This window comes from Ooceraea biroi, chromosome 9 (assembly GCF_003672135.1).
Source record: "Ooceraea biroi isolate clonal line C1 chromosome 9, Obir_v5.4, whole genome shotgun sequence".
Classification (NCBI taxonomy): Eukaryota; Metazoa; Arthropoda; class Insecta; order Hymenoptera; family Formicidae; genus Ooceraea; species Ooceraea biroi.
In genome coordinates, this window is record NC_039514.1 from 13,712,953 (window position 1) to 14,791,204 (window position 1,078,252).

At 36.2% G+C, this 1,078,252-nt stretch overlaps 99 protein-coding genes, 15 long non-coding RNA genes and 1 pseudogene across 246 annotated transcripts; 50 read left to right on the forward strand and 65 right to left on the reverse strand.

The window, feature by feature from the left end:
- Window positions 1–14,295: 14,295 nt before the first annotated feature.
- On the reverse strand, window positions 14,296–15,948 carry LOC105277318 (cytochrome P450 6j1). The gene has a single exon (XM_011335586.3). It carries the CDS (start codon window positions 15,893–15,895, stop codon window positions 14,390–14,392), a length of 1,506 nt encoding a protein of 501 aa, XP_011333888.1. The 5' UTR covers window positions 15,896–15,948; the 3' UTR covers window positions 14,296–14,389.
- A 1,144-nt stretch (window positions 15,949–17,092) lies between these two features.
- Window positions 17,093–19,177, forward strand: LOC105277317 (cytochrome P450 9e2). Its single transcript, XM_011335585.3, has one exon. It carries the CDS (start codon window positions 17,642–17,644, stop codon window positions 19,142–19,144), a length of 1,503 nt encoding a protein of 500 aa, XP_011333887.2. The 5' UTR covers window positions 17,093–17,641; the 3' UTR covers window positions 19,145–19,177.
- An 826-nt stretch (window positions 19,178–20,003) lies between these two features.
- Window positions 20,004–22,594, reverse strand: LOC113562529. The gene is made up of 2 exons (XR_003406955.1): window positions 22,507–22,594; window positions 20,004–22,097 (listed from the first exon to the last, which is right to left on the reverse strand). It is a non-coding gene; the product is annotated as an uncharacterized LOC113562529 (long non-coding RNA).
- LOC113562528 lies at window positions 22,096–22,424 on the forward strand. Its single transcript, XR_003406954.1, has 2 exons — window positions 22,096–22,187; window positions 22,359–22,424. It is a non-coding gene; the product is annotated as an uncharacterized LOC113562528 (long non-coding RNA).
- Window positions 22,595–23,740: 1,146 nt separating the features above from the next.
- LOC105277315 lies at window positions 23,741–25,336 on the forward strand (annotated as a pseudogene).
- Window positions 25,337–26,292: 956 nt separating this feature from the next.
- LOC105277316 (cytochrome P450 9e2) lies at window positions 26,293–28,856 on the forward strand. The gene has a single exon (XM_011335583.3). It carries the CDS (start codon window positions 26,438–26,440, stop codon window positions 27,938–27,940), a length of 1,503 nt encoding a protein of 500 aa, XP_011333885.1. The 5' UTR covers window positions 26,293–26,437; the 3' UTR covers window positions 27,941–28,856.
- A 2,001-nt stretch (window positions 28,857–30,857) lies between these two features.
- On the forward strand, window positions 30,858–33,537 carry LOC105277384 (cytochrome P450 9e2). The gene has a single exon (XM_020031008.2). It carries the CDS (start codon window positions 31,895–31,897, stop codon window positions 33,398–33,400), a length of 1,506 nt encoding a protein of 501 aa, XP_019886567.2. The 5' UTR covers window positions 30,858–31,894; the 3' UTR covers window positions 33,401–33,537.
- A 1,530-nt stretch (window positions 33,538–35,067) lies between these two features.
- Window positions 35,068–37,012, forward strand: LOC109610843 (probable cytochrome P450 6a13). The gene has a single exon (XM_020031007.2). The coding sequence runs from the start codon at window positions 35,419–35,421 to the stop codon at window positions 36,940–36,942; it is 1,524 nt and encodes a 507-aa protein (XP_019886566.1). The 5' UTR covers window positions 35,068–35,418; the 3' UTR covers window positions 36,943–37,012.
- On the reverse strand, window positions 36,620–44,067 carry LOC105277313 (cholesterol 7-desaturase). 2 transcript variants are annotated; one of them, XM_011335581.3, is made up of 6 exons: window positions 42,476–44,067; window positions 41,598–41,782; window positions 40,817–40,980; window positions 40,086–40,264; window positions 38,567–39,302; window positions 36,620–36,706 (listed from the first exon to the last, which is right to left on the reverse strand). In XM_011335581.3, the coding sequence occupies exons 1-5, from the start codon at window positions 42,563–42,565 to the stop codon at window positions 38,577–38,579; spliced, it is 1,344 nt and encodes a 447-aa protein (XP_011333883.1). In that variant the 5' UTR covers window positions 42,566–44,067; the 3' UTR covers window positions 36,620–36,706; window positions 38,567–38,576. The 2 variants fall into 2 exon arrangements, with proteins under 2 accessions (XP_011333883.1, XP_011333882.1); XM_011335580.3 differs by lacking the exon at window positions 36,620–36,706 and having other exon boundaries at window positions 37,434–39,302; window positions 42,476–44,066.
- Window positions 44,068–46,088: 2,021 nt separating this feature from the next.
- On the forward strand, window positions 46,089–48,667 carry LOC109610844. Its single transcript, XM_020031009.2, has 2 exons — window positions 46,089–46,914; window positions 47,051–48,667. Exon 2 carries the CDS (start codon window positions 47,224–47,226, stop codon window positions 48,226–48,228), a length of 1,005 nt encoding a protein of 334 aa, XP_019886568.1. The 5' UTR covers window positions 46,089–46,914; window positions 47,051–47,223; the 3' UTR covers window positions 48,229–48,667.
- Window positions 48,668–49,571: 904 nt separating this feature from the next.
- On the forward strand, window positions 49,572–58,973 carry LOC105277307 (5'-3' exoribonuclease 1). The gene is made up of 18 exons (XM_011335573.3): window positions 49,572–49,849; window positions 50,097–50,537; window positions 50,639–51,083; window positions 51,159–51,406; window positions 51,479–51,630; window positions 51,827–52,209; window positions 52,604–52,896; window positions 52,975–53,261; window positions 53,612–53,888; window positions 54,136–54,405; window positions 54,743–54,900; window positions 55,077–55,456; window positions 55,613–56,055; window positions 56,123–56,221; window positions 56,302–56,481; window positions 56,597–56,830; window positions 56,928–57,377; window positions 57,668–58,973. The coding sequence occupies exons 1-18, from the start codon at window positions 49,775–49,777 to the stop codon at window positions 57,845–57,847; spliced, it is 4,995 nt and encodes a 1,664-aa protein (XP_011333875.1). The 5' UTR covers window positions 49,572–49,774; the 3' UTR covers window positions 57,848–58,973.
- Window positions 58,974–59,274: 301 nt separating this feature from the next.
- Window positions 59,275–64,463, reverse strand: LOC105277308 (importin-13). Its single transcript, XM_011335574.3, has 8 exons — window positions 63,924–64,463; window positions 63,445–63,609; window positions 63,189–63,335; window positions 62,848–63,101; window positions 61,827–62,589; window positions 60,616–61,525; window positions 60,158–60,304; window positions 59,275–60,044 (listed from the first exon to the last, which is right to left on the reverse strand). The coding sequence occupies exons 1-8, from the start codon at window positions 64,062–64,064 to the stop codon at window positions 59,800–59,802; spliced, it is 2,772 nt and encodes a 923-aa protein (XP_011333876.1). The 5' UTR covers window positions 64,065–64,463; the 3' UTR covers window positions 59,275–59,799.
- A 797-nt stretch (window positions 64,464–65,260) lies between these two features.
- On the reverse strand, window positions 65,261–68,759 carry LOC105277383 (condensin complex subunit 2). Of its 2 annotated transcripts, none has more exons than XM_020030994.2 (2): window positions 68,393–68,759; window positions 65,261–67,950 (listed from the first exon to the last, which is right to left on the reverse strand). In XM_020030994.2, exon 2 carries the CDS (start codon window positions 67,885–67,887, stop codon window positions 65,746–65,748), a length of 2,142 nt encoding a protein of 713 aa, XP_019886553.1. In that variant the 5' UTR covers window positions 67,888–67,950; window positions 68,393–68,759; the 3' UTR covers window positions 65,261–65,745. The 2 variants fall into 2 exon arrangements, with proteins under 2 accessions (XP_019886553.1, XP_019886554.1); XM_020030995.2 differs by having other exon boundaries at window positions 68,161–68,759.
- A 145-nt stretch (window positions 68,760–68,904) lies between these two features.
- LOC105277309 (uncharacterized protein C1orf50 homolog) lies at window positions 68,905–70,444 on the forward strand. Of its 2 annotated transcripts, none has more exons than XM_011335575.3 (4): window positions 68,905–69,077; window positions 69,156–69,271; window positions 69,628–69,846; window positions 69,973–70,444. In XM_011335575.3, exons 1-4 carry the CDS (start codon window positions 69,026–69,028, stop codon window positions 70,159–70,161), a joined length of 576 nt encoding a protein of 191 aa, XP_011333877.1. In that variant the 5' UTR covers window positions 68,905–69,025; the 3' UTR covers window positions 70,162–70,444. The 2 variants fall into 2 exon arrangements, with proteins under 2 accessions (XP_011333877.1, XP_011333878.1); XM_011335576.3 differs by having other exon boundaries at window positions 69,159–69,271.
- LOC105277311 (dnaJ homolog subfamily C member 11) lies at window positions 70,437–75,036 on the reverse strand. 3 transcript variants are annotated; one of them, XR_893588.3, is made up of 9 exons: window positions 74,862–74,933; window positions 74,271–74,400; window positions 73,849–74,092; window positions 73,298–73,611; window positions 72,709–72,916; window positions 72,072–72,630; window positions 71,560–71,689; window positions 71,159–71,297; window positions 70,437–70,731 (listed from the first exon to the last, which is right to left on the reverse strand). XR_893588.3 is itself a non-coding variant. In XM_011335578.3 (8 exons), exons 1-8 carry the CDS (start codon window positions 74,931–74,933, stop codon window positions 71,275–71,277), a joined length of 1,677 nt encoding a protein of 558 aa, XP_011333880.1. In that variant the 5' UTR covers window positions 74,934–75,036; the 3' UTR covers window positions 70,439–71,274. The 3 variants fall into 3 exon arrangements, 2 of the variants coding, with proteins under 2 accessions (XP_011333880.1, XP_011333879.1); XM_011335578.3 differs by having other exon boundaries at window positions 70,439–71,297; window positions 73,298–73,608; window positions 74,862–75,036; XM_011335577.3 differs by having other exon boundaries at window positions 70,439–71,297; window positions 74,862–75,036.
- A 5,213-nt stretch (window positions 75,037–80,249) lies between these two features.
- On the forward strand, window positions 80,250–106,718 carry LOC105277306 (forkhead box protein I2). Of its 4 annotated transcripts, none has more exons than XM_011335570.2 (9): window positions 80,250–80,440; window positions 85,010–85,575; window positions 89,028–89,157; window positions 102,678–103,334; window positions 103,530–103,731; window positions 103,927–103,975; window positions 104,167–104,245; window positions 104,315–104,473; window positions 105,221–106,718. In XM_011335570.2, exons 2-9 carry the CDS (start codon window positions 85,516–85,518, stop codon window positions 105,382–105,384), a joined length of 1,500 nt encoding a protein of 499 aa, XP_011333872.1. In that variant the 5' UTR covers window positions 80,250–80,440; window positions 85,010–85,515; the 3' UTR covers window positions 105,385–106,718. The 4 variants fall into 4 exon arrangements, with proteins under 4 accessions (XP_011333872.1, XP_011333873.1, XP_011333869.1 ...); XM_011335571.2 differs by having other exon boundaries at window positions 104,324–104,473; XM_011335567.2 differs by having other exon boundaries at window positions 104,167–104,473.
- Window positions 106,719–113,663: 6,945 nt separating this feature from the next.
- On the reverse strand, window positions 113,664–119,999 carry LOC105277305 (coatomer subunit beta'). The gene is made up of 8 exons (XM_011335566.2): window positions 119,852–119,999; window positions 118,873–119,224; window positions 117,718–118,656; window positions 117,242–117,477; window positions 116,789–117,127; window positions 115,867–116,469; window positions 115,276–115,590; window positions 113,664–113,958 (listed from the first exon to the last, which is right to left on the reverse strand). Exons 1-8 carry the CDS (start codon window positions 119,852–119,854, stop codon window positions 113,920–113,922), a joined length of 2,826 nt encoding a protein of 941 aa, XP_011333868.1. The 5' UTR covers window positions 119,855–119,999; the 3' UTR covers window positions 113,664–113,919.
- Window positions 120,000–121,660: 1,661 nt separating this feature from the next.
- On the forward strand, window positions 121,661–128,869 carry LOC105277299 (ionotropic receptor 25a). Its single transcript, XM_011335559.3, has 16 exons — window positions 121,661–121,966; window positions 122,182–122,334; window positions 122,931–123,134; window positions 123,243–123,409; window positions 123,527–123,721; window positions 123,883–124,056; window positions 124,202–124,399; window positions 124,588–124,809; window positions 124,889–124,988; window positions 125,492–125,669; window positions 125,883–126,066; window positions 126,248–126,369; window positions 126,505–126,652; window positions 126,892–127,061; window positions 127,392–127,513; window positions 127,701–128,869. The coding sequence occupies exons 1-16, from the start codon at window positions 121,894–121,896 to the stop codon at window positions 127,985–127,987; spliced, it is 2,697 nt and encodes an 898-aa protein (XP_011333861.1). The 5' UTR covers window positions 121,661–121,893; the 3' UTR covers window positions 127,988–128,869.
- Window positions 128,870–132,699: 3,830 nt separating this feature from the next.
- Window positions 132,700–133,119, reverse strand: LOC105277301. The gene is made up of 2 exons (XR_893587.3): window positions 132,945–133,119; window positions 132,700–132,881 (listed from the first exon to the last, which is right to left on the reverse strand). It is a non-coding gene; the product is annotated as an uncharacterized LOC105277301 (long non-coding RNA).
- Window positions 133,120–133,277: 158 nt separating this feature from the next.
- On the forward strand, window positions 133,278–146,105 carry LOC105277302. The gene is made up of 11 exons (XM_026972450.1): window positions 133,278–133,518; window positions 136,841–136,863; window positions 137,083–137,156; window positions 137,286–137,658; window positions 137,814–138,262; window positions 138,388–138,698; window positions 139,025–139,218; window positions 139,396–139,521; window positions 139,686–139,748; window positions 139,887–140,012; window positions 143,025–146,105. The coding sequence occupies exons 1-11, from the start codon at window positions 133,496–133,498 to the stop codon at window positions 145,943–145,945; spliced, it is 4,683 nt and encodes a 1,560-aa protein (XP_026828251.1). The 5' UTR covers window positions 133,278–133,495; the 3' UTR covers window positions 145,946–146,105.
- A 1,205-nt stretch (window positions 146,106–147,310) lies between these two features.
- On the reverse strand, window positions 147,311–153,525 carry LOC105277303 (heparan-alpha-glucosaminide N-acetyltransferase). 3 transcript variants are annotated; one of them, XM_011335563.3, is made up of 12 exons: window positions 152,308–153,525; window positions 152,040–152,176; window positions 151,655–151,788; window positions 151,325–151,440; window positions 150,721–150,886; window positions 150,387–150,591; window positions 150,049–150,216; window positions 149,638–149,771; window positions 149,326–149,495; window positions 148,846–149,020; window positions 148,617–148,729; window positions 147,311–148,160 (listed from the first exon to the last, which is right to left on the reverse strand). In XM_011335563.3, exons 2-12 carry the CDS (start codon window positions 152,157–152,159, stop codon window positions 147,979–147,981), a joined length of 1,683 nt encoding a protein of 560 aa, XP_011333865.1. In that variant the 5' UTR covers window positions 152,160–152,176; window positions 152,308–153,525; the 3' UTR covers window positions 147,311–147,978. The 3 variants fall into 3 exon arrangements, with proteins under 3 accessions (XP_011333865.1, XP_011333866.1, XP_026828248.1); XM_011335564.3 differs by lacking the exon at window positions 151,325–151,440 and having other exon boundaries at window positions 150,721–150,804; window positions 152,040–153,525; XM_026972447.1 differs by lacking the exons at window positions 151,325–151,440; window positions 152,308–153,525 and having other exon boundaries at window positions 152,040–152,173.
- On the reverse strand, window positions 153,523–159,479 carry LOC105277298 (protein transport protein Sec24C). Its single transcript, XM_011335558.3, has 15 exons — window positions 159,328–159,479; window positions 158,096–158,797; window positions 157,770–157,892; window positions 157,402–157,581; window positions 157,126–157,321; window positions 156,929–157,044; window positions 156,274–156,684; window positions 155,879–156,005; window positions 155,639–155,799; window positions 155,330–155,509; window positions 154,923–155,124; window positions 154,636–154,830; window positions 154,347–154,538; window positions 153,761–153,954; window positions 153,523–153,666 (listed from the first exon to the last, which is right to left on the reverse strand). The coding sequence occupies exons 2-15, from the start codon at window positions 158,795–158,797 to the stop codon at window positions 153,523–153,525; spliced, it is 3,123 nt and encodes a 1,040-aa protein (XP_011333860.1). The 5' UTR covers window positions 159,328–159,479.
- A 498-nt stretch (window positions 159,480–159,977) lies between these two features.
- LOC105277296 lies at window positions 159,978–161,605 on the forward strand. The gene is made up of 3 exons (XR_893585.3): window positions 159,978–160,262; window positions 160,336–160,791; window positions 160,888–161,605. It is a non-coding gene; the product is annotated as an uncharacterized LOC105277296 (long non-coding RNA).
- On the reverse strand, window positions 161,107–163,103 carry LOC105277297. The gene is made up of 2 exons (XR_893586.3): window positions 162,083–163,103; window positions 161,107–161,676 (listed from the first exon to the last, which is right to left on the reverse strand). It is a non-coding gene; the product is annotated as an uncharacterized LOC105277297 (long non-coding RNA).
- A 197-nt stretch (window positions 163,104–163,300) lies between these two features.
- On the forward strand, window positions 163,301–195,594 carry LOC105277294 (diuretic hormone receptor). 10 transcript variants are annotated; one of them, XM_020030989.2, is made up of 13 exons: window positions 165,487–165,830; window positions 165,935–165,963; window positions 169,836–170,198; window positions 186,469–186,652; window positions 188,475–188,571; window positions 189,436–189,520; window positions 189,922–190,002; window positions 191,758–191,834; window positions 192,514–192,636; window positions 193,414–193,599; window positions 193,785–193,939; window positions 194,155–194,197; window positions 194,387–195,593. In XM_020030989.2, the coding sequence occupies exons 3-13, from the start codon at window positions 169,922–169,924 to the stop codon at window positions 194,531–194,533; spliced, it is 1,455 nt and encodes a 484-aa protein (XP_019886548.1). In that variant the 5' UTR covers window positions 165,487–165,830; window positions 165,935–165,963; window positions 169,836–169,921; the 3' UTR covers window positions 194,534–195,593. The 10 variants fall into 10 exon arrangements, with proteins under 10 accessions (XP_011333855.1, XP_026828249.1, XP_019886548.1 ...); XM_011335553.3 differs by lacking the exons at window positions 165,487–165,830; window positions 165,935–165,963 and adding an exon at window positions 163,301–163,432; XM_026972448.1 differs by lacking the exons at window positions 165,487–165,830; window positions 165,935–165,963 and adding an exon at window positions 163,308–163,439.
- LOC105277292 lies at window positions 163,756–165,407 on the reverse strand. The gene is made up of 2 exons (XR_893583.3): window positions 164,956–165,407; window positions 163,756–164,753 (listed from the first exon to the last, which is right to left on the reverse strand). It is a non-coding gene; the product is annotated as an uncharacterized LOC105277292 (long non-coding RNA).
- A 1,713-nt stretch (window positions 195,595–197,307) lies between the features above and the next one.
- Window positions 197,308–201,851, reverse strand: LOC105277291 (protein RER1). 4 transcript variants are annotated; one of them, XR_003407011.1, is made up of 7 exons: window positions 201,694–201,851; window positions 200,647–200,730; window positions 200,373–200,477; window positions 200,192–200,288; window positions 199,732–199,949; window positions 197,870–199,325; window positions 197,308–197,788 (listed from the first exon to the last, which is right to left on the reverse strand). XR_003407011.1 is itself a non-coding variant. In XM_020030992.2 (7 exons), exons 3-7 carry the CDS (start codon window positions 200,719–200,721, stop codon window positions 199,239–199,241), a joined length of 582 nt encoding a protein of 193 aa, XP_019886551.1. In that variant the 5' UTR covers window positions 200,722–200,730; window positions 201,050–201,101; window positions 201,694–201,847; the 3' UTR covers window positions 199,188–199,238. The 4 variants fall into 4 exon arrangements, 3 of the variants coding, with proteins under 3 accessions (XP_019886550.1, XP_019886551.1, XP_019886552.1); XM_020030992.2 differs by lacking the exon at window positions 197,308–197,788 and adding an exon at window positions 201,050–201,101 and having other exon boundaries at window positions 199,188–199,325; window positions 201,694–201,847; XM_020030991.2 differs by having other exon boundaries at window positions 197,308–199,325.
- A 2,310-nt stretch (window positions 201,852–204,161) lies between these two features.
- LOC105287293 (soluble guanylate cyclase 88E) lies at window positions 204,162–215,340 on the reverse strand. 5 transcript variants are annotated; one of them, XM_011352850.3, is made up of 14 exons: window positions 213,425–215,340; window positions 211,596–211,987; window positions 209,063–209,257; window positions 208,586–208,799; window positions 208,150–208,423; window positions 207,677–207,800; window positions 207,373–207,514; window positions 207,053–207,179; window positions 206,639–206,843; window positions 206,127–206,273; window positions 205,878–206,010; window positions 205,390–205,617; window positions 204,958–205,296; window positions 204,162–204,769 (listed from the first exon to the last, which is right to left on the reverse strand). In XM_011352850.3, exons 3-14 carry the CDS (start codon window positions 209,228–209,230, stop codon window positions 204,357–204,359), a joined length of 2,514 nt encoding a protein of 837 aa, XP_011351152.1. In that variant the 5' UTR covers window positions 209,231–209,257; window positions 211,596–211,987; window positions 213,425–215,340; the 3' UTR covers window positions 204,162–204,356. The 5 variants fall into 5 exon arrangements, with proteins under 5 accessions (XP_011351152.1, XP_011351156.1, XP_011351155.1 ...); XM_011352854.3 differs by having other exon boundaries at window positions 204,357–204,769; window positions 215,015–215,340; XM_011352853.3 differs by having other exon boundaries at window positions 204,357–204,769; window positions 214,993–215,340.
- A 188-nt stretch (window positions 215,341–215,528) lies between these two features.
- On the forward strand, window positions 215,529–225,017 carry LOC105287294 (integrin alpha-PS1). 2 transcript variants are annotated; one of them, XM_011352855.3, is made up of 18 exons: window positions 215,529–215,994; window positions 216,560–216,687; window positions 217,055–217,105; window positions 217,932–218,035; window positions 218,144–218,271; window positions 218,398–218,606; window positions 218,854–219,058; window positions 219,301–219,450; window positions 219,522–219,663; window positions 219,812–220,080; window positions 220,226–220,454; window positions 220,632–220,863; window positions 221,058–221,454; window positions 221,645–221,874; window positions 222,159–222,394; window positions 222,504–222,598; window positions 222,778–222,907; window positions 223,178–225,017. In XM_011352855.3, the coding sequence occupies exons 1-18, from the start codon at window positions 215,786–215,788 to the stop codon at window positions 223,406–223,408; spliced, it is 3,375 nt and encodes a 1,124-aa protein (XP_011351157.1). In that variant the 5' UTR covers window positions 215,529–215,785; the 3' UTR covers window positions 223,409–225,017. The 2 variants fall into 2 exon arrangements, with proteins under 2 accessions (XP_011351157.1, XP_011351158.1); XM_011352856.3 differs by lacking the exon at window positions 217,055–217,105 and having other exon boundaries at window positions 215,530–215,994.
- LOC105275953 (DNA repair protein RAD51 homolog 4) lies at window positions 221,469–241,881 on the reverse strand. Of its 4 annotated transcripts, none has more exons than XR_003406985.1 (9): window positions 241,742–241,881; window positions 241,038–241,208; window positions 240,812–240,924; window positions 240,443–240,653; window positions 240,121–240,294; window positions 239,310–239,632; window positions 236,480–236,608; window positions 223,166–223,404; window positions 221,469–221,849 (listed from the first exon to the last, which is right to left on the reverse strand). XR_003406985.1 is itself a non-coding variant. In XM_011333184.2 (8 exons), exons 1-8 carry the CDS (start codon window positions 241,742–241,744, stop codon window positions 232,524–232,526), a joined length of 1,188 nt encoding a protein of 395 aa, XP_011331486.2. In that variant the 5' UTR covers window positions 241,745–241,881; the 3' UTR covers window positions 232,155–232,523. The 4 variants fall into 4 exon arrangements, 1 of the variants encoding a protein (XP_011331486.2); XR_893317.3 differs by lacking the exons at window positions 221,469–221,849; window positions 223,166–223,404 and adding exons at window positions 229,105–229,192; window positions 232,400–232,587; XM_011333184.2 differs by lacking the exons at window positions 221,469–221,849; window positions 223,166–223,404 and adding an exon at window positions 232,155–232,587.
- Window positions 224,421–227,310, reverse strand: LOC105287292 (post-GPI attachment to proteins factor 3). Of its 2 annotated transcripts, XM_011352848.3 has the most exons (8): window positions 227,159–227,309; window positions 226,761–226,903; window positions 226,394–226,546; window positions 226,188–226,312; window positions 225,814–225,947; window positions 225,509–225,713; window positions 225,138–225,264; window positions 224,421–224,816 (listed from the first exon to the last, which is right to left on the reverse strand). In XM_011352848.3, the coding sequence occupies exons 1-7, from the start codon at window positions 227,292–227,294 to the stop codon at window positions 225,186–225,188; spliced, it is 975 nt and encodes a 324-aa protein (XP_011351150.1). In that variant the 5' UTR covers window positions 227,295–227,309; the 3' UTR covers window positions 224,421–224,816; window positions 225,138–225,185. The 2 variants fall into 2 exon arrangements, with proteins under 2 accessions (XP_011351150.1, XP_011351151.1); XM_011352849.3 differs by lacking the exon at window positions 226,394–226,546 and having other exon boundaries at window positions 227,159–227,310.
- Window positions 227,670–231,239, forward strand: LOC105276300 (cytochrome P450 6A1-like). Of its 2 annotated transcripts, XM_026972341.1 has the most exons (6): window positions 227,670–228,443; window positions 228,617–228,950; window positions 229,100–229,646; window positions 230,087–230,305; window positions 230,421–230,672; window positions 230,868–231,239. In XM_026972341.1, the coding sequence occupies exons 2-6, from the start codon at window positions 228,618–228,620 to the stop codon at window positions 231,062–231,064; spliced, it is 1,548 nt and encodes a 515-aa protein (XP_026828142.1). In that variant the 5' UTR covers window positions 227,670–228,443; window position 228,617; the 3' UTR covers window positions 231,065–231,239. The 2 variants fall into 2 exon arrangements, with proteins under 2 accessions (XP_026828142.1, XP_011332126.2); XM_011333824.3 differs by having other exon boundaries at window positions 227,670–228,950.
- LOC105275954 (cytochrome P450 6B7-like) lies at window positions 232,594–236,385 on the forward strand. Its single transcript, XM_011333185.2, has 3 exons — window positions 232,594–234,814; window positions 234,987–235,527; window positions 235,993–236,385. The coding sequence occupies exons 1-3, from the start codon at window positions 234,482–234,484 to the stop codon at window positions 236,271–236,273; spliced, it is 1,155 nt and encodes a 384-aa protein (XP_011331487.1). The 5' UTR covers window positions 232,594–234,481; the 3' UTR covers window positions 236,274–236,385.
- A 107-nt stretch (window positions 241,882–241,988) lies between the features above and the next one.
- On the forward strand, window positions 241,989–271,585 carry LOC105275952 (helicase domino). 2 transcript variants are annotated; one of them, XM_020030645.2, is made up of 35 exons: window positions 241,989–242,102; window positions 244,293–244,501; window positions 244,962–245,826; window positions 245,956–246,084; window positions 246,748–246,995; window positions 247,298–247,624; window positions 248,170–248,380; window positions 248,564–248,784; window positions 248,954–249,091; window positions 249,375–249,462; window positions 250,065–250,255; window positions 250,698–250,799; window positions 251,141–251,456; window positions 251,999–252,173; window positions 252,363–252,549; window positions 252,824–252,960; window positions 253,397–253,583; window positions 253,668–254,013; window positions 254,806–254,886; window positions 255,465–255,722; window positions 255,916–256,223; window positions 256,491–256,783; window positions 257,085–257,457; window positions 257,772–257,968; window positions 258,188–258,302; window positions 258,487–258,846; window positions 259,321–262,354; window positions 265,122–265,129; window positions 265,255–265,290; window positions 265,482–265,647; window positions 266,226–266,725; window positions 266,994–267,275; window positions 267,656–268,483; window positions 268,633–268,995; window positions 269,250–271,585. In XM_020030645.2, the coding sequence occupies exons 1-35, from the start codon at window positions 242,009–242,011 to the stop codon at window positions 269,643–269,645; spliced, it is 11,769 nt and encodes a 3,922-aa protein (XP_019886204.2). In that variant the 5' UTR covers window positions 241,989–242,008; the 3' UTR covers window positions 269,646–271,585. The 2 variants fall into 2 exon arrangements, with proteins under 2 accessions (XP_019886204.2, XP_019886209.2); XM_020030650.2 differs by lacking the exon at window positions 265,122–265,129 and having other exon boundaries at window positions 255,904–256,223; window positions 259,321–259,542.
- A 730-nt stretch (window positions 271,586–272,315) lies between these two features.
- Window positions 272,316–281,513, reverse strand: LOC105275955 (DNA topoisomerase 2-binding protein 1-A). 3 transcript variants are annotated; one of them, XM_026972340.1, is made up of 26 exons: window positions 281,145–281,513; window positions 280,704–280,843; window positions 280,320–280,452; window positions 280,129–280,236; window positions 279,554–279,760; window positions 279,252–279,468; window positions 278,865–279,002; window positions 278,697–278,773; window positions 278,424–278,593; window positions 277,978–278,119; window positions 277,737–277,866; window positions 277,382–277,582; window positions 277,124–277,305; window positions 276,614–276,780; window positions 276,324–276,529; window positions 275,996–276,120; window positions 275,478–275,708; window positions 275,336–275,398; window positions 274,937–275,121; window positions 274,526–274,650; window positions 274,363–274,427; window positions 274,108–274,266; window positions 273,777–273,977; window positions 273,141–273,370; window positions 272,977–273,040; window positions 272,316–272,772 (listed from the first exon to the last, which is right to left on the reverse strand). In XM_026972340.1, exons 1-26 carry the CDS (start codon window positions 281,253–281,255, stop codon window positions 272,614–272,616), a joined length of 3,936 nt encoding a protein of 1,311 aa, XP_026828141.1. In that variant the 5' UTR covers window positions 281,256–281,513; the 3' UTR covers window positions 272,316–272,613. The 3 variants fall into 3 exon arrangements, with proteins under 3 accessions (XP_026828141.1, XP_026828140.1, XP_011331488.2); XM_026972339.1 differs by having other exon boundaries at window positions 280,320–280,455; XM_011333186.2 differs by lacking the exons at window positions 280,129–280,236; window positions 280,320–280,452; window positions 280,704–280,843; window positions 281,145–281,513 and having other exon boundaries at window positions 279,252–279,482; window positions 279,554–279,679.
- Window positions 281,514–282,622: 1,109 nt separating this feature from the next.
- LOC105275958 (protein sidekick) lies at window positions 282,623–311,974 on the forward strand. Its single transcript, XM_026972605.1, is given in 34 exon segments — window positions 282,623–284,123; window positions 293,887–293,982; window positions 294,676–294,855; window positions 294,974–295,187; window positions 295,279–295,452; window positions 295,581–295,789; window positions 296,026–296,176; window positions 296,450–296,577; window positions 297,961–298,080; window positions 298,309–298,464; window positions 298,794–298,920; window positions 299,238–299,539; window positions 299,783–299,971; window positions 300,295–300,600; window positions 301,564–301,890; window positions 302,167–302,363; window positions 302,546–302,755; window positions 302,849–303,103; window positions 303,273–303,501; window positions 303,609–303,911; window positions 304,151–304,331; window positions 304,505–304,720; window positions 304,816–305,012; window positions 305,286–305,459; window positions 305,462–305,481; window positions 305,615–305,854; window positions 306,024–306,221; window positions 306,411–306,552; window positions 306,876–307,154; window positions 307,551–307,571; window positions 308,357–308,514; window positions 309,162–309,324; window positions 309,448–309,767; window positions 309,949–311,974. Coding segments are annotated over 34 exon segments (6,522 nt in total). The 5' UTR covers window positions 282,623–284,026; the 3' UTR covers window positions 310,192–311,974.
- Window positions 286,874–288,491, reverse strand: LOC105275957. The gene is made up of 2 exons (XR_893319.1): window positions 287,924–288,491; window positions 286,874–287,808 (listed from the first exon to the last, which is right to left on the reverse strand). It is a non-coding gene; the product is annotated as an uncharacterized LOC105275957 (long non-coding RNA).
- Window positions 311,975–312,004: 30 nt separating the features above from the next.
- Window positions 312,005–315,199, reverse strand: LOC105275960 (probable aminoacyl tRNA synthase complex-interacting multifunctional protein 2). 2 transcript variants are annotated; one of them, XM_011333195.3, is made up of 4 exons: window positions 314,780–315,199; window positions 313,818–313,976; window positions 313,106–313,316; window positions 312,005–312,968 (listed from the first exon to the last, which is right to left on the reverse strand). In XM_011333195.3, exons 1-4 carry the CDS (start codon window positions 315,158–315,160, stop codon window positions 312,574–312,576), a joined length of 1,146 nt encoding a protein of 381 aa, XP_011331497.1. In that variant the 5' UTR covers window positions 315,161–315,199; the 3' UTR covers window positions 312,005–312,573. The 2 variants fall into 2 exon arrangements, with proteins under 2 accessions (XP_011331497.1, XP_011331496.1); XM_011333194.3 differs by having other exon boundaries at window positions 314,762–315,199.
- A 1,500-nt stretch (window positions 315,200–316,699) lies between these two features.
- Window positions 316,700–332,738, forward strand: LOC105275959 (nucleosome-remodeling factor subunit NURF301). 3 transcript variants are annotated; one of them, XM_026972602.1, is made up of 22 exons: window positions 316,700–317,812; window positions 318,130–318,412; window positions 318,653–318,861; window positions 319,071–319,430; window positions 319,602–322,409; window positions 322,553–322,688; window positions 322,979–323,283; window positions 323,398–323,526; window positions 323,609–323,722; window positions 323,862–324,070; window positions 324,203–324,436; window positions 324,651–324,870; window positions 324,956–325,288; window positions 325,380–325,559; window positions 325,769–325,996; window positions 326,432–326,756; window positions 328,562–328,766; window positions 329,047–329,315; window positions 329,670–329,837; window positions 330,081–330,276; window positions 330,396–330,480; window positions 330,710–332,738. In XM_026972602.1, exons 1-22 carry the CDS (start codon window positions 316,738–316,740, stop codon window positions 330,910–330,912), a joined length of 8,274 nt encoding a protein of 2,757 aa, XP_026828403.1. In that variant the 5' UTR covers window positions 316,700–316,737; the 3' UTR covers window positions 330,913–332,738. The 3 variants fall into 3 exon arrangements, with proteins under 3 accessions (XP_026828403.1, XP_026828404.1, XP_026828405.1); XM_026972603.1 differs by having other exon boundaries at window positions 329,050–329,315; XM_026972604.1 differs by having other exon boundaries at window positions 323,012–323,283.
- Window positions 332,739–335,678: 2,940 nt separating this feature from the next.
- LOC113561394 lies at window positions 335,679–344,368 on the forward strand. Of its 2 annotated transcripts, XM_026972528.1 has the most exons (11): window positions 335,679–336,299; window positions 337,128–337,362; window positions 337,798–338,028; window positions 338,189–338,283; window positions 338,355–338,592; window positions 338,704–339,104; window positions 339,249–339,410; window positions 339,566–339,900; window positions 340,025–340,569; window positions 341,187–341,413; window positions 341,675–344,368. In XM_026972528.1, the coding sequence occupies exons 1-11, from the start codon at window positions 336,292–336,294 to the stop codon at window positions 341,847–341,849; spliced, it is 2,652 nt and encodes an 883-aa protein (XP_026828329.1). In that variant the 5' UTR covers window positions 335,679–336,291; the 3' UTR covers window positions 341,850–344,368. The 2 variants fall into 2 exon arrangements, with proteins under 2 accessions (XP_026828329.1, XP_026828328.1); XM_026972527.1 differs by lacking the exon at window positions 335,679–336,299 and having other exon boundaries at window positions 336,306–337,362.
- Window positions 344,369–345,646: 1,278 nt separating this feature from the next.
- On the forward strand, window positions 345,647–349,120 carry LOC105275965 (4-hydroxyphenylpyruvate dioxygenase). Its single transcript, XM_011333206.3, has 12 exons — window positions 345,647–345,941; window positions 346,120–346,146; window positions 346,262–346,324; window positions 346,433–346,537; window positions 346,786–346,911; window positions 347,101–347,190; window positions 347,301–347,401; window positions 347,600–347,677; window positions 347,958–348,192; window positions 348,360–348,482; window positions 348,562–348,678; window positions 348,811–349,120. Exons 1-12 carry the CDS (start codon window positions 345,939–345,941, stop codon window positions 348,883–348,885), a joined length of 1,143 nt encoding a protein of 380 aa, XP_011331508.2. The 5' UTR covers window positions 345,647–345,938; the 3' UTR covers window positions 348,886–349,120.
- An 86-nt stretch (window positions 349,121–349,206) lies between these two features.
- LOC105275964 (probable nuclear transport factor 2) lies at window positions 349,207–352,251 on the reverse strand. Of its 4 annotated transcripts, none has more exons than XM_026972529.1 (5): window positions 352,017–352,251; window positions 351,828–351,899; window positions 351,197–351,295; window positions 350,606–350,713; window positions 349,207–349,859 (listed from the first exon to the last, which is right to left on the reverse strand). In XM_026972529.1, exons 1-5 carry the CDS (start codon window positions 352,122–352,124, stop codon window positions 349,746–349,748), a joined length of 501 nt encoding a protein of 166 aa, XP_026828330.1. In that variant the 5' UTR covers window positions 352,125–352,251; the 3' UTR covers window positions 349,207–349,745. The 4 variants fall into 4 exon arrangements, with proteins under 4 accessions (XP_026828330.1, XP_011331506.1, XP_011331505.1 ...); XM_011333204.2 differs by having other exon boundaries at window positions 350,593–350,713; XM_020030657.2 differs by lacking the exon at window positions 349,207–349,859 and adding an exon at window positions 349,919–350,147 and having other exon boundaries at window positions 350,593–350,713.
- An 8,902-nt stretch (window positions 352,252–361,153) lies between these two features.
- Window positions 361,154–367,099, forward strand: LOC105275962 (inositol-trisphosphate 3-kinase homolog). Of its 2 annotated transcripts, none has more exons than XM_011333201.3 (5): window positions 361,154–361,888; window positions 365,023–365,359; window positions 365,440–365,648; window positions 365,723–366,194; window positions 366,278–367,099. In XM_011333201.3, the coding sequence occupies exons 1-5, from the start codon at window positions 361,857–361,859 to the stop codon at window positions 366,479–366,481; spliced, it is 1,254 nt and encodes a 417-aa protein (XP_011331503.1). In that variant the 5' UTR covers window positions 361,154–361,856; the 3' UTR covers window positions 366,482–367,099. The 2 variants fall into 2 exon arrangements, with proteins under 2 accessions (XP_011331503.1, XP_011331502.1); XM_011333200.3 differs by having other exon boundaries at window positions 361,156–361,888; window positions 365,039–365,359.
- Window positions 367,099–373,405, reverse strand: LOC109610770. Its single transcript, XR_002193049.2, has 3 exons — window positions 373,135–373,405; window positions 370,332–370,456; window positions 367,099–368,424 (listed from the first exon to the last, which is right to left on the reverse strand). It is a non-coding gene; the product is annotated as an uncharacterized LOC109610770 (long non-coding RNA).
- On the forward strand, window positions 367,240–396,964 carry LOC105275961 (cerebellar degeneration-related protein 2). 3 transcript variants are annotated; one of them, XM_011333198.3, is made up of 7 exons: window positions 367,240–368,417; window positions 389,737–389,849; window positions 390,859–391,007; window positions 391,462–391,651; window positions 391,969–392,249; window positions 392,509–392,662; window positions 394,216–396,382. In XM_011333198.3, exons 1-7 carry the CDS (start codon window positions 368,345–368,347, stop codon window positions 395,434–395,436), a joined length of 2,181 nt encoding a protein of 726 aa, XP_011331500.1. In that variant the 5' UTR covers window positions 367,240–368,344; the 3' UTR covers window positions 395,437–396,382. The 3 variants fall into 3 exon arrangements, with proteins under 3 accessions (XP_011331500.1, XP_011331499.1, XP_011331498.1); XM_011333197.3 differs by lacking the exon at window positions 367,240–368,417 and adding an exon at window positions 373,553–374,145 and having other exon boundaries at window positions 394,216–396,964; XM_011333196.3 differs by lacking the exon at window positions 367,240–368,417 and adding an exon at window positions 385,527–388,860 and having other exon boundaries at window positions 394,216–396,964.
- Window positions 396,179–399,477, reverse strand: LOC105275966 (polymerase delta-interacting protein 3). The gene is made up of 7 exons (XM_011333207.3): window positions 399,294–399,477; window positions 398,256–398,677; window positions 397,814–398,034; window positions 397,679–397,734; window positions 397,376–397,595; window positions 397,060–397,268; window positions 396,179–396,829 (listed from the first exon to the last, which is right to left on the reverse strand). Exons 1-7 carry the CDS (start codon window positions 399,365–399,367, stop codon window positions 396,751–396,753), a joined length of 1,281 nt encoding a protein of 426 aa, XP_011331509.1. The 5' UTR covers window positions 399,368–399,477; the 3' UTR covers window positions 396,179–396,750.
- A 2,159-nt stretch (window positions 399,478–401,636) lies between these two features.
- LOC113562527 lies at window positions 401,637–403,210 on the reverse strand. Its single transcript, XR_003406953.1, has 3 exons — window positions 403,052–403,210; window positions 402,528–402,706; window positions 401,637–401,998 (listed from the first exon to the last, which is right to left on the reverse strand). It is a non-coding gene; the product is annotated as an uncharacterized LOC113562527 (long non-coding RNA).
- Window positions 403,211–409,645: 6,435 nt separating this feature from the next.
- LOC105275971 (39S ribosomal protein L43, mitochondrial) lies at window positions 409,646–410,767 on the forward strand. 2 transcript variants are annotated; one of them, XM_011333224.3, is made up of 5 exons: window positions 409,646–409,660; window positions 409,743–409,898; window positions 409,996–410,102; window positions 410,183–410,388; window positions 410,464–410,767. In XM_011333224.3, exons 2-5 carry the CDS (start codon window positions 409,762–409,764, stop codon window positions 410,605–410,607), a joined length of 594 nt encoding a protein of 197 aa, XP_011331526.1. In that variant the 5' UTR covers window positions 409,646–409,660; window positions 409,743–409,761; the 3' UTR covers window positions 410,608–410,767. The 2 variants fall into 2 exon arrangements, with proteins under 2 accessions (XP_011331526.1, XP_011331525.1); XM_011333223.3 differs by lacking the exon at window positions 409,646–409,660 and having other exon boundaries at window positions 409,672–409,898.
- Window positions 410,673–415,489, reverse strand: LOC105275970. 5 transcript variants are annotated; one of them, XM_011333219.2, is made up of 9 exons: window positions 415,471–415,489; window positions 415,275–415,404; window positions 413,005–413,365; window positions 412,507–412,920; window positions 412,348–412,401; window positions 411,908–411,973; window positions 411,613–411,772; window positions 411,203–411,519; window positions 410,673–411,110 (listed from the first exon to the last, which is right to left on the reverse strand). In XM_011333219.2, the coding sequence occupies exons 1-9, from the start codon at window positions 415,472–415,474 to the stop codon at window positions 410,961–410,963; spliced, it is 1,656 nt and encodes a 551-aa protein (XP_011331521.2). In that variant the 5' UTR covers window positions 415,475–415,489; the 3' UTR covers window positions 410,673–410,960. The 5 variants fall into 5 exon arrangements, with proteins under 5 accessions (XP_011331521.2, XP_011331523.2, XP_019886219.2 ...); XM_011333221.3 differs by lacking the exons at window positions 415,275–415,404; window positions 415,471–415,489 and adding exons at window positions 414,522–414,589; window positions 414,835–414,941; XM_020030660.2 differs by lacking the exon at window positions 411,908–411,973.
- A 90-nt stretch (window positions 415,490–415,579) lies between these two features.
- LOC105275969 (protein lap4) lies at window positions 415,580–442,683 on the forward strand. Of its 9 annotated transcripts, XR_893321.3 has the most exons (36): window positions 416,184–416,345; window positions 416,621–416,738; window positions 421,154–421,232; window positions 421,372–421,461; window positions 421,600–421,720; window positions 422,031–422,323; window positions 422,422–422,555; window positions 422,771–422,882; window positions 422,982–423,148; window positions 423,316–423,473; window positions 423,562–423,672; window positions 423,851–424,072; window positions 424,316–424,549; window positions 424,651–424,735; window positions 425,377–425,544; window positions 425,661–425,833; window positions 425,921–426,058; window positions 426,155–426,310; window positions 426,398–426,478; window positions 426,623–427,441; window positions 427,751–427,858; window positions 427,943–428,122; window positions 428,667–428,696; window positions 429,762–429,920; window positions 430,045–430,422; window positions 430,750–430,905; window positions 435,672–436,094; window positions 436,312–436,423; window positions 436,507–436,563; window positions 436,669–436,786; window positions 437,792–437,897; window positions 438,180–438,293; window positions 438,375–438,509; window positions 438,782–438,982; window positions 439,478–439,575; window positions 439,881–439,983. XR_893321.3 is itself a non-coding variant. In XM_011333208.3 (35 exons), exons 1-35 carry the CDS (start codon window positions 416,184–416,186, stop codon window positions 440,163–440,165), a joined length of 6,183 nt encoding a protein of 2,060 aa, XP_011331510.2. In that variant the 3' UTR covers window positions 440,166–442,683. The 9 variants fall into 9 exon arrangements, 7 of the variants coding, with proteins under 7 accessions (XP_011331516.2, XP_011331510.2, XP_011331515.2 ...); XM_011333208.3 differs by lacking the exon at window positions 439,478–439,575 and having other exon boundaries at window positions 439,881–442,683; XM_011333213.3 differs by lacking the exon at window positions 439,478–439,575 and having other exon boundaries at window positions 426,623–427,168; window positions 439,881–442,683.
- LOC105275968 lies at window positions 428,704–429,623 on the forward strand. Its single transcript, XR_893320.1, has 2 exons — window positions 428,704–429,392; window positions 429,483–429,623. It is a non-coding gene; the product is annotated as an uncharacterized LOC105275968 (long non-coding RNA).
- Window positions 442,684–442,756: 73 nt separating the features above from the next.
- LOC105275974 (axonemal dynein light intermediate polypeptide 1) lies at window positions 442,757–446,165 on the reverse strand. Its single transcript, XM_011333233.3, has 7 exons — window positions 446,080–446,165; window positions 444,119–444,214; window positions 443,878–444,036; window positions 443,633–443,765; window positions 443,395–443,540; window positions 443,095–443,292; window positions 442,757–442,947 (listed from the first exon to the last, which is right to left on the reverse strand). The coding sequence occupies exons 2-7, from the start codon at window positions 444,209–444,211 to the stop codon at window positions 442,912–442,914; spliced, it is 765 nt and encodes a 254-aa protein (XP_011331535.2). The 5' UTR covers window positions 444,212–444,214; window positions 446,080–446,165; the 3' UTR covers window positions 442,757–442,911.
- Window positions 446,166–446,178: 13 nt separating this feature from the next.
- Window positions 446,179–460,684, reverse strand: LOC105275973 (PH and SEC7 domain-containing protein 1). 4 transcript variants are annotated; one of them, XM_011333232.2, is made up of 14 exons: window positions 459,997–460,684; window positions 455,405–455,471; window positions 454,771–454,824; window positions 453,545–453,899; window positions 452,140–453,313; window positions 451,278–451,522; window positions 450,994–451,187; window positions 450,602–450,794; window positions 450,264–450,436; window positions 449,715–449,931; window positions 449,377–449,521; window positions 449,105–449,248; window positions 448,762–448,955; window positions 446,179–446,338 (listed from the first exon to the last, which is right to left on the reverse strand). In XM_011333232.2, the coding sequence occupies exons 1-14, from the start codon at window positions 460,156–460,158 to the stop codon at window positions 446,317–446,319; spliced, it is 3,339 nt and encodes a 1,112-aa protein (XP_011331534.1). In that variant the 5' UTR covers window positions 460,159–460,684; the 3' UTR covers window positions 446,179–446,316. The 4 variants fall into 4 exon arrangements, with proteins under 4 accessions (XP_011331534.1, XP_011331529.1, XP_011331528.1 ...); XM_011333227.2 differs by lacking the exon at window positions 446,179–446,338 and having other exon boundaries at window positions 447,671–448,955; window positions 452,152–453,313; XM_011333226.2 differs by lacking the exon at window positions 446,179–446,338 and having other exon boundaries at window positions 447,671–448,955.
- LOC105275972 (probable tubulin polyglutamylase TTLL9) lies at window positions 456,084–460,003 on the forward strand. Its single transcript, XM_026972559.1, has 5 exons — window positions 456,084–457,568; window positions 457,798–457,982; window positions 458,257–458,565; window positions 458,712–458,926; window positions 459,117–460,003. Exons 1-5 carry the CDS (start codon window positions 457,240–457,242, stop codon window positions 459,366–459,368), a joined length of 1,290 nt encoding a protein of 429 aa, XP_026828360.1. The 5' UTR covers window positions 456,084–457,239; the 3' UTR covers window positions 459,369–460,003.
- A 657-nt stretch (window positions 460,685–461,341) lies between the features above and the next one.
- Window positions 461,342–463,460, forward strand: LOC105275975 (CDGSH iron-sulfur domain-containing protein 2 homolog). Its single transcript, XM_011333234.3, has 4 exons — window positions 461,342–461,712; window positions 461,862–461,956; window positions 462,463–462,579; window positions 463,032–463,460. The coding sequence occupies exons 1-4, from the start codon at window positions 461,616–461,618 to the stop codon at window positions 463,119–463,121; spliced, it is 399 nt and encodes a 132-aa protein (XP_011331536.1). The 5' UTR covers window positions 461,342–461,615; the 3' UTR covers window positions 463,122–463,460.
- On the reverse strand, window positions 463,459–467,862 carry LOC105275977. Of its 2 annotated transcripts, XM_026972477.1 has the most exons (7): window positions 466,426–467,862; window positions 466,169–466,297; window positions 465,539–465,715; window positions 465,265–465,459; window positions 464,948–465,176; window positions 464,285–464,357; window positions 463,459–463,908 (listed from the first exon to the last, which is right to left on the reverse strand). In XM_026972477.1, the coding sequence occupies exons 1-7, from the start codon at window positions 466,478–466,480 to the stop codon at window positions 463,903–463,905; spliced, it is 864 nt and encodes a 287-aa protein (XP_026828278.1). In that variant the 5' UTR covers window positions 466,481–467,862; the 3' UTR covers window positions 463,459–463,902. The 2 variants fall into 2 exon arrangements, with proteins under 2 accessions (XP_026828278.1, XP_011331537.2); XM_011333235.2 differs by lacking the exon at window positions 463,459–463,908 and having other exon boundaries at window positions 463,949–464,357.
- A 316-nt stretch (window positions 467,863–468,178) lies between these two features.
- LOC105275978 (STAM-binding protein-like) lies at window positions 468,179–472,110 on the reverse strand. 2 transcript variants are annotated; one of them, XM_026972475.1, is made up of 8 exons: window positions 471,661–472,110; window positions 471,486–471,584; window positions 471,125–471,346; window positions 470,603–470,794; window positions 469,950–470,256; window positions 469,688–469,800; window positions 469,421–469,523; window positions 468,179–469,216 (listed from the first exon to the last, which is right to left on the reverse strand). In XM_026972475.1, exons 1-8 carry the CDS (start codon window positions 471,777–471,779, stop codon window positions 469,151–469,153), a joined length of 1,221 nt encoding a protein of 406 aa, XP_026828276.1. In that variant the 5' UTR covers window positions 471,780–472,110; the 3' UTR covers window positions 468,179–469,150. The 2 variants fall into 2 exon arrangements, with proteins under 2 accessions (XP_026828276.1, XP_026828277.1); XM_026972476.1 differs by lacking the exon at window positions 471,661–472,110 and having other exon boundaries at window positions 471,482–471,590.
- A 226-nt stretch (window positions 472,111–472,336) lies between these two features.
- On the forward strand, window positions 472,337–474,035 carry LOC113562617. Its single transcript, XR_003407012.1, has 2 exons — window positions 472,337–473,102; window positions 473,170–474,035. It is a non-coding gene; the product is annotated as an uncharacterized LOC113562617 (long non-coding RNA).
- An 85-nt stretch (window positions 474,036–474,120) lies between these two features.
- On the reverse strand, window positions 474,121–508,003 carry LOC105275979 (histone-lysine N-methyltransferase 2C). Of its 9 annotated transcripts, XM_026972466.1 has the most exons (38): window positions 506,994–508,003; window positions 506,572–506,635; window positions 506,241–506,450; window positions 505,856–506,033; window positions 505,543–505,728; window positions 505,168–505,398; window positions 504,493–504,739; window positions 504,210–504,327; window positions 503,785–503,978; window positions 501,145–503,581; window positions 500,906–501,067; window positions 500,486–500,621; window positions 500,181–500,395; window positions 499,871–499,995; window positions 497,525–498,190; window positions 494,547–494,682; window positions 494,271–494,371; window positions 493,527–494,151; window positions 493,262–493,441; window positions 492,793–493,002; window positions 492,299–492,586; window positions 491,684–492,166; window positions 491,212–491,384; window positions 489,810–489,950; window positions 487,982–488,342; window positions 487,488–487,675; window positions 482,724–487,332; window positions 479,818–482,640; window positions 479,032–479,472; window positions 478,632–478,902; window positions 478,333–478,556; window positions 477,967–478,184; window positions 477,402–477,758; window positions 476,697–477,047; window positions 475,955–476,520; window positions 475,247–475,712; window positions 474,907–475,089; window positions 474,121–474,752 (listed from the first exon to the last, which is right to left on the reverse strand). In XM_026972466.1, exons 3-38 carry the CDS (start codon window positions 506,389–506,391, stop codon window positions 474,660–474,662), a joined length of 18,534 nt encoding a protein of 6,177 aa, XP_026828267.1. In that variant the 5' UTR covers window positions 506,392–506,450; window positions 506,572–506,635; window positions 506,994–508,003; the 3' UTR covers window positions 474,121–474,659. The 9 variants fall into 9 exon arrangements, with proteins under 9 accessions (XP_026828267.1, XP_026828273.1, XP_026828272.1 ...); XM_026972472.1 differs by lacking the exon at window positions 506,572–506,635 and having other exon boundaries at window positions 492,793–492,978; window positions 497,942–498,190; XM_026972471.1 differs by lacking the exon at window positions 506,572–506,635 and having other exon boundaries at window positions 497,942–498,190.
- A 220-nt stretch (window positions 508,004–508,223) lies between these two features.
- On the reverse strand, window positions 508,224–510,525 carry LOC113562538. The gene is made up of 2 exons (XR_003406962.1): window positions 508,680–510,525; window positions 508,224–508,597 (listed from the first exon to the last, which is right to left on the reverse strand). It is a non-coding gene; the product is annotated as an uncharacterized LOC113562538 (long non-coding RNA).
- Window positions 510,526–516,371: 5,846 nt separating this feature from the next.
- Window positions 516,372–520,695, reverse strand: LOC105275982 (vacuolar protein sorting-associated protein 51 homolog). 2 transcript variants are annotated; one of them, XM_011333244.3, is made up of 11 exons: window positions 520,604–520,695; window positions 520,341–520,516; window positions 520,077–520,211; window positions 519,798–520,019; window positions 519,055–519,644; window positions 518,688–518,913; window positions 518,382–518,606; window positions 517,926–518,260; window positions 517,549–517,726; window positions 516,961–517,073; window positions 516,372–516,866 (listed from the first exon to the last, which is right to left on the reverse strand). In XM_011333244.3, exons 2-11 carry the CDS (start codon window positions 520,446–520,448, stop codon window positions 516,758–516,760), a joined length of 2,241 nt encoding a protein of 746 aa, XP_011331546.2. In that variant the 5' UTR covers window positions 520,449–520,516; window positions 520,604–520,695; the 3' UTR covers window positions 516,372–516,757. The 2 variants fall into 2 exon arrangements, with proteins under 2 accessions (XP_011331546.2, XP_026828023.1); XM_026972222.1 differs by having other exon boundaries at window positions 520,600–520,691.
- Window positions 520,696–520,797: 102 nt separating this feature from the next.
- LOC105275981 lies at window positions 520,798–524,420 on the forward strand. Its single transcript, XM_011333243.2, has 3 exons — window positions 520,798–520,930; window positions 521,190–523,345; window positions 523,465–524,420. The coding sequence occupies exons 2-3, from the start codon at window positions 521,687–521,689 to the stop codon at window positions 523,696–523,698; spliced, it is 1,893 nt and encodes a 630-aa protein (XP_011331545.1). The 5' UTR covers window positions 520,798–520,930; window positions 521,190–521,686; the 3' UTR covers window positions 523,699–524,420.
- Window positions 524,421–524,746: 326 nt separating this feature from the next.
- On the reverse strand, window positions 524,747–526,384 carry LOC105275983 (charged multivesicular body protein 3). Its single transcript, XM_011333245.3, has 4 exons — window positions 526,263–526,384; window positions 526,132–526,192; window positions 525,627–526,021; window positions 524,747–525,483 (listed from the first exon to the last, which is right to left on the reverse strand). Exons 1-4 carry the CDS (start codon window positions 526,305–526,307, stop codon window positions 525,319–525,321), a joined length of 666 nt encoding a protein of 221 aa, XP_011331547.1. The 5' UTR covers window positions 526,308–526,384; the 3' UTR covers window positions 524,747–525,318.
- Window positions 526,322–534,089, reverse strand: LOC105275984 (protein PFC0760c-like). 3 transcript variants are annotated; one of them, XR_003407027.1, is made up of 3 exons: window positions 533,061–534,089; window positions 526,663–532,507; window positions 526,322–526,404 (listed from the first exon to the last, which is right to left on the reverse strand). XR_003407027.1 is itself a non-coding variant. In XM_026972601.1 (3 exons), the coding sequence occupies exons 2-3, from the start codon at window positions 533,171–533,173 to the stop codon at window positions 527,134–527,136; spliced, it is 5,487 nt and encodes a 1,828-aa protein (XP_026828402.1). In that variant the 5' UTR covers window positions 533,174–533,232; window positions 533,327–534,089; the 3' UTR covers window positions 526,594–527,133. The 3 variants fall into 3 exon arrangements, 2 of the variants coding, with proteins under 2 accessions (XP_026828402.1, XP_026828401.1); XM_026972601.1 differs by lacking the exon at window positions 526,322–526,404 and having other exon boundaries at window positions 526,594–532,507; window positions 533,061–533,232; window positions 533,327–534,089; XM_026972600.1 differs by lacking the exon at window positions 526,322–526,404 and having other exon boundaries at window positions 526,594–532,507.
- A 36-nt stretch (window positions 534,090–534,125) lies between these two features.
- Window positions 534,126–554,377, reverse strand: LOC105276301. The gene is made up of 11 exons (XM_020030691.2): window positions 545,107–554,377; window positions 544,807–544,946; window positions 542,790–542,972; window positions 542,400–542,607; window positions 541,640–541,767; window positions 541,359–541,492; window positions 540,842–541,107; window positions 540,571–540,718; window positions 535,700–540,495; window positions 534,865–535,456; window positions 534,126–534,779 (listed from the first exon to the last, which is right to left on the reverse strand). The coding sequence occupies exons 1-11, from the start codon at window positions 545,286–545,288 to the stop codon at window positions 534,237–534,239; spliced, it is 7,320 nt and encodes a 2,439-aa protein (XP_019886250.2). The 5' UTR covers window positions 545,289–554,377; the 3' UTR covers window positions 534,126–534,236.
- Window positions 554,378–556,033: 1,656 nt separating this feature from the next.
- LOC105275986 (complexin) lies at window positions 556,034–653,428 on the reverse strand. 3 transcript variants are annotated; one of them, XM_011333248.3, is made up of 5 exons: window positions 653,095–653,428; window positions 626,094–626,194; window positions 566,674–566,837; window positions 560,586–560,715; window positions 556,034–560,154 (listed from the first exon to the last, which is right to left on the reverse strand). In XM_011333248.3, the coding sequence occupies exons 2-5, from the start codon at window positions 626,146–626,148 to the stop codon at window positions 560,081–560,083; spliced, it is 423 nt and encodes a 140-aa protein (XP_011331550.1). In that variant the 5' UTR covers window positions 626,149–626,194; window positions 653,095–653,428; the 3' UTR covers window positions 556,034–560,080. The 3 variants fall into 3 exon arrangements, with proteins under 3 accessions (XP_011331550.1, XP_011331551.1, XP_019886142.1); XM_011333249.3 differs by lacking the exons at window positions 626,094–626,194; window positions 653,095–653,428 and adding an exon at window positions 576,831–576,925; XM_020030583.2 differs by lacking the exons at window positions 626,094–626,194; window positions 653,095–653,428 and adding an exon at window positions 576,617–576,776.
- LOC113562659 lies at window positions 626,997–653,088 on the forward strand. The gene is made up of 4 exons (XM_026972652.1): window positions 626,997–627,000; window positions 628,851–629,029; window positions 640,583–640,744; window positions 648,579–653,088. Exons 1-4 carry the CDS (start codon window positions 626,997–626,999, stop codon window positions 649,008–649,010), a joined length of 777 nt encoding a protein of 258 aa, XP_026828453.1. The 3' UTR covers window positions 649,011–653,088.
- A 1,592-nt stretch (window positions 653,429–655,020) lies between the features above and the next one.
- Window positions 655,021–661,406, reverse strand: LOC105275988 (activin receptor type-2A). Of its 2 annotated transcripts, XM_011333252.2 has the most exons (11): window positions 661,277–661,406; window positions 660,266–660,456; window positions 659,979–660,153; window positions 659,737–659,873; window positions 659,280–659,659; window positions 658,893–659,079; window positions 658,671–658,808; window positions 658,157–658,288; window positions 657,844–658,021; window positions 656,522–656,620; window positions 655,021–656,289 (listed from the first exon to the last, which is right to left on the reverse strand). In XM_011333252.2, the coding sequence occupies exons 1-11, from the start codon at window positions 661,323–661,325 to the stop codon at window positions 656,282–656,284; spliced, it is 1,674 nt and encodes a 557-aa protein (XP_011331554.1). In that variant the 5' UTR covers window positions 661,326–661,406; the 3' UTR covers window positions 655,021–656,281. The 2 variants fall into 2 exon arrangements, with proteins under 2 accessions (XP_011331554.1, XP_011331553.1); XM_011333251.2 differs by having other exon boundaries at window positions 655,021–656,620.
- Window positions 661,407–662,101: 695 nt separating this feature from the next.
- LOC105275987 (pre-mRNA-splicing factor Slu7) lies at window positions 662,102–664,602 on the reverse strand. The gene is made up of 2 exons (XM_026972419.1): window positions 664,456–664,602; window positions 662,102–664,266 (listed from the first exon to the last, which is right to left on the reverse strand). Exon 2 carries the CDS (start codon window positions 664,256–664,258, stop codon window positions 662,516–662,518), a length of 1,743 nt encoding a protein of 580 aa, XP_026828220.1. The 5' UTR covers window positions 664,259–664,266; window positions 664,456–664,602; the 3' UTR covers window positions 662,102–662,515.
- An 85-nt stretch (window positions 664,603–664,687) lies between these two features.
- LOC105275989 lies at window positions 664,688–665,931 on the forward strand. Its single transcript, XR_893326.3, has 2 exons — window positions 664,688–665,076; window positions 665,513–665,931. It is a non-coding gene; the product is annotated as an uncharacterized LOC105275989 (long non-coding RNA).
- A 1,623-nt stretch (window positions 665,932–667,554) lies between these two features.
- On the reverse strand, window positions 667,555–685,564 carry LOC105275990 (serine/threonine-protein kinase WNK1). 8 transcript variants are annotated; one of them, XM_011333258.3, is made up of 21 exons: window positions 685,418–685,564; window positions 683,665–683,991; window positions 683,461–683,584; window positions 683,133–683,275; window positions 682,084–682,345; window positions 681,661–681,928; window positions 680,398–681,578; window positions 678,964–679,136; window positions 678,496–678,874; window positions 676,388–678,264; window positions 676,079–676,307; window positions 675,792–675,989; window positions 675,352–675,426; window positions 672,348–674,704; window positions 671,719–672,235; window positions 671,277–671,633; window positions 670,892–671,087; window positions 670,610–670,698; window positions 670,408–670,472; window positions 670,164–670,330; window positions 667,555–670,073 (listed from the first exon to the last, which is right to left on the reverse strand). In XM_011333258.3, the coding sequence occupies exons 2-21, from the start codon at window positions 683,676–683,678 to the stop codon at window positions 669,424–669,426; spliced, it is 9,321 nt and encodes a 3,106-aa protein (XP_011331560.2). In that variant the 5' UTR covers window positions 683,679–683,991; window positions 685,418–685,564; the 3' UTR covers window positions 667,555–669,423. The 8 variants fall into 8 exon arrangements, with proteins under 8 accessions (XP_011331560.2, XP_011331558.2, XP_011331556.2 ...); XM_011333256.3 differs by having other exon boundaries at window positions 675,352–675,423; window positions 683,461–683,991; XM_011333254.3 differs by having other exon boundaries at window positions 683,461–683,991.
- A 304-nt stretch (window positions 685,565–685,868) lies between these two features.
- On the reverse strand, window positions 685,869–687,373 carry LOC105275991 (39S ribosomal protein L21, mitochondrial). The gene is made up of 4 exons (XM_011333262.3): window positions 687,091–687,373; window positions 686,679–686,804; window positions 686,261–686,581; window positions 685,869–686,181 (listed from the first exon to the last, which is right to left on the reverse strand). The coding sequence occupies exons 1-4, from the start codon at window positions 687,188–687,190 to the stop codon at window positions 686,081–686,083; spliced, it is 648 nt and encodes a 215-aa protein (XP_011331564.1). The 5' UTR covers window positions 687,191–687,373; the 3' UTR covers window positions 685,869–686,080.
- A 729-nt stretch (window positions 687,374–688,102) lies between these two features.
- LOC105275992 (cholinephosphotransferase 1) lies at window positions 688,103–700,686 on the forward strand. Of its 8 annotated transcripts, none has more exons than XR_003406992.1 (11): window positions 688,185–688,530; window positions 689,179–689,326; window positions 689,409–689,531; window positions 689,673–689,776; window positions 690,764–690,898; window positions 692,075–692,209; window positions 693,605–693,736; window positions 695,014–695,172; window positions 695,250–695,375; window positions 695,457–695,714; window positions 699,255–700,686. XR_003406992.1 is itself a non-coding variant. In XM_011333264.3 (11 exons), exons 1-11 carry the CDS (start codon window positions 688,294–688,296, stop codon window positions 699,329–699,331), a joined length of 1,518 nt encoding a protein of 505 aa, XP_011331566.1. In that variant the 5' UTR covers window positions 688,185–688,293; the 3' UTR covers window positions 699,332–700,686. The 8 variants fall into 8 exon arrangements, 7 of the variants coding, with proteins under 7 accessions (XP_011331567.1, XP_011331571.1, XP_011331566.1 ...); XM_011333264.3 differs by having other exon boundaries at window positions 695,457–695,598; XM_011333265.3 differs by lacking the exon at window positions 693,605–693,736 and having other exon boundaries at window positions 688,103–688,530; window positions 695,457–695,598.
- A 1,555-nt stretch (window positions 700,687–702,241) lies between these two features.
- LOC105275993 (MAP kinase-activating death domain protein) lies at window positions 702,242–725,778 on the forward strand. Of its 16 annotated transcripts, XM_011333283.3 has the most exons (35): window positions 702,242–702,457; window positions 705,166–705,393; window positions 705,576–705,744; window positions 705,818–705,983; window positions 706,281–706,461; window positions 706,547–706,704; window positions 706,777–707,092; window positions 707,267–707,599; window positions 707,763–707,795; window positions 708,153–708,265; window positions 708,411–709,123; window positions 709,326–709,561; window positions 710,306–710,503; window positions 711,686–712,057; window positions 712,167–712,235; window positions 712,318–712,518; window positions 712,634–712,832; window positions 713,030–713,125; window positions 713,212–713,351; window positions 713,432–713,590; window positions 713,744–713,938; window positions 714,059–714,146; window positions 714,336–714,472; window positions 714,812–714,952; window positions 715,654–715,798; window positions 715,876–716,005; window positions 716,289–716,505; window positions 716,572–716,844; window positions 717,150–717,329; window positions 719,448–719,501; window positions 721,353–721,496; window positions 722,658–722,730; window positions 722,898–722,944; window positions 723,150–723,299; window positions 723,584–723,661. In XM_011333283.3, the coding sequence occupies exons 2-34, from the start codon at window positions 705,298–705,300 to the stop codon at window positions 723,258–723,260; spliced, it is 5,883 nt and encodes a 1,960-aa protein (XP_011331585.1). In that variant the 5' UTR covers window positions 702,242–702,457; window positions 705,166–705,297; the 3' UTR covers window positions 723,261–723,299; window positions 723,584–723,661. The 16 variants fall into 16 exon arrangements, with proteins under 16 accessions (XP_011331585.1, XP_011331573.2, XP_011331574.2 ...); XM_011333271.3 differs by lacking the exon at window positions 723,150–723,299 and having other exon boundaries at window positions 723,584–725,778; XM_011333272.3 differs by lacking the exon at window positions 723,150–723,299 and having other exon boundaries at window positions 706,290–706,461; window positions 723,584–725,778.
- A 521-nt stretch (window positions 725,779–726,299) lies between these two features.
- Window positions 726,300–728,181, forward strand: LOC105275997 (farnesol dehydrogenase). 4 transcript variants are annotated; one of them, XM_011333297.3, is made up of 5 exons: window positions 726,300–726,619; window positions 726,982–727,194; window positions 727,407–727,660; window positions 727,787–727,933; window positions 728,029–728,181. In XM_011333297.3, the coding sequence occupies exons 1-5, from the start codon at window positions 726,532–726,534 to the stop codon at window positions 728,068–728,070; spliced, it is 744 nt and encodes a 247-aa protein (XP_011331599.2). In that variant the 5' UTR covers window positions 726,300–726,531; the 3' UTR covers window positions 728,071–728,181. The 4 variants fall into 4 exon arrangements, with proteins under 4 accessions (XP_011331599.2, XP_026828222.1, XP_026828223.1 ...); XM_026972421.1 differs by having other exon boundaries at window positions 727,407–727,933; XM_026972422.1 differs by having other exon boundaries at window positions 727,787–728,181.
- Window positions 728,182–728,922: 741 nt separating this feature from the next.
- Window positions 728,923–731,640, forward strand: LOC105275995 (dehydrogenase/reductase SDR family member 11). Its single transcript, XM_026972423.1, has 4 exons — window positions 728,923–729,949; window positions 730,104–730,368; window positions 730,475–730,650; window positions 730,956–731,640. Exons 1-4 carry the CDS (start codon window positions 729,818–729,820, stop codon window positions 731,127–731,129), a joined length of 747 nt encoding a protein of 248 aa, XP_026828224.1. The 5' UTR covers window positions 728,923–729,817; the 3' UTR covers window positions 731,130–731,640.
- A 212-nt stretch (window positions 731,641–731,852) lies between these two features.
- Window positions 731,853–738,421, reverse strand: LOC105275994 (serine/arginine-rich splicing factor 1B). Its single transcript, XM_011333292.3, has 4 exons — window positions 738,075–738,421; window positions 737,112–737,499; window positions 736,399–736,593; window positions 731,853–733,918 (listed from the first exon to the last, which is right to left on the reverse strand). The coding sequence occupies exons 1-3, from the start codon at window positions 738,242–738,244 to the stop codon at window positions 736,402–736,404; spliced, it is 750 nt and encodes a 249-aa protein (XP_011331594.1). The 5' UTR covers window positions 738,245–738,421; the 3' UTR covers window positions 731,853–733,918; window positions 736,399–736,401.
- A 1,477-nt stretch (window positions 738,422–739,898) lies between these two features.
- LOC105275998 (serine/threonine-protein phosphatase 6 regulatory ankyrin repeat subunit B) lies at window positions 739,899–745,645 on the reverse strand. The gene has a single exon (XM_011333299.2). It carries the CDS (start codon window positions 745,554–745,556, stop codon window positions 740,415–740,417), a length of 5,142 nt encoding a protein of 1,713 aa, XP_011331601.2. The 5' UTR covers window positions 745,557–745,645; the 3' UTR covers window positions 739,899–740,414.
- On the reverse strand, window positions 745,563–749,735 carry LOC113562580. The gene is made up of 3 exons (XM_026972359.1): window positions 749,256–749,735; window positions 748,838–748,945; window positions 745,563–748,046 (listed from the first exon to the last, which is right to left on the reverse strand). Exons 2-3 carry the CDS (start codon window positions 748,903–748,905, stop codon window positions 745,649–745,651), a joined length of 2,466 nt encoding a protein of 821 aa, XP_026828160.1. The 5' UTR covers window positions 748,906–748,945; window positions 749,256–749,735; the 3' UTR covers window positions 745,563–745,648.
- An 878-nt stretch (window positions 749,736–750,613) lies between these two features.
- On the reverse strand, window positions 750,614–757,008 carry LOC105276304 (serine/threonine-protein phosphatase 6 regulatory ankyrin repeat subunit B-like). Its single transcript, XM_026972355.1, is given in 1 exon segment — window positions 750,614–757,008. A coding segment is annotated over 1 exon segment (5,118 nt). The 5' UTR covers window positions 756,353–757,008; the 3' UTR covers window positions 750,614–751,234.
- Window positions 756,739–760,358, reverse strand: LOC113561418. 2 transcript variants are annotated; one of them, XM_026972354.1, is made up of 3 exons: window positions 760,054–760,358; window positions 759,634–759,723; window positions 756,739–758,842 (listed from the first exon to the last, which is right to left on the reverse strand). In XM_026972354.1, the coding sequence occupies exons 2-3, from the start codon at window positions 759,699–759,701 to the stop codon at window positions 757,024–757,026; spliced, it is 1,887 nt and encodes a 628-aa protein (XP_026828155.1). In that variant the 5' UTR covers window positions 759,702–759,723; window positions 760,054–760,358; the 3' UTR covers window positions 756,739–757,023. The 2 variants fall into 2 exon arrangements, with proteins under 2 accessions (XP_026828155.1, XP_026828154.1); XM_026972353.1 differs by having other exon boundaries at window positions 759,634–759,741.
- A 316-nt stretch (window positions 760,359–760,674) lies between these two features.
- On the forward strand, window positions 760,675–768,463 carry LOC105276000 (catenin alpha). 5 transcript variants are annotated; one of them, XM_026972157.1, is made up of 9 exons: window positions 760,675–760,888; window positions 761,731–762,069; window positions 762,141–762,873; window positions 763,511–763,537; window positions 764,524–764,757; window positions 764,902–765,507; window positions 765,677–766,354; window positions 766,709–766,711; window positions 767,188–768,463. In XM_026972157.1, the coding sequence occupies exons 2-9, from the start codon at window positions 761,753–761,755 to the stop codon at window positions 767,350–767,352; spliced, it is 2,763 nt and encodes a 920-aa protein (XP_026827958.1). In that variant the 5' UTR covers window positions 760,675–760,888; window positions 761,731–761,752; the 3' UTR covers window positions 767,353–768,463. The 5 variants fall into 5 exon arrangements, with proteins under 5 accessions (XP_026827958.1, XP_011331604.1, XP_011331605.1 ...); XM_011333302.3 differs by lacking the exon at window positions 766,709–766,711; XM_011333303.3 differs by lacking the exon at window positions 766,709–766,711 and having other exon boundaries at window positions 765,677–766,348.
- An 858-nt stretch (window positions 768,464–769,321) lies between these two features.
- On the reverse strand, window positions 769,322–774,474 carry LOC105276001 (polyadenylate-binding protein-interacting protein 2B). 2 transcript variants are annotated; one of them, XM_011333306.3, is made up of 4 exons: window positions 774,306–774,474; window positions 773,278–773,486; window positions 772,988–773,179; window positions 769,322–772,880 (listed from the first exon to the last, which is right to left on the reverse strand). In XM_011333306.3, exons 2-4 carry the CDS (start codon window positions 773,452–773,454, stop codon window positions 772,773–772,775), a joined length of 477 nt encoding a protein of 158 aa, XP_011331608.1. In that variant the 5' UTR covers window positions 773,455–773,486; window positions 774,306–774,474; the 3' UTR covers window positions 769,322–772,772. The 2 variants fall into 2 exon arrangements, with proteins under 2 accessions (XP_011331608.1, XP_011331609.1); XM_011333307.3 differs by lacking the exon at window positions 774,306–774,474 and adding an exon at window positions 773,926–774,094.
- A 1,332-nt stretch (window positions 774,475–775,806) lies between these two features.
- Window positions 775,807–796,685, forward strand: LOC105276005 (BCL2/adenovirus E1B 19 kDa protein-interacting protein 3). Its single transcript, XM_026972163.1, has 6 exons — window positions 775,807–776,051; window positions 782,849–783,014; window positions 785,980–786,067; window positions 793,595–793,668; window positions 793,946–794,098; window positions 794,562–796,685. The coding sequence occupies exons 1-6, from the start codon at window positions 776,006–776,008 to the stop codon at window positions 794,611–794,613; spliced, it is 579 nt and encodes a 192-aa protein (XP_026827964.1). The 5' UTR covers window positions 775,807–776,005; the 3' UTR covers window positions 794,614–796,685.
- Window positions 796,686–796,809: 124 nt separating this feature from the next.
- On the forward strand, window positions 796,810–801,966 carry LOC105276006. The gene is made up of 5 exons (XM_026972165.1): window positions 796,810–797,076; window positions 798,095–798,263; window positions 799,135–799,234; window positions 800,390–800,615; window positions 801,153–801,966. The coding sequence occupies exons 2-5, from the start codon at window positions 798,243–798,245 to the stop codon at window positions 801,232–801,234; spliced, it is 429 nt and encodes a 142-aa protein (XP_026827966.1). The 5' UTR covers window positions 796,810–797,076; window positions 798,095–798,242; the 3' UTR covers window positions 801,235–801,966.
- Window positions 801,967–802,869: 903 nt separating this feature from the next.
- On the forward strand, window positions 802,870–806,284 carry LOC105276007 (ubiquitin-conjugating enzyme E2 variant 2). The gene is made up of 4 exons (XM_011333310.3): window positions 802,870–803,125; window positions 803,581–803,723; window positions 804,262–804,387; window positions 804,460–806,284. Exons 1-4 carry the CDS (start codon window positions 803,101–803,103, stop codon window positions 804,598–804,600), a joined length of 435 nt encoding a protein of 144 aa, XP_011331612.1. The 5' UTR covers window positions 802,870–803,100; the 3' UTR covers window positions 804,601–806,284.
- A 414-nt stretch (window positions 806,285–806,698) lies between these two features.
- LOC105276008 (cytochrome c1, heme protein, mitochondrial) lies at window positions 806,699–809,967 on the reverse strand. The gene is made up of 8 exons (XM_011333311.3): window positions 809,750–809,967; window positions 808,715–808,762; window positions 808,304–808,452; window positions 808,086–808,218; window positions 807,817–807,981; window positions 807,423–807,536; window positions 807,152–807,286; window positions 806,699–807,063 (listed from the first exon to the last, which is right to left on the reverse strand). Exons 1-8 carry the CDS (start codon window positions 809,819–809,821, stop codon window positions 806,947–806,949), a joined length of 933 nt encoding a protein of 310 aa, XP_011331613.1. The 5' UTR covers window positions 809,822–809,967; the 3' UTR covers window positions 806,699–806,946.
- Window positions 809,968–810,665: 698 nt separating this feature from the next.
- Window positions 810,666–818,465, forward strand: LOC105276305 (protein LSM14 homolog A). 2 transcript variants are annotated; one of them, XM_026972159.1, is made up of 7 exons: window positions 810,666–810,911; window positions 812,597–812,751; window positions 812,892–813,192; window positions 813,998–814,199; window positions 814,554–814,841; window positions 815,106–815,282; window positions 815,945–818,465. In XM_026972159.1, exons 1-7 carry the CDS (start codon window positions 810,791–810,793, stop codon window positions 816,231–816,233), a joined length of 1,533 nt encoding a protein of 510 aa, XP_026827960.1. In that variant the 5' UTR covers window positions 810,666–810,790; the 3' UTR covers window positions 816,234–818,465. The 2 variants fall into 2 exon arrangements, with proteins under 2 accessions (XP_026827960.1, XP_026827959.1); XM_026972158.1 differs by having other exon boundaries at window positions 810,692–810,911; window positions 812,892–813,087.
- Window positions 818,466–819,429: 964 nt separating this feature from the next.
- Window positions 819,430–829,648, reverse strand: LOC105276018 (peroxisomal hydratase-dehydrogenase-epimerase). Its single transcript, XM_020030572.2, has 13 exons — window positions 828,460–829,648; window positions 828,172–828,298; window positions 827,778–827,884; window positions 827,411–827,584; window positions 827,098–827,231; window positions 826,626–826,775; window positions 823,772–823,809; window positions 821,896–822,059; window positions 821,410–821,536; window positions 821,185–821,291; window positions 820,749–820,922; window positions 820,390–820,544; window positions 819,430–820,052 (listed from the first exon to the last, which is right to left on the reverse strand). The coding sequence occupies exons 1-13, from the start codon at window positions 828,550–828,552 to the stop codon at window positions 819,821–819,823; spliced, it is 1,782 nt and encodes a 593-aa protein (XP_019886131.1). The 5' UTR covers window positions 828,553–829,648; the 3' UTR covers window positions 819,430–819,820.
- A 183-nt stretch (window positions 829,649–829,831) lies between these two features.
- Window positions 829,832–836,071, forward strand: LOC105276016 (15-hydroxyprostaglandin dehydrogenase [NAD(+)]). Its single transcript, XM_011333323.3, has 7 exons — window positions 829,832–829,975; window positions 830,684–830,805; window positions 831,494–831,617; window positions 831,769–831,875; window positions 833,428–833,601; window positions 833,849–834,003; window positions 834,322–836,071. The coding sequence occupies exons 2-7, from the start codon at window positions 830,713–830,715 to the stop codon at window positions 834,434–834,436; spliced, it is 768 nt and encodes a 255-aa protein (XP_011331625.1). The 5' UTR covers window positions 829,832–829,975; window positions 830,684–830,712; the 3' UTR covers window positions 834,437–836,071.
- A 130-nt stretch (window positions 836,072–836,201) lies between these two features.
- On the forward strand, window positions 836,202–843,788 carry LOC105276013 (peroxisomal hydratase-dehydrogenase-epimerase). Its single transcript, XM_026972653.1, has 14 exons — window positions 836,202–836,617; window positions 836,710–836,836; window positions 837,115–837,221; window positions 837,303–837,476; window positions 837,662–837,819; window positions 838,134–838,266; window positions 838,780–838,787; window positions 839,394–839,445; window positions 839,956–840,081; window positions 840,423–840,546; window positions 842,041–842,147; window positions 842,462–842,638; window positions 843,068–843,207; window positions 843,358–843,788. The coding sequence occupies exons 1-14, from the start codon at window positions 836,525–836,527 to the stop codon at window positions 843,500–843,502; spliced, it is 1,671 nt and encodes a 556-aa protein (XP_026828454.1). The 5' UTR covers window positions 836,202–836,524; the 3' UTR covers window positions 843,503–843,788.
- A 1,292-nt stretch (window positions 843,789–845,080) lies between these two features.
- On the forward strand, window positions 845,081–848,809 carry LOC105276012 (15-hydroxyprostaglandin dehydrogenase [NAD(+)]-like). Its single transcript, XM_011333315.3, has 7 exons — window positions 845,081–845,187; window positions 846,276–846,401; window positions 846,735–846,858; window positions 847,079–847,185; window positions 847,477–847,653; window positions 848,109–848,248; window positions 848,408–848,809. Exons 2-7 carry the CDS (start codon window positions 846,306–846,308, stop codon window positions 848,535–848,537), a joined length of 774 nt encoding a protein of 257 aa, XP_011331617.1. The 5' UTR covers window positions 845,081–845,187; window positions 846,276–846,305; the 3' UTR covers window positions 848,538–848,809.
- A 1,561-nt stretch (window positions 848,810–850,370) lies between these two features.
- On the forward strand, window positions 850,371–854,081 carry LOC105276011 (15-hydroxyprostaglandin dehydrogenase [NAD(+)]-like). The gene is made up of 7 exons (XM_026972161.1): window positions 850,371–850,467; window positions 851,556–851,681; window positions 852,015–852,138; window positions 852,359–852,465; window positions 852,757–852,930; window positions 853,351–853,490; window positions 853,647–854,081. The coding sequence occupies exons 2-7, from the start codon at window positions 851,586–851,588 to the stop codon at window positions 853,774–853,776; spliced, it is 771 nt and encodes a 256-aa protein (XP_026827962.1). The 5' UTR covers window positions 850,371–850,467; window positions 851,556–851,585; the 3' UTR covers window positions 853,777–854,081.
- A 1,108-nt stretch (window positions 854,082–855,189) lies between these two features.
- Window positions 855,190–857,851, forward strand: LOC105276010 (HD domain-containing protein 2). The gene is made up of 4 exons (XM_011333313.3): window positions 855,190–855,371; window positions 856,162–856,286; window positions 856,369–856,537; window positions 856,731–857,851. The coding sequence occupies exons 1-4, from the start codon at window positions 855,288–855,290 to the stop codon at window positions 856,959–856,961; spliced, it is 609 nt and encodes a 202-aa protein (XP_011331615.1). The 5' UTR covers window positions 855,190–855,287; the 3' UTR covers window positions 856,962–857,851.
- A 740-nt stretch (window positions 857,852–858,591) lies between these two features.
- On the forward strand, window positions 858,592–862,252 carry LOC105276009 (nicotinamidase). The gene is made up of 4 exons (XM_011333312.3): window positions 858,592–859,478; window positions 860,510–860,771; window positions 861,067–861,213; window positions 861,309–862,252. The coding sequence occupies exons 1-4, from the start codon at window positions 859,240–859,242 to the stop codon at window positions 861,669–861,671; spliced, it is 1,011 nt and encodes a 336-aa protein (XP_011331614.1). The 5' UTR covers window positions 858,592–859,239; the 3' UTR covers window positions 861,672–862,252.
- LOC105276307 (dromaiocalcin-1) lies at window positions 861,846–864,065 on the reverse strand. Its single transcript, XM_026972162.1, has 4 exons — window positions 863,769–864,065; window positions 863,557–863,661; window positions 863,020–863,311; window positions 861,846–862,468 (listed from the first exon to the last, which is right to left on the reverse strand). Exons 1-4 carry the CDS (start codon window positions 863,854–863,856, stop codon window positions 862,309–862,311), a joined length of 645 nt encoding a protein of 214 aa, XP_026827963.1. The 5' UTR covers window positions 863,857–864,065; the 3' UTR covers window positions 861,846–862,308.
- A 2,195-nt stretch (window positions 864,066–866,260) lies between these two features.
- On the reverse strand, window positions 866,261–877,039 carry LOC105276019 (cadherin-23). The gene is made up of 18 exons (XM_011333330.3): window positions 875,994–877,039; window positions 874,511–874,621; window positions 871,901–872,187; window positions 871,426–871,518; window positions 871,212–871,319; window positions 870,939–871,040; window positions 870,298–870,423; window positions 869,853–870,047; window positions 869,680–869,767; window positions 869,167–869,276; window positions 868,939–869,085; window positions 868,637–868,751; window positions 868,491–868,560; window positions 868,246–868,356; window positions 867,987–868,160; window positions 867,647–867,900; window positions 867,095–867,366; window positions 866,261–866,976 (listed from the first exon to the last, which is right to left on the reverse strand). Exons 2-18 carry the CDS (start codon window positions 874,575–874,577, stop codon window positions 866,887–866,889), a joined length of 2,409 nt encoding a protein of 802 aa, XP_011331632.1. The 5' UTR covers window positions 874,578–874,621; window positions 875,994–877,039; the 3' UTR covers window positions 866,261–866,886.
- Window positions 877,040–878,472: 1,433 nt separating this feature from the next.
- Window positions 878,473–888,959, reverse strand: LOC105276020 (inactive ubiquitin carboxyl-terminal hydrolase MINDY-4B). 3 transcript variants are annotated; one of them, XM_011333334.3, is made up of 11 exons: window positions 888,381–888,959; window positions 887,738–887,844; window positions 882,248–882,333; window positions 881,849–882,066; window positions 881,316–881,523; window positions 880,718–880,783; window positions 880,362–880,432; window positions 880,064–880,214; window positions 879,612–879,811; window positions 879,223–879,369; window positions 878,473–878,834 (listed from the first exon to the last, which is right to left on the reverse strand). In XM_011333334.3, the coding sequence occupies exons 1-11, from the start codon at window positions 888,395–888,397 to the stop codon at window positions 878,789–878,791; spliced, it is 1,317 nt and encodes a 438-aa protein (XP_011331636.2). In that variant the 5' UTR covers window positions 888,398–888,959; the 3' UTR covers window positions 878,473–878,788. The 3 variants fall into 3 exon arrangements, with proteins under 3 accessions (XP_011331636.2, XP_011331635.2, XP_011331638.2); XM_011333333.3 differs by lacking the exons at window positions 887,738–887,844; window positions 888,381–888,959 and adding exons at window positions 885,147–885,889; window positions 886,447–886,533; XM_011333336.3 differs by lacking the exons at window positions 887,738–887,844; window positions 888,381–888,959 and adding exons at window positions 882,413–882,501; window positions 882,582–883,352.
- A 1,472-nt stretch (window positions 888,960–890,431) lies between these two features.
- LOC105276022 (DNA repair protein complementing XP-C cells homolog) lies at window positions 890,432–894,381 on the reverse strand. 4 transcript variants are annotated; one of them, XM_026972245.1, is made up of 6 exons: window positions 894,222–894,381; window positions 892,434–894,105; window positions 892,094–892,299; window positions 891,718–891,982; window positions 891,244–891,412; window positions 890,432–891,090 (listed from the first exon to the last, which is right to left on the reverse strand). In XM_026972245.1, exons 2-6 carry the CDS (start codon window positions 894,090–894,092, stop codon window positions 890,735–890,737), a joined length of 2,655 nt encoding a protein of 884 aa, XP_026828046.1. In that variant the 5' UTR covers window positions 894,093–894,105; window positions 894,222–894,381; the 3' UTR covers window positions 890,432–890,734. The 4 variants fall into 4 exon arrangements, with proteins under 4 accessions (XP_026828046.1, XP_026828044.1, XP_026828045.1 ...); XM_026972243.1 differs by having other exon boundaries at window positions 892,094–892,320; XM_026972244.1 differs by having other exon boundaries at window positions 892,094–892,320; window positions 892,434–894,140; window positions 894,222–894,378.
- An 836-nt stretch (window positions 894,382–895,217) lies between these two features.
- LOC105276028 lies at window positions 895,218–901,965 on the forward strand. Its single transcript, XR_893333.3, has 2 exons — window positions 895,218–896,767; window positions 896,881–901,965. It is a non-coding gene; the product is annotated as an uncharacterized LOC105276028 (long non-coding RNA).
- A 349-nt stretch (window positions 901,966–902,314) lies between these two features.
- On the reverse strand, window positions 902,315–919,445 carry LOC105276027 (sex peptide receptor). Its single transcript, XM_011333351.3, has 2 exons — window positions 916,529–919,445; window positions 902,315–904,131 (listed from the first exon to the last, which is right to left on the reverse strand). The coding sequence occupies exons 1-2, from the start codon at window positions 917,577–917,579 to the stop codon at window positions 903,920–903,922; spliced, it is 1,263 nt and encodes a 420-aa protein (XP_011331653.1). The 5' UTR covers window positions 917,580–919,445; the 3' UTR covers window positions 902,315–903,919.
- Window positions 919,446–988,454: 69,009 nt separating this feature from the next.
- Window positions 988,455–993,471, reverse strand: LOC105276026 (photosynthetic NDH subunit of lumenal location 5, chloroplastic). Its single transcript, XM_026972654.1, has 5 exons — window positions 991,246–993,471; window positions 990,929–991,161; window positions 990,589–990,843; window positions 990,040–990,316; window positions 988,455–989,108 (listed from the first exon to the last, which is right to left on the reverse strand). The coding sequence occupies exons 1-5, from the start codon at window positions 991,450–991,452 to the stop codon at window positions 988,998–989,000; spliced, it is 1,083 nt and encodes a 360-aa protein (XP_026828455.1). The 5' UTR covers window positions 991,453–993,471; the 3' UTR covers window positions 988,455–988,997.
- Window positions 993,472–993,632: 161 nt separating this feature from the next.
- LOC105276025 lies at window positions 993,633–997,299 on the reverse strand. Its single transcript, XM_020030622.2, has 6 exons — window positions 995,742–997,299; window positions 995,393–995,566; window positions 994,842–995,091; window positions 994,559–994,627; window positions 994,377–994,463; window positions 993,633–994,124 (listed from the first exon to the last, which is right to left on the reverse strand). The coding sequence occupies exons 1-6, from the start codon at window positions 995,873–995,875 to the stop codon at window positions 994,071–994,073; spliced, it is 768 nt and encodes a 255-aa protein (XP_019886181.2). The 5' UTR covers window positions 995,876–997,299; the 3' UTR covers window positions 993,633–994,070.
- A 2,999-nt stretch (window positions 997,300–1,000,298) lies between these two features.
- Window positions 1,000,299–1,003,447, reverse strand: LOC105276308. The gene is made up of 7 exons (XM_026972377.1): window positions 1,002,989–1,003,447; window positions 1,002,466–1,002,740; window positions 1,002,111–1,002,272; window positions 1,001,642–1,001,891; window positions 1,001,361–1,001,429; window positions 1,001,204–1,001,290; window positions 1,000,299–1,000,949 (listed from the first exon to the last, which is right to left on the reverse strand). Exons 1-7 carry the CDS (start codon window positions 1,003,247–1,003,249, stop codon window positions 1,000,896–1,000,898), a joined length of 1,158 nt encoding a protein of 385 aa, XP_026828178.1. The 5' UTR covers window positions 1,003,250–1,003,447; the 3' UTR covers window positions 1,000,299–1,000,895.
- Window positions 1,003,448–1,004,546: 1,099 nt separating this feature from the next.
- Window positions 1,004,547–1,012,707, reverse strand: LOC105276023. Of its 5 annotated transcripts, XM_026972371.1 has the most exons (11): window positions 1,012,581–1,012,707; window positions 1,010,743–1,010,889; window positions 1,010,314–1,010,563; window positions 1,010,181–1,010,249; window positions 1,010,020–1,010,109; window positions 1,008,494–1,008,768; window positions 1,007,944–1,008,099; window positions 1,005,459–1,005,708; window positions 1,005,192–1,005,260; window positions 1,004,992–1,005,099; window positions 1,004,547–1,004,754 (listed from the first exon to the last, which is right to left on the reverse strand). In XM_026972371.1, coding segments are annotated over exons 2-11 (1,374 nt in total). In that variant the 5' UTR covers window positions 1,010,745–1,010,889; window positions 1,012,581–1,012,707; the 3' UTR covers window positions 1,004,547–1,004,649. The 5 variants fall into 5 exon arrangements, with proteins under 5 accessions (XP_026828172.1, XP_026828173.1, XP_026828174.1 ...); XM_026972372.1 differs by lacking the exon at window positions 1,012,581–1,012,707 and having other exon boundaries at window positions 1,010,020–1,010,100; window positions 1,010,743–1,011,053; XM_026972373.1 differs by lacking the exon at window positions 1,012,581–1,012,707 and having other exon boundaries at window positions 1,005,010–1,005,099; window positions 1,010,743–1,011,053.
- Window positions 1,012,708–1,017,192: 4,485 nt separating this feature from the next.
- Window positions 1,017,193–1,020,949, reverse strand: LOC113562603. Of its 2 annotated transcripts, XM_026972414.1 has the most exons (3): window positions 1,019,167–1,020,949; window positions 1,018,546–1,018,692; window positions 1,017,193–1,018,407 (listed from the first exon to the last, which is right to left on the reverse strand). In XM_026972414.1, the coding sequence occupies exons 1-3, from the start codon at window positions 1,019,421–1,019,423 to the stop codon at window positions 1,018,140–1,018,142; spliced, it is 672 nt and encodes a 223-aa protein (XP_026828215.1). In that variant the 5' UTR covers window positions 1,019,424–1,020,949; the 3' UTR covers window positions 1,017,193–1,018,139. The 2 variants fall into 2 exon arrangements, with proteins under 2 accessions (XP_026828215.1, XP_026828216.1); XM_026972415.1 differs by having other exon boundaries at window positions 1,017,193–1,018,692.
- An 853-nt stretch (window positions 1,020,950–1,021,802) lies between these two features.
- On the reverse strand, window positions 1,021,803–1,027,749 carry LOC105276309. Of its 2 annotated transcripts, XM_026972443.1 has the most exons (8): window positions 1,026,828–1,027,749; window positions 1,025,641–1,026,169; window positions 1,024,922–1,025,187; window positions 1,023,954–1,024,103; window positions 1,023,563–1,023,815; window positions 1,023,436–1,023,504; window positions 1,023,268–1,023,357; window positions 1,021,803–1,022,059 (listed from the first exon to the last, which is right to left on the reverse strand). In XM_026972443.1, the coding sequence occupies exons 2-8, from the start codon at window positions 1,025,932–1,025,934 to the stop codon at window positions 1,021,988–1,021,990; spliced, it is 1,194 nt and encodes a 397-aa protein (XP_026828244.1). In that variant the 5' UTR covers window positions 1,025,935–1,026,169; window positions 1,026,828–1,027,749; the 3' UTR covers window positions 1,021,803–1,021,987. The 2 variants fall into 2 exon arrangements, with proteins under 2 accessions (XP_026828244.1, XP_026828243.1); XM_026972442.1 differs by lacking the exon at window positions 1,026,828–1,027,749 and having other exon boundaries at window positions 1,021,972–1,022,059; window positions 1,025,641–1,026,339.
- A 106-nt stretch (window positions 1,027,750–1,027,855) lies between these two features.
- On the reverse strand, window positions 1,027,856–1,030,679 carry LOC105276030. 2 transcript variants are annotated; one of them, XM_020030625.1, is made up of 5 exons: window positions 1,029,029–1,029,139; window positions 1,028,621–1,028,864; window positions 1,028,470–1,028,538; window positions 1,028,286–1,028,375; window positions 1,027,856–1,027,968 (listed from the first exon to the last, which is right to left on the reverse strand). In XM_020030625.1, the coding sequence occupies exons 1-5, from the start codon at window positions 1,029,046–1,029,048 to the stop codon at window positions 1,027,906–1,027,908; spliced, it is 486 nt and encodes a 161-aa protein (XP_019886184.1). In that variant the 5' UTR covers window positions 1,029,049–1,029,139; the 3' UTR covers window positions 1,027,856–1,027,905. The 2 variants fall into 2 exon arrangements, with proteins under 2 accessions (XP_019886184.1, XP_019886183.1); XM_020030624.1 differs by lacking the exons at window positions 1,027,856–1,027,968; window positions 1,028,286–1,028,375; window positions 1,028,470–1,028,538 and adding exons at window positions 1,029,584–1,029,849; window positions 1,029,979–1,030,679 and having other exon boundaries at window positions 1,028,775–1,028,864; window positions 1,029,029–1,029,192.
- A 3,871-nt stretch (window positions 1,030,680–1,034,550) lies between these two features.
- LOC105276031 lies at window positions 1,034,551–1,035,897 on the reverse strand. 2 transcript variants are annotated; one of them, XM_011333354.2, is made up of 4 exons: window positions 1,035,346–1,035,897; window positions 1,035,038–1,035,106; window positions 1,034,868–1,034,957; window positions 1,034,551–1,034,754 (listed from the first exon to the last, which is right to left on the reverse strand). In XM_011333354.2, exons 1-4 carry the CDS (start codon window positions 1,035,532–1,035,534, stop codon window positions 1,034,632–1,034,634), a joined length of 471 nt encoding a protein of 156 aa, XP_011331656.1. In that variant the 5' UTR covers window positions 1,035,535–1,035,897; the 3' UTR covers window positions 1,034,551–1,034,631. The 2 variants fall into 2 exon arrangements, with proteins under 2 accessions (XP_011331656.1, XP_019886185.1); XM_020030626.2 differs by having other exon boundaries at window positions 1,035,331–1,035,431.
- Window positions 1,035,898–1,038,818: 2,921 nt separating this feature from the next.
- LOC109611519 lies at window positions 1,038,819–1,040,471 on the reverse strand. The gene is made up of 3 exons (XM_026972241.1): window positions 1,040,110–1,040,471; window positions 1,039,348–1,039,613; window positions 1,038,819–1,039,153 (listed from the first exon to the last, which is right to left on the reverse strand). The coding sequence occupies exons 1-3, from the start codon at window positions 1,040,377–1,040,379 to the stop codon at window positions 1,038,997–1,038,999; spliced, it is 693 nt and encodes a 230-aa protein (XP_026828042.1). The 5' UTR covers window positions 1,040,380–1,040,471; the 3' UTR covers window positions 1,038,819–1,038,996.
- A 96-nt stretch (window positions 1,040,472–1,040,567) lies between these two features.
- LOC105276033 lies at window positions 1,040,568–1,045,764 on the reverse strand. Of its 3 annotated transcripts, XM_026972240.1 has the most exons (5): window positions 1,044,354–1,045,764; window positions 1,041,545–1,043,231; window positions 1,041,154–1,041,222; window positions 1,040,976–1,041,065; window positions 1,040,568–1,040,868 (listed from the first exon to the last, which is right to left on the reverse strand). In XM_026972240.1, the coding sequence occupies exons 2-5, from the start codon at window positions 1,041,740–1,041,742 to the stop codon at window positions 1,040,764–1,040,766; spliced, it is 462 nt and encodes a 153-aa protein (XP_026828041.1). In that variant the 5' UTR covers window positions 1,041,743–1,043,231; window positions 1,044,354–1,045,764; the 3' UTR covers window positions 1,040,568–1,040,763. The 3 variants fall into 3 exon arrangements, with proteins under 3 accessions (XP_026828041.1, XP_026828040.1, XP_026828039.1); XM_026972239.1 differs by lacking the exons at window positions 1,040,568–1,040,868; window positions 1,040,976–1,041,065; window positions 1,041,154–1,041,222 and having other exon boundaries at window positions 1,042,263–1,043,231; window positions 1,044,354–1,044,619; window positions 1,045,043–1,045,764; XM_026972238.1 differs by lacking the exons at window positions 1,040,568–1,040,868; window positions 1,040,976–1,041,065; window positions 1,041,154–1,041,222; window positions 1,041,545–1,043,231 and having other exon boundaries at window positions 1,043,909–1,044,619; window positions 1,045,043–1,045,764.
- Window positions 1,045,765–1,045,787: 23 nt separating this feature from the next.
- Window positions 1,045,788–1,049,033, reverse strand: LOC105276035 (gustatory and pheromone receptor 32a-like). 2 transcript variants are annotated; one of them, XM_026972236.1, is made up of 8 exons: window positions 1,048,586–1,049,033; window positions 1,048,218–1,048,511; window positions 1,047,481–1,047,746; window positions 1,047,102–1,047,278; window positions 1,046,780–1,047,032; window positions 1,046,457–1,046,525; window positions 1,046,284–1,046,373; window positions 1,045,788–1,046,198 (listed from the first exon to the last, which is right to left on the reverse strand). In XM_026972236.1, the coding sequence occupies exons 2-8, from the start codon at window positions 1,048,500–1,048,502 to the stop codon at window positions 1,046,139–1,046,141; spliced, it is 1,200 nt and encodes a 399-aa protein (XP_026828037.1). In that variant the 5' UTR covers window positions 1,048,503–1,048,511; window positions 1,048,586–1,049,033; the 3' UTR covers window positions 1,045,788–1,046,138. The 2 variants fall into 2 exon arrangements, with proteins under 2 accessions (XP_026828037.1, XP_026828038.1); XM_026972237.1 differs by lacking the exon at window positions 1,048,586–1,049,033 and having other exon boundaries at window positions 1,047,481–1,047,559; window positions 1,048,218–1,048,299.
- Window positions 1,049,034–1,049,140: 107 nt separating this feature from the next.
- LOC105276034 (putative glycerol kinase 5) lies at window positions 1,049,141–1,066,709 on the reverse strand. The gene is made up of 12 exons (XM_011333359.3): window positions 1,066,614–1,066,709; window positions 1,064,657–1,064,750; window positions 1,063,352–1,063,451; window positions 1,063,094–1,063,253; window positions 1,062,806–1,062,920; window positions 1,061,119–1,061,312; window positions 1,060,768–1,060,894; window positions 1,060,497–1,060,601; window positions 1,060,227–1,060,321; window positions 1,059,698–1,059,861; window positions 1,050,027–1,050,160; window positions 1,049,141–1,049,938 (listed from the first exon to the last, which is right to left on the reverse strand). The coding sequence occupies exons 1-12, from the start codon at window positions 1,066,707–1,066,709 to the stop codon at window positions 1,049,787–1,049,789; spliced, it is 1,536 nt and encodes a 511-aa protein (XP_011331661.1). The 3' UTR covers window positions 1,049,141–1,049,786.
- A 2,088-nt stretch (window positions 1,066,710–1,068,797) lies between these two features.
- On the forward strand, window positions 1,068,798–1,076,909 carry LOC113562537. Its single transcript, XR_003406961.1, has 3 exons — window positions 1,068,798–1,070,761; window positions 1,070,897–1,071,113; window positions 1,076,333–1,076,909. It is a non-coding gene; the product is annotated as an uncharacterized LOC113562537 (long non-coding RNA).
- On the reverse strand, window positions 1,073,021–1,076,388 carry LOC105276036. The gene is made up of 3 exons (XM_011333362.3): window positions 1,076,287–1,076,388; window positions 1,074,643–1,074,981; window positions 1,073,021–1,074,233 (listed from the first exon to the last, which is right to left on the reverse strand). Exons 1-3 carry the CDS (start codon window positions 1,076,302–1,076,304, stop codon window positions 1,073,892–1,073,894), a joined length of 699 nt encoding a protein of 232 aa, XP_011331664.1. The 5' UTR covers window positions 1,076,305–1,076,388; the 3' UTR covers window positions 1,073,021–1,073,891.
- Window positions 1,076,910–1,078,252: the final 1,343 nt, after the last annotated feature.

The window sequence follows — 1,078,252 nt, forward strand, 5'->3', positions numbered from 1 at the left end:
TGTGCGAGAAATGAAGCAAATAACAGGAAAACCTTCGCATAAAACGGGTAAACCATTAGACTTCCTTTTTCTTATTTTTATGATTGCAAGTGAAGAATATCTAAACGTGTGTGAAATATAATCATCATTTTTGCTACGAAAACATTACGACAATCTATATTAATAATAAAATTAATGCAAAGTTTTGATCGCCGATTTGTTATCATCTAAAAGTTAGACATGAATAATAACAATTTCAGAGCACAATTTCAGAGTACATATATATCTAAATCTATAGAAATTAAACGAAGCTATAAAACAGAAATTACCGCAATCTGAAACTTAGTCTATTTTTACGATAAATTGACTATCGGAATTTGATTAAATATCGATATTTAATAAATTAACAAATTGGTGGTACATTTTCAGCTAATAGCCATATAACAAATATTTATCACTAACTTTATAGATTAAAATAGCAGTGTGATGTGATATGGTACAATTTTCGTAATGAGCAATCGAGATACCCTTTAATCCATTGTACTCTTATCGACAAATTTATTTCGCGTGTAATATCACAAGTACAGTATTCTCATAATCAAAATTGTATTTTATAATAATTTATTCATTAAATTCACAATTGCAGAACGAGTAGGTTTCAAAATTGAGTAGATTAAGATACAATTCAGCAAAATTATATGAAATAAGAACATTTCCATTACAAAATTCTAATTTTTTAATGTCAATTCCAACATAATCTCAGGTGTATACTAGTTTCAATGTTTGAAAATAAAACGATACACTTTTTAGAAACCTGAAATTAATCTCGAAAATAAAGAATTAAGCAGTGAACTAATAAAAATTAGTAATTATAATAAACTATAAAATTACTGTATTTGAATGAATAATCAGCAAAAATGAATGAGATTCCAAATATTATGCTTCCGTATAATAAATTTATTATAAGTTCTTAAGATATAGAAATCAGCTGATATTCTATAATACTTGAAACTTGTAAGATTCAATTTTAACATAATTTGTAAATTAATAACATTTTGAAATAAACATATTCACCATTATTACATAAGGAAATACAAAATTTAATGAAATTAAAATAGAGAATCGGACAAAATTCGATAAAATTCTTCGTTCATAATGTGAGCAACATAGAAAATACAAAACTTCGCATATCTGGGAAATAAGAAGCACATGATTTCAGAAAGAAAATTGATCAAAATTTTATGTAGATTGTAATATCATGAAAGAATAGAATATCGCATAACAGTTTTTTTACTCCGAATTGATACCTACAAATTTTTATTATGTGTAACTCAAGATATATGTCATAATCTGACCATTGATATCAAAAAATGAAGATGTATAATTATTAATGAAACTTTTACGATCATATGATATTTTGTTACAACGGATGAAACAAATACCATTATTACAATACGGCTTACAAGAATTAAATTTTAAAGAAGTTTATTAATAGCAAATAGCCATCTAAATAATAAAGTCAGATATTATTTGGGACATAAAACATTACAATACACAAATAAATTGTATTGCTTCTGAACTAATCTGACATTTTATATAAATTAAGCAAATCATCAATTGCAATAAAATTGCACTGTTTTTTTATCAAACATTTGAATCAATATCGAAATTTATCTTTCCATCATAAATCACAAAATATATTACATAATATTTCCCTCACATTGATGCAACTACACTAAATTTCCGACGTATTTTAATATTGTTGAAAAATTATATTGCATAAGTGGCAATCCAGCTTTATCCAATTCAGCAAAAATAGAATTATAAAGCTTTCATTAAATACTTTAACGAAATTATCAGAAAAATTATAAATTCTATCTTTTAATGCTCTAGAGAAAAATATAGCCATTTCATTTTATATCATGCACGAAATACCCAAAGTGGCCAAATCAGCATCAGTTAATAAGGAAAATATTTTATTATAAAACATACAACATATAAAACTAATAACAATAGTTTTAGTACGAATCGATAATATCTACAAATTATCCTGCTTCAAATTGCAATAAATAAATGTCCTGTCGAGATTATGAAAAAAATTATCATCAACATTCCGACAGAATTGTTCCACCTGTTGCTAGTACTTGAGCGATCAATGTGAAGGGGAGTTAGTTTTCTATTCATCATATTTAAACCGGAAGTAGGGGTATGTCGATTGTATCAGTGCACACATAAATATACTGCATTAATTCGGTCCTTGAATATATTCATATACGCAGAATTCTAATTTCAAATATGACCACGTCTAAAGAAGTTAACTTATTTAATCTGTGTATATATATTTTATTTAAATGTAACTCGGTTTATGGACTGTCATATGAATAATGAAAACATAGATTTGTCTATCGAGCATCTGTTATACAACAATCAAACAATTTGTGCTCTGTTTTCGATCTTGTAAATTTACCACTACAGTGTTCTTAAACAACAAAATCACTACCGTATAACAATAACACACGTTTTCTAAACTTGCATTATGATATGTTTCTGAAATTGGTTACCTTTTCGCGCATAAAAAATGCGCCTAGAAAATTGCATTCTGAACCGCTTGATTACATAGCAGAACATTGAATAAATTCACCTGATTCGAAGAATACGTGAAAAAAGAAGATAGATAAATGGATATAAAAAGCGAAAGAAAATAGTATAAATTGAAGTGAAATCCAAAATTAACAGCACATGTTTGCAGAAAAGCATTTTCTAGAGATCTAAACATGAAAAACGCAGCTTATATTCATCAATAGAAAAGCAAGTTATAATTTTGCGTTATGAAACTTGATTTTCTTAATATTTAAAATTGACTTGAATAGTTTTGAAAACTGTTTTACAGAAGATGCAAATACAAGAATTGGTTACTTAGGTAAAACATCACATATCATATCGGGAAAAGATGTGTTCCACAAGATGCATTGTTGATCATACCGATCTCAAAATTCATTCGATTGTAAATTTATTCTTCTTGCCAAAATTTTGATTGCAAATAATAAGAGAGACATAATAAGAGAGACATCAATCGGAAGTATGGAAATATTGTGATCCATTGTGAAGACATCGTTCTTCAAGTCCAAAACTTTCTCAAAGAATGACACCCCATTTAAATTACTTCACCGGCAATTTCAATCAAGTTCAAAGGTTGTAAAGATCCAAAACAAAACAATCCAAAACATAAATCATCGTTGTTAGAATGAAATACAAGCTACAATTAAAGACGGTACTCAAGATTTCCTCACGTTGTCAATATAAGGAACCCATAAAAATAAAAATTTATCAACGATCGACTCTCACGAAGATAACATTAATGATTCAAACGAAAGCACCAACTGCAGAAAGCACGAAGCACAAGCCAACTCAACTACTTCGCTAACTTGATCGTTAGCGGAAGGAAGTTTCGCGGATATAAGACGCAAGCCGGACTCTGGTAACAAAGAGTCACGGTTTTGGCATTGTCGGGGTCTTCGAGAATTCAACAAGTCATAAAGAAATTCCACTTTAACCACCATGTGCTTCACGCTCCTACCCCTTCTGTTCGCGTAAAGGTGCTCACCTCCAGCTCTGTGCCCTTCCCGTTCGGTAATTTATTCGTGTGCCCAGAAGAGAGAAAAAGGGACTAACTGAACAACTTGCGTAGTACTTACACGAATCCCGAAGTTCGTCATCTTGCGTTAATGGCACAACAGCATTCACGATTTTCATTGTCTTCCTCCTTCTTGCGGCCATCGTTCTCCTCCACGATTCACGCTTCGCCCTCTCTTTTTGTGCTCTCTCTCCGGGTCTTTCCGGGGCCGGTTGTTCCGGTTGTATACAGAGAACCGCCGAAGCTTCGACTCTCTTGCTTGCTCTGTTTCTCTCAACTTGCTGTATACTTCCTCTGCCTCTCGCTCGTGTGCCTCTTGCTTCCTTCCACCCTCCGTACAGCGGGCATAATTGACATATTGTCGACGGATCACGTGAAACCGCGCGTTTTATTCAGAGACTACTATCGCGGACTACTACCAGCTGCTCCGCAGAATAGTTTATATTACAATACGTTTGTGAGATTGAACGGTGAGTGATTATAATGCCGCGAATGAAAACTTGGAAATTTCCCACGTATGAACCATTTGGGGCATCCAAAGGATTAGTTTCATAAAAAATGTATATTGCAAAAAATACAAATAGCTTATTCTCGTGGACTTTGTCGTGTCCTGTGTACGATGATTTTTAAAGCAGAAGAGCCGAGACAGAAATTTGGCATTTATGAAGAATTTCCCAGAATTATTCTCTGACTACATTAAAATTTCAGCTCATCTGATTCTGAAACATGTCTGAACGCGTGTTTTCACGGTAATTTTCAAATTCTCACAGAACTGTTTTATGAAATTACAAGAGCGTAATGTATGATAAATTTTCACTTCGTGAATGCAAGAACACGAGCAATGGGACAATACATTATTCATCTTGTAAAAATCCTTTTCTCGCAAAGCCGTACAGTATTTCAAAAAGCTGGTTTGGAAAATATTGAATTGAATAACTGTATCTTGTCCGATTACACAATTATCTGATTGCACCAAAACATAATATAAAATGGAAAATATTGTGCATTATGAAAGACTCACTTTTTTCGAAAAACAATGCTAAAAATATTCTTGAACAAGGGCATAAAAAGATATTATATATCTTTAATGAATTTTCAACTCTTAAGAACAGTTTGGGCAAAATCATGGACACTAGAAATGATAAATATTATCGTAATAAAATTATTACATTAAATCATAATTAATTAAAGGACAATGTATATACATTCCAAATATATGTATATTTAAAATAAAAAATGATCCATGATCTTGATTCAAAAATTATAGAAAGTTTGTATTAGAGAAATATTTGTAAAAGCAAACGCGTAATTTATAAAAAAAAAATAAAAACAGATCTATCACATAAAAATATAGACTCTAAAAAACAGAACAATTTTAACTGTTAAAATTTGGATAATTCTATCATAGGATTCTATCATAAGAATATTTATATCAGTATAACAGTTAATTAGTTAGACGAATAAAAATAAAAATCACAATATTACGAATCAGGATATATAAATATTTTGCTTATAAAGAAATCGAAATATTAAGTCAAGCATCATAATACGATACAAAAACTGAATGGAATTGCCGAAGTATCGACAATGTGATATTGATTAAACATATCTGTCATGCAAGAATTTCCAATCGCAATGTTGTAAATTTCACTAAAATTGTACATGTTGAATTCTCTTAAATATCACAGCAGAGTTTTCTCAAAGTACCGATTTAATCTCACAGTGAACTAACTGCAAAGTATTTTTCAAATTGAATGCAAAAATCTACTTGCTGCAAATAAAAAGATTTTCACGTTGACGGATGCCGATCAAAAGCAACTGTCAAATTATCGAATATTTGTTATCGATTAACGTCAGTGCACGCTTGTATCGATCGTTATTAAAACTCCTCGCCCGAAGAAACTGCTTGGAAGATGGAAGATAAGATACTTACAGATTCTGTATAGAAAATAAAAAAACATTTGTCTTTGCCATTCCTTATGATAATTCAGAAGCAATATTTGCAAATGATTGAATTTTCTTATTAACAATCGTGCATTTTTTGGGTCATCTCGTACTCGCATCCAAAAACTCAAAGGAATTATACGTTAACGTATTATTGAAGAGCACTTGGTAGAATCGTTAAATCGAAATTTCATCGTTAAAACATGAACAACCGGCCCTTAGTGTGTTTTTTCGTAGCTAACGCTCACACCCTTCCAGGTCTCATCACTTGGACGGCTCGGGACTCGAGGCAGCAGCCTCAATCAAGGGCAATCAGGGCATCGATCAATCGAAGGGACAGCATCGGGAAATCGACGGGTGCAGCCGGAAACCAATATCAAGCTGATCATCCAACAAGGAACTGAAACAGGCATCAAAATGGATAAAGAGGACGATAAGAAGTATCAGCGATCTCGCTCCTTGATGATCATGGGAGATTGTTAGGGATCAACAGCGATGATTGCACGACTTTTCAGTTTATTAAGCTACTGACAGAATTATGTTTATTGTACTGATCACATCAGTGCGATTTCTTGAACATATCGCATTGTCGCATTCATTGAAGTTACTGCATTTCTGAGAATTATCACGCTTACGTACTGCACAAGAGGCGAAAACTTACGCCTCCATCCGGCCAACCCGAGAACAAAGTTATACCACATCATGATTCATCGCATCTCTTCATGGTACATCTTGCACATTCGAAAGTATTCTCAAAGGATGTTTCCAAATCATACGAAGTTCCGCGAGCTCCAAAATATTGAGTGAATCTTCCGTCAACTCGAACTCTCATCAAGAAACAGTCTTGATCAAACTTACCGAATACTTACCAAATAACTTACCAAGTTACTTTCCGTCTCGTTTGATAACGTGAGACGGACATATCAATCGTCAGACATTCAATCACTGGATTTATTATTTCACACTCGGACATTCCTAAACAGAATTCGGAGACTCAGGAATTTTCTAGCTGGCGAAGGCTGCATCTGTTGTTCTCGCCAATCCAAAACTTGCGAAAGTTCCACAAGACAAACACGCTAAAACACTTTCAATATGCAACACGGAGATAGTCAGAAAACACGGCGATCCTTGGAAACGTACTTTTACTTTCCGTATACGCCTGATAATTGTTTGAAAAGTTCCTTTCTACACCAACATCGTTAATGAAGACTTTCCGAAGCAGTTACAAATTAATCGAAATATCACGTCGCGCATCACGCGATGTATCTCAGGATACCAATGAGTAACAACTACTTTGACAAAAGGAAGAAGCACACATGCTATTCTGCATTATACCGCATCGTTTTACAAGAGATTCTGAACTTTACTTCGCTTGAAATTGGATTAAAAAGGATGAAACGTCTCTCTTTGAAATAACATGAACACGACACATCAACGGAAGAATGATTTCTTTAATCTTCAACGAAATCCGGCAAGTTTTTGGTTTTTATATTGCCACAAGTGCAAACCTCCTACCAGGAATAATTTCACAGGATATTATCGAACGGCCATAGAAAGACGCGCCTTTGAATGATTTCATAAATAGATCGACATCAAAGAGATTCCGTAAGAAATCACATTTTTTATTACACTTCCTAACGTTACTTTAGGCACTGCAATATCACACTCGATGACCAAATATTCAGGTCTGTTCATGATTTATTTCACCGACTTCTCGACAATCGTTTGACTACATAGCAATTTTACATGGAATAAATTTCGCAAAAGTATTTTGCGTTCATGATTCAAAGAAAATATTCGTTTCGACATGCAATAAAAGAAGAAACCTCAGGAAATATCACGAACGCCAAACGGAAAGTTCTAGATCACGCCGCAAATTAACGTGCAACCAAATCCAATTTGCACGCATCCAAACTACAGCAAAGAAAATGGATTTTTTTAGCTGACCAAATTATTTTACTTGACAAAAGACAATTGAAGACTCTTGATCGAAATTTGTAAACCGTTTCGAATCGATGAGTTAATACACCGTCCACAATCTTGGAAATTCACTCTGGATTATTTTGATTAATAATTAGTTCGTAAGGATAATAACGTACAACGTAGCAATCTCAAAAGCAAATTGTACAAATTCACTGACAAAATCCAGAGAGGTTTGGAGATCGACATCTAAAACAGAAATGTCATCCTGACATCCTGACGTCAAATGACATCGACTAATCGCAATCAAATTCATATTGGAGCATCACAGCACAATTGAAGCAATTTATGGTGCCTCTTATACCATTATTTTATGAATTACTGGCTAGGATTAATGGCTAGGAAAATCATATGCAAAAATACACGCAGAGTCTTTTTTAATCCGATACAAGGATCTTTCAAAAATAGCCGACAAAATCGCCAACAAAACTTAACAAATCTCTGTCACATCAAAAGCAAGCAATATTTGCAAAATCATATTTGCACGCGGCTCTTCATACAAGTACAAGTTAATGTCCCATTCAATCTGAAATTACGAGCGATCCAAGAAGCAAAATCTGCCGAGAAACACGAAACGGCAGCGAAACAAAAACGCCAGGAAACAAAAACGATGAAAGTGAAAAATGAATTTGAAATGGAAAAAAACTCCATATGAATTAGAAATCGATCCTATTCGATGACTCAGCTCTAAAGAATATCCAAAAAACAGAGTTTACATCAAAAACATTTAATAATGCAATTAAAATCTTAAAATAAGAATCATTGTCCTAGATCTATTCGACTGTGCAAGAATTAATGCAAGAATTAATACAAAATATGTCAGCAGAAATGCAAAAGGCTCAGCAAGAAGAGGAGGCTTTATCTAATCAACGACAATTATTAATTTCTTTTCATTAGGCAAGAGGAGCTCTACAATAATCGGTTAAAAGATTAGGGATGAGCGGACAAGTCGCTTTTCTCAAATCCATCGTGGGAATTTTATCTGTCAAAGGCACACTTCTCGGACGAGAGCCACGAAAATCATCAATGCCAAATCATCGCGAGGCAACGTGGGACTCGGCCATCGAATCACAGACAACACGGACGTTATGGGACCATAAAAAAGTAATATTTTTTTCTAATTATATAATTTTCTGTAAGAGATATATTATACTTAAGAATAGCGAAAATATTGATCGATTTTTAGTATTTTTAACCGACAGCGCAAAACAGCTCAGTGTTATAGAACAGATGAAATGAATTCCTTAATCATTATCATCATTGAATCTCTTCAGGCGCTTAACACATAAACGTTATTAAATTCGTTTCTGGTTACTTATTAAGTTCCATTATAGATTTCTAACCAATTGTATTTATTTATTTATTTTTTATTTCTCCGTTATATCTTAATTTTGTTCAGTTTTGTTTGATAGCCTACGTAAAATCGTCGTCAATATTAAGAATGTACAAAGATTTATAATAAATCTTTCTGAAATGTTAACATAAATTATATATTCATGTTATTATTACATTCTTATGTTAATATGTTAATACAATGAAGAAATTGCATTACAAGAATTATAAAAGATTTACTAAACTTCGAATTTATCCACTTTGCGAATTTTAACAGATATGTAACATCTTTATATTATCCATATATTATCCGTTTTGTTAAATATCCGCATATTGTTATTCGCAATGTCGACGATTTTACGATTAATCAGCTATTCATTTTATTCTCAATTTTAGTATCTTTTATCATTATTTTTTTTATTAGTTTTGTTTCAAACTTTTTAGTTCATTTTTTTACCTATAAAAAAGAAATGAGAACAAAAATAAAAAAAAAGAGGGGAAAAAACCAGATATGTAAATATAAAGTATACGTTCTATGAAACATAATCGACTGACATGATCTGAAAATAATTTAATGTGATTTTCTAATCTGAAATCGAAATAGAAGAATTAAGTTATATATAAGATTTATTGTTGTCATGAAACATAGTAAGAGCAAAAGTCCAATTGTTTATAATTGTTTATAATTATATGGAGATGCTGGAAGGATGAAGAAGAGTTTGTTTCGCAAAACTACCAAGGGAAAACTACATATGTTTTATTGCACGGTGTTTTGCGGGACCGACCGTTTCTTTTAGTATCTGCGTATGTTGCGAAGTACAATTTAAATAACTCTCAAATATCATTTTCAACTATTCAGCGTTCCAAAAATCACACCAAAAATCAGCATATCCAAAAGCTAAAAGAAGCTTATTTGCAAAATTCGAGTTATCGAATATTTAACACAGAACGTGGCTTACTTATAATTACACATAGGAGTAACATTTAATTTTATTCAATAATAAGCATAAAATTTTAGATTTAAATATGATTTTTAATTATATTATGTATTAGTGATACTCTCAAATATTTATAAAAGATATAAGAATACAAAATGCTATCCTAGTGATTAGTATAAGAATAAGTCACGAACGCTATAACATTGCAATAATGTTATAACGTTATGAGGTATCATCTATCGACTGTGAATCTTGCTCTAATTTATGGAGAAAGAGAGAGAGAGAGACAAAGATTATTTTCTTCCATTTTTTTAGCGTCTTGTATCATGTTATCATCTAATCATTAATTTACTGATACATATTATCCATTAAAATTTATATACATAATATATACATAAATATCTGTATATAAATAAATTCATATGAAATATGATAGTTATTTATCTCACTTGTTACTAATTATTTTATAGATCCATTGCTAAACTTCACATGATTCGTCTTAAGCTACAAACCAAAAACTACAGAGTCACAGTCGATATTTTTATCTCGTAGTATATTTAAATATAATAGTTTAATTTGCGGTGAGACCAATTAATTAAACGTTCCAAGTAAAGTTTGATAGTAATTCATAAGAGCAGTTATCCAAATATAATAAAAAAGTAAAATTTCTCATTATTCATATTAGTTTTGTATGATAAGGATTTGTTAAACGTAAGGATAATTATGTATTACAATAATACGTGTATACGTATTTATATACATGCGAAGTAAGTAACAGTTTGACACTAACTGTTAATTTCGTAGAATTAGGCATTCTTCGCGATATTAGGTTTACAGACTAAGATGAATGCATATGTATTTTCATAGTAACAAAATCATTCATGTTAACTATCTGGACAGATATAAACGCGATATATTGATTTTCCAAATGAACATTTACAACATGGATGATTTGTACTTTGCCTTTGTAGTAACGAGAGTAAAATTAAATCTTAAGAACTTGAAACCGGAACGAGACACGATCTAAACAAAGGTGTTCAAGGTACATCTTAAAAAGGAAAAGAAAAATCCTTATGTCCATCCACGATTATGTAATTCACGAAAAACATTTATTCGGGTACAACATGAACGTACATCCTGCTTTTGAAAGCTTCTCGAATGTTGCTTATTTGTAAATGTTATTATTTCTGTTGTTTACGTTTATGTCAAATTTTACACTTTTGATCGATTAATCAAATACGCAACCCAAGATTCTCCCAATGTTCATGTTGAATTTCTGTTTGGAAGTTGTTGCTGTTGATGAGCTATCGGATGTTACGCAAAGCTGATTGTTGCATTTCGTTGTCCTTTAACACCTGTTAAAATATGTTACTTTGTCGCATGTTCCCCATTATACAAAATTCAGATGTCCTGCTTTGGCCAAAAGTTAGGTTTGATGCTGTTAATCCCTTGTTAATTATACTGTTATGATGTTTTTATTCGTGTTATAGATCATCGTAATCACACATTCGCAAAATTATCCTCCATCAAACATTCTGTACGTAAAACTTTATTTAACTTGCATCTTTGGAAACATCTAACATCTTGTTTCATTTACTGTGACAAAATTCAATTAATATTTTCCGATTTATTCATTACATCTGATTCTTACATTTGATTTTCTAACAATATTTTACGTTTTAAGTTAACCAACAGTTTTGATACTGTGATTGGACAGAATTAAGAAAAACAATAATTTTCAGTTTCCTCATTAAATTTGGTTTATAAGGTACAAGATATTTTTAATCCAATTTAAAAATTACATTTCTTCCTTTCTCATACAGAATTATGCATGAAATATTACAATTTGTAGATATTAAATTTCTCAGACCCAAGTTCTGATAATTCTGATAAATTCTAATAATACGTCTCGCATTATTGTTGTTAAAAAAATCATAAAAGTTGAAACGAGTTCTGTATTTTGTTAAACTTTGGTCAGTTGAAGTTATTAGTTTGTCCGCCTTGAACATATTATTGTAATTGTTACTCCCATCGTTATTAATGACATTTTTGTTTGCTCTTTGTTCAATCCTTATTACCATCCCTATTACTATTTATTATTAGATTTTATATACAAGGACATTGCACTTCCCAGTTATTTTATTGTTGTTGACAATGTGCGACGGCAGGGCGGTTAATCAAATAAATTCCAATTGGGCAATTAATTTATGTTTACGCTTATATTCTGTTTCTGGCATTTATGTAAAATTTATGTTTGCGCTCGATGTTTGTAGATACGGTTTTCACACATACAAATATGATAAAAAGTATGTATTCTAAAAATATATGTAAATCTCGAAAGTTAAAGTTTCATGTATAACATAATGCTTGAATTTATCCTTTTTGAATCTAAAGAAAAAAAGAAATTTAAAATCTAAAGAAAGAAGATTTGAAAACTGTAATGAAAAATGTAGAATTATACGATTAAGCAAAACAGATAACACATAACAAACATTAGATATGCTTTAGCTGTATAAAAATATTTTCATCTAATTTATATTAATATATATAAATTCTGTAGTATTGTGTGATTACTAATTAACGATCATCTTAGAGCTCATAAAATTGACCAATAATTAATTGTCAGAAATACTTGGCCAGCCATGTAAACCCACCATGACGTACGTATAATCGTTATTATTGTTATCTGATATTGTTATGTGTCTTTTTGGTTATTGTTATGCGAAAATGCATTATTGTTAAGTTACCATTGTTACCTCTAAAAGCCCGCACCGAGAAGTTGTCTGCTAATTAAATGCCCGTGTTTCCGGTTTTTGTTCTTAAACAACGATTTATCATAGAAGCTGTTTTGTAACCGTTCAATTAGCACCAAAAGCAAGCGTAATTCATTCTTTATCAATTGATATCAAGAAATAAAAAATGTAATCGGCGGAATACAAATCTATCATAAATATAACGTTAATTATTTCAAAGAAAAAAGATATGTAGGATAACACGCAAGAGATTAGATAATGCCTTTGTAAGCATTAATGTCATTCCGATAAAAATATGTTGCAGATCATTTAATCGAATTTTAAGTTATAACATGCTCATATAATAATCTCGTATAAATTGCGAAACTTATATATTAGAATTTGGTTTCTCACTGTAGTGCCTTTTTTATCTAATAGACTTTCATGCGTTTTATTTTATTATGTACTACTTTAACGTATTTACTTTAACGTATATACTTTAACGTATGTATTTTATTATCATAGAACAATGAAGACTTAGTTTTAGCAACTAGAAAGATATGTCAATCTTTATGAGAAGTATTTCATTAGCGTGCTATCTTACAATATACATGTACATAATATGTATAAGTATGTTTAATGAATAAACGCTATATGTATATCAAATGTAATAAAATGCGTTTTCTATTTTATCCTGATAAATATTGCTTACCGCTAATTTATAGAATAATAATAAATGTATGGAAACAAAACTTATGATCAACAGACATATGTACACATGTACAATTGTAGCTTTATTTGTCACGCTAAATTTGACGAAAGTAATATCTTAAATTATTGTATTTCTATTAAATTTACTATTTATTATAGAAAAGATTTTTTATTGTTTCTATATCTATATATTCCTGAAAATACTTAATAAAGTCATTCAAAATTGAATAAATATGATGCACATATAAATGTATCATTCAAAAAAAGCCATGCGTTTGAAGTATAGAGCAACATACAATCAATCAAGATATATTAATGATTCGGACATAACTATTTATATACAAATTTATACTTGTTTGCCGTTAGACCGTATGAATTACTATTTCTCATATATGTTCATTCTCATAACGTATTACGATGTGGTTACGTAAGATGATAACATACTCACTGCGTGCACAGTTGCTGTGAGTATTTTTATCAATGACACAGCACTTTCTTACAAACCTCATCATAGCTCCTCTACTGTAAGAATATAAACATATTACGTAAACATACTAAAACTATACGGACATAAAAAATTACATTATGCAAAATAAATAAAAGATATTATTATAAAATAAAATAATATATAATCTAAAAAGCCACTGCAACATTGCAATTTAAATAACAAAGAATATTAAAAAATGCGTATTCTTTCAATTATAGGCGTAATGGTGGCGATTACGCCAATACGGAAGAAGAAGAAAAACGTGATGTTACTAAATATAATACCTAAAGTAGAAGGTGAAAGATCAAAATAAAAGACCCTAAAAAATAAGCTTGAATGTATTATTCGGTAAAGACTGTACAGAACATATGTAACAGTACAGAATATATGTATATTGTTTTATTTAGAATGTTTTATATATATTAGAGTCTATTTTACATTTCTATAATAATATGTCATCTACAAATTGTGAATAAAATATTTTTGTACATTTTAATCTTAATTTTTATCTTTTTGAAAATGTTTCATTTGATCGATATATTGTACATATTCCATGATAACGTAAAAAAAAGATATCGAGCATAATTTTACAAAAATTCTTCAAAAAGATAATATTATAACAATATAATCCATATAAAAAGAAACAAAAATTTTAAATTGCTCGAATAAAAGCCCAAAGACCACCCTTTGGTGCGGCTAGAAAGGTCGGGCACAGTTTTAGGGGTAGTTGCGTCTTTGGTGAAAGCTCCAGACTAAACTTTCTCAGAAACGCAGCCAAGCACGCTTTCATCTGCAACTGAGCCATTCGCATCCCTACGCAAATTCGTGGTCCTTCGCCGAATGGAAGAAAGACAAATTTCTGGATGGTGTGTTTTCTTTCCGGGCTGAATCGTTCGGGATCGAATACCTTGGGATTCTCCCAGTATCGAGGGTCTTCATGTAGACCTTGTACGGGTATCACGATTTCAGTTCCGGGTTTCACACGACAGGCCAGTCCATCGGATCCTTTCAACTCGAATTCTTCAGTGCACATCTTCGACATGAATCCCAGCACATGCACGAGTCTCATTGACTCGTTGATGACTTGATCCATATACGTCATGTCTTTCACGGCTTCATAAGTGATGATACCATCGTATTTGTTGAGAACGGAGACTACTTCCTCGCGTAATTTTTCTTGCACTTTTGGATGACTGGCCAAATAAAAGCCCACGAAGCTCAAAGTGACGCTGGAGGTCTCGTAACCGTCGACAAAGAACGATACCGTATGGGACGTAAGAACATTCAGATCAATCTTTTCATCTTCCGTTCGTTCCAACTCAATCATCAATTGAAGAAAATCGTTGCTAGACGATCCGGTCTTTCTTCTTTGCTCTATAACATCTGCTACTACCCTCCTGAAGAACTGGTCGGCACTCTTCGGCAAGAAGCTCATTCTCAAGATTTTGCTTAACGAAGGCATAAAAAAAGTCACGGTAGAGATGATGTTATTTAAAGTAGTCGGTGCCAAAAAGGACTTGCCCATAGCGTAGAAGGACTCGTGGTCCTTCTCGTCGTCAAAGCACAATCCATCTACACCAAAGCCAGCACCGGCCACTACCTGTGCAGTAAACCTGCCGAACAGATCTTTCAACTCCATTTCTGCCTTTCCAGTCTTGCTCAACCTCCTGTCCAGAAACTTCTCAAATTTTTCGCATGCTTGCTTAACGCTCTCGAGTAATATTTTCAATCGCATACTGGAGAACGCATAGGTCAAACGCTTTCTTCCGGTCATCCACTTGTCACCATAGCTGAAGAAGGGATTATTCGCCAGAAGTGGGTCCAAATCGGGATCGACTTTCATGGTGTTATCGTGGAAGCTCGTAAAGTTAGTCTGCACTACCGTCTTCACCAGTTCAGGATCACGAACCATTAACGACGGCGATGTGAAGTTGTAGAACCCGACCATGCTGTGATTGCTATGGTCGTTGTAGAGTTTCTTGCAAATGTCGCCAAAAGAGGATTTCATGAGGAAAAATTGCCACATGTGGCCGATTCCGGGTATAGTGCCATTCGGGCATGGTATTCCGCGTTTCTGCCAGTACTTGAAATTTCTCGTTAAATAAAGATAGAAAACTACCAGCGTCACGAAAACTATCGACACAAGTGTGAATTCCATGTCTGCGCTCTATGGTGGACTGAGCGAGACTGAATAATCCAACGTTCAATCTAGCCGTTATCAATTACGACACTTCTGCCTTAAAAATAACTGACACTAGTGTGATAACGTTAAGTGGAGGAATGGGATGCACCATGTAGAGGGTGGCATACGTAAACTTGAACATTAGATAAATCACTTTAGTCACGTTATTTTTGTAATTATATACGTTTTATACATGTTTTGTATTACGTTTTATTTTTGTAACACAGCTAGTAATATTAATTATTATTTTTAGAAGTTGTGTTAAAAATAATCGTTAATAACACAAGACATAGTAAAAGTAACATGTGTTTTCCTTGTATGTTGATAAAACGTATCTGTACTAATATCTATATAATCTATATAATCTGTATTAATATTGATATGCTATTATTAACTTATTAACATTAATATTGCGGCATTCTCATCCGTCACCCTGTGCATGTAGCAAATCAAAACATGTAAATGGTGCGATTGCTGCTTATTATTCAATAGAAGAGCAACTCGCTCTACTATTCTATCTATATTGACTTACATAAGTCACACTCAAAGTACAGTATCATTACATGCAGCTAGCAATGTTAAGTTTTAGAAATTGTGTTGAAGACAATCGTCGATGACACAAGACACAGTAAAAGTAATACACATACACAATGTACATTTTGTATAATTTATTTATTTAGTAAGTTAAATGATGAAATAGGTTTTGTTATATAATTAATACTTTTTTAACAACTTAGTTTTGTAATAAATTGTTATACATTTTGTATTATTTAAATAGAAATTCATATAATTTATCTTTAATATGTCTCTAAACGTTCGTTAATAACTTTTTAATAATAAGAAATTAAAATTTATGTATAACTGAAATGTAACTGATCAAAATCTCTATACTCTTTTATTTACTTGAAAACATTTTACTTTCAAAATTTTATATAGGTACATTAACTTAAATATAAAATTCTGTAAAAAATATCATTAAAAATCATATATTTATATGTTATAATCTACAAAATCGAATAACGAAAAAGAAATGTAAGTTTTAATATTAAATTTTTAAATCTAATATTTAAATATTAAATGTAATTTAAAAATTAAATATTAAATAAAAAGAAAATAAAATGAAGAAATAATGAAATTTTTATTAAAATGAGTATAATTATTGTTTTTTTATGTTTTTACGACTATTTCCTGGACTTAATGTAGCAGATACTTATAGATTTATATACAATTCTCAATTTATCTATTAACGTACATTAACTAATAATTAAATAATTTTTTACATTAATTTTTTACTTACAATTGTATAATAGGAATACCTTCAATTTGTTTCTAAATATAACATAATTGATTAAATTTTCTATCTTTTATTTTGTTCTAGGAAGAGTACTTCGATCATATGATTACTTAGCATCATATAATCATGAAAAAGTGTAGAAATTATTTAACATCACAAGATACTTCATTGCACTTCGTTCTATCTGGTACTCGTACTGCGTATAAAACACTAAATGTAACTCAAGGTCAAGCTAAAGTTGATTACCATTTAACTACATAGTCCCGCTTGTCGATCTCGTATAGTCAACGTTTTTAATATGTATACGTTTTCAATATGCGCGTCAGAGATTCTGTTCTCTCGTCTCACGGCCTCACAGTCAGTCACTGCTGATACGTCGTTCAGACTACATCGGCCTACACGATATCAATTATAGTCTTAATGAAACAATGGATGTTGTACTAGTGTCTTTGCTTCTCGGAGCGTTAGTTCTATTCTATTTTTGCATAATACGAAACTACAACTACTGGCAGAAACGTGGAGTTCCGTGTGCAGATGGAGCCTATCCGGTAGTAGGTCACATGTGGATGCTTTTTACAAAGACGATGCCTGAACTCGTTGGCAAAATCTACAATGATAATAAGCACCGTAGCATGGTTGGCATCTATAATTTCACGGTACCATCATTAATGGTCCTCGAGCCGGAATTGATAAAGACAGTAATGCACACTAACTTCGCGAATTTCCACGAGAACACAATAAAAATTGATCCTAAGCTTGATCCTCTCGTATCGCACAATCCTTTCGTCACCTCCGGCGAAAAATGGGCAGCCGCTAGAAAGCGTTTCACTTACGCGTTTTCCACCATGCGACTGAAGATGCTCCTTGAAAGCGTTAAACCGGCGTGTGTGAAACTGGAGAACTACTTGAAAAACAAAGTGGACAAATCCGGAAAGATTGAGGTGGAGTTGAAGGACTTGTTTTCTAAATTCACTGCGCAAGTAGTGGCCGGTGCTGGCTTCGGTGTGGACGGGTACTGCTTCGATGACGAGAAAAAGGATATGTCCTTCCAGAAAATTGGCAAGACCGTTATGGAGCCGTCCGCTCGAAACAATCTTAGATTCTTCATTATATTTCTCATGCCTTCGATAAACAAGCTGTTCAAGTTCCGCTTCATACCAAAGAAGATCGATCAGTTCTTTAGAACATTAGTTACAGAGCTTATCGAGCAACGAAGGACAGATGGCATACCTAGAAACGATTTTCTTCATTTGATGGTTGAGCTGGAGCGGATAGAAGACGATAAATTCGATGTGGAACTAGTTACTTCTCAGGCGCTGTCGTTCTTCATCGATGGTTACGAGACCACCAGCATCACTTTGAGCTTCGTGGGCTTCCAATTGGCCACACATCCAGAAGTGCAGGACAAACTACGCGATGAGGTGTTGACCGTGCTGAACAAATATGATAATGAGATCACTTATGAAGCCTTAAGAGAGATGGTATATATGGATCAAGTCATCAACGAGTCAATGAGACTCATATCTGCAGCGGGACTCATGTCGAAGATGTGCACTGAAGAATTCGAGTTGAAAGGATCTGATGGACTCACGTGTCGTGTGCAACCTGGGACCGACATTCTGATACCAACCCACGGCCTACATAAAGATTCTCGATACTGGGAGAATCCCGATGTGTTTGACCCCGACAGATTCAGTCCGGACAGGAAACACAACATTCAGAAATATACCTTTCTTCCTTTCGGCGAGGGTCCACGGATGTGTGTAGGACAGAGAATTGCTCTGTTGCAAATAAAAGCATCTTTAGTTGCGGTTCTGAGAAAATACAGCTTAGAGTTATCCCCGAAAACACATGTGCCCTTAAAGATGATCGCCGGAGATACAATGCCTAGAGTAAAGGATGGCATGTGGGTAAAATTACAAAAGATTTAATTGTAAGAATTTTTTTATATTTTATATAAATTTAAAAGCGAAACAAATAGCTTTAAATAAAAATATTTTAAAAACTTCCTTATTAATTTCCGAGTAAAAAGTTTTATACTGTGTACATAATAATATCATAAATATAATAATAGTAATATAATAATATTAATAATATTAATAGATTAACAAGTGTTGGAAAAAGTCATTATAAAAATTGAATTATTATAAAAACTATTTATATAGTATTTGTTTATGTGTCGGTGCATACAAAATGTTATGAAAAATTATATTATAAATAATATTATAAAATTAAAAATATAAATAACATTTATATAATACTGTTTATGTAATACTGTTCCGAAAATATTTGCACTTTTTTATAATACATTCAATATAATAACATAATTTTAATAAATATGTTTTAATAATATTATGTTTATATGATATGGCAATACTCTTGTGGAAAAAGTCAAGGAGAAGGAAATAAGTAATTTAAAGCTGCAGAGTGATTGTTAGATGCAATTGCTTCTCTCTTTCAAATTGCTCAATCTAAAAATAGCTGCTTATTCATGGATGATAATCAAGCAAGAATCAAATAACAACTGATGAATCTGCGCAGTATTTATGTAGAGTGATATATGTGCGGAAAGTAATATAATTTTTCTATTATATGTGTATCTTTCTATTATATTTGTAAACTGAAATGCCACTTATTATGTTTAAAGCTTCTGCTAAAAATTATCTTCCCTAGAAAAATTGTAACATTTATTACTATATTTATTTTATTACTTTTATTTTATTACCAACAAAACTTATTATATTATTATTAAAAGTTCATTAATTTTGGTAAATATTCATATATGAGGTATTTTTGTAGATTACTTTTTTTGTAGAAAGTTGGAATACATAATTGGATAATACAATTGTCAATTATTACTTAGTAAGTAATTTACAAACAGCATGTATGACCGCACCTGCGCGCAATAAATTGCCTTAATATCATAAAAGAATTTTCATGGTAATGCAAATTTATATTAGAGTATTCTTTATTTAGGTATAAGAAAGAGCTGTATATGTGCTTTTTGAAAATTTCGGTTTGAATTAAATCCCAAATTGTTTAAAATTGATTTATACGCAGCACTAAATAGAATACAAAATATAAATATCCATATAATTTTTATTGAAGTAGATAGAGTATTGCCTTTTTATACTTAAGCTTAATAATAAGATTAAGAGTTAGTTTATGTTTGCGGTGGAGAATGTGAAAAATTGTAACCCTAAGGGGAGCCAACAAAATTATATATAAGATTAAGAGTTATCATATGTGTGTACGTATCTTACCTTGTTATCTGTGAAATGCATCTGTCGTAACAGTAAATAGCGATAAGAAAATGTAATAATCTATAATCTTCTATGTAAATTTATATACATTTATGTAAGATCTGTTTAGTAAGTAAGGAATTAAATAATCTTGATGAATTTTTTATAAGTTACATCTAACATTTAAATAAACAGAAATTTATATTTAATCAGATATTTTCCAAAATAATTTCCTTTAATTACGTCTTCATTAAAATATTTCATTATAGCTCTTTTATGACTCATTACTTAATCACATCTTTTTTATGACACATTAATTAATCAATCTAAAACTTTATTATTATAGCTTATAAAAATACAACGTTTTAGCTAAAATTTACAATTAATTTGATCATTATCTTGCAATTATGTGTGTATGTAAAACTGTTTACTTAAATCTTAGTGAAATATACTCTGTGAACTATATAACTTCATGGTCATAGTGCACGTTAGTCTGGTAATCGATGCTCCCGCACAATACTTCTATTCGCAGGCACGCATGATATATGGTCAAGGCTGTCGGCTTATATAATTCTGCTCCGTTGCTCACCAGAGAGAAACAAGATATTCATGCTGACGTTCCCGATCTTTGGAACGCTTATAACACTGTATCTATATTTAACGCATAATTACAAATACTGACAGAAACATGGAATTCCATGCGTTAATGGAGCTCTTTAGCAGTTGGTCACAGGTTGGGATTCTATACGCAAACGTCTTCCTCCGAATACTGTTGCAAAATCTATTACGACAACGGATTCACAGCATGGTAGGATTCTACAATTTGACGTCATATAAGAAACTAAATCACTGCAAAATTATTCGTATTAAGTATCTGGAATTTTATAATTTTACCTTATATAAATATAATAATAATTTCTATTTATAGTATAACATAATATTATTAATATTTATAATATATTTTTAGAATTTAATTATATTACGTTTAAAGATGGGGAATTTTTGCATAATATATTCCACATTTTGCAACTCTTAAAAAATTATTAGAACATATTCAAGTTGCACTTTAAAATACTTACAGATATTTTAAAGCTTGTTATTGGCGTTATTAACGTTTTTGAAAAAATGACCCAATGTGAAAAGTTTATCACAGTATCCATACCAAGGAAACATTATTTTGCAATATTGTTCTGCGCAATAAGTACGTAAATATACATTGATAGGAGATAACTTCTACAAGAGTAAAATCTTTTTTATCAGCCTAGCTGTCGGCGATAATTCAAGCACGAATCGTATTCTTGTTGTTTAATGTACCAATTTCTTACTGCCGACATCATGCTCAACATTATTCTTCTTTTCATGATCCTTAGGAGAATTATGGAGTGACATGGTGTTTTTACCTAACTAGAAACTACAAATACTGCCACGATCGGGGCATCGCGTGCACACAGGGCATTCTTCCGAGATTCGAGAATATGTGGTTGGTGATGTTCCACTTCTCACATTGAATCCTTTCTTCTCAATTGGCAACGTGTGGCACACGTCCAGGAAGCGTTTTACTCCTGCATTCTGCGGCATGAAGCTGAAGCTGTCATTTAGTTGCATCGAGCAGATGTGTGGCGAAAAGTACTTGGTTCAGCACCTGCAGAAGAAAAGGCTCACTAGAGTTAGAGCTGAAGAAGCTGTTCTTTAGATACACTAGCGAAGTAGTGGCAAATGCCGTTTAAAACTGGTATGTATGAGCGCGTTTCAGCGTGGAAGGTCTCTGCTTCGAGAAAGAGACATATAGTCCCACGCGGACATCTTTTCTCACGATCGATTAGTTAATATCCCAACCGAACTTCCTCATGCAGATCGTGCAGAGCCTTAATTCTTTCTGCTTGAGCCTAATCGCATTTTCCAGATGCTGTTCGTGCCTAGGCAGGTGGATCATTTCTTTCGCACTATTGAGCAGATTTTGCTCAGACAATAAGAAAATAAGCAGAGGAGCGATTTCCTTCAACTAATGATAGACCTCGCAGAGAAGGATGAGAATCGACGCTACAACATACAGGCACTTGCCGCACATGTTCTCGGCCTCTTCATAGATGGATACGAGACGACCAACATCACTCTGAGCTTTATCGGCTACCAACTGATTCGACATCCATCAGTTCTTCAGCGATTGCGCGATTAAGTCGAAACTGTGCTTGTTAAGTACGACAATTGGTTGACCTACGAGTCGTTAAAGGAAATGACGTATATTGACCAAGTGATCAGCGAGTCGCAGAGATTCTGCAGCGCATTGGCCATTATGGGTAAGATCTGTACTCAGGAGTTCGAACTCGAGGGTTCAGATGCACTGTCGCGTACAATCAGAAAAGCCATTTATGGTATCTATACAAGGTCTGTATCAAGATCCGAACTGTAATGGCTCGAACTTGTAATCGAGTAATTTATAAAATAAATAATATACTTTTAATTATTTTTTTAGATTACATTTTTACACACAGTATAGAGAATGTAGAAAATTAAATCCTCGATATTGCAAGTCCAATATTGCATCACAAACCTATGACAAGAAAATGGCAGGAACATGAAGGATTATTTTAATATTAGAAATACAGTATATCGAAAAATTGATACATAATTATATGATAAAATTATTTTTTAAACTTTCTTTTCACATGTATATTAATATTACATATAACTATAAAAGTTTAATCCAATATAAATTAATACTATTGTAAAACAAATAATGAGGTTAAATATATAGTTAGATATATGTATAGTATAGATAGAATTAGATATATAGAATTAGAGATGCAGAAGAAAAATATTATTATCTTTATGAATTGTAGTTAGAATCCTTTTAGTTTATCATAAAACTGTTCATCCATTGATGTATTAAATGATAAGTAAATAATTTTTTGACATTAGAATTTTATATATACTTATAATTTTATAAAAGGAACATCCCCAATTTTTTCTAAACATGCCTTAATTGATTACATTTCCTATCTTTCATTTTGTCCTAGGAACTGATTAATTAGCATCATATAATCATGAAAAAGTTGTAGAACTTATTTAACTATTTTATAATATATCACAAGATATTTCATACCATGTCATTAATCAATGTAACTTAAGATCAAAGTAACATTGATTACTATGTAACTGTATATTTATTGATCTTGTATCTCAACGTTTCTGATATGCGCATCACTGCTTCTCTGAGTCTCACGGTCAGTCACTGCTGATACGTTATCCGGACTACATCAGCCTACACGATACGTTCAACTGAAACAATGGATGTAGTACTAGTGTCTTTGATCCTCGGATCATTAGTTGTATTCTATTTTTACATAATACGAAACTACACATACTGGCAGAAACGTGGAGTTCCGTGTGCAGATGGAGCCTTTCCAGGAGTAGGCCACATGTGGATGCTTTTCACAAAGACAATGCCTGAACTCGTTGGCAAAATCTACAGCGATAACAAGCAACGTAGCATGGTTGGTATCTACAATTTCACGGTACCATCATTAATAGTCCTCGAGCCGGAACTGGTGAAGACAGTACTGCAGACTAACTTCGCGAATTTCCAAGAGAACACTATAAAAATTGATCCTAAGATAGATCCCCTCGTATCGCACAATCCTTTCACCACCTCCGGCGAAAAATGGGCAGCCGCTAGAAAGCGTTTCACTTACGCGTTTTCCAGCATGCGACTGAAGATTTTCCTCGAGAGCGTTAAACCGGCGTGTGTGAAACTGGAGAACTACTTGAAAAACAAAGTGGACAAATCCGGAAAGATTGAGGTGGAGTTGAATGACTTGTTTTCTAAATTCACTGCGCAAGTAGTGGCCGGTGCAGGCTTCGGCGTGGACGGATACTGCTTCGATGACGAGAAAAAGAATATATCCTTCCAGAAAATTGGCAAGATCATTATGGAGCCGTCCATTCGAAACAATCTCGTATTTTTCATTGCATTTCTCATTCCTTCGCTAAACAGACTGTTCAAGTTCCGCTTAATACCAAAGAAGATCGATCAGTTCTTTAGAACATTAGTTACAGAGCTTATCGAGCAACGAAGGGCAGATGGCATACCTAGAAACGATTTTCTTCATTTGATGGTTGAGCTGGAGCGGATAGAAAACGATAAATGTTTTGATGTGGAACTAGTCACTTCCCAGGCGCTGTCGTTCTTTCTCGATGGCTACAAGACCAGCATCACTTTGAGCTTCGTGGGCTTCCAATTGGCCACCCATCCAGAAGTGCAGAACAGACTACGTGATGAGATGTCGACCGTGCTGAACAAATACGATAATGAGATCACTTATGAAGCTTTAAAAGAGATGGTATATATGGATCAAGTCATCAACGAGTCAATGAGGCTCATACCTCCAGCGGGATTCCTGTCGAAGATGTGCACTGAAGAATTCGAGTTGAAAGGATCCGATGGACTCACTTGTCATATGCAACCTGGGACCGACGTTCTGATACCAATCCAAGGTCTACATAAAGATTCTCGATACTGAGAGAATCCCGATGTGTTTGACCCCGACAGATTCAGTCCGGACAGAAAGAACAACATTCAGAAATATACCTTTATTCCTTTCGGCGAGGGGCCACGGATGTGTGTTGGAATGAGAGGAGCTCTGTTGCAAATAAAAGCATCTTTAGTTGCACTTCTGAGAAAATACAGCATAGAGCTATCCCCGAAGACACATGTGCCCTTAAAGATGATCGCCGGAGCTGTAATGCCTAGGGTAAAGAGTGGCATATGGGCAAAATTACAAAAGATTTAATTGTAAGAATTTTTGATATGTTAAATTTAAAAGCAAAATATATAGCTATAACTAAATAGTTTAAAAACTTATTAATTTCCGATTAAGAATTTTTATATTGTGTATAAGAATAATATCGCAAATATAATTTTATTAATAGATAATATAGGAAAAATTCGTTTATAAAAATTAAAGTGTTATAAAAGCTCTCTGTCAGTGACTCTAGGCGCTGTTTATATTGCCTGGACGCTGAGTTGATAATTAGTTAAATCTCTGTAACACGAGCCCAATTTGTCTTTCCTGAGAGAAGAGGTAAAGTTTGGTAAACAGCAAGTGAAAATGATTCCTAAAGGGACAAAGTTTTGTAATACCTTGTATAATATTATAAATTATCTAATATTTAACTAGAAATTCATAAAATTTATTTTTACAAATATCTCAAAAAATTTCAATACTAAGAAATTGAGAATTTGTATATAAACGAAATTTATTATTTGCAGAAATCTATTTTTTTAACTTGAAAACTTTTTTCTATTTGAAAACAATATACCTTAAAAATGTTATATTTTAACTTAATCATATAATTCTGTAAAAATTTTGATAAAAAATATGTTACATTTATAAGTTATAATGTACAACATATCAAGTAACAACAAGAAAGATGTAATGACATTTTTATTAAAACGAGTATAATACTTGTTTTTTTATTTTTATGACTACTTATTGGACTTAATAGAATATACTTATATATTCATATACAATTATCAATTCATCTATTGAGATACATTAAATAAAAATTAAATAAGTTTTTGACATTGGAATTTTATACCAACTCATAACAGGAATATCTCCAAATGTTTTTAAATATACCTTAATTGATTACCTTTCCTATCTGTAATTTTGTCCTAGGAAATGATTAATTAGCATCATATAATCATGAAAAAGTTGTAGAAATTATTTACCTATTCTGTAATATATAAGAAGATATTTCATTCCATGTCATTAATACTCAGTGTAACTCAAGATCAAAGTAAAGTTGATTACTATTTAACTGTACAGTCCCACTTGTTGATCTTGTATCTCAACGTTAATGTGTGCACGTTTCTGATACGCGCGTCAATGATTCTGTTCTCTGAGTCTCACGGTCAGTCACTGCTGATACGTTGTCCGCACTACATCAGCCTCCACGATACCAATTCGTCCAACTGAAACAATGGCTGTCGTACTAGTGTCATTGATCCTCGGAGCAGTAGTTGTATTCTATTTTTACGTGACGCGAAACTATAACTACTGGCAGAAACGTGGAGTTCCGTGTGCAGATGGATTCTTTCCAGGAGTAGGCCACATGTGGATACTTTTCACAAAAACGATGACTGACCTTCTTGGCAAAATCTATAATGAGAATAAGCAACATAGCATGGTTGGTATCTACAATTTCACGTTACCATCATTAATGATCCTCGAGCCGGAACTGGTGAAGACAGTGCTGCAGAGTAATTTCGCGAGCTTCCATGAGAACAGTGTGAAGGTTGATCCTAAAGTAGATCCTCTCACAGCGCTCAATCCTTTCTTTAGCGACGGCGAAAAGTGGGCAGCCGGTAGGAAGCGTCTCACTTACGCGTTTTCCAGCATGCGACTGAAGATTCTCCTCGAGAGCGTTAAACCGGTATGTGTAAAATTAGAGAACTACTTGGACAACAAATTGAACAAATCCGGAAACGTTGAAGAAGAGTTGAAGGACTTGTTTTCTAAATTCACTGCGCAAGTAGTGGCCGGTGCTGGATTCGGTGTGGACGGGTACTGCTTCGATGACGAGAAAAAGGATATGTCCTTCCAGAAAATTGGCAAGGCCATTATGGAGCCGTCCACTCGAAACAAGATCGTATTTACCATTGCATTTCTCATCCCTTCGCTAAACAAACTGCTCAAGTTCCCCTTAATACCAAAGAAGATCGATCAGTTTTTTAGAACATTAGTCACAGAGCTTATCGAGCAACGAAGGGCAGATGGCATACCCAGAAACGATTTTCTTCATTTGATGGTTGAGCTGGAGCGGATAGAAGACGATAAATTTGATGTGGAAATGCTTGCTTCTCATGCGCTGTCGTTCTTCCTCGATGGTTACGAGACCTCCAGCATTACTTTGAGCTTCGTGGGCTTTCAATTGGCCACCCACCCAGAAGTGCAGAACAGACTACGTGATGAGGTGTTGACCGTGCTCAACAAATACGATAATGAGATCACTTATGAAGCTTTAAAAGAGATGGTATATATGGATCAAGTCATCAACGAGTCAATGAGACTCATACCTGCAGCGGGATTCATGTCGAAGATGTGTACTGAAAAATTCGAGTTGAAAGGATCTGATGGACTCACCTGTCGCGTGCAACCTGGAACCGACATTCTGATACCAGTCGAAGCCCTACATAAAGATTCTCGATACTGGGAGAATCCCGATGTGTTTGACCCCGACAGATTCAGTCCGGACAGGAAGCACAATATTCAGAAATATACCTTTCTTCCTTTCGGCGAGGGCCCACGGATGTGTGTAGGAATGAGAATGGCTCTGTTGCAAATGAAAGCATGTTTAGCTGCACTTCTAAGAAAATACAGCTTAGAGCTATCTCCGAAGACACATGTGCCGTTGGAAATGATTGTCGGAGCTATATTACCTACCGTAAAGGGTGGCCTGTGGGTAAAATTACAAACGATTTAATTACAGAATTTTTTCAGATTGTAGATTTTAGATACAAGCAAAATAAGTATAGCTTTAATAACTGGGTAATACAATTTCCTTATAGTAATTTCCGAGTGAATAAAAGTTATATATTATATACATATACATAGTGCTATCGTAAATGTACTAATAAACAATATTAACAAGTATAGGAAAATAGTTTTTACAAAATTTTTAAATTGTTTTAAAAATTATATCTACATATTACGTTTTATCGAGTCAGTACATACAAAAATTTCTTAAAACATTATGTAGAATTAGAAACATAAATAACATTTAAATAAAATTGTTCCTAAATTAGTTTTCAATTGTTATAATTTTTTATAATATTCAATAACATACTTTTAATAATGTTTGAATAATATTACATTTACTTGATACTCCTGTGCAAGGAATCAAAGAGAAACAACTAAATAATGTAACATAGAGTGATTGTTAGATGCAACAACTTTTCTCTTTCAAAGTGTTCAATCAAAAGATAGCGACTAATTGATGGATGATAACGCAAGTAATCACGCAATTGATTAGTTTGCGCAATATTTATATAGAGTGATATATGTGCAGAAAATAATACAATTTTTATATTATGTTTATATCTTTCTATTATATTTGTGAGGTAAATTGAAGTGTCATTTATTATTTTTAAAACTTAATAAAAAGTATCATATGTGTACGTTATGTCACCATGTTACCTCATGACATGCATCTGTTGTAATAGTAAATAGCGAGAAGAAAATGTGCTAATCTATTTTCTATGTAACTTTATGTACATTAATGTAAGGTCTGTTTAATAAGTAAAGAATTAAATAATCTTGATAAATGTTTTATAAGTTACATCTAGCAATTAAATAAACACTCTTTTAACATTCAAATAAACAGAAATTTATCTAATCTGACATTTTCCAAAATAATTTCCTTTAATATTACGTCTTCATTAAAATATTTTGTTAACTCTTTTAGAATACATTATTTAATCACTTTAAAACTTTATTATTATAAGTTATAATATAATAATACACTTTTTAGGAAAGGTTTACGATTACTTTGATTAGTATCCTGTAATTGTGTACAATTGTTTACTTAAATCTCAGTAAAATATAAACTTTTCGTGGACTATGTATAACTTCATGATCATATTGTATATCAGTTTGATAATCGACGCTTCCCTACAATGTACGCTTCAATCATTCTATTCGCTGGCACGCATAATACATGGTCAAGGCTTATTTAATTCTGTATAGTTTATCACCAGAGTGAAGCAAGATGTTCATGCTGCTGACGTTTCTGACCTTTGGAGCGCTAATAACACTCTATCTGTAGAGTAACGCACGATTACAAATATTGGTAGAGGAATTCCATGCATTAATAAAGCCCTTCGTGCAGTTAAACGTGTTTGGATTTTACGTACAAATATCTTTCTCTGAATGCTGTAGCAAAATCTACAACAGAATTCGTAGCATAGTGAGATTCTACAATTTGACATCACCATCTTACAAGAAACTAAAGTACTGCAAAATTATTCGTCTGGAATTATTAAATCTGAAATTTTGTAATTTATGTTATATTGTTATAATAATATTTTCTATTTATAGTATTTATAATTACACATTTTTCATACGTATTCTTACTATGTATGTTAATATAGTTTCGATATTTATCCATACAGCATAGAAGCTTGCACCAACATTGCAGCAACGTTGCAACGTTGCAAATTGCAATGCAACAGTACAAAGATATTGCAGAGATATATATCCGCAAAATACCAGCACACTTGTAGCAACATGACATTAATATTTCGGAAACATTGCACAATCAAAATTTGTAATTAATTAATATTAATAATTCATTTTATTAAAACATTGGAGTCTTCCTATCCTAACGAGATTCGTCCAAATCTATTCGACCAATGATGTGTGATGACCAGAATCTGAGCTCGGTAATATATACGTGCATGCGGTGTTTGTCTCTTTCGACTATCTAAAGAACATGGTGGTTGTACGACGCGAGCATCATTCTAAAAGAAAGTAGTTACGTAAAAGAAAAAGGTAAGTATTTTTTTATAATATTATGTCTAATTATAGCACTTGTGTGCTGTTAATCTTGTATCTATTAATTATAATAGAGAATCACTCTATTTGCCTATCTCACGGTTTATATCACTATAACCTCAAAATTATGGAAATTCATTAGAAAACTACATTTAATAGTTGTAATATTTTTAATAACTTTTTCTGTTATAGAAGCTGTTCGTGAAATACACAATCATGCCACTGATGCAGAAATTGCTGAATGCATTTCCAAGTGGCTTGCTCAAGCTCCGGTTAGGATTGAGAGATCAAAAAGTATGTCATTTTACATATAATTCTATACATACTTGCAGTATGTATATTTTTATGTAATTTTATGCTAATATATGAATTTTAATTCCTATTTTATTTCTACAGACAACATACAAACAAAAACGAAGAAGATTCAGTTATTTAATTAAAGGAAAAATATTTTAACATAATTAAAGGAAAAATAATATCTCAAGAAGAGGATTTTTAAGGTTTTTTTTATAAAGAACAGTTACTTTTTTATAACAAAAATAGAGAAAATGTTTATTTCATTTTTTATTACTATTGTTATATTACATATAATTGTCTATTTATGTTAATAAATAAAAATATTTAAAGTATATAATAATGAATAATTATAATTATTGCAAATTCATTACATTGCAATATTATTATGACGTTTCGTTGCAATGTTCCGAAAAGCGGACATTTTCACATTCCTGCAATCCCATAGCAATGCTACAGAAGCATTTCGCAGTGAATTTGCAATGTTGCTACGTTGCAGTGGAAGATTTCTGCAATATATATGCAATCTTTTCGTGCTGTATGGGTATTTATGTTACGTTTAAATATGAGAAAATTTTGTATAATATGTTCCATTCTACAATTCTGAAAACATTATTAGTAATATAATCAAGTTGCACTTTAAAATACTTAAAGATATTTTAGAGCTTATTGTTAGCGTAACGTTTGTGGAAGACAAATCGAATGTGATAAGTTTATCACAGTATACACGCCAAGAAAACATTATTTTGCAATACTGTTTTGCGCAATAAGTAGATATACATTGACGTGAGATAATTCCTACAAGAGCAAAATTTTGTTGTTCTAATCCTAGAAGTCGGTGACAAGCTCGAATCGTATTCTAGTCTTTCAGTGTACCGTTTTTATCTACTTGAATACATTATAGCTTCAAAATAGTATATATTTTAATTTAAATCATAAAATTCTCTATAAAAACTGTGATGAAAAATGTCTTACATTTATAAGTTATAATGTACAACATATCAAAAAGCGAAGAAGATGTAAGGACATTTTTATTAAAATGAGTATAATTATTGTTTTTTTCTATGTTTGACTACTTACTGAACTTGATATAAGATATACTTATATATTCATATACAATTATCAATTCATCTATTGATGTACATTACATAATTACATTTACATTTAATCATTAACCAATTTTTTGACATTAAACTTTTGAACTTATAATTTTATAACAGGAACATTTCCAATTTTTTCAGAACATAACTTTATTAATTACATTTCCTATCTTTCATTTTGTCCTAGGAAGCGATTAATTAGCATCATATAATCATGAAAAAGTTGTAGAAAGTATTTGCCTCTTCCATAATATATCACAAGATATTTCGTTCCATGTCATTAATACTCATTGTAACTCAAGATCAAAGTAAAGTTGATTACTATTTAACTGTACACTCCCACTTGTTGATATTGTATCTCAATGTTAATATGTGCACGTTTCTGATACGCGCGTCAATGATTCTGTTCTCTGAGTCTCACGGTCAGTCACTGCTGATACGTTGTCCGCACTACATCAGCCTACACGATACCAATTCGACCAAGTGAAACAATGGCTGTCGTACTAGTGTCATTGATCCTCGCAGCAGTAGTTGTATTCTATTTTTATTTGACGCGAAACTACAACTACTGGCAGAAATGTGGAGTTCCGTGTGCAGATGGATTCTTTCCAGGAGTAGGCCACATGTGGATGCTTTTCACACAAACGATGACTGACCTTTGTTGCAAAATCTACAACGATAACAAGCAACATAGCATGGTTGGTATCTACAATTACACGTTACCATCATTAATGATCCTCGAGCCGGAACTGGTGAAGACAGTGCTGCAGAGTAATTTCGCGAGCTTCCACGAGAACAGTGTGAAGATCGATCCTAAAATAGATCCTCTCACAGCGCTCAATCCTTTCTTTAGCTACGGCGAAAAGTGGGCAGCCGGTAGGAAGCGTCTCACTTACGCGTTTTCCAGCATGCGACTGAAAATTCTCCTCGAGAGTGTTAAACCGGTATGTGTAAAATTAGAGAACTACTTGGACAACAAATTGGACAAATCCGTAGAAGTTGAAGAAGAGTTGAAGAACTTGTTTTCTAAATTCACTGCGCAAGTAGTGGCCGGTGCTGGATTCGGTGTGGACGGGTACTGCTTCGATGACGAGAAAAAGGATATGTCCTTCCAGAAAATTGGCAAGGCCGTTTTGAAGCCGTCCATTCGAAAGAAGATCGTATTTACCATTGCATTTTTCATCCCTTCGCTAAACAAACTGTTCAAGTTCCCCTTATTACCAAAGCAGATCGATCAGTTTTTTAGAACATTAGTCACAGAGCTTATTGAACAACGAAGGGCAGATGGCATACCCAAAAACGATTTTCTTCAGTTGATGGTTGAGCTGGAGCGGATAGAAAACGATAAATTTGATGTGGAAATGCTTGCTTCTCATGCGCTGTCGTTCTTCCTCGATGGTTACGAGACCTCCAGCATCACTTTGAGCTTCGTGGGCTTTCAATTGGCCACCCACCCAGAAGTGCAGAACAGACTACGTGATGAGGTGTTGACCGTGCTCAACAAATACGATAATGAGATCACTTATGAAGCTTTAAAAGAGATGGTATATATGGATCAAGTCATCAACGAGTCAATGAGACTCATACCTACAGGAGGATTCATGTCGAAGACGTGCACTGAAGAATTCGTGTTGAAAGGATCTGATGGACTCACCTGTCGCGTGCAACCTGGAACTAACGTTTTGATACCAATCCAAGGTCTACATAAAGATTCTCGATACTGGGAGAATCCCGATGTGTTTGACCCCGACAGATTCAGTTCGGACAGGAAGCACAACATTCAGAAATATACCTTTCTTCCTTTCGGCGAGGGCCCACGGATGTGTGTAGGAATGAGAATGGCTCTGTTGCAAATGAAAGCATGTTTAGCTGCGCTTCTAAGAAAGTACAGCTTAGAGCTATCTCCGAAGACACATGTGCCCTTGAAGATGATCATGTATGGAATTATATTACCTGCCGTAAAGGGTGGCTTATGGGTAAAATTACGAAAGATTTAATTAATTGGAGAATTTTTTCAGATTTTAGATACAAGCGAAATAAGTAGTTTTAAATACCTAGGTAATAAAATTTCTTATAATAATTCCTGAGTGAATAAAAGTTATATATTATATACATATAGTGCTATCGTAAATGTAATAATATTAAAAAATATTAACAAATATAGGAAACATTTTTTCACAATTTTTAAATTGTTGTAAAAATTATTTACATATTACGTTTTATTGTGTCAGTACATACAAAAATTTCATAAAAAATTATGTAGAATTAGAATCATAAATAACATTTATATAAATTTGTCCCTAAATTATTTTTCAATTTTTTATAATTTTGTATAATATTCCATAACATATTCTTAATAATGTTTAAATAATTTTATATTTACTTGATATGTCGACACTCCTGTGCAAGGAATCAAAGAAAAACAAATAAATAATGTAACGTAGAGTGATTGTTAGATGCTACAACTTCTCTCTTTCAATGTTAAAAGATAGCGGCTTGATGGATGATAACGCAAGTAATCAGGCAATAAACAGTCGATCACTCTACCCAATAGGTAGAGTGATATATGTATATGCAGAAAATAATACAATTTTTCTTTTCTATTGTATCTTTCTATTATATTTATGAAGTAAATTGAAATGTCATTTATTATTTTTAAAACTTAATAAAAATTATCTTATGTGTACGTTATGTCACCATGTCATCTGGTGATGTGCATCTGTTGTAACAGTAAATAGCGAGAAGAAAATGTAATAATCTATTTTCTATGTAAATTTATGTACATTTATGTAAGGCCTGTTTAGTATAAATAAGGTATAATTAACTAATCTTTATAAATGTTTTATAAGTTACATCTAGCACTTAAATAAACACTCTTCTAACACTAAAATAAACAGAAATTTATGTCTAATCTGACAGTTTCCAAAATAATTTCCTTTAATATTACGTCTTCATTAAAATATTTTGTTAACTCTTTTAGAATTATATTATTTTATCAATTTAAAATTTATTATTATAAGGTATAATATAGTTATGATAATACAAATGTTTAGATAAGATTTACGATTCCTGTGATCGATATCCTGTTGTATAAAATTGTTTATTTAAATCTCAGTGAAATATACAAACTCTTCGTGAACTATATACATATAACTTTCATGATCATGTGCATCAGTCTGATAATCGACGTTTCCGTACAATGTACGCTTCAATAGTTTTATTTGCCGGCACGCATAATACATGGTCAATGCTTATTTAATTCTGTATAATTTGTTATTAAAGTGAAGCGAATGTTCATACTGCTGACGTTCCCAATCCTTTAAGCGCTTATAACTTTATCTGTATTTAATGCATAATTACAAATACTGGCAGGAACATGTAATTCCATACATTAATGGAGCTGTTCAGGAGTCACAGGTTGGGACTCTACATGCAAACATCTCCCCCGAATGCTGTTGCAAAATCTATTACAACACAGACTCACATGGTAATATTCTACAAGTTGACCTTCACCTTTATACCAAAAACTAAATTACTGCAAAATTATTCGTGTTAAGTCTGGAATTTTATAATTTTTTGTTATATTAATATAATAATAAAATTTTCTATTTATAGTATAATATAACATTTTTAATATTTATAATATATTTTTAGAATTTATTTATATATTACGTTTAAAGATAGGGGAGTTTTGCATAATATATTCGATATTCTGCAACTCTGAAAAAATTATTAGAACATGTTCAAGTTGCACTGTAAAATACTGAAAGATATTTTAAAGCTTATTGCTAGCGTAACGTTTGTGGGAGACAAATCGAATGTGATAAGTTTATCACAGTATTCACGCCAAGAAAACATTTATATTTTGTAATACTGTTTTACATAATAAGTACGTAGATATGCTTTGAGATAACTCCTACAAGAGTGAAATCTTTATTATAAGCTCAGCAGTCGGCGACAAACACGAATCGTATTCTTGTCGTTTAGTGTACCATTTTTCGTCTTACTGCCGAGAATGGTCAATATTATCCTTCTTTTCTTGATTCTTGGTGGAATCGTGACATGGTATTTTTATCTAACTAGAAATTACAATTACTGGCGCGATCGGGGCATTCCGTGCGCGAAGGGTATTCTTCCGGGATTCGGGAATACGTGGTTGGTGACGTCCCTGAAGATGAACCTTGCCGACTTTACTCGACGCATCTACGAGAGCCATTCGGATTGCAGTATGATCGGCTTCTACGATAAGACGGTACCCGCGTTGATGGTACGCGAGCCAGAACTAGTGAAGACAGTGGTGCAAACGGATTTTGCCAGCTTTTCCGAAAATCTGCTGAAACTCGATCCCCATTTAGACCCACTTCTCTCCCTGAATCCTTTCTTCTCAGCTGGCAAGGTGTGGCACACGTACAGGAAGCGTTTTATTCACGCATTCTCCGGCATGAAGCTGAAACTGTTGTTCAACTATATCGAGCAGGTATATGGCAAATTTGAGGATTACTTGGATCAGCAACTGCAGAAAGGAGGCACACTAGAGGTAGAACTGAAAGAGCTGTTCTCTAGATACACCGGCGAAGCAGTGGCAAACGCCGGTTTCAGCGTGGAAGGTTTCTGCTTCGAGAATGAGACACGTAGTCCCACGCGGACATCTTTTCACGCGATCGGTCAGTCAATATTCCAATCGAACTTCTTTACGCAGATCGTGCAGAGCCTCAATTTCTTTCTGCCTGAGCTCAATCGCATTTTCCGCATGCCATTCGTGCCTAGATGGGTGGATCAGTTCTTCCGCGACACTGTTGAGCAAATTCTGCAGCTCAGACAACAAGAGAATGAGCGCAGGAGCGATTTTCTCCAAGTAATGATAGACCTGGAGGAGAAGGATGAGGATGGACGCTATAACATACAGGCACTTGCCGCACATGTTCTCGGCCTCTTCATGGATGGATACGAGACGACCAGCATCACTCTGAGCTTTATCGGCTACCAACTGGCTCGACATCCATCAGTTCTTCAGCGATTGCGCGATGAAGTCGAAACTGTGCTCGTTAAGTACGACAATCGGTTGACCTACGAGTCGTTAAAGGAAATGACGTATATGGACCAAGTGATCAGCGAGTCGCAGAGATTCTACAGCGCACTGGCCACTATGGGTAAGATCTGTACTCAGGAATTCGAACTTGTGGGTTCAGATGGGTTGCGCTGTCGCGTACAACCAGGAATGCCAATTATGATCCCTGTCCATGAGCTGCATCGAGACTCGAAGTACTGGCCCGATCCGGATGCTTTTAATCCAGATCGATTCGCTGCGGATAAGAAAGAGCAGATTGAGAGGTATACTTTCTTACCATTCGGCGAGGGTCCAAGGATGTGCGCAGGTATGAGAATGGGAATGATGATGATGAAGTCTTGTCTGGCCACGTTAGTAAGGCGGTATACTCTGGAGCTGTCGCCGAAGACTCAGGAGCCTCTGAAGATGCAGCCTGGCAATTTTTTTACTATACCTATCGGCGGACTGTGGGTTCACATCAAACGTCTTTAGTCATTTACTTGTACATTAAAAATCGTTAAGCAAAAATTTCATATAAAGAGGTGGTTGTAAATGCAAAGAACAAAAATTTTATTGTAACAAGACAATAATTTACGAAATAAAAAAATTCCGTTCTAGTTTATAATCGAGTAATTTATGCAATGTATAATATAATTTTTTACATTACATTTTTACGTGTTGCATAGTGAATGTAGAGCAAAATTAAATCCTCAATAGTCCAGTACTGCGTGACAAGAAAATGATACATGGGACATGAAAGATTATTTTAATATTAGTAAAATACTAATACTAGTAAAATAAAAATATCAAAAAATTGATATATCAAATGATAATATTCTTTTTTAAATATTAATACTCTTTTTTTATATGTTAATATTACATGGCCATAAAAGTTTAATCCAATTTAAATTAATAATATACTGTAAATTGTAGAATAAATAATGAGTTTAGATATATAGAATTCGAGATGCAGGAGAAAAATATTATTGTCTTTATGAATTTTATTTAGAATCCTTATAGTTTACCGTAAATTTTATATGTACATAGACATAAGTCGAATACACTTTCCCGGCAAGTGTATAAATTGATAGTAATAATATATACCTGACAAAAGTCCAATTTTAAAGATTAGTTTATCGAAGTTTATTAAACTTATTAACCACTGCTTATATACTACAGCTAATATATTTCGAATGCATTTTCTTTTATTCGAATATTATGTATAAACTCTATCTATCTTAATAATAAAGATATATAGACACCAAAAAGCATATGACAGAAAATACAACAGAAAAATTGCATTCAAGGATAAGAGATATTTGATTATGTTGAATATAAAAGAGTTTTACGATTTTAATTTTATTACATTGTACGACAGATATTATTCTTGCGAATGCATGTTAATTAATTTACTAAACAACGTATTCATCTACATAATATCTAAACATATGTACGATAAGTTTCCGATATCGAAAACAACAGTACAACAACCACACAATTTTCATTTTTAAAAAATAAAATGTTCACCCATTTCAGGAATTCGTCAAATAAGCAATATGTACACGCCGGTGCAGTAAGCATATCGTTATGGAATATGCGTGTCAACAAACGAACATACATCAGCCGAATATATAGTATCATGCTAATGTAGAGAAATATGAACGACTAATATTCTGAACCATCGAAAAAAGAAATTCATCTTGACAAATGAAATTCCACGTTAGATTTATAATTTAGAACAGAACTTTCATTCGTATGCGTATAAAATACGGATGATATACGTGTAATGTTGTTCTTAAACATACGTATCCTTTTCAAATATACTTTCTGTGTTATATGTACAAATAAAATTCTCAATAGATGTCTCAAATTTTATCTCGACCTAATTAATTCATTGCATAAAGCGGGCTTTAAAACATAAAAACAATAATCCTGCCATGCAACGATACTGCAATTGTGAATAGACATAAAAGCAAGCTTTCATCTCTTCTCCATCGAGATTCGAATTGCATCACGTAAATGATTTACATCTGTTAGAAACGAATTCATCATGTTGAATTTCAAATCTCGATGTGTCGATCATCTAGCGAGGGACGACTGCAAAATTACAACGTACATAAGTATCGCTACCACAATAGGTTCTTCGTGGCCATCTGATACGTGGGACTATGGGCGGAGTAGAACTGCGAGTACCAGCGACGATACGCCAAGATAGCGCGGTCCTCGCGCACCAGAGTAGGCTGTCGCTCGAACTTCTTGTGGGTCCAGATTGCTATGTCGCGCTCGAACATCAAGCACTCACCCAGGAAGATCAGTTTCGCGTATGGCGCCAGCAAAGCCGGCGAGAAGATCTGATGGGTCACCCGTTGCAACAGCGGCTCTATTGGCGTGACCGTCTGCAAGATGTACATGGACCCAAACGATGTGTCAATCAGCAATTCGACGTAGCCTGGTCCAATCTGCTCGACGCTCACACGCATGCCGAGCAGGGTGAAACGTTCCAGCAGGACCAGGCTGTGACGCATCTGCATACTGGCCTTGTACTTTTCCCTCCGGCCGACAACGTTCTCCGTTGTGGCGGTTGCGTGGCCCTCAACATGATCCACGACGTGACCATTCGAAATCGGCTCGACTGACGACGCGCCGTTCAACTTCACGCGCACCTCCGTCGCTTCCGTGTTCGTCTTGTTCATCGTCTCGTCTTCTGTCTCGCTGGAATATGGGCAGTACGGCCGCCACACCGCGTTCGTCCACGAATGTCGGGCCAGCCAGGAAACATTGTCACTGAAGAACATGGCTGGACCATGAACTGCGCTGAGGTGTGCCAGGTCGGCACCGTTCTCCGCTACGTCCTACACATACATTGTCGCATTAAAATCATACGTTAACAATAAACTGAAACTACTAGTTTCGTTGAATTGGTTTAATAATATATAAGTTTAACATTAAAATAATTAAGAAAGTCATTAAACAAGTTGTTATTAAACAAGAAAATTTGAAAAATAACAAGAAAGGAAGGAAACCAAAATGACTTTCTTAATTATTTTAATGTTAAACTTATATATTATTAAACCAATTCAACGAAACTAGTAGTTTCAGTTTATTGTTAACGTTTATTATTATCCTTGTTTCTCACAATTCAGAAAGAAAATCTTTTATAATTCTAGATTTATTTTATTTTAGATTGAATATTAGGTTTAAAAAAACTCTCTTTCAATACAACCATTTTTTAAACTAATGGAATAAGTAGTTTTAGAACTAAAACTGATCACTTTTTGATAAAAAAATGTGTAATCATTTTTACGAAAAATATTGGTATTTTAGCAAGAGCAGATATTTTGGCACATGATTTCAATATTAAATTATTATTGCCGAACTTTCTACTCTTGAAATATTTTATAAAGCAAATTTTTCCAATAAATAATTAAAAAATTTTTTTAATTATATTATATATACGGAATTATCCAAAAAAATAAAATTATTTTTCATATTTCATAACTGCAACGAAGACTTGAGAGTTTACTCGCTTTAATTAGTCTTATAGACGACATCCTTAATTCTAGTTTCCATAATTACGTTGAAAGATTATAACTCAGCGTGATTGTAGCATTGAAAGAGTCAAATGAGCGACAAACCTGTATGTGGCAGCTAACGAGAAATTCATTGCGACCTTGGAAGCGCCATGCCCCGCTAGAGATGTACGTATGTGGCTGGGGTTGCCAGTCCGGCTCGGCGGATTCGGCGTGGTACCATACGAAGATCAGATGATTCACTTCACAGCATTTCCAGCTTTTCACACGCGCAATATGCGGTACTGCACATAAAAAACCGATTTATATTTGTCAATCATATTTAACTCTTTCAATCCCGAGTGCTTGTTCAAAAAAACATAAGAAAAAACTAAATAAAGAAATCTGAACATCATTATATGTATGATAATCGTATCATTATGTTGTTATTAACTATTTTGTGATTAAATTAAGTTGCATTTACAAATAAACTAGATTAAATAGTTTTGAACGTCGTAAAAAACAATTATTTTCAACTGGCAAGCCAATAACTATCTACACCGCAAGAGTCTTAAATTTCAAAGAAATTAGTTAGTATGTACAAATTTTGTTGTACATACTAATAATAAGTAAGCAAGAATTACAAAAATATATTGTTCAACAACTTTCACTACATCGCGCCATAATTAGCGAGAGATGTCCGATTGAACGTAAATATTTGCGTCTTGCGATCGATGTTCAGATCTTTAAAATACTCGAGCAGATATTTCAATGCAGGAATGTAACACCAAGATAGGTGAAAAAACAGTTGTTCCGAATACATTATACCAGAAAATAAGTAAAACATCAGTCAATACCCTTTTCGGTGTAAGGTATACTATCGCAGAAACCATCTCCACGAAACGTCCAGCTGTGAAAGGGACATTCCAGACATTCACCTCGGACGCGGCCACCCTCACCCATATTTGCCCCTAAATGCGGGCAATACGCGTCTAAAACGTTGACAACGCCTCTCTCGGTTCTTTAAAAAAAGTGATAAAATATTATGTAATAAACATGCACGCACACAAGGTACGTTATATTGCAAATACCGCGCTACACATCTTTAAAAGACGGAGAAACAAATTAACTACAGATTAAAGTAAAAGTTTTAAAAAGTGAAAGTCATCTTAAAAACGTATTCCTAGGGCTAATATATTTTGATTAAGCAACCAAATATATAATATTATCTACATATAATACTATGTAATAATATTACAATAATGCTCACAATAATAAAATATGACTACTAGATAGTATTATTTATAACTTATTATCACTTATTTTATAGTTTTAGAATTTTTTACGTTATAACATTTAATATCACAGAATGTAACAATATAAGAACGACATTTATGAACAAATCTTTCAAAACTAATCTTTTTGTAGAAGGAAAATATCGTCTGTACGAAATCTAAAGTATATTTCTATTTTGTGTTTTAATTTTACTATAATTATCTTCGTTTTTATTTTCTAAGAATACTTGTTATTTGACATTTTTTACTCGTTTTGCTCACATTGTTGCATTAGCAACGTTGTTAAAATGTCATTTTCAATTTAATTCGCCAAAGAAAACTATACTATAATTAATAGTCGTACCTGAATACTGCAAAATTCTCGCCAAGAGCGGACACGTGCTTTACTTGACCCCTTTTCAGCTGCGAACTTTCCAACAGGACAAACCATCCATTTGGATAAACCGGTGGTAGTTTGCCGATTTTTCGACTTTTCGATCCCACGTACACACCGTCGATCTTCTGCATTTTGCCCTCATTTCTCATATCCTTTATAATATCGAGTCAATTTTATAATATACAAAGAAAATACTTGAGACAAACTAAATAAAGTGTAATTTGTTGGTTATCAATGATATAATGACGGCCGCAATATAAAATACCAATAATTTTATGAAAGATTCCCTGAAATTTTCTGCTCCCATGAAAATCAATCAAATCAGACGTTAATAATACATTATTAATATAAAGAACGAGAAAATACTTCTGTCTTTATAAAGTAAAAAATATATATTTTCATTATTACGTACGTGTAATATATGATTCTTGTAAATAATATATAATCATTGTAAACATCAAACGAAATCGTTTAAAAAACTTTAGCACTTTGTCTTTTCATAGATTGTCTTTACTTTTCCCTTTGACTTTATTTCTTTTGAACATGTTTCCAATTTTATAACTTTATTTTTATTGAATTTCGAATTTTAAACTCCTTACATTACATTTAAAATACTTCATCAAAGCAGTGTGTGCCAATAAGCTCGATTTTGTAGCTTTTGAACGTGCAAACATAATCCACACAACATAGATAATTTATAGAAATTTGAGAAACATATGTACTTAATAGACAAATGTACTTAATAAACTAATCATGGCCAACCATATTCTCAAAAAACTATTTTCCTTAATTGATATTTGATAAGAGGACAACGCCGCGTATAGTCGCTCGAGATCTCTACTCACCTTGACCCAGTTGAACTTGAAGAAGTACGCGAGATAGATGAGGAGGGCCAGCAGGGTGGCCGCGATCCCAATGCACCATCCCAACATCATTATTCTCTTCTCCCGATGTCTCGCTCCCTCGGTGTCTCTCTCCCGACTCCCTTACCCCAACAGGTGGAAGTAGACTCGCACACCTCGCGAATCCTCACTCCGCTCCCTCCCTCTCCCGCTTGCTCCCTCTCTCTTGATCGCGTGTGCACAAGAGAGATCGCGCGCTCTTCTTGTAATAAACGAGAGTGCAAAACAAAACGGCCAGAAGCAGCGAAGAACCGAACGGAGACGTGGTTAGGAAGAGGGAAAGAAAAACAGAGAGAAAGAGAGAAAAAGAGGTAGAGAGAGAGAAAAAGAGAGGGAGACTTAGACAGGTCGGAAGGACGAAGGAAGGAAGAGAAGGAACTACCGGTCAGGAGGAGGCGCGCGCGTGCGTTTAAAGCCGGGAGCGGGACAAAAAAGAGCTAGGACTTGTGACGAGGCAAGACAGGGCGACAGATCAAGGACAAGAGGAACGGTGGTGACGAAGAAGAAGATAAGAAGAAGAGAAGGAGGAATGAGTGGAGAACGCTCGCCGTGCAGCTAGTTAGTAGTATGCAAGAGGTGCGTCACGACGACGCCTATAGCGGGACCCACAGCCGGAGGGATAGGTACGGCGGCGGGAGCGCGACGTAGAAGACTGGAGAACGCGCGCACGGAGGACCCGGAGCCCCCGGAGGGCACACGGGGAAGAAGGGACGCGCGACGGAGAACGCAAGTCGGACAGAGGGGGGCAAAGGAAAAGGACGCGGGACGCGGGCGCGTGCGAGAGGAAGCAGAAGGGTCGCGAGGATGTTCGAGGCGCGCGTGTGCCTCTTTGCACGCGCGGGGGAACCGCTACGAGTTACAAGGATTTTTGGCCGACTGAGGCGCGCGGGAGGTCCGTCCGCGATTTATATCATTTCTTCTCTCTTCGTTTTATCATCTACCGATCGAGATGCTGTCTTCGCCCAAAGCGCTACACCGCTAAGTTGACCGGTCCGATTCGCGTCAGCGATCGCGACTCTTCGGCTCCGGCATCATCGTGTCACGTAGACGGTCAACCCGATTATGTATGCCCGACCACGAGCGAGGACGCGCTGTCGAGCGGACGAGCGTTTTATATAACACGCGACGACCGGCGACGGCGGCTACCTATATCGCTGGATCTAAGTCGCTGCGACTCTTCTTTCTCTATTTCTTTCTCTCTCTCTCTCTCTCTCACACTGTTCTTCCTCCTCTTTCTTCTCTTGCTTCTCCAGCGCCCGCTTCTTCTTTCTCGTCCTCTTTAATCGACTGGCGCGTCTCCCCTTTATCGAAACTGTATATCGATCGATGTTCTACCGTGTCCGTCCACTTGCACGCTTCTACATACGTCTGTCCGTCCGTTCATCTGCCTAACATATCGATTCTAGCGCTGAGGACTTCGCATTTATTCATTCCGACATTCCCAGCCACGAACGTGTATTCTACTTACGGCAAAGAGTGCACATGCACTTTTCCACTATTAGGGCCGATTGTTCTAACTTCTTGGTAAGTTTTACCTGACAGGTACTATATCTTTATTTCTTTTTTAGGACTTATCTGAAAAGAGACAAAGATACGCTACCTGTCGGGTAAAACTTACCAAGAAGTTGGAACAATCGGCCCTTAGACTTGTCTGTCCCCTCGATATGCCTGATATTATCAGACCATGATGACGATCGACAGATCAGCGTCGCGAATTTTCTCTCTTGGTATCCCTCGTTTATTTCCCGTCTATCTTTAATATAATTGCGCAAAATCCTTACTTTGCGAAACATTAAACTTCAGTTTTGAACATCACTATTGGAGGAATCCTATGAACATATATGATACCACCCGCGTTCATCGAAGCGAAATACGAGTAAGGATTTTGGGTTGAGTAAAGTAAAAACAACGGGGACAATGCTCTACGCTGAAAAGTGGAAAGACAAAGGGAAAAAAGTGATCAAATCAGCGAAATCAAGCAGTAATTTCCGTTGGACAAATTATTGCAAAACCGAAGAAATTATGAATGAGCTGCAATTTGAGACGTTATATCTTCATATCCTCATAATTGCGATCATCGAACAAAGCAACGATTTTAACGCGTGTACTCCGCATTCACTTACACCCAAGGCCCATATTTTTCCGACGCACTAAAGAATACGTAAGTCTTTGCTTTGACAACAGATAATCTATTTGTTCGGAAAGAGTTTTATTTTATTTATTTAAGAAACGTTCGTATGAAGAGACATGCGCGTTTGGCACAAACCATCATCGATACACTCTTACATGGTCTGCTTACTTGTTTATTTCTGTTCTTAAATAAAATTCTGTAGGTTTTCCTCTCTCTCTCTCTCTCTCTCTCTCTCTGCGCACCATTAATTTAATTTTTTGAATGTCGTCCATTTGTTTCTTGTTTATCTACCAAACTCCGATGACGGACAACGGAAAGTTTTATATTTCATCAATCAGTTTTCGTAAATTCCTTTTCATCAGATCCATACATTTTCGTATCGAAATCTCAGTATACATATAAGAAAAAAGTGCGGCTGATGTCCGACAGAAACGGCTGTTAAACATAAAATATCATCAACAGGAGGATATAGAATATGTTAACGGAGATCTGTTGATGCTTTTATAATTTCAAATTTGGTCCGGGGCGACTGTGAGTGTACGTGTGTATGTGTGTGTGCCTATTCGTCCCTGACTACTTAGGCATACTGGATAGGCACATAAGTGCCGCATAATCTTGAGGCGGCAATGCGTCGCATTGGATATGGGAAACAGATTAATTATTCAACCGCGGAGAGAGAACGAAACGCGCAGCTCGATCTTCGGCGCAAGATCGGCGATGACGATAACGCAAACCTCCTCGTAAATCCACGGAAAACGTACCGGGGCGTGCGTCTTCCTATTTGTCGAATTCTTTCCCGACGCCCTTACCATCCCTTTCTGTCCCTCTGCCCCACCCGATACATACACGCACGCACGCACACGTGCACACTTCTCTCTTCGGCTGATTCCGAAATTCTAACAGCCGATTACTCGCCGTCGCAGCGTAATATTATTCGGCAAGTCTCCAGGTAAAACGAGATCGAGACACGCTTGCACGGTTTGCTCGCACGAAACCCGTGTCAGGCAAATTGAGCCGCGAAACGAACGACAAATGCGTGTCGCAGCCGTGGCAAGCAAAATATTTGGACGATGCCGTGAGCGCAAAAGTGCTTAATTGCGTTCCGCGAAGAATATATGTATATGGCAATATGATCGTTTATCAGCATACTACTTTGATAAAGATTGCTGTTATATAATTTAATATATAATTAATATATTGCTATTATATAATTTAATATAGATCCGAATTTAAAGTCTATTATTCTCTTCTGGGGAAAAAAGATTTTCCCTTTTTTCATAAAGAAAAAGTATAAGTCATGTAAAATGAATAAAAGTGTGTATAACTTTCACGTATTTTATATTATTAAATTATGCTATAAAATATATATATATATATATATATATATATATGCGCAAACATTACACACATACATATACATATTTGTATTTTATTCGTACTACATGTCCTCACCTTCCTTGCTGTTCTTTCAACATTACTAGGAACATTCAATCGTTCAATTGCACTACGCAAAAATAAAAAATTCCTAATCCACTGTTAAGTTGTGTCTCTTGAAAAGAAAAATATATTTAGATCACTATTTGCACATAAAAATTTACTTGACTATCAAGTTCCAATAGCTGAAAATTAAAATAAAATAAAAATAAAAATAAAATGATAAAACTAAACGGCTTCATTTAAGCCGCTTTTGTATCATACTGGAAAATGAGTATTTTTGATTGAACACTCTTGATTTGTATTACTTGGAAGTAAATTCTCGACTGATCCGATATTGAGTTACACTACTACCTCATTTTTCGGTCAAAATCCCGGTGGAGACTCGTAGTGGATTTTCGGGGAATTGAAAAAATGAGAATCCAGACCCATAGAACATCGAATTATTTACCAACGTTTTGTCGTTCCAAGGCTGGTCCTGTCTTCTAAATAAGAAATAAAATAGGTAAGAAAACTTGCGTTTTTCTGTAATACAAAAGTGAAAAGTAAACACAAAATTAACAGACGCTTTGTTGGGAAATCTATTATAAATAGATCTTACTATTTCTCATACACATTTTCATATATTTCGTGAAAGCGTATTATATCTTACATCGAACACACAACTTCTATATACAATATGACCTTTCTTTGTTTTGAATGTTGAAAGCATTCTTCTAATGCTGCCAGTGATAGCAGAGATACCACTGTTGTGAGAAGTAATTCAAGTAGTCCTTCAGAATCAAGAATATTGTGCGGAATTCTGCAAACGACTCAGGTAAAAATGTAGTTCTTGTCGTTCACGTAATTTTATAAAATTAATCATAAGTGTTCTGATAAATATAATAACATTGTTGTAACGAAATGCTTCGATCGCCGATTTTTCTTTAAACTTACGTATCGTTATTTTATAGAATCCAATCTCTGCACACAACTTGGCCTAATCTTTATACAGTATTAAAAGAAAAGGCGTAAAACTGTTGTTATAGAAAGCGGATTATTTGAAGAAACTAAACGCAATCAAATTGCAACTTCACAGAAAATTTGCATTTCCTACATTAACTTGATAATAATCATAAGGATAAGGATGCGTGACATTCACATTTTACTGACTGAACAAGAAGAAGTGGTACAGTTTATCGCATTGATGAAAATGCTAAACGCAGCACACCGATCATTAAACTTTGAAATTCCGGAGATAACCTATTTTAAATATTTCTCTCCTAGTTTTCCTTACCTTCCCCTAAAACAATTTCCTTACGAACCTTTCACTAGCAAAGATATTATTCTCAGTACAGTAAACAGGTACAAAGAACATAAGAAAATATATAAAAATTCACGTTTTTTCGACCAGAAGTTTGTTTTCGTATGTGAAGGGAATAGCGTAACCGTAGGATTCAATATGAGCTTCTACTTTGATGTGCTTTTTATATGCTGCTTGCATTGTATAGCATGTTGTAACAGTTACACCAAAGGAATAAAGATTTTAATAGATATAATGACAAGAAAATATAATTTAAAATGCGAATATGATAATACTATAACCGAAGATGAGCAGGCGCTCACTTTGTACAGAATATCACTTTGTTTTCCGAGCGTAACAATAAGTGCATGTACAGCGATACAACCTTCGTTCAGTACAAGTATACTTTCCAATTTTCCAAACTTGCCTGTAGAATTGCTCAATCCATATATTCTATATATTATGCCCCTTAAATGTTATGGTACACCTCACGAGCTACTTATTTGTATAAAGATTTTGTTAAGGGAATATTGGTCAGAATGCGAAAAACTTCCTCTACAGACATATAACAAAATTTTTGATGTAGCTTGTAGTAATTATGTGTTTCCTTTCAAGCTTAAATGGAAATTACTCAGAAAGTGGAAAATTGTAAAGAAAGATGGTACTTTTTCCTACAGATTTGTTGACAACGTTCAAATGTATAATCGAGATGCTAAACCATTGATTAGATACTTAAAGGAAAGAGATTCATCATTAAAGGAAAGAGAATTATCTGGTCAGAATGATCAGAAGAACTCAGTAAACTATCAATATATTTTTTCTCCGTTCTTACAAATGTATTCAGGGTAAAGTTTTTATTATTACGATATTAAAAATATTAGCAATCACATTTTATTATTAATGGTTCAGCAATTTATCTTCATGGCAATTGTTTTACACAAATAATTAATATGTAGGTTAATATTTCTCAAAGAGAACAAGATTCGAAAGATAATTAAAATTGTATTTTAAATTTGTATTTTATAATGGATTAGTATGAGATATACTCCAATGTTCTCAGAATTAAGCGTTATAAATCACAATATCTACCTCTTACTTTAATTTTTAAGAAATTCGTTATTAAATTGCATGTTGTATACCTTATATGAATTATTTTAAAACTTTATGTACATGTAAGTAGAATATACTTTCTACATTTTGAAAGATAATCATTGCGTGTGTACAACATATTTTTCACAAAATTGTAAAATTGGTATGAAATAAATCATCAACACAAATGTAAAATGTATATTATTCAATGTTTATTTAGTTTTGAAATATTATGAAATCGAATTATAGAATAATAAGCTATATTAATTATTATTGTATTAATTATTATTATTGTATAAATATTAATTAAATATTGTATTACAAAACTGGCAGATGAAGAAACATTTATAAAAGATGCACATTAAACTTTCATGCACATGAAATTTTATTATACATATTCGAAGTTTTTATTAATTATATTTTGAGCTATTTTTCAAAATATAATCTTAAATTATATCAATCTTGTGAGGAATATGGCAAAAGAATTTTCAGATAGAAAAACAAAATGTTCACGGTTATGTTCAAAGTGTTTCATACAAACGTTTTGTAAGCAATGTTTACATTATTTAGCTACAAGAACAATCCATTTATATAACATTCGAGAGTTTGTTCTCTGCGATTATAATAATAGCGATATAAAACTAAGTCCTTATCTCACCATTTTGTGCAATATCTCCATGATTTTTATGCAACTTCCTCAAAATAAATTTCGTTTTCCTCTTTTTCAGCGTGTAGCAAGTTCAAATCAGTCAATAACCTGTACGTTAATGACTGTAGTACAGTTAGCACTGCGAATGCTGTGAAACACTTTCTATGGTTGCGGTCCAGTTAATGCTGCAAATGCTTCAAACCTCTTTCCTTCTCATTTGGAAAAAGAAAAAGAATATATTTAGAACAATGTTCTAAAGTATTTGACGTCAACTGCATAGTTGACAAATGTAAACAAAGAAGATCTAGTATATCTCCACGGTGTTTCATTCTCTCTCTCTCTCTCTCTGCCTCTCAACCTAAATTTGCTGTTGCAGATCGAACATCCAATTTATGCATAGGTGTCTTCGGCGGAAGCAAGTTCGAAAAATTCAAACCCATCCCGCATCTACGTAAAATGCATGACCCGCGGTATCGTCGAGGCACAGTTGATCAGTTGGATACAGTGTTGCTTATATAGTCGCCTACGAGCGGGATCAAGTAGAGGACTTTTAATTAAGATAAGACGATTGTTACGCGCGAAGGGATCGAAGGGACGTGTGTCGTGATAAGGCATAGCAGATCGAGTCAGTGAACGTGAGAGATCGCAGATCTTACGATGGGTGTGCCGAAATTCTTCAGATACATAAGCGAGAGGTATCCCTGCCTCAGCGAGGTCATAAAGGAACATCAGGTACTTGATAGCGAACAGAAGAGAAAAATACGTCGCAAGCCTTGCGCACGATGAGTCCTTTCTTCACCATCTCCTCGGGTGACATACGCTCTCGTCATTTTCTTCATCCGTTCGTTTCGTTTTCCCCTTTTCTCTTTTATTTACAGCGCGCAAACTTGAATAAGATCCTTAGGCCGTTTTCTGATCAAAACGAGAGTCGCAGTGCAATCGCGTTCGAACGCAGTCAGTCATTATGCTTTTTTTCCAGATACCGGAATTCGATTATTTATATTTGGACATGAATGGCATCATACACACGTGTTCCCATCCAAACGACAACGACGTCTGCTTCCGCATCTCCGAGGAGACTATTTTCAAGAATATATTTCACTATGTAGAGGTGTTGTTCAACATGATACGTCCACAAAAGCTGTTCTTCATGGCGATAGACGGCGTGGCACCTCGAGCTAAGATTAATCAACAGAGAGGTCGGCGATTTCGGTCCGCCAAGGATGCCGAGCTGCAGGAGGCAAAGGCCCGCGATAAGGGTATCCCGATACCCAGCGAGAAGCGGTTTGATTCGAACTGCATAACTCCGGGAACGCTGTTCATGGCTAAATTAAGTGAGCAGCTAAAACGCTTCATTGAACATAAGATTTCTATGGATGAGGCTTGGAAAAAATGTAAAGTACTGTTCAGTGGATCTGAGGTATTTTTATCACGGTCACAATTTTTTGAATAATCTAATATAAAAAATAAAGAGCGCTCATTTCACTTGTTATACAATGGAGCTGATCAAACTTGTTGTAGGTTCCTGGAGAGGGAGAACACAAAATCATGGATTACATAAGATACATGAAAGTGAGCGATGATTATGACTGTGGCTCCAGGCACTGCTTATATGGCCTGGACGCTGATTTGATAATGTTAGGCCTCTGTTCGCACGAGCCCAATTTTTCCCTCCTGAGAGAAGAAGTGAAGTTTGGTAAACAGCAAGTGAAAATGACACCTGAAGAGACAAAGTTTTGTTTGCTTCATCTGTCACTCTTGCGAGAGTACATAGAGCATGAGTTCTCGCCACTTAAAGACAAGCTGTCCTTTCCATTTGACATTGAGAAAATAATCGACGATTGGGTATTAATGGGTTTCCTAGTGGGGAACGACTTTATTCCCCATTTGCCAAATTTACATATTGCCAATGGCGCGTTACCAATCCTGTATCACGCGTACATGGAGGTATTACCGACGCTAGAAGGTACATGATCATTTTGTCAAGATGAGGCCCTCCTTGTTAAATCGGATAAAGATAATGTTATACGTATCGCTTCAGGTTATATAAATGAGGCCGGAACGTTAAAACTGGACCGTTTCGAGAAGTTTATGGAGAAGCTGAGCCGTTTAGACGTAGAGCAGTTCAATGAATATTATACTGATTTAAAATTTTTTGAAAGTAAAACAGGTAGAAGACCCAACGAATCCGAGCGTCATGTATATAAGAAATCGGAAGAAGACGAGATTGCATCTCCGAAGAAGACACAAAATAAGGATTTAGACGCTCTAATTGAAATGACACAGATGGTATTTATTCAAACGCTTCTTCGAACGACGGATCTACTGAGAGGATAAATAATTTAACGCTTTGCAACGCAGTCCTTAGGTCTTTCCGATGAGGATGACGATGACATAATAGATACAATAGATATGATGGACGACGAATCGGATAGTGATATATATAACATGGAATTTGTACAACACAAGAAGGATTATTACATGAATAAGCTAGAGTACGAAAACGTCGATGCGTAAGTATTAATCTCGCAAATGCGTAATTTTGTGTACAAGACGATGAATAAAAACTGAAGTTATTGCATTCTCATTTTGTGCAAACAGAAAAATGCGAATATAACATTCCAGACTTTTATTCGAAAATATAAGTATTTTTTTAAATCTGCGTCCGTACGTTTAGATTATAATTTTGTTTCATGAATACGTTTCCAGAGAAGTTCTACGATCGCAAGCTGAGGGCTACGTAAGAGCGATACAGTGGAATCTGCATTATTATTATCATGGATGTTGCAGCTGGTCGTGGTATTATCCACATCATTACGCCCCATACATTTCGGATATAAGAGACTTCAAAGATTTGAAATTAGAATTCGATTTGGGAGAACCTTTCTTACCCTTTCAACAATTGTTGGCCGTGTTGCCAGCATATAGCAAGGACCTGTTACCGCCAGCATTTCAGCATTTATTGACGGAAGAATCTTCTCCTATCATCAATTATTATCCGCATAATTTTAAAACCGACTTAAACGGCAAACGACAGGAATGGGAAGCAGTTGTACTCATTCCGTTCATTGATGAAAAGCTGTTATTGGCTGGTGAGTGCTATCTTGTTTGCGACATTTATGCGAAACAAAATTTCACGGCATTCACGATCGATACTTTTGGCATCGATTGGGACTTTATCAATTCTTTCGCTGTTTGCTAAGATATTAGAAATTTATTCGTATTTTTGTCTCCAAAACAATTTTTGGAGATATGTAATGTTCGGTATTAAATAAACAAGTCGAAATATCGATCCCATGCTTACAATTAACTAACAATTTTGGAAATTGTGAGAATGTAACGCTATGTTAGTGGCCGCAAATCTGTTAAGTTGTTGCATATGTTTTAGTAGAATTCTTTTATATATAAAAGATTATACATAGTTATATTTTGAAAGTACATTTACAAAAAATATAAATCTGCCATTCACATATTTTTCTGCGACAGCTATGCAACCACACTTGTCGAAGTTGATAGATGAGGAGCACACAAGAAACAAGCAGGGACCGATGTGCTTGTACTCGTATACCGACGAGATACGAAGTATTTACAAGGATACAAAATATTTTCCTGAATTTATCAGTCATGCTCAAGTGACACAGATGAACCGCAATGATATTTTCGTACCGAAGGAACGATTGGTCCAAGGCTTGGCTCAGGATTTCGATCTCGACGTTTATTATCCAGGATTCCCCTTGTTACGGCACCTGCCTCATAAAGCATCCTTAGAAAAAGCAAAAGTGCGTGCGCCACGGGTATTTTGATCGTCACCTAGACTCTTAACAACAAATGCATTATACAAGTAAATGTCGTTACAGGTAAAAGTATTCCAGCAACCATCACTGGGAGAAAATATGATTCTATACATAATGTTAGAGGCACCGCCAAGTCTGCCGACTTTGGCAGCGGAGTTATTAGGGAAGAGCGTATATGTGGAGTGGCCCCATTTGAAAGAGGCCCTTGTATGTGCTGTGGCTAGCAGAAGCGCAAAATTCAGTTTGATTGACCCGTTAGCCGGTTACAATCATGACAATGTGACGAAGGAGGAGTTAAAAAATGCGTCGGTCGATGAATGGAATGGACAGAACAAGCTCGTCAAAGAAACGTAAGAGATAACATTTTACTACTCTCGATAATATTAATATGTTGTTACCGAAACATATTATCTTGTATTTTTACGAATGCACCTAAATTAATTCTCAAAACTCATTTCTTCATTCTGAAAATTGTTGGACTTATTATTTTTGCTTATTATCTCTTTCATTTCTTTTTATTGCAATTAGCATTTTTTGAAATTTAAAGCAACCAGTTATTATACAATTTATATTATATAATAGAATGTTATTAAGAGTATTACATATTAATAATTTCTAATATTATACATTTCTAATATTAATAATAAGATAATATCAGAAGAAATATAATAACGTAATAATAACGTATATTTATTTCTAGACACATGACACGTCTTGGGATTGCTATAGGTGATACAGAGGTGTTGGTTTACGCCCGCTTATTCACGGGCTACAAGTACGTTTTTGGTCCTCAAGGAAAAGTGGCAATCGAAAAACAGTGGCAGGATTTACTCACATTTCACGCTTATCAGACTGTAGTTAGAGATCTTTCTGTCTCCAACAAGAAAATACCAATTTACAAAACCATGCATGACATTTTTGTACCAGGGATCATTTGTTTCATGCTGGGACATCCATGTTACGGTGCAATGGGAGAGGTATAATTGCCTTGGTTTCTTTTACATTAAATTGTAACTATCGGAAATAATAGTTCAGTTTAATTGCATTTTAAATAAGTTCAATTTGTCGAGACAATAAATTTCTCCGATGAATTATAATTTATCAAACGATTTATCAGAGATACAATTATTTACTTTTAAAATAAAAATCAAAGTTTTTATGTAATCACATTAAGAAGGCCTGCACATTTGTGTGTATATTTAAGAAAATTTAATGAACGTTTAGGTTCTGCAAAACATCGACAATCCAAGGCCACGCAGAATCAAAATTTCTATACAAGTTACAAAGGAGCCAACGTTCGAGAGCATTAAAAAAGCGTACACACAACAAAAGACGCGATATATGTACGGCGGTATTGCTGCGCAACGTCTTGGAATAAGCAGTCATCTTTTGAGCAGAATTACTGGGACGATTTATGTAATAGAGGCATCACAGGAGGAACTTGCCAAGCATAACATTGGATTGAACTTGAAGTTTAATAAAAAGAACGAAGAGGTGAGAACTATTGGTCAAATTTGATTTATTACTAATCTGGATTCTTTGCGTTTCAAATTATTTTCAGATTTTTGACATAAATTTAGTCACTTCGAGACAGTATCGTGTGTACTCTGCTTTACCTTATTATTTTAATGCACATATAGCATCTATTTATGTTAATATTATCAGATACAATCTTGGTGAACTAATCTCGATATAAAACTAGCTAAAATAAAATTACGACTTATATCGCGTCTTATATGACATAGAATAGCGAAGGGATAAATTTATAAAAATTAAGAAATGAAACGATGTTGCCGCATTTATCTAACATTTTTTATCGAAATTCTTAAAGGTACCTGGTTATACTAGAAAGGAAAATGGTCAATGGCTGTATAGTACAAAAGCGGTCGATTTGATTCGCAATTACATGATGAAGTGTCCTGACTTGTTTGAACGTTTGGCTCAAAATGTAACGAATGATATCTTCCAAGAGCAGGACCTATTCAAAGGGTATATTGTTTTTTATTAAAATAAATATAACTATATAATTCACATATCATGTTATTTATTACATATATATATATATATATATATATATATATGGGAATTATATGTTTATAATAAATGTATATAATTTGTATAATTTTGTTCTATAATATAATACGGTAAAATGTGGCGTTGCATAGGTCGGACCAGCTCAAAGATACAGTTGCGTGGCTGAAGGCGGAACTACACGGTATAGGAAGCCGTGCTTGTGGCATGGACGTTATTGAGACAGAACTGGTGCAACAGATCGAACAAGAAGTAGAGGAATATCTGAAAACCGAGAATAACTCGAAAACGGTCTTTATACAAGTAAAGCCACATCTGCTTTTCAAGCCGGAATTGAACACGCGTCATGTGCCACCTGATCCATGTGTCCAGAATCGTTTGTTCGATCGAATCCGCACCATCAGAATCGGCTTTAGTGTGCCAATCGGTGCGAAAGGGACAATTGTAGGAATACGAAAGGCGAAAATTCCGACAGATGTCGTGTACGAGGTCCTCTTCGACAAGCCTTTCATAGGTGAGAAATGACTGTCTGATTTTTCTAACTAAACGTCGAATAATGCCAAGTACAAAAGTATTATTGTATTTAATATTTTTAATTTATAAATATTTATTAAATATTATAACCACGTTATTTACAATATCTTATTATATCAATACAAATCAATTGCAGGTGGCCTCACTTTACAAGGTTGCTCTCAATTCCGTGGCTATCACCTGGCGCCCACAGATTTCGTTAATATTAGTTTCGGCGAAAGAACGGAGCGAGGAAATCCAGCGAACGAATCGGTGGAACTCCGAAAGCAGACGGCGAACGCGAACACATCGCCAAGCAAGAAGAGCGATCAGTTGCCGAAGGCCGTCCTGGAGATGCAAGTCGCTAAGAAAGAACTTGAGAAATTGATGAGTCGAGACAGTCATCTGGCACAGCGCGGCATGATAGAAACAAATCCGAAAATGGTACCGCACAAAGCAATGGTGCCGCAGAGAGCGTTGCACCAACTCGAGTGCGCGCCGCCTAATAACGAAATACCTAATGAGAATGAAGTGTCATGTCAAGAGTTTCAGGATCTATGGAATGAATTGCACAAGCAAGTTGTGCTAGTACCGTACAAGGTTAGTATCACAGTGATGTAGACTAGTTGCGAATTTCGCGAATCACGTGGATTCTTGTGTGCAACAGAAACCGGACAGACCTCCGGCAAGAGTAACGCCAAGTCCAATGATGACACCGGACAAGCAGCCGATGAAGCCGACTGGCAACAGTCACAACGTACAATCGGTAAACGTTGTTAAATGTTTCCGATTAATTATTTTGAAACCGCTTATATTCTCAACGGAAGAAAATTCTTTTTGTTGTAGCCGCAAGATCCCAGCGCATTTTTGAAAGCTGTATTAAAAATCCCCGATGTAAACGCGCAGACAAGCAAGCAACCGAGCAAGCAGTCTACGTCGCAACCCCCGGCAGTGCACCAGAAGGTGATGGTCGCGAGAAAAGATCAACCGTCGGATGCTCCACCTTTGGTGCAACAGATGTTCGATGTATGTATCTACGCGCTTTTCACGCGTGTCTGCATCCGCATAATAATGAGTATTATCACGTTTAATAAATTGATGTTTAACGCCTTTAATATACATACGCGTTTACCTTTATTAGCATGCACGCCGACGAACAGAAGAAAAAAAGGAAAAGGGAAATCCAATCTGGTATAGCTCGCAGTTGATGAAACACTTTGCGTACAACAGCGTACCAAAGTATAATTATCTTGTTGACGAGAAAAACGGTCTAATCAGCGCTCAAATTATACTAGACAATGCGAGAGTTTTTAAGGGTGATCCCTGTACTAGTCACGAACAAGCTGCAGAAAGTGCTGCGAAAAAAGCATACAAGGTAACAGCAAGTGCATAAAAAAAATTACTTTTAAATATAATTAGTATATTATTATATTTTTCATATATTAGATAATATAATAATATCTTTATGATAGGCTTTAAATTTGGATAAGGCGCATAGTGCGAAGATGATGATGGTGCCTCGGCCGCAATGGTACAACAATCAGCAAAATAATTGGGTCCAAAATATAGGGCCTCCTATGATAGCGATATGTCCTCCAAAAATAACACCAATCCCACAAACTCCGCCTATGCAGCCTAACTTATTCTATCCAAAATGGAACCAGAAACTGCCACCAAATCCAGCGTTTGGGCAAGCCGCATCGTACAGCCAAGGCAGGCAACAGCAAGGGAGGCCAAGGAATCCGCAAAACGAACCGAAGATAGAGGTCAGGAATACCACTGCGTTCGTTCCATTGCAGGCTCAGAAAAAGAGTAGACACGCCAGCGCGAAGCAGGCATCGACAGAAGCGAATGTAAATGCTAAGAAGATTATTACCCCTAAAACACAACAGCAACAAAAAAGAGAAGAAACGCCACTCGAGGTTCGTTAATAAAAATTATCGGTTTTATATACATGTTGAAACATTGCATTCCAACATTGTTTTTATATTCCTTCACATGGATATTGCTTATAAGCTAACAGAAACTAACGTAATTTAATTGATGTTTGACTTTTCGAATATTATTCACAATATTTATTGAGATCATTTTTGTAATAATTAAATATTCTATTACTTTTATTATTATAATTCTTATTAAATTGCAAAATAAAAACTAATTACTAAATCAGTACACTTGTCGATCGTGTTTAAATTCTTAATTTTGTCTGTAGCATCAGAAGCCAGCGGTTGTAAATACGATGAGGGAAAAGGCAGTGAGCACGTCAGCACAGCAACAACTGTCGCAGCAACCCCAGCAGAATACGGGAAAAACGTCCAAGCCCAGGAAATCGCGCGTTGCCGCGAAATTCGGCGCGCCAGCTCTGTCGAATGGCAGCGAAACATCGCAGTGAGAACTTTCCTTTAACTTCAAAGGTGAAATAAACCTTTGCATATTGCACGTGTAAATATAATTATATCAATCCATCCTATATCTTCGCGTTCGTTTTTTACATTTTGTAATAAAACTAACTGAATGTCCCTGAAGATATTTGCGACAGGCCAGAACGTTTCGTCTTATTTCAGAAACTTTATATCAACGCACTAAACATTCGTACTTACGACTGTATATCTGTATGCACATCCGAATACTGAGTATCGATTTCATGAGTCCTTCGAACGAAATGTACATACACGCACCGCACTTATTATACGTAACGTAACACGTAAACGATGAAGAAGATGAAAGAAAAAATGAGAATGACTAATGAACTGCTTTTATTTTGTATCATTTATATTTCATGATTGGCATTCCATTTGTATTTCGATCTAGTAATTATTTTTTTTATTTTGCGATGTATCATTATGACTAGAGTTACTATAATATTAATTATAGTAACTCTAATTATAATAAATTGCCACTGGATTATTTCGTATTTATGGAAGAATCAGAGATTATTTATTAGAAACATATTTTTAGATGATTATCTCCATTACAAATTTATATATGTTCGATGATTTGCATAGAAGATTAATATGAGAATTATAAAAAGACTTTGATAATGATGTTTAAATTTTTTCTTGATTTAATGCTTTCTTTTTTTTTCTAAATTTGTAAATCGTGTGGACAAATGTCAGTTTTGTACTACTTTTAGCTAATCCTTTTCATGTGACATTTCATTCTTTATTGAAACATTGCAGAACTGTACAAGTACATTTATTTTATTGTTTAATGATGTGAATGCGTTTTCTTGGTAAAAAGAAAAGTAGCGATTTTTATTGTAGCATGCGGTTTACATATGCGTATCAATGCAGACCAATGTTAAGACTTGAAAAAGGTGATATATGGATTAAGTGTATAACTAGAGATATATAATCTATATTCAATGATCTTTTCTGTGTTTGTCTTTTCTGTAGTACAAGCAACAAAAAAAATCAAAATTAAACAGCATAAACTCCAACAGGATATTTCAGCTTTATTGTACAATGGAGGTAATGTACAATACTGTACAATAAAATAAAATATAATGATTGTATACTGAATGTATCACGACTTGATCTCACGCATTATTTTGTCTTTTGATTTCATAACGATCTTTTAATAAATAATTTCTCTTGTACATTACTAATGCTCTATCATTGATGTTTCAGTCGATTATATTTAACAGAACGAGATGTAACCATTCTCATCATTTCCTCCTTTCCATGTCCTCTAAGAAAACCTTTTATAAAACTTTGCATGTAAATAAAAATTTTTAAATAACTTCACAGTATTTTATAGCTATCGAAAACTTAGATTATTATACGAATTTAATTGGTTGTAACTGAATACTAGAGATAGTTGAATTCTCAGCTCCTTTTTATATTTAGCTTTACAATTTTATAAATGTACATCCTTTTTTTACATTTCCTATGGTAATAAAAATGACGGGTTTCTCTTCTACAGAACACTATTTAATTCACTTCATTCGGTCCGTTCGTTACAAAATAACAGCCATTTAATTTCGCTTCTCGATACTCACACATTTCTTGAGAATGCATGAATTTGTTTTCCCTCTACATGTTTTTACTACCATATATAATTCTTTTGTTTCTTTTCCTTTTTTTATCGCGCGCAATCTATCTATTTTACATTTCGCGAGACTAAATATCTTTGCACTAGGTACTTCTTTCATACGATCGAAAGAATACATTCTCACAATGCAAGCGAACGTACGAAACCGGTACGAAATACAATTTTATATATAATATGCAGCATTTATAATGAAGAAATAACTTCATAATACTTTTCCGCGTGTGTGTTACATCATCTTAAATCAATCACCTCGTATAGCAAAGTTTGTCATCCTTCTTTAAAAGTCTATTGTCACAGTCCTGTTTCTTGGCGGCATTGAATACTAAATTCCTTTAACACTTCACACAGTTTGCTCCTGTTCGTCCTCTCACGTAAAATCCGCGTGAGAATGTCTTTCTGTAGCACAACTGCGGCCAGGCCCTTTTGATTTTCCAAACCAGCACGTAGCCACTGCGCCGTCCATTCTGGGCACGTTTTGTTTAACGCCAGCAAAACTTCGGCGTGAGGATCAAAGTTACTGTGAGATGTTCCTCCACCTGTGATGCGAATAAAGCAGATAAATAATATACAATTAAACAAACAACAGCTTACAGTTACGATTTTGCGAACGCAATACGTCGAAAACTGTATTTCTCGCATTCTTGCTTACCAACACAGTGCAGAATTGCAGAGACTAGTTCCTGACCGATCGGTTGTACGAATGTTTGCAAGTGCGGACTTTGCATGATCGCGTGATGAAGAAAATTGCCTGCTGCTTTGGCTGTGGGTGTCTCCGGAAGCGTTAAACAAGCGATTCCTACGAAAAAGTTACGCCGTAAGGCAGATCTTACATTTTCAACATCTCAATGATGTGATTGACAAATATTACTGGCCAAGTAATTATCTCATGTGTTATAATACACACATACATTTAAATATACATTTTGCTAGTTAGCAAACCGTCTTAATTAACGCGTAATTATGACATATATAATATAAGAAGTACATTACACTAAATTCTGAGAACATGAGACTCGCTGGTTTCTTTTTTGTAATATTACTCGATTTACATACATAGTAATTAAAAATTGCCGATCAATGTATTAAATATATCACACATGTTCTTACCGCATTGCAGCATATCCGGTATCTGGTCTGGGATCTGCAGCAATATCCGCGCGTTCTTCTTGCAGATTTGAGCGAGCACGCTCAGATACGCTTCCATTAAATCTGACCAATCGGACAGATCACCCTGCACCAATCTACACGCCTTCACGCCGTTCAGCGTTATCAAGCTTATTTCCGCGAGTACCGGGCCTATGACGTTTTCCGGATCTCTACCGAACAGCACTATGAGTTGCTTCAGTAGATTCAGCGCGGCCGGGTGCGGCCAGATTTTATAAGAGGTCGACAGGATCAGCAGCAGAGGACGCGCCTCCGTTTCCGGGTACCGTAATGCTGAGAGGGATCGTTGCGCGCACATGTGCATCGCCTCGAGTGTTGCATTGTCCTGGCTCCATTCGGGATGCGTAATTATCTGATTGAACACCGGTAGCAAACCATCTAACACAGCCTTGCCGATCGCACCTTCGACAGTGGAGAAGAACATGGTGGCCATTTTCAGATAATTCGTCACCCCGACGCGTGCCGTGAACAACGGTTGCTCCAGCAGCTCCTTCATTTTTGTCACGCACAGTCCTAAAGTCGCCTCTAGATGCACCAGCTGTTGCTCCGCAAAGGGCAAGACGTTGAGCAGCTTGCCGGCTGCATACATTAGGCGTAAGCCTTCCCCGCCGCCGGGCGCAACATTCGGCAGCGTTTGGCTGATCGTGTGAAGGATGGACGGTGCGTAAGAAGCGAGATGTGGTCCACACTCCCTGGCCAGGTCTTTTAGTGCCATGCTCGCGAAAGGTACTGTCATAGTGCCTTTGGTCAGTCCCTGAGTAACGAGTTGTAACACTTTCGCCAGCCAGGGCTCGGGATGCTCTCCTATCCACTCGGCGTACGCACCCAGTGTCGAGCAGACGCATGCCAGTATCTGTTGATTCAAACAAACATTCTTACATTTGCACAGGCACACGCTACATTTCACCACTGATTTAATAATTAATAATTAATGGATCAAATAAACTGCGAAATAGAATGATGGAAATAGAACGTGAAACATTTCATTATTATAAAAATGATTAGAATGTACATTGTTAATAACTGTACTCATTGCATTGAACAAATTCAATTATCTCGATCATCGATACGACATATAATGCAAAAAGAAGACACTATGTTTATAAATTATAAAAATATTTTTTGACAGTTACTCGATCCGAGACCATACATACCTCCTCAGGATACAAATGGTAAGGTATATGGCCAAGAATCAGGTCTAACAGCGCAGGAATATAACAATACTCCTGAGTACCGACGCTCTCGGCTAGCGCTCTAAAAGCGTGTAACGTGGATTCTACGTAAGTCCATGGTACGTCCTCGAGTGTCTGGCTCAATCGCTGTCCGAGAAGCGCCAGTAGATCATCACCAAGCACGCTGTAACAGTAATCCAATGTATCCGCCGCATCCTGCCGGTAACATCTGAAGAGTTCGCGGTCCTCCGCGTCACCGCCTTCGCTCTGGGATGCGGGTAGCGCCGATTTTCGCAGCAACGCCTGGGCCAGTCGGAAATAAATCGGTTTCAACACTTGCAGCGCCCGGTTTTCAAGCGGTTGATCCAAAGTGGAGAGATCGTCCTGCAACGCGTACCAAAATCCGAATGGAATACAGCTGCGTGCTTCTTCCGTGGGGTAACGTCCCTCCTGCTCCGAACATTCTAAGAGCAGCTCAATCAAGCTGGAAGCAGTCCACACGTGCGTTTCATTCTCATTTTCCAGGGCTAAGGCGATCAGGAACGTGCGAGAGTGAGTTTCACCAATCGCTGTCAAGATCTCGCAAAAGTCCTTGCCACTATGTTCCCTCGCCATCGACACCAGGCTTTGAGCCCACTCCCAGAACGTCTGTGGCCGTTTGTAAAGTTCGCAGTGTGTGACAATCATAATCAAAGAATCCTGGACTATCTCCCAGTTCCTGACGTTCTCGTTGTCGACACCATCTCTTTAATGGAAAGAATTCATAACGTTTCATTAAATTAATCCAATAATTTGATGTTCTCTCTCTCATCTATCATTGTTATAAAAGATTTTATAATAATCTATTATATCCCCTTGTTATAATTAAAATTTTAAAGATAAAATAATATAATTCAATTTTTTTTCGAGGAATCGTTTACGAAAATTTCGTGAGACATCTAAAATGCTGCCATTACCGCTCATGCAAAAATTTCAAATTAATGTGTTTACATCCGAGATGTACCTGCTTGGCGCATAGTAGGCTGCAGCCACTAATAAGTGAGGATAGATTTGACCGGTAACGTCTAGAGGTAAGTGGCCGACTTTGAGCCACGATTGAGCACACTCCAGTCCCAAGGTGTACAACATAAGGCTGTCGTTCTGAGCATCCGGTTTGTACAACAAGAAAACTTGTTGCAGGAACCAAGCGGTTTGGCACCAGCTGTTGAATATCGCCTCCCGCAATTTGGCACGCTTTAGCTCGTTCCTCCTTTCGTACTGATCAAATAACAACAAAAAAGAATATAATAAATAATGATTAATAATCAATTAACAGTAATCTTGAGTTCATATGCACGTTTCTACCTCGACTGGCAAGGTCGACAGTACACGAAGCAACAGCTCCAATGCAGGTGGAGAATCGTAAGGTAAAATATCGAACAATTCATCGACTAGGCTCCCATCCTTCGTCCTGTTTCCCCTGCCGTACACGTTTGCCACATACGCAGCTAACTGAAATCAATACATATCTGCAAATTACTTATGATCGATGATGCTTATGCGGGTAATTTGCTCAGTAATATAATTCTTGCTTAAACGTGGCAAGAGATGTATATTTTACCGCTTGACACAGTTTCACGAGGATAAACGGAGGAGTGTTGGGTCTTCTCACACTGACGAGCAACCGTTCTTGCAACTGGGGATACTCGACCTCGGGCACTTCGTTCCATTGTTTCGATATTTTCAGGTGCAGAGTCGTAGCCGCAAAGAATTGCACTTCCAACGTCTGCAAGGAACAAAACGCAGTTAAAATCAAAGTCAACTGTTCAACTCCATGTCTTATCTGATGCGTCCAGCTAGTTTCTAACTTATTTTCTTACTGCAGCCTCTCGATTCTCTGTTACATGCTGAGATAATTACTGGATTCTAATCTCGACGCTCTGAGAAACGTCCAAGCAACAGTAATATAACTGCCAAGAGGCAGGAAAATTTTGCAGCAAGCTGTCAGAGGTAAACAAACGCAGTAAGAAAATAATTTAGAAGTTTTGCAACGAAATGAGGACTGAGAGATCTGAGAGTGACTGATGCAATCGGATGAACCTTGGTAGGCCCCAGGAGCTGCCAAACGAACTGCCATGCCTCGGTGGAGGCCTGCATCTGCAGAAGCCAGGAGTGAGCATCATTGTCGCCCCTTGAGTAAAACTGCTTAACCGCGACCTCGATGGCCGTTACATAATCCATTCCAAGCGTTTAAGCGTGCAACCGTTTTATTTTGCCAGCCCAGGAGTGTCCGCTCTATCTTTCTCGCTCTCCCTTTCCTATTAGCTCTCTCTCACTTGCTCATTCGCGTCTTATCACGGCAGTGCGTGCGTGAGATTCAACGCAGTGGCGATCGGATTCTCATTGACGTTTTTGCGCACTCAGCTTGTCTCACCGATCGTTCGTTCACCCAGTTCCTTATCATCTTAGTCCGCGAGATGCGATCGAGCTTGAACGTTTCTGTTTCAGCGATGTACACATAACCTAACTCAACTTAACCTAACGCACAACCCCCGCAGCCATTTTCACGCTAGCACAGCTGATGCGTGGCGGATACCGCGGACAAGTGCAATGAAGTGCAACACAAGTGTAACCGTGTTCCTCTCACCTCCCACTCCTCACTTCACTCCAAAACTCTTTTGACTTGCGTAGATTAGTAAATATCTTGTAGAAACTGTACTGCTTGTATTTTCCGTTCTTCTTGAACTTGAGATATTATTCTTTTATATATATTGTTATTGTTTAATATTGTTCTAGATTAATATCGTTTGGTGTTCCTTAGCACCGAACAAATTAATTTCAAATGTGATTATTAATTTCCTATCGACGATTCATTACATCTTCATTGTAACGAAGATGTAATTAACGATGCTGATATTTTCTACAGTATTTAATGTTTCTTATGAAAAACTGTATATTACATTATTGAAACGTAAATAGTATTTTTATATATCACTACAAGAATCGAAAATACTTATCGAATTGATAAAAAGAATTAACCAAGAGGAAAGATTGTGTAAACCAAATTTTGTTATAAATCTTATCCCTTTCTTTTTATTGTAACAAAATATCACAAAAAGATGTATTCGAAATAAGAGACATGAATCATAAAATATATTAGGCCATTCAAATTTATAACATCATTTTATACGCTTATAAATTATTCAAAATTTCTTCGAATTGTTACAAATTAAATTTTGTTTTATATGAACGAAACTAACCTACAAGTACATAGCCCACTATAGGAACAAGGCCCAGCAGCTGAAAACTTATCTCAAAAAGTTCTACAAGATAAATAATTAATTTTCTATTAATTTAACAACCGTCTAGAACATCAACAACTAAATAAATATTATTTATACATTTGTACATTTGTGGCATGCACACATAAGGTTCGACACCACTGTGCTAGACTTTTCTAAAATTGATGATTCGTTATCGTATTTTTGCTCGCATCCTCTCATTCTGTACTGCCGCGATCGCCGTGTCGTCTTCGAGCCGAACTGATATGATATGAAGTGATCGAGCGATACCTCGAGGATGATGCCGCTGCTTCTGCTAACGTGTTAAGTAGCCAGGGTTTAACTGGCGACAATATGGTAGCCGCCCCAGAACTGCCTAACAGGATACCCATTTCGTATTGTGTGAAGGCGAAAAAAATCGACATGGGACAGTTGAAGAAATCGACATGCAACAATTGAAGAAATCCATGTGGACATGCTTGAAATCCAGGGCTAATGCAGACTCATTGGACATCAGAGGCAGTAAAGGCTGCAACAAACAATATGCAGGAAAACAAGCACATGTGCTCACTGATAGAGAGGATGCGAGCAAAGACACATAACGAATCATCAATTTCAGAAAAGTCTAGCAGAGAATTAGATTATTGTCGGACATTATCGTCGACATTATTGTCGACGTTATCGTTCGATTCGGAACTGACACTCGGCTCGACGATAATATCAAACATATTTGGACTAGAATGAAGATTTAAATTCTTTTCACTTGCCAAATGTAACAATGATATAAACGATATCGGTACGCTTAACGCTTCGGCATTCGGTTTCGATAGTAATTTTGGCAGCGTTTTGTACACGTTGCTAAATTGCTTACTCTGCTGCATCGTGTTTGTTGCAGCATCCTTCACTGCCTCCCCGATGTCCGATGGTTCCGCATTATCCCTGGATTTCAAGGATGTCCATATCGATTTCTTCAACTGTTTCATGTCGATTTTTTTCGCCCTCACGCAATACGAAATGGGTATCCTGTTAGGCAGTTTGGGGGCGGCTACCATATTGTCGCCAGTGAAACCCTGGCTACTTAACACATCAGCAGAAGCAGCGGCAGCATCCTCGAAGTTGCATTCGTCATTACAATCATCCTTGTTCCCCGCATCATCGTTAATCACATTGGGACAATATTCTAATGTATCGTTTGGATTGTTGTAATCGTATCTCTCGCCATCGGACACATCTGCAACACTTACTGCGTCTTCCTCTCTTTCTTCGTTGTTTGTTGATTGTACAGCCAGTTCCGGGTGCAAATATAAATGCTTAGACACTTGAACAATATCGCAATGCATGTCTTCCGGTAACGTCAGGTTTCCAGCGCTCCATTCCGATTTTGCGGTCTTCACTTGTAATCTGTTAGCCTGACTCGCAGCGAGTTTCGCATTTATGTCACGATGATTCTTGTCATATGACAACAAGAGCTGTCTTTTCTTTCGTGACTGTGCTTGCATACAAGCTCCCATTACCTCCGCACCCGAAGTAGTGGCGGCAGTAGCGAAAGGTCTCACAAAATTCCGTAACTTCCAATGGGACGGTCCAGCCCAATGCAAGCTCATTTTCGGTTGGACGAAGGAGTACTCGGACGTGAGCGTTGTTCGTGGTGTCGTGGTTTTCACGTCGCGTACATCCACAATATTTTCGCCTCGATTTACCACCTCCTGAAATCCATGAACGTTAGCCTCGCAGTGGTCGTGCCTGATATCGAAGTAATTCATCGGCTCCGGCTCCAGCTCCGGCTCCGGCTCCAGGTTTTCATCGTTGTCGTGTCTCACGCTTGCATCGAGATCAAATTTATTACTATCCTCACTATTACGTTCATCTTCCGACATCTCTTCCGGCTCGTTCTCTACGGACCAACCGAGGAACTCGAAATTCGAGTATGACGGGCAGATTTCCAAGTCTGAGAAGTCCTCGATCGCCGGTACGTTGTACCTCGTTGACCTGCTTCCCAAGTTGGACTTGTTCTCTACGACCACGTCAACGATCACGTCATCGTATGGATGTTGATAGAAACCGGAACTCGCGTGATTCGGCAGCGTTGCCTGGTATAACATGTCGCTGGTCTGCAGATCGCCCTCGCCTATCATCATTGTCATGGGTTTCATAATCTCGACATTGCCCTTCAGAGCCTCCACAGTGTTAATGATCTTCTGTTTGGTCTTTTTCTTTCTCTTCTTCTTCTGTACCTCCACATTTCCTTCCGCGTCCTGCAGAGCTTCCTCCCTTGCCTCAGAAGTCTGCTCGTCAGTTACTTGCTTACCTAATCCGCTGGCTATTTTAAGTGTATCGGTATGCAAACTGTCCACGCGGAATCCATAGATTTTGGTACTTACATCCAACGATATGCTGGCCATTTGCAGATTTGACATGTTGGCATCCTTTTTCTTTATCATATACGTCATAAAATCAATCATCTCCAAACTAAACGCATTCTTGATATTGATTTTGTTTTCAGTGCTCAGTTGTATGCATTGATGTATCCTCTCGGTTATCTGTGATGCCGGTACGTTCGCCAAGAATCCGAGTCCCAGAGAGTGTCTCCTGCTGTTGTTACTACTACATGTAGACATTTCGACACGTCGACGCGCAACACGCTCCGCCTCATCGTCATTTTCACTGAGGGAACTTAACTTCTGGTTCTGGGCACTAATGGATCTTCGCAATGACGTTGAAGCAGCTGACGAATTATGTAACGAGGACTCCAGCCTCTCATATATCAGAGATTTACAATGCATCTTGTAAACCTCTAAAGGATGTATTAAAGAGCTGTATCTGTTTTCAATTCGACTTTTATACACCTGAAAGAAACAAAGAAACAATAATTTTAATTGTCATCAAAATTTCTAGAAATTGAGGACTGATTTTATTCTTAAAAAACTTATTATATATATACTTATAATTATGTACACCTAATTTTAGTTCAGCTATAAATAACTGTTTATGTTTCAAGGAAGAAAGAAAAAATGACTACAAATACTTTTAATATCCATAATAATGTATATAGTTACACAAGTGTACACATTGCATGAGTATGTCACATATACTTCAATTGAATCACATTTCCCGAAATTTGCAGACCAAAACTATAATCATTAAATAACATGCTTCTATTAACTGTTTGACAGAAGAACTGTTTGAAAGAACGCAAGAAAGAAAGATGCGAAGTGGAACGTTGTGAGAGTCGTACTGGATAAGTTTTACGTCAATTTATGCATCTAACTAGTGTTATTTAATGCCTACCGTTTACAGCGGTGAAATTGTTTATCTTCTCGAGATCAGCCCTGATCAGTCGCAGCAAGGTATAATAACGTTGGAATTCACTATAAACTTTCCGTACAATTTCGCGCGTACGTCCATTCTTTTGAGAAGACATTAGAAGACGGGCCTCGACCAGTCGACCTATTTCGCGACAAATACCCAGGACGACAAATATGTTTTTGTTTTTCACGAGTCGAGTGTAATGGTTTCGCGCACTGTTTGTCAGTGGTGATACGCGAAAGACAGAAAAACGTGTTGACATCGTTGACGACTAACAGACAAAAACTGGCAGACAATACGATACGTAATATGATACGTTACGTTCACTGAACAATCTTTCAATTTCAAATATCTTTCGACGCGCAACACCATCGCGCGTTCCTAAACTAGCAGTTCTGTTCCTCTCAGGCTCTCAGCTGTATATTATATGTTGTTCATTCATATACATATGTGGTGGCTTCTGGAACGCATGGAAATTGGACAAGTTTAATAGCACCAGCTACGCAATTGGAGTCCATATACAGTCCGACTATGAATACCATAGATAAAGTTTAATAGCTATTAGTAATAAACATTTTCTTATTGTTTAGTGATAGTCAATAATTTGTGCACACAATGGATAACGATACAATGGATACAAATAGTGTACATAATTCTTCAGATAAAGGTACAATCTTGTGATAATACTCTTAATTAAATTCTGATAACATAATATGTAATAATAATTATTTTTGGTTTATTAAAGCAGTGGCTCTAGTAGAACGAAATATTATGCCACAAGGTTTGTTGTTGGTCGATGCAGATGCCGTAGCTAAATCAAGCCAACAAGATTTGATGATATTAGCAGCAGAAATTCAAAAGGTAATAGAAAGTAATCGTACATATAATTATAGTTTCGCTTGCCTTCTGGATTAAAATTATGTTCTTTGATGTTTCGGTTCCAATGTTTCAGAAACGTTAACACTTCATCAGATATGTTCATGAAACATTAGTTCTAATCTAAAAGTCAAACCTACTTGTAATTATACATAGAAATCTCAAATGTATATGTATTAATAAACTTGTAGGATTGATTTCCTGAAATGAAAAAACTTCATGCAGGATTTCCAATTTGTTTTTTTTCATGCAGGACCTTTTGCTTGATTATATTAATTATTATGGGACGTCTTGTATGATTAATTATTTATTAATTATGCATTTCTCGTTTACTCATATAGGCTGACGGGTATATAAAAGCCAATACATGTAATAAGTTACAAGTGATCGCAGAACAGATAAGATTTCTGCAGAAACAAGCTGAAAGCATTTTATTAGAAGCAGAACGAAATGCGAAATTGCATCACGCAGCATGTAATTTCGTAAAGCAACCTGGTCACGTGTATCATTTATATCAACGAGAATCAGGGCAATTTTATTTTTCCATGCTTAGTCCACAGGTAAATAAACGCAACTAATTTTGATCATTTTGTTTTTTTTATATGGAGCACAAAAAATTAAATGTTTATTCTCAATTTTAGTGTTAATTATTACTGCTATATATAATCGTTACTTCTTTTATGCAGGAGTGGGGCGATTCCGTGCCATCGCAGTGTTATAAAGGTTCCTTCAGATTGGAGCACGACCGATCGTGGACCCCACTATCTCAATTGCAGGCAAAGGACAATGGACTTGATATATTTAAAAAATTTTTACCTCCTGATACGAGTGCAAATGCCTTATTGCAGTCCGTCATATTGAATACTAACACATAATAAATTTATCATTATAAGTATTACACAATTATGAAAAATGCAAATCAAGGATGTTGTTATTGAAGAATTTTGAAGAAAGATCGTAACAATTGGTCTAATCTAAGTCAAACGTCTTTGTTCTATAATTTAACAAGCTAATTTATTGCGCGACAATGTCAAGCTATTTAAAATTTTCAATTGATATACAGACTATCAATTCTTATTCACTTAAAGGATGTATCTACAAATGCACTTTGTATATAAATATAGAGTAGAGAGAAATACAACAGCCAATGTACTTGTTTGCTATTGTTATTAATTATATTCATGAGCCAAGTATTATGCATATAATTTAATACATGCATCTTACGAACCTTCACAACGGTGTCTATTTTGTACAAGTAAATTGTATTGTAATACACTAACACTTATCCCACTGGTAATCGGCTCTGTGCAATCGATTAACAAATGTTTGTCTCTATATTTAGTAACATATGTGTGCATATATGTATACATACACATTTATCAGTTCTATATATGTATAACTATAAAGCTGCTTGGTATCTTCATCCATGATGCATCCTTGCATGGCTGTGAAAAGAGATCAATACGATCTTTTAAAATTATATATCTACTTTATATTATCTATATTTCACATTAGATCCTATTTCATTACATTTCTATAGGCAGTAAGTAGATTTGTGTTTGAGTCAATTGCGGTTTACTCTTTCCGCTAAGGTATCTGGAATACGAATGTGGATTTTCAGGAAATTAATATTATCCCCATATATAATACTCGCATACGATGCAACGCCTTGGATTTTTTAACGTATCTAATATTTAACATATGTTCGTGCGAGAATTTTCCTTTTCTTCACAGAAAATGTGATCTTAACGTATCTTAACGTCGCGAATATATTATGCGCGATCATCATTTCCAAATGACAAAATAGCCTTTTACAGAAGATAGTATCACGTATCGAGAACGATAAAAGCGTAAGGATCAACAAACACTAACAATTTTTTGCCACCTATGTAAAATTAAACCTCTAGAAGTAATCTGCGCTGAGCCGATGTTGATCACTGACGAGGACCGCGACGACTGCGTTTTGACTTCGACGTCGAGCGCATCTGTCAGGTGGTGTTCACTTTATGTGCTGAAAAAATACAGTGCACGTTACCAATTTATCGAATAGAAAGTTTTAAACGTATAATCGGGCGATAATGATGTCCATTGTACTTGGATTCATGAAAATATTTCACGACATGCGATTCACTAATTTCTTAGTTTTTTTTTACGAGCATGAAGCAATTCATATGAAAAAATTCTTAAATAATACAGAAAAGTTTTTGGCGTTTAAATACGGACACACTGGACAGCATTAGTGCAAACAATTGTGTACACGTAGATATTCTTACAAGAGACGGGTATCCTGAGAGCTGCATCATCCTGTATAAGACATTCGTGCGTTTGGGTATGGAAGAGATACTGCACCAAGAGTTGTTTGTCTTCTCCCACGCATGGATCGTAAAATCCAGGTAGCTGACTCTGCAAGAACAATTTTATTGTAATGCAAATAATAAATAAAGTTGCCGGTGCTTTTAAATGACGATTGATGACATATTACAAATGCTACTAAATGGAAGCATTGATTCGTTATATATAAAAAAGATAAAAAAGATAATAATTATAAGCATTTAATTTAATCATAAATAACTATAAAATCATTTTGAATACAAATAAAGATATTGATTCATCTAACGCAAGATTATTACTTGCAATTTTTTCTAATTTAATTAATGGTATTAATGTTTCAATTTAAATAATTATGTATTACTTAGAACAGAAATTGGTCTGCTTTAATGCTAGATCGTCACAAGCTTAATACACATAATTAAAAAATTGAGACTTAAGATTTTCCTTAGAGTACCTTAGATGCCTTATGAAGAATCAATTTGGAATCCTTGACCAAACATTGCAAAGGAATCGTCACGTCTATCATCTCATCTCTGTGTCCGCTCTCCTCCGTGCCTCTGTCTTGCTGAGGATAAACGAATCGACCGTACAAAGCTTTGGTGATGATCAGTCCCTTCTTGGATTCTTCTTCCGCTCTTATCCTACTAACAGTCTCTTTCATCAGTTCGGTCGCGGCTTTGGCTTCTCTCTGTTTCTCCATTATTCTGGACTTGTTCAGTTCGCGTTGTTTCTCCTTCTCACGTTCTTTTCGTTCCCTCACGACAGGATCGATCACGAGCTTTTTAATGACCGCCCAAGTAATTATAGGAGCTACCGTGGCGTAAAAGACGGGAGCTGGAAGCACTTCATCGCACAAGTGGATCGGGAAGGAGTACGCTTGCGAAGCGCGATTCAACCTGATCTTTAGTGTCACGCCGGTCGGCGTGCCGATCCGCACGGCCGCCGAAACCGAACTGTGCTCGGAGACTTTCTTCTCCGCGCCATACTCGAGGAACGCGCCAAACGTGCCAGCTCTGTAAAAAAAACCACGGATTACGTGCAGATTTCATTTTTACTCCACGTTAACAACAAATACGTTTAGCGATACCGACTTGACGCTCCCGCGAAGTTTCAGTTGCTTCTCCTCCATCTTATAGGTATAATTAAGGCTGACGAACGAATGCAGCAACCCAAAGTGTACGGAGAGCGCCGTGTACGATCGAGACGTGTCTCTCACGATCATAGTGCTCATGGCACCTTGAATACCAGCTCTGTACGTAAGGTATCCCACTGTGTGCTTATCCAGTTGCATTGCCAGAGCTGTAAACGATAACGCTTTTATTCAAAATGATAAATACCTTTTTGAAATAGATCTGCAAATTATATGGAGAATTTCAAATTTAAATCGAGATTAAATTATAAACTACAAATTTCAGTTGAAATTCGATCTACTCTCTCAAAATTAACCTGAAGTGTATGTGTGTAAAATATTATATAATTATATAATTTATATATATATGTACAATTAATAATGATATTTAAATATCGAGGCTAAATAATTATAATATAAAATTAATTGGCCATCAATCTTAAGCTTCTATTTGCCTAATTTATATTATCACTTAAAAATCATAAAACTTTTATCTCTCTCTAAGAAAACTAGATAATTAAACTTAGGCATATATTACAAAATACACGTACTTCCTACATAACCAGCTTTCACCCCGCGCGGCGTAAATTGCAATATTGTTGCGCCGTCGCAGAACAGCCTCTTCGTCAACGTGCGAAAGCCCTTAAGAGAAAACGTTGGGCCATTGCCGGCACCGACCTCGACCTCGAACCAACCTTTCGACGATATCAATCGTTTCATCGAAACACTAACGGACCCGGAACCTGTGCCATTTTGGGTTCCGAGTTGTCCAGACATGGTCACGGTGTCCCTTAGAGTAAGAGGTGCTTCAATAGACTGCGCAAACGACATCCCGCTGACCTCGATGCATGAAAATAATCCACTGCTGAAACGTAATCCCCAGAACTTTGTATTGAACTGCTACAAATAATAATCTAATAATCAAACTAATAAATTAATAAATAGGGAAATAAATAATATATTAATTAATATTAAAATACTGCTTAACTATTAATACTATTTAATATATAATAGATTCAATTATATAGGGAATTTTATATATGTTCTGTTTTATCAGATATTATTTTATCTAATTGTATTGATTTAGATTAATCAATCTTACCTATCACTGTAATCTTCGTCATATTTACTGAAAATATCAGTGGCATTGATGTTTACCGTTACAGTGCCTTTGGGATTGGTTTGCTGCTGTAAACGTCTCTCCTCTCGCTCTCTTGCCAATCTTTCATATTCCTCACGAATTTCCTGAGGTGTCTTTGTACGATGTACGATTTCCCATCCCTCTGTCTCTAAACCACGGATCCCCAGCGAATCGTAAATTGCTCTTTGATGTGGATCGCTTAATACTGCAATGTCAAATGATTACTTTTAAATTTCTGCACAATTATATAACAAGTAAATTTCACGAACTAGCTTTCTAACACGAAATAATAAAAGGTATATGATACAGTGAAAAGATAATCTTACAGCACTAACGTTTGTGTAAAACAAACATAGATATAACTGATTAAATAATGTACAAACCTTCGTATGCTTTTTTTGTACGATTGAAAAGAATTTCCGCCTCTTTTTTAAGTACTGGATCCGTATGCTTGTCAGGATGATACAACCTACTTTGTCTGCGGTATGCATTGCTGATGTCTTCAGGACTGGCCTAGGATGCATCAATAAATTTTATGAATAAGCAAATTAAGAGAGAAACAAATTTAATACACATACATGTTAACAGTAACACAGATATTAAGATACCAGATAACGCAAATATTAAGGCAGATGTGGAAATTTGTCTTTGCAGAAACATTGTAAATACAAATTCTTACTGTATAAATCTAAAACAATTTCTTTAAAGATAAAAAGATAAATATATTTCGGAATATCTAAAAAAAACCGCAAAGCATGATTGACAATATTGCAATATCGAGCGTTCCACAGTCACGTAGACGAGTCAGTGGAAAGTTTCATCGGTCGCAGAAGCTCACCGCGACTATAAGGGCTGTGTTACATCAGCCTTAAAAAAGGTGTCACGTGGAGACTCCCTCGAGACCGATCTCTACCCTCCGAATCGGGTAACATTACGCGAATGATTCTAACAGATTATGTCAGAGTCTGCCTTACATTTCTCGCAATATTGAGGAAGGTGTAGTAATCGTCCTCGATCGTGTTCTCCTGATCACTCTCTTCGTCCATTTTTAAACCTGTGAATTTTTCTCGCGCTTCAACGAGCCACGGGGAATCGAGCGCCCGTGTTCACCCAGCGTTTTATAGGTTACGTACAGACAGGACACGAACGAAACCGGTAAACAATGATCTCTCTCCTTGGATAGATGTCGCCCCAATGCTAAAGCTGAAGAATTCGAAGATAAGGCTTGACAGTTTCGATGATTATCGACAGTCACGCAGTTGTTACTCTGCCTCTAAACTTTTTTTTAAATAGTTCTTGTCTATCTTTGCATAATTGTGTTAGATTCATTTTTTGATACAATATAAATTTTAAGCTTGCAAGCGTCACGGTGAGTTGATAAAAGAGAAGGTACGCCGCATCTGTTTTAACCTATTTTATACATTTTTATCAATTCTTATTTACTTTTTTATTAGATTTACATACAAATATTGTGCTTGTTCCGATAGAATCTAAACTTTACTTAATTAAAAGAGTGTGAAAACAAACTTAATCATTAAAATAATCTTTACTGATCTGTATTGTTCATATAGTGCAAGAGTCTGCAGCAACAATTGCTGCAAGCTGCGCTGCATAGTTTTGAGTAAATGTGTATATCCATTTTAGATGAATTTTCGACGTGTTTTCAGTCAATGCGATCTTTTCCCGATTGGCCTATTCGTAAAGAAAGCCTTATATTATTTGTTTGACCAACTTATCGTTCGGCTGTGTGGCTAAAAGGGAACAGGGCGGGGGGAAAAGGGGGAATTTTTACGAGCGAAGTATCGTAGTCCACCGAGGGCAGCGAAGGGCTCGCACGCGTGTGCGAGGAACGTCAGTCGTGGCTAAAGGGTAATATTGTGTGACGGTGGCTCGCGTTTAACGTAAACATTTACGGCTCGTGACAACGCTAAAGTATGAAGCCAACGCTCACGAGACGGGATTTTAAGCACATGCCTAGGTTGGGCCTCTTAATAATTTATATGAGATCCCTTTCATGTGCGAAGAATAACGTCCTGCTTTACATTTTCTCGCGAAAATTTAAAGTAGTAATAAACATGTTGGCGCTATGTTGCCTTGCTATAACAATAATAATAACAAAATATGTGACAAGTATAGCATGCGTTTTCTCTACAGTACAATGTTCGAAAGTTAATAATAATAACAATTAGAAAATTATATTATTGCTCATTGAGCGATTAAAATTAATCAGAACGGTTGAACGATTTGCTTCGAGAGGAAACGGAAGACCAAGGGGAGTAATCATCGTATACAAATATTTCGAATGCAGGACGAGACGAAGAGCTTCCAGTCACGACTATACCACGTTACAACGTCCTGCGCGGAACGTGACCGCGTGGTAATCGCTCCTGTCTCGCCTCGCCGCGACAAACAAACGACTATAAAACGGCAGTAAAACCGAAAGGTTCAGCTCAAGCACGAGAAAAGGGAGAAAGAGAAAGAAGTCAGTCTGGGCCGAAAGAGTTGGTTTGCTTTGACATTGCCTAATCAAAACAGAGGCTCCTTCTCCCGTTTCACTGCTCCGGCAGGGCGAAGAATAAAGCCCCTTGGTTGCCGCAATTTATCGTTTCCCGATAAGCATTCGCCCTCGCTGAGAGATCGATGCAAATATGTTTAATCTTGATATAACAAAGAGCTGTAAAGGGAGAATGCTGCTCTGTTATACGTTTGCGTATTATAAGAATCGAATAAAAAATCGTCTCTTTCATAGACGCGGAGTTTAAAGGGTTGTCCTGAGCGAGCCAACTTGTCAACGATAATCCAATAGTAACTGCGAGAATAGCGGGAACAATCGAACGCGATCGGCAAGTCTCGATGTTGCTAAACACGGTCATTGTGCCGGCTTAACAATACGCCGCTATATCAGCAACATCGGCGTCCATAAGTCCCAGCGTTCGGTCAACAATTCGCGTACCCGACCATCGCTACTGTTGAAAAATATCCGGCCGCGCTTAACCACCGTTATTGCCATTTGTTTCCCTTCCTGTCGCCAAACTTGCATGGCTCGTGATTTCCGTGGATCTCCGGTAAATCTCGATCTAGATAGTGAATATATCGAGCATAAATGTCTAAAATAAGATGCATAATTAAATTCTCTGTATGCACACATATGAGTAAATGTACTATAAAGTTTCATATTTTTAATTTTCTTTTGTAATATTTAATATATATCACGAACAATTTAACATAATATTAAAATAGTACAAAAATACGTGAAATACGTGTATGCAAATTTAAAGAAAGATACTAGATATATTTGTTAGAGAAGATAATTGTTTGATTTAGATATTACAATGTTCTTGTCTATCTTTTTCAATTTTTATTGCATATTAAGCATGTATCTGTCTCATATATAGATTCAAATTATTGTCTACTAAAATGTTAAACTAAAATCACTGTCAATGATAATATATGTGATATAAGTTAAACTTAGGAGAGCATATATTTACATTAATTTATGCTTTTTTGAGTTAGTGTTAAAATGAGTTAATCAAATCTTTCAAAAATTCCTGTATAGATTCGCAATATAGAGTTTCGCTGACGCCAGCTTATAAAAACATAAAATTACAACTTTCTCTCGTTATATTTATATAAATTGTATTTTTATTTGAAAAATGATACTTATTCTTTGCTTGCAAAAAATAAGCATCATTTGCAAAACTTTATAATAATAAAGTAATAAAATAAATTTCTGATTTTGGGACTTTATTAAAATTAAACCTTCTTAAGATGTTTTTGGTTCATATTCATAAAAAGGTGCATGACAAAGATTTCACGTTACGATACTCGTATTTCGGTTTCACTTTGATAACAATACAACCTCATTTGCATGACAAAAGATGGTTGACGCATTTGCCGAGTCGCAAGCTCGCCATTAAAAGGTCAATCTGTGTTTTTTCCTAACTTGCAAGCCAATGTGAATCAAACGTGATATATATTTCACGAGGAATTATCGGGGCCAAGTGCGAGTGCGCGTCGAGTCGAGTTCCGGAACGAGTTTTCGACCAATTGCGCGTGGCAAGCGGCTGCAGATACCGCCCCAACATGGCGTCCGACGCTCCTGTTCTTTCCCCACTTCCTCGCAAACGTTTGCGCATTTCGTTCACGTCACGTGACATTTTGAGTTATCGATAATTTCTTATTTTACCAATGCACTGCACTCTCTAGAGAATTTAACCTGTTTTTTTTTATTATCCTTCTTGCGTTAGAAATAAATGCGTTTATAAAAATATAAATAATCCTAAGTTGCTAATAATAATTGAATATCTTTATGTATCGAACCATAATGCACATGCATCCGTATCTTTAACAGCTGTCAGCAATTTCGACAGCGATCTCGTTCACTTGACCTTAATTCCTGACATCAATCCTAACCGGTGGTTATCGAGCAAAACAATAGTTGCTTAATGCACTTCGCGGAATGCGATGTAAGCGTAGTTACATAATATTCATCCTCCTAACCGATATTTTTATTTTTCGTAATGTTTCTTCGCGTATTGAGTCTCTATCGTTAAAAACAGTCTGGCGCACATTCATAAAAATAAAATTTATTATGAAAAGTAATAAATCATTCAGAAAGTTACGTGTAAATAATGTTCATGAATCATATGCTGTTATACAGATTAAGAAAAATAACAACTATTTTAAGCGTAGGCTTTTGAAAATTGGAAATTTAATCTTAAATGTTATATCTTATATTAAAGATATTCAGAGCATTTATTAGACATAGGCACAAATTCTAGCTTTTTTAAAAAAATATTACTTTACTTTCATAAAATATAACAAACAATTTAATCACATTAAAATATTTACCCTAGTATCTTATAGCTTCTGCCACCTTTGTATTCATTTTTATATTTCATGAGAAAAGAAGATGACGGTCTGAAGACGATGAAATTCATAATATATTTTCGAGTCTCAGCCACATCGCGAAAGTGCTGTCCAGCCAAAGCGTTCTGTATTGATCGGAGTAGGTGATAATCAGAAAACGCCAGATCGATGAATATGCCGTGTGCGGTAGAGAATCCTAGTCCAAGTTGAAGATTGCCTCCTATAAATTGCAAAAGCAACACATGGTCATCGTGCAGCAAAATGATTTTCCGGTTCCCCTATCGAAAAATGGCCTTTTGCATGCACAATTTTTCGGATAAACGATTTAGTTCACGAGAGTGACGTGCCGGAAAACCATTTCTTGTTAGGTTCTTTCTGGATCGGCCTCAAACATAGCTTAAACTGGATGCAGAAGAAAGAGAGAAACTTTCTAGGAATACAATAGAAATAATAAATAAAAAAATAAGAGATGAAATAAAATAAATATTTGATTAAAAAAGTATATTTTTTCAGATGTTACTTACTAAAAAATCGTAATAAACACCCAATAAGTTATGAATTAATGAGACTTGCTGTTAAATTTCTTGAGTAAGTTTGTCAACATCAGATGAGTATGCTGTAATTCTCATTTTTCAACATAACTTGCATTATTCTGAGACTTTCGTGGCTTATTTTTAATGTAACTCATGGTTCAAAATATATTTTTCAGACAAATATATCGAATCAAAAACTGAAGGAAACCCAAACACAAATATTTTAAAACTTGTATAACGTGTCCGAAATATACTACTGCATGCATGGAATACAATTTGGTCTTGCTTTTTCAACTTTTTGTCTATCACGGTCTATGTGTGTAGAATTGCAAGAGCAGTCTTTTTTTCTCTTTAAATCCCCTATTTCAATTTTAAGGCAACTCGATGCCACTCATGTCCACTATGTTTCTTGCACGTATCTAAAAATGGCATTGAGAAAGTTAAATTATTCGTTATGTAGATTATTGACTCGCATCTCAGTTCGATAATGTGAACTTGACTTTATGCGGTTATATGTTTTGTTGGACAACAAAGTTCTACGTGTTGTTGGACAGTGCAACGGATGTACCTCCGAGCAGAGCGAAAATATAAATAAATACGTGCAAGCAAAATATATTTTTCAACTATATTCGCGACGGCGCTGGACTTGCCGTGATAGAAAGTCGACCGCACTTTCATCAGGTAGCTTAATTCGGGATTCGGCTCGAGACTCGATTCGATAATGCAGATGCTGCTTGAAAATTAACGTATCGTACCGTGAGTGGAGCAAACGCGACGTGAAATCATCGAGGAGTCGGCAGGAGCGTACAACGCGCATGCGCCGCGCCGGAGAGGGCGGTCTGAAGTTGCAGCGGTAGTGAAACAAGAGAACCCAGGCCCCGCCTATGGCGCATGCCGTGGAGGCGCGCGCATGCGCGCACTAGCTCGCCGGCGCGGGCGTCGTTTCTTTTACAGCCTAGTGTCTCGAGTTTGCCTCCCGGCTTGGTCTCGTCTCTGCTCGCGCCCGTTTCTCGTGCACGCGGTCTTCATCCGTCTGTTTCGCTCGAGCGTATCGCATGAGTTTCGCAGAGGCTGCGTCGTTCGACAAGCGACGCGTTAAACGGAGTGATTGAGCGGATTCGATTCGCGGGGAGATGCGGCAGGTAACAATGGTAAGTAGCGTTTAGATGAAAGATCGAGCGGGACGCGGGAGCAAGTTATTCCAATTGTTTTGAAAGATAAACACGAGTTTTGAGTGAGTGTGAACGATTCGATGGAACCAGTGGAACGTAACTGAACTGTTGGAATTGATTACTAATCGTATATATTGGATGAAAAAGTTCGGTACGGTTTTTCAACATCAAATCGCCACGTACATGTGATACAGGCAATAATGTAGATAATGACGTCTAATCGTAAGCAATGATCGCGATTACTTTGTTAACAAATATTTGGTGCTACTAAATGCAATAAAGTAAAATTTGACGCAAAAAATCGAATCGAACTTTTTCACTGACCCAATATATCATTAACGAACGAAAGATTGGTCAGTAAGGTAAAGTTGTAAGTTATAGCTCGAATAGATGTTTGTCCTTCATGTCAAAAAGATTCAAATGATCTTCTTGAGGTTAAAGGATCTTTTTGAGATCAAAACTTAAATTGTTCGAATACCATAATAAAAGTAATGCAAAGAAGATTCTTCAATTCCTCTTTTTGCTAAATATTTTTCTGCTAAATTAAAAGTTCTCTTTGTGAAAGGCTTGTGAAGGAGAACTGATCAGTTTGCAAGTTCGATTGAACATACTGATCTTGATTTGATCTTGACAGCTGGAGACCGTGCATGAATCGACAAGAACATGATGAGAACTGTAGAAAATATCATTTGGCAGAATTTATTTTGCATATACCTCTGTCGCAAAAATAGATTGAAAAACTTACACGTACAGAAATATCTGCTCCGCATTTGAACTGTGAATAAGTCGCGCATCGTTTTCTTGCATGTATGACTTCTAACAATGAGACATGATTATCATTATCAATCATATATCCAATTTACGCGATTACGAAGAATTAGCGAAGGGTTCCCCGATTTTTCCCGCCCGCCTGGAGTTAGGCGCGAACACGCTGCGTCCCGACGGCAAAAGGGAAAAAGAGAGAGCCGCGGGGTAATCGATGAATGAAATCCCGCGTTATCGCGCGGAGCGCGCGTGCTTGGGAAAAAGAAGTAAATCATCCCGCGTGGAACGTGCCGCGATTTTGTATAACATTTGACTATCTTCCGAGGACTCGCGGGCGGCGCACGAGATCGCCGCGGAGTTTGTAAACTTCGTTACGCGATTTGTAGAGAGCAGAGGCGATGTTTACTAAACAGCGGGATAAATTCTCTTCTTGCTGCATCTCGCCGCCGAGATAAGCCGGAGATTTTTCCTCGTTTCGCGAAAAGAGTTGGCGGCGCGTCTGTCGCACCGACCGGCGCCGGCGCCGCCGCTCGCGCAGGCACTAGTGCGAACGCGTCAACGCCGATTACTCGATTACATCATTTCGGGCTTCGATCAAACTCCGATTAATTTAATCGTCGATTAACTTACAGGGCGACCAACGTAAAACTTATATTATTTATATACGAGAATTATATTATTGGAGATTTTATGTTAGTCGCCCTGCAAGTTAATCGACGATTAAATGAATCGGAGTTTGGTCGAAGTGGCCCTACGTTTGAGCTAGCGCCAAACTATGCGCGATTCGTAATTCGCGATTCCTAATTCATAACTTACGATAATTCGCTGCGCGTAAACGGGGAATTATTGGTTTACGCGCAGCGTAAACGCAGCAAGTTACGATGATTCGAGTAAATTATTACAGAAGTAACGCTCGCGTAAACGTAGTACATGTCTGGACATCGAAAAAAAACCGGACATAATCAAGCCGTTCGATTAACGGCACTTATCTCTCATCACCCGCGACCACTCGCAACAGATCTTTCGTTACCAGAATCACGGCGGATTACGAATTGACGAGGACAGAATCGTACTGTCGTCCGAAACAAACACGTAATCTAATCGACAATGCGACTGAGCGGTTTCCTGCCACTTCGATATAAATATATAAATACATAAGTATCTGCTCCGGTTACTAGTGCGGACAAGTGATTGATGATGCGCCTTCGTGCTAACACGCGATCAGTCCCGCGTCTAAAAGTTTTCAAGATATTTGGAAGCGCTTAGAACCAGCTATTATAAGAGGGGAACGACCGAAAAATCGTAAACAGAGGCCGCTGATCGAGTGCGGGATTTATCGTCGCGGTCGACGACGATGCGAGTTCGTCTGTCCTCGCGCACCGGCGGAAGTGCCGTGATGAGTCCCTCGGGGCTTCTTTCTAGCGAGCCTCATCGTCGCTAAGGGCGTTAAGTGCTCAGCTGTTGCACGCTCATCACCCCGCCGAAACCAGGTCGGTGGACGGCGCATTTTAAGCAGGATTCATATTATCGAACTGGTTGAATCTCGCGAGTTCAGCCTCCTCGTGAAAACGCATGAAAATTTCTATCGAAGTAAACCTTTCCGCTTTTACACAATCATACTTGTAATTCGCTTGTCGCTGTAGAAGAAAAGAATTCCCTGAAAGTCGCGAAGTTTTTTCTATACAAATTTGAAGAGCCGCGACAAAGTAGCTTCTCGAGTAATTGAAAGTACTGTTCGAAAGTAAGGTTAAATATTGTTTTGTTGGGACAATAAATATGTAATAAAAGTGAATACAATGTTTAATAAGTTGTATATTTTAAAAAATAATAGTCACTTTACCTTGCGGCGCAATGAGTTATTTCGCATGCAGGCCAGCGCCGTCGCCTTTCTCTATTGCGATCACGGGAATTAAAAGTATCAATTATAATATATAATATTGAACGTATCGATCCGTACAAATGTCTTAAATCTAAAGCTACTACAAACGGCATATTTTTTTGCATACTGACATACACAAACATACAACAAAGACGTACTAACAGTAACTAAAATATCCTACAGTTTCATAACAATAACTGTAGCAAATGTTTGTTATTTATTTTCGTTTTTGTTTGGTTCGAAGCGAGTTTGTAAGTTGTCCGATACAGCAAGTAATCTCGTGAAATTCGTATAACATTTCTTGATACAGTGGCAGAATACAGTCTCCATTTGATAGGAAGTTGAAGATTAAACAGTAGATGAGCATGTGAAAATGTTTAAGAATTGGCTTGTGCATGCGTGATTGATTCGTAACAAAATTGTATTGGAAAACTCAATTCAATAATAATGGATTTTAAATCCATGGGAATTGGCGTGTCGTTTGTTGGCTGGCGTTCCAATGAAAATAGTTTAATACGTCGGCTGACGGTCGAGCAATGTGTCACTGTCGTTTAGAACACATTAGAACTTGGATTTCGATGTCATCGAACACCGTTCGAACTGATCCCTACATTCGTGTTTCTCGGAGTTGGAAAACACCGATGCACCTTGTCGAGACTCAAAACTTGTGCTCATCGACGTTCAGTAATGATGAATCCATCTAAAGATACTAACAGCGGACATGATTTCATGATTGATCAGTAATTTTCTTGTTTCAAGTTTGTATATAAATTCTATAATTTGTCTATTTATTTGTTGAGAGAAGGAGGATATGTGCACATAAGTTGTGAAGTTATGGAACGTCTGTAGAATAAACTTCTTAATGTTTTCACTTTTTGTTTAAGATATGAGCTTAAAAATGGAAATATATAGGATGAACACTTCGATTAAATTTGTATATGTATCTTCTTTTCATTTTGATTTACTAATTTTCTGCCTGAAATCACAGCAAAATACGTAGTTATCGAACTCTTATCGATTGCCGCGTATACATTGGATTTTTATTTTGATGTTGGATAACATTACGTTAATGATTGCGTTAGCTGGTTTTATCGGCCTTATAGATAATTCACGTTAATTGAATTAATAATTACGGAAAGGTAACAAGTAAAGCTGCAGTTTATGTGTTACGGAAATAAATAAGTTATTATAAATATAATAATAATTTCTGATGACAATCACAAATAAAAATATATAAGAAAACGATTATTTATTTATATTATTATTTATATTAGTATAGTAGACAGTAGTAGTAATAGTTTTATGTAATTTTTTATGATATATTAATTATATAATAAATATTGTATTTATTATATATTCAGATATATCTCATCAAGATGTTACAAGTCTTTTCTTTCTAGAAAAAATTTTAGTAAAATTTTATATTCCAGTATAAATTTGGCTTTTAGAGTTTTTTCTATTTTTTGAAATTAAATGATACACAAATGTCTATTTTCGAATATTCTTTAATCTTAACGACAACATATATATCTATCTGAAACAGTTTATTTTTAATTTGCACCTGTAATTAAAACAAATTATCTTTTGTCGTAATTCTAAAATCATGAAAATAGTATATATATTATTTTATTACACATGTTATATGATATACGAATATGATACAATATATTTATTTTGTAGTACCGTAAAAATGTTTCCTATTGGCCTCGTTTTAAACGTATAAATTTGAAACTCGCTTGAATCGACATTTCTGAAATGTTGTATGATTTTATGTGGACAAAATATATTTCCAGTTAATATAGCATTTTCTCTAAACAAACAATTTAATTGTTTCTCCGTTTCCAATTAATCTACACTCTTGTATACTATAATTTCATGGAAGACACATGTTATGTCTGTTACAGATATCTCAACTGTGTGATTCGCTTGCGGTTCATGCTGCACTTCGAAACTTTTCGCACTCGACGAAATTATAAAACGCGGGACGTATCAAACTCGTTTTTGTGGTGTACTATTTCGTCGGAGAGGGAACAATACGAACTATTATTATTGTATGGACAATTTTATCTTCTTTTATATGCAGATTTACTGTTGTGCTTATTTATTGTTATAAACTTTACAGACTTGATATTGTGTGAAAATTGTGTCGCTATCGAAAACGAATGTTTCACTTATTTTGGACAGTTTTGAGAGCATGGAACAAAGACGGTCGTTCGATCGTCAAGTGTCAGTGAAATAAGATTTCGGATATTCCGACGATATCGATCACGAAGGGATTACTGGACTTTTTGTTAATGTGAGATCCGTCGCCGGTGCAGTTGTGGAGAATTGTGGAGAATCTAGTGATTGGCTGGAGTTGCAGCAGCAACAGCAGCAAAGTGTAGATGCAGCGGCGACTGCCGACGCCTTTATGAATTACATATCCGTGGACAGATCCAGGATGGTTTCGCACATCATTCCTGTCTCCGGGGTAAGTCAAATAAATCAATAATAGTATCATTTTTAAATTAATGAAAAATAAAAGCAGAGAGACGGATTTAACGAATTCAATCTGCAAGTCTAAAAAAGATTTCGCAGATTAAAAAACTGGTGCTGTATTGTGTGTCAATTATAATTACCTAATTTTATTATAGTTTTGCCTAATTATATTATTACTATCTCTTTTTGTTATTAACAGAAAAAGTTTACAATTAGCTTTTTGTATAAAATCAAAATATCATATCAAAGAGTACAAAGCATGTGTAAACGAATTTAACAAACTTATTTTCAGCTTCGTGAATGAATTTTTGTGAAACAAGTGACTGATACGACATGGGTTATCGGTCATGATTCCTGAATTTAATTATTACCACTTTTGTTTTTACTTTTCTTGAAATACATTATGTGTTTTCATATTTATAAAAGAGATATCAATTCTTACATATATCTGTAAGATAAAAAATATATATGTGCCACTTGTGGAAAATATTTTTGAGAAAATATAGAATTGACGATTGATTAAAGAATTCTGCGATATCGAATGAAGATAGCCAAAATTGAGTGCTTGGACATCTTAAAACAAAACACCGGATATTCGGGACGCGCTTTTGTAGCTACGCTTGCAGTAATAAACGAGTAATGTACGACTTGTGGATCCACTATTCTCTTTACATGTATTTGAAATATTTAGACAATTGTTTTTGCGGTTACTTGCTTGCTTTTCCGCAGAGTTTTCTGTTTCACGGAACGGCGCGAGTAGTGCTCGACTTAGCGTCGCTACATACGCTCTCGTTATCTTCCGACAGAGAAATAAAAAAAAAGAGTCGGAGGGGGGTCATGACCTCGAAAATTTCGCAACGACTCCACGCGATGCACGTCTTTGCCTCAAGATTTACCGCGCGGTAATTTTGCACATTATTCGAGAGCTTTTCTCGATTGTCGAAGATTCTTGTCAGAATTTTGTGGCAGCGATCTTACTAGATTTCCTTCTGTTTTATTTGTACCTAAGTTCCTACAGATTTGTTTTTATCTAAATTACAAAACTAGTCTCGCATTTTGAGTGTGAAAGTAACGAAGAGAACAAGTGTAAAAAGTGCGTGTTTAATAACTTTTATGACTTTAGAATTTTATGGAACTCGAGCCACTCTGACAAACGAATGTCGGTCAAGAGTTTCATCGTCAATGACGGATTTCAGCGTCGACATTATGCGTCGTCATTTGCGCGATTTGTCGGTATCACTGAATGGATTAAAAGTGGGTTATCGTGCGTCATTCCATCGATCCGCCAGCGCGGCGATCCACATCGCGAACATAAGCTAAAAATCGATGACAATTCTGATTACTGTTCACTTGTACTGCTCGCTGTTTGACCACTCTTCAAGGATTTTCAAGACAAGATTCTTCAACGTAATCTATTTGAGCTTTCAAAAGATTAATGATGAGAAATATTATCATTATCTTTTCTATTATAATTTTGAATTTTTATTAACAAAAAGAGAAATCTTTTAGTAGAATATAGTAATAAAATAGTAGAAATCTTTTAGTAAAAAAAGTAATATCAAAATTTTTTCTTGTAATATCTTGTAATATTTACTTATCTACTATAAAGATCTTTGCTTAAAAATTATTGACAAATGAGTCTCATATTTCTCTGTAAATTTTGGAATGATGTATCGTGAGCTAGTGCACATTGATAAGAAAAATTGAATTCTTGTATAATTGTGGGAGCATACATGGCGTTAAAAAGTTGCGGAGTTGCGTTCGAATTTAGTTTGATATCTTTTTTTTCAGTGGAGATAATTAACTGGCGATAACTTCTGCGTAATTTCTCTGTGATTAAGTAAGTGAATGACTGGAATATTTTCGAGATTTCTTGGTCCGATACGATCGTACGCACAAACGAACAAAAGAAGATTGCGGCATGCCAATTCTGGCCAGAAACGTGATAGCACTTTTGAATTTATTTTTGGTGCAATAAGATGTTGCGAACATTATCGCAATATAAACTGCAGGAGCGGTAGCATAAGACTATGCTCTTAAACCCTTTTTTTAGCAAGATTATGCTACACATATTTCATAATTTGTAAGCAATGAATATGTTTATTTATTTTCATAAGCTATAAATTGATTAATAAGAGCAATTTCCTCTCTAATCTGTAATTATTAAAGGTAATTGGTACTCCATAATAATTAATATTATTTATAAAGAATTAATAAAGAGAATTTAATGAATTTTCGAGATAATGTGTTGATTCACATGTTACATGCAGGAAATTATCAAAATGCTAAACTGTGTTTAGCTAAACGTGATTAGAGAATGATTATTTATAAATAGAGCTTCATATATTTATATGTTGCAATTAAAACTAGCATTATATAAACATTTTTTTAATTGAATGATATAGAAATTGCGCCTATAAGAAATTCTCTTGTAACTTTTTTCCGAATGTAACAGGTATATTCTGACTAGAATAGAACTAGTACGATACATCTCCAATTTGCGAATACTAAGATTCTTTCCAGAAAAGTTTCTTCCGAGTTTTCAGCGATTGAAGGATTTCGCAAACGGGTCGTTACTGGGAGGGTGCGCAGGGGTATCGTAAAACCGGATCGCAAATTAACGATCTAGCGAGACCGTAAGTTTGGCCCTGGCATAATACGATGTCACAACACTGAGTCCGTGTTTATAAGCTTTCGGCGACGGCACTTCAAACATCGCAAGCAGCAAGCCAAAAGTCTTTTAGGAACTACCCTATCTCGGGTTTTCTCTCTTGTTCTTCACAGGAAGAAAGTCTAGCTTCTTTGCTCTCGAGTCGGTAATTTCACGGTTCGTTTACCTCTTCGTCCAATTCTACTATGAGAGGCAATAATATTTTAGAGAGTATTTTAAACTGGATTTTAGACCGGAATATGGATTTATCTTGTTGATACGCCGTCTTTTATCCAAGATTTATGTCGTGTCAGCTTTTTGAATTGCAAACTGATGTACTACACTCGTAGCCAACGGTTCTGACGTGAGAGCCTTAGTGGACGCTGCCTACAATTTCCAAGCATCCATAGATGAATGCTTTTTTGTTAGATAGCTATAGATTTTGAAATGAAGTAGAACTATATTGCCGGCAACCAGCTTAAAAAACTTAAAAGACTTAAAAATGACGTAGAATTACGGCGCCGACAATGCCTTTAAAACCGCCTTTAAAAGTGACTGAAAAGCTTTTAAACCTCGTTGTAGGCCTGAATATGGGCCATCATATAAACTAAGGACTTTAATCTTAAATAATTCAAATGTAACGTTAAACGCTTTTACGACACAATCAAATAAATAGGGTGTTGAAAGAATTATTTCTAATATGTTTGCTCGCTTGTCGATTTACAAAACTGCACCATATTTATAAGAAAATGAGAGATTGAGTAGTGGTATTAATCTGACAACGATTTTTTCAGGAACTACAGCAAGGGAATGGCAATCTGAGCGCCACAGGTCTCGGTATGCAGGACTCTTCTCATTCCCTAAAGATCAAACAAGAGCCGTTTCAGCTGTCGCCGCCGTCACCGCTACCGTCTCTTCATCAAGGTACGTCCTACTTGTCATCATTTCCGTTACGCCGGGTCATTGCAAGCTGTTTCTAAACATCATAAATCTCTCCAATGAAAAAAGGAATCTTACACGCTGGATCGCATGAAATAGGCAATTTTCGAACAATAGTTCGCATTCATATCGACATCTCAGTATTTAATTCATACAACGCATTTATAGGAAATGACTAAAGAAATGAATTCTTATTAAATTATTAAAAATATATGATATGTACATGTAACTATCTTAACGTCCAATTCAGGATTACTCCCAACTTAATTCCAATGAATTCTAAGTTGATTAAATAGAATCTGGATCATCGGGGTGACAATTTTTCCGAACGAATCTCGAATCGAACGAACGGCTGCCTCGGTGAAAATGAGACAGAACGGGTTGTAGCTACGTTCTAATAATACAAAACTGTAATCTCGCGAGCTGAGAGTGTGTCATCGTCGTCGCCGTCGCGAGGGAGGGTCTGGAGCTCCTCGCGAAGGAACGACGGCGCAACGACGTTGACTTTCCCCGGGAGAGCGAGAAAGAAGAGAGAATGATATACCGCGGGAGGCTTGCGTGCCCGAAAAGAGCCCCGATCTTTCCGCGCGGCGTTTAGTCACACGTACATCTCTCTTTCTCTCCCTCCTCCTCTCTCCCTTTCTCTCGTTTCACGTGATTATAGTCTTGTTCAACACCGACAAAATCGTCGTCGACGGCGCTCCTAATTCCGCAGAGGCATGGAAATATCCTGCCATTTGTCTCGCGGTGACGAAACGCATATGATTTAACGTTCGACGACGTTAGCGTTGAAGATTTATTATCGGCCGATTTAGCGATGCGTACATGATGCAGTTTGAGTTTTTCGTTCGGTGAAACGGAGACAATCTACACTACTTATAATATGGTTCTCTCCGCATTTTCCTTCCATAATGCTTCTAAATCGTTTGTTTTCTTCTCTATCGGAGATCCGTTGAAACTCTAATGTGCCACCTGTCATTCGGGTTGAAATCATCATTTCTGAGTCATTTAACCTGTCTCCTGTATCTCAGCACGTGCAATATCATCACCATAAGTTTGATAAATTCATCTTTTCGTTTTGGTAGCATTTCCCTTAAATTAATACTCGCATGTAGCGACGAACATGAATTTTATCTGGTGTCATCTTGAATTATTATAATCCTTGATAGTTAAATAAATTTTACGTATACATACGTGTACACAGACTTTTTCTCTTTCATTCTCGGCAGTAGTCGATTATCTTTGGTATGCGATTGTCCGGGGCTCGTCTTTCTGTGCACCATCGCTCCTGGTCGTTCGGTTGGTCGGCAAGAAGAGCATTCAGGAGAAGATAATAACAAAGAGAGTAAGAGAACGATAAGCGCAGTCTCGTGTTACCGAACTTTATTATTCGCTAATCGCTGAATGTCCGGATGAATAGATAGGCCGAGATTACGACCTCGCCGACATGGCTCCTGCTCACCGATTAATCCCGCCGGCCTCTTACTTACAGGAGTGAAATCCTAGACGGGTATCGATGTCCTCTCGGTGTTACGAAGATATGCGCGAAGCGATGATAATCCTTAGTAGTTTCAAGTCTTGGTCGAGATAAGTCTATCAAATAGAGACGTGCGCAACAGTCGCGAGATATTTCTTTGAAAGACAGATCATAGTCGTGCAAAGCTCTTTCGTAATATATCGCATTGTAAATTGATGTTATTAATGTTTAGTATTTAATATTAGAGGTCCTATTTCTCACGCTGGTTGTATGTGAGAGGAATGTTCAAATACCTGATATAAAAGTATTAGAAACAACTTTAAGATGTTTCTACAAACATTCAATAACATAATAGACGCGGCATCAACTTAGAAATCAAATCCAATTGGAATTAAAATGATTTAAAAATGCAAATTAAGTTTGTATTTTTACAAAAACAATGTCGTGGTCCCATCTTTGTCCAGCATTTGGACAAAATTTAAACAAAAGGGACAGAACAATTTTAGCATCATCAGCAATGAATAATAAAACACACTTTGTGTGTAGATGAACGATCATACATAACGTGGCTGAACATGATGTGCGACGGCGGGGTCATGGCTCGTGTTCTACATCGTTATAGTTCACGCGCGCCTATTCGCCGCTTAATAATGATTATACGCAAGTTTATCGTGGCAATAAAGGCCGGACGATAAAGTCGTACGAAATAGCTAATACGTCTAATTATAGGGTAGCCGATTATCGCTTAAACGTTGATCTAATTACTGTTACGCTGCTGCTGTTACGAGCATCACGGCCTTTATATTACGGTTTATTTTGATTGCAATCTGGAAAAGATTTCTTCTCGCGATTAGTGAAAATGTCGTATACGAAGGATCGTTGCACAATATACTATTACATTATAAAAGTTCTTAAACAGGAAGATGTAGTTTTTCATTATTATTTAATTCACATTTCTGTTATTTATTATTTTTGCATGTGTCATCATCTATTGTACTTTATAGATTTTTCTTCTGTGACAAGTGTAGATTATTTTGAAAACAGGATCATATTGCGCATAAGCCAAATTGTGACTATGAGCCGTCTAAAAAAATATTTTATCAATACTTCATATTATAATGGAGAAAGTTTTAATAGAGACAATTGTGAGCATATTTATCTTGTACCTTAAATAATACTTAATGTAAAATCCAATGTTATTTCACTTCTCAAAAATTTCCCGAATTTTCTTACAGCTACTGCCACATTCTCTTTTATTCTCGTCTTTTTTTATTTCTCAATTTTTCACTTCTCATAATAATCCGAAATGGTTAATAATTATTTCCTTTCTTTTCGGATCCCTCCGACATCATGAAATCGCTCAGAGACAATCGCGTACGGTATAAAGATAGAGATCGAGGAAAATCCGGATCGGTGACCCTGTTTATTTACTTCAAAATCGGGCCGCGGGTGTAATCGTCGCGTAAAATTCACATAATAATAGAGATGCGTAGTAAACAAGGACAATCGGCATGGAGGCAATCGCTAATTTCATGATAAGAGGGGTATTGCGCGCGAGCGTTATCGCGAATGGTGGTTACGTCGTTCTCATTGCAGTAGAAATTGTCAGAGACTGCCAAAGTTCCGTGATAAGCCTTGCACTATCAGTTACGCCTTCGGCGATCAAAATGAACAACACTCGTTCTGGTCAACTCTATTGAGGATGATGAGTGTGTAGATATAAGGACCGATTGTTTCAACTTCTTGGTAAGTGTTATCCGACAGGTAGGCATATCTTTGTCTCTTTTAAGATAAGTTCTAAAAAAGAGATGAAGATATAATACTGTCGGGTAAAGCTTAGAAGTTGGAACAATCGATCCTAGTCAATTTAATTCGAATTTAAAATTATGCCGCATGATTATTGATGTGTTTACTAAAGTACAAAGTATTAAAAGTTTCAAATAAAACTTGCTCAACGTCATTCATGGGATTCCCAGACCGATAGTGCTCGAGCTCGTCTTCTCGATTAAGTCATCGGAACGTCATTCGGAATACTCTGAATGTGTCTGAACTAATTAGTAGTCGGACGTTACATCAATAACTGGAACAGTCAAATAAAAATTAAACTTCAACAAAAGGATTTCATCACAGCATTTCGTTGCAAACATGCGTTCTACATAAAAAAATAATTACTAATTGTAATTTATTCGTTACTAAATTGTATATCAAGATATTGTGTTGAATTGCCACACCAAATGTTTCGACAATTAATGTTTTAATGAAGAATGGACAAGTAGTTTTCCTTTTTTCTTTCCTTATGAGTTTTTTCAGGTTTTTCTCTTTTCAAACACAATATCACTTTTCTCCTTCTTATTTCTGATGTCATCTTTCTCGATATTTTAATTTCGGTATCTTCAAAGATTGTTGTAGCTAATGGCATCTTGCATTATCATAACTAAATCACCTATAATTACAGGTTGGCAAATATTAAAATATTGAAATTGGATATGATCTAGATACAAATTTTAGTGACCGAACTCGTGTATATCAAGTGATAATCGCATTTGTCGCAGGGAAGTGATAAAAAGAACAAAATGGTGCGAGAGATGCGAAAGAGCTGATTGATTCAAATCGACAAGACACGGTTGAGCCTTCCCGATGTTGTCGAAAATGTCTCGCCCATCAATCGTCCGTTAGGTAATCGACCCGACTTCGCTCTTTTCCGACTCTCGCTGGCGATGGACGATTGCGCGATCGTCGCCGGCTGTGCGCGAGGGTGCTCCTCGCGATTAATCAATGCCGAGCGACGGCGGCAGCGGATACGACGCCTGTGCAAAACAGCACTCGGTGCCGCGCGCGCGCTGCGTATTTACAATGGCAAAACACGATAGTGACTGAGATAACGACGGATCGTCGTCGTTCTCATCATCGTCACGAAGCGAAAAAGAAGTCTGAGAACGCGCGCACGGCATTATCGCATCGCGAGACCATTTCTCCGTCTCTTTCTCTCTCTCATTTGCCGCTCGTTGTCGAAATTCAGCCTTATCATGCTGGAGTATTAATGAACGGAGATTCTGAATGCTCATTACGTCGCGAATCATGCGAGTTGTGTACCCACGTGAACGCGAGTTCATAATGTCGATTTTGTAGTTGATATCGATACCAATAACAACATCTCGACAAAGTGATAAAAATACAAAAGAAAAAGAAGATCAGATAATGTGAATTCACGGCAATAAAGTCCGCACTAACAGCATTGTCTGCACGTGATCAACAACAACGCTGACAATTATAATATATCGAGTCATGTTGGTCATGACAGATAATAATGATACACATAATGGCAATAATGCCAAAATGGCAATTTCAGTGCTCCTTGTACTCCAATTTTCTATCAAGAACAGAATGTAACGTTTGTTCTTCAAAAGAAAAATTTTATCTTGTTTTGGAAAGTCGATTGTACATGTAGCTCTGTCATATCGTTTAGCTTTTAGCTTTCTTTTATTAAGTATATTTTTTGTTTATTTTTCAATTATTTCTTTTGCTGTTACTTTTCATATAATTAGCGATTTGAGCGATTGATTGTTGTGTAACTGCGCTGGGGGCACGGCGCAGAAAGGAAATGAAGAATCATCAATCAGAAATGTAAGCTCACGGATTGATGTTAATGCTTTCGATGACTGTGTAGTTTACGTGTTCTCATGCGGCTCGGACTGTGGAAAACGGACGTGACGTGAACTTGCACACGTCTGCGTGTGCTTTTCCTCTTACGTCACGACAACGACGACAGTGAGGTCGAGATACCGAGCAACGATTGGCTCATGCGGAAGATATCGCGAGATGAACTATCGTCGCCAAGATGACCCCCTGGCTCTCGGGATTCGTCTCTGTCTTTTATCGTGTAATATGCCCGTTCGATATGCCACTTTCGCGACGGCGATGTGGTCCCTCTTCGAGATTATTTTGTGTCGCTTGATATGTTTCGCGCGATTAACACTCGCGAACTTCTGTACTTGTACAATGCACTTTTTTTTCTTCCCATTTTCCTTTTGTTCGGACATTGTCTTGCTCAAGTGATGGTTCCGTGTTTACGAGGGCTTCAAGAAACCCCGCAAACAATATGATTTAATATGGTTAATCAATTGTCCATCTCGGGATGGTTGAAAAAATTAATGCTATGTAAGAGAAAAGATTTATGAATAATGATTTTGTTTTATTTAATTTTATTAATTTTTCTCATGATAAAGTGAAAGGATCTACTTACGGTCCGATGTTAACGAGCATATTACGTTCTCAGAATGTTTCTGCCCCTAATTGTACACCGATATGCGATCACGTGGCCTTCTCTTTCTTTCCCGGCGCCCTCGCCACTTGATCCTCTCAAATTAGCTGTACGAAATCCCATTAGCCATGATATCCCAAACGTGCACTTGCGCTATCTAATTGAGACTAGTTGGCGAGATTTAATTACATGCGTTGAATATTATATGAGACAAAAAGGATAATAAAACTAGAATCTATAAATATACATATATACAAATAGAGACAAGTGTTACATGCGGGAGGAATTTAAAATATCAAATAATATCTCAACATAAAATACAATCCTTATAATGAAGATTAAATTTTCAGAATAACAATACGAATTTCGAAGAAAACCTTAAAAATTTCTTAATCACTTGTAGGTGTTTACCATCTGCTCACGAACAGTTGACTCATTTCCTTTGATACCGTTGCTCAAAAAAGAATTAATTAATTAGCAGCAATTCGCAAAATCTATATTAAACAACGATAACAGTGATCCGTAGGAATAACACGCTATCAGTAGCGAGAAACGGACTATTACGTATTCATATATACATCCATACACGCACGTGCACATACGTGTAGAAACATAACGCGTGCTCCGTGTAGTACACGTCTCGGAGAGTTGTGCATGTATGCTCGGCAGAGAGAAAAGGAGAGAAAGGGAGAGAGAAAAAGAGTATGTATGTAAGGTGGATGAGCAAACGGGTACCAAGATTGCGATAACGTCATAATCCAACGTTCGCCAACACCTGACTGCAACTGGAGATTTGCTATGCGACACCGACCGACATACATCTGCTTCTCCCTCTTTCTTTCTTCCTTTCTCTCTCTTTTTCTCTCGCGAATAGTCCTGATCCGGTGAAATTACGCGCGATGATCTTAGGAAGGAAGACAAAACTGTCTTACATTTCACCCGATATTTAAATATAACGAGTCGCATAATATAACATAAAGAATTGTGTCTTGTTGTACGCGTTTTATTTTCATATCAATTTTGCACACAAATTGATTAAAGTTATTCTTTTGTAAACGGTCTAACTTTATATGAAATTGTCTTACACTTTGTTAATTACATATATTTCCTTAAAAGCTTTAAAATTTATAAAATTTGATATTTTTCATAAATTATCAGATTTTCTGGAAATTTTGTTAACGTCAGGTAATGAAAAGCTGACAATGAGATTTTGGATCTTTCATCGTATCTTAATACAAAAATGACATTTAAAAGAAACGAGCCGGGAGCACGAGAAATAAGTAAGTTCCAATTTCGCAATTTTCAGAGTGGAATGCAACAGTCAGCGTGACGTAAGAAACATTACGCAAATCGGCCTTCGTCAGAGTCGATTATTTGGAAAATACGAAAACGCAACCACCGCTTTCCTCGATATCCTTCGTCGGTGTTCTGCCGAGGTTGCAAATTCGCACAACGCGGAATCAGTTTACGGTTCGTGGAACTCGCGGATCAGTAAACGAGATCGACAAAAAAAAGAGCCTTCTGCTTTCAATTACTTCAAGATCATACGTTGACCAATTGCATCAACAATTGAACTCGAAGTTAGAAAAGAATAAACGAAGTATATGGGTGATTCTTCAAGTTTTTACATGATGGAATTCGCATCCGAAATTTCCTCCATCTTCATTCTCACTTTTCAACATAAAGGAATAGTACCCGATGATGACGAATACTCTTGAGAGCTCGAGGGTATCGTTCTCCTCGAAGACGAGATGACTGTATATCTCTTTGCCTCTCATTGTCGTTGTTCTGTCACCGTCGCGATTCACCGAGGAGCAGCAGCAGCGTGATGTCACGACGTATCAGATTTCGCTTATCGGCGCCGATTCCTCGCTCAACCCAGCAGCATTTCAGGAATGCGAATGCCATGGTTTTCTGCGACGGCCAACGAGACGAAGAGGGATAACCTTCGCCCTGGAGATCGACTTTGTCGTCCCGGTTAATCGATATACCGTCTACGCGTTACGCCTCGTCTGTCGTTTCCGTTCTGCTCCGCTCGTGTCGCATCACGTCGGGTTACTACGCACGAGTTTCTTCCTCTTTGCCGAGCTTCCGGTGGAAACGGTGATACGCTATTCGCGAATCGAAAAGACGCTGAAGCAAACATCGGATAGGCATCTTCCACATTTTGCCGAACTTTGTAAATATGTTACGTATTTATGTAACATATTTATCTACATATTCCATATTTTATTAACAAAATACATTATTTTTAACATATTATATATATTTTATCATGTGTTAAACAAAAATATGTATAATATAGGAACAAACATATTGAATAATACATAAACATATTAAATTATATTATGTAAACGCGTATTGAAAGCTTCCTAAAAAATTCCTATTTGGAAAGTAAGAGAAAAACATTTGTAATAACCATGTTGGAAATATGCACACACTCCCACACAATTTAATCAAACATGATTAATATTTTAACATATACAATAAATATGTTGAAGAGAAAAATCGATATGCGAAAACAATGGAAGAATAAACGAAACAAATTGAAGATAATCCATAATCTTAATTTATAACTTCAGGATAATAAATATTTAATAATATACAAATATATGTTGCATATCTGTATACCTGTACGCTGTAAAGTATCTATCTCTGGAATTACAATGTAGTCATAAATTTTACGTGAGGCACGTTCAGTTAAAGCCAATTAATTCGCCGGTTACCTCGAATCTTACTTCGTAATTATCAGTATGCACATTGAGTTTTCTCTGTGTTTGGTTTTTTCGTGCCGGCTACGCTTTTCCGGATTCGATCGGACGGGTCGTTATTATCCGTTCTCCTCTGATATTGGGACTTTCGTACATGTAATACAGTTTATCGCATGGCCATCAGATCATTGTGGATCGATGTTATGACAATAGCCGAGCACGGCAGCGTATCCTTGTTTTCAAAACACCGGCCTCTCTTCTTGTGTACCATGATCCTGGCTCTCGCTGCTCTGCAGGAAATCGTACACTCCACTGGCAGTAGCTACGTTTGAAAAGAGAAATCTAGTGTCGTTGCATTAAAATCCATCTATCTCTCTTTTTCTTCTTCTCTCTTGTTACTCTCTTTTTTTTCTGTTTTTTTTTTTCTTTTTTTTCCGAGTCAGACCTCCGAGCGATTTCTGAAATTTGTGTCCGCTCGCGGTGATAGAGAATACGCGCGTGTTTCGCGATGGAAAAATCGTATTTCCGGAAATATGAAGAAACCTGAGTCGACGTGGCCCGGAGATAAATCCGCGGAATATGATTTCGTACTTTGCTGTTAATACACGCGAGATTGAAAGATCCGAAAGGCTAGTTTACGAGTAGATTAATTGGCAATTCGACCAAAAGCAGGCTGTGAGAAATGAAAATCTTAGTCTATAGAAAGAATAGTTTCTTGTGTTTTACTTATTTCACTTTTACTATAAGAAACCATAATTCTCTTACCCTTAAATAATTTGAAAAATAATTCTATTATTTTAAGGTGATACTGTTTTTTTCTTTCTTATTATATAATAATAATCGTAAATATTTATGATATATTTATTAAATTTTGACAGATTTAATACATGAATATAATACTTGAAAGATCTCATCTTCAATATTATTCTTTCACAACTTCACAGAAGAAGAGTAAATTAAATAAACCGAAGAATTAAATTACACAAATTCAGAATCAACGATTGAACGAATGTAGTTAAACTTGAATAATTAATTCCGAAGTGTGCCATATTTGAAATGACATTCTCATGTACATGTTATCGTATTAATCAGCTCGATCGAGCGTGTTGTCTTCTGCTAAGCTCTTAAGCTCGCAAGAGAAGTCCGCGTCATGCGGGCCGCGCATGACGTTCGTGAGATCATCGCTGATCGATGTGTCGGCGATGCGTGAGCACGGCGAGGCACGGCCGTATCCTTGTTTCCACAACACGACTCTTCCCCAGGACGCGCGCGAGGCTTGGTGCTTTGCTCGTGATACGGGAAATTTTACACCCGTCGTCCGTGCGGTCATCTTGTTTGGCAGATCCGGCTCTGGCCCCGAAGCACGTGCCCTCGCGTTTTCGCGGATCGTAATCGCCATCGGTAATAGTATCGGCGAACCCGGCGATGTTATGATGGATACGTAATGCTCTCGTGTTCTCCGACGGATCGAAATACGCGGCGCCCGATCGTATCGCCGAGAAGTCGTCGAGCGCCATTTTCGCTGCGAAGCGGATGCCGGATCGATCTCGGACCGATTTCTTCTCCATCTGCTCCAGTATTGCAGACGATCGACGATTGATTCCTGTTAATCATTGGATACAAATGAGATTGCGTGAGTGGACAAGAAAGAATTTTCGGGGGGATTTATATTATATTTGTTTTGCAGATGGATTTGATTTATTATCGATTATTAATTTATTATTATTGTTTTATCTTCGAATAATATGTATAACTCGAGTTGCTGCGACAAAGTTTCGATCGAGATATATACGGCTCCATGCTGCCCTTATGTCGTCATTTTACACTGTGGTTTCTTCGTCGTGCTGTAGCGTTGGAGCGATTCGCGTGGCCGTTAACGTCCGCGGTTAACGACTCATAATACATAGTACGATGTCAATTATGTAGTGCTCTAAAGCCGCTAACGTGATCTTTAGTGTAATTTACATCCTGCTCCGTTCATACGTTGTCGTAGAACGCTCTCTACAAAGAGATTAATAGATTGTGGAAAGTTTTGTAATATTGTACACGGAAATGTATCTTATACTTGTGTATCTTATACTATTTATGCTTATACTTTTAGTGTACGTATGTAAGCAGGAATTCCAGCCAAATTTCTATGTTCCTAGTAATCTTTTAGTTTTTAAATAATCATTTATATTAATAAATCTTTAATTTCTCAAATTAAAGATAAACTGTTTCGATTCTTTTCTGTCAATAATTACGATCTTGTCATCAAACATTGTTTATTTAGTGAATTAATTATTAAGTAACATCGACGATCATGAGGAATTTTGTTTTCTGCCGCACCGATAATCGGATAGATTTAACATAATTAGATCAATTTCTACGTTCGTCCGTCCAATCGGCGCGCTGGACCTTCGTTCTTCCGCTTCTTCCAACATTTTGCCTCGCCTCGGGTTCGTTCGCTTTTATCTTGCTCTTTTTCTTCCACTCCCCTATTTCGCCCGCGGCGTGCACGTAAGTTATTGGTGTCCAGTTACATCCAGTTCCAGTTACACGTGCCGCGGGGCACCGATGCATTCGATGCGGCCCCGTCCCCGTACGCTCGCAGCACTCGCGCACTTCCGACTACGCGATTCGCCCCGCCGTTGCGTTCCGTTTTGCGATTTCATCGCAAAAAAAAAGAAAAGGGAACAAAAAACAGATTAGCGTACTTTTCCAAGTAACTCGCGTTAGCTTCGCGTATCGCGCAAGAAAACTCGATATTGCCGTAATGTCCGCGATATTCATCTGATTTTCACATAGCGTGGATATAAGTCATCAATTGAAACTGTATTCTGATATGTTTTTATTTTTACCACGTGCACGTAGCGAAATGATTACATCAATAAAATATGACGGTTCGTATTTGGCGAAATTACATTTTTCGATATTGCGAAATTGTGCAGCGAATTAGATGTTGTTGTCATCATTTTAATCTTGCGTTATAATATTATCGTGTCTTTTGACACATATGCATTTTTCTAAAACTTCGGTATAAGCGAAAGATTTCAAGAATTTTCGAAACCGATCAAACATCCCTTTGCGTTTTGTGGAGATCAGTATGTGGAATGCGTATCGCAGAATATCGCCGAGGTGCTCTCTACTTCGCTCGCTCGCTCTCTCTCTCTCTCTCTCTCTCTCTCTCTCTCTCTCTCTCGCTCATGGTATATCGCTCTGTATATCGACTCCTGGTACTAAACATAAAACCTCTTGTGGGCTTCGGGTGTCCCGGGGCACAAGTTCCTCTTAAATGGGTCAATTGTTTTGTCCGGACGAGATTTCTGAGAATTACGTTGCGCGTAGATCAAGCCGATCGATGATGAAAGGAGGTGGCGAGCACCATTCCATTGTCCAGGTTCTCGGAGCAACTGCCGCGTTCGATCGTCGTCTCGGAATACTCGATTGCGCGTCTCGGTTCTCCGATTGCCGCGATTCTCTTGCTGCATGAATCATGAATCGCTCCGACGAAATTATTTCAAGACTATGGTATCTGAAATTGAACGATATTTTTAAAAAAACTTGACTGGTAATTGAACGCATTGGCTGTGTTGTAACCGCTTTTGTTCTTAGCTCCGTAAGTCTAATTTGGAAACACGGAAATTGCAATCGAATCATTATATTGTCGTTAATAATATTTTACAAGGAAGTATTAGGGGTGTGATTTAGTTTTGAGGGTTTTTTTGCTCAAAAACGCATGTATTTAAATATGATAATGAATGAATACCTTAATCAAAATATTTTCCTTTGTTTTCTATAACTTTTTCCCATCTTTCTGGCAAGAGATGGATTCCACCACGATAAAATGACTCTTCTTTTCAGTTGATCCATTCGTCGATGAATTTTCGCACTTCTTCGAAATTATGAAAGTGTGTATCCTCTAAAGCGTGTTGCATCGACCGGAACAAATAATAATCGCATGGAGCAATGTTCGGAGAATACGCGGGGTGCGGTAAGACTTGCCATTCAAGCTCTAATAGTGTTTGTTTCACTGATAACGCAACGTCAGGTCGAGCGTTGTCACGAAGAAGAATCACTTTCCGTCGTTTACTCGCAATTGGTGGTCGTTTTTGGTCCAATGCTTGCTTCAACTTGTACAATTGGTGTCGATAACGATCAGCCGTGACAGTCTCATGCGGATTTAACAGCTCATAGTACACTATCCCACCAAATACAGAGCATTACTTTTGAACCGTGAATATTGCGTCTCGGAGTGGATGTTGATGGTTCGCCTGGATCCACCCATGATTTTCTGCGTTTCGGATTATCAAAATAGATGCACTTTTCATCCCCAGTAACAATCCGAGACAAAAGACTCTTCTTTTTTTGCCTGGCGATCAACGAAATGCAAATGTTCAACCGGTTCGCAATGGCACTTTCCGATAATTCATGTCGAACCCATTTCCCTTCTTTCTGAGTTTTTCCCATTTCATGCAAATGTTTGGTAACTGTTGTACGATCAACATTTAATGCTCTGGCAAGTTCTGAAGTGGATTCTGTTGGATTTTCGTGCAATAATGCTTGGAAATCTGCATTTTCAAGCTTTCTTGGTTGTCCCGAGCGTTCTTTGTCCTTCACATCAATATCACCACTTTTAAAGCGTCTAAACCAGCATTCACACGTCTTAATTGATGGGGCAGAGTCACCATAAGTTTCCACAAGAATTCTATAACCGTCAGCCGCAGTTTTCTTTTGATTAAAAAACAAAAGCAACGCATGTCGAAAATGCTGTTTCGGAAGTTGCATTTTTACGATGATATAAAAACGACTGTTATTGCATCTATTGCTATAATGCTACTAAATGTCATGGATAATGTCAACACTGTAAGAAACAACAGTTATCGGAAACAGCTATTGGAACAAACTAACACTACAGCCATCCGTTGCAAAACCCTCAAAACTAAATCACACTCCTAATACATACACGGTTCCATTTTAATTAAACAGTATTCACAGGATTATTATTCGCACGAATGATTCTACATATTCTTGCGATCTACAGATTGTTAGAAGTTGGAGTTTCTCGCTGTTCCAGTAACCAACTTCGTGTCTGAGCTGCCGAGCGGCTGCATCGGCGGCACATCAAAGGATCTCGATGCTTCGACGGTGACCGGCAGCCTGGGTCGCGGTCTGACCCCATCGCACCATGTTCCCCGGTCGCACCAACAACGTTATCATCCCTATAGTCTGCACAGTCCGAGCTCCGTGGTCACCATACACTCCACCAGCACAGCTAGCGTTGGTGGTGCGACGCACCTTCACCTGAACGACAAGGGCTCGTCGCCGGCAGGCGTCCTTCACAGTACCACCAATAGCAATCCCCCCACACCGTCTGCACCCTCCACGCCCACCGTCACCGTCACTACAGACAGCACCGCGGTCACCGTTGCTTCCGGTAATGCTACCAATGCTACCAGCGGAAACAGTGGCAGCGACGGTGGCACTGTCGCCGCGAACAGCAAGCCGCCCTTCAGTTACGTCGCCCTGATCGCTATGGCGATCCAGCATAGCGCGCAGAAGAGGGCCACCCTGAGCGAGATCTACTCTTACATCACCGCCAAGTTCCCATACTTTGAGAAAAACAAGAAGGGGTGGCAGAACTCCATTAGACATAATCTCTCCCTCAACGAGTGCTTCGTCAAGGTACCACGGGAGGGTGGCGGCGAAAGGAAGGGTAACTTTTGGACGCTCGGTGAGTCGCTGATACTCTGTGTTAGATGTATTTGTTCGTGTGCAGTTTCGTTTCTGCGGAAATAAGGGGAATCTTTAGTTTGTTCGATTCAGCAGGTTTTACGCGAATTTTCTATCATATTTCTACGAATATGAAATTGCCATGGAGCGTGAATGAATGTATCTGTAATCGTGTATTTCTTGTGCGTTATTTCAGATCCAGAGTACGATAATATGTTTGAGAACGGCAATTATCGGAGACGAAGACGGATGAAGCGCTACAGGAACGCTCCGTACCACCACAAACCACTCTTCGGCGATCCGTTCTCAACGACTCACATGCATTTGGGAGCTAGAAACATCTTTGGCCACTCACCACCCTCTTACGCGCCTACTGCTTACACGCGATATGATACGAGGTATTCAAATTGTCAAGTATCGCACGCATCATACGTGGAAGATATAATCATTAATTTTATATTTGTCGATATTTTCTCGGTTTGTTTTATTCTCCCCCAAAAATTCATATGTTAGTAATATCTCAATCTGCATTGTTAATAGAATGTCTACTTCAAATCTGAAATAATACGAGCTCCTTCTCTCTTTAATTATAGCGCATGGAGTCTCCAACAATCGCAGCTGTCGTACAGCCATTGTCAGTCGGTGAGTTTTCACAATTCAGAAATAACAAATCGCAATACGTTTTATCATGTCTTATCCTCAAAATTTTCTAACGATCGTCGTAATGATACGCTCAAATTCTGACTTTTCGTAACGGCGGACAATGGTATGCATTTAAAAGCGTGGTGACTCTCAGCTCTGGACCGAATCATGAGACGTTTTCTCGATTACAGCTGCAGCCACAGTTGCAGCCGATGCAGTCGATGCAAATACCGGCGATGAACGGTTACAGCCAATTGGGCAGCTCGTTAAGTGAGTCTCTGTTCTCGTACTATCTGCCCTCTTTTGCCGAGCGGGATGATGCTGAACGGCCAGACAAAGCGTTTCAAGGCAATTACCTGGATGTTCCAGGTGGAACGGCTGGATCGCCTGGCTCCATGGGCGGCGGCTCCTTCGGCAGCAGTTTTGCCACGTGCGGTAGGAGGCACGACTCCGCGATGCCCACGGACACGATGCCCGGGAGATGCTACTGGCCCGAGAGTAAGTAAAAGATTGCAGTGAAATATTTCTGACGATTAGAAAATAAAAAAATCAACGAAAGTTACAAAGGCTCATTGAACTTTTTTTAGCTGTTCTTCTTTTACTAATAGTAATGAAATAACGTGTGTCAATTATTTAATTGTTAAGCGTTTTTTAAGGGTTTTAATGAAATAAGGATTTTGCTGAGAATGGAAGAGCGCTCTTTCTTTACAATAAAATGGGATTATTATATCTGGAATTTCAATTTGCATAATTTTAATTTGAATTTAGGCTATTTTCAATCAATCAGTTTTATTGTAATATATAATTATGGCATGTTTCAAATTTAATTTGAAATATATTACAAATTTATATGTAGAATAAATCTCCAATGATAATTTATTACAAAAGTACCGTCTTGTGCAAAATTGCACGAGAGAAATTACAAAATGAATATTATTATCATGCATCCACTTCAGTATCTACAAACACGACCAAAATATTATTACTCATTTTTATGATGTAATCTTTTCCCATAAAATCTGCAATCAATCTAGATGTAACCTCTTTCCCATAATTCTAAATCGTATTTAAAAGCTTCTTTTGGAACACATTGCAATAAAATGGAAAAATGAAATCCATTGAAGGGATTATGAGAATATCGTATTATTGTAACGTTTACATTAAGTTTATCTTTTACAAGTTAACATGGGTGTTCCAGTGTTATGTTGTATCCCATCATAATAGATCGTCCGTATATTGTCGCAGTGGTGAACGTGAAGGAGGAGCCAGTGAGCAATACCGTGTCGACCAGTGGCGTCGGTGGCGTCGGCATGCCGTCCGGCATGATGGGCTCCGCGGCGTCGTCGGGCGTCTCTACGACGGGATTTGCGCCTATGGAGTTTCAGACACGTTCCAAATGCTTCATGTGAACGCGGAAACTGAAGAAGGAGGAAGAAGAGGAATGGCAGTGCGAGCAACGGGCTGCCGTCACGAAGATTCGAGGGGAGAACGAAGCAGCAGCGATTGCGGATGACGGATCTCGCGATTCTACAGACGGTGAGCGAATCGCGAACTTAATGTGCTCCACGATTTCAATTAACTTTGACGAATATCGCTGAATAACATTTCGATGATTGTTCTCAATAATATTCTTGAGATGCTCGCGACATTAATGGCGGCAGGAGGAAACAGCGAGTTTTTGTGAGACTCGCGTAACTGTTGTGTTAATTTCATGTCGAAGAAATAACACACGTGTCGTGTCGTATCTTCCTGTTATCATACGTAAGCGACGGGCGCAATGTGTGTCGCGTATATCGCGCAACGATTGAATCTTTCTGCATTTGTTACGATTCTACTTCGGTCGGCTAATAATAGGCGAAAAGAGAACAAGGCGATCGCCTTCGAAATGATCCTTTTTGATGATTTTGATGATGATTGATGGTTTGAAAATACTATCTTCGTACATCATTCTCGACTGTTAGACAGTATTTAATATCCTGGGAAGTAAAACAACAAAAAGTAACGGGCGGAGGAATTCATTCGATGCGGATACAAGAGATATCGCTTCGATCGGAAGAAAATTTATCGGAACTCTCTTGATTAAGATACGAAAATTAATCGTGGGAAGGGAAGAATTTCATGTGTTGAATGACTTCTTACGCTTTGGACTTGAAAATAATCATGATGTCTTCTTTCCCCCTAATTGCGATTTTTGCGAAACAAATGTTTTGCATACGCGAAAAATACATTTAAATAATACAGTCGTATGAGAAAAGATACAGAGTAGAAAGAAAAGTCGTCTTGTTGCAAAAACTTTTTTTTATATGTATATATATGTATAAAGTTTTATAATATATATAATATATATTTATAAACTTTATGTATATATATAAAGTTGCATGAATATAGAGACAATGAATATAGAGCTATATCTTTAATCGTACAATTATGTTTTATGTGTGGATTGTAGAGACTAGAGCGAAATTGTTCCCGCGACGTTCGTGATGTAAATACACATGATTAACGTAGATGTAATGACATTACGAGAATCACTCGTACTGTTAGTTAATTAGTTTTATGTATAAACCACTAAACTTAGTTTTTGCCGAATGTAATGTGGAGATATTTACACACGAAGATCGTGTGTAATTATCGTGGCAGCTGTATACAGTGGTATTCAACGCAAATACACGTGTAAAGAAAAACAGTGTAACAATGCTGTAAGACATGATAAGAAATAAATCTCAATTATTTATCATCGACAGCAGTGTAATTATTCTTGTCGGCTTTCTCAAAATCAATTTCGTTCAAAAGTGATTCATTTTATTATCAAATTACTGCAGAAATTCTTTTTTACCCAGGCCTTTGAACTTGAGAAGTTTTGTTTGAAAATACAAAATGAAAATATCGATATTTTTTGAGTGTATATCCTGAAAGAATTATCTCTCCCTCTTTATATGAACTTTATATGAACTATAAAATGTTTAATATACGAGAGAGAGATAAGATTAACATGTTATACAAAATATTAAAGATCATTATTACTATTAAACAGATATTAGTAAATATTACGGATTAATATTTTGTGTAACATTTATCTAACAATAATATAATTGAACAGCTGTGTATGGATTGATATCTGTTTAACAACATTAACAGTTACAATAATATTTACTGATAATAATGCTACTAAATTTTGCACTTTTCTGAATGAAATTTAATGTCACACATTGTGCAGAAAGTGATCGAAACAACTGACGTATTCAAAAATGAGAATATTCAAAAGAAATGGTTGATTGAAAATAGTTCCCGGGGCAGCATTGATTGCATCCTGGTGAAACTCTTCGGCAGAGTCGACAGAGTCGAGGATGGAAGGGAGGAGACTGAGGAGGTGTATATCAGGGGGCGGAGAACTGGACCAATGGCTGGCCATGTGTGTTTGCAAGCACGATGTTTTACAAACAATTCGTGCGCCGCGCCGTGGGCTTTAATATTCCCCCTGAAATGTGGAACGGTACGCGAGCGAAACGAGCCGAGCGCGGCTGGACTGGCGCGCGTCAACACCGCTCGCATGCATCGAAGCGGGAATAGCACGCAGATTTTATTTTCTGATCTGGAAAATCACGTAGTGTACGTCGATGACGTCGGTAATAGCTTTCTTCTGGAACACAAATAAATTTCAACGGATCGCCAGGAAGCACACAATCATGGAAGCTGTGTGACAAAGAGTACAGTAAATAATAAATATAAATAATAAAATGTAAAATTAAAATATCAAGTTCTTCTAGAATAAGCCGGCGCAAACATTTCAAAGGTGATCCTATTATGAGTCGCAAGATGATGTTTGTTGGCTGCTGGCAGTTTCTCATCTAATGGAGATGTGTATTAGTTTCCTCTTCATCGTCAGGACATCCCCGCTCTGCGATTGGTCCATGCAGGTCAGGTAGAACGAGTATTTCCATATCGAAGGTGGTGGAGAAGCAGCCGATTTGTGTGACAATGGAGAGGTGGAGCGTACGCTCGCCGAGATAAAACCGTATCTGTGCTGTGACTGGAACATATTTATTTGCTTCTCTGACGGATAACGGGAGGAAAAGACTTCTACACTTGGCGACTGGGTAACGGTAGACTGGAACGTGAATCAACCATATAGAGAGTTTATTCAAGCAAAAGCATGAGTGATGTCATTTTTATCATGGTGTAAGTATACAAGGTGAAGCATTGCGCATAATGGCGGACAGAACCAATCAGAAGTGGTCCAAAATGAAAGCGGGGATTCGAATGAAATGGTTTTAATAAAATGAAACAGTTATTTGCCAAATGAAAACAATTGTATTCATAAATGATGGATATCTCAAGGACAACATACAATTGAAAATAAACTGTTAAAATATAAAACAAAAACAAAACATCTTATAATAATATGTTAATAAAACTCTGTCATAAAACATAGAACCTTATATTAATATGTTGCAAATGTGTTTAGTCTGTCTAGTTTGGTGTGTTTTTTACTTGAGTTATTAATTTTTATATCTTTATTTAATTTTCGTAAGCGTATACGTTCGTGTACGCACCAAACATGCAACAACCTCTTTTGGAAAACTATTATTTGTTTTCATACATACAATTTGGGTCAATTTATCAAAAATTACACTAAAAATTTTAAATGCCGACCTGTGTTGTAAAGAATTGCAAAAATCGGACAGATGTTCTTTTTCAACAAAAAGTTAAAGTTTACTCTTTTCCGAAAGATCCAGATGTAAGAATAAAGTGGTTAAAGGCTTGTCAGAGAGATAAAGATTGTACGATAAAACATGGTATGTAATGAAAGTACAATTCTAACCTATACTATATCTCGTTACGTTACTATATATATATTGTAATAATATAATTACTTAATACCATATCATGTTTTATCGTACAATCTTTATCTCTCTGACAAGCCTCTAACCACTTTATTCTTACATCTGGATCTTTCGGAAAAGAGTAAAATTTAACTTTTTGTTGAAAAAGAACATCTGTCCGATTTTTGCAATTCTTTACAACACAGGTCGGCATTTTGACAGTTCGGCACAGTTTGGACCACTTCTGATTGGTTGACACTGCGCATCCACCAGATTGCTTCACCTTATATACTTACACCATGATTTTTATTAGATATTTTATTAGATAAGCTAATGTTTTAAGCTTTGTTTTGAATTAGATAAGCCAATTGTATGGGCCGAGATAATATATGGGTCTCTTAGAATAATTGCTTTGGTAAATTTTGTTCTATCTACATTTCATTTTTATTCTCTACTTATACATTTCTCTTGATTTTTGTAATCTCGTGTTTGTATCATGTTACTTGATCATATATTTGCATGGTTAAACAAATAAATAACGATGAAGCATCATACTCAACAGATACATACATTTATCATATAGAGTGTGTGTAGAGGAAAGAATGTAAATTTGAGAGGTGTCACTTCGTAGTCTTCTTCGAACTCCCATCTGGATTCCTCGAATTATCTTGGCCTCTTGGAAATGTACGTTATACATAACGCAGTTTGACGCATTCAACATAAACATCAGATCCATTTTATACAAACAGACACGATAGTGGACACAACTCGATCATCCGTAGAACGCATCCATGTACTACGCAGTTAAAACGAACAATAAGATAATAATTATTTATAGCGCAGCTCGAATTATATACACGTGTGTGCGCACATTATTATATTACAAAAATATTAGTAAATTAATAAAATGTTTAGATTGTGAATGATCCTATCAAATATGCTAAATTACAATAATCAATTTAATAATAATTCAAATCACTCCAAAAGTTTTCTCCCTCGATTACATTTGACCTGAATGTAGTTTATTCGTAATTAATAACGTTGTAATTAAAAATCATTATAATTAATAATTATAATTAATAGTTTGCAACATCAGATTTATTGTATGTAATTTAATATTCCGCGTGACCACGCAAGATCTATACTCTTCTTAATTCTTCAGCATGTTACACGGAATATCTTCAGGAAATTGAATTTTCTCTGGAAAATATACAATCTCTTCTCAATGGCCATGAGGTAACGGATTTAGGACGAATTTGAGACACCCCGAATCCGGATAGGCCATCATCGCATAGGAAGCACGCGCAGCGTTGAATGAATGACGCGCGGCAGCTGTAGGCAACTTTGAGTCACAATCCTGCTTGTAAAATGGATACATCGGAGCGACAAGCGGAGCCGCCTCTACGATAGCATCAAATTAAACAAGTAAACACTGAAACAATTGTAATTAAATATTTGATGGTCAGAACAGACAGAATTTATATATAACGATCTATTATTCTCTCCTTTTCCTCTCTCCTCAAGATTGTTTGATATCTATAAGATACGTTCACTCGCTAACGATCAATGTAATTTGTCTCATTTATCTAACAAATCTCTTATTGATTTTCGCGTTTGGATTTTTTATAAACGACGCATCTGACAGATATAATTCGCAAGCATAAAACTCTTTCATTTTAATTAAAACTCTCTTTCGATTTCATTTTTCGCTCAATATTCTTCGTGGGCTCTTCGCGCGAGTAGCTTCATTCCTCGTATACGCGTATTTCGTCGGTACGAACAAGAAGAAAAAGTATGCGACTCTTCGCGTGCCAGAAGGCGCTCGGAAGAGCGCGAAGAACGCGAGATTCACACGCACGTGCATCGTGCGTGGCGACGCGGGTAAGTAGAGGGTGGCGATGACATATAGCGACGATCGAGGACAACCCTGCCGACCGTTTAGGCGACTATTAGCAGCTTCACGGGATGTTTCACGCACGTGCGTCTGTTGCTACTGTTCTCTTTCTCCTTCTCGAGCTCTCTTTAGAGTAGAGGAAGAGGAGAGAAAAAGAAAGAAGAGATAGATTCCTCGCGTTTCGGGCGAGTCAATTTTACGCAGCTTGCTAATTGCGCGGGTGGAACTGCATACTATTGTAAAAAGGCATTTTGTTTGCTTATTTAACTCAACAAGACTGAGTAGTAACATGTTTTACAAAACGAGCATAATTATCAAACAGAAGAAAATATTATATAAGTACAAGTGTAAGCAACTCTATTCCACGTGCATAAATTTTTATACTCTGCGTAAAAACAGTTTTGTAACAAATTAAATTAACAAATTTGTCTTTTTAATTAAATAAATGAATTTTTATAAACTCTGATACATTGGGGTTATAATAATGATTAATTCTTCCTAAATCCAATTCTCAGATGCATCTATTAAATATTTCTCCAAAAATCTAATTTTTAGTTCATAGTTTTACATATATTTTTGTCAAATTTGTATCAAATGTTTATATAAAGCACCAACCTTATATTAGACAAATAAATTAAATAACTACATTTAACGTTAAACAACTGTTAAGAATACAAGTCGTTATTATTTCTTCTTTTTGCTTTCTCATTCTCAAGTTTCTTCCTCATTTTGATAGGCCGAGAGCTGGCCACGTCCGGAGCACGTCCAGAAAATGAGCCAGTTGAGCCTTATTGGTGCCAAGTGTTCTCCGAGGTACGCAAAGGAAAAATCGGAGATAATTTCCTGTTTTCCACGAGATGTGTTTCAGAAAAGAGTGGATAACGGAATCCATCTATTTTCGGCTGGGATTTCTCGTCTCTCCCAATTCGATTATAGCACAGAGGAGAAGTTAGACACTGCGCCATGACGTACGGTCGTTAAAAGTGGATTTAATTGAGCGTCGTGAAAAATCGGTTAAACCAAGAGAGTGTGTCAAGTATCGTTTGACCAATTTATGATAATCTGGCTGTGGAAACTAGCAGCTGTAAATTTCTGACGATTTCGAGGTCGAATGAAGCAGTCTCGAGACACGATTTCTTCATCGATTCATCTCGTACTATTGTCTTAGAATTAATTTCATATATTTATATATGAAATAAATGAAAGAAAGCAACAGTTGTTTGCTTTCTTTCTTTCTTTTTTAATCATATACTTTATTTATTTATTTTTTAATAACTGCGTTTTATTTTATTTTTCTTTTATTTATATAATTATACAATAATTATACAATTTTATATTTTATACTTTTATATTTTACGGAATAAATAGCATATGATATATCATATTATTGTATAATTATTGTATAATTATATAAATAAAAGAAAAATAAAATAAAACGCAGTTATTGAAAAATAAATAAAGTATATGATTAAAAAAGAAAGAAAGAAAGCAAACAACTGTTTAACGTTGATTTACGTTTCATGAATTATTATGTAATAAAAAGTAATAACAATGCAATAAAAAAATTATTATATTACCAGACGAGATGAATATGGAAGTACGAAAGAAAAAAAGTAATTTTATCTATTTTTTTGCTCAGTATTTTCGGTCAGTAGTATCTTCCTTTTTCGCCCGCGCTCAAGAGAGAGAGAGAGAGAGAAACGAGCGAACGTGGCTTTTAAAGGGAGGCGGTGTCATGACGCGGACAATTTGTAGCGGAGTGTCAACGCGGCTGTTTCTATTTCAGAGCACGGCACGGCTATCTTTTCTTCTCTTCTATCTCTTCATCCCCACGTTCTCTCTTCGTTGTCTACCTGTTCTCTTTTTCCTTTCCACTCACCGACAACGATAGCGGGAGTAAATCTGCGCGTGGGCAGTGAAGATAATCACGGATCTCTCTTCTTACTCCGTATCTCTTTATAACGAAAACTAGCATTTTCTATTTTCTAACATAAACGCAAACACAATTGTACATTTTCATTTCACGATTTATCAATAGAGATTTCGGTCGCAAATCTTGTCACGCCCATCATTCCATCGGTGATCACATCATTGCTACAAGATAATTGCAGGCACTGCTATCAGTCTCTTTTCTTAAAAAATAAAAAATTTGCTGAAGACATAATGCCCGCTAACTTTTTGGCTGACTCCATTGAGTTTAGGCTCCTTGTACCTTTTCTCCCTGCTGACGTTAACGCCGCAAGACGAGCGTACTTCGTCTCAACACGCGCGTCCATTCCCTCTTGAGCGAGAGAGCGCACGGCAGTTGAGCACGTATGGCTCGCGCTAACTACATCTCGTTGTTTTTCCTCGCCACCTTGCGACACGCACGCGTGTGTATTGATTCGGCTCCCGGCTTGTATGCACGCACTCTCAGCCGCCCGAAAATCCAGAGAGAAATGCAACGTGACGAGGCTCACGAGGCATTCCGGAATTAACGAAAGGCGGATACGTGACGCACTTCCTCGCGAAAATTCGTTTAAAGGATACTTTCTATCGTCTTCCAATCTCTTTATCTTCCATTTCTTAAATGAGGATTATTTCCATCATTTTCATCAACTTCCGGAACAATCAACCTTCCATTTGCGGTTTTCCAAATTTTGACATTCCAAATGAAGATTCTATTGAAATCAAGCGCGTCTTTTAAATTGATTGAAAATTAATTGATGTTTCGTCGCTTTGTTAATTTAATAAGTGTAATTTGCGAAAAATTATTTTTGTTGCAGCTTAAAGCTCGAAAATAAATAATAAAAATAAAGCAGTTTAAATATCGATATTAAGTTTCAGGAGCAACAAAACTAATTTTCTCTATTCGATTATCCTGTAATTTCATTTTGATAAATCAGAAATATGAGTGAAACACAGTATTTCTGTCGATGGTGTTTAGGAAGCAGGAAACGGAAACGTCTGCAATGAAACAGAGATGAAAGAGTATGACTCATGGGTATGTTATACTTCCTCTCTTATATTAACAATATATTTAATCTTTAATAATTTGCAGCAATCGGCAAATACGTGCTGATACTACTTTATTTAATCTATGCAGTGATATAAACACACTTGCGCATAGAAAAGTTTCGTAATTTTAATATTCTAAATGACTCTCGCCGGTTTTCTTCTTCGCTTCTGCGGGGAATGATTGACGAAAGAAGAATGAAAGATACTCGATCTGGTCTCCCGTTCGACGGTTAATCTTCTTCGAGGAGATCGTCATCAAGGTTGACATCCTGAAACAGATAATTTGATAATTCTATATAAATAGCTCTTAACAATCCTAATATCTAAATAAGCTGTAACAAGATTATATATATTTCTATGACATGTCATATTCGAAACATATATTTTTTTATACATACATGTATATTAACGTGTATTATAGTAAAAGTATTTATATTAAAATATTTATATTAAAATATTAAATACAATATGTCGTTAAGTTGATTTCAGTTTAAGATTATCTAAAACGTAACATCAAGTAAAACTCGACAAGTAAAGTCGCGAGTCAAAAACGAGATCAAAAACTGAATAACATAAACAATTGTAAAAGTGAGAAATATCGAAACGCAGAGTATCCGTAAATGCAAGCATCGCAGAGTGAATGAAACGAGAGCGGGAGGCAGAGCGTGACAAAACGTAGTAATGGTCGGAGGCTTACGATAGGAGCGGGTCCAGTTCGACTCCGGAGTCGAGTGTTATGGCAACAAGGCTGTAAACAAAATGCGGCGTGACTGCCCTGGAGCAAACAAGCTCTCCCTCTCCCGAAGGCCTTTTGCAAAAACTCGTGGAGAATGAGAGGGAGCAAGCGAGAAGGAGAATACCAACGTTCTCCCGTGTCCGTATCAGTTACACCGCCTTAATGATCTGTCGCCGATTTTCGCATTATGCACACGTACACGAATGCACAATTTAATACGGATTTGCACATAGAAATTTAACGAGATTCGTACATACTCTCGTAATTTACGCGCTGGAGAAAATTTATGTATATAAATCTTGCTAAAGCATGTGTCTCGTGAAATCCCTTTCTCCGTCTGTTTTGGTAATACTATATTGTACCCTTCTAAAGTTACGCCCATACTTAAGAACACTAAATCATCGACTAATTGTATGCCTCTAATCCTTATCCGTTCGCGTCATTTTTATTTTCCTCAATTTCAACATATTCGAGTGAACTTATATACAATAAAAGTTTCATAAACATAAATATAGAATTAAAAATATGAATATAACCATTACATAAAAATCAGTATAAAAGTCAATAATTATACTTATAAATATAAAAACAAAAATAATTATTACATGAATGCACATATTTATTTTAATGCATGTATAATTTGATAACATAGCACAACCAAGTAAGAAAACTACAAAGCAAAGAGAGTGATAATCTTTAATTGCAGTTGTAAAACAAGAATATCAACGTTAAAAAAGAAAAACGGGTAGTGCACGAATGATGAGTTCAGAAACTTATGAAGAACGTTTCTTTGCTATGAGAGAAGAAGAGTTTTTCATGAAAACATCGAAATAAGAATAGGAGAACTTACAGTTGTATCGATGTTGTCGTCGATTTCCAGATCGATATCCAAGTCATCGTCGTCAACTGTTAGAGGCCTGGTACTACTCGCGGGCTTTGTCATCGCTTTCTCAGGTACCACCGTTCTCGCAGCGGGAGCGGAAGCCGTAGCGGCAGCTTTACTGCTCTCCTTTTCTGATATCGCGAGATCTTGCAATCGATCGATCATCGTTTCAGTCGGTTTCGTTTCAATCTCGGAAGTGCTACTCACGTCACTCTTATATTGAAACGTGCCAGACTGTTCGGCCGCTAACATATCCTCCAGTGGTTTCCGTTCGATATTAGGCTGCAAAATAGAGATCAAAACCACAATTTCCTTTTACAATGCGTAAATGCTTTTTTGTAATAAGTGAACTCTATTTTTCAAATAAATTTCAATCAGTTCTTTGTCGAGGAAGTTTTAAAAACAGAATTACGAAGTTACGAAAAATCGCAAATTGATTATAAATAAAAAGGCATATATTATTCAATATAATTGTAACGACATAAAAATGCAATTATTTTTTTTACATCCGGAAGATCTGAAAGTACTGTGCGCTAGACACAAGTCACTCGCACATACCGTGACAGTGGGGAATGCGGCAGCCGGGATTTTTCTCTTACTCTCCTCCCGCAGGAACTTCTCCGCCTTCAAGGTTTCTCTGTAACCCGGGAAGAGATTCTCGTACTGCTCGGGATCCGCCAGGCTTTGCCCTGCCTTCTCGCTCACCGCTGACAACAGTTTCTCTTTCCACAGTTTAATGATAGCGGAGATTTTGCTAGGCGCGTACGTTCGGGCGAAGAACGCTGCCTCGGGGATTCTATCAGTTGTGATCAGGATATCGAGACATTTGTCCACGTCGCCGAGTATGAAGTTCGACAGGAAGGAGATGTTGTTTTTTCCGGTTTCATCCGCGATAGTGCCGAGTTTCTGTATCATGTTTGCGTTTCCTGTGCTGGTGGCCAGCAACAGCAGCCCGCCGAAGTCTTGCGCCTGGTGCAGGCACTCTTGTGCCAGACACAGTTTGCCTTTTTGCGTGGCGAGGGATGCCAGCTGCCGCCACTTCTGCTGGCTGTTCGCCTCCCGGGCAAGCGTGTGCGCGGTCGCTAGGTTTCCTAGTGCCAATGCCAGTTCGAATCTGTGCTCGGGATCCGTCGACACTGCTAGCGCCTGCTCCTTGAAGCCCTGCGAGACGAAAACGAATAACGATTCATGATAAATCATTTCTATCCTTCAGCGTTCCGTAAGTTTTCATTCACGTTATGTTCCAGCAGTTCAGAATACATGCCGAGTTCAGTTCGACACAAGAAAACTTGGAATTAGGTACAACGTTGAGGTTCTGATGCATCGATGTTTTTAGAAAATTTAATCAAGCTCAAAAATTAAGTTATAAAATTCCATATTAAGTTCGATGTAAAAGCTGCTGGAATAAAACTGTCAAATTCAGCTTGACATAGGAGTGCAAATGGTAAAAACTAAAAATATTCTGCGTTGCGTCGCGTACCTGTTTCTCCAGAAAATGAGCAACTCTCGTGCGGTGTTCTTTCGGAACGGTTGGCAGCACTCTGTTGGCGGTATCGAAATCTTTCCGCATAACTGCGGTTTGATACTCCAATACTGATAATAGCAAAGAGTACGAGACGACGGACAGTTCCTTGTCGCATAGATACAATCTGTTGTCCCGAGGCACGTACCCTAACAGGTACATTGGCCTATCCAGATGAGATACCGTGACCACCTCACCGCCAACGAAGTAATTCACACGATTCACGCTGTTGGTGTAGATGAAGCAGTCGCCGACCCACAAGCCGGTCTTCACCACTTCGCTCATCTCCGCTATCATCTGAGAAGATCATTCGTAAAAAGAATTAGAAATAAGACGTAAGTTATTAAGCGACATATTATACATTAAAGACATTTGAAGTACGTTGAGATAATCGACTATACAAATGCAGACCTCGAATGCGTTCTCAATGTCTTCGGCGTTTTCCGTGGCATTAGCAACAGCATCCGCGTGATATTTCAGTATAAAATATTGATCCGATGTAGCCAATGCCACCAGCGAGGCATTCTCCGCCCAATACACGTGTGTAGGTTGTATGTCTATGCGACGAATCAGCTTTAATGTGTCCCAGTCGAAGAAGGAAAGACCAGATCCGGAAGACACGCCAAGCAAAAATCCACCGAAAATACCTGTAGACATATAAAAAAACAGATTCAATCTTTCGCTACTAATAGCTGCAATCCTTTAATGTTCAGTGCTCAGTGCATAAGAAAATATCGACTACAGTCATCGAATTTTTTTCGCACAGCAACGATTCTCTTCCTACTTCTTACGAAGATAATCGAGTATCTTCTAAATTGCAAATAAAACTTTATAAAAAGACGACTCACTTGTGGAGGCAAAATTAAATAAATTAGATGTTTGCATACCATCCGCCCCGAAATCCGGCTTGAAGCTTTTCTTCTCCTTGAAGTTCTTGAAGACCTTCACCGTCGTATTGCTCTCCCTCACCGCGTACTGGCTCGAGTCCGCCGCCCACACAAACTCCGAGGCTTGGCCGAACGCCTTGTTCCGCAACGCCATGGACGTATATATTATGTACTCGCCGTCGCCGCAGACCACCAGGAATCGGCCGTTCGGATTGTGCTGGAGAGTCTGTGGATAGATCTCGCAGGCGCCCATGTCCTTGACGGCCAACGGCAGCCGTTCACCGTCCTGTGCCTCCTCGCCCAACGCCTTTAGATTCACCTGCTGGATCTCGCTATGGCGCGCCCACACGATCTTGCCGCCCAGCGAGTCCATCGAGACGGCTGGCTCCTCCCTGCCGACCTTCACCATCACGCTACCCTCGTCGTAACCGATGGCAACGTTGTTCGAGCCACGCATGCACGCGATCGTCCACACCCTCTCGAAGCCGTAATTCAGAGAAGATTCGAGTCTGTACGTGCCGGCGTGCCATATGCGAACGGTGCCGTCCTCCGAGGCTGTAAGGACGATCGGCAGTTCCGGATGGAAGCACACGGCTGAGATGTTCTGAGTGTGGCCCTCCAGGGTCTGCACGCAAGTCTTGTTCTGATAATCCCATATTTTGACGTATCTATCGTCGGCGCCCGAGATCAAGTACGGCTTGTCGCCGCCATGATAATAGTCCACGCAGTTGACACCTTTCTCGTGACCCTCCAGGGTGAAATTCGCTGTGGGTGAGCCGAGCTGCCACACCTTAACGGTCCTGTCCAGAGATGCGCTGGCGAATGTGTTGTTGTCTTTCGGATTGAACACGATTTGCATAACATAGTGTGTGTGACCCTCGAACACTTGCTGGCAGATCCACGACTTCTCCCAGTTCCACAGTTTGATCCACATATCATCTGTAAGAAGAAATGAAAGCTGCTAGAACTTTTCAGGTATGAATAAAATTTCTAAGATTTTTAAATTTTAAATTTCTAAGAAAATTATTATTTTATCAAAAATTGTATTACAACCGTACATTTTTTATCAATAGATTATTTTAAAAATATTTATTTAGTAAGACATCAAATTGTATAACATGATAAAAGAATGAGGATCGTTATCCTTCAGCATACCACTGCTGGTAAGTATAAACGGCTGTGTTGGATGTACTGCTATACATCTAACATAATCGCTGTGCGCCTCAAAGGAATGAACGCGTTCCAAAGTGTTATAATTGAACACTCTGATCTGCATATCATCGGAACCAGTGATGACCCAGTTTTTGCGCGGCACAAACTTGGCTGTTCGTACTGGCAAGTCACACACTTCGAAGGTCTTCACCAAAGTTTGTGTCTCATGATTCCAAATGTTGACATTGCCTTGATACAATGAGCATAGCATCCATGGCTCGGTCGGATGAAGGTCTACGCTCTTTACTCTGTCCGACCTTGCTGTTAGCTTCCGTTTGATGTCTAACCGCAGAGGCTGCAAAGGAAAAATCCATAATTTACGATTTTCGTGTAAAATGTCAATTCGATATTCATTTTTCAATTTGTCAATAACATTAAAACTCTGATCTTTTATTTTGAATGTATAAAATATTCCTTATTATTTCTTTGATTCATCAAAATATGAGATTTCTTTACACGTCATCAATTCATAATCTTTTTATGATATTTTATATATATATTATTACAAATAACATAAATTGTATACAAATATATTAAAATATTTTTATATATATTTGTTATAATTCTACACATTAAAATTTTCATTAATATTTCCTAAATCTATATTTATATCTCTCATTCTTTAAATTTACATCACTATACTTGCGATTTGATCTTTAAAGTGTGTTAACCTCTAGATAAAAACGTAGGTTACGTTTATTGGATTTACATCTGGTAGGAATTTTCATACTTCACGTTTGCATGTGAGGCTCACGTTAAATGAAGTTTCTCAATTGAGGAAGTCATTGGATTAGGCAAAACGATTTTATCGTCATTCCGAAAGGGAATAGATATTTTGACATTACAAGGTGTGGAACGATAAGCAGGCGAATATTTCTGTTGACAGAATATACGATTTAATTGATCCGCCTTGTCTACGTACCATTTTGTCACTGTTTGTGACTGTTCACTGTATCCAATATTACAAAGAACGCGATTATCGCCGCGACCGCATCAACAGATCGAAATAAGATGCTTTTGTCATGAAGTTAGGACGTGGCCAGTGCCGTGAACAAAAATGGCGCCCATGTGTCACAAATTACGTTACGCGTTAGTTTATCGACTGCAACTTCAATCGATCTTGCGCATTCGATACGAGTATCGACTTTATTATCGACAACACTTGATTCTTTTTAAATTAGAATGCGGGACGCATTCAACAAGGCACGATACGGAGGAAGCAATAGTGCGAAAAGGGTTTTACGAGAATTTCTTTAATTTAGAAAAATACGATATTAATCTTCTGTTGGTAACAATAATGTCAAAATAACATAGATGATAATTCTAAGAAAACAGTTTTATAAAAATATTAAATATTTCGTCTTATGTATATATAAAAAATATATGCAAGATATTAAAAAATAATTTTAAATGTAAAATTAATGTTACATTATACGGTATACATTCAAATATTTACAGAATTCGTTAGTCGGTAATGTCGATAATATCAATACTTTTCAATCATTTCCGTGACGTTAAATCTTTATAATCACAAAAATGTATATTTAGACTGTTTCAATAATCTTTTGTTGGTAATTTTATCAGCTATATTAACTGGAGTTAATACTGATAAATAATTGACAACAATGGTACTAATAAACTATATTGTTACCTGGATTTACCGACTAATGTTTGCGGACTATTCGAATATATATATTTTGTTTTATTCACATTATTTATTTATACATATTTGCAATAGAAATGTGTAATTTGAAAAAAGAATTTAAAACATATATGTAAAAAATGATAGGAATAGTATAATAATATCCATTACATTGTCACGTGTGTTTAAAAATTGAGAAACATGTAGAGAAAAAATTTAATTGTCGCGAATTTTATCGAATTTACATTTTATGCTCACAAAATTTCGGTAATTGGTATATTAGAACTTGCTTAAGGAAATTGTAGAAAATGGATGGCTTTTGCGTATGAACTTTCTATGAGAAAAAGAGCGAAAGAGAAAGTAGAGGATATCTGTACGGGACTACTATTGATTAGAAGCTCGGAGTTTTCAACGAGCAATTTACGATTACCTGCGGCAACGACTGCGTGACACATATGTATTATACAGCGAATCAATAATATGCGTATCGATCATTTTGTCATAGTCGTATGTTATGGAAGCTTAAATATCGTCGCTGCATTATTTATAAGCAGCCATTAAGGACTTGTCGAGTCATAGGCAGTTAATAACGAATGTGCGTCTCTCTGCGCGTCGCATGCTATCGTGATTCGATAATACGGAATTCGATAAGACGGGACACAAGCGACACGATTTCTAGCATTCTCGTATATCGTATTTCCTCCAGAAATATAAATTACGCACGTGAGAAGAACTACCCACCCAATTAACAGTCCCGTAGCAGCAAACATTTGTCTCGTCGGCTCGTCATCGCTCGTCATCGCTCTAGTAATAGTCCGCTATTTTTTACGACGCGCGCTATCGATTAACTATCGACCAATCAGTTTCAAATTTGAACAGTCGATATTTATAATGACGATTCTCGCATCGGTCGGTTGTCCATCATGTGGAGGATGAAGTCCCGCGAGTCTGTGCGTCGAAAGTAGCACGGCGGATTTTTGCGGAGGTTCGATCGTCCTCCGACACGGTGACGGCGAATTGTAGGCGCGCGACTTCGATAGCCACGTGATAAATCGATGCCCCGAGGGCCGATAGTCGCGGCGGGCAGCAAAATATAGGGATTCACGATTCGATAGGTACCGCTGTAGAATATTCATAAGTGACCGTTGTGCGCCTCCGTTGCGCCTTCGGCATCGGCGCAGGCGTAGCCATCCTCGTCGCTTCGTCGCGCCGTCCGCGTCGTATTGTCCTGCCGGACAAACCGACGGAAACGAGACGAAAGTTCGACGAGGGATCATTAGCTTAGCGCCAACAACCTTCAATTTTCGTCAGCGAGCACAGAAATGCTTCTCTTTCGCGCGTTGATTTTCGCATTTTTGCTGCCACCTGCGCTTTGTCAAACACCGATGAGTCTGTGTAAGTAAGACGTTTGCATTCGAACGATATATCGATCATGTTTCGCTTTTGTTTGTCTTTCGTATTGTTCAAATGCAGCAGGCGGCATCAGTATTCGATCACAGAGATATTCAATTATTCAGCGTTGCAGCGCGTATTTGGCGAGAATCTGCTTTATACTCTCAATGTATCGCGATTACTGCGAGTTTAGCCGTTTGCCGTTTTGTTTGTTAAAGTGGTCGTGACGGAGGAAGCCGACTCGTCTATCTTGGGATTATTAAACGACGCGGTTCCAGAAGCGGAACGAAATTTCGCCAACGACATGATCACCGTTGAACTTTCGGTCGTTACGGTGAACCGTGAGAATGTGGACGCGAGTTTCGATAAAGGTACTTTTTTTCCATCTGTACTTGATTATAAACTTTTACATTTTCTATAGTCATAACTTCATACGATTATTTATAGCACGAAACTTTTAATTTTATACGTGGAAGGTTAAAGTTTTAGTATCGGAATTATCTTTGAATGATCTCAAAGGAATATGCAGTTATTAACAAATAATGCTCGAGACCAGAAATATTCTGCATATTATTTCGATAACTCCTTTGGCACCACAAAATCCGTTGTTCTGATGTGATAATTACAAGCTAGAATAGTTGCGCGTAGCCACCAGAAATTAGTCGTTTCGGTACAACGATTATGCAAAGCGATTTCACGCACCGATTAAATATCAATTGTTTTGACGTAACGATTACTTGGGAGGCGATTATGCGTGACAATTACAGAATCGAATTTCATGCAATCGCAGTCTAGTGCACAGTATATACATGTATTGTTATTCGATTTTATGAAATTTATCTAAACATCTGAGTTTCTTATTTGTAAATATAGCTCTTAGGTGGTATTTAAAACCTAGAATTTTTCAAGCTCAGTTTGATAGCGAGATCTGTGTAAAGTTCGCAAAATCTTACGTTTGTCCCCGTAGTATGCGCTGTTCTCTATAAAGGCATAAGCATTATTTTGGACATGACGTGGACCGGTTGGGACAAACTGCGAAATATCGCGGATGAGACTGGGATAATATACAAACGCGGCGATTGCAGTGTAAATCCATACGTTCAGGCGATTGATGATCTTTTGGTTATGAAAAATGCGACGGACGTCGGCTTGATTTTCGAAGATGAAAAAGGTGCGCAAACAGAGTTTATAAGTATAGTATATTGATTTGCTCTTGAAATTTCCTTTTTACTTCCTAGTGTTGCGTATTTCATGCTATATCGCACAATAATGATTTTAGAGCTAAACCAGAGTCTTTATTACCTTATCGGAAATTCCATAATTAGATTAGTAGTAATCGACGAATTGACGGAGAGGACTGTGTCGAAAATACGGAATATGCGACCGTCGCCGTCGTATTATGCTATGTATGCTACTACAGCGAAAATGGAAGAATTCTTTAAAACGGTGAGCGATTATTTGTTACACCCGCTCTTGAAATTTGTAATAAATATTTGTACATATAACATATATATAATTTTGCATCTTTTGATCAATTTTATTCGAACGTGCGAACGATTCCAGGCTATCGGAGGTGGTTTAGTTAAACTCGAGGGTATTTGGAACTTGATATTCACGGACAATAACTATCAGGATTTTAAATACATGAACGGCGAACTTCGGTTGAATGTCTCGTTCATCGTTTTTACTATGAAAAGTGATATTTGTTGCCGTTTAATGGCCGGCGAAGTATCCTGCAATTGTCCCAGAAATTTTAAGGTCAGTCTTCATAAAGGAGCATTTCCTTCCTTCTTTTTTTTCAGGATTGCTACGCAAAATTTTATTAACGTTATATAGCGCATAACATCCGACAGGCATGAAAACCGTTTTAACTTTAATGTTATTTAAAGAATATTATATTAAAAAAGTCACGTCATTAGATATTCCCTTACTATTTCAAACGTCTGATCGGCTTGATCGTGAGTTTGATGAGCGACGTGCAAAGGACGGGTGTAAACGTGCAGCCGAGGACGGGTCAGTGCGATAAATCTGCCACTTCTATTCCATCAACGTCGAATGTTTTAGGGGAGACATTTAACAAGATTTTAATGACAGTAAGTATCTCACACACACAGCAACGTTTATTTTTTCCCTTTCTCTCACTATTTCTCTCTCGTCTGTTACAGTGAGACATAATTTCTTATTCAGTAAAAAAATTAAATGTGTAAAAATTTAAATGTAAATAACTTTACTTTCTAGAGAATGGATGGTAACGATACTTTCGAATATTGGTCGGAAAAGTCAATGATCACTTATAAGGCAGAGATTGTCTTGCAAACGGTTAGTCATGGATCCGTGGATGCACTCGGGACTTGGACAAGACGTGCAAAAATTAAAGAAGCAGATGGCAAGAGAATAGAACCAGCCAGGCGATTCTTCCGGATTGGTACGGCACCGGTAAGAACCACAAGTTTCACTGAAGCTTCGTTTCGTCTCGTTTCGTTTCATTTTGTTACGTACCATTAAGTGGGGAAGCAATGACACGTTACACGCGCCTGTGAATAACGATTATCATCACTTTTCTTAGTATTTTAGTGCAATTTCGCAGAAGCATCAAATTAATTTGATCATATTATTCGGAATAGGCAGTTCCTTGGTCAGTTAGTAAGAAGGACCCAACAACGGACCAAGAAATGCGCAACGGAGATGCGAAGGAAATCTGGGAAGGTTACTGTATCGATTTCGTGGAAAAACTCTCCGAAAAGATGCATTTTGATTACGATCTCGTTATACCCGAAGACAAAGAATTTGGCAGGAGACTACCGAATGGTGAATGGACTGGTCTGATAGGCGATTTGGTTAAAGGAGTAGGTTTTATTCCACAGAATTGTTCCTCACATACTTTATGTATTAAGTGTGTTTATTTATTAATGCGTATGCATATAGGAAACTGATATCGTTGTGGCAGCATTAACGATGACATCGGAGCGAGAAGAGGTCATCGATTTTGTTGCACCGTATTTCGAGCAGAGCGGCATACTTATCGGTATATGATCTATATGTTATTTGTGTATTAAATATTAGACATGCAAATTAATTTGATATCTTTAATATATCTATTTCCTCTAATAATGATACTAAATTTATAAATATTTGAACTTAAGTACTTCTTCTTTAATGTTGCCATGTTTATAAAATGAGGGAATATCTTAATTTGAATTTTTTAACAAAAAACGTCAAATTTTTAAATAACATCAATTTTTGGTAAAAAGACACCAAATTCATTTGCATTAATAAAACCTCTTAAGAAAGTAATGCAAGATATATGTTGCATAATACAGCATAGTAAAGAATGCTTCCTTTTTATTTAATAATGGCAGCATCGATTTTCCCTCAACTTTTTGTCCCACTTGCTGCTCTTGCATTTTGTATCATTGTACGCTGAGACCTATCCGAATTGAAGATTTAGTCGCAAATGCATGCATGCAGGTGATCGGGTATCTGATTCGGTCGGATCGACCGATTCACGCTAATCTTCTTATTTTCAAGTAATGCGGAAGCCGGTTCGCAAAACGTCCCTATTCAAGTTTATGACGGTGCTGAGACTCGAAGTTTGGCTCAGCATCGTGGGTGCTCTGACTCTGACCGGCATTATGATTTGGATACTGGACAAATATTCGCCGTACAGCGCGCGAAATAACAAACAACTCTATCCGTATCCTTGCAGGTACATGCATGTTTCTTATCGTGCAGTGGTATCTCGTTTGTACGCAATACTGCTCAGCGTTACTACCGCTTTATCGGTGCGATATCGTTCCACGTTATTGTCGCGTCGCGTGTTACGTTATATATCTGATTTTTTTAGTCCGATTTCCGACTCTTCCTCTCACATTTCGATCGTGATTTGAGTAATGGATATTTATTTTTCAATATTTTTCAGGGAGTTCACGTTGAAGGAAAGCTTCTGGTTTGCATTAACGTCTTTCACGCCGCAAGGTGGTGGCGAGGCGCCGAAGGCATTGTCAAGCAGGACTCTGGTAGCGGCTTACTGGCTGTTCGTTGTACTGATGCTCGCAACTTTCACCGCAAATTTAGCCGCTTTTCTTACCGTGGAAAGAATGCAGGTAAATATGTTACTTTTCTTTTTATCTGAATTTTTTAATTTTTCCGGTGATTATTGCAAATCACTCGAATTCTCACCGCAAAACAATTGCTCTGTTTCATCTCCCTCTCTCTTTCTCCCTCTCTCTCTTTTTTTTGTTAGCCTTATTTGTTAATATAATTGCGTGTATTTTATTATTACAGTCGCCCGTGCAATCGCTGGAGCAGCTTGCGAGACAATCACGCATAAATTATACCGTCTTGGCGAATTCTAGCGCTCATCAGTATTTCATAAACATGAAAAATGCCGAGGATAAACTTTACACGTGTGTGTGAAATCGTAATGACGTAATCAGTCGTTATATTCTCATTAGAATTTTGTTTTGTTTAAGATTACGTTAAGACATTGCTATGTAATGTTATCGTATTTTTTTTCTATTATTTATCTTTTCTATTCGCAGAGTATGGAAAGAAATTACGCTAAATAGTACCAGCGATCAAGTGGAATATCGTGTTTGGGATTATCCGATAAAGGAACAGTATGGCCATATTCTGCAAGCTCTCACTCAAGTCGGTCCAGTGAAGACCACCGAAGAAGGTTTCCAGAAGGTAAAACAAGATGAAATAGATATAAATAAACATAAGAAATATCATGTAAAAATGTTTTTTCTTTATTTTCCAATTGCTTTATTTTAATATCACACGTTTTAATTCTATAGTCATTTATTATTATTCTAATAATCGAAATAATACACTTCATACAACTTCTAATACAATTCTTACACTTTCGTAATTCTAATACAAACTTCATACAAATGCATAATTGTACGATACATGCACGATTTTAGGTAATAGAAAGCGAAAAGGCCGAGTTTGCGTTTATTCATGACTCGTCAGAGATCAAGTACGAAGTTACGAAGAATTGCAACTTGACAGAAGTAGGCGAGGTGTTCGCCGAGCAGCCGTACGCCATCGCCGTGCAACAAGGCAGTCATTTGCAAGAAGAAATAAGCAGAACGTCTGATCGATTTTGCCGCTCTTTCCAGTCGCCCTTAATCCATTCACTCCCGAATTAGTTTTATTATTTCCGAGCTATTAGAAATTTATTGTTGCGACAAGAGCTCTAAACTCGCGCGAATGTTTTTATCATAAATCTTGCAATTATCAAATAATAAAATAATAAAATACTTTCTCTACGAAGTATTAATGTATGGATAGTTGTTACTAAATATATCGAGAGAGAGAATGGATTAAGGATCGATAAAATCGATATATAAACTATTATTGTGGCGCGATTACCACAATACATGATACGTATTCGATCTACAAATAAAATCATCATTCGCAGGATTCTCGATTTACAGAAAGATAGATATTTCGAGACACTGGCGGCCAAGTACTGGAATCAATCGCTGAAAGCCCAATGTCCGAACTCCGACGACAACGAGGGAATCACGTTGGAGAGTTTGGGTGAGTTATTTCTTTTCCATGTTCTTTTTCCTAATTAAAATTTATTGTTAGAATTAAAATCTATTAACTATTATCAGCGGTGCGATTAGAACGTTAATAATATCAATATATAATTGGGTGTAAATTCTTTCGTAATTAATTCAAAGTTTGCGCGTCGACATATATCCGAGTCGAGTTCTTTCCACAGGAGGTGTATTTATCGCGACTTTGTTTGGGCTCGCTTTGGCAATGATTACTTTAGCTGGCGAGGTTCTTTATTATCGTAAACGCAACATCTCTCAGAAGGAAAAACCGAATGACAAGAAGATGCAGATCAAAGACATTGAGAATGAGAAGGTCATGTTGCAAAAAATCGCCTCAAAGCTTCAACTGAAAGCTGCGCCTACCGACGGGATTTTTAGCCAGCAACTTCGTCACACACCGCGAGTTTCTCACATTTCTGTTTATCCACGACATTTCCCGTTCAAAGATTAAGTTTTCTGATCTATTGTATCACATGTTTCATAGAGAGCTTTTTCTTTCGTTGAGGGATTAAAATAAAATTAAAACACTGAAATAAATAAAACACATTATAAACGCTATAATAAAATGGACGGCCATAAAGACGGAATAAACGATTAATTTGTTTAATTATATATTTAACTCTTTCTCTTTCTCGTGTTTCATTTTAACTTTCGAAATTTTATATGATAAAATTTCGAAAGTTTTTGATTTATTTAATCTGAAAAACTTTGTATCTATGAGAATATTGCACTTATACTGATAAATACATAGCATGCTCTACGATATTACGGTAATTAATTGCAGAATATTTTCGTACAAAAATCATATTTTTAATTAAATATTTAAATGTTTTTAATTAAACATAGCATAAGGTTTTATTAAATACAAATATGCGATATTATTACGAAAACGTTACTCGAAATATATATATGTACGTTTCAACAAACGATTACGTTCTCTCGTGAAGCGAAAATACAATGACACGCGCGGTCATTGATCCTCGAATACTTTCACATCGTATATTTTTGCTTCCTGGCCGTAAATAGGGTAGAAAACGATGGTACGTAGTTCCGACTCCCAGATGATTCTATAATTTGTCTTTGAGGTTTTTTACTATCATATTTTGCAAACGTCAATTTTTGCAACGTTTCCGAGATGCCACATTTATGCGAATGTGTAACGGATAATAAATTCGTGATGTTTGCATCGATTTTTTTCACGCATATGGCTTAATAATAGTCACGGATGAACTGATAGGCAGGATATAATCTACACATCGATTTTCATACGTCACGTTACGTAAATGCTATCAGAATCTAGAGTGATACAAGTGCTTTTACGTGTAATGCAAAATTGAAAAAAACATTCATTCGATTGTCATCGTCATAAGATGCATCGAGCTTTTCCCTTTTCCCTTTATCGAGATAATATATATTTTATTATCTTATTTTTTATTTATGTTTACACACACTAATACATACATATACATATGAAATCGAACGCGAGCGAGCACGCGCGCCGAGAGTTGCGTAAAGAAAAGCAAAAGTAGCAAAAAGAAGTTTAGGTAATCGACCAATTGTGTCGATCACACTCCGACTGGAGCACGTCACGGTTGATGATTCTTCGAACTTTTCTAACAAAAGAGAATAGAGATTTACGCCAGGTGGGGAATATCTGTCGTTTACCAAGTCAATATAAAGACATTCCGCGCATGAAGGCGTGATCACTTGGGGAGATAGTGTATATCTCGGAATCGAAATAAGAATTGTCTTTTTGCGAGAGCTCTATAGAAAACGATCGATGATCCTCGAGAATGGTTTGCTGCAAGGTCAGTGAGTGTATACTCAATCAAATGTCGCATTTATTCCGTAATCCATGTTGCACTCCCGCTGCATTTGTGACGCGTACACGCGGTTGTCACATATTAAAGTAAAAAAGTAACAACACACGCACACATAGTTTGCTTTCACTTAACTCACTTGTGAATTTTAAATAGCTTCTTTCCTCACTTCTTCTTATTAAATGAGAATTTTGCACGAATTTTCTCTGCATACTTCCTCGAGACGTGCCATCGAGGAAACATGATCAATAGATACGCGCAATGAACTAGATGACCAAAAATTTGGGAAGTGATTGAGAAAAATTAAAGTAGTACTTGTTTATATTTCACCGTAGTCTGAAATTAAATTTTTTCTAAATTTCTTTTATGTGCCATCCTCGAATTAACATTTCTTTGTACTTTTCCAGGTATATCTGATATTATCAACTCTAATTGCGTGTCACGTGAATGCGAATCACGAGAGTTTGAAGACTTTGAGTCAACAGATTGACGTATCGCAAGTTCCTTGGAATAGTCGCTATGACATTTACGAGGGTGCTTCCTCCAAAGTGTTGCCTCGTTTCTATGACTCTTATGGATCAAACCGGGACAGATCGGGAGATTATTTTGGAAGCTCGTCCGAACATTTACCGATTCCTAGTTTTAAAAAAGAACCAAGACAAGGAAATGAGAAAAAAATCTCGAAGAAACCGATAATCCCATTTTACGCCCTCGCTAACGGGGATTCCTTTAAGCATAAAGAGTTCGTTCCACTTTCGGCAATCGCGCATTGCCGAGAAGTCAAAGTAAAATCGATCGGGGAAGAACCACGGAAAAGCTTTACGACCTGTTACAAGTGTAAGGATCCCAAAACTAAGTCCACATACGAACGCTGCTCGTACAATGGTCCAAAAAGAAGTGCATCTGCTAGCACAAAAGTAGAACGTTTTCTGTCCGCACCTGTTAGCTTCAGATATCGAAGGTAATGATGTAATATTTATCTACTTTTTAAATTAAATTGTACTCACATAAAGTCAAATATCTATTGAAATAAATTTTGCAATATGCTTGGTGCAATGTTTTCTTATTAACAAGATGTTAGCAAAGACCTGCCATTATATTATTTATTGAATATAACATTACATAACACAATTTGATATAACATAAAATTGTTGCCTCATTTTCAGCGAATTTGTTGCTAAATCTATAATTTATAATCGTGTTACGAATAATTTGTATGAGTTACTTTGATCATCCATTTATTCTAGGTCCAGTTTGGGGGAGGGGGTTGCGGGGGATAGTTACGGTGATTATCATGGAAAACTGCGGCATCCGTATCGATTCGCCGAAGAGTATTTCATCGATGCCACGCACGACGTGCCGGCTGCATACGAAAACAAGGGGGAAGTATGTGATAAGGTTGTGAAGGATTCCATGGTCTGCATGGTGTGCAAGGATGCCAAGACCAACGGTAAGTACGAGCAGTGCTCGTACGTAAACCAACCGCGCGAGAAGGCATACTCGTACACGAAATCCAGCTCCTTCGGGAAGCCTCAGGAAGAAGACGATAGCGCCGACCAACCAGAAGAAACTTCTCCCAAATCCTTCAATTTCGAAGCGTCCGATCGACGAAAAGATCGGAATCCTACCGTCGTGGAGGAATCTCGTTCAGAATACCGTTACCCCAGCGAGGATCACTCTAACAGAGCCTCAACAAAGAAAGCGAAGGAGCAGGACGACGGAGTGCGGGATGACGCGACTTCAGCGGATTGCAAAAAAGTACAAAAAGATTCCAAAACCTGCGTGATATGCAAGGATCCGGCGAACGGCGGCACTTACGAAAAATGCACGTACAATTATCAGCCTAATGAAAAATTGTACAAATATAGCAGATCGAAAAACTTCGGATATCCAGATAAGACTTCGGATTCTAGCTTTAACCGTGAGACGGCCGAAACATCCGACAAGTCGACGGATTACCCGCAGAGTTCAGATGCTACGCATGATTATTTTGGTAAGATTTTCTCATCTTTTTTTCTCCGTCTCTTTCCTATTTTGTAAAATATTTTCTTTCACTATTCTCTTTGTTAAAGTACGTGAACATCAAAATGCGCACAACAATTTTATTTTAGTTTATAAAACATCGTTGAAATAATTAGATTATTCAAACGCAATGATTTTGTTGTGCGTGATTTGCACAGATTCAGGCAGATTGGAAGTTCCTACTTATCCACGAAGGTCTGACAGACTCGGCGAAGCTAAAGAGGCGACCGACGATTCCGACAGTACGTTACACGATTCGGCCGAACACGGCAACGCCAGTAATTATCCCGAAGGCTCGAGCAATACCGAGTATCCAATCTCATCGAGTAACACCAACTCTGAGTCCGATACCGATACTTACGAAGGGGTGACATCGCCTAAATCCGCTTCGGAGGATAACTCCGAAGACAATACGGATCATTGCGAAAAGTTTCAGAAAGACTCAATGACATGCACCGTCTGCAAGGATCCAAAAACGGGCGATGATTTCGAACGGTGTTCTTACTCCTATCAGCCTAGTGATAAACTCTTTTCTTACAGTAAATCCACCTCGTTCGGCAATTCACAGAGAGACAGATCCCGCGATGCACCGCATCAAGACGAGGAAAGCTCGGATAGCTCGGAGACTGCGAGGGAGGGATCTTACGGATACATTCCTAGACAAACTTACGAGGCTTCAACGGCGGACGGAACAACATCTAAGGATGATGACACGGAAGAGCAACAAAGCAAGAAAGAAGTGGACACCGGATACCTGAATACCGCGAGAAAGAAGGAGGAGATTGAGGAGTTTATGCAAAACTTTAAGAAGGAGGACCGGTCCAAGTGCAAGAAAATCATGCGCGACAAGATGACATGTTACCAGTGTGTCGACGAGGATGGTTTTCAGAAGGAGGAGTGCGTTTTTGTGACCGGAGAAGAATCCGACAAGGCTCAACTCGCATTTCCTCAGGTGAAGCAGTTTCAGATCGATCCCGCTGCATCGAGCGCTCGTCGTCTCGGTCTCTCGACCCCAACGAGGGCGAAAACGACGGCGGATCTTTTAGAGCCCAATGCATCCGCCAGCGGAAATTCCTACGTCAGAATGGAAAAACCGGACAACGAATACCCAGAGGAGGCGCCGCACACGGCGGAGGAAACCAAGGAGGCTGAACCGTACGATTACACGTCGGAAACGAGGCCCAGATACGACAAGGTCCTCGGATTCACTCTTCCCGCGTACATGTTCACCACGTCGGAACACGAGGCAGCATTTGACGAAATCGTAGCTTCCGGCCGCGATCAGCGCTAATTTAGGTATCTTTTATCGCTTTTCCCTTTCTTAAGCTCATACATCTCTTTATTAAGTTTATCGCGTTGGACATTTCTTTAGACCTTCTAACTGCGAGCGCTTGTATCGTACTGATGTATTAATGAAGAACACCCGCATTTGCGTATCTTTGTTATTTAGTTTGTAGCATTACGATACATGGGATCTTGAAGGCCTTGCTCGGGTACAGTGATCTGAAAATTCCCAATTAAACGAATTATTATTGACTCGTAGCGAAATCGTTCAATATGCCGTACCAGTCGTCGTAGAGCGCGTTAGAGAATCTTTCTGATGAACAGTTAGCAGTTCACAGTTTTCGTTTTTTCGCAAAGACCTCCCCGTCTCTGATTGATACGATCCGAAGGTACATTGGGGTCTTAAAATAAGCACGAGCTATTTTGGCGGGCAACCGCGGCGAGCGACAAGTGGCGAGCAATGAGCGGCCGGCGCGCTGACCAGCGAGCGAGCGGCGCGATGCGACGCGCGGCGCGACCAGGCGATCAAATCGGTAAAGATGTAAGACTGCGGAGCCGCATCGTCAGAGCTGCGCGGTGCTAAGCCCGTAAAGTCACGAACGCCAAGCGAATCGAGGCGACGGCTTGTAGTAGCAACGTGCGCGCGCTAGTGTCGGCATCGGTGCTGCTCTTGCGTGTCCCTTTTAATATCCGCCTCCTCTTCCAACTTTTCGAACAACCGGGGAACAACGTTCGTTGCTCGTGAAGAACCGGTTTCTATCGGTTAGTGGGTAGCGGCGTAAGCTAGCGTGCGGAATCATCAGCCCCAGCGAATTACGAATATTATAGCGAACATGAGCTCCTCGACGTTTGTCGGGTAAGACTTCAAACATTTCTTGCGAATCCGAATCGCGATTGGATCGAAATCGCGGATTCTCGGAGATCGTCAGAGCCCGCGGAGATGCGCGCGTGCGGACGACTCCGAGTGGCTTGTGTGCGTGTGTACGTACGTGTGACACCCTTTTACGCCTCTCTCGCATCCCCCGAAGTATATTTTCGCTAGAAATAGCGCAAATGCTTGCGACTACATTAGGAAAGCTTGATGAAGATTCCTGCGAATATTGTTTTATTAAAATTCAAGTATCATTCAATAACTATCATCCAATATTAACAATTAGATTCAGTTTTAGGCGTGACTTAGATTAAGCGCTAGGCCGAACTTTACTTTGATATACGTATTATGCATACGTTTTATTATTATTCTTATTACAACATATCGTCATCACGATGTCAAAATACCATATTACAAATTGCATATTATCTACATGAACTGTTTGATATGTACATATGCGCGCACGCGCACGTATATACACATACACACGCGCGTGCAGACACACCGGCGAATGAAGGGAGCAGGGAAGAGGTGGAACTCGTTTTTCGTGACCATCGCCGGTCATCGGGCGCCGCAAGGCCGAATTGGCCTCGCCGTCGTTCCAAGGAGGGCCCCGACACGTATAATTTCAGCGTTGAGGCGAGCGACACTCGCTCGATGAGACGATTCGATTTCAAGCGTTAGCTTTTTCGCGAGTCGGCGCATTTTTCTTGCCGAGACACCGACAAGTTGGAGCAACGCGAGGCGGGGGTTGATGCGCTTTAGCGCGCAGCAAGGCCCAGCATACGGCCCAAGGTGTCTCGCGGAGAGTCTCTCCGAGAGACATCTCCGTCTTTGCAAATTGAGAATATTGCATCGCATAGCGTTATCAATCAAGCACATGTGCTTATGGACCAAGCACGAGTGCTTGAGTGTGCTTTGCAGACTTGCATGCGCGAACACGTTATTTCTCGCAATTGCTAATGTTAAATTGTATAAGTAATTTTGGATTTTTTTGGATAAAACCAAGTTGTTTCATAATCAAGCTTCTCTAATTTTTCTATTATTTTATTATAGCTGATTCTGCTCTCTTTCGAGTAGTTGCACGTTAATTATGAATAGTTTAATTCGAACGATCGATTTGCTGGAAAATCCCAAATTACTGATTATACAACGCGATAGTAATTTCATCACGATCATCTATGTGCGTTAGTCTGATCTCGAGGTTGGTCTCGTTCTTGTGATTTCCGAAACTTTGAAAAGTTCTCTCCTCATAGCAGCGAATTCTCTTGATATCGCCCGGCGATCTAGCTGTACGTTCATTTATCGCGCATTTGCCGCGCTGTTGGAAATCCTAAAAATAAAATAATTGGAAGCGTTTTATATACGCGGGGCCTCCGATGCGCAGGTCAGCCCGTGCTAAAATTACTCCCGCTCGACGTGTCTACCTAAATACATTTCCACTTGCTGTGGTCCGTTGGCTGGGCTCCGAGCGTCGCACGGCGTGGCCGTCGCATCGGCATGACCGATTCGATTCGCCATGACCGAGCTTTTCCAAGAAACTTGGAGTTGTCCTCGCGGATGAGACATCGCACGCGTAGCTTCGCGATAACGCGACTCACGAATGAAGAATGAAGAAGATGCTCGCGACCTTCTCTCAGGAGAAAGTTGCAAGTGAAAGCTCGTTGAAGCAACGTTGAAGCAACATGTCCCAACGTTGAACAACTCGAGTTTCACGGATTTCATGGTGGCTAAAATAGAAGAATAAAAACGGAGGTTTATTCATAGCCGATCATTAGTCACCAGCGTCCAATAAGAGCGAGAGCAGCGCGGCGCACCGTAGGCAGTACGGACGGCATAGCTTATTTATGCTATGGAAATAACGTTTAAAAAGCTGGCAAATTTTCCACGAGAACGCGCTATCTCTTTCGACGAAGCACCTGTGAATCCGTTGAAATCGAGAGCCACGTGCCGCGCGCCGTAACGGTTGTGCCAAGATAAAAACGCCTGTGCTCCGCCGCCGCACTTGGACTTCTCTCCAAAACTCTATTATTAAGAATTATTTTCAGATTTTCCTCGCTTCTCTTTCCTTCCTTGCCAAAAAGTGGCTTCGCGAATGAATTGTTCTTATATGCTCAAGCGAATTTAACTTCCGTGCGTCTCATTGGGTTGCGGAAAACATGTAAAAACTTTATTTGCTATTACGTTGTTCTTATTCTTTCTCTTTATGAGAAATGAGAATAGATCTCCTTGAGAATCAACATAGTTTTATGCAATTCTATACAATTTTACGCTTTATTATACGATTTTACTGCTTGATTCCAAGAACTGCGCATTTTGCTTGCTCGCCCGAATCAAAAATAGATGGAAACACGTAATCTCGAGATCAAGTAAACTAATCCATTTAATTTGCAAGTATTTTTTGTTTCATGTATACTGGATATATGGAACTGTCAATGGCTTTTAATGATATTTTTATTGATTTTTATACTAATGATGTATTAACATTGCATTAAATGTGAATCGCAAGCTATATTTTGCGCGATTACTAGATATCTTTCGATCAATCTTTGCGGCCAATGTTGTCTGATCCTTTTAAGGAAATGACCCTATTATCTTAAAAGGAGAAAAAGATTCGAATCAGCCTTCATCGGATTGCACGTTAGTTTCTGAATGACAAAAAGGCAATCGATTGATTACCGATTAATAAATTAAATTTTTTACAAACATACTTTCAAGTCGGTTACATCATCACAATTGATTTTTATATTGCCAAAAGGAGCAATCAGTTTTATTTGAGTGGACAATGAATTTGTATCATAACGTATGATGTAATATAATGAAAGATTTTGTGCAAAACTTTTAATGATCATTTTATCACTTATTTGCATTCATTTGTATGCTTAGAAACGGTAGTAAATCACATTAAATTACATCATACATTAAATCATACATATGTACGAAATGTATATAATTGGAACGTGTATATAAATATACCGTGTGTTAACGTGAGCAAAGTACGAATACGCGCAAGCTGATTCATCCTTGAAGTAATTGCATACCACAGATAAGATAGCAACGTCTCATGCAAACGAAGATGTAGAATTCGTTTTCGTCTGCCAAATGTATTCTCGTGCAAAATCAATTTTTCTCCCATGCAAAGTAAATGTTTATTACACACATTGAGAGACGGTATAAGATCGCCTTAAGATAATAAGATCTTCCAAATTTATTCTGGGTGTATTAATCATATCCTTTATTTCTGCATTTGATTATTTAAAATGGAAAAATAGATAATTATTTAATTGAAATTGTTTAATTTTTACAGGAATCCGGACGTCATGGTTGCAGGTACGTTCTACGCATCATTATATGACAATATATCGATTTGAGAATTAAATCTGCTATAATTAATTATGACCTCAACTTTAATTAATTAGACATTTAATGATTTTAATCATTAAATTATTTAATTCTCAATTTACTTGATTAACACATAAAAAAGATATAATAATAAAATGAATCGTGTGCTCATCAATATTGTTTGTAATCCAGGAATAATGATTTCAGGTCCACCTCCTCCACCGCCTCCTCCACCTCCAGTATCTGGTCAACTGCCGACTATGAAGATAAGCACTGCTGGGGTAAGATGAAAAAATACAATTTATAATGTGTTATCAAGATTACCGATCTCGAGCTTTTATCTTCCTTTAATTAAAAGTTAACTAAAAATGATTTAATTTATTGATTTGAATTAATCGATATTTGCGTAGAATGCACCATCAAAGAGACCGCAGGTAGTTAGCAATGACGCTTACGAGCCGCCAGCAGCCATTCAGAACGCGATGTTAACGAAAGACAAGAAGCCGTTTACGTACACTCCGGGCATGGGTGGCAAATTGGATCTCTCGCAGATCCGTAGCCCGCGAATGGCGAGGAGAGTGGCAAAGAACGCCAACGACGAAGGCATAGAAGGACCGCCGAAATCCGCTGTCGAGACGAAGCCGTCGTCCGCAGCTACTACCGCATCGAATCCGTTTGTGCAACCACAAGTTGCGGTACCTGTCTTTCCTACCAATGTGCCGCCCCAGCCTTCCCTCAATAGGGTACCGCAATCACCTTCGGTTAATAGGACACCGTCGAATGGTAATCATTTATATTTATCCTTTATCTTTACTGAGAATCAATTATTATTTGTTGTTGTGCATCATCATATGTCATCCTATAAACAAACGAATGAATCGCATATGCTTATCAGATTGGAACGATCGGATGTTCCTGTAAATTCCTGTTTCTTCTAGCTATGGACAAGCAAGCTGAACCAACAAAGAAAGTTACGAAAGTGGACACGAAAGCAGCACCGATTATAGTAACATCGAATCCGAATACTCCGGAGAGTCCGAGTACCCCAAGTACCCCGACACAAGTCACTTTGGCAAAGGCCCCTACACCTTGGTTGCAAAATAAGAACAAGCCGCAAGAGGAACTGCCTGAATGGGCAAAACGCACGAGTGCGAACAAAGCAGCCAACAGCCCGACGGAAAACGCACCCGCTTCGACAGTTTTCGTTCAGGTGCAACAACCGCCCCCGCAGCAGATGAAACCTGTGCAAGCGAAGCAAAGAGCGGAACAGGAACAACAACCGATTCAGCAGCAACAGTATCAGCAACCGCGACAGCAACGGCAGAACACCGATTCCGCAATGCCTCGACAAACCAATCAACAACACGAACGTGTTATACCGATTCGAGTAATTTTTTTAACTAAACAATTTATAACAATAACTGCTATTTAACTAACGCCTACGTTTACAATATTAGGTGTCTTTACCCTGCAATCAGTGAAATCATGTTTTTGTGATTATTGTTCCTTCAGATCGAGGATAGACCATCGGTATTCGACGTAAAGCACGAATCTGGCCATCATCAGTTTAAGCAGCCAGCTTCAACTTTGCATCATCAACAGCGATGGGGTCAAGTACCCACGCAGCAGACTCAAGTGGGAAATCAGATGCAAAATCGTCCACAAGAGCAGGACCATTCTCCGATTCACGTTGCAGCTTCATCTCGTCCGACCCAACAACCGGTTGGAACAACCTATATCATCCCTCTCGTAGTAGAAGGTAGCGATAAGAAAACGACGCCGTCTAATACCGGAAACAGAATAATTGTACAGACTGCAAAGCCGTAAGTTTTTATTAAACAAATCAGATTCAGTTTATTAGAAATTTGCAAATTTTGTCAGTTGGCTAAAAAGAGAAGTTATTTTATAGACATCAAGAAAATAATTAATTATTTGAAAGATAGCAAAAAGATGGATAACGATGGCAAATAAATTATTGACATGATATGTATTATTTTGTTATTGTTAATAGAAGAAAAATAATTAAAAATCTGAAGGCGAGTCAACTTTAGCACAAGTCTATATCACAAATTAGTTAATAGTTTATTTTCTCTGAATTAGTTATTTATATGAAAGTTTCAATTCTACTGACTATTGAAATTAACAACAGTATGCAGCAACAGCAACAACAGCCGCATTGGGCTCCGGTTCACGAGCCTGGTCCAGTCCAATCGCGATCGTTCCGTGTACTTCAGAAAATTACAGACACGGATTCTGCATCCAACGATGTGGGAACAGAGCAAATACGTAAAATGGAGTTAAGTGAGGATGAGAAGATACTCATGAATAAGTTTAAAGAGCAAGGTAGGACAGTATTATTCAAATCTATCATTTTGACTGGTCTTACATTAGTATAAAATTGCAAAAAGTTGAAATTGCTTGATATACTTGTACAAATATGTGTCACAAATACCTGTCTCGTATGTATATGCAGATAATATTAATTATTTTTAATGAAATAATTTTGTTTTCTTCACTTAGTTGACCACGAAACTTATCTTCACCAAGAGGAAGATCCGAGATATCGTGGTGCGGCTATACCTTCTCGAGCTTTTCGATATTTACAAAATATGACGGACTCGAGTGACGCCTCAGTTAATTCCGTAGGTAAGTTTGCTTTGTAAGCACATGAGAAATATTTTTATATGTTGCTTATTATTCCCCTTGATATTTTTTATAAGTAACAATATTTTCAATCGATTAAACGCATGTGTGTAGGGCAATAAGAATCAAACGATAAACGCAGACAATATCGCATTCGTGTGTTGCAGCACCACGTAATGTTACACAAAACGTTGTGAATAAGAAACAAAATAGAAATTCCAAATCATTCGGTAAGTATGCGGTTCACAAAGAAATCTTGCCTCATATCGTTTTTAATTTAAATAATCATACTTAATTATGATTGAATTTAATGAAAATGATCGAACTGAATGATATTTGATAAATGTGCTTCATCGATTCTCATGCAGAAGAAACACAGGCGAACTTGCCGCCCAGTGAGCAACAGGTTCAAGAACCGAGGAAGTACATGGGTAGCGCAATTCCTTCTCGGTCCTTCAGGATATTACAAGCAATGACAGCACCGGAAAGTGTCGGTAAGTATATTCACTAGATGGAATCATTATTATCTGTAAAGCTATCATGCCAATTATAGGCATTTTTTTCTCTTTTTTTTGGAAACGCCACAAATGTCTCCAAAAAGTTTTCTATATACATATATATGTATATGCATTTTTATTTCTTTTCTTTTACGTTTACGATTTCAGTTTTTTGGAGCAGTTTTCATTATTTCGTAACTCTTATATATAAGGTGAGGCACCTAAAACAGGCCACTTGAATATCTCGGCTGTTACTGGTGATAGAAAAAAATGTGTCAGACCAAACTTGCATGGTTTCGAGGGACACATAATTTGTTTTAAATAGTTTTTTATTAGGTGGACGCGTAGAGGTCATATGAAGGTCAACTTCGTTTTTTTAAATGATATATGTTTTTTTACGTACCATCTAGTAGAGCGTTTGAAGATGCGCACATTGATCTACGGGTCAAAATCATTCAAGGTCACTGAAGGCTAAAATTTCTAAGTGCTAGAACTTTTTCATTTCTGAGTTTACGGTATTTTCAATAGCAGAGAACTCTAGGCAATATAAAAAATATAGATATCAACAATTCAGAACTTCTCGGAAAAGAAAAAATTTCTAAGGGCTAGAACTTTTTCATTTCTGAATTTACGATATTTTCAATAGCAGGGAACTCTAGGCAATATAAGAAATAATGATATGAACAACTCAGAACTTCTCGGAAAAGAAAAAATTTCTAAGGGCTAGAACTTTTTCATTTCTGAGTTTACGGTATTTTCAATAGCAGGGAACTCTAGGCAATATAAAAAATAATGATAACAACAACTCAGAACTTCGCGGAAAAAGAAAAAATTTCTAAGGACTTTCTAAGAAATTTTTCATTTCTGAGTTTACAGTATTTTTAATAGCAGAGAACTCTAGGCAATATAAAGTAAATTATTTTCCCTTGCAGTTGGCCTTCAGTGACCTTGAATGATTTTGACTCGTAGATCAATGTACGCATCTTCAAACGCTCTACTAGATGGTACGTTAAAAAACATATCATACCATTTAAAAAAACGAAGTTGACCTTCATATGACCTCTACGCGTCCACCTAATAAAAAACTATTTAGAACAAATTATATGTCCCTCGAAACCATACAAGTTTGGTCTAACACATTTTTTTCTATCACCAATAACAGCCGAGATATTCAGGTGGCCTGTTTTAAGTGCCTCACCCTGTATATATAATATTTAATACAAGTTTTATTAATTTTATCTTGTACAATACACACACCTACATACACCTTCTCCATTCACAAATTAATATCATAATAGCTTATTTATCTGTATACACATTAATGTTTCGTAACGAGCGCTTCACATCCCAATAAATATTTTATTCAAAGTAACAAGTACGTGATACCGCTCGAACATTCTTGAAACCTGTGTTCACAGGAATAACAAAAGTTTTCTTCGCTGCTACTTTATTTGTCGATAATTTTATGCAAACATACATACAAAAGGTGTGTGAAAAAAATATTATTTATTTGGCGTTTTTATTAACGTTTTCTACAGCCAGAGAAAAAAAAGAAAGAGAGAAAAAGAGAGATAAAACAACGTATGATATATAGTATAAACTATAAAAGGTGTATATTTTTAATTCGTTAACTTCTTATTTATCTTATATCTTTTATATGTATAAAGTTCTCTGTGATATAAATATAATTATATAGCTATTTTATAATACAGATATATAGGAATTAATGAGAATGTTGCATGATCTATATTAATGATTTCATGTTTACTATCGCTAGTATTCGCAACATAATGCAAAGTGGTTACTTGCATGTACTTAGTCACAAGTATCACGATTCTGGTGAAGAACGAGAACGTACGGAAATGTACACGAATGCGAGTTATATTCATATCAGAATGTATTCTCTTATACAATGTATTTAGTTAGCATGATATACTTGCAATTTTACAACAATTAGTATCACGATACATGTTGGCATTTGGACATAATAGATCAACACGTGACATTTACATTATAATAATATACACTACGTAAACCGCATATGCAAATAATAATTTCAAAACTTAAATATAGTATATAACAGTATTAATCTAGGCAAGGATCTAAAAACGTGGCTTGCAATATATATACATTAGTTAATAATTTAAAAAATTGAAAAAGTAAAAAATTATTAATTAAAAAATTAACATCATATAATATTAATTAAAAGTAATAAAATTCATGCATTCCAATCCTATTCTTCATCAAAAACAATTGTCACTTTTCTAATTCAATTGTTTTTAGACGCTTAGTTGTCCAGATGATATTGTTTCATAACATAAAATCTTTATAATATAATATTAGTAATGATATTAAGCTAAACGTACTTGTACCTTCGTTTGTATCTTTACGAATCTTATTTCTCAGGCGTTACCGTATTAAATACGTGTACGATAGATGTTCATATCTGCCGTATACAGTTGCTACTTTGTTGAAAATATTAAGACGCACAAAAGAATTTGTTGAAGTGTACTAGTTACTTTTGAAGTGCAATTGTAATTAAACATATAAATGTTGTTACAATTGCTCACAAAAATTGGCTGGTTCGCTGAAGTTCTTGTTGTTTTCCTTTGAACACAGGATGAATTGTTCTTCTCGTTTCCTTGAGCTGATAAATAATTCCGCTTATATTTCGTGCCATTATGCCAACTCTATCGCCTTTAAAATCGACCTAGCGTCACCGTACGCGTACGAAGAAAGGAATATAGGGAAAGAGAGAAAGCAAAATGCGAATTTGAGTCTCGTAAACTCACGCGTTTCCGGTCCAGGCAACTTTTCCCAAGCAGTTTTGCAAAGTCGCTCCGTGGATCATGCAACGCGCGAGACGACGCGATCGAACGCGCGATTTAAGGAAATCTCAGGCAAAAAACTGAAAAAACAAAAAGAAAAAAGCGATGTAAAGGCGCGCGGTTGTACGCCCGGTGTGACGAATCTAATTTTCTTCTGAATGCATTGTGCTGTTTGTTGTAGCCACGCAAGAAAATCGTCAAGCAGATTACACCTGCCGAACAGAGAATAACTTGCCGGGAAATCAGCAGGGTGTACTCTTCCCTCCTCCATCCGTTCCTATCTGGTATCCCGAGGGTTGGTGGGGCTATTATCCCGTGCAGTATAGCGCTCGACTTAACGAGCCCGCGAACGAAACGGATAAACGTTCCTACCTTCCTTACGCGTGTCCACGGTACCCGGATGGAAGTACGTACGTCGGTTACGAATCCTTTTTCCCGGTTTACAATCAAAATCCAGCGGACGTCGCGCAGGCAAATGTTGACTCTCCGAGCCAGTACGGCTACGTGACGATGTATCCTCAAATGAGCTACGACAATCCAGGTGTTCAACAGCCACCAGTCCATGCGAACAGCAGCAATCACTCTTATGATCACCTCACCGCCACTGCCACTTCACCATTCATTCAGAACGATATCTCATGCGAGCATCCTGTTCGAAATGACGCAGTTACTGGGGCAGGCAATACCGTCCTGCCCAATGAGATCAATCACTTGGACGTACTTGGATCGCAATGCAACGGGACATACAATTCTGCAAAGAACGTCTGTCGTGGCGAGAACTGCAGCAACGAGGCAAATGGCATTATTACAGCGATGAATATAATCGACGAGGAAGACGGCATGTCGAGTAATGCCAGGAGGCCTGATAAGGACAGGTCGGGAAAGAAACTCGACCTGCACATCAACGTACCTAACTACACATATGTAGACACGAGCGATTCCAGTGAATCCGGCGACTCCAGCGATTCTAGTAATGGTAACGATCCTAATGATTGTAGCGAGTCCAGCGATTCTATCTCTGACAACGAACACCTCTCAGATTCTTGCCGAAAGGGTCATCAGGCTGATGATACCACCTCCAATAACACATCGTCCGATAGTGACTCGGACTCCTATCTAGCCTATTCTACCGGCCTGAATCCTTACGAGAAGCTGGAGGACGATCCTGGTATTTCTTCCGGCAACAATCGCCAATCGTCGGTACTAATTGATGGCACCGACGTCACTAACACTTATCCGAGTGGCAATGCTGATGATCAGGAATGCGATTCGATGAACGATTCTGAAAGCAGTACTTGCAGCGAGAAGATATGTTTCGAAAATAATCGTTCTGATTACACGGATGATTATTTGAATCCTCGCGATACGTTTGAACAGGACGTCACGACGAAGATACGTGAACCAAACGCCGATCTGCAATCCGATGAAACAAGTCCTACTGGTCGCGAGTCGGAACGCCATCAGGATAATCCCGACAACGCTTCATCGATGATTCCTCATCAATTGAGTGTTATTTATGAGAACATGGAACGCTCAGATTCTGAGAGTCCCTATTGCGAAAGTAAAAGAAACATCGACGAACGGAACGAAGCTCCCTTCGAGGGAACCGACGAACCTCCCGACGACACCGAGACCATGATGGTCAGTGTGAGTTTGCCCTTGAGATTCAAGTTCTTTGTCTCCGAAGATAACGAGGACATCACCACGGTGATAGTCGGCGACAGTAAGATAAAAGAGGAGAAATCGTGTGGCACCACGAAAGAGTATTCGACAAGAGATACAGACGACAAGACGGACGATGTCCGTGTCAACTTCCACATCGGCAATGACACCAGCGTAGATTTCACGCTGGTGAAGAGACACGTGTCAACGGATGATGCCAGCACGAATGCAATACCACATGTAGATTTCACTTTGAGAAAAGATTTTAGTCCAACCTTCGATTCTCAGAAAGACAGTGAGATCGATGAAGAACATAACGCGGAGGAAAATCCGCGAGCAACGGAAGTCGACAAGGCGAATCAATATACAGAATCAACGTTGAAAGATAATGACGATCCTATTGTTTCCGAGTCGATGATGGCTACGCAAGATATGTCTGAATTGAACGACGAAAATCGCAAACTTGCTCAAGCTTCGCAGGAATTCTGTTACAACTTTGAGAATCTGGATCTCGAGGAAAAAAGAATGATTGCTGAACCGAAAGTGGCCGAGTGCTTCTGGATGCAAGAGGAGACACCTCGGCTCCAAGTTGTCGATACGAATTCAAACGCGTCCGATAGAAATGAAACGTCGGATCAGCAATACCCTATGGACGGCAAAGATGAGCAGCGTGTTGAATCGGAATTTTGCCAAATAAGTGGAAAGCGTCTGCTGAGCGTCCAGGATTCCCGCGAAGATACCGATGATGAGGACAGCGGAGTTACTTCAGACCTAAGCCGCATGATATCCGAGGTCGACACAGACTCGGAGTGCACCTCTTCGAAGAACTTGAAGAGGTACCAGCGAACGCAGACACACTCCCGACTCTTTCGGCTTCTGAACGATGATTCCATTCTCACCTGCTCTGACTACCCCAAGACGGACTCCTCCTGCAGGAAGGAATACCTCAACTTGCCGCTCAAGCCCAACGTCTTCAATTACGACGACAGTTATTGTTCCAACTATTCGAGTGGCTTAACATCTCCCGAGTACTCGCCCGTGCTAGAACAGTCCTGGCGAAAGTTTTACGAACCTTTGAGCGAGGGTAGCGCAAGTTTACCTAGTCTCGCGATTGATCACACAGCGGTATGTCAATCGGAGCAGCCGTCTTATAAAAACGATCCATACTTCCGTGCCTGGAAGAACTCGAAGTCGCATCCGGGCCCGCAGGATCACAATGTCGTGCCTTCTCTGGCCTACAAGATCCTCGATAGCAGGATGCCCTCCTGGGCGTACAAGGTGAACGTGCTATGCCCGAGAATCAAAAGTACGAAGAACGTGCCGCAGACCCTGCTGACCGCCTGCCCGACACGGCAACCTGGTGGGACTAACGATTCTGTACCGGCGGTGATTCCTCCTATCCCAACGTCCTGTACGAATGCTAACACCGACTATTGCTGATGGCCCAGGGCAGAATGAGGCCGTGTGTTTGCCGCCGCGAGCGACCGCACCACGATCCACGGACATACTTTTCTCTCGATTCTCTTCGCAAGACGGGGCTGAGTATGCCCGAGGCGCTACGGGCCACGTGATTTTTTTTCTATCGGTACATATCGTTTCCATATATTCGTGTATCAAACTCTTCATTTCTTCTCCGTCTTTCCCTCTTTCCCTCTCTTCGCTTCTATTGTCTATCTATTTTTTGTTTTTTTTTAATTTTTCTATCGTTAAATCAATTATATATGTATATATAATCCTTTTCTCTTTATCTCTCTTCTTTTCTTTCTATCTTTCTATATCTATTTGTTTTTGTCTTTCTTTTTTTCTTTTTAGTTCTCTTTTCTCTCTCTCCCTCTCTCTCTCGCCCTTTTCTCTTGCAATTACATCACGCGGAAAGCCTGATCGTTAGATATCGATGCTTGGTTGCTTTGTGCATGTTGTGCAACTAATACTGAAATTCAAGAACACGAATAGATTTATTAAGATGCGCAAAATATTTGAGTAAGCGATAGAAAAAATTGTTCAGTAAGACTGTTTGATAAGATTCAGACACGACGTACAATAATTTTTGTTCAATATTAAATTCAGTATAGATAATGTAATAAGAGATGAAAGAGATTAGATACAAGAATAATTAAAAAAAAGGAGAGAGTAGCAACGAAGATCGATAGTATAATTAAATGTAGATATGTATAAGTGGAACAGAGTGTTTTTGTGTTTTCAACAAACATTCATTTATCTCGTCAATTATATACAGCATTTCAGTCTGCATTCTTTTCAGAATTTTTTGAGAATTTCATCGATAGTATACAATCTACGTACTATACTTTTCGTTAATTTTATCTTTACGCTTTTGCAATAGAAACATTATTTGTGAAATATTGGATTTATTGTTTTTCAGGTCCCGATGCAACCGATTACTAGAGATTACCGAGAGAGGATAAGTGGAATCCTCCTCCTTGAACAAGATCAAATTGTTAGTGTGCTTTTTTTTCTATTTTGTTTACACAATAATCCATAATGCTCGCCCACGTCGTGTTTGCCGATGCTCCGCCGAAGAAATAAATTTCTGAATAGTTTCTTCAAAGGGAGCTACGAATTGTTAATGAATTATTTAAATAATATAAATTCACCATAAGTCTCGTAGAGGACACATTGTCGACAGACAATTTTTTAATCTGTCCATCGCTTTCGATTTGCATTTCCGAAACTTGTGTTAAGGATAACTCATTTTCTAGTTTTTAAAAAGTTGCACATTAAAAATGAATAGATGATTTTGAATTTTATTCGTGATTACAGAATGCTGAATATTTGCATCGCGTGCAATTTTTTTCGTTTGTAAATAATAAGGTTGTTTTCAATATCCTCCATTCAACTGCAGTAGTAGAGAAAGTACTTCCTAAGGAATTATTGGTATCCTAAGGAAGAACCCGAAAATTTGAACCGCTTCATGACAAGATCGTCCGTTTCAACACGTTGCAATTGCACATCATGCAGCACGCTACTTGAGCAGAGCCACGTGGTTTGTTTAAAATCAATAATTTATTATGAAAATTTATGATAACGCTCTTTTTAAGAATATTAATCATTGCTGAGAATATATGTATACGCATGCACACATCGTCGTGAATCTTGTTACCTGAATCTCACTGTATTACCCTTACTCAAGTTGTAAAATAAATTATTTGTAACGTTGACACTGTTAAGTATTATGTGATTACCTGTGATTGCTAAGAATGCAATGCAATCGCTCTTGTTCGAGAATCACAATGCGAAGTCGTATAATAACGATATGATTATGACATATTAATGACGTATTATTAGCTCGATTTAGATCGTAATTTACTGTATAAAGATCATCTTTATTTCTATATTATATCGGCGCACACAATACATACGTTTTTAATGTAACATTCTAAGTTGTTTGTGTTGCTATGCTTATATTAGAAATATAGTAATGAAACATGGCACGTAATTATACGTATAAGCATAATTCAGAGTGTGATATACGTTCGTTTATGATGCATGATGTACGCTATAACTGTCCAGAGGAACACAACCCAGATTGATTCGATAAAACACAATGCACGAGTATCCATTGCGCCGATCCTCCAATGGAACGGGAAGATTTGGTAGCATATACTATGGCCCACGTATAATACCAGCGCGTTCATTCCTAGATTTATATTTCCAGACAATGTTAAATATTAAAATAGACTAGTAGCTACATCGCGCGATTTCACTGCTACAAAAGAACAAAAATTCAAAAACGTTCTCATACTTTCTTTAATTAATTAATTTTTTTATCGCATTTAAATCCTACATGCGCTTGTTAATATAATGTAAAGCTTAATTTTATTTTATATTTTTAGCCAAAGAATATATTAAAAAGTCCTTGTTTTGATTAAAATTGTAACAAAATGTTGTAACAAAATTGTAACAAAAAATATATATCTATATATGTCTAATATAATTTTAGTCTCTTTTTTTCTCGTTTTAGGCGCGTAATGTATATGTATTATATTTACTATTAAGTTTATTTTTAATTTGACTACAATTAACTATTGCGATTTTGGTTGAAAAATGTTTAGAACTAGATTAAACAATATATTTTATATATATCGTTGCTTACCAGGTATTCTGAAAGGTCCTCCTCGCCAAACTCTAGTAACGTCCACCAGTAAGTAACATCCGGATAGAAAAGCCAGGGCAAAAGAAGTTGAAACAAACACGAATGACAAGGACCTGTATAATTACAATCATTTTAAGTGATTTATTTTAATTGTAACTTTTTATTAAAATAAAGTTACGAAAAATTCTAAAAGTAAGAATAAAAATAACAAATTTTGTTAGCATCTTACCACAAGTTTTTATTGACGGGTATAATGTCAGTGAAATGAAAGGCGCAGCCCAAACAGCCGTACAGTGCTGCCCATAGAAGCCATCGCATAACACGATCCTTCCAATCTTTATATATCATCAGAATTACACCAGCGTGCACACCTAGAAACACTTGAAATATCGTTGTGAGGCACCCTGAAAATAGAGAAAAGAAAAGCGTACGCCTGTTAAATACAATTTTAAAATATAATGATTACAGTAGGAATTTTAATAATAATCGTTGAATAATTTAAGCAAGCATGACGATTTCTTTATCAACGACCTAGTTATTATTTCTTATCAGTATTAGCACTATGGAATTAAAAAATGCGAAAAAATGTATTTATCTTTTCAACATATATGTTCTATGAGATCAAATCTAAAAAAAACCTATGCCCTTTAAAAACATTGGACATCTATGAAGCTTATAAAATTATATGTATGTAACGAGGAAAAATTACCCAAAATTCCTTCGGGATCGAAAGGACCGGTTCCATAAACGTACTTGATAGTTGGGTTTTGATAAACATGATTCAAAGTCAGTACGATCTTGTCTATATATCCAGTCGCGCCTCCGGTACAGTTAAAGTATGTACCATCCTCGTGTCTTCCACCTGGCCCGAGATACCCGCTGCGGTGTACGTAGATTCATCATTATTTATTTACATTATGCAACGGAGACGATTTTGTTATTATAACTACAGTACAGTTAAGTACGTCAACTACAATTTACAGTTGTAAATTGAATTACAGATCGATATCGATTTGCGTACGTGGGACATTCTGGAACCGGAAGGCCGAACGTTATGGCGCAATGCACGATTATTAGAATCAACATTACGCAGAAGTGTGGCAACAAGCTGGATATATCTTGCATCTCACGTGTTATCCATGTGCGTGATGAGTTCTATAAGTTACAAAGAGTTCATGTGTTATTGAGATACAATAATACACTAATTTGCAGGAGACGTCTATTACAATACGCATAGAAATATTTTCTATTGCGTTATTAATTGTGCTATGAATGTAATTTGTAAATTGTTTTTATATGACATTCTTGATCAACTTGATCTTACTATTGAACTTGATTTATAACTCTTTTTTTATTTATGAGATTTGTGTAAAATAATAATGTATAAATATGCCAAGACCATTTTGCATCTGTTACATTATCTTCAGCTTACCTGAACAGCTTTGGATTGTTCAGATGCAAAACAAAGGTACACTAGACCAACAATTAGAAAAGAAATTCCGAATCGTTGAAGAACACCGAATATGCGTATGTTTTCCAGTTGTGCGTTTGTTCCCAGCGTGTTTAGCGAAACGCCTATCAGAAATAGAAGGAAACTCCTCTGGAAATATCAATCAATATGTAAGATATAGTACATAAGGTTTATTTAACTAAATATAATATGCTTATCTATATCATACGATAATTAATTAAATCAGTATAAATAATTAATTAAATTAATAATACACTACTGTAGATATAGTCTTCGTTTGTTGTTTGTGCGATACTTACCTTTAAGATGGAACAGCTAATCTGAGACTTTGAAACTCCACGTCTTAATTGCGCCGATAAAGCTATAGGAATACAAACTCCCATAATCCAAATGAAGCAAGGAAATATCAAATCTCCTGGTAGCATACCGTTCCAAGTTGTATGCCCCAATATGGTATAACTACCGGAGCCATCATTAATAAATATCATACAAAGAATGCTAGCCCTATCGATTAAAACAATAAATTAAAATTAATCTAAATTGTCGTGAATAGTAAGTAATAATAGCAAGTAGTAGCAAAATGACATTCACAATTATGAGAGGTTTTCATGTAATTGTAACATGCAACCATACCCCCTAAATGTATCAATAGCTTTCACACGACGTTTCCTTGGTTCTTTGTTACTTGGTCCTTCCTTTGCGGCTTTTCCCCATCGCCTTTTAAACATATACCATAATAATCTTCCAGTGGATATGCCAAATAAGATAAATGTAATTATTCCCAAAATAATAAACAGTTCTGTAAACAACATAATGCGTTTGTCGCAGATTTACACAATGCATTTCAATATGCAAAGAAGCTATCAATATAACCATATAAATTATACATCTTTTCCTTTAAGAAGAAATAAAAATAAAAGCTGCAATAATTAAAATCATATCTTAATCGATTTCTCTCAATTGCGATTATGGTTCTGCAATAATCCTCTATTGATTATTATTTATGATTATTGGTATACCACGTTATCAGAATATCGCCAATTATCGTCAATTATCAGAATTAATAGATAGATGAAACGCTGAAATCGCTTACGAATGATAAGCTTATTGCTTTTATCACAAACTGATACTTTAATCATATAATTCTTATATAATAACGTATAATGATATTCTACGGTTCTATATATGTGTGATATTTATAATTATTAATTTTCGAATATTTTTTAAAAAAGCATACCTGTGTATGGATAAGTTGAATTCTTCAAAGTTTTAAAGTTACAAGTTTTATTTTGTACTGCCAATTCGTATAAACCGTATTGTCCTAGATTTGGTGACAATTCGCAGAAAATATCGCTAAAAAAGATAAAATTCTAGAAAGAAATTATTTAAAGATACAATAAGAAGAATATCCTGATAAAAAGTACAAATTAGATAAAATAAAATATTAATCTTGATAATAAATCGTTTGTCAAAGAAAAAGAATTATTGTATCACATGTTATAAATCAAGGAATTGCCATATAAAAAAAGAAAAGTCAAATGTAACAAACTATTTTCTTAAAATTTACCTTGTAATTTTGGCAGATATGTATTCATCACTGCCATCGTTTTTTAGAACTCTCCATTTTACTGCTTTCACCGTGCTGAATTTTAAGCTCGAATTGACCTCGTTCGAAATCCGCGCTATTCGCTTGTATGGACACTAAAAAAGTACATTTATATATTGTTACATTGAAATATATATATATATATAAATCGTGATGCGTTTTTGTAAAAATTTTTAATATAAACTGCAAATTTTCTCTTCTATTTTATTTTAACAAGTTTGTTATTTCCTTTTTAGTTAGTATAATAAATTTAATACATATCAGAAAGATCTCCATTAGTTATCTATTATTAGTAAAAATCTAAAAGATTAAAAATTATGCAGTACAAACTTATAATCGTATTTACCGATAAGCAATCTGTAGAGAGCGAATAAAGCCACGTATCAAAGTTGCTATTGTCAGACATCACATTTACGCAGGCTTCGTCGAATTTTAAGTGATCATAAACACAATTAAGTTCATCCATTGCTGAGATTTAAAGCTCTACAAAGTAATATTTTCATTTCGACTAATTTATATGTGTTATTTTTCAATATATAAAAACATAATATATATGTAATAAAGTACTTTTATAGCTATATATATATATATACATGTATGTGAAATATGTTTACCCGTTAATATGCTGCGTAGGACAAAATTTCAAATAACTGTATCTCGATTTCTCTCTTACGTAACAAGCTGAGACTTCAATTAAATATCATTGTTCCAAAAATCTCTCGAGCTCAGTTGCCGTCGACGGCATCGATAAACACCTGTACCAGTGCGAAGGCGACGCTGGACTGAAGTGGCAGAACAACATTTCTTAATATCTCGAATATCGGAATGCGATTACATCAAGTCAAACACATACGGGCGAAGAGTGAAAGTGAAGATTTGTGTCGATCGTTCGCGCCGTTCACGTTCAAACATGTTTTTTTGCAAGCAAGAGATTATGTTCTGAGTATAAATCGAGCATAATTTAATCGAACAATACGCTCCCCAAGTCCGCCCATTTATTTCAGAGACAATTCGTACAATATTGCTTGTACATGTAGTAGTAAAGTTTCGATATCAAGAAATTTGTTAAAGCTTAGTTAGTTTGTCGGCACGATTCAGGCGATTACAAGATTAAGTCCACTTTAAATTCATGTTTTGATGCGCGTATGTGTGCGTACAATGTAATCGTATTTATGCGAGTTCATATTGAAGTCCAGCAAAAATTTGTGCAAATATTACGCGTTGTCGCTTTACGAGAAATGAGTCAAGAAGAATAAAAAAGAGAAAGGTTCATTTTCGCAAATACAATTTCATCTTAATATTAACGCATGTTAATCCAGGCGCATTTCTGGTGTATTAGTAACAAAAATTAACACAAAAATATATTACCGATATACATATATATATATATATATATATATAATTAATATAATAAGTTTATATGATTTAATACACTTTATTAACTTAGTGCGATAATAACATTAATAATCTAATTAAAATATAAAGTGATAATACAATTTTTACGTTGATAGTTATCCATATGTGTTTGCTGTACGATCGAAAGATGCAAGCGCGTCCATTTCCGCATACGTATCCGGTATCCGTCGGAATGATTAGTCGTATTTCTTCAAATCCGCTGCCTGCGTATGTGTAGACATACGACACGCATCCATACAATGTTGAGTTACAATGTTTTCGTTTCTCCGGCGCGCATGTAGATGCACGCACGAGAGTTGCAATGATCGAATATCAAGCCTTGCTTGAATTCCTCCAAGACGACGCGTTAACAAAGTATTGACACGAAAGACTTCGGGAATTCGAGTACAAGGTAGCTAATTCTTAAAAAAAAATTATTGACTAAGTAGTGTTCGTATTTCTTTGTGCATGTGGCATAAGAAATCGACGTAACTGGGGCTCCCATCGTTTCCTCTATCCTCAACCAAGAAATGACGCAGTACCATCTCCAGCTTCTCGCGTTGCCTCATTATCGTCAACTGCAACAGGAGAAAACAAAAAGATTGCATCGCAATCGTTTCGAAAGTAATCCCTTCGTCGCGACGAAATGCGTCCAAAAATTTGCGAACTTACTCTCATGCAGTGATGTCTCTCAGCGCGTATCCGATCGATGATATTTCTGATTCTGTTGTTCAGAGGAGCGTCTAATACTGGCAGTGCAGTGCGATCTGTATCGACTTGGACTACTGAAGGTACACCGAATACACCCTGCACCCATTGAGGAGAAAGTGCCATACCCAGCCAAATGAACATATGAACGCTATTTTCTGCAAAATACAAAAAAGAAGGTATAATACCTAACATACATATATAAAGATATAACACATGGAATACTATTTTAATATTAAATATAATATTATTTAATGTGAGTGTATTATATAGATATTAAAAGCTTGCAAAATATGTCGAGTCTCACATGACTTCATGTGGTTCAAAATTTTATTTTTTACGAATGTGGGGCTCAATGATTACTTGAAAGATTGCGAAAGATAGTCGATAACGAATACGAATATTTTGATCGATAAGATTTTATGTATCGTTGCATTAATAGTAATATAAAAAAAAATAGCTAAAATTTGAAGAACTTTTTGCCCATATATTAATATCTAAAATCGACAATAAAAAAGATATATAGCAAGATAAGTAATTCTGTTATTACCAAGTAGGTACGCGCCATCATCTGTGAATTTGTCGATGGAACAGCGCAACATCATAGGCAATTCCGTATCCTGAGGATCAATGTCATGTAAAGGAAATAATCTGGGATACGTATACGCAACGGATATGGAAATAGGCATCGTTGCGACCGCTTGCATAACGTAAGATCTATCATCGATCGTCATATCGGCTCCTGAGGAAAGAGAGTAGATAAATGATAACTTAATCTTGCAAATTAAAGGCGCGTTAAACGACGTTGATGCTACAAAAAATACAGAATACGCTTTTACCTCCTGCCAAGGCATCGCTTTTTAGTAAACAATTGATATAAAGCGGAAGTAACTTCATGCATTCTGGTAATATTAATTGCCCAGCGCTGGATGGTGTTGCACAATGTTTCCGATATATGGCCAACATGTTGGCGCATCTTGCGATAAGATTATCCTTTACCGCTTTCGGATTAGATTCCAGCAGCTTAAAGACACCTAAATGCATCATTCAATTAGGTATTATTATCTGAACAATAATATATAATTCGCGTGAATTCTTTTAATCCGCGTCTGTCAACATATCTTACTTTGCTTCGAGAAGAAATTTATGATAGCGTCCAAGTCACATGCGCGATACAGTTCGGCCATTTGCGACGAGGTTTTCAGGCTCAAGTTTATGATTCGTAATCTTCTTATGCCGCTGCAGGAAGTATACAGCAAAGCTACTTGGATGTAGACGCCTTCGTCCTCCGTCAGTTTGTCGTCGTGCTTAACCTCTACTCCGACAGCCTATTACGTTAAACAAAGTTCAGTATTGAATATTTGAATTTGATAGTTGGAACACATTAAATTCTAAATTCTGTCGTACTACGATGATGTAATCGTTGAATTAAATACTGATTACTATTATTACTATATTAATTGAAGATTAATTGATCTACTACTGAATAAATGAATTAACTAGAATTTTAGTATTAACCAGTTGTAATGATACCTTATCGCAATCTACACTGGCCAATTCCATATCAGTTGTATTGGACATAAAGTAGTGACCGTGGAAATCTGTCGCTCGGACGCCCGTAGACGTACGCACTCGCATAACGGCATCGAAAGCGATTGGTCTGCTAATGTTATCGATGACATCTGAAATTAATCTTTCGCCATCGATATCAGCCTGCAACAAAGATCCCACGATTATGTTCTTCGTTAATAATTTTGTCTTATAGAGGCAAACATTTATCTTGAAATGTCGAGTCCAAATATTTTTATTAGTTTATCATAATGTGAAATATGAAGAACTCACCTGGAAGTAAGTATACTTGTAAATCTCTCCTCCAGTGAGACGAGAAATCTGACCGACCGTTGCTACATCTACATAAGAATTATTAAAAATGAACAGATCCACGCTGCAACCCGCAGCAACGCATTCCTGACCCAAAGTGTTATAAAAATTGTTTTGTGGCACTGCGAAAAACAAGATAATTATAAGCACATGAAAATTAGAATTAGTACATGCATCTAGTACGAGTATAGTAACACACACCTAGCACTGTTTTCTCTTTATCTGTCCCAAGTACCTTACGGTCATCGCGATTTTTCAATTTTCCAGGTGCATCGGCAATTGGTAAAGACGAATGGAATACTAACAATTTGCCAGAGCATTCGTATGCCTGAAAGCATAATGAAAAATATATAAGATATAATAGATATACAATCTTGCATATAGCAACTGCACGCAAAACTATGAATTGAATCTGAAAAATGTGTACGTGCCATATTTAATCATTAAAAAAAAAAAAGAGTTGATCTATGTAATTTTTTATATTTAAATCTGGCTTCTTGGAATCGACTCACCCTTTATGTACACAACTACATGTACTATATGTAACAAAGTACTATACTACATTTATTGTGTGCATATACATTTAGTCTTTGTACCTTTAATGCTTCCAAGCCAGCTTGAATGGCAGGAGCAAGAATCGTTTCTGTTTCTCGAGTATCCGCAAACATCTTAGGGATTTGTAACATGAGACTGTCGATGACCGCGTCACTCTCCTCGATGTCGCACAGAAATCCATCCAAAAGCGGCATAAACATGTCGTGAACATCTCCGACGAGCAACATTTGCGGTTGAGCGAGACGCGGATTGACATTATAGAAATGTACAGTATTGTTGTACGTTATAAAGCCAACTTTCATGTTACTTTTCGTTTGTCCAGCATCAACAGGTAGGTTCTTGATTACAGATTTCATTTTTGTACACAGCAAATTCACTAATCCAGATTTCACTGTATTATATGATACGTCAATTACGAATACAATGGCCGGTGCTTTTGGAAAAATATTGTCCTGTGGACAGAATAAGAATTTTGTGTCTCATAATACGTACATGTGATAATATCTTTAACACAATCTTGGATAAAAAATTTCGAATAAATATTTTTTAAATAATTTTATATCTTTTATACCCTTTGTGTTTACTTATAATTTTCTAAAGCATATAATGCGATTGTAGTTACTCCATTAGACTTAACATACTAAAATTTTTTATTTTCCAAATTATACAAATTATTATCAATTGATTGGTAATTACCCTGCAATAATCCTTCGTGGCTATATATTCAAATGTACCCAACATCAGTTCCGGTCTTTCGTAACGATCTAAGCGTTGTCCCGTATGATCCAAATGTTGAAAGTACTCGTTTGGAACTAAGTGCAAAGAACAACATAAAAATATAATATAATATATAGAGTAAGAACATATTCAACTTTAAAATTGTCAGTTCTTACCTTCCGTCGTTGCTTTACAAAACATACATTGGAATCTTCGGCCAGCATCGACAAATTGCATGAATGGACACATGTACGCTTTACAACGTATGCAACGTACCGGCCCGATCTCACCCATATCTACAATCGGCGGTTCGCATTCTCCCGGTACAGTACGAGCCATTGGACTAATCACAAGTCCGAACGGAACATTGGTCTATGAAAAATGCGAATGCTGTGTTGTGAAAAAATGTATGTAATCAGACAGAATCATCAACATATGTTAACGACAGGTACCTGCTTTATGATATCAGCGGTAATAGGGACAGTATACATGGTAGATCTGATGTATCTAGGAGAGGCGTTTCCTTGATCTTGAGTTACAAAATTTGTCGTCACCAGGGGTGGTACTAGGCCTCTCTGATTCGTAGTGAATACTCCACCTCTCGTGCTTTGATCGTCCTGCATCACTTGAATCTGCGAAGAATCAAGCATAAATAAATGAGCTGATTTTTTGTCGATTTGATTTACTTTGGAATAACGAATATATATTCACAAATATTAAATATATATATATATATATATTTAATTATTTCAAATTTTGCAATAGATTTAATAGTTAACACAATAATATTAAATTAAATTAGTAAGAATTGAATTCATACCGGGCTGGGCATTTGTTCTGGATCGAGCCGTCTAGCTTGCTGCGGCTGTAGTCCCGATTGATATCCTGTAGGACTGGCTGTAGCGCCACCCTGATACGGACTTCTCTGATTGTTATACATATCCTATGAAACAGAGAACAGAGAAAAAATAACTAAATACTAACTGTGTCCAACGTTTTCTCACATATAATAATATCATGTGAACGTGACTGTTCTATAGACTCTCTCTTCAAAATTATTACCAATGGTTTTGGGAAACTTTACAGACAAAACCAAGATTCTTAACAAATGTCGGAAAACTGATAAATTTGCGACATTAGTCATACCATCTGATTAGGATATCCTGGCTGTTGTTGATACGTTGGTTGTTGATAATTTGGAGGAAGTCCGGCTGGTCCACGGTTCAGTCCCGAAGGACTAGACAAAGGTTGCCCTGGTAATGGAGGCGCAGAACCGTATTGTCTTTGCCCAGCTTGCGGTAGATTCGGTCCAGCAGCATTCGGCATAGTCTGGCCTGGCATCGGTGGTGCCGTTTGTAGATACTTCTGTCGAACTTGAGCAAGGCTAGGTCCTGGAAGACTCGCTATAGGTTGTCCCGTTGTCGTGAGAGGAGGAGGAGGATATTGTCTTGGTTCATATTGTGGTAAACCTGGGCTAGCTATGGTCTGTGATGGCAATGGTGGTGCAGAATTGTAGTGTCCCACTCCAGACTGAGGTAGGCTAGTACTTGGAGGATTAATCACTTGAGTTTGATAACCTGCAGTAGGTTGCCCATGAGATTGTCCGTGAGGGTCTATGGGTAAACGTGGAGACATTTGGGAAGCAGGTACACCCTGAGACACTAGAGGACTCGTTATTTGAGAATGATCCATGGTTTGATTGGGCAATAAGGGAGAATGCATCTGTGTGCCCGGCAAGTTCTGTTGTCCCATGACCGGCGGCCTTGAGAAGCTTTGTTGGGTGTTCATTGGTTGAGGCACTGGTGCAGCATATGGATGCTGCCTCCCTATTTCCTGAATATGCTGCATCTGTTACAAAGAGCTTTATTACAAACTGAACGACTGTACAACTGAATAAGGTGGATATATATTAAGAAAAGATTAAGATTAAACAAATAACCAAAGTTGTTAGTGGGCATTGTCTAATTTATGTAATGTAAAAGTAGCACACAAAAAATAATAATGATCAAAGAAAATTTATACATGTCTCACTACAGACAAGTTTCATTATTACAATTCATTGATTATTAATGCATACATAGAAATAATGAGTAAATTGCTTAGAAACAAAAAAGAATATGCATGACAATTATGTCACAATAATTTGATACATAGATGCAAGTGGGAGGCAGGGCTGATGCCCTATACGTGTACGAATTAAGCTGCCATTTTAATGTAAAACGCATACATCAAAATATTAGAAATTACTAATAGAAAATTGTAAAAACAGGCGTGTGTGACATTTCAAGTTCTGGAGTCAGTAGTACAAAAATACCGATATGTACACACGTGGAAAACTTACGCACATACAGTTGCGATAAAATATATAATACACTTACGTTATGTCGTGAAATGTGTCTGAATCATAACAAAACTGAATATCCTGCCAAAAATGTTTACGCGAAAACGTTCCAGATAATGTACGTCGATGTAATCGTGACTGCTGCCGATGCCACGTAAGGCGGCATTGCGCATGCGTCGGATACACGCTGACAAGACACGTCATGCTACAATTTTGCCCATCATGACTGTAAGTACCACAAAGCATATTTCAATACATAAAGGAATCGGTAAACGGGATATTTAATGGATGATTGATAGAACGACATTTTCAGTGATATACTTGATAATTTACTCCTATATCTATCATTCTTTATCATCACCATCAAAATCATGGTGATAAAATGACTGCCTGGAGCACGAGTTTTCATAGAAAGTGGCGAAGGCGAATCGAAAGGGTAAATTGGCGAGTCTGATTGGCTACGCCATTCTGCGCGTTATCATTTCCATGTGACGAATGTGATGATTCCATGTGATGAAAACGCGGATTGGTTGATGTTAGTAATAATCTGACATATTTTCATACTTTGGGCGGTATTTATTCATAGTTCATTCTTTAGATTTGTTCTATTGCACTAGTTCAGAAGTGCAGCAATAAAGAACAAACTTATATCCAATGCGCATGCGCGAAAAAGTCGTTGCCAAGCCGTTACGGCAGCGTAGCGTCTCGTTCGATTCCACGTACTCGAATGGTAAATTCATGAACTGGTAATGGACTTCGTTGCGTAACGGACAAATTTTGTACAAGTATCGTAATTTATACCGCTTTTCTTGGATTTTTTTCGCAATGGTTGTGATGACAAATCTTCCCGAAGAAGTGACAGAAATTATTCTGTGTTCTAACAATATCAGCATCAAGACTTCGTAAATTTTTCCTCCACCTGCAAGCATTTTCATCAGATGATCAAAAACAAGGACGGAAATTTGATCAGAGGTATTTTCTGTTTCCTCGTAGACTTTATCACAAATTTTACTCAACATATTTAAGACATAAATTTTTACTTCAGATTCAAGTGATGCAAGACGATCAAAGCACGAGAGGTGGAGTATTCACTACGAATCGGAGAGGCCTAGTACCACCCCTGGTGACGACAAATTTTGTAACTCAAGATCAAGGAAACGCCTCTCCTAGATACATCAGATCTACCATGTATACTGTCCCTATTACCGCTGATATCATAAAGCAGGCACCTGTCGTTAACATATGTTGATGATTCTGTCTGATTACATACATCTTTTCACAACACAGCATTCGCATTTTTCATAGACCAATGTTCCGTTCGGACTTGTGATTAGTCCAACGGCTCGTACTGTACCGAGAGGATGCGAACCACCGATTGTAGATATTAGTGAAATCGGACTAGTACATTGGTTACGTTGTAAAGCATACATGTGTCTATTTATGCAATTTGTCGATGCTAGCTGAAGATTCCAATGTATGTTTTGTAAAGCAACGACGGAAGGTAAGAACTGACTATTTTCCTCTTGAATTTTTCTCTTGAAAATTGAATATGTTTTTATTCTCTATATTGTTATATTTTTCTGTTCTTTGCATTTAGTTCCAAATGAGTACTTTCAACATTTGGATCATAGAAATCACGTTTAAATCGTTATGAAGACTGGAACTGATGTTGGGGTACATTTGGACACATAGAAGGATTATTACAGGGTAATTATCGTGTCTTTTGATTCTAAAATTAGTACACGGATCAAAGAACCAGCGGTGTGCGAAATACGAAGTCTGTAAGGAAATAGAAGATACCATTAATCAAACTTCCGTCGCGAAAATGTGTCGTTTTTGATCATCTGATGAAAATGCTTGCACGTGGAGGAAAAGTTTACGAAATCTTGGGTGCTGATATTGTTAGAACACAGAATAATCTCTATCACTTCTTCGGGAAGATTTGTTATCACAGCCATTGCGAAGAAAATCCAAGAGGAGCGGTATAAATCTATTCCGATATATGTACAAAATTTGTTGTATATTGTCAGTTATACAACGAACTCCATTAGTTGATAAATCTACTATTCATTTACGTGGAATCGAGTCAAGTATATGAAATGGAGAAACTGCAATACGACACTCTTTCCGCACATGTGTATTGGATAAACATTCCCTGTAACCAGTGTCAAAATAAAAAACTCAGTATAAAATTTGTAAACCGAATTTGTAAACGTGTCTTTTAGTAAATACAGTTTACTCGTTTCACCAAAGATTTGGTTGTTGTCTATTCGATTATTCTTGTGTATTACAAAATAAATAAATTGTATCAATCTTCAAAGTTCAAAGTCACTATTATTTTCCCATAAATTTTTCTCCATCTATCAGGCACCTGACGAATCCTCTCCTGAAAAAAGGAAAATAAGTTTCAATTTCTTCAAAAGAAAAGCACCAAATTAATTTGTACACCTAGGGCATCGTGTGCAATGGTTTTGCATTTTACGCAGGCGTCGTAATACATGTATAGCGCGCGTAGTTTTGAAACATAACAAGTACAGTATTACTAGAGTAATATTCTCCATGGAATCCCATAGATATTTTCTGTTGACCAATCTAAACTATTGTCATCACTTGAAACGTTTTCAGATTATTTGTTTAAAATATGCTTAAATATTTATTGTGTTTATCGAGCCATGTAGAGAACACTGGTTGATTTAACTTAAGCTCAATCACTTATACTAGACTACTAAATAAGTAGGCTGTATGAAGAGCATGGAATATAAATGCCATACAGACAATTCATATATAGTTACCTGATTTCTATCTATATCCGATTTGGAGTTACAGTTTATGATCGGCTTTCAATTTGGTTTTGCATCACATAAAACTCCATTTCACTTCTCTTACGCTTCGTCGCACCATAGTCTGTTGGCGATGCAAGCCGATAGAACGAGCTATGGTTAAAGGTATATTTTATGCGGCTATTGCAGCTCGATTAAACTATTTATGTACTTGAAATAACGACAGAGAACGTAAGAAAAACGAGTTATAAATAAATAATATAAGAGTATTTAATAAAATGTATCCATAGTGCAAAATATTTGGTCCTGTGAACAAGTGTATTGTTAGTCGTGTTATATTTAATTTTAATTGCACGATTAGTATTTTATCACGTCATTTGTAATATTTATAGTCACGATAATCACGATAGGTGATAGGACAATGGACGCATTCGGCAGAGCGAATCGCCGAGTTGCAGCTTTATAACAATCAAAGTTTTTGAATTATGTCATTTTGATAAAAATAAGATAATTCAAAAACTAAAGATACATATCCGTGAAATGTGTGTATGCTAACTTCATTGATAAATAAAAAGGAGATATCAGTATTATGCGAGATACTGATGAGTGAGCTGAATCTGCGAGCTGGCCTTGATGAAAACCACATTCGCCACAAGATGAACACGTTAGGCTCACGTAAGACAGTGTACTTTATCGGTATGGTTAATATTTAACAGAGATAAAACCTCACGGCGCGTCCGTGATAAAGTATATCGTTCGTAAACGGCGAATAGTGTTTTAATGAAGTGTGCGCTACAAGATAACGCGCGGCAGCGTATTACGCCATCAAATTAATGATTTCTTAGGAAAGATCGAAACCCCGCCTCCCGACGTAATTCCGGCGGGTTCGACTTTTCACATTTGAGATGTGCGTGGGGAAAATTCATCTCTATTTACGATGAGAATAATTACGACAAAATACAAGCCGATTAGTCGTAACTTGATAAAATATTTAGCGCATGTGATATGCAGCACGCGCAGGGCCGGAGAGCCCTGATTGGTTGATTGAGCGTTAGAGTGCGTGCGAATTGCTGGCCAATCGACGAAGTCAATTTCCGTTTGAAATTTGCAGTACCCCGCAGTACGCGCCGCGTCGTATCGCGTGCGGGTTGGATCATTCTGTTTATCGGTTTTCGGTTCGACGACTTTCCTCGGCGCATTTGATTGCAATCGATGCATGCGGCGCGATTTATAATTACCGGAAACGGACGCGCGCTCGTCGCTCTCCGATAAATCGTCCGTGAATAGAGTTAGTGTTGAAGTGCGTCTCCGACAAGGAGCATCCAGGGAACGACGAGACTGCGGTGAAGAGCTGTCCGGGACGTAAGAGGCAAAGCACTTTTCAAAATTGCATTCTATAAATGTAGCTTTGATATCTGCCCATAAATGTGCAACGTAATATCGTCCACATTGCGCCGTATCGTGCACATTTTTTGTCGTTTTCTGCTACATTACGACGCGAACGTAGACGTTTCGCGTAATCATACTTCTTGATAACGTAAAAATGTAGCCTCCAGAAAAATTTGATCATCTAGCTACCGTTTTGCCGTGCAACGGGTTAAAGTAGATAACCAAGTACAACGGCAAACTCGAGTGTTACGCAAACGAGATAGACCGGTGAATAGGGCAATTTGCAGGTATCACAATGTATATACATATCATCGAAATTTCCTTATCTCGCAGTCGGTTGTCAACCATTTCTTCAAAATGTTATAAGTTTTTGTTTTATTAAACTGCAAGCAGATATAAAAGCACTATGCACGAATACAAATGATTCTGAATTGATGTATGTCATCGAAATTTGTCTTTTAGTCGGTTGTAAACCATTTTTTCAAAAATTTTTTTGTTAAACTGTAAACGAAAAAAACGCACTAGAAACAATTCTAAACGATTCTGAATCGATGTATATATGTATTATAGAGATTATTTGTAATTTGGCGTCAACTTAGGACCAGCTGTACTAGTCTTCATTACTATTTACACTGATTAAATTTCTGCTAAACTTTCCACTCCCTTCATTCTTTACAGAGTAGTTTCAATTTATTTTTAACATATTAGGCGTGCAAATTAATTCAATGCTTCTTTTTTTTTTAAATTGAGCTTTCGTTTACTTTCTTTTTTCGAGTGAGGATTCATCAGCTGTCCGATAGATAGGGAAAAGTGTTAGAAAATAATAGCAACTATTTCGAAGATTGACACGCTTATTATTGTTTTGTAAAAAAGGCTCAATTTCTGCAAAACAAATACCGAATTAATTTGCGCGCCTAATATTTTACAGTTTAGTCTTATCGGTATTTGTGATATAAACAGAGGGAGAATGAATAAGAGTGTAAGGAAATAGAGAACATGAAGCTTTTGAGCTTATAATATTTTAAAACGTTTTTATACGATTTTTGCACGTGAGGGGAACACAGGATCGATTTCGAACGATATTGCCAATTTCGATCAGTATATATCGGAATAATGTTTCCCTGCTATCGTGGATGCGTGAAAGAGCAGCGAAGAGGAATCATGAATGATGGCGCATGCTCGCCAGCTTCTCATCCTGTATCACCCTCGCTCCTGCAGTAGCCGCTCCGACATCTTCATCGACTCTACTGTACTGGCCTAGAAAATCCATATTGTAGTCATGGACCCAATGCGGCTGGAATCATACCAATTCTCAGATTTTGCATTGACTCGTGTTTCAGTATCTAACTAGATCAAGCAAGAGCTAAATAATAAGATTTTACAGTTGTACATTTGTCTTATGTTTATACATTTTGATGAAAAATACTATTGAAATATAAATTACATGTTGAAGATATAAGATAAATGTATACAAAGTAATTCTTCATTAAACTTACTTCCTTTGAACTGCCCATCCTTATAACTTTGACTCAACCTTTTTGTTTAAAAAAAATATCAAAGCATCAATAACTTTCGAGCGATTGAGAATAAAGCACTCCTTTTTTCTCTTTTTCTAAAAATCATGTTTAACAAAGTTCCAAAGACAATGAATGATAAGAAAATTACAGATTTTACAAACTGGATCAAATTCTCTTGATTAAATCAATTTCTCAAGTAAACTTGACTTTGACAGTCTTCATCCGCGAGACGTAGTTATCAGAAATATATTTGTGTAATGTTGCAAAGATAGGGAAGCTGCGATAAGCCATGACCTCTCTCGAAGATCGACGATATCTTCGCTTCGAGAAAATCAACTCAAGGTTGTGGCCAAAGAATTCGCGGTTCAAGGGGAGTGTACTTTCTGGAAGCGTGTATAGTTTAAGAATTGCAATTGCACCGTAGCAACTCACTGGCAATACTGCGCGGACGCGGCCGCCGCGTCCGCCGACGTCGCCGACGCCGTTGCCGTCGGCGTCGTTGCGCAGAACCGCGGAGGTGGTCGCAGATGGTCCTCCTACTGCGGCATGAGCACGTGCCGTTACGGCTAACAGTCGCGTGTCATCTTTGGCCGGCAGACGCGGTACGGCAGAAGCACCTGTTTTCGCGAACGATAAAGTAAAGTTTCACTCGCACATTAAACGATCGTGTCGTTTTGTTGCGCTTTATCATTTTATCGTGACATCATTGTGCGATTATATCGTGGATCGGTTACATTTAACAATTCGCGCTCCACAAAGAGAGACGCTTTGCATGAAGAAACTCTTCGCCGATCGCGATCACTGATGGCAAATGCAATGGAACAATCGTAGAGAAGCAGTTGATCGCAAAATTTGTAATGTAGTACACACATATATTGTATATAGTGTTGTGTTGCAACATTTTCTCGTTCATTGATTATTGTACAATTGTTGACATTTCACGACTACTCAACCAAAGGATCAGCGCTGATCGGGAAACATAACACGGTATAATATTGAAAACATTGAAATGTAAAATAAATTTTACTTGTGTGAGTTATAGTTAATATACAAAGTTGACATTTATAATTTAGTATATTGGAGTTTTTAGTAAAATTCAGATGTAAAACTTTATATTAATTCTTAATACAAAGTCCGCGCATTTTTTTAGCAAAATTTAAATGTAAAACTTTGTATTAATTCTTAATATAAAGTTTTGCATTTAAATTTGCTAAGGAGATCAGCACGAGTCTTCCAGTAACGCAAAACTTTATATTAAGAATTAATTTGAATTTTGCTAAAGTAAACGGACGGACATTCCGGTCAACTGAATATATTAATTATCTATTTATTGTATATTTATAACTAAAAATAGCATTTATTATATATTTTTTATATCTATAATTACTACTATATTATAATACTAAACTATTTGTTGTGCGTAACAAAGTTAAGTTTCGTGTTTATTGTTTGCATAAAATATCTTGCTTCTTGCACTCCTATGATAACCCAAATTGGCTCAACATCTTAATTTAGCATAATAATTCAGCGCGTAATTTGCAAACATTCGGTGAATAACTACTCGAGAAGTCATATCGTTCAAATTCTCATAAAGCTATAAGGAATAATTTTTACTGATAAATGTATAGCATTAAAATTAAAAAAGGTTCATTCAACGTTGATTAGTTTACTGAAATTAATTTTAACTGTATAAGGATTTCATTTCAATTGCAAGAATTAACGCTCTGGAATATGTTATTATTCGTATAAAGCTTAATCATTAAATCGCAGCGTTTGCAGCGGATTTGTCTGCGATAACATCATAATATTTCATTTACATTGTTCGTATAAATTAATCTTTCACGATTCTGTACTCCTCGAGGTGTACATATAAAGCTTTGTCAGAATTTCCTGCGCATTTCTCTAAATAGTAATGCGAAACTGAATACGACACATTAAATATTAAAATTAATTTACAATACAAACATCGAACGTGTATAGTACATAAAACGAATTAAAAATTTTGTTTAGTTTTTATTTCAGAACAATGCAACCATAACGTGACATAACAATCGTAATTATTGCATGTTACATCGCATGTGCGGACACTGATCTTGAGTAAAGGCTGATTTATATCATTTACTTTTTAAGACATTGCGCGCGTAATTTCTCCCTTCCTCTTTTAACCCTCGGGAAATAAGTTCACCGCCTCGCAGTCATAAACCCTCGAAGGCACTGTCGAAAAGGTTGAATAGCCGATAAATCCCTCACCGATTGCGCCGCACGGTAATTGCTTTTAAATTAACGATCCGGAACTTATTCCTAGAGTACGAAGTAACGCATCTCTCGCGAAGATTAAGAAAACTGGAAGGTCTGAGCCTTGCGAGGATCAAGAGGATGCACGTATCCGTGGGGTAAAACTGAGTAAAGATTAACGAAAAAAGTTTCGGATCTCTGAGAATCCTCTCGAAAAAAATTAATTTAGTTTCTGTGTATCAAATATACCGATATTACAAACCTTTAAGCTAGGGTTTACTATTAACAGATGATATTCTCGGAAGTTGAGGAGCGTTTTGTAACTCTTTTGAGACTGCGAGTTTCTGAATCCGAGCACAAATAAACGTTTCACCGATAAGACTGATCTTATCTCACCGCTTCCACGTTATAAATCTGCCGTTATAAATGTCGCGCTTTTTTTTCTCGTGCTTCTTGAAATAATGTTTTTTTGCGTATTTTTTAAGTGGTTGCGTTAGTTCTATTTGATGAATATATAAAATGATGATGATACTTTTTATCGAAATAGTTGTGTGCCTATTAAAATATTATTTCTTTTCAGAATATTATATTTCTTCACGATTTTTTTGAATGTCCTTCTAGTTATATCTAGACCCTAGATACTTCTGAGATTGAGTGTATCTTCCGTCTAAAGATATTGGTTGGTTTCTATCGAAAAGTACGTGTGCGGCACTTTAAAGTGAACGCTCGTGCGGTTCCCCAAGGAAGAGAGGAGGTTAAACGGTGAGGATCGTGAAAAAAGTGAGAAAGTGAAACTGCAAACGAGTTCGAGTTACCAAGTTACGATTCGTTCGGCAAACGAAATTCCCCCGATGCAACTCTCCCTTGTCGACAGAACTGAACTTTCGTAAATTAGAACTCGAGCGTCTGTCACGTTTTTGCGACATTGATCCGTCAGTTGGCGTTTAGCGTTATATCGCACGCATATCCACATATCCTCCATGGTAATCAAAATCGTTGATGCACTGTGACAGTTAATAGTTATAATCAATCGCTGTCGCAAATGGAGAAAAAATGGAAAACGATAATTGCATTTGAGCGATATTACAGTTACTCAATTATACTCAATTGTAAATAACATTTTGCGTTACGTATGTATGTATGTACGTATATACAATATATTACAATTTCTCATTAACTCATACTATATCGCTTCCACATATTTGTTACGTGATTTCTAACGTATTATTCTGAGATAAATACACTGAGCGCCCGTATGAGGTCAATTTCATAGTATTAATAGTTTATATTGCCTCTTGAGGCTTTTGGTTTACTTACATACATTGTAGGTGCTACCTTTGCCCTATGCCTCCAGAATCGCCATCCTGGAATACCATAAGAGGTACTTTCCGTATAATAGGAGAATGCGTTGCTGTAGCTTCCATCACAGTGAGCTACGTCTATGGTGACTATTGCCATTGACGGTTAATATTATTGATTTCGAGTATCCAGAGAGCTCCGCTTCCGGAGTGGCATCTTCGTGAATCGTGAGAGCTCCGTGGTGAATGATCGCAACCGTTTGACCAGGTATTTCGGAGCGGACGTTGAGCCGACTGATCGCGAATCGTCAGGAAAGCGAAGAAGAGCAAAAGAGCTTCCGCACTAGGTTGCGTTCTTGGAAACTACTCTCACAATTCTTAAGAATTCTCAAGTTGCCTCAGGAAATCCTCAGGGTAAATTTCACATGGGAATCTCATGTTGTAATACCATCCTCCTCTTTCTCGCTCTATTAAGCAGAGTATCTTCCATAGAAAGTCTATCCTTGTAGCGGGTACGAGAGAGATAATTAAGTGTCAGAAAGAAGAAAACGGTTTAGCCTTTGGCTTCGTCTTTCAGAAATTAAGCACGTACCTCGGTGGATGAAAGCATCAGAGATTAACGTATCTTCCACTAAATGAACACCGGAAATTCGCGGTTCATGATAAGTTAGGAGACATGATACTTCAAACATCAATATAATGTGCTAATGAGAAATGATGGTATAATTAAACAAAACATTAAGTATTAGATACGTATATGGCATGCTCTTGAAACATATATTTCCTCCAAGATACAGGAAAATAGTAAGGGAAATAAAATAAAGTAACATATCATATGCACATAGTATTCAGAATGTAATTTAATGTTACAGCATATTTGCAAAATCATAAATTCTTTTGATAGTGACATATATAAGGGAAGGTAATAATAAGTGACAAGAGAGACAATAATAAATAATCTCTCATAAGAAGCAAGGATATTGATCTTGAAGAACGAAATAAAGTTTAAGATTTGGAAAATGCTTTTTCCTATATATTACAAATTAATATCGTGAACATTAGAAAAGTTGTGTATAGTTCATACAAATGTGTTTGTTACTTCTTAACCAGAAAAAGCTTTGATATTTTACTTACATTTTTTAATATGGATGTTTCTTATTTTGTAATACAATACATTTTAACGGCATAAATGTAAAATATTTTTTAAGTAGAAATAAATAATATAGGCAGAAAAATACAGACAGAAGTACATCACGTTTCTTGTTTTACCTTTCTTGCCAAATCATGAAGAATCTGAAAAGAGTTGTCTCTCTTTCTGCCTTCTAGATCACTTTTCTAAATCAAGCAATCTTCGCAGAGAAAACAACAACGCTGGGATATCGACTTCCTGGGTGTTGATCGTGTCATCAGACATGGCCTGGTTTTCGGAGAACGACACAAAGCCGCTGGATGGCGGTAATTATGTTCTGAACATTTTGAACTACATTAACGAGCTGAACGAGTCGTTCAGCGCCGAGCAGCTCAAGTGTCTCGAACAGGAGCTGCATCAGGACGAAAACAAGAGACAGGAGGAACAGGAATGTGAAGTGAACTGGGACACTATACTGTGCTGGCCTCGGACGCTTGCTGGCACTCTGGCTACCATCCCCTGCTTCGACGAGCTCAACGGAATACCATACGACACCACTCGTGAGTTTGCATCTGTCATTTTCACAGCGTAATCGACATCGAATAGCTCGTGGAGCACTTTTCCAGCAGCAAAACATGCCACGTTAGCAGAGCGACTCAAATCAAAAGCTAAATCGCGGAGAGACGCCCCTCAAATGAGCGATCCATATTTCCTCCCAATCGAATCACGGGTTTCCAACGCTCGGATTTGCTCGAGTGAAAATAAAGTTAGCAATCCATTTGCCATGCGCCACACCGTGCATGGCAAAGATTTACACGTTTTTTTTCTTATAGTAGCACAGTTGTGAACGTGTTTTCATTTCTATTCAAAATATATATAATATTGAAGTAGAAACAAGTGTGTAATACATAATACATACAAATATCTTCCTTTTGCATTTCAACTTTTTATTATATCGCTTTCACAGAATCTCAATATATAGGAGATATGTAATAATAATAGATAAAAGCAGCTTAAAAGCAAAATGTTTAATTTAATTGGATTTTGTTGTGCATTACGAGTACCTCTTTTACTTACTTCTCTGTGATATTTATGTAGAAAGTTTTCTGCTTGAACTCGTGATTGCCGCTTAAACGGAATCCATTATGGATTATATATAATATGACAAATGCGCGCACGTTAAACTCTTCTGCTTCCTTATGCATCTCAAGTTTCAGATTTATTACGGAGAATCTAGTTACACAAATTGATTCCATGGGACGGGAAAGTGTTCTATGAGTAAAATCCGGTGATGGTATTGATCCTCGACTTAGCCCACGCATTGAGGTCTTGTTTCGATGCAGATCAGCTCCTTTAACCTGACTCAAGTTTGTCAGTTAGTTAGCTGATATTCGTCGTTCAAAGTAAGATCTGCAAACTAAGTTTCAACCTAAGAACAAGATTTGGTCAAAATCGGACCTTATTGATTTCAAGTTTCCTTATTGATTTTCAAGTTTCCGCTTGAAGATTATATTGCTTGGCTTAAATAGACTAGTTTCAGGTCTCGTATTGAAAGTTTTCAATCAAGCGATATGTATTCATAGTCATTTCATTTATAAAAATGTGCATTCTCTACAAATGTGCATTTCCCGATACTACGCTATAAATTCGAACGTTTTCCGCTATTGTCCTCCAGCTTTAAAGCTGATTGTTTCGGAACTCCCAGACATGCGTTTAATAGTCGTTTGGTTGTGATCGTGACGGCCGATCGTGATAGACGATGATGACCCGAGTGGAAATGGGATTGCCGGAGATAAGAGGACCGGGCGCGACGCTCGTAAAATACAAAAGCTTCTTCTTCGGTTTCCGCAAGTTCTGCTGTGTGAATACGGCGACTGAAAACGGAAAATTAAAGACGGTAGCAGTCTGCGAACAGTAGCTAAAACTCGATTCGAGAAGTAATACAAAGTTTTATTTTTGCTCCGACGTCGAGTAAAATTCTCTGAACTCCCACCTCATAGTTTGATTGATTCGATTTCAAAGAAAAGTGATTTAAAGCCTTTTTGTGTTTTTAAGCACAAACACGTGCCGCAAATTTCCTAAACAATTAACGCTTTAACAAGCGATGATGAGTCGACAACTCTTTTTTAATTGAGAAGATCAATTTCAAAATTCAGGAAAATTTTATTCAGAAAAATTATTTTATTATTTTATAAATAATTTTATACATTTTCTCATTCATTTTACGCACTCTTATGCGTAAAATTGTTTTCGACAGTTAACCGTCATCAAAAATCGCTTGCAACTAGATCAGATATGACAACAACCAATTTTAAATACAGATGTTTCAAGTCTCATTCTTTTCTTAGAGAGAAGAATGAACAGACTTTTTGACCATCGATCTCAATAAAATGCTAGGTTAAACAAATCGGAAGGATCGCGCGAAAGTGCAAGGGCTCTGGAAATATCGATTTTAATTAAAGAGCTAGCCCGCAAGCGCGCTGTTTATTTTCGCCTTGGGTGTGAGAACTTTGAGTGCTTTATCCAGCCAAATCGATCGACTTGCGAACGCAAATTCGCTCTGTGTGAACACGCAGTTCGTGCTAGTTCACTCGTTCCGCGCGAATTCGGTTTTTTCTTATTGTCATTCTCATAGAAGATTCAAAGAGATGCCACGAGAAACGACGCGAAACATCAAGAAAAATGCATTTCAATCTCGCTGAAATCCTGTACAAGGTGTAGCGTACAGGATTTCAGCGAGATTGTGTACTGTATATATACAGTACCTAAATGGATGCACACTTATTGCGATACTTATCATTTGAAAATTCGAAAGCATCTCCCGTCAACTCATGGAAATTGGATCATTTTTCTTTTCAATCCTCCAAAAGTGTCAGGTATCAAAATTAAATTATCAAAATCCAAGTTATCAAAATTAGAGTTTTCATATAAAGAACTAGTGAGCTGTCGAAATCAGAAGTGACAAAGAGTTTACGGAAACACGTAATTTATCGCAAAACTCGGCTATTTCATAAATCATGATAAAGTTTTGATTTAAAAAATGGATGATTGGCCACTAATGGGTTGGTATAAAGAGAAGCTGCCAGAGAGTATAATGACAAGGCGTTCACGATAAAGTGACTCTGACCAAACAACTTCGTTCCGGCTAATTGCAGGGCAAATAATCGCTTCTCTCGACTACGAAGGAACACAGCGAATACCGAAGGAATCCGATGGCGAGTAATATGTCTCGCGGCTCGTAAAGAAAGGCTTTAATAACGCGCGCGCGATATACAATACAATAACGGCGAAGCGAGGCGAGGAAATCCATAAAACGGGTCACGCTCGTGTGTTGCGGTTTCATAGGAATATCGAATGTCGATTCCTGCTGGATCGAGATGCTTGCAGCGATTCACAATCCGCGTCCGAAAATGCAGTATAATATGCATATTATGTCATGGATCAGCGTCGGCGCCAGATATATCGATCAGTTTGATAGTAATAGAGCATTTACAATTATCAAGGACCGATTATTGACAATGAGCGAATCCAATTTAATCCTGGATTTAATTCAAACATGAACGAAATCCTTTTATATGGGCTTTATCTCGATGTCGTTACGCATAACTTTTATATATCTTTGTTTCTGCCTTCGTCAACGTTCTTTCTGCGGAACAGTACAACTTTTTCACCGACGCATGTACAACTCTTTATAAAATTTAATTAGAGAATAAAAGGAACTTTTTCTGTCGTATTGCCCTATTGTATCTCTGGATTGTTTCAAAATCCGATTTTAAAAGCTGATACTGCATAAAATTCCGTAAAAGTACTTTTGCAATAATATTACGATTTCAGTACGATTAAAGCAAACGAGCTTCTTTCCTTTTTATGCTATAATCAGCGGCATTCGTTAAATTAGACGTACTAATGATGTTCCATGCGCTCTATAAAATTCTCGAGATGGAAAATGCCAATTATTTTCAGTACAAATTCCCCCAACACCGACATGACGTAACTTTACGTAATGTATGTCAATAATTATCTTTTCTCAAAGCGCTACTATTAGAACAAATGGGAAGGAAAAGAGAAAGAAAATAAAGAAATAGCAAGAATAAAGCAACGGGCGGAAGAAAGATAAAGGAAACATATAAACAAAGGTAGGAAGAGAAAACGAAAAAGTAAGAAAAAACAAAGAAGGGTGCAAAAGTAAACAAAAAATATGAATCAAAAAGGGAAGGAAAAGAAAATCGAAGGGGAGAAGAGAGGAAACAACGATTACAACTATTTACTATAAAAAACCGAACGAAAGAAAATACAGATAAGCTTTCAATGTAAATCGAAGGGGAGAAGAAAGGAAACAACGATTACAACGATTTACGATAAAAAACCGAACGAAAGAAAATACAGATAAGCTTTCAATGTAAATTATTCTGCCACCCTTCTAAAACACAGGTTCTGCTAATTCGTTTGATTATCGCTTCGTAAATAATGGCTGCGAGGCACGATAGCTGGAGATCGCGAAACGTCATAAATTTCAAAAAGCCGCGAGCAATTCGAATCTGCGCTGCGATGGATCGGCGAACGGAATCTCCATTCGTAATCTCTCGTGAATGCCAATTGATGCATTTGCTCGAATACCTGAGGTCAAATAGCCAACGAGCTAGGGAATTAGTGAGGGAAACGAGGAAGCTACTTTTTTTCATTCTTGGCCGACAAAAGCTATATTAAGAATATGCGTCTGCCTTGCTACTGCTCCGCGTGGAAACGGAATTAAAAAAACATACGCAAGCTCCATTAGCTTGTCGGAAGGACTCTTTCGTGACGTAATTAAATTCATAAATAAGGTATATCTCTTATTTATGTATCAAACATCCGGATCAAGAAACCAGACGCACGACGAGCGCCTAAGAAAATCGTTAACATACAGCGCCGGGGTGTGCGATAGTATTTTTGCCAAAATCGGGGGATGTTACGGTGGTAGGATCGTAACTAGGTTCGCGTCTTATCGCGAGTGAGCAGCCAATCGATTCGACGACGACGACAACGACGACGACGAGGAGGACGACGGCTGAAAATGGAGAACTTGTGCCTCAGGAGAGAAATTCGAAGTGAAAACGTGTGACACGTGGGATGTAACTCCGACAACTTAAAAATCGTAACCCAATTTGTTCTGACAAGTCGAGCAAGAGCAGAAGAGAAGGAACGAATTCAGAAGTTCGCGTTGATTTTCGCGACGTGTTCGATGGTGCGCAAATTCGCGAGGGCGTGAACGTAACAACGACGATTCCCGAAACAAAAAGGATGAAAGTTAAGTCTGAGCAATCATCGTGAACATCCGTCGAACTGCCAGGGATGTGATAATTGAGTTATCACTTATTGTCGTTGCAGAGGCTGAAGAAAAGACCGAGAGAAGCTGTGAGAGAACCGCTGGGGTTGTTCTACAGGTCCTAGTGCTGATGCAGAAAGAGAGATCGGCACCCCCGGCCTCGAGTTAAATTAATTAAGACGCTGCTCGCTTTCTCGCGGTTAACACAATCATCTGTAAGAGCAGAACCAGCAGCTACTCTGTTACCGAAGTTTGAAAATGGAGTATGAACCTTTAAGAACATTATGTTCATATGAATATACATGAAAGCCTAGAAATATGACTGATGTGTATTTATGACAGTTTTTCATTAATTATAATTCTACAAAATTCTATTCGAAACCTTTTGATTTACTCTCTGAGACTCTTACTTAGACTCTCTTTAACGGAGAAAACAAAGCACAAAGTTAGTTTAGTTTAACTCATGTATATGTCCATCGAAAACAGACCAAGAAGCAAGATCGAAATATTTAAATTTATTCAATTGCCAATCATGTGCTAACCGCATTCTTAAGCTGCTCTTACGTGTTCATATTAATATTAGATATTGATAGAACAAAGTAATTATAGAGCTAAAAAATGTCTAAGAATTCTTTTTTTAAGTTTCTATTTAAAAAATATATTTAAAGATGTTGGGAAAGGAAGGTATAGAGAAGTATTCGTTCATAAAAGATTCAATTCAGAGTATCAATATAGGCTCATGACATGCTTTACGATGTCTATCTGCTGACGTGGCTTTTTGCTTCTGTCAGGCAATTTGCGCTAGAAATCGAATCACGGACGAAAATACCCGGGAGCGTTTATTCAGAGATATTATATTTTTTAATTGTCGCGTTGAGAAGCAAGAATTGTTCTTCTGTAGCGTAATGAACTCCAATGTAATATACGCATTAATAATTACTTTTAATTGAAACTTTATTAGATATGCAAATTCAGCCTAATTTTATCCATTCTTAATTCCATTCTTAATACAACCATTTCACATTGAGATATAACACAGTTTTGAGGAGCTTCCCTTAAAATTTTATGAACGTTTATATAAGTATTTCTTCTATTAATACAACAATGAATTTTGTTAAAAGAAACGTCACAAATTAATTTTATTGGATTAATTTAATTACATTTAATTACATGTAAATTTAATACGGTTGGTACAATTAACTAAATTATTACTGTGATATTTTTGTATCCAGAGCAATAATCATGAAGTTTTTCTCGATTTACATCGATTGTTAAATGATTTGTTAACGTAATATTTCACATAATGGGTTTCTTTTGCTCAAAACTGTATTTCAAACTTTTCCATGTGAAACTCTAATTTTTCTCTTTTCGAGAAAAGTCATTTTGAGAGCTGAAAGCTTTATATTATATTTTCATGATCGGACAATTTTGAACGAATTGAACAGCTTGTACTTTAGACTTCCATATCAATTTCTCCCTCTATTTGTCACGATGACTCTGAAATGTCTCGAAGTCGCAGAACGCAATAGCAAGAGGAACTAGTGTAGCTGTCGTTCATCCGTTTGTATGTTTCCGGTTCATGTATCCCATTGTAATTCACCTACAATAAGCTCGTGGTCGATGGAACCAACGGTATCGCATCCCACAGCTCGTTCGCCACTAATTATTTAACAGCTCTTAATTGCCTATACCTAATGGTACAGCCGTGTATAATGTGTATTTATATTTGGGATCTGTGTACGTGTTGTGCGCTGTATATCATTACATTATCATGTGTTGGCGATCCGTTACGGATCTACAATTAATAATTCGCCGTGTTATTCTTGAACCAGAACTCGGCTTTCGCGAATTGAATTTGTAATAATGGCGCTGTTAGGGTCAAATTCGTAATGAGAAACAGGATTTGCGCACGGTAGTCTGCGCACGAACTGGTTAACAGAATAAAATAATTGGAATAGGTATTATTTTATTTCGAGTAAAATCCACGTCGTACAATCTGAGAAGCAGTTTATGGATTTACTAATAAACAAATCAATGTGCTTTTGCGAAACTGAAAATTGATTTATAAAATAATACAACTATTTTAATTATTATATTGTGTTATATAAACGTTTTATAAAGATTATTACCAAGCTGCAATATACGTAATGTCACTATCAGATCAATTAATCAATGGGAAAACGAATTAAAATTTGATACAATTCTCGGGTTCGAGTAAAAGCATCGAGTGAATTTGCAAACCTAACAGTTACTCTTATTTCACATAGATTTAAAACTTTCATTTTTATATAAAATATCTCACGTGATTTATATGATTTCATAAAATTTCAATTCATGCAGATTTTGTGAGAGCAGCTCACGCAAAAAATACAATTTAAACCCGTTGTGAAACTGAATCGCGTATAATAACTCGTTTCGTTTATTTATAATTATTTGAGCTTGTCGCGAGACGACGGCACCTAATCGCCGCCTTGAGAATCATCTCCATGCGCACAAGAAAGAGACCTGGCGAAAGAAGCGATGACCATTGCGAGATCTCTCGTCTTTTTAATCTTTCTCTTTTGTGTTCTTTGTCTCTCTGGGCAATCATTCGAGAAAGAGAGTAAGAAAGAAAAAAGAGAGAGCACGCTGGTGATCCAATATCAAGCGTTACGTAAAAAACTGAACCATTTATTCCCTTATTCCATAGAAAACCTGAAGTTTACGTAGATCGCTGATAACACCACCGAGAACACCGTGTACCAATTTAAACGTGGAAGCCTCACAAATGAAACCGAGTAGACGCATTAACCATCAATGGCGTCGTTCTCACCTTCGACGAGAATCGCCGATCGTTTAAGCACGTGCGAATGAAAAATGTTCGACACAGAAAAGTATGTTACCTATAAATCATAGTCAACCGAGCGATATTTACGAAATGATCGTGTGCATTAATGCAGTCCTACGACCAACCTCCGATAAACTGGAATAAATTGCAACTCCGGATATGGCGGATGTTTTATTGCGAACATAGAAAAGTTGAGAATTTGTGGAAAATACTTTTGACTGAAAAATTATGTGAAAATATGAATAAGAATATTATAGAAATCAGTATCTAAAGGTTTAAAGCAGTTTCAATCTTGAATCTTAGCACGTTACCGGTGAATGTGTTAGCATCAGGTGTCTGGAATGTTAGATCGACGGAGTATTACGTTCACTGAATAGCACACATGGCAAATCAGTAAGTGGTTTATGTCGAGATAAAGGATCAATTGTTTGTGTGCAATTCACTTGGCAAATTCACAAGAACATATTTAATCCTTGATTTCGTGTGAGATTAACATAAAGACTAAAATCATTAAATGCACACATTATTTCCAAATTTTATTTATATTCATTTAAAATTCTTTGTAATATGCATGTATCTTGAAATCACATCAACGCGAATATCAGATTTAGATAAATGCAATTTTTCATTCGCGCGCAAAAGCACAATGACTAACGAATCACATTAACAGGAAATTGTGTTGAGTTTAAGCTTGAAGTACATGAATGAAAAAGCATAGTCACCTTAGCGTGCAGTTTGCGGAACCTGATTTTATGTTATACAAAAAAGAACGGCGCAATTCACGAAAAATTTCGAATGTTGTACTACGACGAAACACATTGTGTTTGAAGTTCCAATTTAAAGAAAATTGGAGCTTTCTTCTCTTCTTTCTTTTCAAACAAAATGGATTTAAAAAAAAGTTAAAGTTGATATTTCGCTTTTGTTTTCGTCCCTTTCTCTCTCATATATACAACACGCACTCACGCACGCACACGCATACACCATTATTAAGATCTCATAAGTTGCCTCAATTATCCCTCCAGCAACTGTTAATATTGTAGTTCATCGCCAATTTTATCATTAGCGACAAAGCAAACTCAGCTCTGTGCAAACTGTGTATAAAACAGAATGCTGAATAGAAACACAAATACAATACTTAAACGAATAAGCGGTTTCTGGAAAGTAAACTTGTTAAGGTGTAATTTTCGATAAGCGGAGCAACAAAGTGTTCGTAGAAGCATTTGAAATTTTCACTTTCGGTCGACCTTTCATCTGTTTATTGAAAAACCGATTACGGATGACATTCGAGAGAGTTTCGGACGAGATGAAATAATTTGTCCGTCCCTGAAAAGGAAGGGACCGGAATAACTATTACATTTTCTTCTTCATCGAGCCTCGTGCACGTACCATATTTAAATATTATTTGCATGTATCCGCTGTAAAAAGCCGGCGATATTGAACGCATATATTTATTACGCTCGTGCCTGAAGTCACAAAAGAGCGAGATCGACCATGTACGCCCACGAAAGCGTTGGGAAGCGGCGAGATTAAAAACGGAAGTCTTTAATAATCCGTGATAAGTTGTACGAAACAAAATCTGCCACCGCGTTATCTTTAACTTTCGCTTTTCCTTTTCATTGGCTGCTCTTAATTCGATGTATTGACTTTTACCGAGCGGCTACGTGTAGCATATCCCTTTTAACAACCGCCTACTGGTAAATAACCGTATTTTTTTATGATTAATTGAATCTTTAGTGGATGGACAGTATTTACGATGCAGTTGGCACGATATGCAAGCGCGGATGCGAGCTGCAATATCGACCGACTGCGGCGCAGTACAATGGGCGTGGTAATTAATGTAACGTATTGTTCATGGATATTTATTATCCAATCAGTGAAAAAGCCGTCGCATGTGCGAGACAACTCTTTTATCTGTCACATTTACAGATCAAAGCCGCGGTAATATGACTTACAATACAGTCTGTTTTTTATTTCTACACTGTTGAACTGGTGCGATACGTTAAAGTGAGACAAGTATAGTTTTTCTTACTCTAACTTATTACACCAGTTCATAAGTGTAGGAATAAAAAAACAGACCTTAAATGATCCCTACGATTCGCCCATACAATATTCACATCATATGAACTTTTCAGAAAACGATGTTCATGTATAATTATATTGTGTACACTTATTATATATAATGCATACTTAATATAATGAAGAAATGGGATATAAATAATAAGTATAATGCAAAGCGGAAGCTTTCTTTTGTACACTCGTTAATTTTTACTCATTGTTGTTAACACACTGAGTTTCTCGGAAATTTCCTGAAAGCGCTACATATTTCGTTATGAAGATAAAATTTCAATAATTAAATTAAATGAAAGAAGATGCGTTTAGCATCGTCACTTTTGTAGAAATAAATCCTCGACATTACGAACTATGTATACATATGTATGTGTGTGCGTGTGTGTGTGTGTGTGTATGTGCATATATATGTATGTATGTATGTATTTATAGTAATTTGTAACGACGAAAATTTCTATGGAATTATTTCTATAGAAGTGACGATGATGAATATCTTCTTTCATATAATTTAATTAATAAAATTTTATCTTTTTTCATAATAAAATGTATAGCGATTTTTCTCAGGAAATTTTAATAAATCTGTTTCTAAAACTAAATCTTCCCTCCCTTTTCGCTTATCACGCAATAGAAATATTCTATTTCAAATTTCAAATTATGTACAATATATTGGATTGTAACAAAACTTTGTAACGTTGCTTAAGTTTTTTCATGAAAAAGAGAGATAATTTCCCCGAAGGACGGAATCATGAAGCTATTGTAAAGATAGTAAATAACAATGGATCGGAAACGGCGTATATGTGGTTGAATAAATATTTATACACATATATAATAATTGTCTTGCAATTTCAAAGAAACGCTATATGAGTGTTATAACCCAATATACATATATATGTAACTTGAAATTGGCAGTAGAATATTTTTATTACGTAATAAGCGAAAGAAGAGAAGGATCTTTCGTCGTAACAAATTTATTAAAAATGATCCCTTATTTGCAAATATAAAACTGTATCCCTCATTAGTTATCTATACCTCGCAAAATTGTGCCCGACTCCGCAAGGGAGGACATTATTACGATGTAATAACGTTACGCGTTCGCAGTCTAGGGGTTGTGCGCGCACGTGCGCCCCATAAATTTGTACGACACTCGCGAACATTTGCTAATGCGGAGAGTCGCGAGTAGAGGCAGTGAAGATCGATGCGTTACTGTTGTATGCGTCGGTTGTAACTCTATTATCGGTAGCTAGTTAAGTATCGATGAGGACCGGGAGGGGAACTTGATTGTCATACAAATAACATGGGACCACCATAATGACGTCAACGTGCCGCAGATGCAAAAATATTCGCACCCTTGCCGAACTTGGAGGGGCTTGAGAACAACTCGACTCATGAGGGAAAATTACAATTAAATCGCCAGTTTACGGCGCGTTTACAACCTGTTATAATATCATGAACAACGGGTGCGCGAAATCGCGCTTGTTATTTATTATCGCATACATTATTTATTGTCGCGTATATTATTAATTATTATCCAAGCGTAATAAAATATTCGATTGCAACAGGCAATTTCGGATTTTCCAACAGATGGATTTTTTCAAATGACAGCATTAATCCAAAATAATAACCAATGCGTAACAACTAGAGGGTAGAAGAGATCCTGAAGATATATCAATAATACCACTGCGTTTCATTAGAGAAGCCCATTTACGTAAATCGTCTCGGTTTTATTCGAACAATTCAGAATTGTTTGTTACCCAACGAGATAACTTCGCGTTGAAGAATTGGTCTTCCATTTAAAGGGATTGGCGAAGTTCTTCCGCTTTTTGGGAAAGTTTCTATCCCGTTCGCCGGCACTTTACGATCTACTTTCCTATGCAGTATGCTGTGCGTAAACACACTTTGCGCGCGATCTCTGCACTCACGGCAGCTTGTTTGCGTGAGTTGTTTTGCGGAAATTTATTAACGCATCGCTACAGCGCAGATTTACGCTAACGCACGTGGCGTTTAACGTGCGAAACGAAAGTAATTCTTGCGTGCGTCTCGTGCATCTCGTGTATCTCGATAAAGCAAAAAAAGAACAATGTTGTAGGGTGTGGTGTTGCATAAAGCGTTAGTGGCGAAGCTCGCACGACGCACGACGCGCTCACTCGAGTGAAGAGTTGGAAGAGAAAGACAAATAAACGGGACGAGGTAGAAATGACGGAAGAGCGTATCTGAAGAGTATTATTCGGGCAGCTGCATCCGTCACGTTACTCCAATGGAATGAATCATTTAATACCCGAATGTAACGAGCTTTACTTTGTCACTTAATTAATTGTGCTGAAGTTGAGAAAGAGAAAAGAGGCAACTGATGAATAATAAAAATATATGTCATTTTGTAAGCAAATTCGCGAAAAGTCATCGCTCTTGCGCGAAAGCAAAAAATTCGTTTGAAATCACTTAAGTAAGTAAACAAGTTACATGATCGTTCATTAACTTTTTCCCTAATTGCTTGTAAATCATAAATTAGTTTGTTAGCACACGTACACGTATGTTGACAAAATTATTTTTGTGAAGGCAAAAGCGTAATTTTAATTTATGCGGCGAATATGTCATTGTCATTGTGAAATTAAAAACACGGACACGTAGAAATTATATGTCGCACACCTTGTAAGATGAGTGCGTGGAAAGCAGCGTGGAAAGGACAGAACGGGTCGCTAATTAAAAGTTGAAACGACAGATGTTTAATCGAATTTCAGCGTTGCCCAAGTATCATGTTGCTACAGAAGTGCAGTCTGAAAGGAACGCATCGATATTTATTAGCGATGTGATAGCAAGAGAACCGCGCGCGCGCGCGTGAGAGAGAGAGAGAGAAAGAGAGATGCTGAAAGGGATATCAACTCTTGCGCTACTATTAATGAGATTATAATTAAATCGCGGACTTTGCTAATGACGCTGACCTGTATGACAAAGAACCACGCGAGAAAATCTCGTTCATATTACGTTTTTTACGTCGTTGGTGAATTCATTCGCAAACTCGATAATCGTGCGGATCGATGATCCATTAGTTCTATCGAATCCTGCAACGAAACTTGCTCAACTTTGTGGATGAGTGATGATCTAGGAAATAGTTAACGCATTAAATCGCTTTTCGAAAATAGTTCAGATAATAAAAACCTGTCATAAAAATATATTCTTCTTGATCTTCTCACGTGAGCTGATCTTCTATGTTGTTGTCATATCGTTTGCAATTTAATGTCAATATTATTGTCATTATCGTTCTTATCAAGCTTCAGTGACTTTGATGTAGCTCCGCGCATGATGAGAATAATATGACTTCATTGCTATGGTATTTACTTATTTGTATTTCTCTTCGAGCATTATTGCTACGTATTATATGTATATATATGTATGTATTATAATTAAAAATTGTATTATAATTACTAACGTACATCATAAAAGATGTACACAAGATATAATCTGCATTCAACATCTTTATATTACATATTTGATTTAGATACTTATTGACAATTTCAGAGATAAATTAGAATTTATAATAAAAGAATAAAGTCAAGTTGACGACCAATGACTTTATTCTTTTATTGATTTGATCTGGCGGCATTAACTATTTATTTTGAATAATTTATAATAGTTTTAACACATTATTATTCAACTTCTTACTAGATCTTCGAAAGCATGTTAAATACTAAATCCTTATGAGTGATATGAAAAACTATTATGCGATTCATGAAAACATGTGGAAACCAACAAATGAAAGAAACGATCGCGTGCACCTTGTCAATTCATCATTCTGATACTCGGAATAGTAACCTAATGCGCCTTATTTTTCAATATCTTTAATTAATTAGAAATAGTAATTTAGAATTATAAGTCCAGACATCAAGGAAAGATCGTTAGGCCAACTTATAATTTATGTTCAGCTGAAGTTTGTAGTCTCTGTCTTCTGCTTTGAAAGTCTGCCTATCACGCGATCGGGCAAACACCTTTGCGTCTTTCAGAGCGTTCGCTTCGATAAATACGAGCCACTGCGCGGCGTCTACTGTGGTTTATTCGTATGTTCCATTATTGATTATTGAATTGTGTCGATACATGGTAAGCGTCTCCCACAGGTGTATCCCGGCGACGGTACCTATGGAAATGTTAGAACAGATGCTGAGGATTAAATGAAGAGGTACCTCGCCAAGCCCGCGCATGCTCCAGGAAAATTAAAAAGGAAACTCTCGCTGAGAGAAAGCAAGTTGTTTAAAGATAATAATCCGCCGCGCCGGTAAATAGATGGATTTGCATTGCTACACAGTTTATCGTTAAATTAACAAGCTACCTCGAATCTCAGATTGTTGCGCGTGTCTTATTACGCGACTGAGGAGACAGTTACATTTTCTTGCAATTTTTCTCGCGCAATATGATGCAAATGTAATGAGTTTTATCATTTTCGTCAGCATTTTGAGATATGAACGCAGCTCTTGCACGTTTCTTTGCATATTTGTTGTGTATTTAATACATTTCTTTCCGAATTCGATCATATTTAATTAAATGTGCATCAATTTACTTTGTGTAAATGTTGTAAATTTATTCAGAATTTATTCCGCATCGCACTCCTTTATGCGCGTGGGTTTATATGAGCGATGGCATTTTTCAGTGCTAACGCTGGCATGTATATGCGAACACATATTCAATTACTACAAAACAATACGGTTGTTATTATCCCAACAGAGAGTGTTTCTGGTTTGCTGATATATCCTTAGGGATGCAATTGCATACGTGATTGCGACTATTACAGTTACAACGTCTAATTATTACGTTAGGTTTATTTACCTATGTTGCTGTATTTCTTGCTCTACTGAATTATCGCTTGTTTCCTTTAGAATTTGATTTAGTAAATATGAATTTAAATTTAATTGTACAAAGAACACAATAATTAAATTATATTATGTAAATAATAATATTTTAAAAAATACGATATGAATTGCATTAATTAAAACGTATAAAAAGAATATAATAATAATTAATTTTATCTTTATAATAATAATTAAATTGATTTAAACATATTAAAATTTGATATTTATGGAAAATAATGAAGAAAAACCGCAATATAACAAAGTTTGTTGAATATATAATATTTATATAAAAATATTTTCAACATCCGCTTTGTTGCACGACTGAGAAAATCTTATGGGGCGCGTTCCTGTATTTTTACGTTATGATCTAAATACAGAACATGACGGTGTGTGTACACAGAACCATCATAAAATTCAGATACGCAATGCAGGAGTTCAAATTGAAATAAAATCTCGGTGTTTATTTTATTCCGGTTGCGATGCAAATTTCGACAGGTTGAAGCACACCGATAATATCCAAAATATTTCTTCGTATCGTAAAGGATTTCATCGGAAACTCTAGAGATTGCGCTAATTTCACGCAATACGGCTAAAATGAAGCTGAGGCTACTTCTTGTCGCCCGGATCTCTCCTTTTTTAAAGTAAACGATATTATAAATTTCAATTAACATTATTATTTACGTATCCGTGCAAAGTTCTCTTGCCGTGAACTAATGGTTCGCATTACACGAGCTTCCGAGTGCGGAAGTGTATATCGTTAATTTCCAGAAATAATTACGAAACTTTATGACGAGCTCTATGACTTCATAACGCACCAGCCGTTGTGTGCGTATACGTATGTGTGAACGCTTCGCGGGATAAATAGAAGCATGCCAACAAGTTTTGCAAACTTGTTTGAAATAAAGCATCATTACGAATAGTCGATCATTATTTTGAGGCAAGAAATCTCGGAGCGCCGAGCCGCTATTAATAATAATGAAGAGACAAAAGGATCACAGGCAGCCCTGTCGGGCACAAGCCGTGCTTTCGATCAAAACTCTGTGACTTTAATCACCATTCCATTTACATCCGAACCAATTGATGGCCAATGTTCCGTGTTTTGTCCGCAAAGGGAATCCGCAGAGATTTCTGCTTACAATGCCTCTCATTATCTCTTATTATCTTCTTATTATCATCTCATTTGTTGACTTGACTAGCCGTATTGGTCCATTCAATAAATCAAGGAAACTATTTAAAAGGCGACACAATGAAATCACTGCTGTTGCTGTTATTTACAGGTGAAAATTAATTAGTGCAAATTAATTCGGTGAAATTCAGCCTTTATTTACAAAAGTAATAAACACGCCGATCTTCAAAATATTCGTCATCATCTTCTCTATTTATCGACAAATCCTTTCTCGGAAAGAAGAAAGTAAATAAAGGCTTAATTTCTTTAAAAAAGAGCACCTAATTAATTTGCACATCTACCATACTTCCACTCATGCTGCTATTGCAGTAGCTTACTTCTGGGTATGACCTCTTTCTCTGCGTATCGATTCGTCCAACGTTTTTCCTTGTGGTTGTGAATAATGCAACGCAGCCAATATCCGTCATGGTCCAGCGGCGCTGCAAGATGACACAAAATTACTGAAAAAAAGTGGAAACAATTGCTTGCAAGACAAATTTGAACGCGGTTTAGTAATATTAATAGCTTGCCGACATGCCCTCTTCTGCGAGGATTTTCCTGGCGAAAGAACAAAGGCATGTTGTAAATCTCGATGATAATGCATGTTAATTGAGATTATGTATGCTTTTAGAAAATGCTAGTCGATGGTGTTGGCCCAACGGGACGTGGTCTAGTTACTCTAATTACTCTCTGTGTCGCGACCTGCGACTGCTGACTGTCGAGCCCGAGGTGGAAACTACAACCACACTATATTTCATCGGCTACAGCCTTTCCTTATCTTTTCTGATAGTGGCAGTCTTCATATTTCATTTCACGTAAGTAAAACATTTCAACGATTTACATTAATGTAATATGAAACTTCTCCGGATTGTTTGCTATCATATCTGCTGAAGGGTGTCCAAAGACCGAAAAGTTCAAATTTTCTTCATTATATTAATAAATAATGAAAAGTTGAAATACGCATTATCATTGTGAACGCATCTCATTTGATTATACTAATGTTATTGATAGAATAGAGACTTAATTATATGTAGTATTGAAATGTCCTCGACTGTTGCATTATTTCAGAAAAAATCGCGAATTGAAACAAGCATCTCTACATTTGACTTTAACGTTCCATTTAAACATTCTCGTTTGTATCTTTTAATTTATTGCCATAATGAATTCTCACAGCTATAAATATTTTTTATACATTCTTTCTTGTATTTAGAATTCCGTTTGCAATAATAAGAGATAACAATGAGAGAAAACACACGAGTCACGAGAGATTGTAAATCGCGACGAACGTTGAAACCCCGACGAGAGATAGGTAGAGTCAGAACCGTTGAAACGGCTGAAATGAACGGCTAAAATGAATGGCTAAAATGAATAGCCGAAAACGGAGCATAGTAATGGCCATCGTAGCTTGTAATTCCGCGCTCGTTGAAAGAAGGCACGTTCAGTTGGTTTATTCGAAATTGAGATTGCTCCAGGTACCATCGCACTGTAGTCTATGAGTTTATTAACTTCGTAGCATGGAAGACTCGAAATTTTTAAGATTCTGCACTACCTTGCAGACTATTTTTCAAGTAGTGTTGCAAGCATCTTAGAGATAATTATTAGACATGGCATAATAATTCTATTTAAAAATTGAACGGGTGATATTAATGCTTAAATGGTGTGAGCATGTTGGCACACATACTAACATGTTGGTGTATGATGTACATGTGAGAATTTTTGTCTTCACTTTATTCAAGTGTAAGCGGAAGATCCTGTATATCTTAAGCATCACTGCGCCAAAACTGATATAAGCCTAAATAAGATAAAACTCAACTTCAGTCTCCCCAATAATCGACAAAGCTAAAAGCAATCTCAAGAAGAAACTTCTTATATTGAACTTGGATGGACGAAACTTGTTCAAACAAATATTAAATTGGTTTTGCGATATATTATACAGAATGTTTTAACCCTCCCCGTGACATATATACATAAGCGGCAAATTCCGTGAAACAGAGTTTACAGAGCAAACATTTGAAGATGAAACAACTGATAATATAAAATTATGTCGGAATGTAATAGTTTTTAACATGATGGTGAAGCAAGTATTTACATGCATTATACTTAACAAATTATCTATAGATACATAATTAGCGATTATGGTTACTCACATAGACTAATTATATCGGACATATTTATTGTTACATTTGTTTGTTTATTGTGCATTATTTATTTAATCAGCGCGATATTTGTTCAAACGATGCCAAACACGACAATCTTGTTTACTTAAAGACTTTATCTCTCAATAAATGAAGAAATAAAGAGACAAAGAAACGTAATTGGAAGCAGGTCTTTCTTTGAGTTTAAAGTTTAAACAGTTTTGAAGATTAATGAACGTTTAAGATTAAACATATCAAAAATCCTCATTTTTATTTATATAAATTTTACTTAAATTTAAATTAAATAATTTAACTTCACATTCGTCAAATATCTGTAAATTATACTCGCATTGTGTTGTATTTGGATTGTATCAGAACTATGAATTGAACTGTGTTATGTAATTTAGCGCTATTCCGTATATATTTTTACTGTATAATATTATCTATGCTTGAGATAATTGGTCCTTGAAAAATACCTCGATTTTTTCTCGTCTTCTTGCAGGGGTTTGCGGGGCCTTAGAAATCACATACACAAGAATTTAATGTTCACATATATTTTGACTGACCTGATGTGGATCTTGACCACTATGGTGCTTAAGGTAAACACTTTAATGAGCTTAACAGTCGATCGTGTTAATATTCAGAGTAGGAAATCCGACATGAGAGCGACATGTTGTTCTGAAACGAATACATGTTGCACAAAGTCCGTCATACATTTGTGGATATTACATGCTTTGTGAACTGCATTACAAAAACAGTTACATAGGCATATACATGTTGATGAATATTTTGTTATTCCGAATTTAAGAAAGAACATTGCCTTTTAAATAATGACGTCTTTCATAATAACATAATTTTAGAGAGATTCTGTACATTCTTCACTGTGTGTGTGTGTGTGTGTGTGTGTGTGTGCGCGCGCGTGCGTGCGTGCGTGGATGCGTGCGTGTGTGCGTGTCCGACACCCAATATCCTCTTCATTAAAACGTTTAAGCAGATTATAGGCGCATGCTTTCACACATTGGCAATTGTATTTTGTCGTTAAAGCCATACATCTATTGCGTCGTTTATTTATGATAAAATATTAAAAAAAATGCTTTTTTCCAAGTTCAAGAAACAAACAACTGAATGTTGCAATATTGAGTTCACTTTCAAAAACTCTTTCCTCCAATTTCAATGTATTAATAACAATTTTCGGTACTGTATGCACCATACGCGTTATACGTTGTACGAAATTATTTTAAATTTAATGAAGCACTGCTTCTGATCCATCACACTGTAATATTAATTCCATTACGCTTTGACTGCTAAAATTAAATTGCCATATAGAACAGCTAGAGAGAGGACAAGGGCGCGAATGCGAGAACGTGAGAGATACGAATAGAGAGATGCATATGGAGAATTATTGACTATCTGTCTGTTCAAGCATTTATCTAATTTTTATGTGATTTTTACACGTTTTCTAGGTGACAAACAAACCGATTTGCGTGACGTTTTTCTCTCTTCTTCACTATTTCCATTTAACGAATTTTTTTTGGATGTTTGTTGAGGGTAAGTAAGATATGTTACAACGCTTTAAATAAACATGAAGATATAATCATCTTTATATTAAAGCTGCAACTTTATCTTTCCAAAACGCAAGAAAAGGAAGCAAATTATTGGAATTTTAGTTTAGAAATTCTTTTAAAAAGAATTCTGAAATTCTAGATTGAATTTTGGAAGTTTGGAAACAATTATAATTTCTTTCTAAGTTTATATAAAAATATGATGTAAATTTGCAGCAGCACTATCTGGTTTTAAATTGCAAGCAATTTTCTTTAAAAATTATAATACTTAAAAAATATTTTTAAAAGATTATTTCGGAGAATGTAGAAAGGCTTTATAAAAAAGTATACCGTATTTGTAATATACTGTTATATTTGTTTACTCTATTTGTTCTGTTATGATCGTAGGTCTATATCTGTATTTGTTAGTTGTGAAAGCATTCAATGTCGAGAACATCAAGCTGAGATTTTTCATAATGATTGGCTGGGGTGAGTAATCGTAATTGGATACCTTTCTTTTCATATTAGCATTGTATCATCTTTAATCACATACGACAAGATTACACTAAATTTATTAAACAGAAAGTTTAAGTTTTACATTTTATTTAATTAATGTATGTATATTTCTTTATTTAACTATCTATCCCTTTTTATTGCTCTTTGTATAACACATAGTTATTTGTCCGTTATGTAATAAATATTAGACGTTATACGTCCAGCGCTAAATTGTATCGAACAGGTTGGACCATAAAGTTAATTAATTGCTAGAGTCTTGTACAAACTCCTACAAACAAGTAAACAAGAATTGATTGCGTAGCCGTATTTAGCCAAAGTCACTCTACCGTGGTTTGTTTGAATATACGAAAATAGCACTTTGACATTTGACATGCGTCACTCTTCCTAGTTTTAAGCCTCGTCTTTGTTGGAAACCAAGCATATCGTTTATGATTCTATTTTTACCTACAAAATACTTGTTATGAATTATTCAGTTTTAATCTAAAAAAGCTGGATTTTATTATTCTGTATCTGACAAAATCAGAGTAGCGCGAAATCAGTAATCAGATTAGCGATTGCGCGGTCGTTGGGCAACTAATAATTTATTAAAAGAACTACTTATTATCAGCTTTGATCAGAATAGAATAATAACGAGGTGGTAAAAAAAAAAGAAAAAAGATTGTACTATTAAAGGATAGCATTATCAGATCAAGTGCATCAACAAATCAATATATATATATATATATATATATATATATATATATATAGTATGCTTAAGGGGGGAGCCTGCTTTAGAACGTTGAAAATAAGGTATAATTTTACGAATTTTTTTGGAGAAACTATACAGCGGATCATTATAAAACTTTGATGCATTTATTAGTACATGTTTAAAGATAAAAAAAATTATTTTTTTATTTGAATATATCGCCTGTAGAGGTCGTCCTGGAGGCATCTTAGTGCAGCCGGCATTGTAAATTGGTGAGCATTCTCCTGCCTCCAAATTTCATCCAAACTGAAAAATTGAAATATTTTCTTGTTATTTATGAATTCCCATCGTCGATGAACCTTTAATATTCATAAAAACATTAAGTTAAACAATTATTTTTGCATGAAAAAGTTCAAAAACTTTGCCTAAAAATCGTACTTTTGTGTTCTAAGCTCCACCATTTTGGCACTTTTCAACTTTTTTCTTCTCTCTTTGGTTCATCGACGATGGGAATTCATAAATAACGAGAAGATATTTCAATTTTTCAGTTTAGACGAAATTTGGAGGCAGGAGAATGCTCACCAATTTGCAATGCCGGCGACGCGGCTGCACTAAGATTTCTCCAGGACGACCTCTACAAGCGATATATTCAAATCAAAAAATAATTTTTTTTATCTTTAAACATGTACTAATAAATGCATCAAAGTTTTATAATGATCCGCTGTATAGTTTCTCCAAAAACAATTCGTAAAATATACCTTATTTTCAGCGTTCTAAAGCAGGCTCCCCCCTTAATATGTCTCGAAAATATATATAAATATATATAAATACATATATGTATTATAAAGAAGCGTATACCTACTTTAGCGACAACAAAATTGAACAACAAAAACATAATTCAACGATTAACGATTAACAATCGCACGATAGTTGAATAGCTAGTAATTTCTTTAAAAAATTGCATAGAAAATACACGTTAAGATACGCACAAAACGGTTTCCTTTATAATAACTAAAATTATGTTAACTGAATCAAATTTCTAGGTATTCCGTTGCTTGTGATAGCTACGTGGGCAATCGCTAAGTCGTTGGATCAGGACGCCACGAGCCAGGCTAATCAGGTAGAAATGTAAACGAGAGTGTCTCGAGCGCGAACCCGACAGTAAATTTCCGTCTCGTTGCGCGTGAAATCTTTCATTTCCCGATAGCGACGTGTGGCAAACCGATAGCGGACTGATAACGTATGCCACCAAAAGTACCGATCAAAATTTCAGCCACGCTCGCCTATTAACGCCACGTCAAAGAACGTGACAAAGATGAGACACGCGGTGACAGGCGAAACGAAAGGGAAAAGTAACGCGCACGTGGAGAACGTGTTCGAGAAGGCTTATACATTGGGACGTTCCTATACATCATTCACACGTACGTCACGACGACGTTCGACGCGAACTCGTTTATTTTACTTTACAGCTTCGAAAGAAAAACTTCTTTATTAACAGCGCGCGCATAGTTTTCGGAGGTCGAGGAACGTGTCCACTTCGTGCTATCAAGAACTCGTTTAACTTATTGATGACTATTTTGATATAAACGAACAAACGAGCACTCCGTGTTCCGTGCCGAGATATCAAAGCCCGTGAAGCACCTTTGAAGTTAACTTGTAAGCGATTGAAACGACGAGTATACCTGACGAGCTCTCTGTCCCGATTCTGTCTGTTTAGTTGCAAAATCTAGTTACGATCCATCAATGATACAATTAACTGTTACTTAACGTTAATTACAAGCACGATTGCATATCGGCAGGAAGTGGCACTCTTCTGGAGACACTGTCCCTGGATGATACCGCATAGTTACGATTGGTTTTATAAGGCACCTGCGATAGCAGTTCTCGTAATAAACGTAATGATCCTCTGCACGATTATGTGGGTAAGTCAACACGTTGTTAAAATTAGTTTTGAAATTAGACCTTGTAGGCATTGTCACCGTTCAGAGAACATTACTCATTCCACTGTTTAGCCTTTATATGTTTATGTCGATTTCTATTATTTTTTAAAATCTTACTTTTTTCGCTTTTTATTCGAATTATTAAGTTAATCTTAACGCTGGCATATTTTTACAAATTGTCTTCAATGAATAACTAAAATAACGGCTCTAAAACAATTAAGTCGTGATAAAAATTTAAAAAAATATTGAAGATAATATAATACTTAAAACAAAAAAATTGAAATAATAGCGCTTCAGCATGATAATACTGGATACAGTTGGAAAATACAAGAAACAAAATTTAATCGAAAAGTTTGTTAAAAAAAACTCCGGACTTTCCGATCAACCCGATATTTGTCTCAATATTTTTAACCGCTCGCTCGTGCGAGTAAAATAGCGTGACGGATAATGTTCCAATTTAACGTAATCGGTGATCCCGCGCGGAGAAACGCGCTAAAGCAGTTGCCCGATTGGTACTCCGGTGTATATATCCGGCGATAAATTGTCTCTCCCGCGCGCTGAGACTTCTAATCGTAATTTACGGTGTAAAGAGAGAAAGAGAGAACGAGAGAAAAAGCGTCATAAGTCGACATGTGAAATAGCTTTCAGAAATAACTTCGGGAAATGTATTCCAGCGTCAGCGATGCGAATGAAAAGCTAATTTCGTTCGAGTAATGGCCGTACACTCTCTCCTAAATTGAGCCTTTATATATATTGCAGGTAATAATGACGAAATTGTGGTCCCCCCACAATGTAGAAACTCAACAATATCGGAAAGCCAGTAAAGCTCTCCTGGTGCTGATACCGCTTCTGGGAGTGACATATGTGCTAGTCATTGCGGGACCCACCGAAGGCCAAGCTGGAAATGCGTTCTCCTACGTACGCGCGTTGATGCTTTCTTTACAGGTAAATAATAGAGAAAAGAAAAGCACGGACGCTGAAATTTTTAATTTCAACAGTTTTTAAACTGTTTTGCTTTAGCACTCGGTCGATTGCATTAAAAATTCTCGTGTATCTTAATTCGGTTCTGATTGCTTTTGTTGAAAAAAATTAATTTTATCTTCATTTCGTACGATTCTTCCTCGTTGCAGGGATTCGTCGTGGCGGTTTTTTACTGCTTTCTTAATACCGAGGTGCAGAACGCGATCAAGCATCAGATCTCGCAATGGAGCGCCGCGCGAAATCTCGATTCCCGCCGAAGATACTACAACAATTGGTCCCCTCGTTCAAGAACGGAGAGCATAAGGTACATTTCGCAGTCGCGCGTAAATATTCACAAAAAAGGTAAATTACGAATGCAAGTGCGATGTGTCACAAAAGTAACTGTTTTCCTCCTGAATGCGGTCTGGCAATACCAAATATCAAAAGCGTAAAAAAATTGATTTAGGTATATGTGTATACGTACGTAAAATAATCCCCGCATTTTGTATTAAACTCTCAAACGATATCTTCATTTTGCAGGTTGAACCAACCGTCGAATCCATACCAGAAGCGAGAGTCCACGGTGAGTGATACTACTACTACAATAGTAATAGATCCAAATTCTACCACGACGTTCTTTGATAAATCTAAGAAAGTTATTTCGGAGAACTTGAACGAGTGAGGCGACTTCATGGGAAAAATTTCGCAATGGGGATAAGTCTCGTCGTTATCTGGTGTCGTTATCTGACTGCAACGTGGCACTTGATCACAGGCGACTCCGTTGATGAACCACGTTCTTCCTGAAGCATGCAACTATGCGAAAACTACTGGAATTCGGCGCTTTCCTCTGAATTTTCACATAGGCTTCTCAACGAAAAGAACTCAGCGAGAGAATGAAGCAATTACTCACGAGCAATGATATTCATTTATTCAATACACGTATCACGAATGATTATTTCTCATTCCCGACACCTCCATACACATGCGATATTATGATATTAAGAAAAATGTAACGTAATTTCAGAATCTCAATTACGTGTATAATTCGGAAAATATAGGTGCAATCGGAAGAATCGATGGGAACTTATTTTCTGAAATTTAGATCATGCAATTTTTGTATATAGATATAGATACGTGCATAGATCATCACGAACGATCACATTAAATTCATATCAACAGAGACCAATTAATGATATCTTTTACTGCGAATTTTCATTCATTAAGATTAAAATATTATTAAGGGAGACTAGAAATGACGAAAAACAGAATATTATAGACACAACTACCGGTAATGTACAAAGCTTTGGTATGCATAATTAATTTCGTAAATCGATTAAATTTTGATATAGTATATATATTTCCAAATTTTGAATTTAATAAATTTAAGTTTACAATAAGAAATATTTATGTATATAAAATTATATGTATATAAAAAAGATGTATTATATAATGTTAAGATAAAAGATATAACGCTAAAATGGATCGGTGCATGGCTCATATCAGAATGAATCGAAATATCTTCGACGTATAAAGACAGTCTCTATTTTTAATTTATTGTCGTTTTATAATAGTGTAACTGACGATTTTACTATAATATCTCAAATGAAGAGAGATTAGCGCATAATTATATACTTAAAATACTCATGAAGGTGTACCTGGTAGGGCATTACAGATTTATAACTCAGAAATATTTCTGATCCGAATAATTCTGTTTTACCTTACTTGTCTAATTACAAACACATTCCAATGGTATCTCAAAGGTCAAACAATTTCCGACACTTCGCAAGCTAGCGGAACAATTTACATTGGAGTGTGACTTTAACAGTTGAAATGAGAAATGTTTTCTTAGTTTAATTGGTGTTGAAAATTGGTGTTATTTATACAATATACGCGCGGAATTATCTGAAACTGTTTCGTAGATCTCATGAAATATGTATTATTTGTACGTCTATGTATATAATATATAAAATTTAAAATCTCTCTTTATATCTTTTACAAAAGCTCGAAAACATGGTTAAAACAATACAATTGTGTTTGTACATGTGTGTGTGTATGTATATATGTGTTTGATGTATGTGTGTATATGTGTATGTATAAATATTTTTATATACATTTTCGCCATTATTCAAGATCTAAGAATTATAATTTTAATTTATTTTTATGATATTTAAATTTATTATTAATACATTGAAATATTAGTATATTATAGCATATACACACATAGCAAAGTGATGCCAGACGACGATTTACTTGGGCAGTTAAGATTATTTTCTGTCGGGAAGCTTATCTCATAAGATATGCGCAATTTGCGTATACATTTACATATTATTTTAAGTCTTCCCATCTCTTTAAAAAGTTTGAAAACATGAAATAATGTTTTTGTAACATAATAAATAAAAAAATAAGATAACATAAAAAATAAGGTGTTTCTTTTTAGTCTCAATTTTATGCATCGCGTTAAGTTATATAAAGTTATATAAGTCTCAATTTTATGCATTGCGTTAAGTTATATAAAACATTTTTTGCTTTACATATTCTTGTAAAATCTTGAATTTAATTTAATCGAATTAATCATAAAATATCATAAGTGCGCAAAATATTTATATCTATTTTTACTATTAATATGATGCGCATGCAATTATAAGTAATACAAGAAAAAGTATATGGATTTAACACAGTTGAATGGTCAAAACTTTTCAAAAATTTATAAATCAGTACTCAGACAGCATATTTAAGATAATAATTAGAGATTTTTATTTAAATATTTATTTTCTCCTCCAATATTTCATCAATACGAGCGATTTTACTGACGATCGCTAACATATAGTTAATGTTAATTTATTGAACGATGCAGAAAATTTATTATTATGTATTAATCTTCTGTCGGTAACTATTGTGCCAAAATAGCCTCGAGAATAACCTTACAATTGTATTCTTTAATTTCCTTTAAATTCTTGCAGTTGCTATTTTTATAATTAGATTACCTTTATTGAGAGGTGACCATCTTTAAGAGTATCTTGTTCGTGGTGCCACCTGATTAATAGGAAGCGTGCTTTCCTGTTACCTCGAGATCCAGCTGTCAAAAGACGTTTAGAGAAAGTAGATATGATCGGTAACCTCTTCATCTCGCATTCTCTCCTGACATTAATTCATAGATTCTCATTTCATCGGTTCAGCAGAGCTAATGATATATGAACGTAACCTGTTTCGTTCCATTAAAATTATACGTAGTGACAACGAAAATAAATACAATGTTAAATTCACGTATTTTTATGGTATCCTGTAATTAACTCGGTTAAATATTTTTATGATTTTCAAATAAAGATTGCAAAATATTTGTGCACAGAGAAAATGTACAAAGTTATTGTAAACTGATGTGATTATATAACAGTTAAGATTTTAAAAGGCATTTATGAACACATGAATTTATTCTTTATAATGTTATTAACAAAAAGTATTATTTTCTAAACTTTTATACTCGTAATTTTTGAAGAAAATATAATATGAGAATTTAAGAGAAATCTGTGAATATATACAAATAGCATATACTTCTTAATTTCTCTAAATATATCAGAAAATGCACCGTACTGCATACCAGCTGTGCGTTTGCACTCGTATGTGTATGTATTGTATAAACAATGAATATTTTCATAAGTATAAATATAACTAAACATTTTAGTAGCTGTTCGAGTACTTTGTAATGACGTTTAATGCTGTATTAATATTAAAATTAAAATGGATTCTGCGAAAACAAGGTGTACAAGTTATTTACATGAATCAACATACGTAACTTTGAGAGTAAAAGACAGAATTCATTGAAGATTTTATTTTTTCGTTTGCACATATTTTAAATAAAACGATCTCTTTTACATAATAAAATGTAGAATAAGCCAGCATATAGAAATTTTGTCAAGTTCTGTGGAACACTTCTTTAAAAATGTATATGTATATGTATGTATACAGATAATCGCACATAAATAAAATTTGTGGAAACGAAAGAATTATCAAAGTTCATACAGCTACACGCTCCGCTAAACATCTTTGGACAATGTAATGTATTTAATATTAATATATAAAACTTTCCTTTTTCTTAAGAATGTGCTAGCTAATCCCCGCTCTTATACATTTTACACGTGCTTACGTAAGCAGTTGTAATGTGTTGTAATTGCCAACTCTGAAAAGATATTCCGCATATATACATACAGTAAAATAAATCCGATCGCTTTTTTGTATTTGTTTATAAAAAGTCTCGTACCAAAACTCTGCTAGTATAAACCTTAGTTTTTTCTGAACGTCGTTTCTCTCGCGGCATGTGAAGTGCATAATATTACGGCACAAATTCATTGCATTTATATATATGTATGTATAAAACACAGTTTTACATTCAATCCCTTATCTCTCATTCTGCAATATTAAGAAACAGAAACATGGGCTATTACATCATTGAAGCATAGAATTAAATTAGAAATACACGTGATTGCAATTTTTAATTTTCCATCAGTCAAACGCGACGTTTCCGTGGTAAAGTCTGAAATAATACAAACGCATTTTCTAAAATTTTCATCTTTGCAAAGATTCAATAATGTTTAAGTTATTGATAAAATATAATACATATATCTCCAACAAAGTTAAAAGATATTTCCCATTTATGTGTATACTTTCAATATATGCATCGATTTGACATCCAGTATCAATAATTGAAAGCTATTTTTAATATTCTGAATTAAGTTATCATGATGGACAAGAATTCCCGTGCAATATATTCACGTAATTATTTAATTTAGCAACGAGTGAATAAATAAATGTCACCTACGCCATGTTACTGTGCCATATGAATACCAAAGAATATATCGTTGCAACACACATGAAGCTCTTTACGATATCAAATTATAAAATAAGATTTTAAGAGACTAGAAGCAAAATGCGAAACGTCAATTCGGTTAATAAAACATTGCGACGCGACTAAACTTTTCTTTTTATTAATTCTTAATAATGCTAAATCTGATTTTTTTGTTCGCAGAGTATTTTGTGTTCTGATATTTCTCGTTAAAGACGAGGACAGACTATGGAAAAATCCAGGTAAAATTTGAAAAAATGGTGGCTTATCCTAAAGATACGAAGAAACGCACATGCGGAATGTACATGTTAAGAAACGATACTTCCTCTAAAAACAGAAACGAATTTGATTATATTAACGGATTCTCTTATGCGTATACGAATTTCTTACATTCATTCATAGTACTACATTGACAACTGCGTACTGCTCGAAATCGATACTGTGACCATATTACTCTTCTCTCTCTCTCTGTTTTCTCTTCTTTACTGAGATAAAAGCTAACAATACTTTGTACAAGTTTTATAATACAAACATATTACGATAAATTCAGTTTATATTTATATATATATATATATAGTATATTATATAATTTTTTTTAGAGTTACGTCTCACACGCAGATTCGCTTCTTGTACAAGGCAATGTCCTTCCTCTTTGATAACGTTAAAAAGAGTTCTTTCTTGGAATTGTTTTCCTTTTCTTACTAATGACTCCCGCGTTGGTCTAGGAGAAATTGAAATCTACGCGCTTATGCTTCCGTACAGATTTAAGCGTATCCTTTACTTCGATTCACTTTAACGATCGTGAAGTGTCCTCATGGTTCTGATATTTCGGCTTGCCATGAGTGAAAGGCAAGTATCTATACTTGATCATATGCTGCAACAAAAAGGAAAGGATACAAAACTATTAGAAATAAAAGGACGTAAAGAGAATTAGAAGACTGAAAGTCAGCGTATAAAATAAATTAACAAACAAATTTCTGATTTAAATGTAAGAAAAATTGCCTATGCGTCTCAAAGAAAAGATTAATTTTTTAAGAGATTATTTGCAACAGTTTTGAAATGATAATCGATTAAAAGTAGTGTTATTCTAAAATCCTAGATTTTTCAAAAACAGAAATTTATTTCTGTAATTTTTGAAACAATGGCATAAAGTTATTAATAATAATTTCTTAATGACAACCACAGATATATTAAAATACAGAATTAAGAATAGATGAAACTAAAGATAAGTAGTTTTTCAGGAATTTTTTTGTTAAAAGTCCTGTCACAAGATCCCTTACCTTTATTTGTCGCTTCATCGTTATACAGAACAATGTTATGAAATACATAACGAGTATCGGCCAGAATACTGGTATATTAAAGCAATCAAACAGCGTGCATATCATGGCGACAACCGTGGACTTTGTTACAGAGTACCAGAATTTGAATTCAGGCAATCTTCTGATGAATGGCCTGAATTCCTCGTTTGACCTTGTAGGTAACTCTGGACCGTCTCCATCTACAATTTCCAATCGTAGTAAATTAAATTATTAGAATTAAAGTAAAATGAAGTGTGTTTTGATTAAATTTTTATAATCAATAATCTGTAATATATTTGTAATCTGTAATCTCTAATCGAATCTTCCCTGCAATTTTTAATTCGTCAAGTCGCATTTAATTCTAATTAAGATTATTCTACATAACTTTCCATGTATAATTCGATTATATAAAAAGCTTCAAAATGTGAAATGGAATACTCACCATCGAAATCCATAGCAGGATCAATTTTTGGAGTAAGGAATGCTATGAATAAATTGAGATGATAAATTCCTAATGCATACGTGACAATGTACCATCCCTATAAACAAAATGTTTCTGTAATACTAGACAGCACGGCTATAAAGAGTTCAGCTTGTATTTAATAAAAAAGAAGATATCGTACTTGCGAGATAAATATGCGCAGAATAAAAAGGACTAATAGAAATAGAGCAAATACCCATCTTGATATTACATGCGGGGTCCATAGATCTAGATATCTTTGATATATCTGTAATGCAAGAGATTGTTTCGTATCAAGTCAAGAAATATTGAAAAGCGCTGTCCTAAATCGACGATAAGGTGTAACATTAAACTAAACTATTACAAGTAAACAATGGAGACCAAAAAATATAAATAAAAAGTACTTTAAATATCAAATATTGCACTAATTGTTTAACCTGTGATATTCTTGTTATTCCTTGGCTGATGACATTCCGCCTAGCTGGACCACTCAAATCTTCATCCTGCATCATTTTCTTTCACTGCAAACAAAAGATTTTTTATCACACTAATCAAAACAGTCTTTATATGATTTGACTTAAAGAAAGCAGTCGAGTTTGTTTCACATTCATGTATTGGTTATTGATTGAATGAAAGTGTCACGCATTAAGCTTTTTTGAAAAGTTATAAACAATATGTTTAATAAACTGCAAAATATTATATCTGAATACTAGCTATATATTACGCAAATTGACAATTATGCTGATTATATAAATAATACGTGTAAATCTGTTTTATATGAACGAGTACATCACATATACATCTCTGTATCTCTGTTAACATACACTCACATCCTTTTACCTTTAAGGTTAAGAAAGATTTAGTAGAGAGCTCCAACTTGCAATAATTCAACCTTTAAAGAAAAATCGAAAACTTTTTAATAAAATTATATGCAGCTACTTTTATCCGATGTAGCGCTCAAATATCATTTTATTAGCGCATACGTTAACGATTCTAATTTCAATAATTTGTTGTAAATGCAAAATATGTTTGTAATGCAACGTCATACATTCATGCGAGCGATGAATTTTCCGATTCATAACTGCTTAATACTTAATACGAATGAAGCGAAAAGTGATAATTAGCATTTTCCCAAAGAATTTAATTATTGCAATGTATGTTATATTATATTAATACAAATTCAAGGTTGCGACCGAGAAAGTCCGAGCAAATAATTGTAAATTCATCACAGATACGTACGCGTGAGTCGTACAATTCTAACTCACGTTACGACTTGCAAACAATTTCCGAGGAAACTCTTATTGCTGGCAGAGAATATATCAGAACTTTTTGTGATACGTGGAAAACGGCGATATCGTCGGCAATTTTCAGCAACATGGCACAGCAAGTGCTGTTGCTAACCTAACCTAACCTCGCTGAACTTACGCTGTTGAAAATTGTTAGAGATGACTTGACAAAAAAAAACCACATCGCGAGATATTTACCTGTATTATTCGCCGTTTTTCCTTCCGCACGCAATGCACGCTTCCCCAGATATTGCTTTTAAAAAAATATAACACGTCACAACATTAATGTAGGATACTCTGATTAGACCTTCTACAGAATATACAAAGAGGGCACACTATCTCTGCCATAGTTAGAGACTCTCTATATAAGAGACTGGCCATTAGGGGATGCAGTGTGATTGGTGTACATGACTTGTGCCCCGAAAATGGCAGAACCAATAGGGAACCCTACTCACCGAGCTGAAACTGGCGTACAATTTGAATTGAAATACCTTCGCACTTAACAATTGTGAACTTTTTCATTTCTGAGTTTACGGTATTTTCAATAGCAGAGAACTCTAGGCAATATAAAAAATAATGATATCAACAACTCAGAACTTCTCGGAAAAGAAAGAGTTTCTAACGGCTAGAACTTTTTCATTTCCGAATTTACGGTATTTTCAATAGCAGAGAACTCTAGGCAATATAAAAAATAATGATATCAACAACTCAGAACTTCTCGGAAAAGAAAGAGTTTCTAACGGCTAGAACTTTTTCATTTCCGAATTTACGGTATTTTCAATAGCAGAGAACTCTAGGCAATATAAAAAATAATGATATCAACAACTCAGAACTTCTCGGAAAAGAAAGAGTTTCTAACGGCTAGAACTTTTTCATTTCCGAATTTACGGTATTTTCAATAGCAGAGAACTCTAGGCAATATAAAAAATAATGATATCAACAACTCAGAACTTCTCGGAAAAGAAAGAGTTTCTAACGGCTAGAACTTTTTCATTTCCGAGTTTACGGTATTTTCAATAGTAGAGAACTCTAGGCAATATAAAAAATAATGATATCAACAACTCAGAACTTCTCGGAAAAGAAAAAATTTCTAACGGCTAGAACTTTTTCATTTCTAAATCTAAAAGATTTTTAATAAGCGAGAAATCTTGGCAATATGTCAAAGAACAATATAGGTTTCTCAGAACTCCTTGGAAAAAGAAAAAATTTCAAGAAATTAAGCTAAATCACCGACGAGATGAATGCCATTGAGTTGACTAAGTCCGTGCGGAAGTTTTTAGAAACATTTATGGTACGGTCCCATAGTGCGGAATATGCGCACTGTGGAATTGGCGGAACGCTCGTGATTGGTTACACAGTAAAATATATAACTCAAATATCATTTTAATTGTTATTATTCAGTAAATGTTGTTAAACAATTAAAATTAAAAATATAATTATCGTTGAAAGAGACGGATAATGTTGATCACTTTAATCATTCAATGATTATTTACAATTTACATATACAGGGTGTCCCAGAATTGTGTATGAAGCTCTCGTGAGCGGGTAGAACGCTTCGAACTGAGAAGAAAAGTCCTTTACCGTTTTGAAATTTTCGCAATAGTTAACGAGTTATTAATTATTAAAAATCGCTATATTAGTCCAGCCTACCGCCAAATGCAAGCGCGCGGCGAGATGCGACCGCCTAGAGATCGAGGTTGCTAGGCGCGCGGGGAATTGTTTATTACAAGTCGCTCCTGCCTAGCCATTGCCACTTGTAATAAACAATTCCCCGCGCGCCTAGCAACCTCGATCTTTAGGCGGTCGCATCTCGCCGCGCGCTTGCATTCGGCGGTAGGCCGGACTAATATAGCGATTTTTAATAATTAATAACTCGTTAACTATTGCGAAAATTTCAAAACAGTAAAGGACTTTTCTTCTCAGTTCGAAGCGTTCTACCCGCTCACGAGAGCTTCATACACAATTCTGGGACACCCTGTATATGTGAATACTCCTATATATATATATATATACAGGGTGTTTCCTAAGTAAGTAGACAAACTTAAGGAGGATATTCCTTGGCTTATTTTAAGAAGAAAAGGTCATATAAACATATGTCCTAAACTGCTTTGTTTTCCAAAAAAAGTACATCACTGTTTTCGTTCACTTTTCGGATAGCGTGCTTTAAATCCAGTAGATTTTTTTTTTATGGGGACAGCTTAAATCTTTAGTTTACGCTACACCTATTCAAAATGAAGATCTCAGAAATCGCATAATAGATGGATGTGAAAGAATACGTAACACTCCAGGTATTTTTGAGCGTGTACGTCAATCAATGGAAAGGAGAGTCGAGGCGTGTATCATGGCTGCAGGTGGACATTTTCAGCAGTTACTGTGGTGTTATTATTTTTCTTTTTAGTTACTATTTTCTTTTTCGTTATAATTTTTCTTTTTGGTTACTATTGTTTTTCATTTGTTTCATTTGCAATAACACAAACTGTTCTATAATAAACGAAAAGTGAACGAAAACAGTGATGTACTTTTTTTGGAAAACAAAGCAGTTTAGGACATATGTTTATATGACCTTTTCTTCTTAAAATAAGCCAAGGAATATCCTCCTTAAGTTTGTCTACTTACTTAGGAAACACCCTGTATAATTTTATCATTAAGAGTTTAAATGTTTTTGTGAAATAACTATTTTTTGTTATAAGTAGATTATTTTAATTCGACATTGACTGAAAAATCAATTCTAGATGAAATAGACATTCAAATTACAGACATTTTGAATATTTTTCATCATTATTTTAATTTTAAGAGGTTTTTGAAAGTGATATTATTTTTATATTACGCTGTGTTATACGATATGTGTCTGTAATTGTGCATTAGAAAATAGCACAATTGTTTCCTTGATGACGCATCTTGTTACTCTTTGGCATGGTGAATCCTGGACAGCACTGGTCCTGCTGTGTCAATAATTGTGAATTGCTGAGATCGCTGCTGATCGGCGGGCACTCGCTAATCTCACCAAGTGTTGCGTTCGCATTGTCTCTTTGCGGTTGCGACAGATCCAGAGACGGATTCGACTCGTCCTCGGAGCTCTGCGAAGACGATGAGGACGAGGTGGCATTAATTTTCACTTCCGGTTTGATGTATACACCGGCCGACTGATCCTCCGCACGTGGTGACAGACTATCGCGGTGCTGCCGGAAGTGTTCCTCCGTGTCGCTCAAGAGAGAGCTAAACATATCCGATGCGTTCCTCAAAGCAACGGCGCCCATAGAATTCGATCGACACTCTGTGACACGCAAAAAGATATTTTTTTATATATTTTTTACTTGTTTTTTTCCCTTCTGCAGAAAATCATTCACTTTTGTTTGTTGTGCAGTTGTCTTTTTACTTATTAAGTATAATTAAAATAAAAATAAATATTTTTCTTTATTGAGTGATTAGTGATTAAAATAGAATCTGCAGAGGAGATTCTACCTCGAGCTTCCACATTTTTGGTCGGCGAATTTGCGACCGATCGTCGCGCGACGTCCTGGAAGGTAATCGGAGAATATATCCGTCTCTCCTCGGAAAAGAATCCCGAGGATCCTGGTGGTGTCGGGGATGACATCTTTGACGAACTCCGTCTCGATAACGGGTCTGCCGAGACCGGTTTGTCAAACATGCCTGGACTTATTAAACCTATCACGCCTACTGAGGAGACTCTTTTCTCTATGGTTCTTATCGTGTGCCATTGATGAGGTTCTTGTATAGTGATTCCTTTAGTGGCGACGGAACGACGTTCTCGCTTTTCCAACCAGTAGGTCTTCATCGTGCCTGTTAAGGTGATCAACGTGCGATAAACTTTCGGTTATTCGACAGTTAACGGACAATCTCAAAGTGCAATTAAAATCCCAGGTAGCCTTTTACCTTTCCCCTTGACTTCGATCTCTCCGCGCTCCTTGACCTTGTACGAGGGCGATAGCAATTCCTGAGTGGATTGGGATATGTGTATCTGCATGGCCTGACTTGTCGCTTCCATACGTGCTGCCGTGTTAACAGAATCGCCAAAGAGGCAGTATCGCGGCATCTTCAGGCCAACGATGCCGGCCACGACTGCGCCGCTGTGGATGCCAACGCGTATCTGTAGATGATTGCCTGTAGAGATTGATGTTTTCTTTAGTCTATAGTATTAACATCATGATATCCTATGTATCAAATTACAAAGAACAATAAAGAAAAGCTGCGGATTAAATTGGCAAGATATTTCAAAATTTCAGCACAAGATAAATATAAGTGTGGAGATTCTAGAAAGATTAAAAAATTGCTGCAGAAGGATTCAAAAATTGAGAATGCAATAAAATGTAAAAAGAGAAAAGTATCGATCATCCCTTGCTCCTTTTACCTATACCTCCTACCTGTCGAGCGATCCTTAAGATCGGTTATTGCTTCGACCATATCGAGCGCCATATCGCATACGCGATCAGCGTGGTCGCTCTCTTTTACTGGCGCACCAGAAACTACCATATAAGCATCGCCGATAGTTTCAACCTTGAAATACGAATATTGAAATAAGAATTCAAGAATCAATTCACGTCGCGCAGAATTAAACCAAAGTTTTTGGCAGATTGGAATCGGTTTTCTATCCTAACGCTTGAAGAATATACCTTGTATACTCTGTTTCTTTCAGTCAAGGTATCGAACAGCGAGTACATGGCATTCAACATGGACACGACCTCCATCGGCGAGATTCTACTGCAGATCTCGGTGAAGGTAACCACGTCCGAGAATAAGATTGACACGCTGTCAAACATCTATCGGCAGATAAAAATGATGAAAACATTTTAAGAGAATTTATTGTTAATAAATTAAAGAATATTCCAGTTAAAGAAATACATGACTTAAAAGGAATTCTTATTTTGCTTATGATTTATAGCTTTAATAAAAATTATTGAATAAAATGAACGCATCGATTCCGTTTTATTAATATACTGAAATATTTTAATCATTTATGTGCTACTCGCCTAAAGAAGAAGAAAGTAAATTATCAACTTAAGATATTGAGATATAATACTTTTAGGAAATTTTTCTATGGAAAATTTTCTCACAAAAATAATCAACAAAGACAAATAAAAAGAACTGGAACTTCAATTTTCTTGCTCTGCCTTATCACCCGTACTTCGCAAGTATCAATCGGACTTTCGCCGTTCCTCAAACGGTCCGCAACTTGCTTGGGAATCATCTGGTACAATAATTCATCCGTGCGCTTCATCTCTTCATCCAATTTCCTCATGGATTCCTCCAACTTTTTACTTTTCAGCTGTTCTTGATCCAACGCCAATTTCAATTCTACAGATTGTTGAGTTCCAGCAAGCATGAGATCTCTGTGAAACCATTATCAAGTTTTACCGTTCGGTTATTTGTCGTTTAAGACTTAATTTACAATAATATTGAAACCATATAATATTAACAGAATTGACAAGTTTTTAAGGGTATTATGAGACATTACTTATAATCAAGACAGTTAATAATAACGGATTGATAGCAAAATTCCTTATATTTGTTTAAAAATCGTCAGCTGAAAAATTCTTACCGGCTAAAATCGTGCATCGAAAGATCGTTAATATAGAGGCCCGTCGCTATTAAAGCATTCAGATCGGGCATAACAGGTGTGCCAAGATACATCATCATTTTCCAATTGTCCATGTATATCATTTGACCTGAACAATAAGCAATATTGAATTATATTATACATATAATTTTCTTTTACGACATAAATTATCTATTCTATTTCCCATTTGATACCTATATGAAGTAATTTTAATTAACAGAAGTAACATTTAGCATAACAAGTCAGTTTTTATATTAACTGACAAATAAATTTCTAAAGTTGAAACAATAACGCAGATATACCTTTTAACCGTAAAGTTTTGTCTTCCACGGTTTCGAGTTCGTCACTCAAGAGAATCTCGTTTCTATGTCGATCGTTCAATCGTTCTGTAAGCACTGGCTCGACAGTGACCAATTCGAAAATATTGTTTGTTCGATTCAATATCTAAATTATGTAAATATAATTATAGATTTAATGAAAAATGACAAGGGATTATAAAAAGAAAGCGATGTGTTCGTCATAGGATTCAAAAATAAAAGAAAATATAAAGATTATAAGAGTGGATTATGAAACACTATGTTTTTAATTAGCATTCATCAAACTTACCGATTGGAATTTGAACGCGATAAGTGGTCGAACCAGATCGAAGAAATACGTGATCTTCTTGCCAACCAAATCTGGCAATATTACCATCAATGAATTGCCGATGCTTCTGACTACCATATCTGAGCTGAAATTCAATATATAAGATACACTTTCAATCGAACGTACACAGGCTACTAAGAAGAAAGGCGATTGAGAAAATTGATAAAATCATTCTGGTTCAAACAAATCAAATCAAAATATCATATCTATCGAATTATGCATTAGCGTAACAATAAATCGGATCAACTCGACTAATCGAAATCATTGAATTAATTAACAATTTTTTATTATAATTATATAATCTGCCTAAATAATTTAGTACTTATTTTAGACAATTTTCTGCTTTCAAGCTGAGTTTTGTCAATATCGCATTTTTTTCTCAGTATGTAACAATACAATATGATCGGAGGCGGGCAGTAATTATTAATACGTACCCGAAAACGATGCAAAAGGGAAATATCTCGAAGAGCACGCACGCCCCGATCGGCAGATGCTTCTCCTCACGGGTCATTGCGAGCGAAGCGAGCGTGAAAGCGCGATTGTCGAAAGTGAGCTGAAAGGTAACGTGCACAGTATCGAATAACACTTCTTCGCGCACCAGCTCAATCTGTAGTTCCTTGTGGTAAAAGTGTCGAGCCACCTCTCTTATCTGACCCATCGTGTAATAGACGAAACCCCGTCGTTTGCTCCGGTAGTGAAGGGTCAAACCTACGCATTCGCCAGTCTTCACAATTTCCGTCAGACTCCAAAGCATTGCGGTCAATTTTCTTAATTCTATTTTATCATGTTTTATTTTTTTTATTTTATTCTGAAGAAGTTCTTTCATCAACGTCGAACTGACGAGCCAATTCCCGACAGCCTTGTGCTCACCTTGTCGAGTCTCATTTTCGCAGATGAACGAAGGCGCTCGCATTCTCGGATAGGAAAACTTGAGGTATTCATGAAGATTGTCGAGACCGTTGAGGAAGTCTCTCACGTGCCGTCCGAGTACCGATAGTACGCGGTCGTAGCCGTATTGGCCAACGAATCCTACAAAGTGCACACCCATCTGGTCGAAGAATTCCTTTTCCGTCACACCGAGTACCTGAAGCGTGCATTGAAGAACTCGTATGGACAGCTTTCCACTTTAACAGCTACTTCTGACGCAACGCAAGCTCCACAACGCAAAGTTATGAAAAACTGAAGATCTTACGAGGTACGTCTTGTATTCTTCAAATGTGTATAGTATTCGACGTTTCGCATTAGGTATGTTAAATATGCTATCCAGTACAAAGATCGTGTGTCTCAGCTGAATATTAAACTATAGAACTGTACTATGTATGGGAAAACACAATATTGCGAAGATACCTGAATCGCTTTTTTCGCTAATCTCGGTATTAAGTTTTCCGGGTAGACCTGGTGGACGCTGAAGCTCGGTTGATCCACGGACGCCTGTCTACGGATCTCCTCCCATCTGTCCTCGCCGTAAACCTGCCTTATGTATTCGGCCAGGTTCTCCAGGATTAGCCCGTACATGCTTCTTCAGGTGGATCCTGTCGGCTACTGAAGACACATGATTTTTCACTAACACAGTCTGTCGCGCAAGAGCTTCGTCTGCATAACATTTGTCAGTAGCACAACAATATATTTGTGGTCCTCGCAGCGCGATGCACTCTGGTGCATGGAAATCCCCATGTGTGGTGTATGCCTGCCTTTTCAAAATAATAATTTCTCTCTCAAATATGCAGACGACGCACTTGCGTGTGACAGTATTTCGTTGGATTTTTGCAGACGTGATGTGTCCTTTCCAAAGGTACCTCCATAAAATCTGCATCTAGTGAATGTTAAAGCACTTTTAAGACGCCTATAGTATGCACATGTTCTGTCTTCTTGATTTTCGACGATGCTTCGCGATGCTCGTCGCGTGCCTCGATCATCATGATCACTGACCTCGTTCACTAAAAGGACGGGGCCCGTGCGCGGCGTTCGCGGCCCCCTGAATTAAAATCAACTTCCCATATGGATAAGAGCACGGTTATTATTAGACGGTTTATTATTTCGCTCACGTATATCGACTCACCGATGACCATGCGCCGCTGATTTATTTAAGATGCTTTAACATCATTGATAGATTCCGGCGTCAACTATTTGCGGGTTGAAAACCCATCCCCACTGCGAGGATCTTGAAAATCATTAGAATCTTCTTGGCACGACACCAACAATTCATTTATCATGATTATGAGCGATTTAACGATTATTTTTAACTATTTCCGTACATAATGAAGCGATACGAGAGCTGCGACGACTTTTATTCTCTGGATTAGGAATTTTTGTGCGTTTGGAGACTTGGACACTTTAATTGTTTTGATTGATGAGAGGAACGATACGATAAGATAATTTACGACAACAAAGGACGAACATGTGCTGTCTTTTAACGATCTGATCATTACAAGCGATATCGCACTAAAGGATCTGATGGATTCGATTCCTCACACGCAACGTACAAGTTTCCGTTGCTATGTTCATTTTAATTTACAGGTCGTTAACTGTGCTCTTATTTTTTATATTAAATCATTAAAAGAAGGGTCATCGGAAAATAAATAAAATTTACGTAGGTACATTCACGCGTTCATCTTGCTCTGATGTATATTCATGTATCTCAGTCAAATAAATAAATATTATATCATTTGAATTACGTGACGCAACAATATATCATATTAATGCGGTTATACGACTAATCACAATATTACAGAACAACTAAACAATTTATCACCGTAATTGTATAATTTATTCGAACGAGTTAATACTTCAAGAAATTATCTTTATTTTTTATTCTTTTTTAGTTCTTTACGTTGAAACGAGAAATGCAGTAAAATTAGCACAATTTAACTTGAATACAATTTTTTTATTTTTACAGTATCAAATTATATAATTACTGCAATAAATTGGTAAATACGCTTTATTTCTACTAAAACGCTGATTTGAGATATATCCAATTTGTCTACAAAGTGGAAACAAATTAATCTCGGAATTCAAAATAGAAATGGATTCAATCTTATAATCTTGTGAAGGTGAAGATAATCTTGTATCTTAAAATATTAAATATTCAATTTTCCATGGCACTTTGTATTTTCTGACGTTTCGAGCAAATCGGGTCATGCAAATCAAACTGGGATATTCCGCTGTATGAAACAGGCTTCGTGGCGCATCTGCACTTCTATATTTATATGAGGTACTTTCGGAAGAGCGTAGAGTCATTAGAAAAATATCCTGAAATAAGCATCGATGCGCTCGATTGCATCTTGTATCCCATTTAACGCTCTCAAACGCTTCTTGGAGTTATCTTGACGGTTTTGCGTCGATTAAGAACGAATCTCGCGGGATGCACTCTATATCGTCGCATATACACGAAATTGAAAAGTATGGAAAAGATCTATCACGATATATTATACTGCTGCAGCAAATCTCGTTTAGCAAATTTATTGTATAATACAGAAATAGCGGAAACACTTGTCAACAATAAAAGATAAATAATTCGAATGTAAAAAAATTTTAATCCCTCAACTGTTTGATAGTTTGACACAAATGGAAATGCGCTAAGTTGACTAAGTAATCTGCGATAATAAAAAATTGATTGTTATTCTGCCATCGAAGCATAGTAACGATTTCTTTTATTCAGATTTGCTTACTTAGTAAAATATTTTCAAACAGAAGCAATCAGTGTAAAATTTTATTAGAATATCGAAAAGTTGTTTACGAAACTCCGTTTCACAACAAATACGTGTCTTTTTTTTATTATCTTATATTATTCTTCCTTTATTCTGATTCATTATTCCTATTCATATACTTATTATTATTATTCCTATTTATCTACTTATTCAAGCACTTTACTCGGAATTACCTGTTTCAGTGGACGCGGCGATAAATCTTCCGTAATCACTTATTTAAAGTGGCAAATGCGCTTTTCCAGAATGCCCTCTGCGGAAATTGCGAGTTGCAACGGAACTTCAAGAATGCACTGGCGGGAGAAGTAGACTAAAGGTCACCGATAGCAGCACATCGCACATTTCGCAAAACGTGAAATCATGTGTCCCGCGGCACAGTGCCGTGTACAGAATAATCAGATGGATTCGATACGATCTCCCACCCCTCTCCGTGACTTTTCAGTCTTGTTTTCCTCCCCACTCGCTTCTGCCTTCTTCTTCCTTCGTTCCATCTCCTTTACTCGATCTATTTAGACTACTGTGGGTGATCTCCCTTCGTCCCCCATTTCTATCTCCCTCTTCCTCGTATCTGTATCAGGGTTGGATTATCCATTAGACATTCTTATCGAATCTACAAATTTCTCAAATGATAAAACAGAAGAATCTAAACAAAGAAAGAATGGAATTTCGAAGAAAAGATCAGTGAGGAACATCTCAGTTAGAAAAGATTTTTTTTATTATAATTTATACGATTAAAATTTGTGTTCTACGTAAAAAAATTCAAAACTCTGCCGAAGAAATTAATATAACGTTTCAATAAATACAATAATACTCCATCTTCAAAATATATTTGTATTTATTTTTTATTCTAATTAATTCTTAGTTTTTGGTAATAATTTTTTATACAGAGAGATTTTATGAAGAAATGTTGGTTAAAATCTACAAATTGGACCAAGAAGATGTCATTAGAAACTAGTATCTATTTAGTAGAAAATAGTTTAGTAAATAAATATTCATTTTCGATAACGTGCGAAGCATCGGATAAAAAGCAAGTAGGGCCTATTGATACTGAAATCCGACCCTGCGTGCAATCTACTCCGTCTTTTCGTAGCTGTTAGCTAATAAGATCCTTAAGGACATGCCGCCCCGTATCCATTACGGAGTATGATTATAATTGTCTTTTAGCGATTTTAGTTAATTAGGCTGAGTCTCATCGAGGAGTTGCTTTGTACTACAACAACGTAAATTGATATTGCGTGTAAGATTATTGCTAGGAGATATGATCTAAGCTCCCCTGTTTGTGGCATCAGCCACTTCCTCGCTCATGATCTAGTGTGTATATATATATATATATATATATACATGATTTTATAAATTTTGTTAAATCTTTCGATACCATGACATCTATTAATTCATTTAAAAGCATTTAGGAAGAAACAAGTTTATCGATTTTTTTATTTTTGCAATTGTATGCTTACAATTAAGCTTGAAATTTTATTAAAGCAATTTATTGTTTTAATTAAATGTCTAAATTAATTCAATGTGTTTAGTTTTATTCATTTCTAATAACTTTATGTTAAATGTAAATAAAATGCTGCCGACAATTATAAAACATGAATAAAGCGGTCACTCTAATTTTCTAAATAAAAATTAATCTTTATCGTTATATAAAAAAAGCACGAAATTATATATGTTGTATCCCTAATACTTAAAATTAATTGACACATAGAGATATCATCATCAATTTTCTTTTCTAGATTTTTCAGTCTTTTAGATTTCTTATTTTCAATAATATGATCGATAATACAGCGATACTTTAATCAAGCGCAGATCAAAGCCGTTTCCGATTGAACCTATCTCGAATCATCGATTGATATTGATAGGAATTGAAATTCCTATCGGTCGCTCTCGTCAGGGATGAACGTACTCAAAACTCGAATTCGAAACACACCAATTCTCGATTGTCACTGCGTCAATTTTTCTCTTTTGAATGCGTAGTGCTCAAAGCAAGGTATATATATGTTACCGTAATTAGTACTGTGTGATTAGCAGCTTGCGCGAGAGCGAAAGGGGTGGACCGTGAGCCCCTGAGAGGGATGCAGCAGGTGTTACAACAGGTGAATCGCGACCCACACGAAGGCACACACGTTCACACTGGCTCGAGACCGGGGCGGACTGTGTGTGCGAGAGACACAAACAGCATCGCACACTCAGGATCAATCTGCGAACGAAGGAGCACGTGCGCGAATATCAATTCCGCGTATGCGCGCGCCTTCTCTCCCTCTGGAACAAGAAGCGAGTGGCGAAACCGGACGAAGATGGCTCTCGCACACACGCGAACGCAATTATCCAGCGATTAAAGTCCGCTGTTGTTTGCACAGATTTTTATTTAATCTTTCATTATTTTAATAAGCTTTGCGTTTCCTTGTTTCTCCGATTGTCTCATCCCGCATTGTTGCTGCTGTTATCTTTATTTTTATTCTGTTATTACGTTATAGATTAAATTTTTTGTTTTTTTTTCCTTTTTATTATACTTATACGTTTTGTTGTGTTCTTGTTTGTGTATTGTAGGTAAACTACTTATGCTGTTATTTATACATATTAATTATTATATTTTTGTCATCTGTTACCTGTGCTTGAAGCAAAGTGATTAACAAAAACGATAGCAAATAACTGTAGCGAGTAATTACGAATGGTTTTGTATGTCACGACTTATTGTTGCGGTTTGTTCGAATAACGAGTAAACGTTTCATTGCGAGGAATATTCTTGAGTTTCTATATTGAACGAACTTTTCACGAAGAACGTTAATAAGGAACGTCGGGATATACGGAAAGTTTTACGATTTTATTACATATTTTGTGTCTCTCAACCACCTGTATATTTCTCAAATACTGGAAACAGATGTTTCCAACTGGAAAAACTGTATTTGAAAGTAACGACTAATAATTTTGTGACACTACAGGGATGCATTTTAATAAATATAAATAATAATTGTAAGTAAAATGACAAAATTATTTTGCATAAAATAAATAGCAATAAAATTTAATAAATAATTATTCTGAAAAATTATCTTTTGATCGAAGAGAGAAAGGGACACCATGCATAGTTTTTGCGTAAATTGGTGCAAATCATCACTAATTTGATTCTTAAAGATAAAATACACTAGGCTTACAGAAATTAAAATAATTAAAAATAAATAATAAAATTAATAATAAAAATAATTAATAATAAAAAAACTATGTAGAACATTATAGTTTTTCAGAATTGTGTTATATATTAAACATATAGTACAGGCATGTACAATTACTGTTTTGCCAAAGTAAATAATATCAGGATATGAGATATTCCATTTTTTAAGCGAAGCAACAGATAAACTTTTTTAACGGGTCATCGAGCAATCCTAATAAACTGTAATCGATATATTATATTGCTCAGGAAAGTAGATAACGTCAAAAGTATGAACATCCATCATATTGACCAAAAACGGACAGCTACGCAATGCTTTATGATTATATCCTATATATGTACATATATGTGAATGGAATCGTTTATCACTCCGTAAAGTAAAAGCACAACATATACAGGGTGTTTACCAACAGCGTTTAGGATAAAAACCTTTCGCCCACAAGTAGATCTCGTCAAATTGAAGTAAAAAGTCCTGTACTTGGAAATACTTTGCAAACAACCACGTAAAATTTCGAGTTACGGTAAGTCTCCACGATAGAAGAGAGACAAGGACAGTGTGATTCTTGGTCTTCCTTGATCTAACCTTCGTTATGCGCACTGATGTGCACATAGCAAGGAACAGAACCAAGAATCGTGGACATAGTGTATTACCATCCGGACAATTCGTAGACATAGCGTGTTACCACGCGGACTCGGCTACGTAGTTCAAGGTCCACGTTTTGTGGACATAGAGGCGCTCTCAGGCTTCTCCTGTCTAGAGTCTCTAGAGAATCCCTAACATATCCAGATAAATTACTAGATCACCAGCGTTATGCCGTGTTCACATTGCTTCGTTCGATATTCAATATATAGCAAACTTTATTTTTTCAGCACTCCGTCAAGTGATAGCTTTGCTTCTTAGAATCTCCAGTAAACAAAGCCTCTTATCGGACACTGAGAGTTATGTGTCAGACAACGTAGATCGTGTGAATCCGTCATACATTTTAATTACGTAACAGCGTATTGCCAACACTGCGGCGTAATCGCACCAAGTGCTCTCGTGAAAGTGCTCTCGGTCAACGCGTGGGTGGATCTGTTTTCAAAAATGTAGAAAGGGTGTGTGTAAAGGGCACCAGTGATAACCGATAGTGATGACAAAGGAGCAAAGTGTGTGACACAGCCGTGTGCAGAGGATCAATTTGAGGAAAAAACACGATATATATGCATACATACATATCGCCGGTGACAGCTAAAGCAGCGATGGAAGCGAACGCGATGCTCTTGTTAGCTTTATGTGCGTGCGTCACGCATGCTTTTAATCTCGAACCACGAATACCTGTTATCAAAAGAGGCCTGGAGGGCTCCTATTTTGGCTACTCGGTGGCTGAACACATAGAAGTCGAAAATTCATTGTCGAGGTCGATAAGTTGGTGTGTATTATCACGATCGCAACTATGTTCAACAGGTTTTCTTACTGTTTTACGTAATTCTTAATTCTTTGAACTTTCATGGCAGAAAACGTAATTATTTTAGTAATAAATTTATGTAATGAATTATTTAGCTATTAATAGTAACATATAAAGAGTCAAGTATCATGTACCTGACATAACCCAAGTTATTATAAATGTCTTTCATATCAATTTTAAAACAAATTTTATCAAAATTGAGATTATGTTAAAGAAGATATGTTTACTAATAATGATAGTAAATTGTCATTTGTAGAAACTAAAACAGTGCGTGTAATCTTATATTATTACAAGAGTTTCTTTGATAATTATTTATCGCCAACTCTTTCAAGATAGAACTACAGCGATTAATTTTTAAACTTCTATTAAAATTCTATTAAACTCAAATCACTACTTAAACAGACAAAGAAAATTTATATAACCATTTTTATGTTATTCTATTAATCTGTTAATTTCATTATAAATACTTACTCTCTCTCTTTTGCATAAGACTTTTAAGTCGATATTTTAATGACTTGAATTTGTACAGGATGCTAGTGGGTGCACCTTTAGATCAAAATCGGCAACCAGGAACGAATCGATCGGGAGCATTGTGGCAATGCCCACTGACGACGTTTGTACATGATTGTACTCAAGTTATTACGGACGGACGGCTGAGTATGTTTTGTACATTGCGTTATTCGTCAATATTTTTGTATCGTATTATCGTTATAACTCTGGAAATGTACTTATAATCTGGTTCATGAAAAAAATCTAATATAATATTTTTATATCACTGTAGCTCTCTGTTAAATTCTGTTTGGTATTTTAACATTGAAGCATTGAACTATTATGTACCTTTATGTTTTACAACGAATGGATCGAGATATTTGTAAGAGGACAAAGATGTATCGATGTATTCTAAGCCACCCTGTGATTATTTATTTAACGATTGTTATATATTCATTCCTACACTTAATTTTGTACAAGCTAATATTACATGTAATAAGATGTTTTTTTGTTAAATCATGTTTCGGTAAACCAGTGGGCGATGGTCTGTTAAACAGATCATATGAGTACGAATTATATGATTCAAGTAAGTGTACAAGCCTCAGCAGAGTTCTTGCAGAATGAATTGAATGAAGAGTTTGAAAGTTTTCATCAGCAGTTTGCGATCCAGATTGCATATATTCACGAATACAAAATACTACGAGTTAAAACGCCAGAGCATGCGATATGAAATATTTTTCCCCCCGACAGCTTGTTCCTGTGATTTTGCGATGAATGAAATATATAACGCGAGATAGGAGAATATTTTGTGACCACTTCGATAGCGATTAACAATTGTTATACGTTACTGTTTGCAGCACTCTTTTAACACAAACGTGGACTGTGATATTATCGCTTTTACTAACATTGTTTCTTGTTATTTGTTTTATTTTTTCATCATCTTATGATGATGCAGTGCCTCATTCATATTTATCTTATATATTGCATGGACCTTGCATAATATGCATAATGTGATTATAATGTAATGAACAAATGTAATATTTTTATTTACTCAAACTTAAATAATTAGATAACTATTTTGATAATATAATGTTTTGCAGCTACTATTTCAATATCATAATCTAATATCATAGGCAATTCTTATTTATTAAAAAATATATTTTTATATTATTTTTAATTAATTTTATTTTGCTTTATCTTATTATATTTATCACATGTTATTAAATATTCTTATTTAATCTTATCCTACTTCATTTAGTTTGGAAATTATTAAACTTTTAAAATATATAATAAAATACCAAAATATTAATTGTTAAGAACAAATAATATTTATATGAGGATAGCCAAGTTTTTGACACATCTATCTCGTTTTCGAAACTTCAGAAGTGTCATAACTGTGACATCTGTTGTAGATTTGGAATCAGACGATCTAGTACCGCCAGGTAATGACGAGATAAAGGATAATCAATGGTTAGGAGTTACAGTACGTAGTCAAGGAGCCGGTGGCAAAGTTTTGGTGAGTGATTTCATATCCGTAGATATCCAAGATGAGGAAATAAAATAGAAAATAAAAAAACCATCATATATTTATTTGGGATTCTCAATTCATAATACTTCGCTCCAGGTATGCGCGCACCGGCATATCGTTAAGACAGCCGATTCTCAATGGGGTCAGGGTCAATGTTATATATTGACTCAAGACTTGAAGTACGACGATTTGAAGAAACCATGCTCGGGGAAGCCTACAAACAAGTAATATAAACAAAATTAATTAATAACATAAACAAAATTAATTCTATTTTTTAATATCTTATGTAGCAGGAACGCTTGTTGAAATTTCAACTATCACTGTACATAAGAAGTTTTTGATCTTCTCAGGGCGCACGAACAATTTGGCTACTGCCAAGCCGGAACCAGTGGTTTGCTAACCGCAGAAGATCGCGTGGTCATCGGTACTCCGGGGCCGCACACTTGGAGGGGAACTCTTTATCTGTTCACCGTGTCCGACGAATTCCTAACTCGAGATAACACGGTGTACAATGCGCCAATGCAAGATTACTCGCCCGTAAATAAATATAGCTACCTTGGTATGTATTATATATTATGAATCTTATTTACATACCTCCTTAATTAAATCTGGTTTGAATGCTTTAATATGAAAGTGTTAAATTATGCATCTTTACCTTTTGCAATGGACGAATCAAGTCAAAAAATACAATTATAATAGGTCTATGGCAATTAATTATTTAATTTTTTATATCGTACATTTAAATGTCAAATGGAAAAAATATGTTGTGCCACGCGTTTGCTTTATTTTGATATTTGATACTGCAGGAATGTCCGTCGCTGTTGGAAATTTCTTCGGCAAGGGTTTGTCTTATGCGGCTGGCGCACCTCGGTCTAACGGAACGGGCCAGGTGATTCTGTTCACTAGAGTTGATTTCAAACCAGACATGGATGTCGCCCTCATTCTGGATGGCGAACAATTCGCCTCGAGCTACGGATATGAAATCACGACCGCGGATGTGAACGGAGACAAGTAAATAATAATAACATTATATATTAAGTAAAGCAAAGCGACAACAAGTGTCGCATTTAATATTGATACATAACATCTGAACATTTTATTTAGATTTTCTATTGCTGATTGTTTCGGAATAATCAATTTGTACATTTTGTATAGTCACATCTTTATTTTTTGCATCAATATAAGATTATTATGTGATTGTTTTTTTATAGATACACTTTTTATTTGTGATTCTAATATTTCTTATATTTTAGAATTACTGATCTGATCGTGGCAGCGCCGTTTTACTTCAACAAAGCAGAGGGCGGAGCCGTCTACGTCTATACTGCGTTAGATGTATGTAAAAGCCTCAGGAACAGTGAGAAATGTTCTCCCGTCAAGCTCGTCGGTCGTGAGGAATCGAGGTTTCATCAAGTTTATTATATTTTTACGTCGTATGATTGAATTGATATTAAACAGTTAAATGAATTAATAGGTTTGGTTTTGCGCTGACAAATTTGGGTGATTTAAACAAGGATGGGTACGAGGACATCGCAGTCGGTGCGCCATACGAAGGGAAAGGGACGGTCTATATCTATCTAGGTTCCAAGAATGGTATAATTAAAGTACCATCGCAGGTAATAAATTTTCTTGCGCTCTTTGTATCGCTTCATCTGTTTAATCCATCAATTAAATATTAATTTAATTAATTTTCTCTTCTGCTCATTTAATGACTCATTCGACTTTTAAACTATTTTGTTTCGTTACCTTTTTGTGGTTCAATAGATAATCCATGCGGAAGATATGCCTACACCGTTGAAAACATTTGGTTACTCGTTAAGTGGGGGAGTCGATATGGATTATAATGGTTACTCGGATCTCTTGATCGGAGCGTACGAGAACGACGCGGTGGTACTTCTCCGTTCTAAGAAAATCATCGATATCTCGACTTATATACGTTATATGAAAAAGGATGGAACATATCAGGATACGATAGAATCGATCGATCCTAATAAAATTGGCTGCTTGGCCGATCCAAATTCAAATCATACATGGTAAGTAACCACACTCGTAAATACGAATTTAACAAATATGCATTGAAGAAATCAAGCGTATTGACGTAAAAGTGAAGCTGCAAGTCCGCGAGTGCCATTTACGAATATTAATGATACAAAAATTAAGTTTCGTCAAATTTTGCAGTTTCTCATTCGAGGCTTGCTGTGAAACAAAGTCGCTAGTGAAGGAAGAATCTATGCAGAATCTCAGATTAAACTATTACATCGAAGCTGAGACTTATACCGGAGCTAAGAAATTCTCGAGGATTTGGTTTGACGCTGGTAGTGGTTCGCGTCCCCATTACATCAATCGAACAGTCACCCTTGATGCAACGAGCTTGAGACATTGCCAAAAGGAAATTGTCTATTTGAAGGTAAACTTTGACTCGGCTACTTTTTGCATATACATGTACACGCTAGTAACCTGAGAAAATCTCTTCTTAACGTAATGTATTCTATCCAAGGAATTTTACTTGAATTTAAGAATATCAAACGTAACGAATATTATTAGTTTTTAATTTTATCTCCATTTTTTATGATAAATCTAATAGGAGAATACGCGCGACATCCAATCTCCGATTAAATTCCGTCTGAATTATTCGCTAATACAAGAGGAACCGGTTATGCCTCCGGAGGGTGCTCCCCTACCGGATATACAAAATTATCCCATACTTAATCAGCAAGAGGCTGCGCGCATATTCGAAGCCGTATTCCAGAAGGATTGCGGAAACAATGACATTTGTGAAAGCGACTTACAAGTGACAGCTAAATTAAATTTGTCAGGTAAGATGCTCTTTAATCTGCAATTATATTTGGATAAAATTACACATATTGTCCTATAACTTTAATTATATTATATATAAAATGTGAAGAAAAATATATATATGTAAAATGAAGGAGAAAATAGAGAGCTAAATCGATCATAAATTACAAGAGAATGTATAATCTAAATAAATATATTTCTTTTATCGTATTAGCTTCCTCTGTAAAACCGGACTTTTACGAGCTACTTTTGGGAGAGAGAGAGGAAATAGTAGTCGAAGTGAACGTGGGGAATATCGGCGAGTCCGCGTATGAGGCTCAGCTGTTCATCGTTCACTCGCAGAGCTTGAACTATATTGCCAGCAAGAGCAACGACTCCGTGATCTGCAACTTACATAACGCCACTGTAGTATCGTGCTCCATCGGCAATCCTTTCAAGAAGGACAAAATGGTAGACATACAAGTGAGATTCGATCCCAAGGGTCTCGAAGACAGCGAATCGGAACTAGATTTCACGATATTCGCAAATTCCACATCGAAGGAAGTCACGGAGAAGCGAGCAACTGTGCTGCAAGCTACGGTGTTGAAACGCGCTGAACTCTCGATCAAAGGGTAATTATTATATGTGATTGTTTTAATTTTTATTATTTTACCAAATGACCATTCAACAATAACGTCTTTTCTTTTTTGAATTCTATTCTCTTTTTTCGATTGCATGCTGCTGGTTACAATATTTTAACATGGCACATTTTGTCTGCTTTACAAACTTTCTGTTGTTTATTTTGTGTTAATATGCATTTAGAAATGCGAAGACTCAGTGGGCGTTTTATGGTGGCCCGGTAGTCGGTGAGTCCGCGATAAAGCATTTGAACGAAGTAGGACCAAAAGTATCGCACATTTATGAGGTGTTCAATGAAGGCCCATGGAAAGTCAGTACTGTTGAGGTGCGCATTTCATGGCCTTACGAAGTCGCGAACGATAAACCGCACGGCAAGTGGTTACTGTATCTGGAAGAGATGCCAACTATACAAGGTAATATAACACGAGCACGGGGAAATATTAACAGAAATAACAATAACGGAAAGATATTCTAAAAGAGAGCGTGATATAATGTAATATAAAGAAGAAATCATATGCATATAATTATTTTATTATAAGCTGCAATAATATAATAAATTATATATATATAATAAATATAAAAATACAATAATATAAAACATAATGAACAAATAATAAATTATATATATAATATTTTATATGATATAATATTATGAATGGAACTTATAATACTCTATAATATACATTAAACAATTTAGCTTTGGGAGATGGTGAATGTATACTGCCACCAGGACATGTAGTCAATCCGTTAAGGCTACAGGATAGCATCAACTTGGACGACACTGATAGCATTTTGCATACACACTCTTCAACACCATCACCGATTCTATACAACCATACTAATCACGTAAGAGTAACGCGAGACACGGAGAAGGTTGTAAATACGCGAACAATTATCGACAAGGACGGACATCGGCATCGCGTGGTTGCAATGGTAAGACTTATTTTCTTATTGACTTGTTATTATTGATACGAACGAAAATAATGATTCTACGTATAAAATTTTTAATAAAGCGATTTACAAAGAAGTTCTTCCGTTTCAGAATTGTAAAGCTGGAACAGCAAAGTGTTTCGACATTACGTGCTATATATATAATTTGCAGAGAAAACAGGAAGCCATCATAACTGTCAAAGCCAGGTAACGTTACTTTATCTCTTCGTCATGTTAAGTTGCCCGTGATACTTATTAATCTTGATATTGTTTTTAATATTAATTTAATAATATATATTTTTAATATTACATGACACGATTACTAAATATCTTCCGTTATATTTCAAAACTGGAGCTGTCGCATTTAAAAGAGTGACTGATTTCAGACTTTGGAATTCTACGTTGGTCGAGGATTATCCGAAAGTGGACATGGTTAAAATAGGCTCCAACGCAAGAATAGTGATACCCCCGAATGTTGTAATACAGCAAGAAAACTTGAAAGACGATTATGCAACCGTAAGTCCACATTTTGTTGTGTAGTATGTATAATAGATATTTTAAAACACAAGTAGCTGTTGCGTATCGTATCAACTAACTAAGACTAGCGAGGAAGTTTCAGTTAGATGTATGTAAAGGAAGATATACATTAGATATGCATATACTTGGATCAAATAGGAAAGTAAAAAAAAAACCATATAGCACGCGTGCAACAAGCAACATATAAAGTAGTAGGAAAGTTTTATATATCGGAGAAATTGTATCTAAATAGCTCACATTATCATGCAGGCTGAGACGATCGCTTATCCAGATCTGTTGGACCAGCAGGAAGCCGAGCCCGTACCGATATGGATATACATAGTGGCAGCTGTAGCGGGTATGCTATTGTTCATCTTGCTTACATTAGTATTGAGGAAACTGGGCTTTTTCAAAAGGCGGCGGCCGGATCCAACTTTGTCCGGGAATCTTGAGAAGCACAGGGATGATAATCCGGAAAGCGAAGCGTTATTCAAGCACTAAGATCAAAAGCAAAAGTTCAAAGTGTTTGCAAGAAATTGTCATAATTACTTAAGTTTAAGTACTTATGATAGAGAAGGAGAAGCGCAGGCGCGCGCAACTCATTTCCAGTTTTATACTAAGTTTGGAATGCATATTTTGTATACACGTGCAGCTAAATACGCGAGAATTGATAAAGTAGATTGTGATATTGTTATATTAAATACATTTTATGCGCATGCGCAGACGAATCTTTCTCGAAGGCGCTCACGTAATTGTTGCGTGATACGCGCAGCAGCGTCGTAAACGCCTCACTGTTCGGACACTTGTTTTACGAATGTAATAACTTCGGGAGAGCATGATATTTAGATGATAGTCGTAAATTATGACTATTGTTTGTTTTCGAGCAGATAAACGATACACGAAAATACTTAATCAATGTACATTAAGGTACATGTACATATGATGTACGATGGTGCAATGAAATAACGATTTTATAATCGTATGGTAGCTGTTACAAGTTTATTCGTATTTCACTCGTGCCATTGCATACGTATACAAACAGCTTTAACATAGGATGAGGATGACGAGTCAAATTCACAATGGAAACTGTTCTCCGTTTATATTATTTCAGTATAAACGAATAGACTTTGTCATGGAAATAGTTTTCTATCTGCATTATTTTCAAAAAATAATGTATGTATTTGTTAAGATCTCTATTAAAAGCACATGGATCATCTAATTCGTGGCATGTGAAACGTCAAATGAGTCATGCAATCAAATGCATTTCTTGTCAATCCAAATGCGTTAATACACTGCCACTATATAATAGAAGCATTTTTAATATAATTTTTTCTTCTATAATCTTCGTTTAAAGACTATTTATCCTATAAACTATTCGTTTAGAGACTATTCAAATCTATTCAAATCAGTTTAAGACGAACCTTGAAGCTGTTATGAATGTTTTAAAGCGAGAGGAAAGGAAGATATTCAGCGAGCCTTAAATATAATGGGAGCAATTATTGAATATTAAATATGTAAAATATTTGTTCTTTATTATAATTGGACAAAATTTAGCAGAATTAATACTCTGTGACAATCGATGCAACTGTGTTTCTAATATTTCTGTATCATTATACAAGTTCAGGTACTTAAATATTTTTTATAAGTTTAATCATGTTTACACATGACCATAAATTTTTTCCCATCGCAACATGTGACAATGCAAAAGCAAGTAGGACGAACGTGTCTGGTATAAATATGAAATAAATTATATCATTTATAACATAATAAGAACAGACATAACAAGAATGAGAGAAAGATTTTGCACACAAGCAATATCCTATTCATATTTAATGGATTGCTAACTCTGCAAATCTTTCGCGAAGGCTGATGATGTTACAATCTTCCAACAAACGTTTGTTATACTGCCCTATGAGAAAAAGAAACATTTATATATTTAATTACGAATATTTAAAAAACTTTTGTTATATAATATTCTTATTACGTATAAGACTTTTTTTAGCAATGTTATAGGATAAACTATACTTATCCAGCAAATAGAATCAATGTATATCTCGATGCATTTTAATATTAATTATGAAATAAAATTTTATTATATTCTGACAATAAACACGAATATATTTATATCGCTTACATATTTAGCTTTCTATTTCAGAGTAAAGAGATACAACATAAAAATCTTTGATATGTATAAAGATTTTTATATTAAAATTGGTATTTTTAAGCTCACCTGTGGAACATCTTGGAAGATACACATGAATCTGCATTATGGAAAAATTTATTGCGTATGATGATTAAAAACTAAAAGCGATTTATTATAATACATTTCCAGGTAAGAGCAATCTGAGATTATAAACCTGCAAAACAAAGATTTTTTTGTACACTTACTTTTTAAATTACTTAAAAATTTTTACTTAAAAAGATTTTCTATTTAAAAAATAATTATTAAAAATCTTTTTACTGTAGTCTTTATAATCAATCTTATGCATAATTCAAAATTCAGTATATTTAAATAAAAATTATAAGAGTGATAATTATATTATGTGAGAGATGTATATAAAAAATAACTGGCTATTATTAATTGTATGTATGGGCAACTACCTGTATAATAATACTGTTAAGGGAACCGTGCTTGCATGCCACAGAGAATGAGCATCGAGTATCCAAAAGATTGGTGGAAAGTCTGCCAATTCGAGCAAAGTCACAAAAATAGTCGCTACGTTAAACCAAGCGATTAAGTACGCGTAAGGCAATTTGTTGCGATTGATGTACCACCATAGCGACGTTATCGCGAAAGTTGTTAAACCTATCATAATGGTTCTCAATTTTTAGATTTTCCATCTTTGTTAATATCATTGTCATATGAATATCATAAAAGCAAGAAAAAAGTACACTCTAGAGCTTACCTATCATTATGTTAAACGTCATGTTGTAACCATAATTTATTTTGCCTGACCATAAGTGTGATAAATGGCTACAAAGTATGCTAATGTATCCACAAGTTATTATAATGAATAATTTATTTTTGTTGCACGTTATTCTAAAAATAAAGACATGTATATTAGCTTCACCATTAATAGTAATGTTCCATTTAACATTAATTTAAATGAGATAAACATTTTAAATGAGGTAAATATTTATATATTAAAATTATTCAGTACTTAAAAATTTATCTTAAAGACATGGAAAGTTAAGTAACATGGGAAAAAATTATGATAGTACTTGAAATAGTGTAATGAATATATTAAAAAATTTGGATTTATTATTGATCGCGTATTACCTTAGAAGCATACAATATAAGAGCGTAAGTACCATACTAAATGCGCAAGAATAATCCATAGCTTCTGTAAATGGCCTGTCTCGTGAATGAAATATGGCAGACCAAAACCATCCGTTTAAGCATATCTACAAAAGAACACTTTTTATCAGAACAAGGCCTAGAAACGACCTAGAGATATCAGTCGCATGTAACGTAAATGCACTAACAATGCTAAAATATGCCCACGCATAAAACATAGGGTTTGCACGATTAACTCTTTTTCTAAATTTCAGTTGCATTGTCCAGTGTGCATAAAAATTTAGTATGGAGAATAAAACTGAGGCAGGTTCTTGACATCCAAACAGGCGAATGAACGGCCACTGCACACGCACAAACAAGAAAATAATATTTTGAATACTCATTAGAAAAGCATACTTTCAATGATAATTTTAAAGTTAATTATCAAATATGATCTAACTATATTAATAGTTTTATGGAGAAATTACACTCTCATATTATCATATTTTTCATGTAACATTAAATACTATTTTTATTAATTGAGCAAAATCTCCCATGTTTGTACGTTGCGCTTACTTTCCCATGGAATTGTGGTACTTTCAATCCATTAAATACAAAGGTGTCAACGGTTCTCCATGTGCAGATATAACTGCAATCCTCCTTGCAGGACCATTGGAGCAAAATTAACGACAAAGGGGGTCGTTGTTTAAAATCTGTTTCTATAATATCAATACATAACATGAGTAACTTCGATTGGTAAGAACAATTCGCATAACAAGAGAACAACTTTTAAACATTTCATTCCCATCTCGGACGAAAACATTCAGGAGTATAAGAATGCAACAAAGGAGACGATGTAGGGCACGTGAGAAAGGTATCGAGAGAATTACGAGTACTCCGAATATTCTGTACGTGGTGCATCATACGTCACTGATACCTTATCTGAAATTGTCGAAAAGTATCGCGGTCATTACCATCTTCGCAGTTGCTATTGCGACACAGCGCTAGACATTGATTGTACACCTGCGACCTGTCACCTGTCGAACCAATTACATTTTCGACGAGACCGACATGCAAACTCAAGAAAAGGATCCATAGAGACTTTGACATGCCGCCAACGCGCCACAAGAAGTTTGCCGACCAAGGATGTTGTGAAATCGAGAACGACTCAGAGACAGAAACATGGACTAACTTCAGGTTGATGACGCAGAGGCCTCATGCGGCGGAAACACAAAGTTTTCTACATAAGGCTGACTATCAACATGAAAAAATTTAAAACTTATTTATTATTTATTTACTTTAAACACAGCTTTCTTTTAATATGTGAAGAATTTCCATTTGAAAAAATGTGACATGGATGCCAATTATAAGGCTACAAATTTCAAAGAAACGCGCAAATGTACAATAATTACGGCCAGAGAGGAACCTGAGAGCGGCCAGGCTGCCGTTTTACGCCCATATTTTTGCATTGAGAAATACGACAATTACAACACCGAATGTGAACTTACATTCCATTTAACATGCACATGTTCTTTTTTCATTATGAAAAAAGGGTTCCTCTGTTACAGCGCATCCACTGAACCGCAGCCAATATGCGACACTCGATCATCTTGCACCAAAATTAGATGCGCAAGTTAACGCGCTGCTTGTTTTGATGAAATTGATTAATTTACTGTATTTACATTCTTCTTTCAATTTTTAGACAGAATGTGCCCAGAGTTGATCCCAGTGTTAATTTTTGGTACGATAAAAGACATTATACTAAAGAAAGAATTCTCTGGCACTCTTTGGAAAAGTATGTACATATTTCTGAGGACAATTCATCGAACTACTCAAAACACATTTTGTTTTTTTTCGCGTTTTGTATAAGTTGTTAAGTTAATATACCATAGTTGGCTTATTGTGCACTACTAAACTTTGTAATACAAACTATATTAAACTTTATCTGTGAACGTTATCTGCGTTATTTACATGGTGCATAGTTCTTTCTTAATTATCTTATACATATATTATAATAATAGCAAAAATAGTCATTCCAGTTCAGTTTGTTTCAGTGCGAAAACAGAATAGAAAAAGAGAAAAAAAACAGCGAGTATATTGCAATAATTTATTTATTTATCGATTTATAATAATAAAGCGATAACAAAGCGAAAATTTATGGAGTGAAGACAAATAATGAAATAATACATATTACTGAAGTTTTAAACAGCTTTTTCTTAATTCTCTCGATATATGTGAAACATCTTCATTTGAAAAAATGTAAGTGACATGGATTTCAATTTCAAACAAAAGCGCAAATGTTACAATATAGATCGCATATTACTTGTTTATATATATATAATAAAATTACTATAAGATATATGTAAGACATTATTTATTGTATTGTACACATGTAATATATTTCATACTCTGCATGCACTCGATTTATACAGAATGGCACTTTTGGAAGCACTATGTGGAGTTGTCATATTTCTATTTCTACTTTATCGCTATTTGACCGCTACCTTTGATTTTTGGAAAAAACGCGGTGTACCCGGGCCTGATCCTGTGCTATTTTTTGGCACGATGAAAGACATTATATTAGAGAAAGTATACGCTGGTATTCATTGGAAACGTATGTACGATACATATGAAGACTCTAAATTCGTAGGATTATTCAACATGCGGAAACCAGTATTATTACTAAAAGATCCGAAACATATAAGGGATGTTTGTATAACAGATGGTTCATTATTTTCCACCCGAGGATTGCCTTTCTATCCGAACGTACGTAATAGTATTTCTCGGCGTCCTTCTAGGCATTAATCCACTGTTCCTATAAGAAAAATTCTATAATCTTTTACTTAATTTTTATTTGAATATATGTGTTTATTTACTCAAATAATGAAAAGTTACATTTCTGATTACGTGCTCAGGCGGAACCACTAATACAGTTCCTTTTCTTCGTGGATGGATCAGTTGCATGTCCCTTGAGGGCAAAAATGTCACCGATGTTCACACCTAGCAAACTAAAAGAAATATTTTTTACGATGCAAGGAGCTTTTTCACGGTTAGAGATTTATATGGATTCATTATTATCAAAGAACGAATACATAAACTGTAGTGACGTGACATCCAGATTTACCGCTGACATAATCAGCAGTTCCCTCCTGGGTATCAACGCCAATACTTTATCAACAGACCCGAATGAACAGACTCGAAACAAATTTATAGATAATCTTCTCATCATACGAAGTGAAGGAATAGTTCACAAGTTGTTAGATATGACGAAGGCATTGTTACCGGAACTGTACAATTTAATTGGTTATCGGTTGTTTCGCATTGATAGAGTAACCGATTTCTATACGGATTACATTTTAGAACTGATGGAGTACAGAAAGAAACATGGTATCGTTAAATGCGATATTGTTGGTTTACTCATGGAAATAAGGGATAATCCTGAAGACGTGGCTGAAGTAATTGGTAAAAGATTTTTCATATTAATCTATCCCTATGTTCAATTGACGTTGTAATAGATTTGCTGGATATTATTATTAGCAAGTCAAGATAATAACATAAAATTTTTATTAATAAGTTAAGAGTAATAGTTTCTTTTTATATAAATATCGAAACAAAAACAGTTTTGCAACAATTATTTTTATATATTATTTATTTAATTAATTTATATTATTCTATGTATTACAAATGTTTGGAAATGGTAATTAAAAATGAATTGTTATAACGAACATGAGTAAAAAAGTCTAGCAATACGAAATCGTATTATTTATTGTGTAGAATTCGATTTTGATACAAATAGAAAAAGGCGTATTATTCGATAAACTTATGTACACATACCTTTATTTTAATTTATTCAACAAAGTTAAGAGAATCTGAAATATCTAATATGTACAATTATTTCGCAGATATAACGGATCATTTTTTTGGTGCGCAATTATTTGGATTTTTCACCGCTGCATTTGACACATCCGCTTTAACAATAGCTAACACGTTATACGAATTAGCATTGAATCAGAATATCCAAGATAAACTGCGGGACGAAATACGAAACATGTATATCGAAAAAGGAGAATTGACTTATGACAATATAAACTCGATGTCTTATTTAAACGCAGTCCTTAAAGGTAACTATACCGAAATATAGAATTATTCAAATGTTCATAGTATAATTTTATGCTATCTGTTCTTGCGCGTACCTAACAGATAAAAGAAAATATATTTATAGATATTTATTTTTAGAGAGTGGACGGAAATATCCACTACAAGATGCATTGACAAGGTCGTCAACGTCAAGCTATACTTTTAGGGACACCAATATAACTGTACCAAAAGATCAAGCAGTTATTATACCTGTGTATGCAATTCATCATGATCCAAAGATATATCCGAATCCTGAAGTTTTCGATCCAGAGAGATTTAATGAGGAAGCTATTCGATCACGAGATTCGGTGTTACATTTACCTTTTGGATGCGGCGTTAGGAAGTGCTTAGGTATACGATAAACAAATAAAAAATATGTGGAAATTAAAAAATTAATCAAATTGTCTAGTGTTATCATATTTCATTCTTATCATATTTATATTTGTTTCCAAGTACAGTGATCGCGTTACGATAGTTTATTTATTTATCATATATTAATTCTTCCAAATTTATCGACTGCTCATTGAAATCACAAATACTTTGCAGGTGAACGATTGGGTGCTCTTCAATCAAAAATGGGAGTTATTGCTTTCTTGCGAAAATACAAATTGGAAGTTTGTGAAAAGACAGTTACTTCATACAAATATAATAAGGTGTCATTAATATCAATTCCTGATGAACCACTATATTTTAAAGTAACGAAAATCGATCTATTCTGTGATGTGCGTGCAACTAACGAGTAGAATTTATTATCGAGTCCAAACTCGAAATAATATAATATAATAATAAAATAGTTGTTATAATCATTAGCAATGCGGTTTTATTTTTGCAGGGTTTTAGTTAGTTGCAGGGTTTTAGTTTGTAATGTATAATTAGCAAATAAAGAAGATATAAAGATATTTTTCTTTTCTAATTCCATTTGATTATTTAATATTTCTAAACTTCCCAACTTATGTACGATGTAATTTTATTGTTGCCTATGCTCACGATACATTATCACACTTACACGTAAGATAACTTCTTCTCGAATCTTGTACCCTTTCTTACGGTAAACTATAATTGCATTAAAGAAACAAAAAATGCATCGAATCACTCGTATGTCTCAGAACTTCATGTTCGGTTCTGCTGGATAGCATAGGTATTAGTATTTTACAGAGTATAAATTAATTATGTCGATAATATCTATTTGTTAATAATTTAGTTCCATCTAAATGATGGCTACATCACATTAGAATTCGAACGTCACAACGTAAGACAATTTCTACTTTTTCACATGTTCTGTTTCTAATTATCAATTATCAACTGTATTCTCTTCTACATGGTGATATACGTATGATACTCGATTTAGGAAAATATATCATTGCATCAGACACAGTCATTTTCAAATTAAAAATAACAGAACGCGGCTAGCAAAGAGAAATTCCTTCATCCTAACTGTCAACATAAAAACAATTTAGATCGTAAATTTTGATTTCAACTGAGAATAGCTGGTGAAATAGGCCATTGCCTGATGTATCGTGGTAAATAAAGCAACAATCAATTATTTTATTATTACATATTAACTATGAGAAAAGTAAGAAGTAATATAAGATTAATTGATTATCGTGTAAGATGTGAATTATTGTCAAGACTATGGTTCCAACTAACTTATAAAAAAATTAAGTTATATCTGTCGTTTGTTGTGCATTAAACAGTTATTAATGAAATAAGTTTAAAGGTCTCCAATTTTAACATTTACAAAAATGTCTTACTTAGTGGAAGACAGTGATGCTAGAAATAGGCGATAGTATGTAGGGATGTAGTGGGGATAGTTCGTGATGCACACAAGCTATATACGTTGTATCAATGTGTCCGTGTGCGCACAGACAGGAGAAATATATTTTACAAATCAATATTCTGCGATATAAAACCCCCAAGTTACACCTTCGGTTTGCGAACATAAATTTACAAAAACAACTAACGTACATAAACCTTCATTACTATGTATTAGATTTTATCTGTTCATTATTATGTATTACAAAATGTCATTTAAGATTGAAAACAGAAAGAAATTTAATATTGAATACATAATAAGTTACCTGAACTCGTACATCGTTATATATTGTTTAAGGACGTTCATCGGTTGTAATCGTAGCCAAAAGTTTTGCGCACGTTCGACTCTCTTTCCACGTATAGCGCGACCCCCTCCTTACTTCATGACGTTTAGCGTAGACTGTACACTTTTCCATGGCGACTCTCCTTCCACATAGCGACATGCTTCGAAATACTGTCAGATGAAGAACTTTGAATTATAATTACGCATAAAGGATACCGCTACGTATCTTCATCTTGTAATGTCATTCCTAACATCATTATGAATCATATATTAACTTTTTAGCAAAATACATAAACAATTTCTGCCGCAAGTAATTAAAATATCTCTCTAGAACACGCTTCGCCTATACCTTACGTCTTAAAATTCGTAACTTTGACATTGAATATCTCAACTTTGGTACCGGCACGGTTTTTACAACTGAGCAGGTGTATAAATAACACTATTAATAGCATATGGTCCAAATTTCAAGTAAATATATAGAAAATTAATTAGCCGATGAACGTCCTTAAGTTTGACAGAAAGAAGAAATTTAATATTGAATTACATTATAAAGTACGTGAAGTCATACAACATTATATGTCGTTTAAAATTAAAAGATGAAAGAAAGTTAATATTGACTTATTACATTGTACATTATGAGTTACGTGAACTCGTGTAACATGTATTATAATATATAATATGTATATAATTATATGTGCATACATATTCGAATACCATGAATTTGTCTGTCACTATTCTTCTTTTATAATATTATATTTTTTATAAGTCAATATTCATTGAAGACTTTGTCCAATGCTACAATTTGTAATACAAAGAAAATTTTATCTACGAATATTAACTGTGTTATTTACATAGTAAATACTTTATTTCCACTTATTTTGCATATATATATGTATATATATGTATATATGAGGAAAGAGCAAACATAGTTACGCCAGACAGTTTAATTTGTTTCGGTGCGAAAACAGAAAAGGAATACAGAGAAGAAGAACATAGAGAGTATACTGTGATCATTCCTTCTGTATTTGGTGATATAAAAAAGTGCATATAAGCAAAGTGTTAATGGTGATTTTATTAGTAACAAATTCACTTAAAACATTTGCAGGCTAATTCAGCATAATATTCATTTTCATTTTACTATTGTGTTTTTCTCGTAGTGTTCATTTTAATATTGTGATTTTCTCGAAAAGTCTCGATAAGTTAAATTAAGTTTAATAGGCATAATATATAACACAGGTAAAATCCTAGCTGACAAAATCCTAGTAAAATCTGTCGTATATTTAAATGTCTGGAAAAGGCACTCACATTATTTACGGTTTTAGTGCCAATCTATAGTCATACACAACTACTATTAATAGATTGTATTAGATTTCTGTTAACATTTTCGTAAGACATTTCTGATAGATATTCGGCAAAAGCTATTTCGATTAATGTGATTGCCTTAGATACAGTTTAGATGCTAAGCAGCTCTATAGAGTACGTATTTTCGATTTGCTTTCTTGAAACTCTACAAGATATACTAATTTCGCAAGATGATGTAATGTTCCAGCAACTGCAAAGTTAATCTCTTATGTTTGTATTCTGATAAAATTTGATGTAACGTTACCATAAGATATATGTGAGAAATTATGTATATATAGATATACAGAGTATTTCTTATCCACCGCCCATTATGCATATTGGAAATTTGTATCAAAAAGTCCTGAACTATTTTTTTCCCGCGATGTTTAATGAAAGATATCTCTTTCATTCTTAAGTGAATTCCAACTAATCAGCGCCGTATTTCAGAAGTATAAGCGTTTGTGAATCACGTGCTTGGTAATATGTGTGGTAATATGCGGTCACACCAGGCAATTAACTCACAAATGTATACATGTATTTCTGAAAGACAACGCTGAGTAGCTGGAATTTATTTAAGAATATTACTTTCAGAAAATATCGCAGAAAAAATATTATTCAGGTCATTTCGACACAACTTTCTATAAGGAAAAACGCTATACGTAGTATGAGCGGTGGTTAAGAAACATCCTGTATATTTCATATTCGTGCACTCGATTTATACAGAATGGGAGTCTTCGAAATACTATGTGGATTTGTCATATTCCTGTTTCTGCTTTATCGCTATTTGACCGCTACCTTTGATTTTTGGAAAAAACGCGGTGTACCCGGGCCTGATCCTGTGCTATATTTTGGCACGATGAAAGACATTATACTAAAGAAAGAATTTGCTGGCATTCATTGGAAACGTATGTACGATACATATGAAGACGCACAATTCGTAGGATTATTCAACATGAGAAAACCTGTATTATTAGTAAAAGATCCGAAATATATAAAGGATATCTTGATGAAAGATTCTTCGTTATTTCCCACTCGAGGATTTCCTTACAATATGCATGTACGTAATAGTAAATATTACAATGTTTTTCGAGTTCATATTAGTACTTTGTATTATTTCACAGTTCGGATAAAATAAATTATATATCTTTTAATATATATTTTTCTTTAAATATATGTTTTCATTTCTTCAAGTAATTAAAAATTACTTATATGAACGATTACGTACTCAGGCAGAACCGCTATTACCATTCCTTTTTTATACGGATGGAACAATTGCACGTTTCTTGAGAGCAAAAGTGTCACCGACTTTCACACCCAACAAACTGAAAGAAATGTCTTTTACAATGCATGAATCTTTCACGCGGTTATACAATTATGTGGATTCAGTAATATCGAAGGACGATTACATGAACTGTAATGATGTGGCAGTCAGATTGCTTTCCGACATAATTGGCAGATGTCTCATGGATATCGACGTGAAAACTTTATCTATGGAGACGAATGAATTAGACATAATTTCAAGTAATGATCAACTTCAAGTCATTAAAGAGACTAAAGGGATTCTTAAGAAAATATTCATGAAGATGTTACTGAGTCTATCCAATTTAGTTGGTTATAATTTGTTTCACAATGATAAATACATGGAGTTCTATAAGAATTTTGTCCACGACGTAGTGGAGCACAGAAAGAAACATAATATCATTAAACGTGATTTGATCAGTGTTCTCATGGCATTAAAGGAAAATCCTGGACAATTGGGTGATGTAATTGGTAAAAGTTTTTTCATATTGGCCTGCTTCATTATTCCCATGTTCAATTTGCTTCGCAATAGATTTGCTACTGGTATTATATTACCACATTAAAGCAATATAAACAACTCTATGAAATAAATTTAATTAATGTGAAAAAAAGACTGTTTATGCAAAGATGGAAATAATCCGAGATTTTTGTGATTTATATTTTTCTACATATTATAACTGCATGAAAATAGAAATCACAAATAAATTATTCCATCGAACATAAGTACAAGTATATGAAGTCGTATTTATTACTTTTGCATAGATTAATATGATTGAAATAATGATACTTTTAATAATAATGATTTTAATAATAAAATAATTACATAGAAGGTTACACACATATATATCTTCCGAACACTGTCCCAAAAATTTGTTTTAATTTATTGAACAAAGGTGAAAGAATCTTAAATATGCTAAATATGACATTATTTTGCAGATATGACGGATGAGTTTTTTTGTGCGGAAATATTTGCCATATTCACTGCTGGTTATGAATTATCCTCCTCAGTACTAATTAACGCGTTATATGAATTAGCATTGAATCAGAATGTCCAAGATAAATTACGGGACGAAATACGAAACTTATTTGCCGAAAATGGAGAACTTACTTACGACACCATAAAATCAATGTCATATTTACACGCAGTCTTTAAAGGTAAATATAGCAAAATTGAATTATTCGAATATCTATGTAGAATTTTACCTACTCTTGCGTAAGGAATAAGGAAAAACGTATTCTTATTTATTATAGCGTACACATTATTTTCGGATATATCATTGATTTGTAATGCTAAACTCTTTGTTTTAGAGACTACACGGAAATATCCGGTAATAGAATCAATGTTAAGATGTGCATCAACGAGTTATACTTTTAGAGACACTAACGTCACTATACCGAAAGGTCAAACAGTTCTTATACCCACCTATGCAATTCATCATGATCCAAAGGTTTATCCGAAACCAGAAGTTTTTGATCCAGAGAGATTTTGCAATGAAGCTGACCGATCCAGAGACCCGATGTATCATATGCCTTTTGGATATGGCACAAGAAGCTGCATTGGTATAAAATAAAGAAATGATAAAATACATGTTTGTCGTTACAATTGCCTATGATACAATTAAGAAATTAACTGAACTGCTTAATTATCATATTTCATGTGTATTGTACTGTTTTGTTCTTTGATTGATCCAATATATGTTGATACATGATCGTGTGAAGATAGTTTAGTCCTATATGTTATATTAATCCTTACGAAGTTATTAACTGCTGATTAAAATCACAAATAATATTTTGCAGGTGAACGAGTAGGAATTCTTGAAACAAAAATGAGCATCGCCGCTTTCATACGAAAATATAAAGTAGATGTTTGTGAAAAAACAATTACTTCATACGACTTTTATTGTAAACATGGACCACTACTAGGACTGTCTTCTAATCCAATATATCTTAAAGTGACAAAAATTGATTAATTTGGATGTGCGTGCAACTGACGAATAAAATATATTGCCCAGTCCAAAATGTAATTTAGGTGATATAACATAATTAAATTATTTATTATGTTAATCATTACAGTTGCAGATTCGTTTTTGCAATTTTTCACTTACAATTGTTTTTCTTACAATATATAAGTCGCAAATAAATAAAGAATATTTTCTTCCAAAGCATTGCTTAATATCTCTATATTTTTCATTTATTATACCTGATTTATTACGTGATGATTTTGGTGTTGCCTATATTCACTACATAAGATGAAGTATCCACGAATTATGTATCCTTCCTCACGGTAATTTTCCAAGTTTCGCTGAATTAGAAAGAATATAGAAAAAAAACTAAGCCATAAATCGAAAACATTCTATGACAAAGATTCTATGACTAGATTATTGTACTGAGAGTAGCTGTAAACAATTTCATGCAAATCGATTCCGAGATTCTTCAAGATATTTCTCCGAGATATTTCTTGTACCAATTTTTGAAACACTGTTTCGAGAAAAATGCATTTAAAATTTTGTATGACACTAGGCTGTGAATAAATATTGAATAAAAATTTTTGTTTTTCTTTACACAGTATCGTTAATGCCTGCGCCATGTAATTCTCCTTTGACGTAAAAGCTTCCTCATAATCTTTTCTTTGCTTTTTGCGCTTCGTCTGCTCGTATACGCGCGCGCCAGCTTCTACTAGACCGCGCTGGAGCGCTCAACCGAGCTTCTCCGTGCTATAACTTCGTTATTTTTGTGAAATTTTCGTTGAAATTTTCCGAGAATATCCTTCATAGATAATACTATCGAAAAAAATATAATTGCAAAATCGAGTTTTCAGACTTACAAACGTGTGTAACCCCGTAAGACCATTTCTGTTATGTCATTCTGTTTTTAAATATCAATTATTATTATTAGCTTTACTTTCTCTCGTAGTGTCTTTATCTACCTACATTATTTGCATTATCTTAAATCTGCATTATACATAAGACGTTCTTCATTTTCTGTTTTGCATATATGTACTATGAGAAATAAGAAGCAAAAATATGTATAAAAGCAAAAGTATGTCACTCCGAACAGTTCAGTTTGTTTCAGTGCACATTCTGCTTTTCTAATTCTTTGAATAAATCACCATTTCTTGAAGTGTGTTTATTGCACAATATTTGTACGAACAAATACAAAGTAATCTACAATCATTGCCTATGTTATCTACATGGTATGCACATATTTTATTTTTAATTAGTTTGCATATAATTAATATATTTGTAATATTAAGTTGGTGCATAAGTTCTTGTCGATTTTGCAAGTTTTCTTTACTAAAATAAAACACTCAATACAGCTAAATCAATCAAAATATTTTCGTTTTGTATGAGTTTCTTCGATTTTTCCAGCAACATGCGAATATCACGTCGAAAGAAGGAGTCATCTTTTGAGGCGGTTCATTTATCGGCAAGAACTTATGCACCGACCTAATATATACATATATTATTGTAAGAACTAATTGTAAAAAGGAAAGCAAAACAAAGCCATATAGTATATTACAATGGTTCATTTGCTATCGGGTAATAGATATAACAAAATATAAAGACCAAAAATGAAGTAACTTTAGTAATTATTGAGAAAAGGTTACACTCCGCGAATCTTTCTCATTTTGACATATGTTATGAAGTTCCAAGTAATTTTTACTTGACAACTATGTAAAAAAAATCTTCATTTGGAACAATATAAATCATGGATTTGTATTACAAAGAATAAATTTTAGACGAAGTTTATGAAATAACTTATTGCTCAATAAACTTATGTGAATAATAAAAGTAAACGATTAAGCATTATTTAAATAAAATTTCTAATCATTAATTTTTTGCGAAAATATAAAATAGTTGCGAAAAAACGAAAACTTCATAAAAATTTCATACTGTCTCAACAACATCAGCGCTAGAAGAACCAATACATTTTAAAATGACGAAAATCAATTTATTCGAATGCGTACGAGTGTATCACACGGTAAGTTTTACTTTTAAGTTCAAAATATGACTAAATATGTGTAACATATAAGAATATTATAAAGAATTCAGATAATAAAAATATATTATCAAGTTCGAGATGTAAGGGAAACAATATAACGTAATCCTAATCAGATTATGTTAATCATTATGTAGTTTTACTTTCAGTTTTTCACTTGCAACTTTGTAATGCGTAATTAATTAATTACGGAAGAAGCATATTTTTCTTACAAGATATTCCATTATTTAATATTTCTAAATTTCTCAACTTACAACATTGTGATTCCAGCGTCACCTACGCTTACGACGCACGATGGGTTCTCCTCGAATCTTGGATCCTTCCAAACGAAAATTCTCCTAGTTTCGCCATGTTCTCTCGTTAACAGTAATCTTGTAACGGGTATTCTTGCCCAGTGTTTTCCCAACGCCGGTGTCAGGATGCTGAGATCATCTTTTTTAGTAGAATCCCACCGAGTGACCGAGTTCACTGTAATCACTACTGCCTGGCATTCCCTTGTGAGGAATCGACACACTTCGGCCAAATCGTCGAGCTCGTAAGTCGTTTCCAGATCACTATGGCGTGTGTCCCGCGTTACCTTGTGAAGTAAAAAAAATATTAAATAAACAAGAAGTAAAAGTCAAATAATTAAAAAATAAAACTTTATATTATTTGAAATTAAAAACTAAATGACATTCTTAACTACAATTAATCATAGTAAAAAAAACTATCTTTAATTAATAAAATTTATAATATCCGTATATATGTACATTTCCTACAAGATTTACACACAAATAAGCAAAATAAATTTTACGAAAAATCTGTCACACGCTAATAATTTAGTAACAGCAAAACACTGATAATTTAAGTGAATCAAACAAGTAATTCGATATGGATGCTACTCATCTTTTGCAGCTAATATATCATATCGTGTTACATTTATCAGGAAAATGCAAGCTTAATGTAAATCCGTTACAATTTTCGTTCGAATTTGCTGCCAATTTATCGATAGCCTGCTAAATAGAATAAATCATACTTGGTAGCAAACTGAAAATACAGAAATGATTAGTAGAGATTGTTCCATACCTTGAAGATAACTGCCGGTAAAGAGTCAATGATTACAAGGAGAGGTCTTTTTCTTTCAAGCACGGAATTCCGTTCCGTTTTGTAGAAGCTTACCAGGTGTCGGAGAGCTTGTATCATTTGATGGGAAGAACGTACGTGATAGACCTTTGTACGTTGCAATGCATCCTCTATGGTCTGAAAGACAGGAAATGAGACTCAGCGTTAATTATAATTGTAATTTGCTTATATTTACGTTGTATATTTGTTATTTAAAGTCATCTGGCCAATAATCTACTCTACTGTTACATCGATATTATTATAGTTTATTATTTAGCTTTATTACTGTTTGCCTGAAGTTCCGTGCTCTCAAAATCTCCTCAAACCGTAATCTGGAGAAATCTCTTTTTGTATCTAAGTACCATGTAACGATGTCTGATTTCGCAACGGCATTGGCTGCTATCGTCAAGCATAATTGAGTCTTCCCAGAAGCTGACAGCCCACATATCTCACACGATTGACCAGGATACAAGCCACCCTTTAACAACTCGTCCAAGCTATTCAATCAAATATCAGACATCAATATTAAATATCCTAAACACAGACATTTCCTTTTAAAAAAATTTCCTTTTTAAAACAACAGCAATAAGTTTCAATATTTTTGCCTTCATATTGGTCATCTATTTAAATGAGAGCTGTTTTGTCTCGAACATACCATGCTATGCTAGTTGATATAATATTGTTATGCTCTATTGTAAGAAGCTCGCTTGCATTCTTCTTTGTGCCACCAAACTTTTCCAATATGTGCTGTTTCACTTGCAATATATCCTGCAAATGAAACTGACATCGTTATTTGCAAGTATCAAGGAAATATAAGCAGATATTATTTTACATATCTAATAAGCATATACTGAATTCTCTCCTTTTAACTAGATACACACCATATGCGAAAGACCAGTGAATGTCGCCAATTTAACTGGATCCGTCGCGATAAAATCGACGACCGTGGTCACGTTCCTCCGTCGCAAGTCATCCGTCACCATCTCGGAAAAACTTGAATGAATACTTGCACTCAGTTTAACCATTTCTTGAATCCTGACAATGCTGAATATCTGAAAAACAAAAGAATTAAATTCAGAGTGTTGTTCTCTTCCCGGAACAATTACAGATGCTTGTTTTATCGAATATCGAACTAAAATCAACGTTCAAATCAAATAATGTATAATATCCTCGTTGTTTATTTGACATATATTCGCAGGAAAATTTTATTTAAATTAATAAATTGTATATATATATATATAACATTAAAGTAACCAATAAAATACGTTCTCATGACTATATTCTTATTTGGAATAACAAATTATTAACCTAATTTCTTCCAAATTATGAAACACGAATCTATCTTCATTTCCCTCGCAATTTCATCAATAATCACGATCATACATCTAGACATAGATCACTAACGAGACATATTCGGATGCCGATCACTTGCAGCCTTCTGTACCTAACTTCAAGTGGGAAGGCATGCACGACGTAATATACTGTAAAAAGTTTCTAATTCCGTTTCAAATTTTTCGCACGTATCACGTGACTCGAAATCTTCCGGTGATATGGAGCCGTTGACGACAACTTGAAAGATACGCACCATTGCTGTCGGCAAGCAACTGCAGGCAACTTCAGTAGCGTGGATTCACGGTGACGAGCGTGCGTGATGTGCACGGCGTGCACCGTACGCGTTTCTCTGCTCGTCTGGTGCTTCTCGAGGAGGATCACGTCTCGCCGTTACTCCAAGGAGTAGTGCCGAGATGGCGACTATCGTTTCCATGGCTATTTTGGCGATACGTAAAAATGCCGCCCAAAAGAGGCGTGCGTCCTCTCGCGAGCGCACGTGCGCGCGCTCGATAACTCGGCGATGCTCCAGTACTCGCCGACAACGCGGGACCCTAACACCGGCAACGTCAACGACGATGGAGTGATCGAGGAAAAAAAATACGATGCACGTGCATGTAAGTTGAAATGCTGCTTTAATTGTCGCACGGGGTAGAAAATAAGACTGGGGAGCGGACCACGTGGCTAATATTTCAAGCTGCTTCTTCGATCCGCTCGCGAGTCATAAAAATCGCGAGGCATCCTTCCTTCACAATATGGTCTTCCGCTTTCTGTATTCTCTTTCACGTTTGCACAGTTTGTTTCTGTTTTTCGTAGTGTTCTTTTTGTAGTGTCGAAAAATGGTACGCTTGTAGAAAACTGTTCGCTTGATTCTGCCGCACGTGTGTAATGCGTATATGTCGAATTAATTTCTTTAATTTTAATTTATCATACAAGTTCGTGTTATAAAGCTAATATTTAGTGTATTTCTCCTGTGATTATTCTGTATTTGACGTCATAAAACACACTTTACACGTGAAATTGCACGAATTCCCGCGACACGTGCATCGTACCATTTTCTATTCACGTACTCTATTCATTTATCATGTTTCATTGTTGATAATTTGCTATTTCGTGAACCATTTGATGTATGAAAATTTAAAAGGAAAACTGATATTGATATATAATTAATGGAAATATAAGTTTTTTATTTTAATTACGCATAATTAAGCATACTTTAATAATAATAATAATGTATAAAAATGCATTAATATTTAAGTACGAATTAAACTGTTATATTCCATATATGGAAATACTAGAGTTTCTCATTTAGAAACATTGAATGAAAAACGGAATGTAGTATAAATATTTATTTTAGCTACACTTCTGTACCAATTCTCATGCTTTATATTTTATTTTTTTCACTATTGTTAAATTATGTCTATTCGATGTCTCGGATGTAGTGAACATATATACATACGGTCTAGATGAGAAGAGGATAAAACGAATAAACGAAAAGACCTAATTGCTAATTTTCGATCGAATCTCGCGTGAGCTTGGCTAGCCAGGCTCAAGAGCGATCGGTTGAGCTTGGGTGACGGATTTGAACTTACGAGCGGGTCAGCCAATCGCACGCGTTCGTGAATGCCACGTTGTCGCGCGCAGCGTTCGCGCTCGGCCAATGGGAGGGCGCACGGCGCCATCTATGCGCGACTTGTGCAAACGCAGGACTCGGCTAGCTCGTTTCGGCCGCGGCCAAAATTTGTCTGGGAGCCGTCGCCATGTTTAGAAGTGTGTGCGCGTCCTTGGGCGTGCGGTGCGACAATGTACCGTAAAATACTAGATATAGCTCATACCTTGTATGTTACGTGAGGTACCCAATTGCGAGTCGGTCCACGGGGATCACGGGCGTGAGGATCATTCTCGTGGATGGCACACCCACATCGCGGAAATTTGTGATTACATTATGGTAAGTCCAGGACCGTCCCGAAGCCAACGCCAATATGGCGGATCAAAGATTTCCTTTGTATCACGCCGCATTGCGCGGCTTCCCCACCCGTCAACGTTGAGCGTCTTCGTGGAAGCGAGGTTGCCTCCTCGTTGCCTCGTCGTCGCGTCGCCGACGCCTCGCGACTACCATCCGCCGTATGATATTCCGCGTTTCGTATATTTCGCCACCGATACCCATCTCGATGCAACGTAACGATTCTTCGATACGTGCTCGTCCGACGCTCTCGACTAGACCCCGACTTCGAATCATCGCCCGGTTTACCGGTCCGGAATGTCTCGACTCCACGATGACATCCCTCTTCTCTTAGCACTTGCCGACCGCCGACACCCCGTCGTCACGCACGACATCAAATTTCGCGTATATATACGTCGCGTCCTGCGCAATACCTACCTTTTTTTACGAATCGTCAACGAGGCTGTCTCCACCGAATTCGCCGCTTTCCTCTCGAAAATCACATTGTCGGTTGATGTAGTCGCTTGGAGCAAAATAAAATTCCCTATTAGATTAATTGTCCGTTAATCGCTACTAGCATGTTTGATGCATTCATAAAAATAAATACTTGGAAATTATTATAGTTAATACAGAATTGATGGAATTTATAATTAAATAACGATTACAAATGCTATACAGCTGAATACTTTTTGAAACGAAGTTTTATTTTTTTTTAATCCAAATGTATAATTGTTGAAAATTATTTAAATAGTGTAATATAAAGATATAATTCAGATTACGCATTAATTTATTTACTGAGCTATTGTTAACACTTTTCTGCTTATTATTATCTTTTTATTCCTATAATATGGCTACTTTGTTTTAGCAGAACGTGCAATGAGCGAAAAGCAAGGTACACCTATTTTATCACCCCTTAATCGGGGTGCGGCTAATAATGGCGAGAATAACGGCGGTACAGCTCAACAGACTGTCAGTCTGCAGCAGGTTCTCGCTTCAGCTCAAGGCCTCAATGTACTCGCTACCAGTAGCGGGCAACAATTTGTCATTACAACTCAAGTTCCTGGTCTCACACAGGTAAATCTTTCTAATCTATATATTTCAGGAATTTCGGCTCTGACATACACAATGTGCTTCCTAGATATATGCCTTTTCATTTCCGTTAAGGAAAGAAGACAGAAAAAACAGTCTATTAAGTACGCAGAATGTTTTGTTTATTATAATATGATTATTTGAAGCATCTTTGCCAATTAATAATTGACCATTTAATTGTAATTATCTTAATCCAATTATTATTTAATTACATATATTAATTATTATCATTATTTAATGCAATAATCCTAACAATCAATTTTAGTATATTTTAGTAATTCACAATAGATTCTTATTATTATTGACATTATTTAATCGGTAATTGCTTTCTGATTACATTTAATAATTAATAGTCACATTTCGCATTTGATCTTATACATGTAATTCTAATGCTGCGCTAATTTTTTTTCTGTATTTAGGCAATGTTTGCAATTTTTATCGACAGGTTATACCAAACAATGCCACAACTAACGCGGGCGGAGCGCAACAAGTCGGTGTCACGAGGATCGTCAATATTGCAAGTACTCCATCGCGCAATGCAACAGGAGTGGTAGCCGGTGGTGTCGGCATTACGGGTGCGTCATCACACCCGTCGCCCGGGTCGCGGCCACAGAACCCCACTAAGGTCGTGTTGGCGACGTCGCCGAAGCTCGTGCGCACCTCGATGGGTAACATGTTTGTGGCACCAATGTCGTCATCGTCGTCATCGTCATCGTCGTCGTCGCCGTCGCCGTCATCGTCACAGCCACAAGTGCAATCATCACCAGCGAGGAAGCGGCTGAAGCTGTCGGAAGCGTCGGAGAAGCCGGCCGTGGTCGACGCCGGCGGTTACCGTAGGCGCATAATGGAGCACAAAATGCGGCGGATGCGTGCAGTGCGGGAGAAATACGCCGAGAATGCATCGGAACTGTATTTCCTGCACGCTGGTGGTAACATGGTGGATTATCACAACTGGCGGAAGCGGCCGCCGACGCCGCAGTACATACACTTCCTGCGCCAGCACCGACTCGATCCGGACGACGACGACGAAGACCTGACGATGTCATTGGTGACGATGATCGAGCTCTCGCATCTGTCGGCCGTTACTACCGCCACTACCACTACCACTACCACCACTAGCGTCACTACGGCAGTCACCAGCACCACCGTAGCTGCTCTCTCTACCACTATCTCCACCGCTGCGTCCGCGTCCAGTTCCACGGTTCAGATTCCAAGCCAAAGTGCGGAGGTGAAAATCTCTGGCGTGGGCGTCACACCGGTGGCGGTGTCGACTACCTTGCCCGCCGCGGTAGCTCAGCTTAATCAGCAAGGTAAATTTCCGTCTGATATTTCGTGGATATTGAAGCGATATTAATTGCGATGAAAAAAAGAAGCAGTGTCTTTGAACGAAATCGAGTTCCGGTTATTGTACACCGAATAAATTGTCATTTGCGCACTAGGACAAGTACCAGGTAGGCCTCAAGGTGGCCGCCATGGCATGGTGTTTGCCTTTCGAGCGGCAATCCAGTCTTCATCAGTCACCGTTCACCCTTCATCCGCTTCTACTCTAGCACCCACGCTCATTATAGGTGATTACCGCAGGTCGCCTGCCGTTCGTTTCGTGTCTTTAAGCAGCTGCAATAATTTCGCTTTCGAGCAGTCTGTTCTGTCGTTGTTTCAAGTATCTCAGTTTTTTCAATCAGAATTATTTCAGCGCATTACATTATAATTTCTGCATTACATATGTGTTATTGTACTGTTGACTCTCGACTCATTTGGATTCATTTGGACAATGATCAGGAGATTAAATCTCTTTCTTCGTACAACAGTTATGATTGTTTCATTCAAATCTTTAAGTTCGATTTTTTCTCTTCTCTCTTTCTCACGCTGTAACGCTCCGTGTGGCCATTTGATATCAATTCTCAATAGATTGGGGCAGACAAGTGTAAATGGCATGTTACGTAATACATTAAAACAGTTTTGTAAGCGATCGATGTGATCTCTAGGAGCAAATCGAAAAGCGTGGGTGTCTAAAGGAAGATCATCGCCGCTCGCACAGAATCTTTCGAGAATAAAGACGTCAATCGTGAGCGACGTAAAATTATTTGCCTTCGAAAGAATCCTTCCTGCTCGGAACTGCACTTCTTCAATTGTAACGTTGCTATCACACCCGGCTCTTCGATTTGTGTTTGTGATTCATGTATTTCCATCTGTTTGTTATAACAATGTTCTAAGCGGCATTGTCATTTCAGGTGGAACACCACTGGTTACGGATTCATCGAAACCAGCAAGCACAGTTACCACCACTGTGAGCCCCGTGGTGGACAAACCATCGTCATCGGTCGCCACTGTCGCTACCCCGAAAACACACATAAGAACTACCACACTCAATAGCCCACAACCTGTCGTTAAGCTCATTAAGTTGTCCACACCTACTACAGTAGTTTCTTCCTGTGATATCGCGAATAATCAGGAGCAAATTGTGGAAAAGGCAAAACAGGTGATTGTCATATCGATCGTAACGTGGGACGATTAACGCTTTCAGTATCGTGTTTTCGTGATGCGGAGTAAACATGAAATAAGGATATTTAGTTAATATTTCGTTTTGAACATGTTCGTTGCGAAAATATTAAATTAGAAAATATTTTATATCGGGATGTTAGTAACGCGTGACTACATTGAAATATGTATTTTCTGAAAAGATTTATACGTGCCATATTCTTATATTTATTTTATATTTGTTTTTCTATTTGATGATATTTTATACATTTATGTGCTAATGCTACTTTTATTTTAATACAGGAGGCGTACGTGATGCAAAGGATCGCCGAGTTGCAACGTGAGGGATTATGGTCGGAACGACGATTGCCCAAAGTGCAGGAACCGACTCGAACCAAAGCCCATTGGGATTATCTATTGGAGGAGATGGTCTGGTTGGCCGCCGACTTCGCCCAGGAACGTAAATGGAAGAAGGCGGCGGCAAAGAAGTGTGCGCGCATGGTGCAAAAGTATTTCCAGGAAAAGGCAATTCAGGCGCAGAAGGCGGAGAAGTCGCAGGAGCTGCGATTAAAGAAAATAGCCAGCTTCGTTGCCAAGGAGATCAAAACATTTTGGACGAACGTCGAGAAGGTAAGCAGATAATCTGGAATGTGTAATCACAGATGTAACCGAAAAATTAATTGATTTAAATCAGTAGAAATCTTTTTGTCTTCGTATTATTATTATTATGCGGCATTTTCTCCGCAAAAGTAAATCTAGAATCATTATGCTCTTTTATAATTATTTGTTTTATGATTATACTCCACATTTATTATTAAGCGTTCTCGAGATATTATCGGAAACGTGTGCTTGTTTGTGGAAACAGCAAAGTCTGCGTATTGTGTATGGTTGTTTGGTTTTATTAAAATCAACCAAAGAATGAACGTAGGATACTTATGTTACACTCGTACGTCATGTGTGTAAATGCGAAACTTTACAAGTGGTAGATTATAAAGTCTTCGAATTTGAATAGACAGAAATTCTCATTAAAGATCAATATGTATATTTAGATAAAGTCAAAGAAAATGTACGAATAAAATGTTTATTTAAAAAATTTGTGTGTACCGTTACAAATATTGTTTTTACATCACACTATTATCGATCTTTGCAATATATTTATTGCTATTTATTTCTAGTTAGTAGAGTACAAACAGCAAACGAGATTGGAGGAAAAACGGAAAAAGGCACTAGATCAGCATTTGAATTTTATCGTGGGACAAACGGAAAAATATTCCACATGGCTCACGGAAGGTCTCAATAAGACTGACGGCCCACAGAGCATCCCAGCTTCCATAAATAGCTCGCGTATTTCTTCACCTGTTCCACCAGGAAAATACCATTCCGACGGTACGCTTAACTTACAGTATACACACAGTATAATTAAAACAAATTCTTTTATATATTATATATATATATATTTATAATATATATAATATAGTTATAATTTTACATATATATATTTATATATTAATTGATGTAGTCTGGCTATTGTTATTGACAAAATTGCATGACAATTACATTATATTATAGAGGAATTCCAGCCAAATCAGAGTTCAGATGACGACGAGGAGACCATAGCTAAGGCCGAGGAGGAAATGAAATTAACAATTAACCATAAAGAAGAAATAGAACTATTAAAGAAAGAATCGGAAATACCTTTGGAGGATCTCTTGAAGGAACTACCGCCGAATTATTTGGAGGACCGCAATAGGAGCCTATCGCCGCAGAACGTGAACGAAAGGGAGCAAAATGTGTGTTCATACATATATGATAGATAACTAGCATTTTGTTGCAATAAAGAACGCTCTAGTACCATTAGTATATACTAGTGCAAAAAGTTCAGTAGTAAAGAACAAACGCCTTTTTTTTTGTAAAAGAAATTTTGAATTTTGATAGACGAGATTGTAATTTTCGTTGCAGGAAAGTGAAGAAACAGCCGACGCTGACGTAGACTTTGTCGCGGCATCTGGTGAATCTTCGGACGAAGAAGATACTATTATGGAAGAGGAGAGACTTGAGGGAGAAATCGATCATAAACGGGAGCTTGATGAACTCAAGGTGTGTCTTTTTTTCTCTTTTTTTTATTTTTTATACCCCACACTTATTAAGCCGACCTTCTCGATGTATCATTATCAGAAGTGTGTGCTCGTTGTGGGAACAGCAAAGTCTGCGCATTGTGTATGGTTGTTTTGTTTTATAAAATTCATCCAAAGAATTGACGCAGGACACTTGTAATACATCTTCCTTCTCATTTTAATATTGAGATATAAATGGTCCGTTGTTATGAATTGTTCGAAACTTATTTTCAAGATTTAAATAAAAATGTATTTTGTTTGTTTAGGCTGATAATGAAATGTCCATCGACGAACTTACCGCCAAATACGCCAATATGTCCGACATGTTAATAGATATAGACGCCGAGGGTGAAGGTAAGTTTTTCTTATCTATATTATGAAGTTCTTATCATTAATTATATTTACGAATCATCCCAAATTAAGCGTGATACTTTTTTACCTGCATCTTGTTTTAATAATAATCCATCTGTTCTTTATAAAAATATCGGATATTTACGAAATTTAGTAATCGATTATTTTAAATAAAAGCAAAAATCTTTCTTTCTCAATCACAAAACATAAAAGTTAAAATTCATAGCTGAAGAAATATGTTGTACGTGCAAAAAACTTTATTTGTGAGTATCTTGGAAAATAGGAAAACATTAAAATTTATTTTTATTTATTCCTTTATTTTTAATTATAATGATAAATATCTTAATACTACATACTCTTTTTATTACATTTCTTCTGTTCTTCTTTGTTAATGTAAAATCCTTGTTTGCAAATATCAATGATGACACTATTACCGATTTCTGACGGTGCGAGATATTGGTTTTCTTTATCTCGATTACCATTCGTGCTGTGAAACGAGGCATTTGTCTGAGAAAAATTCGTAAATTTGTATTGCATCATATCTTATTGTATCAAAGAACAAAGCAGGTCAACGTGATTAAATGTCGTTTCTCATTTTTACTTAGGCACCGATAAGGAGAGCAGCGACAAGGAAGCAATGCAGGAAACTGAGGACCAAATAAGCACTAGTGAAAGCGAAAGCGAAGAGAGTGATGACGGAAATGACGAGAAAGAGTCTCAAACGCAAAGCGATATCGAGGCAGATGTAGGACTTCAATCTCTTCTCGAAGACCCGGAAAAACAATCGGACAGCAGGGTGAGGAAAAGCAACTAGATTTTTTATACTTCATACACATTTTTGATCTTAATCTTATGTAATGGTATGATAAATATCTTAATACTACCTTATAATATATTTCTTGTTTGCGAAAATCAATGATGACACTATTACCGATTTCTGACGGTGCGAGATATTGGTTTTCTTTATCTCGATTACTATTCGTGCTGTGAAACGAGGCATTTGTCTGAGAAAAAGTATTTATTTATATGAGCTTTATATGAAATCTTGATATGAATTAAATTACTTTTCCCCAATCACACATTTTTGTTTATAAATGGACGATTTTTAATTCTTCGGTTTAAATATCCTCCATATTAAATTATTCTTTATTCTATTCTTTTTGTTATACATTCGCATATATTGTTTCTGTAGAGATTCTTCTCGACTTGTAGTATGACATAATTTCGTTTTATTACAGATCTCGGAAGTTGATCATTCGGACGCTCATAACGAGATGGATAACGTCGCCGCGTTAGCCGAGAGTATCCAGCCTAAGGGAAATACATTGCTCACCACTAGTGTAAGTTTTCTTGTGTTTATCCTCTATTTTTCATTAAATTTTATTATGCCGAGTATAAAGAGATGTGTTACATGAGTAAACCTGGAAATAATTGAGATAATTTGAATGGCATTGGCGACTAATCCTTTCTATCCAAGATGATGCAGCAGTAATCTTGCTCGTCATTATTTCTGAAAGGAAAATTAAAAGTGATGATTTTCTCATGAATAAGCATGCACATATCTTTTCATTGTAGAAAATGATCACTACAGGATTCTTCAAGTTCAATTGATACATTATATGTAAGATATTTCTCCATCGCATTTTAATTTATCAGATACAATATTGCGTAACATTTGTAGGTCGTTACTAAGATACCCTTCCTACTGAAACACTCCCTTCGCGAGTATCAACACATAGGACTGGACTGGCTCGTTACCATGTATGAAAGAAAATTGAATGGCATTTTGGCAGACGAGATGGGTCTCGGTAAAACCATACAAACTATCGCATTATTGGCACATTTAGCTTGCGAAAAGGGCAACTGGGGTCCGCACCTCATAATTGTGCCAACCTCCGTAATGCTTAACTGGGAAATGGAATGCAAAAAATGGTGTCCCGGATTCAAGATACTCACGTACTACGGTACGCAAAAGGAGAGAAAACAAAAAAGAACAGGTAATAAATATTATACAAGTAGTGTTTCTTGAAGCGAAGTAATAATCACTTCTTTGAGAATTTGTGTGTAAACATATACATTTATTGTTAATTTATTGTAATTTAATAATCTCGCTTCCGACTACGGGCATCAGTCCAAAATGACGATGTCCGTATATTAAGTAGCGAAAGAACAATTCTCCTCTAAAACTCGTGTGTCAAAAATCGATCACCGTCTGACATACGAACCTGTCTGGGAGATACATAATCGATAGCATAATTTTATTTTATGTTAAAAATTACTTTAAATATTAATTCATATAAAACAAAATTCATATATATATAAGATTTTTTCATGTATACACTATTAAAATAAGTAATATATCAAAGCAGTTAATCATCATCATTTTGAAAAAAATCTAATTTTGTATTACAAAATCTTTTACTATTCTATACAGTAAAACTTGATGTAAAACTTGGTTTCTATAAATAGTGATAGTGGTAGTTTCTATAAATAGTTCTATTTTATAACTAATAATTTCTCATGAATTTCATGCTTGCAGGTTGGACAAAGCCAAACGCTTTCCATATATGCATTACATCCTACAAATTGGTAATACAAGATCACCAAAGTTTTCGGCGGAAAAAGTGGAAGTATCTTATCTTGGACGAAGCGCAAAATATTAAGAACTTCAAATCGCAGAGATGGCAGCTGCTCCTAAATTTCCAAACACAACGGTAATTAATTTATTACGATATTGTCTACATTTAATGTTCAATAAAGCATTGAATGTTTATATTTTAAAAGCTTATCTTTTTTAAAGAAAAAAGTATTAAAATTGAGCCGTTATTGTAAACTGTTGCATTAAAAGTACAAATTATTTTATCGGATTATAGCTTAATCTTTTTTGTCTCTTTCTGTTACAGGAGGCTACTACTTACTGGAACACCGCTTCAAAATAATTTGATGGAGTTATGGTCGCTTATGCACTTTCTCATGCCTAATGTATTTCAATCTCATCGCGAATTCAAAGAATGGTTCAGCAATCCTGTAACGGGAATGATCGAGGGGAATAGCGAGTACAATGAGAACATTATTCGTCGTCTACACAAGGTCTGTACGTAGTTTTTTACTTTTTCACATCTTTCTTTCTCTTTTTTTTTTCTTTAATATAATTTATTACTTTAATGGAAGAACGATTTTATTGAACTCAATAATAATTTAATTTTTTATACATTTCATCTCTTGCATGATATATTTAATATATAATCTTTTATGTAATATGTTTGATACTTTATTAAATAAAATATTTTTTATTTAATAAAAAATGTCATTTTATTTCATTATATTACATCAAAATTTGTTTAATAAAGGATGTTCTTCGTAGGTGTTGCGGCCATTTCTCTTAAGACGGTTAAAAACTGAGGTGGAAAAGCAATTACCGAAAAAATACGAGCACGTGCTCATGTGTCGTTTGTCAAAACGTCAAAGGTTTTTGTACGATGACTTCATGTCGAGAGCAAAGTAAATCCATTTATCGTTAATATTTTAACGCTATATTAAGAATTAAGAATAAAGCGAATTTTTTTAACTTGAACATATGGTTCGTTATTTTTTCTTAAATATTTTTCTTGTATTCCTATCGGGCATAGTTAAATATAATATAAGTAAACTGAAGATTTTACATATTTACAAATAGAAAGATTGAGATATTACATAGAAATAAAAGCAAAAATATGCTTCTTTAAAAAATAATATATATTATATAAAAATCGATATATGTATAAAATTTAATCTCTTTGTATAAAAAAAGAAACATTTTCTTATGTAAAGTTTACTACATTTGCATCACTAAAAAGCATCTATAATTTTGTAAATAACTCATTATTTAATTAGAACGTTAGTCTGCTATTGTTACGTGTTGTTTGTCGTCATTGATAAGCTTGTATTATCATTATAGGACGAAAGAAACGCTTGCCAGCGGAAATCTAATGAGCGTGATCAATGTCTTAATGCAGCTGAGAAAGGTATGCAATCATCCAAACCTATTCGAAGTCCGACCCACCGTCTCGCCGTTCCAAATGGAGGCACTCGAGTTCGTGACCGCCTCGTTGGTGTGGAGTGCGCTTGATTACGATCCTTTCAAGGTATATTATGTTGCCGATGCTTCCGCTCGATTATTAAAACTCCAATTGTCACTCGACTTTTCATTAATTGCTTTAATTTTGCAGCACGTCCAACTGTCTAGCCTGAACCTTTTGCTGCTACATCTTGAGTTGACACACAGCGCGTTTGTCGCGCACAGAGTACGACGATTGCGAACACCGAGAAAGTTGATAGAGGAAATTGACGTTCAGCCGGAACAGGCGCCGCGGTGTCCGCCCGGCCGAATTAAAATTAACGTCAGATTGTCGAATCAAGTGAAGCCGCAGTCGTCGAACGTGCAGCAACAGCCGCAGCAGCAACAACAAACGCAGACCAGGCTTAAGAATCTGGCCGGCGTATTACCCACGCCAAGAGTGGGTACGTCCCCATTGATAAAGTCATTAAATACCAGTCAGGCTGGTCCGGGACAAGGTAGGTCCAGAGGGACGTTTTATTACACTTTATCGCGTTGCTCGCAGACTTTTTCGTGGCTAAATTAATAACAAAAAAAAGATAAAAAGGAAGGACAAAATCACAAGGTTGCAAGTGCAAACGTCAAAGAGTATTTTTTAAAATAATAACGATAACTAGTAGCACATATATAAAATAACAAATGAAACTTTTCAAGACTTACACGAAATTTCTGATTGTACAATAAAAGAAAGAGGGACAAAAAGTTTCTGTTTATCAAGAAAGGATACGTGATCGGTTAGGTGGCATTCGTCAAAAGGAAGCCTTTCATTGACGAGAAACCTTATCCCGGATTAAGTGCCATTCTGCTCGTAGTTTCTAGAGATAGTATTACATATTTTTATTGAAGTAGTGTAATGAGAGTTAAGACTGTCTGCCAAAATCTAGATAATTTAAATCGGAAGTATGCACGAAATAAGGAAATTCATGTATTATATCTATTATATGAAGAAGAATTTTGCTTCTTTTAATTCCTAGCTTTAGTTACTTAATCACATTCTGTACCGCAAGTAACTAGTAACGCACACTGGATTTTACATTTTTGATATTTTTCCAATTAAAAGAAAGATTTTTATCAAATATTTCGTATTATTAATTTATATATATATGCATTTTTCATGTCATGAAATGATCAATGCTACACAAATAGATCATGTAAGATCACAAAGCGACACAGAACGTGTTAAGTACGCAAACAATGTTCGTATTGTTTAGCTGTCTTGAACATGAGATAACAGTGATCATTTTTCTCAGGTGTTACATTGAGAGTGGCAGGTGGACAACAATTGCAAGGATACTCTTTGCAGCTGGTACCACATCAGGGTAGTGTGAAAGGTAAAAGGATCTTTGTTTTTTCTTGTTGTGCTACTTTCATTGATTTAAAAACTAGCATACACATGATATTTTATAAATATCGTGTTAATATTATTGTCATACAAATTTTCTTTTCTTTGTCACATGTATATATAATAGAATTGGTCAGATGTTGCATTACAAATCAGTGGCTGCCGTGTGAATTTTCCTCTAGGCTGTCATTTTTGCAGTGATGCTAGAACAATTATTTAATTAAAACCTCAAGCCAGCTTGTTTATATTTTACCGTTTTATAAACATTCTAAAATTGAGGGAACATTGCTACAAAATGAAGCAAAACGCAAGATGTACCTATGAATTTCGTATTATATGTTATTACATATGTTCCTATTATATATGTAAGATTCATTCTGATAAAAAAAAGTAAGAGACTAATTCTGAAATGATTAATTTCTGTTATATTTTTACATTCTGATAAAGGTATATAATAAATAGAAATCCGCGAATGTGCTTGGAAAATTTTTATTACATAATTTTTTGATATAATTTTAGCGTAGATAATTGGAAAGTTTTACTAAAATTTATTTTATTTTGTGATAGCTATTCCTATGGCAACGTTGGGGCACAATCCACAAAGTACCACGGTAACGCCGACCACGGCAGTGACGAACGCGCAAAAGATCACAGTGGGTAATGCCAGCATCAGAGATGGTATCCAACGACTGACAACACAAACCCTTGCGGTCAAGCAAGGCGATTCCCTCCAAAGGATAGCAGTACCTAGTTTTGCACAGCTGGTGCAAACCTCCACTGGCAGACATATCATTCTGACGTCGAATCAGCAGAACACTAACACAGGTATATCTTTTTGAAACTTGCGTTCATATTCTCGCAGTTCTTTTACGATTACCTTCGTCTTCCCCAAATTATTACTAACTGCGACAATTAAAAATTAGAAAAAGAAATTAAAAAAGAAGAAAACAGAAAGTATAATGAGAGAAAACAAAAATAAAAAGAGTAACATATTTTGTACTGTCAGTTTCGTTTCCAGTCATGACGCCAAGCGGGCCGCGTCTTACGGTACTGTCAAAGTCGTTGATGGGTCTCTCCACCTCGGCAGCGACGACGGTGAACAAGGTCGTCAGCGGAGTGGTGACTACGCCAAGCGGTCGGCCTGTCATGAGAGTACCTCCCCTGAATGTCAGCGCCTCGCAAACACAGTCACCGTCGAGTGGAAACGGTAGTCAACAGGCCAGTCAGCAGCAATCACAATCGATACGCGGTATCGTCACGAGGCAGGCTAGTAAAGAAGCTAGCAAGAGACAAAGCAAGGAACCGCCCAAATCCGAGTTTCACTTGGTAATTAAACGCAATTATTCAATAATTAATTAATAATTTAATTCTTTCAAAAAACTATCGAGAAGTTCAGTGGAGTCTGAAAGTCTGATTTTGGCTCACTCGTGTAGAGTCAACTTTGATCAAGCATTCGCTCTTCTTTTTCTTCTATTTCTATCTTCTTTTTTTTTGTTACTAAAGTAGAAATCTTCCAAGTTTTTATTTAAAAAGTTTTCACTTGAATAGAGTTGATTTAACTAACATCTAATCTTTTCAACATTTGATGTATAGCCGCAGCTGGAGGAGGAGAGACGGCAAAGGAGACAAGACAAACTACATCTCATGGCGAATATCAATGAGCGAAGATGTGCAGCATGCCCGCTTTATGGAGAAGATGTGTTTACGGCGTTAAGAATTGGCAAGCCCGCGACAGCGTGTCGTTGGCATGATGGTTGGGTCCATTGCGCGACGGCCAGGGAGAGTGCTCGCAGTCGGAAGGAATTTTTCTCTCGTACAGAAGCGCTTGCGGAAGCCATCAAAAGCACAGAGCAAATCGTCGAAGAATTGAAGGAAGTTTTCGAAAGGTTTGTACGCAGCGCGCGCGCATCTATGTACATAATATATAAATTACATTTAAATAATCTAACAAATAATATCATAAAAAAGATAATTTTATATAATTTTTCCAAAACAGAAAAAAGATATTAAAATTCATGGATATGTGTAATAATATTGAAATATATGCATATCTAATAAAAAAGATATATTAACGGTATATTTCTACTAAATATTAAAAAATGTCATAAAATAGTTTTAAATATTAATTAACTAGATTTAAATTGAGATTTCGTTAAAATATTGTTTTTTTTATACACGTTTATACAGATTTGTGGTCCATGTGCCCGCCGTGCGTGCTCCGATGCCTCGATTCCACGTATCCCATCCGCCACCACACAGATTAGAGGCGGAACGTCGCTTGCGAACGGAACTGCAACGGCAGTTGTCGCCAAAAGTGGCTTCGCTTCATTCAATCTCAAGTCTCATGCTCACGCAGTTTCCTGATCCCAGACTTATTCAGTATGACTGCGGCAAGCTGCAATCACTAGATCATCTGCTGCGGAAACTCAAGTCCGAGAATCATCGGGTTCTTATATTTACGCAGATGACTAGAATGCTAGATGTATTGGAGGCCTTTCTCAATTTCCACGGGCACATATACCTACGATTGGATGGCACCACTAGAGTAGATCAACGTCAGGTAACGATTGTTCTATCTCATCGGCGAAATTGTATATATTATAAATTAATAATATTATATTGAGATTTCTTTTTCTTCTTCCTTGCTTAAAAATTTTAATTTTAGTTTATTTTTTAGTCTTTTCTTTTGAAGTTTTAGAGATATAACAATATTATTTTAATAATGCTGTATTGAAAGCCTCTCTTTTCTTTAATTTTCTGAAAAAATTTTAAATGTATGCATAATCTATTAATTTCTAAATATATCTGGTAATGAAAAGTATAAGAGATACGAATCATACAAAGAAGATAATGACATTAATTAATAACACACAGGTTTTAATGGAAAGATTCAACGCCGACAAGAGAATATTTTGTTTTATTCTGTCGACGAGATCTGGCGGTGTTGGTGTGAATCTGACAGGAGCCGATACGGTAATATTTTACGACAGTGATTGGAATCCTACCATGGATGCCCAAGCGCAAGATAGATGCCACAGAATAGGACAGACGCGAGACGTGCATATCTACAGGTAGACATCTAAATTAATGTCAATATAATGTATGAAGAAGTTACTTGATATAATTATTATAACAGAAAATTGATGATCTTGCGACTTTAATACAATAATAACACATTATATTTAAAAATATCTAAAAATAATGTTATAGTAATAATTAGAATGATTTTCATTACCACAAATATTATTACACTTACCTTATGATTTTAACGATATATACTTATGTTTCAGATTAGTTAGTGAGAAGACTGTGGAAGAGAACATTCTGAAGAAAGCAAATCAGAAGCGATTGCTGGGAGATCTTGCTATTGAAGGCGGCAACTTCACCACGGCGTACTTCAAAAGTGTAAGTGTTCTCGTGTTGTGAACAAAGACAAATTCAATTTTAAGCAATATTTATTTCTAAAAAGCGGAAGTATTAAATGTAACGTCTTTTACGTATTCAATGTTTTGACAAAAGCGATCTTGATTGAAGATTGAAATATTTAATCGAAATTATTTACCTTCTAAAATGGAATTATTTTTTATAGTCCACGATTCAAGATCTGTTCAATATCGATCAAACGGAAAATGACGCCTCTATGCGAATGGCTGAAGTCCTGGAACAGACTCGCGACCGAGAAAGAGCCTGGCAGAAAGATACAGGGTCGTTTCAGAGTCAGAGTACTCTTTCAACTCAGCACACGGAGGAGAAGGCAGCGATGGGTGCGCTCGAAAGTGCCCTCGCTGCCGCAGAGGAGGATCTTGATGTTCAAGCAGCGAAAACTGCAAAAGCGGAGGCTGTCGCTGATCTCGCTGAATTTGACGAGGATATTCCGCTGGAAGACGCTGACAAAGACGATGTACAAGTCAGCAAGGCGGAACAGGAAGTTCAGAATCTGGTTGCTCAGGTAAAATAAACATCTTTTAAAACCGGTTGGGGGTCTCTTTCTTTAGTTAATACACACACACACACACACGTGTGCGTGTTTGTAGACCTTTCGATCAGCTTTTGTTCTTTTTATGTTTTCCTTTATATAAAGAGAAAAACCGCAAGTCTCAAGATAAAATAAACATATTTATTCCATTAAGAGATAGAAATTGTTTTCATATACATTTATTTTATCTCGTAATTCTTAAAGAGAAATAAAATAAAAATACTTTATTGATATAAAATAAATTATTTAACAAATGTTTTATCTTAGAAGAAACATTTTATAAATTTATGTAAAGATTAAACAAGTAGATTTTTTTATTTTATCTGAAAACTTAATTTCTTTTACACGAAAAGAAAGAAGATAAAATAAATGCGATTATTTTACCTCATCCATCTTCGCACATCTTCGTTGAAACGAAGTTGTAATGCTAACATTCTATATATTTAGCTGACGCCGATCGAGCGGTATGCTATGAAGTTCGTTGAGGAATCCGAGGGCGCATTTTCAGCAGCGCAATTAGCCGCAGCTGAACGGGAACTCGAGGAACAAAAGAAGGAGTGGGAACTGGACCGGCTGCGGGCGTTGCACGAGGAGGAGGAGCGGCGTATGCGACTGGCCGACGACGACGAGAAGCCACTCACCTTTGGCCGCGAGGATGCGCAAAATCAGGTTAATAGTACTACCGCCAAGGGCGGTGCCAAGCGTTTAGTTAGTAAGAGGCTAGTGGTGCCGAATAGGAGAAACCTGCGTAGACGCGGTCGACGCGGTAGAAGGCGAGCGACCGCGCGCGAATGGTCGGAAAGTGAGAGCGAGAGTACCAGTACTGAATCAGATTCCGAGCCTGAGTCTCAGGAGGAGGATGTGGTCGAGGATAGTCTCGACGAGGAGTCGAGTCATACTGAAAGTCAAAGTCAGGGCGACGAGGGCGAGGAAGAGGAGGGTGAGGGCGGCGAGGAGAGTAGTAGGGAAAAGGGGGATGGTGACGAGGAGGAGGAGGAGGAGGAGAAGGCTGACGAGGGTAGTCGCGATCACGGTAGAACGAATAATTCGACAAGCGACGATTCGAAGCGAGGAGGGGGTTTTACGAGACGCAAGGGTCGTCTGGCAGGATTCGGATCTTGCAGCCGGAACCATTTTGATTTGAACAGCCCACGCACAAGATCACGAGGCAACGTACAGATCAATCTATGGACTTTGGATGTAAGCCCGATACTGCCCGGCGTAAAGCCGAATTTTCGCCGGCAACGTAAGAAGTTTCACCGCGCCAAGTTCGAGGAAACCCTCTCCTCATCGTCGTCGGTTGACGCGTGTCCCAAGCGAAGCGTGCGTGTTAACGAGAACACCAAAGAGTCGTCAGCTGGTATGTCTGATCGGAATGTGAAGTCTGAGGTGATCGATATGACAGAGATCGACCGAGACTCAAAATCGTGCTCGCTCGATCTGAACGGCGTGGAACAACGAGTCACTGATCCTAGCGTGGAGCGACTTGTGGATGATGACGCAGATTCGACGGCGACAGCTGATAAAATACAATCGGATCAAATGGCAGTCTGGGAAGTAGGCGCGAACAACGCAGAGGAAGACAAAGACAAAATTAAAGATGAGAAAGAGAAAACTAATGAAAAAATCACTAACTTGATTACAGTTTGTTCCGTTCAGGTGACGCGATGTTCACAAAAGGCACTGTCCGCGAATTACAAAAAGCTCGACTCTGAAATGAACCGCAATGAAGACGCGGAAAACCTTGACGTGAACATCAGCGCGCGGAATTCGCGATCTTCCCCGAGTGCGGCGCAGTCGGACACGCTCCTAAAACGTTCGAAAGAAGTGACGACCAAATCGAAGTCTGAATTCGGTGTGTCGGTCAACTCCTTGTATAACAACGCGCGAGCAAAATCAATTGCCACGGCGTCGAAAGAATCGGAAAAGAACGCCGAGTCAGCCTCGGGTCGTTCAGTTCCGCTTTTACGGTCGAAAAGGTTACGGAGCGAGAGTCCAGAGAGTCACGCGAGCGACGAAATCACGAAGTCGGTTGCAATGTCTCGCGTTATTTCCGTTGGGCAGAAAAGTTCTAAAACAAATGTAAACGATGACGATGCTCACGATAACGTCGAAGACGGTAGTTGCGACAAGAACGACGAAGATCCGGCTGAACCGGTAATTTCCGTCGCGACACGAAAATATGCTAGTCAAAAATTTAACTCAAAGAACGAAACGCGCGAGTGTTCAGATTCGGAGATCTCTTCGGGAAGGAGACCGGGTGATTCGATAGCGAAAGCATCGGATTCTTCAGCGTCCACAGTAAAAAACGAAGGCAACTTAAACGAGGCCAAGTGCAAGATGCGAAAATTGGACGTTGCGATTCCGCGAGGCGTGACGACTCGCAGCTCGAGGACTCCTTCGATCGTGAACAACCATTCCGAGGAAAGTAATGCGCGATTGACAGACGACAAGATCGATTCGGTATCTTTAGAAACGAAGAATAGTTCGCAAACGAAAACGAGCACGCGAAAGGTTGATAATTCGCAACATTCGATCGCCGAACAGAGCAGGGTAACACGATCTGGTCGTCCATTGACGCCTTCGTGTCCAGCTGATAGCGACGAGACGGCGCATCCGCCAAGACCGAGACAGCGACCTGACACTCCGCTTCCGCGACCGGTCACGAGATCCGCGACAACCATAAGCTCTCCCACGAGAATCGATGGGATGTCGTCCAGAAACGAGAAATACACGACACGAAACTCGAAGCAATATCAAGACAATGGCCTGTTCAGTCCTCCGGTGCTGTTCAGGCGTAGCAGATCGATACCGCTGATGAAGCCGGACGCTAAGGAAACGGTTTTGGTCTCGACGAAACGCCGTCCAGACACGCCGCGACCTAACGTTCCGTCTAACAACAATGAAATGGTGTCCAGGGTGACGCGTTCGGGGTTGAACTTGAATTCTTCCGCTTCCGCGGCGGTCAAGTCGGCATCGCTGTCGTCTTGTCCCACATCCACGATCAAGACCAGCGTCAGACAGTCGCGAGTTTCACCGACTAGCAGCGAAAACGAAAATAACGCGACCGCGTCTTACGAGAAACCTCAGAGAACGGCTAAGGTTGTAGCGATCCTCACTTTAGACACGAGGAACAATCACAACAGCAGCAGCAAGACTTTCTCATCTGTCCAGTCAAAATCAGCGACGAATTGTGAAGCAAAGATCCAGGACAAGGAAGGGTCCTTGGTGACCCAGTTGCCGGACTCGTTGAAGAGCCAAGAGACTGATCAGGAAGAGTGTAACTCGTCAGACTTTAAATCCAGACGGTTGCGTAGGGACACAAAGCGCAGCAGAGTGTCGTGTCCGCTGGATAATGAGAACGACGTCGACGACGATCACGATGATGAGGTACTACTCAAGAGGTACCGTTCCTCGCAGCTTCCCTCCTCACCTCCCGCTGCCGTAATCACCGCGACGACGCGCTCCGAGAAGCTGAGGAGCACGACGATATCTTGAGCCTTGTTCAAGTTACGTCGTCGCCGGCGATGTAAGTTTGTCCCCTCGGGGATGCCCCTGTTCTATCTCGACTGCTCAGTCAAGTATAATCAGCCTACTATGCACGTAATGTCGGGTTTATGCTAAATATTTGTCGCATGACGTGATTTTCCGTCTCAGGACTCTTCTTGTTAACGTTTTTTTTCAATGTGATGTGATATGTATGTTGATTGCATGCATTACGTGACGTAATGCGATGTAAATTTTCAAGAGAAATTCTTCAATTTTAATTAAGTTTATGATAATGTCTGAAAATAGTTAAGGGTAGTGAAAGGTAGTTGTCTTGAAATTTCAAGTAAAATTTCAAACTTGAATACATTGTTAATAGGGCGAATTTTTAAAATTATTCTTTGTTTAATTTCTTTATATTAAAATGATATATTATTTAATATAGGAATAAAAAAAGGATATATATTAGAATTGAAAGTAGAAAATAAGAATGAATAGTTTTACTGTTATGCTTATCGCATCACAAATGAGGGGAATTCAATGAAAAATTCGGGAGACGTAAGAATGTCATGAAACAAGTACCGAGTTTAAATCTGGCTTTTAGAGACGCTCTTGCAAGTGCGTTATACGCATTATTAACGCGCACGCATTGCTAACGTGTCTCCGGCTCGTACCCGTTTCACATTTAGCGCTCAACGTGACTGTTTCGGTTTCAGTTTCGAGATTCGTATTCTGAAATAACATCATGTGTGTCTCCATAAAGGAAAACAGTAGTAATTCTGTAAAGGGAACACGCGAGAGAAGTTGAGGTCAAATTTTATCTGAACGATTTTAAACGATGAAAATTTTGAACAACAAACAGAAAATTACGAGAGAAGCTCCATTTGTACAACAACAAAAAGTATATAATGAGTCATAAAAGACTCTACGTAAAAGGATGGAGCATGTTTGGCGTTATAACGTGAAACGCGAGTACGCACTTTTGTACATAATCATCGTATAATTACGATAAGTAATTATATACACGTTACCGCCGGGTTGTACCGGGTTGCGCGTGTAATATTTGTAGCGTTGTAAATTGCGCTCTGGCCCATCACCGTTTCATCTCATCTCATCTCATCTCATTTCCATTTTTGTTGTAAAGAATGCCAATAGACCCGTTCGTTTGGTTGCACTTTCTGCATTTTTAGGTCTGTCTTACTCTCCCCTTGCTTCCTTTTTGGACATCATTGAATTTTATCGCGATTAAATAAGAAAACGAAATGTAGGAAAGTGCAAGCAGCAAGGGCGTACTGTTAGGCCGTGCGTGAACAATTTATATAAGTAGTGTGAACGGAAGCGCGAAACGGATGAATGTATCATATTAGAAGAGAATGAAATGCAGAGCATAAAAATTTTTAATCCACCGGTTTTAGTACGCCACATCGAAACGATTTAGACACATGCAAATAATAAAGCGGCGTAAATCATGCTCAGGAAGCGAAAATGATGAAAAAAAGGAATAGGCAACGGATAATGCGAGACAAAGTGATTCGTAGCACGATTCTAATGGGTTTTGATGATTCAATAATGATTAGAGTGAGAGTGAGAGTGAGAGAGAAAGAGAGCGTGCTGCAATTTAATTAATTTAGCCGCAGAGAGGAAGAGTCGGCAGCCAAAACGAGAAGAGATTTTTCAGTAGTGTCGCCTTAAGCTACGTAACTCGGCAGAACAATGACCTCTTGATTATTATTATTATTATTATTATTATTATTATTATTATTATTATTATTATTACGTTATATATATTTACCATTACCACGTAAGAAAGTCCTCCCCTTCTCTGCTCTTTCCACTTGCCTCCTTCGCCCGCCACATAACATAGGTACACACAGACACACATACGTGTATACACATTAAGTAATACTTAAGTTGCGTGCCTGTATTTTGTATGATCGAGCGAGAGTTCGAAAAAGAGGAAGAAGAAGAAGAAATAAACGAGATATTCCTTGCTATATTGAAATGTGTTCTCTTATTTCTTGATGCGTTTTCCAAGTATGTGTCGATCAAAGGTTCAGTTCCGTTTTGGTGTCAAATCATATACTCAGCTCAGTGTGCTTGTTTATATTTACAACCTACGGTTTTCAACCGTAGAAAAAAAAAGAAAAAAAAACTATTTTCTCTCGATGTCGGTTTGGTGTGGCAAGGCTATCATGACCGCACATTTTTCGGAAAAAGATATGTACATAAAGTACGCGTAGAAAGAAAACAAAAAGAGCTCCAATGAAATTGTTCAGAAAATGGCACCAAAACACTGCCTTTGCCATTCCAAACTTGGAGTCCGCAGCAAGATATAAGCAGGCACAAGATATGTTACTGCATCTATCCGTCTACTCATACATGTACATGTAAGAATAGATGAATATGGACAGTAACGAGTAAAGGAATGTATTGTAAACGACTTCTTCTTTAGGATGTTTAAAATGTGAGGAACGAGAACCTTTGAGCGTCTATGCCCTTATCCTTGATTCACACGTGATGAATTCTTCGACCAAGTTTTTTTTTTCTTTAGAGCAATCTCGAGAGCATTTATATTTAACGTAGATTTTTCTAATATTTAAACTGCAGTGATTCTTTTCATTGCAGCCATAAATGAATTCTGATGTCAAACAGAAATTCTATTTATAGATCTCTTATTTGAATTGTACGTTAAAGTAACGATTTTTTTTTTAATTGTGATCTAAATTTGTAATAAGTACATTAAAGATTAATTATTAAGGAAGATGCATCAGTAGCATAAAGGGTATCGCAAGTTCAACAAGTACAAGAGCAGATTTTATACGGGATATATATGGAAGGATTCTTACTTATTTGTGTATTTCATGATGTCTCATATCTAACTTTAACATCTTGCAGATTTGGTTATCGGAACACACGATGGAGCAAATGCCGGTAAGTTAATAACGCATCCTTTAATTTATTGCATCCACTCACAATAAAGATTAAGCAAACATATGAATAATTATTAATTAATTCTATGATTTGTTACACAAAATACATCGCCTATTATTATAACCGTGATACATTTATGATATTATTCATGATATATTTCCGCGTGAGGAATTAAAATTGTTTTCTCTTAGATGTGGTGTCCACCAACGCCTCCCACAACGGATAACGATGTATATATCGATTACACTCTGGGATTTCTCTATGAGAACAGTCCCATGACAGAGGCTCAATTACCGCCGATCTACATAAAGAAGGAACGAGCCAGAAGCAGGATTGATGCCGGTATAACTGATGATGGTAAGTCGATCTTACTCGCGTGAAAAGTTGAAAATTCTTTCACGTAGAAGTAAAAAGCGAATCAATAACTTTTTATTATTTGTTTTTATTAACCCTTTCGCGACGGCCGTCAGTATGCCAGCAATGAATAGGTCGTCGTGTCATTAATGTACACTGTTAAAGAGTGTCTCGCATTTTCGGAGCTCCCCTACGTTCGTGCACTAAGTATGCCTAATAAAAAGAATCCATGACATACTTAAAATGAAATAATAATATTATTAACAATTTAAATCTAGGCATACATTCAGTCTCGAGAGCGGAAAAGAATCTTGAGATTATTTCGTTTGAACACCATAGGACTAGACGATGGATTAGATAAAGATTAGATTAGATAAAGATTAGATTAGATATTTTGTGGATGCTGGATATGACCGGCGCTAGCCACCGTGAATCATTTTGTGGATATAGCCGGCGCTAGGCGTGAAAGGGTTAATTACCTTGTATAATGAATACTGATTATGAACACTGTAAATCTTCGTAGTATAGCTTTAAGACAGGAATTAAAAATGCATCTCTAAAAGCACGAGATCTTTCCACAGGTTGTCGACCAGCCAAAATGATGCGACATGTGAAGGAAGAATCGGTGTACGCCCCAAGATCGCTTTTCGATCGGCCGTCACCGGCATTGATGAAGATGCGCCGCGACATGAAGGTGCACAAGTATCGCGCGATAATGCGCCCTCCAATGTCGGCGGGATTAAAGAGCTCCTCCTCACATATCACAAAAACTTCTCCTGAACCGGATCACGCGATAGATTGGTTGAGTTACGAGGACTGGTGCTTACTGCATTCTATCCAGAACTACCAGAGCCTACCGCTGAACGCAACGACCATCTCACCCGGACACACGCCCAATTGGGACATGGTAGCTGACTGCGTGAACAACGGTGCGCGATCACACCGAGCGCCCAAACATTGCAGAGGTAGATACGAGACCGTGATAATACCCAGAGAAGAGGGCAAGCATCTGTACGACACTACACCAAAGAAGCAGAAGAAACAAAAGACAAGCGTCTACAAAACGCCACAAGTCGCCGAGGTAGGTGTTCATTCCTAGCTGATTAAGGAGGGAGAACAGGGTAGAGGCTGGAAAAATTGGGGCTTTTCATTAATTTTGTTTTTAGAGAAAACCATGCGTGCTTTTATTTAAAACAGTAATATAAAATTTGATTTAACTATCTAAAATTGATACACAGAATATAAATATTTCATTTAAATATTTAATTATATTAAATAGAAATAAATATACAAAATAAATAAATACAAAAATTATACAATGTTTTTTTATAACGTTATGTTACTTGCAGCAACAGAGCAAAAACAACAGGTCGATGAGAACGTCACAATTGCATAATCAAGACAAGAACAACTCGTTCACGTTGACAGCCTGTCAGAAGTACGAAACGATCAAGGTCATGTCCAATAAACGAACGCCCACGGTGAAACCGTTGCTCGCGAATTCAATGATGAAGAACCCTAACGCGGCTCTCATAGCTGAGTGTGGTGTACAGCTTGACAATCCACTGGCGCCAATAGATGTTGCCGTATTACGCGCAGAAAGGATCGCTAAGGAGAAGATGAAACATGCAGTTAGTATAAGACAACAATTATTTATATAAACAATCTTTTCGCATAAATATACAATTTTTATATGAAATGCGCAAAATTCATCCCCATGCTTTTGCGCGAGATACAAAACTTATTTAGTAAAAGAAATAGGGAAAGAAGGGAATTATACTAAATTTGAAACGATTCTTCAGAATCAGGTAAAATTAAAAGCGCAGAATTAATTTACAGATTTAATGAGAGAATCTACGTGCATTATCAACATAACACAGCATAACATAGTATGATTTGCTTCAAATTTCACGTTCGTATTTGATTTATAAAATTAATGTAAGAAGTTTTACATGTGGTGTGTCCAAGAAAATATTCGCCAATTTTTACCGTCATACTAATACCATTGCAGGTTTTAACTGCTGAACAGCAGGTCACAGCACGACTCTTGCAACAGCAGCAGGCTGCCCAGCAGCAGCAACAGTTAAAGTTACAGCAGCAACAGACCCAGCAACAGCAGAGTGGGCAGCAGGTGGTTGCAAATTCCGTTGGATCTCAAATCCACCAATTGACTCAAGTAATTCCTGCCGCCACCACTGCTGGCTCTGTGACCAGTGCGAAAGTAGCAAGCAGCGTTGCGAGCTTGAGCAACGTAGCGACCACTACCGTGGTGACTACCGGGGTGAAAACTCGGCCTGGGGGACAGGTGGCAATGCAGGACACGAGAACGACATCAACCAATGTAGTGAGCGTGGCGAACTTGCAGGCCGTTCAACGCATTGCTACTGCCAGCTTGGTGTCCGCGGGACAAGCGTCCGTTAGCGCGACCGGTGGCCAGAAGAGTGGTCTAGTTGGTGTCACAGTGGCCACAGCTGCATCCGGTAACAAGACCCCGACAGCGGCGCAGCTGCAGTACTACAGGCACCAACAAGTGCTGTTGCGACAGCAACAACTGAAAGGCATACTACAGGCACAAGCTGCCAGTGGTCAAAAGGTGTCCGTAGCGGTGTCGGCCACGGCGGCGCAGCAACAACGAGCAGCGGCAGCGGCCACTTTAATGAAGCAGGGTATTGCTACAGCAGGCACTGCGGGTACAGTAGCGGCACAAACTGCTGCAGGAGTGAAGCAAACCGTGACTAGAACGGTGTCCGATACAGAGATGGCTGCGTTGATCAAGCGACAAGCGTTGCAGCAACAGGCAAAAGCGGCCGCCGCCGCAGCCGCGGTTGCCCAAGTTCAAGTAAGTCTTTTACACGATGATTTAAGTAGAGATATATATTTATAATGCTGTATTTTACGACGCGGCTTTACTGCGAGTTGTAAAAGTGGCAGAGTGCAACTATGAATTATCCCGACTAGCAAAAATAATTAATCACGATTTCATTGCAGGTACCTGCTCAAACAGGCCTCACGCCAGCGCAGATTTTCGCTCAAGCCGGCCTACAAGTGCAGCAAGCTGGAACTTCCGCGAGCGGCACTCCTGTGGCAACTCTCGTGAAGACAGCAAATGTAGCGGGTGTTCGCACTGCGACGCCTCAGCAGATTCGGCAGCTTGCGCTCCATCCGCAGATCATCGCCCAGAGAAAGTTGCCGGCGCAGAAGGTAGCACAACTAGCTCAAGTCGCGGGTAAAGCTGGTGTACAAACACAGCTGATTGTACAACAGAAATCGTTACCCGCAACTATGACGGTACAGCAGATCCAGCAAGTGATGAAGCATGTGCAGCCCTCAGCAATGCAACAATTCACTCATGTATGTAAAAGTATCTTTGTTTTTATCGACATAAAAGTTTTTTATTTTTTATTTCAATTGCACAAAAGGTTAGGTTGGTTAATTACATGATATCATATTATATAATTTTCTTTAAAAAAATATATAAGTATAGAGATAAAACAAATTATCTAATGTTATATAAAGAAACAATTTTTTGCACATTTGCAAATTCCCAAATTTCCAAATGCGATTGAAATGGGATAATGAATTAATAAATGGTTTTATGATCAAAGGTTTCTACGGGGCAGACAGTGTCGCAATCTGGACAAGTAGTGTTGGCTAAATCACCACTGCAGACACGTGTGATCCCGGTTGCATCTGGAGCTCTGAAACAAACTATTCAAGTAGTGACTGCTAGTAACGCCCAGCTGCGGCAAGCAACACCTATACAGGGAAAACCTGTTGCCAGTGCGGTCCGCCGAAGTCCCGGTCCCAGTCCAGGCCCAAGTCCTGGATCCACCACTTCAAGTTCCACTGCTAGCGCAGGTGCTAGTCCTAGCGTAGGTGTCACTGCCGCATCTGCCTCGAATTTAGCATCTCAACCTGGCATTAATCAAGTGAGATTACAAACAATAGCGCAGCAGGTGCAACAACAGCAGCAGGCCCAACAAGACACTCAACCGAAATAGCTCTATATTACGATCAAACGAGATCGCAGAAATTGAATTGGGAAATTCGAAGAAATATTATTATAATAATTTCATTAATAACAAGTTTTATGCCAAGCTTTCGTAACTTTACATAACATGTCTTTATACATAGCTTTAAAGATTTTTTTAGTTTTTTTTTTAGTTTTTTTATTTTGAATATCTCGTTTAGATGTATAGAAAATGATTAATAGCTATAAACGGTATTATGACTCGTAGCACGATGTATTAGCAGACGGGAAACATCAATTCGCTAAAAATAAAATTTTAATTTGAGCATTCGTTGAAGGAAAAGATGCTTAAAAAATGATAGTCTGGTAAAAATAAAAGTAATCAAGAAATAAGTATTACTTTAAATATCTTTGATTGTATTTTTAACACAAAGAACATTTTTCAGCAGAAATAAAAATAGTTTAAAACATTTCAAATATTAAATATTCTAGATTAATTCTCGACGAAGTAAAACAGGATCTATTCTGGATATAACACAGAAATATATGTTGTATTGCAGAAAATAGTTATTAGTGTATAGATATGTAAATTTCAGAGTTTCCCAATTTAATTAAACATTAAATACATGTATAACCTTAGTTAGCGAGAATAAAAATTGGCATAATACTAAGGAGTGTAATACATTAAAGATATAAAGCATTCCAAGGTACGCTGCAAGTGGCATTTTGATGCTATAATCTGCGTCTCATAAGAAACGGGATTTAATTATGGGAAAAGGAGAATGTAAAGCGACGGGTATTAATGTGTACCGAAAAATGTTACTGCTTTTATAGCCGTTTATTGCGAAGAACAATTCTTCATTTCGTACCTGTATATAAAAAGTTAAAATCACACTAAATCATTCTGATTTTATCACAATCGTATTTTTCAATCTACTAAAGAAGAATCCTTTCTCATTTTCCGTTCGTTGACGTATGTTCTATAATAAGTTAAAAAAGTAAAAGGTGTTCTATAATAAGTTTTCAAATTGGATAAACTCTCACTCCACGCACTAAATATCAGCATTTATGACGTGAAATTTTCTCAAACGTGTCTTTTTCTCATAATAAACCATAAATCATCATTATGATTTATGTTTGTGTGTGTGTGTGTGCATGTGTGTGTACGCGCGCGCGTGTATACATATATGTATTCATATACTATATAGTGTCCCTTTTTAGGCTGGGCGCATCATCTGTTGATAGCATGCTCCAGACATTATTTGGAAATAATTCTAATACTAAATAAAGGGTTATCGAATGGCACTTTCATAGTAATTTATTAAAATTAGTATTTTAATAAATTTTGAAATACCTCTAAAATTATTTTTATTGCTGTGTGATATAACATTTAAATACATAAATACATAAACTTTAGATGATCTAGTTAGACCAACTTTAAACTGTTATAGTTTCGACATTTTAGCATTAGGATGTTTTCACATCAACTAATCTTGAACAATATATTATGTATTATTAACAAATGATACGTACGGTCTGGGACACCCAGTTACGTATTATATATTGCATACATATATTTTTTTGCGATAGATTTTTCCAACAGAGAAAGAAAATGGAAACAAATCGATCCAGAGAAACATTCATTGGCGAAAGTAAAAGAATTAATGAAGCATTAAGAAACGATATTCAACAGACGTTTAACACACGTTTGGAGGATAATTGTAACAATTATAAATTATTGATCTTCTGCCTCTCTCTCCCTCCCTTTCACACACGTACACACATACACCTAAAATCATAAAAAAAGAGTATATTAGATTTAGATGTTTTTATGCTGTATTTACATCATTATTTTCCGATATTATCTCTTTCGGAACGCTCTATATGTATGTCTGTATGATAGTATGTATATACGTATGTATATAATTTGTGTATCATAAATGCTGAAATAAAGTCTTATGATAAACATCACGTATGTATGTTGTAATGTAATCTAAAATAGCCGAGGAATATATACTTCTCATGGAGATTATAAAATTATTGATATTAATTAAATCATTAATATATATGAAACTATGTGTTTGCATTTTCTCGTTAAACTTTAACAGAAATTACTAATTAAGCATGACATAAAAATATTCAGAGCAGATACTGCCGTCATTAATATAACAAATTGTAAAAACCAGGTTCTCTTAACGTGATTTGCTTACATAAAGCATCATTATTATTATATCATAATTTATGGATCATAAATTAAATTCTTTAATGTTGCAAGCAAAACTGCAAAAATTAAAAATATTTAAATCAGTATAGATTTGTTTAAAAATATTTCTAAATAGATTAGTCTAATCAGAGAAACTATTTAAAAATCTAATAGAGAAATCAAGAAATCTAATAGATTTCTAAATAGTTTCTCTAATTAGATGAATCTATTTAGAAATATTTTTACACAGATCTATATTGATTTCTCAGAAATGAAAGAGACATGACGCAACAAAGGATTTTATATCTGGATGTTATATCTGATTTTATGTCAAAGATTTCTAATAGACTCTTAAGTAGTTTTTTTGGATCACTAACTTTGAATCACCAGTTGTACACTCGATAGATAAAATGTTAAATCTACGTCTACGATATTGTTGCGTTATAATAAAAAATTATAATTAACATTGTCAAGCGCGCTTTGCAAACGCATATTTAAGCTATATTATGTACGTATATTTATTTAACACTCGTGACTTCTTTATCACAAGTCACATTACATAATGTACATATTATACAATAATACATTGCATGTTGTACATACTATACATGTTATAAATAAGTTGTAACAATAAATAAAAAAATGACAAACAAGAGTAAATTACGGTTTCAATCGTTTTATATGGCTTCCTAAATTTAATATGTACATTATTATATTTTACATAATTTACCACAGTTTACGTGTCACAGCTCATATTTATTTATTAAATTCACGCGTATTTATAATTGCAACTTGGTTACTTGGGTAGTAGCGACAGGTATTTTTTGAATTCTGGTAACACGGAATCTCGCAGATTGAGCGGTTTCACCGCTGTCAAATAATCACTAAGGTATTGCGGCAAAAAGCAGAGAATACCCTTACTGGCCAACATGGCCCAGTCTATAGGCTGGTTCACCTGTTCGTAATAAATCAGTAATTACATACATAAAAACATATAATTACAAATACGATAATAGTGCAATCATAATGTTATTAAATGAATACTACATCTAATATACAGAATATAAAAACATTTAATAATAAAATATATTTAATAATTTTCATCACATTTAGTTGAGATTATTAAAAACGAAAAAACAAAATAAAATATTCTGCTCACCTGTTTGACGTTGACAAAGCAGTGAGTGATCTTACGTCCGGACGGACTGGTATCGTAAGGAGGCCTACAATTAAATCGAACGTGCCACGAATAATTTTATTATGCCATGAATAAAAGAAAAACGAAAACTTGTTTTTAACAAGAATTACTTGACAGTTGCTCACCTTGCTTGTATAACCGAACCATTGCCAGCTTCAATCAGTCTCTTAAACTGATCATATTTTTCTTCAGAGACCATTAGCAGAGCAACCATGCCAGAAAAAGGACCGTTTGACTCACAGAGCAATTTATTCCTCCACCTATAAGCCGCGGTCGCGATCGCTTGCTCGATTTCACCATTCGGTTCCGGAATCTTACCCTTGCTCTTCGGATTGCCCCATTCGTACTCCTCTTCCTGTAAAATATTTATTTATGAATAAATGTATACATATATCGCACGTATTTAACTTTGTACGTAATATATACGTATAGCATCTCGTTAAATTGCCTGGGAAATCCAAGAAAACTGTAATTATATCATTAATTATGTAAATTCTACTTTGTTTTGATAGTCAAATAAAGTTTTATCTTATTAAAAAAATTATTATTGGATTATTAATCTAAATATATTTGATAGCAATCGTACAAATATATTTATCTGCAGAGAAAATGAAACCGGCATCAAAGTTTATTTTAGCTTTACCTTCATTAAATTTCGATGTTTTGCAATAACGAAAAAGCGGATCTTGTATCAACAGAAAAAAATATCAAAACTATTGAATGATCCGTAATAATTAAATATACTTAATAAACACACTAACGTTGAGAAATCTGCCTTCTCGTTCGGAGTCACGTAGGTACGAGCAGTGTAAGACCCATTTTCCGGATGCTATGCTGCCGAGCATCTTTTCGTTTCTGGCTAGTCTGACACATAGAAGATGCGTAGCACTGTTGTCAAAATTCGTATCTGTCGATACTTCTCCGTATAGCCCCATGATCACCCGTTCATACGTGGTTTTATCCTTAAAATATTTAATGTAACAATCACTGCAGCATTCGAATCCACAAAATGCACAATATCTTGACATTTCAGAATTTATATAACTGGAACATAATTTCCTTGGTTTCTTACGAAAAATATGAATGTGATACCTTTATACCCGAAAGCATGAACTTTCTTGGTTGGTTCCGTATCGATGGTCCATGTTCATATTTCTCAATGTTATCCTCGATATGTTCTTCGATATCTATATTACTGCTATCGTTATCCTTCTCTGTTATATTTGTTCGTCTGTTCGAAATGTTTGTTAACTAAAAAACACAGGTCTTACATGAGTAAAGATTGATTAATAAAGAGAAAAAAAGAAAATCGATGCGCAAAAGAATACGCCGGGAATTATCACGTACTCGCTTCGGATGATTCGGGTCCTCCCATACAATTGCGTCTATGGGTTGCGAATCCTTTATTACATCTATTAAGATTGTTAATAAATTAGTAAGAATTATGCAAAAGTTGAAAATACAGACTTCATAATCTACACGTATATGTGTATAATACATGAATACTTACACTTTTGTATGTGATCAGGAGCTTCAGCATCGTTGTACTTCTTCGCATTTTCTCCGGACAGTGAATATCTGTTTTCCGGGGTACTCGATGTTCGTTGAAGTACTTGATCCAATTGCGCTATCTGCCTATTTGTCAAATTGTGAAAATTCGATTTAAATTTTTATGGACAAAGAGAGTATTATAATTAGTAAGAAAATAGTAAATAATATTTAATTATAACACATATATATCCCGCTCTCCCAAACTCTATCAACTGAAATATTTGTTCCATCATATTAATTCATGTTATAGTTTTTTGCCTCGTTATACATTAATTATTTTATAGATGTAACACAATTATACGTCGATGTGTTTTATTGTCAAAGAAAATATTTTTAATTAACGCAAGACTAATTCGAAATAAAGACGTACATGTTTATTTCGTTGCTCGATATATTTGACGGCGGACTACCTTCTTCATCAAAGTGGAGCTTCCGATTACATTCGACAGTTGCTTGAATATTTTTTCTGGATTGATCATCGATCTCTTTCTCTATAGTTTTTTCCGTGGAGGAATCCTTATTTGGCTTTAATGTCGAGTGATCCAATTCATTTGTCTAATTAAAAATACAAAGTCAATAAAGAAAAACACAAATCTTGACATTCAGATAAAAAAATCACCTAATATTTCGTAAATACATTAATAATTATTAAATTATATTGTTGAATATAGTAACTATTTCAATATCATGAGAAAACGATAATGATAAGTTATTGTTGTGGAAAAATTAATTATGTTATTAACAATCATAAAATATATTTACGCTTTACCTTATCAGATTGATCTGGTTTCTTCAGTTTCTCCCATAGTTGCTTCTTTAATTCTGAGAGTGGCTGCAAATATCAACTCAATTATACCGAATAATTTAAACGCATTATATTATAGGGAAATTTACAAGAAAATGATGCTTACAGTGCTAGGCGCGCGACGTTTTAATGGTGGTTCCGCCACTTGCAAATCTGGAAAATTGTCTACCCACTTGATCCATCCTTTCCGCGTGTCTGGCGAAGGATTGGACTTGAAAACCTGTCCGTACGGAGTCTCCGGAGTAGATACGTGAAACGGCGACTGCGGTGTCTGATTCATTACGAGGCTGAGTCTTTTATTTACTAACGGGGTTTCGATAGAGCGCATTTCTTGATCCTGTAACAGTATCAAAATTGTTAAGAAATGCGAACTGAACGTTCAAACTAAATGTTCAAATGACAAGATATAAAATCAATAAATTAAATTATTTTCAATGAGATAATTAAAAATTGCGAACATTTAAATTAAATCATATCGATATAGATTAAATATATAAATTGCGGATTATTACTAAATATTAAAAATATCTATATGTAAAATAAAACATATTATATTGAAACAATGTATGTACATACATGTTACGTGTGTGTAACAAAAATATGCTGTGCAATATTTATAAATACCTTGTATTGAGATAAATAGCGTTTCGGTGTAAGAATATTCCTGTTATTAAGGGAAGACGTGGCCTCTTCTACCGCGACAGATTTTTCAGGAACATTTGTTTTCTTGGAATTCGATCTACTTGATGCTATTAATATATACATAAGATATATACAGGTATTATGTAATAACGACCAAAAGATAAATCAAGAAAAAATAAATCAAAAAGATTAGAAATTTGCAATTTGCAAATTAAAAATCGAATATATGATGAGTAAATCCAATATTTTAGATAAGATCAAAAAGATATAAAAACATATATAATATATTATTTAGTAAAGATTAACTTACCTATCGTCTCCCCGACGAGAAATGGTGTTTCGTCTATGAGCGCTAACTGATCCGCGCAAGTTTTCAACCAATCAGCAGTGACGGCTGGAAGTTTCCATCTCACGGCCGCGTTATACTTATTTCCTTCTGGGGTCGGACAAACCAGATGCGTACTGCCGTACGTATTTCTCTCCGTATTAGGTTTCCGCGCGAACATATCCTGGCATCTAATATATCAACGCATGCAGAAAAACTATATAAAGACGATCAACGCGCGATGATTCATAAAATATATAACGAATATACGTTACATAGCGCCAAGTTTCATGGCCAATGTTGAAAGGTAGAGTCGTTCCACTCCGGTATACATGCTCATCGTTATTACGCATCCCGATAGTGGACTACAAGTTTTCCTAATGAATAACGGCTTGTGGTAATACATAATGCTGACAATTTGCTCCTGATTTATGCAGTCTTCCTATTAACAAATCAAATAAACGATTATCAGCAATATTAATAAAAATTGTCAACTTCATTATTATAGATTAGATACAAAAGTACAAAATATAAATATAATACAGCGATATTTCTAACAGTAAAATTATAATTATTATATATTTTTGCATAATTGGAGAATTTATTTCTAAAGTATTCTGCAGCTACATTTTATCCAGCTACGTTTCATTTCTTTAATACATTTCATCTCTTGAAACATAATTTTCACGATTTTTTAAAGTTTTCTATGTATAATTTGTCCATTTTTAAGCAATATGGATTTAAGACTTGAGAAATAAAAAAGTAATAGTACAAAAAATACTTACGATGAATAAATCAGTCACGATTTCGTTGACGGTATGTTTCAAAGGCGCTCCGTGTAGGGGTACAACGCCATAGTCCGGGATACCACTGTACGCTTTCGAGACTACACGTCCACCCAACATCTCAATCGTTTCCGCCGGATGAATAGTTTCAGTGTCGAAACCGATCACGACAAACGTCAAGCCTACGCATATACGCATAGAAAAAAATTGTTCGAAAAAATGTGTTCTTTTAAAAATTATAATTGTATGATATCATACCTGTTAGTAGCTTTTCGTTCACCGTGCAGCTTTGACTGGCTGGCACGTTACTCTCATTTCCGAGATCCTTGGACTGCGTGGTTTCTGAGGAATTTTCATTGACACGCGCATCTTTTATATCGTTCAAATTGCTTCGATTTCTCTTATTCTCAGATTCGGAGGTAGAAGACTTCATAGATCTAGGCATTGTACTGTTAGATTCTGCAATCCAATTAGCCACAATTAAAATAAAGCATTGATATTAATAACAAAATATTATAATTAAAACATTATTACTATATTTAATTATAATATGAATAAAATATGCATGTAACATGCACAAATGTGTTATTAAAAGACAATCTGGTGTCATTACCGGTAGCTTCCTGCAGATATTGCTGTACAAGAGTGTTATTAGGTTGATGTTCTTCATTTGTAGGCGTGTTCTTTTGTTCCATGTTGAAAGGAGGTACAGGAGGCCTCTTTGGTTGCAACATTTGCAAATTCTAAAATAGCCCGCGTATACATTAGTAATTGTACTGCATTAATTTGCCAACACACATGTAGCAGTCATAAAAATTAATCGCAAATTTGTTACATATCGAATGTTCTCTTACCTTTTTACTGAGTGGGGAAGCAGGGGTCTCGATATTCTTCTTGGATGCTCCACTTTTAGATTCAAACAAAAAGTGCTCTTCTGGTGCAGGTCGTTTAAGTTTCATACTTTCTTCCAGCCATTCAATGCTCAGTACGTAAGGACTGTCCAAAATATATATGATATATAATATATATGTTAAAAAGATAAAAATGACAAAAAATTGTAAAATTTTTACATAACAATAGAACAACATTTACATTATATAATACCATAGAAGTAATACTTGAGATATAAAGTCAGATTCCTTACTTGGATTTGACACAGAAAATCTTTTGAAAGAATATTAATTTTTGTTCTATTTCTCCAATTATTTATATTTATCTTTTTTTTTAATGATGAACAATCATAAATAAAGACTCTTTTGCAAACTACGGTGTAGATAAAATTGTATTTCTCTATCGTTACCTTAAACCTCTTAATTTCATCGCTCTTAGTTCTGCAGCTGCTTTATTCTCGTCGTCAACGATCACGTGCGTCACAGCATCCGATATGTCATCCAGACGCGTCGCACCACCCACGTTTAATATTCTATTCAATTTATCTCTGATGCTCGTCACGAATCCAGCGAGATAGATCTGCAATAATGAGACTTAATTGCATTTCGCAAGAATTAGAAAATCAAAGCGGAGAACATAAAAGAAGATAATGTGACTTAAAGATGTTGAAAAACACATTTACATTACATCCATCCAGAAATGATCCAGCCGATTTCGCTTCACTGAAGGTGAGTCGACTCACAACGTTTAACGTAGCGGCTGCACAAAAGAGAGCATACACATAAGTTTGCCTGAAAGTGATGCAACAAAACAAATCATAAATGTAAAATATATATTAGTTGATACTCACTGCCGTAAAAATTATTAGTTGCCGCATTCACAGGAGACATATTCGACATCGTCGAAACAGAGCTCTCATTTATGTAGTTGTTGTGTTGTTTATCAAATGGTATGCAACTAATCTCGGAGCAACTGAGCGTTTCTCGAACTGCCAGATTTATAAAGAATATTATTTTCTCAAAAAAATTTAATTAAAAAATATTTTATATAAATAAGTTACTTAATGTAATTTTCTTTATTCAGTATATTACACTAATTATAACAAGATTGAAAAGAAAAGACAAAAATGCAATTGATGTATTTAATAAATAAAATGATGATTATTCATGCTGTTAACAAATGACAACAAGAGCTATTATTAACTTTTTGATATTATTGCGTTATTAACTAAACTAACTGTTTGGTTGTTCTGGTGTTGAGCAAGCCTTCGCAGATTTGATAACAAAATTGCTGAAAGGCAAAGCATATCCCACTTTGATGCTCTCGTACACCCAATTCGGTTTCAAACACGCAATATCGTTATCCATAGCGTATCTTAACTTTTCGCTCAACGGGCCATTTTCGGAAGCCACAACCACTCGAACCTTTGCTCCATCGAGAGGGCCCATAAATGTCTACAAAAAGCAAGCTTGATATTTAAATCGAGCATTAAACTTTCGGTACACAAAGTCTACATATATTCCATAAGATTTAACTCACTCCTCCGTGATCGTGTATCAAACGTTTAATCTCTTCCTTCTGACGTTTGGGAAGATTTGTCGAAGTAACTATCAAATTCATAAAAACTGGACATTTGTATTTATCGAACATTTTATCGTTCGCTTTAGTCACTTCCTTTAAATTTGCTTCCCAAACAGCATTTATCCACTCTTTCTTCATAATGGGTATTTTCATCTCTGTAGCACACTGAAGGAAAACACTTATGCTTAAAAATATAAAACTTGCCTAATGGTAGATGCAAATAAATAACTATTGCATCGCGTTATCTCACTACGAAGCAACATCTTAAATAGATATGTAAACAATACTAAAAGTAAAAAACACTTTAAAGATATTTATATATATTTCTGTGGATATATGTTTTGTATAATATTCCGTAATATCTTATTAAATAATATTGTAATATTTTGTGTAATAAAATTGTCTCTAAACATGTATATACTTCTTTATTAAATTCTTTATTAAATTTCTTTATTAAAATTTTTATTAATAAATTTATTTACTCTTTATTAAATTATTTTTAAAAAGCATGAATACTGCAAATATAAACATACCTCGTACTTTGCAGACATTATGGAATCTGCCACTAAATGTGTGACGGAGCTTCTTAATTGCTTCATAAAGAAACCTCCCATATATTCGACCCGTTGTTGTATCCAACTCTGTAATTTAATCAAAATTTTGAAAATTTAATAACCAACAATTTACTCATAAAAGAAAATTAATTGTCAATACACAAGTATACCTTGGTTTCTGAACTTAAGCCTGAAGCGCAAATATGCATTCCTCTCATAGCCGTTGTATATATTGGACTCCTTCCTTCTGGAATTGGTTCACCGTTTATAAAACAAATAAGTAGGCACTTTGGCGATACTATCCTGCTGAAATAATTCAACACTGTAAATGGCTCTCCTCGTTGTTAATCTATCTTAAATAACAGGAATAAATTTATTGCAAAATTGATATGTGTCTAATTTAGAAGAAACTTTGTACATAAAAACTTGTTAGAAAAATAGCATGCTGAAAGAAAGAATTCAGAATATTAAAAGATACAAAAACATACAAGTTGAAAAACCATACATTACATAAACTCCTCGAAATGAATAAAATTAATTACATGTATACTTACGAGCATTTAAACTGTTTCAGGTTTTCAAATAAATCACCCTTAAATTCTTCTATAACAAATACATCAGTTTTGGAAGGTTTTATCTTGTCGCAGACCTTTTTGGCAGCCCAGGTTGGTTGTAAACCGAGCTCTATGCATTTCTGATAAATAAAATTGAAGTATTTATTCAAGTAATTCAGTATATTATTTATTAAAATTATTTAAGATTATGCATCAAAATAATATAAACTTTATGCATAAAAAAACAATTTTTCTATTCAATATTCATAAGAAGAAAAAGAAATAAATTCAAAAAAGATTGACGGTTTGAAAAGTTAAAAAGACAATTCTCGAATCGGTAAACATTCAAGCATGTTTTGAGCATTGAAGCAACTATTGTTCCAATTCTCAAATTTGAAAAAACTAGACGCATAGAAGAGGATGCAATAATAATATACATACGTTAAACGCCAGCCACATTTCCTCGCTGCAATCATTTTCGGACTCTTGATGACTCAGGAGGACAAAGTAAATGTTTACGTCGCATTCGGCTTGACTCTTCTCGCTCGTCATTCTGGCAACGAGTCGGAACTCTGACTGAAATTATGCACAATTCGTGTAGGAACGAATACTCAAACAGGAGTTTTTGAGCACTTCGTGAGGTTATTCTACGCATAAAAATTCGCCGAAAAAGTAAAATTCGGAAACGAGATATTTATTATTGTGCTCGGTACTCGTGTAATCTGGTGCAACCTTACAGAAAACAGTAGGATACAAAACAATTCGGATCAACTGACATGGGCATGGCGGGACCATAGAGCAGGAAATAATTAGATATGTATACCATACAGGCCATATGTGATCTGTTCTTTATAGCTGCACTGCTAAACTGGTGCAATAAGTTAGAGTGAGAAAAAATAATATACTTGTCTTGTCAGATGGAATAACAAAAATAGAGAAATACGCGTTACTTCAACACTAATATATAAATATAAATATAATAAAAATAAATGTTGTAATGACATAAATATATGTCATTATAAAAATATCTTCATAGTACTTTAAACTATAAATTAATAAATATAAAAAACCTAATGTTGAAAATATTAGGTTGATTGGACAACTTCCATGCCGACCCCGTTAGCAAAATTCAAACGTAAAACTCTGCATTGAGAATCAATACAAAATTTTCGTCTGAATCCTGCCAAAAATCCGTAGAAATCTTCTGATAATGCAAAATTTTGTATTAATTTTTAATACAGAGCATTTGAATTTTGTTAAGGGATCGTCAACCCAATTTCCAGTTAACCCATATGAATAAGTAACTGTAATGTTAAAATATCACCGAAATATTAAATTATATTTACAGAATGAAATAGTTATCATAATGTTTATTATGTTAATATATAATGTTTCTATCAAAAAACAGGAAAAATATGGCCAATCTCAAATTGCGGCTGTTTTCGATAAATAAATAAGAAATTGATTACTGATTAAAACTTCTATTCTATCAAAATTAAATGGGCAAGCAGAAGATTTTAAGCTCCGATGTAGCGTCGATAATCCTCAACGTAATCGCACAAAATGCTAAGACGTATTACTGCAAAATATTAAATACAACTGAATAAATACGCGGCAGAGTTGTTTTTACAGTTATATTTAATTATACTTACAAATTTCCGTCACATTCAACAGGTGGTTCATCGCCATATCATTTTTCGAAAATCAACGACTTTCCGTTTCGATCTTCTGGACAATCTACTAAAACAGTGAAATATCCCTAGGCGTAGCCTCATCTCATTGGCCGCCATCGCGTTGCACATGCAAAGGTTCCTTGAATCGTACTCCGTTCGACGATGCGTTGACGAACACAGCCGAGCGAGCACGAGAGGCGCTTGGCGGCGATTGGCTGGTCAGTAACGCCTGCGACAGGCATGCGCGTCATAGGTGTTTCAAGTTGCTCACCGTCACCCAAATACGTTCGCCGATCGACGCGGTGCATCGCCGAGGAAATTCGACGGTTGCTTCGAGTGACACAGTCGGCGCGAGACGGACGAGAGCGAGTCTCGATCTCCGCGTGAAGATCGCGTGTGTTGCATCTCTAGCGTGAACTCGTGACACCACCACGGGCAGTTTAACGGTGTTTGTTTAATGTAAGTGTTCGCCGAGTGTTGCCAGGTGTTACCAGGTGAATGTGCGAGCGTCGCGTCGCGTCGCTTCGCGTCGTACCTTGGCTCTACCGCATGGTGAGGAAGTGCATTACCTCGCGGTAATTCTTCCCCGGAGAGGTTTATCGTGATTCTCGCGTGGACCTCGCGCGATTATCGCAAATATTTCGCGCGAGTTTAAATGCACCGGCGGGAGTATCCACGCAAAGCGAATCGTGTTGAATTGGATCCGATCGAAACCTGTTCCGATTGATCTCACGGTCAATCGACGATGCTGCGAGACCGCCCAGACGAGGACAAAGATCCAAGGGAAAGGGAGAGCGAGTAAAGGAAAAGGGAAGAACGAAGCCGATCGTCAACCGATCGATCTGGATCGATACAAGTTTCTGCGAATTCTGTTGGACAACGGTGTCTTCTCTCTCTTCCTCGCCGAGACGAGACTCGGACAGAAGACGGAGAAAGCGAGATAAAAGAGCGGCAATTACGCGCGCCGCATCACTCCGCGTGGAATGCGCTCGTCCCGATGCGAGCGGATCCGCGCGACGACGAGAAACATTCCTTCGTGCCTCGGGCTGGAACGCGATTCGTGGAACACGGGACGTCGCGGGACACCCTGTAAAAAAGGTGCGCGCGTGTTACTTCGCTCCTGTTTTTCTTACGTCATTCTTCGTAAGAAGAAGGACGAGAAGCGAGCACGAATGAATTCGTGCGGGCGCAGCGCGATTTTTGTACCCTCGGACGCGCTCTCTTAGGCGTGTCCGTCTTGGTCGCGCGTCTTTTTATTGTTTTCCTTCGCGAGTGGAGAGATTCAAGGCTCACGTGCTCCTTTTCTCTCGCAGGAATGCAGAAGACGCGAGGACGCAATCGGCGCACGGGACTGCACAACTCGTGACGGGACTGACGGGATCGGGTCGCAGGTTCCGCGAAAAAGGTGACGAGGGGAAGCAAAAGAGAAGTGAAGAGTGAAGTTAGTGTCGGAACACCGCGGCATGTGAGTCGGGAACGTGCACGAGATGAGGATGTGCCGCGGATCGCGACGATTGCTATAGTTGCGTTGCGTTTCCGGAGCTCCTTACGTTGCGCGGTAGCTACAAGTGGAAGGATCCGGCAGAGGCAGCGCTGAAGAAGGGCTAGGGGGAGGGAGAGGTCAACGTCGCGCAACGGCGAGACAAGAGGATGGAGCAGCGGCCGGCGGCGGCCTCCGCGAGGACGCGCAGCCTTCTCGCTGCTGTTTGTTTGCTCGCCTGGATCATTGGCGATGCCTGCGCTACCGGTAAATAAATCGAATACGATCTACAGTATAAACTATGACCTTTGGTCTCCTATTGCTATTTCGTAGAAATGATTGAGCTCGGAAGATAGATCTAGACTCTGCGACTCGATCGATTTGTTTCTCAAAGATTTTTTTTGAACGTTTTATGAATCTACACGATGCGATCATCGAGCGTGTAACGTTAAGTGCGAGATCATTTATTTAGCTACCGCTATTAATTTATTATGATATCCTAATATATGTAACGCATGTATACGTGAATAATAGTTTTTAATGTGTATTGTAGGATAATTAGGTAATAACGTTTAAATAATTTTTATCGTAGTAACTTTTGCAGTTCTTTTAACATTTTTATCTATTTGATATATTCGTTGATTTTATATATCCGTTTGATAATCTTAAACTCATGTTGATGCTCCTCAGACAAGTGAATTGATATTTTATTGAATTGAGATCGGTCAACGATCATACATCATGTAAGCTCATACACATTCATATGTATTCATACATATGTACACTGCAATGCTTGAATACCGTATAAATTCATCAAAATACGTAATAAATCGCATTTCACATGCGCTCATTAAGCACATTAAGCGCTCATTAAGCGAAGCGATTAATTTTTTAAGTAATTAATGGGAAGGATGATGTGTGAGAGAAACAGGTGCGATGTAAAATCGCGCTGAAGGAAAATCCGCGAAGTTTTAGAGGTGGTCGAATTTATGGCACCAAAGCGACCCTAATTGAGATTTATCGCAGCGTTAATCCGGATCAATTGTCCGAATGAAGTTAAACCATTGACCTCTCAATTGTGGAGAGGGGAGAATGGCTGTGCCAGCACGTGCCGCATACGAGCATAATACTGAATTAATCTTTTCCATTCATTTTCTGTTATATAAACCATTTCATACGAAGAGTTCGCAATAAGAATTAAATCTACAACTATAGAAGATATATATTTTCTTCCTTCGTAAAATTGGCTTTTCGTAGATCGCTCGCGCAATTCGGGTTCTTTAAGATGCTATAGACAGAAAAAAACCGATCTCGTGCTTCTAATTCCGCTTCTCGCGTGTTGCGTCGTAACGAGGACAGACCTAGTCATTGATTAAATTTCCCTTGGACAACACCGAGCATTGATATCACCAGATAAAGGGAGATAAGAGGTTTATTCTTTCCTGTCAAATCCCGATAAAGTCTCGTTCCATAAAACGAAAACCGTCTTGCTCGACGATGGTTTTGGTATATCTAAAAAGTCATTAAATATCTAATCTTTTTTTAGGATTTACGTTACTATAAATTCTTTGGCATTCTCCATCGCTCATTATGATTTGTTTAAGATGATTTCGTATTTTTTTCTTAAACATTGATACTTTAATAATCAATAACGATGCTACTTATATCTATTAATTGTTTATGTTGTGTTGTCAGTTATATACATTGTATCATTTTATTATTATGTTATCTGATAAACTATATATATACTAGAGAAAAGAATAAAGTAAAGTTAACAAAGTTTGGCTTGAATAAATCGTTTTAAGAAAACAAGTACCAAATATTATTAAATTGTTTAGACATATTTGTGTAATACTGTGTATATACTGTTTTATACTGTTTTGTACTGTAATTACTATAACAAATTTTTAATTGAGTCGATAATTAGTCAAATAACCGCATCAACACGTGATTTACTCAATGGATGATATTTAAAGGATGATTGCTGATTTTGTCGATTTAATCTCTTTTTTTCTCGTTGTAAACGCAGGCGGAAGTTAATTTGCCACGCCATATATTCATCTATCTATCTGGCGCGTAAAGAAAGAATGCACTTCCGGTGATCTATTTCGTACAAATAAAACCTGCCATAGTGATGCTATAGTATTAGTGCATACACGCACGAAACTAAAATGAAACGAACCAGAAAAGGTATATCACCGATGTCAGCCGACTGCGGTACACAATAGAGGACAAGGGCCTTTACCTGGTCCTCGATAAGTCCCCACTCTGTCTTTTTATCCATAGAATGGTCCCTCTTGTACTCCACCGTACTCCATAGACTGTTTTCTATAGTCTTCTACTCACTGTATCGAGGGCGTGTTTCTTTCTTCGGCTAGGTAAAACTGTCGAGCGCAGAATTTTATGAAGAATAAACTGTTGCCGGATCAGGCATTAAAAAATGTGAATTAGATTTTAAATAATATCAGAGTCGTGAATAAACAAAGGACAACAATTCTGCCCCTGTCTTTTCGATATTTTTATAAAACAAAATTGATTTAAAATTGATGAAAAAGTCTGCAGTTTATAGGAAATGCGCAAAGAACATGACACTTCCATTGCAGTAGAATTCAGCGCAACGACATCGCAATTCCGTCGATTCTATGCGAGTCGTGATGACAAAAACTGGACAAGTGGTAAAGATCGCTGCTGCGGCCTTTACGGGTTCCGAACATCTTGACCGTCGTTCCGTGCAGCCGGATATACCAGACTACCTTTTGCTTTTACTTCTCCGTGACCGCGTCATCTTTATTATCGTCATCTTCCTGTCTTCACCGCGAAATTCGCTTTGCTGCGCATTTTTTTTCACCAAAATCGATCGATCGATATATTTTTTATTTCTTCTTCTTGTGCTTTTTCTTCCTGTCTTTTTCTTATCAACTATATTTGAATGTATCATTACTAGAATATTATAGGTAACTATTCTGAAGAATATTATAAACAGAGAACGGGAGTGAAAACAAGCAGGTACATTTTCACAAATATATACATGATTTTAATCAATTTTTAATTTTTATTTATATCTTACGTTATACGTTTTCCTACGTTAAAAGAGATAAAATGAAAATTATACAAACTAATAAAATTTATAATTTTACAGTTTATATCACTTTTCTGCAGATATTCTATGGATAAGGAATTATTGAAATACGTAATAAGAAACTACTTATGGACGAATAAAAATAATTATTTATGGACTAAATATGTCCATAAAAGAAAAAGAAGAGGTAGTTCTGTGACGGGACTCTTTAACGAGACGTAAGGCGAAAGATTTTCGAATTTTGAGCTCACCGCTATGCCCTCCGGGTATTGTGTTGAAGAAACGGCGGTAGTTTCTTGAAGGAAATGTGGAACGTTTCGAACATCAAGGGAAAAAGAAGCCTCATACTGCGGTGGGACCGCTATTGTTTCGACCTCGTTATCGTCGTCGGGGACCTTATCTCCGACGATCCGATGGCGACAAAAAGCAGCGGGCCTTAAATCCGCTACTCGCGCGTGTGTCTCTCAGTAATTCCCATTATTATTCGCCGTGTAACTCGTCGACGCGAGGCGATGCCATGGGACGTGGTAGCCGCTGCACAGAGGCCACTGACCGCCCCCCGGCAAAGCTTTCTCGTCTTTCATGGTTTCTTCTTCTTCTTCTTCGCCTCCTCCTTCTTATCTTTCTTGTTGTTCTTGCTCTTCTGGAGCTTCTTCTCGGTTTTACTCCCTTCGTTCTCTCATGAGTGTACTTGGCGTCGTAAGGAGGAATTTCTATCGCGATACATATTCACAAATTTCGTATATTCGTGTATCTTAATACACGCAAATAGCTTATACAAATTCGTTCCATATTTACAATTGCGTTTTTTATATTGAAGGAGACTGTTTGTCTAGGAGACTGTTTGTCTCAATGTTAGCGAGTTGTCGAGTACTAAAATATAATTACAAAAACGAAAGTTATAAATTCATTTCTTTATATAATACTTTAATACTTGGTTATCTTCATCAAGTGCGCATAGTGGAAAGAATTGCGAAGCGCAGCTTACGCTTTTGTCACGCCTATGCTTTGGATGCCAGGGGAAGCAAATTACGGCTGTCTCCTCGTCATTATTCGCCCACGACGTTTCCCAACGTGCTTCAACGCGCATCGAAGCAAGTGCATCCGTTTCGCTCCGCGTCATCTTCACTTTACCTTTCACGTGCGTTTTCGTTGCGCATTCTCCCCGTTGTATATTATTTCTTCCGCACTCGTTTCGTTCCGCCGTTGACCGTGCACCAAGGGAGGAATACCGGCGAAAAGTGAAAATATCGGTGAACGGAGCGACGCGCACGTTGCACACGCCACTGTCTCAACAATTCCCTTGCCTTGCGCAATTTGCTCGCTCAAGGTTCCTATCGGTAACGACGGGGTAATCTCGCTCACCTGAGCAAGCGAGTGCGAAAGAGCGTTAAAGAGTTTTCCTCCCGCGGCAACAGACTCGCGAGGAAAAGAGAGTAAAAAGAAAGAAGGACGTCACGCGAAGCAAGACGTCGCGTCGCGAGGAATTGCTGTGCTGATTTTCACACGAAATTATTTTTCTCTCAAATTAGTTCCCATAAATTATTTTTTATTGTTTTATTATTACTTACTAGCTCTGAATTATTATTTTAAATTATTCAATAATTACTATTCGTTAAAAAGTGTTTCTAAATTAAATTAGTTTTAGAATATTCTCGCAGCGCTCCTTCGATCGTCGTTACATCGATGAATCTAAATGCTAATCGAAGTGGCATTACTCGCGGATGATGCTTACCGGGATACATCCTGTGAATCACCTTCGGCGAGTCTCTATTAGCAACTTCTTAATATTTCCGCGATTTACGTAAGCGAATGCTTTGCTAAAGCTAGCAACATTTCCACAACCGCATTTCTGCATGACTGCACACTTGCCGCCAGCAGGATCTTCGATGAAATACACGGGTGTCGTTATCTAATACGCGAGAAATCCCTTAAGGAGTGATAAGAAATTTAAAAGCGAGTGCAAGATATGTTTCGTACACACATGTTTAACTGGTCGTATCACAAGTGCTTTCTCTTCTCGACCTCTCTCTTCTACATCCGTTGTTACACCGCGCTATCCCTCTTGCCTGTCATTTTAACCGCCGTTTCCTGTTTCCTGCGAAAGGGATTAGCATCGATACGTTAAATCGTTTGCCTCTCACGATCGGTCTGCACTCTCTTCCCTTCATCCCTTCAGGCAATTTGCACATCCTTCGTACAACCGAGGGACGAGTTTTCTGTGAGAGGATCTGGAAGAAAAAGAGAGGAAAAGGAATGGAGGACGAAGGACGTCACGCGAAGGAAAGCACTGTGAGAAATACGCTTCGTAGCGCGACCTGGTCTCCGGCATAGTCTAGTATCTCTCTTTTCTTCTTAATTCACTTAATTATATCAAATTATACTTGATTGTTAATTACGAAGCAATCGCACGAACTATTTATGTAGCTCAGAAAACAGCGAAAACAATAAAAAGGAAGAACGAAAGTATAGAGAGACAGAAAATAGATTCAAAGTATTACATTATTATATAATATAAAGTATCAATATATAATAGCGTAAATTTTTAGTTTGAATAATATCGAATCGCGATACCGCGAGGATTTTTCTTGCTTGAACAAGTTCGAGCGAGTTCCTGCGATTTGAGCAAAGTTTAAACGAAAGAATAATATTTCCTGGAAAGAAAGATTTATTGACAATTGACTTCTTGATTGAAACTATGCGTTCTTGGTTTTAAGATGACTGATGGCAAGAAACGCGGAGGCTAAATCCAACTATTTATAACTATTTATAAACAGTATGCCTCAATATTCAAGGTTTACTGAAAGTCTGCGTTTTTCTTTTCCTTTTTACGTACACTGTTCAGGCGCGTACACGAACTGATTGCAGAAGACAACGGGATGCGTGGTAGAAACGAACGAACGGAATCCACCTATGGGAACGTATCTGTGGTGAGAATCTGCATGCGGCTGTGTGCTAATTCGAAGTTATGCCTCGTTGAACAAGCGGTTCTTAAACGGTGTGCTGCCAGCTTGGTGTACCAAGCACACCGTTGCGATAACAGAAGACGGCACGGCGCGGCGATATGAGGGTACGAGCGTCGCAATTTCGCGCAACGATGCGTTTTTAACTATCAATCACGACAGAGGGAATGCCGTAATCGCGCCCAGATGCGAGAACGATGAAAATGCGTGGGTGAAAGAACAGAACGTGTGTATATACTTATGGGAGAATAGAATATTAACCGTTTGAGTTGGCGAGAAACGCGCTCCTCCTGTCTCATGTCAAAAGTGCCGGGAGCGCAATCGCTTTTCTTTCATTTCGTATCTACGTCGTAGATAAGAATAAGGAAGACTAAAAATATAACATATGTCCCTAAAATACAATATATGAATTATAGTAATACATTAAAAAGTACAGTGATACATAATTTAATAATATTAGATAGCAATCAAGTAATTAGTAAATAATGATTAAAGTTACAGTATGGCAGCATACGATTTTTTATTTACTTTTAATAAGAATAAGAAAAGCACCGACTTAGAAATAATTAATCAAGCTCTGGTAATTGAAGTGTAAACTGAACGTATCTATAGCGAGTCTATTGCGGCGCTTACTCGGCACGTTTCACGTACATACATTCTTGTGATCGTCTGAGGCACTCAAACGATTAATATCGATTAATATGAGAGGGCTTGAAGGTGAGCGTACCCAGTTTGAAAAAGTCCGGAAAATCGCTTTGTTGGCTCGTTATATCCGCGTTCTAAACGCGGATTGTTTACGCTCAATGGAACGCAGCGTGCTCAAACTAACTCAATTCTCGCCCTTTTACGAGCCTTTTACGCTCTTCGAACGTGCGTCGACCCTAACGATACAACACGTGGCAACGATTTCGTGCAAGCGCAAGCTTACGTGCTCGAGCTTACGCCCGGTACCATATGCGCCTTCGGCTGCACTCCAGTAAGTGCACTCCATCGTCAGCGGGTGGTTATTTCCAGACAAATTCCTGAAAAAAGAACACCCCTTTCTCGCAGACTCTGACTCATTGACACGATGTAATCGCCGTTATCGAAGTCGATCCGTAAATTGTCTATTTTATTATGCTAATTATCTATTGAATTAATTTCTCATAATTTGATTGAATTTACACCGCATACAGCGATAAGATATTAATTCGGCGTTTGCAAAGTATAAGATTCATTTATAAAAAAAGTAGAGCAATTTAAAACAAATTATTTACTTAATAAATAATTTCTCTCTTTTAGTACAAGAAGTCGGTACAATTACAGTTTACTCGAACAATTTTTTCCCAGATAACGAAAATGTAAGCGATATTAGATTATGAGACAATACGTTTACGCTTTTGGACCACATAGAAATATACATATTATGATAAAAAGAATTTGCACGCGGTCACGGTCTCTCCTTTTACGAGAGCCAACGTATTTACAAATTCCAGTCTCGACCGTGAAACTCGCGTCTCGGTGAACAGTCTACTGGCGAACAGCCAAATGTCTCGGTAACGTGGCACAACTACCATCGACTTCTCGTATACGCCCTCGTACACATATCAGCTGTCTCACGATGCAATGTAATCACATTCGAGTGCGTTAAACCGGTGTCTCGCGAGCGACAGACAGACGCCACGCGGTTACAAGTTGTCTCGAAATCAAAAGAACACTCAAACATATCATTAATGCAAACACATGAATAATAATAATAATAAATACCTCTTTACACAATTATATATAATTTTTGATATCATACGCATATAATAAGCAAACACGTAAGAAACTTACATGAGTCTGTTATGTAAGATAGTCTGTGTGTTCCCATATTAATATTATTGACAGAAACTTTACTTATAATACTCACGTTAGTTTTTTTTTATTAATATTGAGTCGTGCTTAAAATACCGTCGAAATCGGATAGCGGTGAAACGATGGAATTTAATTTGATAGAGAAAATAAAGACGAAGGATTTGATTGTAAAAATAGGAGTTCAAAATTTCGGCGAAGTATCCTCTTGAGTGACAGAGAAGAATATCCGCAACGTGGCGTCGTGGAAACGGGGGTTGACCACCTGCAGACTGCAGTGAAGAAGAGGGAGTCGCACAACCCCATCGTGTGGTAGATGCAATATAGCTAGCTGCGTGCAGTAAGACGCAATGCGCAACGTTTTGCGGAGTTCACCCCCACCGACCAGCGTTATCGGCCACCGACCGTATCTCTGTCAGTAGACGCGAACAAAATGCACCTGCAAAATTACAGCAAACTTTTCTCCACGTAATGCATTCAGTTTCTAAACTCTTGTCCTTTCCATATTTCGTCGCGCTCTAATTGGGCACTGAAAAATCTCACTAAATCGTTCCTCGTGGCTTCATGGCTTCAATGAGAAATCTGTTTAAAAGAAAAAAATAGGTCAGGAATATAGCTTCAGTTTAAATGTTGATATCTTGTTCAATTATTTTATTCATAATTATTATTTTTTATTAACAATTATTTTATTCATAATTAATTATATTTTATTATAATATCTTGTTATACTGAAATTTGTATCTAATTATAATATATAGAATATGTCATTATATCTTATAACATTTCATCGTATCTTATATCTTATATAATTTTCAATTTTTATAACTCTAAAAATTTGTTACAGTTTATATATTTGTATTTTTGTATAATGTATTATATAATATATTATATAATGTAGTTTTGTACAGTTATATATAATATTTAACATAATTGTTCGCTTTATCTGAAATCTTGCGAAATTCCACTTTCCTGCTGAGCAAAATGGTTGAGGATCGATTCCTCTCGTGAGGGTATCGTTCATCATACGCGTTCTTCGCACCGTCAGCACACGACGAATCGGGTTGTATAACTGCGCCGCTTGAAAATGAATGGACCTATGGAGGATTCTGGGTCGCGCGCAAAAGAGGAATTTCTTTTCTTTATTTACCAAGCCCAAACGACCAAAGCCTTTCACGTTCCGTGCCCTTCTGTAAACTTCGCCACCCCATTTCACCCTCGATGACAGCTGCATCGCTTGGAAATAGGGGTTCCCTCAGCGGTTTTAATTTGCATTGGCATACGCAATATGTGCACGTGAACATGCATCCGTACATAGATATTAAATGGTGATTTTAAAATAATAAACATAGTATTATAATAAATAAAGTAATATAATGTGCTTAAAATAATGTTTAAATAAATATCAAATATCAATACGTTATCAATCGTTTAATTGTTTGCAAAGCTGGCAAGATGATTACTAAATTATTGAAAAATTCTCAGAGTTGTCTTTCTACTTTCTTGTGATTTTTGTGAAAGTAATTATTTAAAGTGACAAATAACAATATGCTTAAAGAAACAATGCTTAAATAGATGCTAAGATATATTTTTGATAATCAATCATTTACAAAGTTGGCAAGACAATTACAGAATCAAAAATTTTCTTAGACTTCTCCTGATACTCTCTTCCTCTTGATTTGAATCATTAGTTCAACTGTGTCCTCAATTAAACCATGGTTTCATGGGAAGGTTGCGCCACAGACTGCGGCACAGGCTGCGGTGTGTCGAGATCATCGGAGCGTGGAACGTCCGGTACGAGAGGGTGCACGTGTCGGTTTACGTGCATGTGACTCGACACCTCGGCATCCGCGGCCGTTCGTTCGCATTCTTTCCTCGCGTACGTCGGCCTTTTTGGAGCACAGACGTAAATGATTATGTCTCGCGCTCACGATGACTCAGTATCAATCTATCATATGGAATTTATCTTATCATATGGAATTTATCTTATCATATGGAATTTATCTTATCATATGGAATTACATGTAATAACATAAAATTATTAAAATGATTGATACGAATCCATAACAATTATATTTTACATGCGATTTTAAACGCAAAGTATACAGGACATTTTTCATTTTTTATTTATGAATTTAAAATGTTTTTTTGTTTACAGAACCGCTTCAGGAACCGCGCTTTACCACTCAACCGTCAAGCAGTGGCAATATACTTAGCGAAAATCGCACCAAATTTTTGGAATGCCGAGCAAGAGGTAAGAACATTTAGGTACTAGAAGTAAAATTAAGATTTTATTTATTCTATTTTTGATAATACAGATATACAGTGGTGATTTATATTTTGCGAGTGTGGTCATGAAAATTATTCCAGTATTGTTTGACTATAAATATTTCGATATTATTTAAAGCCATGAAATTAAAAAAAGGATCAGGACCTCTCAGCAACATTGAGGATAAGGTTCGTCCCATACCTATTGCATTGTCTTGTTGAAATATCGAGTAACAGGCAGATGAGACGGTGACCAAATGAAGCCTTACTAATGTTCAATACCATGTAATTTGATCATATGACCCTGTGCTAATGGTATTAGGTGTAGCAGCGTCCATGACTTTGCAGAGCGCAAATAACGTTAAACCATTCATGAGTTTATGTATTAGATCACGATGTTAAAAGATCAAATTATAATTATTTTATATAATTCATAAAATCCGCGATTAAAAAAGATGCACTGCAATGATTCAAGAGAAAAACATTTATCTTCCGGACATTCTTTATGTAAATTTAAATTTTGTATTAGTATTTGTAATATTTGTAACTGATAAAAGTAAAATTAAGTGATAAATAATAAAAACTGGGATAATAATACACAAATTATATAATTTTAAGGAAAAAACATTATTTATATACGGACGAGTTGCATGCAATTAATATACGATTGTTTCCACAGGCAATCCTCAACCAAAGTACAAATGGTTCAAAGATGGGGTGGCCCTCAACAATGAGCTCATTTCAGATCCTTATTTCCGTATTCAGGCTACCCGGCGAGAGGATGCCGGAGTATATCACTGTGTTGCGTCGAACGATGTGGGATCTATATTCAGCGATCACATCACCTTCGCCGTAGCCTGTGAGTATTCAAGTTTGAATCCATCTGAATTCGTACTCAGATTTACTCAGAAGAATTTGTCTAAATTGTCCAATTTAAATTACCAAATTGTGATCGATGTTCCGCATGATCTGCTCAGATATGGGAGTCTTCGAAGATCTTACGGAAAAGGTAGTAAATGTTGAGTCGGGTAACGCCGCGATTCTACAGTTGCCCCCGATCGAGAGTCATCCTGCTCCTAGAGTAGAATGGGTCTCCTCCGACGGGATACCTTTGTATGGTATAAAATATGCCACGACCCAACGCACGTTGCTTATACTGAACGCTTCGGAGGGCGACAATGGTATCTATAGGTTCGTATATCGTTGAGACCATGTACGATTGAGACGTTCAGCGCAATAGCGCTCCAGTTACTCTTCTTGATCTTCTTGATATTACGCACAGAGCGAGGGCTTTCAATACTCAATTAGGCAAAGAAGAGAACAGTCCATTTTTCAAGCTGCAAGTCACCGGTGATCCGAATGCGGAAATAGTTCCTACTATAATTGTCAAGCCGCAAGATACGCAGATAATCAAAGATCAAGACGTCACGTACATAAACTGCATTGCGAATGCCAGGTAAACCGAGAATTTTCCTTTAAGAGGTTTAGGGATAAGAGAAATAGAAGAGAGAAGAAAGACAAAGAATGAACCAGCGGAACTATAGCAGCGGCAAAATTCTAACCAACGAAATTGCATCGTTTCAGATCGCTTCACGAGCTAAGAACCTTGTGGATGAAAGATGGTATTCCGATTGAGAATTCACGAATATCGTACAGCTTCAACGATTCGTGGAACAGGACGCTCGCATTGGTCTCCGCCAACATAACTTATACGGGAGTTTATTCCTGCCATGTGGACTTGAGAAGCGGCGATTATCCGACTGTAAATGCGAGTGCCAAAATCGTTGTCTACGGTAAATATTATCTAACGATATTATATTTATTGTAGATATCTCTAATAAACATTTAAACGAGTAGTAAAATAGTGGCCACGTAAGATCACTCGCCTATAATTATTATTTGTAAAATAAAAATACGTCACTGTCAGCTTTTATTATGCAAAGTCGCAAATCAAAATATATGTTAATAACGAACTATTAGCATTAATTCGTATTATTAAAGCTGCTATTTTTCTCTTGCGTTTCTTTAGAAAAACCAACATTTATAACGGAGTTAAAAAGGGAGACTTTGAGCGACTATGGATCCACCGTAACGTTACCGTGTGATACTGTTGGCGTGCCGCCTCCCACAGTTGCTTGGTTCCGTAATGCCGAGCCTATCAACCATTTACTAGGGACCAGGTATGTCTTAGCAAAATTTGCTTTTATGTTCATTCAAATGAAAACGTAAGAGAGGCGTAAAGAGTTTCGTAACTCTTGCAGTTAAATTAGATTAATTAAATTAGATCAATTTTATCAAAAACTTTTAATCTACATCTGAAATTGCCATTGTTCTACGAGAAGATATTGTTTAACTACAAATTCTATTTTTATGTTATAAATGAAGATATATACACGAAATTAAATAAATTATGAAATAAATTTTATTGTTCGAAAATTCTGACTTTTATATAGATATGTGATGGAGGAAGATGGCTCACTGACAATCAAGAAATTAACTATGGATGACTCCGGGATGTTCCAGTGCCTCGCTTCCAATGAAGCTGGCGAGTCATCCAGTTATACGTGGGTAAAGGCAAAAAGTGAGTAATTTCGTGCAATTTCATGGTGCAGCTGCAGTATCTTGAAAGCAGTTTTATCGTCGAGTTTGTATGAAGTGTTCGCAAAACATATGATCAAAATATTCATTTTTTTATCTTTTATTATTATTATTATTTTATATTCACATTTTATATTAAGAATATGATACATAAATATTATATAAATTTATTATATATTATTAATAATAAGAAGCAGTAAAAATAATAAGGTAATAAAATCATTACAAATAGATAATAAAGATAAAGAGTAAAGAAATAGATTAATATAAGAGGATATATTGAAAAGATCCCTAATTATGTGTTTTGTGAACACTGATAATATTACTAACAAAGTTAATACAAATGAGGTATTTTTTGTATGGGAAATAGAAAAAGGATTAGGAAGCGGATTGAGAGACAGAGTTGCCCGCTGGGCGGCTGGCTACAATATAGTCAGACTTGGCCAATTTGACCGCCGGTTTATCTTGTCTAAATATCCAGCCAGTAAGAATATTGTTGCAAAATTTCTTTACTTTTTTCTTCCCATTATATTATCGGCACACAAGCTTGAAGATTGCATATAAATATCACTTCACGATTTTTTGCTTTTTTGGCGACAATCCTTGCATATAGCTCTAATAACAAGGCAAAACGCACCAAACCATGCCTAGTGTTATTATTAGTATTTCATAAAATTAATTATTGTTCCAATGTAGCTGATAGAATATTAGGCAAAAAGAATATTGTCTACAATATTCCACAATAGTGTTTTATATACTTAATAATTTTATTATTTCAGTTAGTCTAGTTTTGTGTTTTATTGTAGAAGATATTGACGATTTTAGAAAACGTCCAATGAAACAATCTCTTTATTTTAAAGCATCTTTGGAATAACCCTTAGCACGCGTCTTGCAGCATTAAAAGTACACTGACACGCACGTCTCGTTTTTTCATAGACCAAAGATACGTTCTCAATGAGACCTATTTAAAATTTTATAGGTGTTTCATGATAAATGTCACGTAATAAGATAATTAAATATTTCATTCTTGTATTTTCTATGATTGAGCGATTACTTCATGCGGCATTTCTCGTGAAACCTCTAGTACTTGGGCGTTAGTTTGTATTTTTGTGTAGTTTTGTGTTGTCGAACATGTGTTTGTGTCCAAGCTTGTTTTTCTGGAGTCAGCACATCAGAAAGCTAGAGAAAGAGTGAAAATTAGAGATGGGTTTGATATATATATATATATATATATATATATATATATATATACACACACACATATTGCAACCGACGATTCATCACCCTTTTCTTTATTTGCATGTTGTAAAAAAAGATTGGAAATAGATATGCGTTGTTGATGAGACAATTTACGTGCAATTTGTAGCGTCTGGGCCGGTAATGGAAAAGGGTCCGCAAAATTTAACGGTATTAGACGGCAAAGATGCAACTCTGAGCTGCAACGCGATAGCGGCACCTAAACCAAATACCACCTGGTATTATAACGGTAAGTAACTAAAAATCAAATCAGAGAGAGTTATCAATTTTTTATTAATTTTATATATATATTTTTTTGACATAAAAAAGTGATTTGGTTGCGGAAACTTGTTAATTATCATTTTGATAAAAGTATTAAATGTAAATTAGAATAGAGAAACGACTATGCGTCATTTATTTTAGTAATAGAAAACATATTTTCATATAATAATAAAACTTATTTATAACATTACAATAGATACGATACCTGTGGAGATAGCTGGACGAGTGCAAGTCCTGGACAATGGTGATCTTCTAATTGCAGCAGTAAAAACGAATGACGAAGGAAAATATACTTGTATCCGTGCGAATGAAGCCGGTTCCGTCAATGGATCAGCATACTTGACTGTTCTAAGTAATTATTAAAATAATTTTGAATATAAAAATCGAATACAATTATAGAAGCTTTTTAATTTATTTATTTATTTGATTTTACCTAAAAGAATATATATATTTTTTTTAAATTGAGAAGTCTATAGAAAAGATAGAATTTTTCTTTTTGTTTTCACTGTCTATTGCTAAAATAATGGTGAAATCTAGATTTAGTTTAACTTTTATAATCTTGCGTTAATTTAATTTAATTTAAAACGTTTGGGTATTTAAATAAATTAACTTTTACGAATACGTATTGCTCCGTTTATTATATTTATTATTCTCCGTTTATTATTCTCAATTATGTTACAGTTCGAACGCGAATCATTCATCCGCCTCTCGATACTTCTGTGCTCCTTGGACGCACCGCCGAATTACAGTGTAAAGTTTCAAACGATCCGAGCGTTATGTATGATATGGCATGGTTTCACAACTCACAGTACGTATAATGAAGAATATAATTCTACGTAAATTCGTAATTTTTAAATCATAAATTTCTTATGGAAATCAAATCTGTTTTTAAAATTTTAGCTATAGCTGTAGTAAGTTTTCTTCTAAGTATCAAATTTATAATTAATCAAACTTTTCTCCTCGTCATTTTCAAAAAATAATTTAAATTATTTTTGTATCATTGTGTGATTATTATTTATTTATAAGAAGGTGTAGATAAATAAAACTGTTTGAATATGGGAAAAAAGGAGTTCATCAATTGTTTGTCTGAGAATCTCGAATTGACAGGTTATTATTATGTTACAGAGTAATAAACACACAAGCAAGCCAGAGATTAAAGATGCGGTCGGATGGGACTCTGCAGATCATCGCTGTTCGAGCTTCCGATGTGGGCGAGTACACGTGTTCCGTGGTATCACCGGGTGGTAACGAGACGCGATCTGCACGTTTGAGCGTGATTGAGTTGCCGTTTGCGCCAATTAACGTCGTGGCTGTGCGGGTAGAACGAATCTCTGCGCGCACGATCAACGTCACGTGGGTGCCCGGCTTCGACGGCAATAGTCCCACGAAGAAATTCATAGTCGAGAGACGAGAAGTTTCTGATTTAGGTAAGTGCAATCTGAATATAATCTATTTTAATATTTAACTTTAATATGAAAATTAATACAATCATTATTTTAATATTAATTTTAATTTAAATATTAATATTAATTTTAATATTAATATTATTTTAATATTAAAATTAATATTAGTATGTATAATTAAATTACAATTAAATTACACGTTTGTAACGAACATAAAATGTATTATTAATTTAAGTTATTATTAATTTAATAGTAATAATTATTAAGTAGGACCTGTACCGGATTCATCGTTGATCTGGATCACCGAACGCGACAATATATCCGCGAGTAGCCGATGGGTATTATTAAATAATTTGAAAGCTGCGGCAGCTTATCAGTTTCGCGTTAAGGCTGAGAATAGCGTCGGCACCGGTCCTTCGTCGGCACCCAGCAACATCGTTGTTCTACCTCAAGAACGTAAGTTATATATTGTATCTTATCTTCTTTTTATTTATATTAACATATCAATGTGTGTGCGTGTAATTCAATCTTAGACTTATATTTATAGTCGTTATTTGAAACTTGTTTGAAGATTTTATTATGTGAAATATTCACAATAGAAGTTTACATTCTGAAACGCGATCAAATCACATTTTGAATAGAGCTCATCTAAGTCTGTACTCAATTGAGCAGCAAAGCGATTTACTTGTATAAAATTTAACTTAGAATTCGAATTATTTAATTATAGCAGTGTTACACGCTTGTTTGAAGTTTAAAATTGCTCGTTTTATCGTTATTAGCACCTAGTGGCCCACCGATTGGCTTCGTCGGCTCGGCACGATCATCGTCGGAGATAATAACGCAGTGGCAACCTCCGCTGGAGGAATACAGAAACGGTCAAATTTTGGGATACGTACTGATGTACAAACTGGACGGATACAACGACAGTCCATGGACGATCCAGAACATCACCAACGAAGCACAAAGAAATTATCTTATTACTGATCTGATTACATGGAAAGATTACATGGTGCAGATAGCGGCCTACAACGACAAGGGCGTAGGCGTATTTACTGACGGTCTCACAATAAAAACTAAGGAAGGAGGTAATTGCATGATTATTGTTCCCGAAACATTAAGTATTATATCATTAAATATTAATTTATTAACTTATAAATTATATCATTATAAATTAGAGGAATGTAAAAAATTTAAATAATTTTGTGATTATATTAATATATAATTTAATTGTATATACAGGGTGTCCCGGGTTTTAACCGACAAACTGCGGGAGCATATTCTACTAGTGGAAATAAGACAAAATTCTTATATCGAGTTTGCTTAGAAATGCTTTATTACAAAGTTATAAACCAATATTGAAAAGAAATATCAGATAAGTAACAACGGATTTTTTCACAAAAATAAAAATTATCTACGCAATGATTTAGTGACGCATTTCAAAATGTTGTCCTTGCACATCGATACGAGCTAGACATCGACGTAGTACAGAATTTGTTACAGTACGACATTCCTGAAAATTTGGTTGCATCTCAGTAACTGAATTAGTAATTCGTTGCTTTAAATCTATCTGGTACTCTCCTGTTAGGAAGTCTACGTTGATACTCTCGTACGGCAGCTCGTGCATGTCCGTCACAGAATCCGTACACGAAATGAATATCGGTGTATTCCTCATTTGAAAACACTTTTGGCATTCTGATAGTAATTGCTAGTTGACACGACGATTGAAATCTAACAGCTACTGTTGTGAAAGTAACAATCATACTGAATCGTTTCAACATAGTGAACATGAATACATGTGAATACGCATAACATAAACATCTTCGACCTTGCAAATTCTACACTATGTTCCGTTGTTACTTATCTCATATTTCTTTTCAATATTGGTTTATAACTTTGTAATGAAGCATTTCTAAGCAAACTCGATATAAGAATTTTGTCTTATTTCCACTAGTAGAATATGCTCCCGCAGTTTGTCGGTTAAAACCCGGGACACCCTGTATATATATATATATAAAATTTCATAAGTTTAAACGTTTTATATATTATAGTCCCGGAAGCACCACCCACGAATATAAAAGCGAAAGCCATTAATTCAACGGCGGTGAAAGTATGGTGGAAACCACCGAATCCGCAAAAAATTAATGGGATTAATCAGGGATACAAATTGCAAGCTTGGATCGGTAGCAATGTTACGGAAACGAATGAATACAAGTCAATAACCGTGCCGCCAAGTTTACTCGACCCACTCGCCGAACAAAGCGCAGTTATGGCAGGTTTGAGAAAGTACACCCTGTATAATATCACGGTGCTTTGCTTCACCGATCCTGGTGACGGCGAAAGGAGCTCACCTGTTAAAGTTCGCACGCTCGAAGATGGTACGTTTGCTTTTCTTTAAAACTAATGTTAATATTTATGTGCGTGTGCGTAGAGTTTATTAATCTCAATATATTAAATTAATTAAATTAGATTTTTTAGATAAAGATTACATTAGTTTAATATAAAGATAATTTGTACCAAAAAACCCTTTTTAACATATCTCCTATTGCTAGTTTTAGTTGCACATAAGAAGAGCATAAGAAAACAATTATTTTTGTATATGAACGCAATTGTTATTCGACATATTTCTTTTATATCTTCCTAATTCGTTACAGCACCTGAAGAGGTGGAAAATTTACAATTTGAGGATATTAGTGATCGTGCATTGACGATTAAGTGGGCACCTCCCAAAGAAATCAACGGAATATTGACGCATTATCAATTGAAATACATGATTAAAGACATTCTCGATTCTCAGCGTGTGGAAAATTTTACAGCTAATATATTATCGACTAAAGTGGAGCATCTACAGGTAAAAACCAATTCAAAACGAAAAACATAATTTAAAAAAAACATAATTTTAAAAATCTAAGAATCACACAAAATTTAAAAAAGAAAGTCTAGAGAAAAATCGAAATGATACGATAAATTGCAAAAAGGTATCAAAATATTGTAAATGACAATAACTTTTATATTTACTTTTGTTTCTTTCAGGCGTTGACTCATTATAAATTTGAAGTCACCGCTTGGACGTCGGTTGGTGCCGGCAAGCCGAGAATAGCGATCATACAGTCGGGAGTGGAGCCGGTGCTACCGGAACCACCCACGAAGCTGGCATTGTCCAACATAGACGCGTTCTCCGTAGTGTTGCAATTCACGCCGGGATTCGACGGCAACTCGTCCATCACGAAGTGGACTGTACAGGTTGGCTGATTGAACTTGAGAACTCTTATAGAATATAAATAACAGACACAAGAGAAAAGAAATCCGTGGAACTAATTTGTCTGTATTTTTCAGGCACTGACGGCACGGAACTCAACGTGGTACAACATCTACGAGGTGTCGGATCCCGATGCCAGCACGATCACCGTTGGTGGCCTGATTCCCTTCGTGCAGTATAAGCTTCGTTTGATTGCAAACAATGTCGTCGGTGCCTCGCAACCATCTGAGCCAACTAAGGAATTTCAGACGATTCAGGCACCACCCTCTCATCCGCCGAAGAACGTCACGGTTCGCGCGATGAGCGCTACTGAATTGCGTGTCAGATGGATCGTGAGTATCTCTTTCTCTCTCTTCCTCTCTCTTTTCTTGTCGAATCATTGCATCTAAAATGTGACCTGAAACATATTACGTTATAGATATATGAGAAAATAAAATAACATAATTACAAAATAAGTTATATAACTATAAGTAATCATAAAATAATTTCTCTTCCGCGCAGCCGTTGCAGCAAATAGAATGGTACGGGAATCCGCGTGGATACAATGTTACCTACACGGAAGTGCAATCGAACATCTCGCAAAGCATCATCATCGAGGATCCCACTGCAAACTCGTATATTCTGGAGAACATGGAAGAATACGCCGATTACGAGATAGTCATGCGAGCGTTCAACGACGTGGGATTCTCGGCGGCGAGTCCAAAGGCCATCGAGCGAACTCGTGAGTCGGGTAAGTCCTTGTATGCATAATGAACTAATATCCACTGTTTCGTAAATATTGAGATTTATAATGCAAAGCTATACAATATTATATGATACTAATCATAATTTTTTCAGTGCCCTCTCTGGGGCCAATCAACGTAGAAGCGAATGCGACGTCCTCAACAACCATTCTGGTACGATGGGGCGACGTGCCCGTGGAACACCAGAACGGTCAGATCGAGGGCTTTAAAGTCTACTACGGTGCAAATTCTAGATCGCCCTTCCAGTACAAAAACATTCCCAGTAACAGCACCTTTACGACCACTTTGACGGAGCTTCGCAAATTCGTTCAGTACCACGTGCAAGTCTTGGCGTATACGAGACTAGGCGATGGCGTACTGAGCACTCCACCCGTGAGAGTTCAGACCTTTGAAGACAGTAAGATTTTTCATTGTGATCGTTGAGGATTTTCGCTCCATCGAGAGAGAGAGAGAGAGAGAGAGAGCAATTGTGAATCATGCAAAATTATTTTTATTCTTTAATGTTTTACTTATTTTATATTTCCATTTATTTGATTATTTTCTAAAATAATTCGCAATAAATTAATGCAGTGTAGTTATAATATGAACGAGATTTCCATAATGATCACTATATTATGATAATAATTTGTATTACAGCTCCCGGTCCACCGTCTAATGTATCCTTCCCCGATGTGAGTTTGACGACAGCACGCATTATTTGGGACACACCAGAGGATCCTAACGGAGAAATTTTTGCATACAAAGTTATGTTCCATTTGAACAACAGTCTAGAACGTCAATTTTCTAAAGAATTTCCGGCATCGGATAGAACATTCAGGTATAAAAATAGACATTTCGAATTTAGATTCAAATATACAGATTTTTGACTTATATTTTATATTTTAAATACAAAGAGCATTATAATTTCGATACATAAAGTAAAGTTACTTTGACACCAAATTAAATATCAGCTGTCGAATATTATAAATATTGTGATATTTCTACTTGCAGAGCCACCGAACTCGAGCCAGAAAAATATTACATGTTCTCTGTGACAGCACAGACGAGATTAGGTTGGGGTAAGACAGCTTACGCGCTTGTATTCACCACGAACAACAGAGAACGTCCACAAGCACCGTCGGTGCCTCAAGTGAGCAAATCGCAGGTGCAGAGTCGTCAAATAACGTTTAGCTGGACACCAGGCAAAGATGGTTTTGCACCGCTGAGGTACGAACACTTTCTTCGCAACAATCGCGATTTTTCGAAATGCTTTTGCTCTTTCTTTTCTCTGTTATTTCATATCAATCTCTTTGCTCCGACAGATATTATACAGTGCAACAATCCGAGAATTCCGGACCGTTCCAAATTATTCCTGAAAGAGTGGAACCCACATTGACATCTTACACTGCTAACAATTTGAAGCCTTATACATTCTATCAGTTTCGCATCCAGGCTACCAATGATATTGGCCCTTCAGATTGGAGTACTGAATCCGCTCAAGTGCAGACTCTGCCTGCAGGTGCGTATCAAGGGGCAGACAAAATAACATGAAAAACTCGGCGCAATATCTATCCTGTCTTTCTCCACAAATTTGTCTTGAAAAAAAACATGTATTCTCTAAAAATTAATAAAATTATATAAAATAATCACACATAGAAACTAAAGAGGAATTTTGAGAGAAGCGTAAAGTCAAAATCTCCTTTGGCGATTCATTATTTGTGTCTTTTTCGCTTTCTTTCAAGTAAATTAATTTTTCTTTGATATTCACTTGACGATGCGTTTGCTCATACAGCACCATCAAAAGGTGTCACTGGTCTGAAAGTTGTACCGATAACGACATCCAGTGTCGAGGTTCATTGGAACATGATTGATGAGATATATTGGAGTGGCGATCACGAAACGGGTGGTTATCGTGTCGTTTACCAGCCGATATCAGATTTCCCGACGCCACTGCAAGCAACGCCAAAAAAGACGTTATAGGAATTAAGGTAATATGTTTCTAAAATGTAAAATTGTGTGTAAACATCATTATGATTTTTATTTATAATCCCTATAACTATAACACTTTTCAGAATTTTAATCTCATCTAAATAAAATGTAGAATTATTTGTTTCATCATAGGAGACCGAGATGGTTTTGAGCAATTTAACGGAGGATCGATATTACGAGATTATAGTGCTGCCATTTAATTCGGAAGGTGAAGGCCCACCAAGCCGACCGGTCACCGTATATGTGGGAGAAGCGGTACCTACGGGAGAGCCTCAACATCTGAAAGCGGAGCCCATTTCTTCTACTGAGGTTCACTTACGTTGGAAACCTCTCCAGGCTAATATGCAAAATGGCGATTTATTAGGATATAAAGTAATTATCTCTGTTTTATTTACTTTAATAATAATAAGTAAAGTGCGTATGTACATTACATTAATATTGTAAATTTCTAGATCAATCTATTATTGCATTACAAGAATTTTTATTTTGCATATTATCGTGTATCGATTGTAATAGATGTTTCCATCGATTTTCATTACAGGTTTTTTACTTGGTGACCAATTCTCCTCAAGATATAGAGAAGAAACAGGAAGAAGAGATCGAAGTTGTCCCGGCAACTTGTTTGGCACACAGCTTAGTCTTCCTCGACAAGTATACGGAGTACCGCATACAAGTTTTAGCGTTTAATCCAGCTGGAGATGGTCCACGATCTCCGCCGATTACTGTGAGAACAAAGCAGGTAATTCTTTGCAGATATTGGATATATACTTAACAGTTGTCTTCTTTTATCAATTAATTCTTAACAATTTAATTGCTGACTAAAACGTACAAACAACTTTAAATTTCTAAATGATCTTCTTTTCAATATTGTTACATTTCGATCACAATTATGTTATTACATATTGCATTATGTTATTAATTATTGCAGGACATACCAGGACCACCGCACAATTTGCAATTTAGTGAAATTACTATGACCAGTTTGCGCGTCTCTTGGGAGCCGCCAAAATTACGCAACGGCGAGATAGTCGGCTATATCGTCACGTACGAAACGGCGGAGCAAAACGACCGTAAGTAATTGCTTTTTAATTAATACTCCGAATACAGCGGAAAAACGCCGAAAGGGATTTGCAAAGAATTTATCTTATTTTATAAAAATTTATCTTATTTATAAAAAAAACTTATAATTTGTGAATTTTATAAATTTTTCTAACAATTACTATGTTGCTACTTTAATTTTTGTTTGCGTCACTAAGTAAAAGACCTATTTTGTATAATATTTAATAAATCACTCTAAAATCCATGCCCAAAGTGTAGCAATGACGGCAACGTTATTGTTTAACTACGAATCTATTATAATCCGTTTATTGATTGAATGTTTTGTCGCTTGAAGGTTTCAGCAAGCAAGTCAAACAAAAGGTGACAGAGACGAGTCTCCTCATTCAGCCATTGGAGGAAGAGGTGACATACACTTTTATGGTTCGCGCACAGACAATTGACTTCGGGCCACCAGTATCCGGAAATGTTACAACTGGTCCGCAAGAGGGTTCACCGATGGCGCCTAGCAACCTCGATGTGACCAAGACTGTTTCCAGCGTGGAGCTGGAATGGACTAACGGAGCTTCCGGCAAGGGTCCTATACTCGGCTATTACATCGAGACTCGTCGCAAAGGTAAATCTTTATTCTATTGTTCTGAATTATTATTTATTATTAATTACGTTAATAATATCGTTTATTTAAATATTTATTAATATTTTTTATTTACTTATTTTTTATAAATTATATTGTTTGAATCTATGAATAACATTGTTTAATTAAACTTGTTAATAATTATCATTAATTATTATCATTATTAATAATTAAGATAATAATAAGAAATTGTTAACAATATTATATTTCATTTTGGAGATACGATATAGCATAATCCTTTAAATCGATTTTTCAAAGAAGAAGAATATTTAACCATTCGATTTATTAGAATTTTTCTCGTACATTCGCGTTATGAACACGATTATTATAAAGTAATTGGCTGCTGACACTAATGATATCTTTTTTATAACTGTATAGCAATGGAAGAATGGCAGCATTGTAAGTGTCAACGCACGTAACTATCCTGAGCGTCGTTGCATTATATGGTTTATTAATAGTGAGACCCCTCCCCTATCAGCGTAACAAAATATCGCTTCTGACAATTTGTTCTGTACATTATTATACGTGTACATACATCACGCGTGTCGTCGTCGTTTGGTACTTGCATTAACGGCTTGCATGATAATGTCATAGCATGACATCGCAAAAATCCCATTCTAGACGTTTGAGAATTTTACCAACCAGTAACTTCATAAAATATTGTAACATATATCATTTTCAAATATGTCCCCGCAGATAAAACAAATCCAGTAACTGATGATTTGTTTGTTTAGTCATTGATAGTGCCGCAGTTTTCATTATTTCATCCTTGTATGTACAACTAATGTCGATTTTAACATTTTGCGTGCGAACATGGCAAGAGATATAATCCAAAGGATACGTATATAAGGAACAAGCTAGCACCCCAAGTGTTAAATTAGTTCTCGTGTCCGAATATAATACGAACTTCGTTTTGTACAGATAAATTATTCCTCCTTCAACAAAATTATTTTTTATTGGTATATTTTCCCAAGTCAACTTGACATTATTGAAAAAATTGATTCAAAATTAATTGAAAATCGAAAAATCGAGCAAATAGTGTCGTACGAGTGTAACATGCTCTATAAAGAGATTGGATTATATATATTGTGATATATGTCCCGCAAAAAACTTTCTCTCCCCTTTCTTTCCTGTTAATGTGTAAATTACTGTACATGTTTTTGTATATGTACGTGCAATTGTAGACGATTCCCGCTGGCAGACAATAGTCCGCAGCAGCAATGGACCATTGATGGAATATACTGTGTCTTATCAAAACTTACTGCCATCCACATCGTATTTATTCAGAGTGATATCATACAATCGTTACGGTATTAGTTATCCAGCATATTCTGCCGAGTCGGTAAGTTTTATTAAATGAAATTGATTTTTAATTATAGCGTAATTTATGTATATGTATATGTATATGAATAGATCGTATTTTTATGAATTGGCTTGTAACAAAAGTTCGTAGCATTATTTTAATAAAATTTCAAAACAAAATTATTATTATTGTTATATATATATGTAGAATGTGATTTAACTGATATTTATTATAATCGCGGCTCGATCCTAACTCTAATCCGAACTTGACTCTCTTCTCACGCGTTATATGTCTTATGATCATAATATTATTCGGTACGAACAGTCAAAATAAAATAGATACAAAATAGACACATACATATGTTCGACCAGTAATCGTCAATTCGAAAAATTTAAATTCCTACTTTCCTAAATGTATGTATATGCATTAATATTTATTCAACTACATATGTGCCATCTTAGTCTACATTTGCCATTTTTGTAGTAGGTTCCATCTTTGCACAATTTGTCATCCTTTTCTCATTTAAAAAAAAATTAAACAACGCTACGAACTTTTGTTACAACCTAATATATTTATTTATCTACTTATTATCTTTCTGGAGGAATATAATTAGTTACTATATTACGAACTAAAAGTTTTTACAAATTAAGATGTTTTTTTTGCTAATGACGTGTTTATTTCGCTAGATTTTAACGCCATCAAAACTCTATCTGGAATATGCATACCTGCAGCACAGACCGTTTTATAGACAAACCTGGTTCATGGTTACTTTAGCTGCTACGTCAATTATAATAATCATTATGATCATAGCAATATTATGTGTAAAAAGTAAAAGTTACAAGTACAAACGTAAGTTGAGTTTTATCTTATGTAATATTCTAAATTATAGAACATATAATTCTATAATAATAATACAATATCATACTAACTTTTATGAAGAACTTTGATTGAAAATTATTTCTATTTATATAGAAGAAGCACAGAAAACTCTTGAAGAATCAATGGCGATGGACGCAGACGATAGACAAGAATCGGACTTGGAATTATATAGATCGCGTCAAGGTGGAGGTAGTTCCAATACAGCGACCGGCACTCTAGGCAAGAGGAACACGCTGGCCCGCAAGGCCATGCATCCTCCACCACCCACGATGCTGGGCAAGTCACCTCCAAGACCGTCTCCAGCGTCGGTTGCTTACAACAGCGACGAGGAGAGTCTCAAGGGATATGATGAGAATCCTGACGACAGCAGCGTTACGGAGAAACCTTCCGAAATTAGTTCCACTGATTCTCAAGTAATTTCGCATAAAATACTAAGCAGATACATCGTTTTTCAAGCAATTTCTCATAAAATAAAAAGTAAATACGCTGATTTCCAAGTGGTTTTTTTGTAACTTTCTTCACAAGATATCGAATTTCACAACTTTTTTACATTCTTAACTTTTATCTCATATAGCTGTATGTTTGTTTTCGTAGGGCTCTGAGAGCGAGAACGAGAGCGTGCAGTCCGATCCACATTCCTTCGTGAATCATTACGCGAATGTGAACGACTCGCTAAGACAATCGTGGAAGCGACAGAAACCCGTGCGGAATTATTCGTCGTACACCGACTCCGAACCGGAAGGCAGCGCGGTCGTCAGCTTGAACGGCGGTCAGATCATCATGAACAACATGGCCAGATCACGAGCGCCGTTGCCCGGTTTCTCATCGTTCGTATAATTAAACGCATCACTAAGATTAGACTAATAAGGCAAAAGAGACTTTTCTTATTGATGTCAACAATGTCAGAATCGTTCCGACAGCTTTCAACGCGAAACGAAGGTTCGAATGAGGTTTATGTATACATACATAGAGCGAAAGACTTGCGTCACTTACACGTGTATTTTTACACGTGCCGACGTGCTATAAACTTATAGCAAACTCGTAGCAAATTAGGAAAGCTTAAAGTCTCTTCGTATTGTGATATATATCGATACACGTGTATATTATTCGCAATTTTCGATAAGCCATTTTGCATTTAATAGATACTTTTGTATTTTCTCCGATTAGCTTAAGAATTAGACGGCACGGATCTCGAATGCGTAAGTCTCATATCTAAGGAACAGGGTGTCCTAATTTTAAAATACTTCTCAGCAGGAATTTGACCTTTCTTCACACGACGCTTGAAGATATTTATCATATACTTATGTTAGGTACAAGCCGTGGAAGATAATCATTTGTAACATCACAGGAATGTTTCGATGTCAATTTAATTAATCGTTTCGATCGTCAGGCTTATCATATCAGTCCGTCAATTCGTCGTAGATGAAGTCGCGTGTTGTGGAACATCCTGTATAAATCCGTTCATATGTACTTGCACATTACACGGGTGCGGTCCTTAGCATTACAAATGCTTCGAAGCGCTTCAAGTATAGCATATTTAAATATGATCCAAGCTTCGAAGCATTTTAGTTACATCTATGACGTCTATGAGGCATCACAGATTTTTCGCTTCTACTCCCAACGCTTCAGCCAACGACGTAACATGGCTGAAGTAGTTAGATTTATGAATAAAAAAGAAAGTGAAAAAATTATACGAATGCTCCCGCTCTATGGAAGCATTACAAGTAGGAGGATTTGGGACATATAGGAATATTATGATGGCTGCGGACCGCAGCCTGCATCGGACGCGTGTAAATATGTTGTACATTTTCCATCGCGTAAAAGTGTAGATTTTGTATAATGCTGCTATTCGATGGGCTATATCTCGTATTTGCGTTTTTTTTGTGATATACAGCGGAAGTTCTACATTCGCGGAGCGTATGTTCTGCAAAACTGTCGCAAATATAAGCGCAGCCTGAAAGTGTCGGAGCGAAATATTAAAGACAATACGAATAAAAATGCATTAAAGTTAGGTAGAGAATAGAAGATACATTAGGAAGAAAAATATAAAGACGGCGAATACGGAACTTCTGCTGTACATATAAATATTATAGCCACTGAGACAGTATTTGTACTTTCCTAAACATTCTTATTATATTAATTTAACGTACGTCCAAAGTCACAATGTCGAATTGAATTGATACGACAATTGTACAATGTCGCATTTATTCCAGCTCATATGCGACTAATGAAATTTAGATAAGAGCGCAAAACTTAATCTAATTAGTGACTACGATGCTACTATCAATTCTTATTCGTTAAGATAAATCGTATATGCGATACTTGCTACAAGTATTTAGATAATAATTTTATTATTTTCTGAAAAAAGTTTTATAAATGTCATGCGCGATGCAGCAAATTCTTCCTCGTGAGAATTTCTAGAACTATTTAGCTGTTCCCGCGATACTGCCAGTGAATTTTCACACGATACAAAGTAATCTTATTTATATAATTAATCTTATTTCCATTCCGCATTCGTAAAAAAATAAGAACATACAAATCCGATATGATGTTTAACCATATAAGACATCGTGAAAACTTGTTAATTTTTTTAATAAAAATTTATGCCATTTTGGAAGAACTTTATAATAATAGACTGATTTATATTGAACTGTTATGTTTTAATTTCGAATCATATATCTGAAAAAACCCCTGATATATTACAACAAATCTGTACACATTATTTTAATAACACTACTAATATTTCTTTACTGTTTTAATTATCACAGTAACTTTATGTACATACAGGATATCAGAACAAAATTAACATTTATAAAGTTATTCAGGGAAAACTACTTTTTCGCTAACAAATAAAAAATCAAAAATGTCCTGTACTAGAAAACCTCAAAATTTTTATGTTCGATATTTCTACATGGAAAATGGATTGCATTATAAATAAATAAAAACAAATATTTTGTTTGAAAATATAGAGGTATATTTTATAAATATTTGGAAACATTAGTAGTTGCTTTTGAAAAACTATGAAGTCCTTACATCGAAAAGTAATTTCTTTGAATCCTCTACAACCGCACAAAATATGTAAATTTTTTTCCTCGGTACACTCTGTACGCATAATTAATAAAAAGTAGTGAAAATGAAATAAACAGAAAAAATTTGTTCGTTCAAATCGATTTAACATTTTAAATTTTATATATCGAAACTTTCAATAAAAAAAATAATTTACATAATATAATTAGATTGTGTAAAGAGAGGTACTTTAGTTTTTTTTCTTAGAAACATTTCATCGTACTTTTTGTCCATTTGTTGGAGAGGATCTGGCAGAGATATTATATTGAGCTCTTTTATCAAGCACCATACAGCGACATCCGCAATATTGGGTTTATCTTTGCCACTCCATTCATCAAACCTGCTGTTCAGTGTATATAAGATGTCGTGGACAGTCTTCCATTTCTGATAACATGCAACATAACACGTATCAAGCACATAGTCCATCAGATGCACCCGTGCTTGATCGTTCTCATACGGGTCTATCATTCTGTACAAATATCTAAGGAGATTCACTTGACCGAGTAAAGGTTCACTCTGCAGGTCTACATAAGCTTCCAACTGCTCAACTAAAAAATAAAAAAACAATTACACGTTAGAATACTCGAATCAATTATTTAAAAAATTTGATAGATTGAATAGATGCAAAAGCGATCGGAAGGTTCAGTTATAATGAAAAGATCTACGAGAATTAGTTTTGTCTTACCTTCTTTCCATATTAATATGACGTTTACAACATTCTTTGTAGTAGATATTATGCGGGGAGGAAAATAATCAGGTACTTCCTGCTTCACAGTGGAATGTGCGTATGTTTTTACTCTGAAGTCAGTATGTTTCCAGAGCTTATGCAAAGCATCTATCAAATATGGCCTACGTCTCGGATTCGCTTTAATTAATATATTGATATTGAGCACTTTCTGTAAAAATCAATCACAATAATTACTTAATTATAATAAATACAATAATGTCACATTTAGCAAAATAACTTAATCATATGATAAAAAAATATTAACGCATACATGATAAACATATTTCAAAGACGCAATTTTAACATGAGAGCTATAACAGTTAATGTATTAATATGGATTAATTTTCAATTACATTCTGCTCATATTACACACGCTCCACATTTTCCATATTCTAATAATTTCATTTATATCTTACAAGACTACAAAAATTATTATCATGAAAAAAGTGTAATGACTGTGAAGTGCTATACTACACACGATTTATATATGCATCAATTAATGATATCAATCAATCCGTTTATTCTTTCAGCTTCTCGATTAATGATATCATACGTTAATTAAGTTTAATAACGAAACTATCCTGAACAAAAAGTACAATATACAATATATATGTGATCTTGCTATCAAACACATTATTGAAAGGTGTTCCTTGCAACTTATATCTCTTACCCTAGGCGGCAGCCTACAAATTTTTTTGACTGGCTTTTGAGCTTTATTAGATTGTTTCAGGAAGTGGCACAGTGTCGAGACTTGTTTTTTAAGTTCGGCTAATTGATTGAGAATTTTTTCCTGTCTAATTTCCAGTGCACCGTACTCTGGTAAAGGTTTCTGAAAAAACCAAACAGTTTTACAATTGCATAATATGAATACGCAATAGTTATAATAATGTACATAATAAACTATAATACGACAAGATACGTCTCAGGTTTGTATTTATGGTTACTTATACATACAATATCATGACTTATTTTGTGGATTTAACAGACAATTTATTTACAGACCATACACAAATATTTACGTCAAGTTGGTAAATCGGTAGATTGGAGAAAAATTACTACAAGGTGAAAATAAGGTTAACAATGACAGTGTTAGAATATATTAGCCCCGTTGCTCATCGACAACTCGGTATTTCGAGCATTTCCAAGTCTCGCGTTTTTGACAGCTCGAGACCACGCGTCTCTCTCGCGTATTTTCACGTTAGTCACGTTCGCCACGATATATCGTTCGCTCGCGGACGCAAGTGCGTCCTCGCGATTTTAATCGGCGTGCTTCTTTCCTCGGGTCAATTTTCACACACTTTTCGTTCATGTACGAGTTACTCGAAAAAAGATCCTAGGAGGGGGACAGCAGGAACATCGATCAAGCCCCAAGGCAGACAAAGAGAGAGGAACCGCAGCACGTCGCTCCTCCGCTCCGCTGCTGGTCGATCGCGGATCAGTGTTCGCGGAAATTTTCGGGAGGAGTCATCATGTCTCGCTCGTTGGCAGAACCGCGATCGCGACCGTCGGCCGCTGCTTTTCGCGCTGGTCCGCACGCTCCGCGCGCGTACGGACGCGCGAGCGAGCGTTATATCGCTGTCGTGGCGAAGCCGCGCACAGAAACGAAACGGAAACCTGCAGAAGGCGGATAACCTGCTCTGTGATAACATCGTCGGGCATCTTGGCATCGGTGTTGGCATCCTGATGACTGCGCCGACCGTCACGTTCATCCTCGTGAATATTCCGCATTTCGTACATGGGCTTCGAGCACGGGCGTATCGTCGGTAACGTTACAATCGGCCGCAGCGCGTACATCGTCGTCGTGTAATCATTCATTTCTTCACGTAAATAGTCCTCACGGGCGCTGGGAAAATCGAAAAATCTTCGTCGCGGTCTCTCACTCGCTCCCCCCGCTGGTACTCGCGTGTTCGTATCTCCTCGGTGGTGGCCATATTTTCGTGCATTATCATGATTGACAACATCTATTGCTGTTCGCGTCGCGATTACACCATGCGCTGTCAGGTGGCAGCACATTACGGTAAAAAAAGGCAGATTAATTTCGTTATAAGTTAAATTTAAGGCTGAGAATGCACGGTAAATTTCGCTGTAACGTACAAGTAATGGACTTTCTTAATTTTCTTTATTTGTTTTCCTGATTGGCGAAAATCGCGTTTCCATGTGCGCGGAAACTTGGAACCGAAAACAAGTGACGCTGCGATCGCGAAATTCTTTTCTCAGGATACGTGCACTTGTTTCATTGCAACGAGGTTGTGTGATAATAACGCGTAAAAATATTGCGATTCATGTGAATCGGCGAGATCGATATCACATAATGCGTTTCTATGCACGTAAAAAGATCGATCGAGAAGAGCGCGCAACATCGCAGTACGTCCATAGGGTGGTCGACGATAACGCTCTCTGGCGCGGCTTTTAGAGTACTAGCCTCTGGTGCGAATATATATGTACATCTGTGATTCGCGGGTAACGGCCGGGCACACATTCGCATTTCGCATACGGCCAACGGGGCAATCGGGGAAGCGCGGCCTTCAGCGGGCTTGCTCGTTCACGTTAGGCGTGTATACTCGTTACTCGGCAGTAATTGACGCGTCAATTTCTCCCCCGTACCGGAGTTGAGTGCGATTTGCAACTGTACGGCGCTGCATGTCTCGGAAGTGCGGTTAGAATTGCGTTTTTTCGAACGTACGCGTGCCGCCACCTATCGTGCACGTCAATCTGACAGAGAAGACGAGCAGGAAGTTACAGTGAAAGCGATTGGAGCTCGCGAGTCTCTCGGCTGGATCGGGCGATCGGGCGTAGCTACCCGCCCGTATCCCGCAACCGGTGTTATCGGCGCGATCGTACGTCCCGCGGGTGTTTCCCGAGGCATCGCGATCAAGAGGTACGCGCTAGAGCGGCGATTCAGTTACACTTTATCAAGTGGCTGGCTCTGGAGCAGCTAACATGGCGGCGTACCAATGAGCCAATCGCAGAGCCGCTCTCTTATGCAGCCCGTGCAACAACGAGTCAGTTCACAGCGCAGCTAAAGATCCCCCTCCCCTCCGTTCGCATAGTTCGCGTCACTCGCTGTCGCCGATCTCGCTATCGAATTTGGCGAGTGTTTTTTTCGCAGTGCGTGCTGCGGTAAACGAGAAAGGAGCAGGCGAACGGAGTAACGTGTGGTAAGTGGGGCCGACGTGCGGCAACGTGCGTGCGACGGGCCTCTCATCACGCCGCGGCGGACTGTGTTTGGTCACGTGACCGCCGCCGAACCGATGTAGACCGTGAGAAATGGCGCAAAGATCAGAGTGCATCAGACATCATGGATGGATCCAGTTCGTTGCCGCGGCGATGTCACTTGTGTTTGTTTACAAGCGCGCGAGCACGCGCGCCACGTGCTGAGTGAGAAGACGTAGCCAGGTGCGGTGAGAAGGGAAGAGGTGGGAGAAGGAAGAGACTGCGAGAACGGAAGCAGGAGCAGAAGTACCGCAGAAACGAACGCAGGTAGATTTCGGCAGTGCGGTTTTTCCGCGCGGCGGAGCCCTGGTTTCCCGAAAGGAGATTGACGCTGCCGACGACGACGACGCGGACCACGGCGACGAAACACGATAATAATGACGGGCAGGGGCTCAAAGAGGCGGGGGCGCCCACCCAAATCCGTGGTGATGGAGCGACCGAAGAAGTTTCAGTACCACCTGATGAAGAAGCCCAAGTACCTGCAAAACAGAACAATTCCAGGAACTCCTGGTGGCACGGAGACACCGGGCTCACAACCGAGCACGCCGACGGCATCACGGCCGACGTCGCCGTCGGTCGAGAACGAGGAGAACGGTAAGCGCAGCACGAGGAACCAGCGCAACAAGTCGCGGGGTGCGCGCGACAGGCACTCGCGCAAGGGTGGCCACTCCGGATCCTCAGGGGCTTATCAGCGTCGCGGTTACAATCCCAATGTGGATTATCATGATTCCGAGTATCACTATGGTTCAGATTTCGGAGACGAATCTAGTGAGAAGAGCGAACCTGAGGAAGACCCACTCCCGAGTGATATAGAAACCTCTGAGAGCATGGAGGAACCTGATCCTTCGAGCGACAGTGATTTTTCACTGTCCAGTTACAGCACCACCAGTGGAACACCTAGAAAACCACTGCTAAGTCAGCAACGGGCACCTAGTCCAGAGCCGTTGTGGTTGCAAAACAGAGAACTGCCACCGTTGGTGTTACCCAAGTCCTCGGATGACTTGTTAGTCCCTAAGGAATTGGTCATGCCTTTGCTGTCCATCTATGAGACACTCAGGCACTTTCGCACCCTGGTACGTCTCTCTTGCTTCAGATTTGAGGATTTCTGTGCCGCCCTCATGTGTGAAGATCAGACCAATCTGCTAGCAGAAATTCACATTATGCTCATCAAGGCATTGTTGAGAGAAGAGGACTCGCAACAAACTCACTTTGGTCCATTGGACCAAAAAGATTCGGTGAACGTTAGCTTGTACTTTGTAGATGTCCTGACGTGGCCAGAGGTGCTGCGTTCGTACGTGGAGAGCGACAAGGGCTTTGATCAGAGTATCTTGCAAATATTAACCGTAACTGAATATCCTTTTACTGCCATTGAGGATAGAATCAAGATTCTACAGTTCATGACGGATCAGTTTTTAATCACAAATCCTGTGAGAGAGGATTTATTGCACGAAGGTATAATAAGTTGTAGCAATGTTACGTGTAAAATATTTTATCTGTAGTCTTCTTTTAAGCATGATTATATTCGAAATCAGCAGGAGAATGATTAGCTGTGTCTATGCTGATGTAGAAATAATCAAGATTAATTTGGATAAAACAACTAGCAGATTGATTCCTATTGAACACATGTAGTGTTCAAAACATAAACCTTTTGCCAAGCTATCTTTATTACTAAATTATTGTTAGACTTAGATGTTGACCAATAATTAGAGAGAAAGATCAAAATATATTTAATTAAGAAGAGTATTAAAGAGATAATTTATCTTTTATAGGAAGCATGCATTATGACGATCACTGCAGAGTGTGTCATCGACTGGGTGATTTGTTGTGTTGCGAAACTTGTCCAGCTGTGTTTCACTTGGAATGCGTGGAACCACCATTGGTCGATGTGCCTACCGAAGACTGGCAGTGTAGCACTTGTAAAGCACACAAAGTGACGGGAGTCGTGGACTGTATTCCCGACGTCGAAAAAAACGGATCTTTATGCAGACAAGAACATTTAGGCTTTGATAGACATGGCAGAAAGTATTGGTTTCTCGCGAGGAGAGTCTTTGTGTAAGATATAAATTTTATACAAGAATATTTATACATTGAATTCTATGCGTATCCTTGAGCTTTATTTTTTAGTAGAGGGTGTCGTTATATAACTTGAATATCTGCATATGTAAATATAAAAGTATAATACAATTTAAAAATATTAAAGCCATTTTTCTTTATGTGTTTGTGTACGTATAAGTAAAATACAGAAAGTTGTTTTCTACACACACTTATTCATAATGCTCTTTGATTTTCTAGCGAGAGCGAAGACGGCGAGGTGTGGTATTACAGTACGTCGTTACAGCTAGAAGAAGTGATGCTCGCATTAGATCAGAACGAATTGGAGGTAGCACTGTATCGCGAGTTGTCGGATTACAAGGACGAAATAGTTCGTCAAATGGAGCTTACCGAGTCCATTACGAATCAGTTCAAAGGAAACAAGAAATCGTATCTAGAAGTAGAGAACGGTAAGGATCATTTTCTTCTGAATCCATTTTGGCTAGCATCGAATATTTAAAAAAAGTTAATTAACACTGTCTCTCTTTTCTTTTATTCCGATTGTTTAATATCATATTTTTATATATAATTTCGTATGTAAATGATATATTTTACAACATATTAACATCGCATTCACAAAGAGACAATATCATTATTTATTTTTATAAAAACCTTCCAGCTCTTATACAAAAGATGCAAAAGGAACGACAAGAGAAACAAGTGAAAGAGGAAGACGAGAAGAAGGAGAAGCAAAGACAAGAAGCCGAAGAAATGATACGCAAGATGCACGAAGATACGGAGTCCACCGAGGAACGTGCAGCAGCTACGGCGGAGCAAAGGGAAGCCAAGGCATCTGGCAATGATTCAGTTGCTTCTGCACAGGTACCTGATATGGTAGGAGACACTGTTGAAGTGGATGTGGACGCATCAGCGGGATCAAATACCGACAAAACGATCACGAAAACCAGTACCAGTACCTCCTCGTCTGAAGAGGTAGATGAAGAAGCATTGGAAGGAGAAGAGAAAGTTGGAAAAGATGGTAAGTGATGAAGTTCGCGGTATTCTGAATTATTAACGACAGTTATTTATGATTTTTTTTCCATGTAACGATACAATGTAACCAAAATTATCAACGAAGCATATTATTATGATACGCAGAACATTTCAAATGAATTTCAATTAAATAAGAATTTGAAACAATTTTTGCCAGGTAAAAAGCACACGATTGTGACAAGATCGAAGACCGGGTCACTGCAGCCACGAACCTTTAATATGGACGACCTCAAAAGACGAAGTACGTCGTTGTCGAAGGAGGAGCTTGAGAAACTGGACAAAAGCCTAAAAGACACCGAGGGCGATGGCACTAGACTGACGCGTCAAAAAGCACATCAGATCGCGTCCGGTACTCACCTATTCAAATTGGGCATGGATAATAATTTTAAATCGTACGTCAATCAGTACAGTACGAATCTAGTGTCTTTGAATAAGACGCAGAGGAATGAAGAACGCGACAAGAAACGTCATCTGTCGCATAAGTTCTCGCTTACGCAGGCATCGGAGTTCAAGTGGGTGGGCAGCCTGACAGGCACCCGAGCCCTGCTGGTGAGTACTCTGCGCCAGACAGTTCTGCAGCTTGAGAGCAATATCCAAGCACCGTTCATGCACACCAACTGGCCGTTGCTACGTAAACCGTGGACTGCCGCCGTGGGAGCATGCGTGAATCCGCGTGACTTCGCGCGCACTCTCATTGTTCTGCAAGCGTGCATCAAGTCCGTGGTGTTCGCTAGTGTCTGGCATGATCAGCTTGGCCATGTGAAACTACAACGGGTGACCGCGCTCGAGCGCGAGGAGAAGAAGCGACAGGACAAGAAGGAGAAGAAGGAGAAAGAGGACGAGGAGGAGCGCAATCGAACATTCAGCTTCGTCAAGTATACTCTCGGCCTGAAGCATCAAGTGTGGAAGCAAAAGGGCGAGGAATATCGAATTCACGGCCTGGGCGGTTGGCTCTGGGTATCGGCTAGCCGCCGTTACCGATCCTCGGAGACGAAGATGGGTCTGCGCGCCGGCCCGCAGAAGATCATGGTGCAGATTAAAGATCAGAGTGGCCTGAGGATTCTCGCACTCGACCCGCCCACGTACGAGTGTCTTATGAGGGAGTACTGCGGTGGTAAGATTGAAAACGGCGTTGTAAAACAAGAGATCAAGCAAGAGGGCGCGGAAAATGTTGCGATTAAACAGGAGTGCAATGCGGAAACCGTAAAGAAGGAACCGGCGACTGACGATGAGACGAATGGGGTGCATGCTTCCCCTGGTCTTTCAGTGAAGTCGGAATCTCCCGCGATTAAACAAGAAATAAAGACAAATCTATCATTTCTAGCTGGCATAAAAATTGAGAAAGTTTTTACTCCAATTACCGAGTTTGAGGAAATTGATATTACTAAAGGACTTACCAGTCCTGGAAGATTGTATTATCCAAAAATCGCGAAAAAGACCAGGATCGACGATTTTCTGTCGCGTAGGACACACTTGAAGCTTTTGGAAGAGAGAAGATTCTTGCAATCTGAGAAGAGCAAAGAATTGGCGAATCAGATGACAAATCAGAAAGGCGGTGGCGACGGCGATTCTGCGGAGATGGAGATTGAGAACCACGAGGAGGGCGAAACAGACGAAGGCGTAAACGTTGGCGTCAGTGTTGATGGCGGCGGAGATGCCTCTCTACAGGCTTTACTATCACCGCTTGCCGGTAAACAGCAACAAGCGAACAAAGCGGCGACGGCGGTCCTGTCCGTGTCCACGAAAGAAATGATGATCCGCAAGCGTATCCAACAGGCGCGCATGCGGTACGCGGACGTGATGAGGCTCTGCAGAAACGGCAACTGTTACTCGTGCTACTGCAACGCTATGAATAAGAACAACGTACAGGCCAATGCAGCACAGAGCCTTGCCTACACTTGCTACTCACCCCTATGTATGCAAAAAGTCCATTTGAAGCGCGAGTTGATAACGTTGTGTCGTGAGGCGAATACACTGAACAATAATCAGCCTTTGCCGCAATCCTCATCACAGATTATTCTGAAATCGGGGGCGTCGGATGAGGCGAAGAACGCGATCAAACAGGATCTGGAATCGGCGATGCTTGGCAACGAGGAGGCATCAACGAAGGCGAAGGATGCCACTGCTTCCTCGCCTCCGGCGAAAAAGTTGAAGCTCGAGAACAGCTCAGACAACGTAGACGTGACGACGGTGACGACAACGAGCAACGTCACCACGACCACTACCACCACTACTACAACGGTAAAGAACACGGACGGCGTACAGGAGCACTCGACTGTTAATCGCAATTCCGTTACTGTCTCGTCGAACACCACGACCACATCGACGAACAAGAGCGGCGTGAAAACGGTGATAATCGTGAACCGCCGTGGCAGGACGGTGCAGCGAAGCGCGGTTACCAAGGAACTAAACGCCGACGGCAGCGAGCGGATTTATACGACCACGTCAACGGAAGGCAAGGTTTACCTGAAGAAGGTGGCAATCTCCTTGGCGGATCGTAGAAAGAAACGTACGCCGGTCAAGTATCCGCTGTGCTCGACTTTCTGTACGCGGAACAAGCACCGCAGCATTTTGGTATTGCCACAACACGAGCTCCGAAAATTATCTCGTCTCGGCGGCAAGATGCCCGTGCAAGGCTTTCATCATCTGGCCAAGGCGAACCTATCGGTGTGGCCGTATTCTTGTTCCCGACCGCTGTTCAAAACCTGCTGGCTGTACAGGACAGTCGGTCTGAGATCACTGGCCGCAGCCGCGATTCAACTGAGAATACTCTGGGCGTGTTTGAGGTGGGACGACATGGCAGCCAAGCCGATGTCTACCGACGGCAAGAACCAGATCACCACCGATACAGAGATTATGTCGTTAGAGATCCTGAAACATCGGCACGTCGGCCAGTTCCTCGACAGAACGCAATACCTGCGTAGAAAGGTCGTGATACCGCTCGAACTTCCGAAGCAAGTCAGAGGTGCGTATATACAGAAATCACTTAATATCATTATGGTGGAAATTTTGATTATTCGTCTACTAAAGATATTACAAAAGTATGTTGTAAGCGCGAATAGTCGTTTGATCGCATTTGTATTTACTCTACGTACATAAATCTTCCAGAGGTGACATCCATAAGAAGCGGCTTGAGAAAACGGAAGCGTCCAGAATCTCCTCAGAGTACCGAACCGCAAGTCACTGAAGAGTGGGTCGACGAAGACAAGCTGGAGCTGTGGGAAATCAAGCAGTACGGCGACAGGTACACGGACGACCGCGTGCAATTAATATCGCGCGTATCTAACGACGACAAAGTATTTTGCATGTTGTTTCTCGTTAAAATTTTTTATCGTTAACGTTTACGAAGTTCTCAAAAAGATATTCCTCTTATCTCGCAACACTGTGCCATTGCTTTCCAAGTTCACGCCGACGACAACATTGTCGAGCGTCGTCGAGCATGAAACCTGAGCTGAAACCGTGTTTAACCTTCGCTTGCTTTCTTTCTTTCATTGGATACTAACCCTTCGCTTGGTGTGTCTGTCCTGTCTCCAGGTTAGAGAAGGCTAATGCCCAGATTATTACTAGGAGCCGCTCGGGAGTGCCGCAATCGGTGGTCGTAAGTGGTGGTAACAGAACTGCCACGGTCACCACGACTGCCGGTGGCACGACCGGCTTGACCGGCGATCAGCTCGTGAGCGGCAAAGCAACGCCAGAAGAGATCAAGGAGAAAATGGAGCAGCAACTGCGCATGCAGCGAGCGGCTCATCAGCAGAAACGTGCCTTGGAGACTCTTAAAAGCCAACCAGTCAATTCGCCGACCGCCCAGCTCGTCAAAGTCACGGCTAATTCTTCTCACGGTAAGTTGACGATTGCACGTGATGAATATATAGGATGAATATAAAATTGATATAGAATATAAAATTTATGTCGATTAAAATTAAAACAGTAAGATCAATTCTGCTTTTTTTTAGATGGTACAGTTAAATTAGTTTCGAAAGTCGCAATCCCGGCGAATCCGAACAGCACGAAATCGCAGCTAACGTCTCTTCTAACAACACCTACTCAGAACAAAGTTATTGGACGCCGTTATTTGGTGAAAAGTGAGTATTTAGCTATTTATCATTATGTTCGAGTGTATTGTTCAACAAAGTCAATTTAATTCACTCTGTTGCTTCATTTCAGCGTCTGATGGGTCTACCAAAGTCGTGTCCGGTCCTACCAGTATTCTACCGAAGACATCGCCGACTCAGACATCGAACCAGTTACAACAATCTTTAATTAGAGTGTCGCAAGCAAGTAAGTTTATTCATTTCTATTGCTAGAAAGTTTGCTTTGAAAAATTAGCAAAAACAATAAACATTGTCTTTTTATAAGGAAAAGGTTTTGCTTTTTTTCATTTTTTTAAATAACTTTTTTTTATTCTTATCTGTTTTAGGTACCAATTCGCCTGTGCAGCTTCAGCAGAAAGTGCACATTGTTAGAACGCTGGATGGCAAGCTTCAAGTACGTGGCTTGCTACCCGGTCAGCAGCTGATCCAGATGCCCGATGGAAAGCTGCATGTACTAAACGTAAGCCAGGCGGTGGGCAGTACACTCGCGCAGGGCACTCAAACGAATTCGACGACAACTACGAGCACGCCACAGGTAATTTACTCAATAAGACGCTTGTTTTTTAAAAACAACATTCATAGGACGAACAATAAGGATTTAATTATACGTATAATGTAAAAATTAATGGGAAAAACTTCTGATATTATCTTAATTGTTATATTTCAGATAAAGACTGTAACAGCGACAAAAGTGACGGCTTCCGAGACTCCAACCAAAACGAGTCCTGGTGCAAAAATAACGGTGAATTCAACAGCACAACAGGCACAAACGTCTCAGCAAGCGCAAGTCGTGCAAACCGTTCAGCGCGTAAAAGCCACGGCTGTGAGTCTAGCTTCAGGCACACCAACTCAAGCGACGAAGAATACCATTGTGGTCGCCAACGCGGGACAGACCGCACAGGTAACGATCTTCAAAAAGAGACTAAACCATATGATCATTAGATAAAAGTTCACAAAGAGTCAAATAATAGAAAAGTATTAAATTTTGGCTTCGAGGAATTTAAATCGAACAACTAATAATTTTATAATTATAAAAAAATATCACGTGATAATATTAATGCTCTTTATATTTCCTTTTACGTTGTGTACATTATGTAAATGCGATATGATTTTAGGTGATATCCTCCGGTGCGCAGGTGATTAGCGGCAATCAAATCGTCGTGACGAACGCGAATCTGGCCCAGCAATTGGCAAGTGGCAAAGCCCAACTGGCAACGATTGGCGGCCATCAGGTGGTGATACGTAGCACGACCGGGAACCAGATCGTGCACCTGAATTCCACGAACAGTGGCATCATCGTGAAAGGTGCCGTTGCCGCGAATAAACAGCCGCAAGGTTAGTTGCTTACTCGATTCGTCATTCCGCGCATACATTTTTTCTCATGCACAGTTTACAACAAACATGCGTATAATTTTTCTAGTTTTACAAACCACGCAAACTGCAACTGTCGCGACACAGTCGGTCACCAGCACGAACGCGAACGCGACGATCGCTACGGCAACCTCGAGCGCAACTACCACTGCGTCAGTGACAACCAGCCAGCAAAACTCTGCCGTAGCACCAATTCCAAGGAACATCGAAGCCTCATTACTAGCTGGACAACCACCCGGCACGGTGATCAAATGCGTGACCGCTCAGGTCATCCAAACGACCGATGGTCCGCGAATCGTATTGCAGGGTCTGCAAGGCGCGGACTTCACGCAGCAGCAATTAAACTTGGTACAGCAGCAAGTAAAACAGCAGCTGCTCAAAGGTTGGTACTAAAGATCGAAAAATACGATCCGAGTTGATATTTTTATGTTATACATTATTATTATAAGCCGAGGATTTTACATTGATTTCAGCTCATGCATCAACTGGCAAGCAGGGCGTCTTGGGACCTACGAAGATTTACCTGGCCGTTCAGCCGGCTCAACCATCCAATCAGCAACAACAGTCCCAGACCGCACAGTCTTCATCAGCGACTACTTCTGTGACTTCAAGCCCGAAGCAGCAGTCTACGGTGTCCTCATCGTCCACCGTTGGTACGCGACTTTTATTTTTCCTTTTAATATTATAATAAAAGTACAAAAATAAGTAGAAATATTTATACAGCAATATTTAAATAAGTAATAAGCAATAAATATTTTTGTTGAAAAATATAATAAATTTTGCAAAAAGCTATCGATATTTGCAAGTTTATATATAATGCGTGATAATACTTGCAATAATATAAATATGTATTTTTCATTAGAATCACAAGGGACCACTGAAACCATTCCAGAAGGATCACAAGTAATAACACCAAAATCAGCTGACAAGCCGAAAGTGGTTGTTCAACAAGTAGGACGCGTGGCGAATGCGGCAGATGACGATTCGCAAAAAGCGAATATAGCTAACGGGCAACAACCGTCGCAATCTCAGAACGAAGAAGGCGACTCGTCGAATAAATTCATATTGACACCAGATTATATCCAACAAAGTTAGTATATAAAAAATATTAAAAGACACGCGTTTTGGGAATATAAAAATATTACATGTATATGTAATATTACGTATTCTTTTATCAGTACGGGCAAAAGATTGCTAAACTCACACGAAACTTTTTTTCATTACGTACGAATAAACTACATGCATTTTTTTACACTTTGCAACGTTAAAAATAATTAGAGAAATGTTTCTCATGTTTAGAAAAACTTTTATCTATTTTTTATACAAGAAAAATCAAAAACATCTTTTTTTAATTTTCAATGCTTTTTAATTTTTTTCTTAAATTGTTTCAAAACGATTTTCATACGTTTTTTTTTACAAAACTGCTTTCGTTGAAAATTCCTATTCTCGAGAAACACTTCTTAAATATACAGACTTTTTTGTATATATTATATATATTTTAATTTCTTCTCGTATTTCCTTTCAGCTATTAAAAATGCCTTGAAACAAGAGAATCTTAATCCGGAGATTGAAGAGAAGTTGCTACAGTTACAACGGTACCAGGAGAAGCAGATGAGAGTCGAAAACTCCGTGGCCAGCAACCAGACTCACCACAATTCACCTGCGGCGACAACACCGCGTCCGCCGTCCCGTAAACGGCCACTGTCAAACATTTCACCAGCGGTGGCGACGATACCAAGTAACGTGCAGTCGTCATCTAGCGGTGGCGACGACAAAGATGACAAAGACTGGATAGAGACACCTAGAAAGAGACCAGCGCTGAAGCAAGAAAGTCGCGAAACGACCGCAAAGTAAGAGTAACATAAAAAAAAACATAAAGACAGATAACATTAGCTAAAGCAAATAACATGTATTATTAACGATATAAAACAGTAACGCAGATCATCGGTGCCCTTCCATTTCTTTTTTCTTGTTATAAAGATACAATTTTCATCTATTTTATAGTAGATACAAAATAGATATAAAAATAGATACAAACTTTTATCTTTATTTTGTGTCTATTTTTAGGGAGGGAAGGGAATCAAGCGTATGATTCGGTTCGCAGTCTTTTTGTCACGAGCGATTTTGTCTCTCATTTTGACACGCGCGGGGCTAAACTAATTCGGCAAGAGATTAATATATATTTCGTCCTTTCATATATTTATCTTTTCATTAATTAGATATCTTTTCATCATAGAATTTATTTGCCGGTTTTCCTTTTTAATATTTTGTTTCTCTCCTTTCTCTCTCTCGTTCTCAAAATAAACCGAGTTACGTTACTGTGTTATATCCTAAGTAATATTAATCAATTTTAGCTTCCGCCTTTGCTTCTATATTTAAGATATGACAAACTTATAATGTTTCCTAACATTTTTAAATTTTCACACAATTTTTTTTATTTATTTTTATGTATATATCACACGCATTTGTATATATAATGAACTTTTAAAACTTTTGGATAAAATATACTTTTAGAAAAAAGAGAAAATAATGAAAATTTTTGCTTTGTCCTTTGGAAATTTTTCTGATCCGTTTAACACGTTTGATAAAGTATATAAAAGTTTTGGATTCGTGCTTAATGTGTACATAAATTCTTAGTAAAAAGGGATATTATGAGTTATTATGAGACATGTATTTAACTCGTTTTTTAGCGTTTTTCATAATATGGATTGTAACATACTTGTATATTTCTTATTAAAAACACTAAACAAACGAATACATGTTATAATCCAAGACATTAACAAATATTCTTTATATCTTTTTTCACTTTTATTAAGCGTGTTTATGTTGTAATCTTCTCGAAAATACAAGAACAGAGCATAATAAAGTTTTTAGTTTCATCCTAATTCATCAATAGTTAGATTCTGTTTCCTCGTTTTCTGTGTTAAATTTAATTTTTACATGTATGATGCAAAAGTATTAGACAATGTAGGAATATAATTGATTGATTACAATTGAATTAAATTAAAATTTAAAATTGAATTAAAATTGATCTATTAAAATTGAAAACATTAAACGGTCGTTTTACTTTTTTTTATACCCAATTTTTTGTCAGTAAAACCATCAAAAGATTTTTGATGATTTGACTGGCGCAAATCATTTTTACAATTTTTTAGTTTTTTATGTATTCTTTATTGTATCCTTCTGTGTAATTCTTTCTGTTCTTCATCATCTCTAGTATCACACAACATTCTCCTTATCCTTCTCGTTAACTCAATTTTTCATTGATCTTTTCACTCTATCTTTTTTTCTCTTCGAGAATTTTTAAACTGAGGAACAAAAATATTATCCATCTAACTTATATTTTTTTATAAACGTCTTGTTTTGTCTCTCTTTCGAAAAAAGATCAAATATTTCAAATATCATATGATTGATAAAACGAAGATTAATACAGATGAAACATGTTTTGAATAATGCAAAAAAATTTTTAAACCTAATAATCTAAATAATATTATACATATTTTATAATAAATAACAAATAATCATCTTGTTTGTCTAATAAATACATTTGTGTTTTTAGTGTAAACCATCATCATAATACATATCATCGTGCTTAGCTTATCTGTCAGATTTGTGGCACATTATTATGTATATATGATATTAAAATTCCTTGCAGAGTATCAAAAGTATCAGAGGCGATAGATAACGAAACATCGCCTAAAAACCGATCTGCAAAATTGAAAGACAGTCAGGAACAGCGAAGAAAGCAGCAAGTTCATTCCCGTATGCAAGTCTTATTATTCCGACATAAAGAACTCCTTAAAAAGGACATTCTTAAAAAAAGAGCGTTGTTAGAGAAGGAGTTGCAAATCGATATACAGGTACATATCGATATTGATATTGATATTGATGCATGTGCACAACAATATTACAAAATAATGTTATAAAATAGTGATGCGACACAGATATGTGGAGAAAAAATAAAAAATTTGCTTCGAAACCGTCTATAGTTAAATATTAAATTAACGAAACTACGTTTATGACAATTACATAATTTGTCTGAAATTAAGACGCTTTGGAAGTAAATTTCTTCGATCATATCAATATCTCGAAATTATGATCGTTGTTATTTCCGTAAAATCTCAACGAGTATCGTTGCAGAAGGATCTGTCAGCGGAACTTGCTACCAGAACAAAAGCAGAAAGACACAAGCAAGACGAGGTGAAGGTAGGTAGTGCGAAGCGAAAAGCAAACGCTCAAGCAGCACAACAGGTTAGCCCGGCGAATCGGAGCGGTGGTGGCAGTAGGCCCAAAAAGCACAAGGCCCAAGGGAACAATGCAACGCCACCCGGTGGCTCGACGACAGCCACGACTCGCATCAAGAAAGAAAAACTTTATTGCCTGTGCAGAACCCCGTATGACGAAACCAAGTAAGATTCATGTACCTTTCATTTTTGTTACTTTAATTTATTCTTTATTTGTTATTATTTTTCATTTATTTTTATTCTTACATTTATCTTCTTTTTTTGTTTTTATTATATATTAGGTTTTTATGGCTTTTATTGCATATTTTTTCTTAATTATATTTTATTTTTATTTTTATTATATTTTATTTTAGCTTATAAAAAAGAATGTTAAATGTATTTTAATTGTAAGATATATTGTTATTAAACTTTGATAAATCTCTGATAAATTCTAAAATTTGTTTTTACGGAACTTGAGAAATTATTTTGCACTGTAAAACGTATATATGGTTTCCTTCATTTTTATTTTCTTTATTAAAGATTTTACGTGGGGTGCGATTTGTGCAACAACTGGTTCCACGGCGACTGCGTAGGCATAACGGAAGAAATGAGTAAATCTCTTTCGGAGTTTGTTTGTACTGAGTGTAGACACGCCAGGGACACGCAGGAGCTTTATTGTCTATGTAAACAGCCCTACGACGAATCTCAGTAAGTATTTTGCGTTAACATAACAATATTAAAAATATGATATGAGTAAGATGCGTAATTTTACAATAGAGGCAAAATTAATATTTTAATATTATAACATAAAGATTAAGATTCCCTAGTATGACAATTAAATTTCATTAATTTTTCTTAATGTGAATTAATTCAGTTTAGTTGCATTATCTAAATTTTAACATTTATTAGTTAATTTGGAATGAAAATATTTATATTTCTCGTTTTTTAAAGATTTTACATATGCTGCGACAAGTGCCAGGATTGGTTTCATGGACGGTGTGTCGGTATTCTTCAATCAGAAGCTGACAACATTGACGAATACGTCTGTCCAAATTGTCAGCGGAACTCTTCTGTTAATTTTGCTAATATGAAGAACCTCAATACGAAGGATCTCGATCTATTAAAGAAATTGATCAAACAGATACAGGTAAATATTATCGATATATTATTACGTGAGTTAATTTTTTCTGAAGTAACATAATTAATATAATTGAATGTTAATTTCTCAACATAATAATTCAAATTATATAATTTTTTTTGTTTTAGGCTCATAAAAGCGCATGGCCATTTATGGAACCAGTAGACCCTAATGAAGCGCCAGATTATTACAAAGTCATAAAGGAGCCAATGGGTGAGAATTCAATTCAATTTAAATCAGAATTCAATAATTTATTTCTTTTGCGATCAATCGTTTTGGTAGTACCGCATTGCTTTTAATATGTATTTAATATGTATGTATTTTATACATACAGTAGCGTGTATGTTTTATTCTAAATAATATTTATATATATATATATATATGTATATAATATATATACAATTTCTTAATGTATATTTATACAAATTATTTATTATTTTAGATTTACAAACCATTGAACTCAGGATAAATGACCGGACTTACAAGAAGCTGAGCGAATTCATCGGTGATATGACGAAGATATTTGACAATTGCCGTTACTACAATCCAAAGGAATCGCCTTTCTTCAAGTGTGCCGAGTCCCTGGAGACATACTTCGTGCACAAAATCAAGAGCCTAAGAGAAAAGTTTTCCGAAGGAAAGTGAATCAATCAAAAACAAAAGGGACAAGAAGGTTTTTTTAAAACAGTGCAGTTATATCGAACTGATTTGAGCCGAAGTGGAAGTGAAAGTGCACGGCAACTAATTTAATGTGTTTTACGAAAAAACGAAAAAAAAAAGAAAAAAAACAGTATGAAGCAGAGTTTTGTGCCAGTACAGTACACGTAGAAAACAGCAAACTCTCTAATGGTACACTTGATTGTGTAAAAGTAGAGAACGCACCAATCTCAGCTATTTATTAGAGTCATGTGGACATTCTCTTCCCCTCCCTTCTCACTCGCAATTTCGCGAATTCTGAATTCCGTTCGTGTTGTACGAAGTATGAATTTTGGATCAGAACTTAGATTGTGTAATTTTACCTGCGAGGATTGTCTACGATGATCTTAGCTGTCGTCTATTTCCAACTGGAAAAAAAAATGGAAAGAAAGCTAGATATTTAGAGCATAATTGTAACGTTTATTTTTTTAAATTATGTTATAAGAATATGATCATGTAAGATATTTCTCTTCTTCATTTCGTTACCCTTTTCATTCGTTTTCATTCTGTTTTTGACACACGTAAAAATCAAAAACATAATAAAATTTCCATTTTGAATGTGAAGTGGATCTCATGAAATGCTGAGTTACCTCATTTTCTTCGTGTTTAAAAAAATGCGGAGTAAGATGAATGAGAAATAATAGAATGAATAAAAGTTTGTAACTTGTGATGCAATCAAAATGTAATATGATAGCAATGATTTAAAAGATATGAATGTATATAATTTCTGATGATTACATGAAGTTGTCTTGCTACAATTTTAAAATGAGGTAAAATTACAACACCCAAGATTCATTTTTAAGCAACATCTAAAAGTTGATCTTATTGGATTATTTTACTTTGGTATTCTACTCTCTTTTTTTATCGTTTATTGTTATTATAACGAATGTAACCTAGGACGTAAATGCGAACAGAAGATTTACATAATGTAATATAACAATAATCTTCTTATATCAGTCTATGAAATTTGAGATAAATGTAAATTTGAACTTGCAAAATCCACACCTACGAAAACTTGATCTGTACACATGATATTTTGTGTATAAAAAGCTGCAATAGACATATTTTGTTTCTTTTTTTTACATTGAAAATCATTTTCCTTACACGTACACACACGCGCGCGCGCGCGCGCACACAAAGCAGATAATAATTCCATATGTCACACATCTCGAATTCGCGCAGTAGTTATAAGTTGTGATTCAGAATTCATGCAGTATCCATCACGTTACACTTATTATTTATGTTTGTACATGTATATATGTATTATGCGACTTCACAAAAGTGGACCGACTTGCATGAGGGGAGACAAATAAGACAGGAAACGGTTGTCTCGTCCAATACGCGCGAGATGGTTCAAGAAACGATTACAAGACTACTGTTTCTTCGTAGCAAAAAAAGAAAATAATTCTGTGTCACACATTGCGTAGCCGTAAGATTAGTCTTTTAGGATAACACGCATAATAAATTGTACAAATTTGTTTATCGTCTCGTGCTCATGCATAAGCTAACGATTACAATTCTACTTACTCTTATGCGTTGTTTTAATCACATAAATAAATTTTCTATGAGATTGTTTATAATTGACAGTTCATATTTAGGTTGTAAGGCACGAGCAGAGGACTCTGCTTTGTAAATATGCATACACATAAACAAATTGCACACATACATGTATACAATACACAAAATGTGAAAAAAGAGGTTTATCTCGAAAAGAGGCAATTGTAGAATTCTTTGATTTACAAGTAAGGAGAAAATAAAAAAAACAATGAAAAGTATGGAATTCGTTTCAATGAAACAAAAAATATTGTTTATATTTCGTGTTGCATTAATAGTGTATAAGAGAGGGAAAAAAAGGGGAAAAAATAAGAGGAAAGACGTGTTGTTGTAAAGGTTTCTTCAGAAAGCACACTCTGATTCTGGGAAAATATAAAAGAGAGTATTAGAGAGCAATACTCGAATATTAGTATTGAGGCGTATTGAGGCGAGGAAATATAAATATATATGTATAATATATAGGTATAGAGAGAAACAGGCGTCCTCTCCGCGTATACATAAGTATGACAAACACATTAAAGAAATAAAAGATAAACTTACTTTTGAAACTTTAATAATATCTCAGCGGAAAAACAAAAGTAGATTTTACTTGCACAGAGATTGCCAGTATTTCCCATACAAACTATAAAATTTTACGAGTTCTGCTGCTAGAAATAAGAAAGATGATTTTTTTAATTGAAAGTGTAAACTTAATTTTAAAAAGTACGAAATGCAAATTTATAATGTTAAATAATATGAAATACATGAATATTTCATAATAGATATTATGTATTTTGTATAAAATAAATACATAAATATTTATATTATATAATAATATAACGAATATACTACGATAATTTTTATTAATGTTACATACGTTGTCAAATTCGTTTTGTAATTAAAAGAAAAATATTAGACTTGTATAATGCTCTCTGCTAATTTGTGCTCACAAATCTTACAAAGAAATGCTGCAAAGAAATCTTACAAAGTTTATAGGGGAAAAACTGAAATGCTCTCGATGTTAGATCTTGGTCTTAAAAAATGTGAATCTCTTTGGCATATTTTCGAATTGTGCAGACATTAAAAAATCTCTAGGAACAGCATACATTTGTTGTATCGTACATAATACTTCGCCGTGATTTTGGCAAATAAAAATGAGATTCGAGATTGAAATTCTTCGACATTTCGCCTCGTGTTAATCGTGGACGATTTATTTAAATGTCACGAAGATGTCAGACCGCTCAAGACAAAACGAAAGAAAGAGAAACAAGTTATAAATCGTTCGCCAGGGTACATGACGCTTGTACAGAGTATTTTTAATTCACGAGCCCTGGCACTGAGATCTGTTTCTTTTTTTCTTATTTAGTATCATTACTTATTGCCTATCTTATTTACCAATCTTTATCATTCGATTACGATAGTTATACTTTTTTAGAATATAGTACATAAGTCCTTCTGAAATTATTGTAATTGTCTTTTAATTAACGCTAAATTGTAACAATGCAGCCCATATTACTTAGTGAATTTTAATGAAGTTCTATCATGTGCAAATAACCGATAATATCGGTCGCTTGTACGTTCGATAATGCGAGTCAAAATAATGTGCTTTATATAATTGCGTGTACAGGCGAGTAAGAAAGATGCAACTGTATTTTTTTCACATATCAGCTAAACCATTTTGTTGCTCCTGCTATTTAATAATTAATCATATAATAAGAAATTCTCGTTAAAAAAAAGGATAACAACCACAAAGCGTAATTGCATAAATATATCTTCGGAGAACCTAATACTATTTGCTAGTTTATAATGAAATATATTTGTACTAATTTGGATCGACTTTGTTGTTTTTACTATACTATATTCAATTAGACTGAGAGAAAGAGAGAGAAGAAAGAATGTTAATTTACTTTTTATAATTTGTAAGCAATTGCTTCAGAAATAAAAATGAACAATAGTAACTTTAATGAAATATGTAGAAAACAAAATATTTTCCATAAAATTGTATATCCGTTATAGCTTGTATGGTATTCCATATTTGTTCGAAATGTTTTATCTAACATTCTTAATATCGATTTTTTTAATTATTAAATTCTTGGAATTAAAATTTCTCAAAATTTAGTTTTTATCTCTTCTTTTGTTTATAATAGCTATTAATAAATATTATTCATAAAAATAACTAAATTATTAATTATCGAAAAGTATATAAAGAATTAATCTACATTTTATTTTAAAGATTTCTCATGTATATGTATGTCTGCTGATGAACTGTACAGAAAGAAAAATTATGTTTAATTTTTTTTTGTATTTGTACTACTATTTTAATATAGAGATAAAGACATTAAATGCGTGTAACAGCTCTTCTTGGAAGTACTGAGAAACGTTAACATGTTTTTATTACAATACGTATTTATTACGAGTAACAATGTCAGATAGAAAGAACTGGTTTTTAGTAAACATACTTATACAACTGGTTATAATGTAATTTCTAAAAAATGAAGACGTTGCTATATAAGATAAAATTACAATATGATCCTATATGATATTTATTAAACTTTTTTGAAATCTATTTATATTATTTTCTATATTAGTTGTTACTATGTAATAATTTTGTAATAATTTAGCGAATGATTGCGCCTATTAAATGATAACCCGTTATTCAAAGTAGTTAAAATAAAGATATAATTACAGGCGCTTAATTTTTCCAATAGTATTCCAAAAAATTAGTTTTGGAAAATCTCGCTACGAGGCTCTACTATTTTTGTTTGAAAAGTGAGGTAAAAGTACGACAACTCAGCAACAAATCAGATGCAATTTTATATTTTTAAATAATATAACTCAGCAACAAATCAGATACAATTTTATATTTTTAAATAATATAATTACGAGTGCGGTCTGCTTAGCGCCATAAATATTTCAAAACATTTCCTTTTCTTTGAATTTGAAAGGAGGAAAAGGATAGAAAATATTCTGAAGCATTTGAAACGAATCGACTGGACCGCAACCTAATTGGTGAATTGGACCGATTCATGTTCTTATGCTTTTGAGATAAATGCCATATTTTACAATGGAATATTAAGTCATTTTAGTTTTAAACTGTATAATTATTTATTAAAATTAAAATCATTTTAAAAACTTTATTTTTTTGACATTTTTAGACAGTGAGAAAGAAAAGTTTCATATTATATTTCTAATTTTATATAATGCTTAGTAACTATAATTATTTATTTTTTACTTCAAAAATAATAATATTTATTAGTATAATTAAGAAGAAACGGAAACTATATAGTAACATCTGATAATTAATTTATTCACGCCATAATATCGAATATAAAAAAATGTAATATCTCTAATAAAATCATACGTCGTGACATAAAATATATACGAAATATATACGAAAAAATATACGAAGCATAAGAATGCGTGTAAGTATCTAGAATATATTCGACTCGTATGCAGGTATGTATGTTCACACGCGTACGCACACGACCGCCGAAGGATCAATATCGGCATGGCGGCGAAGGTAGAGCGGCTTCGCGCGGCGTGATCAGCTCGTACTAAGAGGAAAATGGCACATGGTATTTCTCGCCGGTCGACGACGCGACGACGACGGTGTACTCCGGCAAGGCGTTTCTATCAACAGTCGGCGGCGGCGGCGAAGTACTGAGGAGATCGTGCTAAAACGGGACGACTCTACGTCAGAGACGAGCAGAGGCGAGCGCTTTGACAGCCGAAGAGAGACGGCCAGTTGACAGACGGCACGCGCTGCTCGCCACGGCGGCGACACAAACAATCACCATGGCAAAGTACGGCCGCGTAATCGTCTTCTTATCTAACTGGAGTACGGCACTGCATTGACGGTGGAAAACGCACGCCGCGGCTTCGATAACGCCCCGTGTTTACTATTTCCCTGACCTCGTAATTGCGCGCAACTGCGCACGATGATTCCTCTCGTCAATTTTCTTTGGTTCCGCTTGGGGAATTCTCTGCGATTTTCAGCTATTCTGAGCAAATTTTGAGTGTACGCGCGAGCTCTAAAGGCGGATTATCTTGAAACGATCTTCGTTGACGCGTACACCTCCAGGAAACGAGCACTGTTTGAGCAAACACTGATGAGCACAAACGCAGCGGAGCTCCATGACGTGTATCGCTCGCAGCTTAATCTTATCGATGCCTTATCGGTTACTGGTACCGCCTCGGTATCGGTGATCACTCGTTCATGAATGATTTCCTCAGTCGTATGACAAAATTGGAACGTTCCGCAGAATATATCCGCGTTGCTTCCTCGTTGCCCGCGTTGCCGATTCCCTTACAATGAGAGGCAGCCAGATAAGAGACTCGCAGTTGCCGCCAAAGTATTTCAGTAGATTAGTTCGAAGTAAGTTGCGAAGTAAATCTTGCGATCGAGAACGGAAAGTACAAGTAGCCCTTTCATGATAGTTATATAATAGCAAATTTGCTCTTCTGTTTTAGCAAACCATTTTGCCTATATATATCATCTATATTTTATCTTATCATATCCATATCTCTCTCTCTTGTTACGTCCCTCACATTGTTTTATACAGCAATCTAATGTTTGACCAAATCTGTGACGGAATATTTGTTCTTGAATGCAAAGCAGAATGTATTTTCAGGGAGATGATGATAGTATTCGTCTACGATACTGCAAGATGTTGTAAAGAAGAAGATGATCCTGCGGAAGCAGTATTATACTTTCATCCAGCTTGGGTGTCCCTCACGCAGAGATTGGCTCTGGCGGGACAATTGATGGGCGTTCATCACTTCTTGACAACGTCGTTCTCAGCGCCAAGCTCCATCACGCTGCAGGGTGGAAAGTTTGTGCTGAAAAAATTCGGCCAATATGTGTTGGTGAGTGCATGTTGTTTATGAAGCTTTCTGAATATGAAACAACGTAATTCAAAAAGTATCGTTGTCAAAAAACCATTTTTGCCATTTATATTAATTATGTTCATTACGTTCGTATCAAATAATAACAAAAATAATGCTATTAATTATCATTAATATCATTAATATTAAATAGCAATCAAGAAATCAATAATAAGCTGTGAACTGTAAGGTGTTATTGTACCTAACTGTTCTCCGTAGTTTCTTTTCAAGACAAATCAAAGAAGTGTATATTCGACACACATAACAAATGTTCTTTACACACATGCTGTATTTGTATCAGTTGACTGATAAAAGCTATCTACGACAAACTAATTGTTTGTTGTACTTTACTTTCATTGTGCATGATAGTTGTTTGCAAGATTAATGATCGTAAATTGCACTGATTACTTTTGCTAGGCGGTGGGGACCGATAGAAACATACAGGACTGGATACTCGAGAGACGCGCCGACACCCTCGAGTCACTGTTGAAACTTTTTCACTGTGATCTTGCCAAGATACTGGAGTCCCTTAATAACGATCGTAACAGATTCACCGAGAAATTGTACCAGATGTTTGAGACTTATTTACCGATTCTTCAATACAGTGCCAATCTATTCTCCAACATTCCAGTTATTAAACTTCCAAAGGTTCGTGTACTGACGATACTGAGATTAAAATTAAAAGAAAATACAAGGAAATAGATATAAACATAAACACAAATATTGCACGCACTTTTTATGTATAAATAAATTTTTATTCTACGTTTCTATGTATTCCTTTTTGCAATAAAAATTACATTTGTCATAGAGTGCCAGCAACATATTTCTAGAAGCGATGCAGATACTACAACATTGCCAAGAAATAAACGGCGTTTTGGGCGGCGCATTGTTCTACAATAACAAGTAGGGAAGGAAATTATTGATAAGCGATCACCACATTTTTGAATTGTAAACGTAAATCTGTTCCCTTTCAGGATAGTCGCAACGCAGCTGGGTGCAGATTTGACGAAGCAGATCGTCATCATTGATCCTTATAGAATAAAGGCTCCCGCGGAAAGGATACCCACAGAATTTTCTCTGCCGGTTGGCGTTCAGTTGCTACAGGTGTACATAGAACGGAAGCAGTTTGCAAAGTTGTTGCAGGAGGCGAATAACGAACGGTATTACAACTCGTGTCTAGACACCGTGACCAAGAAGATGCTGCAGAAAAGGGTAAGTGTAGGAGAAAAGTATCGCGAGTGAGGTGCGCAAGATTTGCTCGAAAGGGCAAGGGAAAGTTGCGAAAGAACAGCGGATTGTCATGCAACTAAGCGATGTTTTTAGACCGTGCCGAAAAGCAGCGCGAAGGAGCCGCCGACGACGTCTGGCATGAAACGAGATACCTCGCGGATCTTCACCGTGCCAGAGGAAGGCGAGCTCGACTCCGCGAATTACCCGCCGACATCGCAGTACGTGTCGTCGTCGATGCCATTCGCGATCAACCACGAGTCGCCGATCAGACGCAAGCAGGAAACCGTCAAGCCGGAACGTTCCAAGAGTAGCGCCACTGTTAATCCACTCACACCCAGCGTATGCGCGACACCGCTGAAAGACGTGAATCGGGTGTTGCACGAAAATGCCATGCTGATCTGCTCGTCGGAAAATGACGGCGAAAATGAAGGGTCTAGTAGTGTGTCGAGAGACAATGATGACGACATCCCGGACGTTGTCAAGGAAGCGCTCAGGTACTCCTCCGAAATTTTCTGAAACGTTTAAAATTCAGTTTTTTTTTTTTTAAAATAGAGACTTCGTGCATTCACTTTAAAGCTATAAAACATTTTGTAGCGTAATCTCAATTTTTAAGTAATTCGATTCTGACTGTGCAACAGATGCAAACGCCTGAACAAACTAAGAAATGCCACTTCGAAGGAGAAGCTGATGAAGAAAAAGGACCCTGACAGGAAAAGCGTAAGCCTGCCGGACTTGACATCATCGATTACGCAGCACGTGAATGATATTCCTAAAACTTATCAACCGGAGCTGGAAAAAATGTAATCAAGTTAATAATTATCAAATATGATTATTGAAAGTGGATTAGAATCGACTAACTCGGTAGAAATAATCAAAATGAACATATTTACTATAAAACATTTACGATTAATATGCAATCCCTGCACTTTACTCAAATAATACTATAATATAACAGGTTGCATAAGTTCAACAAAGTCTCCCCAGACGACCACGATTCATCCCGGCGGAAGTCTTTTACTAGAAGCAGTAGACGATACTCGCGCACTATTACCGATCCTTGTTACCCCGTTTTTCGATTCGACGGTCTATCGGTTTCGCAATCGATGTACGAGCAGTATGTTGCTTCGCAGTGCGAGGAACTGCACAACGATCATGGCAACGACAGCGCCATCCGAAAGCACCACGATAATGATGGCAATTTGCGACCGAAGAATCTTCCGAATGACCTGACGAACGCAAAACTGCCAACAAATGACAGCTCGAGCTCGCTCACGAAAGACATTTGCGAAGGTACGTTTTTTATATAAATTGCATTAAAATAATTCCAATAAAATTATTATAAAAATAATTAAAATAAAATTTTTTAAAATCTATTATAAAAGATATAAATTTAACAAGATACGAACGCCCTTAGAACGCGTCAAACCCTACGACAAGAGCAAGCAGGAAACATACAAGAGATCGATGAGTTTGCCGCTGAAGCCGCTCAACATCGTTGCCGAGGTGCAGAACGGCGATGACCGGCGGAAATCGACATCGGAGTGTGGTGGGAGCTCGTGCGAGTTTCCGCAAAGACGGAAGCTGGACGGCCTGCAACTGACGCCGCTGATGTCGAAGCTGAGTTTACTAGCAGACGAACGAACCAGCGGTTTCTGCAGCCGCGAGACCACGCCGAGTGAATTCCGTGATCTGTCCGGATTTTCGGGCGGCGCAGCCACGGCCGCCGCTACAACGACGACGACGACGACGACGAATCAATTTATCAGACAGAAACTCGAGTCGGTCGAGAAGGAGGTGAGCGACGGCGAAGACGAATTGGACGAGGACTGGATCAACAAGGACGACTCTGCTGTCTGTCTCGAGAAGACGGAGCTGTTTCTTTGCGGATTCCAAAACATGGTGTTGGTGCTGCTGATGGAGAATGGCACCGCGAACAATCCGGAACTAATACTGTCTCTGGTACACGCAAAAATAATATGTATAAGATAGAATTATATATATATATAATTTATAGATGAATAATTTACATTAGCTTTCAGATTGATGTCGCGTTTTTTGGATTATTTTGATTACGTTTCGTGAGAATTTAGTTCGTTAAATTGAATGCATTAATGCATCGACGTTCGACGATGAAATTTTTTTATAACACAAGAAGCGTATTATAAAACCTACGTAAATGCTGACGGACGCTGGATTGCATTAATGCACTCGATTATATTTTATCGTTGCTATGCCAAGATACCACATTATCATATCAGGCTCAAAAGTTAAAAAAAGCTGCAGCGGTATAAATAACGTGTACATGACGGACTTGTATGTCATAAAAAAGTGCAATTATCGATTAAGATCAGGAGGAATTATTTTTAATAAATGTGATAAAATTAATTTTCAATACAAATTAATAGTATAATTAAAAGGTGATAAAAACTTCCAAGTATTCCTTGGTGTGCTGCTATTGTAAAAAATCGAAACACTTCTTTTTAAAATTTAATATTAAAAAAATATAAATTGTTATTCATTGTTATTACAATTAAAAATTAATTTTATTTAAAAAAATACATTTATTTGTGATATAGTGGAATACTTGCGTAAACACATTGGGTAAACTCGAGTCACGACTGCAGCAATGTCTGGAACCGATGCCATCAACGGAGAATAAGGAATTATACAGTATTTTAAGCGTGGATTCACAGTGGGACACAGTACAACGTTCTGGACTCTGGGGTGTCACCGAGTTGGACATCGTATCCTGTCTCCACGATAGATTTATGCGCGCCGGCAGTTTGATGGACATTATTGTCAGGTAATTGCGAAATACTGCTAATTTCTTTTATTACAGAACAGATTGAAACAAAATTTTTATTATATTTTAATATTTTATATTATTCACGATTTTTTAGTTCTATTTTTCTTTTTGATAAACGAATAAATTCAAGTAGCCTTTAAGAATAATATTTATATATTATGTATTATATAATATATAATGCAAAATATATAATTTTAAAAATATATTATACTATACCTGTGCATTTTTTAAAAATTAAAAAATATCTTAATTCAATAGAACGGAGGATACGGTGGTTTACGGTAATCAGTGTGGAGGAATAAAAGTGTTCTATCAGCAAGCAGTGACGCCAAGTGCTTTCGGGACGCTTCCGACTCCAGCGGATCTAATGGGAATTGTGGCTCTCAAAGCAAAACGTCGATTAGAGAGAGATCACGGGATCGTGTTGCTGTAAATCCAAGATTGTACGTTAATCTCCTCCGTTTTGCTTCTACTTTTTTTTCGAGAAAAAGCATAAGTAACACATGCGTTTGCAACACTTCGCTTCTTTTTCTCTACAAAAATCGACGAATTCAGACTTCCGTATATATATTCTACGCAAAAGGGAAAAATCCGATTCCATTACACTTTGACTCGGGATAAAACCGTTTTAAAAGAAACATTTTTCTATGCGTATTTTTGTAATCTGTGATTCTTCCAACCTGCCGAGCGTAATTACAAAACAGTTGGTTACGATCGAAGAGCTTCTTATATATCACTGCGATGTACTTATAATCTGTATTCTCACTATCGTACTATTGCGCACTGTCGCATCGGTGAATCTTTCAAAATAGCCGATTCTCGGCGACGATGCATTTTGTACTTCACCATTCCACCAATTGTGCGTATAAATATCACAACGAATGTTGTTTGTATTATACATATATATATATATATATATATATATATATATATATAAATACGTTGTTGTATATAAGGTGTCCTAGAATCGGTAGGAAGTAGATATACATAGCGTCATTGCTTTTGAAATTTTAAGGCCATTTTGTATCTAAAGAATTAAGCTATTATAGAGTATCGAATTTTAAAAGATTGAAAGTATGATCTCTCGCTCTTACACTGAGAAAGTATTGACGTAAAATTTTGCAAGGGGAATGACGCTGTGTTGTCCGACAATTCTCGGACATCCCATGCATCGTTGATTCTTTGTACATACGCGTACGCGTACGCATAACGCGCGCGAGCCATTATTAAGTTATTTAAAGTTTAATTGAGTTGGCGTGTAAACGTTCTCTGTTAGTTGCATTAGAGCGAAAATAGCGAAAATAGTAGAGAGCATATCCGCGAGAAGAAAGATAGAAATCAGTATTTTGCAAGCACGCTGCGTCCAGTATTTCTAGTCGTCCAAGCTTTTTTTATAGCGAACAAACGGTTACGATAATAATGTTGCAGAACATCAAAATCTGTCGGACGTGTTCTCAATTTTAATGTAAAGATATTTTACGCGCCATTTTTTGCACTTTTTGCAGCGTTAAGATATATTCGGTATAAAATCCATTGTTGTGTCTTGCAATATTTCTCTTGCAAGAATTATTCGCAAGACGAATTTTTAGCAATGAGATGGTTCATTTTAGCAAATACGGTTGCCCCACGTCCACATAATTCCGGAAAAGAAAAATCTGTAACATAATGTAATAACATAAATGTAATTCTAAAAAATAATAATTTATAGAATTATAATATATATGTATATTCCCTGTGTATTCTTTCTATTTAGAAGATTAATTTAAATAATTGTTAGCTAATTATTCAGAGATTTAAATAAAAAATTCAGATAATCTAGGTGATTTGTTCGTAGTCGATCAAGTACAATTAAGATCGATTCAGACATATTCGTACCGTATCCGGCCGACTGAAATGTAAGAATACTCTGATATAAAGTAATGGAGACGATATTTTCATCAGTATACGGACGTGCACGGAATGGAATGTCTGAATCGACCTTTATGGCACTTGTTATGAGCATGGATTTAACACAGACATATTTTTTTTATAGTCTAATTACTATTTTATATTTTATTATAAACAACCTAACGTAATACTCTAGCAGAGTGTTTAACATAAATTGTAGAAAATATGCTTTGATCTAATATTACGTAGTATAGATGCATAAATGCATTAGCGGGTGTGTACACGGAAAAACTACATTCTAAGGCCGGTCGGCATAAATATGTTTGCGACGAGAGAGAGAGAGATATTTACGTGAAAAATCATTTTAATACGCCAGAGGCGATAAATATGAATCATAGGACGTGAGTGTTTTCAAATTCTTCGAAGCAGTATCATAGAAAATTTGAAAGACATTTTATTCGATTATATATTATATTATAGCATAAATTATCACAGGCATATTATCACAAGACGTTTTTTGTCTTCTTGTGCTTTCTTATAATTGTTTATCTATCCGATTCAAAAACATCTATATCAAAGACTGAAACAGATTTTTATAATAAACTATTAATATGTCATTTTAATATGACATATATAATATTTGATCGTCAAAAGATTTCCCAACAAATATATATATATATATACAGATATATAACTATTATATTGCAACTAATGAAACAGATAATATAACGTATACAGTACACAGTAACTTAAATATTAATTATAATTTCCCACTCATGGATTATTACAGTTATTATATAAATATAACAGGTACTTAAAATGTTGTATAACAGATATATAGCAGAAATATAACTTGTTGCGTTGTTGCATTGTAATATACCTATAGTGTGATTGTTATCGTATATGTTACTGTACGTTAACTTATGTATGTATATAATTTACATTACTAATTCCAGAAAAGGATTTTTGCAGTAATTCTAAGCAAACTGTTTCATTTGCATTCGCTCGAAATTAATTCAAAGACTTCCTGATAATAGTATGTGCAATATGATTTTGCGTAGAAAAGGGAAAAATATAAATATTTAATCATTATGTTATATTGTGCACTCAAAATATATATACATATAAAATATATTTATGTACATAGCGTGTTGTTGCGTGTTAGCCCGGATCTACAATAGGTGTAGTAAGCCTCAAGCTGTAAGAAATTGACCAATCACAGTCGATTTTTCTCTTCATATTCCACTGAGATTAGTTAATTTCTTAAAGCTTACTACACCTATTGTAAATCCAGCCTTAGAAGTGCTCTCTTTATCCAAGGTAATTCTTAATTTCTAACAGCAACATTGATTAAAAACATTTAAAATAATAAATATTATAAAGAAAACTATAAATATTTGTCCATATATTTTTACCAGTATTCTTTAACTTATTGTTAATCTATGCATATGTAAAATGGTATAGGAAGTTATGTATACAAAAGTCGCAATTGCAAATATGCAACGCCGAGTCATTTCCACTTCTACTGAGCAGAAATATTTTAGAAATGCACTGATAAAACGTTTCGTTATCAATCGATTGATAATAAAAAAAGGTTTTCTAAAAACTCCGTAGAAATGGAAATGACTCGGCGTTGCATTCTTGCAATGCGACTTTTGCATACATAACTTCCTACACAATTTTACATATGCATAGATTAGCTGTAATAAGTTAAAGAATACTGGTAAAAATGGACAAATATTTTGTTTTCTTTATATATAATAATACTTATTTTTGAATGTTTTTAATCAATGTTGCTGTTAGAAATTAAGGATTACCTTAAAGAGAGCACTTCCATAACACTCAACAATACGCGGCTGGAAAGGAAAGAACCAGCAAGAACTGGAAAGAACGCGAGGACGCCAATGGCGACAAAAGAGGGAACACTTAAAATATATATGTTATATTCATGTTATAATATATATAATATAACATGAATGTAATATCTCTATATAACACGTTGTATAACAGCAAAGTAACGATAACATAATACTTATTATGTTATTTAAGTTATATTGCTGTTATAGTGATAATAACATAGCAATAAAACAGTTATAAAACATAATTACATTGCAGTTGTAAGAGGAAATTATATTATTTCAACGTTAATACCATGTAACAGCCGTTATATTACCTGTTACTTCTGTGTTACATAACAATTATATTCTGTGTTCCAAAAGCATTTCGTAAAGCTGAAATTCTCTTTGTACATAATACAACGGCGCAACGCTACCCTTACTATAAATACAAGGCCCTGCTTACGTTGTCCTACGATTACGCATAGAAATGTGTCCAACTGCGTGATCAGGTGATTATGAAGGCGAGCCTACCTCACTCGCCGTCCGCTCTGTTTTACATTTAATTAAGAAACCTGCTGTATCGTCACTAGTCTGATTTATGAGGCGACGGTGAATGTGGCATAAACAAGCCCCTGTCCATGGACCAATCGCGTGATAGTCCGCGCCCACCTCGTCTATCCTGGACACGATATTTAAAGCGGAACTCGATTCGCTGTTCGCGGTAATTGTGCGCTCGGAATCTGCTAAAGGAGATTCTTTTTATCGGTTTCTTCCTTCTTCGATTTCAACAAGACATCATGGTAAAATTTGTTCTTGTTCTGAACGTTTTCTCTATTAATTAGATGTTTAAAGAATTTTTAATATTAAAATTAATCAAATTTTATATTAAAAATATATGTAATAATTTTTTCTAAATAATTCTTTGCTTAATGTTCATATTTGTACACTTGAAGAATAAGTCTAATTTCTTGCTTTCAGACTACCTACAGTGATAAAGGACCTCGAGTAAGTATCATCGCTACTTAAAGGAATATAAATTTCTTATCTGGGATTATGTTTCTTCAGATTCTTGGGAGATTTTTGTTAAGATAGATCGTTAATTTAACGCTTGTATTTCCAGCCTGTTGGAGGAAAATTCCTCAGTTTCGATCACATAAAATTCTTGGTCGGAAATGCGAAACAGGTAAATTTCGTATATGAAATAACAAGTATAGAGAACAAATTATTTAAAGATCTCGTAGAAACTTACGTGAAATTACAGCAAAGTAAAATACAACTGTATTATTCGTAGGTCGCCAGTTTTTATCGGTGCAGAATGGGATTTGAGCCTCTGGGATATCGTGGTTTGGAAACTGGTTCCAGACGAACAGCTGCACATGTCGTCAGACAGAATAAAGTGAGTAGCTTTAAACTAAAATTAAATAAATAAAGTAAAATAAAAGAATAAAATTATTTCTCTAATAGTCTTCGGTGTATTTACTGTACTTGGTCTCGTGTAGATCTTTAATGCGTAGTCTTATTTATATGAAATTGTTATCATTTCTACGATTTTTTCGATGATGACAATATTCCACTCAAAATTTCAAATACGATCTTTTAATTTAGTCCTAATAAAATTTTTTAATAATTGAATCTGGCTCATAGATCACATTTGTATTCGAATCTGCGTACGAGCCTGACAATCAAGAAATGTCGAAGCATCTTGCCCAACACGGAGACGGTGTGCGAGATGTGGCGTTTAGCGTCGAAGATATAGACACAATTATGAAGGTAAAATAGATTAAAGAATAATTTTCTTAAAAATTTCTTCTTTCTATCAAAAAATATTCATATACTTTTTCTGGATTTGAGATTGATATGTAATTAATCAGTGTTTTAACAGACAAAAGTTACCATTTTTAACATAAAATAATTTTGAAATCTTATTGATTAATGTTTCCAATAATTATCAATATAAAGATTGCCAAGCAGAGGGGTGCTCAAGTCGTGCGCGATATATGGGAAGAAAGTGACGAGTATGGCACCGTGAAAATGGCCATTCTTAGAACTGTAAGTACAAAGAAATACAGACATGCTAAAATATTAGTTTCTTTTACGATCTATATTCGAAATATTAAACTTGTAAAATTATTTAATCAATTCAATGCTGTTTTTATCAGTATGGCGACACGCACCACACACTGATCGACAGAACAAAATACAAGGGTTTTTTCCTGCCAGGCTATGTGAGGGCTGAAGAGGACTGTCTTCTTAAACAATTGTACGTGTATATAATATTTTTATATAAAATATATTTTTAATATTTTTATATAAAATTTTATAAAAATATACTGAGAGGAATTCTTCCTTCATATTTCTAGTGGTATTAATAGTAAAGAATGTAACATCGTCAACGTCCGATAAATGGATGGAAATTTCCTCTCTCTGGTCGAATTAATACATCTTTTAATAATTATAGGCCGCAAACACATTTAAATTTCGTGGACCACGTAGTGGGTAACCAGCCTGATAAACAGATGGAACCCGTCGCGAAATGGTATGCTAATTTATTTACTAATAAGTCCCTTCTAAACACGTTTATGCTAACCAGAAGCCATAATTTTATTACGCAACTCATCATTAAAATGTATTTAAAAAGTTATTTAACTACTACGCCTAGATCAAATTTGAAAGAATGTGAATACAAAAATACAAGAAAAAGTATAAATTAATATAAATAAAATACAAAGTCTTCGCTGAAATTTCGAGTTTTGCGTCCTTCTGACGTTTTAAAGCCGAAAGTCGTCAAATTAAGCGTAACTGTTTTCACTTCTTAGGTACGAGGAATGCCTGCAGTTCCACAGATTTTGGTCGGTGGACGATACGCAGCTACACACGGAATATTCCGCGCTACGGTCTATCGTGATGACGAATTGGGAGGAGACGGTGAAGATGCCGATTAACGAACCCGCGCCTGGAAAGAAACGCTCCCAGATTCAGGAATACGTCGAATACTATGGCGGCGCCGGCGTGCAACACATCGCCCTCAACACCAGCAATATTATCACAGCGGTGAGATTCTAAAGTGTATTCGCGTACGATTCAACAAATGTTACGTACACTGAAAGCAATTTCTAAAATCATTTATTTCTATATTTCAGAATTTTGCGATTTGAATAATTAGCTTTATGGAACTAACATATTTTCCTTTAAAAAAAAAATGTGTTTTGTTTGTGCAGATAACGAATCTGAAAGCGAGAGGATTGGAGTTCCTCGATGTGCCCGATAGTTATTATGACACGCTCAGGCGGCGCCTGGCAGCCAGTAACATGAAAATCGTGGAAAACTTGGATGTGTTGCAGGTAGTTTTATCGATTGCGAATTAAATACTCTGGACTACAAAATTGCAATTGTGTATCTATCACCTCAATCACATTGCAGAAATTGAAGATACTAATAGATTACGACGAGAATGGCTATCTCCTTCAGATATTCACGAAAAATATGCAAGATCGGCCGACGCTGTTCATAGAAGTCATACAAAGGCGAAATCATAACGTGAGTATCGCCAAGAAAATTTCACATAAATTTAAATTTCTTTCTTACACTTGCAAAATTTATTGATAAAATTGCCTAAACTTCTGTTGATGCATTTAAAAACTTAATATGGATATTTGTATTCTTTATTAGGGTTTCGGCGCCGGCAATTTCCAAGCATTGTTCGAGGCTATCGAAGTGGAGCAAGCAAAGCGTGGCAATTTATAAAATATTAACATATCGCTGATATACGTGTGGCATTAATGTGAAAATCATTGCCAACGTAAGATAATCTGAAAAGGGTGAAAGATAAATATTTCTTAGTAATATCGCTTAATATTTTATGTAATAAAATATCACATTTTGAATTATTACGCTAAATCTACCTCGAAATTTAGCGCGCAGTTATCATGAAATGTGTAATATATGTTATTATGAATAATAATAATCCGTTTACACATAACAATGCAACTGTATCCTCTGTCGCAACCGATGAAAATGTCAAGGTTCGCAACCTCGTCTGTGGAATAGACGATCAACTTTGTCGGATTAATTTCGTATTCTTGTATTTAGTGGCCAACATTCTCGTATTACAAAAATACACAGCATTAAATGTAAAATATGTTACAATAGGTTTCAAAGCGTAGTAATACAAATATATTACCTGCCATCAAAAATCAAACTCTCTCTCGATTTATGAAACATCTAAGTGTGTGTTGTGCTACTCGTGTGGTATAAGAAACGTAATTTTTTTTCTTCGACGTAACGTATATACGCATATACGGAGGAAAGCGATGCAGTTAAAATGGTGTCCATGTACCTGTTTGTTACCTGGATGTTTCTAACTTTTCGTCCCTCTTTCTTATTGTGGCCAAGAGATATAAGCGGAACTATATTGTTATTTATATTGTTCATATAAAACATGTGATATTATCTAGAAAGAATGGAGGGTAGGTATGTGGATGTGACGAGAGGGTTATCGATGAGATTAGGGGGCTCACTTATAGTTCGCACTCTGGGGTGTCCGTCGCCCGGCAAACCGCCTAAATCTGGTCACACACACATTGCGAGAACCAGTTCTTCCTTGTTCATGCAGAGTCATGAATGCCAAGACGAAAGATGTCGTGCTGACAGAAGTATGAGTTTCCCATCGGTTTCAGCACAAAACACTGTGAAAAGGCGTGTGGTGGGTCCTCATCGGCCTGTAATTAAACAGTGTACGATTACGATGGGGGTAGAGTGCAAAACTCATGGCTTCAAACGTTAATCCAAAATTTATTATAGCCTAATCACTGTTCCAATTTGTTCAGCAATTTAATCTTATGCTATATTAAGGCAACAATTTGTCGTAGGTCAGTTGTTAGATCAGTCGTCTCAGATTCCGCACGATAGGAAGGCTGGCCATTTGCAGCTCGCAATATCTGAGATATCTTTGAGTTAAATGCATTTCATGCAAGTCTGTGCTTTTCAAGGCATATTTGTAAAAATGCCTAAAAATATTAATGAGTGTTATAACGTGTTGTTACTTTAAACCAAATGCAGTACGTTTTGTTTTTCAATTCAAAAATGCCATTAGCAAGGAGTAAAACTGGACAGAGAAATACAGCAATTAAAACTAGGAAAACAAAACATTGAGATACGTTCCGTGTAATTCCAACGAAGAATACGTTACGACGGTTGCATAGCTTCAGAGATTATGTGCGAAATCAAAATAAGGAGAAAGCGATACGCTACAAACACATATGATCCAACGACAAGAAAATTCGTGAAAACGTACGTACAACACTCGTACAGTACTCGTTCAACACAGTCAACTTATGTTGTGCGTAACTCAGAAAAGCGAATTCGGATGCTTGCGATTTGAAATATCGGATGAAGCTTTTGCCTGTAAACGCGATATTCAGAGCAACGGAGGGGGCGGGGATTTTGCGATACCTGATGCTTAAACCGTATCGTGTAATGCGAGTCTGAAGATGTCGTGCTGCACGTAAAAGCTGGTACCGATCGGCTTCAGGACAAATGTCTGGATGTACGCGTGAGGCTGATCCTCGTCAGTCTGCCCGATCATCAACAATGATCACTAAATATTTTTCGACTTGAGAGATACCGAAACTGTTGCTTACAGAGAATCGCTATAGAACTCATTCTCTATCTATAATTCCTACTTGCAGTTAAATCGCAAACTGTATAGATAGAAAAAAATTCTATAAATTTATGGTAGATACATCATACTTAGTACATTATTATTGCAATATAATTTCCTTTTTCTTAGTAGAGATACTATATAAAATTGAGTTTCTCTTAAGACATTAAAAGTTGAGAATTAAATTACTGAACCGATTGGTTAGAAAGTAGATACAGATCTTTTCGACTAAATTTATGCAAGATTTTAACGTTACACATTTTTATAGCAGTATTTAGTGTCACTTGTGTAAAATCAATATTAATCAAGATTATATATGTTTTATTTCTCATTTTTTGCATTCTAAATAAAAAGTATGAAATATTTGTCATTACTATAATATTGTTCTTTCCTTACCTGCAGCCTCCCCAATACATTAATGAGAACTCCTCCATCAAACATAGGTTGCGAATCGATCGCTGTTATTACCCGATTTATTTTTTGAAAGGATAGGCTCTGAAAAATAAAGAGAAAATTAATAGAACAACGTATATAACAATGTAACAATTTGTCTCTGAGCCAGACAGAGCAGAATCGAAAATAATCGGATTATAAATATCCTAAATATCTTGGAGTCTGTGCCCTAAGCTCAGTTATCTTTAGTTATACAAACTAATTTATAATACTTTTATTTAGAAAAGCTCTAATTATAATAACACACTGCATCTCATAGTCTGTTAGCGACGTTTGTCGATATCTTATGTCACTAAGAGATACATGATGTTGCGCCATGCGATATCTTTTGTTTGAACTGTAAGTAGATTTTCATATAATTTCATATATCTTCATATCAGATAATGAGAATCTATAATATGCTGTTAACTCGTTATTCTGTGCAAATTATTTCAAAATAAGAGAGCGATGAGAATATCAACGCAACATGGCACAATGTCCAGCGTCCAAAGGAGCGCAACATTCCCTACAGATACTTCAAGTCATAATTAAAGGCAAGTAATGCTCAGACTGGTGTGAATTGAATTTCACTCACAGTTAATTTCTCCATGATTTTGATGCCGCCCTGTATCTGCAGTCCCTCGAACGTCATAAAGGACGTCTCCGTCTGCAAGAGGTTATGTCAGTCAAAGCGGGACCGGGCGGAGGCACGGTAATGATCTTACGATAAAAATCATGACAGACCGATCGGCAACGACGAGTCGAAAGGATTGGCCATACTCACGTTGTACATATTTATAAGGTTCGGCCTTTGTGCCGGGTCGTCAAAAAGCGTGTAATACTGCTGGACGAAACCTTTGCCGATCGCCTCGTACGGCACGTTCATCGCCATAATGCCGAAAATTGGTGCTCGGGATCAATTAACAGCCGTCAATGATGCAACGAGGGTTACAACAGAGAGAAACCTGAGAGCCGCCACCAGCCTCCACGGGCACATTTCCTGACGTTTGACGCGCCGCCTGACAAAGTGGACGTGAACTAGTTCGTTACGCTCGGTAATGATACATGATTCGTGTCCAAACTATTCACAAGGAAGCTTTCCCATGTAAACTCTACTTTCGAATGAGTCATAGTGCGTTCGAAAGGGAAGGTAAAAATAGGGTTTGGGTGTATGAGCCTTGGTTTCGGAGAAATTTACATCTAAAAGTGAGCATTTTCCAGCGGTACGGAAAGTACCATGAATAGCTACGATTCGGCGTGAAGCGCGGTAGTCTAGTGGCTAAGCGCGAGACTCGTATTTTACCATTCGCGCAAGTTGGGTTCGAGACCGAGTTGTGATAATTTGTTTTCTTCGGATTTTTGTTTCTTTGTGTTTGCATTATATTTTTTTATTATGTAAATAATGATTTATTATGTTTTATTATATTTTGGAGGTATACGTATATGTATAATGAGACATAAACATATACATTTAACATTTGTAAACTTTTTATTTATTTATATAGTTTGTATACTGTCGAGTGTTTATTTATTATAAAATTCTGACATGACTGTACAGTGTTGCGGATGAAAATTTATATAAAAGCATAAAAAACATAAATGCTTTTACATATACATTTTTACATATACATTTAACAAATGTTAAATGTATATGTTTGTCTCATTATATACGTATACCTCTAAAATATAATAAAACATAATAAATCATTATTTACATAATAAAAAAATATAATGCAAACACAAAGAAACAAAAATCCGAAGAAAACAAATTATCACAACTCGGTCTCGAACCCAACTTGCGCGGATGGCAAAATAAGATTCTCGCGCTTAGCCACTAGACTACCGCGCTTCACGCCGAATTGTAGCTATTCATGGTATGTACTTTCCGTACCGCTGGAAAATGCTCACTTGTATCATTACCGAGCGTAACGAACTGACAACGGCCGCGCCACGTTGCAAAACATCAGTTCCCGTCGATCACTGAAGTCAAGCAACGTTGGGCACGGTGAACAGCTCGGATGGGTTGCCGCCGTGCGCTGTTGTCTGTGTGGGAAGGGTAAGCTTATTCGACATATCACTGATACAGAAACTTGTGTTATAACCTTAGCCGACTAGTGGTTCGACATGGTTATCGACTATTGGTTCGTCTTGGCCGTATTAGTCCACAGAGACTAGGCGCCATTGATAGACAAAGAAAGAAGACGAGCGTAACGAACTAGTTCACGTTCACTTTGTCAGGCGGCGCCAAACGTCAGGAGGCTGGTGGCCGCTCTCAGGTTTCTCTCTGGTTACAACGTCAAAATGTGACTCCTCTTCCTTCGCGTTCTCCACACACGTCCCTCCAACTTAAAACAGCGGACCTACGACCATGAAACAGCGCCATACGACATCCCTCGTGTCGTACAAGCAGGCAGTTAGTCGCGAAGATCGTCTCGCGATATATCGAAGACCAGGGCACGTATTGTGATACTGTTCGGAAACGATTCCGATCGGAATGATTCCACATTTGTCCCTTTTGTAAGATATCCACTTACACAAGGAATGTCAATTAATAACTCTCTTACGACTTCACAACTGAACAAAAGTTTATTATATAGAAAAACTATGACTGTACGCAGCTCGCTTGCTTGCTTGCTCGCGCGCTTAGCTTCTTCTAGCTATCTGAAAAAACCACCAACTCTGGTCTCGCCATCTAGCGGACTCTCTATACAACAACGCCATAACGCCATGAACTAAAAATACCAAGATCCTACACCTTTCTTCCCTGTTCTTCCCTTTCTTTTTTCTAGGGAAAAATGTGGGGAAAACGGAATCATTCCGATCGGAATCGTTTCCGAACAGGTATCACAATACGTGCCCAGAATCTCGCGGATGATTCTCGAATACTCGGAAATTATAACAGATCTCTATTCATTTTCAGCCGCACTTTCTGCACTTTTTTTCGTCTTCGCTCGCACCGAACTCGAAATATTCCATCTGCCCCGTCGCAACGGTAAAAAGTGCAGAGAAGTGCAATCCGTTAGCTTCCATATTCTGTACTGTGTAATGCGTATATGCTGAATACTCTACAATTCGATTCATGCGCATGCAACGTGCAATTGCATTTCCTTTCTTTTTTTTCTCTTTTACATCGCGTTAAGTTTTATAATATATAAATCGAATCTTCTCATTCGGTGATTACACCAGACATATTTGCATACGTATATTATAATTCCTAATAAAAATTTCGTGAAACTCGAGGTTAATCTTTGTGTTCTTGTTTGATGATGAGGGAACTGCACGTACGTCACGGAGTCACCGTTGAACATTTTCGTATCGCAATTGTACATAAGCACAAATAAATAAGATAATAGACCTCCCTCGCCACGCGCACTCCTCGGATTTCATTTGTAGGCGTTCGACGATTGAAGATAATGCGACTTAATTTCTGCGATGAGCGAAGCGCGCGCAAGTAACACGCTCGCGCTCTACTCTCTGTGACATGCGCGAGGATATTCCGAAGAGATTTACGGGTCGCATATCGTCCGATTGATTGATTCAATTAAAATTACACTTTGCAAAAAAAAGAGATTTATAAAAATTATTAAAAAATTTTTTTCGTTTTAACCACTTTGCGCAAAAGTGAAGTTTCTTTGGAAAAGTTTCTCTTAAACGACTGATCCACGCGCGTTCTCTTTATTGCACTTGACCTCTCGATTGCGATCATTTACACCGTAAATCGTCTCGCGGCATATTTGCTTCCACCCAGGTTTCAATGGTACAATGCGTCGGCATCCGCGTACAGTCACACGCACACAGCGTTAATCGTTGCATAATCCCACGGCATTGCAACACCATTGTGCCATCCGCTATTAACGCTAAAGGCATGCTTGCACCGCTCGGATCGAAAGCTTCTTTCCGTCTTAGTATTCTTCGCATGCTGCATATATATAAAAAGACTGAAACTTTAATAGACTCATAGCGCTGAGCGCAGACTGTTATTTAGCTAACAATCGCGCGATAGCGAACGAGTTAAAATGTAGAAAGCTCCATTCAGTTTGACTTTTTTGAGGTTGAAATTAAAAAATCTGAGCATGAACACAAGCTAGTTCGATCATAAATATATGTGAAAAATTGAATAATTTGAATAGCATGATGATATGTTCCTTGTTGGAATGATATATCGTAATTTTTATTGAATAATTTATAGATATCGGAATAATGCTTCCGAATCGAGCTACCCTGCTTGTTTATTATTATTATGCTTGCCGAATTGGCTGGTCGGGTCAGCATCAGGTATACCGACGTTACAAGGCTGGATAAAGAAAGCAACAGATTGTCGCGCACGGTGACATTGACCTAATTAAAAAATGATAAGAAGTAGAGGATATTCTCTCTCCTTTTCCATCCTCTCCCCTCTCTGTCTTTCTCTCTCTCTTTCTGCACGCTACTCTTCCATTAACACGGTGTTCTATATCGTACGGTGCTTTAATATTTTATCTATTACAGAAGCGACACTGGCGCAAGGTTTTTACCGAGATTTATTATTACACGATACGTATACACAAAGTACGTTGGATCCACAGAATATTTTCTTTTCTTCGTTTTTCTGAAAAGTGTCGAGTTACATCTGAAAACTATACGCAAACGGAGAGATGCATAGACGACGTTGCGGAGCGGTGGAAGGGATTGGAAGACAAAAGACGCATTAAAAAAATCTAATTGCCCGTATTAAAAAGGCTCAAGCACGCTTCACGAGTGTGACGTTCTAATTATAGCCAAGAGGCCTCTCGGCCGATTCGCGTTGCCATATGGAGCACATGTTCAGGCAGAGCGCAAAGGGTGAAACAACGGGCTTCGTCCAGCGTGGCGCTTCCCGTGACCGATTGACATTCAGCGAGGATCGGCCGGTCCACCGGCCATTAATTGCCCATTATATCGTAACGTGGGTGGGCCGCGGAGTGCACATCCACCGCTTCTTCCTCCCGTATACCTCCTCCTGCCCGACGTCCTCGTCGAATAGCGACGGGGACGACAATGCCGCCGATAACGCCGAACGAACGCCAATTTTAACTCCTTTCTGCTTTGAAAAAAAAGACCATATTATTCATGAAACAAAGACGATTCTATTCCGTTTTCGAATGAGTCTGCGAGCGTAAGTGGAAAAATGTATCGTTATCTGCGCACGATGCCCGTTCCGCGCTCCGTTTCGCGTTTTCGCGACGAGAAAACTCGTCTCGATTTGGCGATTGTTTCATCATCCTCGTTGACCATCGTTCTCAAGGTTTTTCTCGATGCACAACGCTCGCTCAGTCCCATCGCTAGTCGTATAAATATGTACGGATTTAATGGAACGGTGGAGCGGTCGTGCCGACGTCGTCCATCGCGTGTATATTGTGTTCCAGCGGCCGTACGCTCACGTGACACTCGGATAGATTTGCGTCAATGGTGACCTCCGCGGCCACGCATACCACGCTGCCTGGCCTGCCATGCCGTCGTGCACGTATGTACGCGCGCGTGGCGTGGGACCGCGAGCGAGCGAGAGAGGACCTTTTTTTCGACCGTCCCGAGTTTTCTTCGAATTTGAGTTCCCGAGGCAAGTTCGGGTCAACCGCATGTTTCCTTCTCTTTCGTTTTCGACGTCGACTGCGAAATGACCAGCCGAGAGACCAGCGTCCTCCAAGCGTTCCGCCGAGACCATATGTGTGCCCACGCTCTCGTGTGCCGACGACCCGAACGCAGTCATTCGAAAATTTCCACGTTCGCGAACGTCTATTTGCACGGCGGTTCGAGTGGCGATTCGTTAGCGACTTCTCTTCTCGCTTGGTTTTTTTGCGACCGCCGACGAACACGGATCTCTCTCAAGCAGGAGGATCTCACCGCCGCCGCGCTGAGAGAGCAGTCAGATCTCTTGATCCGGTTGCGAGAATCTAGAAAGGAAGAGGAGAAAGAGAGACAAAAAATCTTGTCGGCAAAACGAGGAAAAATAATAACTGTCGACGTCAGTGGACGTAATTACTGACGAACCTGCGGAATGCTGTCTTCTTTTTTTATTTTACAATCGCGCGATTCCTCCTCGCCCCGCTTCCCGATATACGTCTGTACCGAGCCGCGCGTATCAGAAGCGGCGAAATCAAAACTGTGATAACGACCATCAATTATATCATCGTTCATGCACATATCATTTGTCTAGAAATCATTTTCGGAAATTCACCGGATCGTTCGTGAAACGAAATAAAATCCTCATGATCTAACGCTTTGAAAGAGAGACCAAAATCTCTCTTGCTCTCCTAGCGAGCTTTGTCTCAAAACGTTAAATGTTCTCATTAAATTGCTAATTGCGCGTTAGCGCGTTTGCACGTAGAATAACTTTTCTATTTTTTCCAATTTTTACGTAAACCGCATAAATGCTGCATAAACTGAGTTTCCTCATTATTACGATAATGATGCCAAGTATATATTTAGACATGTAATCTCTAACTTGTAATCCCATGTAATTTGACTTTAATGTCGATGTTACTGTTTTCCGTTGATAAAAAAATGACATGTTTGTTACAATCTACCGTCACACATTTTTGCAAATGTACGATTTAAATGAATAAGATGTAATAATAATAATTGCAGTTGGAAGCAATGTGCTACGTCAATAACTTGACGAAATATTAATATATTAATATATAACTTATATCAATATTAACTTGATGAAAAAGGAAACTTGATATCAAAATGATCTCAATCCAAGGCTATTAAGCTCCATCACTGGAACAATAAACGGATTCATGCACGGAAATACGCATTGCTTTATCGTTGCACTAATTTTCCGTTCTGCACGGATTAGATAAAACAGGCAGGAAGGAAGATAAATGCATTGTGTGGTACACGATAAAAAGACTACGTCGAAACGGAAGAAGGTGGGCACTGCGTGCTTCCTAATTATTCAACTTTAGCTCAGATACCACCATCCATGATGTATTTACGGTAAACATACAAATTAATCTGCTGCCTTTTTCAATGAAAATCAAGAATTCGTTAATTAAAAAAAAAGTAAAAGAGTATAAGAGATATAAATATTTATTTACTGTTTGTAAGCGTGATGGCACCGCTTTCTGGAACCGCGATGTCCAAATGTAAATATTTAAATTTGAAACGATATTATCAAGAGGACAAAAATCATTGCGAACGAAAAATCGAATGAATTTGCACACTCGCACAAGCTACACCGTGCAAATTACGAATTTCTTCCTCGCCTCTGTTCGACGAGAACAAAGAAACACTGAAAACATTGGAATAACCTATAGGGCCATTAGGTCAGCGATATAATGGCGATTAATCGTGATTATCGTGCGTAATTATGAAACAGTCGTCATCGAATCGGCATTCAAGACCGGTGAGTATAGACTTCACCAGCAAGACATACCAGTTCCGGTCAGCACAATTAGTTCTTTTCTCTCTGAGACACCGAGCTAACACGGCCTCGTCAACCTTCAGTGTGGGAATCCTTAACCTCTCCAGGATCATCCAGATGTGCTCCAGTGGCGAATTGTGTGACTCGGTAACCTCGCGACACATAATGGGATAACGCGACGTCCATTCAGCCAACTGTGTAATTTCCAGACCATCTTTTGTCGCCGATCGTAATTTATGTTCGCAACGAGTAGATTTTCCTGCCTCGGCTGACGCCAGTGGACCTCGTAAACACCGATACGGACGTACGCGCTCGAGCGAGCTATCGCCGCCGTGCGCGATACCTTGGGCTTGGACGAACGAGCGGCGAAGCTTAGCGTCCGACGTGCGCTACGCGTCCAACGCTGAGATTCCTCCGTAAATATTCAACGAGCGTATCTCTTCGTTCACGCAATCGATCGTACGGTTCATCAGCTTCGCGCCTCCAGCGAGCGGAAGCAGCCGGTAGATCCTGCATCGTGGAACATTCCTGGCAAAGCCGGACGCGTCATGCTCGATATCGCGATACATTATTTGCGGTTTTAGCGCGCCGTGCCGCTCGAGATCTAGCGTAAATAGCCGAATCTGTTGAAAACAGATTTCGTCAGAGGCCACAAATTTTGTCAGGAGAAACGCCAGAAATTTGACGCAGCTTTTTGTCCGTCCTGAACACTGGTAGCAAAATAGTAAACAGAAATGCCAAGCAGCTCTGTGGACATAGCCTGATGACAGATTGGCGGCTAAAAAGCTAAACAGATTTGTTAGCCATATTGTGAGTCGCGGGCCTGGTAATGTGAACTCACGCACACTACCAGGCGCGCGCGGCTCAGCGCGTGTATGTCTTCTAAAGGACGGATGCTGCTAGTGCGACGTTCTGCTACGGTGTTGCACTCAAGTTGACGTTAGGACATGGTTTCAACTTTTGCTCGCAACTGGGGCGCACGCGAGGACGCAGTAGGCCCTGGATTTGGCAGCCTCGCTCGGCAGGGAATTGTTTTCCGGTTGCTAACAATACGCAAATGGTAAGAGTGAGATTCTCCGGATCTCTCGATGCGTCGTCGTTTCGTTTTCGAGACAGCGAGTTCCTCGCGGAGGAACAACGCGCGCGCGCGCGAGATCGCGCATCAGCGATCTTGTACCCCGTTCTCGCGCATCGTACCGTATTTCGCGGTCGATCACCCCTGCCTGCCGCTCGCTCGCGCCACCGACAAAAGCGATCGTCACGTTTTCGCGGCGCCAGGAATGAGAATTAGCTCATCTCCGCCGGAGACGAGAGACGCGGAGAAGATCCCCGGCGCGGAGCGGAACGGCCGTGACGTCTTGCAGGCGCCAGGCAGTTTCAGATTTTCCAAAACTTACGCGGCGTCCCGCGAAAATAGCGGGACAGCGGGGGCCCCGACTTTCTCTCCGATAATGCGACTTGCGTCAGCGAGCGAGCGCGTATCGAAAGCACCACCGATGACCGGAATCGCGCCGAGATAGCGACATCGATCGACGATGTTGAATGTACACGGACGGGCTCGAGTCGAGCAGCTCGTTCGGACAAACGGAAGAAATCGATGAAGAGTAATTAGAGAATCGAGCGTGCTGGAGCACAACGCGTGCGACCAACGGAACCATCCGGAGAACGGTGCTCGGGGATAGGAGCGGCCGCCGGGACGATTTTCTCGAAAAAATGTAGGACGGCGACCCGAATCGTTTCGTTTCACGCTTCACCGTGACACGCCTCGCGTTGCGAGGAACGCGAGATGCTCCATGGAATTTATCCTCGTTCGCCGTACCGCGGCTTACGTCGAGCAAGTGTGTAAGTTGCAACCGGAAATGAATCAGCGGCACGCGATCTCCGGTTGAAATTCTGGAAAGCTCCGGTTCTTGTATTTCTGTAAATGAGAATCGACTTACGTCAAGCTCGACAAAATGTGTTCGGTAGCAATTTCTCACGTCGCGTTCATCAAACATCCCGGCTGGGTGACTCATATAAATAAATGCGAATGGCTTTTCGCGAGTGAAAAAACAAACGAAGTGAGAGAACCATGGGAAAGAATCGATAGCTCGATCATTTTTCGTCCCGCGAATCTGTATTCCATGTGCGATTTAAGTTCGCAGACAACGATATATTAACGTAAATATTTTTAGTCGACGCTTGATAAACACGATCGAATCGTGCATATAATTATTCGAGAGATTACGAACGAGATTTATATCGTCGATCCGAGCCGAAAACACGTACGTACTTTCTCGGCGTGAGAGGAAGAGGCATTCGGCCCATTCGCGGTCGAATGCGAAAAAGGGGATCCGATTTATTTATCCCACAACCTCCTCCTAACCGCAAATTGCCGACGGCTTACGTTCCGTCGCGTACTGGACGGCCGGCGGTCGTTTAGGGGAGGGAGAACGCACCGATAAAACTACATTCGCGCTCTCTCGTCGCTCAGTGTTGCTCGCAGTTTACACGGACGCATCGCGCGGTGACGTCGGAGTTGGTGCGGCGTTCGCTTCGTTGTACGACACGAGCACAGCGGTCGAGTGTTGCACGCACGGCGGTGACGCAGGCGCGCGCGAGAGAGAAAGCTAGAGGGAACAAAGTCGGAGCGCGACAAGGCGAGAGAGACAGACACGGAACGAGAAGATGGGAAGGGAAACACGGGAAGCACAGTGGCGGCGAACGGAAGGATAAACGGACGCGAGAAAACGCGACAGAGCGCTAACGGACGCGTGGAGAAACGGAGGCCGCAGCGGGGAGACACGACGACGGAAGGCACGCGAGAAAGAGAGAGGCGGCGAGGAACGCGGCGAGTTTCGAGCGATCGACCAATCGGTCGGCGCGACTCGCGTCCACGGGCGTGAGCAAGGTGGTTCGAACTGCGCGGTGCCCCGCGTGCCGCTCGTTCGACACTTGGATCGGTTCGAGGGAGGTCCGTCGGCTCGATGGAGGTTAGGTTTGACGAGCCGCGGCAGTGAGACGAGCCGAGAGTGCGCGTCGTGCACCCTACGTCCCTGCGTGCGCGCGTGGGTGCACGCGTCGTGCATCCGAGAGGAGTGCCGGCGGTCAGCCGTTACGCGTCGGATCGTGCGTGCATGTGGCATCGACGGTGTGCCCGTTTGAACGGACGAATAATGTCAAGCAGTGTGTGCCACGCGCCCCTACCAGCACGAATGGAAGCGTTTACCACGAGGCTCTGCCTGCGTGCGGTCGATCAGTATGAGCGGCTTCTGCAAACTCACTTTAACAAGGTACGCGCCCGCCATCGCCGGACGGCGAATCTCCCGGACCCCGCGCCCTGGAAATCACCCCCCTTTTTCCCCCCTCATCCGCGAGAGGAATTCTCGTTCCTGTAAAGCCTTGCGCAGCCACGAGCCTAGAAATCGGTCCGATCCAGCTTTCCCGTAAAAGTGCCAGTTGATTGGCTATTCTTTCTCATTTCTCGGACCGATTTCCATAGCATCGTGGACACGAGGCTTAAGAGTCACCGCGTGTCTCGACGGTGATGCGAAGCCGACGCGGCGAGCACCGTTGGAATGCAAACTGCGGAATTGGTACGAGCGACGACGCACACGCGCAGCTGTGTCTACACGCTCGATGTATAGTAATCGGCGATAACCCGACGGCGAAGCCCGTCGTGACGTTTTGACGAAACGAGCCAGGCCGCGGCCGGCCGCGACGCGCCTGTGCAAATCGGCAATTAATCAGAGAACCCGGCGTTGCGTGCGTAAGACCGAATCGCGCCGCCTGATTCTCAACGGAAGATCGTTGACCTGTTGTACGCGCACCCTACTTGTTACCGATCCTCGTCCACGTCCACATTTCCACCTCGCTCGCTCGGCGAACGAGCGTGCACCGTGCAGACCGTCCCGAGACACGCGTTGCCATCGAGATCGTCATCGGAGCGACTCAATTTGCTTTTCCCGCTCAAGGGGTTCGTAATATTATATATGAAAGGTTTTTGAGGTAATTCTGCTCGACGCAAAGCAGACGTACGCGTTCTACGCGACTGGTGCAACAGGAGGTCGCCCGAGCAGTGGCGTACGTACGAGCTGGCTGTTCCCGCGAAACTCTCTCCGAAACTTTCTTTACTCCGGTTTAGAATTCCCTTACGGATGTCCTTCGTAACGTAATGTCATCCCGATTTACGACACCGCGAAAAACCGGACGCGGCAATTAATCGTGGTGGAGGGGGACCTTGAGACGGGATACGTGTGAGAAATAATGAGAGATTTTCCTATTGCGAAGCCACGCGCGGGTTTACCGGCTACGTACGTAGTCATCGTTGATGCGTTTGATGATTGATGACTGAAAAATGCGCCGGAGTCTTTAGCGCTCGGCGCAGCGTGGAAAACCGAGGAGGAACGACGTATTCGGTCATCGATAATCGAATAAAATTCTCATGTAAAATTCTTGCTCGATACTCTCGACGAGCGAATTCCGAGTGCGATTTACGCCGCAGTACGTCGGCGTAACCGAGAGAGAACCGAGAGAAAATCAACCCAGTTCCGTATCCGAATCGGAATCGCGTAACGAGACACGTCATACTCGACCTCAGCCCGGGGCTGAAAGGGTTAAGCATGCAACCTAGTTTGAACGAGAAACCGCTCGGCGATGCCTTGCGCCGATCTCGCGGCGCGATACGCGAGTGCGAGAGATCGCTCGAGGCGCACGGTGACACAGTTTTCAGCGCGGATACACTCGTTGCCCGCGCGCGGCTACGTGCGCGTGCAAGTCTCGTTTCGTTAGGAGTCGCTCGTAATTGCCGAGATAATTTACTATTTTAAATAACGGCGGTCTGTCGCCGAGATAACGCACGGCGTTCTCCGCACGCGCGCGCGACGAGAATCGCATCACTCGACGTCAGGCGGTTAATGGCCAACCGGCGATCGGCACCGTGAAAGACGATCGCGATTCATCCAACTGCGTGGATGAAAGGCCATCACGACGATTCGGGACGCCGAGGCGATGAATGAGCGAGCCGAATGCGCGTCCGGCCGAACTTAACGGACAAAACCGCTTAGCGCGCGCGCGGCGCCGCCGTTACGCGCAATTAACATTCATTAACACTTGTTTTTCTCTCGCTCAAACGTATTTATAGTATTTCGTAGTCGCGCGCGCGCGATGCGTCCGTGTTTTGTAACGAACTGTTCTTGTTTCCTTACGTCGTTTGTATTAATCTTCTCGCTACGCGATCATCCATAATTCATTAGTAAAAAATTTTCGTGATATATGCAAACCTGTCGCGTTTGCAATCACCTGCTGTTTTTCTGAGTAGGCTCTCTTGTTATTTTGTTATCCCGTTTAGTAATCTTCATTAGCAAAAAGCTATTTTTGCGATTTGCCGTGGAGATGCTTACGATGTTTACGATGTTTACAGTACGAGCGCTGTTTTTTTCTGTTTAACTAATTCTTCTTGTAATTTCACTGCACTGTTTTTCGGCACGCATAGCCGGTAGTTTATCAATTCTCGCAATTGCAGAGTTTTACGGAGATATCATAGTAATTTATCGTTACGTTAATAGGTATCACTAGTCCATGATAATTTGCAATAATTTGCTGAATAAATAATGCACATTACGTCCTCTCTCCCTCGTATCTCTCGTATCTCTCGTATCTCTAGTAGCGTCATTTAAGAGCCTCGACATTTCGATCGCCCCCGGAGCAATCGCGCGATTATAAATCGGCCCCGCGGCGACAAGCGCGGTGCAACTTGAATAAAAGTTACTGACGTCAATAGGTAGTCGCGTGAAACGTATTTGCGAAACGATCACACTTCAAGCTTTTTCCGCGTTCTCCCGAGGCACACCATTATCACCAGTTGCACGTTGCGGCTCCTATTATCATCGGCTTTTTGTTTGTTCTATATTTTCTCTGGATAATGAGGGATCTAAATAAATTCAAATGGCGTTTATCCAATTTATTGCGGCGCAATTATCGATACGATCGATGGTACGCTTACGCGACTTGCCGAATGTCCAGGTCTGCTCGCAACCGGAGAGAGAGACACGAATAACCGATATAACGGAGGCCGAAACCACGGCCGAGCAGCACGCAGTCAGTCCTTGCCGCGAAGATTAAAATGAATGGCGTATCGCGAAATCGAATATTCGCATCGAAAAGCGCGATAACGTGACTTAACGCGAATAATAATAAACAGCCTTCGCAACCCGCGCAACCGTCGACGAGTTGTGGAGATGGTAATGCGCGGACAATTTCGAGAAAAAAAGGAAAGAAAAAGAACAAGCTCGTCGCGGGTACTCGATGATTCCCCTTCAAAGACGAGTGATCTCGTCCTGTCGATTTCCCGGTTCCGGATGACTGAAATTTCTTCACCGGCCACCGATGATCGTACTCTGTGCCGATTGGATTAAATTCTTAGTAGGCTTCTCTGGTTGCAGCCCTCGAGCAAGGAACAGACGCGATTGAGCAATCATGACTCGACCTGCAGCAACAAGGATCATCGTCGGCAGAAGGATGGATCCAGCAGCGGGAGCAGCAGCAGCAACAGCAGCACTTACAGCGCCTTTCGTCAATGGCGACGAAGCACCTCGATGGGCTCGTACAACAGCCGCTCCAACAGCACCGGGTCCAGATCGTCCAATGCGTTCACGAAATTGCCCAATGATCCGGCTACCATCCGGAAGATGGAACAATTCCCTCTGGTCCTGTCCGACGCAACGATGCCGGACGAGGATCTCTCCCTGAAATTTCTCGCCCTGGTGTGTACATTTGCTCATGGTCGCGTCTGTTCCTTCGTAGAAGACAATCTGATTACAGCGAGAATGTTTCAATGTTGCAGAATGCTCTGGATCTGACGGCGCCGGCGAGCGATGTCCTCTTGAAGAACCGATTGAAATCCTGGTTCCAGTTGTCGGGTCATCCCGACGGCTTTGCGCCTGCCGGTCCCGGTACTGTCTGGAAGAGGAGGACCGGAGGCAGCGAGAACACGGAGCGTATCGTCTACGAAGCCTTGAGCAAGGACAAGGCGTTACGAGATTGCATTCCAAGGTAATTGAAATTCTGTCGATGACACGAACGAACGAGTCGCCAACTAACTTAACTATTCTCGCTGCTCCTCGCAGATATTACCGGGAGGTCGACTATAAGGGTGACACGTTCATCGAGCTGCAGGATCTATTATTCGGTTTCAACGATCCGCACGTGATGGACATCAAGATGGGCACGCGGACCTTCCTTGAATCCGAGGTGTCCAAGACCACCGCCAGGCCGGACCTCTATCAGAAAATGATAACCGTCGATCCGGACGCACCGACCCAGCTCGAGCACGAACAGCGCGCCGTGACGAAGTTACGGTACATGCAGTTCCGCGAGCAGCAGAGCTCGACCTGCAGCCACGGCTTTCGCATCGAGGCGATGAAGCTGCCGGGCGCGCCACCGATCACCGACCTCAAGAAGGTGAAATCGCACTCGGAGGTACTCGACACCGTGAAGCAGTTCCTCGCCAGGCGGGAGGACACTCGCCTAAAGATCCTCGCGCGTCTCAGGAGCCTGCGAATCAAAATCGAGGAGTCCAAGTATTTTGAAACTCACGAGGTACGATAATCCGCGTTGTAATCTGCGTTCTTCTCTATGCGCATTGATCGACATGCATGACGTCGTGTTATCTTATCTTTCAGGTAATCGGCAGTAGTATTTTCATGATTTACGACAACGAGAAGGTCGGCGTGTGGTTGATAGATTTCGCGAAGACGCGCGAGGTGCCAGACGGATGCAAACTGACGCACCGGCGTCCTTGGGAGGAGGGCAACCACGAGGAGGGCTTCCTCTTCGGATTGGATAATCTAATTTCGACCATTGAGGAAGTCCGCCTTGCTCCGTGAATAATTGTGCGACTTCTTTGCGCTGCGCAACATTTACTCATGTGTATATATATATATATAACGAGTGAAAAAGTATTCATAATTTCATCGATTCTTTTTGTATAATTCACCTCTATCAGCATCATCGCCAGTATCATCAGCATTGAAAAGAAAAGTACGTTGACAAATTGATTAACCAACCGTCACTGCACTCGTTTCGCTCATGTTCGCTCACCTTCTTCCGGCGTTCTTCTCGATGCTCGCAATATATATTTTCCGATATCTCCATTGTCATTATTTATGTCTGGTTACTACATCTGTATTTAACGTGGAAGACTGCTTTTTATTGCATTTCGCGCGCATTTTTATAAGAGACGCATCTCAAACGAAATCCGCAAGACACTGTTCTATGTACAAACGCGCGGTAAACGTGTAAATGTACAAAGATAATTTCTAAGATAGCGTAATCTAAGTAATCTAATGCGTAATTTAGGTAAAACTTATTTATGAAAAGTGCTTACGTCGAATATATAGATATATATGTATATGTATACAATAACGTTCTTACTTTTTTTAAAGAGTACTCGTTCTTGATTGCTTCGTGTTTGAATTTGTAGTGATTAATAAATAATCTTCAATGAAATTGTAGTATCCATTTATAATAAATTAAGCAAATCTTCTTACAGTCTCTATATTCTCAAGTATCATGTGGATATCTCACACACACACACACAGAGCCATCATTATAAAAAATATTTTTCTTAATTTAGCAACATAAATATGTAGCGATCCACATACATATCTTTAAAAGATTTTTGAATTGATATAAATAATTTTCTTCAATTATATGCGGTTTCATTACTGCTGTATTCAGTTCGCTGCGTTGCTTTAGTATAATATATATAATTGAATTTTTGTATCGGTTCAACAATCTCTCAACAAGGCAAAAAAATATGTTTTCCAAACAATTCAGTGGCTAGCAGATTGCATTAATTTTAATTTAACGTAAATTTACTTGAAATCTGTTGGCAGACGGACTAATAACAGAATAAGATCGAACAACAATAACTGATCGGAGCGGGCGCTTATCAGTCGCTCATTTATCAATAATCGCTAATCAGATTTTTTCGCATTCACTCTGAAATCGATAATTGTACAGAAGTCCAGAAATCAGCTTTAGCTCGAGCATCGTCGAATGCGAACGGCACAGCAGTCCGTAATAAGTTACGTCAGTAGAGGGTTTCGTGCCGACACGAGTGCGCGCATCGTAAACATTTCACAAAAGCGGTGAACTAAACAAACAGTCCGAAAATCCACGCACATGAAATTCCACAACGGTAACGGCAATACAATAACGGTAACACACATAAGAAGCGATAGGGCGGTGAACAAGTGCACGCACGACGAGTAGAGGTGGAACGAGCTTGTAAGCGACACGTATACGCGCGCGTGTGCGTACGTGTGGAATGTATAGAACCGGGTGTCGCGAGGTAGTGCCGGTTACTTTGACGCCCATGTGCCCCAGCTTCGGCTCGTGTCCTTTCACGCGTTGCTGTTAGCGGAACGATGTCCGTGGCGCGTTTCCACGCCGATTTCCGCGTGGTCGTGCCGACACCCTCGCGGCCGCGAAAATAATTTTCGCCCGTTTCCCCGCGACTTCTTCCTCGAAGTTTCTCGCGCGGTTTTGCGAAATTGATTCGGCGACTCTCCCGATTCACGCGGATTCACGCGTGGCGAAAGGACGCAAGGATTTCGCGCGGGCTCGCGGCGCGACAGGTAGATCGTGCGCGGTGCGCGTGCAGTGATCGACGGCGAGTTCCTTGCTGTCGGAGATAACCAACGTAACAGCGCGACGAGGACTGGATTCCTTCGTTGCGCCCGGCCATGGCGAGTTCCCGAGATTTGGAGAATGACTGGTCCACGCTCTGCCACGACACCGACTACTGGACACACAGCGGTGAGTCCTTGAAATAATAAATTGTAATAATAATAATTGAAATCAAATAAAAAGATATTACATAATTGCGATTGTAATACTACATACACGTATGTATTGGGTTGTAACATATTGTTTTGGCGTTTTTAGATATAATAATTACTATATTTAAAAATACTAAAAAACGGGAAGAATATACGTTATACAACTCAATATATATACATGAAATACCGGTTCTCTATTTATTTGTTATTCTATGAAATAACTAGTTATTATATAATATCGCCATTATACACTTTAAATCTACATATATGTAGCATATATGTTATATATATAATTATAATTGTATTAAGTTACATGCGCGCATATACTACATTTTATGAAATTAATCGCTTAAAGTGACTCGACATTTATAGAACGAGTTTTTCAATAGAACGGTGAAGTAAAACGTGAAGCTGCGACTGTCGCCTGTTTACAATATCCGTTACGAAAGTGAGACGCGACACGCGGCAATCGTGACATTTTGGGTCAACGAGAATATCGATGGATAAGTCGTTTCCGCTTATCTGTCACGTCGAAACGAAAACAAAAACGTTGCGATCCACTTGCTCAGACTCGCACTCGAGGATATTTCGAGGAAATCCTAATAAGTACAGGTCTGTCTCGCTTGCGCTTAGGCTTAAGAGCTCCTCTGAAAGTTGTAACAGCGTCGCCGCGGAACGCAGAAAAATAAAAGCCGCGTGCAGGAATTTATCAGATGGATCGACCGTTAATGCCCGCCGGGGATCCGCGACGGGACTTACTCCGGCTCGTAACTTTCTTTTCGATTGATAGAGGGAGACTATATTATCCGCGCGCGCGCGTTGAGAGATTTCACGCTGTAAACACAGGAAATGCGACACGAGACCGGTTGCCAGGAAAAAAGTTCCCTCTTCTGTGCACGCGCGGAAGGTCCGCACGAAAGTTCGCGCGGATGAGATTGCGGCCGAAATGTGTCGGTCGAAAATCTCGTTTGTAACGTAGGCGTGACCGAACGTAACGCCTTACATCGCGCGCGCTCGTTCGCTCGCTCGCACGTGGACATGCGCGAACTCGTCGCTTACTTTCCTCCCTCGTGAAAACTGCCGCTTACGCGCGATTACGTAAACGGCTTGTTATATTAGCGCCAACATCTTCCCGCATCGACAACTTCCCTTTACTATCGCACGTGAAAGTGGAAATTCTGAACGGCGTTCGATTTTGCGATTATGCCCCGCAACACGTTTCTCTTTTTGTCGCTAAACCTATTTTCTTCCCGCTTACGAACGCGCTATTTCGCTTCGATCCCACCTTCGCTCCGTCCAGTTTTCCTCAGTAATTTGAATCACCGTGGAATTGACGCGACCGGAATTTAAATGACGCACGATAAATACGCGAGTAGCGAGCGTAACGAGGCGACAATGTTGAGGCACGAATCGCAACGGGTCGGATCGTTAGACAGCGTCGATCGAAAAAAGTACGCAAAGACAGACATTCGCTGCAACTTCATCAGGTGCGTCGACCGATCGGTAGGATTGCGATAACGGTAAAGCGGAAATGCGATTTCCAACGAACAAATTGGAGACTTTCGAGAGCGCGATTTTCCTGCGGCTCGGCGAACAGACGAAAAAATCGCAGAGCGACGATATCTCAGTCACGAGAGGCCGCCGGGTGAGATGAGCGCGTTCGAGTAAAAGCTCGCGGACTCGCGTGGCCGAGGAGATAGATGGTATAGATTGGATTGGATCGACGGTGGCGGTGTGAAATCGCCGTGATCGTTTTCTAACCGCAGAAACGGAAGGCCGACTTTTCCGCGACTCTCGCCGCGGTGATAGCACGTCGATAATTCACTCATGACAACTGCCGCGATATCGGAACGGCTGCGCTAATCAAACCGAGACATCATTAACAACTCACCTGTCGCCTGCGGGTTGTTCCTCGGAAATCGGCGAAACGTAAGTACTTGTTTCACACTGAAAGGCTGAAACGATCATCGTTTGTCCGCAATGTATTCAAATTTTTCGAGTATTTGTATCTCGAATCTAATGAGAGAAATAACAATACAATTAAGAAGTCATTCTGGTAGTAGATTCGCTCAAAATATCAAGGTGAATTCAGCATCATTTGCGTCGACATTAAAATCGGCTCGTGAAGTCTTCAGACTTCACAACGAATTATGATCTAATAGCAGATTGACGGTAAAAATCAAGCAGAAACCACCGCAACATTTATGCAAATGATTGCGGAACGGTAGGTCTTGCGTGACCAACAGTCCACCATCATATTCTTACTATTAGATCTCGTTAGATTTCTGGTAGCATATCGCTAACGCTTGGCAAACTTTGTTTTATATCGATTAAACGCGAGCACAGTCTAACGGGAGAACCATGCGATATTTTAAGACAAACAAATCGAATCCCACGAGTGGAATTCCATTGCGCTCCTTTCGTTTGTCGTAATCTTAATCGCCCGCCAATCCCGGGAACGTGATGATCGGAAAGAGGAGACTCGGCTCGAGTCAGCTCCGTTCGCGCGCGACGGTATATTAGGCCAGAATGGTAATTTCTTCTAATAACAGGAAGCGCGTGGCGCTCTCTAGTATCTTCGCGAAGAGGAGAAGAACGTTCGTTCGTTCGTTCGTTCCCCGACAAGGGAGATGAGGAATTCCATGAGGAAGAACTGAAGAAAGTAGAGTACGTTCAAGTCGCCTCGAAGCGCTCCCCGTTGTCTACCCGCCTGATTATATGTCATTAATTCGGCGTATCGGCGCTCGCAACGAGTTTATAGATAATTATCCCGGCGATATCGAATTTTACGTCCCTCTAAAAAGACGGGACTCTTTTTCATTACGTTAGACATTGGACATGTACTTGCGAACGTGTAATCTCCCTGAAAGAATCGCGATCGAGTAAACATCGGTTACGGGCGCTCGATCTTTCCGCTTTGGCATTAAATAAAACGGATTCCCTGATGTGAGGTAGTCTTATCGACGACGATATTGGAAACTCGAATTACCGATCGGCCGATCGAAAGGAGGAGCGCCATAATATCTCGTACGCCATTAAATTAGGATGATACTTTCGACGATGGGAATCGACGTGTACACGGTGACGGGTGGGTGGCTATGCCAATTACCTCGGTCGGATCATCCTACCGAGGCTCACATTAGAAGGCTGTAATTAGAAGAATTCGCCTTTCTCTTCGGTCGATGCGCGAGGAAGATCATCTGGAAAATCTAAAGCCTCTTGTCCCAACGCCGCGTGTCAATGAACGTCGCACAGGCGAGACGACGAATAATTAGGAATCGCTAATTATTTATAAGCGGCATAAGTTGTACGTGCAGAAATCGCTTTAAAAATTCAAGAAACAGCATTCCATGAAGAATGTATTTTTGAATTTAGCTCTTTTAAAGACGAATGACTATTTTAAAGACGCTGGACTACAACGCGGCGATTTTTAATGGCGAAGCTATAAATATACGGAACGGTTGCTTTGACACAACGTCGGTTTCTGGAGGGGTTGTTGGAACCGGTTTTCATAGGAGAACAATTAATTACGATCCGTCGTGGATGGCGTTAAAGAATCGCGACGAGTTTCGTGCGTACATCCGTCGCGCACGTGAGACAACGATCGCTAATTATTTATAAGACGCGTACTTAATCATCGTGTAACTAGCAATAAACGGTCGCGCATAAAATTAAAATTTTACCATCACGACACTGTTTCCTAGAAATGAATTAGAAAATCAGGTCCGAATCACAAAAATCACAAATAACAAAAGTAACGGAAATCACGTAAGAAAAGCCGAATTCCGTTAATCGATCTCTACCTACTTGAACGAGAAATAAATTGTCGATTATGGTTCGGCGAAATCGTGAAGGCTCGCTCATTAATACGCTCATTCATTCCGATCGAGATGACAGGAAAAAAGAAGAAAAAAAAACAAACAGTGTATTCCTCAGAGTTGGACGCGCTCTGCGACGAAATGCAACGCCGGTTTGTATAATAAAATGCTTATCCCGTTTAGAACATAACGGGACAGATGAATTACTCCGAGTATTACCTGGTCGAAACGGACATACTCGCGCATGCATGCGCGCATGAATGCACGCGCAAAGTGCAGCGCGCCGATGTCAGCGCATAATGAATGCCGGCGACCGAACCGGCTGGAAAGGCGAACGATTGCGGATGTCACGATGAAAACTGTCGATTCGCCGAGTCATCCCGACGGCGCCGAATGAAAATCGCCAATTGAATATTCCCTTCCCGTTTCTCGCGCCACGAAGTGGCGATCCGAGAGGCTGATTGCTTCGAAATTCATTTACATATTATACATTTATAATCTCCTCCGCTCTCTAGCGGTAATGGTACTAGTGGCACACACCAGTAGCGACGGATTACGCAATGCGACACATGTAGCACATGAAGAGCGAGGAAACGAGGACTCTGCGTGAAACGAGTTACACGCGCATGATGTGTGGGGCATTCATTGTACATCGTGTGAAGCGTTTTCAGCAACGATAATCAGACTTTCTCCGATTTACGATTACGCCTTTCTCCCTCCCCCTCGATGCGTTATGAGAGCCAGAGCGTGACAGGGGAAGAATAATTCAGCAGGGGCATAGGAAACTCGAGCGAGTTACGTGTTACACGTATAGATAACGCACGAAATAAGGCATTACGCCGTTCATTATGTCGTAACGCTGCAGCATATACATACCGATGTAACGCACAACATTCACCTAGATTTTTATCTCACTCGTAGCGCCATGACGTATCTTTTCTTTGTATTTCGTCGATGCCGCAATTCCTTCGCGCGATCATCCTCCGTGAGGAGGAACGCGTATACTTAATCGGCTTCCCCGGATTTGGCTATTCGTAAAATTGCGATCTATTATATTATAGTATTCCATAGAAATTTCAACGAACGAGGCAAGGCAACCACCGGTCATCGATGGCCGCGTGAGTCCAACGTCCGTGCCCCGTTCTCCACCTTATATCGGCGAGGCGATACCGCGCGATAGCGCAGACGCCGCGGCGGTGGCGGCGGCGGCAGCAGTGGCGGCTCTTATTGATCGTTAGCCGTTGTGTTTCACGGTAAAACGGCGGTGCGGGACGCGCGCGCCGACGCTCGCGGCCTGCTCGAACAAAGTCGCGGGGCAGTGGCAGCGGTGCCAGTCAGCTGGAGTGACAACGTCAGAACGAGTGCGAGCGAGTGCGAGTTGTCAAATCACTCCGTACGTCAATCGTGGTGCGCGAAATCGCGAGGTCGACCCGGGAGATTGGAGATCGCTAAATCGTCGAGGTACCCGCGGTCGGTTGGCCCGGAAACACCGAATCAGATCGGACGATCCTAGAAGAACGACACGGCGCCGCAGGTGGCATCGGGAGCAGCCGCCGTCGCCGGGAGAAAGTGACGTTGCGGAGTCGCGGCTCATGGCCGGCGGCTTCTCGCGAGCTCTCCGACGCCCGTGAGGCCCATTCCGCGAGGCCCCGCTCACCGATTGGCTCGCCCGCGGCCGTGCAGCGAGCGTGCGCCAATAGCGCCTCGAGCACGCGGGCCAGGCGACCCCTCGCCGCCGGTTCACGGACCTGTCGCTGCCGCTCGGCTGTATCGAGGACGACGCTCGCACGGCACCGGCTAACATCGACGAGATGAGCCTGTTGTCCTCCTCCATCGGCGGCGTTCGCTTCCACGCGGACGAGGACGCTGATCAGAACATGCTCCAGGGTAAATTTCTATTCGATATCTATTGTCGAGATAAATTTTTATTCGAAAGAAAAAGAATGGCAAGTGCCGACTGATTCTTCGGTCGAGATCTGGTCACGTCGCAAGTCCGTTTGATGTCAAGGCCGCGGCTGCGAGCCGAGGATGCGCAGGTGCAACGAGCACCGAAATCACGAGAGTCGTTTTCGAGGTCGACCTCGAGACACTCTACGCGACAGAATCGATAAAACTGCGCGAGCTGCACCCGTTCATGTGCAACGCTCGGAAGCGATGTGCATAATACGCTTAAAGTATCGCCCGCTTAAACACGATCATGAATCGCGCTCATGCGGAGCAAAACTATATCAACGATTAGACGTCGAACTGTTTTAAAAATTCATCTGTCGATGTCAAATGTTTTTGTCTATCGCATCTTTTTCATCGCAAGAACCTCGAAAGTTATGCTCGCGACATTACATCAGGACGGATTGACCGTCGCAGCCGGGACAGGATGACTCATCGATTTGTCGCGCAATACGAATACCCGTTGTGTTTCATGGGCGCCGTGAGTGGAAAACATCCAAAGCACTTGGAAGTGCTCCTTCGTGGTCGCGTCTTCATCGGAGCGTCACGAATGATGCCTTCGACGAAAGAACAGTGTGACCGATCGCATATTCAGGATAAGCCTGATGTTCCAATATTTTTAAAATGCTATCAACATATTGCGCATGTAATGTCTTCATTGATATAAAAGTATTTTCAGTTATTCGGATTAAGATACGGACAATTTACAACATTTCAGACATTTTGCTGTTATCAGTTGCTCATTGACTCTTGAACCTTGTGATTAACTGCAAAATCAGCAGAAACGACAGGAAGAGAGAGAAGAGGGAGAGGAAGAAAGAGAGATATACGATAAATGATAGTGATTACATTTTATCACTATACGCGACCTTACTTTTATTTTCGTCAATCATTTTTACTTAAGTCGGCAGGAAATTCATCTGATAATTACGATAATTACACTATTTTCATTCGATGAAGTAATGCGATTTATTTCGCCTCGAAACTAAATTAGTTATTCAGACCTAAAGCTAAACTCGTTCGTGATTATTTTTCATTTTTACGATTATTATTTATAAACATATTGCAATTATACGTCTTTGTTTAATGTAAAAACTTGACGCAACGCGTGAGACAAGCTTTAGCTAGCCACTTTATTTAAAGAGATGTGCGACAAGAAAATTGCGCGTGACTGCCGCCTGAAGCGCGCGACAGTTTTATGCATATTGATCCGCGGAGATATTTAAATCGCGGAGTCTGCGCAAGTCCCTGCTCGGCAATCGTATCGCGACAGCATCAAACATCAAGTGCTCGCGTAGCACACCGTAAAAAAAATCCTCAATGCGCAATTATTAAAAGAGACTAACGACTGCCAAATTTTTAAATGATTTGCAGGAAGATACGGTACAGGATCCAAACGATTAATCTCACGATTATCGTCGCTCTCTTCGAGTAATCGCACAGGCTGCTCATCTCCGCGTACGCTATTAAGCTATTAAGGTAGTCGTGCGTGCATAATAGAGCGCGAGTAAAATAAATAAAGCATGATGATTTATGTAAACGACTCGCGCCGTCGCCGGTTACGTTCTGGTTGCCATCTACTTATAAAATATCGAGAATATAAATATAAGCTGTAAAATTAATGATGAGTGTTGACACGAATAACTTAAAATACTTTCTTTCTCTCTCTTTCATATATTACTCTCTCTCATGTATAAAGTTTATCAAATTTCTAAACAAATTCTTATTGTATACGTAGCATACTCGAAAACAATGTTGTTTTAAGAGAAATGAGGTTCACCGCGTTAAGTTTCTATTCTTTTATTGATCACAAACAATATATACTTTCTAAAATAAATGTCACTTTTCAAGAAAAATTACTTCTCGAAATCTCTCATAAATCGTCGGTTCATTGATATACGCGATGATAAAAGTGCCGATATAATTATCAAGTGGCATACCTAATATCGCTGGGAAGAAAATGACGGTTGCGCATATTTATGATTTACGCTTGGGGCATTCGCGCATGCAGCTCGAAGCTACATTCGCCATAAAAATGGAAGTATGTGGGGCACAAATATGCGGCTGACCGACTTGAGCGGTCGCGGTAGTGACAGACGATTAATCGATAATTACAGCGTGCTCCAGAAAAGTTTTATCAATTAAGAGCGGAAGTGTATTTCTTATCGAATTTGCAATCTGTCAAAAATCAATGTAACAAGTTGAATTTAAAAAGCACAGTAAAAGCGGATGTAAATGTATCATACGACGTAGCGCATGTTTCGAATTCAAGGGTTAATCACCCCTGCGAGCGAAACCCTGCTTAGTGGGTTGCCATGAAACACCCTCCCTATTTTTCATCGACATCGCCATGGTATCGATCGTCTTCATGCGAGGCCTAATACGAGGGTTCGATGAACAACAGTTTGCGATGTGCGATGAAAGATTAGAAAAGGAGCTAAAGGATACTGCCTTTAGTATAATAATACCCCTATTGTGCATATTGTAATGTAAATTTATTTTCAGTCTCTTCATATATTATATAGTTTATAATTAGATCAGAGAGATTGAACTCGGCAGATAACTCTTATGTACAACCAGGACAGATAATACGTACCATATCTGATTGCCGCAGTAGTACTTTGCCCGCCCGCAATTTGATGTATATCATCTTATCAGGAAATCGGTGCATACTGTGCAAATGTTCTTTGTATGTTAAGTAATATATTGCTCCAATTTTGTGGTGTAAAATTAATGTCACACATAATTGTGTCCGTTACATACGATTGTCTTTAATTTAGTGCACAATTGAATGAATCGGTACAATTCATCTCCCAACCGGTTTACTTGCATAGATCTCGAAGGATAGCACAGTTTGATACATTATTTATTCTAACATTAACACAACATACAAATGTTTCTTATTTGTTAAATAGTATCTATATATTCTTGCATTAATCCATTTTTATGGAATAAAAATAACATCGCAGATATTACACTCTCGTATCTCTGTATTTCAATTCTTTTCGATTAAAACGTGATCGAAATGGAAATGGATACAAGTTATTTCCCATAAGTGATCCGTTTCACCAGATACTCGATATCAAATACTCGATATAAATGACATGTAATAGATAAAGAACAATAACATCTGCACGTGCTTTCAAAGTAATGGGAATCCGCATGTCGCTCTGTCGCTTTCTTTCTGTCTATCAATAAATTGGCTATAAAGACAATCTCCATTGTTACCAGATTCGTAAAAGAAAGACTTCTCGAAGCACGAGAAAGGAAGTCAAGCTTTCTCGTTGCGCGCGCTTCTCCCATAATCAAAATATTATACACGCTTATTGCCGCTGGCTTTATACGTGATCTCTCATTAACTTTGCGCACGGATAAATAGATACCTTTCAAATCGTTGTAATTTGTCTCCAACAATCGCTGTAGAGCTGCTCTCAATTGAAAACAATGGAAACGGGCAAATCAAATCTCGGTCTTTGCTTGTCAGAGACGAGTACTTTTCCTAGTCATTGTCATCGATCATCCTATTTATTGATTCTGATCGTCAATGCATTTCCTGATTAGTGCCAACCTCTATAATTAAGTCCTTCACTTTGTTGTTTGATGTTTTAATTAAACCGGTTAAGCCGTTATCTGTTCCGTTGCCGTGGTGAAAGCCGCTCTGATAAGAATGTTTTCACCGTAATAAGGAGCTGCGAAAAGATTATCGAATCTCTTTTGATGTATTATTTGTCGGGTTCATTCAACGTGCAAACGTTATCGAACGTTGCGAATCCTTTCACCATAGAAAGTATTAAGATCGTACGTCACCTTCGGCTGAACGAATTTATATTAAAATTAATTGAGTAACATTGATATTCAAGCTGATAATAATTTATGGCTTTTATATTATCCACGGTGAAAGGAGGAGATGATCCAGTTCTGGAAATGGGCAGTTTTACGTCAAGCAAGATCGTGTATTTTCGTGAAGATAATTTTTAACGGAAACGGGATAATTGAGCGACGTCAATTGTGTAAATGAAAGCAACGATGCAAATTATATGTACGTGCAGTAAACTCGCAGGAAATATCAGTCGAGAGATACGCAAAGTAAATGCAACGTGTGTTACACTTTCAAGAAAATCGAAAAAGCGGTTTTGCATGTTAGCTTTCCACACGTAACTCCTGTTGGATCTATACGCTTCGACAACTCCTGAAATAAAAATCTCGGGAAAGATAGGCCCGCGCTTCAGAGACATTAAGTCGAGCCTCTCGCACTCGTTAAACCGGAATTCCGGTGCTTAGACGTGCGTTATTGAAATCGGAGAGAGTTCGAGCACCATGAAAAAAAGCGGCTACGTTAAGCGCACGTCGTACATCACATCGGTCCATGAACTTTCCAATGTCGCGCACCTTCCTTCACCTCGCGGTCGATTAGAGTGCCGCTCGAGCCGCGTCCGCTTTATGTGACGTTAATTTCATCGGTCAACGCGATTGCCTTATCAGCTTAGCGCCGATTATCGACCAATTGAGTTTTCTCGAGTAACAAATAAACAACGCGCCGAGCTCTATAGTATTTATCCAATCACGAGGAAAGTCGGGCCCGTTTGATGTGAACTTGATTCGATTATAATTACTCTCGCGGCGCTTTTCACCCGTGCAAGATGGAAACGACAGGAAGAGTATATTATGGATTTCCTGCCGTGCAGTTGTCATTTTCTCTGTTTTACACGCGGGAGGAAGAAACCGCGCATTTCACACTACTACTAAAGATTGATTTATACCTGCCTATTATTAAGCTCGCGAATTAATGGTTCTGTAAAATTTTGTTTTCATTTTTATAAAAGTTTTATAAAAAACAAATTTATTTGATAAAAAGCGGAAATAAAATTTAATTAAATTAATTTAATTACTTCGGTGAGCACATTTTAAAAATTTCTGCAAGATGTATATAAAAATGTAGAATTATTTTGATGATCAATGTCACATGTCATATTTTAACTTTACAGACACAATTATTTTATTGTTTCATATATTTGTAAGATCGTTTTAACATTGTTACTATAAAATCGTGAAAGAGAAAAATATTCAACTTTGATATACTTTTTCGGATCGGGTAAGCAAAAAGCATTGCATTAATTTGTAATCCTGATACATGTAGGTACCTGCATCATAGAATTATCCGAAATGTTTGTTAATCGTGACGTACGGTTATCCCTGGGAATTCCTAGTTCGTGTCCGCGGTAGATGCGCATCCGCATTGCCCGATAAACGCTTTCGAGCTGTTTGAGAAGAGTTTGCGAATCTGGCGCTTACCAAGGGTGTTGATATTGGCAGAAGAAAACCGGCGATTACTCACGTAACCGCTGGATCTAATCTGGCGATAATGCACGATCGGCTGTTCGGCACGATATCCGATTGTCGGACGTAGACTGTTTGCCGAGCGATTATATGCCCGGTAACGGTACAAGGTGCAACGCGCCGCACCGGTGGACGCGCGATGACCGAGAGAGGCCTTCGTAAAGATGCCTATCCTCGCATAGAGAGATACAGGCGTGAATCCCTGTGACCTGGAACGGGAAGGCTCCGCAGCCAGCATTCAAGTTCCTGCCTAGAATACCAAACGCTCGGTGAGCACATTTCGCGGCATTCGTCGCCGATTCATCGTTTTATTAAGTTTGACAATTTTACAATTAATTTTGACCGAATTTTTCGGACCTACATAAAAGCTCCCCCTTTCCATGAGGAAGGCTATTGAAATAACGTAACAACCGTTAGAGCGTCAATAAAATTTAACGTCGCCTCGATAACGCGGTTAAACTTGACGTTAGATAGGGAAAAAGAAAGAGATAGAGAGAAAGGTCAGACTTATACAAGTGGAGAGGAAGAGTGGGGGGAGGGGGAGGCAGATAGATCGTAAGGATAGAAAGTCAGGTTTGATGCAGGTGCGTTACGGGAATGGCGCCAGGTTGATTGGCGTATAAAGCTGACAGTATTCCGCGTAATTATTCGTCCCTCAAGCCGACAAGTACGACACGATGCCGGCGATATCATCGTAGATCCGCGAATGTTTCGTCGTTTCATTAACTATCCCTTGTGTAAGAATTATTACGGCAATAATTCCGGCGTCATGTCGGCGTTACGGCTGGCTCGTTACGTGCCACCTCGCGCCGATTGGTCTTTCCAGGGGAAATTTTTCCTCACCCCGACGACCTTATTAGGACCACTACTTTTCCGCGTCTCCCTCGATCGACGACGATAGCCACGAGGACGGCGGCAGCGATCGCGTCCTGCAACCCAAATCGACCTAAATGCACACCGACCGCGTTTCTCGTTGGCCGCGGGTTTCCTCCGACCCGTCGGCGATGTATCATTCTCACGAAGAGGTCCTGCCACGGAGAGGAACGCGCTCCTCTTATTCATCAGGGTCGTGGCACGGATCAGCTTCCTCGTTACCACCAGCTCGTCTGTTATTCGTTCTCCTCGAGCTCCTCCTTCGCGCTGTGTAGGCAGACATTTTTTCGCACGGCCCTTATTGAACGGGCCGCATACGCTGGGTGGTTCACTGGGTGAGCGTACGGTATGCGGCATGTGCTTATTGCATTCCCGTGGCGCGTTAGTTCGCACATACTTACATATCTGTTCCAGTTCCTGGGCGCGCGGCGCGCGAGTCCACGCCTCGCCACGTCGAGACCCCCCGGGGAACGGACGGACGGTCTTCGCCACGGCGATGGTGCTTGATAACGCGCGCGCAATTGGAAATTGCAAATTCAGAATCGCCCTCCCCTTCGCCGAGCAACAAACGAAACGTATAATTAAAACATAATATCAACATGAGCACGTAAGAGTTTAAAATGTGATTAGCGGTGCATATATCTCGCTTCCTAGTTAATTAAAATTAACAAGTTAAGGTTGGATCGAAAAATCGTAATACGAATAGAGGATCGTAATTAAATTCAGAGACTTTCTGACACAAAGAATGAGCACTGTGATTTAATTATCCAACGTTGAAACTCGTCCAGGTTGAATGGTCGACTTTCAGTTGATGTTACCCGAAAGCGTCTTCTCGTTGAGCGAAAAATCCAGGCTGATGATGTGTGCGCGCGGAATGGTAACGCTTTCTCGCCTCCTCGTGCGTGGAAAACCAAAGCAATTTTCGCGAGAGCAATTTACATTTCCGGACGGTGTTAATGCCGCGCGGTTTCTCAGCTCTTTCTCGTCACGCACGATAACGTCATAATTAAAGGCGGCCTTACTTAATTTTTACCGGCCCTTTTCCGGTTGCAGCGCAGATTCGATCAGCTATCAGAGTCACTGGCTCTGGATCGCGGTATTCGACCGTAGCCTATCACTCCGTTGCCTCTGGACACATTCTCATGTAGAGTATGCAAACGCGTGTGCATGATGGCGGTGATGGCCTCGATGCCGCGTGTCTGCAACAATTCGACATCCATAATTTGCTCTGGCATTGTTGCTCGTTTCCCTCGTTAGCGGGGACACGTGATACCTCGGCCGTGTGCGTCTTCGCACGCAATCCCTCGTTATTCGCCCCGCCGTGTTGAGTACACGTTCGTTCCTGCAAATACATGGAATACAGTCGAATTATGTAATTAATTATGTGACTACACAATTTTTACGTGCCTCACGTGTGTACGTTACGGAAGCGCGCATCCAGGCATACGACGCACCTTTTCAAGCCAGAAAATCTGAAATTGAAACTGAAACTGAGAAGTTACGATCACTGCAGTTATTGCTAAGAAGCTATATATAGGAGTCCTGATTTGCGCCTGACACGGTGCGCGACTACCGGCATGTCGTGTATGAGAGCGAGCGGCGATGCATCACGGACCGTCAGTGCACCGTCCCACGCAGATTTGCGCGAATTTTTGTGAAAGTAAAAGACCGAGCGAAGAATTCAGCTTGAACGCGCGGCAGGAGCGCGCGGCTGGAAAATCACGCTTGGCACACTGACTCGATTTTACGCGCCATCGCGCGAACGGCTCTCCGGCAGTGTCCAGGGATGACGTTACGTTGCACATTGCGTTAATAGAAATCATAGACATCGCCGAGAAAGACGTAGAAAAGAAAATAGAAAATAATCGCGAGATCCCGACAGCTCGCTATAGCTCGCGCATTATTATTCCTCGCAGTCGCAACACAGCGTCGTGGGAAGATGATTCGTGCGAAAAGGATTCGCGCCGCTAACGAGGCTCTTTCTCCTTATCGCCAGACATTTCGTTGACCTCCAACCGTAACAAAGTGCCGAATTATCCGCGGATCTCGCGCGCACTCGCACGCTCCGCTCCTATTTTGATTCTCTCTTTTCCAATTTTCTTATTTTCCCTTCCGAGATTCAATTCAATCTTGCCCGACTTATCACGTGAGACGACGTTTTCCGATGTATATCCGTCTCGCTAGTGCCGAGTATTTCGAGCACAATAATCTCGTTATTGTGTACTCGAGCTAAGCTGGTTATCTGTGAAAAGGCGGATTAATTAAATCGCGCGCTTAGATGTTGATGGATGTATCAGAACTACAGCCGCTTACCGAGCACAGTGAACTTTGCCATCTAATTGGTATATTCCTTTAGATCTAAAAATCTATGCCAATTAAATGGAAGAGCTTACCGAACGCTCCGAGAGCGGTTATACTACTGATGTCTCAGACGTTGAAATGGAATCAGCATATCGCACAGATATCCATCTCCCATCGCTGCGATACAGCGATTATATTCTATGGAGATCTAACAATTCACACGTGCATCTCGTTGCCCTCACGGGTAACCTTCTTTCTCATCCTTTATATCGCTGCAAAACTACAGCTATGCCGCTAGTTCCCGATATTATAGGTACGTGAATCGCGCTTTGACATCGATACACATTATCTACGATCAAACCGTGAACGTGCAAACGTTCTTCGAGAACCGTTTCCTGCTCTCCTTAGGTCTCTCCGTAGCGGAGAGTAATCGTGCAAGTCCGCTTGCGAGAATCTTTGCCTCGCATCCCAGGAAGCAAACTCCTCGAAAGAATTCATTTTGCGGAACGACAGCAATATAATTCTTCACATAATTTTTCTTTCCTTCCTTCCTTCCTTGCCGCGCGATAAAGCTCGCTTTACGAGAGCCGGAACATTCGCTGAATGCGCACATTAGCATGCGCTTCCTCTCCATATGGCGAGCCGCGCGCGGGGTTGATCTCCTCTCGTCGATCCTTCCCCTCGTGAGGGAATTTCAGAGGAAGTCCCATATGACGACAGATTCGCGCTTATCCTAGACGCCTTATTAGCGCCTCGCTTGTTCGCATTCTGAATGAAGCAGCCGGTCGTTCTCACAGTTTTAATTACCTCAGCCAGACATATCAGCCAGATATATCAGACTCTCTCGAGTCACACGTTAGGGGATATTACTTCCGTTTAATCTTCGGCAACGACAACGACGGCGACGATAAATTGATGGAAAAAGGCAATGTGAAATTGCCGTGAAAATCCGGACAAAAACCAGACGACAGTTCCGCTCGCTTTCGTCGCGTTCCCGTCCGTAATTGCATAGACGGCTTTTTCCTGATCGAGTCATTAGGAGAAGTAAAACAGATGGAACAAATAGAAGCGAGATGGCCTTGAGGTAGCGATGGCGTCGACTTGGCACGTTGATTAGAGAGATTTAACGCGTATTATGGTGACTCTTTTAATTTCGTTGTGAAATCAAATTAGAGAGAGACTCTGTACCTGCTGAACTATTAATGTCGATATTTACGTGTAAGACAACTTGATCGTTCGAAGATGAACGAACGAAGTTGCAGCGCCGTACAACAGTCTTATGTCTTAATGAATAAATACTCCATAAATAACTGATAATTACGTGTGAAATAGCCAAGGCCAGTGGCTCTTTTGGCAATCGAAAGTACTTTCACTCCGTTTCCTGTTAATAACGCTGTCAAGCTTATCTGCCGGTGCCTTTTCATCTTTGTTTAATGAACTTTCAAGGACTATTTATTAAGTGTATGTAAATGTTTTAGTCATTTCTTTGCACGTTTTCGCTTTAGGTCTATAATATGTTCAATACAATTCAGTTATCAAAATTGTTTTTTATGATTTTCTGTCATCTCTCGGGTAAATTCCAAATTCCTTTGCAGAAAAGTTTTTTCGTATCTCAGCCACATCTTGAAAGTACAAATTTCAATAATGCTCACTCTTCAAAACCGTAAAAGAGCGAGAATTTACTTGAAGTTTAAATAATAATATTAGAATAATATTAAATACTAATATTAGAACGCTGAAAAAAGACAAACTTTTGCATACACTTAATAGTTTGGACAGAACAATCGTTCTACGCTAGACTAAATGCTAGACTGTAACTTTGACACTCCTTGTTCTTATTAGGTCTTGTATCCTTTACTCATAGAAGGTTAAAACACTGGCTATCTCGCGACCGTTTTCCGGGGGCTGAAATTCAAGTCGGAGAGCTGGAAAGTGTGCGGTTAGACGGCAATACGCGAGGACGGATATACTCTCGCCTATATTAAGTTTCCTTTATGAATCTCGCGTAGCATCTATTTTGTGCAACGAAGTATGTTTCGCTTCGATACTTTTCGCATCCGAATATCTCGATCCTAAATTGTTTCGGATAATAAAAATACTAACGGTCACGAACAAATCAATGTTAACTCAATTCAATTTTTGTATCTTGTGTAATTTCCTGTATATAATTTACTTGTACTTGAGATATAAAAAATTGCTCAATAATCAAAATAAAATATAAAATAATATTTTGTTTCACATTTAATTAATTGCGAATTGTATACGTGAAAGCATATCGTATCTAAAATGTACTTTCGTGCGCATTCTCCCACTTTCAACAACGTTAATCTTGTATACTCTGTATACTCTGTAGATAGCTGTAGCTCGAATATCTTATGTTCGGTGCGAAACAATGATGGGAACACGGCCTACGAGATGTTTTAACGCCACGGGTATACTGGCCCCAGTTAAGCGTAAAAGAAGAGAGGGAGGATCCTGCGAGTCTGCCTACATGAATGGCATTGTGCTACCGTGATTCAACAGAGACAAGCATTCGAATCTCTCTCTTTCTCTACCTCTTTCTCTCTTATGTGTCGTGTTTGCCTTCTTTCCACCTACGCGCATGTACTCACGTGCGTACTACTACCGTGTCAACTTATATTATACTTTGATCATCGCGTTGGCGATCATCCAAGATATAAAAGTTATATGCAAAAGTTATAATCTTTATTTATAAATTTATCGGATAGATTTTATTTTCATGTTATTAGCATTTCACAACTGAATTAATTATATACACAAATAAAATATATAGATAAAAAAATGTAACATTTTCTTTAACAAGAAAACAGAATATTAGTTTCTTATTAATTTAATAATGAAATTTTAACTCGCACAGTTAATGAACACAGAAAATCAACATTCAGTGGCCAAAGGCACTTTTACTTATTGCCACAACCCTCGTGCGTTCCATGTGTAGGAGACGCGGTGCAGGAAACGATCGCCGTGATATTTCGACCGAAGTATGACCCGACGACCCCGACATGTTGGAATAGAATCTAAACCCTCTCTCAGATACTTTCTCTTGAGAATGTTCCGGCGAAACGTTATTAATCTCTTCATCGGCTGACGGCAACCGGAGAGGGGTGGGAGGAAAAATGCGACCTATTGTTAGCGGGATTTGAGCGGTGCGCAGGTGCATCGACTTGACCTTTCGAGCGCATAAGGAAATTACCATGCGCGAAACAGCCTGCCAAGTTATCCTAGTGTCTGACGTTATTTCGCGCGGAACGAGTTTTGCATATCGCTAATATGCTACTCGCTAAGCTCTGATCCGCTCTACTTCGATTGTAGACCTGTCGAGAGAACCATCGTTCTTTTTCATCGATAACGCCTTCCGTCGCGAACGTATAATTTACCCGCGCTCGCGGATAAATTGTGAGCGCGTAGACGACAGCGTCTAAGTACCGAATATTAGATGCCATTACGCAATCTCGTCATTATGCGGGCCGACATAAAAGTGACTTTCACCGCGAACGGTGTAACTAATCGGGGGCGTTATCGCGAGAGTTCCCAGTGATCCGCGCTCCTCGAGGGCCACGGGGATTAATCGTGACGGAGCCATTGACGACTGATATCTGTGCCGTCGCAAATCGAGTCCTTTAAATCACGCTGGATAATGAATGAAGTCCCGCGAGCGTAATGAGAATGACTTGTTTCTGCACAGAAATTTTCCAAGTACATTCCAAGTAGGGGAAGGTGTTGTACTTTTGACCAGTTTGAACTTTCTCTACCTTTCAATTTTGCTTAAAGAAGTTCGGAAAAGGGATCATATAAATTTTCACTAACATATATTTGTAACAAGTTTAAATACATTTTTTACTGTTATTTTACCCCAGTTGAAAAAAAGAAAAAGGTATAACAGTCCGTTGTTCCTTTGACTATACATAAAAAAATATTAACTTGTTTTATGAAGTTGTGTAAATTTTATTAGATTGTGTAAAAATGAAAGAATACTTACTTTTTTATGAAAGTGGATAATATGTTTTTGTGTTCACATGAACTAAGATGTCCTTACAATAAGTCATTCAGTTACCACTCTGATGACTAAAAAACACATTAAAATTTTTATTTTCCACATACAGTCAACAGACAGCTCTGTAACACAAGATCGTCAAAAGTACTTTGAAAGATCAACTGATCAAAGGTCAACACCTTCCCTTAAACTTTTCACACCATTTTCTCATAATCCGTTCATTCATTACCGTACCACCATATACCTGCTTTAAGTGACCATAAATATCGGCAGGTCACTTTTTGAGCATTCAAGAATCAAATAAAATTCTGTACTTCGCTGTTAACAGGATTTTATATATAGGATAATAATAAGGTTCATTTTAACGACGCATAATGTTACGTCACAAAAATACGTATTAAAACACGTGACTCTTGGAACACTAAGAAAACAAATTAGGAAGACGGACCAACCTTAAATTAGGGAGAGGAAATGACTTGTGCAGTAACTATGCGAAACGGTTTTTACTTTTCGGATTACCTTCGTATATATTTGTATAGTGTAAATGTAGGTTTGCGATTACGGTAAAATAGGTATAAGGGTAGATATTAGGATAAGGCAAGGACAGAGTTATAAAGGATACGATAGTAGGATAATAAGTTTAAAAAAAGAAGAAATCAAATCAGAAAGATAGGAAAGAGAGGATAGGTATGCAAGAAAATATTCAAAAGGCAAAGGAAATAGGTACAATTGTAGATATAAGTAAGAGTATAAACAAAAAGTAAGGAATGAGTGAGAGTATGGACGTATGAGTGTGGTTAAGGTTCAAATTGTAAACCAAGTCCCTTTCTTGGCTTAAGCTGAAAGTAATAAAGCTTATTATTATATTTGTATAGTGAAAATAAAATCAAAGGAAAACGAAGCTCTCACTGGCTTTTGCGTTTTCTATAGGCATGTTTGTTACAGTGCGGCGATAAACCTATTAGTCCTGCAAGGTTTTAGGGATAAAAGATATAATATATCTTATATATTTTATATATAAGATTTTATATATGTAAAGATATTTTTACAAAACATAAAATTGCAACTAATTTAAGGCAGAAATAACAAAATTTTTACTTGCTCGTATTCCGTATCGTCGACGATTGCATTCGCTATTACATCCAAGTGGATCAAGGCTTTGTGAACTATTAACGTAACATAACGTTGATACAGCAACAGCGCTACTTAATCACTGTTATGTGATCGGTTGCACTCTAATTAATTATTATTATAATTACAAATAATGGAACGACGACAACCGATCTCGACAAAACTTGCGCATCATCCTTCAAACCTTGGAATTATTTTTAGCAAGACAAATTTACGTTTCTACGACGTTATAATCATGAAAAAGGACTTGAATCGTGAAAAAGGTGAATATTATAATTCAGTTATATGATATTGAGTCATTGTTTGCTATATTCGCATTGTGTTAAATTAACACAAAAATTTGAATGGATCGACATACGAAATGTTGAATTTGACATAAATTTTTTTGCTCAGTATAAAAAGTATTTTCTGTTAAAGATGTGTTTTGTTCAAAAAATAATGTTATTTATCAGAGATTATTTCATTTTATTTATTAGAAATTATTTTATTTTAACAAGGAAATAAAAATAATTCTAATTATTTGGCTATTTTTCTGCTTTATCCTTACTATTAATCTTTGTCTTTTGTCCAAATTTTCGAAAATTGAAATCCTTTTCTTGGAACTTTGCTGTTGAAGGTCAAATTATAAAAATCAAATAACCAATAAGAATCGTTGGAAAAAGAGATTGACCAGTAATAGGGCCCAGAAATGTGGAAAGGGAGGGGTGAAGACGAGAATTGGAAGGGTGGGGGAATTGCCGCTCGATGGGCTCACGTTTGGGTCAGGCTACCACAGAAGGCCGGCTACCACCGAAGAAACTGGTTGTGTGGAAGTGCAGCGTCGAAAGTTGGCAAAGATCTCGAGTGAATGATGAGCGAGAAAAGTGTAGACATTATTTGGGATCCTCAAGCAAACTCTGATCAAATGAATTCGTTAGATCAGAGCTGGGATTATTCCATTGAACTTGCGTGTCTTCGAAATTTTCTGAATGGTACCTATAAAGGAGATGTGCGTGAAAGTAAGTGAAAATATGTGCGGAAATAATCAACTACGTGCATGATGTATGACAATGTTGAAGAAATAAGACCGAGGAAATATAAAGGAAAAATATAATATAAAAAAATGATATTGTTCGACGGATCATTCAGTGAATTGCATGGCATACGGTGTAGTCGTCGTGATTGCAGAAAAATATTTCTAAACTTCGCACAAGAATCTATTCGATAAAAATTCAACGATTCGCGGGCCCATTTCTCTCGCATAAAAATGTCTTCTTTTTCTCTTTTCGATTTGAGTACTTTTTCTTCCGATTTAATTTGTCATTCAAATCGAGTCGGAGAAAGAGACACTCGAATCGAATTCGAAAATCTCTCTTTACGCATTTTACGCATTGTTTTCTCACGCCTGATGAAGATCCGTGAAGTTCGCGGACCACATTTCGCGACTGCGAGTAAACGGTAGCTTGGTCGTTTGCGCACACCGAAGGTCCTTGGCCCTAGCCGGTGTCAGAACGAGGGAGTGCCGCGAGTGTGAACCAGAGCGTTCGCGCGGCACCCGCTCGGAAAGTAACAACAACCTACGATTATCGCAGGCATTCACTACTTTGATTCGTTATCATTTCGAGCGAGATTTCGATTTCGTTGACCAGAGTATTTCTTCGTATTCCTCTATGCTGCTCGGTAATAAAATATGATCCGAAAGTGTGCAAAATATATCAGAATTATTGCTATGCATCTCTTCGTCGGTTGATGTGATAGAACCGATTTTGTTCCCTTTGCGCGCACGGACTTCATCCGCTCCGAGTAGATTCAAATCAAGTTGCAGGTGGTAGACACATTTCTGATCGAAAATGCGAAACAGTTTTTGTAAAAGTGCGACTTACTGTTCTGTGCAGATCTTCAATTGGCGGCGGAACTTGGAAAAACCCTGTTAGAACGGAATAAGGAGCTAGAAAATATCATCAAACTTCATCAATCCACGGTGGAAGAGCAAGCACAGGAGATCGAGGTATGTTATACATTTTTATATTAATCTGATCAAACACGAGTAAAAAATAACTTGAGCACTAAAGATATTGTTACAAAATCTCTATTTCTATTATTATATTACGTTTCACTATAATTATTATTTAACCATCTCAAACTCAATATCTTTTTTTGTCTTTTATATAACGTGATTTATATAACGTGAAACTAGCAAATACTAACCTTTAGATAACAGCGTAAAGTATAGTAATGATTAAGTTATAATTTTTAAACTTACTTAAGACCGTAACACGTAGAAAAATTTAAGCGGCGAGACTTAAGACTTAAGAGATGCGATCAATGACAAGTTTTAAGTTTTAAACTGCTTACGTTTTCGACGGTGATTGGTCGCATCTCTTAAGTCTTAAGTCTTAACACTTAAGTTTTTTCGTGTGTCACGGCCATTATTCTGATATAAGAAACGGGAATTGCAAATTGCGATAAACAAACTGCTTGGTTACGAAAGAGTGGTACAACAATAAAATGCTACATCAAGTTGCGAAAAAATGAAATAAGACTTATAAATCAGACTATAAAATATAGATATATGAGTATATGACCTGAAAATTATATTATAATATAATTTCATATAATCTATAATATATATATAAGCCAAATACCACTCACTGACTCATCAACGTGCAGCCCGAACCACTGCACCCATCGACTTGAAATTTTAAGGGTATATTCCTACTATTACGTAGGTGCTCACTAAGGGTGGGTTTTCCGAAATTCCACCCCTAACGGGTGAGAAGGGGTAAAATGTGTTTTTATTTAATTCTACACATAATATCGCGGGCGAAGCCCGCGTGACGGGGAATGCTAGTATAATTATATTATACAGGGTGAAAGCGACATTATAGGATTAAAGTAAATATTCAATATCAATTTTGTTAGTATTCATTTCCGTGACATTTTTTAATCGCAATGATCAATGAAATTTGCTCAATCTTGAATTACATTTTTCAATGAACACACATATTTGTTTGCAGTACATGAAAAAGCAGACCGCCGCCTTAAGGGAAGTGAACAATACGCGACTGAAGGTTTACGAACAACTGGAAGTCAGCGTGCAAGATTTGGAACGAGCGAATCATCGTCTGGTGATCGAGAACACGAGCGATAAGAAACTGATCAAAAGGTAAGCGCAAAGAAATATTTCTTTCCTCCCATTTTTCAATGTCGCTCCTCCGACTAAACTGCAAAATATTTTCAAGTAATAAAAAGTTTCGCTATTCTACGCATTTTTAAGACAAAGGCTATTTGAAGTTTAGTGGAACACTGGTTGAAGAGTACCATAATACTGATTAAGTAGTATCGTTAATTGATGTATAAATATTATGTATAATACATTTTGTACATGTAATTTCTTACGATAAAATTTTGCAGCTTTTTATGAATATTATAAGGTATATATTACAAATAAAACTATTAGAATCGACCCACGCAGCACGTGCGGAAAGTCACTGAAAATGTATCTCGTATAGGATACTTTAAAGTTTAAACAAACATTGATTGTCAGAATCATTAAGATATAGCAATGTTCCACGATAACGTGAAATTGTTACTAATGATGTAATTATTTGCGTGTTTAGTCACTCCCTGACCATTGAAAATTTGGAGATAAAATGCGAGGAGTTGCAAAAGAAGATCGATGATCTTACCGTACAAATTCGTCGACAGTCTACATTACAGTCTACTGTAACAAGTCCGTCTGGGAATAATACACAGCAGCAAAATAATGATTGGGAGACTCCGAATACGCAAGGTGGCAGCGAGAAACAGGTAAGCAGTATACAGAGCTTGCTACACACATACACCACACACACACACGCACGTTTTGTCATATCTGAATTTTTTTTATGTATCTTATCGTATAAACAACAAATTTACGGGAAGAACATCATGAATCCATGATTTATTTTAAGATCCATTATACACATATGATTGTATGTTTAAATTAGCGGCTTATATAATTATTATAAATTATGTATTTAACATGTTCTATCACTGGCTTTTTTCATAAGTATTTTTTTGATAAGTATCGAAGTTTTGGTCTTTTTATATAAGATGATTATACCAGTATGTCTTCTTGTTTCTAGAGAGCTGCCCCAAAAGTCACCCCAGTCTCGCCAAAGCCTCCTCAAGAAACAGCGAACGCGACTGTAACGAATGACGAGGAGATGACGGAATTGTTGCGGCAGCTGCAGGAAGCTCGCAGTCAACGGGCCAGGGAACAGAAGAAGGTGTCCGAGCTCTCGCAACAATTGAACACGTTGCTGCACGAGAATACCGTGTTAGAGGAACAATTAGCGGAGTTGCGTAATAAGGCACAAGACGTCAAAACTCTGCAAGATGAGATCAGTACTTTGGAGGAAGTCAGGTAAATTTGTTTCTATCCTCGCGCGTTTTTTTCAATGTAGATTATGTGTTTGTCTTAAACATATCCAAATAAAAAGACAGACATTTAATGACATTAAATTTAACGACTCAATTTTAATAAAAGTCCATTTTAATTCATCTTTCATATAAAATTTCATCAATATCATTCAATTATATATTACATGTATATAAAATTTTATTTTAACTTTAGTAATATTTGTTAAACACATGATTCCTACAAGTCTCAAATGTCTTCACAGACGAGGTCAGTTATGCGGGCGCTGTCTGCGTGGCATAGGCACAGAAGCACACGACGAACTCTCCATTATGTTAGATCAAGAGGAGTACGACGATATAAGCATGGCCGAATCACTGATTAGCGAAAATCAGCGGGATTCCGAGCAAGCCATGCAGGTAAGTTTAATATTAATTTTTGAGTCTAATATTTGGTTTCCTCATGCATGCAGTTATGACCACAGCCTGCATCCTCATTAGTCATTTCGTTAATTATGCTAACATGGCATCTTCATGGAATAATTCTCTTTTACCTTCTTTAGGAAATAACAAACTTTGCGATATTGAAGCCGGAAAGTAATAATTCACTGTTATGGCGGATAATTAATTATACGAAAGTACCGTTATTGTTAGCTTGCTTTTTCAAGACAATCTGCTACATTAAGTATCACATCATCGTTCCGATAACACTCGCACCCATCCAAATACCGTTATTTATCTTTCGGAAAATGGCTCGAATTGTTTGTAGTCTTTGGCTGTCTAAACATCAAAAATCAAAAATTCTCTAATTCATTATTTTAGTCTGCAACATATTCATAGTTTCTATTAATCGAAGGCTAATTAATTTTGACTGCTGAAAGAGATTGGGAAAGATAATAAGATATCGGATCTGATTTGTTTAAAAATATTTAGCTTTTTACTATTATATGAGCGATATTTTATAAAGTTTTGACAACATTTAAAACAACGTGCAATTTTAGAAGATAGCTACATAGCATGTGTTATGTCGTAACGTGTTAAAGTGCCTTTTTAATCTACTAGGCAACTAGAATGTACAATACATGTAACTGCAGCAAATTATTGAATCTATTTCCAAAGATTAATAAGATTGTGTTCACTTTTGCATTTTATCAATCAATATTAAGATTCTAGTGTAAATATAAATAATACATTTATCGCTTTACTTTATACATGATAGAGCTTTTATCGTGTTGCAAATACATCTAGTCTAATTACTGTGTCCGAATATTGTATAATATATAAGTGCCAGATTTATAAGATCTTAAATAAAAGACATTTTTTATAAAAAAAATGTTGCCGTTTTTAATATCCTATAAATCTGGCAGATCCTTCATCCTGTCTCCGTCCTTCTATGGAACATCCCTTAATTATCAATTTAAATATCAATTCTTAGAGATGATTAAAGTTAACAAAGCTTTTATAAAAATTATATATAAAATTTATAATTTAGATTTTGGATGGTAAAACAGAGTGTCAATTGTTTTTTTACTGTACAAGACTTTTCCAAATTAAATTATATTAAATAATATAATTTGTGAGAGTAAAGGAAATAACACTGAATCTTTCAGATTTTTGCAAGCTTTTTGATTCTAGCTTTTTAATAACTGCATTATCCTAAAATGCGCATGACATGTATCTCTATCACGATCAGAAATATTCAAAGCAAGGAAAGAATAATATTGTGACTATATAGTTTCTTTATCATACTGTTGTATTTTATTTCATTTGAAGCTATTATATTCATAATAAGCAATTAATTAAAGCTCAAGGAAAGCTTAAATTACGTTTCTTATTTTCTTCTGAATTGATACAATTTTAATTGACGGGAAAATGAAACATCACGTTTTTAAGCTCTTATATCAACATTAATAAATCTAAATCCTTTACATTACATTGTTTTCACTGTTCACATGTTAATTGTCTGCAAACAGGATACAGACAGCAAGAACGAAGCCAATGAAACGGACAACGTAAATCCGTACCGGGTCCTCGTCGAAAAATATCAGGCCTTGCTGGAGGTGCAAAGACGCTGTCAACCCCGTCGCAAAGACTCCGTGCCTGCCATGTGTATGTCGTTGCAGGAGGAGCTGGAGATGTCCGGAGAGTTCAACAATTTTTATTCCGCCAGCGCGGAGACTGAAACCGCTGCGGCTGCGGAGTCAACCAAGGCCGCAGTTTCGCAGACTAAACCCGAAGCCTCCGGCAAGAAACCCATCTCGGCTACCCCAACCGACTTTTCGGAAGCTGAAACCTCGTCGTCAGGCTTCTCAGACGAGACAAGCAACAAGGCGACGCAGACAGACGGCAGACCGGGTTCCTTCTTGTGCTCGATCGCCGATGGTGAAGATTGCAAATTCAGCATCTACGATGACAATAGTCCGTTCGAGAGCAGGTTCCGCAAGACGCCCGAGTATCGGCAGCTCTTCAGCGAGATCTTCAGCGTGCTGAAACGGGCAGCCGAGGCAAAAGACGAGGGCGAGAAGCTACCGCTGTTGGACGACTCCACCACGTCTCAAACGGCATTGAAAGCGCCAATATTACAGGAAGATCTACAGAGTGAGGCAACAGACGACAATCAGAGTATCATATCCTCCATGGTGTCATCGGTGGTCTCGGAACCAGTCTTTAGGGTGCAGGCCGCCAGCCCGGCTAACGCGAAAAACGGTCCGCAGGTCGACAATAAGACCAACGCCGTCACGAATCGCCCCGAGGACGGCTGCAAAATGGACTATATGGCGCTCAATTTACGTACGCGCAAGAAGTGCTTGGTAAAGAAGACCTTAGTCAAAAAGATGAACGACCGGTCGACGCCACCGGACGTTATCCCGACGACAAATCCCAAGCTTGTTCCGCCCAAGAGCAGCGGCCGCAGGAGGTTCAAGCCGTTCAACCCCGCCGAGTACGAGCACACCGGGACCTGGAACGGCCAACATAGTGCATGCCCGAATCGGCAGCTGAGAGACAGGAGGCAACAGCACAACGGAGTCACGCGCAGTCCGAATGAGCAGCAAAAGCCCTACGAGTACAAGGACGGCTTCAAGCCGAGCACTGCGTCCGAGGAAGTAGCGCGATTGAAGCGGCTGGAAATGTCATACGCGGAAGTTCTACGCACGCCGAAGTCTAAGTCTAGCAGTTTTCATCGTAGAAAGTAAGCATGACGAGTTTAGGATTTGGCGAAGTGTATACAAAATTTAGCGAGAAAGAAAAAGAGAGAGAGAGAGAATAAAGAGGTAGAGAAAATTTTCTAACTTCTCGATTGTATCTGAACTACAGTTAATGCGTTGTCGCGCACTGTTGCGCTCCGCGAGGCGAGATTTCAGTATTGTTTCGTACTTGTAAATATATCCGACGCGACGTAGCGGATCATAACTTAGGCACTAATTACTCAAGCGTCACGTATTAGCTTTAAGTTCGGACGTTTTGTATCTCGCTGTACATCTCCCTCCTCCCCCCCACATGGTCAAACGTACAAAGGAACTGTAATGGTTGTTGCGGAGAAGAGCAGAAGAAAAAAACTTACTTATGTGCCATTTATCCTCCGTGTCAAAATATCAACTTCCGATTACGAAATCTGTATCTCTTCGAGCACACGCCCACTCTCTCCAGAGAGGTGATCCTCCTAGTTTATCAGCAGCAGCATGCGTACGTTAGCTTTTGTATTCCATAGGTATAAATATTGTGATCACGTATGCATAAATAAATAAATTCTTTACCGAATTACATCGTTGTTTCCCTGATTTTTTTTAACGTGAATAACTGAAGAAGAAAAAATGGATTGTTAATAAAAAGAAAAATTTTTATTTCCTACTTGTATCTAAGCACATCATTAAATTACAAAGGCGCAGTCTTTTACATAATCCTGTTAAAGAAGGACGGATCAATTCTTTCGTGTGATAAACTCAATACATTTTATTCGGTCATATTAAATGTACAAGCAACCAGCACCTCAATCTTTAAACAATTCGAGTGCTATTTTGTTATGCGAATGTCTGCCTTTATATTTTAACATCTGAATTCTTTCTATCGTCTTCGATACGAGGAAAGTCAAGGTTTGTTTTAGTAATGTTTTAATGTGCTTAATATAATTTATATCTAAAAGATACTGCATATCTGAGTATTACACGCTAGATAAAAAAAAGTGCAATTGAAAAATGCATGTTAAATATAAGAAACAATATTTATCTAAAAATAAGGGTGTCTTGTGGATCAACTAGCATTGATCGACCGTGTATACTGAAGATAATAATGAGTGATATAAGTTTATTGATACAATTGGGAAGTGGATTTGCGCGCGTGTGGGCGCGTGTTTCACAGATATGCGATCCATACACACATCCTCGTCCGATTTTTCCCTCCGTAGAGGTTCTTATAAGATTATTCTGCGTGAATGCCATTACATATACATTGACACATTTCCTTCGTTTTTTAATATTTACTCATATCAAAAGGGACGCATTAAGAGTCGATTAAGAGTCATCGAACAACGCGCGATGTACTGCACCTAAACTGGGCTGCACGTAACTCGAGCTGACGCTGCGTCTTGATCTGTAAAGGGAGAAATTACGTTGAGGAGAAAGTAAAAATTAATTTCTGTAACCGTATTAGATTACGATTGTATTATGTAAAAAATTACACATTATTATCGATTTCATATAATTAAGTAAAATAAATAAATTAATATTATGTTGCTGCGTTTTGTGATCAGATAAATTTGTAAAATACCCCGCAAATTGTTTTTAATACCTATATAAAACTTGCTCATGTGCGCTACTTACTCCGTGAGAGACCGAACGGCTGGTCCAGTCGGATTATTTTTTGGTCGTGGATTAACAAGAAGGCATTTCATCGGATGGCCATCTAATTGCCGGTTGTGATAAGTCTCGACTGCTTTAGTCGCATCCTTTAACGTCTTGTAGATCACTTCAGCCGTGCCGGGACGCACTAGTCTCGACACAAGTAGTTCTCCAACGTCTTCGAATAATTCCTACAAAACGCGCAAACGTTACTTTACCTCATTTTACTTACTCTTCTTTTAAGAGATGTGCACTCAACAATAGAGGCATGAATTCTACTTTCTATTTTCAATTATACCTTGATGTCTTCTTGTGTAACGTTCGCTTGCAAATTGGACACGACAATTCGGTAGCCTGTTGACTGCGTCGACGAACTGGAGCTTGCTTTTGGCCGCGACAAAACGCCCATTGGTCTCGGCTTGTTCGGAGACGAATCCAGCCGCGATTTAATCCCCACGTCCCGAAGACTTCTGGAATCGTAATACTTCGAATCCGTAGCTTCCTCCGCTAAAATTGTTCTTCAAAAACAGCATCCACTTAATTCTTCATTTGACAGTTCCAATAAAATTGGATTATAAACTCCAATCGCTAGAGTCTTTACCTCGATTTTGTCCCGAAACTCCAATCTTCCTTGTAAGAAGGCGAAGCAGACTTTGCCTGCAATAAGGAAGTTAGATATTAAATAATCAGAAATAAACGTTTTACGTGCAAACATTCAATACGCAAAATAAATTACTATCGCAGAGCGTGCAACAAGTTTATAATCCCTCTGTCTCTCTCGCTCTCTTTCTATATCAGATTTCCGAGCTGGAATCCTAGCTACGTTGCTGCTCGTAGGCTTCACCCAAGTGTAAGGAGATGGCGGATTAATATTAAACACGGGAGGTGGAGGCGGCGGTGTCGGCGCGTACTCATTACTCACAGTTCTCCTCAGTGAAGCGGAATCCATTAAATAATCTTAAAGAAGAGGTAGATGTGAAATCGAGGATATGTATCAAATATATGTATGTGTACGCACACGTACACAGACATATGTACAAATTTTTATATATTATTTTATATATAGAGTATATACAGTTTTTACAAACTATTTTTACAACCAATGGTTTACAAGTACAGATAAATATTCCATTGAAGGCAGGTAAATATCTCATTAATTTATTGATGGATTTACGTACCGTCGTTATAATCCATGCTCATATCTCCTAAGTAGTGTGCTTCGGAGATAGGTGGTGGCCTATAGCCAACAACTCTTGAGGGAGGTGGCATATAATTGTTTGGCATATTCGGTGGTAATGCAGGTGACATCAAGGGTGGTACTTTATTAGTCGATAGTGAAAGTCTGCCGTTTCGGCCAGTCTTGCGCGAGATTCCAGGAAGCTGCTGCGTGTCTACCTTCTTATACTGAGTCGCACGAATCTTGTCTAGCTTAAGCCTGGCGTCACTCTGCTTTGCTATTTCTGCGAGCTTGTCTCTGGCGTCGGTCAATTTCTGACGGTTCTTCTGTATTATCTTGAACCGCGCATCCGTAACTACGTGCGAGCCACGTCCCCTCACGGATCCGTTTGCCCGTGAGCCTCTATTGACTCCTCTTCGTATCCTGTAAAATCAAGAGACACGGTAGTGTCTCGCGCCAAGTATTATACATACGCAATAGCGTAGTAGCGCAAGATGACAGAGGGAGGCATGCGTGTAGTACTGATAAACTGGAGCGCGAGCTTGAAATAAAGCAGACGAAACGTTACAAAGATTTTATTTATTTACGAAAAGTAAGGATCATCCCTTTCCTACAATAATTAATCGTAATTATATATAATTAATTATTTTAGAATGATACAATGAAAATTGTAATTTGTTCATAGAAAATATTGCTCATTTCTGTTCTTTGTCTCCTAAATTATTTTCTTGTAGTTTATAAAAATTTTAGAAAAGTCTAAATTTTTGTTCAAAGTACAAGAATAAAATCTTTTATTTCGCCCTTAAGTTATTTGTATATTAATTGTGGTATTCGTGCACAACAACTTATTTTATAATTTTCTAAGATTATCAGAGATAAATCAATACAGACAGAAAAAACTGTAGAAAAGAGGTTTTGGTATGTGCTGTAACGAGCATTTCTGACAGGGAAAAGCGCAAGTATAAAGGTTATAAATGTATAAAAGGGAAAAATCAGGTTAATGCAAAGCGCGCTGAGCAATTACTTGAACTTTTCTTACCCTCCTCTACCCCTCATTGCAGACGATTTCGATTTTTTAATTATTTCATCTAAACTTAGCCCCATATCAGCCATAACGTAGTATTCCGACTATTGGGAACACGGACACAAAACCGAGTCAAACCAGTCAAACCAAATCGAGGGACTCCAATTTCAGGTTACGGTTGCCGTCGGTATAACGACCCAACTAGAACACCGATTGGCTGTTTGTGAACTCGATTAGGGAATTTTTTAGGACCTCGTAGGATTATGGCTAATATACATGAAACGCGGCAACAGTAAGAAAATAACTAGTGATCACGTAGTAGTCGATCAATCTCTTCTTTGTAAGGAATAATACACTTATATTATTATATTCTACTAATAAACTTCGATCAAATTTCAAACTCCGATATGTAACATTTCTTTAGTCTGATATAGGTTTAACGAATTCCACTTTAACGACACAGGGTGCGTTCCGTTTCACGCAGTGAACGCATTATCGCGTTATTAAAGGTGTCTTTAGATAGGAGCGTCGAGCGTCAGAAGTCGCGCGCATGCGTAGCGCGTAAAAATTTGACGCTAAACTTCAATTAGCAAAGGTTATTACAAAGCATATCGCAAAGTGTTCAATTATAAATTTATGAGGTCACGTGACCTAATTCGCCACTCTCTCCCTCGGAGGCTCTCTAGTTCGATACATGGAGAAAAGTAGAGAACCTCAAGTAAGAGTATGGACATCGTGGATCGAAAATGGCGTTCGTTTGTCACTAGTATGGTCACTATCTATGAGGAGTGTACAATATAACCTTCCTTAAGCCCCGAACACAATGCAAGGAACAGGCAATAAGAATAGGGAATAGGATCGTCTGTTTTATTTCAGCGCACAGTGAAATCTGTGCGCTGAAATAAAACAGACGATCCTATTCCCTATTCTTATTGCCTGTTCCTTGCATTGTGTTCGGGGCTTTACTTTAAGGATTAAAAAAATTAGTGTAAGGGTGAATTCACACCTTGGCAGAATAGCAGAAAACAGAAAAGCAGAAGCCAATCAGAACTCGCGCTGGTAGTCGAAAGTAGAGGCCTAGATATAAGAGAAACGACATTGAAATCGATATATGCGATATATCGATAATCCACCATCTTGTTTTCTCCATATGCGAGGTACAAGAAGTCAAATCAGGTTAACGCTAAATGACGTGTGAACTGGAGCAGTCATATAAAACAGTTTAATATTGCTTTCAATATGTAGGATTTGATTTATATGTAATAAATATATACATAAAAGTACTTACATCGCAATTAAAATTGCTTGCCTGTACACATAATTGCTTTAAAAGTAGTCATCTGACCTTATTTTCCCCCAGTTCCGTTTCACGCATATGCGCGCATTATATATATTATACGTAACATTCATTATAGATAAATGCTCGCATATGCGTGAAACGGAACGCACCCTTTATTGCACCATAGTAGCAAACAAAATGGCGCTCAACACGTGATTTACTTGGCCAATCAGACGATATTCCCTCAATGTCGCTTCTCTTATATCTAGGACTCTAGTCGGCAGTACATCTGCTTTTCTGCTTCTATCTTTCCGTTAACTGTCAACTATCCGCGCGAGTTCTGATTGGCTTCTGCTTTTCTGCTTTCTGCTATTCTGCCAAGGTGTGAATTCACCCTAAGAAAAGTAAATTTTTTTTTATCCCACCAACCAAACCGCTCACAAAGAGTCCTGGAACTAAAAGGCGCATTTCGTCAGGACTCTCCGCCGGTTCCACGCTCCCGGCTAAAAAGGGTGATTTTGTACGATCTACGTCCCCCTGTGGGCCCCTGCCCCCAGGAGGTTCGGCCACCCCCTCCCCCCCAACGGACTGCGCTCGTCCAATAAAAATGCCGTGCATCCCTGTCGAGACCAGGCAGAATGCCCCACGGGTGGGTCATGCTGCCGAGTTGGTGAAACTAAAACCGCGCCCGAGGATGGAAGGGTAGGAGTACTCGCAGGGAGCGCCCTACGGAAGGGTAGGTGGCCCGCGGGTCAACGCCACCGTGGGGGGAGGGTAAGGAAGGAAGGAAGGGAGCCCGCGGGTCAGCACCGCCGCGGGGGGAGGGGAAGGGAGCCTATCCCTTCCGCGGGTCAGCGCTCCGCGGAAGGACGGTCCGCACACCGGGAGAGCCCGGCTTGCCGACGGGAACGCTCGTTGACTGTACGGCGGAGAGATCGGGAGCACCAAACCTGATTCACATTAATGGCAAATGTAAAATTGTAAACAATTTAATTTGGAATAATGGAAATTTTAATATAGTACTACATGAAGAAAGCAAATACACATAATCTTTACGTTGGAAACAAAATTAACAAATCTCTTTCTAAATAGATTAATATTAAAATTTCAACAGGAAAAATAGTACAATACGAGATTTATTATGGCACAATGAATTGTTCCATATATATTCTTTATGATTAAGATAGTAAAAGTGGAAAATGCGATCTGAATAATTTTAGTAGCGTTCATTGATCGGTAAATACATATTCTATATAATTTCACAATTTCACTTTTGTATCATCCCAGTGAGCATTGTGATATCAAAAAGAGCTCTTCAAGTAATCAAGTTTGAGAGTTGGACTTCTGACGATGCCATCTTGAAGATAACATAATGATGTCAATAAGCTAGCTCTCTAATGCGTCAATATTTGAGACAAAAAAGACATCACATAAATGACATCTAAAGGAATACAAGAATTTGATATCTTATAAATGTCAAGAAAATGTTAACATTAAGAATTGCTATTTACTAGTACTATTTATATGAAAAAAGATAAAATAACCATATATATGTATTACATATATAAAATGTTATTACACGTACATATAGAATATAATATTATTATAATATTATAAAATCATTTTAGAAATTACATTTTATTAATACAAAAATAATTTTTTTATAACATACAAAACTATAATTTCAAAAATAATAGAAAATATTGAATTGATGTATGTATACGACTCACATATATACATACAAAAAATGAACATGTTATATTAAAATTTTAATTAAACTTTTAATTTCATTTAAATACTTGCCATATTGCACGCACGTGAAAAATAAAATCATGACAATAATATAAAGACAATTTCAATATCACTTTTAAACATTTTTTAAACATTTACCGATAAACAAAATCAAATATTAGAGTCAAAATCAAATTTAAAAAAAATTAATTGATACAGTCAGTAATACAATCGCTTACTGAGCGACTAAGTAGATCCGTTACTTTTTCTCCACTATTTTTCTAAACATTTCATTTCTTCAATTCATGTCGTTTGGTATTTTGATTGATCCGATCTCCAGCATGCTGTAGCCAGATTTTAATAACTGTTTGGATAGAATGGGAAGAAATACTGTTTCCACTACCACTGATAATGACTTCTGTAAAAATACAATTAATAAAATTTTTTTAATAAAAAATTATTAATTAATAAAACTTATAAATTGTTCATTTTATGTATTTATTATTTTCTAAAAATATATTAAGAAATATCAGAATACAAATGTTTCCAAAAGAAATTAAAATTAATTCTTGAATGTTAAACGTATGTAGTGAATACTTAATGAACAAAATTAACTGGAAATAATATATAATAATAATAATAATAGTTATTGTAATAATTTGGAAAAATTGCAACAAAACTATGTTTACAACTGTTTTGCTATTTATGCTCAATGCAATTTTCATTATTATAAAAACATAATGACAAAAAATGATAACGTTACCTCTTGTTTCCTTCTTCCTAGTCTCTTGTAGTCAGGTTATGTTCCACTCAGTGAACTTTATTAACAATATTATAGGAAAAAATTAAAGCCGAGTGAGACCGAAAAATAGTGTCAAAGTTCTTTCTCTCTTTGAGAGTAATTCTCTCTCTATATATACAGGGTGTCCCGGGTTTTAACCGACAAACTGCGGGAGCATATTCTACTAGTGGAAATAAGAAAAAATTCTTATATCGAGTTTGCTTAGAAATGCTTTATTACAAAGTTATAAACCAATATTGAAAAGAAATATGAGATAAGTAACAACGGATTTTTTTACAAAAATAAAAATAAGCCGGTCATGAAGCATACCCATCCAAACATTACATCGAAATTCGTGTTGAAAGTTTCTTTGTCTGGTAGTATGTGGATTATTATGAGCCCATACATGGCTATTATGAGAATTGAATATGCCTCGTCTTGTAAAGGTCGCTTCATCTGTCCATAATATCATTGATGAGAAAAGATTGTCCCTTTCTACTGCATTCACATACCAGTTACAAAATTCGACTCGTTTCTGATAATCGATTGGAAGTAATTCTTGTACAGGTGTGTAATGATATGCGAATCTGTCATCAGCACGCAATGTTCTCCAAATAGTGTTTCGTGATATCTGCAGTTGAGCTGAAGCACGTCGAACACTTTGTGTAGGAGTATTATCAAAAAGATTTAAGATTCTTTCCGAGCGTCGTCGGTGTCTTAGAGCTGAACGAACATCATCATATTCATTCATAGGTCGAAATGAACCCAAATTACGTAATTGCAAATGGGTATTACTAAACACAGAACTATCTGGTACTCTCCTGTTAGGAAATCTACGTTGATACTCTCGTACGGCAGCTCGTGCATTTCCGTCACAGAATCCGTACATGAAATGAATATCGGTGTATTCATCATTTGAAAACACTTTTGGCATTCTGATAGTAATTGCTAGTTGACACGACGATTGAAATCTAACAGCTACTGTTGTGAAAGTAACAATCATACTGAATCGTTTCAACATAGTGAACATGAATACATGTGAATACACATAACATAACATCTTCGACCTTCCAAATTCTACACTATGTTCCGTTGTTACTTATCTCATATTTCTTTTCAATATTGGTTTATAACTTTGTAATAAAGCATTTCTAAACAAACTCGATATAAGAAGTTTTTCTTATTTCCACTAGTAGAATATGCTCCCGCAGTTTGTCGGTTAAAACCCGGGACACCCTGTATAGTAATTCTTTGTATTTTATAGATATTTCTGCGTGCAATGTAGCGCTATACACCTTTCGCCATATGAAAGTAAATGGTCGCAAATAGCCGCGCAAGGCACGATTGCACGGAAGGTATCATAAAGAGCTTTTTTGAAAGACATCTTATGAAAGGATAACTTATTGATATCGTTTTTAGAAGATGTTAATGAGGTCTACAAAAAGTCTTCTTAAAGAACTCATGCTCTCAATAATGCTCACTGGAATATAGCGTAACAAAAATTCTCGTAAAAAGAGCGATCGTATTCTACAAATTCAGTCTAATAAAAAGAATACAGGGCCTTTTAAAGTGTAGTAATAACAAAAACTTCATAAGCTATGCAATGATACAGAAATCAAACGTACATTATGATACGTACATTATAAGACGTAGTCGTAACATAGTACGGCCCGTCGGCCGTACGGCGAACTGGAGTCGGGAGTAGTGCCGCCAATTCGTCCCCGCGAGCCGCAACTCACCGAAGCGGTGGGGGTGACGCAGAGAACCACTGAGCAGTTCGGCCGCCTTCGGTTAGTACTTAGATTGCGTTCCGATATTCACTGCCAGTACTGAAAATCTATAGTGTATGTCACGTGAACTATAGATTTTCAGTACTGGCAGTGAATATCGGAACGCAGCCTTAGTAGACGAGAGCCAACATATATGTATAGTATATATTAACAATATAATATCATATTCGGCTGATTATATTAGGAGTGTGATTTAGTTTTGAGGGTTTTGCAACAGATGGCTGTAGTGTCAGTTTGTTCCAATAGCTGTTTCCGATAACTGTTGTTTCTTACAGTGTTGACATTATCCATGAAATTTAGTAGCATTATAGCAATAGATGCAATAACAGTCGTGTTTATATCATCGTAAAAATGCAACTTCCGAAACAGCATTTTCGACATGCGTTGCTTTTGTTTTTTAATCAAAAGAAAACTGCGGCTGACGGTTATAGAATTCTTGTGGAAACTTATGGTAATTCTGCCCCATCAATTAAGACGTGTGAATACTGGTTTAGACGCTTTAAAAGTGGTGATACTGATGTGAAGGACAAAGAACGTTCGGGACAACCAAGAAAGCTTGAAAATGCAGATTTGCAAGCATTATTGGACGAAAATCCAACACAATCCACTTCAGACTTGCCAGAGCATTAAATGTTGATCGTACAACAGTTACGAAACATTTACATGAAATGGGAAAAATTCAGAAAGAAGGGAAATGGGTTCGACATGAATTATCGGAAAGTGTCATTGCGAACCGGTTGAACATTTGCATTTCGTTGATCGCCAGGCAAAAAAAGAAGAGTTTTGTCTTGGATTGTTACTGGGGATGAAAAGTGGATCTATTTTGATAATCCCAAACGCAGAAAATCATGGGTGGATCCAGGCCAACCATCAACATCCACTCCGAGACGCAATATTCACGGTTGAAAAGTAATGCTCTGTATTTGGTGGGATAGTGTACTATGAGCTGTTAAATCCGCATGAGACTGTCACGGCTGATCGTTATCGACACCAATTGTACAAGTTGAAGCAAGCATTGGACCAAAAACGACCACCAATTGCGAGTAAACGACGGAAAGTGATTCTTCTTCGTGACAACGCTCGATCTCACGTTGCGTTATCAGTGAAACAAACACTATTAGAGCTTGAATGGGAAGTCTTACCGCACCCCGCGTATTCTCCAGACATTGCTCCATGCGATTATTATTTGTTCCGGTGGATGCAACACGCTTTAAAGGATACACACTTTCATAATTTCGAAGAAGTGCGAAAATTCGTCGACGAATGGATCAACTCAAAAGAAGAGTCATTTTCTCGTGGTGGAATCCATCTCTTGCCAGAAAGATGAGAAAAAGTTATAGAAAACGAAGGAAAATATTTTGATTAAGGTATTCATTAATTATCATATTTAAATACATGCGTTTTTGAGCAAAAAAACCCTCAAAACTAAATCACACCCCTAATATATAATCAATATACAGGGTGTTTCTAAAAGATCTGGTCAAACTTTAACCATAGATGCTACGTATCAAACAAAGCAAAATGTCCATATAAACATGGGTCCAGAAATGCTCCTCTTCTGAGATAACACAAGATAAAGTCACTTCATAGGCTTCTTTGGCTCAATTACTGTAGTAATGTTTTTTTTTGTTTCGTCGCGGAGAAAACCTGCGCCAGGTTCGATCCCGGCCTTGGGGGAGCGGGGGATATGGGGATTGTTACCACTCTAAAAATCCCGTCGTCGCCTGCCTCGAGCGAGTGGCGGAGGGACACCGGAATCTCTAACGAAAACGCCATGAAGTCCGTCCTCGCCTACGGGGAGTGACGCCTAGTTGCGCACAGAATAAATTGGACACAACAGGTTTAGTGAATCGGACACGAACCCAATCGGACACATTGTCAATTGGACACAGTGGTTGCCAATTACACACAGTAGGAAACGGACACAGTTGTTGCAATCGGACACAGTAGGAAATGGACACACGGGGGTTGCAATCGGACACAGTAGGAAACGGATACACGATGGTTGCAAACGGACACATGTTCCGTGACAGTTTCATTCTAATAAGGAAGAGTTAAAATTAGATGTAGAGTAAACATTGCTTTGTCTTGCAAAGTACATGCGTGGATACAGTGTGGATACTTTCCCAGTATAAACGTTCTTTAATATTATTAATTTTTTATACTAGGAAAGTATATGCTTGGGTGGAAGAGCACGAGGAGACGGGCTTCGCCCGTCACCTAGTACTCTTCCACATAAAAAAAATAACAAAACTTTGGGGTGACCAAAAGTACTGCGTGGAAGTTACAATGTAGAACTTTGCTTTGCGTGGAACCTCGCTTCATATACTCTCAGCATATGCTTTCTAAATTTATTAAATATTGCACGTATGCGCAAAGTAAGCATGGTAGCATCGCTACGCCATATAAAGAAATAGAAATAGAAAAGTCCTTACAAGTAACATTTCCAGGTTAGGAAAACTGTCACGGAACATGTGTCCGTTTCCTACTGTGTTCGTTTGCAACCATCGTGTGTCCGTTTCCTACTGTGTCCGATTGCAACCACCGTGTGTCCATTTCCTATTGTGTCCGATTGCAACCACTGTGTGTCCGTTTCCTACTGTGCGCAATTGGCACTGTGTCCGATTGGCACTGTGTCCGATTGACAATGTGTCCGATTGCCACTGTGTCCGATTAGCGTTGTGTACGATTATCACTGTGTCCGTTTCTTATTGTGTCCGATTGGGTCCGTGTCCGATTCACTAAATCTGTTGTGTCCGATTTATTCTGTGCGCAACTGGGCGTCACTCCCCGATTCTTAGAGTGGTAAAAATCCCCATATCCCCCGTTCCCCCAAGGCCGGGATCGAACCTGGCGCAGGTTTTCTCCGCGATGAAACAAAAAAAAACATTACTACAGTAATTGAGCCAAAGAAGCCTATGAAGTGACTTTATCTTGTGTTATCTCAGAAGGGGAGCATTTCTGGACCCATGTTTATATGGACATTTTGCTTTGTTTTGATACGTAACATCTGTGGTTAAAGTTTGACCAGACCTTTTAGAAACACCCTGTATATAGATTATATATAACACTGGTCAACACTGATTTTGTCACAAAAGGAATGCCAGGTCATTTCGATAGGATTTTTCCCGTAGATTACGAATCTGAAACTCAAAATGTTCCATCACGTCACGTTTTTGAGAAAACTGAGGTCAAATAGTTAAAACAACCTGTTTTTGGCACTTTTGAACCTCTGTCACAAAGGAACGGGACGTGATAGAATACTCTATGTGGGCTCAAATTAAAGCTTGAACTTTAAACTTTAATGTTATGAAACAAAAACCCATGTGACAATACTGTGAAGTCATGTAGCATAGGTTTTTTGACTGAGCGGTCAGGACGCGAGCCAATTTTGATCTCACGTTTAACAACAAAATAATCCAATAATACCAAAAGGTGAAAATGTGAACAAAACTTTTCTTTTGGAGATTTCTGGCATCGCTGATTCTAAACTTGGTATACAAAGTCAGAATAAAAAATGGCGAATTAATACAAAATAAGGGCAAAAAATTAAACATTTTGTCGAAATACTGTCATCTGTAAAGTACGGGATTGCATTATAAAACAGTTTCTCACTACTTGGAGTGCTTTATTAAGTCCCTTTGCTCCTCACTATTCCAAAGCCATCCGACGTAAGCTCGGTGATTGAGTAAACTCAGGCTGCATATCAAAAACCTGTGCTACACGACTTCACATTATTGTCACATGGTTTTTTGCTTCATAACATTAAAGTTTAAGATTCAAGTTTTAATTAGAGCCCACATAGAGTATTCTATCACGTCCCGTTCCTTTGTGACAGAGGTTTAAAAACTGCCAAAAACAGGTTTTTTTAACTATTTGACCTCATTTTTCTCAAAAACGTGACATGATGGAACATTTTGGGTTACAGATTCGTAATCTACGGGGAAAAAAATCCTATCGAAATGATCTGTCATTCCTTTTGTGACAAAATCAGTGTTGACCAGTGATATCGGAACGCAACCTAAGTACTAACCGAAGGCGGCCGAACCGCTCAGTGGTTCTCTGCGTCACCCCCACCGCTTCAGTGAGTTGCGGCCCGTGGGGACAAATTGGCGGCACTGGTCGGGAGCGCCCGACTAGGAAAGACTGGCTGCTCGGCGCGGCGCGGCTTATATACCCCCACTCGGTGGTCGTGGTGGGGGTGTGACGTCACGTCGGTGGCAGTGGCGTAGCGCCGCGGGGCGCGGAGCATTTCGCGTAAGGCTGAAGTCACATGGCACGTATTTTCTGCGTAACGCGTAACCGCGTAACCAATCAAATCTTTGCCTGCAGAAGCTGATATCCAAATGAAACAATGTGATTAGTTGCGCGTTACGCAGAAAATACGTGCCATGTGACTTCAGCCTTAGGCGGAGCAGTAGCGTAGCGTTATACTACAAAGATGTATTTTAGATAGAGTCCCTTAATTGATAAACCTCAATTCCGCCATTTTCGATCCCACTAGAAACTAGACCAATCAGGTGCGAATCCACGATGTTCATACTCTTACTTGAGGTTCTCTAGAGAAAAGTATTAAAAATGATGAGAATATTTCGAAGATTGTTTATTATTTTTTGGTAAAGGCTCAATTTCTTCAAAAACATTCATTAAATTAGTTTCCTAATATGGAACCTAACAAGTGGCATACCCTGCAATTGACATTTGTAGCGCTAAATAGATCGCATTCATAGAAAGAAGAAGCAAATTTAACTAGAAACCCTACGATTTTATTGGTTGCAAGAGAGAAAGAGGGAGTACAAAGGTGTGCTACTACAAAGAACGAACCTATTTCGTCGGCAAACATGATTTAACCTCTAAACCGTATTTTATTGTATTTTATTTAGCTTACTTGAGTGACGAGGTATGTCGAACAAACATTTGTTTCTTAAATCTGGATTTCCGCGAGCACCTCTTGGTCTCGGGATTGGACGTTATGTCTGTCAACTACAGAGAATAACGTTAAAGTTTTGTAAAAGCCATGGTACCAGTGGTGGCATGAGGTAATTCGTCTAACCGATATATTTACATGGACATGCTTTGTACGTTCAATAAAATAAATAAATGTTAAGATTTATTAACTATCCGATATTTTTACAGAGGCTTCATAGAGCACGACCTACTTGATTATGCAAAACAGAATCCAGGAGTGGTTGTGTATGTTAAACCAAGAAGGCACAGGCACCCAGTTATAGTCGCTGAATATTGTATGTTTGCATTCATCTAAGAAATATTCTATCATAGTTAAATTCAATCTTATCAATACTAATAATAATATCTCATCTAGTAAATGGCGGTAGATATTGGATGAATGTTTCTAATTATGATCGAGACGACATTATAAAATGGATGGAACTGGCACGCACACAGATCCACGACAGTCCTGCATTGAGATTGCGCAAATTATGGCACACAGAGTTTCCATCAATTCAAGGACCGTGGACACCCTTTACCTTCAAGGACCCAAAGATAAACTTGACAGAGTTTCCTAATGTAACTATGCTTTTTTCTCGACACGAGAGCTTTGTATTGAAAAAATTAATATATCTGTATTCTTGAAATTTGCAGAAAGAGCTTGGCTCGGCTGTTAAACTTCGCTGCACAGCCACGGAAAAACTCATCAAGTTATTTGAGGCTCAACAGCTGACGGAAAAAGAAGCAGATGATGTTATGGACACTCAGAAAGATGTGAAACACAGTAAGAAAGCGTAATTTCGAATATAATTCCGAGTAGTTCATTTTGAATTCATGTTGTATGTAAGTATATGGAGTTAAATAGGAAATATATATATTTTATTTGTATTCAAGCAGTGTACAATGAACAAGTGCTTTCATCATTATTAATGATCATTAAAAAAAAGAAAATACAAACGCATATTGTGTATATTTTTGTGTAGTAAACGACAAAGATCTTATATAAACTTTCTTTGAATTAACAGCTAAATTGACCACCATTAAAATATAAGTCTTAATCTATTATTTACATCTGACAAAGCAAACGGAACAAAAGAGAAAATTCGATCTTGATTACAATTTTGTAGATGTATAAAATATAAAAGATACATCTAGCACAATACGCATTTATCTTCATCTTTCTTCTTTCCGAAAGAGTTTACATTTTTACACGTCAAGGTATTTTGTGAGGTACTATTAGGCATTCGAGAAGCATTCGTATTCGTAGAAGCATGTATATATGGCTGTCTATAAGAACTGCCCTGAAAAGAAAAAATATATTCGTCATCAAACATTAATGATCTCACCGCGCTAATTAATTGTTTAATTGGTAATTATTAATATTTTTGCATACATAACCAACTGCTATTCCTTGTTGGCTGGTCAGGCTGGTTCTTCCTTGTTGGCTGTTCGGGATGATTCTTTCTTGTTGGCTGTTCGGGATGATTCTTCCTTGTTGGCTGCTCGGGTTGGTTCTTCCTTGATGGCTGCTCGGGTTGGTTCTTTCTTGTTGGGTAGTCGGGTTGGTTTTTCCTTGTTGGCTGTTCGGGATGATTCTTTCTTGTTGGCTAGTCGGGTTGGTTTTTCCTTGTTGGCTGTTTGGGATGAGTCTTTCTTGTTGGCTGGTCGGGTTGATTGGGTTGGTTACCGCGTTTGAATACTTAGAATATGCTGTAATAAATAATTGTAACATGCTATTATCCGCTTAAATTGTTAGTTTAATCTTGCTGTATATAAATATATACACAATTGCAAAGTACACACCTGGCGCGTTGAAGAAATATGCTGATTGGCTGATAGCGCTATTATTCTTTAAATTTGAATACGAAGAATATGTATTTAGAATTACAAAATCAGAAGCGACGTCATTACCAAGAGATGGACTAACACCTTCACTCAATGCTTTCGGGACATCTGGGAGGCTCTAGAAATTATTTGGACCAGACATTGATAAAAATATCTTTTAATGCTCTTGTACTATTAATAGTAGCAGAAATATATTGTGCAAAAGTAACTTATTTCATATAGCAATTTATAAATTCTTCAGTTATATAAGTACCATTGTTGGCATTAACTTCACAGTTGTAGGTTTAGAATCAGGTTGATTGTTCCAATTATCATTGCACTAAAATAAAATTACTTCTATAATACTCGATTAAAAATTTCTTCAATTTATATTTTTGTAACTTCTATTTTTATAAAGTTGATTTTTCAAACATGTTATTTTTATACCTATTGGTTGCATAAAAATTTCGATACTGTACAATATTTATGTTATATATGAAAAGGATGAAATCGTATACTGCACAACTGACATTATTTTTATTACATAATTATACATGCAGATCATTCTACAGGTTACTTTTACAGATTTAGATATACATACATACCATTTTATATATTTATATGATGTATAATATAAAAGTATTAATAATATAAAGAATACACAATAGAGTTATTCATTTTGAATTTGAATTAACTCTTTTTACAGTTGTTTACCTTTGGAAGTTTCGGTTGTTGTGCCGTTGTTGTAGCCAGTAAATTTTTATTCACCTGCAACAATGAAAAATCCTGGATGAATAAACATAACATTTACATTTTAACAATGAAGCCAAGAGGCATATATTTTTAAATAAATGTCTCATTTTGAAATATTACTTTATTATCGTTGTACTTAGGATTAAGTTTGCCCTTGCAGCACTGCGTGAAATGATTTATGTCACCGCAGCTCGTACACTTTGATCCCCAAGCAGGACACTTCCCCTGTGGATGATAACGGGCACATCTCCAACATGGTGGTCTTTTTGTATTATTAACAATTGTGGTTTTTCCATAAAATAGTTGTGACTTTTGCATGGAATTTTCTTGCTCTGTTCTATTCTCTTTAGTAACCTGTTTCATCTTCTCGATATTGATGTTATAATCATTGTACATTGCTATTATTTTCTGTAAGTCCAAATCTTTTGCGTCAAATAATTTTTTTCGAAGTATCTTGTCATGTGTATCAAGAATGATTTTGTCTCGTATAATGCTCTCTGTCATGTCGTTGAAATTACAGGTTTTGGCTTTCTCCTAAAAATAACGCAAATTTTAATATACACGCGAAACATAAAATGCTAAAGAAATATTTTTAAAATTATGAAAAATTGTAGACACCTTTAGCTTATTCACGTATTGTTCGAAAGTTTCATTTTGCTTCTTCGATATTGTAAAGAATTGATATCGTTCAACCACTTCCTTTTTTGGCGGATTAAAATATTCTTCGAGCTTTGCGATCAATATATCCATGTCATCTTTATCTTCTGGTTTATCAAACGAGATATTTTGTATCGCATCGATACCAACTTTTCCAATCCGATTTTTTAGGAAATTTGCACGGCTTTCATTGGGTTTATCCTTATACCCGGTTATTTTCATAAAAATAATAAAATCGTCTTTCCAACTTTGCCAATTATTGGCCATATCACCATCTGCTACCAAAGGGTCTGGAGCCCGTGCGTGTGCTTCCATGACACAGCTTGAAATGAAAAAAAAAAATCAATTTTGTTTTTAAAATATTATTCCTTTCGATTTTTATCTATTTTCAGATTTCTATTTACTTTCATAAAAACACAAATAATTCCTACTATATCATAAATATTTGAAATATTGAGTAAAATAAATTGCAAAAATAAGGTTTAGACATAAATTTCCAATAAAATATTCCAATATATATTCAGGATCAAGTGTTTATGATTTATAATTAAATTATTATATCAAACCAATGAGAGAGATAATATAATAAATATTGTACATAAAAATTCTATATAGATATAGTGACATACACACGTTTGTAAACACGTTCCAGATAGCACAGAGAGTTTAAAAAGAATTCATTTGTTTATCACAAATTCTTAGTTTATTTTCAAATGCAATTCTGAGTTTATTTTCAGATGCAAAAAGAATTCTTTTAATAAGTACCTTCCAATTTTTCTATTCTTTTTGCATCTGAAAATAGACCCAGAATTTGTGACTTACAAATGAATTCTTTTTGAACTCTAGCTGTGCTATCTGGGATGATTGGAGCTCCATTATCTTTCCTAAGATAAGATTAGCAATCTCTTAAAGCAAAATAACAAACACTCGCGTCATATATAGTTAAGTTGCTCTATATTTATTGTTAGAATTAACGAACTTTTAAAGGATGCATGCGTGCGTGTATGTTTTGTGTGCATAAAATATAATCTATTTTATTGTAATCAAAATTAATTGTACTTATTAGATATGCGAATTAACTCGATGCTTTTTTGAAGAACTTGAGTCTTTGTTAGAGAAAATATTAGAAAAAGATAACAATAGGGCGTTTCTTCATTTGCCATGTGTTTACTAGGACTATTACTTTTTCGAAGCTTCGAGAAAGACCTCGAAGGAACGAAGGAATCTTCGAAGGTACGAAGCTTCGAAGTTATCGAACTTCGATCAAAGTTAACAGGTCTATATATAGTGTTTACGCGCGTTACGAATTGCAGCCAAAGCTGCTGTACGTCGTACTGCTGTCGTGGCTACTTTGCTTACTGCTTCAGTACGAAATGCGTCTTGATTTGTAAATCTTAATTCATTAATTATTCATTAATAATGATTATTGCGAAGATCATAAAATGGTATAAGACTTTTTTTAGTTCAATTCTACTCACTCTTTATTAGCGTTGGCTAGATCCGAATACTCTGTACCCATTACTGAATTACGAATTATGTGAGATATCTATCATTCGTTAGGAAAATAATAAATTGATAAATGCATAAAATATTTAAACGATAATAAACGCATGTTTTTTTTAATAATTATTTTCTCCTAAACTTCATCACGCTATAAGCAATTTAAAATAATGCGTTGGATATGTAAAATTCACGATGATGCACTTGAATAAAATTCTGATCCACTATATGCGCATAAAGCTATAATATAAAATATTAAAATTAGAATTATTAAAATTAATATACATGTACCTGGTTGTTGAAATTATACAGTCTTGAAAACAAAAAGCTACCTTGCTTTGACCACTGTCTGAACAAAACTGCGCATAAAATGAAAACGCGATGATTCACTACCTCATTTCTTCAAGTCCCTAATGGCCCCTTATCACTGGTTGGATGGTAATTGTTGGCATACCATATCATTGATACAATCTATGTATGTGTGTGTGTGTGTGTGTGTGTGCAACGTCTGCACTCTCATCCAATCGGGGAGGGAGGGAATTCCCCGATAACGTAGGCCGTAGTCCTGTTAGCACTGCGAATGCTGCAAAACACATTCTATCCTTCTTTTTTTATTTGAAAGAAGAAAAAGAACAGAAAGTATTTTGTAGTATTCGCAGTTCTAACCGGATTAGAGCCAAAGCTGAGCATTCCTGCGTAGTCATTCCGTAATCAAGTCATATTTACAATACCTCTTCCGTTTTTCTTCGCCATATCGGAGAGATGTACACTTCATGCGAGCGAAGGCTAAAACTTTCTGCAGATTACTCTGGAGGATGACTTTTACAACACGTCCGCAACACTTTCTCTCCTTCTTTCTATCTAAAAGAAGAAAAAGGATAGAAAATACTTTGATGCACTTGAAACGTCAACTGCATCACAGCTTACCCATGTATTTTCTCTTATGTTTAGCGAATAAATAATACCAAATTATTTGTTACGTCGATTGAATTATTTTTTTCGATTAATTCATCTAACATTGATTCATGAAACGTAATTCCAGTCGATAAAAACTAGTTTGACTTATCGAGAAACATCGCACTGGCATGTGATCGAATCGTAAAGTCAGGTTTTCAAGGAAAACTCTCTCGCGCTAGATACACACGTAACCTTTAAATCTCCAAGGTTTTTCTTCTTTACGTTGACTTTTGAGTAACTCGAACATTTAATTCAAACCGATCGAAACGATGCGAAAAACGATAACGCGAAGGACTTGCGCCTGCTTTTCTGACGATACTTGAGAAAAGCTGGACGGTGATTGGCCACCGCGTTGCCGCGTCCTGTGTGCAGGTGTCCCAAGGTAGCTGGCGACACGATCAGAATGCTGCACCGTACTCCCGTATGTGTCGCACTCGCTCGTGGTTCATTCGCGTGCTGTTAGAACAACGCGAGCAACGTGATCGGTGGTTCGTCGACGTGATGACGTCAGATCACGAACCATAGGCCGAGAACGCGAGTTTAAAGCCGAGTAGGGCGTGAAATCGTGCGTTCTTTCGTCGTCGGATGGAAGTATGTGCAAATAGCGGTGCGCGCGTACGTTTTATCTACGGGATAATTATGTTCGGTGCTGTTTCAACGTGATCGACAGTGAATAGTGTATCATGTTCCGCTGCATTCCGATTTTTAAAGGGTGTAACAGGCAGGTGGAATACGTTGACAAGCGTCACTGCTCACTGCCGTGCGTCCCCGACGATGTCCTGCGATACTCGCGGAGTCTGGAGGAGCTCCTGCTCGACGCGAATCACATTCGCGATTTGCCGAAAGTAAGTAAACACACCGCACCGCATTGGTGCTGCACCAGTTTTCTATTCTGTATCTTCCCTGTAGCCTCCTCCGTCTTCGTGTACCTTGTTCTCTCTCGCTCGCCCGTACCATTGTATCCGTAACGTAGTTTCGCCACGTTACGGTGCGACGAAGAGATCGAAGTACATCCCGTACAACTCGATGGAAACGTTTCCCAGTACTTTTCTCCATTTCGTTTCGTACCGTATTCAATTCTGAATCTTTATCAATTTTCGATTTCGTCTCCGTTTTTCAGAATTTCTTTCGACTTCAGAGGCTACGGAAACTCGGCTTGAGTGACAATGAGATACATCATTTGCCGCCGGACATCCAGAATTTCGAGAATCTCGTGGAGCTGGACGTGTCCAGAAACGGTGAGAATCTCCGTATCTCTGTGTATGATCTTGAACTGATAGATACACGTTTGACGATGCGTGTTGCTTGATTTACACGTGAGATTGCCCGTATATCGGTGTACGTGTCGTCCGACAGCTCGGGTTTAATTGCAATTAATTGTCGTAATGATCTCGTTAGCGAGTTCTCGTACATATCTCGATATCTTGTTTTTTCCCCTCATTATTGCAACGTTCCTTTTCCTCCTCCGAGGATTCGGCCTCGGATGATGGACGACCGGTGACGGAGTTGCCTGGAGAGGAGAAAGGCGAGGGAGCGTCTCGGGTAATTTTGCGCGTGCGAGAGGCCGATCTATCGCCGGGAAGGATTCAATTAGACGAACAATTATCGTTCCGTCGCGAGGATAAAGCTATTTCGAGGAAATCTCGAATCATCGTACTCTGAAAATTCGATACGGCCGTCGATGAGCGCTAACGAAACGGTATATAACGGTGTATTTTCTTTCGCTTCCTCCCATGGTTGCGTCTACCGTAGCGCGTCACCGTGCTACCGACGCCGCACCGCACCGCACCGCGCCGAGCTGAGCCGAGCCGAGCCGAGCTGCGCTGCGCTCTGTCGTGTCGTGTCATGCCGTGCGTGCCGCCCCGCCTGTCACTGGCGCCTATCATAAATTTCTGCCTGCGGGATATTTTTTTCCTTTTGTCATCCTACCTGTTGCAATGCATCGCATTTCAAAGAGAATAAACGGATAGCAATGAAATTCCTTTGGAACTATTTATTTAACTCTTTGAAGCATAGTGCTATGGAAAATGTCCCGCTTTTTTAGCGCTTGAATTTTATGTGCATGGTGGGACGTTATTCATACCACCTTTAAATCGTGAAATTACTAGAAGCACAGAGGTTTATTCAGGTTTATCTTACCTATTTAATATAGTTAGAGATTCTATTAACACACACATACACAGATGTTAGATGTCAATTATTTTTGCTTTTATTAGTTTGTGTAATTTTGTATTCCAAATAATTAAAATAAAACTATTTTATCACATTTTATACAAATAAAATTTCTGTGCAACTGGGCATTTTGTTTTGTTGTAAAATCCTGTGCTTCAAAGAATTAAAACTCGGCGTGTTAACATTTTTTGGGTCACGCCGGGTAGAAATGTCAGTTGTGTACTCACTGTGTGCGTGCATGCGTGTGCTGGAGCAGAGGAGTTGTAAACAACCACATAAGGAAAATAGATAAAAAGTTCATTTCAATTTCCTGCGTGTGTGGGAGTGTGGGTGTGGGTGTGTGTACGTGTGTATGAAAGGAGCGAAACGTATCTCCGTATTTTGTGTAGAATGATGGTTACAGAATAGTTATAGAATACGTGGAGAATCTGAGATATTTATGGTATATTTTCATAACGAATATGTTATGCATGAACCTCGGAGAACTCTGAGGAAGATTTTCATGTTAGATTAATGCTGTCGATGATTGGTTGACCGAGAAAACACAACAGTTTATCGACAGCAGCGCACGATAGCATTCTTACGTTATGTATGCATGATATAATGTAGTACGATGACACAATAACACGCGCGAGAGGTATATTTTTGCTTTTTAATATTAAAAGATAACGAATGATATAATATTAGAAAAAACAGTATAAATGAAAAGATATTTTTAAATATCATAGAGGTGTCTTTAAATATGATGCGTGTGCGCATCGAACAGCATTAGTGCACTCGATTAATTCACGTATCATGTTATCGATGTCTATCACGTGAAATTGCATCAATCTCGCCATACCTCAGCTATGCGCGCTATAATACCTGTGCACCATGACTTAAAATTCTGTCTGATAGCTTGATATCCATTTGATGCGCGTAGAATATTAATCGCAAATAAGCAGGATCAATAACATTTGATGCAATGAATAAATTAACAAATATACAACAAATATGAGATACTTTTTCTTTGATATTGGTTAAACAAATTTTAATGACGCTAATGTTACAAAAGTTGAAATCGAACATACGTAACATCATTTAAAAAAGTATCGATAAAAATACATACGTTATATAAAGTGTTATACACATTCACCTGCGCTTTAGTTTTCTAGTTTTGTTAAAATTTTATTTGAATAAAAACACACACACACACACATCGTTTAAAATGTTTCATCCTTAAAATACATAATATCTGCACTTATAACGCGTACGATTCAAGCACGACGAAAATTGTTGCAACTTGATGCGATTAAGCACGACGCAATGCGTACGGTGTTATATCATCCGCGCAATGTACACATTGTTCTTCCATAATAGTTTGATGTCGCGTACCGAGTTTCGTGTTACGCGGAGCACACTATTATCGGTAGGTATTTACGATCTATTATGCGTTGAAATATGTTACGTATTCCGTTCACAACAGTATCCGTATATATTCGTTTGCACTGACTCACCTGGAATCGCGCTCGCTAGAAAATGAGCGCGATGTAACGCCGATGTAAATAAAGCCTTGCGTCCACGATGCTAGAAATCGGCCCGAGTTCTCGACAATAATGTTTACACTTGGACAAATATAGATAGCGTTGTAATCGAGTTACGATTCTAATTGTCATGTGTGCTAACATGACAGCCAAAGTGAATCAAAATATTAAATTCTAAAAAGAAATTTGAGCCTTCATTTATATGACGTGATATAGCGTGGTTCCATGCTGGAACAGTAAGTAAATAAATACACAACTAGTAAAGTCTAGTAACTGTTACGAAAAAATGCGACGTGATGCATTTTTGCGTCCGAGAGTTCCATCCGAGATTTGCATCCGAGTCGCTAATGCCCACTATCCGAGTTCTAATTCTAAAGTAAACTTTTTCTCGGACCGATTTCTAGCATCGTGGACACGAGGCTTAACTCCGGCGTTCGAACGCGCAGATGAGTGGATTGCGCAATCGCGACAGGTCTCGAATGAAGAGATTCTTGATCGAGATATATATCGTTGCGAGTAGATTATCCTTTTACGGTTGATAGCATACTGATTTACAATTTCCCAGATTTATTATAACTATCTTGATAGTTACCAAATCGAAGGAGTTACCTGTCGACTGCCTTCAGACTAGGATTAAATATTAAATAAAGATAATAAAGCTTCTCTCAAGAGTTATCTAATGCTGTAATGTCCTTCGCAGTAATTTAGACGCGAATCACGCGCGAGCCTTCTTTTTGTCTTTTACTGCGATCTGGTTGATGCTCCAGATGCTTTAGAACACTCCTTATTTTTATTTGAAAGAGGAAAAGGAATAGAAAGTGTTTTAAAGCATTTGTAGCACTAAAACCACACCTTTTGCATCACAATTCTTTTAACTCGCAATAAACAAACGCGCAATAAAGGTAATGGTCTCTCGTTATCCAAGATAAATTACAAAGAGCAAGGGTTTGGTGCTATTTATAATGTTTATTGCGGTTGTATTAAAAGGGGCCGTCGACTAGCCGCGATACCGTGGTTGCTGAAAATTGACGGTACTTGGATAGAAAAAGAAAGTAATATGTGTGCACGTATCAGACTCGGGACCATCTCGCATGTCCATTCATCCATGGATTCTGTTTCTGTGGGATCGACCGTTCTCCCTTTTTAACGTAAATTTATCTCAGTTGAAACACTCAGCCTGACATCCTTTTAGGAATTCATGTTCAAATTTTGATATTTTATTAATAAAATATTAAAAGAAACGAGTTAATTGTTAAAGAATTAATGAACTAATGTTTTCATTAATTATTTTTCTCACAATTAAACATTTTAATGATATTTAGTTTGGCAAAATAAAATCGTGTATCTCTGTGATAATAATCTTTTTACATTTGTAATTGTTCCATTACAATTCCATAACAATTCGAAAAAAGAAAATAATTGTCGAAATTATTTGCTTTTTGAATCTCTGAAATTCAATGATAAAATGTTTTTATTCTGAAAATTTTTATCGAAATACTATTCCATAGCGATTATCATGGTTTTGCATCATGAAAAAAATTCGCGACAGAGAAGCTGTTGTATTTTTTTCCAGCGGAATCACGCTTTGTTGTAATTTCCTCTCGTGAATGTCATTTGACTCTCGCGTATGTCGGACTATTTGGACGACCATAAAGCGAGACGCGTAGATAAACGAGCCGAGCAGTTCCCCACTTTTTTCAACAGCATTGAAATACGCTGGATATAATGAAAATTGAAAAATGTGTAGTATATCAAAACTGATTTTCCTCTGAAGAAATGCGCATTTCATGAAAATATTCTAAACCACTCGATTCTAAACTGCTCGAGCATTTTCTTGTACAAAAAGATTTGTATAATTCTCTTATATAAAGGTAATGATCGAAATGCTTAATGATATTTCTCGAGTAATATCGGAAGAGAGTTGCTTATCAGACAACGTCCCCTGTCTTATTTTACAGATATAGAACACATTCCTGATGACATCAAGAATTTACGGGCGCTACAGGTGGCGGATTTCAGCAGCAATCCTATTCCAAGGTTACTCAATTATTCTGATCTTTCTTCTATTTTTGAGTATCAGTTTATACTGCATTATTTTGCGATATTCGACGATTTATTTTTAGATAACGTCCATTCATCCGAAACGATATGAATTTCCATCTGTTCTTATTTTTAGCCTTCCAGCAGGATTTGTACAACTGAGAAATCTAACTGTACTTGGGCTTAATGATATGTCCCTTACGAACTTGCCACCTGATTTTGGAAGGTAATATCAAGAAATAAATCTTAAACACACACACACACAGAGAGAGAGAGAGAGAGAGAGAATGTACGCGATACAAATATTGATATATAATTTCCATCATTAATTTTTAAATTGTTGGAAACATATATTCTTTTATAGTTTGGAGGCGTTACAGTCACTGGAATTAAGAGAAAATTTGCTCAAATCTTTGCCTGAATCGCTCTCCCAGCTTTCCAAACTTGAACGACTGGATCTCGGTGATAATGAGATCGAGGAATTAGTAAGTATTTTGATTTTCTTATTGCGGAATCAACAACATGAGCGAACGAAACGAACGATTCTGTTTAAACGAAAAATATTTCTCTTTCAGTTTTTTTTATACAGAGCTTTTTTTATTGCTCTATTAATATTTCTTAGTGGAAATGGTCTATAAATACAGATTTCGCATAAAGTCTAAATCCATACACAAGATTTTAATAAACTAAAATTTTATAAATGTTTATATGCTATTATTTATGTCTAATGTCTCTTCGGCAATTGCATTTTAATTAATCAATAAAACTAAATGATATTTTATTTCTTTTTAATAGCCTGCACATATCGGAAGATTACCAGCGCTACAGGAATTGTGGCTTGATCATAATCAGCTGCAACACTTGCCACGTCAAATAGGCGATCTCAAAACACTAGCGTGCTTAGATGTTTCGGAAAATCGTTTAGAAGATCTTCCTAACGAGATTGGTGGTCTCGAATCATTGACAGACTTACATTTATCACAGAACGTTATCGAAAACTTACCCGACGGACTTGGTGAACTGAGGAAGCTAACTATACTCAAAGTAGATCAAAATAGACTTTCTACTTTAAATCCAGCTATAGGAAAGTGAGTAAGCGGAATATAAACGTTTATTACATTAATTGATGAGGAACGAGGAATTATCGATTATAAATAAAAATACCCTTGCGTCTTACGTGTTTTAGGTGCGAGAATTTGCAAGAGTTAATTCTTACGGAGAATTTTCTTTTAGAGCTGCCAATATCTCTAGGCAATCTTCACAATTTAAATAATTTAAATGTTGATAGGAATAGCCTGCAATCTTTACCGTTAGAAATTGGTAAGATGATTTAAAAAATATAATTTCTGTATTATAAATTATTATAAATTTTTATTATAAATAATTTTATTATAAATATAAATATAATATTATAAATTTTTATTATAAATTTTTATTATAAATATTATAAATATTTTATTATAAACATGAAAATAAATGTATGAAGTGTAACACATAACTGACATCTGAATCTTCTTGTTTCTTTGATTTTCTAGGAAACCTGAAAAAGTTGGGTGTACTGTCCTTAAGAGACAATAAATTACAATATCTTCCAGCTGAAGTAGGGCAATGTAATGCCCTGCATGTCCTGGATGTATCTGGCAATAGGTATGCAGTTTTCGTAATCGTCTTAAAATATGCGCTTATTCATCATCTTATTGGTGTCGAATGAGTAATTATACGTTCGATTTGTTTTTTCTCATACAGGTTACATTATTTACCATACTCTTTAATTAATCTGAATCTAAAGGCGGTATGGTTGAGCGAAAATCAGGCGCAACCAATGCTGACGTTTCAAACGGACGTCGACGAGGAAACTGGACAGGAAGTATTGACGTGTTTCCTTCTGCCACAATTGGAATTCCATCCTGATGGTTAGCGTCGTTAAATTATTTCTCTTTAGTAAAATATATTCCAAATTGAACCGGAAAGAATGCAATCCTAATAGTGACAAACGCGATCTGATTATTTTGCTTTTACATATATTTATAGGCGTACACTTAACGATTTCACAAGCTAGCACTACTTTTTTTTTCTTTAGATTCAAGTAGATTGGGAATGCTGGTCGGTATGAGAAATATTCCAGGGTGCGAAATGCGTGAGTTGGCAAGTAGCGATGACGAAGGCTGGCAGGAGAGAGAAGCATCGCGTACGCACTCGGTGAAATTCACGGATGAGCCGCCGGAGATCGACAAGGAGGTACGTTTACATCTGGCGTCTCTTCATTAGGCAGCTTTTTACAATACTTTTGGTTATCTGTTCTGTTTTACTTTATTTCCGCAACTAGACTCTTTTCGTACGTCAAAACACGCCGCATCCAAAGGAATTGAAAGCTAAGGCACACAAGTTATTTAGTAAGGGGAAAAGCGATAGTCGGTCGGGCTCTACGGATGAGCAGGTAAGTCTTACGATCAACTTGCTCTCGACAAATTACCCAAGTAGCCCAAAAATTATGCCCAAAAACATTCCAATTATACGCTCTTCTTCATTTCTTATCCGTAATTCTGAACGTTCCTTGCGCGACGGACGTTGTCTCACATTATTCTGTAAGATAATCTGATTCAAACTTTTGTCAGGATGTTTCTCAAACATTTGGATTAGATAAAGCCGAATCAGAAATGCCGGTAAATTCTATAGACATGCCGCAATCTGTCTCTGAGCAAGAGGGACATGTGGAATATACTGTACAAGATGATCGTAAGCTATCAACGTCTGCCGTCGAACCAGACAGCACGGATGTTCAATCTAAAGAGGCAGACAATATTCCTGCTGTTCAGTATGCCGCAGAGCATCACGCAGTAAGTAATTCATGGCATGTTGCTTTATTCTAATTTATTTAGTAATTACGTAAGCAATTATCTTATATTTGATGTGCAGACTCTCGGTATGTTAAAATGCTTATTGATTAAACCATCTGTGGCTGTATAAGCGCATTTGCACGTCATAAGCTGTATATTATTAATTCTAATGATTACGTATTTCTAAGATTTTTTTCATTTTTAAATTAACGGCGTTTATTCATTTCGTTTTTCCGTTTGCAGAACGCGAGAGCTGAAAATTCTGTTTCGGAATTGAAAGAGAAAGAAGAGGAAGAGGTGTTCGAAACTGAAGAGAAGCACGTTGAATTCGACATCGCAGAGGACGGAAGTAAGGAAGACGCTTCCGATCCCGATAAGCCCAATAAACTTCAGCGTAGAGACACTCCGCATCATCTGAAAAATAAACGCATCAATACGGCGGTTGATAAAGAGAAAGTTGCCTCCATTATTGCACAGGTATTGCACAGACATATTTCGTGTGCTATTTGACGAATAAGAAAATATATATTTATGTACACGTATATACTTAACTATAAAAGATGTGTAATGCTTCGTAGGTGCTTATGAAGAAAGCTGATGAGCCTCCTGCACCTGTTCCACCGCAAGTAGAACCTACGGAAACATACGACACACACAATCAAGGTAAATTTAAAAATTATATGTTTAATAATTGCATTTGTGTTATAACTCAATTATTAATTAATTAAATATTAATAATATTAATTAAATTTTTATATAATATTAATTAAATATAATTATATTACGTGTCTGTTCATACTATGTTTCAAGTTAATTCAGTTCATTTATCTTTATTTTTATCGTCGATAGTAGTAGTAATTTCGCAGAAAATTTTTATCGTATGATATATAGAAACGTTTACTAGAAACTTATGACGGGATATTTCGCGGAATAGTTTGACCGAACCGCGCGCAATTTTTTGAATCATTGGAATTTATTACTCATAGTAGAGAGGGAAACGTGATAAGATATATCTCTTACTCCACCTACCTTATCTCTAATCTCGTTATCAATGTGTCTCAATGTATATCCGTTAGGGGATCGAGCAACAGTGTATCTCTTGTGTTATATGTGGCATAATGTTTTTCATGTAAACGAAACGCTGGTGTAAAAGTAGCTTGATATAATGCCTAGAAAATACAAATGTTTTGTTAAAAAAAAGCGAACCTCAAAGGGTATGATGTGTATTATATGTGTGTGAAGATGTTATATGGTACATCAGTGTATTTATTAAACGCATTAACATCATTAATTTGTTATTTCAGATGCAACGTCCGACATTGAACCAGCAGTGGAAATACGAGAGGAGCAATATGAAATTCACATAGAGAGGACGGCAGGTAGCGGACTAGGGCTGTCGATAGCTGGCGGTTTCGGATCGACGCCTTTCAAAGGCGATGACGAAGGCATTTTTATTTCAAAAGTTACCGAAGGTAAACATTTCTTTGCAAATGAATAATTGTACTGAAAGCGTGACCCTGTCTGATGACAAGTTCGTGTTCTTTGATTCATTTAATGCCTCTCAACAAATTATTACATACATTTTTAGGTGGACCTGCAGACTTGGCTGGTCTGAGGGTAGGAGATAAAGTAATATCTGTGAATGGAATATCAGTTGTGAATGTAGAACATTACGCTGCCGTGGAAGTATTGAAAGCATGCGGACGTGTCCTCGTGTTGGTTGTCATAAGAGAAGTCACAAGGATAATCCCACCGTACGAGGTATAAAATATTTTCTGAATATCGCATATCCTTCCCATTTTAGAAGCTAGATTAACGTTAATTGTGCTTTATTTTAATCATTCTCAGACGTCGACGAGAAAAGATTCCGTGTGCTCCAGCTTGAGCACAAGTAGAGCACCAAGTGCAACGTCCTACGTCTCATCTACAGCGTTGTCACACACTTTAGAAAATGGCGACACATCTTTGCCTCATGAAAGTGTGAAGGTAACACGTTCGTGTCTACATATCTTCTAAAAATGATAAATAGCTTTTCGATGAGCAAATGTACGATAATAATTTGAATTTAATCTGTTATTGCAGACGAAAAAGATTCCCGAGCCTATAACCGCTATAAAAGCGAACAGTGAGCCCATAGTGTCCGTACTTTTTCATACGACGTTGATTCGAGATCAGAATGGATTGGGATTCAGCATCGCCGGTGGAGAAGGTTCACCGCCATTTAAGGATAACAACGACGTAAATATTTTTATAATAAACCTCGTTATTTCCTGATATTTTTGACTTTTGATCATCAAAGGTTAATTGCATTATCAACATTTTCAGGCGATATTTATTTCGAGAATTACGGACGGTGGAGTTGCCCAGAAAGACGGGAAATTGTTAGTTGGTGACAAAGTAATATCCGTGAGTATTTTTATTTAATGTTAGATTTATGTCAAATAATAGAATTTTTGTTATTTTTATATTTTTTATTCTTTTATTAATTAATTTTGATATTTTGATACCAATTGATACTTGCATATGTTAGATCATTTCTGTAACTTGCAGATTAATGGAGCAGATATGAGAGGAGCGAAGCACGAACAAGCGGTAGCTTTACTCACTGGCTTGGAAAGATTCGTTCGATTAGTAGTCGAGCGGGAAATACCATTTTCTCAAGCAAATCCTGCCACCGTCGTGACTCCTTCCGAGAAATCGCCACGCGTCATAGGGACACCGAAACCTTACACGGGTCTGTACAGTGCTAACAGTTACATGGCGAACAGACCTGGATATGGTGGATACCGTCGGTCTATGGATGCCGATAAAGCTTTGTCACCAAGTCCTACCTCGAAAACGCCACCATCTCCTTCGTCGTTACCCGCAGATTCCGATATCGCTAACGACACGCCGAAAATGAACGGCGTAACCGAAACGGGAAACATGCAGAAGACCGTTCCGTCGACAAGTCCCGGTCCGGTAATTAATCAGGCGCATCCGCAGCCAGCACCAAGGCACAGCGTCTCGCAGACGAGTACCACGCCCACGAGTAACGCTGGTTCCGCAACTGCGACTTCCGAGCCTAGACCGGCGTCCCCGCAGGAGGACATACAGGTACCGAAGCCAATCACCAACGAGGAATTTCAAGCTATGATCCCCGCTCATTTCCTTCGACCTCCAAAATCCTCGCCTTCGCCAGACTCCAATCAGGGCCCCATTGTGACAGTCACGATAAAGCAGCCAGAGACTTTGCCTGGAGATGTTAGTTTTCCTCCGGCCCCCACCACACTCGGCAAAGTTACCGAGAGCATCACAAAGAGCACCCTCACCGAGACCGTCGTAACTAGAGTGACCGACAACCAGTTGGTGCAACCACTTATTATCGAGGTATGTGTCTGCTTTAGTTAGACAAGCACCAAATACATATACCGCCAACACGTAGTCTTGAATTCTGTAAAAACTTTTCCTCTCGCTGTCTCTTATCGTTGTCTCGGTTTTATTTCGACAAAATCTATGTCAAAGTGTCTATTGCGGCTTCTCGTGCTATCTTTTGCCTCCTGATAATCTTCCTGTTCCATTTGTTATCCTCAGCACCTCATCAAATTAAAATCTTTTTGGAATATATATATATATATATATATACTTATGCCTTTACGACCAATATGATTTATAATTAATATAATAATCGATGTTTAGGATGTTGTTCTCGTGAAAGAAGGTTCTTTGGGATTCAGTATCATAGGTGGTACCGATCACTCGTGTACACCGTTTGGTGCGAAAGAACCAGGAATTTTTATATCACACGTAAGTCTTTGATCTTATTTAATGATAAAATTGCAATGCTATTTATTATTAGGTGAATATATATATGCATTTTTGCAAATTTAGGTTGTTCCTGGTGGCATAGCAGCCAAGTCTGGAAAATTGAGAATGGGTGATAGGATATTAAAGGTAAACGGTACGGACGTGACGAAGGCTACTCATCAGGAAGCAGTAATGGAGCTTTTAAGACCAGGAGATCAGATCGTGCTTACCATTCAACATGACCCGCTTCCAGAAAATTATCAGGTAAAATGATACATTTTCTCGAAATGATTGCTATCGAACTGCTGTTTAGACTAGCAACGCTTACATAGAGCTCTAAATCTATGAGTTAGGTATACTTTATGCAATGATACGTTACAAGACGACACATATATGCATTCTTTTTGTCACCAGATTATTCTTAAATGATAATATAATGATACGATTGTGTATTTCTTAAAATATGCAGCAATATATATAATTTTTTTTATCAAATATTTGTGCTCAAAATGCAACACAATTAGCAAGACAATTACAGTCTTTAGACCATTCACAATTCTTTTCGTAAATATATATATGCACACGTTTGAGAGACTGTATTTTAGATAACACGTGAACTGCTTAGAACTTTAAGCACTTCACTTAATAAGTGAGTTACTTTCGAAAGTGTTTTTTCTTCTTCGTGCTCTGTCTTCTTAACGTCCTCAAGGAATGCTTGTTAGTTGCATTCAATGGCACTCGGTGCTTCTGTGTACGATTATTTCCTTACCTAATGCAGTTTTTTTTTTTGTATAATTTCTCCCACAAGCTGGTCGAAATAGAGTACATCCCTGTGACAGTAAGTACTCGATGCATTGGACCCCGATCTCATTTTATGTTCTTATTATTGCTTTATCCCTACACCAAGGCTGCGGAACTTCACTATCACGAATGACTCGCTTTTGCTTATGCCGATTTCGAGAAAGATTTATTATTTTACATTCAGGTGCTTTTTTGTGCTTCGTGTCACGCCATACTTAATTAATACTACTATTAAGCGCTGAATAAGAAACTTTATTTCAGATTGGTCTGCTCTTGAGATCTTATAATGTTCACTTTTTTACAATCCTGTAATACATATTTTTAACATTATATTTCTCTATGACTTGCCTGTATGTGTAAGTTTAAATATGGTTAAGGTACATAAGTGATTGCCAGTTAATTATAATTACGATTAAGCAATCTGTCATACCTACATTGCATTTAACATGAAACAAAGGATAATTTTTTCAATACCAGAGATTTTACATCATGAAAAACATAGAAGAAAGAGAGAGATTGCAGAAATGTTCCTTATCAAAAAATATAATAGATCTATTAAGCTTCAAACTGACACTGACAACTTACCAGATATTTACAACATTGTTAGAATCACATAAACAGACTGGCATTTTATTGTCTGTTTTCATGATTCACTGACTTGCTTTTCGGAAGATCTTTTCTTCCTGAACCTACTTTTATTAACATCATAATATGATTGATATATTTGTAACATGTAAGTTTTTTAATTCTTATTTTTTGTTATTTTTTATTTTGTATACCTTTAATTTAATTTATGTGTCATTGTAATGATCATCATCTTTAGTTTATAGATAATGACTTTATGTTACCACTATTGTCATATCTATCGAAAGTGTTAATTATTGCCACCTGAGGAGGACCAAAACCAATGGTCGAAACGTCGTGTACATTGTTTTGAATTAAATACATTGCCATTCAGGTCGAATAAAAAGTGTTTTTCTTCAGATAATTTTTTTATTGCGATTAAATTAAATAATAATAATAATAATAATTTATAGTTTTGATTCTAAAATAAAGAAATGATGAGCTATTCTATAACGAGAATCCATATAACTTGTTCTAGGAATTAGTGATAACGAAAGAAGCTGGTGAGAAGCTTGGTATGCATATTAAGGGCGGACGAAGAGGGCAGAAGGGCAATCCGCTTGATCATTCTGATGAGGGCGTTTTTATATCAAAAATTAATTCGGGTGGTGCAGCGAAAAGAGATGGACGACTCAAGGTAAATACACTACGTTCATTTATTTCCTCATTTTGATTATTATATATTTATTATTATAATTTTTTATTACTAATAAAATTCATTAAATTATAATAATTTATTCACGTCTGTGTATTTGTACCAGGTTGGTATGAGGCTACTGGAAGTCAATGGTACATCGTTATTAGGTGCGACGCATCAAGAAGCTGTCAATATACTTCGGTGCTCAGGGAATACGATTACCTTAGTTGTGTGTAAGGGTTATGATAAAAGTGAAATGGAACCAATATTGCCGATGTCTGACGGAGATCCCAAGGAAGCGGAAGAGTCTCACGAGTCTAGGGATCCGGCCGCAGACGGTACCAAGTCCTCGTCGCAAAGCGTGTCTAGCTTAGATCGAGACGACGAGGAAGCTGCGATCCTCAGGCAAGAGCAAGAGATGAAGGCTGAGCTCGTTGCTTGGGAACAGGAGGAACGAGAACGAGCGCTCGTAGAGCAAAGGGAGAAATCTACACCCGAAAAAGTGAGTATTTGTTCTCATTAAATTCCTACGTGATATCTTTCGAATCGGTATACCATTTTAGTATGCAAATTGCTTTCTGTGTAAAGGATCATGTTTTGTCACCGTTATAAAGAATTTAATCTCTTGATTTAAATTCAAATTAAAATTTTTAGAATCCATTAGAACAAAATAGATTTGTTCTACAAGAGATTAAATTCTTTACAACGGTCTATATTTATCTATCTAATTTACGCACATTTACCTTAATATGTTTTTTAATTTTTTAAACTTGAAAGTAATTGCATAACTTAATTTTTATCTACGTTGTCTAATTTTGCCTTGATATAGGTATTGGACGTTGTACGAGCAGCAGAATCACTAGTGAGCAAATCGAATAGTCCTGTCGACATGGTTGTACCACCAAAGTCACCCGGGGGTACCAAGGATCTCAAAACTACCACCATTGTCATGAGTAAACATACGTTAGCAACACAAAATCCCAATGTAAGTACTGCATTAATGATTTCTCTCTTAAATTATTTTATATTTGGCATTTTTCAAAGTTTAACTGACTTGAGAGTAGTTAATATGTATAATTTGTATATCTAGCATACGTAGATTTATCCCAAACTGTTGTCACTTCCATCAGTTAGCAATTGATCAATCGGAGACTAATTTTTCCTTAGCGAAAACTATTCAGTATCATTCTTTTTTTCATTAACTTATTTCGTACAAATTTCTGCATTTTTATTCGTTTTTAAGATGCATTTATATTTTAATTCGGGGTACGGACAAAGTCATAGTATCCTCCATTTTATAAACACATATAAAGCACTGAAAACATTTATAATAATTTTTTTAAATATTGCATGTGATAATTTTGATTGTAATAAACTTATTGCTCAGCCATTAATGAATCAATAATACGTGCACCGTTATTTTTCTACTGGCACTGCCTTTTTTTCGCACGCTTCGCATGGCTCTTAGCACGGATATTACATATGACACGTTTATTTTGTGTGTATGTGTCTCATTACATGAAAATTAAGAGTTCTTAGAAAAGGTTTTTCTCTCGATTAATGTACAGAATTTTTGTCGTTATAAAACAATTTTCTGCAAAGCCAAAACACTCAACCGAATATAGTTAAATTAGATATCAACTAATGCTTTCGTATAGAGCATCTTAATTCGATTAACTCATACGTGTACGTCCTATAGTCAAAGTTATAATCATACTCACTATACATTCTTATACGCGTGAACATGAATTTTCGCATGAAATATGAAAATTCAAAAATGAAAAAGAGAGAGGCAGAGAGAGAAAAAAAGAAAGAAAGTTTGTTAATATCTTAAGTAAATTTAAAAATGTATTGCATTTTGTATAAAATTAATTATCCAAATTATCCATTTCATTGTCAAAGATATTTTTTATTATTATAAATAATTAATTCTTTTGATAAAAGGATAACGTTATGAACATTTATTAGCAGTTTGAATATTTTATTTAAACTAAAACGTTCTCCGACCTTGCTTTGATTAAAAATGGTTTAATATTCCGAAAGTTTTAGATATTAAAAGAATTATTTATCTTTTCTACGTGTGTTCGCAATAAAAACCTTATAAAAAGCAAATTTCATGAGACTATTCGTAAATATTCTCATCGTCATCATAAATATATGATTTATTACATGATTTCATCAAGATCTCATTAAATGGCGCATGAAATGTACAGTTGTCGATGTCTTTAGCGTCGCATGCTCTCCTGAGCGCCAAAACAAGAGATATTTCACATGTTTACAGACAGTGGAAGATGATAATGCTACTTTGGCTGCCCTCTAACAGGAGTGAGTCGTTCATCTTTCTACTCATTTTCCTTGTGTCTGCGTCCATGCCTCTGATTCCACAGGACTGTGCTATAAAACGTTCTCTAAGAGTACGTGGCATTAACTCGCGATGTAATCATGGATTATTGCGTTTTTACATGTCTGCAGGTGTTATACAGCATAGCTATTGTTACTCCATTCGTTACTAATACTGCCATTATAACATTAAGTATTATTGAGAACACACTGATGGCTGGGTTGAGTCTGTAATTAATTTTTTGCTTTGATAAAACCGGGATGGGAATTCTAGATCACCTAGTGATCACCAGGTGTGTGGTATCCCACCAATTAGAAATATAAATATATATACGTATATATACACACATATACATGCAACATCTTTTGTTTATAGATGTCGGATAACAAGGGAAATATTTCTGTGATAGATAGATAAAAATCATAGTAAAGAAATATAATTAATGAGATTCTTTTAGTATCATTTGTTTATCTTTATCATTCGTTGATCTTCATCCTTGTTTGTGAATTTGCTAATGCGCGACAATCATATAAAATATGATTGCTACAGATTAAACAATGCTACAATAGCTATTGCTACAATAGTTACTTTCGATTAACCATTATGATTTTTCTCGGCTACTGAATGAATGATAACTAAAAATAGACGATTTATGATTCGTAATATCCGTAATTAATAATATTTTTGGTGCAACAAATTTAAGAGAGCAATGAAAAACATTTCGATTTATTTAAGGATTTGTCACTTTATACAAGAATATTCTAATTATAAATATCGTTTTGTGTACATTAGTTTAATTTAAAAAAGTACAAAATTTTTCAAACAGGAGATTCTTTATTAATATTTATAAATTTCTTAAATAAAATAATTTCTCTTAGTAATTAATGTATTTGTAAAAAAACAATATTCTGTCTATTATAAATGATATTCCTTACGATAGATCTATAAAAAAAATTCGATGATTGTGTTTTATACCTTGCTGTTAAAATATGAGTAAATATTAAATCGATTTGAGTAATGCATTGTATTATATCACAAAGAATTAGACTATAGTTCTGAAATAGAGTATATACATATGAATGATATGTGTATATATCATACGCATACACATACATTATATATTTCCTCGTTGAAATATCATCTAAACATCATTGTTGATTTAAAAAGAAACGCACAAAGCGTCTTGTTATTACTTATTCGATGCACAAGTTTAATAATCATTAGTTTATAATTATATATGTATATAACGAGCATCACAACATTTTGCATTTTCTTTCGATTGCAGATTGTCATTTTTATAATAATATTGAGACAAACGCGGTTGGTTTGATCTTTACTGAATCGGAAGGAAATGCATTGTCGAAATTATTCTTGTATTCTGATTTTTAAACAATTCTTATTCCTTCTTTTATCTTTTAGAAAAGTTTTTGGATGTTAATCTTTCTCTTTTTTATTTTCCACATTAAATGTTTTGACACGTAAACGTGTTATGTTCCATAATTACAGTTTTACGACAATCAGTTACTCCAATTCCTACTCTTGTAATTCATAATTGCTTAACACATGTTTACTAACTATGTGTTAGGAACTCTGTTAGAAATTTGTAATTTTAAATTAGAATTGTTTAGACATTTAAATAATTGCAGTTTATTAAGATGGATTCCTTTGAAAAAGGATATTAATATAAATTATATGTATCGGCGATGTCATTTTAAAGAATACAGTTATTGTGTCGTGTATTTTATGCAAATCCTGACAAGGAGAAATATCTCAATCTGTTAAGAATTGTAACATTAATGTGAGCATTTTGAGTATTGGCCTTTGTCTTAGTTTATGAGCTAATAAGATCTCGGAATTAAGTACATTCAGTACTATAATTAAGCCATATCATTATTGAAATTTAAATCACACAATGTATCTATATATTTTCTATAAGTATTATATGTTTATATAATAACTATATGATGGACCAGATGTTTATATATTACTACAAACTATCAAATAAGATAATTACTAAAGTATCTAAATGATGTTAATGTTAAAGTTCCAGTTAATTGGTATAGGGATGAAATTTGGACGTTTTTAAGATAATCCGCCTATGCACAGAATTTTTCTGAAAGTGGTTATAGTTATCCTTGTTGTGAAATATATATTAAGATGAAGATTTTTCATAACTATATCTAGATAGGAAGAATATAATTGGAGGATATTATTTTCCTGTAACGTTGTTTCACTTAAAGCCAGTTTACTACGTTATTTCATATAATATATTACAGTAGAGGAGACTGTTCATCGTGGAATAATTTTCATGGAACCAATTTTTTTTTCATTTAATGAAAACAAATATATTAAGATTCTATATTGGTGAACAAATTCATATATCAATAATATCCCTTTTTGTTCTTTCATATTAACTTTGTAAAATGTTTTTTAAACTTTAACAATTATTGTTATCTATATTTATATAAATCTGATGTAACTCGAGAAAAAGTAAAATTTCTTACAACATTCTGGCAAAATCCTTACTTGGATGGTGTGAACGTTTCTTCAATGTTCACTGACGAGTGTGTGATTGGGAACAAAGTAAAATGATCCACACTGAATTATTCTACAGGGTATGTAATACAATTTAACCGATGGCCGCAGGATAATACGATGAGACAGAACTTACCAAGTGTCTCAGGATATTCGCGAGATACGTGACAGTCTCCACTACTACATCGATACGTATATACGATGGATAGGGTACAAATATAGGGTAACTTTATAAAATGAGAGGATTTAATGTACCGATCATATGTTTACAAAGTAAATTATGCGCAATGAAATTGCATGATCCATTGCAATAATAGTACAACCGAGAGACATACTATTGAACGTATGTATATATGATCGCAAAGAACACAGGCGATCGGGTAAATAAGTACGAAATTCTTATTTAAGATCCTATATAGATTTTGTATGACATGTAGCATTCGAAATAAATCTGTTTTAAAGTACGTTTATGAGACTTTAAGCAGACTAATTTAATGCTTCGATTATTGATACATGTATCGTTTAATTTTGTTATTCGATGTTACACTAAGCATTTCTGAGCATTTTTCTGTTATAATTTATTATTCATAAGCAATAGACATCTTCGCTATTATTATGTCCAAAAAAAGAAATATTAATAGCGCTTTCTTTGCAATATGATAAAGGAGTTCTTATAAGTCAGCGCGGTAGTAGTGTGAAACACTCTGTATATGTGCATTGTGTTATGATTTTATAGTAATTAAATAGTTGTATGTGGTCGCTTCGCATGTAATCAATCACTGTATGGAAAACTACTTTGATTTATTTTGCTCGACATAGCGTTTCACATGAATGATGTCGTTTAACTAATACAATTTTCCATGTTATTTACCCAGTCGAGGACGAATGAGACATCTGGAACGTCGAAGGATTTTTCCTTGTCAAAATCGTCCACAATCCCTACTCCCGCTAGAGCAGCGCATATTGAACGTTGCAGTACTTCCATGCATACCTTGCCCTCTCCGAAAAAGAAATCTTTGCCAAAGCGCAGTATCACATTTGCTGATTTGCCAACGAATTTAAAAAAACGTTCAGATTATCCGTACCGTGACGAGCCCACGGTGACCGAAGAACAACCGATTCAGCCGTTGCAGGAAACATTTACTTACCCTTCGCGAGTCACGTCCTATGAAACACCTGTACCTGCACGTTTCCCACTTCCCCCGACGCCTCTAACTGCTCCCGAATGCTGGGGAGACACTTCGGCTTCCTTTAACAAGCGACAGATAGCACGCTCTGTTGATGGGAATCGGGTTGAGGTGGGTTTCAGAAGAGCATGTCTAACTAACATATATATTCACTTACATTGGATATCTCATGAAATGCAGAAATATATTCATAGCATATAGGATAAATGCAACGTACCTTTTGCAAATTAAATAATTATTATATATTAATGCACATTTTTTTATTTCCCGTTTACGTATTGATAATTATTTGTTGATTATTTGTATGATGATATATTTGTACTAACAGCAATCTCCAACTTCATCTCCGACGCCACCGTTGACAAAAATGTCAGTCAGCGATAAAAAGAAGTTATTTGAGAGTGCCATGGAAGAACATATGAAACCATCGCCTAAATCAGGTGAGAATACATTTATTATTCATATATTTCATATTTAAAATACATCGCTCGATCGATTCAAAAATCGTATATGTATGTTACAGATAAAATATTTAGTTTTCTAAGTCAGGATGAGGTAGAAAAAATGAGACAAGAGGAAGGTAAGCTGTGGCGCTTACAATAGAATATATCAATCTATCTTTGTTTTAAATTATGTAATTTGTTTTAATTTGATACTGATAAAAAGATGTACTTATGTGTTGCAGAAAAAAAGATAGCAACATTGACGCGAGACGAGCTCAAGTCATGGGCGCAACTTGACGAAAACGAAGGTCTCGAAGATTTGGACACGATGATAGATGATCAGGATAATGGACGACCTAAGTAAGCCTCACCCTTCACGTTTAAATTATTCCTATTTTGAGAATCGTGCAAGCTGCAATATACAGTTTGCGTGTGTCAAGCGGGAGCACCTATTTACGTTTAATATAAATGACGTTTAATACGAATAAGTACGAAAATAAACAATTATATTAAATATACGCAAGTATTATGTAAGAATTAAATCGAGAATAGTTTAATTACTTGTTAGATTGCGTTAACTAAAACGTACTATGTCAGGCAGCTTTCGAAATTAAAAACAAATTGTTATATTAATATTATATTTATATTGGCTATATATATCCAATATAAATATAAATATATATTTATATATACACATGTTGACTGATTCACAATCTATATATAGAAAAATACACTACGTTTTGCAATAAGATTTACGTGTACAATTACGCTTAGTAATGTATTCACTTGTGTTTATCTCTAGGATAAAATCAATTCTCTGCGACTATACGTGCATGTGTTCCATAATATTGAATGGAATATTAAATCACATATTTGATTATGACTATTTAAATGAGATTTTTGATTTGTCTTCTTAAGAGAGATAATAATGGATATTAAGAAAAATATTAAGAAGACTTATTTCGAAATCTCACTAAAATATCCAGTGATTATTGTATAATTATGTTTTTCGCACGCATACATGCAACGCATTTGATAATACAATGCATTTAATTTACTTGCACTTTTATTTCCCGCCACCAGTGAGTCTACGGACAATAAATCCACAGCCGCTTTATATGCTTTTACACTGTATACTGTACATTCACACCTAGGTTTTATAACTTGGTAGCTCATTGACAATCTTGGTTTCATCGGCATTAGAATAGAAGAACGCATTCATACACTCATCTGCAAATCTCTGCAATATCAATAATGTGAACAGCACTGTTTTTGTGTTGCTTTTTGTATTTTTTTTTAAATAAATATTACGTTTATAGCATATGTATATATCATTCGTCAGTATGCATGCTCGTTACCTTCCAGTAGCCGACTGAGCTCGCGAACTTCGATCCCTCTTATCCAGAATGTTCCCAGCAGCGTGAGGACAGCAAAAGCGGAACGTCGTTTGAAAGAACGATTAATACAAGAGGTATTATTTCAATAAACTATATTTTTTTAATGTTAATCATGTCTTAGCAGTTTTTGCATCAATTCTTAAGTAGCATTATAAGAAAATACTAATACATTTAAGCAACAGGGAGGGAAAAAGTGAGAATATATGCGTGGGTGGTGTGTGTGTGTGTGTGTTTTAGTTCTCTATCACATTTTACATAAATTTTACATAACTTATATAACTAAATTATAAGTTATATTTTATTCGCAATTCAAAATTACAATTGGAGTTTTTTTCTTTTCATTTGTTTTTCAATAGGGCCTTATATCGGATGAAGATGAAGAACATCTTTTAAGTCCGGCCGAACAGCGAGCGCTTAGAGCAGAAAAGCGTGCAGCTTGGCGACAAGCGCGTCTTAAATCTCTTGAGCAGGTACATGGAAATTATTATGTGCATGTATGTAATTATTATGCATATATATATATACTCATACGTATTTTTTTCCACTTGTAGGATGCACTTCAGGCACAAATGGTGATTAAAAAGATGAGCGAAATAATGGATACTAACAAAGCTGAAGATACACGCGGTACCGCGGAACTTGCTGAATCCACCGATCCCACTTCCGATCAAGAGAAGGCGGTCGAAGTAAGCATTTGCAGATATTCGAAGTTAAATTTTCTAAAAATAATTTTTACTTTAATCTAACATATACAAAGAAGAATCCTCACTAAAGATATGATTAATCTGCAAGAGAGAGAGAGAGAGAGAGAGAGAGCTTGACCATCTCAAAGCTGTGTGTTTAACCCGATCGTATACTAATCGCTATCTTGTGCTCGCCTGAACTAACTCAGCATTCATTGAGCGAAGTTATCGTGTTACTACAACGGTTCCCATTTGTCTGTCTTTTGCTACCTTAGTTTACTACGTTACGGCCGTCTAGTGCAGATTTTCCTAAGCTCGCTGTGCGCAGTAAAGTGGGCCCCCCTAAAGAGATACGCGAATCCGAGAAAGTAGTGGATGAGAAGGTCACTCGGCGTACCGAGGAATACCTAGACGAAGTAACGGGCGAACGTCGTGTACGAACTGTCGAATACGTCGAGAAGCTCATTGAGCGTCAGGTATTATACTGCTAAAACTTGCATCAGTGTTGTTAAAGTATCAATACGCATTTATTTTATTGATGCGGGGTACAAAAGAGCGGGCACAACTGCAAACCATCACGACTGTGACGATCAGTTCATCTCTGGAGCACTGCACTTGAATTCTGATACCCTTTTTTTTTAATTTATGGTATACAGATGGGTCATTTTAACGCTAAATGGCATACATTTTGCTCGTAAGCTTATGACACATTAACACCTGTAACAGCCGATTCGATTAAAGAGATTATTAGATATCGATTCACGTAGACGGAAAATAATTGAGCACAACACTAAAAATGAAATCAACTGTCACACAACGTTGTACGATTTTGTAAAATTGTCTTATATGTATATATATGTATATTACAGAAAACATTATACTCTATGAGTATATGGATTTCTTTTAACTTGCGCTTTCACGCTATTCATATGATGTTTTGTTTGTTCAATTGTTTCGTTTATTGTTTCAAGACTCCATCGCTTACGTCGATGAAACGTTATGCACCATCTTGAACTTTGAATGTTACTTCTACTGATCTTACTAACAACTTTCTCTTCCAACTATATCGGTAATTTGACTTTTATACATTACTCACATATTTCAAATTAGAGCTTTTTGCACGTAATACGTAAACGATTAACGATTAACCGTTTGTATTGTCTTATATTGAATGTGCTTTCTTTATTATATTTAGAAATACGGTAAAGATAAGATACGTCGAAAGCTTTAAACTGTCGTTGCAATCTTTGTAGAAATTTTCGATTGCGTTATCTTACGATGCATTTGTTACACGATGCATATAGATACAATGCCAGAGTACAATGCGCAAAATTAACGATTGACTAATTGAAATGTATATGTTTCTGCAATTAGGTGGAAACTTTGAGAGAAAAAATTATATCTTTGGAATTGAGCAATGCGGAGGACGACGTGGAGAGCATAACCGGCACCGGCGCGAGTGATGCCGAGAGCGAAAGCGAGGATATTACGGGACAAGATACAAGTACCGTTGATGCAGGTACCGTGGAGGAGAAAATAGATTCTCATGACACAACCGACGTGACCGAAAACGTTACGTCCGCTAAAACAAACCCGAACATTACTGTCGCGTCCACGAAGAAAAAGAAACGAAAGCGATCGAAAAAAGGTCGCCACTGATAAGAGATGTGCGTTTCATCGAATAGGTGTAAAACATTGATGTTAAATATATATACTTTATAAGAGTCAGTGGAATTTCTATTTCAATACTTGGTTGCGTTTCATATGAATTTATCATGTAATAATATTTTATATAAAAAAATATGTATATGCATACATATATATTACATAAGCATAAAATATATGCATACACATGTAGACACACGCGCGCGCGCGCGCGCGCTCGAGTATATATCTGAGGATGAAATCGCAGGAAACTACAGCATTTACATTATAATGCCGCTTGTAACTGTTTCACATAGACGTTATCTTCTTTACTTTTTTATAGTACGTTCTCCAAGTTTTTATTTTAATATATACGGAATACATCAATGATATATGACTCTTGTATAGTTTCTACATGCTAATTAAACATGTAGATATAATGGAAGTATTAATGAAACAAAAGACAGAGTTTATGCATGATAAAAATCATGCTTCCATGCATTTTCCCGTCTAACTCTGAGAATATAATCTTGTAATAATTTTTTTAAACAAAACATACACATTAAGAATGTGATAAAGCTATGCAATTATGATCATACGTTACATTCGTGAAGTTCTTATGATTATGTTTTATAATGTGTGCATTATAACAATTTATAACGTCCGTATCTTATGCTGGTTATTTATATTCATTGCCACATGATAAAGCGTATTTTAAAATTGTTATTTCCATAATAACCTTGATAATATTGTGTAAAGTGCATTATATAATAATTGACTAATGCAGGAGGAGAGATAATGTGTAAGTTATAGACTTTAGATTGGTCTTGGTCTATCTCTTTGTAGAATATTTTATTTATTTGAATTTAATATACATTTGTGCGCGAAGATATTCTGACCTGTAAAACGCATCACATTCTAAAACGATTCGGTATTATACAGTGAGATAAGAGGACGCCAAGTTTCAAGATTTATTTTAATGCAAATTATCGGCATTAAACAAAGAGCGATTATAATTAGTGCAAGCGTGGACTTTTTTTATAGTCGATGATCCTGACACTGTAATCAGAACAGATATTGCATTTGAATGTTAAGACATCACACACTTTACACATATAATTCGTTATTTATAATATATTCATACATATGTAATATTAATATTGTTTTTTAGATTTAAGAATTTTATTTTATACCAAGTATTTACATCATTTTTCAACTCCCAAAACAACATACGATGAGAAATACATATTTATTCGATAGATAATGTGGCTAGACATGAAGTTTTTAATGAATGTAAATAAGCGAAACTCTCTAGATGAAATTGCGATAATCTGCGATTTATAAAGTGCGATTAAGAATGAGGGACCAATGAATGAAGTTAAGCGAGCTCGTCGATATCACTATATATTTGTAGCAAAAGCACGTTAATGGCACTATACCGATAGACTTTGGATGTTGGTCAGTTAAAACTTCGTCCAACGCGTTAATGCGTCATGTACGAATATAGAGCTAAGAACAAACAAAAAGAATCAGTTTATCAAGTTTGAACAATTGAACTGTTCCGTCTTTATCTCCTCTCTCTTTGTCCGGCATCTAAGTTTTGATATTGCAATATTCATTGTCCGAATCAATAATGACATCCGATTATTAATGTTATTAGTAAAAGTGCCAATGTTAGTATTGTTTCACATAGATTTATATATCTCACGTTAAATATCTATTATCACACAAAATATATATATCGTACGTTTCACTTGCTCGCTGCCTCTTTCCTCAACTTTGGTTTTATAGCATAATGTGCATAACGAAAATTCTATTAAATCATGTTCAGGAGATAGCAAATATTAATCTATTTATTAGTATGGTTATTTTAAGTTGTATCCGTACGAGATACGATTCTTGCCTGCTAAGAATTCAGAATCGACGTTTAAATACTACACTTAGTTTGAAATAATAAAATGTCCTAATTTTGCAATTTGTTCAAATATTGTCAAATATGGTTACATTGTATTGTTGGAATACATTTTAAAATGATGAAAGAATCTTCCTACGATCATTCTTTCATTTACATAAAAATTATAGTGAATCTTGAGGAACGGGACATCTATATACACATGCACGACATAAAACGAAATAGATTAGTGAACAAAGTATATCATCGATTAAAATAATTGTGCAGAAGACGCGAAGAACCTTAAGTTGTTTTAATTTAATTAAATCTTATAATTAAAATAATATTAAATCTTAATACATAGAAAGAAATCTCTATCTTTTATTTAGAGTAATAAGAGAGAACGAAGTGTTCTCTCTTCATGAATAACATTCTCTCATAAATCATGTTATCATAGCTGTTCGTGCGAATGAAAAATTCTCTTATAATTACCGTTATTGTTTATAACTATATTTTGTATTACTTTTTCGTAAATCCGTTCTACAAATCTCTATACGAGTCTATAAACAATAAGAAACAATAAATGTATGTCTCTCAAAATACTTATGCCAATTCTAAGATTAAAAAAGAATATGGAGATTATGTAAAAACAAAAGCAATTTTTGCGTACCTATTTGCAATAAATTATTATCAGTTTACTTATAAGCGATGTGCATTTATTAAAATGTGAATCTTTTATTCCTGTTTATATAATTACATTTTACATTAAAATTTGTTAATGCCAATATAGCTATTCATGTACTCATAGATGGTGTGTTTATAATTGCTGTATGTAAAACATTTAAAATTACGCTTGTATATGTTGGCTTTTTATTTTTTCGGTGCTATAATACCTTCCAATTGAGTCTGAAAATCATAATTATGTTTTATGTTTATGATAATATTTTACTATAACATAATAAAATCGGAGAATCAGAATAATACATGCATCATATGTTTCATAATTTAATATAAGCTTGAAAAAGAGTTCCTAAGAATTAAAAAAAACTCTACCTTTAATTGCAAATTTGTCTTTTTAAGAAATTGTATTTCTTCCATGTGTTTCTTCTCCTCCGCTTCCCTTAACTCGGTCGCTCTTCTCTCAGCTTGATCAAATTTCAACCTTAATTCTGCAACCGTTTTCTCTAACTCAGTTTTTTCTAATCGTAATTCTTCAGCTGTATTAATTAGATTTTCCTTTCCTTGCTCAGCCTATCGAACAAGCATCCCGTTAATTTACGTTAAAGTGCATTAAGACTGTATTTGCCAGCAAAAGTTATCAAATCTTTTACTTATATAAGAACATGTGCGTACTTGCAATGCTTTACGTATCCCGAAAGCAATACTACTTTGGTACAATGTTTGATAGGCCAACAGTGTCATCCTAAGTTCATCTCTTACCCTCAGCAAGAGCAGTCCACGTTCGGCGCAATTCACCGTTACTTGCCGTATCAATTCATCTGAAATGCGTTAACGCAATATTTTATATTATATAACATATTTGCAGAAGAAGCAATGCGCAATTTGCTGCGTTACTTAATTGAAGTTATACCAAAGCATTGTGTGTAGAGTTGCCTACGAACGGGACAGATGCCAGTTTCCCTGGCCTGCCTCTGCTGTAATCTCATATCAAGCTGCTCCTGCAAGTTTATTACATCCAGCCTCGTCGCGGGAGTACTCGACACCTAAACAACAACGGATGTATCGGTATGTCTGCGGACTGTCCACGTACAATTGTATTATTATTTTTAAATTAATTATTAGTTTATTCGTTTTAAAAAATATTTCCAATTTTACACGCTGGGTCCATATCTGTCCGTCCTCCTCCCATTCCTTCGGAGGCAGAATTTTATTGAGGATCTCGATGGTCTCCTTTCGCGTGTCGGCCGGAGCTGAGGTCTTCTCAACTTTGCAAGCAGCCGCGCCAATTTTTGGCAGCGCCGAATCTTTGCGTACCTGTGGGTGTTTTTTATTTTCAAAGTAGATGCGTCAGAGATCCATGAAATCGATCAAATAATAACTGTAATTCATCACACACTTTTTCCGGATGAGTCGTGACCAGAACTGGTTTATCGTATTTCACCAGGGTGTCCATAGTCGGAATTATGCGATCTTGAACTGCGGTAGCCATTCTCTTAAATACGAGATTTGGATATTAGAAGAGTATTTAATATTAGCGACGCTACGTGTGATATACAAGCACTGTGTGAATATTGTAAATATTGATGATGATATAGACTTCAAGCATAACTCGTCTCGCGCTTCTGATAATTGAAGAAACATCACCATAGAAACATCGATCGTACTTGATCGTTGCTTGATTGTTTCGTGCCAATGTATTGTAATTGTGAATACTATTGCAGCTTTTATGACTGTACGTGTGTGCAATCTTGCAATATTAATGTTTAATTGCGTATGAAAAACGGTTATGATTATTGATATGATTGTGTGATGCACGACCGAACATGACTTTTGAGTTTTATTTTGGTTCTACTCTTCTATTAACAATCCTCTTCTTCCTTGAGCCTGATGCGATATTTTCATTAGAATCTTTATTTATTCTTATCTTTTTTTATTCTTTTAAGAACTAATAAAAAAGATATATATCTGCTAATAATGAAAAAAATTCATAAAAGTTGAGTTCTATCATTGATATTTATATATCTATTGATAAACGGATCATTTAAAGTGCAAGAGCCATTCAATCAAGTACTCAATCATGAAAATGCGCAATTATTCATATACGAAATAAAATTCAAACAAAACTGGTTTAAAACGTTAAGAGACCAGAAGCATCGACATATATTTTTTAGCTACAATATGTATACGACAAAAACTAATTCCGCTAGAAGTCTCTACTATCTTTGTATAAAAAAAGTAGTATAACTCAACGGCGGATCATAATTTTATTTGCAAATAGTACATTTCAAAGCCAGATGTTTTACAGTGAAATAACCTTTTATTTATAATATTGTTTAAAAACGAAATAAACAAGGTTTTATTATTAAGTAATACGTTTATATTTTGAAGCTTGTTTTTATACACAACTTTTTATATACAAAAATTTAAAAGATAACAGATGGAGATAAAAAATTATGGCATTCATAATTCTTAATTTCAAATTTATGTAGGACGAAAAAAATGTATAAAAGAATATTATTTATATAACTTTATTTTCTATCTCCCTCTCTCTCTCTTTCTCTCTCTTTCTTATGTCCATAATCACATATTTACAAAGATATATAATAACAATGACAGTACTAATAATAACGCATAAATATAAAACGCAGTCATTCTTTTGTAAATTCATTTTATCATTAAATTTCAAATAATGATAATAGTATGAAGATAATACTAATAGTAACAAAATATATTTACAAATATATATATTTACAACTCAGTAGTAAACTAAGTTGTATAAAAAACCTTTCATCATTTTAAATTTCTGTTTTATTTCAGAAATCAAATTGACACCATGCTATTAAGGTTTTATTATATAAAATAGAAAATTGTTTAAATGTATGTGTAAAAATAGGAAACAATTATAAACAAAACTTATATGCAAAATTGTGAAAGGGATAATACTTCAACAAATGTATGTAAATGCAATTCTTTGGCCTATCTTCGCATTCTGTCGATTTAAATTTACTGTTCGTTTGAATGATCCGTATTCTTCAAATTTACTGTTCCATATAAAGTATATATCCGTGACAAATTAATTGTTAAATTCATCAGAAACAAGTAATTTTTTACATTCACAATTTTTTATGTCAGTATAATGTAATATAAGAAATTAATATATATATATATATATATATATATATATATATAATTTGTATTATATTATTACCACCCTGCAACAAATTTTTGCATATCGGTAAGTTTTTCATTATCATTTAGTATATACGGAGTATATATTTTGATACGATCAGTCTTAAATAACGCATATATTTCGCGTAAATACGGGAATTTCATTTATTTATACCAAGTATTCATTACCTCTGCTCATGAAAGAAACGAAGAAATCGCCTAATCAACACAGCCAACAGCCAAGACACACAATCATTCTTCCATAATTATCACAATTATCAATTGAAGTCAATTTATCTATTTTATTTGACGACTAAAAATTCGTATAGATAACTTTGTTTCATTTATTTCTCATTTCGTATTTGCGCGAAAAAAAAGCTGTCCTGAGAAACATCCTGAAAGCTGGACAAGCTTGCTGGATCCTGTCTACGTTGCTGCCGGATCGACTCTGTTGCATGCAACAAATGAATATAGATTTATTATAAACAAAGATTGTCGAGCTGTTGCAAAAATTCATTCAAAATCGCGATTTAATTTAAAATATCGAGCTTGTTAATTTATTTGTTGACTAAATAATAATAATAACTATAACACTAATAATGAAACATAACAACTATAACAATAATAGTAATACTAATAATAATAATAATAACAACACTGCCGATACCAACGCATGCATATTACTCAAAAGCAATTGTACGCAAGTAATTATTGTTTATTGTTGATAGAAAATAATCGGGGTTTTATCATAGAAAGGCGAGTTCCACACATATGTAAGATTTGAAGATCATTGATCTTTATTATTATATTATAGTTTATAATCAGAGTTTACGATATATCCACATATGTTACAGTTTTATGTACAAGGAGATCGCTAAAAATTACCCCCCTCCCCCTCCCCTCGATGGGATGGTAATTTCTGTTAAAAAACCAGGGATTTTGAAGAAGAGAAAAGAAAAAAATATAAAATAGAGATGGAAGATAGATGATGATAAAATCAAGAGAGAAAACAAAGCAAAGAAAAGAAAAAAATTTTAAATATAAACAAGAGTTTTAATTAGATAGTATTAAATACATTTCAAAAAGTTATAATACATCCTGTAATTAGAAAAGATAAAACAATTGAAACAAAATTCAGATTAAAAACGAAATAATGTTATAAAACATTTACTTTGTAATTAATTTTAATTGTGAAGAATATACAGGGATATCCTGTATATTCTCTCATATCGATATATCCAGTGAAACAATCGTTTATCTGTTACACACAATAATTTCGCGTTTATATAATTTCTATTATTTATATATATTTCACTGATATATATTTTTTTATTTAATGCTCTACATCAATTACTATATTCTCTAAAAATTCAAAAAATTACCATAACTTCAATATTTCATAAATTTTCTTAATTGTTAATCAAATTAGTAAAAAAATATTCAAAATAATTCTTATGTGGAATGTTAATTCATCAGACTCAATTACTAAATAATTAAAAAATCAAAATATTTATTATATATAAAATGGAACGATGTATATACAAATTGTTGTATATGTAATCACTAAAAATAATCTCACTACATATATAAAAATTAGGAAGAATCTTTATTTTGTTCAAATAAAACATAATTATATCTAACATAATCATATAATACGCGCGCGCGCGCGCGCATATATTTATTGTAATATTAAATGATCATATAATTACATAATATGCACAAATTTACATTTATAATATATATTTTTAATATAAAAATTATTGCAAAATTTAATCAAACATTAAACATGGAAGAATAAAAAGATTTATTATGCAAAAATTAGAGAAACAAGGTTTTTGTGATATGTTCAAATACAAAACATATATTTCATATATAATTAACATTCATAAAATATAATTATATTAAATATAATCATGTTTAAATGAGAGAGAGAGAAAAATTTGGCATGCTCTTCCTTAATTATACCCATACTCGATAACATAAATTTGTTTGCAAATTAGAGGAAAACATGAAAAACTTACAAAATCATAAGTCATAAAAAAATAAAATAAGATATTGTTAAGTAACAAATAAATTATTACTTAAATATATACTGTACGGTCACGAACTTTACAAATTTATAAATCGAATCTATCAGTCCAACATTAATGTTAAACTGTTAATTAAATAACAAATTCGTAGGTCGCTCTTTTTGTATAATCATAAAATGGTTGACATTTTCTTCGACTTTCTACGACAACGAGTTGAAACGCGAAAATGTTTTTCTACCCAGTCTTAACAGGGCTCCCCTCAACTCTTATAATATATATATTTCTTTTAATTTGCATAAATTAATATTCATACGCAAACTAACAATATGAAACAGTATAACATGTCATTTCGCACAATCACATATCGTTTTTACATGCTACTCTCAAATAACAAATTGCAATGTTCAATGCGGGAAAATAAAATAATAATGCTTGCTCTTAATCTACATAAACAAATCAAAAAGAAAAGTCAGCAACGATGTACAAAATACCGCTTTATCCTCAATATATCAATTTTTTTAGAAAACTTACGAACCTTAAAAAAGTTCACTAGCGTCAAAGGAATGTTAATAAACAGATCACACCATCACGAGCGCTAAAATGGAGTGCAACGTGTCAGATATACTGTTAGTTTGCGTCACTTGTGTCTACCATTAATCATTAACCATTAACCATCAACTATCAACATCACCAGCACCAGCACCGGGGTCAAACTAGCCCGCACAAGCCAAAAGCATCACGTCAACCAATATCGCCACTGGCGGCATTATAGTCCTGGTGGCCACCGTTTAATAGATTTAGACGGCCGCCTCCGCTATAAATGGCGGCCCGGTAACTGTACCTATTGGCTGCGGCCGGCCGTTCGGGGACCGGTGGTGGCACCAAAGCCCCTTCCGCGTTCACTAATGCCCCGGGTCCAGTAGGCGCACCCTCATCTACTTCGCCGATGCTACTCTCCACTAACGATGACGGTTCCACTTCACTGAACGCCAACCGGGAACGAAGTAGGTAGGCATATGTCTTGTATCGTTTCAACTGAAATAAGCATCAGTTGAATTGATTAAAAATGTGACAGAGTGAAGACACTAAGTAAGACGGAGTAAAGGAGAAATTATATTCTTGCTTTAACTTGAGAGGAAAAAAAATAAAAAAATTCACAGTTGTCTTAATTATTTAAAATTTACCTCGTGATGTAAGTAGGCGTCCTTCTCCTTATAATTCTGTACAGTGAGAGCTTTCGCACCTCTTTCCGGAGGATGCCGTCTGTGTTCATCTAATTCCGCCTCTAGCCTGTTGACTCTGTCCTCGTGGTCCCGCAATTGTTCTCTCTATCAACAAATCAGTTAAACTCTCTTTTTATATCTTTTATATGCACCTTTTTTAAGTTAAACAAAAGAAAAAAAAAGATATTTATGAATAATATAAAGAATGTTAGGATGCATCATAGCACACTCACGGAAGTTAATTTGGTATGGCTACATGGCAGCAACGGGCGCTGAAATTTGCGCTGGGAACCGACGGCGCCTGCGAGCGGCTGACACGAAAAGCTGGCGCATACAAAGTTGATTGTGTCGATCCAAGACTGCAACTCCTTCGAATCACTATATAAACGTAATATGATCACGCTTTAAGTTTTATTCATGCTGTGCAAGATTAAAATGGAACGGTATCACAATTAAATTCAAATAAAAAAACAATTCGAGTAAAATTTAGTTCACTTCCATTCTATTATTCTCTCCTATATATTAATATATATATATAATTATATTTGTAAAATTGATAAACAGTATTTACCTTGTTTGAAAGAGATACTCTGCTTGATCAGCTGTTTGCAATCGGAAAACATGCTGCTTTTTCGTATAATCGGTCGCTTTAGTAGCTAACGCGTGATGAATACGTATAGCGTTATGCAGACTGTCATTACGGAAGCCATGTTCATCTTTGTGCAGATATAATACAAGCTCGCGCAATGTGCAGTAGTACATTTTCCAGCCTCTCTTACCAAACGGAGCTGTGAATATCATATAAGAATATTACATTTCAATACGCAGCAGCCTCTCTTACGGAGCTGCGAGTATCGTATTTCACATAAGAATATTATATTTCATATAAGAAATTAAGAGATTGCGCAAAAGATATAAGAATATAAGTATCAGCTACCAAGAATTTTAATATTACAAAAGACGTAATGAGTGCGTACTTTTTTCCCCGTTTAGAAGAATGTTATATTTCATATATGTATAAGAAATTATACAAGAGAGTACGCAAAAGATATAAGAATATAATAAGAATATCACAGCTACCAAGATTTCAAATAGTACAAAAGACATAATGAGTGCGTACTCTTTTTTCCGTTTGAATCGTAGCAACACTTGCGCATAACATAGCCCTTCTTGAACTCCGTGGCACCTGTAATATTTGGCACATCAAGGAACGGATTCCCGGTACCGGCGATCATCGCCGTACCATCGCCCTGTTGTATCACTTGGTTCGTCGCTTCATCCCCTTCTTCGTCCCTAAACCGGCGAACATAAAATTTAATTCAGTAATAACTACTAATCACAAGGAAAACTATTTCGACATTAAACATTATATTAAAAAACTTAATTAAATTATTTATATAATTTAATTAAGTTTTTTAATATACGTTTAATGTCGAAATTTAAGTTTTAATCGCTTACAGGGCCCATTCGAGAGGGAAAGACTTGATGGCATTATAGAGCTGTTTGAGCACTTCGCGCGGAAAGTTATCGCCGTCGTTGAGCTCCGACAGATTCTCAATAAACTCAGAACAGGACATCTTCCGGCCAATATTCTGGCCGTGAAGATCCGTGTTAAGTAGCATTATCGCACAAGTTAACGTGTGAACCGCATCTAGACAAACAGAGTTTGATATGATATGATTCTAATCTACGTGACAAGATATAGAGAGTATATTTAATAACTCTAAAGATAAAAATCTGAAGATAAAAATTATTCAAAATTATATATCTAGAATTATGTAATTATCTTCTATAATCAGTATTACCTGACTAGATAAATTATACACATGTATATTCTAATGCGTGCTTACCTTGAGAATTGAAGCTACCAGGATTGCAGTCTAAATACCGTTTGGAAAAATGCACCAAGACTCTCTCCCGTTCTTGGGTCTCTCCCGTTAAGGAAAATTGAGCGAGAAACTTTCTAAGAGCCACGTCCAGTGTGTCGCGCTCAAAGTTGAAGTAGCGCAGGTACTCCTCCGCCACTGCTCTGCTAAAGTCGTTGCTGCACGAGATATTATATATAGATAAAATTGAAACTTTTGCAAACTGATATTTTGTATAGACAATAAATCAATACAAAGAGAAAGATTACTTTTTGCTAAGATGTCTGGAGACGTCAGACTTCTTAAAGCCGTCCAAGGAATAGAGGCGTTTGGCTAGTCGAACAGCGGAAGGCAGATCCACCGCTTTCGGACTGTAGTGGAAACTGTGCAGGCTCTCAATATCGCTTTCCTCATCCGCCGACTGCGGTGGCGATGCGCCACCCCCGTGTCCCTTCTGTTCATCATACACTCCGCTCATCAGAGCTTCCCTCTCATCTTGGCTCTCCTTTAATTCCTAAAAGCGGCAAAGAAGCGATTAATAATAAGTAGCTAATTAATAATAGGACATAATAAGTAGTATAAAATTTTAGGTTCTATTTTATTACTACTACTCTAGTGATGGCGAACCTTTTTATGTGCGCGTGACAAAAATTTACAAATAATATTTATCGAGTTGTTGATGTTGCTGGATAGTTTTTAAAAATTAATAAAGAATTAATTATTTTTTTGCAGAATTTTGTTGAGATAAGTTTTCAGCTGCCGGGCCTTGTTCCTACAGCTGGGCTATGTATTTGTTGGTTAGTTTCTTTCATGTAAAACAAAATTTAACTTGTAACAATTAAAACAAATTTTGAATAATTTATAAGCGTATAAATGACATTGTAAATCGTGCCAGCGAAATTTTCGTACGTGCTACCTCTGGCACGCGTGCCATAGGTTCACCACCACTGCTCTATGCTATTACTGTTATTACTATTATAATATATACAAATTGAGAAAATATATAAAATTGTGAAAAATAATTTAATTATTTTACAATAAAAAATTTCCATCAAATTTCTAAAAGCTAATAAAATTAATTCGAGAGTAAATAAATTCGAAACGAAACGTGATTAAATTCTCTAAAGCTACCTGATAACCCACACATTCAGGCGCCAGTGATCCGACAGTGATGCCAGGAACTCCTTGGACCCCAGGTTGATTCCTCTGTAAATTTTGGGGTACAGCGGTTGATACTAATTCTCCAGGGTTTCCTCTTCTCCTTGCCTGCCTGGGACTCGTGTTTCTTGGAACTTCTTTGTCAGGCCCCTTCACCTGGATCACTATTCTATGTTCACCAGCGTCCTGAGGATTAGCTTTCAATCTTCTCTGGGGCGGTTCGCTCGCCAAGATGGTAGAATCGCTGTCGCTGGGATCGCTCACCATCATGATGTCCCGTGCGCTGAGAATGTCCATCGTCTCTTCGTCATTGTAGTCTGGACTGGACATGTTGCTGATGGCCTCCGATTGACTGAGATCACCGTTAGCAGGAAGATGACTTGCCGGGGTGCCGGCGACCCCAGGAACAGTCTGAACCGGCGGAAACCTGCGGGAGCCAGAGTTGGAGGACATAACGGAGGACGAGACGGAGGTCGGGGAGGCAGGAGATAAAGAACGCTGAGGGCTCGTCGAAGAGGGTGATGAAGAGGACGAGGACGAGGATGAGCCGCCGTTTTGGCAGCAAGAAGCGGCTGGCGAACTGACGGGCGCATTGTAAGTCCAGACGATCCGCTCATTAGCCATCAAGCCCTCCGGCCGTGGGTCCAACAGTGTGTTCAAGCTCGAAGTGACGTCGTCGTCGATATCGATATCAACGGCGCTCATCGAAGGGTCTTTCTGGAATTGTAGATGATCCTCCGACCGCGAAGTACGCACGAAACCAAAACTCGAGGCAGTATTCTTGCTGGGATCGACTTGGACTCCCGGCGTGCCCTGCACCGCCTCGCGTCTGGCGGCGCCCACGGGCGACGTGCTGGCTGAACTGGAAGCCTTGTAGGCGCTTCCTCGATGATGATGATGATGTTGATGGGCCAATTGGATTTCGTTGGGACTGCTGGGCACCGAATTGTGGTGATGATGATGATGATGATGATGATTATGATTATGATGGGTGCTAGTGCTGGTAGTGGTGGCATGTTGATGGTTAGGATTGTACCTAAGGGAGTCGACCTTCCGCTGCTGGTGCTGCTTGGGTAGCAAATTACTGCTCTGCTGTGTGCGCGAGAGGTTTAACATTAGGTCGCCGGTCATCATGTACGCCTCGAACCTGCCAATCAGATCAAATGTTATTATATGATTGATATATATATATATATATATATATATATATATATATATATATATAAATATAAAATGTTTCCCAACAAGCGAGGTAATTTTACAAGATGTGGAATGGAAATTAGACCAAAACTAACTATGCTTGGTGAAGAATAGTTAAATAATAGCTATAGCTTTTCAGATAACAGACAACAACAAAGTTGTCTTAGCCAGTTCTTACCTAGGTGTATTCTTTTGCCGAGGAAATTTCTCGGCACAGAGGGGCTCCCATTGGGTTCGTTCCTCTTCCTTAAAGTGGTCTACGGATGGTAAGAGTACCTCCAGTTCCGACGAGACGGAGGCGTCGCTGCACGAGCCATTGCTCCTCGTAGCCGATGCTGATGCCGGGGTCGGCGAATCTGCAGACGCTTCTGGCATTCTTTGCGTCTTCTTGAGCTCTTTGTTGTCTCCATTACCGGAAGTGACGGCTTTCTGAGATTTGTTCGTCAAAACATCTTTCGAGGCTGTCGTATCCTCGTCGTTCATGGGTTGACCAGGAGAGAGAAGGCGGCGAACATGCGCCTTTACTGCGGGATCTGTAAGTAATGTTTCTGCTTTAGTATCTATGTATTGGTGTGCGTTCGCTTTTTTTTAATAAAATTTTGCCATTTTTTCATTTGTTTGGCTTACAATTAGAACAGATTGTCTTTTTCCATTGCTCACAACTCATAAACTATAAATATGTTTTGACATTTTTATTATAAAAGAATCAGCTATTCTTTATCAAAGAGAAAGTCAATAACTATTATTATATGTTATCACTAATATATTTTATAATAAAAATAACAAATATAATAATAAAAATAATTTAAAATGTGCGTACGCAATTATAAAGTATAAAAAGAAGCGAAATTTTTCCTTTATAGAAAATATTAGAAATCGATAGGATTGTCTGACAGGAAAACGTTTATCATTATTACTATAGTAAACATTTAATTTAACAAATTTGATGTATTTATCTAATCGTTAAAACCAATCAGGAAATAATAATTACATAATAATAAGGACGTTCTGCATAAATTATAAAAGGGAAAGATAAAATTCTTCGACGGATCGATGTGGTCGTCTGACAGAAAATCGTTTGTCACTCTTACGCATCGTTTGAGAACCGCCCGTGCGGATAATTGTGCGCCCTTGGTCATCGGCCAACCCCTTCCATGGGGGTGAATGCATAACTTCCTTTGTAGATTGTGTTAGCTATCGGTTATTATAGCGTTAATTCTATTATTATTACGATATCAGGTTCACAAGAATGCTTTCCGATGTTTATCTATCATTAGATTGATCATGATCGCGAGGGTTCACCAGCCTTATAATGCACGTCATTGACGTATGATACAGGAGTTATTGATTAACATATAGTAAAGTTTTATAAGTTGCAAGCATGCGTTATAAAACCACATTTACCTCTTCGCAGCTTCAGGGTAACGGGATCCGAGGATAGCCGTAAACATTTCAATACTGAAATAACAAACAAGTTTAAAAGTTTGAGCTTGTGTGAGCTTAATTATATGTATTCGATTGCAATTAATACAAATTTATGCAAATTTCTATTTATTTATATTATTATGGCCTCGAGAATTAAACTAATCATTAAGTTATATCTTTTTAACCGTTAATTTTAATCAATTTTGTTTTCTTACAGATTCTGTTCGCTGAGGTGTTGTCAAGTTCGATTTCAATGGTCATGCCAATTAATGAGATCAAAATCTTAATTATTCCATTATAGATTACATTGAATTATATCAATCTATGTTATGCTGCGTCAAATGACGTTTCATTTATGGTAGATAACGGAATATGCATGCAAAAAAAGATTAATCGATCGACAAGACAAGAACAGATGACGTCTATATAAAGTTGTACCAAAAATAAAAATAACAAACAAAGTGTATGAAAATCTCATGTTATTATTAATCATTATAATGTAATACCTATTTTATTTTATTATGTGTTATTGTTGTAGTATTGTTAATTTATTGTTAATTAATTTGGTAATTAAGAAAAAATATATATAATATATAAAGTATAATGTTTTTACCTTCTTTCGTGCTAAATCGGTTAACATCAACTTCGTTCACCCTGAGTATGACGTCACCAGCTTCGACCTGAAACAAATCAAACGTTAATCATTTTTACGACAATGCACACTATATTTATTGTTTAATAATTTATTTAATTCCAATTATTCGCATTGTCGTATTCGCTACATTTTGTGTGTGTGTGTGTGTGTGTGTGTAAACCAAGTTTGTTAAAATAATTATAACTAATAATGTCTTTAGTAATCGTAACTAATCTCATTCCCTTTCCGACTAATAACATATAAATATTTATTTCCGATCGCTTTATATATTATCATCGCATATCATGCCTGATTGAAAACGCATACGGCCCACCGCCATGTGAAAGTCTGAAACCGAAGCGAGTCCTGTTACGAAATCATGTCAGAGGCGAGAAAAGTTCAGCGAAAGGATTCCAGTTTATCTGCACCAGTTTTCTTACCAGCAAACAGTATAAATTTGTTCAATCTTTAAGGGCGAAAAAATTTTACATAATTATACATATGTGTGACTGCATGCTCTTTATAAAATTAAATTCATTAGTTAATCTTCAATAACAAATTAATAGTATTATACAGTACACTGCACACACACACACACACGCACGCACACGCACACACACACACATATACACCATATACACAAATTGTTTTATTTAAAAGCAAGAACAATAAGAATACCGATATTTTTTTCAGATTACGTTAAGATTTATTTTTGATTGCTTTGTTAACTTCTTGCGTAGTTATGTAATTATTAATGTAATGAATAACAAATCTTCAGGAACTGCGCTACGAGAATCACCTGGGAGAGTGGTACATATTCAATGTAATCGAATCTATCCCTGCCATAAAGACATTCTTCTCCCAAGAGGAACTCAAGCGGTCGCAAGCAACACGATAAACAAGACGTGAGTTTGGGCATTCGAAACACCTTTGGTACACTTCAGAGAATAATAAATTGAATTTTTCATTCACCACAAGAACATCGATAACACGACCGACGAAATGCAACTGATCAAATACGAGTTGGAAAATGCAGTTCTCGGCCAGTGGCCAATTGTATTTTTGGATCTCGCAATGACATTGACTTTCCCTGGGTCGTTTTTATAAGTCGTTACACGTAGGATGCATTTTAAATTGTAAAAATAATATGAAAACAAATATGTAATTATATATCTCATTATATGATATTTTATAATAATTTAATCGAAATCTTGAAAACATAAAAATTTAATTAACGTAGCTTAGAAGTGGTATCACGATATTTAAAAGTTGATTAAAACATTGAAACACACTGTATAAACGAACAAATACGAATCACCCTCAATTTTGTCCGCATGATTGTTCAGTCGTTAATTCAGTCGTCAATTCGTTGAATGATAATACGTCAACAACACGGGTATGTTGGATGATTCGCGAGTTATTTCTTCGGAAATCAAAATGACTAAATTATTCGATAGAGAAAAAGAATCTGTTGAATTGAAAAAAAAGTATAATGATAAGGTCGTAAAATTTCGCTGCGACTATTCGTCAACGCAAGTTCAGGTGATGTTGGCAAGAGGTTGGACCAAGGTAATCTTATCAAATTTTCGAAAATGCGATATTTGAGCAGTTTTCGTGGATTCCTAAAGGGCAAAAATATTTTTTGAAAAAAAGATTTGAATACAATTAAGCATGATAATCATAGAATCTGCTTGATACCAATAAAAAGAAGATCAAAGTTAAGGGATCCATTTATGAAGTTAATGTGTCACTTTTCATTTTCAAGAGTTTTAAATTAAGAGTTTTCTTAGAGGGTAAGCTATCTCAAAATTTAGATGGCAATTAAATCCTCGTTCTTCCTCTTGTTCTTCGAGATAGTTGACCCTGAAGATGCTAGTTGGCATTTGTGGTGGTGCGAAACGGGCGATGGCCTGCGGCAAGCGTTGGACGGGGATCGGAAGAAGCTGCGTCCTTACCAACGAGTGCCGCACTTCCGCAACCACTACGAGCTCACGCGCAAGAACTATTTGTACCGAAATCTCAAGCGCTACAGAAAGGCCCTCACAAGAGCCGAGAAAACCGCTGAGCTTCGCATATGTGATGCCATGCCTGTAACTTTCGAACTGCCAAACGATTATCGGATGTTCGTCGAAGAATATCACAAGTAAAGCAACACACAGCTTATTCCCAGTAAATTAAGGAAACTATATTTAATTTCCCAATATAATATTAAATTACTCCAAACATTCAGTTCAACTTATTATGTTTTTTTTTAATTTTATAGTCGTTAAGTATGATTTTGTACGACACATTCGTCGAGTAATCACAAACGTGTTAGTATCCATACGTATCGATATATCGATAAAATGTTCATTCCATATTCTTTCAACAAGGCAACAAGGAGCCACGTGGATTGTCAAACCAGTGGCGAAGTCGCGAGGTAAGGGCATCTTTCTATTCAGAAAGCTGAAGGATTTAGCAGAGTGGAAGAACAGAGAGACCAAGTTGCAACAACCAGGAATTCCGGCTGAGACTTATGTTGTTCAGAGATATATAGATAATCCTTATCTTGTCGCAGGTTCGAAACGTTCCAGTGTCATGTCTTATATAAACCAAATAATAGTTTTGATAAATTAATTCCAGAAATGACCGCTAATAGTCCGAGAAAATCACAAACTAAAATTAATTTTCGCGTTAATAAATTCTCTGTGAATATTGCACATCTAATTTTGAAGATAATTCGCTAATTTTATATTCAATCAACTGATTATCACTTAACACTAATACTGAGCTTCATTTTTCCTATCATCATGATCTTCACTGAATAACAAGAGATAAATCTCCGATCTCAGGACGAAAATTTGACTTGCGCATTTACGTGCTGGTGACCTCGTTTCATCCCCTGAAAGTGTGGCTGGCCAGAGAAGGTTTCGCCCGCTTATGTGGCGAATTGTTTGATCTGGAGAACATTAGAGATAACAGAGTGCACTTGACGAACATAGCGATACAATTAAAGGCAGGTCGGAATATCGAGGATGACCCTTCGATGAGAGGCAAGAGTGAGAAATGGGACTGCAAGTGGGCGTTGAGCAAACTTCGAGACTATTTAGTAACTCATCACGGCGCGGAAGTGGTTGAAAACTTGATGCAACGCATCGCAGGTGTTTATCAAGTGATTACAGAAAAAATGTGTGATAATTAGGAAACTATTAATGCACTATTAATAGCTGACAATTTTTCGAATACTATAAATTACTATGTGTTGCATACGTACATATTTAGACACATTTATGGGTTTTTGCCGCAGGTGTGATAATGGCCAGTCTTCTGGCAGTGCAACCGGCCATGATGCAGGACCGCAACTGCTTCGAGCTCTACGGCTACGACATACTGCTCAGCGACGACCTGCGACCTTGGCTGCTGGAGGTCAACGCGTCTCCTGCCTTAACAGGCACTGATAACGAGGACTATCGCCTCAAGTTTGATCTGATCGACGACGTTCTCAACGTTCTCGACTTTGAGGTAGAGCGGAGATCAAAATCAATGTTTATTTCGAACGATCAGGAAGGAAAAGTACTTTTTATCGCGTGCCTTGTGTGTATGTGTGTGTGTATGATGTAAAATATCTTAAAAGAAGATCGATTATTGCCTTGAGGGGCAATTTCATCGAGAGGAAAAAGTATTAAAAATAAATCGATATTTTTACTTGGAGGGTCGTTTTAGCGGTCACGAGACCAGAATCGGGGGGTTGGATCTACTCTGGAACGATGGACCAGTTTGGACCAGCTGCCCGTACCCCGACACTCGCGCAGAAACAGTTCCCAGCGAATTTAGGAGGCTCAACATCTTCCTCGGAGCGATTAACGATCGTCAAACACAACTCTTTTCGCTGAGGAATCAGCTGATCGAAAAACGTAAAGCGGGACAAAATTATTCTCCTATAGTACGTTATTGCTTAAAATAGGGACACAACTCGAAGGTATCAAGTGTTAAATTATACCTTAAAAATTTCTATTTCCTAAATACGTATTTTTTAATATATTCTTCTACATCAACTTTTACGTAATGTACTTTCGTCTAATAGAAATACTTTTTTCCATATCAAAGATTTAGAAGTTTATTGATCCATTTTCTTACAGTATCTTCCGTACGCTTATTAAAAAATTATTCGATAAAACCGTGCCGCCATCCAGAAAGAATGCAGCTGAGATGCACTCTCGCTTTTACGTCGCTCATCTCGCTTTTGTTTTCATTTTTTTCTTCGTTTTCCAGCATCAACACTAAATTTAGCTGCGAACACTCGTGCGAATTCGTAATCGCATTGATTATCCTTTTCTACTCATCCTCATCATCAATGTTGTTTAGATCATCTATTTATAACGAGTAAAGACAGCACTTTGTTCGCGTGTACTCGAATTATCCGGTATCTCTTCCCTCCGTGCTTTCTCTTATCTTCCGCGCATCGCACAATAACAAAATTTTTTTTAATCTGATAAAAAAATTGTCCATAAAGATCAATTTCCCGTGCACAACGGCACGCGAAAATCGATCTTACGACCAAAACGCTGCGTTTCACGCGTCCTGCAATCTACCTTGCCGCTCCTGGCCGCCGGCGAGTTCTCGACGATGTCGTAGATGACGTGGGCCGCCGGCAGACCCGCCGACGCCGAGGCGCCGAGCAGTGAGAAGCCGAAGGAACCGCCGGAGCCGGAGTCGCCGCGGCACAGGGTGACCAGCAGCTCCTCCTCAGCCATCACGGCACATTGATCCTCACCTCCTCGCTGTCATTTGCTGTGCATCACGTTTTCACTGCACTCTCGCACTCTCTCTCTCCCTCGCACTGGCCTCGCACTCGATCAAGGAGGCAGCGACGAAGAAGGACGCACCACCTTTATTTGGGTTATCCCCGTCCTCCGTTCTCCTGTCACTTCGCGACGGCGTATCTATCCCACGGGCACGCACACCCACGCGCGGGGCGGAGAGGCACCCTCCCCCCCTTCTCGCGCCGCACTGCGAAACGATCGTCGGCCGCACTCGGTCTCGCTCGCTCTCATTCGCCGTCGTCAGGAGGAATGAAGACGCGGCGCGTTTGTATCTTCGGGCTCACGGGCTGCACGCGCACGCTGGTCCTTCGTCAAGAGATCAGACGGGAACGAAGCCACCGTCGCTAGGGACACGCGTTCCACGGCGTCGCGAACGGCGCGACGGTTATCGCGAGTTATCGAACAAACCGACACCAACCACTCACTCGACCGGCGGACACCCCGCAACTGCCAGCAACTGACTGAATGTTGCGGCGCCACCTGCGTGCGCCACCGGTCCTTCACCTCCTCGCCGCCGCGTCGCCCCCCCTCCCCCTTCCCCTCCCCACCCGCCGTCCCGGTCCCGCGCACTCGGCGAATCCCGTGGCGCGACAGTCAGGGCTGCGTTCAGATTCTCAGAGAGGGTGCTCTCCCTCTCTCTTAATCTCACCCTTCTATCTTTCTCACTCCAACGCAGCAGGGTTCCTTAGAGTTGACGGAGTAGAGTTGCGGAACGCAGCCCCTGAAGAGTGTACTCGATGACGAGGAGCGTTTAGTTTCCTGGCGTGCACATTAGATGTCGCGCGACAATATTTTGACTAAAAGAAGCAAGTATTTGGCAAATACGCTTGCTCACCGATATATTATAGTGTTTCTGGTCACTGTTTATCATCAGAAATTTATCTGTGTAGCTTAAAAATAAAATAATAATTAAATAAAATAATAACTTACGATACTTTCAAAGAGATAAAATTACCCTCGGTACATTCAAAATGGTCGGTAATATCAGCGCTCTTCAATTACCTCCGGGACCCTTGGGGCCCCTTTTACGGTCACGAAACTTTACCTAGGGCTGCTGGTCTTTAAGAATTATCTCGTCAGTGGTTCTACTGTGCGTAGTCGAGCTACTTAATCAAATAGGCTTAACCTACCTACTGGTTTGCTCAATATACTTTTAATAAAAAAAAGCAATTTCTCTCGTGGCTGGTGATTTTTGAGCTTAAATATAAGTCACGTGGATGTTAATGCTAGATAGTCGGTGTATGACGTATAATTTCACGGACCGGAAGCTGTCTTAAAATAATTAATAATTAATATAATAAAGTTTTGTAAAGGGTTTACTTTGTACTTGATTCAGCACTGCTGGTGAATTCCTGTGATTGGCGCCGTCACCAGTCAGCCGAGCGAACATGGAGCCGATTGCACACGTTGTTAAAGTGTCCGTGCCGAATTATCTAGCTGGTCTGCCGATTCCCGACTCGATCGGGGGATGGTTTCGACTGGGAGGTAATTTTTTAATTCAACCTTTACGTCCCACTTCACGATCAGTTTCGTGACACTTTTCGCATATGTCAATTGTAATACTTTATTTCAATGGGTCATTCAATGCTTGCTGTTAATTCGTCGTTTCTCAATTTTCTTCTTTTTATATTAAGTCAGAGACTGGTTCGCTCTATTACCACCCACCGCCCTACTCGCGGGATTGGGGTACATGTCATACAGGGCATTTTGCCCCCACGGCAGACGTGGGGTGAGTATCTCCTGCTCTTAGTTATTGTCAAAAGCATCAAAAACAGTAGAACATTCTATTTACTCCATTACTATGATTAGAAGAGTTATGTAACTTCCAGAGAATAATTTATCCAAGTCATTTGCTGCAAACTTCGCATAAATTTGTCACAAAGTACTATTAGTTGATAAGTTTAAATCTGGATGTTTTAACTGCACCTGTCACTATTGTCTGAATATATAAGTTATGCTATAAGTTATTCAATCCACTTTGCATAAGATTTATGCTGAAACATAATTACTTTAATAGAATTTTAATATGTAGGATTTAATTAAATTTAAAAAATCTGATGACTTTCCTCTACCATTTCTCTTGGGGAAAATTGACTTCAGATTGCATGCAGCAACTGCATTTCGATTGAAGGCATAAATTATCCCTATGTTTTATTTCAAATGTTACGGATATGGGCACGATATAAATATAGCTGGTGCACACAAGGCCAGATTTGCAATTGTTTTACTTTACAGCTGTGCGGTCGCGTCAATCACAAAGTAAAGAAGGATATCCCTAAAGTAGTAGATACAGTTGATGTCGAAGATATCTCTGAGAAGGCTGTGTTTTGTCGCTGTTGGAGATCCGAAAACGTAAGTTCTTTTTCTGTATTCCTACTAGATCACGATAGCAACAAACGATATCTCTTTGAATTCGACTTGGAACTTTACCTAATCTCTTAATGTGTAACCTACTTAAACAGATTCCAAGAATGTGGTTGCAAAATGTACATTGTGTAATAACAGTCGAGTGCTCTAATTCATGTCGGTGCACGTTTTCAAAATCTTTCAAGATCCAACAAGATATAATTTACTTGAAAACTTTTCTTGATATTTACAATATAAAATTGTTACAAAAGTTTTATTTATTTACATAATTATATATTTGTACTTTAAAGTGCAAGTTAGACATAGTTAAAATTTACAATTCCAAGTTATGAAACACTTTCAATATAAGAAATATAATTTATTTCATAATATGTATTTTATTAAAAAAAAAAATATCTCACACAAATATATCACACTTTGATATTTTGCATGCACAGTGGCCGTACTGTGACGGTAGCCACGGCCGTCACAACAACGAACTGGGTGACAATGTCGGCCCACTGGTTGTCACGAAGAAAAAAGATTAATTATCATGACAACCGCTTGTTATTGTAAGATAGCTATTGACGCGTCACGATATAGATATATATATAAAAAAAGGTCAAAGATAGGTGGAAATCTATCTCCTCTTTGTAGATAAATTTACATTGTCTGCCAATCTATTTTTTGAAACGGCTGGCCTCTAAGGGAAGGTTTACAAATAAATTTACTTCAGATATACATGAATTCTGTGGTTTTATTGTTACTTTTTATGTAAGAATAATATGTGCAGTATATCCTGTATATTATTATAGTATTTCTATTAATCTAATTACATGTTCTCAACTGTAAATTTATTGATTTTGAATAAAAAAACATTTTGAGTATAAAAATATATTAATGATTTATTAAATCTATATTATTTACATTTTACTTATAATTTCTTATAGAAAGTGATAAGAATCTAACATTTAGATAACATCAACGATTTTTGATACATTTAAAGTAGATATATTTATTATATCTATGTATCTATATATATATACATATATATATATACATATATATAGAATCATAAATTTTGATTTAATAAGCTCATTTGTAGTAATAAAATTAATTTGTTAAAAGTATGTACCTTATTTTGCATTAACTAAAAATATACTATCCAAAAGTATATTTGGCTTCAAGTTTTTCTCTATAAAGCATTTAATGCACTTCTGCAATATATCACAGATCAATGGAACTTTACATTGTTTTGTAATAACTTAAATAATTATGCTCATGAACTATTTAGATGCTTTGTTTAAATTTTCTTCTTCATCGAGTACATCAGAGCTGTATAAAATAAATAAACAATAATAATAGTATATAGTAAAAACTACTATAAATTAGAATTAATTACTAATAAATAAATTATTTAATTAAATATAATTATCTCTCCAATTTTTACTTTTACATACTTGCAGGTACTTGCAAAGGTTCCTATACTATTAAAGCCACCTTCCTTCCTTCTGAATTTTTCCCATTGCTTTTAAATAGTGTTCATACACTAACTTCAAACTGCCCTGTAAGCTTTTTTAATATTTGGAACGAGTTTTCATTGTGCAATGTTTTCAATTCGTTGTTCTATTTGTGACCTCACAAACTTTTACAAGCACCTGCTATTCTAGTTATTGTTAGTGAGGATCTATCGATATGTGTTTTTACTTACTTCAAAGTGATGCAAGTCATTCGCATCAAACTCTGAATCATTATCAAGCAACAGTCGTCGATTGCATCTATAGCTAGATAACGATAAGTATGAGTTAATAAATTATTCCTTTGAGTACGGCTAGTGCATATATACGCTTTGGTAAAAAGAATGTGTGGCACATACGGCCAGTCGAAAATATCGATTTGAAATATCGATAGCCTGTCGATGTCTTTAAAAATTCGTTTATTTAGTCTTTTCTCTTTGCTTAGCAACTGTTATTGTGACAATATCTATTTAATATTTGTTTTAATTTGGCGAAATTGAAAGATTTAAATCGGTACTAAATTTGATGGGAAAAAAGATCCGAACACAGGATTTATTATTACCATCCGGTTGTACAGAGCGTACATTGATGCGTTGTTTCGTGAATGAGTTAGTACGATAATTTGTTGATTTACTGTCTTTTTTAGTAGCTCTAATTAGATATAATGATAATTATAATTTATATGATTATTATTCATATGATATATTGGATTGATCGGAGAGTCCATATACGGATTTAACAAAATTAAAAATGCGAAACTTTGTAATAAATTTTAATACAAAGATTTGTCCTTAAATTTGATTTTACTAAAAAAATCCGCGCGATGAAGCCAATATTATTGAGAAATTTGTACTTACTCGAGATAACGCTTATACGCTATCACACCGGCGTAGACTATCGCTGTCGCTATTGAGAATGTGAGCATCGCAGTTAGCACAATCATTCCACCTGACATTCCTTCATTGTCTGCAGATTTCTGTGATGCAATTTCAGAATTGTTCCCAGGACTCGTATCTTGAACGTTACTTGTCTTACTCACTGGCAATAGTGCAGCGGGATTTTTTCCATTGTCCTTGTTTTCTACTCCTGTAATTAAAAAAAAATTGAAAATAGAAATTGATACAATTTATCAGAATCAAATTATGAGCTTCTACGAGCTTAAGGAATAGTTTACCCATGGAAAACGCATCTGTGACCTTTTTCGGCGTAATAATCATATAAAACGTATGATTCAGACGTCTTCGAGTGGCTTCATCCGCATTGTCGATGCTCTTTACATCCTTATCTTCGGGAAAAATTTTTGGCGGATACGTGTCGTTGAACTTAGTAGGCACTTTCTGCTCCATCTCGTCGGTCATTTTCTGCGACGCTAACCGGAACAAACAAAACGCAATAGATGTAATTAAAATGCAATAGATTTACTTTTTAACAACAATGATGTAACATACCGTTCTCTGTTGCTTGAGTTGCTGCGACATCATCCGTCACGAAGAAACAGTTGAGCATGTCCTTCGTTTCCTCCGCCAAGTGACAGTCCATACTTTCCTCCTTTTTCTTTTTATCCTTTGAAGACGTCTCGTTCGATAAACGTTCGATAATCGTTTCGGAAGAATTTTCCGGCTTTTCTGCGTATGCGCATAATTAACAGTTTAATGATAATCAGAGATTATAACAGTCGGTTATAAAACTCTCCGTTTCTTCGTGTTCTTTTTTATCCATAAGCATTCCGCGGAGAGTGCGATAGAAATTTAATTTTACTAGGTCAGTGGTGGCGAACCGATGGCACGCGTGCCAGAGGTGGTGCGAAAATTTTGCTGGCACGTCAACGATTTGCCATATCATTTTTTATACGCTTATAAATTATTCACAATTTTTTTAATTGTTACAATATATACAAGTTAAGTTTTATTTTTGTATGAAAGGAGAACTAATCAACAAGTGCACTAGCTCACTGTAGGAGCAAGGCCCTGTTGCATCATAATAATGCAGTTATCCAGTTAGGCGTATGAAGTGAATATTGAACATCGATCAAATGAAGTATCGTATATGTATATGTATTGAGAGTTCATTGCACTTACCCCCCTCGTAGGGTACGGATGTCACAACAGATTCTGTACTCGTTACATCATCCGATGTATTTTTCGTATGTGTTAATATTACGGTCGAATTACTTGTTTCTTCCAATATCGTGAAGGAACATGCACTCACTGGTACCGTAAATCGCAAATTATATTAAAATATTTCAATAATTATACAAAACAAAATAATAGAGTGAATGTTACTTTGATTTCAATAAAAGGATTAAAAAATGTAGATTATTCATCATCGATCTTACCGAAGATCAAAATCATAAAAATGATGGTCCTTGGTGTTCGCAGCATATTACGCATATGAAAATTTCTTGTTACGTTTCTTTTTGTCAGAAATTAAATAAAATCGCACTTTATCGTATTCACTCGCGTCGTCTCGCGATCGATTGGCTGAAATAGATGAAAGTGATATTTATTTTATTCAGGACACAAACCACTTGAATTGTTGAAATCAACATTTTTGTGAAAATCGCTGAACAGCGCTTCAACGCTTTGTTTCCAACGCTCGACTCGGATGGAATTACAAAAAATCCGAAATCAATACGGAACACGTGCTTGAGGTTCACCGTGACAAGATAGCCGGGCGAGCCAGTTCTGCTGTGGCCCGTTATTTTGTTTCTCCGCATCGCAAATTCGCGCGTTTCATCAAGAGAGTCACGCGGAAGTATGCGAAGAATGTAGAATGTAACTCATAATGTAACGTCACGTTACGTGTTATTAGCACGATTACAGTATCATGATCTGACGAGTCTCGCATTTAATGTCGAAGGCACAAGCAACGTGAACAGGAATTGTGTTAACAACGATTTTTTTATATTACAAGAAGCAAATTAAGTCGAGTAAAAAGTGTCAGAAATTACGCAGAAACCAGTCATACTATCTATAGTTGGCGTAACAAAATAAAACTTGATTTTGTATGTATAAAGTAAAATATGATGCAAATTACACGTTGTAAATTCTCGAGCAAACTGGAATACAATTATTTACTCGATTAATCGAATAATTATAGGGCAAATTAATTCTAAATTTAGGAAATGAAGTGTAATCGATGCTCATCACATGTTTTACATTTACATTTTGATTTCTGGAATTTACGTTTAAATTATATGTTATTAACTAATTGATATACCTTTGAAGATATACCTTCGTCAATTGCGAAGAACTGTTCTTTAAACTTTCAGTACTTCATAAAATTTTGATAATCTTGAAATCTCATTGATGAGAACAATGAAATCTTCATATTATTTCTGTGTTAGTATTTATATTTTCATTATTTGATTTCACATTTCACTTTAAAAAATAAAAGCACCACTGTACATGCACATGCGTTTGTATGTAATTAAATTTTATTTACTGAAACTTGCGCGTGAGAGACATTAACTGAATAATTTATATATTTTATAATATATCGAATGTATTAATTTAATTGCTTAAAACGTAAGAAGCGCTTCTTACGAATTCTTACGACAATGCACACTTGGATTCCGCTTCCACCTTTGAGCGGAGACGATTGCAAACTGTAGTATCTGCAGGTTCGCGAACCAGCGGTGCGTACTCCTATCTTACCAATATACCGGGTGTCACAAAATTTGCAGAAAGTGGACGCAACTAATGACTAAATCATTCTTGTATTCCCGCAAATCGCGCACTGTAAAAGCGCAATACGAAAATTTTTATAACATACAATTAAGAAATGTATAAATAAAATGTACAAATTGATATGAAATATCCTCGAATTTAACTTACTTAAGTGTAATAGTTAATTAATCATAATGATAAAATTATCTTTATTTTATCATTTTTAATTCACATTAATTCAATTGAGATTTAAGATAATGTACCTTACATAAAATTGATCAATTATGGAGGAACCTTTTAAGCTTGAAGCCCCGCTACGATAATTCGATTATTCAAGCCAATTATCTCTCGGGGCGTTACTGTTTTATTCTAGCTCTATTATATCGGGTGAGTCATCACAAGTAGAAGAAAATTTTTTTATTATCTTATTATTATTCTTTGACTAGCAAGCTAGCTATGTTATGACTAGAGCGTAAATACATAATATTTTGACAATTTTATGCTGATTCAATCAATATAATCTTTATCATTGATCCCTATATTTCGTCATAGACATCTTATATAGTTTTTACTGTAAAATATGTGTATATGTACTGTATATAGTAAGTTTGTTTCAAATATATACATATAAATTAGGCATATAAATGTACAACATATTACATGTAACATAATGTACATTTGTGCATACTTAATAAAACATAATGCAACATAGTACAACTTAATATAACTTATTTAACAATATTAATTGTTAATAATAATGTAATTGGAATTTGATAAATTAACGCAATAAGAATCAACTTTTATATAGTACATATAGTTTTACATGTAGTACAGTTTTTATTTTAATATTAAGCTTGATGCATTTGATAACTCTATCTTTATATATTAAATAATTAATTATAATTCCATGTTACGACTATGTAATTAGCGTGTAACACTATGAACACCATTATTTTCCTTTTAAAGGCACGGTAAACTTTATACAAGCAATTTTTATGCAGAAAACTATAATACTATAAATTTCTAGGATAATAATTCACAACTGCTCTTTTAATGAAAACATTTGCCTTATCTAGAGAAGTACTTAAATGTAGTATAAATCTTTAGTTGCAAATTTTTTAAATGTAACAACACATATGTGTGTATGGTTTTTAAATGCTATTAATCTAATTTGTAATATTTTCAGCGTGATTGTTGATTTGTAAATTTTTGCTGTTACAATTATGCATTACTTGCACAATATACGACTCACCGTTTTATTCTAAGTTTTGTAATCTCAGAATTAAATCGTTATAAAAATATAACACAAATAAAAAATATATTATAACGTTATTATAAATAATGTCGTATCAAACTTTTTCCGTAAAATAATTATCCCGCGTCCGAAATGTATCATTTTTTTCGCAAATCCACGATTTCGATGAATGCAGTTGCATCTAATTTGCAATGTTTCGCACTCTGAAAATAGAAAGATGATTGAAATAAATGGCAATGCAAATGAGAATAATTATTATCATTATTATTACCATCATTATGTAATAGTATATTATTATCGAAAAGTATATTAGTATAAAATGTGTAAAGTATATAATTATTCTTAATTAAAAATTTTATCTTTAAATTTTAGTATAATTATATTTTATTATTAATTATAGTATTTACCGTGTATAACGGTGGTTCAGTAGGATGAGGGTGAAATCCTGTTTCTCTACAGTCTGCAATGAAATCCAAACCGTAATCTGATGTCAGAACAAAGAATCCCGTTCTGCAAAAAATTCAATTTGTAAGGAATCATAATAAAAAAAAAACTGATAAATCCAGATAAGCTGCTATTTTAATTTTAAGTTCAAAATTAATTACTTCTCTCTTACATACATACATATAGTTGTATTTTAATTATTATTATATACTTTTCGTTAATATACGTACTCGTCATATTTAGGTGCACAAACTATCGCTATCGCTTCGGCCATCATAAGCTGATAGGCACAATGCGTGTGCAGATCCACGCTCGATAAGAATGCAGTCTGCGTAGGATGAGTCTGTAATGTACAACGTATAATATACAATCAAAATTATATGTATACATTGAATATGTATAAATAAATAAAATTTTTAGTTTACGAAAATTATAACTAAATTCTCTGGCTACTAAATTTATTTTCAAAACGCGTAAATAAGTTTTACGTACATGAATCCATCCGAGCGTAATAAGGTTGTGCTGGTCCTGATAATCAAAGATATTTTCTTCATTGTGCGTGGTACAGGAGTCTGGAGTACCAGTTTGTTCTGGAATCAGCAGATGCGTTACTAGCAATTTGTTTCGCTCCAATCTGCCAGCCAAAATACCACAGGTTTCTTTATTGTTTATTGTGTTGTCGTAAGAAAGCATGAGAAAGTTGTTCATCAGTTTAGTCGGCAGAATAATGTCGCGCAAAGATAATGCATCACTTGTTAATAAGGAAGGTTTCGTAGAACGATCTACTTTTGGTGTTATTCTGTAATCAAAATACTTCTTAATTAATCGTACAAATATATTAATATTAATGATTTATATGGAAATAATTATATATACTAGGCATGCCGAAAAGTTCTGTCCGTTTTTTAAGTAAAAGAAAATAATTTTTTATAATGCTTATTAATATTTAATTTACAAGATAATAATGATATTAAGGGTAAGAGCTACAGGTAAAACGACTGAGTTATAACTTACATTACAAAAATTTTCCACTTGCTTAAAATGAATGTGTGCTAAATGGACAGAACTTTTTGGCATATCTAATGTATATGGAACGTGATATAATCTAATGAGTAGTTTTAAACTGTAAAACACTGTACACTTACATGTTCCCGGATGGTTTAGATATCTTATTATCATTTGAAGGACTTATCACAGTCTTGGAGGTAACAGAAGGTAATTGCTCACTCTTTACTTCTTCTGGTATTACAACACTTGTACTGATTTGAGCAGCCTTCGCTGCTCTAACAGCTGCTAAAGCAGCCATTTTATTCCTTCTATCTTCGTCTTCTTTTTGCCTAAATAGAAATATAAATATATTTGAATCTTTAATAAAATTCAGAAATGAAATAAACATGATAACTCTAATGTTAGAACTAAATTTAATAGTATTAAGTGTATGCAAAAGGTTTAATCATTTTTTTACGTTTTCGCTTTAGGTGCATAATACATGCAATACAATTTAGTTATCAAACATTTGCCCTCGATTTTTACGATTTTCTCAGAGAAAGTTTGAATTCCTTTGCGAAAAAGTTTTTTTTATATCTCAGCCACATATCAAAGGTACTGGTAAAAAGTGAATTTATGCACATTTGCACAATTGATTGATGTCTAAATTAATTTGATACCTTTGAAGCTCCTCTTGTCTTAAACGCTCCTTTTCAATCCTCTCTCTTTCCTTTAAATCTTCCAAATACTTATCTAATTCAGCCTGATATTGTTCCAGCAATTGTTTCTTTAGTTTTTCAGCTTTGGAAAGAGCAGTTCGTAGATCATGCATGTTCATTGCCTTATCCTTGGCAGGTATACTATTAAATTGTGGATGAGCCTTCATTTTATCCAAAAAAAGTCTATTACAACAAAAAATATTTAATATAATATATTGACCTTTATATATTTCATCTAAATATTTAATCGAGGTACTTGACATTGAAATATGTAATTTGACACATGCAAAAGAATGATTGTTTTTTATTAATTATTACCTACGTTGTAAACTTTATGTACAGTACGTAAGCATTCTCATAACTCCCATCCTTCATATTCATATCTGCTAGCCTGACCATTTCTACTCCAGAGCGATAATATCTAAAATCAGAAAAAATATCGGGAAATACAAATTATATAATTTAATATAATAAATTATATGCAAACAATAGTTTACCTTCTGGCTGGAATATTTGGATCGATTTCCACCTTCGAGGCATGCTCTCCAAGAGATCTCAATCGTTCTTTAGGATCTATGATACCCATTTCCTTCCAAGACTGCTTGATCTTGTCCATCTTGTTTAGGTTAACTATATCTCTAACTATGAATAAGCATTCATATACGATTTAGTTGCTTCAGCGTTTCAACATTTAAAAATGTCCTTCAAGACACCATTTCGATTTTTGATTAGAACGAAACGCAAAAGTTAACATGTTATCCTGAAACCCCACTTATCACCTCCAAAGTTTCACCGATCTTGACAAATTTCAAGTCTTACTCTGTTAGGTTAGGTTTCCTTCACTAGAATGTATCATAACATCCATACAGTTCGAGCAACACGATTAAACTGTTGAAAATATCGAAGAATTTATGCATCAGATTAGAAATACATGTAGGAAAGGATTAATACTTTTATTCTTTTTGATTGGCCGTCAATTGTTTTCCTTTAAAGCGTACAACTGTACCGATAGCCATCAAGTTAATGAACCGAATAAATAGCTATATAATCGTTTACATGTGTCCCAATAACAGTCTATCTATATACATATGTATACATTAGAAATTCTCGACGGTTCAATCGAGCAATTCAAAAATGTTACTTTTTTTTATTTCGCTAAAGACGAAATATAATGTATAAATATATTATATGATATAAATAGGATGTGTAAATTTCTCATGTTTTATGATTATCTAAATAAAATTAATTACATGATCTTTTTAAATTAAATTAAAAATTCGATCATTTTGTCAGGAAAATGTACACGAAATAATACTTATTAATATTTATATGAGAAACCTTAAGAATAAACGATACTATTTATTTTTCTTATATTAAATTCCTTTTTTTAACTTTTTGTTTTCTAATCCTTTAAAAACTAAAGATCTATAAGATAATATATATAATATTATCATATCATCATATTATTGGCAATCATATTATTGGACCGTATTTTATTGATGGATCATTAACAGGTCAGAAGTATTCGATATTTTTGTCTGAAATACTGTCAAATTTATTACAAAATGTACCGTATCAAATTCGTTTAACAATGTGGTACCAACATGATGGTTGTCCCGCACATTACGCGCAGCAAGCACGGCGAGTATTACAAAGACAGTTTCCTAACCGGTGGATTGGACGGGGCGGTGATGTTGTATGGCCAGCTCGTTCACCGGACTTAACACCGCTTGATTACTTTCTATGGGGGGCAGTAAAAAACGACGTATATCGCGAACCACCAACAACAGTAGAGGATATGCGAGAACGCATTATTAATACATGTGCTGCTATAACTCCGGACATGCTTCAGAATGCTAATCGTTCGTTCATTAAGAGGTTACGCAGTTGTATTGAGAATGACGGACGTTAGTTCGAGCAATATTTGAAATAATAAAAGGTATTTTACAATTATCTCAGTAACTATTAACTTTACACCCTAACCAGTATAATACTTTTTTACTCAGCGTTGGACATTCTATCGGAATCCGAGAAAAAATGTTGAACATCCCATTTAAAAAACTGAAGGTGACCTTCATATTTCGATAAAAAAGAAAGATAGCAAACAAATGATCATTGCATTATGTGTCCCCCTTCGTACTATGCAACTTTTGTCAGAACAATTTTTTCATATAGCACATATGTTACGATTTATTTAAGGTCGTCAAGTTAGGTGACTCACCCTGTATATATAATATTTATGTAATAAATATCTTTTTATGTCAAGTGCTTGTTTAGATTAAATAAAATGAATAAATGAATTAAGAATTGGGAAAAGGAAAGAAAGAGGTCTATAATTAAAAATCACATGCCTAATAAAATCGGTATAATAATCGTATATAATTTTTTCAAATCTTCTTAGATTTGTTTTTCATTTTACATACATATATCGTGTGGTTCGAAAATAACTACTTCGTATATACATGTACAGAGACAGTGCCGTGCGCGCTGTGTATCTATATTATAATTACACATGACAATAATAATTATATAATAAACAATCTATGTTACAACAAATTATTGTTCGTCAAAAAGCAAAGATAGAAACTCTCTCTCTCTCATATACATACACATACCATACACGTTTTCTCTCTTTCATTCTCATCTATGCTTAATAATATACAAGCGATCAATATTTTTTAATATAACGGTAATTATAATATACATTGTACAACACTTTGGAGGAATGTGATGGCGTCTCTAATTAGCACCACAACTTCTTGGATCTATCGATTCTCAATTCTTAATTAATCTTGGATGTAAAGCAACCAAGAATACGATCATCTAAATTTGGTTAACGTCTATTATTTAAAAGAACGTTACTTTTTAATTTACAATTTAGAAATAAAAACTTTCTATTTAACAATTTAATAAACACAAAGTTTAATGTATGTTTAACGTCTTCCTTTTTTTATTTCTTTTTTGCAAATGCTTGTAAAGTGATTATAAATGATTATAATCTCATTCTTTTGTTTTGTTTGTTACGTCTCACTGTAGAAGGTAAAGTTTTCTAGTTAGGAAGTTGCCTAAATTTGTATTGTATAGAGTCTAGCATAATATCAAAATTATACATTTTGAAATAAATTTCTAATAAATAATTGTAGGAATAAATCCAAGGTTAATTATCTAATTAGAATCGTTTAGAATTATCGCGCAATGGCACTTTACAAATTAAATTATGGTTGATGTTTTTTTTTGTGACTAAGTATACATACGTATGTACATATACACATACATGCGTATATATGTATACATACATTATATATGTATACATTGTATATGCATCTTGTATTTATATATTTATATGAAATTTGTTTCGTTACTTCTTCGTTTCTTCTATGTGGAAAACGTATCTTATCCCATAAAACGTAGCAACAATAATAACAACGGCAGAATGGAGAGACTGGCAATGAGTCTTTCTTGTTTCTTTACATCTCCTTTTTTTTCGTCGTTGGTTTTAATTCATCCACTTACGACAATTAGGAGCGCCACACGCGCATGCAATTTTGTGTTGATCATCCTCGATATCAAATTTGTAGTCATATGCCAACTGGAAGAGAAGAGTAACAAATTATATTTACGATGAAGGCTTATAAGAGAATAAAAATTTTTATGTATATAATCTCTCCTGAGATAAGCAAAATCTTGCGATAAAATTGCAATAAAAAGATTTTTTAAATCAGTTTTGAAGGACTTGTAATTACCTCTTCACCACGTGAAATCCTGCGCTTGGCAAATATAATAATTCTAAGATCACGCTCGACCTCGACGATCTCGGCAACACAGTTTGGATTGCACGAATGGTTGATATAGCGGGCAAGGCCGCCGCACAATGTTGCATCCACTACTCGTTCTTCGTCCAAACGAAACATGTATATACCTCGATTCTGCAAACAAATAATATTAAACAATACGAAACATACATAACGAATATAAACAGGAAAATTGAATGAACAATAAAGTTTTCATGATTTTACCCAATAAAATAAATTAGAATTAATAAATTTATTAATAAAATCTAGTCAAAAAGATCTTAATGCTTACCCTAGCCTCATATTGCTTCTCCCTGGTTTCCGCTAGCTCTGTTCTGATAATTTCCCCTATATATTCAATCACCATCGTGTGTTTTTCAAGATCTCTTGCTGCATACAATCCTAAACCTTGAATTTTTGATCTTGCCAGATAAACATTATTACGCCACTCTTGTTTCATCTTCTTGTACTGCGAACTCTTAGAGTGTACAAATTGTTTAGAATATGGGCAAGAGGCAGCTTCACCAGCAGCAGCTGCAGCGGCTGCCAATGTCGAGGAAATACTTGTGCCCAACGCAGTAGCGGTACACGATGATAAAGCGAATGGTACAGCCGTGCTTCCTCGCGATGTTCCTGTGCGTTGCGTGTGCGGACGTTTCCACGGCAGCTGATTGCGTAGACGCGCTTCCGTTCGCGCGCTTCCAGTTGGATTGATAGCTAACGGTAATTCCAACAATGGATTACGGCCGTATTTGAATCTGAAACAAAATAAATATCTATTATTACTGAGAGAAATAAAGGAAGAGAGAGACCTATAAAATTAAAGAAAAATAGGCGTAGAAAAAAGTCACAAAATAATTATTAGTGTCACAAGAATTCGTGCAAACTATATGCAACAATTTCTATAAATAAATGGTAAAATTAGCTATCGTAAAAAGCAGACCAGTCTAATCTAATCTACGTAATCCAATTAATTTACAAGCAACTCTGAAGTCTTTACCTGTAGTCAGTAAGAGTCTCGATACCGGGCAAACTTTCCAGCACTCGTACTACTGCCGGCTCTGTCAACCCAAACAGATCCTCTCCCGAGACATATCTCGAAAATAATTGGATAGAATTTGTACGTTTCCTCAATTCGGCAAGCGGCTTTAAAATTCTACTCCAAACAGCTTGCGCAGTAACATCCCTCAACTCAACGTCATCTTGAAGAGGTTCTTGGACTAGGACACGAAATTCTGGACGGCCAGAAACATCGTGGATCGAGCACACGTATCGACAACGTTTGTTGGGTGTCCGCATGCTCCAATAGAACCGTACAATCTTGTAGCCTACTGGATAGATATAATTGGGCGTATGAAAGTTCTGCAGTTGATGGGGAAGCAGTTGACCCACGCTGAGAAAGATGAGAGAGCCCACGCGAAGCAGATGATTGTGCTCGGAATGATGCATTACTGCAGCGACTTGTCGATTTTCATCGCGATTGACGTAGACGCGACGATAAACAGAAAGCGTGGTCAGTTCATTGTCCTTCTCATTTTTTTGAATATGTTGAGAACAATAGGTGCTCTGGAAAAAAATAAACATCGGTTAGTTATACCTAGCGTATCGCATGAGAAAAGCAGAATTAATCAGAATTAATAGAAAAAGATCAGTAAGAAGTAAAAATTTAGAAAAATTATGAAAAGAAGAAACACGACCTCACACAAAAATAATTAAATATTAATTCTATATAATTCAAGCACCTTGTTTTTGTAAAATACACAGCCATCTTTGACAGCACACCCCAGATGATAAACGTTGGTGCATCTCATCTTGAAACATTTGACCGTGGCGCCAGGTTTTTCGCAAACAATGCAATTTAATACGAGACTGTGTTGTAGCGCGGTATCCAGATTTATTAGCGCGCCGTTCACTGTCTCATACACGTCTTCAGACCACAATGCACAATTGAGATGCACCCATTTGTCCACATCGAAATTAAGTAGTCGAGCGGGTCCATCAGCTGTACCATCACCTTGACTCTGGCAGAACATGCAACGACGACTGTCCTCAGTTTTTACAGGCACTACCGTGACTCCCATTCGGAATAACATCTAAAATGAAAATTTGTTTTTATATTTTCTGTGTATAATTTCATATTCTTATATCCATAGAATATAGGCAAAAGAATAAATTATTTAATATGTGTTATACATAAATTTTCATATCAGTTTCTAAATTACGCACACACGCATATAAATAAGTAAATAAATTAAAAAAAAAATATATATATATGTGGAATACATCTCAATCTTCTGAATTCCCTCTCGAAAAAAAGAAAATAAATAAAGGCACAATTTCTTTAAAAAAAGCCCTGCATTAACTTGCTTAATATGATGTATTTAATATATAATTAATATATAATTTTACTTCTATGAATTTTCAATTAATTATTAATAACTGTTTACCTCGGTAATCTCTCTATCAGTAGGTTTCTTAAATTTGGTGGTAGGTTGTATGACTCCCATCGACCATGGTTTGTATCTCGAATCTTTCGACATTTTTGCAGGTGGTTGAGGTTCAGTGTCTCCAATTTCCTCAGCTAGATGCTTCTTCGGACGCTTCTCTTCACTCTCCGCGTTCTCTATATTTTCCAGTTTTTCAGTTTTTACTTTAATCTCCGATGTTGGTTCCTCGATCTCCATACTCTCAACCTTTTCTACCTGCTGTTGTTGTTTAACTGGTAACTTTTTCAGGCTTTTTAAATTATCTTCTAGTGGCTTTGCTTCCGTTTTATGGCATAAATGATCAACTATTGTAGCAGCCTATAAAATAAAATAAAATAAAAAAATTACGTAATATATAATTCAGCTTATTTACTTATATTAAATTTATCACACGAGTATACATATAAAGTTTTAATAATGTTACTGCATACACAAACATTCAAGGGAATAATAATTCATAAATTGTAATTTTATTACATATTACAGATTATTTTAAAATGTGAAAGAAGAAATTTATTATATAGACCTTGTCTTGAGTATTAGAAGGTGTTCGATGCATAAGAGCGAATTGCATATAACACGCTGCCGAACAGAAGCAGAGTTCATCACCAGGTTCAGCTTCTTCCTTGCTTAAAAACGGCAGATCGGATACTTTCTTTCGGATGAGACTGTTAAGAATTACGACATCGCAATGACGACAGAATTTCGCTGCACCGTTAAGAATACTTTGTATATCAATTGGAGCTGAAAAGTAAATTATTGATAATTAATATTGATAGAAGTCAAAATAATATTTCAACTATATGTCCAAGAATATTTCTTTTATCCATTTTTATTATTTTTGTTTCTAAAATTTTATTTTGGTTTTTAAATAATAAATTTAACTACGTACCACCCTCTTTACCGTCTTTTCCTTTTGTCCTATATAATCCTAATTTCTGGCTGGGAGGAGTGGTAGTGCGTTCGACTATTTGATAACCAGCAGGCGGTGCTATATTCAGAATATTGGCAAGATCTTTAAGTACACCCATTATATCATCTGCAGCCTGACTATTTAGAGTTAAAGTCACGGTAACGTTCCCGTTTTCTCGTAAAGGAATTGGAGATTTGCCAAGTCTGTAAAAATATATTGTCATAAATAATAATGCTTCATAATAAATGATAATATAAAATGCTACAATAGATACGTACTTAGGTATTCCAAGATTTTCCTTATCCTGTTTAGCCACATCTTTCAAGTAAGCAGGCTTTAATCTAATTGGAATCGGTGAAATTAAAGGTATGACGGGTGACACGCGTTTCAGCCAATCCGCTTCCTCGTCCGAATCTTCTTCTATCAATCGCAATCCGGGGAAACGATGCATAAGTTCCGGTATAACACACTCAGGTGAGGACGAACTCACGATGGTATCAGGCGAGTCCACGTCGCGATTCGTCGTCATATTCTCTTTCTTGTCATCGGCTAAAAAATAACAAATTTTTTAAATTTATATTTCTAAAGAAGAAATACAGGTTCTAAAACTTTTTTAATTCAATTTTTACTTGTTTATATAATAACGCAAGATATAGGATAAAATAAAAGAGTGCTCACAATCATCCAATTTCAAAGGTGGAAATTCCTGATCGTAAAACCCTCTTTGCGTAGTCGGGGGCTGCTGAGGTGGCAAAGGATCCAATTCGCCAAAAGGTTGCGTGTTATAATGATCAGAAACACCAGGCAATCTGCTTGAACCATAACTTCCAATCAAATCGCCGGTTCTGGTATTGTAATTTTTCAAATTTCCGATCTTAGTAAGATCGCCGGAACCAAAGATTGGGAATACTCCGTAGTTACGTCCCAGAAAAGGTTCTAATACTGCCATCGGTTGTAACTGCCGCAACTGCGCCATCAAATTGTCTACGAATGTATCGTAATCCTCATCGAGACGCGACACTTTGCGAGAACGTTTTTTCTGAGGTGCAGTTGTAGCATCTTTTCCTTGACTCTGTTTTCGCTTCTGCTGGTACTGTCTCCTCTTTAGTTTTTTAAGATCTATAAATATTTCATTTTTTAGACATTTTAATTTAATTATAATACAACTAATACAAATGTTATGTTAAAAATAAATTAAAAAATGAGTTAAACAGTTTTTAGCGGTAATTTTTAATGGTAAAAGAGTAACAATTTTTCATGATAACAAACCGTTTTTTATAAATTTGAACAAGTTTTAACACATTTAAACGCGGAAATATAATAAACACCAGTTTTCAACAAATGATTAGTTTTCGAGATTACGGTATACTTTTTAAAGATAATTGCTTTGTTCGAGAATTTTATTACTCACTACTACCGAAAAGTGTTGATATTTTCTTGCGAATAGAGACTGAAATCACGTACCAATTTTGTCATCCAGTGCGCCATCAATAAGCTCTTCTTTGGCAGTAAGAAAGTCTTTGGTATCGGCCTGGAGTTGACTGGTTGGTGTCGTACCGGCAGATAGAACTTCCTCAAGTCCGACTTCCTTCTTCACTTCAACCAAAGGCACTGTGTTAGGAGCCGGCGGGGTAGCGGAAACCGTAACAGTTTGTGATTGACCCGCAATGGTCCCATGACTTTGAGGCACTTGTTGAACAGATTGTTGTTGGACAGAAGGAGTCGAAGAAGAAGAAGAAGAAGAAGAGGAAGAAGAGGAAGAAGAAGATGAAGAAGAGGAGGAAGAAGAAGAAGAAGAGAAAGAAGTAGAAGAAGAAACTTGTTGTGGAGGCACCGGTTTCTGCGTAACTTGAAGTTGGTTTTGAACTTGTTGAACCTGAATTTGTGGTCCAGGAATATTACTAGTATTAGAACTGTTGGCTGGTGATTGAACATTCTTCGAGGCTACTCCAGGAGTTACCATCGGCTTAGTTTGAGAATTAACCCTTGAAATAGGAACGGTGATACGTTGTTGGGCCTGTGATGCTTCGGTAACGGTGATCATCGGTTTGCTTTGACTTCCAGAACTCTCTTGTTGATTTGTGGAAACACTTGGAGATGTTTTCACCGTTGTTATTATCGAAGATGTCGGCTGTTGACTTGCTGAAGAAATTCCTGAAGAACTTGCCGAAGAAACAGGAAGTGACTTTGTTGTTTGTTTCAAAGTATCGGTTTGTCCTCTTTGTGTTGTTATCGGAGCCGGAGTAGATAATGGTGGGGGCGCTTTAGAAGATTCTTCCTTGGTTGAACTCTGAATTTTCAAAGGCGTCACCGAATGCGACAAGAAGGAAGTTTCTCGTGCAAGAACTTGTTTATTTATTGCTGGTTTAGGTGTTACTAGTTGTTGTGGTGGTTTTGGAGTCTCGTTTAACAATTGAGGAAGCAGAGATGGTGGCGTGGGTAAAACTGGCCGGGCTAATTGAGCCTCCAATGAAGGAACTATTGGCAAACTGGGTCCTTGTGAAGATCCCGAAGTTGTAGCACAGGCAGTATTTTGTAATAATTGCTTTAGCAACACGTTTTGGGATTCCTCTAATCGTAAAGAACTAGAGGAATTCTTGGTAGAATCTATTTCTCTTTTTTCTTGAGTTTTGGACTCCTCCGAATCTTTCTTTAATGTTGTAGATTGATTTTCAAGATCAGTATTTTTATTATCTATAGGCAAAATACCTGGAGATTTATACTGACTTTGATTAGAGTTCAGAAGATGGTTTGAAGCTTGTGACAATGTTGACTGAAGTATGCTAGAAATGCCAGAAACTCCAGTGGATGTCATCAAAGGTGGTACAATAGTTCTAACACACTGCATTGAGTTGGTTACGGTTGAATTGGTGCTGACCAGTACTCGAGAGGGCGTGGAACATCCTGAACTGACCTGAAGAATCGCCTGAAGATTCTGAGAGCGCTGTATTGGGGTCGATGGCAAAACAGAACTCAAAAGATTAGCAGATTGAGTTGGTACCGTATTAGTTCGACCATGACCAGCAATTGAAGACTTCAAAGAAGCAGTGTCTGCTAGCATGGCATTCAACATCGCGTTTGAAGTTATGGAGATAGAAGTCGTGATGGTTCTAGAAGTTAGAGATGCTGAAGAAATACTTGGAGAACTGGAAATTGTAGTGGACTGAAGAGTTGTGACTGAAGAAGTTACTCTAAAAACTTGTTCATTGCCACTGACTTTAGAAACTGCAGTAATAATCCCACCAGGTTCCTTCAACGTTTCCTTCAATTCCAAATCTTTAGTAGTATTGCTGCTTACATTAGATTGAGAGCGAGCTTGATCTGTTCTCGTCAGGGACGAAATTCCACTCTGAACAGTACTTGATGAATTCAAAGGTGACAGAGTACTGGAGGTGGATAAAACGTTTCCAGGCTTTACCGAGGAAACCATAGTGACTACCCCAGTTGGATTCACCGTCGTTTGATTACTTTGCAAAGATGATAGCAACGTTCTCAATTGATGCGACACATTGGCTACGTTGGAAGTCAATTCTGTTGGCTTCGATAGAGGTGAGAGATGAGGAACTGTCGTTGTACTCTTTTGCAACTGCGCCACAGTACTAACCACTAAGCTGGAAGTTGGATTCGTCGTTGGAGAACTCTTTTTCACTTCAGAAGTTTGACTTTTTACTGGAATTTTAGTTTCAGTTGATGAAATTTGATCGTTTTCCAGGTTTTCTTGCTCTAAATCCATTAGTGGATCTTGAAGGATATTCAAGGGCAAAGTATCTAGTGGAGTGGGCATCTGATAAATCATGCTCGATTTCAACTCGCTACTATTCGCCATTTCTGGTTTTGATGAAATGATATTGTGTAACATATCTAAAATATCATCGGTGGACTCCTCCATTAAAGTCTTTTCTTCGGTCAAACAATGTTGAAGAAATGGTTTGACATTCTCAATGTCGGTACATAATTCTTCCTGGGGGTTTTTCTCGTTCGAAACTGTATCTTTATCATTACTAGTCTCTTCAATGTCTTTTTCAATTTCTTTCGATTTGTTTGTTGCTTTTTGTACGTCGGAACTTGAAGAAGCTTGGTCCTTCTCGTTTTCTACTGATTCAGCATCGTTCTCTAAAATATTGACGAGCGATAGGTCATCAGTAACAGGTGACATTCTTTTCAAACTCGTTGTTGGAGTGTCATTTTTATTTTCATTTTCCGCAGGATTATGAATAGCTTCTAACATACTCTCCAGTTCATCTGTAGTATTTAACGGATCACTTTTTTTTTCTTCAGCAATTGAGCCTGAAAAAAATGGAAAGATTATCTAAAATTGAAAAATTATCAAAAGCTAAAAACTTATGAAGGATTAAAAGATGAAAAACTACCTGAAATGCCATCCTCTTCTTTGCTTTTGTCTTGGATTTCTTCTTTCTCCGTCTTTTTTTTCATTTCACTTTCTTGATTTTCTCCATGCTTCTCTTTGTTCTTTGGAGTACTCTCCTTCCCCGACAAATCAGGAATCGACATTTTCGGAGTTGACAGTGTCACAGAAGTCGGTTGAACACTTAATACTAACTTCGTGGGATTATTCAGAGATTCTGTTGCGTTCAATAAATTTGATAAATTCGAAGCAGTTACAGAGGGCTTTGAAGATAATACTTTCAATGTCTCGCTAATAGAGGTAGTCTTCGAACTCGATTTGTTTTGCTGAAAATTAGAGATGTTTTCCAAAGCAGTTTGGCTAAGTTTTGCGGCAATCTTCGCATCTGCAACGATACTCGCCATCGTCGGGGCAAACAGAATATTTTTCTGGTTGCTGAAGGAACTTGATGCCACTTCTTTCGAATCAGATTGACTTGTTATTTTTGGCTCTGTTATGATTGACTGAGTAGTAACTTGATTCAATTGAGAATTAGTAGAAGCTGATATGGCAACCAAACTAGAAGGAAGTGAAATATTGGGTAAAGAAATTGTTGATTTTAAAGGTGGTGTCATGCTAATATTTGTTTGCTGGACAGTTGAAGCCGAAATTTTAATGTAAGTTTTTTCTGGAAACACAAAAGTCGTAGGGCTTTTGTTCTGCTTCGAAGACTTGGTCTGATCATCTATCAGATTTTCACCTGTATTTTCTTTGGAAACGTCAGTTTGCATATTGGAGTCAATTTTTTCTGTTTCTTCATCACCAGAACCCTTTGAAAGATTGTCTTCAGGAGATTTTGTTGTGGGATCAATGATAACGACTTCGGATTCACTTACTAGAGATACCATGAGATCCTGATCAGGAGATTGATCCAAGTAAGGGCTTGGTGAAGGTTCTACCCTGAGTTCTTCTTGATCCGGAGATTCTGGGGTATCAGTAACAGCGACTAATTTTTTTCCAGATTGCAAAGTCCTCACTATATCAAGTCTGAGACTCTTTTTATTTCTCGTATGAGAAGGAACTAAATCTTCATCACTTAAAATCTGCTCTTCTGATTGTGACTCAGGATTTTCGATTTCCAGAATTTGCACTAAATCGTGGCCCTGACCAGCATCATTTACCAAAGCATGGCAAAGTGAATCGTTACTATCAGCAGAAAGATCTACCACCATTCCAGGTTCAAAAAGAACATATTCTTCCTGCATATCACCTTCTAGACTTCCTGAAATGACATCAACTAATTCTGAGTCCCCAAACTGTTCAATCACAGTAATATCATCATTATCCCGCTGAGCTGCAGAACTCAATGTTACTTCGGTGTTGACTATAGTTTTATCATCATCATAATCTGTCGTGTCTGGTAGCTGACTCAGCTTTTCTCCAGGACTTTCTAAAGTTAAAGGTCCATTATCTAATGTCGAGGAGGTCAAGGAAGAAACCTGACTACCTGATTTCACCTCTAAAGTCGTTGGCGAAGTCTGTGGTGGTGTATGCGAATCATCATCGAAATCGTTATAATCAGCGCAAACTAACGAGTCGATCTTAGTTGTTTTCCGATTCGTGGAAGTAGTCATTTTTTCTTCCGTAGGCTGATCTCTCTTTACTTGGGACGTCTCTGATCCCTTACCGCCCTTAAAAGTCTCCATTTTACTCGACCACATCGGTGATCCACCCCTTAAACCCAATTTGAAGTATCCATATCTTCCAAAATTAGGAAATCTTATTAGCTTCACGGGATTAATAGAGTCTTTTTCATTCTTGATAGATTTTTCTGATAATGAATCTTCTTCCCGAGGGATATATTGTTCACCCGAGGAACCACCTTTTAAGCCCAATTTAAAACATTTTAATTTTTCAAAATTGGGAAAAGGAATTGGATTTAAGGGATTATTGGAATTTCCTCCACCTCTGCTAGGATTTTCTGATAAAGTTGACTGTTCCTGGGAAACTTGTTGAGACATTTGCTGTGGATCACTCGAAGTTGATAAATTAGCATTTTGTTGAACAAAATTATGCGGAGTATGAGGCGTTCTTGGTGTTCCAGGATTTTCCACACTTTGAGGTCTGTCTGGCATTGCCGGACTGTTTCCAGTAGATTGTCTTCGCTGCATCTGCATGGGAGAACCCGCTACCATGGGACTTCTAGGCATCATGGGTGAACTAGGCGGCTGATTCGCTGTTGAGGAATGATGATGACCATGAAGCATCGGCGAAATTCTGTTCATCGGACTCGGAGGTTGCGAGACAGGATTCATTTGTTGTTGAAGCATTGGAGATCCCATGGTCGTCTGCTGTACCATAGGTGAACTTGGAGGTTGGTTGTAACCTTGTTGAATTTGTTGATGAAGTTGTGGACTCGGAGAATTCGCTGGTTGAGACACCATCGGCGAGCTTGGTGGTTTTTGTTGTTGCATTTGCAGAAATTGCTGCCGTTGTTGCTGTTGTTGTTGAATGATATGTTGCCGTTGTTGAGCCATTTGAAGCGATCTTTGAGTGATAGAATTTTGTCCTTCTTGCGAAATGCCTTGAGAGACATTTTCATGTTGCTGTTGAAGAATTTGTTGACGCTGTTGAACCATTTGGAGTGATCTTTGAGCAAGAGAAGTTTGCCCTTCTTGAGAAATAACTTCATGTTGTTGCTGTTGATGAAGAATTTGTTGTCGTTGTTGAGCCATTTGCAGCGATCTCTGAGCAATGGAATTCTGTCCTTCGTGAGGAACGCCTTCATGTTGTTGTTGTAGAATTTGTTGTCGCTGCTGGGCCATTTGCAACGATTTTGGAGTAATAGTATTTTGTCCATCTTGAGAAACACTATCGTGCTGTTGCTGCATTTGTTGCTGTTGTTGAAGAGCTTGTTGTCGTTGTTGTGCCATTTGCAAATTTCTTTGCGCGACAACGCTCTGTCCATCTGGGGAAATACCTTCGTGTTGAAGAATTTGCTGACGCTGTTGAGCAATTTGTAACGTTCTTTGAGTAACAACATTTTGCCCATCTTGAGAAATACCCTGAGAAGTATTTTCATGTTGTTGTTGTTGGAGAATTTGCTGTCGTTGCGCAATTTGTAAATTTCTCTGAGCAACATTTTGAGAATCTTGAGAAATATTTTCTTGTTGCTGAAGTTGCTGTTGTTGAAGAATCTGCTGTCGTTGCTGAGCGATTTGTAACGTTCTTTGACCAATAGAACTCTGTCCATCTTGAGAACTGTTTTGAGAAACATTTTCATGTTGTTGTTGGAGAATCTGTTGTTGTTGTTGAAGAATCTGCTGTCGCTGCTGTATCTGTAAGTTTCGTTGAGCAACGTTTTGCGCTTCTTGAGAAATTATGTCATTCTGTTGTTGAAGAATTTGCTGTCGTTGCTGAACCATTTGCAATGATCTTTGATTAATAGAATTCTGTCCTTCCTGAGAAATATTTTCAGACTGTTGTTGTTGAAGAATTTGTTGTTGTTGAAGAATTTGTCGTTGCTGAGTCATTTGCAGCGATCTTTGAGTAACAATATTTTGTCCATCTTGAGAAATACCTTCTTGTTGCTGGATGATTTGCTGCCGTTGTACAATTTGCAAATTTCTTTGCGCGGCAATATTCTGCCCTTCCTGAGAAATAATATCATTCTGTTGCTGTTGTTGAAGAACTTGCCTTTGTTGGGCAATTTGTAAATTTCTCTGAATAGCATTTTGTCCATCTTGAGGAATATCATTCTGTTGCTGGAGAACCTGTTGTCGTTGCAACGTTCCTCGAGCAATAGTATTTTGCCCTTGATCTTGTGCATTACCTTCATGCTGTTGTTGAATTATTTGTTGTCTTTGCAATAGCTGCTGATGTTGTTGCTGAGTAAGTAATTGTTGCTGTACTGGTTGTGGACTATAGACAACGCCACCTCTCCTTTGTGCCCCTTCTGGTGGTCTGACAAATCTCTGTGTTAAGTTATGAACCCTCACATTTTGATCAGTCAACATTTGTTGTTGATTTCGTGGTTCCGGTGTAAACGCACCGGGAGAAGTTGTCAATCTGCCACCAATAATAGTTCTATGTTGTGGTGATGTCATTCGCGTAGTGTTAGTATTGCATAGACCTGGAGAAGGCATTGGTCCTGAGGGACTGAAGGGGTTTTCTTCTCCTTGAGAATGAGGAGTACCAATTCTTGGCGACTGCTGTTGAACGTTATGAGGTGACATCGTTCCTGGATTGGTCGACTGAGGATTACCTGGACTATGTTGTAGAAGTGGAGTACCTGGACTGTGTTGAACAATTGACGGAGTTGCTGGTGAATGTTGGATCATGCTGGGACCAGGACTTTGAGAAACTAAAGCTGCTGGAGAATGCATTGGGGAATGCTGTGAAGGTGACATCAAAGGAGAACAGGGTTCATTTGATTGTGATTGGGTCTGTCGCTGTTGCTGCTTGCTGTGGTACTCCTGAAAGAGCATGCCATGTTGACGAGTTTGCTTTCGAGAGGCATCTAAATGTTTTTGAAGAACAGCTTGATCGTTCGTGATCCGCTGCAATTCGGCAGCATCACTCTCCGTCAGCTCGTTGCCAGATTTACGAAGTTGGCGTTGTTTGCTATTGAGAGACTGAAAACAGATAAGATAAAGAGTTATACATATACACATAAATCCAATTCAAAATTTTATGTAAGAAAAATTTATTATTTGAACAAGCCAAAATTTAAGACATTAAAACTTAGTTTATTTTAAAATTCATTTAATTGAATTTCAAACTAATTTACCTTTCTAGACTTTCGAAGTTTTTGAACTTCTGTCTCATAATATTTTAATTGTTGCGCCAATATTTGATGCTGATGATTAAGCCATTGCTCATACTGTAACTGCATCTGTCGATCTTGCTCAGTAACAATATTTTCCGGTGGTGTCGGTGGTGCTGGTATTTGAGGGATATTAAATGGAGCCACCCTCGCTAAATAAATTAACAAATATTAACGTAAAACAATAAAAGTAACAGTAACAATAAAAAAGTGCATTTATATGATAAACTTTTATGTCTTAAGTGTGAATATTATACGTAATATCAAATAATGTATAATATTGATAATCAAAATTTTGAAGAAGTTAAGATCTTAATAAATGAATTTTAATAAAAAAGCAAAACCTTATTTGTTTAAATAGCTTTTTCTCACAGTATAAGTGAGTTTCTATTTTTTATAACTAATTATCCAAATAGTAGATAATTTAATAACTAAAGAAAAAATATTAGATGACTAACGTTCAGGCGGTGTTTGTGTGGCAATCGGCTGTCTTGCTCCCACCTGCGCCCCGGTTAACTTTGCTGTTCCCTCAGCAGTAACATTACTCTGCTGCCAACTGGTACCAGGTGCCGAAGGAGGTCTTGTTGCACAGGGTGGCCGGATTACCGGTACCATACCCTGAGGAGGTGACGTAGTACCAAGAACATCAGCCCTGAGTCTTTCAAAATCACTATCGCTCAAGAGATTTCCTCCAGTAGGATTTTCGGTTTGTTGTTGTTGTTGCTGCTGCTGCTGCTGCTGTTGCTGATGCTTCTCTTGTTCCCGTTTTTCCTGTTCCAGCAATTCTTCCAGCAGCAGCGGCTGTTCCTGTGAACACGACTGCTGACATTTAAAGTCGATTTCGGGTAAAGGAGATGCTACTTCGGGAATTCTTGAGATTAAAATTACGGTTGCAATAGGGTCGAATCGAGTTGAAAAGTCAACAAGATAAGATTATATGTATGTAAAAGTTATAGTGCACAAACAGAGTGTATTAAAACAATAGTAGGTGTGTTTAAATAATACTAATAATTTAAAATTGGGAATTTTAAATATCTCTAGTACTCTAATTTTATTATTTAGTTTCTATTATGCTTATAAACAAAAATATATAGTTTGGATCGATAATATATACGTATATACACATCCATATACACATGTAAAATAGTTTTGACATTAATGCATTAATCACAAAATAACAATGTTTTAAACGTTTTCTTTTAAATAAGGAGAAACTGATTGAATAAGATTTGCTAACATAGATCTAACGTTAATAAAGTTAATATCGTGCATTATGCATGCAACATTTAAAGGTACATTAAAATCCATAACAGGCTACATGTAGAAAATAATAAGTATAAAAACTGCAGTTGTTAATGATTGTTTTCATTGTTTAAATAAGATCAGGATGTTTCAGCTAACACAAAGGTTTATTTTTATTTTGCAATTTACTTTATAATTAGATTTTATTTCTAATCAATACATCTTTCTTTTTATGTATATGTGTGTATGCGTGTGCGTGCATGTACATGTGTGTCGTGCGCAAGATGTGATCTAACTTGCCTATATATATAAAGAAAAGCAAAATGAAAATAAATATTTTAAACAAACTTTCTTGAATTTCAAGGAGATATTGCTGGTACTATTGGTTTAGGTGGAGTTAAGGTAAAATAAAGATCAACCTCACATGTTTTAATGGAGCCCTGTTTTTTTAATAAATACCTTTATCTGTAGCCTTTCTCATAACGAATTCAATCACCACTCAAAAGTCATGCGAGGTCTATCTAAAATTATCTTGATATAATGATTTGATAAACTCTGCTTCCGCATTCTATTTGAGACTTGATATGTTTCATTTTGAGTGTTATGATTCTCATGAATTTGTCACGAGAAAGACTACAAATGTAGGATCCCATTAAAAAATATGAACTTGACCTTTATTTCACTTTCATACTCCACTCAATGGTCAAACTACCACACGTCCCCTTAGAAACCTTACTTTTGCCTGAAACATTCCTTTTTATTTTGCTTTATTTTATATATATTTGTGTGTATATATAATATTCTATAAAACTGACCCAGTAAATATACTAATAAATTAAAAATTAAAGTAACTAAATAAATGTTCTATACTTCTGCTTATCTTGTAAAATTTTTGGAAGAAAACTTATAATAAAAATTAAGAGTGTTTTTATTTCAATGAGAAAGAAGAAATGCAGCACGAAATTGAGTATAAAATAACAGTCATTTATACACCAGATTTATTTGTTCTCTGCTGATGTTAAAAATGCCCCGAGTCTGGCTCACCTGCAGAAGCAAGGGTCTCCGGTGAGGGTGCGGCACTACGGAACCCATAGGTGGGCCCGCCACCGGCACCTGATGCCCCGTCATATGGACTGGGGGCCGCGTCATACCTCGCCCACCACCACCACCCGGGCACAGTCCCATCTAGACACATGCACCAACACCAATGCATATTGCAAACTTGCACACCCAGGCCAAAACACCAGCCAATATTCTTACCACAATCCTTTCAGTACCAGTTGAATATTTTCTAAACTTATATATACTAATTTTTCCCAATCCCATTTTATTTCTATTAAAGTCCCCCAAAAATGCTAAAATTTTAATGAGTGTATAGAGAAATAAAATAACAAATAAGAAAGAAAATTCATTCAAATATTACAAATGCTTAATTTAAACATTTTTATAATTTTGTATTAATATGGAGTTCATATACAGATTTTTTCTATATACAATATTTAACTATAATAGGTGTTTTGCAAAAGTTCGTATAATATTAAAGCCATCTTCCTTCTTTCTGGATCTTTCCCACTGCTTTCAAATGATGGAATACTGATTCATTAACTTCAAGTTGCCTTGTAACCTTTTTTAATGTTTGGGATAAGTTTTCGTTGAGCAATGCTTTCAATTCATTGTTCTTTATCTATTTGTGACTTTATGACCTTTTGCAAGCACCTCATTTTATGTAAGTAAGTAAAAATTCTATATTATCAATTACTCATAATTTGTCGTTAGAAAATGTTCATTTTGGCACTGAAAGTTTTAGATCTATTATTTAACTACACCTACAATCACAGCAAATTTCAACATCCTGTAACTCGTTCTGAATTTTTCAACAAAATTTGATTTAATAATTTTTCATTTCTCAAATTACAGTATATAAATAACTGTCATAATTTTATAATATAAATGACTACTGTCGTGTTTTATGAACTCTAGAAATTTAAGAAATTATATAAAAATAGTTTTTAGTATAATTTGAAAGAATATCTTAAGATTATAGCCTAACAAATTATGCAAAATTACTTTGTATGTATTTGAAACTGTAGCTGCGCAAAATATTTTTGAAATAAATTCAGCAAGTCTGCGGAACTGACACAAATATTATACATGCAGTGATGAAACGTCTTATTAGTTATACATTGTAAGACACTTGCAAACCATGTTACATAATTAAACATGAGTTATTCACGAGGTTTTTGTGAATTTTCAATATTAGCATCATTATAATAACGAGTTATTAATCTTTTTTCTTTTTTAATTTAAACTCATTACTGTAATTTGTATCAATTTTGATTAGTCTCCTCTGTTTCAATGTACAATTCAACCATCTCACGAAAATACAAAATATCAAAGCAATGCATAGAATTCCCAGAAATATAATTAATGAAAGAATGTTACTTACCTGTATTGGTCCAGGATACGGAGGCGGTGGACCTGGATATGGAGGTGGCGGAGGAGGCGGCGGCGGCGGCGGGGCCAATGGCATTCGAGGACTGATCATATGATTTACAGCGACCACTCTGTTTGCCACATTTGGTACCCCTACTCGCATGCCTAATCTTTGTTGTTGAGAAACTATACATCAAATAATGATATAAATATTATAATGATTAATGATATAAATATATGATTAATGATATAAATATAAATATAATATTACAAAATATAAAATGAATATTACAAGCATTAAATTTAAAATATTCCACGAAAAATAATAATATAAATGTAAAATTTCTGTACTATTCTCTTAATTGGCATAATTCTATAAATTATACAATTAAAAAGATATATAAAATATATTTCAACTTTAAGATATGTAGGTAATATATTAATAGCATGATTTTTATTTTGTGTCTCGATTAAATTTTAATTACCTTGTATGTGTGCCTGCGAAATTCTCTGTGGATGACCAGGGAAGGTCGAAGGGTAACTCACAGTCACAGTGTTCGTGGAAGTTACCACTCCCACCGCCCCATCCGGCGATAACAATCTCGTCCCTGGCGGCATCGGGCGACCCATCGCTGCCGCTTGTTGCACGTGCTGATGCATCTGTTGCTGCACCACTTGTGCTTGCATTGCCTGGGATGTTGCCTGGGGCGATGTTATCGTTGGTACATTTGAATTTTCTGTCAAAGTCAAACTTGTACTTGTTGAACAGGTATCGGCAATCTCAGATGGGCCAGCCAATTCTGGTTTTTGGTCTTCGTCTTTAGTTTCCTTCTTTTGTTTTTCATCCTTTGGATCAACTTCAACTTGCTCGAGATCCAAATCGAGAATATTTGTTTTTTCCCCGCCCGCGATTGTGTCCAGTTCGGGATCGGCGTATTCCAGGATATTGAAATCTCCACCCATTTCGGCTTCAAGAACAGAAATTTGTCTCGTTTAGAGTTCTTTAAATGTATAACATTCTTAAACTTATAATTCGATTTACATGTACGCAACAATTTATCTATACTATTACAGCATTCCAATTCTCTAAAATGTCTCACCGAGTAACTCATCATCGTCATCCGCCAAATCTCCCAATATTGCACTAACACCTTCGACCTCGACCATTGGTCCAGCTCCTTCCTGTTCCAGTTTTTCTAGTTCGGCTGTTACATTGTCGGGAATCTCAGACGCTTCAGAAACGGTTCCTCCCGAAGTCTCGCCTGTTGTGGGAATAAGAGGTGCTCTTACCATTCCCGGAGTAGTACCCAGCATGCGAATACCCTGATTAAGATTGTCCTGTGTTGTTCGCGCAATGCGCTGGTTCACACTTTGTGCTTGATTTACGTCTGGGGAAAGACAGAATTTATTTTATTATTTTTACTTAAAATTTTTAGTTACATTAATACAATTTTAGATATCAAGAACTTCCAACGTGATAGATTGTATTTTATAGAAAATACGAAGACTAATGAAAAAAAGGAAATTACGATAATAAATTAGAATAGCACAATATTTATATAAAAACGTTAAATTCCTCTATTTTTAAACTTGCCTGTAAATCTTTGTTGTTGTTGCAAAATTTCATAAGGCTCGGAAATGGCATTTCTCGTTGCCGGTATCCGTGTTTGTAGATTCTGAGTACCTTGGAAATGCTGTTGAGATATATTGGTAGCTACTTGAGGTCTATTCTGCAGCAGCATTCTAGCGCGATGATCGACGGAACCCTGGATATTTCCTGCTACAGGATGTCGCGAGTTTATTCCTGGATTAATACATCATATACAGAATCTGATGTAAAACTTAGATCCTATAAATCTTTAATTACATAGAACAAGATATTGATAATATAATAATAATAAATTCAGTTTATTTAGACAAATACTTATATAAAAAGCTTTATATATTATTCTGAGCAAAATTAATAAACATTGCATGAAAAACATATTTGGTATATATATATACATGTAATAAACTAATTTCTATATATTTATAAAATTATAAAATTGAATTTGTGAATATACCAATAGGATTCCTAATTAACACGTTCGGTTGAATGGGCATCCTGGGTCTAACGATACCCGGAGGAAGTGGATGCCTAAAAGTGCCCTCGCTGGCATTACTTTGTACTTGAGAATGCTGTTGAAGCTGCATATGACTAGCTTCAAATTGTTGCTGGTTGTTATCCGTATTATTTTGTCCATCTGGATTGTCAAAACATACATAATTTAATTATTATTAATTTAATTTCAAATATCAATTTAATAAAGTTTCAGCATATGATGATACCTTGAGACCAATTAGCAGTAACTCCTTCAATCTTCTTACTAAACTGCTGTCTTTGCAGTAAATCCCTCAGCTGTCTATTGACCTCTGGCTGCTGTACGAAAGTCACTTCCTGTTCTTGAGGCGTCCGGGGGGCTTCAGAACTCCTTGGTGACGGATACCCGGGAGCGGCAGGAGCAGGGGTGGGAGTAGTAGGTGGCTGACTGTAAGGATCGGGAGTTCGCGATGTTGCAGGAGAAGGAGGAGGAGCATAAACGGGGGGTCGCGGGGGATTAAAGACAGGAGTACGGGGTGTACCTGGTGTCTGAGGCGATGAGTAAGGAGATGCAGGAGTCGAGACATTGCCCTCAAAACGCTGGAAATGAGGTTCCTGAGAAGGCTGAGAGGATGCGGGAGACTGAGGAAAATCATGAGGCGATTGGGGCGCTTGCGGTGAAAAGACGGGAGACGGTGGCTGCGGAAAGCCCGGACGTACATTCCGGCAGGCGGTTTGCGTGGGCAGGCGTACCATAGTTTGATGGTGAGGAGATTGAGGCGTAAGTCCACGTGGAGTTTTGAGCGGAGGCGTAGCGAAGGTATTGCGAGAACCTGGAGAGGGAGAAGCTAGAGGTGTCAGTTGGCTTGTGTCCTGTAACAGGATTTAAAATTGATTTTAACAATACACATATCTTTTACGCAAGTTTTATATTTAAATATGTCGAATTTGGCGAGATCACAAATTGAGAAGAGTTTTGAAAAATGACTTACTTGTGCTGTGGAAACTTGTAATTGTGTAGTTAAACCAGGAGCATCACCACTTAATTGAGTTGAATTGTCTTCACTAACTTGCCTGTGCACTCTAGCTATCGCTGTTAACATAAAAGAGAATATATATATATATATATATATATATATATAAAAGAAATTATTACATATAGAAAAGCTAATTTATATAATAAAACAATATTTTAATGTTAAATAAGAAATATGCTTAATAAAATATACTTTGTGTAAATTACTATACACAAATTTATATAACTATACCGTGCACACGTTGCTCATGAATAACTTGCTGTTGCAATTGCGCTTGTTGTTGACGTAGGGCTTGCAGCTGCTTCCATTGCCTTTCCTGTTCAGCTTCTCTGCTGGTCCGGTCTCTGTTCGACAGCTTTTCTTGTTCCTGTTAAAAATAAACTCGATTTAGCCTTTGAAATAGTATTTTATAGAGAAGATCATTACATTTATAACAGAAACATATTATAATATATATATATTACTAATGTTTACGTTAATGAATTATAATACAAATGAAAAATTTAACAAAATCAAGTGTTATTAAAACTATTTCATTGTCGTTATTCATGCTATATACTATCTAATTTAATTAGTACGTCTGATAGTTTGAATATTTTATTTTATATACAGGGTGAGGCACCTAAAACAGGCCAGCTGAATATCTCGGCTGTTATTGGTGATAGAAAAAAATGTGTTAGACCAAACTTGCATGGTTTCGAGGGACACATAATTTGTTCTGAATAGTTTTTTATTAGGTGGACGCGTAGAGGTCATATGAAGATCAACTTCGTTTTTTTAAATGGTATGATATGTTTTTTTACGTACCATCTAGTAGAGCGTTTGAAAATGCGCACATTGATCTACGGGTCAAAGTCATTCAAGGTCACTGAAGGCTAAAATTTCTAAGTGCTAGAACTTTTTCATTTCTGAGTTTACGGTATTTTCAATAGCAGAGAACTCTAGGCAATATAAAAAATATAGATATCAACAATTCCGAACTTCTCGGAAAAGAAAAAGTTTCTAACGGCTAGAACTTTTTCATTTCTGAATTTACGGTATTTTCAATAGTAGAGAATTCTAGGCAATATAAAAAATAATGATAACAACAACTCAGAACTTCGCGGAGAAAGAAAAAATTTCTAAGGGCTAGAACTTTTTCATTTCTGAGTTTACAGTATTTTTAATAGCAGAGAACTCTAGGCAATATAAAGTAAATTATTTTCGCTTGCAGTTGGCCTTTAGTGACCTTGAATGATTTTGACCCGTAAATGAATGTGCGCATCTTCAAACGCTCTACTAGATGGTACGTAAAAAAACATATCATAACATTTAAAAAAACGAAGTTGACCTTCATATGACCTCTACGCGTCCACCTAATAAAAAACTATTTAGAAATTATGTGTCCTTCGAAACCATGCAAGTTTGGTCTGACACATTTTTTTCTATCGCCAATAACAGCCGAGATATTCAGCTGGCCTGTTTTAGGTGCCTCACCCTGTACATTCACAAATGTAAAACTAGTAAAAATTTGATAAATATGCAAAGTTGATATGTTTAATAACTCTAAAATATTTTTATAATTGCTGTAAAAAACAAGTAAATAAAATATTAATTATATAATTAAAAAAAAGTAAAATGTAATGATCTTTTTCTCATAAAATATTGCTAAACATAAAGCACTAATTACAATCAGCCAATAAAAAATGTTCATATACACTGTGACGTCAGCTAAAAATCTATAAAAAAACAAACGAAAGAGAAATTCTCATAGAAGAGTATTAACTTTTTAACTTCGTATATAAATTTTATTTATATAAAAATTAATCTGCTTTGAGATTATTAGCCAACGCTGAATATTTTCCGTGGACATTTTTAATAGCAACAATAGCACGCCGCTAAATGAATAACTAGCTAAATTCTTTTAATCTCGTATATGTAATCGTATATGTGCAAATATACATTGAGAGCGATTATAACCAGCCACCATCTATTAATTTAAAAAGGTAAAGTTTTAATATTAGTATAATTTTGTGTGTGTGTATGTGTATATGTATAAATTTACTGTCGAGGAACATCTTCATTCATGACAAAGAACATAGAACATTCTAAATACCACAACTGCTTCGAGATTAATGCGACAATTTCACATTCATGCATGCCAGAATGTTAATAATCCCAACAATTATATACATAATAAAATACAATAGAGTAAGGTCAAGTACATAAATATAATAACTTAGCTAAAAATTTCACATTCTTCGCACTCTCGCTATAAAAAGACGATAAGGCAGAAGAGATTATTTTTCTACAGAAAAAAAATAGAAAGTATGCGCATAAATTATCATATGATTTTTATTCCTGCTTAAACATTGTTTAATCTTTCTTCTTGTTAATTATTTATTTGACACATTTTTTATTCCATTTAATTTAGACACAAATAACAAAAAAGGATTTTTAAATTGTACTATTTAATCCCTTTAATTATATTCTTGTTTGTTTTAAGAGAAATTCCTTAAAAGTGCAAAGTAACTAAATTAGTACTAAACTACTGCATAACCAATATACAACATATTGTGATACATAGGTCTATCAATCACCCACACAACAAATAAAAAAAATTGTAAGCGACATCGATGGATTTTAAAGGATAGGAAATGACAATGATATATGATACAGGATCAATAGATACAAAAAATAATAGGATAATACTCCTATTAAAAAAATGTGCTATTATCTTCAAACATGCCATGGAAGTATTTAAATCATAATAAAATATAGTAGTCATAATAATATTTCCTTTCAGAAAAAGAGCATAATAAAAATTAATATTCTGTATAAAGAATGATAAAAAACGATATTAACATAATAAATAAAAAGTTTAAAAGATAAAGACATTAAAATGTCCGTTTTAAAAATTGTATGTCAAAATGAAACTTAATTAAAAAATTAAAGATATACGTGTCTAAATAAATTCTTTATAAAGTATATATTAATAATGATGAGTCTAAATAACAATCCAGCTCACATATATCAACTACAAACTCTACAAACTATTAAACATGTATTTAAGAGATAAAGTCCTCATGGAAACTTTAATTGATAAAAATCTTCACTTAATACCTCAAATATATATATATATATATATAAATATATGTATATAAAGAGAACACTAAAAGTCTCGATCAGACACAAAGAGAGAGGCAAGAAAACACTATGGAGGCTCTCACCATGGCATTACTCGGGTGGTGGTGATGGTGGTGATTCTGTACGGGAGGCACAGTGTGAACAATTGCTGTGGGTGGTGGTGGTGGCGGGGGTGGGGGGTCGTAGTGCTCCTGGCTGAGGGACGGGAGGGTGCGCATAATCTCGGACGGAGTAAGCACTCGAATTTGGTGCTGATCTACGCCACCGCTCCCGCCGCCGCTGTGAACGACAATTGGATGTGGACGTTGTTGGAAGGGTTGCTGCCCTTTACCCGAATTGTTGTAGTGAGAAGAAGAAAAAGAAGAGGCAGAAGAAGAAGAAGAAGACAAAGAGGAGGAAGAAGCTGGTGTTGTGCAAGATTGTAAAGTGGACGACTGAAGGCTTCTAGGAGCTTCGGGAGACAAGGAGGGGCTGGGCGGGGTTCCCTGCACCCCACACACCTCCTGATGCTGATTATTGCTGGTTGACGTGATCGCTGTGGTCATCAACATTCCCGGCTGCTTTTCCATGGGCCTCAAGCCCACCGCCTGTTGCTGCTGCTGGGCCGTCATAACGGCGGGTTTGGTGATGATGGTAGTCATGACGGTAGTAGTGGTGGTAGTGGTCATATTGATGGTGGTGGTGGTGGTAGTCATATTGGTGATGATAGTGGTGGTGGTGGTGCTTGGTAGTGGTGTCTCCTTGGAGAGCTGTCGGGTCAACACCGGACGATTCGCGGTCATACGATGCGGTATATACAGAGTGTTTCACGTAAAGAGATGTCATATAAAAGTAAATTTCACAGAACTGATAACATTGTATTTTTAGCATTATATATGATTCTACATATATGTTTTAGTAAAACAGGTTATGTATTAATAATTAATATAGATATAATTTGAAATGTATTCATGAACATACGCACAAGTTATATAAATTTAAATAATAAATAAACAAGAGAAAAAACATATAAATAGTTAACTATATACAAGAATTCACGAAATTCACTGGGACTATTAAACAAAAAAAATATTAAGAGAAAAAGAAGCTTTTAACCTCGTATGGATATTTTTCCTCATCTTTCTTTATATAGCATCCCTTTTTTTAAATATATCTTAATATATTAATAAATTTATTCTACTACGTTTATATGTGTCATATGTGTAATATGTTAGTATATGCTAAAGTATAATATTAAAGCAATAGCTTCACGAGAAACACCCTGCATGTAAAAAATGATATAATGGGCCCGAACGAGGCGACAACAGAATCGGTCGCACCCAACGTAGAGTTCGATCGTTAATACATATAAAACCGTTCGGTTTTGCATTTATGAAACACATACAGGACACATAAGCAGGGTGTATGGACCTACAGAACTGTGAATCTGTGAGGTTTACTGGATATACTTAATACTTAAACACTATATAGTGGTTGTGCTTTTACATACTATGCATATCTAAGTTCTCATAACAGAGGAAGTTCAGGGTCTATTAATCTACATATCTATAAATCTATATAGAGATCTATGTGGCTTTATAAATTCATAATTGACAAATTGTAAATTCACATCAAAGAGAATGTAACAAATTAATTGGATTGTAATAGTAATTTTTCCTTTAAAATATTATTACACATAAGTAATTTTGTGAGTAGATAATATTTACTATATATTTATATCTCTTTTTTGTATTATGCGTTAATTTACACAGAGGATTTGGCAGAAATTAAAAATTTCATTAACTACCCCTCATTTGAGCCCACTATATAAAGGCCCGTTCACGTTCAATCCTACATATTTTTTAGCGTGAGAAGGCCCATTATTCCTAACGTTATAGATTCTATGATTCATTCAGAAAATCCGTGTTTACATATTTTTAAGAAAATTAAATGTGCAATGGAAAAAGTTTATCAAACTGTTTGAAATAATTATTTAATAATTAATTTCATCTTCATAAAAAATAAATATTGTATCCTCTTGATTATCAAATTTTGCTCTATAATGTACGAGTGCTGTTAAAAATTCTGATAATCCCGCTGAGAATATAACTTGCGACACACAGAGCTGTCGAGCTGTTAGTCTCACTTGAGTGTTAGCACAAGACATGGTCGAGGACAAGAACCCCCAACAAGAACATTCAGAAATGCGGATTATTCGATTTAATTATCGTGCTTCTATCATAAATATTCTCCAGAATTTTAAGATTTAAAAATGTGACTAATTCACGAAAACAAACGCAATAGCTGTTCGCATTTCTTGGTTCTCTCTGTGATATATATATACACACATGTATATACATACATACATACACATACATATATGTATGTATATACATATATATATATACATATATACACACATACATATACGTATGTATGTATACAATTACCTGTTGCGTCTTCTTCATACGAATAGCGGCTCGATTGTCTCGCGCCATCGTCAAGAACGGACCTTTTTTTTCATTTGGAAGCGCTCGCCACTTTTTCAAGATTTGTTTACATCTCTCGGGCCAGGCTGCATAAATATAAAACCCATTAGAAAAGAATTAACTAAAAAGGTTTGGTTTTTAATTTTTAGTTTTAACTTTTTTAAATTATCAAAAAATCAGAGTAGAAACGTTAAAAAATCTTGGTAAAAATAAGAGATGTGTAAAAAGATGGGGAAATATTGACTGTACTTAATAAAAAAAGATATTTCACCTGGATATTCGGTTTTCAACTCGGGATGATTGAGATTAGAATAAAGCACTGAGGATATTGTTGCTCCAGCGCCCAATGTTTCATCGGTCTCCATCTTCATATTACTTCTTTGGTTATACGAGATTGTGGTATTGCCCGCTGCACTATTTCCCTCGTCATCGGGGTTCACCCATGGACTAGGTGGTTCCGAAAACGCGGGACTAAATTGTGGGCTACTGCAACATTAAGAGTAAGATAAAATTAGTATTAAATCGGAGTTGCTTATGTTTTTGCCAGTTATATATTTTTTTAATATTTATTCTTACTTGCTATATTCTGAGTGATATGGTGAACACGGTGGGTAACTCATTGGAGAATTCAAGATTGATGAATTTGATTGGCCAACTGAGGGCAGAGCACCAGGTACTTGAGGTCTCGCTAAAGGCATTGCTGTTTGAATACCTGTACAAATAAGTATTCTTAATTAAAGTAAAATTTATAAAATATAATATAAAAATTATAAAGTATAAAATATACAACACAAAAAGACTTCGTTGTAAAATATAAATGCATGATAATACACACACGCACACGCACACGCAGTATAAATAATCTTCAAATTTATATTTATATAATTCGTGTGCGTGCATATGTATAATATTTATTAATTCCAATCTTCTGACATTCAAATTTCAAATTTTTATTTTATATTTCATTAATTATGCAGATGTATAGAGTGTATTTACCAGGATGAGGAGAAGGTGATACTAGGGGTGTAGTAGATGATGAAGGATGCGAAGTCTGAGCTTGGACAGAAAACACTGATGACTCTTGAGATTCTTGAGATTCATCAGTTAGAACTCCCTTAAATATTTCCTCGATATCTTTGCTATCCATATTTGGTAAACCTTAGGAAAAATATGTAACGTTTAATTTTGTAGCACAACAAAGATACAATATCGAATATTCACTTAAAATATCTTACCTGTGTCCCTGACCATTGATTCCAAATTAAAATGTGGACTTAGAATATCAGTTAATTCATCTTTACTGCCACCTTGAGCGTCATCCAACTCATCCAGTGCTTCGCTCGCCTTTGCTAGATCCTCATCATTCTCGTTCATTATCGTATTTACTAAATCATTGTCCAACAAATCTCCAGAAATTGGTATAATATCCCCAAGCGCTTCGGTATCACTACCATCATCCTCCATAATTTCTTCTCTTTTGATTTGCTCAGGAACAATCTTTTCATCCTGTTTTCCTTGTTTTGCTTTAACTTGTTCCATCACCTCTAATAAATCTTGAGACAACTGTATAGTATTATCATCATTTTCAGGAACTTTGTATTCTTCTTCGGACTCGCTACTGCTTTCCAACTCTTTTTCCTTCGTCGTATCCATCAAATCCTTGCCAAAAAACGCCTCCTGCATATAAAGAGGAAAGCATTCTGCCAGCTTCGTTTTTGGTTTCCTTCTTTGAGGTTTCCTGCGGGGCTTATCGTCCCCCATGCCAACAACTGAAGAATCTCCAGGTTTTTCACCATCTCCCTCTTCTTCTTTGTCCTTTCTAGTTCCTCTTAATCTTACAACGAATCCTCCAATTCCTAATTTTTGAAGATTCCTTTGACGCTTTCTTCGCAAAACAGGAAGTCCGTTTTCCGAAGTGCAGATGCTAAAACCTTCGGGAGGAGGCTGGTTCCATACCATGCCCTCCTTCAATACAGTTTCTGGTTCATCTTTAACATCTATCAACTCCAATTTGTTAGTTTCCTCCAAAGAGTTGTCCAAACTGCCTCCGGCAACGACAGATTCGATAGTTGCCATTATATCTGCCTCTTTGTCAACCATCGGAAGTAGTTTTCTTCTCTTTTTTCTGGTTTGTTGATGCTCAGAAGTTAAAGACTTGATGTGACTCATTCCGGCTTCGGAAAGATAAACACCGTCTATTAGATATTGCTGCGATGGTTTAAACAGTTCTGGGCTTCGATTTTGCGGGGGAGGAGACAATCTTGAAAATTTTGGAGAAGGTTTCGAGAGAAGGTGAGGCGGAGGAACGTCTCTAGGACGACAAAGAAGACAAACGTATCCTTCTTGGGCACAACGTTCAGCTTCGGCTTCGCTTTTAATCGAATCGCAAAGGCAATGCAGCCATCTTTCGCACTGGATACATTGAATAATGAGATCACCCTCCTGATAAGCGTCTTGGCAGGCTACACAAGCGGTATGCGAAGCGCAAGGCCCGCACTGCGTGTAACTTTTCTGCCAAGATGAATTAAAGCCGGGATTATTAGATCCACAGGTTTGACATTGGGCGCACCATTTGCACTTCCAGGTGCCGTGCGGCACGTAATCCAAGGGTGGATCTATGCAATAGATATGATAACTGATATCGCAATCGTCACAGAGAATCAATCGGGCTTCGTCGTTTCGTTCACCGCAGCCTTCGCAAACAGTGCAATCGAGACACCGCCAGCCTTTTTGTAAGATCACTTTAGTAACCTTGACATTTGCACAATACGGATGGTAACATTGGCCACACTGAGCACACGCAATTAGGCAACCTTCTTGATCGGTACCAATTGCGCCACACATTACGCAGATGTCCTGAGTAAGAACAAACTTATCCTTGGCTGAGCACAGGACTAACCTGTTCTCCACACCAGGTTCATCCTCTTTCGACAATGAATCTGGCATTGGACGTTGCAGACCTACTCCAGGCACCCCAAAAATCCCTCTCATCTTTGCCTTAGGCCCCCTTTTTCTTCCAAACTCCGTCATCTTCTGTCTCTTTTGATAGCCTAGCTTTCCGATGCCTTTGGGTCTACCAATAAGACCACCACTGATTCCTAATCTCTTTTTTGCAATCTTAGTAGCACAAAATGGCTTTCCTTTACCTAGCCCAACAGAATAAAGCGCTTCTTCACTACCACCTTGATAATCCAATTCAGATTCGCCATCAAGACTCTCCTGAGAAGCGCTCAAACTTAAGTCGCCTTCGTCCAGGCTGTCTTTCCGTCTAGCCACCATGGCAAGGCTTTTGCAATGCGAACAAACATACTCGTAATCAGGTTTTGCCTCCTTACGCTGCTGGTATGTCAGTGGATCAGCTTCTGGATCGCACGTGCCATGCACAAACTTTTTACATACGTGACATTGCACCATTTCGCGATACGCTGCAGCCCTGTACGCCTTTCTACAGAGCGGACAGGAAAATCCTTTATTGCGCTGTTGATAACACGAATCGCAGACGGTAAAATGAGAATGCCATCTAGAAGATAGTCCAGCGCCGGGAGTACGTGATCCGCAATCAGTGCACACGCGGCAGCACTTACATTTCCAGCCGTACTTTGGAATAGAAGTGACGATTGGTCGTAGACAACTGGGATGGTAAACTTTATCACATCGCTCGCACAGCATCATCTATCGCAGAAAGTATTTCAGTCATTTTATAAAAATAATTAATCACTTTATAAAAGTCTTGAGGCTTTAGAAAGAAATTCATTTATATCTTACTACTTCTATTTATAACTTTAGTTATTTATAACTAGCTATATAAGTTATTTATGACTATATATTAATAAAAACTTGAATTTGAGTTAGTTAATTTATAAACTTATTCTCACCTTAGAAACATCCTCAGGTTGCCGACAGACTTGACAGACGCGGCAAGACAGACATTGCCACCCAGCACGTACCCCTGGCAGCAAAGATAACCCTACACAACTGCCATGATAATGTTGATCGCATACAGAACACATCACTAGATTGGAAACGTCACCCATTCCGTGACAATGCACACAAGTCACTTCTCCAGTCACTGCAAAGATAATGTTTTATTTAATTATCTTGTGTTATATATATGCATGTATAATTCCTTTATTTATATTTTACAATACTTCCAGAAACAGAATTTCTCAATTTTCTATTATATCTTCTTTATTTTTTTTTCTTTTACTTTGATCTTAGATATTTAATATCTATATAGATTAACTAATAAAAAGGTCTAAAAATAAAATATAAATTTAGAAATAATAAACAGTTTACTTACGTAAAAGCGGAACTTGGCCGAGATGTTGACTACAGAAAAGAGACAGGCTCTTTGTGTCTTGAAAGCAACTACTAGCTGCGGCACACGGGAAATGAAAATAACGATTGCACGATGTTACCTGTTAAAAATTACAGTAGATTATATTTAAGCAGTGATAATTGATCAAAACAGATTAAAATCACATACAAATAATTTGTCTTGTAATATTATTATAATCCTTATTTGTATTACTCTTTCACTTTACTTTTTTTTATAATTAATAATGAATTACACTGGAACTTACTTTGCAAGAAATTCCGGCACCATAGTGGGAGCAATAAGCGCAACGTCTAGAGGAAGCTTGCAAGACGGCGCGACACGTTAATTCTGGAGATAAATCGTGATTATTGCTGGACCAGATAATACATGACTGATGAACATAGTAATGACCAGTTGTGGACTCGAAAAGAACCCCGACTTCCGGTTCTTCTGAATAGCCTACGATTGTCAGTTCTTCTACCGGTTCCGTAAAATTTGTTAGACTAGTATTTCTATAAAAAAAAAGAACAAATTACCATATATAAACATAAATCTTCAAAGTTTTGTAGAAATGTAATCTAATTTCATTTTAACATCTTGGATTTATGTATAGTGATACTCGGACAATCTTGTTTTCAGAATAAAAAATAATATAATATAGATAGACAAGGTAGACCAATATATTATATATATGTTATAAGCTTTATAAAAGCTTTACTAAAGTGTCTCTTGATGAAACAAATATAAGTCCAAATATGTGAAGACATTCCTGCATTATAACGATATGTGTACGACTAGATAGAGAATAGTGACGCTTCGTCGTAGAACGTCGCCTAGCGGGAAGCCAGTATACTAGCGTTTCGTGTCATGAGATTACTTAGTTGGAAGCCAGTATAGTGGCGCGTAATGCCTGAAGGATTATTATTAACACAATTTTTACCTGCACTTAGCTAGGCTTTTCTGTCTACGGCAGGTAACGGCAGCTCCAGGACCAGCTGTACGCGGACTTTTATCTCCTGCAACGACATCAACGAGATGGTCAGTAGTCGACTCATCGCGGTTGGTCGACTTTTCAGGAGTAAAACCTGGCGGACATGTCAAACGTAGAAGTTCGCCTTGCCCCAATTGACTCCTCTCGCCCAGATTGCATAACGCGCAAACCTTGCCTGGCCTAGAAATATTAATATTTAATTTAATCACAAAATATTATATTAATATTTTGTGATTACACATAAAATAACACACACACACACGCGCGCGCACGTGCATAATATTTAAGTTATACATAAGTCAAGATAAAGATTACGAGTTTTACCATTGTTCAGGAAAGTAGGGAGGCTCTTCAGGTGCCGGCATCGACCTGTCAATTGTGTTCCCTGATGCCTCACCACCCTCGGTGGTATCGTCCGTCCCAGTGATGCGCAAAGGACTCGGTGACTCCGAATGTGTATCATCATCTTTGCTCTTGGTACGACGTGGTATACCTCTTGCATATCCAAGTCTGTAAATGCAATAATAAAATATGAGAAAACAATATTACATAAAGCAACACCTCCATGTGCTTATTGAAATAATTTAATATGCTTCTAATAATAATAATAATAATAAATTATGTTAACTGAACCAACCCTTTGCCTCTAGCCCCACCCCTTCCAAAGGATCTCCTAGCGCCCCCTCCACGAGTTATACCAAGAGGCCGCTCCTTCCGAGGCCTTCCAGGTCCACGACGAATATTCAAAGGCTTGCCACCAGGCAGCGGAAACTTCTGGTATCGTAACGGGTCATGAAAAGCCTCGTCCGGTGTAACTAAACAGAAAAAGAAATTATGAAAATTATGGAATCAAAACATAAAAAGAACATGATAAAACAATTATTTATAGTTATTCTGTGTGTGATGATTAAGATAGAAATAATTTTAAAATCATTTTTATATATAACAATAAATAACAATTATATAATATACAATTTCTTCAAAAATAGCAGATATAATGCAATTTTAAAATATGATAATACCAGGAGTTGTTGGAGTTGTCTGCCCAAGCAATTGATCAGAATTGGCTGGAGACACAGGAATCCCTGTAGTCTCTTCATCCTCGTCTTCACCATCAGAAGCCTCATCTAGCTCCATCTCCTCTTCACCCTCAAGGCGCTCTTCATCATCCATTGCACTTTGGCTCTCTCTCCGTCCCTTTCCCTCTCTATATGCTACTAATCTGTACTAATCTGAAAAAGATATAAGGAGAACTTAATACCTAAAATTATATGAAAAATATTATGCATTATGCACAATTTCTAGCCTCCCAAAACAGATATGTGTGGCCAAACTGAAAGAATTTAATAGTACCTTGACTATAAGGTACTCGCATCTAGTTAACACAGCTAGGCTACATGATCACTGCACAGCTTTGCTAGAATTGTGAGAAAGCTGATTACATGCTATCGACGAAAATACTTCCTTCTCCCAAGAACAAGTACATTATTTAACAATTACGTTTTTAATTTGAAAGAGAAATAAAATTTGGATTTTTCAAGTAATTCCCCCTCCCAACCTCACAGATGTAGAAGGTTCACCATCATCCTCGTAGTAGAAAGCTATAGGAGCAGGAAAGGTATCACGACGACGACATCGCGGCGCCGACAGCAACAACGGCGGCAACGAGGAAGGCCTTCGCCATTGCTACGTAAACAGACTCGTCAGGGCGCGCCGCCGCTTGCCATTGGCGTTGGCGTTGCCGTAGCACTCGGCACTGAGCGTGGTCCACGTACCTGGCAATTAATGCTGCTGATAAGGTGATGTGAATATCATGGTGGAATCAACAACGAGCTGCTGGTAATCGTGATAGCGGCGACTGAGCCAGGTAAACATGTTGCAGCAGCACGAGAACGGACCGTGGAAAAAAATGTCACGCACACAGACAGACGAACTCCTTGCGCGAGCGGAAGAGTACGCTACGCGACGCGCCTAGTGGGCTAGGTTCACGGAGGACGGATGCACATGTGCAGGTCCGCCATATACGCGCTGTAAAACTTCCTGTGGACATGGCTTCTAGGGGAATTTATACCGCATTTGACTTCCACTATGCGTTTACGGCCGCTATTCATGGTCGCGACGTTCATTTGTAATGTCATTATTCCGCAACTTATCATCTTATCTGCGAAATTATTTTGTGCATTTGTGTGTGTATGTAACTCGCGCCTGGTAGATGTGCAAAAGTTAAGAAAAAAAGAGAAAAATGCCGAATACTCAACAGAGATTCCTAAGAATGTTATGAAAACCTATTTAAATGTCAAATAACAAATATAATTTTATAAATTTTGGCAAGTATATGCATGATGTGTGATTCCGATCCGCAGATTCTTTTTGAACTCTCTCTGCTGTCTGGGATGTTGCAAAAGGAATTTATAATAATGATACGTAGTAATACTTGTAATACTATTTATTAGTTATTTTAACCGTTGTCATGTTCGAATATTTTTACGGCAGTTGATGGTAGTGAATTGTTTCTTATGCAATAATTGCATATTTTTACAATAATTATTAAATATATATTAAATATACACATTAAAACAAGATGTGATATTTACAAAAATTATCTTTTTCAAAGAAGGTAAAAAAAGACCATTTAATTTTATATTAAATATTTGTTTTCCTTATAAATACAAGAAATCTATAAACTTAGAATCACAATAAAACAAGTTATGCATATATGTATTAATAATAAATCAACATAAATTATTTACACATACATATCTTTTTCTTATATAACATAATCTAAAAATATAAAGATTTATCTCATTTTATTATAATCTTCTTTTTAGTTATTACATTATAAAATAATAGTTCACAAAACTATATAATTAAGAGGGCAATAAATTTATATTTATCACAGACGTATTTTAAAAACAAATATGGAGATATAAAAATAATAACTAAATATATATAGTATGTAAAGGAAAGAAGGAAGGAAGAGGATAATGAATAATAGGTTATATTATTAGTAGTTCCATATGTTATATAGCGATTTCTGTTCGCGCTTACATTCATTAGAAACTACATTTTTTGTTTCATTTTCGCACTTTCTCTCTCTCTCTCTCTCTTTCTCTCTCACGCCATTTTATGACACTCTACAAAATAATATATATGAAACAAAATAAATACAGCCTAACATTATTCCCTTACACCTTAGCTCACGATCGAAAGTTGACATGCGTCCCGACCCGTTGATAAGCACTTGAGCAGCAGGAGATATGGTAACGTCTTGCCCAGCCTAATCACTCCTGCGGCACTAGTACTTAGGAACAGGACAGGACTTAAGTTTTTTCTTTCCCACCGAGGCCTCTCAGAGAGTGAGTATTCTTCAACACATCTTCTGCAAACGAAATATACAATATAACATAAAGTACAATAAAGGATAAAATTGAAAAAAAGTAATGCGAAAAATGGAAATTTACTGTTATAATCTCAAGTTTGATTAAAAAGAGAACAAAACTTAGTGTTTGCTTCCCCTACCGAATCCGCTGAAGAATCCTCACGCGCCTTCTGCAAATAAAATAATATAAAAATATGCAAGATATAACAGGCAAACATAAAATGTAAAATGGAAGATAAAAAATTAATTTTTTAAATCTATAATAGAATGGATCTTGAATTGTCTTCTCTCTCAAAAATCTTTTAAAATCCTTTCGGGTACCGTACATTGTACAGATGTATTTAGCGTCATTACCGCATCTCTCTATCATTAACCATTTATGTGATAATGGTAGTGGCTGTATAGGTTTACTTCATGAAATAATAATGAAAGAAGAGCGTGTGTCACGCAACGTCCGTAAATTCTTGAGTTTCAGCACCAATTATCTAATCCTACCGAATATTACCAACAATATATAGACTTATTAGGATTAATTAAAATTTCCTACATTTTTGTTTACTGCCTATACTTAAAAGGATGATAAAAAAAGTAACAAAAACCTAATATCAGCTATATACTAAATTATAAAAATAAATTATAACGAATGTGTTACAAAAATTATAAAAACTAATTATTGTAATAATATACCTAATATCAGCTATACAATAAATGTTAACATAAAAATAAATAATAACGAATGTAAGTGTTACAAAAATTATAAAAATAATTATTGAAGATTAAAAACCCAAGAGTTAAATTTCTCCTTGCATTTCCGTCAAAGAAAAGTTATTTATGAAATAATTAAGAAACGTGTCAGCAAGCGATTAGAATAGTCGATTGGCAGTAGGACACTCAGTATATAGTGATGATGCAACGGCAAACAGTCGTACTCTATTGAAACAGCCTCGAGAAGTCATTAAAGTCGCCCACTGTATTCCCCTTTTCTCCCTTAGTCTTTCTTTTTCTCTTTCACCCTCAGTGCGCTGCTCAAAGATATTAGACTTAATGCTATCATGTTATCATCCAAATATAAGCTATGTCACGGCTACCGTATCATTTCTTAATCACTTATTTCGATGTTTTGTATATTAGTTTTATAATATAAATGGATTATATTTATCATCTTTAAGTATGCGTGATATAAATAACATTATAAAGATTAAACGCAGCTTCTGCATTTTCTTCCAAGATATTCTTACATTTTCTTACGATACATAAAAGTAAAATAAACTCGGACTTCACACTATTACAAAGATGAGAGAGCAAAGGAGAGTACAATTGAATCTTTGATTTCTCGGAGTCTCTCTGTTTAGCAAACGTGGGGGTCTCGCTTTATCGAATGTCCTATTCATCATTCACAGCCTAGCTGGAAATCGCTCGAGTATCAAGATGCATGTAATGCAATAGTATAAGAATGCAAAACTATGCATATGTTAAAAAAGATTTCCGTGGCCTAATAATATGAAACAATATAAAACAATAAATATTATTTAACATATATTATAAACAGAAGCTATAAATATTTTTATATCAATACAAAATCCTACTAAAAAGTTGTTTACACAAGATAATCATAATTCACGTAATGTATTTCAATCCTTTACAACACATGTAACAAAGATAGTAAAATAGCAGTTAATGGAACAATGTTGTGTTGCTTATTATTTTTAAACGTCGCTCGGATTAGTTTTAATCATTCGCCAAAGAGGATTAGAGACGCCGTCGTTGCAAATTCAGCTGCAACGTATAGCGTGTCGCATGCACCACATGCGTACATACAAGGTGGTCTAAAAATTGATATTTATCAGTGAAAAAATAAACTAGTAAAAAAAATATTAAAACAAAACGAAATTTTCTAAAATTTTCTACTTAAAATTTTATTTAGTGTTAGTATTTAATTCGATGTAATATAATTTTGATATTATATGATTCTAATATGTACATTTTAGTTTTATTTCATTTTTTATTTAAATTTTCTTTATTAAAAGGAAAAATCTCTCCACTTATTTATAACAAATATTATAAATAAAATAATTGACTTTTTTGATGCTGACGGTTACAAAAGTGCGAAAAATTGCGCCACGACGAAAAAGGGGATTAATCGTGGGATAAGACAAGAGCGGGTGTCAATTAACGTTAATTCTCACTAATGCTAGTGGTCCCCTGCGACGTCCATCAAATGCTGTCCCCCTCAATTTGAAAATAACTCGTTTCTGTGACAATGTATGCTACTTAAAGCAGATTCGAAGCGTAAAAACAGAATAAAAGAAAGTTATTTATTCAAACTAATTAGTGAAAAGGAATTAATGAATATTATGCAAATAATTTGAATGTCAGATTATAAAATTAGTAATTATACAATTCTGTTAGTAATTAATTTATATTTAAAAAAATTAATTATGTAAAAAATAATGATTAAAATTATATAATTAGTAGTTAATAATTAATAATTATAAAAATGTGCTTCTATTGATAGCTTTTCTCAGTTGATCTATTTCTTATAGAACTATTGAAGCTGCACAGAGAACCAGCATTATTGGTATTTTGACCCTAGACTATCTTTCCTCTTTCATGTCCTATACGTTATGCTATCGTCCATGCGAGGTCAAGAAGTCACTGCGATAAACAGCGAAGAGACATTGAGAAAGCAATATTACACTTCCAAAACAAAATACTTTCCTTCCAATTTGCTTTGATTTTATTTGGAACAAATGTTTAATAAGAGAAAAATTATAAAAAATACTCTAAAATAATATCTAAGTACTTATTAGTTGTACAAAAATTATTGTATGAAACAAGAGATTAAAGATTGATTAGCAAAAAATAAAATTAGAAACTATGATATCTAATGAAAAGTTAATTATAGATTTAACACGTATTGCATCTGCAAAACTTACATTCTTCACTTTTCGAATCTGTACGTATGCAATTTTTAAAACTTCTAAATAATAAAAATAAAAGGGGACAATCTAATAATTCTTTAAATCGCATGAATTTTAATTCTTGTAAAAAATAATCATAACTTAATATTTCATTAACATTATAATTGATCTGTATCTGACACATTTCGTGAACGCGCGTTCTTGCCGGAACAATCGCAGGAAATCGTAAGTAACCTTTAACCTTTTATCGTGTGCGCATATGTAATTAATTTTATAACTGTTTTTCTCCAATTTTTTAATCGGTATAATACGTGTGTATCTCTAATTTATTATAAGCATCTATTATCTTATTATTATATAATCTTGTATCTTAAATAATTATTAAATACCTATTACATTTAATAATTTATATTTTGTATATTGTTATCTATTTTATCTATTTTATATTATATATATATGAGCCTATATTTAATGTGTTAGAAAGATATATGGAATTTCAAAAATCCGATATAAAAAGTTTCCAAGTCAATTGAGGACTTTACATAATTTTCTATGAATAAATAAAATTTTGCAAGAGTATACCAACTGTTTGCAAAAATCGATCAAAATAAAACTTTTTCTCGTCTGATAAACTGATTATAAACTGATGTAACCTCCTCCAATTCCTCACGGCGCATGTATATTTTTTCACTGGTTTTTTTATTCACTGAATACGCAGGCTTCCTCAACGCGTGCATTTTACAACTCCACGTCGAACAAGAAAGAAGCAAATCCCACTGACGAAATGCACAACGAACTGAGCGTTGTGTATTCTCGATCTATTTGATATAGCGACGCGCGCGCATGCGTACACGCATAACATCATACACGCACATCGCGGCGATGCAACGGTGACTGAGCGTTAAGTGCCGTTGATTGGCTTAATATAGTGGGGCGCGCGAGCGCGCGGCGCAATTGGCTCCGCGGTGCGCGCGGGAAATGATTGGTCAATTTAATCCTAGAATGCGCGCCGCATTAAGCATTCAAACCGCGTTCACTGTCTATTAACCAACTGCCCAGTGACGAGAGAGGCCTGCATCACCGTTCCTAACAGCGCATTTTAATAAAAATATTGTAAGAAAATAACAAGTGTAAGTATATACAATAATATAAAAAGAAGAAGCAAAGTAAAATTTTACATAAATTTTAATTTCGACAAATGAACACTTATCCACGAAACATTCATGTGTTAGCTTTACATCCATGTGTGCGCGTTATACAGTACGTATATAGGCATATTTATTATTTCTCAATTATATTTTAATTTTCTAAGTAGTATTTGTTATAACTAATAAAATAAATATGGTTAATTATAATTTATTTTATAGGTATGTTACATTAAGAGCTTATTTTTTATTTTTTCTTGCACTTTTAAGGATTATTTAATACTTGTTACGCCACTGTCCTCTCTTCTGCTCTACGTCATACGTTGGTCGCTCCGCACCACCATTTTTTTCTCTTCCATTCGTTCTGAGTCAATTTACCAATTGAAATCAGTGTCGGTTGCAGCTCTGAATGGTCCGCCAACCGACGGCGAATGATCTTGTTCCCCTTTTTTCCCCTGCCAAGAGAGAAGCTGTTATCAAACTATTCACCGGGCCGATAAGGCTCTCATTCAAATCTCGGGACGAGATTGCGCGCTCTTGTTAAATTTCATAATCTCATTGATTTAAAATTGAAATAAAAAACAAGTTAATTTTAAAGTATTCCCAGAAATTACAGAAGAAAGAGAAAAGATAGCTTAGAAAAAGAAATTAAATTTTAAATGATATATGCGTTTGTCCATGAAGGTTTCCTAAAACATTCCCACGATGATTTTACCAAGTATAGTCGATTTCATTTCCATAGAATTTCTTTGTGATTCCTAGATATTTTGCTGCAAATGTCACGTCGCATATACTTACTAGCATATAAAGTAATAGCGCCTAGATGAATTTTTAAATAATCACCTACGGCGTTACTACTTAACACGCAAATAAGTTACTAAACTATAAGCTCTTTCAATTACACAGGATATTCCTTTTGAATACTTATTTATTTAAACTTCATTAGTATGACATATTAATTGTAGTTACTTTCGGATATTTGTTGGTCGAATTATATACTCATCAAAATAAGTTCATAGCTTTTCTTATTATCCACATCAGTTATTGAGAGTTCAATATAATATTCAATAGAAGAGTTAAGCAGGCCCTAGACGGTCAATATTATTACACAATAATATTGAAGCAGGCCCTAGATCAATATTAACCGTCTAGGACCGTTATAATATTGATCGACCGTCTAGGACCTGCTTTACAAACTACTTACTAAATGGATAGACAAAAGATGAAATATAAATAGAAATGGGAGAGAAACAATCATGCAACGATAACGGCAGAATATCAAAGCTAAAAACTAAAACTTTAAAGATTTTTTTAAAAGAAATGAATAAGTTTTTGTGAATTGTTATTAGACGAAAAAGGGATAGTTAGATATGTGAACGAAGCAACGAGCGTTCAAATAATTCTTCGCCCATTGTTACGGTCACAAATCAAAATATCTCTATTGTTATTTTTACTTAATGTATAAAAAGATGTTTAATAACAGAAAAAATTGAGTAACAAATTTTTATTACGTATATATATTTTGAATAAAGTTTTACTGAATAAAGAACTTTTTATAAAAAATTCTTTTTTTAAATGTGTATGATTTTAATTTAATTTAAAATTTTCTATAAAATAAAATTCAATCAAATTTTAACAAGATAAATTGTGAGCTTTGACTTTATCATAATTTTATTTCCTGTGTATTACGTAAATTATTTAAAATAAAATTGTCTGAACTTTTTCTTATTTATGTTATTATACGATTATCTTTTACATCCAAATATTGATATTAAAATTTCTTTTTATCACAAATTTAAACAATTTATTAATAAATTTACTATCACAAAAACTGAATTGAATTAAATTGAATAAAATTAAAATCACACAAAATTAGATATTTTACTAAAATAAAAAATAAGTGTAGTAGATTAATATTTAGTATTAAAATAGTTTGATATAGATTTATGGGAACGTAATTCTATATTATGAAAACGAACTAAATACGAACTAAAAATAATATCTGAAAATTTTACTCCAAAACTAACAATCGTGTAATCATATAATAAGAAAAGAATCTAATACATCTCATACCCATATAATCAAACACTTTGGAACACTATAGCGATATTATGATGCCACAGCTTTCCCATGCGGGTCTATTTTACTGAAGTGAAATAATATTACTACACAATGCTGATTATTTCTTTCTTTTCTTCCTTTCATTTGCTTTTGTAGCTTGAGTAAATGGCAGTTAGTTGTGTGCCGAAAAACCCAGCTTCAATAAATTTAAAAAAATCGATGACGTTGCTCTGAAGCTCGAAAATCGAAATATCGAATATTCTTTATTCGAAATGGAATCATATATATCGAAAATACATGTATACATATACATTTTCTTATAGAACATTATAGATAATATATTTATGTACTAAATATACTTTACGTGGATAATTTACGAATTGTAGATTTATCCCAATCTTGAAACGGACGCTTCACGTACGTAATGATTCACTTTGACACGTCGTAGGAGTATGATATTGATATCTATATGTAACAACGGTTTCAGATGGAATGCCACGAGAAATTGTCGACAAGTTACGCATGCACAGGTGTTTCTCAAGATATCACGTGTGGTTGCTACCACATGTCTGTCTGCCTCTCTATCTTTGATATCATTCTGTTAAGTATTCCCCTATTACATTGCTCAAGCAAATCCAATTTGATGTCTTGACTATGAAATTTCTATTTTTCCCTTTTTTACATTATTTTTATACATTTTCAACTTTATATATATATATATTTATAATTTATAAGTATAATTTCTGTAAAACTAAGACACATATAATTGCGAATAAATTTGCGACATGTAAAATTTTATGCTTTCGGATTGAATTAAAAAATAATCTTGAGAAATAGAATATTTTTAGAAAAACTCGCAATTACGAAGCTCGACAGAGCTCCGGTTCGTCGAGAACAGTTCAGGGGAGCAAGTGTTATTAAATTGGGTAGAATGCGATGCGTGGGCCCAAGCCGGATACTCGCCAAATGAATCTCATCCCAAGAGAGAGAGGAAGTCCGAATTAAGTTGAGAGTAACCACTGTCAAGGGGCTACAACCAAGTTCTCCCTGGTACCCTAAGCGATAATGCAAGCGGTAAACTTTTTGCGATCCTGCTTGTCTCTCGATATACTATATTCTCTTTTTCGCGATATAATAATTATATTTTAGTAGATTATAGAACTGCACAAATATAATACTCAAATCAAATCTGAGATAAAAGGTAAAATATAAAAAAATGGGAGATAGAAAACCTAGTCTGTAATAAATATTGGAATTTTTAACGATCTTAAGAAAATTTATTCCGAATAAACTCGACAGAAAAGTTTGAAAGTACTGAATGTGGTGAACAAGAATTAAGACTTATTAAAATCATTTGACCCTGTACTGCTTTTTATACGGCGCACTAAGCCTAATAGCTTTATACTTTGAACAAGACATAGGTGGGGACAATAACGGGAAAGAATGAAATACAAAGCAGTTTTGCAACGTGATAGAAAAAATTAAAAAGAAATGCTTATAAAATTACGTTTTCTATTGCAATAATTTAATCTACAATACTTTAATAAATAGCAAAAGTTACTGCAAAGCAGAAAATGATCTAAAAAAATAACTAACAAATAATAAAATTCATATTTAGTTAAATATTGATAATAAAATTAATAATATAAATAGAGAATAATGATTATAATTCTGAATAGTTGTAAATAATACATTAATATTATTATAACATTGCATTTCGATAATCTGATTGATTAAAAGATAATATAAATAAAAGATTTTAATATAAATTTAATATTAATAAAAGATTTTTCTATATAGAACATTTCTGCAGTATTGTAACATTATAAAAGATTTATATGCAGCTATTCATATTATTATATACACAATTTATCGCTTGTTGTAAATATATAGATATACATAGACATACATATGTATATATTTCCTTATTATAATATAATTACGATAATTAACATTATCATAAAAACATTACATGTTTTATCACTTATAACATTACACTGCAACTGCATGAAATAATTACAGTTGCTGATAATTCAACCTCTTTCGCATATAATGTCCACCACACTTGGTTCCATCAAGACTGGTTCCAAACATCTGTGTACCGCGCTGCCCAAAATTTCATCCAGCAAAAAATAAACCACGCTATAAATAATATAAATATTTATCAATATAAAGCCGGTATACATATATAGTTTACGCCTTACTTAACAGAAAGAATTAAAATTTAAACTCTTACTTTTCATCCGATACGAATCTCCACAGGTAAAGTTGCAAATAATGAGTATCCACCTGAATTTGTTGCAAGCCATATTTGCTAAATGTTCGCAGTCGCACGCACTCGAGGAAAGTCTGTTTGCAGAAAGAAAGAATATCAGAATATTAATATCATTGAAAAGAATCGCCTTGTGATTATTAAATTAATTTTTATGCCAGCCAGTCCTAAGCAGTGACAACTGACAAGTATTGAAGCGTATTGCATAGCGAGCGATGGCAGAGTTGGGAGGATGAATCAACTCCGCAAAGTGGATAATGGCTGTGCTATTTTGTCATTATGACCACTCAGCAGCACCTGAGCGATCATTACATCGCTAGTACATCGAGTATTAAAAATATTATTCTACAGAAATTTTTATCGTTTATCATGTGTGTTAAAGAGAGTATTAATAATTGGGTAAAATTACAAAATCATAAACAAGAATTGAATTAAGTCAATGAAAAATAAAATAGCTATAAATAAAAAAAGGTACGTTAATATTATAAGTAAAATATTATATTATATTTTATATATATATATATATATATATATATAATAGCATCACATCACCTTTAAGCTTATCTTGATGATTCCTGTTAGAATAGAGGCCTTGTTAAATTGCACTGACGAAAAGATCTCGATCCGTTCGGAAAATAGCTTATGAATATTCGTCACTAGGGACGAGTCAATGTGACTGGACGTGTAAGATGACCAGTTAGACCTGTAGTGATGCCTCGACACGCTAACGCTAAAACAAATCTCGATTGCTTATGCCAAGAATTTAACAAGAGAAGAACAATCCGAAGAGAAGAGAATTAAAGATTTACTAAATTATTATACGCATAAAGTGCTGTTTTTATATCAACAAGAAATTAATCAATTATATTTATTAACAAATTAAAATTAATGTACAGCTATACAAATCTTACAGTAGAAAATTTTTTTACCTGTGAGTCTTTCTGCTGCTATCGCTACTTCTATCTACTTGGCCATCGTTGTCATCGTACAAGGCAGTGACTTGTGAATCAATTGCGGTCACGTCTTCGACGACTCTCTTCATCACGGCTCTCACTGTTCTGGGTTCAATCGTATGCAACCAATCTCTAGTTTCTACGGATTTCCTCAACATTTGGGACACTGCTAATCCCTGAATTCGCACGTAGTGATTCAACAAATTTTGCGCAGCCTCCTGAAAACGATCGCACATTTCTGATCCGGGAGTTACAATGTTCTCCGAAGATGTATATTGATCGATGTTGAAAAGATCGTCGGTAGTCGTCAACTACAAAGTATACAAATAAAATACATTACTTATGAACATTCAATTATATTTTTATTTTTGTTAATTTATTTATTAAATTACTATAAAAATAGTATAAATATTTTTATTGTTTTTATTTTACCAAATAGCGGACATTATTCTCCTTGTACTCGATGCACATTTTGCTAAGCAGTAGCAATAAAGTGGGTGGAAATTTCGGCACGTCGGATCCGTTGCAAAATCCGGCTGCTATAGCTGTGAGATGATGTAGAAAACCGACTACTAATCCTTCTCTCACTTCATCCACGCAAAAGCTTTGCAAAAATTGCATTTTTAGATTGAATGATAAGTCCGGCTGCAGAAATACCTGGAAAAAATTTTGAGCAAAGGAAATTTAAAAAAAAACGCAAGATAATAAAAATACAGTAAAATCGATAAAAATACAAACTGATAAGTCCTGGAGAACTCCTTTAATTTTTTCAATGGTAGGCATGATGAGCATAGCTTGAAGTTCCGCTAAGCCTCCATCGCTGTCTTGCGTGACTTTGTCACTTGTTTTGGTGGCTAAGGTCTGTCTTACTTTTACCAAAGTCTCGCTCAAGTGTTGTTTCAGACTGTGCAAATAATTGCGACACTGTTTTCGGCCAGCATTTACAACAATGTCGGTCCCTATTCTATAAAATTATTTTAATCAATTTACTTCATCATTTTACCTCTCTCTACATCTTTTATGTCCTATTCATTTACACATTAATTATTATTTTAAATTATTATTATATATATTCTAATTTATTTTAGTATTTTTCTTTTATTACCCGGCAAAGTCCGTTTCATTGCACAGTGTATTCATCGCTTGTAATCTACGATGAAATCTGTCAAGAGCTCTCACCAAAATCACCGTATCAGCCACATCCTCCACCCTTTTGCTCACCAAATCAAAATACTTTTTCATATTAGTCACAACAAATTCACTCAAATGATTCATAGCTTTCGTTTCGAAGTCGACTAAATCATCATCTTCTAACGATCGATTTATAAACATGTCATTGTAGGAAGCCACAATCAGGGACAAATCGCTGAGGAATCCCGAAGAAGCCATGTCCACGAATTCTATGATGTCATTTTCACACATGTCTTTCAAGATTTCTAATTGTTCTGTCAATCTCCCTTCGGCATGCATCAAGAATTCAATGCACAAGGAATCAGCCGGTTCCTTCAGTTGTAGAAGAAGATCAACATTTTCAGCTAGGGCTTTGGTCGATGCATCTCTCTTGTGAAATTGTAATCTCAATTTGTACTTTAGTTCCTCGACAATTTCCTCGCAGTCTTTCTGGATACCTTGGAAAGATGGCATGTTGCTGTATTGATTTAAAACTCTTTGAGCATGGACATAATCTTCAACTGCCTAAAAAGATATTGCTTATAAGAGAAGATTTAGAAGCATGAACAAAGTTATATTATTCTTATGATTATTAATTAATTTCATGTAATGATCATTATCATATCAGTATATATAACGATAAAAAGAAGCTTTAAAGTAGATAATAAATATATATACTTGTGTATAATTTTCTTCCTTCATTTTATCTTTAAGATTCCCAGGCAGTTTAAAAAGAAATTGCAATTTCTTTAACAAACTGTGTACAGAGGACAGTTTGGCAATCTGCTGTCTCGTTCCATGTAACGTTGAAGAAATCTGCTCTGAGAAGGAAGTAATGCTCTCCATATTCTTGGCCAAAAGATCCATGCTCTCTTCCATTTCCTTGAAATCTGTCTTCATCTAAATCACATTTGAAGTTAAAAATAGATCTGATATTTTATTTAAATAATGACTTACCTTGCGAATAGTATCAGTAGCAGATATAAATTTATCATAATTTTCATATACCAGGGTCTGCATGTCTGAATGTAAAGTTTGACTGTTTTCGATTATTTCAGCTTCATGATCCATAATTTGTTTTAGTGTGCATTCCTATTAAAAATAAATGATCATTATAAACTGCAAAAAACCCCTACTTTTTATTATTACAATTAAGCGTTAAAATATACAGAGTTAGTCGTTAAATTTTATCATTAAAGATGCACGTTTAAATTAATTCACCTTTAATAACTTTTGAAAATACATATCCTGATTAAAATGTTGCCCATTAATATCGTATGGATCATTCGTGTTCTCTGCCATTTCGTATATTTTCTTCACCAACTTCATCAATAACGAAGGGACGTTAATTTAATTCTGGCCTTCGTAAATTGTTAATTTATTGGACTATTTATTATCTAATAGAAAACAATATGTATAAATTAATAAAAAAAAGATACTATTAATGCTCTTCACTTTATATTATTTTATCTTGACGCACTGACAAGTATATTGGTGGCTGTCAAACTTATATTAATAATATTTGCAGGTTAGATTTCCAGACGCGATGTGAAACAACATAACCAAGCTCGTCGCTCTGAAAACGCAACAAGTACTTCTTAAGTAAATAAATAAGTAATTTAAACGGGGCGTATTTACAATATTTTTCCAACAACTCAAGGATCCTCCTAAGTTTGTTGAAATAAATAGTGAAGTGCTTTTCCAATCTTATTCTCTTTCTCATCGTATGTAAGACTAAATTAAACGGAGAGGATTGCAACAGAATAATTCAAAAGAAATTACATCACGTATCTCGTAAAATTGTTAAACAGGTAATGTTACAATATAAAAAAAAGATATATACGTATATATTATATACATATTACTATTATGAGCACGATTCTTGATTTTATGTTGAACCTAACCTCAATATCATTACTAAATAAATAAGATTTAAGTACAGAGTAATTTATTTAAAAACATATAAAATATACATGCATGTAACATTATGTAATACATACAACTTTGTTTTATCTTTTATTTGTTTATTGATTCTAAGCAGGTTTTTAATGCATCTTTAATAATTTTCAGCTGCAACTAACGAAACTTATTTCTCAAAGTTTCTGAAGTTCTGAATCAATTCTTGTACGAATTATATATTGTAAATCATGAAGAGAACGGATTTGAATATTGTGTGATCTTAAAAATTACAACTTTAATTATGATGTTATGAAAGAAAGAGTGAAATTTACTAAGTTTTAATGACAACAATTGAATCGTTGTAAACTATGAAGGAGAAAAATATGAAATCTACAGTTTCAAGACGAAGCTGTAAAAGAGAATTTATATTTGAGAATTGAGGATCACAGCTTATAAACTATGAAAAGGAAAGATTTGAAGGTTTCCTTACCTTTAGAAACCACTATTTCGACTGTGAAGAACATGGTTTCCATGAGAAGAGGCATAGTTTTAAGCTAGGACTGTGAGAATGAAGGATTCGAAGGCTACATGACCTTTAAACTTATGACTTCAGTTTTTTAACTATGAACTAGGTCCACCTGATTGTTAAAAGATACAATATCCCAACCATGCCGCATCCTTGTGTTGTCTGCGGTCGTTCACGCATGAACCCGAACAATCGTGAGGAGGAATACATGTTCTTCGGCTTCCCGGTGAACGATGAGGCCCGTTGTCGCCGTTGGCTTGAGTTCTGCTGTCGCGAGGATCTCTATAAACTCACGAAGAAGCAGCTTCTTCAGCGTATGGTCTGTTCGAAGCATTTCCAATCCCAAGACTTTCTTAATGAGTACTTAGATCGTCTAAATTTCAATGCAGTTCCATCGGTCTACGATCCTAAGCAAAGCTTATACAATATAACGTGCGTTCTTTGTGGGAGAGCACGAAGAGATCCATCCGGAACGGATTACGATGGAACAACGTTTCACCATTTTCCTGGCGAAGAATTCCGTTGCCTCAAGTGGCTGGATTTTGTTGGAGTGGATTCATATTATAGGCTAACAAGAAAGGAAATCCTTTTCTGTTACATCTGTTCCAAACATTTCGATCGTTCTCAGTTCGTTCCAGGATACAGGGGAAGGTTAATAGACAATGCTGTTCCCAATATTCGTGATTCGGACTCGCTGAACGAGTCAGAGTCGTCTATCGTCGAGCTGCAAGCTGAACCGAAGCTCTTTAGCGTTCCCGATAAATGTAAAAAATTGGAGCCGTTGCCTACTGAGGTTTTGGATAGCCAGGCTTGCGCGGCTTGTGGTCGCTCGAGATCTGATCCGAGAAACAAACTGGAACGTTACAAGTTCCATCCGTTCCCTGCATATGAGATTGGTCGATGTTTGCGCTGGTGCCAATTTCTGGGCCGTGAAGACTTGCTGAAGATGTCACCCAATCAGATACGCAGGCTCGTGCTATGTTCAAGACATTTTCAGACTGGTCAGAGCTTTGATAAGATTGGTCCGTGTGATGCAGTACCAACTATCAAGGACATTTCTGAATCTGAGAATATCATAGAACAAAATGAGGAGGATCAGGATCCTGGAGAGGATAATAAAGATCCAGCCAAGACTATTAAGCGTTTTTCCAGGCCACTAGTATCTAGCAAAAAGCCTAAAGTGGACAATAAACCCGCGCCATTGGCGAAGAAACGCGGGAAGTCTCGAAGACCGACCTCCATTAATATTCCTAAGCCTGATCCTAACAATATGGAAAATCGGATGATCAAGAAATTACCTCTCCCGCCTACGACTAATTGGAAGATTCAACTGGGAGATCAACTACAGCCGATCACCATCAATAATATTCCTTCAAATGTTGCAAATAATATCCAGGGTGGCATCAAGAAGATTATAGTGCCCTTTACTGGAGATATATCGTCTCTAGGAGCACCTATACCGGTTCACAGTCTATCGAGTATTCCCCCGGGACTGTTGATCAAGATAAACCTGCCGGAACAAGAATCGCAACAGCAACAGAAACCTTTGAAGATAAAAAAGCAAAATAAGAAAAGCTTAACAAGCGATTCGAGCGAGCAGCAAATCTGGGCGAAGAATAATGGTCAAGCTTCAGTTATTTTACAGAATGTAAAGCAAGATGAAGACAAAAACTTGGTAGAATTTTTGTCAATGTCTCCAGAGCCTATGGAGCAAGCTCTGAACTCTAATGAAATGGAAGTACAAGAAGAAGTGGTGCTTCCGGATTCTTTGGAGATCTTAGAAGATAAATCTAGCATAGAGGCCAGTAGTCTGAACAAAACATTAATAAATAAATAAATATATATATATATCTTTAAAAACATATAATATTAGCATTTAAAAGCAATAATTTATTGAAGCAATTTCTTAAACTCATACAGGTAAAGGAAGAGCAGTATTTTGAAGAGTTTGAGGAAATGAAACCACTTGCAGTAAAAAAGAAGACACCAAGGCGAAAAAGAATAGCAGGAACCTTGAGGAGAACTATGTTTCCCATCACCACTGAGATTAAGCATTTCTTGAAAAGAATGACCCCACTGATGCACCGACTGCCGACGCGTGCCAGGGCAACTTTAAAACTGTCCATTGTCAATATGGTGATTGATCAACTTTGAAAAATCGTATAGAAACATTTTTGTAGTATAAACTTTTTTTTTGGCTTTAGAGGAACATTTGAGAAAATTTGTGGTACTATTATTATTATTGGAATCAGAATTTGCCACATTTTTACAGGTGTTTCATTAACTAAACAATTTTCAAGAAATCCGAATTATCAAATTTAATTTGGTTGTTAACATGATATTATTATACAATAATTTTGTTGATATTTTTGATCATTGACAATGTTCTAAATTTTAGAAGTTGCTACATTTAATTATATCTGTAATTTATAATTGTAAAGATCTTAGAATTTCCACACGCAAAACTTTTTCCAATCAACATTATAAATTTTTATTCAATGTTCTTCAAAAATTTATAATGTTGATTGGAAAAAGTTTTGCGTGTGGAAATTCTAAGATCTTTACAATTATAAATTACAGATATAATTAAATGTAGCAACTTTATTATCTATATTTTAACAAATAAACTATAACAAATGCATTATTATGCATTAGGATGAACACTAATTTGACAACGCTACAAAATTTTACAAAAAGATTATAGTTATGTATTCTTTATATCTTTTATATACATATACACTCTGTAATGTATATAATTAAGATTCTTTTTACTATGTTTAGTATTGAAATTAATGTAAATTATGATTATGTTATTAGGTTAAGAAGAAATTTATTTTTTGTAAAATATTTTTAAGAAATATTTTTTCGATATTGTAAACTTTATCACTTGTAAAGGAAAAGAAAAATCAAATCACTATCTGCTATATACATATATTCATAGTCGAAGAATTATTTTTACTATGTATTTATAAAAAGAATTATACATGTACTACTAAGAAAAATTGTAACAATATTATAAATAAAATTTGTGTTAAGTAGAAAGAGTTACGTATATTACATAAATTTATGTAAATTTAATTTCTATATCTGATAATTGTAGTTATTATTTTCAAATATTTTATTTAATATATAATAATTATATATATTTAATATAAAATAAACAATATTAATATTAAGGCGTTTAATAATAAAATAGTAAAAATACACTATATCACAATTTATTAATGTTTTTACATATCTTTCATTACAAGTAGTAACTATTAGCTGAATGCTGTATGTAAAGCAAATTACATGAAGAATAGAACTGGAACGTTAAATATCACTCATTATATAAAACAATTTGTGAATACTGTACGATAAGTTATAAGGGTTAAAATTATGTAAAATCTTAAAAATTTTAATTATTTCGTAACTTTCTTTTTCGGTAATCATTTTTTAACAATTTATCTTTTCAATTTTATAATATTATATCCTTACAGAATATTTCTTAGTTATAATAGTCTTCAATTATTATCATAAAAGAAATTATTATTAAACAATGAATATGTAAAAATAGACGCTATCATTTAATATTTAAGTACTCTACAAAGCGACGCTACGTACAATATTTACATTAAATAGCGAAATAACATACAATATTATGATAAATAAGCAAATGCTATTATTTATATAATTTGTGTTATCATTTATTTAAAGTGTGCTAATACGAGAAAATACTTGTTTCCCTGATATTTGGTGCGCAAATTGTTGTTTTTCAATCATTTAATTATTTATCTAACTGCGAAGGCTCTGCAATCTATTTTTCATTTCCTCAAATTCTTTGTCATCCTCTTTGTCTGGTTCTTCTTCTGCAGAAGTGGAGGCTGCGATCGCTCCAGGAGTCTCCGTGACAACCGCGGGAGCAGTGCCCAACTGGCCAGCTGTCACCTCCCATAAAATCTAATAAATTGACGCAAAATTTTATGATGAAAGAAATTATAGGTTTTTAAATAATTAAAAAATAAATAAATTTAAATAAGGAAAAATACTATAAAAGAATTACATTGTTGTATTGTAAAAGTATTAAGATTCAAACAGTTTACCTTATCGACTTCTTCGTCAGCTTCGTCCTCCATATCTTCAGAGTCCTCAATGGAGTCCATAGTTTCATCCAACATTTCCTCGATAATTCCAGCTTTCATCATTTCCTTCGACATTTCTCTCATAGTCGCAGCTATCTCTGGTACTTTTATCAGGGACTGCATTGCTTGCATCACTTCGGTAGACTTGGAGACTGAACCAGCAACTCTGATTGTCGCTAATTGATTTTTCATTTGCAGTGATACGGAATTTAAATGCGCCTTGGAGGTGTATATCTTGTTGCAGGCTTTGTGAGCTCTTATAATCTCCTTTGCAAGAACCTTACACACATCTTTATCTCCTTTCTTTGCTGCGTCCTTTAGGGAACGTTTCACTTTCTCCTCCTCTCTCTGGATTGCTATACAAACAAGCATGAACTTTAACTTTAAAATAAAGACTAAATTTCTTCTGCTACACTTTTACATTATTTGATTTTTTTTCCTTGGAAATTGTTCTTTAAATACTCACCCCTAACCTGTCTGTCAAGCTGATAACCTTCCTTTCTCAATTTGTGAGTCCATTCTTGAACCTGTGAAATAATTAATGTCAAGAAATAAAATGTTTACCGAGTTTTACTAAGAAAATTCTCACACACACACCATTTCTTTGGGGTTTTTTTCTTGTGATTTTCCAAATAAGCCCATCTCTGAGTTGTGTCAACAGAAATGTCAAGGCATTCGGTCTCTGATCAACATAACCTCTCACTACTTCTCATCGATTCGGATTCCTCAAGGTTACGCGCTGTTAGAATGGTCTGATTCATATATTCATATATAGCCTTTGGCCTGATTACGTCATTCGAAATTTGTTTTGTTTCAAATAAGCTTTAAGTTCAAGTGCCATCTTAAATACAATCTCGGCGATAAAAGATATATGCCAGATAAAAAAGGTATCGAAATTTTCTGTTATTTTCATTATTTACATTGTAAACTTTTTAAATTTCGAATAGCGGTATTATCATTATAATAAATTGTAAAAACAAATTAAATTATACTTAACTATATTTTTGATTATTATTGTCAATATTGAAGTGTAATATGTAAAACCTTATTAACCTTATATGACAATTTTAATTTTATGTACAACATGCTCTAGAAAAATTGTCCGAAACATAATTAACAAAAAATTAACATTTTTCATTAAACTGATGAATTATATCAAATAATATCACGTATTAATATCAAGCAATATCAAGTAATAATAATATATTACAAATATATTATAGATCTTTTCCCTCAATATATTTTATAAAGAATAAGAAAAACTCAATGTTCAAAAAGCTCAAAGATTTTAGATTTATCCAAAAAATTTTAAAAGTTTAGTTATAGATATGTAAAGAAGATTTAAAAGTTTTAATACAATTAAAAAATATTGTTTAAAACTTATTTTGTATAAATTTGAAAAACTTAAGAAGAATATATTTATACTTTTAAGAAAGACTAAAACTATATTTAATTCATTTCTTGCTATTCATTTTCTTTCAAAAAGGCTTTTAAGCCAATAAAGCATAGATCTTATGACTTTTGTCCCTTTAATATTTGCAATGTTTGTATTTTGTTCATATCTATAAGGCCTTGCGTTATTTTCCTTCAAAATTCTAATTCTTGAAGCATTCTGTTCATCATCAATCAATTCCGATCCTTTATGTTCTCTTTTCTCTTTTTTGTTGAGAATGTTAACGTTTTGTAAAATAGACTCTGTCTCTTTCTCATATTTCATCAGTTTTTCATCAACATTAGAATAATTGTTGTCTTCTGCTATTTCAATATTTGTATCTTGCATATTATTTTTAGTTTCGGATTTATTCAGTTTTAACTCTGCAAGTCTTTCGGATTGACTCATTTCTATATTTCTTTTTTGTGATTCTATTCCGTTAAACAGGACATCTTCTTCGTTGAAATCAAGTAATAGATTATATTTTTTAGCGAAATCGATAACTGGCATTGAAATTGTTAGATTATTATTCATCAAATTTCGCTTCCAAAGATTATGTGCATTTATTTCCTCTTCTTGTTTATTTATTTTTTCTTCTTGCTCTTGCATTTTCAAGGTGTTTTTTGCAGTCATTGAATTTATCGCTACGCTAGACGATTGATCAGTTGACCAATCATCTTTTTTACCTGCAATCACATATTTTTGATAATTTTTTCCTGATGATCGAACTATGCGTCCTTGCAATGGTACGCAACAAGGACATTTTCTCCTCAGTATTATTTCACATATGTTTGGAGAGATTGATAACGCGTAAGAACCATTCTTCAATGCTATTATCTCCACTGGCAATTTCACATCGTCGTTGATGTAATAGATTTGCGAGTTTTGAAGTGCCGAAATGGCATCGGAAGCAGTCGATGAGGGAAATAGCTGAAGAGAATAAATATCGTCTAAAGATTTGGAAGAGGAGATAATTCCTTCATTTGCTTCTGCGGAGATAGGATTAATATTATTTATATTGCCAATTAGATTGTAATTATTATTGTTCCTATTACCATTCATATTATTTTTGCTGTTGCTATTACTTGCGTCATCCGTAATTTCAACAGGTGATGATAATAAATTGATGCTGGAACTATTTTCAGAAAATTTTGGCTTGAAGTATGTAGTTTTCGCATAGGTTCGTTGTATCTCCGTAGTGACTTCATGAATTTTAACGATGTTGTCTTCTGTCATAAAATTATGTCGTTGTAATTTTAAAATATCTTTATCTGTCAAAGGAGAGGTTTGAGATTCATCGTTTCCATATTCCAGAATATTATTTTTAGATGAAATTAAATTGTCAGCTGATGTAGTTATAATTTTCCCGTTTGATGTGTCTTCTATTCTGTCTTCTGTATTTGTAGATCCTGCCATATTTTGTGCAATTATACTATCCGATATCTGGACATGATTGGGTGAGATTTCTTGCATAAAGTTTGCAGATGTAATTGCATTTTTATCCTCGATATAATGATTTTGCACGTATTTTAAGGTTTCTGGCGAGTAATATTTTATTGGCGGCAAATTATACTCAAGTCTTGCTAATATTATTGCTGGATCAATTTCCTCAGCCGAGAGGCTAGAAACGATTTTAGATTCCGGATTTTCATATTTCACATTTGCGGAAGAAATTAAATTATCAGGCGTAGCAGTTACTATTTTTCCATTTAATGGGTATTCTATTTCGTCGACAGTTTTAGTTTGTGCTATACTTGGGAAAATGATGTTATCTGATACTTCTATGTAATTTGGTGAAGTTTCTTGCATAAAGTATGTAGGTGCCATAATTCCATCATCAATGCGATGATTTTCTGTATTCTCCAAAATCAAATCGTTCGACAAGAAATCATTTGTTGGCGATTTGTTAATGTCATTTCTTGTGTGTATTACTGTTGGATTAATTTCAGATATTTTTTTTTCTCTCGAATTTTCATAAACATGTTTGGCTGCAATCGACGAAATCGTAGTTGCTTCTGAAAATATATTATTATCATTTCCTTCCGAATTTAATTCGTTTTCTGAATTTAGTTCTGTAGAAGCTTTCAATATGTTAGGATTATTTTGTAAAATAGCTTTTTGATAAATTGTTGTGGGTTCTAACGGTTCAACAAGCTTACTCTCTTCACTTTGTACATTTGTCTTTCTGATTCCATCCAAAATTTGATCTCTGGTATTTACTTTTATTATGTCAATGACTTTATTTGGTATTTCCTTCTCTATATATATATTTTTATCTTTGTCGTATGATTCTGATAAATTTGGAAATTCAGAAGCTACGATAGCATTGTTTTCTAGTACTTTGGCTTTCTGAGTCGTCACTATTTGCATTCTGTTATCGTTTATTCTTGCTTCTTCTTCTATGCCAAGGTTTTGGGCCAATATCGATTTGTCGTTTTTCATTTTACGATCAATTGGCATTTCTTGCAAAAAAGTCATTTCTATATTTCTATCATTACTAACAAATGTATTGCTTTTTTCTAATGTATCTATATTATTTGGTTCTTTTAATACCTCCAGAATATTATTTAACGCATTATAAATTACTGAATCATCCATTTTCTCGTTTTCTTCGTCATTGATTAAGTTATTTTTTACGCTCTGTACGATTATGTTTCGCACAATAGGCTGATCTCTTTGCGACGCGATTGCCGAGGAACTCAAAAGATTTCTAATACTTTCATGCAACTTGTTCGGGTTTGATTTTGATAATTGATTGTCTACGAGAGGCGCCAAAGTTACCACATTGGTTGTCCATTGTCCATTCTTAAACTGATGCTCCTCAATCGTCATCGGTGGAAGCTTCTGATGGAAACCAGGAAAAGTTTCCAATATATTGCGCAAAGTGTTTCTGATTATACCGTGTGACCAATCATTCGTGAAGTCTTTTCTGGAGATAGATGTGACGTGAGATAAAACGTCTTTCACCTTCTCCACGATCATGTCTTCTATTTGCGGTAGTAATAAGATATTTTTCAAATGCGGAACTGCCAGAATTTCCGGCAATAAACTTCTGTCGTGCAACTGAAGAATATTTTCGTTGAGATCTATCGTTCTACCCACGCGAGGATCCAGTGTAAAGTCATTAATGACCTTTCTGATGGAGTTTAGAAGTAAAGTATTATCGCAGAATGGCAATCTTCTTATTGACGAACCCGTATTTATATTAAAACTGTCGTCTTTGTTACTTGATTCATTTGATTCTTCATAATCGATGTATCGCATTGTTGTAGATCGATCTTCTTCATCAGAATAAACATCGAAGTCTGGTTTTACGTAATTTATAGTTTTTGTTTCGAAATTGTATCCGGTATCGAAATCTTGATTAATAGTTGTGATCTTTTCTTTAGGTCGTTCTTGAAGAACTTCTTCTTGATCATTAGTAACTGGTTCTTTCAAGTAATTTATACTTCCGTCTTCGAAATCATGTTTGGTTCTAGAATCTACATAATTAGAAACTGTAGTCTCTTCTTGAGGAATATTCTTCCATGTATTGACTTTTGTTGGCTGATTTTCTTGATTAATTTCCAAATTGCTGTCATTATATTCGTGTGAGGTGGCGGAATGAAGAAATTCTTCACTTGAAACTGGATTTTTCATTTCCTTGCTATTTGGGCTTAATGGCAATTTAGCTTTATGGCTTTTACTTTTTCCTAACAATTTATTCTTTATAGTTTTATCAGTTGTTTGAGTCCTCAATTTCTTCTTCGGGATAGATGTATCCTTAGCAGTACTAGATAATTCATCCTTATCAGAATCGGCATGGGGTTTATAATTTTCTACGACGGAACCTGTATATTGAGAAAGATCAAGTAGAGAAATTTCATCAACAGTGTTTAATTCTGTAGTTGTCGACTCAGAATTTTCGTTTGAATTAACGTTTAATTTCTCACTTGTAGGTAACATTGATGCAAAATGTTTATTAAAATAATTGTCGTAATCTGTTGTCTTTTTAGTGGATGTTTGTATAACATATTCCGGAATTGCAATTGTAGTATACCCGTTTAAATTGTTCTTCCGTGTTGGGTCAGCAGACGTTTGCGATGACGTCGCACTGAGTACGCACACATCGCGACCAAATAATTTCATGCACTCTTCCATGCTTATAAGTTTTCCATCGTGCGTTATTGGTGAATAGATAGGGGATGGCGCATTGCTTGCACTAACATAATCCGTTACAATTGATGTCATCTTAGCAAAATCATTTTGTTTATTTGCTTCGGTTGTCTCTGTAGACTCTCCTGATTTATGCAACGTTTCGTCCAAATTCCAGGAATCTGCAGTGTTACTTTCTTCAATCATAGTTGCAGTCGAATAAGTTGGATAAAAGTTATTTTCCGTTTTCGGATCAAGTGACTCACCTATATAATTATTCGGAATTTCTGTAATTAAATTGGGAGATTCTTGAGCTTTTTTAATCATTCCAATTGGATCGTATGACTCGAGAATACTTCCTGTTTCCGTCACAGTTGTCGCATCAATGTAACTTGTCGAAAACGAAGTTGACGCGTCGAGTCTTTCAGCTTCTCCACTTCTTTCAGTTACAGGCAGGTTCAGATAGGGGTTCTGATGGGTGAATGGTCGATTTTGAGAATGTACGTTACTTCCAACTAGACAATTTGGTCTGTTTTCGAGTAAGGTGGATGGATTTCCAACATTGATACTTTTTCGTACATTTCCGACGATGTAAGGTGGAAAGTTTGGTACTATTTCGTACGGAATTAGTATAGCGGGGATGTTGCCTAATCTTTCCTGATAAGATCTTATTGGAAATAAGCGCTGTAATCTCTGCAAGACGTTTGGTCTGTTTTCATGCTCTGGTATCCTGTGATTTATTCTTTCCGGTTTATCTTTTTTGGAGGAACCTAATAGCGAAGAGCTTCTCTCCGATGACATAGGAGAATAATTCTCGTCTTTACAATAACAGATGCATTTTCCCTTGTTACACTTTTTTATATTCTCTCGAGGTTGTAAATTCAAGATTACATCCTTTCCGTCCACATCGTCGTCTTTGAGTAGGAATATTTTATCTTTCTTACGCGGTTTAACGTCTCTTTTGTATAATATTGCAGAGTTATCCTGCATATCATCTTCCATATTTCTTGCGAGATCATAAGTATTAAGATTATTCTTCGAAACTCCTACGTTGATATTTTCAGAGCTTTCAGGTCTTGTTCTGGCAAAACTTTCCTTTAACGATAATAATCTGTTTCTCTGAGATAATGTACTGCAACGCTTCGTTTTATGAATCGTTTTATTTTCGTATTCATGCTGTATGTGCGGCATCAATGAAAGCAGTGATTTCTTTCGATGATCCGTTGTGAGATGCTGATCATTACATGGCGATAGATAGGGGAAAGCTGTTGACAGACTAAATAAAAAATTATATTATTCGATCAGTATTCGTACAAGTATTATTAAATATATGATCTGATTATATTACGTACATCAATAAAATTTAATTTAACCATCTATTTCATTTTAGAATTTGATTTTAATTAAATGAGATAAATAGATTAATTCTTATATAAAATACTTTTGTTTAAATTATTTTTACTATTACATTAATTTTAATATTAGCAGATAATCTAATAACTCTAGATTCGAAGTTCTTAATTCAACAGTTTCTTATACGTGAGAAGCAAACGTGATACAAATGTTGTTACCGCAATTACGCTGACATAATCAATTGTGTATTCTTACGACATACTTTTATATTTACAGTTTGAACATTCCTATGTTTCAAATTAAAGTAGGAAAAGTTTTTCAGTAACGATGCTTATTTTCGAATTAATTTAGAAGAAACATTATTTTGATATAATTTTTTAATAAATTAACATTTTAATTACTTAGTAAGTTAAAGTCTTAGAACTTTTCAGAATCTGGAATTATAATTATTCAGTAAATTGATATGTTTTAATTACCTTGAATCCAAGAACTTTGTATTTACAGTAGGATCTAAAGAAATTTCTTCTGATTGAACAATTATGAACAGCACCAAAACAATTAAATTAATTTTTTTATACATATCGATCATATTCACTGTTATACACTGCTTGATGTCATGTTCCTTGATTTTGAACACAAACTTTACTTCTGTTCAATGTATCAAAAATAATAGTTATAAGAATAATAATATATTTATATTACAATAAATTTAAAATTGTTATTATATATAATTATCCTATACCTATGTTAAAATAAATCACAGAATTTTTGCTCTGACATTTCAAGAAGCGAACTGATATTGATCATGATCAAAACTGTACTGAATAATTCGGCGATTAAATGATTGCATATATGTGCTTCTTTGTCATCACTTTGTTATGAAATTTACTTCATCGATTATGTTGTAATCGACATATATATGTATGCGGATGTGTGTATATGAACAGCTTCAATTATTAATGACCTAATTTTTAATGACTTATAATTACAATATCCCTCGCAATTCTACGAATGTAAATGACTCTTAATTGTTATATAATTATTAAATATATTATCACACATTTGCATATTACGATATTACGATGTGTCTTTTTGCCTTAAATAATACTTTAGCATAATTTTAATATTTATTAAAATTTATTGGGTTTTCTTTCTTCCTTAAATAAGAAATGTAAGGTAATATCTTAAAAAAAAAGAAAACAGTTTTTAAGGAACCTTTTTCAAAAAATATAAGAATCTTGTCTTACTCAGTTTTACATTGCTTAAGAATAATTTCACTTTTTTAATATCTTTAAAATTTTAATATTACATATTTATATTAATATGTCGAATATATATATATAAAATCAAATTACATTATTACATAAAAATTCTATTTTATTGTGCCTTTTTCCAATTAGTGCTTACAAATATGCTTATAAATCTTGTAAAACTATTATTATTCATTACTCTAGTATAATTCATTAATTTAGTAACATATTTCTTAATTACGCAAAAAAATTATACGAATTGGTATTATATTAAAAAGGTAGATAAAAAAATGCTCGTATATTATATATAATTATGAAGATGAATAATATAGATACATTAAATGCAAACATTAATATCTTATGCTATTATTAGTATACATTAATTTATGCTGTTCAAGATTTCTATATAAAGATCTGTGAAAGTTCTGAGAAAAACGCAAATAATTTCTCTATAAATCCAATATTTAAATAATTGCTATTAGTTTCGGAAGTTGCATTCTTCGAATGTTTGTCTCCGTCCAAGGCAAAAGTTTCCTTACTTTTTTCTTCAAAATTATCAGCGGATTGTTCCAAGGATTGTGTAAGATCTTGTGGTTTATTTGATTTAATAATCAGATTTTCTACTATCGGAATTGGTTCTTCCAGAAGAGATAATAATTTTTCGTCGCTTTTTATAATGTTATTTTTAGTAATTTTATCTTTATCTTTATTTTTCATAAAAAAAGAAATCTCGTTATCATGTAAATTATTTTTTTTACAAGCTTCTATAAAATCCTCGAGTAGATCGTCATGATTTCTTTTGTCCATCACAGACTTAAAATAATTTGTTCTTTTATTCTTCATTTTCATTATCTTTTCTATGTTTATTTTATTGATGTTATTATCGTTTAAATGATATTCAACACTTTTATCTTCAGAATTCTGAGCTAAAATAGATTTCCTAGGCTGCAAATGAAACCATTATTAATAATGTAAGTAATAATAAAGTAATGAGAAATTGAGAATGAGAAATAAGAAAAATGATATTTACCTCATCTTTTATTTCATTTATATTTTCATCACAGATTTCACTTTCGATTTGTCTTCGCCGTCTTCGCTCGTTTCTTCGTGGAAGTAATAAAAGCATTCCACGTTTATGGAATTGTATTGGATTCTTGTAAAAGTGTGTTTTGTCTTTCATTTCTGAATATTTATCAGATTCTTCACTTCTAGATTCATATTGTTCATCTTTCTTTCTTGACTGATAATTAATTCCAGTATCTTCATCATCTACAGAAATATCTTGCTCACTTTCTGAATAAATTTCTTCATGTGATATATCTGTGGCAGTTTTGTTTAGCAGATTCGAGAGAAACAGCAAAGTTTCGTAATTTTCAAGTTCTTCCAAAATTTCATTATCTGGATATTCACTTATCAAGTCTGTTATTCTTTTTGTTAGAAATCTAGACAATTCCACAGGAACCTCAAAATCTTCCGAGGAATTGTCATTATATGTCGAATCTGACATCTTTCTTAGTAAGATATAGTGGACTGGTTGTTTGTTGAATATTTCTTCAGAGTTTTTTTTAAAATAAATGTGTATGTCACGGTTTGGTCCGTTTTTTGCATCGTCTCTGGTTAATCTATGTATTAAAAAAAATATACATTAAATTATTGGGTTGTAACATATATTTATTCCGTTTTTTAATGTTCTTAATAACAAATATATGTTACAATCCACACTATTAAAAACACTACAAAAACCAAAAAAACTGATATTAAAAGTATAGAGATCTTCATTTGCTGACCAAGTTAGTAAATTGAATGATAGCGTAAACAATTAATTAGTAAACAATTAATAAGTATATAAAGATAAAATATATTACAGAAAATACGGCTGTTGCAAATATTTGTTGTTCGTTGCTTTCTTAATACTTCTTCGAGTTCGTGTAACTCCTTCCTCAAGTTTGCTTGGCTCTAGATCAACATCAGTGACTGTTTCAACATCTTCGACTGCTTCATTATTATTTGACATTTTAATATTTAAATCCTCTTTTACTTCATTTGAATTATAAGATTTATTAATTTCAGTATCTTTATTTTCTACTACATTTTTATTCTTTCTATTCAAGCGATTTGTTTTAGCAGTAGCTTTTCTAGATCTAGTATTTAACATTTCTTCTTTGATAACATCAGAATCTTTAGTTTTCTTAATTTTCTCCATCTTTTCATCTTTTAAATCCTTAGCTGTCTTAATATTCAATATGTCTTCCTTTTTATTATGAACATCAGTTACTTGTTCACTTTTTATATCTTCTTCAGTTTTCATATCTCTCGCTAATCTTAAATTTTCAAATTTTTCATTCTTTGTCATCTTTTCAGCATCTTCAGTATTTTCAGTTGTTTTAAAATTCAATGTATCTTCTTTTCCATCATCGACATTGGCGAATTCTTTATCCCCTGTGTTTCTTTCGGTATCAAAATCTCTGGTCAATTCTGTTTCTGTACCTGTCATAGGCATAGAATCCAAAACATCATGCTTTTCTTCAAGATTTCTGTAAATATTGCTTGATCCAACTTGTATTTTATTGCGTGCAGCTCCATTGATATCTCTTCGATCAATGGAATTCAACCAAACTCGTGCGAGTTCTTTTGGTAAGTCAGATTGTTTTTGCGCGTCTAAGACATACAAGACGTCAGACTTTTCTCGATCACGATAATCCCTGATTGGCAATTTCTTCATGTATTCCTGCAATTTTGAGACTGGATGCTGGTCTTTGTCGGGTTTTCTGAAATAAGCTTGATTGAAGTTTTCTTTCAACATCCATTTTGGAATCTGCATTTGGGACTTGACCTGCGAATGATATCTTGGTGATTTTATGTTGCCTTTGTAAAGCTGCAAGGTTGGCTCACCGCCATGATATGTCGAAGGATCGATCGCGAAGATTCCATGATCAGATCTGGAACTTGATTCTGCTGATTCTTGTTCATCTGCTTGCTCCTCCAACTGTCGAAGAAACTGAGATCTGTTTGGATAACGTACTTTCTTCATAAATGGGTATATTTGATTCAGAAGAGCGTCGTACTGCTTAGAAGTAAGCTCAATAGGAATTACATATCTTCCATCATATTCTTCTTCATCGTTACATTCATCATCATCATCATCATCATCATCATCATCATCATCATCATTATCATCATCATTATCATCATCTTCGTAGCTGATATTATCGTCTATTAGAACGGCAATAAACTCTCCCTGATCAATCAGTTGACGAAAATCGTCACTCTCGTAAAATCTTTCCCACGCTTCTCTCCTTTTCAAATTCCGCGTATGTTCGTTGGCGATCTGTGACAGTTCTTGCTGATACTGCTGCAACAACTTTTCCCGTTTTGCGTACAATCTTTCTTTCCGTTTGTCAATCTGTTTAGCGCGTTTTATCAAATTCTCCTCGGTTCTGGCGAGTCCTCTCAATGGCGCTTTTGGAAGCTTTTGCATCATGCTGTTCATTCTTCTCGCGTCGACACCCTTTTTTGACTTCAACTTTCTTTCCTCAGTTTCGGATTTATTTTTTGGGGTGTCTCCTACATCTCGTTGCAACTTTTGGCTTATTTCCGTTTCATTCGATTTCGAGTTGTCAATCGATTTATCTATTGCTCGTTTTGATAAACTCGTTTCTGTCGTTGTCTCTTTAACAATTCCTTCCGTTATTCCTTCAAGGAAATTGGTTGTCTTCAAACTAGATGTATAGTTATCCTCGTGCCGTTCCTTTTCTTCCTGATTTGTGGTGATCGTCGAGTGTGTGGAATTCTCTGTTTCCTTCTCCTCGACGATAGCTGCCTTCTTCTCTCGAGTCGTCTTCTGCGAAGGTCTCGTGAAAGATGAGGGAACAAAATCCTTCCGACTATCCGAATAAATGCTATAATCAATCTCGGGAAGATCATACGTTTGGTTCTCTGTTTGGACATCTGATTGGGGACGAAAAAACGTCTTTTTTGTGATATCTTCAACAGACTTATCACTGCTCAGAGAAAGTCCTAAAGTTGAATCCGCAAGTAATGGTTTGGTGGTAGATTTTTCTGCATTATCATTTTGCTCAGAAATATTTATTGTTGAACTATCCATTGGTAATGTTGAAGCTGTGCCAATTGTTTGCATGGTATTGTTTGGTTCATAATCCACTCGACTTGACTCGACCATAGTTTCGGTGATTGTAGTACGTTCGTCATATTCAGAATTACTTATGTCTGTGTTTGGAAGTATTTCTCCCGTCATAATTTTCTCGTAATCTTCCTTTGTCATATTTCGGGCATCCCTCACAATTTGTGTATTATCTGTATTAACATCTTCAATCTCTGAGGAAGAATCAGGTACGTGATTATCACGTTTTACACGGCAATAGCAGAACTTTTTCGAATCGGAAGCTCGAATGACTCTGCAATGGCAATCTTTTGCGTTATTTTCGTCTTCTTCAATCATTTCCCGATTAAGATCTATTTTTAGTTTCTCCCAATCGCTTCTTTTAGTTCTCTCATTTTCTCCATTTGAGATAGGATATTCTGCAGGCTTATAAAAATTAATTGGTTTTGTATTTATATCATCCTTACTATCTAACATGTTCACAATCGAATCTTTTTCTTCACTTAACTTGGCTTCATCGTATTTTGCAGTTGAAGCTTGGTAATTGCCATATCTTGCAGCGAAAACTTGAGCTGGTTGATAGAAAGAAACTTTTGATTCTGGATTTGCTTTTAATTCCGCTTCTTCGGGTCTCACATTTGATGTGTGATTGATATAAGCTGGAGTTTCCGCAAATTGATTGATAGTGGTTGAAAAGCGTTTCAGTTCTACGGGCTCATGTTTCGCGTTCTGATCATATTGCATGCTCGTTTCCCTAAAATATTTTTCCTTTCCTTTATCAGGTCGCTTGTACTGTACTTCTAAACTTTCTGCGATACTTCTTTTATTATTATCTCCATCTTTTGTTCTTATATTTGCACCTGTATTCTCCTGTTCTTCAGAAAAATATTGCGCCTCCCACAAATCGCCGTAATCTTTTGAGCCTTCTTTAATTTTTGTATGTGATAACTTCACGTTTTCGAAAAACTCGTTTGGCACATAATCGCGATGATCCTCAACTTGTGGCTCTTCCCAAGTATCACTTTCCGTGTAATCTAGCGCGTGCTGCGTATTCTTCTGTTTCAAACTGTCGACATCATCGTTTTTGTCATCGACGTAATCGTAATCGTTGCCATTTTGTTCCAATGAATCTCCCGTGATAACAAAAACATCGCCCTCGGGAAAATTGTCCATTGGTTTTCGCCGGAAGAAGCCGTAAAAGTTATTTTCACCGCTCTCGGAGGTTCTTGGATTGAATGGTACCAACAATCCTTCCTTTTCATCTTTCTTCTTTATTTTCTTTTCGTTTAGATAATCTTTTACATCATCGGTTCTCGATCGTTTGTTAGAGAAGGTCTCCTTTCTCAAACTTATTTCGGCTAATTTCTTGCCCATATCTCTTCTCGCTCTTTCAAGTTTCTGCATTGAACTTTGATAATTATCATCGATTTTTGAATATTCCCTGTTAGTATTATTTTTCTTTCTTCTTTTAAGATCTCTTCTAAATTCTTGTTGAGCTGAATGATGATTCATTTGAACAGCTGAAGCTTTATTGTCGAGAAATCTTTTTACAGGGTCTTGCCGGCGCAAATTATGACGATTATTTTTGTCCTTGTCATAATTTTTGTTCAGATTATCGGATGTCAATTTCTTTTTATGAAAGATCTTCCGTTTAACCACATTCTTTAAGTCATCTATTTGTGAGCGTTTGCCAAGTATTTTGTTTCTGGAATTTTCCGATATTCTGTTTAGATCTCTTTTAAATCTGTTCTCCTCCATAGAATCCTCCTGGACAAAAATTTGATTGTCATTATTCTTTGTTGATTCATTGTCTTGTAACATATTGAAAAGCATATCAAAGTATTTTTTTATACTCTCAATTACGTTCGTCTTTTTCGAGAAATTCCCTAATGTGTGTAAGTATTTTTTCAATTTTCCATTTAATCCAACTATTACTTTCGCTTCATTTTCTGTTTCATCTTTAAGTGTATTCATAGTTAAATCGTTTGAAGTAACTTCTTCATCAAGCTGAAGCAAAGTGTCAATCTTTGATGTCACTGCATTATCAAGATTCTCCATTTTCAGATCTTCTATGTATTCTGATTCCGTTTGGTCTTTCTTTTCCAGTAATGAGCGTTTATATTTCTTCGGTGTATCATGAACATTTTCAAGCTTGTTATCAGCTGTCTTAAAATTATTATTTTTTAAATTTGATTGTTCTTTTTTTTCCTCGGATGAATTGTCTTGTTTGAGAACGACCGTGATTGATCTTTGGAAATTCGGAGAATCACTCTTATTCTTCCGCAGAAGCCTTTTTTGTAAAACTCTTCTTATTCTTCCGAGTAATCTACTATTCCAAACATCTTGTTGATTTTCGTTTTCCATATTTTTCTGCTTTCTTCTGTCTTGCTTCGTCTTTTGATTTTTTAAAGTAGATTGACTTATATCTTTCTCTTCTTCTTGATTGTCTTGCTGAATGGTATTTTCATGTCGTTTTGATAATTTTTTGGCCACAGTATTCACATCAGTTGTTTCCTCTTCCGTATACATGCAAGCTTTTACCTATAAAATTATCATTTCCGTTATTGTCGTATTATTAAATCTTCAAACAAAGTATTTTATACTTTTTCAATTTACCTTTGCATCAGGTATAACCCAAAAACCTATGTCGCCAGAAGAGAGCTTTATTTCTAGGTTGTCAGAATCAATAATAATCTCTGGCTGTAAATCAGGTACCTTTTTATTGTCTATTAAATTAAATGGCTTGTTATTCAATAAGATTTTCCTGAAAAATAATGTATTTCTCAATGAAGATAAATTTATCACTATACATTTACAATGAGTAAAAACTTTGTTCACCTGATATTTGTAGAATCATTTTAGTAAGAAAGTGCATGAAATTACTTACTCTGAAAACATTTTATCACCCGTTTCGAAATCGGGCGATAGAATGTACTTGTGAAGAGTTTTGATCTTGAGTCCGTTTAGATTAGCAATCACTGTTTCTGGCGTCAAATTCACTCCAAAAATCGTTATAGCTCCTTTATCATAGAGTGCGGTAGGTTTTGTGCATTGGCTGTAAAAATGTATATTGCTGTTGTCAGAGTGTTGAATTCTCATCTCCAAAACTTCGCGTCCCACTAAAGCCTTGTGCAACAAGGATACCCAGTAATCCTGATGAAGAAAACAATATACGTATATTGTTACTAATATTGTGGCTTATAATCTCTTATTTTTTTATATGTGTAATATTTATTTTACTTTTAAAATAGAAACTTCATGTACACACATTCTCTTATATTTTTGAAATAGATAAATATTGCGACAGTTTTTCGCAATAAATCGAATAATGAAACTCGTAATTAAAACTTATTTACATTTGAATGTAAATTATTTATTTAAATTAATAATGCTGAGCGACTTACGGGACTCGCTTTATTCAAATCTTGTAGTTGTCTCATCACAACTTGTATGCCTAGCTTCGCAGCATTTCCGAGTCTTCTCGTCCAAATTAGCGCTCCTAGATATTGGTGTTTGTATTTTTCTGGTTTCGATTCCGCTAATATAAAAATATATGCAGTCATAAAGCCTTTCTTCATAAGTAATTATATAAATATAGAAATTTAACAATACAAGTATGCACAGCAGCATATAAATTTCGCTGTGCGCAAATGATATTAATATATTTGAAATCTGTTGATGTTACCAATCCATAGTGGCTTATTTCCTGCAGTGCGACCAATAATTTTATATATCTCGTCCATTTCGGCTGCCAGATTGTCATACTGTACGGATATATTACCATTGTTTACCAAAGCAATGCTAGTAAAATTGCTGAAAGTATTGTCGAAAAGTTTTGATTAGCAAATAACTGTTAAGGATATATATCCGTTCTTTATTTTTCGATTATTTAAATACACCGTCCGGGCCAAAAGTTTCGCTCCCATTCGCGTTCGTATAATGTAACCGCTATAATATATTCCGTTCGAACGCTTCCGTCATCGCTCGGCCATTGCCGTACCGTTTCGGCCGCGTTCGTTTCTTTCCGTGCTTCGTTAAAGTCAGTTTTTGTAAGCGTGGATAAGTCTATTATTAGTTGGTTTGTTCGCCAAAGTGTGAATAAACAAGTTTTTATAATTAAAAGGAGCATTTTTCTTGCCCGCGCCGCTTCCGAAAGAAAAATACCGGAGAGTACCGCGCGGAGGACACACGCAGCGTCGCCATTTTCACGTTGGTGTACGCAACAATAACGAATAATTTATATTAAGTTTATCAAGAAATTCTTTAATTTTTCCTGTTATTTTATTAGTTTTATAATAGTTTTATAACCTACAAGAACTGTATAGAAACAGACATAGTTTTGATTAACGAGATGTAATGTATTGAAGATGTTAAATTTTTATATATACGTGTATAGTCAATTATTATTACTACAATCTACTACATTAAAAATATAAAATACTTACGGATGCCATGTTATTGCAGAAAGTGCATCATTCGCTGAATTGAAATAATCCTGAAGATACCTTTGTTGTTCTGTTGTTTTGTACGTCACGATATCTGGACCTATGATTAAAGCGTTGGAATATTTTGGGTAAGTCTCGAGCAGATCACGTAAATTTGTGACGTATCTTCCCAGATCTCCACCAGAAAATTCGCATCTCGTTTGGCACTCTACGGTAAAATATATCAGAACAATCAAAAAAGAGTGTAGAAATTTAAATATTTCAGGAACGTTTCGGAACAATTTAAAATTAAATAAATTAAAAATCAGATGTATTAAAGTTGGTTTTAAGCTATTTTTGATAACTTTTTCTAATTATAATATTTCCTTAAAAATATTCATAGTTTTCTACCGTAACCCAATTGCCAGTTAATGTTGTAATCCATTTGATTGCTGAAAGAGAGAAACTTTGTCAGGTTTGTAGGATGCCAGGAATGTGTTTTCGATTCATCTTCGATAAAGCGAGGTGCAATGCATGTGATTACGTCTAATCCGGCGTTCTTTGCCCACTGATATAACAACGCCCAATGCCTTTCTGTAAATATAAGTTCAGGCATGTAAAATTGAAATTGGTTAAACACACAGGATCATTTTTATTTTATTATTATTTTTATTATATTATTATTTTTACAATTATACAAATAAATATATAACTTAATATTTCCAATTATATCTGCGAAGAATTATTTATCCGAATATAGGTTCAATATAGCTCGATATATTTGTATTATGAATAAACAGACTCCTTCGAAATCTCGTATATATTATCTTTTTAATCTGACTAAATATTAGCTGATTCGCTGCTGTGAATGCAACAATTTGAACATTACATTGATGAATTTTGGCGCTTTCGCAATTCGCGACTATGCTATTATCTCAGAGCTTGTCGACGTTGCATTATGACACTCGCCGGGCGCTTTTGCCATCAAGGCTAATGGACGTGCATATAACTGGCAACCGCAACAAAATGAATTAATGACATTAGCATTACATCATCGTGCCATTGACGTCGCCGTTCCTATCCTTTCAACGCGTTTATGGCGGCTAGGCCAGGTCACATAGCCGGAAAATTAGGGAAATTGCAATATTCATTAGAGACGTATTATTAATAATTTAATAGAATTACTAGATCTCTCCTATTTAAGGAATTTCTGTAATGCAATTTTTAGCTCGATAAAGAGTTCGTCGATTTCAAATCAATAATAGATTTTTGTCATCTATTTTTAATATTCCCCTTCTTTCAATATTTTTATGTACATATAGGTATACAGGGTGAGGCACCTAAAACAGGCCACCTGAATATCTCGGCTGTTATTGGTGATAGAAAAAAGTGTGTCAGACCAAACTTGCATGGTTTCGAGGAACACATAATTTGTTCTAAATAATTTTTTATTAGGTGGACGCGTAGAGGTCATATGAAGGTCAACTTCGTTTTTTTAAATGGTATATGTTTTTTTACGTACCATCTAGTAGAGCGTTTGAAGATGCGCATTGATCTACGGGTCAAAATTATTCAAGGTCACTGAAGGCTAGAATTTCTAAGTGCTAGAACTTTTTCATTTCTGAGTTTACGGTATTTTCAATAACAGAGAACTCTAGGCAATATAAAAAATATAGATATCAACAACTCAGAACTTCTCGGAAAAGAAAAAATTTCTAAGGGCTAGAACTTTTTCATTTCTGAGTTTACAGTATTTTCAATAGTAGAGAACTCTAGGCAATATAAAAAATAATGATAACAACAACTCAGAACTTCGCGGAAAAAGAAAAAATTTCTAAGGGCTAGAACTTTTTCATTTCTGAGTTTACAGTATTTTTAATAGCAGAGAACTCTAGGCAATATAAAGTAAATTATTTTCCCTTGCAGTTGGCCTTCAGTGACCTTGAATGATTTTGACCCGTAAATGAATGTGCGCATCTTCAAACGCTCTACTAGATGGTACGTAAAAAAACATATCATAACATTTAAAAAAACGAAGTTGACCTTCATATGACCTCTACGCGTCCACCTAATAAAAAACTATTTAGAACAAATTATGTGTCCCTCGAAACCATGCAAGTTTGGTCTGACACATTTTTTTCTATCACTAATAACAGCCGAGATATTCAGGTGGCCTGTTTTAGGTGCCTCACCCTGTATACAGTATTATATATCATCGAGCATCATCATAATAAGTTAATAAAAATATTCATTCGTTTCTTTCTATAAATAGGTCTTATAATGATACAACTAAACAAAATGTTTTCACGATATATACTTTGAATTCATGATTTTCACGGTGCTTTGAATATACGTTATACATTTGCTCATAAAAATTCCTGGTCTTTATATATTTAAGATTTATAAGTGATTTAATATAATCCCTTACCAGAAAGCACACTGTTTGAATTGGTAGCAACGTTATTCAAATCCGTTTCTTCAAAGATGTAGGCGTTACTTTGTGGTCCTGCAAAGCGAACGTAGGCAGGCGCCAAGCCTCGCATCATGTTTGTGCTTCTCTCGATTTTGCTGAATATTGAAAGATTATAATAACATTTTTGATAAGATGAAATCTGATAATTATATTGAAATTTGAAATAAAAACTAATTGAAGATTGAAGAATATAAGAAACGATTTTATTTAGCTTTTCACTGATATTCATAAAACATTTTCTTTTTAAATACTTACGTGAAATTATCGTTTTTACGCAACAACACTTCTGGATCCAAAGTAAAACTGAGAAACGCATCGTTAGTCACAGCGATCGGTTTCTTGAAGTTAATGTTCAATATCAGATTCTCCGCGAAACAGTTTTCGACAAAAAAGATGATTTGCAATAACAAAAGGACATATTGCCGTTGATACTCCATTTTTTAGAGATTTCTCTCTTTCTCGTTTGTCTTTATATTCACTTCCTATTACATTTTATTCCATGTAACACATGATTAATAATTACTTTTATTAAATTTTTTAGTCTAAATTTATGTGCGTAAAATATCAAGCACTCCGGGAGATCTTTTTACGTTCACTGAGGTTTTGCATGCCCTGAGATCGATATTCCCGAAATCGTGTCACGATAAAAATTGCTTAACACAAGTTTTGAAATTGGAATTTTGTTACGTAAGCAGAATTAATAATACGTATGCACAGAAAAAATGCGAAATTGCATTCTTACATTTATGTTACTTTTTGTAATGTTTTCCAACGTACGATCTAATTAATGTACTATTATTTAAACTGTGACAAGGTGAGAGTTTTGTCAACGTAATTTTAAATATATAATTATTATATATTATTATTATAATATAACGCAATGTTAAATATATAATTATATAAAAAAGCTATAAATATAAATATTGCAAAATTTCAAAAAAGCATCAGGCTTTAATTTCTCTCACTTATGGGGTTTTGCCAAAAAAGCCTCTGACTATGTTGATAAGAGAATAAAAAATACGTTTGGTTATTTTCACTTTTTATTAATCTTCAACAAATATTTCGGGTTAAGTCATCGCTAGAAAAAAACAAACGCAAATTTTACTCGAGCAGTAAGCGTCTCCTCTACTGGAATACATTTTTCTTCGAGACACCCTGTATATCCTGCGAGAGTGTATACTTGTGTGGGTGAATGTTGGGTGGTCGCTTAATATATACCTAGGTTTTTTTTATATATAATATATATATAATATATATCTAACAACAATATAATATTATCATCATTCGCCTCCACCTTTCCTTTTTTTTACTTTGTTAATGTTACATAATACATTATTATATTCAACAATAAACTCGTTTGTGTCATTCCTTTATCGATTAGTTTAGCCGCTACGCACTGCTACTTTATACAAGGGTTTTATTCCTCCGTCATCGTCTTCTTTTTACTTCGCTTCCTTTGTTCACGCGAACTTTCCGTACTTCCTTCAGTATTCTTTTTTCATTCGCCGCAAAATGGTCCTCCGATTCGAGGATTCCGGAATTTCAATTTTTCATAAAACAAAGAATATATAAGGATCTAGGGCTCGCAATAAGCTATAAGAGGACTATATAATCTGACAGTTATATCCACAAACAAAGTTTATTTCGATTTCAATTAAATTCATGGACTTAAATTAATATTACCTTTTGTAAGATAAGATTCTACATTCGTAGATACATATATCAGTGATGTTTTCGTTTTTAAGAGTATTCTTAGTTCTTTAACTAAAAAAGGTTTTATTCTTATTCAGAATGAGAGATAAAATATTAGCGGCATATTTTGTTATACACTTAGGTTAGAAGAAAGTAATATATTAAATTTAATTGTCAGATTATATATAAAATTGAACAAATCATGAAGAGATATGAATTCAATATTTACAGTTTCTTAATTGAAGACTCAATATTCAGTATTGGAGATTCTAAAAATGTAATACAGAAAAATAAAAACTAAAGAGTTTATTCGCAAATTTCAAGAGTCCAAGCAATCTTCAGATCATTTGCGATCTTCCATGTATTTTCCGAGCAAGCTTCGTGCGATTCTCGTTCATTCTTTTTTCATTCTATTTGGTGCTGCTATTTTATTAAATTCTCCGATTTTATCCTAAATCGTCCTAATTTTTTTAAAGACACCTTTTCGCAGATACCTGCCAACAGAGAAGAAATAAGCTCAAATTAACCTTTGGATTATCAGGCTAAATCAGACATTACATTTAATCAAGTTTAATCTATTACACTTTTGGTTTTCTTTACGCTGCACGCTCTACTTCTTCCAATTGAGTTTTTTACTATGACATATTCTGAAATGCTGATGTTTCGTTTCGTTTTAAATCTGCGAAAAGTTGTCGCAAAGTTCTCAAATTTTTCGTCATTAATCCTAGAACCCTAATTATTTTTAATAATAATAAACATAATATCTCAATTTGTTCCAAATATTAATTTAATGAAAAGATATAGTATGTTAAAATATTCACATATAAAGTAAAATATATAAATAAAATATTATATAATATATGTGTGATTTTAGCGAAATGTGATATTTTTTTATTTTATGAAATGGGACAAACAAGTGAAGTTGGATATTAGGGTTCCGGGACTAATCATCATTTATTTAAGCACACTCGCTCGGTAATAGTAAGTGTAGGCATCAACAGTATTGCTTCTCGGTTTAACGAAATCACGAAGAGTCTGGTCCACAACAATATCGAACGCACGCTATCGTTAAGAACATACATAAACAATTATTAATATTAAACGACAATTATTAATATTAAATAAAATAAAAACTTTTACTTGTGACATCGAAAAAATTATCCCATTAATTTCAATCTTTTGGTTCACCAAACGTTTATTCTTCCATTTAATAAGTACCTTTTTCACGAAAGGAGAACTAATAATAAATTTAATTTCGGAAATTGGAGAAAATTGTACATAAAATTACAATTGTCTTGTAATTTTCTTATATTGCTTTTATATATCTCTTTTCTCCTATTGTGATCAAATTTGCTTATTCAACAAACTCTTTTCAAATTTCTTTGTTACTTACAATCGTGACGAATTGTCTGGTACTCCAAAGGATAATAAAAATAAGATAAGAATAACAAATAATATGTACCAATGTCAGATAATTTTTAATCTAAAATCAAATTTACATAATCTCCTCAAATATTTGAATTTAATCGTCAATATAATAAACTTTAATAATAATCTCATGTATTTAGAGAAGGCGATAACGTTAATTCATATTATGTAAACTTTATTATTAGTTAACATATAGCATTAATAATTCAAAAGATAAATGCAACGCTCTCGACAATACAGAATATCCGCAATCAATGACACTTTCTTTAATTTTGTCGATCAAAAAATCCGTGCATTAAAGAAAATGCGACTGATCTGGGATACATGTATTCTGTATATAATTCTAATGACAGCGAGAATAACGGTAACTCGTTCCCACAAATATCGCACAAGTTCGCTCGGACATGTTGGTATAACGAATCGTTTCTAACTCGAATGGCAGTCGAAAATGCGGAGTCTTTTTAACGTTTTCTCTTTTGCAATTCATTCACCAATCGACAAAGTTCTCTCGTTTTCTCTCTCTCTTTCTCTCTCTCTCTCTCGCTCTCTCTTTCACAGTTTCATGAATATTCCCTTAGCACTCTTTTGTGTATAAAGCTAAAGTCTATCTACTTAACCACATTTGGTTTGTTAACTTCATCCTTAATGATGCATCTCGCTTAACGCCTAACTTCTATGGACATCCTCGAACTGTCGTGCCTCTTCTCGCAAACGTTTTTTGGAAAAAGAAAGACGAATGCAACGATTTTCGTTCGAGTATCCAGGCAGAATTAGTCTTTAAGTTACAAATAAGTCAAGTGGCCACAAAAACGTGGCCAAATGTGACTTAAATCACTTCTAAGTTTGATTTAAGTCATTTGTAAATTGAAATCCATCGATGCCAGGACATTCAAACTTTATTATTATTCGTAACGTTGTCCTTCCAAAATGGTGTATTCAAGGGAAGCGCAATAGTCCGCGGACAGCCTGTACAGAAAGATCATCATCGTCATCACTCCTCGCGATGTAAGTGATCGTAATAATAATCGATTAACGTTAAGTTATCATTATTACTTTATAATGCGTTGTGTCGTTGTCTCTGAATAGCCAAGTCGGTGTTTGCGGGTTTCTCGACGTTCCTCGAAATCACTTAGTTAATCATTGATTTCAACAGTAATCAATTTGTGAGGGACTAATTAATATCTTTCGATAGATGAAAGATTTCGATGAAACAGTCCAATTTAAAACATTTCAAATTTCGGAAAAATTTGAAAATTTCAACAAAACTTAGAGATTGAGGGATTCTCGGATCTAAGAACTCGAGGATCTATATAAATCCTAGGTGACGCGAATATCTAAGAGTTCAACAATCTACACTTCCAAAGATGTGAGAATCTACAGATCCGAGAATCCACGGGAACTCAGTAATTTAATTGAATCGAAATATTGCGAGGACCCATGTGTGTCTAAACATCTACAGTCCTCAGAGTTTACCTAAGGTTTTATCTATGATATCTAAAAGACTTATCTAGGAACTCTTCTTCGTGAACGTGTCGAGGAAGCGAGAAATCCGCTCGCATATTGTAACTTCTCATTTGTCGTATTCGCTCTTGGTGGTGGTTTTACGATAAAACCATCATTGTAAAAACGATAACGAGTTAAAATGTAGATCGAGATGTCCCTAGAGATTTTATGTACATGGAAAAAACATAACGTCTGCCGCCTTGATCCTCAAAATTTTCGGCGCTATTTGGGACCTAACAAGGTTGTTTCTTCTTTTTAAGAATATTACGGTTTTAATACTCTCAACGGTTTTCTTGATTATTAAGTAGTCGAGTGGGATCGATACTTGTTAATAGAAGAAGACGGAGGAATGGAATAGTTTGCAGTTTGCGATTTGGAGAAATTGTGTTACCATCAACATCAATGTATCGAAAATTGTAACTTCTTAAAAAATGGATTTATCGCTTCTCGCGTGACATTAAAATTGAATACCGAGATCTTAAGATTCTTGGACCTTAAAATCCGCATATCACAGTGGCGACAAACCCTCGACGAAGATATGAATTGAGTTTGTTGAGTTTTTCAGTTGCTATTCCATTCCTCCGCCCTATTTATTTCCCTTCGACGGACCAATCACATTTGAGATTTACACGCTCTATCGTCGATCTGTAATCAGCGTCGTGCATTCCTCGAACGATTTAACATCGAAGAAACAATTAATTCGAGGAACGTTCGAGCGATCAACTGTGAGATTCTGTAGTTCATGATCGGTGAAGAGGAGTTAACTTCGTGACTTCAACAACGCTCCTTGATTGCCGAAGTTAAAAGACGATTCGCATTTAGCCTAGAAAGACACGGTGTAAAGAGAAAATGTTTTAATATCACCGCAATGTGAGCAAACAGATACAGAAAGCAACAGTTGTGTTCCATTCTCTTATAGAAAGAGACACATCCGTTCCGTTCCATTGTCTACCCTCATTATGTACGTGTAAGCCTCAAGTAGACACACTTTTATTCACAAACGTTGATGAAACGTTTGCATTAAATGCAAGGGATCGTTAACGGAACCTGTCGGATCATTTAACGCAATCAATTTGTATTTGTGTTCCCTTAGAGCGCGATAATCGCGAAGTGAGACAGAAACTAACTGCGCTTCACGGCTAGATCAGCACGATAGATCGATCGGTATTAGCTAGACGTTCGGTACGCCGAAGTGCGGAATGAGCCTCGCGTTATTTCGTTCGTTCTTCATGTCGAGCGAAAGTCTATGAAACACGAATCATCGAATGGGCTTAATTCGTTTTTCTTTGTTTCTTTTTATTTTTTGACATATATTTATCACGTGCCACGTGCCGCACGAGGTTGGCTTAGGGTGGCTGAAGGGAAAGGAAGCGAAAGTGTTAGACTCTCTAGCGTGTGGAAAGTTATGTACTTTGTGCGAGTACGATATGTTACACAGCACGCACGGGAGACAAACGTAAAGGTGATTTGAGCAAGTCCGAGAGCAAGTCCGAGACACGCAAGCATTGAAAGATCCATGAAGAAAGTCAGTTAAAGACTTGAACAGTCGATAGATTTTGTACTAAGGATCCGGTAGTTGTCCGTGAACAATAAAAGTTTCACACACAGGTTCAATGTAGTAATTCCTGATCTTTTAACTCTTAAATCTGTATTCTTGGTTTGGCATGAACGTTCTTTTTAATCTCTATTCACTTCATCATTTATTTAATAACAAGTAGCAATTTTAATGAAAAATGAGACAATAAATGAAGGGGACGGGGGAGAGCGAGTCAAGATAATAACATGATCGTATGCGTCAGGATCGAGTAAAGTTTTTTTTCATTTTCACTTTCGATCGATACATCAAGCTATCATGCGGAGAATTTCTAGAGCTGCAGAAGTTCTCCGATGACCTTTCTCTTATTAGCGACATGGCAACGAGCATTATTATCCCTAAACAATATAATTTATAATTTAGCTGTGAATTCTTTCTAGTTTAATTAACTTTGTGGCATGAATATCTCATTTATTCAGGTTATTCTCAGTTATTTCCAATAAAACTCTGCTGATAATAATAATAAAAATAGTTATAAAATTATACCCAAGAAAAAATGCAATATATAAACATAACGTGATAATTTTTAATAATTTATATTTCGAAGTTCAGCTTATATTGTTTAGGGTTAATGTTGATTATTAAGAAACAACAACGACACACGACATTAGTCAGCAGTAACATCAGCATCAGCGGCAACATCGAACATTCGATATTCTGCTGCTTCATATGCCACTAAGTTTTGCTTCATGTTTTTTTTTATCACGCTACATAGATTAAGTATAGAATAGAGAAGTAGGGTATAACGCGATGTATATGCGCATTACACATAAGTAATTACATCATAAGTGATGCTACAGAGGAATTATAGAGAGAGCTAAAGATATAGAGAAAATGCACTGGGATGCAATGCACATGTATTGCATCCCATTCCCAGTGGAATTGAGAAAAAGAGCACACGATTTTCCCATCGAACAGCAAGATTTCTACACAAGCGAGTTGTTTCTGCCCTCGAGATTTTGAATAGATGTTAAAGGGAAATTTTATTGAATTGTACAGATGATATTTTTGTAGGATTTGCGGAATTTTGTATGCTGTTTCGATAAAGTAATTACCAGTTCGATAAATTAATTTTTAATTTGTAATTGTTTGTCTCGAGGATAAAAGCAAATTCTTGGTTTGTATTTCGAAGAAAAATTAGCAAATACATCAGTCAGCCTCGCAAAATTTGATAAATGTTAGAAATATAAATTCTTTTTATTAATATTTCAGATCGTAAAATAAATTGCTATTATTTGGCATTAGCTAATGCTCAACAATAAGCAATTTAATTCAAAGTAATCTGCAACGTCAAAATACTATGTGCGACAAGAGTTAATTTTACATAAATTTTCTAGAGTAATTTGTCTGTCATATATATACTCTGAAACAAAATGTAATGTTTAAAATAGCGGAGCAAAATGCATAAAAGAGAATAAAGAGAGAGAAAAGTGGAAAAATTAATATCTTCAAATAAAATGCATACATTTGATACATCCAAATATGTAAGTGCGAATATAATAACTGACTGATACATTTCACTCAGCTTTATCTTCGTGTCCTTCGAACAGCAAGAACAACACTATTACGACGAAGAGCGCATGCATTTCACACATAATATTAACCAATGTGGAAATCAATTACAAGGATTGCTCAATTAATTAAAGTTATACATATATCAATATTTCATTGATTACATAAAATACGAGTTACATTTATACTCATCAGGGATAAATAAATTTTCTCATTGGTCGTATTTAAAGAATTAAAAAGAAAAATTGAAAATTGTGAACGGAGATGTACTAAGTGAAGAAAATTAAATCAATGAAATAATGAGTTTTTAGAGATACAAAAATAGATTCGTTCAATATATTCCCGAGATTAATTCCCACATCTTTAAACACTATATAAAACACATCGAAAGTTTTCTATAGCAGTAGCAGATAATAGAGATTATTATAGGTCGCGATAAGTGAGACGAGAGAGAGCGATTAAGCAAAATACTTTACATTACTGTCAACTGCTGCATTTAAGTGACCATTGCAGTTAAGTAGACCAGGATATCATCTTGATTATGCTGGATTTAACTATTTCTTGCTAAAGGAATTAAATTATTGGGTGTCAATAATTTTAATTACAATCCGCTTACACGGCCGTTAATTAAAATTTGTTCCGGAGAACATTCCTGGTCCTTTAAATGTGTCGCCACGTCTCTTTGTACAAGCGGAAACATTAATCCCAGTATTCTCAGTATTTCTTCAATATCCAAGTATTAAGTATCCAAGATTCTTGAATTGGATTATTAAATATTGAAATGTTTTTAATCTCTTCAGTCTTATGTAATAATATATATAATTTCTGTAAAACTATTTACATAATTTATAAAATTTATTGAACTTATCTTTTGATCTTTTAAATTATGTCTATAATGTTCTATACTTGTAATCTGTTAAAATTTGTGAATAACAAAATTACGTTGATCACGCATCAATAAATGCTAAAAAGAATGACATTGTGAAATGATATTTTATATTAAAACTTATTAATTTGCGTGATAAAATTTGATATGTTGGGAAAAGTTAACGCTCCCGCTTGTACAAGTGTTGATCAATTGTATGGATATACTTGATTTATACGTCTACAGCAGATAAATACAGCGAATATATCGAAAATTATATGAGAGAAGGTATGCATATATCATTGACGAATCGATTTACATAAGTAATTAAGTAATTGACTTTGAGTATAACATCGCTTTGGATATAATCTGAACGATACATCGTGGAGATGTTCGAAAAATACAGCGACGACGCCATTGCATATATCCCTAATTAAAAACTCATAATCACAAGGCTGGAAATCTATGAGAAACTTAAAGACATTCCTTATATTTAAATCTTTAATGCATGAATAAATGTAATGATTCGTAAAAAATTTTTTGGATTTTCGTGAAAGAAGTTTTCGTGTGAAAAAAGAGAACCTTTGTTTGTAAAATATTTGTGTTATAATGTGAAACTGCAGTTTTAAAGGTTTTAAGATAATTTAAATTAGAATTTATAACATAATACGTGAATGTAGTGTTATTAATCCGTTAATTTAATAATGAAATGAAAATCTTTAGATGTTATTGTTTGTAATTATGAGATTTTTAATCAGGGTAATTAAACATGCAAGACGATTTAGAGGAAAGAGATTTCGGCCGAGATCGGATCTTCGAAAATGACCTCGTCATCCATTTGTCTTCTTAGCTTTGATAACAAAATATTTAGATATATATATGCGTATATATATAATTTCTTTGCATGTATATATATATATTTCTTCTTTGATTATATTAATTCATATCCTAAAGCTAAAAGGCTGATAAATATTTAAAACAAATTTTTATAATAAAGAAACATTTTTATATAATTATAATAAAAGAGAGAAAAAGAGAGAGAGAGTAATAAAATTGTAGACCAAGAATAATGATAACAATTAATATCATAAATAAAATATATAATTTAGAAACATATAGAATCAATAACAATAAAATATTTAACAAGACAGTTAAATAAACAAAATTAACAATAACATGGAATAACATTATAAATTATAAATAATTATGGTTTACCTTGTATGCTTTACAATAGACTTCGAGTCATTATACATTTTGTAAATTCTGTGAATAAATAAAATAGAATATTTAAAAGTGTCACGCACAGTCCATTTTCGAATAAAGCGTGCGTCAGAGTTTCTTTCAAGTTACGATAGGCTTCGATATATATATACATATATATCACCTGTGCCATTTGGAATTAATTGCGGAACGAATTACCCGTACAGGGTAATTTTCGAAGATCTTCAGCCAGAGATAGACAGAGTAACACGAGAGCAATAAGCTGCGCGACGAAGAAGATCAGCCAGCCAGCGACATTGATGAAGAAGAAGACACACAATAAGCGGAGAAAAACTCGAAACGCACATCGACACAGACATACGAAAGAGATTACACATCGAGAACACATCGCAAAATATAAAATTTTTTTCGTTCCTTCTGCATCCTGATTATATTAGTCGATCGTGAATTCTCATGCGTGAATCGTTGGAGATTAGGTTGTCGGTCGAGATTATTTTTTTCTGCTGGAATGCAAAAATAATCACGCTCTAAAAAATATAGAGATATTATGAGTAGTAAAAATTTAATTTAATTGGGAAGCAGAATGTATACAGGAAAATTGCTCAATTCTCTGTATAACAGTGGAACAATTATTGATTACTGATTATCTCCTAAATCGAAATTAATCCCCCATAAAGAGATTGATCTCTTTCTTTGTACTTAATCGATAATTTTTTTTCAATCCAACCTCTTGATTACAACTTGTCCTTAAGAAATCACGAATCATATTTTCAGGTGGAGCTTTAAGTCTATGAAAATCCTCATTCGTCTCTCGAGTAGGACTGAAAAGGGAATAGGGTAAGTCAAATGCTGAAGGAAAAGTTTTCGGTTTGTTTTTCGTGTGCAAACAGCTGCGGAGTCGTATCGAACGGTGGAATTTTCTGCACTGAAAACCGAGAGAGAGGGTGGAGATGAAAGGGATAAGATTGAGAAGGAAAAAGGAAGGGTAGTAGCGCGTTGTCAGCGATTTTTGCGAAACTTTTGACCGCTGCTGAATTCCGCGAACTTCAGAGGCGGTTTTACTGTTTCCGCGAACGGCAAGAGAAAGTTCGCGAGTTTTTGCGATGAGAATGCGGATAAATGCAGAAAACTAAACGCCTCCTTGACTGTTTGCGCTTGCGGTATATTGCAGCTTGCTTGACGATAATTAACCCTTGGACAGAAGCATCTGAATCTTCCCAGACTCTAGAAGATTAGCATCCTTTACATATAAATTGTGTGTTAAAAAATAATATTTCTTTTCATTTTCCAACTCGAATTATATAGTTAATTTTTATTAGTTGTTAATTTTTATATTTGTTTATTTGTTATATTTGTATTTTATGAAATTTCTCAGAAAAAAGATTGCTATGTGTGTATGTTTAAATACAATAATAAGTATTAAAGTTTAATAATAAAAGTTGATTTTTATATAAATGGAAAAAGGTTCAGAAATCTCTTAACTTGGGTCCAAATAGATTCGGATGCTGCCTCCTGCATGGCTACCAACCGCTCTTGTGATTGCAAATTGTGCGGCTAGCAATTTGAAACATTTACAAAAGCAGAAAAGAAAAAATTATTAATTGCTAGAGTTTTGCATTGTGTGAAATATTCCTGGGCTTCTAGATTTAAGAGATCATGAATAATGAGAGATCCAACACTCCCCAAAAGATTGAAAAATTCAAGAATTTTCAAGTCTGAGATTTGTTTAATAATAAAAGGGAAAACGTTGAAATTGCTGGCAGAAACATTGATAGCAAAATAGAATGAAGATAGAAGATAGTTCAAAAGTGTAAGAGAAAGACACAGAAAAATAGACACAGATTTAATGACCATATTTTTAGAATGGTATAACGATTTTTTTAACGATAAACTGATAGAGTGATGTCTAATTACGCTGCAATTATTTTTCTTGTAATTTGTTTTCAAGTGTTATAATTTCGTTTTCAAGCTTCAGTCTTTTTAAAACTTTATCAAATTTAACTTATTAGAAAGTTAACTAGATAATTAGATAACATAATCTATTTTCACTTAATTTGAAGTTATATCATGAAGATATAATAAAATAATGTAATAAAATAAATCTACCATGAAATTCAATTGTCGAACTTAAGTAAAGTGGAAAAATAGAGTAAAAGAGAAGAAATTAATGAAAAAAATGGATAAATGGGATATTTTAATAATTAGACTTTGACTTCACTCTATCAGTAGTAAACAGTAAAACAAACTTACCACTTTATTATCAATTTGTTATTTATCGTTTACGAATCGAACGCATGACTAATTCATTATATCATTACCCTGCCATGCTTGAGGATTAAGGAAACGCTACGACGCGTCAGAATTTAATTACTTTGTCCAAAATAAGAAAATACATTTTGTGTTTCTCCGTCTCCCGTACAAAAATGGCTCTATAATATATTAAACGTCTTTTTTCCCTCTCGCTTTTTATATCTGCTCCCAGTTTTTCACCTCATACAAATTTCACGTGTATTTCGCATGTGTATATTATTGACACAGGGCATTCTTAAAATTATTGCCCTCTGATAAATTCAGAAATCCATCCCTTTTAAAAGAAATCATACCAGAATAGATTTAGAAATTCAGATTTGACTAAATACTAATAATAGCAATAATATCTCTTCCTTTATCACCACCCTCCCCCTTAATATATCGAAACAGTCGAACAAATCTCTATCAACTATATAACTCAACTACCTCTTATTATTTTTCCACTATCCGAAATATCCTTTTTAAAAACTTAACGTACTAACGTATGTTTCTTTTTTTGCTTCTTTCGTCTTTTCTTATTTATATATATCTACATTTAGTATATAATATACTAAGATTCATTAAGAGCGAGAGGCGCTATAAACTTCTGCCCTGCGCCTTGCATTTTCGAGCACGTGATATTTGCAAATACACATATATCCGCTTCGAGAGCCGTATGCTGCGCGACCAGATGACGCTGCAACGTAATTAGATTTTGGATTCTAAGAAGGGCCTAACTTTTCATCATAAAACATTGACTGCTAGTACATACTAGTAAATTTCTAATCCAGTTAAGAAGTAACGCGCGATCAAGAATTTCATCTTGAAGGATATAGTTTTATTTACAGAGATATTTCCGTTTTCATCTTGGACCTATTGTCGCAGTTATCTTCGTCAATCCTATATAGATTCTGTCATTGCTTGTATTTGAGATCACTGTTCGTTCGAGCTGCAACCATTGTGCGCAACATCGAATTTGGTCTTTTTACATTTATAGAAGCAGCTCATGTATGTAACTAGCAGTCCATGGTTCCACAGTAAAAAGTCGTAACAAGTGCTATCTAAACAAGAATTTATAAATACGACGGAGAAGGAGTCAGCAGTTAATTCAGAGATTAGTAATCCAGATTGCATGTGCAACAGCAATTCGAGCTAATACAATTTTCGTATGACCGGCCTAATCGAAGCTGTAATTGGCCATCTAACAGGAAAGTTTTGAGATCCGTGTTCAAGCATTCAACTGTCTCTCCAAAGTTTCCCGTTTGACGGCTAATATAAGCACATCTGACTAACTGGTTGTATAACAACTGCAGTAAGACTTCAAAGATGATATTACGGTTCCCATATAACAATTTCTCAAAGACATTTGCGCAAAATGTTATTAGTTGTTGGACAAGAGATGGCTTCAAACTCAGGAGGCTTCCTAAACAACTTTCAAGCATACTTCATAGATTATCTTGCCCCGAGAAATTATTTCGCTGCAGTGCATAATCCTTGTCCGAGATTCAATTGACACGTTTGAAACATCCGTTGCATACGACAATCGTAATATCGATCTCGAAGACTAAAAATAGAATAACTGAGTATTCTATAAAATACCTAGATAAACCAATCGTTAATATTGATATGATTTCAAACGGTGAATCATTAGCTCCCACGATAATCAAAAGTTGACTTTCACCACCAAATTGCGCCAAAAATTCTCCGTAACTGTAGAATAGCTAGACGCGAACTATAGATAGAAAATAACTCAGTACCGGCATCCACACTTAGGATACTTCACTGGCTATCCCGGATAATGAATCGGTTATAAACTATACTATGCCTAAACACATTCTACAGAACACCTAATTATCCTATATAAAACAACGTCACTTCGCACTTTGTTTTAACTGCAACAATTACATAAAAAAATCACATTCTGGTCGAGTCAGCATCTCTTCCTCTCTCGTTTTCTCTCTCTCTCTCTTCCTTCGTTAGCATCATTTTCACCCCTGAATTTACCCATCATCACGAACACTACCGACGATCGACAATATCTCAATCATCTCTCCTCTCGCTCTTCTGGAAATCTTCTTTTTTCCACACGGTTTGCTTTCGAATTGAATGAAATTAGGTTTTTCTAGATTTCCAATTCCTTCTCACAATATTGGGTTATGCAATCTTCTGCTCTCTGCTCTTCCGTGAAACATGCCGATTCGTGTGTTGATTTTGCGTATCTCACGCTTTTCCGAGGTGGCGATCATCGATCGTGTTAATTCTTCTAGTGATCTTCGACTTCATCTTTCCTCAATGTCAATGCCTGCATCTCTTCGTTGCACTATGCGGCGGAATCGGGATATCCGTCGAGAATCTTGTTTATATCCATTTAAGTTTACGGATTCTGCATTAGAATTTCTATTATAGTTGCTCATCTTTGGAATCGAAAGAATTGATCTTCATATTTCCTTAGCAATTTTCTTCTACTTCCAGTCCTTTCATCTTTCTGATAATTATTCCATTTCCATTTGTTTTGATATTTTTCTGCTTGTCATGGAAATTTAATTATAGTTTGCTTCCGTTAATTCCATTAATTTTGCCAGGATATTACTTATATATCTGTTTCCAAATTTTGCAAATAAGATTCATGTCTTTCTTATTGAGTTTGCCGAATTCTTCTTTTGGATCCACTTCTCTACGGACAGAAATTAAAAAAGAAATAATTCCTCTTCTTTATCATCTCTAACTTCAATCTTCAGGACAGAATCCTCGACAGGATCACTTCCGATTTCCGAAGTTGCATCCAAGCGTGACGGCAATGAAAAATCCTTTAGAAATCCCTCGGAAATCCTCAGGAAATCTTCCGGATTGTTCTCGTCGCTCACTTTGTTTCAAGCAACGATCGACCAATCGATCGTTAGATCTGGAACCGATCTCCGATTGATCGACGCGATGAGGGCGTCCCGATGCTGATAGCTACTCCTCGTATCGTTCTTCCCTCGTTTTTCTCGCAGCTTCGTTATCTCTTTCGCTATCTCTTCCTTCTGTATTCCTTTGGGCAGCAGGGGACGAAAGGCGGACGCGATTTTAACGACGATGTACGGCGTCGTCGCCATCTTTCTCGCGAACCGCGCGATGTGATGGGCTCATTGGAGGCTGCACTTACTTTCGAGTTGCGTCTTGAGTTCGTTCATCTGCGTTTCTATCGTGTTCTTCAATTCTGAAATAATCCAAACGAAAGCATATATTAAAATATATATTTAAGATATCAATTTCTATTTTTAATATTTGCTAATTTACATTGCTTCAATGTTTTTTGTTAATCACAGAATCGAACGTGCGGTTTAATTCCAAAAATAGGTCAAGTCAATTTCCGCTCAGAGGAAAGTAAAAATTTTTAGTATTCTTGTCGCATTAATCATCGAAATTATCTAAAGAATGGACTTTTGTTATCCGATAATAGTTTCGATTCTCCAAAAAGTTCTTTAGTCTGAATGAATTGTAACGGTAAAACCTATTGATGTCTCAGCATTTTCGTGAAGATGACTGATTCACAATTGAAAGACTGATTCACAATTAAACAAAAACTTTAAAGAAATCAAGAAAAGTGCCGATGATCTGAGATATTTTATATCTAAAAATATTACATACTGGTGAACTCATCTTCATCCTCAGCCTCAGCTTCGGCCGCCAATTCCTCTGGCGTTTTCTTCTTTCGCATTAGAGGATTAGGCTCTTCCTGTGGCATCTCTTGCACTTCCTCTCGTTTTTTTATGTTATACTGCAAATTAAAGAAGAACAATATCTCATCAAGGGTAATAAGAGAGAAAATCCTGGAGCTTCTCCTGTTTTGGAATTTAATTAAACGATCCGAAACAAACATCAACACGAAGCTACCGATCTATTCTGCTTATTCGGCTGATTTTACTTTACTCTTTAATATATTCAATTTACATCTGACAGCATGATAGTCCTCGCGCACATTATCGGCGCTTTGTACTCCTGGTACTCTCGTGGCAAACAATAAGCTCGATTGCGATGCAAGCCGTACATGTCACCCATCGTACAAGTACCGCCATCGTCGCATCGTGTATGTATAGGTATTATTATTGCCTATGGAATACGTATATCGTGATTACACCATTGATCAAGGCCTCATTAATTATTGGAACCTTCCAGCGAAATGATTTGTTAACGAATAATATTACATATTCTTGATGTCACAAACGGCCACAGTTTTCCGAGGAAAATCGCTATTGAGAGGAAACGCATAATGTTTCGATCATTGTAAAACTTATTATTGGTTTTCGCTATTGTCTGCTTGCTACACGTTACCTCGCTTATAGTTATAATTAATTCGAATCGGAGGAACATCACCAATATATTCCACAACCTTACGCTTGATAATTAATTTTATAAATATCTGCTATTCCGATCGCACATTTAGCAAACGAACTCTTTCTCCTCCCGCCCCCCCCCCCTCTCTCTCTCACTCTCTCTCACTCTCAATCTCTGAACGTACATACGCGTTGCGTCGAGGAGACAGATAGCGTGAGGATAAACGAGCACTGCACCTCACGGCAGCATCAAATCTGATGCTCTGATCCTGACGTTAATTAATGTTCCTCGATGCACGTGCAACATGTCCATCCGTGCGCCTCCTGCATCTGCGTCTGCATGTGTGCTTCTGCCCATTCACATACTCGAAATTATGAGAACATTATTATGCGTCGGATTATGCCTGCGCGGCGATTTATCACACGACATTTCTGGCTAACAGACGTGCAAAAAACTGGGACAATTAAAATAATAGAAAAAAGGCAATTGAAAAAAATAGCGTCCAAGTGAACAGAGCGATCAATATGAGCCAGATACAATGTTTTTACGGTGATAAAAAGTGGAAAATTTCTATTTTCTATCGCACATGTACAAGAATTACGATCATTGGTAATGTGATGGTTGATCGATAAATCGTATCGATAAACGATACGGGTCGTAAAGTTGTGCGTTACTCTTGTAATGATATCAGCGTTGCCTCCATGAAGCCCGCAGAGTTAGTCGCACTGCGGCGTTTTTGAGACCTGCGTTCTTTCATGCAGCTCTCGTTTCACTATTCTACAAATATCCAATCACATAAAAAAAATCTCCATCTATCTCTATCTCTTCTCTTACTATTATATTCTTATCATAACTGAATACAGAATACAGAATATCAAACAAAATAACATTTTAATAAGTAAAAACTATTTTACTGTCCAAACATTTTACTGTTTTAAAAATTATAAGTATCCAACTACTTACAACGTTTGTTATTACAATTGTCATCGTCGTTATTATTACACCTACAAGTATTATTGATTTGCAGAAGATAGAAAAAAATGGGGGATGCAATCATTTGACACTCCCTGTCTGCATCATAAATTTCGTCGGTGCTATAAATAGATAGAAGATCTGATACGCTGCCATCTTGTCGCCGCACTGGGAAGATTGAAATCTGAGAGTCCTGTCGGGGATTCGGGGTTACAGTTCATAGGACGAATATCGTGTTACGGTTGAGCCGTTTCCTCAGCTTCTACTACTTTCATGACAATTATTGTCTATTTTTCACTTATCGAAATATACGAGTTCAAATCATTTTACATTTTCTGTGGAAGACGCAAATATCTTCTGATTAAATGGGCGATATAAATTCTAAGGCCTTATCTCTGAAATAAACTGATACAATTTGTACGACATGACAATTCCAATCAATCACGCTCTAAGTGACATCGCGCTGTTTCCCATAAACCTGTAGATAGAGATCTCTTGCGACATCTCTCTTCGTCTCAGTGCCATTAAGTGAACTAACGCTTTGTAAATTAAGTGGTTTTAGCTTCGTTTAAAGCGCACGCTCTTAAGTACTTCCGCGAGACAGTTCCTCGTCTGGTGAACGTCTTAAAAGGAGTCAGCCTGACTCTATTAGGAAGTCGCCATATTGAATGCAGGGACTCCCTACTAGAGTCAATTTGACCCCAGTTAAGTTCAATCTTCTCTCTTCCTATTTCACTCCCTCGTTGTCTCTTTTTCTCGCCTCCGCTGTCTGTGTGGCTTGACGCTTCCTCTTCCTCTCACGAAGATCATTCTTCGAACTTTAACGGGATACGCATGTTTAACAGGAGCAATCAATTACCTAGATCTTAATTGCGTCGTGATGATTAATTGCCGAGCTCGCCACTCGTGATGTCCTACTTTACTTAAATAAAGACCTCTACACCTGTAACTTATTAAGCGTGCGAATTATATGAACGGTCACGTTGCTGTAATATAATAATTCCGCTAGAGCTGACCTTCCTCGGAATCGCTATAGCGCTATTCCTCGCACTGATTGTACATGTAACGTACTTATTTAGCACGACTGTCGATGATTTGAAGGTCAACACTTTGCGAAACGATACCGCCAATCGATTGTGCCCGATTCCGTGCGCGCAATTTGTAAACGCGAATTCTTTCAATCGATTGAAAATGCCAACGCGAACCTGGACGCGGCCATCGCACATTGTTTCACGCTGCCTGCGCTAAAAATTTCATCGCAATTTCCAAATCAACACTATTCACGAGTGCCTCGAAAACGTGTGCGCAGTTAATTGCATATTTTATCATGCTTTCAATATTGCCGAAAGAAAAATATATATTTATGAGTTTAATTGTCGGACCACTTACGTTTAATGAATTTCTCACGAATCGCTGCCGTGGTATTTATTAAGAGAGAGGAACGCGGGAAAAGGTGAAAGAGCCGTAAATGGGAACGGGGGACGAACGATTCGATAAAGTACATAATAGAATACAGTGTGCTGCAACGAGGGCGATGATGTCGATGGGGATTGCTCACGACAACGTGCAATAATGTTGTTCCTTCGGCAATTTTTCGTCGGGATGCCGTCGAAGAGGAAGAACAGAAGAGTTGCGAGCCGGAATCGAAGGGGGAATCGGGGGCAAGAACAAAGTACCAGATGTAGCACCGGGTAATATTTTCCCCAAGCTGAAGAAACACGAACGATATTAGATCGATAAGCGAAGCTCATACGAGTCGAACTTTCCCGATCAATGGAGTTTCGATCAATCCCTTTTTATCCTCTTATTTCTATGGCGTTATCCTACGGTTTTTTTATCACATTTTTTCCTAAGATACTGGATACGCACAGACATGCGAGTAAATCAATTGTTTCTGCTATAGCGAATCCTCGAGATTAGCTTCTAAATAACGCAACGGAGGGAATATTTCTAAATTGCATGGGGACTTTTCTATAACAAAGTCCCACTTCGTTCATTAGTCGAGGCAGAAAATCGGATTTCATCTGACCCAATGCGATTACCATGCGAAAGCCTCTTCCAGTAGTACGCAAGGCTAGTGGACTCTATTCTCATGAGAGATCGCGGGTCCCGTGACTCAATCTTTTCGCTCCGTTTTCGAAGAATCACATTTTTACTACTGAGACAGAAGGAAAGATTTAAGCAGCTCTTTCGTTTATGATGAAGCAGCCATTAGTGTTAATTATATTCCGTTGAGACCCTCTCTCTTCGTGAATAAAATCGCAGGAGCATGAACGAATCCAGAACATGGTCGTTAAAGAGTATTTTCTTTTTTCATCCGGATTTCGCGAAGTAATAAAGTCGCTGAAACGCGATTTCTTCGTTATTACGACTGTCCAACTTTTAACTGGTATTTATAATTTAAAACCACCATGTTCTGCAAGGTTTATCCAAACAGGACCACCAAATTACTTGCTCGAACATTTTCAATGAAGGTTTATAGTTCTCTTTATGTATCATCATCACTTCAGTGTTCGTTGATGTTTTGGCTAGGTCGATTACTCGTTACACATACCACATATTGCCGATCTATCGAGTTGATTCAAGACACGCTCTACATTCGGTTCGCAACTGCCGTGATAATGGTTACAACGTTTAACCACTCGACGACCACTTCCGCATGTAGAATTACAACTGCAGCTGAGTGCGGTCGGTACGCCATACACGCGAATCATCAAACTGCGTCCCGCAACGTCGAATTATACATTTGGTCTCTTCAACGATATCATTTTCTATTTACATGCACGGTAATCGCGTTTCCACTGCAATTAATGTCACGCAAAATTCACCAGCCCAGTTGACCAACTATCGGTGAAGGAAAAATAAATTTATTATCAAGAATTTCGCGCTGGTCACTACTATTAATTCTGGTTTCCGGATTGAAACTACATTTTCTGTTACTTCGGTTCCGATGTTTTGAACATTTCAGCTTACTTCATCAGGAGCGAAAAATAATCTGACATTAAGTTGTTCCTCAGTGTCCCCAGATATTGATAAATATATTAAGGGGAAAATTTCATTGTTCGTTCAAAATTTTAAAAACCCGGAAAAATGGCTTGCTATATTGAGTCCACTATGTCTAAGATTGTTGGGATGTGCTTGTAAATTTCTAAAGATTCCTTGTATTTTCTAGAAAAACAGGTGTTAGTCTTGGCTAATAATGAAGTTCAGTCGAATAAGATTTTGTGGCCGGTTTCCAGTTATGTTCTGCTAGTACCGACTGTGTATTTTAGCACAGTATAAGTAAGTAAGTAAGTAAGTTCTTACTTATTCTGTGATTTTAGTCTGACGACAGTTTGATGTTCTTTTATGCGCATGCTTACGATGCTCCCGATTTCTCCTGTGTAGACTTTACCACAGGACCAAGGGATTCTATAAATAGTGGGTTTTTTAAAATTTGAATGGATAACGAAATTTTCCACTCCGCTCTCTTCTACCTCCGCTTAGCGGCCAGATTTTCATCTATATATAGAGGCACCTGAGAAGCAACTCAATATCAGGTTACTTCTCCCCTGATGAAATGGACTGAAATGTTTGCGAAGCATCAACACCAAAGTGTCAGAAAACGTAACTCCAACCCAGAAACTAAAATTATCAAATTTATTATCAATTCTGACCTATAGTAAGTTTTAGCATCTCGTCGTAAGTAGAAGCGCAGTTTTCTGTTATAAAAGACATTAAAGAATTAATTTACTGATGTTCTTCTTCTGCTTTAACTATCTTTTACATTAAAATTAACAACGACACAGGGAAAAACCGATATTAATTCTCAATTCTGTTAAAGTCGATCCGATTAGATGGTCCACTTGACATTTTTCTGGAGGACAAAGCAATCAGGATGAATCACATAGAGAATAGAATCCGTCGAGGCATTGATCAAACGAGGTAGAACAATGTACGCCAACGGGATCTCGCAAAAACTTCCAGAGCACTCACCGGTTTGGCGGGAAACAAACGTGTGAATGAAAAGAGGAAAACGGAGTAGGAAAGAGAGGGAAAGGGATGCAAAACGGACGCTGGATCGCACCATTATCAATCCTGATGTATTGTCCTGTCAGGACGGAGTCAACGGCGCTGACATGACCCAGATGGAATCGAGGACTCTCGTGGAAAGCGCGGAAAAACACGTGGTGATATTCAGACTCGTACTCTGATATTTATAGTGAGGAACAAAATCCACTTGGGATTAATTGAAAAATATGGTTGACAATGCCTTTAAATAATATTACTCAAAAAACCGTAAAAAGCTTCAAGCGTTGACTATATAAAACGTATATTTTGATAAATCTATTTGATATTAATAATTAATATCAAATGAAGAAACATGATTCCAATTACTCCACAAAATAGCGCTAGCCAAACAGAATTATTTTTTTTATTATACACTAACCTTGTCTCTGATCTCCTGTCGCATCTTCTCTCGTTCCTCCTCCATTTTGCGGTGCTTCTCCTTTCTTCGTTCCTCAGCTTCTCTAATTGCTTCCTGCCTCTCTCTCTCAGCCTCTTCCTCCTTCTCCTTGTCATCCTCATCACCACCTTCACCACCTACCGCTCCTACAAAATGAAAAAAAGACATTTATAATATATAGCTTATAATAATAATAACGACATCTGCATACCACTAATTTAATAAAAAAAAGAATACTATAGATTTTTCTGTATGCAATTTAATTCAATATAATATAATTCAATAATATAATTCAATAACTCAGTATTTATATATTTAATTTCCTGAAAATCAAGAATTTGCTTTTCGCATGGGTATCTCGAATTTAATAAAAGACTGTTTCGTCTTTCGGGTGACGAAACTGGTTGCGTTATTGCGGGCATTATGGAGCAGACAAAGGAAAGAATAAGATTTCGGAAAAGGCAGAGAATGATGCGGCGGAATCCGCGTTTCGAGGAAATTAATACTACTTCTATCTCTCGCTGCCAATTCACCGTTTTTCCTCTTCATCCCTATCTCTTTCTTCAGTGCTCACGTATTTGCGCTACTTTTTTTTAATTAGGAAGATACTTTGAAGTCTGATCTGTCTTTCTTTCAATATTGTTCGTCACTCTTTCACACATCGATGAAAAGTTTAACTATAAAGAGCAAAGAAAAAAATAAACGGATTCGCAATGTACTTTAGAATCAATATTCTTCTATTGATAGAGTATACAAATGAAATAATTAGTAAGTACAATAGCGTAATAATGACAAATGATAGACTACTGATAATGCCGGTTGAATGATATAAATTAATTAGCGACTATCGATTTACACACAGTAGGTATACATTTCACGTACCAACCGAACGGTATGTTGCATTTCTATGTTTTATGCAGAGTGCCCTAGAAATCGTACGCTTTGTCTAGACAGAAAGACTTATTTCTTGCAGCAGAAAGACATTTGATTTATTTTATATAAAAGTCTATGTCGTAAAAGCATATTAAAAAGTACTGCTTGTGAAAAATAGATTAAAGGGAAGTTAATTACAATCTGAAAAAGATGAAATAAAAAAATTAATAAATAGCATAGTTAAAACCAATAAAAATGGGAAAAATTACGTACAAATTTTTAAAATTATTAAAAACATAAAATAAAATAAAATATAATACGAGATTACATATATAATATATTGCTTTTGCTACTAAAACTGAAATGAAAAACCTGATGTTTAATTAGTATATCTTTATGTTTATAAAAAAAGAATAATTAAAGAAGTAATAAAATCGCTCTAAAAAAATCTCGTTAAGTTTGGAAAGGTTTTACTGTTTCGATAGTTACATTTCCATCTAATCACAGCGAAAACTAAATTCGAGAACGAGCAAGTTCTCCTCGCAGTTCACCAAAGAGTCTCGAAAAGCAAGTTCGTCCGTTTAAGTTTTTCAAGAGAATAAGTTCTAAAGTCGAATGAAAATATTAGCCGCGCACTCTTAGGAGACATGAATCCGTAAACACCTGCGGTCGAACTCGCAGCGGCATTTTCTGATGTAGCTATCAACTTTCAAAGGCTTGTCATTATAATAACACTTATTCCCGTATCATCCATTTTTCCTATAATGCTTCTTTTATGCAAATTTTATTATTCTCTTCATGACCTACTTATTCCATTTTATTTTATATTTCTTTTTATTATTATTACTATATTTTCCATTATCATATTTATAGTTTATTATATTTACAAAGTTTCACGGATCTTTGCCTGACTGAATCTTTAGAAAGAAAACACGGCGGAAAGGAAAAGCTTAAGATGTTTTAGAAGAGTTTTTGGCAAGCTGAAAACTACCGTAGAAATACGCGGCATATTTGAGAATTGTGCACGGGACGATTTAAAACGCGTTCCATGCCTCTGAAAAAGATTAATAACGGAATTCCTGTGGTTTTTCCCCACTCACTCCTGCGTCCGGTAAAACTGTCCACGGACAAGTTTTATTTGACAAAATGAAATTCTCCGGCGGTTGTCCGAGAATTTCATGACGCCGCTAGCAGGAGTGATGTATAATCCACAATGGACGGAATTTTCGCGAATTTATAGTTTTTCCTTAATGTCTTATTTTCAATTTAAATAAGTTCCGTCTATGAATGCTTTCTCTTCTCTGTAGCACAGCCCTAATCCTGAAAGGGTTAATGTCGTAACAGAACGGTTATACATACGCATACCGTGTTTCCGGTGGGAAATAACAAGTGTGACGACGTGTGCCTTCGGGGCTGACAATCCCCCGTTACGGACACCATATTAAAGTACTATAAACAGCCAACTATTATAAACTATTGTAAATCCTTTAAATCCATCGTATGTATTTCAAATAAGTAGATAAAGTTTATGTAAAATAATACTGAAAAAAGCTTCATAAATATTTTCATACACCGCGTCTAAATGTCAGAGATGAGTGAGAAGGAGTGCATATCTTTAAAATGACGTTTTTATGTAGTCGCATGAAGAGCATGAGGTCTTCTTTCTAGTGTCGAGTAAGTGATGAAATTCTCTAGCTCGTCGGGACGGGCAAGCTGCTCTTTATTTTCAACATAGCAAGCTTGCAACGTGAAGAGATGCGATCCCCCCGACGACACCCCGTTTGTACCGCGGTTGTATTTTAGTTTTACCTCAACAATCCTTGCCATTCTTTCAACTGATTGAAATAACGCAAATTATCACGGATAAGCGGCATCGACAGCGAAGAAAGCCCCGAAGAAGGCGATAATCAATAGTAGAAGTACGATTGTTCGATACGCGTCCGATGTAATTCGCGTCCGAGTGAATTCCGACCAATCGCTAGTAGTAAATACCATTTCCGAACACGGAGACTGGTCGTTGGAAACACCTGCGGCCCAGTGTCACGAACATTCGCTGCTCTACCTAGCATAGTCATTGGTATCTAATTGAATCTGCATCTCTCTCGCGCGCCGCAAATTCGTAACGACCGCCATTACAAATAGTCGGAAAATTAAAACGTCGCTCGTGAGCGATAAACAAATGCGAGGGGAGGCGGAGGGGGAAGGAAATACCGGTCGAAAATAGCAGGATACACGGCAACACCGCCCGATAATATTGAGAAAAGGGGTCAGGGAAACCACGAAGCCGTCCGTCGCGTATCGTCTCCATTCTTTATTGACGTCCCAATTTCGTTAAAATTCTATTCCCTTTGAAGACGTAAGCTCATGTATAAGAGCCGCATGCGCGTCAGTCGGGGTGTGGGCACGCAAAGTGTGTCTTCTTCGTTCAAAGCGACTGATAGAATCTACATTTTAACTGGCCTTTGCAAGAACGAAACCACTCTATTTCGGCGCGAACGAAGATAACTAGCCGCGAAGGAGAAAATCGGTGTCCTCCCCACCCCCTCGTCGTTTCATTCGTCCAACCGAGTGCTAACGCCAATCGCCGCTTCATCGAACAATCCGCAGTCCAATCACCACCGCGCAGATGTTGGCGAAACGAGTTTACGGCGAGATTTCAAACGAATCGCCGCCGTATCGATGCCGGTCACCTCATCCGCGCTTCTCATTGGGTCGCGATCGTATTGGCTGTTTCACCACTTCGTTGAGGGGGAAAAAAGAAGAAAATTGAACAACCTTTTGAAACGGACGAATTATTCGTTTGCATGTGAATGCTTCGATGAGAGGAATGAGAAGCAGAAAATTGTAGACGGAGCGTACCCTGTATACGCGGTATCGATGATAAAATCGGGTGGACGATGATACGACGCTAATTCAGTTACCCAGCGAATCTGTTTCTTCGTTCCTCGCGTGAGACCAATTTTTCATTCGACAAATATAAATACCGTACGTGTCTTAATTGATAGGAGCTCGTTTCTTCTTTATACTCACTCATTGATTTTCTTTCGTGGTAAGTTCCAAATTTTATCAGAGATTAATGAGGGATACGACAATGATCGCATAATGCCACCCTCGGCGAATAAATTTTCGTCCAGTGATATTATCTGCCCATCACGATTTTAGCTTAAATCAATAATTCCCGCGCCGGGAATAATGCAAATGCTTTGTACATTTTTGCGAAATTTACCGCACAAAGCACAACCGAAAAAATTTTCGTGAGTCTTTAAGCACATTTAGCACAATTTAAGTTCCATGTATGTTACGTTATATTTCTTTGCATATACTTTTGCAAGCTTATTTATTATAATTACACATCAACAAGGTATCTCTGCTAACGGGTAGAGTTAGCCAGGAGAAAATAATTTTCTGCCCTGACTGCATGACGTGAAGCAACACAGCGTTTTTTTAACCTAGATGTATAATGCGGTGCAGGGTACGCGTTTACAACTACATGTAGGTAAGTATCCGCGTTCGTTATCTTCCTTCGTGCGGGCTTGGTAGGTTTGGTACATGTGCGGTTTGTAGCACGCTATGATAGCATCTATCTTTTATATATGCGCCTTCGGCTCAAGGATGTTTTACGTAGCGTGCAAGTAATGCACATGCACTGGACGACTGTAATTTTCTGGTACCACTCTATATATCGACGCAAACCTGGTACGTGACATAAAAAGAATAAAAATTTCGATGTACATATTTCATTTATATATCGGCGCAAACCTGATACGTGACATAAAAAGAATAAAAATTTCGACGTACGTACTTCATTTATTTGCACCCGTATGTATCGCCCTTTGTTCTATTTGTCCCGTACATCAAAGGGTTGAACCTGTGGGATGGCCAACGAGAGCTTTTACACTTTGCATGTTTTTATCAGGCTTTACAGATTGGCAGATTGCTTATTTAAGCAACGTATTAAAGCTCTACTTATGCAAGAATGCTAAATTGGAACAGGCAATGCAACAATTAAGCTTGCAGACGTATGTTCTTTTTTTCGCTGACCTTGCAGTGTGCCAGGTGGATTCTGCATCAGCGTACAACAAACTGTAAAAATCGACGCGGAAATTGGACACTTGCCATTCGCCAATGGCGGTATCTATTTCTTGAGAGACTATAAAATATTTGCCAAGCATTAAGCACAAATGAAAAGCGCTATCAGTTTCCTCCGCATGTGCACCAAGTTCGATGTCTATTTGCATTATTATTCAACAATGGATGCCATATTTTATGCATGAGCAAAAACGTTTGAACAATTTGTTCCCATCCGATGCGGCCCAGGGTCAATCCACAATGCTTCTCCGTCCTTTTCGATCCTCCCACTCTTTGTCAAAATTGCAATCGAGAGAGAGAGAGAGAGAGAGAGAGAGAGAGAGAGAGTGAGAGGGAGGGAGGGAGGGAGGGAGGGAGGGAGGGAGGGAGGGAGGGAGGGAGGGAGGGAGGGAGGGAGGGAGTATCAATCCCAGCGCGTCGAAATAATTCGCGAAATCGGCCGCGGTCTCAAAAAAGACCGTTTCCAGGTTTTACCTTTCGCGAAATCCGATTTGCATGCAAATCTGCCCGAACCGGGATTCGTGCCCGCTTGCACGATTATATTGCCGCACGTTCGCATTGTCCCTTCCGAGATTTCGAAGAGTGAAAAGTTGCCGTTTTGGGGAAGGATTGGATTATACTATGAGAAACCTTCGATTTTTTTTGTCTGTAAAATATAGCAAGATAATGAGATAAAAAGAATGATCGTTTTAAATGCGAAATTTCACAAAACATCTCGGCGAAACCACTCTTATACGTGTAATAATGTGATAATTTTTAATTTTTTATGTTGTTTCACGAAAGCTTTGCAGTAGCTTGCAAAGAAATAAAAATTACGAAACTTTTGAGCGATTTCACAAAGATGCCATGCAAAATTGCTTTATGAGTGGCAACATAGCCTGTAGCTGTGTATGTGAGTTCGCAAGCAAGTACTTCAAGAGCGACTATAGCTAGTGCCCTTAATTGATTAAACAAGAAATAAGTACACTTTTATATTTTTTATCGATTATACAATGCACTGTACAATGAGTATACAATGTATATGAAGAATGAAAGAAATGTAAATGTAATCGAATCAAATGTCTAATGCATTGTAATTTTGCAATTTCTGGTAAAGTTACATAGACCGTTAGTCATAACAGCTGCACCAAGCACGAGCGCGATTAACTATCAACAATGGATCGAATAGTGTAATCTAATACACTCGCATTCATTGACACGTTTGTGCGCTGTACTCGAGCATAACTAGCATCTGGTTACTATGAGCTTAGGTCAAGTAGTCTTGATTAAGCCGCTCTGACGTAATTAACTGCATCTCCAGAATTTGCTCCTATTGGTGCGGTTCATTTCGATTGTTGGCATCGATCGTTAACGCGGTTGTATTTTGATTCGATCAGACGTGTCCATTGCGTTACGTTTAGACTGGATTGGGATTGTGATCTCTACTTTCGTGAATTCACGTTAGCAAAAGACCAACATTAAGCGATACTCTTTCAAACTACGAGCTAACTTTTCCAGAATTCTAATAACTAATCGAGAGCCTCGATGTTGAATTTTTCTGATCGATGCACAGCCACTCAAGTAAGATAAATTTGCCAGTCGGAACTTTGTGTAGAAACTGACATTAACTAACGAAAAACTTAGAATTTTGGTCCCACCGCTCGGCGACCGCCCATAAGTAAAAGTTCTCGAGGATCGGTTCTCGGTGTGCTCGGTGCTCGTTGCTCATTTCCGGTACGGGTTGGAATGGTCGTATCAGTGCTTCCTCCGTGACGGAAGTGTCGCGAAGGAGAGCGAGGGTTCTCGCGTTAGAAGTTGATTGTTCCGGTCTCGTGCAGTATGTAAATCTCCCCAATATCACCCAGAGAGATTCTTCTCTCTCCGGTATCTGTCTCTCTCTTTCTCTCTCTCTCGTCTTTCTCCGCCCGAAATTCCACCCTCTCTCACTGCTGACTCCAGCTTTTCCTTCGTCAGAATTTTTTCCCCGCAATTTATCGACGCAGAGAATTTTTGCTACGGTATTGACGTGGAATTTCTCTGCTCGGTGAGAGATTTATCGCGGGTGTTGAGATTAATGATCGTGGTGGTGCGCGCTTAAGTAAACGTTAAAGGGGACGCGTTTGAATCATCACAAAGAACGTAAACGTTCTTTACTTCTCCAGAAGAACTTTAGGAAACGATACGTGTGCCAAGATTCACGCTAAAAAGTAGAGATACTTTTACATAAAGATCACGTTGATTCCTTCTTTCACAGCAGCTGCGGCAGCTGCTGCAGCACGCATCGATTCGTGCGATATGCGAATATAGTTCATTTTAGATTGTACAATAGCGAGGTAATTTCTCTCGTGGTTAAATCGCAGCGAGTTCATGCCGCACGTCTGAAGTTACTTTGCGAAATTGTCGAGTCGCACGACAGCCCGCTTCAAGTTGCGATACGCTTCGTGAGCCGATCGCGATTGTCTCGAGAGGCGAGAGGAGGAGAGAATTTCAATGGCTACTAGCTTTTGTGCAGTTATCGCGTAATGCTTAACCTTTGTCTTGTCACGGCGCGTCTTGAACGTTGCGGTAGGTATCGCGAACAATCAGAAGGTGAATAATATAATGCAAATTATTATACGGCGGATTTTATGAAAAAGATTCTAGCAGACAAATGTTTGTAATGGTAATATTATTAATTACAAATTTATCGAGGAATATCGTACATAACGCTCGAGAAGGTTATTATCTTCCGTAAATATCTTCAGTAGTTGAAGAATGAGGTATAATAATTTATAAATAATTGTATGCATGTGACTAATGTTACAAGTGAATGCTGACACCTTTGATACTGAATTATCCCAATAAGGACTATCTTTTACCGTTGGAAAAGAAGAATAATATTTTCCATGGATTTACGATACATCCTTTAATGCTCTTTTGCATTTAATTAATCTCATTTTATTCGGAGTCAATTAAGCATTTTTCGAATAATCGAAATAATCGAATAACCGAAACTTTAATATAAATTGAAATTTCGATACATGTATGCAGGAAATGCAACTGTAATTGTCAGAGGCCACGTATGATCGCATGCAGATATTTGCACACGTAGCTGTTTCTCCTTGCTGCTCGTTGTTCGTAAGCGATCCCACCATGGGTCGCGTTGTTGCTGACTACGTGAGAACGGCTTTGTTGAATAAGCGAAAAGAGGAGAACGAAGACACTCGTTCAGCAATTTTACACGTTGCATCGTGCAATAGCATTCCGTTTCAAGTTAATGCGCGACACCACGTAATATATCGCGCGTGTTAGCCAAAAAATTCAGCTCCAACAATAAATTGCACGTACATAGATAAGTAAGAGAATTCCTCACTCCCGTGTTGAAAATGTATCTATGATCGAGATGCGGCCGTTAAAATACGTCTACAATAATAGAGCTGCGCCATTCCTAAACGACTCCTTCGAGAGTCGAGAAATATAAATTCACGGCGGACTTCTTACTTTTCCTGGCAAGACTTTATCGCCTGGGTAGGACAAACCCGGAGAACACACGAAAGTAACATCGAAAAGTTTCTGTGCTTTAGGAAGAGGACGAATAATTCTCTCTCTTTCTCTCTTTTATGAACAATCAATAAATTATATTTCTCAGTAGATTATTGGGCGCTATACTTCATTCCTTAATATCTTCCGTGGTTCTCCATAAACATTTATCTTTTTTTTTTCAACTTTGGAAGGCGGATAAAATAAAAAGTAGGTCGACCTGTAAAGGTGCGAGACTTGCAGAAGAGGAGATACAAGGGCAGATGGTGCTCATTAGGGGGTGAGCTCAAGAGGACAAGCTTGTTTGGGAGCGGACACGCTCCTAAGTCGATGACGTGAAATTCAATTATGCTTCCGGTGTCTGGAAGAGAATTATCTCAAGAACGATCTCGACACCTATCGACTGAGTTACTCGAAGAAGATTTTCATTACAAATTGAGTTACAGCGAAATTTCAATCTCCACCGCCGATAATCGGATCGTAATCGCAATAGGGATGATGCCTTTTTGCTAATAAAGACATTTCTTGCGTAATGAGTATAAGGATACCGGATAACTTTAAATTACTTGAGAACTAGATACTGTGATTTCGCAAAGAAACAGTGACCTGTTTCCATCACTAAACTGAAGAATTATATATTTTATATTTTCAATTTTTTAACTTAATTTACATATAATACAGATAACAATATTGATGTTTATATCATAATAAGATAATAATGTCTAATCGTAGATAACGATTTATTAGTTGATGAATAATTTGTTTCCACTGAATGCAATAAAGTGAAATTTGACGCAAAGTTGAATCAAACTGTTTGACTGATCCAACTGCTTTTCTATAAAAAACGTATCTGATTCTGATTATCCGGAAGCCATCAGTACTGACGTAAAAAACGTATCTTTCCATCAAAAAATTTAAAAACGAACGACATGACTTCTCTTCCACAAAAACAATAGAGATCCGAATGAGATGTAGTAATGTATCAATGTTTTTGCGAAAAACAACAACAATAGACGACTGACACGAATAAATAAACGCAATTGCAAACTATACCCATGTACTCCGCACACGCGTGTTATTTTGTCCAAATCGATACTCCAGTATTTTTAATGCAAACGCATACAATTTCCACAACGTTTACTAAATCATAGAAACGCTAACATTTTTGTAACGACAAAAATTTCTTATTTTTTAAGCGAATATCTTCTTATGTAAGATTGTCCATTTTCCCATTATCCATGATTTAATATGAAATTTATGTATTACCTAACATGCAACCAATAAAAATAAATTCACTTGAACCTAGCAAATGCACTTTTATATTGAAACACAAAGAGAAAGAGAGAGAATCGGTTTCTCAAATTGTTCATATACACTTCGAAAAAAGTTCGCATAAGAAAAGGAAAAAAGGAAACAAACACGGTCCCGACAGTCTTCGAACTTTTTCTCCTTTCAACTATAATACCTTAATCCTTTGATGCAGATGAAGTCTCACAATTAAGGGGGGTCGAAGCCAGTCCAGCTGACACTCGCGTTTAGAGCACGCGGCCGCGATAGATACATAGTTCCCAAGATTCCCTTTGCGGAGGACCGTCTCGATTTCGCCAATTGGAGCATACCGAGCGAACGGGATCGATAGGCAGTTAAGTAGTGCATGCTTGGTTTTGAGTAGGACATACCCAGTATGTCCATGACTGATCGTGGGTCCCGTGACGGCCTGCGTTCGTGATAGTGGCGACAGTAGTACTGGTGCCGTATCGGTCAGACGTCGCCACGAAGACCGCCGCCGCCACCACCACCCCCACCGCCACCACCACTAAACCTTCGTCTATCCCCCACCAATTTCTGCAAAGCGCGCGCGCCCTCCACCAGCAGGATGGGCGTGCTTGCCGTCACTGAGGGGTTGGAGGAGGGCTAGAAAAATGTTCAGTTCCTCTCTGGAGGTACCACCGGTTCCCTTTTACCCCCATCTGTCGCGCAATATTTTTACCGTTCCTATAACCGACATGATCGGCCTTCCTATGGAACAGGACAGAAGCGCGACACGATGCCTCTCGATATGGAGAACAAAGAATGGAATGTCGGGGATGAGCGACGTCGAGCTTATGCAGCGCGGTTAAGCGCGCCCCGACTGGGTCACGGGGGATAATACAGCGGCGGTGTAACGCGTGTAGCGCGCCCAACAAAGCAAAGTAGAGAGATTTATTTTTTGCACCTTCAGATAATAATTCTACACCACAATGGTGGAAATGGAATACCGCAAAATGGCGACAAAATTATAAGAATCACGAAAGTTGTGATCTGCAAAAAGAAGAAATGGCGCATGCTATTGTTTCCACGTGCCAATACAAGCGCTTGTTGAATTGTAAAATGTTTCGACCGATATCTTAACTGACATATTCAGTCGCAGAGTTCCAACTGTGTTCCCGACAGAGGGAACATTGTTGGAATTAAGCGTATAGTGTCATGGAAGGATCCTACTTTGAGAAGGAGATAGCATTCGTTTATAGAAGACGTGTTCGAATTTAAGCAAGCTTTAAAGTGAAGTCTAGAAATTGTCAGACCACATCCAGAAGACATTCAAACGAGCTGCGTTTGATGCAAGAAGGATTTCTAAGTCGGTCTACAGGCTGGAAGTAATGAGATAGTCTAGCGAATGTGTAAAACACTTAAATATTAAAGTCCCTAAAGTTTCTTCAAGTTCAAGAATATAGTTGCTCGTGATGTAAGTGAGTTAACAGAGAAATGGCCGATAAACTGGAGTTATGAAAGATTACACAGTGTTCTGTACATTCTTCGACGTTCTTCTATTCGTTGTGTTTGCAGTCGAGAGGAAGCGAACGAATTGTGTGCCACCTTGTATAAATATTTGGATACAGGACTCCTAAGAACTGCAACGATAAATATTGCAGCAGTACATAAGCTGATTCACAACTGTGAAACGACGTGGAACGCATGGATGAGACAACAGAGATGCTTCATTGCTTCTGTAACTTTACTCAAATTAATCGAAATAATCGGACGAGTAGTTAGTGGATTCGTTTCGAGTTTCGATAATCAAATATGGTGAATCATGTCCGTGTCCAAGTCCCAAGTGGAATTTTGGTCCGCATATTTTAGGGATATTTGAATAATTTTTCGATTTGAGTTCTGCTTTGGCCTACCGCGGCTAACGTATGACAGATGTTCGGCAACGATATCTTGCAATCGACCTCCGGTTAATGGGTCGTAGGTCGCAGACCCTATTAACTACCCACTACCCACGAGTAGACCCAATAAATTATATCGCTCATTAAGTGTGCTCTACACGTGGGAATATTCCTTAATGGCTTTCCGCCTTCCCTCGGAATGCTTGCGTGCAAATGCCTCCGCGTTTTGCTAATTGCAATTTCTCGCGTCTGCAAAAGTTGTACACTCCTGGCTCCATTTTTGCGGAATAATGTATATTACACCATAACATGCACATAATCAATGTTAAAAGAGAAAGAGAAACTCAAAAGTTAAGATAGAATTCTTTAAGAAAGAATTCCAAAGTGTTCTTTGGTAGTTGTCGATCCCGGGGAAAGTAAATTGAAAGAAGAGATTAGATTCTTTTTGGATAAAGTTTTCCTGAGAAAATTGATTTTTGAAATTGAAAAATTATTATCTTTTCATGTTAATTCTACCTACAAGTTGCCGGACACGTATATAATTTAAAAGGACTTAGGAGAGTCAGCTCCTATCCTGTTTTTCTTACAATGTAATGTCTGTGCTTTTAGCCAATTGCAACGGGGGAGAAAGAAAAGTCATCCATAGGAAGCGATTCTTAGGAGGTCTCACCATCGTTTACTTTCTTTTATGCGTTTACGTATCGTTCGTACGTGCTGCCACCCTACTCGACTATCGGCTTGATAAATATGGGCGGCTGTTGAATAATGCAACGGCTGCTCCGGCAGTAAACAAGTAACGCAACACCGCGGGTTACTGATTCGCCTAAATCACCCTGACCGACCTCTTCGCTCGCTTATACGACTCGCCGCCACATTTTCCGCAAGCTATCTGGCTTAATATGTTATCGCATTTTGTAAACAATGCAACTATGTTTTGCAAGTCTTAAATGGGAACTAATACTGTGAATAAAGGGGAAATTGTAACTTTTATTAAAGTAAAAACTGAACACATTTTAAGAATTTCAGCAGTCTAAATCTTCTATCAAAAATTTAAATTTTTTCTTAATTTTTTTATTTACTAAGATTACATTTACACATCTTTCGGTTGTCCATAACTATAGCAGTTATTTACTTTAATTCTTTATAAGTACTAGTTAGGAGCTATTCTAATCCTCAAAAGCAAGGTATTGGTGAGCAAGGAATTTTTCTAAGAATAAATGAAAAAAAGAGAATTTAAATTACAAGATTTTAATGAAAAAATCGCGGCGTTGGTATCTCAGCTAATAATGGCGGAAAGCAACGGCGGAGAGATGCAATCTATGTGTTTGGTGTAGCTTATTCCGTTAGTAACGTTTAAGCACGCCTTGATGACCTCAATCACGTCAAATGCGTTGCGTTTGATTGCGTTCGAGAATTCCAACATGTGCACGTGGCTCTGTACACACACGGTATTATAACAGTGGAACGTCTACATGATTGGTCAAACACGAATGCTTCAGGCACCAACTCCAATGAAACCCTTCATACAATTTATTTAAAAAGCAGAAACATACAAGAATTAGACAGTTGTGCACGGAATAGATTTTTCGTCTCATAAATAAATAAATCATCAGTTAATTTACATGTAAACTTCACAGCAGGCAAAGACGCGATGATGAAAGCTGTCTTCCTTAATTAATAAGGAAGTTACAAATGGCGAAAGTGCTAAGGTAACAAAGTTAGGAAAACTGTCAAGACGCCGCGTGCACGGATGATATTTCCGCTGCTCAACACGCACAGTTGATGCAGTTTACGTAGTTAAAGCGCGATCTTTACTTCCTTACTTCATCCGTAGTTATTAATAAACGTTTAAAAGTGTATTTCCCTTTTTTTAATTTAAAAGCAAAGCACGTAAAGTGAGAAATTTTCGGAATCGGGCAGTGAATTTCACGGAATACTCGGTTCTTTTTTCAACCGCTTGTTTCTACGCTCTCGAATGAATTCACATAGGAAAGAGAGAGCCGAGCCCGCAGCTTTCGCTCACCTTTGTAGCTGCGCGCCAGAGTAAGGGGAGAAAGGTAGGCGATCTTCGAGGCAGGGATCTCGAGTCGGCGGGCTTCCACGCTATAAAGTTGTTCTTGAAGTATTCCTATATCGCCCGCCGTTGGTATGCCAATATAGTGCTCGCTCTTTGTCACCCCCTCATTCCCGCGAGCGTGTTCTCGTCGACCGCTCTCGTCGCATCCCTTACCGCGCTGCCATATTCCCTCATCGACCAGCAGAACGTCCCCTGACCCTCTCGCATACCCCGTTTCGCACGCGGTGGTATGTCCGCATGCCGGAGATATAATGATTGGCAGCGGACTGTCTGCAGTCCGACCATGATGATGCGTGGACGACGTGCCTCTCCAACTTTTGTAGATAGCTTTCACCCCCGCCTGATAAAAATCTGATTAACTATCATTCGTGCCGAACCAAGTTCCCGTTGTAATCCCTTAATTCCTCACGGAATCACGAAAAGGTCTGTAATTCTCACAATCTTCAATTGAAGATAGGATTTCTATTAGGCAGAGTAGGGCGTAAATCACGCTTAAAAAATGGGAGATTCGCGATTTACAGATTGCGCGTAAATTCGCACTGTTAGCGGTATTAGTAATGGCGAATTAGCGAGCAACAACGATCTATGCGACGTGGCAACAACCTTAAGTTAAACGCATGGTTGCTGATAAGACTCGTAGTAACGGCTACTGGATGCCAACAGCGTCGTTGTACTATGAGAATGTATACTCGGCAATTCGCGCCCCGAGACGTATACACCCCTTCGTTTGATTGTGAAATAATGACGCGACGTTATGCAACGCTAACTTTTTCTATCGTAAAGGATTTGTATCGATTCCATCTTATCTACATGTTTATTTTATGGGACCATCATTATCATGTATTGTGAATTGTCCATTATTAATAACGTATTGATGTAATCGAATCATTATCTAAAGCATATATTATGTAAAGCAGTATTATAATATTAGTTAATAACTGAATTACAGATAATTCGGTATTAATGATTGAATGATTAGTTAACCAGTCTTGTAAGTTAATTTATATGCCGACAAAGAGAGTGTCGACACGGTGCATGGCGCCGTTCGCTTGTGGTTTTCGCAGGGACGTAGAGAGGCGACGCGTTTTGACGTTAATATGATGCGGCCGCCCGCATTCGGGATTGACGTATCCTGCAGGATTAATCGGCTCCTCTGTACCGTGCCGTTAATAGCTCATGATCGAATCGCTAATCCGCATCGCATGCTTTTTGCACGACTACTAATTCCCCTGCCGTACCGAGAGCTATTTGTTCTACCGACGTCTAAATAGCGGTGGCCATCTAATTTCACGTTTGGATCGAACATCGAACCACTCACCCCGCTTACCTCGCCTGCAACTGCTTCCAACTAGGATCATCTCTTAAGAAAGGCTCAATCGTCCGTCTAATTACCGTTGCTTCTCTTTTTCTCGCTTCCAACTCATTTGCTCTTCCAACCGTCCCTCCTCACCCTCCTCCTGTATTCTCCTTCGTCATTCACTCTCGACTCTCGCCTCTTCACAACGTTTCTTTCCTTTTGTACCTCGATACTTTCTCGTTACTGTAGTCTGATCAAGTACGTCTTGAACAAATAAGTCGTCAGTCTAAATTTCGTTTTCCTCTACCGTTTCACAAATGAAAAAAGATGTTATTGATTGTGAGTCTGTCGTATATTGAGCCAATAAATCACGATCATGTGAACGAGCGTGCTCCTTCAAAGCGCTGTTCGTAACAAGACACGCGTTTTTCGATCATCCCTTCCGTATCCTGTTCCAGATTTCGTAAGAAACAATCAGCGATCGACAAATCGATCAAACTCGAATTGAAGACGATCGATGCGAGTTACGGAACAACATGGAAGCAGATTCCCATTTATAATAATTTAAAGACACGGAAACGTGGTAGGCAGAAAGCAGAGTTTCTTAAAGACGACTGGATAGAAAGATTGCATTGCGTCACGCGTGGAGCTAACAGCGGCTTAGCACTTGAGAATAGAAACCAAGTAGAGTCCACTCACGTGCGCACGAGTCAGGCTACCACTCGGCTGTAAATCAGCCTTAAACTTGGCTGGGCAGCTTACAATCAAACGTACTTAGCCAGCCTCGCCGGAGGCGGACGGATAAAGTGGCGAAAGACGAAAATGGAATATATCCACGATCATAAAGCGCACATGCCACCCCTACCCGCCTATTCCATTCTTATTCCCCAGTGCGATCTCAGCTTTTACTTCTAGAAACCACATTCGTAATACGTCGTCCAAGAGAATTCTTCGCATGATTCTAATGGAGTTGCCTCCAAATGTGCGTCCATACGTCAGAATTCCGGACAAGGCACTCTTTTCCTGTCACGCACGTTCACTTCAACATCGGATAGCCTGCTGTTGCCTGTTGAACCCTTGTTGCCTGTTCAGATTGTTTTGATCTCTTTGAGATGCACGCGAAATATAAATGAGGGAAATTGATTAAAATCGGGAATTAAAATAATTATTTTTAAAATCTAATAGTAATTTTTCAGAAGCTAGCAATTTTGATTAAAAAAATAAGAAACGTTAGAAGGTTGCAATTTTAACAAAATGAAGTTTTAAGTTTAATTTCTATAGAAATTTATTTTTCGTTAAAATAGTTGCTTCTTTTCTGGTGTGATTCATATGAGCAATATCTTGTGCTGATCGTTCAGTAACAACGGTTTTCTCAAGGGGTCCCAAAGCTATTATTGTACAGAAAGTTAATAAGATTAACTTTCCAACACTATCCCGAATATTGCCATATGTTTTGGCCGGAGGAAGATTTTCGAAGGTCTAACGCGATAATGGGGATTACGAAGGACCGTTTTGAGGGTTGTACCAGCTTGAATAGAGTACGCTGGCAGCAATACGGTCTCAAGCACCCAGATTAGAAAGGTCTAATTGCTACCTAATCTACCAGCGAATATCGTTATCAGCCCGCATGTCCAAACTGCGAAGTAGATTTCGATATAGGCGCGATACGTATTCGGTCCCTGGGAGGAAGACAATGCCGATCATCGATCGTATCAGAGGCAAGAAGGAATTGACTAACCGTGAAGACGATCTTGCTTTTGCTCCCACGTGACACGTAAAGAGTGTGATATTTATCCCATAATCCCTTGGACTACCCGTGTTACAACTATTATCCTGCGAAGCGGCGCTTAAATGCGAATATTTAAGCTTAGCTTCGTCTCCAGTAAGATTTTCTCGCGCTAATATCCGCGTTTTTCGCGTTATAATAGAAATTAAGTCATCTAATGCTTACATCTCTCTTCCGCGCGCGCTTCTTCCTATATCAGTGCAAAACCTTATGCAAAGCATGAGGATCTCTTTATCACTTTTCGCTCTAACGACTTCTTTTTTCACGGGTCTCTCGCCGCATCGCCGCCTTCAAGGAAACCATTTCCATATCTCTCGCACCCATCTCGCCTCGTCCGTTGTCTTCGTATGCTGTCCACAGCGGTAGGGACCATCCGTTCTCGCGATATCATCTCTATCGGCAAGTTCCGTTGTTCCTTCCGGTTCCTTCCTCTCACGTGCTTACAGGCATAACGATAACGTAATTGCCAAGGAAATATCATCATTCTGCATTAACCAATAGGTCAACCAATTAATTTAAATGTAATTGCAGTGCTCCTCTCCCCTTTTATTAATCGTTAATAGTAATGCAAAAGTTGTTATCGCAGATAGCTGTGCATTATTCGCAGAAAGGATCCAATTTGCGGCGGGACATGTCTGATGTTTCGTACCTACGGGAACCCGAGATACTACACTTAAGCACTCGTCACGCAAAATAATACATTTGTCTTTTCAACGACGACGTCACGACAGGATATGACGAACAAAAAGCTCCGCGGATAAAAATGACAGAGGCCAATCAACATCTGGAGATAACTCCTGCGATCCAGGGAACGTTATCGCGCAAAGCCCGTTTGCCAAGTCGTGGAGAAAGATGGATAGTTTTCATCGTCCCGCTCCATAAATCCTCGTGAGAGAATCCCACGTAGCGATAAAAGAAGAGATAAGGAGACACCATAGGGGACTGCCATCTTCCTTTGAACCGCGAGAAGGATTCTAGAAACACTTGTTTTTCAGAGGTCTCGTAACAGCGCGTTCGAGGTGTTCCCTATGCGACCCAGTTGAATAAATTGATAGACCCAGTTCTAGGTGTTCCTGAAGGATCTCCACGATTGGATTGACTTGTAACATATATTCGTCCCGTTTCTTAAGTGTTTTTAATAATACACGAGATGAATATATGTTACAACTCAATAATATCTATTCTCTTCTCTCGATTGACTTTTAACATTTGAATGATTATCGCAAATCTACAGTCACCGACAGTTTCGTCTAGAATATATTAAGACATTTAAAGGATTGAAGTCCAAAAATATTTTAGTGACATAAAACGTAGACGCGATCCTGACCTTATATCGGATCACGGTCCGAAAATTCGGACGATAAAGGCGGGCGCGTCGCTGGGAACCCGGGTAACCTCGATTTACTAAGTACGTAGCGGGGGGATGGAGGTCGAAAGATGGATTTTGGCCGGATGCCAACAACGGCACTGCGGATGTCGATGGTGACACTGCGCGCGATGGTGGGGCTTTACTCGCTCGGTTGCACCAGTAGAATCCATTTACGAGTTTAGAGAATATCTTTAGATATATGACTGTTTATGTTGTTACATATTAATTCGTTATTTTGCATATAGACAGAATATCTCAATTTTAAATCAAACTTTCTCAGTACAAACGAGTAAAAGCAGCTTCGAAAAGTCCACGAAAAATTCAATAATGTGAAAATGCATGCAATTTTCTTCGAGAGATGGTGGTTTATATATATACATATATATATATATATATATATATATATATATATATAGTTATATATTTATAGTTAAGCTATAAAGCTTGACGGGAATTACAATTCAAAATTTGTTTGTGAATCATGTATACAACGATGTTCCAAAATCCTATATGCTTAGAAAAACGTTATTTTCTTGAAAACTAGAAACAATATAAAAAATTATAATATCATCTAATAAGAGGTAGTCTCTAGCATATACCTATATGTATACGCAAATTTTTATTTTGAGCTTTAAGTTAAGAGATAATGGTATGTCGATTTTGGCGTTTTTCTTCTAATTTATTTAGCACTGATATTAAAATAATTAAAGGAGCCAGAATTGAATTTAACGTGTTTAAAAATGACGCCTCAGTTTGATCATTTAAACAAACCGATGAGTGAAAATAGCGGAAGATCGATACCAAGCTCACGATTAATTTTTGGTCACGATAATAATAGAACGAACAAATTACATTCGAAGTGTGGTTTAGAGTCTAACTTTAGACGATCCGACAGGAAAAACCCGCTGGAAGAAGTAAATAAATTCCCTTGTCAAATCCTATATCCAATGCAACGGGATCAAGTTTTCCCATCAATCATCTAAGATTAGAAAATCGATAATTTGTTGCTCAGGATTAAACTGATTACAAGATATAAAATAATAAAGGGATGAAAAAAAACGAAAAAGAGATGAAGACAAGAGTACTGGATCTCTATCGTGAGATCGCAATTCGGGGATTCTTGATTCAAAAGATTTCCGCCTCAAACGATTCTTTTCACGAAGGCGAAAAAGATAATTGCTCAGCTAAGTAACGGTGAAAGAAAGCGAATATGGCGAAGCCTCGCGAGTGAAGCCAGGCGTCTTATCTCTTTCCTACCAGAAGCCAGTGTAATCGCTGCAATAACGAATCTTCCGCTCACTCGAGACGATATAAACCCAGCAGCGGATGTTTAACGTTGTCGGGGACGTCGCGACGCCCCCGATGACGCTACATTTGCTTCTTGAGGCTAGTTAACGTATTACGTTGCCACGTGTATGCCTGGGTATACGTGCGGGCATGTGTGTGCGGCCTCGTGTGTGTGAATGACACGTTTTGTTATGGCGATATTAAGGATTTCGTTCAGTCCTGCGGAAACGCGATAGCTTATGCGGTAGCCCATGTGGATGCGCCACTTATACGCATCCACACGCTTGACTGGGCGAATCGGACGTAAATTGTATTTTCTGGACCGCGACGACGGACGACGCGGTCGACGCGTTCGATTGGCTGATCACGCACCGTCACCGGCCCTCTTCTCGACAGATTTCCTCTCTGACACAGATCGATTTTGCCAGGGGAATTTATTTACTTCTTCCAGCGGTTTTTTCTTGTCGGATCGTCTAAACTGCCCTTCGAACATAATTTGTTCGTTCGCTATTATCATCGTGACCAAAACTTAATCACGATCCGAGCTTGGTATCGATCTTCCGTTATTTTCACTCGTCGGTTTGTTTAAATGATTAAACTGAGGCGTTATTTTTGAACACGATTAAATTCAATTCTGGCTCCTTTAATTATTTTAATATCAGTGCTAAATAAATTAGAGGAAAGACGCCAAAACCGACATACCATTATCTCTTAACTTATGTTGATCGAACGGCGCACATATCGCATAGAATATGTCGGTTTATGACGAACTCTCAAATTTAAATTCTAAATCTTTGCAATCGTACCGTAAAAAAAGTAATAAAGATAAAAATAAAAATAAAATATTTTTAGAAAGCTACAAGCATGTAGAAGAACTTGATATTATAAAAAAAGATAACTACCGTTGTTTAAACTACGTAATTTGTTAAAGAACTTTATGTTATAGAAAACTTATAGAAAAACAACTTTCGAACTTTAAGAACTCGATACAAGCTCATTTAGCATACAAACAGGAAATATAAACTATGAGTTATTAATACGTTAATTAACTAAATAGATCGCGTTTATATTAGTTTTGATAAAGTGTAACATTTACTTTCTGAGAAATAGGGGTATATCTCTTTAGGAGGTCTATGTTACTTTCGCTTGTCCTCTATACTTTATTATGTATTTATTAAAAGATCTTGAAACGTGTTAGATCGCAAGAAACTTGACACAAAGTTTGTATATAATCACAATTATAATTCTGCTTGGATAAATATATTAAATTTTAACACGATCGCTCGTTATGATAGATGTAGCATTATCGCGAGAGCTCTATCGACTCTTGAAATTCTTTCCTCGAATGCTCTTGCACCTGACGCATAACGGAGGCGGTAATACCGCCGCGAAAACTTTACCGAAATCTTTCAATGAAGGAAATATATCTGCTAGCAAGATAAAGCCGTCAATTCGAACATTAATTCGCAGAGGAATTGAAAGAGATCGCTCGCTATCGCGCACTTTTCCTCGCACTTTCTTCTGTTCACTTCATTCCCCTCCTCTTCACGTTCATACATTTTTCACTAGAAATCCGAAAAGATCCATTTGGACTGATGGAGGATAACTTCACCGTAAAGAAATGAGTAAGAGGATAAGTAAGGGAAACAAAGATGCCTGAATGTATAGACATGAGAAAGGATGCATTTTAAAAACATGTAAAGAGGACGGCGATTCGTCGCATCTTCGAAAAGTTAAAATCAGTTTCCAAGAAGTTTGAAAAGAAATTACGAGAAATGCAAACTGACATAAAGTATTCTGCATGTCGCGTCGATACCGATGAATTAAAAACAAAGATACATGATTCCTAGAGTGGCCCGAAAAAGCAATCGAATGACGATGAGCAGAAATATTTTTGCAAGTTAAATAAGCAAGTAAGGACTTCGCTGCGAATTGGTTCTGAATTTTATTGGTTCGCAATTTGTGCGCGACAAAGGGGTTACTCAGCTACTACGAACCCAGCCTTTAAATGGTAATTACATGAGAGATCCCTTTCTCCACCGCCTCCTCCTCGTTTCCTCCATCGAAGGGGGAAACGATTTTGTAGAATTAAATGTATTCCGTGCACTTATACGAGTTTAAACGCTTCGAGAAATTACCGATTTCGTCGCTCACTGCCGAAGACCTTTCGATAAATCGAGATTGTATCCAACAGAAGAGTCGCGTACTAAAGAAAAGTCAAGTCTTAATTATTATTAAACTTTAAACCTTGAAGAGACTAAAAATTATACAGAGCAGTTATGATAGATAGTGAATAGTCTCTTTCCTGATCCCCGATTGATATCAGACTTAAAACGCTTCCTTACGCTATCCCGGAAATTGATCCAGATGGAGGTTTGCCTTGATTATTCAGCACCAGACCCTTTTCCTGTTTGAGCAATGGAAAATATTTTAACGGGATGTAATCCTTTCTTAATTGAAAAACTTCTAATGCTCTCTCGACAAAACAAAAGGGAAGGGAGCAAATTATACAAGTACCTGAAAAACTCAGGAGGAATAATTTTCAATAAATTACGGCGTAATATTTTTCGACGACGGGAGAGATCCGTGACGTTTGAAATAACAATATTTGGTCGGTATCCCGAAATGCACTGACCCAAAATGTGTGTGCGACAGGATAGAAGTGGTATCCATACATAAATATGATAAAGGCGAAGTTCAAACGTCCTGTTACAGTTATATGATCCAAAATATATTACGGTTATATCAGATCGTTATATATGGTTTTCGAACATTTCCCGTGGTGAAAGAGTTCTCATAATTCGGTAATTTATACGTTTTTGATAAAGATGAAAAATAATGCGATCGTATAAATCAAAGAGGAGTACGAAAATTAATTGTATGGAATGTAACATCGTTAATTAAATTAATTATTATTATCAACACATGTAACATCGTTAATTAAATTAGTTATTATTACCAACACGTAGAATAATGCATTAATTAACAGCATACACCGCGGTCTTCGGATTGTCGTCGAATCCTCGAGATACAACTGCAAATATTAGCGCTTGCGCTTATAATCTAATAAAGTGCATTCGCCGCGCCGACAAGTTCGGAATATGAGATTTATACTCAATGTAATGTTTGCCTTGTTTCTGGGTCAGCAATACGATACACTGACAGACGGATTAACCACGAATGAAGTTGAAGCTACCGCAATGTGCATAAATTCAGCTGAAATTAACCATATTAACTAGGAATTATAACTTTTTGAAACTAATCGTCGGAAACGCACTGCCCGATTCGTAGTATTCGACGCGAAAAATATTTAGCTGCATGTTATGTTGAAATATATGATAATGTAAACGCATTGTAACCACAAGCAGTTCTCACGCGAATATTATTATCTCGCGTGATAAAATTCACAAATTACTCGCATAATGAAACATCGTGGTAGCAATGAAACATTATAGTTTGATAACGCTGTTAGCTTGGGTCAGGAGAGTTGTAAACTTCATAAATGCAATGAGTCACGCACTAAATTGACAATTAAACACTGATAAATAAAGCTGTAAATGCACACTCTTTTCACTTTTAAGTGTTGTTCCGGAAAATGAATGATGATTATGATTACTGAATTAAATCCGTCGTTTCAATATTTTATTTATACGCATTAATATGCTTAAGCTTGTTATTTTTCACGTTATCTTGCAAAAGCTGCCGCAAAAATTCGATTTTTGCTTATGAAAAATCGACTTTAGATTTTAGAGGAAAATTTTCTATTTAAAATTATATGCACACAGTATTCGACGGTTCCTGTGTTAGTTTTTAATCTAGATACATTTTGGAAACCAATTGAATTGTTTGCATTTCTATTTGAGTTTTTCCACGTTCGCGATGAAAGTGCGATTCATTTTTTGCTATCGAATTTCTCATTCCGCTTCCGCGCACAGTTTTTTTTTCTCTGATAGCCAACTTCTATGTTGTTCAGTTAAGCGTCAAAAGATATTTATTGGAAAACTGTATGCGGGATTACTGAAAAAAGCAAGAGGCGACATTTTTATCTGACGAATAGCAATTATTCGATCAGTAAAACGCGATTTGCATTGATGAGATTCGCAAAGATGATAAAGTAGCAATACCAGCGCGAATCGAATCACCGATAAGTAAGATGAGATCTTATGGCTACATTTGCGCGCCCATAAGGAGGATTTTCAAGGGAGTGTCTTCGACGATTCGCGATTTCAATTCTTCGAGATTCACCCCGAAGGAAATTTTACGCGAGGCGAGAGAAAGACGCCGTGCTCGCAGGCAATACTTGCACGCGTAGCGTATTTTTCCGGAATTTCCCGTCGGCGAAATAGCGATCTCTTTCATTTTACTATTTTTACATGGATGACCTCGGCGATACTTGTGCTTGTTAACGGATTCCTGTTTCGCTGAATACGCTCTTTCAAAGAACTCCTCACGCAAACGCAAAGAATGGAGAAATCTTGTTCAGATCTCGTTTTAGTTTCAAAAATCAATAAATTTAATTCTTATCCGTAAGATTCTTATACAAGTTAATGCAACATTAATATTATTATATGTCTTCGAGTTACAAGTCGCCTCCAAATTGTTGTTCCTCTGATTAACAAGTTGAGACCCCGAACTCGTAATTGGCTCGAGATCACGACAATGCCTTGCGAGACCAGTCAGACATCACGAATGTGTTTATCGAGAACGATGTCGCAGACAGTTCTCCTTATTCGGTACCAGGTAAATCACATTTCCATCAGTAAGGACAATGCATCTCGCCTTCGACAATACGCAACGAATGGAGCACGAGCGCTTGACGACGTGAAATTGGCGTTTCGCGAACAAAACGCTCCTGCTCCTTGATTGGCTATCTCGGCGAACAGAAACGACTAATTAGCCATCGTGATGCTCGCCGATGACTCCGTGGAGATCGCGGAGAAACGAATCTTATCCGGATCCGGGTTTCGCGCTAGGTAAATACATTATGGGAAGGATAGTCAGTCTAAGCAGGTTAACTCGGGTCAGAATCGGGAGATCTCTATGTGAACTTGCATCTCACCGAGTTAAGATCTATTCATGCGATTTAGCTTTGGGTAAACTGAGTAAACTGGGGCAGGGGCTATTACAGAGACGGCGAAAATAACGTAGAGATTGTGAACGGTCTATCAACTCGGCAAATTTTCCGGTTTGATTCGGCTTTATTGCTCGCTTTAACGTTAATGTCTGTTTCACTGGATAAAACGTAAGGTAAATACCAAGCTATGTGACGGCTCGAGTTATCGCTCGCTGTTTCGTTGCTTTTTATTTATCAAAACGGCGTTCTATAAAAGCGAGAGATTCCCCAATCTGTGGGATCGGATGCCTTATTGAACGGGGAATTTAATTCCGTTTGTATTGTACATCCAAGAGATAATTCCGATCGCTATCCATCGTATTTTCGGCCCGCACGTGCACGCGATCGTCTACGAGTGAATGTGCCATCATGAAATTATTCGTAAAAATAATCGAATCAATTTCACTGACGCCCGACAAGAATTTAGTTACATGCGTGTATTCAGAGAAGCACCGCTTTATCGACTATATCGTCAGTATTCGATTCTCGTTTGGAAATGCTATTGTCCTAGGATAATTTCGTCGGAATAGATTTCCTCGTTGGCTATCTCTCGCCAGCAGTATTTCATTCCCGCGCTCGATACACGTGCTTCTCGTATGCTCAGATAACGGATGATGTATATCTCTGTGCGGCAGTACTATTTCCACCCTGCTCTCACCCTCCCCAACCCCGAGTACACCCGGCAACACTCGGCGCAAGTTATTCCACTGTGGGACGCGCTAATTCGAATGTAGGGCTGCATGTCGTTACACGCAAAGCGGCAATAAGGTAACGATTAGAAGTGCCACTGTGAATTATCCGTTTCGCGTTAATTCATTTCAAGGATCGTGCGAAAGCACGATTAAAAGGATCCATACCCTCATGATCCGATCGTGTATCCGTATCCGTCTACATACACGGTGGACGGGAATTATTCTATTTGGGTTCCATTTCTGTTCGAGGTTTGTTTGAGTTTCCTTAAGTCGAGGAGGAAGATTCGGATCTTCCTCTTGGCTCAGGTGTGTCCGCTATCGCGTGTGGCGATAAAACGAAAACTGGGAGCCTGTTCAATGCCCGAACAATCGGCAACCTGGTAACCTTTCGGGCAACCCGGCATTCTAGTTACAAAGTTCGGGAATCGCAAATTGCATCCGTGGATTATGGGAGTTTACGGGCGCGCGGACATGTTTACAGGCACGCTGCTATTAATTCGTGCAGCAGGAGAAGTTCGATCTCACGAGAAATGCGGGTTACCCAAAGACGGTCCAAGTACACGTCCTATTAATGTGCGAGAGATTCAGTTTGAATAATGAGTCGCTGATGAAAAATGATGGAAAATGTGCGCGAATCTTCTTATCATTGGAATGGCGAAATGACCCTATCCATTAGTACTTTATGTGTGTGTGCATGTAAATGCGTGGACGGCAAACCGCATGCGGGAAATAAATTTCAAGATCCGATCGTCGGAATTTCCGCGAGTATGGAAAATATTCAAATGCGAGTTCTTCGGTGTGGCATAGAACATCATAGTTTTCGAATCCTATCACCACTGATTTGAATAAAAAAAAACCTTCGAAAAGAAGATATTTTTAATGCAGTGTTTAAAGATTTATATCTATATTTAAAACTAATATTACAAAAATATTATCATGTCCAAGGAATTTAATACTATTTAGTAATACATATAACGTAATACAGATTTAAAGGGATAAACTTCGTTTAACTTCGATACACTGTTACAAAGGCATTTTAATTTTCTACTAGCAAGCGCAATTACGAGCAAGCGCATCTAAATATTAGCTGAGTTTTCACCCTGTTAAAACAGAGGAGATAGATTTATCGTTAGAGATATTTTTCGAGCAAATATCGCAAACGCAAAATACATGCGATCATACTTGGTAATATCTCGTTTTCATACGCTTCATACATTTCTGTTAGAATGCTACAACGATACAACGCGAGAACACAATTTTGCTTGCAAAATAATAATTCAGCGAATAATCCATGAAGCAAATTAAAAGCGTAGTTAAAAATATATTATATGTGAGAGATCTCTTCAGCCAATAATGCGATAAAAAGAGTATGTAAATATTCCAATAAACCGTATTTCTCATATTTTCTTTTACACTTCGTTTCACATATATTTTCTTTTTTTGGTGCCGTTTTCCCCTTTTTCATCGGGACAGCGATTAATAAAACATATGCGTTTGATCTTTCATTTAAATATTTAATTCCATACGATAGTTTCCGTTAGAGTAAATGTTTTTCTTATAAAAAAAATGCAATAAAGGATTCAACGGTTGTAAAGGATTAACTTTTAGAAAAACGCGGAAACTGCCCTTAATCGGGTCATGCTTTCGGACGATCGGAAGAAAAAAAATGCATAGGATATCACAGACGTATACTGTGAGTGAAACGAAGCTTTTAATATTGGTCTACCCTTTTCCTCTCTCTTGCTCTCATTGTCTATATTTCTCCTTTTCTCATGTTGCGACTGGAGCTTTGCATCAGCAGCTGCCCCGGTACTGTGCAACGTTATATACTGTTCGGAATAAAACGAGGCGCAAACGCCCTCCACCCCCGGACCAGGAAAGTTTTATGGTCAGTCGTACGTTTTGACCGTTTGAGGCACGCGAGGGCGTGAATACAAGTACACACATACAGGCACGCGCGAATGACCTCAAAGCTGAGAAGCGGGCCGGTTGTTTTTTAGAAATATCAGTAATAAAATTCTAAATGAAAGGACATGACAAAAAAAATAGAGAGCCGACGAAAAATTTGTTATCGTTGATTTGTTCGCGGAGAAACCATAAAACAAAAGAGAAAGGTACGAAAGGATAACAGATAAAAGAGTGACCTATGTCCCAATAGGGACTAAAAGAGACCCATATTTGGAAAGTGCTTGTTCGAAGGGTTACGATCTTTCTCGCGAAGAAAGGAAGAGAAGCGTGCTTCCGCTTCAAGCTTAAAGCCCTGCAGTCCCAAGATTTTTTTTAACGTCTCTTCCAAGCAGGAAGAGGGGGAGGGAAGCAACCCCACGTATCTCCTAGCTTCATCAAGGGTCTAACAAAAGGGAAGAATTGCAGCTATATAGTTTCTCCCCCGAGAGACTCTCACGCGCCGGTCGGGAAAATGAGGTTCCATTTTCCAAATTAGTGGATCGCGGATACGATTTATGCATACGCTTCAATGTCGTGCCTTTAACAATACAGGATATTTCAGCTGTTCCTCCTAATTAGGAGGCAACAAAGTTCATTTCGGTGCTGGCGACACGCGGCTAGCAGTTGTGTTCCAGCGTTAATTGCTTCGTTCATTGTAGCTGCGTATACGCGGCGACCTTCTCCATAAGTCATTGTTAATTATCGCGTTAGTGTCGAGTTGATATATCGCCCGCTCCGTTAGCCGGGATTACGATTATCCGCTCGTTCCGAAGCGCGGCGTGGAAACTTGGACTGCACTTCGTAATAATGCACTTCGTTCTGCCAAAGCGCGCACAAAGGCGCCGTTCGGAGAGAATTTCGTGCAAACGCGAGAAATTATTAAGGCAATAATTAGCGAGCAAATAGGATGACCGATGCGCGCTGAGCATCCGATGGAAATTTAACGAGGGGAAAACTGATCGATCGATACTGCCTCATGATTGATTCAATTTTTTTGCAATCAACGTTACTTTAAGATTGATTCCGTTTTTTGTGAGCGTGAGACAACGCTGCGACGTCACTGGGTTTCATTACTCAATCTGCATTGAAGGTGACGGAGAGCTTCATCGATCCATCGGACACATAATATGTCCGGAAGGTTAACGCCGTATTATTCCGTGATCCACCACAAAGGACACGCTCTTTCTCGCTCTTTCGATACTGCTGATCTGAAATTCTATGGCTTAGCCTACTTTTCCACGCCGCGCTAACCTGCGGATCTATTCCATCCGCATTTGTTTTTCATCTACTTACCACTCTTTCGCGCGACGGCTGTGATATGTATTTTATATCGAGAGCAGACTCACCTGCAACAGACAGAAGAAATAATTCGTTAAATCCGTTTCTGCTTTGCGTAACTGAGAGATTTTTAAACTGTTTTGCTGTCTTTGTCAAGCTTAACAATAGCGATTGGAATTCCGTTACCGCGCGAATTCGTGTCATAAGATCGTAATTGATAAAATAATGCCTTCTATGAGCGTCACATCTGCGTTAGATTAATTAGGCTACAGCAGCGTGCAGTGCCATTTATTTGCAGGACATCCTGCATAACTTCTCCAGTAATCCATTGCGGTCACAAACGACTTTCTACGAATGCTAACGAGCGGCCGCCACGGATTGGGGGAAACTGCGGCAAGAGTGCAGCATCCGCGCAACGAAGGAAGCGAAATTGCAATCTCACCCTAGGGTGTAATGTAAATGGCGACCATCGCTGACTTCCTCTCTCTGTCTCTCTGTATCTCCCTCCCTCCCTCCCTTCCGTCCTCTCTCATTTCCATATCCCAACCTTCTTTATCTACAAAACTGTAGAATTCCCATTGTCCAGTGCCTCCTCTTTCGGGGTCATCGGTGATCTGCCACACGAGGCAGTGTAATTTGATTTTTATCTTGCATAATATCTGGCCTGACCCGTTTGCTTTTTACGTTTCAACGCTTTCGAGAAATATCGTGCGAACAGCACAATCGTACTTGGTGCAACAATGAATTTCTCAAGGGGATATGTATAAATCATGTACAAATTTGTATATAATTTATTCTCCTTTAATTTAACATTACCTCCCTCAAAGCACAATTCCTTCTGTACATACTCTGTGCAACGTTTGCCTCGGCCGTTGGAAGCGTTCTTGGAACTCTTCAATTAAAGTGCCAGTCAAACAGTACCTTTACGGTAAAGTAATACGAACGACATTTTCTTTCGCCGCACCAAAGGGAATTTTGCTTCCGTAATGGTGATAAAACGGATGTCGCATGTTCCAGCAGCTCAACCGTGATTCGTCGTGAATTACGTTGAGCTCTTCTCTCGGCGGATTAATTTCGAGCACTCTTCCGCGCAACCTAAATCGGATGCCTCCTCTCCATTTGTTTTTCTTCTATCGCTGAAAATATACGTTATTTCAATACCATGCTTTTTTTCAATGCATTTACAGATTAAAACGCGCGGGTGGCGGCAACCGCTAGAAACGAAATTACTGTATTAACGCTCCAATAAACAATTATTGTCGGTGTTTCGATTCACATAAAATAAATCCGTATATACGACCGTAGATACACGTATACGTGAAATGAGAAGTGTCTCTACTGAGTTCGAACGGTCCCTGGATGGTGTACAGCAAACTAAATCTATTCCAAATTAGAAAGATTGCGCTAGTAAATTACTACGGAACGGAATTGTCGGTTGAAGAACGACCGCTCTGCGAAATCTCGATCGGGTTCCGCCGGAACATCCGAGCTGTATTACCTTCTCGCAATGGCTGCTGCGAACTTAGCTGCCAACAGCACGACGCCGAAATAATTCAAAGATACAAATTGCTCGCGAAACGAGCTCGCTTCCACGTGAGATCGATGCTCGCGGCAATACCGCGTGTGCGGTGTATCGCGAATATATTTGTGCGTGTTGATACACTGATATATGTATTTGTTCGCAGCAATCGAATTGATATTAAGATTTCTATATTAAGCATCAGACGATCTGGCAATGAACACTCTAAAAATGGCTTCATCGTAAATGTTTGAAATTAAAACACTTATTATTTAGAGTGAAACAATTATCTAAAGTCCGAAAATAAATTTTGAGAAATAAAATAAAGTTTCCGAAAATAAAATTTATTAATTTCCTAATTGTTCCTAATTGTGGGCGACAAATTTGTTGAAAATAAGGTAAATGAAAAACAACCTTCATGTACAATAACAGAAAAGTTGTGTAATATAAAGCGAATAAAACGTATTATTTTTCGCGTGTTTCTTTCACAGAGAAAATTTTTCCTGTCCTTATTTTTTTACAATTAAGAAAGTTTAATCTAGCTGGACGTTTCTTCCGCTTTGACTTACCACTGCGTTTACTTCTGCGATTCCTTCTCTCTCCTGTGAAAGATCTAGCAAATTTTAAAGAAGAACGAGACAGTTCTAAGAGGTAACGGTGGGTCTTCCTGAAGTAGATTACAGAATGATTACGCACTATGTAAGAGCATTAGAGACGACAGGCTTCCTCTGTACATAAGATGGTCGGTGTAAGTCGACTGAGAAATATCGAAAGAGAAAAAGAAAGAGAATTAACGAGGGATCGATATATCTGAGATGTCGGGAAAATTGGTATGTTGAAATGTAAAAGCTGAAGAGCAATTTACGGGAGATATTAAGAATGAAAAATCATAAAAGTGACAATAAAGTTAATGGAAATGATGAAAGTAATAAAAGCGATAATAAACGCTATAAGCTGGTTAGCTACAAGAGCGCAAGGATAAACGAATTAAAAGAGCTACAGCTTGCGAAATGTCGTGCATTTGTCAGTCCTTAATACCGAGTGGGGATCTTGCGTGCATCAACCGGCATGAAAAAGGTATGTACGCAATCGCAAAAATCTATGACGTGTTCCAACTGACGTTTCGTGTAAGAAGGATGTGGGAAGCCGGCTCGGGAGAAAGTTAACACGAATCCCTATTACGTATTCAAGTGCAAAGTAGGATCGATGTTTGCACACGACTAAGATTAATGGGCATCAAGTTTGACGGTTGACGGGGTCTTCGGTCCCTTCCTGGCCTTCTCTCTCGCTCTCCTCTTCTCTCTTCCAGCATGGCACTAACCTTCCGACCAGCGTGTTGCCAGAGTTCATCCTGACGATGGATGATTTGCATATTGGTCGTCGGAAGTTATTTTGCGATTTGATCTCAAGGTTCACCCAAGCTAATCCTTGTGGAGACCATTCTCTTGGAAATATCTAGTTGAACTGTTTTGTTTTTATTATTATAGAAAATGAGCCGCGTGACAAATCAGAATTGATTACGAAGGAAGTGATTAGCTGAAGGATAACAATGAGGGTTGCTTATTAATGAAGTCAACAACGAGCTTCACCGCGACGTCAATCGAAAGTAGACTCATTATGCATATTTATTAATTAGCCAGAAGCCAACGCGGGTCATAAATATTCAGGAAAAATTTACTGGACCAAAGAGTCACAAACCATGACGCGAAATGCACTCGTTAAATGCGTTCGTTAATTAAGGACGCATTGCATTTATTACTGCAATGTAACAATGGTAACAATGGAATAATCCAGTTTGTCAAAACTCGCTGTAATATGCAGTTTACGCGAGTTTCGTTCATTAAAAATATTCAATTATTCCACAGTTTTTATTCCATACTCCGCCACGCGCCGGGTTGAAATAACTTTAAGATCGTTTGGACGGAGGAATTCCATCTTGCAAATTGTTGAAATATTACTGTTTTACGAATTTAAACTTGATTATAATTACGAGACGTGATATTTCATGTATATTTCATGAAAATATCAAATAAAGTAAATAATTATCCTTGTGCTAACAGACGTTGTTCACAACGAATAATTACAATATGAAATTTGTTGCTGATCTAAAGACAAATGTTTGTGTAGTATTTAGTCGGGCAATATTGATGAACTGCAACAGTTGTAAAATACAAAACATCTATTTCGTTACGTCGGGTTAGTGAAACTGCCACTGGCGAACCCGTTTAATAAAGCGTTAGAATTCGTTTCGATGTTCGCGCAGGAAAAATTGAAATGCTTACTCCGTGTCTACAGATCAAGGTAGTTAATCATAGTTATTGATAGTGCACTCCATCACCAACGTCAGCACGTAAATCACATATATAACACTGGCTGGCAGTTTAGCTAACACACATTAATATTGTCAGAATATTAGATACAAACACAATGCCTATGCATTTATTCTCGATACAACCGGATACTTCGGCAATCAAATATTATCAATTGGCACAATCGTGTACAAATCCATAACGTCCACGGCATAGACGAAACTTCAAACCACAACAAGCTCGTCTGAATTCGAGTATCAGATTTTCAATGGTTGCGAATTGATATCAATTAGTACACGTAAGAGCACAATCGATATTTGCGGTATTTAGCAAGTCAAATTGTTGTTTATAATTTGTTTGGATCTCAGAGTTGCACGCTCTCGTTAACCTACTTTCCCCACACCGAAATTCCCCTCTTTTGCCATTACGCATCACGTGAGACGTCGTTTTCATTACGTGGCTGCGTATCGCGGTAGTTAGAACGCGAGGGGTGAAGCGAAACGTATTAATCACCGCTGCCCGAGCGCGGTGCTTTTCAGATTTTTACGCGAATGACTCTCCCGCCACCATCCCAGGGAAGGGTGGTTTCCGGCTTCGGTCAATGCATTTATATGTCGTTATCCGATGACAAATTATGGCGGCGATGGAATTGCCATGAGAAGCGAAATTTCTCACGACGTAATCTCTTCCCGCAATTTCTATCGGCGAGGACCAATCTTCCACTTTTCGACGGTCTACTTTCTTCGTCTCTTCTCTCCTTCTTCCTCTCTTATTATACCATTATTGTTATATATGTAAGTACGCATTTTTTAAATGTAGAGCAAAGATATGTACAATTTAATGATTCTTAATGCGGCTTCTATGAAAAGATTATTCCGGATGAATCTTAATACTTTAAAGCTTTTGTAATTTCCGAACGAAGTAGTACGAAGAGACCGATTACATATCGCGTATTAAATCACAAATTACAGGTAGAATTACGCATTGTAAAATAAATGTTTCACTACACGGATCACTTGATCATAATTGAATGCATGTAGAAATAATTAAATCAATGGGAGAGGTTGGGAATATTACGCACAAATGATTTGCTACACGTATCTCGGCGATACAAAACCGATTTGTTGCAGCCGCTACCACCATTATTAAAACAATGAAATTTCTCTCTGAAATTCTAGCCTATTGTCGTCACAGAGAAATTCACGGATATAGTCGCATTCGCAATATTTTGGAAAAAAGCTTTTAAAGATAAAAAAACATACATGAATAATACTTAAACATATCTAAAAACATGTAAACATGTATCTAACATATATAAACTATATAAAGTCATATAGATAAGTAATATTATTAAAAATAAATTAAATAAAATTAATAAATTTTATTAAATGCAAAATGTATCACACTGTTCAAAAATGTAACATGTAATAAAACATGATGAAAAATTGTTAATGAATTGTTCAAAAACAAATATCAAATTGGTGCCGCCAGTCAAATATTTCTATTTATAGCATGAATTTGTAAGTGATATTTCGTTGATTTAATTTAGTTTGTAAAATATATAATTTACAACGTGAAAGATTTTCAAAGAGAGAGCGAATTCGCCATGCGGATAATTGCATGTTTCTTTCTCATGCTGCGATGGACGGGCAAAAGAGCATATTACGCTTCTTTACGAGAATAAAGCGACTAGGTATTTCCACGCTAGGTATTTCCTCGGGGTCGGTTAAATGGAGCGATATTCGCGCGGCACCCGCCGGAATAACGGAGCGGGTGATGCTAGCTTTATTATAAAATCCAGAAAAATCATACAACTCGAATTTCACGTTGTCGGATGAGCTCGAGGAAGAAATTACGACTCATTCCACGAGGTTAAAACGCGAGGAGACGTGTTCGTTTTGCCGAAAATGCATTCGTCGGACATACGTACGTGGCCGCGCCGTATGAATATTTAAATTGTGTGAAACACGTTAACGCCCGTAATGGAATTACGTTTCAGCGTAATCAGGTTTTCATGTCGAAGACCCGACTCGCGGACCTTTGCATCTTATCTGATGAAATATTTCGGGAACCCTCACAGATTTAATTACATCTAATTTTATTAGAATCGCAACATATCTCCTCTCGGATCTTTTTCTAATCTCTTTATTGAAGATATTACGCGCTCGTAATGTTTCCGTGTCCGACGACAATGGGCAGGGGCCGGACTTTCGGCACATTCTCGTTGGTGTGTCATGCACGCGATGGCTTACGCGAGTACCGAGACTTTCGCGAAACAAGCAGACGGAGACGTGCGATCTGAATGCCAACGAGGCAGCCGGACGACTTTCTTCTTCAAATCAGTTGTACCACGTGCTCTACGGGACAGATCAAGTCATACTAAAAGATGTATGTAGACGTGTGTAGGTACTCGATCCAATATAAATGCAAAAGCGATCGAAACGCGCGAGCGCGGATCACGCATCGCACACGTACACGTACACGTACACGCACACACTATGGGTTAAAAGCGGAAGAGAGTTCGTCTTTCATCGATATTCCGCACGGCGTGGCCGAAAACGTCGGTCGCGAAACCCGGTTGCCGAATTTAACGCAGAACAGAAACGAATGAGGCTTTCGAAAACTGCCTTCCAAGGGAGCTCCATTTTTCCGGTGGCCGCTCTACCTCGTTCCCTTGAATTTTCCATTTGAATATTATTTTTAAAAAAATGTACTGCTCACTTTAAAAATTTTATTTTTCGCAGTTCGCATTACGCCATATAATTATAGATATTAAATAAATTTTCGTAATAAACATAGTGAGATAGAAACATACCATGGCGCTCGTGTAATTACCCAGCATGTGAAATATAAATTCAGACACATGCGCACGAGCTGCGTCATTGAATCCCTTTTGACGTGTTCCGCTGGTATCCCTGTCCGCTTACAGGATTAATTCGTATCAAAGAATGCTTTAACATTACACCGTTTAATGGAATCACCAGTGAGCGGATTACATTTAGCGCGCATTACGTATTCTTTTTGCTTAGAAAGAGATGAAAGAGCATCGAAGTTTAAAAAATTTCCGTTTTCAGAATCGTGCAACGTACGAAAAGTTTCGAAAGTTATCATGTAAGCAGAGGTCTCCGGGAAAAGTTCTCCCCGGAAGTCTCGGAGCTTTTTGTTCGGGAAGGAATTTTATAATTTGATGCGCATTTCTTAAGGACCTTAGGGAAGTACACTGGAGTGCACGCGCGCATATTTACGGTTATAAATTTTTCATAAATATACGTAATGTGTGCGGATACATAAAATGCATTTTCTGGCTACGTGCGTCGCAATATCGAACGCGCAATATATTCTAACGCGACAGTCGCATTATTTCGTGCACGTTGCCCGGTCATAAATCTGAGAATGGCGTTTCTAACGGGTGCACCCCTTTCCGGGTGCGCGCAAAATTCGTGCCGACCTGGTTCTCCAAGTTTCCAGAAGGAGAATCTGTGCTGTGATCGAACAGACATTAGACTTTTGCCTTTCCTTCACATTCGTACGTTCGCCAGAGTCCCTCACGCGAATTAACGGTCCTGTCCTGCTTTGGGGAAGATATTTCATTAGTTTAAGAGCGTTCGCGTACGTCGCACTGCCTTGCGATAGTCGTCCATGCGACTTATCGAGAAGCATCGCGGAGCTCCCATCGACTCTTTTATACGGTCGCTGTTTTCCAGATCGTTTAATCCTGGTAATGCGAAACAGTACGCTTCGCGAATTACTCGAAGCAATATGTCGTTGCCTCGAAGGTCGCTACCGATTTTTTCCATGCACACGGTCAGATTGGAAATTCAGAGAGCGTTAGTTTATCCTGTAGAACGTCGTGCTTGATTCGGTTTCGCAATTTCCATGGATTCATGAAACAAGGGAGATAACGGAAATAGAATGCGAGAGAGTATTTTATAAATAGAAATTTAGATGCAGACACACACACACACACACACACATACAGAGAAGGATAACGCTAGCGGACTATCTGGAGTTATATAAAGTTGGATGGACACATAAAGCGTACGGTCGAAGCTTACAGGTAGTTGGATTTACGCTTTGATGCAGAAAAGTTACTTTTGCATTATGCATAATCGGTTACTTTTTCCAATGCGGATGATTCAACTACCTTAAGACAGTTATTCGAAAAGCAAATATTTTAAAGTTAAATGATAAATATATTCTATATAATTAATAATTAATAAATTAATGCTTCCCTTCTATAATAATATTATATAATTAATCTTCCATTTTTTTTCCTCCGTAGCTAGGAATTTTAGTTGAGGGATCGCGCATCAACCTGCAATTAATTTAGTTAAAGACTCTCGAGCTATCATCTCTCAAAACGATACCCAGCAAATCCGGGGGATGCCTAGTATCCTTCTCGCGGAAAGATACGTCGGTGATTTTACGGCGTCGTTCTCTTTCGAGACGAAATCGGGTGCTAGCGACGCTCCGAAGGAATTACATTTGAAATTGTAATACCTCCTCTTTTTTTATACTCTCGAGGGTACAACCTATTCGCCTTTCGGATTTCCTTGGAAGGTCCTTGTTTCCAAGAATCGCTCTTTGCGCATTTACCGCGTTTCATACATGTGTCATAACGAAATTATGATATTCAGGTTTCTAACATTGTAACAATAATTAAAAGACTTGACAGAAATAATGATTATCAGGATTATACTGAGGGACATTTGAACGTCGACGATTTTATTTATTAAAACTTCATTATATGCAAAGAACGCTTTCCAATTAATTAATTAAACAGTTCCGAGATATAATAATTGGATTAAAAGAATGAGAATGCTTTCCCGCCGAAGAGAAAGGGTTTGTTCGTTCCTTCACTGACCCTCTATATCCCATTTCGTTATTAAATATTCTTTTATCTCAACATCACATAACGTTTGTTCCATATAAAATTCCATATAAAGTCGAGTATTTGATACTGTACATTTCTGAATTAACCTGCAGAAATTTCATTTCCCCCTAGGAGAAATGAAACCATGCTTTGTATACGCATCGTTTAGCTTTTATTACAATAAGAGAGATTATTCAATAATTAATTAAATTTCCAATTATAATTACCGACGAAATTAGCAGTAGTATGGGACATAATAATGATATTAAATTCTGTTATCTTGTTGTTAATGTATGAACGATATGATGCACCTTGCGGGTGAATTTTTCGCAGTAATAATTTCAGGAACATTATAGGAAGAAATACATTAATAATTGAGAAATCGCATCTTGAAAATTATATGAAAACTGTCAACAGTTAAAAAACAGGTTGAAATGAAAAATGCGTTTACACAGGTTGAAATGAAAAATACGTTTACACAGGCGAAAGAGAGACCTCAAGAAGAAATAGACGTGTACTTTTATCGATACACTCGGGAAATTCCGTCGATACTACTATGACGGTTGGTGAGGAATGAACGAGGGGGCATAGTATGAAGCGCCTTTGACATTTTAATATTCCCTCGAAAAATGCTCGACTTTTACGTCGAATCGTCTATTGACTTGGTGCTGGAAAGGGCTTGTTGCAGATTCCCATGCACTCGCGGTGTGTTTACCTCTCCTCGAAAACTCCGTTCGGAAGTGTCAGGACTGCCGAGATCGGAAAATGGAGTCTCCCCTTACCGAACAGAACACGCGCAGGCAGGAATCTTTGGAAGCGTGACTTTTAAATTCCTCACGTATGCCACATCAAGAGAGCGCTCGTAATAATCTATAAACGCTGATTCTCTATCGCGCTCCTTTTATTCTACGTCCCTGTCCTATCTCTCGTACCTATCTTGGCTCACATATTGGGCTTCTGTTTCCATATTTTTCATTTCTTTAACCTGACGGAAACTCCCGTCTGTGCGCTCGTATACGCATTAATAGAAGAAATGAATGTAGACGAGCACGCGAACAAAGAGGACGTGAATTGTGAACAACCGCAACCCAGGTTGCAAAGATATTCCTCAGATCAGGAGTTCTCAATTTTGGTACCATCAGCAGTACGTCGACCCTTCACCCTTCCAGTTACCCTTACGGCTCGGGCTTCTGTAGAGGGTTCAGTTTCTCATTCTAATCAACTGATTTACAATAGATTGTTGCAATCAAGTTACATTATTTTTGTAAAACAGAGCGCACAAATATTACGCGTTTCTTTTCTGTCGTCTCAGAAAATTTGAGTTTAAGGATACAGCTATGTTATTCGTCTGCATTGGGAAAAGCCTGAGAACCTCCACCTTGGAATCCTCCGCGAGTCTCATTTACATATCAGTTACGCCGCAGTAAAACATCCCTCCTTACAAGCAGCCTTACCACCCCTGCCCTTTCCGTACTCAGCTACACAGTCCCCGTGTCGTCGTAGTGCTACGTCGTATGCCACGGCCTTAAGGCAACCTCTCGCGTGCAATCTTCCCGTTGGAGTTACACTGTTAAAATACGCCGCTGAGAATTGTAATGGGTAGACTTCTCTCTCTCTCTCTCCGCCTTTATCCTGTGCTTATGCGCTATTGTCGCTTTTGACAGGAGAAGAAATCGACCTGGATATCGTCGCGAGTTTTAGAAGAACAGAGCTACGGCGGAATTGAATTTCGCTCGATAAAAGGGCGACCCCGCCCTTTGAGGGTGGACGTTGGTTCAGATGCAACTCAAATTGTATCTCAAATACAAATACATTTTGTTTTGTTTGCAAACTTAATTCGAACCACGTGCATATACATACCCAGATGGAACTTAGTGTCATCGCTGAGGCTGAAAGGATTAGGATGAGAACGTAAATACTTTCAGACACGCTCGGGAAAGGATCGTGGAAAATTTAATACCGCGCGCCTATCGCCGCTCCAGATCTTCGCGCCTCGACCTCGCCATTCTGGGTTAATCTCTTTTTGGCTGGGCTCCATCGTCCTACAACTCTCTCTCGCCCGATATATCCCATAATGTTTAGTGCCTTTCGAACGTCAAGCACTTCGTTCGTTCGAAAGCGTCCCGAAATAGGCGATGACGCATTTGTTGCAGCGTAAAAAGCGACCGACGAAATAAATTTCGCACAAAGAGCGGTTTTATCAAAGCCTAATCAATATACATTTCTTCCATTTATAACTCTTATTACTCATGTATCCCTCGTCTAATTATAAGTAAATAAATAAAATAATGCGTACATAACGGAAACTTAATGAAATATTTGATTAGTTATCAAATACAATGAGAACAATGATCAAAGTGTAGAAGATTGATGTTTAAATAGCTAGGGAAACCTTCGTTCTCTTGTTCTCTCTTGTGTTTTCTAAAACTTCTCCATCATGCCGGAGCAGTAAACGTCTTGACAGGCCTCGACGCACCAGGTTTGCGCTGCCGAGTTAAAAGCTTGTCCCGAAAGTCGAGTTTCCTTTCTTTTTATCGGACACCAGGGAAATGAGAAGGTAGAGAAGGGCTTCGAAACTATTGATTCTGAATGAAACATTGACAGTTTGGCAGACGTTGCGCGAAGATCCTGGCGCGTACATATGGAAACCTCATCCTTCCTCTCGTATTCTTTATGTATCCCCTTTGTCCTATCACGTGCAGAAGTGCACGGACAGGTACAGAGAGGTACAACAGAACTCCATTTATCATACAGCGCGCGCAATATACAATAATATTTTTTTCCTTTATTTTCTGTAAAAATATATCCATGTTTTTTGGATATATTTTTACAGGAAGAAATTAAATCTTTTACGCTTGTTCGTCTATATTCACATAAATTATTGAGAAAACTGAGGTTACTGAGGATACTGTGAGTTAGATCTACGAAGCGATTAGATTAAGCTTATTATAAATAGTGTAATACACTACCGTTTACATTAATAACGAGTTTTTGCACGATGCATAAGATGGATCGTTCGACGCATCGATGAAATGTGATCGTAAAAAGCGGGTAGATAAGGAGGTTGATTATTATTATTCAGAACGCGTCTCGTATTCTCGTTTGACGATATTCAAGAGCTATTAAACGTTCAAAATTCATTAGGCACCCGTCAGCAGGCTCCACTTTCCGAAGATAATGAAACCAGCATGGAGGGTCTATTACGAGCCGGTCGACTTTGCAGCGTGACGGTGTTCGTCGTTCCTCCCTTATTGGAATATCTTAACTCCAATTCAGCAAAGCATAGGCATTATTATTGAGGCACGTCGAGTAATATGAGTACGCTGCGCAAGTAAATATTCTACATAGATCTAAATGGCAATTCATATGCATTTACGTCACTTCCTCTTCAGGAGGAAACGTTGCACAAAGCAGGAGTTGCTGTCTCTCGTCTCTCCCGTAAAATATTTCTCATTACTTGCATATTCACATAAAAGTTTGCAAACACTCGAGAGAACGTCAGAAGCTACTACAATGCAATTTGCAAAACATAAAATTACGTTCTACGTTCAATTTTTATTCTTTAATTTCTCTTTGAAAATATAACTTTCCATCGAACGACATCATAAAACCAGGAGATTTATGGGCATGTTAAGTATAAGGGAACTGACATACAACAGGACAATTAATGCGTTCCCACTGGTTCCGAGTTATAAATAATGTCCAGCTGTTATTGCATTCCAACTTGCTGCGCTATTATAGCGTCCATCGTCGTCCATCTCTCTTAATCCTGCAGGAGCATTTTTTCCGCGCGACATCCATTAAACCGCGCGCGCGCGCGCGCGGAAGGATACTCCGGAATTGTACCGTAGCCGGTTAAAGAGAGACAGATAGAGCGCAAGCGAGACGTACAAAAGGGGGGCACCCATTTTATCGAAAAGACGAGCTCCGCCATTTCTCCACGTCCTCGCTTCGTTTCTCTAAACCATTCTCACCGGCGGAAATTCGGGTTCACTGAGAAACTCCCCGATTGTAAGCACTAGATGTCGAAAATAAATGGCTGGTGTTCACGAAGACGCGCCGTGTACATTTCAAACCGGGAGAAGAACAAAATATATTTTCACCAGCGCCTTTGTCAAGAAACGGAATTTCCAAGGCAATGACCAACACGTCTCTCCGGACGGCTTTATTGCACAAAATTACTTTTTATCGGCGCGCGTAACGCGGAAACGCGTAGCAATTTTTCAGATCGTCCCGTGCTCGGCGCGATAGGGAAATCCCGACGCGTTATTACCATTACCCTTTATTTCCCTTCGTCGTGAAAACCCACGCGATGCTGCTTTATTAATCTTTCTGACATTTCGCGCTTTATCGCCGCTCGTATCGAACACGCTTCTTCGGGACACGCGAAGGTCCTTGCATTTTTTCTCATCGCCTTTACGAGCATCCTTTCGCTCGGTTTTATGGCGTTTCGTTGTTCCCTTAGCCTTTAGTTGGCGCTTAGTATTCGACAGAGTGAGAGCTTTAAGAGGATCGGCAATAAAACCCGCGCCAGGCGGGGATTTCTCTCTAAACCGTACGAGATAAATTTCACGCAAAGTGCGTCGCAGCACTTACAATCGGCCATTCCAGTCAATTATCACGGTAGATCGCGTGTACTAGACAGACCGAGCGGAAGCAGCTAGCTCGACGGATCGGAGATTAGCATTAGTGATACGTGTCAGAGATCCGTTGCATAATAGATGATCGGTCGATTAGAATGCCAAATTCCGCGGCGGATTCTGCGGTATTGACGTAACAATCAATATCAGCGAGTTTCTCTCACTCTCGAATCTTGCTTTTGTAATAATATACTATGATTGTGCAACGATATTTTTAATAAATAAATTAAATATTCTGTAATATTTTCAGCAAGTCTGCCGAAACTTTTGCTCTGTGAATGAAACGCATTTCCTTCTCCACGTCGCCCAACTTCACTTGCCCAACGTCTGCTTCTGAGTATACCTGCTGTGAGACGGAATATAACGTCCGACTTTCTCAAGGAAGTCTCTGCGGCAGTTCCGGTGGCAGTCGGATTGCCCGAAGAGTGTAGCGCAAATACTCGTACGTTTTCCGTTGATTGGTCAAACGCTCGGTGAAAGGAACCGAGTTAACAGATTCTTTCTTTCGTTCACTTTATCACATTTTTTTGTAAAAGGGAAAATGGCGACATGACGCGTTAGTTACTCGAGAATTTAGGGATAGAAAATTACGGACTTTGTTGGCGTCTGATTGAAAACATCCTGTGCGGTCAATTTCCATTAACTGGACAAACTTGATCGTAGAAAACTACATCGCTCGCCATTTAGCACCGCCGACTATCGTGCAGTATATATCACACTATCGCCAAGTGTACCAGACGAATTACACGTAACACTTCGAATCGAGGCCATCAAGCATCTTGACTTAAATGTACTTAGTTACTTAGCAACGATAAAAGTCTGTGAACTTTGAGACAAGCAAACTATTGCTGAATTAAAAAAAATGATATGATAACGCAAATTTCAAACTCGTTAAGCACTTGAACTTAGGTGTTTGTTGTTACAATGAGAAAATACGCGAACACGATGGCGAAACGCGAGTTCTCCCGTGTTTGATTTTCTATCGTTTCATGGGTATTTTAAATTCTTTTGCAAAATAAGTTTTTTCGTATCTCAGCCCATATGTCGAAAGTATTATCCAGTTAAAAGGTACTGCATCGATTGGAATAAGTGGTAATCCGAAGGCATTAAGTTTGATGAATATGCCGCATGCGGGAAAACTTTTCAGCGCAAGTCCAAAATGGTTCGTTGAATACGAAAAACATATACAGCTTTTCATCGCGATTCACGATTATTTTTAAAATTATATTTATTATTAAATCATGACATTTGATTTTATACTTCGATATCAATTTTTCAAAAACGAGAATTTATTTGAAGAAAAAATAATATCAGAGCTAAAAAAAGAGACTAAAACTTTTTGCATATACCTAATACCTTTTTATTCAGATTGATGAATACCATTTTTAACATTAATTGACGTGCTTATAATTGGTCTGTATATTGAAGTAATTCACAAAGATATTAATTAACGTGCCTATGATCGGTCTGTATATTGAATTAACTCACCAAGATATGTGACTCGCGTATCTTTCTTGTCATATAAGTTTCCCTTCTCACGCGTTATTTGGATCGCAAAGATCCTCGTTTAAGATAATCGCCGGGCGAAATTACACGCGAAACGCGCCGAAATTGCGGCAGCTGTCGGGTGTGGTTGGCCAGAGGTGACTAAGGGTAGGCAGAGGGTGGTCGGGTTTTATCGTAGTTTAGGGTGCGCGCAGTATCACCGATAAGTATTATCATAGCTCTTTATTATGCTTTCTTTTAGTTAATTCCGGGAGGTGAACTGGTGCGCAAGCAAGTATCCGGCAATAGAATAGCGCAGAATACAGCGCTTTTATGGTGACATTTTACTGCGGCTTTTTCCATTATGTCCTTCTTGTACCATGAAGGCGCCGTCTACCAGAGATTATCTTGGCATTTTCATTAAATGACAGTCCTTTTTATTGTATATTTCCTGAATTATCTGATGTAGTTTACATTGCTGAACACATCTCAATATGTCTTAAATTGTTGACATAAAACATCTGTATGCAGAAATTCTAAAAAAATGATTTTAAAAGCATTTTTTTATGTCAAATAGAACTAATCAATTTTATTCAATTTTAATCAAACAGATTTATTTGTGAAACGATTTTCTTATGTTTTAGTGCACGGAAACTTGCAAGAAATCTCAAACTAAATCTCGATTTCGTTAATCGTCGATTTTCTTCTCATTCATGACACATATAGAGTGCATGCGTAAACAAGTGGAAATCTTCAAGAAGCCATTCAATATTTGTGTCTGACATCGGTCGTCTTACATTATTATTATTATTGTGATCCGATCTTATAGTGGTTCTCTCTATCCCATTGAAGGTCTTCCACTTCAACTGCCATTATAGTTTAGATATTCCTTGAGAACACTCGTATTTCTCTCTACCTAAAGCATCATTACTGAATTTCCAACATAAACCTGTCTACTTAACAAGTAAATGAGCTCAAAGGAACGTTTTTCTTCGACTCCTCCACTAGATTTCTTGATAGAAATGTGCAATTATCTAAGCATTTCGGAAGTTATAAGAAAATGGGAATTATATTGAAAATTATTTAGGAAATTAGAAGTAAGAAGTTTAGAGAAAAAAGGAAGAAAGGAAAATTGAAAACTAATTTTATTAAAAAGAAATAAAATTTAGAGAAAAAGATATGATGTAACATTTGAAAGAGAGAATCTATAAATCAAGTTCTTTATCATTACAAATCTCTCTTCTTTAGAAATTCTGCACCGATCACAAAATTCTCCGGCATTGGTCTCGTTTTCAATATTCACGTTTCTGTTCATGATCATGGACGGAAAACAGCAAAGATAAACGGAAATATCCTCGTGAATAAGGAGGCTGTATTTTTTCTTATAAATGAAGGAAAGTAGCCTGCCGAGACTTAGGGCACGAATGTTCTGCGGATAACCGGTGTCAGATCTTCGAAGTCACGGTGCGAAATCGATTCGCTAGGCTGTCTCAGCGATATTTCAGCTTTCAGCGAATGCACATCGTTAAAATCTGAATGAAGCCGTGAAGAAACAACAGATAACTTTTAACGAGCTCCTCGTGAGAAGGAATTGTGAATAATCTGTATAATAGTTACCTTTATTCTTGAAGAATGTTTCATTGAATCGAAAGATTGATTTTAGAATAATGATAATTAATAAACATGTAATTTTTATATAAAAATGTTATATTACCATTATGTATATATTATTACATATTACTTTAACGTGCATTATTCCTTGCAGTTGTACCTGCATAAATCGTACACGAGCCACATTAGCATCATCGTGATTCCAACATGCACGACGCTACCTTAAATCCCATTCGAACGAGAGAAGACATCGCAATCTAGTCGCGATCGTAAATTAATCAGATACACTTCCACTCTATTCGTTCGAGCTTCTCTACGAAACGTATAAAGAAAAATCTTTATAGTCTAGTCGTCGGGGTGCAAGATTTATCGGTCGCTCCCTACGCGCGCCTACGTGTACCTGCGAATGACAGCAACTCGATAAAACAGTCGTGTAATGAACAGACTGAACGCAAATTTATACGGAGCCCTATCCCGGACTTCCATTTACGGACTACGCGAATCCTATTTCTCAACTAACTATTATTGCAGATCTGCGTTTCCATTTTTATTCCCGGCCTTAGAGAGACGCCGTACAAACTCGGAGAACAATGTGCAGAAACGTGAAATAAAGAATGAAATTGTTTTCTTGCCTTGAGGGATTTTGAGTATATCTTAATATATACTGCGTGTACCTTGGAAAGATATACATTTAATTTATTATTTAAGATACAATATTATTTTTTATTTCTCTACGTGAAAATTAAGACCTCTCCTGATTTTATATCATTTCCTAAGGACCTACAAATAGTTTTTAAAAATCGATGTAGCTCTTTAAATTCAAGGGCTTATGTACGCGCGTTACACGCCGGAGAAATTTTAATCAAGTTTGGGAGACCCTTGTATAAAATGTTTCCTCGGATTAAAGTTCACGCGCTGCACGATATTGTAGTCTAATCGAATGGAACGTAATTGTTAAATAGAATTGGAATTAATTAGAGCGTCGCGCGAGCCGCGCTCGCCGGCGTGGGTCGAGCATTCCATCTGGTAATTTTATTCGACAATTGATATGTCCGATCCGAATAATTCAAGTCAAGCCGATCAATCATTCCACCTACCCCAACATTCCCGCGGGACTAACCCGAGTACCTACCGGAAGGAACGACGTTCGACGATCGATCATCGACGCGCCCGAGATGTAAAATGCATTAGACGATAACTTACTCGTGCCCGCGATTCCTGCTTAGACAATTGCGTTCTCTATGTATATACACCTGCGATAATTGATACAATTCCAAGGCACATTATTTCGACCGTGACATTCATGAGAGCATTATTCAAGGATGCGGTCGATGTAATGATCGTGAAAGAAAGATTTATAAGTACTGAATCGATTAAAGAGTTCACATGATTTTTTCATAGCTCTCTCCTTTTGCATTCGTGTGAAAGAAAAAAGCGAATAGATTTTTGAAAAATCTGACAGTTTGCAGAATTATTATTATCAAGAACTGAATACGACAATAGTGCTTATATTTCACTATCGCAATCGAATGTGAGTTCGAAGAACGTCTTACTTTGACCGACCGATGAAACCGAGAGAATCTCCTTCCTCGTGGACATTTCCGGAAGTCCCGGAAGTGGCTATTTCCGACGAAGTTTGCCAGCACGGACGACAGCGGTGTGCAAGCTCGCCGCCAATCATTTGGGGGGAGAAAAGTTTTGCTGTCGGAGTTTACACCAGCCAATTACAATCGTCCCTCGCATTCGATCACTGTGTAGGCACTTTGTAGAGGGTAGAGGAGAATGAGGAAGGGATAAAGTCGATCGAGGATGTTGAAACTATCTTGTGGCTTTGAGGCATGCGATACAATGAGAGTCGCTTCCCGCAGATGCAATTAAAAAGAAACCTTCAACGTTTAAATTTGGCTTTTATTTCTGAAGATTTAAAGCTTGAAAGCTTTGGTGTTTTATTTGCAATATAAATCGTAACGTTTTATTTAACGGAGTGCAAGAAAACATTTCAAATGTGCATTTTCTAAACGAGCATGGACAAGTCTAAGAAAATAAAGCATGGCGATTCTGGAAATTCTACGAAAAAAGTTTTTATCTGAATCCCAAGCTCCTAAAAAGAGGAGTTCCTTAAATAATGAAACAAAGTGATGAAAATAATTTACACGAGGCCATTACGATCGTTACATGCCGATCGCGTCATGAAAGCGAGTCGAAATGGGAATGCAAGCAGCCAAGGTAGATAGCTATAGCTAGGTTCAAAAGGTCGAAGGGTGGCGGATGGAGGAACAGGGACAGAAAGGGGGTGGTGAGAGGGGAGGGCACAAGAGGGAAGGACGAAGAGGCGGCCGGCGGTGTGCGCACTATAATCTTCGCAACAAAAGCCACCAGCACCCGACCACAATCCGAAATCAATAGCTCGCGCGGTCTGTTAACGCTATCCATTATACCGCTAGCTATACACACATGGTATAAATATAGGCGCGTTAAACCGACTGTATTTCCGATTCGCAGTCGCTCTCACTCACCAAATTCGAAATCACAATGCCGCGTGGCATTTTCGGGAAAATCTCCGCGATCGCGCCGAGGCTGCCGTCAGAGATTGCCGAGGTGATCCCGATCTGGAGATTAATGATCCGACGATCTTTCCTTCGCACGTGATAACCCGGTACGAGTAATCCGATTCGAGGGTCAACGATGCGTTTTAGCTCATTGGTATTTTCAGCAAACATTCGCTCCCTCCAACCGCTGTCAGTTGCGATGCTTGCACATTTAGTATATCGGAAAACGATCATTTTTCAGGCGATGACTTTCCAATTCTCGTTATTTCAAGATTCAATCAGAGTTCGGCAAATTGGATCCCGCTCGCTCGAGCCGGATTTCTGGACAATTTCCACCGCTTGTCATTACTTGAGCGAAAATTGCATTCCGTATTTATCAATTAACCGAAGTATAATCTCTCCTCCACTTTTCCTACATATTTCCACTCATTCTTTTAGCAGCAGTTGCTTCATAGGAGACATATTCTCCCTCATTCTCTTTCTTATCCTATTTTACTGCTAATTTCCGCTTCAATTTTTATCTGCGTTATCCGTAAAAAGTGACAAGTTAATTCAAGATTAGGATGAGCGATGAGCGAGAATCCTCGCTATTCGTTGAATATTTCAGCCTATTATTTTTGTATCGATTACTCCTCCCGCTGTCTCCATCCCACCTTACATTTACATCGTTACGACATTCTTAAGAACTCGTCCTCGGCTGTGGTCGATGAAGACGGCCAATATTTCACCGTCGAAGTGACGGTTGAAAGCCAGGACTTGATTAACTGACCTGTCACGAGGGGAAGTCAAAGTTGTACGTTCCTCCACCGCAACCACCATCGCTGTCGCCGTTACTTATGCTTCTGGAGATGTCTACAAGATCTAACAGAAAAAGCCAATGGAACGCGCCGGCGATGATGATGAAGGTCTAATTGAGCGGGGCCGATCAATAACTGAACACAATTTAACTAGTTGAATAATAACTGTCTATATGACTGACCTAATTACATAGTTTACGCTATAATTATAAATTTATTTAACCATGAGTCCCGTATATATCGTACAAAGCGTCTCTTCAAATAATTTTGATATATCAGAGTATATAGAGTGTGCCGAATATGCAATTATTCTTTCCCTGAATATTTCATAAAGTTCGTTTTAGGCTATGCAATAATTGCGCTAGATTTGACGCAATTTTTTGTTGCAAGAATTACTTGCCGTTGAATTCTATTGTGTTTTATACTGTACATTTTATTTGACGCAAGATTTGCGCAATGTGCACTTGTATACGCAATATGTACAAACTAAAAACATGGAGGAACGTATCAGTTATATAGGAATGGCGTGCTTATTACTAGGAACATATATAACAAAACGAATAATACAGATGCGAGTAGCGAGGCGATTATCATAATCTTGTACTAATCATAAACAAACAAGTAACAAAAGTTTGTTCTTTTTCGAGGTTCTTTCTGCACTAGTGCAAGCAGCATGTTTTCAATATCTTGCTCAACTTACGAAACACATGCAATTTGCTTGCAATTTGTGTATGATATTCTGCAATATTTTCTTTAAAAATTGCGTCAAATCGTGCGCAATATATTGCATAGTCTAAAACGGACTTAAAGTAAAATTTCTCGGCAATTAGGAGCTTGATAGTATGCGATATGCAATTGTTCGAGATCATAAAGAGCTTTCTCGCCGAAGCGACAGGGACGACAGGGAGTGGCGATTCGATTAATTACACCAAATTAGAATATTCCGTCCGAATAGTTTTACTCTTCTACCGGTCACCCTCGTAATTAATTTTCATCATTCCAGAAGCTATTAATGATGGCACATTCTTGCGCGCAATTTCCGTGATTAATTTCCGCTATCCCATGATATTTTCGTGAACGATGGATTATACATGCAGAATAATATGATGCGACAAGAGATGTAAATCAGAAGAGCGTTTCTAATGAATCTTGCTAACGAAATATTCCAGTCTTTATTTAGCTTTATTTAATACGGTTGAAAGTTCATTGAAATGAGAGATTTGCTTGAGATCTATAATGTACCACTGATGATGGAGTGAATTTCGAATCTCAAGAGTCGTGAAGGCGGCAATTATTTCAATTAGACAGGACGTAGCGTCAGCCACTGTGATTCAGGACGCCAATTCCATGAAAATATCTACGTCGGGCGACTTCGTAATTAATAGCGGCGCGGAAGCGTACATTCGCGCGAATAACGTAGAGTAATTCCGGGCACGATGTATTCTCCTGCGGTTGCCACTTGATTACGGCACTGTGTTTTTGTTACGCAAAAATGAAGGTCCGCGTTCCTTCCTTCGACCGAACGTGCTTTATTCCGCAGGACAAATCTCCAGTGATAAGCGTAAAAAAATGTCGGACATGTTGATCGACATACAGCAGAGGGACTAAGTTATTACGATAAATTAAAAAAGAAATGTTCTTTCTCCGCAATGTTTGTTAAATGTGCATATCTAGCCATGTACACAAACTTTTTTTAAATACTTTTATCTATTACTCTTTCCAGAGACATTTATTATACTTACATAGTCTAATTCTTCCAGATAAAATTGCGAGAAACAGAGTATCTTAAAAAACGAAATTATATAATTCAGCATCTCTCGCCTGCTTCTCAAAAGCATTTGTAACTTATATTTTAATACAAAGTGCTCGCGCGTAACTTTAAAGACGACATTTAATGGCGACGGCTCGTTATGTAGAAGAGACAAGGAGAGAAGGCGAGAGTTTGTAAAATACAAACGAACTATAAAATGGAAATGGAAAAGTTGTAGAAATTCGATGGGATCTGAACTCCCACACGAAGTTGAGGCCGGCAATTCATAATACAGGATAATAGAGGCTATTATTTCTCGCAACGGCGAAACTTTTTTGAAATGTTGAAACATTCCGGGGAAACAGCCGGGCAAAGAATAAAGGCACAGCCGCGTGATCATTTGCATTATTAATGTAACAATGGCCGAAAAGAGAAACTGCGCATAACTTCGATTTTATGAGTTTGCTAAATTTAATAAAATAATAAGGAAATTGCAATAAAAAGATTTTTGCATAATAAGTAGGACACCTAATTCTTAATTTGCAGTCTGATATGATGCACATAATCATGTTCGTTTAGATAACGTCCAAGAATTCGCATGTTAATTCTTCATTATTATTCAAAACGAGGATAATGAAAATAGATATGTAAAGTTAGAGCGCACAAAACACGTTCTACGTGAGTGAAAAATGTTAAGGAATGCGCGAGTAAGGGCGGGTTAAAGAGGCCTCGTAAAATACCCGTAAATAAGCTATTCTTGCGCGGTTTTTGCATAATATAGCGCCAATTAAGTCTAACCGTAAACCTATGCGATCGCATAAAAACATCGTTTTTACGATGCAGTTCCATTATCTATTTAAAAACACAGCACAGCTTGAAGGAAATTAATAAAATTTTTTAAAAAGACGAAAAAGAACGACCGCATTATGAGTCGATATAATTTTTATGTTACGTGCTTGATATAAAAGCGCTAGTCAGCAGAGTTAATGGCATCGGGAAAAATCTTTCATCATATATCACGACGTTTCTTTTCGTAATCTTTTTCTAATATCTATCACGAATAAAATCCTCCACGTGGCTTAATTTCTCCATTCGCACTTCTTTTTTTTTCTCTCTCTCTCTCTCTTTCTCTCTTTTATTCTGAATGAATAATCACACAAACAAATCAACATTTGTTTTCTTTCCTTTTGATAAATTGAGATCACGATTTCGTCGTTCAAAGTAAATTTGATTGTTCCAACGTAAGCGGTTCCTTGACAAAACTTAGAAAATTGTCGGCACTCAACATGACAAACGCAAAAAACTGAAAATTCCAGATCGAATCTGCTGAAAGTGGCTGAGAAAAGGTTCGGCTTATCGAGGACCTTACCGCAAAAAAATGGAGGATAGGTAGTAGTACGTAAACGTAGTAGTCAGCGATTGTTCATGGTCGAAGACGGATGTCTCTAGAAGGACCAGAAGCAATTTGCGGGATAGCGGTTGAAGATAGGCGCGGTTCTCCCAACTGGGTCTCTTTCTCTTTTTTCGACTTTCCGCTCTTCTCATCCACTTCCACCGTCGTTCGAGAGACGGCTTTTCTAATTCGTTCGACGAGCGGTAGCAGCGGCGGCAGTGGCGGCGAAATTCTATTCCATGCCGCAATTCAAACTTAATAAAGCGTCATGCACATCGGCTGACATTTTTCCAAGTGCTTAACAGAAGCGGAAGGCGTCGAAAGGGAGGCAAAATGGTGGAATTGAATGCGCTGAATGCTCATTTAACGGCATCGTTGCTGCATTTCGAGTCGCTGGCAGGAAGGGAGGAGATCCATCGTCATCCACAACCACTATCCTCGTGGAATCCTTAATATAACGCGCGCGGATAAGAAGAGGAGGGTGAGGAAAACGACCAAGAAAGGCTGAGAATGGCACGCGGAGGGGAGCTTCGTTTAGGACTGAAAATTGCGCGCCAGCGATGCCGAAGTGTGAGAAATGCGACGTCGGGAATCGAGATAATGGTCTTGCGGTTGAGATGTCTTAATATCACGATGCTGCGAATAGCGATTAATTATTTTGAATTGATCGGATATTGAAAAATAGGACACCTTATTAATTCATGAATTTATATAGACGCGTCACTCCGTTGAATCTCGAAATTTTATGTATTGCCGAATTAAAATATTCAACGACATATAAATTACTGATTATCTGATTAATTAAGATTAATATGGATTAGTCATATATACAATGTCCTATTAGAAAGAGAGAGAAAGAGAAAGGGAAGAAAGAGCACAACAAGGAATAGATAAAGGAACTTTTAGATCTAATTTTAATAAGAAATTAGTGCACATATAATAAAATGTTCAATATATATAATTAATGTAATATAATAAATAATAATAATAATAATATATAATAATAAATATAATAATAAAATTAATATAATTTATACAATAGTTACAATATTTCTATTGAATTTTAAACAATAATGTCTAATTAATAAATACGATAAATTATAAATCAAAATATATGCCATGGAGTAGACGCTTGAATTGAAAGACAATAGATTTATTAATCGCGCGGTTAGGACGTACTCGAGCTGGAAATTCAGATCGTATATGCCAGTGAGCCTCGCAGATTTACCCTGCTGACCCATCGGGGTCAAAGGAACTTCCGGTTGATTTGTCAAGTAACCAGTGTGGTATGTGGCTGTGACCTAACGCGGTTTATGCATCGATTAAGTCCTCTTAACTTTTTGAATACCGCTCGTGTGTACAAAAATCTCATCCTTCACTGCACGAGAATATTTCATTTGCAAAAAAAGAAAAATCTTGTAACGTCTTTAAAATAAATTACACAAACAATATCTAAATTACATTAAGAATAACTAAATAAAAATCAAGTGGTATGGATAAAAGATCAATTTAATATGAAATGTATCTGGCAATTGTAGAATAATTTCAACGAAATAAATGCTTTTTGGGTGTCACAGAGTAATTGAACCATTGAATGTAAGCGCACTGGTCAACATTAATGCGTCCGATCGTTCGTGTCGCTTAAATTCCGTATTTTATTATCCTCGCGCCTGCAATTATATCGCGCCATGCAAATGATCTGGCCGAATTAGCGGCATCCAATTAATTAATACAACCTACTAGCTACCGCCGGAACGAGATCGATCGATCTACCATCGCTGTCACGCAGAGTGATTGCTGCTACTGCAATTAGCATAATCGTGGCGGTGGTCACGACGGTATCATTCAATATTTTCGTTTACCGACAGTCCAGCTATCTCACTACTTTCTCATCATATTGTCTCTTCAAAGAAGTGGTTGGTCCCAGTGTTTGCTTTAAATTCTCTTTTTTAATGTTCGTGGGTCATTAATGACCCATATTATTAATAATCATGTCTTAATTTGCGCATTTTTCAAACTAACGAGAGTTAAAAACCGAAAATAATTTTCGGAAAAAGACAATAAATAGATTATGTTATTCTTTTTCTGGGTATTTTTTCTGAACGTTTTAAATAACTGTATCCCTCTTCACATCTTTGTATTCTGATTAATTATCATCAACTGAGAGTTATGTTAATTAAATAAAGTTTACCTCAAATCTCGATGTTCCATTATCCTGGTATTAGCTATCTACGGCGGTCGCGCGGCAAACTCGCGGAATCAACGGCGTTCGATCCAGGAAAATCCTGGAGGAGAGCCATACACCGTCTCTGTAAACTTCTCGTCGAAGGCTCTCGACTTCGATATTCTCATCTCCGTTCTTCGTTGTCGATTTTGATTTCCTTTTTCTTTATCTCTTACCCTTAGAATTTACAACTTTCTATAAAAAGTCGCGCTTTCCGCAGAGTCTTACGATTTGAAAAGTGATGAGAAACTACACATGTTAACCGTGACATTTAGAATATATTTGGAAGGTACCGAAAAGACGAATGATTTTCGGCTCACCTACGTAGATCTATCAACAGAAGTTTCATTTTGTAAAAATAATTTGTAATCGCAATGTAAAGCATCCAACTTTGAAGAATACACAAATATTGAATATTTTAAATTTATATTTGTTACGCTTTGAGACAAATAAAATGAATGTGATATGAAATAAAAAGAGGTGATAAAAGCGAAATACAAATTCGTTTGCAATTTTCATTCTTTTTTAATCAAATATCAAATTGATTAATTTGCGAATAGACGACAAATAGAATAGCGATGCGATCGCTCAAAGTCAGAAGTGACAACTTTATAAATTAATGACAGTGATTCATGCCTGTTTAGAATTCCGAACTGAAATGTCGTGAATATTTGCTTGAATTGAACGAAGAAGAGCGAGATTACTTTGACATGACGTTTATGTACAAACGTGATTACGTTCCTACGAAATCTGACCGGCTTTAACTGCCAATATGTTATCATTACGGTCTATTTTATGAGTCAGGTCTGCTCGGGTCCATCGTACCTTTCACTCGGAACTGCCAAGACAGCATTGTCCTTTTTAGATTATTCAAAGAGTCTCGATATATGGGCTTTCTCTGAATTCTGCCACCATAAGAGACCAGAATAAATTGTAGGTCATTCGATTCGTAATCTTCTCGCATGTTTCATGAAAATGTCCAAATCCTATTTACTTGTTCATAACACTACTTTTTCTTTACAAATTGCTTCAATGTAACGAAAATAATAAAACTCATTCAGTAAAATGAGACACGGTAGAGTTCAATAAAGTAGAGAAAAAGAAAAGGAAGAGAAGGGAAGAAGAATGCATACTATTCGTATAGAGAAAGAGGGAGCAAGAGAGTTGATTAAATTTCCGAGCTTGTGGCCTACCGTATGGTCCTTTCATTTCTTCCCTCGCTCACGTTTGCTCACGCTTATGAAACTAACCCGCCCCTCCTAATAAAATTATCTAAGAAAAAATAGCGGAAGAGAGTTATACCGCCTCGTGACAATTGATATTGTTGCAAGTGCCAGTGAGCAGAATAAAACGCATTATGAAATGCTCTGGTCGCTGCAACTAGGTCGGTACACGAAAACCGTGGCTCGCCATTATCACGGCACGTAGATATTTTCATGAAAGAGAATCGATTATCGCGGGATTGACACTTCAGGAATTTGCTCCCGTTAAAACTCGCCGCCCCTCTCTTTCTCTTTTTCGCTGCTTTAATCATTTTATGTGCTACATTGAAGCCGCGCTATGTATCCTCTCCCTTGTAACCCGGCCCAATAATCCAATTTAAAACTCTCGCGCTTCCATAGTTTTAGCCAATCTGAATCTTCTCGTGCTGCGTATAAAGTCAAAAAGCGACTCGTCCATTTTCTGAACATTCACGTTGCTCCTCTAAAAAGCGGTTTTGTGCCCACGTGACCATTCACGTCGCATACCGTGGTCGATGGCCATGGTAAGGGCGGTTGCAAACTGTTTCGAACTATCGACAGAAGTTTCCGCCTACCAGACGGGATTTAATTAAATATCGCTAAACGCAGTTGCCGTGTGTAATGCGGAGCCGCTATAAATCGACTCGGTATAGAAATACGCGTAACTCGGTCGCGGCAATGGCGGCAAAAATTTTCAATACCCGCGCAGTAAAAGCGCCGTGTTTGATGGGATGGAACTTCCGTGTAATGCACGTCCGATAAAAAGTTACGCATTCGCAATATGAGGAGTTCTGTCGACGCATTTTTAGCGGTAACTGTTGATATTTCTGATGCTATTGCTGGCGTGGATTGTCCGATAAAAATAAATGAAACGTCTCACGTGAAGCAACCCCGTGTACACCGTACCATCTTACAGAATAGAATTAAAAAATGGAGCTCCAGCGAGTTTACGTATCAAGGATCTTCGAAATTAGAACGTTTACAAATTAAGGGATCTCGCATCAAGGTTCTCTATTTTTTCACCTGCTCTCTACCGTCGTGACGGAGTTATTTCTTGTAAAATCTCCTGTGAAGTTTTTAACAAGCCAAAACTGGAACGATCGATCGGCGGTACGTCCAACCGCAAAAACGCAAGCACGAAATATATCGGGGCAAGCTTTTTTGCTCGTTTCTCCGACAGATTGCACCGCCATACGTTGCTCGTTCTCGCCCCCCTATCATATGACAAATCGTTAGTCGAATATTATGGAGCGAGACGTTAAATTAAAATAAAGTAAAATAGTGCACTGATGAGCACTCCAGAACAGTGGTCACTCATTGATAATTTCGTCGTTAAAGAAGTTTTTCTCATAACGTAAAATCGCGAAGTTTATTTGATAAATGAAAAACATACACGTGAAAACAATATTTTTATTCAATGAAATCCAATTATATTACCCAACGAATCTTTCAACGTTTATTCGCTTAATTGATGGCTGCCGCATTTTATCAATAATATCTCATGCGTAACGAATAACTTGCATATGCAGGAACGTCAAATATTTAATTACTAAATTGGCTTGTATTATATTTGCGCGTTGCTTAAAATTTTAATGCTACTCTAAAGAATAATATATGATAAATATTAATTAAATTCATCGCGGTTTTCCGATTTTCGATATTACACGATTAATTGCACTCTAAATTAAGATTCTGTTAAAGTACAGTTTACTCATTTAAAATGTATCTACCGAAAAAATTTTGTAAGAATTTTGTAAGAATCGGTGGAGTTTCTCTCTCTCTCTCTCTCTCTCTCTCTCTGTTTCTTTTTAAGTTAAAAAGATCAGACGCATTTATGATGTGGAAACGGCACATGTGACATTCTGCATTGCGTTCCACAAATGCTCTAAGGGAAGTCGCTCGATGCAATCGATGGTGTCGACTCTCGGGAGTAATTGTATCGCTATTGTATCGCAACAAGTATATCGCGCGCGAGGAAATCGTTAACGACGAGCGAAAGTTCCGCAATTAAGGTGTCCCGGCTTGCACTAGTGTGTGACATCATTACGTTAATTATCTCAGGTAACGGTGTAATTGCATTCAGGGCATAAATTACGATCCGTGCGGAGCATGCGGTCGAAATTGCCCGGAATCGTATCTGTGCCAATTGCGACGTTGCAACCGATGGAACCGCCGGTACAGGCACGTTTTCACCCGAAATTCTTTCGGTCTTCATTTTGGCTGGCCACCGGTCATTAAGCGGCGCATCCTGCGGTGTTTTCGAAAGCAGATTCCTGTCGACAACGATGAGAGACAGCGGCGCTATCACGATGATTCGTCGAAATGCCTACATTGCCCTCGAATAAATCACGAAGCGCATAATTAATTGGGACGATTGTCTGTCACATTGCGATATCCATGGACAGTCCAGTTTATCGACTGAATGGTAATGTCCATAATAAACACCGTCATCGATTCAAGTATTATGCCGGCTAATGTCCGTAATGCGCGCCGCGCATTATTGGATCAAGCATTTAACGTCAAGAGTTGAGAAGTCTCGACGGGTGATCCGCGAATATAAATCCTTATCGAAAACAGTTATATAAAAAAATAGTTGTGGACTTGATTCGCGCATTAGCGATTCATGGAGGAGTTTCGCGATCCGACTCTCAGCGCTTCGTGGTTGATTCACCGTGGTCGGGTTTTCGGGTTACCATAGGTCGCGGTCGATCGATTAGCGGGGTTTCAATTAACTTCCGTAGACAACGAAAAAGCTGCCGAAACCTCGGAGTGGAGGCCAGAGCGAAGAGGAGGATGGTGGAGGAAGGCGTGACTCGTGCGAGCCAAACTTCTAAATGCGGCTCGGTTTGCAAAACCGTCGTGGGCTCTCATTCAGCTCGACAGTTGCAATTGAGGCCTGGGTTGCCGATCCTCCTCTTTCTCCACTATTCGTCCTCACTTCCCTTTCCCTATTTAATCTCTCTCGCGCTCGTTCGCGTTTTATTTTGACCCCCTCTTTTTGTATAATCCGATCCCCGTCCCGTTTTCGTATGTTCACCTTCAAGCGATATTTTTTATATCATATCGATATCATTCATCTTTTATATATCCATTTATTTTTATAAAAAAAAAAATACCTCAACATGCACGAATAAAGTTTGCATTTTCTATAGAAAACAGGTTTTGCTATTCTATATTATTTTAATTTTATTCTATTTTTTTGTCTCCTCTCTCTCTCTCTCTCTCTTTTCTGACGGAAGAAAGATTCGAAGTAGAAGTCGAGTTCACGGTTTGAGAGGAAGGTCCCCATTTCCCGCCTTCCCCATTATGGATTCCCCGCGACACGCTTCCCCGCTTCGCCGCACACGAAAGCTGAAACTTTCGCTTAATGACAGAAGTTTTATTGCCGGCCATCGTTCAACCCGCCGACATGCTAGAAGCGGGCGAGTGCACGGCGTCGCAATTCGTCGCGAGTACATCTCTCTGTCGTTCTCACCCAACTTCCAACCGCGATTGCGGTCGGAATTTGGAAATACCGATTTCCGTACAGACAGTGGAAAGACAATCGCCGATCGATATCTGTACGCGTTAAATGATGCATTCGTTGAAGGAGAATAGAACGCTCATGTGCGCGCCTGCGCCCGTGCTTCAAGAGTTTTACAGCTGGGAAATTACCCGTACACGGAGAATTTCCGAAACGTAATGGTTTCGCCGTACGGCGATAAACACAAACGTTTCGTTTCATCCCCTCGGCTGGCGCGCTCTAGGTGCATATGTGAAGATAGCGCAATTTTACTGCAGATGCTCGCGCTCGTAATAGTTGCACGATTGGCATGGCGGTCCATGCATTGATCCATCCGGTTTTACGATAATTACATGGACGAGACATATCGAACGCACCATTTAAGATATGACGTGCAAACGCACTGTTCTTTCTAAATCCGGAGATTTTTTACTATTTTTTACTATTTCTTTCCGCATCTGAATACTTATCTGAAAACATTGAGCTACCCTGGTGACTTAAAATGCCCCTGTGCTTCACTCAAATTAAATTATTCACGATCAAAAGTAATAATAAGAGAAACGAAAGCGACTTTCTCAGCAAAAGAGTTTCATCACACGGATTTTTATTTCTTTCTTTCTGCAAAGAAGAAAAATTGAACGGAGGGTTCAAGTCGATATAATCGAGTGGTGTAATGTTCCGCTCTCAGAGCCTATCCAAGATGGCAGCGAACAAATTTGCAGCGGGTCACGTCCCGCTGAAACTGGCGCGGATAGAAAGGAAGTGGAGTCTTTAAGATGTTCGTTTTACCGTTACGATTGAACTTTATCGTTGAAGCGGCGTTCGTGAGCGCGATAACATTTGGTATTTCCGCGATTTTTCGGATAACGTCGCAGGGGTTGAAGTTTCTCCTCGCTGGCCATTTGAATTGAACGTGTCTGCATACATGCGTGGGAAACGGTACCGCGAAATTCGAATCACGGGAATGAGAGGGATGGGCAATGGCCCGCCACCATTTTAATAAAGGATAATTCGCGACGCGGACAAAGGCGGAACGTCCTTTGGAAGCACTTACCTTTAACCGCATTGAGCTTATTCCCGACCATCTGCTTCGCCACGAATGCAGCCATCTTGGTGCTTTGTGGTTATCGCACCTCTATCGAAATCACAGGAAACCTGCAAACGAAAATTAGAGCTATTAGTATTTTCTCCGAAACAGCGAAACGGCGAAACGTGATACGCGTGGCGAAATGATGAAGGGTGAAGGCGCGTTTGATTTTTCACAATTGCGGAAAAATTTGGTGATATTATCGCGTTTCCGAGAAATCGTGAAGCATGAAGTTTATATATATATTTTCGTATAACCATTTGCTTTTCCTAACTTCATGCTTCAGTGTGGAAATGAAAAACGTTTCCCAAAGGACGACGTTGCCTGTGATGCGCCGTCAACGATGGAAGTATTTTAATCTTACGCCATACTCACACGTCACGTATGTATGTCAGAGTACCGGAAGGAACAACCCTTTCTGTTTCGTTTTCGTTGTCGTGTTGACGTTTAAAAATTTGCGAGTTAATAAACTAATGCATAAATATTGCATCACGTTAATTGAGTATACTAAAACTTTAATGTACTTTTTTCAAAATTTGTATAAAGAGCTTTGTTGGGAAAAGAACATTAAGCTGACCACTCACTTCTCTTGTTATCTTGTAATTCTATCCATCCATTCTTGTAATTCTAGCTTTGTGACGTAATTACGTAACGCTGTAATGGCTGAAGGAGGTAAATCGGTTGGACGATGAAAGAAGGGATCAATAGAGAAATATACGGAGGTAGACAAGAGAGCGAGGGGGTAGGAAGAGAGGCTGGAGCCTGGAGAAGACGACGCCAGTGAAACGGCGTCGAGACGTCTCGGCGCCTGTTCGCCGACCGCCAACCTCCGTGATTTTCCAACAACACGCGACAATTTATCCCCCAACAATGGGTAAGACAGGGTTGCTACTCGCGTGCATACGTTGTTTTTCTTCCCCGTGACGCAACACGCTTCTGCTTTTCGCGCAGGAAACCTTTCCGATCAGTAAGCAGTCTATTCTAGCCTAATGTATTCGATTTGCCTTCTTCAGTTTTTATATTCTAAGTAAAAGGAATTGCGCCAAAAAATTTACTTAATTCCCAATTTTATATAATTTCCCCTTGCAATATCAATCATCGCTTCCGAAAAAAAAGGCTGAAATAATTAGACAACATGGAAGCTTGAAATAATTAATAAAAATAAATATTCATCGAGGTAAGGGCGATTTGAGTAACGCAGGATAGGTGCAAGTTTTCATCCTTCGCCGTGTAATTTTGTCACGATGCCAGAAGCTCCCCGTCGTTAAGGGTCAAAGCGGAAGCCTGCTGAAGTGCCTCTCGTCTTAGAGAGGCGCGCACAGAGGGATGGGTTACGTGTATGCCTCTCGTCTTAGAGAGAGGCGCATGCCTCGTTAGGACGGCGACGATCTGCACGGATCTCGATTTTAATCTATTTAATGAAAGCGACGGGCAGGGTTTTGGTCATCATTTCAATTTCATCTCAAGACTGGCGAACGCGAGTTACAAACATCCGATGGATTCTCGTTATCAAACTACGTAGCCATCCAAGTTAGCAGGAATTTTTACTTCGCGTTTCGACATGGTGATACATCCAATACGGAAGGAAAATCTCGGAAAACTTGTACCATTACTCGCAATCCGGAAAAATTACGAACTCAAGTTCGATACTCGATTCATCAAGTTGACATTAGGAGCTAATACGACACACGTACAAATACTTGAATGCCCCATCCTCCGCGATGCTCGATCAAATTACGTCGCATCAAGCCACGTAAGTAACAAGTCATGTAAAGGGAGATTCTATCTATCAACGTAATCAATCGATCGATCGATCACAGCCGATCGAGGTCGAAATTGCTGTTAAAATAAAGAATGTTGTCGAGATATTTTATTTCTTCTTTTACCTACGTGAAACACTTATTTTACACCCTCCGTGTTTTGTACCTTGTACTTTTATGTATGAAATCTCCCTTTACTTAGACTGATAAAAATTTGTCATCATTTTACTGTGAAAATCAGTGATTATTTTTAACCTTCAATACATGCTGTAAAAGAGTAACAGAGTAATTTGTAATTTACTTCAAAACGTTCAAATTACCATTCCAATGAAATCATGTTTCCGTTAAATATTTTTTCAGTTTACTGTTTGATGTTAAAAGTACATGATTTATCATGGACTTGTGAACAACCTTCTTCTTTTGTTTAGCAGCACCCGATCTTCTAATGTGGATTCGATACGGCGAAAACTGCAAAGCAAGCATGGCATGCGCATGCTAGGATAATGAAATTCTCTATATACGCCATACTTTACTGAAATATTGTGATATCACGATACTGAGAGTAAAATCCTACACCAAATTGTAAATTTACTGTATAGAAGTGAACTTTAAATACATGCATGTAATGTTATGGGTGAAGTTTTCAATACCCATTTACAATGGAAACTAATTTACAAATAATGTATAAAAATACCAGATTCAGTTCATTTTTCATAATATTCCTGTATTTTCAATTAAACCAAGAAAACAAATACACATCTTTAGTAAAAACATATATAAAAATTAAAGTAAATTTCCTTTATAAATTTGCACTGATTTTTCTCAGTGTAGTTGGACAGGCATGTATTTTTTTCATACGGCGACGCGATGTTCAGGCAGATAAAGGTGCTTTCTGAGCGAAGAAAAAAAGTCTTCATCCAGTCTATCTGGAGAATTTAAAAAAAAACTGGGTTATTTTCTACAGAATACTGGGAGAATAAGAACGGGTTAACAACGAGACGGCGTTGCTACGACCTGCAATGTCGTTCCACGGAATACGTGCGACGTCAGACATTAGTCCAAACTGGCGGGAGCGAAATGGAAAAGAGGACGCCCGTTCTCGTGCTGGTGGGAACGTTGAATACGTCTATACCCGGTGGTCGTGTATGGCGCACATCGCTCGGGAGCGCATTTCTTATTAACGCTGTTCATCCTGTCACCGGGGTGCCGGAATTTCCGGACCGGAACATCCGTGTACCTCGCGCGAGAAATTGCACCGAAAAACCCGCTTGCGTCATTCGCTGTCAAATTTTCAATTCTGTTCACCGTCATATAACTCCTTGTTTTGCTTCTCCTTTTGCCCTTCTTCTGCCCTGCACGAGTGTACACACCACTCTGTATCTTGTCTTTTCTTTCCTCTTTCCTCTTTCCTGTTCGCGTAAGGAAAATTAGATTTACTTTAGATCGTTACGTGTACATTTAAGATCATTGTTTCGTATATGGATGACATTCTATCAATTTAATCCGCTTTTATCCGATCATTCTCTTTTATAAAATCTTTCGCAAATATTAACACAGCCATCAACGCGCTGTCTGCGAAGATACACGATTTTGATACACCTCTGTCCACATGATATGTGTCATATGTGAGAATTACAAGGCTGCCATAGCGCAAAATCAGCGCGATTGCGTTGGGATAAATTCAAGCGTATTTGAAAATCGAACAAAGCGGAACGAAAGTAATCCGAAAACGCTGTACGCAGACCACTAACGTGTGTGAAACGAGCGACACGGTCGATGATAATAAAATTTATCAGCCGTGTTATCCGGATTCACAGTACGAACAAATCTCTTGCGTTTACAATTTCGCATTTGCACGATGTTGTTAAAGCAGTTTCCATCGATAGACCCAGCATGCATAGTTGCCCGTAAAATGGAAATTTCGACATTAAAAATTGCTTTTTACTTGTAAAATGAAAAAAAGTTGAAAGCTGCTGTTTTCAGAGCGCAAAACAGAACAATCGAGGATGATGCATGATTCACGACGTTGTCGCGATCGTAGAGGAAGAAACCGTTAACTGTGAATAGCGTTAACGTGAACGGCGTCGAATAATTTCAAAATTTCCATGGCATCGCGTTTACTTCGACGGACCATTTACTTGCATTTAATTGCATTGCAAAAGAGAGAGAGAAGAAAGCGAGACGCGTACACAGGAAACAAAGTCGGCGAGGCGAAAGAAGCGAGAGGTGCGCAGGCAGGACTTTTAATGACGGCCTGATCTTTTATTCTTTTCTAAAACAGAGGACGGACTGGAGGCGACAGAATGCCTCGTCATTTTCCCAACCATGGCGACGGAATGCAAAATCGAATGCAGATTACTTCTGCACCGTACCGTAACCGTATCCCGAGCTTTCCCATTGCAAATGACAAGCTCGAGCATCGTACCGCATATTGTAGTCACTTGTTGCTGGTACAGTTATTATCACTGTTTTATGGCGTGTCTTACAATATTATGTCGTGTGCTTTTTTCACATCCGGTGTTTTATCGCGTGCGATATAACGTGTAACTTTGCCCATAACTTATTTCTGTATAGATAATACATGTACAAGCAGCTAATGCAAAGAGAAAGTCTCATTAGAGCAATTTCTCTCTAAACTTGTTAATATTGCGCTTCTGTTAAACTTCTGGTGTTCGGAAAGAGACGATAATAAATATCGCTCCAGCATAATCGAGAGAAATATTAATTTATCTAATTAATTTATCAGTGCAAGTCACACAATTATCTTGCGACAACTGAGACACTTTGGTAAGTGAAGATAACGCCAACGTAAAGTATTTCTTATTTCTGTATAGATAATACATGCACAAGCAGCTATGTATATGCAAAGAGGAAGTCTCATTAGAGTAATTTCTCTCTAACTCGCTAATATTGCGCTTCTGTTAAACTTCTGGTGTTCAGAAAGAGATGATAATAAATATCGCTCCAGCATAATCGAGAGAAATATTAATTTATCTAATCAGTGCAAGTCACACAATTATCTTGCGACAACGGAGACACTTCGGTGAGTGAAAACAACGCCAACATAAAGTCTGACGACTTTAATGTTGCAGCATCCGTGCGGCGATACTCTCCTTCCGTACGTTTCGCTTTAAACGCGCCTGCTAAATTCGAGAAGATTTACTCTTTTCCAATCAAAAGCGAGGTGTGCTCGGGTTATCGAGCAGTTACGTACATATGCTCAATATTTTATGAACCTTTGCATAACCTTTGCGCCATAGGAAGTTTCTGCCGTAAGCGTGGCATGTATCGAACACACATAAATGTCTGTTGCTCTTGTTGGTTGAGTTTTGCAAAGGTTTCTTCACTACGAAAAGCTTCGACGACGAGCTTGTGCCAATCGACTGGAGCGGGGGGAAAGACGGGAGAAGAGACGTAGTTGCTACTACCAGCACGTATTGATCTTTACTATTATTAGTCCGTCGACGGCCCCTATTAGAATTGTCAGAAACGTTACTGGTTGCTACCGGCTCTCACTACAGCGCGGTGGAGGTCACTTCGATATAACTAATGTATTATGCTACTTAGTTATTGATACCAGTCAGCCAATAAAGTTGCCTTAATTACATTCCAGATAAGCAGTCTATAGTGATTTGGTCGACTCGCGACAACCGTTCAAAGCTAAAAGACTCTCGCGAAATGAATATTCACTGATATTTTCTAATACGTCTTTGTGCAGAAGCAGAAGGCAATTTCTTCCGTGATGTTATTCATCTCAAGGCACTGCACAGGAGGACTAGGAATTTTTCAATAAAATATAAAATCTCAAAGTTATTAAAGAGAATCTTTTTGTGTGTGATAAAACTTTGGTGCAGGATGGGATACGGCTTTTATGATGCATAAAATGAAACAAGTAATAAATTACGCTTATATAATGATAAAAATGATCTGATATATTTTATTTAAAAATAAAAAATTGAATCGCTCACACGGAAACTTTAGAAGAAATCCTGATAATCTAATTTTGTCCGTTAAAGGTTTAATGGGAGAGAATCATTTATCATTTGACTGCACTATGTTCAACGAGACGGAGACGTTACATAATCCTAAGTCGCGGGACCGTAATACGGACATGGGATCCAGTTCCCGCTGAGTTTTACGACCGATCAGCAGAATCCTGTAAAATCGGGATAGTAACACCATCTGCTCTGGCTGTAAACCTTTCGACGTTTCGGGTCTGTATGAGATTATCACAACGCAGTGTAATCCACCAAGAAAACGTAATTCCGTCGAAAACGGAATTACCGTTGCCTGCTCGTCTGGCCGTTGTAAAGCCTGTGTAACTTTATTCACGCTACATACGAGATGATGTGCGAGGAAGCAATCGAATCTAATGCGCGCACGAGGAATCGAAAGCCCTCGGCCGTGTAAAGCGCGAGCATGCAGATGTGTGGATTCCAGTAGCGCATTATTTGAATGAATCTCCAGGAAAAAAGGAACGAGCAGGCGACCACGCGTGAGAAAGCGAAGAATGCGAAAGACACGAAGGTTGGATAAAGCTGGATAAGAGAAAACTTTCCGGCAAACGATTTCGTAACGGAATTCCACTCGGTATGCTGAGGGGGACAGCCATTGAAAGCGCAGTCGGAAGAAACTGGAACGGGGCGTAAGTAAACGAGGAATGCGCTGCGTATTCTTACGCTAGACATCTTTTTGCGACGCGGCGATTTTGCGAGCGAGATATCTTTATATGGCCGAATCTATCTGATGGAAAATGTTCGATACAACGTCCTTACGTATCTTTCTGCAACCCTTTCTCCCTTTTTCCCTTTCTCGCGCCCCGTGACCGGTCGATTTTTCGTTTTTATACATTTTAGCACCAGTATCACGTCTTAACGATGGACCATCGTCTAAATGACCGCTCAACGCTCTTTTTTTCCTGAACAAAAAAGGGAGATCACGGAGGCGGATAAGAAAAAGAGAAGGAAAGATGATGCAAAGAAATTGCGGCGACTTATTTTAGTCGAGCTATATCTGCCCCAAGCAAGGGTTAAATTTCCAGCGAAATCCGCGCGAGAAATGATATGCGGTAGAAGAAAGTGGAGGGATCTTAATCTTCATTACCCGGCGGAGCGGAGGGGTGAGTGGGAGGAGGAACAAAACGGGGGATGGGGGCAAATACAAGATAGCGGGCGTATCGTTAGTCACCGTAGAGAGGAGGCTAAGAAGTTACGCCGAGCCGCGGCTGTTGCAACGGGAAGGACTAAATCTTCCTTAGCACGAGGATAAGCACAGTTAGGTGGCGATAAATTATTTTAGCGACTCTATCGCGAATCGGTCGGACGGTCGCAGATAATTAACCAAAGACTTAATGACGCGCGAAGGAAGATAACTCCTTTACCCCTCGCCCGTCGCCGCGCCGTGGCGAATTGACTGAAAGTCGCTCACGATCGAACGCCGCGCCGTTCGCGGACAAAAGGCTCTCCTCTTTTCCGCGGATGAAAACGCTTGACGCGACAATTGGCTCCCGATCAACTCTGTGTATCAATGGGGAAAGTTAACAAGCACCGTCCTTGATAGCGGAGAATCAAGAGACAATTTTATATTGAAACAGAGTCAGGAAGTCTCGCTTTGACATAAAATTAGGCTACTAAAAAAAGAATACAAGAAGAACTCGAGTGACATTGTTGCTGTGTAAGTAATTGCCAGAATTTCGGCGTTACTGCAATTATCGCGTAAAGTGGCAGAGAGTGCCGGATATCTCGGATTTCTTCGGATACCCTCAGTGGCTTGAATGGCTGGAAAGGAACGTCAAATCGAATCGAATCGAAATATGTACGCGAGGAACCTCGATAAAGGGGGATTTCAATTTGCTCGCGACGGATCTCGCGTTAGTGCGATAACGAACGAAAACAGCGTCTGCAATCTAAGACGGATTCCTCGTGTAAGCAAAGATTTTCCACGAGTCCGCGGGAGGATTAATCGTCTTTCACGGAACAGTAATAAGAAGGCAAAGAAATTGCAGAGGATGAAAGAGACTTTAGGGATTCGGGCCATGTTTCTCTGGCGTTTCGCTGGCGACGATTAAAAGCTATCTAAGTGGCGTTATAATGCCACCGTCTCGTTGAGAAATATTTCGTTCATAAATTCCGGTTTATTACCGGAGGTTTTACGATTATTCGCGATCGAGAGAACTCTCTCTGCCGATTATACGAGCGGGGGAACTCACACGTGGATGCGAAGTATTACACAAGCAACCTCGTTAAACTTTTGATAATGGTGTTATTGGGAATCGATCTATATCAGCCCGAGTGGCTGCACGTTCGAATGTAGGCTCCCGCATTCACGTCGACTTGGCGTAGCATCCGATTCGCGATATAACGTCCGTTTTGCAACAGATCGCAAGGCAACGCCATTATGCCGTCCATTCACGAGGACCGACAGCGCCCAATAGCGCGACCAAGTCCAACTTTGAAATTAACCAGTCCACTTGGGTCTAATCGATACGATGACCATTCCAACGTGCTTCAGGACGACGCAATATCGTTTAAGCGACATTGCCTCGACAACGAGCACTCTAGCGGTACTTTACAATGCATTTTACAATGCCGCTGACAGTTTGCAAACTCTAGAAACGCTTATTCAGAATCAAAACTCGTAAAGGAGGATTATGCAATTGTTGTGTACTTAGTACACTTACTAATCTTAATAAAATCTTTTTTACTTAAACCTGCCAGCAATGCAACTTGATTACAGTTTATTCTATCTAATCACAATTTAATTTCGTAATTTTATTCCGCTCTGAAATGTTTTTAATTCTTTCGTTTATATTTATTAATATCACCGTAAGCACACAAAGCGGCAAGAACAAAGCATTTCGTCAAACAAAGCCGCGGGCTTTCAGAAAGTTCGTACGGCGTTCTCCTGGGTTGCTTTCTATGAGAGCATACGAATGCAGAAAATGTGCATTCCGCATGACTCGCAGAACAAATGTTGCTGTAGCGCGCGGTCATATGATATATACTCATTAGAGTTTATCATCTAAATTGATATATGTAGTACTCCTGGTACATTCGTTGCACAATGCAGAACACTTTTCACACAAAGACAACGACGAGCATTTATCTGTTTTACCTGTTTGCAATATAAAAATTTAATTACTAAAAAGTTTCACAATTTTTCGCGTATGTGACGTATCGCCGTTCTGGCCCGGTTCTGCAAAAATTCTGCCTGAAAAGAGACCTCGGGCTCGAATTTCAAGTTAAATTAGATAAAATAAATGTACTAGCTGCGCGCGATGCACCACGTATATTGCATCATATTAGGTCGCCAGAAGTAAATGGAAAGAGCGATAAAATTTGATGGCTCGCGTCCTTGCTCGCGAATATCGATAAACGTTCGAGATATTTTTGAAAATGGTTCGTGAGATGCACAGGTGGGATACCGGCGGATTCTGACGTGTATTTTACATTGCAGCGACACCGGGGAATGGGATGTCGGCGCCGTCGCTGTCGCATTTTATCTCGCTCATATGCAGATAAGAGGCATATCCTCCTTTGAAGAGAACTTGTACAAAACTTGAAAATTACGACTAATATTGGAATGCACAATAGTCTCGCCTCTCTCTTCTGCACTGAAGAAAAAGAATTTACTGCACTGAAAAAGAATTTACTCGGAAAAATTCGCTCGCGAGAACCCTCTTTGAATCAAGATGCATTCCCGTTAATGAATAATCTAATCAACAGCCAACGCTAAATGTGCATCACCCGATCTAACTTGTGGTGCACATCAGGAATCAGTAAAATTGTTGCACAACAGAGTCTCGTAATGACGGCGACAGAATTTCATCGGCGTGAGTGCTTCTTGGCGGCTCGACACGAAATTTCGTCTCTCCGAGATATATATCGTTACCTTCGCCAGAATCGATTCTCGCCGGTCGTATATAAGGCGGAGCTATACCTCGCGCAACAAACTTGCGTACCTTAATTTGCGCAAACTATTTACTACTTAATAATTTAGTAGTTTTCTCTTTTCTAGAAAAAAAATATTAAAAACTCTCTGTTAGAAGTTTCCGTGTGTTCATCCATCATGCGGCGGATATTCATTTTTCGAGCACCCCTTGCTCACAATTACGTTGCGCGGCACGTAACTTCGGACCTGACTCCAGGAATTCTCGAACGCGAAGTTACGATACTTGATACTACAAGCACTTCGAGAAGCACGCCAAGTACGAGAACTGCAACAATTTCCGGTGATTCGTATTCTCTACTGTAAACGGAACACCGCTCAACCTCTTCCACGAGGCAAGTTTCCTATTTTCCTCGGCATCGGGGAATTCTTTTACAAGATGAGAAGGTCAAGAATCTGAGAAAACAGTGATGGAAGAATCTAAATGTGTCAGTCATAAACGAACAATTTTAAGGATCATTTAATTATTAAACATGAAAAAATTTACTATTTTCAATAATAATAGATTTACAACAACAGGAAAATAATTAATGAAATTATAAATGAAAATTCCAGACGTCAAAATAAAAGAAATATAAAATCAATGTAACAGAAAAATAAAAAAAAAAGAGTAAAAAGGTTTACACTGTTAAGAGCCTGAAAATGGATATTGTGGATTGAAATTGGAGCATTAAAATGAATAAAAACATTCCAGGATGAATTTTATTTTGGGAAAAGGCTTTGGATTTAACATTGAAAATATTAAATACCATGAAATGACAAATTTCATGTAGGATATTATGTAGGACTGTCAATAACATATTTCTTAAGGAAAGCTTATTCCCAAATCGTTGAAAAATATATTTCTACTTGATATTTTCTCTTCTTTTCTGGGCTACGTGTAACGGGAATATAACCGGAGCGTACAACAGTGAGATAGATGTTCGAATCGAGCTGCCGAGCTTTTGTTGGCATAAATGGATTTATGTTGCATCATCGATCTCGCATATGGCTTCGTTATGATGACACGCGATTCGAGTATCTCCACTTGAAACGTATTCCGCGGCGAGTTTCGTCATGTCACTGCTGTTGTCACGGCGATATAGCGTTTTCGGAAAATTGCTGAAACGCGAACATAAATCTGTCGTTGATGGAGATCCTCGATCGAGAAATATTTTCGAGTCGAGTCGCGGACAGTCCGCTGACGCGTACTCTCGGCTCGGGCGAAGATAACGCTGCAAAGTAAAGGGGAAATTCAAGCTGAGAGAAAAATGTGAACTTGTTTAATAATTTATTCATTCACGCGTGCCTTGTACGAAAAATGCCGCATCGTTTTATCATCATAATATCATATTTATATCATCGAATATACATAAAGGGATACAACAAGTGATATCGAGGTAATCTCTTCTTTAAATTAAATTAAATGTTCTCCAGAATTTAAAATTTGCATATTATGATATTTGTTTTTATACATAAAGGGATACAACAAATTATATCAAGGTAATCTCTTCTTTACATTAAATTAAATGTCCTTTAAATTAAATTAATTCTCCAGAATTTGAAATTTGCATATTATGATATTTGTTTTTATACATAAATCCTTTGTATGTTTCAATGAATGTTATTAATAGCGAATTGAGAGCAGTCGTGTATTTGCCAGCACACAAGCAGGTTTTTTCTAAAATTATTATCTTTCGCCTCATTATGCCCGCATTTCTCTCGTCAGGGAGAAAATAGAGGGCGGGGAAGATACTCGGACACGAAGTGGAAAACGAAAAGAGGGCGGGAAACCTTACCGACCTGACGGATGAGGGATGTTCCGAAAAAAAAACCGCTAAATCATCCATCAACCACACCGAGAGTCCTTAAGGAAATTACACAAAGTCCTAACCACCCTCCGGCAGCATACACTGATGAGTGCTAAGTAATATCCGCGTGACGTGTGTCGTCGGTGTGACGTGCCATCATCGGATTGCTCGACATTTTAAAATCGCAGCTCTCAACCCCCGCCGTGGAAAATAAAAAACAAGGATCTAATTAAAGCGCTTTTCCGATATATCTTCCGTTCTCCGGAACATATGCGCGAGCAAAGGACTACGCCGAACGGTATTCCCTTTGGGCGGTTTCATCGAGCAAATAAAACATCACCGAAGAAGTCACTCAGAACTCCGGTGGACGAATATCGCTTTCCGTGGCGTACAATTCTCCGGGTAGCAATGACAATTTATTCATGTATGCGCACAGTCGCGTATATGTGGGCACTGGGATTGCGGAGCGGAGATTACAAGGCCCACGTAGGAACGTACGTTAACTACAATACTAATGCCGCTGTCCTTGCCGAGTGACTTGCGACAGGGTGGCGGCGTGTAGCGACACGGCAAAATGTTAAATCTACTCGTGTGTGCTCGCGACAGCTGTCACTTACACTATCCGCCGATTCCTGAATCGATATCTCGCATGCCCGTATTTACTTCTTACGGCGGTTCGTCTTCTGGTGTTCCCATCATCATCCGTGCGTTGGTGTGTGCCACGCTAAAACTATCGCCGTTACTCTAAGAATACCAGCAGCTATTTTAACGCTGTATAAACTGTTAATACTAATTCTTGGTGACTTGGCACGAAATCTCGTCTCTTGGAGGCGTTATCTTCGTTACCTTCGCGCGTATCGATCCTCCTTGGCCGTGTATAGGGTAACGTTATGCTTCACGGAATGAAACAATTTGCGCGAACTATTTACTGTTTAATATTTCATTTTTCTTTAATTATTGGAAAATTTAATTGGAATTTTTTGCAACTATTTTAGATGTACTATAGAAATAATGCAGAATTTTTTTTAATATAAAGAAGAGAGAAAATGTATTTTAAATTTAGAATATTTTTTTCATCCTTTTTGTGCCGCATGAGATAATTCTGCTCAAAGGGACGTGGTAAAGAGAAAAAAAAGAAGATGAAGATAATAGTGGCAGAAATGGCAGATAAGCAGAAAATCTGACAGTGCACTCTTTACAAGCCCTGACGGAAGAATGCTGATGGAAATCGTAAAAGGATTGCAGAATCGAGCTATTCGATTGGTGCTCGTGCGCAAACCGTCGGAATAATGTCCTAAACCACGATCTAAAGCTATTACTCCAAAAAGAGCGCTAAGGGAATTACTGACTCCATTTGCCACTTAATCTCTGGCCTTAATTTGTCCTCTCACCGAGTCCTGCTCGCTCGAAACGCGATTCGCCACGAGAGATATCAACAGCGAGAAATTAAATCTGACTGCACAATGTATCAAAAAGTATATCAATCAATACAGTTTACTCCTCTCGAATAGTTAATTCGCAGGAACACATTTTTTGTTTGCAATAAAAATAATCCCTTGATTGACTGTGTGACTAAAAAGACTCTCAAACAAGCTCGTATAAACATTCGTTTTATTTCCAGTTATTTTTGAATTGTTGCTTTATGATCGATGAGTGATTTAGCTTAGGTTGAGGAAATAATTCTTTAGATAGCTTCTAGAATAAAGCACTCGGTATGATTATGACTTGTGCAAGATTAACGAAATCTAGAAAGGCAACTGTGGCGAGCTCCATCCCTGTGGATGTAGCTGCATCGACGTGAGAAACAGAGGAACGAAAGCTCGTCGACGCTAAAAGCACGAAACATTAAAAGCACCGCGTCCGCACTCCCGACTTCGCTTTATGTTCGCACATGTCGGGGCGTGAACTCGCTTAATTAAGCCAAATATGAGAAGCTTTTATTACGAATTACCTACTCGTCTCACCGGCAACCGTTTTTAAGAAAAAGGCGACCGTTGGGGTCGCTGAAACTTTTATTCGAGGATGTATCGATATCTTTTAGAACATTACAACGATATAAAAAGCTCGATCATTACGATTTATGTGATATATGAGGTATCATTAATTCTTGGACTGTGCATAAATTTTGAAATTGCAGCTGTCTTCCTCCTCGCGAAGTAACAGCGCGTCTGACGCAGTTGTCGAGTATTAATTCGCGGATTCGCATATTGCCGACTGGCGAAGTGAGGAGGGTGAGAATTCTCCGTTTATGCAGACGTGCGCGATTACGTGCTGTCTGACGGTGGTGTAACAGCGCTCGTGTACCTGAAGCACAACCCATCCAGCCGCCCACCACCCCATCGCGCACCCCAAATATGCCAACCTATCCCCATCGCGCCAAGATTACTTATTAGATTACAAGAACGGCTTAGACTTCCTCGCTAACAATATAGGTGGATGGGAATTGGGAAACGAAGGCGGGCCACTACCACAAACAGGAAACCTGCCTCGCGTGGCAAACATCGTTGTATTATTTGCGTGGCGCCGCACGAAGAAACCCCCGTGCGCGCGGCGAGATTCGCGTGTATCCACGTGGACGTAGGGAATTTCAACGATGTAGTGTACGAAATTTATCACATCTCCCAGAGTATCCCCCGAAATTAAACATCTAATATCCGCAGAAACATTGCGTGGAATGAGGGAGAATACGAGGCCGAGATCTGATACCCCGAAAATACTGCAGCCGAGGCTGATGGAGATATTGAGTCACGAGGATTTCGACAACCATTCACGGGAATTCAACGTCATTTAGTTAAACAGAGTTAACGCGTCGAGCGGATCGTTAATTGTATGAAATGTTGCGCGACCGTGCACGCTTCCGTACGCAATCGTGAAGTTCAGAAGGCAGTTAAATAGAAGAGTGGGTGGAGAGAAGGAGGGGGGGAAATTTTGATGGAGAACTGCACGTGTAGCCTCGTAGCGCGACGACTTTTGCCTTTTAGCTCCGCGAAACTACCAGCATAGATGCGGCAAGAATTTGCTGGGAGTTTCTAATGGTATCCCAACATTTCGCGCCGTTCCGCAAATCTCGTTCAGGCATCTCAATAATATTCGCGCACGTATTTCCAGGCTAATTAAATGTTAAATCACGAACGCAGAATTCCACTTATTATAATTTACCGGGAGAATGAACGATGCGAAATCTGAAAGAATTTATAGGAGAGTCGGCCGAGCTCATTCCGATAATAACGCGACTGCTGAATGTATCGAGTGAAAATGGAAATTGATATTCGGACATCTTGATACGGAAGCATCAGGCATCCGGTAACAGTTAATCGAATATCTAGCGCGTCCCGCACCGGAAATGATCACGGAAGCGGAAATCTTAGATCAAGGGGTGGTTCACCCTTGATCATAGGAGAAGATCGCGCTAACGGAAAGCGAGCGTCGTTATCCATGACGATATCTACCTGCAGTCCAACATGGAAATGTCCAAAGTGTTGGAGGGTTTGCTATCTTGAACAGTACGAACAACGAGAGTTCAATTTACCTCGCCTTGAGTTCTGTACGGAGCAATCTAATACTGATAAAACAGATTGATCATTTACGTGATGACATTTCCTGTACTACATAGATACAGTGAAGACTGATAAAGTCAACGTAACCGTATTTGCTTAAATTTCGCTACGATTTGCTAGCAGAAATTCATGGAGAAATCGTCGGAGCTGTACGCGCAATTAATGTTGCTACTCTAAATTAAGAAGATATTTAAATTTGCATAAGAGGGTCGCCGCTTCGTAAGGTTTGCCTTATTTAAGTTTTGACAAGTTGCGTTAACTAATACGATACCGATCCGTAAGGTAAAGCGTGGGTGGCCTTAATACCTTCTTCGAAGAAACAAAGAGCGTCGTGTGCCGTTGAGAGTGCCTATCGTGACTTAATGAGAGCGAACATTGAAATGCTTTTGTAATCGGATATAGTGGCTCGGCTCTTTTGTACGTTTAACGTTACAGTAACATACCTCTTCGACGTCGAGAAATTTAGCGAGAAAGAGGAAGAGGTAAAAATAGAAAGAAAGAGGAAGAGAAGAACAGAGAGAACAGTGCACTGTCGAAAAAATTCAGCAGATTTAGAAAAACAAGAGAAGAAGTAAAAATATATTCTATTTCCTTTAGGACCTATTGTTTTCCACCTGACGAGTAAGGCGGATAGGTATCGCTTCCTCTCGATACACATGTAACGTCATTCCTCAACTTTAGAGTAATGAGAAGCAACGCTGTCTGATTGATGACAACCCCTTCCCTATTAATTAGCCGGACTATGCCTCAATTAATGGAGGCCCAGATAGATGGCAAATTACAACGCACGGTAGCGGCCGTGACAAATATTTGTCTGTCAACAGTGCTTGCTTTGATTTTGATAGGCAACGTGCAAGTATTATCGATCGTACAAACATCGGTTTTTTTCCCTAACTAACGGGGATTGAGCGGAAATTTTTTCTGGCCGCGATATGATTCTCTCCGCGTAGCAACGCAAAGTTTAGAAAATAATCGTAGCTCGATGACCTGGTGATTTGCATGAAAGCAAGCCACCGTCAGGTCCGTCCCAGGTTGGAATCGATAATTCACGACGCTCGCACAAGCGGTCCGATTTATTGAGCGATTCCGAAATGGCTCCTGCGGAAAAGTCAAGAGCGATGGCAGCTTATCAATATGGATGTGTTTAACTTGCTGCATAATGGACGAAGTCGGCATTCCCCCAGCCGAACGGTATAACGGAGTAATCATTACTCTGAACATTCGGACGGAAACTTGGTTAACTCGGATCTCCACTCGAGAAACTAATTGAAAGAATCCCCTTTCTCCTGTGTTGGAGTCTTCCGCTTTCTTCCGCTTCCTTCCCCTTTCAATCCTTTTTATTCTCCTTAAAAGCCTTTCCATCGTTTTTGTGAGTCTTTCTGATCCTCACTAGGAACGCAGGAATCTGTAAGAATGGTTTGCGAAGGATCGAAGTCGGAGCAAATTCGTGGGAATTTCTCCGACAAGTTTATGGAACCGATATTTTCTTTGCGGAAATTTCAACCCAATTCGAGCTACGGGGAAATCCAACGCGGGCGCCAAATGGCAGCGTGTAAGCGCCATGGCTACTCGGACCCGCCGTCAAAACTACTTTTTCACGAAGTAGGACTTGTTCTAAACATCGCTTGAATATTTCACTTATCGGGAGTAGGTGGAACAGGGTGCATGCGGTCATGTGATGTACGTGGCCGCGTATGCAGAACTTGGCAAGTCTCCCCTTGAAACTTCGGTAATCTTCGTCCTCTCGGTGGTTCGTGCACCACACGCGCGCTTTCGCCAACTTGAAAATGAGTCTCCTCCCGGAATTCACTTGGCGGGCTCGAGATGGAAAAAGAGAAAACCATAAGATATGTGTCGAGAATTTCCGTCAGGGTCTTATGTACCAGGTGTCCTTGAAAAATCCTATATTTTTAGACGTGAAATATTTCGGTCTTCATGCGGAAAATATTGAAACGTTCTAGAGGATTGCCTGACAGATGTCGAAACGACGTGAATTAATTAAAAATGTCCGCCGTGAACGTCGTGGGAACTTTGACAGCGGGTCGATATTGTTGTCCTATTCTTTTCGGGATGTCTCTCGAGACGAAGAGAGAATAATGGATCCTCTTTGGAGCATTAAAGTTCTCAATTGAGCGTGGTTGTGGAACGCGAGGTAGATGTTTTTCTCGTGCATTAAGCCGGGCCATTATTTAGTTTTCATTAGCGACAGAGAGAGAGAGAGAGAAGCTTTCATAAATAATAATCGACGAGTCTGGACGTTAAATCGATGCGAGAAATACGCGCCGCTTCTCTCGTTGCTCGATGTAACGGGTGAGTTTCGTGTAAAAGATATATTCGAAAAAGTCTCTTCACTTGGCTCTAACGCTATACCGCCGAGACCGCCGTAGGCGGATCGGCTCCTTGTTGCTTTCAATATTCCCCGAGCACTTACTTCGCGACGCCAATTTTACGAAGCAGTTAGCGGCGCTAACAAGTTATTGGAGTGAGATTGAAGGAAGATACCCAACGGCCCGAATACACCGACGCGGATAGAAACTATACTACAGTTTGATCAGCTTACTGAAACTCGCCCTTCGGCTATTTTGATTACACCAAGCTAGATTTCTATCGCACACACAAGACGCCTCTTACTACCGGTACTACCGAGCTTCCCTTCGACCATAAATCCTAAAGAGGAAACTGAGAGAGCGGTAGGAGTTTTGTTTGAATATTTTACGAAATGCTCAATTTTTATTCCATCGTCACGTTTGACCAACGAGATTGGACCTATTAGTGCACGTAATATCCATCCATTACTCCGTTGCTGATCTATTTCTTCACTTAGACGGATCAATCAGCAGCTGCAGCGTTTCAAAATAGTCGTCCGATTCGATTCCAGAAGCTCATAATATAGCACACCTTTAATGTCCACCTTTAATATCTTTAATATGCAGAGCGCAGCTTTCTTGGTATAAATATGGCGTTGCCGACGTGAATGTTTTAGCTCAACATGTTATATTTAGCTATGCAAAATTCATAAACAGAATTTACAAATGCATCCTATGCTAGGTCCATGGTTGGTTGCATAACTTTCATTGTATTCGTCATTGACACAGTTTCGCCATTACTACGCCCTGCTAAATGAATACGGCGGTTGTCGGAGTGCGAAATGTTAAATTTCTATTTACCAGAGACGCATTACCCCAGCAAGAGTGGATTCCGAATGCAATCGAGGAGCCAGCCAGCAGGAAATCTTACGGTCCATGGCCATTAAAATGAAATGTGCGCGGAGTTGCAGCCGGCGGCGATGGCGGCCGTCGCGCGAGTCAGCTGATAAAAGTCTACGTTATACGGGAGAAGTTGCCGTTACCGTGGGTACGGATTTTACAAATCGACCGAACGGACCGCCGCTTCCGGGCAAGACGATCGATTTTAGTATGTAGTTGCGGAGTTATGTACCCCAAAGTCCGGCCTTCCATTAAAATGACATACGATTCCCGATGTGGCGGAAACAGATCGGGAGACGCGCTTGCCTTAACTCTCGGGTGGAAATGAAGAATATCTTCTGCGTCGTTTACTCATCTCCGAGCTCGGGGATAAAGACGCGTTTATTCGACGCGAGTGGCGGACAATCAGAGATCTTTTTATCTACTTGTACGGCAGGTGGCCGTAAAAAGCGTCATACAAGTGAAACACACCCATTGCGCAAGCCATCGAGTGTCTTGACTGAAGAATGAAAGACATATACATGTGCTCCACTTCTCCGTGGACACACTTATGACCCATATTCCTGTTTATGACGCAAGTTGTAAAACCGTCTGTTGAAGCTCCTAAACTTGATAAGGACCTAAGTCACTGGAACATCGAAGTGTCGCGTAAAAGTTTACTTCGATAAACCTGGTGTGCACCATCGGATGCATAGTGCGCCTCATTTTAGACAATACAATACTCCGAGAGCCGAAAACGCTGCCGACTCTCGATATGAGACGCGACACTTCCAATTTCGCACGCTTGCTCGTTATTTAGCGCTATATGCAGCTCTTTGATCTCGTATTATATCTACCATCGTTTCACAAAGCGATGGCCTTCTCCATTATAAACGACAGGAACGAGAGAGAGAAAGAGAGAGAGAGAGAGAGAGAGTGAGAGAAAGAGGAAGGCGGAACTCTGGCGCATAGTCGTCGATAAAATGTCGGTTGGAGATAAAAGCGGCTAAGCAAGGCTAAGCATTTGTCGACGCGTGAAGTTGGGCCGCGGTCCCATTCGGAAAAACTTTCTGAAATATTGAGAGACTCTTAAGAGACTTCCGATGTTCGACGCGGATGCCGTGCGATCCCTGGTTTCGCCGTTTTTCCAGCCCTCTTTCTATCTCTGCTCCACTCTCGTGAAAAAGCTGGATAGTTAAACTAACGTCTGCTACTTTTAGCACAGAGATCCTTTAAGTTAAACTTAAATTGAGTACTTAACTACAATTTAGACCGTAATCTAAATTCCCAAGTGTGAAAATGAGAAGGTCGCTCGACAAGATTAAATCGACTCAAAATTGACTAAAGAATCTGGTTCGAAAAAGATGCGCAGGGTATTCTACATAATTTTCACAAACGATGCAATAGAATAGAATAGAGTTTTTCATGCTTTTAAAGAGCGGCGCACTTACTAGATTCGTCTGAGAATTAATTGTACGCGATGTCTCCATTTGTATTCGCCAGTATCATCGGAAATTCGATCAAGTCTCCGTTAGAACTTACAACTCGAGTCCACGAACTCACGTAGCGCAAAGTATTCCCAACAAGGACTTCTGTGAAACATGCTCTAGGCATTTTAAACGGATGCTAGTCCTCCGAAGTACTCCGGACACTTCCCACGGATGTCAGGGAGAGACTTTTCCTATTATCGGGCGTTCTACCGTTAATGCGTCCTCTTCCGTATTTGGTCGTAAACTTAACGTATTTTCGCCGTTGACTTAAACCTATCGAACTTTCCCCGTTATGTCAGATTTCATCGACGATTGAACGATGTCGATGGACTGGTAACGCGTGTGAGAGGAAGAATCAACACTTAGGGCACGGAAATCTTTTGCGTAATCGTCGATATTCGCGAAAACAGTAGGACACGTGTATCTCGAAACGTCCAATTAATAAATTAATGTTAAAATAATAAATTAATATTAAAATATTACCATCCATATTACACTAAAAATATGCGATTGCTATATATTATAAATGGAATTGACTCTTTTTCATTGCATTATAAGAGTTTGAAGTTGAAAAACGATTCCAAGATTGAAATATCCTATCTATATAGAATATGTCTTGCATATTTACAAATAACGATTTCCTTATGGTCCAACGTCACTCAGAGAAGCTCTTCTTTGATCATTTCTTTTATCAATGTTATTTCTGTATTCTGAATGTTAATACTACAACGACGTAACAATTTGGAACGTGAGTGGGCTTCTTAAAGCAGAAGATCTGTAAATAATCTCGAGCCATTTCGTATCACGTATTGACCCAAAATAGAGAGGAACAGCAGCGCAAAATGCCCGATACGTGAGAGTTTTTAGTGAGTCTGATGGCGAGCCAGTTTGGGGGATTTTATTCGGCAGATATGGCGGCGATCAAGAACGCGGCGAGCGAATAGTAAAACCGAGCCGTGAGCAAACAGTAATATGGGCGGTTTTACGCTAGGAGGAACGGACAGTACGGCAACTGCTGGTCGTATAGAGGAAATCCAGAAAAATCGCTTTCTCCTTTGTGCACGCGGTCCGACATGGATAAAAATACGATGCACGTGCAATTTTGCTTTCGCATTCGCCTTTGTTATAACCGCTTCATAGACCTTTGCCAAGATTATTGCACGAAAAATAAAAAAGCCCGCTTAATGCACAGAGTGCTCCATCGCTTTCGGGATGACCTGCGTTCAGCTATTTTCCAGACTTTTTCTCAAGCGACAATGCGAACGGGATTTGCTACGTTCATCTTATTGCGCGTCGAGCAAGTTGTTGAAAAATTAATAAACATGCTTTTAGCTTTCCACTTAAACTTGCTCTCATTTCTCGCTTATTTTTCTTTATGGAGCCATACGCCAACGTGATTGATAAATCGGCTCATATACGGGCTAACGAAGCTGGCTCCATCGCATCGCGTGCGTGCGTTTTAATTTATCTGAGAATTTCTTCTGAAACGATAGAGAGATGAATGCAACGCGAGAAAATAGCTGTGATATATCAACGTCGCGCAACAGCATCCACAAAAGCATCCGCGAAATCCAGATGAGACCGTGTTTTTACGAACGTTCCCTTTTGCCCGCGAGACGCAAATTGCGGAATGTACGCGGCCTGGTTCTCTTATTGCGACGCGCGCAAAATGCATGCACGTTTCCGAGCAGTGCAAAAGCAAGTAGTTTCGTTTCAAGTAGCAGTTCCTTCTCCCTCACTCTCTCCCTCTCTCGCCCTCTTTCCCTTAGGCTTTTTTAGGTCACAGATTTCTTTTAAAATCTGTGATCAAGTCATGAAGATCATTCCCCAGAAAATAAACGAGAGTGAGTGAGTGAAAAACACCGGGTGTGCCTGAGAATTTATTATTTTCATTGCATTTTGCGTTCTGCACACTCGTTAATGAGAAAAACGTGTACTAATTACCAATGACACGTTATTCGTGAATCATATTCACGTTAGCGTGAGAAGGGGTTGGTCCGCTCTTGCCTCTGTCCCTGCATTTCCTGACCCTTCCTGCTTAAAGCCTAAACTGGATCTCACTGGAATAAATAATTGTGCAACGAACGATGTTGCACCTCGAACGCCCGTGAAACTTTTCAAAATACCGGTGCGGCGACGCATCGGATTGTGGCGCGCGGAGGTGAGGGAACAATAACGATATTGTTCGCTTTTGGCGCAGGAGGACCCAACGCGTGCAATCTGCAGGTCTGGCATTGTCTCGTTAATTAAACGGATAAGCCGTCGTCGAGACGACGGCGACGACGGCAACTAACGGCGGCGACGCGGCGGACCATCGAGAACTGACGTCGAGCGGAGCGAAGCGGACGCGAGCGAGCGGCGCCGCTCGACGTGTCGCACAAAGCGACGGAAACGTTTGACGGGGTTGACGGACGTAGCCGGAGATAACAAAGTTGCCAGGGTGGTAGTACCGGCCGGCAGGGGATGGAGAAGAGAAGCCTCAAAGCTGAGAAGGACGGAGTCGCGTGGAAAACGGCAGAATAAACCATTCATGCGTCAGGATTCATTCTCTCACGCACGTACGCCGATTGCACAAATATACGCAATGCCGTTAATATTTAATCTGCGTCCCGAGCAATGAAAAAGCGAGTCAGCTGCTTCTCGTGTTATAAATTTTCGGAAAAACTCGTATTGTCGCAGTGCTCGTTAATTGGAGTCAAAAGCAATTCGAACACGTACGATGAACACAATATATTTATTTTACGGACACATCTCTGGGAGTTTATTCACGGGGGTGTGCCCGGGTGGAATCGACCTGGATATATTTCCTTCTGCTACAGTCATTCGCGCGACGAGCCATCTCTCCTTCCGCTTTAAGAGATCCGCGCGACCAGATACGCGGCGGGATATACGTGAGATGGAAAGGATGGGCAGAACACAAGACAGGAAAAGGCTGGACGGATTCCGCGGGAGGACACACGACGCTGTCAAACCTTCGATCAATTTTTCACTCACGTAATTCCGTCGCTACACAACTTTCCGATGTACCGTTCGCCATGCCGAACCTGCTCGCGTCTCCGAGGAGACCCCGCTCGATCTCGAAACTCCTCCGCATTCAAACGCATCCTCGGTTTATTTTCTCTTATTTCTCGTCCCGCCGCGCACCGATTGGGTAGTCGTACGGTAAACATAGTACGATTGATTGGTAAGAGGAAAAATTGCGGTGGAAACAAGAAGTACAATGTGGCTCTTGAGCGATCATGGGATTTCTTTTCGCAAACTTGCGATCTCAGATGAGAAAGATGATCGTTTACAATTTTTATGAGACTTCTTTTTCTACGATTGGCGGATTACCTTCTGCTGCATAAAAAGTAAATAACATTCAAATTAAACATATTCGTCTTTTTTTGTTCATAATAATTTCCTTCTCGCGGTGCTTTTTGCGAGAGTGACGTTGCCCGAGTTAATCCACGGAGGTGTATCAGTTTTATGGCCGTATTTAATTTACTGCAATACGTCGAGAGCATTATCGCTCTTCCTATAGTTAATAACTGCATTTTCTGTGCACTCGCGATCCTTTGTTACTTTTCGCACACGCTCGTCTCTCTCTCTTTTTGCTGTATTAATGTAGATGGAAGTATATATATGTCGGGTCGGCTATATGATGTTGCAAGGTGTCGCTAATAGACGCTAAATACAATTTGCTGATAGCGCTGCACGACCGAGCCACCTTCGGAGGAGCAGATTTTAGCCGGAGTAGAATATTAATTAACGTTGCACGATTCTATTAAAATAGCGTACTGTCTGAAGGATACACCCATTTATCGTTAATAGGCTATTTAGCGCGACACGTGGAGTTTACCCAGTATCGTCACTCTTTAATGTTGCAATTTTGCCGAGTGAACAAACGTGTTATAGCCGTGATAAGCACGAGAACTCGCGACCTGACTGACGTACATATGTATGTATGAAAGAATGAAGTAAACCATCACACGAGACACAAAGGGATTGTACAAAATGGCGCGGACTGTTATCGTAGCTCACTGTTCGTTCCAGTTGCTCCGGCTCAACTTCTGGTTCGCAATATTAACCCTCACTAAAGTCTGTGACTGCTCCAAGCGCTGATTGATTGCGAAATTGATCACGCAAAAAACCGCACTCACGCATTGCCGCAATAAATCACATGGCCGAATGAATCGTGTGGACATAATCTTCCTCCATCTTTATCTTCCCTCCTTTCTTTCGTCCCCTCTTACTCGCACGTTGTAGCCCTTAATGTGCAAAAACGAGGAAATAGCTCGAAAGCGGCCAGTAGGATGACAGTTGAGGAGGGCTGCCGCGATCCGGGGATTCGCCTGAGACATTTCTCCTCTCCGCAAAAAAATCTGAGAGAACGACAGTGGGGCACGTTTCGAGATAAATTATGCGTTTAGTGTAAATCCTTGAAATTAAACGGAATGTGCATGTGGATGTGGTATATTTGAATTTTAACGCCTGGTCCATCTACCGCCGATTGATCAATGATCTAATAAATAGCAAAAAATAATCTGGAAATTTAATTAAAAAATTTTAAATAAATGTTGCCTTTTACGCGAACTCCACGCAGTCATAATTGTCATAATTTATTAACGTAGAATAATAATAATTTTGCCTTTTAGAGTAGCCTTCTCACACGTCGCGACGATTAACAATTGTGCCTTCTAAACGGAAGCTGTTTTGTTTCAACGGTACGTTATAGCTTAGAAAATCCAAACCACATTCTTCTAAAATAAACGTTCCCGGAGAACAGAATTTTCTCGTAAATTCTGCTCTTTGTGAAGTTATGTAGCGAGCATTTCGCGTGAAATAAATTAAATACACGCAGACATTTTTTCACCGAGTACAAACAAGGTTTTTTCTGCAGTTTGCCGTTTTTATCCTTCCTTTTTTCGGCGAAATTAACGTTTCTTCCCTCATATAAGACGCATAAGCGGACGCAGTCTTGCAGGATGTTCTATCCCCGTGGTGCATGTCAAGTGTATGTATGCAATCAGTTCATACTCAGATTAACCCGAGTGGTAATTTAGCAGTCTACGAGTGAATCATGAGAGTGAGATTTACTTGCCTTCACATGTACTCATTAGCATGCACACCTACATGCATATTTTATACACTGAAGGTATATGCAAGTTTCTCTGCCGAGGTTTCATGCTTCGCCAGCAGTAAAATGTAATTTTTAGTTCGTGTGGTATGCGATCAAATCTTTTCCATCGTTACAAGTACAGCACAAATAGTATTTACAGCTATAACTGAGTTATCCAGCAAATCAAGCGTTTCGATGCTCTCATCGAGAAAAATTATGTCCCGAATTGATCGAGCAATGTGCCGGTAATTCGTTTGGTTTAAGAGAGCATTTTTAGACGCATATGACTGTCTCTCTTTCTCTCTGTGTGTGTGTGTGTGTGTGTGTGTGTGTGTGTGTGTGTGTGTCTGTGTACGACACGAGCATTAAAATCTTTAGTAGATCTTGTATATGAAATGATCAATGATGTTTCTGTACTGGCAATCGATCAATGTTTCACGATGCAAAAATACGAAATTTTTCGCTGTTTACCGAAATGGTTTCGCTATTGATCGCGTCTGGTAACAGCAGTTATTCGGTCAGTAAATAAAGTCTCGCCGACGATATTCTGAGATGAACAAAATCCTCGAGGGGAGTGAATTTTCGTCGGTGCGCTTCTTCGCGAACAAAGCCACTGTATTTATACGTACGTATCTACATGGCATTTCTTCTGCCCAACTTTGGCTCGGAGCAGTCTTGTATCGTAACACACGAGCAGTCATCCGTGTATAATTCAACATAGGAGATAGACCGTCCAAAAAATATCAATAGCCGATGCCGTTATTCAGACTTAAAGCTGATTTTGTGATTTTGTGTTCGCTCCGTTTTCTTTCATTTCGTCGACATGTAAATTAGCAAAATTGTTTTCTATGATTTTTAATCTTTGAAGAATGTTTCCTCTTTTAAAAATAGATATTACAATATATACGGTAAAATAAAAAGTGTCTTATTTTTTATTTCATAATTTTTAGATGATTTTAAAAAGCGAAATTCACATACAATATTTAAATTCAAACGGAAGCTACGGGTGAACGTCGTTGAAATAATTTACAACATCAAAAATGTTCTTTAATGGCTCCTGAAAAAAATGGTTCGTGTTGTTCTTTTATGAAGACTAATCTTTTTCTCGAAATAATAAATAACTTGTTTTACAGAGGCAGTTCAAGATTTATATGCGCTATATTAGTTCGGATATTACTCAAGTGGATCTTTCTGCCAATAGATGACAGCACCTTATGAGACCACAAACCATAGGGACATGTACTTTAGTAAACTAAAATATATATACGTGCCAGGGGAGGAATATCCGGTACAAATGGTACCGTAGGAAATCTAGCAGAAAAGAAATTAAAGAAACATAAAATAAAGTAACAGTAACATAAACTATAATAAAACAGACATTTCGTTTGCTCTTATTCGTGCATTTAAAAAGATCAATTGCGACAGTATCCTAAACTTTTTAAAGAAGTCGTCAATATGTATGATAAATAAGAGAAATTGCAATATATGCAATGACTATAATTTTATTTGAACTTTTAATATACATTCACATTATTATCCTAATTCTCAAAAATAGCTGTGTATTTGCAAATTGTTTACTTCATAGTTATTAAGTAGATTGTAAATTTTTTAAATATTTTCGTACGTTCCAAATTCTAAGATATTTACTAATCAAGAATTAATCGATAGACACGAACAATTTTTACAAGGTATATAAAATGTAATTTTTAATGAAATAAAATGTATATTGCAATGTGAATCAATGTATTTACAAAACAATCAGTGTTAAATTTGTGCCTAAGTATATGCAAATCTAAACAAATTTGTTTTTAAATCTTCACATTACTGAGCAGAGGGTAAATCCGATTCAAAACTAGTTCCCATGTCAATGAAACCAATATAACCTATATTAGGAAAATTGTTCTTATTTGTGACAAACAAAAGTATTTCCTAGCTATAGAGACACTAAAACTGAGAATAAAACTATCAGCAAAGGCGTACGAAAGTTGAGCGTAACTTTGATCAAAGGCACCGTATAATCCAACATTGAATACTGTCTGATAATTTGCGTAAAATTGCCAGGCAAACCCGCGGGGCTTTACATCCGTTGTAGCAGAAATTGACGCGTAAAGGTAGACGCGCGCAATAGGTCCACTCACCTCGCTGCGCCGCAGGTAGATCCGCAACCGGTCGAAGCGGACGAACGGGGGTTGCACGGCAGCTATATATGGGCCGAAGTAACCGAAAGCACGAGGTGTACTACGGCGAGACTCCCGTGGACGTGGACCGTCGTACGATTACTACACGCGTCTCCCCAGTCGCCGCTGGGCCTCTTTGACTGCCGAGCGGGGAAAAGGAAAAAAGGTGGAGAGAAAAGATACAGGCGGGTGGACAGAAAGAGAGAGACGGGGATAGCGTGTGCGATGCGGTAGAGATCGAAGTCTCGTGGCAAACGTTCGTAGACTGAGTGAACCCCGAGTTCGGACTGAGCGGCGCTTAGACGACACTGGCGCCGTGCAACGGGGGGCGAAGGAGTCACCATCGATCCGCCGAGGGTGGTATGGGAAGAGTTCCGTTAAGAGAGGGGTGTGTAGTGGGGATTGGTTGCCTCACTGGCGAGAAGACAAGGATAAACGGAGCCAGAGACGAGGTTGCGGTAAGGCATACCACCCCCATCACCGCCGCCACGATCGTCGCGGTGGCGAGGATTAGGGGATGCAAGAGAGAGCCGATGATGCGTGCAGGGTAAAAGGCGGAGTGCAGAGCGTGAACGCGCCGCTCTTGCTCCCCTAAAATCCCGATCATTTTTGGTCTTTATTCCTCTCCCACGAGCACGCCCCTACCCTCGCCCTTCTCCGTCTTTCTACCCCTCGCCGCCACTGGCCCTCCGCACCCCTACGCCGTCCGCCGCCACGCCTCCCTCCGCGCCTTCGTATCCTTCAGTCTTCGTCTTTCTCCCTCTTACTTGCATATGTGTATGTACAAAGTTATAGATATATGTTCATGTTTCATGTATAGCATAATTAAACAATACCGGGTCATTAAAGACACCTCGGATCATCGGCAATATCGTTGATCCAGACGTCAGCAATTTTAAAATAGAGAGATGAGAGACTTCATGTGGTGCGAACCCGAGCTTTATCTCACCTATCCGTTCGCAACGTCCTTTCAGATCAAAGCATGTTATCTGTCGACCGGCCAGATTGCATTGCATTTAAACGCGTTTGTATATTGCCGGATAACTGGACAAACGTCAAGTGCACGTTTCTGACCGCGAATATGCCAGATGTACAAAGCAAAGAAGATTAAAATCCTTTCAGTGTAGCCGGAAATTGTATAATTTCCTGACAGTCCGCATTTAGTTGCTTTGCGTAAACACCGATAGTGACATCACACGTATAGCACATGTACAGCAACAAAGTCTCGTGCTGAAAAAACAGCACAAAAAGAAATGCTAAAATTTTGTTAATCTTCCTATTTTTATCCGTATGATTATATGTCTTTAATGATTATTGGGATTGTAATTTGTTCAATTTTACACGGGAAATGTGCATCCTGTTTTGATCTTTTTTTCTATATTATTGACAAAGTGGCGTGCATTTTTTCAAGCCAATTTTCCATTTTTTTCAAATTTACTATCACTCGTCGTATATAGGTCGCAAATATAGGTCGATTTTTTAAAAACGAACGTTTTACTTTTCCAATTTGCTTCATTTCTTCAGTAAAATTGAATTTCTATTAATAAAGTTTGAAGTAGATACAAAATCTTTTGCAAAAGTAATTGTTGACAAGCGTTAGCTGGAAGGAAACAGATTCAAGATGTAGAAAGCTAGTTAAGATTTATTCATCTTTCGCCGGAAAGCAATTTATCCCAATATCTACCACCGCATCAATGATGTGTACTACGGCCGGGTCAATCGAAACTTTTGCATAATATTAAATAAGTATGAACTTATGTAAACACATATGTAAATAAATTCACTAAAGTTATTTCTCAGGAGGTAAATAAATTCACTAAAAGTTATGTCTCAGGAGTATACACATATGACAGGCGCATTTATGTATAAGAGAAAAAAGAATGAAACTGATATTTCAGTATTTTAATAGATTTATATTGAAATCGTTACTTTGAGTTCTGGAATAAAAACACTTACTTTTTACCATTCTTTTCGATAGATTGCACCATGATACGTTGTTGGCAAATATGAATAATTTACATTCTACATTATCTTATATCGTGTGTTACATGTATGCATTAATTAGTTTTACTAATAAATGAAATGTCCCAAATATTCTATATTTATATTAAATATAACATTAAGCTAATAACGTGTATTGGAAAATTGCAAATGCACATTATTCAATAAAAAAAATAAATATAAGGTAAATATCATATAATATATTAAATATATATTAGAGCCACGTAAAATTTATGATTAATATCCTATGCGTGAAATATTAAACATGTACTGCAGCGTTTTTTTTTGTAAAATTCAAGTTGATTAAGATATGCATTTCATGCAAAAAAAAGATCTAATAAATTTCATTCTGTTAATTCGATTGTATCTACCAGGTACTTTGTAATAACAAGACCTGAACATTACCATCGCCTATGTATCCGAGGATTAAATGTTAAAATCGACTGTACATTATTATCCACGGCTCCAATCGTTACGCATTAAGCTACGATATGTGTAGCTATTATCGATCAATGTACCCTCAGGTGTTGAAAAACAAAAAGTGTGAAGCTCTTCATCCTGTTCATCGGCCACTTTTTAGTTCTTTTCGATCTCATCTCGGGTGCAGATAACGATAACGTTCAAGTCCTGACGTAATAGGATTATATTACCCACTTTTTAATGATGTGTGACGTGGCTTTACAGGAAAAATTCGCTGAATTTTATTTGGTATATATATTTTGTGATCAAGATAATCATCGCACAGTATCGATAATCAATGAGGAATGTCAGTGGCACATATTATGTATGCATATGCAGGTATGTACATTGTGCGCGTTTTAAATGTCGTAATTACTTTTTCAGGCTTTTAGAAATATAAAAATAAATTTATCAAATAAGAATTTGTTAATATATATGAATTCGTATATAAAAGCAAAACTGACAAAAAAAATAATATTACTACTATATATTTTTTATTCCAAAGGATACACAGTGATCACATCTTTATCCTAACTCGTTGCCATAGCAGCATTTGTTAATATCCCAGTATATTGATCATTTTATAACAAAAGCATTTGGTTATTTGTCGTATTATATTTCTCTCATAATAAAACTCGAGGAAGTCTTCTGCATATTGTTAATTGTAGACAGTCACTTCAGCAAATTTTCAAACTTCTAAAATATATATATATATCTGTCACTTGATATCGAGTACAGTGATTTATATTAACAAATTTATTTTTTTGATATACTGAAGATAAATTAATTTCTTAGATATCAAGATCAGTGAAAATTAGATTTAATTAGAAACAATGTTTCTAAAATATAACCGTTGTTCAATGTAAAAAAATTTATTTACAGTAGCATTGATAATTAAATTTTAATCAATTCTTGATCGAATAATTACCCAATTGAATATGTTCAATGTAAAAAGGCTTTGCTCCCTTGTGATCCGCAAGGTAGAAATCCGTAAGGTGGAGCCACCTACCCAAACAGCAATGAAAATCTGCAAGATACACTGAATCACCCCTAAACAATCCCAAACATACATGTACAGCAATTTCCTTAATGTAATACTAATTTATTTTAATGAGTTTAATTCTAAAATGTGCTGATTTACGTAGAGCATTTCGTATGTATCTCGACAAGAGATATCTGTGGAAATTATAAAGGGGAATACATCCTGAGACCACTTTAGGCACCATAGTAAACCATGTATATGTGATAAGTGAAATAGCAATGATTACATTAGAGTATATTTAAAAAATATGTTCCGGATATTCTGTGTGTGTGTGTGTGTTCTTCTCTTTCTTTCTTTCTCTATCTGTGTCTCTATCGCTCTATCTCACATACGCACACGCATACACGTACACAAGCATACTCTAAGAATTATTACGATTTTCTAACAAGATATGTTGACGAGATATGCAGATTTTCTGGTCACTGTATGGGTAGTTAATGAGTCGCTGATTTTCTATACTATTTCGAAGAAATCACTGCGAGTGTATGCCAGATTTCCGGCGTTTGTAACACGTTCGTAATCCACAAGTTCCTTACTAAATGGAAGCAGTATCACACTTTTTATGCATCCTTGCGACCTTGTTTCTGCTGCAAGTCGTCGCAAGGATTAACGAGGGGTAAAAAAAGTCGGAATATTTCTTTTTTTATTTACGTTTTTAAAAAGAAAGATCCATACATATATATATATACATATATATATATATATATATGTATATTATGTATGTATGTATGTATGTATGTATGTATATACAAAATATGATATTACGTGACATGATTTGGCAGATAGATATCATCATGATTTTACTATTTCATATGCTGTTCTTTTTATCCCACGATTATATATTAAATTTAATATATTAAATATTAAATGCACCGATGAGCAATCTGTTACTTTTCGTCAAATTCGATCACTCATGGTGGATGATCACTCGTCGCTACATTCAATATTTGTTCGATTTAAGATACGAATTCTCTCATGACATGATAACGATTATTTGCACAGCATCCGTAGAGGTAAAATTAGTAACTGTTCAATTAAATAGCGAAAAACGAAAAACATAAACGATTAATAAGATTCGAATACATATGCTTGTCCTTTTACTATTGTTTCAACATTCCTCATTGATACGTATAAACAAAATTATGATACAAAAAATGGTTGTGCCATTCAACTAAAGCTATAATGATGTATAGACGCTAACTACATACTAGACTCCTTGGTAGTAATAATCTCGTTGGTATTATCAACTCGAATCAAAGTAGATGAGTTTAATACAAGAGTTCTACTAAGGGTAGCAACTCGTTCCACTACGCACGAGGCGGAAAGGCGTGCTTCGGCATCGTGATCCCAACATTCTTCCATTGTATCACAAATTGATAAAAGTCCCTGCAAACGAGACACATCTCAATTGTAACTTGTGTTTTCCTTCCTTAATATGAAACAATCAACTTTCTTGATAAAAGTTTTGTCTCTTGTGAAAATATTAAAAACTAAGAAAACACTCTACATTATTTCACTTACTGGATGTTTACGCCAAGTTTCTAATATGAGCGGTCTTTCTTTTTTATGAACAACGCTTTCTTGCATGTCTTCTAAAGTCGGATGAAGGCCGACTTCATCCTCAAATGGTAATCGATATTCTCCTATTGGTCCCTAATATTCAAATAAGAAAAACAATCAGCAACATTTGCACAGTACGATTTGTTTACTAGAATCTAATCTTTAATTATGTAATGCACGATTACAGATGCAAAAATGTAATTTTGTCGCAGAGCGTGGTCCAGTGTTTTTAATATAACTTGTAAAAAAATAATTTGGCTCCAAACTTATAAATTTAAATTCTTTATTTCTTGTATATCAAAGTTTGGGAAGAAATCAATTCAAAAAAAGATTATGATTATTAATTAATTAGTTATTCGGTATCCGTATCAATAAATAAATCCGGACCGATATCATAGTCCTAGTACTTGCAATTCGATAAAAATGCAACAATTTGTAAAACGTATTATAGATAAAAAAAAATAATGTTACTTACATCTTGTATGGTACATCTCGAAGCTAATTCCCATAGCACTAATCCGCAAGCATACATGTCGATCCGTAAGAATGAGTCTCTAGTAAAATTTATTGCCCCTTCTAACACTTCCGGTGCCATGTATCTTCGTGTTCCAACCTGTGAGAAAGAAAATAATTATCTTCGTACTGTAATAGAGGTAACAAACAACATTATTTATATAACACGATATTACTCATTTACCTGGCCATGTGTATCACCACAAGGCTTGTTCGGGTAAAAAATAAGTGCCAAGCCAAAGTCCGCTATACAGGCGCTCATGTCAGCCTTCAGTAAAACGTTTTTTGACTTAAAATCTCTATGAGCTACAGCTGGTTTGTAACCGTCGGCTTTGTTAGCTGGGATTTCCTCATGTAGATGCATCAAACCTCTGATGTGAGAACAGAGACATTTTGTTAAGAATTGAATGAGATTTGCAATTCGATGAAAGTATCATTCCATTTATATATTATATATTAATTTATAATTTATATATTAATTATTTATATATTACTTTATATCTTGTTTTAATCTTAATATTATCATCACTATAAATTATTATAATTATACGTTATAAATTATAATTATTACCTTGCCATAGACTCCGCAATTCTACACATTTCAGGCCATGTGACAATATTAGCTTTCAGGTAATCGCACAATGAACCTCTCTCGTGGTACGCCGTAATTAGCCAGAATTCAGCTTGTAAATTATCCCCGCGCTTCTCGACACTTATAAAGCGCAGTATGTCTTCGTGGTCCATGTGTGCAAGCTTAAAAATCTCCTGCTCAGTTTGCCAAGATTGCTTGTCTTGAACAGGAAAAACCTTGACTGCAACAATGTCATTTTTCAATTCGGCCTTCCAAACTGCTCCGAAACGACCCCGAGCTTTAATCTCAAGGAGTTTTATCGGTCGTAATCCAAGAGTCGGCGACGGTGGTGGCATTGGAAGAGGTTCCAGAGTTGGCACCTGACAGATTTCGATTATTTATTACAATTTGTATAATGCAATAATATAGAAAATTCACACAATATTAACTTCAATACCTCGTTGAAGTAGCCCAATTTTCGATGACGATACAACCACCATAAAAAGAATGAGCCAAACGTAAGGAGCATAGGAATCGATATTAATAGAGCAAGAGTTATGGCTTGTTGCTTCGTGTTGGGCACAGGTTCGAATTCTAAAATAAATTATTTAAACAATATTGAGAAAAAGATCATATGTAAGTGCGACTTATTTTAAATTTAAAATTAACGTTAGTTAACACATTTAATTAAGATACTACCATGAATAACAGATGGTTGTGTAGGCTTTGATGAAGTCGGATGTGGATTCCAGGAGAAATTTTGGTTACACATGTTACCATCGCAACAACAAAAATATAAGTCCTTCTTCCGTTCTGGATTATCCTCGATGCAATCTGGCTTATCATAGCAATCATTGCTATCTAAAAAACAGCCCTGAAATAAGAGAATAAGAGAATAAATTAATCAAAATGAGTTAGCATAAATATCTGTTGTAATAGATTATACATAGTAAATCATATATCTTTTAATTACACAGTTGACTAACCTTCAATTTAATTATTGATTTTTTAGTAACATTGTCGATTGTCCACAGCACGTAACAGTGATTACGTTTATCTGGATCATGCAGGATACATTCTTCTTTTCCTGAACATCCTTGTTGAGATTCCGCACACATTGTTTCATTGTAAAATTCACAAAAGGCTGAGCCTTTGATATCTTTTCCAAATATGGTTCCTGAAACGATATACATTAAAACTATATGTAATCTTTGTATTCAAAACACAACATTCATCAAATTAAATCAGCTAACACTTTCTCTTAACCGTTTAAATGTGAACAGTGTTGCATAATTATAACTTTTTCTTTGATCTGTCTTACTTTTTCATAAATATATTTAACACTTCAGTTGTAAAAAGTCTTGTTTTGCAATATTAAATATTCTCGTAATTAAATTAAAATGTAGTCAAAAATATGAATTTATTAACTATTAATTAAAACTTTCTTATATTTATATCTTTTTTTATGAATTTAGTTCTAAAGCAACTAATGCATAATCTTATACTACACATGTTAACATTATATAAATGATACATATACAATGATACATTTATGTAGCATTAAATTATTATATTTCCTTAAATATTTCCTTGGAGTTAAATAACACAATTTCATTGTTTAATTATACACATATGCATACACAGGACATGTAATTCTTACTTAATAATAATAATATAAAAACAATACAAGCAGGGAACAAATTAATTACATAAATTAATCAAAAAATCAATAGTTAATGTGTAATGTGTCAATGTGTTATGATAATAATAAAGTATAGCTCCAACTCATGTTTATATATACATAAAATTTCACTAGAGAACACACTGCATTTTCAAGTTCTGACAAACACTAGGATATTAATAAAAACGGTAACATTCACAGACGTTTCTTGGAAGAAATTTTACAATTTTTCGAATAAATATTCTGTGAGAGTAAACACTTAAGTTTAAAATAGAAAATGCAAATTTTAGTCAAAGCATTACTATATATATGTTACCTAACAATCCCAAGAAGATGAGAGGCAGTATCATCGCATATACGGACATCGTGAGCGAATCGTAAGAGCATACCAGTAATTTTGAGTCTATTAGCTATTAAGCAAATTGTAGTAATTTATCCACCGACACATCTCTCTTCCTTTCTCCCTCTCTCTCTCTCTCTCTTTCTTTCTTTCTCTCTCTCTCGCTCGCTCTTTCTCTCCTTCTGTCTGTTTCTCGTTTTCTCTCTTCCACCTTCACGTAGAAATATGCACGGCACAGATTTATGTCATTTTCACCATTAAATCATTGCGATTCGCGTAACCTCCGACCAGGAAACATGCTTTTTTTCAGAGTGTTACGCGGACACACCAGAACGCAATTAACTCACACGCGACTTCCTAGCCAGATTAGAAAAGGAATTTTATTGTCGGAGTTGTCAGAAAACGTATTGAACAGCCGCATGAAATGCACAGGATGCTGTACAGAACACCTACAAACTGTGCACTTATCATTGACACAAGAGTATAGAACGACAAAGCATAATATTGTGGGAATGAAGCCTGAGGGAGAGAAGACATTTGATGTCTAAAGTCACGGTCTGCTCTAATATGGCCAGAGACAAGAATGAGAACAGCCACGCCGGTGATCTAGTGATTTCCGCGAAATCGCGGTGTCTCTATGATACAAATACACGGGATGCGATTCGCGAAACGAGAAAAATGGACGTAAAACGATTGGTTGCGATATATTTCATAAGATAGCAAGTGTTTTTAAGCCGTTCGAGCCATTCCAGCAGAAAATTATAAATTGTTATAAAGCAATTATTAAACAAAGTCATTCTTCTTTTCTCAATATATTTAAAATACATTATTGTATCTTATTACGCTCTCAAGTTGTATGTTTAAAAATAAAACTGCGTCTAAGTGCCGTATTATTGACTCGTACTACTACCTCACTTTTTGGTGGAAGAGTGGAGAACTGGAGATACGTAGCGGTTGTTTAAGCACTACAAAATGGAAACCGAAGCCATAAATACACGATGCCCATATTTAGTTGCGAATCATCACGCAAGAGTTACGCATTTTAATATAATAAACTCTACATATGTATTTTTCTACACATAATTAGGATTACAAGAATATTAAGAATACTAAATTACGTATTAACATTTTATATATTTTATAAAATATCATAGATTTAATTATAAACATATGTACAATAATCTATTTTACTACAAGAGCTACGTAATATTATTTTTAAAGGAAATGAGCCATCGGGTCTTCGTCGCGTTTACGTTTCATTTGATACGCTTCTATCTCTTCAGCTGTTGGTTCCTTCGCTTGGTACATACTGTTGTATGGACGCTTTCTCTCATCCAGTTTTAATAGTATATCTGCTTCTTTCGCACTGTCCTCTTCTCTTCTTAATGCTTCTTTTAACTTATCCTCCTCTTGTTTTTCTGCATTATTACCCTTTTTATTCTTGCGATTTTCTTTACGCTTTTGTTTCTTCAATCTTCGTTTAGCTGCCTTACTTTGCCTTTCCGATTTATTCTTCGTACGTTCATCTTCCGACGAAGATTCGCTGCTTGACGAGTTATTGTCGACGTTTAACGTATCTGGTGCGTCATCTACCTCTTCTGCTTCAGGTCTTGTATATAAAAGTTTATTTTGCATGCTGTTATTACTTATCGCCTCCACCGCTTTCTTCCCAGACTCTCCAGTGCAATATGAATTTTTGATAAAGGAGAAACAACATTTGTAGCCCCATTTTCCTTCCTGCCAATAAGAACCCCAGACCGACGTATGGTTGTTCGGGAAAACGTCTTCTTCGTACTTGGATCTTATTACCTGGCGATCTTGTCCTTTGATTATCTTACCGTATCTCGAATATTCGACGTACTGTTCAGTCTGCGCCAGTAATAAAGATTTCGGAAGCGCCTCGAGATGCTCCTCGCCTCCGTAACGATCGATTATGCTGTCGCGTGCCTTATCCTTCAGCTCGTCGCGTTTCTTGTCGTACTCTTGTTTCAGCAACTCTAGCTTCGTAGGTTCAGCCAGCAAATGTACGTCGACTCCCTTTTCGTGCGCATCCCAGGCAAACAATTGTGCGTTAGCATGCTGCTGAGTATCGCCAGAAAAGCGTACGAAGTTCTCGCCTTTGTAGTCCACCTCGCGATCCGTGCCAACATAGGGATTATCTCGCATAGATCTGGTTTTTGGATCGTAATACGCCGAATTCGGGTCTAGATTGCGCAGATACTTGGCGGTGTCTTCTCGAATTCGCAGGTTCCTCACTGTAATACGCTGCTTAGAGTCCACCTTCGTACCAGGCATGTCCACCTCGTCCACATACTTGTCCTCATCCTTGTCGGAATCTTGTTCGTCGTTCTCCTCCTCCGCATTGAGCTTCTCAGCTCGCATTTGTCTCTTGGCTTCCTCTATCTTCTGGTACTCCTCTACTATTGCTCTGTGCTCGGAGGGATCGTAACCAGCCCACCTATCTCTCTTGCCATCGTAATCCATCGACAATTCGGGCTGCGTGAACTCGTCTGCTGCTATCTTCGAGTTTGTGAATTTTGCCCCAACCTTGCGCGGCCTCTCCATGCAGTCCTTCCTTTTGTGAGTCATCGCACCACAGTTCTCGCAAGCACCCTTGCGATATTTGACCGATACGTTGGAAGTATCAACGCCACGGTTGTACCATGCGTCTATAGAGCTGTATTCTCTCTGCTTCTCAGGTTGTGGCCTCTGATGTTTCAAGGTAGGACCTTGAGAACCAAAGTACCACGGCGTAGCACTGATGTACTGTGGAATATGCGGGTTGATATCTTTGCCCTCCTCGTCGACGGCAGCCGGAGCCGTACCAGCCTTCCTCGCCTCCTCCAGTTCTTTCGCCTTCCGCCAATCCTCCCTGCTCTTCTTCCGTGGCTCATCCTCGAAAGAACTCTTGTTCTTTAAAATACTTGACACGGTTATATTCGCTGGTGAATTGGCCATTCTTACTCCTATTTCAAACAAACGCAATATTATTTAATGTTGTTTTATTCACTTATGTAGTGATTTTTTTTTTTAATTGTTCCGGTTGGAACAAGATCGCCTTCAACCCTCCTTTGGATTATTTGGCGTATTTATGTAGTGATTGATAACATGAAGGTTAGGTCTCTGTTATCTTGAAAACATGTAAATGCACTTACTATTTTCCTACTTCTTGTCAGATTTTCGTTCTGAATTAGGACACAGTATCACGGTTTCCTTGCTTATTTATCCTCAACCTCAAAAAGGATTTTCCTGCAGAACAACTACAGGTCCCGAATGTGTGAAACAGAAGCACCCTTCGTTGCCTAGTGACAATATAATGTCTCTAGCAAAACGTAAAGTCCCTCTTCTAGGGACTCTAGCAAAACGGGGATCATGGCGTTATCTATCGGAAATTGTTGAAACTAATGAAGTATCGAATAAAAGGTTAAATTGCGTTTAATCAAATAACCGTACATACAGCTGCATTGAGCTGCATACAGCGCACAATGCGATAAAGGACAGTGCAAGTGTCATCCATCGATCATATTAATAAGCATTACACTTATCCAGCATCCACGAGAAAAATGTGGATTTATTCCATACTTGTCCTTCTTGGCGTATTTGACCTCGCGGCTGCTTCCAACGGTTTCGATTTTGGCGATACCCTAGCGTTAATTCTGGGCTTAATGATCGGTATTATTGGATTTTTCGCTTGTATGGGAGCTTATGCAAGGAAACGAAATCGCTTCGAATCGTTATAATGGAACTTCTTCAAATACACATATATTATAGTATTAGTGAGTACAGTATATATCTCGAATAACAATAATTAATCATAAATATTGCTACAAATTATTTCTATTTATCATTAAAAAATCAATCAAAATTGGATACGTTAACTGTACATGCAAATTATAAAAAAAAGTATCTGTTATTGTTTTGCTTTTTGCAGATAGTTTCCAAATAAATATGCCATATTTTTAAAATTAATATGTGCTAAATAATAATGTACATATTTATATTAAACAAGATTATCATATAATATTTCATAGGAAAAACTTTGATTTTTGACGTATTCAGACTTCAGGCTTTTCTATTTAAAACATTAATGTAAACCTATTAATTTATTGTATAACTGGTGTAACAGTATAAGTTTGCTATATATTGTTTGTATATAAAATATGTTATTTCTACAAAATAAAATATAGATATTTCCATTTTTGTTTGTTATAGGTACACAACAATATATACTGACCTATTATAATTATAAAATATGGAAGATATAATCTTTGAAGGAAAATAGTAGATATATAAGAAAAGAGTGCAATTTGATATTTTTTATACATAAAGATAAAGAAACAAGATATTGATTAAAATGTATTATAATAATTTCATTACATTTATATATGATACTCATTGTTAAAATAAAGAAAATAGTAACTGAACTCTATTATCTTAGGTTATTTCTTTTTATGAATTTACAGTTGCCCAAGCTATTATAGTAAAACTATCACATCATTATATAATAGTGTACAATAATGTTAATTGAACTTTTGATGACACTGACGAGTTTGATAACTAAAATGTATTAACATGTCTTTCTGTCTTAATAATGGCAGTATAAAATTTTCTAAAGTCTTTGAAAAAAAAAATATTAAATAATGTGATTGAAACTTTTGTATTTTCAGTTTTTTAATGTATATTTTACTGATTATACAATGTATGTTTTCTAATTTATTTCCTTGTATTTGTGAAATTATTACAAATTATTTCTTCCATTTGAAATCTTGCATCTTTCTTATCACGATATAATTTCAAAATTAAATTCCTAATTTTACATAATAGAGTATGTCATTATCAATGTGACAAATATGGATATTGATTATGTTATGATACTCTGTGAGAATCAAATATTATAATCAGTTTCTTTCGTTAATAAATATATATTTTTTTAAATACTCAGATGGGACAAGGATATTCGTAACCTTTTCTTTCTCGAATAAATAATACGCAGAAATGAATACGCGATACAATATTATTATAATGAACAAGAAATTACTTGTCTTACGTAAACTTAAATGTATACCCATTGAAATTTTACATTTATCTTGAAGTTATTGATCATTATTTCTCGTTTTACCTAATCAGTCTTTAAGCCCTCTCACAAAACCTTTCTGTTCAACATGTTTCCATATAATTCGAAAGTATTCAATTATTCCATATATTATTTAGCCATGTAAAGCAAATTGCCACTTATTCTTTATCAAAATTACGAAACAAAGTTTATTACTAACATGAAATTATTTTTAGGAATATTTACATACAAAATAATTACATAAATACACAAAAGTTTAAAAGTCTTGTATTATTTTGTAGATTTGATTAAAAATTTATAATTCTTAAATCAGAAAGTAAAATTTATAAAGATTATTATAATAGAATTTCTATATTCATGTGAAACGGTACATTACTTTATAGATGAAATCATGTTTCTAATTTCATTTGATTAGCCAATATTTCGCTTTTCTTATCTCTATAACACCTGTGATACCTATAAATAAGTGGCGATAGATTTATTTCTGATTTGTTACTCGTAATTCATATAAATGTTGCTAACAATTATTTGTATTTATCATTAAATCAATCAAAGTTGGATACGTTAACTGTACATGCAGATTACAGAAGGTAAAAAAATATGTTATTACTTGGTTTGTCTTTTGCAGGCAGTCTCCAAATAAATATGCCATAATATCTTATTTAAAATCAAATTTTATCAAGCTCAATTTCCTCAAGACAACTGCCACCATGATAACGTACGAATTCAGCTAGCCTAAAGTCCAGAGAACCTTGTTGCATTACTTAATATTCTTTGGCAAAATAATAAAAAATATTTTTATAACAAAAAGCAATAATGTAACATTATTCTTGTCAATATATGTATATATGTATGTGTGTGTATGTGTATATATATATATATATGTACACACACACACACACACACACACACATATATATATGTATGGAGATAATTAAAATATTCACTCTCCAAAACTTTTTCAAGTACTATTCTTCGAAGAAAGTTCGGTTTATCAACTAGAACTGCTCCTCATTTCTTGGATGCTATTGCGAACAGGTTTAACATAATAAGCAGTTATTTTCCGTATTAAATTACACGACTGAGATTTGTACGTAATGCAACATCGATATTCAAAAAGAGAGAAGGTACGTAGCCGTTTTTACACGAGCTACTGAGGAAATCTCACAGTAACCAAGGACCAGTTAAAACTACTATCTATTAAACTCATACATTACATGTAATGATGACAATTAGATGAGTATATACCTATATATTTGTCATCACGTCTGACAATAATCATATAAGGAAAAATAACGTACGTTTCAAATCAGTGTAATAATAATAAACTATTGCAATTCTTATAAGAGAACATCTCGATAAACTTTAACGTAATATTGTGACGTAAAAGCACCAAAAAGAAGCCTTATATACTTTAAAAGATGTTTAATCTCGAGTACAAAATCGCCAAATTTTGAGTAGCCGTAAGAATAAAATTATATTAGAATGTGAATAATTTAAAGCAACTTCTCTCTGAATGACAGTTGCAAAACCAATATTCAGAGCACTGACAGATCACGTTATTAAAGAATATCGATCATCACAGTTTCAGAATGGAGAAGTATAATATTATACATTACATCCTTGCTTTGTAATTCCAATAACATCCATAACCGCCTAGACAATTCTCAAGATTGCTAAGTAAACAAAAATCCCCCGAACGATTCAAGAAACGATTTGTCGGTAAGATGTGTGTTCAGCAGTTCGTCATAATTAAAACTGCAGTTAAATCTTTTACTGTCCGAAATGATGACACATCGCAGATCATTAAAAACTAAAAACTTTTTAATGCCTTTTATCCAGATCGATTAAAAAGCCAGTAATCGCGAATTGTCGATAACTAAAAGCTTTTTAATGCGCTGACAGACTGATTAAAAAGCTAGTAGTCGCGAATTGTCGTCAACACTCGTCGATTTACAGATAGCATCGAATAATTTCATCAATTATATTATATATATCTATCAAAATAAACAACGGTAGCTAAAACGGCTACTACCAGTTTTAAAAGAAGATAATAATAATAATAATAATAATAATCATCATCAATAGTAAACGAGAGATACATGGGTTTGCTAACTAGTATATAACACATGACTTTCTTTAATTGAAATAGGCAAAATCGCTAGAAATACATTAAAGCATAACAGTGACTATATTAATCATATTTTTTTCTCTTTCTTTCACTCTTTCACTGCCTATTTACTTCCGATGCATACATATCCGTGCAGTCACACATACAGATGCGGTCGTTCGTGCATATACACAGTTTTGCATACGTAACGCTCTTTTTTCACTCTGTAACTTCCTCTTCTTTGTCCCTTTTACCTCTTTGTCTTTATTTCATCTTTCTCACTCAATCTCCATCCGCTTGTTTCTGACACATCCAGCATACAATAACAGTTATACATATATATCGAGCAGAATGGCCGTTTGTGCCATTTCGATCGTAAGACTAGCGGAGGCCTGTACTAATGAGCTGTGCTACTAAAGGAATCGTGCAGTAGTAGAATCCCTTAGAGTTCTCTCAGCAAAGGAAGATTTTTTTCTGCTTTTATTCATTTTTTTTAACCACAGTATTGAAGCACAGTACATGTAAAGGCCTCTATCTCAAATTTCTGCGTTACGTTTTTCGGAAAACACATCGCTCCCTCGCGATACGTCCCCGTATTACTTTTCGCTGCGAGGCACATATCAAAGTAATATCATGCACACGCCCAGATAGCGATAATATTTGATATCTTGCTTAATATATATGCAAGTACGTCGTACATCGAAAAAACACTTTCATTCACGCACTCTATCTCTTCTTCTTTATTCGCCTTCACGTCTCTCGTCCGTGATAATGTCTAGAAACAACGCGCGCACGCGATTCATTAGCAAATTATATATTTAAATTACATTCGTGATAGTAATGCAGAACCTTGCACTATGCACACGATGATACCGAGCGTTAAACTAAGAATGAGCACAGATCGATCGAAAGATAGAAGCGTGTGAGCCAAATGTTACGTTATTGATCCGAATGCGATGGCGGGGCTGTCGAGTTTTCGGTCGTGCTTGAGTTATGGGGCTCCGATGTTGGAGGCGTATCGTCGCGCGAGGAGCTCGCTATGCACGAGGCTGCTGGTGTCGCGGGCTGGGACTGAGTTGTCGGCGCGTATATCAGCCGGTATCCAGCTGGCAAAAAGAAACCGCCGTGAGGGGTGCAACTAAAAGTCTGAAAATTCGGTAACGGCTGGCCCTCGTGATACTGTATATACGCGCCCGTCGAGCTGGGTATTGACAAAGGCCCAATCGTCGATGGAATATTCGTCCCTTCTGATAATATAGGTGTGAATTGGTACTGCGCTGGATTGCTGACCGCCGGACTGTGGGTCGAATCGATGCTCTCAGCTGTATCACTCGGGCAATTGTTACCCTGCTGAGAAACTACACTTGGTATATTTTCAGAAGGCACTACTGGAATTGGAATAACGTAAGCGTGCGGTATTCCAGCTGATGCCTGCTGCGGTTGAAGCTGCAGTGGGGTCTGCTTCAATTTCTGCATGGCCAGCCGTAAGGTCTCCTCCGTGTCCGGATAATTGTTCGGCCCCTTTTGCAACGGAGTTTGTGGCGATGTACTGAACATCAGATAATCCTCCATTCCTGGAATTCTAGACCCTGCATGACAAAATAATAATACATCGATTAGTACTTATTATCATTAATTTGCATATTCAATGAAATGATTTGCTTTTTGATGTTACTGACCAGAAATGTTTGTTGCGACAGTATGATAAAGTAATGGGTGATGCTGATGTTGATGAAGCGCACTTGCTTGCTGCTGCTGCTGAATAAGCAATTGTAACTGATGATGTTGAAAACGTTCCAACTCTTCCCTATGTCTTTTTTGCAACGTTTCTAATTCCAGCGTTTGCCTATGCACATATAATCAAGATATTATATTACATTATCAAAGACAAACAACTCAAGAATATATGCAAATTAATTTTACCTTTTTATGAGTAGTTGATATTCTTCGCTCGGTGTGAGAGCCATGAACCTTTCTTCTTTCTCAGGCTGCAATATAAAATAATATTTAATAAATTCATTTTAATAATGTCTACTATTATTAATTATTAAATCATTGTACAATCACTTGATTTTACGATAATATATCTTAGTTTGTCATGATAATGAATTATCATGTAACTTACTTCAATATTTGAAACATTAGTACCATGCGCTACCGGTACAGTTGGCGGAACAGAATTCTCTCGGCTATGAGGTACTTGTGTAGGTACACCTGTAATAAATACGTGTCATATCAAGCTTCTATATAGAAAATAAAATTATTATTAATGATTTTATTAATAATTTATTATTAATTTTATTTTCTATATAGAAAATAAAATTAATGTTATATTAACATATACATAAAAATGCTCGTATGTAATAAATTTAATTATTATCTTTGCCATCTAAGTTAAATTTCTTACCATGCAGATTATCTGTATGATGAGGAGGAATATTTTGCCGCTCCGAAAGTTTTAGTTCTTCCGTTTGTTGCAACTGAATCCTCGCAGCATCAGTAGTTTGCTGTTGATTAACAGCAGTACTATGAGTGGGTGGACCCGCAACCTTAGAAACTACGAATCTTGATATTTTTCGAATGGGTTGTGCTGGATTCACCTTCTGCAGTAATAGGTAAAATTAAAATTTAATACAGCCAAAGAGATCATAACGTTATAAAATATAATGTAATTACATCACAACTTTATCAAATTTTAAGTAAAAGGTCAGGTATAATGTGTGACAATCTAGGTGTGTAAAAAAATGAAAAATAGATGTATTATCAATAATAGTGCAGAGAACAGAACTTACCTCGCTGGTATTGTCCTGGAGTTCTGCTTGAACTGGAGTATTGGTACCCGACCGTGGGGTTACAATGTTAGGAGTGACAGTTGCCACGGGTACTGTTGAAATCGGTGGAGCGGTGGTTAACAAAGGTTGCTGTTGCGCCTGTACGGGATTAATCACGGGTATGGGTGGCGTTAACGGTTGCGTCGGTGGTCCTGTAAAAACCGATCCTCTATGAATTTTTGCCAATTCCTGCTCCAACTCTTGCAAACGGGAGCCAGGTCTCTGAGCGCGTATCTTTACATTCTCTTTACTCGGGCTCATAGTTTCAGGCCCTGTGGGAGCTCCTGGCGTTGGACTGTCCAGTGAGCATTCCACATTCTGAAAACGGATTTTAAGTAAATATTATCAATTAGAATTAGAATAATTAAGCATTATATAATATATTCTGCAAAAAAAACCTTACATTTTGAGAAAACGTGCCAGAGTTGTCTTGGGCTATAGAGGAGCCTTCGAGAGTCGCATCGACTTGCGTATCAGTGAGAATGGTAGAGGAATGTATCGTTGTTTGAGGAGATAAAGGGCACGCAGAACCTGTGGACGAGACTGGCACACCAGCATTGAATATTTTCTGCTGCATATACGCGTCGTATCCTGCTACTATTTGATGATTATGAGGCGTAGCGGGATAGCTCACAGGTGGCGTACCGACGTTCAACGATTCTGACGGCTGATTCGTCAATTGTACAAGCTTTTGCTGCAAATCAGCTATGGTCTGTGGTCCAGCACCACCTCCGACGCTTACATCTGACACTTTGTCCAGTGAATTTTGCTGACTGAGCTTACGGTGTTGCTGCTGCTGTTGCTGTTGGATCAACGAAGACTCGATGGATTCGACGAAAGTGTGCTCCGGTGTTACATCGTGACTAGAGTTTTCATTCTCGGATGTAAGCAATTGGCAATCAGAACTAGTACGACGTATGCTGGAAAATAGTAAATTGAAACTTAATGCGAATAACGGGACCTTCGACCAGGTTCCTTTTCTTTTCTTCTAAAACATGTTGCTGAACGAAAACGGTAAATATTTTTACTTACCCATTTGAATTCAAGGATTCTAAACTTTCAGCTTCCACAGGTTTCGTCGGATGTTGTTCGGGAAGCTTTAGATGTAAATGCGATTGATCTAATGCAACGGATGAGTCGCCGTGCTGTTGATCTGGCATGGTTTGTTGCTGCATTTGCAGTGGCATCGAGACTTGTTGCAGTTGCGTCTGACCTTGAAGCAGCTGCGGCGGTTGATTTGGCTGTCGCAACGGCTGCTGCAGAGGGGTTTGATTAGTCGAAACAATCCACTTTCCTTGAACGATTGGCTGACCCGATACACTCTGAAGAGTCCCCGGCACCATTTGTGCTTGGGCGTCGATTTGCTGCGGGATTGTTATCGGAATTGACTGCGGTATTGGTTGCGCTTGATTCTGATGGAGCAGCTGTTGATTCTGGAACGCCTGTTGAAAGTTCTGTTGACTTTGATACGCCTGATGTACAATTTGTCCCTGATAATTATGTTGAATGGGCGGCTGAATTTGTAGCTGACTCGCTTCCGGTTGTATCGGTTGAAAGTACTGCTCGGACTGCACAGGCTTATAATCGACTAGCGTGCTAGCGGCAACATTAGGAACAACGGTCGACTCGTGAGTCGTTAAAGGATGAGGCGTGGCGGATTTGGATTTTGGATTCGAGAGTATGTTCGCCAAGTTCTGCGCGAGGTCTGGTAACGTTGAAGACACTTCCTTCGCTTTAATCGTCATTTTAGGCGCAGAAATGTCCGTGGCAGCGACTGGATGCACGGGAAGAGCCACTGGCATAGACTGCGGCACAGTTCCTGGCACGTGCTGTATACCTTGATGCACCGTTTGAAGCTGCTGACCATTCTCCACGACACTTTGCGCCAATGGCACCGCACCTGACATATCCGGAACAATTTGCACCTGTTGCATATGCGCTACGGATATATTAGCCACAGGAACGTTCTGCCTTTTCTCGTCGGGTAGATTGGACGAGTCCGATATCCCCAAGTCCATAGATACATTGGATGCGGCAGACAAACTCGCTATTCTACGATTTCGCTCATCTATACTCATCGGTTGTATCGGTTGCATTATCGGCTGCCCCGACAGCATTACGTACTGCTGTGCAGGCGGCTGCACTTGCTGCGGCACGAACTGTTGCACTGCTGGACGTTGAGCCTGTTGTATCTGACCTTGCAGCTGATGCTCCGCTTGTACGTGTGGCTGCATCACGCTAGTCTGCATAGGAATTTGTTGCTGCGGCTGCTGCATCACAACGCCGGGTTGTACCACCGGCTGATTTGGGTACTGCGGCGTCATCTGTGCCTGAGCTATCCCATTCACGTGAAGCGGTTGAGCTGGCAACTCCTTCTGTGAGCTCACCGGCATGAAATGCTGCACGCCGGTCTGCGGCATCTGCTGGGACGTTTGCTGCGTGGTCATTGTGGCTCCTTGCACGATTATGGTGTGTTGCTTCTGCCCGATAGTCGTAGTTTGTTGCACGTGTCCTGTCACTTGCTGCAAGGTCTGCACCTGAATAATATTCTGCTGCAGCCCGATCGGTTGTTGTCCTTGTTGCAAAACCTGTTGAGTACTATCTGTTTGCTCCACCGTGTACTGAATCCCTTGAACCATCTCGTTATTGCTAGCTTGTTCGTGCACCGTCACATTCTGAGTTCCCGGAATACTTGCTTCCGCATGGTCCTCGATCTTCAGTGTAGATTCTACGTTCGTGGCAGACGCAACAGGCTGAGACACTGTTTGTTGAGACGTCGCAATGTTCGCACGATCTGTACCTTCACCGACACCGGAAGCTTCATCCTCAGCTGCAACGTTCTTCTGTTCAACCACAGGACTAACTAAGAACCGAGAAACTTTACGCACTGGCGCTGGTACCGTCAAGCTAGATATTTCCGCAGTTACATCGAATGCCTCCTTAGCCGCTCCCGATTCTTTCACGTCCACTGCGTCTTGCTGTTCTTGAGATTCTTTCTGCGTCTCGTTCACGTAACCCGCATTCACCGTTGCATCCTGTGCTTGAGCCTGACCGGCTATTGAATTTTGATAAGATTTAAAAGCCGAGTTATTAGCGTCATCCTGAATATTATAAGTTTCCACAACTGTTTCTGCGGACGTTGCAGAAACGATAGTTTCTTGATTGTCCGTTGGATCACTCGGTATATTCGTAGGAGTTAGAGTATCGGTATTTTGCGTCGATGTAGATGATCTTCTGGAAGCTTCCGCTGACGTATTCTCGACACCCACTTGACTGTCGGGAGTTTGAGCAACTTGCTGCTTTTCCAAACTAGTATTGGCAATATGGGAAATAATTTGGTCGATCGGCAACAATTTCGTTGGGGTAGAAGTATTTGAAGTTTCGTCTCTCTGAAATATATATAAAATATTCGTTATTATTTCAAAACTACTTATTGATGAAAAATATAATAAAAACAATGATCTATAGTGAACACGTTAACAACGTTCGCATCATAAAAATTTCGAAATATATATCCTAAATTCAACACATATATATATTGGCACATTCAATGAATACAGCACACAAAATAATTCCTTTGAACACATGTACATTATGCTATAATACGTGATGTGAGATAATCTGTGAAAAGAAGGATGTAATGATATTATGACACGACTAGTAGAGACCTAAGAAAGTTTTAACATTTTTTTTTAACTTTCTATGTAAAAAAGAGAGTAGAAATTAAATTCTTGATCTATCTTTTGAAAATCACGATCAGTTTTCTTTCTATACTATAAAAGAAATAAAAATATATTTTATCAAACGTAAAAAACATTTATTAGAAAATGTAAGAGCTTTTCTCTCTCTCTCTCTCTCTTAGGTTTCTCTGTATATAGTGAACCTACAAGACAAAAAAATTATAATGGCCTACTAATCTGGGCATTTGCAAGTTCGTTGCAAGTGTGACAAGAATGAAATGCATAAACGTCCACGATTATATGATTCTGAAATACAGGAGTAACGGGAGAAGGGACGGTGGGATCGATGAACTCACCGAACGGTGCCTACGGTGGACTTTGTACGACGATCGGTGGCTGCTTTGACGTGTTAGCGAGCCATGTCTCACCTGCTGCGTCCAAAACCATACACACCAATTATATGCATACCCTTGACTCTGTGATTTGAAATATGTGTTCCACACAAAGTCCCAAACGCTATTCTAACGCTACCGCCCTAGACCATAGTTTGGTTTTTGATGGAAATGTAAACTGTTTTTAATCGAAGACAAAATGATCGCACTGTTCATATTAGACGCGTCCGTACATTTAAGAGACACATAAGAATTTTTACGCATAAAGTGCCCAGCGATAAAGATGTTAATGACAGAGTTTTGCAAAATGTGATGTATCGTTTACATCATACATTACAACACTCTCTTGATAACGATAACATTATTTTTCCTATTACTTAATTAAATTGCTACAAAAATTGTACCTTAGCTGTATCGAGACTGTGATCGCGATCTCTAGGACGTCGACTTGTAACTGGACTTCCACCGGCAGATTGGTCGGGTGGACCATGCGCTACTAAAGGTAGGGCACGTGTAGGATCTAAGCGTAATTGCTTGACAATATCTTCGATTAATTCTACAAACGTCTCGCATTGGGATTGTGGCAATAAATTTTCTGCAACCTAAATGTGTAAAAAAAAGAAAGAAAAAAAAATGAAATATGTGTAAATATAAAAAAACATGTAAGTTGCAACAAAAGACGCGTACTCACCAAATTATTGGCAATATCCGTAGGTACCATATCATCTCGATCAAATTTAAAAGTAACAGTCTTTTGTTTGCTCGTATCTAGCTGGCACTCAACAGTCATCGATTGTCCTTCGCCGCTACTGACGGACAAGACTGTTAATTTAATACCCGACTTCTTTCGTTTGGTTCCGGAACGTTTCACACGGCTCCTTTCGGAGGCGGTAACGCTTTCAGAATTTTCGGGCGTAACGCTGACAAATAAAACACCGAGTTAAATTTACAGCAATCCACAAGTATCACTCTCATTCATTCTTATTCCATGTCGCCTTACCCATCGTTTGACGTTACAGGCTGCTGCGTAACGTTCGTCGCGATTGGAGGAGGTGCCATAACTTGCTCCTGTTGCAGACTGATTGATACATCTGGCGGCAGAGATTGTATCGAATCCATTGTATCTTGCTTTATCAAGGAAGACCTGTCAGTCGTGGGACATTGATCCGCGTTTGAAAGAAAATGTTGCTGCTGCTGCTGCAGATTGGTAGACGAGACGTTTGCAGATTGCGCTGGGACGTTTGCAATAGGCGTTGCAATTGAAATGGTACTGGGTATGACGTTTGCAGTCTGCGAATACTGCATTTGTACGAGAATATTTTGTTGAGACTGGGGCTGATTGCCGAGCAAGGTGGGCGCAGTTTGTACATTAGGAATTGTCGAAGTTGTTACGTTTTGCATATGAGTTACAGCTGCCGAGCTTACATTTATAGCGGATGGTATGGACGCCTGAACTTGCGCTGCCGAAGGAATATATGATTGCGACGACGCGGGCACCGCAGCTGTAGGTAAACTTGCATGAGAGTAAATTTGCGTCGCGGTTTGAGTGGATGATAGGATTTCTACGTGACCGGAAGGATTGGTGGACGTGGTGTAGGTGTGAAATATTTGCTGCGGCATGGTCTGCTGATACAAAGAGCCAGCTGACACGTATCCCGAGGAACCGGTAGCGCCTTGCTGGTAATATTGTTGGCTCTGAACGGGCGGCGAGCTAACGGAGTGTGGATGCATTTGCTGAACTTGCTGCACCTGCTGAACATGCTGAATCTGCGGTTGCGTCGTATACTGCTGTTGTTGAAGCTGTTGATGCATATGCTGCTGTTGCGGTAGCATCTGCATCTGAGGCTGCATCTGCTGCGGCATCTGATGAGGCATTTGTTGCGGAACACCCATTTGATTTAACTGTATATACTGCTGTTGTTGATGCACATGTTGCTGCTGCTGCTGCTGCTGCTGTATCTGCTGCGTTACCTGCGGGAATTGAGGCTGTCCCTGAACATTTTGCGGGGTGGAACATTGTGGAGAATTCGCGCTCAAGCTCTGCGGAACATGTTGGGAATATTGCTGTTGTTGCTGCTGGTACTGTTGCTGTATCTGCTGCTGGTATTGCATTTGCTGTGCCTGCTGTGGCTGTACGACTGACGTTTGTTGTTGAATTATCGGTTGCTGTTGAACTAGTTGTACCTGCTGCGGTTGTAGATTGTGTTGTTGAGCTTGCTGAGTGGTTGGCTGCAGTGGCTGCTGCTGAAGGGGTATCTGAGCCTGTTGCAATTGCATCGACACTTGATTTTGCATCTGCATACCGATATTCGACTGTATTTGTTGTTGCTGCAATTGCATCTGTTGCAATAATAATTGTTGCTGCAACAAATTCTCAGTATTTGCAGCGTTAGCAGTGGCAGTTTCGGCGGCGGCGGCGGCGGTTTCCCTGTCCAAACGTTCCTTCTCCTCCTTAGCTTTGCGTTCTTCTCTTTCTCTCAACAGGGTGGTAATTTGCGACTTTAACATTTTTGCTACTGCTTTAGCGTCTTCCTCTAATATGAGGCTGGATTTTGCCATTTCTAGTGCCACCTCCTCCGCATTGTCGGCCTGTATGTCGAAATCGAATTGTATTGCCTCATTCTCTTTGTGCTTGTTACTCCGCTTTTTAGGATCCAGCACACGTAGTCTGAATTCAACGCGCGATAACTCAGTGTCCGCAACTGCTGAATCTCGTGACACCATTTCCAATTTCAGTCCGACATCGTCGGCAAAGAATTCATGATTGAGTAAGTCCTTAACGAGCGGGCGCTCCTCCTTCTTTAGACGTATACACATTTCAATAATATCGCGCACTTCTGGATTCTCAACTTTATCATAACTCTGTGGTTTAACACCCTACATAACACAAATCGGTAATTAGTATTGTTTTTTTACTTTTATATTAGATTTTTATTTTTATATTATTTTTATTTTTTTTATTATTATTATTTTTATATTAGATATTATATTCAGTATTTGAAAAAATAAATATTGCTCTTCTATATATAAATGTGAATAAAAAAATGCACAACATACGATATAATATCACATATAAAAAATGATTGCTATACACAAGCACATACATACCGATACTACACGTTTATATATTTGTGCTGGTCCTGTACATTCAGAATATGGATACTCGCTGGTTGCCATTTCGAGCATGCACATTCCAAAGGCGTAAACATCAACTGACTCATCGTAATGTTCCTCATACATTTCAGGCGCCATAAATTCTGGCGTGCCAATAACGCTCTTAGCAAAACTACGATTCTTTAGTGTTGCAAGACCCAAATCACCAATTTTTACACTTCCCGTCGTACCCGTGATAAAAATATTATCACATTTTAAATCACGGTGAATAATGGGCGGTGATCTAGAATGAAGGAAGCTCAGACCTTTTAAAATTTGTCGACACCAAGATTTTACTACTTTGGGGTTGATCTTCTTAAATCTTCTTAGATACCTGCAGTGACACCGAAAACGATAATGCAGCTTATAGTTTTAGTTATAAAATACGCTGCAAAATGTTTCATAAAATAATAAAGAACTTACGTTTTCAATGTTCCTGATGTCATAAGTTCAGTGACTAGTACAATATATTTTCTACGAGTAAGTGTAACTTCCCAATAGTCATAAAATCTTACAATATTTGGATGTTGTAATCCTTTTAACATCTCAGCTTCTTCCCTAAACCTTAATCTTTCTGTTTTATTTAACTTTTTCTCCTGCAAAAAATACAATGTGTTTTTTTTTAATTACTTAAGAGGTTTATACATATACCTAGACGGGTTAAAAAAATCGATTTTCCAAAAATATTTTTATTCGGTAGTATTATCTTTTAACTATATTCTTCGAAAATTTTATTTAATTCACAAAATTAACAAAGTTACAGCCTCGAATAGTCAGCTAGTCGGTAGGTCATTGTGAGCTTAACGATAGACATTAAAGCCCTCAACACAATGTAAGGAACAGACAATAAAAATAGAGAATAGGATTGTCTGTTTCATTTCAACGCATAGATTCCACTGTGCACTGAAATGAAACAGACGATCCTAGTCCCTATTTTTATCGCCTGTTCCTTGCATTGTGTTTCTTTATTCTCGTACCCCTGGAATTTTTATGATCTTTTGAAAAAGATCATAAATACAAATACAAGTTCAAATACAAGGACTTAAAAAAAGATATATGTTCAAAAATGAATAAGTACAAGACTTCGACAGTATGTAAAAAATAAAAACTTCAATGGACGACATAAATTGACTGGGAAAAAGTAGTAAAATATTTATTACGGATTAGCTATACGACGAAACTGCGATTCAGTAGAGAAAATGAAAAAAGCAATGTGAGCTACCACTCAACCTATAACTCAACAGACAAAACTCCGAAACGAATTCTGTCCTGAAGGATTCGACTTTTGGTGTTTTTGGCAGAAACCAAAACAGAAAATTTTAAGTACCTATAAACGCTATATACACCTATAAAACACTTCCTTCCGAAGTTCCTATTGTAATTAAGCCTATTTACAAAGATCTCAGGCAGGACAATTTAGCAGAACGTTGCGTGAGAGGATACACGCAAAATAACAACGAAATTCTGAATACTTGATTTGAGAAATCTAATAAAAATCTAATATTTTGCAATATTTCTTGCTTTAAAAATTGCGTCAAATTTTGCGCAATATATTGTCTAAAACAGCTTTAATCTAAAGAAGTATCTAGTGAGTCAATTATAATGCGAATTGCTGCAAACATTGCTGCATGTGTGTTTAACGTTAGAACATCATCGTTATTAAAAATAATATAGGCAATGCAAATTAGCTCAAGATTTTAACATTGTAATTTTTCAATTCCAGGGAGGGGCAACTGCTCCTCCTTGCCCCTCCCTCCGGGCGCCCATGCTTAAAACTATTATTTAATACACGATATATGATCAAACAATACAAATATCTGACAGACAACATCTTCAAAGGCTGTAATATTTACTCACCTGCAATTCGCACCACGCTACTGCTACGCCCGTTTGAGTGTCCAATCCACGATAAACAGTCTTAAAACTGCCACGACCAATTTCCTCCTCAAATTTCAAAAATCTACCATCTGGCGAAATACCTACAGCCTTCTCTTCATCATCATCGTCCTCGACAGCTTGCACCTTAACTTTCATTAATAAATTTTGAACTTCCTCCATTGCCATCGTCTTCTGCGACAATTTCTCATCCGCTTTAAAGTTTTCATCAAGCAATGGACCGATAAAACCTTCAACCGTTTCCTCCTGCGCGACAATATCCTTTTCCGGATGCTCTTCCATCTTCGTCTCGTGCAAGTGCGTCTTTGGCATTCCTTTCGCTTCCGTTTCCGTGTCCAATGGCGGTACTTTGCCCAATTTACTCAACGATTCATGAAGCGCTTGTGCTGCCACTATGTCACTGATACTCGTGCCATCGTCATCGTATATAGTTACTCTTTCCACTTCTTCCTCTTTCTCCACCTCCGCATGCACATCCGCGTCTTCCTTATCAGCATTCTTGATCTCTTCCGTCTCTTCTGGTACCTTCGATGTTACGAACCTCGAGCTCTTAATTACCTCGCATAACACGGTAGCAGTAGTCCCCACTTCCCTCTTATCACCAGTTGCAGTCTTTAGAGTGTCCGCGGTTTCCTTATCTGTACAATCATCGACGCTATCAATGTACCCTATAGATTTCCTAATTTTCGTTTGCTTATCTTTACTACTATCTGCAGAATTCATTTCTAAATCCGCTGATGTCGTAGCATCGTCTAAATCCTTCTCCAAATTAAGCACCTCAATGTCCTTGCTGCTATGATGTTCGATCATTTTCTCTGCGGAATTGCGATTTTTATGCTTCGAAACTTTTTGGTCACTACTATTGATAGACTTTACGCTAATGATGGAATTGGATAATGATTTTTGTTTACTGTTCGTAATGTTCTCCTGATTGATCGAATGTGATTTGTGTGTCGTAGATAATCTTAACACCGCGGCATCCCTTTCAAACTCATTTAAAATCATGTGTTGTACATCTGCAGCATTCCTCGATAAATCGGTACACTCGGTGAGGACACTATGTTCCACACTTGCCTCTTCATTCTTGCTAAATTTTTCGGACTTCACTTTACCAATTGGCGTTGAAGGTGTAGAACTAGATCCTGTAAAAAAAGTATTAATACAAATATTACAGATTTCTCAATGCCACATAAAATCTTATTTTGCAGTTGTGAAAAACTTTACCTGATGCCGCAAATACATTCTCTGATGCAAGTGCTTCTTCAGCATCGCTAAAACTACGATCATTTTCATGATCTAAGGATGATGAATTCACGCTTTGGGTAGATGACTTTTCGGAAATGCGCAGGCTAGACAGTACTTTCTTTTTGGAAGATGGTGAACTAGTCGCAAGACCATTACTAGTTATAGACAAGGAATCGGCATTCTGATCGTGCCGCTGTGTTCGAAGTTGTTTTTTCGAAATGTTGGAACGACCTGTATTGGACAGTACCTAAAACAGAATGATATATTAAATCATTGACAATTTTTGAGATAAATAATAATTTTATAGTAAAATAAAATTATACTATAAAAACTTTTACAGTAAAATAACATTATAAATTTTACAAAACGTTATAAAACATTATAAAGCTTAGTATTTCTAACCTTCCTATCACCAGTAGTGTTGGCACTAGGACCTGCCTGTGAGACAATAGAAAGCTTTCTTTGGCGTCTATGATTATGTGCGTGGATCCTTTGAGTCGTGACAACTGTGCAAGGGCTTCCACTCTCCTGAGAGGCTAAGTGGCCCACTGCCAAACTAATGCCACTTTGGTTGCCACTGCCTCCACTGGCCACCAGCTTAGGACATAAACTAGACAAGCCACCACCAGTTCCGCCCGAAGAACGCTGTCTATTTGTCTCATACCTGAAAATCCACACAAGTATTGTATATTACAATATAGGATCCTATTTTATTCGAGTTAATAATAATTCTACAGTCTCTTTCAATTTTTCACTTTTACAAGAACTAAAGATTAATCTAAAATTTTAAAAATCCAAAATTTAAAATATCATGTTAGCAATTAGTGAGGTAAATTTTTTAAATAATAAAAGCTAATATTTGTAAACGTTAATATCTTTCATTAAAAGAATGAGTAAAGCATGAAATCAGCATAAACAAATGCGATACAATTTATAACAATATTATTTCACATGTTTAAAAATTTATTCTTACATTATTGTACAGAATATCTCTCTCTCTCTCTCTCTCTCTCTATTATAATCCAAACTTCCTAAAAATTTTTAATAACAAAGTTGTTGAATGCAGTAGGATGTATCGTATTTGTTATTTCTAAATACGCTACATATATGTGAATATGTAGTGTATATTTATATATTGTGCAGTATAGTTATTTATAAAAGCATTTCTTGCGCAAACAGTGATATTATAGAAAACAGTGATTATAATATACAGAGAAATTCACTGCTACTTTTTCTTGAAGTATCGATAATCTACTACATCAACAGAATCACATAAATGCACAAATAATGTTAAAATTTTACAAAGCGGGACAACAGTTCAAACAACAAAAGAGCTCATTATAACTAATAAACAGAAATTAATAAATAACAGAAAAATAGTGTACAAATTAATGATAAGATAACAAATGACAATGTAAAAAGCATGATTTTTGATACAGACATCATTATACCTGTCCTGCCTGCTGTGGCCAGATGAGAGGAGTCCACGCACTGTATTGCCTATAGCTGCTCTCTTTTTGGTCTCCCTATCTTTTTCTCGATGTCCTCCAAATCCAGTGCTCACCTGATGATCCTGGCGACTACCTTTATCACCCTAGAACAGTGCAACAAATAAAAACAAGATTTATTTAATATCGTAATACCTCGATTTCAAGCACAAAACTTTATCCTAACATAATATTTGAGGGACACCTCAAGATTTATCAAAATAAAAGGAAGAAAATAAAAGTTATCGTCATACAAATTGTACATGCAAAAATGTATTAATCTCAGTCTCACCTTTAAACCGAGAAGCTTGATATTAAAATTAGAATTGGTGCTAGTTGGGACAGGACTTAGGTCACACCGAAGCCGCCTATGTGATTTTTCAACTACCGGTGGATCTTCGTCTACTTCCAATTGACTTCCAATCGAGAAAGCATGCGATTGCGTTAATACAATGTCGTCTGTATTGTGTTTATGATTGCTGTTCACTAAACTCACTGTCTTGCTGTCATTGTAGCATCTCGGCATTGCACATAACTAACTTTATTTAAGACTACTTCACAAAATTATTTCGCTTTTATTTTCTGCGCTTCTTTGCTCAGCGTTTCTCCGATACAAAATTAATAAAGATTATACTATCGTTCTCTGCTCAAAAACGAGGAAATTAAAACTTTTTTGACCAAGAGATTATTCTTTAACAAGCAGTCTTTGTTATAAGATTTAAAATATCCGTATCAGCAGCATTTTGGGCTTAAGCTATATATCTTCCCATATTAACTGCTGACTCTGTTAACAAATTTCTAGTGCCAGTGGAGCTGAAAGAATCTGGAAGCAGAAAACGATGAAGTCATAATAATTATTATTGATCAGAAATGTGTATGTGTGACAATCAAATATTATTCAAAATTTCTCTGAATAAATTTGGCATATAATCGATGATAATATAACATGAGGATATTAATTTAATCCTACAGTAGAGAACTAAAATTAATATTTGTTGTAAAATTAAAATTTGTTATTCTCTAATAAAAATTATCTGTACTACACAATCAATAGAAATCAATGTACACAATATTCATTCCATGCAACAAACTATTGCCTCAATAACGGAGATTCATCTTTACTTTGTGTAAATAGATACATCTGTCTACAGATATATCAGATTCCTTCCTCACTACAAAAAAACACGTGTTACATTAAATTTTTTAGAACTTTTCAAAACGTGTTATATTAACACAGAATTTAAAACAGATATTATATTAAATACACTATTTAATGCAAATTGCACTATAAAAACGTTGCAATTCACATTTCTAATGATCTATTACACATTTAGATATACAACTATTAATTGAGAGTTACGAGGGCTATCCGTCGGACAATAAACGACCGTACAATCGCTGCACAAACCCTAAGCAGAACACTAACTCGTAAATCAATTTGTTTTCAAGCCATGAACGCGTCAATCGAGGAAATGATCGAGAAGTTATGAATATCGGTGCTGCGTTCGGGGATACGTGTATGAGACGTATCAGACAAAGACACGAACACATTTATGCCATTAAAGCCGCAGAATGTTGTCAAGCGCACCGTGGGATACGCCGCTTGAAAAATGTGACAGTATATAAGGAGTCTCACGCGCGCTCGGGCATGTAGTACGTGTATGCACGGGGTCGTGTGCTCACCCACGTGTACGTACACGCGCACACCAGCACGTTTTGACGGCGCGCACTGCTGACACGAGAGGAGGCCGCGTATACGGCAGCGCGGATCGCGCACAGAGGCGTTCGCAAATCAAATAAAATGCACACACACTCGTGACACGCACACACCCGCGGCGCAACTACGGCGTAAGCCGTAAGGCATCGCGCGCGCGAGAGAGAGATAATGTGACATCTATCCCAAAAATATCGCTTGTCGGGACACGTTTTGCGCGTTCCGCGGCCGCGACGGTACGCCGAGTAGGCGAGGAGGCGCCAATCCCGCGGCGTTCCGCGAGACGTCATGCGGCGCGCCGTTATTTTTGACTGATAAAGTATCTCGCCAAGATCCACGCGATGTACATGTCATGCGGAGAGAGAGATGCACGAGCCAACAGTACCTACTTCGCCCACGGGCTTTCATGCGACGAAAAACAAGTGTCCGCTCGCTCTTTCGTATTCTCGTTACCTCCGATACGGATCCGATCGTACTAGCCTCGCGATGCGTCGACAAATAGCACTCGTAAACCCCTTAGCCAGCCGGTACTCACATTCGTGTTGCGGAGAATTCGCCCCGACTACACCCAAATAACCACCATTTTTTTCACTGAACACTACGCACTCTCACGGTGCTATGCGCAAGGCGCTGATGTAAACTGATCGACGTTGCGGCTCGACTGTTGGCGAGAACCGAGTGTCTTGTAGAGCTTCACGCACACGGTATAAGGTGGCGCCAAAGTCTGCTAGTTGTAAAGTTTAGTAACTTTCAGAAAATTACTGTACCACACGGCATATTTATTAATTTCATAAATCAACAATACAATTAATAATAAATAAATACAATTTTTATGACACCATAGTAAAATTGATAGATTACCTCGAAAGCCGAAAGTATCTCGTACTAGTCTCTCGCAATATATTTTACAGCGTTGTATTGAGCGTGGTAGACTGAGCATCCGTAAGCGCGAAAAAACAAAAGGGAGAAATGAAAATGTATATAAATAAATTTATAAGTTATTTTACTAGGACGCTTTACTAGATGCTATACCCATCAAATTCAGCGATTCAGTAACGTTGTTAGGACACAAAACTTTAGATATATACTCAAAAGTAATATATATATATACACAGATTTTGGTGTGTGTGTGTGTGTGTGAACATAGCTTCAATTTTGGATATACTATCTTTATTGTTATATACATATTATTATGCTGTTAATATATCCTGTCTAATCCTTCAATCTCTTTTTTCTCGTCGATATTACCATTTATGCTTATACAGTTAATTCGTAGCATCGTGAATTGTACTCTGTAAACTGAAAAGCAAGATATTAATTATATTAACAGAAAAGAACAGAATAAGAATAAAAAAAAATATTAATCTTCATGTCTCACAGTTTATACGGCGAAACTGCTTTCTTGGCACGAATCTAAAGCGAGTCTTCGTATGAGACAGCGTTTTCTCAATCACCGTCGCGTCAATCGTAACCAATTCTCTGTTCAAGAGTGGCCTTCCTACGAGGGTAAAATCGGTGCTTCCAACGAGCAATACCTTCTCTAGCTTCAAGCGGTCACCTATATTCGGTGGCCAGTATCCCTGTATAATTATAATGTCGTTTTCCGTCACCTTGAACTGCTTTCCACACACTTGCACGATCGCGAACATACGACCAGTTCTGTTCATTGCGATTTGTTTATTAATTTCATTTGTCACGTCTGCAAAAGATGAAACATCCATTTTGAGATTTTATTGGCTTCAAGAACAAACAAGCGTTCCTACAGGAACCTTTACAAAATAAAAAGTGTTTACGACCAGCATATATCTTTTCCCTCTCTTCATCCCACTCCCGTATCTCCGTCTGATAATCCGGAACCTTTTTCAACCATGGTGGTCTAGCTGTTCGATATCCCGCTACTGAAGTCTCCCATAATCTCAATGCTAAAAAACAAAGATAGCTCTGTGAAACTTTTTTTCCTAACCTCACATACACAGGAATCTTATAAAATAATTTTGTGTTCTTTTTATGTCTTGTACAAAATTGTATTATCATTTTATGATTTTATTACATTAATGTAATAGCGATGTATCAAACATGTGATCATCATTTATAATATTTATATTTTCGATAATGTTTTGAAGTGGATAAAAGAGGTTAGGTGTGCATTTAAGTTTGCAGTGCCATTTATGCAAATATATCAAACATGATTACATTAAGATTACATACCAGGATAATACTGCTTGCAAATTGCAATGGGTGTCACTTTTCTCAAACAGTTACTCGCGGCATAATTAATAAATCTTGAAAATCCAAACAGAGCCGCCATCGTGTGCAGAGATAACTGCAATTAATGTGCAAACACTTGATCTCTTTCTTTTCTTTACACGCTTGTTAACGCATAACAAGCGCACGCCAATACTTGGTGTTTTTACAGAACAATTTGTAGTTTATAAAGATACAATTATTAGATAGAAATTATCATAATATAATCATTGAAGTTGCGATGTTCTTTTTACTTGCGCATGATAAATTTGTTAGCGGGAACATTCAAACGGAGAGAGAAATAGCCAATCCTCGCTTATTGAGTAAACATTTTCAGTAAATCACGTCTAAAGTTTCGTGTCATCAAGTTTCATGCGTATCCTCGATCCTAATTTCACGAAATTCATCTTCATATTTTTTTTGCATACTATTATATATTTATTTCGTTTCTTTTTACGTTATTCCAATATATACAATTATGTTAGTATTAGTAATAGGTGGATGTTCAATGCATATTCAATATATGCTAAAAAAATTATTCAAAATTAAAAAACTAAAAATGGTTCTGTACTCCGCTAAAAGTGAGTAAAACAGCGACGCATATTATATTCTATCTTTCTCTTTCTTCCTCTTTTATCATCGGAATCTCACTTAATGTTTTTATTTTCTGCCATTTGGTCGACGAGGGCGCGTTTCAAGTTCATTATCAGCGAAGCTGTAGAATAGAAAAAGTAGAGATAATTGGCAGTCCATGGTTATATAGTCAAAGGATCACAATTTGCACATAGCTGTCGACCTTTAATAGTACTCGGTCGGTGTTGTTTATTTGCATCATCGTGAGGGTCGTAGATAATTGCAAATGCGCTTTTTGCGTCTGTCGCCCGAGGAATCAACGCACTTCACGGTCGCGCATGCGTGCCGTGATTGTGACTGGTCAGTTCCGGTTTTCCGCGCAACGGCAGTGCTCGGCTTCCGTCCCGCGGACGACTCGGCGGGGGACGCGCAGAGATGTACGTGAACGCGACGGTCGCCTGTCATGTTTAACCGTTTCGCCGCGGTCCGGTGAGCGTGTGGTCCGTCTGTTTTTCCGAGCGCGAGACACCGACATTGCTAGACACTTCGCGTTTCCCCGTGCCTGGCGTGGCGTGTCGCAGCACCCGAACGGAAATGCAGTTCTACAATAAGAAGCTGCTGTCACCGGGTCAGCTGAAGAGGCTCAGCGAGCACAAGTACAGCTGCACGACCAACAGTCTGCTGGACGCGCTCCTGCAGCCCTGGTGGGACTGGCTAGTCAGCAAGGTTCCGCTCTGGCTCGCGCCCAATCTCATCACCGTACTCGGCCTCATCGTCAACGTCATCACCACCTTGATCCTTGTCTATTACAGCCCGGACGCGAAAGCTGAGGTACATACGGCTCGTCTATCCTAACCACAACTCGTCTAACGGAGTCCGTGCACCTCGCGTGTTCCGCCACATACTCCGCGTGCGTTTGTGCGAGGCGATCTTTGCTGGCGCCAAATTTGTACTTGACATTTCCGACGTCACGTCGACGATGTACATGAAAGAACGTACTCTCCTTCATTTCGACGTTTCTTGACTACTTCTCTCGACGAAATTGCAGCGAAATCTTGTGACGCAGTATTTTTGCAAGAGTGATTTGATTTGCAAGCTCCTCGCGCGCTTCGCATAGAATTATCTGTGGCAATGTTAATGTTAATTATCAATGGGCTTTTGTTTTGCTTGGGACGATAGCGCGCTATTAACGAGTATGCAAAACGTGCGAATGTATAATGATTCATCATTTATTATTGTGACAAAGAGGGGTCTGTGTATATCTGTGTGCGTTGGGCTTATGTAACTTCACTGTACTGTAAATAAGGAATATCGCGTTTATACTTTAAACCTTAATCTCGAGTAATTGATGAGTGAACTCCGCAAAAAGTTTGTTTTCAGTTCTTTGTGACAAGTTTAATGATATGTGGAGCCTTATTAGCGTGTGATAATTTCACAACTGCGGTAAGATTGACAAGCGTCGCGTTTGCTATTTTGCAGGCACCAAGGTGGGCATGTTTTCTATGTGCGCTTGGTCTATTTGTGTACCAGAGTTTAGATGCTATCGATGGTAAGCAGGCTAGGAGAACTGGTACATCGACACCATTGGGTGAACTGTTCGATCATGGATGTGATTCGATATCGACAGGTAGATGACATATCGTTACATTATTTTTCATTTATCTGTTACCCAAAGAATAGTTTTTTGAATAAACTGATATCGGTTTCAGTATTTGTTGCTCTGTCAGCGTGTATAGCGGTACAGTTGGGCTACTATCCAACATGGATGTTTTTCCAGTGTTTCTGTGCAATGACGCTTTTCTATTGTGCTCATTGGCAAACCTATGTTTCAGGTATGAAATGATCTTTGTAAAGATAAAATATTCATTTGTGCTTTTACTTATTAAAGTAAAGTATCTTTATATTAAATAAAATATCTTTATAATAATATTAATTAATATATAAATAATATTAACTAATGTATCTTTTGATAGGTTCTTTGAGATTCGGTAAAGTTGATGTAACGGAAGCACAATTCACGATCATAGGCATTCACCTGATCTCTGCGCTTTTCGGCCCACAGATCTGGATGGTAGAGGTTGTATCATCTTTGATTACATCTTGTATATTATTTATATAGCAAGAATATCTTGTATAGCAATTAGTGTACTGTGTAATTTATTAGCATTCTGCACAACTATTTGATGAACACAAATAATGTACTTCACATTTGCTTTTTCATAAGCGTAATCGTAATGTTGTGATAATTCTTTTGCATACACTAGATAAATTATTGCTAACGCAAGGTATTCGTTGGCTTAACTATGTACGGTCACGTTATTGCAACTGTTTGCAAAATGCAGGACAATTCAATTTTCCCAAAAATGTACAATAATAATTCTTGTCGAAAATTTAATGAATAGTCGTGCATATTGTAATTTATTCTTAAAGAAATGTAAGTTGAGATGCAGGCAAAAGATAAAACTTTAATTTGAAAATTATATTTTGTGTACTTCAATTATATAAAATCGCTTTATTTATTTCTAAAAATTTGTTTGCTGAATTTGTGGAATTACTAGATATAATATTCAGCCATTACGAATATATTAATTATCATAGAATCATTGCCTGTTATTGTAAACTTTACATCTCATCTGGTAAGTAATTTTAATAGCTTGCATTGGCATATATGTTGCCAAGGAAAGTACTTAAAATAATAATATATAAAAAATTTTAGATACCTATCAATAACTTAAAACAAACCTATCTATTTCTCTTGCATCAGAATTTATAATGATAAAATTATTATTCATATATTTATTATAACATGTCTTGTTTACACTATAAATGTTATTTCTTGTAGTATCACATACTACATAGTATCACGTAATATCATCAGTATTTTTTTCCATATGCAAACGAAAGAAGGAGATAGTTTACAATATTGAAGAATCACACTGCCCTGCTTGAAAATGATCCTTATCTATGAGACTTTGTCATGGAGTTTGACATCTACGAAACATATTAAAATTAATGAGACAATATCATTCTTCACATGATAGTTTAATGAAAATATTTTTTGCAGATACCATTCTTAGATGGTTTTATGTTTAAGTATTTATTAGGAGTTATGACAGTGGTGTGTGCACTGGCAAATTTGTATTCCATATTTTCGGTGATTTTCACCGGAGGAGTGGGCAAGAATGGTTCCACTGTGGCTGTAAGTCCGTTAATTAGAATCTTTTACATGCAGAACAAATATTGGGAGCAGCATGGCATGAGGAGCGGCGCTGAGATTACTTCTTTACTGCAAAATATTTACTGATTTTTAACACGCATTTTACTTCTGTATTCCTTACTAATTATATTTTCCCCGAAACCCTCTCGATTTCTCGACATTCCAACATCCTGCAATTTTCATAATGAACTGTGTGTCGTTATATCGGTAATTCGCATTTCTTCCATATGTAAATTCACATTTCTCAGGTTTCAAGTAATGTCGTTAGTGTTTCAGTGTATTGCAAACAAAAAACTACTTTTCCCGCAAAGATGATCTCTTTCGATGTAAATTATATGTAGTTTTCTGTGATATATCTTTTAATGTTATATATTCGCAATAAAAAATTTTGCAGCTATATCAATAGTCGATCACTGCTCTTTTGAAACAATTTCAAATCAAGGATTACATCTTTTAAAAATTGTCAAACAATTTGGCACAAAATTTTTAATTTGTGTAAATTTGTATATAATAATACGTGATAATGTTACCTAAATGATTCAAACAGCAGACTATATAACGAATGCAAAATTTGTTTGCGTACAATTGCAATGAATTTGTTTATATAAATAAGCTGCACTTTTATTTATTCTTTGATAATTGTGCAGACAAGCTTTAATGCAGACAAATATTGCAAAATCTTTATATTACTAATGTCTATAGTGTACATTTTATGTATAATTGTTTTTCAGTACTCTTGAAAAAAATATTCACATATTTCTATAGATATCAAAATGTTCAAAATCTGTGAAAATTTATAACATCCACATATTAAAAAAAATTAGTGTTTCTAACGGACAACAGGGAGAACTCTTGGTATGTGGGATATAGGATGAGGTAGCTTTTAATATCGATACATCGTACTCTGATCAGCTGCTCTCTCGTGCCTGAGTAAACTTGTAATTTTATTATAATGAGAAAAGAAAGCATGTTTCATGTATTATATGTGCAGTAAATACGACCACAAGTAGAACTAAGCCCATTCAGAGCGGTATTATCGCAGTAATGTTATCACGAGAGATACAACTGTAAGACCAGATACACGCACACACACACTCCCACACAAACAAGGCAACGAACAATTGTCATCACGAACAAAGATTTTGTGGCTTTGTTTAGATTCCTGTGCTCGGTGTAGGCACGCTCAGTAACTACGTAGCAGTGCTCTTTTATGCAGGCTACGTATACGTGTTCCTTGAATTCTGTAAAGTCTTTGAATCTGGTGGGATTGGAAAAAACGGTTCCACGATTGCAGTAAGTCTTCCCCAAGAGCGTTGTTCGCACAGAGCAACCTATTCTCGTGTCCTTTTGCTATTTTGTACAGTAGAAATCTTATTTATCTCTCTTCTACATCTCTTCTCTTCTTGCTTGCTATCCTCTATTGATCTCTTCTATTGAGAAACTTACATCGGGTGTTCGGTTGGATTAGTAACGTCGATGTATGCTACCTGCGTATTAAGCCCCACCAGAATGATACAATTAATAAACCAGTATCTTTGCATAATTTATACAAATGCTTTTTCTAATACCGCGCGATGCTTGACGTAGTAAACAATCTTTAAATAACTTTATTATTCATGAAACACTTATATTTTCTGTGTTGGTGTTGCTAAACAAATATAACTGTCATGCAAATACCGATAGTATAAGTTAAATTGAATAAAATAATCTTAAAAAGACTTTTTATTGCATCAAAAAGACCACTACTTATGTAAATTTTCTGTCACAATCTTAATAAGTACATGAATATGTATATTTAATGAAAACATCTATTAAAAGACATTTATGTATGATTAGAACTTGTAGTTTTTTTTTATGAAATTGGCAATGCGACTGCAAAGGAACGTGATGTGTGAATATGTATTACATGAGGATAGCAACACGCTCGTGTATGATCGAATGCTGCACACTGATAGAGTTTTGATTCTCTCGATTCTTTTTCTTGAAGTTCGTGCCACTGTGCATTATTCCTTGCACTTATCTAATCGTTATTTTATATGCTCTCAAAATAGCAGCAAACTTTGCATAAGATTCCGCATTTTTATCATTTATACTTTATAGGCTTGTTTCTTGTTCCATGATGTTTGTCTCTTACTTTTTTTTTATTTGATTCCTTCCGGAAGATTATAAGTGACTTATTGACTCATAATAATTTATCTGACCTTGCTTACTGTAGCAGAAAGAAACTGCATACATAAACTTCCGTGAGAATCTCCTGTATAATGATAAAAACATTTTGCGTTATTACATTATTACAGAGCAACTGTAAACTATAATTAAAGGCCATAAAAGCAACAAATATGTATTGAAATATTCAGCTGTGGATACATTTAAAGTAACATAAGGATAGTGCATTTTACATCATATATATGCATATGCGATTATATATGCATACATATAAGACTACGTTCTTTCGGTTAATTTTGTGATAATATTAGAAATTGCGATAATAACAAGACGCTAAGAGTACGAAATTGTTTCAAGAGCGAATAACGTATTCCTGATGTGTATAATTCCATGATTATTAATAAACTAACATATCAGGGATATATTATACATATGGGGAAAGAGAGCGTTAAAAAATCCTCGTATATGTATGAGGATAACTTCTGATGACTAATCAAGAGATCTTTCATGTCGCTTATATAGTTGCCATACACTGGCACAGAGGTGAAGGTGTTTCCGTTATGGGCTGCTGTGGGCATCGCTATTTTACTTGCACAGAGCAGCATATCCGTCATTCTTGCCGGTGGTGTCGGAAAAAATGGCTCCACCGTTGCAGTAAGTTAGCTGAGAAAGTAGTGGGACCATTGTGTAGTGCACTTTTGTTTTAGTTCGCGATTTGGGCCCATACCTTTTCGATATTGTGGGCGTACATTATTAGAATGTAATAAATATTATACATTACCTGGAAGAAATACTATACAGTATTTCTTTTTATTATTATTTATTCTTTCGGTATAATTCATTTTATTTGCATTAATTGATAAGACAAATTGTGCAATTTAATAAGTAACTGGTCAAGAATAATAGTATTCCGTTTTCGTAAATATAACAGTGGGCCTAAATCTAACAACGTCGTATAAAGTTACTCATCACATTACTATAATATAAAATATTGTCACTTACTACATATTTGTACCTTGTTTTTATACCACATTTATCTTTATCGGGAAAAATCAATCCTTATCTCTCGCTTCCTCCTTCATCTATTAGTTAGAATAATTCCTTTTTCTAATATAATTGTTTTCGGTTTTTTTTGGATTGGGTTTTTGTATATGTATTAAAACTGTAGAGACATAGAAATTGTAATAATGAAATGCTATGTATCGCTTATGTGCGTCAATGACGATCTTGCATTAATCTCATAATATTCCGATTTTGCATATTTTATTTTACATATATATGTAAAATAAATGTATATGTAAACTAAATGTTAGAACACGTGTTGCATGCATTAGATAAAACATTAATATGTAACAGTAATTAGAACTATGCGTTTTCCTTAATGTTTTATATTCCTTTAGCTTTATGTAGTATCGTTCATTTTGTGTATTTTCAATAAATCTATTTAGAATAACTGTACGAACATTTTGTTAAATATATTACATTAGATAAAGTTTTATTTTATCAGACACTAAATCAGATTCTATCATTATTTAACATATTTCTTTTTATTAGATTAGCAATAATTTCCTTGTTGAAAGCATGTAAAATAATAAAAAGTATAGAAAGAAGCACTAATACTATATTATATTTCTATAAATATAATAAATATAATATTATATATTGTATTTCTGATATGATTTTTTTTATAAAAGTCTTTTATAAATGAATCACAATTAATACCTTTTACATCAGCTGATATATATATATACACACACACATACATAGAGATTAATTATTTTGACAAATAATGCTAAGGCATATATATTGAATCAAGCTTTTGCAATCAAATCATCTTTATCGTTTCTGCGGGCACGAAATAATCTCTGCATATAGCTTCGTTCTATGGTGATCATCTTCAGAGTTTCTGCATAAAATCAATTTTGTTTCAGGGAACATCTGTTTTATCGCCAATCATTCCATTTGGCTTCGTGGTAGTACCAGCTTACACGATATATAGAAAAAGTGTTGAACATGTCTACGAAAATCATCCAGCCTTGTACATACTTGCGTTCGGAATGGTCGCGGCCAAAGTTACCAATAAACTAGTGGTCCGTAAATCGTTACACATATACGTGCATCAGTATCTATGTTCGCGCGCAATATTATTTCTCACGTTGCTTTTCAGGTTGCACATATGACCAAAAATGAAATGCAATATTTTGATAGCTCATTGATTGGTCCAGCTATGCTGTTCCTCAATCAATATTTCAACTTCTTCATCAAGGAATACTACGTTCTTTGGCTGTGTTTCGTAAGTCCTCTACGGAATAACGATTTCCTTTCATCTTGATATCGGCAATATTTTAGTACAACGAAATGTGTATGTGCGCAGATCTGGGTCACTGTGGATCTTCTCCGGTATAGTGCTCAGGTGTGTCTTGAGATATGCGATCACATGAAGATCAAGCTATTCAGGATACCGCTACACGATCATCATTCAGGCAGCATCCAGGGTTCTAACACCGAGAAAAATGGTACTAATAGGTCACAACGTAATAGATTGCATAAGAAACATCACTAGAGCCAGCTGGTGATAATGAATGTCCTGTATGATTCGTCTGATGCGTGTGTAAAGAAGTAATATGACAAGGTATTAAATACTTGACGAGTGTACTTGACCATGTACATAAACCGTGTTCGAACAGTACAGCTCATTTATTATCACGTTTCATTTATGATTTGTTGTTTCAGACCAGTAATAACGAATAACGTTAAAGTAATTAAAGTCTTTAAGTTTACTCGATTAGCGGTTATTATGAATTTTTAGTAAAGCGTAAAACAACAGAGAGTGCTGTTTAATCGTGCAATAAGAAAAAACAGCACTTGCTCCATACTCATAAGAAAAAAACGTGATAATTACACTATAATTCAATGTTTGAGAAGCGAGAGATACGATATAAGTTTCTGTCTGTATGAGGATGTTATGAGTTTGATATCACAATCGCATTAAAGTTTTAAATACCGATAATTTATCTGATTCCAATATAAGTTCACTTGTCGCTGTAGAGTCGAAGGAAAAAAAAACTTGTTATAGTAAAATAGGATGATATATCAAATATAAAATCAAAAATTGTTTCATCGTTCATACACGAGTAAATTCAAGTTTGTCGACAGTTAATATGTTGTAGCAGCTTGCTTATCAGAATGCTAAGTCAATGAATCAAAAATTCTTTATGAGATTTGTTATTATTTTATGATTTACGATCATTTATAATATCATTTTAGTAAAAAAATGGCATAAAATATTTTTTATTTGAAGTTTTTTAAAAAAATGCTACTGATAAGTTGACATGCCGATAAATGAAAAATTTATTTATACCTATTAACTAAAATTTGTAGAACAATACAAGATTTATTGATTTGTTTGCTTCAAATACGATGCTCTCGTTAAGTAATAATGAACTGTTAGCACACGTGTGTTTCTTTTTGAAGCATATAGTTTTTGATAACGTGGAACGTGTCATGACTATTTTCTATTTCTGCACGCGTGTTTGTGCATCTGACAAAAAGAATGAAAAGGAAATGTTTTAACGATAACACGATAAATTGAATTGTATGAGACATGTCAGGGCATAAAGAGGCTAACGGCAGTTGTGGTTCTGCAGTAAGATGCGCGCGTTTGTTTACTTCTACATCCTACGACAATAGATACAATTAAGACAAACCGCTTTGTTAAGAGATTCTTTACATACATAAGTGTTACTACACATTCTGAAAGAGAGAGAGAGAGAGAGAGAGATGCGTATATACATATATTTTAAATATACTTTCTACATATACACTTTACACGAGAACGTTACAAGCAAATGGCAGATACATGCTTAATTATTATTTGTATATTACATGTGTAATTTTACTAAGATAAACACCCCCCCTCTCGCTAAATAACGACTAATTAAAATTTTATAACCGTTAGATTTTTATTACATATAAATTGCAAATACTTGATGTATGATAGATACCCGTTAAAATGTTAATGTTCGTAATTTTTCTATTATACTATTCTTAAAGGAATGTTGTTCTAAGAATATAACGAAATGAGGGAATGGCCATTAACAAAAAAAATATCTTAATTTAAAACAATAGCTTTTTTTTAAACATTAAAAAATTTTTTTCATTTCCTCCCCGCGTGTGAAACAATTTCGAACACCTTTTTCATTTAAGAGCTTATTACGTTATTATAAACGGAATGAAATAGTAGATTAATGAACTCTAATCAATGTTCCTTTGAAGAAGTACTGTAAAAGATAACATGTAAAAGATGGATGAAATGTTACTTCACAAATTGTACCTTATCTCAAATTTTGTTGCTGAATTGTATTATATTTTCTGGATAAACGAATTAACTATGACATGCTCTGTTTCATTCTAATTTAACCAGACTCGGAAGCTTCTTTCGAGAGAATAGCTTTATCTGAATTACTCAATTTACTAACAGTTAAAGATAAAGGCAACATGCTGTCTTCTAATATTCAGAAAACTGTTATTTATAGAAAGTAAAATTAATGTTGGGGCGGAATATGTGTGCACTAAGAACAAAAAAATTTGTTTGTCGTTGCTTTCCTGCTCATTTGAGAAAAAAAGATTAATAATTTAATGATAAAAAAGCTGATAAAAATAAAATTTATATCGCTGAATATTTCACACGGAGGGTTAATAGCATGCTTCTTGTGCTGGTTGCTTCATTAAAAAAGAATATTTTCTTTGCAAAATTTGCTTAAGAATGCTTAAGACGTAACCCACAAAGGTAATGTGATCTTTGTGTAAGAATCTGTATTAGGACAGGTCTGCAGAGAGATCAACTTGTTTACTACTATAATATTAAGAATGCGTACCACATGTATGTCATGCACCCTTACGAATACCAAACTGTCATTAGCTTCTTGCATGTTCTTGAATCGCCATTTGCATGTTACTATTTGGTTTTTTAGCCTTGTTCCAAAATTAGCTTCAGTCCATTCATATATCTGCGAAATAGAGTGAATGTTTTACTTGCTAACTTTAATGGGTTAATCCTTTGTCAAGAAGGAAGCTGGAGCTTTTTATACTACAATTTAGAAATTGGTTGTGAATTATATATTTAAAATCTTTGCAGTCTTGATTCTAATCAATAATAAGCAATGATATTTGTATAGATAATTAATCATTATTTAAAAAATTTTTGAATACATAATGATACTGATACTGTGAAGTAGAAAAGTGATTATCATGTTGTAATGAATGAAATTTTTCCCTTAAGTCTTTCAAGTTTTTGGTTTTTAAAAGAAAATTTGTTTAGCATTAAACACATTAGTGTAATATAAGTGGCAAATTACGTTCCTTGAATACACAAAGGATTTTTGTTTGAATTTTTCACAGCATATATATTGGAATTATTTTGCATGTTTTTCTGCCTGCTGCTTGAATTTTGTTTTGAAGTTGTGCGTAGCGACAACAAAACCGAGCATACAATTTTAAGAATAATATTTGTGTATTACTAGTGGCAGGGTGGTATACATTTGTACTTCTCAGAGGAAGCAATCCTCAAATTATTAGGGGAGATAAAGCATAGATGACTGAAAAATTAAATAATAAAATGTTTTCTGCTTAATAATATACATTGAGATAATAAATATGAAAAGAAAATAAGTGCATCAATGTTCTCTTTCAAAATTTATCTTTGTTCAAACAAAACTTTTCATCATATATACGCCCTCATGTCTCCTCTTTTAATCGAAGCAAGTCATTTCTGGAACTGAGTAGTACAGAAACAGGAAAAAAAATCCATGTTCTTCAATTCTATTGGATTACTTTTTCATTATTATGCTTTTCACAAAAAAGAAATTCAACGAATTTTAAGCAATTAATTGATATTAAAGAGAAAAAAAATATTCAGACAGATTATCCAAATTATGGCATGATCATAAAATTTTCTGTATCATGCAATATGAAAATAGAAAATGGAGAACATGAATTTCGTTTTTATACTTCTCAATTCTACGATACTCAAATTTTTTCATGAATCAAGTTTAAAAAAAGTTAAGAAAATGAAAAATGGGAGGAATGCTTATAAGAGATGTCACGGGAGGCAATAGTAATACATGTGTCGATGTCTGTATTCGTTGGTATGCATGATGAGTTTTGTTCACAGTTCACATGATGGTGGAGGAAGAGCCGCTATTAATCGAGGAACATCATCACGGATCCGATACAGCCGTCGATCTCTGATAATAGTGATAAATGTTATTGTTACTTAGCGACACATGCCACGACTTAAAACGTAACAACGTGTTAATCGAGATAGATGTACAGACGAAATAGCAAAGGCCCGCTGATTTCGGATCGAGACGACCGAATCAATGTTGCGAACACATTGCGGAAGAGTACATAGTAATGCATGCAGAATGATTTATCCGTTTAATGCATGGTGTATCTTATATACATAAGAAATACTCGTGCTGGCGCGCGAAAAAGGAAAGGAATATCTCCCGCGCCCGTTTTTATATCGATGTTTTGTACGTTATTTCGATACATACATACGTGGAATTACTCATACATGTATACTTTTTCCTGGAAGTATATAGAATTTTCCACGAAGACAGTACAAAATGCGCAAGAGCATTAGCAATATCAGCTAGCTGTTGATGACAGTGGTGCCGACGTAATGTTTATAACGACAATTGTATCGAATTGCATTTACCGGGTAAGGCTACTTCTCGCTATGCGTTTGCGCTTGTTAGATTATTAACCACGATTGTGCAAGAGTATGAGAAAATATATTTTGCGACGTCGCACTTCCGCGCGTAATCAAGCCTTTCGCGCGATATTGTTGACAGTGAACTTGAAAGATGTTCATAACGAATTAGTAGGATAATCAAATTTAAATTTAACGAATTATTGTGCTAATTTTCAACATCAACGCGAGGATCTTTCTGACTTCTGCGATGAATCAACACTCTTAAAATGCTCTTGAAAGATTGCTCGTGAAAAGGATCTTTCGATGAAATACTTAAAACGCTATTTTGTTTAACGTTAAACACTAAACTGTTAGTTTAGTACGATTACTCGTAATTATTCAGGATTATTTGTCTTTTAGTGAGTGATATAAAGATAGATAGCTGTTAGAATCAGATATATATAGATATATATTTTATACAGTAACATTAATTAATACTAACTCTGAGGAGAAACAATTTCGTAAGTTCGCAGAAAATTGTTGTGTACACATTTATAAAGTAACAAAGTCAACGAGTACTGCAATATTATGAATGTTAATTACAATTTCTATTTCTTTCGTGAATCTGCATTCGATGTTGTTTACACATACTTGATTCTCTTATCTACACAAAACTGTCTAGCAGTCAATATATTAGAACTTGATTTAATTCTCACGAATATATTTGAGATTATCTTCTCTTAGGTAATGATCCGCGATCTAACATGGTGTTCGCAATAGCGTAATATAATTTGATATCACGCTGTTAATATATAAGTATTATGATTATATACTTCTATCGTGACGATCGTAATTTATTAATTATAATTGGTATGCTGTTTATAATAAAATTTATACGAACGCAAAATGAATCTTCCTTTTTAAAATGTTCCTAATATTCTATGAGAGAAATCCGAATTATACATGTTGCATTTTTTATTTATTGAAAAAAGATTTATTCTCGGCTTCTCGTATGAAAAATCGTTCGTCTTCCAGTTACTGCTGATGATACTCTATAATTAACAATAATCAGTAATCGCGCTATGTCCAAAATTGTTTGCCGTAGCAAACTAAGCAAGTTACGCCTTGCGGATGCATTAACCGCGATTTTCGAAATCGGGCCGCGTATTCTCTTCCTAGGACCGTCTCGCGGCGAATCTCCGCGTGGGAATATTTTGGACATTCGCCTCGAAAAAGCAGCGCCCTTGTTCTTCGTCTTATCATCGCTGACAAATTGTATATATCATTGGGCTCGACATAGTTGATGACACCCGCAAGGTTCTGGCCCCATTCCTACCCTCGTATACGCACTGATCTCCACTCCCTCCACGTGCCCCCAGACGTTCAGCTGAACCTGACCACCGTTATTGATCCGCCTGGTGACGCCGCGCGAGTACGCGAGCCAACCGGGCCACGACGACGTACTTCTGGACATGCAGGGCCGAGTTCGCTCTTTCGAAGAGCTCGCACTTAAGCTTGCAATTCATAATTGACAAGTTGGAGTTCAATCAGCTGAATCTATATTTGCAGAGAATGAAGCTGACGTTCTCGAAACTCGTTACGTGCTCCGGGCCACGGTACTCTTATAGCATTTTTGCTCTTTCTTATCGTTTGCTCTAAATTGGATGAAACGGATTTGCAGAGTAGGTTTAAGATCGCAGACTTACATCTAGAAAGAGCATCAATCAGTTTATTAAGACATACGAAGAATCATTTCGCTAAAATCGAGGGAGGAAAAAAGACAATGCAAAACATAAAATACCTGTAATTATTACCTGTATATTAATTATATTTTTTATTATATTACGATATATTTATTATGTTATTATATTTATTATTACAAAAATTATGCAATGTTGAAAATCCGTCGGATGTGCTCAGATTTAAATAATAAAATCCCATATTCTTACTAAGATCTTTAAAACCATCAACAAATTAGTTTAACGATTTCTTATGCAACACGTCTTTAATTTTATTCGGTGAAAACATGAAAATGGTGGCCATCAAGTACGCGAAACCATTTACGTTATTTTTACTTCAAGTTTTCGCATCTCTCTGTGCGAAGACGGGAGAGAGTTACATCGCCCATGCTGCATCTTCTGTTTCTTGCGTGACAAAATCAATATATCGTCTAATATAGCCCATATTCTAAACGGGAAAAGAAAAAACGAGTGAAAAGGACTAAGAGCGATCGCTGGATGTGAAGTAAAGGCGCACGCAAGTCAGTGTTTTCAGTTGATTATTCAGCTGCGCACGAGGAGGCCGAAAGACACCGAGGCAATGATAGTGCGCCTCAATAATGGTAGTTCTCGGAAACGGAATCAGGGATCCTAGCGCCGGTACTGGACCGAGTCCGTCCAGCTGCGCTGCGCCTGCCCGGCACCGTCGACTCCGGCGAACGATCGGCGTCGCGACGACCGCGGAAGCTCTATCGGGGCGCGTCGTCGGCGGTCCCGCCAGTGCGATATCGCCTCTCGGCTAACGCGGAGGTATCGCTGCTGGACACTCGTATGGCGGTGCTCGCTCGAGAACGCGCGGGTGTACTCCGCGTAAACGCGCGCTGCGGAAACGCGTAAGTGTGCCTCCGCGAAGGAAGAAGAGGTCGAAGTGTCACGCAGACGAGGAGACAGGAAACGGAGGTATTTTCGCCAACTTTGTCGTTTTTCCTGCTGATACGTGACGTCGCGAGAAATCGTTCTTAAACGAGGCTGACGGGAGTTTGAAATTCCAGAAGAAGAAAGGATTGAGGTGTATTCGGAGCGGGATCAGACCTTCCTTTGCTGACCAATCAGACCCGCTATCATTAATTAATCAGAATTATTCGGATTAATCAGAACGTCGATACCAATCTCGGGTCTCTGTGGAGTTGACACAAGCGTAAAATTCGACCAATCAATTTGAAGTTCTAATTACAGACTGAAGATTTGTATCGCACATCGAGAATTGAAATGAAGCGGGCGAAAAAATGATATTAATCTAGTTTAATCTATTTTAATCTATTTGATCAAGTCCGCAACACCTGCATGTACTCCGGTCGCTGCAGTCGGTCTTCGATTTTCAATGTGATATATGGGACTTCCGATTTGCGTCAGAATTTGCCGAGTTAATTGTCTGTTTGTCCGTGAATCTAAGCCCGTGGATCTTTTCGGACTGATTAAACAGATTCGAATTAATCGAGCAATTCTTCGCATGAATTGTCCGAGCGATGATTTTCCAAGGATAAGAGTAGTGCCTAAAAGCTGGATTATCTTCCGGTAGAGCTCATTCGCAGTTCAGGATCGATGCGACTGCTGATTCGCATGGCTTTTCTACGAATCTAAGTGTGCAAATTAAATTCAATGCTTCTTTTTTTTGAAGAATTTGGACTCTTATTTATTTTTCTCTTTTTCGAAAAGGGATTCGTCAGTTGCCCAATAGATGAAAAAAATATTAGAAAATGATGGCGAATATTTCGAAGGCTGATATGTTTATTATTTTTTTACAAATAAAGGTTCAACCTCTTCAAAACGAACATCGAACTAATTTGCACATCTAATATTTATGAATCTGGATTAATTAATCAAATTCTTATATGCGGTGGCGCTAAAACGCACGATCGATGCTTTCTAAATTGAGATAAAGAGAAAAACGTAAATGTTTTTGTTAATTTAACTCTATTATAGTAGCCGTAGCGCGTGATACATTGGTGTTAAGAAACGCAATTCTTCACCGTCCCTTCGCAAATCTGATATAAATTCTTAACAAACTTAGTTGTTTCCGAATTGATCAAACGAATTTCTCGTGCGAGTTGTAGCTCAAGTTATGGTGGATGCTTCTCGAGATGAAGTACTGTGTTGTCAGTTCGCAATAAGTTAAGTTCGTCGAGGTCGATATTTAATTATCGCGAATGTCTTATCGAGGCGAGTTGCCCGCAGGTGGAGGTAATACTTAACGCATGACTTACTGTTGCAACTACGTACTCCGGTTTCTTCTTTTTTAGGAACGTGAACAATCGCGAGGGGACGGAATTTAAATGCGTAATAACTTTCGCAGAGATCGAATTCACTATCGCTGATCTCTCATTCGAATTTCGATGGCCCTTTGCGTGCCTCTCAGGCATAGGGACCAAAATCTGTCCGAGGAAAAGCGGTCGGGCAACGATTACAGAAGCAGAACACTCAGCGAGTTTCCTAATTCATCAGTCAATCAACGCGTGAAAAACGATTTACGTGATCGAGAGAAATCGAGATTGAAGAAAGATCGAGAGATCTCGCGACATTTCCTTTTCGCTGTCATGATATATCAAATTCAATCAAATCAGACGGCCGACCCGACACGTCCACGTATGCTCCCATTGTAATCGCTCTACCGACGTGCTGCGACAGCGACCATAGTAATCACGCGGAAGTACGTGGCTTTTGCGACACACGCGCGACGTCCGTCCCATCGCCCCGCGTTGCGCCACGGCGCGGAATACGACACGAGTTCGATATCGCGCGGAATTAAATGCGGTCCTTCTTTTCTCTCTCTCCCCTCCCCCCGTCTGCCTCATGTACCCCGGCGCATGTACCGAGAGTGCTCGATAAGGGTACTCTCGACACAGTGACACACATGTTCTTTTGGGCCTTCGGGCTCGGATCGATCCCTCAAGTTCGCCTTCGGCCACGGCCACTGCCCTAGCCCTTCGTTTTTCGGTCCTTCGCCTTCCGTAACTCCCGTTTCGCGCGAAAATCGACTGATCTAATATTCCAACGGCTTGCTTCTGTCACAGTGAAACGACTTTAGTAGCAAACGATCTTTTCTTCAATTTCTTCAATTTTATTTTTAAACATTAAAATAATTAGCTTTTAAAGAGATTTTAAGAGAAAATTAACGATCTTTTTTTAGATCAATTTTAGTACAAGATTCAATTGTGAAAATATAATATGTTAATAAACTTAAACTAGTGACTTTCTTTGAGACATTGGGTTCAAGACACATCAAGCGTTGAAAGAGCGCTCACTGAAAAGTGATCACTAAGCGAAGTTATAAACTGCTCATAAAAATAGCGTTCACTCACTGAACAAGTTGCAAATGTCTTCAGTGAACGGAGGCGTTCAGGAAACATTTTTTACTTAACTGTTGTACAACGCTTCTATATCTCCTAAATGCATCCAATCTTCTTAAGAAAAAGTTGTACTCTTGTTAAGTGGTTAAAAATAACGAGTAGGGTAGAAGTGAGACACTTTACATAAATTCAATCCGTTTATTCTCTTGAAGCAGTTACGCGAAAAAAACTTTTTAATTAATTTTGTAATATTAATCCTTGATTGGCTATTCCTGAAGTGAGAGAACAGTATTAATTAATCGCACTCTCCGCAATTTACAGGTGGAATAAATAAACGAGAGTATGTCACAATCATGATTCAAGTTGAAAACGATCCAGAAGAGAGTTCAGCAGCTCGGCTGTCCTGTATACACTGTATACAACGGTGACAGAGCTGTACACGTATAAATCAGCATGGATATACAGAAGAAATTTCTGTGCCCCCGACTGGTGGATTATCTCGCCATTGTAGGGGCCAGGATGCCTGCTGCCTCTCGTCAGCCCGTACAGGTATGATATTTAAACATTCCAAGGGCTTCTCGTTGCAAAATTCCGTTGTAACATGTTTAATAGCATAATCAAGCTAAATTAAAAGAAACGTGTATGAAGGATAAAAAGTAAAATTCGAAATAAAATAATAATAATGTATGATATAGTATATTGTACAATAATTTAGTTGAAAATTTTTATAGGTCCCGGAGTTATTACGCAGATATCCTGTGGAGGATCACAAGGACTTTCCTCTGCCTCTGGACATGGTGTACTTCTGCCAACCAGAAGGTTGCAGCAGCGTGGGACCAAAACGCACGGCCTTGCGAGAGGCGACATCGTTCACTTTCACCCTCACCGACAAAGATTCAGGTGAATGACTGTTCTTTGATTCGCACAAAATCATCGCTGATAATATATCGCTATAAGGTCAATCGGATTGCAGGAAAAACGCGTTACGGGATCTGCGTGAATTTTTATCGACCTACGGAAAGAGCGGGGCTTGCGGCTGGCGGGGGAATTGCGATGAAGAGAGAGAAGTACAACACCACGTTTCGAAGGGAAAGCTGGAGGAAGAGCATGGAAAGAAGCACGGACTCCGCTTTTTCTAGGTGAAATGGCATATTTGTATCTCACACTTGGCTGCACTAATAATAAATAAATTAAATTAAATTAGAATCTTAATACGTTTCTGAAACAATACAATAATATAAAACAGATAAATAAGATTTTTATCCTTTTAAAATCTACGTAAACTTCTAGAAATAAAAGCCAAATTCTTTTTGAATCAAATAAATATTGCGATCATGCTTTAGACGGTCCGAATGACGATCCTTGCGTTTGTTGAGTGTACGTTTACATTCGACAAAGTGCTTTTATAAGACTGTATCTCTAGCCGTTTGTTATAGCGACTATAGGAGCAGTGCAGTAGGTCCTAGTGATTCTGAAAGAGATTGCCCCAGCAGTAGAAGAGACTCGGACACCCCGCAGGTTCCCCATGCTCCAAGACTGGACATTATTGCACCGAGTGGAGACAGCGAGAGCGGCGGCAGTCATTCCCCATCGCCACGTGCTTCTCGAAGACGTCAAGTTAGTACTATCGACTTTATTTATTGATCAATATCTTGTACTATCGTTCATTAATAACTTTAACGCGTACATGACATTTCCGCAGAGAGTTCGCAATTATTCTTTGACTTCGCTGTGCATCATATCGCATCATCCGTTTTTCACGATGTTTCGGGAGTGTCTTTTCGTTCTGAAGAAAATCATTGACGCGTGCAATGAAAGTTTCTCGCCGCAAAAAGTGGGAGCTTCCCGGCAAACGAACAGGTGCATCCTCGTTCTTCAACATATATATATTCTTCGCGAAAGAAGAGTGAAGATCATCTGATTAAACAATAGCACCTCTCGTTACAGAGATACAGTGTGGAGCGTTTTGACGGGCCAAGCTCTGGGAGACACGCCGTCTATCGTGCTTCATGACGTTCGTGAAATCGAAACGTGGATATTGCGTTTGCTGAGCAGCCCCGTGCCCGTCCCAACAAAAACGCGCGTTGAAATTGAAATAATATCGCCAAACCTGCAACCCCCACTGTGTTTCGCTCTGCCGGACCATACGAGGTTCACCCTGGTCGATTTTCCTCTGCATCTTCCGTTGGAGCTACTAGGCGTCGATATATGTCTGAAAGTCCTCACGCTGATCCTCTTGGAGAATAAGGTAATCGCAAATAAAAGTTCGTATATACAGAAAAATATAAAATTTATTATATATAATAATAATAAATTTTAGTAATAAATCTTATTACTAAAAAGATATATAGATATATCTAATATATCTATATATCTTTTTTAATAATAAGATTTTAATATCTACGTTTCTGTCTACTTTCAGATCGTGCTTCAATCCCGCGACTACAATGCCCTGTCGATGTCCGTTATGGCATTCGTTACAATGATCTATCCATTGGAGTACATGTTTCCCGCGATACCTTTGCTACCCACGTGCATGAGTTGTGCCGAGCAGTTACTGCTTGCGCCGACGCCCTTCGTGATCGGAATACCCGCATCCTTTTTGCTATACAAGAAGAACTTCAATATGCCTGACGATATCTGGCTGGTGGACTTGGACAGCAATAAAATAACGGCGCCAAGTTCATTATGTGACGATAGTCTGCCACCGCTACCAGAACCAGAAGGCACTATCTTGAAGAATCATCTGAAGCAGGTGATACGACGTCTCAATTGATGATATAATTTTCGTAAACTTTCGCAACTACAAAAATTAAACGATAAAGAACGATGAAGAAATATATTTAATAATTCTTTAAAAATTCAACGATGAAAATCGATGAAGAAATATATTTAATGATTCCTTACCCTCACCACAGGCAATGCAACTGATGGATCAAGTTGGCTCTAGTGTAAATATTTCATTATAATTCTCCATTTGGTGGCTCTCTTTATTTTGTAGTTAGTGGCATGCATGATTTATTATTAGAATCGTACATGTAGAATTGAATCAATTGTAGCCACACACACTCACTAGAACATTAAAAGGAGCAAATAATAGCAAGTAGGAATTAGAATTAGCTGAAATAGATTCGTAGCTTTTTTCCATTTTACAACCCTTTAAAAGTTTAATTAATATTAGATGAAAATTATTTCCTGCATAGCCCCATCGCTTTTGTAGATTTAGTCTAGTGTAATGAAAGTTACTACGTTAATATCGGATGATTCCTCTGAATTCACAGTTTATTCATTGTTTAATATATTTTCAGGCAATGGCAAGCATGACGGGTCCTCCATTACCATTACAAGACACCTCACCGCGCCTTTCCTTTCAAGCACCGAGTAGGAGAGAAAGCACGGCGTCGCATCATTCCACTTTAAGGTAAATTCATATAACTTCCTTGTTTATTGGCTTTTGTACTAAAATATGGTGAAATAGCAATTTATTACAGTTATTAATAATAAGTAGAATTCTACAAGATGAAAATTTAAATTACATGATGCCAACAAATTCTGTGATCTTATAGTGTAGCTTCAACGAAGCACAGACCGAGTATCGATCATCACGCACACATTCAACACACTCCGTTGAACTCGCCGAGCATGAGCTCGTCGTCGAGTCCGCCGCGTCGGTCATCGGTGTCTCAGTCGATCGGGGGAGCTGGATCAGTAGGACCTAGGACGCCCGGCCAGAGTCCGGCGCCCTTCAACCCTTTCATCTATGGGAATGATGTGGATTCCGTGGACATCGCTACACGGGTGGCCATGGTGCGGTTCTTCAACTCGCAGAATTTGCTAGCCAATTTCACCGAGCACACGCGCACCCTGCGGCTGTATCCCCGGCCAGTGGTGGCTTTCCAAATCAACTCATTCCTTCGTTCGCGGCCCAGAAAGAGCAGTTTCTTGAACAGATTCGCGCGTACTCAGGCGGTCGAGTTTTTGGCCGAATGGTCGCTCACGCCGAGTAACGTGGCCTTCCTCCGGGTGCAGACGGGTGTGTTCGACCCCGCGCAAATCGGCGATAAGCCACGATGGTACGCGACCAATCTCGAACCGATCTACTTCCCTGTATGGGACTCCGGCAGTTCGCTGGCAAATGCTCTGAAGGCGATGAGAGAGCATGAAAGTCAACCCACCGACGAGAGCGGCTCCGACTCCGAAGGTGCCGAGAGTACAAGTTCCTCTTATTCCTCTCTGAGCGATTTTGTTTCTGAGATGGCATCGTCGGATCTGTCACCGGGTGAGTGCTTTAAATTTTGAACAAAGCAATTTATCTTATTATAATTTTAAAGTTTAAAATTTTAAGATTTTATTGTTTACGCCAGTATAAAAATTCGAATTAAACATTTCGGAACATATTGCTTTATAAAAATTATCATAATTCTTTGTTATCGTATTTTAATATATATTTTTTATTATATATTCTATTACTTTTTCTGCAGGTTACAGCTGTCCACAAGTGAGCCAACCCCAAATGTCGCTTTCGGTGGATCCGAAGAATGTCTACAATCCTCCGAGTTCCTTACAATATCCAGGAGTGGAGGAGGATTCACCAGTACGACCCGAGAGCCCACCGAGTACTTCTTCTAGTCACAGTGATCTGAGTAGTCCGAGCTTTAACAGGGACTCCGAGCTCGAATTAAATCCAAAAGTTCACGAGGGTTCGCAATCTACTAATGTAAGTATATGAGCTTTTTTCATCCTGCCACTCTTTTTCTCTCTTTTTCTCTGTGCACCATTTTTATTACGATATTTTTGCAGATAACTTATACGTGTAATTAATTCGTATTATAAGCAACTTCTTACAATTGACATGAGATTTAACTGATTCTATTGATTCATGCTATATGTTTTATTATCAGAAAAAACTTTCTACATATTAGTTTTAATAATCACACGACATTAAAATTTGAATTATAAGTTTCTCATCCGTTAGTAACATATCACGTTAATTGGTTAGCGAAAAGTTTCTTATCATTCTCTAAACCTACATAATAAATAAAAATGAACTAGTCTTTCGAAGTTTCGAAGTTTCGATCCTTCGAAACTTCGTATCCTCAATTCCTCAGAGTCCTTCGTTCTTTCGAAGTTCTTCGAAGCTTCGACGTTATCGAACTTCGATCAAAATTAACAGGTCTACTTTAAAATTATAATAATAATTTTATTATAATTTTAAAGTAGGCCTGTAGGCCTGTATAATAATTAATTTTATAATCATATGATTGAAAGTTTTCGGTCTCAGCGGTAATATCAATCTGAAGAAATTTTGTAACATAATTAATGGAGTTTTCTATCTCTAGATCGACACGCAATAAATTATTTAAGTACATAAGTACATGCTTACGAAATTTATACATTACAATATACGAAAAGCTCGAAGTACGTCGAAGTGGGTGTACGCTAACGGATTGCTTGATCATAGGATAAAGAGGAGGGTGGTAGCTTTGAGTCAGACTCCGCGTCGACAATAACACCGCGCACAATCCTGAGCGCACAAAGTTCGGTAGGACAATTCACAGGGATAAGCATGGGATCTTTAGGCACTCAATCTTCGCTCAACGACACTGAACGTCCTGCCACTCCTCACAGGACTTCGCGTATCAGTAGATATGTCACTCCTGTGAGTCATTTCCATATTATCTTTACTTATTCTGTCACTCTCTTCGAGTGTCATTACTTCGTTGTCATTCGCGTTGATGCATGATAGAGGAATCAAATGGAGTGCTGGAATTTGTGGAAGTATACATGTGGAATGTTTGTCCTCGTCTCTTCATCTTTCGCTTACGTGTAATCTCGTTAAGAATATGAGAAGAATGTTAGCTTCACGTCTTTGATTTGCATTTTATTTCGAGGATGTCGTTTACTCATTCTTATATTCTTGTGTTCGTTTCAGTATTGCATCAACATATCGTTGAACATATGTCATTTGAGTTTCTTGCATGATCATTCTTCAAGACCCACGCGAGCACAACGATCTTTACTATGTCCCATGTCTGACATTAAATATGATTGTTTGGAGATAAAGTTGGGTTGTTTTTAATCTCTATCTTGTAAATAACACCGTTTTTTTTTAGCATGAAAGGAACCAGTAAGATTTATTGTAATGCACTTATACTGTTCACTTTATTTTCACAGGTTACTGAGATTATTGCATATTTTTATAATGCTCGTACGATATTAAATATCTCTTTCACGTAAATGTAATTTATATGCACACAAATATGCAGATATTTACACATTTTCATATAAATCATATCATCACACGAATCTTAGTTCATGAATTTAAATTGTTATAGTTACCACAAGTTTAATTACCACAAATTATTATTAAATAATCCATATTTAAAATAGTAATTAAGCATACAGATGTGATGCACTATTTATCTATTTAAAGTATAGTAAAACAACAATAATTTTCTTTGTAGCTACAAGTTGTATTGTTAAATACAATTCAACTTACTTAAACATTTAACGTAATACTTTTTGTTAAAGCATGAAGTCTAACTTTGTTATAGTATATCGATTAATGTGCCACGTTTCAGAGAAAGAATATTGTTTTCTATTATAGAAGTCCTCGGATTTTCGTTCTTATGATATCGTGTATCTTAAAAAATTTCTAATAATATATCTTCTTACATCTTCAACTTTTCCGAGATTACACATGTTTTTCTACTGATACGTGTTTTTCTATTTTTAACAAAAAAGTTTAATTATGCTGGAAGGAAGATTTGATCCAGTCTCTTATTTTTCAGAGAGAATAATCATCTTTTCAGAAGAATGAAGGCAAAATTCGCTTTTTTAGGTTCCACCCACTGGACCAGGTCTACAACGTCAGCCAAGTGTCGGCAACGTCTTGGCTAGAGCCTCCAGCTTCAACACCGTCGGACCTCTTTTGCCGCGACAGATAAGCGCTACCGCCGATCATCATCACGAAGTAACGGTGCAGCTTCAGCGCCAGGCATCGGCGGGAGCAACGGTCACGCAGAAATCAAGCGACGACAAAACGGTGCAACGACAAAACAGCGGCGGTAGTACCACTGCCACCGGAAATGGTGTTCTGCGACAGGGCTCGCAAGGCTCGCTGTTCGAGCAGATCGCCAGCCAGGCAAAGGACTTGGTGCGCGAAACAACTAGGCAGAGCAGTCAAGACGGGTTGCTCGCACACATGGACAAGGTAAAAACTATTCGCTAATACTGTACACGCATGAATGATACAAGATCAAATAGCAATATCTAATATACTGCGAAGTCTTCTAATTTCTGCGTATTTCTTGCTATCGTAGCTTAAGCATCAGGCGAAAGAGAAGATTACAGAGGCAGGCGAAGACAGCTTATTTGCGCCGCTAGAGCAAGTGCGTTTTTAAATGAAACATCAACGATATGACACGATATTTACATACTTCTGTACATCTGTTTTTTATGTTTTTAAATTAGTTGACGCTGCAAACTAAGAAAGCGATGGGCGAAGCCACCAAGTCCGTGCAGGAGGTGTCGAAGACAGCGTTGGAGGCGAGCAAGACTGCAGCGGGCGTCAGCAAGAATACATTGGACGATCTGACGTATGTGGGCAAGAGCACATTAGGTGACCTGACGAAAAGTGCGAAGGAAGTCGCCGCGAAGAAAGGCTTACTCAAGGTATGCATGTCGATTGCATGAAAAGTGTTACAACTTTATTGTATAACTGTTAAACGTTATGTTACACGTTTCACAGTTTCCGGTAAGTTTTAATTTATTATTCGTTTGCACATAGAGTCTCGGAGAGTCGCAACAATCGCCAGTACACTCTCCATCGTCTCCCAATGTAACACAGCCGCGAAAAGAGTCGGTCAGTAATCAACTGGTCGCATCGGACACGCGGGGCGGCGTCGGCCGGGATTTCTTCAGCAATATTAGTAGTGATTTAAACGGTTTCGCTGCGCAGACTAGCAGTATGTTCAGTGATTTATTCGGTACGTTTCCAGATTTTTTCTTAAGAGAATTGTTATGCTAATTTATATCTATGAAAGTAAGACTTTAGAATTTAGAATAAAATCTGTAATTTTGTCATTGAGAAAATGAAGAATTATAAATCAAATTTTTTAAATAATAGAATAATAGAATTAATAGAAATAATAGAATTTTAAATAATAGACTGACTGATTTCCAGGTAGTAAAAATAGTTCTAGTCGAGGCAGTAGCTTCTTCCCGCAAAATCAGAAGTCGAAAGAGAAGAGCAATCCGATCCTTGGACCATTTCCTAAAGGTATGAACGACATTGCGATACTTTTGATTGGATGTGTGGACAAAATTCAGTATCGCGTATAAGTGTTTATTAATTTATTTATACAGTTGCAGCGAAAACGGGATTGGTAGAGCGTTCCTCGTTGATAAAACATTCTACGCATAAAGTTAATCAGGAAGATGCGCAGAGAATGCAAAACGCGGAACGTTCTAGCACAAATAGTGACAATCAAGCCTTTTTGAACGATGCAAGTATTCGTAGATGTTACTCAATTATCTTAAAATGATTTTTATTTGATTTTACGATAATTTGCAACATAACTTTTAGGTTGTAACGCAAGTCTTGTCCGGGGAAGGTGTTGGTTGGCTCAAATTGAACAGATTGAAGAAGCTGATGGAAGACGAAAACTATCGGGATCTGGTCGTGACGAAACTGAATAAAGGTCTCAGTAGGAAGATCAGTCCGGATGATCACATTGACGATGTGGTAAATTTCAAATGTATCATAATTTTTTTTAAATTAATACATAATTTATTAAATAATCTTATTATTTATCGTGCTATTACATTCGCCATTCCTATGTACCAATCAAAGATATAATATCGCTTGTTTAGAAGACACACATTTAATTCTTGACAGGCCATATCGAAACCCGTATACAAGGGAATGCTAAAGTGCCTTCAAGCAGTGACGCATGGTCTCGCGCATACATATAATAATTTTGGACTAGGCGGAATGGCTTCTGTCTTCCAACTGATGGAAATCGCTCACACGCACTATTGGAGCAAAGATCTATCCGGGGAGGGTGGTTTCGACAGTTCTTTGATGTCACAGGCATGTCTTAATTATCTCTTTATACGTAGTGTTTGTATAACAACGTCATACAATACATTTAAAAATTTTCTTATTCTCTATACGTTTATTCGATAATTGAACAGATCGCTTGTTTCGCAGGCGTCCAGCCCATTCGGTAGTAGGGAAAACTTAAAATCTCCGCAATCTCCGAATCAGCCTGAGTTCACGGATACCACGCAAAAAACAGGTATATTTTTAAGTGTTCTAGATAAGAAAATTTTTATTATTATTAATTATTTATTAATTTATTATTATTTATTAATTTTTATTAATATTAATTATTGATTTTCCCCGATGTATTCTTTTGCTGAAATTGTTTAATTTGCGTTAGTTACTTACAAGGATATATTATAAGATAAGGTGTATTTGCTATCAGAACTGCCGCAAGTGCATTTGGACACGCCGCAAGGACCACCGACAGCAGACACGGGTCAATCGACAACGGACATGTTTCTGGATATGTTCACGAAGAAAGGGAAATTTCTAAGCAAGCTCACTTCATTTGACTCCGAGGTAGAAAACATTTGCAGTTCATATCAATACAAATCAGATCACACATTTTGGTTCTAAACTCGAGTTTTAAGTTATTTAATAATCCTTTCATTTAGGTATCGCAATAATCACTGTGGGCGTCATTGTTGAAACTAGTAAAATACATGCCTCCACCATCCCTCCAGACGAGAATTAGTTCCTTGTCATTTTGTTTCTAAATAAAATATACATTATTGGCTTGATAGCATCTGTAACAATTCCTCTTAAAAAAACTTAGTAACGAAAAAAAAATATTACAACTGTCTAAATTGTTCACGTTCGATTATAACGTGCAACGCACACGTGTCATGTGTTTTTTAGAGTGGGCGGGGTGGTGAAACGGGAAGCAGCGAAGCTTTATCCACAGACGGAGGTAGCATTATCACTAATCCTGCTTTTCGGCAAGCGCACCAAGCTTCCTTCCGAAGCACTGTGTCTGATAGCGAGGTCGAGCAAGGCAATGTAAATTACCTACTCTCTGAATTAGTTTTTATTATAATTATATAATTATTATATGCATCTTGTAGAACACATATTCTAGCAGTATCGTCCATTTCCGTAATAATAACTGACTCGGAAAATATATATATACATGCAAAATCAACCGTGCGATACATAGAGTTCGTTGAAATGTATGTTAATCCTGTGTTAATGATGAGAATTGCGTGAAATCATGAGAATTTTTTGTTTTTTGACACAACTTTCTCGGTTATACCGTGTCAGTATACATATAACAGGAGATGTTAGATTCCGATGTTAGATCCTACAATTCCAAGTTTTAAAATCGCGGTGATAGTCCAACATTCACAGCTATTAATAAATTCAACAATCGCTATCGAAAAATAACAGGAATGTATCTCGTCGCATTTTCACCTATGCTGCGTTAAAAAGTAATCAATTGTTTGTGGCATGAATAGGTTCCCACACGTTCCTTTGCACACGATAAAATTACTGTTTTACTTTAGAAAGCCAGCATTATATGCATCACAATTAGCAGTGAATGGATATTTAGTTCGAATGCTAATTAAATGCTATAATCGATGGACGTCGACACAGAGGATGTACTTTTAAATATACTACTGCTTTCTTAAGATTCAGATAGCTTTCTATTAAAATGTTTGGAACGCTATTAACTTTATTCTTACGTGGGTTTTTGATTCTAGTTTCCCCGGCAAGGCAAGCAACGTTCCGGGAGCGTCTGGTCTAGCAAATCATCTCTGAGTACCGGATTCCGATACCACGGCGGAAGTTTAGTACCCACTACAGCGTTACCGAGTCCGGAATCCGCGAGAACATATCTTTTCGAAGGTATACTGCTTTTCTATATTGGACTAGTAAAATAATAAAATAATAAAATAATAATAATTGCAATTTTTTGACCTCAGGTCTATTAGGAAAGGAGAGGTCGCTCCTCTGGGACGAAATGCAATTCTGGGAGGATGCATTCTTGGATGCCGTTTCACAAGAACGTGATATGATGGGTATGGATCAAGGCCCCGGGGAAATGGTAGAAAGGTAAAAAGCATGTGTATAAAATAAAACATTTACTAAGAGAATTTATTTATGATCATAGAAAAATAATTGCGACTAATATATCATCTATCGACAAACGAATTTCTTAGAAGCGTTTATATAGTTTTCGAGTTTAATTCTACATAAATCCGGAGTAAGATATTGTATATCCTACTGTCCAGATATGACTGGAAATATAATAGGAAAAGTGAAAGATGTACATACTGCACAAATGTTAAGAGAAGTTCGAAAATTATTAACGCGAAATTGTATAAATGCAACATAGATACAAGAGTTTAAGCGAAAGCGAAAGGCGGCGATTGGAGCACGAGGAAGATAGACTACTATGCACTCTCCTGCACAATCTCACTGCTATCCTGGTGATGTTAAAAGTCGACAAGAACGAACTGAAGCGAAAGGTGCGCAGGTTGCTGGGCAAGAGTCACATCGGCCTCATCTACAGTCAAGAATTGAATCAACTTCTCGACCAAATAAATAATCTCGTAAGTGGCTGGTAATTGTCATCAGAGTGTCAATTGCGATGCAATCAATACTTTTTTCCTTCTCAGCATGGAAACGACATTGATTTGAAGCCTTTGACGTCACGACAAATGCACCGACAGTCGTTTACTGTGCATTCGGGGGTCGACGCCGAGGGTGAGCTGCGGTTCCTCGAGGTTCGCCACGACGGTCTCGTGCTGAGATCGGTAAATGGTGTAATAGTTGAACGCTGGTGGTATGAACGCGTTGTTAATATGACATATAGTCCGAAAAACAAGGTTCTATGCTTATGGAGGAGGAGCGGCGGCGATACCGAACTTCATAAATATTACACTAAGAAGGTATGTTCTCGTGAAAAGAACAAGCAAAGATAGATTATCATTTACCATTTAACACTTGTTAATGATTGAAAAATATACGAAATAGTTTGTAGAGATTTATTTGAAGATGGAATAACAGTTTTCAACGTAAAATTATTTCTTTATGAAGGAGAACGTTAATAATTTAGAAATATTTCTAATTGATTCTGTTGTGTCAGAGATCCTGTAAATTCTGTTAAAGTTAGATTAGGATTATAGATCGTGACGGATTTATCGTGACGGATACTCTCCACGAAATGCTGCATATACTAATGCTCGTTTCTTAGTGTAAGGATGTGTACTACTGCATAAAAGACGCTATGGAGAAGGCAGCGGCTCGCGGGCGGGGCACGAACGTGGGCTACGAGCTCGGCGGCGAGTTCCCCGTGCAAGACATGCGAACGGGCGAGGGTGGGCTCCTGCAGGTTTGCATGGAAGGCGTCGGTCTCCTCTTCGCAAACAGCAAGGTATGACTCGTGGATTCACGTGAAACTCACGCATTCTTTATGCTGTGATAACGGCGCAGAAAAAATCGAGAGTTTCTCTTGAGGATTGCGCGTAATTCCACATCCAATTGTTTGTGTCATGGATCGCATTTTATACCACATATATATATATACACACATACTGAGTCAATTAAAAAGTTTGGTTCAATTTTCAATTTTTCAAATCAATTTACATAAGTAATATAAGCAACGGTGATTATTTGATTGATGAATAATTTGTTGTTGCAATAAAGTAAAAGTTGACGCAAAAATCGAACCGAACTTTTTGATTCACCCAATATATTTATATTGAGAATTTTTATTTGAAGATTATTATCATCTTCCATTATATCCCTCGATCGTATCTCTACGTTTCTATATTATATTTATATTTCGTGTTTTTTCTGGCCGATGCTTTCATTTTATCTTCCTATCAACAGTAATACGTATAATAATGTATCTATTTCAGCCAAATCGAACATATATCAAAAAATACGTTATCATGAACTATGGGTCCATTTCTAAAAAAACGAAACGAAAGAAAATACCTTTCGTCTCGACTCACTGAACGCGAAAACGTTGCTCGATATATACATATATATCAGACGTGTTTATTTAAATTTAAAATAAATTTAAAAAAAGATATTTAAAAAATGGGGCAGAGCATTAAAACGAATCGAATAAGATAGGAATTCACGTTGTCGCTCAATTGTTGTTACCATCTATTTTTCATCAGAAATCACTTTTCCTGTCTCTGTGTTCTTTTTCATTATTGCATTGATGCAAGGACCACTCAATATTATCTCCCACTGCTAACCACTACGATCTGCTTAATTGATTTTGTATCTCTGTACGTGATTCATCGCGGTGATGCGTCCATGATAGCACGCAAGTCGAGCTCATTAAGATGGTTTGACCGGCGAATATCCAATTGACATATATTAAAAATATCCATTTGACAAATTGTCATGTAACAAAAGTTCATGTAACGTCAGAACGTTAGGATTACCTATAACGAAAAGATAATTCGCGCAAAATCTTGTATTCATAACACAAATCTACGAGGAGAAATTAAAGAAACTTTATAAAAGAAACGAAAAGATAGGAATTTTATTATAGATATCTTACGTACATATAACACGTAACGTACATGTGATACATCACACAACTCGCAGAAAGAATGATCATTCAAAATTTATCGTTAAATGTTTCTTCAATCGACAGCTCTTTAAATAATCTCTCGCGATTGTGTTCTCACGTATAACATACAGAACACAGTTTTATATTACGACTCCGGTATCCTCTCGGTTATTATTCCACTGGATAATATTGTGTTTCAGGCGTTATATAATCAATGTTTTCTTGCATGGAAGCTCGATGTGCAGTTGCAGACTCTTTTATCTGTTATATTATATAATTATATATTATATATATTTATATATCATTACACACATTTATATATATATATATTCATATATTATATATACATAGGTAATAAGGTATAGGGCGATATATTCATATATATATACAGACTGTCTTTTGAACACTATACTCCTATATCTTATCATTTGTATTGAATGTTGGATGCTATTATATTTTTCCCATAAGTCTAACAACTTTTTTATCTGTCGTGGTCATACACGAGGAAAGTCTATTCGTGGCTCGAGACGAAAGAATGCAAAGAAAGCGGAAAAAAAAGAAACTGCTGCGAAACGGGACCGCAAGAATACCTATCGCAGTTTATCGAATGTTTACCGCGACGATGAAACGTTCGCGGATTATAATTAACAGAATCTCGCGCACGAATGACGAAATATCCGCGGGATATTACGTTCAGGATTCGCGCGGATCTGTTTGGACAGTTCGGGATGATAGATAGACTTTTCTCAGCTTGGGGAACTTTTGAGATGGTCCTTGAACAATGAATATATACCTTGCTGTTATATTACCGATTGGCCATGACGATTAGGTAATAAAGTGTAGCTGTAATATCATCGTGTACAGCTCTATATCTCTATCTCTCTATATATATGCTATATCTTAACTGAGTGGATAACTGCTGTTATCAAGGGTTTTAATTTTCTGTTTTTCTGTTTTCTGTTTCTTGTCCCGTCCATCGACATTGCCCCGCGGCTGGGCAAACAGGATTTCGAGGTATCAAATCAAAATAAATCATTGTTTGTTATATAAATTCAGTATTGACTATATACTCAGTGTTGGCCGTGTTCCGGAGATGCTTATTTATTTTTACCATTACTTTTGGCCGTATTATATTATTATATATACTATTATATACTATATATCTACCTACGTTCTTAAATTGCATTCGAACTCACTGATCTGCTCTGTCTATCTTTACTGTTTTTTCTACGATCGATCGGTGTTAGTTGTAATATATATATATATATATACGTATATGTATATTTCCATACGATATATATACATATATATCGTAAAGCTGATACCTCTCAGGTATCCAGTAATGAACGATGAAATGCAGAACAGTGTTTGCCGCATATCGAAAATCCGACAACATATCTTATATATTGTATATCGTTTAGATGAGATATTTGTAAGTAGTGTTTAGTGCAACTTGTAGAGCGATGTTCGATGCACACAATGCAACTATATATATCTATATAGCCTATATCACTCGTACATGGAAGTCCGTACACAGTCATTATGTCACGATCATCATTACAGCTTCCACGTTTTACACACTCCCGGTTTCCCGGTCGTGATTGTAAAACTTATCGAGGGAAATTTTTTTATCGAATCTCTCACTGCTGTTTGTCGTCGATTCCATGAAAATTTGATAAATGTACTTCCGCAGATTTTTTCCGGAAAACTAAATCATTCTGTTTGATCAAGTTCTTTTTGTTTTAACTTTGAAAGTTAGCGAAGCGTAAATTGCAAATTGAGCCAGAAGCGAGGAGTTGACTTCTACTCGCGCGAGGAAAATTGTAGGGTATTGCTGCCTCATTTTGTAGTCTGTAGAAAACGCACTCTGTGTAAGGGTTTAGGGTGCGACAGTACAATTCTATATGCAGTCATGGCTGTGCTTCAATTACTCCTTTTTTATATCGTAGTCGAGCAAAAAACTCGAGGACCACATATCAATGTTTCTCGAGGAATGAAGTCGATGCACAGTAAAAAATAATAAAACGCTCAATGTTACCTGTAAGTTGATGTGGGGCTATTTTGATCCATAATATTGAAAGTAATGTAATAATAACAATAATTTATAATATACTAATAATACAAATTTAAACATTAATATTATATGTTACTCGTACGATGTATTTAATTTAAATTTATTTTTGCATAATATCGTTCGAAGATCTGATCAAGAGCATTTGCCATGTCTTTTCGGGAAGACCTAGATCAAGTGGTTACAACAAGAATAATTCATAAAAAACGATTCATTTATAGTAAAAAAACACATTATAACTTTATACAATTGTTTACAACTCATCACGAAAACATATATTTAAATATAATTCTAAAAACGTAGAATAGTAAAAGAGAGCAGTTACCTGATATTTATATGGTCGTGACACACACATATCGCTCGGAATCGACTCGCACACTGCTAGTTATGTAGTAGAGCAATGGTTTCTCGTGTTGTATAGTGATCGTCCAATACTACGAGACTTTTCGCAAAATTGTCGTGAAGGCTGGACTCGCGCGAGCCCCAATCCTCTCTCTCTCTCTCTCTCGTCATGAATATACACTTCTCTGGCATGGCACTGCTAACATGTTTCTTGTTTATGACAGCGTACTGATTCTGACACACATCTTCCCTCTCGACAATGACATTTGTTTATCGTCATGTATCCACCTCGATCTTCATACCATCCCATGATCGATATATTTATATATATATCACGACCGTGCATCATTGTCGATCGAACCACGACCACCGGTCTGTATTAGATGATACAATTGCACATTTAGCAACTTATCGACGCTAAGCAATCAGTGACATTTTACGATTGAGTTTAGGCCATCTCCAGAGTTGCCTGCCGCTATATATCGCTGACGTTGCTGCCGCTACTGCTGCTGCTGCTTGCTGCCGCTACTGCCGTTAGGTCTTGCTTAGAAGCTGCAAATATGCTGAGATTGCGACATGATAGAATGAGATGCATGGTAGACTTTAAACGCATAAATCTTAGGATAAGGATCCTAGATAGATCGCTTATATGGCTTACATCGCTTATATCGCTTATATCGCTTTGATGCTTCTACTGAGAGACTGTTTTCGCAAAACTCAAAAAGCAATTTTATAAAATAAATTAATAAATTAAAATAGAAATAGATATTATATTAAAATCTATTTCTCTAATGTGTTTTTAAAAATAATCGACTCGACTTTTCGGAAGTCAATCGTAGAAGCTGGATTTTGCGAAAATAATCCTCTATAGCTCGCTTCTGAACTTACGATTAAATTGCGATGTAGCAATTGTTACGCAAAAGCGGGCATGACGTGATTTGCGAGGCGATCATTGTACGCCTATTTGAAAGATTCATATATGTTTGCATGTACAGATGTTCAGGATTCGAATCTACCGATTTCGTTTCTTTCGTTTACGAGTTCATTTCGAGTTGGACATTTTTCTGCACGTATAAGGGATATATTTCGATTTTAGTAGCGCAATCATTAAATATTTGATATTTTCTATATAATATATAATACGATGCCACGTTTGTTGCGACATTATTATTTGATGTTCCAATTTTCATAAACTTTTTAGTAGATTGAGAGATTGCTCGACAAAATAGAGCTACATGCACTCGGGATAAAGAACGTGAATATTATAATATAATCATCATTAGGAGTCAAAAGGAATATTAATATACAGATATACATTCAATCTTCGTTTTCCAGATTTTCAAAATCGTTTGCTTAACGTGTGTTTCTGAAGTGAAAATACGCGAGAACTTATAGATATTTGAGTTTAAAGTCGAAGCTTGTGCATTTATTAGGGAAACGGAAGAAACGTGATCTTTGTGCAACAAGCAACACACGAACACCGCTTTGCATTCAATTAGCGCAAATCACATGTAACTATATCTCGTGTGTCTAAGCGACTATTATCACGGTAGATGTTACAATTAATTCGACCAAATGATCTTTTTGTTCACGCCTTCTAAAGAATAACTGTTCGTACACACGTTCGATAGTTTTGCAATATTAGCGCGCAAGGCAGACTACAGAGAGAAAATCACGAGTGTGCATGATCGAGTAGAAGCAAATTCATGATGCGCGAAGCGCAGACTACTAACGCAAACTGATTGTGTTATTTGCAGTTTTTTGTAAGACTCGATCATATCCGCAAGTGCTTTACTCAAAAGGATGGAATCTTTGTTTTGGAAGAATTCAGTAAGTGGCAAACTATGTGAATACTGCATCGATTAATACATATGCTTCTTACGCTCTTTAGAACTTTCGTGAGAGATATAAAATCGCGATATACTGGCACGCTTACGCTGCAATTTGAGTTTTAGTTCTCAGATGTTGAAACGTCATCAAGCACTCTTCTGTTTCAGATCCTAAAACTAGACAAGTAATTCAACGTAAATATAAGTCACAAATGGTAAGTAGACATCTCATAATCGTACTCTCTATAAAAATAAGAAAAGATTTATTATTTTAAGGAACAAAGAATTTATTTTATTATGGGGCACGTGATAAAATTCAATTCTGTTAAAATGGAATTTGTTTTATCCAAATAAATCAAATGACACTTATTTTACGTGCGTTTATTACACATTTGTAGCTATATAGTATATTGTATGTAGGTTGATGAAGCAGTTGGCTGCGTGCATAGAATATTTTCCGTCGAATTTACTCGTCGTAAACTCCCATTGGAGAGCTGTCATAAACACAAGCGCGAAAATGATGCTACATGAGACGCTTATTTCTAAGTTTTTTCATTTCTCAAATCTCACGTAAGTTCTTTTTCGATTTCGTTAAGTACATTTTTATTTACATTTTTATAAATTGCGTTGATTTTATAAAAGGCAATTATATATGATTATTATTTCAATTTCCAGATAAATCTTGAGACGATTTAAAGTTTATTTCAAAATTCAATGAGAAAGTTTGATTTAATTATATTTAAAATTAATTTACATATCTGACGAATTGATTTCAAAGCTTCCGATAAAGTAATCACGAATGATCTCGCTAATAATATAATATAAAATACCTTTGTCTACGTCTTGATTTATAGGCATCTGATATCTGCTACGCTGTCATCTGTGTGTTCTCTTACGTGGCTGCCGGATCGGAGCAACGAAAACAGCAACAGCATCCGCAACAGCAATCACAGCAACAGCCACAACAGCCACAACAGCCACAACAGCCACAACAGCCACAACAGTCACAACAGCAACAACAGCCGCAACAGCAGCCGCAATCGCAGTATACGCCGCATCAACAACGTCAGCACTCACACCAGCTTCAGCTTCAACAGCAACAGTTGCAGCAGCAACAGCAATCTCGGTATCCCAATGTAACGTCGCAGACGTACAGAAACCCACAACCCAACAAGGATCCTCATCCTCGTCAACACTGACAAAGGCAAAGGCACTCGCTTCCCTTTGTCCACACCATCCACAGCAAGAATAGCTGCGCTCCTTACGCCTGTCTACCTTGGGTATAAACGTGCTATCTCTTTTTCTCTCTCCAGAAAGTTTAATTTAAGGATTATACTCGAATAATGGGCAAGATAATGGCGTGACACACGTATACATACATATACATTCCGTTTTTCAGAGAAGCTCAGTTCTGTTTCTTCGCGCATAATAAATATCGCATGAGCACTCTCTCTTCCTTCCGCAAGTAAATTTATTAGCAAAGAATCGTTGTAAAAAAAACCCAAGAGTACGAAAAGAGTTCTGTCTATTCTTACCACGTGCTCATCGATTGTCCACGCAGATATTTATTCGGAGTCACGTAGCGTTGCGTCGATGTGATAGCTATAATGGCATTCTTCTATTCGTCTTACACGCGGGCGCGCGTGTATGCGTCTTACCTAAAGCAATTAAATACAATAAATATATTTGTAACTGGCGGCACGATTTTATATGATTACGCCATGACACAGATTGCAAATGTGATCGTTCGTGCTTAGAAGGAGCAAAGATTCATTTTGGCTCATCGTATAGACGGAATAAGTAATCGATTGGTAAATGCCAATCTACAAGATTTCTCGCTAACTCTGGACTGTCGCTGTTGTTCTTAGGTTGATATTGGAACTTCGTAACAATGGAATGAAATAAATTACAACAGGTAGCTCCCTTCGTTTGCTATCTCGTTCTTTTGCATTTATGATCAAGTCCTGCCAATGATTTATATTTCATTTTACTTGAATGTGAAATATTAGCGAAAAATATCATGTGTAGGTATAGAAAAACATAATATCGCGTATTCTCTGTCTCAAGTGAATCAAAGTGGTCATTATTTTGTACGGTTTCGACTACAGAAAAGATATATCTCTCTCGATAAGTCATCGAGTATTTTAGGGTACATGTAATGTCCCGTAAAAGTGAGATAGTATTATGTATAATGTATTAAATACAATTCTGTACAATATTCTGAAGCCAAAATGGTATCTGCGAAAAACGCTGTGAAAGTTTACACTCTGCGTTTTCCTATATGACTGGTACGAACTCGTTAGTTAAACATATGTAGCAGAAACTGTAACAGCGACAAGTACGTAAGTATCAGAAGCGCGATTGCGATATTCGGAATCGGCATTAAGTGACGTTTTTTCCACGAGAATTTTTATTGTAGCTTTCGTTCTCTTGTATATTTTTCGATATCCATTGCGTTAAACGCACGTTAATTACGTAAATTAGACGAACGACCAGCCTAGAAGAGATGTGTATGTACATACACTAGTCGCGTACTCAGCGTGAAATAAACGTCATACAGATGTCAGAAGAAATGATATATTTTCTTGCAACGAGAGAAGCATATAGATATTTGTAAAAAGGAATACGATTTGTAAATAACAATCGGCGATCCAGCAAGCAGTACGAACAGGCGTGAGCCGCCCTTTTTTGTTTCCCTTTAATACAATTATATAATATATTCGTAGGGCTCATTTGCTGAGCTAGAAAAAAGTGGAGAAACTCCTAGTGAGAAGGTATATTCTCTTCTAAACAACTGAAAGGAAAAACACATGTACACACACTATCCTTCGTACCAAATTTGTCTGCCTAAATCCCGATGTTTAGAAGCTCGTCGTCAATGCCACGTTTTAAACGACACGTCGGCTGACCATTGTCATTTCGAAATATATCACGGTTATGCGATGATAGAAAAACCTTACACTCCTAGAAGAGAAATTAATACCTCGCATTGTATAGTATTCATCCATGTAGACGCCTTATGCCCAAAATATACTTGTAACCAAATCGATATTAAGCGATATTTATTTGCCTTCATCTCCCTCTGCGATGAACATAATTACAGAACTGTCCAGAAAACGCGATTGAGAATTAAATTCCACTGTACTTTTTAGATCTTGACGACGTTCAATAAATAGTGACAGGCAAATGTGGTATGTGAACATATGTGACCTGAATTAATTATGAGGCCGTTAGCTGTTCGTTAAGCTCAATTGATAAATACACTTTGCCGACCTCGAGACATGCTTAAAGCGATGGCAAGAGCATTTACATATTCGCATACGTGTGCAATAATTATCCTCGCTATCGGATCTGAAATAAATTTAATAGTGCCTCAAACAATCTATAAATCAAGACCATTCTCTCTAACTCGCAATAGAAATTATTCTCAGAGCTCACTTCGTAAAATTAAATAATAAATAGAATAATAAGTTGAAATCAATTATAATGTTTTGAAACAGATAAATTATTTTAATAATTGGCAAGCGAAAGAAAAATCGAATTATCCCAATCGAATCCTCCTTTTGTTTTTTTTAAATTCTAATAGTTCTTTTTTTCGAATGAGAAAATTGAGAAATGATCTAATAAACAGATATATCATATTTAATCGAGGCTGAGCAGTGGTCAGTCCCGACAGATATCGAATTTCGTACCTGATCGAATGTCTGTCCTTTTTTACGTATTGATGTCTGGAACATGTAAGCGGTACTTTATTATCCGAGGCTGTAATGTACAGTTGCGTCTCGAATCTTAACATACGAGGATGGAGCGATGGGCTGGAAAGGTGGCCGTGATTACCGGAGCCAGCGCCGGAATCGGTGCAGCAATCGCGCGAAATCTCGTTAAGCAAGGTGAGGAAGTTTCGCAAAATTATAAGAGATAAACATTGTCTTGTTTACCATGTTTGAAGGATGAGAGTATTCGACTCTTTAATCTTAAACATTTATCTCGACTTGACTTCGACACGAGATAACTGACCGCCGTATCAGTACCAGTCTGCTAATTGAGAAGTGTCGCGTGATATATTTAAACAAAAATAAGATTAATGCCAATCGTAACGTCTGCAAAATAAGATGTTCAGAATATTATTAAGAAATTATGTAATAATTTAATAATAAAACAATTTTATTACCTTTTTAAATCATTTTTTACATTAAGTATTTTTTACGTTAGAGTATCGAAACATTTTACATGTGGCTTATTGTTCTGTCAGGTATGATAGTTGCGGGTTTCGCGAGAAGGGTCGAGAAAATAAAGGAAATTGCTGACACTTTGGAGAATTCCTCGGGGAAGCTCCATCCCGTAGAATGTGATATCACTAAAGAAGAAGACGTAATCGCGGCTTTTGTGTGGGTAAAGAATAATCTTGGACCGATAGGCGTTCTCGTGAACAGCGCCGGTATCACGAAGGAATCTTCACTTATAGGTAAACATTCTTAATAAATTGTTAGATGAGTTTACAAGCTCTGCATAATTTTCTCCGGCTCTTTTTACTAAAAGAACTTTTATATCTATATTATCTTGTACAATCTGTAAAGAAAAAAAATAAAATTATTAGTTTTCTCGGAAATGTCAAAAATGTATTTTTTCAAATCTTTTATTAGATTATTTGTGAGATTATCGAATGACATTTTACAGACGGCTCTTTGGAAGATTGGCAATCTGTGTTCAACGTGAATATCTTGGGACTCTGCCTTTGTACTCGCGAGGCTGTCCGCATGATGCGTGAGACAGCGATCGAAGATGCTGTAATAATTCACGTGAACAGTTTGGCCGGTGAAAGAGTACCTTTTGTACCAGGATTCAGCGTATATCCTGCATCGAAGCGCGCCGTCACTGGTCTTGCCCAGAGCTTGCGACATGAGCTTGCAGGCACATGTATTCGCGTCACGGTAAATTTTTCTGTGAATCTTTGTTGTATGATCTCTCTCTCTCTCTCTCATAATTGTTATAATATTATATTATTATCAACTAAAAGAATTAAATATGAATTTTATTTACATTTCTGTTATTTGCAGAACATCAGCCCCGGTTTGATCGCGACTGATTTCATGGCTTCCTATAGCACGTTCTCCGCGGAAGCGATGGCGGCTATGCCGACTTTGGATCCGGATGATGTTGCAACCGCCGTGATTTATGTACTGTCAAATCCTCCTCATGTTCTGGTATGTGCATATTATAAATTTCTAAATATTTCTTTTCGTTATATAAGATAAAATCGAAAAAGAACAAAATTATCTGGCAATTACCTTTCTTGTAGGTACAAGACGTCGTGCTGAGACCTCTGGGTGAATCGTGGTAATCGATTTTTAAATCAACTTTACGTATTATGTAATCATAATATGTGCAAAGTATTAAAAATAGAATTAGCATCGTACTTCTTGCAAGAATCAATAAAAAATTTACTAATGTCTTCTCGACTTTCTTTAATTTCAAATTATATGAATCATGCTTTCGGATACCACTCTGATATAGTAACAAAAACATCAAATATTTGAGAATATTATGTTTTAATAACTCTTTCTATTTCATTCTTCCTTCATTTTCTATTTATATACAACAAAAATACGAATAAATACGAATCTATTACATATTTTTAGATTAGAAAAGGTAAAATGCTGCTTCGCGTCCACAGCGAAGCATTTGCAACACCTTTTAACAATTCTTACTGTCTTCGATTGGAAAAAGATAATGACTTACCTGATAGGAAACGCAAGATTCTGAATCACTGAGGTGGCCGGAATCGGAGACACTTTGAAAAAATCTTAAGAATCTTGAACGCCAAAGATCAAGCGCAGAGAACTCGAAGTAACTTGCGAATCTTTTCATTGCTACGGACACTTGGCGATTTTGTGAATAACTATAGGAATGACGAACTGTATCAAGCTTTGTCTGTGCGGATTCGTCGGTCATCGACCGGTTCGCCAAAGACATCTCACGCGTTCTCTGAAAATACTGATGCAATGTTTAACAAAACTATACAAAACTTCTTATCGCACTCGCGTGTCTTGGGAAACCTTCGCGCGGGTTTTCGTCAGCATCTTCTCTCCATATCTCCCTCGCGTCTCGTGCAATTCGGAGATATCGTTTAAAAATTGGACATTAAATAATGAACACGTAAGCGCTGACACACAATCTGTTTTTTTTTTTTTTTTTTTTTTTTTCGTGATATTCATATACTGCATAAGATACATTCAACATTCTAATTAATCTATCAGTATTAAAAATCGTGTACACATTTTATTTATTTTGATATTCATACGTTAATATTAAATCTTGTTATAATTTTGAATATAATGATATATTTATATATAAAGAGAGAGAGAGAGAGAGATATGAAAATATCAATAAAACCTGCAATGAAGTTAAAGTATCAATACAAAATTTCAAGCTTAAATAACAAATATAAAAAAAACATAGCAAACGTTTGGGCTTAGTAAAACGCTATACACAAAGTATAAAGGATAAAATAGAAGTTAGAAATGTATTTTTTCGTAAATGTGAAATTAGAGTTATAAAAATAAATTTAAAAATTTATGAAATCGCTCTTACGTGACATTAATCTAAACCAAAAAACTAACGGGAAGACAAACTACATATGATGTCGTAAATAAAGTCAGCTGTTTGGTGCATTGCATCAGTCATACAAGAAATCAACGAGCATTACCTCCATGCCAATTAATATTTCTGTGGTAATTACGTATTCGTGTCTCGGTAGTATCAGACGACGATAGGGATTATCTGCGAGCGAACAGACAAGACGAACGTAAGTCTTGAATGGGGTATCGCGAAAACAGGCGCTGAATCTCACTCTGACGCAAAGGGTATGCAATACTTGCGCGAGAATGCATCATCCAGAAGCATCAGGAAAACAATGAAATATCTAAACGATTGCAGATTACGCGCGACCCCCTAATCGAGGGGGCTTTTCCATCGTGGTATATAGAGGTGTCAGGAACATGGACTGACATGCAGAAGCCTCCTGTGGCAGTAAGCAGTATTTTCTCCCGCTCTTCGTGAAACTTTAAAGTTAACGTTAAACCTCAACCATGAATCCCCTGTCGAACAAGATCGCCCTCGTCACTGATGCCTGCGCTGGCATTGGTAAAGCGATCGTGCAGGAGTTGGTCTCCAAGGGACTCAAAGTCATTGGTCTCGGTCGCGACTTGAACAAGCTAAAGGTACGTTCTATGCTAGTAACAATTAGCTTACATAGTTGTGTAATTTTAGAAATTTTAGTTAAGAAACAAAATAGTTCTAACAATAGCATAAAATTTATTAGGAATTTATTACTGTGATCTTCATACCACTAAAGGAAAATCTGGATCTTTACAGATGCTCGCAGAGGAACTGAAGGGCAAACCTGGCAAGCTCTATCCTCTTCAGTGCGACTTGAGCATTCAAAACGAGATCGAAGGCGCTTTGGAATGGATAGAGAAGAACTTGGGGTCTGTGGAGATCCTGATAAACAGCGCCGGTATCAACGTGGATTCGTCCAGCATCAACGGTGGAGTAGACGAGCTCAAGAAGACTCTCGACATCAATGTGCTCGGCTTGACGTGTATTACCAAGGGAATTCTGCAGCTGATGAAGAATAAGGGTGAGTTCAAACAATGTCTATACTACATATCATGACATCGAATCACTCAATATAAAAAAAAAGATGATTTCTATGTCCACCAGTATAATAAATGGAATAATTTCAGGAATCGACAATGGCTGCATCGTTAACATCAACGATGTATGCGCTACGAAGAACCTGCCTCTTGCCTCCGACCGACCAATCTCCCCGGCATACGCTTGCAGCAAGAACGCCTTGACTGCGCTGACCGAGTGTCTCCGTTTGGAATTAGCGCAGAATGAGTCCAACATTAAAGTCATCGTGAGCACCTCGATGATGGACGATTAATCACACTTATACATTATATTTGATCTCAAATCATGATTTTTTAATACTTCACTCTCATGCCGCTAAATCAACATTTACAGTATTAAAAAAGCGATTTAATATAGAAAGTTAATTTTTTCCAGAAAAAAGAACATAATTAGATAAAAAAACTTATTTAGTACAATATACCTTTTTTGTCCTCCAATAAATTAATTCTTGTTCTTCATTAACTGTAGAATTTCTTTAATAATACATATCAAGATGACTTTTGTTACTAATCTTTCATTTTCTTGCGACAGAATATTTGTCCGGGCTTGGTGGAGAGCGAGATTACCCAGCAATGGCTGAAGGAGAATCCGCGATTGGCTCTGAAACCGAAGGATGTAGCAGACGCTATCCTATACTCGCTGCAAACTCCGGAGAATGTGCTCATTAAGGATCTCATTATTACGCCCATTCGAGAAATTATTTGAACGAGCATCAGACGAAATCGTTATATACGATGAATGTAGATCAAATGATCGAACAAATAAAGCATTTTTCAAAAATAGCTATACAAAATTACATTAGTCCTTTTATTAATGAAATTGACAAAAATCTCATGTACAAGCAACAAGGTTCTTAATAAAAAACATTGCAACTTTCTTTACATTTTCATGTATTTATTATATCACTTTAACTGCTGCATGTGTCTACATTGTTTAAAAATGCGTCTTATTGTAACATAAATATCATTATAAACAAATTAAATATGAGTATAAACGAGTTAAAAAGTGATTAATTACATGAGTAATTATTACTTAAAAACTTTCATATATAAATGCTCATACTTTTGACATTTTACATTAGGTATTTAATTTCGAAAACATAGATATATCTCATTTATTCAAACTCATGTAACAGCAAAGTTGTGACTTACTTGTGTGAAACAAACTAATGAGAAACGTTTAAACTCGAAGTTTTGCCATGACACTTACCTGAAAAGAATAAGCAGATCACTTACCTTGTCCATTATATATTATATAAAGGCAATCATTCGTATCCTAAATGTGCAATGCTGCGATTCGGGCTGAACTATCTTACCGGAAATATCTTAAAAACGTATACAAATAATATAAAAATACCTGAATGTGAATCGTGAAAGTTATTCCTTCACGGACGACGATTAAAGGAAAATTGCAAAAAAACAATGTTCATATTTGCACTTCACACGTATTTATTTCTGCTCATTCGATTTACCAATTTAACATTTGGCAACGCCCGGTACTGCGTTAAGAAAATAATTGCGAGAAAGCAATAAGACAAAACAATTTTATTCAAAGTGAATGAAGCGATTATCCGCGCGTTATTTAGTCCAGTTGCGATATTCTTGCGATGTAACGCATTATTCATATACATGTACAATGCACAGAATAATAAAGAAATTAGCAGATAATAAACTTGTACGTGTAATATATAGTTAAATAAGCGCCAAAGGGGGATTGCTGTTATCAATTTTCACAATTGTATATTCAAGTATTCGTGGATAAAATACGCACCATGTAAATCTGACGCTATTCATTCTCCTTATTGTTCGCATAATTACATCGTTCGCATAACAATCATGTGATAATAATAGAAATGACATAAAACATTTAAAAAAAATACATACTCGTGATGTTCAGAAAACAGAAAAGACAGAACTGTTATCAACCAATTGAATTGCTATTGTTATAGAGCCTGCCTTGTGCTACGCGCGACAGGTTCCATGGTAATGTGAATGAAGCTGGACACAGGAAGGGGAGATCGATTATTAATGCAAACACATGTTTCAGGCCTTTCCGAGGAAGGCTGTATTGCGTGTAACTAAGTTGCCTTGTAAGTGACAAAAATGAAAATACGAATGTAAGAACCTTCTCGAAGAGAGCATGCAGAAACAAATATCGAATAAATATCTCAGGTATGAAAACTGTTTGCAAATACCTTAAAGCAAGCCATCATCTCATCCGTCATTTTCACATCTTTCCGTGAGAAAAACAAGCGCTGTCCGATTATCTTGTCTCGCTAAAGACGAGTCCAAATTCCGTATCCGACCTAGTAGAGATATTCCCGTGAACCCTATGAAGCGCGAACGACATCATGCTCGGCTGCATGGCTTAATTGACATAATACTTGAAATCCAAATCCACACGTCCTTCCACATTGCATATGCAATATCGTCCACTTAAGTGAATCTGAGTGATCCGCTCGACATGATCCGGTGTAGGCAATTTTGTTATCCGTATCCAAAAACATCCGTCCATGCATACTATAATTTATCCCGCTCCGAATCCTGCCAGCCTGTCCTAATCCAAACGTATCCGGAATATTCTGTCCGTCCACCGCTCGTATTGAGTTCCATTAAAACTATGGCGTCCGTTCCCGACAAATCCTCTTGTTAATGTCAGTTAAATCCTGAAGATTCGCACTGTAGATTTTTTTTCTTTTTATAGCATACGCGACAAAAAGATGCACTTGATGATCACGAAAATCCGGTCGAGAAAAACGGCCGCAGTTATCGGTGGACACGTTTTTTTTTCCTGGCAATCAGATTGTAAATCACCGATATCATCGATTGTATCGATATCAATCTGCAGAAGCGCGCGACAGTCTTTTCCCGAAAAATCATCATTTATCACTTCCACCTTTTGAAATTAACACTACAAGTACTTCTTTCGTACGTGATGATTGACGAAATCGAATCTAGTATTGACGTTGATATGTCCAATAAAAAAACAAAGAAAAAGAGGATAAACATCGTGTGAAAAATCTGTCCTCAATGATTGAAAATGAATCTTCACTAAACTTCGTAACTATATAAACGGAATTGCGTCCAACAGAATCCGTGCAGTTGACAATCCATTACTAGTTTGACTGTTTATATTGTAAGTAAATGAACAAACGCGGACTATGTTTCTTTGAATCAATATTACGATAATATGATACGTTCGAAGCACTTTAACAAGCAATCCAGATAAGCACGTAACACGTACAATGAGACAGTTCCACTCTTGCTACGCTTCCTTTTGAAGCACACGAAAATATTTAACTTCAAACTGGGATTCTACTAGATTAAAAAAGAAATATCAATGATTATTTCGCCTCCTCGTAATGGACTTGCCAACGTTTCCTGATCCAGCTAATCCAGAGTAAATCCAGCTAATTGAGAATCCTTGAATGGGACTCCTCTCCTGATCCTGAATTTCCTCTTGAAAGTATCCCATTTCGCTATTTTCATTCTCATCTATGTGTTTTTAATCCTCTTATAATTTATGCTCCGTACAAAATCCATCCAAAACGCAATCCATCTCATCCCAACGCCAAGCGAACGTGTATTATATCCATCCAAGAAGTAAGATCGCGTTGATTTCAGTTTTTCATTCATTGTGTTACAATCCAATCCAATATACAAAAGAAGAAAAAATACATTAGTTTCTTATACTGCATAAATTAATAATTAGATAGTTAGTTAGATATAAAATATATCAATGCAAATATAATCCTTGTGATGTATAAAGTATGAAATATATAAAGTTCATCCTATAGTATATAAATTTTAATGTTAGATGATTTTAAATTTTACATGTTCGCAAAAAATAAACAAAACATCCATTAACTAATAAATACACAGAAAAATCACAGGATTAATTTGCAATATTTTTTCTCAATTACAGTATAGAATATTTTCCTTTCGCAAATGTTCAGTTTCAGAATATAATATTAAGTTTCAAAGATACATTTTATCGCATGGTTGTATGAGAAAGGAAAACACAAACCAAAAAAATGCAAAAGTTAATAGTTAAGCATATTTCATCGAATGTTTCTACGTGTTATAATGTTATTTTTGTTTTAATATTACTTAATATTTATCTCAATCTGGTTGCTAAAATATTCAGATTACTCGTAATAAACATATTGTATTGTATTCTTTCACATTAAGAAGTGCATCAAATTAAACGAGTTAGATATCTTTTCTCAAGTGATACATTGTATGCAATCTGTAAAATCAGTGAGTGATTCATGAAACATTTAAAGGCCATACAAGTCCATATTCAAGTATACAATTGTGTATTATTACAAAGTGAATTAGATTGTATAAGTGATCATAGAAAGAAAGTTCTTGCGCCAATAATTATATATAGAATATAATGAGTACCACGCTCATACATTACAGCATATGTATAAGCGTATATTGTCATCACTACGTATCAGATTATAGAAATTATTTTAATATTGAATCAATAAATTAAAAGATTAACGTGATAAACTGTGTAAACAATCTTGAGGTATTCATTTGTACATATAAATTATCCGTTAGAATTTATGACCATATTCAATGTTAAGAAACAAAAGTATACATATAAATATTCCCCCCCCTTTAATTTACAAATGTATTTTTGCCGAAAACATATGTACATATATAGAAGATATCAGACATTGTAGTTTCTCTCAAATCGTAGATTTCATGATAAGTCATATTGGTATGGAAAAATAAAAAATCTGTAGCTAAGACAATGTACACGGTTTTTTATACAAACTGCTCAAACAAAATTGATAGCACCTGCATCATTTGCAGCATACAGTATAAAAACAGATAGTATTTTGCGGCAATAATTATTATAGCAATAATTTGCTAATTTGAAAATGTATAAGAAGGCATTTTTAGCTAAAATAAACATTTACGTAATTTATTAACTTGTCTATAGTTGAATGTGAGGTAAACTTTTTCTAATGGGTGGTGGTATAAAGATTATCATGATTATAAAAGGAATTGGTATTGCAAATGCGCGTATAGCATACAATAGTTTATGAAAGATTATAGAAGAAACTTTGATGTTAGGCAAGTTTTAAAATGTAAAGTTTCATCTACTCTATACCCAATAATATATTTATAAAATATATCTGAATGCAAAATGACTCAAGTAGCTACCATTTTCAGAAATGTCATGTATCGATAAACAGTATAAGTATTATTGTCAATTAAAAAGTTATAGATTGTCAATTAAATAGTTAGATAAAGACAGACATTTCAAATAAAGATAGATATCATATATAATGACAATAAACTAATGTTTAGTGTCAAAAATAAGCCGAGTTAAATACGTAGCTGAGAGTGTGTTAGAAATTTAGATGTAATTTTAGTAAGATCCTCTCATTAATAATACTTCAAAATTGTTAAACATTTTTCAAATGGTAGTGATGACAAAACAAGTTGCCAAATGTGCGAAGGAATGTATTTTCGAACATAGAAGTATAGATCTAACAGTTTGGATAATAACCAGTTACATATGATTTGAGCACGATTGTTTTGTCGAGGTTGAGGTTGAATATAAAAAAAAATTATTGTATTAGGTAAACTATCTGAAAAGTTCAATGCTATAAAACTTTTATTAAAATAATGACAAATAAATGAAATCGTTAAATTAATAAACTTGCTTTTGGATCGGATAATTTACTTTGAAACTAACGAACTTAAAAAACAATCGTGATATCACGTGAAATAAACCGTGCTCTAATTGTACATCAGAGAGATACAATACAATTAATTATTGATTCAAACAGTGGTTAAGAAATAAACTGAAAACCCGTTACTTTTTTTTGGATCTATTTGTACTGGAGGAAGTCCTAATTGAATTGAAATTTAAATCAGTAATAATAAAACATGGTAAAGAGCAGATATTAAGGTAAATCTACTTAATATTACCATGTAAAACACATACGTACACACTAGTCGTATGAACGAGATCTGGAGCGAGATCTTGATCGCGAGTAATTACGCCGCAGTGGGGAGTAAGTAGGAGAACCACGACGCCGCGGACTGTAGCTTCGCGAACGGCTACGGCCCCTCTCTCTGTCTTCGCTGCGTCCTCTATCGCCACCGCTATGGTCTTCTTTTACACGAATGTAAGATACTTCACCCTAAACGTCAAACCAAATTAAAAATTAGCAACAAAGCAAATCGTACAGATACTCGAACAATGATATATCTGTAAATGAAATTGTTGCTTCAATATCTCAGAGCAGCAATGTTCATAAAATCGGAGTAATGCGCGAAATACATAGAGAAATCACAGGATTAATTGCGATATTTTTTTCTCAAATACAGTATAGAATATTTTCCTTTCACAAATGTTCAGTTTCAAAATATAATATTAATTTTCAAAGATACATTTTATCGCATGGTTGTATGAGAAAGGAAAACACACAAACAAACAAATGCAAAAGTTAATAGTTAAGCATATTTCACAGAGTGTTTCTATCTGTTATAATGTTACTTTTGTTTTAATGTTACTTAATATTTATCTCAATCTGGATGTTAAAATATTCAGATTATTCGTAATAAACATATTGTATTGTATTCTTTCACATTAAGAGGTGCATCAAATTAAACAACATAGATATCTTCGGACAGCAGAAAATATAAGTATCACACGTACCTCATGTGATCTAAATCGTGAATCATCTAACTTCTTCACGGCGTACTTCATGTCATCATGCCTCAAAAATTCGACAACACCAGTACCATCTTTATAAACATCGGCAAAGCATACATCACCGGCTTCGCGCATATGATCTTTGAGGTCCTGCCAACTGCCAGATGGTGGCAGGCCAGTAACGAGTACTCTGTATTGCGATCGTCGCGCAGGGGGACCGCGGCCGCGGGAGTTACTCATTTCACCACGTCCGCCCCTACCGCTATCCCCAGCTCCACCGCGTCCACCGCGAAAGTTATTGCTGGGACCACCGCCACGCGGGAATTCGACTCTTAATCTATAACCGTCATAATCATAACCATCTCTGGCGTGTACTGCATCTTCTGCGTCTCTAAGAAAAGATAAACATTGCTTATTTATTAATAGTACAAAATAATAATTATATTAGATATAAAAACAAAAATCATATTTATGTAAAATAAGAAATAATTTATTAATATTAAAAGTATATTTTACAAGAGAGATAAGAGACATCTATTTTATATATTTAAAATACACATGATTTATTTTGTTAAACAGATTTTATAATAAACCTAGCAAATAATAGGTGCCTCAGGTTCCATATAGAAAATCCTTGAAATATTATACTGAATGAATCTATTATTGCATTAACAAAAGATAATTGTTTTTCTCTTTTTTTATTATTACATATTTATATATCAACAGCAGTCATAATTTTGCCTGCTACATTGTTCCATAAATACAAGAAATAAATTTTCCGTTATCTCTGTATTGCCTATCTTCAATAAAAAAAAAACATGCAAGAACTCGAATACAATGTTACACTTGTAGATAAATCTATAAGTATGAACCGAATAGCAATACATGGTACAATAACGAGTGGGACACATTTACTCGTACGCAAACGTACGCTGAATATTCGAGAAATTGTTGTTAGCACCTTACCTCGGATCGTCAAATTCAACGAAAGCGAACGGCGGTCCTCGACGATTTTTCAAGTCAACGAAAGTAACTTTACCGAACTTGTAGAAGAGATCTTGGATGTCCTTCGTTCGGATGTCCGGCGGTAAATTTCCCACGTATATCCTACATTCGTTTCTACCACCGTGAGACATGATACCTGACTTTTCGTCGAAATAAGCGGTGCTTACAGGTATACCCGAAACAGGAATTTTACAAAATAAGGAAACTTTGAAACAGCACAAACCACTCTTCTTTTGTATGCGTCCCACAACTGATGAAACAAACAAGATGGAGATACGGATGGGCAATAGCGTGATCGAAGATCTTTCGAGATAGGAACAGGCTGACCAACCTGCGCTTGCCCTTGTGAGTGAAAAATACTATCACTTATATTGGCCAACTGCACAACTAGCGGCTGTAGTCCAGTTGACGTTTTAAATATTTCAGAATACTTTCTAATCTCTTTTCTTTTTTCAGATGAAAACAAGGATAGAAAGTGTTTTGTAGAATTCGTAATGCTAACTCGACTACATTAGACGCGGAATTTAATTTGGTGCTTTCTTTTTTTAAGGAAATTGAGCCTTTATTTATTTTCTGTTGTTGGGGATTAGCTGCCCGATAGATGAAGAAAGATATTAGAAAATAATGGCTAATATTTCGAAGATTTACATGTTTATATTTTTATTTATATTTTTTTATAAATAAAAGTTTAATTTCTTCAACAAGAGCACCGAATTAATTTGCACATCCGATGTATAAGTATAAAAGTTAAAAGAATAAACCTATTATTATTCTAAATAGTGTTATTTATAATTTATAATAATACAAAGACGTACGAAGATCGATTTGGAAAATAAAAGTGAAAATGATATTATGTAAATCAAGTAAAAATACAGAGTCAAAGAGCATAATAAGACTCTTCCAACAATATTTGGGCAAGTTATTATAGTTTATCTGTTTCTAATCAAATGTCTCACATATCAACAGTTGTTTTTTATTTGAAAACAATTGTTAAAAGGTTTATCTTTCTCTATTTTATCTTTCTTTTTTAACAAGCATTAGTTTTGTTAACAACAAAATAAACCAAATTTTCTTTTCACTATTTATTAATTTTTTTACATTATCATAAATATATTAAAAATAAATTTTTACTTATGTTGCTAAAACATTTTAAATTTTATATTACTTTTATAAAACTATTAAAACTCTATAGTAACAACCTCTATACTAACAATCTCTAATATACTAACTCTATAATACTAACAACCAATAAAACAACATACATTTACTACTTTACTACAATTACATACATACAACTTTATCTAACTTAAATTAATTTAACTTAAATAATAACTTTTTGAATGTAAATAAAATATTTCATATTAATAAAAGTGAAATAAAAACTCATCTAAATACAGTTGCAAATATGTTTCCTTTGTTACAACTTTCCTTACTTATTTTTATAATCATACAGACAATATAATTTTATAAGAATGAACAATATATATGTATTTTAATTAAACTTTAATAAAGTAATATAAATTAATTTACATTTAACCCACATATCTTTTTTTATTTAATAAAACAATCACAGATTAATAAATTGTAACTTATTTAACTCCAATATTCTACATTTTTTACAAAATATTCTACATTTTTTTATTTACATTGTTGTTGCTAAATTAAAAAATTCTATTTGTCCTTCAAAAATAAACCATAAATAATAATATATAAAGATAACTTAGGTTAAATATATAAAAATCAAACGTTTATCCATAATATTATAACAATAAACCTATTACAAACAAAAAACTTCAAACTATAAAATTATGACTCTTGAGAACATTTAAAAATATAGTCCTGAATTATTAATAAATACAATACACATAAAAACAAGCATAAAACAAGCTCATACAAAACACCCAAAGATTAAAATTCCCTCAAATACACACGCACATAAACACACAAGTACGCGCGTTGGCATTTTATTTTCGAATCACTACATAAGTTTTAATAAATTGTATGAGAAACGAGTTAGAGTGTTAATTAAGTTTCATTAGGAACTTATTCTTACCTAGAAGGGCTTTCTTCAATCACATGAAAGATACAACATAATATGACTTTTATAGTAAGTGATGTATACCGAAATTTGTTAAGAAGCGATCGAGTTTTAATTTAAAATATTGGCAATTTATGCAAAAAAAAAGAAGTTGTTGACCTATACTTTCATGATTTTTCTACTTTACAGTTATTGTTATTGAGGAAGGATTTACATAAATACTTCCATGTCATTTAAACTCTTTGATTCCGTCTTCTTCTATTTTAACATAAATTTTGATCTGACAGTGTTAGCATTTCTAACATCTTACTCGTAATATTCATGTGTTTATTAGATTTAGTAACTTCTAACAGCGTATTCCCTTGACCATTACGAGCATTCGTTGCAGCTGCAAACTCATCTGGTTTTACTGCTTTTAGCTTGCTAATAATTTCAATGTCACCTTTTTTTGCGTCTTCAAATAATTCTTTGACAAGTTGCAGCAAATCAGTAACACTCTGGTATTTGGAAAGATTAAGAGGTGTTTTACCTTCTGTATTCTTAATGTTATAGGTTGCACCATGCTTCAATAAAGATTTGACAATCTCTAAGTACCCATTACTGGCTGCAACGTGAATTGATGTACTGCCGCTAGCAGTAGTTTTAGCATTAATAAAGTCATAAAATTTATCACGACTCACATGTTGTAACAAAACTTCGACAATTTCTTTATAACCTTTAGAAGTAGCTGTGTGTAGTGGTGTATTACCTTTATTAATACCTTGCGTAACATCAGCTCCACTTTTTAATAAGACGTTTACAACTCCTATCTGTCTATTGCTAATAGCGTAATGTAGTGGTGTTCTTCCATCAATGTCTTTATCATTGGCACTAGCTCCATCTTTTAATAGCCATTGCACAGTTTGTACATCACCATTACTAGCAGCAATGTTAATATCTTTTTGCAGATGTTGCAAGATTTCCGATTCGCTATAGCCCTGCAGTTTAAATATCTTTTTAATTGTTTCTATCTGTTCTAAAATATTCAAAACACTAGGATGAGTTGCTCCAAACACTGCTTTTATTTGATCCAAACATTCTTTGTAAACTTTTAGTACACTAATCCATTTGCATTGAACAAAAAGTATATTTGCCATATTATACTGAGTATTTAAGGTATCAAAATGATTTGGTCCTAAAACGTTTTTTTGGATATCTAAAACTTCTTGATGAGCTTTCAAGGCTTCTGCATATTTCTGTTGGTTGATTAGTACTCCGGCCATGTTATGTAACGTTCTTAAAGTATCAGAATGAGTAGCACCGAAAATCAACTTTTTCTTTTCATAAACGTCTTTATAAATCTCCAATGCTTCTGCGTATTTACCTTGATTGGTCAATATTATCGCTATATTATTTTGAGCACGCACGGCATTTCCTGTGTTTGCCGCACCGGATATGTTCTTACTTTTTTCAAACATTATCCTACTGATATTTAGGGCTTCTTCATATTTTCCTTGTTCAATTAATACTAGTGCCATATGAAACTGTGTCTCTAAAGTATTTGAGTGATTTGATCCTAATATCTCGTTTTGCTTTTGATAGACTCCTTGATAAATATTATAAGCTTCCTCGTTTTTTCCTAATCTATGCAGTACTAGAGCAATTATAAATCTTGTACTTAAAGTGTCTGTATGATTTAAACCCAGGACTTCTTTCCGTTTCTGGTAAATTTCCTCAAATGTATTAAAAGCTTCTTGAAAAAATTCTTGTAAATATAATGCTTTAGCTATGTGTACCTGAATATCTAAAGTGCCAGGATTGTCGGGTCCTAGTACTTCTCTTCTCTTTTCAAATGCGCTTGTGAAAATATTTAAGGCCGCTTGATAATTGGTCTGACCCATGAGTGCTAAAGCTATTTCGATCTGGGAGGATATATCACCTTGTGATATCTGTTTTAATTGTTCAAGTTTCGAAAAGTTACTATACATTGCAGCAACAACTAGCGTTTTGTTTTCTCTATTACGAGCACCCATGATGGCTTTTATTGTATCAACATCCTTTATTTTATTAAGATCATCAATAACTTTGGAGTTACCAGTTTTAATGTTTTTAAATGAATCACTCACCAATTGAAATAAACTAATTATATCTTTATCTACAGTAATATTTAATGGCGTTTTATCATCGTCAGTGACAGCATCATATACTGCGCCATTAGCTAATAAGGCCTTTACAACTTTTAAGTGAGAGGACTTTGCAGCATAATGTAGAGGAGTAAAGCCCTTCTTACCAACTGCATTGGAATTAGCTCTATTTTGTAACAGAAGATTAACAATTCTATCACTGCCTTTCCATGCAGCATAATGCAGTGGTGTTCCACCATCAGCATTTTTGGCATTAACAAACGCACCCATTTTGATGTAAGTCTCAACTTCTGAAACATTATTATGTTTTATAGCCTTAAATAATTTCTCAGTTGATTCTAATAAAGTGATATCGTTTTTGTCACGACATATTGTTAACGGTTCTGTATCAACCTTGTCAACAAGATTATAAATTGCTCCATTTTTTAGTAAAACTTCAATTACATTTTTATAGCCGAAAGTAGCAGCAATATGCATAGGACTTACGCCATTCATATCTTGAGCATTAACATCAGCATCTTGCGCTATTAAGTACTCCACAACTGCTAAATGACCCTTCATTGCAGCATAGTGCAATAATGTCTGATTAACTGCACCAGGATCGTTAATATTTAATCCCTTACTAAGGAAAAACTTTACAGTACCTTTATGACCTTCTCTAGCTGCAATGTGCATGGGCTTTGAGCCAGAGGCATCTTTAGCATTTATGTCGGATCCATTATCTACTAAGTACTTCACCATTTCCAGATTACTTTCGTGTGAAGCAATGTGCAATATTGTCCAATTATCGTTACCCTTAGTATTCATATCTGTTTTCTGGTACTGAAGTAATGTTTTAACCACTTCTAAATGACCACGTGCCACTGCCAATTCTAACGATGTTCTATTCTTATTATCTTTAATATTAATAGTTACTTTACTATTTAGTAAGACTTGTACAACATTAGTGTGTCCATATGCGGCTGCTATATGTAACAGTGTTGTTCCATCGGTAGATTTAACGTTAACACTAGCTTTATTTGCTATCAAAATCTCAACAATTTCCTTATGACCTTCTTTTACTGCAAGATATAATAATACATCAATGATAGTTCTGGCATCAATATCAGCTCCACTTTGTATCAAAGCATTCGCTATTTCCTTATGACCTCTTCTGGCAGCTAGATGTAATGGAGTAGTATTTTCAGGCCTTCTTATGTTAATGCGAGCTGCGTTTTTTAACAACAGTTCTACAATATCTTTATAGCCTGCAAGCACCGCTGCACATAAAGGTCCACTATCTTCGTCGTCAACATCAGCTCCATTTGCTATAAGAATTTCAGCGATTTCTTTGTTATTATTTTTAATTGCTAAAAGTAATGGCATTTGATAGGTACTCTTGGTATTAATATTAGCTCCCTTTGCTACTAATATCTTAACGATTTCTGTATGACCTGCTTCCACAGCCATATATAATGTATTCAGAGCATCTACATCATCTACAATAGCTCTTGCATCAACTTCAGCTTTATTTTTTATTAAGAGTTCCACAACATTTTTGTGTCCTTCTAGAACAGCTGAATGTAACGGTGTAAAACCATACTCAGCTTCAGTATTGACGTTGGCTCCATTGTGTACTAGAAAACCAATAGCATCTATACAGTTATTTATGGCAGCTAAATGCAAAGGTGTAACATTTTTATTAGTTCTAGCATCAATATTAACATTTTGTTTTATCAGAAGATCGATAACATCTATATTACCATTTATGGCAGCTGCATGTAGAGGTGTCTTACCTTCAATGTCTTTAGCGATTACATCGGCTTTATTGTTTATCAGAAAATCAGTAATACCTTGATATCCATTCAGAGCAGCTACATGTAGTGGTGTTTGATCACATTTGTTTTTAGCATTAACTTCTGCTCCATTGTTTATTAAATGTTTAACAACTTCCATATGAGCACTATTTACTGCATAATGTAATGGTGTATTATTATTGATATCTTTAGTATCAATATCAACACCATGGTCCAGCAGAATAGTCACTATTTCCAAGTGGCCACTGTGTACTGCCAAATGTAATGGAGTTACATCTTCCACAGTCTTAACACTATCATTTATAGCTTTATGTTTCAGTAAAGTCTTAACGATTTCCTCGTGCCCTTCTTTTGCCGCATGGTGTAAAGCTGTATTATTGTATGTTTTGTCAACGGCATTAACATTAGCTACAGATTTCAATAGTATGCTAGCTATCTTCTCGCGACCGGTTTCTACTGCATAATGTAATGGTGTACAATCATTGATATCACTAGCGTTAACATCAGCTCCCTTCAGAATTAAAGTGTTCACTATTTCCAGATGGCCGTTGAGTGCTGCTCCATGTATTGGTGTCCGATCGTTATCACTTCTAGCGTTACTATTTGCTCCATATTCAAGTAAAAAATTAACTAACTCCAAGTGACCATATTCTGCAGCTTCATGCAATGGAGTAAAGCCACCTGTAGTCTCATTAATGTCAACATTCCTGTCTCTTGCTAGCAGAATCTTCGCAACGTCAATATGATTGTTCCTTATTGCATAGTGCAAAGGTGAAAGACCGGTTACATCTTGGTTAAAAGTATTAGCTTCATTTTCTAATAGAATCTCGACAGTATCCTTGTGACCATTTTGAGCTGCTATGTGAAGTGGTGTTTTGTTCTTATTATCTGTATCATCAACATATAAACCTGCTTTTTTTAAGAAGAAATCCACAATATTTGTCCTTCCATGTGCAGCAGCAATGTGCAGTGGGCTTCGGCCATTAATATCCTTAACATTAAGGCTTAAATTTTGGTCGAGAAGAAATTTTATAACTTCAAGATTAGGTCCCTTAGCAGCAAAATGCAATGTGGTCCATAAATCAATATTTCTAGCATTGATATCTGCTCCTTCTCTGAGGCAATCTTTTAAGCTTTCTAACTTTCCTTCTTGCAAAGCATCGAATAGTCTTTTCTGATTGGTAATGGTAACTAAGCCTTGATTGTATTTCTCTCTCAGTTTGGAAGGATTATCACTCACTAATTTGCCAATTTTTTTGTTACTTCCTATTATAGTTTCTTCAATAAGTTTTGTAGCATTTAAAACAACTGTTTTCGAAGGATCAGATAATAATATATCTACTAATGCGTTATCATGTGCTAGATGATTACGTAAACATCTTCCATTTAATAAAGGAGTACTTTCATCTAAAACTAGTAGATTATTTTCTAGTAGGGCAAAATTCTTTGAGCTACCCAAAATTGACATTATATCCAAAACAAGCATTTCCACTACTGCTTGTAATTTTTTATCGTTCTTATAACAAGGGAATGTTTCAGTTAATTGGCCATTTAATAACTTCTTGTTTAAAACAGTTGTCAGTTCAGACAGTGTCCGTGCAAGCTGAGTATTATATTTTTCTTGTGTAATATTGTAAGTCTTCCCTTGTTTATATGTAGGAATAAAAAAATTTTTTTATTTAACTCCCTCTTGAATTTTTTAATCCATTCAATGTTGTTCGTTCCAAATTCAACAATAAAAAAAATTTCCCAAGTTAAGTTGGTCACTTTATTGAACTGTTCATCTTGCATTCTTGACCTAACACTACAAAAAATTTTCAATACTAACTGTGCAATTTCTTGAAGATTATGAGGTTTTAGTTTTAAAGTCAAATTCTCTAATGTTTGATTAGCATGGTATTTTATTCCTATAATATTGTTGTGGTCGATATTTTCAGAGAAATTACTTAACCTCTTTAATACTCCAAATTGTGTAACGTAATTACTTGTAATATTTTCTGACTGGATATCTGCAGGATTGATTATCTTATTAATCTTATTGAACAACTCCTTTTCATAAGTTGTCTTATCGGTTATATTATCGCTCAATTCTTTAATACGATTTTCAAGCTTCTCGTGTTCCATTAGTTTGAAATTTTCATTTTCCGAAATCATTTTGTCGATTTCAGCAGTAGCAAATACTTCAACAACTTCTTTTATTTCACTGCAATTGTCACTTTTAATTATCGTTTTTAAAAGTATTCTGAGTAGTTTGATTTTTTTGTTGTAAAAAATATCAGTAATTACATCACCAACTTTCTTAATATCGTTTTGAACACCAATAAAAAAATTAACATCTTTATTATCCTCAATCTCCGTTCTATTAAAGAGTGACTCAGCATGTGATAACGAATTACGTAAATCCATAATTATTTTTCTTGTATTTTTCGGTAATGATAGCAGCAAAAGCTCACTTGTAGTATTAGATAACTTAGGAGACTCTAAGGTGTTTTTTAAATGCTCACCAATAATTTGTAAAACCCTTGTAATAATTAACTGGCCTTCTCTTTCCTTACAATTAACTGACAATGCCAACTTTATATGATCACTTATTTTCGTTAAAGATTGAATATCCCTAATTTGTTGATAATCGTTATACAACTCTTCGAATGGAGGATAACTGTTAATAATCTCTGCAATAACCTTTTCACGTTTTAAGGTTGGAAGATCAGCAATATTTACGCTATTCCCTTTTATAATATATTCTTCAACTTTCTTCGCAAAATTTTCTAAATAAGTTAATATTTTGCTTTTATTCAATGTAAAACAATAAAATAGATTAATCTCTTGTCGTTTTATGTGAGAAGAAATAAAACTGACTAAACAGAATTCTATTTCTTCCCAAGGTAACCTATCATAAGTTGATTTTAACTGCCGTTTTAATATATGAATATTTGCTGCAATAAACTTTGCTACAAATAAAAACCTTTCATCTACTTTTTCCGCATTGAAGTAATCTCTCTTTAGTAAGCTAATGTTTTGAAGCACTAATTCAATTCGTTCTCTGATATTATTAAGATTAGTCTTGAATCTTTGGTCCCGTTTTGAAGCGTTAGAGAAGAAACGGAGATCTAGTAACTTATTTTCAACAAAAATGGCCATTTTGTCAGACAAGGATACATTCTTCAAGTTCAATTCTTCATAAGCTTTTGAAAGAATTGTATCCAACTCTTCCAAATGAACAGCAAAATAATTACCCGGCCATTTACTGATTAGGGTATTAAGAAGCTCAATGTTACCTGCACGTATAGCATAATAAAACGCATTATGACATTCTTCATCTCTATCATCTGGTAATATATTAGTTCTTGTGATATCAATAGTTAAATTATTAAAAATTCTATTATTACTGCCAAATAAGCATTCTAGAACGTTTACTTTGTTATATTTACAAGCTAAGATGACTACATTAGTATTTTTAATAGGATTATTATCAGGAACATAATAATTCCTCAAAGTTATTTGGTCTTTTGCATAATCAATTAAATTGCTTACTTTTTTTAAGTCATCAATATTACCCTCTGATATGGCCTGTTTTAAAGGCCATATCAGGTTTGTTAACATCAGGAGATAAAGCTCTTCGACTTTTGCTGTTCCAAGGTAGAGCTGTCTATATTCTTTTAAAAACTCTTGTTTTGATGTGTATAAACGCGATAAAAACTGTTTGTTTTCTTGAGAAGAACTAATCTGTTGTTGTTCAGATACATGCGAATACTCCTCTAAATTCTCGTCAACATGTCTATGATGTTTGTACTCCTCTTCGAGCCTGTCTTTGCCTTTCTGTAGACACGATTTACTTTCCTTCTTATCTCCATGACTTCCTTTATCAGTATGTTTCTTTCTTGAAGAAGATGAGCTTGATTTATGATGATCAACAATCACTTGTGGTTTAATATTCATGGAATGGGCTGTGTCTCCATCTTCCTTCTGTAAGATGCTGAAAATATCAAATATAAAGTTTTTCCTATTAAATTAATTGCATTAATTATAAAAAGATAATAGTATTAATTTATAAAAAAAAGAAACATCAAAAATATCCATTTTCTAAATAGTTTTATTGCAAATTGTTTATTATTCATGTTGTCTTCCAATGAATTTATATGAATACATTTATTAACTCTCATAATTTTTATTTTCTTATAATAACATAAAATTATAACAACCAAGAAAATAGCTGTAGCTATTAATGGTTAGATATGTTATTAATGATTATAACAAAGAATGATCATGGAACGTTTGTTCAAATATAAAAAGAATTATGTAGAATGCAGGGCAAATACATGCATTGTGTGTTTTCCTAAATACCTAAATATTCTAGACAACATTACTTTTATGTTGCTTCTGCCATATTAAATTTTTATTTACTGTAAATGATAAAAAGCATGCCTTCTAGTAGTTAATGAAACTTTCAATGTACTCTGCTATTTTTAATGATAAACATAAGAAAACTATGTTACTGAGACAAAACTTCATGTGTAAATAAATAATCAATTGCACAAGCACACACATGCATCTTAAAGTATTCCTCAAATTATTAACTTACGAAATTACATCTGACTTCAACAATAAGAAGTAATAGATATATAATTATTAATTTTATAATTGTAATTGTAATTGTTATCATAATTGTGCTGTGAACATAAACATTTTTGTAGCTTATTTCTTATAGCTCACCAATATTTTAAGTTAATAAATTACAGTACTTAAAATATACACCATGTACAATACCTGTTATTCATATCCTTGGAAGAATTCTTCTTAATTTCTTCGTCCTCACTTTGATTATCGATATCCATATTCAGCTTTCTTTTGTTTTACCTTTACAAGTAATCTTTCCTTTAATAGAACATGAACTCTTTTTATTTTAAAGTTATAATAGTTATAACAGGCCACGTTCAGATGCAACGAGAATAATGCAGTAACAAGTAAAACTATCGCTTTCGATGAAATTAGCGCTCGCATTAAGAAAGCAATGATAGTAGCATTCTATTATACAAACTCTATCGTCATGCATGTTTATATCAAAATTTCTGTTCTGAACCACACCTTAAGAGCCCAATATCTTAGCGTAACGTTATCTATGTTATAGAAGCATGTAAAGTGTTTTAACAAGCGACAATGATTAAAAAATGAAGTACATACGTACGAGATAATCGTATTTTTTGTGACAGATTAGGCCCGGTTGAAATATTCGGTAATGTTAAGTTTCGAAATCGGTACAGACTTTCAAGATACGCGATTTCAAGAGTTGCGATTTGTAGTAGAGTGGTTGAGGAACGATTATCTTTTCAGACAGAGGATGAGCAGAACGTCATCCTCGTCACGACAGTATGACACATAACTGATATGATTACTGTGGCTGCGTTTTGCACGTTTTCGCGCTCTCAGCATCAGTCTATCTCTATTGCTCAGTAAATATAGAAGGCAGACTGACACCATAGTATAAAGCCTTGTGTCCACGGTGCTAGATATCGATCAGAGATCTCGCTCTGAGAAATGTGTGGCCAATCAACTTGCAGCTCTTCCATAAAATAATAATTAATAAACAAGGAGAAAGATAAGAAAAGTCAAGAAACATGATTAATAAGAATAATAATAATAATAATATTGATAATATTTTCTATTAAGATAATATTATTATATATTATTATTTATTTGGTAGTATTTTAAAATTATTATGGTGTAAACAGAAATGTAATATAACTTCTATATACAAATAATTTTACTAATTGTGTGTGTAAAATTACAAGAGACGTTAGAAAAATATAATTGTTAGATATAAAATACAAAAATATATCTGTCCTCGATCAATCATAATTTAAGATCTGTTCTTTATAAGTGAACTGACTGCATTAGTTCAAAGTTTATCTTTCTGTATAAAATATGGAGGAAGAAAAATAAATTCTAAACTAGCAGTCAGTTCAATTATAAAGACAACTCTCTAAATACCATATCCAATTCTCTTCTCTTTAATTTGAGTTTATTGATGCTCGTTGTGCAAACCTGATAATATATATATTAATTGACTTGAATTAAATTAACAGTTAATTTAATTAATTCAGTTGATTTAATTAAGAATAGTTTTAAGATAAAATGTCAGGAAATTCCCGATATATTTAATTTATTATTCATCTATTATTTGAAATATAATATTGAGTTTTAAAAAGCGCACTGCAACGAAGAGTAAACACAGTGAAGGCAGCTATATAAATATACAGCTATTAATACACTGGCAGTTATTATCTTATCTTAATGTTAGAGAAATTAAAATAACTGAAGACCCTGAAAAGTTAATAACTGAAAAGTTCCACTATTATCTATGATTTTTAGATGCACTGAAGAGGCCTGTAGATACGACTAGCATTGTCATAAATTTCAAAATTACGTCTACATAAATTGTCTATGTGATGTGTAAACAAACTGTTTTCATGTAAACTACATGAAATATACAATCTATTGGATTGAACAAAAGGTGGTGATGTTTCGTTTAATCTACTAAAACTCTTTTAGCAGTTCTAATTTCATTTTATTTAATACAGAAAACTAAAGTGTACAAACCTTGATACAAAATGAATGCATTTTATTTAATATAAAATAAATTGTACACACCTTGATACAAAATAAACCAAAACTTAAAATTTTCTCTTTCACACACACACTCCCGCGCGCGCGCTCGCGTTTTATTTTCCAATCACTACGTCAATGTAATAAGTTGTATAAGAAACTAATCGAAATGTTAATTATTAAGTTTTATTAGGAACTTGTTCCTACCTTTCTCCAGAAGGGCTTTCTCCAAAAAACAAACATATGAAAGATAGAGATTAATATGACTTTCATAGTGATGTATACTGAAAGTTATGCAAAAAAAAAGGAGTTGTTGACCTGTACCTTCATGATTTTTTAGTCTACAATTATTGTTATTGAGGTAGGCTCTACATAAATACTGAAATTTATCAAGAAGCGATCGAGTTTAAAATTGGAAATTTATGTAAAAAAGAAAGAAAGAAAAACAGAACCTGTACTTTCATGATTTTTTAGTCTACACTGATTATTATTGAAGTAGGCCCTACATAAATACTTCCACGTCATTTAAATTTTTAATCTTTGACCCCGTTTTCTATTTTCTTATAACTTCTGACCTGACATTCTCATCATTTTTACCAATTCACTCGCAATATTCCTGTGTTTATTAGATATAGTAACTTGTAATAGCTTATTCCCTTGACCATTACGAGCATTCGTTGCAGCTGCAAACTCATCTGGTTTTACTGCTTTTAACTTGCTAATAATTTCAGTATTACCTTTTTTTGCGTCTTCAAATAATTCTTCGACAAGTTGCAGCAAATCAGTAACACTCTGGTATTTGGAAAGATTAAGAGGTGTTTTATCTTCTGTATTCTTAATGTTATAGGTTGCACCATGCTTCAATAAAGATTTAACAATCTCTAAGTAACCATTACTGGCTGCAACGTGAAGTGATGCACTGCCACTAGCAGCGGTTTTAACATTAATAAAGTCATAAAATTTATCACGACTCACATGTTGTAACAAAACTTCGACAATTTCTTTGTAACTTTTAGAAGTAGCTGTGTGTAGTGGTGTATTACCTTTATTAGTACCATGAGTAACATCAGCTCCACTTTTTAATAAGACGTTTACAACGCCCATCTGTCTATTGCTAATAGCGTAATGTAGTGGTGTTCTTCCATCAATGTCTTTATCATTGGCACTAGCTCCACCTTTTAATAGACGTTGCACAGTTTGTACATCACCATTACTAGCAGCAATGTTAATATCTTTTTGCAGATGTTGCAAGATTTCCGATTCGCTGTAGCCCTGCAGTTTAAATATCTTTTTAATTATTTCTATCTGTTCTAAAATTTTCAAAACACTAGGATGAGTTGCTCCAAACACTGCTTTTCTTTGATCCACACATTCTTTATAAACTTTTAGTGCACTAATCCATTTGCCTTGAGCAAAAAGTATGTTTGCTATGTTACACCGAGTATTTAGGGTATCAAAATGATTTGGTCCTAAAACGTTTTTTTGGATATCTAAAACTTCTTGATGAGCTTTCAAGGCTTCTGCATATTTCTGTTGGTTGATTAGTACTCCGGCCATGTTATGTAACGTTCTTAAAGTATCAGAATGAGTAGCACCGAAAATCAACTTTTTCTTTTCATAAACGTCTTTATAAATCTCCAATGCCTCTGCGTATTTACCTTGATTGGTCAATATTATCGCTATATTATTTTGAGCACGCACGGCATTTCCTGCGTTTGCCGCACCGGATATGTTCTTACTTTTTTCAAACATTATCCTACTGATATTTAAGGCTTCTTCATATTTTCCTTGTTCAATTAATACTAGTGCCATATGAAACTGTGTCTCTAAAGTATTTGAGTGATTTGATCCTAATATCTCTTTTTGTTTTTGATAGACTTCTTGATAAATATTATAAGCTTCCTCGTTTTTTCCTAATCTATGCAGTACTAGAGCAATTATACTTCTCGTACTTAAAGTGTCTGTATGATTTAAACCCAGGACTTCTTTCCGTTTCTGGTAAATTTCCTCAAATGTGTTAAGAGCTTCTTGAAAAAATCCTTGTGCGTATAATGCTTTACCCATATGTACCTGAATATCTAAGGTGCCAGGATTATCGGGTCCTAGTATTTCTCTTCTCTTTTCAAATGCGCTTGTGAAAATATTTAAGGCCGCTTGATAATTGGTCTGACTCATGAGTGCTAAAGCTATTTTGATTTGGGTGGATATATCACCTTGTGATATCTGTTTTAATTGTTCAAGTTTCGAAAAGTTACTATACATTGCAGTAACTACTAGCGTTTTGTTTTCTCTATTACGAGCACCCATGATGGCTTTTATTGTATCAACATCCTTTATTTTATTAAGATCATTAATAACTTTGGAGTTACCAGTTTTAATGTTTTTAAATGAATCACTCACCAATTGAAATAAACTAATTATATCTTTATCTACAGTAATATTTAATGGTGTTCTTTCATTGTCGGAGACAGCATTATATACCGCGCCAAGAGCTAATAAGGTCTTTACAACTTTTAAGTGAGAGAACTTTGCAGCATAATGTAGAGGAGTAAAGCCCTTCTTACCAACTGCATTGGAATTAGCTCTATTTTGTAACAGAAGATTAACAATTCTATCACTGCCTTTCCATGCAGCATAATGCAGTGGTGTTCCACCATCAGCATTTTTGGCATTAACAAACGCACCCATTTTGATGTAAGTCTCAACTTCTGAAACATTATTATGTTTTATAGCCTTAAATAATTTCTCAGTTGATTCTAATAAAGTGATAACGTTTTTGTCACGACACAACGTTAACGGTTCTGTATCAAACTTGTCAACAAGATTATAAATTGCTCCATTTTTTAGTAAAACTTCAATTACATTTTTATAGCCGTAAGTAGCAGCAAGATGCATAGGACTTACGCCATTTATATCTTGAGCGTTAACATCAGCACCTTGCGCTATTAAGTACTCCACAACTGCTAAATGATCGTGCATTGCAGCATAGTGCAATAATGTCTGCTTAAATGCACCACGATCGTTAATATTTAATCCCTTACTAAGGAAAAACTCTACAGTATCTTTATGACCTTTTCTAGCTGCAAAGTGCATAGGCTTATAGCCAAAAGAAGTTTTAGCATTGATGTCTGATCCTTTATCTACTAAGTACTTCACCATTTCCAGATTACTTTCGTGTGAAGCAATGTGCAATATTGTCCAATTATCGTTTCCCTTAGTATTCATATCTATTTTCTGGTACTGAAGTAACGTTTTAACCACTTCTAAATGACCACGTGCCACTGCCAATTCTAACGATGTTCTATTCTTATTATCTTTAATATTAATATTTACTTTACTATTTAGTAAGACTTGTACAACATTACTGTGTCCATTTGTGGCTGCTATGTGTAACAATGTTGTTCCATCGGTAGATTTAACGTTAACATTAGCTCCATTTGCTATCAAAATCTCAACAATTTCCTTATGACCTTCTTGTACTGCAAGATATAATGATGTTACATCATTGATAGTTATGGCATCAATATCAGCTCCACTTTTTATCAAAGTCTTCACTATTTCCTTATGACCTCTTCTGGCAGCTAGATGTAATAGAGTAGCATTTTCAGCATCTCTTCCGTTAACGCGAGCTGCGTTTTTTAACAACATTTCTACAATATCTTTATAGCCTGCAAGCACCGCTGCACATAAAGGTCCACTATCTTCGTCGTCAACATCAGCTCCATTTGCTATAAGAATTTCAGCGATTTCTTTGTTATTATTTTTGATTGCAGAAAATAATGGCGTCCGATTGTTACACTTGGTATTAACATTAGCTCCGTTTGCTACCAAAATCTTAACGATTTCTGTGTGATCCGCTTCCACAGCCATATGTAATAATGTACCATCTGCAATACCTCTTGCATCGACTTGGGCTTTATTTTTTATTAAGAGATTCACAACATTTTTGTGTCCTTCTAGAACAGCTGAATGTAACGGTGTAACACCATAATTAGCTCTAGCATTGACTGCAGCTCCATTTTTTATTAGAAAAACTATAGTATCTATACAGTTATTTAAGGCAGCTAAATGCAAAGGTGTAGCATTTTTATTAGTTCTAGCATTAACATTAGCTTTTTGTTTTATCAGAAGATCGATAACATCTGTATTACCATTTATGGCAGCTGCATGTAGAGATGTAGTACCGTAAACGTCTTTAGCGGTTACATCGGCTTTATTGTTTATCAAAAAATCAGTAATACCTTGATATCCATTCAGAGCAGCTTCATGTAGTGGTGTTTGATCACATTTATTTTTAGCATTAACTTCTGCTCCATTGTTTATTAAATGTTCAACAATTTCCATATGACCACTTTTTACTGCACAGTGTAATGGTGTATCATTATTGATATCTGTAGCATGAATATTAACACCATGTTTCAGGAAAATAGTTACTATTTCCAAGTGGCCACTATGTACTGCCATAAGTAATGGAGTTATACCTTCCACAGTCTTAACACTAGCATTAGCTTAATGTTTCAGTAAAGTCTTAACGATTTCCTCGTGCCTTTCTTTTGCCGCATAGTGTAAAGCTGTATTATTATATGTTTTGTCAACGGCATTAATATTAGCTCCATGTTTCAATAGAATGCTAACTACTTTTTCGTGACCGTTTTCCACTGCATAATGTAATGGTGTGCAACCATCGATAAGTTTAGAGTTAACATCAGCTCCCTTCAGAATTAAAGTGTTCACTATTTCCAGATGGCCGTTGAGTGCTGCTCCATGTATTGGTGTCCGATCGTTATCACTTCTAGCGTTACTATTTGCTCCATATTCAAGTAAAAAATTAACTAACTCCAAGTGACCATATTCTGCAGCTTCATGCAATGGAGTAAAGCCACCTGTAGTCTCATTAATGTCAACATTCCTGTCTCTTGCTAGCAGAATCTTCGCAACGTCAATATGATTGTTCTTTATTGCATAGTGTAAAGGTGAAAGACCGGTTACATCTTGGTTAAAAGTATTAGCTTCATTTTCTAATAGAATCTCGACAGTATCCTTGTGACCATTTTGAGCTGCTATGTGAAGTGGTGTTTTGTTCTTATTATCTGTATCATCAACATATAAACCTGCTTTTTTTAAGAAGAAATCCACAATATTTGTCCTTCCATGTGCAGCAGCAATGTGCAGTGGGCTTCGGCCATTAATATCCTTAACATTAAGGCTTAAATTTTGGTCGAGAAGAAATTTTATAACTTCAAGATTAGGTCCCTTAGCAGCAAAATGCAATGTGGTCCATAAATCAATATTTCTAGCATTGATATCTGCTCCTTCTCTGAGGCAATCTTTTAAGATTTCGAAATTTCCTTCTTGCAAAGCATCGAACAGTCTTTTCTGATTGGTAATGGTAACTAAGCCTTGATTGTATTTCTCTCTCAGTTTGGAAGGATTATTACTCACTGATTTGCCAATTTTTTTGTTACTTCCTATTATATTTTCTTCAATAAGTTTTGTAGCGTTTAAAACAACTGTTTTCGAAGGATCCGATAATAATATATCTACTAATGCGTTATCATGTACTAGATGATTACGTAAACATCTTCCATTTAATAAAGGAATATTTTCATCTAAAAAAAGTAGATTATTTTCCAGGGAATTCTTGAGCTCCAAAATTGACATTATATCCAAAACAAGCATTTCTACTACTGCTTGTAATTTTTCGTCGCTCTTATAAACAGGGACTGTTTCAGTTAATTGGCCATTTAATAACTTCTTGTTTAAAATAGTTGTCAGTTCAGATAGTGTCCGTGCAAGCTGGTTATTATATTTTTCTTGTGTAATATTGTAAGTGTTCCCTTGTGTATATGTAGAAATACAAAAAGCTTTTTTATTTAATTCGTCCTTTAATGTTTTAATCGATTCAATGTCGTCTGTTCCAAATTCAACAATAAAAAAAATTTTCCAAATTAAGTTGGTCACTTTATCGAACTGTTCATCTTGCATTCTTGACCTAACACTACGAGAAATTTTCAGTGATAACTTTGCAATTTCTTGAAGAGTATCAGGTTTTATTTTTAGAACTATTTTCTGTAATATTTGATTAGCAAAGTATTTTATTCCTTTAATAATGTTGTGGGTGGTCATACAGTCACTAAAGCAAGTATTTAAATTTTTTAATAATGAAATTCCTTTAATGTAAGTGTTTGTAATAGTTTCTAATTGGATACCTGCAGGATTGATTATGTTATTAATTGTATTAAACAGCTCTTTTTCATAAGTTGTCTTATCAGTTATATTATCGCTTAAATCTTTAATAATAGTTTCAAGCTTCCCATGTTCTATCATTTTAAAATTTTCATTTTCCGAAATCATTTTTTCCAATTCAACAGTAGCAAGTACTTCAAAACTCCTTTTATTTCATCGAAATTGTTACTATTAATTATCTTTTTTAAAAGTATTCTGATTTGTTTGATTTTTTTGTTGTACAAAATATCAGTAATTACATCACCAACTTTTTTAATATCATTTTTAATACCTATAAAGAAATTAACATCTTTATTTTCCGCTATCTCTGTTCTTTGGAAGAGTGAAGCATGTGATAACGAATTGCGTAAATCTATAATTATGCTTCTTGTATATTTTGGTAATGATAGCAGCAAGAGCTCAGTTGTAGTATTAGATAACTTAGGAGACTCTAAGGTGTTTTTTAAATGCTCACCAATAATTTGTAAAACCCTTGTAATAATTAACTGGCCTTCTCTTTCCTTACAATTAACTGACAATGCCAACTTTATATGATCACTTATTTTCGTTAAAGATTGAATATCCCTAATTTGTTGATAATCGTTATACAACTCTTCGAATGGAGGATAACTGTTAATAATCTCTGCAATAACCTTTTCACGTTTTAAGGTTGGAAGATCAGCAATATTTACGCTATTCCCTTTTATAATATATTCTTCAACTTTCTTCGCAAAATTTTCTAAATAAGTTAATATTTTGCTTTTATTCAATGTAGAACAATAAAATAGATTAATCTCTTGTCGTTTTATGTGAGAAGAAATAAAACTGACTAAACAGAATTCTATTTCTTCCCAAGGTAACCTATCATAAGTTGATTTTAACTGCCGTTTTAATATATGAATATTTGCTGCAATAAACTTTGCTACAAATAAAAACCTTTCATCTACTTTTTCCGCATTGAAGTAATCTCTCTTTAGTAAGCTAATGTTTTGAAGCACTAATTCAATTCGTTCTCTGATATTATTAAGATTAGTCTTGAATCTTTGGTCCCGTTTTGAAGCGTTAGAGAAGAAACGGAGATCTAGTAACTTATTTTCAACAAAAATGGCCATTTTGTCAGACAAGGATACATTCTTCAAGTTCAATTCTTCATAAGCTTTTGAAAGAATTGTATCCAACTCTTCCAAATGAACAGCAAAATAATTACCCGGCCATTTACTGATTAGGGTATTAAGAAGCTCAATGTTACCTGCACGTATAGCATAATAAAACGCATTATGACATTCTTCATCTCTATCATCTGGTAATATATTAGTTCTTGTGATATCAATAGATAAATTATATAAGATTCTATTATCACTACCAAATAGGCACTCTAGAAGTTCTAGTTTGTTGTGTTTACAAGCTAAGATGACTACATTAGTATTTTTAATAGGATTATTATCATGAACATAATAACTCCTCAAAGTTATTTGGTCTTCTGTATCTTTTATATAATCAATTAAATTGCTTAATTTTTTGAAGGTATTAATATTACCCTCTGCTATGGCCTTTTTCAGTTTTGTTAAAATCAGGAGATAAAGCTCTTCGGCTTTTGCTGTTCCAAGATAGAGCTGTCTATATTCTTTTAAAAACTCTTGTTTTGATGTGTATAAACGCGATAAAAACTGTTCGTTTTCTTGAGAAGAACTAATCTGTTGTTGTTCAGATACATGCGAATACTCCTCTAAATTCTCGTCAACATGTCTATGATGTTTGTACTCCTCTTCGAGCCTGTCTTTGCCTTTCTGTAGACACGATTTACTTTCCTTCTTATCTCCATGACTTCTTTTATCAGTATGTTTCTTTCTTGAAGAAGATGAGCTTGATTTATGATGATCAACAATCACTTGTGGTTTAATATTCATGGAATGGGCTGTGTCTCCATCTTCCTTCTGTAAGATGCTGAAAATATCAAATATAAAGTTTTTCCTATTAAATTAATTTCATTAATTATAAAAAGATAATAATATTGATCTATAAAAAAAAGAAACATCAAAAATATCCATTTTCTAAATAGTTTTATTGCAAATTGTTTATTATTCATGTTGTCTTCCAATGAATTTATATGAATACATTTATTAACTCTCATAATTTTTATTTTCTTATAATAACATAAAATTATAACAACCAAGAAAATAGCTGTAGCTATTAATGGTTAGATATGTTATTAATGATTATAACAAAGAATGATCATGGAACGTTTGTTCAAATATAAAAAGAATTATGTAGAATGCAGGGCAAATACATGCATTGTGTGTTTTCCTAAATACCTAAATATTCTAGACAACATTACTTTTATGTTGCTTCTGCCATATTAAATTTTTATTTACTGTAAATGATAAAAAGCATGCCTTCTAGTAGTTAATGAAACTTTCAATGTACTCTGCTATTTTTAATGATAAACATAAGAAAACTATGTTACTGAGACAAAACTTCATGTGTAAATAAATAATCAATTGCACAAGCACACACATGCATCTTAAAGTATTCCTCAAATTATTAACTTACGAAATTACATCTGACTTCAACAATAAGAAGTAATAGATATATAATTATTAATTTTATAATTGTAATTGTAATTGTTATCATAATTGTGCTGTGAACATAAACATTTTTGTAGCTTATTTCTTATAGCTCACCAATATTTTAAGTTAATAAATTACAGTACTTAAAATATACACCATGTACAATACCTGTTATTCATATCCTTGGAAGAATTCTTCTTAATTTCTTCGTCCTCACTTTGATTATCGATATCCATATTCAGCTTTCTTTTGTTTTACCTTTACAAGTAATCTTTCCTTTAATAGAACATGAACTTTTTATTTTAAACTTATAACAATAGTAATTATAATAACGGGCCACGTTCAGATGCAACGAAAATAATGCAGTAACAAGTAAAAACATCGCTTTCGATGAAATTAGCGCTCGTATTATGGAAGCAATGATAGTAGCATTCTGTTATACAAACTCGATCGTCATGCATGTTTATATAAAAATTTCTGTTCCGAACCACACCTTACAGAGCTCAATATCTTAACGTATCATTATTTATTATAAGAAACATGTAGAAGTTTTAACAAACATCAGTACTTAAAAAGTGAAATACGTACGTGCAACTGACGAAATACTGCTGAAGTATTAAAGCCGGCAAGTTTTTGTGATAGATTAGGCCTGGTTGTAATATTCGGTAATGTTAAGTCTCGAAATCGGTACAGACTTTCAAGAAACGCGATTTCAAGAGTTGCGATTTGTAGTAGAGTGGTTGAGGAACGATTATCTTTTCAGACAGAGGATGAGGACGTCATCCTCATCACGACAATATAACTGAACATCAACTACTGTGACTGCGTTCTGCGGTTTGCACGTTTCGCGCCCTCAGCATCAGTCTATGCTCATTAAATATAGGAGGTGGGACTTCGGCACGTGACAGGCGATAGCCAATCAGCGTACAGTGTTTTTTAGAAAAGCTGTACACTCATTGGATATCGTCACGTCGCCTGTTGCGTCACGCTGCCGAAATGCTTTCCAGGAAAGATAGTCTAAAATATGCTCTTAAGATATTTGGTAGCCAACCGGATAGCTAGATTAGTTTCTAAAAGGCATTTTAAGACTTTCTCGTAATAAAAAGCACTATGAATATCGCCCTAAGCCTTAAGGTCTGCTGCACATAGAAACGCGGCGTAAATTTCGGGCGTAGCAAGGTGCGCTCTGTATCTCGCCTGTTCCACGAGCCCAGCGGAAATAATGACGTCACTATCAGCAATCCGACAAGGCGAGGGGCGAATACCAGTGGAGTGATACATCGGGACGAGACGGTCGGCGTGTCAGTGTCCTGTTTAATGCTACCAGTTTCCTACAAAGTATTGTTACGTTTTGCGCGAATCGGTTGCTGTTAGCGGCGAGAAGCAATCGTAGAGGCCCTTTTTTTCTACCCTTTTCATGCAGGTAGGCTGAGTTTGGCTCTGTGTCACCACCCTCGCCGTATGCCAGCGCGTGCGAGGGATGTAGCGCCTTCGGGAATGCAATTATCAGAGCTAATAAAAAAATCCGCGTCGAACGAGGAATATAAAAAGGCGAATAGTCCATTAATAAATGGTGCGTTGTGCCTAAATCGCTCGAACCGGCCGACAATCTAAAAGTAGGAGGTTCCCCAACGATATTTACATTTCATGTCTCCTGATATAAGATTTGCACTCGTATTTCGATGTCGTCGAAAGAATGAGTTTACCTTACGTTTACCGTAATTACATCTCTGTGGATATTTTTAAGAGGGAAAAAAAGAATATAGGAAGGAGTAGAAAATGCAATCATAAAATATCCCTGTTTAAAAAATGCCTAGTTCCTCTTGAACTGGTTGACAATTGACATAACTGTTTCCTCTTATATTAGGCCTAGAACTTGGTTTTCTTTCTATTATACTCCCAGAACGCTATTGTATTTCCGATAACTGAGGCTTTGAGCCAATTCCATCTGAGAGATAATGGTGGACAGGTGGCTAGTCTAGCTCAAAGTATCCCAAGAAGTGTCATCTAACAATTAACTTCATACTATAATTCAGTAATATGAGTTTATTTTATATATATCATGCTTGAATACATATTATTTGCTTATAAATATGAATAAAATAATTTACATAAAAATTAAATCAAATAAAATTTAAAATAAGGGTCAAAAGAACAATGTAATAATTGTTAATTCAACAATCCAGTTGCAAAAGAAATTTTGAGAATTTTCTAAAATAAAATTTTCTTGAATACATCAACCATATTTTGTCTTTGTAATTGTAGAGTAAACATTAATACGGCAAATATGTCTGACCACTTTGGGCCGATTACTTTGAAATGGGATCCCAAGAACTTGGAAATCCGTACCATGTCAGTAGAAAAGACCTTGGAGCCACTTGTACTCCAAGTTACCACGTTGGTAAATACCAAGGGTCCCAGCAAAAAGAAGAAAGGAAAATCGAAGAGGGCTAGCGCACTTGTCGGGACCGTAGAGAAGGCGACTACTAATTTCATTGAGAAAGGCGAAAAGATCGCCTATGAAAATCCGGATATTACAGCAGAGATGTTAAGCGCTGTGGAGGAAGTGAGGAAGACGGGTGCAGCTATGAGCATTGCTGCCAGGTACGAGTGATTCCCTTATCTTATCATTGTCTCTATATCGTGCTTGTTTAACATGGAGATCACTCTTCTAGAGAATTCTCCGAGGATCCATGTTCGTCGCTGAAGCGAGGCAACATGGTTCGCGCTGCAAGGAACTTACTGTCAGCGGTGACGCGTTTGCTCATCCTGGCGGACATGGTGGATGTTCACCTGCTCCTGAAATCGTTGTACGTCGTGGAGGATGATCTGAAGAAGCTGAAGAATGCCTCCTCCCAGGGCGAGTTACTTCAGAACATCAAGGAATTCGGCAGGAACGCTGCCGAGTTGATACACCAGGCAGCTAAGCGTCAGCACGAGCTGAAGGATCCGCAGCTGCGGGACGATCTAGCGGCTGCACGTGCCGTTCTGAAGAAACACTCGACTATGTTGCTCACTGCGTCGAAGGTGTTCGTGCAGCATCCAGACCTGGCGGCGGCCAAGGCGAATCGTGATTACGTGTTGAAGCAGGTGTGCGAGGCGGTGAATACGATAAACGACGTTGCTCAAGGAAAAGCGCCATCTGACAGCCAGCATCCCTACGACGGGCCAGGCGAATTGGCCGCCGCGTTGGACGACTTCGATGAGAGAATGGTGATGTCGCCGTTGGCGTACAATGAGGTCCGTACGCGGCCAAGCCTCGAGGAGAGATTGGAGAGCATCATCAGCGGAGCTGCGTTGATGGCGGATTCGTCGTGCACTCGGGACGAGCGCAGGGAACGCATTGTCGCCGAGTGTAATGCAGTTAGACAGGCACTGCAGGATCTCCTGAGTGAATACATGAACAACGTGAGTAAAGCTGCAATTATAATTTATATAAATTTATCGTTTGGTAAAATTTCTGTTTTCACAGCGTTCATGATCTATTGTGTTGAAAAGATAGAAAGAAGAGATAGATTCTTATTAAGTTGACATAAACAGATAGCTACAAATCTGTCAAGTGCAACATTATGATTTGTAGATAGCAATTTGATAATCCTGAATTTAATTATATAGATTTTTACGCCGACTTGCTTTCAGTCTACTCTCTTTTTCGCGGTTTACTTTAGTTTTTTAACTGTACTGTAAAGAGATACATTGAAGTGATAATTTGAATATTAATAATCAATATTGCAGCATTCCTTCATGACATACACACAATATATATATAGAATAAATAGACTGATACTTTATAGTTTACAATCTCTTTTTTTTTTATTGCTGTGAGACAATTATTTTACAGTTTAGATAATGTACAATATGTATATGTATGTGTGATGATACTCTAGCAATCTGAGCTCTAGGATTTCACTTGTTCTCTCAGATTTACATTAAAAAATTTTATGCGATGTACTATCGCATATGCATACGATATGCGATTTATTCTTTTGTATAAATATTAAAACGATATTTGTTCTGTTGATTTGTTTTTGTTGGTGATGGCCAGTTACAGCGCGCTCGGGGTGGGAAACGGGTAAATATGTGACGTAATTCTACAGTTTCTTTGTATTTTTGTTGCATATTAAATACTTTCTATGGATTTTAATAACGCATATTACGCATATACACGTTATCTTAGATCTCTCACCTTTATCAATGCATACTTTTTATTCAGTAACCAGCACTAATCATTAGATTATTATTAGCCTGTGTGCTCACCCCAATCTGTTTAATTTAGTTTTTCAATTTTTCACACTTTTACAAAGTGTAAGTGACTAATATCACTTTATAGTTATGTAAAATATAACTATAAAATGTCTACATGCAATAAAAAACGCAATAAGCAAAATAATAGATTAGCGCATAACGTTAGAAAATAAGAATATGCTGTACATGTACATACAACTAGTAATGTACATACAATAACATGTTTCAGATTTATTAGGAGGGCCATCTTTCATGTACATGTAAATAATTATAAATTAATTTAGAATCTCGATGCTTTCCTAATGAAAGTATCGAGAGAAAGCATCGTTATAATTTTTCACTTCTAGAGCTTAATTCTTAAAAGAGTTGCTTTATTTTTAAATTGTTAAATTATTAGCTTTTTTTATTAAGAAATGGAACATTTATTACAATTTATTAAATGCACAAGGTAAAAGATGGCTCGGCATCCGAGATGCTTCACATATATATATGTTTAACTTGTAAATAACGCTTGTTATAAGTATGCTGCTAAAATATCTTGATATAATTAAGTAAGTAATATTCTGGAAAATGTCTCCTATCTACTTCTACTTCTACGTTTCTTATATAATGATATTTTAGTAATTTAATTTACATATATTTTGCTGTAATGATACATTATTCATTTCTTTCTGTATCGATTGGACCTCAACTAACAATAATAATGTTAAATACTAAGCAATCTTTTACAGCTGTAACTGTGAAGTATGTAAACACGTTAAACAATTATATTATTTAATTATCAAAAATTAAATCGTAAACGCGCATTGACAGATGGGTGTCAAGGAACAATCTGAGGGCCTAGAGAGAGCGATAGATCACATGTGCAGGAAGACCCGCGATCTTCGCAGACAGTTACGCAAAGCCGTAGTGGACCATGTGTCGGATAGCTTCCTGGAAACTAGCGCGCCGTTACAGGCTCTGTATGAAGCGGCGGAGAAAGGCTGGGTCAAGGAAGTAGAGGAATACGCTCTCATTTTCACTGAACATGCGAATAAACTGGTAGAGGTAAATAATTTTTATATCAAGGTCAAAAACAATATTTCGTAAGATCTCGTTGAATTTCTTTCCATAAAATTTCTTACAAAACTAGATTGATTGTCACATTAATTTTTTACAATAACAAGAGCAATGTAATTTGTTCTCGAACAGGTCGCCAATTTGGTGTGCAGCATGTCGAACAACGAGGACGGCGTGAAGATGGTTCGCTACGCCGCGGCACAGATCGAAAACCTGTGTCCGCAGGTGATCAACGCCGCGCGCGTCTGGGCCGCGCGAAACACGGATGTTGCGAAGGAGAACATGAAGGTGTTCCGCCAGGCTTGGGAGAATCAGATGCGCGTCTTAACGGAGGCCGTAGACGACATCACTACCATCGACGATTTCCTGGCGGTCTCTGAGAACCATATCCTGGACGACGTCAACAAGTGCGTTCTGGCGTTGCAAGTGCGACCGGGCGATGCCGATACCCTGGACAGACACGCGGGTGCGATACTCGGCCGCTCTGCCAGGGTGTGTAACGTCGTGCAAGCAGAGATGGACAACTACGAGCCGTGTATCTACACCAAGCGGGTCCTCGAGGCGGTGAAGGTCCTCAGAAAGCAGGTGATGCCAAACTTTGAGCAACGCGTGGAGGAAGCTGTGAATGCGCTGCGCAGCAACCCGGCGCAGGAAGTGGATGAGAACGACTTCATTGATGCGTCCAGATTGGTGTACGACGGAGTTCGCGAGATCAGACGAGCTGTGCTTATGAACAGGGTAAGAGATTTGAAAACTGATCATAGATTGACATATTGGATCGAAATAAAGAGTTAATATTTACTATATTAACTTGTACATAAGTAGAATAGTATAATTATGAAGTTATATATATTTTTCTTCTTTACTTCTTCGTTTGTTTCTAAGTTCGCCGTCGGTTTTTTTTTAGGCCGATGAAGATCTGGATCCCGAGGATGTGGAATTGGATGAGCATTATACACTGGAAACGCGTAGCAAGTCGAGCGCCCAGACCGGAGAGCACGGTGTGGACGAGTATCCAGAAATCAGTGGCATCACGACCGCGCGTGAAGCGATGCGAAAGATGCCGGAGGAAGATAAGCAGAAAATCCTGCAGCAGGTCGAGTACTTCAGGAGCGAGAAACTCAAGTTCGATAAGGAAGTGGCGAAGTGGGACGACGCCGGCAACGACATCATCGTCCTTGCTAAACATATGTGCATGATTATGATGGAGATGACGGACTTCACTCGCGGCCGCGGTCCCTTGAAGACAACCATGGACGTCATAAACGCGGCGAAGAAGATCTCGGAAGCTGGTACGAAATTGGACAAGCTGACCAGGCAGATCGCTGATCAATGCCCGGAGAGTTCGACGAAAAAGGACCTTCTGGCGTACTTGCAGCGCATAGCGCTCTATTGCCATCAGATGAACATTACGAGTAAAGTGAAGGCGGACGTACAGAACATCAGCGGCGAGCTGATCGTCTCCGGCCTAGACAGCGCGACTTCTCTCATACAGGCTGCCAAAAATCTGATGAACGCCGTCGTGCTAACCGTGAAAGCCTCCTACGTTGCATCAACGAAATATCCACGACAATCCACGGTAACGGTAAGTTTCGCTGGCGTTTATCGATTGTATTCAGTATTAGCTAAGCTTTTATTAAATTAATAAAAGAAAAGTTATTAATTAATAAAAGAAGAGTTATTATAAAATTAGGTGGTCAATAATCTTGTATTTGAGATTGTACTTTTTACAGTTTGTTATTCCGCATTTTTCATGAACTTTTGATCATAATTTTAATTCGACATTTCAATTGTATTAAAAAGCATTACATGGTAATAAAATTGCTCGCATCTGTGTTTTAATATAAAATTGGAAAGTTTTAAGATTTATCACAGTTCACTGCTCATATCGTATTTTTTAATGTATTTTTTTGCCGTTCACTATTACTTGGACTTTCAGTATGTGAGTATATCGTAACAAATGTACCCACAATGCGCAAATGTCGTAAGAACATTCCATAATCTTATTATAGTAGCATTAGAGTGCTAGATATTCATTAAATATATTTTATACATATAAATGCGCATTGAAATATTAGATGTATGCAAATGTTTTAATCTTTTTTTTCAGCGCTCTGGCATTGTTATTTAAACTTTAAATAAATTTTCACTTTTTTACATTTTTGAAAAGTTAGCATTAAAATTTGTAAACACATCATATGTCATAAGCTTTTATTTAAATATTTATTTAATTTATAAAATATTTTGACGACTGAATTGTATTGCACATATTATGCATCTAAAGCGAAAACGTGAAAACAAAGTGACTAAAACTTTTGCATACACTTAATAGAACACAATATTATTAATAATTACGATATAAAACGTGTGTGTGCCTAACATAATAATAATAATATAAATTATTTGTTTCATAATTAGTCTCCTATCGTCATATGGAAGATGAAAGCTCCAGAGAAGAAGCCGCTAGTGCGCCCCGAGAGACCCGAAGAAGTGAGAGCGAAAGTACGCAAAGGTTCGCAGAAGAAAGTGCAGAATCCTATACATGCGCTCTCGGAGTTTCAGAGCCCTACTGAGAGTGTATAAGCTCTCCAGATGTAAGTAAACGAATATAAAAGTAAAACGTATTAACATGCAGCATCACCTTTCAAGAATTGTAAGGTAAAGATGTTTTATTTTCGATGATGTTTAAGAATGCACAGAATATCATCAAGCTATCGATACATAACTTAAGTGCGTTAATTATTAGTTCTTAATCGTGTACAATAACCGTAATACAAATAGACACAATACGATGCCAACGCTGAATAATTCAGGAACTTCAGGAAGACGTCAATAATTATAAGAAAGGCTGATGTGCACGTATATCTTAAATTCTATAGGGGCACAATTAAGACAGTGATTTTGTTATCACTGATATATTCTGATTCGTTTGAGAATTCATATAATATATGATTTATATATCCAGAAATTTCTCCCCCCCCCCCCCCCCGGATGAGATTAGCGATTTCTTCTGCTATCACATTTTTCTAGCTGTAAGAAGAATATATGCGCTTTATATATAACAAATTGCTAAAGTCTTAATACTTTGTTTACTAATTTATTTTTGACAAAAATATTATCTATAATTAATTTATATTATTTTATATCATTATATATTAGACAATTTTCTATCTGTTTTACGTATGTTTATGTCGATAATATCTATTTGAACATAATATATTTAGTATGTAAGAAACATTGGAAATTGGTTTCTTTAATTTTAAAATTATTGTATAAATCTTTCTTTTTACGAAAAATTTAACATATTTCCTAATTGAGCTCATGCAAAGTCAATGAAAACTAATCATGGATTGACAGTATTGTATCGAAATAAAGAGACTGCAGATTACAATATTTACTATATTAACTTGTATATAAGTAGTACGTATAATTATACAGTTACGGGCGAATGTTATTTTTTATTTCTGTATTACAGTAAACAACTGAGCGGGAAAGAGTATGTGAAGAAAACAAATTTCAATCCCTAGTATGTAATCCGTATTGCAACGATAATAATCTTTTATTAACAGTTCTATTACAATAATCAAATATATCAAGATTGACGTGACATATATTAGATATACCATACTTCATACAATATTTGCAATATTAATAAGATTCCAACTTACTGAAAGGCCAAAAGAAAAAAAAAGAACTTTAGAGCAATATACATATAGCTCGAGAATATATATCGAGTAATTCTATATATACACATTTGTTTTATAAATCTACGGAAATGTTTTGCGTATTTTGTAATATACGAAGTTCAAATCAGGTAATCAAGTATTACGAGCATTCAAGTGATTTTCTATCTGTAGAAGAGATAATGTATAAGAGATTTATCGATAACTACGACATTCATGATCAATACTGCGTATTTCTTCTATCATTTCTATTCATTTTTTTTTATGTACGTCAATTTACTTCATAAGTAATTTTAATGTATTGTAATAATTTTTATATTTGCAGGAAATATATATGTAATGGTATAAAAGTTATTTTGTTATCATAGAAGTGATAGGTGCATTACCTGTTTGTGCACTAAGTATACAACAATACTGACTTCCGGTTCACTTCATATGGAGAATATTATTTTGATACTCGGATACCACATAGCATATATACGTATACATATGTGCTTTTATATCATTATGGTTATAGATTCTTTATATAAGAATCGAGCCATCAGTTGCTACAGAAGATAAACGCCAAAATATCATGATATAAATTGCTATCTCGCTCTTCTTTTATTCGAAAACAAGTATTAATTATACTACAATTATTTTTAAGATTAGAACATTGTAATCAATATGCTGCCAAAAATATAAGGTGATGCTTTTCTCATAATAATGATTCGTTTGTAATTCAACTCACGTGTTGCTTTATTTTCACTGGGAAACTTTTTATCCATACACCAAATACATATCCACCATATACGCGTAAGTAACACTCTTATTATGTTACGTGTTCTATTTATAATGTGGGACAGAAAAAAATGAAAATTATCGTCAGCTACAGTTTGATACATGTATCTATATTTCGCTTTATGCTACACGTTACAGAAAAAAATAAGGAGCAGGCACGAAAGAGGAAACCACAAATGCAAAGATTTTCTGGAAGTTACGAAATACATTATAAATTAAAATAATGTATAAAAGTAATATCACCTATCAATACATAATATATATTAATTATTTTACAATCCAATCTGTCTCTTGCATTGCACAAAGTGTGTAACGTGGTGAATAATGCGTAATAACGGAGGACGACGGTCGTCAGTTTTCCGAAAACATGACTTAATGTGAAAATCATCTTTTTATGTGTCATTTCTCTTTTGTACTTTTTTTTTTCCTTTTGATTAATAACATAATGCTAAGAAGATACAGTTATGTTCGTAAACACGCAATTGGTCGAGCTTCCTCATGGTAAATTCGAGATACAATGGTTTGCATTGGTTACTGTGTAGATACGTATAATCAGTTATCACGATCATTTACGTTGTATGACTATTGTTTATGATAGTACTGCTTCATATTGTATTGTACGAGAAGATTACAGCTGCACATTTCTTAAATCTAGAGTAACCTAATAATCTTAAAGTTTATACGTTGAATAGAGATATCAATATATGCAAATTGATTAAAAAATAAAGTTGCAATAATCGTCGGAAAACTGAAAATGAAGAAGCATAAGAAATTATGTGAGTAAATTATACAACATTTATATAAGTATTACAAATCTCAGTTCATAAGTCTGTTGTGTGATGTATAATTTCTAGTGTCATACATAATGTAAGTCTTGGTACCTAAAGATATTAAGACAAAGTCAAATTTGTGTACAATTTGAACAATGATGAAAGAGAGATATACATGTGTACACTTATGACATATATTTTTTTTCCACACGCAACGATTGCCATATTTCTATAATCTGCAAATTAATCGTATTTATACCTATATTTTTTTTTTTAATTTTATGGTCAGATATTATATAATTCATATCAGAAATTTTAGCAAACGAAACTATAAGATATATAGCATGATAACACAAACTAAATTTTTTTAATTAGTATATTCTTAAGAAGTATAGCTCTATGATCAGCGTTATTATCAATATCAGAATATCAATTCTGTATTATGCGGCATAAGATACTATTGCAAATGAATCTTTACACTAAATCTATAGAATCTAAATTAGCAATTATCAAGTATTAATTAAAATATGAAGTCTAGTCCCGATATTAAAGCTGACGTAAAAATGGACGTGAAATCAGTCTCTGTTTAGATTTGCATTGATTTGATTTTTCTAGAGTATCATAAATTTGTAATTGCTCTTATATGTTATTATGTTGCTTCATTTTATTAAACTTATAACACAGAGAATTATAAAGTATCCAATTATTTCCAAAGTTGCGAGACGCGTTTGCTGTTTTTCCTTCAGTTTTACTCCGCCGAAGGTTAAATTTATGATTGAGTGTGTATTATGCAATTAATATCGTAAAAAATAAAAGATATTTTGAACAGGAGGAGAAGAAATTTCATAGAATGTTTTAAAGAGATTAAAACGTGATGTCTTATACGTAACATTTAGTAAACTTAGTAATGTTTGTCTTGACAATCACAGCTTCTATGTTCATGCTAAACCAGATTTCTGACTAAAAAATAATGTGCGCATTTGCCACATACAAAATATATAGAATGCGAACGTATAACAATATATAGATATCTCAATGTATAGATCTTATTAAAATTCGTACACTTACTCGCGTGTAATTATTAGAAAAAATGGCAGATATCACCGTAAGTAAGCACGAATCGCTATCATGATCTTGGATTGCAAAAAGTTTGATTTTAAATTTACAAATTATGATACAACTCTTTGCAAGAGTTAAATAAAAATCGCGAGACAATATATATATAAGACTGCGAAATGATTTATATTAAAGACACAACAAAAAGGATCGTTTAAAAGAAAATACGTAATAGAAAGTAATTTAATATTGTACAAATATACGTGATATCCATTTTCATATACAATCAATATATGTATAAATATATTATGCTATAGCAAAAGACAAATCAATCTTCTTGCTATTCAAGTTAATTTAAAGTACATTCACCATTACTCTATTTTCACCGAGATTACAATCTACGACCTAGACTCTTCTAAATTTCGAAGTGTTCTCCATGGAAATTGATTTTCAAAAATAAGTAAGCAACGTCCCGATTTCGTGTCACTAAGAGTCGTAAAAAGAGTCCCTCACAGCCTAAGTAAGACTTTCACTTGAGATCTTTAAGTTTGTTGGGTGAATGCTGAAGCAGGACTCGATAACGGTATCTCTCGGTTATATTACACACACAATATATATATATATATATATGTATGCAAATTTTCAACGATACGATCTACATCATTTTTGTACAAATAAAAATTCCGATTTCCTCCAAATTACCTGCCAATTTATATGTTGCAAGGCGAAATGACGTGATGTGTCTCCGATACATGCATGATTCTTGCGAACTTTCGCGTCTCATGGTATTATTATTATTACATGTCCTGCTGGCGAGTCTGCAAACTTCTCTCACCATTTATAAGTATTACAAAAGGAACTCTTAAGGGGAAGTTTCATTGGGCAGATGGCCACCGAGCTGTAGAACCTTTTCTCAAGCCGTAAACAGTTTTACAGCTCGACGAGCAGTGCATATCGTAACAGGTAAAAAGATTTACATATTTCTCAGGATGATAAGATCTGATCAAGACATATACACAAGCTATGAACATAATTTACAGAATAATGTGTGTATGTGTGTGTGTGTGTATGTGAGTGTGCGCGTGTATGTGTCAGTTGCTTCTTCACATACACACCTTATAAATTTACGAGCTCTTCCAGAACTTGCAAAGCCGTGTGTTCTGCTCTGTACGTTTCAAAGTGTACGGTATACCCGCTTTAGGCTAGATACACAATTTTAATTTACACAAATTATACAAATTGAAAATACTGGCGGACGTTTATTTTTAACTAAACGTCTGTGCTGCGTATATAGATGGTACTGGAGTAAGAGATACAAATTGCCAGGTTCCTCTTGACGAATTGTTTGTGCGTGCACACGATTCGTCGATACACCGGCAAGAAACGTACACGCGATCTTGCAACTAATGTGTAGCCCTTCATTTATAAAAATTTCGATGGCGCATTATTAATTCACCCAGTTACGTAACTGACATTACATATGTGTGTGTTATTGCCCGCGTAGAGCTACGCACCGTCCCGCGCACAACTCGCGCTCTTTATCTTTTTTTTTTCTTTTTTTTTATCTTTGTACGTACAGTCACAGTCATTGAACTTGTAACACGTTCCACTTACACACGACCGCCTGATCGGAAATAGTAGACTTTAACCATTTTACATGTAGCCCGATTTTGCGTGACTCAAGCGGAGGCAAGTAACCATACGTGGGGGATCTCTACGACGGCTCCGACGTCTTTGCGCTGACTTCTGACGATATACTTACAGGCGTCACAGTCGCTTTGCATGCCGGAACGAATTCAGCCGCGTCTGGATTTAGCTTGCTCTGGAAATTCGCAAGTAATTAATGACGACGCCGTTAGGGTTAGAAAAAATCTCGACAAGGAATCCCTTTCTCCTAGCATGACGTTAAAAGGATGTTCTGACCAGTACCTGCTTAGCAAGATCGTCGTGCAATTTGAGGCCACCGAGCTGTTGCGAGAGCTCAGCGGCGTTGTTATCGGAGACGCCAGTGGCTGTGGACCATGCGGTGGAGCTCATGTTCCTCTGGTGTTGCCTCTCCTCCTCCAGCATCGCTTCCAAGCACTCCTCCATCAACTCTTCTTCCTCCAACTGTTGGAGCACCTGTGGCGACAGCCAAGTGGATAAAGCAGGGATGCCAGCAAGCTTATATTATTATTATTATTATTTATATTATATTATTATTTTCACGTGCAAAGTACCTGCTTGTCAAACTCCTCCTCGTTCTCCATCCACAGGTACTCTGAGAAATCACCATCGCCAATCCCCTGCACCTCGGGCTCCGTGTCGATGGTGTTGTCCGCGTACGGGATGATGCCGCTCTCCTGACCGTAGTAACCGTTCCCAGACCCATTTGGATTTGGAATCTTCATTTTCATAGCAATGAAAACGTGCGTGGCGTGTCAATTACCTGAAAATCCGTCAACGATCTACTCGCGGTTCATCTGGTATCTCCTCCCCCTCCATCGCGACGCTATTTAAATTCGTATTCTGCAATCCGCGATCATTACACGCTTCACGCGTGATGTTTCGAGGCAAACGATCGAGGACAAGCGGGGAGAAGCAACGAGCCACGCCGGACGGATGGCTCGGCTTGTAAACAGTGGAGTGCGCGAGTTGCTCGAGGGCGATGCTAATCTCTGGCTCGAGATCGAAATTCACCGACAGGCGAGGCGAGGAGAGTCGGTTTTCACCGTTCGCGATGGACGATGCAACCTTGAACCGGTCGCGGAGGCGCCGCGAGTCAACAAACCGAGCAGTGTCCTCGCGCTATGTCGGACTACGCGCGCGGATGCGATCTCTCGATTCCACTGCCCGCGATTGCTCCGGATTGCGCTCCCGGTGTTTACCTGTGATCGACGGCGGTTATACCGAAAGGATTTCCTCTCTCTGTCTCTCTAAGGGCGCATAGCGAGGAGGATACGCGGTACACAAATAATAATAATCATCATCATCGTTCCCGTCGTCGCCGTCACTTGACAGATGCGGTCGCAGGAGCGACCATCTTTGCGCGCAACGTGTTCTCGTGTCGAGTCACGTAAATCGTCGCTCGCGCGGAGTCGCCGCGAGGACGCTCGCGCGGCGCGTCAGTCCGTTGTTTATCGGCCGCAAGCGCCGACGACGACGACGACGGCGAGCGACAGCTGGCTCCCTGCTCGGCGCGGGCACCGGATGGGACGGACGACTCTCGAGAAACGAGGCGTCGCGTTTCTCGGGGCGGGTTACGTACCTCGTTTCTGTGACAAAACAGCTCGCAGACACGTTCGTTGCGGTCGTTGCGTTACGGGATACACGTAGAATTTACGCAGTTCTCACAGACGCGTACGGAACACCTATATGTGCGTGTCGTTCAACGCAAATTAACCGATCGCACAGTGCTGCCACTGGCGTTGTCGTTCAAAGCCGTGAAGCGAGAGCAGCGCTGGAGCGGTTTCGCGAATAATCGAGACTCGCCTCTTCGCGCTGACGCGGGAAATAGTAGCTGCTTTGATACGCGTGTTGCGTTGGAAATTGGAAATGCCGATTTACTTGATCAATTTATGATTTATCACGATGCACAGTTTATCAAAGTTGACGGCAAAAGTATTTTTATTCATGTTAATTTAATTTCGATGCGTAGGGTCGTACAATTTTCTATCTTGAGAAACGTATTTAAAGACGCATTTATGAGAAAGCTCAATTTTGCGCTAATATAAATTTAATTAAACGATATTATTTATGAAAACATTATCTAAACTCAATAATACACTATGGACAGTATTCATAGTCTATTCTCATAATGAAATAATATTAAATATAATTTTTAGATACTCGGCTATATCTGCTTGGCTAACAAATATTTTAATTAATATTAATATTACAAATATTTTCATATTTACGACAACCTTAATATAAGAACAGACACCCTATAAAGCAATCTAGGCAAAATTCTGCGAGAGAAGAATATACATTTCCATCTCTCTCTTTTGGTTTTTCGCGCTCACGCATGCTCAGTCTACCACGCTCAATTTTGCAACATTGCAAAATATATTGCAAGATATATAAAAAATTAAAAAAGATAATGGATGGATGTGCTGCACCGTTTAGTTTTGATTTGTGTCGCTGAAATAGAATGTTTATATTAATGGTAATAAGTTGTGTAATTCAAATATGAGCAGGAATTGTCCAGATCTAGAGGACCAATCAAAACTGGACATCATATGGCGAGACTTTTATTGTAGGGTCTCTAGAACAGACTATAAATAAATAATATTGTATGTTAATTATATGTATAATTATAATCGTCATAATTGTCAACAAAAGAGTTTTGAAAAACCGATCGTATATACATACGCATGCACACGCATTATGCTACACACAATAGATAGTTGAATCATCTTCTGGTAGATGTCACTCCCTACAATAATAAACAATTGACGTGACAATTTTGATAATTAAAGAGTAAGGTAATTTCTGTTCTGCTTAATAAAGCCAAAGATAATTATCATTCTCCAAAAATCCAGTGGTGAGACGAAAATAATAATCCACGGCGCATTACGCGCGCATTTCTGCTGCTGCCGAATGATTTATATTCGAGGCGCGTCGAGCTGACGACTGCTGACGTACGTAGTCGCGCGGCGATTGGCCCGCGCCGACTCGCGCGGCGTATTTACATCGCGGCGGCACGTGATTGGCCGGGAACGGCGCAGGTGACATGCGCGTGCGACGTGCGCGTCCAAACAAAGCACGGTAGCACTGCCCCCGCAGCAGTATTCTATCGTGATTGCTCGCGCGGTGGAGTTCGTTGCCGTCTCGTCCTTCTTATCGCGTACGTCGCAGTCGCGTTTTGTTGTGTGTATCTCCGTCTCTCTCTCTCTCTGTCCCTGTAGGCGGGCGAGCAAGCAGACGAGTTTCCGTACGCAATCACGCAGGTGTACGTGCGAGACGACGATGTCGTTTTCGGTGAAGAAGCACACGTCGGACGAGCAGCTGAGCGGTGAGTAGAACTGCGAAAAAGCGTCGACTGTCGGAATCGGACGCGACGACACGTCGCGCGGCCATTTCGCGCAGTGTCCCTGCCTGTCTGCCTGCCTGCTGTTTGCCTCCCCTTTCGCCTCCCCTACCGCCCCTTACGCGCGAGCGACGCGAGCATAAACAAACGCGTTCAACTGTCGGCGATCGTCGGGATCGTCCCCGATCCGCCGCGGAATTTTGCAGTGACGCGAAATGCGACTTCGACAGAATCGCTGTTAGAACTGTTGGAATCGTAGAAACTTTTATTTCAACGAGTCTCCATTTGATTTTTTTTGGTTAAATACTTTGGCAAAAATTGATACTCGAAAAAATCGGAGCAAATCTCGCCAAGTTTTGGATCGTTTTGGAATTGAGACGGCGATGGCGCCGATTCCGATTTATAACCTACTTATTTGCGCCGTATATTTTTACGGTGGAGATTCAATTTTTGATGTCGCGCGCGTGAATCGATACTCGTCTGGCACTTCGCGCGAAGTCGACTTCGCGAAGCACACCGAACGAAATTCATGTGCGCAAGATTAATGTATACCTTTTTTCATGTCGACGTGAACACATCCTTTCACAGTATAAATCCTTAGTTTTCTCCCTTCGTATCTCGCTTGCATTACATGTTTCTTTCGTTTGACTCCCATTCGTAATGAAGGCGTAATGAACTGCGCATTACTCCCGCATCTGCTACGACATTCTAAAAACAGGTTCTAGTTTGGAGCAGAAACAAGTGCGCATAAACAAATCATCGGAGCACGAATATCTTTATTTTGTTAGAGCATTCCCTTTGATAAGTAAGCGATAAAATCGTCGAATGTTCGTGGTTTTGCGGTTAACGACGCAGTTGCTATTTTTATTCGAAAATAACTGCGAGGATGTTCGAAGCCTTCGGCGCCAAGTTTATTTATGTTTCAGATAAAAGTAAATTATATTTCTAGTGTTCTTTCATGCGTTTCCGCGCTTCCTGGTACGTCATTCCGCATAGTAGCGATAAAATCAGATAAGATCCGCTCAAAATATGTGCACCGCAGGCGTTGTAAACATACTGCCGATTACAAAACCACAATAGTTATCAGTGATCAAAGAACGACAGCTGACAACAATACGTGAGATTTTTATTATCTCTGAATTTTCCAAACTGAGAAGGAACCCTACAGTGCACTGTATTTTCTTCATTTAATATAAAAATTCAATAGCCAATCATATTATAATCTTAAGCTGCATGAAAAAAGTTCCATTTTATGCAAGTATCTCCTTCAATTGTTCATACAAGCTGTGTTATAATTATGTTTGTTTAGACAAATATAATGGTAGAAAAATAATTTATACCTTGATCTATAATTTTATAAAAGAAATTTTAAGTCACGTTCGAAGTTGAAAAATTTTCGTTGTATTTGGTGTTTTACGGTGAAAAAAGTCGGATATTCTAATAATAATTCATAGTCTGCATGTCCAGTTATTCGTATAGAAATATGAAATTTCAAAAACAGCTACATCGTTACGAACCGACGGATTCGTTCTTGAGAAAAAAGAGGATTATCAATTTCATTAAGATAATTTTGTGTTCTTTATCACACGATATTCTCTGCTTGTATTAATATTATATTATCAAATTTCACAGGAGTAAAAATATTATAAAAGCGCCCAAATGTGATGAAAAATAATGCTGCTTCGAATTTTTTTCAATATAAATTTAATATAAAAAGCTAACCTCTTTATCTTCTTCAATTTAAATTGTCTGTATAGATTAACGGGTCGGTGTCCTACAGACTCATGGCCTGAGTGTTCTATTTAAATCGGCTGAATCTAATAAAAGTATGGCACTCGGTCAAGATCAGGTCCGTACTTCTCATTGTCGACGTTGTTGAGTCCTGAAATAATGCAGCTAAATAATACTCTAATGTCATGTGCAGCGAAGTTAGGATAATATCACATATTGATATTCGTATAATAAGAAGATAGAATTATGCTCAAATTTTCAATATCGAGCATTTGTCGAATAAGGTGAGCATTCGTTGTTCCTGCTAATCTGATTCACACGGAAACGCGTTATTTCGATAAAACGTGGATTTATGGACGAAAGTCCATAATCGGAATTAAGCAAACACACCCGGAGTAAAAGTTTCGAAATAGTTGCAGGTCATTTCCCAACAGCATGAGCATCCATCTCGGCGGTTTTCATGCGATTGAGGTACGCGATTGTCGGCACGTCGTTTAAATGCAATCATCCTCTCTCGGAACTCGTCATTAGAGCGACGATGAACCAAAATTGTCTCGAGTGCGTACTCGAGATGTCTACGTGACTCAGCTCACGTGGATCTTGCGCTTTCAGGCAGCGGTACTCGAAACTTCTGATCCGTCGACTAGCTAGCCGCGTATAAAGACTTGTATTTCCCGGAACTATCAGCACATATGAATTTTTAATCACGAACGATACTTGGATACTTTACATATGGGATATTAATTTTTTATTAAAATTTTATTTTCTCTTTTTATTATTTTGTGTTACGATTTACATTACAACAATCGTATTATAATTTAATTTTTGTTTTCTTTTGCGTGACAAAATGATTTATTCATCGTTACACATTCGAAATATTATAGCCGGTATAAAGGCTTGGTATTAATTATAAAGTAATTAATACCAAGCCTTTTATGTCTCTCATGTATTAATAAATGTATAATAAATGCTGAGAGTATAATTGACATGAAAGTAATGCTTTTAAATTTACGAATATCCATATTATTTATTTTGTTTCAATTTCATTGTTACATTTGTGTTTTACATTAATAGAGCCCTGCATAAATCCAAAACTCGTCACAGAATAGCACGCGTCAAATAAATGTTGGTTCATTTACATCTTCATTTAGCTGCCAACAAGAGGATGTTTAATTTAAAGCTCGGTGTACGTGGCGCGATTATCGGTTGTGTGTACACCCACATGGAGCATGGGTGTGCTAATCGAAATGACAGACAGTGTCGAAAAGGGGGAGGCGCACACGCGTCTATATTTAGTCATAAGGACCGTCGCCGGTCCTTAATCCGATTGATCAACGGTACGTGGCAAACGTTTCTGCGGATGCTGCTTATTATGTTAACTTTCGCCTTCCAAATTCGATTTTGTGGGAGTTTTCTCGCGATACGATGCAGCGCATTTCATAGTTCGAGAAACAACAACAGCAGCAGCAATAACACAATAACAATAATAATCTATGCTGTTGTTTGTCACGTTTATATAATTAATAGAAATAATTAATAATAGATCGAAACGTTTCACAAGTTCCTTGTGAAAGAGGTTCTTAGTAGTCACAAACTCACTTTGCGGAAACAAAGAAAATATTAATGTAATTTAAGAGAAAGTTATTGCGAAATTCGATCAATTAAACAAGAAGAACTGAATAATATTATCTGAAAAAGAATTATACAAATTTCGTATCGTGACAAGCGCATGTCGCGATAAATCCAACTTGATCGTAGGCTGAACATGACACTTCCACTTGCGGTTTCTGCGTCGATGTAACAAAGATCGTGTGAGGTACACGTTCATGCGGGAGGTGTCAATAAAGCTCCTTGAAGATCGACTTGCATATCCTGTGGCATCCGTATATCCATGCCGTGTCAACACGTTCAGCCTTGATAAGCACGTGTCCGTTTGTTCCAACGACTCAACACTGACTGGTGCAACGCTATTTTTTCCTCTGCCAGACTATGATACATCCTTTCGGCATTTGTGGTCTTCTTTGTCTCGAGTAGTCCTCAATCATACATTATTGTACAATGGAAAGTCATGAAACGAAAAGCGCAATTATTCCAATGTAAAAACGTTAGCAAGTTTCTTAGAAATGTACTTATGTCTGTTACTTGAATTTGTTATTGTTGTTTTGTTAATTTATTTATAGTTCTCTCGAGGTGATGGCATACTGCGTTTTTCATGCATGGAGTGCTATGTAATCTTTCTTTCGGGATAAACGTTGAAAATAAGTCAGTATCCTCCGATATATATGTAAATATCACGCTGTTTTGGAGTAGGCAGTGCTATTGAAAGTAATACGTCTATCTCACTGATTGATGATACAAGGTCAGATTAATGAAGGTTAAGCGACGGTTATCGTAAGTCCATTTACGGGGGACGGGTAATTGCAAACGGTGCAGTTAGAAGCTTGCACTGTGTTAACGTGAGGTAACGGATATCTTTAGAGGAGCAGCCGTTGGCATTTCTATAATGCAGACGGATCTACCATACTCGCATCTTCGAGGTCGAATTGGAGGTGGATTGCAAATGCAGAAACAATAATAATTAATAATACTCTCGACACATGTTAATATTACATGTTTAAAAAGCAACATGAAGTATCATATATCAGGATAGAATTACAAAATAAGACAAAAATAATAGTAACAAAAATAATAAAAAATAATAAAATAAAGAAAACAGAAATTGCGAAGATTATATATCCATAATATACATTGTATTAACAATTGTATTGACAAAGCGGCATCCAGAAATTACACTGAAGGTTTAATCTTCGCCTGATGACAATGTAATCTAAACATGCTCCGTTCTTTACTGGGATTTACTTAGGTTTAATCCTTGCGCCACATTTGCATTTAGCAGTGGAGTAACGCGACTTGCGATCACGCTCCGAATCAAAGTTCCGAATTGTCAGTGCCAGCAGTCGACGCAGTTTGTTGATGTTGATTAGTACGAAATCGGTGCTGATCAAGTAATGGCAATCTGCGAGTCTCCGAATGCGCCCTGCGCAGGTTTCATCCTCAATGTCCATCGGCGTTTGCGACCCGGCGTAGAAAAAAAGAGCTCGCAGTCCGCAACTAGGACAGGGATTTTCCACGGTCGTGATTAAATATTAAGCTTGTAACTTGCGAACGTACGAGCGGATTACACAAGTGCGATCTGCGACGCGCGCGCGTGTAAACACCATCCCGTCACGGCTCGTGAGCTCGTGGATTTAGGCGTAACAATGCGCATAAAGCGCTGAGCGTAATGCGACGACAGAAATACTTACGAGCGGCAGATTAGACGACGTGATTTTGTGGAGCGTGATTTCGCATGACGCGAACGCCATGCAGGTCGACGGAGCGATAAACAAGAGACACTTCGTGTCTTCGTGTCGACTGTTTCCTTACGTCACGTGTAAACATGCTTTCCTTGGAAAATCTCCAGAATCTCATTTACAATTTTCAAGCCCAAGAATTCTATTTGTAAATTTATCTGCAGAAAAATCAGAATTATATTAATCATCATGTGCGTCCATAATCGTCCCCAAACGTTTTTTGCTTTAGATTGCAAGTGAATTTCCAGCCCAAATACCGTCGTAAATTATAGGTCGCGTAAAGTGGACTTAATGCGTTATAATACACCGACACGGAATAAATTACAGAGCGACGCATAATCATGCCGTGACTATTCATTTTTACGATCCGTATTCTTGCGAAGAGTATTACGTCGCGTTCGTGCTTCGGATAGTCGATCGCTCGCTCGAAAGTAAGAAATCGCGTGACAAATTTACGTATAATCGCGATTTTCAGAAAACTCGTGCGTGACGATAATTTATTGTTTAACCATGCTGCAAACGATTCGTCGTTCAAAGCAGATTAGTTTCGCTTATAGAAAATAAATTTAGTATGTAGGAGAGTCGTTACAGATCATATATTTCTGGACCAGAAGAACGAGAACAAGAATTACAACTACCGTCTTCGCAAACGTGGTTACTCTATTTTTTATTTGCTGTACCGTATTTTATTTCTCGAAAGAAATGCCTGCACGAGGTCGGGAACGACGTTGGCCGTTCGCGTTTCGATATCGATGCGTCAGGATCGAGCGAAAGCGCGAACGTGCCCGTCTCGACGGTTTACGAGTGGGTGAACGAACTCGAAGTAAACCTTCATGCCTGGAGATGATTCGCGCGGCTAGAAGAGCGGAAGAGCAGCGTTCCATCCATCGTGCTAACGCTATAGCCGTCACGTGTATCACACGTGACGTGTAATGCATGCAATGTGAACACCGTGACAGAACGTCTCGTTCGATAAACGTATTTAACGTTCGACGAAGCTCGCATCTCTTGTACCCTGTTGGTTCTTAGGTACTTCAAGTTCCTGCTTAAATTGAGTTGACAGCATGAGAAATTAACGGTTACAATGAACAATGTCAATTATACCGAATATGTGACGTACTGTACGTAACACAATCTGTGTAACAAGATTACATATTACACAAATTACATATTAAATTTCATGTTGAAATCCAGGTCGAGTTTGTAAGCGGAGCTTGTCGCGCGCACGTATCAATGTAATTGCCGCAAAAGCATCCTGAAACCAGATAATAAACCAGATAACGTCTATCACCGGCGATTCGTAATTGCGGAAGCTAAAATTAGTTGAGGAACGGCATTTATTTCACGAAAAACAAGACGATACGTGCACGTAGCGGTTGCGGTTTCAGCCTGCGAGCTCCTTTTCCTGCGCCAATCGATGGCGCGCGTGATTTCGTAACTATGGAAATTATGAAAGTGTGTCGCGGAATGTAAATTCGGGCCCATTATGCAGTTAGCGAGCCATCGTGGCGTCGAGGAATGGTAGATGAACTCCGTGAAGATTTCACGGGCGATGAGCTCATCCCGCGCTGTGCGATTGCATTAGCTTTGACACTTTATCGCGTGTTGTTTTACGACAATGCGAGGCCAGGCATGGATAAGAGCAAGCGAGAAAGTTCAGAGAACGGTAATATGGATCCTGTTTCTCTCTGATTGCAGAATCATGGGTGGACCTGGTGCCGGAACTATCACCGGCAGCCCGGACGTTAGCGTTCAACAGTGAGCGCGAATACCTGCGACTTCTCCGGGAAGCACAGAAGGATTCCACACATTCGTCTGCGAGACATTCCTTGGCGTCCTCACGCCGGGATACTCCAAGAGATAGGTAAGAAGATTCCGTCTTATCATTTATCTAGAATAGCGAGAACTTTACGAGAACTCTGCTAGGATCGAGATCATGTACGCATTTTGTAAACACTTCTGAGAAAAACATATCTTAAACGCAATCCGAATAACGATTTGTGTCCATCAAAATGAACTTGGTTTAAAGACGTTCGGAAACACTTGTTGAATTATCAGAAAAGTTTTCGAGAAAAATAAATTGATATTTTTCAAAAATTACAACGAGAGTTTTGGCTTGGTGTGAGAGAACGAAGATACAAAAGCCGCTTTGAGGTTGCATATAGTTGACTCTATTGTGTTCGAGCTGATTCGAAGCTCAAGGCTCAGCCACAAAGCCGTTTAACTTAATACTTACATCCACGTGAATGCTAAACTGGTGTCGTTCGACGGTATCTACTTGCCTGCCTACGCAAACAGTAAAAGAAAAGAGTCTAGTTCTCCATTCCTCTTGATTTTTGGAAAGGGTTTATATAAGAAAACAAGCGTTGTGAGGCAAAAGAGAGAAAGAAAAAGAGCAAGACGTGGCGATCCATGCACATGAGGAATTCTTTTCAGAACTGTTCTGTGAACGTTGGATGTCGGAACGACCCAAGGCTACGTATAGATAAAAGCGTAAAAAGGATGACCTATTAGCTACTTGACTCTGACTATGACCGGCGCCTCGCCGAATCGAGAATTACAAATATGTAAATCGAAGCGGAAATAGTTTTTTGAATCTTGAGAGGAAGAAAACGAGAGAAGTCGCATTGCAGTAAAGTGCAGTTGAGAATACGCATTGAGAGGCGCCTTGTCTGCAAAAATTTATAATCACGACAAACATCCCATTTATATCTTGACTTTCGTTGCATTGGTCAAATTAACACGTTTAATACGGTTGAAGTGGCGTCATTGATGAACTCGCGTAAATATCTTGGCAAGACAACAACCGGCACGTCTTTGTGCCACTCGCGGACAAAGAAGCGCACTCATGAGTAGTCTCGATATCTCTATATACAGAATGTCTTTGACCTGTCTTAAAAATGTTTCTCCCACGAGGCCCGAGAATTCTTGGCAAAAATTCTCGCCGAGGAAAACGCACTGAAAATACATACGCCTGATAATACAGTGCCTGAGTTTACAGCGCGTTTGCAGCATGAGGCGCGACATCAATCCGCGACGTCGTATATATACGGCCGTATTTTCCATGTAACGTTATCTCGTGAGCGTGAAAATCGTCGCGATGCTGTTATTGACAATTTCTGTGCACAACGTTGTTGCGAATATTCACTCGAGACGACGTTGCGAGTGACACGCTCACAATGCTGTATGCGACATTGCAACTGGTTTGATCCGCTCACCGCTCAACGTACATACTTTTACCACATTGTACCGCTATTATCACCCGCTACCGATCTCTTCACGGGCGGCGAGAGATTTTCGCGTGAGAAATTAGCGAGCTGTTTAACCGGTTTGGCGTTTAAACGTTGTCGCGCCGACACATTAAATATTTTAGCTTAAACAAGGTAGTCAACTTTGATACGTCACGATGTTACGTACATGTTATGCATCGATATATAATGCATACACGTGGCCTATATAATTAATTAATATATATGTGAGCATAATGTGCCAATTGCAGGAGGTTTTTTATCGGAAGAAAAGAGCAAGATGTTAATCATCGCTATGTTTGGATGCTCACTTGGCAAGTCGAGCACTCGCGTTTTATCGCGATGAAAAACGCAGCAGGGAGACAGATATCGCGTAACATGTGTACATACGTACACGATATATTATATGATGCGCTTGACACAGATGCACCTATCGCGGCCTTCGGTTCTCGCATGTTCATCGAGCTGCGTCGATGATGAACTGATAGTAATCGCCGATCTTTCTCCTCGTGGCATATCGTCACCACCGCGTGTAAAAACGGTTGCAATCGCATTTATCGCGGACGTGATCGACTTGATTAATCATGCATGGTACGCGAGCGAAGAGAGTCGCGCACTTCCGTAAGATTATTGTTCACGCTTTGTCTTAAGCCCGTTTTAGACTATGCAATATATCGCGCTAGATTTGACACAGTTTCTTGAGCAATTTTTTGCTGCAAGAATTGCTTGTCGTTGAATTGTATTGTGTTTTATAGTGTACATTTTATTTGACGCAATATGCACTTGTGTACACAATATGTACAAACTGAAAACACGGAGGAACGTATCAATTATAGGAATAGCGTGCTTATTAATAGGAACATATATAACAAAACGAATAATACAGAGGCAAGTAGCGAGGCGATTATCATAACCTTGCATTAATCATAAACAAACAAGTAACAAAAGTTTGTTCTTTTTCGAGGTTCTTTCTGCACTAGTGCAGGCAGCTAAAACGAACAGATGTATATACTTCTTGTATTAGTGCAGACAGTTCAATTAAAAAAAAAACAGATCTCGAAACGTACAAAACCATGGCGCGTGCCAGCAAACAAAAAATTGCTCAGGAATAGAGCACGTTTTCAATATCTTGCGCAATTTACGAAACACATGCAATTTGCTTGCAATTTGTGTATGATATTCTGCAATATTTCTTGCTTTAAAAAGTGCGTCAAGTCTTGTGCAATATTGCATGGTCTTGAAACGACTTTATCGTGCAAATTTACGCGCTTATCGCGCGTGGCAACGGCGACAAATCTTTTCAGTGAATTGATTTAAAGGAGCACATACGAAAAACGCGAATTAATCTTCTTTTTACGATGATGGGAAGAGATGTACAGGAGATATAAATAAAATTAAAGTCATATTTAAGTGAAACTTTAGGGTGAACGAATCGAAACGGAGAGGCACACAAGTATCGTGAAATATTAGTATTAGTAAGTAAGCGAGCGATGATCTCGATTGCAGAGAAGTGCGTCGAGGAGCAATTCCTCGCTTTTATGTTTATGTAAATTGTAACATGCCGTTTCCTTAAATTTGCAGCCCGAAGAGCCCGCCGAACAGCCCGAACACGGAACTCTCGAGCGAAGATGAGTTCAAAGGAGTCTATATAAATTACAACTGCAACAAGGTCAGTTTCGTAATCGATTCTGTACTACGTATTTTCTTTGCGCGATGTAACATGATCATGGGCATGTGTGCCTTCGGCTATATGCATATAACTGTACTTATCCTCATTACGTCGTACAATATATGGTCATGAACACTGTGAAATCGATCGTTTTAGAAGCGATCACACATTCCTGGCGAAAATTCGAAAGAGAATCGTTTAATACTTCATTTGTATTCTTTTTTCTGTTTCGTTCATGTTTAACGAATCAATACGTATATTTATTGCAGCAGCAAAAAATTTTAATTAACGATTACTTTGAAAATATTTCTCATTTTTTTGTATTGAAAATAATATCAAGAATTGAGAGGGAGGGAGAGAAAGAGAATTTTATTTTTTAAGCAACATGAGCGGAAAGAAGAAACATCGTTTGCGACATGCTGGATCTCGAGAGATCGATCGCATCAATTTCGTCTGAAGCGATTGAAATCGGGAGTTTGCATATCACATTGACGTCGCATGAGAAAAGTGACACATCATACGTACGACTATAGCGATGCGCAACTGGTTTTATCGAACGGGCCTACCTTGCACGGCAAGGTCTTCGGATCACTGACTTTATTAGCGCCGTACGTTCTTTCTAGCCGTAAGCTGCCGTGAATTATCACGTGCGCCAGTTAACACACGACATTTCGCACACTCTCAGAACTTCTTTCTTCTTCTCGTGTCCTAGTTACGTGGGAACGAACAGGCTCCGTTGCAGCACGTGCAACTTCGACGGCTTTTATTTGGTCGCTGGGTCGAACGACAGTTGTGACATGCGGCGCAGTATAAGTAGGATCATCCACCGTTTTACAAACACACGTTATTTGAATTCAGAACTAGAACAGTGTAAAGTATCGTGATAATACACAACGTACATATGCGTAAAATATCAACTATAAAAATTATGCGGAATTCGAAGTATTTTATTCTAAAAAATCTGGAAAAAATCTAGATATCGCGTCGAAACGTTCGAGATGACGTAGAGATACGGAGTCGAACATTTTATCTAAGAATGCAACGCATTCCTGCAAATTGACTTTTATAAAAGCACGATGAATAATCAACGCGATAGTAGCCTGCTGTTTGCATTGTTTTATCTACCTGCGGAAGACAAACAATCGCCGTTATCAGCCGAATCGCGATTAACTAAATATACGTCTGATTTGCGAGTGGTGATCTGCACAAAGCGAGGATCAAATTTATTGGATTGTCGATAATGCTGGACGCGACGCGGATGCGCTTTATTATACTTCGGAACGGACGAAAATAGCGACAAAGACCGACTGTGTCGCTAAGTATGAGTAATGATAATAACAAGTGGAACCAACATTCGTGTAAGATTTTTCCATGAGTCACTTCTCATTCTCTTTAGCATGTTGCGTTTCCTCCACGTCGTCAATGTTTTTGTGCCAGTAAAAAGACACTCACGCGCACTAAAACGTGAGTCGTAGCAATTCCCTCGCGTTTAACATTTTTATCGCGATCTTTTATTTATCAGTGATATATATGTATATATTATTCTCGCACATCAAGCAGCTCATTTCTCCTCTAAATTTATCGTATTTAATTTATCCTTTTTTAAATGCAATTAAAACTCAACAATAAAATGATTTAATATATGCGCTATCAACAGATATACACTATTTATAGACAAGAGCACAGCAGCTTATGCAAGGCTGCTTATATACAAGATTTGTTTGCATGCATTTATAATTCATATCGAAGGAAGAGTGGATTTTTTAGCTCATAAAGTTTATATGTAGCGAGATACTTTAGACTCACTTTTAGATACTTTTTCCACTTAAATTATGTAACGCGAAGTGCTTCTATAAATTATATCGCTTTCCGCTTTCTTTCCCTTATAGTAATTACTTAACAGTACCCTGTTAATTACTTAACGGTAGTGAAAATCACTGGGGAAATATACTTTTACCCGTTTCGTCGTTTGCCAACTGCCTTTCAGTATTATTTCGACAATCCGCAAAGGGAGTGCTTTCTGATTACGTATAATCTTCATTAAATTGCATTAAAAGAGTAGAGAAAAACAAGATTTTTCAAGTTACGTTACAAGAATTAAAGCAAATTAATTCATTATTGCGACGATTAAAGGAATCGTACCGTTATTGAAACTGTCTTTTGCATCCTCGTCTTGACCATGCGAAAATCACGAACTCAACTCGCAAGTGTATCTGTTGCATGTACGTCTCACACGCAATATCGATCACGCGATCTCGCGCGATCGACGCGCGTATCTCGCTTTTACTCTTCTTCTGATATTGTTGGCAAACCGGTTGTTGCAATCGGCGTAAACCGGTTCGCTTTTAGCGCGAAGCACGTCTGCATGCATTCTGGCATTGTATTAGCGATATTTGCAATTGTATTAGCATTGTATTAACAATATTTGTTGGTATCTTAATTATCGAACTACGCATTAGCAACGCGATTCGATGCGACGTTAAATCTTTCGATTATTCGCATGTACAAGTACAATTTCTATTCATTTCTATTCATTTGTCGCGCGTGATATTCTTTAACCCTCCGGTACTCGCAATATCCAATAGATACTAATACTTCAATTTATTTTTTCTTAATACAGTTGTTCATTCACATCCTAATCCTTGTCAACTTGTTCTTCACTATTTTTTTATACTTTATTAGCCAAGTACTAATGAAAGTAAAAAATATTTCAAGAAGCAGAGGAAATAAAGGAAAAATTAGTATATAAATATCTTTTTTAAATTATTTTATATTAGTACATATAATACTAGTATATCTGTGAGATACAGTGCGACCATTCATGGGAGAAAAATATTGCGACTACCGAAGGGCTAATAATTCAAAATACCAAACATATCACTGATGTAGTACGAGATGCCGCTTCTATGCGACCGGTCGCTGTATTCACCGGAAAGCCACGATGCATACCGTTGTGGCGGGTATCCGTAACGTGGAATTTAACGGCAGGTACATAGCGGATGCAGCGAACGCGAAATTCACTGCACGAAACGTTCGTAATCATGTTTAAAGTTTGCTCGATCGATGAATACTCGAACATGCCGGTGATATTGCGCGATTTATATACCGAGTGCTCCAAACAACACCGTGGTGCAATATCGAGACATGAATCTATCTAAAAAATAGCAACTAGCAAGTACACGCTCATCGCTAAAGATCAAACTTAGGGATGCGATTGATGAAAATTTTTTAATTGGATGAAATTAGATTTGGAGAGAGTAGGAGAAGAGAAATGATTTAAATGACTTCACAAGCTTTCTTTATTTAGCGGATTTACAATGTAATCGTGAAAGTATTTCTTGATCAGCTTATTGAAGAAACAAAGCCAGCAATCTTCTTTTCTTACTCGCAAGGCGATCGAAAGACGCTGCCTTCTCATTGTGCTTCCTATGAAGCACTTTCTAAACTAGGAGAAAGCAATGATTATCTAACAGATCTTCGTTCGCACTATCACCGTGATATAACTCCATGAACGGCGACAATGTGACCGCTTGAAGGAAGAAATGCTAAGTAGAAGTACCAATGCTAATCGGCATCGTCGCGATGCCAGTGACATTGAAGACCAATCGTGTCGTCTTCGTCGTGACCGCGAAACGTCACGGCGTTTTAACGTGGCGTGGAAATTGATAGCCGTTGTCGCTTCACGCACGTCGCACATCGCGCACGCGATTACGTGTGCGATTGCGTATCAGCATGGGTAACATGTTTTTTTTTTCGCTATGTATTTTTCTTACACACTTGGTATGTTTCAATCGCTCGAAGTGCCAACTATAGAGATTGTTCAGGAAACTGTTGACGCACACAACGCAAATGGAATGGGATTCGACAGGAAATTGCTTTTTATCAGGAAATTTCCGGTATTGCGCGCATGCTGAAAACGTTTCTTGGCTTCATTGCGGAACAGAGAATAATAATACCTAGACATGAATGTAGAAATATGGGCCAGCGGCTTAAAATGAAATGAACAAAATCAGTAGATCAGGGAGCATTCTTTTGCCAAATGCAGTACAAACTCTGTGCTGATGTCCGAGTTACGAGAGGGAAAGTAAGTTCGAAATAGCAGCGTCGTTTCGGTGTCAACAGGGCTCTCCTTGTGTAGCTCCAACTACAAGATGACGCGGCGTACATTCTTGGTCCAGTCGCAGTAGTTTATTTATATTCCCATTCGCTGTTTACGTTTAATCGCAGGCAGGCGTACACATCTAGCGCACGCGGTATTGTAGCGTTTATTGTAGCGCTCGAAATGCACGTTCTCGACGGCTGATCGTTGGGAACGTGCGCGTGAAAGGATTCGAGAATAGTAGGACAAGCAAAGGTTCTCGACCTTTGTGACGGATAATCGGGTGGGAAATATCGCGATTCGCGTTTCTTCTTGCGATGCTTCCTGCATTGAGATCATGAGATTGAAATTTGGAAAAGGGAAAGTGTCATTTCCTTGGGGATTAATTTTCTTATTCCTCCAAAGATGCCGGAAGTAAAGCCTATTTGCAATTTGTGTATGATATTCTGCAATATTTCTTTAAAAATCGTGGCAAATCTTGCGCAATATATTGCATAGTCTAAAACAGGCTTTAGAAACAATTATATGTGTATGCATCTCGAGTTTGACACGCATTTGTATGTATCGCGAACGGCACAATAAATGCACAAACTAGTTATGTTACTCAAAACCGTGATTCTCACATTTCTTGTAAAACAATACCCGGTTTGCCCGGGAATCTCTGATTAAGGAAAGCGCGAGCAGCTTCAGAGATGCATCCATATATGGTTTCGTCTATGAGAGCTGACGCATCGGGTCGTGAACTAGTGCGGCCCGCGGTTGTTGCACTTGGTCGCGGCATTCTTCTTAATGTTGAGAATAAAATCGTACATTTAGAATCTGACTCACTTGTAACATAGGATATAATGTAATGAGCGATTACTCGTGGAAACAATGCAAATAACATTAATTATATGAAGATGGAACAGCACTTATGATTAAATCAAGTATGATAAATAATCAGATGTGAAAGAAAATTATTTGGAGCAGCACAAATTCTTGTCAAGGAAAAATCTCGGAATTCATCGAGGGTTTTATAATCGGATAGGAAAAGGGAGTGAGCAACTTCGCGTTCTCATGTTCTCCATTTAATGTTCATCAATGTGTTGCATCGCGTCGCAAATCGGCGTGTCTCCCAACTGTAGTGCTTCGTTACGGCTCCTACTCGTCGCCAAGAAAAAAAAGCGATACCGAGGACATGAGAAGGCATTCTCGAGAACGTCGTAATATCGACTGGCCAATCGCCGGTCATGCCAGAGCTCACGCTATGTGCGACGTCGTCGTCGTCGTCATCGTCGTCGTCGGCGACGGCATTGTCATCAACGTCGTCATTCTGATAGTCTGCACAGTTGATCCATATTGTGACCTGAGAGACCCAAGGAAAGCGGCGAAGAGGAAAATGCAGTCGTAAAAAGTTATTTTTAACGATGGCTCTCCACGATCGACGGACGTCGCGACGCCTTCGTGATCGTGATTAAAGTGCGTGGATTAAAGAAACCAACGAGAAAAGAGCACAAAAAGTTCTTCGCACGCGAATATTACGTATCGATCGTTCTTGTCGGCGGTTTATATCGCAGTTACGGAGCGCAGTTCGTTTATTACATTGCATTCAAAGACAATCAACGCCTTTCCCACGTTCTTGCGAAGATCCGTGATAAAACTGTGAATTAAGCGGAAGATAATTATTTGATTAATCTTTCAAACGTATCACGGAGTAGTTCTTCTTAAATGGTAAATAAAGTAATCAGCTTCGCTAATGACGCGAGATAGGCGTGCGTTTGAAACAAATATCACTATGTCTAGACGCACGATCAGAGTTGTCAGATAATTGTGTTATCTCATCCGGGACATTTAGGTGATTCCACCCGATATAATTGGATCCCGATAAATTCAAATCGACGGTATGTCTTCGCTATTTCTTTCCGGATGTTGACTATCAGAATACGACGATATAGCAAAGAACAGAAATCTGTGCGCAATTTATCTCTCGATAGTTACCCTTTTGCTCACTTATTATCGTTCCTAGATCACCGATAATTCGTCAAATATGTTTCCACGGTATAATATGCCGTGTCGCGCTCTGCGAGCGATAACGCACATTTACACGCTCAATCTTTGCATTGGTTAATAGTCTCCGTGAATCATCTGGGGATTAACATTTTAACAATAACTCTGTGCTTTCCATGGCTGACGTTATCGCGCGCATACAGATATTAATAATAGGCAAAATATTATTAAAATTAAGTATTATTAAAATATATCACTAATATCATTATTAAAATATATAAGTATTAAGTATTATTAAAATAAAATACTTAAAAAGGTCTATTGCTTAGTGATCTTTATCTCTTTTCAATAAAATGACAAACAAGACTGTATTTTTCAATATAAGATTTATTGTTAATCGTTAAGCGATTGCGTGTAGAGCGTAATGTGCAGAACTCGTGGAGCGCGACGCAAGTTGTTGTCTAAATATAGACAACGACTGCACACTCTTACTGTCATTAAGTAGATTGAGCTTATCTTCCGCCTAGTAGACGGACATTGTCTTGCATATAATGAGTTATATCGCGACCAACAGTCTCCTCGATCGCTCATCGTTAACCCCGGCAAAAGCGACAAGATAATGATACAAAGCCTGACTTGTATGCATCGAATTCAATAATCGAGAATACATCCAGCTCTCGTTCTTTGATACTCAGTTTTTATTATCGAACGCGGCATTCTTGGTGTTAAGTACATATGTATTAAAATTAAACGAACCGCCGCTTGATTGCAGTTTGCAGACGCGATAAGAGGGCAAGTGAGGCACAGAACTTTTTACCAAGCTCTCGTTACACGCTACACAAGTGTATCGACATTAGTTCTCGCCGACTTTGTGTAACTATGAATCATGACTCATAATTTGTGTGTGTGGATGTGTGTATTCGTACGTATCATCACGTTGCGTATTAAATCGATGACCTAGTTCGAGACGGAACTGACTCCCTTAATTTGAAAAATGGGTAACAGAAGTCTGGATCTCTCGATTGGAACATCTGTCGCAATCTGTCGGTTTTTCCGGCTTTCCTCTGCTGCAAAATCTTTCCTTCGCAAAATGATCGTTGTCGACGATTGTTGTTTACGAACTAACATACGCATACGACGTTTACTCGCACAAGTCGCGGTATACTGCGCATATCGGATCTGGTATATCGCGGTGCACACTCGTAGTGGTGGCTGGCAGAACGCCAAAGGTCATCCTTGAACGTTCACTTTACCACGCGATGCGATCGCCATTCATGGATGTAGGAGGTATCTTCGTACGAGATTTACTGCCCTCGCTTTCCCGAGTTTTCCTCGTCCGGAGTGATTGATCAGACGTTGTTATTCTTTTCTCTTCGTTGCGTGTAAGAGATTGTTGCCCATTGATCATTCCAGAGACTAAGAGACTTCTTTCTGCTTTGCAGGAGGGTGAGCTTCTGGACAAGAACATGGACTGGATCTACGCGTGGAGCTCTCGACCGGACCAGGCACCGCCAAAGTACGGTGTCCGCAATTCTTGACATTAAACTGTACTAACTGAGGAGCCTTTAACATAAAAATAGTTCTTTGTGTTTCTTGCTTATCAATTAGCATTATGATTTATTAATATTAATTAGCCATTAGATTTTGTTATTTTATTGTTTCTTAAAAGAACACTTTTTGTAGCATCATATATTTGCAAGTAAAATTTTTATATTTTTTATTTATATATTTTATTATATTATATAACTATATTCTACTAGATAATCTTGACGGAATTCTTGATCGGTTTGCAGAGACTGGAAGTTCAAACATCCTTTGAGCAGCAAGAGGAAAACGTATAGCATTCGCACGGCAAAGGTCGGCAAGAACGGACTGTTTTCTAAGGAGGTCATTTATACCCTATTCTTCACAAACCTCTTGTCTTTGCTTATTGGGACTGGCTTGGGGTAAGATCACTTGTAAAACACTCGAAATACAGCCGCTATTTACATAATTACTGTGCTTTCGTCTCCAAAATATCAATTAAAATTTTTTACTCTCTAATGGCGCACAGATTTTGCATTTATGTAATAGATATTTTTAAAAAAGATTTAAAAATTTTTAAAAACGATTTTATTCAATCGCATCATTAAGTTTTATCAGTTTACAGTTGAAATTAATCGATATTTGATCGCGCGCGCGCGTAAAATTATTTTGTGTTACCTCATATTATGCAATTTCATGTTATCATTGTTAATTAGAAGATACAATTTTCAATTTAATTCTAATTAGCAACAAGATTAATACATAATGTATAATATAATAATAATGAGGCATTGTTTTATACCATTGTATTATATGTAATAATTTATAGAATAGATACTATACATATATCTGATTGAAATATGAATATTGTTTAATTTGTTGCAGCGTTTTATTGACTAGGCGAGGCCTCATAATGTCCCGCGTTGCCATTGAGTGAAGTGCACGAGATTCCGAGAGTGTCAGCGTCAGGATTGTCACGGTCGAATCAGCACAAGGCGGAGGGCTATATGCAAGAAAGACTGAACAAGCCGGCGGGCAATCGAGCCTAAAAAAAAAGAAGAAAAAAAAGATAGATACACGCAGCACATATAATTCGATTGTCCCAATTTATAATATTAGCACTTTGTATTATATATTAGCACTCTTGCTCCCCATCCCCCCTTAATATACTATACACGGTGTACTTCTCAGAAATTGCGTATGCCAGGCATGTAGGTAATATACGTATCGTTATATGCCTAGGAAAAAGAAAAGAAAAGAAAAGGAAGAAACAGAGAGAAACTACCGTATAGAATTGTTGAAAGAAATAGGCAGGCGTGTGTGAACGAAACATGTCCATTTTATACCGTTTCTAATGCGTTTCTATCTGCGATAGTTTGTAGGTATAGCTTGAATAGAGTATTTATCAGAAACCAATTATATTATTAGAGAACAGAAAGAAAGGAGCGAGACTGAGAGCGAGAGAGGACGAGAGCATGTGTGCGTGCATGGACGCGGGTCGAAGGAAGTGCAAGCTTTACCAACGGGAGGGATTAGGATTTGTCGATGAAAACAACTTCAAAAGCATCAGATGACTCGTCTTATTCACCGGGATTCCGCGAATCTTGCAACAAGCGTGTCCAATAAATCCGAGATACAGTGGAACGTAACGGAAAACGTCCTGACGAACCGGCTATCTTCTTGAATTGTCACGTGACTATTGTGATCGTCATCTCGATGACGATTTCTTGGGATAATGATAGTTCCTAGCGGAAAGGGGAAGGTTGATGTTGACGTCTGTTGATGTCTTGACGCCAAGGCGAAGGTGGACGAAAAGGAGGAGGGACCACGGGGCAAGCGAACGTGTTTGAGCGAGACAGTTTCGGTGTGCGCGTTTTTGTACGCTCATCTTAAATCTACGGTCTTGTGTAACCTTGTAATAAATGTACGTAGCGGAGTTTACACATGTACACACGCAAAATCTGTTTTATTGATCTGCATCTAACGAGAGAGCAGAAGCAATTATATATTATAATTATATAATTGCGTTTCTGTAGTTTTACCGCGCGCGATATGACAATGAAGTAAAAAACGGTCTCACCTGTTCTCGGATTTTTGCGAAGATCCGAAGATCTTTCAAAATCAATCTTAGCAATTGTAAAGATAAATTATAATGTACAAATTTATTTATTTACGTTTATAAAAAAACGAGACCACTATCACATTTCGAATTCGGTCCAAAATTTTTGTCAGTATTACATATATTTGCGAGTATATTATATTTAATATTTAACTAATGAATGTTGCGGTGAGACACATTCCTCCTCGGCCAATCGGTGATTACTCGAAGGAACTGCGATTTGTCTTGTCTGACAAATTTTTTGGGAAAGGTCGGATTTGCATGCAAAAGTTCTATAAATGTTTAAGACACACACACACACTGTTTTCAGCAATTGCTGCGGCAAATCGCGCGATAACGTGACAGGATTTTGTACTTTATGAGGAAGAAGATGGAGCGATTCCAATCGCATAAATTTATTATCGAAAAATGTGCACAAGCATAATCGCGGTATAAACCCTTGAATTCTGATTAGAGATACGCATCAGTGGATGTGACGCATTGCGGATATGCGTCGCTCGTGTTAGTGTTAGGCCACATTCAAGCATACGTGTTAGAAATTGCATAATTCTTGATTTGCTTGCAACCAGATCGGCGACACAGTGTCACGTGGCGTCGTCACGTGAATCGGCGGATTTTCTTTCTGTAACTCTTAGGTAAGACGCATCATTTAACTTACAGTAATAATATTCAATGTATTTTTCATAAGCGATTATTTTATATTACTGTATGTATATTGTCCGTATGCATAATATAATAATCGTAACCCGCATGTAGTAGTGGCGTTGGTGACTTCTTGGCGTTATCGAACACTCGATTCTCATTTGATATTCGAAATTTTTTTCGAATTGAGAGACTTTCATTATGGATGATTTGTACACAAGCGCTACGAAATAAAGGGTTTTGTAAATTCATACTTGTGGCATGTTCAATTCTTATTAGAAAATGCTCATAATGATTTCATGATCAGTTAGTTAGAGGTATAATAAATTGGCTTATCCAGGCGATATAATTTATAATATGTGCCATCAACAAATTCTATTGGTCATAGGAATTCTTTTTCAGATTCTGGTGAAAAGACATTCTGAGATTATAGGAAGAAAGGAAAACAGAATTTAGAAAAACGTGCGACCTGTGTAACAAGTGTTATGATTGGCTAATATTTCAAAATACACAGTTTTCTCATAAATACCAGATCTACAACAGGATGCGACCGGCGCTTATCTGTGTATCATATTGAACGCCGATTATTATTGAAGAGCTTCAGTAGAAAAGACGCAAAGACGAATACATCTCGATTCGGTAAGATGAACAAGTTGATATACCGTATAGTTTATCGCTTTATCGATTCTTTTCCTCTTTTTATATATATATTCCGATATTGTTTATTAAATACAAAACGGCTGACATATGGATATTACAATTCATATAGTTAAACTATTACAGAACTTATAGTTTTGTTCGAAATTTAAAAATAGTTCTGAGTAAGTAATTCTAAAAGTAGAATTGATTAGCCGATATCACTGATTAAAGACCAACAGTCATATGGGAATAACGTGATCATCTTTAAGGCTTGGTAGAATTCGGCAATAATTGATAAGTTTTGACATTATCGATTAGTTTTGATTGCACTATAAAGTAGGTATGACTCATATCTAAAATTACAGTGCAACCAAACCTAATCGATGAGGTTCTCTTAAAATTCTTCAACTATCTCTGGGCCCCTCCAGGCCCACAAAAGTCATGCTAATTTGCTACATCTCTAATTCTTTATAATTAGTACCTCGTCGCTATACTTATGGTTAGCATCTGTTGGTACGACAGAATTTTCCTTAACAGAGTACAACTATACCAACACGAAAATGAGTATATCAACATTAATTTTTTTTTGTTTTTAACATATCTCCCTGAGATGCTCCTTGTAAAACCCCAAAAGTTCTCAGCTTGCAGCTGCGCAGCAGATATTATTTTTCAGACCATTTATTGTTAGCTAGTGCACATTAACTATAAATATATTAAATATATTATATTAATTATATTAAATATATTATATAGAGCGTCCGGTAATAATTTAGCAGTGCTGCTCGTAGAGATAGAATGGATTGCGTTGAATTCTATTTTGCGATCTTCGCAGTATAATAAAAAAAGTTATTGATTTATAAGATTCACAAATCGATTTGCCTTGCGCGCTGGGGCAGTAGGCGTGCTCTAGACTCGCAGGACAGTATCTTTTGATATCTCTTATTGTGAGGAACGAACGTAAACACGCGACAAGGGTAAGAAACAACATGTCCTTGATATCTCTAATATTTTCTAATAGGTCGTTGCCGTGCTTAGTATACTTCGTCTTCTGACTCGGCGTGTGAGACAGTGCGTGCGCTCTTATTTCCGAATTTTAATCAATTTTTTATTGTGAGGATTTTAAAGCGATATTATAGCACTTTTCGGTTCAACTCAATTCCATAGCCATGGCCATACCCATCAACCAGGTATTATTGGACATCCTGTACATATACATTAAGTATTAATCTAATATACATAGTAATTAAATAATATATATTAACATAGGCTGCGTTCCGATATTCTTCGCCAGTACTGAAAATCTGTAGTGTACGTGACAAACTATAGATTTTCAGTACTGGCAGAGAATATCAGAATGCAGCTATAGTAGTTAATATATAATATATATTATATATATATATATATATATTAAGTATTAGGACTCATGCATAATGAGAGGAATGAACAAACAAGGAGTTAAAGGACAAATAAGGAATTAGGAATCTAGAGAATTGAGCTTCGAAGTTCATAATAATTATTGTGAACACATGTCTTGTTTTCCATCAAAATACAATTCTCTATTTCTAATCCCTTATGTTTAATTCCCTGTTTATTCCTCTCATTGTGCATGAGCCCTTAACATACCATTAAACGCTACCATTCTAAGATCAAAGCAAAGAGATTTGCAAATGTACTTTCCACCTTTCTATAAATATTTTCTTCTCTCATTCTAATTTCAACATATATAGTATTTAACTTAAATATTAAACATAAAAAAATGTTTTAAACTATTGTAAAATTATGTTGGATTCGCGAGAATCTCTGAAATTTAATTTCTAAATTTGATTCTAGAATGATAGCGTTTATTTGTATAATCATATCACTTAGATAATGTATTATATAATTTATACTGAATATAAGAGAGAATAAATAATTTTTTACAAGTTAAAGCTGACGAACATGTATCTATTATTTATATGATCAGTATTTAAAATTATATACTATGTTATTAATTTTAGATTATTTGCTATATCAATCTGTGACATTACATAGTATCTTGTTCTGCTGAAATTTTTACAGAAAAAAAGGAATCAACTTAACATCAGTCTACATACGCAGCTGACAATTTCGGCGATTATCATTTTCTTTGGAATTATTATCAGTGGAATTATTGCCATTGGTAAGATAACAATTTAAAGTGTTAGATAACTGTTTAATTAATTGTTCATTTACTCACATACTATAAACATCTGTGTTGAAATGTTCTCTTTGCTTCTTTATTATAATAGAATAATATTTCTTTATTATTAAATTTGCTTGATTGAGATCATTAAGTATTAGCCTAAGCAAAACAATTATAATATTTGTTAACTTACTTACTAATTATTACTGTACATGCAAGTTTATTAAATTTTTATAATTTAATTTCAACAATTCAAGAATTAGAGACGTTATAAATGATGATGATGTAATGTTTTGTGTGATATTCCTTTATTATTCATTAACACAATTAACATACAGGATATCTCAGAATAAGCACATGTGAGAATAAGTACACCAGAAGATTCTTGATCAAATGAAACACCTTTTTCTTTTATCAAAATTCAGCTGGAGTGAGAGCTTTTAAATGAGTTATTTCAAATTATCCAATTAGCGTACTAGATCTTGTTTGGGTAACTTGAAATAGCTCTCATCATTCTCGAAAATGTAATTCGTGATGTAATTACGTACACTGAGCATTCTAAAGGAGGACTGTAACATGTCGTCTATTATATGCTAAATGTCAAGAATTTGAAAATTAATCTAATCTTTGATTAAACATCGATTAAAAAATAATAAACAATTATAATAAAATTATTCTGTGTATATATATATATATATATATATATATACACACAGAATAATTTTATTATAATTGTTTATTATTTTTTAATCGATGTTTAATCAAAGATTAGATTAATTTTCAAATTCTTGACATTTAGCATATAATAGACGCATATAATAGAATTCTGGGACATCCTGTATATATATATATATATACAGGACATTAAGTTTTTTTTAAATTTATTTTGGTTTAATAATAAAGAATTAAGTGTTTTTCGTAAGCATGAGAAATTTCTTTTATGTTAGACAACTTAATTTTATGATGGTAAGGTTTGGTATTAGTAGTACGTTTAATTCCATTAAAACTAAATTTTATTTCAAGATAATTAATAATCAATCAATTAATAATAAATTTTTGATCGACATAATATAATATATCGGATAGTTATTTTTATTTGATTTATTCCTATGTTTTGTTTCATATAATTGTCAACAATATTAATTTTTCTAGCAACTGAACTAAAGTTCACAGTGGGGGAACCGATGAGTTTCCGCATGACCAGTGAAGGTCGTATAATAGAAAATACAACGCCCCGAAGTTGGAATAGTTGGATTTATAGATATATAATAATGCGTGATGAAACAATGTCAAGTGATTACTCTTTCTTCCAATATTACCTATTTCGATACATCTGGATTAGCGTAATGTTTTCTGGTCCTCTATATCTCCTTTGCTAGTAAGTCAATAATATTTATAATCAAACAAATAACGTAAGAAAATACATAAATATAAGTTTATATATATGTTACCGCTAAAGCGTATAATATCGATATTCTATGAAATAACTAGTTATTTCATATATTCGAATAATTTAACTATCGAGAACTGATATTTCATGAAATACCCAGGTATTACATATAATATCGATTATATATTTTAGCGGTAATATAACATATATGTATATTTGTATCAAAAACGTTGAGGTAACAAAAACCTTAAATACAGTTATTGTATTACATGCACAATAAAGATATGGATTTAAAGTAGAATTTTGCACAATTTTGACGAAATAATTATGCAAGCTTCACATATAATCGTAATATAAATCTGCGCATATTACATTTTAAAATACCTTAAATTTGCTTGGTAAAAATTTCCCATGTCTTTATTTTTAAGTAAAGATTTATATATTTAATCTATATATTGTAGGGGTTTTAATAATCTTGTTTTTTTTTCTTTCTTCAATAACATTCAACATTAATTTCTATTTTAGTCAAATACTTCAACTTTTCAAAGCTGTGCAAAAAATCTCAAGGGGAGGAGAGGACAGATTTGTATATAACTCATATTTATAAAAACCTTTTTGGACAAAAGATTTTAAAAGTTTTACGTCAAAATGGTAAATACCTCAAATAGATGTACCTGAATAATAATATTAATATGTACACTATGTTTTACAATAACACACACACACATTTTATGATATAACGTAACATGTAATTTTATAATATTAATATTACAAAATACTTTCATCATTATTAATTCCGCGTAAGCTCTAACGTTTCATTTTTGCAGCTATTAGTGTTTAGAAATATTTTATTTACAAGAAAATGATGCTGTCACATGTTCCTGGAATAATATATCTTCACAGACTTTTAACTTATTTTGCTAGAACGGATGTCGAGATATGCGTTGTGTGTTTACAATTAACAATATATTTATAACAAAAAATCAATTAATTTAATAAATATAAAGTAAATAATATGAGTAAATTTTATTTACTATATTATATTTGTTATAGATATTTTTGGTATGTATACATCATATATGTTATATCCATTACTTATATAAATTATAATATAATATAACGTTATTGTAGCACATAACAAGAATTTGATAGATATATTTATAATCACGTGGATATATAATTATTACTTAGACAAAAGAATAAGATTTATATTTTATGCTGATACAACTTGATGTTCTTATACTAATTGTAGCAATTTAATATCTTTTACTTTTACTAATTACTTTTACTACTCGTAATCCTGTAAATTTGTTGCATTAAATCTATTTTTCTTAAATTAGATGTGTAATATATTTTTCTATTTCCAGTTCTTCTTTCAGTATATGTTCTTCAGTTTTCAACTTTGTCTTTATATTTTCTTTTAATATACATATATTATACATACTGCAATGTTATTTTAAATTATTTTTGATATATACATTTCTTGATAAAAATGAGTAGATATATAAATGTAGATAAATATTAGAGACAATAGCCTCAATACAAATTTGTTGAATTTGTTTTAAGATTCTTTTCTCCAACTTAATATTATTTGTTTTATTCTGTTTTACTCTGAGTTTTCGGTTATTTTTCGTTTGTTTTTATACTCGAGATTTACATAATCATTATCATAATTTTTTATATAATTGTACTTGTGAAATCATTATGTTATATTTTTAAATAGCCTTATAAAACAATGAAAGCTTACTTTTCCTGTTTCTGTCGCTCTTTCTCTCAGAAAACATTGTATTTAAACATTATTCCGGGATATCGTGCGAATAAACTAATATGTAAATACCATATATATGTATATAGATCTTACAGCTGAGCCATTATTACTACCCAGTAGTTGATATAAAAAGATTCCAGAATTCAGTAAATATTGATTTGATAAGAAATAGAAAAAAGATAGAAAATGTTTTGAAGCATGCAGCGGCAAGCGAAATGCACCTCTAGATAACTGAAACATCTCAGAACGTAGGCTGCGGTGTGGATGATGCTACAAATGCTGTGAAACACTTTCTTTCCTGCTTTCCACTCGAAAAAAGGAAAAGGATAGCAAGTGTTCTGAAACATTTGAAACGTCAACTGGATGCGACGTTTGCCTCGTCTGGATATTTTGGAGCGCGAGATTTGGGCTTTGAACGCGTGATCTAGAGAATGATCAGTTCGTGGAGGCAGGCGATTCCCTCGCGGAGCGCGGAGGTTGGCTGAATTTTCGCGAAGTGTATAGTTTTCGTGTCGGGTGATAGTGCACTTTGATCGCAGCGCGCTGGATTCCGTGACGCGATCTCGGGTGATGAGAAGCGCGTTCGGCCGCAGTTGAAACCCGCGCCAAATCCACGTGTGAGCTCGCCGCGCACGGTTGCGCACGGTGTGCGCCCGCCCGCTGTACTTTCGGCAAAAATACGGCGCTTCGCAGAAATACGGGATCATGGCGGTGCCCAACACCGGTGTAGGTGAGTTATTTCGCGGAGCGACGGTCCCGTGCGAACGTACGCGCGAACGCCGCGTCGCACGTTTCTCGGCTCGGCTCGTCTCGTCGCGTCGTCGAGATGCACGATTTCGTCGGGATAACGCGACGACCGACGCCCGGTGGGACTCGCGAGGAACGCGAGTTGACAGCCAGACGGACGTCGCGAATCGCGACCGTGTTTCTCTCGTGACGAATGACCGAAACGGTAGTCCTTCCGTTCCGCGTCAACGGCTTCGCGATGTCCCTCGGCGATTCATCTTGCGCGTACGTGAACCGCCGCCCGTGAACACGGCGACGACGAAAATTGGTGGGAAAGGTTAACCATGCTCGCTCGCGTATCCCGTCCTATAACCTGTGTCGGCGCGCGAACGTACGACCGCGAGTACGTTTCAGCTGTTACGACGGGTCTTTTGTAAGCCACGTTGAATTTCGTTTCAGTTGTGCCCCGGAACTTTCGGCTCCTGGAGGAGCTGGAACAAGGTCAGAAAGGTGTAGGAGATGGCACGATCAGTTGGGGCTTGGAGAATGACGATGACATGACTCTCACGCATTGGACCGGTATGATAATTGGACCACCTAGGGTACGATATCTTTTTTACTGGACGTTTCATTTTCCACTTGGAACGCAAGTTTAAAGGGATCCTGGAGTCGTCTGTATTACCGACGGAATGAGTGATTTTTGCTTAACAGATCTTTTCATTGGTTGTGCAGAACGAAAAATCCTTTTGCACGATTTCAAGGAACTAATCTTGTGCTCTGTTTTACTTTTGGAATTAAATCATAGATAAAACAGACGACTCCAAGATTCCCTTAATGTCGTGGTGGTTTCATGAAACTACGTTTATGTGGTTCAATCATTTTAGAGATGAGCTTTGGTCTAATACCTGCATTAAGTAAATGTCTCCTTTTGTATCCATTTTAGTTGCGATAAAATACCATATTTGGATAGATAAATAAAAGACAAATAATCGGCTAACCTGTGACAAATAAAAATACATTTTACTGGATTACTAAATTATCGATAATTATATTTTGCTATAAAGAAAATATTTGTCATGTATTTAAGCAAATATCTATAGAAATAGCATATTAATGTAATTTTATATTGGTATTTTGTAGACGCCGTATGAAAATAGGATGTATAGTTTGAAAATTGACTGTGGTCAGAGATATCCTGATGATGCACCTAATGTAAGATTTTTAAGCAGAATCAATATGAACTGCATTAACAGTGCAACCGGAGCTGTAAGTATTTGAGCATACATTGCGATATAAAGCGCACATACCGTGGAAATAACCCATGCAATTTCGTACAAGGTGGATAATCGCAGTGTACCGGTCCTTGCGAAGTGGCAACGGGAATACACAATTAAGACAGTGCTCCAGGAACTGCGTCGTTTAATGACGTCGAAGGAAAATATGAAACTCTCTCAGCCTCCGGAAGGCAGTACTTTTTAGCCTAACCGTATGGACAGAGACATCTTCCTTTTTGCAATAGCATGAGGCGAGATTTAATGAAGGTACCAAATAAATATTAAATGGGTGCCCGCTAAAGATATATGTTTAAAAAGAAACAAAAAAAAAACGAAAAAACAGCTTTGCGAAAGAAAGGAGGTAATAGCTTGGAAAGTTGAATGAGTGTACTGAGTTTATGTGTAGATTAGATAGAGAAATTGTGACAAAATGTTTGTCAAACGCGGCGAATTCTTTATCGGAATTTTTCATTAGAAACGTAGTGTCTCTCTCTCTCTCTCTCTCGGATCCTAATTCATTTTTCGCGAATATATGTCGTTACGTTACGTTACGTTCATTCGCGAGGCAGTAACTCGACGTGCGTGCGAGTTGGAAACTCTCTGCTCCAGCTTTTCAAGCTAGTACAATGTTAAGCGAAAAGAATCATATTTTGAATCTTAAAAACTGGAGGCACAGACTGTGTAATAAAATGAAATAATCGGTAAGAATAACTTTTATGCCTTTAAAGTTTTTTAACGAGAGAAGAAAGATAATATCCCGTTTTAAGACTTTTCTTCTGTTCTGCGCGTAAGTGCCATTTCATCTCTTGCGGAGGTGTCTCTTATACTCTCTCTCTCTCTCAGTGCTGTTGTAGAAAATTTGTAAATTCCAGATCATAAATCTGTACATCCATTTTACTTTTCCGTGCTGCGTACTATTTCAACCAGCGGTATTCGACATTAAAAATGTGCGACGTTACATGTTGCGCGGTTTACTCGGTTGGGAAATTGTGTCCTAAAAACGGCCTCTCACGCTATACGAGTTACGTTTCGTAATCGATGAGGAGACGTCACTTTCGTCGCGGTCGAAGCGATGTACACAAGTGACATTTTTCGTTTATAACGCCCCATACGAGGAATGGTACATACATACAACGTCATGTGGCAAAGTACATCAATGTATGAAGCATCGTGGATCGTGGCGATCTTTTAGTTACTGTCGTTACGTATTTGGACGTATGTGTACTTGGAAGTATACACATTACCTATGTATTTGATTGTACCTATTAAGATACAACAGGATTAGTATGCAGATAGTGTGCTTACTGTTTGACCCAGGCTTCATGATTGATGTATTGCGGATACAATTGATATTTTTATTATAAGTAATTAAAATCATGCTTAATCCCTAACATGTGTAAAGTAAACACAAGCTGCATATTAATTGTTAACGCGATCAGGTTTCTCTATTTAGTGCAACTACGATTGTAAATTACACGGACTACATTATTGCCGACAGTCGAATTATGTATGCAGCCCATTGATGATTTGCAGTTATGAATAACGTGTTACGTTCCAGCAAGAAAATAATTATATTGTTGTATCTCGGAATTTACATTATCCAATTGATCGAAGGAATGTCATTATATATATAATATATATATAATATATAGGCTAAAGTGAGTTCCATCAAAATAGATTTCGAATTATCTCCACGTTTAATTGTGTAATGTAAACATTCTTGATTACACAGACAGGCATATTACGTACCTCTTTGTCAGTTCTGCATTTCAGTATTACACTATCGGTAATATAATAGTGTAATTTAAATCATACTACTAAAAGAGTAACAAGTTATAACTCTATGTGAACGAAATCAAGCTTGAGGAGAATAAAATGATTTCCTTAGAGATCGGCATTGCCTTCCTTTCTCATCGTGCATGCTAGTGGCCTTTTCTTTAATTCGATCGAATCAATGCTTTAATGATACCAAATGTAATTTCACGGTAGACATACATTAGTTATAAATATTCTTCCCACACACACATCTTTTAACAAATTTTGCTCCTTTCGTATGTAATCTTAGATGGCCTGAATAAAGATGTTTAGTTTAAACATTTTATAAGAGGAAGAATATTGGAAAGTGCAGAATTAAAAATTAATATTTACCAGAAAGAAGCAGAAATTAAAACGTCTCTTCTACGAATTGAAAAATGTTCTGAAATAAATATTTATAATATTCATATCCAAACAATAAATATTTTACGAGTTGCTTTCCATGATCAGGAATTGTTGGATCGTGTGTTTAATTAAAGGAACGGATGTATTTTTATGTTTAACAATTTATTTAAATCAGACGATGACTCCGTTCACAATATAGCTATGTACAATGTATAATTTAATAAATCTGGTAGTGACGGTAAATTGACGGCTTCTTGTCAAATGCTATATGAGTAAGTTTAAATCTGTAGAGAAAGAGGAGCCACAACTTGCCAAGTACATTGTTTAAATTGCGAAACTACATTCCGATACCAGCGTAATGACAGCTAACATCATCGAATTAATCACTGGTTTACGGCTTTCCATAATTCTTGCGAATAAACATCAATTTCGTGTTCTTTATAGTTGTCCATTTGTGTCGTTTGAGGTAGTACACAGCAACAGTGAGAAATGAGAAGACAGACATAGCCTGCAGATAATTGATATTGAAATTATTGCATTAAAATAAAACGAGATTGCAGAAACAAAAACTATATAGATAACGATATCCGGTTTACCTTGATGAACATCTTTTTTCGGTCATCAAATTCATGATTAGAAGTCCACATCAGGAATGTGGTGATATCTTTTGTTACTTGAGAGGCAGTTGCAGGAGTACCATCTTCGTATTCTAAGACTTCGTCATAAATAGCCTGTACGACAGAGCAAGATTATGATTACCTATTTTATATTTTCTCAATATCTTTTATTTAATTTCTAAATACAGATCTTCGCATCGTTCTCACTATAACATCTCTTTATTTCGCGGAAAAACGCGGAATAACTCACCTGTGCCATACTGATGGCACCACCTGGGAAGTATGGATTGAAATATTGTCCCTCTCTCAAATTTATGCCAGCTGGTGGATCGCAGTATCCAGTTAACAAGGAGAAAATGTAGTTCTGAAAAATAGGAAGTGCATGTTTCACTAAATAAAAGCTTTTCGTAATAATATTAGAAATATAATTTTCGTGTACAGCACTCTTGTTTTTATGTATTTAAATACAACTGCGAACGTTTTGAAGGACTTGAGACAGATATTTACTCAAGAAAAATTTCCAAAGGGAGATCATTGAAAGATTTAATTTTTGTTTAACTGTATTGAAAAAATTTGTAATTATATATTTTTTTCTATATCGCCTTGTATGTATTATACCTGTATCATTTTAAAAGACGACTTACCTCTCCATCGTGCCTAGCATTTAGCAAGTAAGACAAGTCGGGTGGATAAGCACCATTGTTTGATGCTCTGGCAGCTTCTTCATTCGGATACGGTGCTGGCACGTAATCGGACAGTTTTCCCGGACGTTTGAAATATTCTCCTACCTCATTAGGACCGTCCTCCACCTATGGAAGTTCGATATTATATTATTATTATTATTTAATATATTATATTATTTTTTTATATCGTACATAAAAGAATGTTTCTCATAATTGATATAAAAATGTACCATGATTTCTTCTGCAAGAGCTTTGGCCTCCTCTTCGGTGTGCGTAACGTCAACAAGATGACGGAATGCCACATATTGCAAACTGTGACAAGCTGCACACACGTTCTTATAGACCTCCCATCCTCGTCGCATGCTGCAAAAGTTCGATTTAATAATGAGCGCAACATTTGCATATAACTATTGCATGTTAATATACACCATGTTCTAAGAAATTATACCTAGCATGGTCTAACGAATTGAACCATCCATAAAAGTCCCATTTGTACGTCGGTGGATGAGCTATCAATTCAGCAGCTCTCACTGAGCTGTCTAGAGCATATATCAAGGCACTGATGCCTCCTGCTGTCACTCCTAAGCATGTTAATAACTGTAAGTAAAGGCGAACAGTTATTACTACTGAATGCTTTCTTGCGCACTACAAGTTTACATAATATCGCACTGTCACACATTACATAACATTGTTATAGATTATACGAAAATGTAGATGGACAATTACAATGAGAGAAAGCTTTAACTTACTATTAATACATGCAGACTATGAGGACACACAAACTCTGTTTCTGGTGAATAAGGAATATGGGACAAGGTGGTAGGATATCATCACTATAAAACAAATTAAATTCACGTACCACTTTCCGACTCCTAGGCCACTCTTTCACAGTGGAGAAATTGCTGCTCTGGAAAAACGAAGATTTAAAATTCATATAATATTCAGGTAATATTTTACAGAAGGGCAAAGATTATATTTTGTCTGTATTGCGAAACATGAGAAAAAAGATCTTACTTGTAATCGTTATCTTTACTTGGAATTTCTATTAGTTTTTCCCATATATTAAACGATTTGTTTTAATTATTAAATGTATAGAAAACTTTCTTTTATTTATCTGGTTTCTATGTTTGTTACTTATATAACGTATATGCTCTCAATCATGAATTATAGTACTGTAGAATACGTGCTTTTTATTTTTCCGCCAAATAAATAATCAAATATATAAATTTCTGTTAATAAAAAAATTAATTTGAATTTTCCAGTTATACTCAATAATTATAGAATAATGCTATGATGTGATTAAATCAATAAGAATGCATGTAATAATGAACATCACTATATAACGCACAAATGCATGATAATGTTGGACTTTAGTCAAAATTTACTGAATTAGATAGCAAGAGCTAAAAATTGTAAAATGACACTTAACAAACATACTCCACTAATAATTAATAACATCTGTCGAGCATGATTTAACCAATTTGTTATAACAGCGTGAGTAATAACATTCACTCGCATTATTCATCGTACATTTGAAGGTGTCGGGTACTAGCAACGCATGTCTGATATATCATGGCAGCATCCGCGATTTTCGGTATCTGGCTATTACATAACATCTGTTAAAGTGTCGTCGAAATCGTCAAGTGGGTTAACGTCGCTTGACGCTACACCCTTCGCCAGAGACCTGACGTCATACGGATGTCCTGTAGGGTGCGATATCGAAGGGAAAGGTGTGACATAGCAGCCGACAGCTCTCCTGATGCTTCTCAAGAAGCTGTCGGTTCGGTACTGGTTAACGTCAGTGTCGTGACACTGACATGACAATAAGATGTAAATTTTTCTGAGAAAATACGTACGAGCATTCAGGCAACACCGATTGTCGCCGTTCACTTACCTGGCTGATCAGCGTGCCATAATTTGGCTTCAAAAGACCCGATTTACAAAGTCGACCTAACGTCGCCGCCATGTTGGCCAGAGGTGCAATGTGCGAGAGTTGCGGTAGTCAGTGAAAGATTCGCTCGGCGATCGACAGAAAGTCAACTCCCGACTGTTGCAAAAATCTTTTCGCGATTATTCCACTGCCTCTTTCGATCGGGCACAAAAACCTAAAGAGAGGTTAAAACGTCGACAAAGAGGATATCGTGAAGATGACTTCGACCGAACTCAGATAGGATTGCCAACGTCACGGGCGAAATTTCGAGCGTTTGAATCGGCACTTGTGTGTCATTTTCTTCCCTGTAATTACACATAGTTACGTCTATGTCTGTTTTTTTTAATTGTCTATCATATAATAGAATAAATAGTGTTTTTAGGCGTTTTAAACATACGATAAAGTTATGATAAAAATTGTTCAAGAAACATACAAAATGCTTATTTATTGGGTAAAATTATTTTATATATAATAAAATATGTTATTTTAAGAATATGAAGAATAATATCGAGAAATCTTAAAATGGTATTAGCTAATAAGAAAGTTTTAATATCTTAAAATTATGCCTAATAAGCAATAATAATACTTTATCAAAGTAATTGTGAGATATGCGCTTCACTTATCTTTTTATTCGAAAGAAGAAAACATTTTAAAGCATTTGGAAAATCAACTGGACTACAGCCAAAGGTTGTAGTCCAGGTAGCACTGCGAATACTACAAAACACTTTCTATCCTTGATCTTCTGTCAAATAAAAAGAAGGATAGAAAATATTTCGTAGCATTCGCAGTGCTCGACTACAGCCTGTATCACAATAGTTTCGCCGTTTGAAGATACCCCGAAACTCAGTGGCCGGAGAGGGGGAAAATGTGACGCATGCGCCATACGCTATTGGCGGTCTTGGCAGTGCGCCGTCGACCATTGGTGTCAGCTGGAGCGTTTCGTCAGATGGTGTCGTGAATCCTGTAAAATCACATCGATCAGTGAACGACGGAGACCGAGTCAAGATGAGCGGTGGTATGCCAGAGCTGGGCTCGAAGATCAGCTTGATCTCGAAGGCGGATATTCGCTACGAAGGCCGCTTGTTCACCGTCGATCCGCAGGAATGCACCATTGCTCTAGCCAACGGTGAGTAGCACGACGGGAATCCAAGATGGACACCCGCCGCACTGATTTCGTCGCGCCGTCCCGCCGTTGCCGCCGTCGCCGTCGAGTCAGTATCTCGCATCTCGATCGTTCCTAGTTTCGTGAACAGGTTCGCGTACCGAGGACCTTGCCACCGGTTTCTCATTGATTTTCGTCGAGTTCGCTCTTCCGTGCCCGTAAACGCGCGAACGGCCACTTTGTGCGATGCGTTTCCGTTATCGCGAATAAACACGGAGGTCACTCCTCGTGCCTCCGGCTTGCCGGCCTGCCACTCGCCGGCTTCGGTTCCGCTTGCCGGTTTCGGCGCGTTCACCGGACGCGTTGTACACGGTGCAGCAAAGATTGCCAATCGCGACGCCCAACGGCCTCGACTCTTTTGTCGCAGTTGGCGTCCCGGCGCTCCGGACAGTCGCTCGAGAAGCTACCGGCGTCTGCAATTCGCCGGACAAATATCGCCACAAAACAATCGGGGTCGCGGCGACCTAACCCGGGAGCCCTCGTAACGGATGCCTTCTCGAGGACACCGGATTGAGAATTCCAAAAATTCCATCGCGATCGGGAAACTAGATCTCGCTAATTCTGTGTCCCCCGATTTTGCGTCGCGTTATTTAATCCGCACATTTGGCGAAAACACCGAGTGTCGGGTAGCTATCGAAAAATCACTGGATCTGCGTTATGTCATGGTTACGCGGTTATTCGGCGGCCGCCGAAGTTTCATGGCAAGAATCTTTTCGTTTCCCTGTCACCAACGCTTTGTTAAAACTTTTATTACAACGATTGGTATTAGATTGCCTAAACGATAAATTAAAAACTTGAGAATTTATGTAAACTTTGGACATGCCTTATTGTCTATCACTATAACACTACGTTTATTTTGTACATGTAAAATTAAGAAAAGTTCTAAGTCGATATTACTGGAAATTGTATTATTGATTATATGCTATTGTGAAGATATAAGTTTGAATTTATGAGTCTGGTATGTGTAACGTTTGTGTGGAATGTTTATCTCTTTCTTCCGACTGTTTACGTGTCCTTGCTCCTCTTGTCCTACTAGATTGAACCATGTAGGCACATGACTTTGATGTATTTGAAGCCTAAGAAACAAATATTATTTGAGGAAATCTACTGGAGCCATACCAATTTTTGTTTTACATGAATTATATGAAAAAAACCTATATTATATAAAGAAAAAACAAAATGTTTCTTTTAAGACGTTATTAATAACTGTAAAATTATTAGCATCAACAGTATTGCATGCACACACACAGAAATATCTTGTATAACAAAATGTATGAGATATGGAGTAGTCTCTGAGAATGTCAGATTCCTATCCAAACTCGGATAATATTTGAATTACTTTCCTGATATGAATAATTCATATGAAACGATTATTCACTAATAATCAGTAATAATATAATAATAGTCAGATATTAAATGTTTATGTCCAAGTAATGAATGTCCAAGTACTCATCGGTTTGTGATTTTACATAGAACAATGCATTATGTTAGTTATATTAAATATATAGAAAACTTCGACATTATTTTAGCTATTTTAAAATAACCAAATTGGATATTCGAATTTTAATAAATAACTCGATATTAATATGACAATAGACTGTAATAGAGTTTCTAAATGTGAAAGTTTAATTACCTCTTGCCTTTTGCAGTACGCTCTTTTGGTACGGAGGATCGGGAAACTCAGCTTCCTGTGGCGCCACAGAATCAAGTATATGAATATATTCTGTTTCGCGGATCTGACATCAAAGACATCAGAGTCGTCAACAATGTTAGTTCTATTCCAAATGATCCAGCTATTGTGCAGGTAATTATTTTATATAATTGTCACGTTTGACTCTCTGAGATCAATAATTTGGAAATAATGAAAAACTAAAATTTCAGAGTAAGATTTAATTGAAATTAATTGAAATCTGAAAGCAATCATTCATTGATGAATTTGTGTAGATGACAGTGCAGCCATCTATGGGTCAGCAGTCGTATCAACCGCAGCCCAATTATGCTCATCCAATGATGGGTCAGATGGGTCCGATGGGTGGCCAGTATGGGCCTCCTTATGGCATGGGTATAGGGGCCATAGGTCCGGTAATGGGAATGCCAACCGCAGCTAGAGATCCACGCGGAGCAATTAATAAACAGCCAAGTGAGTTGAGCTTGGGCTCTGCTGAACCCAATGCCATCTCTATCCCAAACTCACTGCCAACGGCCAATATCGACCCATTACCAAAAGATCAATGTCTGGAAGATGGTAAACTGTTTTTGCTATGAAATATCCCTTGCTTTGCTGGCATGTTTCTTGCTGCTTCCACTCTGGTAATGCCTGCAGATCTTTTTTCTTTTTCTTTTTTTTTCTTTAGAAAGCTCCATTCTGTCAAAAATTTGCACGAACTATATGCACACTAATTTTAATAGCGTCAATTTGTATGCACAGTGCTTCCAGTCAATGTTACATTACTAAATTTGAACATTTTATTAACGAACATCTCTCCATTGCACTTTTAATATTTTTTTACAATCTTAATATCTTAATATTTTTCTTGCAAGCTTCTCGCTTTTGGCTCCTTTTTATGCATCGATATCAATATAATACATGTTACTCTGAAATTCTCTTATGCACTTTTAAAACTTGAATATTTTCAGAGAAATTTGAAAAAATAATTTTCATGTCTATTTAAACTCTGCACAATTTTTACATGTAATTTTATGCATCGCTCTTTTACATGCGTTTTTAAAATTAGTGCATGATACTTTTTGCATATGCATATTTAAATTTTACTCCATTTATGCTAACAAGTACAACAGAATAGCAACAACAGTAATAATGAACGATGAAAATCGTTGTGAAACATTTCCGCGAAAAATTTTTTTCGCATTATATACGCGAAATTTTTGTAGAAGTAAGTTAGAAGTTGGGAATGAAAGGTTTATGTCTTTATTTTCTGATACTAAAGTACTGTATCGAATTAAGAATGCCTGCGTTGTCGATATGCTATGTCCCGTAATTCGCGTAAATGGAACATGAGCTAAATGACATATTTACTACGCAATGACAGGTGTATTAGATCTTATCAGTGGTGGTTCTCGTTCTACCACTCCTACATCATCTTTATTGACAAGGAAAAGTCCGACAATGGATCAAGGCATACAGGTGGGACATGAACAACAATCGCAGCAACAAGGCAGCAACATTGGGAAATTGAATGACAAGTCAAACATTAGGACTGTCCAGCCACCTCGCCGAGACCATGACCATGGGTATAACATTTATACATTAAAAATAATCTTGTATCAATAAGTGAAACTTTGTTATTAATTATTATTTCTTATACATCTCGTTCGTATAAAGTTTTATACATAAATGTAGTATAAATTATAAAGTTTTGTTATCTAAAGTTATACAACAGTTTTTGTGCTTTAATAACAGCTTCATATTTTCCGAATTCTGGAGAGAAAAACTGTTTTTATTAATTTTATTTTTATCATTTAACACCAGATTTCTTGATTATAAAAACGACATTTAATCATTTTCTTTGTTGTATTGATTTGATTATTAGATTATAGTGGTCGTATAGGACTTTGTTTAATGGACGTTTCGTCGCATTTTTTTAGTCACGGAGGCCCCAAGATCAATACCGGCATGTCTCATCAGTTTAACGACAAGAGAGACATGATGAAGCATGATGGTCAGATGCATGGTCAAGGCGGTCACATGCAGGGTGGTCGAGGTAATCGTGGCGGTTGGATAAATCGTGGTAACATGAGAGGTAGAGGGGGCAGAGGACGCGGTGGTTTTCGTACGAATCAAGTGGGCAACGCTGGTACCAAGCCGAAGAATACACTGAAGTTTGATAATGATTACGATTTCGAGCAGGCCAATACTGAGTTTGAGGAATTGAGGTAAGCGTGGACCGCAATTTATTAATTACGCATGCTTATGTGTTAAATTCATTTCAAGAAATATCCTTGAGATGAACAATGTGGACATGCGAGAGTAAATTAATGCGAATTTAAAGCAGTCGTAGTTACATCAAGTACGAATTGCTTACGCGTCGCATTAACATTATTTTATGTATTGACGCTGCTTGTTGATAATAAGTTTATGCTACTTCTCGGCAGTATAATGATTTATAATTATTAATATAATTGTAAATCATATTGTAGGTCACAGTTGGCGAAAACGAAGATTGATGGTGCTGACAATGAGAAGAAAGATGATAGTGGGAATGAAACCGGCGCAGGTGAAGGTGAACCAGAAGAGGAACCTGAAATTGTCCACTACGATAAGTCGAAGTCTTTCTTCGATAATATTAGTTGCGAAGCTGTTGAGAGGAGTAAAGGGTATTTAATAAATATAATTACTATAATGAATCTAATAAAATAATCTGATACAGTAATTTAAATCATTTCTTTAAGAATTTTGACAAGAGTGAACATATTACGTCATTAACTAAGTAATCCGGGTGACATCTAGATTGGAAAGATGTTTTGGAAAATTTTGTTTTTTTGTTTCTTAAAGGTTGCCTATCTTGCTATAAAATTAATATATAACAAGCTGCATTGTGCTGTCATAAATATATGTTTAGTTTGATTTATCGATATCAGTATAATAAATGTTACTCTGAAATTCTTATGCACTTTTAAAGCTTTAATATTTTCAGAAATTTGAAAAATATTTTTAATAATATCTATTTATAAACTCTGCACAATTTTTACATGTAATTTTATGCATCGCTCTTTACATGCGTTTTAAAATTAGTGCATGATACTTTTTGCATATGCATATTTAAATTTTCTTCCATTTATGTAACAAGATACGCCAACTAGATACGGCCCAGTCTAATTGTTTAGCTAATGATGTAATAAATGTAAAGGTGATTGAATTTGCATGCCTATTGGTAACCTACAGATGTAAAATTTAATGTTTTCAACTGTAATTTCTTATTTGTCTTGTTATTTTAATTTCCCAAGTTACATAGAAACATTGGTACAAATTGTTTCAGGCGATTCCAACGTACGGATTGGAGAACGGAGCGGAAGTTGAATTCGGAAACGTTCGGCGTGGCTTCCACAAGACGCGGAGGATTCCGTGGTCGTGGCTACTACAATCGCGGAATGGGAGGCATGTACAGAGGTGGCGGCGGTGGCAACAACATGGGTTTTCGCGGTGGCTACCGAGGCAGCAGGGGCGGCAATCGCAAGCCCGCTAACCAGCTACAAAGTAATACGGGGAGTCAAAATCGCGTGACCAACGAACAGTCCGCCTCTCAGTCGCAGGCAAACGTTATCTAAACGAAGGAGAAATATAATTGGTCACCGGTGCGGCGTAAATAAGTTTAAGTAATATGCCCGGAGAGGATAAGCGATGCGCTATTATATATATATAAGTATTCAACTAGATTAAGATTTTTACGATACGTGCTCTACCATTATGGACTGATTTGGGCTAGAATTTCGCAATCGAATAGCAGAGGTATACGCGGCCGGATTAAACGTAGATTATATTATGTAACAGAGCGCGCGCGCACGCGCGTTTGGAATCGCCGAACCGGTGAGTTTGTATGTGGGCTAGCTGACAAGAATCGCACATGTGGACAATGCTGGCGCATATGACACTTTGCATTGATACTTTGCGGCTGAGGAACGGTCGAGGAAGCTACTTTTAGAGAAACGAATTTTTCTTATCACTTAGTCGACAATGATCACGTTGAGTTGAGAAAACACCTTCGTCAGGGAAGCGAAGTCAATTACGAGATAGAACGATGTTCCTTGTTCTTTTCTTCTGTTTTTATATCGACACTTATTTGTGGATCGAGCAGTGGCGCGAGAATCTGGGAGGAAAAGAATTGCCTGTGAGAAACTACTCGTATATTTTACTCGGGGTATATATGTTTACTGGTAAAAATTCTTAATGGAATAATAATCTTCGAGTCACTTTGAGAGGAATAGAGGATCGGAGTGACGTGACCCGTTTGTAATTAGATTAAAAGAAATTGTACAATTCGATCGTGATCATTTTTCCAGTCTGGTTTTCTCAAGACTTGACTATAATAAAAACAAACTAATTGTGGAGTGGCTTTATGATAATGATGATGATGATAATATTGGATCATCATGGAGGATTTTACCTTCAGTTTGCACCTCGTTTCGGTCCCATTGTCAGTATGGAGCGACCGATTCGTGTCCGAATATCGGAAGTAAATGATAATAGGTGTACGTATAAAAGTACTTTCTCGTCAAAGTATGTAAAAATCGATTGTATCTAATTGCATTTGTCGAGAATAGGAATATTGTGAGATACATGGTACAAGGAAAATGCGACATAAAAAGTGTTCTTTTCTTTTCTTTTGGTTTTTTTTTTGAGTACGCAGACGAGGTTCTTTGAGTCTTCGGCACGAGTTCACGTAAATATGTAATTTTATTAGGGGAGATGATTATGAGTGTGGTATAATAAGCGAGGAAGCCAGTTTATATATATATACATAAATCTTATATTATTAATTTGGAATCCTGCGATTCGCGCTTACTCTTTCTTTGCGAGATCTGGATTTAGAATTGTGGAAGGTGTAAGCGTCAGTCTTATTGTTGTACGTAGCTAAGTTCGAAATCATGTTACACATTTGTCATCGTGTTTTGCAACTAAGGATTCCTCGACTGCTCTCGAACACAATTGAATTTTTCATTTGCCGGGATTACAAATTTGTGTCCTGCAGGATCGATAATCTATTATACTAAATTTGCAGTTTTTCATGTTAATTAAAATCGACATTTCTCATAATTACTTGTAATCGTAAACTGATGTTTTATTAGCACATTTCTTTTTTTTTGTCAGCTCCGACTAAGATGTAATATACATTCAAAAGGAAATTGGGTATTCAACGTACATGTATGGGAAAAGGAAAAAATATTTAAATAATTATTTATTACTCGATATAATTATGATACTTGCAACCAGATAGTTACTTGTGTAAGATAACGATCATACATGTATATTCAAGCGAATTCGTGTAATTGATCCGAGTTTACTTTTATCAACTTATTCAGTTCTGGTCTTGTAACAAGGACATTACTCCGCGTACACAAAGAACTGGTACGCGAGGAACTGGAGTTGCATGGATAATTCGAGAATTGAACTCGTGACGAGAGTCTTTGCGAACGCATGAAAATAATCATCGTGATAAAAACCGTTCATGCTTTCGAAGAATCCTTTTTGATGCACGACGACGCTGCGCGTAGATTGTGTTAAATGGCGATGCGAGTATAAACTAAACAGCATGATGTCCTTAAAGATGTAAGACGTGGATGAAACAGAATAAGAATATTATTTGCGACTATTATTTTTCTATGGCTCGTGCAGAGTCCCACTCATACAGATATTATATACATACATACATAGACACATACACACATACATGATTTGAGATTTACATAACTGATAAGCAAAGTCCTCGGAAGGGGCGAAAAGTAAAAAAAAAGGATCATAGAACTATAAAAGTGAGATAAGCGAGTAGAAAGAGATACGAGGATGGTGAAGAAATCTAACTTTTAAGTTTCATGCAGAGCGCATGCGAAGTATGATGCATAATGTACGCGATGTTCCGATGAAAATGAATTTTTGTTTTGTACAGTGGATATTGTGATTCCCGATGCTGAATAATACTGAGATAATGAAATAACAGATCGTCGTGTCACTTCCAGTTCTCTTGCGCGGTACTCGAACAAAGAGGAGGGCTCTACGAAGTTGTAATATAAACGCGGAACGGTAACGTGAAATCACCCTTTCTTTCTTGTGCCTCCTCTTCATCATGAACACCGATTTACGAGTATTATCATTTCAGTGTCAGATCGTGCGACTCTAGATGAACGATTTGAGAAAGATGCATGACGTTCGAGGAAAGGAATGTAAATAGAATTATATAACGTTCTTTATTAGGAGCCTAACGTATGTGTTGCGAGGAGGCTTTATCGCGCGATCGATAATATAACAAAAATTTACACACACACACACACACACATATACACACACAGAAATGCGCTGCGCATTATACGTGATGTGTGATTAGGGTGTGCGCGAGAAAAAAAAACTGCGTCTTCCACACGTTACATCCGATGTTTGAAATATTCGATAAGAATGGCGCTAGAAAATGATTTATTAAACGATATCGTTAGCCCCGTACATCGGCGGGTCGCGTTGGTTCGCGGCTCGGACAACCGGGAGCAATTATATATCTTTCTGCACGTGGCACGATAAGTGGAAGTAAACATCATATGCCGCTAAGATGCGGTAAGAGAGACCACCGAACTCTGAGCGTCGACGTGACCGAAATTTGCCATGTATATCCGTAACTCAAGTTATATAATTAGATACTTGTAGAACTTAGAGTTTGCAGCGTGCGCGCGTGTAACACAAGTTAATCTTGCAAGTAAGTTTCGTATAAAACTCAAACGTGTTTTCAGGATTCTGTTCCAATAATATTAACACCGTGTGTATCTTTTCAGAATATTTATTACAAAACTATTTTTATCACAGGCATTTTATACAATCTGGCGACTCAACTAGAAATAGTGAAATCGAACGTATATACGCATGATGTTTGAGGCTGCTTTGACGGAACCAGCGAGTAACATCCAGATGGCAAAAAATGCGCTACTTCTCGGTTACGAAATCAGTGGAGGATAATTGCAGGAATGGTTTCTCCACGATACGTCGCAGCTCTTCGCCTCGACTGCATCTCGTCCCTCTTTCGCGCTTCCGGTTATATCGTGGGATGTCTGCGAGCGATGACGTTCCATGTGGACTTGCGCGACGAGACGTTTTTTCGTGCCAAAGCGCAGCGAAAGATCACGGTCGGACGCCTGCCGATTATCAGTGAGCCTCCTCAGGCGCAGCTCATCAAGCCCGTCCTCGTACTGTCGCAGACCTCCCTTATCGCGCGACCTCCCACGACCTTAGTGTCGACGTGCGTGAAGTTGTTCTTGTAGTGACGGCGCAGAGTACGCGGATTCGGCACGTAAACTTCGTAAGGCGCTCGGCCGCTCTCGATGACCCAGATACTGCCGGACTCGCCGATCCTCAAGATCGTCATTAGACCCTGCGCGACTACGTAAGGCCTGTAAAAGCAAGATTAAATTAAAACGGAACGAAAAACTCAGTCCGCTTGAGTTCGCGATTACACGTAATCTTTCGAGGGACGTAACGTTCACTTCAGGATCGGATTTAACGAGCTACATCTCGTACAGATCTTCAGATTGTTGCAAAGAAGTTTGCATCATTGTTGGAAGACTATTCTTGTAAAAGATTGCTTTCGATTAAAATGCTTGGGTTTCATCATTGTCCGCTGAGAAAAGATGATTTATTTATGCCGTAATTTCATCCCACGCTAGCTCAGTGCTTATCCTGATTTACTTATCACATCAATGAAATGCATAGGCAGTATCAATGACTCACGTTTGTATCGAGAACTGTTCAAGAGTTTTTACGAAATCCGCTTTCATGACCCTTGAGAGCAGCTTATTAGGACTATCTACCGTCATGCTGGTTTCCGTCAGTCCAGCGCATAAAGTTATCACGGTAACGCCGGTCTTCTCGTAATGATAAGGATCCTATTTGGGAATCAACACAATTAAAGTATAATCAATCGAATATAATTTAAATATATTAATATAACTGATTTAAAATGTGCATGTAATACTTGTAATACTTTAAACATTTTATCTTAATCCAAAACTTGCTGTGACAGTCAATCGCTAAACAAATTTTTCTTCTTTAGGATATCATGTGATTATTTTTCTTTAATAGCTATTTACCGAAAGAGACTGCGATAGACCGATGATGGCGTGTTTCGTGGCCGTGTAAACTGGAAGCTGAGCTGTGTTTCGTATATCCATGTGTTGCCCGACATTTACCAAGATACCACCGTGACCACCCGTATCTCTTCTCATGTGCTGCATAGCTAACATCGCGGTGCTGACCATGCCACTCTACAAAATAATCCAATGTCTCACATATACCTAACATATATTTTTAATCATCGTTATTTTATCTTTTAATATCTTTTATATTTGCTTTTATGAAATTCATTCGCAAAATTATTTGACAGCAACAAGTTCTAAATAGATATAAAATAATCATGTATAATGAACAAGTTTTGTGAAAGATATATTTATGGCAGGAAGAAATGTCATCATAATACTGAAAAATTATTATCGATGACATTAATAAATTATTATTGACGATACTCACGATGTTCACCGCGATTTCCTTTTCCCATCTTCGCTCATCTAAAATTCCAGCGTTGTTCACCACGATGTCAATAGTCTCTAACAACGCTGACGTCTTCTTGAAAGCCTCTGTAAATTGTTATATATCAGACATGAAATGAGATAGGTACGGATACTTGATGGAAGGTTTGGCGATTATAATATTCGGGTCATTACACGCGATGTGAGAATCTTGCTTCATATTTACCAGTCACTTGTTTGTGATTAGATACGTCGGTGTGTATGAAGTGCACCTTCTTCTCGCCGCAAGATTTTTCGATGCCGAGTGCGATCCGCTTGCCAGCCTCAGCGTCGATGTCCAATATAACTATTTTCTGCACATAAAGAGGTACGTAAGGATATTAATTTAAATCATATTTAAATGTAACAGTATTAATTATATTAATTTGTACAATAATTGAACAATGTCATTCTGTAAATTAAAAATGCAAAAGGCGTCTTACGTTTTGATGATCTCTTTAATTCATTCACTAATATTGATTGCTCTATAATTAAAAAAATTATATAAAAGGATATAGTTGTAGTTTCTACTTAATTTAAGGTTCTGATAAAACTAGTTTTACTAAGCCACGCATCTATATAACAAGATTCAAGTCTCATTTACATAATTAGCTTTTTACAGGTGCATATGTTATTAATAGTATCTCATTACTGTTTTAATTATGAAGCTTACATTTGCTCCATGTTTGAGGAAGTGATTGAGGAAAGCGTAACCAAGTCCTGCCGCACCGCCGGTAATCAGAACATTTTTTCCGGAAACAATACAGTTGATCGCTTCTATCTCTTTTGCTCTTTCGGATGCTGAGGAACGACGACGAAGTGGTCTCATGGGTGGATCTGTAACATAATAAGTTTGTTGGGTAAATAAAAGAACAAATTTACTTCTTGATATTTTTGATATTGAAAACATTTATCCTTTTTATTAATAATAATGATTAATTTATTATTTAGTACTTACGGACATTGATGATTAGGTTTTGCGATAATAATCTTTTTTAATTGAAAGTTTGGTATTTTAATTTTTAAGAAATCGATCTTATAGAACTGCGGACTTTAGGATATTAATACATACATATTCTATGACAAAAGAATCGGAGACTTACCCATCCTCTCTTGAAGAAAATTGAAGCGAATATTTAAGAAGTAGTCAGTTTCCTTAAATCCTCAAAGCGAAACCGAAGTGAGAACTCAGACTTTATGCTAGTAATACGTGCGTTTCGACTGAACTTCGAGACCGTCTTTCGAATGGTATTTATATGCGATAAGCAGCGATATGGGATTCCGCGATATTGAGAGTACAGTTTCTGTCGTGGCGGGGATGTTTCAGTGAACGAAAGGTGGACTCTGGGCTATGGATTGCGCATAGACAAGACAATCAGAGCAACACAATTAAAATAATATTTTTTTGATATTTCTATAAGAGTCTCATAGATTATTAAGCAACTTTAAAAACTTGAAAGTTATCCTCTTACGTTTTTATCTTTGTCGAATAACATTAAATCGAAATTATCGATTGAGAATTCGATAATTTCGATTGTCGATTAAAATGTAATTGTTACGTTACATTGAGACACGTTAGATTTATGGACGATAATATTTCTGCTGAAAATCACTGAAAGTATTATTGTTACCTAATCATTTTAATTCTTTATAATTACAAATTAATAATGCATTACGTTCTCAGTCTTAGAAAAATGATTATTTACTGCAAATAATGACATACAAAAACCTCGTTAAATAAACGTTTATGCTTAACGAGGTTGCTATTTTCGATAGCGGCGTTTTACGATTTTTCAGTCATTAGCATTCATCGTGATTGTTTGCTTTTTTATTGTCTATCTTATCTCACTTTCTTGCTAGACTAGTCAGAGCTATATCTCGTCGTTCTCTTTTCGCGTCGTTCCCGATAGCGTCCTCCCCTAATTAACCCTTTCCAAGCAGGCTAATTAATCGCCGACAGTCCGGCTTTCTGATACTGCACATAGACAAGCGCAGAACATTCCTCGAAGCAGTTTTGCGCAGTTTTCCTTATACTTGAAGAGATATAATTGCGGATAGTGTCGCATTATCGCGACAGGTCGTGATCCAAGTCACGCTAGGCCCTCCATTCTCGAGAACTTTATGCGCGCGCTTTTCACGCGTCTAGCGAAATTAAAATTTATCGGAATATACCCCGGATGTGCATTTTTTAGACTTTTCCTAGCATTCGTTTTGCATATTTAATGCCACCAGCGGGTCGTTCCGTTAATAAGAATTTATGGCAGTCGCGGGACGTGAGGCTGGATTGTAGATTACTCGCGAGACGGAATATTTTCGCTTCTTTACGTGTCTCGCATCTCATGATACAGTTTCGTTGTGCCTGCGTACTTTCAAGTTAATTTCATTTTAATTTAATTGTGGTTGCATTTTATTTAATATCTCCGTATCCTAAAGCGTAAACGATGCATTTATTTTATTAAATTTATTAAATTTAGTATTTTTTAAATTTATTAAATGCGAGATTAACGCAAAGAAATGTAAAGATGTATTTGATGTAAACGATTACTCACATGCGCGTGAACGCTCGAAGATCTTTCTATCATTTTTACTTAAAGTAGAACAAAAATGCATAGATTTTTGAAAAAATTGACACTGAAAAACATGACAGAACGCACGACAATTGACGTACATAGAATAGCATCATATTATTCAGAATGACTTGAACATTCAGCTTGCAGGGGTCAAATCCAAGACGAACTATCGTGCATTTCCTGAGATAGTGACGATCAGATAACTTTTGTTCGGCAAGTCGGTTGCTCACGTAATAGTCACGGGTTGCAACGAAAGAAAACGTTATCGGTCGAATATATCGTAAGCAGTCGGTCCTAATCAAATGTGACTGATCTTTCCGTGACCTCTTATTACGTGGGAATTTTTCTGAGTTTCCGAGTTCATGGATGCACATAAGGAAGACTACGAAAATTGATAAAGCAATAATAAATCAAACATAAACTGTTGTTGATAAAAGCGAATTTTTATTTATTCTGATATTATTATTTGTATTAATTTTTCTATATTTTTAAATCATTATATCTTTATAATAATTACTTAATCAAATAATTCTTCAGGTATGGATTTATCTTTATGTTAAAAGTATCATCTTTATGCTATTAAAAGTATTATCTTTATGTTAAAAAATATTCTAGATTCTCTCTCTCTCTTTCTCTCTTGTAGTTTAACTCTGATTCTGATTTTTAGAACAGGAATATGACAATTCACGATACAAAAGTTGAAAAAGCTACAAGTATTACATCTACTATTAATTTGAAACATTAAGATATGTTGTAGATGATCTATATTCAGGGTTGAGAAGTAACGCGTTACTTTTTAGGCCCAGTTCCACAACTTACTTTAACCGTTAATAGAGAATTCACAATGCGTCACATGTAGAATCTCTAGAAAACGAACTCTCCTGTTGGATTGAACGTCATACATCGGACATCGGACGCGCAGTATGAATTGTTGTTCATTAACGAGTTAAACTCCGGTTAAAGTAAGTTGTGGAACTGGGCCTTAGAATCGATAACGAATAACGGTAACGCGTTACTTTTAAAAAATAACTTTCCCAATCTTGGGTATATTTGCAGTGTTTGTGTATCGACCGATTATGATTAAATATTAAGAACGATGTTACAAAGAAACAGATCCAAGACAGGAAGAGGACGGGCATCGCGAGGATAGAAAAGGTCGATCATCGCGTTATCTCCTTTCCTTGCATTTCCATGATATTTGCAAATTGAGAGACGCTTATCGTCAGGTCGGCCGTTCGTGGCATCGGCGCGTCGTGGAGAAATAGCCGCAACCGGTGCAGTCGTGTGGCACAAAGCGGTGATAAGAGCTTGACGTGCGCACAGCTCGTGCTCGCCGCGTCTTATCGATAGAAAAAGCGCATTTAACGTCCGGTCGTGGCGTCGCGCTCACGATAAATCAGAGGGGTAATCGCGCGTCGTCGGCCCCGAGCCGATACGGGGTAACCGGTCTGATTCGGTTTCGATCGTACTTTACACCGTATCCAGACGAAAGTAATTTCTCGTGCGATTCTTTGTATCGTTATCAGGCTGCGCTGCAGCGCGCGTAAATGCGCACGCGGGGTAGTTTACGCCAGCGTGCGCGTTTACGCGTCCGGCTGCAGCGAGTTGGCGAGTGCTACACGTCATCTCGCAGATGTATGTACACGTGTCTGCATAAGATTACGTTCCGTTTATCGATTCAATGACTGGTCCAGTGATGGCTGTTTACGGATGTTGACTGATGTTCGCGCCGCCGCTCTTAAATGTAATCTTCCTTATACTTTGTATCTCACTTTGTTTGTAATGGAGTTCATTTCGGTGCTGGTATCCCCTGGGTTATCGCGAACTCAACCCGGATTATAAAACTGGAATACACGAATCGATTCATGATTGACACGTGAATGCCGAACGAATTTCACATGCTTGCCGCTTGTAGTACAATTTTTATTATCACGAAAGAATGAAATATATATTATTAAAAATAAGATAATATTTTATTATTTAATAGCATACGTGCGTAAACACATGCTTTTTACGTTTTCATTATAGCATTCATGTTTTATAAAGAATTTTTTATTGTGTCGGAGCTTATTCAAAATATATTGTTAAATAAGTTTGACAATATCAGCAAATCTTGTAACATTCAACGTGTTGGTGATTCTTTTATGCTTTATTTCATTATGTAATATTAATCTATTTTATTAATAACTCAGATTTTACATGAATTTTAATTTAATTTTAGTTTAATTTGGAAAATTGAAAGTATAATATATGAAGATGTAAAAAAATATATAAATATATGACGGCTAAAACTTTCTGCAGGTTATTTAGGAGAGTGTCTTCTATACTACATGTCAAAATCAAAATTGACCTAACTTCCCTAATCTATATAATTAATAATTATCTGTATAATTAATAAACGTTAATATTATTTGTGATATATTGTGATATATCTCAGAAACTATCGCGATCCTCAGATAGTTGTTAAGTAAAAATTACTTAAAACTTCATAACATAACATATCCCTTCATAACATCTGTCAGAATAAAAAAGATCCGCGAAGTGTAATTGTTTATGCAGTTTTACAAAATATATATTTAATATAATAAAAACTATGTTGTGTATAAAAGATAGGAATATATTGAACGTCATAGTTATCAATTCCAAATTTTTATATTCCAATTTTTACAAAACAACAACAGATTTATCCGGTATTTTATAAAGTATTGTATGAAAAAGAATAATGTAACAGGTAACTGATAAATTATCTGATTTATTGTAAAATTGACATGACAGAAATTGTCATTCGATCGATTTCTTCAATCGATTCCATATTTTCCTACATGCTGTCAGCTAGTTTTCCTTCAGTTCGATTTCGCTTTTCTGCGGCAAAGTGTCGGGAAGCTGCACCTCATAAACCGGTTTTCCGTCTTCGCTGATCCATACACTGCCATTTTGCGCACATCGAATTACGTATACTAATCCGTGAGCGATAGTTTCCACTCTGACAACAAATATTATTTTAGCATTTTGCGCAGGTTTTAAATACGCATGATGTATGAATTAACCCTAGCTTCCCACACAGGGGTGCCTGAAACCCCAAGTAAAATAAAGTAATTCACGATGTTTGAATTGTAATCTTTTTTCACAAGCGAATATTTTACAAACTATTTTCTTTTTCAAATTTTTCTATGCATAGGCATATTCCTTGATGTGGCGTATCGATGACAAAAAGTGACTTGATTTTTCTTTATATTTTTAATTAAATGTTCGACATGGATAGCCTGTATCCCAATGTGGGAAGATAGGGCTAATGATAATCTCACCTTTGAGGTTGATAATTCTGCAAAATGTCAATGTTCGAAATACCCTGCGGCAGATCTTCAAGAACTGACGTGTCGGCCAAACCAGGACATAGAACGATTACTTTTACATTGGTTCTCTCGTAGTGATAAGGTTGCTAAAAATCAGAAATATCGAATTAAGACAATAACATCTTTCTTATGTATCTTCTTCAGACATTTACGATATCTGGAATAAAATTACTCTTGATATTTAAAGAAGAAACTGTTGCTAAGGAAAAATAATTGAAAAATAATTCTTACTTGTTTATTCTTGAAAAGTTAAATAAGCGCTTACTGCAAAAGAGCGGCTGAAGCTAACTACGGCATGCTTTGTAGTTGAATACACTGGGAGTTCAGGTACTGCCCGCAAACCGGCAATAGACGAAATGTTTACGACGACACCACCCTTGCCTCCAGAGTCTTTTCGCATTTGTTGAATTCCCAGAATAGTCCCGCGAATTAGGGCTGTCTGCAAATATAAAATTAATTAATGTTTCAAAATTAATTAATCAAAATTAATTCAAAATATAAAATTATTGTTACATTTATATTCTGCGTATCAATATTAGAAAGTATTTTAAGAAACAATCTTAATGGATGTAGGTGCAATCATCACTTTAATGCGTTAATCTCTAAAATAAAAAATGGAGAAAGATATTTACCACATTAACATCGATGGTTCTGGAGAAGTCAGTTTCATTTATCACACTTGCATTATTTATTACAATGTCCAGCCCACCGAGAATGTTGATGGCCTCTTTTAATGTGGCTACAGCAAGCAACGTTTTCAGCTTTAAATAAGTGTCCAATGTACGAGCGGAAAGTATAAATGTAATAAATAAATATAATAAATAAATTTAATATTCACAGTATTGTGTAAATAATCTTCAAATTTATTTATGAATCTACGTACTATTGAAATATCAGTTATCAAATATAAAACAGTAATATAAAACAGATTCTTGAACATGCTAAAATTGATAAATGTAGAAAAACCCTTCAAGCACGTATTTTCTCAGTTAAAAAAATATTTTACATTTGCAGGCGTATGCTTACCATCGAATTCGGAATTATTCGTCACGTCGCAGTGAAGGAAGACGGCACGTTTCCGGCCGAAATCGCTGTTGAAAGTTTGCTCAGCCTGTTGTCCAAGGGATTGCCGGATATCGATCATAACTATCATCTAGGGGTATTTACATCGACATTATTTGTAAAGTTAGTTGGAAGATAAGAGTTTGTAAAGTTTGTAAAGATTTAGATTTTGCTGATGTTGAAAAAGATTATAATATTTTCAGATATCAAATATTAAAAATAATGGTTATTGATAGATGATAGATGACATACCGAGGCACCATTTCGCAGTAGTTCTCTGCTAAACGCCAGACCCAAGCTGCTCGCTGCTCCAATCACTATAACGCGTTTATCCTTGATCTGCATATTTTGCTTCAATTTTACCGGCGATTAATCTTCTAAATTCTTCTCATATGTACACTAGGCAATCTTGATCATTTAAAATATATTACCAATTTTTTACTACGAATTTTATCTTTGTGTGAAACTAATCGCACGCGATTAAGAGAAGCAGGGACTTCTCTTTGTCGATATGACCACCAGCTGCGATGCGAACCTTCGTCTGAGAGCCTCCTTGAACCGATATGGAAGAATTCTCTGTTTTCGTTTGGCGATCTTTGACCCTGCGATTACGTCTCCGTAATGCAATGATGTTTCAAGAATCTTGAACGTTTCTGAAGCAGGTCAGTGGAATGAAATCTCGAGTAAATTGCTTAGTAAGCTTTGTATTCGTGCATGTTCTTTTAAGGAAAACTAAATTGTTTTTAGTAAAATTGCATAGTTAATACTTTATGTGAAACGCTGCAATTAATTAATCTTAAAACAATTAAATTTTAATAGTACGTCGTGCTACTTCTTGCGGAAATTAATCAGAGATCAACTTGACTTTCTCCTATCGACAAAACTTTAAATCTATTTTTTATTTAAATCGGATTTCTTTGCGATAGCGTGGAGTGCTTGACGTAAACATACGATTATAAAATTGATGATAATTCTAATTATGTCGAAAATAAAGCTGCAGATTATCGATTTGTGCTTCATTATTAAAATGAAATAATAAAATAAAAAAAATTAATACACCAAAATAATAAAAATCTGAAAAATATTAGTAGCAAAAGAGAAAGATTCAGGTTTGTCCAATCAAAAATTTTATTGGAGGGATCACTTTGTTTCATCGGTTTTTATTTTATTTGGAATACTCTGAGGTATTTGCTTTCTGAGAGAAAGCACTCTCTTTATAATATAATAATTATAAAATCAATATGCAGAATTGCTCATTTTACACGCAAATATCGGATAAAATGTCTTTGTCTTCCTCCAGAGCCATGTCGCGCGATTGAGAGGAAAGAAAGAGGAGCAAGAAAAGGAATCTTCACACTTGTGGGGTGCGGTTTTCAACGGCGTTCCAAAAATAAAAGGGGCCAAGGGGCCGAGACGAGACGTGGCCGCCGGCTGGTCTAGTCCACCGTGGAATCACCACATTTACGTATTTACGCACGTGCGTGAAGGGCACGCACCAACCGGCTTCTCCGCGCACACCCGCATGGTACGCAGACGCGCCAATCAATATCGGGCCATACCGGGTGTGCACCCCGAGAGTCGCGATAGTCAGTCAGCCAGTACACCGTCGACGACCAACCACACCTCCCAAGACCGTCTCGCTGTCGTTGTCGTCGATTACACCCCTTCGCTGGACAAGAGCACGTCGCCCGGACGTTGCCCCGATTTGCCGGTGCCGCTACATCCCCGCCTGTCCCGGAAGGTCAGCACGTGCGGAAGAAATCGAAAGGTACAACGAGAAAAAATAAGGAAACGATTCGCAAACTGACTCTCGATGGGGTGAATTTGAACTAGATATATAACGGGTGGATTGTTTTTTATTGTGGCGATTATAAATTCTTGATCGACATTTCGGAATGTTAACGTGAGATGTCGGATTTGGGAAATTTGTGGTATATTGTTCGAATTTGAAGAAAAGGAAACGAATCGGCAAACTGACTCTCGATGGGGTAAATTTGAACTAGACGATATATAGCTGGTGGATTTTTTTATTGTAGCGATTGTAAATTTTTAATCGACATTTCGGAATGTTAACGTGAGACGTCGGATTTGGGAAATTTGTGGTATACTGTTGGAATGTGAGTTAATATCTAAATTTCGCCTTCCCGGCATGTCGAGACATGATAGTCGAAGTGATAGATGAGAGGGCGATGCGTCTTCTCGAACTGAGTGAGTACCCACTGCCATTGGAACACGTAGAGAGGTGATTCAGTCGCTTTGAACGGATTTAATTAACGCATCAGTATGCAATTGCGTTAACGAACATTTGCAACGTGTTACATAATTAAAACAGATTTATCGCTAATATAACTGATTTCAATATGTTGAACAAGCAAGATATTCTTTCGCGCAAAGATATTAAGAATATTAAGAATCGTCTTATTAATACATACAAAGATTAATTAATTCATGCTACTTTAAAATTTTGTGCATGCAGGTACAAAAGCAAATAAAAATTTAAAAACGATGGAAATAAAGGGGCGGGTTGCCCTAGTGACGGGAGCAGCATCCGGTATTGGCAAAGCGTGTGCCATCGAGCTGTTGAATCAAGGTGCTAAGGTAATAAAATAATTTTAAAATATACCTACTTTTAATAACTTTTGATATTAGATTGTATACCTTTGTATACACATTGGAAAAGTATCTCTTTTTTGCCAAAGAAGAAGACTTGATTATAAGCACGCCTTTGATCACTGCTGTTTTTCGATCTGGAATTTCGTATAAAAACTGCGTTCCGAGAATCTTTCGATGTTTTCCTCTGAACTGGCTGATTTATATTTAGATCGCTCGCAGACAGAAAAGAAACTTATCGCGTACTCACAAGAAGAATTTTAACAAATCGCAGTTATTGGCAATAAGTTATATCTTATATTGTCTATTGGAATAATTTTACTTTGTTTTACAGTATTATTATTATTATTATATAATAATACTGTAAAATATATCATCTTTGTGATTCTAAATGTAAGTTTTTCTTCTTTAGAAAATTTCTGCTTTTGATAGGTTCAATAAATTTTAATTTATGCAATGTGTATACAATCTACATATATATATATATATATATATATATATATATATATAAGAAACTGAATGAAGAAATTTATTTCTCTTGCGGTTTATTTAATAATTAGGAATATTCTAAATAATAATTAACATATCATATAGCTACAAACGACGTAAAATCTATTTTAAAAGAACAATAAATAATCTTTTTATAATATCTGTTATATGAACAATTTTGTCACAGGTGGCTATATGTGATATTAACACTGAAGAAGGAGAGAAACTAGTGGAGACATTAGCCGCGAAGTATGGCAAGGGTCGTGCGATCTTTTCACAATGCGACGTTACGGATTATCCGCAGTTCGAAGGTATGATAATTCATGATAACTATTATGTTTGGTCAATCGTATATTTATATATTTCGCATGAGTAACTAACGTATACATGTATAGGTATACACATATCATTTCCAATTCCAATACGATTCTCATGTAGTGTACGTTGTAATTCGATTTACAGAATCATTTCAGACAACGATCGCGGAATTCGGTCATATTGATATCGTTATCAACAATGCTGGTATCATGAATGACCGGTTTTGGGAGCTCGAAGTAGACATTAATCTCGTAAGCGATATCTCATAGATTTCTTTCACTATGCTTGCATGTTCATATGTCCTGTCGTTATAATAGTGTTTGTACAAATGCTCTCTAAAATGTTATTAGATTTATGAAGATTTGTACAAAAACTTTTTATTTTTTCGTTTTTCATATATTGTTTATCTCACATTTTAATTGTTATAATTCATATACAGGGTGAGGCACCTAAAACAGGCCACCTGAATATCTCGGCTGTTATTGGTGATAGAAAAAAATGTGTCAGACCAAACTTGCATGGTTTCGAGGAACACATAATTTGTTCTAAATAATTTTTTATTAGGTGGACGCGTAGAGGTCATATGAAGGTCAACTTCGTTTTTTTAAATGGTATGATATGTTTTTTTACGTACCATCTAGTAGAGCGTTTGAAGATGCGCACATTAATCTACGGGTCAAAATCATTCGAGGTCACTGAAGGCTAAAATTTCTAAGTGCTAGAACTTTTTCACAACTTTTAGAACAAGGGAACTCTAGGCAATATAAGAAATAATGATATGAACAACTCAGAACTTCTCGGAAAAGAAAAAATTTCTAAGGGCTGGAACTTTTTCATTTCTGAATTTACGGTATTTTCAATAGCAGGGAACTCTAGGCAATATAAGAAATAATGATATGAACAACTCAGAACTTCTCGGAAAAGAAAAAATTTCTAAGGGCTAGAACTTTTTCATTTCTGAATTTACGGTATTTTCAATAGCAGAGAACTCTAGGCAATATAAAAAATAATGATATCATCAACTCAGAACTTCTCGGAAAAGAAAAAATTTCTAACGGCTAGAACTTTTCATTTCTGAATTTACGGTATTTTCAATAGCAGAGAACTCTAGGCAATATAAAGTAAATTATTTTCCCTTGCAGTTGGCCTTCAGTGACCTTGAATGATTTTGACCCGTAGATCAATGTGCGCATCTTCAAACGCTCTACTAGATAGTACGTAAAAAAACATATCATACCATTTAAAAAAACGAAGTTGACCTTCATATGATCTCTACGCGTCCACCTAATAAAAAACTATTTAGAACAAATTATGTGTCCCTCGAAATCATACAAGTTTGGTCTGACACATTTTTTTCTATCATCAATAACAACCGAGATATTCAGGTGGCCTGTTTTAGGTGCCTCATTCTGTATAGTGCTTTAGAGTCTTTTGGGAGATTGTAAAATTTAAATAATATTTTAGATAGCATACCTTTTTAGATTAATATTTTTTTATTTAATTTAATTAATTTATTAGAAATTTGCTTATAACAATCTATTAATCTATCTGTTTAATTTTTTTATAAATCGCATAAATGTTTTTCCTCTGTGTTACACTTCTCTCCGCTTTTCTCTTATTCTTTAGACTTTATATTTCAACGAGTAAATACTGGTTTGATTATTTTTAGAATTTATTAACTATAATCTCAGATAGTTCTTCATTGCATGTAATCCATTTGTTATCAATAAATTTTTGATGAAAAAATGATTTGACATCGTTGGTGATACGTGTGTTAAAACTTGATATTGTTGCAAATTACAGAACGGTGTAATTCGCGGTACTTTGCTCGCTCAACGATTTATGGGCACGGATAGGGGTGGTCAGGGTGGCATCGTTGTTAACATCGGCAGCAATGTCAGCTTTAATCCTTTTGTCAGCGTGCCAATTTATTCTGCGACAAAAGCAGCCGTCGTTAGCTTCACCAGAGCTTTTGGAGTAAGGAGCTTCTTCTTATCTAGCTCAATTTTATTTATATTACCGATTATGATTACTAACTCAAAATAACACAAAAGAAGTCATAAATTTCTCAATTATTATTAAAAAACTTGCATTCGATTAAAGTTCTGCGATAAGATATTGTATAAATTGGAAGCTTAATAATTTCTATATTAAATTACATTTAAATGTTTATTTTATCAAATTAGATTCAAGATAGAAGTATTAATTCCTCAATTTCGAATAGGATCAGTATCACGTAGACTTAACAGGCGTTAAGGTGATGGCACTCTGTCCGAATGCTACGGATACCAAATTAGTGCGAGACGTCAACAGAAAGCTTCTTTTAACTCGCTATGAGGATGCCTGGCAAAGAGATACAGCTGCATCAGTTTTTCAAAGGTATTATTCGCATAAGTTTTTTTATATAACTCTAAAGTCTAAATAAACCGTAAACTCTAAATGTAAACTCTAAATAAATCAGAATTAGATCCTTGTTCGATTATTCAATTATAAATTTTCAATTAAAAAGTTAATTATCAATAATTACGGCAGGATAAAATTAAAAAGAATATATATTTTATTGTGAACGATTAAGACATTATAAAAAATATATTAATTTTTCTACATTTTCTAAGAACGCAGAAATGTATGCTCGAAGAGAAAATGAAATTTATACAATTTTAGAAAGAATGTTAAGAGAGATCTGATATTTTGCAGGGCGGAACATGTGGCAAAGTCCTTGATACAAATATTGAGTACTGGCAAGAGCGGAAACGTGTGGATGGTGGAGAAGGATCAGCCGCCGCATGAGATCAGCTTCGCGAAGCACTAAGAGGACAACACGTCTACACGTGGTGCAATGATTTTTCCTCGCTTCGCTACAAATATTTATACCGTACCGCACAATTAATTGTAATTTGTGTCGAGATATATTCAGTCACATGTTCGTTGTTCTCTTGTTCTCTCAAGAAGGTAGACGCGAGCGAAACATAGTTATTCACACTTTCATACGAAATATTTGAGAGACCAGTACCAATGTTTTTATTATAATAATAATAACGAATATGTTATTCAAAGCCAACATCATTATTCGATTTTTGATAGAAAATAATACTTTTGGTACGTTTTATACTGACATGAAAACCACGACAGAACGCGATGACTATTCGGATTTATAATTATGAGAGAATTTTACAGGAAGAAAGAAGAAGAAGGAGACGATCGCGATGTTAGAAAGCAGTATAAAGTTTCGCGTGATCGACGTAGATCGCGTGAAGATCCCCGGGAACATAATTGCGAAAAAAACAATGTAAAACAATGTAAAAAACAATGGCTTCGCTTCCGTCCCGCACCCGCGTTGTGAATCCGCGTCGGTTCTTTGCATGAGCCTTAATAATGCACTTGCTTGTCAGCTATAATGCTCGAGGAATAATTTCTCGGCGATACGGAAGTATTGCACCGGCCAATTTGTCGCAATTCGACATTCACTATCCTGCCGCACGCACTTTGTAATCATGTGACTTGTTCATTTGTGTAATGCATCGTGTACTCTCGACAATTCCTCCAATCCATTCCGTTCAATTCGTGTTGAATGTAACGTAATCCAGCAACAAACATATACACACATATATGTTTCATTAGATCTACTATTAATAAAGATAAACTTTGTACCACTTGTGTGAGGAAGACAGGGAGAGAGCGTGTGTGAAAGAGATAGAGTGAGAAGTTAAAGATTTATATCGCGTGCATATGCGCTCTCGCGAAGCGTACAAAACTGGAAAGAAGTGAAAGAAGGAACAAGATTATGTAATCTCTCATTGATAACTGGTGCAGACAATTCTGATTCCACGAAAATTCCGCACTGCTACCACAATGTTGGAAAAAATGATACGTCGCCCGGCTAAATCGAGTCAATTATTGAAGAAGAAATTATCCACGTGTCTAAAACTTTCTAGTGCACCTTAAACAGCTGACGAGACTGAACTGAAATTCCAGGGTTGGGCATCAGAAGTGTCTGCGTCCGCTTATGCGCGAATACAATTAAACCTAAATCCGTCGGATGATTACTCCAAACAAAACTGTGTATCCAATCGTATATCCATAATTTTTCTACAGTCTTTTTCGAGAGGGACAAGAATATTTAGAGACAGTGTAGCGATAGAATTAGAATTCTAAGTAGCTTAAATGCAAACACAACGCTCGACGAAATTGTGTGTTTTTCGATATTAAATATTATGGAATCCTTAGAAGAGAAATCTGTACGATGTGCAATTGCATCGAAACTCAGATCGATACATCAATTATTTGGCTAGTTAATGAAATTTTCGTTCGGAAGGTCTCGTCCGTTCGAGCAATCCTTGTAGCTTTTGATTAAGGACGTGATTAGCGGCGGTTGTTGATTTTGTTTCTGTTATGTGTTATATGTTGCTAGCCTTGTCACAATAAAAACATATGCATTGCCTTTTAATAAAAATACTAGATCATCAATTTGTCTGCATCAACGACACAACTACAAATCAGATTTTGTTATCGTATCGAAGAAAATACGAATTTTCATACCCAATATTCCAAAATAAGATAATTCTGCTCGCAAGAATATAATGATTATTTATAGGAAATATTAAGAAGCGATTTTATGATATTTTATCTCGCATCTCGTGCAAATTATTTTTTTCTTTTTATACTTCTTGCCTATCGGCGCAAATTCGATCTTGCTTGCCTCGAGAGCGGGCTCACATTATCCTATCTGATTTCTATTCCTCGTTTTTCTATCACGTATGAACGACTTCTCGAATTTCAACACCTGCGGCTCGTTCTTAGCAGCAGCTGCGAGATTTATTCACGGATCAGTGCTCGACGAGATTGTTTCATCAGTGCGATCTGAAGAATATAACTCGCACCTTCGTCCGACGTGTCTATAATGGAGATTCAGGAGAAAATCGTGCTCATCACCGGCGGAGCCAACGGGATCGGTTATTGCACCGCTCAGGAATTGCTTCGAAGTGGTGCGAAGGTAACTTTTAATTAATTCAAATATATAAAATAATCCAGTGCAGAATTATGCAAATAGGAGCTTTATTTTATCTTAATAATTGCGTGTTACAGGTCATCGTAATTGTAGATTTGCCCGACTCGAACGGCGAGAATGCCGCGGCGGAATTGGGAAAGGAGTTTGGCGCAAATCGAGCTATTTTTCTCGTCGGAAATGTGACGAATGATAAGGAACTCGCGGGTATTGTGTCAATAGATTGTTAAGTGTATTTAGAATTGCAACTTAGAAATAGAAAACTATAAAAAGAGTATTTCAATAGCATTTCAATGAAATGCAATAGCATAGCAAAGAGCATTTCAATGAAAATATATTCATTGAAATGCAAATGGCTATGATTATAAATATATCATAGCCATTTGCATTTTAGGAATTTTTTTCGATAAAGAAAGATAAAGAAAAGTCCAATCATTAGGTCTTACATTAGACTTTACATTAGTTTGCACATGTTAATTTTGCAGCTTGTTTCGATAAGGCGGTAGAGTTACTTGGCCCACTGGATATTATTATCAATAATGCCGGCATTATAAATGATGCGGAATGGGAACCGATGGTTGATATTAATTATGTAAGTGGCAACAACAAGTCCCATCCGATATACATCTTTAAATGTTTTCATCTTACTGTTTTATTGTCTTTTTAATATCAGAAAGGAGTTGTACGTGGCACGATACTTGGCTTGAATCACATGGGAAAGCATAAGGGTGGAAAGGGCGGTACCATCATCAATATGTCATCCATAGTCGGTCTGCAGGGCAATCCGCTCGCGCCAATTTACGCCGGCACGCAGTTTGCCATCCTCGGATTCACCTCGTCGTTACAGGTAGAAATTCAATGAATTGCAGATAAACAGACGATGTGTCGCTGAGAATTCAGTTCTGCGTTCAAAGTTTATTTTTTCCTTCTCTGGATATCAAGTGCAATCTCTGTTCTTGTTATCTTTAACGCAACGTGTTTGATTGCTGTAGACGTATTTGTTTTATTAAAACTCTATATACATTTCCGTAGACTTTCTACGAGAAAACAGGTGTACGCCTATTGGTGATATGTCCTGGACTCACGAGCACTAACATGGCCTCGAAGTTTATGTCGAGCAAAACGTATGCAATGGATATCCTAGACGACGAGATTGCTGCCAAAGCAATGATGACGATGGAGAGTCAATCGTAAGTTATAATAAACGTTATCTATAATAATTGTTATAACAGAAAATAGATATACAAGAAATTGTAATAAGTAATGGACAAACTAATGACAACGACAATTAAAATTTACAATAATAATAAACTAGAAAAAAATTAATTGAATTTGGATTGTAAGTTAAATCATAAAGTTACATTTTCTAAATCGTATTTCAGACATATAAAATATTTTCTTTCATCTTATTTTTACATTCAAATTATATTGATCAAAGAAGTAATTAATAATTTATTGGAGACTTGTAATAGACTTACAGAACGATGTTTGTTTTGTTAAACAGTCCTGAACACGTAGCGACTGCTATTGCCGAATTGCTCGAGAAAGGAAAGAACGGCACGATCTTCGTCAGTGAAAACAATCAACTCGCATACGCCGTGCAATTGCCGTGTTACTCTGATCTGAAAGTTTCGATATAAAGCCTGCAGTGAATCATTTTTATTGGATGGATCCGTCTTCATCGATTTAATATCTTCGTTTGGAATCGGATCCAAAACTATAATAAATATGCAGTAGATTTAAATCGCAATACAAAGTTTCCAATTATTAAAGATTTATGTACGTATTTGCATATTTGCGTATTGCAACCTGTTTAAAAATGGAAATTTATTCATTAGATTGAGTTGCTATGCATCAATAAATATAAGTAATACATTTGCAAGTATAAAAAGTTAAGAAACGTTGAAATTTTATTACAAAAATACTCAAGGTAATTGAACACACTTTATAGAAACACAAAATCTGCAAAATTATTTTGCTTGTACTTTTAAAATTTTAAGATTAATGTCAATTCTTATCGCTTGTGCCTTTTCGAGATTCAAGATTATAATATATGCATATACAAAATAATTGAATACATATGTATATAGCACTAATGATATCTTAACACTATTTAATAATTTATAACTTATTCTGTAACACGTCTGCAGTTAATTAAGTAATACAATTTCTTATTAATATCAATGGCAAACAATTATATAGCAATGTATTGATATCTTAACGTAAATAAAAAAGGACAAATATTGATAACGAGTTAATGAGACATTTTTTTTAGTCCTTTTGCAGATTGAAAAATTGCAACTTAAAAAATTGGTATATCATACAATAAACAAATAGAATGTTGTTTAATTTGAAATACAGAGACACTGAAACAGTGAGAAATACACGGTATATCTGTGTAAAACAGATCCGTAAAACTTATCTTTTCAAAAAAGGGAAAAAAGGCGCCAAATGCACGCGCTGATCGGTTTTGTGAAAACAGTAACAATGTATATAAAGTAATGCGCTTCGCACATGCACTTAACGCGTGACATTACTGTGTCTCTTGATAAGAATATTTAGAGAGAGAGAGAGAGAGAGAGAGAGAGGAAGGGAGGAGAGAATTACTCAGGTGCTTAAACGATTAGATTTGCAAAAATAAGTGCATTGTGCAGAATATACATTGTATATATATGTACCATTGGTTTTTTCTTTACTACAGTTCTCATTGGTCTTGCTGAGTGTAGTTTGTGTAATAAGGATTTTAAGAGATTGACTTCCACAGGTTTCACTTGCCATTGCACAGCAAAAAGCATTTTCTATTTCTGTTCAAAGCGGTTCGCATTAATTGCTTCTTCTTATGATCTTATGAACTTTTGCAAGCACTTAATAATTTACGTAATGAAAAATACAGAAAAAGTACACAGAAGCCGCGAAAAAACAAATGTGCAATGTACTTATATTATTACAAGATATAGACTTCTAGTTATTTCAAAATATTCAGCAGAAGTAAAATTAAACAATACAATTAAATGCATTATAAAATAATGTTCGATATATAATGAATCACTAGGGTGTCGCGTGATACGCGATTTGTTAATTCTTTACAGAACTAATAATTGGCATCATTTCGTTAATTGCATGAATGATCTGGAAAATGAAAATGAAAAGATGCTTTTTTTAAACATTATAGAAAATTTTTCTGTATTGAATGTATCAATAAAGTGCATTCGATATATTTAATTATTATAGTAGCACTTGATTATACTTTCAAAAGTTTTAAAATGCTTTGTCTTCGTTTTGAAGAAGAAATGCATATGAATCGTTGATATATAAAACTGTTGTAGATCAAAGATATTGAATTGCCATATTACATAATGGAGAATGTGCAAAATAAAACTGCAATAGTCACTGGTGGCGGATCCGGCATTGGCTACTGCATCACACAAGAATTATTGCGTAATGGCGCAAAGGTAACTTACAATTATAAAAAACAAAATTGAATTCGGTTTCTTGATACTTGATATACACTATGTTTACGTAGCGAGCGTTACTTCTGTAGTAACTTACTCGAATTATCGTAACTTACGATAATAGCATCATTACTATGATAACAGTACCGTTCCTATCTACTCCGCTATTTGATAAAGTAGACTGAAATGTTCATAGAACATTGAAACTAAAGAAAGAAATAAAATACGCAGCTCCAAACCGGAAACCAAATCCAATTAAAATTATCAACATAGGCTTCAAGTTTTTGTTACATAAGAGTTGATATTTTATTTATATTTATATGTATTGCATATTATTGTAGCGAGTCGCTGTCATCGATTTGCCAATTCCCAGAACTCACGAAGCACTAAACAAGTTGCAAGCCGAATTCGGGAAACAACGCGTCATTCTCTTCGAGTGTGACATAACGAAACCTGAATACGAAGGTAATTATCAATTTCTTAAAAATATTGATATGTTTTTAAAATTTGTTATTTATAATAATCATCACACATACTTGATTGCATTTTGCAATAAATTAGGAAATCATCCTCATTAAGAAGTTGTAAATATAAGCTATTAGGGGTGTGATTTAGTTTTGAGGGTGTTTTTTGCTCAAAAACGCATGTATTTAAATATGATAATGAATGAATACCTTAATCAAAATATTTTCCTTCGTTTTCTATAACTTTTTCCCATCTTTCTGGCAAGAGATGGATTCCATCACGATAAAATGACTCTTCTTTTGAGTTGATCCATTCGTCGACGAATTTTCGCACTTCTTCCAAATTATGAAAGTGTGTATCCTCTAAAGCGTGTTGCATCGACCGCAACAAATAATAATCGCATGGAGCAATGTCCGGAGAATACGCGGGGTGCGGTAAGACTTCCCATTCAAGCTCTAATAGTGTTTCTTTCACTGATAACGCAACGTGAGGTCGAGCGTTGTCATGAAGAAGAATCACTTTCCGTCGTTTACTCGCAATTGGTGGTCGTTTTTGGTCCAATGCTTACTTCAACTTGTACAATTGGTGTCGATAACGATCAGCCGTGACAGTCTCATGCGGATTTAACAGCTCATAGTACACTATCCCACCAAATACAGAGCATTACTTTTGAACCGTGAATATTGCGTCTCGGAGTGGATGTTGATGGTTGGCCTAGATCCACCCATGATTTTCTGCGTTTGGGATTATCAAAATAGATCCACTTTTCATCCCCAATAACAATCCGAGACAAAAGACTCTTCTTTTTTTGCCTGGCGATCAACGAAATGCAAATGTTCAACCGGTTCGCAATGGCACTTTCCGATAATTGATGTGGAACCCATTTCCCTTCTTTCTAAATTTTTCCCATTTCATGTAAATGTTTGGTAACTGTTGTACGATCAACATTTAATGCTCTAGCAAGTTCTGAAGTGGATTGTGTTGGATTTTTGTCCAATAATGCTTGCAAATCTGCATTTTCAAGCTTTCTTGGTTGTCCCGAGCGTTCTTTGTCCTTCACATCAGTATGACCACTTTTAAAGCGTCTAAACCAGTATTCACACGTCTTAATTGATGGAGCAGAATCACCATAAGTTTCCACAAGAATTCTATAACCGTCAGCCGCAGTTTTCATTTGATTAAAAAACAAAAGCAACGCATGTCGAAAATGCTAAAGAGCTTTCGGAAGTTGCATTTTTACGATGATATAAACACGACTGTTATTGCATCTATTGCTATAATGCTACTAAATGTCATGGATAATGTCAACACTGTAAGAAACAACAGTTATCGGAAACAGCTATTGGAACAAACTGACACTACAGCCATCTGTTGCAAAACCCTCAAAACTAAATCACACTCCTAATATTAATATATTAATAGTATTATTATATAATTGATTTTATGGTGATAAATACCGATATACACTAACTAAGATACATTAATAATTATCAGAGACTTTCAAGAAGGCCGTGAACGCTCTCGGTGGACTCGACATACTGGTGAATAATGCTGGACTTGTGAATGATACGAATGTTGAAAAAACGTTTGCTGTTAACTGCGTAAGTAGTAATAATAAATAAAACTTAAAGTAATAAATTAAACTTCAATTGATGATCGGATTCATACATTCCGAAAAAATCTGTGTATAGAAAATTATGTTCGAGAATTGGTTTTAACTACACTATTTAATTGTTGATAATGTTCTTCCTAAATGAACTAATTCTAATATCATCTGTGCATTATAAATAAGTTTATGTGAAAACTAAAAATTAACTGAGCGACATAAAAGACTTGTATATAATCTCTATAAGCATTATACCATTTATCATGATAAGTAATAATAATAAGTAAATTATTATGTCGCGTTTTGCAGGTAGCTCTGATTCACGGATCGCTGTATGGTGTGAATTACATGGGCAAACACAAGGGTGGAAAAGGTGGTACCATAGTAAATATTGCATCTTCAATTGCCATATTGCGTTACGCAGAAGTTTTACCAGTGTATACCGCTTCTAAATATGCCGTCGTCGGATTTTCTCAAGCATTCAAGGTGATCCATCTTTTAATGTATATCTTGAGATATTAGTCTTCAGTTGTATTATTGTAAGGAGCTTTCGTGATTTTATATTCTTATGTAACATTTACAAAACCTCTTGCTTTTTACTAAATACTAAACAAGCATTTTCTTTAAGCAGTCAATCAGATTCCCTGTTTTTCACACGAAGTTCATTCAAATTTATCAACTTTATTTAGGAAAACAGTTGTTTAAAATCTTTTTAAAACTTCAGATGATATAATTGGCCAACTCTTTTCCATTTGAAAACTGTTAGAGACTCAATGTTTTGGTATAAAAAGTTTTATTTTCAAATGATCTCTGAAATTTATGATTAATGGCTTACGCGAGATTTCAACCACTCAGTATGTACAGTAATGACATTTTAAGGAGTAATTATTTTTAGTAATAATTATTTTTATTTAGGATTACTATGACAAAACTGATGTTCGTGTTTTAACAATGTGTCCTGATATGACAAACACGGCGTTTCCAAAAACCGCAACGTTTTTCGATTTTATTGGCATGCCAACTTCATGGCACAATGATTTTAGTGCCAGTCAAAGGTATAAAACGATTTATATAATAATAATAATAATTATAATAAATAATAAAGAAAACAATCATAATAAAAAATAACAAATAATAATATAGTTAAAATATTAGATTCTTGTATCAACAAAATGCGGAATTACAACATATTCTTTTCCGTACAGCCCCACGAATGTGGCATGTGGCGTTGTTCAGTTCATTCAGAAGGGCAAGAACGGAGCGATATGGAGTGTTATGTTAGGCGAACGGGATGAGTGTGTGCTTCATGCACATGAATTCCAGCCAGTTACTAGCGTTCCTGTAATGTAAAATGCAACATAGTCTGGAGATACAGAAAAAATATTCTGGATGAAAAACTAAACAACGTGAAGACTTGAAGGCGTAACTATTAAAATAATGTGCTTGATATAAAACAATGGCACATAATACTAGTGATTGCAAGATTATAACATTGTAATGAAACACAGAAAAGAGGAAAATTAATCTCCATTATGTTAGTCGCGACTAACAATGTAAAGCGCGAAAATTGTAATAATGGTATTGTAATAATGGTAATAAAGACTAAAATAAAACACAATTAGTACGTACAAAATAATTGTGCCGTGTCCTTTTTGAACAATATCAATTATCATATACATATCTATAATCGATCATCATTATTTTAAATAGTTTAACAACATAATAATTCAAACTAAAATACAAAGATAATAGATTTCACAGAAATCTAAGCTAGTTTAGAATAAAATGGGCTGTACACACATGCTTTGACGAGTAACGTGTTACATGAACATTTAGATGAATATTTAAAGTATTTAAAAATAACAATCAAATTTATAATTGAATCATTACCTTTTTTAAAAAAAGGTACTAAAAAGCGTCAAGTATACGCGCCCGAAGAATGCGTTCAAAGATGGACTCTATAAAACTAATGATATTAAAAGATTGCGCAAACTATGGAAATGGGTATTTATACAAATCAGAAAATGTACTTTATTATTATTTATATGCTACATACAGGCACATGCATATGTACATACACGATATCGACTATGAATGAAGGAAACTTATTTCAATACAAATAAGTATTGTTTCAAAATACCTGGCGCTGCTAAACCGAATCAATATGTTAATTGCCTTATTCTTTCTTTCTCTCTTCTGAGTGCGTGAATGCATGTGTGTGTCCCTCTCTTTCTCCTGCGCGCGTGTGTGTATGTGTGCGTGAAATAGAACATTAGAAGTAAGTATATATAGAATAACTTTATTTACATGTTAATTGCTTTTGTAACATATATTTTATGTACTTGGGCGAATTTTGTTAAGCATTTTAGGATGCAAGGAAATTATTATACTCTTTAGATTATAAAAATTTAAATACGAAGGCAATTAACATATTGATTCGGTATAGCAGCACCAAGTAGTTTGAAAAAATACTTATTTGTATTGAAATAAGACTCCTTCATTCATAGTCGATATCATGTATGAATATATGCACGTGACTGTAGTAAAGATAATAATAAGGTAATAGATTTTCTGATTTGCATAAATACCCATTTTCATAGTTGGCGCATTTTTTTGATATCATTAGTTTTATAGAGTTCATAGAGTTCATCTTTGAACGCGTTCTTCAGACGCGTATACTTTGCGCTTTTTTGTACCTTTTTTTTAAAAAGGTAAAGTTTGTACAAATAGCTACGGACGCCTCGCCGCCGTACGCACTTCGCGCATACACTTGAAGCGTGGCATTACCGTATTTCTTGATAAGAATTTTTAGGCAGAAAGAGAGAGAGAGGAAGAGAGAGAGAGAGAAAGGGGAGAGAGAGAGAATGACTCAGTTGCTTAGACAATTAGTTAGTTAGTTGATTAGAGTTGCAAATATGAGTGCATTTTGCAGAATATACATGTACAAACTATTATTTTTTTCTTCAGTGCCCATTGGTTTTGTTGAGTGTAGATTTGTGTAACATAACAAGGAGTTTAAGAACTTGAACACAGAGGTATCCACATAAAAACAGGTTTCACTTGTCATTGCATAACAAAAAGTATTTTCTATTTCTCTTAAAAGCTGTGTCCTCGATACAATTGTTATGTTCAAGACGCAGCATATCCATGTGCAAATTTAACACATTGTCATTGTGTTAATTAAACTTTATATGTTAAATTTATAATTTACTTGTCCAAATGTTAAAATAATATATTTTATGTGTAATAGTAAGAATTTCCCTCGAAGGTCACCATATGTTAAATCAACCTTTCTCAAACATTAACACGACGATGATGCACAGTGTAATATTGTGCGACCTATACAACTAATATTTTCCTTAAGCAAAAATTTAATATCATAAATATGTTCATTTTACATAAAATTTGGTTCCAAGCATTGTAATTTTCTTACTAATTTTATATTAACAATTGTTTTGCTGCGTGAGGGCTTTGCATATACGTATAGATGCTTGTATAATGTGTATGACATAAAATTATAAATTCTTTCTTCCTTCCTTCTAGATCTTTGCCATTGTTTTTAAATGGAAATACTGTTGATTCATTAACTCCAAGCTATCATGCATGCTCTTTTAATGTTTGGGACAAAGTTTGGTTGAGCAATGCTTTCAATTCGTGACTCTGCTTCTATTTATGATCTTACGAACTTTTGCAAGCACTCAATACTTTACGTAATGAAAAATAAAGTAAAAATACACAGCGAGGAAACAAATGTGCAATGTACTTATATTATTAGAGACTTCTAGTTATTTCAGAATATTCAGCAGAAGTAAAATTAACCAATACAATTAAATGCAATATACTCATGTTCGATATATAATAAATCACTAGAGTGATACGCGATTCATCGATTCTTTACTAATAATTGGCATCATTCCGTTAATTACATGAATGAAAAGATGCTCTTCTTAAACATAACAGAAAAAGTTTTGTGTATTGAACGTAAATGTATCAAGCTGCATGCGAATATATTTAATTATTATTGTAGCATTTGATTATATTTAAATTTCTTTTTCTTTGTTTTCGTTATGAAGAAGAAATGCATATGAATTTAATCATTGATATATAATAATATATGTTGTAGAACAAAGATATTGAATTGCCATATTACATAATGGAGAATGTGCAAAATAAAACTGCAATAGTCACTGGTGGCGGATCCGGCATTGGCTATTGCATCATCGAAGAGTTATTGCGTAATGGCGCAAAGGTAATGTACAATTATAAAAAATAAAATTGCATTCGGTTTCTTGATATTTGATATACACTACGTAGCGAGCTTTACTTCTATAGTACCTTACTCGAATTATCGTAACTTACGATAATAGCATCATTACTATGATAACACTACCGTTTCTATCTACTCCGCTATTTGATAAAGTAGACTGAAATGTTCAGAACATTGAAGCTAAAGAAATAAAATACGCAGCTCCAAACCGGAAATCAAATCCACTTAAAATTATCATTACATAGGCTTCAAGTTTTTGTTACGTAAGAGTTGATATTTTATATATATTTATATATATATTTCATTTTATTGTAGCGAGTCGCTGTCATCGATTTGCCAATTCCAAGAACTCACGAAGCACTAAACAAGTTGCAAGCCGAATTTGGGAAACAACGCGTTATTCTCTTCGAGTGTGACATAACGAAACCTGAATACGAAGGTAATTATCAATTTCTTAAAAATATTGATATGTTTTTAAAATTTGTTATTTATAATAATCATCACACATACTTGATTGCATTTTTCAATAAATTAGGGTATCATCCTCATTAAGAAGTTGTAAATATAAGCTATTAATATATTTATATTATTATTATATAATTGATCTTATGGTGATAAATACCGATATACACTAACTGAGATACATTAATAATTATCAGAAACTTTTAAGAAGGCTGTGAACGCTCTCGGTGGACTCGACATACTGGTGAATAATGCTGGAATTGGGGACGAAACTAATGTTGAAAGAATGTTTGCTGTTAACAACGTAAATATTAATAAATTAAAGTTCAATTGATAATCGAGTATTCATATATTCTGGGAAAATCTATGTATAGAAAATTATGTTCGAGAATTGATTTTCACTACACTATACAATTATTGAAAAAGTTCTTCCTAAATTAACTAATTCTAATATCACCTATGCATTATAAATGAGTTCATGTGAAAAATAAAAATTAACAGAGCAACATGAAGGAATTATATAGTGTCTATAAGCATTATATTTATTAAGGCTTAGTAATAATGATAAGTAAATTATTATGTCGCGTTCTTGCAGGTAGCTCTGATTCGCGGATCGCTGTATGGTTTGAATTACATGAGCAAACACAAGGGTGGCAAGGGCGGTACCATAGTAAATATTGCATCAGTAGCTGGCTTGCATTATCATTTTTCTTTTATACCAGTGTACGCCGCTACTAAACATGCGGTTGTCGGATTTTCTCAAGCTCTCAAGGTGATCCATCTTTCATGAGATATTAAAGTCATCAGATATATTATTGTAGGGAGCTGTCACGATTTTACATTCTTACGTAACATTTACAGAAACCGTTGCTTTTGAATAAATATTAAACAAATATTTTCTTTAATTAGTCAATCAGATTCCTTGTCTTTTACATAAATTTCACTCAAATTTATCAACTTTATTTAACAAAACATCGCTTTAAATTCTTGTTAAACTTTAGATGATAATTAGCCAAACGTTCTTTAAGCCGGTATCTCTAACGTTCTTTAAACGTTCTTTAAACGTTTTCTATTTGAAAACTGTTTCAGACTCAATAATTTGGTATAAATACTTTTATTTTCTAATTTCTGAAAGTTAATGGATTACGCGAGATTTCAGATACTCTGTATTTACAGTAATGACATTTTAAGGAGTAATTATTTTTAGTACTAATTATTTGTATTCAGGATTACTATGACAAAACTGAGGTTCGTGTTTTAACAATGTGCCCCGATTTGACAAAAACGTCGATAGTAGAAACCATGACATTTCTTGAGTTTGTTGACATGCCAAATGCATGGCAAGATGTTTTTATGGACAGTCAAAGGTAGACAGAAAACAATTTATATAATAATAATTATTATTATAAGAAATAATAATGAAAACAATCATAATAAAAAATAACAAATAATAATATAGTTAAAAAAATATTAGATTTTTGTATCAACAAAACGTTGCGGTATTAAACATATTCTTTTCCGTACAGCCCTACGAAGGTGGCATGTGCCATTGTCGAGCTCATTCAGAAGGGTAAGAACGGAGCGATATGGAGTGTTAAGGTAGGCGAACGGCCTCATACACATGAATTCCAGCCAGTTACTAGTGTTCCTGTGTAAAATGCAGCATGGTCTGGCGATTCAGAAAAAATATTCTGGATGCAAAACTAAACAACGTAAAACCTTGGAGACGTGACGCTAAAAGTAACACTATGCTTGATGTAAAACAATGGCATATGATACTAGTGATTGCAAGATTGTAACATTGGTTGCAATGAAACACAGAAAAGAAGAAAAGTCTCCATTATAATAGTCGCGACTAACAATGCAAAGCACGAAAATTGGAATAATGGTATACACTAAAATAAAACACATTAGTACGTACACAATAATTGTGCCTGTGTCCTTTTTGAACAATATCCATTATCATATACATATCTATAACCCATCATCATTATTTTAAGTAGTTTAACCGCATAATAATTCAAACTAAAGTACAAAGATAATAGATTTCATAGAAAGCGAATTTAAAATAAAATGGGCTGTACACACATACTTTGACGAGCAACGTATTACATGAATATTTAGATGAATATTTAAAGTATCTAAAAATAACAATCAGATTTATAATTGAGTCATACACTATTACCATATTTTTTTAAGTCAAAGATGGTTTAATTGTAACGAAGTTCTTTGAACTAATCGTTTGCATCTTAAAGATAGTGAAATTTTTGCAGTGCTATATCTTGAATCTTGTATCTTTGCAATTTATTCTAATATTGGCCGCTTTAATAACAGCCGCTTGAGCGATAGGCTCATCTAGTGACCCTCTAATAAGAGTCTGGCCATAGAGCGATTTGGTCAAAATCGTGCGAGAGAGAAAGATATATATATTCGCTAAGAATGCGCTCACGCACACGCTACAGATAGTCCACGATACATTTTAATCAGTATATACTCATTAAAATGTATCGTGGACTATCTGTAGCGCGTGCGTGAGCGCATTCTTAGCGAATATATATATCTTTCTCTCTCGCACGATTTTGACCAAATCGCTCTATGGCCAGACTCTTATTAGAGGGTCTCTAGGCTCAACCATTTAGTCCCAAACACTCCACTAGTCTATATTATTGTTGCAGACTGTAAATTGATATGGTAATATGCCTCAACAGCAAATCAGGCATAGGTTTATTGGTCAATTAAAAAGGTTGGTTCAAGTTTTGCGTCACATTTTATTTTACTGCATTCAGTAGAAAAAAATTATTCCTCAATCAAGCAATCATTGTCTACAATTAGACAATATTATGTATGATATAAACATTATCACTATTGTTGTCTGCATTACATGTACATGGCGTATTACATGCATAAATCGCACCGAACCACTTGATTGATCCAATACTTTTCGATAATGTAAGATAATAATATGAGTGCGTGTACCCGAAATTTTACTTTCCAAATTTGAGTCCGGTTTAGAGTATGCAATATATTGCGCAAGATTTGACGCAAGTTATAAAGCAAGAAGCATTGCAGAATAACATGCAGAATAAATTGCAAACAAATTGCATGTGTTTCGTAAATTGCATAAGATATTGAAAACGTGCTCTATTCCTGAGAAATTTTTTGCTTGCTGGCATGCGCCATGGTACGCTTGGAGATCTATTCTTTTGTTGTTTGATTAGTGCAAGGTTATGATAATCATAACAAAACTACCTTTTTAAAAAAAAGGTACTAAAAAGCGCCAACTATACGCGCCCGAAGAACGCGTTCAAAGATGAACTCTATAAAACTAATGTCAAAGAATTGCGCTAACTATGGAAAGGGTATTTATGGAAATCAGAAAATGTATTACTTTATTATTATCTATGCTATATACAGACACCTGCATATGTACATACATGATATCGACTATGAATGAAGGAGACTTATTTCAATACAAATAAAGTATTGTTTCAAAATACTTGTTTTTTTCTTTACTTTAGTGCCCATTGGTCTTGCTGAGTGTAGATTTGTGTAACATAGCAAGGATTTTAAGAACTTGAACATAGAGGTATCCACATAAAAACAGGTTTCACTTGTCATTGCATAACAAAAAGTATTTTCTATTTCTCTTAAAAGCTGTGTCCTCGATACAATTGTTATGTTCAAGACGCAGCATATCCATGTGCAAATTTAACACATTGTCATTGTGTTAATTAAACTTTATATGTTAAATTTATAATTTACTTGTCCAAATGTTAAAATAATATATTTTATGTGTAATAGTAAGAATTTCCCTCGAAGGTCACCATATGTTAAATCAACCTTTCTCAAACATTAACACGACGATGATGCACAGTGTAATATTGTGCGACCTATACAACTAATATTTTCCTTAAGCAAAAATTTAATATCATAAATATGTTCATTTTACATAAAATTTGGTTCCAAGCATTGTAATTTTCTTACTAATTTTATATTAACAATTGTTTTGCTGCGTGAGGGCTTTGCATATACGTATAGATGCTTGTATAATGTGTATGACATAAAATTATAAATTCTTTCTTCCTTCCTTCTAGATCTTTGCCATTGTTTTTAAATGGAAATACTGTTGATTCATTAACTCCAAGCTATCATGCATGCTCTTTTAATGTTTGGGACAAAGTTTGGTTGAGCAATGCTTTCAATTCGTGACTCTGCTGCTATTTATGATCTTACGAACTTTTGCAAGCACTCAATACTTTACGTAATGAAAAATAAAGTAAAAATACACAGCGAGGAAACAAATGTGCAATGTACTTATATTATTAGAGACTTCTAGTTATTTCAGAATATTCAGCAGAAGTAAAATTAACCAATACAATTAAATGCAATATACTCATGTTCGATATATAATAAATCACTAGAGTGATACGCGATTCATCGATTCTTTACTAATAATTGGCATCATTCCGTTAATTACATGAATGAAAAGATGCTCTTCTTAAACATAACAGAAAAAGTTTTGTGTATTGAACGTAAATGTATCAAGCTGCATGCGAATATATTTAATTATTATTGTAGCATTTGATTATATTTAAATTTCTTTTTCTTTGTTTTCGTTATGAAGAAGAAATGCATATGAATTTAATCATTGATATATAATAATATATGTTGTAGAACAAAGATATTGAATTGCCATATTACATAATGGAGAATGTGCAAAATAAAACTGCAATAGTCACTGGTGGCGGATCCGGCATTGGCTATTGCATCATCGAAGAGTTATTGCGTAATGGCGCAAAGGTAATGTACAATTATAAAAAATAAAATTGCATTCGGTTTCTTGATATTTGATATACACTACGTAGCGAGCTTTACTTCTATAGTACCTTACTCGAATTATCGTAACTTACGATAATAGCATCATTACTATGATAACACTACCGTTTCTATCTACTCCGCTATTTGATAAAGTAGACTGAAATGTTCAGAACATTGAAGCTAAAGAAATAAAATACGCAGCTCCAAACCGGAAATCAAATCCACTTAAAATTATCATTACATAGGCTTCAAGTTTTTGTTACGTAAGAGTTGATATTTTATATATATTTATATATATATTTCATTTTATTGTAGCGAGTCGCTGTCATCGATTTGCCAATTCCAAGAACTCACGAAGCACTAAACAAGTTGCAAGCCGAATTTGGGAAACAACGCGTTATTCTCTTCGAGTGTGACATAACGAAACCTGAATACGAAGGTAATTATCAATTTCTTAAAAATATTGATATGTTTTTAAAATTTGTTATTTATAATAATCATCACACATACTTGATTGCATTTTTCAATAAATTAGGGTATCATCCTCATTAAGAAGTTGTAAATATAAGCTATTAATATATTTATATTATTATTATATAATTGATCTTATGGTGATAAATACCGATATACACTAACTGAGATACATTAATAATTATCAGAAACTTTTAAGAAGGCTGTGAACGCTCTCGGTGGACTCGACATACTGGTGAATAATGCTGGAATTGGGGACGAAACTAATGTTGAAAGAATGTTTGCTGTTAACAACGTAAATATTAATAAATTAAACTTCAAGTGATGATCATATTCATACATTCTGGAAAAATCTATGTATAGAAAATTATGTTCGAGAATTTGTTTTTTCACTACACTATAGGAATATTGATAAAGCTCTTCCTAAATTAACTAATTCTAATATCAGCTATGCATTATAAATGACGTCATGGGAAAAATAAAAATTAACCGAGCGACATAAAGGAATTGTATGTAGTGTTTAGAAGCATTATATTTATTAATGCTAAGTAATAATGATAAGTAAATTATTATCACGTTCTTGCAGGTAGCTTTGATTCGCGGATCGCTGTATGGTTTGAATTACATGAGCAAACACAAGGGTGGCAAGGGCGGTACCATAGTAAATATTGCATCGGTAGCTGGCTTGCGCCAGTTTTCTTTTATACCAGTGTACGCCGCTACTAAACATGCGGTCGTCGGATTTTCTCAAGCTCTCAAGGTGATTCATCTTTCATGAGATATTAAAGTCATCAGGTATATTATTGTAGGGAGCTGTCACGATTTTACATTCTTACGTAACAGTTACCGTTGCTGTTGAATAAATATTAAACAAATATTTTCTTTAATCAGTCAATTAGATTCCTTGTTTTTTACATAAATTTCACTCAAATTTATCAACTTTATTTAACAAAACACCGCTTTAAATTCTTGTTAAACTTTAGATGATAGTTAGCCAACTCTTTAAACGTTTTCTGTTTGAAAACTGTTTCAGACTCAATGTTTTGATATAAACATTTTTATTTTCTAATTATCTCTGAAAGTTACGATTAATGGAGTACGCGAGATTTCAGACACTCTGTATGTACAGTAGTGACATTTTAAGGAGTAAATATTTTTATTAATAATTATTTTTATTCAGGATTACTATGACAAAACTGAGGTTCGTGTTTTAACAATGTGCCCTGATATGACAAAAACGTCGATAGCAGAAACCGTGACGTTTCTCGAGTTTGTTGACATGGGAAATATGTGGCAAGATGCTTTTATGGTCGGTCAAAGGTACACATAAAACAATTTATATAATAATAATAATTATAATCAATAATAATGAAAACAATCATAATAAAAAATAACAAATAATAATATAGTTAAAAAAATATTAGATTTTTGTATCAACAAAACGTTGCGGTATTAAACATATTATTTTCCGTACAGCCCTACGAATGTGGCATGTGCCGTTGTCGAGCTCATTCAGAAGGGCAAGAACGGAGCGATATGGAGTGTTAAGGTAGGTGAACGGCCTCATGCACATGAATTTCAGCCAGTTACTAGTGTTCCTGTGTAAAATGCAGCATGGTCTGGTGATTCAAAAACAAATTCTGGATGCAAAACTAAACAACGGAAAAACTTGGAAACGTAACGATTAAAATAACACTGTGCTTGATATAAAATTATTATAAAACAATGGCATATGAGACTAGTGATTGCAAGCTTGTTGATTGCAATTGATCGATTGTAATTGTTTGTAATATGAAACACAGGAAAGAAAAAAAGTCTCCATTATAATAGTCGTAACACACAATGCAAAGCGCGAAAATGGGAATAATGGTATACACTAAAATAAAACACATTAGTATACGTACAAAATAATTGTGCTTGTGTTTTTTTGATAAAATTTCACAATATCAAATTATCATATACATACGTATAATGCGTCATCATTATTTTAAGTATAGTTTAATAACATAACAATTCACCTAAACTAAAAAGATAATAGATTTTACAGAACTCTAAGCTAATTTAGAATAAAATAGACTATGGACACATACTTTGATGAGTAACGTACGTGTTACGTAAATATTTAGATAAATACTTAAAGTATCTAGGAATAACAATCAGACTTATAATTGAGTCATACTATTATCATATTTTTGTAAGTCAAAGATCATGGTTTGTAGCAAAGTTTTTTGAACTAATCGTTTGCAACTTAAAATAAAGGTAGTGAAAGTTTTGCAGCACTGTATCTGGAATCTTGTATCTTTGTAATTTATTCAACGAATATTGGCGCCTATTGAATGGCAATCTGTATGAATTCACTTACTTGAAATGTTATCATTAGATAAACGTGAATTTCTTGAGAAGCAGCTTGCGAAATAACAGCCGCTTTAGCTCGACCATTTAGTCACAAAAATTCCATTAGTCTCTTATTGTTTCAGACTGTAAATTGATGTAATAATATAATGAGACAATAGTATGTATGATATAGACATTATCACCAGTGGTATCTGGGTTACATGTGGCGTTTAGATAACTTGAAATAATCTAGATACATATTAAATAAAATATATGCGCATGCATCTCAGATAAGATAAAGATAATTCCGGTTTGAGTGTATCTAGATAAAAGATTAGTAACGACTTAAATATATTGTAATATATTGTAATGATGCATAAAAATTGTGCACTATTTCTTGCTTTAATAATTGCGTCAAATTTTGCGGGAATATATTGCGTAGTGTAAAACTGGGCTTTGCAGCATGAATCAACGTTAAATAAATAGCCAGTATTGTCAATCAATACAATTTCGCGGCAGATAGGACAATGGAATAAAATTTATAATTTATAAATTTCTTTGGAAATTTAATTTGAACATGTAAGGTAATGCAATCGTGAAATACCTGGTTTATCGACAAAGGAACTAGCAGAACTAGGGAAATATCTAGTACATCCTGGCGGCATCACTGGTCGCTCGCTTCCCGCCCGATTCTCGCTTGTTACTTCAGCACATGTGCATGTCGTGTCACATAGCTACTAGTTGTGGCCCTAGATGCGACCCAGCAAGATTCGGTAGGGTGACATGAGCTGCGAACGGGGTGCATCGGACACGATGCAAGACACGAAGAAGCTACAAGAGTTCATGGAGCTGGTCGGTCGGCTGAAGGTGAGCACGACCTACTTCCGAGCTGTCAAAGTCACTTTCTTCACAGATTCCACTCGAAAGGGAACCTTTGTCACCAACAACGCACAGATAAAGGGCATGGCGGTGCGAGGTATCGTGAATCGGTAGTTATTTGAAAGCATTCGCGGTAACGAAATTAGAATATTGCTTAAAAAGGAAGTGAGATTGAGGAAAAGGATGTCGTGTCTTCAGACAGATAGGGGTATAGAGGATACAAGAAGGAAACCTCGTGTTGCGTACGTTGACATTTGACCGGACCAAACTCGTTCGTATGTATGGTAACATTGTTTCGCGACAGGAAGCGTGTATGATTCACGGTTACGTAATTTCTTACGCGCTATCGATCACGATTTCAAATCGTGAGGGGAAACGGTCGGTCTTTTTTTTTCTATTCTTATCTTTCATGTAATCTGTTTGATATGACATTTGATTCAACGTGTACTCGTACTTTGATATACGTCCATATATGTTCTTGAAAATCAGCAGCTTCGAGTAATTAGTATTAATAGTATGCGAGATACATGTGACTAAGGTACCGAAATAGCTGTTTCTCGAAAAGGTCTTCGGTATCACGTGCTTTTAATTATCTTTTCAATCGTTTGAATTTTAGTGACACATTTCTGTGATCGGAGATAATGAATTTGATAATGTTTCTTGATCCTATTCTTCTCCATATGTTTTTTTCTATTTTTTTAATTTATATTTTCAAAATTTGAATCCAAAGACTATTCTATAACTGTGCTAAAATATATATTTTTGTTCTTGTTTCCAGCATATGAAAAGGACAGGATGGGTAAAGCTAGATATACCTGATCCTGAGACAATCGCCGGACACATGTATCGAATGGCGATGCTGTCGTTTCTAGTTGATGGGAAAGAGAACCTGGACAAAACCAAGTAAGCCGGCGCAAATGGCCAATTTGATACAGTGGGACGCTGAGCAGTGATGAAAATCAAATGATAATTTTTTCATTGCTAGAATAATGCAGATGACATTAATACACGATCTAGCCGAGTGTATCGTGGGAGATATAACACCGCACTGCGGCATCCCGCCAGATGTGAAACATCAGATGGAGGATAAGGCTATGGAAGACATCTGCAAGCTGCTGGGTGACAAGGGACCTGAAATACTGCAAATATTTCGTGTAAGAACATCTCTTCAGTCTAATCTACAATTGTGCTTTTCGCTTCCTGTTTTCCGCTCTTTGCCTCTAGACAAAAGACAAGAGCGATAAGACAGAACGCAAAGAGCATGTTGTAGATTAGGCTTATGCCGCTGTAACTTTGTTATTTTCTCAACATCGTACCCAACGTTATGTCCGCCTCCTCGCAATACAGGAATACGAGAGACAAGAATCCCCCGAGGCGCAGTACGTGAAAGACTTGGACAGATTAGACCTACTGATGCAGGCGTACGAGTACGAGAAGAGAGACAACATTCCCGGGAAGCTGGACGAGTTTTTCATCGCGACGAATGGCAAAATTAGACATCCGTTTATTAATAAAATCGCTGCCGACATAAGCGAGGAGAGGGACAAGCTGTGTCGCAGCTCGGACACCGCGGAATAACGAAGGGGTCGTTAATGGTTTAAGGGAGGTAGCCTGGCGAGATCGCTCAAATTCGATTTTATTTTCAATTTTAAAAAAGATTGTGGCTACGAATTTAGTTTTCTTAAATGATCCGCGACCATTAAACGTTTTAGCATCCATTACATTAACATTGTACTTGACACTAGGGTTGATGATTGACTATTTAAATTCGTTCAGATGTTCATTTGGGCAGTACGGATTAAGGATAGGCGATTCACTCGCGCGTGTACTTCTCATCTCGATATTTTCAAGCGTTAATATCGCGAACTAATAATTAACTATCTTGTCTTCTTGTTTAAACGCTAGTTGTAAAATGTGTCGGCACAGTTTTTTATACGTCTCTACTATACTATTTATTGGAACGAGCGTGTAAAAATAATTGAGCGATTACCAAATATTACTTTTTAGATACTGTACAGTTCACAAAGACAGGTGAGTTGTAACGTGTGGATATCGGTAGGTAGCGATATTAAAGTTAAATTACGGATTACTAGAGTAAGGTAGTATTATTGCTGTTTTCGATATTTGCTGAAACATAGATATGTATGAGTCACTGCCTTTGTATCGTAAGGTAAAACTTGTCGAGGGGGAGAGAGAGGTCGTCGTGTTCTGTCAATTATATTTGACAGCTTTATGTTATTACGGGGCATTGTTGCAGGTTTGGTGATCTTTTATTTTCATCTCGTATCTCTGGCGTGAGATACGAGGTCTCGTCTGTCCTGTGTATAGTTTATCTCGTTGCTTTAAATAGTTAGGCTCCTCTGAAATTTTCATTATGTAATACCATTTATGTAACATGCTTTAATAATTTATTAATGCGTTGATTTTAATTACATATTTTAAATATATATATGTACGCCTCGCGAAAACGTGCATTTATTCACCCTCTTATTTTCTCTCGCATTTTTCCGTAGCGTAATTTTTCGCACGTAGCGAATTAAATCGGTGAACTCTTGTGCGAGCTCTTTCATGCGTGACGATGTATTGTCTGACGTCGCTTTCAAATTCAATGAGAGATCGGATAGCTTCTACAACGATGACGGTTCGTCATTTGTAAATATATACCATCAGATAGAGGCAGGGCGGACAATATAAATTGCGTTCGTTTGGCAGAAGAAACATTGTACCTGTGTGACATCATCGTCTCACGTCGTGAGAGAAATAATGCTTCTTTTTCTGCGTATAAGTGAGTGATAAATTGGTTATAATTTATTACGTGATGTAAGAACGTGCATGATCTCAAGTTTTCTTCGAAAAGATGTATATACACATACATGTATGTATGTGTGTGTGTTCTTGTATGGATAAAACATATTTTGCACAATTACGAAAAAAATTTCAACATTATTAACATTACATTCTGCTTTTATACAAACAGATTTTTATGAAAGCGTGTGGAAAAAATTATATTTAAGTATGCCTTCTTGAAAATTATTCAGAATATTGTATATGCAAAGATATTGGGGAGGAGAGGGGGATATAACATATGAATAAATATATAAAATGTAAAAATACTTTACTCGCACTTGTTGGAAAAGTATCATTGGACTAATTTATCTAGTATTAAATATTCGATAATAATTACTGATTTAAGTGAACTATTTATTTTCAATGCAGGATATAGCATTAAGTTTTAAATAATATTTTACCATAATTATTAATTCTTTTAATTTTCATTTAATTCTTTTAATCAACACAAAAAAGAGAAACGAATCCACGGATTAATTGAATGCAGATTGATTATTCGATGAATCATCTATACAAACAATTAATGAGAAAGTTCACAGAGGGCACACAAAATATTTGAAAACAAGCGGACGGTTTGGTAAAGCTTTTGTCTGAGAAGCAGATAGAAATTTTGTCCGACGAGTCCTTTCGTGTATGTTTACGAGACCGTAATTGTTCCGCGGCAACGTCGCATAGAAAAGCATCGTCTACTAAACCAGTAACAGTAAAGAGCATTAGAGTTTTGGGAATTTCGAGTGATATTTACAATCGACAAAGCACAAATTTGCAAAATGCAAGGCAAGAATATTCTCTCTTACTCAATATTCCCAATAAATATTTATAATGCTATTATTATGTTAGCTATGTGTGCGTCCACGTAATAGCACGGCCGTAGCGTGACCCACGCAATTACTGACTACCTGCTTACAAACGAACGAACGAACGAAACGACAATCGATCCTCTGTCGTGGTGACGAGGCAGTCGTGGTTCGACCGCAGCGGGCGGAAATAACGCGGAGCGTCGGGCGGCATGCCGCACGTGGCACAGCTGATGAACAACGGCACTCGGAAGGAATCTCTGATGGCGATCCTGTCGGGAGCCGGCGTCGATGTGATGAACGAGTCGCTCGACTACAAGCAATTCGAAGCGCTGTGTGCCCAACTGTTCGGCACGGACGAGGTCGGGGAGCACGAATGGAGGGTACGCGAGGTCTTCGAGCTATTCGACGCAAACGCAGACGGCGCACTGAACGAAGAAGAATTGCATAGGTGAGTTACTTGACATTATTACGCGCAGGGCGCAGTAAATTATTTATTTGTAAAAATTAAATTATTTTAAGACAATCAAGATGAGGAAGAAAGAATAGAAAAGAAATTGTTTCTAAATCGAACATTTATTTTACATATATTTTTACGCATGCATGAGTGGTGAGTGGGAAATTGTAAAAGTTCGACTTATAATTTTATTTTAAAAAGGTTTATTTAATATTTTATGAAAATGGCTTATGGGAGGAATAGTAATAGTTTTATGTATTAAATTTAAGGAATTTATTTAAGAACGGCTACTTTTGATATTAATGATCTCTTCTTGCGTTCGTTTAAGTCTCTTGAATTTCACTTTTCAATCTAAGTTTTAGTTCTCGACAGAGTTGTTAATGTTTTATATTAACATATTGTTATATAGAATCTTATTCTCTCTTTTTTGTTCAAGAAAAATTTTTAAATTTGTCTGGAATAAACAACAGTCTGTAAAAAGATGAAACGCAACAAAAGTGCTCATTGCTAGAATATACAATAAAGGTATTTGATATTGATCTAATCGACACACTCGTAGCAAAAAGATAAGCCTAAATTAAAAATAGAACAAAACTTCTAAAAATATATATAGGTTTTAGTAAAATGTTTAGTAAAATTTATAACGATACATAAAATCCTTATTTGCGCATCGCTATTATATAATAATATTTTACATTGTGCATGTTGTACTATAAATTATTATGCATACTGATAAAGTAATATATGTGAATTACTCTAGTAAGCGATAGCGCTAATATTTTTTCGTGTAAAGTTTATTATCTAATAGAATTTTCCTAGAATATTTTTATTTTTATCATTGTTCTTATAAATTTTTATAAAATTAAAAATATTTTTATATAATTTTTATAAGGTACGATATATGTATATGCATATATAATATATTTCCGTACATAAAGAATAAGAGTTAAATAAGAATGAATTTAAATAAATAATTAAGTGAATCTCGCATTTTTATCTTTACAATGAGCAAATTGCCATTATAGATGTCACGAATGGATAAACGCGACCGTAAATCCGGTGAACGTACTGCTGATTGTTGACGTGCAAAATGATTTCATTGATGGCACATTGGCTCTTCGAAAATGCGAGTATGGACAGGACGGGGCAGAAGTGATAAAACCGATAAATCGACTTTTGAAATATGGGCGATGGGACAAAGTGATATATTCACTCGATTGGCATCCCGAGGATCATATCAGCTTTTTCGAAAATTTAGGAAAACGCGAGGTTCATTCAGAATCTAAGGTATTTACGAGATTCACAAATCCTGGTTGATAGTAAATAAAATAATTTAATAAAATCATTTCTAATAATATGGAAAATAAAATGATTTTTGTAATAAAAAATAACGACTGCAAAAAATTTAATCTTAGTTTTTGAATTTTAGTTATACACACTTAATAAAGTACAAATAATTTGAATAATATAAATTATATATAATATATAAATGTGTATTATACAATGTGAATATATAATCATGTATTACGTCGATTTTTTAAAAATAATAACTTAATAAATCTCTTGTTATAATCCGAAATAGGTCACTAAGAAATCGGCGAAAGTCTTTGACACTGTCGTTTTCTCGGAACCTCATGTGACACAGAAGCTTTGGCCAAAGCATTGCGTTATGAATACTTGGGGTGCTGAATTGCACAAAGATCTTCACGTTGTACCTTCTTCCGAGAAGGTAATAGATTGAATTTTAAATACAATTTTATTCTAAATACTTTATACGTGTAATATTAAGAAATTTAGAGCATCTCTGTTTGAATGCTGCTTTAGGTATATAAGGGTCAGCATCCAGACAAGGATGCATATTCAGCATTCAAGGAGAAGGATGTGGATGACACTTCGCAGGTGGAAAAAATTTTGCTAGCAATAGGTGCCACGCACTTGTACGTTTGTGGCATCGCCTATGACGTATGCGTGAAAGAGACATGCCTGGATGGCCTGCGATTAGGCTATCGATTGGCTGTCATCGACGACTGCTGTCGCGGTGTAAAAGCCGATGATGTAAAGGCTGCCAAAAGTTTAATTAAGAAGAATGGTGGCTTGGTGACATGCAGCTATAATGTTCTGTCTATGGTGAATGAAGGCAAGCGTAGTCTGGTGATGGCACATAATGCCGCGAAGACGATGATTTGAACAAAATCTTTTGTAGAATTCTGTATAAATGTCTCTGAAAATATGGTATCTGTGCGGACGTTGGTGAAAACTTTATTTAAAGATTATATGTTAACAATAGATAGGGAAATCATTTTGTAAACGATAATTTCCTCGCTTTTGTTGTCAAGTACTAGTTTTAGTATTTTTTTTGTATTTTTAAGTTTTAGATGCGTTAAATTACACGAAACAAGGTATTTTGAAGCAATTTCTCTCTTCGTTGTGTAGTATAATGTTTTATATAAACAGGAATTTGAAATCGTAGCATTACTTAAAAATAATTGTAAAGCTTACACGTATGAATATGAAGCTTATACATATCATAGAAATTAATTTCTCTCAACAATCTTTACGTTTTGCGTGAATTGTTAATTTAGATTTATTAACATTATTGAATCTTTTCCTTATAGAAACTTTAGATGTATTTTTCTTAATCGGTAAGATCTTACAATTAGTACACATGCATATAGTGTACATAATATTATCCTATGGAATACAAATACGATTGTACTTAAATTACTCTAATAAGATTTATATAAATTACTAAAAAAATTTATATTTACAAAAAGTTTTGTGTCATTATTGTTGCCCTACCGGCATCCGCTGTTAAAGTAATCGATTAATTATCCTTATCAATCAATAATCGCGCCGTCCTTTCGATTTTGTTTGCCGATTCGTCGTCAACGGTCAATTCGCAGATATACCTTTGTCGCAAACCACAATCCTCACCTCTGTACGAATAAATTTTTGACGATGCATTGTAAGTTAATTTTAAGCATCTGAAATTCAAAACATTTTTTAACGTAAGTGTTACTTGAGCATGACAGAGACTAATAGCATGAAATTTTATTCGAAGATTATATAAAAGTCTAAAATTATTATAATATATGCTGCTTACTCCCTACTTTATTCATTAATAAGTTATTCATTCATAAATTCCAAGGAATATTACAAACACTTGATGATTAACTAGTTTTTAACCCAGAGAATATTTTAAAGTAACATAACGTGTTCAATCGTAAATATATAGCCTTCAAAAATTTATGAAATCTTGATAATAAAAATTCTAGCTTATAGATATAATATATAATTTCTAATTACGGAATTATGTTATCTATTTATGGAAGATAGCTATAATTAATTTTATATGAACATGCACAGTGAAAAATAATTATTATTAATTAATAATTAATCTTATAATGTATAAAAGTGTATAAAAGTTCATATTTTTATATTTGCACTTTTTCATTTTTTTATATTTCGTATTTTTATATTTTATATTAATATCTGTATCTAAAAATATATCTTGTAAAAGATAATTGATACTAACCTGCCCTCGCCAATGACGGACTGTTTAGTGTCTTGATGAACTGGTCTGGCACTGCTGGCCCAGATCCATAAGAGTCCTGGATTTAAACCTCCTGTCCAGAAATTTTTGCCTTTCAAGTTGGAGTCTGACATTAACCCGGCAATTACATCCTGACTCTCTTCAATGGAATCGAACTCGACTAAATGACCGCCCATTCCACGACAAAGACTGGCCGATGACTTCCAGTTAAAATCACGATTACTGAAGTGATAGCAGTTTTGGCCCATTCGCGTATAATTGGCAGGACAAGGTTCTGAAGAAGCAACAATGATAATGGACAAAAACGATACGAATTAAATTGTTAAGTAGATAAATGAAAAATAATGGCTTTTTGTCTCTGTAATGCTTAATTAATTATTAAAAAAAATTAATTAATTAATTAATTATTTTTAAATAGTAAATGTAATGTAGAAGAATAAGCATTGAGTAATTAATTATTTACATTGCTAATTTTTCATATCAAAGTCAATAATTTTATAAATACCGAAAATAATCTACCTTTCATTTTATTGTTTCCAGCAATGACGTAATACAATAATTCCTCTGCTCGTCTTACTCGTTTTTCTAAATAATCTACTCTGTACACTAGTTTCTCGATGGCACCTGTAAATTATTATTTAAAATTCATGAATCTTTAATTTATAATAATTTTGTTGTCATTACTTATACATTATAATGTTGGAGAGCTTTTTATAAGATTTTTTACAAACCAAGTAGATAGAGATCTGTTTCAGAAACGTCTCTTTTATTTGAGGAGATCTTGGTCGATACTGTCACAGTTTTATCACCAATTTTCATCGCACGTGATGCACGAGAGTTGTTGGATTGAATAGTGATCCAATTTTCAAGAACTTCTGCCCATGGACCATGATTCACTATGACTGCCGATGAATCTAGCTGTGTTGTTGATGACGAAACAGCTAACAATAAGAGTGATAATAAGTGTATGTGTAATATATAATATTATATATATAAAAGCATGAAACAATAAAAGAATAAAAATATAAAATAATAAAAGAATAAATATATATATATTTTTATTAATTTTATTAATATTTATAAAATAAATAAATAAATATATTTTTATTAATTTTATTAATATTTTGTTAATGCAATGTGTAATTATTAATAAATTATTGTTAAAAATACAATAAAAATTATTGTTATACGTACCAAATACCACGTTCATGATCGCTATCAACATGACAAGCGTTGAAGAAGATAATTCCACAGCTATTTTGCTCGTCATCGTGAGTCTAGGATCGAGGAAGAAATAGCGTAAAAGAAATTCGTAAGATCATCGCAGATACATGAACTGAAAAATCGGCGTTTAATCTCCGCGAAATGTAAAGCAAACGAGATAAAGGTGTGCCGTTTTTTTGCTTGAAATGATGTTCGCGGTATCTCTGACTTTCTCCAGGAAAGTTCGTGGCGGTATGTTGAAATAGTAAGCACCCGGATGCAAACGAGTGTGCAAACGAGTGGAAAATCTCGATATGCATTCTTGAACGTACGAGGCTGGATAGCAATATAATTATATCTGCAAATATAATTTGCAAACAATATAATTTTAGTAGTAAAAAATTTTGTACCTTTGATACGATTTGCTTCGTGATTAAGAAAAAGTAAGGTTCTCTATATATTCTACTTTAATTTTTCTCAATCGTAAAGCGAGTCATATCAAGAGTATCAAATGTTTTACTATTTTTCTCCATCATTATTACTAAGATTATATTGCTTCCAAATCATATTTTTATATTAACCGCGTTCATAAATGCCCGCAATTTTTCACTTATTTACACATTCGTTTGCATCCGATTCTATATTATGTTCACATAAAGAAATATAAGAAATGTAAAAATAGAATAATTTGGAATTAAAAATATCGTATATGCATGTATATATTAAATATACAATATATATATATATATATATATATTATGATAACAAATTAATTAATTAATTATTTACTTTTTTTATTCATTAAAAATAATAAATTTTAAGCTTTCATGATGATTAAATTTTTCATTTATGTAGTGATACAGATATATTTGTATTTTACGTTTGTACAATTTACATATAAACACCACGATTTTTGCTAAAATGAAAAATAGCAAAACAAATCTTTTTCCAATGCATATGTATCTTCCAATAGAATTACCTTAAGATTTATATATAGAAACTTCACTCACACGTGGTCTGCATGAAACAGGCTTCTGATATTGTATCACAAGTACTTCACGCCGATCGAACGTCATGGACGACTGAGAGGAAAAGATTCAAGAACGACTCCAGAGTCATAGCCTAGACCTCTCTGGTCTGGGTCACTTTCTCCCCTCCTTAGATGTCGAGTCACTTTCTTTGGTGAACACACCTCGGATTTGATCAGCCACTGGTCACGATGACAGTTCCATTCACCGCATGTCGAAAGAAATGCATTTTACGTAATAAAGTATCATATAAGACACATCGATGAAACATTAAAATATGGTCATTCAAAATGTATGATCCTTCATGTTCTCGTAATAATAAATATAAATTACATATATTCAATTTACTATTTCTCTTTTTGTGTATACACATATACATCAATTATTGTATAGGTATATCAGTTGTACATTAATTATTAAAATTTTAGTGCGGGCATTTAAAATTGATTTGGTGATTTGTTTGACGACATATTTAATAATTTTACAATTAAATATAATTTGTATAAAAATATTTCTGATATACAATTATTATTATTAAAGTTATTTTAATTTAGATTAAAAAATGTACTTGTTAGAAAAAATGAGAAATAAGAGATATTGCCGATATCAAGGGAAGATCGAAATTTGTTACGGTTTACTCCTAATTGCACATAATTGTGGTTATAATTACGTTATTTTTCCGCGAGAAATGGATTTTTAAGTTTCGCGTGAATAAAGCGTATATTTATTCGTTTACTCGGTGCAAATACTCGTGAGGATCGACCTACTGACATAGTTTTCTCAATGTATCAGTGACTTCAACAAAGTGCAAACACTATGATTTTATCGACGATTTAATGATAGAGGCATTTATGCGACCAATCATTATATTTTCTCACGATAACATCATTTATGTCAGTTGCATTTATTTCCTTGCGTTTTAAGCGTTCGTCTTCATGGCAATTATATTGCACTAGCTTAAATAATGAATAATTTTGTTAAAACAAGGCTAGCAATTTACAGATTTGTATTGATACAATAATTTAAATAGTATATAAAATAACAATGTGATATTCGATATGTTAAAATGAAATGTCACTTATTAGTTTTAACGAGGAAATAAAATATACGGTAACTATATGAGAGTCTCAATATGTATTGATAATATAATTACAAAAAATACTTCATTATGTTTTCCTAGTTGCCGGTAAAATGTTTACCGGCTGTTCCATAGCTGACATTGTTTCTCGGCTCTTGGTATCTTCTTTTCTTCTTTTCATCTTAGTATTTAAGTAAATTCTACTCAATTTATTCGTTTTTTTCGCAACATTCCTATTGTTCGGTTTCAGCAATTTCCGATAATTACTTCCTACAATTTGAAGGCCGATGTCGCAACGAGCGGATAACGAACATAATCTGCTCAGAATGACGCAAGTTAACGCTATGTTGCACAGGATAACACAGATGTTTCGTGGACCGAATACGTGTGTAAGGTCACGTCGCGCATTGCGATGCATCTAACGTTCATTCACAGAATTCCAGCATCAAACGAGACTTTATTGAATTGAGCTGTGGGCGAAGAAGTCGTCTTCCGCTGACGAGACGGGGGGATTCGTTGCATTCACAAAATAATCGATTGTTAAAAATACACTGTGAGATTTAGTCTCTCGTTGCCAGCTTGATTGTCTCCGGTTCGCGTTTCTGCCGCTACCTCGACGCTGTCCACGGTCTGAAAACCGATAAATGCATCTCGTTTATCTTCGATGGAATGGGTGAATTTATCTAATTTTTGTAATCCGATCTGCTTTTTTAAAATGAGTTTATTGATTTATTTGCGAAACAATTACCCTGTCGTCGTCGTCCCAGGATAGCTTCTTAATTCTCGGTATGGCTGAACTAGTAGGCCACGCCGGTGCCAGAGAGTCTGGAGGATCTCCCGAATAATTGGAGGAATTGTGGGATCCAGCGTCCAGATTGGTCCTAGCACTCAAATCGTTCATATTTTGTACTAGTCCGCCGATGTTCGGGATGTTTGAGGTGGCTGACAAGGCTGGCGGATTCGGGGCAGGCGCCACTTTGTGCCTGGCGTACAATGGTAATTGCCTCGCTGATGCTATACCTGAAATATTAGATAAAAATTAAGTGTTTCAACGTTATGGATTTTTGACAAGTTTGACTTGAATGTAACTTTCATTAGTTTAATTTCCAATTAGATAGTTAAAATAAAATAACAATGTCTAAAAACGTGATTATATTGCTTTTGAAAAAATTCTTCAAGTTTCCCTTGAGTTTAAGATGCGATAAATTCGATTCTCAAGAACAATATACTCAAGTATTTTTTTCAGAAAATACTTATGATGAATACTTATGATTGACTATCTATATTTATCGGAGCGTACTTTTGATCGTAGCACCATATGAGCTCTCGTTGGATTCCCCAAAGACAGGATTGTCGATGTTGTTACGGCCATCGGTATTATCGGTCTCATTATCGTCGCTGTCGTGATGTCGATTTCGTGGTATTTCCAATGCGTCCTGGAGAACATTGGCGCCTAACACCTGCGGCGTCGGGCTCAGGGCTGAAGGCACTGGTGATTTCTCGCGATATCCTGTTCCCACGGAACTGACTGATCCACCGCTCTTTGGCCTTTTGCTTCAGGAAAAAAAGGAGTTGTATATATATATATTTCAGACTGTCATAAATTCGTACAAATTGTTTCATTTGAGTCATTTACTCACTGCTTGTAAATGTAAAGGATGAGAATGAGTATAACAACCCCGAGCAGACCCAAAACCGCAGCGAAAATAGCGACCAACAGCACGCTGCTGCCGAGCCAAGCGGGTGCGGCTCTCGCGGCGATCGGCAACGTGCCGCTGTTTGGTATATGGACGATCACCGGAATCATGCTGGACCTAGAATAATAAGAGACGTAGAAATGTAGAGATTAATATCTGGAATAATCATTAACGATATAATCGCAGAGAAACGCATAGATACCTGGGCGGCTTTCCGGTGTCGGAAGCTACGGCAACCAACCGAGCCAGAGACCCGTTAAACGGACCTGGCGATCTCAGTACCAATTCCCCGTTATCTCTAATCTCGAAAGATCTAAAAGAGAAATTTATGCAGTCGTTGAAAATAATGATGATAATTATTCCGTAAAGAACTGAACCTCCTATCTTATTATTATCTTTATTATTATCTTATTATTTCCTATCTTATTTGCAGAATAGAATTTATACCTAGCATCTGGTCCTCTAAGAGACAAGCTGACTTTATCGCCTCTGTCGCCATCAGCTGCCTCCAACTTTCCTAAAAAGTACACATTTTGCGAATGTAGAGCAACAGATATTAGCTTGATGTTTAACGCAAAGAAAGAAAGTCTTACCGATGACGGAGCCTTCTCTCGCGGAATGAGCGTGAAATTCATATCGGGGATGCCGGAACCGAGGTTCCCATTCGTTCACATCCTCAACCGAAACGTTCACGCGTGATGTATCATTCTGAAAAAATTTATTATAAATTCCTTAACAAGTTTCTTCCGTACTAGGCTGCACCATTCTAACACTAAGATTCTTTGTCGTGTAGAAACAAGACGTGATGAGATTAATTAATATTAATATATTATATATTAATTATTATTAATATAATTAATATAACGACTTAATATAATGAAAATAATGTACGTACGTGATATCCGTCTGTAACATGAACTAAGAAGCTGTGTTGGATCCGTCGTTCGTAATCCAGGTTGCCTTTGAGGATCAATTCGCCAGAGTTGGTGATCGAGAATCTCTCCAAGTCTTCCAGCGCGCCCATCAGCCAGAATCTTAAATTCTGCGATCAAAAGCTATACTACGCTGCTACATCGCGATTTATTTCTTATTCTTATCGCTAACAAATTCTTGTATTACTTACCGAATCAGCCTTATTGACTCCTGTTGTTAAAAGAACGCTACCGGGTGGCGTGTCCTCCGGTACACTCGTTTGATGATCTTTTGATACGAATTTTACGGGCAATCGGCCACCTAGCATCCAGAAAATAAAGATTATTTTGACTGATTTGTATCTATATGCAAGATTTATTTGTTCAAAATCGATAAGTCGACTCTATCCAGCATTATTTTTATATTTGATTTTCGTGTATGAAAAAACGGATGTATAATTCAAATTTTGACGAAGGATATATGAATATATATAAAATGAAGGATATTACTGATGAACCTCAACTGTTTAATAGCATGCATGTTTGTGAGCTCATTTATTTTAATAATTGAGTAATGATATTTTAATAATTAATAACTAATTATGAGCATAATAAATAAATAATAAATGTACGCGTTAATGATATTATATTAACTCAATTTATAGACTGATAAAATTTTTGTATGACTCTTATATATGTAATATTTATTTATAAAATATATTTACCTGCTGTTGGACCAACTGCGTACGCATCTTCTCGCGATACAACAACGGTGGCAAGAGCATATCTGTCCGGATTATCGACTTGGGTAGCCTATTTAATGATATTATCGTTATCATATCTTTCTACTTATTAAAAGGCTAAATTGAAGAAAATTTTCTGTTAATACTATCCTTACTTTAATGACAATAGTCGCTGGCGATATTAATTCATGATCCTGCAACGATCGTATCATGACGATTTCACCAGTCTCGAAGTTCAAGTCCAGGAAAGGTAAGATCCCTCCTTGAATTGTGTATCGAACTGGCGCATTTATGCCAACATCTTGATCGACGGCTTTTATCGCAGCAGGTGTCACTTTTAATGTTTTCCTCTGAGAATTAATAAATTGAATTAATTTACACTAAATTCCGAAATTTTTTCTATGTTAATTTCTACTCATAAATATCATCTTCTGTATTACTTTTCCTACTTATAAATAATATTTAATTATTTCATTAAAATATAAATCAATAATTAAATCTAATAATAAATACTTTAATATGCTTTAAAGTTCGTATCTTTTTGAATCAGATCAAATTTGAAATAAATGTCAATATCAAGAAAATAAATTATAATCTTACTCCTTTTATGTAACGAGGTACGGTAACTTTATATTGATCGTTTAAGAAAGCTGGATTCTGATCGTCGGCGTCGATAACATTGACGTATAATGTCGTCGTTGATGATCGTGGCGGATCACCTTGATCCTGTAAAAATAAGATTTCTCATTAAATTATCATTAAAAGTTAACGTTATTATGAAAAATATATTATGATATTGACGAGAGAAAGTATTCTTGTTTCCTTATTATTAGAGTATAACTATAAGCGTGAGAACTGATTACAGGAAGCTTTAAGATTCTTCATATTCTTCACTTGCTCAGCGTTGCGTTTCGATACGCATCGGTCGTTCAATCAATTTATTTAAACCTGACGCGATCCATTTGCCGGTATTTCGCAACATTGAACTCCTTCATCGTTTTACAAACCTTATAGGTTGTATTGTACAAAAAGCAGTATTTCTACTCAAGAATTTTGTTTAACTGAATTTCGTCTTTTGTATTTAAAAGAAATTTTTTAATAAGCAGTAGGTGTTTTAAATATATTAGCTTTGGCACAATGTAATCTATGAAATTTTTTAAATGATAAGAAATTCGAAAATTACGTACTATGTGCGTTTTAATGATGAATTTCATGTTTTTAAATAATACAATTAATCTTACCTGGGCACGGATGTCAACAGAGAAATTGGTAAGAGTTTCATAATCCAACAATTTCCTTAGGACAAGATTTCCCTCCAAGGCATTTAGGAAGACAAAATAATCCTATAAAAAAATAAAAATTATGCTTTTAATTCATAAACACTTAATAGACAGCATAAAAGATGAAATGATTATTTCTAAAAAAAAGTTATAACGGCACAAATAATACAAATGCAAACACAAAATAATCGGCATAATAAGAAAATTAATTATGTAAATCTTTATAAAGTTTACCGAATGAGGTCCTGGTAGAACTGTATATTGCACAGTGGAAAATGGTCCTGGTTGATCAGCATCGATAGCTCGGACTCCTTGTAAAACTCTCGTGCCGATAACGGTAACCTGAAATATTTACGTTCACGTTAAAATCATAATTAATAAAATCAAAGAAACGCGTAATATTAAAATATGAAAATAAGGAAAATTGTTTCCTTCTTCTTCTTCTTACCTCAGAAATATTCAGTACATAAGGTGCATTCACAAATTGCGGCGTGTTGTCATTCGCATCGGTTACGCGAATGTTCACTGGTATAACGAATCCCTTTAAATATAAGAGACAATTGTTTAAGAGAAGTAAGAATAAAATTTAAATCACAATATCTCGTTCAATAAAAGTAAATAGTAAATAAATTCAACATTTTTTGATATTAATAGAATTATGCCGTAAGACTCTTTAGATAGAATTAATGTTTGCTCGGTATCTTTATTAAAAGAATATATCTGTACGAAACTTTAATCAAAAAGTTTGTGAATGAAAGAAAAATGAAGAAGAAAAACACAAAGAGATTTTTGAATTATCTTTTAAATCTTCAGTAAATCTAAAATCTTCGATAAAACTTGAATAAAAGAAAGAAGATGTTAATGTATATAAGAGACATTTCTCTTTCAATATCAAATACACTTCTGTCATAGGATTATCTCACCGGGTCCAAGGTGTGCTTTCTTTCGCAGATGACGTTGATGAAGACGCTGGCTGGTCCTTCGACACCCTCTTTGTCGAGCGGTCTGATGAGAGTCAAATTTTTTGAATACGACGAAAACGTGACGGGACTGTCATGCTCTTGCAGACTCAGCTCGATGTCACCCTGCAAACTGGGATCACCCCGCACCCCGAGGATTCCTACGGTATCGCCGACAGGTAGGTCTTCGCTGACAAAGAGATGCGCCGCGGTGGCTCCGTTCTCCAGGAAGCATCGCGTGTCTCGAGTTACTGGAAAAGTCATTAGTATGCATAAAGTTGTGCGTTGAACCGGGAATTAAATGTTGCTCGAGTAAACGGAGTTGTGCTTCCTAAAACGAGGAGAGAAGACATGGAGAAGTCATTTTGCCATCAACAGTATTGCAAATTTAAATGCAAATTATATATCTGTGTACTTTGTAGAAAGCAGCTTAAAATTAATGGTAGGTTAGCATGGCGGCCGAAAACTACCTCATCATTTATCATAAACGTATCATCTATACTGATAATATCATGCTTTCAGTTTTGTTTCAAATTTCCTTTTTACCCATGTGATATTTTTGACATTTGTTATACTTTTATTGTTACTCCTTTTTCTCTCTACAATTTGACGCTGTTGAAAAAACCTAAAACCGCTGTTGAAAAAAGCTGTTGTTCGGAACAAATGCCTGTGTTGCTTGAAAAAGTGGTCACTCGCGATAGGTATATCGCATAAGTGCGGTTGGGGTTACTGGAGTTTCCGGTCGAAATTGGACAACCGGTTTTCAGTGGGCTGCACAAACATATCGGATCGTAGCGTTGATGAAAGGGCCGTGGGACAATGATCTCGCGAGAAACTCTGTTTAAACTTTCATCATAACGATATACAGGATTGATCGCTTTAAAAAATTATGAAATTAATTTTTAACATTATTTGATCTTGTGTGGAATGTGGAAGCATAGTCATTGTTAAAAGATCAAGTTATTGAAAATATAGAATATACACATGCATATAGATACTAACAGATATTCAATTTCAGCTAGCTTGTTAAAAGTAAAACTAAAATTATCAAACATTTCTGTGCTCATTTTACTTCTTCTAAATTAGATAGTATACTGTGTAATGCAATTATTTTATATCGTTTTCTATTATTTTCTATTATTTTATTATTAACAATTTTATTATTATTTTATATCATTTTAATATTAACTAGATTATTAACAACGAGAGGCGAGTATATACATAGTTTTGTGATTTCAGGCACAAGTGATACGCAAGGATTTAAATCTCGTCTATCACAATTTGTAACGACTGTTTTACACGCGCAGGACTTAGTTAGATAATGCTTGCGTTGTTAGTACTCGCTTACTCGTAATACGCGCTGTCTAGTTATTATTAATTGCAGGTGTTTTTAATGACTGTAAACGGTTCTGCGCAAATACGTGCATTCCACGCTCACTACGACGTAACGCAGTTAAGTTTACTGTAAACTTGACGTAATCTAGAGCATAACAGAAATGTGCAAAAAACGAGAACATTGTTTCTAATTATATTAAATTATAAAACATCGAAATGAATAATTTATCTGTAAAAAGGTTATATAACATTTGTGGAAATAAAATTATGTGTGTGTGCATACATGCACGCGTATGTGTGTGTACAAATATATATATATATATATATATATATATATACAATAAATATTATAAATATTAAAAAAATATTTCGACCTATTTCTAGATATAGACATTGTTAAAATTGAAGAATTTTGCAAATCTAATTACTGCATAATATCTTCTTTTTTACTTTAAAAAAGAAGTTATTTCTAAAAGATGAAAATTCCTAAAGAACAGTTAGTTAATGTACTGTTAATCGAATAAGTAATGAATTATACACTTCCGTGTTAGTGCTACGCAACAATGGAAAAGATCGTGCTGCCCAGAATTAAGTGCACTATTAAAAACCTGATTCTCTTCAAATCAATATCAGATTTTGATTGTAATCATAAAACAAAGGCCTAGTTAAACATATCATTCGATGATCACTCGTTCTTCCCGGTTGATCGACGGGAATTCGGATGCTAGAAGGACATGTATCGGATGCGTAGACGAATACGTGCGGGCTGTTTAACGCGTATGCGAGGGGGTAGATATGCGCGCTTCCTTGGAGCGGAGTTCCGGTCGCGAAACCATGACGTATCGTCGGCGGCGCAGCATTACAGCGCTGTCTTTCGCAAACTTCTTTCCTATCATAGACGAGGACTTTGCTGGCAATAGTGCGGAAACATCGGCAAATGATTGTTCGTGCGACTGATTGAACAATATCGTACTCGAAGGGGCAATGTCCGTTTAATTCAGAAAAGGGAGAAAACGCAGAAATGAAATAAAAAAATTTCATTTCTGAAAGCGGAAATAAACAGAAAAAAGTTGTTTTGAAATCCTGAAATACTTTCCTCAAGTGTACAATAAATATTCTTGCTCTTAAATCATCGTTCGCTTTATAAATTTCTACAAATGGATGCGAGATACGCAATACAAGGGGCACATGATCGCATGAAGAGGAAATTGTACGTACACGTGGTGTAAGTAAACTTACGTTGTCCGACGTATGTCTGCAGCATGCAACAGAGGAGCAATAAGATCCTCAATACGTTTCGTCCCATGGCAATACAAGATCATCGTCCACCGATTCCTCCGTCCGATGCATCTGCGAAAAGGAAGCAGAAAATTGCTAATGGAAAACATGAGAGGGAGAAAAATGAGAACGCCGGAGATGCGATGTATCGTATTTGCGCAACTGACAAAGTTGTTTTTAATTGCTTTCGCAGGCCGTGGGAACGAAGTTTCCCAGAAGATATTTCGATTTATCTGTATCTGTAGAAATAACATTTCCTGCGTTCGCAAGTCGGTTTCTCGGTATCGTTAAGACTTTATTGGTTTTCGTCAAGGAATGTTTCACCTCGCGAAGAGAGATATCGTAAATTTTAAACGCGGACGTTTTTGCAATGAATTTGAAACTAATAATAAATATCTTTGACCAATTCGATTTTGTATCAGTAATTGTAATCATTAATTATACTTTTGTAATCATTCCGCATACTTATTAAGTAATTTAATATTTCTTGTACATAACTATAGTACCTATGTAACATGTTTGATATGAAAATTAGTTTTGATTAGCATTACGAGAATTTTAAGGGAAATAAGTTTCACCAAATTGAAAGTATCGAAAATATTTGGCGGAAAATAGAAAGCATCAACACATGCCATGAATATTGCTCTTATCTCGTCTACTCTCTCATCCAAGAAAACGTCGTGATCAGATTTTCCCTGACACGTTTCAACAAGATGATACAAGGACGCGTCGCTAAACGTAACAATTTGTTGGTAACGTGTAATCGCGTTTGTCATCAGATTAGTGGACGAGCAAGAACATAAAAGCGCTGGACAAGCGGTCGGACTACCACCTCGTCCGACGACGAAACGTGTCTGCAACACGGGCATAACGCGTGGTTAGAAAGCATGCAGAGAAACTTCTTTATTACGTGGAACTGTAATTATGTAGGACTACGCATCATAAGGACTATGGTGATTCGCGATTCATCACTGGAGAGAAACACCTGGCAATTCACGTTCGCGCCTCCCGTGCAAACAGCTCGTCTATTTCAACAAATTCATTGTAGAAAATATCAGCCGGATACTTTGGCTATGTGGGGCGCGGTGCTGCTTAAATTCACGGACCGTAAATTGAACGCAACGCGATGGGCAACCGGCGTAAAGGCCTCCGGCCTCAGCTCCAACAGATAACTGTATAAAAGTATTGGTTGGTTTTGTAGGATAGAAATGGCTCGATACTTTATTTAAAAGTGTGTTTCTGTCGATGCTAATACACAAGTTGCAGTAAAATAAAAAACGAAATACTAACCAAATAATAATTATTAATTTTTCCGTTTAAGAAACATTCCTTATTGTAATAATCCATTATCGCGATAAATAATTGTCCTGTTATAATTAATTCTCCTCTTTTTATAAATTATTTTTTAAAAATTTCAGGAATTAATATTATGGATGATATTTACCACAAAATGCACCTGAAAGAAGCCCTTTGTCCATATATGTACGGTTTGACTTCGTTCACGAAACCGAAAGATCCTTCTCGCAACACCAGTTTTTTATTAGCGCCATAAATCCATTAGATTGTTAATCTTCTCTCGATTCACACACACTCAATTAGTCACCGTCCTTTACAACGAAAAGCGTAAACGACTTACACTCTCAATAGCCTTTATCGATCGGCGTCACCCTTAACTCACTTATTCACACTCACAATGTAGCACAAAATTCTTAAACTTTATGTCATAAATATAAATATATTAGTCAACTCTTGTTCAACGAAATTTTATTAATGCGAATATGATTTTATTATCTCTGCAAAGAATTTGCAATACTGACAAATCTTTTATTTACGATTTATTTCTTGATCATCATATTTTGAGGTAAATTAAAATTCATTTTTAGAACATTGCTTAATTTTTCACAATTCTAAAGATCTATTTTTATTTTTTAAAGTTCCTCAAGTTTTTCTTTTGTTGACGTGGTATTTGTAATTTTATCTTTGATATTATAATATTCTAGTAGAGAATCTGTCTCTGACTATACTTGCTATAATGCACCGTATACGTTGCACTTTACACTCCGTACATTATCATGATCGACCTGGATCTATCGGATCAAACTTAGCTACGACCGCGCTGTAGGGATATAGAACTCTTTACTGCAAAACGGAGCCGTTGAGTAAGGCAGTCCAGCGGCACTCGGGAAGTTGGCTGGCTCCCCCTTGTCAGGAAGGGGGGACCGCGACGACCAACAGAAACGTCTGAACCCTACCGCGGACAGGTGTTTGCTTTCATATGGGGGAACGGACGGAATATGCGTGTGCTCGAACGAATGCATCCATAAGTGACCCCTATCTTTGGGACCCTTCAGAGTCTCGCGTCGACCTTACCGGAGCATGGGAGTGCAAGAACTTCCGGCCTTGAAGACGTTTCCTCCAAAGTTCTCTTGAACATACCCTCAATAAAGGCCCTTCTAAAAATAGAAAGTAGAAAGGTATAAAAATTGAAGATAAACGAATAAAGAATAAAAATATATAATAATACGTAAACATAGGTGATTATTTTAAATTATATTATATTAAATTAAATTGTAAATTAATAGAAAAATATAAAATATTTCATATAAAAAAGAATGCTCTTATACCTATGGATTTTATATTATATTATATAAATTTAATATATATTTTTAAAGAAGGAAAAATCTTCTCATGATACCTGCTTGTTTAACAAACGATCAAGCTCAATGTTTCAGCAACAAAATAATGATTCTAACAAAGAAACTTATCTAAAGATTGTCAATTAATTAGCAGTGTCCAACTAAAGCGGCATAACTACTGGCTAGCGGCATTCTACGAATAATAATTTTCATTGAAACTCCCTGACCTGGCACAATATTAAGCCGTTTTACATTTATCTCCTTCTTAACTTCTCAATAACAAGCATAACGAGTGTACGAGAGTACGAAATTACGAGCTACAATCGCATAATCGCGCAACGGCGAACAACTGTGCGGAAACACGCGATCTTTTTCGACAGTGTAGTCGAACATCACGTTCCTCCTGATGTCCGCGATTCAATGTCGTGAGAAATAATTGAGGGCAAGTGGAACGAGACCCGCGTTGCGACGCGCCGTGCTTCGCTCATGGCATCGCAAAGCGTCCCTCGCGGATCATCGGTCTGTGAAATTGCGTTGCTCCCCCGTGCCCCGCATGGAGGGAACGACTTTTATTATGCATGGTGCTTGCACAGTTAATAAACATCTCAAGTCCTCTCCATTTTGAATCAGTTTCTGCTATTACTGCACGATTCACCTAGGACTCGCTAACGGTGTTGGTCATCGGGACGTGCAATTTCTTAAGTGCATTTTCAAGTGAGCAAGTACTCAATCGTCATAAGTGTCTTCAAACCGTTCTAATGCAAATGGAGTAATTTGCGGTAATTTCATGTAACAAACTGCTCCATTTTATGAAACAGTTACTTGATCGTCAAAGACATTTTTTCCGTTTCCGTTTCCGTTAATTTTCTTGATTAAGATATTAGAATAATATACTTACTGTATCAGAAGAATCTTGATTTTTTTATATAAAATACATATTTAATTACATATTAAATAAAATACATATTTTGTGTGAAATTGTTTTAGCATTTGGCTTGCTCCAAAATTGATTGATAAATCAAAATAACAATTTTTTCGAAAAAATTTGTCCAGTCGACGTAAGTGTACGGCATACACTGTACGCGCGTGAGTCAAAGAAGATGTATCGTTTCCCACGCGATCGCGATGGCTGGATACAAGAGTTCATCATGAGTGATGAATAATCGACTACTGTTATAATAATCGACGTGCACGAAAACGTATCTAACGGTTGCATGACACACATCGTCTATCCATTCCATCCAAAGCACGGCGCAATTTCACTCTCTCCCTTAAGGCAAGACAACATTTAATTAACAGCCATTTATTGACAATGAAAATAGATTACAAAATAACGAAACCTCTTAACGGTCGTACAAACGTTTGCTACATTATCTAAGAAAGCGCCGAAAATATTTGATCACATGTGAAATTATATAGTACATTACGACACAATTAATTTCTACTTAGATTTATGTTTCGCGTCAAGGACATTAAAAGCTTCTCTTTGCTGGTGCGCGCAGCGATCGATGAGCACTGATCGATTAGTATCATGTGGAATCACGGATTACACGGTTTAACACGAAAGGAGAGAGGCACTTGCTCGGATATCCATCCATATTTCTCACATCACCGGTGTCCCGTTCCATTGTATCAGGGCATCCTGCCACCTTTGATGCAGCGTGGAACAATAAGTGGAAGAGATGATACCTTGAATTCTGCGCTGTTTTCAGGCAACGCTCGAGTGACCACGCGCATACCGCGTGATCACTTTGTAATTGATAAAATAATGGAAATCTTAGATTGTTTCTTCGGCAAAATATTTTTAGAATTATTATGTAGCAATCAAAAAAGTATATTTTATTATTAAAATTAAATTGTGTTTAACTTCACTGCACTGAGTTTGGAATATATGATATGTATTCAAATGTATCACGCAGTGATCATCCACTATTTGAAGCAGTTCGTTTATCAAAAATCTTCTATGCAAAGTCAAATATTTTTGTGAGGAGAGCAAAATTTATTTGAGCACGCTTGTATTTATTATATAATACTGACTTGGATCGAATGAGTTTCTCTAACGGTGTTGCAGCGATATCCGCGGCTTCCATTGTTGCGTCTGATCCCCCGGAAGCCTCATTTGCCCTGGTGTCCACCGTCAACGTAGCGTGACTGCCGCCGCAGGTGAAATATTGGACCTCGAATCTTTAACGTGTGCAGAGTAGGTAATATTTCTCTGCGCCCTCAACAACTATTATACTTGGAAAATTATTTTTCTGTTTATGGCATAAAACAGGAAACACGTTCCAGAGATTGTCCCCCGTAACACATAAGCTATAATAAAATTGCTCTTCCACTCATAAATTTGATTATTTACATCGTAAGAAAGGACTGATTTTATTACTAGGTGATAGCAAATGAAATATATATGTGATGTATGCGCTTACCGCCGTTCCGCGTGGTAGTTCCTTAGCAATTCACGATTCGTGTTGAATAGCACGCCATGATGACCGAGACAGAGAGTCACCCATATCGGAAGAGTGGGCGTCTTTAAACGAGAACCCGGCTGTTTGCCTACGTTGCTATCGCCTTCGTGCACCAGGAATCCCACCTCGCTTCTTATGAGAACACCCCATTGCGGTACGGCCTTTTAAAGTTAATTATATTAAATTATCGATAAATTAATCAGGTTAATTACATTAATTTATTTTATGTGCCTACATGGTATAAATAATTTTTAATAAATTATTTAAGTATTAAAGACAAATTTGTCTTTAATATTTGAAATTGTAAGACAATTTTGATATGATTTATAGAAATTATAGTAAGAAACATAATTGTGGATGTAAATTTGTTAACGTTAAGAGATTAAATTATAGTAAGTAGAAAGACGGCTTACATATGTATTTTCATCGCCAACGTGAAGTACTCCATTATGAAGATGTGGAGAAACACGACCGGTTAGAATAAAGACGACGATGCTGATCGGGCCTTCTTCCGAGCATCCACCGAGGATTGATGACTTCGGATCTTCCAAATCGTTCTGAACTCTAATTAAATCGAATATTTGAATTAATTGATCTATATTTTATTTGATTGTCCAACTAAGATAATACAACGTAAACTACAATAATTCTAACTTATTTATAACTGAATTAAAGTAATATTAATAAAAAGAAACGAAAAAAACTTCGTACTTGGAAAGACCTCTCGAGAGTACTGCACTGTACAAAAGTAACTTCGCACCAGGTCCGCCTTCGTCATGAAACTGCAAAGTGATATCGAGATGTGAATCAAGAGATATAATTTTTGTGATAAATTCATAATTAACTTTACACAATTTCATATTTTATTATAAAGAAGAATATTGATTATTATTCTTATTTTAATCATAAAAAGAAATTAATTTTACTTCTTACATAATTCTATATATAGATTTAATAGCAGAATGAAAAGCGACTAAAATTTTAACAGAAATAATGTTTCTTCATTTAAATAATATTCGACATTAAATCTGTAAAGCACTTCAAAGTTTCCCAACGTAAATACTCACCAGGTACAAATATCTCTTGATGAATATCTCGAGATCCTCCAAGGAGTTAAACTCGAAGAGGTGTAGCTAGTATATAAAGCAACCTTTCAGAGAATGCAGTTGAATCTGATAATGCCGTAGAAAATACATTATCAACTACGCCGTGTCAAAAAAATGTATCGCGTTTACGCGATCGCACTAACACACTTGGCAAAGTATCAGTGCTCTAATTTGACATATATGTTGTTTCGTCGCACGTTAATTGCACGTTAATTGCACGAGAAAGTGTAGATTTCACCGTGTTACGCATTTACGAAGTAGAAGCGAAATGGATGCACGAGGGCGTAACTAAAATATTTTATGAAATGAAGACATTAATTTTGTCATACATTCATCTCTTTATCTCAATCGTGATCTGAACTTTCGGCTGTTATTAACTAAATACGAAAATTGTGCAGCGTATATTAATTAAAATTGCCAATTACGAGCACAAGCTTTCTAAATATATAGCTTGCATTTGCTTAACTATAAAGATGAATGTACAGTGTAGTTTTAGCAGTAATTTTCCAATGACTTCAGCTAATTACTGCTGCGGAAGATGGTAAAAGGGTGAACGTACCGTTTCTGTTAATCCATCTTGAAAGTAATGTACGCTATGCTGAATATATGGTGTGTCCTGTGGCAGGGCCACCACGGCCTTTGGCACGGTGTTACTGACGACATTTGGGCACGTGGACACGGAGAAGCCACCGGCGCAACGCCAAATGATCTCTGCTATCGCAGAAGTCAGTACTTCGATCTGTCGATCGTACGTAGGTTTCAACAGGCTGCAATCGAAAACAATTTTCTTTATGATTTAACTCAGCGTAATTATGTATTACACATGAACATAATTTTTCCATAATCATGGATATATTTTAATAATATTAAATATTGATATTTATTTTATTTAATTAATGATATTTATTTTATTTAATCAATTAGTATTTATTTTATTTAATTAATTGGTATTTATTTTATTTAATTAATGGTTTTGAAGTGAATATATTTTATGTTTTACTATATTTATTAGTTTATTATTATGTTTCTAAGTAATAAAGATCTCATTTATGTGATAATGAAATGGCATATGTATTGCTTGAAGGTACTTACGCTTCGGGACCTGAGCGCAAGTCTTGTCTGTCGCACTTAAATAAAAAGTGTTTCAACATAACAGCTTGTACTGCAGTGACGAGGCCTCTCGTCGTGTTCCTGGGTGCTCTCAGTCCAAACGCCAAACTTTGCCCATATGGTCGAAGAGTCAGCCCGGTCCTTGCCCATTCGGCCTTAGGCGGACTCGCGCAAGAACCAAAGACCAACGTCCTCAAAGCCTACAATGATACAGTAAGTAATTATTACAATATATATTAATTACCTAATAAATAAATTAATAAATTAATTTTTTTAAGAAATTCTTTTAATAAATTAAATTTTTCTAAGCAGAGATCTTTGAAAGTTATTCAAATTTGTAAGATTTTTTAGACTTATAATTGTTATACATGTAGAGATTACCATGCATGTTTCTTCTTCTATGGGTTGTCCGCCAATCACCGGCGTTTTTGGGAGAGCTCTTGTGTTACGTGGGTAAAGTATTCTTTCTGAAAACAAGACAATATTTTATTCTCAAATGCTATTTAAGGAATAAGATAGATCCTGATGCTAAGCGCTTCTTTACACCTGGATACAGCTCGTCGGGTTCGGCCATGAGAGCGGCACATCGAGCTGCTCGAGTCGACAACAACATTTTGCTTGTGATATCCCCAAAGCTGTGGTATTAAGAGCACTTGAAATATGTTATTTGATTATTTTATAATATTACAATTTGGCTATTAAAAACAAACATTACACTTATGTTATGCAGATAAATCTTTAAAGATGGAAACAATTTAACATATATGTAAAATCTCATTAATTAAATAAATCTTCAACTTCTTGTATTCAACGATGTCGTTTACTTTGTGATATCCACAAAGTGATGAAGTTGAGAAGCAAGATTGCGAGGATGACTCCTCTTCAGGTGACTCCGCCAGAGCAGTTGTCACCCGATGTTACCGGTTGGATATCGGATATCAATTGCGATCGTCTCGGAATCCGCACATTCCTTTATATAGGCTTTGATATTCGATGCTTATGCGTGCAGGCATCTCGCGAAATACGTCGCGGCGGGACCGATTGTGCACGAAAGGTGTCAATTCGAATGTTCAAAAGGCGACACGCTGACTTGGGGGCGATAGACATGCCCTACTAATGTCTATTTGTCACGTCGCATTCCGAGTCGGGATTTAAACGCACGTAAGTGCAACTATGAGCGTAACTCAGGCAAAGACCCTTCATCGAGAAGGAAAAAAGAAACAAACGAGAAGAAAGAAAGAAAGAAAACCTAGAAGAGTGGATTGAAAAATGGATTGAAAAAAATTTTCAACCCTTTGCATGCCACCGAATTACGTTTTTACGATACATTTTTGTATCATATTTTACTTTCCTTCAGCTTGCGTGAGTATTATCGCACGTCATTGTCCAGATTGCCATTAACCAAGAAGCTGAAAGAGGCGAAGGGCGAAGTTAAGACTGGCAAAGGGTGAAAGACCGTTTAAATTTCTCGGCGGAGTGAACGAGGCGCAAAAAAAAGAAAATTAGTTACGCCGCTGCATGTAACAGCAGCCGAAGTTATTCAGGCTCCCATGTTTCTCGTGCTTGAGTTACACGGTAAATATTCTACGTGGCGTAAGTGCTTTACCCGCCGATGAAGTTTAACGTAACTGTTTACACATAACGTGTAGAATATAGGTGTGCTTCAGGGTCTTTAGACTTTTCGCGTGTACGTCGAACATCAAAGCGAACGCCAGAGGTAAGGTAAGATGGGGTAAATCGGGGGGCAAGGTTCCCGTTTTCTTGGAACAGCTAATCGATTATTAAATGGAGCCTTGACGAGCTTGATGGAAGACTAATATAGGGACGTAATAATGTCAATCGTGCAATATATGTTTGCAGTGTAATTAATCGGCGTCATGTATAATATTTTATATTCAATGATACCAAGATAAAACTTAAAGCATCGGTTGCAATAAAGGTGTAACTTTGCATTTTTTAATATTAAAAACTAGTATCTTATAGATGAGAAGATAGATACAAAAATAGCATAGTATTTTCTTTAAATAAACATCGGTTGAAATCAAGATACAACTATTATTTTGCATTCTTGTGTTAAAAAAACAGTATTTTGTGAAGACAGAAAATATTATAGCATTTTTTTCTCAACAGACGAGGGATAGTTGCTGAAACAAAGATGCTCACGAAAGTATGGGTTGCAAGATATGTCTCTATCTGAACTTTTCGATTTGATAGTACGCCATAAATAATATAGCTCGATTGAATTTTGAGAGAGCGATCACGGGGGTGGTAACAGAGCTGCCACAATCGGCCATTTTTGGACGACGGGGACGTATATACGTATATATCATTTCGACACGGCCTTTCGACTACTCCGTGGCTCGAAGCCGATCGCGTGTTCGCGTGCAATCAAGATATCGGATTACGAATTCGCGCCGGAACAGTCATCTGCATTTGGCGATTGCACACCCCGATATATCGTGTTCCTAATTTACATATGCGAGGTGCTTCTCGAGGAGGCATACCTATCGATCTATTCGACCATTTACGTTCTTGCAGCGTACACGACTTGCAAGGTGCACGGAGTTAGTCCTTGATTATATTTTTATTCCGAATACGCTGTGTTTTCTCAAGTTTTATATTTTAAGCCCGTTTTTAGACTATGCAATATATTGCGCTAGATTAGACGCAATTTTTGCTGCAAGAATTGCTTGCCGTTAAATTGTATTGTGTTTTGTACTGTAAATTTTATTTCACGCAAGATTCGCGTAATATACACTTGTATACGCAATATGTACAAACTGAAAACACGGAGGAACGTATCAGTTATACATATACTACTAAAACGGGCTTTAGATTAAAAATATTATAAGTATTTGTAAAATTCGCTTGTTAATTTCAGGTAAAACTCATAATTTTTTTATGTGATATCGACTTTACGAAATTCAAAAGAATACTTAAGTATGCTTTTAAATGTGTTCCTAAGTGGTTCTTAATTTTAAATATGTGAATTAAATATGTGATAAAAATATTGATGTAATAAATATATGTATATTTATATTTTATAGAAAATATATAATTAAAATATTCTTAAATCTAATTTTTATTTTTCAGAGGAAAATTATAATCTCATATCACAAAGCGTGATACGTGTAATAATATGATAGTATCGTGATATAGAATTTAAATATGCATTGTAGTATATAACGTATTGTTATAATAAGTATAATATTATAATAAATGGAAAATCTGAGTCTATACAAATTTAAATGCTCTCTTCTGAAACCTAAAGAATTCGTACCTTTGTCCCGGAGATAAGGAGGTAACTTCTCCTTCCGCATCTCTCTGCAGTGTCGCTTACCGCAAATGGGTGTCGCGTTCACTAAAGCGGCTTCCTTCTCTTCCGACACGTCGGATGCAGATTCTGCCATTTTTGAGGCTGGTTTCCGTATTCTCGCACAAAATTTTTATTTAAACACACGATTCTACCGATTTACCGTATTTTAAACCACCAATAAGAATCACTGCTGGACACCATTCTATTTTTTTTTATGTCAGCAGCAACCGAGTATTGAATTCATGCGATAAAACATCTCTTCGGGCCGGGAAGTGCGCTCATTCTTCCGCTTCATGCGTGAGATTTATGGTCCACAACCTGCCGCAATTCGACAGTCCATAAAATGCCGTTCATCACTCACAAAGCGATCGCTCGTTAATCGGCTTTCGCAAGAACGCGTCGATTTGCTGCAGCACTCTCACTGTTTTTTCATTCTGCTCGCCAAAAGCGGAATGACGAGATACAAGAAACATGACGTGTCTTGTCCATGATTTCTCTCGATGTCAATTCTCTAGTAATTAATATCGGGACTCAATCGTGTGCCCGTAAAATTTCAAATGCGAAACTCTGCGTATCCCGGTAAACTTCAAAGTTCCCGGTGGTTCGAACATAGCATGCTGCGAGCAGCGAAACTTGCGTAACAGAAATATTTACGAAAGTAACACTGTTTGTACTCCCATTGACTTGCGATGACTGACAGACTGCTGCTAAACGTACGGCCAGAAATAATAACTCTAACTAACACCTCCAAGTTGACTCAGCTTAGCACACCGCGCAACGTTCTATACAGGGTGGCCGGAAAAGGGTATCGAACACGATAATTTTGCCTCGTAGTGAGTAGTGTCATATATTTTAGCTATATAAATAAAAATAAGATAAATTTTTAACCACGATTCAAAGAGCATCTAATCTTGCAAGATGATATTTTAGAAACAATTGGTTAATGTCTATTAATATGTTATTTAAAATAATTATACTGCTCGAAGCAAGCATTAGATTAAATTACATAATAAAAAACGAACAATATTTTTATTGAAATTTGCTTCTTTTTGCGCACAGAAGTTGTTTATATTTTTAATTTCTCACAGTCACCAAGTTTTTAATTAAATATTTTCAATGACAGAATTCTTTGGAAACAAATCGACATAATTTTAAGATTTAAATATTTTAAATGACAGAATTCTTTTAAAACAAATCGAGATAATTTAAATACGATATTTACGATTGATTACAATAATCGTCGATAATAAGAGAATTCAATTACAAGATATTGGAGATGTAAAATAGATGTGTCAAGGAGGGATATTATTTAACAGATTATGATGGATATCTATCGCGGTTGAAGGAAATTGTTCGTCTAATTGTTACACGTGTACTGACAGCCCTGACGTGCCCGAATCACGCTTTTATACCTGCGTAGCACCTGGTATACACCTATTCTACTTGAACCACTGTATTCCTCACAGATGTACGGAATACGTGGTTCGTCTTATCTTATAGATCTATCGGGGCTGCGCATCTTTGCATGCGTTTCGTGCTCTCGTGCTTCTCGCCCGCGCTTTACAGACAATCGGAAATGAAGTTGCAGCCAGAAACGGCTTTAATCCAATTGCGGCTGTAAAAAAAAGAAATTGGGGCACTTGCATTTCTCCCCGATGGCTATAAGATGGAAGTAGGAGGCATGATTCGCTCCATTATACGAGAGCACGTCGTGAATTGTTCCGTTAATTACAAAGTTACGTGAAAGTGAAGCGATGAAGTACTTAATTGTTACATCTTGTTGTACGTACTCGTGCCGAGATACGAAGTTCCGCGCAACAACTGTTGTAACCGTACTAAATTGATTAAAATGCAGTTTGCGCATTGCGTGATGCATTAAAGTATGAAATAAACTAATAAGTAAGATCCTTGGAGCACAAGCTGATCAGGTTTTCACGCACAGGGGATAACGAGGGAGCCGAAGAATCGTTAAAATTGATTTCCACCACCCTCTCCGGACGAACTTATCGCTCGTTCCTAATTGCCAATTTCCTGGCCATCGCAAGCTCGCGCTCGTACGAGCGTAAGTTCAAGTTCGCGTTCTGAAATAGATGTGCACCACCCCGTGCGGCCTCCGAAGATGTACCAGTGAGGGGTGCGATCTCGGGTATGTGTCTGCGTGTGTGTGCGCGCGCCTAGCACACCCATACCATCATGATGTCGGCGCGAATATGAAATTGGACGGCTAAAACCGTCTGGCATAGTACCAGGAGCGGTGCGATGCATGCACACGTGCAAGCACACCGGAACGAACGAGAGGCGAGCTTAATGATCGATCAGCTCCGCGCGGCTTACGCCAGGCGAGACCGAGATCGTATATCGCGCAGATGATCGATCGTTGACGCGTGCTTTGAAAAATGAAAATCTTTTCGAGGAGAACAGTTTTTTGCGTTTTTAAAAATATGCCATAACTTGCCATACAGATTGGATGGAATAAAATGTGACGTAGGTAAAGAGCGTTCAGCGCGCGTTTCTCTCGTGTTTGCAAATCCATTGCGAAGCTGTTTGCTACGTACCCTTCGACGTTTCGATCCATCGAGATGCAGAGCTTGCTATTGAAACCACATTTGCCACTGTGCTCAGTCTCTTCTTCTGTCTTCCACGCGCCGTGGAATTCGCTGCACTATGAGAACATTTTTTTATTTACTAAAAGCTTGTATATATGTTTGATTTATAAGGATTTTATATTATGTGAAAAATTGATACGCAGCAGAATGCATATTCTTTTAATAATAATATTTATTTTACTTTAATACTTTTATTTTAATTTTATTTTAATACTTTTAATAATAATACTTATATTTAAATTAATAATATATGTTCAGAATAAAATGTGTTTCTGTTGTTCATGTAATAAATAATTATAAATAAATGATTATAAATAAGAAATAAAATGCATATATAATATATTGTAACACTTTTAATAAATTATGTGCAGAAATTGCAAGCCTAGAAAGATATTTCCAGATAAATTTTAAGACGTAATTTCCTGTAATGTAACGTAACCTAAAATTACACTCAATTTTATAAAAATTGTGTTAAAGTGCAATTTATTTGAACAATTCTTGTTACAATAAAAAATCAAACTTTTCTTTATTCAATTCTCTGCAATATAATATAAGTTCAATCTACGCCAAGAAAACTTTTTATCAAAATTACCTTATTGATCCCTTCATTCTACTTCAAACTTTCACTGGTTGGGAACGAATGTAATATCTATGTAAAGGACGCTGTTGATTCGTAGTCGCTTGATTAGTAAATTTTTTATTACGCAGAGTATCGAGTTTTCAAAATCGAGACAACCATCGGCCCGAGCAATATCGCACCTTCAGCGTAAATAACAATCCCATCGCGACGGAGAAACTTGATTCCAGGTTGAACCAGTTTCCAGGGCGGTTTTCGTGATTCGGACTAATAGAAGCTTCACCTCAGGCGAGTGCATGTCTACCTAATGGTAACACTCCAATTCTAGAGAACACTGTCTTTGGCATACTTCCATGTGGAGCGTTGCATAAGGTGTACTTAGCCCTTCGCCATTCCGCAGCCCTAGCTATTATGTGCATGAATGGTAACGTTGAACTGAATTGAACTGCGTGACTCGTCCGAAGAATAATTGCTTAATTACACAAACAGAGTACAATACGCAGACACATACATCGTGTATATTTATCAACAGAAACATATATTTGTTTTACATGCAATATATATATTATTAAACTTTTTAATTTTACAATTCCTTTATTCTCTATTGTTCCTTTATTTATATTCTCTAATATTTCTTAATACTCTTATTCTATCTCATTTTTATTTTATATAATTTATGAAAATTATTTAATTAATACTATAATCACGAAATATTATTGAATAATTAATTAATTTTTTCTTATACATATATAAGTTCTTATAAAAAAATGCATTGTTCACTTTACAATACAATGCAATAATTATATTAATATTATAATATCGTTTGATTTAATAAAACACTTTAATATATTAATAAAAAATTGTTACCATAGACATACGTATAAATTGATAAACTTGTATATACAGTGCTTATATTATGTACGTGCATAAACGTAACAGTAATTTAATAGAAAGGATGACTATATGCTCGATATTCATAGTCGGATCTTATATTTAACAATAAGACCGTCTTAAGTTCATCTGCAGATGCTATGGATCATTTTATTGGCTATAGAGTATCTGAAGATACACTTAAGACAGTCTTAAATATAAGATCGAACTATGAATACCAGCCAAAATGACTCGCGCGTTTCAGGTTATTCAAAATTTGAATATAGCGCTTCAATCGTTAGCGAGCTGTAATATTCGTAGTTAAACGCGCGTGTTGGAAGTGCGTAGTCGCGTCGCTCGTAATAGTTTTGAAGTTTTGACTAGAAAGCTATGCAAAAATCCGAGATTTCACGTAATGTGTCTGCATTAAAGTTCTTTGTTATATTGATATTATACTACATATGCCGAAAAACTCGTTGCATAAAACAAAGACTTGGAAAGTCTCAAGTCGGTTTCGGAAAACAAGTGAGGTTTGGAAACATATATTTCCAGGATTAGTAGTTTGCTTATTATAGTTTTTCTCTTGCGAAGGTTTATTAAAATATCAGATATTTAAGATGTAGAATGTTTAAGATAATTAGACTTACAAAGATATGAGAGTTGGAAGAACAATCTAGAGGTTTCTAATGAAATGAAATTTGATTGTATCAACGCAACGGTCAAAAGTTTTTCAGTCGGCCATTTTATCACGTTCTGAATTACGCATTCGTAGAAAAAATTACATAAAATTAGAGATGGAATCAACAACTGATTTATATCACAAATGTATTATAATAAATCTCTTAAGCAACTATATATAACTATATAAAGTAATATATCAATATATACGTAATAACGAACGTATTTATATTATTTAATATTTATTGATTCAATATTTATATTTATAAAGAATTTAATATTTATATATTACGTAGTTTATATTATTTAGTAAATGTACTAAAAAGCTACATTTATTTATTATTTAATATACTAAAGCAACAGGATGATTCCAAATTTTTTCTTTGCACATATGTACGTTATAAAATTATTTTTATACTTATAAAACTCACAATATATATCTACATATGTACATGACAGTATTACAATGTTTTTCATTGTCATAAGGGAATTTTTTTACAGAAACATACTACACGGCGTATTACAAAAATAATTTAATTCATACAAAAAATGTTCACAGCACAATCAATTATACAATATTCAAACAAATCGGGCTATAAATACCAAACGTTATTTAATTTTGGGAATGAAGCTTAACTTGATATTGTTGGTATCAGACATGTGATCTGTATAAACATTAAAGTATGTTATCAAGTTTGGTTATTGGGTAAGAAGTTTGAAGCCGCATTTTCTGTCACTTTAATTCTCGTTTCGACATTTTAACATTTTAATCCGCTTCATCAGGGGGCGAGACGTAATCTGATACTTCATGATATGCTGTATCACGTCTTGGATTTTTTTACAATGGTTTTTCGTTGCTTTGGACGTTTGTTCGACTGCTCCGACTGCTTCGAGTCTTCCTGAAACTCGTACTTTTGTGCCAGCTTCTCTCTAATGAGCAAACCCTTAATGAGCTTTTTCCAATTGCCGTAAATCCTTTTCTCCCTTTTCTCGGTGGCGCGTTTAGCTGCCTCGTATTGCTCCGCTTCCCAAGCGTCTCGTAACGTGTCTTCGTATTCGGCGCATACAACAAAGCCTTCAGTGGCTGGCACGGCGCCCATACAACCGAAATTGAAACCCACCACAGCGGTCGCGCAATCTATGTTCAATTTTCGGGCGATGCGATTCAATCCTGGAACTGTGAGAGGATTCGTTTGTTACATAATGCACTGCGATACTGCATTTTTGTTTCTTAATTTCTTTAATATAATATAAACCAGTGGAATAAACAACATTTTGAGAAAAATATTACAATTAAAATATCGGAGATAGACGAATACGATATACTTACGATTTATGTGTACTGTGCCCTTCGGAAGCATACATTTCTTAAACAAATCCACATTTCCGTATTCATTGCGAGGCACAATGCCGTTCTTAGCCTCTGGCGGCTCGTAGTCCATGGTTTGCCATTCTCCAAACAGTTCTAGCGCAGAGTCCTTCAGCCGCATACCTGAAAGCTGCGCAAAATTTTTGTTTCTCAGTCTTTCTCAGGCAAATAACAGCTTCGCGGTAAAATGTGTTTGTAAATCGATTTCGAACAAGGAAGCGCAGCTTTCTTCTTTTCTCTTTCTAGATTAGCAATTCTCCGCGCACTCTTGCTACTCGGAATTGCGCTATTTGCGAGATCTTTCTTTGAATCTGTTTTTTTAGTATCTGGCTTCAATTCTTTGACAGTTTTCTTAATTTTTCTTAGCCTTAGGCAATAACTCGTTGAACATTTTTACAGGCGGTGGGTTGAGAGATACTATTAGTGCAACTTTACCTTGTCATATTTTGGCAGTGCCTTGACTATCTTGTAGGGATCTTGTTTCGGCTTAACTACTCGAGCCTTCTTCAGCCAGGTTTCCCGCGAGCACAGCGTGTGTACGCAGTATCGCGAGTAGATCGCTTCGCCGGTTTTCAAATGCCCGAGCGGTACGCAATCCGGTGGGTACAGGGCTTCATATTTGAGTAAATGCCTGACCAGCACGTACAAGGGATGTCCTTTGCATTCGCTAATGGTTTTCGGCAGCGGCTGTTCCAATTCCCTGTGGAAATGGTTGTGCTTTGTCACAATTGCATTATTTTACTCGCTTTTAACAATTGCATCTCGATGTATCGACAATGTAAAACATATAAGTGACAAAAGAGAAATATACTTTTGCAGAAGCAATTCATCTTCCTGTCTGGACATGGCAGTCTCTCTTTCCAACCAGTAACTTAACGTTTCGGTCCACCATTTCTCGTCAATGCGCTGTTTACGCGTAACAGAAAGCCACCGCGGGCAATAGCGTCTTGTGACATCCTTTATTAGCCTCTCCGAGTTATATGCTATTACGTATAATACTGGCTTACTCGCTTTTTTCTGAAACATTACATGCACACACTATAATTAAATAAAAATTATTATTATTAATATTATAATTATATAATTAAATAAAAAAAATTGTTTTGTAAAGGATCGTGCAAGTTAGATGCTTTCTTATAGAGTATACTCACGTATATTTCAGCCACGCAGTCTACATTGGGATCTAATACATTTACACATATCCAACTATTTTTGGATTCCACATACACTTCGACCCATACATCTTGTCTCTTTTTCAATTTGTCATTATTGTCATCTTCTTCGTCATCCGTCGCTTCTTCCTTTTTCACATTTTTCCCTCTGGATTTAACAACTGTCTCCTTGTCAGCACGTTTCCGTTTTGATTTGTTGGATGATTTTTCCTTTTCCTCTCCTGAACTCGAGCTGGAGCTACTGCTTCGAGATCGTCTTTTGGAACGACTCGCTTTAGATCGATTACCTTCTGAACCAATATCATTCTCTCGTTTCGTTGCGACATTATGTGCCTTACTGGACCTTAAACGTTTCGAGGATAAAGTGGTAGCTGCTTTACTTGAACTTGTGGAAGCTGCTTTCACATTCTTCGAGGTGGAAGCACTTTGGACGCTTGTATCTTCCTTATCTAATTCCTTATCCTTATCTAACCTGTCTTTACGCTTTTTATCATATGAATACTTGGAACGGAGAATTTCCGCGGCCTTCTTCTTCGCTTCTAGATTAGCAATTCTCTGCGCACTTTTGCTATTCGGAATCGCGCTGCTATTTGTGAGATCTTTCTTTGAATTTGGTTTCTTAGTATCTGGCTTCGTTTCTTTGGCAGTTTTCTTAGTTCCATTGTTTTTCTTAGCTGTGTTAGCTTTAGGCAGTAGCTCGTTGAACAGTTTTACAGGCGGTGGGTTGAGAGATACTACTAAGCGACAATGTAAACCAATACCTCTCAGTATTGCCACATACAATATTACTAATTCCCTATAATTGTGAATCTTTTTCTCCTCTATACTTTTTAACAGTGTTTCCTTATTTATGATAACTTCACCATGACTGGATTCTATTGTGAATACATTCCTGAACCACCTTGTAAACTTTGCTAGATATGTCAAATCAAAATTCTTTTTTGGGTAATCCTTTATCGACATAAGGGAGATCGCTGTTGCCATCGTTTCAGGGTCATTTGCTTGGCAGTTCAGGTAGAATCCATATGCTAGCCAACACACCCGAGCCGTTTTCTCTACTATTATCTGATTGGCCTTCAGTTTCCTTCGTAGAATCGCAGCTAGGTCCGATTCCTTCTTTCCTGGCTTTTTCTTGAAGATCATACTCGTGCCTGGCAGAGTTATCTTTACACCTTCCTTAGGTATGGAATAATCGTCTGGCCGTTTAACATCTTCTGGTTCCTGTACATCGTCATCCGTGTCTTCATCATCCTTGTGGAAAGCTCCACTTTCTCCTTGCAGTAAAACCGCGTTTATCTCATCAGATATGTCTCTACGCTTCTTTTCAGTCTTGACTTTCTTGACCTGCGCAGCATCGTCCTTGGACGAGTGCTGCTCGGACTCCTGATTGTTGACATGGAACCTCTGCGTGGCTTCTAGATTCCTCACCACTTCCGAGAACAGCTCGATGCCATTCTCAGGAACACTCGTGAAATTGTCGTCGTCGCTGCTCTCCTCACTGCCACTCTTTGAGTCTACCTTGAGCTTGGACTTTGTCACTGGTTTTATCTGGAAGAAGCTCGCTGTCAGCTCGTCCTTCGGAGTGATACCAGTGAAATCGTTACTACTGTCGGAACCGTCGTCATCGGAATCACTCATACTGCGTGTTATCCTGCAGAATAGAATCTCTTCGTTTGTTTTCCGCTACTGTACATTTATTTCGTCATTCGTTATTATCATGTTTTACCTTGTTGGATTCTTTTATCCGTGAAATATAAATTTCCTTACCTCCGTATGCGCGAGATCGAAGATTGATTGATTTATGTCGTTGTGAAATACTTGAATAAATCAATATATAAACACGCAACACGTGACAGCACTTGCTTCCTCTTGCTCCTCTTATTGTTGTCTGCCTGTATCTGCCTGTTGGTCTGCCTTGGTTTGCTCTCTTGTCAAAGCACGGGGAACGCGCAAGAATGCGCCACCAGGCTCTATTTCTTGTTATCTTCATATGGTATATGGATTTAGTAGCAATCGTGTTGAAGTATACTAGTTTATCGATGGTCGTAAAGTAATACGTAGAGATTTTATACATATAAGTTTAATTTCGTCGGCCTAATTAGAAAGCCTTCTAACGTCAATTTTTTACAAAATTGAGATATTTATTTTGGTCAACTTATCTTGAGATTTTGCATCGTTTAGAACAGTTCCTGTAAAATGTAATTTTGTGAGTTAGAAAGTTTTCTAATTAGACGATTTGTTACTCGATCGGCACTAATTTTTATTTTTCGAAGATGATATCCAAGATGATTAACTAACAGATTTATACTAATAATGTAGTTAGATTTATTTTTTATCAAATTTAATTATTTTTGACAAAAATATATAAAGATTTATCATCGTACGAAAAAATGGTTTTGTTATATTTTACCAATTCAAATTAAAATTAATATTTTAATTAAATATTGCATATATAAATTTACTATAGATTTTATAAATATTTTATAAATTTTATATCACGTATAGAAATAATATATAAAATTAGATCAGGATTGTAATATTTTTCTCTGTTTTTCTCATGCTCTAAAACACCTGTGGTTTTTATATATTTTATAATTATAATTTCTGGATAATATTTTATCGAGATATCTTTTTGTGAAGCATTTGAACGATCTATGTTGCACACACTACATATATACGTACACACACTATAGATTTTTTAATTTTTATATTTTAATAATATTCTTTCTCAGATTTCTGCATGAAAAACATTTTCCACAATCTTTATTAATTTTTAAGAAATTTATGACATTAAGTTTCAGTTTTTATTAAAATTGTGTTATTACGAACGTTTCTCCCAAGTGCTCATGAAAGCTGTCAGTGTGAAACACTTTGTTTATGATATATTTGTGTTTGACTTGAGCTCTCTTATAATAATGCTAATAAGCCAACTTTCGTAGGTATGATGAATAGCTTGTAACGTCAACAAGGAACCGGTGTACTGCAGGCGTTCATTTATTCTTCGCTCTACATGTGACAGTAAAATTTATATCATCGCGTAATAAAAGCTGGAAATTTTATGAAATATTACTGCAAGAGACAGCCTTCCTTAGTACAGAGAGAGAGAGAGAGAGAGAGAGAGAGAGAAAGAGATGCGATGGATGACGGAAAACAGTGTATACCGAAAGCGACAAAATTAAGTGCTTGTGATAACATATGAATTTTGCAGTAGCTTTTGTAATTTTGTCAGGAGACCTTACACGCGTTCAGATTCGCTGATATTCAGATAATTCCTAAAATCATCTCTCTAATAAAACGCAAAAATCAGACAATTTACTGCAAGAAAATATTTTATTTTACCACATGTTTCGAGAAAAGATTAGTTTCTTTTCTTTGAAAAACAGATTTTTAAATATTTTACGGCGTAGCATTATTAAATCTTTTTTTATTTAGAATTTTATAGGAAACTGTTTTGTAGATTTCTCTTTAACAAAATATATTTTGTTGAAACATTTTAAGAAGACAATTCAGCATTGATTACTATTTTGCTAGCTGTCAACATCAGGTATCTTGATAATCAAACTTTTAATTAAATTTCTATGTTCGGACTAGCTGCAAGTGAAAATTTTCTAATAAACAACTAACCGACAATATTATTATCTCGCGGGTTTTATTTCACGTAACCTTTGAACTTTTCATAGCATTATCGGTTCGGATGTTTGTTTAGTTTAATCTTTCATCGCAAATGGTTGCTTTTTTCGCCGTTTACTCGCCTTTAGCATCTATGATTGAATTTACATGTAGCGGTAATGCGGGGATGGATTCTGCATAATTCACAAAACGTATGCACAACTCGCAGTCTCGGCCCCTGACCATGAATCGTGAATTATTCTGATGATGGTGTACAAACGCTTATAAATAATAAGAGAAAACAGACAGGATGCGACGGTTCCTCTCGCTTCGGTTTTAGCTCTCTCCCTCTCTCCCTCCCTCTCTCTCTCTCTCTCTCTCTCTGCATTCATCGCTCGCGGTGATTTACTGCGAATTTGTATATGTGTGATGTATCTCGTACATCCGCGCTCCTCTTAATACGGCTCGACATAATGGATAATTGCTGTGACTGGTAGCCGATGCGCGATACCTAAGTGCATTTATGTGTAAAGCCAAAGCCGACGTTTGCCTTACTTCATCACGTCCCAAGTACGTTGTGTCGTGCTCTGTCCAATAAATCGCGAATATCATTCGTAGATGACGCACGAATCGGATGCTGGACGGTCCAATCTTCTCTCCCGCAGCTGAAAACCATTCGGGAAATTCGAATGTAAAACGAAAATGTGCGATTTATACACATTTTTTCAGGCAATCTTTCCATTGTCAATTTGTTCTATATATCATAATGTGAAAATAATCGATATTTTGATGTTAAAATGAAAGGTATTGCTTTCAGATTTGCGCTGAACTACCAAATAGCGGAGGGGAAGCGGTAGAATGCCTGGAATCCTCATATCTTGCCTGTACGGGATTTATGATAAAGGTGCGTATGTGTGAGGCTATTGAAACTAAATTTTTGGCATCGAATAAAACTGCCATAAATATCCGCCACGTCCATATACATGAATTTACGGAGGTCTGTTTGTAATAGTTATCGATTGTTTGATGAATGATATTGCGTTTTGTATTCGTCGGATGTCATTTCTCTTTCCTGCATTTGAAATTTAGAAGATGATTTTAATTTAATAAAATTATACGATACGTTACATAACGTTACATAAAAAAAAGGAAACTGTATTTTTTATCACGAATTATCATTTGAAACATGTCCTGATATAATCTTTTTACGCTGCAAATCCTAAATTTTTTAAAGATTTTTCGGCGCTTTCATGTTACAGTAGTTTCGTTACATATTTTATTATAAATACGTGTGCTTATGATTTTTGTTTTCATTACGCGAATTATGTTTTCCAAATGCATAATGATGCGCAAAATAAAAGAAGTATTATAGTGCATCGTTTATATAAAAAATATTTTTTTACGGAAAATACTCTGCAATTTTTAATACGTGGGAATTTTATTTAATATTATTATTATTTTGATACATTTATGTAATATGTGCATATACACACATTACAGTGGTATATGCAGTTGTATCTTGATATCGCTCTTTTATACATCAGGATATTAGATAATTACAATCTATAGTTATTTCGAAATACACAATTTATTCGAAATAGTTTGTACCCAAATCGGATCGAGATGTACTTAATCCATCCTGCGTTCCCAGCAAGCATTCGTTAGGACTTTTAATTACTCCCAAGGCACTTTCAAGTATACAGTTTCTCATTAAACTCTCTGTTAAACTCCGTGAAATCAGTTTCAATTCTTTTCTGGCTAAATGCATATTTAAAGAGCAAATCGTGACGAAGCAATTACAAGTCTCCTGCGACTTCTGGTTTAAAGATACTAACTCGGAGTTTTAATTCGCCGAGAATTTAAAAATTAAAGAAGAAGGGAACGTTGCGATCATTTACAAAAGCAATCCAGATAAATTCTGTAATGATAAAATTCATTAGCCGAAATATAAAATCGATATACATGTACATTTACTTACAATTAGTAGTATAAAATGGTTTTACTCAAAAATATATTATAGAAAATTTCTTTAGTGATTAATTATTCCGAGTCGATCTTTTTTAGCATAATGAATATTATGAGGTAATATTTTTTATCCAACTAAAATTGAAAATTTCGGGATTTTGAGATATTAAATAAATTTCTAAAGTCAAATTAAATCTCAGAGACGCAAACAGATAAAACTTTGCGCCTTTATCCACACACACACACAACTTGTGAAAGTCTTTACTTTAATCAATCTTGAATTTGCGGATTGTTTAGAAAGATATCGCATATTAAACTGAGAAAGTTGTAGAAAGAGGAACGATTTAATTAGGTCGCTTCATCGAAAAGTTTAACTTGGCCGAAGTATGCCAAAATGGAATTAAATGCGGAGAACTTAGGACACTTTTAAAGCATTGAAAAAACATGATGTTCAAGACGTGCCATTTTAAATCCGTTAAGTCGTATTTAAATTTTTGTTGTACTTAATTGCGCTAAAAGCAACAGCAATTTTACCTGCGTTGCATTGATGTATAGAGGACTCGCACGCGTTGCAACGTACAAAATTAAAATAACGAGACACACAGAACCGCGTGCGTGACACATATCTCAATGTAATTTCCTCCGATGTCGTTAGCGAAATATTACGTCCAGTAAAAACAACAATGTGTTGCTTTAAATGGCTGGGTCACGCGAAAATTAAACGTCATCCGTAAGCTCAATCGGAAATGAATAACCAATAAAAGTGGTGAGTTTGTCCGCGCTTAAAATCACTTGAACATATCAGAGACAACATAAATTTTACGCTGGCGTAATGACGTATTGTACGTGCTTGACGTTCAACGTGAAAAACGTTATTATATTATTATTCTTAGCAGAAAGTAATGAAACAATTACATTGTTCTGTCATCGCGTTGCATGTTATGTAACCATTGTATAATTAGTCCGCGCATTATTTAAGTGTGGTCAGATAGAAGCCGTTCTTTCCCTGAAATCAATCTATCATTTTTATTAAAAACTCGATATGTTATAATTTTACATGAATATTAAAAATCAATAATAAATCTTTAATGTATTAATCGTATCAGAATTTTTGCACGCAAGGCATAAGAATATCGACGAAATATGTTAACTCTCGCAATTATTCTTATCCGCCGGCTGCTACTCAATCTCGTAGTGTACTTATGGTTGTAATCTTAAGTGTAACTTACAACTATGTGGTAAATCCTTTATCACTCCCATCACTGAATATTAACACGGATATTATCGGCATGCCCGAGAATGAAGATACAACGCAGCGCAAATGTACCACAACTCTTATTTAATTTATATTAATATCTCAGCGAGATAAACGTTACGTTATCCTGATATCGATGATAACGAAACGCAATTTGATTAATTAAACAGAAGTAGGTACAAACTCGATATTACTACTACGTTTCATATAAAATACCAAATGGATGATTTGTATTAAACGGGACATCAAAATTATGCATAAAAAAAGACTCTTTTTCTCGTTTAATAAACATTTATGATGTCAGGTCGGAGACAATTCGATAGGACATTTCACAAATTTCCCTCCGTTATTTTATCTCACAGTTACTTATTTATTTTTCTTTCTCTCGCGCGCATTCCCGTCGTCTTCCTCGCATTTGTGCGTACTCCAGACGGTTTCACTTTCAAGAAACGTGAAACAAAAGACCGGGAAATCAACAGTATCTTTGAAAACGAGGAAATGCTTGCTGCTGTTAACGTCGCGTCGTGAAAAAGCTTCAAGAAACAAGAATGTATCCTCACTGATTCCCGTAATTGGCTTCCAACCTGCCGTCATTTTCTTGTTAACGAAGAAACGCGTCTCTTTTGCAACAAACGCAACGCACCCACAGGAGATCTTGAAAAAATGTGGCGTGTAACACATATATCTCAAAGATATGTGAGTCGCTTAACGTATCGATCAACGGATCGTAAACTCTTACTGATTATTTTGGTTTGTTATCAGTTCCCTTCGCGAAGGGACCAACGAACACTTTGCTATCCGCTACAAACACGTAACAAATCCGTACGAGACAATGCTCGTTTCCCTTTCTTTTATATATATAATAACCGTATTTGCCGTTCTCTTCCTAACAAATCTCTAGCACGCAAGGGGAAGCGTCTGTTGCTATCTGATATTACGGAATTGTGGAAGGCAGGGGAGAAGAATTCTATTCCATTGCCAACGTGAAGAGGGTTGTGTGTCTGATATATCATACTTATCATATAACTCATTTCAACTAAAGAGGACATTACCTGCCTCGTAAGAAGATTTGGTTCAGCCATTTTGCCGGTTATAATAGATCATTCCTTAATCCAAATACTTCTTTTCATATGTTATTCATATTACTGTCAGGGAAATTATAGCATGCGCTTATATGATAAATTAGCTCGTGCGGGAAATGCAAAATTGCACATAATTTCGCTGGAAATCTCGAAAGATAGAAATCGTTTCATGAGAGACTGGAGTCGCGTTCTTCTTCATTATTTTCACATAAAAATATGTGTCCTTGCAATTTTAAGAAATATTGCTCCTTAATAAATTTACCTTGGAGTGTGCTAAATTAACAGTTCTATCAATATTTAAAGTGAGATAAAGAGTGAGATAAAGGGATCTTTGCGCTCCAATATCTGGATGGCGTTAATTAAAAATATCGGAATATTAATCTCGCTATTAATTAGAGGAGCTCTCTTTTTCCTTATCGCAAAGAACGCTACAGAGGCTGCAGAGATAACCTGAAGTAAAACGAAAAGATAATGTAAGATTATACATTACAGTCGTACGAAAGAAGATGCTGCTAGAATAATTATGAGACCAAAGACAAAAAAGTGCGAGAATAAGAATGTGTGTGGAAACAATTCGGTATCTTTGTAACAATGCAAGCCGAAAGCGACTGCGGCATAAGAATTAACGCTCGCGAGAGATGCGGGAAGGTTTGTGGAGATAGAAAAATCCGCAACCGCAACAATTTATCGGCTCCGTTTGTCCTCGCGTGCGTGGGCGGTTACAAATAAATAAAAATCTAAATCTAGTGGACAACTTTATGCTCCTGAAATTGCACGACAGTTCTATTCAAGACGATAAAGTCAACCGTAAATGGTAGGCAACGATTAATCGCGGCAATTCGTTGAATTGCGCAGTAATTGCAGCAATTTGTTACAGGAGTGCTCCGTCGGACAGACTGACTGATTTAAACGAGCTCTAATTTATTGTGGTTCACGGTTTTTTTATTTTTTTGTAATATGTAGCTTTCACAGTCTCGCGATTGATGGCAGTATCGAGCGTATCAAATGTGCTGTTGTCTGCAATAAAGGCAAGCGCGAGATTGTAAACGAAACTATTCGTGGCCATAGGTCGACTGCTACGCACTTTTGAACTCGGGTTACCTTTTTGCTCACTTGTCCTAGGACATTTGACATTTTGGCGGATTGTAATAACTCATCGGAATTTGAAAGTTTAGCCTTTATGAAACTTGACCGAATGGTCCGATTCATCACTATTCGGCAAGAGTTCCCAATCGGAATTGGGAATCCGTGAAACGAATGTCGCTCCAGAAATGTTGAAAAAGCATTTGAGCCCGTATTTATAAAACTGCAACAGACTTGTCACTTTGAATATGATTGTTTATGATAACATATTGTAATAAGTGACATAAAATTATTTTATTCATTGATAAAGAATGACGTGATAATGGTACTATGTCGTTATTGCAATATTCTGCAATAATTGGAAAAAAATTAATATTTCAAATTATATTATAACAAGGCGCTTCTCGCAAAACTGGTCTCTTTATAAAAATGGGTACAAAGAAAGCACTTCAAAGAGAAATACTTTGCGTAACCGTTTTTTTGTTATTTTTTGGAAGTAAAATGCAAATTACTTTCACAACTTGTACTTTAACTTGAGCAGAAAAGAAAGAAGTTGCATCGAGGAAATATTTTAATATTCAATTGCATAAATGTGAATCGCAAAGCAAGACTATCTTTTGGTCGACGCAAATCCTACATTTCGCATTGCACCGTTAATTATGTTAATCACTGCGCACTGCTTTCACGGTTCAGCCTTCGGATAATTCCGTGACAAAGTCGTCTATCTGCTCCGCGAGTCCACAGAAACAGTATGCCAACTTTTGCATTATTCCATATGTAATTAGAGCGACCATTTAATTATTCTACTTTCTGAGTTTATACATATCTTGATTTATATTATAATTCTTGGTTTATATCATAATTTCTTTTTTCCATTTATCGCCAAAAATACATTTTTTGCTCTATAACAAGCGTTTTTAAAACAATCAAATAATACAATCCTCAACAGTAATTAAAAAATTTTTCAGAGATAAATAAAATATGGTTACATCCAATCTTCTGTTATTGTTGAAAAATACTATTGGAAATATTACGATTAAATAACATTTCACGTAGTACATAGCTAAATATTTTTCCAATAAATACAAATATATTATATTATAAACGAACGATAAAAATGATTTAAAAAATTATTCGCTTCCGATATTTTCACATTTTCTAAAAATGTTTTGTAGCAAAATATCAAATGTTAACCTTAATGTACTAAGATATAATAGCTAATATTATGCGTGTTATCTCGTTGTGCATTATGTATTTATAATGATACACATTAAAAAGTTTTTGGCCATTTAAGTATACATGAGGTCAGTGCGGCCTGTTCCAAAGAAAGATGCAATTCCTCGTTTTCGAATTAATTGTTTACGATGTAATCACGCTCCATCTGCTGTAGAGATAGCGTTATTGCAGTCAGTGTGCTGAAATGACTTTTGTCAGCAAATTTTAAATCATTTAAACCCAGTTTAAAGTCGCGCGTTTCGTTACATCTCAATTAAGCTGTGCTATTAGCTAACTATTAAAATTAATAATTTATTTGTTTTAACACAATAGTCTTAGCACTTACCTATTGTATAGCACAAATTGATATTGGAGTGCAAAGAGCTAATCGGAATAAAATCGATGTTTTGATAAATACGTTTTTAATCATAAACATTGTTCCTCAATTAAGGGATGATCTATACATTTTACGACGCCTTTTTATAAACTCTAGAACTTTTTCAGAATGCAATATTAAAAAATTCGTACAGGCAGTTCAGCTGCAGTATAATGTATTATACAACTTCTGTTGTAATGTTTATTTTCTGCTATAATCACAAATTTGTAATAAATTTTTTTGTCAGTGACTATTATTGTTCACGTTTTGTTATTACTGCCTGTGCCAGCACCGGAGGATTGATAATTTTCTAACTAAAGATATTTCTCTCACGTACCTAACTAAAAATTACAAAATCATTATTGATAACAATTAATAGTGCTGGCATAAGCGCTTTCACAATTTTTTACGATTTTCGCGATCCGTTTATGTTCGTATCTGTTCATATACACGTATGCAGAGCGCTGTTGTGCGTATCCGTCGGTCCGACATCAGTCGGTTGTCGGTGATTGATCGCGACGTAAGTGACGCGTAAAATGAAGAATTACATTGGGAGAACATAACGGTGTGCTGGGCAACTTAAGTAAATATTTATTACACATCTGGTGCATCGCATGTCCAGGACGAAGCCGGCGCACGAAAACGCCCCGGGCGTCGCGAAGTTCGCAACGAGGGCGCAATTAGGAGCGGTGGCAGTAGCGAGCAAATAAATTTCACCTCTCTTCGGTTGTCGTGTTTGCGGCGACCAGGTGAATCACTGTGCGAAATCACGTCCCCTTCCAATTCACGGACTTGCAATACACGTGTCCAAAAGGAAGCTAATCAGCCAGCTTTTTCCTCTCTACACCGGATAGCAAAGGGTCCGTCGGTTTCTTCGACGCTAGACCTGAGTGACCTGAGTCACCGTGTGATTGGTCCCGGTGTGTCCGTTGTTCTCCATCGGTTGGTGCGGCACCGGTATCCATTTGCCGATCAGCCGCCATCGGTTACAGAACAGCTGATTAAAGGTCATGCGGAACTGCCGGCTCATGGTGCAGTACAGGATGAAGTTGATGGCCGAGTTTATGAGCGTCAGGATGTCTATCATGTCGCCTGTTGGGCAAGGAAACAAATTTGATTAGCAGAAGTTCAAGATTACCGCGAATGAATTATCTTTGGGAACTTTCCCATCAACTCCAGAGAACTCTCGAGCGAATTTTTCAAAAGTTTGCCTTCGGAATTTGGTACATAAGTTCTTGTTGATAAAGAAGGAAGGAATTCCACGAGAATCTTCGAGGCGACTCGAAAATTAAGATACTCTTTTATTCACGTTTTCTGCCTGCCAACTTGGTCAACTGGTTGACTGATCTTTAGGTTTATGTATAAAGTCGTAAAGTGGATGTAAATCATCAAAAATTCCCATGGAATTCCATTTTTTAAAAAGAGTGACTCGCGTACTAAATAATCAGTAATGGATTAGATTGGGGTCAGAGATATATACATCGAAAATCTTCTTCTAGAGTTTCGTTTTTTGATTCAATTAGTCCGTTTTTAAAATCCCTTCCTGCAAGATTTTTTTACGCAAGACTCACAGAAATATCTCTTTCAGTGTTTACCCTGATAATTTTTCACTTTTCTCAACCTTTCATCTTCATTTCCATCCAATTTTAAAAGGATCGCGACCCACTTTATTCTCTCAAGTATGCAATAACTCAAACACTCGTGGCGTGACTCGGAAAGATCAGAGTGATCTCGATCAGAGTATGCCTTGATCTTGGCATGGCCGGCTGAATTGGACACGAATTTTTCGCCCGATGAAACGAGAAGTGTCCCATCGTACTGCCGGACTGCCATAAATAAAGCCACATATTTTATAACACTTTATACAGGTGAGGAGGCACGCACCTCGGCAAATACATTCTCGGCACGTTTCCGAGATTGAGCGGAAGTTTTCACGTGCCGTCTCGAATTCTTCCAGCAGAACGGCGAAATATGTAAATTTCAAATGTAACTGTAGTTGTCCGTTACATAATGGTACTCTTACAATAAATCGGATATTACACGAGGATGATATTTTAACCAGATGGTTTTTCCGAGATTTTACGAGAGACTGTATGACACGTACGCTACGCGAATTTTAAATTTTAAACGCGTGTATAGAATCTGTGTTTATTATAATAATATGCATTTAATTGCGAGTTACGTCTACAAATACAAATATCCGAGCTCTCGTTAAAATTTGATCTTCAAACCTCGACGGTGGTTTTATAGTCGATAAATTAAATACGATTAAATATGATTTAATTTTATGTTACGTGCGTACTTATCTTTTTAAATATCAGCACTTTACATATTCTAGTAGCTTGACATCAAAACTCGTGCGGTTGTTACACGACTGCACAAATTGGGAAAATCGTTAATTCGTGAAAATTATCACGAGTTCTACGTTATAACAAGCTACAGCTGTCTTGATGCGTGATAAAATTTAATCGGGCTTTGGAATCTGACATAATAAAAAATAAAAATATTTATTCGTTATCTTATTCTTTTGTACGTTTAATACATCTTTTTAGTTTAGCATTACGTATCGTAAACGTCCGATATTTAAATGAAAATGTAAACAGTATGGATAGGAGCAGAGAGAAATTTCTTTGCCGCTTTGTACTTCCTCATCAAGTTTACTTTTAATTTTACGGAGCGTTTGCATCCGCAAAAAAATCGGCATCGCCCTGTTAGTGCCGAATCAATGGAAGCTGATGCAGATCGAATTTTTGTAACGATTCTGAAGTCTCTCGAGTACGTAATGCCGTTTGTTGTCTCCAAGCGGTATACAATGTCGGCCGTTGTGTGCAACATCGCTCAGCAAATCGACCATTTGTCTCGGCGAGCAAAAAGATTCGCTCGCGTTGCATCGTCGCGCTTCCGGCGCGCCGTGCGACGAGAATGTGAAAACGCAAATGTGTCGTCTCTTCTCGATTTCTCCCTCGTACTACGTGCGCTATACGTACGATGACTCGTTTGCGTAAAATACCCTTCCATCGCGTAACCCGCATGTAATTTCAACGCGCCGCTGTGGATAATTCCAACAAATTGTGCGCCGTTTGCTTAGACTCGCGTTTCACGCGACGTTTAACGTGACGCTTTATGGTTGTCGGAGGAAATAATAGGGAGGCTTTCATGACACTCCGGATAAAGCGAGCGTCAAGATATTCTAAGATTACTACGGGTTTTCATGCTAATTTTCGTCGTGGGTTTACATTCCGCGTAGCGATCACATATTTGAACAAAACAATAAATATTCTAAATGTATAGAATGTTTTACTCGGTACTTAGGAAGCTTATTTCTAAGTAATTGCAATTCCAAGAGGAAAAAAGTTTATGGGAATGCGGGTCCGATCCATCGTTTGATTTATTCCGGGGCTCTAGCAGTCTGAAAGTTAAAAGGAAGTAGTTCCCTTGAAAAGTAAGATAAACCGATGAGGATAAGTTAATTTAAGTACAACAATGATCCCACAGGGTTATGACAATCGTGTAGCTTGTAACGCAGCTGGCTTATGCACTTATATTACGCTTAGTTTTACGATTGGAACAACGCAGCAATCTAACGGTGCTTGTTATTTCACATTTACGCACGCGACTTGATGATGCAACATCAGTGTTTACGCTGTGAAAAGCCGTTGTTATTGCAGAATAATGAGAATTCGCGGATGCAAATATGATAGAAGTGCAATATATGAGTGCAAGTTAAATAAGACTTGCGATACCGTTACCCGTTCTCATTGTTCGGTTCCATTTTGCTGTTAACGTGATAAGTGCGGTGCATCCCAACGTAGAACGTTAGTAAGTACCCTGGAGAACTTTCGTGAAGAGCGGGAATTAGTAACATCGCCGTTGTTTTCAGAAGTGCGGAAATAGAAGAACTCAGAACGGTAGATAGATTTTCGCATCGAGTTGCTGTGTGTATGTGTGTGAACACTTTGGTCAGGATCTTAGGATGGTCCTTCGCTTTGTAGAGGCAGCGAACCACTCGTAACTTCTTATTGCATTTCATTTAAAAGTATTTCTACTCTCGATTGTTATCGAAGAACTTACCGTTTGTATTTAACTGCAACTACGATGTTTAAAAATGTCGAAAGGCAAAAATTTATAATGTTTTTTGCCTGATATTTCGTTTTATTTACTGTATAAAAGGAATGATAATGGAGGCACAAAACCCATTATACTTGTGGTTTGTGAAATTAACTTTGTTTAATTTAATGGCATTCGTCTACTTAAGCTGCTAATTCTGTGTTGGTATATAAATATTCATCAAAGGATATTACGAATAAAGCAAACGTTTCAAAATGCACACAACCATCGCTCTCTGATAAAGTACAATTGAAAGACAACGGTGATGCCGTATTTTATTTAATTAGATAGTTCTGCGAGCTCTCTTAATGGGATTGTGTGCCACTTTCAGAAAACCACTATGGTGCCTCGCAGCATGCTTCTCGCCTTTGTCAAGTTCTGGCATTCTTACAGCCTCGGATGGTTGTTTTTGTCTGCGCAGCGAGAAAGATGACGAGAACCAGTCTTTTTCCCCTTCAATATAGAATTTGAAATCCTTGGCAAGCGCGTTTCGAGTGATCCTTAATCAGCGCGGCAGAGTCGCAAGAACAAAGACAAGAAATAAGGGTCTAACAGTGCCTGTGCGCGATCTTCATCATTAAATCTATCAGATGTGCTTTCGTATAATCAGGAGAATTGTCTTTCTCTCTGCCATTCCGATCAACCAGAGTAGAAAGATAAATTGCGGTCTCTTTCTCTCCCTCTCTCTCCGTGTCTCTCTTTCTCTTTCCCTTTTCACGTGTCCCCATGCTCAGGTCAGTTCAGGTCCAATTCGGTATCTAGATAGCCGTGCGAGAGAACGCGAGATGTCGAGCGTGACATCCGACACATTTTGTGTCTCGTTACGGTATGGCCGTTTGTTAAATGTTACCACGCGGGTGAACACGTGTGTTCACACGCGGTTTGCTTGAATTTTCCGTCCGCTTACGAGCGAAAGCTTGGCAAGGTGATGTTATAATATATAATACGCAGAAGATATATGAAAGGTGCAAATTCCCTAGTGGCGTAGGGTTTCCAAACTATTTCTCATTACCTTTAGCTCTTCTCATACGCATCGATCAACTTTAATGAAGTATTTCGGATATTGTTAGATATTGTTGGATACTGTTTCCGTAACTTATAATTTAATGATAACTATCGCGAAAAGCGCGTGTATCTCTACGTAGGAAGCGTATCTCGCGATTTATTCAAAACAGATTAAATAACAGAAAACGATAATAAAAATGTGGGAGGTAGTTGATTCAATATTTATCGAAGTGTTTTGCTACAGATAATAAATATTGTAAGAGATCACGGACAATCCTTTTTGTTGGATAACTCAGTGACACAGATTCCTTTCGATATAGGCTTTTGTAACATGTATAAAATATATAAAAAGGATTATATGTCAGGGTGATCCACATCTTTTTATAAGCTCAACAACAAATCCCTTCCATAAAAGAAAGCTATTTACTTAAGCTCTGAAATAAATGCGGGTCGCCTGTCACACAATTTTTTTATTGATATAAAATTGTACACATTACTTTACTAAACTTTGATAATTATAGATGACAATTAGATTTTTTTAATACATCTTTTCAAGTATAATTCCAAAAAGAAATTAGAAAAAGGATTGAAAAATCAATATACAGCTTTTATATAAAGATTCTTTTCACAATAGTTAGTTTTAAATGATAAATTAAGAAAATAATCTAGTATTCGATTTTTGTAATTTGTAAAATTATATACATTAAATTTGTATTATAGAGATATTAATTTTATAGGAAAGTACTTGTTTTTAAATTTACAATTTTTAAAATAGAAAGTTGTATATCTAAGTTGGAACAGTAATACCTTTTAACGTAATTTCTGAAAAATGAGTTAAACAGTTGACGAAATCCGTCATACCACATATATTCAGATGGTGATGCGATTCATGTATAATTATACATTATAAATATCGTTTAATGTATATTTGCAACGCGTTTCATTTCCTTTGTTTACGCGTGATTGTGATTAAATTCATTTTTGCATTATTCTCTGTCATAATCCAAATGCAGTGTGATCTTTCGAATGGAGATAACATGCATGTGAAGCCACAGTAGGTTTACCTATATCGAACCATTCTATGTCATCCAATTACAGTAATTTAGTTTGAAACTGAACAAAAACAAGTAAAATAAGTGTCCATGCGGAAAATATTTTAAAATTACCTTTATGCGGATGAAAATCTATCAATCTATAGTTTGCAATTGCTATGTCAAAATTTGATGACTACCTCTTGTATTGTAGATATCATAACTCGCGCGGCGCTCTTGTAAAGCCATATTAACGTGAAAAGCAATCTAATTTTGTTTGGACAAGCTTTGGTCAGGAATTGTCGAGAAGTAGAATTAGCTGCTTATTAAGAAATATAAATAGACTAACTAGAAATAGATGAAAATAGGAAATAAAAAGCATATTTGTGTGTTGATTTTTTCCGTAAATTGTCATTATTTTATCTTTATTAAATATCATTATTTTATTTTATCTTTATGTGATTACATTGAAACGTTACATATGTTGAAAGCTTTTACGTTTTACATTTAATGTTGCCTGAAGGAAATTTACTGAGATGATCCTACATATCTTATCATTTTGATTAATCATGCGCGGATTATTGTCGACAAAAGTGCAAGAATGGATTCTCGCAGCTGGACCGTTCTTGAGCAAAGTTCTCTTAATTACCTTCTGTTGCGTCGGAACAGTTTAATTAATTGAAACTGTGCACCACAGTGAGTTCGCCTTAAAATCGTTTCGCGAGATAAATGAATGAGAGCTTGATGTTCGTTTCATTACATTAAAAATGAGCTCGTAAAACTGGCGGGTTGATATTATATAATAAGAGTTGTTTACACAATTACTGGCACGTGGAGACATGACATCTTTTTTTCCTATTTTTTAAATAAAATTCCAATTATTCATCCAATCATTTCCGATCGCGTTAATAAGAAAATTGACGATACGCAATTCACCCGCAATGATCTACTTTTTGCAACGTAATTCTTCCTGAAAAAAAAGAAAAATTAAGTAACACATACAAAATACTGAGAAAAATATTCAAGGTGGATTAAATAAACTTTCATTGAAGATAATTCGGCTATATCAATAGATCTAAGCGGAATTAGTTCTTTATTAAGAAATATAATTACACTAAAACTATAGAAATAGTTGAAAGGAGTAGGTAAGATTGACGATGAAAAGTTTATTTGTGCGTTCACAAAAACATGTGCGTATATATAACAGCGTTGCCAACGTATATTTTTACGCACATGACAGGAACAGCTGCATCGTGTAACTGACTACTAGCATAATTTTTACTCGCGATTTCATCAGCTATTTATTATTACGACTAAATAATAATAATAAATAGCTGAATAAATAGCTGAAAATGACGAACCGGCAGTTATTATTCATGAGCCACATTCTTTCTGTTTTTCTCTCTCTTTTATGCTCGTTCTTTATGCGCTCACTTATATATTTGCTATTCCCAGTAGTATACTCAGATAATATGCGACGTAATGTCGTGTTTATGTCAGTCGGAGTTGTTGCGGCACCAGTAACTTCCTTGTCAATCTGCAACTTGTCTGGTGCTGCTGGTGCTGTTGCTGCTGCTATCGCGCCGTGTCAAATTATGCACAGCTTTTGTGCTCTCATTATCGAGATCGTCCGTTGCAAACGATTATTTATTGCTGACCTCCATTATACTATGTCGTTATCCATTGAGTTATACTAAGAACATTGCAAATTATTATTTTCAAAGTCTCTATACAAAAATGCTCCATGTCATTCGTCATTAAAATGCATGTTAAGTCTGTTTTAGACTATGCAATGTATTCTGCAATATTTCTTGCTTTAAAAATTGCGTCAAATCTTGCGCAATATATTGCATAGTCTAAAACGGGCTGTAGATCGGAATATCTTACATATGTATAGTTTTATGAAAGTAACAATTAGAGTGATAACAAAAAAATGTAGATAGCAAATTCTCCGATTAAAGCTTGTATCAATAGCTTGTTAGGCCATAAAAAACGGATTATAGGTATAAACTATTGTGCTTATACTTTAGTGAAATATATATTAGTCGGATGATGTAGGTAATACTAGACAGTCCAGAAAAATTCGGATTATAAGTTCGTTGTATTGTGAGAGTTGCAAATTTATCTTCCTCCTCCGTGCAACTTAACGTTATTAATGTCCGCATTAATCAAGCTTCCGTAATTCCAATGCGGCATAAGAGAATGACAATATATATTATCCTGTTCCACTTAAGCACGTCACAGGATCGTCCGTGAAGCCGTTCCCATTTGTTGTTGTAAGCGCAGTGGCGTTTGTTGTTCTTATATTACGTGCTTTGTTGACGCAAAGTACAGCGGAGGGAGTTAAAAAAACCCACACTGCATCGCCGTCACGATGGTGAAACGCGAACCGCCCGTTAATGCCGCTTTAATAGGTACAGGAAAGTATCATTCAATACGAAGTGCGCACCCTAATGCGCTTTATGTGCCTGATCATTACGACCACTGCGAGGTAGTTAACGGCAACGAATGTCATAAAGGTGGTAACGGTAGAATCGCGCTATGACATTATTATCGCGATCACGCAATAATACTGCGCGACTGAAATTTTTTCTTTTGGATGTGTCACGAGTGAGTGTTACAAAGTTAGCACAAAGCTTCCTTTTTTATTTTCCATTTGCTGTTATAACTCGCGTTGTTTGTCCGAGAGCACAGGGCCTGCGTGACGAAAGGCCGATCTTTTATTTATTTCTACTTGGCATTTCATTTTTACTTGTGCGTTTTTCCTGCGTTCGAACTAATTTCCTCGGCAAATACACAGTGTGTAGCTTTTAGACCACGCCACTCCGTCTTTAAACATATTGGCATTCTGCCAGGATAATCCTCCGACAAATCCCTCGCGTAAAGATCTTGACGTTGAGTTCCTCTTACAAATTTTTCGGCGGTGGAGTAATGCATGCAAATAATTGTGTGTAGCACAAATTCTGCTTCTCGGCGCAATGCGCCAATATCCACGTGTGCATATGCCATTTCCATAAATATATTTACTCGTTTGTAATACGACGTTGAGTAGTACGTGATGTGAAACTTTCATGTCGACTTTTCTCGGATCTAATATATCGGTACGTATCGAGGAATTTGGTCGCATTTTAGGATTCCGATACACACACCGTGCATACATCACCTACGGACGAAAGTGTATTCCATTTGCTAATAAACCAGCAAATTGAATATATTTTCGGGTTGCGAACTCGGTTCGAACGCGAATCACCGCGCGGAATTAGTTTCGGTAAACTTACTTGCTGTGTTAGCCAGGCGCAAAAGTTTAATTTAATTGTCCCATGGCGAAAATGGGATAACTTTCGTTTTCTCGTTTAAAAACTATGAAAGCAGAGCAGACCGGTCGGTTTAATTACGTAATTGCCCCTTTCTGGAATGCATACGCCGCAATTAAAGAAATTATGTAGGAGTGACTGCTTTTTTAAATGAAACGCTTGCATTATACACTGCAAACCGTCTTACAAATCGGTGCACGTTAACGAAGCTGCAGCAAATTGCAAAAGAACACTTGAAAAAAAATCTGAAACTGTTTAACTAACATCGCGTTGATATTTCTTTATAGCAATATCGTGTAGCCTGGCTAGATGAGAATTTGTATTTTACACGGGATCACACGATCAAACTGCGGAGTGAGATGCGTTAGCGCATGTAGTGCGTCGACATATTGTGTACACGATATCCGTCGGCCTTTGCTTTCGTCACACATAGAGATTACATTTGTACACAATCGTAACATCGGTGAAAGTACACGTGTTAATCAGAACACGCAAACCGGAGATGGATACAAATGTAACGAGGCCGTATGTACCGCTAGGCACTAGTTGCATATCGAAACGCGTACAGATAAATTCATGTAAAAATCACAATTTCCATGAAATCGCCTGTCGTTCGCAGGATTCACGAAAGTAGGACGAAAAAATAACTGAAACATTTTGATATTTAAATACGAAATTCCCGATATGATATAAAAATTCTCGTGCTTTTTATCTCAAAGTTTTGTTTTCATCTAAAAGTCTGAGTGGCTAATTGTTGAAATTTGCGTGTCTTTATTATACATTCTAATAGTAATTTCTATATACTAATTCTGGAAAAGTCAAATTTTCATCTATGTATCGCGAAATGTATAATTTAAAATTAATTTAAGCTTAATTAAAATGTATTAAGCTTTTTGTAATAGTTAATATTTATACTTGTAATTGTTATTTAAAATCTAGATATTCTGGATAAATTTGAGTGTATAATGATTAAATTATTTAGATGTTTTTTTACTTTCGAGAACGAGAGGCAAATATAATCTAATATATAGTATGGAATATTTTTCGATACTAACGAGATTTTTCACGCAAGCAATTGCGACTCAACGGCAATGATACAGCAATGATAAATTTCTTTGATCAAATGCGATACGCCCTACTGATACAATTAACGAAGATTTACGTTTTCGTCGTCCTGACCCTAACACACATGATTTGCTTTCCATTATCGATATCAAATTTATTTTTGCCAACACAAGGAACAAGATGGGAAGCTCTCATGCATGTTCGTGCGTGCGCGCTTGTTTGTGTGTGATCACGGAATATTCATGAACTGCGCGCGAGTTTCTAAATCATAATGAAGTGCTACGCCTATCTCCTTATCCGTGTAATTGTTTTATGCAAAAGTGTGCGCAAACGTGTTTCTGTTAATTGGATTGCGGGATCAAAAAAAGATAAATATAATTGCAAAGAGATAAAAAAAGATTACAAGTTATTTGCAGAAAGAACATGAAAGAGATACGTGTTATGTAACCATCTTTTGACGTAATTCACGAAATCTATTTGCTTTTCGATCAGCGCCAATCAGCAAAAAGGAGTGAAACTCTGAACAAACCGAAATTCCGGAATTTTATATAGTGTAAGAAACATTTGCGAAGTTTCGGCATCTGGCGACAAGTATTTGTTCCTTTCTTCCGGTCTGATATTCGAACGAACTGAACATAAATAGAATCTATTATGTCGCAGTCGGATAATATGATGGACAAGATTTGTCGTATACTACATTCTGCTCAACGATCCCGCCGTTTTTGGCGATATCATAATTTCATGGTAAGCATACTGCGTGCGTCGACAGAATGGGAGATATTGATTTTTCGCATTTGTCGTGCCAGGAAGAGAAACAGGGCTACAGTAGTAAATTAGCTTGTGTCTCTCTTTCCTCTTGCCTCTTTGTGTGTGACAGAAGGAATTATTCCTATAATTTCCCACTGCATTTTAATCACTTGACGAAGTGACGATAATTAATAAGTGACAATAATTATGAAATGCGTTATTTGGAATACGCGCTTATATAAAAATAATGTAATATGATGTGTGCGACGAGAATTATCGCGTGTTGCTACAAAACGCGGTTAAGTGCGTACAATTTTGACAATAAGTCACGATGACAAAATGTATTCATACACTGCTCTTTCAATCGCTTATAAAATAACGATTTCACAGTAATGCATCGTATAACACATTATGATGTAAAGCGCAGATTAATCGTGATGAGGATGAAAACGCTGATGATATAAACACATTTAATGCCTGCGAAATGCATAATTTCATGTGCATAACATCATGTCCATCTCGATCTCGCATTTCATGCATAAGATATCTTCGTATCGAATACATTAGTTTTAAAAGCGTATAATTTTTCGCCAGGATGACTGTTCTCCCATAGAATATCGTTCTCCCGAGAAATTTCCTGGTACGACGGTCAATCAACGGTTATTTAAAATTTAGAATCTCGCATTAATTAACAGTAAATTGTGAAATCTTGATGAAACTTGGACCCATTCCGTCGCAACCAACTTGAATATTTTAAATATTATATGCTTTCGAGTATCATATCAATTAACGAAAGTAATTAATTATTTATCTGCTCGTAACAGTTATCTCTTCGACGGAGATCAATAAAACCTTGCTTAAGCAAACTATCGGACCGCAATCTTACGCGCACTGTTCTTTCCTGTCCTCTCGATAAGATTTTTACAGTTAAAGTTTTCTACGTTTTACTGTAAAAGTATCGAGCGTGATGTGCCTTTCGCTGCGAATGTGAAATGTATCGCAATTATTATTAAACTCGTGAAGTTTAAGGCGAACGGTCGAAATCGGATAAAGTTTTGCGATTATAGCAGATATAACTTGCAACATTCTGTCAACATAATTTTTCGTTTTCCTTCTTCCTGTTCCTCATTATAAATTATAAATACAATAAATTTTTTTACGATACGCCTTTAATAGGGATGTATATTGGTGGCGATGCATAATGTGATACATAATAGAGACTAATGATTTTGCACGCGAATTAGTTCAGTAACCATTAAAGCTTTTAGCTAGAAATGATACCGCCGGGTAATATAAGAGTATTACGTAATATGTCGATAATTGATAATGAATATAATTAATAATTAATTTCATTAAAATTTAAATATTTAAATGTGTTAAGTCTAAAGCTGTTATACGCAAATTATCTCTTCTTTGCTTTTCTTTCTTCCTCTTGTATTGAATTAAGAATAATGAAAATAAAGGTATATATTACGTCTCAGATATTACGGGATCTCGTGTGTACACATGTACAACGAATATTACATAACATCGCTTATATGTGATACCGCATAAATTGTCCACTGGTTTGTTAAGCACGTGGGAAAATAACTTCTCTTTTCAAATCAGTTTCTTTTGAATACGCGCACTTTAATATTCGCTTGTATTTATCTTGCTATACAATCTTTTTCAATATATTTTAATGAAATCAATGACATTCGCGAGTTTTCATATATACATAAAGAAGAGCTAAAATAACGTGCTTTTTGTTCAAAAGTTCTCCCAGGTCTCATATATAATATTACGAAAATATTGAAATAGAAAAGTGACGTTTCCTTTGCAGACAGACTTATCCCGATAATTGTTTTACTAGTGGAACTTTACGAGGTTTATCTTTGTGCAGCACATTTTAATTCTTTTAGGTGCAATTAAAATTTTAACGCGATCATTAATGATATGAATATGGGCCAGATCATTTAATAATTATATAACATAAACTTTTTTACAATGAACTCGAGAGAAATTTCTAAAAAGGTAAAGCAAAGTCGAATGTATAAGGATTGCAACATTTGCAAACGTACAAGTGACAGTAAAAAATATTAATTTTGGTAAATAGAATAAATAAAGCTGAAGATTAATATCGATACTGGATATAATGCTTCAACAAAGACGTATAAGCTACTTTCTCAAACAACTGGAATCATTATACTTGCGACTGATATTAACATATGTCAAACTCACCCAACTTGGTGTAGCACGTGTTGAAGAAACTTGTGCCCAATATAACGCTGAGCAGTCCCAGAATGCCCTGAGGCAGTTCGGTCATGAGGAACAGTAAGAGCACCATCAACAGCATCTTCGTCGTCCTGTCAGTCTGTCGCTCTTTGTCGGTGCCCTTCTTCCTCTTCTTGGGCTTCTCGCAGGTATGTTCCTTGCCATTACCCATCTTGATCATAGTGTTCCCCGTAGTGAGGTTCCTTCGCCTCCGCTTCGTCTCCACCAACACCATAATCAACTTGATACTCAGTATCGTCAGTGCTACGCAGGGTATCAGCTTGATTACCACACTATAGATCCAGAAATTGATGTCCTTGAGGACAGAGTGCATTCTTGCGGTCTCGGTGAGCTTCACGAAGTATAGTGTCGTGTTGGTCGTGCCCTCGAGAGCCGCGGTGGTGCCGTTGGCTGTCTGCCGGTACTTGGTCAGGTTTACACTCATTCCCCACTCGTCTAGTACCTCGACCTGTGGCCTAACTTCGGTTGTGATGTACAGTGGGATGCAGAGTATCGGGCAGGACACATAGGCAAACACGACCATCAGATAAGTGCGCTTGTTGTTGCACCACTCGCGATTCCTCTGCGGATGCGCCACCGCGATGTACCTCCAGACCGCCAGAGCCACCGTCAGGTAGATCGAGATCGTGTGACACACCTGGCCAAAGTTCGAGTGGAACAGCACGAAGACACTCCAGCCATAGGAGTACATGTCCCTGCGCGATCGGTTATAGAGGTGCATGTGGATCGCGTACGGGATGTATTCGATCATCACGAGGAGATCGGCTATGGCGAGGCCTGTAAGGATTATGTTGGTAGGCGAGCGCATCTCGGGTCGCGTCAGCACGGCGATGTTGAGGACATTGGCGATTGAGCCGAATATACACACCAACAAACTGGCCCAACCGTGTATTAGGCTGTAGTTCAGGATGAACTCCCACGCGTCCGAGCTGCAGTACTCCGCGGGTGCTGAAGACTCGGACGTGAGGTTCAGGCTGGAGTTCAAGCTGGAATTCATCCTTGCAGAGTGCAGTAGTCACCAACAAAGCGAGTGAAGTGGGTCCCTGAAGTCTGAGAAAAGTCAACGAGCTTCTTTTTTGTGCGCCATAGAGCTCCGTTTCCTTTCAGCTGGGTCCATTACCGTTCGCGTAGTAGTTGCTTTTGCTGTTTCTTCATGAAGAACGCAGCGCAAAGGGGTTACGGACTAAACTTGTTCCTTCAGAACAAGGGAGAGCTTCTGACAGAGGATGGGGTAATTTATTCTAATCACTACTGCGTGAAATTGGATCAATGACTGGCAATCACGTTGCGATTGACGATAGTAATACTCCCGATTACTGATGGTTATTAAACATTCAGCTATGACTGCGAGTTCTCACTGTTAGATTAATGAAGACAGTTATCCGAGTATAGTCGTCTGTGAAAACGATCGCTCTTCACTCAGCAACGCTGATTAATCGAACTAATTTTTAACAATTTTGGGATACTTTGGAAAAAAGATAGAAATACAAGCAAAGTATTTTTTGGCACTTTCACTGCGAACAGGAAGACATTCTTGTCATTTTGGTGCATCACATTTTCGTTCCACTTTAAAAATTTGGTTGACTATCGTCGGCCAGAAGGGAAAAGTTACCGTTCAATGGATTGACATTGAGGAAATGTGATAACTCTTCCGAACTCTTTGAATTGAAAATCGTGCGATAACTTTGAGACGATTTGTCCTCGTTCATACAGAGAGGGAGAGAAAGGAATAAAGTTACCACGCGTTTGAAATATCTTCTCGATTTAACTCGAATGATCATAGCTGAATGTATTTCTGGTAAAAATTTTTGCGTTGTCAAAGGCGTCGCGATACATGAAGTGCTGGAATATGTAGCGTGTGCATTGTATAAGCGACGATTTGACGTTTTCAAATGCACTGTTTAGCACGGGCGTAAGTGCATCTTTTGTATTTTACGCTTTCATTTCAATGTTCATTAGATACAAACTGGCATCAAAAGTACAAAAGATGTCGAGCTTTTATTTATACGACAAACGTCAAATCACGTTTATGTCTCTATTCTCTGTAACAACGAAGAGCTTGGTATTTTTAATACAGAAGCATAGATTTATTTAAATATTTAACATCGATATAGATAATGTGAATTAACATTACTATCAACAAGTAGACAGAAAGACACGATAGATTTAATCTATATTTCCGAGATCGGCCGCGGCAGAGGCACGTTTACGACTTCCCACAGGGATCGGGAAAATTGCGGTTTTCCGGCCAATCGACTTTTTATGTTGCGTACAGGATTATGGTGTCGTGTGACACGTGCGACCAGTGACACGTGTGTGTGGGGCAACTTCAGTTGCTAATCGTGGATGCCGCACCCTGTGGCCGTGTAGTACGGTGGATTCTCGAATGCCATAGAGACACTTCTCTACGCACTACGTTACGCGTACAGCCATTCGAGCACGGGACGAGCATCATCGCCAATCCGGATCCCGAGAGGCGCGCACAAACATCCGCTCTTGCTATTTTCCACTTCCCTTCTTCGGCTACGGATCGAATTGCCGACTCAGTCAATCTAATCGATCACTTGCACGAGGTCTCGATCGCGCGGAAATGCCGCCGGCTAAAATTACATTTGTGACTCGGTTAATGCGAGAGTCCGGCGTATCGCGTTTATGTCCCTCTGGGGTGTCGTGAAATCTCTCTTTGCGGGTCGCGTACAATCGAACTGTCGATCGTTCTCGTGATCTCCTCGCATTGCTCCCGCGATTCTGTCGCAAACGGCACAGCTGTTTTCACGTCAAGCAGAGAAACGCGAAGAGCGTCGCACAAGCCCACAAATGTGGGTAAGTTGGCGTCCGGACGCCGAATGAAGCGAAAAGGCGTCGCGACGCGTACGCTGGAATGGGGTAGCTTTTGCGCCTGCGTTGATCCAGTTCTCCATTCTCTAGTTTCCCCTTCTGTCTTTCTCTCTCCTTCTCACTGTCTTTCGCGTTCTTTCTCTCCCGCATTCTGCTTCTCTCTCCCAGAGGAGAGAGCTTCTCCTCTGCCGACACTGTCCTTTCTTGTCCGTCAAAGCAGTTCTTTGCAACCTTGCAGTGATGGCACGAACAGGGTCGGCTATTCTTAAGAGTGATCTAGGGATCTCGCAATCTGGAAAAGACTAAGAATGTAAATTAGACTATTAACATTCATCTTGGTGATTTAAAGTTTTTATTTATGAGCCTCTCTTTCTCTCTATAAATTCTATACTTTAGTGCACTAAACGAGAGCTTTTCCAGCGGCATAAATTTATACAACACATTGCATTTATCATGTTAAATTATCGTGTTGTTGTGAATAATCTTATCATCTTATTTCGCCCGCTTCCATAACTCCTTTTGTCTCGCTGTGTCTTTATTTTCAATTCCTTCTCCGTCAGAAAAGAAGGCCATTTATATACAATATTCGCGCAGAGCGTGCTGAGCGTTGTGAGAGAATCGTCATCTTATCGAACGCGCCACCCCATTCGTATCGCGATCGAATCGTGACGTTACGTGACTACAATGATGACATAGACCGGAAGTGGTCTACTAAGTCTCGCAAGTGAGGACCATTAAAACGTCGAAATTCGTTATTGTCGTCTAATGTCTATGAAACCGCTGTGAGATATCGAAAAAATCCGTTCCTGGATTATTTCGTTTTATGGATAGAAACATCGCGTACGTCCTTATTCTTTTCTTGGTTGTTACTCTTACTCACCTTTCCGCTCACGCTCAAGCTCATGATCATCGTTAAAGCACGTTCCGGGTCGCCGAAGTGTTTTCGCCCTCTACGCTCGCAAACGCTCTGCCTTTGCTTGCTCCGTGTAACCGGTATGAGCTTCCGGTCCCGGCGATACGATGATTCCCGGCGCCGCTTTGACGCAGCTCCGACACAATCTCCACATTCTGCGGGGGTTGCGTTTTTTTCTTCGCGGCCGCACACTCGTCGTTCATCTCGGGTTAATAGACGAGTGCTCTCCCGTGCGTGGAATCTACGTGTGCGTCGCGAACTGTCTTTGAATGGCATGAAGCAATTAGCGTGGCTTGCACGCTGGAAACCAGAGCAATCGGTTCGATAGTAGTGCTCGGTCGATTGGTATGTTTAGTTAATTAATCGAGTCATTTGCCCGGAAGTTGGGATAGCTTGGACTGTATTTCAGACAAGCGCGAATAAACGCTCGTGGAATGTTTTATGAATACAGTTTTGTGATCTTGTTAGCGAAAAAATATTCATTTATGTTGATCCACTGAAACGCGAAAGAACTGCTTTTTATTCTTTCTTTTTCCGGTATTTAAGAAGAAAAGGAAGAGAAATATGCTTCCATAATTTTTGTCATTAAAATTTCGAGAAAATAATATTGTCTTGTTGCCTGGCGGTGCGTAATACATTACCGCGGTTGTATTTAAATAGAACCTAATAAGATAAGTCTTTATTATTCTCCGTTACAAATTGCAGGTGTTGCACGATATCTCTCGACGCACGTGACAGCACAATCGCTTCGCATATGTGAAGCAATTTGCAACGGCATTCGGTATCCATTAATTTCCAGCGTTAATATACGTCGCACCGAGAGCTTTCCATTTCTGAGGAACTTTCAAAGATGTTCGCGTTCGTCGGCTTATACGCGCATAAACGCGCGAATCTCATTGAGATTTCACAAAACGAGCGATATGTAACAGCGACGCATACAACTTTCTCGTTCGGTGAGTCGATTGCAAACGCGTGCGTTTCGTATTTCCATTGGAAACTCGTCGCTTCGTCAAAATCGGCCGGGACTGAAGAGCCAGCATAATTTCGATGAATTCAATTTTCCCCGTTGCACACAGACGCGACGAATTTGTGTCTTCCCTCGGTTCTTGCGTCTCCATAGTAATCTCTAAAGGGCGATAGGGGCTAAAGCAGATATGGGATTACAGTAACGAGCAGCAGAAATTCCTCTCTTCAGTCAGGAGGCCGAGTTACAGTGAACGGAACGAAAAAGGGCCCATAACTCCGCCACCTAGGGCTTTTTCGAAAAGGGCTCCTTTTTTATCTTCCCTATTTAATTTCATGATAATTTAAATTGTTTGGAATATATTTTGGCGCTGTTCATCGAATATTCGGCAAATCTTGCCATAAACTTTTCCAACATTTTGTTTTTATCTAGATTAGCCGAAGCGGTGCCGGAATTGTTAAAGATTTCTGAAACACGATTCGATTTATCGGCATTTTATGAACGTTTTATCATGTTCGTGACATATTTCTTCTTTCTTAAATAAGATATGTGCACTGCATTTGAAGCTATCCTTTCACACGGAAGTAGTTCGGAAAGGGATATATCCTTTCAGCTTAAAAGGGAGAGTCCATTCCTTACCTCTCGTAAAGATTATTTTCGTCTGTTTTCAGAATCCAAATGCGAACTTACTAGAATTACATTGAAGAGAGTCTGAATTTCTGGTTCTTTCTGTACCTTTGGTAGTTCCTCGTTGGTATGCCATGTCACTTCGTTTCGCTTTCTCCTTGAGTTTTCTGCGGTCTCATGCATGTTATATACGTAACACCAGAAAGCTATTACATCGTACTGCGCCTGGAAAGCGTGTTTTACATTAGATCGAGCAAGAGCGTGCCTTTTTCTAATGGTATCACATTAAATGCTTCCACACGATAGCGCGCTTTACTTACAGACTTCGATTTAGAGAGGTTCTGACGTTGAAATTTTCACCTTACACGTTATCAACGCCATTTCATCCATAAACGTCGTATCGTTTAACGTTACGCGCAAAGACGCGATCGCTTAAATCGCGTTCCATCAAGAGCGCTATTATATTCTCAATATTTTATTATTATACATCAGTAATATTTTATTATACATCGCAGAAGAGATCTCGATCAAAGATGTACAATTTTGCAGAAAGAAATCAGAAACATGCCATGTATCCTAAAATATCCCATTGACAAGGAAAGAACACTCGATTGAAAAACGCCGAAGGTGAGGCTCCAATGTAAATGTTTAAACGTTTCGATATGTTCCGATGGTGCTTCTTGTTGGCCAGTGCGACGTCTGGATTCACTGACGGACGGGATTTCAATATTTCGATCGCGATAAAGAATCGTCCTTGTCGCGGGGTTAACAGTTATTTGTCACGAGGGAGCAACTTCGACGTGGAATGGAAATCGTTGCTCGTGTTCTCGATATGATTCGATCAGATTCTCTACTTCTCTGCAACATGACACGAATGACACGTACCACTTGTAAACTTTTCAGCTGCCCTCGACAGAAAAACGAGAAGCTAACTTGTCCTTTATACGAAATTCTTTCTTGCATAACCGATGCATATGTAAGCGTACGTCCGTACTCACGAGAGCTTACGTTGACATAGTTGGCTTCTTGACATTTACGAGCATCGTTGCGTGAATTGCACTTTAGGTAAATTAGTAAACTGTGAGATGAGATGTGCGCGCCGGTTCCCTCTGTTCTCCGCAAGTACAATACATAATATGTCGAACAACGGACTCCTTTGTTCCTTAGGGGACCGCCTTGGCTTTGACCGAACAATATTTCGCCGGCGGAATCTGAGAAAGACGAGGCACGAATCAGTCCCGGGTCGATCCTACATTATCGTGCCTGCAACCTCCACCAATACAGTTTCAGCCTCCTCCGCAAACCCATTCGCTACCCCTTCATAAAATGTCCGGTGTCAGCTTTTTTCTTTTCTCGTTATTTTTCCATTTCTCGATCGACTGCCAGCGGTAATATCGAGGTAGTACTTTTTTTGCCGATTGCGTTTCCCGCGGGATTATACGGGCAAAAGTTAATAATAGGAGTCAACGCGCTCCAATAAACAGCGTAACAAATCATCGTCGTTTCGTAGTCTCGTCCTGTCCATTTCGTCACGTTACTTTAACGCTTGCTTCTCAGTTACTTGCCGGTAACGTGATATTTATCTCGCTTGCCGTGAACGCGTCATTTTATTATCGGACACGCTAGAGCACGATTAGAAGCATTATTTGTGATCGTGTTACTTATTTAACGCGATCGATAGCGCGCTCTACTCTACTTTACAAAAAAACAACGATTTCCCGTAGAGTCGGTGTCCTGGAACAGAGCTTGAATTATTTAATTATATCAAATAATTAGTTTACCGCTCCGTAGGTCATCGATTCAGAGTTACAAAACACGTAAACAGCAGCTGCGGGAGTTTCCAGACTCGCCAATGAATTCTCGCGCTATTTTCTGTTTAAATGTGCTTCGTATCGAATTAAAGTCTGCGCAATATTGAATTGAAAAGAAAAACCTCGTATAATTTCCATTATAATACAAGTTCGGTTAATAAATACGAAAGTAGCTTGTTGTAATGCATAGATTGAAAACACCTCTAGATCGAAATTCGCGTGCAGAATGCACACGTGGCATGGTCCGGTTTTGTACGCAGCAGCAACAAAAAAAAAGAAAGAGAGAAAGAGAGAATTGACGCAGTGCTTGCGGTGGTCGACATTTATTGCGATTGTTGGAAAACCGACAATATAAATATTGCCTTCAATTTAAATACACTTTTTATTTACGACAATATTTACGCGGTTTACCTTTTGTGCTCTTGAAATATTACGCATCACGGTTTGAAATGCTTTTATTACTAATGGGGCGTGAGAAAAATGTGCATAAATATCGAATCTTTATGTAATAGCGTGTGGTCCGACTTCTGTGAGAAAGCATTGCTTAATCCCGTTTGTCTACTCTTTCATGTCTGCAAAGATTGATAATTTAAACGAAAATTCAAATCTTCTACCACCGCGAGCAGGTAACATTCGCTGTTATCTACATGATAAGCACATTTCCAACTCGTAAGTACATTGCCAGTATCCATGAAAAGGTTGGCAATGCGTTTGATATACATTGTTAATGAAAATGTCTCTCTCGGCAAAATGAACATACGATTGTCTGCGAATTAATATTTGCGGAAATTCAAGATAGCGCTGTTGCTTTTACCGGGATACTTTATTGCGGTTTAATTGAATACTGCGCAGTTGTCAAAAACAATTCTCTTGGAAGCAATTCTCTGAGCTCTTCGCGAAAGTTAAAAGCTTATTTCTTGCTCGTTCGTGATGATTAATATTCCACCATTTAACGAAAGTCAACTTGACAAGTGACTCTCCAAGTAATTAGGAACGTGATTAACTCATTTTTCGTCAAAAATGTCTACATACGTTAATGCCTGTAAATTATTTAATTATTCTGAATTTCAACAATTTTGGCGGCCACTTTTAAAGTAATGCAATTATATGCGTTAATGCCTGCAAATTATTTAATTATTATTCTGAATTTCAAAAATTTTCGAGGCCGCTTTTAAAGTGACGCAATTATATAGCCTTAAATAACGTATTAGGTAAAAAAGCGTATAGTACTATAAATATTTCACAAGCGACGAGAGTCAGTATTTTCGGATCTCGAACTTTGAAGGGTCTCATATATACATCATTCATATCATACTTTCGCACAAATTGTTGTTTGCTGAAACAAGACCTTAATTTAGTGCGCCGAACGGCACATTAGGTATTAAATAACCGTTGAAAACGCGATGTTTAATTGGGAGGAAAATTGATCGCAAATAAGTGGAAATATGTCCGATGGCATGGACGTATAACCGACTACGCGTTCCGAGGGTCGAACGTGCTGTATATAATTACGCACGTGGATATAATGGCCATCGGGTTCACGTGTGTTAATAAATCTGCCGGATGCGTGAGCCAAATAGTTTCGATCCGCAGTCCGGACGCGTGATCAAAGTGCCCATCGAGCATTCGGCCTGATCTCGAGGGATTAACAGCTATTCTCATCGTTCGTAGCGTCGTAATCCCAAACGCAAGATGCACGGCGTACAGGAACCCTTCCGAATTACAATGCACACCGCGAAATCCCTATGTGTAACAGTGTCATCGGACAATGTTTGAATATCAGCGCCAGTAGCATCGTGTGCATAACAAGACGCGCATTCACGCGTGTTTCCGTGCAGTAGTGCTTCAAATCTGCAATGTGTATTCCGCCGTACTTAAATCACGTTCCATTAGTCTGACAGTTAGAAACAAGCGCGCGAGCAGTTGCGCAGTTCTTCAGTCCATAAATAAAGTTCCCAACACGGCGCGCAACATTTTGGCGGGATAAAAATTAATGTGATGTCCTGTGGTAGATTACAACTGAGCCGATTGTTGCCTGAACAATATGTCATCCCGAGTGCAACAATGGAGTGTACGAAGGCATTCCGAGCGTTACCTTCGCTTTTCGAGTTGTTCGGATTTGCTTGGCAAGTTTTACGGGAAGCCGTAAACAGGTACGCGTAGATTACAAATTACGGCGGAACTCTGGCGTGTAACAGTCGCATATTTCGCGATCTTCCTTTTTCTTGCTCGGATTAATTAATTCGTCCACTTCCGAGCAACAATCTAATCCTGCAGAAAAAGCCGGGCTCTCGTTGCGTTAATTTAGTAACGAATGGGATCATTTGAGCCTGTCGCGAGCAGGTCGTTGAAAACAGTAGTGCAATACTCGGGATCGATCAAAAAGCGCGTCAAATAAATGCCGATGAAAGCGTGCGAACGGCGTTTCGGTGCGGCGGTAGGTCGTGTGGCTCGTTAAAATCATCCGTCGTCGTGTGAAGTTTGACAGTCGCTGCCGGTTGTGACAGATATGAATGAATCGCACGCACAGTCATTACCCTCGTCAGGTAGTCGTTCCGCTGAATCGTTTCATCAAATTGTATTGTCCTTCGGGGATTGTGCGAAGCATGCAACGCATCGGTAACAATCTTTGACGATTTTAAATATTATTGTTTGCATTTGTGTGATTATAAGTATACCGATAATTATTGCCGTATTCATTTATGTATGAAAAACGTATAGAAGTCATTAATTTTAATTTATATCCATGAAAAACGCAGAGAGTGATACGGACGAGTTAATATTTTATTTATTTTGATAAATTTCATTTGATTCAGTTATTTGTCGTTAAATATTGTGATTAAATACTGATAACGTAATTAATATAGCGAGCTTGACCTCGATAAATAAATGGTGTTATAATTTATGTTAACGGCTTGGGAAGTGACGCTGATTTTATTATTCCACTAGATATTTTTATGATACATGAAGAAAGAAATATCTATAAAAGATATAAATATGATGCCTCACACTTTTTATGATTTTATGAGATATCTATGGAGCGACAATACTTAGCATGATATATGGGGAAGTTAAGTTTACGCACCGTATCACGATGGAACATAAAATTTCCATCTTTCTTACAAAAAATGCCGTCACGCATCGAAGATAAGATTCTTTCTAACGTCATTCAACAGGGCAAAATCTTCTCATTTTGTGCAGTATATGAAGCTCAAGTACATTCTTTCAAACGCCCGCGGAGGCGTTGATAAGAGGCGTTCTTTTATACGGCATTCACACCGCCGTTTATTAATGCGCAACCATATTGCTGCTGCTGTGCTGCGTTGCTCATAAACTGCGAATATGTCCCATATGCTTAGTATGTCCTGCTGCTTTCACGACAAGGTCGTGTCTAGCTTTTTTGTACAGAAAGTGATGCTATATATGAGTCGTCTCGCAAATCGGGCGTGTGTCCGAGTTGCAGAAGTAGAAAGTTAAAGAAAGAAAGTTAACTAAGAAAAATGACTGTTATTTTAGCGTCACACACAGGGGCAACATTAAAGTATGATGTCACGTGGATTATTTGTGAGGATATTTACGCGTACGTACATTTACGTGGCTTATGATCTTTTATTACAATCCACCTCATAAATGTCTAATTAATTTAATATGAATTAATTTTATTTACAATATAAAGAGTAGAAGAATTTTGTCTTGAAATTTTTAAATCTTTTCTAATTTATTCCAACCTGCTTTCTTACGTATTTTCTTTCTTTCATCGCTTTATTACGTTTTGAAGGTTTATATTGATTTGCGATGCTCACACACACGCGCGCGCGCTACTTTTATATTTGCATTGTGTTCGGTGAATCTCCGTTAACATCCACCATATCTTTGGTATTTACCGGTGAACTCTGTTTGTGAAAAGCACCCTCTCATCTATAGGAAGACTTTGGAATGCGTGACACAATACAGCCATTCGTGTCAATTCACCGTCTTTGAAATTCTTTATAAGAATTTCACCGTCTCATCTCTGATGCGCTTGCCTATCTCCAGCTTCCGTAATGAATTTCGCTACCCTTGTGACTCGTGTATTCCTCGATGACGTATTAAAATTAATATGGAAGCGATATAGCTGACGTGAATTCTTTATTTATCTACTCGATCCATTCGCGTATTCCCTCGACGCGTGCACTATGCTTCATATCCGACATTTTTATTTCGTCTTTATTAAATGTTTAATTATTCCCGGTGGACAACGTATGGTGCAGAATAACGCAATTTATATCAAGATTGCATTGATTTCATCAGTGTCTCTGTTTCGGTAGACGCAATTTCGGAAAAATGTCAAATTCACGGTTTATATTTCTTGCGAAACTACGTCACCCGCTATAAGAAGTAGAGTCGATTTAACAGAATTTGCAAGTAAATGGGTGAGCGAGTGGATGTGACACTGTGAATTGATGCATACGTTTAGGTGGATCGTGACAAATGATCGTTATTCTCTGATTAAGTAATCCTTGAATTATGCATACGTGCCATTATTTCTTCAAGTTGAAAGGATAAATGTGATTTTATCAGTTGATTTATAAATGCAGTTCTTTGAAATTGTACACCGCAAGAGGTTCTTTAATAAAATTTAGAAAATTATATCTGTGTTGTCGGGCAAAGTAAAATATCTTATGAGAATGCTTTGTACCACATACTGGTTTTGCGGTATAGAATAAATTCCAATTAACTTTCTTTTTCTTTTCATATGGAATAAGCTTGTCGACTTTCTTTAAAAAGATGACAACCATGAAAGGAAAGGATATATTATACACAAGTACGCAGCGCTGCGTCAGGATTATAAGTTCTATTTTATCATCATCCTTGGCATATGAATAACAGCTTATTAAGCGTACAATTTCATTTTTTGCGGCTGGAATAACAAAAGGCAGGCTTTCCATAGTTTGCTATTGTTGGTTCACTGCCGAATTATATCCATATTAATGAAGTAACGCAACTTTAGTTTCAGGAAAATACACGGGCAGTCTATTTTTTTAATATTTTGTTTTATTTGTATCATGATTGAAATTTATTTTTGCAAACTCATGAATTATCTAAATTTAAATCTTTCCAAAAATGTTTTAGCATAGACATCCCGCTTCCACTTACTAAACAATTTTTCTCCATCAATGGTAAAATAAACGACAACTTATCTCGATAAATGAAGAGTTACGATTTTTTTTGGAATTATTTATTTAAAAAAAAGATATAAACGCAATTCGCTGAGATAATAATTGGATATTTCTGCATTTTTAAACTTATCTTTATAGATTATCTCACAATTTATTACATGTAAATGAAAATAAATTATTTTCTTGAGAGTATTTTCTGAACTTTTCGCTAATACGTGTGAGAATTTGGTTTATATTCGTTTCATTCAATGATAGGGATGGATTCACGGTAGATTTTTATTGCTATTACAATCTTGTAAAACAAGTATAACTATTACAAAAGAAAATACTTGTTACTCGAAAATACTCGTTACTTTAAACTAAATATTAAGTTTAAGGTTTTAGTAACGGACTTAAATGCTTTGCCGCACATAAATAAAATATGGAATTAAGAGAAAAGCACGATTTGTTGATTACATCGACATTATTAGATGAATCGATAAAGAGCAAATGCCCTTATTCGCAGAAAAAGCGCGCGTGGTTGACACAGTTGACATTGAAAAATCAAACGGTTATATTTATTATTTGCAGAAGAGATACATCTACGGATGGCCGGTATGTGTTGGCGTTATTCAATATTTGCATGCATAAAGTCATTTAATCGTTTTTGTTTCTCTTGTTAAAGAATAGAGCTTTACGTTACTTTTACCGATGAGTGAACATATGTCAGAAAATTAGAGACACGTTATCGCATAAATCGATTGCTAAGGTTGCAAGCTTTATACTTTATTTTTTAATAGAAAATATATCGCGCAAAGAAATGTCCTTTTATTCGAGACGGTAAAGAGGCGATTGCAGTTTAAAAAAAATACGTTTTTGGTAGAAAGAGTGGGCGTGCTCGATATATCGCCAAAAAACGAAATAAAATGGAATCAAAAAGCGGATGAAATAAAGTCTCAAAGAGCGAATGAAAATGCTTTGTTGACCTGGATAGCGGGTTAAAGGTGTGAGGGCGGCGTCATAAAGTCTCGGTTCCCGTCAATCTTTCTATATATTATAAAAGCATTTGTGTCGAGAAAAATTAATGAATATAATTATAGATTTATAGAACACAACACACAGTTCTTCGCGACGTTCTATATCGTGACGGTTAAACAAAACTTTCCGATAGTTTTCATTTTTATTTATTTATTTAAAGCCTTTCATCGATGCTATTGTTTATATTTTCAATTGCGCAATGGAATTGTTTCAGTTAAAAGCCGGACTTACAGTGTCCCAGTAAACTGATTATTAGCGAGCGAATCATTGCTGACTTTCCAAAATTCCTCCATTACATGTTTTACGAACGGATTTGATTCCTGGATAAAAGTCCGACTTCATGTATCATTACTCATCGTTATATGTGTAATCCCATGCTTTTATATCTCTATTTCAACTCTATTCATACACATTTATCGTAAAAATAGACGTATACGCAAAAATAACTTATATAAATATTCTATGTTTTTTAACATACTAAAGTAACTGTTCAATTCTTCACATATCTCACAAAAGGATACAAAAATCTTCGGAATTGTAGAGGTTTTTGTAGTAAAATGCGGGACCTGCGTATATAGGAGAAAAATTTGATTCCACGCGCTTCGAAGGGAAAAAAGAAGCAACAATGGGTACGAGCGAACGCGTACTTGCATTCCAAAATTGAATCGCTGGTTGCGTTAACGTAACGTGTACGTATTCGGCTGCCGGTTACCGCAAATCTCGAAAGCACACACATGCCTGTGCATGCCACGGGTGCGAACGCAGAGAGACGCGTTATTGCGTCCGCTAATTGCAATCATTCCAAAAACCAAAAATGAGTCCGGCGTTACGGAGTACATGAGAGTCGTGCTTGCCGGGGCAATGTGACACGAACTGGGCCGTCGAATGCTATTTGGGTTTCGCAGGATCAAAGCGAACGTGAAAGAGGGAGACGGCGCAAGGGTGAGAAAGGGCGAGACGGAGACGGAAGGAGGTGCGTATTAATTATGCGACCGCTATGCCGAAACGTTAGCCAGGGTCTGAATGCACATGCATAAATCTCACACAATTCTCTGTACAGTGCAAATATCGCGCGACTGGTTCGCGAATAAGGCATGAGGTATTTCGGGGCTTTCATATACGTCTCCTCTGCCTGTATGTGCGTATATATGTGCGCGGGTAGGCATATGTAGGCGTGTGTCGTGCGTGTTCTCTTGTGCATATCCAGCTTGCACATTCACCTTTGCGCGAAATCATCGAGGCGCATAATTACGATCGCTTGTTAACCATCTTTGCAGACGGTGGTGAACCGATGGTGCTAATGCCGCTAAGTTGTAGGCACGTATGATAGGATTCAAAGATGTACTACCGTTTCCTACCCGTCGTAAAATAAATGGTATTTAGTGACGCTTTTATAATTTAAATCGTCCCAGGAAAAAAACAGTCACGTACAAAGCGTTGCTGATGCAATCCTGTTTCGGGATAGGGGCTAAATTGTTTAACGTAATGTCATTTGCAGTCGGGACATGATAATACAGTGCCGTTGTTTGAAGATTTCGAAATCCACTATTTTCCATTTAAAGCGAGCTTTGTTGTCAACAGTGAAATGCGCATTACGTATTAAAAGGGATAAATCGAAATTTTTGTTTATTTATCCGTCTTTTATCCGCAATTAGCATAGTTATGACATTTTTCGCAATGGAAAAAATTCTCGTTAAATAAATCACGGAAATAATTTAGCAGGAATGACTAATGGGTAATTCGGTATAGTGAAATAACGAAAACACCGTTTCCGAGCAGGTCATAAAACACTTGAGAAATCTCAAGCGATTAAAGCGATAGGCGTTGCACGAGTTGCATCCGGAACGCGCCTCATCAGTCGTATAATCCTTGAAATAATTTTGGCTTAGATTCAGAAGCGTTTTGCGAGGATAAAAGAAAATATTCTTTTAATAAAAAAGGAATTGATGTTTTACATAAAGCTTTCTTATAATTTAATTTCCTTGAATTTTTCTAAATTTTCTTAATTCAATTTTAACACTGTACGAATAAATAGTTAAAAGCGAAAGATACAATAAAGGATACTTTATTGCTTTATCGAGGGAAACTCACGTTGAAACATATTATTTTGTCAATCATGTTGTGTCTGTTTCTCATGGTCGTGGACGGGAAATGGAACGGAAGCTCTTTGGATATCAGAATATGTGAAGTGACTCACTCAAAGGTTTCACTCACACATTTGATGAAAATCGCGATAGAAGTTTTAAATTGGTCAAAAATACAAATTCCTTTCCAAATAGCTCATAAAGACAAGAATGTGTTAGGTCTTATCCTCTATTAAATTGCCCTTTTGACTAACATGTTCATAAAATGTATATTAAAATTTATCACTGAAAATTGTGATAGTTATATATAAATATATAGACAGATGTGATAATTAGATAGTTAGATAATTAGATAGTTCTCGTATCATTAACGATGTCATTAACGAGCTCTCTTACTACGAGACGATAAACGCTGAATTCATTCAGTTGATAGCAAAGTTTATTTCTGCGCAATGAAACTCATATTATGCAAAAGCCGCTCGTATCTAATCGTAAGTGAGAGTATTACCAAAAAATATTTAAATATTTATTACACGCGCGAAACAATTTAACTAGTAAATTTCTTCCTCGTATCATTTCCACGTAATCATTTTTTTCGCAACGGAAAAAAGTCTTGTTAAATAAATCATGGAAATAATTTATTTAGCAGGAATGACTAATGGGTAATTCGGTATAGTGATGAAATAATGAAGACACCATTTCCCTCGATTCATAAAACACTTGAGAGATCTCAAGCGATTAAAGCGATAGGCGGTTGCACGAGTTGCATCCGAAACGTGCCCATCAGTTGTATAATCCTCGAAATAATTTTGGCCGGGATTCAGAAGCGTTTTAGCCGGGGTCCATTATATTTCTGGAGATGAGTAAATCGATGAGCAAATTCGTAGCGACGGACCGGCAATGCGCAGATGTAGTCGCAAAAGGAACGTCTCGACGACGTTTTGAATGCGTAGAATTTTGCGATCACAGTCAAGTACCTTTCGACGTGACTTAGGCAGGATCTGAGAAAGAGATGAGGTTCTTGCAAGACCCCCTATGTTGCGAAGGAATATTTCCATCACATCTTAAGTGATATTGCTTGGGAAAATGCATGTTCTTCCTTTCCTTCCCTACCTTTCCCTACCATTACGATTGCACTCTATAATTCTGCAGACTCTGTTGAGGTTCATACTGAAATGCCGTTTTACAAAATCGCAAACGTTACCATCATAAAATTACTTTCTCCACGTATCGTTATTTCCTATTAATATAGGATAATTTTGGGATAGATGGCCACACGGGAGAAATGACCAATTGCTCTAATTTCACTACTGATCGTACAGCTATGTTATCACTTAGTCTGTGGTTTTGTCTGTAGAGCTTTGATTATGCTTGCAATAGGAGATTCTATAGAAAAATATCATAATTGTGAAAATATTTCCATTTTAAACTTTATTGGTTACTAAAATTTTTCGTATGTTACTATTTCCGCATAAATATCAGAAATATCTGGCTTGAACTGACAGAAACTGACAGAAGATTTTATTTAGAGCTCTCTACGAGTAGCTGATGTCGTACAGTTTCCATTCGTGCCATGTTTTATGAAGTAAATAGTTTCTTTTCTCTCTTTTATTTACTTTTAATTTAAAAGTAATATAATAATGTAATTAACGTAAATTAATTTTAAGTTAAAAGTTAATTTTAAGTTAAAATTTTAAGGCTGTTCAATTTTACCTTGTAATCATTTCTCCCTGGCATGTGCTAGTCTAATTTTTAAAGATTTTTTTATTGGAACGCAGAGTTTTTGGCAATAAACACACTATGGCTATCTAAAGAATTACTCTATTTAATAATTCCATGAAAATAAAGAATCTATTTTTCTAAAACCTAAATTTTTGCTATATTTACTATTTATATGATTTTTTTATTAAAGTATATACATACCGAGAAGATAGATATATGAATATTTTAAAAAATAAGTAATTTTTTGGAAAAGCTCATAAGAATTTAGAAATTATTTTCCTCCTAACCTGAACGAAGATGCAAATCGCTGCAAAATTGTACACGTGTCGTTTGAAAAATAGAACTTCGCGAGTCTCCACTAAATTATGGGATACGATTGCGTGCTCAGCATTCTATCTCACACGTATTTTATTGATCAATATATTCCCATTCTTTGTACGCTTTTTGCATCTTTACGAAGAGGAATAAGAGCAGAAATTGATTCGAGAGACCTGTAGATAGAAATGCATCAAACGTGATTGCGATTGTAAGTACGATCATGCGTTACGGAAACACTACTATAGCAAATTATGAAGAGAATAAATATAGAGAAAATAAAGATTATATTTATAGAGATAAGAAAGACTTATAGGATAGTTCGCTATATACTTGGCGATTCTAGTTATAAACTAAGGTCATTTGTCGCAAAATATATCGCACACATTTTATTTAATTAAAAAGTTAAGAATAAAGCTGAAGTTGTATTTTAAGCACAATTATAGATTATATTATTCTCGAAATGTAATCTTTAATTTCTGATGAAATGCAATAAAGCGTAATTATTATGGTTTCCAGGAAATAATTTCTCCATTCTAAACCTTCTGCTTAATAAACTTGCTTAATGAGAGAATGGCGTTCGATCCACAATTATTAATATTTCGCTTTTATAGTTTTGCAGAAAGAATGTAAAATTGTCGTAATTAATACTAAAGTTATTCAAATTTCAACTTTCTTCGTTATTTATTTTGTCAAAAAAATAAATATTGAATTTATAATACATAATAAGCATATGTTATGTAATGTTAAACTAGCATTATGAACGCATGAGGAACATCGGTGAAGTTTCTTTGAAGTAATTTTACCCGTTTCTAAAAAACCGTAAAAAGTGGAATTAAATTTTTGTTGTTTCTTTTCCGGAACGCCAGTTCTCTCGCAATACCTTTTCGCTTATCTCGACTCGTACATTTATTTTTATTGCGTGTAATTAAGGTAATTAGGGATAATAATTATTTTTCGATAATGATTGCCCACGAATATATCTCGCATCGCGCTTTAAGCTTCTCACTGATTTAAATGTAATTCGCTTAACATTTTCGTTTTGAGTATACCTAATATGTAAATTGTGATATCCAATAATGTATAATGATGTAAACTGGAACCATGATATGTTTAATTATTTAACATCAAAGGAATAGAATACATTAAACAAACGTTTTATTGAGTAACGTATATGGCGCGCTGTCACGTTTTTTGGTAGAGAGATTCCTATCACATAGATGTACCAAGTATCCTAAAATTTATGGGAACTTGCAAAAATTAAAAAAGAAAGACTGGAGATATTTAACAGTTATAATAGAAAGCGCACTGTGGAAAGACGTGTCGTATAATAAAATGGAAAGAGTTTAAATTTGCCATTAGCGATAATGACGAAATTGGGAACTATTCGACAATCGAGTACAATTAATTACCAATTTCATGCACATTCTGTCCAATATGAGCAATTTCCATCAGTGATTACTGATGATCAATGATCACCGTATCGTGAATAGTACAGTAGGAAACTGATAACGGGGTGACCACGAGTAATCACGAAGGAGAGGGTTATTCTCGTAATTTCTGCTCTAATTAGAATTTAGTTACATTTAGTTACATAGTGGATCAGCGATGTGTCCGTCTCTAATAATGATGTCTGCATCACATGCCCAGCGGCACGGAAGTTATATGTGGAAGTTATACGTACACACAATATACGTTATTGGTTTCTCCAAATGTCAGTAGCACACAAATAAGTTTCCACGATTAAACATTGCACTTTACGGAAAATTTCCTATTATAATCGCTTACTTTTTTCTGCACGTGCTTCCAACTTGCGCGGCATGGGAAAAAGTTTAACTCGTGAATCTTTGAGCGTTTGTATGAATTCATCGCTTTGCCGATCCTTCTCCGTACGTGTTTGCAGCTTCGTTCAAACAAACAGCGAACCAGCACAGAGACGAACGATTAATAATGAAGACCATGCTTACATTACGTTTGAGATAATCTCACAAATTCTTCGCATTTCTGGCATCGTTACGCTATTTCTAGCGCGTTGAAATATTTTGTTTATCCCGAATGCAAATTACAGTGAGATTTTACATGCGTGTTCGAGCGCTACCTGCAGGGTTTTACTCATGAGTCCCAAATAAAAAATTCAGGCAAATGCAAAATAAATACATATTTCATGTAAGATCTTGTTATGTTTCGTCCTAGGAATCTTTATAAATCCGAGATTTTCCTCGTGAAATATTCATTCTGAACGCAGAGTAACGGAGATTTATCTTGGCAGACATTAAATGCGTAAAAATCTTTGAAGCGAGGTACTCAAATAATTTATCGAGGATTACTGTTTTCTAATTTTTCTCAAAAGTTCCGCATCCCTTGATCTCGCTATTTCTGTAAACCGCAATGCGGGATTTGGACTTTATGTTACACTCACGCATATGCATACACATTACGCACACATGATATACATATATATATATACACGCACACACAAAATTGCAATGGTGTGTGCGTGTTTGGTTTTATATTGCATATGGTTAATGATCATTTGCTGGTTAATTAATATTAGCACTGATATCAGTGCATTATGATGTCATTGTTCCGCGTTATTAGATTACTCGTAATTATTGCAGCCCGTCAGCGAAGTATGGATGTAAACTTGGCTCGTGACTGTAGAGAAAGCAAAGATTTTTAACATGTTTGTTTATACTTTATATCCATCTGCTAATATTAGTAATAAAATTCACTATTATTAATAATAACATATTTTATTATTAATAATTAATTTATATGAATATTAATATTAAGATATTAATATTCGTGAAATTATATAAAGAGTAATATTAGCAGATAGATATAAAGTATGAACAAACATGTTAAAAATTTTTGCTTTTTATTATTAATATTATTATTAATATTAATTAATTTTATTATATATATATATATATATATAAGGTGGTTTTAAAATGATTAGCATTGAATTGCAAAATATCAAGTTCTCTACATCAATCTTGAATTTTGTTAATGCAAATAAAAAAGGATTGATTGAAGAAGGAATCTCACCGACTTATGAAAGTTAAATCTCACTGTTAAAGAACTAAAATCAAATAATCTCGCACTTTAGTAAGAACTGCATTGCTGCATAAACTGCATTATAAGGTTAACTTTTTTATCAAACTAAACTTGAAAATTATTTAACTTTACAACAAATTATTGCAACACAATTTTATCAAATTATCATTTCCAGACTTTATGATACTTTTTTATTCCAGGTTTGATTCTAATTCGCAGAATTTATAATTAGCAATCCGTTTATTTGTAAGAATCATTTATTTGATATATTAACTGTCTTTTAATATTATAGTCGTAAATTGGTTTATCTGCGATCGTCGGCTTTTATCATGCGAGTTTTAATGACTCATTCGACGGCAATTAACGACCAAAAGATAATGAAAACCGGCGATGTCGTTAGTCGAATTCGACAGCAAAGCAATATGTGCCGTTGGCAGCTTGTCTGAATCAGCTCTGAAATCGATTTGTCCACCGCATGCCAAAAAAATCGTTCGCCAGGAACTTCGTGCTGAGTATTAGGTGGATCTGCTTGCGTTGCAACCTCTGTGATTCGTTTAAAAAAAGTCAGCTATGTAGGAGCGCAAAATTATTTATGGATCTCAGGATATAGCTTTCATATCGCTATAAGCTTATAGAAGCTTTTAGAAAAATATTTCTGGTGAAGGGAAAGTACCCTGACATAAGCGGCACTTATCCCATAATCTTGTCGAATATTTCCTCTATCTGCTTAATTCAATCGCGCAAGATGTTTGGAAAATGTGCCGCGCTTGGAAAAATTCGATGAACACAATCCGGAATTACGTTAATCTTGTTTTCTCTAATTGAGAGTGCGCTAAATCGGATAAGCGTTCATTTCGGAAGCATTGTCCAAATTTAATTGGCAATTTAAGGATCCTCAATACTTCTACGTCAGCCATTTTGAATGATGACGCAAAGGATTGACAGAGTAAGTACAACGCGAATGGCTCTCTTCATCAGCTACACTTGTGTGTAGCTTCAAGCAATTTTCTCTCTTTCTCTCTTCTTCTTTAGATTAGACCGTAATATAAGATGATTGATGTGGATCTCGAGGTAGCTGAAGAACTTGCCAAATTACCTAATATTTAAAGAATTAGAGGTCTCGCTGAGAACATGATGTAAACCTTGACGAATCCTTGAGGAAATCAAAAGTACATAAAAGTGCGAATTTCACGATCGTGATCTTCTCGACATAATTAACTTTTAGAATCCTCTCTTAACATTGAAATTACCGACGAAAATTGGTCCCGCAATAACGAGTTTTCCGAACAAGAAGGAAGTATTCACTTAGTTAATGAAATAGAGCGACTAATGTACGACAGTATGTTCAATTGCGTATATTAATTTTGTAATCACGTGTTACTTTCAAGATTAATACATATTAGGTACAAATAAGTGATTACAAAAAAACAAGATATTCGATGACGTACCACAATCTTCTTCCTAAGCAATTTTGCTTTTCAGCTCTTAGCACTATTGTTCGAAACACGAGATTAATATTTGATGTGTGTCGTCGAAGGAGAGGATGGCCTGCGTAAATGAAAAATTTGCCATACACGATATGCAAAAAATAATATACCCGAGGAAAAATATACGGAGCGGAGCGTAACCAGCATATCGCGATTTACATAGACATATTTTTGTTTCTGCCAGCAAAGAGGAGACGTTTTGTGCAAGGAAAGGAGAGGGTAAAAGCGGAAAGGGAATATCGGACGAAATAATACTCCACTCCGAGTTTTCACGGGTTTAAATAACTTGCGATAGTGGCGGATCACATAAATACCCGCGGCTAACCAGTACAGCTCGACGGTAGTAAATATCCGAAGCGTACACACGGATGCTATTGATTTCTACGGGTACGTGTAATTATCTGCTCGTAATTTCTTCATTAGCATGAGCTGCATTGTAACGCGACGTTTGAGCACTCGTGCGCAATTGTCGCAATTGCGCCGCATTATTTTTTCAAGGATCCGCCCGATTTTACCTGATAGATAATATCGCGGTCACAAAAAGGAAAAACTGTTGTTGATGCCATATTATGAAACTCAATTTTGTTTCTCATAAATCATTTATTTCTCTCTCTCTCTCTCTCTCTCTCTCTCTTTCTCTCTCGTTCTCTCTCTCATATATAAATGAATATGCACAAACCGATGACAATAACTGCACTGGAATAGACAATAATTAATACGAGATGCATTTTTAATGAGAATTATATTGTTAGCTTCTCTCTTGGGTGAAAAGCATGAAGGATTACGCGCGCTCGGATATAAATTAAATCATAGAACGTATAACATAAACGCGATTAATTACATAATTGATAGGAGCAGGTGGAGATAAATAAAGAATCGCCGTAATTGTCGCAGACTGTCGTGAGGGAATTACGCGTTACATTGACAAATTGATGAAATTCTATTACACTAATGCATAAATTCTATTTGTTCGCATAATGATATTACCACCGTGACGCCTGGCACGTGCGAGGGCGAACATGATGCATAGTATTAAAATACGATGCGAGCATCATGTTGACGAAGCGCACACCAAGTGTTTGCTCGCAGAACAAATACTTGCTTGTCCGTAAAACAATCTGAGAGCCATCCAACGACGCGGGTTCCATTTACGCGAGGGCAGAATATTCGAGAGGTTGATCCGGAAGAGAGTGCTTTTATACCTAATCTCCGAATCGCTCTATCTCGCCATCGAGACACGTCTGATAAATCGTCTCGTGACACAAATCAATTATGGCGTCATTAAAATGTTATCCAGGAGAAGGAGTCGCCTTCAAGGTATGGACTCCCTTAATGAATCGCGCTATTTAAATTCCGGTTTCGCGCAGGCGCATTATGTCACAGGCTAATTAAGTCAATTGGAACAGATGGTAAAAGTTGCTGACGACGTTAGAGCCCTCGCCCTGCGAAAATCCGTAACGAATTAAGCTTCGTTAAGCGGAATTATGATATGCGGGATTTTAAAAGAATATAATATTAATATAAGAAATTCTTTATTTTTTGGGGAGGGGAGAGTGCGGAAACTTAATTGGTAAGAGAAAATGACAAATGTTGGTGAAAATGCAACTAGCGTGTATTTATGGGAGCACACTGTTATTCTAATTATTATACGAAATTGCGACTCAAAAAATGATCCCATTCTTTACAAGACCTACATAGCATCTAATCGAAATTCTTCGCGTACCGTTCTTCAACGTATTCAATTTCGAAGCAGTGCAATCCACGATGGGAGAAAGATTCCGGCTTTAGCGAAGAAACGTGGCCAGCGTAAGTCATGAGCGCGACACGTTTAATCGTTCCGATGCGATTTTTATATTCTCATATTTGGCATAATTTATACGACTTATGACTTGTGCGTGAATAAAAAATATTTGCAGTCTCCTAATTTCTGTCATGGCTGCAAGCGCAATATTTGAATGAATAGATATATATGAATCAATAGATAACACGAAATTTAAACTTTTCTATTTAATAGGATTTAGATAATTAATTTTATCCGCAAGATACGCACTTGAATTCAACAGTGACGGTTAACAAACCTCACGATTGATGCGTAATTAGTGATATTAATCTCCTCCGGGTCAGTCTTGTGAGTGTTGTACGATTACAGCGTTCAGAGGTTGACATATGTCGAAAACTTTGTTTATGACATGTTCCATTAAAGTCGTTTCGGGCGACCGTTATTCTATGATGTGCTATATTACGTGTGAGCCCGCCGGATATTTTGTCGCTAACAGTAGTGGCTTTGAGAGCGCGGCTATTCGCGTAAGGTGATTAATGGCCGTGCCCGCTTGAAATCCCACCTAGAGATTCGAAATCGGTGCATAAAGACAGAGGCAGTCAACACGATATATCAGAAACGCTCGTTAGCCGTTAGATGAAACCTACCGCGTAATTAAGTTGAGGTGGCGGCACATCCTGCAACGATCCCGTATCGACGGTCCCATCCTAAACACTCGCAATCGTCAGCTTCGTTCGGAAAATTGTTTAAACCAACACACAATGCGGCGTTATCCCCCTAATGTGGTAATCGCAGTAATTAACATGTCAGCGAGTACTTAGGATGCACTCAAGCGAAACTCGTGCTGAATTGTGCTAGTGTGGTTAATGATACCTCGCTTAAGGCAAGGAAGTTATTGAGCAGCCAGGAGCAAAGTTTCGAATAATTTGCGGAAAGTTCCCAATAAATCTCGTAGTTAAACGGGGAAAATGTTTATTATTTTGCTGAAATAAGTAATTATAATTACCGTATAATAATTAAGTATTTAACTACGATTTTTTTCCATTGTTAGATCAGGAAATACAAAGTCGATCAGTCCATTCTTAGGCGAACCATCTTTCTCAATTACAATTTGCATATTTGAGGGAAAGAAAAGCGAGATCTTCTCGATAACTTTGGTCCAGCATTGCGTAACAGGATACGCCAGTCGTTTTAATAGTTTCCCCGCTCCGATTCTTAAACGGACTTTTTGCCGATCTTGCGGATCTGGCTTGAAGAATCTACTGTGCGAAGGAAACTTTGCTTTGTAAGGAAAAAAGAAAAAGAAGAAGAACTCTCTCTCGGTGCGTCTCGTGTTCGAACTCGTCCAATCCGCAAAGTAGAACTTTTAATCACTTCAAGCTCATTTATAAGAAAGTTTTCATTGTCAAATAAACTGTACGACGTACGTCGGCGGAATGAGATACACGTCGGTTGGTTGGTTGGCTGGTCAGATGAGAATCTGCCCAAATCTCGGGAGAAAACTCGCAAGTGGAAAGATTGGAGGAAACGATGCGACGAAAAACCACATCAGCGTGAGTAACACTCGAGAGAAGTTTCGTGTAAGTCCCGGAGATTTGGTCGGATTACGTGAAGGCCTGATGAGCTTTCAATTAGTTCATCCGGTTTTATTTCTCGCATTCAAACCACGGCGGATCGTAGAATTCTGCGATATTGATGTGAAAATGAGAATTCTCCAGGCGTCTAGGACATATTTTTCCGAGACGATTTGGGACGTTGCTTCCTCAATACTCTACGTTATTTAATCTTCGGATGATTCTCCCCACTATTTCATGTGAATGCATAAATTACCCTAAAACAAATAGATCACAGTAATCATTGTCGATAATCATAACATAAATTACTTTCTTTTAAATGGCGCAAATGAGAATGTAGAAAAATGAAAAAGGAAGATGTATATTAAATGGAAATGGAAATTTGGAGAACTTTGTAGTTTCATTGAATTAATATAATAGAATAGGCAAGCACGGAATTTAACGCAATTAGTTGACATCGAAATTCGATTGACTGACAATGGAATAAATTGAATGCACAAGATTGACATGATATTCGAGAAATGCGCGCGATTATGTTTGTGCTACCGTACTCTTTGTAAATATTCAATAATTGAAACAGCATGCGGTTGTGTATGGAAGGAAGCCAGATCCTCCACCACTTCCTGGTAGATTGATGTATCGGTAGATCCCGATGTATTACATAACGAGGCCAGGCTTGTGTAAACCACGTAACATCGCGTCGAGCAATCCATGTTCTATTATACTACACACGGCCGCGCAAACTAGAAATTCATGCACTGTTTGTTTAATACCTCGTTTAACGTCGAAACTCTAACAGGAATTGAAGATTTATGAAATATCGCCTTGCACACCGCACAATATGAAGTGTTGCATAAATTCTCGATAACGTGCAGCCGCAGTTGCGCGTAAATTGCGCGCCGCGTTTTGTCTACCTGTTAAACAAATATTCCGTTGCGTAACAATTAGTGGAATACTTACGATGCCGCCATTGTTACGCACTGCCATTATTTCACATTTTTATTGATACTGAAAATAAGAGTCCGTTTGGAAGTAACGACGCCGTTGAAGATTAAGTACTATCATGCTTCCGCACGAGAAAAGATTCGCACGAATAAAGATAACTTCCGTTCTAATTTATCTTACGTATACTTTACACTCTTTATACGAAACGCCTCTATCCCCCGCTTGTATTTTTATAGTATAAATGAAAAGTTGTGCTGCAACACGTAGGACGATTCGTGATGCTGTATAGGTATTTTTCATTCTACTTTGGTATTAAAAAAGTTGTCGACGCCCTTGGGCATGCTCTATAGTAACCCATCTTCCTTTGTGTTATACTTTGAAGGAAGGCGAACACACGTGGTTGGGTAAACTAAAATTTATCGAGGGAGCGAGCATACTTAAATTCGACGACGTCTTAACCACGTTATAACTTATTGTTGCAGAAATTATTATCGACTCTTCATCAAAGCAGTTCATCAACTGCGCTTGGAAAGATTGATTAACAAGAGTTTACTTTCCTACAAATAAATAAAACTGGGATGTATATTTTTTGTATAAAATTAAATAAAATACGAGGACGAACGAAATTAAATATAAATATGAAGGTAATATAAATGCAAATAAAATACAGTAGCTTAAAAAATACATATATTTCACGCATTTCATACAATGGAATACGTTGCGGCTATTTATTATTTAACACAATGCAACAGCGATTGTTATTCATATTCGATTGGACTGGAATTTCAAAATTTATACAGTGAAAATGGCATTGCCCAGACTTAAATTGTTAATCATAGCATTCAACGCCAATATTCTCACATAGGCACATCAAAGAATAATTGGGTTATCAGTATGCACGTTTCATATAACGGTTAAATACAACGGGTGGTGTAATAAAAGTCACCCGTATCTATAGACTGTATTTTCTCGTGAATCAGAAAAAAGACCTCTCCGTGTCTTCGTAATTGCGTCCGCGCTCGCCTTGAATAAATGACTTTGAAGCCGCCATTAAAGCAAAGATGGTTACGCGCCGCCTTAACTTTCGTGAGATGTTTATTTGCACAGGGTTTTATTAATTATCAGAAGCTCCTGAAGTAATCGCTCAGTTTCAAGAGATGAGTAATCCGACGGAGAAGATTATTAATGCGGTTATACCATCAAATGTTTCTCCGCAACACGCAGACAACGTCAAATGAAATTTTTAATCTCTGCGACTACACTCTCACAAATTGATCTTCAAGTTAACTATCATTTATTAATAGCAGATAAATGTGCCATCAGCGGGGATATCATTGGCATCTCTGAAAGATAATGAAGCTCACGTAGTAGGTACGGATAAAACCAGAAAATCCTTAAAACACTTATTTACATAATTTTAATGACACGCTGCAAGCACGAGCGCGCCGCGGCGCCTTTTCTAAAAATAACTCCGATCGGTATCAGTATCGGTATCAGTTTCAGCGACGACATGTAATTAACACGCCCAGCTGTAAAGCATATACGCGTAACGTTGTCTAATTTCCGGTAATTCGTAGTTAGGTATCTCGCTGCGATTGCAGAGAACTAGAATCTGGTCTTTAATTGGTTGGCAGAAGTTTAATTCCTCGGGGAAATCAAGGAGCGGCGGATGCCGAAATGTGCATGTCCGGTTTCTTACTTCATTTAACACCGTCGCTCTTCTCAATGCGATCGCAGTGTCGCTTCTTGTATTTGTCTCTTCCTCATCCGTTATTAGCTCTGTGTTTTAATTAACGTCCTTTCGATTTGCAGCTCGGAGTAGAGTCTTCATGCGCGCGCGATGTTGAGATTATTTTTCAGCGTCCTTTAATCTCACGTACTAATTTTTTAAAACATTCTCAAAGTAAATTAAGATCAGATTCTGCGATTTGAAAAAAATGTGAAATTTAATTTAGGCATAACAGCTTACGCAGCGTTGTATAGAAACCTCAAATGGCACACACAAATAATATATGCAATTGAAAAATTATTATAGAGAAAAAATATATAGAGAAAAAAGTTTTATCTTTCCCAAAAATCGACTAGCTTTCTCGGATTTAGTATGAGTCCATAAATCATAAAACTTTTCTGCAGCAATCATTAATCTCTTTGAAAAATCCCGATTGACGGCAAGACGAGGCTTTCGCGGACAATATCCGTCAGAAAACTGCAATATCGCTCGCGTGTTCCGGCGAGCATTTTCGAAAAATCGCGAGCGTAGCGGAATAGCGGCCGGAAGTTCGACAGCTTCCGTGCTTCTTATGTCGCATTACTCTCGCCCGCCTGTTGCAGGTCGCGCCCGCGGGATAGTGAAAAATAAGTTACGTCTTGCAGGTTTCCCTGCGTAGAATTCCAGCACGAAATGTTAAAAGTTTAAATTGCATCGGCGATGCACTTTCAGTAGACGCGAAAACAGTTACTCTTTATTTCCGCGCACGTGAAAAGAAACGCTCTCAAGAACGGCTTCAGAGAGCTCCAGAACAGATAGCGCGCGGGCAAGCGCACATAACATGCGCATGTATGTGTGCGTTGCCCCCAGCTTCAGTACAGCTTGATCAATTTTAACGACACGGTGAAACGGTATCTTGGCGGAAAAATCTCTTTCCGAGCGAGTTTGTGATTGCGGATTGTTAATGTTCCGACACCGCTGGCTACATCGCTCTAGATAAGCATTTCATTCTCATTGAGTATTATCTGTCCATGTAGAAAATGCACCATCCCGGTGTGCGTATTCAGGTGGGATCATACTATCGCGAAGAGAAAGGAATTAAGCACCAATTTGTTCGCAATCGTTTGCTCTTAAGCCCGTTTTAGACTATATATTCAATATATAAACAATATATAAATTAGATCCGAAAAGATCTGATGGCATATATAATTTTATATAATAATATTTGGATCTTTTCGGATCTAATTATGTATCTTACATCTGACTAAATTATTTTTCTCGGTAAATCTTGCGTCAAATAAAATGTACAGTATAAAACACAATACAATTCAATGGCAAGTAATTCTTGCAGCAAAAAATTGCTCAAGAAATTGCGTCAAATTTAGCGGAATATATTGCATAGTCTAAAACGGGTTTTAACGAACGAGATAATTACGGCACAAGTTGAACTCGTTAGGAACATTTTACATGTAACATAAAAAATCGCACTTTGAATTTCTTAAAGGAGATGTACCTTATGGACATTGTCAGAGATATATTGTAATTTAATAGTTATAACATTATCATATTTTATATATTAAGTAGATATATGTAACAAACTAGCAGTGCCATGCGAAAATTTGTTTGCTATTTACAATACAAGGATAACTTACACAACTCTGAATATTTGAAGACACTTAAATTTATCGTACACGCGTTATAAATGCGACGAAGGAAGTGCAAATATCCGGGATGATCCTCCATAAAATTCATTTCGCTGAGCAGGAACGACAGTTCGCCATATTGCTTTCGGAGAAGCTCTTTTCTCGCCACGGAGTGGCGCGACAACGATACTGATCTCAGATAGTAAAAGCTGGAAGGACGTATAAAAGGGGACTAAAGTACAAAAGTCATTACCTGGGATGGATGCGCCTCATAGCCTATCGCGCTGTTTTAAAACCAGCGTTATCCCTTTTACGATCCGCGCCATTATTTGTCACGGGGCGCAGTAACAGGGCGTCGCTTAGCCGCAAGCGGTTTTTCAATTAATGTTTTATGCTTTTTCATCTCGCGCAATCTACGTCACCACACGATCGCAAATTTTGTCGTCGTCAAAGCGTACGAGGCTTACATTAAATGTAATGCGGAAATACGGACGAGCAATTTGCTGGTGCTTCGCAGAATGAAATGCTTGAGAGTTCGCGATCCATCAGCGGCATGTAAAGATGTTGGTGGTGCACGCGGATGCTTGATAAGTTCCGTTGTTTACCGCGGAATTTCTAAATAATCTCATTGCCGAGGTCTGTTTGCGCGTAGCAACGAACTTATTGACTGGAATTTGCTCGAACGCTTCCTGAGCGCTTCACTGTAGCGCTCCCGCGATATTGTTTCAAAGAAGAGATTATATAACCGACCGGATGCCCCAACGGGGACACCCTGTATCTCCCTGTAGCGCATTACGCCCGCGAGGAGAGCTTTTCATGAGACTGAAAACGTCCCCCGACCGGAAAAGTTCTGATGCGCTACGATAAGCGAACGCGAAGCAGGAGCATCTACTTTAATCCAAGATCAAAATAATCCTATATTCCTCCTCCGTGTTGTTGGCCTGTGATTTAGGTTTTATAGGGTTAACCTACACGCATCTTAGTGTACACCTACGGATACGCTTATATCAGCTCATATTAAAAGTTTCTTCGAAAAAGGTCGCAGATAACGCTCCGAATCGATGCTCTCGCATGGAGATGCCTCTTTGGCGTTAGCTAGTAAAGACTTGGTACTTGGAACAGGGAACTTAAAAATAGAAAGTAAACGTTAGACTGATAGCTTGAATTTCAATAACTGACTGTTGATGTGTTATATTTAATAATGAATTCATTTACGAAGTGAAGAAAAAGAGATACGAGGAAATATTTTGAAATAGTAATAAAGAGGATGATAGAGACAGAGCACAGGACTTTAAAAAACTTCATTCATTATAATGTAACCAAGATAAGTAAATTAAATATGTAATATGAGCTAATTATTTACGAATTTATCTTCCGTCGCTCCGACGTGTCTCCCCTGAGCAAGAAACAACTCTTTGACAAGGCCGAAAGTCTCATTAAAATCTCATGAAGCCTTTTGCATAACGGATGAAGCTCGCGCACTGTCGATGCATCGAAAATCGAAGTGCAGTTTATACCGGGACCGGATATGAGATTCCCGCTAAAGAAATAGATGACACGCTCGCCAGCTCGTCGCCGATTCATCATCTCGGGCAAAGATCTTGCGTTATGGTGTTTTCCTCGGATAATTGGACAACCACATATTCCGTTTCGATGATTAATCGCGAAAGAGCCGAGCAGATGGTACGGCGATCGATTCCTTTACGAAGAGGAGATCGCATCAGGAAGTCGACGATGAGCACCGTATGAATAAACATAGTTGATTTATTTGTTCCCTTTCTCCCCCTTTATCCCTGCTAGTGCGAGGCGCAATGCCATTTCACTGGATCATGCACGTCATTTCCCATGGAGTTGCCATCTCAAAATTAGCCATCCTCTCTCTATCTCTCTCCCTTCCTCTCTCTCTCTCTCTCTTTTCCTCTCTCTTATATCGCGAGATCGTGCGAGGGTGCATGACAATGAATCATCTGTCGCTGGTGCGACAGTAATAAACGTCATTAAAAGCCGGCCGCTATTGTGAATATGAATTTCGCTGGAATAATGGCTCGATCATAAAATAGTATAACATACTAAATAATTATATAGGTAATAATTCTGTATATCAATATTGTAATAATATATTACGTGATTTACATATAACAATTGTATTGGAAGGTGTTGCATTTTCGAGTGTTTTATTGTATATCCGTAAAATGTAGTGTAAAATATAGTCGAATATATAAATATCGATTCATTAAATCACAGTATCTTTAGTTAAAAACATTATGTGATACAATTAATTTTAACACGCTTTACAAAGCCAAGCCAATGCAGAACAGACTTTCTTTTGAGTTTGTGAAACGTTTGATAAATGAAACGACGGGCGTGTTGCGTACAAATTTGAAATTGATATCCACGTTAACATCGATCGAGCTCAGAAACAAAGCGTTTCGGATTATCGGAAGAAACACCGGTAAACTAAACGCACGTAATAAGAGCGATCGTAGAACTGGAGAGAGAAATTTAATCTTCGGCTTTGCCGCTGACTAGTTGTCGCTACCTACGTAAAGGTGAATTTCTTCGTTTTCGCGCCTGTGTTTGCCGATTGCCGAGAAACTTCGCTAATCAACTTACAAAGATCTACTAAAAGCCGATCCAAAGCAATTAGACATTTTATTTCAAATGAAACCAGCCTTGATTTGCGCTATATATGCGTCTCGAGAGTTTAATCAAATAATCTAATGCTGTAGCAATTAAAAAAATATTTATCTTATTCATTATACATCAGAATTACGTGCGCACATGTTGAATTGTTATTTATAAAGTAAAATGTGTTTATTTTACTTATTAGTTGATAAATAATTTTTAATCGATATAAAAATCTGTTACGCAACTGTATTATATTTATAAATGATTAATGTGAAAAAATTTTGAGTTATTAATAATTTATAAACTTTTCTTATTTTTAGTCCCCTAATTATTTCGGCGTCCCGATAAGTCTTGACATTTTAATTACTTCATTAAGCCGTGTTTGATGAAACTGTTGATGCTCTTGAAGTATCGTTAACGCTTGTGGGTTTACAATTTCTGGAAGAGTAAATCATCGTTTCGAGAAATTGGAAATACGATCGTTAGGGATTGTGTCAGTAGTCAAGTGTGGTGAGAAGATACATTTTCACACAATTTCTCGTTTTTTTCAGACATTCAAAAGCACTTTTGGCACTCCCTAAGTATCGAAAGCTCTGAAAGATTCAAGTCACTTGAAACTTTCGAGACGCTTAGAACAGAATTCCGTCGCAAACTTTCGTCATTAGAGTTTGATCCTTCCGAGGATGTAGTTATATTTTATCCTGTAACAGAATATTTCGGTCAATCTTCAGTCAATAAAAAAGTCAAACTGGAAATTAACGACAACTGCACGTTATAAGTACATAAAATCACAGCAGGATAACAGTTTTTTGTCAGATGATAAAGTGAAGGGGGATACTAACTATTTTATCGTAATTGGAAATACTTCATCTCCCTAATATAGTACGCATCGTGTTACCTGTAAATTAGTATATAATTACAGCTTATATATATATGCGTCTTAATAAACGCCTACTACTCATATATATCATGTTACACGCTAGTGCCAATTTTGCGCGGGTCCGCTGAATTGTAAATTATACTAAAATTAGAGGGAGATGTATTAAACACATAAAATATACGTGAACTATATTATATATGTATTCTTTTTATATTAAAACTGAAATACTGCAATCTCGGAAAAGAGAGAGAGAGAGAGAGTTGTATCTGGCAAACATTCTTCTTATAAACTTTAAAGAATATCGATACCGCAAACTTCAATTAAGTTTCACAGAAATGTGCTTCAATATTGGAAACAAGGAATCGACTTTTTGTGCTGATTCTTCTTCGATTTGGCCGCTAGCTCTTATCGTATACCGTTATCTTTACAATATACTGTAGCATAATGGTAGGTGCCCTCTATTGTACGAGTTGTAACATAAAAATTGAGTTATGTAAATAAACATTACGCAATCTCGGGATTTATCCCTAGTGCGCTGAGAGTAATCACATTTTTATCATATAAATTACAAAGTTTAATTGCAAAGAAATGATATAGGAGACAAACCGGGTATTAAAACATTTCTGAAATTCAGAGAGAGATTGCATATCCATTATAATATTTTTAATTAAAACAACCGCGAAATGATGATAAATTTGCCAGAATTTATGTAAAAATATATCTCAGCTGCGCTATGCATTACAGCAGAAGTATTCCCGTTATATAAATAAATCAAAAAAACGAAATAACAGTTCTACCGTAAATCAGTATAAGTCAACCCCATATACATTATTTTGTATAGAATAATAAGGGAACCAAAAGGAAATATTGATACTGCCTATTCTCCGTAACACAACGACTTATCATGAATATATTGTAACCGAGCTTCCACGCTAAGGTAGACTACGTTAAGGACCAGACGTATAGATTTGCATAGGCGTCTGAGCACATGCATATGCATGGGATACGTATTACAAGGTAAATGGAAGCTGCAGTGAGTCGCGTAAAAACTAAACACTGGTGTACGGTAGTGCGTTACGGTGTTTAATTAAGTTATGGAGATAATAAACACGCGTCCGACCGGCTGTCGATGAAACATGAATGCGACATGAATGGTCAATGGAGGGAAGAGTGTATGAACGAGAGAAGTATCAAGTATGCAAAAGATGCAACTCGATTGCTCAACCATATATATTTTACATTCTCCGCGTTGGTTACTGCCAGCGTTTGGAATAAAAGCTTCATACATACATGTATAATTTCTTTGATAACACCAGCGGAATTGAATGGCTGTGCAACAAAATTTGCGTCACGCAATACTCACGGCGTAGTATCTGCCCGAGAAAAAGTGGACATAACTTGGTTAGATGTAAGTATACATAATCAGATGTATATATAATTAGATCTGAAAAGATCTGAGAAAGCATATATAATTTTATATGATTATATATAATAATATCCGCCGTTTGGCGCGATATGATCTTATTTTTATATCTTATCTTTATATAATCATATTTGGATAGATCTGATTATATATAATAATCTATATAAAATAATATATAAAATAATCTATATAAAATCTGATTATATGCAATAATCTATATAATAATCTGAACAAATATGATTATATAAAAATAAGATCATATCGCGCCAAACGGCGGATATTATTATATATATATATAATCATATAAAATTATATATGCCATCAGATCTTTTCAGATCTAATTATGTATACTTACATCTAACAAATTATGTCCATTTTTTCTCGGGCGTGCGCAACCGTTGCGGTGTGTAAAAATTTCTTGCGGAGCACAAGCCACAACTACCGTTAGATGAACAGTAATTTGCTGCATTAATGAAGTTTGCGCTTTACCCAGTATATTGGGACATGTGGGAGGAATGAGGATTTATTTTTCCGTTCGTGTTTACTATTTTTCCTCAGTTCCGTTCCGCGAAGACGCGCGGTTTAAAGCTCGGCTTCAATTTACGGACGTGCTGGATCGCAGTTTAAACCAGTTAACAGAGCTTTGTAAATGATAGCACTTTGCATTCGCGGCAGCATGTGGGAGCTCTGAATATATATGCAACGCTGCGATCTCCACAATAAGGTTTCCACAAACATGTTACGGACAGAAACACGTGCATTTCATCAGGAGTACTCGCGGCAATTGCGTAAGAGGCTCTGTTGTCGTATTATGCCATATTATGTCGTAAGGAGCTTTATAGACCGGAGTGGAGACGCATTTGTCACGGAATTTCCCTTTCAAAGTTGTTTTTCAACGCTCCCAAACGATTTCTTAGGTATATTTATGCGTCTGGAATGACACGCGCCAGATCGGCTAAAGAGGCATCATTATGGTTCCCATCGTCACCCCCGCAATCGTCATTCTTTGAGGGGAAAGACGCATTCAAGACTTCTCGAAGGTCTTCGCCGCCAGAAATAGTCACAATTGTCGCAGTTGCGGATGTTTATCTTGGATCGAGTGCACGTGGAATTTCGACGTATCTAGAAGCTGGTGTGCTTGCTCGAACTTGTTTGCACTTCCCCATGCTTTTGTCCGCTTTTGCTGTACGAGTAGGCATTATTGAATTGCGATCTGTAATTCGAAAAGAAATAGAAATAAGAAAATCGAAAATGATGTAATTATCAATGGCTGTTTATCGATAAATCGATAAATTGATGATATGAAAAACCGTGTATGAACTGTCTCTTTCCATGATTAATTATTATGTAATATGAGAATCGATAGATCCCTCGATATTTCAGTTTGACGAAATTTATATTGACGCAATTTAACTTTAAAAATCGTTGAGAGCATCTCGCAGAGATGTGTACAAAATTTTAATTTTTTATGATGATTTTTTACAATATTTTATTGTTTAGATTGGGATATTCTGGTGAAGCTGTGTTTTATCGTTACAAATCCAAGCCGAGATATTTCTGGCACAGACCATCCGTTGTTATTAATACGCAAAATTTATTTCTCTCTAACAATTTCATTCAACGCTTTTCTTGCATCGAAATTAACTATTAGCGATTAACGTTTTACATGGCCATATAATTTTGATGAAATCAACTATAACTATAGCATTCACTTGCTGCGCGAAAATGATTAGACAAGGTGGTGCACTTTCGAACTTGCAGAGTCAAGTTTTTGCAATCGCATGACGAATTGATCGTTATTGGATGACCCTTAAAATCACGGACAAGGTTCATGATATATCGTGCTCTGGATCCGCTAATAGATCACGGTATTTCGAAATCACGGGCGCAGAGCATTTACTCGGACCGGTCGAACGAATGGACCGTGAAAAATGGGGGAACGCTGAAAACCGGAGCGCGATCATCTAGCAAAAAAATCCAGAGATTAATCTCGGCGGATTACAAACGTCGAGTATCTCGTTCGTACGTAGAGGTCTCCATGGCGACGCGAATCATCGTCTATAGCAGTCCCACGCGGTCGCGATATATACGCGATATATACGCAAAACCCACCGCGAGCTTATTCCAGCCACGTTTCGGACGCGACGCCCGCACCGCGCCCGCGCCGGTTTATGATTCAATGGAACCACGGCGATGCACAAACTCATCTTACCCTTTGCAATTTCGTGCGCGATTGTGACCAGCGCAACGCAACGTTGCAGATATTTCCCGCGCGTGTCTACAATGTGCAAAAAGAAAATTGGACTCCTTTCTCGCACTCATATTTTAGGCACTCTTTTCATATAAGATTTATTGCCAAATTTCTGATTCTGTTTTTCTTTCTTTGAGGTTCCTAGAATATATTTAGGTACTTCGGTTGCTTTAACGTGTGCAAATTTTCGATGATGTGGATAATCGACTAGTTAAAAAATATAGATATCTGCAAATAAAACATGAAAAAACGAAGAAAAAGGTTGACACGATGTATAACGCTTTCAATTATATATTATTATTTTTAAATATTTTAATTTATATAATAAAATTAAAAAAATTTTTAAATTACAGGCTTTTTATATTAAGTGATAAAAAATGTAAGTAATTAATATGAAGCATTAGACAGAAATTTTAACGTGAAAAAGGAAATTATGTATAAGAGTGTAATGATTTTTAACTTATTTATAAATTTTCATAAACTATAAGTCAACGTAAAAATATAAATTATAATTAATTAATTAATTAAGTATAAGAAAGACAAACCGTATACTTGTGCCTACATTCTTGTGATGCGAGAATAGCATCCCCTACCTTGGGATGTACGTTACTTGTCACCGACGTCATAGCTTTCTTTCACCATCTGCCTGAAGAATAAATCACTTTTGCGTCCCAATGGGAGCGTGTCGTGGAAGCTAATAAAATTTCCGCGCGGGAGGAGCGATGCGACGTTGAAGTTGTCAGGCATACGATGTACGACATACTTCGACGTTGTCCTTTTTTATTTTCGCTCGCGGTCGATTCTGCAATTAAAGCAACATTATGGCAGATTCTTGGGGTGCAAATTGGGAGCATCATGAATGTAATTGTTACTACGTGAAAATATGCATGAATATGTAAATTATTTCATTTAATTTATAATTAATAACAGAATGTAATGCATCATAAGTTACCGCCATACTTTGCAAATAGTTTTACTGTGCTCTTCTGCATTAAAATTTTGGATAATCGCTAAATTATATAAAAGCTATATGATTGAAATTTGTTTGATCAAGAAGTGGAAAGATTACTATCAGAAAAAAATAATTAAGATAATCAGCTTTGTGTCTCAGTAATTGCCACAATAAAAGTTGATATTAGGGTATATTACAAGTATATATTGATATATTGAGGCTTTTTAATTGTATTTGATTCGGATCAGTCTGAAAAAAATTTTTGTCAGCGGAATATATGATCCTAAAAAATATGCGAACAGAATATGAAATTTCATCGACATTTTTTTGCAATTTTTTGCATAATTTACGTGTCATGTGTTAAAAGTCGTAGTTTTTAAAACTTTACAGCCATTGTCGAGAGCTAATCTGCAACAGTAAAAGTCTATCACGTTTATGCAATCACCGATCGATACAGCACTCTATAAAAGTCCTTGCGTAATTCCCCATCTTTCTTCATGTTCATTGACTGACCATGAGGAATTGTCACTTCAATAAGAATCTTCTACGTGTACGGCAAGTAATCGGTGTCAGTGGAAGAAGATATTTGCAAACCAATGAAACTAGTCAGAGAACTAGAATAGCTACGATACCATAATTATTCATTATTTCTATATCTAATAAATCCAATCTCTGTTTCTTTCTTTTTCTCCTTTAAAATGTAAATATTTTAAAGCGATAGTTTGAGTCTTAATTATCACACTAAATTAATAATTTCTTAAGATAATAATTTGAAGTTTTACTAATAAAATAATACTAATTTGTAGATATATACTGTTACGTTGTATAATAAAGTACATATAAAGATAGTAATGCATATTAATTTGTTGGATGGTACATTGGATGACACATCTGCGTACAAATCATATTAATTACAGAAAATTATTCAATAATGTAATGCCTGAATATGATAAAATAATAATTAAATAGACATTTGAACTAATTATTTGACTTATTCGATCTAGATATCGAGGTCACTAATTGCGAATTAATTCCGATTAAGTTATGTTTTTAGGCCCTTATCGAATTAATATTAGCGGATAAAATGAAATCTGACAATTTTCGATGTGATGTAAAAATCAAGTTCCTTCTCTCTCTTTCTCTAGAATAGCAAGAGTGCTTTCGTTTCGTATTTGGCAATCAAATCGTCGTGTTCTCGCCCTGCCTCGATTGCTCTCTAAGGGAAACTGACGTTCGTTGACTGATATGCCTGACGGGCGATATTAGACATTCCGTGACGTCACAGTTGGTACATATTGCAGAAATCGCGGGAATATGATGCTTGAAACGGTCCATAATTGCTGCTCGAATATATCATTGCCTCGAGCCAGAATTTATATTCTTTATAAACGCAATTTTTATTTTTCATTCTCTCTCTCTGTCTCTCTCTTCGTCATTAGTTTTTGCGAATCGTTTCTTTTTCCTGCCTCTGTAAAGTCTCGTTGAAATTGTATCTTACCTCGTACCTCATTCCATGCTGTCCTCTTCATTTAACCTTGCCTTGTGGATGAAGCACCATTTTATTTGTTTAATGTCTCAAGTAAGTGACGTTGTATTCTTTTATGTCTTCGGGCGAGGTCTCTAAACCGATGCGTGAGCTATACTCACAATCTGATCGTCACGATCCCAGGGCAATTTTTTTGGATTTTACGAGTAGATTTTCTTTGCTCTTTGAGTATTATGAGTAAGATATTAAACTCGATATCTCCTGCTAAAGAAAGATTTCTTAAATGATTGAATTCAACATTGTTTTATCTATTCTTGATATAGCATATGATCAGAGTCGAATAATTATGATGAAGATATAATAAAAAATGTGAAAAATTTGTTAAAATATTATCTGTTTGTAAAAAATTCGAATCCTGCCAAGGTGAGATAAATTATATTTGCTGTAAAATTAAATGTAATTAATATTTGTCAGCATATATTGATCAAAAACTATTAATTTTCCTTTAGTTAAATACATGGATTTGTAGGTATGTCTAATTCGATCGAAAACAGATACGGCTCTTTAATCGAATATTGTTGTATATTTTAATGATTTTATATAAACGGAATTCACATTCTCTTTGCAATGATGTTTCACGTAACTGATACTAATGCAGACTGAAATATATAGGGAGGCTATTTTAATGATTTCATATAAAACGAAATTCTCTCTGCAGTGACGTTTTACGTAACCGATAGTAATACAATTGAAATATCATATATCCAGAAACACAAATATAAAATATCCTATCGCGTTATAGCGAAAGATATTTTATATTGCGCTCTCGATGTTATTGCGGGCGTTTAATTGTCTTTGTTTCACAAAGAAAAAATCTTCGAGTTATATTATAACTTTATCTCCTGAAGGGCTTCAAGTGAATATAAAAGAAAATAATAATAAAGTAGATGCTGAATACGCCGGTTTTAGTATTTTATGAATAATGTAAATCTTTCTTTTATCATGATTTATTCAGGAGTTCTCGAAATAAAATATATATATACATAGTATTAAGTGAAAATTATTGAATATATATTATATCAGAAAGAAAATAAATTATACAATTATTGGACTAATACTTAATTATAAACAGCAACATGCTTTATTAAATTTTACATAATTTATAATAGAATTATATCTAATTCGTGTATCGGTTCAGAGAAAAATGTGCAATGAGCTTTCCGGTTCGTGCACATTTCTTGACGTGATTATTGTTCGACAGCTTTAGTCCCAGTTCGGCTTTGAAGGGATTAAAACAGGAACTTATTTACTGGCCGTTAGGCAAGCCAACTCTACGGGCCCGACAGTATATCCTAAACCGATTATGTACCTACGCTAACGTGTCGGCAAATAGCTAGAAGCGTTTTGCATAAGACCGGCAGTGAGAAGACGTGCCATCATCCTAAATATCAAACACAATCCTGCAGAAAAATACCCGCAGAAAAATAATAATGCGACTTTTCCCAGACGTGCTGTGCTAATTTACTTTGCAAGTAGCCTTTCTGCGCTACTTTTAATTCCAAAAGAATTTCAAGAACAACTTTCTGTCACACTTACGTAACATCGATGTGTGTGTGTATCCTGTAAGTCGCAAATAATATGTTACATTAATAATTGTTGAACTATTATAATAATATACGGTACTAATAATTGTTAAAAATTGATATTATGCTAATTACTGTCGAAAAGATTTGTTTGGAAGAACTTTCTTACAGAAAGAACATCTTGTTCTTGGAAGGAATTTAAAAGTTTAAATTGCGTAAGAAATAATCTTCAGGAAATTATAATATATAATCATCTTCTTTTAAGAGATATAACTGAATAAGCTAAAATTTCTATTCTGCGCGAAATCTTCGATTTAGTTTCACTTATCCTTAGTTAAATTTAAAAATTGTATCAAGATCTACAATCTTGTTGAATTTGATCGAAATTTATATACAATTGTAAGGAATTTTCTTCAGATTCATTCTTTTCTTTTCTTCTGATTATTCTTCAAGTAGCAAAACTTCTTGACAAGTTCAACAATTTTTCAATAAAAAATATTCCTTTCACGTTACAACATGGTAAATTTGACAAATTTACGACGCAAGTTCGTAAATTCTAAATGTACCTGCAAAATACAATAGTATTTTTATCCGAGATAAAACCGACACATTAATGAAGAGATTGCCGTCCATTAACTTTTAACGCTTCCTTTAACACTTGATCATCGTGTAAGTCCAAAATTTTCAGGGAATCTCTCGTTTGTGAGAAAAAGCCTAAGAATCAGAATTCAGCTCACGTCTTAGCTCTTGCCTCGTGCCCAAGAGACCGGACTAAAGTGTTTGAGTTCCAATTTCGCGTGTTGTCCGACATCTCTCGCAACAGTCAATACTTTTCACCACCGAATATCACGTCAATACACGGTCCTAGGAGTAACGCTCTCCCTTTCCCTTTTTCTCTCTCTCTTTCTTTCTCTTTTTCTCTTGATAATATTCTTTTTCATGCCAAGCCATTTTCAACATAATTGCATAATGCGTTTCTCAGCTCGCCTTTATCAATTCTCAAATCGTACGTCAAAGAAACTAACGACGTTATCGCGCACACTAATGATTCCTGGCATGACGTTGTTAACACTGTTCAACAAAAAATGACTTTTTTTCAAACACCGGAATGAGCTAGTCGTTCGTATCGTATCGTATTTTGATTACAATTAAACTTCTCGTCGCACGTCACATTTTGTAGCTATAATATGATGAAGTTTGTTAAAATAGGCGTTTTTTGCAACTTTAATTGGAAATTTCTCAAAATTGTGACGTGATGGAGCAATTTGGAAACCGGATTCATGTTCAGCGTCCAAAAAACTATAAGAAACAACTAGTCTCGCTCCGGTGTTTTTTTTTGTTGAACTGTGTAATCAACGACTATTCTCCTTGAAATGCGTCGCGTCTTTTGTCCCAATGCGCGAGCGACAGAACTTCAAGCTTTGATAGAGGCGTCTGTAATTACGATGGTCGATTCGTGCCGCCTCCGCGGCGGCTAATCCCACTCACCTCTCTAATTACTATATCTGTCGATCGCGCGTATTACAGAGAGAAGTGCGGACCGGAGGCGTTATCGGGAAAAGTCGCTCGTTTAATTGTATCGGCCGCGCGTATCGACATCGACACGCCACTCCAAGAGGAAATGCGCTGATGAAGGTACGGGTGAATTGCACCTTAATGTCGTCGCGGATTGCGCGAACGAGAGGATAATAATACCGGCAAATGTCAATCGAGCGACGTGCCAATTTCTGCTGCCTCTGATAGAACTCCGTGAAATCCATTTAGACGCGAGCGGAGCCGACGGGCTGCGCCCGACGTAATGTCATAACGAGGAAAAGTTTTATTTAACACGCTGCGAATGGGAAAAAATGGGAAGTGGCATGATGGAGTGAGCTGTGTGGTTAGACATTTTTTTTATTACTCAGAAAGAAAAAAAATCTACATTAAATTCGTTGTTTAATCGAGCAGCCTACCGAGCCTCGTCTTGAAAAATATGCAACTTGGACAAAAACTTCTAAAAGATGTCAAAGAGATAAAAATCGTGACGATGATGTGACGATCGAAAACTAGTTATAAAAAATCCACCTGTGTTGCCGGAATGTTAGTCAATTATTTTTTCGCGTGTCAAGGATGAACGTCATCAATCAGTCGGTCCGAAGATATATCGAAGGACCCCACTACGGTATCACGAAGACACTTCGGACGAAGGGAAGGTCACTGTCAGGGCGTATCCTTTGCCTTCGAGTAATCTAATCTGCTAAACCTAAGCGGGTACTCTTTCTACTTCCGTTTCTCTCTATTTTGCTCTTTTTCCAGGATTATAGGATATATAAAGGCTCGACAGATAAAAGTAAGACTTTTCTAGAGCATCTGGCATTGACAAACATGATGTAATCATAATATAATTTGATACGCCCGCAATAAAAATTTGTGATATTTTTTATTTAATACGGAAGAACATTGATATACGTAAAACTATATTAAAAAGATATATAAAAATAAATATATTATTGACTAATAAAAAACTCGGGAAAAATATTTAACTTGCAGTTTTTCAAAAATATGTTATTTCTAATTTCGCAAAATATTTGTAATAATAACAAGAGTATGAATATAAATACTCAGTATTTTTCCGTATTTCAAATATTTCATTTTGCGGATATTGAATTTTTGCCTTCTACCTTTTGTTAAGTTATAATAAAACAATGTAGTTTTAAATTATCATACATACTAGGAATTGACTAGGAATTAAAAATTTCTCCAAGGATGTAAAACGTAACGTAATTGGCGGTCGTATTCGTCGAGCATGTTCGTTACAACGTTGCGTTATTAAAAATTTGCTTGGTCGCTCGTAAACCAATATATTGGCTTTGCTCTTGTGTTCCGTTGTCATTCTGTTCTCTATAGTAACGATGCAGAAATTCGATAGCCACAGCGTTACTTTGCGGATCTAACAGGAACGAAATGTGGGCTCGAACGTATTCGATTGCCATCCCTTTCAGCGATGGAAAACGTGGCTCTCCCAGATCTTGATATCCAAACGATTGATCGACATTTCGCTCGGATATGAATTACAAATCGTTACGTATATTAAGGGCATGACGTGCGCAACTTACTGATTAGACGCCCTGCATTAAGATTCCTGTCCGAAGATCGACTATCGTAAGCGTTTACAGGTTGTACTATCGGATTTAAGACTCTAAGGACAGTATCATATACCATGCGATATATCAATAATAATGAATGCCAGTAATAATGAATAGAACTGCTGTTCATAGAGGGAGAAAGAGGGAGAGGAAGGAAAGGTTGTTTCGGTTGTCTTTATTTTACTAAATAAGTTATCACTGTGAAATTGAAATTATAGTTGAAATCTACGTGTTCTTTTATTGATATATGCATTTTTGTTCTTCATACTGACAAGCGTAATTTTTATAGTGCTCAATAAAAAATTTATATTATAATAATATTTGAAAATGAAAAATAATATTGCGCAAGTTTGCACAATCAAGAGAGATCTCCAATACATTGAGACGCAGGAGAAAATAATTGTGTAACAGACATTTTTTACGAGAAAATATCGAGATGTTAAAAATACTGAAAAAATTGGAAAGCACGGGACAAGTTTACTGTTTGGTTGACTTGAGTTGTGTGTGTGCGTTAAACATGTTACAGTTTTTATATGGAGAATTAAATAAAAAGAAAAACGGATATGTCCCACATCAGCGTGCTTCATGTAATAGGAATTTACCGTACGCGAATGGTAGCGGTGCCCTATTATTACGATGGATATTGCAGTTGTTTCAGCGTCGCGTAAAATCCTGAAAGCCGTCGCGACGCGGAAACAATTATCGCGAGTGTACGAGCTCCCGTGGTCACGAAAGCGCAATTTATATCCTAATGCGCTCTTCAGGCAAACACATGTACTTACGTATGTATTCTGAAAGCGGACGTTCTGGTAGAGAACAACGCAGATTTTTATTTTGCGATAACGACGAAAAATGATCGTAAATCTTTTGTTAAATCTTCTGCTAAATCTTCTGCAGTGATCTATGAAATACGTATAGCGGGATTATGAGAGTTATAAACCCATCTTACACGTGAAGCATTATTTTGTAAAGTATCTAAAAGTCACATGAAGCGAAACGACAATATTGTTCAGTGAAATAGAAATGAGATAAGCGAGCTTCGTAATAATGGAATACACGCGAAGTAAAATAAAGACGCGTTATAAAGTCAATATAGTTACTTGACTTGCATATCTCTTATTTCATTAGATTAGACTTAATTTAATTATTTAATCAAGAGATTGAGAGAGAGTTTCCTGGTGAAGTACTGAGAACGTAAGTTTCCTCGTTGCGTTTACCACACGGCTTATTTATTCCCGTTGCGAGACTGCGTTGACTATAAATGCAACACCTGCGGAGTTGTGCTTATAGTGGCCCATTTAATCAGAATGCGCCGCCCTTATCTCGGTACAAGTTAGTCCCGAACGTCAATTACGGTTTCTCTCCACATGCTCATGTTATTGCATCGCATGTTCATGAAGTATTAATGGGCGACTCGGGATCAATAGATCCTGATCGCAGAGGATTAATAAACACGCGTATTACTGACCGATCTGTATTATTAATCGCACATGCGTGTTACATTAGCGTAATGCTACGCTTAATTCATGACTACCGGCGAGGTTCTCCTCGGGGATTAGATCTTTATTATGCTACTTTACACGTGCATAATAATTTCCGACCGTCTGGTCTTTTACACTTTGATCGTTCCCTTAAATCTGCTTACGTAAATACAAACGCATTTGAGCACTCACGGACTATTAAGAAATATTACAGTCCGTAATTAAAAACGTTTATCTAAATTTATAAAGTTTCGAGACAGGAAAACTTCGCAACGTTTGCCCGTTTGTAAAACCGTCAAAGGACTGTCGCGATATGAGTGCGACGAGGCGTAAAATCCAGAAATGATAAATTAAATGCGACCGCCATTAACAGCTAAGTTACAGCAGATGTTTATGGTTAATTTTCGGGCTCTCCCACGTTACCGTGAATTTAATAAGGCGCATTATACGCGACCGCTATTCTGACACTTTGGCGACATGGAGTTCCGGTTTTCCTCGGCGGTCATTGTGAAAATGTGTTTTACGTAACGGCTTTGTGACCCAATTTTAGCCGTGTTCCTTCACGGAGACTTGCATGCTTTTACCTCAGTTTAACACGCTTAAGTATCGTAAATAATCCGTGCTACCCTGCAGCTGCTTAAAGATTTTATTATTGAATCGCGTAATTCGCCGAAGGAAGGAAATTTGCCACGTGGAAAAACATGTACCGAAACGATGACCCATTTAAATTGCGCATAGTTCGTGTGATTACTCGATTTCGTTCGATATCAATCCGAAACGGTACGTAATTTTAAAACGGATTCCTATGTGTCGGATCCACGTTCCCGAAATTCGTGATATAACAAAGATGAATAAAGAGTTTAATTGGAATACGGTAGGAATTAATTTAAAATGTTTCATTTCGTGTTTGTATGCCGAAATGTACAAACTACGTTCGAATTTTGCGTCTGACAACGAGGAATTGGTAAGAGAATAACTTGTTTTTTTTTTTAGAAAAGAGAAATCTGCTTTTCTGCAAAATGACATTTTCAAGATGCGATAATAACGCTATATGGGAAAGTGCGGCGTAAAGGAATTTAAATTTATATCTGCATATTGCAATTGGCAAGTGGAATTACAGCCGTCGCGTCGGGCGCATTCAGACATTTTTAGACTGCTGCAGCGGAACATAGCGGATGTCTTTGGCGAGCGTGCATTTTACGAGTTCGCTTATATGATTTACTTTAACTGGCCAGGCGAATGAGATGTGAGCAAAGGTAAAGGGCGCCGAATTTTTATGCAAATACTGAATTAGTCTATCGCATAGTGCACGAACGCGCGTCGCGACGAGATGCGACTTAATTTCGGAGTCACTTGAGCTCGTTTGGAGTCGCACGAAATCGCAAAGCCGTTATAACGAAGTGAGGCTAGAGAGATGTATTCCGTATATTTTCCAAATGCTTTCCTGAGAATGCTTAATTAAATACCTTCCGCCGAGGGATCAGGTACCCTGACTCCGGCATGACACAAACGAAGAGTAAAGGTAGCGAGCACGGGTCAAGGATATGTACAATTCCACGTTTTTATTTCGGCTCGCGTGCGCATTTGTGCGATCGATCGTTGCTTTCTGGTGGGTGATACAAGTCCATCGATCATCCGTGGTGGACAATAAAGTTTTAGCCAGTCCATCGGGTAAGTGATTGGAGCGTTTCTCTGCAAGATCTGTCTGACGATAAATGCACTTGCCTAGCGAACTTTCGCTAAGCTAGGCGTAGGATTTATCGATCGCACTCGGGTATTCCGTCTATCCACATGCCATTGCTGAGGTCGAGACATCATTAATCGAGTATTTGGTAAACACTTAACGCGACATGGCTGTGGTCAATATTTTACCGGCTAAACCGGAACAGACGTGAGTCTCTCTGCTCTCGGTGGACTCATCGTAAAATCCCTGTATTTCCTCGCGGGAGTGGTTCGCTTTTTCCTGCCGCAAAAGCCTTCCCCCTTCGGCTCGTAAACGCGATGGACGTTGAGAGCAAATACGAGAAAACGAATGCCCGCGCGTGTTCTTCGCCGCAGTTCAAGTTGGGATACTGTAAACGCACATTTTATTAGAATAGAGAGAAATAAGAATGTATCTGACAAAATAGATTCTTGCAAAAATAGCGCAAGAAATTCATAATTTTTCTTCTTCATAATTTGTTTTATAATTTTTTAAGGCAAAATCTTGTGCGATCAATAAGTATAATAGCATTCTACAAAATTTTTACAGAATTAGGTAATTTTGTAAATAATTACGATTTCCTTGAATAATATTAATAATTTCCTTGGATATAGATTAATTTCTTAATTTATTCTTAACTAAGAGATACATCTATGTGTGAAGAAATATCTTAAATAAGTGCATCTTATATTGATTCAGAAGATTTTATTTTCTTGGAAGGTAGACTTTACTTTTCATAAAAATTTGTTATTTTATTCTTTCTTTCCGTCTTTCTCACAAAACTTCTTACAACTTTGCGAGATGTATAATAGACGTTGTTACGTCGGTGCACACGAGTATTAATAAAATGTTTTTGCCGAGTTGACAGGAGCAAAGAAAAGTACGGAGTTTGTGATTGTGATTAATGACTTTCTGGAATCAGACTTTAACTTTTCCACCTACTGCTAAACAGCACGAATTTTTCACTTTGCCGTGAAGTAAATCTATCTTGTACAGACATTGCATCTGCATTTAACTGTGATGTTTTACACTTACTATTTGATAATAACAAATCTCGCAATTATACATCAAATTTAATATCTGTACTACCTTTGTTATGAAATTGTATGAGACTTTATTATAAAATTATTTTTTACTTTAACATTATTTATGAAAAACATCGTCACATGTAATCGAAACATATATATAATTTTCAGTAATAGTTCAGTAATACTTTTCAGTAACAGTATATTAAAATAATGGATGATATAAATCTTCAATCTTGTTGTTTATATACAAATGATATTTCAGTATGTTTATTTCTGGTAATTTATTACTCTAATTTTTCCTGTTTTACAATTACATTTCCTTATTTATATTATAGTTTTCGTTGTAATTGTTTATTTCATAGCTTTAGTTTGGGATTCATATTTTTTGAAATAAATATCAATGCAAGATGCAAGATAATACGAGAGATAAAATTGCATGTAGTTATTAGACAGAAGATATCTCAACGGTATGTGTAGAAACGTTTCTTGGGGTGGTAGTTGGTTCTTGATATTCCATATTCGAACAATGAATAATTTACTCAGTACCCTATCAGTACGGTAATTATTGACTTACAGTGATGACATGCCACTTGATTATAGCAAACGAATGTAAATTATTCCGTGTGTTCGTCGCATTTCGACTGAATTTCCCGGAGCATCTCTCAACCATTTAGAGTACATACGTATACATAAGAGTATGATATACATTAATCTGCTCTCTCTCCGTCATTTGATACAAAGATGACAATATTATTATTTTCCTGGCATCACCTAGACGTGCATAAAATCGTACGACATCGTGAAACTACATCAGGGAGGGGTAGAAAGCGTCGAAACGAAATTGACTTGGTGCATTGGCAATAAGCGCTCGAAAAGGAACGCGGATATTGCTTTTTGCCGCGCGGTATGAATTTCCGCTGGGAAAACAGCTCCGCGGCGCGTGCCGTGAATTTCGTTGATCAACACTGTAATTGAGAATAAACAGCTTCACAAATAAGTAATAGATTTCCGGCCGGTATATTTAGGCCGAAACCCGCCGAGTATTGCTTGCAGACCAGTGTATGGTGTTTGAACGATTAATATGTCTGTTTGTTTATTAATAAAATCGCCACCATGGGAGCAACATTTGCACAAATTTAAATTTCACAGAGTATTTCTCAAGCAGAGCACAGCCGTATTATTCGATGAATAATTCTATTCTCAGTTTTGTAAATATGATGATATTGAACAAATGATATTGCCATTTATATTTCCATATCAGTGAAAAGGGGAATTTTTGATGATGTTACGCGCGTTTTATTCTTCTTCATCACTTATTGGTGGAGTGTCATGCCTTGTCATTGAATGTGTTACTCGAGAGAAGAGAGCTAAAACTTTGATTAGAATAAATTACAATTGAAATAATACATTTGTGTAATATTGTTGAAATCCATACTTAAAAAATGTTTAAAAAATTTCTAAGAAAAGAAATATACACCTTATTATTATACGTTTTGCACGTCTGCCTCGTATGGTTACGAGAAAATCGCGAGCACAAATGTCAATAAAATGCGAACGTTCCACTGTGGGCTGTATGGAAATTCAAAGCATATACATTGAGACACATACGAGAAAAAAGGAAATAACGCAATGCGATACTCACGCTTGTTCACGCTCAAACAATGCCGAAACGAATTCATTTTTCGCTCTGTCCCTGAACTCAATAAAGTTCCACGATTGATATCGGTGGAAAAAAATATCCTACCTGTCCTTTATCCGGCGAAAGTTTTCCAATTATCAGCGCTGCGTAGTGAGAAAATCGAATATGGGAAAAATGAAGGTCGTGCGGCGAATGCACGCCTTAGAAGCTCTCAGTTTAATGAATGAATTTTAATTAACTTTCCTTTGCTAATCAAACTTACGAGACATTTTGCTGATTTTATGGATTCGAATTAATGTTTATAGAAACGCTCGTACACACATTTCATAGAATCAGAATTACGAATAAAATCATTTCGAGAAATAAATACATATCTGAATCCTAACAGACTTGTATAAAATCAATAATTCTTTAATAAAAAATTTACAAATTAAATAATTACGGTATAAAAAAATGAGATTACTAATTGCGTTTTAAATACATTTCAATATTTTGGATAATTTTTAAATTTACAAAAATCCACGATTCTCGTTCCGTTTATTAAACATATTTCTCTTTAAATTTTATAATATTGAGTTTCAGTTTAATAGACAGTTTTTAACAAATATGATAAAAAAAGCAGTTAGTTATCGTTATATATTATATAGTGACTCTATATATTATATTATATATTATAAAGTATCATTTAATATTTGTTATTACAAGATGTATTATAGAAAAGGATTATTTAATGATTTATTTTTACGTCAAAAATATAATTTTCCTTTTTCGCAGAAGAAATATAGGTTAAAAAGACAGGTTAAAAAGATTAAGCTTTGTTGCAAAATATGTAACTAAAGTAATAACCGAAATAATGGAAGGAGTCTTTCTCTTATTTCATTACTCTTCTTCCATTATTGGAATTCGCCAGTTGTATATAACTATTTAAGAAAGAGATATACTCCAGTTAACAAGTTTTATGAGTATCGACCACGATATTGGAAGCTCGTTGACGATCATTAAGGATCTGATACTAATTCACGGATTAAGTGGAAGTTACCAGCTTGGCGAGAATGGATCTGGTATTGTTTATTTCTTTGAAAAGTATTCATGCTGAAAGGTATATCCTTCTTAACTATCTTCTTCAAGACTGACGTGAAAGCTTCTACAAGAGCTTAAAAGTGTTTAATGCGTTATGGTGGAATCGTAAATAGCAAAGTCCTGCTAAAAGCCACGACGTTAAGTCCCAGCTGTTAGAACATTAAAATTGGATGTGCGCTTACAGAGATCAAAATGATACGACGTGTGAAAATTTCATTTGCTCTGTGACCAGATAATGGTTTGTAATCTCAGGACTGCCGTAGTTACTTCAAGGAATTATGAGAAATTCTATGAATAGTTTGTGATAATATATATATGCATTACAAAGCTTCAAGAGACAGGCATATATATATATTGCATGATCCACTTTAAAAAAGGGGTACGTTATTTTATAATCTTTTTTCCACGATGTCGATACCAATGTCAATGCCACTCGTACATTTCTTCGCTAAATAGTTAACTTTAATTAAAAAGAGTTTACAATTTTATTTTGTTGCATCACTTATTCTTATGTGATTTAAAATTTCCTTTTAACGTAAACATTTTTCCATTTTCTGAAATATAACGTTGTCTTCAGTATTAATAAAGATTCAGAATTAATAAAGATTAATGTACAAATAATTGTGTTGATTATTGAACATAATAACATTTTATAATTTTACTTATTACACTTTATAGTTTGCAATGCTAATATGTTTGTATCGTTAAAAAAGAGATTAGATTTGTCAAGCAATCTCGAGCACGCGTAGAAATCGTTTAATGCATTAATTACATCTTTTGATACAGTTTGTTATGTTTAACGCAGTTATAACGACATACAATTCCAGATTCGTTAATCATTGATGAATCACTCTTGTTTTAATCAAATCAATATTCGATTACATCGCTCCTCTCTATTAAAAAGAATAGCTTTTCTGTTATTTGCATAGGTAGATTTTCATGTCCGAGCAGCATTCCCATTTTGCGATAAACTTTGTTTCCAAATTAGCATAGAAATAAATACAGAAATCGATTAATCTCGGAAAAAATTTAAAATTGCAGGGACAATGATAGACGCAGAAAGAGATGGAGAGGGAAATGAACATGCAATTCATTATATTTGTCAAGTTAAGGAAAATAATAATGGTATCCTTATTTTAGCTGCGTCATTATTGTTTAATGAAATCACTCGCAACCCTCTCCGCATTGATCTCTGTCGATCTCCTTTTTTTCACTTTGTCTCTCTTTTTCTTTCCTCAAACCAATCTCCGCAAATATATATTTCAAACAAGAATATTGCCATTGATAATTGCCATGGGCTGCTAACTGCAACTGAGACGATAAAACTTTTCATGAAACTTTTAACTTTGCTTCTGTAAATGATTTATAACGAACCGACTAGAGCTACTGGTGTTTTACACAGAATATTTATTTATAAATAGCCGCGTTACCGGGCAATGTTCCACTAAATTATTAATTGCCACCGAGTGTTAGGGAATTTTAATTTCAATTTTGCAGGGCCACGTTTTGTTCCCTTTTCAATCAGTTCTGAGAACTTCCTATAGGCAAAATTAAATTTTATGTTACATAAAAGAATAAAAAATATAGTAAAATTTAAAAAATTCGTCATTTTCAAGAGTTAGCGGACGTTCAAAGAGGGTAAACGTTATTTGCAAAATAAAAGTTATTTTTTATACAAAAAGATAAATGATTATAGTACGCTTTGTGAATACCGAGACGAATTCTTTCGCTGTTTTATATTACTTCTAAGTTTGTGCGAAAATCTTTGAAAATTTGAAATCTTTTGCTTTATTTAAAGCAAGTTTGCTAGTATAACTTTCTCTGGATTTTTCCAACTTTTAATTGATACTAAGTGGCAACAAATTAGACGAATTGATTATTTATGCACCTAATAATCTTCTTTCTAAAAGTTCTCTTTAAGGAATCGCGTAACTTTCTTTCATTAAGTTCTTAAGGCCGGTTCTTAGGGCTGAATAAAAATATCGACAATCCAGAAACTTGCCCATTTATTTTACTTCATTAAAATTGAATAGCTTTTAGAATTTCGGGATAAAGGTTACTTTCATACGGGGTTTCGTATTATTAAGGAAAAACGCGCATCTGCTATTTGTGCAGCACAAATTGTGCTGCATACATGAAGTCATGTGAAAGTGATTTTGCGGCAGGCGGGAATGCGCGACCGATAAAATGTTTCGATACTGTTGAGGTGTGTTACGGGGACGGCAAGACGGTAACCATCCTTGTAAAAAGAGAAAAAAAAACGATAGCGGTAACAGTTCCGCAGATAGGAAATTGTCCGTTCCCGCAAAAGAGGGTTTTATAAATCCTCACGTATGTCGTGAGACATCGCGAGACTCTCTGAACAAAGAAAAAGAGAAAAAATTCAGTGCAAATAATGTAATAAGACTTCGTATTGTTTTAAATACGACAAACTGACAGTGATTTTAAAATAAAAATCTAAGTGTTCAAATTTTTGCTTCGATAAGAACATGATATTTAACTCATTTAAAACGAGAACTTAGAATTGCTTTCATTATCAGATGTGTAATCTGATTTAATATAATATTGATATTATATAATAATAATTGATATTATATAATAAATAATAATATTTATACACGAAGATATTATAACAATACAATGATTACATAACATTTGATAATAACGAGCACATGATTGATATTATTCATTCTTATCCTGTTATATGATTATATCTTCAATTTCTTATGTTAAAAACATTTTTGTCACATTACTATATTATTAAAACAGAGATATTTATTATATTGTTAAAAGATATATATTTTTTACAATACCATATATGTGTGTGCCAGAATCAATTATATGCTCGTTATTATCAAATGCATTATTTTAATGAAACATTTTAATAAAATTATATGATGGTAAAATATTTTTATAAGACGTAAAAAAATTAGAAAATGTTACATTATCGGCTCTGCTTTCTAGTTATTTATGCTGCCAGATATTTTTATATGGTTTTCTAATTAGTTTCCAATGACGTAACGGAGTTCAATACAACTACTTCTTATTTATCAGAAAGTGACATTGCATGGTTCAATCACGAGCTATTTTGTCGAGATCAAAGAGTTCCAATCAGCCATAACTGCTCGTTTTAGTATTTATACTTCCTTCGTTAATGATGAAATACAAAATGATTAACGCGCAAAAAATATTTGCGAATAGATTAGGAGAAAGGCTTCTTGCACTGTGCTAAAGTTAGCTTTGATTTATCTTGCTTCTTCACTCTGTGCGCTCTCCTCTCTCTCTCCCTCTCTCCTCTCTCTCCCCTCCCTCCCTCCCTCTCTCCCTCTCTCCCTCTCTCTCTCTCATATAATTTCATGTATTTGTATATTATTAATATAAAATTATGTTTTAAATAAAGTATTTTCATGTTAATAAAAAAATCACTTTAAACCACACATAATTATAGTAATAGTGTATTAAATTACTCAATTAAATTAACTAAAAAATTTAAAGAGATTATAGGGATTTCCGCATTAATTTTGTAATTATATCAACACAAATTATTTTTTTATATTCAACTTGAATGTATTTTATATTAATCTTTCCCAATTCAAAATTGTTAATCTTTTACAAAAGGTTGGTGTTGCAATTTATCTCGTATCGTGAACGAAGTAGCCAACAATTACATTGCATTTTAATTGGATGATCACTCAATAAATACAACAAAACCCAAAACTAAAAAAAATTGCAGTAACCTGTTTCCACATGTGCAAGTGGATTTGATTTCTATCCGTGCCTCTTTATTACATCGTACGCAGAACTGGTTGATTTCATTAATCCGTGGAATTAAATATGCGAGGGCACGTGTCACAAAAAAGAATATAAAGTATCGGGCATTTTCCCTGGAAAATGTAAAGCATCGGAATTTTCGCCTCGATAGTGCGATTACCGAGCTTACGCGATTAAATTGTTAAGGTTTGCGCGGCGGTTTTCTTACTTTTAACGATTTTGGTGAAATAGAGACTCGCTCGCTCGCGCGTCTTGCTCGGCTGGATTTACCATGAAAGAGAAATTGCCTGACGCACTTCCGGGGCGAGATAATGCAATTGCATTGCTCGCGCCCGCGAGCTTCCGCAGCTTATTTGCATTTGACTCGCGATTTAAATGAGAGGGGAGAATTGAAGGCAATTGTTCCTTTTTCTCTCGAGGCCGAGAGCGAACTTTTAGCGGGAAAAATATGCGCGCGCGGCAAGTTCCCAGCATATTAAGTAGACGTTCGAGTGAGCAGACTCGCGCTTTCCGACGGCATTGGAAAAAATTCTCGCGTTCCTGTTATTACTACATGGTGCAGAAACGACTTTTTTTATCATCAAAGGTGCGGATTTATCCACCAGATATATCGAAATATATATCGAAATATTGCACATCGTGAACTCCAGTTTAATTCAATTGTCCGATAACAATTTTTGATGATATTCACTGTAAAAGACAGATTTTTTATTTCTACGTCAATCTATTTTGCGTATTGAAATTATCGGTTTGTGTGATGCGACGCAAACAGCCCTAAATTGTGCAATTTTGCGCAGGTAGAAAGGGATGGAACCCTTAGCGGCATTTTTAACTCAGTCTTCAACATATTAATATAACTATGCTAGTTATTATCTTTCGTATTATCAATTTATTTTACTGTAATATTAATACTTATATTATAATATTAGTAATTCTATATTTAATTATATTATTATTAATATTTTTACAAATTTTAAAAACATAAGCGTGACTTTTAGATTAAACGCGACTTGTCTTTATAATCAAAGATTCTCATCACATGCAATTAATTAAGTCCCATTCATTGTTCGTATGAAAGCATCAACACATGGCGATTTATCAAGTAGACTCTTCGCTGAATACATTGAGATTTATTCATTTCGAATAGAAATGAACGAGGAATGGGAAATGATCATCTTAAAATCATAGCGAATGAATTTCTTCGTTCTCGTAGCGTCTATTTGCTGTATAAGTTCCACGGTTGCAAGACTTATAGCGTATAACATCTAGGAATCGATTTTGGTCCGATTAATACATGTTTTGTTGGACGAGAAGTCACGATTTATTTCCGTAGATACGAGAGGTATTCTCATTCTGAATAGTATCGCATTTGCGATAAAATCAAATCGCATTTGATTTCAGTGTGAAATATAATCTTATTATAAGTTTAATCATTTTAAATAAATACTGAAAAGCTGTATATTTAACTAATGACAGAGAACCAAATTTGTAAAAATTCTCTCCCATGTGCTATTTGAATCTTTTTATGTAAATATGATTTTGATCGCGGCCATTCTTTTTCGCTTCTTCGTTTAGCTTCATGACGCTTCCGCTTGCGCTTATTTCCTGTGAATTGATACCGGCGTTCGTGAGAAAAGCAGCGGAACGAAATGAGAGAAGTCTGATTTAACGAGCCTTTGAGACTTTAGAATTAAAAATAGAAAGAGGAAAACGATTTCAATGGCGTTGAAATCTCGAATGGAATGAAAGAAATTTTTCGATATAACATAGAGGCGGTATCGGTAAGATGACTTCGATCAAAATATGTCTCTCATTTTCCTCATCAATAAGTATCAATCTGGATAATACATTCGATTTCTAAAATAATATATTTGCATTAGAATCAATCATAATATAACATATAACACTGAAATATTTTTAATGCTAAATTTGTAGTGAAAAATAGTGAATAGTGAAAAAAGAGAAGATAATTTTTTTTAGAGTAGATTATAAAAAACTTTTAAATTTATTTTCAGTACATTGCAATCTACTTCTTCTATTCGATTTATAAATTTTTCTTCTGGAGTAAATTCTCACATATCATCCCTTATATGCCAAAACCAGCATTAAATAAATAATTAAAAGATTTGATTAAATATGTACTTAAAAATGAAAGGTTGTTTCCTCATAAATAAAGGAGAGTTTAGGGTGCGGTAGCCTGCGTGCGTTCGTATTGATTGCTGAGGGAAGATTCTGATAGGCATGATCATATAACAGATTGTGTTGATTGTATAATGTTATATGTCGATATATTTAATGATCTATTTATATCTAATTAATATATATGTACATATTTGTGCATGAGAATTTACTCATAAATTTTATTATATATTTTAATTTTTTCTGTGTGTGACTTTATAATTTCAAGAAATATCATGTATGTTTCACGTACTCAGATAAATGTATTTGTGAAAGAAAAGGAAAAGAGTAACTTTGATTTACTTTTAATCATATATTGAAAGAGAATAATTCTAATAATACTTTTGTGTTTTATTCTATAATTTTGTTCACATGACGCATTCTATACTGTTCAATAAAAGTTTAATTGGCTGTTTCCGTTAATAAACATTTTATCAATCGTTAATTTTTCTCTCGCTGAAACTAGCAAATAATTGATATTTAATGACGTTAGCAAGCAGAAATAATTGCTTCGTAATTTGCTTACAGTTATTTTGAAAGAAGATAGTATAACACATAAATAAAATTTAGTTATTTACTTTCATGAGAGCATCGCTCGTTTAATTAGTTTCTTGGGTACGTGGTAACTTGCGGTGGGCGAGGGTTGCTATCTATATGCATGTATTTTAATGGCTTCCAACACATACAGAAACTAAACCAAACTAGAACACAGCAGGCTGAAGACTGTCTGTATTGTCGCAAACTATTTAACAATTATATAAGTAATACTTGTACGTTATACGAGCCATTGCTAGGAATCAACGTTTTCGGTGAGTTATGCGCAGACACTTAACTGTTCCTTTAACATTTTTTATTATCGCCATAAAACATTATACCAACGTCTATGGAATCCAATGTTATTGCGAGTACGTGACCATCTAAACGTTACAACGTATAAAGCGCGTAAACTAAGGCAGACAATTTAATACGATTATTATACCGCACAATAGAGAGAGACACGATTGCGGTATAATCTATTGGCGATGATGCGGTTACAACGTATAAAGCGGAGTGCATTCCTGTGATAAAGGCTGCGATCGTGGCTTTTACTTTGAGGCCACTAAAACAATTCACTTTTCGTATCTAAAAGAGGAGATTGTGTATCGTTTCGTTACGTTAAGGTAAAGCGAGGGAAGATATCGATCTCACTGGTTTCTTAGCACGAAAGAAGAGACAAAGAAGAGGTTCACTTTTGTTCGGTATTCCGTTTCGTCAATCAGTTACATTACATTGAGATAGGTTGCGTATAAAATGCGACGTTGATTTTAAAAGTGCTCGTAAAAAATGTTTTGCGCCCCTTTATTACGAGGAATATAAATGTGCGTCCTCCACGTTGGCCATAAAAATTTTATATCCGTCATTTCGTGCCTATCATTCATATAAATAAGCGATTTTAAGATTTCACGTAGCTTAGAACTCAAAATCGTAAGTGATAAACTTCTTGTACTTGTACGTAAGTTTTGCAAAACTTATTGCGTTAACGAATAATACCGGGGGGGGGGAGGGGGGGAGGGGTATAAATGTCGACAAACCGGATTAAAAATGCGAGAAGTTGGAACTGAGGAGAAGATAGATGAAGGAGGAGGGAACGGAGGGAGAAGGGACGTGCACTTGTTACGCTTTATCGAGCATTTTATTACCGCGGAGCCGATCGGCCCGCAAACATTACGTACCCTTGCCAAGCTCGTAATTCTTGCGAAATTCCGTTGCCGCGATGCTTATAGTGTTTCACCGAGGGACGGTGTGCTTAAAGCCAACAAAAGTACGTTCAAATACCTCGACGTACGCGTATGCATAGTCCATTAAATTCCATTTTCCATCATTCCGTCTCCAGTACACGTCACGACTCTTTTATGCTCTCATAAAACGCAACATTACGCTCTTTGCACCGTTTGTCACACGGAGAGCATGAACACTTCAAAGACTGAATTGTGAGTGCCGGTTCTCTTCTAGTTTGACAAGGGCCGATCATAAAATGGCCAAAAAGTTAGGTGATGGTTTTGTGTTCATCTAATAAAGCACCCATCAGGAAGTAACATGTGAAGTCCGTTTGCTAATGTAACGCCTATTACAGGATTCTCGAGTCGAGGAAGTCAGCTGCTCGTGAGGTCTACAGAACCTACCGCCAGGGCACCAGCGCACACGCTCAAACACGCGCACGCAGTCAAATCACATGAGAATGGTCCACTAGTTAAAAGAGAGAGTCCTCACGCACACGGGTGTGTGTGTGTGTGTGTGTGTGTGTGTGTGTGTGTGTGTTTATAATTAATTGCATTGTGTACAATTACTGTGTAGATTATCAAGCAAACAGTGCTTGAAACAATAACATTGTGTGCAATGGGCACATTTAAAGTCGGAAAACTGCTCGCAGCTAGGATGTGAGCAAATGGAAAACTTTTCAAATGTAAAGCAAAACTGTGCCGGGGTTTTGAATGATCCCGGCCGCTCATCCAAGTAACCCGCCTTGTAGAAGGCATATTTGACCATGTCACGAAACATGGATGCCTGGAATTGGAAATGAGCTAATGCTTGCAATTTGAAGTAATTGTCTCGCTTCCAAATTCCATCGCATACTTCAAGGGAATCCGATATATGACGTACAAATTGCTTGTACGGCCGAAAATAGTACACGTCGAGAGGCTGGATCATGCCAGTAGTTCCTTCGGGAATCAACAGCCTTTCGACTTTCAATCGTCCTTCATACTTAGCAAGGACTTTTTCGAACAGCTTGGTGTTCTTATTAGAGCTCCAACTATCGGCAAGCAAAAGACACTTTTTGATGCCTTTGCTAATTAAATATTGGAACAGCAAGTCTAGATATATCTTCGAGTCTGCGTTCGTCATCATCGCGCTGGTCCCCGCGTACGCCTTGATGTTGTCAGGAATGATGGGCTTAATGATCTCGGGAAATTTACCGTTTGCCTCTTGGGACTTCAAGTACAGAAAGTCCATTACTGTACCCGAAGCGTCGATATTGCCCATCACCATGTAGGAGTGCGTGGTTGCATTCTTCGAACCCATAGTTACAAAAACTTGCTTGGCACCTTTGAAGGCCAAACTGCGGTAGCTGTGGAGTTCCTTATCGAATCTCGATTGATCGATGTTGATCACTTCATGAGGCTCATAGTTTTTCTCGCCGATGGTCTTCTTCACCAGATCGACGAATTGGACTGCCTTGGCCTCCAACTCCAATCGCTTCTTCCAGAAGGTTTTGCCAACTTTATGCGTGATACTTCCAGACACAATGTTGTACTTCCGCTTGAAGTTTAACAACCAACTACGGGATGCCTTGAACTTCATGTTGGGGTTGATTTCATTCTTCGCTTGAATGCCCCACTTTCTGATTTGAAGATCGTTGACAATACCGTGTTTGTCCCTCTTCTCGCAGAAAAGCTCGTACACTCGCATGTTGACGCTTCTGGCCGAGCCATAGCCATTGTCTTCGATCTTTTCGGCCCACTTGCGAAGACGTTTTAATCCATCGCCGACTATGTTGGGAAATTGGGACTTGACGTTGATTTCGGTCCTCTTTTGCTTTCCCAATGTTTTGACGTATTCGCGGAAGATGATGATGGGCTGATTGTAATCGTCCTGTCTGGTCCAGTAGCGGTAGGCTTTCTCCCACTTCCATTGAGGAACATTCTCCTTGAACACGCGAGGTTTTTTTGGCTCGGGTGCAGGAATATAGTCAGGATCATTATCAATGTCGTCGACATCATCGTCCTCTTCGTCCTCCCCAAACTCGTCGTCGGATCCGGCGAAATCAACTGGCTCGGGAACGTAGGGATCGATATTTGTGTCGAAGTCGACGTCCAGTGTGTCGATCATTCAAAACCCCGGCACAGTTTTGCTTTTCATTTGAAAAGTTTTCCATTTGCTCACATCCTAGCTGCGAGCAGTTTTCCGACTTTAAATGTGCCCATTGCACACAATGTTATTGTTTCAAGCACTGTTTGCTTGATAATCTACACAGTAATTGTACACAATGCAATTAATTATAAACACACACACACACACACACACACACACACACACACACACCCGTGTGCGTGAGGACTCTCTCTTTTAACTAGTGGACCATTCTCATGTGATTTGACTGCGTGCGCGTGTTTGAGCGTGTGCGCTGGTGCCCTGGCGGTAGGTTCTGTAGACCTCACGAGCAGCTGACTTCCTCGACTCGAGAATCCTGTAATAGGCGTTACATTAGCAAACGGACTTCACATGTTACTTCCTGATGGGTGCTTTATTAGATGAACACAAAACCATCACCTAACTTTTTGGCCATTATATGATCGGCCCTTGTCAGCAAAGTGTCATCTATACCTTATTTCGTATAGGAGGCTTTTCTTGAGCTCATCTGGAATTCCCGCCATCTCAAATAATTTATCAGTAAACTTCTCGCCATTCGGGGTCGTAAATAATCCGCTCATTATTTTTTTAACAGCGGCTTTTGGAGAGTTACATTTTGCGATATCGTGTTGGCTTTCGTTTTCTTCCTTCTCTCTCTTTCTCTCTCTCTCTCTTTTTTTGTGGTATTATTCTGATGTAAAATACCGACGTCGATGCAGCGAGACATTATATTTCAACTATGTTTCTACTATGAGCTTCTCGTTAGCGGAAATTTCATATTTTTGTGCGTTTATAAAAATAATCTCTATTTAATATAATGAGAATGGTAACTTTTAAACGAGATATTTAATTATCGATGAGCAACGCGCTGTTTTAGTGAAACACCTCTCAATACAGTTGCAGCAGTTAATTGGTGTTATTGATTTTCGTCAAGATACATGGCCATTTCGTATATATTCGGTAGCTGCCAAAGTAGCAACGGATAATACATTTCGGCATGTACACGCGTGCCTGTGATATCTATGTATCATTTCAAATACCCGTGATGCTAGGCGGCACACGGATAACACGCGTAATCCAAATAATGCTATTCAAGTGGTATAGATACGCGATAACATCGTATTTAGTAACTTAATCGCCACAGTTCTCCAATAAATTTGAAACGTTTACACTATGTTAAGTGTACTTTACATTTAATATATTTAGCGATAAATTGATGACGTCACAGCAGCTGCATTAAAGGAATTAGGATACATTTATGTGATATTTGTTTAATTGATAGCGCTATTTCTAACTGATGATATTTATTAATGAATGCGAAACAGAGAGAGAGAGAGAGAGAGATGGTTTAATCGCACTTTTAGTGCTTCTCTTGCTCTTAAATCTGATCATGCTGAAACGCAAAGTAAATCAATTGTAAATCATAAAAAGATATTTTCATACTTTCCTTATTTTCTCTTCTTTTAATCTCATCGCGTGCGATATGTTCGCGTCAGTTATTTTCTCTATTTATAAAAAATTCGCTTGATTTTACGATCTTTTCTACATCTCATCTTTAAAACAAGAAATATATAAACTATGAGTTTTTAATACGTTAACTAACTAAATAGATTGCGTTTATATTAGTTTTGATAAAGTAACATTTACTTTCTGAGAAATGAAGGTATGTCTCTTTAGGAGGTCTATATCAATTTTGGCACCTTTTCTCTATTGATTATCTATATTTATATTAATATATTAAAATATCTATAACTGTGCTTTCTCTTTCTCTCCCATTTTCCCTTTGTCGCTCTTGTTACTTCTCTGTAGATGATTAACATTCTCGAAACGGGCGTATCGACTTCCCGATTATGCGCGTAGGCTCTAGCATGAGAAAATCCTTTCATGCCATTGGATCCTGTTGCAACACCTGTCGCGGAATTTGCCACAAAGCCACGTATGCATCGTTATACGTTAATATAATCTCTTTATGAATGCATCAACATGTTTCAACATTAATTTCTGATTTAGTCGCGAAAATTCATATGCATCTTTGGGAAAGATTATAGACTACATAATGCAATATAAAAATTTTAAGATACACTAGCAGTTATTTCTGAAAATAAAAGGGTGATTTAATTTGAACGAATTGTAAAGTGAAGAAATATGGTTATTTATTTATGTGTCAAATAATTAGTTATAGTTATAATGTAAACAGTTCTAAATAATTTAAACGTTGACCGGCAAACATAATTAATTATGTTATTGAATAATTGAGGAAAGGTTTAATTATTTATCAAAAATTATTTACATTTCAAAACTACACCCACGCTTAAAGCTTAAAAGTTACATTTTTACGCTGTTAATTTTTGCGTTCTACTTAAACGATCTTAAATTATCCTGAATGGTACAAAACTTATTTTCGACACGCGGAAGAAATTTTCGTTCGCACGTTCCCACCTGATGACTTAAAATACTTGACGTAATTTCACGTCCTTTCGATCGAGATGATGTTCTAGGAAAAAAAGAAAGAACTGGCTATTGAAGTGACTTATCTCTTTGAGACCATTTTATGTCCTCCAAATCTCATTTTCCAAAGTGCCTCAAATATTTTCTCATATCCTTGGCAAGAGTTCTAGCAAATGACGTGAGTTATTGACGACGCATATATTGTAACTGCGTCGTGAGAAAAAGAGAAGAAACATTTCTTTTTAATACGTAAGTTCTCCTATTTCTCCGATAGAAAATTCCATTAAAACAACGAAACCTGTTACGCAATTCGGTTCCTCAGGCGTTAAAGAGATCAATGTTGATGCAGAATGACGATGACCATGTCGGATTGTACATCTGTTCGCGGTAGCGTGTGGAAGACGATATTATTCGAGTTGCGTTCCGGTAACGGAATACGTTTTAGAAATCCAGCCAATTTATGTCGCGAAATTGGCGCCAATTTCATCTCCCTGCGAATAATACCGTATAATACTGTTTCCATACCAGCGCGACTGACAATGGAAATCCACGCGCGCACGTATACAGGTGAAGTTTGTGCTGCCAGAACTTCCGCCCGAGAGTATCTCCAATAATCAATTCCTGAATGTAACACGTTTACGCCGACAGATCTTGAGGATTGAAGGTCAAATCTTCCGTTGTAATTGAAGGTAGAGTCGCGTGAACTTCCACTCTTGGCGTGGATTAATTCGCGTGGCAGAGTCAGGTAAACTTGACGTTCTAGCGATACTGAAGAGAATACCGAAGTTCCAGCATTCATTGCAATGCTGGAAGCGCGTCCGTTTCGCGTTTAACTCGTGATTTAGAATCGATTTTACGATAGTTAGACGAGACTTTGACGAGAACCGGTAATCTGAGATCATTTATGTGATTTGAGACCAGACTGATGCTGCACTTATGCGCACGTGTTCGCGACAGTGAGTAGAATATAAAGTGCAAAATTTTATTTTAATCGCACACACATATCTCCCAATTTTTATTTTCTTTTTTATTTGAAGCTTAAATAATAATACCAGAGAAAAAAGAACTAAAAGATTTATATAAAGCTAATACTTAGAATTAGACTGTACCTTCTGGAAATGACATGCGTTTCCACAAAAATGAAATTCGAGAGGAACTTAAAGGATCTGGAATAAATATCGATTATTAAACATCGTTAATTGCAACATCTCGAATAAATTTTAGAATAATAATCTGCAGTGCACAAAATGGAAGTAGAAAAATATTATATTAAATTGAATATTTACGATTGATATATACAGTTAAAATGGAATAATAAATGTCAAATATGGGATAACATTTGAAAAACTCAGCCAACTCTTTTCTAGAGGAAACTTTGATTGGATTTCTACGTGCTTCTCTCAATATTTAATTTTTTAATGTGCTTAAAAAATAAAACAAGTTCGCTTAAGATTTTGTTAAGAGTTTGTTATCGTCTAATTATGTTGCATTATATATACATATATATATATATATATATATATATATATGCTTCACAAAATTCTTTTATTACTAATCGCTCGTTTTTTAAATTAATTTTTCTTTTATTAATAATTAAAATCGTCATTTCGTCTTATTAAAATTATAATGAAAGTTAAATGCAAAATGTAAATTTATGATCATTGCGCGACCGACAGAAATTAAACGATAAATTGTTTCTGTGAATATGTAGCGCGTACATTCACGCGTGTATTCTACATTCTACGAATCTACGTTATTTGGCAAATTTGTATTTTGTGTTTCGAGTTTCCGAGTCCATCTGGTGATCAGCAAAGGGACGATATGACGACATCGTTGCACGTGTTACGGAAAGTTTCTTGTGCGAGGAAGTTTAAGGCTTGCTGCAACTGAACTTTGGACATTTGCAAGCAACGGAGGTAATGACAGGCTGCACGTGGCGCGTTTAAAGACTGAACTAAAACCTTCTTGCTTCAATATGTCATCACATCAGAACTAGTTAACAGTTTGACCAAGCTACTTTGCGAAACAAGCTTTTGAGGCTTATGTTTTCGATTCACGTATATATGACAGTCTATTAAATGTATGCAAAAGGTTTAGTCATTTTTCGTACGTTTTTGCGCTTTAAGTGCATAATATATGTAATACAATTGGTCATCAAAATATTTGGCCTCGAATTTTTCGATTTTCTACCATCTCTCGAGTAAATTTCGAATTCCTTTGTGCTTTTTCGTACCTCAGCCACATTTCGAAAGTACTATCAAGTTAAAATGCATCGATTATTGAAATAAATGGTAATCTAAAGGCGCCAAGTTGGGCGAATACTCTGCGGAAAAACTTTTCAGTCCAAATCCAAAATGGTTTAGTACTTTAGTGAATACGAAAAGTATATATAGTTTTTCATTGTTTATCTATTGTTTTTCGAAGTTATGTTTATCGTTAAATCATGACATATGATTTCGGTCTTTGAGTCAGCTGTTTAAAAACGTAAGAATTTATTTGAAGCTTAAATAATACCAGAGAAAAAAGAACTAAACGATTTACATAAAGTAATACTTACAATTAGAATTAGACTGTATCTTCTGGAAATGATATTCATTTTCACAAAAATAAAATTCGAAAGGATCTGGAAATATCGATTATTAAACGTCGCTAATTGCAACATCTTGAATAAATTTTAAAATAATAATCTGCAATACACAAGATGGAAGTAGAAAAATATATTAAATTGAATATTTACGATTGATATGTACAATTAAAATGGAATATAAATGTTAAATATATTAAATGGGATGACATTTTTGTTAGTTTTGATTTTGGTTATTCTTCTCATTTGTTCGGTTCGAAAAATGTGACAAATAACTTCTTCGTAAGCATTTTTCAGTTCAATTTCCGTGACATTCTTTTCCGAACGAGGCATGCGTGGACGGGATCCTTTGTTTCTGTTACTGCTGATATATACGCAGAGTGGTTTTGCCTGTGTCTCTGTACAAAGCTACGCCTTTAAATTCTTGCAAACGACGCCATCAAAAGTTGCATTCTCCACGGTCAAAGCGCAAATTCCAATGCAGAATTGGTCAGAATCGTTACGTGCGACCAAATGAAACATTCAAAGCTAAACGATCTCTCAAGCAATTAGTGGAAAAATACGAAGTTCGTCGAATCGCAGACGTAAATGAAGGCAATTAAATGCAATATCTTTCAATTAAAATAGGTATGTCCTATTAAATAAATACATGCACAACACAATAATATCAATATAAGATGACGCAATAAACAATACATGTAAAATAATATGAATCGTCTCTACCAATAGATAATAAATTTTATATATACAATAATAATTAAAGTAGAATTGGTGTATATTATAAATATAAATTTATAAATATAAATTTGCAAACATTACATATGTGATATATGATTTTATAATTTTTGGGTAGAATATTATAAATTGAACACACTGTTATATAAACTTGGAAAAATTAGAAAGATCTCAATTTTATAATCAAGAAACTTAAAAAGTTATACACAATTTAGGAAAAAACTATTGAAGACAGTGTATTTGTACTTGCGGGAGCATATTGAAACCTCTGATCTGGCGCAATCTCTTAAACTCTTTAATTTTGATTAAACTCAGAGAATGATGCATTACCTCATTAGAACAGGACATGAGAGTACCAAATAAGATCACAAGGGAATATCATGTCGCACTTTTTTTTCTTGTCACATTAGTGTTTTACAACGTAAAACGTGCTCAGATTACTTTCATTCACTCTAATGAAGTCATTAATAAAACCGACATTTACATAACGTGTTATAACAACACGCAATAGTTTTTTTTAACTCTTTTCTTTTATGTATTCTTTATATCGTGAAAGAAAAGTTTTAATAAATTATTATTAATAATAATAATTTTGAACAGAAAGGATTCTATACAGAAAGTTCAGAAATTCCAAGTAGATAAGAATAAAAATTCATCAGCTATAAAAAGATGTTGAAATGCTGGGAATATATCTATTATTCTTTTGTTATTCAACCCCATATCGCACGTTTAAATTTGCATTCGCATAAATGTCCAGTTGAAAAAATGGCTCTATTTGCAGAGCATTCGAGGACATTAACATTAAATCCAGGAAACTCTTCAGATTCGAGAATGTGCCATTCGCGCTTTGTCGTTTTTCTTCTCGTTTAAGCGCCAGTATTCGTGGGAATACACTTGTGGAGCAAATTTCCTTATGGGCGGCGATTAAGTTGGCTGAACACGTTTATATTTGTTAGATCGAGTATTAAGAGATCTGTCTAGACGAACTTGGAATGTGGCAAGCTTAATCGATGATCAAAACGATCCAACATACCAATGTCTGCCCAATTGCGTTCCGCCTATGGGCGATTCAATTGTGCGAATTCTATACAATTAGGGACCTAATTTTCCGAGCCGAGTGTAGGCTCGCGGAGTTTACCGCATTTCGACGGATCATGCGATTAGCTAACCTCAGAGATAGGTATTTCAATTATTTCGTTTGGCGGCAAGAGAGCAGTCAATAATGCACACTTTATTATCACAAAGCACCACGTATATTGCTCTTCGAGCACTATACGTGGCTGAGTATTATTTTTAGGTCAAGTTTGGAGTCTTCCTCTTGCCTCGACGAAAATTTAGTCGGATACTTTTCTTTCCTGCAATTTTTTAAATCTCCCATCAAGTCTGGATAGAATAGCTTTATGTAAAGCCATTCTAGTAAAGCAGCTTTTATTATAATAGTTTTGCAGTAATTTCCGAAATAAAATACAGTTTATAGACTTATCCCAGGATGTAAGAAATTGTGTATTCATGATAGACTTCGCGAAATGTATTTTATCTCATAATTAAGGGCAATTAATACGCTCTGTAATTGCAGCTGCGGCGATTCTCCCGATTGCAAGACTGATATATATGATTATTATGTTGTACGTTGTTCTTCTGTCGTGTTAATGTTCGACCCTTGCGTTGAATCGCGAAGTGTGATGGAGACGTGACGCACGTGACGGGATCAGATACAACCAGATCTCCTGCGTATTTGCGAAGGGCGTTCGCTCCATCGCGGGACTATAATTTATATTTCTTCCACAAACGGATTACGAAACATCACGTTACGATGTCGTCGTCGTGTGACTCGTGCGTTCGTGAACGTAGCGCGGAATGAGTTTTGCCGAATATTTTGTCATTTTTTTCCTATAGATCGATTTCAATTTCCTGTTCGTGCCACGGGCGACGGCGCTAATTTTGATTGAGTAATTTCGAATTGAAGCAACGAATTAAATGCGAGAGACCTGCCTTTATTTTTCCCTTTTCTTTGTAGCTCCGATTCGCTCTAGATAATTTAGATAACGACTCCATGGCTTGTCAATCAAGTTTCATTATTCGCATCGAACGTATTATAAAAATTCTGCCAAATGAAAATGAAGCCTTAGATTAAAGCAATTTTCCTGCCAGTTCGACCGTGTTAATGCTCCTTTTGTTTTTTCCGTTTTCTTTGTCCATTTTTTATGAACAGCCATTAGGACTTCATTAATGTCAGTTGGGTAGTTAATGATTTCCGGCAGAAGTTTTTGCAATTTATTCTCTTTGATTCTCCATTGTGATTAGAGAATTACGAACTTATAATATTTGTGGCAGATATATAATATTTTTATATATATTTATATATAATTTATATTTTCCTTATTCTAGAATTACGTAATATGTTACTATTATGTATGCTTTTTTCAATTAAATTTATGACCGGTGTATTATCTTGCGTAAATAATGGAGAAAATTCTATTATACTTTTACAATAACTTTTTCACTTATATAGCAGCATATAAAAGGAAAGAATAAATTAAAATCCGCAAAATGTGCTATCTGTAGTATCTGTACTTTGTACATAATAGATCTAATTTCATGCAGTTATATGTAATGCAAAATTGACCTTATTGAATTCTGATTATAAATCTTTTTGATGTAAGTTGTTCATTCAAAACACTTTCCGGTTTCGTGAATGACCGCGTTCCTCAGCGAAATTATCAGAAGAACATTAATTTAATTAAATGGGAGAATTAAACACTTCCTTTAGACGTCTCTGAAAATTGCGTCAAGCAAAGTCTCGTAAGACCACTACGAGAATCCAGCTTCAAGTTCGCTCAGAGAAATGCTGTATTAAAATGCTTCTCTTCAGCAAAACGGCGTTCTTTGCATCTAAATGTGACGGCGCGCGCAGCATCGGGGCCAATAAAAACCGTAAAAATGTTCTCTCATTTATTCACATGGCGGTGCCTTTATTCGAAGACGTGCAAGCATCATGAACATTGAAGCATCAATAATGTCGCACATTCGAGTATCAATAAAAATGATTAAAGTAGCCGAGAAAATGGTGCTCGGGACGCCAGCAAATATTTTCGCTGAGTGCTAACAAAAAGCTCGGCAAAAAGCGTAATCCACATAGAGAAACGTGCGAGGACGAGTAAAACGGCCGTGGTTTGATCGCGTTGGTCACGTAACGTGATAATGAGTTGCGGGGTCGCTTAATTCGATGTCAAAAACGGACTATTATTTCTAATTAGCGGCGAAGGAGTTTGCGTCGATCGCTCTGATCACGTAGCAGGGATGAATGGCATATTGGTGATGGGGATGAGTAAAGTGGTTCATTGATCGGGACAACGCGTTGACACGACGAGGACGGCTTTCCAAGCAACGCCACGTGTAAAGAACATCATTTAGTTTGGGGGAAAATTAGCTGACGAGGTTTTTAATAATGAATCGATATATCATGAATATTTGTTTAATATTAATAATGAAGTCTTTCTTATATTTTAGCGTGTATTGTTTGACCTTATCACGCAGCGGCACGTAGAAATCGCAGAATGTTTTAAATTATATTTCGATTAAATAGGAATTTGCGTTTGAAATAACAGTGATTAACGCTATATTGATCATTGTCACGATTAATTCGTTATAATTACTGCGACCGTTACAGAGATTTTCATGGTACGATGATGGTAGCATCTATAATTGTTTTAACGTGATAATAATTGCCACTATGAGCAGAGGGTTCCGATATTAATTATCATGGCAGCGACCGTAATGTCGTAACGGTCACACTCACAATTTCCGTAGTTACAGTTACGGTCGCAAATTTAATAACTGAGATAGTACGCGTTTAAAGTAAAACACTGATGCAATAATAAATATTATAATGTACGTACAAAATCATAGTAATAATTGCAGCAACTAAAATATATTATAATAAATATAGGATAGAATAATAATTGTTAGAAAAGTTACTAATAACTTATGTTGTACTGCGATTGCGCAGGTTAAATCCAGATTAAATCTGGACATTATTAGTTTTGCATTATTAATTATTAAAAATATTATTATTTTAAAAGAAGGTGCATCTTTCTGAAATGACAGTATAAATAAGATCGAATATTTAATATACACATCAAATTATTTCTATTTACGTAGATAAAAAATTAAATTATATAAATTATAATGTTGCTAATGCATACAGTCTACAATAAATTATAAGTCAAAAGGAGAAAACAAAAAAAGATTCATATCAGTTTCTATGAAGAAAACGGATTTCGAAGCTGTCCTTAACTACAAATGAATTGGAAGAGCAATAGTTTTTTTTATTATTCTTGACTTTATGTCTTAATACATTCATATTTTATTCGTGTATTTCATTTTGTTCGTGCTCTTAAATTGTAAGCGCGATGTCGCCCGAAACTGCTGATAATATATGCTACTAGAGAAAAACAAAAAGAAAAGAAGAAAGCAAGACAGGAAAATGGTTACCACGACATTCTCGAAAGCATAATGGTCAATGTTGTGGATGTGGAAAACGCATTATTTCACGGTATACAAGATATTCGTGATGTCGAGGTGGACATCTCGATGAATGTTGGGAATATCCAGCTGCAGTTGCAAATCGATATATGACTGTTTCCTGCAGTTCAAAATAAAGCGATAATAAATCTTTTGTAAAGAATGCATTGCGTGCGTATTGTGACAATAAAATAAGGAGTACAAAGTTGAAGTAAATTCGCGAGAACTTTTGCTGTTTTTATAATGATCACGCTAATTCCAAATTGTTTTTCTTGTGTTACTTATCTAACAAGCGAAGCATATAAGTAAAAGGAGTTTGCATCCTTGTTTAAATATTGATTCAGAAGTGATTCATTCTATAGTACGCGTAATAAAGCTATCACTTAATAGCAGTGTTACTTAATAGCGTAATAAAGCTGTCACTTAATAGCAGTGGTCTAATTAATTGAAAACTCGATTAATTGAAAAAAGAAACGAAATTTTCTAAAAGCTGTCAAGTTGACTAGAATTTTACTTTATTTCAAGCTTTCGAAAGCAGTTTCGAATGGTGAATCCAAATTTTTCATTTTAATTTTACCGCAAATTATGGAAAAAGTGAAAAATACGAGTTCTGTTTTTACGTCGGTTGAATATTTTAACTTGTACGTCAATCGAGATTTTAATCAATCTACATGTTGGCGAGAGTTCCAATTTTTAAATCGCATGACATGCATTTAAAGCAGCAACGTAGCAACCTACGCACGTATTATCAATTTAATTCATCTCTATTTGTATATTTTTATTTGTTTATTTGCTCTTGTTATATTGATCGAAAGCATTTTTGTTTTAGTGATTGCATCTATTTTTATGCTTTCTACAGAATTTGTACAATAAACTGTCAATTCATTTTGATTTATAATCGTTCCTGGCATCAGTTACATAGCATTATCCGAAGAAACTGATTATCCAATCTTGCCTTCCGTCTAATCGAGATATAGTCTAGGTTCTATTGTAATATTTTTCATTTTCAGTACACGATTAAGTAATTAGAGAGATCTATTGTGATTAGCACTCAACACAGATATGTTATATTATAAAATAAAATAAATTTTAAATTTTACAAGAGCTTTTACTTTATCATATTTTTATTAAATCTGAATCAGTAAAATTAGTACATTAGCGTATTCTGTTGTAACGTTATAGTTACTATCTACTACGATAATTAAAAGGATACAACATTTACAACGATGTAGAATACTTTACTGAATCTTTAATCGCTTATTATTTATTCCTTCATTTATGTAATCGTGGTTTTGTGGCAGAACAATGCGCAGGTCATAATTAATGATACGCAATCAGATTATGCGATAAATGATATTTTCATCCGTGCAGATAATATGATCAGTTCATATTTGGAGCTTGGACAGCTTTTCATGCTCACGCTTCGATAGAATTCCGCAATTTAATACGATCACCGATTTTATTGGCTTTCCGGTCTTCGTACCGAATTCCTCGATCTGTTTAATCATGGCAGACGTAAACAGTTTACCACTACTCTGTGGTCGAGTTTAAACGCGCGGACGGTAATTAAATCTCTCGTAAAACGATATCGTGTGATGAGAGTTCTTTTTTTATGTAAAAAGTACGAGATAATCCTGACACAGAGTATTTCTAGATTAACGTTGTTGATTTTCAATTTGCTACATTTGGCAACTTACATATTGCACAACTAAAAGATAAAAAAAATATCGTTGATATAATATACACATACAAAATGTCTAAAATTTTAGATATAGATAAAAATTAAAATTAAATTTTTTTATTTAAATCCATATGTGGAAGTTATTGTTGATATTAAAGGTATTTATAAGTTGCAAATATAAATAAATAACGAACGAATAATGATGAACGTAAAACGATTAATTATTAATATAACTACATTTTATGTTGAATATAATCTAATTTGAATTGAAAAGAATTTTTTAACAAAAAATCTGAATTACGTCTTTGTATGTTGTAATTTACCAGATAGTTGTTAGATGGCGACATGTGTTCCGCTGATGTGTGATAATCGATTAAATTACAAAATTATTTATTAACTTTAAAATTATCCTACATATTTATATTATCGGTGATTTAATATGTTAAAAATACAATAATAGTTTAAATTAATAAACCTAATATTAAATGTATCAAGAAAAAATAATATATACATAATTAACCAATAAAAAATAATAAATGACAAGATGACAATTAATAAATTAATTACAGAATCATTTTTTTCATTAAACTGTCTTGAAATATTAAAGTTACAATAACGGAAAACAATTATTTTTACAATTTTTTCAGTTTTATTCAAATTAGCTATATTAGTTGCCACCATACTGCTAATGTAACATTGCTCATTTTGGCAAAATTTGGATTAACAATAAAAGTGTACAATGTTACCTTGTAAATGTTTGTCATTCCACCGATCACCTGACCGAAGACTACGTTATTTTCGTCCATGGTTTCCAAACGTCTAAACGTAAGATTAAACTTGGAGTCGTTTCTATCGTTCTCGTTGTTGCACATAGATAGGACACCAGGTCCTGTATGGCGCAGTTGGAAGTTCTCTTTCTCAAACGAGTTGCCATATATAGAGGTACCGCCGGTACCGTCGAACTTTGTCACGTCTCCTCCTTGGCACCAGTAGCCGGAAACGATACGATGAAAGGGAGTGTTCCTACGAATTGCAAATTTTATACGTTTATTTTTTGAACAGAAGGAAACTTCGGTCCAAAGTTTTACAGATTTAAAGGAGTCTCAGATTCCTGGACAAATTTAGAGTAGCTTTTATTTCTGGGAATATTTCGGAAGCATCATCATCGTTAATGTGATCTCTAATTTAATTTTCTTTATGATTCTTTGATTTTTATTTTATATTATTTTTATTTATATTATTTTTATATTATATATTAGATATTGTATATTTTGCGATGTGTAATAATTACGTACTTATACGACAATCCGTTTGTTCCGCGGCAAAAGGCTGCGAAATTCTCGCACGTGCGTGGCACTATGCTGTCGTACAGCTCGAATACTATGCGACCAAAGTTCAGATTTTCTCCTTTGATCCCGACGTCGAAGAAACATTTTGTTTGACTCTTCTCAGCTAGTTGCTTGCGCACATCTAACGCTGTGGACAGTCTCTCGATTATTGAGACGAATCTGTGTGATGTGAAAATTATCAGAGATTTTATGGACGTGTACAAGAACTTGATCTATTCAGCACGCGCTCTGCGAAAGGAGCTTGATCGCGAACTCCATAAGCGAGAGCATAAAATAAAGTTAGCACAGAATCCTTTGTTTTGTGTTAGAAATATTAATTGGTAACCTTGCACGGTGTTCTACCGCTTCGTGAGTACTTCTCCACTGCTTCAAAAACACACGAGCAGGATATTGACTTTCCGCTTGACGTATTTTCTTCAGCATAACTTTGTTTTCCCGCATGATTACATTGTTTCTACGATCTTGATCGTCAAAGCTCGTCTTGTACTTAAAATCTGGTGCCCAGCAATCTACATGTCCCTAAAAATGAAGAAAGTGTTTAATATTTATCGTTTAATATTTAATATATTTAGCTTGATTTTTATATAATAATAAGCAACTAACCCCTAATCGATAAACGATGTTTAATTTCTTTAATAGCTTTATATTTTCCTTATCTATATTTCTGACTCGTACAGCATCTTGTTGCAATTTAAATGCTTTTAAGTAAGCAGATACAGGGAAATATGGAGGTTTGTTATCGACTTTCGGAACAATGCGTCCTTTACGTGATTTTTTAGATTTTTTATTATTCATGACTGAATGAAGCATATATTTTGCCCATAACTTTAAATGTTTACTACACAGATTTTGAATAATGTTTTTCTTTTTTTTATAAAGACTCTTTTATACTGATGTCATTGTATTTTTATGTTACTCACGTCAATCACATCAACAGCATCTTTTGCTACGAATTTATAACCCAGATTTACGAAAATACGTCAACTGACGCAATATTCAGGTAATAATTATTATGTAACAAAAACTGAATTTAATAGCGAGTTAATGATGTATAACGTGTATCTTTGATAAATGAGCACGATGATACTTATTATACAACAGATACGCATAAGTGATGCACGAGGCATTAATGAGCTCGTCAAGCAATTCGCAATTTGTTAATTAATTAAATAACTATATTCGCTCATTTCTTTTGATACTTTCAACATCCAATTATCATTAAATTATGTCCGGTACTTATTAATGTATTGTAAATAGGAGAGAAATCAAATTACTTTTCTTTATTACTAACGCTGTTATTTTCAAAGTAACTACTTTTTCTGTATAACAAAATGTATAAAATTACTTTTATGAAAAGAATAATTTGCATAAAAAGATGAGGATAAGGAAGAGGAAAGAAATTAACATAAAAATAAAATTTAAAAAATCTCAAATATCGCAAAGTTTTTTACACATTAAACCTTAATTATGTTGGAAACCTGACGTGCTGATAAAATGTAGTTTGCGGTATCGTTTTCAGCACCCAAAAATCTATAACAAACACGTTGTCTGGTTTAAAATTATTTTTGGCTGTAAACCAGTGTAATCGTTACAATTTAGTAACAAAATTTACCACGAACTATCCTAAAACGAGCCATACTATTCTTCTTTTTCATTTTTGACAATCCATTCTTGTCCCGAGATTTTTCAGTGTATTGTCTAACAGCAAACCTCTTCAATTTCTGAATTTCTTATATAAAAGGATAATACAATAAACAAATAATGTTTATTCAATGTTTTAAACTGTATACGCTTCATACAATAATATAGTTAATGTTTGAAGATACATGATGAAAATTATAAACATGTTGCTTGGATAATAATTGTTCTAAATTTTATATATCTTGTGAAAAGAAATTTCTTAACACGTTTAATATCGTAACGGTCACTGATGATTGACATGCAATAAATGCATTAAAATACGTAAATACTGATATAACATGCAATTATTTACATTTTCAAGATAATGGTTGTTTAATAATAACAGAAAGGCATAACAAACAAAGTGTATTTGTAAAGAAAATTGAATCTTTTTATTTATTAAAATTATGGATATGATTACATAAATATGTTACGATAAACTTTAATAACCCAGTTGTAGCGTGAAGGAAAAATCAATTACAAAAATTACGTTTGGCGGTGAATGTGTTAATCATATTTTTTGTATGAATATGCAGAATAATTTTCTCTCCTTTGATCACAAATTCTTCTACTGCATTAATACCGTACGAAAATCTATAAATCAATAATTTCAAATTTACTTACTCCATACTCCTTAAAGATTGTGTATTTCGCATAGAATCGATATCGTGTTGTTAATGCTAACGTTCTTTTAACGTTCCTTATCATGATACACTCCGAGGAGCATTAATAATAGGGTCATGAACATGTTCAACGAAACGTAAATTTGATATTCGGAGGGATAATCAGGTATGTAAGGCATCAGTCTGCCTACCATGAAGAAGCAGTAAACCAACTACAGCAAAATGTAAAGAATACTAAAGCACGGTCACGGACGTCCCATGGGAAAGTCCGCAATCTTTAATCTGCACACATAACTGATGGACAAGAGCGGCGATAAAACTGATTGAATATTTCGCGTTACCACGGACAGTCGCGAATGCGAATATTCTTTCTCGGTTGACCGCCGGTCGCGAAGACTATAGGATGTTTCGTAATTCCTGCACTTACGCATATTCAAGCAATCGATCCACTTCTATATGTTATGAGTTAATAAAATGTGCGGCCATTAGTAATAAGTTCGTTGCATATAGTTACATTGTACGTATTATTTTTTTATTTTTTCTTTACGATATGATAATAATTTATTTATGAGTATTTATGAAAAGATAAATATATAAAATTGTTTTTCTGCAGAAAACAATTATTACAAAAATAAGAAATACACGTAATATATAAAATAAAGCAGTTAATGTTTTAAAGCAATTAAGTATTAATTTTTCAAAGACACATAAATACCAAAGATATATTTATAAAGACAGGAAATGTATACATGCCAAACATTTTATACTCCAACTAATTAAAAGTTTTTTTTTAATATTACATTAATTACAACTTTTTTAAGAACAAGATACACGTTTATTTATTTACATGTGATTGTATTATTGAATGGAGAGAGTGTGGTGCGCCTCAGTGATGTCAGAAAGTTTGCGACGGTTCGCGAGACCATATTCCCACCGTATGCTATAAAGCACTCTTTCTGGCCTCCCTGCCTCACTGCGCCGTAATCAACCACGCGCGCGCGGCCCTCCTACCGACGACCTCGCTGCACGAACCGCGCTAACGTGCGTACTGATTCGCAAATCTTCTTTTATTGCTATCTCAAAATTTACAGCACTTCACTTATTTGCAAGGTCTTCTTCTGCCTCTTATGAAGGTGATTGTATTGTAATTATTATAACCGTCCCAATGTAATTCACACACTGTAACAGAGTAGTGCACATTACTTTAATGTTTATTAATATATATGTGAAATAGCCGATATTATCGATATAAACCGTAAATACAAATATAATGATTAATACTGTTTGTAATAAATATTTTATCTGCTGATATTTAAAGTTAAATTACTTTGTAATAGTGTCATTTTATTAGCTAGTATTATTATAATTAATATGCAATTGAGAATTTTGGAAAATAATATAATTATATTTGTGCGAAAAGTAATTACAAACCTGTAGCAGAAAGTTATGTCCAAACTGAAGCCCAAGTCCTGAGATCTTTAATGGTCGTTGTAATAATTTATACAGAAATTGTATAATCTGTAAATATTTATAAATATAATTTATAAATGTAATATATAATTTATAAAAATAATTTTATGTAAAAATATATTAATATTAAAATTATTACTTACGTAATCCTGTGTCTCAATATCCAAATTATGATGTGTCAATTTATTGAGAAATAATTCTGTTTCTCCTGCCTGGCATTAATTTACAGAATTTAATATTGTATAAGTAAACATATCTTTAAATAAAGATATAAGAAAGTTTAACACATGGAAGTAACACAGACAATTTTAACAGTTTTGACTAAATCTTATTTTTCGACACAAATAATAAACTAAAACAAAATAACAAACTCCAACTATATTATCTTATAGTTTATAGTACATGCATTTTTCTAAACATACGTACCTTGCTGCAAACGTTTTCGCATACACAATTACAAAAGATCATTTTTATGATACTTGTTATAATCCAGATATAATTAACAAAAAGATCGATTGCCATTTCATACTTAGAATTACTGTAAATAATTGCGTTATAAGCATCTTTGATAAGCTGTGCCGTAATAACATTAAATGCGAGTGCCTGCATCACCATATGCCATCCAAATATTTTTGTTAATTCTCGTGTTATCACACACAATTCAAGATGAACATGCCTGCAAAATGCATCTAAAATGTAATAGATAAACGTGAACTTTTTAGTTACAAAATTCTTTTTTCCAAAAATAAATTTTATGAGACTTTTCTCTTCTGGAATACATCTTTTTAATCAATGGTTTCTGAAGATCATCTACGTTATATTAAGTGTTTATTTACTCCCAAGCGATAAAATGGTAATAAACGAAAAATATTTTTACTATATTGCAAACTTTACAACATAATTTTAGGCTATTATTTTATTGCGCAGATTAAAAGTTGCTATTATATGCACAAAACTAGTTTCTTGAATATTCTTACATTAAGATCAAGACGATTACTTTGGGAGGATGACGATTACTTTTGATGCCAATTATGTGTCGGCAATCCACAGGTAATGCGGAAATAACCCAAGTATGCTTTACTTGCTGCGTATCCTGCTCCGTTAACTTCGCAATACATTGATTGATCTGATCGAATTGAGATCCTATATATCTACATCGTTACAATACCATCAATTTACAATTTACAATAAGTGTGCAGAATAAACTAGATGTTAAACATTCATTAAGTGCATTATTTGTTTCATCTCATACCGAGATCACATTTTTTACAGTTTAGTAGAAATCATATAGATTTATAAATAACATATATCGCATCGGTTACATACCTTAGTAGTATCAGAAGAAATATATCGCAAAGTGAATTTACATGAAGTGTTTGATTTGTAAGGAAGGGTATGCATATGGCCATCGCAGCATAAGAATGAGGGAGTTTTCCAAAAAACCATATACTGTCAATCATATTCAGTAAAACGATCACGGCAATCCATCCAATGATCAACCATGTAATTTGTCTGCGTAATTTTGCATAATTCTTTATCGTCCCAAACTTCTCCAACGTGTCGTTTACAATATTTAGTTTGTTCAGACAACATTTAAATCTCTAAAAGAGGTGTGATATGAAAATAACATTTTGAGAATACAATCGTAGTTTGTGTAAGACGGAAGGAGGAAATAGTGGCCATATTAGATATCAATCCGGTATTGTACACATATTAAGTATTCAGGTATTCAAAGTAAGAAAGACGTTCAAGAATATTTTAAGACGCAGAAATGAGTTTTGAGAATTATTATCAAAAAATTAGTATAAGAATTATTTCTTAATACTCACATCATACGACAAATTCCATACCTTATTATAATGCAAGCTAAGCAATATCGTCAATATTGCAAAAGTAATACTAGTTTTAATAATTACAAACAACTCTAAGTTAAATCTTCTAAGGAATGTCGTTACTTCAATGATGATGTAAGTATAAAGCAACCATACTATTAGAATGTAGAAGATAGTAGGATAAAATCGCGACCGTCCGCGAGGATATTCAAACACCCCGAAACCACATAAACACAATAAGATTAAGAGCGGGGATATAGCCGTTTGGATATTCTTCATGGCCACTTTGACTTAAACTAGTGACTTATCTGGTGTCAGAGCGTTCCTCGATAGTGAAGACAATGCAAAATGAAAAAACTTACATTCCTGCTAACGTGATCGAGACGATAGTGACTACCACTGTTTATTCATTAATCATATGCTAACACTTATGCAAATGAAAAATATCGATTTGGTGGAATGAGAATTAGTTTTTATAATTCAAACAGACAAAATTGTAGAAACTATAATAAAGCGAATGGAAGCATGATACAAAAATAAAAATAGTTAATAGTTTTATACAATTTTAGGGACATCATTTCGTCTGTTTTTGTATGTAGAAGGAAAAAGAACAGTTTTACTTAAATTGGAAAATTTAGAATACGATATTTGGGGTTATTTATTAGAAGTTGTAGAATATTTAAATATTATTACGATCTAATTATATTAATTGTCATTATGATTTTAACATATTGTGTACACAATGACTACTGCATAATGAAATGTTCTTGATCTAACTTTTGTTGATCTAAATAATGTTACGAAGTATCTAACAAGGGTCAGAACTGCTTTAAAGGGCCGATTCAACCTAAATGTTGAAATACACAGCTAACAGAAAATATGGGTCTAATATTTTACAATGTTCTACAACATAAAAGCTTATTAAAATCGGTGACGGACAGTTCCGATCCTTCCCTTGTAAGTACTATTATAAATGCATTTGGGCATGTTGTTATCCCAAATATTAAAAACATTCATATAGACATTTATATTGTAGATATTTAAATTATATTATGCAGATATTTATATTGGCTGTTAAATTAGTAAATAAATTATAATTTTCGCTTTCCTTATTTTTTCAATTATGCAACGTTATTACTGTATAAGAAATTATTAAATATCTAAAATATATAATGTCAGTTTTCAATTAATATTTACTGAAAACTGGTAATTTACTGTAATAACAAAATAATTTAAATCATAAGTAATTTTCACAACATGATAGTGCTTTTGACTTATTGTTTTGCAATGGTAAAATTATATTGTATATTCTTCAGAACACACATAAAATTGCTTTAAATCAGGAAATAAATAATTGTCAAAAAAAATGAAAGATATAGATTATAAAATAATTTTAAATAAGTGTAAATTGTAAAATATATATTAGGAGATACCAAGTTTTTAATTTCTAACATTATAAAAACTAATAAACATTAGTTTTAGAATATATTTAGCAATGATGTATACATATTTAAAGAAAATCTTATTTTATATATTCTTTATATCTTATTTTTATATATTAAATATTAAATATATATTATATATTAGATATTTTATATGTCATATAGTATTATATATTACAATATAGTAATTGCAATTTCTGTTAGAGACAAGGAGATAGAGAAAAGCGTCATACATTTATTCATTTACGTGTGATTGTATTATTATAATTAAAACAGTTGCAACAGATTTGACGAACTAAAAGAACATAATATAAATACTTTTTAAATGTTTATGAATCTAATCGCTGATAGTAAATAATTATAGTAGTAAATATACCATACCCCATGAAGAAATTTAAAACCAAATTCAAAAAATCCATATCCACGAAATCTAAGCGGTGTTCCAGCTATTTTTAATAACAGTTGTGATATCTGTATAGTTATTACGATTATTTAGTACGATGAATTACTTAATACACGTTACAAGCTTTTATTTAAATTTAGTTTTACACTTTAACTTGTATATATAAAAACTTACGTTTTCGCGAGTTTCGATATCATAAGTGGAATCCAATATCTTATTTACAAAATCTCCCGTTGCACTTGCCTAAAATTGGAGAAAAAAGAAAGATTGTAAAAGAAAATTTACATTAAAATCACTTCTAATCTGACACAATATAAAATTCAATATTATTTAATCATATAGCGCTTGTGTGTGTGTGTGTGTGTGTGTGTGTGTGTGCGCGCGCGCGCGCGCGCGGGCGTCGGAAATTTTAAATTAATTTTTAAATAAGCAAATGTTGCGAAATACAATGTACAATAGAAGAGATACCTTAATACTAACTCTTTCACACATATAGTTAATAAGGAGCAGTTTAAATAGATATAAAGATGACCAGAAGACTACCATGATAAAGAACACCCTTCCTCTACTGACATAGTTCTTAATAAGTAATATGTTAAAGATTGCGTGTAGTCCCAAGGCTATACAACAGAAATAATTTCCCATTTTGAGAGTCATCTGTGCGCTGAATATCATGTTTACTTCTTGAGATATTTTACATAACTCCGAATGAAGATGTCTGCATAAATACCATACTTATAATTCCTGTGGCACGCAGTGTATCGCGATTCATTAAATTTACTTTGACTGTCTTACATTACGATCCATATAATCCATTTGCTCCTTGAAATTTTCAATATTTTGCGTTGGCGCAAATTCAACATGGAATGTTGTCCTGTAGATCGTTTTATGGTACGTGTTTGTATATTATCTTCCAAAGATTGTTGAAGCCATTCATTGATTTGGTCAAATTTTAATCCTATATATCTAACGATTAATAAATAAATTATAATTTTCGCTTTCCTTATTTTTTTCAATTATGTAGCGTTATAAAAAAAATTAAATATCTAAAATATATAATGTCAGTTTTCAATTAATATGAAAAACTTATCATAATGATAATATAATATAGTAACGAGTTAATATAGACATGCGTATTCTTTACAAAATGAAAGATCTAACACAATTAACAGTTAAAAAGATATTACTTACATATGCAAATACAAGCAAATGTACTAACCCCAGAAGACTTGTAATAGTCAAATCTCCAATAAAGGTAACATCAAAGCCATAATGTAACATAAAGATAATATAGACAACTGTTGCACTATTATCAATATTATATTGATCTTTAAACCAAAAATAGTCTCCATAAATCGTTACTATGCATGTTATCCACCATCCTGAGATGATCCATATTATTCTCCTGCGTAGAAACTCGTAATCCGTTGTTATGCCGAGCATTTCCAGTGTATCGTCGAGCATAGCAAGTTTTTTCAGACAATTTCTAAATTTCTAATGGGAGTTTTTAAAATAAAACAGCGATATATATTAAAATACGTGATTAACATTCGAATGAAAGTTTAGCGAGTAAACGTGTAGCATTGTTTGTATTAATACACTCCTACCTGGTTTTGGTACGCTTCGGATACAATTGACAGTAATATTGCAATGATATTTAATCGTATACAAATATGATACACAAGGGTATAATGAATTATATAGGGCATTACTGTATGCATCAGAACAGAATAATAAACAGACCACAATAATAATATGTACAGAAAACTGAGCCGTGGTCTTGGCTGACCTACGGGAAATTCAATGATTCTTAAACCGAGCACGTAATTCATCATCAGGATTGGTGACAGTACCGTCCGCAGACCTCCCGTCATGACGGAAACAATCGCGATTCTCAACTGCATTCTCACTGCTCACAATTGCACAGTATAGAAACGATAGCAAATTGTTATAATTGCAATTGCTACACTTATATTGGAACAATCGATCCATTGAAACATGTATTATATTTTGCGAACGTATTTTTCAACAGGCGGTATATATCGATGCGTCGCATACTTCTATTATACATTGAAATGTAATATATCCATAGCGGAAATGTTAATGCCATATTTTAGTTTATTAATAGTGTTATTTGTTATAATTGTTATAATATTTGTTATAATTTATTATAATTTCTTATAATTATTTGTTATAATTGTCATAATATTAATATTGTTATTTTCTTCCTCTTACTACATTCCTTTATCATAATATAATTCCTTTACCGTAATTATATTACGTAAGTTGGAACAATTATTAATTAGTAAATTGCACATGTGATATAACATTTCTTAATCAGCATCAAATGAAAGTATATTACAAAAATAACAAATCATTATAATTGCAGTTACTGCATTCTATATCTATATTGAAATAATCGATCTACTGTAACATATAGTTCGTGGACATTCAAAACACTATTAGTAATAAACGCATGGTGTGCTATTATATTCAAACATATATGTATATCTAAAACGTCAACATTGATTTGGTTTCTATTATTATATTTGCAATTTTTTATCTCTCTTTTAATTTTATCTTTCTTGTTCTTTCTTTGGTATATTAATCATAATGTTATTAAAAGACTTGGAACAATTATTAACAGGTCAATAAGACATGTGACATAGTTTTCTTTAATCAGTATTAAATGAAAAATATAACAAAGAAAAATAGCATATACATTGTCAGTTGGTAAATGTAATGAAATGTATTATATTCCTAACACTTCATTTCTTACTTATTTATATGGATCTTCTGCCTTTTATGAACGTGATTGTAAGGTAATTATTATAACCGTCCCAATATAATTCACACACTGTAACGGATTAGTGCACATTATTTTACTGTTTATTAATATATGCATATGTAAAATAATGCATGGTATCTATACAAATCATAAATACAAATAATGATTAATTATAAATATTTAATAAATATTTTATATGTTGATATGCATATTTAAAGTTAAATTAATTCGTAATATTGTCATTTTATTTGCTGATATTATTAAAATTAATATATAATTGGAATTAGAAAGTAACATAACTATATTTGTAAAATATTACAAACCTGTAGCAGCAATTTATACCCAAAGTGAAGCCCAAGCCCTGAGATCTTTAATGGTCGTTGTAATAATTTATACAGAAATTGCATGATCTGTAAATATTTATAACTAAATAAAAATAATTTCATGTAAGAATACATTAATATTAAAATTATTGCTTACGTAATCATGTGTCTCGATATCCAAATTATAATGTGTCAATTTATTGAGAAATACTTCGGTTTTTCCTGCCTGGCATTAATTTACAGAATTTAATATTTAAGTATGCATATCTTTGGATAAAGATATAAGAAAGTTTATTGTATCATGGGAGACACAGAAAAAGTTAACAGTGGTGACTAAATCTCATTTTTTGACATAAGTAACAAACTAAGGCAAAATAACAAACTACACCTATATTAGTTTATAGTTTATAGTACATGCATTTTTCTAAACATATGTACCTTGCTGCAAACTTTTTCACATACACAATTGAAAACGATCATTTTTATGATATTTGTTACAATCCAGATATAATGAACAAAAAGAATAAGTGCCATTTCATAATTAGAATTGCTGTGAATCATTGTGTTATAAATATCATTGACAATCTGCGCCGTAATAACATTAAATACGAGTGTCTGCATCACCATATGCATCCCAAATATTCTTGTTAATTCACGTGTTATCACACACAATTCAAGATGAACATGCCTACAAAATGCATCTAAAATGTAATAGATAAACGTGAACTTTTTTAGTTATAAAATTCTTTTTTCCAAAAACAAATTTTATAAGACTTTTCTCTTCTGGAATACGAAAAATATTTTTACTATATTGCAAACTTTACAGCATAATTTTAGGCTATTATTTTATTGCACTGAGTAAAAAGTGCTATTGTATGCAGAAAACTAAGTTCTTGAATATTCTTACATTAAGATTAATACGATTACTTTGGTTGTTTTGATGCCAATTTTGTGTCGGCAATCCACAGGCAATGAAGAAATAGCCCAAGTATGTTTTACTTGCTGTGTGTCCTGTTCCGTTAACTTCGCAATATATTGATTGATCTGCTCAAATTGAGATCCTATGTATCTACATCGTTACAATACCATCATTTATAATGTACAATTTACAATTTACAATTTACAATAAGTGTGCAGAATAAACTAGATGTTAAACATGCATTAAGTGCATTGTTTCATCTCATACCGAGATGACATTTTTTACATTTTAATGGAAATTATTTATAGATTTATAAATGACATATATTGCATCGTTTACACACCTTAGTAGTATCAAAAGAAATATATCGCAAAGTGAATTTACATGAAGTGTTTGATTTATAAGGAAGGGTAGGCTTATAGCTACCGCAGCATGACAATGAGGGATGTTTTCAAAAAACCATATACTATCAATCATATTCAGTAAAAAGATCGAGGCAATCCATCCAATGATCAACCACGTAATTTGTCTGCGTAATTTTGCATAATTCTTTATCGTTCCAAACTTTTCCAACGTGTCGTTTACAATACTTAGTTTGTTCAGACAACATTTAAATCTCTAAAAGAGATGCGATATGAAAAAACATTTTGAGAATACAATCGTAGTTTATGTAAAACGGAATGACGAAATATTGGCGATGTTAGATATCAATCCGATATTGTACACATATTAGGTATTAGATATTCAAAGTGAGAAAGACGTTCAAGAATACTTTAAGATGCAGAAATGATTTTTGAGAATTATTATCCAAAATAATATAAGCATTATTTCTTAATACTCACAAAAGCATACGACAAATGCCATACCTTATTATAATGCAAGCTAAGCAATGTAGTCAATATTGTAAAAGTAATACTTGTTTTAGTAATTATAAACAACTCTATGTTGAATCTTCTGAGGAATGTCGTTACTTCAGTGATGATGTAAATATAAAGCAACCATACTACTAGAATGTAGAGGATAGTAGGATAAAATCGCGACCGTCCGCGAGGATATTCAAACACCCCGAAACCACATAAACACAATAAGATTAAGAGCGGAGATATAGCCGTTTGGATATTCTTCATGGCCACTTTGACTTAAACTAGTGACTTATCTGGTGCCAGAGCGTTACTGGATCGTGAAGACAATGCAAAATGAAAAAACTTACATTCGTGCTAACGTGATCGAGACTATATTGACTATCACAGCTTGTTCAGTAATCGTATGGTAACACTTATGCAAATTAAAAATATCGATTTATTGGAATAAGAATTATTTTGTATAACTCAAACAGGCAAAATTGTGCAAACTGTATGACAGAGGTTTGAATTTCGCGAGAGATATTTTCTTTTTGTCATGCGGCGTGCTGCGTGCATTTAGATACATTTTTATTTTATCTACTTCTTCTTTCTTGTATTATCCTTTTAAGGTTTCATTTTAACGAGCCGCTGAAACTGATCGTTTGACAAAAAGGATCACGTAACTTTTGTCGCTGAGCTATTGTAGTGGTAATTTTCTACATGAAAAAGAATAGGAACGACAAAATTGAGAGTTGAGCTACGGATGTCGCATTTTTCGTGTTTTATTAGCACTGTCAGTATTATTAATGTATTGTAGTAGAATAGAATTATTTTATTTTTATAGAATTATTTCTTAATACTCACAAGATCATACCGCAAGTGTCACAATTATAATGCAAGGTAAGCAATATAGTCAATATTGGAAAAATAATACTAGTTTTATTAGTCTTAAACAACTCTATGTTAAATCTTTTGAGGAATGTCGTTACTTCAATGATGATGTAAATATAAAGCAACCATTCTATCAGAATGTAGAGGACAGTAGGATATAATCTCGGCTGATCGTGAGGATATTCAAACACTTCGAAATCGCATGTACACGACGAAATTAAGAACAGAGATATAGCCGGTTGCATATTCTTCATGGTGGCTTCGACTTAAACTAATGACTTTTCCCTGATGTCCGAATATTACTCGATCGTAAAGGTGCGAGATGATAAAGCTTACATTAACGCTAACGGAATCGGACAAATAATGATTCTCACGGTTTATTTGTTAACGAATTACAATAGCACTTATATGGATTAAAAATATCGATCTACTGGAAGCATTCTTCGTAACTCAAACAATCGTATTATGCAACAAACCTAAATTAAAAATATTGATTTCTTGGAAGAAGGATTAGTTTTCGGTGCTCAAATAAACGAGGTAATCTAAACGGAACAAGGTGTAAAAAGACATGGTTATGTTTTATGTAAGAGTATTTCGTTTTCATACATAGAAGAAAGAGAAGGATTTTTATAAAAAATAGAAATTGAGGATAAGAAATTAAAATTAATTTAAGAGAATGCAGAATAGAAAAATTTACATATTATTATTTATTATATAAAACAGAAGAAATATATACATATTTTCAGAAACTGTAGGTGTATCATATATATGCGAGTGCTTTCACAGATTTAATTTCATATAACTATATAATCTTCGTCATTCACTGGCTGACTTATGTCATCATAAGACACATGCATCTGTATTATAATTATCAAAATGGTCACAATTGATTTGCAGAACTGAAAAAGTATATTTTTATTTAATATGATAAAATAGAATTGCTTGAATAAAATAGAGAAAATTTAGATATATAAAATAAGACCAAAGAGAAAAATATAAATGCAACTAAATCATAAACATTTTCATTATATGAAAGTCAAAAACACATATTTACAACATCATTCAGACTTTTGCATGCAATCTGTGGGAAAGGGGTAAATATAATATATTTATTTTATATTAATTTGGATATTTACTAAATGTAGAGAACGTACGTGACGAATAAAACCATAATCGAAATAGAAAAGCCCCAGGCCAGAAAATTTTATTTCTCGTTGCTTTATTTGTAATATAAATTGTAAAACCTATACATTGGAATCAGTAGTAATGTAAACGGAGATGACATATATTTAAAATAAATAAGATATGTACGAAATCGTGAAGCGCAATAATTTACCTGCTCACGTAAATCTTCATCGGGATTATCGTTGGATAATTTATAAAGAATTGTTATTGTCTCCTGCGCCTAAAATGATATCGATACAAGAGCAAGATTCGTATTTGCATCGAAAATTCTATACGAAAGAAATAAAACTAGGTAACTTAAAGGAGTATTATTTCATGAAAATTTTGTCAACACGTTTATTATTGTTGCAAAATTTGCAACGTCCGTTGCTGTTCCGCTAGTTTCATTAATTAATCACTAATTATTCAATTCTGTTACCTTATCCGAGACAGTTTGACAAATATGAGTTAATCCAAATACTTTCACGATGCATACGACAAGCCAGATGTAGGAAAATAGTCCATCCAGAATTGATCCAATATTTTTACTTTTATCTATATATGATGTATAAATTACACATAAGAGATCCACGAAGAACGCAAAGTAAGAAGCCATTTGTAACGTCATCTGCATACTGAATACTTTGTTTAACTGATGTGATATATGGCTTAAATGCAAGTGAATATGCCTGCAATCGGATCATAATTGCCATAATCAAAATTGATAAATTGAAAATAAATAAAATATATGCACTAGAGAAAATGGATGGAAAATATTTTTAATGTAAAAAGTAATTCAAGTTTTATTATAGTACGTTTTAAAGTTATATTCCTTATACAACTAACAAGTAAACCTACGGAAGTGTCACTCTCCGATTTTTCTGAAATTTGGATATGTTATAATACATGAAAAACTAAGGGACACGTATTTTTTTTAGCGGCGGAAAAACATATTTAGGGGGTGAAACGACCCCCCAAAATGGGGGGTAAAATGGAAAAATTGCGATATCTTTGAGACCAGTGAAGCGATTTTAATGATTTTTGGTATGAAAGTATCTTTCGATAGAAGACGAAAATCGGCCTAGGTATGTTGGAAGGGGAGTGAAAATTAGGGGGTAAACTACCCCTAAAGTGACCAATTTCTTGCTGCAAAAAATCAGTTTTGATCTGATCGAAGTAAAATCTATTAGAACTTCAAGAGGAAAGCTAATTAAGGAACACATATTTTTTGTTTTGTTTTATATAAATATTTGGGGGTAAACAATCCCTAAATTGCCGCGTTCGTTTGGCATTGCGCATGAAACACCTTGTGAAACTATATTTTTTAACTGTTCGATCTTTTTACTATATTGGTTTTTTAAGTCGCTGAATCCGAATCTGAAATCAGATTTTCAAAATTCAATATGGCGGATCCACTATGGCGGACGAAAACTCGAAAAATTACTTGAATAGACAGTAACTCGACATGCGACTTTCAAAATACAATAAAATCAACTTTTGACATTTATTGTTAGTTATGTGAAGTGAATTAAACATGTTAAAAATATTAATCGTTTATAATAAAATTGTTTAAACAGTATAGCTAAAAAATGAAATGAAAAATTATTAGAGTGAGTTCCCTTGCCTCTCACTATTTTCTGTAAGTGTGTCAGAACACGATTCATTGTTAGAACGTTTATGTACAGGTAACGAAAGATTTGTTTTGTTATTTCAATTTTATTATTTTTTTTGTCGTTTTAATTTTTTTTGTGTTTTTATTTCATTAATTTTTTTATTATTACTTTTATTTTATAAATGGCTGATTTGACAATTAAATCATTTTTTGAAAGTTTTGCATACATGATATTCGTTAAAAAAATGTATTATGCACAAAAAATGATTTAATTGTCAAATCAGCCATTTATAAAATAAAAGTAATAATAAAAAAATTAATGAAATAAAAACACAAAAAAAATTAAAACGACAAAAAAAATAATAAAATTGAAATAACAAAACAAATCTTTCGTTACCTGTACATAAACGTTCTAACAATGAATCGTGTTCTGACACACTTACAGAAAATAGTGAGAGGCAAGGGAACTCACTCTAATAATTTTTCATTTCATTTTTTAGCTATACTGTTTAAACAATTTTATTATAAACGATTAATATTTTTAACATGTTTAATTCACTTCACATAACTAACAATAAATGTCAAAAGTTGATTTTATTGTATTTTGAAAGTCGCATGTCGAGTTACTGTCTATTCAAGTAATTTTTCGAGTTTTCGTCCGCCATAGTGGATCCGCCATATTGAATTTTGAAAATCTGATTTCAGATTCGGATTCAGCGACTTAAAAAACCAATATAGTAAAAAGATCGAACAGTTAAAAAATATAGTTTCACAAGGTGTTTCATGCGCAATGCCAAACGAACGCGGCAATTTAGGGATTGTTTACCCCCAAATATTTATATAAAACAAAACAAAAAATATGTGTTCCTTAATTAGCTTTCCTCTTGAAGTTCTAATAGATTTTACTTCGATCAGATCAAAACTGATTTTTTGCAGCAAGAAATTGGTCACTTTAGGGGTAGTTTACCCCCTAATTTTCACTCCCCTTCCAACATACCTAGGCCGATTTTCGTCTTCTATCGAAAGATACTTTCATACCAAAAATCATTAAAATCGCTTCACTGGTCTCAAAGATATCGCAATTTTTCCATTTTACCCCCCATTTTGGGGGGTCGTTTCACCCCCTAAATATGTTTTTCCGCCGCTAAAAAAAATACGTGTCCCTTAGTTTTTCATGTATTATAACATATCCAAATTTCAGAAAAATCGGAGAGTGACACTTCCGTAGGTTTACTTGTAAGAATAATTCTCGAAATAATGGAGAAACAAAAATCCTTAAAAAATCTATCAAATATGATATTCTCAAAATTACATTATAATCCATATGTATCTCTTGCAATCTTTGGCTTCTGCTCTTGATTGGTAATTAATTGGTATTAATTTATCCCATCTTTTAATGCATTTTGTATCTTCACTTAATAGTGTATAAATATGCTCGTTTATTCGTTGAAATCTGGAGCCTGTGTATCTGAATTTAATGAAAAATTAGAGGAAGACAACTGAAACAAAATCTGAGATATCAACTTCATTAACTATGTATATTTTGATTATCTCTATGGATAATCAATAATTTAATTATTATACAATTAAATATTTAATTATTTATTTATTAAATATTTAATTATTATTAATTTAATAACACTACCAATTTTTATCTACTCTTATTTTCTTTATCTATTATTTTATATTTTGTTATATAATTTTTAACAATTATAAGCTATGCAATCAAATCTGAAAGTCTTTAGAAAATGTTTAAGAGAAATAAGAAAAAATTTAGCTCTTTGTTCCAAATAATATTTATTAATTTAATAAATATTTTTACAGATACGCAGTTTACGATATAGTTGTGCACATATACCGACCCCAGGATAGTTCCCCATATCAATCCACTATAGGTATCAACATGGAACAAATGATTCGTGAAAAACGGAACACAGATACGAACGATATCGGAATGTTCACGTGTGTAGTAATATGATACGATACTATCTATTGTATTCAAGAAACAAGCCAATATTATCCATCCAATTATTACTCCAATCGTCCATTTATATAGCAATCTGTATTCTTTTGGTGTTCCGAGCACTTGTAATGTGTCATCCACAACGGATAGCTTACGCAAACATGTGCTCAAATCCTTAAAGAATAACATCGACTGAATGCACAAATTGTTTTTAATAATGCAATGTAAAAAGCAATATGAAACTTTCAGCAATATAATTTCATTCGCCATAATTAATAATATAAAGAAAGAATATGAAAGAGTATGAAAAGTGTACATGAAATATATTTTAAAAAATTTTGCTGTTTATTTTTAAAAAATTGAGACTGGCTTTCTTAATGAAAAGGAACTTGAATGCACGAAAATTAAAATAATTAATTCACAGCTTACATTCCTACCTTAAAATGAAACAAGCTGTCACACACAGATACAATTGTAGTGAGCATTACAACTTTAATAGGCCACGATATAACTACAGCATAATTGTTGTAAAACAAGTAATAACAGAGAAATACATAAAGGCTCCACGTAATCGAGAAATACAAACAAGAGAAATACGGTCTGGCGCGTCCAGGTGGATACTCGAAGATAGCCAAACCGCAAATCGAGCCAATGGTCAACAGCGGTGACAGCGCTGCTTGAATCGTTTTCATCATGGTCTTCGAATCATCAATCATAAATCTAAATCAAATTTTGCCACGCGAGACACACTTCCACATTCTTTCGTAAAACTGTCAAACACATTTACTTCCTTCTCTTGTAAACTTTCTTCATGTCTTCCTTTAGAAGACTTTACGAGAATTGCTCTGCGAGATAGGCAGCAAGTAGCCAGCGAGTATCGAGCGGTAAAAAAATACACAGATCGTTAATCTAAATTAGATGGTGTTTTCCCTATGGAGAGATGCTATCATGTGATTACCGTAATTCTCGCGAAATTACATTATATTGGACTTACAGGTATTCCATATGTATTTATTGATAATAACAAGATTGTTGCAATTTCGGATGACTGTACTGTTTAACATTACATGAACTTGAATGACATCTAATCGATATTATCACACACGATAATCTTATTACGTTGTTGCAATACTGTCTTGCTTCCTAATGTGACGATAGTGCCATCATTTTCTATACAGGAAAATACTTAACCCTGGATAACATCGACAGGTACTTTAAACTGCACCATAATCATCACATATGTTGTAATTGTAATGCAAAACTGAGAAAAAAAATGTATCAATTCATTGTTTTTACTATTAAGTTACCATTAGTAATCATATAACGCTCATCGCGATTATATTTAAATGAATAAGGTAACATAAATAACTTCAAAGCAATGGATAATGAAAAAAATATCAATGGGAATATAATACTATAATATACCTTCCAAATAAACTTATGGCCAAACTGGAAAAGATCCAACCCAGTGAATTTTAACGGACGATGCATTTCTTGTAGAGCGAACTGATAAATCTGTAGATTAGGTATATTATTGAATCTTAACATATTTTATTTGGTTTTTGAGTTATTAAAATACTTCTTACTTCTTTCCACATATCAGCGTATCGAATAGGAGTCGTTAGTTGATGGATAATTGTACAAGTTTTTTTCGCCTGAAATTCACATTTAATTATTATAAAATATTAATTTTTATAAAACAGTTCCGCGCAATTTTACCTTATATTCGACATTGTCATAGATATAATTTATAACGTAGAGATTTATTGTAAGCGGAAAAATCCAAGAGCAGATGACAAGCCAAGTGTATAACGTTGTTTTCTTTTTATAATCTTGTATTATCATTAAGAACAATTGATAACTAAATACTGTCAAGTATATAAAATAGGATGCTGTTTTCAAAACCATCTGTATTTCGAATATTGAATTCAAATCGCGAGCGATGCGACGTAATTCTAAATGAAGATGCCTGCCGTATAAAACATATATTTTATCACTAAACAATATAAACTAAACACACAATGTAAAAAACCATATAAAAAAGAATATACAAGAAACACTTTTTATAATTGATTAATTATTTCATCGTAGATCAGCAACAAAACAATAATAATATATACAAATATGTTGATATATTTAGCGTTTTACATCGAAGCCCATAACACTCGTTTGTAATTATTGGTTGACTGATGAACGATTGCAGATTTATTCCATGTACACTTTATTCCAGCCTTCTTTTTCACCAGAAGACATTGTATGTGCTCATTCACCTTGTCAAATCTATTGCCGACGTACCTGTATTACATAAAATATCTCAGAAATTATAAAATATATGACAAAAGTTTTGATCTAATGATAGAGAACATCTCTCCCCTCCGGGGCGAAATAAGTTAAATAAATCTTCTAAATAAGTTAATTAAAGAAAATGAAAAAACTGAATATTTTAATAAAATTAAATTTATTAAGTATTAATTAATACTTAATAAATTTATAAATATTGAGTTTTTTCATTTTCTTTAATTAACTTATTTTAGAAAAATCGCAGTGTAACTAACACAATAATATAATAAAAATAATATTACCGATCTGAAAAAAATTTCAAAATTTTTAATGCAATTACACAAATTTTAAATTTGTTATTTCAGTAATCACGTTTTATCAATTAATTATTGTACTTTATCAAATATTATAGGAAAAATGTAAGTAACGTTATAAATGTATAATTGTAATTATACATTTAAAAGAATATCATTACAGAAAGATAATTAGCTCTAACTATTGTAAATATATTGAACATACCACAGGAAAAAACTAAATGACAAATCCACTATTATATTGATATGAGTTATATGATTTAATACGAATGATATAATTAATGCCAAAAAAATATTTTGTATATAGTTGAGCCACCAATACGTGTCATAAGCAGTAATGATAAAAAGATACATAAGTCCACCACTTATTATTCGTTTCGACCATGTGCACATTTTGTGATACATTTTTGGGGAACCCAGTTTTTCTAAAGTATCATCCACAGCATCAAGCTTAACGATGCACATCATAAGTTTCTAAAATAATATTAAATAAAATAATATTAAAATAATATTATTTAATATTATTTGAATATTATTTTATTTACTATTATTATATGGTAATTTAAAACAATATTACTGTTCTTACTACATTTCTGTCATAAGAATAGTCATGTACAATATAATCGCGTAAGTAATAATATTAATCTAAATCTATATTTACTAGAAATATAGTTGTACCTCTTGATAGTAAAAATTCAAAATAGTATATATAATAGTGCCCAAAACATTAGTTGTTATGACAATACCATGAAGAATACTAAAAGTAATTCCCATTTGTTTTCCCCAGGTTATTGCAAAATAACTGATATACATATAAATGCACACAATTATCAAAGAATATAAAATATTTAAATATACAATCCACCGAATTCTTGGCTTCGAGTGTTTTACAGGATAAATACTTATACCAAGAATAAAATATATAAGAAAAAAAGACTGGAAGGCTTCTCGTATAGTGCTTGCCATGATCGACACCACTGTAAACCAACACTGAGTGTACATCCAACAAGCATATCACAATTGCTTCGATTGCACAATGATAATGAATCCCTTGAAGGTTACAGCACTTACGTATATTAAAACGATCGATCTGCTCTGATGAATGAGAGAGAGATAATTTATCAAATTATAGATATTACAAATTATTTATATAACATCACCAACTTTTTTCTCATGTGTGCTTTTATAAAAAGCTAATGCATTCAATAACGTTTAGAATAATATAATAGGTTAACTATATGTGTGGGTGCAGTTTTTATTTTACAGTATATGACAATATACACGATATACGATATAATATCACGATACATATTTTATGTACAGACACTGATTAAAATGGTGTCCCGCGGTCGCGCACGAGAGACACCGAGGACACCAAACGCTGGGAATCACCTCTGCTATTGCTATCTCTTTCTATCTCACGTCCTGTCTCGCTCGAATAGCCTCCACTATTTCTCCTATTATCTGGACAGGAATTTTGGTTTCACGCACACAAACACTTGAGCCGCTCACACGCTTGTTGTACGTCTCGCGCACGACCGCGGGCACTATTTTAGCTGATGCATTGGGAGAAGGGGGAGAGGTAGTGGTGGATGAGAGAAAGGGAAAGGATGGGAGAGAGAGGAAGAGAGGGAGGGAGAGGAAAGAGAGAGGAAGAGGGGGAGAGAAAGAGGGAGGGAGGGGAGGGAAAGAGAGGAGTGAGATGAGAAAGAGGGAAAAGAGAAAATGCAGAAGAATGAAAGAGGGGGAGTGTGGAGAGAAAGTGTAAAGGAAGGAATGATGAAGGGAAAAAGAGAGAAGAAAATGATGAAGAATAAGGCACGAAAAAGCGGAGGTCTGATTGTGTGTGGGGGAGGAAGGGATGTGTGAGTGTGAGTGGATGGATAATAAAAAAGACGAGTTAAAAGTCGGTTAGATGTGGACCGCAATATAAGTTTAACCATGACGTTAAATGTAATGGTCGTTCAGTTAAGCTCGGTTTAAGTTCGATTTTGTGGAACTGGACTTAAGAGATTTGTAAGAGAGTTGTAACCCCAAGGGGAACAGGAATAAAGCATAAATACGTACGTACATACATACATATAGCGCGCAATAATGTATTCTTTTAATTAGTTATTGATTTTAAAGAGTTAAATAGTTAATGATATAGATGTATTAGGAAAAAGTTAAAAAGAAAGGTTGAAAAGAATAGTTTATTAAGAAAAGAAGAAAGACAATTTGTAATAATTTCCTTTATCTTTTTTTTATTTATTCAAGATCAGTATATTTCAAGAGTAGGTACTATATTTTAGATAGTCTGGAAGTATTTAAATTATAATAATATTGTTAATTTTCTATTATAAGCCATCTTACTCACTATGGTATTATATGGCGATACCTATATATTTTCTAATATCTGTTTGCATTATTTTAACACAATTAATTAGCAATTAATTTCGTTGTTTTTTTTTTAAATCATCCATATGTTTGATTGGTGATTTCGTTATGACATTTTAATCCGTATACTAGCAGAAGATTATTTTAACGTATCATTGTGTCATTATCTTACTTTCTGATGTAATAATTTTATCATGTTCTTTAAGCGAAAAGCTTAAGACTCCATATTATTTACAGGTACTTTAAATTGTATCATGATTATTACAAATGTTGCAATTGTAATGTAAAACTGAAAATTATATATCAGTTATATCAGTTTACCTTTACTGCCTGTAATAGTATACAAGTTGCAGTGAAAAATAACTTAGAAACTTAAAACCATTACATAGAGGAGATACACATCTAATGTAAGAGAATAATATTTTTATGTAATACTTTTACTTTAGACGGTTCTACTAACAAAAATCTTCAAAACAATTTTCTAAAGGTTTAAAATAGTGATGCAAAATTTATTTAAATTAAATTAATTTACGCTGATAAATAAAGTAGATATAAACAGATATAAACCTTGCAAATAAATTTGTGTCCAAATTGGAAGAGACCCATTCCAGTGAATTTTAACGGATAATGCATTACTTGTAGAGTAAACTGGTAAACCTATAAATGGATAAATATATCAGTAAATTTTACATACATTATACAATATTTTTTACATAATAATAAATTTTACATAATAATTTTATTTATTTACTTTATTTATGATATAATATTTTATTTTTATTTATTTTATAGTAAAACATTTTTTACCTCTTTCAAGATGTCAGCGTATCGAGTAATAGTTGTTAGATGATGAATTGTTTTGTTAATTCCATTAGCCTGCGATGCAAAATTATCATTATTGACTGTATATTTTTATTGAAAACTGCGCATAATTTTACCTTATATACGACATTATCACAGATATAATTTATAATGTAGAGTCTCATTATAAGCGAACAAGCCCACATATAACAAATAAACCAGCTCAGTAATGACATTTTTTTAAAAGACCCTTGCATTATTGTGTATAATATATGATAACAAAATGCTGTTAAGTACATAAGATAAGACGCTGTCTCAAGAGTCATCTGCATTCCGAACATCAAGTTCAATTCGCGAGCAATACGACATAATTCCAAATGAATGTGCCTGTCAAACATATGTTTTTTTACTCAACAATATAGAGGTCAAGATTAAATAAGAAATGATTTCGATAATTTTGTTAATTATGTTATCGTTAGATCAACAATAAATCAATAATCTACATAAAGGTACCACGATCGATTTACATTGAGATCCACAACATTCGTTTATGATCATTAGTTGATTCATAAATAGTAACTATAGATCTATTGCATGTCTCCAATTCCTTTTCTGCCAACAAGCATTGTACATGCTCGTTTATCTTGTCAAATCTATTACCAATGTGCCTGTGTTACACGAAATGTTTCGAAAATTATATAACATATGACATGATTTTTAATTTTAATTTAATTTTAATTTAAATGATGGGATGATAGATATTGATACATGTACTCTTAATAAATAATTATTTACAAATAATTATCTTTTTACTTTTCTAAAGTTTATTTTTGAAAGATTTTGGTGTAAATAACGGTATAATAAAAATAGAATTTATCTATCAAGTCATCATTATTATTATTATATTAATATCACTGAGAAACAGATTTGCTCAAAATTTTAAATGTTATTGTTATCTTAGAGTTTATATTTTATAAATTGATATTTATACTTTGCTAATTAATAATTGTGTTTATAAGATACCAACACAATTTGGGAAAATTTCGGATAAAAATTAATTATAGAAAAAAATATAACAACAAGAAGATATACATTAATTAGCTTTTCCAATTATTACAAATACACAAGTGTACATACCACAAAAAAATAATAAATAATAAATCCATTAATGTGTTGACGTGAATACAATGATTTGTCACGCATGCTAGAGTCAATGCCCAAAAGACACTTCGCTGATGTCCAAGCCACCAATACGTGTCATAAGCATTCATGATAAAAACATACGCAAGCCATATAATTATTCCTCGTTTTGACCAGATGCATAGTTTGTGATACGTTTTTGGAGTGCCCAGTTCTTTCAAACTATCATCTATAGCATTCAGTTTTGTCATGCAAATCGCTAATCTCTAAAATAATATTACACTATATTTAAAAACTTATTGTTATCTTCTTTTATTATCTCTGTCCATATTATATTTTTATAAAATTTTTATATAAAATGTTATTATATATTAATTAGCACAGTTAACTGACATCAAGGAATTTAAGAAATATTAATCTGACAGTTTTAATTTTACATAGAATTACATTGTTATTAAACATAAAATAATTAATTATACATCAGCTGTAGCTAGTTTGAGAGATATAATTGTTTATTGTGTAGTCGACATTAAATAATATTAATGATTGACAATTGATACATTTAAGAAAAAGAAAAGAAAGATAGAATAACTCGATGAGAGATTCACGTATTCGTATCATTGTTTATTGTACTTGCTCTTGCACACTAAAGATATCATGTAAAATTTCGCATGAAGTAAAACAAATTTTAATTTTAATTAACATTGTGTTTAAGACTATGTATATATATGTTTAACATGTTGATCGCCCACTGGATGTGTTTCCCGCGGAGCCCAATAGATTGGGACGCTGCGACGTTACTTTCATGTTTGTCGGTTCGACAGTTTTTATTTTATTATTTTAACCTATTTTCTGTTTCTTTAATTTTCTAAATGTTGCAAAGAAAATTGGAACATCATGAAACATACACATACTTTCTTAAAATTTCATCTAAATTCGGTTTATGTCTTACTATAATTGTAATAATTTTGTAGAATGTAACTAATAGATAAGTAAGTAATTATCTGGAAGTATTGTTTCGCTTGCCGCTCTGCTACGCAGTTTCATTCTGCGTCTCAAAGCGTCACCCAATAGGTGACGGGACCTCTGAGGAAACACATTGCTATCACTCAGATTTGGGTGAGGTGGCGATCAACGTGTTAATATAAATACTTGAAATATACTTGTACCTCGTGATAGTAGAAGTTCACGAAAGTGGACATAATTGTGGTAAAAATGTTAATTATCATGACAATACAGTTCATAGTAGAGAGAAATAATCCATTCAACGTAAATAAAATTGCTACATGGTAAATAATGTATATATAAAAAGACCAGAAGATCAAAGAATATAAAATACTTAAGTATGTAATCCGAATCCTTGGTTCTGGTTGTTTTATGGGATAAACGCTTACACCGATAAAGAAACATATAAGAAAGAGAGGACGCAAGGCTTGTTGTATAATGTTCGCCATAGTCATCACCGCTATGAACTAACTTTGGCTTTTAAGACCTATTCGTCCAATGTGTTACAATACGATTACGTGATAATTGTAAGTGCTTCTAATTTGCGATATGTGCATTAGAACACTTATTCATATTAAAACAATCGATTTCTTCTAACGAACACTAAAAGTGAAAGAGATAATTTATTATCAAATATTGCGTACTGCGAATTGGAAAATGCTAATTTATTTCTTGCATGTATGTTTGTATGAAGGATATGCATTTATTATTGTTCATATTAATATTATACATATACTTGCAAAATTGCATTCTTATAGGTATTGAGCTTACATATTTAATATATGGTTATTGTTTTAGTGTTGTAATTTCATACATCTATTTAACCAATGTTTTATGAATCTAAATATCACATTTAATCGACAAATGTAATTATGAAAAGTAATGTTAATACTTTTTCTTAATATTTATTGTTTTTAGAGAATTTAGTAGTTCTATTATTTCTATCATAGCAAAATGTTTAAATGTCAAATGTCAGATTGATAGGTACTTTCATCTGTATCATAATCATCACAAATGTTGCAATAGTGATGCAGAACTGAAAAAGATATATTAATGTAGTTTTAATGTTTGTAATAGTACATATTTACGTAACGGTACAAAATAAGTTAAAAACTAAGAATTATAAGATTTTTATATGTATATATTTATTTCTAATATTTATATGTAATGTGAAAGAATAGTATTATACTAATCAATCTAATAATTGAGATAGCGTCCTCAAAATAATTTTATTAAGATAACTTTCTAAAGTTTTGACAGTTATACTAGATATGATGTGTGTGTGTGTGTGTGTGTGTGTGTGTGTGTGTGCAATAATTAAATAACAAACAAGAATAAATGTAAGTATAAACCTTCCAAAAAAACTTTTGACCAAATTCGAAGAGACCCATTCCAGTGAATTTTAATGGATGATGTATTGCTTGTAAAATAAACTGGCAAATCTGTAAATAAATAATTAAAACTATTATATTTTAAATAATTTACTTCGCTTGCTTTGTGTTGTCACAACATTTTTTTACCTCTTCCCATATATCAGCGTATCGCATGACATGTGTCAGTTGATCAATTGTTTTGTTAATGCCATTAGCCTGAAATTGATGATTAATTATTATTGAATGCATATTTTTATTAAAAATGGCGTTTTACCTTGTATCTCACACTGTCACAGATATAATTTATAATGTATAGCCTTATTATAAATAAAGAAGTCCAAACACATATCATAAACCAGTCAAAGAACGACAAATCCTTTCGATATTCGTACTTTATGAATAAGAACATATGATAACAAAACGCTGTTAAATATAGAAGATAAGATGCTGTTTGAAGAGTCATCTTCATTCCGAACATTAAGTTTAATTCACGGGCGATGCGATGTAATTCTAAGTAAAGGTGCCTGTAAAAACGTATTTGGTTTTATCACGCAACACAGAAGTTATAACAGCTTAGAAGAAATAGTTTTTTATTATTTATTGCTTAATTGTTACATAACAAATTATTAAACTATGCAATATTAATACGTTTATCGTTTTACATTGTGGTCCAAAACACTTGTTTGTAATTATTGGTTGATTTATTAATGGCGATTATTGGTCTATTCCATGTATACCTCATCCCTAATTCCTTTCCCACCAGACATTTTATATGCTCGTGTACTTTATCAAATCTATTACCGACATACCTGCATTGTAAGATATGTCAGAGATTATAAAATACGATAAAAAGCAGAACTTTTAAGTTAAATGGTAAATCATGCGTGCACACAACGATAAATGACATTTAATAAGTTTATAAATATTTCTTCAATTTTATTTTGCTTATTTTGTTTAAGAAAATATTTTAACATAAATAACGATGTAAAAGATAAGATATTAATTTGGAAAAGTTCCAACAATCTGAAGAAGATCCTTTTTAAGGTTCATTGAATAAATTCTTTAAAAATACTGAACTTATTGTTTTAATAATAATTGTTAAATAATAATTGCCTATTATAAATTAATTGTATTCTATCAACTAATGAATATATCTTATAATATATTTACAGAGAAAATAACATAACCAATCGTATTTATACACAGAGAAAAAGATCTTAGAAGAATTACGAACAGAATACATGATACTCTAATTTACTATTATAAATATATGTTGCACATACCACAACAAAATAACAACTAAACAATCCACTAATATGTTGACATGAGTGGAATAATGTACTATGCCTGACAGGACTAGTGCCCAAAAAATACTTATGTATTGGGCATAATATTGTACATTATAGATATTCATGAGAAAAACGTATATGAACCATCCAATTATTATTTGCTTTGACCACATGAATATCTGTTTATCCATTTTCGGAGTGCCGAGTTGTTCTAAAGTGTTGTCCACAGCGTCAAGTTTAATCATACACATCTCAAATTTCTAAAATAATATTAGGCAATAATATAATACATATCAAGGTTTCTATTATATTTCTGCAACTATTCTAAATATAAAACATAATTATGTAACATCTGTTAACAAATATATAGCATATTACTTTAGCTATTTGAATATTATGTAAAGTTATATGTAAAGTGCTAACTGTGATCTGACACAAAAAAACTATATTCTATACAGAGTATCCCACTCGAGCCGAAACACCTTTCGCCCACAGATAGATCTCGTCAAATTGAATAAAAAGTCATGTACTTTGCAATCACGTAAATTTTGAGATATGAATAAAAGAAGATTAGTGAATCCGTACGTGAGATACAGTGAGATAAATCTTGTAGGAACAACTTTTGACGTCTAAAAGTCGTGCCAAGACACGTGCCACCACGTACGTGATTAATTGCAAAACGATATAAGACAGTTTAGTACAGTTTAACGAGATCTACCTGTAGGAGAGTGATTGGACACGCGAGATACCCTGTATAAGTACATATGAGTGCAAAATTAACGTCAATACTGAAAATATAGTTATACCTTGTGATAATAGAAACCTACGAAACTGGATGTAATTGTGGCAAGTATATTAATCATTAAGACAATAAAATTAATAACAGTAAAAAATATTCTTTGCAGGGTAAATACAGTTGTCACATAGTAAAGGACGTATATATAAAGAGACCAAAATGTCAAAGAATACAGTATACTTAAGTATGTAACCCATCGAATCCTTAAGTGTGGTTGTTTTATGGGATAAGCACCTAAACCAATGACAAAACACGTGAGAAAAAGAGGACGCAAAGCTTGTTGTATAGTGATCGTCATGATCATCACCACTGTGAATGAACTCTGAATGTCTGTTGATGCTTATTCGCCGGATACATTACGATTACGTGTCGATAGTCTGATGATGGTTGAATCCTTGTATTAGCGACATATGTTACGGTACTTACGTATATTAAAACGATTGATCTGTTTTGACAAATGAGAGAGAAAAAAAATTATTTCTCATCAAATTATGCCGATCACTTAGGTGATGTTATTAGTCCATATGTCGCTTGCTTTCCTGTACGAAGTAAATGCATGGACTTATTTTTGCTATTGTTATGTAACTTTTGTTGTTATATATACTATTTTATTATCATACTATTTTATGCAATTATGTGCACAAGAAAATCAGTAAAGACTCATAATATATTATAAAATAATGTACAATTTACTATAAGTAATAAAGCTTTTTAATTATCAATATTAACTCATCTTTAAGAAAATGACAATAATTTTGATAAAAAACAGTGAAAAAAGAAAAGAAAACAGAAAAGTAAATTTTTATTATTTTAAAAGTATATTTTTTAAGAGAAAAAAAGTATATAAAGAAATATAATAATATGTAGCATAAAGATATTGTAGCATATAGTAAAACAGGATAATATAATAACCAGCTTTTATGATAAACTAAAGATTTTCATCTCTGAATTTCTATAATTTCTATAATTTCGATAATTATATAATTTATAATATTAAAGAATATTAAATCTATAAAATTAAGAAATAAAATAAAACTAACAAGAAAAGATAAATCTAAATAAATAAGACTAATCATAAAAAATTTATTTAGTTTATTTAGTTCTCAATCATTTACTTTTTATTTATTGTTTAATTACTCTTAAACTATTTCTTACTTCTTTCCAAGGAATAGCTGAAATTATACGATACGCTAGAAACGTATGTCACGCTGGGCAGTACACGAAAACAAATTCGATCCCACGACTTCTTCCATGTCTTGTCGTGATGAACTTTAGAACCGCAGCCTTCGACGCGCAGTGGGCGAAAATCGAAATGAAGGAAGTAACAGTGGTCGGATTCCGATGATTAAATATTTATATTTTTCTATTAAAAAATAATTAATGAAATGTATCCTATCATTCTTTATGATCGGAATGTTTTTTCATTTAAAATCCAGTCCGAGACTGAAGTGACGACTTCGCCCCGGCAATTTTGACATTTCACTTTTGCACCTGTGTCGTTTTTATTCTATACCGGGTGAACAAAGCGACGTAGACCAAAAATGCCCATATACATTTTGTAGCCAAGAGTTCAATTTTTACACTACGTTTCACAAAAATTATTTATTTTGTTAAAAATCAGCACCGAAAAAAAAGTGACTTCGCCCCGGTCTCTCCTATATGTAAGTTTAAAGTACAAAATACAAAAATACAAAGACACAATACAAAATAAAATAAAAATAACGCAACCAAACATAAATTATATTTTATATGCACTCACGCGCGCGCATACATACATCCTCACACACGCACACACAATCACAAAATACATATAAATTACAAAATTGCATTCTTATATTGAGCTTACATATTTAATACATATTTATTGTTTTAGTGTACTTTCATATATCTATATTTAACTAATGTTATATGAATCTGAATGTAACATTTAATCGGCATAATTATAAAACATAATGTTAATATCTTCTCCCGATATTTATTGTTTTCAGAGAATTTAGTAGTTCTTTCATAGCAAAATGTTTAAATGCCAATATTGACAGGTACTTTCATCTGTATCATAAGTATCACAAATGTTGCAATAGTGATGCAAAACTGAAAAAGATATATTAATAGATATATTAAAGATATATTAATAGATATATTAAAGATATAGAGAATCCCCTATTATGAGATATACTCCTAATATAAGATAATGGAGTTTCTGCTAAACTAGTGAGCACTATCTGTTAATTCCACCATAAACTTATTACTCTTGGTGTAAAATGTATTTAGTGAAAAATTCATTGTTCGTTATTGCGTTTAGCTTTTGCAAGAAAAGGTTTGTGAAATTGTGAACATGTCAAAGAAACTTAAGGTAAGTCTTTAAACCTTGTTTATTACATAATAAAGAAATGGTTGGCAATAAATTCAGTATGCAATGATAGAGTAGAATCGTAGTAACAGGAAAATACGCGATTTGTTGAATTGCTTAATTGTAGAGGTTAGATTTCATGATCGCGGAACCGCTGGGCGTGTGGCTCGTATAATGAGATATTCAGGGTACTCTTAATATGAGATACTTATTGCTCGAATATGAAGAGTATATAGTGTAATAAAAAGAAAGAAAATACTACGTTAAGGGTAAAGAAAAGTTAATACGAATTTATATTACGAATTTTTGTGTATTTAATTTTTATAGAATCTGACTATGGAGGTTAGAGAAACGAGGAAGCGTTGACAGTGGAATCGTGAAGATTTGGCGAAGGCTGTGGCAGCAGTATTTTTATAAAAATATCTAATAAAGTTTTTTACTTGCAATACTGATGTATTTTGCACTTTTAACACCGATTTCTCAAGGTATCTTATATTAGGAGCACACTTTCACGATTTGCGTAAAGCTCTTTTTTCAAATTTTTTTAATTTTCCAAAAAAATAATATTTAAATTAGATTTTTCATTTCACCAACCTAAAGCTTATTAAATTCTCTTCAAGAGAACGTATTACATTTTTAAATTCTGCCTATAGATTTCCTTACATTCGGCAAAATCGATATGGTATCTCATAATCGGGGACTTTCCTCTATTAATAGATATATTAAAGATATATTTTTAGTGTTTGCAATAGTACATTTAAGTAACGGTACAAAATAAGTTAAAAACTAAGAATTATTATAAGATATTTATATGTAATGTGAAAGAATAGTATTATAATAATAAATCTAATAACAAAGATAGCGTCTTCAAAATAATTTTCTAAATGTTTGATAGTTATATCAGATATGATGCAATAATTAACAAAACATAATAAATGCGGATATAAACCTTCCAAAAAAACTTTTGACCAAATTCGAAGAGACCCATTCCAGTAAATTTTAATGGATGATGCATTGCTTGTAGAATAAACTGGTAAATCTGTAAATAAGTAATTAAAACTATTATATTTTAAATAATTTATTTCGCTTGCTTTGTGTTGTTATAACATTCTTTTACCTCTTTCCATATATCAGCGTATCGCATAACATGTGTCAGTTGATCAATTGTTTTGTCAATACCATTAGCCTGAAATTTATGATCAATTATTATTGAATGCATATTTTTATTAAAAATGGCGTTTTACCTTGTATTTCACACTGTCACAGATATAATTTATAACGTATAGCCTTATTATAAATGAAGAAGCCCAAAGAAATGTCATAAACCAGTCAAGGGACGAAAACTCATTTAAATATTTGTCATACGTTATAAAGAAGAACATATGATAACAAAACGCTGTTAAATATAGAAGATAAGATGCTGTTTGAAGAGTCATCTTCATTCCGAACATTAAGTTTAAGTCACAGGAGATGCGATGTAATTCTAAGTAAAGGTGCCTGTAAAAACGTATTTGGTTTTATCACACAACACAGAAGTTATAACGGCTTAGAAGAAATAGTTTTTTATTATTTATTGCTTAATTGTTACATAACAAATTATTAATCTATGCAATATTAATACGTTTATCGTTTTACATTGTGGTCCAAAACACTTGTTTGTAATTATTGGTTGATTTATTAATGGCGATTATTGATTTATTCCATGGACGCCTTATCCCTAATTCCTTTCCCACCAATAGACATTTTATATGCTCGTGTACTTTATCAAATCTATTACCGACATACCTGCATTGTAAGATATGTCACAGTTTATAAAATACTATAAAAAGCTGAACTTTTAATTTAAATGGTAAATCATGCGCACGCACAACGATAAATGACATTTAATAAGTTTATAAATATTTCTTCAATTTTATTTTGTTTATTTCTTTTTAAGAAAATATTTTAGTATAAATATAAAAAAATATTAGGTTGGAAAATTTCCATCAATCTGAAGAAAATCCTTTGTAAGGTTTATTGAATAAATTCTTTAAAAATAAACTTACTATTTTACTATTTTAAGAATTCCGTATTATAAATTACTTTCTGTAAACTAATGAATATATCTTATAATTTATGATTTTATAACTTATGATTTTCGCAATACTAACCGAGCTATTAACGATTAAAGTAAACGAATGAGAGCGCGGCTCGTGCAGCGAGGCCTGGTACGGCTTGTAACTCTGTCAATTTTGCGAGTTTCGACTTAAAAATTTAACCACATATTTCCAAGACTTCAATCTTTCAGAAAATGTAAAAAAATCGATTTTTTCGACCCAACAAAGTAAAAATCCTCCTTAATTACGGCTTAATTAGTGAAGCAGTGGCGCACCTCAGGGATGCCTCGCTGCACGAGTTGCGCTCTCATTTATTTACTTTAATCGTTAATAACTCGGTTATTATTGCGAAAATCGCAAAATGGTACAGGACTTTTCGATTCATTGTCAACTAACATAAGTCCAAACTATAACGGGTAGTTCCGGAGTTATGAAATACCTTGTAGAATTACGAACAGCATACATGATTTACTCTAATTTACTATTATAAATACATGTTGTACATACCACAAAAGAATAATAAATAAAACATCCACTAATATGTTCACATGAGTACCATAAAGTATTATGACTGACAGGATTAGTGCCCAAAAAACACTCATGTGTTGGGCATAGTTTTGTACATAATAAATATTTAAGGTAAAACTGTATAGGAACCATCCAATTATTATTTGTTTTGACCACATGAATATCCTTTTATGCATTTTCGGAGTACCGAGTTGTTCTAAAGTGTCGTCCACAGCGTCAAGTTTAATCATACACATCTCAAATTTCTAAAATAATATTAAGCAATAATATAATACATATCAATGTTTCTACTATTTCTGCAAATATTTTAAATATGAAACACATAATAATGTAACATCTTTTTACAAATATATATAGTATATTACTTTGGGTATTTGAATATTAGTAAAGTTATGCTGCGATCTGACACAAAAAAAACTATATTCTATATATGTAGTTAAATCTAATTTTCACAAATAAAACTTTATGTGATATATGAACATAACATATATAAATATATAACATATTTGTATATACGTTAAATTATATATGTATATACACATACATACATACGTATATACAAATATTGTATATAGTATATAATACTGTATATAATAAATAATACTATATAATACAGTCACGCATATATATGTGCATATGAGTATATATGAATGCATATGAGTGCACAATTAATGTCAATACTAAAAATATAGTTGTACCTTGTGATAGTAGAAACCTACGAAACTGGATGTAATTGTGGCAAGAATATTAATCACTGTGATAATAAAGCTAATAATAGTGAAAAATATTCTTTCCAGGGTAAATAAAGTTGTCACATAATAAGTAACGTATATATAAAGAGACCACACTGTCAAAGAATATAGTATACTTAAGTATGTAACCCATCGAATCCTTAAATGTGGTTGTTTTATGGGATAAGCGCCTAAACCAATGACAAAACACGTGAGAAAAAGAGGACGCAAAGCTTGTTGTATAGTGATCGTCATGATCATCACCACTGTGAATGAACTCTGAATGTCTGTTGATGCTTATTCGCCGGATACATTACGATTACGTGTCGATAGTCTGATGATGGTTGAATCCTTGTATTAGCGACATATGTTACGGTACTTACGTATATTAAAACGATTGATCTGTTTTGACAAATGAGAGAGAAAAAAAATTATTTCTCATTGAATTATGCCGATCACTTAGGTAATGCTATTAGTCCATATGTCGCTTGCTTTCCTGTACGAAGTAAATGCAGTTATGTACTTTTTGCTATGTATTGCTGTGTATGTAACTTTCATTGTTATGTGTATAATATTTCATGCGGTCATGCACAAGAAAATCAATAAACAATTATAAGATATTATAAAATAATCTACTATAAATATTGAAGAAGCTTTTTAATTATCAATTGTTATTATTAATATTATTTTTATTAACTCATCTGTAAGAAAATAACGATAATTTTGAGGAAAAAAAGAAAAAGATACAGAAATATAAATGTTTTTTAAGAGAGAAAAAAGTATATAAAGTTACACACTTTATATATGTAAAGTATGATAATAATTTACATTTTTACTTTATTCTCAATATAAAAAATGTTTTATAGATGTTTATAATATTCTATTAATATAAGATATAAATTTATATTGAGTATACATATATGCATACACGAAAAGTGCATAAAATGCTATTTTAAAATAATATTTTACAGAAATGTGTACACGGTGATTTGAACACTAAAATACGTAGCTACAGTTGCTATTAAAATACATATTATTGGCGTCGCGAGATAACAATATTATAGAAAGAGAAAAATTAAGATATTATACAGTAGATATCCATAAACAAACCATATAGATAGTCAAAGAATACGAAAAAGAACTTAAATACTCACTTCAGTCAATCATCGGTCTTGACTTAAAGGAATAGACACTTAAAACAATAATATAGCACGAAAAGTAGCAAGGCCTGTTGGAGCGTGGTGAATTTATCCACCGTAAACTAACACCTAGTAACCGATAAAATTGCTGGTCACGTCACAATTGCGTCGATTCACCATGCTAGTATTTTTTATAATTTGATATTCATTACGCAGCACTCAGGTGTATTAAAACAATCGATCCGCATTGATAAATAACAGAGATAGTCTATTCAATTTTGCATGTTGCGAAGCATTGAAAAGCGATGTTACTAATTCATTTCTTTTAGAAGTAGACGCAAAGTAGACATTATTCAAGAGGTTTTTATATAAAGCAATTTTCATGTAATATGACATAATACGCTACGTGAGACATATAACACTCAAGAAGCACGAATAATACATGTGTGATGGTCTCATTTTCCTAATTTTTTTTATTTCAATCAATTTAATCAATTTGATGTAATAATATGATAACGTGATTAACAAAGACAGAGAAAGGGAGAGAATAAAAAAAAGAGAGATATAACATGTAAAGAGTTTTAATAGATATTACTTTATACAGTTACACACATACGCGCGCGCGCATACACACTTTAGAATATTTTTAAATCCTAAGATTTAAAAATAGTCTAAACAATTATGACAATAAATCAACTATATTTATATATGTATTACTCTTCCTAGTTTTTAAAATATCATGGAATTATATAGTTTAATTATAATTATTCAGATTCGAAATTATTTAAAAATTATTTTAAAATATTCTCTGTTTCCCTTAACTTTTTTAAGTATTCTCTAAATATTCTCCAGAACAATAAAATAGAATTAAAATGAAAAAGAATTGATATAAAATTTATTATATAACAAAGTAAAATAAGTATATGTTTATAATCTCTACATGTGAAACGTATATTTTTTATTAATATATATTGTACATATTATATATAAATTTATTATACAAATAATGATTTTATATAATGTTTTATTTTTATTCTTAAAATATTATTTTAATTTTTTTAAAATACTTTTTTAAAAGTCAAAGTTAGTTGTATTAAATATAAGTAGTAGACATCTGTATCATGAGGATTGCAAATGTTATTATTGTCACGAAGAACTGGAAAAAAGGAAAAAAATGGAAATTCAATTTCCATGCAGACAGTTTCAGTATAAGGTAAATGAGACTTATTTTAGTGCACCATTACTGTTAATTTACATTTAACGTATTATTTTATATTCGCACGCCCATGCATGTGTAGTAAATCATGTTACATTCTTATGTTAAACGCGCGCACGAATATAATAATAAAAATATTCTATAATATTTGATCACAGAAAATACAATGACATCCTTTTATGGTTTACGATATGTGATATGAGAGAGATACTGAAGTGTAAAGAAATGTGAAAAAGTTAATTTAGAGAGACACCAACTTTCCATAGGAAACCATTGCCAAAATAAAAAAGACCCAGTCCAGTGAATTTCAAGGGATGATGCATTACTTGCAATACAAATTGATAAATCTGCGAACACAAATTAGCAATTTAGGGTTATTAATATAGGGTTATTAAACGAATTAACAATTATTTCCATTATTACTAAGATCTTATTTTATACCTCGCTTCGAAGATCAGCATATCGAGGAATATCTGCTAATTGATGAATTATCTGATCGATTTTGTTAGCCTGAAATATTGCAACAAGATAACATTAATAAATGTTTTATATTTATTAATATTTTTACGTAGAAAGTTACGTATCAATTTACTTTAGCACAGACGCTCTCACAGACGTAATTTAAGCAGAAAAGCCTAATCACATATATAAATGCCCAGATGAAGATATCAAGCCATTCGGTAATCATTGAGAGATCAAAATAATGACGATATAGGATAAGGAAATGACATAATCTTGTCAGGTATATCAAATAAGCTGTCACTTCTATAGTCATTTGTATTCCGAACATTGAGTTTAATTCACGAGCGATTTGACACAATTCTAAGTGGAGATGCCTATAAAAAAATAAAATCTATTAGTGAGGATGTAAATAGAGTTATTTATTTAAGCTATTTGTCTATTATTCGGACAAATTAAATCTTTAGTTAAATCTCAAGTACGCCACTTTTATTGTCCAATTAGGTTCAATTCAGTGATCTATGCGAGTATATTCGTGTACCGATTTACATTACGGTCCATAGCACGCGCTTGTAATTGTCAGGATACATGATATATTGACGAGTAGTCACAGTTCTTCTCCATGTACGTTTTACTTTATGTTCCTGCTTCACCAGCAGATATTTCATGTGTTCATATATCTCGTCAAATCTGGTGCCAATGTACCTACATTCATGAAATATAAATTGTTAATGATAATTAGTAGAGCATTAATATAAATTGGCTAGCTCTCTTGTCGCAGATGTAATCCTGTTATAAGACAGTGTATAAATATTTATAATCAAACTGTTTTAGAATTATGAATTTTATGAAATATATGAAACACATTTATTATTTTTATTGTCATATGTGTGTGTGTATTCTCTTCTCTCTATTTTTGAATTGAGAAACTTTATATAAAATATTAAAATTTCTTTAATCATTTTAGTGAAAATATTTAAATATATCAATAAAAAATATATCAATAATATGAAGATATTAAAACTAATTTAATTATTATATAAAAGTTTATAGTGAGAGAAAGTTTTTATATGAATATTCCAAATAATATACTAACCATATAAGAGTCATAAATATCAAATCCATAAGCATATTCACATGCTCATGATGATTTACAATGTAGGGCAGAACTACGATTTGATTATCGTTTGTCACACGTAACCACCATGTTGTATCAATTGTATCCGCTATAAATCTGCATATGCACCATCCAATTAATGTCCAGTTTGAACAAGTGTGCAGCTTTCCATATACGTTTTGAGTGCCTAGTTCCTTTAGCGTATCATCTATAGCAGCAAGTCTTTTGAAGAATATTCGGAATCTCTGTACAATGTCAGACAAGAAATACATATATCGATCTTTTACGATATTTGAAAACAAAAATTTCTTTAATTCGTTGTGTTAACGGATTCAATTAATTTGAATTTCGAATGTACGCCCATGTATATATACCTTATGTTGATATAAGTTCATGATAATAAATGTCACGGTGGTGAGAGCAGTAATCTGCAAATTGACTATAGTAGATAGCGTTAGAAACCACTTTTCGGTTTTCAACATAACCACAGCGTAATAATAAAGAAACCAATAAGCGATCCATATTGTCAGATTGTAGAGTATACTTAAATAAAATTTCTTCGGGGAGTAGACACCTAGACCAACAACGGAGGCGGTCAGAAGCAAAGGTTGCAGAGCCTGTTCTATGGTAGTTGCCATAGTCATCACTGTCACGTTTTCTGTCATAAACTGACATCACGCGTCTCTTGTAACTCGATCGGCCGACATATACCTCATTTATCAGAGCGATAGAATAATACATAGTTGGATCAATGCATTAACGCCATCCATCATTTAATTCCTTCATAAACATACGCGATGACATAGTCGATTGAGGCCGCCAGACATTATTACTGTCAACGATTGGTATACAATATTTAACTTACGGATAGTCAATTCAGATCTTGATATAAAAATTATACGGCTAGTAGAAATAAAAAAACGATATCTTTTATAGTGAATGGGTATCTGTGGAAGCATGTTAGACATATCATCGCGAACTACATAATCAATATCCATTTTACTGAATTTAGATTTTATGATATTCTTTGGGCGTTCCGAACTTTTTCAAAGTAGCGTCCACAAAACCCAGCTTTCTTATGCACATAAAAAATTTCTAGGATGTAAGAATATAATATACAGGTGAGGCACCTAAAACAGGCCACCTGAATATCTCGGCTGTTATTGGTGATAGAAAAAAATGTGTCAGACCAAACTTGCATGGTTTCGAGGGACACATAATTTGTTCTAAATAGTTTTTTATTAGGTGGACTCGTAGAGGTCATATGAAGGTCAACTTCGTTTTTTTAAATGGTATGATATGTTTTTTTATGTACCATCTAGTAGAGCGTTTGAAAATGCGCACATTGATCTACGGGTCAAAGTCATTCAAGGTCACTGAAGGCTAAAATTTCTAAGTGCTAGAACTTTTTCATTTCTGAGTTTACGGTATTTTCAATAGCAGAGAACTCTAGGCAATATAAAAAATATAGATATCAACAATTCCGAACTTCTCGGAAAAGAAAAAGTTTCTAACGGCTAGAACTTTTTCATTTCTGAATTTACGGTATTTTCAATAGCAGAGAACTCTAGGCAATATAAAAAATAATGATATCATCAACTCAGAACTTCGCGGAAAAAGAAAAAATTTCTAAGGGTTAGAACTTTTTCATTTCTGAGTTTACAGTATTTTTAATAGCAGAGAACTCTAGGCAATATAAAGTAAATTATTTTCCCTTGCAGTTGGCCTTCAGTGACCTTGAATGATTTTGACCCGTAGATCAATGTGCGCATCTTCAAACGCTCTACTAGATAGTACATATTATACCATTTAATAAAACGAAGTTGACCTTCATATGACTTCTACGCGTCCACCTGATAAAAAACTATTGAGAACAAATTATGTGTCCCTCGAAACGATGCAAGTTTGGTCTGACACATTTTTTTCTATCATCAATAACAGCCGAGATATTCAGGTGGCCTGTTTTAGGTGCCTCACCCTGTATATAATATAATAGAATTCTTCTCTCTTATGAAAGAAACATGTAACAGTGCATGTACTATGAAATCATAATTTATGAAAAATCTTTTTAAACTCTTTAATATTTTATTTTGCATGAAATATGTATTATGCGTAGTGTACAGGGTGGGGAAAAATTATTGGTCAAGCTTTCGCCAGTCGATTCTACTCGTCGAGATCGCCAACATTGCATCATAAACATGGTGCCGCAAAATTAACTTTCAAGGTCATTTTCAATGTTAAATTTTTTTATTGGCTTAGTCGATTCTACTCGTCGAGCTGAACAAAAGTCTCAAAGGGACCATATGCCGGAAATCAATATTTCATAGAGAAATCTTCGTTTGAAGTTTTTAGAAGCCAAAAAATTTCGTAAAATTAATTGTGATGAATGTAAAATCTGCTTAATCTACTCTTAACGCTACCCAGGAACAACGAAGTGGGCGTGGTAGATTTTTGTTCCCTTCGGGGTATCTTGGTACCCAGTAACATTTCAACGGCTGTTGGTTCCTTAAAGCAACGGTCATTTGCCTCGGAGAGGAATAATATATCGCTCCATAAGACATTCGTTACTTGTGCTTAAGAAGCTTTCCATCCATATCCAGACCTTTTTCGTGATTATTAGAAGACCGCCGCTGATCTTGAATCAATTTTCAGTGTAAAATAAAAAAAATTGTTTTAATTTTTTACCAAATTTTTTCTAAGAATAACGTTGCTGTAGCATGCCTCGACGTGATGGCCGTGATCGGGCGCTTCGGGATGGGCGTGACCAACGTCTAATGCTTCGAGCAATTGATCGTGCTCATGGTAATTACACACGAGCACGAGCTCTTTATGCTAGTTGGTTGCGACGCCAAGCTAATGGCAGACCATTACGTCCAGGGTCCGTGCCTGATCGTCGAGAATTTCAACGACTCGATGAACGATTACATGATCAGGAGCAAATGAATTTTGCAGGTGCTGGCCACCGTAGGGCAGGTCGTCCTCGTGTGTCTTGGAGAATTGAGAAACGTGTGATTGCTCTAGCTCGAACTTATCCTGTCATGGGATCACGACGCATAGGCGCGCGAGTAGGGGTTGATCATAAAACAGTCTTGCGCAATCTCTGTGAGGAAGGCCTACGACCCTACAAAGTGCAGGTAGTGCATGAGTTACGACCTGATGATCGCACAGCTCGTCTTCGTTTTTGTCGGTGGATGCTTCGCAAGATCCGAAGATATCGGCACTTTCTGAAAAATATAGTGTTCACTGATGAATCCAGTTTTTCCAACACTTCCATTTTGAACCGGCAAAATGTTCGCATCTGGCGCAGACGCAATCCACACGCAATGGTCCAAAGAGTTCAGCAGGGCCGTTTTTCAGTCAATGTTTGGTCAGGGATACTCGGGAATGATTATATTGCTTCTGTGTTTCTCTCAAACCGATTGTCAAGCGTTGAGTATTTGCGGTTTCTACGTCATACTCTCCTGAATCGACTGCGACGTATGGTTCCGAGGAATGCCCGTAATCGAATTTTTTTTATGCATGACGGTGCTCCACCGCATTTCGGCAGGCAAGTCCGCGCTTTTTTACAACGAGTTTTTGGAACTCGATGGATCGGTCGTAATCCTGCGCCACACTTATAGCCCGCCCGTTAACCTGACCTGAACCCTCTGGACTTTTATTTCTGGGGAGCTCTGAAAGCCATTGTTTATGGGTCAAGCAGGGCTTTAAGGACAGCTCAGGATTTACGAGATCGCATTGAAGAGGCGGTTGCTACTTTAGCACGAAATCGAGCTGTGCTCCGTAGAGTGCGAGATAATTTGGTGGAGAGACTCCAAGCTTGCATTGATAACGGTGGTGGTCACATTGAAGCTGGCAGACAAGCACAACTGCTCAGAGCTATTGGGGCCGATGGGTCAGTTCTGTTTGTTCGTAGGTAGCGTCGACGACGATAAAGTGAGAGGCAAGGGGAACTCACTGTAATCAAGTCACCCCGAGGTGAGAGGCGAGGGGAACTCACTGTAATCAAGTTACCCCGAGGTGAGAGGCGAGGGGGACTCACTGTAATCAAGTCACCTCGAAGGGAACAGAAATCTACCACGTCCACGTTGTTGTTCCTGGGTAGCGCTAAGAGTAGATTAAGCAGATTTTTGACCTTGAAAACGAATTTTTCAGGGTCATTTTTGGGGGGTGATTTTCGCTAATCATGATCAGGATATTCAGAACATGATTTTAAGAACTTTATAAGCATCAGATTTATTTTCTGACTTCATAAAAATCAATTTGTTTGAAATTTCAGGCAAAAAAACTTCAAACGAAGATTTCTCTATGAAATATTTATTTCCGGCATATGGTCCCTTTGAGACTTTTGTTCAGCTCGACGAGTAGAATCGACTAAGCCAATAAAAAAATTTGACATTGAAAATGACCTTGAAAGTTAATTTTGCGGCACCATGTTTATGATGCAATGTTGGCAATTTCGACGAGTAGAATCGACTGGCGAAAGCTTGACCAATAATTTTTCCCCACCCTGTACATTACAAATAAAATTATATTCTTTTAACTAATCATATATAAATAAATACTAATAAAATAATTTTTATATAATTAATGAATTGTAAAACAATTTTCACAATTTATCTCTATAGAATAATTAAAAATATTAATATGATACAATAAGTAGAAAGATAATAATAACAATTTTATATTTCCTGTATATTATGTAATATATGTGTAATTGCATCTGTTATATTATTTCTGTCCAAACTTAATAAACGTATAATAAACATGAAACTCTTATACGTGACATATATAGGACTAGTATTCATTTGTGTTAGGAAAATAATGGCAGTAATTACCCAGAAAAAGAATTAAAAATATTCTTTGATTAATATAATGAAAGAAATAAATTAATATAAATTTGTATTAAATATAATATAAATAATTAATATAAATTAATATTATTAGAAATAGAAAAGATAGAATTAATTTCGTATAAGTTAAGCGAGTGGCAGCACTTTGTGCAAAAATAACCAACATCTAATACAGTTTCACATTTCCTTTCTGTTAATCGTGTATGTCATGTTATTTCCTTCAGAAAGTAATGTTCGAATTATAGGAGAAGTATCCACTTGTAGTAGGAAAATAATAGTAGTGATCACCCAAAGGAAGAACTGAAAGCAAATGCAAAAGTTTAAACATTGCAGTCCAAAGTATACCTGTTTATTAAAATTTCATATTATCATTACATTACATTACGCGAATGAGAAAGATACTAAAATCCAACCTTATAAATAAATTTGTAGCCAAAGTGGAACATGCCCATTCCGCTCAACTGCAACGGTCGAAGTGATATTTGCAGTACAAACTGCAAAATCTGTGTTATAACACTGTGTTATTATATTAAGACTCTTAGTAAAACATTAAATCGAATGATTATTAGAAGATTTAGCTCACCTGTTCCCGCATCTTAGCGAAACGATTAAAAGTGATCAAATTATGAAGTACGATTCTGGTTTCCTGTGCCTAAAAGAATGAAAAGATAACCATTTCTCTTATTATTTTTACATTTATAATTGTTTTTGTGACATGGTGACATGTATAACTTTGCAATTCTTATAAAGACATGTAATTTCCATATTTCCTACTCTATAAAAACATCTCAGTCAAAATGATGCCAATATAGCATCAAAACTGTCGTTTGTCGTCATGGTATTATGGAATTAGTGAAATATGACACATTGACTCACCAAAAGTTAGATTACCTTAGCACTAACGTTCTCACAGGTATGATTCAGCAAAATCAGTCTTGTCAAGTAAACAATAAGCCATACGTTGGCGTAAAATAGGAGTTTCACTGTAACTACGTCGTGTAAGTGTATTATGAAATAAAAGATAGTGAATTGACACGTTCCAATTATAATAACGAAATATGAAATCATCTGTAAAGACATCTGTATTCCGAATAGACTATTTATATCGCGTGCTATTTGGCGAAGTTCCGAATGAAGATGCCTGAAAAAATGTGAAACATAATTTACTAGGCTTTAGTAGACGACTTTATGCCAAATCAATGCAGAAAGACCATGAATAAGATTGTCAATTGATAATTAAAAAACAATAATGAATAATATTTCCGTTTTTGTTGATTTGATTAGTAAAATTACTTTTTTTACGAGATGTTCAATTTCATTTAATTGTCTTTAATCTTTTTAATTATTATTTCGTTTTAACATATCAAGAAACTTGGTACCATCTCGCTTCAAGGTGACGCGGCAAACAAGGTGATATAGATCGTATTGTATATTTATGCCGAGCATAATTAACTGACAAGTAAACCTACGGAAGTGTCACTCTCCGATTTTTCTGAAATTTGGATATGTTATAATACATGAAAAACTAAGGGACACGTATTTTTTTTTAGCGGCGGAAAAACATATTTAGGGGGTGAAACGACCCCCCAAAATGGGGGGTAAAATGGAAAAATTGCGATATCTTTGAGACCAGTAAAGCGATTTTAATGATTTTTGGTATGAAAGTATCTTTCGATAGAAGACGAAAATCGGCCTAGGTATGTTGGAAGGGGAGTGAAAATTAGGGGGTGAACTACCCCTAAAGTGACTAATTTCTTGCTGCAAAAAATCAGTTTTGATCTGATCGAAGTAAAATCTATTAGAACTTCAAGAGGAAAGCTAATTAAGGAGCACGTATTTTTTGTTTTGTTTTATATAAATATTTGGGGGGTAAACAATCCCTAAATTGCCGCGTTCGTTTGGCATTGCGCATGAAACACCTTGTGAAACTATATTTTTTAACTGTTCGATCTTTTTAATATATTGGTTTTTTAAGTCGCTGAATCCGAATCTGAAATCAGATTTTCAAAATTCAATATGGCGGATCCACTATGGCGGACGAAAACTCGAAAAATTACTTGAATAGACAGTAACTCGACATGCGACTTTCAAAATACAATAAAATCAACTTTTGACATTTATTGTTAGTTATGTGAAGTAAATTAAACATGTTAAAAATATTAATCGTTTATAACAAAATTGTTTAAACAATGTAGCTAAAAAATGAAATGAAAAATGATTAGAGTGAGTTCCCTTGCCTCTCACTATTTTCTGTAAGTATGTCAGAACACGATTCATTGTTAGAACGCTTATGTACAGGTAACGAAAGATTTTTTTTATTATTTCAATTTTATTATTTTTTTTGTCGTTTTAATTTTTTTTGTGTTTTTATTTCATTAATTTTTTTATTATTACTTTTATTTTATAAATGGCTGATTTGACAATTAAATCATTTTTTGAGAGTTTTGCATACATGACATTCGTTAAAAAAATGTATTATGCACAAAAAATGATTTAATTGTCAAATCAGCCATTTATAAAATAAAAGTAATAATAAAAAAATTAATGAAATAAAAACACAAAAAAATTAAAACGACAAAAAAAATAATAAAATTGAAATAACAAAACAAATCTTTCGTTACCTGTACATAAGCGTTCTAACAATGAATCGTATTCTGACACACTTACAGAAGTAAGTGAGAGGCAAGGGGACTCACTCTAATCATTTTTCATTTCATTTTTTATCTACATTGTTTAAACAATTTTGTTATAAACGATTAATATTTTTAACATGTTTAATTTACTTCACATAACTAACAATAAATGTCAAAAGTTGATTTTATTGTATTTTGAAAGTCGCATGTCGAGTTACTGTCTATTCAAGTAATTTTTCGAGTTTTCGTCCGCCATAGTGGATCCGCCATATTGAATTTTGAAAATCTGATTTCAGATTCGGATTCAGCGACTTAAAAAACCAATATAGTAAAAAGATCGAACAGTTAAAAAATATAGTTTTACAAGGTTTTCATGCGCAATGCCAAACGAACGCGGCAATTTAGGGATTGTTTACCCCCCAAATATTTATATAAAACAAAACAAAAAATACGTGCTCCTTAATTAGCTTTCCTCTTGAAGTTCTAATAGATTTTACTTCGATCAGATCAAAACTGATTTTTTGCAGCAAGAAATTAGTCACTTTAGGGGTAGTTCACCCCCTAATTTTCACTCCCCTTCCAACATACCTAGGCCGATTTTCGTCTTCTATCGAAAGATACTTTCATACCAAAAATCATTAAAATCGCTTTACTGGTCTCAAAGATATCGCAATTTTTCCATTTTACCCCCCATTTTGGGGGGTCGTTTCACCCCCTAAATATGTTTTTTCGCCGCTAAAAAAAAATACGTGTCCCTTAGTTTTTCATGTATTATAACATATCCAAATTTCAGAAAAATCGGAGAATGACACTTCCGTAGGTTTACTTGTGAGTAGAAGAACGATTATCGTATTTTCAATTTCTAAGTGAGCTCAATCAATAATTCGTAGCTCGTTTATGTTATAGAAGTGTTTTCATTTGTATCCTTCACGTCTTATGAGAGGAGCTCTGTTCTGTTGCAAAGATTGCTAATTTCACGTTTCAAATATTCAGAAATGTCATCTAACGATATGTACATTTTGAGCTTTTTCGCTAGGAGCGTTTGCAATAGCAATTAAAAATAACAGTCCAAAAATCCACTGATAGACATTATACATAATGACTAATTGACAATATACACACAACTTTAGTTGCATTACACATATCAATGTACCAAACAAAGATTTCATTATTTAATAAGAAAAAGATATATTAAACAATTATCTTCTGAAAGAAAGGTAGAAAAAGACACCAAGTCCACCCATTGTAAATTAAGTAAATAAATTTTTCTATAGAAAGAGTGACATAAAGAGTGAGAAATTGCATCAATCAAAAAAATATTAAATTTATAAGTTTCTTATATTATTTTCTTATATCAATAAGTATATAATTATATAATGCTGCGAACCTGAATTATTTTATAATGACACTAATTAATTTTAAATATTTTAATTAATTCTAAAATGTTTATTAGCGGGAAGAGGAAAAAAAGAAAAAAAAGAAACGAAAAGATACTAAAACCTAACATGAAGGCACTAAGACAATCATAAATACATTGAAATAATTATTATCGCGCTGATTTACGTGTTATTGAATATAGCAGCACCAATTTTCTTGCATTAAATATTTTTCTAATTGATGTAAATTTCTCATATCTTATTTTTTTGTAAGAAAATACAAAATATTTTACAGCGGTTAGATTTTATGTCGTTTCTTTATCTTTTTTCAAAAGTTGGGTATCATCTAGCACCGCTGGGAGAAGCCATGCGACGCCACTCACAATGAGTATGTGTGGTCAATCTTACAAAATCTTGTCTGGTACTTATTAATAATAAATACATTTGTAAGCTTATACAATTCTCCTCATTTGTGATTCTCTGACTCACTGAGTCAACAAAGTCGACCAACAATAATTTTGTGATATATCAATTTACATGGCGATCCAAACTACATGCTTGCAATTCTCTGTACTTCTAACATGACGAGTGACAAGTGATTTCTTCCATGTACATCTCATTCCATATTCTTCAGTTTCGGATAGTCGGCTAATGTGCTTATTTATTTTATTGAATCTAGTACCAATATACCTACGAAATTTAGAGAATATATAGACAAACACATAAAAAGAAGAAACCTAAAAGAAAATCATGTTTTGTAATTTATTTTGAAAACCGTGTTTTTAATATACCTATAGCATTTCTAATGTAATAAATTAGGATATGTACTTCAGTAACATATACAAGATATTAGTGAATAATTGTAATAAAGTAAGATTACGAACCTTAGAAGAAGTACAAATATTATATCCATGAAGGTATTGATGTAGAGACAATAATTCATAACAACTGGAATAAGCATGGCTTTTTTATCTTTCAATACCTCAATGCAAAATAAAGAGTCACTGGTTAACGTGACGCATATCATCATAAACCATATAATCAACATCTGCTTTACCGAATTTCGTATTTTGTGATATTCCTTGGGTGTTCCAAGTTTCTCTAATGTATCGTCCACAAGAACCAATTTTCTTATACATATATGAAAATTCTACAATAATTACAAGAAGTATATAAAAAGTTATTCATTAGAAAAGATGCATATAAATAACAATATAATTATGATACAGCTGCAATTTGTAAAAATATTATTAAAATTTTTTAAATTAAATTATTTAAATTATTATTAAACTTTTTATGTTGTTTACTACATCATGTAAAAATAAGATTTATTAATTGAGTATTATATACCGTTTCTTGTTTCTTCAAAAACCAATATTTTTAAATAAAGTATATTTTGACAAATATCAGAATTATTTACATAGACATCAAAAATGAAATTATTTAAAACCTAAAATGTAAATCAATAAATATAAATATTATACATGAAATAAGTTAAAATATAATATTAATTTAATTTAATAATTTAATAATGTTAATTTAAGTTGCAAAGTATTAAATTTATCATTGATATTGTTATGTATATTATACATATTGTTATTTATTTCATTTCACGCTGTTCAAGCATCATTAAAATAAAACTGTACCTTCTGCTTGCGGATGGTAATAATTATAGATATCATTGTCACAATGAAACTCATTGCTAGAGTAAAGAAAATTAGGAACTCACTAAATATTTTAGGCCAGAAGTTCACTACTTTATAAAGTCCATACACATAAACACTCCACAGAGATAACGTATAACAAAAATTAAAGTAAGGTCTCGAGTTATGCAAGGGATATCTGAAAATTCCGGGACCAAAGAAGAAAGCTGTTACGGAAAAAGGATGTATAGCTCTTTCTATAGTATCTACCATGATCGTGACTCTTACAATTTCATTTGTTGACTATTAACTAGTATCCCGAGCTAAAAGTTCTGTGACGTACAAATATTATTATGTTTATTAAGATGATAGCACGATATTTGATTAAACTACCGCATTACCATTCTTACACTATTAAATGATAACGTATTAGATAGTAGATAGTAATCAACTGAGATAATCGATTTTCATCCAATATAATTATAAGCACCTACAATTAGCACATTTTCTATTATACATGATGTGTATGTCACATATGTTTAAATATATTTGTATATAGCTTATGAAAAGATTTACTTGTATTATACAAAAGAAATATATTATACAATTAACAAGCATAAAACATATAATTGTAGTATAATTTTATATTGTTTTCTACTAATCACATGTCATATTATTTCCTTCGAAAATTAATGTTCGAGATATAGGAGAACTCTTCATTTGCATTAGGAAAATAATAGTAGTGACCACCCACAGGAAGAACTGAAAGAAAATGTTAAATGTAAACATTGAAATCCGAAGTTTTTCTGTTTACCAAAATTTCAAATTACGATTACATTATGCAAATGAGAAAGATACTAAAACCCAACCTTACGAGTAAATGTGTAACCAAAGTGGAACATGCCCATTCCGCTGAACTGCAATGGTCGAAGTGATATTTGCAGTACAAATTGCAAAATCTGCGTTATATGATAATCTGCATTAAGTGTTATTATCTTAAGATACTTAATAAAAAGTTACATTGGATGATTATTAGATTTAGCTCACCTGTTCGCGCATATTAACGTAACGAGTAAAATTGATCAAATTATAGAGTACAGTTCTGGTATTTTGTGCCTGGAAAAATGAAAAAGTAATCATTTCGTTTCTAATTTTTACCTTCATAATTATTCTTGTGACATCATGACATGTATGACTTCGCAATTCTTATGAAGACATAATTCTCAAATTTCTTATTGTGCAGAAATGAGAAAAATTACATTTTTGTATATAATTCTTGATTTTTTTTCGATGCAATTACTTTTTCCTTATCAAAATTATAAATTAATAAATTAATTATATTAATTACATTATATAAAATTGATTTCTTAAGCAAATTAAAGGTCATCATGTTATCTATCACCTGTAAAAACAAGAAACCTGTAAAAATTGAGATTACCTTAGCACTAACACTCTCACAGGTATGGTTCAGCAAAATCAGTCTTGTCAAGTAAACAGTAAGCCATACGTTGGTGTTAAGTAGAAGTTTTAGTGTTACTACTTTATGCATGTATACTTGTATGAAACACAACACATTGAATTGCATATGACACATTGCAATTATAAGAACGAAATAAGAAATCATCTGTAAAGTCATCTGTATTCCGAATAGACTATTTACATCGCGTGCTACTTGGCAAAGTTCCGAATGAAGGTGCCTGAAAAAAATGAAACATATAATTTAGCAGGTTTTAGTAGATGAATTTATGGCAAATCAATGCAGAAAGACCATGAATAAGAGTAAAACAATGATAATATTTCTGTTTTTGTTCATTTGATTAATAAAATAATTTTTTACAAAATGTTCTTTGTCGATTTATTTGAATATATCAAGAGACTTGTAGTAGTGTCTCTCACCAAGCAAACAAGAAACGAGATGGGCTGTATATATTTATATGAAGCATAATTAATTGATCGCTAGCACGATTATAATATTTCCAATTTGTAAGCTCAATCGACAGTGCATGGTCCGTTTATGTTATAAAAGTGTTTTCACTTTTATCCTGCATGTCCTATGAAGGAGCCCTGTTCTGTTGCAAAGACCAAGATTGCTGAATTTCACTTCAAATATTTAGAAATGTCATCGCCCAACGATACGTATTTTTCAAGCTTTTTTATTTTTTATTAGGAGAGTTTGCAAATAATTAAAGCTGAAGAATCCATGTACTGATTGATGTTATACACAAAACTTTAGGTATATGTCATTTTATTTATATATTAATGTACCAAACCAAGGTTACCAAACAAAGGTTTAATAATTTAATAAAAAATATATATTAAACAAGTATCTTTTGAAAGAAAAGTAAAAAAAGACCAAATCGACTCGTTTTGAATTAAGTGAATTAATTTTCCTATAAGAAGGTCATATGACAAATTTGCACCAAGAAAAAATATTGTATGTAAGAAATGTAATGCTGCTAACTTAAAGCATCTTATGATGACACCAAGTAATTTTAAAATGATATTAGCAGAAGAAGGGCACAAATAGGAAAAGAGAAAAGATACTAAAACCTAATACTAAGAAAATCATAAATGCGAAGAATTAATTATTGTGCTAATTTTCACGTTATTGGATGTAGCAAGTTTCTTACATTATGTTTGTTACATTAAATATTGTTTAATTGGTGCAAATTTCTCATATCTCACCTTTTGTGTAGGAAAATACATTCAAATATTTCACAGCGCATAGGTTTGACGTTTCTTTTTTTCCTTTTTTTCGCAAGGATGATTATTGAGTATTGTCCAGCACCACTAGGAGGAGATATGCGACGCCATTCTTACAATTAGCAAACATTTTGCGGTCAGTCTTGTTCTAGTCTTATATAGAATCTCGTCTCTATTTGTTACTAATAAATACATTTGTATGCTTATATGATTCTCTTCGCAATTCTCTGTCCAACTGAGATTCAAAAGTGTTTGATATATCAATTTACATGGTGATCCAAACTGTACGTTTGCAATTCTTTGTACTTCCAACATAATGGCGAGTGATCACAGACTTCTTCGTGCATCTCAATCCACATTTTTCAGTTTCGGACAGTCGTCTAATATGTTCATTTATTATATTGAATCTAGTACCGATATACCTACGAGATTTAGAAAATATTTAGGAGAATATAAACGCGTAAAAAGGAGAAACGTAAAAGAAAATCATGTTCCTTACTTTATTTTGAAAACGGCGCACAGAGGGCTGATTCTAGCGGGACAAAAGTCAAAATATCAATGTAAATCAAAATGTAAGGTTTTCAGTAAAACTCTCTCATTAATGTCTCTATATTAATGTGGTCTTCCTTTATTGAAGATAAGTTCGTACCATTTAAATATAAGAGATTTTGCTTCGTGGAAAAATATCATTTTTATCGAATTTTACTTTATCGCAAACTTGTCATCTATTTTGTACGTTTTTGAGATTGAGTTGGTGTAAGTTTCTTATATCTCCACGAGATTAGATCTAAAATCGCTGTCATCACCGGTAACGCACTCAATCATATAGTCCGAAACACAGTGTTGGAGGAGACGGATTTTCATTATTTTCCAAATCATAATAAATCATGGATTCTGCTCCTCTTATTACTAACCGGACTTTTTAGTGGAAGAGGATACGGCTGATGAGGAGTATAGTGAAATATTTCTCCGAGCAAATCCGAAAATAATTCTGATTTCGAATTTTTATTAAAATAATATAGTTTTTATTGAAATAATAACAATTTAATATAGTTTTTTATTAAAATAATACATTTTTTAATATAAATTTTTACTTTTATTTCTTATTTTTTATTTTTACTTCTATTTATTTTTTAATCTTTAATATAATTCTAACATTTGTTTACCATAAACTAGAAAGGTATTTAGCTAGATTAAACTCTTTAAACTAGAAAATTAATTGATATCTATTTTAGCTTCCTATTTTCTTTTATACCAATTTTTCTCAAAAATGAAAAACCTCAAAATGTAATCAAACTTCAGTTCTGAGAACTGAAAAACCTACTTTTTCCTTGATATATATTTTATTACATACTTTTTTGTGCTATTCTATTCATTTGGCCTCTGTTGAGCCCATAAAATAATTTTGTCTCGCTAGATCGGGATTTAGCTCACTGTGCGGCGCTTTTAATATATCTATATCGTTTCTAATGTAAAAAGTTAGAAATACTTCAGTAACCATAGACATGACTAATTGTAAGTGTAATAAAGTAAGATTTACGAACCTTAGAAGAACCATAAAGATTATATCCATGAAGGTATTGATCCAGAGACAATAATCCATAAACAGTGGAATAAGCATGGCTTTTATATCTTTAAATACCTCGATACACAGTAAAGAGTCACTAGTTAACGTGACGCATATCATCATAAACCATATAATCAACATCTGCTTTATCGAATTTCGTATTTTGTGATATTCCTTGGGTGTTCCAAGTTTCTCTAATGTATCGTCCACAAGAATTAATTTTCTTATACACATACGAAAATTCTATTGCAAGAAGAAATATATAGAAAGTTAGTTTTTCGAAAAGAATATAATTAATAATATAATTACATTAAAGCTACGATTTGTAAAAATATTATTATAACTGTTATGTTATTTACTATATCATGTAAAAAGAAAATTTATTAATTAAGTGTTATACAACGTTTATTTCTTCAAAAACCAAAATTTTTAAATAAAGTTTATTTTGGCAAATATCAGAATTTTTTACGTAGACATCAAAACTGAAATTTTTTATAATCTAAAATGTAGATCAATAAATATAAATGTGAAATATAAATGTATGAAATACTTTAAAATATTGCAAATTATTGAATTTAATATTGTTATGTATTTATATATATTATATTGTTATTCATTTCACTTCAGATTTCACGCTGTTCAAGCACCATTAAAATGAAACTGTACCTTCTTCTTGTGGAAAGTAATAATTATAGACATTATTGTCACAATCAAACTCATTATTACAGCAAAAGAATTTATAAAGTCACCCAATATTTCAGGCCAAGAGATCACTACGTAATAAAATCCATACACATAAGCACTCCACAGAAATAGCGCAGAGAAAAGATTAAGATATAATCTCGAGTTATGCAAAGGATATCTAAAAATTCCGGGACCAAAGAAGAAAACTGTTATGGAAAGAGGATATATAATCCCTTCTATAATATCTACCATGATCGTGACTCTTCCAATTTCGTTTGTTGACTATTACCTAGTATCTCGAGCTGAAAGTCCTGTGGACTGCGTTCAAAATGTTATGTTCATTAAGCTGATGGGACGGCATTTTATTAGTCTTTTGCATTAACATCCTTAGATCGTTAGATGATAATGTATTAGAGAAGAGATAGTAATACCAACTGGGATAATCGATTTTCATGCAATGTAATTATAAGCAACTACAATTAGTACATTTCCTATTATACATGATGTGTATGTCGCATATGTATATTTAAATATATTTGTACATAGCGTGTGAAAAGATTTATTTGTATTATATAAGTAAGGGAAATATAAATGGTTATTAGTAGTATAGAAATATAGTGTACAGTTTTTTCAATGAAATATGGATGGCTCATATAAAAAGTAATTTTTTTATAATTCTTATACAAATATATTTTAATAGGTGGAATATAAAAAAAAACTATGAATAGATTATTATCATTATACATTATCATTATTATAATTATTCTTTTATAATACGTATTACATTTTAGCTAATCGATTTTTAGCATCATAAGGAAGATTTTATAAGAAAAAGGCAAAATTATAAAACGGTTATTACTCATGTTTGTAATGGTAAGTTTTGGATTGACTTGAACATGTACATTGTAACACATTTAGAATACCTCAATTCTCAATTAATTTCAAAGCGTGAGAAAAAATTTAAAAAATTTATTAAATTTCTAAATTCTCCTTCTTCCAGATTGATGAGAATTGACAGATAGCATTGTTGATCATCATCTTGCGCTTGAATCATTGTGCCATGTCGTATTTTGTCGTATCATGTCGGTGTGTCCATTTGTATTAAAATAACCACGTATGTCGTGACTGTAGCAAAGAACTGAAAGAGAGAACGACATATAACAATTTAATTAAATTACATGTAATTAATATATCTTTGAATAAATCAAACAAGTAACACAAACCTTGCCAGTAAAACTATTATTAATTGTAAAGAAACCGGCAGCAGTAAAGTTTAATGACTGAAGTACTATTTGTTGCGTAAACTGATGAATCTGTGAATATATTTATTTAATTCTTTAAAAGATATAACAAATTAATTGACATATCACCACGCGTTAGAGTGTGTAAAGCTTACTTCTTCTCTCATATCATTATCAAGACCGGATCCCTCAAAAGATTGCACAATTTCTCCAGTTTTATATGCCTAAAATAAATCGTAATACTATATTCCAAATGTAAAATTAAAAATAAATTATGTCGTAGTAAATATTCGATATAGCATTAAACATTAATATATAAAATGTCGAAAGATATATATTCTGAATATGTTCAATTTATGTGCAATAGCGATAGTGTAATCCCAAGTATGTAACACTTATATTATTAAATATTAACTATATAATAAAATCCTAATTTACGTTATGTAACATTCTATAACTTATTTTAAATAATTTTTACCTCCTCTGAGACTCTCGTGCAAATGTCATTTACTATTATAATTTTGCTTGAGTAGATGCATCCCCAGACGAACATGGCGATGATCTTATCGTTGGTGACTGTAAAGTTGTGATTAAGACCAGAAAGTGAGATATACAAAGAGTAACAAGTTGCAGTCACTATTGCAAAATGGACCGCTAATTCGAGCAAAAGTTGCATACAATAAGTTTTATTTATTTGTCGTGCTATTTTCGTACTTTCTAAGTGTAGATGCCTACAAGGAAAAAGTATCAGTGCTTATTTAATGCTAGAAAGAAAATGTATTTTGTTTCAATTATCTTACCTCAACGTCTGTATGAGATGTAGTATTTTATCTTTCTGATTTTTATACTGTGCTCTGATAGTTGCAATACATGTTTTATCCTGCTCAGCAGGGATCTTGAAGACATTTGACTTATTTGCACACTGTACTATATTATTAAGAAGAATATTTATATTCCGAAATTTTCTTTGAATACACCTGCGCTACGCAATCTTATATCAGTGTTTGGATGGATGATCAATTTATGTAAAATAATTTTTAAACAGATATAAACAGATATAAGGCTATAATCAATATGTTAGAAATCGTAGATACATTAATAATTACATTAACAGTTTCATGAACGAGATTTTCACAATGCATTGTTTGACTGTTGCCTTTTTGAAAATATCTTACTTACTTGAGAAATGTAATGAAGGTGGTATCCACTATAGAATTTATCATTATCGGAATGCAAAAGCACATATTGACATAACAGGCTTGTATAATTTCGATATCACGATACATCCATATTGAATACATGAAAATTAACAATATCATTCCTGCTATCCAGAAAATTATAAGGTATATATTCTGACGAAAAATTTTCTGGTATTCTCTTTTTATACCCAATGCTTCTATAGTGACATCTGCCATGCTGCATCTCTTAATTAAGTTATGTACATTCTTGAAACATTGAAATTAATAATCAAAATTATCAAAGTAATGGATTTGTTTGAAGGTAATTTCTCAAAAATTTACAATTTTTTAATGACATTAATATTTCTAAATGACAAAAGTCACAATGTATAAAGAAAACTGTTATAAATTAAAATCCGCGTATTTAATGTGAAATCAGAGATTCTCACTAATACATAATATTTTAATAAATATCAATTTTTCATCTCAAATGGCTTTTTTATTATTACATAGTTTTTACTATATGTGATGTTATATTTGTTAATTAATACGTGATGGGAAAATTAGATACGCGAAAAGTTATAATCTTTACACGACATCAATTCGTTGCTATCATCTTTAAATCATTAGATTTATAACGTTCATAATTATTTGTAAAAATATCTTCATGCAATTTTCATAGAAGTTTTGTTTGTTATTCCTTTTAATATGAAATATCGTGAGGGTACATGAACATACCTCGGATTTCCGCCAGAACAAAATTATCGCCAAAATGGCAACCATGACATTGATCGTCAAGACAAAATAAAATAGTACGTAAGTGTAGCCGAATTTTCTTTTGAAGATTACTATTCCCTGATAAAGTACAAAGAAGTAACCAGTCAACATCGAGACGACATAGACGGCACTTAGAAGAAATCGTGGACGATTCGCAGGTATCTCAAATATTCCCATGCAGAATATACAATTGAGGAAGGTAACAGGCGCGACTGCTTCTTTCAAGGTTTTTACTTTGTGTGTCATTTTGTGGACCTAGGCAAAATCAATGAATCGATCAATGTGACAAGGAGTTGCATTAAACGTGCTAAAAATGGCAAATAACTTACAGTCAGAAGTTTAGGTACTTAATATGGTTCCTTGATCTCAACAAAATACATAATATTAATCACGTAAACACCAAGACTTGTTTTTTCGACCACGAGTGTGACCAAACTGTCGCAAGGCACGAGAAAAAAGATGTTATACGTGTCCGATGTCTGTAAGGACTAAATTTAACCGGAACATCGGTTTCCACCTGTTATCGTTAATGAACTTTATAACTAGAACAAGCAGCTAACAGTTGATAAACGATCTCGCGTGCCACGTGTAATACGTCGCGGCCACAGCCTACGTAGGCAATTAGCTTATTACATGTGTTTCACGCTGATGATGTACGTCGTACAACGCTTTCGATTATCTGTTCAAGCAACGAGAGCATACCTGACCTTCTCTACCCTCGCTACCGAGAAGTATAAAAGTTTAACTATTAGTAGCAATAAATGTGATATAGTCCAGGGCCATCTCAGTCCGCACTTGACATTGTTTCCGATTCGATGAAACCTGCGATTGTGCGCACTTCAGGGACTTGATTGCCTTGGTGAATAAAATGCGAACATAGATTGCAATGTCAATTTTTTTCAATTGTATTTATGGAATTACTATCGATTGCACGTGCATAACGTGCGATACATGGACATAATGTGATAATACAATTGATTGTCATCGGCGAATTGTTAAACACTAATTTTACTTCCCGACAAAAGACCGCATTATACAAAAATATTGTACATATGTATAAATGTATATATATTTTTGGCCAATTAAATATCACAATTGAGTACCATAAACCTAGAAAAATTGTTCGAGAATGTAATTTTAGACCTCTCAAATATCATGAGAGTTCTTAATGGACTTACATTACGCGGATAAACACGGTGAGTTTGCCTTTTATCAGCAGATATCGTGATATCACCTGACACATCGTTAAGGCTTCCATTTTAATTGATGGTTACTTCGAGGTCGCGTCATATCTTTGTACGATCACATGATGCGACGCAAGTGGGATCATCAACGGAAGTTTTACGTTACAATTTAAAAAATTAAGTTTTTTTTTATTATAATACGCAGCTTTTAATAATTCGATGATTATAAAACTGCTATATCGAGTAAAAACTTCACGGTAAATATATGCTCGCAAGATCGCGAATTTCTTTCATGATTACACATACATACATCACCAAAAACGTCTTGTTCGTGTAAAAACTATGGTCAGTACCAATTCGTAAACCGTTCTACCGCACGTCTCCATTGGTTGAACACGTGTGATGAGTGTGAACGAGATAATCGTGATCGTTCCTTCGGCGTATATATTTTGTCCACTCGACGAAGTTCCAACACTTCTTCTCTGCTTTTCCACAAACCTGAAATTAAATAACACTTTAAAAATTATCCTTCGTTAAACCATGATTATATTTAATAAAATTTGGATTGGTACCGTTCTTTACATACCGTATTGCAAGCCAGCCAGGAAAGCTACTCCCCAAATGGACATCTCGACGGATACTGGACGTTCTATCTCCAGCCCTGTTAAGTCAGCTAACGATTGCATGATGAAATCGTTATTGGAAACTCCACCGTCGACTCTAAGGACAAAAACGTTCACACACAAAAAAAAAGTAAGTGTCAAATCAAAACTTATATACTCAAATTAACGCGTTCATTGTTTCATATATACGCAACAATCTATAATCTTCTTAGAAGAATTTAATAATCTTAAATTTCAACTATATTATAGTCTTATTTCAATATTATAATTGCCACCTTAAGAATACAATATAATCTCTATTCTCTTCATAGAGATATCAAACTTTTTTTCCGTTTTCCGTTTGCCTCATTCGGATCTTTACTATATAATTGTGTCTCATTATTTCCTTCTTTTAGCATCTGATCAAATCAAAAAACTCAGTCCGCTGTGTTTCTCTCTTTACCATATACACGTACACTCTACAGGGTGGTCCACTTAAATCGATCATCTTAGATATTTCACTTGTTTTTGATGATACGAAAAAATGTCTAAGGAAAAAGTTGCACCGTTCGAAGGGGCTATCATGATGACAGAACAATAATTTTTTCAAGGCTATTTTTTCGGAGATTCAAAGGTCAAGATAATTTTTTTAAATGGAACTACATATTTTTGTTTGCGCAATTTTATAGCCAACATCGAGAAGAGTTCAGCGACCTATGACAACATGACCTTTAAATGATCTTGAACGTGGGAAACAGAAAAATCAAACTTTATGCTCTTCAACACAAAAATTTATTTAAGGAGGTGTTCGAAATGATGTCCTCCGACTTCAATACATTTTCTAATACGATGCACAAATGATACTCTTACCCTTTCTATCATTTCTGAATTTATACTAGCACATGCATTCAAAATGCGCTCTCTCATGTTCTCTTGTGTAGTTGGTACATCATTGTAAACAGTGTTCTTTAACATTCCCCACAAAAAAGTCTAAAGAATTCAAATCAGGAGAACGTGCTGGCCAACTGATATGTCCTCCTCTTCCTATCCAGTGTTCCGGAAACATTTCGTGTAAAACTGTACGTGCAACACGTGCGTTATGAGCCGGACAACCACCATGCTGATACCACATTTGTAAACGAGTTTCTAACGGCACCTCTTCCAATAAGTTTGGTAATTGTTGGGACAAAAAATCAGCATATTTTTGACCATTTAATGTACCATCAATAAAGAAAGGGCCAATGATTCAATTGTGTAAAACACCACACCATACATTAAGACTCCATGGACGTTGACGTTCTACTTGTCGAAGCCACCTTGGATTTTCAACGGACCAATAGTGCATATTTCTTCTATTTACTTGTCCATGGTTAGTGAAAGTTGATTCATTGGTAAACAATATTCTGTTGAAGAAGAATTCATTGACCTACAACTGTTGTAGCGCCCATTGACAAAATTCTATTCGATTAATAAAATCATTTCCATGAAGTTCTTGATGCAATGCAATGTGATATGGATGAAATGAGTGGCGTTTAAGAATGCGTAAAACACTTGTCTTGGAAATACCAGTATTTCTTTGTATTTGTCGAGAACTGATATGTGGATTATTTGCCACTGCAGCCAAAACAGTAACTTCTGCTGGTTCATTAGTTTGCAAACGAGGTCGCATTTTCTTACGTGAACAAACACTTCCAGTTTCACGAAATGTTTTAATAAGACGGTCAAAAGCAGCGCGAGACGGTAAACGCTTTTCAGGGTATCTTTGGCCGCACATTCTCTGCGCCTCTGTAGAGCTTCTTCCGCTTTCACCGTAAATAAGAAGCATTTCTATTCTTTTCTCTTTCGTATAATCAGTCATATTTAAACTCTGATATCGAGAAGCTCAGGAAATGAACTGAACTGCGAAAGCATTTCACGATCATAAATATTTACATACACATACACATACGCACACAATACATGTATGGAATTATTTCAATCTTACTGTTCAGACTTTTATCAATAATTACAACTGCGATTTTCTTTATCATCTTAATTTCTGCATGTACATATTCCTTTCATCGATTCTAAGCCTCAAAATAAGAACTTGTTATGAAGCGAATCGAAGACGAACACGCGTTCGTCTTTCCCCGCTCCGAATCCGACACCGGCTAGCTTCCGAATCAGCTGATCATTGTTATTAGAGCATCGCGAGTCGAGTCGATCGGACTTAAAGCCACAGTGTATCTCTTACGAAGTTTCTTTGCTGTTAAAACGCGCTTTCAACGTGTTACAATAAAGCCTTTGTTAATCATACATTCAAAGTTCATTTCACATCGTCCGCTCTTTCACTTATTCAGCTTTACGGTCTTCCTTCGCTTCTCGCCGTGTTGCACCAAGGTGGATCGAGTAGCCGAAAGTGCAATTCGTCGGCAACGATTGAAGACACAAGAACATTTTGGTCCTTCGAGCCGGATCTTCTTTGTCGCTTCTTTCTCACAGTGTCCATTCTAGTGCTATCTATGTTTCGACCTCCTGGTTGCTGAGATTGAACTCCACGAGGGTCCGCCTGGTCGTCCGTTGTAAGAAGGGGTTCAGCGTCGAAATCTGTAAGCCACATTCTGTCAATCGTTATTCTTTGCCATTCCAAGTAATTATCATTATCGGTGTCAGCTCATTACTCACTCGACCTTTCGAAGTTTTTCACCATGCCAACCGTCACTTCTGTTGTCGAGAAACAACAAGATCTCTTCGGTCGAATAGCTCGGGCTTACACAAATACAAAAAAACTTGGACAAGAGAAACTAAACAAGTTTACATTAACCGCGCGAATCCACCAGCTCGACTCAGACTGGAATAAATTTCAATCGAACCACGATAAATTAGTCGAATCTATTACGGACGAACAACGCTCACTTGACTATTTCTCAAAAGATTTATATGCAACTTGTGAGGAATCTTACTTCGACTCTAAATCGAATCTTCTTCAATTGCAAGACTCATTCGCTGAGCCGAAACCAGACGCACTCAACACTAGTCAATCGACCTGCTGTTCCGGATCTAGTCGCGCTTTGCCAAAAATCAGCTTACCGAAATTCACGGGCAACTATTATGACTGGCCAGCGTTCCGAGATCTCTTCTCATCGATGGTCGTGTCCAATCAAGATCTCTCTCCCGTGGAAAAATTGCATTATCTACGAAGCCAGGTTTCGAGTGAAGCGTCGCGACTCATTGCAAATATATCGATTACGTCTGATAACTTTCCTCGCGCATGGGAATCGCTCACTTCGCGATACGAAAATAAGCGCGCTATTGTTTCTTCGAACCTTGATCGAATCTTCGACTTGAAACCGCTCACGCAAGCTACAAGTAGCGATCTCAAGCACCTTCTTTCTACGATCAAGGAATCTCTCGGGTCTCTAGCTGCTCTCCACGTTCCCGTTGAAAGCTGGGACTCGATTCTCGTCCACTTCGTCACTCGAAGATTGGACCCCACCATTCTCGAAGCATGGGAAATTCACCTCGGTGAGTCCACGGAGCTAGCTACATTCTCTCAACTGGAGGTCTTTCTCGAAGGGCGCATTCGCGCTCTCGAGGCTATCAGTTCTCGCAATTCCGCCTCCAAGTTAACTGCTCCGAAAGCAGGCTCAAAATCTAAGCCTGTTCGTATTCACTCAGCTGCAATAACCAAATCGGGATGCTCCTGTTGCTCAGCTTCGCACTATATCGCCTCATGCTCAGAGTTTGCGTCCAAATCTCTTGACGATCGTCGGAAATTCGTTGAGACAAAAAATCTGTGCTTCAACTGCCTCGGAAATCATCGTCTTGCAGATTGTCGCTGTCTCAAACGATGTCGCCTGTGCAAGGCTCAACATCATACTCTGCTTCATCGGGAGACAACATTCACACCATCAGTTCCATTTCTTTCATCATCGAGTTCGCCTTCCTCTTCAGTAGTAAGTGTCGAGAAACCAACCGCCGTAGCTCACTTCGTTTCATCTGGAGTCGATCATTCCGAGCGACAAACTCTGCTCGCCACAGCTCAGGTTCGTCTCTTGGTTGATGAATCACGAAGTCTCGTAATTCGCGCACTCTTGGATCAGGGTTCAGAAATCTCATTGATTCGTGAATCTATCGTTCAATTAATGCGTCTTTCGCGCAGTCGATCGTCGCTGAACATCGCTGGAGTCGGTGCTCACAAAGTCGGATCTGTCCGGGGAGTGGTTTCCGTGCAACTTCAGTCGTGTGTCGACCCATCATCAGTCTTTACGGCAACTGCTTATATCCTACCTCAGTTGACAGGTAAAATACCATCGGAGCCAATCAACACTTCTTCATGGGACCATCTTGAGGGACTACCGTTCGCCGATCCAGACTTTGCGACGCCAGCTCAGATAGATATCATCCTCGGAGCTGACATCTATGGACATCTTCTTCGTGATGAGCTCCGCAAGGGACCATCCAATGCTCCTGTCGCTCAGCACACTACACTTGGTTGGATCGTCTCCGGATCAACCTCGCAAAAATACAGCCAAATCCACCAAGTGACGACCGTATCGCTTTCCTCCGACGAAGAACTTAGTCTCAATGACTCCTTGCAAAGGTTCTGGACTCAGGAGGACATTCCGTCATCGACTCACGCGAGGCTCAACGCAGATGAACAAGCGTGCGAAGAGCACTTTCGCACAACTCACTCTCGTGATCCAACTGGACGCTATATTGTCAGGCTGCCGTTCCGGTCTGATATCGGATGCCTGGGGGATACTCGCCAGGCTGCGGAGCAATCCATGCGACGAGTACAGCGACAGATCGTCATCAACAACACCTTTGGTCAACTATACAAGAACTTCATGGCGGAGTACGCTAGTTTACGGCACATGCAACGCTGCACCGTCCCCACCGACGTACAATCCGCCTCTGTATATCTGCCACATCACGGAGTTCTTCGTCAACAAAGCACTACAACCAAACTGCGAGTTGTTTTTAACGGATCATACCGCACAAAGTCTGGATACTCACTCAACGACTGCCTTCACACTGGTCCAAAGCTTCAACAGGATCTTGACGCCGTTCTGCTCCGTTGGCGTGTCCATCCATACGTGTTCGCAGCTGATATCGAAAAAATGTATCGGCAGATTCTCGTTCACCCTGACGATCAACCAGCTCAAAAGATCATTTGGAGTGAAGCGGGGCCTCCGCTCGAATATCTTCTTTGCACGGTCGCCTTCGGTTTAGCATGTTCGCCATTCTTGGCAATACGTGTTATTTTACAACTTGCTGACGATGAGGAACATCGCTTTCCACAAGCAGCTCAGATCTTACGTGATGATATGTACGTTGACGATGTGCTTTCAGGTGCTGACACCCCAGAACGCGCGGCTGACAAAGCCAAGCAGTTAGCACAGTTACTCATAGCGGGCGGCTTTCCGTTGCAGAAGTGGTCCACCAACGATCTCACCATACTGGCCAATATTCACGAATCTTCGCAACTTGATTTTTCGAACCGAGAATTCAACGCAGAGGCTAGAACTCTCGGACTCATATGGAATCCAAACTCAGACACGTTCCGATTCAAGGTCAGTGCTGTTGTCTCTTCTTCTTCTATCACGAAACGCACAATTCTGTCTCGTATCTCTCAGCTCTTTGATCCTCTTGGTTGGCTCTCGCCCATCACTCTCGTTGGGAAAATGCTCATTCAGCAGCTCTGGAAGGACCAGCTCGAATGGGATGACCCCGTTCCAGCCGCAATTTCGCAGAAATGGGTGAGCTTCGCCGACAATCTCACGACCGTGGAGTCGTACTCCATTCCGAGGTGGCTTCATACGCACTCAGACTCGCAGGCCATTGAAATCCATGGCTTCTCCGACGCGTCACACGACGCTCTCGGGGCTGTCGTCTACCTTCGCTCATTCTCTGAGTTTTCAGATGTTAATATCACTTTACTCGTGGCAAAAAGCAAAGTAGCTCCACTCAAAAAACAGACGATTCCTCGACTTGAGTTATCCGCTGCGATGCTGCTGGCTCGTCTGATCTCTCGCATCCGCAAAATACTCCTCAAGTATCAATCTGTTCCAGTGCATCTTTGGCTTGACTCTAGCGTTAGTCTCGCGTGGATTAGAGGTCAGCCATCACAATGGGCAGAATTTGTCGCAAATCGGGTCGCTGTAATTCAGGAGCATGTTCCAGATGCAAAATGGCACCACGTCGCTGGAACCGATAATCCAGCCGACTGCGCATCCAGGGGACTTCTGCCACTTCAACTTCTCAATCATGAGCTCTGGTGGCACGGACCTGCCTGGCTGAAACAACCGTCTGTGATGTGGCCGACAACCGTGCCCGCTCTCGACGTTACGGTCGATCTAGAGCATCGACGCTCTCGCTGCACGATGATCAACATCGCACTCAAGTCAACCTGGGACCTGATCGATCGGTATTCGCAGCTCAATCGGCTGCTGCGTATCACTGCCTGGCTTAAGCGCTGTGTTTCTCGGTTCAGAAGCAATCCACATCCATCAAATCCGCATGCACTTACGCCTGAGGAAATTCACGAGTCGCTACTTTTCTGGATCAAAGAAACTCAAAGCCGCTACTTCGCCAATGAGTTGCACGCCGTCTCAAAGGGTACCCCACTCCCTCGCTCGAATCCGTTATCAAAACTGACTCCTATTTTAGGTCAAGATGGTATTCTCCGAGTTGGTGGACGACTCAACCATTCACTGCTGGATCCAGATGCTAAGCATCCTGCCATTCTACCTCGAGAGTGCTCATTCTCTCGCCTCGTCATCTCAGACGTGCATCATCGAACTCTTCATGGCGGGGTGCAACTTATGCTAGCCACGCTCCGCCGGCAATATTGGATTCTGGGTGGTCGCTCTCCTATCAGCTCGTTCGTTCGACGATGCGTTCGCTGCTCTCGCTACCGTGCAGTCGCAGCACGAGAACTTATGGGCCAGCTTCCCTCTTCTCGGGTTACACCGGCACGACCGTTCCTCAATTCGGGTGTCGACTATGCTGGGCCGTTCACGTTGCGCACATGGCGTGGACGCTCCGCTCGTCAGTATAAAAGTTATCTCGTTGTATTTGTCTGCTTTTCATCTTCAGCAATACACCTAGAGCTTGCCACAGACTACACCACTCAAGGCTTTCTCGCTGCGTACAAACGCTTCACCGGACACCGAGGCTTGTGTCAAACGATAACGAGCGATTGCGGAACCAATCTTGTTGGAGCCAATGCCGAATTGCGACGAATGTTCTCCGCAGCCTCCAAGGAGCTAGCTGATCTTGCACACGTTCTCGCTGCTGATGGCACGGCTTGGAAATTTAATCCGCCTGGAGCGCCTCATTTCGGCGGCAAGTGGGAGGCCGCGGTGAAGTCAACCAAGTTCCATCTTCGTCGTATCATTGGAGACGCCGTTCTGACATACGAGGAGTTCAACACGCTGCTAACACAAATTGAGGCAGTACTCAATTCCAGGCCTCTCTGTGCATTATCGGAAGATCCTGACGACCTGGACGTGCTGACACCTGCGCACTTTCTCATTGGGGCACCGCTGGCAGTAGTTCCTGAGCCAATTTTAATCGACGTTCCCGTCTCTCGACTCTCACGCTGGCAATTGCTGCGCCAGTTCATTGACCGATTCTGGAAGAGATGGTCGGCAGAGTATCTTCACCATCTCCAAACTCGTAACAAATGGCACCAGCCCGAACGCAATGTCAAAACGGGGGATCTTGTTCTCGTCGTCGACGAGCGCACACCGCCAAGCAAGTGGCCTCTGGCAAGAGTCATCGCCGTTCATCCCGGCGCGGATGGCCTTGTCCGGGTGGTTTCGGTGCGCACGTCGACGTCGACATACAAACGCCCCATCACCAAACTTTGTCCGCTTTACGTGTCATAAAATTACTCTCTATTATTTCGCTGTTCTTTGGGTTTGTCGTGTTCGGTCACACTTGCAATAGTCGTAATCGTAATTCACGCGTGCGTTCATTATCCTCGCTGATTATATCATTAGTTCTTCGTCCATTATCAGCGGCGTCATCGCCCCTGAAGCGGGCGGTAATGTTCAGACTTTTATCAATAATTACAACTGCGATTTTCTTTATCATCTTAATTTCTGCATGTACATATTCCTTTCATCGATTCTAAGCCTCAAAATAAGAACTTGTTATGAAGCGAATCGAAGACGAACACGCGTTCGTCTTTCCCCGCTCCGAATCCGACACCGGCTAGCTTCCGAATCAGCTGATCATTGTTATTAGAGCATCGCGAGTCGAGTCGATCGGACTTAAAGCCACAGTGTATCTCTTACGAAGTTTCTTTGCTGTTAAAACGCGCTTTCAACGTGTTACAATAAAGCCTTTGTTAATCATACATTCAAAGTTCATTTCACATCGTCCGCTCTTTCACTTATTCAGCTTTACGGTCTTCCTTCGCTTCTCGCCGTGTTGCACCAAGGTGGATCGAGTAGCCGAAAGTGCAATTCGTCGGCAACGATTGAAGACACAAGAACACTTACATTCCATTGAATTCCAGAACATGAGAGTGTTTACCGATGAATTAATGTTCACTAACCATGGACAAGTAAATAGAAGAAATATGAACTACTGGACCGTCGAAAATCTAAGGTGGCTTCGATAAGTAGAACGTCCATGGAGCCTTAGAAAATGTATTGAAGTCGGAGGACATCATTTCGAACACCTCCTTAAATAAATTTTTGTGTTGAAGAGCATAAAGTTTGATTTTTTTGTTTCCCACGTTCAAGATCATTTAAAGGTCATGTTGTCATAGGTCGCTGAACTCTTCTCGATGTTGGCTATAAAATTGCGCAAACAAAAATATGTAGTTCCATTTAAAAAAATTATCTTGACCTTTGAATCTCCGAAAAAATAGCCTTGAAAAAATTATTGTTCTGTCATCATGATAGCCCCTTCGAACGGTGCAACTTTTTCCTTAGACATTTTTTCGTATCATCAAAAACAAGTGAAATATCTAAGATGATCGATTTAAGTGGACCACCCTGTATATTCTTTACTTTTTTTTAATTTTCTGACGCAAAATATTGTAATTTCCTCTTAAAATTAAAATGTACACTAGTTTTTTATCAACTTTCTCTTGGCCTACGATGATGAATTCTGTATCGATATAATAGCCGTTAAACATGATAAAAGTTTAATTAAAGGGTTTAATTAAAGAAAGTAACAGAAGTTACAGAAATCGATAGTATACAGTGGAATAAGATATTCTTTCTATTTTTCTTTCTTATCTTTTTATCGTTAGCTTTGTGTTATTGCTAATAGCGATAAAGATCATAGATCATTAATGGCGATGTAATTATTGCAATTACTGTATTGTAGTATAAATATAGATAGTTCTCACCTTTACGAATTAATTGGTTCCTGACGATCGTTCGTAAAGCGAGAATTTATATCCCATAGAAATAATGTTACACATAATCAAGAGTTACGTTCATAAGACAGAAAAAGAAGTATAAGATTTAAAAAATAATAAAAAAGACTTTATTTAGAAATAGCATTTGAGCCTTTTTTAAATGACTTTTGCGCGAATGTTAAAAAATATTTCATTTCGAGAAAATTCGTAAAGATGAAAAAAATTCGTAAAACGGGAATTCGGAAAACGAGAATTACTTGTACACTACAAGGGCATCATATAATATTTTACCTTATTTTTCGATACGTAAAGGAAGTCTCTTTGCATAAGCACTCGTAAAGCAAGTGTACTCTAAAGACGAGACTTTCCAGTAAAGCTCGAACTACATGCTCCTTCCGTGTAGTAGGTTTTATTCCTAAGAAACCAGTTGCAGCAGTGTAATCGTTAATGGGCGCCTGAAATAAGTGACGTGTTAGATGCATTCTCGTTTGCTATGTTGCTTTGCTGTTGTTGTTCCTTATTTTAATTACATTTATAATTCAATATTTTTTCCATCTATAAATCTCGTGTAATAAAAAGAAAACATTAGCATGTTTTAAATGTTAGTTTGAAAATAAAAAGTAATAAGTTTTGTATTTTATTAAAATTGTTTATTAAAAATTAATTTTATAGTTTATTAAATTTGTTTGCCAAAAATAGATAGATAAAAATAATTTTCCTCGCATAATTATAAATCTTCTTGCGTAATAAAGGATAAGTTTATCATATTTTTATATAAGTTAATATCAAGAGAATATGCCATAGCAATAAATTAATGTACCTGCAGTCCACTGAATGCCGGAACGAAGTACACTCCATCGGTGTCATTAACCGAGTTTGCCATATTAGCTGTTTCTGATGGATTGTTTACAATTCCTGTAACAATCATTTGATTTGAAATTAACAACAATGTAGTATGTGTTTCTTTCAAAAATAAAACATCGCACATCAGAGATGATACATCAATTTAGCATGATTAGCGAGTGAATTTAAAGATTTACTTATGCGAACTCGCATATTCTTCTCGACACTTTAAAAGCTGATAAATTACCTATCGACTTAGCCCATTCAATTAGTATACCGGTATCGCTTGAAGATCCTTCTACAACGTATGTTAGTTCTTTCCCGATTCGCCATCCGACAACTGGATACAATCCTGTAAACAATTTTTCATTTTTATTTCTTTTATGCTGTCGATATAGTTTTTTAATTTTGATATTATTTTATGGTACTATGGTATTATTTACGATATATTTCAAACTTGACAGGGGACCTTAAATAAAATTTCACAATGAATATGCAACGCAAGTATACAAAATTACCAGTAACAGATGCGTGTGGTTCCCGCCCTGTATTAACGTTCATGAAAGTGCCTGTACCCATGGTAATTTTGAGATCGCCGGGTTTGAAGCATCCTGAACCAAATAAAGATGCTGCTTGGTCAGCCATCTAATTTTACATATGATTTATTATTACAAACAAGTTTTAAATTTTAAAGCATAAAGTAAGCAAACATTCAACATTAAATTAAAACTTATTCAAAACCAATCTATGAGATATTTTTTTATATATCAGTGTGCAATTAACCTGCCAATTTGTGTATCATAAATTATTATAAATTAAGCAGAGATCTGTTTCCATGAAAATATAATACTTTATGACGCAACACTTACTGAGCAACAAATGGGAATTTCAGTTCCGAACATGTCTTTAGGCGTGACTCCGAAGTTGCCCGCTGTATCTACTATTTCTGGGAAAATATTGCGTGGTAGGTTCAGCATTTTTAAGAACCAGTCGACCCATTGCATCGTAAATGGATCGTACATACCAGTGGCTGAGGCACATGAAGGATCCATTACATGTTTCCCTGCAATAAATAAACAGCGTATTACAGCGTGACTATTAATCATGTTGTAAGATATAGCTAATAATAATATTAATTAGTAATAATATTAATTAATTATTCCGAAACATATAAAATAACTATATTATTATACATGATGTCAATATACAGGGTGGGGCAATAACTATTACCACCTTAAATATCTTCGAATTTATAAGGTCCAGAGGAAAATTTATGTAATCAAAATTATACGATACGAAGGGGGCTAACATATGGCGATAATAATTTTTGTCCTGGTGGAGGCGCTTCGAAGATATCAAGGTCACCTTCATTTTTTTTAATAGGTTCGGTATGTTTTTTTTCCATAATTTTATAGAGGAGCTTAAAACAAGTACGGAACTCATGACACAAAATTATTGAACAAGATTAAATGTAAATGAAAACGATAAAAAATACATTTTTATATTAAATGAAATTTACGTTTAAAAGATGTACGAAATAACGCTTTATTAGTATGTTTTGTCGGAATGTTTTGATTTTGACATTCCTCATAAATGATGATCAACTTGTTCTTCAAACGGATACATCGATGAAAATAAATAGTGACGTAAACTTATTTCAATGTAAACAAAGACCCTTTGAAGGCCATCTTAATAAGTTCACAGGATAAGATAAACATAAAAAGTAGTATCGATAGATAAATCAATCGTGCAAGATGTATTCATTTGAAGAACAAATCGACATGATGGAGAATGATCTCATTTATGGAGAATGTCAAAAAAATTCAGTGAGAGCACAAAATTTATACGCTGAACGATATCCTAATCGCACTCAGCCTTCGCGTCGAACATTTAAAAATGTGTGTGATAAACTTAGACAAACCGGTAGCTTAAATATACGTAAAAGTGAGCGTGAAAAGCGAAAAACTAATGAAGGGAATGAAATTAGAGTTCTCACAATGGTGGCTCAAAATCCGCACATTAGTTCGCGACAAATTGAACGAGAATCTGGTATTGAAGAACAAGTTGATCATCATTTATGAGGAATGTCAAAATCAAAACATTCCGACAAAACATACTAATAAAGCGTCATTTCGTACATCTTTTAAACGTAAATTTCATTTAATATAAAAATGTATTTTTTATCGTTTTCATTTACATTTAATCTTGTTCAATAATTTTGTGTCATGAGTTCCGTACTTGTTTTAAGCTCCTCTATAAAATTATGGAAAAAAAACATACCGAACCTATTAAAAAAAATGAAGGTGACCTTGATATCTTCGAAGCGCCTCCACCAGGACAAAAATTATTATCGCCATATGTTAGCCCCCTTCGTACCGTATAATTTTGATTACATAAATTTTCCTCTGGACCTTATAAATTCGAAGATATTTAAGGTGGTAATAGTTATTGCCCCACCCTGTATATGTATGTATAACAAAAAGCATTTAGTACTGCTGCCATATTTCCAATTTAAGTTAAACTTAAAATCGAAAAATAAAACATAAATTTCTTCACCTGTTAATTTATATAAAAGCCAAGAATCCACACCTCCAAACGCCACCTCTCCTTTAGACGCCGCTTCTCGGAGACCTAGTATATTTTCAAAGGCCCACGCTAATTTTAAATTTACCTGTGAATAAAATCGAAATAACGTAAACTCTCAAGAAAGCTATCGACAATAGCTGGAAAAAAGAAACTGAAGAAAGTTTCGTCGGGAAGCTAACAGTGAGTCAGACTGAATCAAGTGAATTAATCCAATTCACACTGATCGAGATTGTTGAATCGAATGATAAAATGTTGCACCTGCATATTCATGAACTTCATCACACTGCCGGCCAAAAATCGTTTGTTCCTTGTGAAGGTATACAAGAAGTATGAACCCATCCGCAGTCCTTTCATCATCATCGATCGGTTCCACTCCTCGACCAGGTTGGCCGCTCGTTGATCCTTCCATGTTATAAATCTAAAACGACAATTGAGATCTCGTGTGAATTCTCGTCTTAATCGAGGTATTATATCGACTACGTGCTTCATCGCGTTTTGTCGTAATTGGGATCTTACTTGTGATAAGGCTCCCCGGTCTTCAAGTTCCATGTAATAAAGGTAGCACGTTGCGTCGAAATCCCAAAGCAAACGATAGACTTCGGATCAATCCCGCTACCTGCAATCATAAACAAAGTGGATTGATCTAATCCTAGCTGCAAATATATAGATATAAAAATAGCTACAACTGTAGCAACGTAAAAAATGAATAACGAATTAAACATGAATACGATGTCGGCTATAAGCGACAAAACTTGAAACTAAGAAGCGTATATTTTTATTATTCTTTATAATTGTTTTTACACTCTTTCTTTGCGAACGAATTTAATAAATAATTTAATAAGTAAGAAATAATTTCAATAGATATTATAATTATATAAGAGGCAAATGAATGAGAGAGGAGAACTATTCATGAAGCCAATGCGATGCAGGGTAAGAGAATGCCAGGAGATGTTTGATTTCATCAAATTATCAATGATTGGATCGCTTCAAAAGATAAGAAGTTCTATCGATGCGGAATTCAACTTTTGCGAGAAAAATGAGAAAAAGTCATAGAAAATGATGGAAAATATTTTGATTAATGTATTCATTCATTTTGTCATTGAAATAAATGCGTCTTTTAAGTAGAAAAAGTCGGAAATTAAGTTCGATACCTAATAGATAAAGGATCCATGAATGCGATTTAATTAGGCTGAAGAAAAACCATACAGAATTAATAAGAAGCATTAAAGTGCACAGGGAAAGTTTGCAAGCTGCAGAATGTGATGTGATTTCTTACTTTCGATGTGTCCGATTGGTATCACCTCAGTTTACGGTGAACATCTCTAGAACAGATCGAAATACAGAAATGAGGTTCAGCACACATTTGATAGGTAGCCAAAGCTCCAATTCGAGCCAACGCTCTCATGTTCGTTTGGAATTAACAAATCGGTTAAAAACTATAATATATAAACGTATGTCTTAAACTTATTTGTCATTACTGAACTCAAGTGCTACTCGAATTGAAGCTTCAAGTGTCTATTGTAAATGCGTGAAACCAATATTTTCTGTGTTCATCCATTCCAGATTGTGGAGAGCAAAGTCCGAAGAGACCAGCGATAGTTTTCGAACATTTAGAAGTCTAACATTTATTTCACGCTTTTATTTGCATTCCATTTTTATTATCAAATATCATTATAAATATTACAAAATACGTTCGCAATCGAATCGTTTAGGAATCGCATTGAGAACTTTGCCTATTATTATTGAGATAATTAAGAATATTTTTTTCAGAATTTGGTAGATTAATGTTCAGATCAGAAGGAAGTTATATTAATAGCTTACCGTCCAACGTATTTTTTATCACATTTACTATGATCTGCCATAAATGATCTGGGTCTATTTCTACAAAACCAGGCTGTGGATAGATTAGTTCTACCTAAAATGAAAGAGATACATAGTTTATTATCTTTTCCTCTGATCTTAACTGTCGAATTATTTCTAAATCGCGACAGTTTTCAGTTCTCAGCTGATAAATATTATTATACTGTAAAATCTGGAAAATTGATAAAGTAAAGAACGAGATAATATTTCAAATTACACTTTGACGTGTAAAAATCTGCTAAATTGCGCATGACAATGAATGTGTTAATTTTGAAATATGTAACTGTATAATTATGACTAATAGAAATTAAAAACAGTTTGAAATGTATAAGGCGAAAAAATTTCTTATTCAATACATTCATATTATGCGCGTGTGAAGATATGTATGAAAAAAAGGTAATTTATTGTTACTGGCAATGACCTTTCGTCGTCACACTTAAGGGTCAATTTCACCAAGTCCAATTAGCTACACCGACGATTAAAATCAGCGGGGCGACCAATAATCTAGCCTAATAAATACTTGCACATACATACATGTCTATTTCAGTTGACCGCCCTACTTATTTTAACCGTTCAGTTCACCTAACCGGACTTGGTGAAATTAACCGTAAATCAATGTTCCGCGCGCGTAAGTGCACTTGAAGCATACAGACTACCGTAAAGTAGCAAGTAAAGTGATGACGATTTATTATTCCTACTTTCATTGATCAACAAAATACGAACGCCATCTCGCCGTGCGAGATCTGTCCGTATACCTTGATCACCTTGACCTTCAAGATATTCTATAGATGTGTAGATCATTCTCCGACTCACTATTCTTTTTTTTCGTGGTTTTGTGTCAACAACCTTGTATATAATTATTTTTATGCTTCGAGAGCGAATTAATAAGCAGTCTAGAAGGAAAATTCTGTTACACAGCTCCATCACAAGTAGTTCGGAAATTAATGTTTTTATCTCAAAAATAATCAACTATTCTATTATATTAATAAGTATAAACTAAATAATACTCAGCCAAACTAAATAACGTTGTGCATTGTTAACATCAATAAACTGCCAGAAGTGGTCGAATAAAAGTTTGCTGTTTGGTTATTCTATTAATCATATGACCTGTGTTACATGCAGATGACTCATGAAATAACTAATATATATATTTATACTACACAATTAGCAAATTGCTGTGATCAGTAATCATCGATCAGTTTTAACAAGCATTACACAATATCATATCCGATCATACAAAAAAATTAATTAATTAATTAATATAAGATTTAATTAATTAATTAAAATTAATTAATATGCGATTCATTCACATCATTTTGGATAATTTGATGCTAAATAGTCATCAGATACGCTTTACGTATCGTATCAGACATACCTATCATATCTGATTATATTGCCCGTTAAACTTATAAAACTTTATTACAAAACTATATGTTATTATCACATATGAATCGTATATTATCTGTATAGGAAATCAGATGATCTTTTATATAACACAATATTGTTTCTCGTGTTTTTCAAGTAAAACATTGAAGCAACAATAGATAAAACACAAATATGTTTTTACTATGCGAGAATAGAAAAAAGTTCTAAAGAATGCTATTTCTAATGAGAAATACAAATCGTAATTCTGAAAACTTTATGTTATCTGTTTCTGTATCCATTTCTCTATGGAAAGATAATTTTTTCTATTAATTTTGGGGGAAGAAAGAATTGATATCGTTCCTGAACTTTATAACAATATAATGATATCGTTTTCAATAATATTCAGTAATTTTTACGTAAGAGAAAAATTTAATCTCTCATAATTTAATGGTATCAAAACTTTTATTGCAATCAGTTTTAAACTTTGTTAGTCTTGAAGTTTTAAACCTAGAAGTACGATGGATTACATATCAGAGATACAATTACAACAAACCTTCTCCACAGACGACGCCACGGTGACTGCCTTCTCGTCCAGAACGTGAAATCGCACCGTAGTGGTACCCACATCGAGTGCCGCGACGTATTTCATGATAGCCGTAGTTTCCGTCCCGGCGAATTCGAAAATCTCTCACTCGACACAGCTATACGTGGCCAATCAATCAATCAATCACTTCAATCACGATTCCACGTTGTTAGATCACAATGCTCAGCACCGCACCGTCGAGCAATGTCAACTGCTTCGTCTGGTGTCTGCGTCGGATTAATTCAATACGAGGCAGCGGAGGCAGTTGCACACTTGCGACTGCAAGTGAACGTCAACCAACGACTGAATGGAGCGATCGACCCGATACAAAACGCACGCCACACACGTTCAGTTAATCGCTCGCTGCTTTCCGAATCCAACATCACATACACGTATGCCCTTGAGACTTTATCAAGAATAATCGCGTATCGCATGATGAAACCGATGAACTCTACGGAACACGTTCGCTGCCGAGCATGCTACATAAGTGGGGCAGAGAGATGGAAATGCACGCATTATCAGAGAGTATACACGTGTTGCCCATTATGGCTGAAACACACTGCCGAGAACTTGCCGGCTCTACAGATACCGATGGTATCTGTAGAGTCGCTGTCCCTGTGATTTTCCTCTTTTTTTTCTTTTTCCCCTTAGGATGTAACCGCAATCAAGTCGTGATGACGCTTCCATTACCAGTTTTCGGTCATGCGATGATCTTCTGTCGGTTAATATTGCAATATCATTCCATTTGTATCAGTACTTTTTTTTAAATGTTCTTTACATTTTCGTAAATCAAAATCGCTTTTATTTTGAATGAGGAAGAACAGAATAAGTAAAAGCGCTTCAAAAGAAAAGACGTTATTGGATATATCAAATGATAAGAAAATGAAAGAAAGAAGGAAAATTCTTTACATTGTACCTACAACTTGCAGACGATGAAATAAAATTTTACAAATATTCTATTTGCATATGATACGAATTTGAACAATTGTTATAATAAATTAAACATTATATAGGGTGTTCCAGACCTACGTATAATTCATTAATGCAAAATAAACTTTGCGCGCTCCGTTATATGTTTTTTTTTATGGACGTGAGGAGAAAAAAAATGCTATTACGCACCCTCGGCCGCTCAGCGGTTCGCTGACCGACGCGGGGAGTGTGGGACTCTCCCAGGACCCATACTGGCCTCTGAGCATACCCACTAAAAACCCCTCCGGATCTACATCCTTAGACACTAGACGGAACCACCGGGGAATTGCCCTCAGCAAACTACCCAGCGGTCCGCCAGCCGCGTCCAGGGAACTTGATGTTATGTTCCCCCATTCTACACACACACAGACCTTCCCTTCAGCCCCGGCCAACTCACTCACACACCCACACGTGCACCCACACACACAATCACTCATACTCGACACAGGACCGAAAGCGGCATACCTTAAGTGCTCCGTTATATGCTGACATCACATATCAAAAGTAGGACTCTTTCACAACAGATCACTCAACTCGATAGAAAACATCCGAAATTTTTATTCACTTTATTTCTTTATACACTGTTCGCAAAACTAACGAATATACGGGATAATAGTGTATTTGTTATTATTTCTATCGAGATGAGTGAACTACTGTGGAAGGGCCCTTGTGATATGCAATGTTGCTGAGCGTGTATTTTATTATAACAAAATTGTTCAAATTTGTGTCATATGCAAATAGTGTTTGTAAAGTTTTATATTATTGTCTGCAAGTTGTACAATGTAAAGAATTTTCCTTCTTTCTTTCGTTTTCTTATTATCTGATATACCCTGTATATAACAAGAAAAGAAATATCTAATCTTTTATGAAGCTCTCCAACTGAAGAACTGAAGGTCTGTTGATCATTACTGACTGTTTTGCATTCTCATTTATAATCATAGACAGTCTGTTTATTGAATAGTCCGTTGATCATTATTGACTGTTTTGCATTCTCATTTATATAATCATAGACATAGTAAGAATAGACCAAGCGTGTTTTCTACTTATTGTTAGCAATGAATATCAGGTAGAAAAAGATAGAAAGATGTAGTATAGCTCTCTCTAATAAAAGAAGAGTGCTCACTCTCCACTCACTCTTTCTTACACCTTACTCTTTTTTTATTAGAGAGAGAGAGAGAGAGAGAGAGAGAGAGAGAGAGAGAGAGCTACACTACTTCTACTATTTCTGATATTCATTGCCAAGTATAAGAAAACACGCTCGGTCGATTCTTACTATGTCTATGGTCTATTACTATAATGTTAACAGCATCCTTTCCGTGTACACGGTACATTCTTTTTGTTTCATTCGTTTCGCATAATTTTTATCAGTAGTAAAAAAGCATTATGCGCTAGAGAATCTTGTTATTTCCTTCCATTTTCAAACCATTGCTAAACAGTTATATTTATTTTATTGCAATTCAAATTACTTTACTTTAATAAATGTGTACCGAAGTATCATCTTTTCAAGCATACACGTACTTGATTAGATTATGCTGAATTAGCGCATATTAGATTGAAATAAACAACATCTGTTAGAGAATCCGCACGGACTTTTTCAGTCAACTCAATATAATTTGTATAATATATATATTAATGTAAGAAAGAAAATTAATACAATATTATCACGATTTTACACTCGAAATTAGCTTAACAGTCTATTGATAATCAGTGATCTGATTGTGCCAGGCTGTAAATTCATGGCGTCGTGTCACAGTCACTGGTAGTGGATAAATCGCATCAATCGATCGATCCACATGTCGTTCGATCATGCCACCATGTTTAGAGCTAAAATTTTATTAAAGATTTTAGAATTTTTATTAGAAAATTCAGAATTTTATTATCTACTTGTTTTTTTACGCGACGTTATGATACGTAGCTCGCAATTAACTTACATCCGTAAATAAACTATAATGTTATACAATTTGCCATTTGATCACTCGATTTCTAATCACGTGATGCTCGTCATTCGAGCGGTATGATTAACGCGTTATGTCACGCACGTCTGTATCATCTCTAATTGCATCTCTAATATGACACTTGGAATGCTGTTTAGCTGTGTATTGCTGCGTGCACGAGAAACTTTGAAGGCTCCATTCGTACTTGCATATCACGTTAAAACTTAACGTCTTAGTATAATCGACCCTTTAAACCGTCGCACGACATGAGTTATATCAAACAAAACATAAGGTACAATGTTCTTTTATCTATGTTAAAGTTGATATATTGATTGTGCTATACACAAGTTTAAGTATAGAAGCAAGGTCATAATCGAATGGAGCTTAGTCATTCCTCGTTATGTTACCTGAAATCAATCAAAATGTATCTTCTATAGTTGTTCGAATTTCAAAAAACAGCTTTAGGGTTTCATTCCTAAGACATTAAACATTCAAAATATGTAAAAAAAAATCAATTTTGTCACTCCGAAAAAGGTATATGCCTCCTTAATGTAATTAAGAATTGGACGAAGATTTATTTCCATTAAAAAAGGTTTTTTCCTAAAATGTTTGCGGAAGATACAAAGGCTGCAAAACGCTTTACGCTTTGACTCAGCAATGGGTACAGCGCTTTTGCATGTAAAAAGAAAACACTGTCACACACAGAACAGCACAAGGCAGCTGCGTTCTGCTAAACGCAGCAACATAAAACCACGATATTGACTTCATCGCATTTAGCAATTTCGCAACGATGTATCGAAATAGATATCGATATTTTTTTTGAAATTTTGAAAGAAAATAGAGAAAAAGAAGCAAAAGGAAAACATAGGATTTACATATCTGTATTTATGAAGGAAAACAAATACAAATTCAGCATATAGTTTTTAAATCAATCCATTTCAGAAATTAAGAACTCGACGCAGATCAATCAAAATTGTGGTAAATAGTATAGCGATGTATATGATTAGTTTCTTATTAAGATTTCCAGTACACGTTAATGGGCAAGTGCGAATGGCGTCAGAAATCACACGGACGATTATCAAGCAACGGATTTAGCATCAGCCCTGGCCTCGGCCCTGCTGTCGGCGTTACCATCGGCCCTAGCTTCGGCCGTAGCTTCTGCTACGGATGTGGCTGCTGTCGGATGCACCAAAATTTCCAGTTCGCGTCTCAGCGGTAAGAGATCTCTGATAATGTCTTTCGCGTAATCATTTGCGGTTATAAAAGGCAACAGGAATGCTCGTAGCACGTCCGGCTTTGCCTCGAGTGCGGTTTTCAGTAGATCTACTGCGCCCTTCTTCACGTCCTTAGCCACATTCAATGCCGACTCACTGACGTTTTCCGCGGCGTCAGCTGCCGTTTCTGCAACTTTGGCTGCGATATCTGTCTCCTTGTCAACAATCTCTGCCACACCGCGGGCCACCTTCTCTGCAATGTCTCCAGGTGCTGTTAAGGCTGTCTCCGCGAGATCTGGCAGGGGTTGAGCATTCACTGCGCATACAGCTACCTGGCATTGTGAAACAATATGGTATTAAATTAATAATTAATAATTTCACTAATAACTTTAAATATAGGTAATAATAATGTATTTGCAATAAAAATAACAGCAATAAGTACACTATTTGACTATGTTAAAGTATTTTTAGTTGCAAGAACTTACGACAACGAGAAGAAGTTTGGTAAACATGGTTTCTTTTAAAAAAGATATACGTCGAGTAAATCAATTTGTAAAAGATACGTTCGAAAGTTTGGCCATTGCTTTATATATCATCGACTTCTAAATGACTTAATATTCGTCTATGATTTTAAATGCCTCCAGGCAACATTTATAGATTTTTTCGAAATCTTTATATTTGTCTGATGTGTTTGTTTATTTCTACGTGTGGTTGCAACACGGAAACTGCCGTGATGAACATTGTGACACGCGATGCATTAGTTTGCATACTCTTTTCTTGATATTTTATTATTATTATAATACATGTATGCATAGACATTCTTTTAACATAACTGTTCATGTCTATGCAAATTTCGAAATAATTTAAAACGCTTACATCCGTAAGATTCCATTTCCATCCTAAATGTAGTATTCGTTACGATAAAATTTAAACTACTTCTTTCTTTTTAGATTCACCAATTGCGACGTGAGAATTTTTATCATTATCAACTAGTGTGGCCTGCGAATATTTTTTTTGTGCTTTGCTATGATATATGTCATCAAATATAAAAATTATAGTCATGTATATTAAAATGTCGGCAAAGATAATCCACATAATTAACTCTAATGCGATCTGCAAAAAAATAATTAATTTTAAATTAATTATGTAAATATAGTAGATACGAGAGGAAGATATATAATATCTAAATAAGTGATGAGGTAGATAAAAATATGAGGTATTACAAAATATCTTAATTTTTTATATTTTTGATGCTAATCTTATTTGTAAATATTATATTTTACCTCAAAGATTACTTTTAGCAATGATTTTATGTAATCTCTTTCAGAAATCCATTTCCAAATCACAAATGGCAGTAATACAAGAGACAATAATAAGTCGAGTACATGTATGACAATTAAAGAAACGATTTTGTTTACTTCAGATATACTCCATACTTTTTTATGCATGCTATTACATTACAGAACATAAATATGATAACTATAGATAACATATAAATTATTTACATGAATTATTATATAGGAATGAACGCTTACGTAAGATTTAATATCGAAAATAGATTGGACTTGCGAATGCAGATTTTACATAAATACAGAAAACATGAAAGAGTAATTTGTTACATCAATAATTAAATAAAGAAACTAAAACTGAACAAATTGTTAAAACATTTCACTTACGCGATTGTTGAGTTCTAAAAGTACAAAAGTTGAATATGAATTATCTTATACTCCAAATTTTTGTGTTCAATGTGTTCTTAAAATCATAATATTGTAGTTTACAACATATTGCGTTATTGGATTCTAGCCTCTTTTTAACCTATTGTCAATTAATATTCGAGAAATTAGACACGATTAAAACATTTAAAACATGTGACAGCGATTCTATATTTTTCTAACAAAATAAATTTGAAAATTTAAACATAAAGCGATTTTTTTATCATATAGAGATAATACTGCAATTTGCTGTCTATTATAAAGCAATTTATTCTCTATTGAACTATCAAATAATTCATACACAAGCTTAAATAGCTAGATTGTTTCAGAATTTATAGTTTCCTTCAATAGTATTTGTTTGGAAACTAATGAACTTTCTCATAAAAGTATAATCTATTTTATCCTTATTCTAATTATTATTCAGCCGATAATAAATTTTTAGATCAGTATATTAAAAAAATATTCAGATATGTAAAAATGAATTAATACTTACATCGGATCAAGAACTTATTTATTTAGTAACGCGCTAAAAATACATGATGCAAAAATTTTTATATGCGGTTTTATTCAGAATGAAAGAAATAATCTAACAAGTTAGAATAATGCTATACATCTAACAATAAAGTTAGTACAAAGTTTTTAATAATACTTTTAGGCATTGGAGTATAAAAAAGCAAAATTATAGTCTTAGCTTAATGCAGAAATGCAAAATGTTAATTGTAAGATTTATCACACACAACAGTAGATTTCAATATTTGTACGCTTTAACTACAAATCTAATAATATCCAGCATATTAATCTATGTATAGACATCGTAACACATTAATATTAATATTTCATAATATTAATATTTCTTAATGTTATTACAACTGAATAATCAATTATTCAAGTGTAATCAATAATGATCAACGCAAAGTCAACTATATTATAGTCTTATTTCAATATTATAATTGCCACCTCAAGAATACAAAAAACCTCAAGATTACAAAAAAAATAAATGTCAATCTTCGAAATATTCGAAATATCATTTTCTAATACTTTTCTCTACCTATCCGACAGTTGAATTCCCTCTAGAGAAAAAGAAAGTAAAGGCTCAATTTCTTCAAAAGGAAGCATCGAATTATTTTACAGACTTAATAAAAAGCTTTGCATCATTGATCAAATTATTCTACGTTGTCTGCAATCTGACTAATTCTCCATATTATTCACTTTCTCATCTTAAAAAAAAAGATTCAAGCAACGCAAACGTTCAACAAAGCACGTGTAGGATTGTCTTAAGAAATGAAGAAACTGATTGTCCTTCGGATATTGCCACAACGTCCTTTACACGATTGCGTTATCTGGAGAATCTAGCAAGCGTCTAACTTAGCTTTCACAAGATAATAAATGCGATGCTTGCGCGTATTCTGCTCAATAAAATCAATACTGCCGGTGATAGCAAGGTTGATGAGCCGCGTGTCGATGATTCCTGTGTACCACGTTTCTCGCGTGATTCCGCCTTTCTCTGGCAGCCACTTGTTGCCTGTAGACGAAAAGCGGCCTGAAGACTTTCGCATCTTGCGCTACCATGTCTTCCGCCTCGCTGGAGATCTTGTCTTCGATTTTATTATCGGATCCCTCGCGAATAGATCTTCTTACTCTGACGTTCTCGTTTTGTGAGTCCAGCTTTTCGGATTGGCGATCATCTGCGCTCGGCGATGACAGCCTTTCGATAAAACCGTTAGTATTTATGTCATCCTTTGGCATTCCATAGGCTTCCACCTGTAAGAAATACATTCATTGTTATATTAAACTCGGAAACGAGTTCTTTTGTACAATAAAATAAGGTCGGCATTTTGTTTTAGCGTTTAACACGTTCGCTACCATGGTTGTGACTGGAAAATCATTTATCACATCTATCTCACATTTTTATTTTTTTATTTTTGATATTGATAAAATAGATTTTTTCTTGGAATAAAATTAAAAAAGATTTTTTCTTGATTGGAAATAAAATTAAAAAAGATCGTTCTCATGCATGGGGACACACTGGTCTCCCACATAAATCAGTATGTCACACATATGTAATGCATAGTAACAAACGTATTAAGACACAAAACTGAAACATTCGAATTATATCATGCAAATTCAACCACTTCAGATACTAATTATACTAATTGATGATAATATTTACCAGTCGGCTACTTCTTGAAACATCATCGATGTGGCCTCCTTCCACGTAAACTCTTTCAATGACACCGTTATTGGGTAAACGTTTTTTCGGCAAACCATATGCGTGAATGCCCGGTTTATTCTCTTCAAAGTCACGGCTCAAACGGATCCTTTGCACTTTACCATCTAATCCAGCTTGATTGCGGATCTGTACTCGCTTGATATGTTTCTCATTATCCAAGAATTTGCGCGATCGCGCAAATTCAGTTTCATCAGTTATTCGAGCGGTAGAGCTTGATACGATGTTTTTTGTTTGAACTTGCGTAGCGCTCAAACTCAGCAAAACGATCGCGAAAAGTAACTGCAAAATACATGAAAATTTATTAATATCAAAGTAACCGTAATTAATATCAAAGTAATAATTAATAACAAAGTAACGTAATTAAAACTATATTTACGAAACTATTTACGAAAACATTATAATCCCCGACATTGCTTTAATCTTTAAATAAAAATTGCCGTATAATTTAATAAAAATAAAAATAAAATTTAAATAAAATATTCTAATATTTGGGATGTGTGAAAGAGAATAGACCGAAAAGATTAATGTTATAAAACATTAAAAGATTAAAAATATTGATGTTATAAAATATTAAAATTAATGTATTAAAATATTAATTTTAAATGTTTTAAAAAAAGTTAGCATTTAAGTTATATCACGAAACAAATGATATCTTTCTTTTGCGGTTTGCCGCGATAATTTCAATCATGCCTTAAAGTAAAAACACGGAAGATTACGCATTTCCTATTCACTTCAATGACATCTACTTAATCGAGAAAAAGGTTGCTTCCGCGATCTCACGGGAAATCATTTAACGAAATTGATAGTTTTTCTTTTTGTTCAATGTTTCAGTGCCTGCTTTGCAGCAACGGAGATAATAAAATACTTTTCTGATATTTACACGAGCACAATACTATTTCTTAACTATAAACTGCTCACAATTCAAGAAATCGTCTAGCAAAAACAAATAAAAAAATGGTTAGGTTACATTAACCACAAAAACGGAAAATAAAAATTATATTTTAATAAAAAATATGACAAAGCGACGTATTATTAATAATAAAAGAAAAAGAGAGCATATAATTAATAAAGTACTTACAAAAACCAATTTCAAAAAAGTACTTAATAAAATACAATTTATAAAATAATATTATTAAAAAATTATATTAAAAGTATTCATATCAAATGTTATTTTATTTTATTCACAGTTTATTCGATTATTATTTGTTGAATCAAAAGGATAATTGTGCACAAGTTTACTGTATTTTCAAAAACGAAATCAGATAATAGTAATTTTGAGGCGATAATAATTTCATAATAATAGCTTTTATAACATTAGTTTTGTTCTTTCATTCGTGAATCACTTCTGTTTTTCGACACATTAGTTCGTGTTAAATTAAAATGTATTAAATTAATTGTGAAAGATTAAACGAATAGCATGATAATAATTTATAACATATTTAAACTATAAAACTGTACAACATTTGAACAACATCCAATCAAAAATATTATAGAGTAAGGATTAAGAAGATATTTTTTAATAAGATAGCTGTCTAATAAAAAAAGAGATTAGTCGGATTAATACAAGAACTATAGCATTCTTACTGTCAGTAGCGATCTCATTGTGAACTTTCTTTTCCTCTTGTCGCAGATATCCTGGTTGCACTCGCTCCCCAGCTCCTGCTCGGACTCTTAAGAGGCGTTTGAGGGAAAACATCGACCGCGCATCGGTTATATACGTAAACCGGCTGCGATCCTGAGTAACGCAATTAAAACTGCTCTCACATGGCAGTTTGCGATATATGCAGATTCGTTGTAGAGCGAGAGCCGTCTTCTTCTCGGTAAAGATCCGCCGCCGGATTGTTGTGAGTCATCTTTGTAAACGAATCTTTGTGAACGAAAAAGGCTCAAAACACTGCCCTTCTCTTTTTGTAATCTAAGCTGGATTCGAGTGAAAGCACTTAAAAGGAAAAAAGGGCATCGTGGGTAACAAATTTTCGGCTGCTCCTTGTTCTACGAAATGGTGATCTAAGAACATTGCAGCCATTGTGTTACGTACACAATGTGATATTAATAACATAAAATCAATTTCTAGTATTAATTACGAGCAGAAAAAATAATAAGCGCTGATAGTTGTTGATTTATTCAACAACATTTTTAACAATGATATTTTTAATTTAGTACTCAAAGTATTAATATTTATATTATTATTTTTATTTATTTATATTTATAGTTCTTTAGAAGTTTTTATAATATTGTAATTAGTAAATTTGTAATTTTTCTTGTATCTAAATTTAGTCTTCGCAACGTTGCTAATTTAATCATTAATTGTATATCCCAATTTGTAAATTAAATATATATTTAATTATATTAAACTCTTATATTAATTCTTATAGGAATTCCATTTGTAATGATACAGATACCGTAATTATCTCTGACCTTAACATAAACCGGGAATAATTAACATTTCCGTTCTTGCTTCTGGTTGACAGTGAATTGTGCAGGTGCTAAACGCCTATTCACTGATCGCTAAACATTTGCACGCACTGCTTACACGTGTTACACATGCAAGCGGCTTTCTCACTCTTCTAATCTCGCTGAATTGTGGCAGTGTCTCTCATTTAGCAATACACTCTGAGAGAACTATGAAAGACATGCTAGCAAAAGTTATAATTCTTTATATTTCCAAAAACAAAGAATTTAACGTATTTCAAAACTTATTTATTGAAGACATGAAGAAACATCTTCGTGTTTATTTGATTTCTTTACATTTTTGTTTAAAGCAAAAGTACAATCAGATGTCCCTAATCTCCTTATGCTTTTCTGAATTTGCATTTGCTCAGAAGAAGATTTTGATTTATGTTTGAACTTTTATCATAGTCATTATATCTCAAACTTTTGTCTTAATATTTGCATTTTCTGGTTCACTTTCGAACCTTATCATAGACATTATGTCTTGAACTGTTCGCAAGGGACGCATTCATGACACAAATCACGGGAGTTCTGGGAGCTCGGAGCGTCGTGAAAAGTTAGACAACCGCTGTCTTACGTCGCCATGAATGAATCGATGGAAGAGCCAGTGACTAACTGTTCTCCTCGGGGACATTAGTGATGACACGTTTACTACGGATTGCAATAATTTCTGCCGCCGTATTCTTAGTAAGCACGCCAATGATCGTTCATCGAACGATTCGTCTAACGAAAACAAGCAAACTCGCTCGACTGACGTTTCTAATTTTATTGTCGTTTAATGATTAGGAACTTACTGCTTTGCGCATCAAGTATCTTTGAAACACGTTACGTTTGCTCCCGTTTAGCGTTCAGTGTCAAATTGACTGCTCGAGAAACGTTAAGCATTACTTAGACAGCGACATATTCTAGCTTAACATTAAATAGAACCATTGTAATCGATCCTAATTAATTATTATAGAGTAGATGTTATTATACAGGAGAAATTCAGATATCTAATAATAATTTGCTGTTATTACCTTTTATACAGCAACGCCTTGCTTTGTCCTAAAGTTACGTAATTAATTAATAATTATACTTGATTTTACGAAACATTATTTAA

Bases quoted from the DNA above. Each gene is read 5' to 3' on its own strand.
- LOC105277318 (XM_011335586.3), bottom strand. From the start codon at position 15,895: ATGGAATTCACACTTGTGTCGATAGTTTTCGTGACGCTGGTAGTTTTC.
- LOC105277317 (XM_011335585.3), top strand. From the start codon at position 17,642: ATGGATGTTGTACTAGTGTCTTTGCTTCTCGGAGCGTTAGTTCTATTC.
- LOC105277316 (XM_011335583.3), top strand. From the start codon at position 26,438: ATGGCTGTCGTACTAGTGTCATTGATCCTCGGAGCAGTAGTTGTATTC.
- LOC105277384 (XM_020031008.2), top strand. From the start codon at position 31,895: ATGGCTGTCGTACTAGTGTCATTGATCCTCGCAGCAGTAGTTGTATTC.
- LOC109610843 (XM_020031007.2), top strand. From the start codon at position 35,419: ATGGTCAATATTATCCTTCTTTTCTTGATTCTTGGTGGAATCGTGACA.
- LOC105277313 (XM_011335581.3), bottom strand. From the start codon at position 42,565: ATGATGTTGGGATGGTGCATTGGGATCGCGGCCACCCTGCTGGCCCTC. The intron at 40,265-40,816 runs GTATTGACTGAT...TTTTATGTGCAG, and splicing joins TATACCTTACACCGAAAAGG to TACCGCATATTGCGCGTGTG. The intron at 39,303-40,085 runs GTTTGTCGCTCA...ATGTATGTGTAG, and splicing joins TCGTTAGCTGCCACATACAG to GACGTAGCGGAGAACGGTGC.
- LOC109610844 (XM_020031009.2), top strand. From the start codon at position 47,224: ATGCGTGACATTCACATTTTACTGACTGAACAAGAAGAAGTGGTACAG.
- LOC105277307 (XM_011335573.3), top strand. From the start codon at position 49,775: ATGGGTGTGCCGAAATTCTTCAGATACATAAGCGAGAGGTATCCCTGC. The intron at 54,406-54,742 runs GTGAGAACTATT...AAATTCTTAAAG, and splicing joins TTAATAAAAAGAACGAAGAG to GTACCTGGTTATACTAGAAA. The intron at 57,378-57,667 runs GTTCGTTAATAA...TTTTGTCTGTAG, and splicing joins GAGAAGAAACGCCACTCGAG to CATCAGAAGCCAGCGGTTGT.
- LOC105277308 (XM_011335574.3), bottom strand. From the start codon at position 64,064: ATGGATTATGTAACGGCCATCGAGGTCGCGGTTAAGCAGTTTTACTCA. The intron at 63,610-63,923 runs GTTCATCCGATT...TGTTCCTTGCAG, and splicing joins AGCTCCTGGGGCCTACCAAG to ACGTTGGAAGTGCAATTCTT. The intron at 63,336-63,444 runs GTAAAATATACA...TATTGATTTCAG, and splicing joins TCGTGAAACTGTGTCAAGCG to TTAGCTGCGTATGTGGCAAA.
- LOC105277383 (XM_020030994.2), bottom strand. From the start codon at position 67,887: ATGCATTGTAAATCTCTGATATATGAGAGGCTGGAGTCCTCGTTACAT.
- LOC105277309 (XM_011335575.3), top strand. From the start codon at position 69,026: ATGGATAACGATACAATGGATACAAATAGTGTACATAATTCTTCAGAT. The intron at 69,078-69,155 runs GTACAATCTTGT...GGTTTATTAAAG, and splicing joins ACATAATTCTTCAGATAAAG to CAGTGGCTCTAGTAGAACGA. The intron at 69,272-69,627 runs GTAATAGAAAGT...TTACTCATATAG, and splicing joins TAGCAGCAGAAATTCAAAAG to GCTGACGGGTATATAAAAGC.
- LOC105277311 (XM_011335577.3), bottom strand. From the start codon at position 74,933: ATGGACGAAGAGAGTGATCAGGAGAACACGATCGAGGACGATTACTAC. The intron at 74,401-74,861 runs GTAAGGCAGACT...GATGCATCCTAG, and splicing joins TCCTCAATATTGCGAGAAAT to GCCAGTCCTGAAGACATCAG. The intron at 73,612-73,848 runs GTAAGATTGATT...ATTACGTTTCAG, and splicing joins GACGAAGATTACAGTGATAG to CAGTGGATTATTTTCATGCA.
- LOC105277306 (XM_011335567.2), top strand. From the start codon at position 85,516: ATGAATTACATATCCGTGGACAGATCCAGGATGGTTTCGCACATCATT. The intron at 103,732-103,926 runs GTATTCAAATTG...CTTTAATTATAG, and splicing joins TACACGCGATATGATACGAG to CGCATGGAGTCTCCAACAAT. The intron at 103,976-104,166 runs GTGAGTTTTCAC...TCTCGATTACAG, and splicing joins CGTACAGCCATTGTCAGTCG to CTGCAGCCACAGTTGCAGCC.
- LOC105277305 (XM_011335566.2), bottom strand. The intron at 117,478-117,717 runs GTATGCAAACAT...ATATGTCTACAG, and splicing joins GCCGGATTTCGGGGCGGATG to GTATTTTCGGTGGATTTTTG. The intron at 113,959-115,275 runs GTAAGTTCTCCT...TATCTGTTTCAG, and splicing joins ACGACAACATCGATACAACT to GATGTCAACCTTGATGACGA.
- LOC105277299 (XM_011335559.3), top strand. From the start codon at position 121,894: ATGCTTCTCTTTCGCGCGTTGATTTTCGCATTTTTGCTGCCACCTGCG. The intron at 124,989-125,491 runs GTATATGATCTA...CTTATTTTCAAG, and splicing joins GCAGAGCGGCATACTTATCG to TAATGCGGAAGCCGGTTCGC. The intron at 125,670-125,882 runs GTACATGCATGT...AATATTTTTCAG, and splicing joins CTCTATCCGTATCCTTGCAG to GGAGTTCACGTTGAAGGAAA.
- LOC105277302 (XM_026972450.1), top strand. From the start codon at position 133,496: ATGAGCTCCTCGACGTTTGTCGG. The intron at 136,864-137,082 runs GTACGTTCTACG...TAATGATTTCAG, and splicing joins TCCGGACGTCATGGTTGCAG to GTCCACCTCCTCCACCGCCT. The intron at 139,219-139,395 runs GTAGGACAGTAT...TTCTTCACTTAG, and splicing joins GAATAAGTTTAAAGAGCAAG to TTGACCACGAAACTTATCTT.
- LOC105277303 (XM_011335563.3), bottom strand. From the start codon at position 152,159: ATGGATGAACTTAATTGTGTTTATGATCACTTAAAATTCGACGAAGCC. The intron at 150,592-150,720 runs GTATGGTTGCAT...TTTAATCGATAG, and splicing joins GCTATTGATACATTTAGGGG to GGCTAGCATTCTTTGTATGA. The intron at 150,217-150,386 runs GTAAGTATCGCA...TGATATTTCCAG, and splicing joins TTAGCTGTTCCATCTTAAAG to AGGAGTTTCCTTCTATTTCT.
- LOC105277298 (XM_011335558.3), bottom strand. From the start codon at position 158,797: ATGCAGCATATTCAGGAAATAGGGAGGCAGCATCCATATGCTGCACCA. The intron at 157,893-158,095 runs GTATGACTAATG...TCTGTTTCATAG, and splicing joins CAGGATATCCTAATCAGATG to GATATGTATAACAATCAGAG. The intron at 153,955-154,346 runs GTAATAACAGAA...TGTATTTTGCAG, and splicing joins TGATGGCGCGTACCTACTTG to AAAATAGCGTTCATATGTTC.
- LOC105277294 (XM_011335553.3), top strand. From the start codon at position 169,922: ATGGCCTGGTTTTCGGAGAACGACACAAAGCCGCTGGATGGCGGTAAT. The intron at 191,835-192,513 runs GTAGAAATGTAA...GCATATCGGCAG, and splicing joins CCACGAGCCAGGCTAATCAG to GAAGTGGCACTCTTCTGGAG. The intron at 193,600-193,784 runs GTAAATAATAGA...TCCTCGTTGCAG, and splicing joins CGTTGATGCTTTCTTTACAG to GGATTCGTCGTGGCGGTTTT.
- LOC105277291 (XM_020030991.2), bottom strand. From the start codon at position 200,721: ATGATGCAGGATGAAGATTTGAGTGGTCCAGCTAGGCGGAATGTCATC. The intron at 200,478-200,646 runs GTTAAACAATTA...CTTGCATTACAG, and splicing joins GAATAACAAGAATATCACAG to ATATATCAAAGATATCTAGA. The intron at 199,326-199,731 runs GTAAGGGATCTT...TTTTTGTTGCAG, and splicing joins CGATGAAGCGACAAATAAAG to CATATGATCAAGTATAGATA.
- LOC105287293 (XM_011352850.3), bottom strand. From the start codon at position 209,230: ATGTACGGGCTAATCCTGGAGAACCTGGCCGAATACATAAGGCAGGTT. The intron at 207,180-207,372 runs GTATATCTGCGT...CTTATTGTTCAG, and splicing joins CAAAACTTTACGGTTAAAAG to GTCAAATGATATACATGGAC. The intron at 206,844-207,052 runs GTAAGAATTTTT...ATGGTTTCACAG, and splicing joins TCGATGCACGATTTTAGCCG to AGATCTCATGCTTGCTGGAA.
- LOC105287294 (XM_011352855.3), top strand. From the start codon at position 215,786: ATGCATACATACATATCGCCGGTGACAGCTAAAGCAGCGATGGAAGCG. The intron at 218,272-218,397 runs GTAATATAAACA...TGATCTTCTCAG, and splicing joins TCGGGGAAGCCTACAAACAA to GGCGCACGAACAATTTGGCT. The intron at 219,059-219,300 runs GTAAATAATAAT...CTTATATTTTAG, and splicing joins GCGGATGTGAACGGAGACAA to AATTACTGATCTGATCGTGG.
- LOC105287292 (XM_011352848.3), bottom strand. From the start codon at position 227,294: ATGTCAAAGTCTCTATGGATCCTTTTCTTGAGTTTGCATGTCGGTCTC. The intron at 226,313-226,393 runs GTTAGTGCATTT...GTTCTTTTGTAG, and splicing joins CGTGGGCATATTTTAGCATT to ATATGCTTAAACGGATGGTT. The intron at 225,265-225,508 runs GTAGTTGCCCAT...TTTGTTTTGCAG, and splicing joins TTAACAGTATTATTATACAG to GTTTATAATCTCAGATTGCT.
- LOC105276300 (XM_011333824.3), top strand. From the start codon at position 228,618: ATGGCACTTTTGGAAGCACTATGTGGAGTTGTCATATTTCTATTTCTA. The intron at 230,306-230,420 runs GTAACTATACCG...ATTTATTTTTAG, and splicing joins TTTAAACGCAGTCCTTAAAG to AGAGTGGACGGAAATATCCA. The intron at 230,673-230,867 runs GTATACGATAAA...AATACTTTGCAG, and splicing joins CGGCGTTAGGAAGTGCTTAG to GTGAACGATTGGGTGCTCTT.
- LOC105275954 (XM_011333185.2), top strand. From the start codon at position 234,482: ATGGGAGTCTTCGAAATACTATGTGGATTTGTCATATTCCTGTTTCTG. The intron at 234,815-234,986 runs GTACGTAATAGT...TTACGTACTCAG, and splicing joins GATTTCCTTACAATATGCAT to GCAGAACCGCTATTACCATT. The intron at 235,528-235,992 runs GTAAAAGTTTTT...ATTATTTTGCAG, and splicing joins ACAATTGGGTGATGTAATTG to ATATGACGGATGAGTTTTTT.
- LOC105275953 (XM_011333184.2), bottom strand. The intron at 240,295-240,442 runs GTAATAAAGCTA...CCTGTCTTTCAG, and splicing joins CACGGAACTTCAGGCAAACA to ACCATAGAGGATGCATTGCA. The intron at 236,609-239,309 runs GTAAGTTGAGAA...ATACCAATGCAG, and splicing joins GACGCTGGAATCACAATGTT to CTTCTTGTGCCATATCCAAA.
- LOC105275952 (XM_020030645.2), top strand. From the start codon at position 242,009: ATGCTCCAGTACTCGCCGACAACGCGGGACCCTAACACCGGCAACGTC. The intron at 256,784-257,084 runs GTTTGTACGCAG...ACGTTTATACAG, and splicing joins TTGAAGGAAGTTTTCGAAAG to ATTTGTGGTCCATGTGCCCG. The intron at 258,847-259,320 runs GTAAAATAAACA...CTATATATTTAG, and splicing joins TTCAGAATCTGGTTGCTCAG to CTGACGCCGATCGAGCGGTA.
- LOC105275955 (XM_026972339.1), bottom strand. From the start codon at position 281,255: ATGACGAGCGAGAAGAGTCAAGCCGAATGCGACGTAAACATTTACTTT. The intron at 280,844-281,144 runs GTATGTATATTA...TTTATTTATCAG, and splicing joins AAATGTGGCTGGCGTTTAAC to AAATGCATAGAGCTCGGTTT. The intron at 274,267-274,362 runs GTACGTGATAAT...TGTGTTTTTTAG, and splicing joins ACCCGAATCATCCGAAGCGA to TTAACAAACATTTCGAACAG.
- LOC105275960 (XM_011333194.3), bottom strand. From the start codon at position 315,160: ATGTGCTGCCACCTGACAGCGCATGGTGTAATCGCGACGCGAACAGCA. The intron at 313,977-314,761 runs GTTTCCGTTTCG...TGGTTTTTTCAG, and splicing joins AGGTTATCCGCCTTCTGCAG to AAACCTTTACCAGAGTACGG. The intron at 312,969-313,105 runs GTAAGACAAAAC...TTTATTTTTTAG, and splicing joins CATATTAATATGGAAAGAAG to TTGAGCAGTTGGAAGCTTAT.
- LOC105275959 (XM_026972602.1), top strand. From the start codon at position 316,738: ATGACGGGCAGGGGCTCAAAGAGGCGGGGGCGCCCACCCAAATCCGTG. The intron at 322,410-322,552 runs GTGCGTATATAC...TAAATCTTCCAG, and splicing joins ACTTCCGAAGCAAGTCAGAG to AGGTGACATCCATAAGAAGC. The intron at 328,767-329,046 runs GTACATATCGAT...GTATCGTTGCAG, and splicing joins AGTTGCAAATCGATATACAG to AAGGATCTGTCAGCGGAACT.
- LOC113561394 (XM_026972527.1), top strand. From the start codon at position 337,066: ATGTTTGACCAAATCTGTGACGGAATATTTGTTCTTGAATGCAAAGCA. The intron at 338,029-338,188 runs GTTCGTGTACTG...CATTTGTCATAG, and splicing joins CAGTTATTAAACTTCCAAAG to AGTGCCAGCAACATATTTCT. The intron at 341,414-341,674 runs GTAATTGCGAAA...TTAATTCAATAG, and splicing joins TTGATGGACATTATTGTCAG to AACGGAGGATACGGTGGTTT.
- LOC105275965 (XM_011333206.3), top strand. The intron at 347,191-347,300 runs GTAAGTACAAAG...TGTTTTTATCAG, and splicing joins AAATGGCCATTCTTAGAACT to TATGGCGACACGCACCACAC. The intron at 348,193-348,359 runs GTGAGATTCTAA...TTGTTTGTGCAG, and splicing joins CCAGCAATATTATCACAGCG to ATAACGAATCTGAAAGCGAG.
- LOC105275964 (XM_026972529.1), bottom strand. From the start codon at position 352,124: ATGGCGATGAACGTGCCGTACGAGGCGATCGGCAAAGGTTTCGTCCAG. The intron at 351,296-351,827 runs GTGAGTGAAATT...TTTATTTTTCAG, and splicing joins AAATCATGGAGAAATTAACT to AGCCTATCCTTTCAAAAAAT. The intron at 349,860-350,605 runs GTTTAAGCATCA...GTTTAATTACAG, and splicing joins GACTCGCATTACACGATACG to GCCGATGAGGACCCACCACA.
- LOC105275962 (XM_011333200.3), top strand. From the start codon at position 361,733: ATGTGGCATCGACGGTGTGCCCGTTTGAACGGACGAATAATGTCAAGC. The intron at 361,889-365,038 runs GTACGCGCCCGC...CTCTGGTTGCAG, and splicing joins TGCAAACTCACTTTAACAAG to CCCTCGAGCAAGGAACAGAC. The intron at 365,360-365,439 runs GTGTGTACATTT...TCAATGTTGCAG, and splicing joins CCCTGAAATTTCTCGCCCTG to AATGCTCTGGATCTGACGGC.
- LOC105275961 (XM_011333196.3), top strand. From the start codon at position 388,710: ATGATGAGCGAGAAAAGTGTAGACATTATTTGGGATCCTCAAGCAAAC. The intron at 391,652-391,968 runs GTAAGCAGTATA...TCTTGTTTCTAG, and splicing joins AAGGTGGCAGCGAGAAACAG to AGAGCTGCCCCAAAAGTCAC. The intron at 392,663-394,215 runs GTAAGTTTAATA...GTCTGCAAACAG, and splicing joins ATTCCGAGCAAGCCATGCAG to GATACAGACAGCAAGAACGA.
- LOC105275966 (XM_011333207.3), bottom strand. From the start codon at position 399,367: ATGGCTGATATGGGGCTAAGTTTAGATGAAATAATTAAAAAATCGAAA. The intron at 398,035-398,255 runs GTACGTAAATCC...CTCTTCTTTAAG, and splicing joins GAGCATGGATTATAACGACG to ATTATTTAATGGATTCCGCT. The intron at 397,735-397,813 runs GTAATTTATTTT...TCCTTATTGCAG, and splicing joins TTGTTGCACGCTCTGCGATA to GCAAAGTCTGCTTCGCCTTC.
- LOC105275971 (XM_011333224.3), top strand. From the start codon at position 409,762: ATGTCGAACAAACATTTGTTTCTTAAATCTGGATTTCCGCGAGCACCT. The intron at 409,899-409,995 runs GTAATTCGTCTA...ATATTTTTACAG, and splicing joins GGTACCAGTGGTGGCATGAG to AGGCTTCATAGAGCACGACC. The intron at 410,103-410,182 runs GTATGTTTGCAT...TATCTCATCTAG, and splicing joins AGTTATAGTCGCTGAATATT to TAAATGGCGGTAGATATTGG.
- LOC105275970 (XM_011333219.2), bottom strand. The intron at 413,366-415,274 runs GTATTGTAAATA...TTTCATTTCAAG, and splicing joins GGCGAAGAAAAACGGAAGAG to CTGTGTCATGGAAGCACACG. The intron at 411,773-411,907 runs GTACTTATATAA...AATAATTTCTAG, and splicing joins TGAAGTTAATGCCAACAATG to AGCCTCCCAGATGTCCCGAA.
- LOC105275969 (XM_011333208.3), top strand. From the start codon at position 416,184: ATGTTCCGCTGCATTCCGATTTTTAAAGGGTGTAACAGGCAGGTGGAA. The intron at 416,346-416,620 runs GTAAGTAAACAC...TCCGTTTTTCAG, and splicing joins ACATTCGCGATTTGCCGAAA to AATTTCTTTCGACTTCAGAG. The intron at 422,883-422,981 runs GTATGCAGTTTT...TTTCTCATACAG, and splicing joins CTGGATGTATCTGGCAATAG to GTTACATTATTTACCATACT.
- LOC105275974 (XM_011333233.3), bottom strand. From the start codon at position 444,211: ATGGCTACCGCAGTTCAAGATCGCATAATTCCGACTATGGACACCCTG. The intron at 444,037-444,118 runs GTGTGTGATGAA...AAACACCCACAG, and splicing joins TCACGACTCATCCGGAAAAA to GTACGCAAAGATTCGGCGCT. The intron at 443,541-443,632 runs GTATAACTTCAA...AACGCATTTCAG, and splicing joins ACTCTACACACAATGCTTTG to ATGAATTGATACGGCAAGTA.
- LOC105275972 (XM_026972559.1), top strand. From the start codon at position 457,240: ATGGCAATTAAATCCTCGTTCTTCCTCTTGTTCTTCGAGATAGTTGAC. The intron at 457,569-457,797 runs GTAAAGCAACAC...TCTTTCAACAAG, and splicing joins TTCGTCGAAGAATATCACAA to GCAACAAGGAGCCACGTGGA. The intron at 458,566-458,711 runs GTGTTTATCAAG...TTTTTGCCGCAG, and splicing joins CTTGATGCAACGCATCGCAG to GTGTGATAATGGCCAGTCTT.
- LOC105275973 (XM_011333226.2), bottom strand. From the start codon at position 460,158: ATGGCTGAGGAGGAGCTGCTGGTCACCCTGTGCCGCGGCGACTCCGGC. The intron at 449,932-450,263 runs GTACGCACTCAT...TGATATTCACAG, and splicing joins CGATTCAAACGGAAAAAAGA to CTCCGTTTGGTAAGAGAGGC. The intron at 448,956-449,104 runs GTAAATTTTAAA...TGCTTATTTCAG, and splicing joins ACGCCTACTTACATCACGAG to TTGAAACGATACAAGACATA.
- LOC105275975 (XM_011333234.3), top strand. From the start codon at position 461,616: ATGGAGCCGATTGCACACGTTGTTAAAGTGTCCGTGCCGAATTATCTA. The intron at 461,713-461,861 runs GTAATTTTTTAA...TTTTATATTAAG, and splicing joins GGGATGGTTTCGACTGGGAG to TCAGAGACTGGTTCGCTCTA. The intron at 462,580-463,031 runs GTAAGTTCTTTT...TTGCATGCACAG, and splicing joins GCTGTTGGAGATCCGAAAAC to TGGCCGTACTGTGACGGTAG.
- LOC105275977 (XM_011333235.2), bottom strand. From the start codon at position 466,480: ATGCGTAATATGCTGCGAACACCAAGGACCATCATTTTTATGATTTTG. The intron at 465,460-465,538 runs GTATGTTACATC...TGTTCCGGTTAG, and splicing joins AACTCAAGCAACAGAGAACG to CGTCGCAGAAAATGACCGAC. The intron at 465,177-465,264 runs GTAAACTATTCC...TTTTAATTACAG, and splicing joins CACAGATGCGTTTTCCATGG to GAGTAGAAAACAAGGACAAT.
- LOC105275978 (XM_026972475.1), bottom strand. From the start codon at position 471,779: ATGGACAAGATCAAGCAGTCTTGGAAGGAAATGGGTATCATAGATCCT. The intron at 471,585-471,660 runs GTAAACTATTGT...TTCTGATTTTAG, and splicing joins CCAAATATTCCAGCCAGAAG to ATATTATCGCTCTGGAGTAG. The intron at 470,795-471,124 runs GTATCAAATTAA...ATTTCTATTTAG, and splicing joins AGACAAGAGGAGCTTCAAAG to GCAAAAAGAAGACGAAGATA.
- LOC105275979 (XM_026972465.1), bottom strand. From the start codon at position 506,391: ATGGATGATGAAGAGCGCCTTGAGGGTGAAGAGGAGATGGAGCTAGAT. The intron at 505,399-505,542 runs GTAAAACTCGTA...TAATATTTCTAG, and splicing joins CCCTACTTTCCTGAACAATG to GCCAGGCAAGGTTTGCGCGT. The intron at 493,003-493,261 runs GTATATTCACAA...GTATTAATCCAG, and splicing joins GTTAATTAGGAATCCTATTG to GAATAAACTCGCGACATCCT.
- LOC105275982 (XM_011333244.3), bottom strand. From the start codon at position 520,448: ATGAAGTTGGTGAAGAAAATATACGAAATGGCAGAGAACACGAATGAT. The intron at 519,645-519,797 runs GTATATATATTT...ATATCTTTTTAG, and splicing joins AGGAAGAAAATTATACACAA to GCAGTTGAAGATTATGTCCA. The intron at 517,074-517,548 runs GTGATGTGATGC...TTCTGCAAACAG, and splicing joins TCATCAAGATAAGCTTAAAG to ACTTTCCTCGAGTGCGTGCG.
- LOC105275981 (XM_011333243.2), top strand. From the start codon at position 521,687: ATGCCGCATCCTTGTGTTGTCTGCGGTCGTTCACGCATGAACCCGAAC. The intron at 523,346-523,464 runs GCCAGTAGTCTG...AAACTCATACAG, and splicing joins AAGATAAATCTAGCATAGAG to GTAAAGGAAGAGCAGTATTT.
- LOC105275983 (XM_011333245.3), bottom strand. From the start codon at position 526,307: ATGGGCTTATTTGGAAAATCACAAGAAAAAAACCCCAAAGAAATG. The intron at 526,022-526,131 runs GTGAGTATTTAA...TTGTTTGTATAG, and splicing joins GCTTGACAGACAGGTTAGGG to CAATCCAGAGAGAGGAGGAG. The intron at 525,484-525,626 runs GTAAACTGTTTG...TCAATTTATTAG, and splicing joins CTGACGAAGAAGTCGATAAG to ATTTTATGGGAGGTGACAGC.
- LOC105275984 (XM_026972601.1), bottom strand. From the start codon at position 533,173: ATGATCGATATGTATAAAAAAATTAATTTAATTGTTTTGGTGCTGTTC. The intron at 532,508-533,060 runs GTAATTAAAACA...TTTTTTATTTAG, and splicing joins ACAAAGTTCTTGGATTCAAG to TCTGTCAACAGCTTTCCCCT.
- LOC105276301 (XM_020030691.2), bottom strand. From the start codon at position 545,288: ATGGAGTATCAACGGCAATATGTCCTTTTGTTATTGCAAATCATCTTT. The intron at 542,973-544,806 runs GTAAGGGATTAT...TTATATTTACAG, and splicing joins TTCAAACAGTGTGCTTTCTG to AAAGGCATTGGGCGTTGTTA. The intron at 540,719-540,841 runs GTAAGTAATTTC...ATTATTTTTCAG, and splicing joins GGTGATAAAATGTTTTCAGA to GAAAATCTTATTGAATAACA.
- LOC105275986 (XM_011333248.3), bottom strand. From the start codon at position 626,148: ATGGCTGCATTCGTGGCGAAGCAGATGGTCGGGAATAAGCTCAATGCG. The intron at 560,716-566,673 runs GTTAGTGTATAA...TTTAATTTGCAG, and splicing joins GACAGGAGATCAGAGACAAG to TATAACATAAAAAAACGAGA. The intron at 560,155-560,585 runs GTATGTAATATT...GGATTATTTCAG, and splicing joins GGATGAAGATGAGTTCACCA to AATTGAAGAACACGATAGAA.
- LOC113562659 (XM_026972652.1), top strand. The intron at 629,030-640,582 runs GTATGGCGCACA...GTAGCCTCGTAG, and splicing joins CGTCTATACCCGGTGGTCGT to CGCGACGACTTTTGCCTTTT. The intron at 640,745-648,578 runs TAAATCACGAAC...CACGTACGATGA, and splicing joins TTTCCAGGCTAATTAAATGT to ACACAATATATTTATTTTAC.
- LOC105275988 (XM_011333251.2), bottom strand. From the start codon at position 661,325: ATGTCCGTATATGCGATGATACTGCCTCTCATCTTCTTGGGATTGTTA. The intron at 659,874-659,978 runs GTAGTATCTTAA...AATTTATTTTAG, and splicing joins ACAACCATCTGTTATTCATG to AATTCGAACCTGTGCCCAAC. The intron at 659,080-659,279 runs GTAATAATTATA...TTCTCACATCAG, and splicing joins ATTGCGGAGTCTATGGCAAG to AGGTTTGATGCATCTACATG.
- LOC105275987 (XM_026972419.1), bottom strand. From the start codon at position 664,258: ATGGCCAATTCACCAGCGAATATAACCGTGTCAAGTATTTTAAAGAAC.
- LOC105275990 (XM_011333254.3), bottom strand. From the start codon at position 683,694: ATGCCGAGATGCTACAATGACAGCAAGACAGTGAGTTTAGTGAACAGC. The intron at 675,427-675,791 runs GTACAATTTTTG...TTTTGGACGCAG, and splicing joins ACAGTCTCGATACAGCTAAG to CAGGTGAGACATGGCTCGCT. The intron at 670,074-670,163 runs GTCAGTAACATC...TTTGTCATGCAG, and splicing joins TGTCGCAACAAACATTTCTG to GGTCTAGAATTCCAGGAATG.
- LOC105275991 (XM_011333262.3), bottom strand. From the start codon at position 687,190: ATGGCGGCTCTGTTTGGATTTTCAAGATTTATTAATTATGCCGCGAGT. The intron at 686,582-686,678 runs GTCGTAAACACT...CATCTTTTGCAG, and splicing joins GAGGGAAAAGATATATGCTG to ACGTGACAAATGAAATTAAT. The intron at 686,182-686,260 runs GTGAGACATGAA...CTTGCTTTTCAG, and splicing joins GCAGTTTCGCCGTATAAACT to TTTACAGAGTACAATTCACG.
- LOC105275992 (XM_011333264.3), top strand. From the start codon at position 688,294: ATGCAGTTCTACAATAAGAAGCTGCTGTCACCGGGTCAGCTGAAGAGG. The intron at 690,899-692,074 runs GTAAGTCCGTTA...GGCTTTGTTTAG, and splicing joins AGAATGGTTCCACTGTGGCT to ATTCCTGTGCTCGGTGTAGG. The intron at 693,737-695,013 runs GTAAGTTAGCTG...ATTTTGTTTCAG, and splicing joins AAAATGGCTCCACCGTTGCA to GGAACATCTGTTTTATCGCC.
- LOC105275993 (XM_011333271.3), top strand. From the start codon at position 705,298: ATGGATATACAGAAGAAATTTCTGTGCCCCCGACTGGTGGATTATCTC. The intron at 714,473-714,811 runs GTAGAAAACATT...TGTGTTTTTTAG, and splicing joins TCACTTCATTTGACTCCGAG to AGTGGGCGGGGTGGTGAAAC. The intron at 722,945-723,583 runs GTAAGTAGACAT...CTTGATTTATAG, and splicing joins GTAAATATAAGTCACAAATG to GCATCTGATATCTGCTACGC.
- LOC105275997 (XM_026972420.1), top strand. From the start codon at position 726,532: ATGGAGCGATGGGCTGGAAAGGTGGCCGTGATTACCGGAGCCAGCGCC. The intron at 726,620-726,981 runs GTGAGGAAGTTT...TTGTTCTGTCAG, and splicing joins GCGAAATCTCGTTAAGCAAG to GTATGATAGTTGCGGGTTTC. The intron at 727,195-727,406 runs GTAAACATTCTT...GACATTTTACAG, and splicing joins GAAGGAATCTTCACTTATAG to ACGGCTCTTTGGAAGATTGG.
- LOC105275995 (XM_026972423.1), top strand. From the start codon at position 729,818: ATGAATCCCCTGTCGAACAAGATCGCCCTCGTCACTGATGCCTGCGCT. The intron at 729,950-730,103 runs GTACGTTCTATG...GGATCTTTACAG, and splicing joins GCGACTTGAACAAGCTAAAG to ATGCTCGCAGAGGAACTGAA. The intron at 730,651-730,955 runs GTGAGCACCTCG...TTCTTGCGACAG, and splicing joins AGTCCAACATTAAAGTCATC to AATATTTGTCCGGGCTTGGT.
- LOC105275994 (XM_011333292.3), bottom strand. From the start codon at position 738,244: ATGTCTCACGGTGGTAGAAACGAATGTAGGATATACGTGGGAAATTTA. The intron at 737,500-738,074 runs GTAAGGTGCTAA...ATCTTTTCTTAG, and splicing joins GTTGAATTTGACGATCCGAG to AGACGCAGAAGATGCAGTAC. The intron at 736,594-737,111 runs GTACGTGTGATA...TTTGACGTTTAG, and splicing joins CACGATTTAGATCACATGAG to GGTGAAGTATCTTACATTCG.
- LOC105275998 (XM_011333299.2), bottom strand. From the start codon at position 745,556: ATGCTTGTTTTGGATATAATGTCAATTTTGGGTAGCTCAAAGAATTTT.
- LOC113562580 (XM_026972359.1), bottom strand. From the start codon at position 748,905: ATGGATATCGATAATCAAAGTGAGGACGAAGAAATTAAGAAGAATTCT. The intron at 748,047-748,837 runs GTATTGTACATG...TGATATTTTCAG, and splicing joins TCCAAGGATATGAATAACAG to CATCTTACAGAAGGAAGATG.
- LOC113561418 (XM_026972354.1), bottom strand. From the start codon at position 759,701: ATGGATATCGATAATCAAAGTGAGGACGAAGAAATTAAGAAGAATTCT. The intron at 758,843-759,633 runs GTATTGTACATG...TGATATTTTCAG, and splicing joins TCCAAGGATATGAATAACAG to CATCTTACAGAAGGAAGATG.
- LOC105276000 (XM_026972157.1), top strand. From the start codon at position 761,753: ATGTCTGACCACTTTGGGCCGATTACTTTGAAATGGGATCCCAAGAAC. The intron at 762,874-763,510 runs GTGAGTAAAGCT...GGTGATGGCCAG, and splicing joins TGAGTGAATACATGAACAAC to TTACAGCGCGCTCGGGGTGG. The intron at 764,758-764,901 runs GTAAATAATTTT...GTTCTCGAACAG, and splicing joins ATGCGAATAAACTGGTAGAG to GTCGCCAATTTGGTGTGCAG.
- LOC105276001 (XM_011333306.3), bottom strand. From the start codon at position 773,454: ATGAAAATGAAGATTCCAAATCCAAATGGGTCTGGGAACGGTTACTAC. The intron at 773,180-773,277 runs GTACTTTGCACG...CTGTCGCCACAG, and splicing joins AGGAGGAGTTTGACAAGCAG to GTGCTCCAACAGTTGGAGGA. The intron at 772,881-772,987 runs GTACTGGTCAGA...GCGAATTTCCAG, and splicing joins ACGACGATCTTGCTAAGCAG to AGCAAGCTAAATCCAGACGC.
- LOC105276005 (XM_026972163.1), top strand. From the start codon at position 776,006: ATGTCGTTTTCGGTGAAGAAGCACACGTCGGACGAGCAGCTGAGCG. The intron at 776,052-782,848 runs GTGAGTAGAACT...CTCTGATTGCAG, and splicing joins GTCGGACGAGCAGCTGAGCG to AATCATGGGTGGACCTGGTG. The intron at 786,068-793,594 runs GTCAGTTTCGTA...TCTGCTTTGCAG, and splicing joins TAAATTACAACTGCAACAAG to GAGGGTGAGCTTCTGGACAA.
- LOC105276006 (XM_026972165.1), top strand. From the start codon at position 798,243: ATGGCCATACCCATCAACCAG. The intron at 798,264-799,134 runs GTATTATTGGAC...AAATTTTTACAG, and splicing joins TGGCCATACCCATCAACCAG to AAAAAAAGGAATCAACTTAA. The intron at 800,616-801,152 runs GTAAGTCAATAA...TTTCTATTTTAG, and splicing joins CCTCTATATCTCCTTTGCTA to TCAAATACTTCAACTTTTCA.
- LOC105276007 (XM_011333310.3), top strand. From the start codon at position 803,101: ATGGCGGTGCCCAACACCGGTGTAG. The intron at 803,724-804,261 runs GTACGATATCTT...GGTATTTTGTAG, and splicing joins TGATAATTGGACCACCTAGG to ACGCCGTATGAAAATAGGAT. The intron at 804,388-804,459 runs GTAAGTATTTGA...ATTTCGTACAAG, and splicing joins TTAACAGTGCAACCGGAGCT to GTGGATAATCGCAGTGTACC.
- LOC105276008 (XM_011333311.3), bottom strand. From the start codon at position 809,821: ATGGCGGCGACGTTAGGTCGACTTTGTAAATCGGGTCTTTTGAAGCCA. The intron at 808,219-808,303 runs GTATAATTTCTT...GAACTTTTGCAG, and splicing joins AATTCGTTAGACCATGCTAG to CATGCGACGAGGATGGGAGG. The intron at 807,064-807,151 runs GTAAACCGGATA...AATTATCTGCAG, and splicing joins GAAAAAAGATGTTCATCAAG to GCTATGTCTGTCTTCTCATT.
- LOC105276305 (XM_026972159.1), top strand. From the start codon at position 810,791: ATGAGCGGTGGTATGCCAGAGCTGGGCTCGAAGATCAGCTTGATCTCG. The intron at 813,193-813,997 runs GTAAACTGTTTT...ACGCAATGACAG, and splicing joins AGATCAATGTCTGGAAGATG to GTGTATTAGATCTTATCAGT. The intron at 814,200-814,553 runs GTATAACATTTA...GCATTTTTTTAG, and splicing joins CGCCGAGACCATGACCATGG to TCACGGAGGCCCCAAGATCA.
- LOC105276018 (XM_020030572.2), bottom strand. From the start codon at position 828,552: ATGCAGATCAAGGATAAACGCGTTATAGTGATTGGAGCAGCGAGCAGC. The intron at 826,776-827,097 runs GTGAGATTATCA...ATTTGTTGTCAG, and splicing joins CAGAATTATCAACCTCAAAG to AGTGGAAACTATCGCTCACG. The intron at 821,537-821,895 runs GTAAGCTTCATA...CTTTATGTGCAG, and splicing joins TCCTCAAACATGGAGCAAAT to AAAATAGTTATATTGGACAT.
- LOC105276016 (XM_011333323.3), top strand. From the start codon at position 830,713: ATGGAAATAAAGGGGCGGGTTGCCCTAGTGACGGGAGCAGCATCCGGT. The intron at 831,876-833,427 runs GTAAGCGATATC...TGCAAATTACAG, and splicing joins TCGAAGTAGACATTAATCTC to AACGGTGTAATTCGCGGTAC. The intron at 834,004-834,321 runs GTATTATTCGCA...GATATTTTGCAG, and splicing joins GCTGCATCAGTTTTTCAAAG to GGCGGAACATGTGGCAAAGT.
- LOC105276013 (XM_026972653.1), top strand. From the start codon at position 836,525: ATGGAGATTCAGGAGAAAATCGTGCTCATCACCGGCGGAGCCAACGGG. The intron at 839,446-839,955 runs GTTCGCATTAAT...AAACTGTTGTAG, and splicing joins TTCTATTTCTGTTCAAAGCG to ATCAAAGATATTGAATTGCC. The intron at 843,208-843,357 runs GTATAAAACGAT...TTTTCCGTACAG, and splicing joins GATTTTAGTGCCAGTCAAAG to CCCCACGAATGTGGCATGTG.
- LOC105276012 (XM_011333315.3), top strand. From the start codon at position 846,306: ATGGAGAATGTGCAAAATAAAACTGCAATAGTCACTGGTGGCGGATCC. The intron at 847,186-847,476 runs GTAAATATTAAT...GCGTTCTTGCAG, and splicing joins GAATGTTTGCTGTTAACAAC to GTAGCTCTGATTCGCGGATC. The intron at 847,654-848,108 runs GTGATCCATCTT...ATTTGTATTCAG, and splicing joins GATTTTCTCAAGCTCTCAAG to GATTACTATGACAAAACTGA.
- LOC105276011 (XM_026972161.1), top strand. From the start codon at position 851,586: ATGGAGAATGTGCAAAATAAAACTGCAATAGTCACTGGTGGCGGATCC. The intron at 852,139-852,358 runs GTAATTATCAAT...AATAATTATCAG, and splicing joins AACGAAACCTGAATACGAAG to AAACTTTTAAGAAGGCTGTG. The intron at 852,466-852,756 runs GTAAATATTAAT...ACGTTCTTGCAG, and splicing joins GAATGTTTGCTGTTAACAAC to GTAGCTTTGATTCGCGGATC.
- LOC105276010 (XM_011333313.3), top strand. From the start codon at position 855,288: ATGAGCTGCGAACGGGGTGCATCGGACACGATGCAAGACACGAAGAAG. The intron at 855,372-856,161 runs GTGAGCACGACC...TCTTGTTTCCAG, and splicing joins AGCTGGTCGGTCGGCTGAAG to CATATGAAAAGGACAGGATG. The intron at 856,538-856,730 runs GTAAGAACATCT...CTCGCAATACAG, and splicing joins AAATACTGCAAATATTTCGT to GAATACGAGAGACAAGAATC.
- LOC105276009 (XM_011333312.3), top strand. From the start codon at position 859,240: ATGCCGCACGTGGCACAGCTGATGAACAACGGCACTCGGAAGGAATCT. The intron at 860,772-861,066 runs GTATTTACGAGA...AATCCGAAATAG, and splicing joins AGGTTCATTCAGAATCTAAG to GTCACTAAGAAATCGGCGAA. The intron at 861,214-861,308 runs GTAATAGATTGA...ATGCTGCTTTAG, and splicing joins TTGTACCTTCTTCCGAGAAG to GTATATAAGGGTCAGCATCC.
- LOC105276307 (XM_026972162.1), bottom strand. From the start codon at position 863,856: ATGAAAATTGGTGATAAAACTGTGACAGTATCGACCAAGATCTCCTCA. The intron at 863,662-863,768 runs GTTTGTAAAAAA...AATAATTTACAG, and splicing joins AACAGATCTCTATCTACTTG to GTGCCATCGAGAAACTAGTG. The intron at 863,312-863,556 runs GTAGATTATTTT...TTGCTTCTTCAG, and splicing joins TGGAAACAATAAAATGAAAG to AACCTTGTCCTGCCAATTAT.
- LOC105276019 (XM_011333330.3), bottom strand. From the start codon at position 874,577: ATGGGACGAAACGTATTGAGGATCTTATTGCTCCTCTGTTGCATGCTG. The intron at 871,041-871,211 runs GTAAACTTTATA...ATTTTTTTATAG, and splicing joins TTCTACCAGGACCTCATTCG to GATTATTTTGTCTTCCTAAA. The intron at 868,161-868,245 runs GTATCTATGCGT...TTATTATTCTAG, and splicing joins GACACCGGAAAGCCGCCCAG to GTCCAGCATGATTCCGGTGA.
- LOC105276020 (XM_011333333.3), bottom strand. From the start codon at position 885,276: ATGGCAGAATCTGCATCCGACGTGTCGGAAGAGAAGGAAGCCGCTTTA. The intron at 882,334-885,146 runs GTACGAATTCTT...TCTTGTTTTCAG, and splicing joins TCCTTATCTCCGGGACAAAG to AAAGAATACTTTACCCACGT. The intron at 880,784-881,315 runs GTACGTTCACCC...TTTATATACTAG, and splicing joins AAGATGGATTAACAGAAACG to CTACACCTCTTCGAGTTTAA.
- LOC105276022 (XM_026972243.1), bottom strand. From the start codon at position 894,092: ATGAGTGATTCCGATGACGACGGTTCCGACAGTAGTAACGATTTCACT. The intron at 891,983-892,093 runs GTATATTTCTCT...CCATTTCCACAG, and splicing joins GATGAATTGCTTCTGCAAAA to GGAATTGGAACAGCCGCTGC. The intron at 891,413-891,717 runs GTAAAGTTGCAC...AATTTTGCGCAG, and splicing joins CACTGCCAAAATATGACAAG to CTTTCAGGTATGCGGCTGAA.
- LOC105276027 (XM_011333351.3), bottom strand. From the start codon at position 917,579: ATGAATTCCAGCTTGAACTCCAGCCTGAACCTCACGTCCGAGTCTTCA. The intron at 904,132-916,528 runs GTGAGTTTGACA...CTTGCCCAACAG, and splicing joins CACGTGCTACACCAAGTTGG to GCGACATGATAGACATCCTG.
- LOC105276026 (XM_026972654.1), bottom strand. From the start codon at position 991,452: ATGCTTCATTCAGTCATGAATAATAAAAAATCTAAAAAATCACGTAAA. The intron at 991,162-991,245 runs GTTAGTTGCTTA...CTTCATTTTTAG, and splicing joins ACATCGTTTATCGATTAGGG to GGACATGTAGATTGCTGGGC. The intron at 990,844-990,928 runs GTGCTAACTTTA...GATCAAGTTCTT, and splicing joins AACACAAAACAAAGGATTCT to GTACACGTCCATAAAATCTC.
- LOC105276025 (XM_020030622.2), bottom strand. From the start codon at position 995,875: ATGATTGACAGTATATGGTTTTTTGGAAAACTCCCTCATTCTTATGCT. The intron at 995,567-995,741 runs GTATGTAACCGA...GTAACGATGTAG, and splicing joins TTTCTTCTGATACTACTAAG to ATATATAGGATCTCAATTCG. The intron at 995,092-995,392 runs GTAAGAATATTC...TGCATTTTGCAG, and splicing joins GTAATCGTCTTGATCTTAAT to GCATGTTCATCTTGAATTGT.
- LOC105276308 (XM_026972377.1), bottom strand. From the start codon at position 1,003,249: ATGAAGAATATCCAAACGGCTATATCTCCGCTCTTAATCTTATTGTGT. The intron at 1,001,291-1,001,360 runs GTAAGCAATAAT...AAATATTTACAG, and splicing joins ATATCGAGACACATGATTAC to ATCATGCAATTTCTGTATAA. The intron at 1,000,950-1,001,203 runs GTTTGTAATATT...AATCCGTTACAG, and splicing joins GGTATAAATTGCTGCTACAG to TGTGTGAATTATATTGGGAC.
- LOC105276023 (XM_026972371.1), bottom strand. The intron at 1,005,261-1,005,458 runs GTAACAGAATTG...ATATCATTTTAG, and splicing joins GTCAAACTGTCTCGGATAAG to GCGCAGGAGACAATAACAAT. The intron at 1,005,100-1,005,191 runs GTAAATTATTGC...TCCAATGTATAG, and splicing joins ATGAAGATTTACGTGAGCAG to GTTTTACAATTTATATTACA.
- LOC113562603 (XM_026972414.1), bottom strand. From the start codon at position 1,019,423: ATGTGTATGATTAAACTTGACGCTGTGGACAACACTTTAGAACAACTC. The intron at 1,018,693-1,019,166 runs GTATGTGCAACA...CTTACAATGCAG, and splicing joins TTAGTTGTTATTTTGTTGTG to GTATGTCGGTAATAGATTTG. The intron at 1,018,408-1,018,545 runs GTAAAACGATAA...ACGTTTTTACAG, and splicing joins CAAGTGTTTTGGACCACAAT to GCACCTTTACTTAGAATTAC.
- LOC105276309 (XM_026972443.1), bottom strand. From the start codon at position 1,025,934: ATGATCATGACGATCACTATACAACAAGCTTTGCGTCCTCTTTTTCTC. The intron at 1,025,188-1,025,640 runs GTACAACTATAT...ATATTATTTTAG, and splicing joins TAGGTTTCTACTATCACAAG to AAATTTGAGATGTGTATGAT. The intron at 1,023,505-1,023,562 runs GTAAAACGCCAT...CATAAATTTCAG, and splicing joins GTGACAGTGTGAAATACAAG to GCTAATGGTATTGACAAAAC.
- LOC105276030 (XM_020030624.1), bottom strand. From the start codon at position 1,030,269: ATGACAGAAAACGTGACAGTGATGACTATGGCAACTACCATAGAACAG. The intron at 1,029,850-1,029,978 runs GTATATATACAT...GACATTGTACAG, and splicing joins TGAACTTATATCAACATAAG to AGATTCCGAATATTCTTCAA. The intron at 1,029,193-1,029,583 runs GTTAGTATATTA...TCATGAATGTAG, and splicing joins ATATTTATGACTCTTATATG to GTACATTGGCACCAGATTTG.
- LOC105276031 (XM_011333354.2), bottom strand. From the start codon at position 1,035,534: ATGTCTTTACAGATGATTTCATATTTCGTTATTATAATTGGAACGTGT. The intron at 1,034,958-1,035,037 runs GTGAGCTAAATC...GTTATAACACAG, and splicing joins TCGCTAAGATGCGGGAACAG to ATTTTGCAGTTTGTACTGCA. The intron at 1,034,755-1,034,867 runs GTTGGATTTTAG...ATTTGCTTTCAG, and splicing joins GCTACAAATTTATTTATAAG to TTCTTCCTTTGGGTGATCAC.
- LOC109611519 (XM_026972241.1), bottom strand. From the start codon at position 1,040,379: ATGGTAGATACTATAGAAAGAGCTATACATCCTTTTTCCGTAACAGCT. The intron at 1,039,614-1,040,109 runs GTACAGTTTTAT...TAATTATTGTAG, and splicing joins TTACCATCCGCAAGCAGAAG to AATTTTCATATATGTATAAG. The intron at 1,039,154-1,039,347 runs GTTCGTAATCTT...TAAATTTCGTAG, and splicing joins ATATTTGTACTTCTTCTAAG to GTATATTGGTACTAGATTCA.
- LOC105276033 (XM_026972238.1), bottom strand. From the start codon at position 1,045,312: ATGGTAGATATTATAGAAGGGATTATATATCCTCTTTCCATAACAGTT. The intron at 1,044,620-1,045,042 runs GTACAGTTTCAT...TTCTTGCAATAG, and splicing joins TTACTTTCCACAAGAAGAAG to AATTTTCGTATGTGTATAAG.
- LOC105276035 (XM_026972236.1), bottom strand. From the start codon at position 1,048,502: ATGACACACAAAGTAAAAACCTTGAAAGAAGCAGTCGCGCCTGTTACC. The intron at 1,047,033-1,047,101 runs GTAAGATAATTG...TTTTCCTTGTAG, and splicing joins CATCTCATACAGACGTTGAG to GCATCTACACTTAGAAAGTA. The intron at 1,046,526-1,046,779 runs GTAAAAATTATT...GATTTATTTTAG, and splicing joins GCACGAGAGTCTCAGAGGAG to GCATATAAAACTGGAGAAAT.
- LOC105276034 (XM_011333359.3), bottom strand. From the start codon at position 1,066,709: ATGAAATACGTCGCGGCACTCGATGTGGGTACCACTACGGTGCGATTT. The intron at 1,061,313-1,062,805 runs GTGAAGAAATTT...TATTTATTGCAG, and splicing joins GCTTTTATATAAATTAACAG to GGAAACATGTAATGGATCCT. The intron at 1,050,161-1,059,697 runs GTAAAATATTAT...TTTTGTCCTTAG, and splicing joins TTTACGTATCGAAAAATAAG to AGTCGACGGTGGAGTTTCCA.
- LOC105276036 (XM_011333362.3), bottom strand. The intron at 1,074,234-1,074,642 runs GTAAATATTATC...TATTTCTTACAG, and splicing joins TTTCAAGAAGTAGCCGACTG to GTGGAAGCCTATGGAATGCC.